General features: G+C 41.5%; 3 protein-coding genes and 2 pseudogenes across 23 annotated transcripts in view; 2 read left to right on the forward strand and 3 right to left on the reverse strand.

Annotated features, from left to right (window-relative positions):
- PAWR (pro-apoptotic WT1 regulator) overlaps nt 1-66,669 on the forward strand; it is a 120,061-nt gene extending 53,392 nt beyond the window's left edge. Inside the window, exons 3-7 of the mRNA XM_061639657.1 lie at nt 17,267-17,395; nt 33,799-33,833; nt 48,068-48,218; nt 49,803-49,907; nt 61,666-66,669. Of these exons, the coding sequence (XP_061495641.1) occupies nt 17,267-17,395; nt 33,799-33,833; nt 48,068-48,218; nt 49,803-49,907; nt 61,666-61,752 (507 nt within the window). The 3' untranslated portion in view covers nt 61,753-66,669. The remainder of the gene's footprint in view (nt 1-17,266; nt 17,396-33,798; nt 33,834-48,067; nt 48,219-49,802; nt 49,908-61,665) is intronic.
- A 45,703-nt stretch (nt 66,670-112,372) lies between these two features.
- SYT1 (synaptotagmin 1) lies at nt 112,373-645,613 on the reverse strand. 4 transcript variants are annotated; one of them, XM_061639661.1, is made up of 12 exons: nt 645,269-645,613; nt 498,607-498,701; nt 426,873-426,928; nt 291,061-291,121; nt 279,017-279,220; nt 241,181-241,365; nt 226,712-226,825; nt 214,091-214,258; nt 203,853-204,020; nt 177,986-178,103; nt 119,406-119,539; nt 112,373-115,458 (listed from the first exon to the last, which is right to left on the reverse strand). In XM_061639661.1, the coding sequence occupies exons 5-12, from the start codon at nt 279,195-279,197 to the stop codon at nt 115,252-115,254; spliced, it is 1,275 nt and encodes a 424-aa protein (XP_061495645.1). In that variant the 5' UTR covers nt 279,198-279,220; nt 291,061-291,121; nt 426,873-426,928; nt 498,607-498,701; nt 645,269-645,613; the 3' UTR covers nt 112,373-115,251. The 4 variants fall into 4 exon arrangements, with proteins under 4 accessions (XP_061495645.1, XP_061495642.1, XP_061495643.1 ...); XM_061639658.1 differs by having other exon boundaries at nt 226,712-226,834; XM_061639659.1 differs by lacking the exon at nt 291,061-291,121 and having other exon boundaries at nt 226,712-226,834.
- Nucleotides 352,734-352,852, reverse strand: LOC133363547 (5S ribosomal RNA; annotated as a pseudogene).
- Nucleotides 645,614-773,597: 127,984 nt separating the features above from the next.
- LOC133363451 (5S ribosomal RNA) lies at nt 773,598-773,716 on the forward strand (annotated as a pseudogene).
- A 264,827-nt stretch (nt 773,717-1,038,543) lies between these two features.
- Nucleotides 1,038,544-1,153,433, reverse strand: part of NAV3 (neuron navigator 3) — a 1,044,290-nt gene continuing 929,400 nt past the window's right edge. For 10 of the 18 annotated variants that reach the window (XM_061639673.1, XM_061639674.1, XM_061639676.1 and 7 more), the window contains 28 exons: nt 1,153,267-1,153,433; nt 1,151,445-1,152,153; nt 1,145,398-1,145,886; nt 1,134,383-1,134,424; nt 1,132,199-1,132,356; nt 1,129,332-1,129,520; nt 1,123,874-1,123,926; nt 1,117,007-1,117,030; nt 1,115,693-1,115,770; nt 1,082,758-1,082,841; nt 1,079,557-1,079,668; nt 1,077,271-1,077,392; nt 1,076,762-1,076,782; nt 1,075,453-1,075,625; nt 1,073,812-1,073,877; nt 1,071,941-1,072,094; nt 1,067,014-1,067,188; nt 1,064,326-1,064,423; nt 1,063,582-1,063,677; nt 1,060,923-1,061,091; nt 1,059,548-1,059,783; nt 1,056,269-1,056,423; nt 1,054,863-1,054,934; nt 1,053,213-1,053,409; nt 1,048,080-1,048,198; nt 1,044,365-1,044,562; nt 1,041,330-1,041,507; nt 1,038,544-1,041,170 (listed from right to left, as the gene is read on the reverse strand). The exon at nt 1,153,267-1,153,433 is cut by the window's right edge and continues 110 nt beyond it. In XM_061639673.1, the coding sequence (XP_061495657.1) occupies nt 1,041,388-1,041,507; nt 1,044,365-1,044,562; nt 1,048,080-1,048,198; nt 1,053,213-1,053,409; nt 1,054,863-1,054,934; nt 1,056,269-1,056,423; nt 1,059,548-1,059,783; nt 1,060,923-1,061,091; nt 1,063,582-1,063,677; nt 1,064,326-1,064,423; nt 1,067,014-1,067,188; nt 1,071,941-1,072,094; nt 1,073,812-1,073,877; nt 1,075,453-1,075,625; nt 1,076,762-1,076,782; nt 1,077,271-1,077,392; nt 1,079,557-1,079,668; nt 1,082,758-1,082,841; nt 1,115,693-1,115,770; nt 1,117,007-1,117,030; nt 1,123,874-1,123,926; nt 1,129,332-1,129,520; nt 1,132,199-1,132,356; nt 1,134,383-1,134,424; nt 1,145,398-1,145,886; nt 1,151,445-1,152,153; nt 1,153,267-1,153,433 (4,276 nt within the window). In that variant the 3' untranslated portion in view covers nt 1,038,544-1,041,170; nt 1,041,330-1,041,387. The remainder of the gene's footprint in view (nt 1,041,171-1,041,329; nt 1,041,508-1,044,364; nt 1,044,563-1,048,079; nt 1,048,199-1,053,212; nt 1,053,410-1,054,862; nt 1,054,935-1,056,268; nt 1,056,424-1,059,547; nt 1,059,784-1,060,922; nt 1,061,092-1,063,581; nt 1,063,678-1,064,325; nt 1,064,424-1,067,013; nt 1,067,189-1,071,940; nt 1,072,095-1,073,811; nt 1,073,878-1,075,452; nt 1,075,626-1,076,761; nt 1,076,783-1,077,270; nt 1,077,393-1,079,556; nt 1,079,669-1,082,757; nt 1,082,842-1,115,692; nt 1,115,771-1,117,006; nt 1,117,031-1,123,873; nt 1,123,927-1,129,331; nt 1,129,521-1,132,198; nt 1,132,357-1,134,382; nt 1,134,425-1,145,397; nt 1,145,887-1,151,444; nt 1,152,154-1,153,266) is intronic. The other 8 variants (XM_061639678.1, XM_061639666.1, XM_061639681.1 and 5 more) reach the window with 6 other exon arrangements.

The raw sequence follows: 1,153,433 nt of genomic DNA on the forward strand, positions 1-1,153,433 counted from the left end.
GTGATGGTGCTGCAATGAAATGCCCTAGTAAAGGAAACCTGCCTGGTCTCATCTCTGCTTGCCTTTTAGTGAACAGATAAGGTTTGACTCTTTCAGTTGGGTACAGTGTCTTACATGTTGACTGCTGCTGTTTTATTTCAGTTGTTTCTTGTGCTTTTGGTTTGATTTGAAAATTGTTAGTTGTGTGCATAATTTAAATTGTTAAGTGTGTGTGCGTGCACGCTTTGAAAATAAATTATGTATAAAGGGGATGCAGGACTTGAAGGAATGCTGGCTGAATTATATATAACCCATTACATTAACCTGGTTTTCAACAACTAGAAATTAAGTCATGACTGTCATATAGCTGTGGAATGCTAGATGAATGGCTCCTTTACTTTAATATTGGAGTCTAGAGCATAATTCTGTACATCTGTATTCAAAAGTAATTCCCATTGAATGTTATCCAGCATTGCATGAGCAGAAAGAAAACTTCACACAAGAAATATTTCCCTCCCCTCCCCCCTGCAGCTCCTAGTATCACCCAAAGAGGGGGGAGTTGATTGAAATTAAACAGGATAATCCTATGCAGGTAGAGCACAAGAATCCTCTAACAAATTTTGGTAGATCTACCACCACTGTTGGAGAGCCGGTGTGGTGCAGTGGTTAGAGTGCTGGACTATGACCTGGGAGACCAGGGTTTGAATCCCCACACAGCCATGAAGCTCCCTGGGTGGCCTTGGGCCAGTCACTGCCTCTCAGCCTCAGAGGAAGGCAATGGTAAACCTGCTTTGAATACCGCTTACCATGAAAACCCTATTCATAGGGTCGCCATAAGTCAGAATCGACTTGAAGGCAGTCCATTTACATTTAACACCACTGTTATAGCCTAGTACAATTCAGCCCCCAGTGACTTGAAAGCCCCCCCCCCCAGAAGCTGGGAAGGGACTTTGGGGTCTTCAGGGAAGGAAAAGCGTGAGCAGAACGAGCTTGCATTCTGCTCACACAACATTGGATATTGCCCATTGAGTTCAATGGTATTTAATCCCAGGTTAGTGGGTACAGGATTTCAGCCAGAAATTAAAACTGAGGAGTCCACTGTACTATTGCAACTTGGGTTGAAAAGTGCCTCCTATTCAATGGTAACTAGAACTGCGTCGACTTAATAGTTTTTGCTACTTGCTATAAACTGACAAAGTCTGCATACACAAATATATTTAATATTTCAAGCCATTCAAAAATGTTTTCAAAATAACTGTTTAATTGGAAAATCAGAATTAAAATGGAAAAGAAAATTTACTGTATAGGTCCATGGTTGGTGGCTTTATAGTGATTGTTTTTTTTTAAAAAAACCATTTTTTCAGTTAATATATACTTTTATAAGGTTTTGACACATTGTTCTTCATTCCTTCAAACAGTCAATGTAATTTTATTTTTCTGGAACATGTGTTTTAAAGCAATGTTAAGAATTCTTAATACAATGTGTTAAGTATTCAGACATTCTAGTTTTCAAGTGGTGAAGGTAATGATAACAAACAATGAGCATAATGATAACAAAACTGAATGCACTGTGGGTATAAGGGGGGGAGCTTATGTCACAAGCCACATGTTCCATTCCCACCCTTCCTATTCTTTTTGCCTTCGTGGTTTGTTACATGACTAGATATCTGGGTCATTGGACATTTTTGTCCTCCCTCCCAATTTTAGAAGAAGCTTCTTTGTGGAATGTTGAGAATGAAGCCATGCTTTATTTTCTTGTCATCATTAACTCTTGCTGGGAGAACATTGTCCTTGTCAACAACTGCTTTGCCACAAAGAGAAAAGGTTGGAGACAGGGCAGCAGGAGAAGAATGAATTCTCACTAGTTCCAAATTTATTGTTGTAATGATGCCTGGATTTTGGCAAGTTGAGGCCTTGTCTTCAGCATCTCTGCTCATCTAGTCTAGTAGTTAGCTGCCATGTAACACTGTGTTTTCCTTCTTAGAACTTCCAAATGAAAATATTATTATGGCATTTCAGTTTGTGCCAGGTGGGAAAAACATAGCAATGGAATGCTTTATTTCCACCATGAATTTGGTCATCACAATGCTTTGTTCATCATACCAAGATTAGTTTAATAAATGAAAATCTTATAATAGAATCAGTATACCAGATTGTGTGTCACCTTGATAGGGTATCAGTTTTACTCATAATCCTAAACCTGAAAAGAATTACTGGGAAAAATCCAGATTCAAGGAATAATACGCCAGATGTTAACTGTCCAATAGAATTAGCCTAGCCTCACTCCAGGCTCACACACTCTCCCCCATCCTTCTCCAGCATGACTTCCTGTGTTGTCCAAACATGGAAAACTGGTCATCTTAACTATGGTCAGTGAAAATGAGCCAACTTCAGACCATAGTTTATAAAGCTGGCTTGTTTTCACCAACCATAATCAAGGTTCTTCATAGTTTAGGTTTCAGATGACATGCTAAACTGTGGTTAATCTGAAATGGAAGCTTCAGATATTCTCCGCATGGCCACACTGGAAGAGAGGGGGAGAACGTGTGAACCCCTGTGTGTGTATTAGGCCTTTTCTCCTAACATTAAAGCAGAGCTTTAATTGTGTTTCCAGATGTTTTGGACTACAATACCCACCAGCCCTAACCAGCATAGCCAATGGCAATGGATGATGGAAATTCTAGTCCAAAATATCTGGAGGGCATTGTGTTGGCTATCTCTGCACTAACCCATGTTTAGCATTATATCCGAACATAGTCAAAACCATGCAAGTTTATCATATATCAATGGCCTTCATGTAATATCCTAGTAAACTGCAGTCTGCTTCTTAGATAAGCTGAAATAAAAAAGAGCAAGCAGTGTAATTGCACCATGCATCTTAAGACCATTTTCTGCATTACCAGAAAAGTATTTTTTTTATTTGCAACTTTTTCCAAACTAAAACATAAATGGATTATGGGAGAGGGAGGGGGTGGAGGGGTAGCAAAACTCTTTATATTGGCCTTTCCTTGCTTAAATTTTCACACCTCCCTGGGAAATGCCACAACACTCCTAATCCCTACAGATAAAAGCATGATCCCAATTTGGGTGAAGGTTCTTTTATCTAAAATTGTCCTTGCTTCTCAAAATGTTCGTACCTCTATAAAATCTGTTCCAGTTACATATAGCTATTTTGGTTCTTTATAAGATATATAAATATATATATATATATATAAAATTATATATATATGAAAACAGTTGTTTTCTCTGCCAAATTTATTTTTACTAGAAATCAACCTAGGAAAATGCTCAGAGACCTAAAGTATGAAAAACAATTTTAAAAGTAATAATTTCTGTTGAAGTCTTCAGCGCTTCTAGTTTAAGGTGTTGCAAAGATTAATAGCTGAGCTGTCACATCTATTGTAGCAAAAGTCTGTTTAGCTAAATCAGTGTTAGCTTCCATTTAAGGAAGAATGTCTGCTAGACCATTGGTATTTACTCACTGCGCCTGTGAAAACATTCCTTTTCACCCTCAGATCCTCATTCAGCTGTCTGTTGTCTAAGGGACATTATTACAGGCTTTACCATGCAGTTGGAAAAATTAACTACACATTTTAATACTGTGGACAGTAGCATCTGAATTCCACCTTATTCCCCTCCATGTTGAATTTAGTGACTGCAATGCTGTTGTGATTTTTAAAAGCTTTCTGCATAAACCACAAATTTTTGCAAATGTGTGCTGCAAATGCTTGAATAAACAAAATAGTCTTCATATTGAATCAGACTCCACAGTTTAATTCATCCTGACTTGTTTAGGAAAAGATTAACCCCTTAAACTTCAATCTATGTTGAAAACAATCTTAATTTTAGGATGTAGAGCAGATGGAAGCTCCATATTTGTAATAATCTTCTCTTAAAACTGTGTTATCTTGGCATTTTGCCAGAAATATGAGATGTGCAATCAAGGAAAATAGCAAGTGTGTTAATTCTGGTTACATGTGATTTTTATGGACACCACCTTGCTCTCTTCTTCTACCAAAGCAGCATCAACTTGCCTCAAGCCAAGAATATAGCATGGTAATACTTTCTATAATTTTGGCTGCACATGATCAGTAGGGTGGAAACCAAACAAAATCCCTTGCAGAGTGCAAAAGAAATAATAATTCAGGCAAGAAAACAAACTTGTGCCTGCTGGTTTACAAATAAAAAGAAGCTAGTTCATAACTAATGCTACAACTAGTTATATAGTAGCTACTTTGTAACACCTAACTTCATAATGTCCTGCCTTGAACAAAAAACTCAAGGGCAGAGTTAAACTAAGTAGGCTGCAGTCTGAGCGGGGAGGCAAAAGCCTGCCTCTTGCCACCAACCCAAGAAGTGGCTTACACTACTCTAGAAATCATAGAATCATAGAGTTGAAAGGAGCCTATAAGGCCATCAAGTCCAACTCCCTGCTCCACACAGGAATCCAAATTAAAGCATTCCCGACAGGTGCCTGTCCAGCTGCCTCTTGAATGCCTCCAGTGTTGGGGAGCCCACTACCTCCCTAGGTAATTGGTTCCATTGTTGTACCTCTCTAACTGGACGTTTTTCCTGATGTTCAGTTGAAATCTGGCTTCCTGTAACTTGAGACCATTATTCTATATCCTGCATTCTGAGATGACCGGGAAGAGATCCTGGCCCTCCTCTATGTGGCAACCTTTCCAGTACTTGAAGAGTGCTATCATATCTTCCCTCAGTCTTCTCTTCTCAAGGCTAAATATGTCCAGTTCTTTCAGTCTCTCCTCATAGGGCTTTGTTTCCAGTCCCCTCATTGCCCTTCTCTGAACCCGCTCCAGTTTGTCTGCATCCTTCTTAAAGTGTGTTGTCCAGAACTGGACGCAGTACTCAAGATGAGGCCTAACCAGTGATGAATAGAGGGGAACCAATACTTCATGCGATTTGGAAACTACTTCTGTTAGTTAATGCAACCTAAAATAGCATTTGCCTTTTTACATTACACTGTTGGCTCATGTTCAGCTTGTGATCAACAACAATCCCAAGATCCTTCTCTCATGTAGTATTGCAGAGCCAAGTATTCCCCATCTTTTAACTGTGCATTTGGTTTCTTTTTCCTAAGTGTAGAACTTTGCACTTATCCCTGTTCAATTTCATTCTGTTGTTTTCAGCCCAATGCTCCAGCCTATCAGGATCACTTTGAATTTTGTTTCTGTCTTCCAGGGTATTAGCTATCCCAATTTTGTATCATCTACAAATTTGATAAGCATTCCCAGCACCTCCAATAAAAATGTTGAAGAGCACTGGACCCAGGACTGAGCCCTGTGGTATCCTGCTCATTACTTCCCCCCAGTTTGAGAAGGAACTATTGATAAGCACTCTTTGAGTATGATTCTCTAGCCAATTGTGGATCCACCTGATAGTTGTTCCATCCAACCCACATTTAGCTAGTTTACTAATCAGAATATCATGTGGCAGTTTGTCAAAAGCTTTGCTGAAGTCAAGAAGTTATGTCCACAGCATCCTCACAGTCTACCAGGGAGATTACCTGATGAAAAAATGAGAGATTAGTCTGGCAGGATTTGTTCTTGATAAATCCATGTCAATCACTGCATTATTTTCAAGGTGCTTACAGACTGACCACTTTATAATTGCTCCAGAATTTTCCCAGGGATTGATGTCCGGCTGACTGGTCTGTAGTTCCCAAGTTACTCCTTTTTGCCCTTTTTGAAGATAGGGACAACACTGGCCGTCTTCCAATCATCCAGCACGTCACCCATCCTCCATGATTTCGCAAAGATAACAGAGAGTGATTTTGACAGTGGTTCTTCAGCCAGTTCCTTCATTACTCTAGGATGCAGTTCATCAGGCACTGAAGATTTGAACTTGTTCAAAATGATTAGGTATTCCTTGACCATTTGTCTATCAGTTTCAAGCTGCAATCCTGCCCCTTCAACTTTATGTTTCCCAAGAAGGTCGTAGACCCTCTTTGGGAGAAGACTGAGCCAAAGTAGGAACTGAACACTTCTGCCTTTGCCATTTGTTATCATTTTGCCATCCTCATTGAGTAGCTATACCACCATTTCTTTTCTCTGTCTTTTACTATGGATGTACCTGAATAAAGTTTTTTGTTGCTTTTGGCATCTCTCACTAACCTCAGCTCATTCTCAGCTTTAGCCTTCCTGACGCCATCCCTGCAATGCCATCCTTCCTGTCTATACTCTTTCTTTGTGGTCTGGCCTTCCTTCTGCCTTCTGTATGTGTCCTTTTTTGTTTTCAGGTCATCTCTAAGGTTTCTGTGAAGCCACATTGGCTTCTTCTGCTGTCTTCCTTTTTTTCTTGATGGAATTGTTTGCCATTGTGCCTTTAGACCAAACATAATTGTTCTTGCATCATCGCACCATAATATCAAGTAGGTGAAAGTTTCTTAAGTGTCCCATGTGCAAGCCGTGCTTACGATTACAAGTCCAAATAATGCAATAAATCTCTATTCCATAAAAATGTGTGCCCTGTCTGTGCAAAGTTAGAAAGACTTGGAACTGGGAACAAATAAAATGCATATTGATCTAAACACAGAAGATTCCCTATAGGCCAAGGATCTTTTAGCCTGAGATCCTTGCATTCCCTGGTCCTCCACTGAAATCGGACAGTTCCATTTCACCAAAAACGTTAAATGTATGCTCTGTGTACTACTAGAAGCATGAGTCAAAGGTTATTGTCAAACTTTCCAAGAAATCTAACATACTGGCTAATTTTAAAAATTCTATTGGTGTTGTTTTTTTTGTGGTAGCATAAAGACTAAATGTTGAGGTTGCCTTGAGTGATGGCAGATCCCCCCATTGTTATCACTTCCTGAAGTATTACACAGTCAGTTCCCCAGTGTCAATGTCCTTTTAAGCTAAGAAAGAGAATCTTGAGAGTACCATAACGCTCTTTTTTTGCCTAGGAAAAAGTGCCATGAAGGGTATCCTACTTTATTTCCTTACAGATGGCTGGTGGGTGAGAGAGAGAGGCTGCATCAACCCTTTTCAGGTGAAGAAGGAATGATATGGGGGAATGAACAGTAGAAAAGAGGTGAAGGGGGAGAGCTAAGTAAGCAAATGGGCTGTCAGCCACTGATTGCAAGGCTGTGTTGGTATGTCGGAAGTAAAGCAGCTGTTGAGGAATGTTAGTAATGTGAGGAATGCTTGCAATGGGAAAGTGGCTAATTATCACTTGAAAGGTTGCAAAGGTTTTGAACTTCTTTCTCTTCCAAGTCACATTGTGTGGCCCTTGTTTAGTTTGTTAGTTTATAGTCTTGTGGAAAGCATCTAAAAAGCTGGAATAAAAGGACCCCAAACGGCAATAATGATTAGACTGCTCAGACATGAACAACTCTGCCGAAGGAAATTCCAAGGAATAAAATTTATCTTAGATGGATTTTGTTAAGCAAAGAATCAAACAGGTCTCTGTACTGAGGGTCACATGGGTCAGGCTCAAAACTTTTCAAATTCTAATTGAAGTGTGTGGATTTTGATAAAGTGGTGATGTCCTGTCAGCTGAACGTATACAGTAATAAAAAGGATTGTATAATAGATGGTATTAAATTTTTGTTAATAAAAGGCTTTCTGCTCCTGTAGTTTTCTGAATATTTTTACCTTCAGTTTCTCCCAAGGGATAGGTGTAATCAGTTTTTAATGTCACTGATTGGGAACTGGATTCTTTGAGATATGTGTCTTTTTCACTCTGATCATTCAGCTGCTTTTTTCTTTTCTTTTTTGGTTCTAGTTTCCAGGAGGTTTAGAAGGAAGTATGATTACTGTAATCTCGAGCGTTTATTGAAATGCTAAATAATTTAATCAGTTCTCTATATTAAGCTCAGATGTATAACTATCTTTTTTAATATAGGGTTGTATCAGAGTCCACACAGTCGGAATTGTTTGTTAACATGCCATTGAATCCAGCAGTTTTTTAAAAATACAGAACCACAGGAAAGTAATTCCAGCAGTGCATGTGTGTATACTCATTTTTAGAAAAATGTTGCAAAAAACCTGAGAAAATAATGAAATTCAAGGAAAAGTTAACACTCTAAATGAATGTAATGTGTAATTTGCCCTTTAAATCCTGGATGCTCTGAAACATTCAAAGGCATTATACCCCTGAATTTCCATGAAGAAGTTCAGCCATAAAAGAAAAGTATGATTTCCCAGTATGAGAACAAGCTGCAGCCAGCCTTGTGCTTGCACATTTCACTCTTGTGCAACCTCTTTCAAGCACCACAGAAGGACATCAACATCCCTCTAGATGTTATTTATTATTTAATTAATTAATTTATATCCCGCCCTTTCTCCCAGTAGGAGCCCAGAGCAGCAAGCAAAAACACTAAAAACACTATACAACATCATAAAATATATTAAAACAAAACATCTTTAAAAATATATTAAAACATGTTCTTTAAAAAAAATCTTTTTTAAAAAAAGCTTTAGAAACATCTTAAAAAACAATTCGAAGACAGACGCAGACCAGGATAATGTCTCTGTTTAAAAGGCTTGTTGAAAGAAGAAGGTCTTCAGTAGGCATCAAAAAGATAACAGCAATGGCACCTATCTAATATTTATGGGGAGGGAATTCCACAGGGTAGGTGCCACCACACTAAAGGTCCGCTTCCTATGTTGTGCAGAATGGACCTCCTGATAAGATGGTATCTGCAGGAGGCCCTCACCTGCAGAGTGTAGTGATCGACTGGGTGTATAAGGGATAAGCCAATCTTTCAGGTAGGCTGATCCCAAGCTGTATAAGGCTTTGTACACCAAAACCAGAACCATGAACTTTGCCCGGTAGCTAATGGACAGATGTTGAACTACAGCTCCCATCATCCCTGAGCATTGGCCATGCTGGCTGGGGTTTATAGTTGTTGGAGTTCAACAATGTCTGGAGGGCACAATCAAGGGCCAGATGGGTACTAGCACCCAAGGGCTCTTCTTGAAGTTGGTTAGGTGCTTCTGGGGTTGGCCCTGAGGGCAATTCCCTGTCCCACTCTGAATGTTCAACCTCAACCCCTGGAAAAAAAGTCTGACCCGAGGGTCCTGACAGAAGCACTCCCTCATACCAGGAAACCATGGTTTCCCATTATATCTGAATCATGCCCATGTGGTTCAAAACCTCTGAAATGGAATCCAGAGTCTTTAGTTTTGTATGATAGAGTAGTGGTATTGATAATGATGAGTCATGGCTCGCCTGAACAAAGTATCTATGCTAGATGGTACTTAGGGCTGATGGATTAGTTCTTACTACTGCTTCTCCCCCCCCCCTTTCAGTAATCAACAGTACCTCTCCTGGAGGTCTTTCACCATATGCAGGTGGCTCAGAGAGTCTAACACTAATTGCACTTTCCAGTAATCTAGGATTCTCCCTCTGTGATGTTTCCCTTCAGTGTTGCTGTCTTGGGTACAAGGTTTGTGTGGTGTGATGTTTCCCATCACCCCATCTTTTTGCCACCTCTTGGTTCAAGTGATATTTGATAGCTGAAGTTACCAGTGACCACAATGCCATAAGATCTCAGAAACAGATTTAATTGTAGTTATCAGTTTTGTGACCTTGGTGTTGGTGTACAAAGAACAAAGAATTGCCCTATAGAATCCAGGGGGAAGCTCCTTAATCTTAAAACAGCTTTCCTATTGCAGGTTAGATCATACCAATGCTGGCTGATTGTTCATATAAGGCACCTGGCTGCCTGAAAGATATTGCTTTTGTTATTTGTAAACACTATCAGGAAGAACTATGTGGACAAAAGTCATTGCAAGTATTTGGGATGGAGTAGAAGCAACCACAAAGGTGTGAGCAACATATAGTCTGTCCCTGTTTACCAAGGATTGTTTTTCTTCTTAGCTTTTTTAGGATTTGTACCTCTTGGTGAAATATTTCGGGATGTCTTTTAAAAAACCTAGTTTTCATAAAACTAGTTTCCTTTTCTTATAATCGCGTTCTCCAGTAAGTAAGGCAGTTATTAGGGGTGAGTGGTAACCAGCCAGTACATATAATGTATACATGGGTTTCTTAGTTGACAACAGAGATAGTCATATGAGCACAGTTATGCATTTAGTGAATACAGGGGATGGTGGATCACATACTAGGATCAGGTCTCCAGTGTCCATGCATTCAGCATTAGTGTGAAAGCATTAGTGCATTATGGCTCTTTCATATGAGAACACTGGCTAATCAGGGTCCTATTTATAGATAATCTTTTGACTGTACATATCTGTACACATCAGCCCCATTTAACACAAAGCTGCAACACGAGGGGACTGAGGAAGACTTGCCCTGGGGGAGTTCCCAGTAGATAGAGCAGGTGACCCTGCTGAAGCCCTTGTCACGCTTTGGAACAGCAAGGAGCATCATTGCCCCCGAGTGCCCTCTCTGGCACTGTGGAGCCCGGCTTGCACCTTGGTACACCAGTGAGCTAAGGGCAATGAAACAGGCTGGACAACGGCTAGAGTGCAAGTTGTGAAAGATGTGCTGTGAGGCTGATCGGGCACGAGTAAAACATCATAACCGTGCCTACTGTGTGGCAGTGAGGGCGGCGAAGAAGGCCCACTTCTCTGCCTCCATCGCATCCTCAAGTAGCCATCCTTTGGAGCTTTTCCATACTGTCAGGGGTCTGTTAACATCAACTCCAGGAAATGGAGTCTTAGACCCTTTGGAGGCCCACTGTGAATTGTTTGCAAGGCACTTTGAGGGTAAAGTTGCTCGCCTCCATAGCAGTCTTGATGCCCCATCCACATCTACTGTAGTCCCCAATGAGGTGTCCAGTGCAATGTCTGCTGCAACTTCTTGGGAACAGTTTCAGTTGATGCGGCCTGATGACGTGGACAAGGTGCTTGCAATGATGCGGCCAGCAACATGTCCTCTCGACCCTTGCCCTTCTTGGCTTATTAAAGCTTGCTGAGGGGGTTTGACTGAGTGGATCCAGGGTGTGGTCAATACATCATTGCGAGTGGTTCCAACCACCTTGAAAGAGGCGGTGATTCAACCACTCCTGAAAAAGGCCACCCTGGACCCATTGGTTTGTGACAACTACCGACCAGTTGCAAATACCCCCTTCTTAGGGAAGGTGATTGAGAGGATTGTGGCGCAGCAACTGCAAGCACTCTTGGATGAAACAGATTATCTTGACCCATTCCAGTCTGGGTTCAGGCCTGGTTATGGGACTGAATTGGCCTTGGTCGCCCTGATGGATGACCTTTGTCGGGAGAAGGACAGGGGGAGTGCAACCCTGTTGTTCTTACTTGCTCTCTCAGTGGCTTTTGACAGCATTGACCATGATATCCTTCTGGGCCGACTTGGGTATTGGAGGCACTGTTTTACTGTGGGTCCGATCCTATCTCCAGGGTCGTTCTTAGAGAATAGCATTGGGTGACTATCTTTCGGTCCCCTGGCAGCTGTGCTGTGGGGTGCCGCAGGGTACCATCTTGTCCCCCATGCTGTTTAACATCTATATGAAGTCCTTGGGAGCAGTCATCAGGAGCTTTGGGGTGAGGTGTCAGCAGTATGCTGATGATACCCAGCCCTATTTCTCTGTAACATCTGAATCGGGAGAGGCCGTGCAAGCCCTGGACCACTTCCTGGACTCGGTGGTGGGCTGGATGAGGGCCAGTAAACTGAGTCCGAATCCTAGCAAGATGGAGGCGCTGTGGGTTGGTGGTTCCCAAGTTCAGATAATTGGTCAGTTGCCTGCTTTGGATGGGGTCATACTCCCTTTGAAAGAGCAGGTCTGTAGCCTGGGGATGCTCCTGGATCCATCTTTGTCAGTAGAGGTCCAGGTGACCTCAGTGGCTAGGAGTGCCTTTTACCAGCTTCTTCTGGTGAGACAGCTGTGGCTGTTTCTGGACCAGGATAGCCTGACCACTGTTGTCCACGCACTGGTAGCCTCTAGGCTGGATTACTGTAATGTGCTCTATGTGGGGCTGCCCTTGAGGTTGATCTGGAAGCTGCAGCTGGTGAAAAATGCGGTGGCGAGACTGCTCAGTGGAGCAGGGTATCACCAACATGTCACCCCACTGCTGAAAGAATTGTACTGGCTGCCCATTTGCTACCGGGCCAAGTTCAAGGTTCTAGTTTTGGTCTGCAAAGCCCTATACAGCTCGGGACCAGGATACCTGAAAGACTGTCGTACCCCTTATATGCCCAGTTGATCACTGCGTTCTGCAGGTGAGGGCCTCCTGCAGATATCATCTTATCAGGAGGTCTGTTCTGCATAATATAGGAAACGGACCTTTAGTGTGGTGGCACCTACCCTGTGGAATTCCCTCCCTTTGAATATTAGGCAGGCGCCATCTCATCTTGTCTGCGCCTTTTGAAGACTTTCCTCTTTCAACAAGCCTTTTAAGTTGAGACCTATTCCAGTCTGCATCTGTGTCAGAATTGTTTAGTATGTTTTTAATAATGTTTTTAACCCTTTTTAAGGTTTTTATAAAAAAATGTTTTTAATGCTGTTTTGTTTTAATGTATTTTAAGATCTGTTTTGATGATGTTTTAAAGAGTTTTAGTGCTTTGTTTGCTGCCCTGGGCTCCTGCTGGGAGGAAGGGCGGGATACAGATTAAATAAATAAATAAAATAAATAAATAACACTAATGCCAAATGTTCAGGGAGAGGCGAGTCAGTGGAAGCATTGATGCCAGGGCTAGCATGCATGTTACAACTCCTCCCTCATATATTCAGTGCATATGTCTGTCTGTGCTGGTGGGCAGGCTATCTGAGCAGCCCTGAATTCTGACATTGACTCCCCTGGTCTTAAAGTGATGCTGGACCTAAGAGAACACCTGATCTGGTAGTGTTGGATTAAAATCTTGCATCAAAAACACTCTAGCCTATACATTTTCACTTTCTTACCTTGCTTGATAATTGCAATTGCATCTAGTGATCTGCTCTATAAGTTCCTGCCTACATTCTGTAGCTGAAAGATTCCTCAAAATTCACTTGGAAATAATTAGTAGCTAACTCAGAAGCCATCTTCACCTAATTGCCTTGGCCTTATCTGCTGGTTTATACACAAAATAAAATCACAGGCATCCTCACTGCTAAATATGTTTAAAACAGTTCATGATTAATATATGCCACGTGAGATAATATCAATGATAGCAACTGTAAGACATTTGGATGCACGGGGTGGGACTGATATGATCCCACTATGCAATGAAAACATGTGGTGAGGTCATGAGGCTGCGTGGGCTAGCTCTGTTTTCCAATTCATTGGGCAGCCACGAACCCACCTTTCACACATTTGGAGCATGTGAAGAGGCTCCAGGTTTGTAGAGCTCTTTTACACAAAGGAGGACCTTGATTGGGTCAGGGTTTCTTTCTTTGGATGGGGGAACATTGGTATATGTGTGGAATCCCTTTACATGCTGGCTCCCATCCACAACCCCAAAGAAAACCACATATTTTCTTTCAATGCACACTGGAACTAACCTGGAATTTCTGCTACCTTGTTCTGACACTGTAGTCTGGGGTCCCCAACATGGTGCTCATGGACACCACAGCATCCTCAGATCCTCCCTTTGGTGTCCACCAAGGCCCCCCTACCTCTCCCAAATTTTAAAAATTTAAGTGTTATAGCTTGGGTTTGCCTTTTTTGTCTATTATTTGTTTTAGGATGTATGAGTGGGTGTTTTTCCTATTTGAGGGGAGGATTCTACTGTGTGGTGTAATTTGACCTAGCTACTGCTCTGCCTACCAATGTATGCCCTGTGTGCTTCCTTTTTTTAAAAACAGCTTGATTCCTGCAAAGGTCAAGGTTAGTTGATGTAACAAAAAATCACAGACCTCATGAATTTCAAAGACTTTTGCTCTTAGTTTTTCTGCCAAAGTAGCAACGTTTGCTCTTAGTTTTTCTGCCAAAGCTACTGCCAAAGTAGCTTTATCTTGAGACTGTTTCACAATCTGAAAACATTTTTCCTATGAAGCTTTTCAGGGTGATTATTTTAAAAACTGTGTAGAGAATCTCACTGTTTCAGGGTACATTAACATATGTTCCCTGCACAATCTTTCCTTACTTGAGAAGCCTAATGTGAAGTTAGTGTTTCTTCTTGAAGAAATCTGGCTTTCAAAGACCTGAGGACCAGGTCTAAATTCCTGATTCTGGAATGTCTCTTTGTCCATCAAGCTTCATGACAATCCAGCCAATGCCTAGAGAAAAGCATAGGTCTGCAGCAACCTGTGGATTATGTGTAACTGTGTTTCTCTTTCAAGTTACCTTGACCTAATTTTTGAAAATTTGCATATTTTGAAAACAAGCATATTTTATACTTTTCACTTTTCTTAAACTACTGAGTTTTGCAACTATGGATAATTACTTCCAACATCAGAGCTCAACAGACAGAAAGCTTTCATATTTTCATGAATGAAGTGTTAACTGAGACAAAAACAAGTACTTTTTTTTAAGCCACTGAATAAAACTTATGGTCTTTTCATAAAGATAATACATGATAAAACATAACTATATAATGACCTGTGTTTGTTTTAAAGAAGCTTATTGCAGCATATCCATTTATTTTTCTTTCTTTCTGCCCAATTTAACTAAAACCATAAAGTCTCAGAATTCAGAGTCTTACCTAAAATAAATCTTTCTTTAGAACAGCTTCTTCATCTCCCTTGAGTTTATATTGTGTAAGGTATGTTTTAACTAGCATCCAAAGGTATAACTTTTCAGGAAAGTTGAAGTCGGGTGGGGTATCACCTTTGATCCTTCAGGTTATATACAAAGTTTTCTTATCTCAAAAACACAGTACAGGGACTAAAAACAAAAGCTGCTTCTTATTTTTCATTGCTGTCCCTGCCCTTTCTCAGTAGCTGCATCAACCTGTTCATAGCAGTTGAAGATCTGTATACTCATTTTCATAATCAAAATCATCTTGCATAATCAATGGAAATAATTCCTCTGGGTGAAGACTGTTCATTCAGACCTTGCTAAGAAGTTCCAGCTTCTGAAAAATTTGTTTGCTGAAAAATACACTTGGGAAGAAAATGCCAATTTAGATGAAATTTCCCTAAATGGCCAGCAGTACGATGGTTTCACTTGGCATCAGACATGCCATGAAGGATGGACCCTGAAACGTTGACGATTTATGAGGAATCAGATCAATGGTCCATCTTATGCAGGATTTTCTATGCTGACTGGCAGCAGTTCTTCAAGGACTCCAGCATGGTGATGCTTTTCCAGCGCTGCTACTAGAAGATGCCAGGGATTGAACCTGGAATCTCTTACGCTGTCCTGCCCAGAGTCCGAGAGACGAGATGGAGACAAGACTGGTGGAATTAATTCTTGTTTTATTAGAGTAACGGTTACACTGAAAGAGTTGGGGCTCAACATATGCATGCTAAGGTATTGGTACTCTGGGAATGGAAGAAATCCAGGGATCATAGAGCAATGAAGGAGACTGACTTGCCCTGTGTGGTGGGAGAAAGGGGTATTGCTAGAAACTAGATCAATAGAATAACTGGAAAGTGACATGAAGGACCTGAGTCCAGGTTGAGTTAGGGAAGGGTGATACCTCTGATGGGTGGACACAGTTTCAGAAAGCCCCAGCAACTGTGGGCATATTCACTTTTGCTTGGAAGGATGGGAGTGAAATAATTTGCTGAATTGTGCGCAATTGGAATGACTGTGTGCGTCTGCCGTTGAAAGAGAATGAGACTATGAGAGTGAAGGAAGTTGTTGCAATTCTGTTTATTTTCCTTCAAAAGTGCCTTGGTGTAGGCATGCTTTCTCCTCCCTGCCAATCATTCTCTTCTCACCAATTATCTGGGGAGAGAACATAGTTGTTCCTTTGCCAACCCGTGCTTCCATCCAGTCATGCCTCATTCCATCTGCAGTGGGAGGAAGAGGTGCTTACAGCCAGACTGTGAGGCATGTGTTGAGGTTTCTAGAGCTCTGTCGGAATAGAAGGTGGTTCTCCCAGGGTGAGGAGCATCTCTGTTCCTACAGATGGTGGGTTGTATCCATTGAAGTCATCCAGTTGGCACAAGGACTTCCACCTGTGCAGTGGAACCTCCTCTCTCCCTGAGCCCCCCCAACTCTTCTGGAGGGATGGGGAAACCCCAGAGCAGACTGGGGGAGGGTGAGAGGAGAGGGAGAGAAAGTCCAGTTGCACAGGTGAAAGCCCTTGTGCTAACAGAATGACTTTGCTGGATACAAATACAACCCTCTCTCTCTCCCTCCCTCCCCCCTCTCTCTCTCTCTCGTGTGTGTGTGTGAGAGAGAGAGAGAGAGAGAGAGAATAATTATGAAAATAATCCTTTGAAGAAATCTTGTTCATCATAAGCATATTATATTTCCCGAGACTGGATGAAACACATGGGCAACATAGTCTGGGTATTTCCAGCAGTTACTTTCTCACTATGAGGAAGATGCTTGACTTCCCAAAAATATTTTCTCTCACGCTCCCCCGATTGTAAAATTTGCCCACTGATAATTTACTTTGCCATTCTTTGCATATTCTCTTTTTTCTCTTTTTAAAGTACCAATAGTGGTGTTCTGCTCTTGAAGCACATCATGAGGAGTTTGGTTTACTAGTTACCTGTAGGGGGAAGGTGAATGGCCAGTCATCTGCAGGCTGGATTTGGGCTACAAACCACAGATCTCCACCCCCACCCAAAGTTTCAGTATGAAAACTAAATTATCAATCTGAGCTTTCAGTTGTTCTTCTGAATTTTCCACCTGTTTTGCATCCTTTTACAGTTTCAGATTTTTTTTTAAAAAAATGCTGTTGAAAAATGTAAGAGCATTACAAAGCATTACCGTCTCCTCACTTGAACAATTGTCTTTTGTTTTTAAACTGGTATCATATGAACAATATATGAAGCTGCCTCAAGTAGAGTCTAGATCAGCCTTTCCCACCCAGTGTGCCTCTAGATGTTGTTGGACCACAATTCCCATCAGCCTCAGCCAGCATTGTCAATGGTCAGGAAGATGGGAGTTGTGGTCCAACAACATCTGGAGGTACACTGGTTGGGAAAGGCTGGTCTAGATTGTCAGCCTATCTAGACCAAATGTAATATATCCCACTATCTTCTGTTTAATTAAGGTGTGGGGAACCTATGGACCTTCAGATGTTGTTGAACTACAACTCCCATCACCTGACTGTTAGCCATGGTGGCTGTGGCTGATGGGAGTTCAACAACATCTGGAGGATCAAAAGTTCCCCATCCCTGATTTCACTAAAGAAATATTTGACTATCTTGACAACAAATGCATACCTTGTATGTATTTCTTTGAACTGTCATGCAAGCAAAATAAAATCCCAAACCATAACCATTAATGCGTTTCATTTTTAGAGCTTGGACGAATATGATGATGATGAAGCAGGACAAAAGGAACGTAAAAGGGAAGATTCAATCACACAACAGAATACAGTGCAGAATGAATCAGCCAGTGCAGACCCAAGTGTCTCATATATATTACAGGTGAGGAGTGTTAACACTGTTTTCTCTACACTTCAAGAAATTCAACATGCTACTACTTCTGCTATCTGTAAGAATTGTGTAAACATGCTTGCAAAACTTCGTATCTCAGCATAGTCAGTGCTTGACCAAATAAGTAGCTGCTAGTGCTTAACTTTATTTTAATGTTCATTTTAATACTTAACATAAATATACATGGGTTTCTGTTTAAACAATCTATAGTAGTGGTACTGTACTAATACCACTGTCACACATGCACCCCCAGAGGCCTTCCCTGGTACTCACAAGATCTCCTCTTTGGTCCTCTTGTTGCTGAAATAATAGGCTTGAAAAAAGCATTCTGTTGTCACCAATAGCATCTGTTGTGGTATGTCCTTGGTTATTAGTCTGATAGTCAAATGATGTATTATTAAGATGCCAAGCTTTAATTGACAGGTTAATCAACTAAAACTTTATTCCGTCATGCCCAATGCTAAATAGCAAGGGCAAGTTTTAAAAGGTAGGATTGAGAGTTAAGGGCATGTTGTTTCGTTTCTTGAAGCTCCAGTGTGGCCATTGTAATATTTAGTGATAAGGAAAATATTAAAGATGTCCTTTTCTTCAGATAAAAGGTGGCAATGTTTTCTTATAATGTAATTGATCTCACACTTCTTTAGTATCCCTGTTAACATTCTTCCATACTGTTGCTTGAAACCTAAGACGAATAATGGAAGGAAGTTCATGAAAGGAATTTTTTCTTCTGACTTCTGCAGCCATGTGCAACCCCATCCCCCAGTAAACAATACTGGATGTGTTGCTGGGGAGAATTGCCTGATATTGGGTGTAGGATCACCTGATTTTGATCAGTTCCCTCTCCCCTGACACTACATCCCACATTGTTTAGGAGAGCCCCTCAACTGTCTAGAGGCTTCTCAGTGGGTGCAGACCGCTGCAAGGGAGAGAAGAGGACAGGGCATTTTCTGTACAATTTTCCATTCATTTATGTGAGGATACAAGCCTATTAAATCTACACAAAATTAGATATAGGTTTTGTTTTGTTTTTAATGTAGAACAGTTCTGCAGTTTTAAGTAGCTCATTTGCTCCAGTCTTACTATAAAGCTTTTTAATTTGGATATATAAAGCATACTGTGTTTTCTCTTGCAATTTTATTCACAGTTGCTCATCCTTTTTTTTAAAAAAGGATTGGATGCCACTTATCCATGACCATTTTCCATTTGGGGCTCTCTTGGTGATATTAGCATAATGGCCTTTTAAAAACAGGCATATGGTTGTGCTAACTGCATTCCTAAATGATTTCCTGTGGGTAGCTCTGTCAGCCAATAGCATCACACTGAAACACAGAAGGGGGCAGCACTAGTAAAGTTTGTGTGCTTATTTGCAGTTTGCTCTAACAGTGCATTTCTATCTTTATCATAGTTGCTGTAGTCTGGACTTAGGCACCTCATTTATTTGAGCACTTAATCAGTTTGTGGGATGTTTGACATGAGATACACATTGAGAAGCTTATCTTGGGAGTCAACAGTTTGAAAACTGGAATGGACCTTACTAGTCATCAGCACAGACTTTCAAACAAAGTTGCAGCTTGAGTGAGAATTAGGGGGAAAAACAGGCTGTGCATTCAGGACTGAAAGAAACAACAACCCTGGTATGGTGGAATGTTAATTTCATCTCATTCACAATGAATCATTAACATAAAAGATCATGTTTTGGAGGATTATTTTCTATGTATTTGGGGTTTGTCAAAGATTCTGCACAATCTCATCTTCACGATCTGGAAAGCTATTAGAGGCCTCCTGTTTTAATTCAGGCTGGGCTGTAGAAAAATAGCTGAAGAGGTGACAGTATTATTGTGAAATGTACCCATGAAATATCTCTATTTTTTTCCTAGTTGTACTCTGCTACATGATTCCATAGGGCCCTCAGGGTGACTGACAACAAATCAAGCGCAAAAACAGTCCAGTGATGAAGCCATTAAAAACAACATTGCTAACCAATAGTAATATAAATGAAACAGCCTAAAAGCAGCACTAAAGTATACCCTTTTACATTTCCCCCCATAGTTGGCATATAATTAATAACAAACTTCAACCCAAGTTCCCACATTTCTATCAAAATATATATTTTTAACTTTTGTTTTTAACAGAGCTGGCAGACTTCTCTGGAGAGAAAGTTCCATGCCACTGGCACCATCAGGGAGAAGACCTCAACCTTCATCCATTCACCTTTATTTCATACAAAAAAGGGATATAGAACCAAGCCTTCTCTGCCAATCTTAATGTAAAGGGGGGGTCCATGCAGGAGAAGGCTCCCCTCAAAGTAGCCTCAACCCAAGCTGCTTACAGTTTCATCCAGCACTTTGAATTGTGCTGAGACAAGCTGAGAGTCACTGCATTTCTTTTAGCTTGGGGTAATGTCTTTCCTTCAGCCCACTATCTAACCTGCTAGTTAAGCATGCTGCTTACATTTTGAAGTTTCTTGCTATGCTGCTCTGCAAAGAATGTGTTGCAATAATCCAGTCTACTACCAAGGTGCATATACAGTGGCCAAACCATCCTTCTCCAGAAGACACATGAAAGGCTGATATAAGGCAATCATATCCACAAAGTATATTCACTAATAGGCAGAAAACGTTGCGGTTTAATAACGTACCTATAGCTCACAGATATTTGCTAGATAGTGCTGGAGGACATTCCTCAGTAGGGATGACTCCTCCTACTGGTCGTGACAGGCAGGGTCTCTAAGCTTCTTTGTAGCCTCTCCTGTGGGAGGAGTCGTCCCTCTCTCCAGACCGGCCCTGCCTGCGGTCAGTGAAGGTCTGGAGTTAATCTCTCTTCTCTATTTAGAGCTTCTTTCTTTTGTTTTCTGCTTCCAGCTCTTAGTATTTTTCTTATGCTAATCTTCTCCTCTCCTTACGTTTGTTCTATTTCCTGCCTGTTTCCTTCCCCTCCCCTACCTTCACTCCATGGGGGCTCGGGTTTGTGAGGCTCGACTGAACCCGGCTGGGTTCACAGGCATCGGAAAGGAGGCTGAAGAAGTACGGAGCGCGGCGGAGCGCGGCTAGCTGCAGCGTACCAGCAGAGCAGCAGCCGCACAGACGGGGGTCTCTCATCTTGCTCCGCGGAACCGCGTTTCTGCAACCCTCGCGTTCAGCGGGATCGCGGCTCCTGGCTCCCCCCCTTCGCCAAAGGCTTGCCTCGTCGCGGGAGAATGTCCCAGCAGGGGGTTGAGCGGCGCCCACTAATGAGGCTCGCCTGTAAAGTGATTCCCGCGCTTTTCTCTCAGCGTCGGAGTCAAGGCCGCCATATTATGGCCTCACCCGCCTCCTCTCCGCCTTCCCGCCAAGAGCTCCGCCACATGGGGGAGGCAAGGGACCTAGAGGACTCACAGCAATCAGTCTTCTCTCCGTCCCAGAGCGTAGACAGCGGGGGGATGAATCTCCTAGATGAAGGTATGGATGTTTCCCCCCTCCCCCACTCGCAGTTTCCCAAATTTATGACCTGGGTTAAAGAGCTCATTGCTTCTGAAGTCAGTGGCTCTATCTCACACGCACGTAAAAGTAAGAAGTGCAAACATTCCAGGAAGCGCTCCCACAGGGGAAAGCAGAGGCGCTTATCCCCCTCCACAGGTTACAGCAGGGAGGACAGGCATGGCAGCTCACCTTTAAGACACAGCCACTCCAGGTCCTCTTCCCTTTCCAATCAAGACATGAGGCGGGGGGGCTCGCCCCCACCCTCCTACATTTTACACAGTGAGCCAGCTAAGGATGCACCCAGGGGTGACAAGGAGCACCTGAGTCATAGCGCATTGGGGGGGTAGCAAGGCGTTCCTCCCCACAGACTCATGCAGGTCCCTCATCCTCAATGGTTTGGGATCAGCAGGCACAGGCACAGTCGCCCAGGCAGGCTCCTGTGCCACAGGTGGTACTATCAGATTCTGAAGAACTACTTGAGCAGGACAGGGAAGAGGGGGAGCTTTCTGGTGAGGAAATAGAAGTCACCCAGATGCAACCCAGACTCTTTGCTCCAGAGGTTTTTCAGCCGCTCCTTTCCAAGGCCCGCAGAGTGCTACAACTGCCAGAGGCTGAGGCGGGAGGCGATGCACCCACTCGGTCAGCCTCGGCAGGTGCAAAAAAGGCTTTCCCCTCCATGGACACTAAGCAGGTTTCAGTTCCCTTTCCCCAGGCGTTTGATGACATGTGGGATGCTGAATGGTCATCCCCATGCAAACCAAAGCCATCTGCCAAGCGGGCAAAGAAACATTACGTCTTTGCCGACAGGATCATGGCAAGACTGCGTTTTCCCACAGTGGACCCGCCTATTGCTACTCTTGCTAGCTCTGCAGTGATCCCTACGGAAGGGGAGGGGGGGCCTAAGGACCAATGCGACAAGCGAGTCGAAGGGGCTCTTCGCAGGAGCTTTGAGGCAGACGCAGTCGGCTTTAGAGCCGCCGCCACTTCATCAGTTTTCTCCAGAGCGGTTTTTATGTGGGCTGAAGAGTTTGGGGCACGGGATGATGTCTCAAAATTCGTAAAGGATGGGTTAAAGAAAATGGCATACGCCTCGGCCCTGTCAGCCAACGCATCCATGGATACCCTACAGTCTGCAGCGCGCTCTATGGCTGCCTCCACCGTGGCACGGCGTAACATTTGGCTCAGGCAGTGGGCTGTGGACTCAGGGTCACAGACCCGCCTCACTGCCCTACCTTTTTCAGGCTCTAAGCTATTCGGGGAGCCTCTTGAGGCCCACCTGGTGGAAACTAGGGACAAGAAGAAAGCACTCCCTATGGCCAGAAGAGAGGAACGGAAGGGCAGGCAGAACCAGTTTTTTCGTTCCTCAAAACAGCCCTCTAGATTTCGCAGTCAGCCTTCCAACAGGTTTCGCTGGGGCAGACCAGACAAAGGGGGTGGACACGCTTCCTCCACTAAACCGGGAGGCACCCTATTCTCCTCAGGGAGGAACCAGAAAGGAGTCCAAAAGGGCTCCTCTTCCTGACTGGCGGTTGCCAGAGGCCTCTCGCGGAGTGGGAGCAAGACTTCTAGAGTTCGCCCCCCACTGGAGAGGCATCACTTCAGACAAATGGGTGCTGGACACGGTGTCCATGGGATATGCCATAGAGTTTCTTCGCATTCCACACGACCGGTTTCGACCCACCCCAAGGTCTCGAAGGCTGGAGAAGCACCTGCGCTACCTAGAAGCTATTCAGCACCTGCTGAACATCCGGGCAATAGAGCCAGTAGTTCCCTCGGAGAGGAAGTCAGGGGTTTATTCAATTTTTTTCTTAGTCGACAAAAAGAATGGCGACACAAGGGCTATTTTGGATCTCAAATGCATCAACAGGTGGGTGGCCAAAAAACACTTCAAAATGGAAACCCTTCGCTCCATAACTGCAGCCCTAAGAAAAGGGGATTGGCTGACCTCTGTGGACCTCTCCGAGGCGTATCTACACATTCCAATTTGCAGACAACACAGGCGCTTTCTCCGGTTTTCATACGACAACAGACATTTCCAATACAGGGCCTTGCCGTTCGGCCTATCCTCAGCACCAAGAGTTTTTACCAAGGTACTGGTGGTTCTGGTGGCACATCTCAGAACAATGGGGATATGCCTACATCCCTATCTGGATGACATCTTGGTGAGAGCGCCATCCTGGGACCAGTCACACACAGGTACCCATCTCACTGTATCATGGCTCCAACGGCTGGGCTTTATAGTGAACTTGGAAAAGAGCATGCTGACCCCATCCCAAACTATTCCGCACTTGGGGGTGATCCTGGACATGCAACTTTTCCGCATGAGGCTCACCGACGAAAGGGCCTTGAGACTTCAGCTGCTGCTTCAGCAAGCAGTTGCTGCACCAGCATTGGACCTGATGAGGCTAGCTCAGCTTTTGGGGTCCATGGTGTCGGCATACGACCTAGTTCAGTGGGCCCAGTTTCACTCCAGAGCTCTACAACAGACCCTTCTGCCCTACCAGGAGGCAATTCTCCTACGACACAGACGCTCGGTCTCCGTGCCTCCAGCAGTACGGACAGAGCTCCAGTGGTGGCTGGCACCTCAGAGGTTGGCCCACGGAGTCAGCCTGGAAGATCCTCCGCGCATAATCATGACCTCAGATGCGAGCTTGTACGGATGGGGGGCTCACCTGGACCACAATGTAGCCCAGGGGGCATGGTCTGCAATGGAGGCAGAGCTCAATATAAATATACTGGAGTTACGGGCCATAAGACTGGGCCTACAAGCCTTCGCCCCAGAGATCAAGGGGAAGCATCTCCTCATCCGCACCGACAACTCATCGGCGAAATCTTATGTCAACCGACAAGGGGGCACGAGATCGAAGGGACTTATGCTCGAGGCGGAGCGCCTATTCAAATGGGCGGAGAGACATCTTGCCTCCCTGAAGGCCGAGCACCTGGCGGGCACAAACAACTTTGTAGCCGACTGGCTCAGCAGGTTAGCTATCAAGGAGGCAGAATGGCAACTGAACCCGGAAGTTTTCCAACAGGTGGTGCGCAGGTGGGGAGAACCAGTGGTGGATCTCTTTGCCACACCCGCAAACACACAGCTGGACAGGTTCTTCACAAAACATCTGTGTCACCAGGCTCAGGGCACAAACGCTCTAGTCACACCGTGGCCTCAAGGCCTCCTGTACGCTTTTCCTCCGTTTGGGCTGATACAACGCACGATCCAGCGGGTTCGGGCATTGAGGGCGGAAATTATTATAGTGACGCCCTATTGGCCTTGATGTCCATGGTTTCCGGACCTGCTGAACATGTCAGTCAAGACACCCTGCCAGGTACCCTCTCGAACGGATCTTCTGACTCAGGGACCAGTCTGCCATCCTCGACCAGAACTGTTCCGGCTAACAGCTTGGAGGCTGAGCGGTTGTGGTTGAGCGATAAGGGCTTTAAGGGGAAAGTGCTTGACACGCTACTGGCCTTGCATAGACAGTCCACGAACCGGGTTTATTCATCCACGTGGAAGGTTTTCCTGTCCTGGTGCTCTGCAAATACGGTGGAACCTTGGTCTCGAGACGTCAGGGGTCCCCTTGGGTTCCTCCAGTCGGGCCTAGATAAGGGTTTGAGCGCAGCCACAATCAAGAGACAAGCTGCAGCTCTTAGTAGCATTTTGTTAAGCCTGGGGGCCCCCCGCTTTCCTCCAACCCATTCCTTAAACGCTTTTTAAGAGGGGTGACGCTGGTTTCCCCACCAATAATTCACAGGTTTCCAAACTGGAACCTTACCTGGGTACTGACGGCGCTGACGGGACCGCCATTTGAACCGATGGCTCCCTGCTCCCTGAACCTCTTGATGCTTAAAACGGTTTTTCTGGTTTCCATCACATCGGCATGTAGAGTTTCCGAGTTGGGGGCATTATCCTCGGACCCTCAATTGTGCGTGTTTCACCAGGACAAGGTAGTCCTCCACCCAGACCCGGCATTTCTGCCTAAAATCAAATCCGTTTTCCATAGGTCGCAGGAAGTGGTTCTCCCTTCATTCTGCCCCCCTCCCTCCTGTACCCAGGAACGTAGGTGGCACTCACTCGATGTGAGGAGGGCCCTTCGTTTCTACTTGGATCGTACCTTAGAGTTCAGGAGGTCTGAGGCCCTTTTTGTGGCCTTCTCTGGGAAATCAAAGGGGTGTAAGGTGACAACCTACTCTATCTCACGCTGGCTCAGAGCGGCTATAGCACGTGCATATGAAGCTCTGGGTAAGGAACCTCCATTGGGTACCACGGCACACTCAATTAGGGGGGCAGCGGCTTCAGCAGCGTTTAAGGGAGTGTTCCCCATAATGGATGTCTGTAGGGCGGCTACATGGGCTTCCCCACACACTTTTATCAGACACTATAAAATAGACTCATTCTCATCAGCCAATGCTGCATTTGGCAGGAAGGTGCTCCAAAAGGTGTTGCCTTCTAGCTAGAGGAATCCCACCCACAGTCCTGGTACACTGCTCTGTCATATCCCTACTGAGAAATGTCCTCCAGCACTATCTAGCAAAAATGGAAATTTTACTCACCGTGAATTTCTATTTGTAGATAGTGCTGGAGGACATTCCACCCACCTCTTATTCCTCTGCTTCACCTTCTGGAGTGGAGGGGGGGAGTGCGGGGACTTAGGGCTTCTGCCAGCGCCTTACATTTGCACACGTTGTTTAGTATTGTGTGTTTCCCTTCATGTGTGACCTGTCTTCCAGCACATTGGTTCCGTGTTGGTCTGTCGCTTTTCTTCAGCTTCTCCTGGTACAGGCTTCCACTCTAGGGACGTCTGGGAAGATGTGGATATGGGGCCTGAGGCAGGTTCCTGGCTCTGTCAGTTCGGTCTGGAGAGAGGGACGACTCCTCCCACAGGAGAGGCTACAAAGAAGCTTAGAGACCCTGCCTGTCACGACCAGTAGGAGGAGTCATCCCTACTGAGGAATGTCCTCCAGCACTATCTACAAATAGAAATTCACGGTGAGTAAAATTTCAATTTTTCTATCAAACTTTAAAAAGCAGGGAAATTGGGCAGCTATAATAAATGCACCAGGGCAGCAGGAGACCTGACCTCCTCTCTGAGATGTTGTACTGCCCTACAAATTTGTCAAAATGCAAACACCATTTGGGTTGGTCTTTCACAGTCCAATCCACTTCCTGTGTAGCTTGGAAGAATTTGGTAACGTGCCTCTGTTATAATTGGGTTCAAGCCAACATTTCTTAAATTAATTAAAAATCAGCCAGGCATTTTTTTAACTTTTGAACTGCAGAAGATGAAGGTCAGAGTATGGGGCAAGGTCAGTAACAAGATTACAGGTATTCTGTGAACATGGCTGACTTTTAATGAATTTCAACAGATGACAAGAACTTTGACAGAAAAAAATCCAAAAGGGCTCTCAGGTTTTTCTCTCTCTTTTTAGACTTTGAACTCTCCATTCTCTCTGACTGTTTTGTGTATCACCATGAAAATTTATAGGGTTGTTAAGCAAGCGTTTCTGAGTTCAGGACTATACGTTTTGTAAGGTTTTGTTTTGAAATGAGCTTATGGGAAGCATCAGAATGGCATGGGGTAGTATTTTCAATTTAACATTGTGGAATGTGAAAAATCCACGCTGGCTATAGTATACAGTCACTCTAGTGGCTGTATTGCAAGGAGTAGAGCTAGCTACCCCCAGGTTGTACACTTGGTTCTTTAGATGTAGTATATTCCATTCCACCAGCTCCTAACTAGGCTAATCAGAGTTGGCAGAATCAGCATCTCTATCTTGTTTAGAGTGTGCTTATGTTTTTTCCCATAGCCATTCCATCACTTGCTTATGAGGATGTTGCATCTAGTTTTCTGCTGAGCTGGAAGAAAGTCATGCAATGCTTCTTCTTGGCCTTGGCTATAACATGATGAGGCTTTCAGATATGTGGCTACAATTAAACCTACTAAAAGAAAATATTGTTTGCCCAGAAAAAGCACTTACATTTTTCTTCAGCTCTGCTTGAAGTTGTTCTAGGTTTGGTCTGGTCCATGTGGGAAAACACAAATTATAATGTAGACCTGCAGATGCAATAAAAGTGATTGAAATCATTATGCTATAGTTTGTCCTTATGATGCAGTATACCCTTGTAATAGTACAGTTGGGTATGCTTACCAGACAGAATGGCTACAATTTGTACATTACACTGGTACTGTTGGTGGGGAATCATGATATGTTGATCTTGCGTTATTACTTGTCATTAAAAGATACAACATGATAGAAAGCATATCAAGTTTAGGGTTGTTTTTTTAATGCACCCCTGCTCTTTCTCACTCATCCATTCTTCCCTGAAGCCCTCTGCCTAGTCTGCTGGAACTACCCACCTCGGAACTTGGACATAGATAAGTGGTTGCACTATCTATTATTTATTGTGTTTATTAACAATAATTTATAGCCACCCACTATCGAAAGTTCTCTGGATAGTTTTCGGTAACCACAATAAAATACAATTTTATAAACCATAAGAAAAAAACTCTCATCAACATCATGAAATAAATTAAATAGATTTTAAATTTATAAACCAAGAGTTGGAAAAACCTAGGTCTTCACCTGGAGCTGAAAATACCATAAAATAGGTATTGGATAGGCCTCTTTGAGGAGAGTATTCCACAGCTGGGGTGCTACCATTGAAAAGGCCCTAAGTACCCATAAGGTTGATATCAGAGTCTGGATAGATAAATGTGGGAAGATTTTTCACATAAGCAGGTCCCAAACCAGCACTTTGAATTTGGCCTGGAAACAAACTAGAAATCGTTGTAGATGATAATCCACTGGGGTAATATGACTGAATTGCCCAGTCACAGTTAACAATCTTGCAGCCCAATTCTGAGCTAATTGAAATTTCCAGACTGTTTTGAGAGGCAAGTAGTGTGGTGTAGTGGTTAGAGTGTTGGTGTAGGACCGACCAGAGTTCATAATCCCCACTTAGCCATATAGTTGTTGTACAGACAAAATGGGGATGGTGAGATCATGTATGCCACCTTCTTGGAGGAAAGATGGGATATATATATTTAGTAATAAAAGATAAATATTTATTTTTTTATACATTACATTGTAGTAATCCAGATACCTGGGACTTTTAGCCACCACCAATGTAGCCAATTCTGTAAAGTAATCTGTTGTGCTTGAAAAAGACACTGGTTTCTTCCTTGTTTTACATCTGCCAGCATTACATTTCTATTCCCTGTTGCATTTTGGTTTGGGAGGCATTGAAGTTGCAGAACAGTGTGACTTTCTCATTTTCATGAAGCACCAGACAGTTTCTTTCTTTTGGTGTTGTCTTTATTCCAAGCTCCAGCCATTATGCTCAAAGCTTTTCACTGAGTGATTGCTCACAAAATCAACACTGGTTTCTCAGTAGACATAGCATCTTACCCTTCAACTCACATTTCACAAACCATTTCATAGCCATGAAATCTGCCCACTGTCACTGCTTTCTGGATTGTTTTGTAGTGACTCTGCATTTGTAGAAGCATGGAGAAGTTACCTAGCACAAAAGATAACAACGTTTTTGCTGGGTCACTAGGCAATTAAACAGTCAGCTATGGCCATCTCTCTCTCTCTCTCTCTCTCTCTCTCTCTCTCTGTACCAATAACAGATCAAAGCTATTGATTGTCTCCATCCCATGACAATGAATTGTTCCATATTTTAATTATTGGCTCTGCCAATTTATTCTTCTCTTCTTTCCTTTAATTCCATATTAGGTGGCATCTAGTTTTTAGTAATTCAGATTTTTTATCTTCAATATTCTTGGAAGAGTTTGAGAAGAATATTGTCCCTGAAGGGTTGAGACAATTAACTGGCATTTTTCTTTTCTTAAAGGATGACAAACAGATGTTGGACTACCTCCATCATTAGGATAAATTTTCCATTATCAGGCTAATTTTGTTGTTGCTTCCAGAAATAAACAATTTTCATTTCAAACTTGTCATGTGGATATAGATTAAAAGGCCTCCATCTTTTCTACTCTGCTGATTTTCTTTTACATTTGTTAAAGTTTGGAAAAGACTGCAAGACTAAAAGATAAACAATCTTTGATGAGCATGCAAGGGAAGACCTCTTGAGCAATTTAAATATGTTCTCCTTGTGCTATTGGGCATTGTACTGAAGACCTTTCTCTTTCAACAATCCTTTTAAGTAGAGACCTTATCCCAATCTGCATCTGTGTTAGAACTGCTTTTTAATGTGTTTTATAGCTCTTTTTAAAAATGTTTTTAAAGATGTTTTGTTTAAAGATGTTTTTAAGTATGTTATGTTTTTATATATTTTATAGTTTTGTTTTTATGATGTTTTAAAGTGTTTATAGTCCTTTTGTTTGCCGCCCTGGACTCCTACTGGGAGGAAGGGTGGGATATAAATCTCATAAATAAATAAATAGTATTCTTCTGAATACTAGTTGCTGGGAATCACAATTGGAGAAGCACTGTTGCACTTAGGTCCTGCTTGTGGGCTTCCTGTAGGCATCTGGTTGGTAACTGTGCTGGACTAGATGGACCTTTGGCCTGATCCAACGGGGATCTTCTTATGTTCTCATGTTCTTATGGTTCATCCAGCTCAGTATTGGTTACAGTGACTGGCAGTGCTTCTCCAGGATTTCAGGTAGTCCCAGCCCTACTTTTGAGATGTCAGGGATTATATCTGTGACCTTCTGCAAAGCAGATGTTTTATTTTATGGTCAGGAACATTCACAATGCTCGAAGAGGGATAGAATGCTATCCCCTTTCTTTTCAGGTGAACCTATAACTGTCACACCTATTTTCAGGTAGACATAATTCAGTGTAGGCTAACTTTGCTACTTCCTTTTTTTCTGCCACTTTACGTTTCTACATATTTTTAAAAAAAATATTTTCTCTTGTCCAAATGAGTGGAAATGCCTATCATGCAAATGTTGAGCATGTCTCCATATTACCTCATAAGTTCACAACAGGGCACTTGGAAAATATTTACTCATCAGTGATTCTCGGGGACTTTATGCTTCTCTACAGCATGGTGTCCATTCTTCAGGGGCAACAATGTTTGGCTCCTAACTAATCTCCATAACCCATATCCATTTGCTTGGCGCTCTACACTTCACATTCAATATTTTTCTTTTACCGTTATTGGCAGTCACTTGGATCAACCAAGGCACATCATGAGCAGAAGCAAGTTTCCATTCCCTCAGTGAAAGTGAATGTAGGTTTATTTGTGGAATGTGCATCTGTCCTGCAATGCTCACCTGAATCCATCACACTGGCTGGCTGTATCTTTTTGATACTGATGGAGATGCAGATCCCTATCCATGACCACTATTTATTTTTTATTACTTTTATACCGTGCCTTTTTCCTATGGGACTCAAGGTGGGATAATCAGGTTCCTTTGGCAATTTCCCATCCAGGCTGTGCTACTAGAGGTGAATAGAAATTAGGAATTCTACCCCTTCTGCCATTTTCCTTGGAATAATTTATTACTATAGATCCTTTGCAGTTGCCCTTACCTCTTTACTCTCGAGCCCCAGTCAGCCTAAACTGAACCACATAGCTGTTTGATTCTGTTTGATTATATTTCTTCCAGTGAACTGCACCTTTTGAGGATAAATGTAGTGTCCTCAGAATGTAGAGAAGAGTGATACTCAGAATGAGCCCAGGTTTAGACCATGGTGGCAGGGGTGCTCCTAATATTATCTAGACCCATTTCAGTCTGCATTCAGGCCTGGTTTTACCACCAAAACAGCCTTGGTTGCCCAGACTGATTATCTTTATCAGGAGAGGTAGGGGGAGTTGCAACCCTGTTGGCTGTCCTTGATCTCTCTGTTGCTTTTGACACCATTGACCATGGTGTCCTCCTGGAACAATTGAGAGAGATGGGAGTTGGAGGCACTATATTACAATATTTCTGCTCCTACCTTCAGGCGATTACCAGAAAGTTGTATTAGTCCTGCCTGGACTACTGTTGGTCAGAGATTTGTGGAGTCCATTCTCTCTCCTATGGTATTCAACATCTATATGAATTTGCTGAGAGCTGCCATCCAGGGATTTGGAGCATGGTGCTGATGATGCACAGCTCTGTCTCTCCATTCAATCTAAATCAGGAGAAGCTGTGCAAGAGTTGGAATGATATCTAGAAGCATTGATGGCCTGATGAGATCAGTAAACCGAGGCAGAATCTTGATAAGACAGACATGCTGTGGGTGGGCAGGAAATTGGGTGGAACCCTTAAGGAACGGGTTCATAGTCTGGGAGTACTTGTGGATTCCAGCCTGTCACTGGAGTCTCAAGTGGCTTTTGTGGCTAGGAGTGTTTATGCCAAGCTTAGGCTGGTTCACCAGCTATGGACTTCCTGGACTGGTGGCCTCCTACCTGGACTACTGTAATGTGCTGTATGTAGGACTGCCCTTGAAGACAGTCCAGAAGTGCAGCTAGTGCAGAATGTGGTTGCTTGTTTGGTAAGTGGGGCAGCCTGATGGGACCATGTCCTGAAAGTGGTGCACTGACTACCAGTGAGCTAGTAGTCCTAATTCAAGGTATTACTACTAGCATAAATAGCTCTAAATGGCTTGGGACCCAAGTACCTAGGAGACACCCCCCCTCCAGTATCAAACATCTCAGGCCCTATGATAGTCAGGGGAGGCCCTGTTAGTGGTGCTGCTGCTGGTGTTGCCCAGTTGGTAGTGACCTGTGACAGGGCCTTCTCGATGGTGGTTCCCTGTTTTTGGAATGCCCTTCCTGATGAGGTGCTTTTGCCTCCTTCATAACTGACTTTCAGGAGGAATGTGAAAACATTTCTGTTTACCCAGAGATTTGACAGCTGAAAGATGCTGTTTCTGGTAAACTTGAAATTAGCTGTGAGGGTATGTTACTGTTTTTAGATGTTTTAAATATGTTTTTATTTTGTTTTTAATTGTATTGGTTTACCATATTGTCGTCCTGGCTGGGATAAAAATAATAATAGTAGTCTTCCCCAGAAATAAAATGTTTCAGATTTTAATCACTCCTGTCCACTTAACTTTTAATTTAGTCTCTTTGTTCCACCTCTTACCTAAATCAGAATTCTGTTGAAATAAAAAAGCAAAAAAGCACAATTCAGTTTGATCAGAAACCTTCATTTAATATGTGTGTGTGTGTCTGTGTGAATGAGAGAGATATCTGTTGTATGCTGCTAGTAATAAAATTCAGTAGAAATACTATTCCAGCAATGTGAAAGGCAGTATGTAAAACTAATTTTGTGTCTAAAAGTCTCTAGTGACTATTTAATTGTGTGGGAATACTGAGATTTGATGCATTAGTATGAGCAGCTGTTAGTAAACATAGCTGAAAGCCTGCATGACACTAGTTTCCCTAGAGCTTTGTAGTTGCATGCTAATTGCCAAACGTTTTTTCCAAACAAGCAGCAGCAAATTGCATGACCTTCTACTTAATAAAAGAGGGGAAAGTTTTCCTTGCTTTTCATGTGTAGGCTTTTACAATTTAGTCTTTGGATTAATGAAAACCTTATAAACTTTGAAAGCAACAGAACTTATATTTCTTTGCACTGTGATTGAATTTCATCAATGTCTGCTTCCACTTTGACGAAAAGAATACCTATTTACTGTTGAACGTTCAGAATGATGTAAACCCAGGTTTTGCAATGTAATCTAATATGACAATGTCAATATAACAAAAATATATAGCTTTGTGGTTTAAGTCACAACTAGCAGGAAAGACTTCCTACACAAGCCCCATTGAAATTAATGGACAAGAGAGCAGTAGGATTTTGCTCTTGCTGCAAAATGTTTTAAGTGGGTCATCTTTATTGTATCTTCTTTTGTAGATAATTGTGTGTTGACAGTACTTTAGAAGCAGTTGCTACATAAAACTGCTTAACTATGCAGTGGGCTTAAGCAAGTTGATAAAGGCCCAAAGCAGATGTGGGGAACCAATCAATGGTCATCCAACTGTTATTATTTATTACATTTATTTAAATTTATATCCTGCCCTTCCTCCCAAGGGGAGCCTAGGGTGGCAAACAAGCTGTTGCTGAACTACAGTCCAATGGCCAAGGATGATTGGAGTTTTAGTTCAGCAACATCCCTGGCCTAAAGGCTAGTTGAAAAATATCATGCATGGGTACCATTATTTGTGGTGTTGGTTGATATTCAACTTTTGTCAAATGTATCATTTGTAACTGTAACTGATTGAGGCTGCTTCCAAATGGCTTCTTTATGGAGCATTCATCCTGAATTGTTTGCAGGTAGATTAGATGACGCAGGCTGTTTAATGAGCACTAGCTGATTCAGTTTTAGGGAGGTTAAATGTTGTGTCAGAGCAAATGTTATCCCACACATTCCACTGCCTTTTCCCATCCCTTTCCTTATGCAAAAATGTTATCTTTTGGGGAAGTGTGTTTGTTGTGGAAGACCTCCCCATCAACTATAACGGTGCAGCCTGAATTTGCCTCTATGTGACTAAATCACACCTGAAAATAGTGACAGTCTGGAAGGGCTCATAGAAGAATGTCTGCTGCCTAACTGAATGTGTGTCTAGATTTAGCTCCTTACATAGCTTCTTATTGAAAAATAACACTTGGGTTTGTCACATATTATTCAGCAAAGCCAATAATTCCAGTAAGCAACTCAATAAACAAACCAGGGGGAAGAGTAAGAGAATGAATTTCTGTAATATTTTGACACTTGTGTTCACGGTTAACCATTGTACTAGACTAAGTATGATTGAGGCTGCAGTTCTATATAGACTTACCCCCACTGAACTCTTCAGATGGAACACTGATCAGAGGATGGTATTTCTGGACACATGAGAGATGCTTGTGTAACTTTGAGTCTGCCATCCTGTCTTCTGATTAAATTTTCCTGTTATTCTGAACAAGCTATGCTTTAAATTAGCCATTGTGTATGTTAAATCAGACACTAACTTGTGTTTGTTTATTTTAATAGGATACCTCCAGGACAATTTCAAACAGATATAAAAGGTAAGGGCCTTTTCAGTATATCTGAACTGCATGTTTTAAAGTGAAATATATACACCCTATTTGATATATACAGAAAGCAAATATCTAAATAAGGATATTTTATCTGTGCTGTTGTTTTTTACTGCTGCTGTTCAGCTAAACAATTATCTTTATCCAGGGCCAGCATCACAGGTTGGCATGGGCAGGCATCTCCCAATGGCCCACACCCTAGCGGGGAGGGGGGAGGAAGGGCCTGACAAGAGCACCTGAACCTCCTGCTTCATCTGCCTCTCGCTGTGGCCTAGAAAACAGTGGGGGTGAGAAGTGAGAGAAGCAGATGTCACTGCCTGCTTGCTCTTTGGCTTGCAAGCAAGCAAATAGTAGCAATGATGAGGAAGAAAAAGAGGGTTGGTGATAATGGTGGTGAGAAGGTTGACTCATTGAGGGATGGGAGCACATGGAGGGAGTCTTGCCCAAGGATCCTCCAAATCCTGGAGCTACCACAGTATTTCTCAGCTCTTATTGTGGTCTATGTACCTTTTGAGGAACAGCAACCAATAAATTACTGTCTTCTATTTGGGTACATTTTTCATAGAAGTGAATGGACTGAACTAGTGTTAAGTTCTTGTTTTTCCAATAATCCCTTTAGGAATCAATCCTTGGTAGTTCTGCAATAAATAGACAATCAAGTGAGATCAGCGTGCTACTGTTAGACTGACCAGTTGTTGTTCCTGGCTCAACATTAGAATTTAGCCTGGGTGGATGAACCTGACCATACCTTTTTGATGTAAAACTCAGATTTCCTCATGTTTTATACATGAATGATACAGATAAAACAGTCCATCTATTTTAAGTCTAGAGCAGTACTTCACTGCAAGAGGAATCCTAATTTTTCACAAGCAGAATCTTCTTGCTTCTGAGTTTGCAGTGAAGAATCAGGGTATTAGCTAAGACTTAAAATATGGGGTGGGGGGAAAGCACATGGGTATGTGCTATAAACACTATCTTCTCCTAAGTCTAAAATGTGTCTCATGAAGCCTGCTAGAAGTGTCAGCTAGGCTTAAAAAGAGAATGTAACTGGCAGCATTTATTGGTATAGTTGTTCGTGATCTACATTTTAAAGAGGCTTGACAGATATCGGGCTTTTATCAGTTGCCAGAAGAGTTGGTTTTATTTTATCAGTCATGACAACAGTGTTTTACATCATGAGCATTTGCACATGTTGTAAGCTTCATTTGTTACACAAAGTTGCAGATGTTGTGACAATATAACACTTCATTTTCCCTTTCAACATCTAGAGAGTTTAAGTTGAAATTAGGACCAAGTTACAAATTATGTGGGACATCCACCTTCTGCGGATGTTATTTTCACTTAAAATGCTACAGTGGAGTGGGGAAATTGGATTGAGACTGCAGCTCTGGGGGAGAGAGCATTTTAACTCTTTCCTCCATCATCCTTTTAAAAAAAAAAATCTAAAGCCTCCCCTCCCCAACCAAAAAAGCTACCATTTATCCCTTTTGCACATTAAGGGGACAATTTAGTTTGGTTAACATGTCCAGGGTGGAAAGGGTTAAATACCTTTCCCAGTGCAGCTGCTCCAAGCCACTCTACCCACCCACAAGATGATTTTTTAAAAGAGAAAACTAGTGTAGAGAAAAGCATTGGAATACAGTGCTGCCTCTTTAAAAATTCAAATTTGTTTGTAAACCATTTGACAATCCAAAGATTCTCCCCCTTTGTACCACATTGGAGGTGGGGAGCCTTTTTGGCCCCATGGGCCAGATCTTTATCTCCCCCCACCCTGAAGGTCAGCTTTGACAGCTGAGTGGTCCTGCCCAACTGTCAAAGTTGGCGGGGGCGGGGGGAGATAGTCACCAACGGAATTGAACTTCCGCATGCACCAGCTCAATCCTCCTTTTTGCAGGGCTCTGGTGTACGTGAGAGAGGTCCCCACAGAGAACTCTTGCACACCTATACATAGGAGGATTGAATCAGCTGACATGCAGGGAGTTCAGTCCTGCTTTCTTCAGAGAAAGCAGCTGCATCTACCTGCCCCACACATGGTGTCACATATGACATCATATGTGGGGCAAGTGGCCATGGTTTGGGGAAAACAGTTTCACAGGCAAAATGAGGAAGCCTGGTGTGCCAAATTTAATCCACAGGCCAGAGGTTCCTTAATCCTGAGCTACATGCTTAGATCAATTGTTTGGGGGGGGAGAGAACAGGCTGAATATGTTTAATGATGAGTGGGAGCTAGCTGCAGTTTCACCCGGCCATTCTTGGAGTTCCTCTTGCTCATATTTAGGGTAAATTGAGAGGTGGTAGAAGACATAAGTGGGATATCATAGGCTGGCCTCAAAGCAGTTGGACAAAATGGCAGACCGTGAATCTCCTGCATAAAGTATATCATGGCTTTAAATCTTATCCCTGATCTTGACTAGTGCACAAGAAAGCAGAGTTAGAAAATGCACAATACTTTCAGGATTCTCTTGAATTAATGCCTGTCTGTGGAAAGAGGGACTGGATTAGTGCTTGGAATGGTGTGTGTGTGTGTGTGTGTGTGTGTGTGTGTGTGTGTGAGAGAGAGAGAGAGAGAGAGAGAGAGAGAGAGAGAGAGAGAGAGAGAGAACATTCAGTGGCTTGGTGTGCATGTTACATTAAGCCACAGTTAAAAAGAAACCATGGTTTAATGGTTTAAGGTGTAATGTGAACATGCAGTATGTTGGTGCATGCCACATAAAATTTCTCACTCTGTTTCATTCCCGCTTCTGCTGCACTGCTGGGAAACAAGACAGAGTCTGGCTTGTCATTGTTATGTAAATTTGTATAGATGTTAGCAGAGATTCTCAATGGTGCTGTGTGCCAGTGTGTGCATTTACCTAAGAAAGCAGGCGTTTACCCTGCATTGAGATCACTGAGACTTAAGACTTAGTAAAATAAGAAAAGCTACTTTATTTATAGAAATACATAGTAGATAGAAAGGCATACCTAGTTCTAACTAACTAACCTGGAGGCACAACACCCAGGTTTGGGAGTTGCCCTCATGGCTCAGGAGAGAGAGAACAGAGATAAAGGTGTCTCCTCTCTCTAGGACAATCGAAGAAGAGAAGAAGGGAAAGGGCAAAAGGAGGGGCAGATAAGCTTCCCTAAGCATATCAGTCTAACAATGGAAGGAAGTCAGTCAGAGCATCACAGGTAAAGGTAGTCAAGCCTAGCCATCTGGAGCTAACTCTATCTCCCTTCTGGAACATGAACAAAAGAACAAAACAGAAGTTGCTCTTGCCCCACTTCCAATAGTCATGACATCCAAACCTGGGCTCTTAGTTCGTTCCTCTCCAAAGTTTGACCAAGGTTCTTGGATTACGGCCCATGAGCCCAAATTTGGATGTCATGATAACCCAGATTCTGACTTGTTTCCCAATGGTGTGACAGCAGGTGGAGTGGGGAAGGAGTGGAGGGACAACTTCACATTATACCATGCAAACTGGGCTACTGAATAGTACCGTTTTTGGTCTCTCTTCAGATATCTATAAAAATACAATTCAGTGCAGATAGTTTTTCAGTCGTTCACCTTAATAGAACCCTGTGACGTAGATGATGTCACTGCTGTTTACTTCTGAAGTTTCAGTGTGTTACTATCATAGCCTTTATCTTTGGACAAGCCCCCCCCCCTCAACTTTTTGTTTCTAGGCATAATTCAAATTTAGTTGTATAGCAGTAGTAACTTTTCAGGTACTTTAAATAAAGAGGCTAAATAAAAAGTAAGTTCTGTACCTCAGTCAGTTAAGAACATATAGAAAATGTTCTCACTTTCTATAAGTTAGCTATTTCATTAATTCTTCCAAATATTACACTGTATTGTCCTTCCACCCATGTATATTAATATCAGTGTATATGATATAGTCTGATTTTAGCAAGTACCCTATTATCAAAGAAAACACACTAAAATAAAAATCTATTTGCTGATTTTAACTAGACATTGTTAATATTGATCAAAGTGGCTTATTGTAAAGGCATTTTCAATTCTGGAATTGTTTAGGATGTTTGAGCAGAGGTGGGAAAGGCCAAAGAATAAACTACTCCAAAAGGGGGGGGTGTCTATCAGGGTTTAAAATAACTGAAGGATTTCCCATGGATCAGACAGGATTGGCTGGCTCAATTTACAGTAAATCTGATTAGAATTTCTTGGTAGATGTGCTGCTTCTCAGCTTATTAACTGTTTTTTCCCCCAAGAAAGAAATCCAATACTTTCTGGGTTTTTTTTATTAAAAGGAACTAAATAGCCTTAAATTTTAATGATACTAGTCCTGAACAGAAAGATCTTTCTTAGATTCCACAAAATGTGCAGAAAAACTAAATCAATTTTTCCAAAGCCAAAATTCTAGCTAAATATGGTTAGGACAGCAAAGTGTCCTTTCAGGTTCCCAGTGACTAAAACTGTGAAATCTGGCTGCAAGATATCTTCCTTCCTGGGGCACTAGGACAAACTGCAGGTAACCCCCCACCCCCCCAGCTGACTTCATTTCAGCTGTGTGGTGCATCCTGCTGAGTGTACTGCAGTTTCTTGAACAGGGTGGTTCGTGACAGATGCTCTTGGAGGTCGCTGATTCATTGGGTCGCCATAGGTCACAGTCGACTTAAAGGCACATAACAACAAAAATGCTTACTTGAATCACAAGTTCCCATGACTGAAACTCATCTCACATGATGCTCCTACAAAAGCTCATACTTTCTATGTGCAGTTTTTTATGTCCAGATATCTAACCTAGCCATCTGTCCAGACAAAATCAATCTCCTGCTAATCCAAGTTTGAACTTCAGTTAGTAAATTTATAGCCAATAATTCTGATTTACCCTTGTTTCATTGTAGCCAGAAGTTGGGAAATATACATCAAATAAATAAATTTAAGTGATCTATAGATTGCTCTATTGACTCCATATTGACTCCATATTGTTATCTGCTTGTCCTACTTTGATCCTTTTAATCAATCCATTACTTCTGACAGCACTTGCTAATGGTTCTAAAGCCAAAGCAAAGAGTACAGGTGATAAGAAACAGACCTGCTTCATCCCACAAGACAATAAAATAGGGCGAGTTAGTTCTGAGTTAACACTTTTGCTATTGGGGCAGAATATGTGAAAGTTATCAAAGATTAAAATTCTTTACCTGTATCCAATACTAGCAGCATTAGCCAGCTAAGACCATTCTGCACAACTGAAGGCTTTGGCCATGTCTAAAAATAACAATACTATCTGGACTTAGTAATTCTAGTATTATTTACGATATTGACTGTCCCTCTGACATTACTAACTAAATTCCTGCCTTTAATACAACTGGTTTAGTTGGGATCAATAAAATTACTTATAACATTGTTTTATTAGTTAAAATGGCTGGGTGACCTTGGGCCAGTAACTGTCTCTCAGTCTAGCCTACTTCACAGGGGTGTTGAGAGGATAAAATGGGGAGGGGAAGAACCATCTCTGAGCTCCTTATAGAAAAAGCGAGATATAAATGAAAATAATAATAGAAGCTTCCCAGCTACAACTGAACCATGGAAGCTTGCCTGTAAAATGAGAGGTAAGCTCTTCACACACACACACACACACACACACACAAAATCAGTTCAATGGGGCAAAAGGAACAAGAGGACAGGGAGACAATAATTATTGTGTAATTAAGGCTGCAATCCAATGCATTTACCTGGGAAAAAGTCCCATTGAATCCAATGGAGCTTACTTCCAAGTAGACATTTTTGGATTGCAGAAAACCAGGAAAGCCTTATTACCTTCCTTCCAAGCTCCACATCCCACTTTTAGGCAGCAATTCTAACTACCTGAGAGGACGCCCTTCTGAATTCAGCAGGGCTTACTTCTGAGTATACATTAGAATAGACATAGTTAGGCTCTTTTTCAGCCACTTTCTCCCCTCAGCATTGCCTTGCTTCTTCTGCTACAGGCCAATAAGTTCCACCCTTCCTCCCATGCCTGAAACTCAGGACAGGACAGCTCCTTAGCAACCGGCCGGCCGCTTCTCTTCACTGACAGCAGTACAGCTGAGCAGGACAGATTCTGTTGCTGTAGAGCTGGCTAGGGCTTGCCTGCATTGCCGCCCAAGGTTGCCCTCCTCTGCTGTTGGCCTAAGTGTATCTCAAGAGGGCCCCCTGGGGCCCTGTGTGAGATCCTGGGCCCTCGGTCCAGTGCCCAACCTAGCTGTGTGCTGGCACCGGGCCTGTGTCCATGTATTCTGAATTATCTGCTACTGACCTAGCAGTAGTGGACAATACAACTGAAATGCTTCTTTAAATAATTAGATTAAGCACCAGATCGTTGCACTTTTCTCATTCTTGTTCAGATGCTGTCAGATTCTTATCTAATGTTGGAACATCTCCTGCCTTGCCAATTTTTGCGAAAGTTGAAAATGTTTTCTTTTCCTTGATCAAATAAAGAAGTTTTTTGGGAGGAGAGGGGAGGTCAATCAGAAATTCATTCTTTCCTTAAACAAACAAAAAAGGAAATATCCCTTGAAAATACTTACCCCCCTCCTTTTAATCTAGTTTCCTTACTGTGCCGTCCAAGTTTTTTGGAAGAGCATAGGCAGATACAATTGGAGCAAGCTAGGATTTTTTTTAAGCTTGTGAGGAGAAAAGGCAAAATTTACTTGCTTTGTGCTTGAATACTTCAGCTATGTGAAATTACAAACATTGTGTTTGTGTTGCAACATGCTTATCCTGTTTTTAGACAGTTTTTTTTTAAAGTCATGCTAGATCAAGCAGTGCCAAATATGGTAAAAGAATTAAACTACAAGAATTCCTTACAATTGTGTCATTATGCCTTGAAAGAATCTCTTTTATACTGTGGTACATGGATTGTTGCATCCATGAAACAAATGTATTGTGCCAAGTTAGGTATTGTCCCTAGCTTCCCTTTTACTGTAAAATAGATTTTCTATTTAATACCCACAGAAGTGTTTTCTGGTGAAAATACTAAACACCCTGCCTTCAAAAAGTTGGATGGTATTCCAATGAAAGGTCACACAAGCCCCCCTCCCCCAATGTGTGTTTGATTTGATGTGCACTCTACCAGACCTTGTTAAGAGTCCTGGGAATTCCAGCAATAATCTTTTAACAGGACATGTTGCTCAGAGGTGCAGCAACTACCTGATCTGCTTTGAAAAGGAAGTGATGGTGGGTAAAGGGAGCTTGGAATGGCCATGCTTATCCTCGCAGATATGCACCCTGAAAGTGGCTGGGAAGAACGTGCTTCCACAAATCTGATCTGTGCGGAGCTTGAGATACATATGCAACTCTAGCTTCAGTGACAAACTCACACTTCATATCTCAAGAGCTCTTTGATTCCTGATCCTTCAGTATTGCTTTTGCAGGATTTTTTTTATTTTTTGAAGAATGATCCGTGATATTCTAGCTGCTATAGAAAGAAAATATTTGTCTGTTTAGAATAATTTGGACTGTCTACCGTTTGGGAATAGGGTGTGCACTAAAGCTTGTGCAGCCTAGCCCTTATCCTACTGAGTTTTCGGAATGCAGGCAGGTAGGAAAGAGAATGGCAGAATATCACTGTAGCCTACAGCTCCCAGATAAAATCACTCCAATGATCTACTGGCCATCCTGGTCAGTGACACAAGCTTTTGGTGGTCAGCATTTCTTCATTTATAGATACCCCCATATTAATAAACACCAATAACAATCCACTTAATCAATGCATAAACTCAGGGCATTTCATCAAACCCAGATGCCAAATCTGTCCCCTTATTTACTTGGACACCACTTCTATTTATATACTGCGTTTATATTCTGTCATTCCTCAAAGCACTAAACAGGGTTCTCCACCCATTTTTCCTTACAAAATCCCTGTGATTAGTCTGAGATATAGTGATTGTTCCAAGGTTATCTAGCGAGATGTATGGCTGAGTGGGGATTTGAACCCTAAATCTCCCTAGTCCAACACTCCTAACCACAATACACTGATATATGGGACATGGGGGGCTCTGGGGGGCTTATTCTCCTTCTAATTCTCTCATTATTGCATTTGTAAACTTTACGTTTCTGCTGTCTGCACAGGACAAGGGTATGGAACTGGATCTAGCCAGTGGGCCAGATCATGATCTTCCTCTGCCTCCATGGGGCAAGGGCTGACCACCTATCAATCGCCTGATGTCACAATGGCATCAGGTGATCCATGTTGCCTGCACAGTTTGAAATCAAACTGCGAGCAAAGGCATAGCCTGAAAAGTGCTGACAATCAGCTGCTCATCAGGTCTGCCAAACCCCCATGGCATAGCTCTCTGCAAGTTGCAACAATCAGTTGATCACTGGTGCCTGTGAAGCCCTATGCATAGTGCTCCACAATGCCTGATGATCAGCTGGTTATCAGGTCTTGGAAAGCCTGTTGTGTAGTGTCCCATAAGCACTGACAATCAGCTGGTCATCAGAGCTTGCAAAACCCCATGCATTGGGCTTTGCAGTCACCTGCAAACCTCCTTTTGGATTAGTCACATATTTGCCTGCCTCACGCCTATGATATACAAAGTCAGGTATAGGGCAGCTGGGTGTAGCTTGACTGAAATGGCCTTGCCTGAAAGATCCTCTCACCCCTTATATACTCAGTTGATCACTGCACTCTGCAGGCAAGGGCCTCCTGCAGATGCCATCTCATCAGGAAATCCATTCCACACAACATAGGAAGTAGACCTTTAGTGTTGTGGCACCTACCCTTTGGAATTCCCTCCAATTAAAATTGTTAAAATATCTAACAAGTGCTGCCTCTGTTGTCTTTTTGGTGCACACTGAATACCTTCCTCTTTCACCAAGCCTTTTAAGTAAATGCCTTATCCCAGTCTGGATCTGTCCTGGATTTTTTTTAAAGATGTATTTTAAAGATGTTTTGGTTTTAAGTTGTTTTTAGTGTTTTATCATTTGTTTGCCACCCTGGGCTCCCTTTGGGAGTAAGGATGTGATATAAATTTAATAAGTAAAATAAAAATATATAAAATAATACATGATAAATAATAATATTCAATTTTAAATTTTAAGTTGTTGAACCCACCCTAGAACCTTAGGGTGACTAAATAAATAAATAGGTCTGTGGACCAGAGATTTCCCACTGCTGGCATTAGACAAACCAATTTTTATGCAAGCGGACCCAGGTCTGATATGAACAGGGCAATGATCATAAATTGGTGGGGAACCATTTTAATCTCTGCTGCTGACCTCAGAAGCAAACTAAAACAACGATTTTCACTTAAAAGCAGCTCAGCCTCTCCCCACCCACCCTGAATTGAATCATAGCAGCAGTGCGGGGGGAAGGAGACTGGTGTTGAACCCTTTCCCCATGTATGTTTTCCTGGTTCTAAATTCCCTTCTCCCACTTTCTGGCAGAAGCAGGCCTGTTTGCAGATACATCTGGCAAGGGACTTCTAGTCCACTTATGGTTTGTCTTTGAGGTGCCACGAGACTCCCTGTTGTATTTTATTTCAACAGATGAACATATTTGATACTTCAGCAAAAAAACTCTTCAAAGGAAGGCTCCATGAAATGGCTGAACTAGAATCAGCAAATTCTAGTCAGGTCAATTCAGACCTGGGACTTTCTGGCTGCATATGCTATATCAGCATAGCTTAACTAGACTGATATTATTCTCATCAGATTATGAATACATCACTCTTTTTTTATTTATTGTATTTTGAGCTCCACATTGAAATGTTACAGACCTTGTGCAAATGACCTTTTGGCTCCACAGTCACATTCTCACACGCACAGCACTCAAGTGCATATCAGACAATTGAGGTTCACATGTCACAGACCTAACAAGTGGGCTCTTGTCCACAAATGTTCATGCTCACAGTAAATCTGCTAGACTTCAAGGTGCGGCAACCCTCTTTGTTTTTGCTGCAGTCGTAACAAGCGTCTGGCAGCCAGTTAATAAACACTTCAGTCTATTTGCTTGACAAAAATGCTTTAGGGACTGAAGGCCATAACTCCCAAGATGTTTGGGGAAATGGCTATAGAGAGGAGATGGTGACCTGATTTACCAAGTCACTAAGGGCAGCTCTATCCGTCAGAGTGAGGCGGCCGGCTTAGGTCACTCATTTTGTGTGTCACAAAAGGGCAGCAAGTTGTTACTTGTTTAATTTATTGTTGCTGCCAGCCAGGGAGTGGAAATGCACTTGTGGGATTTTCTGCTTTAAGTGCCAAGACAACACGACTGGTTTGGCGTGCTATGGACCGTGACTTGGGGTGGCGATACCTTTTGCTGCTCCGTCTTAGGCAGCAAAATGTCTTAGGCTGGTCCTGAACAAATGTGTTTTTGAAGCCAGCATGTTCCACTGGATTGCATGTTGAACTTGGAAGCCACATTCATATTTCCAGCTCAGCATGGTTTTAGGGGCCAGTGCAAATACTATGGCCACCATGTGGAGGCCGTTTTGAAATCTTATGGAGTGTAGCAACTCAGCATGAAATAGGTAATTGTTCTCTTTCTTAAGGCATACATTTGGAAGATGTGACTGTCTTCTTTGGTTTGGCTACGCACTAAGAACATTTCATATGGTGACAGCTGCTACTTGCCTATCTCTAAAATGGAAATAATAAGGAATATCCTCACATGCTTTCTGTGATGAAGAAGATGGGCTTGATGTAGGGCAGACATTCCCAAACTGTGCAGTGTGACCAGAGAGAAGCTCTAGCATGCCATGCAAACTAAACACATTTAATAACAAGGGGAACCTACAACCAGAGTCATGCTCCTGTTCAGGGTTCCAGCCAGCTGCCCTGTCCTCTTTCCTTGAGCCCCGCAGTCCCAGCAGGATGTGAGCTTGAGTGGCTGTCAGATGAGGAGAGGGAGGAGGGGATGAGTGAGCCAGAGCCAGCCGGGGGGGGGGGGGTAAGGATGAGGACCCAGCCCCTGGCCTCAGGTTGTGGGAGGTGTGATGCTGGAGGTGCTGACTTTTGTTCCTGCTCCCTAGGAGCAGGACTGAGGGAGCCGCTGACTGTATGGGTGGGACAGCAAAGCAGAAGGAGGAGGTGCACTGGGGGCAGGTGTCTGTGCCCCCAAGATGCAATGCTGCCTCCATCTCGAAGCATCCACCTCCAAGCTCAGTCTTCAGGCATGGGGTGAAAGTCCTATAAGTGAGCTCCCCACACCTTGCTCTTTTAAAGGTAGGTGGGAACAATGTGGAGACTTGTCAGGACCTCCTTATTGCTACTGTCCAGGCCCTGTTCTCAGTCTTTTGTTTGTGACCCTCAGTATCCAGAAACCCTTGCTGAACGTGTACTGTGCTTTTCTAAATAAACTTTTCTCTGTTACTTGAAAGAAAAGCCCTCTTGTGGTGTTTTGGGATGGGAGCCAGGATAGATGCTCTCTTCTATGGCCTTTGAGAATTCTCACTGGGATGTTTTGGGGTCTCATCCTTAGGGGTTTTCTGTGAACCTGGGAGTTTTCACAAGTCTGCTGAAACCGCCCTCTCTTGTGTGGATGGTGCCACCTTGGCTACATAGGGATCCACATTCAGAGAATGACTTTACAAATTGCTTAAAGCAGGGGTCACTAAGTTTTTTGAGCCCATGGGCACATTTAGAATTTTGAGAGAGTGCCATGGGCACTGTACTTTCTCTCGTAGCCTCTTCCCCAGGTCACTCTTCCCTTAGAAACAGATAAAGCACATGTGCAGTCACTCACTTACTCACACCCTGAATATTTGTTTTTCTAAGAGGTATGAGTAAAAATTAAAATGGACCCTCTTGAGTTTGCACAAACATACATGGAGTCCTCCCCAACATACCACATCAAATTAAAACTTACAGTAGCAGACCATACAATAACAGATCCAGTGCTTGTCAAAACCACAAAAGCATGGACTCTCATGGATCTTCATGATTTTTACATAGGTTGAAAACAAAACCACCAATAAATTTCAGAACACATCTTTGGATATGGGTGACCTATGATTTTTATAGTGGTTTTGAAGAGATCTTTTGTAAAAAATTATGTGGATCCATAAGGATCCATGTCTTAGATCAATTTGTTGCACCATGGCAGATATGAAAAGTGACTTTTTAAAAACTGGTAGTCATTGGAGACAGATGTGAACTGCAATTTGATGGCAATTATGTGGGGTGATGGTGAACCTGTGAACAAATCATGCAGTTTCAAGAGGATCCATTCTCTCTTTCCAGTAGTCCATTATCATGGGTGCCAGGGGAAGTCCTCAAGGGTGCCATTGTACCCATGAGTGCCATGTTGGTGCCCTGGGCTTAAAGGATCCTGTGAGGCCCTGACCTTCCAGTAAGCTTCCTCTGGGCACATGTTATTTTGCTGTGTGTCTGCATCTGGAGTGAATGGTCCAATCACATCAGATGAATAATTATTAGGCGTCACCTGCTGAGTACTGTGTGCATCACTGCTTTGGGCGTGACTCCTAATCATGGTGAAGGTCAAGTTGCAAGTTTCAGTGCTTCTAGATTGACATGCCTGGAATTACTAAAAATGATGGCTTGCTACTTGTAATATAAGAATGAAGTGTTCCAGTTTTAATTCAGAAAAATAATATGCCTCAGCTGTCAGGAATGTGGGAAACATCATTTTAGGGCAGTGCTCTTGAACTTTAGGTCTCCAAATATTGTTGGACTAGAACTCCTATAATTCCCAGCCAGCTTAGCTAGTGGTCAGGGATGATGGTAGTTACAGTCCAACAACATCTGAAGAGCACTTTCTTAGAGAACGACACTTCTCATCTTTTTATGAAATATTTTGGTAGATTATGAAACCTACCAAAAAAGCCCCTATCACAATTATTGATTTGGGTTATTGCCCAAACTGATTGTACAGCAAGCTAATAAATAATATACTGTACTTGTCCTGTATTACTTAAGTTGTACTTCCGTTGTACTTCCATTCCAAATTATCAGTTTAAGAATACAACAACAAAAGCCTATCTTATAAAGAAACGTGAATGTTCAGTAGGTCAGACATTCTTTGTAAAGTGTTTTCATTTATAGCTAAAGTCAGAGAAACATTCGTTCTGTTAAGCCCAAAATACGTGAGCATGTACGTGAAAGACAGAGTTCATGCCTTCTGCATGCTGACATTAACGAGAGCTCCTAAACTGCGGGTCTGAAATGTGCATTGTGTAAATTTATACAGACTCAATTGAATGATTGGCACTGACAGAAATACAGCTTTTTCTGCTTTACCCATTCCCATTTTTGGCTAGTAAGCTAAGACTTGGCAACAGTAAAGAGGGCTGGAATAGGAACAAACTGAACACTCATGTAGTACCAACACATTTCCTCTGTAATTTGTTGCTCTTAAATCAGTTGAATGAAGTTAAAATACAATTACTTAGTGATGATAACCCATGTCATGAGCATGAATCTGCTCAGTGAGCTGTTACACATTATTCTCTTGCCATATAGTATGGCCATCATGTAGAGACACTTGCAAATATCCTGTATCTGGTGGCTGTTGTGAGAGGTGACTCTTAGTAATGCAAGTTTTGAAGAATGGTGGAAAACTTCCACCAAAGCAGAAGGATATTCCCACTCATTTCAGCAAACAGGAGAAGCCTATGATGCATGGAACTTTGTAAGATGCACCAGTGGAAGAGCCTGTGTTTTGCATGCAGAAGGTCCCAGGTTCAACTGTTGATATGTCTGGTTAAAAAGAATCCAGTGGCAGGTGATGGGAAATTGCTGGAGACCCTGAGAAGCTGCTGCCAATCAGAGCAGACAATGCTGGGCTAGATGGACAAGTAATCTGACCTAGTCTAAGTCACGTTCTATATTTCTACTTTTTGATTTGGAATCTCTTCATTATCTGTACATGTGAGTGTCTGAGAGAGGGTATTGCCATTTCCACATTAGATTGTTTGTGTGTGTCAGTTCCTTCTCTAGGGGTAGCTTCCATGTATTACTTCATTGGCAAATAAGGACAGGCTTAACAAATGAGCAGAGTAAAAATGCAGTCCTGTGTACCTGAGAATAAGCCCCATTAAATACAGTGGTGCTTCTGAATGAGCACATAAAGGATTAAGCTATAAGACATGGTTTCTAATATGTTTGCAGTTTTATATGTGGATCACAGCACAAGACAAGCTCACTATTTAAATGTTGGGTTTTTTAATAATTTTGTCATAGATATTGAACACTACTGGAGAAACAAGGGGTGTGGGGAAATCTTTTGATAGTTTAATGTCATCATGAACAAAGTATGTTTACAAGTTGTTGGCTTTTTTCCCAGCACAACAAACACACCAGATGATGATGTTTCTAGCAGATACTCGCGAGCTGCAGACAGGACAGGATATAACAGATACAGCAGGGATGCAAATTCTTCTGGGAACCTTGTACCAAATAATTCTTTGGAAAAGAAGATTGAAGATCTTGAAAAGGTATGATTAGTCAATATTAAATATATACTGCAAGGTGACCAAAGGGCAAGGGTAGTGGCAAATTCAGTCAGTCAGTCAATTTACAGCTTAAAAAGCACTGAATGCCCAGATGAACAACATTTTTATCTGGCATGTAAAATTCATCAGAATTGGTGCCAAATTAATGGGTATGGGCAGAGTTCTACAAATAAAGCACCACCACTGAGAAGGCCCTGTCTGGGTTACCACAATAGAAGCTACCCCAGAAAGTGGAGATCCCCAGATCTTGGTATCTGACAACGGTCTTAAAAACTGTGTGGGTTCATATGGAAGCAGATAATCTCCTTCAGAAACCCATGTTCCAGAGTGTTTTGGGTTCTGTAGGTCAAAAGCAGCACTTAGAATCTGGACCAGCTGAATTTTTTAAACAATCTTCTAGGCAGCCCCATGTATACATTGCCATAATTTAACCTGAATATTACCAAGACATGCATTTATAATTAAAACTGGATCAGATCACCATGATGATTAGCGCATCCAGCTTCAGCACTGTGGAGTTTTGTGAGCTGTTTATCTCAAATTTTAAACAATGTGTATCTTCTTTGCCAATAAAGTATTTTTGAAAACTAGAGTGGATAAAAATCAAATGACCGTCTCCTCCCCTCCCACAAAAAATGAAATTGGATTTTTAAAAATGTCAGCATGTTAACTAGGACTCTGTATCACATTCATTGCATATTAAAGCCTAGTTTTCTATGTAAAGCAATGAACCAGGGGAAAATGTAACTTTTTTGAGGACAAGCATTATAAATATGATGCAATATAGCATGTATTTATTATTGTGCAAATTATGAACATGTAGACTGTCAATGAAACTGCATTAGACACTTACCTGTCCTTGCCCAGAACTTCCAAAAAGCCTTTATGGTCATGTTGTACTGGGTACAGTTAAATTCTGCTGGGTTTATTTATATTTTGGCCTGCTTAAAAGGTAATAAAATGTCTGCCTTTATTTATGATTTATTGGTATACATTCCTATAAATTGCTTTAGGAAGCATTTTGTTTGAAAAGCAGTCTACACATTGTTTAAATAAATAAATAAAGCTTTAGAATAAGTGATCTTGCTTATTGGCCTCATATATGTAAAGAAAGTGTAAAAAAAAAGAAGCCCTTCATTTCACCATTTCTCCCCTAAGCAGATATAAATTTCATAATGCAAAATATATGATCAGAGGTTATGGATTATATTCCATATATATAATATAAAGGCCTTATCAGGTTGCACATATCTTCATGTTAATGCTTATAGCAACTAATTAGTATATATGCTTTTTTCAGGAAGCAATGAAATAGAAAGTTGATTTAAATTACTGATTTACATCACCTTGATTTAATCAGCTCACCCTATGGCAAACTTCCTCCGCTGGATAATAGAAAAAAGCCTGTGATATGTCTACATTGGTGCATTATTACATGCAGCCTGTTTGGGATCTAAAGCTGCAATCCTATATCCCATTAAATCCTTAACATGATTAGGATTATACTGTAAAACTGTTGTTTTTCATGATTTTTAAAATAAGTGTCATCACCTGTGTCCTTTGAAGGAGTTGGCAAAGGAGAGACAAGAAAACCTCCGCCTTGTGAGGACAGCACAAGACAAAGAGGAATTGATTGGGAAACTGAAGGAGGAAATTGATTTATTAAACAGGGTAAGTACTTGTTGACTGTGGAATACGAGGGTATGAAGTTATTCATTCTGTACTCGCTAGAATTTTAGGGCTTATTCACACATTTTCCAGTCTTGGACTCAGTCCTGTAAATAATTCCAATACCTGGATATTTATTTATTTTTACATATTTATCCTGCACTTCCTCCAAAGAGTTCAGGTTGCACCCCTCCCCATTTTATCGTCACAACAGTCTTCCAAAGTAGGTTAGATTGAGAACATGTGACTGAAACAAGGTTACCTGAGACGTTTTACGTCTGAGCAAGAATTTGAACCTGGGTTTTCATGGTGTAAGTCAAACACTAACCATAGTAAATGTGATTCTTTTTGCCACCATAAAGAAAACAAGAAGCTGCTGCTATGTGGATATAGTTATAGATGTAGAAATATACACTCAGACAGATACATACATACATGCCATTTCTAATGTTCATCCTGTAAGGAAGAGAGGATGCATCTGCTGCAGAGCAGTGTGGGGTGGAGTTGTAGGATGATGGAGAGGTGTGTGTGGAATGGTGACACAACTTTTGACAGTAGTTCATCGTTGAAAGGCCAGTCTTAATCATAGTTATGATATAAGGTACTCCTATCTTAGAACAAGAAATGAAGTTGTATGAACTGAAGTCAAACTGTCCAAATGTTTAGATAAAAGAATATGCTTTTAAAAATGGCCAGCATTCTCTGTAATAGTTAAATGTACATTATTTAAGATAAAAAATAATATGGCTAAATAATTGGGACCTGCTAATAGGTTTCTTCATCTGTTGACAATGTGCTGAGAATACTTGACCCAGAAGACCCAGCCTGTAGTGGGATTTGCAGGACTGACAGGAGAAATGCAGCATTTTTGTTTGGGGGTTGTCCTAATCCAGGGTTGGCTAACCCTCAGGTTGTTTTCAGCCTCCCCCAAAAAAGGGATTATGTGGGCCCCATAGTCGTCCCACACCAGTTTTATCAGCAACAGTGGATCTCTCTCGTGCTGTGTTAGCTTGTACTTTTCTCCCCCAAACTACTTGCTCATTCTGATAGTTCATGCTGCCACATTCAGGAGAACTTCTTCCTGATGTATTGTGAAGAGAGACAATCTGTCATGAGCATTCTCAAGGCAGCAAAAGAGCCTGCTGTCAAGGACAGTTGTAAGCGATGGCCTCTCTTCAGAAAAAATCAGTAAGAGCAATACTGAGATCTCCAATTTGAGCTATATGGAGCCAACGTTGAGCTAAGCAATACTGTGTTTTTCCTCCCCAGGGCAGCACTCAGGTTGAAAGTGACCTGGGGATCAAAAATATGAGTGAGTGTCTACTGAACCTACCTGTGTGTGTGTGCATGTGCGTGTGCAGGCTGCTTGCCTGTCCCTCCCTTTGATGTTTGTGTGCATGTGGTCCATGGGTTTGTGGGTGTAAGTGTGTGCATGTGAGGCACACATGCATGCACACTGACATGTGGTCCTCACAAGAGTGGCCAACCATCAATGCAGCGCTTGAACCAAAACAGGTTAGCTACTCCATCCTAATTAGTTGGGAACCATTGCACTAGGCGACGGACAATTTGTCATTGAACCTGGAATGTGAATGGTGCTCCTCTTCCCTTGAGCAATAAACATTTACTTTTTAAATTAGGTACTCAGTTTTGAAAAGGAATCTTAATTTAATGGGAAACAAATCCTATATGTGACTGACTGTTTCCTTTTGAACTGCTTTGAGTAGTTAAATTGCAGACAGTTGTTTTGGTTGGGTCATGTCCAAGTAGCTCATTCTTTTAGTCATTTTTGGAATGTTATTTTTGCTACATAAACGTTCCACAAAGTAAGTGTGTGCAATATATCTCCTTATGTCTTCGAATGATTTTTGTGAGCTGTGTCTGTACCACTGCCTGGATATTGTTTGTCAGTCAAGGGGTTCATTTGAATAGATGGCCTACAAGCCCCTCTCCTTATAATGGAGCGGTAACCCTTTATGTCTCACTTCCCTCTACCCCTGCCTCTTTTAAGGTAATGAAAGTTGTCTAGGTGCCCATTGTATGGATGGAAGGGAGCAATGTGCACAACTGGTGCTTTTGGGGGGTAGCAACCACTGCTACAGTTGATGGGACATGCAAGTTTTTCAAGCCTCACGGGTGCTTGTCTCATCAGCTGTGGCAGACAGAGTACTGAGCACTTCAAAGGACTCTCCAGAGGAATGCCCAGAGTTCCCTTATTTCATATGTTCCACCATTTTACAGACAGAAACAGGAACGTGCTTATAACACCTCTGTTCTCATACCAAACCCAAGCCCACCCTCCATTACCTGCTGCCGAGGGTTTTATTCTATCTTTCATATCCATTCACTCTTTCAAAAGCTTGTTGAAGGTGCTTGTTTTAATTTTTTCTCCTTAAAGACTTATTAGGAAAAACATATGTCCTGGTTGGGGGGGCATGTCTGTGCATGCTGTTACTGCCTCTGCGGCACCTACCAGCCCACCCCCATATTTTTGGGCATGTCTGCAGAGGAGAAGTCTGTTGAATGCATGTAGGCTGTCCTTGAGAGCTGGAATCTGGATCACCCAGGGTTCACGGGAACAACCTACATGCATTCAACAGGCTTCCTCTCTGCAGACATGCCCTCAATACACGTACAGTGTGAACAGGGCAGCCTTCTGCAATGGTAATTACTTGGAGAGAAGAACACATGAACAAGGCTATAATTGTGCTACAGTCTTGTTATCAGCTGTTCAGACTGAGCCCCACCAGCATGTGAAATGGCATCCTATATACACCATGGCACTTCGATATTCATGTGTGGTTACATGCATGCCCATTAGAGACAAGATTCAACCACCTCCTCAGACTCACTCATATTTAGCTTCCACATATTTATTCTACTTATTATTGTTTATTAGATTTTTATCCTGCTCTTCCTCCCAAAAGGAGCCAAGGGTGACAAATGCCAAAACAATAGAAACAATAATTTTAAAAAACTTTTTTAAAAAAAACCCCCCAAATATGCTCATAACTAATTATTTGCCAGAAACCGTATCTTTCAACCACCAAATACCTGGGTGAAATGTGTTTTTTAAATTCCATCTAAATGGTGATAACGAGAAGAACAGACACACCTCACCAGGGAGGCTAGCCCATAAATGGGACCACTACCAAGAAGGCCCCGTCACAACCTTTTCTGTTAGATCTGGTGCTCAATTTTGGTGCTTGAATGGTGCTCAAGATGGTTAACAGCAATAATAAAATACAATAAACCAGCAATAAAATACAAGGTAAAAAAAAATAGACAGGCAAAGCATCAATAAAAATAACTAATTAAAACTAATTATAGTATATTTACTTGTCGACTTATGAACTTAAAGCTCTCTGCCCAGATGGTTGATGTCCGACCTACCCTAGATGGGGTTACACTCCCCCTAAAGGAGCAGGTCCGTAGTTTGGGGGTCTTATTAGATCCGCTCCTGTCACTGGAGGCTCAGGTAGCCTCGGTGGCACGGAATGCATTCTACCAGCTTCGGCTGGTAGCCCAACTACGACCCTATCTGGACAGGGAGAACCTCGCCACAGTTATCCACGCTCTGGTAACCTCTAGATTGGACTACTGTAATGCACTCTACGTAGGGTTACCTTTGAAGACGGTTCGGAAACTTCAGCTGGTGCAGAATGCTGCGACCAGAGTTCTTACTTGGACTAAAAAATCTGACCATATAACACCTGTCCTGGCCCAACTGCACTGGCTACCAATATGTTTCCGGGCCAGATTCAAAGTGTTGGTTCTTACCTATAAAGCCCTTAATGGCATCGGACCGCAATACCTGATGGAACGCCTCTCCCGCTATGTACCTACCCATTCGCTACGCTCGACGTCGAAGGCCCTTCTCCGGGTCTCAACTCATAGGGAGGCCCGGAGAGCAATAACTAGATCTAGGGCCTTCTCAGTGGTGGCCCCCGGATTATGGAACGCCCTCCCTGACGAGATACGCCTGGCGCCTTCTTTGTTATCTTTTCGGCGCCAGGTAAAGACCTACCTCTTTGCCCAGGCATTTTAATTTTAATTGTAATTTTATTTTATCTTTGTCTTAACCTTGCTTTTAAAATGTTTTTATAGTTGTATTGTACCCACACTCATCTGTATTTAATGTGGTTTTATTCTGTTGTACACCGCCCTGAGAGCTTGTCGCTAAAGGGCAGTCTAAAAGTACAATAAATAAATAAAATTAAAATAAATAAATATAAATAAATAAGTCTTTGCTAGCTGGTAGAAGATCATCCATGACTGGTTTATCTTCCGGGAAGTGGTGCTGGCTGGTGGTTGTCTCTGAGGGAGCTCTGCCTCAGAGGAAGCTTTTTCCAGGTTAAAAGCCAGCCAAGAGGAATCTTGGACTGGCTCAAATGTTCTCCAAGGTATAGGAGAACCGATCAGATCTCCCACAAGACTTCGTTGAGCTGTCGGCGGCTGGAATTGATCAGGAAATTCCTGAGATAAGAAGGCAAGCCGATCGGCTGAAGACGGAGTCTGGACTTCCACGCAAGCTGCACTGGGATAAAGCGAAGCGTTTTTTCTTTTTAAAACGTTCTTAACCAGCGAGCCCACTTCTACCTAAATCTTATCATTCGGCTTACATTACTGCAATAAAAGGGATTTGTTTATGAATCAGCAACTGAGAAACCTGGGTGAGTCATACCTTTTCTCTTTTAAATATAATTAAGGAAGAAAGAAAATATAAACAACTTATATACTTTTTTTACGACAAAAAGCTGGCTTGAATATGGAGTTATAAAGTTTAAAAACGGATGAGAGGCAATTATTATATTTTGGACTAATTTTCTCTTTGGACTATTTCTTTTTGGATAAATCCGCTGCTCGTATATGCTAATAACTGTTTAGTCTTGGCAACAGAATTGTTTTGCATTCTTGGATGCAGATAAGAACTGCTGGCTGGATTTCAATAATAGGCCTGGAATATTAACTCTTTTTTCGGTGGAGAGAAAAAAGAAAAGAAATAGATTGCCTCTAAGTTCTGAAATAGTGATTAATATTAGAAATTAAAGGCTTCTTTTTGAAAATGGCAACTAAAAAAACAACCAAGGGGCGAAGAGGTTCTATTGATACACAGGAAGAGGATATACCCCCAGAAATGTTTAAAAAAATAATGGAAGGGATCAATGCTATGAAACAGGAAATGAATGAAATGAAAACTGAATTGACAGATATAAGAGACTATATTAAAACACAAGTGGATGAGATTAAAGGGACAATTGGGCAAATAAAGGAGGATGCAAAAAATACTAAAGAAAAGGTACAAACCTTGGAGAATAGAACAGATATACTAAATCTGGAATTAGAAAAAAAATTGGACTATTTAGCTATGACTGAAATGAGAAATAAAGAGCATTGTTTGAGATTCCGTGCAATCCCAGAGGAAACAGGTGAAGACATTAGAGACAAAATTGTTAATGCTTTAGTAAAATTTCTGGACTTGAATGAAGATAGGATGGAATTTGAAATAGACAAAGTTTATAGAATTAACTCCAGATATGCAACAATGAAAAAAATTCCAAGAGATGTGCTTGTTCACTTCGTAAAGAAAACGACCAGAGATATGGTTTTACAGCAACACTTTAAATATACCTTTAAAATTGATGGTAAGGAAATACTGGTGATGAAGGAAATTCCTATTAGACTTTTACGTAAGAGAAAAGAATATGCTTTCCTTACAGAAAAACTTAAGCAATGCAAAATTCAATTTAGGTGGGACGTTCCAGAAGGAGTGATTTTTACATTCAGACAACAGAAATATAGATTGAATACGGTTCAAAAAGCAAGGGACTTCTTGAGAAAAGCTTCAAAAGATATGGAAGAAGATAAACTCAAAGATATGGATACAGTTCCTGGGAAACAAAGTCAACAAGGATACGCAGAGGAGGGGAAGGAAGATGATGGATCAAAAGGAGCATCAGGCAAATTTTAAAATACACGCTTAACGATGGATTACAAATACCTAACTTGGAATATAAATGGAGCCAACACGGCGCAGAAGAGAAAGAAAGTGTTTCATTATTTGAAAAAATTAAAATTGGATATAATTTGTCTACAAGAAACTCATATTCAGAAGAAAGATTCTAAATATTTGATTTGTAAAAATTTGGGTGAAGAATTTATTTCAGCTGGACCAAAAAAAAAAAATGGAGTTGTTCTCTATATTAACCCACAATTGCTTCCTAAATTGGTATTATTGGACGATAGTGGTAGATTTGTGGGGGTTGAAATTACTTTACAAGGTACAAACATTTTGATAGTGGGTATTTATGCCCCCAATGAAGATAAAACAAGGTTTTATACAGGACTTATGGAAAAATTGTCAGAGTTTTCATATGAGCATTGGTGTGTCATGGGTGACTGGAATGGGGTAATCTCACCAAAAATTGATAGGCTTTCTGAAAAAAATATCAAAGAGACACAAGGTAAATTACCGAAGATTTGTTTTGAACTCATGGAACATCTAGAATTGGTTGATACCTGGAGATATATAAATGATAATGCAAAGGAATTTACTTATTTTTCAGAAAGACATAAAACATTTTCGAGGATTGATATGATTTGGATGTCAAAAATTTTAGCGAAGGATATTTTTAAAATGGATATATTACCAAAAACTTTTTCGGACCATAATCCTGTGATATTAACTTTAAAAAAAAAAAATCTTGGATTTAGATGGAGACTAAATGAATCTTTATTACAGAATGATAAAGTAGTACAAGAATGTAAGAAGAAATTAAAGGAGTTCTTTGAATATAATTTACATAAAGGAACAAGTGAAAATATTGTTTGGGATACAAGTAAGGCATTTATGAGGGGATACTTTATTAAATGTAATTCTGAATTAAAAAAAAAGAAACAACAGAAAATGCAATTAATTTTGGAAGAAATAAAACAAAAAGAGGAAGAATTGAAAAAGAATCCAGCTAAAGTTTCTATTGTAAATCAAATTAAAATGTTACAGAAGCAAGTATCAATGTTGACAGTTAGAGAAATTGAAAGGAAATTAAATTTTGCTAAACAAAGGACTTTTGAATTTGCAAATAAACCTGGGAAATGGTTAGCATATAAATTAAGAAAAGAACGTCAAAAAAATATTATTTTAAAGATACAAGAAGGAGATGAGACGCTGACAGACAATGTAAAAATCAAAAAGATTTTTCATCAATATTACTCAACATTGTATAAGTGTCAAGAAATTCCATCTGAAAAAATAGAAGAGTATTTATTTAAACAGAATTTGCCTAAAATTACAGATTTTCAGAGACAAGTTATTAATGGCCCTATTACGTCAAGAGAGATATCTGAAGCTATAAATAAAATTAAATTAGGAAAGGCACCAGGACCAGATGGGCTATCTGCAATGTATTATAAATGTTTGGAGGAAGAACTCCTGCTACCTTTACAGTCTACAATGAATTCTATTTTGCAAGAGGGAAAGATACCGGATAGTTGGAAAAATGCTAATATAACATTAATACCTAAAGAGGACCAAGATTTAACTAAAACAAAAAATTATCGGCCAATATCTCTACTGAACAATGACTATAAAATTTTTACAATGATTTTGGCTGAAAGATTGAAAATAATATTGCAACAATTTATTCAGGAAGATCAATCAGGGTTTTTACCTAAAAGACAATTACGTGACAACGTCAGGAATGTTTTGAATGTGTTGGAATATTTAGAACAACGAAATGATAAACAAGCAGCTCTGATTTTTTTAGATGCTGAAAAAGCATTTGATAATTTGAATTGGAAATTTATGTTCCAGGTTTTGGAGCAAATGGATTTTGGAGACAACTTTATAAAATGGATCAGATCGATTTATACATCACAGAAGGCCCAGATAATTGTTAATGGAGACTTAACGGATTCATGTGAAATACAAAAGGGTACAAGACAGGGATGTCCATTATCTCCCCTTTTATTTATTCTGGTTTTAGAAGTGCTGCTTAGAGATATAAGGCAAGATAAAAGGATTTCGGGATTAAAAATAAAAAAAGAAGAATATAAATTGAGAGCATTTGCTGATGATTTGATAATTGTACTAGAAAACCCTTTGGAAGGAATTCATATACTGATGGACAAATTAAAAGAATTTGGACCTTTAGCAGGATTTAAGATCAACAATCAAAAAACAAAGATGTTGGTGAAAAATTTAACTTTAAGGGAACAGAAAGAGTTAATGGATAAGACAGATTTTACAATAGAAAAAAAGTTGAAATATCTAGGCATCATCATGACAAATAAAAACTCAAAGTTGTTTCACAATAATTACGAAAAATTATGGACAGAGATTAAGAAAGATTTGCTAAGATGGGATAAACTACAACTGTCATTAATGGGTAGAATATCTGTGATAAAAATGAATGTATTACCGAGAATGATGTTTTTGTTTCAAACAATACCTGTAATATCCTCTGATTTACCTTTTAAACAATGGCAAAAAGATATTTCTAAATTTGTATGGCAAGGAAAAAAACCAAGAGTTAAATTTAAATTACTTCAAGACGCTAAAGAAAGAGGAGGACTGGGATTACCAAATTTGAGACTTTATTTTGCTGCCTGCTGTTTAGTCTGGATAAAGGAATGGATCTTATTGAGGAATAAAAGACTATTGGATTTGGAGGGCCACAATTTGAAGTGGGGATGGCATGGATATCTATGGTATGACAAAGTAAAAGTAAATGTAGACTTTAATAATCATTTTATAAGACGTCCTCTGTTGAAAATATGGAATAGATACAAACCAAGGTTTTATTCGAAAATACCATTATGTGTCTCAAGTCAAGAAGCGTTTTATAGAAGAGAAATGTCTGGAAAAGAGAAATGGTTAACTTATCAAGAACTATTAGAAAATGTACATGGAGAACACATAATGAAAGAGAGAGAACAATTGATAAAGGAAGGATATAGTTTTCATTGGTTTGCCTATTTACAATTGTTAGAAAGATATAAAATGGACAAGAAAATGTATGGGTTTGAAATAAATAAATCTGATTTTGAAATAGGTTTGTGTACAAATGATGAAAACATAATTGCAAAAATGTATAAACTTTTATTGAAAATGGATATGGAGGAAGAACAAGTAAAAGAGTGCATGGTAAAGTGGGCAAAAAATTTTGGTCATAACATACAAATGGATCAATGGGAAAATATGTGGAAAAAAGGTTTGAAATTTACATTATGTTATAATCTTAAAGAAAACTTTTATAAAATGATGTACCGTTGGTACATGACTCCAGAAAAGCTGTCAAAAATGTATAGTAATGTCTCTAATGTTTGTTGGAAATGTAAACAACAAGAAGGATCTTTTTATCATATGTGGTGGTCATGTAAAAAGGCAAAATTATTCTGGGCACAGATAGGCAGGAAGATGCAAAAAATTTTAAAAATAAATATTCAGTCAAAACCAGAATTTTTTTTATTGGGCTTTATGGATAAACAAATAGAAAAGAAATATGGAAGAATAATATTATATATGATTACGGCAGCAAGATTATTATATGCACAAAAGTGGAAAATGGATTCAATACCAACAATGGAAGAATGGCTATTGAAATTAATGGACTTAGTAGAAATGGATAAATTGACGTGTTTACTTAGAGAAAAATCGACAGATACATTCCTTAAGGATTGGAAGCCTCTCTTAGACTTTTTGTCGAAAGATCAAAATAAAATGATGATACTGGGATTTGATGATTAATTAAGACAGCTTATGGAGAAAAGGGATTTTGTATGTATATATATTAAGGGACAGGTTTGATGTATATTATATACTTATAGCTGATCTGTGACAAATCGGAAGTCAACCATTTTATTTTCATTTTTTGTTGTAATATTGTTATGTTTTTTCTTACTTTGTTTTGTTTGTTTTTGGAAAAATTTGAATAAAAATTATATAAAAAAAAAAAATAAAAGTACAATAAATAAATAAAATTAAAATAAATAAATATAAATAAATAAGTCTTTGCTAGCTGGTAGAAGATCATCCATGACTGGTTTATATCTTTGGGGAGAGAGTAGAACCTTGAACAATGACAACTGCAGAAAGGCCATAGCTCAGTGGTAGAGCATTGGCCTTGCATGCAGAAGGTCCCTGGTTCAATCCCCGGCATCGCTAGGTAGGGCTGGGGGAGAACCCTGCCTGGAACCCTGGAGAGCCACTGCCAGTCAGTGAGCTAGATAGACTAGTGGTCTATTCAGTGTAAGGCAGCTTCATATGTTCCTAATTCTAGCAAGTTCAACAAGGCATTCCTGAAATGCAAACACAGGAGCAATGATTTACGTGGGACAGGTTCCAGAAAATAAGGTATCGCCTGGAAAATACGGTGAAGCACAGGGTGGAAAATGGGGTGGAGCATATGTAAGAGTTGGAGCGCATGCAGAAATCTCCTTTGGTTGTAGGCAAAGACTACAGGCTTTTGTTGCAAAGACAGAAAAGGCTTTTCATCTCATCTCCAGTGCCTAAAAGATTCCCCACCCTTCCTGGCTTTCACAGCAATTCCCTCTTTTTTCACCCTTTTATCGGCTTTCCCATCATTTCTTATATGGCACTTGGCAAAAAACCTTGAGAAGCATTTTTATTTTCCATCCTCTGGCCCCAGCTGTTAATTTGGAAAGAATGTATGAACTACTGGTAACCATATAGTTGAAGGATAGTTATAATTATTATGGGAAAATGTTTCCATGTCTAAAAGTACACACTAGGTAACCTAATCCCATTAAATACACATTTGCTGCATATACACATTTGTCATACTCCTCCATATGCAAAGGCTTGTAAGAGAGGATATACACAATTCCACAATGCCAGTGCTGGTAATCTAGTTCTTTACCACCCACAGGATGATATCCCCAAGCAGCCCACTTGCACAACAACCACTCCACTAGAAGAAGCTTTGACAACAGGTCTTGAACTTGTAAAATATGTTGTGCTACCCCTAACACAACTGTTATTAAGCTTGTGTGCCGCTGCTTGCGCAACAACAGCAACAGTCAAACTTCTTGTGTTAATGTGATGCTGGAACTCTCCCATGGTATTTGGTCATGGGCATTTCATGGCACAGAAATTACTCCTTCGTCAAACATTCTCTGATCTGTAATAAATCTGGCCGTTAGTAAGAAAAACTATGTGTAGTAGTGGACAATGTGAGTGTAAAAATAATCGTGTAAGTGGTTCTTTTTTTAAAAAGAAATTGCAGACACAGAGGCCTCAGATTGTGCCTCTTGTGTATGTTGAATACATCAGGGGGCAGCCTGATAGTGAGCAGCAGGTGTGGAGGCCCTGATTAGGATTACAGTGGGGGGGGGCAAAAGGTTAAACACCTCTTTCCCCTGGGGTCCCAATTTGGAACTGCCCCTGCCATTGCATAACTGGGATATATATGTACACACACTTTTCAAAGTTACTAGGGATCAAATTCTGCCAATGTATAACATACAACATCTTACCAATATGGAATATATTGATATACCTCCACATATCAGATTACATTGTATACATGTTTATACCAACAAGGTATTCACATGCTATTAGAATATTTACTTTACACAATGTAAATTTAAAAGCTGCTAATTACAACACATCTTAAACCTTTTTTTCAGCTATCAGCTTTTGTTGTCTACCATTTTGCTTTTATATATTAATGTATAGGCCTTTAAGAAAATGACTGTATTAATTCATAACTGTATACCTTGCTGTGTTTTCTTCTCAAAGGACCTAGATGATATAGAAGATGAAAATGAGCAATTAAAGCAGGAAAATAAGACACTCTTAAAAGTTGTTGGACAGCTGACAAGGTAGAAGTTGGAAGCGTCAGTGAGGAATGAAATATGAAAACTACTGATTGAATGTTTGAAGATCAAGGCTAGAATATTTCCTTTGCTGCAATATGTCAAAATAACTGTCTTTATATTTATTATTCTTGATGGGAGAAGAATGAATATTTTACATAATACTCTTCCTTCCTTCAATGAAATAGATTCAAGTTTTGTGAGTATTTCTAAACTCATTCCCTTGCATTTCCCAAGATAATTAATTTGAATATAGACATCTCTCAAAAAGTCATATTCTTGATTGTTCAGTGTATCTTTGTATGTGTGTGACCCAGTTTTTAAGAATAATTGGAGCAAACTTTGTTTACACAGATTCAAATGTATATATTGGGAGATATTTGCTATTTGTTTAAACAGCTGTAAAGTGTGGGTGCCTTACTACGGTAATGTGAAACATTTTACAGTTGTGTTGCTTATTCTACAAAGAATCTTGTATTTTGTGATTTTATTTTATACTATATCTGAAATACTGACAACGGTAGATAGTATTCCTCACCCCTGTATAGCTGCTCTCTGACAGAAAAAAGTTTTTGATAAATCATCAGTGACCAATCATTATCAATACTAGCAAAGTAGTTTTTAGGAAAATGCCTATATTGCATACTATAGGTTAATCACAATGCTTGTGTGTCTACAGGGGAAAAATGATTCTTTTATACAAGGGGAAATCCAGAGCATCCTACTCTTTGCAATTAATAAAGGCTATGCCCGAGTTCAGGCACAATGATCATGGTACAATAAACCATGGTTTATTGAACTGAGAGCAAGAAGCCCATTTTAAATCCTGGTTTGGAGTCAGAGATTAAACTATAGCTTCCTAATGTGCATGCAAGGGGACAATTGTGATTTAACAAACGCTGAAAGCTTTGCATCACCATGCAAGAGAGAAGGAAGGAGAGTGAGTATAGGATGATGCTTGTTCTCAGTCCAGTGAACCATGGTTTATTGGACTGAAATTGTTATGGATGAATCACAGTTTTATGAGAGTGGTATACTGTGGTTTACACCCATGATTTATATCATGCTAGTATCAAAATATAGTAAATCAAGGATAATGGATTCATTTTGTAACATTATGAGCATATGTATAAAATGTACGCATCAGGATCGTGTGTGTTTTGTAATGGTGTTTGAAGCTGTGATAAAAATTGTTGATGAATATAGTTTACAAAAGGGAAGCTCATGATTTTTGGGACCTCTAAAAGTGTTATAGAAAAACATCTAGAATAATACTAGTATTTGTTAAAATAAAATATGTTGCATGTTCTCTTATACACTAACGTTAGTTGTCTGTATCAATATTTTGTGTTGCAAACAATGAAATATCCTTTATAAACCACTGAAATGTGAGCTTATCTGGGGAGTACATTATTCAGTTTTGGTTTAGATAAGGGTCTTGAGAATAATTCAAAGGAAAGTCTCTCCAAAACCTCAAGCTTTTTCTGATCTGAATACAGATATAAAGAAATGTATTGCAAGTACTGCTTAGCATTGTACGCTACTTATAGAACTGGTGTTCCTGCTGTTCTGCAGCATTAATAATTTCAGTTTGGCATAATATGTCAAAAGGCTTTGGGAAGAAATATCCATAACACATTAGTGCAGTGATTCCCAAATGGTGTGCCATGAGAGAGGCTGGGAGAAAATTAAGCTACCGTGTTGGATGCATTCACTACTCTATGCTCCTTACAGCAGGTAAGCCCTGTGCACATTAATCTCCCATTCTGCCTTATATATGAGTAGTAACATCATCCCAAAGAATGTACCAGGATTTCACGATCCAGTTTATGCTGATGATGATGGGTGTGGGTGGATCCCAAGAGGCAATGTCCTATCCCTCAGCCCTGACTAACTGGGCAAAAAGGGGGCATGACCCTGAGATGCAATCTCTATTAGGCTATTCTCCATTTACAAGGACAGTGCCTGCCCGTCTGGGAGCTGATGCGGAGGGTGAGTAAATATTTATCTTTGAGTGCAAGAGTGAAGTATACTTTCAGATTTAATACAGGGGAAAACCCTGAGGCTTGGCTTACAAAAGTCTGAGGAAACTGTATTGGAAAATGAGGCACATCAACTTAATTACGTGAATTTATTTAATGTAAAATAATATTTGCATGGAAGAGTAAGCTTGCAGTAAGGAGCTTCTCATCTGATCTTCTGGAGCAGTGGTTGAGGCTGCAATTGTAATCACATTTATCTGGAACCAAGTCCCACTGCTCTTAATTATGCTTACTTCTGAGCAGACACTAGCAATTGTTTATATGTTTGAGAGATAGCTTATGTTAACACAATGTTGCTCATTGCTCAAAACACAAGCCATCAAAACAAGCCATGAAAATTTGTTCCTGTGTAGATCTTCATAAAGAATTTATATATTTTCACTCTTGGTATGAAGGCAACATCATTGGAGGCTGGTGGCTCTGATGTCAGTGGGGTAGTGAATCTGCTCCGGCTTTTAGTCCAAATTTTCAAGGAGCTATCCAAGGTGCTCAAGCCACTGGGCAACATGAATCCTCTTTTCACTTTTAAAACTAGTAGGTCCTTAAGTCTTACAAGGCCTTGAGGGCAGAAGAGACACTTGCTGGTGTAAGGGAAGTAGAACATAGACCAGAGCTGAAGAAGAAAAAAGCCTAGCACTTCTCTTGTGAAGCTTCCATATACAATTAGGCTATTGGTTCATGAATATTCTGGCCAGCAATGGCTCTCCAAGGTTTCGCTCTGCCCCACTAACAGAACTGCTGACAGTTGAACCATGAACCTCATATGTACAATGTATGTGCTATGGTTGATATTGATAGTAAGTATATATTTGTGTAAGCAGGGAGTCATTAAACAGAACACAAAGCAATCTTAAGATAAGAAATTAGAGAGGCGTTAAACAAAAATAACTCTGGGTTTTTAAAAGAGTTGTCAGTTTTTATTCTGTGAAGCTGCTTATTGTGAGACTGCTTTGAATTTAGGTTAATGATGGCGAATTACAGAGTATCAGTAGCACCTACATTGGGCTAAATTTTACCTCATTTGGGACGGTTGTGTGTTTTAGAGATTAATTTTGGACTTTTGTCCTAAAGTCAATTATTCAGAAAAATGTGCGTGTTCTGCAAAAAAAAAAAAATCCCAAATGGCGGGAGCTCTAGGGTTTCCTTAGAAATTGTTAGGTAATGATTTAATAATTTCAATTAAAAATGACTGTGCAGTCTATAATTAATGACATTATTCTTTCTTTTCATACCATCTAATGTAGATCTATAACAATTGTACATATCTGAGTACAGTTGCTTAGTTAATGTGCAAATATCCTGGAGACCTAGCACCAGAAATATTTGCCATTACAAATTCAAAGTTACCTCACGAGTACTATCAAGAGCACATGTGCTATACAAAGGAGGCTCAAAATGTATAGGTTTTCCAGCCATATCCTTTAGGGAAAGTCATTTGTTTAAAAGTCATGTTTTGTTCTTGAAGTAGAATTGTTAACTCTCCACATGAGTTTTTGATTTACAATGAAAACAATATAAATGGTGTCTTCTCCCTTCCACCTTTCCTATTTTATTTGCATTGTATACCTAATTTATAGTTGGCAGTTCCAAATATTTGAGTTAAAAAAGAGAGAAATTACAGGCAAGCAGTGTTTTTATTGTAGACTACCTAGTTTGCTGTGACTCATTAACAGTTTCATTATGTGAAGAGCCTTTTGTGAAGTCTCTAGTGATTTTATTGTAATTTGCTTCAAGATACCTTTAGCGTGCTTGATATCAGAGTGAGGCAAAACCACACTGAAAAAAGAGGTAAAAAGGAAAGAGCAGGGAACGTTTGCCTTTGAATTGACAACACACACACCTCTATTTTCCTGGAGCAAAGTCAAAGTTACTCTTTCCAGTTATGGAAAAAATATAATATGGTCAAGTAACTATTTAACTTTTTTCAAAAAGACAGATGGAGCACATTTTTATAAAATGTTGGATTTTATTCTGTGACATCAGATTCTCTATTCTTGAAGAACTTCTCACTTTTACAATTTTCAGAAGTATCGGTTGGAACTTGGAAGATGGGTAAGGTTCATTCCCTTTTGGCCCCGAAGGCTACTGCACATCCTCCAGCGGATGGCAACACTTACATTCACAATCAGTATCATGACCCAGGATGGCTCCAGCAGGATAGTATTTGCACTTTCCATTACAGGCAAGGCTTTCCAGAATCCCTTCAGTGAGATCAGAATTTAATGTTTGTGAAAGAGAGTACACAAAGTGATAAGCAATGGAATACATGCCAGTTCTCGATTCCCTCCAGGACCCTTTTTGTGCCTAAGATGTTGCTAATGTATCCTTGGCTATCAGTGAGAGGGGTAAAATGTCTCCAGCAGAAACACGTTATGTATAGTAAGGCTTGCAAAAGCAAAGGGAAACTGAATAAATACATTGCTGCAATGTGCAAATGACTATTGAACTTTCCTTAAACGTTTCCACACCTGTGATTTCTAGTCATCTTTCTTGTTATATACATATAATATGCAAACCAATTGTATATGAAGTTATTGCTTACCATAATTACATGTGCAACTGATGTGCCACACCACGTATCTGTATGGCAATGTAAGGATTTCTTATCTCATTGAAACAGTTGTCCATTGGTCTGTTGCTTATATTCTGTTCTGGTTTCAGAATGTTTCTTGTTACTAGTACTTTCTGCAAAAGCTGCTAAAAATAATCTTCTGTAGATGTAACCCAGAGTCAAAACTTGCGTGAATAATTAAGGGTTGTTTTTTTAAAAAAATGAATCACTGAACCCTCACTTAGCAATAAAGGAATATATATACACACTTATTCTCTTAGTAACAGTTAATTATTGCTTTGTGTCAAGAGATTTATTGCCTACTTAGTAATGTGTGTGCTTTTTTTTAGAAACAATTGTTTTTAAAATACTGAAGTCTCTTAGGGTTCGAAGTATCCTGTTGGGTGCCTCCCTTATTGACCCAATTAAACTGGGAATCCATGACTAAACCTCCAAAGTGTATTTTCTTTGTCCCTGCCAGCCAGCACCCCCACCCTCCAAAAAAGTACTTTTGTTGTGGACCCTGGCCCAACTAATAATTCTGAGATGCAGGCATTGATGTATGCTTTCCGTTATAATAAATGTGTTTCCATGATAGCAATCCATACTTCTGAAGCTCTTTTTTCAAGCCAACTTTAGAAGGCCTGGAGTACACAACCCAAAACACTCCAAAAGGACACTTTATCACTTTCTCCTCTCTGCACCACCATTGTTTCTTCATCCTCACTTCTATTAAGTATTTCCTCCACCCACAGGTCTATTTGCACCCCTTGCTTTCTCCTTCTGCATCCCATCTCTGTCCTGTGTCAAACCTAGTTTGGCGGTGAGAGACAGAGTGCAGATAGAGAAGCAGAGGAAGGAAGAACAACGATGGTAGAGAAAGCACTATGAGACAAGATCTGACTGCACTATGACATTTAACATGAAAAAGCATTGTTGCCATGTTTATCCTTCTGTTTACCCCTTCTTTCTCTTCTTCATCTTCTGAGTTAATAAAAATGTAAAAGAGAGAGAAGGTGGTGAATGCAATTGCATGCCTAGTTGTGCAGAGGTTAGATTTCTTCAACAGTTCTTTTGACCTAAAGCAATTGCAAAAGGCTCTGAATGACCTTGTAGCCATGGTGCTGTGGGAGGGGTTTTAACTTTTTCCTATTACACCATTTCTCTGGCTTATAGCTCCCCCCACTAGATGCAATGCAATGCAAAAAAAAAGAAAGACACAGGGCTTTAACCCTTTCTCTTTAACTTTGCTGCCTCCTGTTTCTCTACACACATTAACTGAATCCCATTATTACTGATCATGGATTTCCTGTGTTGCATGATATCTGGCAAGCAATCCTCCCCTTTTGTTTCTACCTCCTCTCTCCTCCTTGTCGATGTCGAGCCCCAGCTCTCTCTGGAAGGACAGGGAGGCGGAAGGCATGAGTTGCAGATGCCTCAACTGCCAGAAGGCGCGGAAGATCCAGCTGTTGTTGTGTCTATTCCAGACATTCGGGAAAGGAGTGTGTTTGATGCTCCGCCAATTCCCATGGGTGACCCAGCCCCCCTTGGGGACAGCGCTCAGCCTTCAACCATCCCAACGGATCAGTTAGGGGAGGATTCCGAACGAGCAGTAACTCCTCCTTCACCAAGCCATGAATTAGCAGTAACCCCCCCTTCGTCCCGCAGTAACTTAGAGACGCCTGACACTTCTCAGCCCTCTACTTCCTGGACTGTTGATAAGGACCCTGTTTCGTCTGATGAGCCCATGGAGACTCGCCCCCACTCACCTCGCTCTCGGAGGCAGGAAAAGCGTACCGGGCAGAGGGCGGGTGTGTGAAGGAGTGAGAGATTGTGCTCAAATACTTTCCCTATATAAGTCTGCTGAGTATTGAGGGGGGTGTTGAGTCAACTTTCTTCTTACGTCGCAGAGCATGGCAAGAGTGTAGTTGATTCCTAGTGAGTTAATGTAGGGTTTTCTATGAAGCGCACTGCTTTTGATGTATCTATTACTCTAATAAAACGAGATTTACTTGCACCAGCGTCTCAGTCTCCTGGTATCGACTCTGGATGGGACAGTCGACCACTGTAGGTCTTTCCACCCCCATCTTTATTACCCATTTCTCTACCTTACAGTTATCTCCATACCCTTATCTCTGTTGGCCCGTATTTCTCTGCACGCTCTCATTGTTAGCCTGCTCCTTTTGTTTCTGTCCCGTCCATACATCTCTCTGTGCCCCATCTCTTTATCCCCTTTTCCTTTATTCTCTGTTTTGTTCTGGTTTTGTGTTCCCTCCCCTTTCTGTCACTCCACCTCCTAGTTTCTGCTGCTGCTTTCTAAACTTCATGGTTTCACTCTCCCAGCAATTCACATACCAAGAGAATCCTGGATGTAGGTAGGTTGTACAGCAAGTCTTGTCTTCAAAGTCTGCAAAAACGGGAAACACAACGTTCTCCCATTTCCATTGTTGAAAGGCCTATGGGAACTGCAGACAGAGCCACAATGAGATAGGAATGGGATGTGATTACTGGGTAGTTATAGTTCCCCTAGACCTACGGGCCACAAATAGAGAGAAGGCCATAGTTGGACTATAATTTGGCCACTTTCCCACATGCCCACTTTAGTTTCCGATAGCTACAAAGCATCCATGGTAAAGGTACATACTATTTTGGTTAAGGCAGAAGTGGGGAACCTTTGGTCCTGCAATCCCAATCATCCCAGACTATTAGCCACTGTGCCACAGGAAGAGTACCAGCTGGATCCCACAGACCAAGCTATTCCCAATAAGTTGCTTACCAGGCCCAATTCAAGGTGTTGGTTTTGACCTTTAAATCCCTATATGGTTTCAGTCCAGTCTATCTAAAGGAGCGCCTCCAGCATCATCAGCTATGCCGCCCAACAAGATCAGCCTCAAATGACCTCTCCATCCCATCAGTTAAAACAGCCACACTGGTGAGGACTAGAGAGAGGGCTTTTTCAATTGTGGCCCCCAACCTGTGGAACTCCCTCCCAAATGATCTATGCCATGCCCCTTCTATGATGAGCTTCCGTCGGGCCTTGAAGACCTGGCTCTTCAAGCAGGCTTTTGGGGTGGGTTAGATTTTATCTTCATTGTTTTTAGATTTTTAATGCCTACGTATTGTATGCCTATGTTGTATGTCGCCCAGAGTGGCTGGACAGCCAGACAGATGGGTGACTAATAAATTCAATAAATAAATAATAAGTTTCTACCAATTTTGGCTGAAGCCATTTGGATGCTGGGAATGGAATGCACTGAACAGTGGTCAGTCCTAATAAAAGATGGTAGTCTTCTGACTGAATTCTGTAGTAACGGGCAAAAGCAACAGCATGGTTTTGTTAGAGTAAAACATGCATTTTTATATCTAACCACTTTGCCATGGTAAACCATTACAAACTGTCAAGATACAGAGGTTAGTTTTGAAAGGTGTAAATATTTACAGAGCTAAAAGTCATTATTTTATCATTTACAATTTTATCCTTGTTTTCCCCCTTAGATTCTTTGTGGCAGATTTAAGTTGTAAATGCCAGTTCAGTCAAATGGAAGAATGTCTTGGTTTTGTTAAAATGGAGTAATATTTATGTTAAGTATTCTATTATGGATATAATCCACTCATCCTAGTTTTTGAGAGCCACGTAGTACAATCCTGTGCATGTTTTCCCTCCATTTAATGGGCTTGCTCCTAGATAAATCTGCAGGGAATTGTCAATGCAATCCTATATATTCAGAAGTAAGCCTCCTTTGGGTTTAATGTGATTTACTCCCAGGAAGATTACAGCCTATGTTCTTAGACCTGCAGGTGGTGATGATCAGATGATCCATGACACAACCTGTAGTCTAGAAGCAGGGATGCTTTTTCACCCTGAGGGTCACATTCCCTCATTTGAAATCTTCCTGGTTCCCCATTCTAGGGGTGAGTGGGTGGATCAATAGATGTCACTCTTATCTTTGTCCAGTAGGCCACAGTCCAGCCTCAGAAAAGTCATAAGTTTCTCTGTGTACATCCCTCCATCCATCCAGAGGCATTATTACAGTTCAAGGACACATTCCAGCCAGGCGAAAGAACTTGAGAGAGTGAGGAGCATGGCCTGGAGAGGAGCCGTGGCCTGGGAAAAGTCCTGAGGACCACATAGGCCTGCTGTAATCAAAATGCAATCATCCTTTGCAATGGATAAACCGACTCCTGTAGTAACCCTATGGTGGTGACAGCAGTTATGCATCAGGATGTTGCACAGAAAGTAATGGGATGAATATGGACAAAATTACAGACCACACTTTTCACCCTTGTGCAATGTTTCATTTCCTAATGGCAAATAAACCAAAATGGCAAGTAAAAACCTCCAAAAGTGTGCTGTTTTCCAATATATTCTAAATGAATTTCATGATTGCAAGCTCACTAGCATTATTGTTTGAACATTTGGGTTTATTAATGGGCAGGGTTTCCTTTTTAATTTGTTAACAGGCTCATTTTTATGGACATTTGTTATGTTTCCCAGTATTCCCAGAAAGCCTCCTGAAAACAAAATGCTATTTAAAAATAATGCTGAATTGACCATTAAAAGACACAACTGAACTGAGGTACAAGCATCGGAAATGAGGCATTCTTTGGACCAATACGTATATGAACCTTGTACAATAGCTGCAAAAATCTAATTTCTACTTTGGGCAGTGCAAACATTAGTAGGCAGGTTTATGTGCCTTTTTAAATGTTGCATGTCCTCTCACAGACCAACTTAAGCACTGGCATTTTTGATGCAATGTTTGGGGATTGTATAAATGGCATTGGAAAAGTGCAACACATTCAGGAAATGAACTCAGCAATCTGTGAATTCATGCAGATACATGCACATCATAACAGTGGGCTAATTTAACATACACATTAATCTTTTATCCTGTTACCTAGTTGCTGTTGTACATGTGGCCCCTTTGGTTGATAGATCTAAAAGAAAGGACACCACTCTCAACAGGTATTCCATTTGTTCTACATAAAATATTTCTATAACAATGTGTTTAACACACACCCTAGTGAAGTAGTGCGGAGTGCTGCTTATTAACCACTCCCATTTCCAAATTCCCTGACATTTATAGAGCAGCTCTTGATCATACTTCCCCCATGTTGGGCCTCTGTGCCAAAAGTCTATCATTTAGCCACACTGTCATAAGACAATGTTGACTCAATGCTTTCTTTAGATTCCAAGACCTTGTATACTAAACAAAATGCTTTTGTTCGGGAATAAGGGAATTTCCATCTCTTGCATAAGACTGCATTTGAAAAAAGACATTGACTATTGGCTGCTTGACATAGCCCATTATTATCTCTAATTTGGGCAGATTCTGTAGGCCAAAAATCTGTTGAATGACTATTTTTTTCTGTAGGAAGAATGTTAATCTCTGCTTTTGCCTGAAGGCTCTTGGTAACAATGATGCATTCTGAAATTCAGTTGCAGTTGCCTGTTAAGTGTCTACTGCTAGGCATATTCATAGGCTTGGAGGCTGGGCATAGACTGCTTCATTTCAGATGGAGGTGGAAAGAGCACAAGGAGGAGTTGCTAGATTCCTGTATGAAGTCATTAATAGGCTACGGCAATTAGATTTATCCATCTCTGTGTTTCTCAGTGAGGGGTGTCTTACTGTATTCTGCAGATAATGAGGAAAACAGATCTGCAAAGGACATATTGCTTCTGCTTATTGTTGATTGCTTATTGAACAATATGCTTATTGTTGATTGGATATTCAGGGAATAGAATACAAACAAATTTGAGAAATTAAATTTGCATAATATTTGCTGTTTATATTTCAATTTAAATCAAGTGGCTTACTTGATGCTAGTGTTAATGAGCAAGGGCAGCAGAGAAGGGGGGAGATATCCTTTTCACCATGGTGGCCGATGTGGTGCAGTCCAAATGTTGTTGTACTCCCAAGTCCCATCAGCCCCAACCAACATGGCTAATGGTCAGGGATCATGGAAGTTGTATTTCATCATCATCAGGAGGGGACCACAGGAACATAAGCCACCTTATACTGAGTGAGACCACTGGACCATCTAGCTCAGTATTGTCTACACTGACTGGCAGCAGCTCTGCAGTTTAAGACAGGATACATTTCAGCTTTACCTGGAGATGTTGGGGGTTGAACCTGGGGCCTTCTGCATGCAAGCAGGTCATCTGCCACTGAGCTGTCGCCTTTCCCCAACCATGTTGGCTACATTTATTCTTCACTTTGGAAAGAGTCACAGGGCAAGGAGAAGGAGGCCCAAAAGGCTTCTCCTGTCCTCAGAGGAGAAGCTGCCCCTGCCTGCTATCTTATCCTGGCTTCTCAGTTAGTGTTCTTTCTTCCACCCTTGGGGTTAGTGTGATGGCATGAATTAGGCCACTGATTGGCATTGAAAGGGCAAAAGACTAGGGTTGTAGCCAATTAAGTGCTACTCAGAGTAGGCCTATTGAAATTAATGGACCCAAGTTAGTTATGCCCATTAATTTAAATAGCTCTACTCTGAAAATAACTAGTATTGGCTACAACTAATTGCAACAGGCCCACCTCTCTGGGGAGAGAATTCCACATATAGGTGCCACTACCTAAAAGGCCGTCCTCCACCTGCCTCCTCTTGAATGGAAGAGGCACTCAAAGGAGCCTCTGGAAATGATCTCCCTACTGAGCAGGTTTGTGTAGGACCTTTAGACACAAGCTGTATAAGGCTTTAAAGACACAGCACCGTCTGAATTGTGCTCAGAAATGATTGATTGGGAGGCATTGAAAGTCATAGTCCAGCACTTTAACTGGCTCAGTGTTGCAAACTAGCAAGTACAATAACTAGAGGGTGAAGAAGACAGCCCTAGGAATCACTAATACTAACAGCGACTCAAATGCAGAGATGTTTAGGTCATGACACCAGCCTGGTCGGCGTAGTTTCTTAGCATTTCCTGTATGATGTGGCTGTGTGACAAGAACAAAGTCAGTCCAATCATTTTTGTTAGTTTAAGGAAACAACTATGCTGCTTCCATCTCCAAAAGGATTTTTTTTTTATAATAAACTTGAGAAGAATAAAATAGTTTCTGTTCGCATTAAAGGTAACATTATGAGCATGAAACCTACACACCTTGCCATCTTGCTTTGCAGACAGAGTACATTCCTCTTAATGTTAGGAGAGGCATTTGTCCTCATGCCCCTTATTAGTGTTAGATAAATGTTATATTTTTAAGTGAATCCAGGAAACCCTAATTCCTAGGTTTATCCTTAATCCACCTTTCCCAACCTAGATCCCTCCAGATACAGTATCTTGGACTACAACTCCCATAATCCCTGATCATTGGTCACACCAGCTGAGGCAGATGGGAGTTCTTACAGGCTGAGGAAGGCTCCTCTTAATCAGGGCCAGATTATCCATTAGGCTTAGTAGGCTGAAGCCTAGGGGCCCGGAGCTCTTGGGGGCCCACGATCCGCAGAAGCAGGACAGGAGCCGTGGAACATGGGCCAAGAGCTTCTGAACCGCCCGCCATCCCCCCGCTTCACTTACCTTTTTCTCCGCTGTTTTTTGTGGTTTGCCATCAATCAAGATGACGGCTGAGGTTTCTCTAAGGGGCTGAATCCTCTGCCGCCATCTTGGTTGATGGCACACATGCGTGCTACATGCGCACATTGCTGCCATCAACCAAGATGGTGGCAGAGGATTCAGTCCCTTAGGGAAACCTCGGCCACCATCTTGATTGATGGCAAACCTGCGCGTGCAGTGAGCGCAGCCGCAAAAAAAGCGGAAAGGTAGGTGAAGCGGGGGGGTGAGATGGGACGGCAGGTGGCTCAGAATCAGCCTAGGGGCACTCCTCAGCTTAATCCGGCCCTGCCCTTAATATTGCATAGAGCTATTTATGAGAAGGTACTTTATGCTTAGTCAAACCGTGACTAGTTCAGTATGTACAGCAGGGGTGGGAAACTGGATCTGGACAGTGGGCTAGATCCTTAGTTCCCCTGCCCCTCATGGGCCAAATTTGCCCCTCATGGGCCAAATCCCCGGCTCCTCATGGGCCAAATCCTTCTCTTGACATCACAATGACAACAAATATTTTTTAAATTGTGTTTTAAATTGTTTTTAAAAGATGTGTTTTAAATTTGTATATCTGTTTTTGGTGTTTTTAGTTGCTGTAAACCTCCCAGAGAGCTTCGGCTATGGGGCGGTATACAAATACAATAAATAAATAAATAAATGACATCAAGTAATGAGGTGCTTTGAAGTCCTGACAATTGCAAAGAGCCCTGCATGGTGCTTTGAAGTGCTACTGGTCAACTGATTGCTGACGCGTCAAAAGGCTCTTTGCAAACCCCTTCAAGGATCAGCATCAGGTGGGCCTGTGGATCATTTTGGATACTTACTGAAGTACTTTTCAGGCTGCATACACACCATACATTTAAAGAACATTGAAAGCCCATTATCTCTGCCCCCTCCAAAAAAATCCTGGGAACTGTGGTTTGTCAAGGGTGCTAGGGATTGCAGTTCTGTGCGGTGTAACTATAGTTCCCAGGCTTCTTTGGGGAAAATAATGAGCTTTAAATGTATGGCGTGTTCATAACAATTATTAAGATGTATAGTGTAAATTGGAGGAAGAAAATTCTAGCTAAGCCAAATTTTGTTTTAGATTTCAATCCTTGACTATATTGCGCTGTCCTATTCTTGAGGCTGTGACCAGACTTTTAAACTAACACATCACAGGAACCCTGTGGCTGTTAAGGGAAACCAAGCAGACTGAAGCAAATGTTCTAAAGGTTGGCAAAAAGCCACTTCCTTTCTCTAACACTGTTTTTGTTTTCTTGTTTTTAATTACCTTCCTTCAGATGATATCACATGTTGATGCAAAAAAATACAAAAAATAGAATACATCAAATATTCTCTCTGGTTCCTTTTTCTGTGTGCTGTGATACTCATGGTACGTTTTGCTAAACACTGGCACCAAAAAGATTTATTTCCCCATATCCACAATATGGCTCAAAGCCATACACTGCTCTCCAGTGGCTAGAACAAAACAGATTTCTAAACTTAGGGGAAAATAGCATACTAGTTTTAAAATCAAGGGAGAAAACCCTAGTAGATGTTTACCTATTCATCTTGACCGTAAATCCATTCATAAGCTGCCCTAGGTTGGAACCGTTGACAGAAAAGTTAAGTTCATTCCAGAATATTTATCCATCCTTTGGTTTCATTCCAGAATATTTATCCATCCTTTGGTTTCATTCCAGAATATTTATCCATTTTTTGGTTACAGCGTAATTCATGTCTTCTTAGAGTAAGCATGTCTTCTTAGCAGTAAGAACTGTTAAGTTCCTGGCTTACTTCCAGGAAGGTGGATATAGGATTGCAATCTTAAGCATTTTTGTTTTGTTTTGTTTTTTGCAGGCTCCATAAAGATTTCAGCATTTCTCTCTCTCTTCCACAGTTGCACACACGAGATGGTCTGAATTATTGTCTCATCTATACAAAGTCAGTTTACATACAACTAGCCTCTTTGTGTTTGAGATGTTAATACTGAAACAAACGCTATATTAATTTCTTCTTCTTCTTCTTCTTCTTCTTCTTCTTCTTCTTCTTCTTAGTTCACTGTGATTAATGGAACATAACAGAGAGCACGGATAGGGAACCTGTAGCCCTCCAGATGTCATACAGCTGCCAGCATATTGCCCACACTACTACAGTACTTAAATGCAAGGGCAGGAATCTTTGGCCCTCCAGATTTTGTTGGACTCCATCTCCCATCAGTCCTAGCCAGCATAGCCAATGGTCAGGGATGATGGGAGTTGTAGTCCAGCAACATCTAGAGGACCATGGGTTTCCCATCTGTGACTTAATAAGTCCCATGGGCAGCTGACCAGATTAGACTAGTTAGATTAAATCCCCCACAAATTGTTATCTAATGTGCAATCCTATACATGTCTACCCAGTAGTAAACCACATTGATAAAGCTTTTTTTTATTTAAAAACTTCTTTAATTCTCAAAAAATCAAAGGGAATATTTACAAGACTTAAGAGGGAGTACAGAACAGTCACAAACAACTATGAAAAGCTTAGTGGTGACAAGCAAAAACACATTTCGGAAACTTTCTAAGGATTCTTAAGGAACATGACTTTAAATCAAAGTTCTTACCCAGCTGATCTATCTTGTTGTCCCAAAGTCAAGACTGAACAGCAGTCGGTAGCTTCCTGAAATCTCTCAGCATTGACTGCCATATTTATATCATTCTTTCACATGATAATGTAGACCTTAAGAGGGTCTCTGATCTCAACAATATATAGTATATAGTTCATAGCTTTAAAATAATATTTATTAGCTTTAAAATAATATTTATTTCATTTCCAGGTCAGCTTTAAAATAATATTTATTTCATTTTCAGGCCAGCATTTTCCAAACAATAACTTTCCATAAACAAGATTTTTGAACTTAAGTCATATTTGAGTTTCCTAGAATTTTCTTCCTTTGACCGCCTGTCAGGATGCAGGATTGGGACCCTGGCACTTCAGAGGATGAGGAGGAGATCATTTTCCCAGAGTTGTGTGAAGAGGGGGAGGGAGAACTCTCAGAGATAGTGTTGCCCAGCAGCAGTGGCCTTGGAACTCCGTCAGACACAGATACAGACTCTTCTCAGGAATTTCCCATGCTAGCCCCCCTTCCCGAGTCAGAGCAGTTAGAACAAGAAGGAGGGGGGATTCAACTCCCTCAACAGCCGGAGAAAAGCCCGCCTGATGGGCATGACGTTCACCCCCCTCTCTCCCCAATACCAGAGGTGAAATCATCAGAAGAGGAGGGGGCAGAGCCTCCCCCTTCACCACGAACCCGGAGAAAACAAAAACGAGCAAAGAGGAGGGGTGGGGAAGAGAGCACTCTAAGGTGGAGTGAGAGAATTCGCGCCAGAAAGCCCCCTTTATAAGGATAAGGGGGGGCAGGAATTCCTTGTTCTGTCAACTCTCTTGCATGTCGCTGGACACATGTACTGTGTTCCTTCATGAGAAGGCGCAGCCTTTGTTTGGATATTACCCTAATAAAGACTGAACTGCTTTCACAACCTGGTCTGGTTACTGAGTCCGGTCCTGGACACGACACCGCCAGTATTTTTGGGCTACTTTCATTATTAACTCCTTAGAACTCCAAAAATATTCCAGTCATCTTCATTCATTTCACATCATAAGCAAAAAAGGAAGAAAAGATTTTCACTAGCTAACCAGTTCTTTCTTCCACTGAACACTATCCTTATCGAAGCCATTTGCCAAGTTCACATGCAATGCTAAACCATGGTTAATGTAAGCCAAGATGTATAAACCAACAACAAATCATGGTTTACAAGCATGATTTGTTTGTGGTTAATAAACCACGATTAAGCTGCTGAGTCAGATTGATCAAATCACTGCTTAATAAACCATGGCTGAGAGTTACACACAAACCAGGCCATTGTCTTAGATTCCAAGAGATAGTAAGATGCTGCAGGTGCAGACATAGGTAAGCAAAGCTCTACTTTTGTAACTAATTAGTGAACACTTTTGCCTACATGGGGGCTTAAGATAGGCATGGAGAACTTCCAAATATTGCTGAACTACAACTTCCATCATCCCAGGACACTTTCATGCTTGCTCCTACTGTCATTATTTTGTGTATTTTTATAGTTGAGCTTGATGACAAATGTATGTCAAATATTCTAAAACCAGAAAGCAAATTTTAAAAGACGTGGCCTTCATGTATATTAGATTTTTGCAAATATTCCAATTGCTAAATAAATTTTTGAATTACATTTTGAAACACAGATTGAATGTTTCTTACTGAGTACCAAGAGATAGATAATTTACAGGAAACTTAAACTGTATGCAGAAAGCATCTCAGTCAAACTTACTTGGGTTCATTCCCCCCCCCCCGGTGTTTGCATGTGTCTTCTACACTTATATCTAAACCTCCATGCTAATTGCTCCTCTCAGGCTTAACAAGAATACTTAACAAGTGTGAGCAGCCACACACTGCAAACACATTATTTGACAGTAGTTGTCAAAACACTCCCATTGTTGCTTGCTAGCTCCTGTCCAAGCTATATACATAACCAAATGTTAGAGTAGTTATTAGCAATTTTAAAATTCCTTAATTTTATTATTGTTGTTGTTGTTGTTGTTCCTGGGTTTGTTGCTTGTGCTATACTATTTCCACCAAAAGTATATAAATGAGCTCTCTAAAAGGGCCTTGCTCTTACTCAAGATCCTTTGAGCTGCTGGCCACAGAGAGTGACAAGCAGGTGTGGAGATTAAACAACCTTGCTAGATTTTCCTTAATAACAGAGATAGAATGTTTATAAGGCTTACAACTGCTAAGCTGCAAATTGCTGAGAGCCTCTGGAATCAAATTAAATGTCAGAGTGTCAGGGAAAATGGTTAGTGGATTACAGAACCTCATTTATAGTTCCTCTGTGATTGCTTTTTAAGACAGTTTACTTTGGCTCTGATCTAGACAGTCCCTTTTTGTTTTGGGGAATTCTGAGGTGTGTCTCTAGCAGGTGGCACACACTCTAATAAAGAGCAGGGTGTACAAAAGGGAGGACGGTGGTAAATGAATGGGCAGGAAGCAGGATTAATTTGGGATAAGTGGTGCCTGTCTGATGGAGCAGGGAGAGAGCTAGACACCTAGTCTGGGTGTGGCAGGCCCTGGCTTTAGAGAAAGAGATTCACTTGAAGAGTCTTCCTGGGGAAAGCTGCCTCAGGTGCATGCAAGTCATAAGGAATGGCAATTCCCTTCCTAGCTTAATGTGGTGTGGGAAAAAATTAAGATAGACTATCCCCATGGAATTTTTTTCATAATGAAAAATTATCTTCAAATTTGAGGGTAGATCCATCTGGAACCAGCATAATTTAGACTGGAATCTAGAGTGTGCAATACACTCTCAGCCCCATATATCCCAAATAAAATGTGCACAAAGGTAACAATTATAATTGTACCCCACTTTGGGAGCCAACCCTGGCTGAAAAAGCAGGGTATAAATATGATAAAATTAATAAACAATGTTAGCCCAGGACCACTGGAAATATGAGGGTGTCCAGGATTTAGCTTTCCTTAGTGGAGTGGCCATAGCTCAGCAGCAGTAGAGCACCTGCTTTGCATGCAGAAGGTCTCAGATTCAATCCCCTGCATCTCCAGGTAGGGCTGGAAAAGACCATGAAACCACAGAGAACTGCTGCCAGTCACTGCCGAGTTGGACAACAGTGAAGCAGATGGACCTGTGTTTTGGTCAGCTGCCTGCCCTGTTGCATTTCTTTAGTTGTTTGGCTAATATTCAGGGCTTATCTACATGGTGGTTTACTCTGTGTTTGCTGCTACTCACATCTCTTAATCTGCATCGTTCACATGATGTTACCGGCAAACAGAAGCTATCATGCAGTTCCCCCCCCTGTAAATACAGAGAAACCCAATCAGCTGATAATATGTCTCCACTCCTCTCCACTAGCGGTTGCAGATGCTTTGCTTCAATGTTTTTAGGTGGGTGTGTCAATCATTACTTTTTCATACACCCCTTTCCATGCCCACTGTTTCCTCCCTTTGCTCATTTTGTTTCCTGTGGATTGACAAGCAACTTCTGGCTGCTGTCCTTAGTTCTGCTGGTCTTTTTTATGTTGCTGCAAACAGCCACAGGGGGCAGACAACTGACAGTGTTCTATAGCTATTTACTGCAACAAGCAGCCCCTCTTCTTGGCAGATGAATGGTGCCTTTATTTTTTTTCTTTTTCCCTAACGTGTGCAAAGGTGTAATACTGCTCAAAAAAGGGGTTGTACTTTCAGCTGTGCTCACGTAGGTGGCCTCACCTATTTCTCCCTTATTTGCAAATATCAAAAAAGAGTGGGGAGGTGGTTCCTTTTTTTTTCTTTTCTCCCTAAATTGTGCATAAAAGTGTAATACTGTTCAAACAAAGGTTTGTACTTCCAGCTGTATCAACTCAAAATAAACTTGTCCAGCTAGTTTTTTTGTAATTGCCATGCTGGGTACCCAATTTAACATATCTATAGGCAGGTGATTATCTGGTGATGCATTAGGAGACTAGCCCTTCAACCTCAGCTTGCTGGGGCACTTAAGTAGCTTTTTTGTGTAGATGAAAGCTGAGAAAGTATCAATATATAAGAACTCAAAGCAGAAATAATAGCAGCAATACAAATAAATTTAAAAGTAATAGATTATATAGCACAGCAAATTACAATAGCTAAAACAGGAATAAAATCAATTTATTTGCCCACAAAGACCATTGGCAATTCGGATGAGGTAGAGTAGGAGACAAAGTTTCAGACCTCCTGATCTCATGGGGTGTAAACAGAATGAGGTGTGTTCTTTCTCCATCACCCCCTTTTGCCCACCATTTTTTAATTTTTTCCAGAATTTAAAAAAAGGAATCTACAGCAGCTGGTAAAATAAACTGAGCATGCTCAGTTACCTAGAAACCAGAGGGAGTGAAAATGTAAAATTAGAGGGTGTGGCCATTAGGAAACTGCATGACTGATCCATCATAGAGGAAGGACTGCTAGTGTGAATTGAAAAGACTGTTTGCAGCTAGCATTGAGCGCTCACTGCAGACAGTACAACTAGAAAACAGATGCTCCCATGTGAATAAGCCCTCAGTGGTATTTATGTTTGTACTTTTGTATACAGATTACAACAGTTAGTGCCTGATGCAAATATTTGTCCATCCATGATAGATCCATGTATCTATCTATCTTCAGTTCTTTGGCTAACAGAATAGTTCTAAAAGCAGAAAGCACCACAAGAATGAGGATTAGTTGCTCCAGCAGGGCTTGCCAGGGCAAAGACTGAACATGGCAGATTGAAATAGAACAGGATGTAGAAAGAGGTGGCTTCCCAACAGAAAAACCATGGACATAAAAGAAGAGGAATTGAATTTATCACAAAATGAAAGCCCTGACAAAGATCAGAATATACTTAAAAGGACAAATATCTACCAGCTGCTACCCTGGGAAATGGGATCAAGTAGGATAGGGAAGTACTAGATCAGGTGGTACAGAGGACAGTGAGTCATGCTTTCCCATCACAATTGATGATGTGAGAAATCACTTCTGCTACTGAATATACAACTTGAGGGCTCAATAGCGTTACATTGTTATTTGATGTGTGCAATAGCACTGAGTAGTTCACAGGTAGCTAAGCATATTAAAAATTAGGTTTTGTCAATTTTTTAAAATACACCAGGTTTTTAAAAAACGTCTGGGTTGATGTTCCACTGTGTGCCATCTGTCACCACACTGCTTTCATTTTGTGTCTGTCCACTCAAAGGGAAAAATGCAGTGTGTGCGGCAACTTTAAAAAAAAAATAAAACAGCCCCTTTTTGCAGAACTCCTGTAGTGCAAAACAACTGTATTAAAAATAAAAATAAAATTTGCTGTTGCAGTAACAAGAGGTGAGAAAGGGAAAAGGGGGAAATATTTCCTGAGGCAAAGCAGGGCCTCTCCTTTTTTCTCCCTTGACAATGGAAGCGGCAGCCTTTGGTGAGAGTGACACACTTGCTTGGCCCCCATTATTCCACTCCAAAAGCCTGTTCCTTTAGCTGAGGTGTGGGGAACGTTTGGTCCTCCAGATGGTGCTGAACTACAACTCCCATCATCCCTGATGAGATTTGTAGTTCAGCAACATCTGGAGAGCCAAAGATTTCTCTCACCTGCTTTAGCTGATGATCAGTGGCACCCGTGACCTGCTTGTTTCACCCTTCTTTGCCCTTGTGCGGTGGACTGCTGGTGTGGTCACGCACCACGAGGGATGGGGTTTGCTGCATAGCTCCAATCTGCTTGTATTCTAATAGTCTGTCGTTTCCATCCTTTTTTTGTTCCCACTTGCTCTGGCACTTACCGATTCAATCTCCTGTGTGTGTTTTTTGAGTGATTTGATCTGCGGGGGTGTTTTTCAGTGGCAATTTTTTTGGTAAATATTAACATAAATACTTACATAAATGATGACAGTATTTGACGTGGTTTTTTGGCGGTGGGAAAAATTTGCATATTTTTTTAGGTAGCTTATGTGAATGGTTACAGTGTTCCGTGTGGTTTCCCCCCCCCATGTACATATCAATGAGGCAGATAAATCGCCTCTGAGTCTATCTCTTGCCTCAGACTAACTATGTATTTTAATTGTATTTTATGTATTTTAATTTATTTTAATATTTTTGCGATTTTACTGTTTACAATTTCATTATGTACGTGTTTGATTTTATTTTTGTAAGCCGCCCTGAGTGCCCTGTTATAGGGTAGAAGGGCGGGATAGAAATATTTTAAATAAATGAAAAAATAAATAATGTGTTGCTTAATGATTCCCCTCGTTTTCACTATTCACTATTCTCGAATTAGTTTGTCAGCAGTACTGCAGCATCATTATCACCACCACTAGTAACACCTTGTATTGTTCACACAGACTCACACACACATTTAGCACAGAGAGAGAAAGAGAGACGTTGGTTAGCTCAGAGCAGCAGCAATGAAACTGGGCCGGGGCAGGTAGCGTAGGCCAGTCTCATCATCATCATGTTTCCCATGCAAGAGGATGGAGATCCAGAATGCTTTGTGATGTCTTCTTTGAAAAACATGAAATTGCAGGATGATTTGACAATTGATGACATATATAACCTAGGGCAGACCAGACAGCCAATATTTTTTACATTATATTGCAATAATGACACATTTTTTTCATAATATATAATGGACTAATGACGATCGTTATCATACCTGCAGTTACGAATGCAACAGCTTTGATTACAAGGATAATTATGTAAAATAGGGGGGAAATTCAGGGGAAATATTTTTGCCGATTGCAGCCACGGCCCTTCCTTCCTTCCAGCCAGCATAGTTAGTTCCCACCACACAAAGTTGAGCAGCACTCGAGTGAGTGCATCAAGAGAAGGGGCCAGGTAGGCTTATTTAAGCTCCAGCACCTCTCCCCCCTCTTTTGTCAGCGGCAGTGAGGGAAGATTCACTGGGGTCCTGCTGGGAGGAAGGGTGGGATATAAATCAAATAATAAATAAAATAAATAAATAAAGATTGATCGAGCTGATCAGCAACAGCCATATGAGGTAGGTTAGGCTGAGAGAGGCTGGCCCAAGGCAGTAAGTAAGCAAAAAAATGATAGGTAAAGTAAGTTTTTAAAATGTGAAATTGCACATGCTCAGTGTATTTTTGATGCTGTTCGTAAAGGCTTTGAGTGTGCTTTTATACAGTTGTATGTGTTCATTATATTTTAAAATATTTTAAAATATGTTAACTTGCCAAAATTTTGTTGTTTTTACTCTTAATGAGTTCTTTGCATGGTTTAGGATTGGCACGGGGAGAGCAGGGCTCTTGTAGCTTTAACAACTGTGTGGCAGGCAGAAATTCAAATACAATTATGCGGAAAGCAAATACAATTATGGGGAAAGCTTCACCTACTGACTTTCTGTCTTTTAGACATATTATTATTGTCATGTGGACCTTCCTGGTTGAGTGCTGAAGAGGAGGCATTGTTGTATACAGGTGGAACACTTAAAACCAGAGTCCAAATGCTCTGGCATCAACCGGGCTGTGTTCACCACTCTGGGTGATTTACTTCTATCTCCTTCCTGTCATTTCCTTCAAAATTTGTTAAAAGTTGTTTAAACTGCTGCAACGTGCCCTGGGACCTTCTAGTGAAGGGCAGGTAATAAATATCATCATCATATTTGTTTTTGTGATAAATAAAAAGTGACATTTAACTCTTCATTATGTTTTTCCCCCCAATTAACAGAGACTAAAATTACAACAATTAGCGTGTGGGTGTTGCAAAAATGTTTGAAGTTACAAAGGGGGTCCCTTACTCATAAAGGTTGGAAACCACTGCCTTAAAGCAAAACACAGCATTGTTGACGCTGAGGAGTACATAGAAGTCTGAACCATACATGTATGTTCCACAGGAAGAAAAATGTGAGCAGAAATACAAGGGCAGCGACAATTTCTGAGCAGGGAATCAAAAGGCGAATGTCTGCAGAGCCTTCTCTAGATTGGGATTTTGTGCTTGCATTCCTTCCATTTCTTACCTGAAATGCATCTGCAGATGATGGGTGTGCAGCTGAGCAGGGAGCTGTGAGGCACTCCAGAGATAGGGGGTCAGACTGGTGTGCTGGGACAGGCAGAGGCCTCTGACTCAGAGAGTACAACAAGTGAGAAGGCACAAGTTCCCAGTGTTTGTGATTTCCCTGTCTGGGATTTTATGAGCCCTGACAGGAGAAGAAAAACCCTTCAGGGAAAAGGAAAAGAGCAGTTTGCATAATCTTGCTTCACTGTGCCTTTGGCTGTGGAATTTCTCTCCCAGACACTCCTAGCAAGAGCTAATAATAATAATAAAATAATTATAATTACAATTATAATAATGGTGTACCAACAGGCTATGTCAATAGAATCATTGGCTTTTGGCGGCAATGCAGATCAAGCATATAGCTCTTGAGTGAGTACATAAGGCAGTTTAAAGTGGATTCAATGTGTCCCACGTGGGTGTGGTTTTTGTGGCATCCACATGACATCATCCTCATCCAAGTGGCAGAACGCACTTCCCCCCATTTAATTTAGATCTTCCTGATCCATTTATAATGCAATAGGTGGAAAGATCCAACATAAAACCATGTGTTACCTGAGGATGGATGCACTGAAGCACATTGTGTGGGCAGATTTATTTATTTTTACATGTGTGGTGCCATCTATTTTTACATTTTTATTGCATGCCATCTATCGCCACACCCCCTACTTCCATTGTACCCCCTACTTCCGGCACACTCCCTACTGACCATTTTGTTTCCATCAGCTCAGAGGAAAGGATGCAGCGTGTCTCGTCCCACTAGTTGTTGCTTGAAGGCATGTCTGAAGTAAATTAAAACAAAACCCAAAGCCACAGAGGTGGTTTGTGCAGAACTGTTCTTGTGAGCAACACCTATGTTAAAAATGAAAATCAAATAAAAATAAAACTGGTCCTTGCAGTTACAGGAGGTGGGAAAGGGAAAAGAAAAAACAGCACTGTCTCCAAATCCCTCCCCCCCCCCAAATCTGTCTTGACTGTGTGTACAACGTACTGTTCATGTTCACTTCACTAAGCCACACAACAGTTTTCTGCATTGGGGCAGAAGGTCTGGAGAGTGGCGCTTCTATGCCTCCACCTGCTCAACTGTTCTTTACTTTGACTGCACACAAATATATTTTTATTTTTGAAACTGTAGTTTTGCACCAGTCAAAAAACGAGTATTTCAATATATATAATGGCCTTTTTTACCAGAGTGATACATGCTTGAAACTTTGGCTTTGTTGATAGTTTGTTATTGCTCTATTCGGTGGGGATTTTAGTTTTTAAAAGTGTGTGCTCACAGGTAAACAAATACCTGTGTGCATGCCCAGAATTATAGAAATAGAACAGTAGAGTTGGAAGGGGTCTATAAGGCCATCAAGTCCAGCCCCCATCTCAATGCAGGAATGGACCTTAGGTTTCTGGAAATTCCAGAGGGCAGGAAAGTAGTCCCTGTGGGGAGGTGGTGACAACACAGAAAGTAAATTTGCCCAAATTCAAGCATTGCCCACCAATGTGGATGGGAAATATCAACATAGATTTAAAGTGGAAGTGCTCATTTGTGCACAAAAACACACATAGTAAAATTGGATCTGTGTGACCACATACACATCAATACCCTGGTGAGTATACAGCCTTTGTTAGGAGGTGTTTTAGTCTTCCACACAAATCTTTCATGCTCATTTCTTTTCTGCTTCAGATATTTTCAGATAAAATGGAAAAAGAGCCTGGATGGTTTTCCCCTATATTGACCTGCTGAGACAATAATATTATAGAGCTGGATTTGATTAGGGTGACAGGGAATGCTGGCAGCCACTTTGAGTAGAAGGTTGTGCTTCTTCCTCTCTCTCCAGTGATATTGTAAACTTAAATTTAGTAAACAAGAACAAATTTAAGGCTGAGCTAGGCATTTTTACTTCTAGTTGTTTTGCCCCTAGAGGATGGATGGGAAACACGTGACCCTCCAGATAACAGAATAGTAGAGTTGGAAGGGACCTATAAGGCCATCAAGTCCAACTCCCTGCTCAATGCAGGAATCCAACTTAAAGCATACCCGATAGGTGGCTGTCCAGCTGCCTCTTGAATGCCTGCAGTGTTGGAGAGCCCACCACTTCCCTAGGTAATTGGTTCCATTGTTGTACTGCTGTAACAGTTAGGAAGTTTTTCCTGATGTTCAGTCAAAATCTGGCTTCCTGTAACCTGAGCACATTATTCCATGTCCTGCACTCTGGGACAATCAAGAAGAGATCCCGGCCCTCCTCTGTATGACAACCTTTCTAGCACTTGAAGAGTCCCCTCAGTCTTCTCTTCTCAAGGCGAAACATGTCCAGTTCTTTCAGTCTCTCCTCATAGGGCTTTGTTTCCAATCCCCTGATCATCCTTGTTGCCCTCCTCTGAACCTGTTCCAGTTTGTATGCATCCTTCCTAAAGTGCAGTGTCCAGAACTGGACGCAGTACTCAAGATGAGGCCTAACCAGTGCCAAATAGAGGGGAACTAATACTTCACGCAATTTGGAAACTATACTACTGTTAATGCAGACTAAAATACCATTTGGCTTTTTTGCAGCCACATCACACTGTTGCCTCATATTCAGCTTGTTATCAACAACAATTCCAAGATCCTTCTCGCATATGTTTTGGACTACAACTCCCATCAGCCCTAGCCAGCATGGCTAATGGTTAGGAATGATAGCAACTGTGTTCCTGCAACATCTGGAAAGCCACAGGTTAGCCACCCCTGCTCTCTAGGAATCGGTCATCCAATGAAGAACAACTGGGATAGATACAACCAATTTCAAAGTCCACCCAGGATATCCTTTTGACCATACAGACCCAAAGCTGTGCTTGGGTAGAAATGATAGCTGTATGGAATGACTTCTACTCTGGCCTCATATTTACCTGTATTTTAAAAAGTAGCTTCTCAGGAATGCATTCTACAAGTGCAGCTGTTCAAAGGACTGGGCTCTTGGGTTCCAGTGCCAGCCCACTGTGACTATGCTAAACCCAAAGCTGTTATATTGACTAGAATACCCAGAACATGGATGACTCTTGGTGATAGTGAGATGTTTGCTCACCTGAACATGTCCCACTAACCCATTCACCCTCCCAGTTTTTAGCTTATATATAGCACGTATGGATTAAGTCTTTACTCCCCAGATTATTGTTTTTGCCATGCCCTCCCCCTCCCCCAATAGTTTTTCTGAAGTTGTCCCTGACACAGAGTTCATAAGCTGATGATTAATAAGGCTGAACAGGCTGAAGTCTTCAAATATGTTAGGCGTTTGCATTTCGTGAGCAATGTACCTGGGCCGGTCATTTGGGAACAACAGGGGTTTAAGAACTTTGCAAAGTTAAGAAGAGGTAGCCTGACATATCCAATCTTAAAAAATAGTTGAAGGAAAGATGGCTCTCTAGTTATGGGGCTGAAAGATGGGGCCAGCAAACTGGAGGTGATGCAAAACTGTTTGGGGTCAGGGAAGGCACTCCCACAAGAACCATGTTCCATTGCCACAGTGCTGTTAAGAGCTGAGACTGGAACCACTATTAACATTGAATGCAGAGAGCTCTGGTATCATATTGGCTGAAACTACAGTAAATGGGCAGTATATGATTGCCAAGAAGTGTTATCTAGACCAAATATCTAAAGGTATTAAAACCAGCTGGCCAAGAAATGAATTGTGATTATGTCAAAATATGCCCTTAATCCTGATTAACTGAAAGCTGCCCCTGCTATAGATTTGGCAAAGATAAGAATAAAAAACAGGATTAGAGAGATTAATGTACAGGTTAGCCTGGATTATTTGCATAATATGCAGTTTCCTTCATAGTATAGAGTTATAAAAACATGTTTTTGAATTGTAATTGGCCAATTTGAAATTCTGTACCTTGCGGAAAGCTTTTACCACCCTCTAATTTTAGGCAATTTGTGTACTTAGATGGGAAATACGCCAAGATTCCCATCAATGTGAAACTGTATTTATGACCTTCAGTCCACAGAAAATGTTACCCATGACATATTGTGCTGTCTGTTGTATTCAGCAACTAGTGAGAATCTTTTTAACTGACATCCTAGCTGGCTCACTGATAAAAGCATTTTATGTGTGTTTGTGTTATCAGGTAAGTACCTAATACATAAGGCTACCTTATGCATAAGGCCACAGAAGTGTATGCAACAACACACAATGCCATGCTCTAGAGATCACTTTACATAGTACAGTCCATTTTTGTTTTAAATTTTGAGTGTAAGTGACAATTCATCACTTTTACCATCTGATTTTAACATCCTGTTTACATACCAGGGATTTTTCTTCTGCTCTGTGAGATGATTTATAGTTAATACCAGTAAGTTAATGGTGGCTCCAATCCCATGCACACTTACCTGGGAGTAAGACCCATTGCAATCAATGGGACAAGTACAGGAATGCAGTTATTATTTCATTCATTAATCATATAGTGCTCTACACAGAATGGAATGTTAATCACTGCTTGCTCTCTCCTCTTTGTAGATGTACTTTAATCTGCTTCTGAACTTTCAGGGACAGCTCTGCCATTAGTGAGAGGCGGCTGTCTCACGTAGCTAATTTTGGGCAGCATGTTGTTAGTTATTTAATAAATTATTATTATATGTTTATAGCCTTGGAGATTACAGTGGGAAAGGTAGAGTGGAAGTGTCTGAAATTCCATGTGCCCTTCTTCCTTGAGGTGATCATGATTCCCCTTTGTTATTTTCATCCTAGAGCAGATTAGGCTGAGAGATGGTGAGTAGCCCATGGGCATCCAGTAAGATTTATAGCTCATTTCCATTTAAAAAAATTAATTAAAATGATTTACATGGAGGAAAAGTATATTTAGCAGACCCACACAATACATTTAAAGCATATCCAACTCACATTTAAAGTGCATGACTTCCCCTAAAGAATCCTGGGAAGTGTAGTTTTCCCCTCGTAGTTATAGTTCCCACCACCTGTAACAAACTACAGTTCTCATGATTCTGTGGTGTGATTCATGTGCTTCAAGTATGTGTTGAATATGCTTCAAATGAATGATGTGGATCTGCCTGAGCTATGATGTGCATTCATTAGTGAATTGAAATCGTGGTTGGTATGGGATAGCATTTAGGAAATCATCACTGCCTTTTGTTTTTCTTTTTCTATTTGCATTTCATGTTGTGGATCTGCCTTAGGTATGATGCACATTTATGAGTGAATTGAAAAGAACAATTTTAAAATATATATTTTTAAACAGGGGAAGGGCTATAGCTCAGTGGAAGGGCACCTGCTTTGCATGCAAAGGTCCAAATTTCAATTTCTGAAAAAGATTATTGCCTGGAAACCTCAAGAGCCAATGCTAGTCCATGTCATCAGTACTGAGCTAAATGGTACCAAATGGCCTGAGTCAGTATAAGGTAGATTCCTTTGTTCCTAAAAGTGGAAAAAGACCCAAGGGCCACAGTGACTCCAAAATGTATTTATCTATTTTATTTACAACATTTATATACTGCTTTATTGTAAAAATCCTCAAAGCGGTTTACAGAAGGAATTAAAACAATAAAATTATTGGCAAAACCAGTTAAAGACAGGTATTTAAAAACATTCAAAATAATAAAACCATGAATGAGTTAAAAACAGATAAAAAGCATAATAGCTTCTACATGCCTGGGTAGGCTTGCCTAAACAAAAATGATTTTAGCAGGTGCTGAAAAGAGCAGGTGCCAAAAAGAGGCACCTGTCTAATGTCAATAGGCAGGGAGTTCCAAAGCGTAGGTACTGCCACACAAAAGGATTATTTTTTTATAAGAGCAGAACAAGTACTATGTGGCACCCATAACATGGAAAGCACACCTTGAACTTGGCCTGGTAGCAAATCTGCAACTAGTGCATATTTCAGAGCAGACACATTATGTACCGATAGGGTCTCACCCATGTCAGCAATCATGCCACAGCATTCTGCACTAACTGCAGCCCCTATTGTGCTGCATGGGGATTTCTGTGACCTTGGCTGACTGGTGGCCAGGATGTTTTTAGTTTTGGTTTTGGTTATGACTGGTTGTGAGATGCTGAGTTTTCTGCCTTACTCATAGGAATCTTGTTGTGGTTGGTATGGTATTGCATTTAGGAAATCATCACCGTCTTTTCTTTTTCTATTTGTATTTCATTTCATAGAATCATAGACTAGTAGAGTTGGAAGGGGCCTATAAGGCCATCAAGTCCAACCCCCTGCTCAATGCAGGAATCCAAATCAAAGCATTCCCAACAGATGGCTGTCCAGCTGCCTCTTGAATGTCTCCAGTGTTGGGGAGCCCATTACCTTTCTAGGTAATTGGTTCCATTGTCATATGGCTCTAACAGTTAGGAAGTTTTTCCTGATGTCCAGTCGAAATCTGGCTTCCTGCAACTTGAGCCCATTATTCCGTGTCCTGCACTCTGGGACGATCGAGAAGAGATCCCGGCCCTCCTTTGTGTGGCAACCTTTCATGTACTTGAAGAGTGCTATCATCTCTCCCCTTAGTCTTCTCTTCTCCAGGCTAAACATGCCCAGTTCTTTCAGTCTCTCCTCATAGGGCTTTGTTTCCAGTTCCCTGATCATCCTTGTCACCCTCCTCTGAACCTGTTCCAGTTTGTATGCATCCTTCTTGAAGTGCGGAGACCAGAACTGGATGCAGTATTCAAGATGAGGCCTAACCAGTGCTGAATAGAGGGGAAGTAATACTTTACTTTTAACTTCACTCCCTTACATCCATAGAAGCAACAACATTAGTTCCATACATTCACCTCAACCCCCTTAAACCCACCGATGATGCACCATGTTGGTTGCATGATGGTTTATTTCTTGCCCAATAGCAGTAAAAGAAAATTCAGATACTGGGACGTGTGGCTGCAATTGTTTGCTGCCTGTGAAGGTACACCAAACCATGTGTGTTTTCTCTCTGTCAGTTATTACTCACTGGAATTGGGTTGGCTGTCAAAGTGAGTTTATAGCAGCCACAGGGTAGGCAGAAAAGGGTAGAGAATCTTCTTACTCTTACTCATTTCTCAGACCTCTTTCTGAAGTGAAGGGTCAAATCTATAAAGAAGTTTGGAGCAGAAGGTAGAGGCAGGGCACTGCAGGCAAGGGATTTCCAACTCTGCTTGGATATGGATATGTTTGCAGAAGATCCCTAGTCAAGCTTTACCAACAGCACAATCCAATCCATATCTATTCAGAAGTAAGTCCTTTGAGTTTATGGGGCTTAGTCCCTTAGTAAGTGTGATTAGAATTGCAGCCTCCAGAGGCATCCATCTTTACTCCTGAGTGCTCCCATCTAACATCCCCATAACACTAGTCTCCTTTCTTCCTATAATGGCCTTCTGGTGACTGGCCTGGCCTGAGGGCACTTAAACCCTTCTTGCCAGAAGCAAGTATGCTAGATTATATGCTCCTACCCAGGCTCCATCTTTTAGCGAAGATTTCTAATTTCTTCATTTCCAATCAGAGAAATGTTTTTGTTTGAATGGCATGGTCCAAGCTACTGTGGTTGATGCTTAATGTGGTTGATGCTTAATAGGGCCCGCCCCTGTGACATCACTAGGGCCCACCCCTGAAAGCTCAGGGTTTGGGATGCTTCTGACCTGGCAACCCTAATCTATGTAATTCCAAAAACTTATTTGATTTTTATAAGATTTTATCTTGGCTTGGTACTGAGTCTGTGAAATGCTAAAAACCTTCCAATGTTTAAAATTAGAGGAGCTTCTATGGATGATGGCTCTTGAGCTTTTGACATCTGCTCAGGTGTTTTTTTAAAAGCATCTAGGAGGGCTCTGCCTCCCCTTGCTCGCTTTGGTCTCCAGCCCCCACCCCCAAATACACACACATATACAGGGACTCCTCCCCTCATGCATACCCCATGGACTCCCAAACACACCCACACCCACACCCAGACTCTGAAACACATATACACAGACGTAAGCTCCTCGGCCCTTGTAAATGCCCCTCCCAGGTACCCCACTCCCTCTCTAACTCCTCCTTTCAATTCCCCCCAGTGCCACCAGCCGTTGGCACATGCCGGTCTGTCCCTGCAGTGTGTTGCTGCCCTGCCACTGCCCCTTCAACAAACACTGCTGCGCAGCTAAAGCAGAGCGCCTAGGTTGCCTCCCCACCTAGGTCATTTACCTGCATCCTGCCCAAGTGGCTTCTGCCACCATCACCACTGCTTGACTCCCTGCTGCTCACCCTTCCCCCTGGCCTCTTGCCTCCTCATTGCACACCTGCCCACTTGCCTCACTCACCCTACACCTGACTGCCCCACTCACTTGGTCGCCTGCCCCCGTCAGCCATCCTTGCTTGCCTCACATCCTTGCCTCACTGGCTGCCGTACAATGCCCCCATGTGATGCTGCATGATGGCATAACGGCTTAGAAAAATATTGTATATATATTCACCAGTAAGAAATGAACTCAGAGTCTACTTTTAACCATGAAAAAGTCACCTTTAAACTTTCATTAAAATATAATTGTCACGACAAAGTAAAACTGTGGTAAATATATTTTAACGTTAAATATGATTAAAAGAAATTTAGCGCTGACATTTAACAATGGTCTTCCCCATTCAACTCTTTCAACTACTGTGTGACTACAACCTTCGGCAAATATAATATAGGAGATACTTTTTTGTTGTAATTCGCCTTATGACCTAATGGTGAAGGGAGAGTAAATAAAAATAAATGTTAAAAAAGCACAAATCTAAATTTGCTGATATGCAATTGAATCTCTCCCCCAAAAGACAGGCATTCTGGAAGCGACCTTCTCCACAGTGAAATAACTTCGGCAAAATCATCTGGTAATTATAGACAGCATTTTCTATTGGTAGCTAATCTCACTTTGGTCATTGCTAAACGCTTTGACACAGATATTCTTTTGTCGTAAAGAGTTCCATAGTTCATCTTTCTTAAAGCTAAGTACAGATACTGGTTTTGAAGATATCGTGACGCAGACTTTCCATTTTAGACAGTATTTGATCCAGAGGTTCTAAATGGAAAAGGATTTTTATTTTATGTTTTTCTCTCACCACTTCCTACATGCATCTCAAAGTATTTTTACTCATCTCCTGTAATTTAAACTCCTCTCACACTTAACTTGCACCTTACCCTTCATAAACTGCTTCTTACTTTCATCCTTCCTCCCTGTTCCTTTCAGATTCACTTTTTCCTCCCATAATAGCTTTCCTCTTTTATCTTCTTCCTTTCTATTCCCAGTTTAATTGTGTTTGTTTGTTAAACATTATTAACCTCTTTATTTCTCTTTCTAATTTCCTTCAATACTTCATCTGGTCCTTTCCTCTCAAAGGATAGATACCTCCCTTACCTCCCCACCAAGCTTCACTGTCTCCTAGTCATCTTTACTGGGCATGTGGACAGTAACTGGTTCTGACATTGGTTCAGCTACAGTATAGCTAGGGGGTGGGGCAGGGAGGTAAGGAGGCAGTGGGGAGGCTGGGGCATGGAGGCACAACCTGAAAGTGGCCTGAGGCCCACTGGTAGTCTATGGTTCACCGTTTCAAAATGCTGCGCTAAGCTACAGCCTATTTTCTTGTGGTCAGAAGGAGATGTGGTTGGTAAACTGCCTTTCCATTGATATTTCAATGGAACAGTTTCAATGGAACAGTTAAACATATGAAACAATAGTTTGGGTAGAATAGTGTCTTTGGGCAAATCTGTTTACTGTCTTTTACTTTCAACATTTTTCCTGACTTGCAGTGTGATCATATGACCCCTTTTTATACATTCCAGGGATGCAGGTCACTAGATTGGTGGTGCTCATGGATTTAAGCCGTTCAAAGCTGATTTGGCAAAGAACAGATAGGGTGTGTGGTTTGGATTAGAATCAAATTGGGTTTAGTTAATCCTGATTTGGCTGAGGTTGATGTGAAACAAAATAGCAAGGGGGGGGGAATCCTAGTGTAATGGTAATCAGCTTCTGGGAGCCTTGGACATTAGTGCCAGAGTGTACGATGATAAGCAATGAATAGATTAATGCAGCTTGAGAATTTGAAATGCATGAGAAATGACCAGAACTTGACCTGAGAACATTTCCACTCCCCCAGAGAATCTGAATTATCCAAGTAAAGATGAAACGTAGAGACAGCAGTGGTTGAATCATAAAACATTGCTCAGTTCAACTCTGCAATAATGTTGAAAAAACTACAGCAGGCTACTTATTGTGATTGTAGCTTTCATTTAAACCTTTCTTTCCCTCTTCTCTCTTGTCTCTCTCTGCGCCCCCTCCCCAAATGGAAATTTTGGCAGCCAAAGGTTTTCTCTCTGGGGATCTGGAATAGGTCTTTTGCTCTTCAGCTGAAATTCAGAGTGTTTTGTCCCAACATTCTGTATTCCTGTGAGACCCTCAACAACAGAACTTGCCAATTTAAGTATTGTGGTGAATGCCTCTCTAGCTGACAAATCACATACTTAGAAGAGCTGTGATTTTCAACTTGCTTAAGCAGTCCTGTTTTCATGGTATCTATGGACTTGCTGGTGTTTGCTGCAGGGTGGGGAGACACATTTGCATGGAACATTCTGACATAGGCAAAAGATGGATGAGGTATGTTGTTGGGGACTAAATGCCCAGAGTCTAGTTTCTGCACCTTTATATTACAATGTCACCAGCCAAGCACTAAGGATAACTGATGGTATTTTTTTTTTTAAAAAAACCTTTTTATTTTTGATTGGAATATCCTCTGAAACCACTGAAGCATGTCAACATTAAAAGTCCAGGTTCTTATGTAATAAGAGAGCTCTTGCTAGGAGAAATGGCTGGCAAAAATTACCATTCTCACTGGAATGCAGGAAAAAGTGTTTCTGGAGAAACTGCACCAAATGCTCTAGATTTGATTCTGTCTCTTTCAATGGAATGGAATGCGCTGATTTTATATTGAACCCCACTGATTTGTATGCATTCCATCTTTCATAGCAAATTGTTCCAGAAAAATTATTTGAGTGCTGGGGCCATCATGGGAGGAGGGTGTCAGATGTGCATCTATTGCACACCTGAGCTCTGTGGTCCACGCTGGATGCATACTGAGCCGGGGATAATCTTCCACCTTGCTTGAATTAATCATGGGGCCAGCATGGGAAGTGCAGTCTTTCCCTTGAGTGAAGGAAAACTAGGTTCTTAAAACATTAGCAATTTATTTCTGTGCTTGACTTGTTAAGGAACTTAAACAAATGCATGGGAACTTCTTTTGCAGATGCTGTTCGCAATCAAAAGGTTCAACATACATGTGTGTGTTATGTGCCTTCAAGTCGATTATGACTTATGGCGACCCTATGAATCAGCAACCTCCAATAGCATCTGTCGTGAACCACCCTGTACAGATCTTGTAAGTTCAAATCTGTGGCTTCCTTTATGAAGTCAATCCATCTCTTGCTTGGTCTTCCTCTTTTTCTACACACTTCTGTTTTTCCCAGCATTATTGTCTTTTCTAGGGAATCATGTCTTCTCATTATATGTCCAAAGTATAACCGCAGCTTCATCATTTTAGCTTCTAATGATAGTTCTGCTTTAATTTGTTCTAACACCCAATTATTTGTCTTTTTCGCAGTCCATGGTATCTGCAACACTCTCCTCCAACACCACATTTCAAATGAGTTGATTCTTTTCTTATCCATTTTTTTCTCTGTCCAACTTTCACATCTGTGCACAGAGATCGGGAATACCATGGTCTGAATGATCCAGACTTTGGTGTTCAGTGATACATCTTTGCATTTGAGGATCTTTTCTAGTTCTCTCATAGCTGCTGTCCCCAGTCCTAGCCCTACCCAGTCTTACCCATTTCATTATCTGATTTTTGTCATGGGTGTAGAATATTCAATAATGTTCTGTTATTTGCCAAGGATCTTGACTGCTTGTGTTTTACACTGAAGCTTTAGTCCAAAGGCATCCTTACTTGACAGTATAAACTGTTCAGATCAATTAGACTGGAGAGGGTGTAGGAGCAAACTATTATTATTGTTGTTGTTGTTATTTGCCAAAAACATTTTTTTATAGATAGGGAATGATGTTTGAAAGATAGTTAGTTACTCAAAGCGCACAATCGTTAGAATCCAGTGCAGAATTAGGTATGCTCAATCCCATTGGTTTCAATCAGTTTATTCATGTTTCTCTCTTGCTGGATTGTATCCAATGCAGTACAATTTGAATTATGTCCAATGCAGTGTACTTGGACAACCTTTTAGCCTGAGGAATACTATGGCTCTTATGTTTTCAGCTGTTTTAAAAATTAATTTATGAATTCCTGCCTTCCTGATTCTTTAAAAAAAAAATGTTCTCTTAAGTGTACTGACCCATAACTAACTTCTGAAAAATGTGCAGTCATCTTGCCTGCGTCTGTGAGTATGATGTGGCATCTTTTCAATTTGTGTAAAATAAAAATGTTGCATTCATAGTCTTCTTCTGCCATCTTGTGACAAATATGTCCCATTGCAATGTAAAATGCAGCCCTAAAAATTCTCTTTGCAAAGCAAATCTAACTATAGAAAGCCTGCATAATTTATGCTCATATAAATTACACCAGCATAAATTAACCCTATTCCACACTCTGTTCAGGAGGAATTTGATTCACACCATCCTTTATGCCAGCCTTTTTCTGCCAGGGTGCTAGGTCACATGACCAATTTGAAAAGGGGTTTGGAATAGGTGCAGGTCTCCTTGCTCTGCCATGCCCCCACCACACCACTTTTTGGGGACTTCCACCAGCATAAGTTCTGACAACTGAGCCGGAGTAAGGGACCCATGCCGCACTGCCCCCAATCAACTGGGAAAACCAAGGATCTGCTGAATCCAAACTCTCTTATCCCAGTTTGGATTGCACTGTTAGGCAGCAATCCTCTATGCACTTGCCTGGCAGTGGTTCCACTCCTACTTGGCGGGTCGGCTCCGGAAGGTGGTGCTTGGGGAACATTGCTCGGCCCCGTGGATTCTCCAGTATGGGGTTCTGCAGGGGTCAGTTCTGTCCCACATGCTGTTCAACATCTACATGAAACCATTGGGTGCAGTCATCCGGAGTTTTGGAGTGTGTTGCCATCAGTACGCTGATGACACGCAGCTCCATTTCTCCTTCTCATCCTCTTCAGGTGAGGCTGTCGATGTGCTGAACCGGTGCCTGGCTGCGACAATGGACTGGATGAGGGCTAATAAACTGAGGCTCAGTCCAGACAAGACTGAGATGCTGCTAGTGGGTGGTTCTTCTGACTGGATGGTGGATGTCCAACTTGTCCTGGATGCAGTTGCACTCCCCCTGAAGGAGCAGGTTCATAGCTTAGGGGTTCTTCTAGAACCATCTTTGTCACTTGAGGCTTAGGTAGCCTCGGTGGCACAGAATGCCTTCTACCAACTTTAGTTGGTGGCCCAGCTACGTCCCTATCTGGACAGGGATAACCTGGCTTCAGTTGTCCATGCTCTGGTAATCTCCAAGCTAGATTACTGCAGTGCACTCCACATGGGACTGCCTTTGAAGACGGTTCGGAAACTGCAGCTTGTGCAAAATGCAGCGGCCAGATTGGTAACAGGGACCAGACAGTTTAAACACATAAAACTGATTCTGGCCCGCTTGCATTGGCTGCCTGTATGTTTCCGAGCCTGATTCAAGGTGCTGGTTTTAACCTATAAAGCCCTACATGGCTTGGGACCACAATACCTGATGGAATGCCTCTCCCAACGCAAACCTACCCGTACACTATGCTCAACATCAAAGGTCCTCCTCCGGGTGCCTACCCCGAGGGAAGTTCGTATGCTGGCAACAAGGGAGAGGGCCTTCTCAGTGGTGTCCCCCAAATTATGGAATGATTTCTCTGATGAGGTGCGCCTGGCGCCAACCCTGTTATCTTTTTGGTGCCAGGTCAAGTCTTTCCTCTTCTCCCAGGCATTTTAACAGCATTTGAATAACGTGTTTTTAACTTTCTTATCAGTTTTTATGGGTTTTAATGGTTTACATTTGTATACTTGTTTTTAATGTTTTTAATTGTTTTAAACCACCCAGAGAGCTTCAGCTATGGGGCAGTATATACATGCAATAAATAAATAAATAGGATTGCATTGTTAGTGTACATCATTATACCACACAGAGGTTGCTCCCATCAATGAAAGTGGACCATACAATCTTCTCCTCAGGAACAAGTTAAGTTTTCATGTTCACACTAAGCCATGGTTTATGAATGCAGCTATTCTCTACATCTGCTATCCAAAGTTAGAGCTCTGTGGGTATGCCTCCACTGCCCCAGTTCTTATCAGGATTCCTTTAATCACGTCACTTTTGGAAACCCCTAAACTAGGAATACTTTTTTTTTAGGTAAAGGTTAGTCAGTCTTTTGCAACATCCCTTTTGTAAAAGGTCCATTTTCATGAAATCAGAATGCAAGAAAGTTCACTTTTTATTTATTTATTTATTTATTTATTTATTTATTTATTTATTTATTTATTTTAACGTCTTAGATACTGCTTTTCATTCGTAAATATCCAAAAGTGGCTCACAAAACCATTAAAACCAAGACATAACAATGATTAAAATGTCCCTATAGTCACAACACATCTACAGCAACTACAACAGCCAGCCAGAATCAAACAAGAGCTCAATAACAGTCAGGAAATATATTTTCCCAATGAAGAGCTTAGGTGTTAGGGTTTTTCTTCTTCTTTCAAGTCATGACTTAGGGCAAAATTCTTTTTAAAAAGTGAGTTGGAAAAAATGTGCTAAATCTTCTCAGTTCTGCATAGCTTTTAAATTAGTTTGCTGGAGCTTATTTGCAGCTCCCAGGCTCTCATTGGTGACAGATAAGCTCACCGTGACACAGGCTTTAGAATCTCATAAAGTTCATTTCCTTAAGTAAAGCTTAAAGCAGTCTCCTGCTCTCTCCCAGCACCTGTTCTTATGCCTGGGCTTCGTTCATTCCTTTAACCTGAAGCAGTGGTCCATGCATAGTGGGTGGAAAGGTATGTTTTTAATTTGAAGGAGCCTCCCTGTTTTGCTTATATGAATTGCTCTTTATTTCCACATCTTCATTCCTCTCAGCATTCCAGTCATTCAGAGACTCAAACTGTTGACATGGTCTGATGCCCTGCGGTTATGCTTTACTGTAAAACGGGGGATATTTTGTTTCGGCTTAATTGATTCATCCAGGGGAATTCCCCTACCTGGATTAATGAGCTTCTGAGGACACCTGGGAAGAATTTGAAACCTTTGCTTGTTAGAACTAGGAGGGTTTGCTGAAGTCTGTGTGGAACAGACTGGTACAACAACAGTTGTGCCAGCTGGGACAACAGTATATAGCATCTCTGAGCTTCAGCACTCACTTTTGTCACCACAGCCCAAGCATTACCAATTACAGCCTTCGCTCTAACCATGGCTTGTCATTGTGTGTGAATCTCTGATTGTGGTTTATCACAAGCAGTGGTTAGTTAAACACCTTTATAAACTGTGGTTTGAAGTTAGTTTGCTGTGAAACTGACAAGAGTTTCTCATAAACCACAACCTCTGCTTTTCCCACAGTGTGTTTGATGGTCACAGTAAGCCAGGAGTTCTCAGACTTTCCATCCCCAGGGCCCACTTGAGATGAATGGAAATTAATGAGGCCTAGCAGTCACAAAATGGTGGTGCTGAGTTAGAACCAGTCACAAAATGGTGGCAGACTAAGGCAGAGTTTGGCCTAATCAGCTGGTAGTTACCAACATCATTTTCTGCTGATATGAAATCCCTCTTTGGAAAAGGCCAATTTCTTTGCCACAGGTTTTTCCTTGCGGCAATTAGTTCTATTTTCAGCTCTCCTCCAGCTAAGTACAGACAGTTGCTTTGGAGATACTGTGATTCAGCCTCCCCAGTTTAGGCAGAATTTGCCTGTAAGTGGAGAAGTCTTTAACTTTTATATTTTTCCTTTTCCAACCCCACATGACTCTCACTTTACCCATCTCCTGTAATTTCCTCTTCCATTCTTCTATCACACTCAGCTCCCAACCTGCCAGTTTCTTTCATTGCTTCTCCCTCTTCCTTTTACATTTATTTCTTCCTCCTATAAGTGCTTGCTTATTTTATCAACTTCTTTTCTACTCCCAGTTTATTTGTTTATTTTAAATAATAAATAGTAACCTTTTATCTCTTACCTTGATGCCATCTATCTTCCCCTAGAACATTCTAGCAGATTCCCTCCCCAGGAGGTTCCCGGCTTGCAGCCAGAAAGAGGAATTGAGAACCTTTGTTTTTGATGAACCACAGTGTGCCATATTATCCAGATCCATAAATGTGGTGAAATGCTTAATGTAAAAGAACCCACTTCAGAAAGCATGGTTTGAAGTTGACTTGTTTTAAGCTAACTGTAGTTAATGTTAACCACATTTTGTCACTCTGTGTGAAACAAGACATGGATAAGCAAAAGCAAAAGCTTCTGAATGTCTCCCAGATGTGCAGGAAAAGCTTCAAACAGATTTCACAACTGAATGGCAGGTCATCCTGTTGCCCCTCCAGGTGTGGCCAATGGAAATGTTTTGGTGTAGGCGACTAGTGTGCCCACAGCCTTGGCCCCTACCAGACTATAGAAAAGTAGAAGCATCATACTTCCTCTCTTTCTTTCTAGCCTCATGATCACTACTTCTTCTTTGAGACTATGTGCATTTGAACCGTGTTATCTTTGGTTTATGAGTCTTCCTGCTCATTAACAGTTCTTTATTATTATGCGCTTCAGAAGATTACCCTCAGCTGAATGAAACTCTGCATTGCTATGTATTCCCCTTGGACTGCAATGGACTCCAGTGGGCTCCAGTGCTATCCTCAAATGCATTGTAAAATATCACTCTGGGCTTCATGCTTCATTGCTATAAAGCTTTCCCTTGCCACAGAGTGCAAGCTTCAGAGCTCAGGTCTAAATGTCCGGGTCTACACCCTCGTGCTGCATTACATCATAGCCTAGTTTTTCTCTCTCTTCCCTTCCCCCTTCACTTAATCTCTTGAATGTTCATTCAAATGAAGTTGAAGAGAATATTTGTTCTGTGACTTAATTCTGTGCAGCAGAACCCCTATGGAGACTTGCTGAGACTTTAGTCCCAGTCTATGCTCAGTTGGGCTTCCACCAAGGCACAGAATTCCAGCCTTTGTCAGGCACATGACTGGTCTGTGGGAGATGAAATCGGTAAGTGCTGCTTCTCACATAAAAGTGCCATACATGTAAGTGCCATACATGGAGGGAGGGCATGTAAATACTGAAAATGGCTACATAAATGTCTTTTTCTCACCCTATTACATGCTTTTGGAAGTAGAAATGTTGTCTGGCTTTTAGGAATGTGTATTGAACCAAACTGCCCCTGAAAATAGGAGGAAGAAATATCAATAATTTAAGATATGCAGACAATACCATACTACTAGCAGAAACCAGTAATGATTTAAAACGAATGCTGTTGAAAGTTAAGGAGGAAAGCACAAAAGCAGGACTACAGCTGAACGTCAAGAAGACTAAAGTAATGACAACAGAAGATTTATGTAACGTTAAAGTTGACAATGAGAACATTGAGCTTGTCAAGGATTAATACTTGGTGTATGATTGGCACAGTCATTAACCTAAATAGAGACAATGGTCAAGAAATTAGAAGAAGGCTAGGACTGGGTAGGGTAACTGTGAGAGAACTAGAAAAGGTCCTCAAATGCAAAGATGTATCACTAAACACTAAAGTCAGGATCATTCAGACCATGGTATTCCTGATCTCTATGTATGGATGTGAAGTTGGACAGTGAAAAAAGTGGATAAGAGAAAAATCAACATTTGAAATGTGGTGTTGGAGAAGAGCTTTGCGGATACCATGGACTGCAAAAAAGACAAATAATTGGGTGTTAGAACAAATTAAACCAGAACTACCACTAGAAGCTAAAATGATGAAACTGAGGTTATCATCCTTTGGACACATTATGAGAAGACATGATTCCCTAGAAAAGACAATAATGCTTGGAAAAACAGCAGGGAGTAGAAAAAGGGGAAGGCCAAACAAGAGATGGATTGATTCCATAAAGGAAGCTACAGACCTGAACTTACAAGATCTGAACAGGGTGGTTCAGGACAGATGCTACTGGAGATTGCTGATTCATAGGGTCACATAACAACAACAGCCCCCTTGAACAGCGATTGCAGTGCTGGGCAAGTGCAGATATGGAGGATAAGGCTATCAATGGTTACTAGACATCATGATTATGTACTATATCCAGATTTTGGGGGACCAAAGTAAGAAAGGGATTTCGTGTTTGTGGGCTTGCCAAGGTATATGGTTGGCCTCTGTGAAAAACAGGATGCTAGACTAGACCGGGTCTGATCTAGTAGGGCTCCTTGTATATTTCTTATGTAGCTATGCTATGTTTACTATTCAGCAGCGGACAGGAATTGTTCTTGGGGTGCTTCTACACTAGGTGTTTAGCGTGAAATTGCCATGCTTCATCCAGTCCCTTTTTACAGGGAATCCATGCTATAATCCAGTCATTGTCATCCTGTATTTTCCTTGTTGTTTTTCTGTATTTTCCCAGACCATTGAAAGTAAACTTTTTTTCAGAAGAGTACCACAATCTTCACAGATAGGGATGTGCATAGCACCACTCTTCCATTCTTTGAAAAGGGTTGTTTTGACCTAGACTGTGACATAGCAGGCAGGCAAACATATCACAGCTCACCACACATTCACTGTAATCTTTGAAGTGGAGACCATTTTTCTACCCACCCCTTTTAGTTAGTGTTAAACTGCTTCCCTAGCTATCATTTGTTTTCAGTGAAAGAGTGCTACAGCACTATAACACCATTATGTTATATTGCTTCAATGTTAATTTAAACAAAATAATTTCTTATCATCATTAACCACATTTCAAAAATAGCACTGACTTTTAAAAAAAAATTGATCAAAGAAATTTGCATTCTTGTATATATAATGTTATAGCAGTGTGATATTAGCATGATGGTGACATTAAAACAAATATGAAACAAACTTTTGCAGTCACCACCATTCTATCTATCTATCTATCTATCTATCTATCTATCTATCTATCTATCTATCTATCTATCTATCTATCTATCTATCTATCTATCTATCTATCTATCTATCTATCTATCTATCTATCTATCTATCTATCTATCTATCTATCTATCTATCTATCTAATCTACAGTAGGGCCCCACTCATACGGCGGATTATGTTCCAGACTCCCGCCGAAAAGTGAAAATTGCCAAAAAGCGGAACTCCATCAATAAAATGGCGTCAGACGCTCAGCTGCTGAGTGTGTCATGCTGAAAAATGTGGTAAAAGTTGAACATGTGCCATATGAGTGGGGCCTTACTCTAATTGAAAACCGCCATATTAGCGGAACACCAAAAAGCAGGCTGCTGAAAAGCGGGGCCCTACACTCTCTCTCTCTCTCTCTCTCTCTCTCTCTCTCTTTATTTATTTATTTATTTATTTATTTATTTGATTTATTAGTCGCCCATCTGGCTGGAATACTCAGCCACTCTGAGCGACATACAAGGCAAAAACATATAAAACGTCAGAGCATCAAAAACAACAAGAGCATCAGAACATCAAAGCTAAACAATAAAGACTAAACAATAAGGTAGAGGCAACTAGATTTCACTAATAGGGCTTCTCGCCTGTATAGTCCGAAAGATGTAATTTCAAATGGAAGCTCCTGGTATAAGTCTTCCCACTAAAAGCCAATGTGGGTGATAGTCTGTTTGCAAGATCAAAGGCTACATCTCCTCTTGATCTTAGTGTCCGACAGCTCCCACAGTGAGAAGGGCGGGGTAAACAGACCCCTTGAAAATGAAACTAACAGGGAAGTTCTCAAAGAAGCCGAGGTGAAAGAGCCAAGATGTAAGCACAGCTGATATCAAGGCAGAGTGGATGAAAGCCAGATGGTAAGATGGCAACAACTGCAGGGGCGCTTCCCGGCTCTCAGAAGACACCGAAAGATCTTCACAACAAAAATGGCGTCTTCCAAGGACAGACCAAAGGATCAGGTCCGCCAAGAAGCCACAGTCCCTCTCTGGCTCCAGCCCGGCTTGGCGCCCTCCACTATGAGAGGCAGGGGCGGCGGCGGCCTGGTGTAGATGGAATATCAAGTCGTGTCCCTGGGTCATACCGATAGCTAGCGTCCGAGTCTAGGTCAAATAACGAGGGAGGCAGCATAGAAGGAAGGGAGGGGGGCTCCCCCGTATTTTCCGAGCATTCTCGTGCGTTGTAGCCTCCGGAATTACCTCATAAAAGCCAACAGTGGTGAGACTCCATCACACATAGCTGTTGCCTCTACCGCCATCTCTCTCTCTCTCTCTCTCTCTCTCTCTCTCTCTCTCTCTTTCATCTTCATTTTGTTTTAAATTAACATCATAGTGTTATGGTAAGTTAGCACTAGAACAGTCTTTCATTTAAAAAATTATAGCTGGATAGCTATTTTAGTGCTGTTTATTTTAGTAATGACACCTGTATGCAGCCCCATAATATAAAGTTCTCCAAGTAGCTAAATTAGCAGATCAATTAATAAATGAGGTGATAAAATGGCACCCACCACAAGAGTTAGAATGTGTAGTTACCCATAGCAGCTGTGCCATCCCCACTGTTGCAGACTGAAAGTAGTGAGATGGATGCATACAAAAAGTGTGAGATCCCTAATAGTGTGGCAAGTCAATTTCAATTCCCCTTGCAGCTTACATCAAAAGAGCAATGACTGGGTAGCTCTAGGAGTCTCCCATATGGAAACCGCACTGGTTAACTTACACACACTTTTCTTGTTTTAAAAAGGCTTTCAAGCAAATGGCTCAATTAAAAACATCTGTCTTTTGTAGGAGAAGCTTGTTAATGATACCAATATTTTGTCTACTGCACATCTTTTGCAGTGGGTGAAAATTTCATCTCCCCTTTCCCAGATGCATCTTTAGCTATAAAAATGAGAGATGTTGCCAAAAGAGGAAAATAATTTTAGTTCCTATTATGTAAATCACAAATAGAGAGGGTGTTTAAAAAGAAGATAGTGTGTTATTTGTCACTTTTATCAGATTCTGTGACACCATCTTTCCTTATTTAGAACGATAGAAAATAATATGCTGGTGCTTTCACTAAGGGAAAGAGATTTAAGCTCAAAACTGCTTGCATCAAATTCTGCCACCTGGCATGTTAAATATCAGGACTAATTCAGATATTACTTTATGCTTCCAGAGAGCTCAAAAATCAAATTAAAAAGCAGTGTGGTTTAGTAAGTACTTTGTGGTCCACATTTATACATAATGAAAACGATTCCAGGGGTGTAGTTGTCCAGGATCTGGGGGGTCTTAATCCCCTTAATTTTTTGGGAGCCAGATCCCAGCAGGGTCCCTATGTCTCCAGCAACCTATGAGCCAATCAGCATGAAAGAGAACAGGAATGTGTTGGCCACTGAGAAGAGCCTTCTAACATGGTTCCTTGTCCTTTCATGCTGTTTGGAGCCAATCAGAGTGAAGGGAGGTGAGTCAGCCACTAAGATTCTTTGCAGTAGTTAACATGCTCCTCTTTCATGCTGATTGGCTCCTAGGAATGTCTGTTAACATGGATCTCATTCTCAACTCAGCAGCAGAAAAAGGGAGTAAGGGACGAGAAAAGAAAAAATACTTTCCAGGGTGGGGTGGGGAGTGTGTGTGTGATGGTATATGTAATGGTAAGATGAAATGCCAATGAATATCTCCCTGTGTCACCCCCTCCTCCCACACATACCTAGAATTCTAGAAAAAGACAAGGGTTTTACCCCATTCAGGCAGAGGTTTTCATCGCCATCATGCTGTAAAGAACTTTGCTGAGTTTCCCTTCATCTCTGCCATACTAAAACTTAGAGTAACTACATTTTGGCAGAGCTGATGAGTTTAAGGAGGAAACTTAAACATGGAAATTCCTGATCCTAATTTCTGGATACAATACACACATTTTTAGACACAAGGAGATAGGAGAAGGGGGTGGAAAATCCCTTTCTACCTTTTAGCAGGTGGCAAAATTTAAAATGTTGCAAATTCCTATGCAAAATGAGTGCCTGGCCTGCTAAAAAGTGTGAATTTCTTCATCTAGGAAAAATAGGCTTTCTCTTAACCCAGCAGCAAAAAAATTAAGTAAATAAATAAAATGTAGAAAAAGAATGTGGGTGCTTGGGGGGACCCTGTGCACACAGTAGTTTTATTGTTTTAGGGCTTGCTGAGTTAGTTATACAGGCCCCAATGAGTGCCATTTGCAAGGGACCCTTTATTAGTTCCTGCTTCAAAAAGCCAAGACCAGTTATGGAGAGTGAGAATTCTGTAACTGCAAAAGAGACAGTGAATCCTGATAATAATGTCCCATCTGTATCATCAAGCAGTTTGGTAGCAGCAGGAGATAAATGTGGAGGCACTGAATTCAGTAATTCGAGCAATACCTATGACAGTGAGAAAGGACAGTGAAATGGTGACGGTGATAGAGAAGCAGAAAGCAATATCCAGGCCTGGCCAAATTATTCTATAATCTTAGAAGGGAGTGTACCTGTGAGGGGGCATGGCTGTGGCTTTCATGAACAACCCTGCACTTCTGTATTAGCCATTACACTACTGCAGTGCACAGATATTTTGTGTGTGGCTTTACAGGTATGCACACCTTGATCTGTTACTGAATTCTCTTCCTTTCCACTAAGAGGAGCTCCAGACAAAGATGTCCGTGTGAGCAAAAGATGAATATGGCAATATAGGACAAGATTCTGTTTCTTAGCGGAATGAGGAATATCTTATCAGTCCTGTGTTAGGATATTCTAGATATTGACACCAGATTTCTGATCTTCAGTCAGTATGAGTAAGCAAATAATTCATATAAATCCTTACTCATGAATCACATTATTAATCTAGGCTCACAAGCTTATCCCACAGCAGTCCAAACAATTTCTCTCAAGAAATTAATTGACCCCCCCAGTTCTTTAATTCAGTCTATTAACGCTGATCAAGTGGAATATTGTCTGTCACTAAAGTGTGAAAGAACAGCAGATTGTGTTGTTGTTGATGATGATGTTGCAACAATCACTGATTTTTTTTAAATCCCAACTATACTAAACATTTCCCAAGAATTTGCTCTTCATCTTGCTTACTGACTGCCTATCCTTCAATAAGAACTGAAGTGCATATACAAGAGATTGCTTGAGCTCTTCAGTGCCCTGAAAACACACACACATATACATCACCACCACCACCACCATTCTTTTAAGAAGCTTTGGCTTATAGATGCAAATTTTCACTTCCTGGCAGCTCTCAGAAGGAAGACACAAGACACAGATTAGCATTGTTATGGGGGAGAAAGAGGTTAGACATTTATCCATGCTATAAACTGAAAGTCATAAATGGATTTAATTATTATGACTTTTCCATGGAATCATGGGAACAGAAGCTTGGGAGGATGCTCAAGATTCCTAGTTGTGTCACAAAACAACAGTTTGCAGGATGCCTTGAGAAAAGTCATAGCCCTAAGATTAAACCTGATAAGCCACATCCATACGTGTTGAAAACCAAACATAACCTGTGGACTGTAGATCACTCAGTCTTGAGAGACAGAAGATAGTCTAGATAGGCCTCTGGCTCCTTCCAAAATATTTACTGAAGTTGTAATACTAAGTGCACTTGCTTGGAAGGTCCATTGCAGTGAATTGGATTAATAATATCCAGTACCTGTTCTGAGGGACTTGGATTCTCTGGCATAAACTGAAAGGTGAGCATTCTAGATGTTCCATCATCTGTCCAGATTCATTGCATCTTAATGAACCTTGAATGATTTGATTTTCAACATGGGATTGGAAAACAATGCAATAACTCTGGAATGCTTAATCTTCCAGGAAACACCATTTTATAATGCAATGGTTTTTGCAATATTGACTGATTTCTTTATGAGAACTATAGCTCATAAAGGGGTGCTTTCACACTGCAGTTTATTCCGTTATTCTGACAGTTTCTTACCTGTTAATTTCCGCATTATATTTGACCTTTCACACGACTCACAAGCTAGCTCTGGAATTCTGGTGGAGTGTAGCTGAAGTTTAGTGCTAATTTCAGTGACAAATGATACCACAAATAATCCGTTAGCAAGGCTGGGAATATGGAACATCATGGGAGTTTTCTGCTAGTTACAGCTGCTCACGTGACAGGCATCCCAGAATGCAGTGTGGAATAGAGGGGAGATATGAGCAGGAGCTGCCCCTGAGCTGCAGCCGCGAGCTGCATTAATAGCCACCAAAGGACTGGGGCCAAAGAAGGGTGAAGGGAGGCGCGTTATTAGGCGCTTCCCCACCCCACAGCCGCAACTGGGAGCTCCGGTATAGTCCAGCTAAGACGGGGGGGGAAAGGAAAAGGAGCCGCCTCTGTGAACTCCCAATGGCTGCTGAAGCTGGCACCGCCCCCTGCAGCCCCCAAAATAAAAATTAAGAACAAGGAGAGCCACCTCTGTGAACTCCCAGTGGCCTCAATAGCAGCCGCCGCTCCCCCAATCCCCAAGGCTGCCTCCACGAGCCTTGAAAACCAAGTTGCGAGGGAAAATACACCAAACCCCCTAAAACAATGTAGGGGGGGAAAGGAAAACTCTACTCTGTTCATTGTAGCTCTGTGTGTGTGTGTGAGAAAGACCATTGTGCGAAATGCCGATATAACAGGTACTGCAGTGTGAAAGTGGTTTTAGAAATCGGGACAGAAGCACTTCCTTTTTAATCCGTTAAACTAACGCAATCAGCCCCATGTGTGAAAGCAGCCAAGGTGTAAGTTAGACTAGGTATTAGTATGATAGGCATTCAACTAAATGCAGGTGCAGTAGCCAATGCTGTGTGCATGCAGCACTTTTCACAGAGTTGTCATTACACCTGTTAGATATTCAGCAGAGAGGGCAGAATAAATTCAGCATGCCTGCTCCTTCTCTAAACAGGTGATGGAAACAGTTACAACTTTTAAAAGAGGATTCCACATGCACAGCCCCACTGTGAGATTGAGGAGACAACATGAGAAGAGCCATCTTGGATCAGGTCAAGGGCCCTTCAGTCCAGCTTCCTGTTTCTCATAAGGGGCATCCAGATCCTTATGAGAAACTTAATAGCACCCTCCCACTGTTATTCCTTACTGGTGACTAGTATTCAGAGGCTTATTGCCTCTGATCCTTCACATAACCAACATGACTTGTAGCCATGGCTCACCTTTTCCTCCATGAATTTGTCTAATCCCCTTTTGAAGTCATCCATGTTGGTGGACATCACTGGATCTTGTGGTAGCGAATCCCACAGTTTAATTACGTGCTGTTGTGTGAAGAAGTTCTTAGTTTTTTCTGTTCTGAATTGCCCAACATTCAGCTTTGTTGGATGACCCCATGTTCTAAAATTACACAAGATAGAGAAAAAATGTCTATCCATTTTCTCCTTGTGCATAATTTTATATAGCTCTATCATGCCCCTCTCCACCCTCAGAGCTCACTTCTTGGCATATAGAAGACCCCAGATTCAACTCCAGTTGAATGCAGGGAGAGACTTCTGCCTGAGACCACACAAAGCCACTGCCTGTTGACGTGGATAATTCTAGGCTAGCTGGATCAATTAGCTTTAGTGCAGGTCAGCTTCATGTGTTCAACAAAACCTTTTCACACATATAGTTCTTCAACATCTGCACACAGAGGTGTTAGCACGATTATTTTCAGTTGGTAGCATCAAGCTGTTGAGTAATGCTTGCTGAACACATCGTTTCTTGTGCAGTGTACTGTACTCTCTATTGTTTCTTAATGCCACTTCACATGCTTATGTTGAGCTTGGGTTTTTTTAAAAAAACATTTCAGTTACTGATTTCATTGGAGTCTTAGGATTGTATCCAATGAAGTTGTACTCAGAGTAAACCCACTGAAATTAGTGGACCAAAGTTAGCAATGTCCAGTAATTCCAATGGGTCTACTCTGAGTATGACTAATGTTGTATACAATCCTTAGTTTCTTTTTCTGTTCTTTTAATTACATTTTAATGTAATATCATGCTACTGTCTTGGGCTGGGCTCATTTATAAAAAATAGTTAAATGTAAAATTAGAGATGTGGGGAATAGAGCCTACCCATGGCTGGCACCAGGCATGATTGGGCCCTTGGGGCCAGCCTGCCCCGTGCACACCTACCTCTCCTATCGCTTCATGTAAATGCACTGCACAGTGTGTGTGCATGGCTGCCATCAACTAAGATGGCGGTGGGGGCTTCCCTAAAGGGCTGATGCCCCCCATCTTGCTTGATAGCATACATGTGCACTATGCTACATGTGCCCATGCCTGCCATCAACCAAGATGGTAGCAGAGGCATCAGACCCTTAGGGAAGCCTCCACCACCATCTTGGTTGATGGCAGTATGCGTGCGCAGCATTCACAGCAACAGGAAATGTAGGTGGGGCATGTGGATGACTACTGTGGACCCATGTGGTCTGAATGGGGGGAGGCCTGGGAGCTCCCTCTCTGTGATCTGTGACAGGGTCAGGAGTCGACACTGCTGTGTATCGCAGGATGGGAGCACTACCCTCCCACCCTAAGGGGGGGCACTTAAGGGCCCCCTCTGGGCTGCAGGGGCCCTTGGCCAGGGCCCGACCCAGCCACCCTCTGGTGCCAGCCCTGAGCCTACCACAAAAATAAACACATTGCTGAGTCTGGAAACCTATGCTTTGGTTTGTATGAATTAATTGATCCTGATATCTAATACGGCAATTTGTTTAGTTCCAGAAATAGGAGCACAACCATAATATTTAGGATGCAGGTATATGCCAACAGTTGTTAAACATACAAAAGAGTTACCATTTCAATTACTTTTCACAGCTGAGACACTCTCCTTTTTGTTTCTGTGTGACAGCAAGGCCTTCTGTTGTTTGTGCTGCTAAATGCCATGGATTAAAATCCTTTAAAACATTTTCCTTATGTCACCCTAAAAATAAAAAATGTAGCAGCAAAATGATTTGATGATGAGACAACTACCATCAAAAGGATAGGAACCAAAACTGCTTGGGAATATTCTCTGCTAACATGACTGTCTAATGACCCAATTCCAGCTGTTTTGTGACTGGGAATTATGAATGGCTAGGGAAAAATATTTCCACAGGCCTCTCCCGCCTCTGAATCTGCATTCTCCTGCAATCTATGGTTTGACCAACTTGCATGAGACATCTAAAGCTTGTACCTGTATTCTGTACCTGTATTCTGGCATAGGCAGCAGCAGCATTTTCCCCCCACACCCCTGGGTCTATGCAACTAAAAAAACAAAAAGTCAGATGCTAAATGAAGTGGGGTTACATGGAGACAGGATGAGATTTTAGACCTCCTACACTGTGGGGAACTACAGTGTGCATGTGTATAATGAACAAGATGTTCATTGCAGCCATGTGGAAGATAGTTGCATGAAATGCTGGTATATCAGCTGAAAAAGCTACTGTTCCTTAACGCAAAAGGTACTGCAGTGTGAACGGAATTTTAGAAATTGGGACAGAAGCGCTACCATTTCAGTCCTTGAAACTAACCCAATAAGCTCTCTGAAAGCAGCCAAAGTATAAGTCAGCTTCCTGCGAGCTTGTGGCGGACTAGACTGCATCTGCTTAAGTTTGCACATGCAGTTTCTCTTCCAGCTAGGAATATATATGCCGAAATCTGCTTCCATGTGCTTAATTATGTCCCTACTTGGATCAGCATGAGAATGGGCATCCTGGCTGCACGCATTGAGTATCCCCCAACATTTATGCAGCCACTTGGAGTTGTGTGTGTGTGTGTATGTTGCAGAGCATGAACATGCAGTGGAGCCAGGTGATGACATCTGGAATTGCAGATATTTTTATTTCCATTGACAGATGGATCAGAACTGGTGGATTCCTGTGTTTGATTAGTTACCAGACTGACAAAGAAAACCTAAGATACACAAGGCATCAACAGGAAATAAAACATTTTTTATTGAATATCTGTGTAGTATGTATGTTTTATTTTAACAACACCTGGAAAAACTACCGTGGAATTCACTACACAAAAGTGAAACAAAATATAAACCACCTCATCAAAACTGAACGTAAAATACACCTAAACGTGTCAGCTCGCAGGCCACGAGCAATATGGCAGGATAGAACACCCCAAACATTTCTACAAGATACAGAGAAAAATCCACACATAGAAACACTCAAGCAGGCAGTAAATATACACAAAGGCAACTAGGATCTTTCTACAGCATCAGATTCTAATACTTGTACACAGCTTTGTCAGAAAGGTACATGTGGCTTCTTTTGAGGATGAGAATGTCATCTTTGTCAAATAGCAGGTCTGCTCTCTGCTGAGACCTATAGTACATTAGCAACCAATTCTATGGTGACATTCAGTCTGGCAGTGTTGGAAGAAAATGGATTAAGAATACCTTAACACAATGAATCAGTTCTGGCAGTTTGAGCCTGTAAATTTCAAGATGCTTTTTTTCCTTGTCCCTGCTGCAATGAACAACTAAAAGAAGTTACAGTGGAGCTGAAACTCTCTCCTTGTAGGCTGCAGGCCTGTTTAGCTCTTCTCTTTGGTGGGATTTGGTCCTTTCAAAACAGTAAGGTTATAAAAGTATTCCTGTAAGATTTTCTTATATATATCTTAGCTTATATGACTCAACTGTGCCTTTTTCTGTTTCATACAGAAAACAGAAAGACCTCCAGAGTGATAGATGTTGTCACTCTTGTCTTTTGGGAAGCCATGTAGATCATATTGCTGCAAATTCAATTTGCGACTTGTGAGTTAAAAAATTCTCCACTTCTTAAGGGTGAAGCTTAGACCCACAGCTCTGAGAAAGGGGAAATTATCATTCAAAAATGTTTTGGTGATGCCTTTGGACTTTTTTTTTAACTGGATTATCCAGTTATTTCTAGGAAAACCCCACTTTTTCTACAAAAAGATGCTCTTTCTTTTTTTTTTGGACTACCTCCCGGTGTTTTTGGTGCTGGGTGACACGAAAAATAGAACCAGTACTTCAACACATTATATTCACAGTCTCTTAAGTAAGTAAGTAAAAGATGCCTCCAAGGAAGAGACCTGAGCTAAAAAAAAGTACTGCCAACACATTACACAATGAAATGGTATCATCTGAGATGACTGACTGTCTTATCTGTAGGACAACTGTCCACCATAAAACCAGGGTGGAGGGGAGATATGGAATATTGCACAGTGTCGACAAAATGCTGTGTGGTCAATCTGCTTTGTATGATGCCCTTGTCCTATGCATAGCTCTTCAGTTCTGGATTGGTCCATAGGTAGGAGAACTGCTTGTGCTATGCACTCCTTCGGCAGTGCAGTAGAAGGGAATGGCAGTATTTTTACAATATCACAACGGAATAAATTGATTGCTATCCACTGAGAAAACTACAGTTTCTAAGCACACACGGCAGTCACAGTGATACACAGAGCAGTCTTTAAGACGCTTATGGAATGACTAATAGCTTCATAATAGTGCCATTTACTACATAGTAACATTGAAAACATTTAAAAACTCCTCCTGAAACAAGCAACTAGTGTACATAAGAGGTTGCTTCAGTTTGCTAGAACTTGTTCTTTGTTTTGTTTCACTTTTTTTAAAGGACAAATTAAAACTTATTAAGTATAAATAGTATATAAAAGGTCACTAGCTGTTATCTTTTGGCTTGCTTTGAAGTGCATTCAGAAATATGGCTAATTTTTTTTGTCATCTTTTGATGGGATTTTACAATACTGTCTCGTCACCATGAAACTACTTTTGTATAATAAACACACACGGTGGTGATTTTTGTTTGTTTGTTTTAAAAAATATTCTGCATTCCTTCTCATCTGGCTTAGTATAATAAAATATTTTGTTACAAAGTCTAATGTGCAAACTCATTAGAATTAGAGAATGTGAGAGCACAAATGGGATTCACAGTATGCAAATTTTGTATAAAGGTAATAGACGGAGAGCTACTGGGTTTCAGGTATGTGTTTGCCATGGTCAGTTGCAGAAGTTTGTTACGATTGCATCCTCACCCCTTTGATTTAACTCCCCACCTCCAATTTATATGTTGATATGTGTAAAAATTAATGGTCCCTCCCTTCCCCACCCCCCAAAGAATTGTACCTTCAATTTCTAAGTGTAAAGCCATGATTTCAGTTTATTTTTATATATATCTATATACAGGAAAAAATGATATACCGGCTTCTGGCTACGCTTCCTTGAGGTCAGCTGTGGAGCTGCTCAGATCATGCTAAGTTGCCCATGAGAAAAGATTACCAATGGGATTAACCCTTCCAAGGAGTGCCATGTGAGCATACCTCGATCTTTTAATGGTTCGGTTGAAAGCTCAGATTTAAGTTGTCCTTTAAGATGTCAGTGTAACACTACTAGTGCCTTACAAGTTGGAATTTTTGCTGGAATGCAGACGATACGATAGTTAGTTACCCTATAATATATTATCAGCTCTCCTATATCTCAGTCAATGTACATAATTTAAAATAGAACATCTTATTAAAAACATCTAGATATACACAGATTAGGAAACGCTTACAACATACAAATAAACGGACTAGAAATAATTTTTTTCTTTTAGCATACTGGTATGTACAACTGTGTGATACAATAAATAATTTCCGTCATGCTCTATCTACACATATTGCTTAAAAGAAGAGTCGATTTGAGGGCAGTGGTGAGATGGGGGGCCTGATAGGGCTTTCTACATTTAAAGTTGTGCAAATTAAAACAAGATTTGAAGTACCACTGATCTGTGTTAGGGATGCATGGCTGGAAATAAAAGGACCCATATTACTGAGGTATTTACAGATACTGGCTAAAGAGCACTATATGGGCAAATGCAGAAAGGCTTCTTTTCTCATGTCATTCTCCTTTTACTTCTTCACTGCAAGCATGGCGTCTACCTCTTCCTCTGGCTGTAAGGTGTGCCACTGTGCAATAGGTCGCCTCGGGTTGGCCAACATGTCTGACCAATGTCGCAGCTCCGCACCAGTGCTGTTGTAGCCCACAAACACTTTGCCAATGGCATCGTTCTTGCCAATCTTGTCATAGTCCAAAACTGTCACAACAACTTGCACTTTCTAAAATAGGATGAGAAAGAGCAAAGCAAGGAATGAGGAAAGCAAACCTCATTGCAAAATGTAGATCTTGTCATCGTAGCCATTGGGACTAGCAAGGTCGGTGGCAAAGGTCGGTGGCAAAAGATGGAGAGTTGTGAGCCCAATTTATGTTAAAAGAAACCTTTAAAAATCCACTTCTAATTTATGGGGCTGTTCTTGTATTCATCAAGTGCTTCAATTTTTATTTTATTTTATGTAAAAATGCATAGCATACTCAGATTGCAGAATGCCAAGGTGAACTTCCTGCTCTCTGGATCCCGAACTGATTGCAACTGCATGGTCTTTTGGTAAGAGCAAACACAGCCTTTAGTTCTATCAAATGCCATCACCACTGTTAGTTTTCACTCATGTTTCAAATGTAGTCATTATGTCAAATAGACTCATGAAATCTACCAGTTATAGCACTGTTCATGGTCCTAATTGTGTTATGGACAAGTGTGCAGAATCTAGCACTTCTGTCAGACTCTTAAGCATCCCACCTTTAATTTAAACGAGGATGGGTGGGTGGAAAGATGCATGCTTCTGGCTCTCAAAGAGTTGTAGTGAAGAGCTTACAAAGGTGAAGGCAATGTCTAGACTATGGATGGGGAACCTTTTTTAGTTAGAGGGCCACATTCCCTCATGTTAACCTTTTGGTGGCCACATGTCTCTGGTAGGTAGGGCCAGAGGCAAAAAGTGGCCAGACCAACAGAGGCAACTCTTACCTTTGTACAGTACATAACATTCCAGCCACACCAAAGCCAACCATTTGTACATGCATACCACTCCTTCCTCCATCTGGGCAAGCAAGAGGCATTATCACTGTTTAAGTACATATTACAGACAAGGAGCTCAAGGAGGGTGATGAGCAGTTCCAGTGAGGGGTGTGGCCTAGGGAAGGGGTGTGGCCTGGGGAGAGTCCTAAGGGCCAGCTAGAGAGGTCTGAAGGGCCACATTTACCTCCTGGGCCTCACTTGTCCCACCCTTGGTCTAGGCCACTGGAGAGCTGTAGGAGTCTATTGTTATATCTTTCTGTGCTTCTTTGCAGCTCCAATACAACTCCCATACAGCCCCCTCTGTGTAATACTCCATAAATCCCTCCAGGAATCATATCATTGCCAGTTCTTAGACCAATGCACAACTGAATATTTTTTTCTTTTGCTAAAACATCTTAGTAAACTGATTTTTTGGGGGGGGTTATATTGTGTCACTGTCATAATTATGTGCTGGAATGTCATGTCATTGTTCTTAAATATTTATTTACTTGGGCCCCAAATATTAGGGTTGGGCTCTTAGGCACCTATCTTTGAAATTATGAGTTGTCTTCAACTAATGTTTACTCAGAGCAGACCCACTGAAATTAATAGCCATAACTAAGATCCATTAATTTTAATCGATCTATTCTGAGTAAAGGAATAGGATCCTATGCTTAATGTTTGTGTAAGTAATTATACTAAGTATGAGCTAATGTATCTGCTTGCATTACTGCTGTGCAACTGCAAAATTTTATTGTGAAGTTGGTGGTGCACCTTAGCCCTATATTTATGGGCTCAACCTGAAAAATGCAGCTATAATCCTTGCCACACAAATCTACTGGATTATTTGCTCTCACCAGGGGCAGCTCGAGATGTTTTGCTATCTGAGACAAACAACAAGCTAGTTGGCCCCTCATCCCCACCTTATTTCATGTACAGAATCCAACTGGACTGGCCGTTGACTCATTCTTCTACATTGGTTTTGGGACAGCATCCTCCATTACACATGCGTGCACCAGGCTAGTTTAGGAGGCACGGGGCAGGCCGCTTGGGACACACAGCTCTATACCTCAGCAGAGGGGCATGGCCTGGGGTCTCAGGAAGAATGGTTGTGGGATGGTTGCTGCTGACCCCAAGCATCTGCTGCCTGAGGCAGTTGCTTCCCTATGCTTAATGGTATGGCCAGATTTATGTGCATCTTATAAGAATGGATCTGGCTATACAGTTTGACAGAGGGACTATGTAGGAACCTGGCTAATGACATCTGTTGGAAGAGAGATGGGGGAATGCAACCTGGCTTGTTTTTCTTGATCTCTCAGAGGCTTTTGAAACTGTTGACCACAGTATCCTTTGGAGCGTCTCAGGGAAGTAGGGGTTGAGGGCGCTGTGCTTCAGTGGTTCTGCGCATACCTCCAGAGACACTTCCAAAAAGTAGTTATGAGAAGCTATTGTTCAGCACCAAGGGAATTATCCTGTGGTGTTCCACAAGGTTCCATCTTGTTCCCCATGCTATCTATATGAAACCACTGGGAGCTGTCATCAGGATAATTGTAGTGAGATGCCATTAATATGCAGATAATACCCAACTCTATTCCATCTGAATCAGAAGGAGAGGCAGATGTGATGTTTAACCAGTGCTTGGTGGCAGTGATTGGCTGGATGTGGGCCAAGAAATTGAGGCTGAATCCTGAAAAGACAGAGGTGTTATGTGTCCAGAGTTCTCGTATCTGGAAGATAGGGGGATGGCCTGTTGTAGGTGGGGCTGCACTCCCCTGGAAGGAGCAGCTCTGCAGCCTGGGGATATTTCTGTATCTAATATTGTCACTGGAGGCTCAGGTGGCCTCAGTGGCTAAGAGTGCCTTTTCCCAGCTTCGGCTGGTTCATCAGCTTCTGCCACTTTTGAACAGAGATGACTTGGCCACAATACTCTATGCTCTGGTAACTTCCAGGCTGGATTACTGCAATGCAAGTGTGGCTCTAAGTGTGGCTGCCCTTGAAGATGACTGTATTTGGTTGCCACTTTGTTTCAGACCCAATTCAAGGCACTCATGTTAATGTTTAAAACCCTAAACGACTTAGGTCCCAAATATCTGAAAGACTGCCTCCTTCCCTGCAGACCCTTTCTGATGTTGAGATCAGCAGAGGGGCTATTCATTTGGTAGCTCCACCACACTCAGAAGCTCAGGTGGCGGCGGCCTGGGATAGGGCTTTCCAGTGGAAGCTGGTCCATTAGGGTAAGTAGGGCACCACCCCACCAGCTCAGTCTGCCCCCAACCTGCCTCCAACTGTCAGTCTTCTGCCTGGCCTGCCTACCTTCTTATAATCAGTCTAGGGGTGGCACTGTTTGTCACCTTCCTCCTTCTCCTTAGTTTCAGGGTTGCCTTCACAGAACTCATCAGGGAGGGTGGGGACAAAACCAGTATTACTTATCTCTACCTGTCATTAGCTCTGGCTCCACCTGCTGCTGGAACCTTGACATCTGCCCCACCAGTCCCAATGGGCACCAGCCACTACTGGGGCTTTCTCTGTGGGAGTCCCTAAGTCATGGAACTTCCTCCCCACGGAGATGCTTCTGGCAACTTCACTCTCCAGTTTTTGGTGAAAGCTGAAGACACACTTCTTTCACTTGGGCTTTGACACCTGAGATGTATATTTTTAGGACTCACCCTATTTTTTGTGATGTGATGTTAGGTTGTATAAACTATTTTTAATTATATATTTTAAAACTGTTATGTTCCACCCTGGGACCTTTGGGTGAAAGGCAGGTAATAAATTTAAATAATAATAGTATTCTGTCTTAAGTTAACCCTGATGTGATGAGACAAATTAATTCTCGAATGTGGAAAAGGGTAATATAGTATGATTGACTTCCTCTTGACTGCATAATTATGGTCAATAAATGTCTTTTCTGTTCAGAATTGAGTGCTGCTGAATATTATAAAATGTCCATTATCTAGTTTGTGCTGATGAATGGACACTTCCTAAGTACTGCATATTTTATCATTCCCTCTTGAAGCAGTCACACTCATTTCATGCCGTGCAGGATTCATGCATAGGTGCTAATGAAGGCATGCACACTTGATAATTAGCAAGGTTCCTGTTAAATATGTATGAGGGCTGAGGCCTGAGGAATGGAGTTCCAAGGCGAGGTAGGAAATTAATGTTTGATGTTACCTGGATTTGCTCAAATGGTACTTCAAAGCTGAAAGACTCATTGTAATAGGGATTCAGAGTGTTCTTCTTAATTGTTGTCTTCTTCTTCTTCAGCCGTTTTCCATTCTGCATCAGATGAATTTTCACATAGGGGTCTGAACAATGACAAGAAAAACAAGATTGTTAGGAAATGGTGGTTAATGCAGTGTGTCCTGTAAGGAGGATAATCCTTGAGACCAGAGAGGTAGGAGATTCACAAAATGTCTCTTAAGCAAATTGATCATGTGTTGTTAACAAAATTCATATTTATACAAGATAAAAATGATGCAGAGTTGTGAAGGAAGTGTTCAGGTAATGCAGCTTTGCCAAATGATGAGTATGCTATAAAACTAGTGTTGTGCATGCAACCAGAGAACCCCTCCCCTGGTGTTAATTTCTTCTTCATGGAAATGTTTGCCTGTACACAGATTGCTGCAGTGTCACTGCTTGACATCACTTCCCAGGTATTTATGATGAATACTGAGTTTTTCCCTTTTCATGATTGCTACCTCCCCTTGCAAGGCTCCAGGAAAGAGTCAGTTCAGAAGCCGTGCTGTTCCTATTGGAGATGTGGGAGACTAGGGATCCCTATGTGGGAAATTAGGGATGGGAGAGAAATGTAATTAAATTCACATTTAAAGACAAACCTACTGTATGAAATGTGCACTTTCCAAAACATTATGAGAACTGGAACACAGCTGACCTTCAAAATTCGCACTTACTATATTTTGCAATGCAGTTCTCCAAATAAAGAATTTTTACAAGAATGCATATAGCAAGGGGAAATGTGCATAAAAATAAATATGTTTGTGAAAGTAATATACAAAAATGCATTATATTATGATAAATTGCAACACTAGTCAAAACTGCATACAAAAATGTGTTTAGTAGGAGAAATTCACACGAAAATGCTGTAGACTTCATGATGGCTTTTGAAAAATCACAAATTACTGCAGAAATGTGGAGAACTGAATTTAAGATTGAGAAACTGAGAGAACCAACATTGACAGATCTTTCCATCCCTATTAGAGATGGACTCAAAGGAGTCCACTGCTAACACCAGACAACACAACTAACACAGAGAAATACATTTCTCCCATCTTTTTTCTGTACAACAGGAAGACAGTGTAGCAAAATAAAATTGCCTTGCTTGCTGCAAGAGGTGGTGATGGCTTCAAGAAAGGTAAGACAGATTCATATAGATAGCCATCAATCATGATAGCTATAATGTCTACAAATTGAACTTCCATGAAACTGGGAAGCAGGGAGGTCCTTTTTTATCAGAGTTAAGGTGCAAACCACAAGGGGCTAGCTAACTTTATCATGTAAAATTATGTCAAGCCACAGTTGGACAAAGTGGTGGACTAAAGATATATTTCATCCGATCCAGCAAGGCAATTCCACTGTTACCACATTCCAATTATATAGGGGTTCAGATGCCACCCTTCATGCATTGAAAGAACATGCAAAGGGGAGCGCACAACCAATTGCTGAAGTTCATAGTGGCCACATACTATGTGTAGTTGGTCAGCATGTGAAAATGATTCTGCACCCTGATTGGGCCAGGGTCTCTCCTTGCATGGTGGAGCTCTATGTGCGTACATCAGTATGAACATAGAGCCTCTTCACACACTAACCAAATACATGGAGGGTGGTGTGTATGGGCAGCCTGTTCTTGTTCTTTCAATGGGTGATAGTGGTGGAGGTAGCTGGTACCTTTGTTAGGGGGGCAATTGCCACAAGTCATGGACTTGGAAGTGTCCATGGAAGAGCCACACACATGGAGGGGACAACATCAATATAGTCTTTATTTGGTGTTTAGATTAGTTGACAAAACATGAAAAGAGAATCCTATGTGCAGAAGGATTGAAGGAGTACTATATATTGCAAGTGAAACCTATATAGACATAAAATGTTAACATACTGATGTCAAATCTAGATGGCTTTTGAAAGGGTTACACATATATTTAGCATCCTCCAGTGAGGATAGGAAAAGAAATTGAACCAAGGTGCAGTGACGAGGGGGGCAACTCAGATTCTTCACAGCCTTTGGATTCTAAAAAAGGCCCTGACATCTTCTGAATCTTCTTTATGTCTTATTACAGCCAATAGTCTTCTTTGGCTTTAGGCAGCTAGGCAAGCATGTGTCTATGCAGGGCTTTCTCTGGGGATGAGATCCATTAATTCAGCACAGATGATTCATGCTCTTTATAGGCCTCTGGGTCTACGGTAGGGTTGCCAGATCTCCGGTTTTCAGCCGGAGTCTTCAGCAAAAGGGGGCCATCTCCGGTCTCCAGCCATATTCTCCTTAAACACATGGATCTCCGGTTTTCCAGTGCCCCCCCAGCCATGCATGCATGATTTACACATGCATACGCCAAAGGCTCTGGCTGCCCGCCCTTTCCCAGTCAGCCATCCTCTGCTTGCTGCTCGCTGCATCCCCTCCCTCCTTCCTTCCTGCCCAGACGACGCCAAGGAGCAGCACCACAGCACATTGTCTTATCACACAATTGTCTTCTCACATCACACAATCATTTTTGGTGAACTCCTCCTGAACATCCAGTTTTGCTCTGAACTGGGACAGAGTGTGTGTGTGTTCCTGTATAGTTGTACCCTGAGATATTAAGCCACAGGGCAAATGAATGTGTATGCTTTGTTCTACCTGATGGCTACCCAACACTCTTGACTTGTGTCACATTTCCTTAAAAGACATGATCTGTATTGATTCTGAGAAGGGAAAGAACAGTGGGAAGGAAAGAGAAATCAGCTAAATGATTTCTAGTCTCCGCTCCTTATATACACAAGAATAAAAGCATTAGTCTATAATTAGGAGGTATAGTGTGAAAATGTAAAAACCTATCTAGCCTTTTCTTAACACAAAATTCTCCACCCACAGTTCAACCTGAGCACCACTGCTTTGAATCACTTGATTTAAGACTGAAGGTGTGACACATTTAAATGTGTTCAGCTTAAACCTGAGAAGCCAGAGTTTCCTTCTCTAAAGCTCCACTCTGAGCGTATCCTGACTAGTTTTAGTGTACTAAAGAGAGCTCCTGACAGTGAACAGGAAAAACAGGAGGAAGAGGAAGGAGCACAGAACAAAACACCAGTGGTGTGGTACATTTTTACAAAGGTTTCAGGGAAAATATCAAAATCAGATTAAAATATATATAAAAAGAGATTAAAAACTAAAAGTGTCAGGCTATTTAAGTACTTTTTGAGGTTGAAATCCTATTCCCACTTGCCTGATCCCAATGAGAGAACAGTGTTTGGACCAGGGGGTTGGCTGTTCATCATAGCTTGCACTATCCTTCAATAGAAAGGGCTAAGTTCCTTCTTTAGTTACGCTGATTAATATTCAGCACACGGAAACTTAAAAAAACTGAAAAATGCACAATTTGTGTTGTGCATTACTGATTTTACAAGAACATCTCAGGGGAGGCTAATAAAGAAGCTTTTAAAAGTGGCAGGGTACTTAAGCTGACATGCTTTTTTTGTCAGAGTTTAGAGGCAAAGATGCCAGCATTATTTAGAGGCAAACAAAAGACTTGTGTGTACTATGAAATGAAAGTTGAGGTAACTGTCAGTAAATACAGTGATCTTGATCTTTGGAAACACTGTTATGTGCCTATAAAGACAGCTCCAGTACCACAGCAAGAGTCTTGAGGAGAAGGAATATTTAATCTAGTAGATAATAAAGAAAAAATGTACATATGACATTCAAGAGACAAATCAGGTGTCTTCTAGACAATACTCCATGGTTAAATGAATCACATGTATCAGTGGCATCAAATAAACAGGGACAAGATGGAATCTGTGGAGTGCAACACGCAGAAAATAAAATATTCCTTCAAACAAAAGCTGGAGCTATGAAGCCCCTGATTGACAGTGCTTTTTAAGGTGAAAAGTAGTAGGTGATGAAAAAAATCCCTCCTCCTCTTCAGAAAGAGCAAAATTTCAATTTCATGAATTTTCACTCGGATAGAATGCCTGGAGAAACACAATGGAAAAAGATGACTAGGCTGGGACAGAATTACTACATCTGAGCATAAAGATAACAGCCTTTAATAAATGCCTGCAAGTCCTATGAACTGAAGCATATAGCTGAAGTATAGTACCTAAGCAATATGGATGCTTCCAGACTGTCATATTTTTGGGTGGGATTCAATCACATCCTGGCAAATTCAGGCTGCACAATTAAAGCTTATTTGGAGCTCTTGGGAAACAAACCTGCTTTCTCAAAAGATTGGGATTTTCTACAATAAAGAAACTGATGGGAAAATGCCCTGGCAATTGTCTGGAGGGGGAATGCTCTATCGCTGAACTATAGCTCTTCCCCTGGCTGGTTCATCAGGGTACTATTGTCCCTTACATGACTATGAGTTTGCAGCCAGCCAGGGCTTTGTGGATAATTCAGACAAACAGCAAGTGATCATGCCCACTGTATACCAAGGCCATTAACTGCTGTTAGGAAATTTCCACTCACTGTTTGATACCAACAGTTTTCACAGTAAGTTCTATGTCATACTTTTGCTTTCTGCAGGAAGCCAGACATTGGTAGAGATGTGGTTGTGGAATCACTGGCATCATGGCTCCCCACAGGCCAATAGAGTGAATGCAGGCCCTGAATATTTACTGCCTTCAGATCTGTCATAGTGTTTTTTTTTCTCCCATGGATCTCAAAACAGACTTACTTCAAGGCTAGCAAACCTCTCTCTCGTGAGAGGATGACTCAGCATGCTGCTTATGGCTTTCAAGCCATGGGTAATTTGCCTTAACATTTTCCCTCCTGTGTGTTTGTGTGTGGGAAGGGATAATTAAGGCCTCAGAAATAACCTCTAATGAGTTTAGAGTGTTCACATGCAAGGGTTGTCTAAATCAATATTCGTTATGCGCAAGGAAAGCCTTGGTATGAGAAGGAAAACTGGAGGTGCAAAGGGACTGAACTCTCTGGGGAAGCACTGCAGTAATGGAAGGCAACATTTCTGAGAATCTGTGCAGGAGCCAGAGTGGCTTCTAGATTGTGTTAACTGTTATGGTTTTCTTACTTAACCACAATGTTGTGCCTTTTGCTTTCTGTGACAAAACAAACAGGCTGCCGACAAAGTGTTATATCTGTAATAGCTGATGATGTCTCAAGGATAAATACTCACTAGCATTCTGGTTAGAAATACATTTCTTGGCACAACCCCCCCCCCGTATTTTGGGTGCAAAAGCTATTACAAAAGGGAGCAAAGCTATGGAAAAGAACATATTCTCCCTTCCATAAGCAGGTTGGACTGCATGCTGCCTGCAAAACTCTTATCCTCACCTCCTTTCCTTTTCAGAGAGTGGCTTCAGATTTTATGTGATGTACTAAGAGGGTGAGGGGGGAGAAAGTGCTTTGGACATTATTCATTCTCAAGTTTATTGCGGTCAAAGACCCACAGTATATACAAAGAACAGCATGTAAAAGGAGAAATAAAATGAAAAGACAATAAAACATTAAAACAGAAACAAGGTAAAATTGCATCAATACGAGAACTTACAATCAAGAGGGCAAGGATATCTGTATTTGTTGGAAGGCATGGATAAACTTGGCAACTTGCAGGGAGATTTCCCTATCAGAACCATCCAACAGGTAAGATAATATGAATTCTGGAGGCTTATATGGGTACCTTGCCAGAAGAGGGGAGAGGAATTTTTCCCTTAACGGGGAGTATAGGGGGCAGTTTAAAAACGAATGTTGAAGGGTTTCAATGGGACCCATACCACAGGGACAGAGGCGTTGTTCAACGGAAAGACCAGAGAACCTCACGCTCAGCAATGCAGAGTGTAGGGAATTGAATCTGGCCTTGGTAAAAGCTAGTCTGAATTTGGGTACTGTAAAGAAATCTAGATAGGGGGCAAAGTTTCCGGGGTCCATTTTTAGCTTCAAAAAGAGGGGAGAGCATACTTTAGAGGCTCTATCAAATGAAGATTGCAGATCAGAGTCTCTAAGCCGAGACCGAATTTGGGCTTTTGCCAGGGTGAGTGGTTGAGATGCTAGGAATTCCCCAGAGAAACCTAATAGCAAAAATTTCACAAATTTTTTTTTACTCCAGTTGGATGTGAAATCGTCGTTCCAGAGGGCAGATATGTAGCCTGGCTGCGGATTCCAGGCATGGATGGCCCAAAAATTTACAGCCATCAGCCATGCCGTGCATTCCAGAGATGCAAGACCACACTCTAACCTAAGAGCTGCAGAAGTGACACATCTCGGTACACCGAGCACCCTGCGTAGGAAGAGGGAAAGGACTGCTTCCACTGAGGAGTTAAATGAATGTATCCACATAGGGCCCCCATAAAGAATCTGAGGGATGATTTTAGCTTTAAAAACCTGGATAGCGGCTGGCACATACTGCCCCCCTTTGGTGAAAAAGAAATGTAGTACACCCTTGAATGTATTACGAGCATTCTTGATTGCCACTCTAATATGAGTAGTCCATTTCAACGTGGAGTGGAATATGATTCCTAAGTACCTGAAGTGGGAGACCTGTTCAATTTGGTGACCATTAATTGACCAGGGGGAGATTGTTTTACGGTTAGAAAATACCAGGATTTTGGTTTTAGAGTAGTTGATAGTCAATCGATTGTCACTACAATAAAGCATGAAGGCTCGCAGCATTCGCTTGAGACCCACTTTGGAAAGGGAAAGAAGAGCCGCATCATCTGCGTACAGAAGCAGAGGGCATCTTACATCTGCGATTTTGGGGGAATGAAAATCCTGAGAGAGACAAAATGATCTCAGGTCATTTAAATAAAAATTGAATAGCAGGGGAGCTAGTATGCACCCCTGTCTCACTCCCTTGTTAGAGAGGATGGGGTCGGTTAGACCTCCCTCTCGGCCGCAGCGTACACGTAGAGAGGTGCACTGATATAAGTTGTAGATCAGGATTAGTAGCCTTTTGTCGATGTTAGTGTTTGCCAGTTTGAGCCATAGATTGTTTCGTGGGATTGAATCAAAAGCAGCTTTGAGAGCCACAAAGGCCACGTATAGACCGTTGCCTCTTAACTTACTGTATTTTTCCGCCAGGTGACTCAGTACAAGGCAATGATCGAGAACCGAGCAGCCTTTCCTAAACCCGGCCTGCTCTTTGCCTAATATGTCATATTCCTCCATCCAGGCATCAAGCTTTTCTTTCAGGTATGCAGCATATAATTTGCCAATGACCGATAATAAGCTGATTGGCCTGTAATTAGAAGGGTCCTCTCTATCTCCCTTCTTAAATATAGGCACAACTATTGCTTCGCTCCAAGATTCCGGAACGTGGCCGGTATTGTTGATTTTAGTAAATAGATTGGCTAAAATTGGCACCCACCAGTCTGGAAATTTTATCAACATTTCTGATGGGATATTGTCAGGGCCGGGCGCCTTGTCCGCCTTCAGAGCAACAATCAGGGCTTTTACTTCTTCCTGTGTAACAGGAGGCCATGGCGGGAGAGGCAAGGGATCGGGGGGACAAAGGGACTTTGGTCCACGTGTCGGACTTCCGCGAACATTTCAGTGAAGTACCATTCCCAAATCTGGGGGGGGATATTACAGGGTGCTATGAATTCGGTGCGGGAAGCATTAGAGATGATGGCCCAGAAGCTTTTGGAGTCTTTAGATCTTGATACCCGAATTAAGGTCTCCCAGTCCTGCTGTACAGATAGCCTTTTCTTAGTAGTCAGCAGGGATTTGTATTTCCTTTTGATGTCATAATATTCAGAGGGAAGCTGGGTAAGATTTTGCTGATGGTAATGCTTGTATACGTTCCTCAGCTGTAATTTTAAGGCCAAACATTCCCCATCGAACTATTTCGCATTACAGCTAAAGGTTTTTTTGGGAATGAGCTGTCTAGGAAAAAGGGCGATGTTTAAATTGGAGATTAAGGATGAGTACTCATCTAGAGCTGACTGGGAATTATTGGCTTTCCTTAAATTTTCCCAAATGGCCATGGCCGGAGGGGAAAAAAGGAAATTTTCAGACCTAAGGGCCAGCTGTGTTGACCATCTGGTCCTTCTGCCCTTAAAATGCTTGCCGCTAAGAGTAGGGTTATGGTAGTTAGCTAGCCTGGAGTTCTTGGGGCAAATGCACTCAATGTTGAGCAGAAGGTGGTCACTGTTTTGTCTATTTCCTACTTTGAAAGCAGAGATCAAGTTAAATAGTTGAGGGGCGATCATTGCATAATCGATAACACTGCTTCCGCGGGAGGAATTATAGGTGTATTCCGCATTGGCGCCTAGTTGTTCGAGGCCATTTAATATGGTCAGATTATGATTACCAACCAAGCGAGCTAGGCATATTCCCCCGTAATTAATTTTGGTGTCCTTCGAGTGCCTGTTAGAATTAGGGATAAGGTGGTCACAATTTTCATCCCCCCATAACCCTGATGTAAAAAGAGCATTATTATTTGGACCAATCCTCGCGTTAAAGTCCCCCATGATGAGCAGATGTGCTTGTGATGTTCCTGTATTAATGTATATATGGTAAGTGCTGTTTGTATAGAAGATACATGGTAAGTGGAATGAAAGAGGAGGGGGGAGTAAATGAGCAGTAGAATGCTGGATGATTGGCTGAGTGTTTGGATGGCTGAGAGTATAAATGGAAGGATGACAGTTGAATCTGGGTGGACGTGAGTGGGTTGTTTTGGTGGAGTTGGGAGGTGGGTGTGAGTTGGTGTATGTCAGGAGAGTGTGGAGAAAGAGGGAGGTGGAGTTCGGATTAGTAATAAGTCAAATATCACAGTAATAGATGAAACCATAAGCTTGTAGATCATTATCAAAGTTATCTTGTTATTAATGTCATTTAATAAAAACTATATTTGGTTTACCGAAGGCCTGATCCTTGGCTGGGGTTTCACAGACCAGAAGGGAGGGTAAGGTAATGACCAAGGCTGAAGGGAAACAGTAACAAATGGTGGCAGCGGTGAAGAGGAGATTATAACATTCATAAGTATCTAGAGCAACCCTGAGTTATGAGTTATCTGCATTGATACAAGGGGGTTGGGAACAGCATAGGCACGCAGTCACAAATGTAACCAGATAGAGAGACTCAGGCAAGGTCTCTGGGAACATTGGTTGTAGAACGTGACTGGTGGTGCTGCCTAGCAGGGGGATCTATTGGGATCTGTGCTAGAGCGGAGAGAGAAACCATAAAAAAGGACAGTCCGGACTGGTGGAGTCCCTGGTGGTGTCTAGTGAAAGGCAGTAGCCACGAGCAGGTAGGAACCTGACAGGGAGAGCCAGGGAAGGGCATCACAGTGCTCTGGGGTACTTCGCCTCCAAATCTAGCAAATAATTATCAAACTCCTCCCAAATCAGGTCCGTATTGGAACGCGTATAATTGGGAGGCAGATAGACATTAATACACAGGACCGAAAGGGCATTAAATTCTAGGCACACTGCCATGGCCGTTGAATTCAAGGGTTGAAGATCTCTAACTTGGATGGCCAGTTCAGTGGAAATCAAAATTGCCAAACCCCCTGCTGGTCTACCTCTCCTGTCTGCTGCAAACATAGCTGGCAGGTGTCTGGAGGAAAAGCCATCCAGGAAGGGTTTACAGGTTGCCCAGGTCTCTTGGAGAAATATTACATCAAAGTTGTTAAGGTAAGAGATCAACTCTGGGTCATTTTGTTTACTATTCCAGCCAGCTATGTTCCAGGAGAGGTAATGCAAGACAGTGGACGGTGAATGTCAATTAGGGTCCAAGATTCTGTTTAAGGCTCCCATGTCATCCCGAAAAACTGCTCCGTTTTTACGGCGGCTGGGATTAATAGATCTAGGAACCATTGCTTCTAATGAGGTCGATCTTGGCCTGATAGGAGTTCTTGTTTCCTCCACAAATTTGGTGATGGAAAAAGCTCCTATAGCATCGTTTGAAGGAGCGGGTGAGGATATCAGTGACTCACTACAGTCTACAGCTCTGAGTCGTTGGATCAGAAGATGCAGCTTGGAGACAAGCGCCGATCTCTCAGAAGCTGGGAGCTGGACGTAGAGCTCCGTGAGTTGAAGCTCCTCTGGTTCTAGTTCCTGTAGGAGAGCAGGCATCAATAATGGCATGACTGCGTAAGGGTATTGTGGCTTCAAAGGGTCAAGGGCCTGCTGGGCGGTGTGCATGTAGTTGTTGGTCCTTGGGGGATCTTCGGAAACGGCCGTGCTGCCGAGCAAGCTTCACGGATGAGATCTGACTAACGGCATTGGAGGTGCAGAGTTAGTATAGTATCTTTGTACGAATATACCCTTTCCTTTTAGGCCGCCCCTTGCACTAAGAATTTGGTTGGCTTCCTTACTGGAGTGACAAGTAATAATCAGGCGCCAATCCCACACATTGTTGGAGATGTTGTTCATTGATCTGATGAAGTTTGTTCACCATGGAGCACGCGTCGCCTGTCGGAAACAGTTATCCAAGAACAGAATACTCGGAAAAAGGGGGCGCCGTCCCCTGGCGTTATGTTTGTAACAGATGACCAACTTGTCCGGTTGCAATGTCAGGTTCCACCTTGTTGAGTATCTTTCAACTCAGACCTTTGCTCCGAGTGGTCCCTCAGAGTAGACTCAGATTCTGCCATGTCCTTGACAGAGGTAAAGCTCTGAGAATCTGGCGGAGACTCCATCAGCGGCAGCGAAGATTTTCTCCGGATAGCCTGGCAGTGGGCATTTGATGAATCCTTCTTCATTGGAGCGTCCAATTGTTTGAACAAAGGCTTAAAATTCATCTTATTAGTGTTACTGGGCTTGCTGTTCTTAATGTTTTTTGATTTTTTTGATTGGTTGGTGTTTAAAGCAGGAGTGGATTTTTTCTTCCTCTTTCTGCCTCTGTTTTTGCCCGTGTCTGGAGCCTCGCTATAGGGCGGTTCAGATCTATTGGTAGAAATTTCTGCAGCTGTTCTTCCACCGCTCGGGGGTGCTAATACTTCCACCAACGTGGTAAGTAGATTGTTTGTTTCTGAAATATATGCCTTGACTAGCTTCATTTCCTCAAGCAGAAGGGGCTGCCAGTCTTGGGCAGAGTCTGAAGAAGGGAATCCATCCTTTTCCCTTTCACTCTCAACTGGGGTTATTTAATTTAGTTTAATTTAGCTGCTGTAATCGACTAGGCATTTATTTCGGCAGCCTTCATAAATTTTGGTCTCAAGTTTCTAAGTCCTCTGGCAGACGGCAGAGACGGCAGGCAGATCCCCATAAGATTAATGGCTGATTAATGGCGGATCCTCCTATGCTTGAGAGTCCGTGGACAAGCGTATCAGCTTGCAGCTGTCTGAAGTTAGAGAGGATGGAATGCAGAATTGTGCCAAAATACGCCCCGCAATCTCTCCCTTCCCTACTTCTTATATCTTAAGCATTATCTACTCATAACAATCCTTTACTGGTAGCTTTAAGTTTCTCGTTATAGGAGATGAAGCGAGAGCATCTTACCGGAAGCAGAGCTCCACCTGAAGTTCGCTTTGGACATTATGTAACTCACTGGAACAGTTGGGGAGAGTGAAAGGCTAATTATATCTCTTTGTATAATATCTAAGGCAGACACCAAGCGCATCTCTTCTGTGGTAAGATGTATAACCTCCCCATAAAAGGCTTGTGCATTATCTCCATGAAGGAGAGGCACCATTTCAGATGGTACACTTGAAGTACATGTACAAGTACACTTGAAGCACATGTACAAGTGCTTTCTTTCTCCCAATACTTGTGATGCATTGCTTAACATCTGCCTGCATCTGTTTAAAACTCCGTATATTCTGCACCTGAGAAGAATCTGGCTGCTTGCCTTAGCAAGTGCACATCTCTGGGAGATGGATGTGCTTTTCCTGCCCCCCACCCAACATCCTTTTGCACATGTGGGACTACATCCAGAAGGACACCTGGACTGTAAAACTAGAACAGCAGTAGGGAAAACAGTGCTATAAAATTGACAAAGAGCCAATGATCTACTCTTTGGAGAATTTCAGTAGAGGATTGTAACCACAGAATGGTTCCTAATGGCCTAAGATTTATTCTGATAGTTATATCTTCAGAATTTCACCACTTATAATTCACTTTGTAAGCAAAATGATATAAGTATGGCAAGCCAAATGCTTGAAGTCATTTAAAATGAAAGCAATAGAAAATCTCTTGTTTCTCTCCTTTCCAGCAAACACATCACAAAAATAAGGATTCCTCAGTTGTTGGACTCCTGTGAATCCTGCCAGCCTGCTGCAAACTATTCACAATTAGCAAAATAAATTTTATATAAAATAGTCTGGAATAAAGCCAGAAACAATTGAGAAATCTTCATACTTTTAATCCAGAGCCAACATTTCAAGGTACTCCTTGTGCAAAAGGAAAGCAGCCCAACTGCTATGAATATGTGGTTATAATAACATTTGATAGTGTAAAGCAATAAACCTGTCTCTACTCATCAACCAGGGAACAGACTCCTATGTTCAAAATTGGATTGGCTGCTTGTCAATCATGCCTTGAAAGTCAATCATGCCTTGAAAGAAAAGGCAGGAATGAATGAGAACCAACTCACTTTCCAAACTCCAGTATGGAGATAGAGTTAAAATGTGGATTGTTTAAAAAGCACTTTTATTATAGGATGCTAATGAGGGTAGAGTGGGCTAATAATGTTTCAAACACATATACAAAAGAATACACGTCCTAAATAAATACAATAGTTTGGATCCTAACTTTGCTTCTGTGGATGGAATAGAATTCATGTTCATGGAACATTCCTTCTACAGTCCTCCCCCCATCCCCATGGCCTAGTGAGGGATATGCTACAGGGAGCTACAGATGGAGGAGGAAGTTGCTAGAAATTGCACACTTTCTTATGTGAATGAGGGAGAAACTTAAGATCCAAGCCAATACATGCATATTGGGTTGGGGAATGCAGTGGCCAGATAGATTTATGTGTGCATGTATCTTACATATAATAAAAATGTAAGAGTGTTGTCACCCCCTCCAATTGGAGGACTTGTAGTGCTGTATCATAATTCTAGATTGACTCAAAACTGCCATTTTCTTCTCACCGTCCCTCAATCCCTGCTTTATTCAAACCTCTGGCATTGGTTAAAAGCACCATTTCCCTCTCAGTGTCCCTCAATCCCTACATTACTCAAACCTCTGCCATTGTTTAAAGCCACCACCTTTTCATCTTCAGTTTCTCTCCGCCCCCGCTTCTGCCATTGTTTAAAACAGCCATTTCCCCCTTTTAGTTCCCTTCTTTCTTGCTGTACTCAAACTTCTCCCTCTTCGATTCCTCAGCTGCCTCATGTGAGAGAGATAAAGGATGTGGATCCTTCAAATATTCTATAGTACCTTAACACAATATATTTCACTCTGGAACTATTTGTTGTATTCAACATGGAGTACCAACTTCAGTACAGTAATTTAGAACAGGTATTTTATTAACAAGCAAAATACCCATACATGTACAACATCCACCAACTGAACTTAACCTTCTCTAACTGAACAAGCTAAATGACAAGCTTGCTTTTAAGATTCTATTCATCTGAAAGGTACAGTAACATGCATCATCACAGGGCGTGTGTGCAAAGGGGACTGCAGAACAGGAGGGAGGAGAAAGCATGGAAGTGGGGGTGGTCTATGCACAAAGAGTAGTTAAGAAAAGGAGGGAAATGAGGTAGGGAAAGGGGTGAAGGTGAAAATGAGGTGGGTGTGAAAAGGGGGCTGCAAAATTGGAGAGATGAGAAGGCATCGAAATGGGGGTCATCTGTGTGCAAGGGGGAATTGAAAAAAAGAGGAAGGAAGAGGAAGGAAAAAGTGGGTTGATAATGGGTGTGTGTGCAAAGGGGGACTGCAGAATAGGAGAGAGGAGGCATGGAAATGGGGGTGGTCTGTATGCAAGCAGGATGAGAAAAGGGAGAAGGGGTAAAGGGGGTGCAAAGGGGGTTGCAAAAAAGGAGAGGAGGAGGCACGGGAATGGGAGCAAAGATGAAAATTGGGGTCTGAAAGGGGCTGCAGAATGGACATTGACGGTAGCTTCATAATTGAGCAGACGGTGAAAAGGGTGCTTAGTCGTTGCAAATGTGGAGGAGGAGGATTCATGGGAATGGTTTGTGTGCAAGGGGGAGTTGCACAAAAGGAGGGGGAAGAAGAGGCATAGACATGGGGGTAAAGGTGAAAACAGGGGTGCTAAATAGAATAGAAGAGAGAAGTAGCTTCAGAAATAGGGTTGGGAAGGTGAAAAAGAAGCTTTCTAGTTGCATGGGGTGGGAAGTGTAAACTCTAGAAGGTTAATGTGAGGAGAGTGGTGGGCATTGGTGAGTGGAGCAAGTAGGGGTGCAGCCCCTAGTGTGTACTAATATCTCAATTTAATGTATATTGAATTTTTCAAATTCATTTCAAATTAGAATTCAGCCAATGTTGAAATCAAAAGTGAACACCACTTTTGCATTTAAGTTTCAGCACTGGCAGAATATTAATTTGAACTGATTTTGAACATTTCAAGAAATATTTAATTGAAATTCTATATATTAATATTGGTGTTAGCAGTATAGTGCTGGAGGTTCATCCAACAGACCAACCTACTACTTATCGCTCGTTATACTGGCAATTGAATAACACCCATGATGACACAATCTCTTAGGGCACTGATGTCACACTAACTTGTATTCTGACATCATCACAGATGAATCTCTCTCTCTCTCTCTCTCTCTCTCTCTCTCTCTCTGTCTGTCTGTCTCTCTCTCTCTCTCTGTAGTATACTGAATCTGTGCAAGGTTGGCTATGGCTAGCAATGAGCCCAGTGATGGATGGGAGAAGAGAACAGGTGGGATTCAAATACAATTCAGATATATAGCCTTAGGACTCAGCAAGGGATCTGTGCCTCTCCCTGACTGAGGCTAATATATTGCTGCAATTCAGAGTTGTAACCCAGTTTGGCTGCTAGCACAGACTCTCTAGTGACCAAATAGCCCTGTGAACATGCTTGTGTTTTGGGCACTCCCAATGAAGGGGATGCATGTGCTGGGAATCTCTGGCTGACTGGAAATAGAAAGAGATTGTTTTTAAGGAGCAAGGGACATGATACATTACACAAGTGTTTCTATGACATGCTCCAGACATGGCACCTCATGTATTATGGCAGAAGCTTTCATGGATCTGCTATTTTCAATTGGTGGGCATGTGTGTGTATGAACACACATGGGCATTGAGCAAACAATCAATGAAGTCCAATGGAAATGAAATGCAAAACAAACAAACCGACCAACAAACAAACCCCTTTCTGTGACCATTATGTTAAAGCTAAATGTAATCCATGAAAGCGTCAGCCATAATACATATGTGACTCTTTAAGGTGCCACCAGGCTCTTTCTTGTATTTGCTGCAACAAGCTAACATGAGTTAACATTGGAAATTATTCCAAACAATAAGAGGTCAAAATTAGGGGTGATATTTTCACTTAATCATCCTCTATTGGGATAGAAGCAGTTGGGTTTTGATAATTATACACACTACAAATATTCAGAACTCAGAGGGGGAATTAAACATTCCATGCATGTAATTTCAAAACAACACAGATCCCAACGCCAAAGTAGAAGCCATCTGTAATATTATTTAAATTTACATAGCCATTCTTGTATTGACACAGTTATTGTTTTATTGACAAGGTTTTTAAGCTTCGGTAAACATGCAGCTCTTTGACATCTGACAATGTGGGAGAGGCATGTTTTGTGATTCAATTGATTAAGCCCAAAGCATCAAATCAATGACAGAGAAAGCCCAAAGCATCAAATCAAAGACACTTATCTACAGAAAGAATGTAAAACAGTCACAGCATTTCTTCCTGAAGCTTCTATCGCTGCAAGATCATGAAAAAACTCTTTCAAAGTTTCATCCAGCTTAGAGTGGGACTAATTTTTGTTGCATATTTTAAAGCAAAGAATGTCATATTTTAGGTTAAGAGCATGCCACAGATTACAAAGCCACCATCTCTGTTATCTTTTGGGTGCCTATTGAAGACCTTCCACTATCAACAAGCCTTTTAAGTACAGACCTTATCTGTCTCTCTGTTGGAATTGCTTTCTAAGATGTTTTTAAAGCTGTTTTTTTTTTTTAAAGATGTTTTCAAGGACGTTTTGTTTTATGTTTTAAAGTCTTTTGTTTTTAAGATATTTTTCAGAGTGTTGTTAGTGTTTTTGTTTGCTGCCCTGGGCTACTTCTGGGAGGAAGGGCGGGATATAAATAAATAAAATTTGTTGCATTTATACAGAAAGATGTGCATAGACTTATGTGTATAAGTATCTTTAACCAATCAAATTTCCAGTGTCCTTTTCACCTCAGAAGAGCACATATGATTTGCATGGAGTGAGGTCAGGGCTTCTGTTTCCCTGAAATGTTTGCATCTCTCTCATTCTCTCCTCTCTCCCCACTAGAGCCAATTAACTGAGTTTAGAACCAGCAATGTTGTAATCCAATACATGTCTACTCAGAAGTAAGCTCCATTGGGTTCAGTGGAACTTACTCCCAGGTAAGTCTGTACTGGATTGCAGCCAAACCGAGAAACATCATAACAGGTAATGCAACACAGTTGTCCAAAACAGCTAACTTAAATTGCTCGGACATACTGCTAATGCTCTTACAGCTTCCTAACTCTCTCTATATGAAGCAACTCATTCTGTTTGAGAAGCAGGAGCCTGTAAAAAAACTATACAACTCTGTGAAGAGGACAGGGCTTACTGATGACCTCAAAAAGATACACACAGCTCTTGACATTTGCTAGGAAGCTGGAAATGTCAGAATCCATTATGCCACAGCACTCTGGTCTGCTTAGTAATTCACAGACAAGTGCATGACAAGTTTCATGCTTCCTGCACAGAATTACTGCAGAATGAGTATCTATAGGCAAATATTCAGGGCAAGATGGAAGGAGAACAAACCAAGCCTGTAATAAGTGTTATACAAGAACTTTAGGCTGCAGTTCTAAAGACACTGCCCTGGTAGTAAGCCTTATTGAACTCCATGGGTCACATGGGCATGCATAGGATTGCACTGTCAGTGGCTTAGGCTGTAATCCTATATCACAGAGGCGGGAAGCCTGTAGCTCTCCCATTGTTGTTGGGTCCCAGTTCCCATTGCAAGCATCGGCAATGGCCAGGGATGGTGGGAGATGTGGTCCAACAACAACAGAGGGCCACATGTTCCCCGCCACTGCTATGCCAACTTACCTGGTAGTAAACCCCATGGAACTCAATGATGTTTCCTTTTGAGGCGACATGTGTAGGATAGCATTGTAAGCCATATTTCTTAAATGACACAAGAGAAGGCAAAAAGGCAGAAATGGTGCGTGATAATGTGATCAGCAGTTTATTCCTTCATGAATCTTAGGATGTCTCTCATTCTTCGAGGCATTCAGTGTTACAAATGGATACTGGATTAGCATGTAATGGTTTTGCCACTTGCTGTACATCACTTTCACTGAGGAGGCGTTGAAACGTGACATAAGTCATCAGAAACATGAGGGTACATGATAGATTTCAGCTGAGATACCTGCTACAATTTAAACAGCAGATATCCAATTCAGTGCAAAAGTGGGTGAGCAAGCACAGCTCGTGGTTCACTGACTACCTTGATTAAAGAGTTCAGCCTACTTCTGTTTGCTGCTAAGTTGATGCTAAGTTGAGCGAAACATCCTTTGAAATGTGAAAGCAAGAAAAGCTGAGCAAATTTAAGACAAACCTAATTCATAAAATATGCTGATATTTGCAAAGGGATTTGCAGCGAATCATTTGATGTATTTGAGGGATATTGCAAATGATGTCACAATACACCGGCACTTTCATCATCCCCCACCCTGAGATTCTCACCCAGACCTCTGGGTGAGAGAGACGAGATTGGAGAATGTGTCTCACCTCTTCATACCAGGAGTGTGGGTGCAGTGTCCTATAGCAGGGTCATACAACTGTAAAATGTAACCATTTCCCTTGTTTTCTGACTATGAAGAGGAAACAAACTGCAGGACAAGTTTCAGTCTATTTTGATACTAATCAAAACATCAAACCACCACACATACACATAACACTAAAAGAAAAAAAAAGCTTATCGTAGACTAAAGGGCAATATTTTGAATATGTTAAAATAACATTTGCTCTTCTAAGAAATCTTATCCATAAACTACCTTGTACCATTATACAACCAAACAAAAATTTATCTATGGTGGTGGAGCCCTCAAGTCAAAAACAGTATTACTTTAGTCACAAAGCACACAATAAACATCCCACTGCCCATTCCTTGTAGCTTTACAACTGCTACATTGTTAGAGTAAAACAACAACATTTTGCAACTCTAATACACTTTAAAAATAAGAAATACCTTATACAAGGTGGCCTCTGTAATCATGTACACAGCAGCTTGGGTGGCTCAGTGATGATGATTATGGCTGCATTCAAATGTGGGGTTCATTGCATTGTTTTTCCTGATTATAATGCTAGTGCTTCTGTCCTGATTCCTAATGTTCCTTTCACACTGCAGTACCTGTTTGGTTATGGAACTGTGGCTTTTTCAGTCAACCTGCCACCATGCACTAAATTTCATTCACATCAGTGGGCATCATTGGTCACGTCACCCTCCACCCTTTATGGGCATGTACACTTCGGTATGCCGGAATACTACCCTAAATTCCATACATGAGCAGTGGTGGTGTTATCCCAAGCAAAGAATGGGGAAAACAAAACACCAAACTCCCCTGATTTCCTGGGTTAAAAAACGTAAGTGGACTGCCTTCAAGTTGATTCCGACTTATGGGCGACCCTATGAATAGGGTTTTCATGGTAAGCAGTATTCAGAGGGGGTTTACCATTGCCTTCCTCTGAGGCTGAGAGGCAGCGATTAACAGGGTTGCAATTAAACTGGAAATGAATGCAACACTTCAGCTTGATTCCACTAGATTTCCAGAAGTGGCTTTTACGTCCTGTAAAAGTTCACATAAAACACAAACATGAGCAGGTCCAATCCCCGGCAGCTCCAGGTAGGGCTGGAAGAGACCCTAGTTTGAGAACCTGCAAAGCCGCTGTCAGTCAGTGCCAACAGGACTGAGCTAGGCGGACCACAGGTCTACGGCAGCTTCCCATGTTCCATTAATCCTGTACTCGGTCTGCTCTGCAGTTCCAGGCAGGGGGAGAGAATCAACTGGAAACCTTTTCCAGTTTATGCCTTCTGCGCTAAATTTTACCTTTGTAATTCCTTTAGTATATATGTGTGTATATATATTGTATTTTATGTATTTTAACTGCATTTTAAATTTATTTTAATGTTTTTGTGATTTTACTGTTTACAATTTTATTATGTACATGTTTGATTTTATTTTTGTAAGCTGCCCTGAGTGCCCTATTATAGGGTAGAAGGGCGGGATAGAAATATTTTAAATAAATAAAATAAATTTTTGCCTGAACTTTGAAATGAGAGAAATGAAATGTAGACTTTAAGCACAAAGCATCCTAGAACCTAGATACACACTTCTTGTTGTGTCGGTTCCAGTGCATCTTTACTTCTCTTTTCTTAAAATGGGGTCACATGATGCTAGTTAAACTCCGCCCTGTTTTACTGTTAGCTCTAGTGCTTTTTTTTTTTAATAAAAAAATTCAGCTTCAGGGAGGTATCACAATGAAGTGGTGGATCAACCTCTTTGTCTGTGTGGTCGTCTAGAGTTTTGGGGGGGTCTTAGACCCCTTACTTTTTTGGGAGCAGGATCGCAGCAGGGTCTCTATATCTCCAGCATCCTACGATCCAATCAGCATGAAAGGGGAGTGTGTTAGCCAATGAGAAGAGTCTTCAAACATGCTTCCTTGTCCTTTTCCTGCTGATTGGAGCCAATCAGAGTGACAGAAGGTCAATCAGCCACTGAGAAGACTCTTATCAGTAGCTAACTATCTCCCCTTTCCCGCTGATTGCTCCTAGGGATATCTGTTGTTATGGAAGAAGGCATTAACAAGGATCTCATTTTTGACCTAGTAGGGGGGGGAAAAAGAATCAGAGCGAGCGTAGCTGTAACTATCATGAAGGGACCCTGCACTTCTGAATTTGCCACGACACTACTGGGTGTGCCAATGGAAAACGCTTTGCTGCAGGCTCAGGCAGAGACAGTGATTGGCCCAATGCTTTGCTGTTGGCGGTCCTGAAAGGTCTGAAGTCAGCAGTGGGGAAGGGAAGTGTGGCCAACTGAGGGCAGAGTTGCTTCAAAACACAGCTATTCGTGCTGCTTTTGAAGCAAGTAGTGTGCACACAGCCTATTTTTGTACAACAATGTCATCTATTACCCTCCTTCCTTCTCTCTCTTAAGCTGCAGTCCTATGCACACTTCACTGGGATTAAGTCCCACTAAACTCAGTAGGGCTTACTTCTGAGTACATGTATATAGGATCATGCGGAATCTGCCTCTCTTACTCTCACTCCCACCAGCAGCTCTCCGGATAGGCAGCTGGGTTTTGTGTTTTGTTTCCTGAAGACCCCTTCAGAGAGGACCTCAGGACCATCAGTTTTCTGCCAGGGAAGGAGGTGCAAATTTAAACACAAGTCCTTATTTCTGTCTTCCTCCCCATACCTTCCCGATGACTGGCATGCATTCTTTTTCCTCCTCACCCTCTTGCACAAGCAGCTGCATGGCACCTAAGAGATAGCTGGGAGTCACTGGTGACTAGGCTGTCTCCCAGCACCCCCCTCTCTTTCACACACACTAGGTCTGGAGCTTGATTTGGTATGAGGCCTGCAGAGGCTCAAACAATCCAGGAAGCCCAGAGGCTCAGCAGGGGTGGAGGGTAGAGGATGATCTCTTTTGTGTCTGTCCGACCTGAGCATCCTATTTTCTCTTTGAGGTTGCTGAAGAGAGCCCGTAATTTGCCACTCTCCCTTCCTCTGGGATCTACTACATGCTCCATCTTTCCTTTCTCTTCCTCTGTACCTTTCCTTCCTGAATGGTTGCTAGCTGCTCTAATTTGCCACTGCTCCCCAGCTTCTGCCACTCACCCTATGGGGCCTTTTGGACTCTCACCTCGCCCTCAGCCTTGGACTTCTGCCCTAAAGTCTTCTGCTATTGGCTCAACTGGTTGTTCATGAAAAGAAAGCTTCTGCATACAGGTGAGGATATGTTAGTAATGTGGTGGGAAACAGCATAACAAGAGAGTGTTGGAGTGGCCCATGAGCTGCAGTAGCTGCTGGCAAACTTGACTAGTCCATGGCTAACCAGCTAAAACTAGGTCTTTCCCTTTCCCAACCTTAGATTCCCATATGTTGTTGAACTACAATCCCATCAGTCCCAGCTAGCATTGCCAACAGTCACAGATGATGAGAGTTGTAGCCCAACAACATCTGGGGATGAAGAAAGATAGCCTTCAACCTGGAAGGAAAAAAATTCATTTTCATCAAAGGCCCAGGGACGAAGGCTCTTTGATGTTCATTCAGGCTACAAGGCAGGCCTGAGTCTCTGGTTATTGTAGGAGAACCCATCTTAATAACTCCAACTTAAGAGTCAAGGTTAAGTGTCATGATGGGCTCATCAGCTCTTTATGATGGCAATGAGAACCATTTATTTCATCACTGGTTGATGTCAGGAAAGAAACTGTAGAGAGGTCCCAACACTTCCTTTGCTGTGGATGTCATGTTCACTCCTTTGTCATTTCTTGGAAACTTCTTACACATTTTCAGCCTTTTCTTCATATAGGCTAGAAACTCTGGCTGGAGGATTGTGCAACTGACACAGTCTAGGGAATCTTTGCATGTTTCTCAGGAGTCTGTTCCTTAGGTGAATACGGGTTATACCAGTTTCTGTTCTGGGTCAACCATGGGAACGGGGTGAGAACCACTCTATCCTAAAATTACTCTCAAGAACTGATGAAATTTTCAGCTTGATGAAAACTCAGTTTGGGTGTTTACTTGTTCCCTTCCATCCAGACCTGAATATCATGCGTTTAGTGAGAATGGTAAGACAAAACATGAAAAGTGAAATTGATGCACAGAAAAAGGATCACAGACAAATTGGTTCATCTTGTTCTGCAAACTGGCAGAAGATTTTAACATTTTAGAAAGGAATAAAAAAAAGATTGGGATGGGGAAGGGAATGATGTTTCTCACTTTGAATTTCTCCCTTTGTGCCACAGCAAAAAAAAGGAACTTACATTTTTAGACATGAAATGTTCCAGGGTGTTTGTTTAACACAACAACTGAAAACATTTCATGCCTTGATGGAAAGTTGAAGATGAAGCGTTGAATGTAAAAACAACAAAGGTGAACCTTCGAAGTTCATGGTATCCTTTCCCAGTACTTTATTGGTGCAAAAGTTCACATCTTTGTCACTGCTGAACTGTTTTCTTTTCTTTTTTCATGGCATTCCACAAGTTGGAAAGAGTGCTCTGGAACCGAGACAAAATCCTCTCCTGTTACCATATTAGGAATGAAAATGTGCATCAGACGCCCACAGCTGAGTGGATATAATAAAGAGGGAATGTGCTTGCCTTCCAGTCAAATGAATAACACAGTTACTGAGAGAACCAAATTTAAAAAAACAAAACAAAAACACAACAACCCTGAAGCACAAGAGTTTCAGATTCAATTTAAATCACTTTAAAGTAGGGCCACAATTCAGTGAAGAGTTACCACAGAAGAATCAATGGGCTTAATTATTCCTAGATCTGTGATGAATTGTGGCGCAGACATTTAGCCATGCATTTACGTGGGCTTTCTTTAAATGAAAAGCATCTCTGTCTCTCTTTGTTGTTGTTGCATGCCAAGTGATGAATAACAATCATTTTTGAAGGTGAGCATTTCAATAGAACAGGGGTGGGAAACCTTTTTGGCTCCATAGGCCAGATCCTCATGAGGATCAGCTTTGAGGCCCAAATCTGCTTCCACCCACCTGTCAATCATACAATGTCATTATGATATCACATGATAGACAGGTAGGTTGTCCTGCTGACCTGGCAAAATTCCTTGCAGAGGGTTCCCAAGGGCACATGGGAACCACACTGCAAAGGACATTGTCAGCCCCATGTTTGTTGCCCTGGAAAGCACTGAGCATAGGGATGACAAAGTGTGTGCTTCTCCCCTCCCTACCACTTGCCTGGCATGGGAGATAAAAGGCTTTAGTTTGCAAGCAACAGCTGAAAGTGGGATATCTCCCCTTTGCTGCTGGCCCTGCTTGCAAAAGGCAGCTTTGTTTCTCCCTTCCCGCCCACTTGACAGGGACAGAAGAAACAAGGCTGCTTTGCGCTTGGTTCAGGTGCACAAGAAAGTTTCCTGAGGGAGCTCTCTTGTGCACTTGGACCAAGCAGGATCACTCTGCCTTCATATCACCCAATGTGGAAGTGATTCTTGCTTTGTTCCTGCTTTGTGCAGGGCTTCAAAACCTCCAAACCCGCTCAACCACCAGGTGGTTGTCAGGCACTTTGGAAGCTGCACAAGTGGGCTTCGAGAAAGCCCCACCCTTTTAGCCAAGCCACACCCTTACCTGTATGAAGTCAAGTGCATGTGTTGCCAAACATGGCAATGGGACCCTTCCAAAGGGTCTAAAGCTCCTTTTCCTGGAGTTGATGTTAACAAACCCCCAACAATGTGAAAAAGCTCCACTGGACAGCTACTTGAGGATGTGATGGAGGCAGAGAAGTGGGCCTTCTTCGCCGCCCTCACTGCCACACAGTAGGCACAGTTATGATGTTTTACTCATGCCCAATCAGCCTCGCAGCACTTCTTTCACCACTTGTGCTCACTACTTCACAATGGACTAGCCATTGTCCAGCCTGTTTCAGTGCTTCAGTTCACTGGTGTACCAAGGTGCAACCTGGGCTCCACAATGCCAGAGAGGGCACACAGAGACAACTGTGTTAAGAGCCCAACACATCTCATTGTTCCACAGCATAACTTGGGTTTCAACAGAGTCACCTGCTACATCTACTGGAAACTCCCCCAGGGTGTCCAAAAATCCAGTGGATTCCATTAGTCTCCAGGGGTGGACCATCTTAATCTGTCCACTACCCCTGCAGGAAGTGGCCTGACCATGATAATGGGGTGACATCCACCCCCTCATCTCCAGACCACCCTTTCCTCCATCTGGAGCAAAAACCAAATCGAGAGTGTATCCTGCCCTATGTGCCGGACTGGTGACAACTTGAGACAGTCCCATGGTCATCATGGAGGCCATGAAGTCATGAGACAGAACACTAGAGGCTGCCTCAGCATGGACATTGAAAGCAACCAGGACTATTGTTCTGGGCTCCTCCAACACTACAGCTAAGATGGCCTCTGCCAGCTCAGTCAGAATAGCTACTGGACAGCAGGGTGGATGCTACACCAATAGCAACCCTAGTTTATTGTCTCCTTGGCTGACACCAGGTGCAGCCCCCCCCAGTCAGCTCCAAGACAGAGTGGCTTCGTGATGACAGAGATGGAAGTTCTGTAGACCACAGCAACCCCTCCCCCTGCCATCCCTGCAGCATATGCTGGTGTTGCACCAAGTATCCAGGTGGGCAAAGCTGGGTCAGGTCAACTCCTCCTAGCTCACCCACCCAGGTCTCAGTAATGCACACAAAATTGGCACCCCCATCCATGATCAAATCCTCCCCACTACCAATCTCCTCTAGATAAAATAGAAGGGTGTAGTGCCCTTACCCTCAGGACTCCCTAAGGGACTCCCCTAGGAATGATCACCTTCAGTGGTGACCCCTCTGGCAGCAGACCTGCCACTCAAGGACTGTTAGACCTTTATGCCCCCTGACCCAGCCAGGAGCTGATGCCAGAGGCTGCAAGATTGAATGTAGCCTCTCTCTGGATTCAGGGTCAGGCAGGGGGTCTGAGTCCTTACAGCACTTACCAGAGACCTCAGCTGTCTCAAGAGACAGCAATCCAGGGGAGCAAGCAAGCAAGCACCCAGTTGTTCAAGACTAACTCCCAGGGCAAGTCTTCTCCAGTTCCCCAGTGCTGCAGCTGCAGAAATGGAGGTAAGTCCAATGGAACTTAATGGGACTAAGGCCTCAATCCTAACCCCAGCTACCTGGGAGTAAACCCTATTGAATTTAAAAGGACTTACTTCCGAGTAGAAATGATTACAATTATACTATTGCTTCTGAGAAGGCATGTAAAGGATCACATTCGTAGTCAAATAACTTGGTGTATGATTGTTTTTTGGGGGGGACTGTTAAACTCTGTAGATTTTGTTTCATGGAAAGACAGTCTTACAGTTCATAAAAATATAATTTAAGAAACATATTTTGAAATGATACTTGCCTTTGGATATGAACTCTACCAGATAAAATTGAACACGTGAAAATGTGGATGCATTTTGCAGCATCTCCAATAAATGAGATGCTGCTAGCAATTTATCTCATTGTGTCATTGCTGGAAGGAAGGAAGCACAAGGGGAGGATGATTAAAATGTATAGGGGTTTTTTTTTGCTTGAAATGTAGATATTAACATTGTGCTTCCATTCCACTGGCACAGGGTTCTGTTCTCTTCACAGGGGAACTGTGCTAGCAGAGCACATTGGTGAGGAAGAGGGATAGACACTAATACGCTCATGAGTTTGGGCTGTCTTGATAACTCTGAATGGGCAATTGATGAGTGGCCTGAACTTTAACTGTAATGTTCCTGGATAGCTGAGCACCTCTTTCCAGCAACTGAAATATAATACACATGAGAGTTTGAAAAGACAACACCTTCCAGTGAGCAGGGCAGAGAAACAGTTGGATCCAGATTTGCCATTTACATTTGGAGAGTGGTAGGTGGGGGATTTTAAACTGGAGTTAGCTAGAACTGGGATGCAGCCTTGGAGTTGGCTGAAACAACAGCTCACTGGGAATCTAACAGAGGATCAGTGGTTTTGTTGCCTATTTTTAGGATTCTATTTCCTTGTACAACTATAAAAGGGTTTTTTGATTGTTGTTTAGTTTTTTACAAAGACACCATCAGTCTTCAGTTCTCTCTCATCCAAAGGAAGCTGAACGCTGTAGTATCATCCCTGGGCATTTCATTCAGGGAAATGGAAAGCAAGTAATAGTATTAAGCAATGCTAGCAGTCAATATATATTGTAGATAGATATATATTTGACAAATGATCACAGGCTAAGATAATTAAATCTTAGAGCCACAGGATGTAGAAGGAAATAAAGATTTTGTTCAATCCAAACGGAAGAAAATGGTTTATTTCTATATTAATCCTGTCTAAAGGTTTTTTCCTTAGAACTACATGTTAGATATAACACCTGCATAGGAGCTATGAGCATAAGTCTAATGTCTAAATGCCCAAACTATATGATTGTTTCCTAGAGGGTTTTTTTTGGGGGGGGGGAAGGTTGTTAATAACTGCATGGCTACCTTACATGTATTGGATCATACAGGGAGGCCATATGCAAATATTATATCCAATGTGTGGGTGCCAGACAGCTCTTGAGATTGCAAAGGGCATGCTTGACAAGTGCCTGCAATTTCCCCCACCATCTGTAGAATCTACCCATTTGCAGATGGTCAGACTTGCCCCTAGTTTTAGTAGTCCTGGGTTCAAAGGGGAAGGAAGAAACATCTTCTGTCTGCTGGTTTTGAAGCACCAGAATTGGAATTAAAAGATATTTGGGTAAATTCATCCAACTCTCATGTTACAGTGGCATTGCAGGGAGGCTCCTTCCTATGCCACTGCAGATAAAGTACCACAGGCCATGTGGGAAGAGCCCACAATGTGGTTGTGGAAGCATTGACCAAGTTTGAGGAGGACCAATACTGCTGTGAGACACTGAGTCAGCTCTGTCCTGATGCTCCAGCGCATCTCACATCCTAGCAGTGCAAGGCCGCGTCGCAGTGCAGCAGCTCCCAAGCTATCAATGCAGCCTTAAGAAGGGGGCCACTGATTTGCAGTAAGTGAGGTTCTTTGCTTTCGGGAATGCTGGTGGATACTTTCTAATAAATGTTTGTTCAAAACCAGGTAATACTGACTGTCATACCTTATAGGCTACAAATAAAGAATACTGACTGTGGCGTCAACATGTTTCTTTCTTACAGCAAAAGCACTGCTACAGTCTTTTCTCATGCACTGCAAATTCTATGTGAACACAGGTTTGGGCAGCCATAATTTTCCACAGTCCATATTAAGGGTAGATAATTCAGAGGAAGAGAAATAGCTGGAGTGATACATTGCTAAGCAACAGAAATACCTCTGCCTTCTATAGAGGAATGGTGTCTGCAATGAACAGCTTTGTCTGAGAGTTTGGAGGTGGAAAGATAGGATATTGCTAACTCTTTGGTGAAACAGATGCTTGATCTTGTGTACAATGATGTGGTGCATCTTTTCCCTACTATCATAATAAACTTGTACAACAGCATCCTAGAAAATGTTTGTGATTTAGATATGCCTTTAAGGTGCTCAAAGCACTGTCCAATACAGAACATTTTTTTCTTTTTAAAAAAGAAATAGAAAATGAATGTTGGTGAAAAGGTATTAAAATGTACTTAAGTTTGCTACAAAGTAAAATAAAAATTAAAACATGATTGATGTGGTACACCATAGTACACTTTGGGGAGCCCCTTTCCTTTCGTGGCTTGCCCTAAATCTTGTGTGTAGATCCCATGACTACTTTTAACTGGTGGTCTTTCTGAACGTTGTGTATGTTCATCCAGATATCCCACTGTTTCTACAATAGCTCCATATTGTAAGTTATTCATGCCTAGAGCTACTAAATTCCGTTGCCTCATCCCCACCACTGATTATTACTTCCGGAGCTATCAGCACCAACTATTATAATTACTTGAATTTATAGGCCACTTTTCCATACAAATATGCTCAAAGTGGCTTACAAAAATGCAAATCATGACATCAATAGCAATCAATTAAAAAACATAACAATAGTTTCAAATCATTTCAAAACATAACAATCCAACAATCCAACAATAACTCCAATTGATTACCTAAACATTATCACATTTAAAGTCATAATAAAACATCATAAAACAAGCTATCAATCAATTAAAACATATTAAATTAATAACATAACATCTCAATATTAATAACATAACATTCCAATACAAAAGCATAAGAAAACAGGGTTTTTTTTTCACTCTAGCATTGATGTTAAGGGTCTCTGCTGATGGCTGCTGTTGTTATATAAAGACTCCATGTTCAGAGGCAGACGAACCCCAGGCACTGGCAGCAGAAGAGAACCCACAGCAGGAGAAGACCACCACCCATAGGCTCCTCCCAAAAGCTGCCAGATGGACACTACAGAAAGGCAAGATGCCAGACAAGGCAGCACCCCAGCCGAACCCCTGACAAAACAGAGCACCTAGAGCTTGCACAAATGCTCCCCAGAATACACGATGTGGCGGTGGCTGCACCCCCTAGTGTCCCCACTCTGTTGCTTGGTACCCCACCTGTCTGCACTAAGTTCCATGCAGGCAGGTGGACCAGCAACCCTGCACGTGGCGCAACAGGTGGCTCCTCGCCCCAGGCATTGTGCCAGACTCCTCTGGGCGCCCCTCCTCTCCTCCGCCATGCTGGAGTGGATCTGCTCCATCACCTGGCAAGTCACGCTGCGCTCGGGGGGGCCCTGCAGTTCCATCAGCCTCTGGAGCTTGTGAAGGTGGACTTCCTTCGCCTGGTGCTGCAGCAACCTTTCCACCTGCTGCCCCTCCAGCCTAAATATCTGATAGATAGGTGTGGGTATATATGGTCATGCATTGAAGTATGCAGGTGACTTACTCAATAGTGTAGATGTGGTATGAAAAATGTGTGTATTCAGAGAAATACACGCTGAAATGCTGACAAATTTTCAAGTGGACTTTTTTTAAAAAAAGCAAATTGATGCACAAATGTGGATAACTGAACTCAAAATTACAAAAATGAGTTGCTATACTTCACATATTCACAGAAACATTTCCCCCCAATAATATAATGTTTTTTCTAATTTATATACTTAATTTAATTTTGTTTTCTTAAAACATTTTTCCATAGTCTCCTTATTCCTTGTTATCTACTGTCTTTTCAACTAATACAATATCTTTCAGTCTAGATTTCCTTTGAATATTTCAGAGGCTTTAAAAAATAATAATCATCACAGAAAGGCTTTTGCTGTATGTACTGTGGTACATGAGACTCCTAAAGTGACATTTACCACCACCTGAACTTCATCTAAATTATGTCTGATATAGGAAATTAAGTCTACAATCCTATAAGCACTAACCTGTTACTACATCTCATTTAATTCAATGGGACTTACTTATGAGTAGATATACATAGTATGGTGTTGTTAAACACCATTGTCTAAAAACATTATGACATTTTGTGGACTAGATAAGAGATATAGTCACATAATCAGTATAAATCCTAGGATGAATTTGTTCTTTAACAAGTTGTCATATGATCTTAAGTGATGCTTTAAAAAAGATCAATACTAGAGCAATAACTGTAAAGAAATTAATAATGTATAAACTCTTCTTTAGGAAAGAGGAAGACAGCCAGTATGGCGTACTGGTCAGAGTGTTGGACTACGACCTGGGAGACCAGGGTTCGAATCCACACACAGCCATGAAGCTCACTAGGTTACCTTGGATCAGTCACTGCCTGAGCCTCAGAGGAAGGCAAGGTAAATCCCCTCTGAATACCGCTTACCATGAAAACCCTATTCATAGGGTCGCTATAAGTCGGAATCGACTTGAAGGCAGTCCATTCCAGGATAGAGGAATCTCCATATGTCAAGAAACTGAAATTTATATACGATCCTTAAGAGATATTTTGGGAAATATAGAAGTATCCAAGGAAGATGTGGACAACTTTGGACAAAAAAAGCCAATTGAAATGACCACCACAAATATATTCCCCTTTTGTTACAAAGAGTTCAGTCAAAGACCAGTGTGAGTGTGTAAATGATTCTGGCCAATTTGTGGAGCACAGATACAAAGACATATATATGCTTGTCCTCAGAAAGTAGCATTTACATAGCCACCAGAATTGCCTGGGGGGCAGTGGGGTTGAACCTATCTTGCACAGTGCATATTTTTTATCATCATTACAGGAGATAATAATTCTCCCATGATTTAATTGCTCAATATACTTTTCATTCCCTTTCTTGATATAAGTTTCTTGTAGGAAATAAACATCTGCTTGCTTTTTAGTTTCACAGATTATGAATGTCGCTTTCTTTTATTCAGTAAGTTCAAACCTTTAGCATTGACAGAAAATAGTTCAAGCAAAGGTGTAATCAAACCTGGCTTGAGAACAAATTTAATCAGTATTAATTTTAATAAAAAATAAAAGCTTTGCTTATTTGGAGAATGTTGTATTTCTCCTGAAACCTTGGGTAGCTATTGTACTCCAGTACTATCTTTAAAATGACCCATTCTTTTTAAATGAAGACGTTCAGTCTGAAAGGTACACTCTAGTTGTATTGTACATTGAAAGACCTAAGTGTCTCTGTTGTTGTTGTTGTTATGTGCCTTCAAGTCGATTATGACTTATGGTGACCCTATGAATCAGCGACCTCCCTGTTCAGATCTTGTAAGTTTAGGTCTGTGGCTTCCTTTATGGAATCAATCCATCTCTTGTTTGGTCTTCCTCTTTTTCTACCCCCTTCTGTTTTTCTCAGCATTATGGTCTTTTCTAGTGAATCATGTTAAGAACTTCTTCTCTGTTAAAACTGAAAATTTCTTAATTTAGATAAATATCTGGATGAACATCATTCAAAGCTATTGGTCTGGATCCAGAAAAGTTCAGGAAAAAAGGATAGGTGAAATGTGACTTTTCCACCCCACATTCCTGCAACAGCACCTTGAACCCTCTCCAAAACTCCTCCTGATGGCCAGGGATCATTTGAATGAGGTGGGACTAAGGGGGAGGGGGCTCACCAAAAATTGTGCAGATTCATATGTTTCCCATTTTTATCACTTTCAGTCACATTTTCTTGCTATTACTCACTCTGAAGATAGTGTTGTGATTTATATCTATCTATCTATATCTATATCTATATCTCTCTCTCTCTTCAGAGTATAATTTCTTCCATATTCCACTAAATGGGTCTACATGTTTATTGAACAGGTTAAAATTGTGATTCACAGTAGATGTCAACCAGGCCACAGTTGTCTCTATTTTGAAACCCTGAATAGATAATAAAATGAATAGCAAAGAGCTTTTAAGATTTGGGGGTGGCCCTGGAGTTTTTCTAGCTAAAAAGTGTTTATTTTTCTTCTGTACATTGGCCATTAACTTTAATGAGAGCTAGGAAGCTGAAAGGCCACACGCTACTTTCAACGAATATGGGCTGGAGATTGATTTGATTAATCTACTTATTTTTAAACATATTTGTACATTGCCATGGCACTTCACATAGCTTAAAGGACACCATTAAATTAATACTGTCTGGAAAGTGCTGTCAGACCCCATTATCTTCTGAGATGCAACCATCATTTGGATCAAATGGGAAAAGCTGCCTGAGCTGCAATACAAACAACAGAGCTAAAATCAACACTCTTTGCTATAGCAGCTCAACCAGGAGGCTTTGACAAACTACTAACATGTAAGAATCCACACATACACACTAATGTGCAAGACTACAGCAAATCAGGCTGATGTCCCCAAATATTACTTCAGCAGATGCAGGTAGCTGGTCAGTATAAAATAAAAGGTCACTAGAAAGCCCTCCTGATGAAAGCTGTCATTAAGAAAAGAGCTGCAGCCTGTGCGCCATCAAGATGTTGGTGTTGTGTTCTCTTGCACATTTCAGCACAAGCTATATACCTTGATGTTGCCCATCAATAGTCAGTACATGGGCAGCAGATGGAGCAGGCACACAGGTCACCTGGTAACAGTTTCCCCCACTATGGTGGGAAGTACTCCATTTCTCTTTAAATTAGAGCCGTTATTGTAAACTTTGCATATAAACTTATATATTGAAAATGGAAATAGACTACCTTCAAGTTGATTCTGACTTATGGCGACCCTATGAATAGGGTTTTCATGGTAAGTGGTATTCAGAAGTGGTTTACCATTGCCTCTCTCTGAGACTGAGAGGCAGTGACTGGCCCAAGGTCCCCCAGTGAGCTTCATGGCTGTGTGAGGATTCGAACCCTGGTCTCCCAGGTCATAGTACAGCACCTTAACCACTACACCACACTGGCTCTCTACATATATATTAGCACATGTAAATTTTAAGCAAATCACATGTCCTCCCTTGTCCTCTGTTTTTGGCAATGTATTTCTTCTTTTTTATGTGGTGTGTAGGCAGTCAGCTATGTGCTTGGGCTTGGACCTTCCCAAGTAGACACATTTCACATACAGTGAAGAGAAGCTACCCAAACTGCAGAATGTCTGGTTGAGTTTAAGGTAGACATGTAGGGGCTTGCTAGGAGAATGTAAATATTTTGGGCAGGGGGTGGTCAGATCCTCATCAGACAGTGCCCACTTGGTCTACACAGAATCTTACTTCAACCCACAAACATCCCCTGCCTATTGGCTGTGCTTGAATAGCATGTGCCGCCAATATGCTACCTGATGACCTGTTGTCTTTTACTACATGGCAACATTCCACCTGTGGTGATATAATACTTGGTATTCCTGCTTCATAGAAAAGCAGAAGTAGAGAAGTATCTACTTGTGGAAGTGGCCTCAAACTCAGAAGTAGCAAAATAAGCCATTCTGTGGCCTTTGCTCCTTCCGTTTTAATTAGGTTGATTGTTTTTACTGCAACCCATAATATTTGCAGGTACTGCAGAATACTAAAAATGAAATGAAATAAAAATGAAGCGATTCTTCAATGCCTCTTATTTTTAAATAAATAAATATCACTAAATATTAATATAGTGACATTCTTAAATCTTCAAAGCGTCTCCTGTACATTATTCTCAGCTCATAATCAGCTTCATTCCGATATTACTTCCCTATATGTTAGGGAATTTTTTTTTTTTTATTGAATCCATACTGAAAGAAATTATAAGCAGCTGAATATATTCAGCAAAATAATGTGACTACAACTGAGAAAGTGAAGAATAAAAAGGAAATAAAATACCTTCAGAAAATATTTCCAAGCCTATTCCTTTTCGCCAACATATCCTGATTAACGGACTTTCATAGCTAAAAATCCACTGTGATTTCTACAAAGGTGCATTTTTCTAATCACTGGTGGAGATCTTGATAACCGATTGATAAAAACACTGAATGATACAGAAGCCCTATTACAAAGAAAAAAACTACATCAGAGAAGTAATTTCTATACCAGTTACAAAGCCCTTGGAGAAGAAGCTCAGAAATCATGATAAAACACTATAATTAGTTTATGATTTTATCAGCGTGTATGTCACCAGAACCAAAGAAGAAACCACTCTTCAGCAAGACAATTCTATCACAAGGCTTACAAAGATATTAATGTAAAAGCTTCTCATTGTCTGAGGCGCCTTTACCATGGCAACTTAAAAGTCAGCAGCTTCTAAGTGATTTTAAGCTTAACCATCCTTCCTAACCCTTGAGCTGCAGACTACATTTTTCAGCCAAGGGTATTAAAAAGGTGCCTGCATTATCTCCTTGAATGCCCAAATGATGAGCTGTTTTCATTTACCCTACAGGAACAAGCAATCATCTTGGGTCTCATCTGGGGCAGACATCACTATATTTGAATTCCCTATTCAAATCCTTCACAACTTTCTGCCACACAGTGCCTGGATATACCTAAGCTATACTGATGCTTCTTGCATTACAATGAAGCTGTTTTTGAATGGACCAACTTTTTGTGCTATTTTCCACAAAATGACAGACACAAACCTCTTGTCGCTAGGACTATGTGACGGGAATGATATAACTCAATAGCAACCTGAAACAATTTGAACTACAGAGATGCCAAAAAGATTATAAAAAATCAGGGACAAAATTACCTTTCTGTGTGATTACATTTTCCTGGACATTCAAATGAAAGCCTGTGTTCCACCATTCTTAAACCAGCCACTCAAGACTACTCCCCTTTACTTCAGTGGGCTTACTCTGGAGTTTATATGATTGAACGTGTAGGGATATTACTAGACAGAACATGCTAAATGTATTCATATAGTCCACTTAAGAGTACTATTCTGCCTTTAGCAATGATCTTTGACAAATGCATCAGGGAAGGACATAGAGCATACATTTAGGGAGTTAAGATGTTGGACTACGACCTGGGAGACCAGGGTTCAAATCCCCACACAGCCATGAAGCTCTTTGGGTGACCTTGGGCCAGTCACTGCCTCTCAGCCTCATGAAAACCCTGTTAATAGGGTCGCCATAAGTAGGAATTGACTTGAAAGCAGTACATTTACATTTACAAAACATATTGCAGAATGCTATACTATGAAATAGATGTTATGCCCTGAAGCTGAGAAACTAAGAGCACATGCTTTTTTTTAATCCTTAAAAATGTAAAACTAGGTGCTGTGCCTGATTCTTAGGGAAGCCATCTGTGCAACTGGCAGCAATGTAAGTAATGTTAATGACCTTGGTCTTTCTCCAGTTGTGGGATGGAAAGGATCCTTTTGCCCTTGTTACAACCAAAAGCAGTTTCTTGGCTGCACCCAGTTATTACTCAGCTTCTCTGAATCCCCAGCAAGCTGACATATACTGTAAACCCCTCTTCAGAGACGCACCTGTCACTGCCCTGTCTGTGTCTGCAGGTTAGATGTAGATCATTAAAACATCTTTAGAACATTTAGGCAGACCAGCTCAATGGGGACAAATTGTATGAATGATTTAAAACAACCTCTGAGAGTTGTATGGTTTTAAAACGGCTGTCTGTTAAGTTTTAAAATGATGTCTATGGGTTTGATCTGGTCCCACACAGAACTATACTGCGCTTTTTAATTGAAGGCTTCATATGCTAATGACTTATATTATTTAATGGAATATTAGCCCATGATGTTGTGTTGGAAAAGATCATTATAAGCTGGTCTTCTCTTTTCTTTATTAACATTCTTTCTCTTTCAAAGTAATAGCATGTCCTTATTGCCTGGTACACTATTGGTGTGGTTATAACGGAATAAAGAAAAACTAAAACCACTGATCAGACAAACAAAAACCTCCTTCAGGTTCAAACAGAAGCCTTTCTCTTGTTTACATAACAATGCTTTACAACATTCATTATCACACTTCAAGAAACACTTCATTTTATTAGCATATCTGACACAATACGTTCCTCCAATCCTAGCCAAAGATGCCACGGAAAATCATCTTTGTGATATCAACATATGCTACTGCAATCCAGTGTGTTGGCAAAAATATCTGAATACTGAGTATTTTAAATAATCCTGATGCTTATGTTTAACAGAAATGGACATTAAAAAGAGCACGCCACTACGCCATGCAAAAAGAAAGAAAGCTTGACTAAGTTGTTGTTGTTGTTGTTGTTATGTGCCTTCAAGTCGATTATGACTCATGGTGACCCTATGAATCAGCAACCTCCAAGAGCATCTGTCATGAACCACCCTGCTCAGATCTTGTAAGTTCAGGTCTGCAGCTTCCTTTAGGGAATCAATCCATCTCTTGTTTGGCCTTCCTCTTTTTCTACTCCCTGCTGTTTTTCCCAGCATTGTTGTATTTTCTAGTAAATCAGGTCTTCTCATGATGTGTCCAAAGTATGATAACCTCAGTTTTATTATTTTAGCTTCTAGTGACAGTTCTCGTTCTGCTTGACTATACACTACTTCAATTACTTCAATTTTTGGGAAGTATTATGACAGCATAACATCACTTTCAGCATCGGTGCTGGCAACATTTGGATCATCTAGGAATCCTTTGAAATGCCACTCACACTGATATTAGTATTTTTAATAGGAAAGTATCTTGTATAAAGTGCATCTTAATGCTTATTGTATTTTACTATATTTGATCTTATGTTGTATCACATGATAACTGTGTGAAAGGTGGTATACAAGTTTTTTAAAGGAATGAATGAATGAAATACTGACAGCAAATGCATCATCACATCTGGTTGCTTGGTTGCTTTATAGTAAGAAATTGTGTTTATTATGATGTATCGCTACGGGCTAACCCAATTAAGTCATCCAAGTATATATTCTATATTGTGCACTCCCCTTTCATCTTTCTTCCCTTCAATATAAGTTGATAGACAAATTCTACTCTCTTCTCTTTATGTGTGATAGCTATGAGTGATAGCTATGAGTTTTCTACATTTCTCTCAGGAAAGAAAACATGTTAGGAAATGTGAAAAAGTTACCACTTCATAAGTTTAAAGTTGATTATTTAAAAACTTCAAAAATGATTTAAGTTGGATTCCTGCATCGAGCAGGGGGTTGGACTCGATGGCCTTATAGGCTCCTTCCAACTCTACGATTCTATGATTGATTCTATGATGGACTGGCTATTTTTTAAATTGAACACTGTCTAGAGGTGAAGAGGCGCTTCTCTGTTATGGAAAAATGATACTGGTTTATTTCTCTTCTAGCCTTTTGTTCACTCACTTTTTTACAAGAACAACAGAGAATTCAGATGATGTTGAGGATGAATTTCAGTTTTTCCTGTGTTGCCCTTCCATGTTTTTTCAGACTTTTTTGGGGAGGATGATGATGTTGATTTTTGCAATAAAATGTAGTAGCAGTTTCAGTCTGTCCAGTGTGGACAGGCAAAGCAGTATAGAGATTTTTAATATCGCGCCCTTCCTCCCAGAAGGAGCCCAGGGTGGCAAACAAAACACTAAAACATTTTAAAACATCTTAAAAACAAAAGACTTTAACAAAAGACATTTAAAAAAACAATTTAAAAACATCTTAAACAGCAGTTCCAGCAAAGATGCAGGCTGGGATAAGGTCTCTATTGAAAAGGCTTGTTGAAAGAGGAATTATCAGCTTCTATGCTGATAATTAGAAGCTCCCTCCTTACAGTCTGCCGCTGTCTGCTCCTTCTTACTGGTTTAATTATGAATGGTTCCTTAATTAACTTCTGTTCCTCAGGTGATGGGCTTTAATCACTGGTTTAATGACTGGATTTTTAACTGTAAAAGTAAGAAAAGCAAAACATATAAAGGAGCCAATAATTAAGGACCACATTGCATGGGGAGCAGAAGTTGGCTAAAAAGGGGGCAATTGGTCATTAATCCCCCAGCTTTGCCAAACAGGAAGCAATGAAAGGGGCAGAAGCTGTGAGAAGGAACCTTTCCTTCAATGTTACAGAGGCCTTTATGTTGAATAAGACTTCCTTGCAGTGGTGGCTGGTGGCTCCATGTCAGTGGGGCAGTGGAATCTGCTCTGGGTTTTAGCCTGAACTTTCAAGGACCTGTCCAAGGTATACTCCTTGAAAGTTCAGACTAAAACCTGGAACCAATTTCACTGCCTCACTGACATGGAGCCACCAGCTGCAAACATCATCTTCTACATGTGGATGGACACTGGTGAATAAAATAGTGCTTATATTAAATGCAGTCTAGAAGGGCTGTTTTAACTCCAGCTGACTGCAAAAAAGCAATGCCTCAGCAGCACTAAAGGGCCCTACTGTGGAAGCAGCCACTGTAAAGTAGTTTGTTCTTAGCATTTGACTTTCCCTAGTGAGACCATCTGGCCGAAAAGCATCCTCTCTGCTTGCAATAATTACTACAATTAAAAGACACACTACTTCAAGTAATATAAAATTAGCTACCAACAAGATAATTAAAGATAAAAAGCTGACCCTGAATAGCATGTTGCATATGCTAAGATGCTATTTTATAAAAATGTGACATTCCTGACCTGAAAGGAAAATACATTGTTTTTTCATATGAAGAAAGTAAAGATGATTTCATCAACACAGAACTGAAATTTGGAGCACAACCCAGGCAATTATTTATGTGTGTGATGGAGGAACAGCCGTGTGCCCCTTCCATCAACTCTCCAATAGACTTAAATTAGCACATGAGGAGGGTGCACCATGCAGAAGTCTGTGGACATGGCAGTCCAATATGCACTAGTCGTCTATCTAGGGAGAAAAAAAAACACCAAAGGGAGGTGCTCCTGCTCTTCAGCTATGCAAATGTATTGCCCAGAACAGGGATGGGGAACCTGTGGCCCTCCAGATGCTGTTGGACTTCGACTCCCATCAGTCCCAACCAACATGACCCAATGGTGACAGATGATGGGAGCTGCGGTCCAGCAATATCTGGAGGCCTCAGGTTTCCCATTCCTGGCCTGGAGGGTAAGGTGTCTAGACGAAGCCAATATTGATACTTGATACATGAGATGGGTGCTGTTGCAACTGTAACTTATACATGTGAAAACTATTTATGTAAAGACTTTTTTATCATGATCTTTAGCAAAAGGAGAAGAAAGAAGAAGAAGGAAGAAGAAGAGACTTACATGTCCCTAAAATAAAAGGTCCCTGCTCTCAGGTTTACAAGCTAAGAATATACATTCCCCCAATTTCTGTAAGAAAAGGGATTGATTGTTAAACCACTCTGTTGGTCTTTGAGGGGAATAGGGTTCTCCTAACAACTGTCAGCACCTTTAACAAGCCACAGATGGGACCTGTGTGTATAATACCTGGAGGTGGCGGGGAGAAGTGATCAGAGGGGGTGGGGCCGACAGCACTTGCTCAAAAATCCAAATGTGCTCATGTGCCTAAAAACATTAGCAACCCCTAGTTGCTAAACTCACTCTCTCTTGTTTCAGTGGCAATGTGTTCCAAAGCCACATATTGCCTTTAGATGGCAGCACTTGACACACGTTTTTCCTAGCTAGATTGGCTCACCTTTGCCTTGTTATACAGCACTATTGGAAATAAACAACTTCAACGAGCATACAATACACACACTGACATCGTGTGTGCCACCATCCTATTTGGAATGCCTGATTGCTGCAATTTAAGAAAAAACAATTCCCTTGGGCTTTTCACATTTAGAAGCAGATTTCATGGAAATTTAACTCAATTTCAGAAGTATAATTGAACTAACAATCTGTTCTCTCAGACAGGATGTTCCTGGCCTGATATTATTCAGGGCTGGACAGATGCCAAAACAGATTTAAATTTACCTCAAAGAATGCTGAGCTTTTTCTAAAAGCTAGCTGTGTGTGTATGTGTTGGGATAGGCGGCATTTGGAATTATAACAATGTTCCTCTCAGCCTCCTATCAACGTTCAGTGTGCTAGAACTGTAAACAAGAAAATAGCAACCAGAATGTAAACAAGAAAAATCTCTCTGTGTGCATGTCTGTATGCGCCTGCGTGTGGTTGGTTTGCCTCTCTGTAAGCAAATTCTCATGCAAACAGAATCAGGAAAGGTATGCACAGGTGTCTTGTAGTCTGAAATAAAATGCAGCCTGCCACTGTTGTTACAAATCTGTTCATGGCTTAGGTCACTTAGGAAGGAACATAAGAAGAGCCAGCTGGATCAGGCCAATGGATCATCTAGTCCAGCATCCTGTTCTCACAGTGGCCAACTAGATGCCTGTGGGAAGCCCACATGCAGGACCTGAGCACAGGAGCATACTGCCTCCCAACTGTGGACAGATTAAATCTGGACAGATTCATTAAAACTAATGGACAATTTGCCCACATCATGCCCTACCAGGCTTTTTGCATTTTAGGTATGACGAGCAGAGAGATAGCAGGCTTGCCTCATCTTGTTCTTATGTGCTTAGGAGCAAATATATATGTGCATCATTAATCATCTCAAACAAGGTTAGTCCTAGACAACTGGGAGGTAGGAAACATAAGGTTGTACTTGACGAAGTCCTAGTAGACCCACTGAACTTAATGAACCTAAGTCAGTTGTGTCTATTTACTTCAATGGGTCTACTCAAAGTAGGACTAGTGGGTGCAGAAATGAATGCAGATTTTTTTCCTTTCCTAGTATGCTAGTTTTATATTATTTACAAAAATATTTGTATACTGCAATTTCATAAAAAACATCAAAGTGGTTTAAAACAACTATAGATGCATAAAAACTAAAAACACAGATCACTAGCTAAAAGATTTTTTTTCTGAATTGTCTTCATAAGCCTGGTAGCACAAAAATGTTTTCAGCAAATGTTTAAAAGTTAATATAGAAGGCCTCTGCTGAATCTGGGCCAATGACCCTGAAGGTTTGGGGTTTTGTTGACATCAACTCAGGGGACAACCAGTGGCGCTTCCACAGATGATCTCATTTCTATATAGATCCACATATCCCTCTTTATCCTCCATCCGGGCAAGCAAGAGGCATTATCAGAGTTTACGGATGCATTCCAGCCAGACTAAAATATTCAAGGAGGGTGTGAAACAGGACTGATAAGGGGCATGGCCTGTGTAGAGTCCCAAGGGCCAGATGGAGAGCCGCACTTGGTCCCTGGGCCTGAGTTTCCTTACTTCTTGTGTATAGAATAGCAGCCTGAATTTCCTGTCTAGTATTCACCTACATGCACATATCTGGGAGTAAGTCTCATTGAACTCAGTAGGGCTTACTTCTGAGTTGACATGCATAGGATGGCACTGATAATGAGAGATGAGAATGGGGGTAGGATTAGCAAATGCTATGCCAGGATAAAACTGCAAATGCTTAAAAATATAATTACTTTATATTCAGTTCTGTGCTTCTGCTTAATCTAGCAGATTCCATGAAGAGAGGTTTGACAGGAAGCTCAGGTGTTTTTAAACCTCAGGTCTCTTAAAGAATTTTGTAGATGGCTGCTGTGGAGCCTTGGTACATTGTTATGAATTATATTAGGGATTTGCCATGACAAAAATACCTGACAGATATGCACCTGAGAGATGGATGAAAGCTTCTGAACTATAAATGCAAAAGGAAAGGAATTAGTAGTATGGCGACTGGAAAGAGGGTTGGACATTGGAGACCCATCAGAAATCTATTGCATCACAGGCTGTGAACACAGTATACCTTTAAAGCACGTGCAAAACATATTTCCCCCCTTGAATCCTGGGACCTGTAGTTTGTTAAGTGTGCTGGGAATTGTAGTTCTGGGAGAAGTAAACTACAGTTCCCAGGATATTTTTTTGGCTGGGAGGGGTAAATGTGCTTTGAATGTGATTTAATGGTATAGTGTGCACATAGCCTCGGTTTTACATGTGAAAGGCTTTAAGAGTTGGTTTGTAAATTGGGAGGGACACAATTAAACAATTTGAAAAGGATAACTCCCTCCTAACAACACTGGTAATGGAAATTAAAACCCACATGAAGGCTTAGGAAGTAGTGAAATGGAAGAGTTGGCTCTTCATCCTGAACCAAATAAAGTTAATGAATACCTTAGGTTTTGGCAATTAATTTAAAATAAGAACCAGAAATTTTTGTCTGGGTGAACTTTTGTGAAATCCAAATATCAGTGATGGTCATTGTATTGTTTTGTTAAGGTTTCTAAGAAGCAAAAATATTGATTTTATGAAATCAGGAGACTCAAAGTCAATTTTGATACTGGCATGAAGGGAAGCAGACGTCTAAATTTGCTTAACCTGAATCATCTAACAAGGTCAGATAATATTGTCACTTTATGGGTCAAATAAAGGAACCAGGTTCCTCCTGGTATGTACACTGGGCAGATAGACTGTGTTTGACATGGGGCTTTGCCTAACACATGTTATATAATCTTCTAAAATAGTTTTAGAAAATCATATTAAATATAGCAGAATATCATTGGAAAACCTTGCCCATAAATATTTCGACTCGAGGAGTGTAGGAGATGCAACTCTTTGTAAATCACAAGGCTGCTTAGCAGAATGAAAGAAATACCTGCAGAGAACCTTGAGCAGCATATTCATCACAGCATAGAAGACATCATAATAAACACAAACAGAAGAAATATCTATCTCTTTTCAAAAGGCAAAATTATTAGAAAGGCAATGCATAAAAAAAGACTCTTTCTCTCCTCCCCCCCCCTCAGCACTGGCTGGAGGAAAAAAGCCCTGTTACCTTTAAAATATGATGATTTTTGTGCACTTTGCTTTTGGAGAAAAATGGAAATGGACAGCCTTCAAATCGATCCCCACTTATGGCTACCCTATGAATAGGTTTTTCATGGTAAGCAGTATTCAGAGGGGGTTTGCCATTGCCTCCCTCTGAGGCTAGTCCTCCCCAGCTGGCTAGGGCCTGCTCAGCTTGCCACAGCTGCACAAGCCAGCCCCTTCCTTGTCCGCAACTGTCAGCTGGGGGGAAACTGGGCTCCTTGGGACTATGCAGCTTGTCCACAGCTGCACAGGTGGCAGGGCATGTAACCCCTGAGCCAAGCACTGTGGGGGTGATCTTTAGCTGGCCCTTGACACCCAGGAGACACGAGCGGGGATTTGAACTCACAGACTCTGGACTCTCAGCCAGGCTTGCCTCCCCACTGTGCTATACCAGCTGTTTTTGGAGAAATGTTTGTGCAATTAGTAATGAAGAACAGTTCGGTTGTAAGGGTAAGCATAGCTGAAGCTAATGTTGCATTTGTGGAGGGAAGCATCCTCTTCCCCCTTCTAGAAAACCAACACTACCAAGTTCTTATTGAAGAGAAAGGCCCTCCCAGAGATGAAACAGCCTTCCTTTGTTTCTCAAATGACAGTATCATGGCAGCATTAGATCCCTACCCATTCTAGTACAGAACTGCCATTATGTAATATAAATGGCTGGGGAAGCAAATGATCATTATTGCAACATATTGTGGGTTTGAGTCCTAGTACTGATGCAAGAATACCAGCTGTCTCCTTAAACTCCCTTTCAGGAATGCAGAGGCTGGAATGACCACAATCATCCAGTCTTTGCTTATACATCAGAACCCTGATTGTGAAGAGTTCTGAATAAATGAATGGATGGATGGATGGATGGATGGATGGATGGATGGATGGATGGATGGGTGGATGGGTGGATGGATGGGTGGGGAAGATGGTCATGCACAGGTTCCAAATCTGAACAATTTCCCCATCTTCCCATGGCCAGCATATAGGGTGGAAGCTGCAGCTGAGAAAGGGAGTGCTGGAGCTCGTTAGGGAGCTGTTAACTCAAGAAAGATCCAAAGAAGACAGTAAGACTTATATCCTCACTAACAGCTTCCTGATCATCTGCTGGGTCACTGTATACAGATGGATCTTCTCCTGTCTCCCAAGTAGACCTGTGGAGTTAATCCTCTTGGCTGCCAAACAGGAACTGCTATGCTGATTCTGTGCTTCCCACCAAGTCCTTTGCTCTTGAGGATGGGGGTGGGGGGAGAGAATTGGGGATCAAGGCAGGGCTCGATGAAGCTATCAGAAGGCCCAGGGAAGACACTCATGAGAAGAGCACTTCAGGCTGCCTTGTAACTACAGTGGGTCCTTCCAGTTCCTCAGTTGTACTGGGGTTTTCTGTGGGATCCCCTGCCTCTTCCACAAAGGAGAGCTACCTGGGGCCTGAGTCGGGCAGAATCTTGACATCTTCCTCTGAATGTGTGGATGGTGATGGTGGCAGGGACATGATGCCAGGATGGTCCTGCTCTACATGATGTCAATTGCATGGAGCAGGAACAGCCAAACAGGGCTACCCTAGGACATTGGGTTCTAAGGCTGTGATCTGAAACTCATCTGCTTGGAAGCATCTTCCATTGCCAGAGGAGATACAGTGTTTAGAGTTGAAATGTTAGCAAGTAAAAACTACAGCTGTTCACATCCTGACATACTGTAAACTCTACTCATGTTGTGTATTCAGCTCTTTTTTTACATTATCAATTAAGCTAAGGAAATTAACTTGTTCAACTAAGACACTTGGAACTTCAGACCATGCTACAGACCATGACTAATCTATGTGCAATGCTACAGTCGCCTCTGTCTCTCAGAGCTGACTTGATTTTGCAAATGCCTAGGTAAAAAACTATGGCCACAATTTCACTGAACTTACTGGAGAATCTTAATTGTTTGTAAGCTCTCTCTACTGCCAACAGCTGACATGTGTCTGGTGGGAACTCAAGAAAGGACCTTCTTGGTGGCTGCATCCAGACTTTGGAATTCTCTATAGAGGGAGGTTGTCTATCCTCTTTGCTGATAGCCTTTCATTGATAGGCCACCCCCTCATTATTTTTTTAATCAGAGTGTCTGGCCACTGTGTAGATTTGTTTTTCTCTGTTGTTCTGTGCTTTAATCTGATTTTTTTCCTTTTTACTTGAATTAAGTTTTTAACTGGCCCACTTTTTGATTGTTTTAATCTTCTCTTATCCGATCTGTATATGGTTTTATTATGATATTGCTTTGTATTGTATCATTAGTTGCCTTGGGATTTGTTATGGAAAGGTGGAAGGTATAAATACAATGTATATATACATATATTAACAAATATTTTCTCTCTCTCTGTATGCACGTGTGTGAACTCGCACACACACACACACACACACACACACACACACACACACACACCTAAAATAAATGGCGATTTGTGGCATTGACCTTTCATTCTTACATACATAGATATATTCAGCGTAGCATAATGTAAGGCATTATGCATTTAGTAGGTCTCTGTGCACAAAATGCTACATATTTGCTACTAACCACCCTATCCAGTTCGCAAGGTAGCTCAGACAAGGGGGGGGGGAAACCACAGAGTTTCTTATCCATCCTTTTCGTTTTGTAAAAAAGTAATGCGGTTGCCCCAGAGATTCATGTGTGCAGCTGAGTTTATAAAGTATTTACAATACTGTAAGAAAAAATCTCATGCACCCTGAAAGTCTTAGACATCTATCTGTTTTGTCCTAGTTTCTGCCACAACTTAAGCTTTGACCTGACCTTTACTTTTTGTATCAGTCTTTGGTGGCGCTCTTCAGTATTTCTGTGCATATGTATTATTTTTCCCCACATAAACTCTTGTTTCCAAAATAAGAAATAAACAAACACATTTTTCAGTGGGTATCTCAAGTGCAGCAGATTTCTGCATTATTAAAAAGTAAATTAATCCTGATGATGAGCTGACGTGCTACTCTGACAGATTGCCCCAAGTGTAGCAAACACTGGCTGCTGTAATTGGGAGCCTGCAGTATTTATAAATTTGTTTAATGGCTGCTCCTGTCGTGATGGCAATTTATTATTATTTATCATCTGGTGTGAAAAGTATCTTAACCCATATTCTTGTAAGATAGCTAATTATTATTTGCATTTTGTAGATATAAGGAACCAAGGCTGAGAGATACTCCAGTGTATCACTATGATCTCAGAACTGCAGGTTCTGCTCAGTAGTGTAGTGGCAAATTCAGAAGTGCAGGGTCGCTTCATGATAGTTACAGCGAAGCCCCCTCTTTTTTTCCCCTGCTGGGTTGAGAATGAGATCCTTGTTAATGCCTTCTCCCACAACAACAGATGTCCCTAGGAGCCAATAAGCATGAATGGGGAGAGTGTTAGCTACTGAGAAGAGTCTACTCAACTCCTTTCACTCTGATTGGCTCCAATCAGCAGGAAAGGAAATGAAAGTATGTTGGAGCACTCTTCTCAGTGGCGAACATACTCCCTTTTCATGCTGATTGGCTCATAAGATGCTGGAGACATCGGGACCCTGCTGGGTCCCTGCTCCCAAACAAGTAAGGGGTCTAAGACCCCCTGAGATCCTGGATGACTACACCCCTGTTTCTGCTACAGCCGAAGGATTGACAGCTCCATCCTATAGTCTGCAACATAGAAACACCAGGGCATAATATTTGGCATAAAGCAGGGTTGATTGATTTAAACCATAACAATCTAAATCAAGATAGCATAATTTCAACTGTCGATTTTAAATCAGCTTTCCCAATTTGAAGCTCATCTTTCTTGGTCGCATGCATACTAACATCATTGTTGCTCTAACAATCCCAGTTTGCTTATACAATCTGTGGACACAATCCAAAAACTGACCATGAAGCCCTTATGACCTTTCCACTGGAGAAATACTGTATATCTGCTTTGAACTTTTTTCCTTGGACTACCCTCAAGTCGATCCTGACTTATGGCAGCCCTATGAATAGGGTTTTCATGGTAAGCAGTATTCAGAGATGGTTTACCATTGCCTTTCTCTGAGGCTGAGGCAGTGACTGGCCCAAGGTCACCCAGTGAGCTTCATGGCTGTGTGGGGATTCAAACCCTGGTCTCCCAGGTCATAGTCCAACACTCATCTGCTCAGAGTTTGCTATTAATGTATTAGATTTGTTATCTGCCTTTCACCATGAGTTGAGCTCCCAAGGCAGGTTACAACAAATTAAAAATACAATAGTAAAAGCTGTTAAATCAAGTGACAGTCAAGAGAATAAATGTGTCTAAAATATATATTTCAACTGTCAAGGGCCAGTGTAAAGAGATGTGTCTTCAGCATATGATGAAAACTACATAATGAAGGTGCCAGACACCCCTCTGTGGGGAGGAAATTTCAGAGAATGTCCTCTCCTGGGTTGTCATCACTTCTTAACACCTGAGAGGGTATGTAGAGAAGCAAGTAGTCCTTCATATATTTGGGGCCGAAATCATTTAGCCTTTTAAACACTAATGTGTGCACCTTAAATGGAATGGCAACCAGTGCAGCTGTTTTAAAACAGGAGTAATGAGAGTTCTAAATGGAAGCCCAGCCAGTAATCTGGCTTCTGCGTTTTGGACCAGATGAAGCTTCAGAGTAATCTTTAAGGGCAGCCCCATGCAGAGTATATTTCAATAATCTAATCTGGAAGTTATCAGGATAGGGAAAGGGGCTGTAGCTGGGGAGAGACAGATTTTAGTTTGGGTCTCTGTATGCATTCAAGAATGTTAGGAAAGATCATTTATTTGCACACTAAGCCCGCGTTCCTATGCACACTTATTTGAAAAACGTATTTTTACATTGCTCTTCAGGGGAAAAAAAATACCCCCAGAGTAGTTTACCACAGTCCCTAATAAGCAGTGGAGGCTGGTGGCTCAGCACCTTGGACAGCTCCCTGAAAGTTTGGACTAAAACCTTCAGCAGATTCACTGCCCCACTGACATTGGAGCCATCAGTCTCTACTGCTGCTAGATGGTCCCCACCCTCAGCATTATAATCTAAAACACACAAAGGGAAAAGTGAGTGGAAGGAGAAGGAAAAAAGCAATCCCAGGCACTAGTTCTTACTCCCAAAATTCTTATTATTCTTTCTAGCAGAAAGGGCAAAGTAAGCGCCCCGTAGCTGCTCCTTCTTTGGCTGATGGGTGGGGTCAGGTTGGTCTCATGGCCCATGTGTTGAGGCAGACCTGCAGAGGCACCCTCCTGACACTGCAGCTTATCTGGGTGGGAGCCAATCCAGCACTCCTGCCAGTGTGTCTGTGCAGCCCAGACCCGCTATCCCTGTCCAGGTAAGCTGCAGTGATGCAAATATTGGGGGGAAGGCTCTGTGCCATGACATGAACTGCTATTGCCCTGGCCGTGGTATTGTTCTCTCTAGGAAGCTAGGAGAGCAGCCTCCCAGTGGCCTTGACTGATGGTAGTTTGTACTGTCCCAGGGCAACAATGTTTAATTTCTGGGAATGCAGGACATATATTTGGGCAGCGTACAAGTCTATGACTGAGGCATGCATGTTGCCTTTCTGTGGGGCTCTTCTTAACCCTCATGCAGATCTGACCAAAAAAAATAACATTGACTGACTTTGAGGTATATTTGATCCCCATGCAATTTCCCATTGAAGGATGGAGTCACTTTGTGCCGCAGAGACTTTTTGTTTGTCACCACAAGTGTGCTTGACACTACCAAAGCACCTTGAGCCAAAACATACTTATGCAGAGGAGGTAGAATTTTTTCTGAGCAGTATATGTTGGCCCCTTCTCTATGCATATTACTGAGTAAACTGGGGTATTTTAACCCCAGTGGGCTTTTCCCCCACGAATGAAAACGGTAAATGGTAACTGGCTGAAATTTGGGGACACTGAACAGATGACAGTTTGTGACAATAACCTTGAAGGAAAACCCTGTAGGTCTACTCATGTCTAAGTTATACAATAAAAGGCAGAAATCCCCCCCCCAGGGCTTCTAGGGTATTTTTGGCCCCCAGTGTTGGGGTTTTTTGTTTTTGTTTCCAGAAGGAAAACAGTAAGTGGTAACTGGCTGAAATCTTGGGACGTTGTACAGGTGACAGTGTCCTGGAAGGACAACTATGTAGGTCTTCTCATGTGTAAATTACACAATAAAAGGCAGAATTTGCCCCCAGGCATTTTGCTGGGGTATATTTTGATCTCAGGGTGTTTTTTTTCTACAAGGAGAATGGTAAGTGGTAACTGGCTGAAGTTTGTCGACATTGTACAGATTAAAATTTGTGACAATGTCATAGAAGGACATCCCTGTAGGTCTACTTATGTGTAAATTACACAATGAAAAGTACACCCAGGGTGAAAAAGTACACCCGCCTCAGTCTGCTACATTTCAGGAAAACAACTTGAGATTGTTTGGTAACGTTACTGATACTGCATTTTCATTTTAAATTAGTGCAGTTGAATATGTAGCCAGTAGTGTGTTGCTGTTTGCTTATTACTCAATGTAATTCTTTAAAGAAACTCAAGCTTTGGTCATAACGCTTATTGGGATTTTCTTTTAGCAAAGTTGTTGGCAAGGTCAGACTACCTGTAGTATATTTCTCCTATTATATTAAATTCACAATGGCTGCCTTTTTAGGTTTTTCTGTTTTAATGAAGCTATTAAAATGGAAGACCTTGAATAATTCATGAGCATTCGACATCTCTTTAAAAATTCTGTCTCTAAACAATTTTTCCTTCTTCTATAAGCCTTTTTGAATGTGAATAGTGTGTTTAAAATAGATTTCTAATTGCAGAAAACTGTAGCTTCATTTCAAATGCAATATAATTTGATCACTTGGGAGAGCTTTTTTGCTGTGCAGATAAGAAGGAATGCAGAAATTTGATCACATTTTTTTACTTGACAAAATTAGTGATGGAAAAGAAAGAAAGATCAAGTCCAGTGTCCTCCAAGGTTCTTTAAATCAAATATTATCACTATATTACCTTATGCTGCCCAGATCATAACATGCCGGGGGAGCAAAGAGGCACACATAATGCATATACCATACCATAGTTGCCTACAGGACAAAGGATGCCTTCAGGTGTCCCCCCAAAAATTTCAGTTTTGGACACAGACACCTTGGGCAGGAAGATTGCTTTCCTTTCATGTGTCTCCTATATAAAAAATGGCAATGTGGATCAGACTCTTGGGGGCGAGGTTCTGATAAAGGCCTGGAAAGTGGAATCTCTGCAGGCCCTGGTCAACAGGCCAGGTTGGAAAATCAGCCAAAGTCCAAAGAGATGAGTTGAACCCCTTGGCCATTAGGTGTATAAATATTGTGGAAGCACTTTTTTTTTCATAGAAGAACTTGCAGTTGTACCCAGTGAAGATTTACAAAACACATTGGGCAACTCAATAAACTTTCTCATGGGACCTGTTTGAAGTTCCTGTTCTCTCTTTGTTTTGGTTCTGCCCTTCTCTTTCTTGCCTTGGATTATCTGCCTCCATTGGCAGCCATTCTGCAGTGTGCTAGAAAGGCCAAGAAGACAGAATCTCAGTCTAAAGATCAGATAGACAATCTACATAGTCAGTATTAAGGCATAGGAAAAGTATGAAATGGCTCTGAGACAAACAGGGTAAGTTCTTAAAGGATCAGGAAGGATAGCAGACAGATCTGGATTGTAATAGGGCACCTCCAACTGAAGTTGTAAGTGACAAGTTGAGGGGATCCACAGTGGCGTCACTAGCGGGAGTGCGGGGGGGTGTGGACCTCCGGTGCGCGCCCTGGGAGGGCACGTGCCGGAGGGGCACCCAGCCGGAGAAGGCCTGGGAATGCTGGCGTGCCTCCCTCGCCCCGCTGACGCTGCTCCCGGTCTCGCCCACCTGCCCGCCTCCGAGGAGGAGTTGCAGCAGCCTTGCCAGGCAACGGCGTGGGGCGGGGTGGCTCTGGGTGTCACCCCCCTCATGGTGACACCCGGGTGCGGGCCGCACCCTCCGCACCCCGGTAGTGACGCCCCTGGAGATCCACAAGTTATATAGAACACTGCCAGACTATTGGAACCTTGTAGGTCACCAGTCACCTAAATCAGAAGATGAAGTTTTCAGTTTCCACAATATAGCTTCTGACTGGATTGAAATAATGGCTGTTCCTTCCTTTGACCAGCTATCATGTAGCACAAGCAGTACATAACTGTTGCCTGTTTTCCAGAGGCCATGATTTGAGATCCCATGACATTCCTCTGAATACCAGTTGCTGGGGAACAACAGCAGGAGAGGACTATTGCACTCATATCCTGCACATGACCTTCCCACAGGCATCTGGTTGGCCATTGTAAGAAACACAATGTTAGACTAGATTGGCCTTTGGTCTGATTGAGTTCTTACATCCTTATATCAATATTTTTAAAAACTAGAGGGAATACATTGAATGTAAGCAGAGGCACAAAATCATTTTCATGTCTTTGACACTTTAACATGAACATCTAATTCTCTCATGTGCTGTTTGTATCATGTGTGAATGTTGCTACCATGAGATACACGCAGAAGGGATATCAGATATATATTCTTATAGGCAATGTAGATTTCACATGTAAACACCAACTGATTTATGTTTCATACTTAAATACTTAATGCTCTTTGATATAATTAGACTCATGAAAGAAATTATGTTTGTACTGCAGAGTGGAAAAGACAAGGAGGTTAGACAGCTCATCCCATGATGGATAGTGCATTCCCTTTGGTCCAATCCAGTCAGCAGGAATTACAGAATGACCTTCCACTGATCTCTTCTTCCATCTGTAGACTCAGTTAACAGAGGAAGAAGGGAGTTTGAAGGGCCTGATGATAGAACGGAAGACTGGTTAAAGCTGAATGAATGTTAGAGAAGTCATGAATATTGGGGAGTGGGGTGGTTGTGTTAAAATTCATCCCAAAGAACTTGCTACATTTGGTGGTTTTGTCAACCTATCTGTAACATTCAATCCAGCAGCCTATCAAACTCAGTCCTTTAATTAGGACAGACTTTTTTTAAAAAAAAAACCATCTCACCAAAAGGGAAGCAGCAAACTATGATGGCAGCAGTTGGTAAATATGCATTTCCAAGGAAACTGCGATCCAACCACCAGGTTCCAGGCAGGCATAATCATGATCACAAAGATAACCAAAAGGCCCTCTTCACAGTACAGCCAGGCTTGCTGAGGCTAATTAGCAAAGGCAACATGAGTCATAAGATCTCAAAGGAACAGAAGGATATGGAATGGTCAGGTGTTTCTAGCTTCTTCCAGCTTTTATCATTAGGAAAACATCCTCTTCCTTAAATGAGGTAGCAATTAATCATTCCAGATTCCAGAGTACTTGCTGGTGTCACTACCTGAATTCTAGGCACTGATTCTGAAATCCTGAGGGGAAACAAAGCTTGAGAAAAAACAAGTCTAAAAAAGATGTGGCCAGGGATGCAGCCAGAAAACTCCACCAGTTTCCCCATGCCCATCCTTCCCCTGTAGAGCCTATATAGTTGAGAGGAGCTTTGTGATGGGAGAAATGCCTAACCAGAGCCTACCCACCAGGTATGTGCACAAGAACAATGTCTTCCTTAGGAGACCCAATATTTCTTCCTAAGGAGCCTGCTATGTTGCATAATATTTCTATGACAGTGCTAATAGTGCATTTTGTAAACATCTACATCTAGATATACTTGCAGTTTAGGTGTTATCATTGTTTAGAAAAACTGCACCTCATTGTGTGCTTCACAAATGGTAATCATTTAATATTATGTAGCACTCACAACTTGTGTTGATAACAGACCAGTCATTTTTTTCATTATATTTCTTGCAATGAGTCCAGATTGACCCATTTTAGCAGGAAATATTCAGATCTTATATCTTACATTTAGTTATTACATGAAACAAAAACCCAAATAAACCTGTACTGAAAGATAAAACCAATCAACATTAGCTTCTTGAGTGATGAAAACAGCAATTTACTAGTACCAGTGAAATTACCTCTACAAGCAAAAGTGTCTCTTTGGAAATAAATGTTTTTAATTATTACCTGTTTTATAATTAATTAACCTAAACATCTGGACCCTGTTAGCTAACATAATCCAACAGTCAATGTGTATTATGTGTGATATGAAAGATGGAATGAATTTACTAGTGCAGGCAGCTACGGACAGAGGGTAGAAACTAGCAAACATTTGCTCTAAATGTTCATGTGTCATGTATTAAGATTTCATAGGCCCATGGCTCATGTTGTTTTATGAAATGCAGTGCCAGCCAGGTGTCATAAGAAGAACCTTGCTGGAATAGATCAAAGGCTCATCTAACCCAGCATCCTGTTCTCACAGTGGCCAACCAGATGTCTACAGTAAACCAGCAAGCAGGACCTGAGTGCAATAGTGCTCTCCCCTCTTGTGATTCCCAGCAGAAATATACTGCCTCCAACAATGGAGATATAATGTAGCCATCGCGGCTAGAAGCCACTGATATCTTCCATGAGTAATCCTCTTTTAAACCATCCAAGCTGGTGGCCATCACTACACCTTGTGGGAGTGAATTCCATAGCTGAATTATATACTGTGTAAAGAAGTCCTTTCTTTTGCCTGTCCTGAATCCTCCAACATTCAGCATTGTTAGATTGTCCCACATTCCAGAATTATGAGAGAGAGAGAAAAACTTCTCCCTAGCCAGTTTCTCCACACCATGGATAATTTTATACACTTCTATTATGTTCCTCCTTATTCACCTTATTTCTAACCTAAAAAAGCTCCAAATGTTTTAACCTTTCCTTAGCTTTTTTATCTGTTGGGTCATCACATCTGATTGGTGGTTCTGTCCTGAGGTCTCAGACAGTGGTCTTTCCCAACCCAGCTACTGAATATGTTTTTCACTGGCAATGCCAAGAATTGATCCTGACTTGTAGATGCAAAATGTGTGTTCTGAGGGATGAGTTCCTTTCCCAGTGATGCACAGAGATACAAGAGCGATAGTCTTTTTCTTTTTCTTTATTTGAGGAACTTCTAGCTCATTCTGTTCAATTCCAGGGCACAGTATAATATAATAAACCTAATGTAGAAAACACAATAAAACCACATTGCATATAAAACTAGCATAACCATAAAATAACAAGAGGAAATCAGTACATCCAGCAGGAGAGGGCTTGCATGATTTTAAACTGCCTCTTGGCCAAGTCATCAAAAATATAGGGATGAAATTATTACATATGATTGCTTAGTTGTTGTAGCAACAACGAAGATGCACAAGGAGTACACGACATAGATTATGTCGTAATGAAGCCTTTCTCAATCTGGTGCCCTCCACATGTTTTACATTACAACTCCCATCAAACCCATACATAATCAGTGGCTTGGGCTGTGGGAGATGTACTTGAAAACATCTGGAGGGCACCGGCTGGGAAAGATTGTTCTAATGTTGGTAATCTTATCTATTTTTTCAACTACAGAATGTTTGGTGGCAAACCAACCCATCATAAATGTTGATTTTGGACAATAAACAAGCCATGATCATCATACTAGCAAAATATGTAGCATCAAAATTGCTATCATATGACTGTCACCCATTGATCTTTTAAAAACAATTGTCATCAATTGTTTTAAATGTATTGATTTTGTGGATTTTTTGGTGCCTTGGGCAATCTGTGGGAAGACAGGTTATCAAAATGGACTGAACAACATCATCAACAAATGCTGGCTGTAATTTAAAGAACTCAGATGCTTTACAACTCAGCCATGAAGCTGGCTCTGTGACCTTGGACCAGTCATTCTCTCTCAGCCTAGCCTAACTGATCTCACAGGGTTGTTGTGAGGAAAAATGGGGAGGGGAAGAAGAGCCATGTTCACTGCCTTGAAATCCTTGGAGGAAAGGTGGGATATAATTGTAATAATTAACTAATAATAATATATTATCTCACTCTTCTCTAAGAAGGAATGAAAACTTGAGAATAGCTAAAGCACATGCTCAAGTCAAACTCAAAGGATGGTGAGACAGTTTATGAAGCTTGGAAGTTCCCCTCTCTCTACTCTTTCCCCATGCAAACCCACCAGCAAGTTGAGTTGCATCCTAACACTTCCAACATTTTTGTTCTGTGAGTAACTCCTTAACATTAAAGGGATTTCCTTGCAAATGTTGGGCAGTGTTCAAGAGAGAACAGCCAGAGTGGTGGCCAGGCCCCAAATGCTTTGTCCCTGTGCATTTCAAGTGAAGAATACAGTGAAGGATGCTCATCTTCCAGCAAAGTTTGCCTACCATCCAGGAATGTAGTCGTCTGGAGTCTCGGGGGAGAGTCTTAGATCCTTTACTTTTTGGGGAGCAGTGGCCCAGCTGAGTCCCTATGTCTCCAGCATCCTATGAGCCAATCAGCATGAAAGGGGAGTGTGTTAGCCACTCAGAAGAACCTTCTAACATACTTCCTTATCCTTTCCTGCTGATTGGAGCCAATCAGAGTGAAAGGAGGTGAGTCAGCTACTGAAAAGACTCTTCTCAGTAGCTAACACACTCCCCTTTCATGCTGATTGGCTCCTAGGGATGTATGTTGTTGTGGGAGAAGGCTTGTGCATGAAGGATTGAAGAGCGTGGAGATGATGATGGAGGTGAGTGAAGGGGCATGGGTGTGAGGGGGCATGGTGTGACTATCAGGAAGGAACCCTGCACTTCTCAATTTCCAATACACTACTGCTATAATCAGAGGTATTCTCATCAACACAATTTGGGAATGGAGGATAAGGCTATCAATAAAGGGGTTTGGACAGATTGCTAGTCTGAATAGGAGTTACTGTGAATGGCAAAGTAGATAATGGGAAATGGGTAATAGCCACCTGGTGATCTATTTTAATTTTTGTGTGGTTTTTATTGTATTCTAACTGTTGTAAACTGCTTTAATATTTTAATATTTAATGAAATGGTGGAATGAAATTTTTTATAAATAAATAAATAAATAAACACCTGCCTTCATTTTCAGGATGTGTTTTAGGCCCTCTCCTATTTAATATTTAGCATATACAGAGCCAACAATGAATAAAGAAATAGCTCATCACAAGCAGGAAGACTTTCCGTGGAGATGCAGCCAAAATGCTTAGGTATTGTGTGCTCACTTGCTGTGATGATATTACCCAATACTGGAAAACAGGAGTCCAATATTTCTGCTACATGAAATTGATATGAGTTGGGAAAATGGGGAGATGAGCTGTTCATATATTCAGGCATATGGGTAATAAACTTATTTGATAGGTCAGGAGAAAATGCCAAGCTGTGTTCCCAACCACACTTTCACATTACCTCCTCATATATTTTTTTGGTCATTTTTTCCTTTTGGGGAACCAGTTTTTAAAAAGAAGAGCTTGATTTTACATCCACATTCTACCTCCACCTCTTACACACACACAAACACCACCTTGCATTTTTTTTCTCCTTCTCTCAATAATGAGTTCCTCTGGTGACAGTGAGTGCTGCCAATTGTGTGGGAAACACTCAATCCACTATGACGTACAATGTTTTCTGTTGCAAAAGTTAAAAGCAATTTTGGTTTCTAGGGGGAAAGGAAAAAAATAGGTGTGAGAGAAGAATTATTGTGCTGATGACAAATTCTTCAATTTCTACTCCCAGATAGCCAGCAATACACATGAGTATTTCACAGCTTGCAGTTGCCGTCACATCTACTTACACAGACCAACTTGGACTTTTTAAGACAAAGTTGGTGTAAGATACTCAGGAGCAGCTCAGCTTTGAAACTCAAGTCAGGGATGGCTTTACTACTAGGGGATGAGGTAGGTATGAAGTGGGCCCTTTTGGTCTAATATCCAAACTGTTAACTCGCGCATCTGTCATACAGTGACACATGTTTGCTTTAAAAGCAGGGGAGATATGCAAGCACCCACTTCAGATATCACATTTGAAGCACAAAAAGGAGAGACAACTCACTCATACTCCCATATCCCTCTGATCTTATGTAACAGCTGAAATTGCCCTGAGGAACGTTTCCTGGAGATTGCACATTTAGAGACTGCTCTTCTGCTGTGGCATCAAATGGAAGGAATTTTCCCTTTCTCAGTGCTACCTTGGTCACGTTCTGCTGATGCTTTGGGATAATAGAGGTCTTGATCTTATGAGGAGGAGGCAGGAAATGGTTTAATTGGCCACCCTTCAGGCCTGTTTAATTGGAGACCACAGGCAATGAGTCCAACAGACTTGAAGCTAGTTGCATTTCCAGAATCTCACTAAAATATGCATCTGAAAATTGTTTTCTCCATATGTATATATACTCCCATGCCAATACAGGGAGAATCGGAAGCTCCTCAAGAAGCAACTAGGGATCAGAGATCCCTCACTCATCAAGCCAACCAGGACTTCATTACCATTATAGACTGTGCAACACTAGCAAGCACATTGTCCAAGATGTTCCTCTGTTCCTAAGGTAGACTTTCCTGGCAATCCATATCCACATAGCTACTATTGTACATTTCAGGGCCACAGAAAGTGGGTAGAGAAAAAAAAACAACCAAAGGCAGAATTTACTGTATATGTCAGCTCACATCATGTCCCCAAACACTCAGCTAACAGATCCCGAGTCAGTGTATACTATCTCTGTCCGTACTTATCTTTGTGCCACCTCACAAAACCCATATTATTAAATTGTCCATGCTGTAATCTACAGTGTTATTTGATAATTTATTTGAGGTAATGCCAAAAAAAAAAAAAAAGAGGGGGGAGAGGAAAGAAAAAAGTTACTCCCAGTTATGAGGATAAAGCCATGTGAAAACAGAATTACTAAAACACTTTTCTATTAAGAAAGGGGTGTGTGTTCACTTTTTGAATAGCCATCCATCGATACTGAATATACAGAGTATACCTAAGTATATGACAACAGGGAGAATAAGGCAGTGTGGTGACTTAAACCTGAGGACATAAAAATATAAGAACACTCTTGCTGGATCATATCAAAGGCCCATCTAGACCAGCATCCAGAATTCACAGAGGTCAACCAGATGTCTGTGGGAAGCCCACAAGCAGAACCTGAGTGCCACAGTGCTCTCCCCTCTTGTGATCCCCAGCCATTGGTATTCTCAGGTTTATTGCCTCTGACACTGGAAGTGGTATATAGCCATCATGCCTGTTGGCTAAAACACTCATTTGGACCTCATCTGGAAAAAGGCATCAGGGAAATGAAACTGAAGAAGAAACATCCATGAGAGGAGCTCTATTCAGGCATTCACCTGACACATGAGGGCTTAAAACATGGAGAAGGAGAGGAAGGAGTTTTTGCATGCATTCACTTGAATGCACTTGCATGTGCATGTCTGTCCTTGTCCATGTTTTAAGCCCTCATGTGTCAGGTGAATGCCTGAACAGAGCTACTCTCATGGATCCCTTTGAGGCAGCACATATGCTTACATGTTCAAGAGGAAACAGTCTCTGGAGTCCAACAAAAGAAGGAACACCGTTTCCTTGTTTCCTCCAGTCCACTGAGAACAGTTGGAATGGCTGGAAACTGTGCATAATTGGAAAGGAGTAGTTAACTTCTCTCTAGTATTGTCTGGCATTTGGCTCTATATGCAAAACAAACTCAGCAACATAAACTGGCCAGAGCAGGAATACACTGTGATGGACTTCTGGATGTTTGGTCCCTGTTTTTCACATATGTCAATCACTGTGGAAGTGGAATGCACCCAACGATTCTGCAGCACATGTTTTGGAGGGACAAATTTGAGTAAAGCTTAATTTTACCATGAAAGAATGATTAACATCCTGGAATGCTTATTTATACAGGTGATGTTATGATGTCACATTTCTTTAGATCTATTTAATAATAATATATGTCTTAAATATATATGAATGATATCCCCAGCTATAGGAAGTGCAAAAAAGTGGTGCAAAAGAAGAGATAGCGGCACTGTTTTCCATTTCTTCACCTCTGGGGTTATAATAGCAAAGGCCACACGATAATTTATTTGCATTATTTATAATTACTCATGTTTATATCCTTTCAGAAACAAAGCACTAAAGCTGTAGTGTCACCTGATTGTTGAATTCACTCTTTTCCTATGTTCTGAAGTCCCTGTAATGCAACTCATCTGAAATCTTGGGAACAAGAATTACCCCCTCAAGATTTGTACAGAAGGCACATTCTTGAGTCAGCTCTTGTATGCTAAAAGTGGAAATGCAGGGATGGAACAAAGTATCTTGTACTGTTTGTATTAGCTGGGCTAGATTGCTGTGCCTGTGTGTGATAGAGATACATGGGGGACTAGGAAAGAATGCACATGCAAGGGCTGGATGTACAACAATCCACTTTGAAAACCACTGCAAGGATGCAACCTTCAGTCGTATTGAGGCCACTTCTAGGTTGTCACCATTTTGTGAGTGGCATTCAGTGGCATACTGGCAAATTCAAGCTGAACAGTTTAAGTGTATTTGATGCTCTTGTGCAACAAACCTGCTTCAAAAATTAATTTGACTTTGTGGGGTAAGGAAAGTGATAGGGAAATGCACTGTAAAGTGTGGGATATTGATGTGAAACTGTACAACCTCCCCTCAAAGAAATCAGAATGAATGCTGAATGAACAGTGGACATTGTATACTCTCCCCATAAACTTTAAGCAAACAAACCAGGATGAATGCACAATAAACAGGTCATCTGGAAGTGACCTAAATGTAAATTTAAATTCTGCATATGAGCAGCAATGGTGAGGAACTGGTTTTGGACAGCAATGCTAGCATCGTCACTGCAATATGCTGACTGTCATCAGCTTACCTGATAAGCCTCCCACGTCCATTTTCTTCAGGTTCTTTGCTTCTAGGATGACAACAGTCAGCTTGCCAGCAGTAGGCACATAGCGGAGAGAGAAGCAGATGTCACCAAGCTTCTCTTGCTGCAAGAGAAAGCAAGGAGAGCTGTCATATGTATATCCTTTTTCAAAGAGTACATCAAGAACATTATTTGAAATTGCAGCTTTTAATATTTTATTTCAAACACTTCTTGCAAAGCAACATAACAACCAGAGAGATGAGCCCCTGAGATTTTACTTGCTAATAAATAGTCGTGGGCTAATTTACAGATTACATTTTGCCTGCGCATGAAAATATGGAATGGGTCACCCAGCCTAACAACCTCAAATCCCCCTCCCCAAATATAACATATGAATTGGCTCTGGTAACAAAGTTCTGTGCCAAAATTTGACGTTGGGCATTTCAGTTATTTTTTTAACTCCTGGACAGAGGGTGTTAGGTCCTATTAATCAATGGACTGAGGTGTTTAATATTACACTGGATCTCATAGATTGTGATGGGACATAAGCATGCCTAATTATTTGTTTGGACTATGTGCATGGTTTTTCATTTAACCCAATAATATCATACAAAAATGGTCAAAAGTACTGAAAATCATTCATTACTGCTTGACATTCCTAAGCAGTTTTTCTTCACCCACCTTTCAATCGTTTTAACCAGTTAGCCTCCTTCAGAGTTGCAAACATGTTAAGTGTACTAATTCCATTAAAAAATTGCAGAAAAATATGGTCCTTATCTTTTAAAATGACGCATTACAAATGTGTATTTTTCTGCATCCCAAAATGTGCTTGTCATTAGTTCACATCTGGCCGCTGAAAATTATTAGAAACCCCCTCAGCACAAATATTGGATTAGTTGTGGGGTGCAAGAATAATCAGCACATCATCAGTTTTGTTGTCAGAAAAACAGTGAACTATTCTCATTCTCATAACGCTTGTAATAAAACAGACCATTTGTGAGAGGCATTTTGCTTTTTCATATATTCAGCAGACAATACAAGTGTTTCGCAAAGAGACACAGTGGTATCTACCAGATGTCATTAATGGTTGGAAGTCCTTAGTTTTGTTCACAGCCCAACAATATTACCGAGAAGACCCTACAGCTACAACTGATGGTGTTGCGTTGTTAAAGGCCTTCCTATAAATAGCACAATTCCTAGCACACAGAAAACTTGAACTGCAGTTATAAGTTACAGAAGCTTTGTATTAAATGCAAAGATGAATACAGCTGAGCTTGAAGACACCAGAAGCTTGTAAGCACAAGACCTCATGCTGCTCAGTAATGATCATTAGGATTATTAGACTGTCTGTCTGCTTAGATCTATGCTCAGTGCTACCCTGGGAGAAGTCACAACATTGCGTTCAAAAACTGGAGAATCAGGTTACACTAAACACTCTAATTAGGCATTTTGGGCCTCCCTGATCTTTTTGACAGACAGCTCTCCTTATGGTATTCAATTTAATTCCACTGTCACTTTAGGGAATATGATAATCAACTTTGAAGACAGCCTTCTGTATACAGAGAAGACGATCAAAGATCATGGATAGTTAGAGCCTATGTAAACATAAGGATCCTGAATCATATTTAAGGGATCACAAGCAGGCTGCTGAAGCTTATATATATCCTCACACAGCACGTCCCATGTCCTTCCCACCTCCTGCCTGAATGATAGCTTACTTTTATTTTGGCACTAACCTTAATCAGAGTTAATAATGTTAACAAGAGTTTGCTCCAAAGCAGGATTTGAAGCCAAAGTTTGAAGCTGGTTTCAAAATCCTCAGTCCTGGTTACTATTAACCAGGTTAAGGCTAACAATTGAAATGGGCAATTATTCAGCAGTCATAATGACAATGTATATTCTTGAGTGCACAGCCAGAACCTCCTCTTTCCCATGCCAATTCTCTCTGATTTAGAGATGGTGTTCAAATATCCATCACCATCTGGGCAACCACTTTACCATCTAGCATACAGTGTCCTTTATGGGGACAATTCCAACACAGTATTTAGAGAACTCAATGTACATTTCACTCTTTTCTATTGTATTTTACAAGCTGGATTCAAAGAAGATCCAAGTTTGCACTGCCAGCCCTGCTCTACAAAGCACTAGTAAGCTATCTGTAGGTCACAGCTTGTGACACTTTTCAAATAAAAGGCTTCCTCAAAAGCAAAGCTCATGTGCTCTTTGAAAAGCCCACACATAGCGCTCTATCTATCTATCTATCTATCTATCTATCTATCTATCTATCTATCTATCTATCTATCTATCTATCTATCTATCTATCTATCTATCTATCTATCTATCTATCTATCTATCTATCTATCTATCTATCTATCTATCTATCTATCTATCTATCTATCTATCTATCTATCCAGATAGAGAGATAAGTAGAAATCTGTTTGATGTGTTCCATAGATATATCCAGAATTTCAAAGATATTCCTTTGGGATAAATTATATCTTCCAATTTTGAACCAGAGAGTATGCCATGATGTACTTTGGCAGCCAATATACAACAATAAAAAATCCTAGCTAGCGGTGTAGTTTTGTAAGATAATTGCAAATCCCTGCCAGGTTAAGAGGTACAGAGGAGTGCCTCCGCTGAGGTGATTATCTCACAGAGGTGCTTTATTGTCATTATGATTAGCTTTCAACTTTTTTTGTATAAATAATTTATTTTAGCCATTGCTCTGATCACAGGATGGAAACTTTCAGCTAGTGTTAGAACTGTCCAACTGTGAGGTTCATAGAGGTTAACCTCTTCCCTTCGAACATTCAATTGCCAATCAGAAGGCTCCTTCTGCTTAAGCAGCTTGATAATTTCTTTACACATAAAGCTGCTGCTGCTACTGAACAGAACCAAAATGAATTCAAAGCTTTAATAGATAGTATAAGCAACATTTTCTGCTTTACAATAAAGGACAATTTAAAGCACCACTGAGCTAGAAACCATCCTGTTAGCAAAAGGCTGAAGTGGCTTAATTTTTTTAAAAAAGATCCCCCCTTCCTACTCATATTCATCCTAATGACGTACTGAGAAAAGTAAACCCAATAAAAACAAAAGGAAAATATGATGGGGATGAAGTTAATACTCTTTGGTCCCTGGGAAGTGATAAGATTTTGTGGGGTGCCCTCTTGATTGGCAAAGAACAGGAGATCCACAGGCAGAACAGAAGTTCTGCCCACAGAGGCCTCCTTGTTGTAGCTGCATTGGTGCACAAACAGCAGCAGGAGAGACAGAAAGGGGCATGCCAGGGGTGGATTGGGAGAAGCTTTGGAGCCACTGGAATCAAAGCCCTCCCATTCCCCTGACAATATGCCCCTGGAGTTGGGGAAAGGGAAACATTGCCCCCCAAATAGAAGACAAACAAATGGAGAAATACCCACCCATCCACCAATCCACACACACTTTTCACTTTGCTGGCATGAACCTAGTAGCGCTTTGGGTTTGGTGATTCCTCCACCTAGGATTCTTCCTCCCCCACCTCCTTTGGATTGCTATATTATTGTTGTTGTTGTTATTATTATTACAAAAGTTACAGCTATACTGGCTGCCTGTACAATTCCAAACCCAATTCATATAGCTCAAGACCATAAAATCATCTGGAACGCTTCTCCCAATATGAACCTATCCAGACCCTCAAATCCAGGTCCCAGGCTCAGAGGGTGGTGACAAGGGAGAGGACCTTTTCAGTTGTGGCTCTGTTTGTGGAATGCTCTCTCCAATGAGGTCCACCTGGCACCTTGGTTGACATCTTTTTGGCACCAAGTAAAGACTTACCTTTCCCCCCCAGGTATTTGATAGATTGAGATGATGCTGTTTTTGGTATTAGTGTCCTGCCAAGCTTCCTATGGCTGTTACAGGAGCTGTTTGTTCAGTTTCATGGCAGAAGTGGAGGATCTCTGACCTCCAGGTCAATCATGGCCCCTCAAGAGGTCCAATTTGGCCCCCGAGGCTATGTCCCCGGGGATTTGAAGGTGCACTCCCATCGACCCTTTAGCTGATGGGCTGACCAGAGCACGCCTTCAAGTCCCTCTGTGCTTTTCCATGCAAAGGGGAAGGGATTTTGAAGATGCGCTCCCATCTTGGACAGATTGGATGTGCCTTAAGGTTTGCTTTGAGGTCCCCAAATTGGGGCTTCAAAGGGAAGCATCACCTGATGTTACTATGACATCAGGTGATTGGCAAGTGGGCAGCCCCACCCACCTGTTAACTCTGGCCCACCAGGGGTTGGGGAAATGAAGATCTGGCCCTCTGGGCAGAAAAGGATCTGAACTCCTGTTTCATGACATCATGTATTTATATTTATGTTTTTAATGTGTGGTAAGTCAATTGGAGACCTTCGGGTAAAAAGTGCCTAACAAGACTAATAAATAATAATAGAAATAATAAGAATAGTAATACAATACTTCTGTTTTGGGTGAATGAGAGTAACATTTTCTCAAATGATAACTGAATGTTCCAATGAAGAATGAACATAAACTATATTATACAGGCATGAGAGTGGCTGTATACTATAGCCAGCATGGATTTTTTACATTTTGCGATGTTAAATCGAAAATACCCCTCATGCCCTTCTACTGTTGCCCATAAGATCATTTCAAAACAAAACCTTACAAAACGTATAGTCCTGAACTCAGAAATGTTTGCTTAACAACCGTCTAAGTTTTCATGGTAATACACAAAACACTCAGAGAGAATCTAAAGTTTAATGTGTAAAAAAAGCCAGATCCCTGTTGGACTTCTTTCTGTCAGTGGACTCATAATTTGTTGAAATTAATTAAAAATCAGCCATGTTCACAGAGTAACTATAATCCTGTTACTGACCTTGCCCCATACTTTGACCTTCATCTTTTGCGGTTTAAAGGTTTTTTAAAAATGCATGGATGATTTTTAAATGATTTAAATGGATGATTTTTTAAAAGAAATTTAACATTGGAGTCAATGATAGCCAGGTATGCTCAGTAAGAACCAACTGTCAGTGTTCTACAAGCCAGACTCACAGCTGCTTGGCTTGGCTAATCAGGGGGTCACACCCATGCCAGATATTTTTCTACTTTAAACAGTCATGGCTTCTCCCCAAAGACTGCTGGGAAGTGTAGTTTGTGAAGGGTGCTGAGAGTTGTTTGGAGACTTCTATTCTTCTGACAGAGCCAGTGGCCAGAGTGGTTTAACGGTCAGCCCCTCTTGTGGTGAAAGAGCACATGGTGAGTGGCAATATCTGAAATCAGGACTGCAGCTCGAAAGATGGAGAATTACATTTTTTTTGTATGTTTGCTGTTGAACTTCTTACTTTGCTTCTTTCCTATGTTACTACTATTTCTACAGAGAATCTAACCTTGAAAATTATATTTCTCTCATTATTCATTCTAGAAATCTGTATTCATTTCAAAGCCTTTTTATTGGTCAGTGTCATATGATGGTAAAGACAACCGTTTCTGTTTCAAACTGGAGGTTCTATTTCTATTTTGGTGTAAGTTTGATGTAAAATTAGACTGATTACATTGCTACTTAAGCAATGAATCTAGCTGTTGGAAAAAACAAACTTGCCCTGCCCAAAATGCATGTGTTCAGCCTCCTGTGCTTAAACCATTCTACATAAGGAAGGACTCTGACAAGAGTGGGACCCTGGGCTCCTGCTGGGAGGAAGGGCGAGATATAAATCAAATAATAAATAAAATAAAATAATACCTCTGCTGTGAAATCTATACTGGTTGCCAATTTGCTACCAGGCCAAGTTCAAGGTGTGCTTTCCATGTTACGGGTGCCACATAGTACTTGTTCTGCTCTTGTAAGAAATCAGTCCTTTAGTGTGACAGCACCTACGCGTTGGAACTCCCTGCCTATTGACATTAGGCAGACACCTTCATTGTACTGTTTTCAACACCTGCTAAAAACATTCTTGTTTAGGCAAGCCTGTCCAGGCATGTAGAAGCTATTGTGTTTTTTATCTGTTTTTAACTCATTAATGGTTTTATTATTTTGAATGTTTTTAAATACCTGTCTTTAACTGGTTTTGCCAATCATTTTACTGTTTTAATTCCTTCTGTAAATCCCTTTGAGGTTTTTTTTTTTTACTATAAAACGGTATATAAATGTTGTAAATAAAATACATAAATAAATTTTGGAGTCACTATGGCCCTTAGGTCTCTTTCCACTTTTAGGAACAAAGGAATCTACCTTATACAGACTCAGGCCATTTGATACCATATAGCTCAGTACTGAAGACATGGACTAGCATTGGCTCTCCAGGATTCCAGGCAACAGTCTCTTCCAGAGATTGAATTTTGGACCTTTGAATGCAAAGCATATGCCCTACCAGTGAACTACAACCCTTCCCCTGTTAAAAAAAGTATCTTTTAAAAGTGTTCTTTTCCGTTCACTAATGAATGCATATCATACCTAGGGCAGATGCACACTATTCATTTAAAGCACATTCAACACACATTTGAAGCACATGAATCACACCACAGAATCATGGGAACTGTAGTTTGTTAAGGGTAGTGGGAACTATAACTGAAGGGGGAAACTACACTTCCCAGGATTCTTTAGGGGAAGTCATGTGCTTTAAATGAAGAAATATTTATATAAACATGATTGTCAAAGATACTTATTATTTACACAACCTGTAAAAATATTTGTAGTGCAATCCTATGTTTGTTTACTCAGAAGCAAGTCCCAATGTATTCAATGGGACTTACTCAAACAGGGAAGCGTGCACAGAACTGCAGCCTCAAGTGATAAGTAACACTCACCTAACCCAAAATTCAAAAGCATGCCACTTTAAGCTGTTTTGCAACTGTTTATACTTTTTATGGTTATTCAATTTTAAACGGATTTATTACTTGTTGTGAGCTGCCTTGGTTTCCAATCGCCAATCCTACCTCACAGGGTTGTTAGGAAGACTCCATATATATACACACACACACTGGAGATGTAAAAATACGTAGACCCCATATAATAGTTTATCGTCCAAATGAGTTGGTCATTGCAGAACATTTTTTAAACAAAAAAATAAAATCAGTATTAGTTATCTACATAATAAAAGCAGTGATATCTATGTAAATCCTGCCTAACTGCTTTAAAAAATAGGATTGGAGAGGGAGAGAAAGATTTACAACACAAACACAGTACTTTACTATGTTCACTCAAAAGTCCCATTAATTTACAGCACAACCCTAAGCGTGTCTACTCAAAAGTAAGTCCTATTGAATTCAGTGGGGTTTACTCCGGGTAGTGGGATTAGAATAGCAGCTTTATTCCCAGAAAAGCAAGTATTGGACTAAAGCTTCGTATTGGGAAGGTTTTCAAAACACTGCCCTCTTCAACAGCCAAGGAAAATTTGCTTGGTTGCAGCTAAATTGTATGTATGCTTACAGACCATAAAAACTAACCTAAACATTCTATTTATACCATTTTGAAAAAAAGTAATTATAAACTGATGAACAGATGAAATTTTGCTCCAATAAAGTTTTTTTTTTAAAGATGTATCATATGGGTAGACCAGAGCAGTTTTCAAGCACTGATGGTGGGAGTGTGAAGTAATGCCTAATTTCTGGAGACAACTAATTATGATAATTCTGGATACCCATTCCCTATGGACCCCATTAGTGATACATCTTGGTTATCTGGGAAGATATGTCAGAAAAATAGATGTGGAAGAGGTTGCTAATTTAATTATGGAAACAAAAATAGAATTCTGATTCTATTTAAATCAGGTATATTGCTAGCAAATTACTAAAAGGCCAAAGTTGCAAAGATCATAAGACAGAGAAAGAAGACAAGCAAATTATTCTTTCTATGACAGAATGAATACGTTTATTTACTTCTGGAATGTAACATGAGCTTAATGATGATATAGATCTATTAGTGTCTGTGGAAAAGAACTACGACTGCTTGGCTGATGAATTATGTTCCTGGTGTAAAGACTACTGGATTACTCCAGTAATTGTAGGCTAGCTAATGCATGATCAATATAACCATATGTATCATGAACATACCCATTATATAAATGGGGGGAAATCCTAAAAATAATGATATAATCCAGTGTGGTTGCTTATGCACATACCACCATACTGAATCTTAATAGCAATGTGGTCAGCGGACCATAGCCCATTCTGCAAGTGTGGTGATCATTTTTCCCCAAGAAAATCTGTTCCTTTCATGATAAACATTTGTGTCAGTATTATCAAAACAACTATTGAGCATCCAAAGTTGCTCAAACAACAGTCAGCTCGTGAGGGGGCCAGGCAACTGAACCAGCCGTCTGTATTCACATGAATTGTGCCAATTAACCTCCTACAGAGAGCAGATTGATCATTCTGACCATAATACTCTGTGTGAGTCATCATATACGAGCCTTCTCCTTCTAGTATTTATAATTATTTTTAAACATTTCTAGAAAGTGCTTCTATCAAAGATGAAAACAAAAACAATTAATGCGGAAAAAGTGGCATAAATAAATACAGTCATTACAGATTAAAAATGCCACTTCATGGTCATCGGTTTCAAAGTGATTACAATCAGTTGCCCCTTGCAGAACTTAAGCTTCCATCTCAAGTACCTTTAGCCACGTATATACACTTTTATTTCCAAACAGGAGGCTGTGATTTAGAAATTAGACTGCCTTTTCCTTAAATTGGGAGCTAAATGTCTTTATCTCCTAAGTAAGGGAAACTACTTTCAAAATAAATAAAAAATAAGAGAATAAAGAACCAATTGCACTCAAGACATCAAAAGAACGATAGGATTTTGTTTTCATCTCTACCACATCCTCCACCTCCAATCCAAACACACACATTCTTATTCTTACATCCAATTAGCTATCCTTTAATGGTTGTATCTTATTCCATTCTGCCACGTGGCTTCTCCCAAGCTCCTGTCTGATCACATTTCTAAATGTCACTCATTTTTATGCAAACCACTGTGCAAAACAAAATTAATTTAGCTCTGAATGGCACATTAATATTATTACTTTTGACAGCATGGACAACTTATTAACTATAACATGTTGCAAGGCTCCTCTCTGCGAGAACAGTTTTTTAAGTGCTACACTGAGAGGAAATGTAATACATTCACAGAATGTTCTTTTTGGATTACCAGGCATTATAAAAAGTCACACACCAAAGCCTTCCCATAATTATGGTACAATTATGTAGCTATTGTAGCTGGTCCTAAAGATAATCTTTGTACTATTGTATTAGGGCAAAGCAAGCAATAATAGGTTGCCCTTGCTTGATCTTTAAAAACCCTCCAGTAGTAGAGCTACGTGGGGATTTAAAGTTCAGTTAATGCATTTCACATTATTGAGATATTGTCTTGGAATCTAAAAGTGATTGTAACTACAGATTGGAAGCTATAGATAGATCTGATAACGCACAGGCTAAAATCACAGGAGCAAGGTAATAAATCTTTTATAGCTGAATCGGTAAAGCTAACCTTTCCTTCCAATGCTGCTACAAATCTGTATAGCACCATGTTACAGAGCAAAGTAAGCAAAGGGCTCCTTATTCTGAACTCCTTAGATACATTACATACAATCTTTTACACAGGTATTTGTCTAGAGGATTTAATTTGCCTGAGCTGGTCTACTGCAGGGGTGTGGAACTCAGGGCCAGGGGGCCGAATGCAAACCTCTAGGCTTCTCTATCCAAACCTCAGAACTCTCCCGTGACCGCACCCCCTATCCCCAGGCCACAGTCTTCAACTCTTCTGTCTTCCAATCTTGATCTGTGATAATGCCTCTGGCTTACTGTTCTGCATGGCCTTCTGATTTTTGTCTGGCTGGAATGCAGTCTGCTGTACAAAGGTAACAGTCACAGCCAAAGGACAACAAGGCAGCAGTAGTGCCATTATTCACAAATGCTAATAAGCTTTCTCGATTGTCTCTAATAGCTCAAGCTCTCATTATGCTCCTGTCACTAAGGATTAAATAATCTGTCGTGTTTAATTTCCTTTCAAAGAGATGCAATTTTTTTATGAGAATGCTCACACAGCTTAGATTAAGGTCCATATTGGACTGGCCCATACCCTTGATCATGACCTGCTTACGAGGGCATTGCTTAAGAAATGTGCTCTTCCTGCAGTTCTGCTTCACTGCCGCAACCACCATCCTCTTCCTGCCTGTCCAGCTGCCATCTTGCAATTGCTACTCCATCTCTCTCCCCATCCATTTTAATGTACATGTATGCACATTATAGCAAGAAGGAATGGCAGCAATGAAGCAATAGAATATTCCCTCCAGTCTTCCTAAATCTCAAGACGTTTGATGCTACCCAGCTATGTAATTTTATTATGTACATTTATATTTTATTTTTAAAAAAATTCATGTATATTTTATTATGTCTAAATATATTTTATTTATGTCTAAAATATATTTTATTACTATATTATTGTTTTAAAATCTGTTTTTATAGCTATTTTAAAAAACTGAATATTTTATATGTTTATGTAATCTGCTTAGAAATAACTTGTTTAAGTAGTATATAAATCCTGCTAAATAAAAACATAAAAAATCCCTTCTCTGCTTCTGCTTAGGAGGGCAGTTAAAACCATTCTGATTAATCAGACTTTTGTGCCCTCCTAGTTATTTGGGCTGCTGTGAATTTTACTGTTTTCTTATAGTTGATTCATATTTTATAGTGCTCCACTGTACACTGCTCTGGTCTCCTTAAGGAGGAAGAGAATATAAATAATTTTAAATAAATAAATAATATACCCTGCCTCTGAAATATGCCTGGACAGCAGGCTGTTTGCAATAATAGCCACAAATGCTTGAATTGACTTCATTTAGAAACCAGAATTCAGCAGCTTCGGAACAGAACCAGAACCAGTCCAAATGTGTATCCATCATTTTCTGCAATATCAGGGTAACATCTGAAGGGAGAACTTGCTTTTATCTCCCCACCGTGCACGAGGTGTACCTATGAACAGGTGGAGGCAACATGACCCCTGTGGAGGAGCTGCATAAATTCTGCCTTGAAGGCGTTTGAATGGAAGAAAGAAAAACAGACGTGCCAGTCAGTTGCACAACCAGCTGTAGTGACTTCCTGCAATATCTGAAGCTGCCTTCAGATGAGACAAACATCAGGACATAGTTGACACAATAGGAAACTGGAATACAAATTACATACAGTAGACATACACTGAAGTGACATTACTATACAATCAGCAGCTGCAATGCAGTGAGGCTGTAACCCCACTCTCTGCTCTGATCTCTCTACTTCCTTTCTCCACTCTTTCATCCTCATTCAGCTGTCTTCTACACTCTCCTCACCTTTTCCCTCCTCCCATCTCACTTAGTATTTCATTTCAATGTATTTTTTTTAAAAAACAGAGGCGGGAAACCTCTGTCCTCTGGGTCAAATTAAGCCCACGAGGCCTTCCCATTTGGCCCTCGAGGCTTTTTTGGCCAAGCCATATCAACCTGCCCTACACCTGAGTGTATGTCAGGTGTGGAGCATATAAAGAGGTGGCTGGGCTGAAAGGCAGATCGAAAGCACCACCAACCAGCTAATTAGCAGCTCCTACAAATTCCTGTGCAAAGCCCTGTGCAGCGCAATTTGCAGGCAAGACAATTCGCTGGTCATCAGGGCTTGTGAAGTGCCATGCTCCCAAAGTGATTTACATTAATAAGTCAATCACAATAAAACATACTAACAGAATTAAAATTTTCATTGCATTATAGAAGTCAGTGAAAAATTGGCATCAATGGGGGGACCACCTGGGCAAAATGTTAAGTTTTTCATAAACTTGATGAGTTGACTACCCTGTTGTCCAACATCTCATCTCTCCACATGCTCCCTTGATCCTATCCCCTGTTGACTCCAGGTTCTGTATTCTATTGCCATTATCCCTCCTCTCTCTTCGCAATCAGTTTTCCCTTTGGCAATTTCTTCAGTGCATTCAAACATGCCACCATTCCCACTATTTTTGTCAATAAATAAATACTCCATGATGTAGCTAATTACCACCTGATTTCCCTTCTATTCTTTGCTGCTAAAATCCTGATTATTCCTGTTGACTTGACTTTTTCTTCCATCTCACTTGAGTCCCTAGAATCTGGACTCAACTGTCTGCAACATGCCCATGTAACTGAGTACAAGGTACTCTGTAGGCAGGTGGGGTCTGAGGTCCAATACAAAAAGCTTCTTTGAACCCAGTTTTCTGCTGTAACACCCATTTCACGGAAGGCACACTGTCTGCCAGTCAATTCTCCCCCTCAAATCTGTCCCCCTTTCTGTCAGCCAACTCTCACCTATCTCTTTTTCTCCTTAAATGACCACCCATGCACATGCACGACACACATACATGCCTTCCATATCACTACTCACACATACATACACATCCTTTCTCTCCCCAGAACTTCACCCATACAGACATGTACACCCCCTCTCTCCAAAGTTCTGTATATATGTATGTGTGCATGTCCCCACCTGCTCTCTCTCACTCTCTCTCACACACATTTCATAATGGGATACAAAACATTTTCTTCTCATTAGCCAAGTAACAAGTGTATTCTGATGATATATATTATTTTGGGTAGTTTACAAGTGGGGGGGGATTAAAGCATTTGGCAGACTTTGGTTTACAGAAGATTTGAAAAAGATTTATAAAAGTGTGGGGAAAGCGCATAAAGGTTTCATCTGTCCTCAGAATATTAGAACTTGGGATCACCAAAACAGAGCTGACTGAAAGGTGAAATTCACGTTCTGAAGGTGTAGCAATGGCTACAAGCTAAAATGGCAAATTTGCCATGGAGGATATACCTAACAAAGGCTATTAGCCAAGAGAGTTATAAAAAACTGGGCTAATGCTTCCATGGGCAGAAAATATCGTATCAGATGAAGACATCATAGGAGAGTCCATTGATTTCATATCCTCCTTATGAGCTTCCAAAGGCATCTAGCTGTCCACCGTTAGAAACAGAACACTGACTGGAAAGACCTTGGTTTGATCTGACAAAGTCATTCTTATATTCTTATGAAGCAACATGTCTTTTTATTCATTCCTACAATAATCTTCCCAGATTTATGACTGAAAAACTGTATTTTCATTATAGAATGTACATTCTCAATTAATTCACTGAGGAGTATTCACCATCAAGTATTTCCTTTCACCACACAGCCTGTCTAAGACTATTACAGCAATTTACAATGGGAATTCAATTGCTACTCTTTTCATTATTGGGCTTTGTGCAAGACATTCATTTCTTTTTGTTTAATAAATACATTCTGTCTATCATAGCTGCAATACAAAGTGCTCTAAATGTCAATTCAGCAAGTGGTTAAACTCAAGTGAAAATTCAACAAGATCTGAAAAGAGGCTAAGTGGTTACTATGGTAATCTCTGACATGGTCTAAATTGGCATTTAAAAACTGGCAGGAGCAATGTGAAGAAAATGACTAAGCTTTCTCTTTCTCAGGCTGCTCCTCCCAACTCTTTGTCTTTAACCTTTTCAGAAATGCATTTTTTCCTTCCATTGCTTTTTTGGCATCATCCAGGGAGCAATTCTCCTACACAAGGCACAGTGAAATAAATGTCCTGCTGGATTATTCACTTTCCAGTTTGCAATAGACAGAGGGCCTGTGTCTTTTTAAAAAAAATTGTACAGCACCTAAGTGTGATAAAAAAAAATAATCAGAGGGGAAAAAATTAGAAGCAACTTCATGATGATAAAAGCCAGGGATGGGGCACATCAGGCCCAGAAGCAACCAAATGCAGCCCTCTCAGGGTCCCTGTCTGGCTCTTGGCACTCTCTCCAGGCCACACCTCTCACTGGCCCAAGTGTTTTTCCCTGGCTGTAACATGTCCTTGAACTCTGATCATGCCTCTTGCTTCTCAGGATGGAGGGGTGTTTTGGGTGCGTATAAAAACCAGCCTACTGTGCAAAGGTAACATATATATTTGTTGCTCCACTCATTTTGCCTCTTACCCACCACTAGTATGTGGCCCTCCGAAGGTTGCCCGGAAGGGAAAGTTGCCCTCTGGCTGAAAAAGGTTCCCCACTTCTGATAATAACAGTTCAGCTGTGGAACCAATTACCGAGAGAGAGGTAGCAGCCTCTCCCTTGCTGGAGGTCTTAAGGTGAAGATTGGGCAGCCATCTGCTGGGGAGACCCTAGCTAGGGATTTCCTGCAACAAGGCCATGTGTTCTATTTTACAGTCCTTTGTTTGAACAGCTGTCAGGGGATAGCCCTCTGTTTGGAGGTGTCCTGTATCTGAAGAGCTCCCCAGTCCAACTCTGGCTTAAATAGAAAGAACCATATGAAGGGGCCTTGAAATTGCCCATCGACAGGAAGCGCCTGACCAGCAGACTGAGCAGCCACCCAGAGCCCCTGGTCACAGTCTTCCCTACTATGCTGAGATGTATTGCCATTCTATTTACATTATAATAATTACTTCCAAATTTGCATATATGCCTCTAAATTAGCATATGCATATTTTATAAATTTGGGCCCTCTTGTTCTTTTTGTCAACACATTTTCTCTTTTTGGGAGCTACATAATCTGCCACCCTACAAACTGGGATTAGACTAGATGGCCTACAAAGCCCTTTCTATCTCTCTGATTCTATGGGAAAAAACTCCTATAATACACATACAATTTGCAAAGTACCACAATTGTCTGCTGAAAGAATTTATAACTGTTTTGTGCCTATTGAAATGCTTGTTCTGGTAACAAGAGACTGGCAACAAGGTGGCACATTAGGAAGACCATTATGCAAAATCAACTACAGTATGCCACAACAGACAAACAAGAGAAATCCTATCTTGTCCTATATAGCTAGACATTTTGAGGGTTCCCATCCAACAATTTGACCTGCACAGATTGCATCAATAGCACTGTATTGATCTGGCACCAGTAACTGTGATATCCTCTCTCTACATTACACTGAGGAATAGCCATGCTGCAGATAAATAGGGCTGGATGGAGAAGTACTGACTTTGCACATCAGAGAAGCACTGAGAAAGCAAAGAGATTTTTTACAAAAAGGGAGATAGTTTGTGACATGCTGCTTTGCAGAGTGTTGTTTTAAAATAGATCTGGATTAGAAAGAAAACCCCAGCAGCAGAGGGTATGCACCAGGAGCCACTCACAGAGGCTCTCCCGGGTGCCTCCCTGCTGGAATTAGGTTTGAAAAAAATATTCTGTTGTAGCTGCCAGAATAGGTTGCTGTGTGTGTTCAGTTGCGCTCTCTCTCTGTAATGCACAAACATCAAGAATTGAGGTTTTATTTACTTTTTAGTCTAGAAATAATATTAAAAAAAGAAGTTCAGAAAATCCAGCAACTGGGTATGGGATTGGGAACTGTGTTGCTTATCACTTTCCCTGTTACAGGCACTTTCTAACCAACGACTATTTATTTATTTATTTATTCCACAGTCCTATGCATGAGTAGCAACTTCCAACATGTTCAGTGGGGCTTACTCCCTTAAGTTTGTTTCAAATTGCAATTTTAATATATAACATTTGCCAGATGTCTTCTTTACCCAAAGCGAATCAAGGTAACAGATAACATTTCTTTAAGACATGATAAACCCACTGCAAAACCAAATGAAAACAATATAGAAGCAATAATACCATAAGAGAAAACAAACCCATTCCATACAACCAGCAATACCGTATTTATTGATTGATTATTTATTTAATTTGTATCCCGCCCTTCCTCCCAGCAGCAGCCCAGGGCGGCAAACAAAGCACTAAAACACTTTAAAACATCATAAAAACAGATCTTAAAATACATTTAAACAAAACAGCATTAAAAACATTTTTTTAAAAAACAACTTTAAAAAAGGGTTAAAAACATTATTAAAAAACATATTAAACAATTCTGACACAGATGCAGACTGGGATAGGTCTCAACTTAAAAGTCTTGTTGAAAGAGGAAAGTCTTCAAAAGGTGCCGACAAGATAGCAGAGATGGCACCTGTCTAATATTCAAAGGGAGGGAATTCCACAGGATAGGTGCCGCCACACTAAAGGTCTGTTTCCTATATTGTGCAGAACGAACCTCCTGATAAGATGGTATCTGCAGGAGACCCTCACCTGCAGAGTGCAGTGATCGACTGGGTATATAAGGGGTATGACGGTCTTTCAGGTATCCTGGTCCCGAGCTGTATAGGACTTTGTACGCCAAAACTAGAACCTTGAACTTGGCCCAGTAGAAAATGGGCAGCCAGTGCAATTTTTTCAGCAGTGGGGTGACATGTTGGCAATACCCTGCACCAGTGAGCAGTCTCGCCACTGCATTTTTCACCAGCTGCAGCTTTCGGACCAATCTCAACTGCAGCCCCACACAGAGCGCATTACAGTAATCCAGCCTGGAGGTTACCAGTGCATAGACAACAGTGGCCAGGCTATCCCGGTCCAGAAACAGCTGCAGCTGTCTCACCAGTTGAAGCTGGTAAAAGGCACTCCTAGCCACTGAGGTCACCTGAGCCTTTAGCGACAAAGATGGATCCAGGAGCACCCCCAGGCTACGGACTTGCTCTTTCAGAGGGAGTACAACCCCGTCCAAAGCAGGCAACTGACCAATTATCCGAATTCGGGAACCACCAACCCACAGCGCCTCAGTCTTGCTAGGATTCACTCAGTTTATTGGCCCTCATCCAGCCCACCACTGAGTCCAGGCACAGGTCCAAGGCTTAAATGGCCTCTCCCGATTCAGATGTTACGGAGAAATAGAGCTGGGTATCATCAGCATACTGCTGACACCTCACCCCAAAGCTCCTGATGACTGCTTCCAAGGGCTTCATATAGATATTAAACAGCATTGGGGACAAGATGGTACCCTGAGGCACCCCACAGCACAGCTGCCATGGGGCCGAAAGACAGTCACCCAATGCTATTCTCTGAGAACGACCCTGGAGATAGGATTGGAACCACTGTAAAGCAGTGCCTCCAATACCCATCTCACCAAGTCAGCCCAGAAGGATACCATGGTCAATGGTATCAAAAGCCACTGAGAGATCAAGTAAGAACAACCGGGTCGCACTCCGCCTGTCCTTCTCCCAATAAAGGTCATCCATCAGGGCGACCACGGCCAGTCCCATAACCAGGCCTTACCCCAGACTGGGATGGGTCAAGATAATCTGTTTCATCCAAGAGTGCTTGCAGTTGCTGTACCACAACCCTCTCAATCACCTTCCCTTCGAAGGGGGTATTTGCAACCGTTCGGTAGTTGTCACAAACCAATGGGTCCAGGGTGGGCTTTTTCAGGAGTGGTCGAATCACCGCCTCTTTCAAGGTGGCTGGAACCACTCCCTCTCGCACTGATGCATTGACCACACCCTGGATCCACTCGGTCAGACCCCCTCAGCAAGCTTTAATAAGCCAAGAAGGGCAAGGGTCAAGAGGACACACTGCTGGCCGCATCATCGCAAGCACCTTCAGGCCGCATCAACTGAAACCGTTCCCAAGAAGTTGCAGCAGACGTTGCACTGGACACCTCATTGGGGACTACAGTAGATGTGGATGGGGCATCAAGACTGCTACGGAGGCGAGCAACTTTGACCTCAAAATGCCTTGCAAACAATTCACAGTGGGCCTCCGAAGGGTCTAAGACTCCATTTCCTGGAGTTTATGTCAACAGACCCCTGACAATACGGAAAAGCTCCACCGGATGGTTACTTAAGGATGCGATGGAGGCAGAGAAGTGGGCCTTCTTCACCGCCCTTACCGCCACACAGTAGGCACAGTTATGATGTTTTACTCGTGGCTGATCAGCCTCACAGCACATCTTTTGCCACTTGTGCTCTAGCCGTCGTCCAGCCTGTTTCATTGCCCTTAGCTCACTGGTGTACCAAGGTGCAAGCCGGGCTCCACAGTGCCAGAGAGGGCAGTTGGGGGCAACCTTGTCGAGAGCCCGACACGCCTCGCTGTTCCACAGTGTTACAAGGGCTTCAACAGAGTCACCTGCTCTATCTACTGGGAACTCCCCCAGGGCATTCAGGAATCCAGTGAGTTCCATTAGGCTCCGGGGGCGGACCATCTTAATCTGTCCACCAACCCTGCAGGGAAGGATCAGAGCCATAAGTCTAAACTTCACCAGGAAGTGATCTGACCATGACAATGGGGTGACATCCACCCCAGCTATCTCCAGACCACCCCTTCCTCCATCTGCAGCAAAAACCAAGTCGAGGGTGTGCCCTGCCCTATGTGTTGGGCCAGTAACAACTTGAGACAGCCCCATGGTCGTCGTGGAGTCCATTAAGTCCCAAGCGAGAACACTAGAGGCAGCCTCAGCATGGACATTGAAATCACCCAGCACTATCGTTCTGGGCTCCTCCAACGCCACAGCTGAGATGACCTCCACTGTCAGAGAAGCTGCTGGGCAGCAGGGTGGACAGTACACCAGCAGCAACCCTAGTTTCCTGTCTCCTTGGCCCAACACCAGGTGCAGGCCCTCACAGCCAGCTCCAAAACAGAGTGGTTTCCTGGTGACAGAGATGGGAGTTCTGTAGACCACAGCAACTCCTCCCCCCCGTCCGTGCAGCCTGTGCTGGTGCTGCAGCAAGTATCCAGGTGGGCAAAGCTGGGTCAGATCAACGCCTCCAAGCTCACCCACCCAGGTCTCGGTAATACCCACAGAATTGGCAATAGCAATGGACATATGAGTTCACAATGGATATTTCCTAGTGACAAAATTTAGAGTAAGATTGGAGGGTGTTTCCAGATGAGTGTTTATTGTGGGATTGGTGCTTCTCATGCATGCACGTTTTTGCAGCATCCACACAATGTCATTGGCATCAAAATGCTAGCCTATATTTTCCCATTCCATTTAATTTGAATGCACCCTTTCTGGGGAAAATCCAGTAAGTAACCTATTGCCTTTCTGGGGGAAATCTGATGTAACCTGTTTTCAACCTGTTTGTACCCCCGATTTGAAGCACCCACACAACAAAAGCATAACAAAACTCAAGCTAATGGGCAACAGCTATGCCCTTATAGTGTCACAAGAACCAGATTCATTTTAAATGACAATAACAAAGTGTACACGTGACATCTTTCACCCCTTCCCTACCCTACTCCTGCAAAACTAGCAAGAGGTTTGCTCTAGACCGGAGGTGGGGAACCTGTGGCCCTTGCAATGTTGCTGAACAAAAATCCCTACCAGCCCTGGCAAGTATGACCAATGGCGAAGGATGATGGGAGTTATAGTTCAGCAACATCTGGAGGGCCACAGGTCCCCCACACCTACTCTAGAACATGTTGGAGAAAGTGCAAAAGACAAAAACTAATGTTTCATAATGCAGAGCATTGCTTTAGCGTGTGAGAGTGGGTCAGCCTTGCTGTTGTTTGACGCTTTATACACATAAGAAATACAGTCCTTTACTTTGCCTGAACCTCTCAGGGTGGCTTATCAGCCACTCATATATAAATAAGGGGGGGAAGGGGAAATTGGATGGCAGTGTTCTCTTCTAATTTGTTTTTCTTGGTCCCTTTCCACAGCTCCCTTATTCACATTTTTTCAGCCTGGTGCTTCAACTGCCGTCCATTAGTGAACTGTCTTTCTCCTGCTCTGTTTTCGTTAGTTCTTTGCCTAGCTTCAGGGTGTCTGACTCTTCCTGAAGCTACACGACACACACAGCAATTATGTACAACATTAACACGGCTAAATGGAGTAAGAATGGAGTTGTCATGACTTGCAGCTCACATGAGCTGACCTATTCAATATCCAGCAGCTATGCTGCAGACTAGAGCACTTCCTTAAAACTCTCACAGAGCCTAACAAATACTTACACTGCACTTCTTATCTTCTAAAGGGCTTCACCATCATTGACTTATTAATCAGCCTTTTTGTGGGGAAATGGGGAAAAAGCCATGAGCCTGGTTTTTACATTTGCTTGGGTCATGAGATACAGTCTCTCGTGTCTCATTACAACCCCATCCTTTGATTTTATCCCTGACCCTTTTAAGAAGAGAGGCCTGAGAAAGAGACTGGATTTTTAGTTAGCAATGAAGACGGCAACAGCTTGTCAGATGCTTTTTTCTCTTTCTGCAGTTGCGTCACTCTTTAACGGTATGCCGTTATTATGTACAACAACAGGATTTTGTGTAAAAGGCCATCAAGATAAGGACTTAAGAGAGAAGAGATGGGCTAAGGTCACTTTAGATGATCAAACGAGTGGTCATGACCATCATTAACAGAGGCTAAAATATTCTTCTTCCCTCAGAGGTCACAACTGAACTATGTCAAGGATTATATATTTCACATCATTAATTGCTCTTTTCTTATAATTCCCTCTTAGTGAAAAATAAAAAACCTGGAGAGAAAAAATTAAGCGAAAATTCATCGTAACAGTGTGCTTTATTATAATTGAACAGATTGTCTGTGAATTTGGCTTTCTATGACAAATGTTACATTCTGCAATTAAAATAAAGTGAAGACTGTTTTTAAAAAGTCTTAGAAGTAATTAAACATCATTATATTTATTTTACCATTTTGGATGGAATCCAGTTGCTTAGGGTTTAAGGTCTATTTTAATTATGCTTTTGCTGTCATGAGTGGGGCAGGTTGTGGTACCATACCAATGACCAATAACAAGGCAAGCCCTTGCCCATCGAGGCACATCTGGCTGAAGCAAACCCCGCTTCCATTTTTGCTGTGTTTTGTTTAGTAGCTCTATGAGAGGTAAACTTAACAAGCAAGGCTTGCCATCTACCTGTGCAATCCATGAACAAAAGACAATTTAGCATGGATTGGGACAATCTCAGCAAAACGTCTGTCCTTCAAATGCAGAAGATCTCTAAGCCATTGAATCATGGAAGGATCATCTATATTATAAGAACCTGCTCCAAGAGGATTCTACACATATCAACTCGCATTTGCCCTAACAGTTTAATCCCTATCATCGCAGTATGCCACAAAGATAGAAAAGGAGACTCAAGCAAGGAGTGCCTGCAGAATACTCGGCACTCCACCAGCACTTTCCAATGAAGCTCCATTGGCTCCTGTGTCTGCTTCTGTTTGGAGTCTGCTTTTGTGTTGGAATTGCTTTTTAATATGTTTTTTAACCTTTTTTAAAAGATGTCTTCAAAGTTTTAAAAAATGTTTTTAAAGTTGTTTTGTTTTAATGTATTTTAAAGTCTGTTTTTATGATGTTTTAAAGTGTTTTTAGTGCTTTTGTTTGCTGCCCTGGGCTCCTGCTGGGAGGAAGGGTGGGATATAAATCAAATAATAAATAAATAAATAAATGTAAGAAAGAAAGAAAAGAAAACAGTACAAAGATTAGTTTCATTTCTGAGATAATTCAAACATATAGGACAGAGAAATACTTGTCAATTTCAATCCTAAGTGAGGGGGTGGGGGGAAACAGCACTAATTATCTCTATTAGCAAATATTCTTGGTCAACTCCTCCTATCATATCACCTGTCCTACCCCAGAAGAAGGCGGGGAGGACCAAGAGATGAAGCCCTTCCTGAACCTGATGGGCTTCATTTATTTAGATGCAACAGTTCAGATGTTTCAGTTGATCCAGCCAATTAACTAATAAACAAAATTAATTGTTGACAGCTCTAATTATATTTTATCTGTTACATGTGCTCCCCTCAGCAATTGACTGAGCTGCTGTGATGTCATGGACGGAACATGACTTTCAGAAGGTTGAAGGATCACTTATAAAAGCATATTCATTGCTTGAAGACTGGGGTACTAAATTTATTTATTTATTTATTTATTTATTTGATTGATTGATTGATTGATTGATTTCCTGCCCTTCCTCCCAGCAGGAACCCAGGACGGCATATGGCAGTCTGAGATAGGTCTGCTGTGATTGCAGAGGATTAGCTCTTGGTTACCTAAAGAGATATGTGTGGTGGACAAAGGAAAAACAGTCAGGCTCTAAATTATTGGAGATGTAGTATGCAGCCTGGAATGACCTCAAAATAACATCAAGAGGTCAAATTTTATATCAGTCATGAAGATCACAAAAAACTGCATAAGATAAAAGACTGGCAAAATCACAAGACTAAATCAAAACTATTGTGCTTCACTTTTTAGGAAAGTTTCCTTTTTGAAGTTATAATAAACCTTTCTAATGCTTCCCAGAAAATAATTTCTCAGATATAAAGAAAAATAAACCTCATCTAACTTTCCACTTAAGTTCTAAACAATGGCAATTTCCCACATTTATTGGCTGCTCACTTGAATGAGTCTAGCACATAATCAGAAAGATGCACAGAACAGAAACAAAAAACCTGGATGGTTTACTTCATTATGGCAATACATTTATTGCAGGAATACAACCATCCAACAGACACTTCTTTTTCTGAAACAAGAAAGATTTTCAAACATAACAGAAGATGCTGAACTATACTTCTGCACTGACTGCAGTTTGCTTACCGCAGGATTATGAGCATTATTTGCAGTGGAAACCCTCCTCTTTTCTTATCATTGCTGGATGAACCTGCGACTCCTAAGTTTACAGTGTGTGTGACTTACACTTTAACTCACAGGTGTTTATTGATATGGCAGGCAGGTATACCACAGAACTTGAGTAGGTCCAACACAAATACAGCAAAGAGCCCTGTGCTCTTATTATGTCAAAGGAACGTGGGATTTGATAAAAAGAATATACCAAGTATATTACACATTAGCTTCCTTATAGTGCAATTCTATAGATGTCTGCTCAGAAGTAAGTCTCATTAAGTTTCATGAGAACTTAAGCCCAGGTAAGTGGGTATAGGATTTTAGCCTGAGTTCCTAATGTAGCAGAGTAGCTAACAGGCAGAGCTTTTGCACTGTGGTATAGAGAGAATAAGAAAAAACAGTACACTCTGCTGGTGTTTTTTTTTAAATCTTCCCCAAACTGCTGTAGGAATGACAAGAGTTGTCTATGTGCAGGGAGGTGGGGACAAGATGAGAACCAGCAGGAGAATGCCTGCTTTTTATTTCCTTATGGAAACAAATCTCAGTGCAAGGGTGCATCCAGACTGTCACTATTTCAGGTAGGATTCAATCACATACTTGTAAATTCAGGCTGCACAATTAAAGTTGATTTGGCTCTCTTGCTCAACAAACCGGCCCTCCATCAGACTTTTTGCAAGAAGGAAAGCAGCAGGAAAATACACTTCAAAGTGTGGGTTAGCAGTTGCTTGGTGCAAACAAATCAGAATGAATGCTCAGTAAATAACTGATGTTGTTTAACCTTGCAAATTTTGTGCAAACAAATCAGGATAAATGCTCAGTAAATACGTCCTCACTCCCAAGCTCTTTGTGGTTGCAACAGAGCCAGAGAGAGAAGCAAAAGCTCCATTAACTACAACCCCATGCCAAAGCTGGCTCTCCCCCCCAAAAAAAACCTATGCCCAAATTTGTCCTAATGTTGTGCTGCAAAACTTGGGTTTTGTGACACTGCCTACAAGTGTGTATTATTGACCCATAAAATCAGGGTTCATAGTTTGTGCCCCCCACAGTCAAAATGGTCACATTTCCTCCAAACCTGTACCAAGTTTTTGTGCTAGACAAAGACTCCTCTGATGCACAGTAAACTTTGGAGAAGTAAAGAGAAAGTGGGAGAAATGTATGCTATTTCTTTCACCAAATTGTCCTGCAACTCAGACAAGACTTTGTCTCTCTCCCATCTGCCCACCCCCAGATCTTGAGCAAGTGTGCAGAGCTAAAGGGAGATGGGAACTTGCAGGAAGCTGTGGTGAAGGGCGGGGGGAACAGTTGGCTAATTTTTCCACTGTTTCTGTCCAACCTCTTGGAAGTGAGAGAATATCCTATCTCTCCCTCTAGTAGCCATGGAGGGCTGGAGGGGAAGGCAGGCGCCTTGCCTCAGTCCCACAGAGGCTTGGATCAGGAGAGAAACAGTGGAAGAATCAGAGGATGTTTCATATCTACACTGCTGTACTAGTGTGAGCTTATCAAATGCTGCTGTGAGGCAAGGCACATTCACCCTGAGGAAGCAGGCAAGTAGCTGTGTTAACGCCTGACTGTAGGACAATCCTATGCATATATTTACTCAGAAGTAAGTCCCACTATGTTTCATGGGGCTTACTGTCAGGCATGCATGCATAGGATCGCAGCCTAAGCATACTTTCAAGCAACTATGCATCAGCATAAAAAACCTAAAAAGAACACAAAGTTCTCATCCCAAAGGCTATATTGTATAACACAGTGATGACAATCAATCAGATGTCCATATCTCCATTTATGCAATATATAATATAGGCCAGGACCCAAATAAAGGACAATGAGTGAGACAGAAAGCCAGTGGAACTTTGCACATCATTCTCTTGGTAGTCATGATTTCTACTCTGAAAGAGACAAGACACTTTTAAAACTGAACAGTGGCTTGCATGAACTGCTATGAAGAAAAGAGCAAACTGTACTTTGGTTGTATACAGAGCTGGTACAAGACAGGTCAGTGCCTGAGTTGAAGAACAAGTTGGTGCCAGTCATATAAACTATCTGAACTGGAAGTTGAATCTTAATTCAACACTGGTGAAGGGACAGCTACTGCACTTGATGACAGCAGCCAGGTTTAAGTGGCACAGAGCAAGCTGTGCAGTATTCGTAACTAAGATGGGCAAATCTTTCAGTATCAGTTTCTCTTGGTTTTTCATTTTCCAGTCTTAAGTTCAGTTCTCTACATTTCCACAACAGTTTGCATTTTTCAAAAAAGTCCTCATGAAAATTCATCAGCATTTTAGTGCAAATTAAATGTATGCACAGTTTTGTATGCAATTTTCCCTAATATACACTTTTTTGCAAGGCAATTTTCCTGGATACAATGCATTTTCTGTTATATTTTTTACTAAGTTACAAATGTTAATGCACATTTTACCCTAGCATATGCATTTTTGTCCACATTACTTGGCTGGAGAAATGTCTTGCAAAATTCAAATATGTATGACTTTCAAAGGATAGCCGTGTTTCAGTTTGCATATTGTTTCAGAAAATGTGAATTAGGTAAGTTTGCCTTTAAATATGAACTGAATCAATTTCCCCCCACATCCCTACACATAGCTGTGTCTTCTAGCATAGGTGCAGGGCCAAAGTTCACAGGAGGAAAGGCCATCAGGGCTGCAGCCATCAGTGTCTTCCACATCTACCACCTTCTTCTGCGACGCCTAATGATAGGGTTGGCTCTGGCTATGCACAAGTTTCTCTCCCCCTCACATGTGCCCTGACTTTGGATAACAGAGACTGTCTAGCAGTAGTTGGGGTGTTTCTCCTTGCATAATGAAAGATAATAATACTTTGCAGAATTAATACAATGCCCTTCTTGTCAATGGCCTGGTTCACATAATGGTAAGCCAAACTTTCACTCAGCACAAACGTGTGAACATCCTGGCTTCTGCAGAGGAGTTTGTAGCTTCTTTCCTCCTCCCCAGATGTTTTTGCTGCTGCACTGTGATAAGCCAAGGTTTGGCTTAGCAGGTCATCCAAACTCAGACTTATGGTTAAATTCTTTCCTCACCTAACCACAAACTGTACCCAAAGTTTGTTCTCTCAAGGAGCCTGAATGTTTGTGTGGTCTTGCTAAGCCAAACCAAAGTAACCTCTTCTTTCACCTACATTCTGGAATATATGTGCAAAAACCTTAACATTTGGCACAAATGCTTTCTATGATAAGAGAACGGTGCAGTTTTAATCTAACGAAGCAGAAACAAGTACAGAGGAGAGAATAAATAAAACAAGGTGACCTAACAGATCTCAAAGTTGTTGTTTTCTTTTAAAAAAACACCCTTCCAGGAGAATTATTTTCTAAATGTTTATGAGATAGCTTTTTCCTTTAGATTAACATGAGACAAAATATATCCTTGAGGCAACTCTTCAGGAGATTCATTTAAGGCTGAATGAATGTCACCATGAATGTCCTACCTCTTCTTTTTCAGCACTTTGCAAATCTCGCCACTCCTCAGTCACATGACCGAAATCCACGGTGTTCATGGCCACCTTGTACTCCCCAATGATATCATGTTTGGAGAAGCGATCAAAGTCATATACTGCCATCACTAAGGTTTTTCCTCCCAGTTCAGAATACGGCACCTGTATATATATATTTTTAAAAAAATAAAAATCAGAGAGTGAGGAAATGACAAGCTCTGTAGGTTGTATGACTGGCAGTAAATATGGGTCCACTGCAATGCAAATCCATTTCTTTGTTTTATCTGCTGCCATTCCTGTTATATTGAACTAGGGAGAGAAAAAATATGAGACACATTTTCTTGGAGAGTCATCTGATGTACTGCTTTGTAATGCCAGAATACAGCATTCTATAGAACAATGTGGTAGCTCACTCATCACTCTGCAGTTTGCCCTGAGTTCCTAAAGTTAGACTGCAGCGTGAAACTAAAGACCAATTATTTGCCCCAGAGATACATGAGTTTTCATGCAGTATGTTTCTCTCAATAAATCATGCTGTCACTTTCCAAAAAACGGCAGCCTACAGACTGATGAAAATGCACAGAAGTGGCTTTCAATGTTTGACACACAGAAATTAGAGACTAGGCAGTTTTCTTATAGCAGAATCCTATACCTGTCTACTCAAAGGTAAATGCCACTGAGTTCAGCGGAGCTTAATCCCAGGTAAGTAGGATAGCAGCCTGCAAATGGTCTTATTCTTTTACCCACACACACACACACATTCAGGATTCTACTTTTCACTGCATGGATATTGAAGCTCACCCTATGGCATATATTGCTATAAATGTAGGCAGCAGAAGGCCAGGTTGTGGCTAATTTTCCACCTGTTCTGATGTGTTATGGACAGATGTTTTAGTCTAGGAAGATGGTCATTAGTCATATTTTAATATCCAATGGAAATGATGCAGCTGATGTATTCCTTTTCTAGTTGGCTGGAAAAAATGATAAAATGACTATTTTAAATAAATCCCCTATTATTATTTTCCAGCCAAATATGCATGGTTCTGATGTCTGTTGGGAGACACATTCTGCCAAGCATGGATCAGCTATCCTTGACTTCATTCTAACCAATAGAGATGATTTAGTGAATGAAGTGGCAGTTACAGGAACTCTGGGGAAAAGTGACCATGTTATGCTTCTTACTTTTAAAGAAAGCAAAAGCTGAAAGTAGCCAAACATATACCCTGGACTTCAGGAAAGTTGATTTTAATAAACTCAGAACAATGATATATAAGGTTTCATGGCAAGCAACCCTAATGAGAAAAGAAGTCCAACATGGGTGGGAATTTCTAAAAAAGTAAATTCTGAAGGCACAATTGCAACCAATTCCAACAAGGAAAAAAGGGGGAAGACAGCAGAAGAACACAATGTGGCTTCACAAAAAGTTTAGAGATGATGGGAAAACAAAAATGACACATACAGGAAGTGGAAAGAAGGCCAAGCCACAAAGGAAGAGTACAGACAGGTAGAATGGAATTGCATGGATGGTGTCAGGAAGGCTAAAGCTGAGATCAAGCTGAGGTTAGCGAGAAATGCTAAAAGCAACAAAAAAGCTTTCTTCAAGTACATCAATAGTAAAAGACAGAGAAACGAAATGGTGGTACAGCTACTCAATGAGGATGGCAAAATGATAACAGATGACAAAGAAAAGACAAAAGTGCTCAGTTCCTACTTTGGCTCAGTCTTCTCCCAAAAGAGGGTCTATGATCCTCATGGGAAATGTGAAGTACCACTTGAAGGGGCAGTATTACAACTTCAGATTCATACACAAATGGTCAAAGAATACCTAATCACTTTGAACAAGTTCAGATCTGCAAGGCCTGTTGAACTGCATCGCAGAGTATTGAAGGATCTGGCTGAAGTACTCTAGGAACCACTGCCTATTATCTTTGCAAAATAGTGAATGATGGCTGAAGTGCCAGATAACTGGAAGAGGGCTAATGTCCCTATCTTCAAAAAGGGCAAAAAAGAGGAACCTGGGAACTACAGACCACTGAACCTTACATCAATCCCTGGGAAAATTCTGGAGCAGATTATAAAGCAGTCAGTCTGTAAGCACTTTCAAAACAATACAGTGATTACTAGAAGCCAACATGGAATTATCAAGAACAAATCCTGCTACTCTAATCTAATATCATTGTTTGATTGGGAAACCTTGCTGGTAGATTGTGGGAATGCTATGGACATAATATATCTTGATTTCAGCAAAGCTTTTGACAAAGTGCCTCATGATATTCTGATTAGTAAACTGGCTAAAAGTAGGCTGGATGGAACAATTTTCAAGTGGATTCACAGTTGGCTACAGAATTGTACTCAAAGAGTGCTTATCAATGGTTCCTTCTCAATCCAGGGAGAGGTAATGCACGGGGTACCATAGAGCATGGTGCTGGGCCCAGTGGACTTCAACATTTTTATTAATGACTTGGATGAGGAGGCGCAGGGAACGCTTATCAAATTTGCAGATGATGCAAAATTGTGAGGGATAGCTAATACCATGGAAGACAGAAACAAAATTCAAAGGGATCTTGATAGGCTGGAGTATTGGGACGAAAACAACAGAATGAAATTTAACAGGAATAACTGCAAAGTTCTACAGCTAGGAAAATAAACCAAATGCAATCATAAGATGGAGGATACTTGGCTCAGCAATATTACATGCGAGAAGGATCTTGCAATTGTTGTTGATCACAAGCAGAAACGGCAAATGATATTTTAGGCTGAATTTTCAGAAGTATAGTTTCCAAATTGTGTGAAGTACTAGTTGCCCTCTATTTGGCACTGGTTAGGCCTCATCTTGAGTACTGTGCCCAATTCTGGACACCGCACTTTAAGAAAGATGCAGACAAACTGGAAAGGGTTCAGAGAAGGGCAACGAGGATGATCATGGGACTGGAAAGAAAGTCCTATGAGGAGACATCTGAAATAACTGATCATATTTAGCCCTGGGAAGAGAAGACTGAAGGGAGATATGATGGCATTCTTCAAAGGTTATTACACAGGGCCAGGATCTCTTCTCGATCATCCTAGAGTGCAGGACATAGAATAATAGGCTCTAGTTACAGGCAGCCAGATTTAGACTGAACATCAGGAAAAAACTTCCTAACTGTTAGAATGGTACAGCAATGGAACTAATTCCCTAGGGAGGCGGTGGGCTCTCCAGTACTGGAGGCATTCAAGAGGCAGTTGGACAGCCACCTGTTGGGTATGTTTTCAGTTGGATTCCTGCATTGAACAGGGGCTGGATTGGATGGCCTTATAGGCCCCTTCCAATGCTATTATTTTATGATTCTATGTTTCTGCAAACCTCTCTCTCAACATTACTAAAATTTCTTAAGTAAGGCGAATTAAAATGTAGTGAAACAGCTGAGCGTTTCAATCTGTCTTGTTCTGGTGTTTTTGCAAACATTTTTGCTTTCATTTCTTTTTAAAAGGCTGCTGGAACGTGTGTTGCATTGGTCCTCTTCTCATCATGATAGGCATACATTCTGATTGTAGTATTCATATGGATGCATTTCAGCTGTACTGCCATCTGCCCTTATATCTAGTGACTCAGCAGGGTGCTTATGAAGCCCTTATGCGAGTTTATTTATTTATTTATTTATTTGTTTCATTTTTAAACCGCCCATAGCGAGTAGCTCTCTGGGCGGTGTACAAAAGATTAAAAATACAAAAATACAAAATATCACAATAAATAAACAGTAAACAAAGAGATTGAAAATTGTAACATTAAACGCATTAAAATGCCTGGGAGCATAGCCAGGTCTTAACCTGGCGCCGAAAAGATAGAAGCGTCGGCGCCAGGCGTACTTCTTCGGGGAGGCTATTCCACAGTTCGGGGGCCACTACAGAAAAGGCCCTAGATCGAGTAACTGTCCTCCGGGCTTCCTGATGGGTTGGTACCCGGAGGAGGGCCTTAGAGTTTGACACAAAGAGTATAATTAACATAGACACAGAAGTCTTGTGGCTGACTTTTCACTTTGATGACCTATGGCAGCAACCCAGAAATCACACAGGCTACAGGTATAAAAATCTTCAGCCTCCAGTGTCATCACAGAAGTGTTTGAAGGTTCCCTTCTGGCAGCACATTTACTCTGAAGAGCATTTACTTTCAGATGCTGATGGCTGAAAACGATTCATATTCTCATGGCATTCTAAGTCAAGTTATAAACCCAGGGTGAAATCCCTTTTAATGCTTCATCTTTTAATATGTATGATGACAAATGTATGAATTAAAAGCAGCTCTGCCATCTGAGGAGCTGGTGAACCATATTTTCTCTTTAAAGAGTTAAGAGCAAAAGGAGTTCTTATTTGTGATAAAAGTGCTCGAGAGAAATGTGTGTGTAGCTCAATGGGCCACATGGTTACTACTGTAACAATTAATACAGAAGACTAAAGAGATCTGACACTGAATGTGCACCTCCATTATGAACACAGTGGAAATTCTCATAATTGTTTGCTGGAAGAAGGGGACAGGATACATTTCATGGTGTGCTGCCCCTGAAATCGTACGCCATGACATGGAAAGTGACAAATATGACTAGATGCTTCTGGATAATAAAATATGGATGTTAAACATTGGTAAGCATGATCCAAAGCTCCACAGAACATCAGTAAGAACAGGGGTTTCTGCAATTCTATGCATGTCTACTCAGAAGTAAACCCTATTAAGTTTAGTGGGGCTTATTTCTTAGCATGTGTGTAGAGGACTGCAGCTTTAGTATATTTTATAAGTGGGAGTGGTCTGTGTGCTGAAAAAAGACACAGGTTCCTTTTTGTGTGTGTGTGTCCTTTGGATTTCCTGTATGAACACCAAAAAACTTACTGGATGCAATCCATTGAGGCCCACTTCTGCAGTGTCTCTATTCATTGCAATGGGGCTAGTGTAAAAATAATACATTGCTTTGTGGACTGTGATCATTGTGTGGCAATGAATGGGTGCCTTGATTGATTCAGCACAGCTCTTCTCTTATACAGTAATGCCTAACTCACATGTCACACTAAACCAAGCTATGGCTTAATGCAGTGGTGGCTGGTGGCTTCACACCAGTGGGCAGTGGAAATCTCTCTGAGTTTTAGTTTGAATTTTCAAGGAGCTCAAATTTCAGACTAAAACACGGAGCAGATTCCACTGCCCTACTGACATGGAACCACCAGCTGCCACTGGCTTTATGTGAATGTGCAAGCGTGCAAGCTCCTGGAAGGGAGATCATGGACACTTTGCTCCTTCCCATTCATTCTGTTGCTGCACTGTGCTAAGCCATGCTTGGCTTAGTGTGATGTGTGAACCAGGCTACTGGAGATGCTACCTCTGCCTTTTCTTTGACACCTAAATCTTAAAAGTTATTGTTCGGCTTCATGATACTCAAAGGAAAAACACAGTAAAATGAGCCTCTCCTCCCCCACCCCCTCAAAGGAAAAAATTGATTATTTTTATGAACATCTTCAAGAGAAAACGGCTTTTGTCTGCCGTAGTGGCGGAGGCCTCTAGGGATATCTTTCTTGTGGAGTGATTACATAGCCTGAATCGCTTATTGTCCCTGCTTTCAAACTGGAGCTGTCATTATAAGACTAAGTATACAGAAAGAAAGGCCTTTAGCGACTGAAGTGCAGTGAACATTTCAGATGAAAACCTTCAAAGGATGTTCAGCTGTACTGCTGTTATGTTGCTGGAAACTCAATTCTAAGTTTGGGTGACTTTAACAACTCTGTTTCTTAAATTTTCAGACACCAAAGCAGAGCACTGTAATACATGTCTTGATTTCCTCTCTTCATCTCTGCTTATCTTACTATATTTTTGGAAACGTCACAGTACCCGTGAATGCTTCTGCTTCTGCACAGGCACATGCCTGTGCTGAAGCATTCACAGATAGCATGATGCTTACAGGTGAGGAGGGCAAGGAGAGGCAAATCTTGGCTGCAATGGCACTGAGGAGGAGGAACAGGTGGCGATGATGATGAAGGGTGGCGGGGGGCCTAGCTGGCCTGAGCCCATGCCTAGGTGGGTCCTAGTGGGTGGGTGAGCCAGTGAGTGAGCAGCAGTAGCAAGGCCATAAGGTAAGTGGGGAGGGGGAGAGGTTTGGAGACCCATGGAGGGAATGGGGGAAGGTTTGGAGATCAATGGAGGGAACGGGGGAAGGTTTGGAGATCTGTGGAGGGGGAGGTTTGGAGATCCATGGAGGAGTAGGGGGAGACCAATTGAAGGGGCAGGGGGAGAGCTTCGGTGACCAGTGTGCGCATGGAGAAGCTCTGGGGACCCATGTGGGGTAGGGTTGGTGAGGTGGTGGAGGGATAGCTAGGGGCATCTGGCAGAGGGGGGGAGTGGTAGGGGTCAGCATGGCAGAGATGATGGAGAGATGGCTAGGGAGAGCCTGGCAGAGGGGTGGGGGGAGGCAGGGTTGGCGACTGAAATGAGCAGGGGTGGCAGCCCCTAGTGTATAGGTATTTGAATTAACATACCGTAATGACAAAGATTTACTTTAGGCCCATAGGTGAAAGGACCAAGGGAAAGAGAACACTAAACACAGTGGTATCCAACTAAACAAGGAGTTTTAGCTGTGCAATGGAACTTCCCCACCCTCTCCAGTCTCTGCATACTAATCCCCATGTGGCCCCGAAGTCTGTTGCAGGTTTCCCCCCACCCTCCAAAGCAGATTCAGGGAGCCCGCAGGGAAATTCCACTGCGCAGCTAAAACTCCTTGCACTAAGGGAATTGTTTACATTAGTTGGATACCACCCCGTCTCCCTACTCCACCCAAAGAAATCAGATGTGTTCCAAACTCAGTTTTTCATTCTGTTTTTCTTTTTTCCCCCATCTGTAACCTTAAACACCTTTGTTAGGGAATAAGCTCCACTGAACACAACGAGACTCATTTCAGAATAAAAATGCATACAATTGCTCTGTCAGACTACTGAAAATGTTAAGACGTATGATATTTGATGTCTTCCCCCAGTTGTGTCAGTGACTTCTCAGCTATCAGCCTCTACAGAAAATGTTCAGTTCAAAGCTGTACAGGCACAGAAGGCTGCCCATTTTCTGGAGAGAATAGTGTAGATGCTGAAGAAGACCTTGGTTCAAATCTCATCTCTGCCATGAACTTACTGGGTGGCTTTAGTCAAGCCACTCTCTTTCAAGTCTCAGTCCTTCCATCTGTTGGAATATGTGGTTCAACTCCAGCTTGTGGGTTGAGGCTGCATGGGGTTAAAAAGGGTAGCTAGAGCGGAGACCTCCTGATTGCTAGGCTAATACCTATCCTTTGATCTCCTGCTGTCTCTCCCTTCCTGCTAGACTGATATGCAGAGGATGTTGATCACATCTCCTTCCCTCCTTCCTTCTTCTTCTTTCTCTTGAGAGGGAGAGCAGACATATTCTTTGTCTCTGCCTCTCCTCCAAGCATGAGGGCAAACACTAGGCTTAGTGTTTGCATCTCCAACTTAGCTAGTTAGCTAGATGTGGAACACTTTCCCAGAGCTTGGAAAAGTTACTTTTTTGAACTACAACTTCCATCAGCCCCAGCCAGTATGGCCACTGGATTGGGCTGATAGGAGTTGTAGTTCAAAAAAGTAACTTTTCCAAGCTCTGCCTTTCCTATCAAGTATGTACTTCCAGAATAAAGCAGTTATTTCTTATTTTAAAGCTTAAAGTCTCTGTTTGACTAATTCAAGGGAAGGTGTAATCTTTAGCAAAGATTCAAACACACAAAGGCTCACTCAGACGCTCCATTCCCAATTTCGCTACTCTGCAACATCATCTGCAGTAGAGGGGATAATATTATGACTTAACTTACAGCAGCCTTCCCCAACCTGGTGCCCTCCAGGTTTTGGAGCTACAACTCCCATCAGGCCTAACTGACATGGCCAATGGCCAGGGGTGGTAGGAGCTGCAGCCCAGGAACATCTGGAGAGCACCAAATTGGGGAAGGCTGCCTTACAGGGATGTTGTAAGGATTGCAACTAGATAGTGTTAGGGTGGCCATGCCTCCTACACAGGGCAGTGCTCTATTTGAATGCCTGTCAGAGGATAGTCCTTTAGTCGAAGGAGTCCTTTATTTGAAGGACTAACCATCCGTGACCAGTTTAAAGGCTTAACCCAACAAAGAGAAATCAGGGGCCTTGAAGTTGCTCATCAACAGCTAGCACCAGGCCCACCACCAGCAGGCAACCAGGTCAGGCACTGGCTGAGGGCACCTGTTGCTGAGAGTGGCCCCTATGGCTGGGGGGTGGTGGAGCTCCCATTTAGTGATCTGTGCCAGCATAATGGATGATAGCAGTCCAGTTCATGGTGTGGGAACCACCCTCCCATGCAGCACCTCCCACATGTTGGCTTAAATGGGCCCGGCCATGTGACCTCCTGCATCAGCGTACTGAGTGCGTGGTCTAACCTGCCATCACCCAAGATAGTGGCAGGGGCATCAATTCAGCGATGAAGGAAGTCACATGGCTGGGCCTATTTAAGTCCAAGGTGGCTGCATGGGGGTGCTGAGGGCCTGCTGCAGTCTGGTGCTGGCCCTGGCTACCACCTTGACTTTGTCCTTTTCTGGGGGCAAAAGTGGCCATCCTAGATAGTGCATGTGAAGTGCTTTGAACACTGGCAAGTATTGTTATTGATATTCCTTAAGCAAAAGGTAAAAGCATGCTAAATTATGATCAAGCTCCCCTGAGAATAAAAAATAACAGGAATGCCTCCAAATCAGTGGGAGTTCCCGCTAGCTTCCTTCTATAGCTTCCTATACATCTGCTCCAGAAGACTGGCATCTGGTCCTTTCCACCAGCAGGTGTCTCTACTGGACTAGAGCCAGTGAAACATATGTGTTTTAAAAAATGAAGGAAGTTGTTGGTCCATAAGAAAAATGCCAAAATGTAAAATCTGGAATTACCATTATTAGGACCAACCAATTTTTGCTAGATCAGAGGTTCCCAGACTGAGGTATGTGGATCACCTGGGGTCCGTAGGCTTAATTCAGGTGGTCTGTGGCATATCCACATTAAATATCCACATGGATTTTCAATTGTCTTTTAATGCTTCTTTTATTTCTTATATTGTATTTTATTGTGTTGCAATATGTATTCCATGCAAATAGTAATATAATAAAATAGAATGGAAGAAATAAAAGAAGGAACAGAAATACAACTAAAACTATCCAGCACCTTACCAGTGTGGTACCAGGCAGCAAAATCATTAAGTGGTCCGCCAAGACCCACAGCAATTTTCAAGTGTTCCGTGGGGGGAAAGAAGTTTTGAAGCCACTATGCTAGATCATAGCTAGTGAAAAATAAAGAGCTCCTGGCAAGCCCGGCACCAGCAGGAGGCCAGGTTGGGCACTGGCTGAGGGCCCAGCAGTTGAGAGGGGCCCCTGCTGCTGGGGCTGGGTGGATGTAGCTTTCAGGCAACCCCCCCCTTGCCATGAGCTGGCTGCACCACTTCCCATGTTGCACTGCCACCACCTGGGGCTTAAATAGGCCTGGCCACGTCAGCATGCATACTTGCCATTACCCAATATGGCGATGCAGTCATCAACACGCCCCCGCCACAACCCTGGGTGATGGTAAGCGTGTGCGTACAGTGTGCTAACATGCTGCCATGGCTGGGCCTATTTAAGGCCCCAGCAGTGCCACCACACTGCCACTGCCTTTGAGGGCTCACTGAAGTCTGGTGCCCAAGGGCCTGCTGCAGTCTGGTGCCGGCCCTGGCTCCTGGCTGGCTTGCTAGCACCTTTTCCAAGTGGAAGAGACACACAGCTTTTCATTTTGCTCATATATGAAGGTCCACAATAGCATTCAATCCCCTCCCATTCATGGTAGATCTAAAAAATGGTCAGGAGCAGGAGTCAGTGAGACACTAGTCCCAGCCCTGGAATAGTCTGTGCCTCTTTAACAAAAACACAAAATCCAAGAGCCCATGCTACAGCACCATTCTTCATAGGAGCTTCAATCAGATTCAAGGTCCGATTCATGAAAAGGTGCAAAACAGCAGAGCTCTGAGATTACAGTTGAAGTATTCTACTGGTAATAATCCTTTGTACTTTACATTTTTCATGACAGGGCAATCTCTGAAATGGCTCCAAAAGAAAAAGCCATTGTTGCTTTGGGTCACCAATTAACCAGGACATCAGCAATTCTGTGACTGAACAAGAGATTAACCTTTAGCATACATAGCAAACAAACAAAAAGGTGCCATGTCATTATGAAAAGAATACCTTGAATGTAAATTGTTCATTGAAGACAGGATTAAGGGTCTTCCTGTGAACCTTTGTTTCATATTTCTTCTTTTTATCAGGAAGCAGGAAAACTTTCACATAAGGATCAGATGTACCACCCATATCTAAAGCAGGCAGTTCTGCAGCCTGAATAATCCCGACTAAAAGCTGAAAGAGGAAAGGGAGACAGATGGGAAAGAATAAGCAGAGCAGAATACTGAGCAGGCTATTAAGAAGAGTTTACAAATGCTATGGTTCCTGACGTCTCTCTCTATAAATACATGTACACAGAAATATGGATGCACAGAGATACATGCACACAGACACTTGCAGTTCTTCATTTAGCTTGAAGCATTCTAAGAATTGAAGATTGGGGGCGGGGAAATGTACAGCTCTTAAAAAATAAACAAACCCCAATTACAGCAGCCACAGATTTCAAGAAGCTGTTTTTAAGCAGACAAGAGGCATTTAAACTGCTGCTGATTACAGCTATATATGGATTTTTATATTTTCTTTGACAATGGTGCAATCAAATATCTTCCTAACAGATTCTTTTTAAAAAAGGTCATTGCAATTTAAAATGTATTGTTAAATAATCATAGATATATAATTATTAAAGTTATATTTATATACTTCCAGTGAGAGATTCTTTACCAATTCACTAACCAGGTATCTTGCACTGACCTGTTTTGCATGCTAATGCTAAGCCAAGCCATGATTTAGCATGAATGAGCAAACATGTGGGCTCCTGGAGAGAAGACTGTGGGCACATTGCTGCTTCCCCACTGCTGTGAACACTTGAATCCAGGTCTGTCTCTCCCCAGTGGCCTCAAGCAGTAAGCCATAGGACAAACCTTGGCTACAATTTGTGGTCTATCTGGAGAGAGCAAAACCACAAGCTCAGGTTTAGATAATACACTAAGTCAAACTATGGCTTAGCTCATAAGTGGCACAGGAGCCGCAGGACGGGAAGAGAAGCAAAGGGACTGCAATCTTTTCTCTGGGAGCCCGGACATTCGCTCATATTGGTTTAAGTTAGCATTATGTCCAGACTGGGTCAATATGCCTTCCATAATCACAATGTTCTGTCTAGACAGGCTTAGAAAAATTCTTCCCAGATTTTACTTCTACTTATATGTATATGGAAAAGGACATGCAGGAAACTCACACTGATTTCTTCGGATTACCATTTTAGACATGGTATCAGCTTTCTCCCCCCCCCCCAACTTCACTGCCACAAAAGGACAAATAGCTGCCACATATTACATAACAAGCCATTTCCACCACTTTCCCATGGAAAATTACTTCTCTGTTGATTATCTAGCCACTATTTATTTAGTTATTTATTAACTTTATATCCCACCCTTTCTCCCAGAAGGAGCCCAGTACTCAGCTGGGAACTGACAGGCTTATCCTTGGCTAAAGCTCATGGTCACTGAGGAGAAAGCTTAACCACAAGTCCTAGGCTGGATGACACGCTAAGCCAAACCTTGGCTTGGTTCAATGTAATGCAACAGTACAAAGGGCTATGGAGGAGAAAGCATTTTCAAGCTGCTCTCCAAGAGCCCACATGATTGCATGATCTTGCTAAGCCATAGCCTGGCTTACTGAGTTGTACCAACTGGCATGTGGCAAGTCAGCTATGTTCCTGTGGTTAGAAAACAGAATGGTGCTTCATACAACCAAATGAATGAATACTTCTGGTTTAAAAAAAAAATTACAAAACATTAAATAACAAATATACAGCAGAAGTAGCAACTGAAAGTAGATTTCTTAGCTTAGTCTTTATTGTCCCAATAGCCAGATAATTTTCTGTTTAGAAAACTGGAATGGAAAGTATTTTTTTAGCTGAGTGTCATCTTGGGAGCCATTTTAATTATGGGGCTTTATAAACTTAATATAAATGAATGAACATGTGGCATTTATGTTCACTAGTATTGTCAGGCTTTTGCTCAGTCATTTTCATTTTTCTTATAGTAAATCCAGGCACATAGGTTCATAATTATTTTGGTGGCCTTTGTATTTTCACCACAACTTCATGTAATATATATCCAATCCAATCCAATCTTTATTACGGTCAAAGACCAGTATACAAATATAAAACAAGCTTCATAAAACAGTTATTAAAATAAAACATATTCAAGTTAAAAATTGGGCGGAATCCAATTATCAAATCTATGAAGGTTATTCATTATTCATTCGCTATTCACAATTATTTAATACAATAATAGGCTGGATAGTAGGAATGCATTAAGATATAATATTATACAGAATGAGAATGACAAATTAATTAAGAATTTTCAATCCATATGCTGCTGGATTGAAAATTCTTAATTAATTTGTCATTCTCATTCTGTATAATATTATATCTTAATGCATTCCTACTATCCAGCCTATTATTGTATTAAATATATATATATATATATAAACAATTTCAGGGGTCATTTATCCGATTTCTCCTACAGAGAATAGCAGCTGCACAAAATTTAGCAACTTTCTCCGTAGTTAATTGTTGTTGATCTCCAAGGAGGTATTCCAAGCACTTTTCCTCACATCTGCCAGGTATAAGGTCCAGAATGGGTTTAATTATTTGATTTCTGAGATCATGATAATAAGGGCATCTTAGCAGCACGTGGGCAATAGTTTCGACCTCATCCTCACCGCAGGGACATTTCCTGTCACAATATGGGATTTTATTAAATCTACCATCTAAGAGCATTGATGGTAGGATGTTCATTCTTGCGAGGGAGAATGCCCTGCGGTGATTGGGGATAGTGAGGTTAGACAAATAGGACATTGGGGTTGAAAACCTTGGGTTATACCTATGTTTTCTGACTTGCATTAGATGATGTTGATAATCAATATCTTTAATTCTTTGTGAGATGATCATCTTAGCTTTTGGGTAACCCATTTCTTGAATCTCAGGAATAGAAAAACCCAGATTCTGAATTTTATCTGTTATCAAATTTACCCAAAGAGATTGAAAATTATCTTGAAGGATCTGGGGAGAAAGCCCAATGGGATTAAATTTCAATTTCAGCCAAGTGGAAATTCTCAAAGCCCAAATCCTGGATTCAATAGTTGGCAAACCAGCCTCAAGTCTAAGAATGAAACTGGGAATGCATTTAGGGACCGCAAAGATAGTTCGCAGAAAAGAATTTTGAATCGATTCCAAAACAGAAAAGTTCTCATAAGTAGTAACTTGTACCCCATATAGTAATTGAGCAATTACTTTGGCAACAAATACTTTAATTGCTGGAATAATAAGCTGGCCCCCTTTATTAAAAAAATATGATAAGAGGGCTTTCAGCGTTTTTTTAGCATTCCAGACCGTTGCCTTGATCTGCATTTGCCATGATCCAGTCGATTGAAATGTTAAGCCTAAGTACATAACAGTATTTATTTGTTCAATTGAGTGACCCTTAATTTGCCAGCGGTGTTTCGATCTTTTTTTTGTAAATATTAGAACCTTGACAGCAGCTCCTTTGAACAAAATGTGGCCAGAGCTGCCAGAAGTCGCCTAAGGCCAACCAAGGATCTTGCCAACAGAACTATATCGTCGGCATATAAAAGAATAGATCTAGAACTGCCGGCTAATATCGGTGCATGGGCAGAAATAGTAGCCAGGGAATCTACTATTCCATTAATATATATGTTAAATAGCAGGGGAGCTAAACACACCCCTGCTTCACCCCTTTAAATGTGGGGATTGGGTTAGATAAATGGCCCTTGTTGTTACATCTAACCCATAGGGATGTGTCCAAGTATAGTCCTCGAATCAATAGTAGGAGTCTTTTATCAATATCCATGGCACTTAGTTTCTCCCAGAGTCTTTCACGGGAGATGGAATCGAATGCTAGTCTAAGGTCAATAAAGGCTGTATACAACATAGAATCAGGCTTAGTCGAGTATTTGGATATTAGATTGTATAAAATTAAGGCCTGATCAATAGTTGAATGTCCAGGCCTAAAGCCTGCTTGTTCCTGGGCCAATAAATTCTTTTGTTCCACCCAGGTATTCAGTTTATCTAGCAAAAGGGTCGCATATAGTTTGCTAATTATATTCAGTAGGCTTATCGGTCTGTAATTGGCTGGGTCAGTATAAGAACCTTTTTTGTATATTGGAATAATTATTGCATGGCCCCACTCTTTAGGGATTTTCATTGAGTTGTTAATATAGGTAAACAAAGCAGCTAATAGAGGGGCCCACCATTCCGGGTTTAGTTTAAACACTTCAGCTGGGATGTTATCACTGCCAGGGGCTTTTCTCAGCTTGAGTTTAGCAATTAAGTCAAGTACCTCCGGTATAGTAACCGGAGCCCATTCGGGGATTTCAGCTTCTGTGTAATGTATTACCGTGCCATTATCAATATTCTTTTGATACAGTCTGGCAAAATAATTCTCCCAGGTAGTTGGAGAGATATGGCAATCTAGATTGGATAAAGGTTTTGGCCAATTATACGAGACAAGTCTCCAGAATAACGTAGGGTTTTTTAATTTGGAAGCAAATAATAAGCGTAGCCAGGTTTTATTTAGATCCATCTTCTTTTTCCTTTTACGCAAATTCTTATATTGTTTCTTTGCTGTGCAATATGTCAATAGATGTTCAGGTGATCTATTTATTTTATAGGCTTTATATATTGATGTTAACTGTTTCTTATTATCCCGACATTCTTGATTGAACCATGACTTTGATATTTTGGGGGGATTTGTCCTATTACAATTGGCCGTTGTTAAGAGGGAGTTTTGGAAAGAAACTACCAGGTGCTGAAAGTAAGGTGAAGGATCATCGGGATAGATTGTTGTAATGATAGAATCTTTTATCTTTAGGATCTCTGAAGAGTTTAGCCATGCATTTAATTCTTTCTCTACTTTGGGAATCCATCTCAGCCTGCCCAGGCGAATATCCACCTCTTTTTTGGTAAATGTCTGGGAGCCCAGCGATAAAGGTATTGCACTACAATTAAGGAGAATATTTAAAGGTCGATGGTCGCTCTCCGGGCGATCCTCCACTTTGAAGTTATCCACTAACTGAAAAAGTTCCTGCGATACAAAGACTAAATCAATTTGTGATGGTCCTCTCATTGATAAATAAGTAAGTTCCCCTTCTAAATCCCCACAAGTATGACCGTTTGAAAGTACCAAATTTAATTTAGTCAAATTTTGCATCAAATAAATGCCAGTGTGATTTAATCCACTATCTCTCGATTGTCTTGTGGGGATGTTAAAGAGGCCTTCTATTTGGGGAGGAATCATTTGGTATTTGTTGTATAAAGCAACATCAGATGAACCTAATCTGGCATTGAAATCACCAGCAACTATCATGAAGCTTCAGGATATGTAGCAATTAAATTCTCCAGATAGCCTTCCAATTTCACTGCTTTGTCAATGGCAGTTTTTTAATCTTTACTCGGTGGTAAGTATACATTGACAAGCAGTAAGGAATAGGAAGGCGGTCTTATAATTATAGCTAAAGCTAGGTTTGGCAAAGTTTCGAGCTTGACAACTTGAGCATTAATTTTGGTTGTTACAAATATACAATTACCACCTTTTGGGCGGCCACCTCTGGAACTTTGGTTAGCCTCTAATGAAAAAGGGGCATAGCCATCTAGATGGGGCTCGTCCATTATCCAGGTTTCTTGTAAGAAGATAATGTCAAATTGATCTAAGAAATCAGTGGTATATGGGTCTAGATCTTTATTCTTCCATCCAGCTATATTCCAGGAGGCGATCTTTAGCTGATGTAAGCTTGAGGGAAAACCTTGTCAAGTTTTCGGGAGCCGAGGAGCAGAAAAATCCTCAAGTAATGTTTTTCCCCAGCCTTCAATTCTAAAGGGGGCATGAAATTAGATTGTCCCAGGGAGCTAGGCATTGATGGTATATACATGCTTGATCCTTGTCTGGGGTTCTCCTCAGTTAAAATCTCACAGGAATCCTTGTTCTCTTTTCCAGTATGATGTAGAAGGGGCGAGTTTGGTATTTCTAAAAGTTCTGGGCTTGGTCGTCCGCTCTCAGATCTAATATAGGGATCATCAGTTTGCCCCTTTCTTTTCCCTTTTAAGGTGGTCACTAAGTTTTCAAGATTTATCAAAATTTCCGATTGTGCTTCTGTTGATAGTGCAGAATATGACTTGAGTAAATGTTGTTGTTCTGGGACAGAGGATAATCCTTCCTCATTTGGAGGAGTCGTAATGTCAGTTTTTTTGTGGATTTCTCGAGTCTTTGTAGCATTTATAGTTGTATCTTCCGGGGTCACCAGCTGAAAGGCCTGATCCCTTGACACCATCATCAATTCTGGAGATCGAAGTTAATGCTCTTTTAAGGTCCAAGATAATAGACTTTGTATTGGGGCAACATTTTCAAAGACCCTATGACATCTTAAATTCTGTGAAAGAAGTAGATTTCTACTTTCATATAGGAAGCTAGCTATTTTATTATCATGAAATGTGACTATAGCTCTTGCTTCCACATAATTGTAAAAGAGATAGTCTATTGAAGCAACCTCCATACACCAGTTTATTCCTGGTATGATGTATTCCATTAAAGATTGGAAGTGCTTCCTTCGTTGGAGCTGAGTTAGAGCTCCTTTGGGTTTAGGGAAATTTATTATAGCTACTTTTACCTTACTTAGGACCAACTCCCACGATTAAGTTTTATGTGTCCCAGCCACTTCGGGGATATCCAAGATCACTTTAGATTGTTGGGATTGAGGTTTAATATAATTAGGTGAGGAAAGTTGTAAAATTGGAGTATTAGACTCCAGTTTTGATAGTTCTTGGTCAGCAGAGTTATCATTTTGTTTCATTTGCACCAAAGTGGATATGTTTGTCTTCTTTTCCATCTTCGTTTTCTTGTGCTTCCTTTTTCTCCTCTTTTTGCCCTTGTTTGGTGGGCTGGAGGTATCCAGTAATTTGAAAAGTTTATCATATCTCATATGAGATTTGTATCGAGTCTTACAGGATTTAATGTTTTTACTTTTCTTAGAGTGTTTGGCTGTCTGTAAATTCCTCTTTTTGTCTGGCATAGTGGGAGATGGTTTCAGAGATAAGGTTTGAGTAGCCTGCGAATTTGTATGCAAGTTTGTAGCCACTCCTTTATGATCATATTCTTTCTTAATAATTATATCAGCTAATGTGGAGAGCAGAGAGTTCGATTCAGCCACAAAGTTTGAAATTTGGATTAAGGATTGGGCCATCACTTGAGGCCAGTCTTCATTAGCCAAGGAGCCTTGATTGTTATTCAAAACAGGATCCTTTGTCGTTTCCAGAGGCTGTCCAAAGTCTGATGAATTAAATTTAAGATCTTCGTAAATAGATGAAGATTCAAGGGGGGGCATTGAGCTACAATTACTTAAGGCTGAGATGTTAGTTGCCTTCCCTTGAACTACTGTATCAAATAAAGAGTTTCCCTCTACAGCTGTTGTTAGTTCTTGTGCCAAGTTAGGGCATGACGGCTCCTCGGTGTTTAGGAACCACGACAGGGGGTTGTCTAACGACCAATCATTATTACAGTTCTTATTAGACACTGTAGTTTCAATCTCCTTCCCTTGCCTTGCTTCCCCCGTAGACTCCCTTGGATTGTAAAAGTGTGTTATCTTGGTCTGCATTCCTCTAGTTTGGAGAAGGGCCACATCGGAGCATAGTTCTATTCCAAGTTCTTTGCATTTTTTTTCTGGTAAGAACCATCCTTTAAACTTGATATATAGACTTCAGCTACAGCTGGCCTGATAGATTAGTGCTTCTTAAAGATAACGCAGTCAGGACAGAAAATCACTTTGAAAAGTAGAAGACAACAATTTCTTTAAACTTGTATTTGCCAAGTTTAGGAGAGGGAAAACTAAGATAGTTCTCAGCACATTTTGTTGATTATTTGTCAGTTATCTAGTCATTAGAGTTGTTTATTAGTAAGGAAGTATTTACCTCCAAGGGCGTTCCAGGTCAATAAATATATCCTCTTCGTTGTGCAGAGAATTTGCTTTTAAGACATGACTTTTCTGACAATCTTTGTGTTTTGAAGTTTAAGAAGGTTTTCCAATTATCAATCCTAGATTCAGTGCATAGGAGGTTGTTATTAGTAGATTTCTTCCAAGACCGCTCCGGCTCCGACAAACACAGCTTGTTAGTCAGCAGCCATCTTTTTTCTCCCGACCATGTAATATATATATATAAATGGAAATGGACTGCCTTCAAGTCGATCCAGACTTGGAGTTTTCATGGTAAGTGCTATTCCGAGGTGGTTTACCATTGCCTTCCTCTGAGGCTGAGAGGCCCAAGGTTACTCAGTGAGCTTCATGGCTGTGTGGTTGCATGTGATTCACCACTGAGCTATGGCCCTTTGCTTATCTGGCAGAAACAATCCACATCAGTGTAAAACATCCTTATATCAAGAGTGTAGGAGAGCCTCATTGGTGTGAATGGCGAGAGGAGATAGAGCAGAGGCATGGCAGGAGAAGGGGAACTGTTTAGAATTAATCTGCATGTTCTGTTCCCCACTATATTGTTCTTCCTCAAAGAGGTTCCAGGCAGCTTCTGGTCCAGGTCCCTATGAGCTTCCTTGTCCTTGTGACCCTCAGATGCAAAAAAGCTTTCCCCTTACCCTGATAAGAGTCCTCTGTTATTGGAGTATTCCCATGAGGGTCTCTTTGGGAGACTTCTTTACTCCAGCAGTAACTGCACCTTTATCCTGTGGAACTTCTCGGTTCTCCATGTATGGCTTCTACCCACTGGCCCTGGCTGAGTGTTATAATGGAATGGCACTTCTTGCGTGGCTCCGACTGTTTGCCTAGCAAAGATTGTTCTTTAAATGTTGCATGAGTTCCTGCTCACAGGGGATGTAAATTCTCTGACACAGGAACATGGGAAGCTACTTTATATTGAGTCAGACTATTGGTCCATCCAGATCAGTGTTTTCTATACCGACTGTCATTGGCTCTCCCAGATTTCAACCAGAGAACATTCTGAGCCCTATCTGAAGATGCTGGGGATTGAACCTGGGGCCTTCTGCATGCAAAGTAGGTGCTCTGCCACTGAGGTGAGGCCCTTCCTGAAATCCTGGACTCTGCGGCTATAATAGTCGGTTGCTGCCTCTTGCCCACTGCACTATGGTGGTCTGGACAATGGAAGGCACAGTTGTCTCTTTCTGCCTGCCCAGTGGTGTGTCATGTGCAAATTAGACAGGGTGACTTTATGGGGTCACTCAGTCAGTACCATACATTGACTGAAGACTTACCTGCATAGTTTCTGTGAGTGAGATATCAGTGAGCAACTTTGCTTTTGGCTCGGACACAGATAAATATGAACCTGCTTTATACTGAGTCAGACCATTGGCCCATGTAGCTCAGTACTGTCTACATTGACTGGCAGTGGATCTCCAGGATTTCAGGCAGGGGTCTTCCCAGACCTATCTGGAGATGCTGGGGATTGAACCTGGGACTTTCTGCCTGTAAAACAGGCACTCTACCACTTAGCTATGGCCCTTACCCATATGTCTGTGACAGCAGCTGACCCCTATGGCCCTATGAGTTACCAAGGCATGCCTGTTAGTGTTGCTACATTGGAGTTTGTTTCTATGGCTATTGTTATGGCTCGACTGCTGGTTGATCCGAGGATCATGAATGCATTAGTCTGGGCACATCAGCCACCCAGGATCAGTTTGCTTATGACTTTTAACTAGCAGAATGGGATTGTAATTCAATTTCCTTTAAAAATTTTTTAATTCTCTCTAGAATAGAGTCATTATGCTCTAGGGAGTATTTTGGTCATCTTGTTTCAATTTCCCAACTCTTCAGTACAATAAGTGATAACTGGATTTCCTGGGTATGGCTCTTTGTGTTCTTGCGTTTTCTCATTCATCCCAAGAAATTGTTAAGCACTCTGCCGAGGAATATAATATCTGAACTATGGCAGCAGAAGAAATTATGAAGCCATAATCAAAGGTAGTTATCACTTTAGTTACACTTGGAACACTACCAAAGATTTAATAGCAAAAATAAACTTTTTTTATTTTAAAAAAAACAATGTCACAGAGCCAGAACAGCATTCCTTTTCAAAAACTCAACAATTTTTGTTCATCTTCTGAAGAAGGTCACATCCATTTCTCACAAAAGATTTATAGCTTTCCCTTCTCTCCCCCCTTAACATCCACTATTGTTTGAAGATTTAAAAGTTTCTCACGGATTTCAAGAGATCCTAGTGATGTAGAATGGCCAGCTAACGGCCTAAAACACAGCATACCTCCACGTATGCTCTTGGGGGAAAAGCTTTTTTATCCTTAGGCTTGTGAATTCTTTTATGCCTTCTTTGAAGCAGAATGGATGATGAGGGAGTTACTTGGAAATATTTGTAGAATATGGAGTGTAATCTTACTCTTGTTGATGAAGAACAACTGAGAACACATCTTGATATGTGGGTAGCACCTCTCAGAAAGTTCTTAAGCCAGTGTAAGAGCTGATTGGGCACCTCTCCTGGTTCAGTCAGGGATCTGTGCTGGCTTCACATTATATGTCTTACTTAGATGACAAAAGCATCAAATCGAAACTCTAATCTGAATGGACTGAGTTAGAACTCATACACTGATGTGATACCATCAGGGTGGGGCTGAACAGAGACTGTGTGTGGCTAACTCTCTACAGAAAGTAATTGTCTCTCTTACATTGCAATCACTTACTCCCATGTAAGTGAGCATGGGGCAGCATTCTTAAGGTTTTCGAGGGGGGGTTGTATACTCTTCAACTTTGTTCATCAATTCATTATCAGTTGGTATCCATTCTGACTGGATCTTTTACCCTTTGACTGGATCTTGTTTAGAATGGTGCTCTGCCTTTATGGCCTCACTTTGTAAAAATACCCCCGCCCCAGTCTTCTCCTGTCTGTATCCAAGTATGTAAATATTTTATAGATAGATGGACATGGTTCTGTTTATGGAATTAGATGCTTGTAACAGAAGAGAAATGCTGCCTGGACCCCAGAATATTTTATTTATTTTTTGTTTAACAAAATTAATATCTCACTAGATTGTAAAAAAAAAAAACACCCACGAACCTCTAGGTAATTTTCAAGAAAAAACATTAAAATTATCAAAACAATGAAAAGCAAGCAATTAAAAACATTTTTAAAACAATAAAAGCAGCAACTAACTAAAAAGATGTCTAACATTCAGCACTTTCAGCATGCACAATCATTGATAGCCATGATGATCCTCACATAAGACTTGTGACAGAAGTCAGTAGCATCACTAGGACTGAGCAACCCAGGCTCTTGCTATGTAACAGGTGACGGTAAGATGGAACTGGAATGCTATCTGATAGACCAACAGAGGCAAAATTGCTTTTGGCTTGTTGGCTCCCTCTACTCATTATGTATGCAACACATTCACAGTGCTATTTCTTGTCCCACTTCCTTCCAAAATATCCTATTCCTGAAAGATTATGAACTAAGGTTGGGATCAGGATACAATACCTACTACTTATGGCTCTGGCAGATTTTACTGATGGGGAACAGAGGCCAAGGGAGAGTGGTTTGCCCAGAGCAGCCACTGAATTGGTAACAAAGTCCCACCTAGTTTCATTTTATAGATTTGGAGTTTAGTTCTTATTAGGATAAATCAGGAATAGGAAATCTGTGACTTTCCAGATGTTGCTGGATGTCTACTCCCATCATCTCTGACTGTGGCCATACTGGCTGAAGCTGATTGGAGGTGGAGTCCAACAACATCTGGAGGGGCACAGGTTCCCTATTTGTGGGGTAAATGTTTCTGAAGAGCTTTATGGAAAACAAGTGAGAAATAAGTTAGTAGAGAAAGAGTTCCATTTGAAAAAGGACTAGGAGTGAGGAGCCCTGCATTCTACACCAGTTATTGCTCTGTGATGTAAGATGGCAATATTTTGTTATTCTGCACATTCCTGACCCCAGTATAGGCAAATATTTCAAATAATGAACCATTTCAGTGAGAATGCAGATGACCATTTACCAAGTGGTAACTTACAACAGTGTGCCACTATCAGGTAAGCAGTCCCCTGTCTTGTCCTGCCATGTGGTGAGGAAAATCTTACTCCATTTCTGCATCCAGTCAGAGATCCAGTCAATCAGAAAAGAGTCAAGATTACAATACACTATGATGCAATTGTGAACAATTGTCAACATATTTGAAGTTGCAAGGATTCCCTACACTCTGCCCTTACCCCCCACAACTATTAGATACTTCAAATCTGGAAATGTTCTTTCTTTGAAGGACAATATGCAATTTACAGAACACCATCAAATCCAGTCTTAAATTTTGCTCCCTTCTTAATTTTCTAAATTAAATTCTAAATTCTAAGTTTAAAATGCCTATGGAAATAAATGTTCTGCAACTTTTCCATGATGTCATTTAAATGATGAAATTATGAGCAAAAATGTGTTTTGTTACCCCCAGTCTCTAACTTGAATTGTTTCAGAAGTGCACGCTATATGTTTTGGTGATATCCAGTTGTGTCTGCCTTCCAATGAAACAAATTACTGTGAGTAGAATGGAGTTCAGGGAACCCTCTGGAGCAGATTTGGGGTGCATATGCAGCGACAAGGAATGGAAGGGGAAGTTCCATCACCCATTTTCTTTTCACTCCCACAACACACTCATTTCAAACCTGATTGTTCTGAAAGTCGTAATCCAAAGAATACTGGATTTTCCCTAATTTTTCCTCCTCTTTTGGCTCTTCTTTTTCTTCTCCATCAGTCAGCCCTGTTTCAGCATCATCATCCTTAAGGGCCTGCAAAGAAAAGGGGCAACAATTAAAGTAATGAATATGACTACCTTCCAAGCAAAGCTCTGAAAAGCAGGCACTTGCACCAAACCCTATAGTAAAAGCCATTAAAAGCAAGCAGGATGGCAAAAAATCATATATGTTGTTGACATATATATATATATATTTAAACTACTCTCATTGCACAAGAGAAATATCATCAGCAAGCAGCAAGGAAGCAATGAAAGAAGGGGGCGGAAAGCATCTCTTGGGGGCATTGCAAGCAACAATTGTTTCAAAGCCTGAAACATAAAGAGAAAGTCAACGTGATATTTTTTGTAAAATCTTTTATTGAATCAAATTGTCTTGTCCAGAGGCAAGTGTGGATAAACATGCTATTAAAGAGGCAAGGTTGCACAGTCATTCAATTTAAAACTGTTGTGCATGCTGTGAATTATTTGCACTAAAGCAAAGTGTTTCCACAAAATTACTCCTATTTTAAATGTTGCTGTGTGTGATGTCTTCATAAAATGAGACGCCAAACATTTTGGATGGTTCCCCCCCCATTTATGATGAATATGGAAGCAAAAGTATCACTATGCCATTAGCAAATGCACGTTTACAAAAAATAAGACCCTTTTTGTTCTCTTTTTCTTTTCAGTTATTCTCCGTTTAAAGCCAGGCTGAACCAAATTGATTTAAAGACACACTGATGTTAGTGCAATTATGGACAAATGTGACTATTAGATAAAGCAGCAGTTGTTTTTAAAAGGCATAGGCAGCATTTACCAACAGAGATTTTATACAGTAGAAAATAACAACCTGAAAGCATTAATTTGTTCACTATTAGAAAGCCCAAGTGTGTATCATATACAATTTCAGTTTTTAAACATTGGCAAAGCAATCCTATTTATGTCAGATCAGCAGTAAGCCCCATTGGGTTCACTAGGATTTATTCTGAGGTAAGTGTGTATAGGATTGCAGCCTAAGGCTCTAATCCAACTAAGGCTGCAATTGTATACGCACTTACCTAGAAGCAAACCCTATTCAACTAAATGGGCTTGTCTCTGGGTAGACATATCTAAGATTGTGATGTAACATTATTTTTTACTAAAGCAAAGAGACTTATAGCACGATCCTCTCCTTGTCTACCCAGAGGCAAACCCCATTAAGTTCAATGGGGCTTTCCCCCATGTAAGCATGTATAGGACTTCAGTCTTAGTTATGACTAACTTTAGTTATAGTGAGTGTATCAACATGTACCTTTTCATTCAGAACTGTTTAATGTTTTCTTTGGATAGTAATTGGATAATCAATTGCATGATCACATTAAATAAACCCACTTATTTCCTTTGCCAGTGTGGAAATTACTTACAGTGCATAGCAACAAAGAATTAACACTGGCCATTTACTTGTAACCAGTGTGAAAACTCAGTCCCATCACAGATTTATGCCGTTGCCTTTTTCAGACTCTGCATGTCTTTATTCTAAAACTGATCGGATCAGCTCCAGTGCTGTTTTTAAAAATTATTATTATTCAGCTTCAGATAGATTTCGCAACTGATTGGTAGATCAACCCCTTGCCTCTCCAGGTGTGACCAGTGGAAACATTTTGCTGTTCCCTCAGGCAGAGACAGTGATTGGCCCAACGTTTTGCTGTGGACAGCCCTGCCAGGCCTGCAGTCAGCAGTGGGGAAGGGAGATATGTCCAGCTGAGGGCAGAGTCGATTCAAAATACAGCCAGAAAAACCATTTGTTCTGCTTTTGAGTGACTAGTGTGCTCACAGATTAACAGTGCAATCCTATGCATGTCTCTTCAGAAGTAAGCACTATTGAGTTTAAAGGGATTTACTCCCAGGTAAATGCAAATAGGATTGTAGCCTGAAAAGCTCCTAGTATAGCCTGCACAACCTGTGAGTCACGGAGCTGAATATAATCCCCGAACTATGTAAGAGTAGCTGGCAGTGTGGTGGGACAGGGGCGCTCACCTGACCTTCAGTCGGTTGTTGCAACAGCGGTGAGATCAGCATGGTCCAAACACACTGGGCAGGAGCACCGGATTGGCTCCACCAGTGTGTTTGCACTGTTCTGATCTCACTGGCGCCTAGCCCTCCACATCTAGCTAGAAGTAAGCAGTGGGGTTGTTTTTTTACTGAACAGATAATGGGAAGTCTCCCTGAACTACCATGTAAAGTAGGTCTGGAATAGCGTTCCTGATTAGGGGCGTATTTGCTTCCACCAGATTTACAGGGAAGACTTGGGAACATTCTCGAATCAAGCGGTAGGTGCCACGTGAGACCACTCGTCCAATTGGAAGGGCGCAGAGCAGCAGATATAAGGCTGCTCCGTCTTTCCCGTGCTTGCCTTTTTCGCCTTGCGGCATGGGCTTTGCTGGTCGCCTGATATGGGGCCGAGTAGGAATTTTTTGGGGGGATCCTGATTTCAGAATCCCTTTGGTTTTGCCTACTCCATACTGCTTGGGTTTAATTGAATTGGCTTCTCGGTAGGGTTGGGATGCGTCTGCTTTGGCTGGCATAGAATTCGGGCAGGTGAGGTATATGGGGATTAAATTTAGGCGGTTAAGGCATCATGAAATAGGGGCACTCCCCAGGGAACCATCAGGGCTTGGTGTCTGGTGGCGATCTTGGTTGTGTCCTTGTGGGACCTGCTTGCGCATCATGGTGAATGCCTGTACGGCGGGGCCATGGTGTGGAGGTTGGAACCACACAGCTGGCTCCAAGAGCAAGGAGGGAGGATTTCACCCACGTCCTTGACTCTGGGGTGACGTAATGAAGAGAATGGATGCCTTTAGAAGGTGAGGGTATAATCCCTCATGGTTAGGTTGAGCCTCACCTGCCCGAAGAGTTGAATATTTGAATAATTGGCTGTATTGCATTGGGTTCAGGATGTTATATTTTAATAAATATAACATTATTCCAGTCTTGTGTCACGAGTCTTCTTTGTGTGGGAGCAAAGAGGTGCTTTTAACACTTCCATACCTATATGCAGAGATGCAGTGATTGAAAGCTTCAGCAGGTTCAGCAAGGATTAAACATGCATTGAAAGGGTAAGGGGAAACTACCTGTAATCTATTTCTCACAGCAGTTTTCTTGTGGCATCCAGCATGTAGTTTGGGAATGACTGGTGTATGCTTATATACTCATGGCGAGACATCAAAAGCAATTTTCTCAGTTACATTTCTTCAGATGTTTTGCCTCACCAGTGAATACTAGTTGCTAAGAGCAACAGCAGTATGTTTCATGCCCTGCTTGTGGGCTTCCTAGAGGCATCTGGGTAGTAGGAAAGAAGATGCTGGACTAGATGGACCTTTGGACAAATCCAACAAGGCTCTTCTTATGACTCTTCTTTTGTCCTGTGCATTTGGACCTTTCTCTTCCCTTTCTACTCCTGAACCCTTTCAAAAAGTAACCCTCAGAGATGTGATTACGAACAAAAGTGATCTCATTCCCTTGTTGATTTCCTCAGGATATCATTTTGTTTTTCACACATTCTATCAATAAAATTGGTTAAAGATGAATTAGTGCCATCTTTTTAAACAGCTACATTTGGAAATTCCCACTTCCAAATATATTTTAAAGTTTTTTGTTTTGTTTTCCACACCACAGCCCTCCAAGAGAGAAAATTAAGAAACAGATTGGTCACCCACAACCCAATTAAACCAACATATTTGGATTTAAGCCAATTTGGTGTCACTTAAATAATCTATGACATCTTCAAGGGTTCATCCAGTTGCATAATTAAGAACAGGATGTCTATAATACCATGCCACTAAAAATCAACCGTGGGCAGTGGGACCTGACTAGAAGGGATGAGGAATCAAGATGTTGTTGGCCTCCAATTCCCATCAGCCCCAGCCCCAGCTCAATGGTGAGGGATGATGGGAATTGTCATCTTATAACATTTAGAGGGCCACAGGATCCTATCCCTGGCATAGGGAAAACCATGTCCGGAAGAAGTGATAAATGAACACACAACTGTGGCTTGAATCCAAGTACTGTATCCAAGTACTGTATTGTACACCAACTGACGTCTTCTAGCCCATTTCTTTGACTCCCTGCACCAAACAGAAGGATAAGAAAGTAACTTCAGGAGCACTATGCCGGAAAACACAATATTGTGCTGGTGTTATACTAGTATCACGCTGTTGCATGCTTACAGGTTTGGACCCATATCCATGTAAATAGCTATGCAACTGTAAATAATTTCCCTCCTGGCAGGTGAAAAGAGGCAGGAATAAAACTCAGCAACAAACGATCACATTTAGTGGCATAAATGATGCCAACTCCCAATGTCCTTATCTAATCAAGAGACATATTCTCCATAAAATCAAAGTATCTAACAAGTGAGAACATTTCAGCCTGATGTAATTTTAATGGCTGAAATATTACATCTCCCTCTCTAACATTTTGTGACCTAATAAAAAAGATAGAGACCATTGCAGCAATTATTCTTCAAGAAATGGGACTAAATTTTTGATAATTTTTCAGTGCCACTGTTCATCACTGAAATGATTAAGTCTACTCCTTTCCCAAAGGCTGAGCTTCAGCAAGGAATTTGCTGTACCAATATATTAAATTCAGAGTCATTAAATCAGAACTTATTAGAGTGTCTCTAGAGTTGAATGTTCCCCCTTCTTACAATAAAAAATGGCAACAGAAAATTATAGGAGACACAAGAGGATTGCTGCAGACTGATAAACTGCAGCAGTGAAAGTTGTGATAGAAAGATGCTTCAAAAAATAATGGCCCAAATATTTTCCCAGTTAACACCAACATATTTCTTGAAGTCAGTTTAGCACAGTCCATGGTTGCAGAGCAACTGGCAGTACAATCCTACACATGTCTAATCAGAAATAAGCCACAGTGAGTTCAATGGAGCTTACTTCTATGGAAGGAGGCAAAGAATTGCAGTCTAAAAGTATAAATACAACAAAAGCAGATATGGAACACACTGTAAGTGAATAAGATTCTGATCAGAAATAAGCCAATAGGAAACCACCTTTCTTCTTCTTCTTTTGAGCTGTTTTGGCAACTTTGATATGTATGCAAAAAGGAAAAAGAGACCTGTACATTACATTCTGTGCATATCAAAACGTGAGCTTTCTAATACCTTCAGGCTTAATATATATATAGAAAATGAGGAGGGGGAGAATAATCTCACAAAAGAAAGAAATCAATTTAGTTCAGCCTCTTGATGTGTGTCAAAGCTACGTATAAATCTCAGCTGAGGAGCCACAGCTGTCAGGAGATTAAATATATCAGAGCTTGAGACTAGGTGTGTCCAAAGAGCAAAATAAACCTACCGCAAGTGACAATCCAGAACAGTCATGAGATACAACATAGATAAGGAGGACATAGAAGGAAAAAATAAAAATTAAAACATCCACACGCAAAAACATTAGTCAAACCATGGAGAAATGACCATTTACATATGCTGTACATTTTCTGTTCAACACCTTTACATAATTACAGCTGCAATCCTATGCACACTTACCTGGGAGTAAGTTCCATTGAACTCAGTAAGACTTACTTCTGAGTAGGCATGCTTAGGATTGCACTGTAAGATCCTCAGTCTTTGATCTTTACTTAAGCAGTTATTTCCCTAGATAACCTTTCCTACACGCATGAATATTTAAGCTGCAATCCTAAACACACTTGCCTGGGAGGAAACTCTACTGAGACCAGTGGGCTTACTTCCAAGCAAACATGTACAGGATTGCACCCTCATGCTACAATTCTATGCACATACATAGGAGTAAGTCCTACTGAACACAGAGGAACTTAATCCTGATAAACATGTATAGGATTGCGCTGATGAGTGACTGGGGTTGCAAGCCACAAACCACTTAAATCAGAATACTTGCAAGTACCAAAGCTTGCATTTTAATCCTAAATACATTTACTATGAAGCCTCACTGATTTTAATTAAGGCACTTGTCAAGGACCCTTGGTCTTGAACTAAGACTATGATTGCAAGAGAATTAAATTGCTACAAGGGAAGAGGACTTCTTGTCTGTGTTCATCTCATTTAAAAAAAGGCTGATCTAATACATGCATTTATTTCTTTTTTAAGCTAGCATAATTTATTTAACATTAACAGTTTGCTAGATATTCTGTAGAACATGTGAGATGATCTCTGCCAGAGAGGTAATACAGACAGGATAATGATGAACTGTCAGGGCATTGTATGATAACATAATAGGAACACAGGAAGCTGCTTTATACTGAGTCAGACCCATTGGCCCATCTAGCTCGATACTGTCGACACTGACTGGCAGTGGCTCTTCAGGGGTTTAGGCAGGGGCCTCTCCTGGCCCTACCTGGAGATGCGAGGGATTGAACCTGTGACCTTCTGCATGCAAGGCAAATGCTCTACCACTGTGCTATGGACCTTCCCTTACTCTTTCCTCAAGCGAAGGGAGGGTTTGGATTACAGGAAGGTGAACTGGCTCCATACACAGCAAAGGTGAATCTGTAGCAAGGATATCCAACGTGGTGCTCTCCAGATGCTACAACTCCACCAGCATGATCAATGGCCAGGAATGTCTAGTCCAACATCTGAAAGGCACCATGTTGGCTACCTCTGATCTATAAGAATAGAGATTATTTTCTGGGAGAATAAGTTTGGTGAAGAAGAACTTGGTTCCTGGGCAAAGAAGGAAAGGCTGAGCTAGGAAGTGGCATGAGAACAAGTGAAGACAGGAAAGGATAAAGGGAACAAAAAGTTCAATAAGGGCTGGCCCTGCCAATCAGCTGAGCAAGGCTGCCATCTTTTGAGAGTCATGACAAGGAAGGAAATTATTATTTTTACTGCCATAACAGGGGAGGCACTTGTGGGATTTTCTGCCTCAGCTGCCAAAATAAGTTGACCAACCTTGGGTACTATACACAGCATGACTGGGGGTGGGTAGCAGTCTGTGTGGGGGACATCTGCTGCTCAAAATGTCTTGGGCCAGCCCTGACCAGATCAGATAGCATGGATTAGAGAACAAAAAGGAGAATAAGGGGAGGGAAAACATTGGTTCAGAATAGTGGATGGCTGAAAACGGTAGGTGCTTGTGGTCAAGGCAGAAAGTGAGGGGGAGTTTTTAAGCAAACCCTTTTGAGTAACGGCAACATCATAGCACTTCCTGGTGTCACAGGCCAGCTGCTGCTTGTGCCCTTTGTGGTTCTGCTTTTATACTCCAAAATGCTCACATGAGACCTATAACCACACACACAGTACAGTTTGGCATTCTGCATGCTACCGTGAGCCCTGGAAAACTTACTCGTTGCAGTATACAAAAAAATTAGTCTGCACTGAGCTCTGTTCTGTGCTATCAGGTCTCACATGAACACCTCAGCATGAGGCAGCCAGGGAGGTCAATATGTAGTGATAGTTCCTCTGCTAGAGAGGATTATGAGAAAGGTTGGAGGTACATCAACAATCCAGCTGAGTGTAGCTATCTGTATCCATCTGTTTCCTCTCCTGGGCCTTGCAGCGTCTCTTGTTTTATTTTGATTATGAGCTTCCAGGCTAAATACTGCATTTTTCTCTTTTGTGCAGTGTTCTCAATGCAAATCTGAACCTTTGAATAATGAAGGTTACAGCTTTGGATAATGAAGGTTACTACTCTGAATACATACATAAAATGAAGGGCATGTAATTATATATGTTAATAAATCTGTGTGTACCATTGACTTAAACTTGTGCACATAGGACACAGCAGTGACATCACAAAACCAGACTGGGGTTGCACTCTTATATCCACTTACCTGGGAATAAGCTCCATTGAATTCAATGGGACTTACTCCTGATATAAACGTGCATAGGATTTTACTGTAATCTTATGTATATTAATGAAAGGAGGAAATAATTTGTGACAGTTAATTGTATTCCAAATGACAGATCTTTTTGCAGGAGCAATTAAGGTCATCTGGAATTTTGTTGATGGGACAAATTGTCTCTTACTCAGTAAGAGGTTCTGAACAATTGTTGACTGACATGTCCTTGAAGTTGGAAAGACTCAGCTGTTTCCCAACAGAATCAGCACAAAAATTCAGCAGGATTAAATGGTTGTTAGTCATACTGTGGCAGCATCACTGCATGCTGGAAATGTAATAGCTCCTTCAAGGTGCCTAAAAGCAGATCTCTTTTTTCATATAAACACATTTAGTCACTTTAAAATGTGTTCCTTTGATGTTCAGGAGGCATTCAAGCTTTCTATTTATAGCTAAATTTTTAGCTTTAAAATTTAAACTAATATACCCGCTATTTGAACTATCTTACATTTAGGATTCACTATGCCGCAGTTTGAACTGCTAAGGTTTCTAGCATCAATGCAAAGACACACCACTGGCTTTGCCAAAAAACAGCCCATATAGTCCATCCATTAACTGAAAGTAATGAGACCTTGGGAGACACAAGACTCCTAAAACATGGGACCATTAATTTATCTGCCTGCAGGCATAACACCATAAGGCTCAGCTCAGACAATAATTCAAATCATGGTTTAGAATCTAAAACTTTAGAAGTTTAGATGACCAAGAATTTGCTGCAGTGAGCCTTGAGGCTCGTGCACTCCACCTCCCATCTCTTTCACTTTCACATGCAAGAGGAAATGAAAACTTCTACTTGCACTTTAGAACAAGCCACAGTTCTCTGTTGCTATGAAACCAAAGTTAGTTTAAGAAAACCATGGCTTCAGGTTGTTTTATTAACTAATTTAGCCCAAGTTCATATTACACTTAATTTGATTATGTAATGCGGAACTGTGGTTTGTTCTAAGGTAAAAATGGTGTTCCCCTCTTCCTCTCACATGCAAAGGCAGGACCGGCCCCAGACATGCCGGGGCCCTTGGGCACAATCCTGCCCCGGCACTTCCACAATTTGCAGCAAGATCACTGCTGCGGATTGCACGGCGAGAGCTTCAGAGCCCCCGCCACTCCCTTGCTCAACCTACCTTTCTTGGCTGTTGTGCTGTTGTGCATGCGTCACTGCCCTTAACCAAGATGGAGGCCGAGGTTCCCCTTAAGGGGCTGAAGTCTCTGCCGCCATCTTGGCTCATGGCAGGGATGCGTGCACATAGCATGCATCTATGCCATCAGCCAAAATGGGGGCAGAGGCTTCAGCCCCTTAGGGAAACCTCAGCCACCATCTTGGTTAAGGGCAGCACTGCACCCACAACTGCACAACAGCTGAGAAAGGTAGGTTGAGCAAGGGAATGGCGGGGGCTCCAGAGCTCTTGCTGTGCAATTCATGGCAGTGATCCTGCCACAAATTGTGGAAGGGAAGCAGGGGCCCCCGGGGGCCCTTAGGGTCCCCTGTAGGGTCAGGGGCCCTTGGCTAGGGCCCCACCTGGCCGCCCTTTGGAGCTGGCCCTGTGCAAAGGAAAAGGAGAGGAGCGCATGAGCCAAAAACTCACTGCAGTCACTTTCAATCATTTAAACAATTGCTTGTATCAGGGGTGGGAAACCTGTGGTCTGTTAAACTCCATTTCCCATCTGTTACAGCCAGCATGGCTACTGTTCAGGGATGATGGAACTGTACTCCAACAACATTTGGGAGCCACAGGTTCCCCATCTCTGGTTTAGAAGTTTGTCTGAATCACCATTATTTAAGTAGAGGCGGCCCTCAGCAACTTTCACTACAATTCTTGGAAGTTATATTGGCCATTGGTGGATTGTGCCTTATCTATGGATGAAAAAATTAAGAATCAGATGTTTTTTAAGAAAGTACAACCCTGTGCATATGAATATCAGATAATTCTAAACACTGTTAAATGCTCTCCCTCACACAATGGGTGCTCTCCTCACAAGACAGTAATTGTGTGGTGGGAAGAATGCCTGAAGAGGCTAGAATTTACGTCAATTCTACATTGTTCAGCCTTTGCCATCCTGGTATCCTCCAGGACTATAACTCCCATCAGCCTTAGCCATGGGAGTTGTCCAAAACATCTGCAGGGCACCAGGTTGGTGAAGGATGCTTTCATACATCTACATGAACATTTTAACAGCTTTTATATTACTGAAGGTGTCCATTGTGTGAAATAACCTGAAAGTATTTTCCTCTTCATCCTCAAATATTTGTTTCAGACTTCTGTCTTCATTGGAAGAGGCTTCTACACAATTCTGTATGAATGTACTAACAAAAAATGGAAATGGACTGCCTTCAAGTCGATTCCGACTTATGGCGATCCTATGAATAGGGTTTTCATGGTAAGTGGTATTCAGAGGTGGTTAACACGCTCATATATCTGAAAGTTTTTACAATAGTATTATCACTTTTTGGTCATTTATCCAGGTAAGAATGAGTACAATGAAGAACACTTAATAATATATAATAGAATTACAAGGAAAATGTTACATAATAATACAGAACAAACTTCACCAAAAAATTAACAAAATACACAGAATTTGTCCTACAAAGAAGCGACAGATTATTACCATTAGTGTCAGTATCAGTGCATAAAGTGACTTTTCTACCGATCTCATAGAAGAGCAATTTCAAGTTATTCCTATCTTCAAGTTGAAAGATTTGACCACAATTGTCATAGTCAATTCAGCAATTAAGAAGCAGCAAATCACAATTAGCATGTAAATGGAAAACAAAATACTTTGCTGAAGTGGAATCGAGATATCTGCTAAATCATGTTTTTGGAATGAAACTCACTGATTAAAGTTAGCCTGGAATTTTAACTCACACAGTGCCATGCCCAAGCAGTTTTGCAGTTATCCTTTGAGATGTACACATGGTAGCAACACAATTTGGCAAGCATGGGTCAGGGAGGAACTAGATCTAGCAAGAGACATGGAACTACCACTATCCATCCAATGTATCTTTCTCCCTTTTCTAGGTAATGCCTATTATAACACATGTAAGTTTTCCCAAACTCTGCTTCATATTACTGGCTATTACTATTGGGGCTAGGAGAACAAACTGTGCAGTAACATCATTGTGTTATACTAGATCAAGGGTAGCCAAGGTGGTACCCTTCAGATATCGTTGGCTACAGCTCTCATTATGCCAGATCATTGGCCATGCTAGTTGGGGCTGATGGGAGTTGGAGACTAATAAGAACCAGAGGGTACCATGTTGGTTACTCCTGAATAGTGGAAGAGGGGAGAGAAAGACATGGAGTGGCGGCAGCTCCATATGTCTTGTAACAACTACTTTCACCCTTAATCCAGTTCAAAAATTTGCTAAACCAACACACATAAATGCTTAGAACAGGGAGTATCAACCTCACGTTTGATCCAAAGCACAATGTAATGACATAGGTGGATATCATTTCAGGCTGTGAAAATGTATAGGATCAGTGGCAGAGATATTTCTACAAGGTCATCTGAAGCATATGTCTTAGGTTTACCCTGGCACACCTGTGCCTTTGAGGAACAGTTGGTATTTTAAAAACTTAGGAATATAGGTAGGTATACTGAGCTAGATCATTGATTCAACTAGCTCAGTATTGATAACATAAGAGATGGAAAACCATGTAGCCCTCCAGATACTGTTGGACTCCCAACTCCTATCAGCCCTAGCCAGCACAGGCAATGGTCAGGGAAGGTGGGAACTGGAGAGCAAATTGTTGGCTATCCCTGCACTGAACTACCTCTGGCTGTAAACACATTAGCCAGAGCACAGCACAGTGTTTCCATTAACCACACCTGGAGGGGGAATAGGTTGATCTGCCAATCAGTGGTGAAATCTTTTTGAAGCTGATTTTTTTTTAAATGCACACATGTTGCTCCCACCAGGTTTTACAGTTAAAAGGGGCGGGGTTTGACTAGCGTTGTGTGCCCCTGTTTTCAAAAGAGAGAGGTGGAGACATACTGGAACCGGCAGAACAGTGAGTGTATTTCTAGCCTCTATTTTTTGAAACAATAAGGAACAACAATTTCCTTCTTCAGGTTTATCCTTGGATTACTCAGGCTGTTTTATTTCCCAATCCTTACTTTTACTGTAGAGTTGAGTTGTAAAATACTAAACTCCTCAGGTCTCTAATAATGTGCTATTACTCTGTTCAGACATAAAGGGACCTGCAGATCTCCAGTAACTTGGTCTGTGACTTCTGGCCACATTGGAAGAGAAAAAGAGAGGTGTAATATTTCACCTCTCCTGTAGATGGCTTCTGAATGAAAAGCTTTCAGCCCTACTAAAATACTCAGCACAACAGCATGCTGAAACTGTTGAAAGCCAACTCTTAGCTAGAACTGTATTGTCACCTTTAATCTTCCCCTTTCTCCCTCACACACTGTTCTCAATTCATCATGCTGGCCTCTTCTCCTTTCTTTAATTTTTGTTCCATTCTCTCCCGCGCTGCTCTGTTCTTTTGTTTTCCCACTGTCATAACTCTTCCTCAGAATGCCTTTTTGTCAACTTCATAGTAGCAGTTCTGTTACATAGAGAGTGATTTAGTAGACCCAAGCCACTCTTGATTGCTAATTCAAAATAAGGATTTTTATTACTTCAGTGTCCTCATTCCTACTCCAAATATAAAGGGAAGGACAACCTACAGAACCTGCTCCTCACTGAGGGGTTGAGAATAATATTTCCTCTCTAAGAAGCAGAATCATGAACCAACTACTTCAAAGCAAGACATTTTAGTGGTGTGTCTAAATGGCCACCTAGCCCTAGCTGGACACATGGCCACATGAAATTTAAGCAATGAACCAAGAACACAAATTCAGATTGGAAGCCACTGAAACACTGAGGTATGAAACTGTAGTGAAACTGAATAAACAGTAGAACATAAGAGCACATTGCACAATAATTCTTAGAGTTATTACAACTAGTCTTTCTGAAAAACTTGTTAACAAAATCTCTCTCCCTGTACACTGTGATGTCTGGTTCCCTGTATCTTTGTTTTTTTTTCTGTAAAAATTCCAGCAGGGTGTGGATCATAAGCAGCAGTTTTTAATTTGCATTTTAATTTATATGTTTACTGGTAGGTGGGCAGGCTAGTAAGAATTTTGCTAGGCCAGTAACTTGTGTAAATACATTTGTAAAGTTGTATTCACTCCCTGTTCCCCCCCCCCCACACGTTTGAAACACTTTTGCCTCAATCAAATGTCAGGAGTTGTACATGGTAGAGAGGCTTCCATTTGTAAGTCATTTGAATGAAAAAAATGAGCACCCAGTAATAATTCCTTTAAAAATGCCCTGCTTCAGAGGCTAACATCAGTAGAACTTGCCAGTGACTTGCACAGGCTTGCTTATGGGCAGGGCGCTTTGTCCATACAAAAAATTGATATGAGTCTTATTATAGACATCAATATCAAAGAAAAACTGCTGCTCATATCATCTTCCTTTTACATCAGATAACGTATGTAATCCTAATTTGACAGAGGAGTAATGTTTACCATTTGGATTGCTGTTCAGAGAGATCAGTGCATCAAAGGGAAGAGAAGAAACCAATTCCTGTGATCTGGAAGCCCCACTCTGTCATTTCATATATATGGGATAGGATGAAATTAATCTGGGGTGGGAAAGGGCAGTGCCAATAAATGCATGGCAGGAAAGATTAAAATCCCAGGACTTCAACATTGCTTCTGAAACAGATTCTGTGATTTTAGAATTGCTTCACGTTAGGATTTTTTTTTCTTCAGACCTATAATATACATCTGGTAAACCTGTAACAGTTGGGAGTATGTACAAATCCTCTTTTAAAAAAAATTGCTATGGCTGTCTACAAAAATTCCTGGGGATTGTAATTTTGTGAAGATGCCAAGAATCCCCTTGTCAAAGATTACTAGCTCATTCATCACACCAAAGTTCTTTGGTTGATAGACACAGTTGTTAAAGTGGACTCATTACTCTAGGGAGACCTTAAGAGTCATCAAAGAGTATCAGGGACTAGCAGTATATCCTAATGCATGTTTACTAGGCAATTTAATTCAATGGCTGTTGCTTCTGAGTAAACATGAACTGGATTGGGTTTTAGGAGAATAATCTTCTTTAGTTAGGAATATCAATGCACGTTCATTAATATCCCATTTCAGATGTTCTGTAGCTGTGCAGTGGCATTGGAAACAGATTCTGGGGCTGTGTCCTGGGGAGCCCAAACTCAAATTATGGTTACATAATTAGAGATGTCCCATTAAAATCAGTGGACATCCTGCAGAGAATTTCCTTGCTATGTGATTTGAGAGTTATGCTAACCCAGCCTTCACCCATCTAGTGCCCCCAGATATTCTGGACAGGGCTGGTGGGAGCTGTAGGCCCAAACATCTGGATGATACCAGGTTGGAGAGGGCTGTGCTAATCAGTTTCCAACATACAATACTGCTATCAAGCCACTGGTGGTCTTATATTCATTCTAGGTCACTCAGGTTTTAAATGAAACATCACCCAAGAGCAAGATATATACTTTACCTGGTCTTTCAAGTTCTTGCCTAAATCTTTTACATCTTTCATGTTAATCGCATTCTTTCCTCCCTTTTCCTTGCCCTTCTTCTTGTTTTTCTTTTTGAACAAGCATTTCTTACACAGACAGAAACAGCAGGTAAGGACTAATAGGATTGCAACTATGGCTATGGCTATTAAGGCCCAAGGTGGCACTGTGAAGAGAAAAAACACACACGCACAAAACACAAAACAAAGTTGCACACTGTTAGTCATAAGAGTAAAAGAACAAGCAAGCAAAGAAAGAGTCTGCCTTTTGAGAATATATCTAAAAAATCAATTACATCTCCTAAGCAAAAGAACTCATACGATTCTGTTTTCTATTTCACCTCATGCAAAGCTTATGTAATACAAATATGAATTAGCTACATTAACCAGTAGGAGACTGCAGTGGATAAACAGTTGCATTTCTATAGTAAGAATAGTTTCCTTCGTCTCCTGGGCTTCTAACTATGCTTGTTGTATTGAGGGAATTATTCATTGCTGGCTTTATAATCACCCCTTTAACCCACCTTGCATTGTGACCTGGTAAATCAAGCTAGCCTCAAGTCAGCAGGAGGTTGCTGGGGACTTGTCTCATCCAAAGCGTAGGAAAACAAGTGCATGTGATCAACATAGTAAGATATAATGAGCAACCTTTCTCTACTTGCTGCTGCCTTTTCTTGACAGTAACTCAGATGCAGGTCAAGGTCATCACTGAACTCTAGCCAAGGGCAATGATTACCCATTTCAAAGAGATCCATGTTGTTAGCATTATATCTTCCTGATGCTGTCCATGTTTTAGTAATAAACACAACATATTTGTGTGTGTGTGCACGCATGTGCATAAATCTACTTCAATAAACCAGAAAATAATAAGCATTATGTTTATCCATCCAAATTGAATATCCAGGCAGTAACTGCTATAATGCTGAACAACAATAACCATGATGAAACGTTTGTTTGATTTCAGCGAGGATCAGAATTAGAACCAATGAAGATCATATAATGAAAAAGTCAATTATATAACTAAACTTTGGTACTATCGCCATAATAACCTTTTCTATGTGAAGATTAAAAGTTCATTAAAATCTTGTAAAACAGGGTTTAAAGAAAGCAGTCATGTTTGCTCCAGCCTATCAGATATGAAATATATTCTGCCAAGCAACTTACACAGAAGTCTCTACAATTATGTTTCACAAAATGGAAGCGTGAATGGAATTTGACAGATGATTCCAGGGAATTATGAAAGGAAAATGGAATGGACAGAGAAAATGTAGGAAAAGTAATTGCTTAAATGTGCAGATGACCTAAATGCATCAGAAAGTTGTATCAAAGGAAAATTTTGGTGCAGCCACACTAATTTCTAACATAAAAGGTCCTGAGATTCAGGCCTATTCAAACATCCTGTCTATGGATTGTCAAGCCCAAAGCTATGGATTTTAGCTGTGTTTTTGCTTCAGACAACCTAAAGCTGGATCCTACAATCGAAAAGAGGTTCTGGGGTTAAACCTCGGATCAGATTAAATCTATTTCGTGACACAGTATATTTGTTAATATTCTTTTGGGTTCTTGATGAATCCATCCTCTCATCATCTAAATAAATAAATCTGATTACAGACATAGTTTATTGACATGACACAGGCATCTTCTATTTTCCTGTATTTGGGAGACTCCAGAGTACTATTTCGCCTGGCTACAATTCTCAGAGTTCTCTGGGAAGATTGTTAAACAACTCTGGCATTGTAGCTCTGTGAGGAAAATAGGGATCTCTTTACAAATCTAAGAACCCTTTACAAACTTCATTTCCCAGGATTCTTTGGGGAAAGCCATGACTGTTTAAAGTGGAATAACAGTGGAATAAATGTATTGTGTGAATGTGGCCTTGCTCTGGAACCAACCCAAAATGTTTTAAAGTATAGGGTAATCATACCTAATTTCTTTACCCTTTTCTCATCTTGTAGACTTGTCTTGTAGAACTTTAACCATCTTCTAATATTTATTGAATTATCTCTATCTTGTCTATATATTTCTTGAATAGTGATACCCAGAACTGAACATTGTTGTCCACACCCAGTGCTTTCACATACAACTTTTGCAATATGTCATAAGTTATTGCATCATGCAAATGGAAGAGGCTTGGACATAACTAGAAAATAGGTACAGCACTAGACCATAAAGTCACGCCAGGCATGCTTATTTGAAAATAAGTACTGCTAAGATCAACTGAGTTACTTATACACATATAAGCATATAGGTGTTATAGGCATTTGAAATGTCTTCCCTGGAATTGAGAAATGTATGCACAATTCTTTAAGTTTGTCTCACAGAAAGAACAGAAATTGGAACTTACTTGGTAAGAGATTAATGTTATGAAACTCATGATAGCATAAGTCTGAAAAAACTGTACCAATCGTATGGGCTTACTAACGGCAATTGCTAGTGCCTACATGATTTGTTCCACATTACATAGCAATATCATCTTTGAATTAATCAAAGATCCAAATGGCAGCAGATGACTAACTTAAGCTCAAAAGCACAGCAGCCCAGAATACATTAGGGGATTACAAACCAGAGCAGCTGACCTCATTCTTAAAAGGCAAAGCCATGTTTGCCTAAATTGGATTCTAGTAATCATATCTGACTAGCCAAATTGTTGAAGAGCTGCACTGATTTTCGTCACACCTTTTCTTTCCTGAGAGAGGAAATGTTGGTGTTGCATCACAGTCCTTAAAAGCCTGATATGCACTGGCTCATTTCCACGTGCACCATTGGTAAAATGTTCTGACACAAATGGCTTGTTTCCAGTGCTTGGAATAAATTAGTTTAGTTAAATGAAGTTCACTGAACTAATTCAAAAATCTCTGAACAACACCTAAAAGTAGTTGCCATCCTTGCTGTGTGAACTAAAGGTGAAAAGTTCACTTTGGGGTAGAATATGAATGATTCCACTCATCTGTCAACTGTCAATAGTGTGTGTGTTGGTCCAACAGAGCAAGTACAAAGTTTGCACATCCTCCTGGATGTGGTTGCTGTAGAATAAGCAGATGGCAGTAATTGCCAAGAGTGCTTTTTATCACTTACATGATCTAATATGCCAACTGTTTACCTTTGTTGAGAACCAAGATCTCACAACATTTCTCCATACCTTCAGTGGCATAGTAGTAAATTTTGAAGTGCAAAAGAGAGGCAGCTGTATAAAGAAATGTTGTGACAAAAATGAAGAATGACTAGTCTTTCAAGGAGGAGTTCTGTGGCACTGTAAAGATTAAGTATTCTTGTAGCGTGACTGAAATACTGTGCATAATAGTTAACTGGCAGTAAACTCCCTTCTGACTGCACAAGTTAAACCTGGAAAACACACTGGGTGATATACAACTAAAGGTGTATACCAGACTGTCACTGTTTGGGGGGAGGGATTCAAGCACTTACCAGAAATGCAGGCTTGCACAATTAATGCAGGTCAAAGTGCTCTGTCGCCCTGGTACAACAAATCTACTTAAAAGCAGCAAGCAGGGGGTTCAACTTGATGGCCTTATAGGCCCCTACCAACTCTACTATTCTATGATCTTTTTGTGGTTAGGAAAGTGATGGGTAAACTGAAAAGTGTGGAATGAATTAAAACTAATCAGAACAATGCTCAACATAAGAACATAAGAAGAGCCTGCTGGATCAGGCCAGTGGCCCATCTAGTCCAGCATCCTGTTCTCACAGTGGCCAACCAGGTGCCTGGGGGAAGCCCGCAAGCAGGACCCGAGTCTAAAAACGAGAACTAAAGATAGGCCATCATTTAGCCTCTGTGGAAGGTTTGTGCAAGCAAATCAGGTTAATTGCTCAATGCACAAGTCATCTGGAGGAGCTTATGGACTTAAGTTACTGAGTATGACTGAAATGTGGTCTTAAGCTTTTAATTAGAAATTCAAGCAATATTGCAACAATGAGCTACCATCAAAGAAAAGGAGATGAATGCCTTGTTAGCAATTCATCCACTTGCAAGAGCAAGGAAAATCTGTCAGTTACTCTGGTGCTCTGGCAAATAACACCATCGCTCCTGCATTGAAAAAAGTCTGCAAAGTGTGATTTTGTGCAATCCCATGCCACTGCCCCACTGCATAATAGTCAAGGACTGGCTACTGTAATAGCCAGTGTTCTGCACTGCTCTCTACCGCTTCCTACTGCTGACAGTATCTTCCTGCCCATCTGACAGAGTCCCCACCCCACCAACAGCAATCCTCTCTGCTGGCAGGTGCCAGCGGGAAGATACCTGCACACCACCTTATTTTGATATTTGTCATTTTTTAAAACAATGTATGGACCACTTAATATGCAAAAAGCTCTAGCCTGCTTACAAAGTAAAAGGCATAAAACCACAAGGCTAGAACACAAATTAAAATGAAAATACAAACTGTCAACAAAAATCCAGAATAAAAATGCTAAAACAAAATACTGAACCATGCAGTCTAAAAACTTGCAGCCAGGAAATGTCTGAACAAATATGTTTTTCATAGGTTCCAGCTGACACCTCTTGGATTGCACGGGTGCAGAGAGGAAGGTGTTGCAGAGTGCCATTGTGAAAGAGGCCCACTTCTGCATTGTCACTACATGGTAACCTGTCACCTGTGGCACGACCAGCAGGGCTCATGTGATGACCATCAAGGGTGACTGGTTTGTACAGGGGAAGGCATCCTGGTCCTCAGTTGTTCAGAACTTTATATGTTAATAACAGAACCTTGAACATGACTAGTAGGAAGCCAGTGCACTTGTTTATATAGTTAGGTGCCCTGCTCAGCAACCTAGCTATGGAATTCTGCACTAGCTGCAGCTTCCGAACCAAACCCAAGGGTAACCCCACATAAAGTGCATTACAGTAGTCTAATCATAATGTTACCAATGTATGGATAGAGTGGCAAGGCTCAGTAAAGAGTGCAGTTGTTTCACCAACCAAAGATACTAGTAGGCATTCCATGCCACAAAGGTTACTTGGGCCTCTAGTGACAATGATGGCTCTAGGAGCACCCCCAAGCTATGAATCTGTTCCTTCCTTGGAGTGCAATCCGGTCTAAAACAGGTGGACACCCCAATTCCCACATGCAGGAAGCACTCACCCACATGGTCTCTGCCTTATCAGGACTCAGTCTCAGTTTGTTGGCCCTCACCCAGCCCATCACTGCATGCAGGCATCAGTTTAGATCATGCACTGCCTCTCCTGATTCAGATGTTACAGAGAAATGACTACTCCCTATGGCTTAATACAGATATTAAATAGTACTGCAGACACCTTCTTCCAGTAAACAATAGTACCTTACTGTTGGATTAGGACTGCACACTGAGAGTCAGAATTTGGTGGAAAGGGGGGATGCAAATTTAACAAACAATTAAAAAACAACAATTCATGCATTTGCTTCTAACTAAAAATGAAAGCTATTTCCAGCATGATTCCGCTCATCCTGTAAACCTGATCATCATGAAGGATGAAAGTCACCAGGTTGACAAAGCAGAAGAATGATAAAAGACATAGATGTCTACTGTTGAACAATGCAACTTCCCCAATTGCCTTGCTATTGTTGAGTGCTTTTGTAAGCTTTACAGCAAAGAATGAGTTATAAAAATGGTTTTGATTTGAGTATGTCTCTGTACCGAAAATGGAAGCTGAGAAATACTTACGCAGCTGAGACAAGGGAGAAATTCTATTAGATGAGTCCTGGTCTGCACAAAACTCTGATGTCTGATGTAAGAAATGTGTTCTGTTATTCTTTTGAGAAATAAATTATATATCTCTAACTATCTAATCTATCTGTCCATCTATCCCTGTCCTATACACACAATAAAGCACATAAGTGTGAATTTCTTCCTTGCCTAGTGTTTTCAGCTATTTCATGCTGCAAAGATCTCTCCCCTCCTAGGCTATAACCATAATACCAGGGGTCCTCTGCGCACAAAGAAACCCATTTCCAAGATGCATTTGAAGTTAATGGCCAAGTTGCTTTCCTTTTCTTTCTAGACGCCCATTTAACAGCATTACGATGATGATGACGACTGATTGCTGGCTTCAGTTTTTCTCTACAAAAAGCATGCTTTTTGATTGGCTTGGAAGCAGCATAGCAATGGTCATTAACTTCCTTGCAGGAACCACTGCCAAGGTGATAAATAGATTTCGTTTGCATTAGCTTCTCGACACCAAAAGCATCATTTGATGTCATTAATAGAATCTAACCAAATTCGAATTCACATCACCCTTACAGCACAACAACAATTTTCATAGACTAACAACTGCTTGGTGCATTTTATTCATTTATTTTTAGAAAAATGCAAATTACATGAAGATAGCAAAAAAGTAATAAATATCAATAAGCTAGGATGTGGAACTATTCCCTCTTCCTGTGGTTCTTTGATGTTACAGAAAATTGATTTCTTTGTACAGTGTGAATTAAGCATTTTGTTTCACAAACAATTCATCAAATTTCTGTTTGTCTTACATCAGTCTGCTCAGCCAATAATGTTTTGTTTGTTTTGGCAATCATTACAAAAGCATTATAGTATGGTGATGAAAATGATATTTTTGCAGAATAGTTTCATAGAATCATAAAGCCATCAAGTCCAACCTCCTGTTCAATGCAGCAATCCAGCTTAAAGCATGCCTAACAGGTGGCTGTCCAGCCGCTTCTTGAATCCTCCAGTGTTGGAGAGTCCACCACCTTCCTAGGTAATTAGTTCTATTGTCATATTGCTCTAACAGTTATGAAGTGTTTCCTGATGTTCAGTCGAAGACTAGCTTCCTGCAACATGAGCCTATTATTCTGTGTCCTGTACTCTGGGATGATTAAGAAAAGATCCTGGCCCTCCTCTGTGTGACAACCTTTCATCTACTTGAAGAGCGCTATCATATCTCCCCACAGTCTTCTCTTCTTAAAGCTAAACATGACCAGTTCTTTCAGTGTCTCCTCATAAGGCTTTGTTTCCAGTCCCCTGATCATCCTTGTTGCTCTCCTTTGAACCTGTTTCAATTTGTCTGCATCCTTCTTAAACTATGGTGTCCAAAACTGGATACAATGCTCAAGATGAGGCCTAACCAGTGCCAAATAGAGAAGAACTAATACTTCATGCGTTTGGAAGCTAAACTTCTGTTAATGCAGCCTAAAATAGCATTTGACTTTTTTGCAGCCACATCACACTGTTGGGTCATATTCAGCTTGTGATCAACAACAATCCCAAGATCCTTCTTGCATGTAATATTGCTGAGCCTAGTATCTTATATATGTGCATTTGGTTTCTTTTTCCTAGGTGTAGAACTTTTCACTTATCCCTATTAAATTTCATTATGCTGTTTTCAGCCCAATGCTCCAGCCTATCAAGATCACTTTGAATTTTGTTTCTGTCTTCCAGGGTATTACTCTCCCTCCCAATTTTGTATCATCTGCAAATTTGATAAGCATTCTCTACACCTCCTCATCCAAGTCACTAATAAAAATGTTGAAGAGCCCTGGGGCCAGAACCAAGCCCTGTGGTAACCCGTTTGTTACCTCCCACCAGTTTGAGAATAAACCATTGATAAGCATTCTTTGAGTGTTTCTGTAGCCAACTGTCAATCCATCTGATAGTTGTTCCATCCAGCCCACATTTAGCTAGCTTACTAATCAGAATATAATAGGGCACTTTGTCAAAAGCTCTACCAGGGAGGTTACTCAGTCAAAAAAATGAGATAAGATTAATCAGGCAGGATTTGTTTTTGATACATCCATGTTGGCTTCTCATAATCACTGCATTGTTTTGAAGGCGCTTACAGACTGACAGCTTTATAATCTGCTCCAGAATTTTCCCAGGGATCGATGTCAGGCTGACTGGTCTGTAGTTCCTAGCTTCCTCCTTCTTGAAGACAGACAACATTAACGCTCCTCCAGTCATCCAGGACTTCTTCGATTCTCCACGATTTCACAAAGATAATAGACAGTGGTTCCAAGAGTTCTTCAGCCAGTTCCTGCAATACTCTAGGATGCAGTTCATCGGGCCTTGCAGATTTGCTCATTCAAACTGATTGGGTATTGCTTGATCTTTTGCCGATAAATCTCAAGCTCCAATCTTGTCCCTGGTATTTTGCCACGAGGGCCATAGACTCTCTTTTGGTAGAAGACTGAGTCAAAGTAGGAGTTGAACACTTCTGTCTTTTGTTTATCATGTTATCATTTTGCCATCCTCATTGAGTAGCTGTACCACAATTTCTTTGACTTTTACTATGCATGTACCTGAAGACAGCTTTTTTTGTTGCTTTTAGCAGGGCCAGCTCCAAAGGCGCCCCTATTCCAGGATTTGCGGCAGGCTTGGGCATGAGCCAAGATGGTGGCAGAGGCTTCAGCCCCTTAGGGAAACCTTAGCCACCATCTTGGTTAAGGGCAGCACTGCGCGCACAACTGCACAACAGCTGAGAAAGGTAGGCTGAAGCAAGGGAATGGTGAGGGCTCTGAATCTCTCCCTATGCGATCCGCGGCAGTGATCCTGCCATGAATCATTGAAGGGGAGCACCGGGGCCTGGAGCAGACCTGTGTCCAAGGGCCTTGGCATGTCTGGGGCAAGCCCTGGCTTTTAGCATTTCTTGCTACCTTCAGCTCATACTCAGCTTTAGCCTTCCTGACGCTATCCCAATTGTCCTTGTTGATATGCAGGAGAAACTATTTGTGGTGTAAACAATATTAATAATCATTTAAAAATTCTATAAAGCAAGACCACAAAATTCATACAACTGTTATTAAATTATACATATAGGCCTAATTTTTGTTTTTTAGCCCAGGGGTGGGAAACCTCATACCTGGGGTGTAGATGTGGACCTGCACACCTCTTTATTTGACCCTTGGGATTCTCCCAAGGCACACCCAAGTCCAGACTCAGTTCAAAATGCTAGTCATGCACGTTATGAGGCTCAGGAGCTCAATATGTCAAGGACCAACTCTCCTCCTATGAACTGACCAGGACACTGCATTGGTTGAGCAGTTAACATGCATAATAACCACCTATTGTGCACATGCACCAGCCATCATAGAGAATGAACAAATAGAAGGTCCATGAAGAGGATATTGTGCGGGAATGTGTGTGTGTGTGTGTGTGTATATATATATATATATATATATATATGGGCTGAATTTTATATGGACTGAATTTTGTACATTCTCTGGACTATATGCATGAACTCCAAGAGCCCTTGGGGATTGTACACATCTGAACTGCATTTTGTACTTCTCTGTATAATACGTACATTCTCCGGTCAGTATGCATAGTCCCCAAGAAACATGTCTTTTCCCCGCCCCCCATCTCCAGTTCAGGTGAGCAATCAGTCCCCCTCTCCAATAGTGCTTCTGGCTCACTGACTAATCTTACGTGTCCCACAACACACCCTCCCTCTGATTATCTCCAAGGGAATTCAGCTCTTGATGGAAAAAAAGGTTGCTCCCTCAAGGCAATCTGTCAGCAGTGGGTAGGGCTATAAATGCCAATGGGTGGGACGAGGGTACTTCACACTTTTTCTCCCTCAGCCTGCTTTACCTTGCTGGGTAACCCTCTTCTTCAACTGGTTAACTCTTCCCATACCTATGACCTCGATGAAGAATGACCCCATGCTGCTATTAAGCTTTCCCCAAGCGTAAAAGCAGCATGGGGGGATGCATCAGAACTGTGGGAGGGGGAGGAAAGGTTTTCAATTCCCCTCTCTGAGGAATCCCCTGTACTGCTCAGCTGACTGGGAACATTTGAGAGTGAAAAAAGGAAGCTGGACTGCAGAATTAGATTAAATTTAATTAAACTATATCTGGAACCACACCCATTCTTCCCACAGCTTAGCTGATCAGTAGGAAGGTATGTTGTAGGCCACTAAAGTTATGTTTTTCTAAAATATGACATAGCATGACTGTAATCCTAGTCATGATGATGCATTTCTTTTAACTTTTGTTAGTTTCTGAGATACTTGGAACTTCAGTTGAATGTTGGATGGTTGGGTATAAGAATATTAACAACACTTATTCATAAATGAAATGTTCTCAGTTTTGAGTATCATGAAAATGTATAATTTTGAGAGTTACATTTTACTTTGTTTCTCTATATGATGTATACAAACGAAGACATATTTATTAATACTAATTATGCAGTATGTGTGTCTGAGAGAGAAATTGTTCCCAGAACTTATTGACTTTTTGAAATAAGATTAAAAAGAACAAACAGTTCTGCCTACACAGTACTTCAGATATACGGGGCGACTTATCAGTCAGTGCTAAAGCACAATCCATTTCAAATAGCTCTTAAAGGCCATACCATTTAACTTCTGCCCTTAAACAGAGCTGCCTGTGCCCTTTCCGTATGCCATATCCACCATCGCATCCACATTTTGTATTACAGCAAGTGAGTTTTGCTACTGGGGTTCAAGGGATAGTTTCAGCATTTCTGACAGCTGAATCTATTACACTTTATTTATAAGAGGAAATCATTTCTTGGCCAGACCCATTTGATAGTGAAGGACAGGAACATAATGTTTGCTTCTGTACTCTGGGACAGTTCTATCATAACAACAAAACCTCACAAGGTCCATTTCCAATGTTTGTCTCCAACACCATCTGTTTCCAATTGGAGATCTCTATGTATCAGCTGCTAAGGCTACATAATTGCATTCAGAGGAATACTTTTACCCCAAACAACACTGGAACAATGCAAACTAATAAAGATATAGCTAAATGTCTGTAGTAACAAAATCAAACCAGCACCCCCTTCTTTCACTCTTGAATATAATTGCTTGCCTTTTTGTGGACAGTGTTGCTAAATTTTGCTGATTTTTATTACATTTACATGCTTACTTGGGCCTAAGAAAGGTGGAATGCAAAATAATTAACAGTCAAAATCAGATGCCCCAAATCCATAAGATTTAACAACTGTGTGACAAGATGAGATTCTGGCTACTGCTTAATATCTATTAAAAACAACAACAGAGTACGGGGAGAGAGAATGCTAGACACCATCCATTTATTGAGTCCTGTCAGATTATCATATTGTTATTTCTGCCAAGACTTTATTTTTCTAACATCATTACAAAGCAATACTGGATCCTGCTTTCAGCAAAACATATCAGAGAGCAGTTGATGCACTTTAAAAAAAAATTTGAAGAATTCATAGTGGTTTGCAAGCCTTCTTTCTTTTCTGGTGATCTCTCAGAGATGTAGGTTTGAATTTCCCTATTTTGTTAAACTTCTGCTAATTATTGGTACATATATGTATGTGTGCATGTGTTGGTAATGTTTGAGTTTTTAAAATAAACAATTATCCTACATCATCAGCACATACAATAAACAATCTTAACAAGAAGAAAATAGAAACCTAAATAGGATGCATATTACAAAAGATGAGCTAAACAGACAATGAAAGTACAAATTTCAAATTTGGGAGAAATATAAAGATAACAATTAGAAAATGTGTAAAAAATCAAGATAATCATACTTTTGTTTTGTTCACTCAGCCTACAGGAGTACGAAGTCTGTTGTTGTCAACCCAATCTTTTTGGGACCTGTTCTTGTATGGGGATACCCAGTTGTTGTTCTTATAATGTCCAAAAAAGAAGCATACTGTGTGGGCACTGAGGTCTTACTGTTTTTATTGTCACTATAAAAAAAATAAAATCATGCCAAATTGTGTAAAATGAGTTTACTTCATCCATTCTCTTCATTTCTTGTAGGTGATGTGCCAATTTTTCCATCAAGAACGTGTAACATACTTTGTCATACCATTTAGCCATTGTCAAACCATGGACATTTTATTATCCCAGTATGGATAAACTTAACTTTTTATACTTTTAATACATATCACTATTAAAGCGATACATTTAAGAAACTTTTTAAACATATACAACTCCTGTTGCACCCACCATTGTTGACTTTTATAGTGTTTTTCAATCTACTAAGAAAACAACTTATTTTCAGAGGGACAATGTAAAGCAATCTAGGCTAATTGAGAGATTTGCTCAAATTAGACCGTTGGATCACCTTCATAGCTGGGCAGGGACATGAACCAAGAGTAAAACTCATAAACAACTAGATTCAGACAGAACTCTTTGCCCACAACAGGCGCATCTGAGTCTATGAACGTTCTCATTCACTTCAGAAGAATGCATGGACAGGACTGTCTACTCCATGTTGTCTCTTTGTTGAGACATTTAGTATATATGACTGCAAGCTACTTTGGGGGTCTTTGAGTGGAAAAGCAGCCCATACATTCAAAGAAATAAAGATATATCAGATGAATTAGGGCAACTGTGTATATCACCACACTAGACCTTTCGAATTAATCTAAAGCCACTTATGACATGTTCCTATAAGAGAGACAAGCATAACCCCCCCAACATATTTGATGCCAAATACCCACTTCCAAATACCTTGTGCTTGTGCCTGGCAAAGGTGCAAGCCAAAGGGCAAGAGTAAAAGAGCTGTTGTCCTTTGGCTCTCAGCTGAGGGTGAATAGATGGAGCATGAAATGGAAGGGACACTGATTGATGGCCAGGCAATGTCAGGAGCTGCCTGAGGGAGACTATGGATGTGCAGGGCTAGTGCTTTGTATGGCTGCTTTTGGGCAGATACCTGGGAAGGGGGAAGGACAGCATTTTGAGTGGTCTTCTGGGGGATCTGGATCAGAGTCCCGAGTCCTGGAATATCTGTTCCACAGAGGATAGTGAGAAGAACAGCAGCTGCAATATATTATTGTTCTTAATATTTTATAGTGAATTTGTAATTTTAATATTTTATGTTGTATTTTGTATCTGATATTGTGCTACTAGCCATGATGGCTGTGCTGTGCCACCCTAGTCAGAGGCAGCATGCTTCTGAAAACCAGTTGCCAGAAGCCTCAGGAGGGGAGAGTGTTCTTGCACTCAGGTCCTTGCGGGCTTCCCCCAGGCACCTGGTTGGCCACTGTGAGTACAGGATGCTGGACTAGATGGGCCACTGGCCTGATCCAGCAGGCTCTTCTTATGTTCTTATGTTATTTTATGTTGTTGTATAGTGTATTTTTCTTTTGAATTGTAAAGTGCTTTGAGCATTATTTTTATAAAAGCAGGGTACCCTTACTAAATCTAAAATCTGATCTAAAATGGGTTCACTGTGCGTGTGTGAAGTAATCTGAACAGTGAAAAGCTCTATAGATATTACAGTACCCATGTGCTTGACTATAACAGACTTGAATTCAAATTACCTGTGATAAAGATCAAGCAAAAAAAATTGTTTGTACATGACACAAAGAACTTTCAAAGCTTTTAAACTGAACTTAATGAGATCATTTTTTAAAAAACATTACTTAACTATTAACTGAAAAGATAACAATAAACTCTTTAAAGATACCCACAAAATAAAGCTACCTAAGGAGCTTCAAAATCTCACTAACTGTTCTGGTTGCCCTTACATATTTTCACTCAAAAGGGATGGATCCAAAGGATGGGCAGCAGCGTTTTCACGCTCTTTAGTCCCATGCCATGGCCCAAACTGTTACTACTGAAAACTTTTTTTTTGGTAATGTAGAGTCAAACCATGCATCCAATTAACATAGTTTGGCCATCAGTAAGAATCTTTAGTGCTCCAGTACCAGGGTTCCCAAATTGTGCTCCGTGGGTTCCCTTGCAGTGGTCAGGAAGCTTCATTCAGGTGGTCCATGGCATGTCTGTAGATGTGTGGATGAAGATGGAAGACGACACATCCATCGCATTAAATATTCATATTGATTTTTAATTGTATTTTTATCGCTTCTTTTATTTCTTATATTTTAATGTTTTACAGTTGAATTTTATGTGATATAATATATAATAAATAAAAGAAGCAATAAAAATACAGTTAAAAATCATACAGCATCTAGCATTGCACATTACAATTGCTGCAACAGAAAGAAAAATCGTTAAGTGGTCTGCCAAGGCCCTGAGCTATTTTCAAGTGGTCCATTGGGGGGGGGAAGCTTTGGAAACCACTGCTCCAATATATAAAGCTTAGGAAGGTTTGTACAAATATCTGTGCCACTATAATGACAGAAATAGAAAAATAGCACTAGCATTAAGGACATTATGGTGACGTTACATATTAATATGCTATTATTGTGTGTATATTGTGTGCTCACATCTTCTAATGTCTTCTGCTCATGAACAAGTTCCAACTCAAAGAGGATCCTGGAAACTGACTTGTCAGTTATTTTTGATTGACTGTGAAAGACAAATTAATTATGACTTTACCGAAGACATTTTTTAAAAAAAGCTAAATGACAACGCATGATCATTGGCAAATGAAAATGTCACTGTTGAAAAACAAAAACATCGCAATTTTGTCCTGATGCCACATCAGCATTGTAATAGATTCCTTCCTGGATGCCATTAGATGTGTTCAAAGCTTGGATCCTGATATTGTTCATATCACAGCTGCCTTAAGAGTAGTTAAAAGTAGGAGGCAAATTGCCTTGAATGTCTCCTTTTTAAATAAATTAGCTCTTATCTACGTTTCTGGAAGGACATTTATTTTCCAAGACAGTCTTTGCTAGCCGTGGATTTTATTGATTGCTGTTTTCCCCTTCTGTTCACTTTCTCCTGAAAGTTATGTTCCCCTCCTTTTTATTTCTTCATGCTTCATAAACTCCATTTTCTACTGCTCAGTCTCTTTTTCTCCTTTAGTCAACTGGGTTCTGAAGAGATACAGAATTAATTGCTCATTACTGTTGATGCTACAGGTTTCAACGAATTGTTGATTACCTCTAACAAAGTTTCTATTAGTGTATAAGAGTGTGCAGCTGCTTTTAGTTAATGTCAGTAGGCTTGCCAGAATCACTAATGCCCTGTTTTTTTGTTGCAGGAGTAATTGTGCTTATGCCTACTAGTCTTAAAAGCTATTTAATAGTTTTTAAATTTAAATTAAATTAGTTTTTTACATCTGTTGATCAGATAGGACCACCTGTAAATCGACTTTCATTGGGTACAAAAATATCTAAAGTATGTCACTTCTTTATTCCTAAACACCCAGTTTCAAAATGAGTTGCTAGGCAGGGTTCATTGTATTGACCCTAGAGGAGTGGGAGCAGTGTGTCTTTGTGTGTTGGGGACCAAGGAACTGGACTGTGAAATCTAGAGCCAAATTAAAGAGATCTGTGATCACTCCTTCTTTTACATGCTTAGTGCCTGCTGGGTAGAAAAAAGGAGAAAAGGCTCAGATAAGGATGAATATCATAGATGGAACCTAATAAAGCTGCAAACCTTTAATATAGGATTAATGAAATTCAAGAAGGACAAATGTAAGGTATTTTAGTAAAAACAAAACCAAATGCTCAAGTGGAAGATGAAGGATAACTAGCTAAGCAATAGCTCTTCTGGGAAAAGATTAAAATGTTATACTGGATAAGAAACCTGAGTCAAAAATTTGATATGGCTGCCAAAGCTACTTTTGGGTTTTTATATCAACAAGACATCATTTGTAACTCTCAACACTTATAGCAGTGCTCTGCTCATCGGTAATAGGAGCTACGATTCAAGAATTATGTTGACAAGTTGGAAATTATTTTATGAGGGGCTACAAAGATGATGAAAGAACTTAGGAGGAAAATCCAGTGAAGACAGACTGAAGAAACTGTGCAGATTAGATTGGAGCATTTGTCGTCAGTGGGTCAAACCCACTATTCACTCATTGCAACATGTCCTAAAGTGGGTTGCAACAACAGCACTATCATCAACATTCTTAAAAAGACCTTCTGCCTAAAACTAGACATACTATTCCAGATGCAGTCTGACCAGTACAGAATAGAATGGAATGTTGTTTATTTTATTTTATTTATATCCCACTCTTCCTCCCTCCCGAAGAAGCCTGGGGCAGCAAACGCATTTACAAAAAACCCTCAAAATGTTTTAACAACAAGCAGCATTCTAAAAACAATTACCACATTATAAAAACAATTGCAAATGAAAACATTCTTCCCTCTAATGATGTCTGGTTTGCCAGGAACAGTCTCCTTTAACCAGCAAATGCCTGGGTAAACAGAAATGTTTTCAAATTGCTTCTGAAAGTCAATAGAGATGGAGATAGACATACTTCACTGGTGAGGGCATTCCACAAACAGGGAGCCACCACTGAAAAGACCCTGTCACAGCTAATCACCGACCAGGCAACCACTGGTGACATCACCAACAAGGCCTCACTTGCTCGATGATACTGGGAAAGGCGTTCCTTTAGGTACTTGGGTCCCAAGTCATTTACGGTGTTACATACTAGTACTAAAACCTTGAATTGGGCCTGTTAGCTCAGTGGCAGCCAGTGACAAGACTAGTGTCACATGGTCTCATCGGATGCTCCACTTACCAGTCTAGTAGCTGCATACTGCACTAGCTGAAGCCTCTGGACTCTCTTCAAGGGCAACCCTATGTACAGTGCATTACAGTAGTCCAGATGGAAACACCACCAGAACATGGGCAATTCAGTCCAGGCTATCCTGTCCAGGAATGCCATATCTGGTGAATCAGCCTAAGCTGAGCATAAGTACTCTGAGCCACAAAAGCCACTTGGAACTCTAGAACAGGTTGTACACTGAATTTTCGGACACGGGAACCACCCTCCCACAGCCTTATCAGGATTCATCCTCAGTTTGTTGGCCCCCATCCAGCCTATCATTGCCTCCAGTCACTTGTCCAACACCTTCACAGCCTCTCCGGATTCAGATGGAATGGAGAGATAGAGCTGTGTGTCATCAGCATATTGATGACACCATGCTCCAAATACCTGGATGACAGCTCCCAACAATTTCATATAGATTTTAAATAGTATAGGAGACAGACTTGACCCTTGTGGGACTGCACAACCCAAAAGCCATGGAGCTAAGCAGCAATCTCGTAGCACTACTTTTCTGGTAGTGCTTTCTGGTAGTGGCCTTGCAGGTAGGAGCAGAACCACTGTAATACAGTACAGTACCTCCAACTCCAACTTCCTTAAGTTGCTCCAGAAGAACACTATGGTCAGGGGTGTCAAAAAAGAGAGGCAAGCTCTGGTGCCAAGTAAAATTTATTGTAGTGCTCTACACATTTTGGAAATACTTTCCTTCCTCAGGAACTAAAAACATTCAAACAAACTCAAATTAGTGTCATGGAGACAACACCATAGTCTTAAACATAGCAGAGTACTTTTAGAGACAACATTCTGTATAAATCACTTTAAAAACATTTAAAAAAATATTTCATTATTTAAGCCATATAGTATGGTTTTATAAGATGGTAGTCTGATGTTAATGATCAGGGATATATCATAATGAAATATTTTTAAAAATGTTTTTTAAGTGATTTATACAGAATGTGGTCTCTAAAAGTACTCTGCTATGTTTAAGACCATGGTGTTCTCCACGACATTAATTTGAGTTTGTTTGAATGTTTTTAGCTCCTGAGGAAGGAAAGTATTTCTGAAATGTGTAGAGCACTACAATAAATTTTACTTGGCACCAGAGCTTGTGTCTCTTTTTTGTTTCCAGTTTGGCGCCTGTTCCCTTTTGTTCCTGCCGGTGGTGTCAAAAGCCTCTGAGATGTTAAGGAGAACCAACAGGGTCACATTTCCCCTGCCTCCTCCTGATAAAGGTCATCAGTCAGGGCCACCAGGGCTGTTTCAGTGCCAAGAAACCAGACTGGCATTCTGATTCCTCCAGGCATATCAGCAGCTGGTCAACCACCACCCCTTTGATCACCTTGCCCAGAGTTTTCTATGTAGTTTTGCTGTCATTACAAGCAGCAGTGGAACTCCTAGTTACATTTTTTAACATCTTTTAATGTTTTCAACATCTTGTGGGGTTTGAGGAAAAGAGCGTAAGTAAGCGCCTTCCTCCCCCTTCTTTTTACTCTGGCCGGTTACCTCTTTTTACCTCCTGTGACTGGTGACTGGTGAGGTGGAGAGGGAAATACTGACAAGACGAATGCTAATAACTTTACCACCTTTGCTGTCCGCCGCCGGGCCCGTTGCTGTTGGATTTGGGAGGGGACTCTGGGACGGGTGTCCCTCTCCAGCTCGGGTTTTCTTCGTTGCCGCCGCTCCCTGCTGTGGCTTGTGCCTCTTGCCGCCGTTGCCGTGGCCTACCTGTTCCATTGCGGCCCGTGTTTCCTTGCCGCTGTTGCTCTCTCCTGCTGCTCTCGCCGCAGCCTGCGCTCCCGCGTTGCCGCCGCCACCGTCGTCGCCGTTGTCACTCGTTTTCTGCCGTTGCCTGTGCCTCTCTGTTGCCGCTGCTGTGGCCTGCGCCCTCCTGTGCCTTCCTCCGCCGCCGCTGCTCATCGTGGCCTGTGCCCTCTCGCTGCAGTTGTGGCTTGTGCTCCCGTCGCTGTTGGGTTGCTGAGTGCTTTTTGGGGGGTGGCGTCCCCTTGAGCCTCGGACGTCTCTCGCTGGCGGGGGAGCGGCTGGCGGTGGGTGTGATGTGGTGGAGCCGAGTCGGGATCTGCGTGTGTCCGTGCTGCTGTATCCCCTTTGGCGCTTCCATCTGTGGCGGTGCAACGCGGTACGCCCTCTATCGGCCGCAGCGGTGACCAAGATCATGAGGGAAAATCAGGACCTGCGAGGCACCTGGCTGTTTGGTCTCGACTGGGGGACAGAGACAGAGCTACTGGTCGTGGCGGAGAGACGGTGGGGACTGGAGACAGCGGCTGTATAGACGAGGAGAGTCATCGTGGAGACCCGGGAATAACGAGAGGAGGTGTTTGGTGTGGTTGAATGTGTGAATGTGTATATATGTGTATGTTTGATAGTGAATGAGTACGCAAGTTGATATATATAGGTTTTTACTATGTGCCTGGGAAGGGGGCTTTTCCAACAAATGGGAGGACTTGAGGGGGCCCCAATTAGCGTAGTGACGGGCAGAGGGAGGTATGGCGTTGTGAGAAGGACATGCCAGGTAAGGGGAACGTGGCCCAGACAAGTAGTGGCTGTGCCTTGTTCCGGTCCTCCTCACATCCACAGGATTGTTGGTTGTCCTCTCAGCCAACTCTCGGATCTCCAGTTGCTGCTTTTAAATGCCAGATCGGTACATAATAAAATCTCCCTTGTCCATGATTTGATCGTGGATGAAGTGGCCGATCTGGCATGCATAACCGAGACCTGGGTGGGTGAGCAGGGAGGGGTTAGCCTTTCCCAGCTCTGCCCACCGGGGTACTTGGTCCAGCATCATGTTAGATCTGAGGGTCGGGGAGGGGGGGTTGCTGTGGTGTATAAGAGTTCCATCTCTCTTATCAAGCACCATGTCCATACAACAACTGGTCTGGAGTGTTTGCACCTTGTGTTTGGTCAGAGAGACAGATTGGGAATCTTGTTGGTGTACCGCCCACCCTGCTGCTCAACAGCTTCCCCAACTGAGCTGACGGAAGTGGTCTCGGAGGTATTGTTGAGATCCCCCAGACTTTTAGTACTGGGGGATGTCAACATCCATGCCGAGGCTACTTTGTCTGGGGCGGCTCAGGACTTCATGGCCTCCATGACAACCATGGGGCTGTCCCAATATGTTAATGGCCCAACACATGTGGCGGGGCATACCCTAGACCTTATTTTTGCTACTGGACATGGAGATGGTGATCTGGATGTGGGGAACTTTACATCTCTTCCTTTGTCATGGACAGATCACCACTTGTTGAAGTTTAGACTCACAACAGCTTTTCCCCTCTGCAAGGGTGGGGGACCTATTAAACTGGTCCGCCCCCGGAGACTAATGAATCCTGAGGGGTTTCAAAAGGCTCTGGGGGATTTTCCAGCTGGAAAGACTGGCGCTCCTGTCGAAGCCCTGGTTGAACTGTGGAATACGGAGATGGCTCGGGCTGTTGACACGATCGCTCCTGCGCGCCCTCTCCTGTGTAGAGCTCATACAGCTCCTTGGTATACTCCAGAGCTGAGAGTGATGAAACAAGATAGGAGGCGGCTTGAGCGGAGGTGGAGGCGAACTCCCGACGGATGCAATTATGCACTGGTAAGTGCCTCTACAAAACTATATTTAGAAGCAGTGAGGGTGGCAAAAAAACAATATTTTGCTGCCACCATTAAGTCATCTCTTTCCCACCCAGCGGAGCTTTTTAAAGTTGTCCGAGGGCTACTTCATTCTGGCCCTAAGGACACGATAGTACCATCCGTGGCCCGCTGTAATGAGTTTGCTGGGCACTTCCAGAACAAGATCTCATGCATTCGTTGGGACTTAGACTCCCAGTTTATAGCAGTTGATCCAAGTGAGGTGTCCGGAGCACAGTCTTGTCATGTTTTGTTGGATGAGTTTCAGTTGGTTCAGCTCGAGGACGTGGACAAGGTGCTTGGACAGGTACGTGCAACCACTTCTGTATTAGATCCTTTCCCCTCTTGGCTTATAAAAACCAGCAGGGATGGAACAGCCACCTGGGCCAGGGAAGTGATAAATGCCTCTTTATGAGAGGGAGTGGTCTCTGGCTGTCTGAAAGAGGCAGTAGTGAGACCACTTCTGAAAAAACCTTCCTTGGACCCAGAAAATCTTGATAGCTACAGACCAGTAGCGAATGTTCCATTCCTGGGCAAGATCTTGGAACGAGTGGTTGCTGGCCAGCTCCAGGTGCTATTGGATGAAACCGATTATCTAGATCCATTTCAATCGGGTTTTAGGCCCGGTTTCGGCACTGAGACAGCCTTGGTTGCCCTGTATGATGACCTGTGTAGGGAGAGGGACGGAGGGAGTGTAACTCTGTTGATTCTCCTTGATCTCTCCGTGGCTTTTGATACCATCGACCATGGTATCCTTCTGGAGAGACTTGTGGAGTTGGTGTTGGAGGTACTGCTTTGCAGTGTTTCCGCTCCTACTTGGCGGGTCGTCTCCAGAGGGTAGTGCTTGGGGAACATTGCTCGACACCGTAGGCTCTCCAATATGGGGTCCTGCAGGGGTCAGTTCTGTCCCCCATGCTTTTTAACATCTACATGAAGCCGCTTGGTGCGGTCATCAGGAGCTTTGGAGTGCGTTGTCATCAGTATGCTGATGACACACAGCTCTAATTCTCCTTTTCATCTTCTTCAGGTGAGGCTGTCAATGTGCTGAACCGTTGCCTGGCTGCGATAATGGACTGGATGAGAGCTAATAAACTGAGGCTCAATCCAGACAAGACTGAGATGCTGCTGGTGGGTGGTTTCTCTGATCAGACGGTGGATATTCATCCTGTTCTAGATGGGGTTACACTCCCCCTGAAAGAGCAGGTTCGTAGTCTAGGAATACTTTTAGATCCTTCTCTGTCACTTGAGGCTCAAGTAGCCTCGGTGGCACGGAATGCGTTCTACCAACTTCGGTTGGTAGCCCAGCTACATCCCTATCTGGACAGAGAGGACCTCACCTCAGTTGTTCAAGCTCTGGTAACCTCTCGATTGGACTGTTGCAATGCGTTCTATGTAGGGCTGCCTTTGAAGACGGTCCGGAAGCTACAGCTGGTGCAAAATGCAGCGGCCAGACTAATAACGAGGACCAGGCGGTCCGAACACATAATACCTGTTCTGGCCCACTTGCACTGGCTACCTATATGCTTCCGGGCCAGATTCAAAGTGCTGGTTTTAACTTATAAAGCCTTATACGGCACGGGACCACAATACCTACTGGAACGCCTCTCCCGATATGAACCTGCTCGTACACTACGCTCAACATCGAAGGCCCTCCTCCGAACTCCGACCCATAGAGAAGCTCGGAGGATGGTAACAAGAACTAGGGCCTTCTCAGTGGTGGCCCCCGAACTGTGGAATAGTCTTCCCGAAGAGATACGCATGGCGCCGACATTGCTGTCTTTTCGGCGCCAAGTTAAAACCTTCCTATTTTATCAGGCATTTTAGTTTTTCTTAAATGTTTTAATCTGGTTTTAGACTGTGGATTTCTATATATATCTGTTTTGTATTGCTTATGTGATTTTATTGTATTCATTTATATTTGTTGTACACCGCCCAGAGAGCTATGATAGTGGGGCAGTATAAAAATTCAATAAATAAAAAATAAAAAAATAAAATAATGGCCCTGTGGCTACCATTTTACCTCACAATGCTCCCCTCCAAATGACATTATGTGATGATATAGCATTGTTCCAGGGGCATGGGGAGGTAGAATGGTGCCCAGGGACCATTTTCATGACTTTAGAGGTCTTTTTTACAATCAAGTGTTACACAAGTTTTGTTAAATAAATAACTTATTTCCCCATCCACAATGCCCCTGGAATGATCCTATATCACAGACAGAAGTCTAAGTGTTGCTTGCAGTGGCAGTAAAACAATGTTTGCTTGTTTGTTTATTAAATGTATATCCTGCCCTTCCTCCCAGAAGGAGCTCAGGGCAACTTATGGGGAAAAAAGTTTTTGCCACTTTTCCCAGTAAGCCACGCCACTAGAAAATGATTATACTTCCCCCAAAAAATTTGCATTGAGGATTTGCACCCCCATTCATCCATCCCCAGCCCCTTGATTTCTGCCAACAAAGTTCAATAGAGGACTTTCAGTTCAGTGCCATTCAAGGATTGCTGAAAGCTGCACCTTAAGGCCTGACTCTCCCTTAGGGTGTTGGACTCCTCCTGGGCCTCATTAGATACTCATGCACAGGAATGCCTGTTTTTTTTTTATTAAACTATATCACATTGGAGGGGATGGGTAAACCAGAAGAACCTCAAGCAGAAAAGAACCTCAAAACAATTTGAGCACTAAATCGGAAGAGTGCCTGCATAGTGTGAAAAACAAACGATCACTTTTGTTCCATTAGACTAACAAACTGCACATTTAACGGAGCCCTGATGTGTTGCAAGGCAGGGGGTGGACAAATGTAGCAATGACCATCAGGGAATATTGTCCTCTATTTGAGACATAAAACCAATATCCTGAACACTGTGTGGTCATTAAAGAAACCACAGAGCCTTTTCACAGTCTTAGCATCAGCAACGCCCTTAACTGCCAGGCCCAAGTGCCATTAAAGTAAATGGAAAGACGGTGAATTGCTTTTGTGGGAGCCTGATTGGGCTGTTTAGGGATCTGGCCAAATTCCAGACAAAGCAATTACATCCTTCCTACCTAAATTCTTCCTGTTGTTTCAAATGGAAACTTTAAGTCACCCACAAAATAATTAAGCGAGAGTGGGAAAATATTGAATGGAACAACTTTTTCTTTGATACCAAAATGTGAAAGAAAAGATGTTGTGATAATGAGCAATGGGGCCAGTTAGGATGAAATTTGGCTGTACCACTACATAAATGGAAAGGAAGACACATGTACTGATATATTATACAGACAGGTACACAACTGTAACCTATGTTACAGTCCCTTTTGGGTCGCTGGCTATCGAGGAGAATGCTATTGTGCTCATGTCCTGGTGAGGGCTTCCCACAGGTATGTGGTTGACCACTGTGAGAAGAGAAAGCTATAGATAGGCCTTTGATCCAATATAGGATTCTTCTAATATTCTCAGTTCTTACTCTTTTTATTTCTGAAAAACATATGATAGTCAATGGCTACTAGTCATGATAGCTATATATTAGCTCCAGAATTCAGAGGGCAGTATGTCATTAAATACCAGTTGCTGGGAACATGAGTGGAAGAGTACTCTTTCCCTCATATCCTGCTTCGGGGCTTCTTATAGATATCTTGGACTAGATAGGCCTTTGGTCTGATCCACCAGGCTTCTTCTTTGGTGCTAATGGCTTTTGTTAGGCGGTGGGCACACTAGTCACTTCAAAATCAGCCAGAATGGTTTTCCTGGTTGTGTTTTGAAGCGGGGCACACCACACTCTGCTGGGCACACACCCCTTCCCCACTGCTGCCTTCAGACTTTTCAGGACCACCCACAGCAAAGTGTTGGGTCAGTCACTATCTGCACCTGAGCCTGCAGCCAAGTGTTTCCATTGGCCACACCTGGAAGACAAAGGGCTCAATCTACCAGTTGTGAAACCTCCTTGGCGCTAAATAAAAAGCAACACTGGAGCTGATACAATGAGGTTTTAAGAGTAAAAAGGGGAGGAGCTTGACTAGCATCACCTGGAGACACTGGATTTTTGGGGTCCACTCTGGGTCTCCTGGTGAGTTACCTTAATCTCTGGACTCTTAGCATTCATTTTTTTAAAAATTAAGTTTCTAGGTGGTCTGGTTCACAAGCTATAAACCAAAACATCAGCCGCCCCCCTGCCTCAACTTCTGTTAAATAAAGTGTAGCTGGCTGCTCTAACCCTGCCCTTTCACATTTGTAGCCAACAAGTGAAGTCAAGGTTGTGATTGACAAGGGATTTCTTGACCTCCAGGCAGTATCTAGACTCCATTGCAAGGCCAGAAAACTGTTGTATTTTTCCAGCTTATCTAAAAATCTCATAAACTGAGTAACTATATAGCTTTCAATCTTTTTCTCTCTTGTGTGCAGGAGTTGAATGAGTTTACATTTTTCTGGGCTGTTGAAGAGGGCAGTGTTTTGAAAACCTTCCCAATATGAAGCTTTAATCCTATACTTGCATTTCTGGGAGTAAAGCTACAATGCTAATCCCACATACCTGGAGTAAACCCCATTGAAATCAATAGGACTTACTTTTGAGTTGACATTGCTAGGATTATGCTGTAAATTAATGGGACTTTTGAGTGGACATAGCAAAGAACTCTGTGTTGTAAATCTTTCTCTCCCCTCAAATCATATTTTTAACGCAGTTAGGCAGGGTTTACTTAGGTATTACTGCTTTTATTATGTAGGAAACTAGTAGATTTTTTTTAAAAAAAGTTCTGCAATGACCAACTATTATTTGCTGTGTATGTATTTTTACATCTCCAGTGTGTGTGTGTATATGGAGTCTTTTCAACAACCCTGAGAGATGGGTTTTCATGGTGTTATTCAGAGGAGGTTTACCATTGCCTTCCTCTGAGACTGAGAGGCAGTGACTGGCCCAAGGTCACAAAGTGAGCTTCATGGCTGTGTGGTGATTCTAACCCTAGTCTCCCAGGTCATAGTCCAACACTCTAACCACTACATCACACTTGCTCTGGAAACCAAAGCAGCTCACAATAAGAAATAAACCCCTTTAAAATCTAATAACCATAAAAACAAGTATAAACAGTTGCAAAACAGCTTAAAGTGGCATGATTCTGAATTTTGGGTTGGGTGAGTGAAGTTCCTTATTGCTTGAGATTGCAGTTTTGTGCACACTTCCCTGTTTTAGTAAGCCCCATTGAATACATTGGGACTTGCTTCTGAATAAACAAACATAGGATTGCACTATAATATCTTCACAGGTTGTGCAAAGAGTCTGTTTTTAATGATGTTTTAAAGTGTTTTTAGTGCTTTTGTTTGCCACCCTGGGCTCCTACTGGGAGAAAGGGCAGGATATAAATCAAATAAATAAATAAATAAACTTTGAAAGTCATGCATATATAAATATTTCTTCATACTATGTCCTGATAAGTATCTGATTTCACACTGATTGTACATTATTATTTCTTCTATATCACTACAGCCTGCCCCTGTGACATCACTCAGGCCCACCCCTATGACATCACTAGGGGCCATCGTCATGACATCACTAGGGCCATCGCTCAGGGTTTGGGATGCTTCTGACCTGGCAACCTTAGTCATGTGTCCCCATTTTCAGAAAACAGAGGTAGAGATGCACTGGAACCAGCACAACAGTAAGTGTCTCTCTACTCTTAGTTTACCAGGGAGCAAAGAAGCCGCAGATCCTATGCTGAGTTGGAGCTGCTTTGGTAAACTTTTGGGGGTAAATTCCTCAGTCAGCCACCCAGCCCAAGGTAAGGAGAACTCCAGAGAGGGAAGAAGGCTTGGAGCTTACTGACTGGAGTTGTTCTTAATTTGACTGTAGGTATGTGTTGAGCCACAAAGGAAGATTCTCCCTTTTAGGAGCTATTATTGGTTATAATGTAAAAGAAAAAAGGTCTCCCTCTTGTCACAAAAATGAAAATGGATCACTGATTTAAGGCTTATCTATAGCCCACCTTTCAAATTAAATTAAAAGGTAGATCCAGCTTTTCAATTCAGCTATAAGTACACAGCAGGTAAGATGGTGAGGTCTATTTTATTGTTTAGGCTGCAATCCTATACACACATACATAGGGGTAAGTCCCACTGAATGCAACAGGGCTTAATTTTTGAGTAGCTGGTCACAGTGGGAACAGATATATTAAGGAGCAATCTTAAGAGGGGCCAAGGAGGGGTCAAGCAGTGAATTCACTGCCCTATCTGTAGCCTTGTGAGCTCCTGCTGTACCAGGTCTAGGATGGCATAGCAGAGGGTCCTGAATTGGGCCTTTCACCTGATTTCCAGGAAATGGACCAGCTCAGGACCCAGCAGATCAATGGTTGACCCTGCTCCACCTCCGTTAAGCACATTTCAGGGCCTTATGCTGGTTATTGCCAGCAGGAATACTGCTGGCAGTAACACATGACAGTGCATGTTGTGGTGCAGCCCCCAACCAGCAGAGTTTAGCGTATAGATTTTACTTCTGTAAGCGTCTGTTGTCATTATTACTATCATTACATACATAGATACATAATAGATACAACAACAATAAATAATAATGCTCTATCACAGGTTCAACATTATATGGTGTCCAGGGGGAAGAAGAGGATCCATATGGTGGCTAAAGGTTTGCTCCAGACTTCCTCTTTGTGGGATTTTCTGTGTGTGCAGTGTACTCTCTTTTTCCAGCGGTACTGAAGAATTTGTAAATTTTATAGATTATTGCTGCATTTATAAATGTATGGTGCACATGCAGATGATGTCATGTGCAGCTTTTCTGGATTGCAGCCTTTATATTTATAAGAATCCCAGCATTCCTGTCAAGAACAACAAGGTTGGCCCAGGTAAAATAGCCCAGCCTAAAGGGATTGTGGGGAATATTATGCACAGGTTCTTGGGATGCTCTAAGCTGAGAAAAATCAGGGCATCTCACATAGTCCATCTGCAGCTTGTTAGCTGAGAAGGGAGGCAGCTGAATCTTATCTGTAATGCCTGGTACCAAGGTCAGGAGGTCTCAGTAGCCGTAAATTAGTAGGCTTGGCCTTGCGGTGAACTTTCAGACTATTCCATCATGATTGGCTAATTGGCCCTCTTGATGTTGCTGGACAAATTCCCATAAAAGAGGGATTAGCTTTCATCAAATCGACCCATTCCATCTTGACTTACCTATGTAATGTCTAGTGGTATATGCAGCCAAGCGGGGGGGGGGGCTGTTACTTTTCCTGCTTGTGAGTGTTCTAGCTTAGGCTATGTAAGCTTTGCTATTTTGGGTTTGTGTTGAACTTTCATACTATATTAGTACATGTGCTGACTACGCCTAACTCTGTTCCAGAGTATTGGGCTTAAAGGAATTTGCATGTTGTTCTTCTATATGCACTTTTATTATATTTAATAAACTACCCATGTTACTTGGAGCCCAATAACACAGATACCATTTGATATGAAAGCATGTGCCCACCATACCCAACAGCAAAATCCGCAAATTCCATATTCAGTTGGTCCATAGATGTCCTGTTTGTGGTCGGAGTATTGTGAAAACCTGATTATCAAGCATCCATATGTGTGAGCTTTTTTTTGGGTCTAAATTACTTTAGCATTGGATACTCCCCTAAGTCCATTCCTTTTCAGTGATTGGTTCATAACAGTTGTTTGCTTTTCACACGCTTTTTTGGAACAGCACAGAAACATATATCTTTTTTTTTAATTCCCACGCATGCACAGGTATGTGGATGTGCTATTGGGAGGAAAGGAGACAAAGGGCTTGGCATATGATGGAGGAATGCCCATGGACCACCTATTGCAGGAAAGTCCACGCCATTGCTTCCAAGCACATGGACATTAATGCGATTGATTATTGGTTTAGGAAAACATTTTTGGTGGTATTTCTAATATTGATTTGTGAATGCAAAAATCCGTATTAGCTTGCAACATCATATGGATGACAGTGAATTAATGAGGACACAAAGCTATATAACACTGCAGATTATACAGTCATATGGATGGGCCTATACTGGAAACAAAGAGCAGGTTCCTGAACTAAGACCCAGAATAACTTTTTTTTTTAGTTGCAAATGTTGAAAACTTGAACATAGTTAGGAAACAGAAAAAGGAGGATAATTCTTAGTAGTCAACTAAACAAATTCCAAATGCTATAATGTCATATAACTTGTTGCATGACGTTAGCCCTCCAGATGCTGTTGGACTCCAGCTGCCTCCTGCCTCAGCCAGCATGGCCAGTGGTCAGGGAAAATGGGAGTTGTAGGTGAACAACATCTGGAGGGCACAATGTTGGCTGATAAGGTTTTGCTAAAAGTTAAAGGAACTGATAAGAAGGCAGTACTGTATCTGCAAGTAGTGACTACTGTTGCTTCCATGGTGACTACTGCTACCACCATTCATAAGCTGTGCACATGTGAAGCTTTCACTCCCCATAGGAAACTATGATGCCACACATCTTAGTATGGATAATGAGAAAGCTGAGTGAATGCAACTCTTGAAATCACAAGTAATATTTACCAAAGCTTAGGGAGCAACACTACAGATAGTAGTATTGGTTATCTATCCTTTGGCACAACCAAGAAAAGGAAAGCATTCGGTTCCCTAACGTCCCTTCTGATATTACTGTTGTTGTGTGGTTTAATCTTGCTTGTGCCACAAAGGCAATGTTGGAAGTCTAATGTTACCTAAGAGTAATCATGACTTCTCCCTCTGCCAGTATTACTCTTGTTTCTAGAGGGGTTGGCACTGGCGTTGGGAAAACCTATGAAAAGGGTACCCAGTGTTGTAGTCCTCCAAATACTGTTGGACTACAAATCCCATAATCTGTGATCATGGGTCATGGTAGCTGGGGCTGATGAAGGTTCTAGACCAACAACTTTTAGAGGAAATCATGTTGGCTAAGACTCATCTGTGATGTCCGCTTGTCTCATGTAACAAAAGGTTTTTGACCTTATTTCATGTGGCAGGGAAAAACTATGTTGCAGCAGCTTCCAGACTGCAAATCTAGAATAGCACCAAATAGCTATTCTCAATTTAAATTCATCAGGCTCCTCTGCTGGGTCTCTTTCACAAGAAACTGAATATACTTTTATTTAGATTGGCTTGCTCTCAATGTTAATGTGTCACATCTTTTACCCTCGCTGCACTTAGGTTTCTACTTTTGTGTTTAAGTGTAACAGTCCAAACCAATAGACATCTGGTTGGCCACTGTGAGAACACGATGCTGGATTAGACAGGCCTTTGGTCTGGTCCAGCAGGGCTCTTCTTATGTTCTATGCATGTCTGCCCAGAAATAAGTTTTCCTGAGTACAGTGGGGTTTACTCCTATGTCAATGGGTATAGGTGTATTTGTTATTGCTTTTAGAAATGTATTGTATTTGTATGTCTTATTGGTTACATTATATACTGTTTTATTATTATGTTGTACACTCTTCTGGATACTTTCAGTAGAAGAGTGGGATGTAGATTTATTATTATACTACATCTGTGATACTTTTGAAGACACTAAGAACAATTAAGTTATGACAAACTTTTGCTAGATTACATAACCTGGTTACAGCAATACTACTACTATTTAGCATTTATATAGTATGCTATGCATTGTACACCGGCCCCAGTACTTGCAGATGAGAGATGATAGAATCTGAAACTTGAAGACAGAACCAAAGCCTTTACAAATAACTTCCTTGTTAAATGCTAGATTAAGTTTGACTCTGCTTTCAAAGTGAATGCATCAGGCCTATTACTGGATGTCATATTGCATGTGAATAGTCTGTAAATAATTCCTAAGCTCAATTTATTGCTCATTGTAACTGTAGAACAACCATTCTATGCACTTTTTTCCTTGGAAAATACTTTAAAATGAAATGTTCCATAATGCATTATGTACACAAGGTTGTTAAAAAAAAAAGAGCTCTCCGCTGCATTCACAAAAAGAAAGAAAAAGAAGTTTCATTACATAAATTATATCTCTAACACACATTGGGGCTCCATGCCTTCAGGACAAATGTAGATAACAATGTGACTTATGCAAATCCAGCACTGGCAGGACCACAGCTTTACTGCCTGGTTCTAATACAAAATGCTAACATTTTAAAGATCAAAATCCCAACTCCAGCCTCAAAAATAAACTAATGAAGTACTGTCACAGTTTTCCAGCTGCAAATTTAATTCCTCACTCAGTTTAATAGGAACTGGCATAACTTGACATGTTCATAACACAGCAAAATACCAGCACAGTCACTTGAATAGTTTTTGAGTAATAATCACAGTGAGGTGCTAGAGAAGGTCTTGAAGGTCTCAGGAGACCCTTATTAAAATCCTGTCACAAAGGTAGGCATTCACCGCCTGTTTGCCAAGGTTGGCATTCATTTTTAATAAACATATTACTACCTTTACTATGCCTCAGAAATGCTTCAAAACAGGTGCATAATAATTACTGAAATAATGTATGTATAGCATGTTCCCAATTGAAACGTGCTATATAAATTATTACATTTTCCGGTGCATCTGCTTATTCCTCTTGTTTCAGATGTCAACTATAGTGGTGTTTAGATTTCTGGCTACCCACAGGAAGATTGTTTTGATGATAACACCAGAATTAGGTGCCATTCCTGTATGGTTTTTAGTGACAGGTAGAATGTTCCTGAATTTTTCAAAAGTGAGAAATTTGGTTACTTGTTAAAGGCTGATGATCCGCCCCCCCCCAGCCCTTGGCTGGTCCAAGACATTTTGCTGCCTGAGGCAAAGGACAAAATGGTATTCCTTCCCATTTCATGTAGAAAAGCAGGTGATACTGGCAATTTAATCTTTCTTCTGCACTGGTGATGGGACACTGTTTTGGCCCAAAATCACTTCTCTACTTCCATTAGTGAAGGTGTCTTGTGGATCAAAAGCCCTTCTGTGAGTGTAAAAGCACCAACTGGATACTACCCGCTATTTAACAAGAAACGTTAAAGGTCTCTTTGGATTTATGCTTCTCTTTAATTTTTACATCTCTTTTTCATCTGATCTCTCCTCCATATCATTCCTCATTAGTAACTCTGTTCATACTTTCCTGGCTTAAGGATGTGGTCCTACTAATATAATATAATTATATTTACCCAGAGTTAAGTTTTTTTTAAAAGAGGGCTATTTTCTGTAGTATTGGAGCTTGTTCCCTTTTTATTTAGCTAGAAAATAGAGAAATTATAGGGTTTTCCCATGAAAGAAAAGCCAAGGAAAGGCAGTTATTGATGCAAAACAGCCTGAAAATGCCCTGTATTGCAGGGGAAAGATGTATTGGAGTATAACTATTCTTGTAGTCAATCAGAGTTGAGGAAATTTACATGGTTACAGTTAGACACTAATCAGACACTCACAACCAAAGTGCAAGTGTCTGCATAACGAAAACTGTACTGTTATGCTTCAGTAGCCTTCTAGCATCCCTACACTTTAATTGTATGAGTCACTGTAAGAAAATGACTCATTTTATCCACAGTACAAAGAACAAGTGAAAAGACTGTCAGCAACAAATGCCTAAATACTCCACTCACACAACTGGAGGAAAACCAGCAATACCACTATAGTGGTATTGATAGAGCCTACATGATTAAGAATTATAGGTCTTCTGTTGTGCTAATTCCTTGAACTTTTTTAAATTACTTTTTTTGGCCAAACTAAAACCCAAGAAATCATTATCTCTAATAGCTTTATCATGCAAACATTTCCTAAGCATTAAGCCCCACCACTTTCAATTAATTCCCCAAAAGGAGCTTAAGAACTGGAGAATAAGTCAGCCATTTCTAAGTTTAAGAAGGAGTTCATGGTTTCCAACATTAAAATATATTTGTGTAATTATTTATGGCATGCAGCTCCATAACAGGTAATTCTCTAGAAGGCTTACAAGAAATAATTAGAAAACAATTTAAATACAAAATAACACATAAAACCATAAAATCTAAAGCTATATAAAAACAAAAAAGTTACGCAACACTTCCATTTGCAGATTCTGCCCGCCCCTGCATTACAATTAACTGAAAAATACATTTGTAAAATATGTTTACTTAACTAACATACAGTCCCTTCTCAGAGTGAGATATAATTTTCTCTTCAGTATTAACCATGTACTTCAGTATGAATATTGTCTAAGTTGGACCATGCTCTTATGAGAGCTAATGGAACAGAAACTTTGCACCATTTTAATACCAATGTTTCTGAAAACAGAAATCTCGATGGGCAGTCCAAAAGCTGTTGGCTATCAATTTTGCAAAAACTATACCTGCCAAATTGCCAACTTCCATTTAAAAGTCAGCAACCAGTTTTTCAAAAAATTGTTACTTGCCATTACTGTTCTCATATTATACCCATGGGATAGGGGGTTAAGAATAAAATGAAATGAAATGTGTTACTTGTCCACATTTGCCAAATCTCTTGTTTAGGAGCCTTTCCCTGAACTTCTGGAACACAAATTTTCATTTCGCTTGCTCGAGGCTTTATTGAGACTATGACTTGTGTTCTGAGCCCGTGGTTCTGAAACCCACTTTGCTAGACAGTCAACTCAATCTCTCTTTTAATCAGAACTATTTTATTAAAAGAGAAAACACAAAGGTATACAGAAACTTCCAAGAAAACATACAGTGTCTGGGGATGGTGAGCTGAGGATGGTGATGATGATGAAGGTTGATAGCAGGTAATTATATTGTAGGATTGTTGAAGAGGTAGACTTCAATGGAGGAGAGGTAACTTCTGAGAGAGACAGCTTCTGGAAGAGGCCATTCTGGCAGAGAAATACTTCTGAGAGAGAGTGATAGGTAAAAAGGGAGTGTTGTCCTCTGGGGCTACTAAGCCTGCTGCTAGCTTCAGTGATGACTGAAACAAACTGAGGCAGGTTTTGGAGGGAAAACTAACTAATCAATTAAAGAGAGGGGTGATGTCACCTGATAGGAAGTTACTATAAGGCTAAGGGAGCATAGAGACAGACCTCTAGAGTTCCATAACTCTAACCTAATACAGTAGGGCCCCGCTCATACGGCGGGTTCCATTCCAGACTGCCGCTGTAAAGCGAAATCCGCTGTAAAGCAGAATGCACTGACTAACATTGACAAAAATGGTGCCTGACGCCCGAAAAACATAAAACCGGAACAAGCGCCATAGGAGCGGGGCCTTTCTGCAGTTGACAACCGCTGTATCGGTGGAACGCTGTAAAGCGCAGCGCTGCAAAGCAGGACCCTACTGTAAATGCCTTGTTTAGCACAACAGAAGGAGTTTCCCTATATACAATTCTAAATCCTGTGGAGGCAGCACAACCTGCATATTGGGGATAAGTACGTTAAGGCTCCATCCAGGGATAATATTGTTTAAAATGCCACAACCTGGAAAATAGAGTTTAAAGTCAGTTTAAAATCCTGTCAACATGTTTGAGGAACATCTGACACTAAGAAGCATTGTGAGGAGATGCTGGCTGAGACCTGTACACGCTACATTATGTCCTCCCCTGCTGATGTGTGTGTGTGTGTGTGTGTGTGTGTGTGTGCGTGTGTGTGTATACATGCACATATATATGGAAGGTGCGGCTGCGGGAGGCAGAATGAGACTCAATACAGGACTGACATTGAAGGTGAAAGGCAGTAGGAGACTATAGCACAGGGTTGATAAAAATCAATTATTATTTTTTAAAAAATTAAAAATCAGATATTTAAAAATTTAAATCAGATTTCAAAAATTTCTTAAAACAATTAGTAAAAAAAGAGAGCCTAGGTCAAAGATATAATCACAAATACTAATTATGCAACTTCTAATTATATTCTATGAATATGTTAACAGCAGTTTATGGAGATGGGATCAATCCTATTCTGCAGGTGGCGTACATGAAGTGCACTTTCTCTCCTTTTTCAAGGCCTTGCCTCTCTCTAAGTGCAAAAGTAGAGAAGGTCAATGAACAGAGAATTTGGGGAGATGGAGTAGTTCTGAACAAGGAGGAGACCACTGAGGTGGTAATCCAGTTCTTAACAGCAGTAACCTCTTCTGCAAGTGTACAGAGAATTTCTTCTTCCTTTGACTAATTCATTCTAAATTGAGAAATAAGTTGAAAACTGAAAAAGCAGGAGAGCTTGTATTTCTTTTCCACACAATGAACAAGGAAGACAAAGGTGAAGAAGAATGTTTTAACTGTACCGCTCAATATTTTCTCATGTTGATTCAGTTGAAATTGCCTAAATATTATTCTTTAAAGAACTTAACATTTATCTAAAAACTGAAATTGTTAACCATTCAAAAAATCCATGTGCATGTTTTGTTAATGATGTTGTTTCATGAAGAAGAAAACTAACCAGAAGAATAAATTTAAAAGCCTGTTTGGTGTTGGTGATTCTGGCACATTGTGACAAAAATATTATGATAAATTGGCTGGTTCATCTCCTGAATGACTTCAGAAGTTCATTCTGCTTTAGTACTAAAATGATAAAATTATCATCCCATTTTTTGATAAAAATTAATCTGAAAACAATTTAGAACATTTGCTTAGTGTGTACCAACCTTCTCATGAAACCTACATCTCTGAATATGTGTTAAGGTTATATTAAACAATAATGTACTAAAAACGATGATTAATAGAATCTTCCTCACTAGTGATTTAAACTGTGATTTAAATCACTAAAATTGAGTCCTTCAGAGAAGCAATTTAAACCATGATTTAAATAATTTAAATCAATTCGGTTTAAATAAAATCAACCCTGCTGTAGCATAGCATATTCATGAATCAACCTTGAAAAGGGAACTGATTACAAAGTGAATATGAGATGTATTGATAAGAGGAGTGAAGTTAACTCCATGGAGGACAGAATTATGAGGGGTTCTGTAACCAAACAGGGCTTCTGTAACAAAACACTTGTAAGGGTAGGTGCTCTATGATGAGAAGAGTCCTGGACTTTCTCCATACACATGGCAGTCTAACGGTGGGCCTTGTAAAACAATAGGGTCTAAAATGACAGAGTTGTGCCACTGCCTATATGGACAGCCTACATGTGTTAGGTTGATTTAGATCTTCCCTCAACATGCTGACATTGTTTGGAAAGGGTCAGCATGGGATAGGATGGCGGGTAGGGAGAGCGTGGACAGTCCTATTCTTTCTCCCCAAGTGATTGAGGTTATGTGGCAGAGGGTGCTGGTTAGCATTAAACATAGTTAATTGTATATGCCAATGTGACCCTTAGCTATAGTCTAAGGCCAGCAAGGGTGTTTATTTCATTTCATTTATTTGCAGATTTATATACTGCCTTACAATTTAAAGTTACAGAAGAAGTGTACAATAAAATAAAACAAAATTACAAACTCAGTAAATAAAATCAATAAAACCAATAATTGTATAATTAATATTCCATAAAATGACTTCAGGGAAATCCTTCTTAAACAAAAATGTCTTCAATAGCCACTTAAACATCAAAACGTTAGGAGTGTGTCTAACTTCAGTTGGTAACTGACTCCAGAATGGTGAAGGGAATTTGGGAAAAGAGGGGCCAGGAGGAGCTAATACACAGTCCTATGGTCCAACCCTGATCATTTTATTTTGGTTAAGGGACAGGCAGTGTTACATCTGTACTACATAAATCTGGTAGCAACAAGGTACAAGCTATGGCCTTTAAAATCCCACTACCTCCATTTCCTTTCTTCATCATCTGCCAGTAGATATTCCTACATCCTTTTGAATCTGCTAGAATTAACTACAGGTATATGACTTCTGAGTTATTGGATATGATTGCAGGATAAAACCTGATATATGATGATTCATAAGAAGCTTTCGCTATTTCCTTTAGAATAATAATGCAAGAGCTGAATACTTAACATGTAGGTGACTTGAAGAACCCCTGTTCAATCCAGGATACAAAAACATATTTTGTCTGATATTTTCAGATCTCTTGAAGTTCTGAAGTCACTTACATTTTGTCTTTACATTATGAAAACTTTACTTGGCCTCAAGCAAAATAAAGAACCTTTTCTGTAGTTTAGTTCAATATTTGTATCCCACTTTTCTGTAAAAACAGGAGAGTTCAAGCGTTGTAGGAGTGGTTAAACAGTGACAGTAACAATGTGGATTTGACTCATCATAGCTTGTCCCATTCATTCATTAATAGCCTGCTCCATCCCAAAGCCCAAAAGTGAGAAACAACATATTACAAACACTAATTCCTTACATAAATTTATTTATTTTATTATTATTTGATGTATATCTCGCCCTTCCTCTCAGGAGGAGCCCAGGGCAGCAAACAAAAGCGCTAAAAACACATCAAAATATCATAAAATCAAACCTTAAAATACATTCAAACAAAGTAACTTTAAAAACATTTTTTTTAAAAAAACCTTTAAAAACATATTTTAAAAAGGGTTAAAAAACATATTGTTTAAAATAAAAAAAAATATTAAAAGCAATTCCAACACAGACGCAGACTGGGATAGGTCTCAACTTAAAAGGCTTGTTGAAAGAGGAAAGTCTTCAAAAGGCTCTGAAAAGATAACAGATGGTGCCTGCCTAATATTTAAGGGGAGGGAATTCCACAGGGTAGGTGCCGCCACACTAATGGTCCGCTTCCTGTGTTGTGCGGAACGGACCTCCTAATAAAATGGTATCTGCAGGAGGCCCTCACCTGTGCAGCGTAGTGATCGACTGGGTATATAAGGTATATAAATAAAAAGTAGGGTATATAAAAATAAATAAATAATATAATAATGTAATAAATAATAATAATGTAATAAATAATTATAATGTAATAAATAATATAATAAATAAAAAAATAAAAAGCAGACTGTCATACCACTGTTGCTGATGAACACTCACTCACTCATTGTGTTGACAACATTGTAAGCCATAGTTAATCCAGTAGTGGTCAGTGGGCCAGCGAAGGCAGGGTGGTGTTGCACACCTGGATTTTGGACATCGAGAGTCGCTGCCACTCATTAAGAGGGAGAGGGGCAGTAGCAAGGCATGGGCAACTCAGAACAATGTGGTGGCAGAAGCATCAGATTGGCTCTGTCGTTACACCTGCACCATGCCTTGCCTCACCCCCTTGTGGTAAGTTGCAGCGACGCTTGGCATCCAGAAGCTAGGTGTACAACACCATTCCTCCTTTGCTAACCCACTGACTGCTACTGGGTTAATGGCTTACAGTGAATGAGCATATCACTCCCACTTTGCTCCCTCCTGCTAGTGAGAAAGAGTAACAATAAACTATGGTTGGGTTAGGGTTACTTCCAAACTGGGGATGTAACAAGCATTGATTGTTTGATTAAACAAGCCACAATCAGGAAATCAAGAACAAACCTTGACTACAGATTGTTTGGAACAAAATAAATGTTGTTCCTGATTCAGACATAACAATAAGCCAAGGATTGTGGTTTGTTGCTCCTGCTCACTAGCGTGGAAGAACGAAGCAGGAACAACCTGCGCTTTCACAGTAAATTATTAACTTACAATAACAAGCAAGTGCATCCAGTTTACCAAAAGGTCAAGTAATCCTGAGGAGAGCTTGCTCCCAATCCTTACCCGTGCTTATGGGTTATCTCTGCACTACTTTCTGAATTTCCCCTTCTTTTCTGACAAATGGACTTTCATGGTCACTCCCAGCAAGCAGTGCACAGGATTGCAGCTTTAGTAATCAGGGCAAATATATGGACATAAGTCAAATATATATCTTTAAAGAAATCAAAGCATGCATATGCATTTCTTTAGCATTTTTTTGCTGTAGAAAAAAAATCTAATTAATAAATAGTATTTCTCAAACATCACTCTGGTTCAATGAAGGAGCATTAATAAATGCATGTCTTTTTCAAACAGTTCTCCAGTGTCAACAGCAGCAATGGAGATGGAAATTTCTACCCAAGTTTTATGTTACTTACATGGGATTTTGTTCAGCTCATTCATAAATTTCTCCTTTAACTTTGAAAAGGCATCTTCTTTTGGACCCCCCTTTCCTGCTCCTCCAGGAATTGCTGTATCTGTGACATTACTTGCTACTGCAGCCGCAACAGTGGTGCTTAGTGGCGCCGCTAGGGCCTGATGTTGACTTTCTTTTGCCATTTTCGTCCACAGGGAAACTAAGACTGAAAACAAAACAGAGGAGGAAAAAAATGTTCAAAAGGTTAAAATGCATCTTTTGCTCAACAATAAACCAGACAGCAGTAACCTCAATTGGTGCACCTGCTTACTGGATAAATATCACATCATTATCATATTGTGTACATGTTGGTTCATACAATATTTATTGGACCACAGGGAAAAAAACTTTTCCAGAAGGTAATAGCTGCTGCTTTTTCTTATGTCTCGACTCCTTTTCAACACTACTGAGCCTCAGACAGTTACTTCTGTTGGATATCACAATATGGCTAGGCATCTGTTGTTTAAACTTTGGATTCTGCCCTTTCTTTTTGAATGTATAAGAAAACTAGCAGACAGCAGTTCCATATATACAAACATTTCACTGCATTTGCATAATTATTTGTATCTGTGTCTTCGTATGGAAAGTTTCAGAGCACCACTAGTCACTAACATAGGAAGTAATTACAACAGAATAATTAAAACACCTCCAAGCTTCCCTGAACTCTGTAACCACCAGTGCACCCTACTTAAGCAGAACTGTACATTATTCAGAAAATTGGCTCCATTTTACTCTTGAGCCATATTTATTGAAAGCAATTTTCCTTGCTGACATTTGCTTCAGACAATGTTCTGTTAAATTATTTACTTTTCTTGTTTGCATACTGATGAAACCACTGCATCTGTGGGTAGTTGAGCTGCATCCAGATTGGAACACCCAGAGTGTTTAAATAAATATGTTCCTACATTAACGTACTTTTAACTTAATGCTTGTTTCATGGGCATTTTGTGACATCTTTATTTGGGCTATAGCATAAAGCAAAGCTCTTTTATGGAGCTGGCATTAGAACAATCTGAATAGTGCCTGAAGGTTGGCTCAAATGTTTGCTTTAGTTCTTTCTGAACAGACTGTTCTGATGTCATGCCTTGTCCTAAATAAGATTAATCTGAATCATAATTCTCATTTTTTAATTTAAAAAAAACAGAGAGAAAAGGGATTTGAGAGATAACAATAATTCATTATTACTCTATGTATACAGTTGTTTGCACTCTTCCAGAAAGAACTAAGCCTGTAGTTTCCCACCGGGATTTTTTAAATCCCCCTCCCCCAAAAATGAATAAAATGAAAGACTTAGCAAGCCAAGAGATTTAAGAAGCATCCAACTGTATAAATCAATCAATCACAACTTGCAGACAAATTCTACATCACTTTGGATCCCAATTGTAACTGTTCAATATGGATAACTGAATCAGATGATAACTGCTTTCTTTATTCTTCCAGCTACAATGACTATCCATATGCTTACATTTCAAAGTGATGTAAATAGTAATTCCCAAAATGGAGAAACCGGCTCAGCATTTGCAGTGTTAACTTCTAATGAGGAGAAGGGCTGAAAAGGTTGCGAAGCAAATGCACGGCAGAAAAACAAGATTCGAACCAGGGATTTCTTGTTTTCACCTCAGTATCTTACCTACAACATCATGCCACTACACTATATGTACCATCATGCTTTATTTTAACCTATTTACTCTTGGGGGTGGAGTAAGAGACAGTCAAGCAATATGGATTGGATTCAATAGTTCTGTGAGGAGAAGGCTTCTTCCCCAAGGATATTTCCCATTGCCTCATTCCAGCTGCCCTGTGCTCCATGAAAAAGCATGTCTGGTGAGTTAGTTGACCTTCCAGAATACTGTGGACTCTGAGCAAGATGCCTCCACTCAGTTTTGGGCAATTCTATTTCCACTCCTGCAGCCCCCCACGTTACAGCTGATGCTATTCAGTAGGGTATCACAATTGCCTGGATATGTTTTTGGGGGAGGGCAGGGGGCTGCAGGAGGGAAGACAGGATGGGAAAGATCCTGTCATTTGCTGCTCTCACAACCTTTGGATTCAGTCTTAAGTGTTCTTTTTAACTTAGTGAGCGTCAGTTAAACTAAATTGCAGAACCTTGGGCTGGATTAATTAAGGTCATATTCCAGCTTTTTCAAACTGTCATGAAAGATGCCTTTTTAGGTACATTTAACAATCTTAGTGACACAGTTATTTTTTTCTGAACTGCTCTGTCACTTTTCAGCCTTGGAAATCACAGATACTTCTGGCATATGCTTGTGGATTGCTGGGAATCATCTAGCTATTCTGACAGTAGCTTGGCATCAGCACAGCATGGCTGTTTATGGATCATACTGTTGTGAGATTGCTGTCTGGTTACTATGGTTGAGATTATGAATATGAGCTTTTCCTTAAAGCAATGTCTAACCACAAACTGGGATTTGACAAAAGAATGTGATTATTTCTGTTGTGTATGTTAATAGGTCAAGTTAGTGCTTTTTGGCCTAATTGCACTCTTGTCGTTCTCTTCCAGTTCTAGCTGCTGGGTGGAGCTTTTCCTTCAATCTACTTATGTATGTTGCAATTTGTGTTTAAAGGCTTGAGTATGTATTGTTTTCTCCTTGAAACCCAACACAACAATTTCTTAATTGTCCAGGACTGCCAATGTATGTCTCTCTATGGGAGCTAATTTTTCAAAGATAGTTTCTTGATATAGAGATCTCTTGGGAATGTTTGGAATTGGAAAGCCATCAGAATTTGGAAACAGTGGCACATCTGATATTTCCATGCTAAAGGGAAAGGGAAGGTATCTATGCATGAAATAACTAAAGCTGTTGGCTCCTGTGCCTCATATGCCTCTGGAAATGATGGTGTTTTTTACATAAAGATGGGTCCTTTGTTTATGACTTTAAAATACAGAGGTTGGAGATCATGCCTTAAAATGGGTTGGATGAGACTAATACAGCCCCCATAGCCCTTTTAGGGGACCACTGTCTCCTGATATCTGCATTTGCTGGACAAATCTTTAATGAAATAACACTACTTAAACAAGTAGTGTCAGGAGTTGCAGCTAGGATTTCTGTGCTATGTGCTCTGGTAGAATCTGGTATAATGACATTTGCTCTCCCAGCAATTTTTATAAGCACAGAGGAGAGCATGAGAGAGCCCACCATTACTGGAAAGTTAGTCTTGAAAATCCTTTAAAGTCTCCAGTGCAAACTGAAATTAATTTTCATCTTGCAAAAATCCCTATAGATAGGATTTTGTCACCTGTCTTGGATGTTCCAGGGGAGAGCCAAGTGAACTTTGATTTGTTAAAAAAACACCCCTAATGTGAACAGTTCTCTGGATGATAGCCTTGTCAGCCGACTAACAGAGGAGTCCACATGGACTCTGAGTGAGTATGAGACTATGTTTTTGGATGGATAGATAACCCGTAACAGTAGGGAGTTACCAATTCTGAGTAAGATAATTTGACTGTATTTCAGCCAGTTTCTACTCTTAAAAATTGTTTTGAGAATAAACTACCAGAGCCTGTAACAAAGCTTACAATTCTACCTGTCTGTAACTGAAGAACTCATGAGGTTCATTTATTGAGAAGTGAGCTCTATTGCGTGATTGATATTATCTATCAGGAGTTTTGCTGGGAGAAGTTTAGTTGCTTAATACACACTATTCAAATGGCTCAAAGGGGTGTGTGCAATTGGGAGTTAGGCATCCCAATATATGCATGGAGGTTTGGAACACACTGAAGTATTCTCAGTCCCACAATGGGGCCTATTCAGTCCAAACCCCCTCTGTCCACTACTTATCTCAGAAGGAAGCCACTAAATTTAAAGGAAACCTCCCCTATGAAATTCAGGGAGGCTACTAGAACAAAACACCAGCAAGCCCTCAGGAGGGGGAGGAGGAATTCCTCTCTGACTTTTCCTAATAACATTCAAATTCAGAACCGTCACATGGCTATTACAAGATCTATTATCCCCCTGTAGGGACAAACAAGAAAACAAAGTTCTCATGAGTCTGAAATCAAATAAGTCTTTTCAGACTTGCCCTATAAAGGAAACTAGATCCAGATTAAAAGAATAAGGAGAGTATCCATGAGAATGTCTCTTTATCTAATTATTTCTATCTACTTAGTTTATTAAATGATTGACTAGACTCGTAAGATGACTCCCAAATGTATGTTAAAATGCTGTACTGTATTTGACGTACATTATGAATACTGAGAATTATTTATTTATTGTATTGTTTTTTCTTGAGTTCTGCTTGATACAGTATTTTGATATTTTTGCATTGTGTTTGATCTTTATTTTTGAATATGTTTTTGAGATTCCTTTGTAAGTTGCTTTGAGTTTGATTCTGAAAAAAGCGGCTAATAAATATTAACATTAATTAATTAATTGATTAATAATATAATGAAGCAATTTTTGGAACAGACAGGGAGATACAGGAGCAGAATGAGCTGAAGGCACCTTGTGGTTTCAAGTCTTTTTCTTTGGAAATTTTATGTGAGGAAGCAGATCTGCTGCCTTGTAGGAGTGCACATGATGTTGGCCTCCACTTGCGTTCTATGCATGGATTGTAAATAACTCAAATATTGCAATAGCATCACAAGTTAAAATTGTTCTATCTTAAAAAGCAGGGGTGGGCCCTCCAGAAGTTGCTGGACTACAACTCCCATAGTCTCTGACCATTGCCCACGCTGGCTGGAGCTGATTGGAGTTGGAGTCCAACAACATCTGGAGAGCCAGAGGTTCCCCAACCTTGTTTGAAAGGATGCCAAGCCCAAGCAGTGCTCCACCAGAACTTCTAGCCACTCATTTAAGTGTGTAAAATGCACAACAATGCTCTGAATGTGCACAGAACTGCACCAGAGTCCAAGGAAGAATACATGCAGCTCATACAAACCAGTATTCGTCCAGTGGGTAGAAAATTAATCTTGCATTTGGAATACAGGTAAGGCTCTAATCCTGTACAAATCTTTTCAGAAGTCCCATTGAGTACTCCTAGACAATCATGTTGAGATCTATCTCATTTCTGTTATGAATACATTGTTTGACAGTAGTCAAGATGCTCTGATATCCAGTTTCCCCTATTGCAAAGTGGCAAATATCCTCCACAAATGCATTTGTTCTGTTAAGCCCTACCTTAATTTTTATGTCCATTCTCAATGTCCATTGGCAGCAAAGCCAAAGTTTGTCCTAAGGTTACAGCTTGTGGTTAAGAAAGGGAGAGGTTAATGACAATCCCAGGTTTGGATGACATCCTGAAGCAAACTTTGCCTTAGCTGCCATACTGCACTGAGCTAAAAGGAATTGGGGAGGAGCAAAGTGGCTATAAGCTTCAGCACCGTTATAAGGTCACAGTAAACCACAGCTTGACTTATCATGATGTGAAAAGCAAGCTATTGGCTATTTTAGATTTTGCTATGGGCCTTCAGCTTTAATGTTAATATTTGTGATTTTAATAGGGATTGTTATATATTTTGTTATTTTTTTTGTTTTTTGGGCTCAGTTTCTTTTAATATTGGACAAGTATAAATTTTTAAACACCCCCACCCCAATAAATTTAAAAAGGCCAGCAGCAACTTTAATAAGTACACCACAGTTCAACCAAATGCAGACTAGAATTCAAGGGGGGAAAAAAGGCTTCAGAGTTTTTAAAATGCCAGTGTGGTGAGTCCACACAGTTCACTGAGGTCCACAGAGGAAAAATCACTATAGATTCTGAACATTTTGGCTCATGCATCCTTTACTATATTCTCTTACATAAAATTGCAGTAACAACCTGACCCTATGTATGTTTATTCAGACGTACTTCAATGGGAAATGTGCATGGGTTTGCAACCTAAGCAACAAATATTTTCACTGCAAGCTGATTGTTTCTAAACAGAAAAACAGTATCTCTCTGGGTTCTAGAGACTGCCAGATAGTCAGCTTCATATTGGAGTGGTATTGGATATTATAGCATTTTCTCAATGAATGTCAACTAAATCAGAAACAGTTGTACGATATATCATAATTAAATTAAAATTACATTTCTTAATTATAATATATTGCTTAATTATTTCAGGTCTGGCAGTTGAGAATTCTGGCTTGTAATGGAAGACACAATTTGCAGTGATGACTTTCAGTTAATTAAAAATTAAATCAAATGTTGTAATTTATTTGCTTCCAATTTTGGCATCACATTTGGAAATTGTATTGGGAGTGCCAATGTAAAGTGCTACATTTCTCTTTTTCTCCCTTTTTTTAAAGAAAGGAAAAATAATGAAACAAGTAGAGTCCTCTGATCTCCAGGAACAATCCTTGGTGGACTCACAGTGCAGTTAGAGGTCACTACATTTAATGAGGCATGCACAAATGCTCTGAGATTTGCTGTAAAGCCTCTAACTGTTATATGCCAAAGACAGTTAATAGATAGCAAGCTAAAGTAAAATAAAATCCTGACTGGAAGAAAGTTCTGTGCAATAACTTAAGATTTGTGACAGTGCATAAACAAGCATCATCACAAAGATGGTGAAATGGAAATGGACTGCCTTCAAGTTGATTCCAACTTATGGTGACCCTATGAATAGGGTTTTTCATGGTAAGCGATATTCAGAGGTGGTTTATCATTGCCTTCCTCTGAGGCTGAGAGGCTATGACTGGCCCAAGGTCACCTAGTGAGCTTCATGGCTGTGTGGGGATTCGAACCCTGGTCTCCTAGGTTGTAGTCCAACACCTTAACCACTACACCACACTGGCTCTCCACAAAGATGGTACAGAACGTTTAAGCTATATAGTAGTATCCCACGGGTGGGGAACCTCACATCTGGGGGCCAAACATGACCCTCTAAGACTCCCTGCCTGGCCCTTAGGACTCTTCCCAGGGCACACACACTCCTGAGCCATACTCCTCACCAACCCTCTTTGAGTGTTTTACTCTGGCTGGAATATGCCCTTCAACTCTGATAATGCCTCCTGATTGCCTAGGCCTAGGATAAAGAGGGGTATGCAAGTGTGAAGAAACGAGTCTGCATCTATTATGCAATATATCTTTTTTTATTGTTAGATCCAACATGTCCTTTGTTCAACATTCTATAGCTGGAGCTTCCTTAGATTACAGTGATGTAAAATCACATAGACATCTCTAGAGTTTCATATGAGCTGGAAGGACTTGACCAGACCCAGCTTTGCTCACCTGGTTACTTGGTGTAACACCAGCACAGGCTGCAAGGATGACAGGGGAGGGGTTACTATGGTCTACAGAACTTCCATCTCTGTGAGGGCCTGCACCTGGTGTCAGGCCAAGGAGAGAGTAAACTAGGGTTGCTGCTGATGTACCATCCACCCTGCTGCCTGGGAGCTTCTCTGACTAAACTGGCGGAGGCTGTCTTGGCTGTGGTATTGGAGCAGCCCAGAACAATAATCCTAGGTGATTTTAATGTCCATGCTGAGGTTGCTTCTAGTGTTCCGGCTTGGAACTCATCTCCATGACAACCATGGGATTGTTTCAGGTTGTCACTGGACCAACATATAAGGCAGGGCACACACCCTCAATTTAGTTTCTGCTCCAGATGGAGGAAAGGGTGGTCTGCAGATAAGGGGGGTGGATGTCACACCACTGTTGTAGTTAGACCACTTCTTGGTGAATTTTAGACGTACAGCTCCAATCCTCTGCTGCAGGGGTGGTGGACAGCTTAAGATAGTCTGGCCCCAAAGACAAATGGAATCCACTGGATTCCTAAACACCCTGGGGGAGTTTCCAGTAGATAGAACAGGTGACCCTTGTTATGCTGTGGAAACAGTGAAATGTATCAGGCTCTTAACATGGTTGCCCCTGAGCACCTTCTTGGCATTGTGGACCCCAGTTTGCACCTTGGTACACCAGTGAATTAAGGACAATAAAATAGGTTAGATGACGGCTAGACTGCAAGTGGTGAAAGACATGCTGTGAGGCTGATTGGGCATGACTAAAACATCATTACCATGCCTACTGTGTGGCAGTGAGGGCGGCAAATAAGGCATTCTCAAGTAGTCATCCAGTGGAGCTTTTCTGTTATTGTCAGGGGTCTGTTGATATCAACTCCAGGAAATGGAGTTTTAGATGCTTCGGAAGCCCACTGTGAATTGTTTGCAAGGACCTTTGAGAGTAAAGTAGCTCAGCTCTGTAGCAATCTGATGCCCCATCTACAGTAGTCCCCAGTGAGGTGTCCAGTGCAACATCTGCCACAACATCTTGGGATCAGTTTCAGTTGATGACGTGGACAAGGTGCTTGTGACGATGCGGCCAGCAACGTGTCCTCTTGACCCTTGCCCTTCTTCTTCTTCTTCTTATTTATTATTATTTATTAAATTTCTATACCGCCCGACTAGCATAGCTCTCTGGGCAGTGAACAAGAATGCAAACAGATATATACAATAAAATCCAATAACATACAATGAAAAATACAAAAAATAAAAAATCTAAAAACAATTACAGCAGGTTTTAAACCTAAATTAAATTAAATTAAAAGCCTTGGAAAAGAGGAAGGTTTTAACTTGGCGCCGAAAGGATAACAATGTCGGCGCCAAGCGCACCTCATCGGGGAGACTGTTCCACAATTCGGGGGCCACCACTGAGAAGGCCCTAGTTCTTGTTACCACCCTCCGAGCTTCTCTATGAGTCGGAGCTCAGAGGAGGGCCTTCGATGAAGAACGCAGTGTCCGGGCAGGTTCGTATTGGGAGAGGCGTTCCAACAGGTATTGTGGTCCCGCGCTGTATAAGGCTTTATAGGTCAAAACCAGCACTTTGAGTCTGCCCCGGAAGCAAATTGGAAGCCAGTGCAGGCGAGCCTGCTTATTCTTGCTTATTAAAGCTTGCTGAGGGGGTGTGACTGAGTAGATCCATGGTGTGGTCAATGTGTCTTTGTGATATGGAGTAGTCCCAACGCCCCTGAAAGTGGCAGTGATCTGACAGGTCCTGAAAAAGCCCACCCTGGACCTATCGGTTTGTGACAACCAGTGGTATAGTTGTCCAGGGTCTCAGACCCCTTACGTTTTTGGGAGCAGGGTCTCTATGTTTCCAGCATCCTATGAATCAATCAACATGAAAGGAGAGTGTGTTAGCCACTGAGAAGAGTCTTCTAACATGCTTCCTTGTCCTTTCCTGCTGATTGGAGCCAATCAGAGTGAAAGGAGGTGAGTCAGCCACAGATAAGACATTTTAGTAGCTAACACTCTCCTTTTTCATGCTTATTGACTCCTAGAGATGGCTGTTGTTGCGGGAGAAGGCATTAACAAGGATCTCATTCTCAACCCAGCAGCAAAGAAAGAGGGAGGGGCATGGCTGTGACTATAATGAAGGGACCCTATACTTCTGAATTTGCCACTAGACTACTGGTAACAACTATCGCCTGGTTGCAAATACTCCCTTTTTAGGGAAGATGGTCGAGAGAGTTGTGCCACAGCAATTCTAAGTACTCTTGTATGAAACAGATTATCTTGACCCATTCCAGTCTGGGTCCAGGCCTGGTTATGGAAGTGAATTGGCCTTGTTGCCCTGATGGATGACCTTTATTAGCAGAGAGACAGGGGTGTGTGCCCATTATTCTTACTTGATCTCTCAGCAGTGTTTGATACCATTGACCACTGTATTCTTCTGAGCAGACTTGGTGAGATGGCCCCCTGGCAGTTGTGCTGTGGGTACCATCTAGTCTCCCCATGCTGTTTAACGTCTATATGAAGCCCTTGGGAGCAGTCATCAGGAGATTGGGGGCGAGGTGTCAGCAACACACTGATGATACCCAGCTCTATTCCTCTATAACATCTGAATCACGAGAGGCCATATAAGCCCTGGACCAGTGCCTGGACTTGGTGGTGGACTGGATGAGGGCCAATAAACTAAGTCTGAATCCTAGCAAGAAGGAGGTGCTGTGGGATGGTGGTTTCCAAGTTTGGATAATTGGTCAGTTGACTGCTTTGGATGGGGTCATATTTCCTCTAAACAAACAGGTTCATTATCTGGGGGACGTTCCTGGATCTATCTTTGTTGCCCAGGTGACCTCAGTGGCTAGAAGTGCTTTTTACTAGCTTCGGCTGGTAAGAAAGCTGCCGTTGTGTCTGGACTAAGAGAGTCTGACCACTGTTGTCCATGAACTGGTAAGCTCCAGGCTGGATTACTGTAATGTGTTCTATGTGGGGCTGCCCTTGTGGTTGGTCTGGAAGCTGCAGCTGGTGCAAAATGTGGCAGCAGGACTGCTCACTAGGGCAGGGTATCATCAACATGTCACCCCTCTGCTGAAAGAATTGCACTAGCTGCCCATAAGCTACCGGGTTAAATTCAAGGTTCTGGTTTTGGTATACAAAGTCCTATGCAACTTGGGACCAGGATACTTGAAAGGACAACTTACTCTTTATATACCCAGTTGATCACTGCACTCTGCAGGTGAGGGCCTCCTGCAGATACCATCTTATCAGGAGGTCCATTCTGCACAATATAGGGAACAGATATTTAGTGTTGTGGCACTGACACTTTGAATTCCCTACCCTTAAATATAAGGCAGGTGCCATCTCTGTTATCTTTTTGGTGCCTATTGAAGACCTTCCTCTTTCAACAAGTCTTTTAAGTAGAGACTTTGTCCCAGTCTGCGTCTCTGCTGGAATTGCTTTTTAAGATGTTTTTAAAGTTGATTTTTAAATTTGTTTTTAAAGATGTTTTGTTTTAATATGTTTTAAAGTCTTTTGTTTTTAAGATATTTTAAAGTGCTTTTAGTGTTGTTGTTTGCCGCCCTGGGTTCCGTCTGGTTGGAACTTTGGGAAATAAATAAATAAATAAATATGGAGGAAGCAAACTGCATGTATATAGCCTACAGTGAGATGTTTAAAGCAATTAGAACCTCAACAGATCCAGGACAATTTAGTTCATGCAAAAATATTGTAATCTGAAGTCAAAGCTATAATAGTTATTGTATCTCTAGCACCAATCATTGTCAGAAAGTTCAGGGATTTCCCAATGTAATCTAAAATTAAAATTGCTACTTGAGTCATAACTAAGGCTGTGCACTGTATTTGTACAAATCAGAAATAACAAACCAAATAAGACTGATTTGGACCTATTTGTATCGTGTCCAGATCAAGCTGAAGCAGCTACACATCTCTACAGAGCGGATTGGCTAGTCCCAAATCTGTTTGTTGAGATTTGTACAGATCTGTAGCTCAGAACAGTCTCTAATGAACCCAGACAGGATGCCTCTGAAATGGAGCAATTACAACACCATAAAGAAGAACACCAGGGTGGAGAGATAGGAAGGAAAGCTAGAATGCCAACCAACGCTGTGCAATCACAGTGCTTGGAAGGTGTGAAGTCATAACATGCAGAAAACTTTTATAAGTTCTGTCTCTTAGAAATGTTTGGCGAGGGCTGGGTGGCATTTGTTCAGCTTGCGTATGTTTTCTATTATTTTCCAATCAGTCCCAGTCCCATCCCTATTCACATTTTTTTTAAAAAAAAGTTTGTTATTTGTGTCTGTGTTTTTTTTTTTTAATCAATTCTCATTGCTAAGAATTATTAAACCTACTGGGCATATTTAGCCACAGCTTTCTATATTCAGTATTGTTGTGGTTGTTTTATTTTCCAGTTGCTGGCACCCGGCATATGCTGGGGGGTAAAGAAAGGCCGGAGAAGGTACTGGCAATCCCACCCCATAAATACGGTCTGCCTAGTAAACATCACAAGACATCACCCTAAGAGTCGGAAATGACTCGCACTACAAGTGCGGGGACACCTTTACCTTTTTTACCCACAAACCATAAGAAGAAGCCAGCTTGTGTGTTTATACATTACTACTACTACTACTGCTACTGCTACTACTACTATTTCCAATTGCTATCTACAATAAATATTATTAATATTAAATAGTATTTTTATTTTTCCCTTGCACAGTACTGCTGTTGGCAATCTGCCACCTGTATGATAGGGTCTTTCAAAAACAACTATATTTGAAAAAAACAAATTTTAAAAGTGGCTAGCATGAAAAACCCTAGAGCTACTCACCTGAAACTTGGCAGGTTTAATCCCCTATACAGCAGCTACCATGTCTCCAAATTTCGTGTCTCTAGGTCAAAAAACAAGAAAGTTACAGCCATTTCAATTTTGCAGTGTAGGTCAATGGGATTTCTGGAGAGTTGTAATATCTGGATTGGGATCTGAATTGGGTTTGATTGTGTCTGAATCTGTCCAGACTGGGTTGGGCCTGATCTGTGTTTAGAAATCGGAGCCACAAATTGGATTGGGGGTCCGTGCACAGCCTTGGTCATAACATACCACCTCTAACTTGCTCTCTTATGCCCCCCAAAATAAGGTATGACATTCAGGAAAAAGGCATCCAACCAATAACTTTGTGGCATTGATTACAAATGCTGAGATTATAAAAACATGCCGAAATGTATGAATGAACAAGATTTAAACTTTATATTTCAAATTTACATAAAATACTACAGTAAAATGATTTCTCATCCATCCTTCCAGTACTTAGCAGAGGAGTAGAAAGGGAAAGGGAAATACTCTGGGTGAATGATTGGCTATGAAGGTGGTGCTGACTTGAGAGATTTGGATTCTGGGACCATGGGCTATGCTTCCTGGAAGATAGACTGCTGGCAAGTGATGGATTGCACGTCACAAAGATTGGGAAGAATATGTTTGGCCACCACATGGAGAACTTCATCAGGAGAACTCAATCCTAAGGGGGAGAGATATGTAAACTTGGAGGTAACGATTGACAAAGGTACAGGAACTGAGAGAACAGCTCTAATGGGGCCTAATAATAGTCTTCATAAAAATGTATGAAGGAAGCCAAGCCATAAATCACATGGTCTTTGATGTCTATTTACTAATACCCAGAGTATGGGAAACAAACAGGACAAACTTGAACTCTTAATACAGGAGGATAAATGAGACTTGATAGGTATAACTGAAATTTAGTAGGATGATTCCCATGACTGGAATACAGCAATTGATGGATATAACTTGTTCAAAAAGAACAGGAGGAATAGAAAGGGAGGCAGAGTCACACTATATATTTAAAATATATATCCCTGCACCGAAATACAGGAGGATGAGCTTAGTAGCCCCACCGAGAGTATCTGGATTAAAATAAATGGGGCAAGGAATAAAAGGAACATGGTGATTGGAATCTACCAACCACCCAATCAAGGAGAAGACAATGATGAAACCTCTGAAAAGCAAATTGCCAATTTTTCAAGGAGGCATGGTGTTGTAGTAAAGGGAGACTTCACCGACATCTGTTGGGAAACAAATTCTGCCAAACGCTGCCCTTCCAAGAAATTCCTGACTTGTGTTGCTGATAACTTTCTCCTACAGAAGGTGGAGGAAGGAACTAGAGGATCAGTTATCCTTGACTTGATACTAACCAATAGTGACTTAGTGGATGAAGTGCTAGTTATGGGAATTCTGGGGAAAAGTGTCCATGTTATCCCTGAGTTCTTGATTTTAAAGGAAGCACAAGCTGAGAGTACCCATATGCATACCCTGTATTTCAGGAAAGCTGATTTTAATGAAGTCAGAACAATGATAAGTAAAGTTCCATGGCAAGCAACCCTAATGAGAAAAGGAGTCTAAAAAGGGTGGGAGTTTCTAACAAAGTAAATTCTAAAGGAACAATTGCAAACAATGCCAACAAGGAAAGGTGGAAGACAGCAGAAGAAGCCAATGTGGCTTCACAAAAAGCTTAGAGATGACTTGAAAACAACAAAAAAAGGTCACATATAGGAAGCTAAGCCACAGACAGGTAGCACAGAATTGCAGGGATGGTGTCAGGAAGGCTAAAGCTGAGAACGAGCGGAGGTTAGCCAGGGAAGCTAAAAGTAACCAAAAAGCTTTCTTCAGGTACATCAATAGTAAAAGACAGAGAAAAGAAATGTTGGTACAGCATTGAGGATGGCAAAATGATAACAGATGACAAAGAAAAGGCAAAAATGCTCAGTTCCTACTTTGGCTCAGTCTTCTCCCAAAAGAGGGTCTATGACCCTCCTGGGAAATGTGAAGTACCACTTGAAGGGGCAGTATTATAGCTTCAGATTGATACACAAATGGTCAAGGAATACCTAATCACTTTGAACGAGTTCAAATCTTCAGTGTCCGATGAACTGTATCCCAGAGTATTGAAGGAAGTGGCTGAAGAACTCTCAGGACCACTGTGTATGATATTTGCAAAATATTCTTGTTAAACTATTTAAAGAACACATACAACTAGTTTCATGTCTTAGTGGCTGCACGAATACTATATGGTAACTACTGGAGAATGAGTATGGTACCAACAATTACAGAACAGAGAGAGAAAGTCTGGGATTATGCAGTAATAGCTAAAGTGGCAGAACGTTTGAGGTTTCAAGAAGGAATGAGGAGGAATGATAGTGGTTTTTTGTTTGATAAATTGCAAAGGTTTCTTGAATATATCCAAAATTATGCTCCAATATCTGAGCTGTGTTCAGGATTTATGTTGTTCTTAGAAAGTTATTATATGAAGTAAGGTGAAAGCTTAGCTCCAACAATCTGTTAGTTATTGGTTGGATAAGGTGAACATATTCCTGTGTATTTTTGTTCCTTTTTATGTAAGATGGTTACTTTCCTTTGATGTATCTTTCAGGGATTTTTTGAAGTACAAAAATAAAAAAAATAGAAAGAAATCTTGTGAAATCATGGAGGACGGGTGAAGTGCCAGATGACTGGAGGAGGGCTAATGTTGTCCCTATTTTCAAAAAGGGCAAAAAGGAGGAACCTGGGAACTACAGACCAGTCAGTCTGACATCACTGGAAAGTTCTAGCTAAATGTGGGCTGGATGGAACAATTATCAGGTGGATCCACAGTTGGCTACAGAATCGTATTCAAAGAGTGCTTATTAAATGGTTCCTTCTCAAACTGGGGGGAGGTAACAGGCAGGGTACCGCAGGGCTTGGTCCTGGGCCCAGTGCTTTTCAACATTTTTATTAATGACTTGTATGAGGAGGTGCAGGGAATGTTTATCAAATCTGCAGATGATATAAAATTGGGAGGAAAAGCTAATACCTTGGAAGACAGAAATGAAATTCAAAGTGATCTTGATAGGCTGGAGCACTGAGTTAAAAACAACAGAATGAAATTTAACAGGGATATGTGTAAAGTTCTACACCTAGGAAAAAGAAACCAAATACACAATTATAAGATGGGGGATACTTGGCTCAGCAATACCACATGCGAGAAGGATCTTGGTATTGTTGTTGATCACAAGCTAAATAAGAGCCAACAGTGTGATGTGGCTGCAAAAGAGACAAATGCAATTTTATGCTGCATTAGCAGAAGCATGATTTCCAAATTGCATGAAGAATTAGTTGCCCTCTATTCGGCATTGGTTAGGCCACATCTTGAGTACTGCGTCCAGTTACGGATACCACACTTTAGGAAGGATGCAGACAAACTGGAACAGGTTCAGAGGAGGGCAACAGGGATGATTCGGGGACTGGAAACAAAGCCTTGTGAGGAGAGACTGAAAGAACTGGACAAGTTTAGCCTTGAGAAGAGAAAACTGAGGGGAGATATGATAGAACTCTTCAAGTACTTGAAAGGTTGTCACACAGAGAAGGGCCAGGATCTCTTCTCAGTTATCCCAGAGTGCAGGACACAGAATAATCTGCTCAAGTTACAGGAAGCCAGATTTCAGCTGAACATCAGGAAAAATTTCCTAAGTGTTACAGCAGTATGACAATGGAACCAATTACCTAGGGAGGCGATGAGCTCTCCAACACTGGAGGCATTCAAGAGGTGGCTGGACAGCCACTGCTGGGTATACTTTAACTTGGATTCCTGCATTGAGCAGGGGTTGGTCTCTATGGCCTTATAGGCCCCTTCCAATTCCAGTATTCTATGACTCTAAGGACCCTTCCTGTTTGCCAAGCCGATGAATAATCAAGTTCCTCCCACATGATCACTCGTCATCTTTCTTACTGACATCTTGTTTCCTGAAGATTTAATCTGCATTTGTGTTCTTCTGATATTGATTTTCAAGAAGAGATTTCTTTTATACAGTACCAAAGACAAAAAACCCCTCTCATACAAATCAACATTCAAATGCTTTTAGCCATGAAATTCTAATATCACCCAAAGAGATTTCTTGCTGTTTCAAATAATTTTAGTATAATTCTACAAATCATGAGGCCGTTTACATCAATAAAATCCTCTGTATGCTGCATAAATATCAGTTTATAGTTGTATGGCTGACTACTATCAAATCAATCCTATAAAACAGTTACCAAAAGCCACAAAGATTGATTATGCAGTAGTTAAGTTCATAAAGAGTAAGTCCAATATATTTAATGGGGAATGGGGAACATCCTTGATTTGGTACATCTGCAACACATAGCATCATAGAATAGTAGGGTTGAAAGGGGCCTATAAGGTACTGAGTCCAACCCCCAGCTCAAGGAAGGAATCCAACTTAAAGCATAATTTACACTTTCCCTTCAGAATGATTCAACTATTGATAATTCTTATTTTTCCAAAAAAATCTGCATGGGGAACCTCAGGATTAGTAAAATAAATCTGAAAAATGGAAGACAAAGAATGCATTGAAAATCCAAAATCTATTGCCGTTCACAAACAATTTTTTCTTTTTCTTGGTAAGCATTTCATACATTCCAGTTTACATCGTAGCCCCAATTCGCACTGCCTCTCATGTGATCAACAATCATCAAAGGGAAGGGGTGGTTGTGCCAGCTGCTCCTCCCACTGTATCTCCCTGTTGTTGCCAGGCCTCACTATCCATATTTTGTGGGAGCTTGGTTTGTATAGGTTCCCTATATGACTTAGACTGCATACACACCGTACATTTAAAACACACTGCTTCCTCCAAATAATCTTGGGAGATGTAGTTTACTCCCAGAGAGCTACAATTCTATGCATCCTTGACAAACTAGAGTTCCCAGGATTCTTTAGGGGTGGCTTCTAACTAATCATCAGTGGCGGCTGGTGGCTCCATGTCAGTGGGGCAGTGGCATCTGCTCTGGGTTTTAGTCCAAACTTTCAAGGAGCTGTCCAATGTGCTGAAGTGGATTCAGAGAGTATTCTACTGCCCCACTGACATGGAGCCACTAGCCACCACTGCTAGTTATATACTATGTGCATGAACCCAACTCACTGTGGATGTATCAACTACATGCAGATTTCCATACAGCTCAATAGAGGGTTGCATTTCCACCATCACCTTTCAACTCTCACACACTCAGACAATGTAGCAGGGCATTCCAGGGATTTGGAGGTCTGCATTTATGTTGCGCATCCTCATCCAGCCCAGTCACTCTGTGCAATATAAATTACTTGTGCCCTAGAGCAGGAGTGGATCAGACCCAGCCCACAAATTCACTTCTAGTGAACAGCAGCTTCTTCTTCTTCATTATTATTTATTATTACTACCCACCCTTCACCAATACACTATTAAAAACCATTTACAAAACAACTTACATTCACAGCTAGGGTGGGCCCTAAAATATCTTTCTCTCAATTGTCAAAACCCAGGGTGAAGAGGTGTGGCTTCAAGGATGTTGAATAATCAACAGGGAAACACACTGACTGACCGAGATGAAATAAAAGGAAGATGAAATAAAAGAAAGAACTCTATAAAAGAGATGAAAGGGTGACAGATTCATTTATAGAGGAAACACATGAAGAAGAACCAGAAATTTTAGAATGTCAGGTGAAAGCTGCTCTTAAAATACTTGGAAGAAACAAATCACCAGGAACAGATGGTATGCCAATAGAGTTGCTACAAGTTGAGACAGAATCTATCCAGATTTTGACAAAAAATTGTCAAGAAACATGGAAAATGAAACAATGGCCCACAGATTAGAAGCATTCAATGTACATCCCAATGCCAAAGAAAGGGGATCCCAAGGAATGCAGTAATTATCAAACTATTGCCTTAATACCTCATGCAAGTAAGGTAATGCTCAAGATTCTACATCAAAGGCTCTTACCATATATGGAGTGAGAAATGCCAGATGTCCAAGCTGGATTTAGAAAGGGAAGAGATACCAGAGATCATATTGCAAACATACGTTGGATAATGGAACAGATCAAGGAATTTCAGAAAAAAACCACCCTGTGTTTTATAGATTACAGCAAAGCCTTTGAATGTGTAGATCATGAAAAACTGTGGAATACTTTAAAATAAATGGGGGTGCCACAGCATCTGATTGTTCTGATGCACAACCTATACTCTGGACAAGAGGCTACTGTAAGGACAGAATATGGAGAAAGTGACTGGTTCCCCATCGGGAAGGGTGTGAGACAGGGGTGTATTTTATGACCCTACTTGTTTAATCATACCATACGGAAAGTGGGACTAAGATGAAGGAGTGAAAATTGGAGGGAGAAATATCAATAATTTAAAATATACAGATTATACCATACTGCTAGCAGAAACTAGTAACGATCTGAAATGAATGCTGATGAAAGTTAAAGAAGGTACAATAGCAAGACTACAGCTGAACGTCAAGAAGAATAAAGTAATGACAACAGAAGATTTACATAACTTTAAAGTTGACAATGAGGACATTGAACTTGTCAAGGATCAGTACCTTAGCACAGTCATTAACCAAAAGGGATACAACAGTCAAGAAATTAGCGGAAGGCTAGGACTGAGGAGGGCAGCTATGAGAGAGCTAGAAAAGATCCTCAAATGCAAAAATGTATCACTGAACACTAAAATCAGGATATTCAAACCATAGTATTCCCAATCTCTATTTATGGAGGTGAAAGTTGGACGGTGAAAAAAAGCGGATAAGAGGAAAATTAACTCATTCAAAATGTGGAGTTGGAGGACAGTTTTGAGGATATTATGGACCACAAAAAAGTCAAATAATTGGGTGCTAGAACAAATTAAACCAGAACTATCACTAGAAGCTAAAATGATGAAACTGAGGTTATCATACTTTGGACACATAATGAGAAGACATGATTCACTAGAAAAGACAATAATGCTGGGGAAAAACAGAAGGGAGTAGAAAAAGAGGAAGACCAAACAAGAGATGGATTGATTCCATAAAGGAAGCCACAGACCTGAACTTACAAGATCTGAACAGGGTGGTTCATCACAGATGCTGTTGGTGGTCACGGATTCATAGGGTCACCATAAGTCATAATCGACTTGAAGGCACATAACGTGCACACATGATCTTTTTGCAGTATTACTGCACTAGAGAAAGAAGAGGCACTTTTCCAAGGTAAGGGCTTTCCTCCCTGTCTTTCCACCCTGTGGTGGTGCTGGGCTGGAAGAGAGGTTTCTCTCTTCTTAGTCCAGCACTGCAATGGGAAGAAAAATACAGTTGAGGGGAACCTCCCCCCCTCTACTTATCACCTAAAGAGGGACGCTGTTTGAATGTGTGTGAGAGAGTTGAGAGTGTGTGGTCTACATGTGTGATGAGTGAGTGTTCACTGATTACCACACTGATTTTGGCTGTACCCACCACTGGCATGTTGTCATGGAGCACTGGCCATTCCACAATGTGGCCCTCAAGTTGAAAAAGGTCAGCCAACCCTGCTGTAGAGTAACCTGCATTTTGTAAGTGTAAATATAGGATAATTGCACAATTAACCTAACTTTGTATTTATTTACAGCATTTTATACCTCCAATTATCTGTAAGCTCTCTGAGCAGTGTACAAACAAGAAAATTAAAAAAATCCAAATAATATCCAAATAAGAATAATGTTAACATTATAATGATGTGCACAGTATGTATTTTTTTAAAGGAACACTTGTAACACTACCCACTTTGTTACAGGAGGGTGATGCTGTGTTATTACATGCCAAATAAAAATAAAATAAAATGTAGCATTTACTCCACAAGCACAACACAGTGGGATTTTTCACCACTTTTTCAAGTATTTACATCAATAAGAGCTAGGACTGTTAAACATCTCTTCTTCCTAAGCCAGTACTCTCGAAATGCAAAATCATAATCACAGCTGTAAAAGATATCTACTGCCAAAGTACACCAGAGAGAGAAAAAGACAGAGAGAGAGAGAGAGAGAAAGAGAGAGAATACAGTAGCAGCTGGCTGTCTCCAAAGTGGGAAAGTGTTATTTCCCTAACACTTTCCAATATGTTCAAAGGAAGGCAAATTTGCTATCATTCAGCAGGGTTTTGAACTTCCTAGAACTTTTCATTAAGTAAACAGCTACTGTGCAATCAACAGAAACACAAGTGTGTGGGGCTGGGGGGGAGAACCCCATTTCATGCCCTCCTGTAGCATTTGCCTAATGTGTTGAAACATTTAGCAAAACATTATTTGCTTTTCCCAGTGATCTTTAGTCTCAGCAAATTCAACTTCTTTCCCTCCCACACAAAGCATCTCCTGCTTTCACTTGTGGCTTGGGGACCCTGATTAAAGCCTGAAGATTGCCTGACTAATTACTTGTTTATCCTGCATGAAGGTCCCATGAGTCCATAATCAGCAGATTCTTAGGGAACAAAAAGTGAAGGGGTTGCATCCCCAAAGCACTGTCTGCCACTGACTGTAATAATGCTTGGTAGTAGAGTACAGCATTCCACCAGTTTCTTACTGCAGTGCTGGGACTACTGTAGTACTTTAGAATCATAGAATAGTAGAGTTCGAAAGGGCCTATAAGGCCATCAAGTCCAGCCCCCTGCTCAAGAAGTGAGAAGCACCAGGAACATGGAAATATATGTTACCTCCCCTTGAAACTAAACACGCAAACAAAGATTGTATTCACCAGTGTTGTTTTGCCCCCATCTCTTAGCATACACTGAGCATCAAGCCCCATAGCTTGCATATAAATCCCTTGGGGCACTATGGCATGGCAACTGATACACTGATACAATGGACAGATGGGTGAAAGTTCCATTCTTGTCCTGTCCTAATTTTTTTTTAACAAAGAAGAGCTCTTTTCCCATTGTCCATAAGAGAGAATTTGGCAGCTGCAACTATTCTCATTTTTGCTACCCTGTGACATATCAAGCTATCTGTGCACAAATGTCAGGGCCAGCCCATTAGGCAGAGTGAGACAGCTGTTTCAGATGGAAGATTCTGGGAGGTGGCAAACAGCACAGAGGAGATGAAGAATCATGATGTGTGTGCTGCACAGCATGTCACCGTACACCCCTAAACCTAGCCTGTTGACTTTTAGTGTGGTGGAAGATGCTGAAGTAAGATTCAGCTACCAGTCCAGTTGGCTCCAGTACATGGAATTAGGCAGTTACCATCTTGTCCTTCTCCTCAGGCAGCAAAACATCTCAGGCCAGCACTGAGAAATGTCCTTTTCTACACAATAATTGATTGTACAGGAATGGTTTCTGGTCATATTAAATTTAATTCAGTTAATACATTTCACTTTGTTTGCATATTACTTGTTACTACTACTTTGTTCTCAAAATCTAAGTAGTACAGTGTAAATGAAGAAAATTACTGAGCAGGATTTATAGCCACTATGACTTAGTTCACACCTTGCCATTGCAACTGGGCAACTCTCACTCAACACATGTACATGCTCAGGATTACAGGGCTTCCAGGTAAGTAAGAGGGTATTTTTCATTTTGGAAACCAATTGTTAGTAAAAACTAATGCTCTACACAAGGACTGAAGCACAGAACTGGGAGGAATGTCCCAGTTAAGTCATTCGTCTGAAAGAATGTTGCAGTGCAGATAAATGCTGAACAGCATGAGGGTTTCCCCCACTCCTTCCTTATATAAGTTCCAATCTTTGTGAAAAGACACAGACAGGATTAAAGTATTCCTTTGGAGAATTTAAATCAAGTCTGTTTTGGTGAATTACACCAAGTAAAGCTGGCATGCCAAGTATGAGTTTGCTATAAATATGGTTTGGAGGACCAGAAATCTGTTTCTGCTTTCCTCAGTAGCATTTTGGCCCTGTGTTAAAGGAAATGTCTTTGCTGAGATGCTCTTAAGAGGGAAAGGAAGGGAGGGGAGGAATGGTGATTTAGTTGATTAATTAGTTACTTCTATATTAGTGATCAGCTATTTGCTTGTGAAAATCTCCATCATAACAGGGTTTTAACACAGGCATATTATTCAGTAAATATAACAATATAACTACATGACATGAGTATCAAGCCTCAGAGAAATTATATATGTAGTAGTCTTTGTAACAGTAGTAATAATTGCAGATTACTCTACTAGCAGTAGTAACAATGCTTCAGCAAGATTATTTGGGTGAAGGTATGTTTCTTAATATAGGTCTTTGCAAGCTGTGCATGGCATATACACACCCTTTTAGAGGTGTGACTGTTTTGCACACTCAGTGAAGACATAAAGGGCAGACACAATCTCATGGCAACAAGCACCATTCCTGCCCTCTACCACATTCTGATGCTGCCTGCAATGTGTCTTCATGGATAAATTTGCTCCATAAATAGGCATCTCACCTTGTGATTGGGAGCCATGCCTTTGTAGGGCTTCCAATCACAGGAAGAGGTGTGTGTATTGACATAGGCAGACTGCAGATGTGTGTGTAAGTGTTTGTAGAATGGGGGGCCAGAGCCTGCCACTGCAACGGTGTCCTTAAATTGAATGTGTGGAGCCTCAGCTGTGTTTCTGAAAGGGGTTAAAGAGAATTTCCTGTTGTCTGTCTTGTGTAAGTGTGGAGGTTCCACTAATTATGTCTGGGAATGAGAACAGCCTTCCTTATCATTATTACTTCCCATCCTGTTTTCCCCTCTTTCACACTCAAAAAGGCCATCAAAACATAAGAGGTCACAATAGTCTCATTTGAAGGGAATCAACCAAGGAAATGTTTTCAAGCCTTCCATTATCTGAAGATGTTGGAAGAACTTACAATATAAGCAGAATGGTAGAATCATTGCACTAAAAGTTTGCTCCCTATGCACTCAGATAAGTATTGTGTAATCTTCTTCTTGTGAACATTGCATTTACTTTTTAAATTATTTGGAGACTTGCCTCTTGGACTCCTTCCCAGCTTCTTTTGTTGCTTGAGTGGTTTTGTTTTTGTATTACAAGCCAAACGGCAATGATAAGTAATTGGACCATGGGAAAATCACTATATGGGAATGAATGACTTGATAGGTGGATGGGTAAATGTGTTTTTATTCCAGTTGTTGCTGCAAGGCTTTTTCACGCTTTGAAATGCCTTTTACCTTTTACCTTTTACCAGATTTTAGATATTTTAATAATTACCTTTATTTAAAGGTACAATGGAAAAAATAAAGGTTATCGAAAGATAAGAGCTAATTAAATGTGTTTCTAGATTTTGGTGAGATAATTACTCTGTCCATAATCCTGTATTCAAAGAAGAGACTAATTTTATACGCTTCTTTTTTCTTTCTGTCTGGTAAATGACTTTAATTATTTTCAAAATTATCAACAATAAACATAACAATAAACAGTTAAGTGTTCTGGCATGGGCAGAGTATCACTTCATGCAGAATTATGGTTGCCAGGTCAGAAGCATCGCAAAACCTGAATTTTCAGGGGTGGGCCCTAGTGATATCACGGGGACCTAGTGATGTCATGGGGCAGGCCCTAGTGATTTCATTAAGCATGATACATTAAGCATTAACCACAGTGGCTTCGAGCATACAATTGAAACAAAAAACATTTCTTTGATTGGAAATTAAGATAGAAATCTTAGCTAAAAGAGAGTTTCCCAGGTCCAAGTGACAGAATCATTCCTCTTCACCTACTTAGGGAGCTTGGGTAGAGAACATTTAATTTAGCCTACTCACTTCTGGAAAGAAGTGATTAAGTGCCCTCAGGCCAGGCCAGTCCTCAGAAAGCCATTGTAGGAAGAAAGGAGCCTAGTGTTGTGGAGATTTTATATGGGATCACTCAGTTGTAAAGATGGATGCCCCTGAAGATTGCAATTCTAAACACACTTACTAAGGGACTAAACTGCATAGAACTCAATAGGACTTTTCTGAGTACATATGGTTTGGATTGTGCTGTTGGTAAAGCTTGACTAAGAATCATCTGCAAAGATATCCATACCAAAGCAGGGTTAGCAACCACCTGCCTGGAATACCCTGTCCCTGCCTATTAAAATGGCTGCTCCAAACTTCTTTACAGACTTGACCCTTCACTTCAGAAAGAGGTTTGAGAAATGAGTAAGAAGGGAACACTTAAAATGTAGAGGAAACAATAATATACAACCATAGTGTGAAATCAGACACTTATCAGGACATAGTATGAAGAAATATTTATATAAGCATGACTGTCAAAGATGTTTATTATTTACACAACCTGTAAAGATATTTATAGTACAATCCTATGCATGTTTACTCAGAAGCCATGAATATAGCCTCTCCAAAGTAGTGCCTGAGTAGATGGAGGATGGAGTTCAGGCAATTTTATGTTTTTTAATTCTTGTATTAACCTTGTGAGAATCATCTGAATGGCCAGCTAGGTAATCCATCGATCTGGCCTTATATTCTCAATAGTAAGCAGATGAACTTGCTGTATAGAATTGGGATAATGGTTTCATTATATAATGTAGAATACCTGCAGCACAATGTTCTGTTTCCCACTCCTTTTACAGTTCTCAGCACATTTCCTTGGATGAAGTCAAACTGCAGCATCAGCCACAAAAGAAAAATGAAGCCATCCTAAGGTTTACGGTGATACAGATCATATTGTAAAAACCTGATTTTCAAGCATCCATATGTGTGGACATTTTTTGGTCTAAATTGCTTTGGCATTGGCCACTCCCCTAAGTCCACCACCTTTCAGTGATTGGTCCATAACAGTTGTTTGCTTTTCACACGCTTTTTCAGAAGAGTGCATAAACATTTTTTTTTATTCCCATGCATGCGCAGGTTTGTGGATGTGCAAAAGAGCAAAGTTAATGGACCCTCCCCCCCCAAATTCAAGCAAAATAAATATATGGGCTTATATATATAAACATATTACACAGTGCATACTAAGAATGGGAGCCGCTGGTTACTCCTGATTCCATCAAAGTTGTCAAACTGGGAGGCAAATCCCTTTCCATGTTAAATTGTTTCCCACTATCTCCTGTTACCGTTTTGACAGCACTTTCCTTCTGCCCAGTGCACCCACCAAATCTCCTTTTCATGCCTCCTCCTCCCAAATTGTTTGAGATCCTCCACCGCCCACTATGGGAGAAATCACGAGATTGTCTGTCATTCATTTTCAAGTTAGCAAAGAGAGAACCCAGATTAGTAAGTTTTGGGCTTGGAGAAAAAGAACACAACTTACAGTGCATGTACTCACACTTGCAGAGAGAAAGAGAGAAAGAGAGAGATCTGGCTGTCTGGCTCTTTGGTATGTTTGGTTCCCCCTCCCATCCCTATCAGCTGTTGGGCAAGAAAAGAGAGGCTTTGCCTGCTGCTGGATCGGCTGCAAGATCAATGCCACCTTAAAGTACTAGAGCTTGATCCTCTTCCCCCTCCCTTTCCCCCTATCAGCTCAAGCTCAGTTAAAAACCTCCTCCTTTAAACTCTGTGTTTGCAATGAAGTGTTTGTGTAATATTGCAAAATAGTTTTTAAGTGGAAATATTATTCATTAAACATTTGATTTTACATTTGATTGCAAAATAGTGTGTTTTTTTTAAAGCCCAATGCAATACACTTACATAAGCCAGAAGGAGGAAATACCCCAGTTCAGTACCAGAAGCAGGAATGAACTGTATGAAAGAAGGAGGAAGCATGGACAGAGGGTGAATCCAACTTCAGTACCAGAGATGCAACTGGGGGGAAGGAGACAGGGGGCTTGGCATATTATGGAGGAATGCTCATGGATCATCTATTGCACAAAAGTCTGTGGCATATTGGTTTTTCAGTGGTATTTCTAATGCAGATTTGTATGGACAACGGTGAGTTAACATTGCAGATTATACAGTCCTATGGATGGGAGTGCATCATTCAATTCAATTAATCAGTTATTGGAATTTGAATGCATCTCACAAATTCAGCAGTCAAATTTACATCATTCAAATTTATATGACAAGAAAGGGTAGCCATCCTTATGTGTTGTCTCTAGTATGGGATAAGTTCTAGGGTTGCTCAGAAAATTCTGTAATTGAGACATTCAATTTGAAAGCAGCACAAAGAAGATTATCAATTAAACACCCTCAGTGTGTGAAGAATGTAAGAGTTCTGCTGGAACAGGCCAAAGGCCCATCTACTCCAGCATCCTATTCTCTCAGTGGCACACCAGATATGTATGGGAAGCCTGCAAGCAGGACCTGAGTGCAAAAGGTCTGTTCACTTGTGATTCCCAGCAACTGGTAACTGTTCACAAGTGCTACTTCTGTTTTTATTTTTGCCCAAAATGGGAGGTGGTTTTCAACAGCCATGAAAATGAACATGAAATGTGGTAAGTGGGGTTCCATTCAACCCTACTCTTCACACAAATGTGTCTATATGCACACTGAATTGATGTGCTCTAATTTATTCTCTTTAAAGCACACATATGACTTTGTCATGCATATGACTTGCCTTTTTCTGCTTACTTGCTCTGGTTTTCACTTTGAAGAACACAGGGACAAATGGTCCCTTGAAACATGGGTAAGAACATAGGAACTTGGCATATGGGAAAACTATTGGATGAATGTAGATGTGAAGAAAATTAGGAAAAACAGTTTCTGCAGAAGGAAGTAATAGGCCCTTCAGAATAATCTAAATATGGATTGGAATTGGATAGAAGAGAGATATAACGATACAGAGAAAATGACCAGAGAGTCAAGCAATAAGAAACAGAGAATATTTTGAATGAGAAGGCAATAGTTTACAATACCTGCATTCAGGCACTATTGCCTAAACCTGTGAAAGGCAGAGTGGGGCTGTGCATGCCCACCCTACTCCCAAAGTCCCCACACATGCTTGCTCCACCTCTGACCTTTTTGCATTAAGCAGAAAGATCAGAAGGAGGATTCATCATATGTTCAGCTGAATGCACTTAAACTCCTCTGATAAAAACTGCAGGGCTCCGGTTCTTGTGGAGGATTCTGTGTGTGTTCTGCTGAACATGTGAAGAATTCCCTTTCAGATGGGGGTGGTACCAGTGCATGGCCCCACTCCTTACATGAGTTCAAGCAATAACACCTAAATAGGGCTTATGTCTATATTACTACCATTGATAGACAATAAGAGAAAGAAAGAAGTCAAGAGGAAACATATGATGATCTGAATATAAAACATTGTCAGATAACAATGTTTTTGTAATATATCTAACCAAATGAACAGGTCCTGCTTAGCTTTTAAATCACTGGACAATAATAGATGGAACAGACCTTTAGCAATATGTAATGGCACAGTTTCTGATTGTGAACTTTATGATATTTGATGAGCCTCAGTATTTTAGACGTTCCTTCCTCTCTCCTGACTGGTTCTGAGTTTGAAAGAGCCCTTTTGCTCTTTAATTCCCATGAAGTACTCTGGGACGACAACTATTGTTCTATCTTCATTCAGCTCTAATCATTACCTGAACTGGCAAGACAGAAACTAGTTCACACTACACTGTCCATTGGTTACTTAAGTGCCAAAGTGGTCTATGAAGCGATCTACATTATCCTCATACATGTTTTATTTATGAATCAACTGCTTTAATGAAGGCTACCGGCATAATTTTCAACTTTCACAGCTAGCTGCTCTCCTGTAATATTGTACTAGCATGCCAGTTCATCTAAAGTCAGCAAGCAGAATTCCCTTGCTTTTCTTGTTCTGCATATTTTCTATCATATTTGTTTAAAAACCACTAGATGCAACCAAGGGTAGTATTAGAGAGATTTCTACATGCTGCATAAATAGCTGCCATGAAATCATCTCAATAATTACTGCTCTGTGCCTTCAGTAAACAGAAAGCTTTACTGTCAGAAGAAATAGTCTGAGTGTGGAGTCTGAAGTAGATGAACTTCCAATATATTACCTTTCTTTACTATTAAATAACAAATAGAACAGATAGGAAATGAGTATACAGATCTCACACTAACCAGAGCAGCCACCGGATGGCATTGCAGATCCATACAAATGCATCAGAAAGGCCACATGTCTGACTTCAAAAAGGTATTTTTTGTGTGCAATGATCAAAAATCAAAGCCTCAAATCTCAAGGTTTTTTTCTCTGAGCTTCTCTAACTTAATTGCAACATCAGTATATAAATGAAAAAGTCACAGAATGAGAGAGCCATCTAGACAGTTCCACACAAAGTACTTAAAATCCTCCAGAGTATCAGTATAAATTATATTCACTCTATAGGGCATTCAAATACATCTGGGCAAGTAAGTTGAAAATGTGCCTGAATGACAGCTGATTACACAAAGGCTTGAAACATTCTATCATAGTTCTATAGAAATGTGCTTCTTGAGAAACATTCCCAAGGCCTGTTCAGATCATATATCCCACCCTCTATGAAGTTTAGTGTAGTGAGTCCCAGAGTGAATTTCAGGCTTGCATGCCTCAATCCCCACCTCCCCTCACAACCTGTTCACTTTGCACAGCATGTATTTGGAGATCTGGAGTTCCCATCACAATTCAAAGTGTTCAGTTCTAAAGTCCTAAGCAGTTGGAGACCAGGATACCTATAGGACCATCTCTCCCATATTATATCACCCATCTACTGAGATCAAAATGACAGGCTCTTTTGCATATCCCAACACCATCTGAAGGATGATTGGTGGGAACAAGAGAAAGGACCTTCTTGGTTGCTGTGCTCAGATGATGGAACTCCCTACCTGAGAAATCCATCTAGCCCCCTTGACAGCAACCTTCCACCATCATAGTAAGACATTTTTATTTTGTCAGGCCTTTGTTTTTTTTCTGTACCCCTAGAATTTCATTGCTTTAGTGATATTTGAAACAGACATTTTATTTGGATTTGCTTTAATCCTAGTTTGTTAGCTGTCTTGAGTGCTTCATTTGAAGTGGACAAGTGAGGTACACATTTCAAAATATATAAAATGTAATGCCTAAACTGGGAGATACTACATTTTTGTTGAATGTGATCTCTGTTCTCTAATGATCTATATCCAGCTTGAAAGTTTTTTTGCCTTTTTGTTTTTTGGCAAACTGGAGGGGGAAAAGCTTAGTCTAATACTTTTACATGCTCTGCAGTTTAATTTGACACCTCATTTAACATTTCATTCACACCTCTGTGAGCACAGTTAAATACTCCAAACCTGGTGTCTGATTTTGTAAGCAATATAAAGGAAGTAGAACCATACACACATACACAAAGAGAGAGAGAGACAGAAAAATTTAGTCCTAATTTAGCTTTTTTGTATCCACACTTCTACCCTATCAAAATAATGTGTGTGCATACATGCATGCATGCATGAAGACTATATTCCCAACCAAATTCTGATTTGTATTTCTCTAATGATGCTAGCCAATAGAACAAAGGTGGAGAGCCTGTGGTCCTCCAGGCATTGCTGGACTCCAGCTCCCATCATTCATGGCCAATGGTCAGGAATTAAGGAGGTTAGAGTTCCCAGCTTTGCAATGGAAGACCTAATGCCAACAATAACAACAAATCAGAGGTCACATATGAAATTCACCTCTCCTTGCCTCTCCATATCTCTTCCCGCCCATTTTATACAACCCTTCCTGTTCCTACAACCTGCAAAATTCCACATCTACATTCAGAAAATGCCATTCTGGAACATCTTATGAGTTCAGACAATATTATGTGGATGTAGCGTTCAGGTGTTTTCTAAACTCTTGGTTCGCATTCCCTTCACCATTCTATTTCTTCCACCTAACCTTCCCTTGGATTCCTGAGTGCCTTTGGAAAAGGATGGTGGCTTGGTGGCAGAGCACATGCTTTGCATATCAAAGGTTCCAGATACAGTTCCTGGGAAAGGTTCTTGTCTCAAGCCTTTAGAAAGCTGCTGCCAATCAGACAATACTGAACCAGATGGTCTACTGGTGTGACTTGGTTTAATAAGAAAAAAAAGGGGGAGAACCCCAGAATGTCAAAAGAGGGAAATTCCAAATTATGTAGATTTTTTTTATTGATTTCTATAAAAGAGAATAAATTTCTTTCAAATCAAATACCCAACGCGTTTCAGCCCTACACAAGGGCTTTCATCAGGGGATTTAAGTTGTTAAAGTGCTTTATTCAATAGAGTCTTCTGTCTCACTTTTGCTATGAATGGCATCAATGTCTTCAAAGACATATTCATAGCAAAAGTGAGACAGAAGACTCTATTGAATAAAGCACTTTAACAACTTAAATCCCCTGATGAAAGCCCTTGTGTAGGGCTGAAATACGTTGGGTATTTGATTTGAAAGAAATTTATTCTCTTTTCTAGAAATCAATAAAAAAATCTGCATAATTTGGAATTTCCCTCTTTTGACATTCTGGGGTTCTCCCCCCTTTTTTTTCTTATTATCAACGAATGTCCACACCTCGTATTTTTTGGTGACTTGGTTTAAGGCAGCTTACTAAGTTCCTAAACAGTTAAAATTCTGTTCCTTTTTGTGCTCTAGGAACGTAAGTAGCAGAATTATACTGAATCGGTCCAAGACAATGTGTTCTATGGTACTGGAGTGTATTACAGATTGCTAAAAGAAAAATGAAAAAATAATGCTCATGACAAGTGTACAGTCATATTTCACAAAAGAAGAAACCACATTGTTATGATTGTTGTTGTTTATGCCACATTGTCAGTGTATATGGCTCTGGGCCCCAGTCTCTTATCCATGCCTTACATGTATTTCATACTGTTGTTGAATTTACAATGGAGGGATTGTTTATATCAAATAATTCAATAGCTTATTTTTTATTTTGGTAAGCAACAGCACAATACAATTTCCAGTCATGTCATTCATGTCATGAGTAAATGATCTATGACAGAACATGTATTATGTCTACATGAAAAAAATGCATATTTTCTCCCTTGGTTTATAACATTTATTTATTTTTTACTTATTATTTAATTTATATCCTGCCCTTCCTCCCAGCGGCAAACAGAAGTGCTAAAAACACTTTAAAACATCATAAAAACATACCTTAAAATACATTAAAACAAAACAACATTAAAAACATTTTTAAAAAGCTTTAAACATCTTTTAAAAAGGGCTTAAAACATTATTAAAAACATATTAACAAACAATTCTAACACAGATGCAGACTGGGATAGGTCTCAACTTAAAAGGCTTGTTGAAAGAGGAAAGTCTTCAAAAGGCGCGCGCGCATTGCTGCCATCAACCAAGATGGCGGCAGAGGCTTTAGTCCCTTACGGAAACCTTGGCTGCCATCTTTATTGATGGCAACCCTGCGTGAACAGCAGGGAAAGGTAGGTGAAGCGCGGGGGATGATGGGCAGCTCGGAAGCTTGTCTTGCGATCTGCAGGATCGCGGAAGGGGAGCGGAGGGGCCCTCAGGGCCCCCCCAGGGGCTCCTAGAGCTGTGGGGCCCTTGGGCCAGTGCCCAACCTGGCCTCCCTTTGGAACCGGCCCTGCACCTACAGCAAAACATTTCCATTGGCCGTATCTGGAGGGAGAATGGGTTGATCTGCTCAGTTGCAAAACCTCCTTGAAGAGAATTAAAGAGAAAAAAAATGCATTCAAGCTGATCCCACCAGGTTCTATAGTAAAAAGGGGGTTGACAAGCATTGTGTGTTCCTGTTTTCAGAAAAGAGAGGTGGTGATGCACTGGAACCAGCAGAACAGTAAGCATGTCTCTATCCTCTGTATGCATGAAGTTTACAAGGTGCACACATGTAGGCAATCTCAATAGTTTAGATTGCATATACAAAGGCTACACATACAATTTGTTCAAAGAGAGCCAACAGAGACACAGAAGTTGGGGAATGGAGCAGGCAGTGGGCATTATTCTGTGTGTTTGATTTACAGTTTCAGACTATGTGACAAGCATTTTGAAGACTATATTGAATGAAATGGGTTATAAAACCAATATGTTGTCTAAAAAATACAAAGCACAAATTATATAAGCATTAATCTGTTATTTCAGTGTCTAGCTGCTTCTGAGGAAAAAAGTTAATCAATTATGCTTAGGTTTTATTGAGGAGCAGAATAGGTAGGAGGGTACTGAGCCAAGAACATTTAGATTATGATTTTATGAACTATCATATGCAAGACTAGAGATTCACGCAGATTAATGTACCTGAATGTCACGAGGCCAGATCTTGCCCAGAAGAGGGATTTGTTTAAACCAAATAACTTATTACAAGTAGTACATATTATCGTTGCAATCCTGCATGTATGACTGGATACAGCATCAGTGATTTGGTCAGTGCTGACAGAATAAAGGCATGATATAGGCTCTGGCCAAACTGTTTACGCTTTGGATACCACATACACAAGATCTTACCATAATAACTATTTCCCGTAGTTCCATACTTGCAAATAGTAATGTAGGTCAGAGTCTTCACATTATCTGTAGGCATGTTTAGAAATAGTGGGTGATATCAAATGTTAAATCATATTCAGAGTACACCCACTGAAATCAATAAACCTAAATAACTTAAATCAATTGATTTCCATTGATCTACTTTGAATGTAATGTAGCTGGATTATTATTATTAGATCTATATCCCACCCTTCCTCCTGAAGGAGTCCAGGGCAGCAGAAATAAACAAAACAATGTAACAAGAGAAAAGAAAACATACTAAAAACAGTTAAGATTCCAAAACACCACTACCATTAAAAACATTCTAAAACACAGTTAAAAAATACTAGAGAAAACAGTTAAAAATATTCTAAAACACAGTTAAAACAATATTTCATCAGTGATCTTCAGGTTGCCAGGAACAATCCCCTTCAGCCATCAAATGCCTGGATATATAGGAAAGTTTTCAAATTCCCCTGAAACTCAGTAGTGATGGAGACAGACACAACTCACTGGCATTCAAGGGCATTCCGCAAACCTGGGAGGAGCCATGGGGGGAAGAGTTATACAAAATCCAAGTCCCCCTTGGAGCACTCTCCCTGCTACCAATTCCCATGAGAATTCCGCCAGCTAATAGGCTGGTACAGTAAAAATTATACAGACGCAAGAGTGGCTGTATACTATAGTCAGCATGGATTTTTTGCATTCTGCAATGTTACATCAAAAATACTCCCCCATGCCATTCTGATCCTTCCCATGATCTAATTTCAAAACAAAACCTTACAAAACATATAGTCCTGAACTCAGAAACACTTGCTTAACAACCCCCTCAATTTTCATGCTGACAAACAAAACAGACAGAAAGAATCAAGAGTTCAAAGTCTAAAGAGAGAGAGAGAGAAAACCAGACCCCTTTTGGACTTTCATTTAATAACTTTTGCATTGAACTGAATGATCGTGTCGGGCATGTTCAGTAAGAACCAACTGTCAGTGTTCTAAAAGAAAGACTCACAGCTGCTGGGCTTGCCTAATCAGGGGGCCACACGCACAACAGACCTTTATTTCACATGAGATAGTCATGGCTTCCCCCAAAGAATCCTGGGAAGTATGGCTTGTGAAGGGTGCTGAGAGGAGACTCCTATTCAGCTGACACAGCTCCAGCAGCCAGAGGGGTTTAACAGTTAGCTGCTCTGACTAAAGCTCTGTAAGGGGAACAGGGCGTCTCTGAGCAACTCTCAGCACCCTTCACTAACTACAATTCCCAAGGTTCTTTGAGAGAAGCCATGACTATCTAAAAGGAAATAAACATCTGGTGTGGATGTGGCGAGGGACAGCTTTGGTTTTAATTTGTGTGGGAGGCTACATGTGCCTGCTGTAGAATAAAAAGGTGGGGGAAATCCTGAAAAATAATGATTCTGTTCACAATGTTTTCCTTTTCGAAGGAAAGGGGCTTCCCCTCTGCCCAGTGCCCACCCATCCAATCTCCACCCCTCCCCTCCCCTTCCTGCCCTCCTCCTCCTCTCCCTGCCCCTTCCCCAGGTCAGTTTCACCTATTCTAAGCATGATTGCACAGGAGTAAATCCCACTGAACACAAAAAGCATGCAAATAATCAAACCTGCCCTCCCTCTTCCTCTCTCCTATCTCCTCCCTCTCGCCCCTTCCCTCCCCCTTCCTTCAGCCTTCCCTTCCCACCCCATCCTCTTCCCCTCCTCCTCCTTCCCCTCCCCTCTGCCCTCCCCTTCCTCCTCCCCCATGATCAGTTTTATCTATCCTAGGACTATGATCTGGGAGACCAGGGTTAGAATCCCAACACATTCATGAAATTCACTGGGTGACCTTGGGCCAGTCACTGCCTCTCAGACTCAGAAAAAGGCTATGGTAAACCACCTCTGAATACACTTACCATGAAACCCTATTCATAGGGTTGCCATAAGGCGGAATTGACTTCATTTTCAAGCATGATTGCACGGGAGTAAATCCCATTGAACAATAACCATGCAAATGATCAAACCTGCCCTCCCCTCCTCCTTCCTCCCATCACCTCCCTTTTGCCCCTTCCTTACCCCTTCCTTCATCCCCCCTTCCAATCCCCTCCTCCCCTCCTTCTGCTACCCTCTCCCCCCTTCCTCTTTCCCCCTCCTCTCCCCCTCTCCCATGGTCAGTTTTACCTATCCAACCATGATTGCATGGGAGTAAATCCCACTGAACTCAATAAGCATGCAAACGATCAGACCTGCCTTTCCCCTCCTTCCCCTCTCCTCTCCCTTTCTCCCCTCCCTTCTTCCTTCTTCCTCCTCCCCTGTGCACTCAAGCCTCCTTCCCTCCCTCCCTTTTCTCCTTCTCTTCCCCCCAGTCAGTTTTACATATGTTATGCATGATTGCATGGGAGTATATCCACTGAACTCAATAAGCATGCAAATGATCAGACCTGCCTTTCCCCTCCTTCCGCTCTCCTCTCCCTCCTCCCTTCTTTCTCTCCTCCCCTCTCCCTCTTTCCTTGCCCACTCCAAGCCTCCCTCTCGATGGTCAGTTTTACCTATCCTAAGCATGACTGCATGGGAGTAAATCCCACTGAACTCAATAAACATACAAATGATCAAACCTCCCCCTCACCTGCTCCCATTCCCCTCTTCCCCTCCCCATCCCCTGTGGTCAGTTTCACCTATCCTAACCATGATTGCAGAGAGTAAATCCCATTGAACTCAATACGCATGCAAATGATCAATCAAACTTGCACAGGATCCCATTTCTTACCTCCCAGATTAAAAAGCAGAGAAATTCACTAATAGGCAAAAAACCTTGTGGTTTAAGAACGTACCTATAGCCAACAGATATTTCTATCCAACTTTACAAAGCAGGGCAGCCATAGTGAATGCACCAGGGGAGCAGGAGACCTGACCTCCTCTCTGAGATATTGGACTGCCATACAAATTTGTCAAAATGCAAACACAATTCAGGTTGGTCTTTCACAGTCCAATCCACTTGCTGTGTAGCTTGGAAGAATTTGTAACATGTGCCTCTGAGCATATGGTGAGTGGTGGCAACACCTGCCATCTCCAGAGAATTATTATTTTTTACCTTTGTTGGTGTTCTTCTTACTTTGCTTCTTTTCTGTGTTACAACTGTTTCTATAGAGAATCTAACCTAGAAAATTATATTTCTCTCATTATTCACCCTAGAAATCTGTTTCAAATTTATTTTTATTAATTTCAAAGCCTTTTTATTGGTCAATGTCATATGATGGTGAAGACAGCCTTTTGTGTTTCAAAATGGAGGTTATGCTCTGTTTCTATTATGGTCGCATTAACAGTTGAATCTGAAACTGCAATTTGATGTAAAATGAGACTGATTACAATATGTTGCTACTTAAACAATGACTCTAGCTGAAAAAACAAACTTGGCCTGCCCAAGATGCATGTTTTCAGCCTGCCATGCCTAAATTACTCCTCTTAAGGAAGGGTGGCCATGGTCAATTAAAAACATAGAGCACACCTAGAATTTTGCTAGAATATATTTCACCTCCCACTGTTTCATCTTGTGCAAACTGAGATACTCCTCATGTCCATTAGAAACTATCCTGCAGAACAGTCAGTGCCATTATTCCGCAATTGTTCTTGGAGCTTTTTTTTAGTGTTGCAGTGTTGCTGTACTACACATATTCACAGAAAGAGAAGCAAAAGTAAATGATTTACTACAGAAAACTTCACTAAAATTGCAAAGTAAATCAAACATATTTAAAGTGACTATCTGAACTATATCAACTGTTTTAATATTGTTGCTTCGTCCGTGCTAAAATAAGATCAGCACAGCACACGTCTTGTTTCTGTTATTTGGGCTGACTGCAGGCACATGTTCCCCAATTCTTCCAAGATACACAGGAAGTGGATTGGACTGTGAAAGACCAACTCAAATTGTGTTTGCATTTTGACAAATTTGTAGGACAGTACAGTATCTCAGACAGGAGGTCAGGTCTCCTGCTCCCCTGGTACATTTACTATAGCTGCCCAATTTCCCTGCTTTGAAACATTTGATAGAAATATCTATTGGCTATAGGTACGTTCTTAAACTGCAAGGTTTTTTTGCCTATTAGTGAATATTCCCATGGCAGCCTACGGGGACAACTTATTCCCTGCTAGGTCTGTTTGTCGTAGCCGCCTCTTCCCTGCTGGCTCCTGTGTGTAGTTCCTGATGGAGCCAAAGTAGGTGCCATGGAGCTTTCTGCTGGCTCCTCCTCCAATGCCCCCCCCGCAGCTTCCCTTGATTTGGATTGCTCTGTTACATATCTGAAAGCATGGCCTGTTCCAAACCTTAAGAGAAGTATGAGAGAAGCCTGCAATTGCACTGAGGACACATGAGTACAGAGGATTAATTAGAAGTGCCACATAATCTTGGCACAGGACTTAAGGCAGATTATTGCCCTATACAGTCCAGTTTATAGGGTGCATCAAGCAAAGAGCAAGAGTAAGCAAGATATGTGATGCCAAAGACCATGGAATAAATTTAATGAAACTTGACCAGATGGCTCCAGTAATCAACCAGTGCCAAATGCTAAGCAGTCATAAATCCTATTAAAGTCAAGGAATGATTACGAATGCTGGTTACCTTTGGAAAAGAGCAATTAAGTTCAGTGTCACATGAAGGCGCTTCTAACAGTAGCTCTATAAAAGGTATCGTTCCCGGCTTTCTCAGCTGCTCCGCACTCCACTAAACACAGCTGTTAATTTAAAAATAGAAGCAATAAATAATAACTTCCCCTGCACCTGGCTCAATTTGTCACACTCATTTGATATTTCTTTATAACTCAAAGAGTTAATTAATGAGCAGTTCTTGGCAGGGCTGCCCCAATGGCCTCCTTCCGACATCTGTCTATCAGCTTGGCACTACTGTGACTTTAGGCAGTAGGTGGCATCCTATGTCATTGTGGATACAGAGTTTGGAGAAAACAAATGTAATGATAGTTCATCACTGGATAGGAGATTCAAGAAATCTAAAAAGCCCCTGAAAAGCTTTAAAATATTTGTTTTATATCACTGAATTCTTCTACTGTTTACATGATTTAACAATAGAAGAATATTCCAACACTAGGCACAAATCCTCATCTCCTTCACTGTATTATATCTCAACAGCATATGGCAGAGTCAGGGTACACATATGATAACATTGGTGGTAGGCAGGGATTCATGCAAGCTGGTCAGTGGCAGCTTGGGGATGGTTAGTTTCAGGGCCATTCTGAAAATCTTGTTGAGCTCAAAAAATGTGCAGCTGTTACTCATTTTTTGTGGTGGGTCTAATTGTCTGCTCTGAATACAATGCTTCTCTTCTGAGGATATCACATCTGTAGGACTTAAGTAGCAATATATAAGTCTGGTGAAATGTAGGTTTTCTCTCAGCAAACACATCCACTTTTCTCAGAATTGTCCTGTGTCATAAGGGGAGTGAAGGAGGACCGATTGGGCAGTGCTTATGAGCATGCTTCTTGATCTCCATAAGAGCACAATAAGCTACAAATCCTAGTTGATTGTGATGTGCAAACATGGACATAGTAGCATCAGGACAGCTGTGTTGTACTATATTTTCCAAGACCCATGGGAGGCTCATTTGCTTTCTACAATAATCTTTCCTACTTATTTAATTATATTTACTGATTTTATTTAGCCAATTTATATACCACTTATATCTAAATGAAACTCTAAGCAGTGTACAACATACCTTAAAATACCTTAAACATGAAAAAACACTACAATCTGCAACCTATAAAACACAACTGAAAACTGGACAGAACATCCTTTTTAGTATTAACATTTAGTATAAACATTGCAAAACAATTAAATCTGCCAGCCCCCTTTATAATAGCAAACACAATTTCATCTTACTATAGTTGGCAATAGATATTCATTAATAGGCAAAAAAACCCTTATGCTTTAAGAATGTACATATAGCCAACATATATTTCTATCAAACTTAAAAAAGCACGGAAATTGGGTAGCTATAGCGAATGTACCAGGAGAGCAGGAGACCTGACCTCCTCTCTGAGATACTGTACTGCCCTACCAATTTGTAAAAATGCACACACAATTTGAGTTGGTCTTTCATAGTTAAGTCCACTTCCTGTGTAGCTTGGAAGAATTTGGTAATATGTGTTTGATAGAAATATCTGTTGGCTATACATATGCTTTTTAAACAGCAAGGGTTTTTGCCTATTAGTGAAATTCTCTGCTTTTTAATCTAGGAGGTAAGAAATGGGACCTTTGCAAGTTTGCTGACAATGGATTGATCATTTGCAGCTTATTGAGTTCAGTGGGAGTTACTCCTCTGCAATCATGCTTAGGATAGGTGAAACTGACCACAGGGGAATGGGGAGGGGAGGGAAGTGGGAAGGCGGGGGAAAGCGGGATGGAGGGAAGGAAAGAGGGGAGGGCAGGATGAAGGGGGAGAAAAGGTAGGAGAGAGTGTAGAGAGGAGGAGGAGGAGGGGAGCAGAGGGAGAAGGGGAGTAGGGATGAGGGGAGGAGGATGGCAGGTTTGAACATTTGCATGCTAATTGAGTTCAATGGGATTTACTCCTGTGCAATCATGCTTAGGATAGGTGAAAAGAGGGTCAGGAGGGGGAAGGGGAAGGGAGGATGAGGGAAGGAAGGGGAGGGGTATGGAGAAAGGTGGAGTGAAGAGGGAGGGGATTGAGTGGGTGGGCACTGGGCAGAGGGAAAGCCCCTTTCCTTTCCCAAAGGAAAACATTGTGAACAGTATCATTATTTTTTGGAGTTTCCTCCACCTTTTTATTCTACAGGAAACACATCTAGTCTCCCACCCAAATTTAAATCAAATCTGTCCCTGGCCACATCCACACCACACATTTAGCCAACTTTAAACAGTCATCGATTCCCCCAAAGAACCCTGGGAAGTGTAGTTTGTGAAGGGTGCTGAGAGTTGTTAGCAGATGCCCTATTCCCCTCACAGAGCTACAATCCCCAGAAGAGGGGCTGACTGTAAACCATTCTGGCCACTGGAACTCTGTAAGGGGAATAGGAGTCTTCATGCGCAACCTATACTCTGGACAAGAGGCTACTGTAAGGACAGAATATGGAGAAACCGACTGGTTCCCAATAGGAAAGGTTGTGAGACAGGGGTGTGTTTTATCATCCTATTTGTTTAATCTATATGCAGAACATATCATATGGAAAGCGGGATTGGACCAAGATGAAGGAGGTGTGAAGACTGAAGAGAGAAATATCAATAATTTAAGATACGCAGATGATACCATACGACTAGCAGAAACCAGTAATGATTTGAAAGGAATGCTGATGAAAGTTAAAGAGGAAAGCACAAAAGCAGGACTACAACTGAACGTCAAGAAGACTAAAGTAATGACAACAGAAGATTTATGTAACTTTAAAGTTGACAATGAGGACATTGAAGTTGTCAAGGATTATCAGTACCTTGGCACAGTCATTACCCAAAATGGAGACAATAGTCAAGAAATCAGAAGGTGGCTAGGACTGGGGAGGGCAGCTATGAGAGAAGTAGAAAAGGTCCTCAAATGCAAAGATGTATCACTGGACACCAAAGTCAGGATTATTCAGACCATGGTATTCCCAATCTCTATGTATGGATGTGAAAGTTGGACAGTGAAAAAAGCGGATAGGAGAAAAATCAACTCCTTTGAAATGTGGTGTTGGAGGAGAGCTTTGCACATACCATGGACTGCGAAAAAGACAAATAATTGGGTGTTAGAACCAATTAAACCAGAACTGTCCCTAGAAGCTAAAATGATGAAACTGAGGTTATCATACTTTGGACACATCATGAGAAGACATGATTCACTAGAAAAGACAATATTGCTAGGAAAAACATTCTTCACAAACTACACTTCCTAGGATTCTTTGGGGAACCATGACCATTTGAAGTGGAAAATAGTCACATTATGTGTAAGACGAAATTCATGTACAGTCAAAATTACCCTTGAAAATAACTAAATCGCCTATATAGTACAAAAAATACTTAGCTTTAAACACTAGAATCACACTCAGCTCGGTGACATGCTCACATTCTGAGAGGCATGTGAGAACTAAGACAGACTGAGGGAACAGCAGATTCATGTCTCCCATCTCACATTTACTCCGGGCATACATTCATTGAGTGGAGTGGCAGGCAAATCGCCCACACTATTTAATTTTTTAAAAATTAAAAGCATGTATAGTTGAATTTGTTGATGGTGGCGGTTCTTGCGTGACACAGCATACGTTACGTTGGAGTTAAGTTGAGCAAGAAACTTCTCAGATGCATTAGATCAGGTTAAGAGTCTTTATTAAGACATTAGGGCCAACAGGCTTAAGAGTAAATACATGTAGAGTTTCTTCAGTCACCCCCCCCCTTCTGGTACATCTCTCTCCAAAGGTAAACACAGAAGACAACCTCTCAGTTCAGAGGCAAAATACAGAAGACACAACTTACAGACTCTGTTAGAACTTTCCCAGTTGCTATCTCACGTTACCATGACAACCGCTGGCCTTGGATGTCTGCTCTCTCTCAGGCCAGGAGATAACAGTTACTTCTCCAAACTTGTAGGCTTTATGGAAAACAACTAGAGACAGTAATGCCTATGGGTCAACAGTCTAACAGAATTAGCTTAAGTTAAATGCACGTATGACATGATTCCAGTGTAAATGTCTGGCGTGGGTGTCACCCCCTGATTAGCCAAGTCAAACAGCTGTTAGTCTGCCTTTTAGAACACTGACAATTGGTTCTTACTGAGCATGCCTGCGCTATCATAGACTCCAATGTTAATGTTTTAAAATTCATTAAAAATCAGCCATGCATTTTTTTGACTTTTAAACTGCAGAAGATGAAGGTCAGAGTATGGGGCAATGCCAGTAATAGGATTACAGGTACTCTGTAAACATGGTTGATTTGTATTAATTCCAACAAATTATGAGACCACTGACAGAAAAAAGTCCAACAGGGGTCTGGGTTCTTTTAATCTTGTTTCTGACTTTAAAGTTTGAATTCTCTCTGATTGTTTTGTGTATTGCCATGAAAATGTAGAGGGTTGTTAAGCAAGCATTTCTGAGTTTAGGACTATACGTTTCATAAGATTTTGTTTTGAAGTTAGCTTATGGGAAGCAGCAAAAGAGCATCATGGGGTTCCATTTAACATGGCAGAAAGTGAAAAATCTGTGCTGGTATCATTCAGTAATATTGTACACTACATTGTAAATTATATTTGTATAATATAATTATATTTATTCATTAGTATAGTATAATATAGTATAGTATAGTATATTGTAAATCTGTGCTGCGTCCAAGAGACTCAGAGCCTGTACATGGTTCTCCCTTTCCACATGTTATCCTAACAACAACACTATGAAGTAAACTAGGCTGAAATATGGTGACTGGATCAAGGCCATCTACTGAGCATCATAGGGCTGAGTGGAGATTGTAGTTCAATGGTAGAACACCTGCTTTGCATATAGAAGGTCCCTGGTTCAACCCCTGCCATCTCCACCTAAGAATTAAATTTATTAATTAATTACCTTCACCCAAAGGTCCCAGAGCAGGTTACAACAATTTTAAAATGCATAATTAAAAACAACCTAAACAACCTCACAGAAAATAGGATGGGTCCTATAAATATACATCTCAGGTGTCAAAAGCAAGGGAGATGAGATGTGTCTTCAGCATTCACTAAAATTGTACAATGAAGTTGCCAGATGCACCTCAGTGGGGACGGAGTTCCACAACCTAGAGGCTGCCACAGAGAATGCCCTCTCCCGGACCACCACTCCCTCAACTTCTGAGGGTGGTGGAACTACCAAAAGGGCCCCCTATCCTGATCTCAGCACCCAAGAGGAAGCCTATAGAAAGCTAGTTTTCAACACCACCCTAGCAGGAAAGCTTCAGGGGACACTGTAAACAAGGCTAAATTCCAGTCGGAGAGAAGGGGAAAAAGGAAACTCCACCAATACATACAGGGAGAGAGTCAGCTCAGTCTTTGCTAAAAAGGGCAGCTTTAGCCTTCCTTAAACACAACCACAAGCTCTGTTTCCCTAGGTTAAAGAAAGGCATCAAGGCGAGTTAAGCAGCAGAGCAAGTTCAGCAGCAGGGCGAGGAGGCCAGGGCCCCCCACTCTGCCCGTCTGTTCCCTGACCTCAACTAAACTGCAGTTTCCAATCCATTACATAATAAACCTTGAACAAAACTATGCAGGTAACAAGCCAGCAGGGGTGTGGGGGCTTTCCAGTGTTTTGCACTGCCTGCAGCATGTACGACTATCTGCCTGTTAGATAGAAGTCATGGGTGTGCTCTCGGTACAATGAGCTCCTGGCTCTCCGGGAACTTCATTTCCTTGAGGCCAAGGTGGCTGACCTGGAAAAGCTGAGAGAGGCAGAGAGGTGTGAGGAGGAGGCCTTCAGGGACGTTATAGCTGTGTCCCACTCCAAGGATGATAGCTCTTCTGCTATCATGGAGAACGATGGTCTCAGGTAAGGAGAGCATCCAGCTGAGGAAGAGGGAAACGATCCCTCAGAACGGACCCATTCCTTGGGGGATGAGCAGCTATCCTCTCGTGCCGAGGATATATCTCCAGGGGGTGGAGGGATCCTTGTAGTGGGTGATTCGATCATTAGCAACATAGACGGGGTGTGTGATGGGCGTGCAGATCGCAAGGTGTTTTGCCTGCTTGGTGCGAAGGTTGCGGATATCGCCCGTCGTTTAGATAGTTTGGTAGACAGTGCTGGGGGGAAGTCAGTGGTCGTGGTGCACGTTGGCACCAACGACATGGGGAAATGCAGCCATGAGGTCCTGGAAGCAAAATTTAGGTTGCTAGGTAGGATGCTGAAAGCCAGGACCTCCAAGGTGGCTTTCTCTGAAATGCTACCGGTTCCATGTGCAGGACCAGCCAGACAGGCACAGCTTTGCAGTCTCAATGCGTGGATGAGACGATGGTGTCGGGTGGAAGGGTTTGGATTTGTTAGGCACTGGGGAACATTTTGGGACAAGCCGGGCCTGTACAAAAGGGACGGGCTCCACTTGAACCAGAATGGAACCAGATTGCTGGCACTTAACATTAAAAAGGTGGCAGAGCAGCTTTTAAACTGACTGAGGGGGGAAACCCGACAGAAGCTGAGGAAGGTCCGGTTCAAAATAAACCTCCCCCCTGGGATAAAGACCAAAGAAATGATGAAATTTTAAAAGGGGTAGGCCTAGAAGTAGGCATTGTGAGAACAGGGGCACAGGATATCAATTCAGAAGAGCAAAATTACCACAGGCCAAACCAAAAATGCCAAAGAGACTTGAAGAGAGACACTGCTTATAAGTGTCTGTACGCTAATGCTAGGAGCCTCCGAACCAAGATGGGAGAACTGGAGTGCTTGGTCTTAGAGAAGAGCATTGATAGAGTGAGCATAACGGAGACCTGGTGGAATGGAGAAAACCAGTGGGATACGGTTATCCCTGGATATAAACTATATCGGAAGGACAGGGAAGGATGTATTGGTGGTGGAGTCACTCTATACGTGAAAGAAGGCATTGAATCCAGCAAGCTCGAAACCCCAAAAGAGGCGGACTCCTCCACAGAATTGTTGTGGGTGGTGATACCATGCCCCAGGAGGGATTTAATACTGGGAATGATCTATCGTCCCCCTGATCAAAATGCTCAGGGAGACCTTGAGATGAGATATGAAATTGAGGAAGCATCCAAACTAGGAAATGTGGTAGTAATGGGTGACTTCAATTACCCAGATATAGACTGGCCGCATATGTGTTCCAGTCATGACAAAGAAGCAAAATTTCTAGATATTCTAAATGACTATTCCCTAGACCAGTTGGTCATGGAACCGACCAGAGGGACGGCAACCCTGGACTTAATCCTCAGTGGGGACCGGGACCTGGTGCAAGATGTAAGTGTTGTTGAACCGATTGGGAGCAGTGACCACAGTGCTATTAAATTAAACATACATGTAAATGGCCAATTGCCAAGAAAATCCAACACGGTCACATTTGACTTCAAAAGAGGAAACTTCACAAAAATGAGGGGATTGGTAAATTGGTATATTAGAAGCTGAACTGGAGTGCATACCGCAGATCAGAAAAGGTACCAACGACATGGGGAAATGCAGCCGTGAGGTCCTGGAAGCAAAATTTAGGTTGCTAGGTAGGATGCTGAAAGCCAGGACCTCCAAGGTGGCTTTCTCTGAAATGCTACCGGTTCCACGTGCAAGACCAGCCAGACAGGCACAGCTTTGCAGTCTCAATGCGTGGATGAGACGATGGTGTCTGGTGGAAGGGTTTAGATTTGTTAGGCACTGGGGAACATTTTGGGACAAGCCGGGCCTGTACAAAAGGGATGGGCTCCACTTGAACCAGAATGGAACCAGACTGCTGGGACTTAAAATTAAAAAGGTAGCAGAGCAGCTTTTAAACTGACTGAGGGGGGAAACCCGACAGGAGCTGAAAAAGGTCCGGTTCGGAATAAACCTCCCCCCTGGGATAAAAACCAAAGAAATGATGAAATTTTAAAAGGGGTAGGCCTAGAAGTAGGCATTGTGAGAGCAGGGGCACAGGATATAAATTCAGAAGAGCAAAATTACCACAGACCAAACCACAAGTGCCAAAGACACTTGAAGAGAGACACTGCTTACAAGTGCCTGTACGCTAATGCTAGGAGCCTGCGAACCAAGATGGGAGAACTGGAGTGCTTGGTCTTAGAGGAGAGCATTGATATAGTGAGCATAACGGAGACCTGGTGGAATGGAGAAAACCAGTGGGATACAGTTATCCCTGGATATAAACTATATCGGAAGGACAGGGAAGGACGTATTGGTGGCGGAGTCGCTCTATACGTGAAAGAAGGCATTGAATCCAGCAAGCTCGAAACCCCAAAAGAGGCAGACTCCACAACAGAATCGTTGTGAGTGGTGATACCATGCCCCAGGAGGGACTTAATACTGGGAACGATCTATCGTCCCCCTGATCAAAATGCTCAGGGAGACCTTGAGATGAGATATGAAATTGAGGAAGCATCCAAACTAGGAAATGTGGTAGTAATGGGTGACTTCAACTACCCGGACATAGACTGGCCGCATATGTGTTCCAGTCATGACAAAGAAGCAAAGTTTCTAGATATTCTAAATGACTATTCCCTAGACCAGTTGGTCATGGAACCGACCAGAGGGACGGCAACCCTGGACTTAATCCTCAGTGGGGACCGGGACCTGGTGCGAGATGTAAGTGTTGTTGAACCGATTGGGAGCAGTGACCACAGTGCTATTAAATTAAACATACATGTAAATGGCCAATTGCCAAGAAAATCCAACACGGTCACATTTGACTTCAAAAGAGGAAACTTCACAAAAATGAGGGGATTGGTAAAAAGAAAGCTGAAAAACAAAGTCCAGAGGGTCACATCACTCGAAAATGCTTGGAAGTTGTTTAAAAACACTATATTAGAAGCTCAACTGGAGTGCATACCGCAGATCAGAAAAGGTACCGCCAGGGCCAAGAAGATGCCAACATGGTTAACGAGCAAAGTCAAGGAAGCTCTTAGAGGTAAAAAGTCTTCCTTCAGAAAATGGAAGTCTTGTCCGAATGAAGAAAATAAAAAAGAACACAAACTCTGGCAAAAGAAATGCAAGAAGACAATAAGGGATGCTAAAAAAGAATTTGAGGAGCACATTGCTAAGAACATAAAAACCAACAACAAAAAATTCTATAAATACATTCAAAGCAGGAGACCATCTAGGGAGGCAATTGGACCCTTGGATGATAAGGGAGTCAAAGGTGTACTAAAGAACGATAAGGAGACTGCAGAGAAGCTAAATGAATTCTTTGCCTCTGTCTTCACAGTGGAAGATATAGGGCAGATCCCTGAACCTGAACTAACAGTTGCAGGAAGGGATTCTGAGGAACTGAGACAAATAGTGGTAATGAGAGAGGAAGTTCTAGGCTTAATGGACAATATAAAAACTGACAAATCACCGGGCCCGGATGGCATCCACCCGAGAGTTCTCAAAGAACTCAAATGTGAAATTGCTGATCTGCTAACTAAAATATGTAACTTGTCCCTCGGGTCCTCCTCCGTGCCTGAGGACTGGAAAGTGGCAAATGTAACGCCAATATTCAAAAAGGGATCCAGAGGGGATCCCGGAAATTACAGGCCAGTTAGCTTAACTTCTGTCTCTGGAAAACTGGTAGAAAGTATTATTAAAGCTAGATTAACTAAGCACATAGAAGAACAAGCCTTGCTGAAGCAGAGCCAGCATGGGTTCTGCAAGGGAAAGTCCTGTCTCAGTCACCTATTAGAATTCTTTGAGAGTGTCAACAAGCATATAGATAGAGGTGATCCAGTGGACATAGTGTACTTAGACTTTCAAAAAGCATTTGACAAGGTACCTCACCAAAGACTTCTGAGGAAGCTTAGCAGTCATGGAATAAGAGGAGAGGTCCTCTTGTGGATAAGGAATTGGTTAAGAAGCAGAAAGCAGAGAGTAGGAATAAACGGACAGTTCTCCCAATGGAGGGCTGTAGAAAGTGGAGTCCCTCAAGGATCGGTATTGGGACCTGTACTTTTCAACTTGTTCATTAATGACCTAGAATTAGGAGTGAGCAGTGAAGTGGCCAAGTTTGCTGATGACACTAAATTGTTCAGGGCTGTTAAAACAAAAAGGGATTGCGAAGAGCTCCAAAAAGACGTCTCCAAACTGAGTGAATGGGCGGAAAAATGGCAAATGCAATTCCATATAAACAAGTGTAAAGTTCTGCATATTGGAGCAAAAAATCTTAATTTCACATATATGCTCATGGGGTCTGACCTGGCGGTGACTGGGGTTGTAGTGGACAGCACGATGAAAATGTCGACCCAGTGTGCGGCAGCTGTGAAAAAGGCAAATTCCATGCTAGGGATAATTAGGAAAGGTATTGAAAATAAAACAGCCAATATCATAATGCCGTTGTATAAATCTATGGTGCAGCCGCATTTGGAATACTGTGTACAGTTCTGGTTGCCTCATCTCCAAAAGGATATTATAGAGTTGGAAAAGGTTCAGAAGAGGGCAACCAGAATGATCAAGGGGATGGAGCGACTCCCTTACGAGGAAAGGTTGCAGCATTTGGGGCTTTTTAGTTTAGAGAAAGGGCGGGTCAGAGGAGACATGATAGAAGTGTATAAAATTATGCATGGCATTGAGAAAGTGGATAGAGAAAAGTTCTTCTCCCTCTCTCATAATACTAGAACTCGTGGACATTCAAAGAAGCTGAATGTTGGAAGATTCAGGACAGACAAAAGGAAGTACTTCTTTACTCAGCACATAGTTAAACTATGGAATTTGCTCCCACAAGATGCAGTAATGGCCACCAGCTTGGATGGCTTTAAAAGAAGATTAGACAAATTCATGGAGGACAGGGCTATCAATGGCTACTAGCCATGATGGCTGTGCTCTGCCACCCTAGTCAGAGCCAGCATGCTTCTGAAAACCAGTTGCCGGAAGCCTCAGGAAGGGAGAGTGTTCTTGCACTCGGTTCCTGCTTGCGGGCTTCCCCCAGGCACCTGGTTGGCCACTGTGAGAACAGGATGCTGGACTTGATGGGTCACTGGCCTGATCCAGCAGGCTCTTCTTATGTTCTTAAGAGGGTCTGTAGGGAAGGAGGTGGTCTTTCAGATATTTGGGACCTAAGTCGTTTAGGGCTTTAAACACTAATGTAAGCACCCTGAACTGGGCCCAGAAATGAACTGGCAACCAATGCAGTTGTTTTTAAACAGGGGTTATATGAGATATAAATGGAACCCCAGTCACTAATCTGGCTGCTACAGTTTGAACCAGTTGCAGTTTCCAAGTTGCCTTCAAGGGCAGCCCCACGTAGAGTGAATGGCAATAATCCAGTCTGGAAGTTACCAAAGAATGGAGCACTGTCCAAAAGGGGGCAAAGGGGGCATTCCAGTCAGAGCTTGAAAAAGGCACTCCTACTTATTTATTATTTATTTATATCCCACCCTTCCTCCCAGTAGGAGCCCAGGGCAGCAAACAAAAGCACGAAAACACTTTAAAACATAATAAAAACAGACTTTAAAATATATTAGAATACAACATTTTAAAAAACATGTTTTAAAAAAGCTTTAAAACCATATTTTTTTAAAAAAAGGTTTAAAACATATTAAAAAGCAATTCCAACACACTCAGCTTAAGTCTCAGCTTAAAAGGCTTCTTGAAAGAGGAAGGTCTTCAGTAGGCACTCCTAGACACTAAAGCCACCTGAACCTCCAGTGATAGTGCTGGATCAAGGAGTACCCCCAGGCTGTGAACCTGCTCCTTCAAGGAAAGAACAACCCCATCCAACAGGCTGTCTTCCCACCTCCTGGACATGACAACTCTGGACACATAACACCTCTGTCTTTTCAAGATTCAGCCTCAGTTTATTTGCCCACATCCAGTCCATCACTGCCTCCAAGCACCGGTTCAGCCCCTCAACTGCCTCTCATGAATCAGATGGAACAGAGAGGTAGAGCTGGATGTCATCTGCATGTTGATGGCACCTCACTCCAAATCTCCTGATGACAGCTCCCAATAGTTTCATATAGAAGTTCAATAGCATGGGGACAAGATGGAACCCTGCAGAACACTACAGGATAATTTCCATGGTGCTGAACAGTAGCATCCCATAACTACTTTTTGGAAGAGGCTCTGGAGGTATGAGCAGAATCACTGAAGCACAGTGCCCCCAACCCCCACCTCCTCAAGACGTTCCAGAAGGATACCATGGATAACAGTATCGAAAGCTGCCCAGAGATCAAGGAGAATGAGCAGAGTCTTATTCACCCTATCTCTCCCAACAAATGTCATCAGCCAGGGCAACCAAGGCAGTTTCAGTGCGATGGCCAAGCCTGAAGCCAGACTGGAACGGATCCAGGTACCATTTCCTCCAAGCATGCTTGAAGCTGGACTGCCACCACCTTCTCAAGTACCTTGTCCCAAAAGGAGATATTTGCCACTGGGTGATAGTTGTTTAACACTCCTGGGTCCAGGAAGAACAGGAAAGACTCCTGCCTGGAAACCTGGAGAGTCACAATCGGTCAGTAGAGACAAATAAGAGCTAGATGGACCAATGATCTGACTCGGTACAAGGCAGCTTCCTAACCTGATGTTTGTCCAACATTCATTCTGCAACACTATGCTAGCTGTGCAGTCTGTCCATGGGTATGAAAGCATCCTATGGTTTTAGCAACTAATGGACCCGTGGGTGCCTGGTTAAACAGAGATTCTGAGGCAAATGTTGTTCTGTTGGCAGCAGCTTTGGCTTCAATTGTCCAGATTAAAACAACAAATATTGACTTGTATCTGACATTTCAGTAATGCTCAGCTCTGTATGTATAAGCCTAGAACAATGGCTTGCTTGTGTAACCTTTAGCTGAAAATGATACAAGAGAACCGGGTTCAGTGTAGAATATCAAAACAGGACATCTTGTAAGGCTCTGTTAATATGCTATAGATTTGTTTTTTAAAAAACTCCATCTAGAAAGAACCATCTAGAACAATACTTCCCACACTTTTCCCCCATGGACCACTGGAAAATTACTGAGGGTCTTGGCGGACTACTTAATTGCCTGTTATAGCAATAGCAATGCATTGTTCTAGATGCTATATGATTTAAAATTTTATTTTATTGCTTCTTTTATTTCTTATATTGCATTTTATTATTTTTTAATTATGCATTTTTATTTAACAAAATTTATATACCACTTGAATGCAGAGACTTCTAAGTAGGTTACAAAAATATTAAATTATCAATAAAAGTTAAAAATGCATAATTAAAAACATATTTAAAACAATTAAAACAGCTACTAACTAAAAAGATTAAAACAGATCAACCTCTATGTGCCTGTATACGCTTGCCTAAACAAAAAAGTTTTAAGCAGGCCCTGAAAGGAATACAGTGAGGGTGCCTGCCTGATGTCAATAGCCAGGGAGTTCCAAAGTGTAGGTGCTGCCACACTAAAAGAACGATTTCTTACAAGTGAGGAATGAGTATTATATGGTACCTGTAACAGTGCCAATTCCACAGAGAATTACTTCTGTTTTTGCCCTCCGTGCTGAATTGTACAAGGGGCAACACTGAGATTAAGGAGCAGGAGGAAGATGGCAAACAGTGCCAGCCCCTAGACTGGTTGTAAGTAAGGATGTAGACTGGTGGGAGCTGGAGGTCAGGCTAAGCTTGGTGGGGCAGTACCCCATTTGTCCAAATGGAAAAGCATCCAATGGATACATTGGGGTTATGGGTTTTGTGGACAATTACAATAGTGGGAAGCTATCAACAATGCAGCATAGCTCACACTGCTGCGTGCAAGTGGGAACATATGGGGGAAGGCAGTCCCACAAGTAAACGGGTCCTAAGCTACTAAGGGCTTTGTATACTAGTAGTATCACCTTAAACTTGGCCTAGTAACAAATTGGCAACTAGTGCAGATCTCTGGGACATGGTCTTGTTCCCGTCAGCCATCTGGCTACAGCATTCTGCACTAACTGCTGTTTCCAGGTCAAGTGCAAGGGAAGCCCTACATAGAGTGCATTGTATTACATTTTGAATTCCACAGAATTCAGATGATAAGCGTTCTCCACAGAGATGCCATGGATCACCTGAACGAAGTTTGCAGACCACAATTTGGGAACCCCTGATCTAGATTACATTTACTAATAGGTAAAAAACCTTGCGGTTTAAGAACGTATCTATAGCAAAGAGATATTTCGATCAAACTTTAAAAAGCAGGGAAATTGGGCAGCTATAGTGAATGCACCAGGGGAGCAGGAGACCTGACCTCCCCTCTGAGATATTGGACTGCCCTACAAATTTGTACAAATGCAAACACCATTTGGGTTGGTCTTTCACAGTCCAATCCACTTCCTGTGGAGCTTGGAAGAATTTGTAAGATGTGCCTCTGAGCATATGGTGAGTGGTGGCAACACCTGCCATCTCCAAAGATGGAGAATTATATTTTTTGTATGTTTGTTGATGTTCTTCTTACTTTGCTTCTTTCCTGTGTTTCTACAGAGAATCTAAACTAGAAAAATTTATTTCCCTCATTATTCATCCTACAAACCTGTGTCAAATTTATTTTTATTAAGTTCAAAGCCTTTTTATTGGTCAATGTCATATGATGGTGAAGACAGCCTTTTGTGTTTCAAAATGGAGGTTATGTTTTATTTCTATTTTGGGTGCATTAACAGTTGAATCTGAAACTGTAGCTTGATGTAAAATCAGACTGATTACAATGTGTTGCTACTTCAGCAATGACTCTTAGCTGTTGGAAAAAAGAGGATGCATGTTTTCAGCCTGCTATGTTTAAACCATTTAAGGCAAGATGGGCATGGTCAATTAAAAACATAAAGCACACCTAGAAGTTTGCCAGAATGTAGTTCACCTCCCAGTGTTTTATCTTGTGCAAACTGAGACACTCCTGATGTCCACCGGAGACTATTTTGCAGAATAGTCAGTGCCATTATTCCACAATTATTTTTGGAGCTTTTTTAGTGTAAATTTTGCAAAGTGTTGCTGTACTTCACATATTCACAGAAATAGAAACAAAAGAAAATGATTTCCTATAGGAAACTTCACTAAAATTGCAAAGTAAATCAAACATATTTAAAGTGACCATCTGAACTATATCAACTGTCTTAGTAATGTTGCCTCCTCCCTGCTAAAACAAGATCAGCGTAGCACATGTCTTCTTTCTATTATGTGGGCTGATTGCAGGTGTTGCCACCACTCACCATATGCTCAGAGGCACATGTTCCCCAATTCTTCCAAGATACACAGGAAGTGGATTGGACTGTGAAAGACCAACCCAAATGGTGTTTGCATTTTGACAAATGTGTAGGGCAGTACAATAGCTCAGAGAGGAGGTCAGGTCTCCAGCTCCCCTGGTGCATTCACTACAGCTGCCCAATTTCCCTCCTTTTTAAAGTTTGGTAGAAATATCTCTTGGCTATAGGTACGTTCTTAAACTGCAAGGTATTTTGCCTATTAGTGAATTTCTCTGCTTTTTAATCTGGGAGGTAAGAAATGGGATCCTGTGCAAATTTGCTGAGAATGGATTGATAATTTGCATGCTTACTGAGTTCAGCGGGATTCCCCTGCAATCATGCTTAGGATAGGTGAAACTGACCACAGGGGATGGGGAGGGGAGGTGGTAGGGAAGGAAGGGCAGATGGGAGGAGGGGGAGGGGAGCAGGCAGGAGGGGGAGGGGAGGAGAAGGACAGGTTTGATCATTTGCATATTTATTGAGTTCAGTGGGATTTACTCCCGTGCAATCATGTTTAAGATAGGTAAAACTGACTAGGGGGGAGGGAGGGCTGGAGTGGGCAGGTGAGGAGGAAGAGGGGAAGGGAGGAGAAAATGAGAGGAGAGGGGAAGGAGGGGACAGGCAGTTCTGATCATTTGCATGTTTATTGAGTTCAATGGGATTTACTACTAAGCAATCATGGTTAGGATAGGTAAAACTGACCATGGGGGAGGAGGAGGCGGAAGGGGAAGGAGTGGATTTGAGGTGGGCAAAGGAAGCGGGAGGGGAGGGCAGGTTTGATCATTTGCATGCTTATAGAGTTCAATGGTATTTAATCCTGTGCAATCATGCTTAAGACCATGGAAAGGAGGAAGGGGAGTGGGAGGAGGAGATTGGAAGGGGATAGGGATAGGTAGGGAGGAGCAAAGGAAGGGGGAGGGAAGGGGCAAAAGGGAGGGGATGGGAGGGAGAAGGGAGGGTGGGTTTGATCATTTGCATAATTTTTGAGTTCAATGGGATTTATTTCTGTGTAATCATGTTTGAAAATGGAAATGGACTGCCTTCAAGTTGATCCCGACTTATGGCAACCCTATGAATAGGGTTGTTATGGTAAATGATATTCAGAGGAGGTTTTATCATTGCCTTCCTCTGAGGCTGAGAGGCAGTGACTAGCCCAAGGTCACCCAGTGAGCTTCATGGCTGTGTGGGGATTCGAACACTGGTCTCCCAGGTTGTATTCCAACACTGACCTGGGGAGGGGCAGGGAGGGTAGAAGGAGGGGGAGGGGAAGAGATTGGGTGGGTGGACACTGGACAGAGGGGAAGCCCCTTTCCTTTCCAAAAGGAAAACGTTGTGAACAGTATCATTGCGTTTCAGCGTTTCCCCCACATTTTTATTCTACAGCAGGCACATGTAGCCTCCCACCCAAATTTAAACCAAAGCTGTCTCTGGCCACATCCACACCAGGCCTTTATTTCACTTTGGACAGTCACGGCTTCTCTCAAAGAATCCTGAGAAGTGTAGTTAGTGAAGGGTGCTGAGAGTTGCTAGGAGATGCTCTGTTCCCCTCACAGAGCTTTAATCAGGGTGGCTGACTGTTAAACCAGTCTGGCTACTGGAGTTCTGTCAGTGGAATAGGAGTCTCCTGTCAGCACCCTTCAGAAACTACACTTCCCAGGATTCTTTGGGGGAAGCCCTGACTGTCTCAAGTGAAATCAAAGTCTGGTGTAGGTGTGGCCCCTAATTAGCCAAGCCCAGCAGCTGTGAGTCTGGCTTTTAGAACACTGACAGTTGCTTCTTGCTGAGCATGCCTGACACTATCATTGAGTTCAAGCCAAAATTTATTAAATTAATTAAAAATCAGCCAGGCATTTTTTAAACCTTTAAACTGCAGAATATGAAGGTCAGAGTATGGGGCAAGGTCAGTAATAGGATTACAGGTACTCTTGTGGCTGTATAATACTGAAGTAATTGATGGAATTGCACTAAAGTAATGTTCCTCTTACCCTCTTGAAGTTGAAATATTGCACCAACACTATCCTATGCCTGCCTGCATATAGTAAGTCCCACTGAGTTAAATGGGACTTATTCCCAGGTAAGTATGTATAATATTGCAGCCCAAGAGCTGGTTAGCACAATGCATGAGGATTATTTGGTTTTTCATCTTCTGTGAACTCCCAGCAGAACGTGTACACCATCTACACTGAAGAATAAATATCAAGCTATATAAAAAGGACTGTCTGTGTGTGTTTCGAATCTATATGAAAAGAAAGATGGGGTGCTGTCCCATTGGGAATGCATGACACCTGAGGAGGCACAAGTTCCAGGGAGTGATATCATGCAAGAGGCAGAGGTAGAGGCACTTTCCTTCACACAGCACAGGTTGAACATTGAGACCATCCCAACATGAGGGAAACAGTAGCAGTAAGCAGGGTAGGGCTGAGCTGTTTACCTGGCTTCCCAACTGTTGGCTGCCAATAGGAGAAGGACAGGGGTTAGGTGGTGAGGAGGTTAGTCTGGGCACAGCAGCAGAGCCAATTTAATGTTTCCTCTGTTGTGGCCATACTCACCTTCCTGCCATTTCACCACTCCTCCCTCTTTCAGTAACTAGCAGCAAGCCTGATGTTGGGAAACAGTGCAATTCCACCCTACCCTAATAACCACTACCGGTAGGAACATGTGGAATCTCCTGGCCACAGCACCTCCTATGCCTCCATCCTTGCAGGCTGGTTTTTAGGAAGGATGGACTCTGGAATGCCTTCGTTTTGTTGTTGTTATGTGCCTTCAAGTTGATTACGACTTATAGCGACCCTATGTAACATACAATTTTAATGCATGGAGCAATGGTCTTAAGCCATGAGATAGATTATTATGCTAGGTTGAAGACTTTAGAAGGTAGAGAAAATGTAGATGGCAAGGAGGCAAAATACTATTCTCAAACTGTGAGTCTGTGACAGCTTCTTCACAGGTACAATCTGTATAATCCACATTAAGAAGTGATGAATACACAAGTATGAACTGTTTGTAGCACATCCACAGGTGACGTAGTCAAAACGTCAATGCATACATTATGTTGGTTATGTCAGTGTATGGCCAGAGACAGGCCAGAGGATTTATAGGGTGGCTGGGGGGGATTACAACTAACTGAAAGAGCATATGCTCTGCATATAGAAAAAGAAGTTAGATCAACATTTTCTAGATATGATATAATCATTTCTGTTTACATGTGATGTTATATGCAATAACATTTAAAAAAACTTTTTTTTCAGCCTTAAAACATCTATGGTACTGAGATTAAATAGTTCCACTAGAAGTTCCACTTAATATACACATCTGTTTTTATTTACTGACATATAAATGATTGTTACTTTGTTAGTACATGCATGTATATGGTGAGAGATTTATTTTGCATTTTTATGTACATAAAAATTATGTGGTACATATATTTCCCCATCTGTGCATTTGACAGCTGCAATATCACTTTCTTCCATAATAGCAAGACATTTGTAAATACATAAACACCTAGTTTGAAACTCTGTAAATCTAGACCGTTCTTAATTATTAAGCGGACCTTTGCAAATAATAACTACTAAGCTTATGTTATAGATTGGCATGTATTTCCCACTGACAGCTTATCATCAGCTATCAGTGATCAGGAGGCACACACCATACTAGAAATTCCATAATTTTTACTTTGCTTAAAGCATAAACAATTGGGGAAAATGCTTACAGTTATATCACAGAATGCAAACCTTTCAGACTTAACATTATGTAGCTCTGCATGAACTCCATTTTTTTCTGGAAAGGTATAGTATAGATAGTATTTAACATTAAGTACTAGTTCTATGTAAAGTGCTATACCAAATACAGATGAGTTCCTGCCCAGGGAACCTATACATACATTATATGCTGTAATCCTTAAGCACAATGTATTGAGAATATTGTGAATTCAGTTGTGGTAAAGAAATTACTAGATATTCATAATTCCAGATGCTCAGTACTTTTGAAACGAAGTCCTATACACTGATCTATAAGCCAATTAAAGCTGAGGACGTAAAAGAAAGCCAGTGAGCTTTATCCTGAAAGAATTTGTTAGCCACAGTAGTGTGACAAAGATTTACAGTGCTTAAGCAGCATCATATACCGGGGGAGAGCCATTTCACATATTACCCTAAGGTTTGTCACGAATAAGTATACACTGCGCAGGGATCTGTATCTAATCATGGTTCCCTGATGTTTACTTGCTCCCACAGGAGGCAGTGAGGGCATCCAACTTGTATGTCTTTAAAAAAGGATGAAAAAAATTCATGGAGGATAAGGCTATCAATGGCTACTAGCCACATTGGCTATGCTCTGTGTCCACCATTGGAGGCAGTATGTTTTTGAATACCAGTTGCTGGAAACGGCAAGAGGGGAGAGTGCTCTTGTGCGCATGTCCTGCTTGCGAGTCTGACCTGGTCCCACAGACATCTGGTTGGCCACAGTGAGGACAAGATGCTGGACTATATGGGCCATTGGCCTGATCTAGCAGGTTCTTCTTATGTTCTTATGATCCTGTTTGAAATATGTGGTGCATTCACATTTTACATGTTTAGATTTTAAAAATCTACATAAGTCTTTAAACACATGAAATATATAATTGTGTGCCTAATGTATGAAGCTGATCTTAGGCAATGCAGACATTGAAAACTAGTCCTACTCGGAGTAGACCCATTGAAGTTAGGTTGACTATGTTAATTTCACTAATTACAATGGGTCTATTCTGAGTAGGATTTAGTTGAATACAACCCATAGTAACTACCTCTTATTTCTGGAACTGCATGTCCTGGCGTACTGCAGTTCATGTATTCCACAGTGAATGGTCAACTCTGAGTAGGACTACCTTTCAATACAAACCTAGGTTTTGATAAACACTTTCTGTCCTTTGGTCTGATGAAGGAAATTAGGAGGACTACAGTGCAAAGACTAGAGTACCCATATTAGTTGATGCAACGTAAGATAAGTTTTTCAAAAAATTAAAACATATCCTAAACTCTGTGACTTTTGTTTTTTTTCTCCAATCATCACCTGTGAAAAAATCTTATTGTTTCTAAGATATTGTTTTTATTATAAAAATAATGTTTAGAACATGGGAAGTTGCCTTACACTGAGTCAGACCATTGGTTCACTTAGCTTAATACTGTCTACACTGGCAGCGGCTCTCTAAGATTTCAGGCAGGATGTCAGGCAGGGACCTTCACTACATAAGGCAGATGCCATACCACTGAGCTAACGCCCTTTGGTTTTGCACAGTACTTAAGAGTGTAGAATGTAAGGGTTAACAGTTAGGTAAACGGTAGTGCATTCATGCTGGGAGCTATGGAGATGCTTTGTATCAGCAGATGCCAGCAAGTCACCTGAGTTGCAGTTAAGCTACTGCTGTTTACTTTTACTTTATTTTGAACAAGAGATGGTTATGTGAGTGAGGTTTCTCTCTTTATATGCAGGAACCAAGGCAACAGCAGCTGGTAAATTGTGATTGGTCAGTTGGTGGACATCCTGCATCGTCCCACTGATCATAGTTTTAGACAGGGGGCAGAATTCCATCCAAATTTAAATGATTGGCTGGGTTGCAGGGGGGCTGGTGGGAAAGAATAAAAGCCCAGGCTCTGGTCTGGAGTGTTGTTGTTGGTCACCTGCAGGAAGAGCTGCAAGCTGGTGTCAGGCAGCAGACACTTAGGGACTGAAGAAGTGGCATGGAGAGGCGTAGGAGCCAAGAGCTCCAACAAGCCTTTTAAGTTGAGACCTATCCCAGTCTGCGTCTGTGTTAGAATTGCTTTTAATATCTTTTAATATCTTTAACCCCTTTTTTAAAAGATGTTTTTAAAGTTTTTTTTAATGTTTTTAACATTCTGTTGTTTTAATGTATTTTAAGGTCTTTTTATGATGCTTTAAAGTGTTTTTAGTGTTTCTGTTTGCCGCCCTGGGCTCCTGCTGGAAGGGCAGGCTGGGTATGAATAAAATAATAAATAATAAAGAGCTGACATCACCAGGCTAATGCTGAGAAGGTTTGTGGGGAAGAGGCAGCCTTCAGGAGACTTCTACATCCAAGCCAAGCAGGATTGCTGGACCAGAGGGAAGGCTGCAGCAGGAGCCCTGAGAGAAGCCTGAGAGACTCTGGAGGGAAGAGGTTGTGGACATGACTGGAGATTGCAAGTACAGACCTCAGTGCCAAGTTGATTAGTGTTAACTGGGGGAGAAATGTTATAGGGAAACTGACTTAGGTTTGGATAGGAGAAAAAACTGAAGCTATCATCATCATCATCATCTATATCTGGCCCTTCCTCCCAAAGGAGCTCTCTTAAAGTTGCAAGAACCTGATATTGTGTTTGAGATACCATTTAAAGTGACAGAAATTTAAAAGTGTACACATTCTTGTTTAAAGTAACTGTAACAACATAAAGCTAACTAATTAGTTTATCAAGGAACTATATGTACATAACATTACCATCTGTTTATATTCAATAATTGTTTTTACTTTTTTGTACTATGCTTAACCATAACTACTGAAGGGAAAACTGAGGAAGAAAATAGTATTAGGATACATTGTAGCATGGTAACAAAGGGTTAAGAAAAATAAGGTCATCGCTGGGAGAATGAAAAGTGTGTGATATCCTTCAATAATAAGAAAGGGATGAGGAATCCTCCCCACTACAAAATGATAGGTGTATGTTCTACCACTATCATGTATTTTCTAGGTATTTAAAAGACATACAGAATGTCGTAAAAAGTTACTTACCTTGCTTAAATAAAAGAAATAGAAAGCTAATACATTATCTTTTCCCAAATCATGTGGTAGCTTGCCTGACCTTGTGAGTTTGCATTCTCACAATAAAGTGATATTTCAGTGCTTTGACAAAATAATGTATAAATTACGGAATTTCATTACCATTCTCATTTCCTGAGTGTGTAGCAAATTTACAGTAATGTGATACATCTTAATATAACAATCTCGTTCCAATTTTTATGTGTTGTAATTCCATCCCCCCCTACACTTAAGGTGAAGCCAAGTTATTAAACAAAAATATTTCATTTAAAAACCCTGTATATTTAAAATATATAAATGAGATTATTTAGATTTCAGGTAATAATTTATGGGTTAAATTGTTGCAGAGTTTAATAGCTTTTGTTATTCATGCAGTAAGAGATGACAAATTGTAGAATTAATATAAGATACACAATGAAATGGTACCAGCCTGTTCAATCAGATCTCATTTGAATGACAATGGACTGAGAAAATGCAGTTGCTCTTCTTTAATGTGGTCAAGAAAAAAGCTGAAGTTAAAACGTTATGGAAAAAAGTTAAAATCCCCACCACCACCGTAGCATCTCAGTAGCATCGACATGAGTGCTACCTCCTCAAACACACTGTTGCCCCCAGAGCTTTCCTCTAAAACACTATTCATGGATCCCACCTCTGAAGGTGGTGAGATTGTCATCCACATAACAGGGCCTTATCACTAGACCTTAATTCTCTGATATGTTCATAATAGAGGAGATGCCCCTGCAAATAGATATAAGTATGCAAAGTAGATATAAATGTGCAAATAAAATAAATATGCATTAGTTATTATAATAAAAATAAATAAAGCATGTTAATTAATCAATTTATTTTTTGCATAGAAGTTTATCAGACAGAACTCATGGAACCGAGTATAGATAGTGTGATAAACAGGCTTTTAGAGGAAATCTCTGGGGGGAGTGTGTTTGAGGAGTTCTCATTTGTGGAACTCCCTTCTGAGAGAAACCAGCCAGGTCCACATTCTTGGCTCCTTTACAACAGCAGTAAAAATATCTTTATTCTGCCAAGATTTTTAAGCTTGAGTGAGTTGATTTTATTTTATGCTGGCTCCCGAAGGTTTTATCAATATCACTCTGATTATTTTAGGCTGAAATCCTGTACACACTTACCTGATAGTAAATCCCATTGAACTCAGTGAAGCTTAGTTATGAGTGCACATGTATAGGATTGCACTGTTAAGAGATTTTATTATTTTTTAAAAAAATGTTTTTTGCTGTCTTGGAAAAAGGGGTCTATCGAAGCATTAAAACCATCAGTTTTATGAAGAAGAAATTGAACTCAGTCAGATTTAAAAATGTATGAACTGTATGTCAAGCTAATCATGAAGGCATCATTAGTTTATGGCAAAGGTTTGCAAATCATGATTGGATATAACAATGCATAACGGTATCAGGCCAGGATGAGCTGAGCAGTAAATTGTCACTCCCTGACTCTCTTCGCTCACTTGTCTCACCATCCATCCTGTTGCTGCCATCACTATGAAGCCTTGGAGGTTCTGCAGACTCAATCCTCCGCCCTGCCTCATTCTGAGGAAAGGTGAACAAGGGGTCCTTCTTCAGAGTGAGACACTCTGGGTGATGTTAAATGTTTAGCTTGTAGAGGGAAGGGGAGGGAGAGAGACCATGGTTGCTATGCTAATGCAACAAAACAAAAGTAAGCAAAATTGGGGAGAGAGGAAGGGTAAGGACTTCAGTAAAGTGGGAGAGGAGGAGGAGTGCACTAGCCCTATAGTGGGGGCCAAAATATCTGGAAGGCTCCCTATCCCTGCATTACATCATTTCTAATTAATCTGGAGAGGGAATCTCAGACCTTATGTCTGCTATAACAAAACCCCACTGAAGCTGTATTTCAACACCTCAAACATGAATGATGGTGATGAACTTAGGGCAGGTGTGAGGAACCTTTGGTCTTCCAGATGTTCTGAACTACAACTCCCAGCATCCTTGGCCATTGGCTATACTTGCTGGGGCTGATGGGAGCTAGTTCAGCAACATCTGGAGAGCCAAAGACACTTCATACTCAACTTAGGGCTTTTGTTTACACTGGGTTGTGGCACATCCACAGAAATATGCAACCATCCAAATAGCACCAAGCAACCAGATCAGATCTGCACATTTCATAATCCAAAAGCAAAGCAAAGCAAAGGGCAAAGGGTGGTATAGGAAGGAGTAGGGAAGTGGGGGAGGAAGATGTTCTGTATGAAATAGATGTATCTAGTCCTCAAGTTCACAATCTTATATTCAGTGTTATTTAATGAAATAAAACCAAAACCACCCAGGACTCCACAATCAATCACAGAATAGAATCCCCACTAAATCCACAAGCATGCATGTAAACTACTGATAGAGAGTATGTGGCCCTCCAGAAGTTGTTAAACTTCAGTTCCCATCATAACTGGTCATCGGCCATCCTGGCTGCGTCTAATGGGAGTTAGGCTCCAACAACATCAGGCCATACGTTCCCTATCCATGGTAAAAAGGGTGGGAGACTGTATTCCTCTTGACAGGGGTTTTGAAATGCTTTATATATTACCTTTTTATCCTGCTGTTCTTCCAGGATGTTCAGAGCAGTGTCCATCCCCCCCCATTTTTATCTATGCAACAACCCTGTGTGCTGGTTAGGCTAAGAGTGTGGCTTAGTTGGAAAGGCAGATGCACGTATTTCTATTGAATTTTCATTTGGGTTATATGCATCATTTAGAAGCATCATCTCTCTGCACTAATGGATGGGTTATGAATGGGAGACTATATGGAAACTTTAAGAGAAAAACATTTCCAGAATCCCATCATTCAAGATGAACCAATCAATTCACAAATTCATTGAAAAGTTTTTTGCAAAGCTCCGGAGCTTTGCTCTAAAGAGCAAGAAGAAAATAAAATAAAATGAGGAGCCAGATGTAATGATTCCTATTACAGTAATACAATCTAGTGTTTATTAAAAAGAATGCTGGCTCCATTATTAGTTATTTTGAGGGGCAGCGAAGGAGTGGGGCACTGCCAGCTTCTCTGCATATTGGTGGCCTTTGGGAGCACTCATTATAATGAAACACACTGTGGAAATCACTGGTTTGCTTTATGACATCTCTATTTACAAATTTCATTTATATGAAAATGACTTCCTGAGGGAGTAGTGAAAGACATTTTAAACGAGAGAAATATATCTTTATGAACTATCTTTTGAAATCCTCCCTCATTTTACTTAAGAGCTAGAATAAGAAGCTATTGGTAGCTTGCCCATGTTTGGTAGAACTAAGTTACTGAAATGGAAAGCCTTGGTTTACCCTGCAGCCATGCTGATGGGAAAGCAAAGGGGTGGGAGTACAAATACTATAGCCCCTAGCAAAAAGTTGGCAACAGGCTGCCGTTCTGCCTCCATGCCATTGTGCCATGGGAACCCTGGGTGCTTGCTTGATATTCTTCAGTGGCTCTACACTGGTTCGGTACTAACTAGATTTTACAGTCTTCTACATCAAAGGTGGGGAGTCTTTGGCCTCTGGCACAGATCTGTCCTATGTCATATTCCAGTCTGCCCCACAGCCTCTTCTTCTCAACCCCCACCTCCTCTTATCAGCCTAGTGCATTTCCTTGCCTGGTGTGTTGCCACACCTTTTCTCCCCATGCTGGACAGAAACACAGTGGATTACTGGGCCAGATTGGTTTCTTCCTCCTCCAGCAATCTGGTTGGCTTCCATGGTGGCACAGAGAAACAAGTTTCTCTTCCATCCTACCCATCATGGAAGGAAGGAAGGCTGCTTGAGAATCCGCAGAGCAATTTGTCCCTCCCACAACAGCCTGCTGCAAGGAGGGGGAAAGGCAAAAGAAGAGGGGGAACACTTAGGATTGAGTTGCAGAGAGCAAGACAGCCTGGAGAAGGAAAAGGAGTAAGTGGGAGAGGATGGTGAGCTGGACCAACAGGGAGAAAGGCATGGACAAATCATTGGTCAACAGCATCATTCCCATCCCCACCACTATGCCATGTGGGAAATGGGATGCAGTTCTTGGATGCTGAAGATGGAGTCTCAGAATCAAACCACTGGATACAGGTGCATCATCTAGATCAGGGTGATGTTCTGTATGCTATTCTTCCATTTTTGTATTTGCAATTTTCTTTTCTGTTTATTTTTCTGTTATTTAATAATGTTGACTTATTTCTATTGTTTTTCACAATGTTGTAGAGATTGTTTTTATTTTTCTGCTTTCTTGATATTATGATTATTTAAATTGTTTCCAATATGTTTTGAATTGTTATACCTATTGTCCATTTAAGAACATAAGAAGAGCCTACTGGATCAGGCCAACAGCCCATTTAATCCAGCATCATGTTGTCACCGTGACCAACCAGTTGCCCATGGGAAGCCCGCAAGCAAGACCTGAGTGCAAGAGCACCCTCCCCTCCTGCAGCTTCCAGCAACTGGTATTTGGAAGCATACCGCCTCCAGCTATGGAGGCAGAGCATTGCCACTATGACTAGTAACCCCCAGGAGCCTTCTCCTCCATGAATTTGTCTAATCCTCTTTTAAAGCCATCCAAGTTGGTGGCCATCACTATCTCTTATGGGAGCGACTTCCATAGTTTAACTATGTGCTGTGTGAAGAAGTACTTTTTTGGTATGCCATGAATCTTCCAACATTCCACTTCATTGGATGTCCACAAGTTCTAGTGTTATGACAGGAGAAAAACGTTTATCCATTCACTTTCTCCATGCCATGCATAACTGTGTACTCTTCTATCATGTCACCTCTTACTCACTTTTTCTCTAAACTAACAAGCCCCAAATGCTAACCTGACAAACCCCTCATAGGGGAGTCACTCCATCCCCTTGATCATTTTGGTTGCCCTTTTCTGAACCTTTCTGTGTCCACAATATCCTTTTTGAAGTGAGGCGAACAGAACTGTACATGGTATTCCACTTGCAACCACACTATAGATTTATATAACAGCATTGATATTGGCAGTTTTATTTTCAACACCTTTCCTAATGATCCCTAGCATGGAATTTGCCTTTTTTCATATATATGTTGTGAGCCACTTTGGCACAATTTTGTGGAAAAAAGGCATACAAATAAACAGATGATGATGATCCAGTTATCCAAGAAAAACAGTCAAAATGGGTGGGAACCTTGGAGGCATTGTTAGAACTGAGCTCCAGGCAGCTCTTATCCTGTCCTTTCCCCCTTTTCCACCCCAGATCCCTATCCCTACCTACATATATGGCATTGGACTACTCTACTTTTTAAAGCTCTGAAGGAGGATGGCATGCATCAGGTGCAATTTTCCCATCCCCACTGCTACAATACTATTCTTGCCTTCTAACCATGTTAATGTACACATGGAGGGCACAGCAGGGTCATCCCACTAGTCTCACACCTGACGTCCATGCATTCAACAGAAGGTGTGGACAGGGCTCTACACACGAACAATTCTTCAGGTTTTGTCTCTGTGCATGTGATCAGTAACCCTGGTCATGCAAGGTTTCCAGTCACATGGATTAGTCTATGCACATACAGTTGTATGCAGGAAGAACACCATTCACACTCAGCACATGTGTAAGAGACAGCCACTCAACACATGGAGTTTAAGACATGAAGGGCCCAGCTGGCAACAACCCATCCCCTCCTGCATGTGTTGGGTGAATGCAGTTTGAAGGTGAGAGAAAGGCTTATATGATGGGAAACGTTACACTTGCAGAACTTTCCCCACATCTCTTTCTTAAAAGATACAGGAGCCCTGTTTCAGATTTGGAGCTGTTTCAGTTTTGGAGCTGATCTAGTTGCCAAACAAGCAGTCAGACCTGCATGGTCATGCCAAAGTTCATTGCCCAGGCAAAGCTCCAGGCTAAACAGGAAACCTGTATATCACTTCCTATCAGCAACAGCCAATGGATGGAATGAGTATCTCCAATACCCAAGAACCTTTTACTGTTTAAGTATATGCAGCTGTATAAAAAAGCAATGGATTCCCAGTTCTAACGCCCACAGAGCCTGACAGCCAGATCAAAGATAGCAATGTTGATACATGTCACCAATGGAAAAGCAACACAATGTTTTTCACAGTTATTACAGGTATCCTTTGACCTTCAGACTTTATTCTGCAGACTTTTATCTTCAGTTTTATATGGTAGCACTCTAAGACGTGATGAAATATATTCAACATATTGAATTAGGGATGGGCAAGAATACAGCTGAATTAGGATTTAGCTCTGGATTTTTCAATGGTTCACATATTCTCCATCTTTGCAGAGCAATCCTGTTTGCTCTGAACTTCAGCAGCTTTCCCGGACTGGATTCCCCCCACAATACTCCCTTAAATATATTGTTCTTTTATTAATTTTACTCACAGTATAATACAGTATAAATAGAATACTATAACGTGGATGAGACTCTTTAGCCTTGCTTTCTAATCTCTGTAGTGTTAACCTGTTAAAATGATTAAAAGGCAAGGTTAGAGACTAGAGAGTCTTACTCATGTTAAGGACTCTAGGCTTACTGAGGAGGAGGTGGGGGATGAGGAGCGCAGTCAAAGCTGCTTTCCTCCTTTCTTTTCCAAAAGGAAATCAGCCAGTCTCTGCTTGCTAATGTGAAAACTAACGAGCCATAGTCACAGTGGAGGAGGGGGGGGGGCAAAGCCATTTTCCTTTCAAAATATTGATATTCCCTTACAAAATATCAATATTAGTATCAAAGTTTTGGGGAGAAAAAAATCAGGCCAGTAAAAGCAGTAGATAGCAGACAAAGAACGAACTTGAATCAATACTGTCTGTTAGGTCAATGGAATGCTTTCAAAGCAGCACTGGCCAGTGGATCCCATTCCTATACTGAATACAGTGGGACTCACTTCTGAGTAAACATGCAGAAGTTTGTGCACTGAGAGCTACAGCCCATAGATCATCCCACCCCTTTGCAACTGTGAAAGCATATGCTAGCCATGAAAGATAAGAAAGGATTTCAGTGATAGATCTAAAGAGCTCTAGAGTTTAACCTTTTAGATTAGATGCAGTACCGTTTGGCTTTTTAACCTACGTGCACCATAATCAGAATGATGTTGCAACAATGGTGTAATTCTTTTTTTGTTGTTTAATACAGATTTTCAGAAATGATACAATGGAGGAATGAGAGAGAACATAACATAAGAAGAGCCTGCTGGATCAGGGCAGTGGCCCATCTAGTCCAGCATCCTGTTCTCACAGTGGCCAACCAGGTGCCTGGGGGAAGCCCGCAAGCAGGACCTGAGTGCAAGAACACTCTCTCCTCCTGAGGCTTCCGACAACTGGTTTTCAGAAACATACTGCCTCTGACTAGGTAGAGAGAGAGAAGTTCTATCAAAACTACAAGCCCAAGGCTGTAAAATACATTCTGTGTACAGTACTACATTGAGTAAAAGCAGCTCACTGGCAAACCTCGTGCTATACTGATAAAGACCATTTAAGGTTCTTTACAGTTCAGTGGCTCAGTATATAAAAAAACCCCATATAATTTAAATCTTAATTCAAAGCTTTGCTTTCAGCTTTCGCTGTTGAGGACTTGGGAATTTACAATATACTTTTTGCCCACAGTTAATTTTTAACTGCTTTAGCATTTAGTTCAATCTACTTTTCCTCTCCCCTTTTTAATGTCAAATGGAAGGACGATTTTCATTCAAAACTAGAGCAGCTCCACCAGCTCAAGCCATCAGTTCTTGTTGGCCACCAGCAACACAGCCACGGCGGACACAGGAATATCTGACTCTGACATCAATAAGCAAATTTTCAGTGTGAATTTATTCTTATTTGTGGCCACCTCTGTTTGGAAATAGACTTCGATCCTTCTCTCTACAAGGAACCCAATAGACACTAAATTATGTGAGAAGACTCCCAATTATGTAAGCAGACATCATCTGTTGCACAATCTAATACATCCTGTCAGGCATCTTGGCCCTTTTTGCTTCACATTTCACTCTAGCCTCCATTGCTGCCAAAAGATCAGGACAAACACAACTCCTGGGTTCGGCAGAGGCAATTTAACTGGGTGGAATATAAATCTAATCAATCAATCAATTAATTAATAATATTTATGGAGTATTTTAAATTCAAGATCCAATGTTGGACTACCCTGTCCCACCGCCACCACTTAAGTCTCTGATGCCCTGGCCCAAATATGGCCAAAACTGGAATGTGATGGGGGAGGATTGAGAAGCATCTTTGATCAAAAGCCATCCCAGTCCTCTGACTCTCTCTCTCTCTCTCTCTCTCTCTCTCTCTGACACACACACACACACACACACACACACACACACACCTCCAAACTGGTGAAAAATTTAGACACATTCAGGACTGTGTTAAATTTTTCCATTCCCTTTCCCTCTCATTGTTTCCAATAAAAACCCACCCTGGGCTTCTTTTGGGAGGAAGGATGGGATAAAAATGTAATAAATAATATATATATTTTAAAAAAAACAACCACCAGGATATAGAAGAACACAAGAGTGTTCCTCAGCCACCACTTCTGCTGTGCTGACTAGAGCCCAACAGAGATATGGCAGTTGGACTGCCTTTGGATTTAACCCTCCACCAACCACCTTAGGATTGCTGCTTGAATACAGTAATGACAGTAAGCTCCTAATAGCATGTGGACAAGATGATACTGATTTTAGATGTGCTTGTTGGGATTCCAATGATAACAATAATAATACATTTTGGAGTAAGGTGATAAAAATTAATTATGGACCCTACAGTTATTTTTTTAGGAAGAGTAAATCAGATACTACTAAATAATTATTGGAAAATGGTAGGGAACATCTGCCAGCTGCCTGGATATTGGTAGTCAAATACTGGAAAACAGCAAACCATTTCCAAGGGAATTGGGAAAAGATATCTGGCATACAGTATTAATGCACAAAACATAATATTACAAGGAATTGTGGAAAGCTGTAGCAATAATGAAAAAAGACTGAAAAGTTGGCATAAATATATTCAGTATTGGAAGAATACAGTTTAATATAAAAGTATTGGGAATGAAGTATTGGAAGTAATTTTGCTTCCTATCATCATGTTTATGAGTGAAAATTGATGACTAGTGGTAGTATTTGTTGAAGAAATTGTAAAATTGCTTAGCTATATGTGAAATTAATTATAATTTGTTAGTATGAAATATCTGTTTAAAATTGTTTTTAATTTGCAATGATATAATGTTTCCACAAAGAGCCTTTTGATGAACTTTAATTTAATTTATAAAATAGGATATATTTAATCAAATGTGTGTGGTTGGTTTCCTTAAAATAATAATAAAAATCCATATAATTGGATGGTGAATTTCATGAGTTTAAGGCAAAACTGATACTTCTTATATAGCAACAAGTTTTGGTGGAATGTTTGTGTGTGTGTGTGTGTGTGTGTGTGTGTGTGTGTGTGAGAGAGAGAGAGAGAGAGAGAGAGAGAGAGAGAGAGAGAGAGAGAGAGAGAGAGAGAGGTTCTCTGATTCAAAAGGTCAAATAGAAAATGTTAATGAAAACAGTATCCTGTCAAGTTAAATAAAATAAGAAAATAAACAGATTTTGCTTCAGGCAGCATAAATTTGATTTCAAGAACACTCTCAGAAGATTCCAGCTGTTGTTTACTGAAATATAAAATAACATGCTTATTCATCTTTTGCAATGACTATTGTACTCCTTGAAAACAGGACATAGAATCTTTCCTTCCAATCCCAAATCTTTTTTTCGTGTACGTTAACTAATTTGAACAATTACCTGAAATGTAATTATTCTGATTTTACAAAATGGGTTAGCTGGCCCTGTGCATTTGGAATGCCTTAATCATAGACTTAATAAAGGAACACTGAATAATACATCTATACATTAATCTGTTACCACAGAATTATGGATATGTTGATACTGATTGAACAAGCTCATGATCATTATTGTTTTATAGCCTCAGAGTTTAATCTAATTTTAGTGAACACAGAACAGGACTTTTTACATGGTACAGTAATTACAGAATATAACTTAGAGTACATCTTTTGTTCAATATGTGGTTCACATTAATGCAATTATTATTTCTTCCAAAGGATGTTATAATTCATTGGACATGATAGGATGACCAAAGTTTGGAGCCATCCATGGTTTTTAAGGGTGGGGGGAGGAAATAAAATTCCTTCCTACACATAATTTTTGCTTTATATCCTTGATAAAAATAAAGCTCTGAGAATGAAAGAAGTTCTATTGCTATGGTACAGCCACTTTTTCTCGGTATGCCATTGCCATTATTATGAGGTTGCTTACCTTGATTATATCAGTGGGACATATAGGATACTATGTACAGCCTAAGCATCTTAGGATCGTCATGGTCAAAACTTACATCTTGCATTGTACTCAGATGGCTAAATAGGAAGCTGGGGCAGACACTAGAGCAATGAAATTGAATGTAGTTAGCATGTAGGCCAATGATACAATGAAAAAGATGATGGCCTACTATACCCAAACCATTCTACATTGCAGGCAAATATATACTGTTTCTAAAAGCTGGCTGTACAGACAGAGATAGGCTTCTTTAGTCTGCACTTAAAGCTTTATTTGTCTTGTGGTTTCTGTATTTGCTGCCCACTCACTGTGATGCTTCATAAAAGGTTTTCTTAAAAACACACTGAAGACAGTAATTTCCATGCCATTTTTCTGCAGTTTTCTTTTTCTCCCAATGTTTTCATTTTTAAAAAATTGCAATGATTGCAGTCCAATTTTACCCACACAGTACTGCAGGTCAAAATGAACAATTTATTGGAAAACTTTTTGTCTTCTTGATGCTTGCAGTTTTATTTGCTTGGGCAATTGTCATTTGTTTTTGCTACTTCAGCTGTGCTGCAATTACATCCAGTAATTATATCTACAAGCAGTTTGCATAAGTCTATATTTTCAATGTACCACTGGAACATGTAGTTCAAAATAAATATATTATGACCATGGCAGTTTGTTTTCATCTCATTGTACCATGGGGCATCAGGAGAGAGAACAGTTTTCATCCTTGTGCAATTCTATCTGAAGAGATCTTCATTTAGCTTGACTTTAGCATGACAGTTGCAAAAGAAAGACATTCTTAGTGTTTGTCTCATATTGCTGTCACTAGAGTATATAAACTGACATTACTTTTTTCATCCATCTATCTATAAACTCTCACACACTTTCCTGTTAGTAAAGGTGAGCAGAGTGAAACAAATACAGGTAAAGGTGGATACGCAGACTGAAATTCACTTGGCTTTTTGTCTGCTGGATGCTAGAGAGATGTGACCATTATTTTTCTGCGTTATTTTTACTGATCTGCCTACAGTCCTGGTAATGAGACCTTGCTATCTCAGTGTAGATATAGGTCCTCTCCAGATAACCTTTTCATTGCTCATTCCTGACGATTTGTGCTCACAATGCTATTGGGGCGGTCACACAGAATCCTGCAACGGTTTTCGGGCAGCCACGCTGCTTCATTTGTAATCACTGCATATTCTATAACTTCCTGCTGAAATCCTGTCACTTTTAATGCCACAAAAGTTCTGATTTATTTTTGTTTCACTTTTGTTGCTCCTCTGTAAAGCAATAATGTGGTAGCATTGGGGAAGCATTGCAGAACAAACTAAAGCAAAATAATCTACCACTAGTGCACCAGTTGCAGAATACACTCACAATAAAACACCAGTCTGGTGTTTTACCAACAAAAGGTTCATTGTTTGTTCCTGCAACAGCTGATCTTCCGTGACAAGGTAAAGTTCAGGGGCCTCAGCCTGCTAAAGTCGGTCATAACTAAAGCTGCAGTTCTATGCACATTTTCTTGTAAGCTCAATGGAACACAGTAGACCTTCTGAGTAGGTATGCATAGGATTGTTCTGCATGTCTGACTGAAAGCAATAGGATTCAGTTGTGACTAATTTGCTCCACTGGTTTCAATGGAACTTAGTCACAACAAACACCATCTGGATTGGTTTGGGGCTTGCACCAAATGTGTACAATCTAAGCATTCTGGTGTCCCATTAATTTCAATGGGAAAAAGATAAGTATGTGCTTAAATGTCTCCCAATGAAATCAGCGGTTCTGCAAAGAGTTTAACTTTGGCTGGATTGTGACCATAGCTATTTAATGCTATTTTGCCTCTCTCTTCAAACTATGTCAAAGGATTGAGAGTATGGGAAGTCCCAAGTCTATGGTATGTTGGAGACTTCATAATCCCAGGTTCACTGTGGGCTCATCCACATGGCAATTTAGTATGTGTCTGGTGCTACTTGCATTCCCTTGTAATTTGCATGGTTCTCATGACATTGGAGGCAAGGAGAAGCTATAATGCAGTTTTCCCCTTTAAATCCATATTCACACAATCCAATTATAATGCAAAAAGGAAAGGAAAAACCGTCTCAGCTGAGCAGTAGGTGCCTTGTAGGTGCCTTGTAGGTGCCTTGCTTTGATTTTTTTTTAGTGGGTGGGTTCTCTTTTAATACCCCATCACTTGCTCCCTCTCTCTCTGCCACTTGCAAAAGCTGCTGCAGCTGCTACCTACTTTGCCTTTTCACTCATCCCCCCCATTGTCTAGGCTGGGACAACAGAGAAGGGGGCTTTGTCAGTTTCATTTTTTCTTGTCAATTTCACATCAATCCACTCTCCAGGCTTGAGCCTTGAACCAGAGGGAGTAAACATGTAAAATTAGAGAGTGGGGACACTGATCCTTCAGAGAGGACTGGCTACTAGTGTGAATGGAAAATAGCGGATTTGAAGCTACCAAGTGTAGACCTTGCAAATCTATCACAATGGTAAAAGCAGCCTCTTTAGTACGAAGGTATGTTCCTACGTGTAGGTGACTGCAAACCAACCAACCAACCAAAAAAACCCCTGAAAAGTGTGGTAGAAAGAAATAGCTGCGTGTATCCATCTTTAGAGCTGCTTTATCAACTGCTGGCACATGCAGCATATGAAAAATATGAAAATTGAAACCTGCCATGTCTATTTCCCCAGTTTCTTTATTCAAAGACTCCTTATCCTGCTGGTTGATAAAAATCCCTATAGAGGGAAGGGTTAAAAGACTGTACACTTTATAGGCACAAACAGATGACAAGCAAAATGCAAAAATAAAGGTCTATTACACATTTAATATGAACTGTATGCTTAATGATCTGGATAAGACTAAAATCTTACACTACTGTGTACTACTTGAATGATAGGTAATAGCAGACTCTTCTACAGCTAGACTTAAGCATCCCCCTCCGTTATTTTACTAATGCTCCTGAGCCTTTGATTTATTGCAGTTTATGCCATTGCAAAGCCTTATGCCAAATGGAGAAACATTTTGTTCCATCCATCTCTCTGTTAGTGACACAATGTTCCTTCGCAAGTGGCATTAATATAAAGTCATGTTGTTTGTCTCTGTTGGCTTCTTGCATCAAGGCAAATTCCCCCATCTCCCCCTCCCCCAAGGAATTTAATGTTCAGTTAGGATTTTTAAATCAGGTGTCTGTTATCTGTTAAAGCTGCACTCTTACCTGGAAGTAAATCCTATTGATATAAATGGGACTTGATTCTGAGTCAATACTGGGCAGTTAGTATCATCAGGAAGAAACAGAAACATTAACGCCCCTTTTTTATTTATGCTGAGGGAGTTTTGTAATTGGTAATATCATGCTAATAGAACATTTTAGCTCTGTATTTGCACTTTTCAGTGGTATCTACAACAAAACAATCAAGTTTTTACCTGGAACCAACCATGATTCCTCTTTGGAACTCTGGTGGAAGTGCACAGATTTCTTAGGTGAGAGGAAATTCAGCATTGGCTGTTCATTAAACAAAGTATGGGTTAGATTCAGGCCCGGTGCCAGCAGGCAGCCAGGTTGAGCCCTGGCCAAGGGTCCCGGTGGCTCCAAGGGGCCCCTGACGGGGCTCTCTTTAGGGTTGGATGGTGAAGCTCCTGCTCAGCAATCCACGGCTGCAGGATCCCCCACCCCAGATACAGGCGGTGCAGGGCTTAAATAAGCCCACCCTACCTACCTGTCTCATCAGCACACATGCCCCACACACTGTGTGTGCAAGTCTGCCATCACTCAAGATGGTGGTGGGGGCATCCCTAAGGGCTTGACACCCTCCACTGCCATCTTGGGTGATGGCAGGCATGCCCACGTAGCATGCAGAGCAAACACCCTGAAGTGACAGGTAGGTGGAGTGGGCAGGCTTATTTAAACCCCACATCATCTATATCAGGGGGGAGTGTTCAGTCTTACGGCTCTGCGGGCCTGGGGCAGGCTGGTGCCCAACAGCCCAGTCATGCTTGGCACTAGCCCTGGTTAGATCCAAAGGTGCACTTCCTTTGACAGGTTCTTCTGACGAAGGTTTCCTTCATTATATGGGATTAACACAATGTAGGATAATTTCTGAGGAGCTTCCTCAAGTTACAAAAAGCAGGCACAGCCAAGCAGGTCATAGTTAGTCCAAACAGATTTGCAGTTTAACTACCATTCTTTTTGTGATGCTTGTCATGTCTCTCACAAGGCACCTATTCATGTACAGTAAAGGGCATTCCCTAAGCAACAATATGCTAATTATGGATCTCAAGCTGTTGTTACCAAAACCAGGTCTTGCTACACCTCAGAGTAAATTTAGGGGAAAATTCCAAGTTAACGAGAGGACAGTTAATTCCATTGAAGTATGCTATTACTCGTTGTTGTTATATGCCTTCAAATCGATTATGAGTTGTGGTGACCCTATGAATCTTTTTTTGTATATATTCACAGGGTTTTCATGGTAAGAAGTATTCAGAGGTGGTTTACCATTGCCTTCCTCTAAGCCTACTGCACCCGGTATTCCCAGGCGGTCTCCCATCCAAGTACTAATCAGGCCTGACTCTGCTTAGCTTCTGAGATCAAATGAGATTGGGTGTGTTCAGGATAGTATGGCAGTAGACATGCTATTACTCTATTATACCATTTTTTTCTAATATAAATGTGTGCTTCACAAATTTATCAAGCGGTATATTAAATTTGTTAAGTATAAATAAATAAATGGAAGAAAATCCCACTTGGTTTCTTTCATAGTAAATATACATAGGAATTGCATGCTTTCATAGGAACAGTGAAACATTGCTCATTTCCAGTTCTGTGATATTGATGATTTCTTAATTTGTGCTAGACAAGCAGTATGGGTGCTCACAGGATCAGGCTGAAATAACTGGTGAAGTTTCAGGTAGCTGGAAGCAGAGAAGGTGGGCCAGAATTTGGTCATGAAGCCAAAGTCAATGCTGCTACTGCTATGGTTGAAGGTTACAACAGGTGAGATGGAACCAGCCAGGAAAGTGGTCAAAGGAGTGCAATATCTATTGCAGATTCATTCCTTGATCCAGACCAGGATTCCAGAATGTTCTGGGCTAGACATAGCCTGGTTCACCCTAGGAATTACAAAGAATTATGGAAGGAAGAACACTAGCCTGTATATAACTGGGAAAGTACTCTGCAACAAACCTCTTCACTTAACAACCAACGTCTTAGTCCAGGTTTTTATTCCTAAGAGTCCCAGGCCTCTGGACACAACAAGGAGCTTCTATGAAAGGGAAGAGACAGCAGGAACACAAGCAAGTAGTGTAGTACACTTGGAATCTTCCCTCACTTACTAGTTGTCCAGTAAAACTTGGAGCTATATTGTTCCATATTTGTACCATTACCAATGTTCTGATGACTTGTTTTAGAAATGTTTTGTTATTCGTTTTTATATAATGTCAAGTATAATTTAGTTGCCCCTCTTTTTCAGGGGTCGGCAACCTTTGAGGGCCACATTTCCTTGTAGGTAATCTGTTGGGGGGCGCATGTCAATGGTGGGCAGAGCCAGAGATCAAAGTGTTCCATATTAACAAATCTAGAATAATGACCACCCTGCTTCAATTTTCACTCTGGCTACCTTAGATAAGAATTCCCAGTTTTAGAATCCACACTCTGCTTGATGTGGCTACTCTTCACTAAGAAAACAAAGGATATATGTTCCCACACACACAAAGCAAAAGCCTTACCAATTTGTTATTACACAGTTGGGGGAAAACATATTTTTCCCCAAGCTATATACACTGGGCAAAGTAAAAATACACACATTGATTTATTTTTTTCAAATAAAACAGTACCCATTCCAACTGATCTGAAACTACATGAAAGGGGTAAGGAAAAACACTTTAAAAAGCCTGCATAAAATAAGGGGAAACTGAACAGAAAAGAAGGAACTTTTATGAGATGCAAGAATGGGGCAGCTTCAGGAGGCATCAGGGTTTGCATAAAATGAAGAGGTGGCTCCGAGGCTGAAGGTTGCCCATCTGTGCTCTATATAGTTCATTCTCATTGTTACCCATGTCAACCATGAAAGTGATATACTTGAGTTTTGTTTTGTGTTTCCTTTTTTGCTTGTTATACAGCTTTACATTTTTAAAAAATATATTGTACAGAGCTCCTACAGAAATCATACGTAAAACATAAGAAGAGCCTGCTGGATCAGGCCAAAGGCCCATCTAGTCCAGCATCCTGTTCTCACAGTAGTCAACCAGATCCCTTTGGGAAGCCAACAAGAAGGCCCAGGCACAAATGCACTCTACCCACTTGCAGTTCCCAGCAACTTCCCAGGTTGCCTCCAGCTTGACCTCAATAAAACAAACCTTTGTGCAGGACATCATGCCTATCATTTCTCATTCTTTAACCCATCTTTTATTTGAATAACTGGAAGATGGTCAAACAACCCAGTGTTTGTATAAAAACACTAGCGTTAAGTTACCCTAGAGCAGTTTGCAAGATGAACACTTTTGAAGTATGTGCATCTGTCACCTGGTCTCCATTGCTGACTGCTTAATCCAAACAGAATTGCAGAATCATTGTGAAGAGAATAATAAGTATCAGCAACTGTATGACTCAGATACTGAAATGCTTCTCCCAGAGAGAGTTGCCTAGCCACCTATGTACACTGAGTAAAACCCTTATTCTATTTCCCCAAACCTTGTAATCTGCTTTAAAAAAAATCTCAGCAAAATTCATATTCTGCTATTTTAAAATTTCAAATCTTGCTGCCTTTATTCTGCATGTTTTCAAAACAACAACTGGATCTCTGATTTTATATTGCTTTGGCATTTTTTGATGGGTGGGATATAAATCCCTAAAATAAATAGATACACCCCTGCACAAGTTGGATTTCAGTTTTTCAGGTACCATTTCTTCCTACTTGCTGTTTGAAGCAACAATAACTGGGAAAAGATACTGTGTGGACACAATCTAACACAACAATCTGGATAACAGAGAATCATATAAGAAATGTGCCATTATTTATCACAACTGTATATAAAAGCTTCAAGTCTTTCCTTCCGCATCTTGTTCATACAGTCTTACTTTTTAGGTCCATAACAACCCTCTGAGTAGGTCACTCTTGTTCCAGTTTCACAGATGGAAAGATAAATCTTAGTTGCACTCATCCCCTAGGGATTAAAGGGATGAGAGGTCATAGTACACCACTTATCTGCTAAGCCAGAGATATTTTATATATTACATAGTATACAAAATATAAAATAAACAAAGTACCCTGACTGTCTTACTGATGTGTTGACTGTCTCTTCCTATTGTGAATATCACTGTATTTGTAGAAAGATATTATCCTATAATGCTCTAAGAATACTTTGCATTCACATACAACTTCTACAATATTTTTTTGCATTTCCATAATGATTCAACAGTATATGATTGAGTGTTGTATGCCAGAATACAGAGAGAACAAAACAATGATATTCCCAGTACATTGTATTAGAGAGCTTCTATAAAATTTGAGTGCTGTTGTACAATGAAATCTTTAATATTGTTACTTATGCTTTGAGTAATCAGTTTCTTAACAGCTGTCTCTTTAGCAAATTATTTGTTTTGCTGTCATATTCATTTCTGCCCTGTTTATTTCCTATCCTGGCTTTATTGCAAGGCGCAGATCAGCTGTTACCACTTACAAGGCTTTGAAGCCACGTAGAGGATGTAAACTTGAAAAAATAAATAGATCACGATCATTTAATGAAGAAGTGAGACATGAACACTCATGAACAACTCAACAGGGAAAGTAAGCATTTTTCGGTCGTCCAGTTTTCTGTGAATGTACATGACAGACAATAATCCTCTGTTGTAGTGGTCCCCAAACTTTATTTCACATGGACCACTGGAAAATTTCTGAGAACTTTGGTGGACCACAATGATTTCTCCGCCTGTTGTAGAAATTGTAATGTGCTGTGCTAAATGCTGCATGATTTTAAATTGTATTTTTATAGACACACTGTGGACAACTAGAATGAAGCCCGCAGATGACAACAATTGATGAACTCTGTTCTATTGTAATGGGTAATTGACTACAACTTTATGAATATAAGCAAACCTTGTAAGGAACAGACATAAGTTACCATCTGCTTAATAATAATAACAATAAAGAAGAAGAAGAAGAAGAAGTAGTAGTAGTAGTAGTAGTAGTAGTAGTAGTAGTAGTGCTGGAGTGTCCAGACTTAACTGAGTTGGTTCTATTCATTTCATCATATCTGAGACAGCAAAACCCATGGGCCAAACTAGATGTGATATTAAGTATGATGCAAAGGCTTTCTTAAATTAATTGCATAACCTGGGCGGGTAGGGGGGCTGAAAATTAACTGGATCAGAGCAGACCTGAGGAGAAATTCTCCCCTGCTGCAGTTCTGTAAACAAATCCCTCCTCTGACACTAACATTTGCATTGAGGGAAAATTCCCATTGGCACCAATGGGGATTTCCCACGCAAAGCTAATACCAGGTTCAGAAAAGGGATTTTCCTCAGTACTGCAGTTGGGGAGAAAAAGATATAAAACCCCACCATGCCTGCTCTGATTCTACTAAATATCAGTTCTCCCAGCTTATGCAATTTGTGTGTTGCCAAAGGCCCCTTAGTGAGTGAACCTGAGTGTTAAATGCAAAGATACATTTAAGATTTCTACTTTGGCTCCATCTTTAACAGATTTCCTTGTAGCTGAGTTATACAATAAACAGATATAGAATATAGGGTTGCCAGATCAGAAGCATCCCAAACCCTGAGATTTCAGGGGTGGCCCTAGTGATGTCATGGGGCAGGCCCTAGTGATGTCATTCAGCATGCTACATTAAGCATCACCTCAGTTGCTCGGAGCATACCATTCAAACAAACAAAAAATTCTCTGATTGAAAATTAAGACAGAAATCATAGTTAAGAGAGTGTTCCCAGGTCCAGCTGAAATGACAGGATCACTCCTTTTCGCCTACTTAGGGAGCCTGGGTAGGGAACATTTAATCTAGCCTACTTGCTGCTGACAAGAAGGGTTTAGTGCCCTCAGGCCAGGCCAGGCCAGGCCAGGCCAGTCACCAGAATCTTGGCAGCCAGTCAGCCAAAGTCACAGAAATCTCCATGTACTCCAACCTGACTCAGGGCTGCAGTTAGTGCAGAATGCTGTGGCATGATTGCTGACATGAGTGAGACCCTGTCAACACATAATAACTGCTCTGAAATTTGCACTGGTTGCCAACTTGCTACCAGGCCAAGTTTATTTATTATTTATTGAATTTCTTAGTTGCCCATCTGGCTGGCTATCCAGCCACTCTGGGTGACGTACAAAATAGGCATACAAATATAATAGACATTAAAAAACTGAAAACAATAATGATAAAATCTAGCCCACCCAAAAGCCTGCCTGAAGAGCCAGGTCTTCATGGCCCAGCGGAAACTCATTATAGAGGGGGCATGGCAGAGATCATTTGGGAGGGAGTTCCATAGGGTGGGGGCCACAATTGAAAAAGCCCTCTCTCTAGTCCTCACCAATTTGGCTGTTTTGACTGATGAGATAGAGAGAAGGTCTTTTGAGGCTGATCTTGTTGGGAGGCATAACTGATGATGCTGGAGGCGCTCCTTCAGATAGACTGGGCCGAGACCGTATAGGGATTTAAAGGTCAAAACCAACACCTTGAATTGGGCCCGGCAAGCAACTGGTAACCAGTGCAACTCTTTTAGCACTGGAGTTATGTGATCTCACTGGCGGCTGCCTTTAATCAGGCGCGCTGCCGCGTTCTGTACCAGTTGCAGCTTCCGGACTGTTTTCAAGGGTAGCCCCACATAGAGCGCATTACAGTAGTCCAGGTGAGAGGAGACCACGGCATGTACCACCGATGGGAGCAGATGAGCACCCAGAGACCACTAATCAAAAAACAGAATTTCCGGGTGAAAACCAGAGACCTGGCAACCCTACTTCACTAGTAGGTCCCAGTTTACAACAGTCTAAAATTAAATGTTAAAAACAATTAAAACAGATCACAATCACAGGAATAGTATGCAGGAATAGAAATAGACTATGTGCAGATGCACCAGTCAATAGTTTGTTAACAGTATTCTGCACTAGCTGCAATCCCTGGACTATTTTCAAGGGAAGCCTAACATAAAGTATACTACTGTTGTCTGAACACAATGTTAAAAGAATATGCCCCACTCTGGCATATGCTCCTCATACTAATAGCATTTAATACTGTTCTTGCAAATGGCAAACTAATATGGAGATATACTGGTTGTTCAGTTTGTTCGTTCCACATTTTGATGAAAAGGTGACAGGATTTTTTTAAAAATAAAGAAATCATACATTTAGCAGTGGCACACCATGAGAACCCAGTAAAAGGGTTCACTTATTGGGCTTATTGAGCTTATTTACTATGGGCCAATCGTACATTGTAGTGGTGTGGCCATGAACTATGGTTGGATGGAACAGATTTCTCCCTTAGTAATTGCTTCCCTATTCTTAATGCAGAAATACAATAAAAGTTAATAATCAAGATTGTTCACCAGTTTCTAATTAGAAAGCCTACATTGAGTTCAAAATAGTCATATACCTTTTAATTGCCTAGGCACATTAATGTGATGCTTCATGTAATTAAGAAGCACTTTCTTACTTACAATCCAGGGAGCAAAAAGAAGGTATTGGAGGCTCTCCTGACCATTTTCTCATTAGTACATTGATCTTTTGTGTTTTTAGGATTATCATGGGCATTAAAACATAAGTTCTCACCTAGGTTTGAGAAAGGCTGCGTATTTATGATAACAAAGAGAACCTACCATACAATGCAAAAATCGATGGAAAAGGAGAACCCATCTGCTTGCTCTATGCATTTTGTTGCTTTAAAATATGGAGAGGGGGATCTTAACTTTTAAAAAGGTGGTTTATTTCTCAGAATGTATTTAAGCTACAATCCTAACCACAATTACTATGGAATTGGTGGGCCCTGGCTTGGGGTGGTGGTGGAATATACTGGTGAGACTCTGAATAAAAGCCTTTGGTTAGGGGTGGGCATGTGTCTCATTCTGCAGAACACATCTGAAGGGCTGTCTAGTTCAAGAAAGGACAGTTCCAGAAAGGACAGCAGCGGCCCTGAAGTTGCCCACCAACAGTTGTTGTTGATATTATTACTATTACATTTATTTCCTGCCCATCACTAGCAGATCCTAGGGCTGGCCACAACAATTTAAAATCCAGTATTAAAAACAGTTAAAACAAATTAAAGTCACAGGAATAGGGACCATCCTAAAAACACCCATCTGAGGTGTCAAAGGCCAAGGTAAAGAGGTGTGTCTTTAGCATTTGCCAAAAACTGTAGAGTGAAGGTGCTAGACGCACCTCTGTAGGGAGGGAGTTCCACAACTTGCTGCCATAGAGAATGTCCTCTCCTGGGTCTAGGGATGGAAAGTTTGTTTGTTTGTTTTATTAAATTTATATCCCGCCTTTCCTCCCAGAAGGAGCCCAGTTCTGTCAATTTCGGTTCCCTCAGTTTTTCATTTTTCCCAATAAATTCAGTTCTCCACATTTTCTGAACCAATTTGCAATTTTTTTAAAAAAATCATCTTGGAAATTTTCCAGCATTTTAGTGCAAATATCTCCTAATAAACACATTTTTGTAGGCCGGTTTGACTAATGTACACATTTTTGCAAGACATTTCTCATCATGTAACGCATTTTTATGTTATTTTCACTTTTTTATGCACACTTTCCTATAACATATGCATTTTGTGTAAACATTGTTTGGTTGGTGAAATGCATTGCAAAATCTGAATTTGCAAATTTTGGCTACATTTTGGTTCTCATAGTGTTTTGGAAAGTGAGAATTTGATAGATTTGTCCTGAAATGTGAACTGAATCAAATTTCTCACCCATTCCTACCTGGGCCACCAACCCCTCCGTGAACCTCTGAGAGTGGTGGAACAACCAAGAGGAACACCTCTGCTGATCCTAAAAACTGAGAGGGTCTGTAGAGTCCAGTTAGCACCTTAACAACACAGTGAGCAGGCACACAGATCACATGGTTGCAGTCTTCCTCCCTTAAGTGAGATGTGTTGTATTTCTATTTAAAGTAATTATTTCTAAATTTGCATCTATACATGTATTTAACACATGCAACTGTTAGGCAAATCTGTGTCCTCTTTTGTCTCTTTTTCGGTAATGCATAAGTAGTCACCCTATTTGGAGGACCACTGTTTAGAAAGTAAAGTCTCTGAATGCCTCACAGATTTTGCTATATCGTAAAGCAATCCTATTTTTGCTGGGAGTGGAGCTGAGAGCTTCCACCAGTGAAGATGAGCTCTGTCAGTGGGACAGTACCTACATCCTGGGATGTTGGTGGTGGAAAGCTCCTGTGATGTACTGTTGGTGGTAGAAACCCAAATGGGCATTTCAGGATCCAAAAACACTTAATTCTACCAACATCCACCCCCAGAGCCAACAACTACCTCTGCCCTTGAACTGGAATAGCTTATTCTCTCCCAATGGTGTCAATAAGACAGGGAAAGGTTAAAAAAAGTTTAATAGAAGAAGGGAAAAGGGAAAAGCCACTCCTTCATTCTGACCTGGCTGCAGTGGGCTGGCAGAGCATAGGAATTGGTCTTAGCACCATTGTCATGAGCCCCGTAGAATGGGCATGGAGCGATGAGGACAACAAGGAGTCAGACTTGGACTTGGGGGAAGGCACTAGTGATGTGCCTCCAGATGCAGTTGAGCTTGAAGGCTTCTGCACACCACTGACAGTTACCGCCCCTGTAGATCCAGTTACCACTGAAGAAGTGCTTTCCTTTCATGCTCCTTCCTCACTCACTCCACCATCACTGCCACACAGCCCCCTCCTGAGGAGGATGATTTTGCTGAGGTAGTAGCTATCCATTAGCTACCAGGCCAGGTTCAAGGTTCTGGTTTTGGCGTTCAAAGCCCTATACTCCTTGGGACCACAGATAACCTGAAATATCATCTTACCCCCCTTATACACCCAGTCGATCACTACGTCCTGCATCTTATCAGGAGGTCCCTTCTGCACAACATAGGAAGCGGTTCTTTAGTGTTGTGGCACCTACCCTTTGGAATTTCCTCCCCTTAAATATTAGATAGGTACCATCTTTTCAGAGCCTATTGAAGACTTTCCTCTTTCAACAAGCCTTTTAAGTAGAGACCTTATCCTAGTCTGTGTCTCTGTTGGAGTTGCTTTTTAAGATGTTTTCAAATATGTTTTGTTTTAATATATTTTAAAGTGTGTTTTTAATATGCTTTAGAGTGTTTTTAGTGATTTGTTTGCCGCCCTAGGCTCCTTCTGGGGGGAAGGACAGGATATAAATTTAATAAATAGCAACAATAATAGTCCAACCACCCTCACTTCATACATGTAGGCTGTGGCACTGGCAGGCCCAAAGGGTTCCCACTGTTCCTTTGAGGAGAAGTGCACGCATGCGTGTGTGCTCCCTACAGCGACACTTTCTTCACACAAGCAGGGAGCCCGCCCATCCTTACTTAAGGCTGGTAAGGAGGCAGGTCTAATTGCTTTGAAAATGTCTTAGTGCATTGTAGTCATACCTAGCTATTCCTACTATTGATGTTAAATCCTGTGTAATCTGTAAGCTGATTCATGAAGCACTCTGAATGTAAACTTTCTATTAAATCTATGAAAGAAAAGCACACCCATGTGTCTGTGTCCATCTTCAACCAGTTTGGGCAGGGCAATTATAGATTCTCCCTCCCCCCTTCATAAAATTGCTCTCACAAGGACCAAATGTATATATTATTGGCTTCAGGCAAGGTCATAGTTTAGCAATAGAGCATCTGTTGGTATGAAGAAGGTCCCAGGTTCAACCCCAATTTCTCCAGAGAGGGCTGTGAAAAAAAACTTGCCTGAAACTTTGGAGAGCTGCTTTCAGTCAGCTCAGACCAGTGGTCTTCAACCTTTTCAGACCCAGGAGGACTAAAGGGTTCAGGCAAAGCTGAGCTAGATGGACTACTGGTCTGGCTTGGTATAAGACAGCTTCCTACGTAATAATAATAATAATAATAATAATAATAATAATGGTCCATCATCAAAATGTTTCACATGCATTATGTAGCTGTAACCCTTATAAGAACATTGCAAGGTAAGTCAGTATTATTATCTCCCTCAATGTAGATGGGGAGGATGACAGACACTGAAAGTGGCTTTCTTCAGGCCTCATAGAGAGTTCATGTCAGAGGAAAGATTTGAACCAGGGACTTGGTGTTTCATAGCTCCATCTTAGCCACTATCCCACATCTAGCTTTTCTGGTTGTAGAGAGCTTCTGCAAAGTTCTTGTCAGTGTGCCAAACTGGGAGCTACAGAAACTGAAATAAGGATAAGAAGATATATGCAAATCTCCCCCATTGCTCTGCTTATGGACTTTTGTGCAAGAGCTCACATTGTAAACTCTTTAAAGATGCCCAAGTATGGGTTCTGAACATGTATCTCTTCCAATGGTTTCTCCATAGAGCTGGAAAGAACTGACATTCCATTCACTAAAAATGTGTTAGAAAGGAAACCGCTGCCAAATTGCAGGCGCATTCAAAGGGACACATAATAAAAGGAAACAGGGACAGCTGGGCTGACTTTTGTTTTTTGACTCAGAGGCCTATGAAAGAAACAAAAACAAATAGCACCACAAGACACAAACACTCAGAAAAGGTAATGACTTGCCATTTCTAATTTTTTAGCTGAAATAAAACTGTATATAGCCTGCACTGTAACAGCAAAAGAGGTGCAAACTTAATTTCTTTTTATATAACACATTAGGAAAAGCAGAAGATGCATGGATTATTCATGACTCCTGCATAATCTTGAAAGGGGCTTGAATAAAAGAGATGTACTTAAAGGATGGATTATGTTCTATTTTATTGTGCTGTAAATCACTGAAAAGATACCATTCAAGGCAGGTTTAGACCTATGCAGTGCAACTGCAAACTTAGAAAGGAGAGAAAGCAGATAAAAACACAATGGGAGGCTAGCTCAAAAATAATGGCACTCTGCCATTTATTTTATGATAAGCTTGAAATCAAAGCGCTTAAGTAGAAATATGGGAGATTTAAATATATAATTTGCAGAAAGGTGCTGAGAATAATATTAATATTAACATTAACAACAACAATACAGGTGTTGGTTCAGTATGTATGAACAAGCATACTGGTAATGTTGCCATTTTTTTCTTGGTAAGACTTCTGTCCCTTTAATACAGGGATCACCAACCTTGTGCTAACGAAGGCTTTTCTTGATATTTTTATTTCATTTTATCTTGTGAACTGGAAAGTATGTCCTTTGCCCATGGAGGGGCTTTTCTGAATGTGGGGTGGTGGTTACTCAAGTATGCTCTGTGTATGTGTCATGGAGAGAGATGCACTTGGGCAGACAGAGAGAGAGAGAGAGAGAGAGAGAGAGAGAGAAAGAGATGTAGCAGGGATGGTTTTGTTCTCTGATTCCATTCTGTTTTTCCATTCATCAAATGGGCTGCCAATTCCTATACGCTATAAAAAGTATTCCTCTACTTATTGCAACCCCTTCTAGGATGCACACCTTAATGTGATGAGGGGGTTTGAGAGTGTTGAAGCTGAAAGCAATGCCATCAGGAGTCTAGACCAAGAGTCTAGACTCCTGGCAGGGGCATCCATGGCGGAATTGTCAAAGCTGAGACACCAGACTAAGATGCATCCAAACTCAGAGGAAGGCAATGGTAAACCACCTCTGAATATCTCTCACCACGAAAACCCTATGAAGAGGTGAAGCTGGTAAAAGGCACTCCTAGCCATGGAGGTCACCTGGGCCTCTAGCAACAAAGATGGATCCAGGAGCACCCCCAGATGATGGACCTGCCCGTTCAGAGGAAGTATGACCCCATCCAAAGCAGGCAAATGACCTATTATCCAAACTCGGGAACCACCAACCCATAGTGTCTCCGTCTTGCTAGGATTCAGACTCAGTTTATTGGCCCTCATCCAGCCCACCACTGAGTCCAGACAGTGATGCGTCAAGATAATCTGCTTCATCCAAGAGTACTTGCAACTGCTGCACCACAACCCTCTCAATCATGTTCCCTAAAAAGGGGATATTTGCAACTGGTCGGTAGTTGTCACAGACCCAATGGGTCCAGGGTGGGCTTTTTCAGGATTGGTCGGATCACTGCCTCTTTCAAGGTGGCTGGAACCACTCCCTCCCGCAATGTTGCATTGACTGCACCCTGGATCCACTCGGTCAAGCCCCCTTGGCAAGCTTTAATAAGCTAAGAGGAGCAAGGGTTGAAAAACATGTTGCTGGTGGCATCATCGCAAGCGCCTTGTCTACGTCATCAGGCCGCATCAACTGAAACTGTTTCCAAGAAGTTGCAGCAGACGTTGCATTGGACACCTCATTGGGGTCTACAGTAGATGTGAATGGGGCATCAAGACTGCTATGGAGGCGAGCAACTTTATCCTCAAAGTGTCTTACAAACAATTCACAGGGGCCCTCCAAAAGGTCTAAAACTCCATTTTCAGGAGCTGATGTCAACAGACCCCTGACAATACGGAAAAGCTCCACTGGATGGCTACTTGAGAATGCGATGGAGGCAGAGAAGTGGGCCTTCTTCGCTGCCCTCACTGCCACACAGTAGGCACAGTTATGATGTTTTACTTGTGCCCCATCAGCCTCACATGTCTTTCACCACTTGTACTCTAGCCGTCATCCGGCCTGTTTCATTGCCCTTAGCTCACTGGTGTACCAAGGGGCAAACCGGGCTCCACAATGCCGGAGAGGGCGCTCGGGGGCAACAGTGTCAACAGCTGATGCACCTTGCTGTTCCACAGCGTGACAAGGGCTTCAGCAGGGTTACCTGCTCTATCGACTGGGAACTCCCCCAGGGCATTCAGGAATCCTGTGGATTCCATTAGGCTCTGGGGGCAGACCATCTTAATCTGTCCATCACCCCTGCAGGGAAGGATCAGAGCCATAAGTCTAAACTTCACCAGGAAGTGATCTGACCATGACAATGGGGTGACATCCACCCCTCTTATCCCCAGACCACTCCTTCCTCCATCTGGAGCAAAAACCAAGTCGAAGGTGTGCCCTGCCCTATGTGTTGGGCCAATAACAACTTGAGAAAGCCCCATGGTCGTCATGGAGGCCATGAAGTCCCCAGCCGGAACACTAGAGGCAGCCTCCACATGGACATTGAAATCACCCAGCACTATCGTTCTGGGTCCTCCAACGCCATAGCCGAGACGGCCTCCACCAGTTAGGTCAGAGAAGCTGCCGGGCAGCAAGGTGGACGGTACACCAGCAGCAACACTAGTTTACTGTCTCTTTGGCCTGACACCAGGTGCAGGCCCTCACAGTCAGCTCCAAGACAGAGTGGTTTCCTGGTGACAGAGATGGAAGTTCTGTAGACCACAGCAACTCCTTCCCCCCAGTCCCTGCAGCCTGTGCTGGTGTTGCACTGAGTATCCAGATGGACAAAGCTGGGTCAGACCAACTCCTCCAAGCTCACCCACCCAGGTCTCAGTAATGCACACCAAATCGGCACCTTCATCCACAATCAAATTGTGGATGTGGTCTTATTGTGTACCGATCTGGCATTAAACAACAACACACACAGGCCAGTGGGCACAGCAGATGAGCAACGAGGAACCCATCCATGAGAGGAGTGGCAGCAAGGAACAAGGCGCAGATAGCCTTGCCCTCATCTTCTATGGTAATTCACCACCTCCCCATGGCTATATTTCCCTCTCCCCGTAATCACTGAAATTGGGGTGGCATCACCCATGTTCCTCCATACTAAGACTACTCCTAAAATGGACCCAACATGAGCCCACCAACAAAACCTGTTGGAGCTAATTATTCCAGTAGGCCTCTGAGAGAATTGGAAACAGTCATACCCATTTAAACTTTTTCACACAGGGCCCATCTACTCCCTCTTCTGTCTCACACCCAGGGAGGGCCAGCCTTCTGCCAGTTACAGACTCTCACTCTGAAGGCATCTGGCAATTTTTTCCTATCATTCAGTTCATTGCACAGGCTCTCACCCTGTGCAGTAACTACACATGCACCACACTCCATCCCCACCACCAAGCTCCTCTAGATTAGTTTAACAGGAAACAAATTAAAAAGAAGAAGAAAAAGGTAATAGAAGGGGGGTAGTGCCGTCACCCTCGGGACTCCCTAAGAGGGCTCCCCAAGGGCACCTGGGTTTTTATGCCTCCTGACCCAGCCAGCAGCTGATGCAAGAGGCTGCAAGATTGACTGCAGCCTCTCTAGGGTCAGGCAGCGGGTCCCAGTCCTTGCAGCACTTACCAGGGAGTTCTGCTGTCTTGAGGGACAGCAACCCAAAGGAGCGAGCAGCAAGCACCTAGATGTTCAGATACTCACTCCCAGGGCAGGTCTTCTTCAGTCCCCTAGTGCTGCAGCTGTTCCCAAGGAGCCCAAGGGCAGCTGGGTTTTTATGCCTCCTGCCCCAGCCAGCAGCAGATGCAAGAGGCTGCAAGATTGACTGCAGCCTCTCTCTGGAACCAGGGTCAGGCAGGGGGTCCCAGTCCTTGCTGCCCTTACCAGGGACTTCAGCTGTCTTGATACTTGGCGTGAGTGAATTAAAATGGATGGCAATGGGACATTTTCAACCAGGCAGCTACAAAATATTTTATGCAGGAAATGAGAAATTAAGAAGAAATGGGGTTGCTTTAATAATGAGAAATGAAGTAGCAAAAGCAATTAGGAGCTACAACGCAAGGTGTGAGTGAGTGATATCAATGAGATTAAACGGGAAACCTGTTAGCATAACTGTCATCCAAGTCTATGCTCCAACGGCAAACACAGAAAAGAGGAATTGCAGAGATTTTACGCAGAAGTACAGGAAGAAATGATCACACACCAAAACAAGATGTGTCATGGGGGCCTGGAATGCAAAAGTAGGGAACAGAGAAGAACTAGGAATTGTGGGAAAATGGGACTCAGGAGACAGAAATGACGTAGGAGAAAGACTTATTGAATTCTGTGAAGCCGATAATTTGTTTCTTGCGAACACATTTTTTGAGAAACTGAAAAGACGACTGTACATGTGGACATCACTAAATGGTCAATATAGGAATCAAATAGATTATATAATTGGTAGCAGAAGATGGAGAAATTCCATACTTTCTGTGAAAACAAGACCAGGAGCAGACTGCGGTACAGATCATGGACTGGTCGTATCGAAAATCAGAGTAAACCTAAAGAAGAAGAACAAAGCAAGCATAATGCCAAAATACAATTTAAATAACATCCCAGAAGAATATAAAGATCAAATAAGGAACAGATTTGAGGCTTTAAACTTAATTGATAGAGAACCAGAAGAACTATGGAGTGAAGTCAGAGATGTTATCAGAGAAGAATGCAAAAAGACAATACCTCTAGTTAAAAAAAGAGAAAGACCTCAATGGATGACTGACGAAACTCTTAAAATGGTTAAAGAGAGAAGGAAAGCAAAAGCAAAAGGAGACAGAAACACAGTCAGAACCCTAAAAGCAACAATACAGTGACTAGTACGTAGGGACAAAGAGAACTATTACAATAGTTACTGACTCAGAGCTTGGAAAAGTTACTTTTTTGAACTACAACTCCCATCAGCCCCAGCCAGCATGGCCACTGGATTGGGCTGATGGGAGTTGTAGTTCAAAAAAGTAACTTTTCCAAGCTCTGGTACTGTATAGAAATAGTAGAGGACAACAAAAAGGGAAGAACAAGAGCCCTATTCCAAAAGATTAGAGAAATGAAAGGAAAATTTAAACCAAGAGTAGGGATGTTGAATGATCAACACGGGAACACACTGACTGACCGAGATGAAATAAAAGGAAGATGGAAGCAATACACTGAAGAACTCTATAAAAGAGATGCCAGGATGACAGATTCATTCATGGAGGAACCGTATGAGGAAGAACAAGAAATTTTAGAATGTGAAGTGAAAGCTGCTCTTAAAATACTTGGAAGAAACAAATCACCAGGAATAGATGGCATACCAATAGAGTTGCTACAAGCTACTGAGACTGAATATGTCTAAATTCTGACAAAAAATCTTTCGAGAAATATGGAAAACTAAAGAATGGCCCACAGACTGGAAGCATTCAATATATATCCCAATGTCAAGGAAAGGGGATCCCAGAGAATGCAGTAATTATTGAACTATTGCCTTAATATCCCATGCAAGTAAAGTAATGCTCAAGATTCTACAACAAAGGCTCTTACCATATAAGGAGCGAGAAATGCCAGACGTCCAAGCTGGATTTAGAAAGGGAAGAGGCACCAGAGATCATATCGCAAACATATGTTGGATAATGGAACAGAGCAAGGAATTTCAGAAGAAAATCTCCCTGTGCTTTATAGACTACAGGAAAGCCTTTGACTGTGTAGATCATGAAAAACTATGGAATGCTTTAAAAGAAATGGGGGTGCCACAGCAATTGATTATCCTGATGCGCACCCTATATTCTGGACAAGAAGCTACTGTAAGGACAGAATATGGAGAAACCGATTGGTTCCCAATAGAAAAGAGTGTGAGACAGGGGTGTATTTCATCACTCTATTTGTTTAATCTGTACGCAGAACATATCATACGAAAAGCGGGATTGGACCAAGATGAAGGAGGTGTGAAAATTGGAGGGAGAAACATCGATAATTTAAGATATGCAGACGATACCATACTACTAGCAGAAACCAGTAATGATTTGAAACGAATGCTGATGAAAGTTAAAGAGGAAAGCACAAAAGCAGGACTACAGCTGAATGTCAAAAAGACATTCTTTGATATGTTTATTTTATGTTCAGATTTATTTTTTAAAAGCTTCTTGGTATCACTATGATTCCTTAGGTGCATCAGCAATTTCACACAGCTACCTGGGTGAACATTTAAGACTAATTACATTGATAACATGGACAATTCTTGTCCCTCAATTTGTGTGTGTTTGTGTGCGTGTGTGTGTATATATATATATATATATATATATATATATATATATATATAATAACCCCTTTATATGCCGTATAATTTCAGAAATTGTTGCATTCCTATGCAGGTGTCCATGCTGGTTACAGGCATTGTTGCATTTCCCCACCCATCACCCCCACATGGGAAAAGTAAAATGCTAAAGAAAAGCCCATAGTTCAGTGGCAAAGCTCATGGTTTGCATGCAAAAGGTCCCAGGTTCAAGCCAGGTCATGTTCAGGTAGGGCTGAGAAACAAACTGAAAGCCACTCAGTGTAGTGGCTCAGCATGGGCCTTGCTAAGCTAGATGAACCAATGGTCAGATTCAGTATATGGCAGTTTCCTATGTTGCAGTGATACACAGTTGCAGCAAAATCAAAATATGCCCTTCAGCCTTACAAATGAATCACACCTCTCAGGGCTGCTCCCTTGGGTACACACCATACATTACGTAATGGCAGGCATTTTGCTAGTTTATTATAATCACATTTTCTGCCAAAGATGTTGCTCAGAGGGGCTATAGCTCAGCAGCAGACTCCATGCTTTGCATGCAGAGGTTCCCCTTAAATGTAAATTGGATGGCAGGAGTAGGAATAGGAACCTGCCTGAAAGTTGTTGCTATTCTGAGTAGACACAATTAGTCTTAGTATAAAACAGCATAATTAACAACAACATTAATATGATTATTATTTTATATCCCACCTTTTTAACTATGTACAAGGTGTCTTCCATAAAATAAAAGCCCACCTAAATAAATAAAATCACTGTCCCTGTCTGTCTAAAAGCAGGCAGGAAGGGATCCAGGCATACATCTTTCTGGAGGCTATTCCAAATCCTGGGGACCAAAACAAAAAAGGTCCTCTCCTGAGTACTTGCCTGCCGTACCTCAGCTTGGGGGAGGGGGGCAAAGGAGGACTTAGGTAATGATACCAAGATATGTTCCAGGCAGATTCATATGGGGAGCAGGAATGCAGCTACTCCTAAGATGTTCTCATATGTCTATATTTGAACCTGTATACATAACCATAAAACAAATACAATTTTAAAAACCCAAAAAACAATAAAAAATGGAACACAATCAGGATATAGTATAGCCTCACAGACACATAACAGAGGTATTGAGTGAGAATATTTATTGATTCTTTGCTATGTATATGTGTGTACATGTGTGCATACATGCACGTGTGTGTCTATATATGTATTCACTAATAGGCAAAAAATCTTGCGGTTTAAGAATGTACCTATAGCCAACAGATATTTCTACCAAACTTTAAAAAGCAGGGAAATTGGGCAGCTATAGTGAATGCACCAGGGGAGCAGGAGACCTGACCCCTCTCTGAGATATTGTACTGCCCTACAAAGTTGTCAAAATGCAAACACAATTTGGGTTGGTCTTTCACAGTCCAATCCACTTGCTGTGTAGCTTGGAAGAATTTGGTAACATGTGCCTGTGAGTATATGGTGAGTGCTGGCAACACCTGCCATCTCCAAAGATGGAGAATTATATTTGTGTATGTTTGTTGGTGTTCTTACTTTGCTTCTTTCCTGTGTTACTAATATTTCTACAGAGAATCTAAACTAGAAAATTTTATTTCCCTCATTATTCATCCTAGAAATCTGTGTCAAATTTATTTTTATTAATTTCAAAGCCTTTTTATTGGTTAATGTCATATGATGGTGAAGATAGCCTTTTTTGTTTCAAACTGGAGGTTATGGTCTATTTCTATTTTGGGTGCATTAACAGTTGGACCTGAAACTGCAGTTTAATGTAAAATCAGACTGATTCCAATATGCTGCTACTTTAGCAATGGCTCTAGAAATGGCTCTGGAAAAAAGAGGATGCGTTTTCAGCCTGCTATGTTTAAACCACTTTATTTAAGGCAAGGTGTTCACAATCAATTAAAAACATACAGCACACCTAGAATTTTGCTAGAATATATTTCACCTCCCACTGTTTTATCCTGTGCAAATTGAGACACTTCTGAGGTCCACTGGAGATTATTTTGCAGACATCAGTGCCATTATTCCACAATTATGTTTGGAGTTTTTTTAGTATAAATTTTGCAAAGTGTTGCTGTACTTCACATATTCATAGAAACAAAAGCAAAAGAAAATGATTTCCTATAGAAAACTTCACTAAAATTGCAAAGTAAATCAGACATATTTAAAGTGACCATCTGAACTATATCGTCTTAATAATGTTGCTTCCTCCCGGCTAAAACAAGATCAGCACAGGACATATCTTCTTTCTATTATTTGGGCTGATTACAGGTGTTGCCACCACTCACCATATGCTCAGAGGCACATGTTACCAAATTCTTCCAAGCTACACAGCAAGTGGATTGGACTGTGAAAGACCAACCCAAATTGTGTTTGCATTTTGACAACTTTGTAGGGAAGTACAATATCTCAGAGAGGAGTTCAGGTCTCCTGCTGCCCTGGTGCATTCACTATAGCTGCCCAATTTCCCTGCTTTTTAAAGTTTGGTAGAAATATCTGTGGGCTATAGGTACATTCTTAAACCGCAAGGTTTTTTGCCTACTAGTGAATTTCCCTGCTTTTTAATCCGGGAGGTAAGAAATGGGATCCTGTGCAAGTTTGCTGAGAATGGATTGATCATTTGTATGTTTATTAAATTCAGTGCGATTTACTCCCGTGCAATCATGCTTAGGAGAGATAAAACTGACCGGGGGGGAGGGATGGAGGGCTGGAGTGGGTAGGGAAGGCAGAAGAAGGAAGAGGGGAGGACAAAGGGAGAGGAAAGGGGAAGGAGGGAAAAGACAGGTCTAATCATTTGTATGATTATTGGGTTGAATCGGATATACTCCTATGCAATCATGATTAGGATAGGTAAAACTGACCAGGCTGGGCCTGCCAACCGAGACGTCTTCTGTATCTTTCACAGTTGGGCAGGGGGAAGGGAGAATTCTACCTTGTAATACCTTCCTATTACAATGTTGCAAGAACACTGGCACTTGGCTGACTTTCTCTTCTCCTAAAGATACAGGATCAGTCTCAGGCCCTACCTCCCACCCAAATTTAAAACAAAGCTGTCCCTGGCCACATCCACACCAGGACTCTATTACACTTTGGACAATCATTATTTATTTATCTATTTATTTAGTGTATTTATATACCGCCCCATAGCAGAAGCTCTCTGGAGGGTTTAAAATAAATAAAAACATTAAAAACAAATATACAAATTTTAAAACACTTCTTTTAAAAACAATTTAAAACAATTTATCATGGCTTCTCTCAAAGCCATGGCTCAAAGCCAATCATGGCTTATCTCAAAGAATCCTGGGAAGTGTAGTTAGTGAAGGGTGCTGAGAGTTGCTAGGAGACGCCCTGTTTCTCTCACAGACCTTCAGTCAGAGTGGCTGACTGTTAAACCATTCTCTCGGGAATAGGAGTCTCCTCTCAGCACCCTTCACAAACTACACTTCCCAGGAGTCTTTGAGGGAAGCCATGACTGTCTCCAGTGAAATCAAGTCTGGTGTGGGTGTGGCCCTCTAGTTAGCCAAGCCCAGCAGCTGTGAGGCTTTTAGAACACTGACAGTTGGTCCTTACTGAGCATGCTCCGCGCTATGATTGGGTCCCAGCCAAAATTTATTAAATTAATTAAAAATCAGCCAGGCATTTTTTAAACTTTTAAACTGCAGCAGATGAAGGTCAGAGTATGGGGCAATGTCAGTATTAGGATTACAGGTACTCTGTGAACATGGCTGATTTTTAATGAATGACAACAGATTATAATTATCAGAGAAAAAAGTCCAAAAGGGCTCTGAGGTTTTTCTCTCTCTTTTAACACTTTGAACTGTCTATTCTCTCTGACTGTTTTGTGTATCGCCATGAAAATTGACAGGGTTGTTAAGCAAGCGTTTCTGAGTTCAGGACTATAAGTTATGTAAGGTTTTGTTTTGAACTGAGCTTATGGGAAGCATCAGAATGGCATGGGGGGTATTTTCCATTTAACATTGCGGAATGCAAAAAATCCCCGCTGACTATAGTATACAGCCACTCTTGTGGCTGTATAATATATGTACGTATGTGTATACATGTATATATCTTGCTTGGATAGCGAACAGAAAATAGAAAAAAAGGGAGGTGTTTGTTTTTCCAAGATGGAAACTACAATTTTATTTTATTTTTTGTCCAATAGATCTTCATTTGCAGTTAAAGTAGGAAATACTTTTTTTCTGAAAGGAACCATAATGGGGATCTTGCCTTATCCAAAGAGGAAAAATAATGTTTGTGGTTGGCATTACACTTGTCAAAAGGGGAGGACTGACATTAGGGTGTTAGGTGGGCATCTAGAAGGAGATCCTGTGCATCTTCTAAATAATTTCATAACTGAATCCATAATTTAAGAAACACGAAGATGAGAAGCAGAGTACAAAGTGAAAATAGGAGGAAATTAAAAGAATGTTAAAAGAAAATGAGAAGAAATAATCTCATTTGCTGAGAGACTAAGTAACTCTGGTAACTACAAAAAGAAAACAAACCCACCCTAAATCTAGCTTTTTAATTATTTCAAAACCTACAAGCCAGAATATCATGTGAACTATCCCAAGCCTGCAGAGACCTATGCCTATCGGTAACAGAAGGAAAGGGGAAACACCAGTCATGAAGCTAGACAAGAAATTTGTTGACTCTCTTCAACAGGAGCAGAATAGTAATAGATAACTCCTGACCCCACCCAAATTCAACTAAGACTAGAATAAGTCTACGGACTATGTAATGACCCTATGAAGACAAGAGCTGTCTCTGCTCACTGCTTTCCAGTAAAGAACAGAACAGATCTAGTCACAAAGAGATAAAGATACTAAAATAATTCCACCTACATCTAGCAGTGCAAGATATCCATTGCTGCAGGTCACAGAACTCAGCTATTTCAATTATCAGCCATGACGACAATGATCTGTAGTATGAAAGAGGCCAGTTACAGTAAGTCTAGATGGAGCACACCTTTTCATCCAGGAAACCCCTACATCTAATATGAGACACATGAGCTTACTCAGCTCTCACTCCTGACAGAAAGGTGTACTGAGAGGTTTCAGTGCAGGCTGAAATACCCCCCACATTTCAATTTAACATGGATTCACACATCCCCCGTTCCACGCCGGGACTTACTGGCGAAGGGACGAGTTTTGCGGCCGCAGCCGAGCCGCCATCTTTGTGAGGGAGGCGTGCGCGCAGCGCGCTCGCGTGCTGACGTAGCACGCAGCGAAGGGGCGGGGCGGCAGACGGCCATTTAAGGCCGTACCGCCAGCCGCCCACCCTCACTTCAAATTTTGGTGGCATTTTCAAACGGAGGCTCCGGAGGCTCCTGCATCGGTGGTGCGATGCGGCTCAAATCGCCTGCCGACACACGCGGCTTCTTCGGGCTCCTGCGAGCCAGGCCTTGGTGCGGTGGCGCCGACGGCCAGGAGCGGTCAGCGCGGCTCTATCGAGGCGCGGCTGGGGCAGTGGCGAGCCCTAGGCAGCTGAGGAGGTGCGGCCTGTGGGAGAGAGCCCTAGGCCATCGGCCATCCAGTGGCAGAAGTGCGGCGGCAGCGGCCATCCAGTGGCCATCCAGCGGCGGATCAGGCGAGGCGGCCTTGTGGCCGCGTTCTTTCTTTAATTACTTCCTAGGGGATCCTTGTGGGAAGGTTCTCAGCCCCTCACCCACCCCATAGCAAGGGAGTGGGTCCCAGCCCCATCTTGCACAACACCCCCATTGTGCCGCTTAGGGCCCAGGTGGCCAGGATTGTTGGGTGAGATAAAGGGGCCCATAGGCAGGGGACTGGATTGAGTGGGTCCCAGCCCCATCTTGCACACCACCACCCCATTTGTCGCTTAATGGCCCAGGTGGTCAGGATTGTTGGGGTGAGATAAAGGGGGCCATAGGCAGGGGACTGGATCAAGTAGGGGACACGGTCCACCTGGACTGTGAGGGTGCTGCCCCCCCCCTTGCTTCCGCAACGGACATAGGCCTTGGGGGGGTCATTAGTGAGGATAGACCCGGCTACACTCTAGCTCAGGATGCCACCCAAAAAAGGCCAAGGTGGGCCAAAAGGGAAGGGAAGGGCCCCCAGGGCAGAGGGTAAACGCCCACCCCCTGCTGCGGAGGATGGGGGACAAGGGGAAGGCATACCATGGACCACTATACTGGCTAGGTTAGAAGCCCTGGAGAGGGGCCCTGCCCAGCCGGCAACTAGGAGAACAAAGGAACCACCCCCCAAGCGGCCCCGGGAGAAAGTGCAACGTCCAGTTGGCGGGGCTAATGCTGCGGCTATTACTTCTATCTTAGCGCGACTGGACGCGCTGGAGGCAGGGCCTAGTGGGGCCGCAGCAAGAGCGCCCGGAGCAGAAGCAGGACATGCAGCCCCAGGACCAGAGCCCAGGCATGGGCCTTTAGCGGACAACATAGGGGGTGAGTCTCCCTGGGCAGCACAACAACAGGGGCAGCCCCAGTGGGGCTGGCCCCCGTGGGGGTTTCCATACTGGCCCTTTTCCCCACCAGCTGAAACCGAGCGGTATGGGCAAGCGGGGATCACCATGGGGGCGGGGCATGGTACACCACAACAGCTGCCTCCACTAGGGGTGGCCTGTGAGCAGGTCTGGCAGGCCACTGCCGGAACAGGGATGGGAGTGGGGGCTCAGCCCTCCTGGTCCCCAGCAGAGGACACTGACCCTCTGGCCTCAGTGAGGGAAGGGGCTATACCTTTCGGGGAGACATCAGCCCCACTGGGCTTTCACCTGCTGCCCGCTACAAAAGAAAAAATTTGGAAGGGGGAGTACGTCGACTTATTCTCACTTCTGTACAGGGAACCAGTGAGGAGGGAGAAGGATAAGGGCGAAGAGGCAGAACCTGACAAGCCCAAGAGGCGGCGCATTGAACGCACTTGGGCTAATTGGTTGCCTGCATTTCTGACATACATGGGGGTGGTGATGCAGAAACAGCCACAGAGGGGCCCTATTCTGATTAAATACCTCGATATTATATATCGGGGCTACTCCGAGTTCCAGGGGGCAGCATGGCTCGCGTACGACGAATCGTTTCGTATGAGGGCGGCCTTCGATACCTCCCTCCCCTGGGACAAGAAGGAAGCGGACCTGTGGCTACAGTTTATGTCACACTCCAAGCCCATAGCCGGGGATAGAACGGACAGCGGCTACCTCCTGGCCCGCCAGGCAGCAGCAGCTCCTTCCTGCGGGCCTGCGGGGCAGGGGGTTCAACCCCGCCTGCTCTGCTGGGAGTTCAGCTCCCGAGGCCGCTGTGGTCGTAAGCCCTGCAGGTTCTGACATGAGTGCGCAATATGCGGGGGCCCGCATTCCTGCGCTGCCTGCCCCAGGGGCCACCCCTTCAGAGGTGGGAACAGGGACTCACCTGGCGCAAGGAGACCGGGAGCTGCTAGCGCAGCTCAAGGAAAGGGGCACCAGTCCAGTTAAACTCTCCGAACTCCAGCGCTTGCTCTGCTGTTACCCCCGAGTCCAAGACGCCCAATTTTTGCTACAGGGCTTTACAGAGGGTTTCCGGATTCCCTATTTGGGTCCCAGGCACCCCTTCATGTCCCGCAACCTAAAATCAGTGGCGGGTATGGAATCGGTCGTGGGGGAAAAAGTTAGGAAGGAGGTCATGGCAGGCCGCGTGCTGGGCCCCTTTGCGGCACCACCCATCCCTTCACTCAGAGTTTCCCCGCTGGGCCTTGTTCCGAAGAAGGCACCAGGCGAATTTCGCCTTATACACCACCTGTCCTTTCCCCAGGGTGGGTCAGTAAATGACTTCATCCCATCAGACCTCTGCTCTGTCCGCTACATGTCATTCGACTGTGCGGTTCGTATGGTTAGGGACTGCGGGATGGCCGCCCTCATGGGAAAGTGTGACATCAAATCTGCCTTCCGTCTCCTCCCTGTGCACCCATGGGACTTTGAGCTGTTAGGCTTTGCCTTCATGAGCGAATACTATGTGGATAGGGCATTGCCTATGGGCTGCTCCATCTCATGCTCGGTTTTTGAGCGCTTCAGCTCTTTCTTGGAGTGGGCAGTCAGGAGACGGGCAGGCCGGCAATCAGTGGTGCACTATTTGGACGACTTCTTGTTTGCGGGCCCTGCAGACTCGGGCGCCTGTCAGGCATTTATGGAGCAGTTCGCAGGGATGGCGGGGGAACTGGGTGTTCCCCTCGCGGCTGAGAAAACTGAGGGCCCGTCCACTACCCTCACTTTCCTGGGCATAGAGATCGATACAGTGGCCCAATGCTGTAGGCTCCCGCTGGATAAGCTGGTGGCCCTTAAGGGGAAAATCTCAGGGGTGGTTGGGGCGAAGAAGGTGACATTGGCCACACTTCAACAGCTGGCAGGACATTTGAACTTTACATGCAGGGTAGTAGCACCCGGGTGCGCATTCTTGCGCCGCGTGTACGATGCCATGGCGGGCCTATCACGCCCCCACCATCACACACGTGTTACAGCCGCTCTCCGGGAGGACCTGGCAGTTTGGTCCACCTTCCTGCGGGAATTCAATGGGGTCTCCTTATGGAGAAAAGATCGCCTGTTGGAAGCGGAGCTACAGGTGAGCTCCGACGCCTCAGGTTCCTGCGGTTTTGGGGTCATTTTCCATGACTCATGGTGTCATGGCAGCTGGCCACAGAATTGGGCGCAGGCTGGCCTAACCAGAGACCTGACCCTTCTGGAGTTCTTCCCCATTGTCGTGGCCGTACACCTTTGGCCGGACAAACTGGGCAATTCCTCAGTCCATTTTTGGTGCGACAACCTCCCCACGGTACATGTCATCAACACCCTGTCCTCTAGAAATCCCAATGTTATGCGTTTGGTTCGAGTGTTTGTGCTCCAATGTCTCCGCTATAATATACAGTTCCTTGCGTGCCATGTCCCGGGTATTGATAATAGCATTGCTGATGCTCTATCACGGAACCAGATGGAGAGATTTCACCAGCTGGCGCCGTGGGCAAGGGCTCAGCCGGATGTGGTACCCCCAGCGCTATGGGAGATTGGAGGACCGAATCAGAATGGGCCATAAGCCTTTCTGTGGCACCCAGCACTTTGGCCAGCTACCAGGGGGCAGGTAGGGACCTGGCAACCTTCAGGGAGTCCAGAGGCTACACCCAGGAGTGGCCCATCCCCGTGGAGCATCTTATGGAGTTCTGCGTGGAAGGGAAGCGGAGGGGGCTTTCAGTCAGGACCATCAGAGGTAAGTTCTCAGGTCTATCCTTCCTAGGGAAAGCACGGGGCTTTCAGGACTACTCCTGTGACTTTAGGGTACGCCGGATGCTGGAAGGGTGGTCCCGTGAGCGCCCGCACACACCTGATGCGCGCGCCCCCTTTTCCCCAGAGTTACTGTTGGGTCTGCGGGGACAGTGGAGGGTGCTATGTTCTTCCCATTTTGAGGCACTGCTATACCACGCTGCGGCCCTCACCTTGTTCTTCGGGGCCTTCCGAATAGGGGAGGTGGTGGCAGGTTCTAAGACGGATAGCTCCCTCTGGGCCCTCCAGGTTTCTGATCTCAGCAGGGAGGCAGGGGGGGCACGCCTGCGACTCAGGCAGTCAAAGACGGACCAACGCCAAAAGGGTCGCCTGATTGTGTTATCCCCATGCCAACAGGAGGAGCTCTGCCCGGTCAGGGCCCTACGCATTTTTCTGGCAGCCCGCGGGCTGCAGCCAGGGTACCTGTTCAGGCACAGGGACTTCCAGCCCCTTACCAAGTACCAATTTTGGTCGGTGGCAAAGACAGCACTCCAGCGGCTAGGTGTGGATGCCCGCAAGTTCGGGACACACTCCTTCCGAATAGGTGCAGCTTCCACCGCTGCCCACCTGGGTTTTTCCAAAGGGCAGCTGCAGGCAGTGGGCAGGTGGTCCTCGGATGCATATAAGACGTATGTTAGACCACTAACGGAGATGCATGAGGCCAGCAGCTAACGGCGATGTTGTCAATTATGGCAGGCCGCTTGGAAAGATCGGAACAAGTGAGCATCCTCCTCTGCGGCCACAGCATGATCTTCTGGGCAGGCCGCAGGGCGGCGAAGTCCCGCATTGGAACGCAGCTGGGGCTCAGTCAGTGGGCCTCAGTGCGGTGGCTGGGACGACGGGGGATGCATTGGGACGGCCTCCTGCCTACCTTGTTCCGGTCGGCTGTGGACTGGGCAGTGCCCCAGGAGCTGGTCATCCACCTGGGAGGTAATGATTTGGGTCTGTTGAGGGGCAAGGCCCTAATCGAACAGGCATGTAGTGACCTCCAGGCCATTGCGCTGCGCTGGCCTGGGGTGCACTTGGTATGGTCCAACATCCTGCCGCGCAGGACGTGGAATTGGGCTGATGACCCACGGGGAATGGACAGGGCTCGGAAAAAGGTTAATAGGCAGATTCAGAGGGCCATGAAGGGCCTGGGGGGTTCTGTCATACACCACCCAGAGATCAAGCAAGATAGGCTGGAGTTGTTTAGGCCAGATGGCGTGCACTTGACTGACGAGGGCAATGACATCTTCCTAATGGACCTGCAGAGGGGTGTGCACCGGATTCTTATCGGGTGTGGGGCAAGGGGAGACTAAGCAGAGGCTTGTCCCCCTTTTGTGGCAAGGAAGCGCGGGGGAAAGGTTAAAAGGGAAAGGGCAGCTAGGTGACACCTTTAGGCACCTTTGGGGGTGATTGGCGGTCCGGGGGCCTGCAGCACTGGGCTATACGGCCCGGGGAGGCAGAACACGGGCCGCTTTTGGGGCCAACGTGTCTCATCCGCTCGGAGTTTCATGGCTCTGGGGGGCGGTGATGCGGGTTGGACCCCCTACACATCTTCAGGGTGTGGCCGGAGCTGGGGCCTGGCACAGGGCAGCCCCAGGCTCTGGCAAGGTTTGGTTGCCCTATAGCTGCAAGCAGGCTTCGCCTGGATCAGCTGAATTCCCCCGCACTGTATGGTCCCTCTGCAGGTTCATTGGTTATAATTGACTCTGTTTTTAATAAAGTGGCCCATGATTTACCCAATGAACGGTGTCTGTGTTTATTTCGGCAATAGGCCGCAACACTCAATAATTGCAAAATTAAACGGTGCCTTGTATGCACATTCTAGATTTAACACCATGGACTGAATGTATTCACATCACCTTAAATATAATAGTTTTCAGCTGAGGCAGTTCACATGTAAATCTGCAAACCATCAAGCTGGTGAAGGGAAGTATCAGTGTGGAGTGTAATAATGGAAGATGGAAAAAGCTGAATGAGGAAACTGAACGTTTTTCATTTTCATACATATTTTTTGTATGTACTGTATCTTGCCCTTAGTTCTCTCATAGGAAAGACTGTGAGCTATTCAGGGATGGGAGATAATCTCTTACACATCACTGACATTTGCCTTGAGCCCATGGGAAAGAGAGGACAGTGGCCACATTCACACCACACATTTATTCCACTATTATTCCATGTTTGTCGTGAGACATGCTAGCTGGGGGTGGATAGATGCACAGGGAGAAAGACTTGGACTGGGACATCCCGGCTGGGGAAGGACCCAGCAAGGGGAGGGACATCGAAGCAGCCCCTGCTCTGGGCCTTGACAGGCCACCTTCAGCCATCCCAGACACCCCCCAAGAGGGCCCCTGGCCTGGCCCCTCACTCCTCCTCCTCCTCTGCTGCTGCCAGACAGCTCTCTCCCCTGCGGAGGGAGAGGATGGGACTGACACAGAGACCCCGCCTTCGCCCTCATCCAGGAGGCAGGAGCTTCTACAAGCCCAGCTCAGAAAGAGTTTGTGCTTACACACCCGCCTCCAACTGTGACTCGGGGTACATGCAAGCAGGGGGCCGCCCAGCCCTACTTAAGCTGGGCAAGGGGAAAGGGTTAGTTGCTGAGTCAACGTCTTTATGCCGCCAAGTTGTGCCTAGTTAGAGAGGGATGCTGAGTTCTAAGCCAGCCATAGATAGATTTATGAAGTGCACTGAACTGAAACTTTCTTTTATTTCAATAAAAGAAAAAACTACAGCCGTGTCTGAGTCTGAGTTCCTTGAGTTCGGGCAGGACAATGTTAAACAGTCATGGCTTCCACCAAAGAATGTTGGGAAGGGTGGTTTGTGAAAGGGGCTAAGAAAGTTATTAAGAGATTCCTGTTAAACCACTCTGGCAATTGTAGCCCTGTGAATAAGGTAATAATAATCAGTACCCATAACTATTTAAAGTGGAATAATAGTGGAATAAATGTATGGTTTGAATGCGGTCAATAAATCTATACTCATAAGTCACCGAGTGATGAGACGTCAAGTTACATAACTGAAAGCATTCAGAAAACAACGGGAAAACATTTTCATCTCCCAGGAGATTCTGCTGATCATCTGAAGGTTGCCACTCTTCAACAAATGAACTTCAAAGAGAGACTCCTGGATGCAGTTGTTGAATTAGAAGTTTGTTTGGGTTTGAATTGAAACAATAGTTACCTCTTTCACGACGACACAAATTAACATAGCAAAGCTGGAATAATTATATGATCACCAATTGCTGCTGTTATGAATATTAAGCTTTACACAGAATACCACAAATATCTTGCACTTCATGCCCATGTGGCGCCACTGCCTCCTTTTTTCCTCTGTACTCATGTGCACATATTTATCTCTCTGTGTGTGCATATATAATCTGCCAACTGATGAAAACACTTCATGCATTTGATGAAGTGGGCTTGAGCCCCCAAAAGTTCTATGCCATAATAAATCTGTAGAGGTGCCACAAGACTTGTGTTGTAAATGCATGTGTGAATCAGCCCCAAGAAGATATTAGTATGATATCAATGAACTCATTTTTCAGTGTATTTCTTTATCTGAACACAACCTCATTCAGAGAAGTGATGATGAACCAGCAGAAAAACCTCATTGGTTTCTCACTGTGCAACATCTAGAACAAATTAAGTTTCTCTGTCAAAGGCAGGTACCATTCCCTGCTGAGGGGCATCGATATACTTATAGCAGAGGTAGCCAAGGTGGTACCCTATGGATGGTGTTGGACAGTTGGCTGTGCTGGCTGCTGGTGCTGGGAACTGGAGTCTGAGTACATTCAACATCTGGAGGGTGTTACTTTGGCTACCTTTGACCTAGAGCAGTGTTGCTCAACCAGTGTGCCTCCAGATGTTGTTGGACCACAACTCCCATCAGCCTCAGCCAGCATTGCCAATGGTCAGGAATGATGGGAATTGTGGTCCAACAACATCTGGAGGCACACCGGTTGAGAAACACTGACTTAGAGGATATGTGCCATGAATTTGCTACAACACATCCAGTTTAGGATGGTGGATTTGTCCCTAAATTATCAGCTTGACTGACTTTAAAAAAGCACAGAAAGCAAATGAAAATTATCTAAACAAATCTCATGTCCCATAAGCAGGGTCAAGTGAAGTCCTTTTCACATTCAGTCACACTTATATCTACTTTCAGAAATACCATAGCAACTGTTAAGCACATACTTATGATCTTTTCAACAAAACAGTCACATTAACTGGGTACAGCCAAGTGCAAATCAGCTCCCTAATCTTTCCCTTTCCCCTTCTGAAAAAGGTTAACACCTTTTAGAATGGAAATAAAAATGGCAAGCTAAAAATAATTACTTGATTCTAATCATGGTGATCTGGAAGTAAATTGCCGATGCTTAGCTGTTGTTGCTGGAGTTACACAGTAGTAGGCAGAAAAATAGACACCAAATTGCCAAACTTGATATGGTTAGTAGACTCTCTCAAAATTGGCAGACTGCTGTGCCTTGGCAAATAAATACAGGCAGCAATGAGAAATGGTTGCTGAGTGTAGTTAAGCACTCCTCTCTCCAATTCAAAATATATCAAGGGGCATCTGGAGAGCTAATGTCATGTAGCACCTAGAGTGTTGCATGCCCAGTTAGTTAAAAACTTCACTAAGTGGTTGGGACAAATCACATTTCATCTGAGCCTAACCTCACTTGTGAGTCTAAAATGCCATCATGGAGCTCCATGGAGAAATGCAATGTATGGTTCTGCAGTGTTCACACCTGTATTTTGCCTTTAACTTGACATGCCCCCTTGACATCTGTGTCCTGGCATGGACATCTGCATAGGAAAAGCCTATCCATGCTGTGGATATCCATGGGCATGGCCACTTCCATTGAGGACATCAGGGAAGGGTCAGCAGCACAATCCACTGTCCCTTTCTCCACACATAGGTTCTCCACACAGAGAATACATGAATAAGTCTCAAGGGAACTCCCAATAGCAGGCAACTCCCCTACAAGCAAGTCTAATTACCAACATCAATATGGGCATGATTCCAAGCAAAGTGAAGCACTTCAAATCCTGCTAGTTTCACTGCGAAAGAGTTAAGTGAACACTTAAGTTGCCTGTTGAAACAAACTGGACCTTCAAGTGCTTTACTTTAAAAAAAAAAAGCAAACTAGATGTTTGAAGAAAGCTGAAGTTCAATGGTGGAATTTGAGCAGCACTGCAGTGCAAGGTGGACAATGAACGGAAGTCTTCCCTCCTTGCATTCACTTCATTGCATAATGAACTAATTGCTTATATAGCATCTGCTCATGATGTGTGACACATTATGAGATAATATATGAGGGATGAAGGCAGATGAATTGATATATACAAACATTCTTTACTGATAGATGAGTTGTTTTGATTTGTTTCCACCCAGTGCAATAACTACCTCTTCATGAAAGGCCACTCACTCTATATTTAGAACTCCACTGCTATATGTTATTTCACTTCATCTACGTCCATTTTGAATGTTACGTATATTTTTGAAAATTCCTGTGTACCGCTCAAATTTTAACATGCCAGCTCTAGCCCTAGAACATAAACAATTTGAAAATGAATAGATGAAAGGGAATCTAGCTTGCAAATATGCTACAGGCATTAATTCTAATTTAGCACATTACAGAATGTTCAACATCTAAGCATATTTTCTGTGTTTCAGACCTTCAGAGAGATAAAACTCTTATAACTCAATCTTAATATAACAACATCTTGTGGTTTACAGGAATGGTAGGTTTACTCCTCTAAATGAAGAAAAACAAGGAGTGAAATTGATCCTTGGAAAATGGGCAAAAAAGTTTATACCTTATACAACAAACCTTATAGAAGCTGTACATAGCTTTTGCATGATTGGTCGATGTTATAGTTTTATAACATAGATAAGACTGGATATGGCATAACCCTTCAGTATGGCAAAGACAGATAAAGTTGAGACCTTCAGGTGATTTGGTTCACATGTAGGCATTAATTGTCTGAACCAGCATCCTGAGTTACTTTTCCACAAATGAAGGGCTTCTTCCATTCACAGAAGAGGTTGATTTTCAGCAATGTATTTTGCAATGGAGACACTGATTTATACAATATATTGTATTTATACAATATATTGTTAACTTCTTTTTAAATATTTGTTTAATATTAGGGGCTTTGCCCCTGCACACTTAGCCCCTGACAACTGTCCCACATAGTCCCACGTAGTGGGACTCCCAAACATAGACACACAGGAACTCCCACTGGATCTCCCAAACGCACACAGAGGAACTCTCTCTCTCTCTCTCTCTCTCTCTCTCTCTCACACACACACACACACACACACATACACACACACACACACACACACACACACACAGAGGCACTCATGAACCACCCCCATCCCTATCGGCACCGCCATCCCCCCAGGCACCCCCACTCCCCACCCCCACCTGCTTGCCTTGGCTGTTGTGGCTCCACTGCCACTGCTAGCCTCCTGCCCACTCACTCCAACCAAGTTGGTGCTGCCACTGCACAGCTTGCTTGCTCACTTTCTTGCACTCAGCTGGCAGTCTCCTGACAACTAGTTGAGGCTGCTGCTACCTCTGCTAGCCTCCCACTGACCATCCTAGGCTGTTGCTTCCTCCACCACCCTCCCACTGATTTTGCTGCTTCCATCACCAAGACTGCTGCTTCCATTACCACCACTGGCCTCCCACAGAAGCTGCTGAGGCCACCGCCACGTAGCTCACTCACCCGGTCAGTCATCTTTGCCGCTGTGCCATGCCCCTGACATCACACTGTGTGATGTCATGATGGTGTGACAGCTTAAGGCAGGGTAACTCACTCTGTAGGCCCAGAACAAGAGGCTGTCAGGTTAGCACACAAATGAGGCTGTCAAGTAAGCACACAACTGAAATGAAAGTAACCACATGAACAAGCTAAAGGATGGAGTATTTGTTCAAACCTATAACAACTAGAGGCAATGGGTTGTACTCAGCTAAGCCCTAATAAGAGTAGACCCACTGAAATGATAATAGTCAAGTCTATTAATTTCAGTTGATCTATTTTGAATTAATACCACCCAATGTTTAACTGTATCATTGTTACGCCAATGCTTGATTGCTTGCTTATTTATTTATTTATTTGATTTATATCAGACCCTTCCTCTCAGCAGGAGCCCAGGGCAGCAAACAAAAGCACTACTAAAATCACTTTAAAACATCATAAAAACAGACTTTAAAATATATTAAAACACAACATCTTTAAAAACATTTTTTTAAAAAGCTTTGAAGACATCTTAAAAAAAGGTTAAAAACATAGTTTTTTTTTTTAAAGGTTTAAAAACATATTAAAAAGCAATTCCAACACAGATGCAGACTGGGATAAGATCTCAACTTAAAAGGCTTGTGGAAAGAGGAAGGTCTTCAACAGGTACCGAAAAGATAACAGAGATGGGTCTGTCTAATATTTAAGGGGAGGAAATTCCACAGGGTAGGTACCGCCACACTAAAGGTCCATTTCCTATGTTGTGCGGAATGGACCTCCTGATAAGATGGTATCGGCAGGAGGCCCTCACCTGCAGAGCACAGTGATCGACTGGGTATATAAGGGCTAAGACGGTCTTTCAGGTATCCTGGTCCCAAGCTGTATAGGGCTTTGTACACCAAAGCTAGGAAACTTGAACTTGGCCCGGTAGCAAATGGGCAGTCAGTGAAATTATTTCAGCAGTGGGGTGACATGTTGGCAATACCCTGCCCCAGTTAGCAGTCTCGCTGCCACTTTTGCACCAGCTGTAGCTTCCGGATGAACCTCAAGGGCAGCCCCACATACAGCACATTACAGTAATCCAGCCTGGAGGTTACCAGTGCATGGACAACAGTGGTCAGACTATCTCAGTCCAGAAACAGCCACGCTGTTTTACCAGCTGAAGTTGGTAAAAGGCACTCCTAGCCATTGAGGTCACCTGGCCTCTAGCAACAAAGATGGATCCAGGAGCACCCCCCGACTACAGACCTGCTCTTTCAGAGCGGGTATGGCCCCATCCAAAGCAGGCAAATGACAAATTATCCGAACTCGGGAACCAGGGCTTGCATAGCCTCTCCTGATTAAGATGTTACAGAGAAATAGAGCTAGGTATTGCCAGTGCACTGCTGACACCTTGCCCTGATGACTGCTCCCAAGGGCTTCATATACATGTTAAACAGCATGGGGGACAAGATGGTATCCTGCAACACCTCACAGCACAACTGCCAGGGAGCTGAAAGACAATCACCCAATGCTATTCTCTCAAAATGACCTTGGAGATAGGATCAGACCCACTGTAAAGCAGTGCCTCTGATACCCTTCTCACCAAGTCGGCCCAGAAGGATACCATGGTCAATGGTATCAAAAGCTGCTGAGAGATCAAGTAAGAGTAACAGGGTCACTCTCCCCCTGTTCTTCTCCCGATAAAGGTCATGTTGCTCAAAACAGTGGGCAGGAACTGACTAGTGGTCCTTGGCCATTTTCAGGTGAGGTTCATTGCCCCAGCCAGTCCAGTGCCTCTTCACTGGCCTGCACCATCCCCTCACTATGCCATAGCCTTCTGGTTGGACGGGTGCCAGCAGCAGCAACTCATTGAATGCTGAGTAAAGGTGGGTGGGAGACAGGCGCATTCAAGAAGGGGGAAGGAAGGTCTCTCTGAGGTGAAGGAAATAAAAAAGTGAGATAAAAGATAAAAGTTTACTATTTATCATTATAATCCTTATAACAAACAAACAGACTGGAATAGAAAGGAAGGGGATAAGAGAAGAAAGCTGTAATAGGTGGATGAAGTGAATGTAAAGCAACGAAACAGAAGAGATGAAAAACTGGCTTTGGTGAGTGACGGGGGATGAGGGAATGGGATGAAAGGGGAGTGCAAAAGGAAAATGGGAGAATTATAGGAGATGGGTAAAAATACTTTGAAAGGCATGTAGGGGTGTGAAGGGAAAAAGAAAAGAAGAAGCAGCCCCTTTGGCACAGGCTGCAGTGGCCTTCCAATGTGGTTGCAATGTGACGGCGTTACTGCCACCAGGGGCTTAAATAATATGTGCTGCATCTGCATGCCTCCCATCACCCAAGATGATGGCATGCTCTATGACCTGATGCTAGCATGGATCATGAAGCTACACTCGCCCAGCCTGAAGGGCCCCTGTCAGTTGCAGTGCTCAACTTGGCTGCCTGCTGGTACTTGGCCTGCAAACTCTAACTGCCACCACTTTGTTACTCCGCACCATTATTTTGTGACTGCCAGGTGGGCTTCAGGAACTTTCAGCCATCTAAGGTGGGCCCTAGGGACAGAAAGTTTGAGAAGGCTTGGTCTAAAGTATGCTATATTTTTCTTTTAAAATATGCGCACTCTTCTACTTCTTTGTTTTGTTCAGCAGAAGAGAGGATGAAATAAAATTGTACTTCATAAAATATGTGTGGCAATGGTTCATTCCTGCTTTAGTCCCCTTACAGCTTTGCCATTGGACTTCACTTGTCATAATCAGTACTGTCCAAAATCTGTGTTGAAATGCTGGAAACTATTCACTGGCACTTAGATTTCAAGTACAATGCTACGGAAATTTCACTTTCTGAACGTCTTTTGAACTATTTTGAATGTCTTTAAGGATGAATATTTCAAGCAACTTTGTAGCCTTTGACAAAGGTCCATGGTACAATGAGATTTGTTTTCTTTACAAAATCTTTTGTCCTTGAAATTATAATTAATGACTCAGAATTGTAAATGTTTCCCATAATGAGAGGGCATGCTACTATGTGCAGTATTCTGAAGTAGGTCATATCAGTACAAGCTTTTCTTAAAATGTCATCCTTGTATTTTGATTCCTAGCCTTAAAAAAAAGCCACCACTACTTTTTCTTAAGTTATCTTTCCTCACTGAAATATATCCAAGAGGACGTGATGAAGTTATTCATTCAGTTCTTTCCTATCCATCTGTGCTTCTTCTGATGCTTTAGAATGAGTTTAAAGAAACTCTTTTATTTGTCTAATTTATATGCCCTTCCTGTGCCTGCACTCTGCCAACTTAGATATGTCACCTGTAATAAGTATGAAAAATTGCACTGTGGTACCTGTTCTATTCCCCCCTGTCGCCCAATCTGCCTTTGAAGCTGACTCCAACTACCAAGGGCAGTTCAGTGGTGAGTCCTAGGAAATCTAATTTAATCCCAGTGAATCAAAAAATCCCTGGCCCTAATAGTCATTTTGAACAGCTGGGGAAAACTCATCAATAAGAAGACTCTGATGTCTAGTCCATCTCTTTTTTGGGGGAGGGGCTCATGAATCTATTTCTTATGGATAACAGAAAGCCATTCTGTAACACAGTCAATAGTGCCATACAATGAGTCTCTAGAGGCCTCTTATGTTGTCCAAATGTACATTTTGTTATTCTTAAAAGAGGAATGAAAAGTAACCTTAGCTAAAATTACATGAGGAACTAGGCAGGGACACTTTAAAAAATGGAGGGAGGAAATAAATATTTCATAGAAAAGAACAGAGTAGTTATCTGAAGTACATGAGGTTATGGAAAGGCTGACCCATATTTATACATTTATACATTATTGCATGAAGACATTTCACCCACACAACGATTTAAAAAATAGCTAATAATATATATGAGTGGAAGATTTCAGCATAAGAATTTTTTTTGCGTAAGCATTTGTGGCTGAGGGGCAAAATAAGACACAGACACAGCAGTTTGGGTTGAACAAAGGGCCACTTTATTAAACTATACAAAAACACCTTTTAAAGTGACCTGCAGAGGGAAACCTAGGTGCAGAACTATCTATAAGGAAGCATCTTGCCATACAGCTCACAGGCGACTAGCCCCTGCTGGGGACAAGGGCAAGCCCCATCTGCTTACCCCTTCCGCCAGCCACACCCAGTAGGTGAGTAGGGGGGCCTTCTCAGGTCACCACCCCCCGGGGCTGCACAACCCTCGGGTGGATGAGGTAACTTGGGCCCAGAAGCAGCCCATATTCTGCCCTTGGACTGTAAAGCCCTGACAGATAGGCCTCTGGAACAGCCAATCACCCCCAGAGGTGGGTGCCACCTAGCTGTCCTTACCTACTTCCCTTCCCGCACCTTATCACACCTGTGCTTTAACAAAACTGCCCCACTCAGGGCATTAACATGTTAGACCATGCCAAATTAGCCAAATTAGCCAAAACCACCTATTAATCACAACACCCCCTAACCCGATTCCCTCTCACCCTCACAGTGTGGAGCAGGCAAAAAACTTGCCCACCAACTAGGGTGGTCAGGATGAAAATTCCTACTTCGGCCCGAAGCAACCCAGAACACACCATAAATGAGGGAGGGCGGGGTGGGCGTCGCACACCAATAGGACAGGAGGGGCGGTGCAGGCTTAAATAAGCCCCTGGAGCTCCACCCCCCATGCCGCACATCACACGCACATATTACATGCGACACGTGACGTGGCCCATCCTAAAGATGGTGGCTGCGACATCGCCCCCTGCCGCAACTATGCTCCGCCCGTCCAGGCTGCACGTGGGCGACCAGAGCAGCATTTCTGATGGAAGGATGAGATGGAAGCCACCATAAGACAAAGGATGCTTCTAGATGGCAGTTTATTGTGAAATCAGTGTTGCTTGTGCAGAGAAGCTAAATGATTTTTTTGTATCTGTCTTCACAGTGGAGGATATAGGGCAGATCCCTGAACTAACACTTGCAGGAAGGAACTGAGGCAAATAGTGGGTGGTGAGAGATTAAGTTCTAGGCTTATTAGACAAAATAAAAACTAACAAATCACTGGGTCTGGATGGCATCCACCTGAGAGTTCTCAAAGAACTCAGATGCAAAATTGCTGATATTCTAACAAAAATTTGTAGCCAGCTCTGCCTCCATACCTAAATCAAGATTAATATTTTTTAATTATGCGCTAAGTCAGGGCCAGATGAAGAGGTCCACAACAAAATGTTCCCCACTGTGAACTCTACTGACAAGAGAAATTTCCCCAGCTACTCAAGTACATTTCAGTCATAGTTAGCTATTGACACTACCTTCCTTTTAGTTCTATGTCACCATAATTCTCGGCTCTACTGTAAGAAAGAAAAAAATCCCTGAATGCGTAACAAATAGAACTCTTATGATCAAATCCTGATCCTTGAGCACAATGGAATATATTTCATGATAAATCAATAAGGTACATGCAGAACATAGTGGACCTAGTTAACTACTTCATAAAGCCATGTTGAAGCAAACTTTTATAAATACTTTTTTACAAATGTATAAATGTGAAGAACTAGAAAAAAATGCAAGAGGGCTTACTTTTCCTGAGAGTTAAAAAAAATCCAGCATAAAATTAATATTTGGGGTGAGGGGTTGGCTGGGGAGGCACATATGTGATGCGTTATTTCAGCCTTTGCCAACCTAGCACTCTCAGATGTTTTGGACTACCACTCCCATCAGCCTCATCCAGCATGGGCTGGCTTGGGCTGATGGGAGTTATAGTACAAAATATCTGGAGAGCATCAGTTGGTGAAGACTGCACCATTTTACCATTTGGAATGATTACTAAAATGCTTTGAAAAGGCATGTTTTAAAAGAAGAGTTATGGCTAATTCATGTATCTGCAAAGATCCTAGATCTAACATTAAAAGGAAGCAATCTTAATGATGATGGCATTACTACCATGTTTGTCTGGATTACTAAGCAATCAACTAGTTTTGATGTGTTTGGACTTTGTGGAACACAAGTATATAAATGCATTTGTTCCAAACGGGAAATCTGCCAAGAATATTGCTTCTGCAATATGATGCTCTGTCATTGGAATAAAAAGTCTCTTCTAGTGCTCCATTCTTCCCGTCTTCTTCATCAATCTGATGAATGTTGGAAAACACACAAACATCCCGAAGCTATAATCTCAAAAAGTTGAGAAGCTTCTTTCAGTTAATAGAAATCTTCTATTCTTGTAGACCTCAAAGTGAAAGTTAGTTCACAATCAGAAGCTAAAGAACATTTAGATACTGATTAGAAAAATATGGGTTCTGCAAAATTAATTTCCTCTGCAGTTACTATTACACTAGCATAATAGTATACTATTATACTTCTATGCCATTTGCAGCTTGCTCCTATTCATATTTACTCATAATTACTCAAGTACGTATGCATAAGACTGAAGCATTTTTGTGTTCAATGTTAATACATTTTGAAAGATCAATGTTATTTATTTGTTATTACATTTATATCTCACCTTTCTTCAAGGAGCCAAAGATGGTTCTCCCTCTCCTGATTTTATCCTCACCACAACCCTGTGAGGTAAGTTAGGCTGAGAGACAGTGACTAGCCCAAAGTCAACTAATAAACTTCATGGCCGAGCAGAGATTTGAACCCTGGTCTCCAAACGTCCCAGTTCGACACTCTAACCACTATACGACACTGGCTCTCAAATGAATATACATATTTATTGGTAATTCTAGGGCCAAACTAGATGGAATGTTTGTCGTGAGGTTTGCCATTGCATGGTTGATTTTTATTGATTTATTTAGTTTAAACAAAGAGCTGGTGCAGGAAGGTAGCACCAGATCAAGACTGTGGCAAGGGAATCTTCCCCATCTCCCAAGTGAAGGGGGGGGAGGAGGGAGGGAGGGAGGGAGAGAGAGAGAGAATTATGTGTGTGCACCTTTTTAATTTAAATTTTATTTTTGAAATACAAACTTGATCTATCAGATTTGCACAAAAGAGCAGTCAAACATAATAATTAAAATTGTGTGTGTGTGTGTCACTCCAAGCTAGGAAACCTCAGGTTTCTTGTGGGCATGCAGGTATTTGTTTACCTGTGTATGTGTACCTTAATTTTTTTTTTAAAATACAAGCTTTTTTATTTACCAGATCTGCACAAAAGAGCAGCCAATAATAATAATATGTATGTTGCTTCATACCAGGCAAGAATTTAAAGTTGTTCCCATGAAAGGTCGCTGCTTCCTTTCCTCCTCGCTTCCTTTCCCACCTCCTCTAACTGTAGGGAAAATTTTATTTTCATTTTTAATACATTTTGTGTAAGAGTACTGCTGTGCAAAAGAACTGTTTTATGTATAAAAATACCACAAACATATCTTCAGCAACAACTGGGAAAAAGGCAGGCTGCATCCTTTCTTTTGGGCTGTCGAAAACAAAACTGAAGTAGGGGGTGTGGCGATAGATAGCACCCAGAGTAATGTCACCATGGCAACAACTGCCCACACATTGTGCTTCAGTGTGTCCATAGCAGGGATGGAAACATATAATACCCCACTCGCCTGCGCAGGCTGGACGAGCGGGGCATAGTTGCAAATGGGGGCGATGCTGCTGCCGCCATCTTCAATGTGGGCAACGTCGCATGTCGCAGCTGTTACATGCGTGCGATGTGCGGTGTAGAGGGCGGAGCTCTTGGACTTATTTAAGTCCAGGCCGCCCCTCCTATCCTCCTCTTTGGCATGCAACGCCCACCCCACCCTCCCTCTTTTATGGTGTGCTTGTGATGTTCCTATATTAATGTATATATGGTAAGTGTTGGTTGTTTAGAAGATACATGGTAAGTGGAGTGAAAGAGGGGGAGTGAATGGGCAGTAGAATGCGAGATGATTGGCTGAGAGTTTAAAATGGCTGAACGTATAAAAGGAAGAGTGAGAGTGGAATCGGGGGGAGAAGAGAACTGAGTGGGTTGCTTGGTGGGGTTTAGAGAGTTGTTTACCAGGAGGGAGGTGGAGTTCGGATTAGTATTGAGTAAAACCATATGCTTATGTGCCTTAAGAAGAAATCTTGTTAATCTTGTTAGCTTTGTTATCTGTAATAAATACTTAATTTGGTTTACCAAAGGCCTGATCCTTGGCTGGGGTTTCACAGACCAGAAGGGAGGGTAAGGTAATGACCAAGGCTGAAGGGGAACTGTAACAAATGGTGGCAGCGGTGAAGAGAATAACAATACCAGTATTCAGAGTCTGGGAATACTAGTATTGGGACGTTACTGGTGGTTGCCTAGCAGGGGGATCTGTTGAGATCTGTGCTAGAGCGGGGAGAGAAACCATAAGAGAGAGCGGTCCGGACTGGTGGAGTCCCTGGTGGTGCCTAGTGACAGGCAGTAACCACGAGCAGGTAGGAACCTGACAGGGAGAGCCAGGAAAGGCTATCACAGTGCTCATGGGTCGCTTTGGGGCCAAGTAGGAATTTTTATCCTGCCCATCCTAGTTGTCGGGCAGGTTTTTTGCCTGCTCCACACTGTGAGAGGAGGAGGGAATCGGGTTAGGGGGCGTTGTGATTAATAGGTGGTTTGGGGTGATTCGGCTAATTTGACATGGTCGGAATGTTAATGCCCTAGAGAGGGCAGTGTTATTATGGCACGGGTGCAGGAAGGTGTGGGAAGGGAAGTAGGTAAGGACAGCTAGGTGGCCCCCTTAGGCACCTTTGGAGGTGATTGGCGGTTCCAAAGTCCTGTCTGTCAGGGCTTTACGGCTTGAGGGCAGGATATGGGCTGCTTCTGGGGCCAACTTACCTCATCCACCCAGAGTTGTATGGCCCCGGGGGGTGGTGATGTGAGAAGGCCCCCCAGCTCACCTACAGGGTGTGGCTGGGGTAAGGGGTAAGCAGAAGGGCTTGCCCTTGCCCCAGTAGGGGCTGGTCACCCGAGAGCTGTATGGCAAGCTGCTTGCTTATAGACAGTTCCCACACCTTGGTTTTCCCTCTGCAGGTCACGTTAAAAAGGGTTTTTTTGCTATAATTTAATAAAGTGTCCCTTGTTCAACCCAAGCTGATGTGTCTGTGTCTTACTTCGCCCCTCAGTCATAAATGTCGATTTCAGTTCTATCAATTTCTCATTTTTCCAGTCTTAAACTCAGTTCTCCATATTTCTGCAGATTGCCAATTTTTTTTTAAAAAAATCCTCATGAAAATTCTTAACCATTTTAATGTGAATATATCCTAATAAACACATTTTGTAGGCAGTTTTGACTAATATACACCTTTTTGGAAGCCATTTCTCATCATGTAATTCAGCTTTGCATGTTATTTTCACTAATATATTCATATTATTGGTATATTTTTAATATATTGGTAGGAGAACTGCATCACAAAATTCAAATAAGTGTGAAGGATGGCTGTGTTTCAGTTCTCATATTGTTTCGGAAAGTGTGGATTTGAGAAATCTGGCTGGAAATATGAACTGAATTGAAATTCTTGCCCATCCCTAGTCCACAGTTAGGCAACATTTTATTTTGGATTTTCTTCTCTTATCAGATTTCTGAAGATTGGGAAAATCCAAATTTAGTGGGGGAAAGTTCAGGCTGTCACTTGGATGAAATGGGAAGCACATCATGTGGATACCACAAAAAATAAATAGAGACACAAGCAGCTTCAAATCCACATGAAACTCCAGTGTGGATGAGCCCAAAGAGTCTTAGCTAGCTTCAAAGAAGTTAGCCCATTCATTATTTTGTTTTATTGTGGTGATTCAGGGTAGTAATCTTTCCACGTGAAACAATACTTACTCCATGATCAAAGATTGATTGGCTCTGTAAACAATTATCTGATAAGAGAATAATCATGTATTATTGGCTGACAATGTGTACAAATTATGATTGGCTAGCAGTGGTACAGAGAAGCCCAAAATGTGTTTTATATGGTTAATATGGAAAATTATGCAAGATACTTTCCTATAAAATAGTGTTAAATTTACAAGGATTTCCAAGTCTACTTTTCTTATGTCCCCACAGTTCAGTTTATTGATTCCTTACTGTGTAAGATAAAAATGGTTTTACTAACAACTGGGACTTGTTGAGCTATATGTTTGGGACAGAACTATAGAAATGGGTGACAAAGGAAGTGAATATAATGAACATCCCACTGTGGCTCTGTGTGAGAACTTAAATTTAAAAAGCCAAATATAAAATCAGTCAATGAACAAAAGTAAAAACATAACTCACTTATGGTGCAGCTCTATGGAGAGCTACGCTAGTGGGGCGGTATAAAAATTTAACAAATAAATAAATAATAAATAATGGAGATTGACTCCCAAGTAAGTATGTATAGAATTGCAGTATTACTCTTTGCAAAATTAAATATATCATGAATATTCTTACAATGCAGTTGAATGACAGTTTATTTTAGGCTCTATATTCTTTTTTTAAAACACAGTTACATCAAAACATTCCTAGCAATATTTTATTTTATTATTTTAAAAATTGCTATATGAGGAATGCCTGTTAATCATGAACTGTCATACTTGTATCCAAGTCATACTTGGAGTAGAACCACTGAAATCAAATGACTTAAATTCATCATGACCATTGCTTTCAATGGGGATACAACCCAGTGTAACTGTTTATAGCATATTACCTTGCTTTAAAAAATCTATTTTAGATAAATAAATAATCACCATAAAATAAGTTTTATTGCATTTGATTACCCTTGGTGGCAATGGTGAAAGTAGCCTGGGAGTGTTTTTTGGCTTAATAAAAAATTTAAATGGCAGCTGTAATTGTATTTGAAAGAGTACAATTTCTTTTATGGTTTAGTTGCTGCACAGTGCAATCTTAACTACAGTCACTCAGAAGTTAGATTCCCAGAGTTCAATGGGGTTTATTCCCAGGAAAGAAGATTTAGGCTTTAGGCATCTGGAAACTGTGCAAAGGATTGGGGTTTTAGTTATCCGAACCATTCACGTTGCAGACACCTGTCAGTCGAACTCCTACCTTCTAATTGTGGCATAATGAGATCAGGATTGTGAAAGCAAGGTAGCAAGGAAGATGACCGTATGAGCCTACATTTCAGCAGAGATGGATGGTATCTGTAGACTTGTTTACATATTACATCAGGAGTGGGGAACCTTTACTAGTGTACACAGGAACACAGATTGTACACTCATTGAAAGTAATGTGTGATCACTACTGGGAAAGAAAGACTAGCAAACATTTTATAATGGAAATGTGAACTACCATCTCACAGGAAGAATGGGTGTTTTTTTTTAAAAAAGATCAATATCAGCCAAAATTATTGTAATATTCAAGCAAGCCAAAACAAAGTGACAACCAAGTCATTTTTATTGGATCATCCATATACATAGCACAAGCCTCAAATTACCAAAATGCCACCAATGGATTTTTAATTTGTCTCCTTTTTTCCAAATATTTCAATGTGACTGTCCCTAACAGCGTGCTGATAAGTCACTGTTGTTCCGCTAAGCAATGAAAGTACACAAAAAGCTCTTAGTTGTGGCTTACAATGTAGATATTTGCAGTGGGTTGTGCTCCTAGCAGTTATTCCCTGATTTATACCATAACTATGGTAAAGCTCCAAAAGACAAAAATCAATACCCATGTGGTGGGCTAATTCAGGTTGCTCTTCAAGCAACCAATTTAGTGTGCTACTCACAGGTTCTGAAACAACATGCAGCGAGGAAACAACACTAGGATCATGAAAGTCATGTTCTTCTTAAATCGGATCTGTCTCAGAAGATGCCTATTAGTTCCAAAAGAAACTCAATATATCAACAGATCACAGATGGTGTGACTGCTTACAAGTAGCTATCTTGTTCAGGATCACTTCACTGATGCAGTGAAGAGAACAGAGATACCGGGTGCCTCAATTTTAAGGTAATGGCAAAAGCAACTTGCAATCATGTGGCTTTCACAAGGTGAAATCTCACTCTTTCATGCAAATGAGACCTTACGAATTTTTTTGGAGGGGTGGGGGATACCATAGATTAGTGGTAGAGTGCATGCATCATAGGATGACGGTGGCTGGTTTTGGACAGACTGGCAAGGATGCACATGGCATACTTGTGAAGCTCTGAGGGTGAGGAGATGGAAAAGAAAGGAACTCTCAGTTTGTGGGAGGCTGACAAGGACCAGGAGGGCACACTTCTGAATGCTAAAGCGTTGGAAGAAACTTCTTCAGATATGAAATCTGAAGTCATATTCATAGCACATCTTTAGTGCAAATATACAAAGGTTCGCCGTAGTTGTAGTATAAAGGAAGGAGGCCTTTAATTTAAAAACATATTATAGTCTGAAGCCTTCTCACTCAACATCATTACCACTGACAACTTAATATTTGTAGAAGTGAAAAGGCAAAAATCTAGAAATGGATTTTTCATTTTATACCATTTTGTTTCATCTGTTCATGTGATTATAACTTGCAACAGAGGTAGTCCGATAGTGTTTGCTGTGCTTGCCGGTTTACCTGAGAAAGATATAGACAAGTTAGAGCAGGTTCAGAGGGCAACGAGGATGATAGCCGGTATGGAGAACAAGTCTTGTGAGGAAAGGTTGAAGGAACTTGGCATGTTCAGTCTGGTGAAGAGAAGGCTGAGGGGTGACATGATTGCACTCTTTAAGTACCTGAAGGGCTGTCACATAGAGGAGGGTACAGATTTGTTCTCTGCTGCCCCAGAGGGTAGGACTAGGTCTAATGGTCTTAAGTTGCAGGAGCGTAGATTCAGATTGGACATTAGAAGGAACTTCTTGACAGTAAGGGCAGTTCGGCAATGGAACCGACTGCCTAGGGAGGTGGTGGGATCCCCTTCGCTGGATGTCTTCAAGCAGAGGCTGGACAGCTATCTGTGGGAGATGCTCTAGCTGTGGATTTCCTGCTGTGAGCAGGGGGTTGGACTTGATGGCCTACAAGGCCCCTTCCAACTCTATGATTCTATGATTCTATGATTGTTTCAAGCCTTTTCCCCAGAAAAAAGGACATTTAAAAAAATACTGGAAAATGCAGTCATAAATCAACATATTACTAAATGCTTAGTAGCTAGGACTCCAACTTCTCTCAGTTTCTTCAACATACAATTTCAAACCAGAAATTAATCTGTGGTCAGATATTAATACATGTTATTTGTGTGTTGGGTGGACAGTTAGATTACTAAACGGAATCTGACTTTTTTTGAGTCTGAAGCATTAAACATTCTCTTTAAGGCTGTGAAGTCATGTTAGTACATGAATACTCTCCATATTTAAAATTAGAACAACTGTTAGTTTCTATGCTTGTAGAGAAGACTTTAAGAAAGATTAATTCTGAGAGACAAGTAGGATCTGCAATTAAATGTTGCAGTGTGGAGTGCCCCCTGTTCAGGGTTTCAAACAGCCAACCATGAAACCTTCCACAATACTCTAGTCCATTTCCCCTCTCTCTCCCCTCAGTGTTCCATTCCCATAGCCACAGACCATGCTCAGTTGTCACTGGGCTAATTTTAGATCCCCCATCCTTAATTTTCTGTACTTTTGCACACTTCAGGGTTCCTTGAAGCTTGCTGATGCTCCTTCTTCTGTGTGAATGGTGTGGTTTTGGCTACATAAGAATTCACACTCAGAAAACTGAGTTTGTTATAATGATTTAATATTATACAACTCAGATTTTAAGTAACTTTTTTTTGGCCGCATGACTATTTTTTTAACAACTTGAGTTAATTCTGTTCTTCGAAGACTCAAAGATAGTTTAAATTATTATCTCCAAGCATTTTGTTTCTGCTACCTACATACCATAACAACATAATTCAACATCAACATTTTTTAAAAAATCAAAATTGATGGTGGGATGTTTAAAAAGGCAGTTTATGATTATCTGATTCCAAAATTAATGTTTTGTTTAATCAAGATAAGGCAAAATGCATGACCTTTGGTAGTACTGTGCTCACATCTTTCAAAGGATTTTAATAGGATATCTTGGAAATGATAAGGAAAGCAATATTTCTGTTCAAACAATAATATTGTGCCAAAAAATACATCTGCAGCTAGCAGCAGGCAGGAGGCACAGTGAAGTAAACTCACTGAAAAGGCAAGCCTAAAGTAAAGTCACTTCTAGGTTTTGTCCATTTTGTCCTTCACTATGGGATGTCTTCCCATATGAGACTAAACAGAGATATCATTTTCACCCCACAGTTGTTGCACAGTCATTACTGGCACAGTCCTTGCAGGCGGCAATCAATGGAACACAAATGCCAGAGTATGGACTGGAAAGTGTTTGTAATCTCAGCCTTTAATGAATTGGGGTGCAGAAAAATAAGACACCACAAGAACATCGGAAACTGCTTTATATCGAGTCAGATTATTGGTCCATCTAGCTCAGTGCTGTTTGTGCTGATTGGCAGCAGCTCTTTAGGGTTTCAGGCAGGGGACCTTCCTAGCCCAACTTGGAAATGCCAAGTAGGGACTGAATTTGGGACTTTTTGCAGTCAAAGCAGACACTCTTCCACTGAGCTACAGTCCAGAAAGGAAAAGAGAAAAGTCCACTATTATTTTTATGACCACAAACCTACACCAATAAAAAGGTATAAAACAGCCTTCATCAACTTAGTGTCCTTCGAAGTTCTGGACTATAATTCTCATCAGCCCCAGCAAGCACAACTATACTGGCTCAGCTGATGTGAGCTACAGTCCAGGACATAGAGGCACCAGACAGGTAGACCAGACGACTATTAGTATTTTCAATTGTCAGAAGCGTTGATTGGGTTATTAAAAGTTCTCACTAATAGCCAGTGTGGTGTAAGTCATGAGAGTGCTGGACTAGAATCTGAGAGATCCAGGATCAAGTTCCCACTATGAAGCTCACTGAATGACCTTGGGCCAGGCATTGTCTCTGGATCTAGCATATCTCACAGGGTTATTGTGAGGATAAAGTTGCGAGGAAAAGTATAATATATGCTGCCTTGAGCTCCTTGAAGGTAAGACTGGATATAAATATAACAACAAGAACAACAAGAACAATACACATTATGTGTATATCACAACCACCACCACATCACAAACTTTGGTTGTTGGACTACAACTTCCATCATCCCTGGCCATTGGACATACTGTCTGAAGCTGATGAGAATTGGAGTTCAACAACATCTGGAGGGCCACAGGTTAGTCACTCTGGCTTGAAAGGAATAAAAATGTCATTACATAAATATAACTAAAACTAGATTCCTTAAAACTAGATACCTCTTGATATCTATCCAGGCATTGCAAATTCTTCAGCTTGCCATCCAAACCACAGCCTTGTTTAAAAAGAGTGTGTTTTCAGCATACCTCTGACTGAGCTGCCTCACAGTAGAGCCTTTTACATAATCCACTTGATTTCTATTTACAATGACACCAGAGAGACAAAGAGGAACAGTCATGTTATCTCATAACCATAGCAAATAAACACTGATTCACATGTGTGTTTTTTAAAAAGAAAATATTTACAGATGCAAAGAGCACTGTGCTAAAGAGTAGCAGAGCTAAAAGGGGAGGAGGGACAGACAGCCCAATAGCCATCCTTAACAGCTGTTAAATCAACCCTGCTGCCTGTTTACTACTTTTCTATGAAACCTTCTTTATGACTGTTGCGTGTATTAATCCCTGCTTGGTAGCATGAATCATGATACTATTTTGGGGGACGATGTCCTGATTAAAAAATGACAGGGAAAATGAGATTAGTGGTGGTGATGGTAGACAGCATTACAAATTCATGCAAAGCAGCCTGAGGATTTATAAGCCTTCTACTTCTCTATATGCCTGATTTAAATTAAAGGCTGCTGAACACAGCAAGCTATGGCCTTGGGGGAGAAGAACCATGTCAAATGCCATTTGATGCTGCTCAGCCAGGCACGTATAAAGGCACATTGCACCAATAATATTTGACAACATTGGCTGTGCTTTCTCTGCTTCACTGACCAGCTTGTCTAAATTCCAGGCAAAGCAACACACAAATAGTTCATAAGTAGCTACGCTGTCAGGAACTTCCTCTTTATAAAGCTGCAACGGCAATGGCTTCGTAATGAACATATCTATATGACGAAATGCCTCATAAAGAGGAGAACTGAAATCCAAATGCCTGAAATTTGCCAGAACAGCAAAGCTACAGTGATCTTGGCATTCAGCTGTGATGCACAACAAAAGCAACAATGTCTTTTCTGCTTGGCTGAACCGTTATTTCTGTTCTTCCTCCAGCAGCTATTAGGGCAGTTCCCCTACTGCCTAGAACAGATTGATCAAAACTGCCTTATGATTTTGACCACCGAGCAGGTGGTTCTCTGCTAATTTCTTTTGTGATTTGAGTGTATATGTGGAGATAATGATCTTTTCCAAGGCAAGGAGGAAGAAAAAGCCTGAGAAAGACATTTTCAAAAAAGAAATTCTCTAGGAGAATTAATTGTCTTTGGTTAAAGCTGAAGGAGGTACTGTATCCACTAGCGAGGCCTGTAAAGCACCTGACTCATCATGCAGAAGATGATCTCTATTAATATTTAAGCCTTTGCACTAAGGAGGAACAGCAACAATTTGCTGTAACTATTTGGACCATCACATGTCATATGATCTTCCACTAATTTTCATGAGGAGTTGTTGCCACACACATTAAACATGCTGAGAAATGGAAAGATATCTCATTTGTGACTGTTCCTCCCAATCTATAGAGCCCCATAGAAGCTTGTTTTACTTTGATTGATATATCTGTTACCTTGGCTGTTTTTGTATTTGGTCATGGTGGCTTGGCTTTGACGTCAGTATTTGTGATTTTATTGGGCATTATATTATATATTGTACTATTGTTTTGTGTTTTGGATTGTAAGCCACCTTGAGCTTCTTTGAAAATTATCGGGGGTATACTTTTGAAAAATATATTGGGGGGAACTGTGCAAGTACAGTACAAGGTAGTGGCAAATCCAGCTCTCCACCCAATATTTAGTCTGTGTTAGACTCATATCATATTGACAAGGGGATGCTTTTCTTGCCCTTTAGAAAGGTATTTCTACATATTTGTATTGTTCACACACATGCAGAACAGGCAATCATTCTCCATTCCAGAGAGACCCCCAGTTGTTGCATGTTTAATGATGAGCACATAGCAGAAAGTAAATTTTAAACTGCAACATCAGCACTATGCCTGCACAGTGCATGGATTCCACACTTGCAGTTGGCCATGTGTTCTATTTTACAGAGGACAGTCCTACATTTGGGAGATGTCAGAGGACATTCCTTGACTTGAAGAAGTCCTCTGTTTAAATAAAGAGCTGTAAAGTGCAAGTTTGGTTTAAAGCTAAAGAACCATAAGAGAGAAGACCAAGAAGGGGCCTTGAAGTTGTCAACCAATGGTTAGCACCTGGACAGCAGACTCAGCAGGCAGACAGATGACCTGGTTACAGTCTTCACCACCATGGTGATATGTATTGTGCTATTATTTGAAAAAACTGGGTGTGTTTAGCCTTGTGAAGAGATGACTGAGGAGAGATATGATAGCACTCTTCAAGTATTTGAAAGGTTGACACACAGAGGAGGGCCAAGATCTCTTCTCAATCATCCCAGAGTGCAGGACACAGAATAATGGGCTCAAGTTACAGAAGCCAAATTTCAATGGAACATCAGGAAAAAAATCCTAACTGAGTGGTACGACAATGGAACCAATTACCTAGGGAAGTGGTGGGCTCTCCAACACTGGAGACACTCAAGAGGCAGCTGGACAATCATCTATTGGGTATACTTTAAGTTGGATTCCTGCACTGAGCAGGGGGTTGGACTTGATGGCTTATAGGCCCCTTCCAACTCTACTATTCTATGATTCTATGATTTAAATTATAGCTCTTATTTCTAAATTGACATCTCTACATATAAATTAGCATATATGAAAATGTGTGTCTTTTTTGGCCTTTTTTGTGATACATATCCTGTTTTTTTATGTGTGAGCGGGCACCCTCCACATACACCCTCCACTGATCACAGGCTGCCCACACATTTCTTTTTTTTCTCCCAATGCTCAGGGTCTACATTTTCATTCCTTTCCCTTCACCCATTTTGGGCGAGCCACCAAACACTGATGATTCTATTTCTGGCATGCCCATTAGGATGCGCTGAAATGCACTCAGGAACAGCCACTTCGACAAGTGAAATATTTGTGTTTTAACCACATATTAAATTGTATTCATCCCAAACAGTGACATCTGGGTCCATGGGAACTAGCTAAAGCATGTGTTATGTGATCACAAGATGTGCCCAGTTTTCTTCTTCTGCAATTCTTTCACCTTCAGCAACAAAAGCATCTTAATTGATCCTGGCAGCTGCCACATCTTTCTCCCTGAAGCTGTCTTCCTCGGTAATGATAGACCAACACCTTTTGAACATATCTATAGAAAGATCTTCTGCTGAAACACTCCATTATTGATCTAGCATCTAGTACTGTTAGTCTTTGTGAGGATTAGGGAAGAAATAATCTTCAAACCAAAAACTCCAGGTCCCTGCTAACTTTATAGCTCTCACTGCTATGCCTCTATTTAGCCTCTATGGTCTAATAGCTGATAATTAAAAACTATTTGTATTAAGCTGTTTAGCTATTTCCTGTCAAATTGCTCATGACAATTTAATATTAATTACTATTATTTACAGATTAACAAAAATGGCATCAGATGCCATTTATAATCGTTTATATTAAAAAACGATTAGAATGCAGCATTCAAAGACTCATATCATTTCATGCTAGTGATGTTTCTTTTTGACATGAACTGCATCGTAAACACAAAAGCAAGGTTTGTTTTTTTAAAAAAATGTTCACTTACATTTTTAAGGCCATATCCTGGCATATTGAGAAAAGTCATCGCTCTTTAGAGTGAAACATCGGGGGAATGCAAAGGAAGATTAAGTCTCCTATACTTTGAGAGCTATGTGAAAGAAAGGATGAAATTCAGCTGAGAAAGGGTACAGTTCCTGGAATTCTTCTGTGCAACTATCCAAAGTACAAAGAATAGCAGACTTGGAACAAAAGCTGGTAGTTCTCCACTTAACATAGGGATGTTCATTGTAGGCAGGTGGAAGCATCTCCAAACTTTCACTAGTGGTCCTCCAATGATGGAATGTCCTCCCTAGGAAAGCTCATCCGGTGCCCACATTACTGTCTTTTTGACATCAGATAAAGAGTTCAGGTAAAGACCTTCCATTCTCTAGGCCCTTTTAAGATCTAGTTTGAAGTCCCTGTGGCATGGTCCCTGTGGTTTTAATGTATTTGATAACTCTTTTAGTTCTCTGTGGTATATAATGATGTATTATTATTATTTTGCCGAGATTTTACACAGGTTGTCTTGCCTCATACATTTATTGTGGCTTTACTGTAGTACAGATTTTATTGTTGGGATTTTATTGTTGGGATCTCTTTTATTTGTACAAAGCTTAGAGTATTTGTTTCCTGAAACCTCTCATAAATATAATAAATAATGAATACAAACCAAAAGAGTACTATTAAAACCTTAGAGCCATGAAAGGGATGGAACCAGGGTGAAAGAGAACAGATTGATAAGCAGGATTTTAAAATTCTGATCTCAAAAACAGAATACTGACACACACACCCAAAAGCCTCCCAAATATGGAGAATGTTTAGTAAGTTACACTTGTGGGAGGGGAGAGTAGAAGGGGAAACCCTAGAAGAAGGAAAGTGATGGTGACTCTCTCCTTCTCATGCACAATATGTAATAGTAGTATTGGCCTAGGGCAATATGACTAGGGTTGCCATATTCCAGTTCCACAAATCCGGACAGGCGAATCGCCATATTATGCAAATAATTTGCAAATTATTTGCATATTATGCAAATTATTTGCATATTAATATTTGGATTGTCCAGTTGTTTTGTTTTTGTGCCTAGGAATTGCCACCAAAAAATGGGGAAAGATGTGAGAAATCTTTTTTTTAAAAGCAACATTTTCAGCCTTAAATGCCTAGACTCCAGTTTCCAACACTATGGAATATTTATTGATTGATTAAGAGGATTTATATCCTGCCCTTCTGCTGCTAAAAACAGAGCTCAGCACAGCTTACAAATATAATAAAAACAATAAAAATACACAATCAATATAAAAACATAATAAAAACACAAAATAGCAACAAACATAAAGTAAGTCAGGGCAGCAGTATGGTTAACCTTTGCTGGTCATTGACCGAAATAAACTTATTTACATTTTTTAGTATGATTAACCGTTACATATACGATATATTTCTTAGATGTGGTGGGTGGAGAAAAATAAGAAGCCAAAATGTTAGGAAAAGGAGTCTTTCACACCACATGCTCAGTTCTAAATACTGTTGCAACAAGTTTTACAAGTTCCTCCAGTATTCCACTGGTGCAGGGACTCAGACATTCAAAGTATCTGTATGTTTCTTGGGTTTTGTAAAAGCAGAGCTTTGCTTAACTCAAAATTTCTTCTCCCTTTGATCAACCACACCTACACAGGTTCCACTGGGCCTGGAAGTGTGCAACAACCCCACACATACCTTGCTAATTAGATTACCAATGCCAGGATGTCTGTCTTATCGACTACTCTCCTGTCCCCCCCCCCCGGGCATCATGAAAGACCCAGTCCTGGGCTCAGAAAGAAAATAAATATCTGGTCCTCTTCAAAGTACTCATAAGCCTCTTGTTTTAATTAAAATAATAATTATAAATTCTTGCTCTTATCACTAATGAGAGTTAATTACCTTGCATATGCTGCTGTTGCTTCTATGGCTGTAATGAAGTGAGGTTAAAGATAAGTGAAATGCAAATAGGAAAAAAAAACACAAAAGGCAGTAACACTTTCCTAAATGTAATACCATACCAACCACAACAAGATTCCTATGAGTAAGGCAGAAAACTCAGTATCCCACAACCAGTCAGGATTCATAACCAAAAACCCAAACTAAAAAAATCCTAGCAGCCAATCAGCCAAGGTCACAGAAATCCCCATGCAGCACAACCTGACCTGGGGACTGCAGTTAATGCAGAATGCTGCAACACAATTGCTGACATGAGTGAGATCCTATCAGCACATGATATCTCTGCTCTGAAATCTGCATTGGTTGCTGATTTGCTACCAGGCCAAGTTCAAGCTGTGCTTTCCATGTTATGGGTGCCACATAGTACAGTACTTGTTCTACTCTTGTAAGAAATCAGTCCTGTAAAGTGGCAGCACCTACGCTTTGGAACTCCTTGCCTATTGACATTAGGCAGACACCTCTTTTCAGCACCTGCTAAAATCGGTTTTCTTGAGGCAAGCCTCTCCAGGCATGTGGAAGCTATTGTGTTTTTAAATCTGTTTTTAACTCATTGTTGGTTTTATTATTTTGAATGTTTTAAGTATCTGTCCTTAACGCTTTTGCCAATAATTTTATTGTTTTAATTCTTTCTGTTTTCTGAGCCCAATTCAAGGTGTTGGTATTGACCTTTAAATCCCTACACGGTTCCGGCCCAGTTTATCTCACGGAGCCCCTTCAACGCCACCAATTATGCCGCCCAACAAGATCGGCCACACAGGGCCTTCTCTCAATCCCGCCAACAAAAACAGCCAGATTGGCGGGTACAAGAGAGAGGGCATTCTCAGTGGCGGCCCCCACTCTTTGGAACTCCCTCCCACAAGATCTCCGGCACGCCTCTTCTTTAAATGTATTTCGGAAAGCCTTAAAGACCTAGCTCTTTCAGCAGGCCTTCGGGGTATCCGGGGAGGGTTAATTGTTATAACTGAAATGCCTCCTGCCCAGTTTTAATATTGTTGCTGCAGATGTGTTGTTTTTATATTCTATTACTGTATTTTATCAAATGTATTTTAACAATTTTGTAAGTCGCCAGATAGGCGACGAAGAAATTAAATTTATTATTATTATTATTATTGTAAACCGCTTTGAGATTTTTTACAATAAAGCGGTATATAAATGTTGTAAATAAAAATACATAAATAAATGTTGGAGTCACTGTGGCCCTTGAGTCTCTTCCCACTTTTAGGAACCAAGGAATCTGCCTTATACTGATTCAGGCCATTTCGTACCATGATTTCTTAAATGCAACACCATACCAACTACAACAAGATTCCTATGAGTAAGGCAGAAAACTAAGCATCTCACAACCAGTCAGGATTCCTAACCAAAAACAAAAAATATGATAAATGAAGAAATATTTATATAAGCATGACTATCAAATATATTTATTATTTACACAAACTGTAAAGATATTTATAGTGCAATCCTAGGTTTATTTATTCAGAAGCAAGTGTATTCAGTGGGGCTTACTCAAACGGGGACAGAAATGCAACCTCAAGTGATAAGCAACTTCATTCACACAACCCAAAATTCCGAATCATGCCACTTTACGCTGTTTTGCAACTGTTTATACTTGTTTTTATGGTTATTGGATTTTAAATGGCTTTATTTCTTGTTGTGAGCTGCCTTGGTTTCCAACCCTACCTCACAGGGTTGTTGGAAACACTCCATACACGCGCACACACCCACACTGCAGATGTATAAATACATACAGCCCATATAATAGTTTATTGTCAAACCAGCTGGGCATTGCAGAAAAATCAGTATTAGTTTTTAAAAAATCAGTATTAGTTTCCTACAGAATAAAAACTGTAATACCTAAGTAAGCACTGCCTACTTGCTTTAAAATAGGACTGGAGGGGAAAAAGAAAGAATTAGAACACAAACACAATTATTTTTTACATTCACTCCAAAGTCCCATTGATTTTCAGCACATTCATAACTATGTCTACTCAAAAGTAAGTCCTATTGAATTCAATGGGATTTACTCTGGGCATATGGGATTAGCATTGCTTTTACAAAAGCAAGTATTGGGAAGGTTTTCAAAACACTGCCCAAGATCTGACTCCTGCACACAAGAGGAAAAAAACCTGAAATGTATATACTTACCCAATTTATGAGATTTTCAGATAAACGGGGGGGGGGGCACCATTTTCTGGCATTGCAATGCGGTTTTCTAGACACTGCCTCAGGTCAACCAAATGCAACCCTGGCTTCACTGATTGGCTGCAATCCTGAACAGGCGGGGTTAAAGCTACAAAGTGCTATACAGTACTGTTTAAAGAAAGATTTAACAGTCAGGGGGCGGCTGACGTTTTTATGTATATCTCGAGAACTGGACCACCTAGAAACTTAGTTTTTTTTTTAAATTAAAGCTGAGAATCCGGGCCACCTAACGGGCTAAATGGGTGCCAGGTGGCATGCAAAGAATCTGGGTAAAACCCAGCTAACCGGGCAATATGGCAACCCTAAATATGACATGGTGGGACAACATACTATATACGGCAGGGGTCACCTTGTATAGGTGCACATGTGTCCACAGAGGTCCCCTCCCCTGCTCATTCCCATGCCGAAATTAGACTTGAAAGGAGTATTCTGTTGTAGCCAATAGAATAGGTTGAAATGTGTGATTGGTTGTGGTGTGTGTGTGGTGCCCACATTTTCTTCAGTTCGCAAATGGTCTGAAATGGTTGGCAACCCCACTGGATATAAGGTCACTCATTACTGCTGGACTGTAAGGTACTGCAGAGGTTCCAAACCAGAATCTCCTGTAGCTAGGCTCTAGCAACTTGCCTCTTGGGCCACCATCTCTGCCAAAAGACTTGTAGAATGAGCAGTGATCTTGAAGGGTACCATCTAGGTGGCAATGCCAGCCCCCAGCCCCTGACTGAATACTCACTCTGCTGTTCCCAAGGCCTAAATTCATCTCTACCAGGCCCCAGATCACCAGAGAGGGAAATGAAATTGCGCAGAGGTACTTTTCTAATATTGTTCATTATTTTATTGATAATATATTATCTTAAAAAAAAGTCTCTCTGAGCATTCCAGGATATTCCAGGGCTCAGCCCCAATACTGAAACCAGACTCCTACGCTGAGCACTAGTGAGTACAAACACAAGTTGTCTAAAGGTCAAGACTAAGGCAGAGAGAACTTATCAGAAGAGTTTAAATTTAAAGGTTAAAATTCCCTTGCACTATCTCTCAACTTAACCAACCTCATGTTGTTGTTGTTAGGATAAAAAAGACAGGGAAGGACCTGTCAGAAACACCCCAAACCCTAATATTTTAGGGTTGGGCCCTAGTGATGTCACTGGGTGGGCCCTAGTGATAAGCATGATACATTAAGCATCAACTACAGTTGCTTGGAGCATACCATTCAAACAAAAAACGTTTCCCCAATTGAAAATTAAGATATAAATCTTAGCTAAAAGAGGGTGTTCCTAGGTCCAGCTGAACTGATGAGATCACTCCTTCTCAACTGCTTAGGGAACATTTAATCTAGCCTAAGAAGGGTTTAAGTGCCCTTAGGCCAGGCCAGTCACCAGAAAGCCATTGTTGGAAGAAGGGAGTCTAGTGTTGTGGAAATGTTAGACGGGAGTGCTCAGGAGTAAAGATAGATGCCCCTGAAGGCTGCAATTCTAAACACACTTACTAAGGGACTAAGCCCCATAGAACTCGACTTAGTTCTGAGTAGATATGGTTAGATTTATGCTGTTGGTAAGGCTTGATTATGGATCCTCTGCAAATATATCCATATCAAAGTAGGGATGGCAACCCCCTGCCTGAAATGCCCTGCTCCTGCCTTTTAACATGGCTGCTCCAAATTTCTTTACAGTCTTGACCCTTCATTGCAGAGCGAAGTTTGAGAAATGAATAAGCAGTTTCTCTACCCTTTCCTGCCTACTCTGTGGATTGCTATAAACTCATTTTGACAGCCAACCCAATTCCAGTGAATAATAATTGACAGAGAGAAAACACACATGGTTTGCTCTACCTTCACAGGCAGTGGGAACAACAGCAATTGCAGCCACACTTCCCAGTATCTGAATTCTCTTTTACCACTGTTGGGTAAGAAACAAAACATCATGCAACCAACAGGGTGAATCATCAGTGGGTTTAAGGAAGTTGAGCTGAGCGCATGGAACCACTGTTGTTGCTTCTATGGATGTAAAGGAGTGAGGCCAGAGGGAAATGAAATGCAAACAGAAAAAAAATCAAAAGACAGTGATGATTTCCTAAATGCAATACCATACCAACTACAACAAGATTCCTATGAGTAAGGCAGAAAATTCAGCATCCCACAATCAGTCAGGGTTCCTAACCAAAAACCCAAACTAAGACAATCCTGGCAAGGTCACAGAAATCCCCATGCAGCACAACCTGACTCAGGGACTGCAGTTAGTGCAGAATGCTGCAGCATGATTACTGACAGGGCTGGCTCCAGGAATGCAGGGACCCTTGGGCATTAGCCTGCCCTGGGCCCCTCTGTTTCCCTTCCGCGATCCCGCGGATCGCAAGACAAGCTTCCGAACCACCCGCCATCCCCCGCCATCCCCAGCGCTTCACCTACCTTTCTCTGCTGTTCGCGCAGGGTTGCCATCAATAAAGATGGCGGCTGAGGTTTCCGTAAGGGACTGAAGCCTTTGCCGCCATCTTGGTTGATGGCATGCAGCACGCGCATTGCTGCCATCAACCAAGATGGCGGCAGAGGCTTCAGTCCCTTACGGAAACCTCGGCCGCCAATTTTATTGATGGCAACCCTGCGCGAACAGCAGAGAAAGTTAGGTGAAGCACGGGGGATGGCGGGCGGCTCGGAAGCTCGTCTTGTGATCCACGGGATCGCAGAAGGGGAGCGGAGGGCCACTCGGGGGCCCCCAGGGGCTCCTAGAGCTGCAGGGCCCTCAGGCCAGTGCCCAACCTGGCCACCCTTTGGAACCGGCCCTGATTACTGACATCAGTGAGACCCAGTCAGCACATAATACCTCTGCTCTGAAATCTGCACTGGTTGCTGATTTTCTACCAGGCCAAGTTCAAGGTGTGCTTTCCATGTTATGGGTGCCACATAGTACTTGTTCTGCTCTTGTAAGAAATCAGTCCCTTAGTGTGGCAGCACCTACACTTTGGAACTTCCTGCCTATTGACATTAGGCAGGTGCCTTCATTGTATTCTTTTTGGCACCTGCTGCTAAAAACATTTTTGTTTAGGCAAGCCTACCTAGGCAGGTAGAAGCTATTATGCTTTCCATTTGTTTTTATCTCATTGTTGGTTTAATTATTTTGAATGTTTTTAAATACCTGTCTTTAACTGTTTTTGCCAATAATTTTATTGTTTTAATTCCGTCTTTAAATCACATTTTGACAATAAAGCAATATATAAATGTTGTAAATAAAATATATAAATAAATTTCAGAGTCACTGTGGCCCTTGGGTCTCTTTCCTCTGTTAGGAACAAAGGAATCTGCCTTTTACTGACTCAGACCATTTGATACCATCTAGTTCAGTACTGATGACATGGACTAGCATTGGCTCTCCAAGATTCCAGGCAATAGTCTTTTCCAGAGATTGGATTTGGACCTTGGCGTGTAAATCATGTGGTCTAACACTGAGCTACAGCCCTTCCCATTTAAAAATTATCTTGTAAAATTCTTCTTTTAAATTCACCAATGAATGTACAGCATAACTAGGGCACACCATGCATTTAAAGTGCATTCGACATACATGAATCCCACCACAGAATCATGGAACTGGAGTTTGTTAAGGGTGATGGTGTCCATACCGGTGAGGGGGAAACTACACTTCCCAGGGTTCTTTGGGGGAAGTCATCCAAAACCAATGAATGAATAAACTGCTCACTTACTTATGAAATGCCCTTGCTTTATCTGCAGACTGTTGGGGGACGTACAACCTGGGTCTGTTTATGCTGAGAAAATTGGGAACATCGAATAGCTTGATGGTCCAGGGATGGACAATCTTCTTACCGGTTTCTGATGCATCTATTTGCATCCTTATCAGTATGGCCTACTGTTGCTGCTGCACAACATTGGAAGATGTTTTGAATATGAAGTCATCCTCAATAATCTCACCATATTAGTGGTTTATCAAACCCAGTTATGTGTTGTAAAAGCTATTTTGACATTCTTTAAAATTACATGGCATTTTTATTTTATTTTTATTGCAATAAGGTTCCAGATTATGCTCTTGAAACACTTGAAGTTTATTACCAGAAATTCCCAGTTGAACAATAGCAAAGCATCCGTGGCACTTGAGAAACTGAGACTGTTTGCTATTATGTACTTGGTTGTACCATCTATATTGATCCTAGGGATAAATGTATAAATACATAAAGAACTTGATTGTGAATTGAGCAGGATCTGGGGATTTGTCCAAATGGTTAATTTTTTTTTAAGCTGGGAGAAATTTGTTGTTTGCAATATAGCAAAATTGGTCATAAACTGAGAATAAAGTCTGTTGAAATGCATGTAATTGAAGTAGGATTTCTTCTTTGTTGTATGGAAGGTGGTTATTTGCTAATCTGTGCCAGAGATGGGAAACGTGGTTCTCAAGATGTTTTTATTATTACACTTATATGTTACCATTCCTCCAAGGAGCTGAAAGTCATGTACAAACATGGTTCTCCCTGTCCCAATTTTATCCTCACAACAACCCTGTGAGGTAGGTTAGACTGAGAGACAGTAACTAGCCCAAAGTCACCCAGTGAGATTCATGGCTGAGCAGGGATTTGAACCCTAGTCTCCAAGGTCCCAGTCTGACACTCTACACCAGACTGGCTCTCAGACTCCCATCATTGCTGGACTCATACTCCAGTCAGCCCCAGCCAACATGGCCAATGGTCAGGGGTGATGGGAGCTGGAATCTAACAACTTCTGAAGGCCATAGGTTCCCCACCCCTGCATCTGTGCCATTTTATTTTTGTAACATTGGAACAACCTTCTGGTTGAACAATAAACTGATAGTCAACTGTTACACACTGTATTAATTGGTAAAAGTACTCTATTATTTGAATTCACACCACATTTTTGTTTAACATGCACCATGGTGGCCTAGACTTTCAATTAATATTTCATACAGAAAAAATGCAGAATTTAACCCTATTCTCTGCCCAGCAAGCTGTGCTACCACATGTGTAAATCCCTCACCTACCAAGAGAACTATATACTATATGCAAATATTTGCCCACCAGATGTACACAGTACATCTTCAGAACTTCTGAAGTTCATTATGCAAATCTTGTTTGTGAGGTTACTATATATCAGCTCTTTATGTTTAATTCACAAACTACATAACTGTGGCTGACTCAATAATGGCTCTAAAGGGATAGAGTGCTATTCAAAAGCTTACCTTACAATGTCATTACAAAACTGAAAGCATGTAGATGTGACAGGGCTAGTTTCTAGGGAAGCCCTTCCGTAAGATGAATGTTAGGAGAATTTAAACGCTTCTGAACAAGAATAGTAAGGTCCACTTATCATGGCATGGACACCATGTGGAGGCTTTTAACTGCTTTTGCATGGCACTTGTTGCATTGAGTGGAATGCAGACAAGCTTCAGTGAGTGGAGAACTCACATACACAAATGGCTGTCAAGAGTGACAAGAGCAAATGTGAGTGTGGAGCAGGTATAACAATGGAGGCAGCAGTAACACCCATAGTAGCTGTTGGGTTAGCTGTTGTTCACTCCCCAGACAGGCCATAGGAAAGCCTGTTATGTGCGGATGCTTCCTGCAGGGAGTAAGACCGATTAATTTTTAACATCTGGGCACCATAATTGCACACAGTATGTGCATGCCAGCACCATGGGCAATGGGTGCTATGTATACTGTAAAGATCTTTTAACACAAGGAGTAGCTAACCTGTGGCCCTCCAGATGTTATTAGAATGCAACTCCCATCGGCCCAAGCCAGTATGTCCAATGGTCAGGAATGATGAGAGCTGTATTTCAATGACATCTGCAGGGCCACTGATAGCCACCCATTTTACAACATTAGGCTTCATGCCGAGAGCTGTGGCACAATCAAGATCCCTCACAGCAGCATGTACAAGAGGTGAGAAATGCTGAACCAGCTCTAAATCCTGGCTTTTAGAGGCGCCAGTCTCTTGCGAAATCAAACATCTCTAACATGTTGTTTGATAGTGGGTAGAAAAGGAGGTCTTTGGAATGTTGTAAAAGTATGTTCATAGCAATTATCATGGTGTTGTCTCTATGGTATTAATTCTGTCCAATTTAATGTTTTTGTTTTTAGCTTCTGAGGAAGATGCATTCTCCGAAATGCATAGAATCCATAATAAATCATCCACACAGCACCAAAGCTTGTCTCCTTCTGTTTTGGTTCTGTCTGCTGACCACCTTTCTCAGTCAAGAGTAGAGATTCAATTATCCCACAAAAACCAAGTCATAGTGGTTGATGCCTAATGGAAAACTTCAAAGCATGTTTTGGTTGACAGCCCTTTCGATGACAGGTTGCATCCACTATAGCCCACTTCTTTGGCCTTTTCCCCCTCTAAGTACATCTGCATTAAAAGAGAAATTGTATTTCTGCAGGCTGTCTACTCTTTGTTCTTAGGAGAGCTGCCCTTGTAAGGCATTATCTAAAAAACAAAGCAAAAAAAACCCCCCTCCCTTGTGTTGGTTAATTATCAATAGCTCATTTACAAGAGTTTTTTTAAAAAAACACAATACAAGGGCAATTATAAAAAAATAATACATAACAACAGAATACAGGGAAGGTAGATTGAGTTCATTCTGTCATATACAAATCCATCCGAAAGCCTTCAGTGAGAGATAGTAGTAGAAGGAATCTTTCTACAAATGCAAAGGTTATCTTGTATTTATGGTTTCCACATGTAGGCCCTTGCTGGTCTTCAAGGGAGACTAGACACGGGAACCAGACAAGAGAGTGCAGCGTCCCTGTAAATTATTCATGAAAGCAATGTCTGTGTTCATGAGGGTTCCTAATAAATGTGAATGAACTTTACTAGGTCATCAGGATGAAGTATAATAAGCTTAAAAGGTAGGAGCAATTGCGGAGAAGTCAGTTTTCTGTATCTGCCAGTTGCAGGGCCAGGGTCAGCCCTACCATTATGCAAGATGAGGTAGCCCACCTCAGGTGGAATATTTTATAGTACTATTCATTGATTTAGCACTTTAAGGGACACCCTTTGGTTTATCTGTTATAGGCAGGCTCTGCACAGGATATTATACAGGAATGATTATGGAATGAATTTAATAAGTAAAGGTAAACGCAATATGGCAGGGAAATTTAATGAAATGAATTTAATTAGTACTAAGGGGAAGCACAGTGTGGCTGAGAAGGGGTAACACTGAAACATTTAAAGCTGGAGAAAAAAGGACAAATGAATTCTGGGTCATTTCTGTTTGAAAGCACACAAGACACTTGACAAAGTACTATAATTTCTTTGGAAAAAAGGGATAGCTGCTGAGTAAATAGTCTTGTGGGGAAAAAGTCCCAATAGACTTCTTTACTGATAAGGAACTAGAAGAGTTCTGCACATTATCAAACCACCACAACCCATTACTTAGTTTGTTACAATTGAAACAGATATGCAAAGCAAGCAGGATTGCCCTGAGGTAAAGGAGAAGATGGTGCCCGCTCTCCATTCCATGAACAAAAGCTGACTGGACTGGCTGCTGAATCTTAGTTCAACCTCCGCTACACTGGAGAGCAGGAGATTAGTTTAGGGCAGGAGTAGGGAACTAAATCCAGCCAGAGGGCCTGGATGCAGAAGTAGGCACCTCCATAGGCCACTGACAGATGAGCAAGGTCACCTCCTGTCAGTCACTTGATGTCTTAAGACATCAGGTCATAAGAGCTGGTACTGCAAAGGGAGATTCTTCAAAATAAGATTCTGCCTTTGCAATCTCAACTCTTCCTTTGCAGCTGCAGTTTGAATTTAAGTCAGGGATACAAAAGATTAATCAGCAGCACACACTCCCAATTCTCTCTTTATAGCCAAAATCTGGCAGTTTTTGAATTTGATGCCTTTTTCTGTCACTGTATAGGGTGGCACTTAGAATGTGCTCCCAACTCTCCCTCCTTTGCATCCATGGCTTGAAGTTTCAAGCCGCAACTTGAACTTTCCCATACCTGATTTCAGGCCTGACCTCAAGCCCAGGGAAGGTGGGCATGGTTTGGCCAAAATGGCCTAGAGGGCCAGGTTCTGAGGACTGGGCTGAAAAGATCCTCACCAGTTGCTTGGAGGTGCACTTGGCACACACAGCTATGTCCTCCAAAACCTTTCTCCAGCTTTTTCCCATCCCCAGTATCTGCTGCCTGACGTAAGTGCCTTACTCTGCTTAATGATGGGTCTGGCCTTGCAAGCAAACATCAAATTCAATGCATTTAACAGTTTATTTTGTTTTTAAAATATATACTAGAAAAAGAGGTGCAGGGAACACACTAGTGCAGGGATAGCTAACTGTTCTCCAGATGTTGTTGTTGGATTATAACACCCATCATCCTTGACCATTGGCCATGCTGACTGGGGCTGATGATGGGGTCCACCAATATCTAGAGGTCTACTAGTTAGTCACCCCTTTATTATTATCAGATCATTTCTTTCCTTAAATTGGTTTGATTTGCAAAAAGTACTGTTTCAGCACTGATGTCCTAGATTTCCTTGTTCCATAAAAAACATTCAAAGCAAATTGCTTAAGGTGCTTCATTAACTTTGAAAATGATCATGAGAGATCCCCCTTCTCCCCAAATGGAGTTCTATTCTTGTATACACAACTGAGGAAAAATGCAATGTGGTAAGGAGGAATCTTGCCCAGGGGCATTTCAGCAAAATTATTTCCTGATTATGGCTACTTATTGAGCTGAGTGTGGCATATATTCATGCTCATTTGAAATACTCAGGAACTATGCACCAAATAACTAATGCAAATCTGTAATTCAGACTGTCATCTCTGTAGAAGCAAAATATTAGCTCAATGTCATGATTTTCTAGGCAGAGGAAGATGATTAGTCTCACATTTATATACTACAGCATAGTCTATTACACGGGCACAGATAAGTAAGATTATGAGGAGCACTGAGGACTGGGCCCATGATTATGCAAGGCGAGCTACTTGCCTCAAGCTGCAGTTGATGGAGTGAAGCCATTCCCCAATCCCGCTTCCTCTCTGGACTATAGGAAATCACTGTCTCCTGAGGAAAAAAATTCTGTTTTTCATTTGCTTCTGTAGAGCCTGGCTAGAGAAAACGTGGAGGCTTTTGCACACCAAAAGAAATGGTCCTTTACTAAGAAGTTCAGACTCATTGGACTTGGAAGGGAAAGTGGATCTCTTTGTTCCAGCTACCAGAGTATCATCGTCTTTCAGACAGACAGACAGACAGACATTTAACTGTTTAATTGGATGGGGTTCATGGTGAAATGGTAAGGTCAACCTCCCTGAAGCTGTTAAAATGCATCTGAACTTTTCATTGTGCCTAGTACAGTATGGTCATTGAGTCAAGCAGCAAAACCACCACAAAGGCACTAGTACCTGCACTCTCTCTCTGTTTCTTTTGTTTCAGAATGCAAGCTTACATAGCTGGGTGGGAGAGTGAGAACTGCATGCAACTGCATGTTTAATTAGTAGTATACATGTATGCTGTGAAAATACATGTGCATAAAGCTCATGACAGATTAGGGGGAAGGGTATCAGCCAATGGCTGGTGAGATGTAAGTTCAGTGCCATTCCCAAAAAGCTCTTTCTTTTGTCCTCTCCTGGCCTTCTGTCAGTTCCACTGATTTCAGTGGGATTCACTCTCATGTAAGAACTGTTGAGAACTATTGCTTGGAAGATCCAAAATTATTCGGGGGGGAGGGTGGTTCTACTCAACTATCCTTGGTGAAACTGATGCCCTCCAGTTCTGGACTACAATTCCCATCATCCTAGGCTATTGGCCATGCAGGTTGGGGCTGATGGGAGTTGCAGGCTACTGATATCTTCCACAAATTTGTCTAAATCACTTTGAAAGCCATCCGAGTTGGCAGCCATCACGATATCTTGTGGGAGTGAATTCCATACTTCATGTCCACAGAGAGAAGAAGCATTTCCTTTTGACTTTCCTCAATCTTACAACATTCAGCTTCATGGGATCATCCCAGATTCTAGTATCATGAGAGCAGAAGAAAAACTCTCTATCCACTTTCTCCATACCATGCATAATTCTATACACCTCTAGCAGTCCCCCCTCACTCACTTTTTTCTGAAACTAAAAAGCCTCAAATATTGTAACCTTTCCTCATAGGGGAGGTGCCCTAGCCCCTAGATTATTTTGAAGACCCTCCCTTTTTTTAGCCTTTTCCCACAGTAGACATGTGATCTGCTGTTTCCTGAGGGAGTTTTTTGGATCCGGGGCTTTCGGTCTTAAGAAATGCACTCTCCTTCCTCTTCCAAATACTAAAACTGAGTCATCTGCTATTCCTTCTTTCAGCTGAGCATTCAAGCTTTACTTTAATAGCTGTTTGACAACTGAAGACATAATGTTCCAGAAGAAAAGAAAGAAACACAATACACAGGGCTTTATAGCACTCTCATTAGAGTGTCTAATCAGCTGCACACACAAACTCTTCAAACAGATCTGAGGTAATGTGTGTTATATCCCAGACAATTTAGACAAAAGTTCATTTCTCCAATATTTACAACTGAACCTCCAGCATTAAGGTGGAAAGACCTAAATGTGGAGTTATTGCCTTTGCAGTGTAATTTAAGTGATACTGCAGTTTGGGCAAAATAAGGCTGCTTTCTATACCAGAGCACAGGGTCAAGTAGCAGATATAAACCACCAGGTGGCAGTGGTTTTTGACAGGTGGGCAAACATGTCAGAAACACTCCTGTTTATGTTATAAAATCCATTGTTAACTAGCTGGAGAGTAACAAAGCTGCCATCTCCCATCGGCTGGCCTGCCTCCCCAGTATCCACCTGAGTAATCCCAAATGGTTGTCAGCAGGGATTTAATATGTGTGCTATAGAGGTGAATAGAGAATAGCTCATTGATGCAAAGGCTATTTCCCACTTATGTCTAAATCTTGAAAGATGTCATTAAAAAAAACCCTAAGCGCATGATGTACAGTGGCAGGAAATTTCTAGGAAAGTCTAAAGTAATAAGTCATTTGGCAAAAATCAAAACAGAAATTAGTAATAAAAGAAAATTGTGCTATCCCTCCCCCCGAATGATTTTCTGTTCTGCTGTTTTCCTTTTTCAGATATGAAGAGTATTTTGATTGAAAGATGGTGACATTTTTTAGCATTTATGCTGGTGGAGGAGAAAAATAAAGTTTAGGAAATAATTAGGAAGAAATGCTAACATTTTTTAAAAAAACTAATGAAACAAGTTTTTAAAGCAATTAATTACAGAACACAAATTAACCTAATAGACACTGCAATCACTTCTTTAGCCATTATTAAATATATTTTTAGCTGGAATTCCAATTGCTGTGACTGCAATGCTTTACACTGTTTTTAATACTGAATTTTAAATTGTTATAACTCATCCTGGGACCTTATGGTGAAGGGAAGGTAAAAAATGATGATGATGATGATGATTAATAATAATAAGATTTCAATACAGCCAACACACACAAAATTAATTTTCTTAAATAAATAAACCAATTCTTAGAATGGGATGCTTATGGCCAAGATGGCCTCACTTCTTCCCCCTGCTTTTCCCCTTTTAAAAGACATCTCCAAAGGCACCAGGCCTCATTAATGGCTGGAAGAAGTGCTTTATCTGGTCGTTTCCTCTCCCTCCTTCCTTCACCATGGCCCTGAAATAATGCTAGACAATGTTTGAGGAATTTGATCTTTGTAAATTCCAATATGAAATTACCTGAGCTGTATCTCTTGGACTAACACACGGATTAGGAGTTAATTATCTACCAGATATAGCACTTACCTGAATGTTGTAATGTAGTTCTTCTCAGCTGAAAATTTGCATTAAATGTTGTGCATCCTGAGAGAAAATGCACATTTAAATATATATTTACACACATAGGTATAACAGAGGATATTCTTTTTTAAAAGCCACAAATTTATTTGGAAACTGAACAGAAGTACTGGTAAAAACAATATGTGAATGTGAACTGGAAACAGATAGTCATCCTAAAATGACAACTTTCTATTTTTTAGTTTTCTATAAAATTAAATCTCATGAAAATTTGATACAGCTCCTTGAAAACTCTAAGTTACTTTTATTTATTTATTTATTAAATATATATCCTGCTCTTCCTCCAAGTAGGAGCCCAGGGCAGCAAACAAAAACACTAAAAACATTTTAAAAGCAGACGTTAAAATATATCAAAACATCTTTAAAAACATCTTTAAAACATATTTAAAAACATCTTTAAAACATATTTAAAAACATTTTTAAAAGACTTCAAAAACACCTTAAAAAGCAATTCCAACATAGATGCAGGCTTCAGGACATTTCCTAGAACAGGGGTGGGAACCTGTGCCCTCTGTTGTTGGATTCCATCTCCTATTAGCTCCAGCCAGCATGGCCATCAGTCAAGGATAATGGGGGTTGGAGTCTAACAACATCTTGCCCCTGGCTTAGAGATAGACTTGCAGCAGTCTAAGGAGAATGCATCCGTTTCCTCCTGGTACAGCATCCAAAGGATAAACATGCCTCATATTTGATTTTTTAAAGCCACTTTGACTACTTGATACAAGTAGGAGAACTCACATTCTACTATTTGCATGCTGATCCTTGCACTGGAAAATACTCTATATTGCTGTTGGATACAAGTTGTGTTATGCTGCTGCAATAGCCTTTTGCACGAACAGATGAGAATGAATCATTTGTAGTAATCTTATTCTGTATGCTGAACATCCATTGTTGGATCAGGGCCATAGCCTTCACACATTAAATTATTACTTGAGACAAAATATTACCAACCATTCAGCACAGGATTATCCAACTGCTGGGACACTGGAATGCACTGTGTTTGTTAACTAAGGGAAAAGCCAAGAAGAATCAGAAGACAAATTAAATAATGGTGAGTAATCAATCAAGGTGCTAAAATGATAGATGGCAACAAAAGTCCCCAGGGAAGTCTGCAGACAGAACCATTTTGCAAAATTGGGTTGAATAACTAGTACATGTCAAGGAACTACAAAATGTAAATCCATGTCTTAGGTTGTCCATCTGAAAAAAGGACTGCTACTGTGGTTGCAGAATCAAACAAATAAATGGAAAAACAAAGGTAGGACACAACAGTGCATAAGAACTGTAATCAAACACTACTTAGAAAACATCCAGTATGCATTCATGTTAATAATACTATCCTGTAGAAATTGTTTTGTAGTGAAGCTTTTAAATCCCAGCTACCTATACATTAATAACTGCCTTCAAGAATTCCATGGCAGCAAAGTGGTGGTGCATGATCTTCTGGGAAACAGCAGAATTCGAAGCGCTATCACAATATACTTTCTTCCAGGAGGATCTACCCAGTTAATTGTAATCTAAAATAATATATCCAAGGAGATTGAGTTAAATTTCTTCCTTACTTCTTTAGTAATTAACAATATACTCAGAAGATCATTTTCAAAGCTAAATTGCCCACTTGCTGTCTTCCAAATGTACAAGGCACACTAAGCCCTAGTCCCTAGGCCTCACTGATCAAAAGTCCTCAAGCAAACTTCCCCCTTCAAATGTTCAAAAGAAAGGCTTTTCCCACAAATGGTCTGATTAGATATGACGCCCCGCTCACTGCACAGCTGACGGGCGGGGCATAATTGCAGATGAGGGCAAAGCAGCCGCCTCCATCTTTGAAATGGGCAAGTTGTGCGTCGCACCCATGACACGAGCGCAACTCGGCTGGCAGGGAGGGGCGAAGCTGGTGGGCCTATTTAAGCCCAGCCGCCCCTCCCACCTTCCTATTCGGATTCATGACACCCACCCCACCCTCCCTCTTTCATGGTGTGCCTAGGGGTCGCTTTGGGGCCGAGTAGGATTTTTTCTCCTGCCCACCCTCGTTGGCAGGCAGGTTTTTTGCCTGCTCCACACTATGGGAGTGGGAGGGAATCGGGTTAGGGGGCGTTGTTATTAGTAGGTGGATTTGGCTGATTTGGCACATTTGTATATTGGAGGCTAATGCCCTACGGGCAGTTTTGTTATAGCAATGGTGCGGGAAGGTGCGGGAAGGGGAATAGTTAAGGACAGCTAGGTGGCCCCCTTAGGCACCTTTGGAGGTGATTGGCGGTTCTGGAGGCCTGTCCAGCAAGGCTTTGCGGATCGAGGACAGGATATGGGCTGCCTCTGGGGCCAACTTATCTCATCTACCCAAGGGTTATTCAACCCCGGGTGGGGATGACGTAAGAAGGCCCCTCTACTCACCTACAAGGTGTGGCCGGGGTAAGGAGTAAGCGGATGGGCTTGCCCTTGTCCCGGCAGGGGCTGGTCGCCCAAGAGCTGTATGGCAAGCTACTTGCTTAGAGATAGTCCCGTACCTAGAATTTCCCTCTGCAGGTCACTTTAAAATTGGGTTTGTCTGCTGTAATTTAATAAAGTGGCCCTTGTTCAACCCAAGCTTATGTGTCAGTGTTTTTATTTCGCCCCTCAACAGCAACTGGTTTGTGACAAATACATCCTACCCATTAAGAAAAACTTCATAATTACAGTAAATATATATAAAATGAATTTTAACTCTATTCTATATGATATTGCAAAACACACCTGAGTCTTGATAACCATTCCATGTTTTTAGCAAGCTAAGTAGTGAATTCATGTTAGTTTTAAATTTTATGTATTTTTTTCTTTTTTAATAGAGCATAACATTCAGAAGTCCCTAACATGCTTTTTCAGAGTTTTGCAACTGAATCTTAAATGGAAATGGACTCCTTAAAATCAAAATGGACTCAAAATGTGTTAGGCATTTTAGCATTTGTACACGAACCTCAAATATTAGCGTATAGCTTTCCAAAGAAAAATAAGAATAAACAACCTACTGTAATTCTAGGAATCTGTAAGGTAAAAAAAAAGAATTCAATTTCTCTGGAAGTAATGGAGTGAAACTGCTCATACTGAGATGAAGCTTATTTCAAGCTGGCTGAGATGACACTTAGTCCACAGTTCCAGCATCATCCTGTTGATCTGAACAATAATCTGATTTGTTAAATTACACAAATTTATCTTTATAATACATGAATGATGGAAAAAACTGTCATTAACTAGATAGCCATTATGAACCATCATAGCTGTCAATGGTATGATCATCCAAAATAGCTGTCATGGCAGTTGAAATTTAATAACAGTTAACTGTGTGAGGATGATGAACAGACACCTCTTCAGCAAGACATATTGTAATAGTCTTTCCTCCTCCACAGCGCCAGGATTCTGATCTTTGGAAATATCAAACCAAATCAAACCCCAAAAAACTTCTGAATTTTAAATAATGAGAATAAAACTGCATGACATTTTTCTGCTTATGATGCAGATAAAGAGCTGGATTTTCCTTAGTGGTTTTAAAATTAGTCAATATGGCGACCCCATCAATTCCAATATGCTTGCTTGCTCTTGTTATAATTGATAGACATAGCGAAAGGAGATTGTTGCCTTCCTATTCATTTATTTAGATATGTGTGTCCTGCAGTTGCGCTCTCAAGGCAGCTCACAGTATCAAACAACATATCTGAGGCTGCGTAGGAGTGTACACTGAAGTGATGACTTCAAATAAAATGAAGTCTATGCTTGCCTAAAAGCAAAGGTATGCAGGGCCGGCGCCAAGCATGACTGGGCCCTTGGGCACTAGCCTGTCCCGGGCCTGGCGCGCCATAGCCCAACACCCCCCTCATACAGGCGCTGTAGAACTAACTCGGCTACGGACTGTGGAGAGGGATCTCCCAGCCCCCCCCAATACAGACAGTGTGGGCTTCAATAAGCCCACACACACACCCCACCTACCTCTTGTGTTGTGTGAATGATGTGCACACATAGCACACCTGCCTGCCATCAACCAAGATGGTTGCAGAGACATCAGCTCCTTAGGGAAGCCCCCCCCATCTTGGGTGATGGCAGGCATGTGTGCACGGCATTCACACTGATGAGGGAAGGTAAGTCAGGTGTGCAAGCAGGCTTACTGAAGCCCACACTGTCAGTATTGGGGGGGTGCTTGAGGGATCCCTCTCTGCAATCCAGGGCAGGGTCGGGTTACAGGACCTGATGCTGCCATGGATAGTGAAACGAGAGTGCCACCCTCCCACCCTAGCTGCAGGGGCCCTGTGTCAAGGCCCATCCTGGCCACCTTCTGGTACCGACCCTGAAGGTATGGTATGTTTGCCCCTCACAATGTAATTGGCTGTTGTCATGTCCACCTTTCTAAAATCTGTCTCTTACTTATGGATAGGTGGTGGTTTTCTAGCTTGTACATTCCTAATTCGGTGAATAAAACTCAGAGACAACATACTAAGAGCTTCATCTGAAGTCAGGGAGAAATAACTCTGCCTGGTACATTGCTTTACCCTAAAACTTCCAGACATTTTCTTCCTCGATGGTTGATTTCACATTGTTGTGCTATGCCAAAAGAAGGAAGGAATACTGCACACACAGAGAGAGAGACATCAGCTACCTAGGAGGTTTTGTTCAATAGCTGCTCTTTCAATTCGAACATCAGAGCCCCGAACAATTATTCGTGTGGAAGCACCCTGTGTTTTCAACTCATACTTCAATTTAATAAATCTCTTCCAGGAAGCCAGATTTCAGCTGAACATCAAGAAAAACTCCCTGTTAGAAAAGTATGACAATGGAACCAATTACATAGGGAGATGGTGGGCTCTCCAATACTGGAGGCATTCAAGAGACAGCTGGACATCCACCTGTTGTGTATGTTTTAACTTGGATTCTTGCATTGAGTAGGGGGATGGACTTGACTGCCTTACAGGACCCATCCAACTCTACTATTCTATGATTCTATGATCCACTACTTTCCGAAGAAGACAGATAGGATCAAATTGCTAGAATTGGAGGTTGAAGATTTTTAGTATGTTTGCTATGTATCAGATAAAACTTCATGAAATAAAACAATGATTGCAAAGGATTGAATGTTCTGCAGAAACAAATAAACGAGGCAATGATGGTTCAGTCTAATCCATGTTATGCATATTAGGAAAGCACTGCTGTTTTGGGTACCTTAGTTCAAGAGGGTTCAACATTTATAATAATTGGAGAAAAGTGTTGCAATTTATGTGGAGGAGACAATAACCAAGGTTCCTGTCCTCTGAAGCAAACCGACTGCTGCTAGTTGAGTATTCCCAAACTTTGTCATACAAATTATTGTTTAAAAATGAGAAAAGAGTAATTCTGCTTCATTTCATTTCCAACAACTGAGTCCAAATGGTGTGCTAAATAAATTATGTATTACATGTGTTAAATAGCCATTGCACAGTTCCATTTTTGTAATTATATATTCATAGTTAGAACATTTGTATTCTATAATCATAACGCCATGACTGATAAATTAACTGATGTATGCCATGAAAAGGTTGCTCATCATTATATTCTGCCTGACAGAGGAAGGGTGATTGTATTCATTGGGGCACCAACAAAGTTTGATTAATTTCTTCTTCATGTACATAAATACATTCAGATTCTGTTTGAATGGTTTTGATATGAGTTCAGGGTGTTCATGCCAGCTGCTAGAAAAGGCTAAAACAGAGAGATTTTTGATGATGTGTATAGAACAGAGAGAGAAATGCAAACATAGGTATACAACCCTCTGCCCATTTTACTGATCATGAATGGGTTATTTCCACAAAGCAGAACAGTGGGAATTTGCTGATGACTATGTACACCTCTCTCTATGAACCCTTCAGCTAAAAAACATGATCCTGAGGCCATATTACAAGCCAACCATTTTCAGATGTGGACTTCGGAGAGTTTTGAGGACCAGTGAGAATGGCCCTGGGCTTGAGGCTCCCCACATCTGATCCATATTATGGCCTACACAACTCTCTTGCCTTGGAAGATGATCATATGTGACTCAGAATTTTTTCTGGGTAACATATTTATTATTATTATTTTTTAGAACTTATACAACAATAAGAAATGAACTACAGTGACAGAACAATTAAAAAAAACTATGCCATATGCATGCAGCGTTCCCCAGAGTGGTAAAACATCAGTCTAACAAGCAATCCCTTTTAGGAGTCCTTCAAGATGGAAATTAAAAACAATAAAATAAAAGAACTGCATGTAAATATTATAAATGTTGCCAAATATCCCAGACCTCAGCCAAACATCATCTAGAGAATGTATTGCTGGCTACAAAGGAAATAAAGAGATGCCAAACCATAACAACAATGTTCCGTGCATGACCCAGAATTAAGACCTGAAGAAGTCTCTGCCCTTGTTGTAGCAGACTTGCACCGCTGTAGGAAATGCAGCTCTCTCCAGCAGCATCCTATGCACCTTTCTGTTTCACAGGAGCCATGGAAACCAATGGCACATGCCAGCTAAACATCAAAGGAATGGCAGCATTGAGGGATTTCTGCTCCACATGCCAGGAACTCAATGTAACTCACTGTGTTTTAAAAAATACATACAGGCCACCCTCAACAAATGCATCAGAAATATAAAGATTTGCCATTTCTTTCATTTCGTGGCTTCCAACTTATGGTATGTACCAAAACATCCTATTCAAGAAGACACCAACAATATTTCCCTATGTGATGCAACAGAGATACCTTGCATGGATTATCTTGGTATTTTATCTAAGTGGATTACAGAATAAATCAATAAAAAGTCCACTCCAGTGAAATGAAATTGAGTTTTAAGAGAAGGTAGAAACTGCGTACCAGACTAATTTCTTATATTGGTAAAAGAGAGAACAGACTGGTCAAAGAAGTAAATGTCAAACAGTATCAGGTTTCAGAAGGCATTAAAAACCAACTTACTGTTCACAGTGTGGATTCTGCCACCTTCTCTTTTTTTCTATCAGAAGTCCACGTTTCTGTAAGGGGGTGGAAAAGAATGCAATTGATTATGTTAAAAACAAAATAAGATCAGAATATTCCAGAAGAATAACTATATTAAACCTAAATCCTTCAAGTGTTTTTGACATGGCAGAGCCATATTAGGCCCTTAAGGAGGATCAGCTTAGAATGGGGAAGGATTGTGGCTCAGCAGCAGACCATCTACTTTGCATGCAGAACATCCCAGATTAAATCACTGGCACCTCTGGGTAGGGCTGGGAATGTCTCCCATCTAAAATCCTTGAGAGCCTCTGTTAGTCAGTGTAGAAAATACAGAGACTGATGGACCAATGGACTCAGTGTAAGGCAGCTTCCTATCTTACTACCAGTGTGCAGAAGCAGGATGAACTGGAAATTGTGAGAAGAGGGAACCTGAAGGAATGCAGGTACTACACTGTTGACCATGCAAAGGCACATACCTAGGCTATTAGTGTTTATACCAGGCCTGGCCAATCCAGATGCTCCATACTGGCCGCCAATCCTGATTGCTGATGTTGTATACCTCTGTTTCCATTCAGTTCCTCAAATGGGCTCTGAGAACTGAGCACACATCATCCTCGGTAGATCCCACTCTTAGACTGTGAAGTTAACACTAGACCTGAAGCTTCTATATATTTTCATATAGGTTTTGTGCAGTACTACCCCCCATGTGTCAACATCACAAATCATCATGATATAAGAACTGCTCATTATTTTCATTATCACAGTATGTGAAAATGACAGCTAAATTTACCATGCCAATGCTGTTTATGAAACCTGGTCATAAGAAACTAGTAGGAAAGAGGCAAAAAGTGTTGTGGCATCTTGTAAACTAACAGGTTATATTATAATATTTGTGAGTTTGGATGGCAGACCAATATGCAGTGATGTCCATGTACTTCAGTACACAAGGAACATAGTCCTTGCAGAATATGAAAGTATAAATGATTCAGCAGTTTCTCACTGGAGGTTACAGTTACATTTTAAGAAACTGAGAATATAAGAAAAGGCCTGCCTGCATCATTCTAAAGGACAACCTAGGCCAGCATCCTGCTTTCGCAGTGGCCAACCGGATACCTATGGGGAGCCCTCAAGCAGGACCTATATGTAACAGCACTCTCCCCGTTTGTGATTTCTCCATTTGGTATTTAGAGGCACCCAGTGGAAACAGAACGTAGCCATAATGGCTAGTAGCCACTGATAGCCTTTTCCTCCATGAATTCCTCTAATCCTCTCTTAAAGCCATCCAAGTTGGTAGCCATTGCTGCATCTTGAGGGAGCAAATTCCATAGTGCAACAATGTGCTGTAAAAAGTGAGCTAGTTAATATTATACATGACTAAAAATGTATTATCACAACAATAATATAGACGTTTGTCAAAAAGATTAAAATTTGTTGTGCTAGATTCAGATTTTGCCTTCCACAGATAGAAAAGCTCCTTCCATTCATGAAAGGCTTTTGACCTAGCAGTGGGATACTGCTGGTGGACTGTGAATGTGTGTGTGTTGGTGGGTGATTTTTGCTAATTCCTCCTCCTTCTGTGCCTCCAGTGCTGCCTCCCACACTGTTTAAGAATAGTGTGAGAGGTGATGCTGGGAGCTGCAGGGGGAAAGAGGAGATCAGTAAAACTCTACCCAGGGGATGCAGGAGCAAAGTCTGCATCCAACCCATACAGCTGATTTTAGAAAAGGCGTATTATTGTTTATTTTATTCACATTTACCAATTTATACCCTGCCTTTCAGTTCTGTATGGCAGAAGTCACCAACCTTCTGGGGGCAATGGGGTGTCCACATAACACAAAAAGGCTGCCATATCTAAAAGATGAGAAAAAGGGACAGGACCACAAAATGGTGGGAACATGCCTCCGCGTCAGCCACTCCTCTCAATGAAAACAAGGCTCCTATATCAGTTACCAGTGTGGTCACTCACACAGAGAAACTCTCTGCACTTCTCTGTTCCAAGTGGAAGAGAAGGTGGGTGTTCAATTCTGGTATCCAGTGAAATGTACACATGCCTGAGGAGGCATGTTCAGAATAGAAGAGGCTGAGAGAATTTTTAGTAAGACCTTGGTGGCCTCGTTATGATTTTAAAGAAGTTGTACGTCCAGTCTCAATATATTGTGTTTATTTACAATTTAGGTTTTGTTTACCCCCTTTGAATTTGGGTGCCTGAAGATTGCTGAGGGCTGTACAGTCACTTTTGCTTAAGTAAAGTAATAAAATAGATGGTTTTTATTTTGTCAATTTCACAAGTGAAACATTGTTTATTAATTGACCCCTGTGTGGTGACAGTTGGCTAATAGCACAAGGCGGAAAGTATAAGTAGGGTTTCCTTATCTGAACATTTGTAAAAAAAAAAAAAAAGTGAAATAGAACAATGGTTTGAATTCTGCTAAATTCTACTCAGAATACACCCATTGAAATTAATGGGCCAAAGTTAGCCATGGTTATTAATTTCAATGGATCTGCTCTGAGGGGGACCAGCATCAGATACAACCCAATGTTTCTCACAACCATGGTGAAAAGCCATCTCCCCCCCATGCATGTATTATACAGTGTATTGTTAATTTTTCAGATTGACGTTATAATGACTACATCAGAGAGTAAGATGGAAAGAGGGAGGATAGGAAAGGAGAGAGGGTGATGTTTTCTTTGTATAAAACGGAGCCACCTTGTCAATAAAATTGTTAACAACAACAAAGTAGTGTGAGAATGCTTAAAATAAATATACATAAGTACAAGTATTGGGACATAAATCTGTCTATACTTCCCACCAGGTACTCTCAGAATTTTACGTACAGTATATAATGAAGAAATCAAACAAGGAAAAGGAGAAATACTTCAACAAAGCAAGAAAAATATTATCTTACATAAACAGTACCCATTTGCTTTGTATTTCTTATTCTTAAACAAAAATATTTTATACAATGTGCTGGAACATTTATTCAGTCAACCATGGCTATGTATCCTGTGGGTTCTAGTACAAGGGGAGCTTTTGTAATGACAGCTATATTTCCTAAGCTGCTCTTGCAGCATCTGTCAACTTGTCTTGCAAGATCTGGTTTTCATTTCAATATTGTTTCAGAGGAAACAGTTATTTTTAAAAAACAAAATCCATTAGCAATACCAATAAAATAAAATGATTTTAGCTATGCCCGATTGGATTTTGCAATATCACTTTGAAGCATATTCTGTACATTTTTACAAATGGTGTCTGGAAAAGATTCCCTTGAGACCCTGAAGCAATCATGTAAATAATCTGCATCTTCTACTTAATTTACTTGTAAGAATCTGGGGAGGGGGGAGTACATGGAGATCTGATTTTGGTGATGCCTGAAAAGTGTCCCTGACATTGACAAACACTGTTCAAACAGCCAAGCAACAGTCGAGGGAGAAACACTAGGTATTGGCTTCACATATACAATCAGATCAGATCAGATTTATTTATATAATCATAGACCCATTCTACAATACAACTGAAGTAATACACAATAACATGGAATTTTACATATAGCATGAAGCATAAAACAAGCCATAAAAAACTTTACATCCTTCCAAAACTCACTCTGAGGTCACCTAAGTTCTTATTTTGATTACCAAACTAAAAAAGGGCTACCCTTCTAATAATACAGCCATCCTCTTCCTTCGTGCAGAATTCTAACTTAACACCAGTTGATCTACCAGTTAAATCCTTTTAAAGTGGGAAGATCAAATCCTTCATAACTCTTTTAGGCAGTAGTGAGGTGTTTTTGTGTGTGCGTGCAAAAAATGAGATGCCAGTACCCATACTTTAATAAAAGTGCCATTGGTGTCAGCAGAAAATGGTTGTCATGAGCAGCAAAAAAAGTGGCAGTACTCTGTTCCGATGTGTACAGTCACAGAAATAGAACTGTCTCTAGGAGCCTCAACACCTACCATTTGTTGAAGCTGGTATGCCCCACACTACCTTTCTTTCCTACAGGAAAGAGAAGAAGGGAGAGGGAGACAGATTAAGCTGTTTCTCAGCATAAGAGCTAGACCCTTTCCCAGCATTGCTAGAAGCTCCCTGCCTGACTTTCCTGCAGGAAAGAGGGGGGCTTCCTTTGCTTTTAGGCTAGGGATGTAGGGAGTGATTTCCGTCCTGTTCGTTGCAATCAGTGCTGTTTCTGATCCACTGCAGTTCAGCTTTCATGAAAACCTAATTGTTCATCTCACAGCAAAAACAATGCAGGAATGTGCTTGCATGATTTCTGTTCCTGACCTCGATGGACATGCAAATTGTGGCAATTTCTGCTCATGTTTCCATTTCTGATGGAATTCTCCAACATTCCTATGCTGGGAGGAGGCACTTAACTCCATTAAAGCAACTGACGGGAAGAATCTGGCAATCAGAATTTTTGCCTTGGCTAGTGCATTCACACCATTTGGGCTCCACTTAGGGCAGCTTAGTCTTGGGCTGGCTCTAGGGGCCCATGGGGGACCCTAAGCCTATTCTAGTCAGGTCAGGTAAAGCCATGGTAGGTTACGTTGAGTCTAAGCATGTCAAGGCAGACCAGGTTCCTGTGCAACTCTGAGTGAGACCTGCTGACAGACATATGGAAGAGCTTATCTCAGCTTATCTGAGTGCTGCCCCGGGCTCCTACTGAGAGGAAGGGGGGATATAAATCTAATAAATAAATAAATAAGCAAACAAGCAAGCCAGCAAGGACCAGAGGCATCTAAAGGCTTAAGGCTTGCAGGGCTTTCCCTCATAGTGGCTCCACTCCCTTGGGAGAACTGTATGTAGTCTTTAAAGGGCACATAGCTGATTCTGCTGCCACATGTTCCTGTGTGGCAATGGAGCAGAAGGAGTCATTCACAGAGTCTGAAGACGATGGAAGAGTCACACGGAAAGGGTGCTGAGGGCTTCCCCTTGTGTCAACCTTTCCCAACCAGTGTGCGTCCAGATGTTGTTGGACCACAACTCCCATCAGCCTTTGCCAGCATTGCCAATGGCTGAGGCTGATGGGAGTTGTGGTCCAACAACATCTGGAGGCACACCGGTTGGGAAAGGCTGCCTTGCGTGAACAACCAGTGAGTCAATATCTGAATCCATGTCCTCTTTAGGCCAACGTTGAGTTCCTGAGGCAGGGGACATGATAGCAATGTCTGTTCAGATGTTGAGTGTGAGTGAGCAGACAGGCACCTAGACTGATGGTGCTTGCATGGGAAGCAGCTTCAGTTCCCTCAAAAAGCAAGTATCAAAATGTAGTCCTCCAAGCACCTTCTTTGTGGCAGCTGTTAAGAATTAGACCTTTCTCCCTGGCAATGATCTCATTTTGCAACTACTTGAAAATTGATTTCAGAGCTATCTTTGATGGTAAGCAGGGTCTGACTAACAGTAGCTCCAAAACATAATGGAGCATTTAAGAAACAGCTTCCAGATATTTTTCCCCACTGAGGAAACATCAACATATCATTAAGCAGTGAAGTACATAAGATGGTCACATGATAACCATTACTATCATAGTCATTAGGTGGTTAATTTTTTTCTACCCGAGGGCTGCATTCGCTATTGGCCAAGCCTCCAAGGGCTACGTGCCATTGGTAGGCATGGCCAAGTGAAAGTGGACATTGCCAAAGTGAGCCCTGACATCCCACACTCATACAGAGCACACACACACATATGTATTCACCATATAAATGCAGACAAGCTGGCAAGCAGGCACACACACCACATGTAATGCATTGAGACTGATCTCTGAAATGGAGACTTCCGGGAAGGGTGACTTCGCTTGTGCCTGCTTTTGAGACGGGCTCCCACCTCAAAAGAAGCTTATTCAGATATAAATCAGTCAGAACATTTTTGTTTTGACTGATGAAATTTCTCCCGGGCAGGGAGAAACGTAGAGATCAACCTCAAAAGCCTGTTTTTGTTGGGAGGACTGGATTTCATTAATTTATGAGAAAAGGTCCAGCCAGCAATGCCGGACGGACTTCCGAACAAGCTCTATCTGATTAATGCGATACGTTTATCTTTTCTTCAAAGAGAAAACGGACTAACAGGCAAGCACCCTTCTTTCTATTATTTTTTTTACTTGGTTTAAATTGTTGCAGCAAAAAGAGATTTGTCAAATGAATCAGCTTTAAAGAACTTCTGGGTGAGCTATAACTCTTCTCTGTTATTCACGAAATTAACAGCTTATCTCTGTTTCTATTGCAAAAAGCTGTCCTGGAAGTGCATTCTAAAGATATAAACAGAAGAGGGATTTCTATTCCGAGGAACATTATATTGTCTGGGACTATTCTCTTTTTGGTCTATTTTATTTTGACGAATCTGCTTCTTCACGACGCCACTAACTGTTTTGATGCTGGGAACTAAATTTGTTTTGTATTCTTGAACATAGAGAGATAAGGCAGGCTGCTCTGTTTATACTGTGATGTCATCAAGCCTGGAATATTAACCCAATTGTTGCTGAAATAAGAAGTGGTTCTTCTTTATTTTTGTTTTGTTTTGTTTTCGTGGTTTTAAAAATGGCAATCAAGAAAGTGGCTGAGAATCTGGAAGTAATTATGTTTCAGAAAATAATGGATGAGATTGAGATAACGAAACAAACCCTGCGACAGGGCAGTAAGGAGCTGAAAATTGAACTGAGCAAAATGACGCAGGAGCTTAAAGAAATAGGGGATCCTGTGAGAGAGGAGAATGAGATCAGAGATGAGAAAAGAAAAAATAAAGGGAAGATACAAGCCCTGGAGATCGGAACAAATGTGGAATTGGAAAAAGATCTGGAGTTTATGGATATTAGAAATAAAATCTACTGTTTGGAATTTAACGTTATCTCTGAAGAAATTAATGAAGATATTAGAGATAAAGTTATCAATGGCTTGGATAATCTTCTGGACTGGAATGACGTGATGGAGCTTGATATAGAGAAAATCTATGGAATTAACTGCAGCCATGTGACAATGGAAAAACTCTCAAGAGATGAGCCAGTGCATTTTGTAAAAAAGAAGAACAGAGATATGACTTTACAACAATATTTCAGCAACTTATTCAGAATTGATGGCAAGAAAATATTTGGGATAGAGGAAATTCCCATCAGACTCTTATTATATGACTATGGCTATGACAGCAAGATTATTATGGAATACTGATAATGGAAGATTGGACACTGAAATTACTGGACTTAACAGGACTATTGAAGATGGAAGATGGAATTAATATGGATAATGGAATAATGGCTATTGAAATTATTGGACCTAACAGATTTTGATGAGATGGATTAATCGATATGTTTATTTGGACTATGGTTATGACAATAAGATTATTATTATTATTAACGAGATGGATTAATCGACATGTTTATTTGGAGAAAAATTGATAGATATATTTCTTAAAGAATTGAAACCTCTCTTTGACTTTTTGTGGAAAGAATAAAGTAATGTTTATGAGATTTGATGATTAATTAAGATAACTAGTGGAGGAAAGTGATTTTATAATATAATTTAAGAGACAGGATTGTTATATATTGTAGACCTATAACTGATTTGATCTGCGACAAATGGGAAGTCAACATTTTATTTTTTTGTTTAATCATTTTTGTTTTGTTTTGTTTTTTGTCTTTGAATGTTTTATGATTTTGTTTTGTATGTTTTATGAAAATTTGAATAAAAATTATTGTAAAAAAAAAAAAAAGAGACTGATCTCTGAAATGCAGAGAGAGTGACTTCACGCCCATTGCCATACTGGATTGGGGAAAGAGGTTCCTCTCTTCCCAGCCCAGCCCAATGCTGCGAAGGGAGGGGGGAAGTGCTGGATGGTGGAGAAAATCACTGACTAGTGGCTACAGGAAATAGCAGTCACTCCCCAGCTGCAGTGGAGGGGAAAATCAATGCCTCTGCCCATAAGAGTTTGTCCTCTGAAGAACTGAGGCAGAACTGTGTTACTCTGGCAACAAAATTCCAAATACTAGGAATTTAAGTATCAAATATGTAAATTATTGGTGGCTTTGAGGTGGTCTTCCTTGGACATTCTTCTACTAAGAAACCAAGCCCTATGTGTACTGCAATGGGGGAGGCAAACAACTGTCTCAGCTGCACTGGGTTGGGTCGAGCAGAGAGAAACCTCTCCTCCCAGCCCAGAGCTGTGATTAGAAAGAAGATACTTTGCAAAGGTTGCTCTTCCTGACCTTGCAACTGCACCTCTTCTTCTTGTGAGCCACCCTTACTAGCAAATTGAAGGTACTCAGGAAACAAAAAGGTGCAAGAGGAACATTTGCAAGGGACTGTGGGCTACTTCAGATGTCTTGGTGGGCCTGATCCAGCCTGTTGGCTGTGGGTTCACCACCCCTGCATTACAACAAATTATAATGTGAATTGTGACCTAAGATAAATAGATGTAACACAGCTGAGTTAATGATTTTAATACAAATTTATATCTTATGTACAATCCAAAGCAGTCTGAAGCAGTAATCCTATGCATACATATCTAGGAGTAAGATCATTAAGCAAAGTAGGACTTCTCAGTAAACTTGCACAGGATTGCGAGTTCTTCAAACTTGGGTCCCCAAATGTTGTCAGACTACAACTCCCATCAACCCCAACCAACTTAGCCAATGGCCAAGGATCATGGGAACTGTAGTCCAACAACATCTGGGAACCCAAAGTTGAAGAACTGTGGCTTAAATCAAGATCACCTCTTTCAATTTTTTTCCACAGCAACAATTTTTTTAAATTCTAAATTGCATGGATTAGCAGCCTCATACAATGAACTTCTTTGGCTGCTCTGCAATTTTAATATCCTTAACCATATTCAGATATTTCACAGAGGCCTTGTAAGAGTGAGCAACAGTGTTTTTAACAGCATCTCTAATAAATTGCAGTACAGATCTGTGAATTAGTTTGGCGCACAAGATTTTAAAGCACACACTATGAATCCCTATACAACCACCACTTAAAACACTACCCTAGCCCAGATGGATTGCTATGGCAACAAAATCCCAAATACCAGGCTAGTAAGGAACAAAATGTAAATTATTGATGGACTCAGAGTTGCCTCTCTTGGACACTCTCCTACTGAGAAACCAAACCTTATGCTTACTAGTACAGAGAGAAGGTTGATAATGCAATTTCCTCGGCACAGTAAGCACTTAATTCTGAAGGATTTCATTAAATTTTACACTTTAAATTTTTATTCTTGGAGCAGCAGTCAGCAAGCAGAGATTACTGTCAAAATGCCACCATGCAGGTCATTGCTCTCCGGACTCAGGATTTTGCTGTAACATGACAGAAGCTAGAATGTAAAAGCACCCGAGAGGTCTAAATAGCCTTCATGTTTGGTTTTGATTACAACATTAACCACAATACCAGTAGTGGTCAGCAGCATACAGGACCAAAGTAAAATATCAATGCACAGTATTTTGTGGTGAGGGTGGGGGGGGGATGCATTATCAAGGTTCACCTGACTTTGTGACCCCAGGAAGCTTGAGTTGTAAACTAGTAATCTATTTGGCCAGAGGAAGTATGTTTTTTTGGCCTTGATGAGTGGTTGAATGCTAACTGCAGGAGTTACAAATGTGCATTTAGTTAGGACATCTCTGCAATGCCACAAAGGAAGCGGGGCAGAAGAAAAATGAAGCAGTGTGATATTGGATAGCCACGTATCACAGAGCACATGCTTTGCTTGCAGAAGATTCCAGGTGCAATCCCTGGCATCTACTGGTAAGGCTGGAAAGGCTGCCAGTCAGTGCAGACAAAAATGAGCTGAATGGACCAACAGTCTAACTTGTTATTTGGCAACTTCTTAATGCAAGTCGAGAGCAGGGCAACATTATTACAGCCCACTTCACATTGTGCGATGTGAGAACTGTTCTGTTTGTGAGACCCTTGCTTCTGAGACAACCAAAATGCTCCAAGAAAACAATCGTATTGAACAGAGACTGATAAAATCCCTAGAAGAACTTGGAAAAAAATAATCATTTAGAAAGGACTCCCCATGATTCCTAAATTCAATCTCAAGCTTCTGAATCTGGCCCAAATGCCCAAGGTGACAGGGCCTTTTCAGTTGTGGCTCCCCATTTGTGGAATGCCCTTGCTGGTGAGGTATGTCTGTCTCCATCATTATTAACTTTTAGGAGGAATTTGAAAACGTTCCTGTTTACCCAGGCATTTGATGGCTGAAACACACTGTTCCTGGCAACCCAGAGATCACTAGATGGAAGAATTTTTTATCTGCAACTCTTTTTAGAATGTTTTAATTGTTTTTAGAATGCTTGTTGTTGTTATTTAAGTGTTTTGTTAATGTGTTTGCTGTCCTGAGCTCCTGAAGAAGGGCAGGATATAAAAGCAATAAACAAACAAACAAACAAACAGATAAATAAATAAATAACCTGAGCAGTTTTCAAATGTTTGTTCCCATATTGCATCATTCCATTATTGCTATTGAATTTTAAATTATTTTCCTTCTTGTTGTGAGCTGCCCTTAGATGCTTTTCATAAGGCAATCTGTAAATATTGTTAATAAATAGGAAAAAAAAATCCAGTGGGGATCTTCTCTTCTCTCTGCCTACATGTACCACCTGGAGGAATGGCTGAAGCTCAGTGGTAGCGCATCTGATTTGCATGCAGAAGTTCAGTTCCTGGCATCTCCAGGTAGGGCTGGGACAGACTCCTGCCTGAAATCCTGGAGAGCTCTGCTAGTCAGTGTAGACCAGTGTTCTTCAACCTTGGTCCCCAGATGTTGATGGGACACAGCTCCCATCATCCCTGACCATGCTGTCTGGGAATGATGAGAGTTGTAGTTCAACAACATCTGGGGACCCACCGTTGAAGAACAATGGTGTAGACAACACTGAGCTAGATGGAAGAATGGTCTGACTCACTACTATAAGGCAGATTCCTGTGATTCTATGTACCTCTGCACAATTTCTGACATGTCTGAATCAAGCGCACCAATAGAAGATAAATTCCTTCTTTCTAGTTTGGCCACCGTTGCCACTGAGTCAGATGTTAACATCATTTTAGCAAAAAAAGATGATACTGTACTATTCTATTTTTTTCTGTCCTTATTTCAGAGATTCAAATTTTAGTCACCTTATTCTGCAGACAGCACACACGAAACACTGTCAAGGACAAAAATTCTGGGAGGCTTCTAGCTCCCCTTGGCTCAGGTTGATGGATTTACAGCCCTCTACAATTTCTGTTTCATTCTCAGTTTGATCCCATGTCAAAAGAGCACATCATTTGACAACGTACTACTCTGATAACTGAACCATAACAACAGTTGGCTCTGTATCATAACTCCTTGATCAATAAACAATCACAGGAATCAGTGGGCATCACAAGACTCCCTTTTCAGGAGAGAAAACTGTTAATTACTTCACCATGACACTTTTATTTACCCACAAAATCATTCTCTCTTACAGCAGTTCAGCTGAAAGCAAACTCATGGCATAGGCAACAGGTATACCACAGTGTTGCAAAAACATCCCTTGAATCAGGAATCAAGTGCGGAGTCTACATTTGCACAAAGAGCTTGTATCTTGGGTTCCTGTTTTTACCCTGCTTTTACCCTGGCATTGAAAACTATAGTTCCAAATTGATGTACTTCCAAGTATCTGAGTGTTACGGTTCTTAAAGGAGAGTCGGAGATGAGTGCAAGTGAATTATTGGTGAGGCAATCTAATCCATATTAGGTATGGAAGCTAGGTCCAGAAAGGCCTCCCATATAGCACTCTTCAGGCAACAGTAGAAACACACACACAAATAGGAGTAGGATAGCAAGTGGATATACTGAAACCATTAATCTCAACAATGATAAAAACTGGTTAAGATAGAGATGCCTAATTATTAAAAATTCAGGAAATCCATGTTTGAAAATAAAAAGTTAAGTTTTTCTGTTTCATTAGACATAATTGTGCTATTAGATGGCAACGTAAAGGGTCTGACTGAATTTGGAACATGTATTTTGTTAAGTCCTATTTGGGTATGCCCTTCCTTCATGTGACTGTAATTGCATGGAGAGGTGAATGCCTGCTGCCCTGCCTCTTGCCCCCCATGCACTGGGGAACGCACCTGAAGGGGCAAGCCTATTGTGTACATAAGCTCCCACCACATGTGGGAACCCTGATCATGGCCAAACAGCAGTCTCCCCTTTACAGACATTGCCACCCCATATTTGCCCAAATAGGGATTTAACGAATTCTTAATGAAGAAATATCTTCTCCTTCTAGATGCTAAGGATTTGGGATATGTCAACAATTAAATAAATAACTAATGATAGCTGGTAAGACAGTGATGACAGGGTAAATCAGTTTTGAGAGAAAATGGCTGAAAAGGATATTGGAATGAAAAATATAATGATATTATTAACATTTTCATCTGCGAGTGAAGGGGCGAAATAAGACAAGGACACATCAGCTTGGGTTGAACAAGGGCCACTTTATTAAACTATACAAAAACACCTTTTAAAGTGACCTGCAGAGGGAAACCTAGGTGCAGAACTATCTATAAGGAAGCATCTTGCCATACAGCTCACAGGCGACTAGCCCCTGCTGGGGACAAGGGCAAGCCCCATCTGCTTACCCCTTCCGCCAGCCACACCCAGTAGGTGAGTAGGGGGGCCTTCTCAGGTCACCACCCCCCGGGGCTGCACAACCCTCAGGTGGATGAGTTAAGTTGGTCCCAAAAGCAGCCCATATCCTGCCCTCAAGCCGCAAAGCTCTGACAGACAGGCCTCTGGAACCGCCAATCACCTCCAAAGGTGCCTAAGGGGGCCACCAAGCTGTCCTTACCTATTTCCCTTTCCGCACCTTCCCACACCAGTGCTCCAATTATAAACTGCCCTCCTAGGGCAATTAAACTTCGACCATAACAAAATAGCCAAATTCACCTATTAATCACAACGCCCCCTAACCCGATTCCATCCCACTCTCACAGTGTGGAGTAGGCAAAAAACCTTCCCGCCAAACAAGGGTGGGCAGGGTAAAAATTCCTACTCGGCCCCGAAGCGACCATTGAACACACAATAAGAGAGAGAGGGCGGGGTGGGTGTCGCTTGCCGAAAGAGGAGGTATGAGGGGCGGCCTGGCCTTAAATAGGCCCATGGCCCCTCCCCTCCCTGCCGCACGTCACACACGCATAACGTCACGTGTCGCAGCGTTGCCCTTAACGAAGATGGCCATGGCAGCATCGCTCCCTCCTCACAACTATGCCCTGCTTATCCATGCTGCGCAGGTAAGTGGGGCTTTATTAATTTCATTTATTATCTTATACATTTTAAAACACACCACTAACCTAAAATAATCTCCAAGAAGATTAAAAAGCCTGCATGAAATGTACCCAATTCAAAACCTGCTCCCTTGCAGGTTTTAGGTTATGGGAGAAGTGGTTTTTACAAGATTGTAAAAATGGCAATTCAAGGTATTCTCTTTTATAAAACCATTAATGAGCATCAGTTAACACAAGACCTCAGGTAACTTCATTTTGTCCCAGTAAAATAAATTGATGTCAACATCACTTAAATGTCACCATATATTTTATAGACAAATTAATCCAATGTTTTGCTGACTACAGGTGGCATAAACAAGCCTTTGCGGCTGTCCTTTTAATAATTTCATAGCATACAGAAACAAAATATAAAATAACTCCCCCCCTTTACTCTTCTAAAATATAATGTAGTACTAGTATATATTAAACTATCTGAGTTAAAAGGAGAACAGAAATGAAGTCTTAACTATTTAGATATTTCTCAAAGAATGCAGGTCTCTCCCTCCCCCAACTTTCTCTCTCACACACATCAGACCCCATCCAGTCACATATACAAGCATACAGACATTTTTTTCATTCAATTCTTCTATCAATTCAAATTGCTTCTCTCATGCACACCTCATTCACCCCCCCACACTCATCATCCATCTATTCTTTCTCATTTTCACCCCTTCACAATCCATTCTAAATATATAACTTTTGCACACTGTATGTGGCATATTGAATGTCTATATTCACTAATAGGCAAAAACCCTTATGGTTTAAGAATGTAACTATAGCCAACAGATATTTCTATCAAACTTCAAAAAGCAGGGAAATTGGACAGCTATAGTGAATGCACCAGGGGAGCAGGAGACCTGATCTCCTCCCTGAGATATTGTACTGCCCTACACAATTGTCAAAAAGCAAACACAATTTGGGTTGGTCTTTCACAGTCCAATCCACTTCCTGTGTAGCTTGGAAGAATTTGGTAAAATGTGCCTGGGGAGAGAGGAAGCCCCTTTCCTTTCCAAAAGGAAAACATTGTGAACAGTATCACCTTTTTTTCAGGGTTCCCCTCCCTTTTTTATTCTACAGCAGGCAAATGTAACCTCCCACCAAATGGCCACATCCACACCAGACTGCTATTTCACTTTAGGAAGTCATGGCTTCTCCCAAAGAATCGTGGAAAGAGTAGTTAGTGAAGGGTGCTGAGAGTTGCTAGGAGATGCCCTGTTCCACTCAGATAGCTTCAATCAGAGTGGTTGACTATTAAACCACTCTGGCCACTGAAGCTCTGTCAGGGGAATAGGAGTCTCCTGTCAGCACCCTTCACAAACTACACCTCCCAGGATTCTTTGGGGGAAGCCATGACTGTCTCAAGTGAAATCAAAGTCTGGTGTGGCCCTTGATTAGCCAAGCCCAGCAGCTATGAGTCTGGCTTTTAGAACACTGACAGTTGGTTCTTACTGAGTGTGCCCGACATTATCATTGAGTTCAAGCCAAAATTTATTAAATTAATTAAAGATTAGCCAGGCATTTTTTTAACTTTTAAAGATGAAGGTCAGAGTATGGGGCAAGGTCAGAAATAGGATTACAGGTACATGTCTGATTTTAATTAATCTCAGCAGATTATGAGAACTCTGACAGAAAAAAGACCCAAAGGAGTCTGTTTTTTTTCTCTCTCTCTTTTTACACTTTGAATTCTTGATTCTCTCTGATTGTTTTGTGTATCACCATGAAAATTTAGAGGGTTGTTAAGCAAGCATTTCTGTGTTCAGGACTATACATTTTGTAAGGTTTTGTTTTGAAATGAGCTTATGGAAACCATCAGAATGGCATGGGGGTATTTTCAATTTAACATTGCGGAATGCGAAAAATCCATGCTCACTATAGTAGTATAATAAGTCTGCCTTGCATTTAAACCGCCTTGAGTTCCAGTTTGGAAAAAGGGCGGGGTATAAATAAAGATGATAACAACAACAACAATAATAACCATAAACTCATATAGGCCTTCTGTAATGATTTGGCCAACATCTGGTTGCTTTTGTCACAGAAGAAGCTGCAACACATTACAATGACTTTTCAAATGCAACTAATATTTTTTGCTGACAAAAAAAAATCAAATAAAAGTCAAGTGTGTTCATAGCTTTCAACAACAAAACATTAATGTAGGACAACAATTCACCAATGAAACTCTATAATGAGTATCACCTCAGCAGATCAACCAATGTAATCCTACGGCTGAGTTGTTTTCATAGCCCTGTTACATTCCACCAAGGACAACGCTGGCTCCTATAATCTTGACTAGCCATCTAGCTGCATTGTTCAAAAGGAAGCTATTAAGAATTAAGGGAAAGAAGCTAAGCAGCTTACATCAAAACACAACCATTGAAACTAGTTCACAGGTACCAAATGTGGGGCTGTGACTAAACACCTGTAAATCAGAATACATCACTCTAAAGGTAAATTATTCCATAGCACTCAAATGGTTTCAGATTTAGGCCATGGAGCCTTGTGCAGACAGCTTTCTGTCTTGGGAATAGGGCGGCCATGGAGACATCTCTCATGGATAATGCAGTGCATGTTTATTTTTATTTTACGTTTGTGTTTTTAAAATGTTGCAAGTCAACGATGACGACAACCTGGCGCTAAATCATTACAGACAATCTGATTCTGGGACATTGCCCTTACTGCAATCTGCTAACAAAAGCTTTTATTTTAAAAAAGAAACAAACTAGTTTACAAGAACAAGTGATGGTGATCAGCCTTCTTGTACTATCAGTGTTTTTGTAATGCAAATGATAAAAATTATATTCAACTCAATATAAAACAGATTTTAAAACATCTGACTTTCCAAATGTGTCACCGCTGAACTGAAAATATGCAGCTCCAAAGTTCCTTAGTTGTATGTTACAGCTTTTAAGTATTTATATTTTTATCTTGATTATATGCTGATTTTTTTTATCTTTTGAAATTATGAGCTGCCTTGAATTGAACTGAAGGATGGGAAAAGAAACTACATATATAATACATGCTTCACTACCTCTTACACCAGGATGACCAATTTTGATTCATATCACTGGACAGTGCACTGTACATGAAGCAGATCTGCATTTGTATATACAGAGGGGTTTTGTAAAACCAACAGCACAATCCTATATGCATCTGCTCAGAAGTCCATTGAGTTTAATGGGGCTTGCTCCCATGTAAGGATGGTTATAGGACTCCAGCCTGAATTTTGGATTTCCACAAGACTTGAAAAGTAGATTAGTGCACCTAGTGATGTGATATTTATTTTCAAATATGTCTATAAAGCTGGTCTGTTTCGGAAACACTCATCAACCAGCTACATGCTGTTTCCCTGTTAGCGTGATGCTTGTCACCACTGAGCAGTAATAAAGCCTAACCACATAGACTGTCTTTTGGGCTGCAGCTATGTAGTGTTCCTACAGCTATTCCATACCTTGGGGTGAGAAATAATTAAAATATCTCCTTTGTTAAAATATCTTCTTCCCATAGAACTACCTAGAAAACACAAATTTGTTGTTTTTAAGTTGAGAATTGAAGATGAACCAAGCTGCACAAAACTGATGACATTCTGTGTCCAGTTTGACACAGAACCATTTCAGAACCCCATCCTAAAATTTATTGCATTCAAAAATAAATTATTTGAATAGCATGCTGACCGCAGCACCAATGGAACATCACAGCATTATACAGATATTGCAGGTGGCCTATTAAAGAAGAAAATGCATCACCAGCAATTCAATATTACAGAGACCAAAGAAGGTAGTAATACTATGGCATTTAGTCTGGAATGAATGTCACTTGAGTCATTCTTTGCATACGAAATTCAAAGAAAACACACACACCAGCAGCAGCAGCAACAGGAAGCATCCAAGGATGTTGGGGAGGGAAAGAGAACTGTATATCCAAGATGCCAAAACAATGGAAAGATTTATTGCAAATATGCCCAGTGTGTTCCGGTACAATTGCCTTTATCAAGGGCTTTTATCTCTTTGCAAACTTGATTAAAAAAACCCCAACTGTTTCAAAAGAACTTGCTTTTTGCTATGCAAGTTCTTTTGAAACAGAAGTTTTTGAACAAGTTTGCAAAGAAATAAATGAATAAGCCCTTGATGATGACAATCGTGCCAAAATGTGTTGGGCATATTTACAATAAAACATTTCATTGTTTGGGCATTCCTGAGATAAAATTCAATCTGAAGCTGCCTTCCCAATACAGAGAACAAGCTCAGGTTTTGACAAGTCACATTTTGGGCAATTTTCAGGGAAGAATTGAAGTGCTTCAAGGCAAATAATTACAAAATAGCACATGGCATCTTACAATGCAACTGCCTTATATTTCAGTTTTTGGTGAGCCCAAAGTCCTAAGGTAGAGATGGGTAGACCAGGATCTACAGGTAGATCTCTGGAAAATTTGCAGTAGATTGGGGAGAGTTTCTGACTCCCAATTGCCTAAACAACTAAAAAAACCCTACCCCCTCCCAAATAAGGTTGCTGATCAATGAGCTAGAAAGCAAGGATTGGATTTTTGCATGAAAGGGTTTGGTTTGGGTGCTGATCACAGATCCTGGGAATAAGAATCGCCTTCTTAAAGAGTCAGATCTAAGTTTGAGACCTAAAAGAATTAACTAATAGGCAAAAAAACGTACGGTTTAAGAAAGTACCTATAGCCCACAGATATTTCTATCAAACTTTAAAAAGCAGGGAAACTGGGCAGCTATAGAGAATGCACCAGGGGAGCAGGAGACCTGACCTCCTCTCTGAGATATTATACTGCCCTACAAATTTGGCAAAATGCGAACACAATACATGCCTGTGTGGGGATTCGAACCCTGGTCTCCCAGGTTGTAGTCCAACACAGGGAGGGGAGGAGGAGGGGAAGGGGAGGAGGTTGGGTAGGTGGGCACTAGGCAGAGGGGAAGCCCGTTACCTTTCCAAAAGGAAAACATTGTGAACAGTATCATTGCATTCCAGCATTTCCCCCACCTTTTTATGCTACAGTAGGCACATGTAGCCTCCCACCCAAATTTAAACCAAAGCTGTCCTCGGCCACATCCACACCAGGTCTTTATTTCACTTTGGACAGTCATGGCTTCTCTCAAAGAATCCTGGGAAGTGTAGTTAGTGAAGGGTGCTGAGGGTTGCTAGGAGACACCTTGTTCCCCTCACAGACCTTCAATCAGTGCTGCTGACCGTTAAACCACTCTGGCCACTGAAGCTCTGTCAGGGGAATAGGAGTCTCCTCTCAGCACCCTTCACAAACTACACTTCCCAGGATTCTTTGGGGGAAGCCATGACTGTCTCAAGTGAAATCAAAGTCTGGTGTGGGTGTGGCCCCCTGATTAACCAAGCCAAGCAGCTGGGAGTCTGGCTTTTAGAACACTGACAGTTGATTCTTACTGAGCATGCCTGACACTATAATTGGCTTCCAGCCAAAATTGCTTAAATTAATTAAAAATCAGCCAGGCATTTTTTTTAACTTTTAAACTGCAGAAGATGAAGGTCAGACTACGGGGCAAGGTCAGAAATAGGATTACAGGTACTCTGTGAATATGGCTGATTTTTAATGAATTTCAACAGATTATGAGAACTCTCAGAAAAAAGTCCAAAAGGGCTCTGGGTTTTTTTACTCTCTTTTTAGACTTTGAACTCTCTATTCTCTCTTTGACTGTTTTGTGTATCGCCATGAAAATTGACAGGGTTGTTAAGCAAGCGTTTCTGAGTTCAGGACTATAAGTTTTATAAGGTTTTGTTTTGAAATGAGGTTATGGGAGGCATCAGAATGGCATGGGGGTATTTTAAATTTAACAATTCAGAATGTGAAAAATCCACACTGGCTATAGTATACAGCCACTCTTGTGGCTGTATAATATAGCAGAAGAGCCTGTTGTGCCTCTCTTGGGAGGGCATTCTGCGCTATTGGGGGAACTACTCAAGCATGCCTGCCATGTTTCATTCAACAGTGGCATCCAAAGAGAGGCGTCAGCTGCAAAACAAAGAGTGTGGGTGGCACATAGGGCAGAACACAGTTCCCTAGGAAGAGAAGCCACCATTTTGTTTAAGATTAATCACTGCAGCTTCTGTCTCAGGCAGACCAGTCCAACAGGACTTCCCAAATTCAGCCTAACAGGGCAGTCATATAGATCTCAGCTCAGAAGTCCCACTGAGCTTAATGGGGGTTATTCCCAGGTAAGTGACTACAGAATTGCTGCCTCTGTAGCTTGATACTGGGTTTTCACTGTTTACTTTTTTTATGAATCCATTAGGCATGTTAGGCCTAGTTAGTTGTCTAATTACATAATTCTTTAATAGGAATTCTAACTCCAGGGGAAGTGGAGTTGAGACTCTTGTCATATAATAATATAGTCATGCAGAAATTTCAACACAGCTAAAAAAAAGGCCTCCTAAAATTACAAAGAGGAGACGTTTTCAAATTGTGTTTACTATAAAATCCTCATCATTAACTAGGCATTACCAGAGGGCATCTAACAGGAGTGTTTCTTTAATGCTAATTAGCAATTAGCAACTTCAGTGCCAGATTCTATACAGGCATGTCCCATATTAACACAATTCATATAAAACCCACTAGAAATATTAATATACAAATTGCAAATATTTTGATTGTAATGGTTCCACTAATGAATGAAATCTTTTCAAAAGCATTTGTGAAACATTATGGGGGTGTTTAGCTTCAACATTATTTAACCTAATCTTTCTACCCATACTTTTTTTTAAAATGTTTTACAGTATTAGGACCTTTACAGCATATTTATACCTAATTTTAGTCACTTTATAAGAACTACTGATTTGCACCCAAGTGGCACACAAAGGCAGACTGGAAACCCATTTCTTCTGTCTCCACTGATGTATGCAGTAATTTTCTTAGATGCCTTCATTGCAATTTGCAAACACATTAACCAAAGCTATAAAACAACAGCAATCTGCACTATCCATAACTGAGGAAAGCAGGAAAAAGAAACTTAGCAAGTATAACTGATTTCTGCATTATCTAGAGGCTGGAATACACTCTACCTCAGCACAGAGAAACAGTTTCTCAAACATCTGATTAATCTTTTTACTGGACCAAATAAGGTGTTACAAGACCAGCTCCATCCATTTGTCAGTTCCAGGTAATAGATTTGCAGCTGGCCTGTGACTCTTCTCTTCATCTCACAAACACACAAAATTGCTATACGCAAACACCAGCATATACACACATTCATACAAACACATGTATAATTTTCACTCCATATGCCAAAAGGCTTGCAGATCTTACAAATCCAATAAAACAGTGCGTACAATCCATCCATTTCTCCTTGTTTCTTACCCTTCAATCAAATATACACTTTCATGGAAGTAAGCCCCATTTAATTCATTAGAGCTTACTTCTGTGCAGACATGTACTCGTGATGCTTCCTTATGCAGTGTCTTCTTCACTCATCTTTGCTTCCACCATTAACAGTATCTTACCCCTTCTCTATCCCCTTGCGGCCACTATTCTGTTGAATTCAAACTTGGCATTAATGGTCCTTCACATTCAGACTCTCTGCCCTTGTAGTGATGGGACTTCCTGACTGATCGTGCATGTAGGGAGGCCAACTGAGAAAGTGTAGGTGCTTCTTTCATAGTTGTGCAGAAGATGAATTTCAGCTGAATTCAATGGGCTAGCTATTATTTATTTGTTTATTATTCCATTTCTATCCCACCTTTCTTCCAAGGAACTCATGTTGTTGGACTTGGTCTTCCCCCTCCCCATTGTATCTTCCCAACAAGTCTGTGAGGTAGATTAGATTGAGGGACTGTGACTGGCTCAAGTCATTTCATGACTGATTTGAATCCTGGTTTCCCATGTCCTCATCGAACACTCCAACCACTACACCACACTGCCTCCTGACATATAAAGCCCTATACAACTTCAGACCTAAATAGTTGAAGGAACATCTCCCATACAGAGCAATCCATGAGTTAAGTTCATCAGGACAGGCCCTTCGGGTTTTATCATAACCAGCGGAAATCTGCTCTGTGGCAACCCAGGAGATGGCTTTTGCCACCACACCCAGGAAGAAGACATGGAGACCAGTCACTGGATTGAATGTTATATTTATTAAAATATAACTATAGTCAAATTAGAATCAAAGATTTCTAATTAACTAAATTAGAACATGTGGGCAGGTAAGGAATTCTTCTGGTAGGGAAGTCTTGGGAAGTCTCCTCCCAGTCCCCTGGAGCTCATAGCTGTGACCCCCTCCCCTGCCAAGGATGTGGAATAACTTTTTCTTTTTGCTAGGTGAGCTATGGGCATGGATCCTCCATGCGCACCCTGCCTCCGCAGTACTCACATTCACCCCAATGAGCATGGTAGTCCACAAAGGGGCACCCCTCAGTTCACCCCAGACCAAAGGCCTGGCGGATCTCTAAAGGGTGTCTCTTAGCCAATAATGGCTCAGTAGACCTAACTGCAACTCCCGATTTCCTCACCTGCCCAAACTCAATGCCACAACAGGCTATCAGCCACACCTTTCCCTAAAAGCCAAACAAATTAAACCCAACAGCATGAAGTAGGCAAAACCTGGAGTGCTCCAACAAGGGGGCCCAACTAAAAAATTCCTACTTGGCCCCAAATAGATGACCGGCATAGCCCATACTGCATGTAGAAAGGGAGGGAGGGAGGGAGGGAGGGAGGGAGGGAGGGCACAAACAAAATACAAGAAGGAGGTTTGGAGGGGCAGACCAGGCTTTACAGCTCTGCCGTGTCTCTCCCCATAGGTGAGAGGTCATCATGTGTCCCCTCCATTTCACCCATCCCATCAGGAGAAACCAGCCTTTTCTTCTCGGAAAAAGGGTGAGGGCAAATCTCCCCCCACGTTACTATGGGAACATCATTCTCTAGTGATTCCCAGCCTATGGAACATCATCCCCTCAGAGATACAGCTAGGCCTGGCTCTTCTGAGCTTTTGACACCAGCTAAAGCAAGGGTCACCAGTGTGGCACTCACAGGTCCACACGCCCCTGCAGAAGCCTTCCCTGGTGTCTCTGTCTGCAGAGTCCCCTCCTCCATTCCTCCCATTGCTAAACTAAAAAGGCATTCTACTGAAGCCAACAGAATAGATTGCCATGTGAGCTTCAATGGAATGACTGAGTTTCTCCAGTTTGCAAATGTGTCCATGGACCAAAACGGCTGGCAACCACAAAGAAAGACTTTTAGTGTGTCAGACCTACACTTTGGAACTCCTTGCCTATTGATATCAGGCAGGTGCCTTCACTGTATTTTTTTTGTCATCTGCTTAAAATGTATTTGATTAGGCAAGCCTATCCAGACACATATACGTTGATGTGTTGTAATCTCTTTCGTTTATTGCTGATTTTAATTGTCTTTTAAATGTTTTTAGTTATTTGTTTTTAACTGTTTTTATTGATACTTTTAGTATTTCTTTCAACTGCTTTGAGGTTTTGTTAGGATCAAACAGTATATGTTTTGTTATGTAAAACAAATCAATAATAAAGAAAGACTTATTTCTTTATCCAGGCCTTTGTACAGTTTTGGTATTTAGTGGCTGCTTTCACACTGCACTTTATTCCATTATTCTGATGATTTCTTACCTGGTAATTTGCGCATTATATTTGATCTTTCACACGACGCACAAGCTAGCTCCAGAATTCTAGTGGAATGTAGTAGAAGTTTAGCATTAATTTCTATGATAAATGGTACTAGAAATAATCCGTTATCAAGGCTGGGAACCTGGAAGATTGCAGGAGTTTTTCACTAGCTGCAGCTGCTTACATGACAGGCATCCCAGCATGCAGTGTGTTCCCGCCCTTTAGTCACGGGGGGGGGGTTGCCTGACGAACATTGTACCCATATTCAGGCATCGGCACAGATAGCAGCAGCATTTCCCACACACACACCTGTCTTGATACAAGTAAAACAATTTAAAAAGTCAGATCCTAAAGGGAGAGGGCTTGCATGGTGACAAGTCAAGATCTTAGACCTCCTACACAGTGGAGAACAGTGTGCATGGGTGAGGGATGAAAACAAGCCATGTGAAAGACAGTTGTATGAAATGCCGGTATATCGGCTGAAAAAGCTGCTGTTCCTTAATGCAACAGGTACTGCAGTGTGAAAAGGATTTTTGAAATCAGAACAGAAGCTCTACCTTTTTAATCTGTTAAACTAACCCGATCAGCCCCATGTGTGAAAGCAGCCAGTACTGAACCTGCTTGGCCTATGCTGTATTAATGCTGTAGTAATATGCTATATATGTGTTCACAATGTATGTTTTAGCTGCCCGTTTTATGACTTTTATGGATGTGGTTTTATTTATTTTTGTGCCACACTCTGGGATTGCTTTGTGATGAAGGGAAGGTTAGAAATACTTCTGAATAAATAAATACACACAATTGTAACATCAAAAAGAGTGTGAGGGGCAAAGTCACATGCATTATGAGTATTTCTGTCTGGGAGTTCACTGAGCAGAGTTGCTAGCGCTTTTCAGATGTGAGCTGGGTAGAACGCATGTACCTCAAAATTGTAATTCAGCTTCTGGCAAGGGGAAAAACATCTGATAAGGGTGGCCTGAAGAGTGGAGGCCCTTCATTTTAATTTCTGTGAAAAGGAAATTTAAAATTGTGTGTCAATAAATCAGCAAGGGCACTTTCTGAAGCTGACAGTCATGTTTGGCATTTATATTGGTACCGTAAATATCTTCAGCCAACACAACCAACCAACCAACCATTTTAATCGATTTCTCCTATCATCTTTGGAGTATGCAGACATTTTATTTTTTAATCTCAACATCCCAGCAACATTGTATAGAGATAGGCTGCAGACTCTGACAGTGTCTCATTTGGGGGGTTTGACCCGGTGGCCAATTTAGGCTTCTCTCCTTCGAAAGAGTGCTGTGCTTCATGGTCTAGACTTGCACCATAGACTGCAATAATAAAATCTGTCCTGTCAATTTCACTTATTTATTTATAGAGTCTAAAATGGGATCTGCCAGAGAAGCTCTCAAAGAAAGAAGAAAACATTCTAAACAAAAGAGCTGGCACAGCAAAAGAAAGGGCATGTGCAGAACACACTCTCATACTTTCTCCCACAGCCATCAGGGCCACTGACTGCAGCAGTTGCTCGGTACCCCCCACAGCCCCAGTTAGGATTGCTGTGCCCATATTACAAGTGGGACCTTCAACAAAATGTTGCAGTGTGAAGTGCTCACTGTTCAAGATTCTGGACCAATTCTTGGACTCGGTGGGCTGGACAAGGGCCAACAAACTGACTGAATCCTAGCAAGACAGAGATGCTGTGGGTATGTCGTTCCTGAGTTCTGATAATTGTCTGCTTTGCATGGAGTCATACTCTCTCTGAAACATCAGGTCTGAGGGGGCTCCTGGATCCATCTTTGTTGCTAGAGGCCCAGGTGACCTCAGTAGCTAGGAGTGCCTTTCACCAGCTTTGACTGGTAAGACATTTGCGGTCATTTCTGGACTGGGATAGCCTGACCACTGTTGTTCACGCACTGGTAACCTTCAGGCTGGATTTCTGAAATGTGCTCTATGTGGGGCTGTCCTTGAGATTGGTCCAGAAGCTGCAACTGGTGCAAAATGTGGCAGCATGACTGCTCACTGGGGTAGGATATTGCCAACATGTTACCCTGCTGCTGAAAGAATTGCACTAGCTGCCCATCAGCTGCCAGATCAAGTTTAAGGTGCTGATTTTGGTGTACAAAGCCCTATGCAGCTTGCGTCCAGGATACCTGAAAGATCGTCTTACCCCTTATATACCCAGTTGATCACTGCACTCTGCAGGTAAGGGCCTTCTGCAGATACCATATTGTCAGGAGGTCTGTTCTGTACAACATAGGAAGTGGATCTTTAGTGTTGTGGCATCTACCCTTTTGAATTCCCTCCCCTTAAATATTAGCCCCGCACCATCTCTGTTATCTTTATATATATATAAACATTTATACTTGTGTTTCATCTGTAGTTCGAAATATGTTCACAGCATAGTTTGAAAACATTATATCATTAAAGCAATCAAACCAACACATGCACAAAATGCACAAACATACCCAGAATAACAAAGCAGCACTAAATTTGACAAGATTTTTAAAAATCTTATATCCATATTACTACTACTAATACTATACTAATAATCATACAGAAATCAAGAAGAATAACTACAATTAGTGCAAAAAAAAGCTTTCAACAGCAGATATTTATTTATTCATTCTCAAATTCCTTGGCAAAGCACAACAATAAAAGTAAAACGCAATAGTACAATATATACTATAAAGCAATGAAATAAAACAGCAAGCAGCAATACAGGCCACTGGAGGGATTTAAAATGTCTAAGTGAAAAAAGAATGCTTTTGCCAGATGCCTAAAGGATGATTATGTTCACACTAGGTCAATCTTCTTGGGAAGATATTGCATATCTGGGGCACCGTAACCCCCTTCCTTGTTGATGTCTGTGCCACATCTGATGGGACAGCCACATAGAGAAGAGTTTCATCCCGTGATCTTAAAGTGTGGACAGGCTAATATGGGATTGGATGTATAATCCCTTTGGATGGCACATAAATATCAGAAAGAAAAGAGGCATCTAATTATCAAATTGGCACTTGAAAACAATCAAAGTAGTATTCCATCAACTGAATACAGTGCCACAGCCAACTCTCCTGAAAAGATTCTGTCCCTGGTAGCCATCTCAGCTCTGAAATTGACCTAGGCCTCTAACACACATCTTTTCAACTATATAGACTTTTATAGAAAGCAGGCAGTTCTTCATGCCGCTAGAGCTTTTAAGTCAAAACCAGTACATTGAATTGTACCTGGGAACAAACTGGCAGTCAGTAAAGTGATTTAAGCACTGACACACTTTTTCTTGTTCCAGTTAGCAGTTCTGTAGCTGCATTTTGAACCAGCTGACATTTCTGAACAGTCTTCAATGGCATCCCCATGTCAAGTGCAGTACTATAATCTAGGGGTAGCCAATGTCACAGAAGTTGTTGGACCCCAGCTGTAAGCAGCCTCAGTCAGCCTGGCCAATGGTCAGGGATTATGAGAGTTATAGTCCAACAACATTTGGAGGTTACCACATTGGTACACCGCCCAGAGAGCCTTCGGGCTTAGGGCGGTATATAAATTAAATTAAATAAATAAATAAATAAAATAAATAAATTGGCTACTCCTGCTGTAATCAAAGCTGGATGTTCATGAATAACTGTGAATAGATTAGGCTTTTTCAGGAAGGGCTGTAGCTGGCAACTGAACTTCATTAAGGGCACTTCATGTTATCGAGTATACTTGGACGTACATCTACAGAGCTGAATTTAATAGCATTCCTAAGCTGTTGATTTGAGTTTTTGGGAGGAGTGGAACACCATCCAGAGCAGGTCAAAGACCAATTTCTTGCCCAGCTATAGCCATGTTCAGCTGTTTGCCTGAACGTGCAATGTTTAAATGTGGGAACATTTGTCTCTGTATGTATGCATCCATATGCACATTGCCCCAAACATCCCATGTTGAGCAGGAAAGGTCTGCAGGGGGCTTTTGCTCATGTTGCTTCAGCACAAGTAGAATCCTCTGCACATTAGGGGATCTTAATAAAGCAGGTTCCCCAATGGCATGAGATACTGTACTTGTGTTCATGCAAATGTGAGTAGAGCCATCTGCATAATAATGCCCCCGATTGCATGAGGTGTTGTAAAAACACAAGTAAAAAAACCCATGCAGACCTTCTCCACTCAACATGGGTAAGGTTGGGGAAGGGCCATAGGTGAATGGCAGAGCATCTGCCTTGCATGCAGAAGGTCCCAGGTTCAATCCCTGGCATCTCCAGGTAGGGCTGGGAGAGTATCTCTCTCTGAAACCTTGGGGAGCCACTGCCAGTCAGTGTAGACAATACTGAGCTAGATGGGCAAGTGAGTCTGACTCAGATAGCTTCCTATGTACTTACATTGTGTGGGGCAATGCATATAGGGACATTGGAGGTGGGACTGGCATGTGTGCCCCTGCCTCCCATCTACAGATACAGTGTCTGCATGTTCAGGCAAACGCATGAACATAATAATAATAATAATAAAATAATAAAATTTTATTTCTGAGTCGCCTATCTGGCCGGGTTAACGGCCACTCTAGGCGACGTACATAACAGGAAAAAATACAACATATAAAATACCAACAGATAACCCAAAAACCTCAGTGTCATAGCCAAAGAACCTCAGTGTTATCTAGATTTATCAGAAATAATAGAATCATAGTAAGAATTAGGAAAGGCATAAAAAAGCACCACTGGATAATGTTATGCTAGGGACATGATTAAAATGTCTCAAAGCAGACAACAGGAATTTCTTCAGAATGGGAACACACCCCATTTAAATAAGGAGTCTTTCTTATTCTGTGTTTTTATACTGGCTTCCTAGCCCCCAAACTGCGCACAGCCTGTGCACCATTAGAATACAAATAAACAATCTTAAAATAATAATGTCACTGTCTGTTGTATTTCTCTACTAGTACCACAAGAGACATCTTTCTTCTGTCAATTGCACAGCAAGGAGACAAGGTATTATCCACACAGCAGTAAATCCTTCCACGCAGGGCTATTCATACAGCCTGCCAAAGAAATCCCAACTCCATATGCCAAGGGAACCCAAGCTCTGTACCAAAAAAAGAGAGAGCAGAATTCCTGCATACCAAAGAAATTAACAAAGCCAATATAACATATGTACATATGTCTATTACACATATGCGAGTTCATTATGAATGCCTCATGGGCTATGTATTATTGGAATTTTTGCAGAATTTGGGAGATTTTTGAGTGAAGAGGAAGGCGTGGCCAAAGTAATGCCATGCATAAGCATGGGAAAAGGCAGAGTATAGGTGGGCCAGGCCAGCAGGCCATTGTTAAAGAAAAGGAGCCATGCAGGGCACAGATTCCAAAACAATGGAGGTTATTGTAGGCCACCTTTAGCAGGTCTCCAGAAGTATTTATGATCCATGAGGTCTAGGACTTGTGTTAGCAACAGTGGGAATGGGTCCCACACCTGACTGTAGTGTTCATTGTATTTTGTTCTTACACTGGTTTCCTGTCTGGTCTTGGATCCAGCATCAGTCCAGTCCTTACCATGGAGCTCTCCATGGTCTTGCCCCTCCTTATTATCACATCCACTTATATTCCTCTCCATTACCTTCCCTTCTTCCCACCAGGGAAGGGAAGTAGCTCAGTAGTACAGCATCTGTTTGCATGCAGAAAGCCCCAGGTTCAATCCTCAGCATCTCCAGGTAAGGCAGAGGATAGGATCCCTGCCTACGTTCCTGCCCTACCACCATCTGCTATCTGAAGCTAGACTGTGCTACTAATTCAAAGCAATGGTCACCTTGCTTGAATTATTGTGAGCAAAACTATTGGGGCTCAGCATGTTTTTCCCCTGGTCTTGATCCACATCCATACCTCTGACCACCTGCCATCAACCTCAACCTCCTTTTACCTCTTTCCTAAGGCAAAACTGTGGGGTAAAGGAAGGCAGAGGCAGTAGATGCTCCAGCCGATACAAAGTCCCATCTTTTCCCACCAGAACCTGGGATTTGACCTCAGGGCCACCTCCTTGGCAGCAAATGAGGTGTGTAGCATCAGTTGTTGTGGAGGAACTTGGGCCACAGTTCCAGGATCAATGGGAACACTGTGCTTGCTTCCACTTTTTTCTGTCTTGAAGGAGAAGAGGGAGGTGGGCATTCTGCAAAGCATTTTTGAGTGTTTCAAACACACACTTGAAAAGTCCCCGAGGAAAATCAGGGCAAATGTGAAGGTGATCTGAAAGTTTTTTGCTCCCTTAAACAACTCCACACTTTCTATCTTGCTATACCTTATTTATTTATTACATCTCTATCCCACCTTTCCTCTGAGGAGCTCAATCGGAGTACATGGATTTCTACCTCCCCATTTACCCCCAATAATCCTGTGAGGTAGGTTAAGCTGAGAGCCTGTGACTGGTCCAAAGTCAGTCCGTGAGCTTCATGGCTGAGCTGGTAGTTGAATCCTGGTCTCCCGGGTCTTTGTACAATGCTCTGGCCACTACACCACACTAGAACTGCCTTCACGAATCCATTTGTAGCACTGCTGATCTCTTCCTTCTCTCTTGAAAACTAGTGACGTGCCAAAACTTTCTCCAACATTTTTTTTGCCAACCCTCCATCAATTAGTAAGAAAAGAAATTGCATTTGAAAATTATAAAATGGGAGGGAACATTTCAGATAAATTTTCATGAGTATAGAGCAGGGTTTTCGTTGCTTTACTCTCAAGACGGTCAAGGGGTGTTTACGAGTGCTTGCTTTGATTCTACAAAATCAATCATCTAGTGGCCTGGACCCTACAGCCTTCTAATGCTTCCTGAAAACCATGTCAAGTGGGCTTTCCTGTAAGCACAGGAAGGTGCGCATCTGACCATTGCTCATTATGGTTTTTTTAAGTGAAGTCTTTTTCTTTTTAAAGAAATCAGTGCAGAAACCTTTTTAAAAAGGTAAAAGGAAGGACTTCCCTTAAAAACAATATCAGTACATGCACCGATCTCAGGGTGCTTGAAAAATGTTTAATGGAAAGAAACACATATGACCTATGGCCACCTCACAACAATAAAGTTCTACATTATAACTACCAAAATTCTGAAGACAATTGAAAGCTCCCTGAGAATGAAGGAGAAAAAACAGAAGCCTCTTTCACAGTGGAAGAAATATTTTGAGAGGTCAGGTTTCAGCATAGCAGTATTGAAACTAATTTTTTCCATGAAGCCTTTGGCAATATTCCTTAGTGCTCATACCCTGTCTGTCTGTCTGTCTGTCTGTCTGTCTCAGAGCTTGGAAGATTACTTTTAAAAAGTAATAAATTACAGTTACATGGCCCCCAAAAAGTAGTAATTACCATTAAAATTACAATTGCTCTGAAAGTAACTGATTACTTTACTTTTCCTCCAAAGTAATCACTACAATTACATTTCTTACTTTAAAAAAACCGCCTACAAGGTGCTGGCCTTGGCTGCTGCACATCTACGTAGCCTAAAACAACATTAAAAATAAACAAACATATATAGAGGTAGTAGAATAATTATTTTTATTCATAAGATAGCAATGGTGGTCTCGCCGCTGGTAAGGGTGGTGGGGAGGGAGGCTGAGGCCACTACTCAGATCTTTGCACGTCAAACCAAGTGCAACCCCCCCCCCCCGTCAGCCAGCCAGCATAAACTCTCTCACTTAACCACCTCCCAGACCCTGCCCTGCCACCAACTAAGGGATACTCACTCAAGCAAACATTTTCCCCTGAGATGCAAAAAAGTTAAAATACTGCAAATGCAGCACAGTAGCCAGAGAGGGTGGTGGAGGCCACTTTGTGTGCCAAGTGCAAACACAGTATACACACACACACATGCACGCACGCGCGCACACACACATGTTGTCATCTTTCACCTCCAGAGTTCTTTATCTCCATTCTGCTGCTGCCTCCTTCTCCTCCTTTATCCATGTTCTTGACCTCCGGATACTTTTTCCCTCCACTCCATTCTTCACCACCACTATCCATTTTTTAAAATAATTGTTTTCTTCACTCCACCCCGTCTCACTCTCTGCCTCCTCCCTCGTCGCCTCCTACCCACCCACAGAGCACTAGGGAAGAGCGACACCGCACAGAAGCCCAGTTTGAGGCACATTATTTTCATCCACAAATCAGAGGAGCAGAAGACTTCCCCTGCTCCCCCCCCAAGTAATGCCCAAAAGTAATTCTGGAAACGTTACAATTACTCCACAAAAGTAGTAAAATTGCTCCTAGTTCTATTACAATCAAAACGTAAAGGAATTACCCACTTGTTACTCAAAAAAGTAATGTATTAAAAGTAATAGCTAGTTACTTCCAAGCTCTGGTCTGTCTGTCTGTCTGTCTGTCTGTCTATCTATCTATCTATCTATCTATCTATCTATTTATCTATCTATCTATCTATCTATCTATCTATCTATCTATCTATCTATCTATCTATCTATCTATCTATCTATCCCGCCCTCTCTCCCAATAGGAGCCCAGGGCTGCCTATTAGAACAAAGCCTATATTCAACTGAACACATATTCTTCACATTTACTGTCCCCACTCTCACTTTTTTGTGTTGAATATTAGATGCTAAGCTTCCCAGGGCTTCTTGTTCCTTTATAAAAGGGCTATGAAACTAATACAGCAAATTAATTATTAATGACATTATTGCTAAAATTGCTTACATAGATGTGCAAAACGTTTTCTTCAGCTGTTCCCGTATATCTCTACCACCTTTCAGACCATTTTTTGTATCTGAAAAAGTAGGCACTAGCCCCTAAAATCTCATTCCACAATAAATGTTCATCTTTAAGGTGTATGTCCCAGGTCTCTGTGTGCTTTTAGAAATAACAATTAGAAAGCTGAGATGCTCAACAATCAAGAATAAAAAATCACCATATATCATGCACAGGGAATACCACATATAGTAAATAAGAGAAGACAAATAGCAAGCCTTGCTAATATGTGGCATTAAGTGGATAGAAGACAGCAAACCAAGGCAAAGGGATAAAAATACACTGAATTAAGTATCATACAAATATGCAGGCACCAGTTGCTTCCAGGCGACCAGTTTATTGAGAATTCATTTTGGATTGTTTGCACAAAGTTTGTGTGGAGGTTAGATGATCTCAGCTTTTCATTGAACATTCAGTCTGATTTGTTTGTGGGGAGCTTATATGATGTTGCATCAAGCAACTGTCATCCCAAACTTTCTAATGCATTTTCCCATCACTTTTCTTATCTTAAAAAGTCTGTCTTTTGGGGGGAGGGGGCTTGTTACACAAGAGAACCAAATTCAGTTAAACAACCTGAACTGAATTAGATCCACAAATAGTGACAATCTGGAAGCACCCATCATGTCCAGTAAATAAATTGTCAAAATCCAGTAGGAACATCAGGAAATCCACTAAATTAACACACTGTGTGTTGTGCTTACTGATTTAACCCTCAGTCAATGATTCCTCTTCTTACATCATGCTGGTAGGGTAGATGCTGCTACAACATGCCTTTCCCATGCTACCAGGACAATGTGAGGCACTCAGGAGCCCACACTTGTGGCTCCTGTCTCTGTTAGCTTCATCTCACCTTCCAGGAGACAGGATAAGTCCTACTATTAGGCAGGAAAAGGCAGCTACCTCAGGCAGTAGATGCTGGGTGGAGAGGTAGGGAGGACAAAGCTTGCCTTACACCCTCTAAGCTAGCTTTCTGCCCTCAGGTGCAGCAGAGAATGGTGTCCCATCACCAGTGTTGAACTAAGATCCTATCTGCACTATAAATTTAAAGCACTGTTCATAGAATAGTAGAATAGGAAGGGGACTATAAGGCCATCGGGTTCAACCCCATGCTCAATGCAGGAATCCAACTTAACCACTTTAAATAGCCATGGCTCTCCCCAAAACATCCTGGGAACTGTACTTTGTTAAGGGTGCTGAGAGTTGTTAGGAGACCCCTATTCTCCTTGCAGAGCTACAATCCTCCGAGCGGTTTAACAATCTATCTCTCTTCCCAGGGAACTCAGGGAACTGAAGCTCTGTGAGAGGAATAGGGGTCTCAGCACCTTTAACAAATGACATTTGCCAGGATTCTTTGGGGGAACGCTGTGACTGTTTAAAGTGGCATGATACTGTTTTAGATATATAGTGCTGATGGAGCCTAAGAGTCAATTGCCATTTCTGTTGCACTTTGGAACATGGAATTTTGGGGCAGAGGGGGAGGAAGGAGCACTATCTTTTTCTTTCTGCAGATAGCAGGTCTTTGGCTGGCCTTGTCAGGAAGGGCAATACTGATATGAAAAGAAGCCACAGTATGGGCTCCTCCCTCATTCTTGTAGCTTCTCACAATACCTAATGGTGTACAGAGCAGAAGCACAGCAGCAGTTTCCATACTGTCAGAATAATATAAGAGGAGGGTCAGTGTTTCTCATGTGAATGAGCGAGTCCTGCCTGGTTGCAGGGATGATGTACAAACATTTTTGTATATTGCTTTGCTATAAGCCATAAGAAGTCCCAGGTTCAGGGTTTCAACAACGCAGGTTATAAATCTCTCTCTCTCTCTCTCTCATTTTAATAATAATAATTCTCACATTTATATGAATGTCCAAATGTGATTTTGCAGATTTAATCATATAGGGAGATGCTCTAAATGCAAAGGAAACCCTCTTCACAATAAGGCGTTTCCAAACATTTCCCCAAAATTGGTGGTGAGTGTGTATGTGTTCATTCCTTTGAATATGAATTGTCAGGATTTATCTTTGAAAACATCTAAAGCATTAAAGCCCACTTCAAGAAGCTTACTGTTCACTTGGATATTTGTTCTTCCATCTAGCAAGCAATGATTCTACACATTAACAAGTATTTCAATAAGTTTGAAAAGGTCCTTAAATTCTTAACATGAACAAAATACTTAAATATATATTTTTTGTTGCTTCTGCAGGTTCAGTTGCCACTTCCAAATCCCTTGTAATATGGCTTATATTTCTTTAAAATCTATTTAATAAAGGGATATGTATAAAACACCTTTTCTAAAGAGAGTAATACCATTTTCTTATATTCAACTTTTTATTTCCAGATATGGATTTATTGACTTCCATCATAAAAGCTACACTGAAGTGTTGATTTAAGCATTCCATTTAGAGCAAAGATACTATAAAAATATACATGTTGACTTTTATTTTATGTAAATATATTTGACCAATCATTGCAAACACAAGTTTTCTAGTTGGATATGTTTGGAAACTGACTGTGACTCTATATTAACACAGCACAGGAACATCCAGCTTAGCTTTAGTAACTTTGCATTAATACGCCAACATATACTGCTTCTTCCTTTGCTAAATTAAAGTGTGGATGGAATGACTACAAATATATGCAAGCAAAAGAAGGATAATGAAAACATTAGGGCTGCACTCCTAAACACTTTCCTGGAAGTAGGGCTAGGATTGTGTGGCTAGTCTGAAGTATGGTTAGCTAATACCATCTGATTCCATAATTTCCCACCACGCTAGCCCTTCAAACTTCTTATCTGGCTGCTGCAGCTGCTATTGTAGCAGCAGCCCATGTCTCCCTTCTCCTCAAAGGTAACTGTAACAGAGGCATTTCCTAAGATCCCCTGGATGCTGTTATAGCAGCATTAACCACTAATCCATGCACAATGGAAGGGACGGACTTGCTTGCCGTTTCTGCTGCCACAACCATAGCCAGACAAGGAAAAATGATGGAAGAGGTAAATGAATGTGTGGAAGATGGGAGATGAGAGAAAGAGTGAGTTGGGGAGGGAGAGTTCTTCCATGTCTCAGATTATTATCTGAGCTAAGGAAGAGATGTGATGCTTTCCCTGGATTAACTACAAGTGTTCCTGGGCTTCTTATTTTGAACTGTGAATTACAAAATTCAGCAACATCACTAAGCAAAACAAAAGGCCTATGTATTTGTAACCTCAAACCTTTGATTGCTGTAATGTATGAAAATGAATGCATGAAGCATCATCCACTGCACAATATAGCCAGATTCAGATATAGGGTATGCCAGATCCAATGCTAATAGGAGGGAAGGGTCTAAGTAGAATGTACTACATCTTGCACAAATAAATAAATAAATCATAAATGTTTTAAATGTATAGTGCAGATGGGACGAAAGTAAAACAAATTATTTACTTATTACATGTATTCAAACAAAACAAGAAAATCTGCACACATAAATAATTCACTACACTCATTTCCTCAAACTTTTCTGTCAGGAAGTCTAAGAGAGAGTGACTGGCCCAAGGTCACTGAGTGAGATTCATGGCTGAGCTGGGAAATTGAGGGATGAAAAAATATGTATCCTGTTCTGGGGCTTGGCGATTGCCAGAGCTTCTTCCAGTCCAAAACCAGGCCCTGAACAGCTGCCAGTGAGACGTCTCTTGCTGGCTGAGGAAAATGTTGGGTCCACCAAGGGCAGAGACATTTGAAAGCTTCAGAAGGCTCTCAGGACCTTTCCTTTCCAGTAGGTCTGCCATCCCCCCTTGAGATAGTTGTATGATATCTCTAAAAGGTCTATAGCTGGTTCTGAAAACTGCATGCTCTGTTGGAGCTGTGGAGGAGGAGAAACTGCAGGAGAGTCATTCTCAAACTCTGACGAAAATGGGAGAACCACACTGTCAGGCCAAGTGTAAAAGGGGTGCTGAGGGCTCTTCCTCAAATTGACAACTGCTGAGTTATCTGAATCTGAGTCCTCCTCAGGCTGTCACTGAGGCAGAGGACATGACAATAGGAGGGCCTAGCCTTATTAGCCTAATGTTTAATATAGTCCTGACTATAGCAATCAGTTTGTTAACCACATTAGTAAGGACAGATTAGATCAGGACAATTCTTTGTCAACTGCACATGTTCCCTGTTAGCTCTAAAGCCATATTCAGGATGCTGGTTTTAAACTTTATTCACTAATAGGCACAAAACCATGTGGTTTAAGAATGTACCTATAGCCCACAGATATTTCTATCAAACTTTAAAAAGCAGGGAAATTGGGCAGCTATAGTGAATGCACCAGGGGAGCAGGAGACCTGACCTCCTCTCTGAGATATTGGACTGCCCTCCAAATTTGTCAAAATGCAGACACAATTTGGGTTGGTCTTTCACAATCCAATCCACTTCCTGTATAGCTTGGAAGAATTTGGTAACATGGATAGGATAGGATAGGTAAAACTGACCATGGGGGAGGAGCAGGGGGAAGGGAGAAGAGAGGGAAGAGGGGAGTGGAAGGAGGGGGAGGGGAAGGAGTGGATTGGAAGGGGAGGGCAGGTTTGATCATTTGCATGCTTATTGGGTTTAATGGTATTTACTCCCCTGCATTCATGCTTAAGATAGGTAAAACTGACCATGGGGAGGGGAAGGGGAGGGAGGGGATTGGGGGGTTGGACAGGGAGGGGGAGGATGGGAGGGGGAGGGGAGGGGCAAGAGGGAGGGGATAGGAAGGAGGATGGGTTTGATCATTCACATACTTTTTGAGTTCAATGGGATTTATTTCTGTGCAATTATGTTTGAACATGGAAATGAACTGCCTTCAAGTCAATCCTGAGTTATGGCAACCCTATGAATAGGGTTTTCATGATAAATGGTATTAAGTGGTGGCTTTACCATTGCCTTCCTCTGAGGCTAAGAGGCAGTGACTGGTCCAAGGTCACCCAGTGAGCTTCATGGCTGTGTGGGAATTCGAACCCTGGTCTACCAGGTCATAGTCCAACACTTACCTGGGTGAGGGGCAGAGAGGGTAGGAGGAAGGGGAGGGGATGAGATTGGTGGGTACTGGACAGAGGGGAAGCCCCTTTCCTTTCCCAGAGGAAAACATTGTGAACAGTATAATTGCTTTTCAGGGTTTTCCAAACATTTTTATTCTGCAGCAGGCACATGTCTCTATCTCTCATTTAAATCTGCACCGAGGTTGGCTGTAGAAACCCTGTCCAAGTGCCTGGAGTCGGTGAGTGGCTGGATGGGAAGGAATAAACTGAAGCTGAACCCTGACAAAACCGAGGTACTGTTTGTGGGAGACAAGGGAAGGCTGGGGGATGTGGACCTGGTGCTCAACGGGGTACGATTGCCCCTGAAAGACCAGGTCCGCAGCCTGGGGGTCATTCTTGACTCCCAGCTGACCATGGAAGCTCAAGTCTCGGCTGTGAGCCAGGCGGTGCTGTATCAACTCCATCTGATACGGAGGCTGCGCCCCTACCTTCCCAACCATCTGCTCCCACCGGTAGTACATGCCCTGGTCACCTCTCGCCTAGATTACTGTAATGCGCTCTACGTGGGGTTACCCTCGAAAACAGTCCGGAAGCTGCAACTGGTACAGAATGCGGCGGCTCGTCTGATTAAAGGCAGCCGGTGGCAAGATCACATCACTCCAGTGCTGAAGGAGTTGCACTGGCTACCGGTTGTTTACCGGGCCCAATTCAAGGTGTTGGTTTTGACCTTTAAAACCCTATACGGTTTTAGCCCAGTCTATCTGAAGGAGCGCCTCCAGCATCGTCAGGGATGCCGCTCAACAAGATCAGCCTCAGAAGACCTTCTCTCGATCCCACCAGTTAAAACAGCTAGACTGGTGAGGACTAGAGAGAGGGCTTTTTCAATAGTGGCCCCCACCCTGTGGAACTCTCTCCCAAATGATCTCCGCCATGCCCCTTCTATGATGAGCTTCCGCCGGGCCTTGAAGACCTGGCTCTTCAGGCAGGCTTTTGGGGTGGGTTAGGTTTTTATTGTTATGGTTTTAAATGTTAACGTTTTAATGTATTGTTTTTATCTTGTACGTCGCCCAGAGTGGCTGGACATCCAGCCAGATGGGCGACTAATAAATTTATTATTATTATTATTATTATTATTATGTAGCCTGCCACACAAATTTAAACCAAAGCTGTCCCTGGCCACATCTACACCAGACCTTTATTTCACTTTAGACAGTCATGGCTTCTCCCAAAGAATCCTGGGAAGTGTAGTTAGTGAAAGGTGCTGAGAGTTGCTAGGAGATGCCTGATTCCCCTCATAGACCTTCAATCAGAGTGGTTGACTGTTAAACCACTCTGGTCACTAGAGTTCTGTCAGAGGAATAGCAGTCTCCTCTCAGCACCCTTTGCAAACTACACTTCCCAGGATTCTCTGAGGCAAGCCATGACTGTCTCACATGAAATTTAAGTCTGGTGTAGGTGTGGCCCCTGATTAGGCAAGCCCAGCAGCTGTGAGTCTGGCTTTTAGAACACTGACAGTTGGTTCTTACTGAGCATGCCCAACATTATCATTCAGTTCAAGCCAAAATTTCTTAAATTAATTAAAAATCAGCCAGGCATTTTTTTTTAACTTTTAAACTGCAGACGATGAAGGTCAGAGTATGGGGCAAGGTCAGTAACAGGGTTACAGGTCCTCTGTGAACATGGCTAACTTTTAATGAATTTCAACAGATGAGAGAACTCTCAGAGAAAAATGTCCAAAAGGGTTCTGGGTTGTTTTTTTCTGTCTCTTTAGACTTTGAACTCTCTATTCTCTCTGACTGTTTTGTTTATTGCCATGAAAATTGAAAGGGTTGTTAAGCAAGCGTTTCTGAGTTCAGAACTATATGTTTTGTAAGTTTTTGTTTTGAAATGAGCTTATGGGAAGTATCAGAATGGCATGGGGGTATTTTCAATTTAACATTGCGGAATGCGAAAAATCCACGCTGCATATAGTATGCAGACACTCTTGTGGCTGTATAAAAACCATATTTATTGAATTAGGATGTTTTACCCACCATTTCTGCAAGGAGTTCAGGGTCATGTACATGATTCTTTCTCTTCTCTATTTTATTCTCACAGTAACATTATGAAATAGGTTTGGCTTCAAGACCTTTGTCTTCTCCCGTTTCTCTTGTTTCTCAAGGAGGCACTTAAGCTATGTTGTTTTGCCCTTGGTCAAATTAATTTAGGTAAATGGAAATTAACTGAAAATAAATTGAAGTTCAGAGATACATAAATTTATCATTTATCTTTATGGTAAAGGTACTTTTTAATGTGACTAATTTACATCTCGGTGGTAGAAATATTGTTATGTTATGTTACTTTTTTTTCTCGGCTGCCTTTCGGCCAAATATGCCCCCAAGGCGGCTTACACACAAATAAAAATGCAAATACAAAATACAAATAAAACAATACAATCTACACACAAAAAAATCAAACTAAGAAAATGTGTCCTTCCCACACCCACAAGGTCGTTGGTAGTCCTATCAGCCAACTCTCAGATCTCCAGTTGCTGTTATTAAATGCCAGATCGGTATATAATAAAACCTCCCTCGTCCACGATTTGATTGTGGATGAGGCAGCCGATCTGGCATGTATAACCGAGACCTGGGTGGGTGAGCAGGGAGGAGTTGGTCTCTCTCAGCTCTGCCCACCGGGGTACTTGGTTCAGCATCATGGTAGATCTGAGGGTCGGGGAGGTGGGGTTGCTGTCGTCTATAAGAGTTCCATCTCACTCACCAAGCACCATGTTCATTCAGTTACTGGCCTGGAGTGTTTGCACCTTGTGTTGGGCCAGAGGGACAGGCTGGGAATCCTTTTGGTGTACCGCCCACCTTGCTGCCCAATGGCTTCCCTAACTGAGCTGGCGGAAGTGGTCTCGGATATATTGTTGAGGTCCCCCAGACTAATAGTACTGGGGGATTTCAACATTCATGCCGAGACCACTTTGTCTGGACTTCATGGCTTCCATGACAGCCATGGGGCTGTCTCAATATGTTAGTGGTCCAACACATGTATCGGGGCACACTCTAGACCTTGTTTTTGCTACTGAGCATGGGGAAAGTGATCTGGATGTGGGGAGTTTTACAACACTCCCTTTGTCATGGACAGACCACTGCTTGCTGAAGTTTAGACTTTCAGTAACCTCTTCCCTCTGCAAGGGTGGGGGACCTATTAAAATGGTCCGCCCCCGGAGACTAATGGATCCTGAAGGTTTTCAAAGGGCTCTGGGGGATTTTCCGGCTGATAGGACTGGCGCTCCTGCTGAAGTCCTAGTCGCTCTGTGGAATACGGAGATGACCCAGGCTGTAAACACGATCGCTCCTGCACGCCCTCTCCTGTGTAGAGCTCATACAGCTCCATGGTATACTCCGGAGCTGAGAGCGATGAAGCAAGATAGGAGGAGGCTTGAGCGGAAATGGAGACGAACTCCCAACGGATACAATTATGCGCTGGTTAGTGCTTCGACTAAGCTCTATGTAGGAGCAGTGAAGGCAGCTAAAAAACATCATTTTGCTGCCACTATTAAATCATCTCTTTGCCGCCCAGCGGAGCTCTTTCGAGTTGTCCGGGGGCTTCTCCATTCAAACCCTCCGGACACGGTGGAATCATCGGAGGCCCGCTGTAATCAGTTTGCCGATCACTTCCAGAATAAGATCTCATGTATCCGCCAGGACCTAGACTCTCAAGTTATAGCAGTAGATCCTAGTGAGATGTCCGGAGCACAGTCTTGTCCTGTTTTGTTGGATGAGCTTCAGTTGGTTCAACTCGAGGACGTGGACAAGGTGCTTGGACAGGTACGTGCAACCACTTCGGTACTGGATCCTTGCCCCTCCTGGCTGATAAAAACTAGTAGGAATGGAACAGGTAGCTGGGCCAAGGAAGTGATAAATGCCTCTTTACGACAGGGAGTGGTCCCGGGCTGTCTGAAAGAGGCAGTGGTGAGACCACTCCTGAAAAAGCCTTCCTTGGACCCAGACAATTTTAACAGCTACAGGCCAGTGGCGAATGTTCCATTCCTGGGCAAGGTCTTGGAACGGGTGGTTGCTGGCCAGCTCCAGGCGCTATTGGATGAAACTGATTATCTAGATCCATTTCAATCGGGTTTTAGGCCCGGTTTTGGCACTGAGACAGCCTTGGTCGCCCTGTACGATGACCTATGTCGGGAAAGAGACAGAGGGAGTGTAACTCTGTTGATTCTCCTTGATCTCTCAGCGGCTTTTGATACCATCGACCATGGTATCCTTCTGGAGAGGCTCGCGGAGTTGGGAGTTGGAGGTACTGCTTGGCAGTGGTTCCGCTCCTACTTGGCGGGTCGTCTCCAGAAGGTAGTGCTTGGGGAACATTGCTCGACACAGCAGGCTCTCCAATATGGGGTCCCGCAGGGGTCAGTTTTGTCCCCCCTGCTTTTTAATATCTACATGAAGCCGTTGGGAGAGGTCATCAGGAGTTTTGGAGTGCGTTGTCATCAGTATGCTGATGACACGCAGCTCTACTTCTCCTTTTCATCTTCTTCAGGTGAGGCTGTCGATTTGCTGAACCGTTGCCTGGCCTCGACAATGGACTGGATGAGAGTTAACAAACTGAAGCTCAATCCAGACAAGACTGAGATGCTGTTGGTGGACGGGTTCTCTGATCGGATGGTGGATATATACCCTGTCCTGGACGGGGTTACACTCCCCCTAAAGGACCGGGTTCGTAGTCTGGGAGTCTTTTTAGACTCTTCCCTCTCACTTGAGGCTCAAGTAGCCTCGGTGGTTAGGAATGCGTTTTACCAACTTCGGTTGGTAGCCCAGCTACGTCCCTATTTGAGTAAAGAGGACCTTACATCAGTGGTACATGCTCTGGTAACCTCACGTTTGGATTACTGTAATGCGCTTTACGTAGGGCTACCTTTGAAGACAGTTCGGAAGCTACAACTAGTGCAAAATGCGGCGGCCAGATTGCTGACAAGGACCAAGCGGTCCGAGCATATAACACCTGTTCTGGCCAGCTTGCACTGGTTGCCAATATGTTTCCGGGCTAGATTCAAAGTGTTGGTATTAACCTATAAAGCCTTATACGGTGCGGGACCACGATACCTTGCGGAACGCCTCTTCCGATATGAACCGGCCCGTGCACTACGTTCTGCTACGAAGGCCCTCCTCCGGGTTCCAACTCACAGGGAGGCCCTGAGGGTGATGACAAGATCTAGGGCCTTCTCAGTGGTGGCCCCCGAACTATGGAACAGTCTCCCTGAGGAAGTATGCCTGGCGCCGACTCTGCTCTCCTTCCGGCGCCAGGTCAAAACCTTCCTATTCTCTGAAGCATTTTAAGTTACACTGATTTAATTTTAAAAATGTTTATTGTATTGGATTGTTGATTGTATTTTAGTATTATTTTGTTATTCATTGTATTTTTATGCTATTTTATGTTCACCGCCCAGAGAGCTATTGCTAGTCGGGCGGTATATAAATTTAATAAATAATAATAATAAATAAATAATAACATTTCTAAAAAAACAAGAACAGCAACCCAAAAGCATTCATCTACCTGGTAAAGGGCAGTCCCCAGAAAAATGTCACTAAGAGCAGGGGGGGCAAGGCAGGTGCAAAAGCTTGCCCCTTGATGGTCCCAGCACAGTCTCACCCCTGCATCAGTTGGTTTAGCTCCAGATCCTGTATGCATTCTTGCTACAGAAAGTGACACTGGACTTTGTTTCCCAAAATAAGAGTTTCCAATAGCTCACAGCTCAACTGTCACTGCATGATACAATGTACCACTCAATAGCAATTTGTAATAATGCTCATTAAAGATTCATGTTTTGTTCTTAATGTGAAAACACCTCATAGCAAAATGAAACAAACTAATATAATGTTTTATACAACCAAAATAACAGCCCCGTCTTTTTCCCAATATTAATATCACTCTGCTTAACATTTGGTCAAGATATCAGACTCTATAACAATATACTATTAGATGGTCCAATGTAAGCCTCTTTTAGATAATATGCTTTGATTTTGTATATACCCAGGTTTAGTAAGCAACAGTGGTGCAAGCGTAACACCTGCTCCTAAAGAAATTATTGGACACAGGTCAACTGCCTTCAGCAGTCCTTGTTCATAAACATCAAAGAGATAAATGTTTACTAGAACATTTCTAAGCAAAAAGTTTGAAGAATGTTCCTAAAGAACAGTGCTTAGAGAACTATTTGACAAGAGTGTTTGCAAATACGAGTGCACATAATCAATTACTTGAGAGCAAGGTGCTCACAGGACTTGCTCAGTCAGATCCTGGCCTGAAGCTGCTTAAACTGTTCCAGCTAGTCACATCAGCCTTGGTTGATATTGCCAAGCTACTGGGCCATGATGTATATACACACATATGCTTTGGGTTGGTCGGGCTCAGTTGCTTGTGCTGGAGTGTGATTTATTCCCCAGACAGGCAACTGCTGTACAGGTGGGTTATGTCAACATAGGGAGTTATGGGCTAATTAGAAACTCTATGCTTAATCACTATGCTTCACTTGGCAGCAGTGAGTGGTCCTTTTCATTTCTCACAATGCCCCTGAGATAGTATTTTGCAAGACAACAGCTTTGTGGGCAGTGTTGCCATCAGGTCAGAACTTTGGGGCAAAAGTCCAAGACCCCACTCAGCAGAATGAGGGGCCCCAATCACTGCAGGGCTGACCAGAGCTTGGAAGATTACTTTTAAAAAGTAATAAATTACAGTTACAGTTACATGGCCCAAAAAAGTAGTAATTACCATTACAATTACGATTGCTCTGAAAGTAACTGATTACTTTACATTTACTCAAAAGTAGTTGCTACAATTACATTTTAGTTACTTTAAAAAAAACGCCTACAAGGTGCTGGCCTTGGCTGCTGCACATCTAAGTAGCTTAAAACAACATTAAAAATAAACAAACACATACAGAGGTAGTAGAATAATTATTTTTATCCATAAGATAGCAATGGTGGTCTCTCCGTTGGTAAGGGTGGTGGGGAGGGGCTGAGGCCACTACTTAGATCTTTGCACGTCAAACCAAGTGCAACCCCCCCTACTCAGCCAGCCAGCATAATATCTCTCATTTAACTACCTCCCAGACCCTGCCCTGCCACCAACTAAAGGACACTCACTCAAGCAAATATTCTCCCCTGAGATGCAAAAAAGTTAAAACACTGCAAATGCAGCACAGTAGCCAGAGAGGGTGGTGGAGGCCACTTTGTGTGCCAAGTGCAAGCACAGTATTCTCTCTCTCTCTCTCACTCACTCACTCACTCACACACAAACGTTGTCATCTTTCACCTCCACAGTTCTTTATCTCCATTCTGCTGCTGCCTCCTTCTCCTCCTTTATCCAACTAAACTTTATTTAGTTTGAGGGACATGATTTTCATCCACAAATCAGAGGAGCAGAAGACTTCCCCTGCTCCCCCCAAGTAATGCCCAAAAGTAATTCTGGAAACGTTACAATTACTCCACAAAAGTAGTAAAATTACTCCTAGTTCTGTTACAATCAAAATGTAAAGGAATTACGTTACTCAAAAAAGTAATGAATTACAAGTAATTTGTTACTTGTAACTAGTTACTTCCAAGCTCTGGGGCTGACTTATTGCAAGTTTGAAGTAAGTGAAGTAATATACATTACCATCAAAAGAGGGTGTCCCCCGAAGACCATTGTCCAGAGTCTGAAATTACCTAGCTGCACCACAGATTGTGGGAAATTTAAGTGGCTGTCAGTCACAGGTCACAGTCAGAGCTGTAGCCAGAAGCTCACCAACATAGGAGGGTGATCACTAGAGGGCACTTTGCCAAAGCATTCCCCAAACCTGGAGATAGCTTTGTACCCAACTGCACTGGTTCCTGGTCTGCTTCCAGGCCAATTAAGAATGCCAGTCCTGACCTTTAAAGCCCTTGGAGACAGGGAACCCAATGAATTGCCTATCTCCATGTGCATCTGTCTCTATTTAGAAGCTATTCTCCAGATTCCCTTACCATCTGAGGGCTATTGGGAGAGGACCTTTTCAGTGGTGGTGCTCTGGCATTTGGATGTTCCCACCACAAAGAATCTGGCACCAATTCTCATATCTTTCTGGTGGCAGGCAAAAACTTTGATTGATGTGTTTTATTTTGGTTTGTATATTATTTCTGATGCTGCTTTTCCTGTTTTTAGCTTGTTTTCATGTGTTTGTTATTTTATTATTATTTTTAAAGCATATATTATGATCAGCTGCTCTGATCATCTGAATGAAGGGCGGGATAAAAAAAATATCTTCATAACAAGAAATACAAATCTCAAGTAAATAAATCTCACTAGTTTTCATGAGAGTTGCTTCTAATGAGTGGTCACAGGATTTCAACCTTAGAGGAAGCACAGGTACTAGGGGAAAAGTCCCACTAAACTTAGAAAGAATGACATCTGAGTAAATATGATTTAATTAAGATTTAATTTGATATATTTATATAAAATAAACTGAATGTACAGATTTCTTTTAAGAAAATGAAATATAAAATGACTGATTCTGCCACAGGCCCTGGTTGCTGACATTGCTGCTGTTAGTTAAGATTTGAATTGATTTTTCCAGCTTTGCAAACTGGATTTCTGTTTACTTTCAAAGTTCACCTCCTTTGTCAAGCTTTACACTCAAAACAGAATAGCTGCTCTAAACACCACAGCAATTATACCCAGGACAAAAGGAACACAGGTGAAAATACAGCAGGTGTTTCAACAGGGACAATTCTACAAAAGGCCAAAATTGTGTTTAAGGAAACATTTTAAACATTACTGCTATTATTATGCACTTTTACTGTGCCAGTAGTGTGCTTGGTGATCTTAAATAGCTGACACAAGGAGGAAAGGATCCTGATAGTTCATGGATCTAAGTTTCCATTTTGGAAATATCCTAGAAATTGAACACAATATTGCACTTTGATTTACGTAAGTCCACTTAAAATATTTTTCTACGTAGCTGAAGACTGTCATACAGAGAACCAACTTCAAATTATTAGACTGTCTATAGTCCCAAATCATTTACAGTATTTGATGGAGTAACCAAGTTACCAGAGAGAAGAAGAGCAGATGACTTAATTTATCTCAATTTTCAGCGGAGTGTTTGATGAAGTGTCTCACCCAAAGCAAGTGACAAAAGGTAAAAAATGCTGTTGTTCATATGAGACTAAAGAAATTGAGCTACAACTGGTTTATTTTGCCTGACCCATACTAGTAATGGCTGCCTGACACTGCAGGCACAGGTGGATTGGAGCTGGTAACACAGAGTTCAGTGTATCTGGTTTTTTAAAAAAAAATTATAGTCAGTGAATTTAATAGCATAACTTATAGATGCCTCACTATTATAGCAAGATAATATGTTTGTTGGGTGGTAGGCAGGTAATTTGCTGAATCCATTGTCTATTAATCAATCCTTATTTGAATTTTTTTTCTTTGTGATTTCCCCCATCTGTGGGTTGCATCCATCTGTTGGCTCATATCCTTTGGGTCAAGGAACAAGATACTTTGTTGCAGTTGCTGTAATATAATGACCATTATATGAAATTAAAGAGCAGTTTATTGTTTGGGTGCAATAGACAATAAAAGTCAAAGTGACAGATAAATTCTGATGCACGTGCTATCAGTAACACAAGCAACACATGCACTTAAATATTAGACAAGCACCATCTGTGTTATCTTTTTGGCATCTACTGAAGACCTTCCTTTTTCAACAAGCCTTTTAAGTAGAGACCTTATCCCAATGTGCGTTTGTGCTCGAACTGATTTTTAAGATGTTTTAAAAGCTTTTTTTTAAAGGTTCACTTTTAAGATGTTTTAGAGTGTTTTTAGTGTTTTTGTTTGCCACCCTGGGCTCCTACTTGGAGGAACGGCAGGATATAAATTTAATTAATTATATTATTATTATTAAATAATAATAAGAAACAGAATTAATAATAGAAGAAGGAGAAGGAGAAGGAGAAGGAGAAGGAGAAGGAGAAGGAGAAGGAGAAGGAGAAGGAGAAGGAGAAGGAGAAGGAGAAGGAGAAGGAGAAGAAGAAGAAGAAGAGTGCATATCTGTCACATTACTGATTCACAAGCAATGGTTCTCTGGTCCACAGTACAATCTACTAACTGCAGGACAACCTCAAATATGATGACATCTTGGAAGCCAATGAAAAACGATGGTCCACACCGATTGTTAAACAATTGTCATTAGCTTCTGAAACATCCTCATACATTTCATAATGTAAATTAAAAACCTGTTATCATATGTAAATATAGTGAAATCCAGTGCTGAGTTATGGTAGCAATGTAGCCACAACAGGGCTACTGAGAAATAAGAGGGGGGTATTAGAATGCTTGGAGAAGCCTGGCTGACTGCAACAGGAGAAAAATATTTAGGGGGAAAACAAAGGGGCAACATATCCACACCCACACCCAAGTACTGTATTTATCAGGATGTCATGTAGAAGACTTATGGAACTTGACTTGCTAACCAAGCTTATCTAGAAACATGCTTTGTACTAAAAGCAGATGGGTAAAAAGACAAGAAGGTTAAATGTGTCAGAATTCAAGTTCCATTGTAGTTTAATGTTTGTTCTGATTCTTTGGCCTGTTGAATAATCTGTATGGAGTTCATGAGCTTGCAAGTTCTATTTTAAACTACAATTGATCTAACAAAAGATACTCTCTTTGCCTATTTTGTGTCTTTTACTTTCACTACTGTTACTAAAAATGTATCTACTATCTAAGGCCATATTGTAATGCAGTAACGCTTCTGTTTTAAGGAATCTTTTACGAATATCTGGACTGCAGAATGCTGGTATAGTAACCATGACAGTGAAGCTTTAACGAATGTGTAACTGTCTTGGCTACGTTGCATTGTAGGAATCAGCCCCTTTGTGATCTCTACCTTGCTTGTGACTTGAACTATAAGAACAAATTTTCTGACTCTAAAAGAATTACAGAGGTGGTATCTATGCAACAATAAGAAACTCCAAATTTAATATTAAACAATCCCTTTAGGATAATCCTCTCTCCAAATGGACAATAGGACTGGTCCAAACTCAGTTATAATCCCTTTAGAATCTGTTAGGGTTTGTTTTCTTAACTATAGGAATTTGCACTTTACATTTCACCAAAGCTAGAAGTATAATATTTAACATTACTAATCTGAACAGGTCCCAAAACTTACAGTTCAGACAAACTTTTTCATGTCCGCTTGATTATGTCCACATTCAGTTTATGTGCAAGTCTATGAGACCCAAAATCACATATAAGGTTGGGGTGTTGCCTACTTTCTGCCTTCTCTGCACCATTCAACTTTCTTATCATGAAATAAGGGTTTATTTTGCTGGTGCTGCCTTTTAGCCAATTCTAAAGGAATTTCCGCTCTCACTTTGGTTTTGCAGAATATCAGTTAGAGTTTGGGGGGGGAAGTAAAAAAGGGGTATTTTCCCTAAGCTGCTATGTTTTATAAGTGGAGCAGGTGTAGCTAGAAAGTTAGAAGTGGATTGACATGTACTTAGCATTCAGCAATAATATTATTGGGCTTGCTGATAAGCAGGATGTTATGTTTAAAGTAGCAGCTAGATAGGCTAGGTGAAACAGTGCTTATCTTCATCATAAATGTGTGATGTGCAACGTTAATGAGAGTCAAGAGGTCTATTCATTCAAGCATGTTCATTACAAACTCAGGCATACACAGAAAGGAACCCAGTCTGTGTTGAATTTCAACACTGTCAGACTCTGTATTGGCAAACATTTGAAAAGAAGCCTGCTGCTCAAGAATTGATGGCTTAGAAATATTTCTTCTCTTGCATTTGCCTATACTCAGAATGATGGCTGCCAATTTATCTGCAGGTAGTAATGACAGCATGCTGCAGACCAATAGTCTATGTCTCACCAGGTTCAGGAAACCAATTTCAGATTGGTTTGCCTTCTCAACATTTGCTGGAATTTCCATTCCTTTTTATCCCGTGGTTCATTTTCTCCTGTCTTTGCAAAGTCTCATGTGTACCCTTGTAATGTTTGTCTTCCATTTTCCATTCTCACCTCAAATCCTCCTCACACCCTAGCCATTTTTCAGAGGAATACAGATTTTTGTAAGGAAAGTAACTATCAATATTTAGTGTAAATATTTCTAGCTTTTCTTCCTCCCAGTTATTGAGTATATGTACTGTTCACTTTACCAGCTTCTTCCAGCTGTTCATATATTACTGTTGGCTACCTCATGCTACACCTTTTGCTCACATCAACATCTGACTTCTTATCTCATTACAATACTGCCTAATATGCCAATTGTAAGCAGTGTAACTTGGAAATGCATTCCACTAAAATCAATGTTATCTACATCAATTCAAATCTGTTCAGCTCCAGGCTGATAAAATAGCCAACTCTTTCTAAAAGGGAGTCAAAGGTCTCTACCCTTCATGCATAAACTCCTTAATGAAGTTCCTTATCTATCTTTTCTCTGGCTGTGAACAGTTTTTCATTCAGCTGATTTCCAGTCCACACCATGGAAACAGTAGTGGTTTCAGTAATGGCCTCTCTCTACTTCTATAAAAACTACACAAGAAAGGACTACACTGGGACAGGCACAGGCATAGCTCCACCTCATTCCTAAGGGACTGGATTCATGTCATGATGTGGCAACACATGCTGTTGTTGCACTGCCATGAAGACATGCCATCATATCCAAAGATTAATGCCAAAGAATGATGAATGGCATATCAGATCCACAGTTAATGCCATACTGCCCTCTTTGGGGCCTTCCCCAAAAGCAACACTCTAGAGAAGCAATCAATAGGCTTAAGTGTGGTAGCATGTATGCTTGAAATATGCTGCTGAAAAACAATGTAATAAGTTCTAAATCCAATGTTATGGGCTCCTCCCATTTCTTATATTTTGTTTACCCCCAAGAGTCTTCATTACAAGATAAATACTAGTGTGATGTATCAACGTATCAGTGCTATTATGTATTCTGAACAGTCTTTAAGAACAGTGATAAAACACTGTCTGAGAGGAACTATTTGGAAGGAACAGCCTTATATGGAGTCTCAGGAACTGCCTTATATGGAGACATAGGAAAAGTAGCTAGTATTCCAGGCAATCTGCCAAGTTGGAAGCAAACACAAGATGAGGATATGGGAATAGACTGAGTTGTGGCATAGGGTATAGCCTTGAACACTTCTATAAAAGGAGGGCTGATTAAACCATAAGTTACCAGTGCTCTTGTAGCACTATTTGAAGCAAGATGTCAAACGTGGGGGTTCACAGAGGCATGCAGCTACTTAACATATAAGGCCAGAACATAAATCTGCCAGGCAGGAGGAACCAGGGGGCCAGCCAGCGTGTTTACCATTTCGGAAGCACTGAAGGAGGAGGCAGAGAAGTCCTTAAGGGAGTCCAAAAGTCCAGAAACCAAGAGATCTGATCAGGCAGCACAGGGTTCAAGGCATGGGTTTAACAGGAGATCTGGAGTAATGTCTGCAGCAAGGTTGACGATGACTCTAGCAAGGATTCTCCCTTTCCTTCCAGCCTATTGTACTCTGCATGCTGGCCCAGGTGCTTCCAATCAGCCTGTGTTCTTGCAAGCTCTCCTGCTCCTTAATCGTGCTGATTGCCTTCATTGCTGCAACATCTGTAAGTGTCTTCTCTTTGCTGGGGAAGTGGCAGCCTCCTGGTCACTTCCTGATTCTGGCAGGCAGGCTTCCTCAGGGGCTTGTCTCTGGGCTGGTGAAGGGTCCTGGGCTGTCTCTCTCCTGGGTCTGCGGTCTCCCATTCCTCTTCCTCCTCAGATGAGTCCTCTGAGGGGGGCATGACACAAGAAGACTGTATCCCATCCATTCATTCCACCTGATGGTGAGAAGTATTACTGTATGTTTCTGTATTTCCAACTACTTTGTAACTCTGTCTGAGTAAGACTTTGAGCTTGGACTCAGTCTTTTGCAACAATGTAACCTAACAGATTCTGTAACTTGAAGATTTTATATTTTATGTATTGATTATTCAGACCATGGTATTCCCAATCTCTATGTATGGATGTGAAAGTTGGACAGTGAAAAAAGTGGATAAGAGAAAAATCAACCCATTTGAAATGTGGTGTTGGAGGACAGCTTTGTGCATACCATGGACTGCGAAAAAGACAAATAATTGGGTGTTAGAACAAATTAAACCAAAACTATCACTAGAAGCTAAAATGATGAAACTCAGGTTATCATACTTTGGACACATAATGAAAAGATGTGATTCACTAGAAAATACAGTAATGCTGGGAAAAACAGAAGGGAGTAAGAAAAAGAGGAAGGAGAGATGGATTGATTCCATAAAGAAAGCCAGAGACCTGAACTTACAAGATCTGAACAGGTTTATAACAGATGCTATTGGAGGTCGCTGATTCATAGGGTTGCCATAAGTCATAATAGACTTGAAGGCATAAAACAACAAGAACAAATCACCTCAGAAGGGGTGACCATGCTATCTGGATCACATCCTGGCAGAAACAATAAAAAACACTTAGACTTTTTCTTTTTAAAAATAATAATAATTTAAAGATTTCCTGCATGAAACCTCCTGGATGGTTTCTTTGCCTGCAAATTTCATCCACTTATGTGAAAAGGAAAAAAGGTTACAGCCATTATAGTTAATGGGAGTGAAACAGAGCTTCATATTTAACAGATTAGCTTCATACTCATATAGCAAATTGAAATGATACAGAGTGGATGTGAAACAGATCTAGCTACTTCCAAACACTACTGATACAATGTGAATCTTGTGGTTACTGCACACCCCTAGTATACAGTAGGGCCCCACCCATATGGCAGGTTACGTTCCAGGCCCCTGCCAAAAAGCAAAACCATCAGAAAGTGGGGCCCTACTGTATTCCAGCCGCCGGGCTCCAGCTGACAGTGATCAGCTGGAGTGCATGAGCTCCCCGTGCTACAGCTGATCAGTTGGAGCATGGGGAGCTCGTGCACTCCAGCTGGTCGCTGTCAGCTGGAGCCCGGAGGCTGGAATACAGTAGGGCTACGCATGATCAGCTGGAGCGCAGGGAACTCATACGCTATAGCTGATCACTGTCAGCTGGAGCATGGTGGCTGGAGCTCCCAACGCTACAGCTGATCGCCTCACTGGCGCCACCGTATTAGCGGAACGCTGAGAAGTGGGGCACCAAAAAGCAGAGCCCTACTGTATAGTGATACTATAAATGATTTTAAAGAAGCATATTTTGTAACATAATATAGAACAAATGTGCCATGTTTCCAAGATGAGTAAGAAACTCTTCCATGTGCCCTGTGGTCCTTGATCTTCTACATTTGAATTCTGTCAACTTGCATATCTTTAACACAGAAGCGGCACTTGAAGAAGAATGCTAAAACCCAGAAACTACCTAAAGCAAACCTTTCCATTAACCATTAATCCAATCACTCACATTTAATCTATGCAAATCAATCATTAAACAAGCGGTACATATTTCAGGGAGGGGGGTAAAGATAAAAGAAATATTCACATGATAAACTTCACATTATAACACTGAACTGAAATTTGTCCAATGTATTAAATGAAAAAAAGGACCAATGTATCAATATCATCCTACTGGGAGGAAGGGTGGGATATAAATCAAATAAATAAATAAATAAATCATCACCTGTAGCACCTTGACATGGGATAAGGAAGAGTTTACAGCATGATAAATATGTGCTACATTATGCTATGCAATGAACCACTCCAAGGCACACACATGCTTCTCCAGTAACTTGCCATGCTATCTTAAGACAATTCACACCTTGGCTATAACAGCAACTATAGCTGTCACACATTCATTAGCACAGGGGCCGAGCATCTAAAAATGTCATATGATGATAACAAAACAATAAAATGGCCAGGCCAATTTAAAGCTAGCCTGGAAGCAATAATCATTATGTAATTACAAGCAGACACAATTTTGTTTTGATATAAGTCTGATAACTTGCCCCAGCATACAAAGTAACTCACTAGTTATAAATCTAGCATAACAAATTGTGTATCTGACTATTAGGGTGGGTGGGAGAGAAAACATATCTTATTTCCCACCAGAAAATTACCTGTTGACTAATGGAAACACATAGATCTCTGCCCACCACCTGCTTAGTGTGATTGCTTATTTAACACATTGGAAGAGAGTAACACTTTCCCTCAAAATCACCTCTTGCTGAAGTTAATGAACACTTTGCGTTGCAATGTTAATGAGACTTAGATTTATTTTCCCCATTGAGTTTATTAAGTACTGGCAAGAATTGGTTTTTTATATATATGGACCTTCCTTCCTAATACTGCGTGGCATATATGTGTAGCCCTACTTAAATAAGTGGCTTACTTCCAGAGCATTACTTGATACAGTATTGTACAGTACGCCTTTGGGAAAGTGAAATTCAGGGTCATGTTTTCCAATCATTTAGCTTTTGCCTTAGTCATTAATCTATCTTTTTTACTTCTACTTAAAATCACAATAAGTGCCTTGCTGGATCAGATCCAAACTAGCATTTTTTTCCCCATCAGTGACCAGCCAGATGTCTCTGGGAAGCGCACAAAAATGGCACAGTCATTTATAGCCATTCCATGTTGTTTGTGTCCAGCATATAGAGATTCTCTGTCTGTGGACATTGAGGATGTATTCAAACCATGATGATTAAATTATTGATAGGTCTATCCTCCATAGCTCTATTCAGGGTAAGTAGAATACGTGAGTGATGTGTATCTGCTAGGGGCGTGCATCAACCAAATTACAAAGCAAACCAGGGTGATTCAGGGAAGGTTCTTACATTTCTGAGTAGGATTGCTCCATTAACAAGGTGTCTGCAACCTGATCAAGAAAACACCCAGAACCCAAGAGGGAAATGGAAGAGAGGTGGAAGGATTTTCATTTTGATGGACAGGTCTGGCGGTTAATCACAGTGAATTGTTTTCCCCAGGGGCTCCAATCACAATGATTTGGGCAACAGATTAAGAACTGTGTTTTTCATACGGATTGATGCCTTCCCCAGTGTAAGTCAATGGAAAGATTCCCATTATATTCCCATTGCATCAGTGAAGAGGCAGAGGCCCATTTCCCACCAATGACCCTTGGGGAAACATGGTCCTTGCTGTGGGTGATATTTCCTCCACCCCAGTCTTTCCCGGGGATTTTCCCACTATCTGAATTGCTTTGAATTCTGGCAGAAAATCAAAATGTTTTAGTCAAAAACCCCAGAAACTGACTGGAATTTTTTTTAAAAATGCAGAGATGCAGATGTCAATTGACTCTTGTGGCTTGCAGAAGTAAAAAAAAAATCTTCAAGGGGAAAAAACCTCAAGGCCAATGAGAACTGAGCATGCTCACTCTGGCAAAGCGCAGGGTGGGAGAGGGAATGGAATGGAGCATCCAGGGAGAGGGCATGGCTGGCTGACCGAAACAGTGAACATGACCACTCCACCATCCAACATTTACTGGAAGTTCAATTTGTCCCCTTTAAAAACCATCCAAATGAATGGCCACTGGCATGTCCTATGCCAACTAATCCATACATTTTTTCATTGTTCTGAATGTACTGCCAAACGGACAACCCCATGTTTTGAGAGAGATTAATTTCTGTCTGTTTTCCCTCAGTGCTGTTCATAGTTTTATAAACCTTGTTTTGTTTTAATGTATTTTAAGGACTTTTTATGATGTTTTAAAGTGTTTTTAGTGTTTCTGCTTGCCGCCCTGGGCTCCTGCTGGGAGGAACGGTGGGATATAAAATAAATAAATAAAGTTCCTCTTCAGAGCCATAAAAATCCCTGAGTAAGTTTCCTGACTGTTGAGATTGCACCATTTGAAAGCACAGTAGGTACAGATACCCCTCTGAATAAACACCTTCTTGCATTTAGAAAGCCAGAACACCAGGGAAACAGATTTTGCTCCTCTTTCCTTGATGAGCTAGTTTTCTTGCAGCGAAAAACTACCAGCATTACCTGAAATGGTGCAAACTGCAGGAATATGCATTAGAGTATCCTTTCTCTCTGCAGTGCACCCCATGAAACAAAACCATGCACCCAGAAGATATCTTCTTTCTTACGACCTGTCTAGTCACTGAGATCATCAAAAGAAGCCCTCCAGGTGGTGCCACATGCTCCTGAAATCTGTCTGCCCACTACCTAGAGTAGGGCCTTTTGTGTGGTGGCACCTGCCCTGTGAAACACTCTCCCCTTAGAAATAGGGCATGCACAAACAATTTTATGTTTTCAGTGTATGCTAAAGACTTTTTGTTTATGTTTTGTTCATGTAATATTGACCACTGGGCAGTGTGGAATTGAATTTTATGCTACTTGTATATTGTCTTATTATGCATGATAAGTTTTTAAAACTTCTTTGGTACACCACTTTGGGATTTTAAAAAATATGCTAAAGTGGCTTATAAATAACTAAAAAAAATTAAAATGAGGATAAAACATCTTGCTCTGCTCTTTAGGGAGGATTACTACTCCTTCTCCAGCTCTACAATATACAATCAAGTTTGGAGACTGCCTGAGTAACGATGTTGCATCTGTAAGCTTGGCTATCCCGTATTTCATTTGTTAGCTTCCAACGCCATGAATCAGGGATGGGGAACCTGTGACCCTCCATCATTGCTCATGGTTCCTGCGGCTGATGGGAGTTGATGTCCAGGGATTTCTGAAGGGCTAAAGGTTTTCCCCTCCCTGTCAAAAATGGAAAAAGAAACAAGATAATAAATAAAACCATTAATTTAGGACTGAGCGCAAAGATGTCAAATCTAAATCAAGGAAAAAAGTTAGTTTACCCTATGTAGAGAGCCTATTAGGAATCGGATGTGATGGCATCTGTGGGAATGTAAACAATGTTGAAAAGTGCTATTTGGCCATTCCCCTCCACACAATTGAACTTTTGTGGAAGGGAGAGTGGGGCTGGGCCTGTTGGGCATGCCCCCACTGTCACATTCCTGTCATCCTTGTCATCCTACCATTGATACATTTGGGAGAACATATGGGAAGGGCAGCCTGCTCTGTGCCTATTAGTCAGAGGAGTTGCAGTCCACATTAGCTGCTCCTGATGTAACCTCTCTCCATGATCAGGGTTCTAAATAAAGGGAAGAACCTGTGCATGTACAACAGGCTTCCCCTTACATGTATCCCCCCAAAGACATGGATGGTGGAGCAGGAAGGTCTGGTGGGGCTGTGACAATGGAGTGCCAACAGACACAGCCCCACTCTTCACTACCAAATGTGTAGAGAGAAATGCCCAAATAGTCTTAAAGTTGAGAAAATAGGTTCTTCTTTAATTGGTCTGGAATATCACCCATTTATAATGGCAACAATAGTGCACATATAACACACTAAAGGGGAGTGGGTGGATGAGGGGTTGGGCTTATTATTTCACATCATCCCCAAAATAATCAAATGATTCTAGAAGCCAACCTACAATCTCTTATCACTCTCAAAAGGCCCCACTCTAATGACATTAATGCAGCAATGCCAGCAATGCCAGCAGAAAAATAATATTGCTAATGATAAATCTGTGTCTGGTCCTCAAAGCTGACAGTGTTGTTATGCAACATAATATCAGGTCTTCTAAAGAAGAGCTTGTTAAATCTAGCAGTCACTACTTAATTGCCATTGAGGGGCTGCTGGTCATAGCCATATAACTGATTAACACCTTCATTGTCCTGCTTGACTGGACACTTGTTAAAATGAATATAAAGGGAAACACAGCTAGTATCTAGATGCAGGTAAACCCAATGGAGTAGAACCAAAGAAACTGTGGTTATTAAAGAAACGGAAAGGATAAAATGTCAGCTGTAGGGATGGCAAAAGATGAAAAGCAGCATTATACTCTCATGCCTTTTCGACTCCTGACACCATCCTTTTAAGGATTATTCTGTCGACTGAGCAGCAATTGGTCAGATGAACATACAAATGATAAGTGACATAAGGGGGGGAAAGCCCTAATCAAACTGTCAATCACCATTAATAAGTTGCATTATCTTTTGTGAGAATTAACCATTTAAAGGTGACACCACCAGAGTATGAATGATTTAGGCCTGCCATTCTGCTTAAAAATGCTAACAGCAACTGAAGATTGTGAGCCCTGGGCATTTTTGAGCTGGGAATTCCTTTTCCTTTCCTTATAATTTGTACACTATAGGGGGGAAAACACCACCTCACCAGCTGCATACAATTTGGCTTTGTTAATAATGACAACAAGGCAACGAGGGGGGGAAATAAGATTGAAAGCAGACAAAGCCAACTTAAGATGTTCCCCTTCCTCAACTAGTTTTGCAGTACTCCCACTTAAGGGCAAGCTTGCCTTGATTTATGCACTTGGGAGATCGTTCCAGCCTTCTCTGCTTAACCTATCATCATCACCATCATCATCCACCTCTAGGATGCACACCTTAAAGTGGTGAGGGGGTTTGAGGGTGTCGAAGAAGCTGAGAGCAAGAGGCTAGACTCCTAGCAGGGGCACCCACGGTGGAATGGTCAAAGCTGAGACACCAGACTAAGATGCATCCAGATTCAGAGGCATTGGTAAACCACCTCTGAATACCTCCTACCACGAAAACCCTATGAACAGAGTATCCAAAATGCAACACGAGATAGAACTGGAAGATGAGACCCCCAGGTCAGAAGGCACTCAGCGACCTACTGGGGAAGAACAAAGGACAAGTATGAATAGCGCTGTAACTAATGATGCCACTGGGTCAAAGCTGAATGGAAGCCCAGAGGCTGATGCGCACAGATGCAAAGGGAGAGTCCAGAGGTGTATGATGTACACAATAGGAACATGGAATGTGAGAAGCATGAACCAGGGAAAGTTAGAAACTGTCAAGCAAGAAATGGAACATATCAACATTATATTATTTGGCATGAGTGAATTAAGATGGACGGGAATGGGACATTTTCAATCAGGCAACTACAAAATATTTTATGCAGGAAATGAGAAATTAAGAAGAAACAGGGTTGCTTTAATAGTGAGAAGTGATGTAGCAAAAGCAATTAAGAGCTATAATGTAAGGTCTGAGCGAGTGATATCAATGAGATTAAATGGGAAACCTATTAACATAACCATCATACACATCTATGCTCCAATGGCAAACACAGAAGAAGAGGAATTGGAGAGATTTTACGCAGACGTACACGAAGAAATTGATCACACACCAAAACAAGATGTTCTGATAATCATGGGGGACTGGAATGCAAAAGCAGGGGAGAACTAGAAATTGTGGGGAAATGGGGCTTAGGAGATAAAAATAAAGCAGGAGAAAGGCTTATTGAGTTCTGTGAAGCCAACAATTTATTTCTTGCAAACGTATTTTTGAGCAACCAAAAAGACAACTGTACACGTGGACATCACCAAATGATCAATATAGGAAGCAGAAGATGGAAAAATTCCATACTTTCTACGAAAACAAGACCAGGAGCAGACTGTGGTACAGATCATGAACTGGTAATATCGAAAATCAGAGTAAAGAAGAACAAAGCAATCATAATGCCAAAATACAATTTAAATAACATCCCAAAAGAATATAAAGAGCAAATAAAGAACAGATTTGAGGCTTTAAACTTAGTTGACAGAGAACCAGAAGAACTATGAAGTGAAGTCAGAGACATTATCAAGGAAGAATGCAAAAAGACAATACCTCTAAGTAAAAAGAGAGAAAGACCTCAATGGATGACAGAAGAAACTCTTAAAATGATTAACAAAAGAAGGAAAGCAAAAGCAAAAGGAGATAGAAACACGGTCAGAACCCTAAATGCAACAATACAGGGACTAGTACATAGACACAAAGAGAACTATTACAATAGTTACTGTATAGAAATAGAAGAGGACAACAAAAAGGTAGAACAAGAGCCCTATTCCAAAAGATTAGAGAAATTAAAGGGAAATTTAAACCAAGAGTAGGGATGTTGAATAATCAACAGGGGAACACATTGAGTGACCAAGATGAAATAAAAGGAAGATGGAAGCAATACACTGAAGAATTATTTAAAGTGATACAAGGATGACAGATTGATTCACAGAGGAACCATATGAAGAAGAACCAGAAATTTTAGAACGTGAGGTGAAAGCTGCACTTAAAATACTTGGAAAAAACAAATCACCAGGAACAGATGGCATACCAATAGAGTTGCTACAAATTAATGAGATGAAATCTATCCAAATTTTGACAAAAATTTGTCAAGAAATATGGAAAATAAAACAATGGCCCACCGACTGGAAGCGTTCCATATACTTCCCCATTCCAAAGAAAGGGGATCCCAGGGAATGCAGTAATTATCAAACTATTGCCTTAATATCCCATGCAAGTAAAGTAATGCTCAAGATTCTCCAACAAAGGCTCTTACCATAGATGGAGCAAGACATACCAGATGTCCAAGCTGGATTTAGAAAAGGAAGAGATACCAGAGATCATATCGCAAACATACGTTGGATAATGGAACGGACCAAGGAATTTCAGAAGAAAATCTCCCTGTGTTTTATAGCCTTTGATTGTGTAGATCATGAAAAACTATGGAATGCTTGAAAAGACATGGGGGTGCCACACCATCTGATTGTCCTGAGGCGCAACCTACACTCTGGACAAGAGGCTATTGTAAGGACAGAATATGGAGAAACTGACTGGTTCCCCATCGGAAAGGGTGTGAAACAGGCGTGTATTTTATCATCCTATTTGTTTAATCTATATGCAGAACATATCATACAGAAAGTGGGATTGGACCAAGATGAAGAAGGTGTGAAATTTGAGTGAGAATTATCAATAATTTAAGATAGGCAGATGATACCATACTACTAGCAGAAACCAGTAATAATTTAAATGAATGCTGATGAAAGTTAAACAGGAAAGCACAAAAGCAGGACTAGAGTTGAACATCAAGAAGACTAAAGTAATGACAACAGAAGATTTATGTAACTTTAAAGTTGACAATGAGGACATTGAACTTGTCAAGGATTACCAATACCTTGCCACAGTCATTAACCAAAATGGAGACAATAGTGAAGAAATTAGAAGAAGGCTAGGACGGAGGATGGCAGCCATGAGAGAACTAGAAAAGGTCCTCAAATACAAAGATGTATCACTGAACACTAAAGTCAGGATCATTCAGACCATGTTATTCCCGATCTCTGTGTATGGATGTGAAAGTTGGACAGTGAAAAAAGCTGTTAAGAGAAAAATCAACTCATTTGAAATGTGGTGTTGGAGGAGAGCTTTGTGGATACCATGGACCATGAGAAATAGAACTATCACTAGAAGCTAAAATGATGAAACTGAGGTTATCATACGTTGGACACATAATGAGAAGACATCATTCACTAGAAAAGACAATAATGCTGGGAAAACAGTAGAAAAAAGAGGAAGGCCAAGCAAGAGATGGATTGATTCCATAAAGGAAGCCACAGACCTGAACTTACAAGATCTGAACAGGGTGGTTTATAACAGATTCCATTGGAGGTTGCTGATTTATAGGGTCGCCATAAGTCGTAATCGACTTGAAGACACATAACAACAACAACATTATCATCATCATCCCACCCTTCCTTCCAAAGGAGCCCAGGGCAGCAAACATAAGCAAAACAATTTAACAAGAAAAAGAATAACATACCAAAACCAGTTAAAATGTTCTAAATCATAGTTACATATATGCAAAAATGTCTCCAAATGATAAGCTGATTCACAGGGTCAATGGGAAAGATAAAATCTCATTGTTTAGAAATGAAAAGTAGACCGCAGCCAGATGAGTTAAGCTCAGGATGAAATTTTCTGAAAATCTCAGCGTCAAGTTTATTTGCAGATTTTTTTCTAATTTCTATTTCACTCCTTAATCTTGATGAGGAGTGCCCCTTCCCTGTTTTGCTAAAAATACGAACTATTATCACAATTTTCACATATTATATGCATTATTATATGCCTGTTCACTCCAGGTTTCCTAAGAGCCAGTGTAGTATAGCAGTTAGAGTGTTGGATTGGGACCTAGAAGACCACCTCATAGGGTTGTAGTGAGGATAAAATTAGGAGAGGGAGAATTATGTATGCACACCACCTTGAAATCCTTGGAGGACAGGTGGGATATACTGTAAATGCAATAATAAATTAACCAGCACTTAAACTGAAACATACAATACATATAACTGATGTATGTATTAATATACTTATAAATTTATACTGCAGAAATATAGTACAGAATGGGGTGTTACTCTTTTATGCATATTATATTAAAATATACATACATTTCTGGTATATAATTTTGCATATAATTAATTGGGCTTTAAAAATAACACCTGACAATGCACAACTGGCTCAAACATTTTAAAAGATAGTTAACTCCAGAGTCTTCTGTGCACACATTAGCAAACTCTTGTCCATAAAGCAGAATGAAAAGGGTCATGAAAGTGACAATAAGTGACAACAGACATACCCTGATTGGTTATCTACTGACCTCTCATATTCAAAGTGAAAAGTAGTACCTTATAAGTATGAAAGATGAACTTACTACAGTAAAATGTCAAAATAATATTTAATGGGAAATATGCACCTGATTGCTCATTTCGATCAGAACGCATTGTAAAAACTTAGCTTCATCTGTGAATATGCATGCATGTGTGTACATAAAATATTATACACCCCTTTCTCCCAGAGTTATATGTTTGCTGTTCAGAAATTTACATTACATCTAGACTACTTTCAGAGAGATGGAAATGATCTTTTTGGGACCTAGGGCCAAAGTTATATCTTACCAGAAGACCCAAGGAAAACAATAATCCCATTTCTTATACAGCATACTTCATACATAGCAAAGTTGCTTAATTTGTCCATTCTATTAAGCTGTCTGTTATATCCTGGAGTGTACACGAAACTTAAATGGTGTGAATATGAAGTATGGTGTGAAATAAAAAGTACATAGTAAGATGTCTTCCATTTATTTTACTAGGAACACATATTCAAAGGGTGTCAACATGTTTCTTTAATCTGTCCCTCTGTTTTTGAAATGTAGGTCTCATACTGTGAGCTAGTTAACAAAGTACACTAAGCCAAACCTTGACTTTGCTTAGTGCTATGAGGCAGCAAAAAAGACCAGGGAGAAGAAAAGCAAGAGAAGCTGCAAGTGCTTCTCTAGGAGCCCACACATTCATACAGTCTTACTAAGTCTACATTTGGCTTAGCATGATGTGGGAACTAGATCTGTATGTTATGACTTGCAACTTTGTACCAGAGTGTGGTGATGCAACGTCCAGTCTGTTTAAACAAGGAAAGCAATCCCTTTCATTACAGCCTTCCTTCTGATTCTTAGTTGAAATGGCTCAAATTATAATAAGGTAAAGAAACGTTCCATCCTGTCTGCACCTGCTCATCTTTTTATTTGCAGAGAGGTAACAGTATATTCTAAAAAGTCACTTACAAAGCCAACAGACCAGACGTGCTTGATTACCCCAGCTGCTGACCAGGCATAGACCAAAGTAATAAACAAAGCCTTTTTCATGGTCCAAACATAACAGAATGCAAAAGATGACAAATCAAAGCCCCTGCAGAGAAGGGACACTGTTTCTCTCTTCTTCCTTGCAACTGCTTTGCACAACAACATTTGCCTAACTTGTGGCCAAACTGAAAATTCATCTGAAGAGGAGGCCCCAAGGGTGAAATACATATGTTTGATATGATAGTCGGCTGCCTTTGCTCATATCTTTACTGCTTCCATTTTTAAAAATACAAACATAAAATCAAATTCACACCTGCTGAAAGAGGTCCAAGCATCAACCTGCCACCTGTGCATAATTTTATTATGGAACAATTGCAAACCTTCATCCCTTCCCACGCCCAATAATTTCAGTGTGACTGAGCAACCGTGCTGATTAGCCCCACTGAATTGAATGATTAACAATGTTTTTTTTCTTGAGGCAATGAATCCAAACATAAATGTGCATGGAAGAAGCACAGTGTAGATAAATGTGATAATTAACAATATATTCCAAAAACTCGCTCAGAAATGTAACAAGGAATCCCATGGGAACCATTTTCATTTCCTTCTTGTTTGGATGATGATTTGTTTTGTTGGCATGCTGAAACAGTGCCTTGTGATGTGCATTGCCTTGAGATATCAGAGTAAGAAAATAATAAAAGAAAAACTTAAGCTACTATATTCCCCCTCCCCCAGTATATTAACTTGATTTTGATGCAAGGCTTTGAAGTCTGTCTGCCTGACCATGGCATGCATCTGCTACTTGTATTTTCTTTCTTTATTACATTTTCAGAATTAAAAAGGAGATAAGCACCAACACAAGCAACTGTTATCAATATCAAGGAGACACACGAGAAAGATATTGGAACAAAATGAAATTTCCCATGTCAATAGCAGACAGACTGCATCTGGAAAGTGCTAGATAATTAAATTGAGAAAAGTACAACTTTTGGACCTCTTGTAGGGATGCGATACGTCTCACACAGATAAGAATTTGCACTTTAAAAAATACACCAAGATGTAATGTCACATTATTTAAGGATACAACATGAGATACAATTCTTTACAATTTTGACATTTTGTAACAAGTCATGAATGATCGCTGTGGTCATTGTCTTTATTACAGCGTTTGAAGATATTGTATTCTTCATTATCAGCCACTGCATATTGCTGCATGTTTATCCAAAGAAGAAAAGGGTTTTGTAGACTGCTGAGAGTGCAACTCGAGACATGTCTATTCAGAAGTTAGTTTCATTGAACTCAAGGGGAATTACAGCCAGGTAAGAGTGTATAGGATTGCGACGTGGCAGAGCGCTCTCTCTCTCTCTCTTTCTCTCTCTCTCTCTCTCTCTCTCTCTCTCTCTCTCGTGTGTGTGTGTGTGTGTGTGTGTGTGTGTGTGTGTGTGTGTGTGTGTGTGTGTGTGTGTGTGTGTGTGAGAGAGAGAGAGAGAGAGAGAGAGAGAGAGAGAGAGAGAGAGAGAGAATCCATGGCAGAGCAATCACCAGAACCCAAACCCTGCTGGCTTCATGTAGCAAGGGCAAGTGGGTGGAGGAGGGATAGAGCTACTCTCTCTCTCTCTTTTCCCTTCTGTTTCTTCTTCCCTGAAATCAAGAATAGGTATGGTTGGGAGCAGCTTGGCAGGTTTGGTGGAACCTGAATACTCTAAAGTTTTGGAGGTACCACATTCACCCCAATTTTGGGGTATCACAGAATCATAGAATAGTAGAGTTGGAAGTGGCCTATAAGGCCATCGAGTGCAACCCCCTGCTCAATGCAGGAATCCAACTTTAAAGCATACAAGTGACTATCTGAACTGGTCATCCGGTTCTGAAAATGGCCATAAGAGAACCAAGAACAAGTTATAACTCTGACAACTCATTATGATGGAATAAAATGAATGATGGCTGAAAGCATATCATCCTGAGTATTTTGCAATATTGTTTAATGTCCAGTTTTTGGACATGACTTTTAATGTCTATTGTTACATTATTTTCTTCATTATGCAAGCAGATGCACTGTGTGGTGTGGTCTCTATACTCATCAGCTTATGTAGACATGGAGTCGACTTTGCAAATAGATTCTTCAACAGTTCTGAATCTTCTGCTAATTTAGACCATTTTCTTGGCTGAGAGTTCATCATGCAAATCTTCGTAAATATCACAGTTGAGAAAAACAGTTTTTAGGCTGCTATCTTATAGAACAGGTGTGGCTTACCCCCCCCCCCCACAAAAAAGGTCAGGGCCCTGATTTAAACCCCCAAGCAATTTTTTTCAGGGCTATCAAGACCTCACTGATTTTCCTGGTGATGAGGAGAAAAAATGAAAGTAGTCACAGCACCAGGGTGAGAGGAGCCCAGCACCCTTATAGGAATGCAAAATGCCTCTTCCCTGGTTGGTTGGTTGGTTAATTAATTAATTAATTTGTATCCCGCCCTTCCTCCCAGCAGGAGCCCAGGGCGGCAAACAAAGCACTAAAAACACTTTAAAACATCATAAAAACAGATCTTAAAATACATAAAAACAAAACAGGGTTAAAAACATCTTTAAAAAACAACTTTAAAAAAGGGTCAAAAACATTATTAAAAAACATATTAAGCAATTCTAACACAGACGCAGACTGGGATAGGTCTCAACCTAAAAGGCTTGTTGAAAGAGGAAAGTCTTCAAAAGGTGCTGAAAAGATAGCAGAGATGGCACCTACCTAATAATCAGATAGACCATTTGATGAGTGGAGAGGGAGTGATAATGCTCCTTCCTGAGATGATCTATATGGATCATCTATGGGGGGGGCTGTGTGCCTGTATGTATGGATGCAAGAGTGTAGGGTGCCCACACTGTATTTTGCCCACACCAGCTGCTGCCATGCAGCCCCTGGAGCATTGGCCAAGGCTGAATATGGCCCTTAGGCAGAAAAGGGTCCCCCTCCCCCCTACAGCTGTACACACTTATTTGAGAGAAAGTCCTACTGGCTGAATGCTTTTGAGTAGACATGCATAGGATTCTACTCTAAACAGAGAAACAAAGTAGAAAGAAAAATGGAAACCTAATTCTCATTAGTAATTTATAAAAATGCCAGACAGAAGAACAGTTTGAGACCACATTTTAATGAGCTGCAGTGTTTGTCATCATAGACTGCATGCACCCCAAATGATATCATTAAACTCAGAAAAAGCAGCTGAACTGTTGCAGTGGCTCTTCATCACTCTAGTCAGATCAAGATGCTACCCTTTGCAGAAAGGGAATATTTTACAGAATTACCTAGGTGGTTGTACCTTATCTGTTGGATATCTGGAATGAGGCGAAGTGGGCTGAGGAAAGGCAATAGAGTTGATTTTATCACAAATGTTAAGGCAGTTCATGCAAGAGGTCTCCTTTAAGAATCTCACTGAAATCAAATGCATTCTGTATCAGTACGATTATTATTATTATTATTATTAAATTTATATCCCACCCTTCTTCCCAGTAGGAGCCCAGGGTGGCAAACAAAAACACTATAAAACATCACAAAAACAGACATTAAAATATATTAAAACAAAATATCTGTAAAAAAATCTTTTAAAATATCTTAAAAAGCAATTCCAACTCATGTAAAGAGTTGGTCAAGTACAGGTCTGTTACCATAGAAACAACTAGCAGGGGCAGGCCTCCCCACTCTCACCTGACTGGAGGCCGCATCATCGTCATTCATTCATTGACAATCACTCGTGGCTGAGTAAGATTGTCTTCCAAGATAAGGTCTTTAACAGTGGGTCTGTAAGTGACTGTGGAGGCCAATTCTGGATCCACACAGCCTCTCACAGGGTTAGGAGAACAACAGGCCAGGGGCTAGTCTGGGCTAGTCTTGCCCAGAGCTTGGAAAATGTTTGACTTGCTGTCTGTTATGAGTCCAAAGCTGTGACTTTGGAGGCTTCCTTAGAAACCCAAGAGGGGAGCAAGATTTGTTGGAGTGTTAATGCTGTGAGGTCTTCCATCATAAACTCAGCCTGTTAGTATGTATACATCAAACCATGTAACAAAGACACCAAAGTCTCCAGTGACCTTCATTCCAAGGAAACTGAACCCAAGGCATGGGCTGACACCCTTGAAGTCTCTCACTGCTCAGAGATTGGGGTGCATATAACAATAAATGTTCAAAACTAGGCATTAACACCTCGAATTCAGCAAGTCTTTCTGTACATCCATCTGCCTCTTTACCATCATTCTGAAACACTTGCATCCTTATGTTTTTGCTTTCCACTCCATCTTCTTATAGCTTAAGGGTATATGCAAAAAATCTGCTTAGTAGCACTTTGCCAGAGGATTTGAAACACAATTAGGTATGCATGCAGTACTTCACAAAGGGGACCTCATGTATGGATCCCAAAACATTTGCCAGTGTGTATATAAATGAGGAAGACTTATCAGCAAGACCAGACTGAAACACTGGTGACTTATTTAACTCCCTGTCACGTTCATAAAATATGTCCCAGAAGAAGCTAAAGGGAACACAGATGAGTGCAAAAGACGAATGCAAATTAATGCTCATTATCTCCATGATCACACACCTTCTGCAATCAACATTTGTTTTCAGTGGGTGGTGATGTTGAGTAAGTGATAAAAGAAAATAACCATCTTTTCTCAAACACTCAGAAAAGGTGTACTGAATTTTGTACTGAGAACTAAACAAAATGAGAATATATCAAGGTCTGACTTGGGAGTGTACAAATTATTTCCCAGTTAAATATTTTACTAAGTGTTCTCTTAGTGTTTGTTGTCTCTTTAATAACAATGGCAGAGTTGGACTATGTCCTTAAGGATATGATTTATTCACAAATATAACTGGTACTCAGTTTATAGCTATGGGTATGTACATCCCAATACTAAAATGCATTTACTTGTAAATAATCTTATAAATCCAAGGGAGGGCATTGGCATCTATAAGCTGAACTCTAGCTCCATGCATGGGGCTCCCACTGTCGCTCCAGCCAATAAGGAAGGCCGATCTAGATGTGATGTTAATATGTGCCTTTGCATTTAAACTGCACTTTAAAAAAGAAGCAAATAGCCACTGTTGGAGATGGGTGTGTGTGTTTCCTCATAATTACTGGGATTGCAACAGACACAGAGGGGGCATTTGGTCCTTTCCTCCCCTGCTCTGATCCTGATGAAAATGGATCCTCTAAAGGAGCTACTTGCATGGGGAGGAAATCACATGTTGCACCATGTCATATCTACTTTGGACTGGAGAGACTTCCACTAATGCAAATAGGATTGCATTAATGAGTTATAGCCGACAGCTACAAACCCGCATAAGTTAATTATGATGGATATGTCCAATTAAAATCAATGGGACTTGTTAGTTGCAACCAAGTTCCACTTCTTTGCTTTCAATGGGATTTAGTCACAAGTATCTTTTTCTGGATTGGCTCCATGTGTTAAGTACTGAAACTGAGTGTTGCTTAAAGAGCAAATAAGGTAATGATAATAGGAACTGCTGAGTTATATGTTTACATTTTTGATGTCTTATTTTTAGGAGCTGTTCTAAATATTTTCAGTTACCTTATATTTACCCTGTGACTAATTCAGCTAACTAGAAGATGCACATAGGAGTTTAGGAAGATGCCTTATACCAGGGATGGGGAATCCCAGGCCTAGGGGCTCAATGTAGTCTTCCAGGCTTCCCTCTCTGGCCCTCAGGATATCCCCCATCCACACCCTCACTGGCCCAACTGGAATGTGTCATCTCCAGAGCTCAGCACTTTTGCAATGGGGAATCAAAGAGGAGGAGGAGATGGAAAATGAAAACAGCACACCTCTGAATTGTAGACTCCATAAAAATCCTTTAACTGTCCTCAATCAGCATAATTTATTCTTAAGGACATCCAGGATCACTCATGCTAAGATAATATAGTTTGGATACGGTGATATCCAACATTAGTTATACTCAAAGTAAGCCCTTTAAAATCACATAAGCTCATTAATTTCAGTTGGTTTACACTGAGCATAACTAATGTTGGATATAGAGCTGGGCTGAAATGCTATTTGATGTGCTTCTACAGAGCACATGCACAACAATGTTGTCCCATTCATGCAAGGATTTCTGCTCGGGCAGAAATCTCCCCCTCCTATGCTCTCAAACACGGGTGTGCTCCCCAAATCTGCTCTGGAGGATTGGAAAAAAAAGAAAAGATCTGGGGAGTCCACTGGTAGAGGAGACGTAGTGGAAGTTCTACTGTGCAAGTGGAAGTTCTTACACAAACAGAACTTTATTGGATACAACCCACAGGCTCCAGTTTTTCTCAGTTCTTTATGCCTAATGAAACTGTCATTTCTGCACTCTGGAAAAGTGGGAGGGAGTGCCCTTTAAAGCAGAACGCATGGACACTAAAAAAAGAAGTGAAGATAAATGACAATAAATTTAGGAAGAACTGATGGGGAAAAATGATGTTTTGGTAGAATACCAATCATAAGTTTTATTAACCAGTTCCTATATAGTTTTTTAAAAGTACTTTCACTTTGATAATGAGTATCAGAAAATATTGATCTTCTAAAATAATCTTCTTTCAATAATGATCTCCCTGTGTATTTGTTTGCAGGCCTGATTCGCTTGTTCACCTTTATCACACCAAGTCCACAGGGTTTATTTATCATGTCTATTTCATGAGGAGGAACAATATGTCATATGGAGGAAAAATATTTCTTATGAATGTTGTACCTTGTGATGATGACTGGTATTTACCCTGTGAGAGAACATTTTAGTTCTTGAATGCCAGCTCTTACATAGGAAGTAAGGGGAAATTGGCAATAAGAAATATTCCTCTGAGGTAAAGTTACATCATAGGGTACTCCTCTTTCAATATGACTAATACTACACTTTGAAAAGTCCAAGAACAGAGCAACACAAACTCAACAGACCACTAGACCAATTCTACATTTTAGTCAGATTTGTATGTGACTGACCTGAATATGTATTGCTTCACAAAATTACTTTTTACTGTTAAATATTACTTTAAATGTTCATCAGTACAGCCAACATGAAGTAATGAAGCAAGCATGAAGGTTAAAAATAATCTGACAGAAATGTTGCTTGCTGAAAAAAACAATTCAAATAGACAGAATTATGATCCCAGATTAAAATGCTTACTACATGTGGGGATCAAAGAGACAATCTTAACATACAATCCAGAAATAAGTAATCACTAGTGCAAATTCACTTGAACATTAAGTATATGGATCTTAGGGTTGTAGTATGGAAATCTGTATACTGGTGTTGCCATTACCTACCCTAATACACTGCAACTTCTAATTTTTTGAAAATCTAATCACTGGTTGTCTGTAACCACTTGAATCACTCTAGGGAAAATAAGATTCAATTAGTTATACATGATTCTGAGTGTCTGGACATAATTAACTTGCATTAATATTATCATTATTAATATTATAAAATGTCAGCATTGTGGAATTCATTTACTGTTTCTGAATATTTAAAGATGTGAGAATCTGAATTAAAAGGCACAGTTTGTAATTCTATTATAACTAACTTGAGCACACTGTAGCCATAGTTTCCCGAATCCACAGTATTCCCACTGACAGCAGTTGAACAATTCTGGAAGAGATGCATTAGCCAACAATGTAAAAGTTCTTTAAGGACATTTCAGACATTCAGCATTCTGGCTCCCACACAGAGCAAAGAGAGAGTAGAACCCTGCTGCATCGGCTCTTATGTTGCATGCACTAAGAAACCCTTTCCCTGGCATACAAATTTACAGCTAGTTCCAGGTCATGCAAAAGCCTTTGTGCATACAACTGTACACACAAAGGCCTCCCTCCCTGCATCTGGTCTGTAAGCGTGGATGTCAGTGGAAGGGGCTTCTGGGTACATAGCCCCACTCCCATATTGCTCTATATGGGATCTAGAGTGCTTGAAGATGACTAAAACTTCCTTCATGAGATGTGCCCTGACTGTTCCCATGAACTTGTTGAAATGGCAAATTCAGCCTGTCACTCAAGGGCATCCACAGATGCCGCTTCAGCATCACAGAAAGTGACTACCGCAAAAGTGAAAAATGTGCTGCTGTCATCTCAAAAAATGCCATCAGGAAGTTGCAACTATATCTATTGATGCCCTAGACTGCACATCTCATCCAAATGTCACATTAAACCATAGTTAAAAATAAACTAGTTTAACTATAGTTATGCTGTTGAAAGGTTCTTGCTGTGCTCCTCCCCTACTCCTGCTGCTGTCATACAACCGGACGAACAAGCATAGTCTGGCTTGTCATAACATCCAAACTCAAGATTGTTGAGCAGTAAACCAAGAACAAACATTTGTTATCCCCTGTGGTCCCTGGCTTGTTTCTTAGTAGTAGGGCAGCAGCAGGGGGGGAGGGAGAAGGAAGTGGAGCAAGAACTTTTTACCAGTGTGTACTAGCACTCATGCACTGCTTGGATAAAGGAATTTGATTCGCCAGTACAAATTTTGAGTATGTGGATATGAAATTATATCTCATCATATTGTATAATTTGATTCCAGTAATGTTACATTGTATGCTGTATGGACATTGGCTATTGCAAAGCAGGTTAAAAAAATAAACCTTTCACTAAAAGATTAACAGAAACACTTAATTGTGAGCCAAAACAACAAGCAATAATGCATGGTTCCTGAATGCTGAGATTCACTGTGCAACCACAGTGATGTCTATTTTATGTACAGTATACTACCATATATTATATATAGTAAGGGTCACCAAGTTTTCTGGGCCCAGGAGCACATGCAGAAACTGTTGTGGCCACCACAAAATATCTATTTTATAGAAGCAAGACTGGCAATAATCAGAAATTCTCCTGCAAAGCAGACAAGACACCCTCAACCCCACCAAACAAAACACAGACAAGAAGCACCCCCCACCCAAACAGGCAACCCCTCCAACCAAAGAAAAAGCCAAAATCCCTCAGTTTTTAAAATCAACAATTGGAGGGGCAGGGAGCCTTGGTGGGTGCCAAGGGGCGATTCTGAGAGAGTCACAATGCCATGGGCACCATATTAAGGACCCCAGATATATAGCAATATTCTTTGCTACTTCAGGGATAGCCCTTCTGGTTTGGGTGGGTTGTTGTTCATTTTCACTCCTGCGTATAAACATGATATATAGAATGCAAATGAAAAGAGCCAGTGTGGCGTAATGCTTAAGGGGTTGGACTAGGACCTAGATGACTAGGGTTCAAATCCTCACTCAGCCTTGAAACTTTGTTGCGTGACTTTGGGCTTGTCACAGACTCTCAGCCTAACCTATCTCACTGGGCTGTGAGGATAAAACGGAGAGGGAGGAGAGCCACCTTGAGCTCCTTGGAGGAAAGGTGAGGATATAAATGAAATAAATATATAAAACTAAAAATGTCAGCCTTGCTTTCAAGTAATATCTGTCCTACCATATTAAAACACAAGAGCAGATGCCACAATACTTTTTGTTATGATGCAATACTACTGAAAACTATCTATGGAAAAATGAACCTTAAAACATTGACATTTATAAGTGCAAGCTGATAATGAAAGAAGGTGGTGGTGAGGGCGAGGAAGCAGTGATGTCCAAACAGCCTTTAATTCCTTGTAGAGCAACATCAACAATAAGTGTCTCCATTGATTCAAAAATTTTAAAACCAGGTACTTCTATAAAGAAGCACAGTGAACATTTCACATGCAAGAATGATACAAGCATGACTTCAGATACCTTATGTGAATGGAATCAATACTGTTTTCTAACCAGAAGGAAAGTTCAAGTGATGGCGGAATCAGTCGAGATCTTTGATGCTCAGGCTCTTTCTCCTATGTAAAAGGGGAAAAAAGAACTACTTAATTCTTCTTGTTTGCAAATATTAATTCACTTGGAACCAAACCTCTAGTGTTTTGGAGATGAGTGTAAATCAGATAGTAATGTTTCAGTTTTAAGAGGCTCAGCACAAGGATCTTGCACTTTACAGAGTAACACTGACAGGAGTGGGGTGGGAGTGGGGGAAGAACAAAGCAGGTGTATTAATAGTGCTATAAATAATTATCATAATAATATATTACAAAAATAAAGCATGCATCAAGTGGGAGCAGTGGTGCTGGCAGGTTTGAGGGGGCCCTGGACAAGATAAGGTCTGGGCTCCCCCCCAACTTTCTCTCTGCCCCTCCCTTACCAAGCTGTTAGGGGAGGGATGACAGCCTCTTTTTTCACTTATCAGAAGGAAAAGCAAACTGGTTCTCTCTCTCTCCCCCCCCCCATTATCAGTGGTGGGAAGGGACCTTTCCCTTTCTTCAAAACTTCTTATAGAAGTCATCAGGTGCTGCCTCAAGCTCACCTGACAATTTTGACAAGGCATTTTGAAGAAAAAGGAAGGGTCCCATCCCAGCCGCCTGCCTGGTCAGTCATTCCCTCCTCTTCTCCCCAGGCAGTAGTGATCCCTACTAAACCATCTTTTTTTAAAAAAAAACTTTTTAACAGAGGATATGCTGCTGTTGTAGCAAAGACCTGCCCACTCTCTTTAGTTCTCAGAGCACCTCTGGACCCACATACCAAAGTGCTGCTTTGCTCCAAATGCAGCAGCACAACTGTACTCTAAAAAGGATTTTAAATAAAAAACAAGAAAATGAATTATGGCAGCGGTGGCAAATCTCTGGCCAGGAAGTAATTGGCCATTTCCCTCAAACCATGCCCACCATCCCACAGCAGACATGGTATATGACATGAGGTGTGGGTCAGGTAAGGACATGACTCCAGAGGAACAATCAGTTATTTTAAGCGAGCTCCTGATTGTTTCTTTGCAAGTGGGGTTCACTGACAGTGCTCCTCAGCTGCACTAGGGAGTTCCCCATCGGGTAAGTGTTATGGGGACTGCTGGCCATTGTGGCATTGCTGTTGGGAGGGGAGATCTAGGCCAGTGGTCTGGCCCTAGAGATGATCCTGACAAGGGTCACTGTAGCTCAGTGGTACAACACATGCTTTGCATGCAGACAGTTTAATATTCAATCTTGGGCATTTCTAGCTATGGGATCTCTAGTGCCAGAGCTGGGGACAGATCTCTGCCTGAGACCCTGGAAAGGCACTGCCAGTCAAAGTGGCCATTACTGGACTAGCTATACAAATGGTCTGCCTCAAAAGCCCAATGTGGACATATATTCCCAGCTTGCTAAACCTGTTTTTACAGTGACAAAGATGCATTCCTTAAAAGTGATCCATAAATGTTGTTCATTTTGTTAGTATGCCTTTATGGCTGAACCAAGTATTTAGTGTACTATCCAGCTTCCTTAATACAAAAGAGAAATCTAATCTGCCAACTGATAAGGACATTCTAGTTAATAGATTAAACACATGTAACTACTCAATTGTTTGTTCATCATTTTTCTCACAGGAGAAAATCGATATAGCACGTACACCAAAATCATATGAAGTTGTAATTTTACTACCATGCTTTGATTGATATGAGCTTTTGGAACCTTCACTGATTCTTAACCACAGGGATCCAAGAACCCCACAGGTGCTTATGATAAAGTCTCTCTGAAGGAATGAAACATCAGTAGTGTCAAAAAATAGAATCATTATTGTCATGCTAATTCACTGAGCAAACATTTACTTTGGTCCACATCTTAGTCCACTAATACAGTCACTGTAAACAGTTAACTTGAATGGCTATTCTCTATTGATGTTGCATTGCAAGCAACCTTTCATTCATGCCAGTTAAAGCTAAAGAGCCCTTTAACGCAGTAGCTGTTCATGTGGTAGGGCAGAGCCACAGAGCCAGCCTCCCAACACTGGAGTCATTGCTACTTACTTGGATGGGGATGGGGCAGGATGGCAGTGAGGTTGGGGCTGCACAGATGACCAGCTAGAGTGGTGGATTAGTGGCGGTGGCCCTACCAGTACAACTGGGCAACTTTAACATCACCGCTGCCCTGTTCACATAAGCACCAGTGATGGCAGTGTCAGGATGCCATCTGCATGGTGCCACCTCACTGCATATGTCACTACTGCTTTAGCGGTAAACATATATCTGCATGAGACTTTCCCATTTTATTGAGACTAGCTCTTTACACTGTACTGGACCACCTCTTCTAATGGGGCCCAGATTTCCAGTGACATCGCTGGAACTGTGGTTGGAAGGAAATATCAGAAATGCCTTTGGTATGAGGGAGCTGATCTGTTCCTTCCTTCTTTCCTTTCTCTCTCTCTCACACCCACCCACACCATACTATATACCCAAACAGAAAGCACACCAGGTAGAATACAAAGTAAACACTGGTTGGTCCTGTGAGTGTACCTGCCAGTGTCTGTTGGATGATGCTCTGGCACCCACTCTCAGAGGGCCAACATTCGAATCTGCCAGACAGAGCAAGACGAAGCAGAAACTTTGCAGTGCTAGTGGCAGTACACCGATTTCAGTGGCAGTGAAAGGCTGCTCCAGGGAAGATCACAGTCAGTTCAAAGGCAGCATGACATTCGGGGGTCTGCAAGGGAGATAGCCCAAGGGCCACATGTGACCTGTGGGCTGCAGGTTACCTAAATGTGTATTAGTTACTAGCTTGTTTGAAAACTGATTGCTGAGCAAAAGAATATCTATGCTGATGTGCACTAATCGGATGGCCCACACAAACAGCTCAGGCAGCACCAATCATCTACTGGTAGGCAGAAAGAGGAAGGAACCAACAATACGTTCCTCACACAGGTAATTAGTGTAGTCACAAAGACAGGTGTCAAAAACTGCAAGTGACAGAAACATTCCACATGAACATTCTCTCTTGCAGTTTTGCTGTTCCATGACTGCGAAGTTCTTAATGCCTGATAAAAAGGAAAAGGTGTCCCCGCACTTATAGTGCGAGTCGTTTCTGACACTTAGGGTGACATCTTGCAACGTTAACTAGGCAGACCGTATATATGGGGTGGGATTGCCAGTTCCTTCCCCGGCCTTTCTTTACCCCCCAGCATATGCCGGGTACTCATTTTACCGACCACGGATGGATGGGAGGCTGAGTGGACCTCGACCCCTTTTACTGGAGATTTGACTTCCTCCTTCCGTTGGAATCGAACTCTGGCCATGAGCAGAGCTTCAGCTGCGTTACCGCCGGTTACCACTCTGCCTGATAGGCCAACTATATTAGAGAAATAGCCACTTGTGAGGGGATCATTTTATGTGGCAAAACACACTCCTGGCACCGCCCAGAGAGCAAGGCGGCCCCTAAAAATACATATGTGGACCATTCCTTGTTACCAGCATTTATACACAATCCAGTAAAAGAATACCACACAGATTTGGATGCTGGAATTTTTACCCCACCACCTTTGATCGAAATGAGAGAGTTCATACGGGGAACCCTCCTCCAATGTCTGGTTCTCCCTGGTTGGACAAGAGGAAATAAATCTTACTGCCAGTAAGATCAATTGTACAAAACTGATACATGTTACTGTGAAATGTGATCTGTTTCAACAAGCTTTTCCAGGTGTTCCTGCAGATCCGAAACATGCATACACAAGCCCCTTGGGCTATATAGAATGAATGTATCTAATTTATTGGATGAACAATGCATAATTCCAGATAATGAAATAAAAGATTGAAATCTGTGCAAAATGTGGCTAATGAGACCAAATACAGCCGACAAACCAGCCAGATGTTCTGAGTTACCCTATAAAAAAGTCAGTATCTTGAGAAAATCAGAATGATTTATTTTATACATTTTTGGGCACGAAGTGCTTTACTACTCATTTATTTGTTTTTAAAAAGAATGCTGTATAAAATAACAAAGTCACTCTCAGGCTCAAACTACACATTACATGGAATTACATATTATTTTTCTCCATTAAAATAAATAAATATAGAAATAAAACCAACTTTGTTTTTTTTTTCAATTAATTTTTATTCAAATTTTCAAAACCAACACAATACAAAAAGAAAAAACACAAATCAATAACAAACACAATAAAAAAAGAAAAGAAATATAAAAAATATTGACTTCTGATTTGTCATAGTTCAGCTATAAATCTATAATATATAGCAAGCCTGTCTCTTAATAGATTATAAAAACACCTTCCTCCAGCGGCTATCTTAATTGGTTTTAAATCTCATCAACATCATATCATTTTATTCTTCTACAAAAAGTCAAAGAGAAGTTTCCAATCCTTGAGATATATGTCCATCAATTTTTTTTTCTAGGTAAACATGTCAATTAATCCAACTCATCAAGACTACTAAATCCTGTAATTACAGATCACTCTTCTTCCTTTATCCGTATTGGTTCCATCTTCCATCTTCCATCTTTACGCATTCAATAATCTTGCTGTCATAGTCATATAATAAGAGTCTGATAGGAATTTCCTTTATCACAGATATTTTCTTGCCATCAATTCCAAACGTATCACTGAAGTATTGTTGCAAAGCCACATCTCTGTTCCTCTTTTTTACATGATACCCTAGCACATCTCTTGAAGATTTTTCCATTGACACAAAACAGGGATTAATTCTGTTAACTTTCTCCATTTCAAGTTCCATCAAGTCCTTCCAGTCCAGGAATTTTTTTGAACCGATAATATCTTTATCTCCAGTCTCTTCAATTCCTTCAGGGACAGTGCTGAGTTCCAAAGCGTAATATTTATCTCCAGGATCCATCAGAGCCAGGAAATCCAAATCTTTTTCCAGGTCCATATTTAATCCAATCTCCATAGTTTGAACCTTGCCTTTAATTTCTCTTTCATCCTTTTTTGGTTTTCCAGATCTATCTTTAATCTCCTTTCTCATAGAATCCTGAATTTCTTTCAGCTCCTGTCTCATTTCGTCGAATTCAATTCTCAACGCTTGACTATTATTTCTTAGTTCTTGTTTTATTGACTTAATCCCATTCATTATTTTCTGAAACATGTCTAAAGATAAAGTCCCTTCTTGTACATCCATGATCTTCTTAATTGTCATTCTTAAAGCCAAAGGAACAAAACTCTTTCAATTTTCAATGTCCCAAGCAAAGAGCAGTTTATTTCTTTACCCAGTTACAAAGGAGTTAATCTTTCAAACCAACTGACGTCACACTCTAGACAGCCCTTATCTCTTGTATGCCCAGAAGTGCAAAAACAGCTTTAGTTCACAGCGTCCAAATGACTAGTAACAGAAAAAATGTGCAGATTCGTCAAAAAAAAAAAAAGAAGTAGAACAGGAAAAATAGTCCCAGACTTTTATTACCCAAAAGTCTTATAAATCAAAAAGATTTTTCTTTTCTCTTCCAATCAGAAACCCCTCATCCGTTGTAATCTTTAAAATTCTATTTTCCATTTCAGCTTTTTGCAATAAGAAAAAAGATAGACTATTTTTATTTTCTTCCCCCTTAATTCTGTAAGTAAAAAAAGGAAACTTTTGGCTCACCCAGGTTTTCTTAATTGCTGATCCTCTGACAAATCTCTTTAGCTGTATAGATAAGAAAATAATGAGCGTAGACAGGAGGATGTTTGCCTGTTAGTCTGTTTTCTTAAAAAAAAACAACGGGTCACTTATTCAGCTGAGCTAAGCTATAAATCCTCGCTCCGTCTGTGCAGCTGGAAGACCTTCTTTCACAGACAATTCTGACGAATTCCAGTCTCCAACAATCACAACAAAGCTGTGTGGAAAAGCTCACGTTTCTTCCTTATCCGGAAGAAATTATCCCCAGTCAAAAAAGACCCTTCTGACTGGTTAAAGCTGAAAAAGTGTCATCCAAGACAGGAGCCCATCTCGGAGGCTGCACAGGCGGAGGGATCCTCCTGGGAAGTCAGAAATAAAACCAACTTTGGAAGGTTATGAAAGATGGGTAGTAGAGAGTAGCTACTTTCCCCTTTCTCTTCCACTCATTTTTCTAGTGCAAATCCTCCTCCTCAACCTGCTTTTTCACCCATGGGGTGCGGAGTGGGTGGGATGGGGAAGTTTCAAAGTCTGGTTATCGTTCCTCTATCTTTCTCGTGGTAGGTGAACAGGTAGCTTGGAGACGGCAACCTTGAGCTGCAAAACTAAACAGCTAAAGGTAAAAGGGTTAAGCAGTCTCTCTCTTCCCACCTTTTCTCTACTCAGGCTTGCAGACTGATTTGGCTTTTTTTTTTTTAAAAAAAGTGCATTTTAAAATAAAATGGAACTTCAGGTACTGTGTAGATTGAGCCTCACTATGTTCTTCTCTCTACTCACTTCTTTGCATACACAAAACACACTTATGGCTGCATACATACCATACCTTTACAGCACATTCAAATCACACATCCCACCTGAGAATCTTGGGAAGTGTAGTTTGTTACGGATACTGGGAGTTGTAGCTCTGTGAGGGGTAAATTACAGTTCCTAGGAATCCTTGGGTTGGGGGTAGAATGTTGTTATGCAGTCAAAGACTCTAAAATGCCCACATAATCCCACATCTGTCAAGTCACTGATTGTTTCTGTATCACAAGTAGCATGTGTTCCAATAAACCTAGAACATGGGTTCCAAAATGAAGCACTTTTCTGTCTGTAGTTCTCCTGCTCACCCTAGTAGAAATTAATCAGATTTGAGATTTTTCTCTTCCAACACTTAATGCTCCAATACTGTACACATTTACTTGAGAGTAAGACTGCCTTAGGAGAAAGCCACAGTAAGACTTACTTCAGGATATAGCTGCAAAGGATTCTAATCTTAGTGTGATTTTTCTAAATGAGTGGACATTCCATACTACTGAATAGTTAATATTTTTGCATGATACATTTTAAGCTGAACAATGAAAAGCCTTTTTCCTGCAAGGGAAAATATAATTTCTATCCTTTTAACACTTCACCTGTTCCATAGTATACAGATATTCAATCAACAACAAAAACCTTTCAGTTTCACATGTTGTATTTTTCAATGTTTACTTAAGCTCCAAAATCCTGAAGAATTGCAGCTGTTATGGGCCACATGTTATTTAGGCAATATGAATATGGTATGGTATCCTATCCTGTGGTTAGTTCCTTGGACCTGGATGGCTGTCAGTGGTGGAGTGGTGGACCTAAATCTCATTTTTGCCTGTTCAATGGAATAGACACAAAGAGTCTAGGCAACTGATGCCATCATACAATTGAAGCTACTATTTCAAATTACAAATACCCAACTGGCAACTAATACCATCTACACAGGATGACAGAGTTGGAAGGGACCGTGAAGGTGTCATGAGCTATGGTTGGAGTTCTGATGTTTCTGAGAATGAACTAGGAGAGGGGGGCAGCTGGGCTGAGGTGTCTGGAGGGGAGGGAGAAGCTTCCCAGATAGAGGGGGAAAATCTTGAACAGACAACAGACTCGGTTCTCATGCACTCCCCCCCTAGGAATGTGCTGCCGTTACGGACAGAGAGGGAGGAGGAGGACCAAGGTCGTTCGGCTGCAGAGAAGGGTAGAGAGAAATCGCCTGATGCGTTGGGCCAACCCCCCCCACTTCCTACCATCCTTTCCGAATCAGAAGGGGAGGAGGCAGCCGCCCCCCCATCGCCCCACACCCGAAGACAGTTAAAATGGCACCAAAGAAAAGAGGAGGGAAGGGGCGTAGATGTGGGCAGTTTGAGGCGGAGTGAGAGGATCAGGGCCTGAAAGCCCCCTTGATAAGGGACGGGGAATGCTGGAAGCTCTGTTCTACCAACTCTCTTCCATGCCGCGGGTTTTGGTTCGTGTTAAGAGTTCATGAGGCGGAGAAGCCTATGTCTGGAAATTACTCTAATAAAAACTGATTTGCTTTCATCAAGTGATTCTGTTCTTTATTCCTAACCCAGGCACGACAGTTTGATAGAACCAACTACTCAACCCTCCTACTCCTGCCACTTGAACGTGACAAGATGGAAAAGGGAGCTGCTGGGGGGGTAAAGCCCACTTCTGATACGGAAGAAGTGAAGCTACTGAGGTCGAGCGTGGCAGACCTACAGTCGGATGTTCAAAGCCTGTTAGCAACTGTGAGAACCTTGAAATTGGACAACCAGAGCCTGAAATCCACAATAGATAGAATGCGGGCAGCCCCTGCAGCCGCCGTGGCCAAGATCCCAATTAGATTACCACCCAAATATGCGGGCCAGAGCGACCAGATCTCCACTATAGTGGCCCAATGTGAGATGTACCTGGACATTAAGGATGCAGAATTCCCCAATGATGCTGCCAAAGTGGCATTTGTGATCAGTCTATTGGATGGGGAAGCTGCCAAGTGGATCACCCCCTATCTGATCAGAAAGGATGCCATCCTGGGCAGGTATGGAGCATTTATACAAGCCCTGACCGAAATGTTTCAGGATCCCCAAAGAGCCGAGACAGTGGCTAGGCAATTGAGTGCCCTGTAGCAGGGAAAAGGGACTGTGCTGGAATACACCAATGCCTTTAAGATCTTATCTCAAGAGACTGGATACAATGACTCAGCACTGATGTTTATGTACCGAAGTGGACTGACTGCTGAGATATTGGATGAGCTGGCCAGAGTCGCACCTCCAACTGACTTGTCTGGACTAATCCAGCTGTGCCTACAAATTGATCACAGACTGGAAGGAAGACGGTTAGAAAGAAAACAAGAGGTGCAAAAATATTCAGCCTCAGTATCCCGCAGTAAAATCCCTTCGACCCCCGGGACATAAGGCAACGCGGGGGACGGCTCGGGAGGGGCGCGGACGAAGCTGTCGGAGGAGGAAAGAGACAGACGTCGCAGAGAACGCCTCTGCTTTATTTGTTCCTGTTGGATGTTGTATCTGGCGCAAGCAGGTGCCCAGGATGCAGAACAGAATAGTGACAGGCTAGATTCCAGTTGACGCAATGAGCCAGACAAGTAATAAGTTTTAAGAGTCACTTTACTGACAATAGAATATATCACAAGCTCTCTCTCTGTACAAACTCCTCGACCCCCACTCCGACTGGCCAGATCTGCCAAGTCTTATAGATAAGGCCAGCTGGTTGCCTTGGATACTTGTCCTTGAGATCTGCACGGACTCTGGGCTTCTTGGCCTTGTTGCTCTCTTATGGAAATTTAACTCTTACTTAGTTCTTTAACTGCCAACAGTTCCAGCCAGGCCATCTAGCCAGGGACTGTGAACTGAAAGGAGACCGAACAGGGCCGTCGGGAAACGGAAGCACCCAGTCCTAGTGCAGGCTGGAGGACTGGGGGCAGCGCTGTGTAAAGGGCCTCTGTTAACCCATCCCCCCCTAAAAGGAGTTCTGGTATTACCCATTAGGATTACAACTTCCACAGGAGTGCAGTTCAACTCAACAGCGTTGATCGACAGTGGAGCCTCTACAAACTTCATCGATACCGCCCTAGTCAAACGCCATCATATCCCGTATCGGAAACTAGAAGCCCCCTTATCAGTGGAGACGATAGATGGCAGACCATTAAAGTCTGGGGGGGTCACTAGAGCCACTGAGGATTTGAAGCTAGAAATCTCGGGGCACGAAGAGTTCATTTCCTTGTGTGTGTCAGACCTGTCTAACTTTGAGGTGATTCTGGGAATGCCATGGTTGATAAAGCATGACCCAAAAATAGCCTGGAGAGAAGCAGTCGTGTGGTTTACGTCCCAGTATTGCCACGAAAATTGTCAGCCAGAGAAAGCAATAAAAGCCCTAGCAGGAGCTGTGCAGGAGGTCAAGGAGGTGACCCTCCCCTCGAAATACCTGGACTTTGAGGATGTGTTTAGTGAAACTGAAGCTGAGACTTTACCCCCCCATCGGCCGTATGGCTGCGCTATCGATTTGGTGCCAGGAGCGAGCATTCCTGCAGGCAAAATCTACTCCCTCACAGAACAAGAGAGAGTAGCTCTGAAAGAATTTTTGGAAAAGAACTTGAAGCGGGGATTTATTCGTCCCTCGCAGTCGCCTGCAGGAGCCCCCCTACTCTTCGTGAAAAAGAAGGGGGTGAATTACGACCTTGTAATGATTATCACACCCTCAACCAAATTACCATCCCAAACAGCTACCCCCTGCCCCTGATTCCAGAGTTATTAGATCGATTGCGTTCTGCCACAATTTTCACAAAGTTGGATCTGAGGGGGGCATACAATTTGGTCCAAATGAAGGAGGGACATGAATGGAAGACGAGTTTCAACACCTCTTATGGTCAATTTGAGTACCTGGTCATGCCGTTCGGGTTAAGTAACAGTCCAGGAGTGTTCCAGAAGTTCATGAACAAAGTATTTAGAGACCTCTTGGACCAGTACGTGGTTTGTTATCTGGATGACATCCTGATATTTTCAAGGAGCCAGTCAGAGCATGACCAACACGTGAGAACCGTGCTGGGAAGGCTGAGAGAGAATCACCTATATGCCAAGCTGGAAAAGTGTGGCTTTGACCTGTCTTCCCTGGACTTCCTTGGATACCGAATTTCAGCAGGGGGAGTGTAGATGGATCCCGGAAAGGTGAGCTGTGTGTTGGATTGGGGACAACCAACCACCAAGAAAGACGTGCAACGTTTCTTGGGCTTCGCCAACTTCTACAGAAATTCATCCCGGGCTTCTCCACACTAACCGCCCCCCTCACCAACTGTTTAAGGGGAAAAGGGAAGTTTCAATGGACAGATCAGGCAGCAAGAGCGTTTGAAGAGCTGAAAGAGAAATTTGCCTCCGAACCTATCCTACGCTTTGCTGACCCGACCCGGCCTTTCGTCGTGGAAGCTGACGCCTCGGACCGGGCGATCGGGGGGGTTCTCTTGCAGCCTGACAGGGGTGGGAAGGAACTGCACCCGTGTGCATACTACTCTCGAAAGCTCAAGGATGCTGAGAAAAACTACACTGTGTGGGAAAAGGAACTTTTAGCTATCAAAGACGCATTCGAAAACTGGAGGCAATACTTAGAGGGGGCTCAACATCAGATAGAAGTACGATCTGATCACAAGAACCTTGAGAGTCTACAGACAGCTCAGAAATTGAACCAGAGACAAATACGCTGGTCGCAGTTTTTCGCCAGGTTTAACTTCAAAATAAAATACCACTCCCATACAAAAAATCAGAGGGCGGATGCCCTATCCAGACAACCCCAATACAAAGACGAAAAAGCTGACACCCCCCCCAACACATCATCCCACTGGAAAAACTCACGTTAGGAGCCTGCCAGCCGTCCTGGGAAGAAGAGCTCAAGAGGGCCCAGCAGGGGGATCCAGACATACAACATTACATCCAGGAAATGGAGCAGAGCACGGACTCAGAAGTAAGTTTCCACTGGAGGGATGGGTTGTTGTGGTTTAAAACTGCCAGATATGTGCCAACAGGGGACTTCAGACTCAGAGTATTGCATCAGTGCCATGACAATGTCACAGCTGGGCACTTTGGCATTTTTAAAACCATTCAAAATGTAGCTAAGGATTTTTGGTGGCCCCAAATGCGCAGAGATGTTGAGAACTATGTAAAATCCTGCGCCGTGTGTCTGAGGGCGAAGACAAGCACGGGAAGGCCTGCAGGGCTGTTGGAACCTTTAGCCACTCCAAAGGGGCCCTGGCAGGACCTCTCCATGGATTTTATAACCGATCTACCAAGGTCACAAGGAATGACTGCTATTTTGGTGATCGTGGATTCATTGACTAAAATGGCCCACTTCCTCCCTTGCTCTGGGGCCTTGGACGCTAGGGAGACGGCAAAGGTGTTCATAAAAGAGATTTACAGATTGCATGGGTTACCAGACAGCCTCGTCTCGTATCGAGGCACCCAGTTCACAGCTAAATTTTGGAAGGCTGTCTGGAAGCAGTTGAAAACGGAGCTAAGGCTCTCCTCCTCTCACCACCCCTAGACTGATGGACAAACTGAGAAACTTAATGCAGTTTTGGAGAGATACCTGCATTGTTACGTATCTTACCAGCAAACTGACTGGATTTCCTATTTACATGTTGCAGAATTCGCCTACAATAATTCCGTGCACACCAGCACAGGGCAAACACCCTTCTTTGCTAATTATGGATTTCATCCCAAGGCTTTTCCCAGCCACTCAGGCAGTGGGCCGGTACCCGCGGCCGAGGAGTTTCTCCAGGAATTACAGGCAGCCCAGCAAGTGTTGAAACAACAATTAGACGAAGCCAAAAGGGAATACAAAAGAGTTGCTGATCAACGTCGGTGTGAGGGCCCCCCCTCAAGGTGGGCGATCAAGTATGGCTGTCGACCCGCTTCCTTAACATGCCGGGTAAGTGCAGAAAGTTGCAGGATAGGAGAGTGGGACCCTTCGAAATCCAGGCTCAAATAAACCCAGTGGCTTTTCGTTTAAAGTTGCCAGAGACTTTTAAAATGCACCCAGTATTCCATCGTTCCTTGCTAACGAAGGCTGCCCCCCCCCAGTGAGCTGAGGCCGATAGAATCTCCAGGGGCACCGATGCTGGTGGGGGGACAAACAGAGTTTGAAGTGGAGCAGATCCTGGACTCCAGGAGAAGGAGAAACCAGCTGCAGTATCTAATCCATTGGAAGAATTATGGGCCAGCTGACAGATCCTGGGAAAAAGCAGAAGACGTTCACGCCCCCATTTTAGTGAGACACTTTCATGAGAAATTCCCTCATCGCCCCAAACCAACAGGGTGGGAGGGAGTACAGCATGGAGAAGAGGATGATGTCATGAGCTATGGTTGGAGTTCTGATGTTTCTGAGAATGAACTAGGAGAGGGGGGCAGCTGGGCTGAGGCGTCTGGAGGGGAGGGAGAAGCTTCCCAGATAGAGGGGGAAAATCTTGAACAGACAACAGACTCGGTTCTCACACACTCCCCCCCTAGGAATGTGCTGCCGTTACGGACAGAGAGGGAGGAGGAGGACCAAGGTCGTTCGGCTGCAGAGAAGGGTAGAGAGAAATCGCCTGACGCGTTGGGCCAACTCCCCCCACTTCCTACCATCCTTTCCGAATCAGAAGGGGAGGAGGCAGCCGCCCCCCCATCGCCCCGCACCCGAAGACAGTTAAAACGGCGCCAAAGAAAAGGGGAGGGAAGGGGCGTAGATGTGGGCAGTTTGAGGCGGAGTGAGAGGATCAGGGCCCGAAAGCCCCCTTGATAAGGGACGGGGAATGCTGGAAACTCTGTTCTATCAACTGTCTTCCATGCTGCGGGTTTTGGTTCGTGTTAAGAGTTCATGAGGCGGAGAAGCCTATGTCTGGAAATTACTCTAATAAAAACTGATTTGCTTTCATCAAGTGATTCTGTTCTTGACTCCCAACCCGGGCACGACAGAAGGCCATCTACTGCACACCCCTACTTAGAATAGGATAGGCAAATTGCTAAATTATTTGGCACACTGTTTTCCTTGTGGCAAGGAGTTCCACAGTTCAGCTTTCCTCAAGTTAAATACAGACATTAATATCTCCAGATATTTTGACTCAGTTCCCCATTTTAGAAAACATATGCTGATCCAGAGACTCCAAGCAGATCAGCTTATTTTATATTTTACTCCTCCTCCCAATGCCTCTAAAACTGTTTTACTCTATTCCTGTAATTTCTTCTCCCCTTCTCCATTCTCGCTTAACGTGTATCTTACCCCCTTCAAACTCCGACTTTCTCTCCTCTCTCCTATTATATCCACTTCAGATAATAATGATGAGGACGAGGAGGATCCTTTCCCCCCCCCCAATTTCCTTCAACATCTCTTTTACCCTTCAGAGAAGGGAAACAGCCCTTTTCTGCACCCCTTGGCAACTAAAAGACTATATAGCAGAATGAGGGCCAGCATTTCATCTCAAGTTGTTGCTAGGCAACACTGGTCCATACTAAGAAGGTGTATGAATTTCCTTATTGCCTCTATAGGCTAGGTTAACACTGGCCAGAAATATGCCTTTTAAATGAAAACTCCAAACCTGTTAACACTGCTACTAGGTAATGGCACATACAAAACATTCTCCTTGACCTAACTAAACAAGCCATTTCCCAAAAGACTCAGTACAAAGGGAGAAATCTCCTAAAATCCAGTCGAGGAAGGTCTATAGGGGAAAATACACAATATCTGTCAAAATGCCAGAATCGCTCATCAAACATTTGATTAATTCAAAATAAGCAATCTCTTATCCTTTCCACCAGAATTTGTCATGGGCCATCCTCAAGTCTTCCCACCTACACTAAGTTTCAGATAAATCTGTTAAACCATTTTCTAACTATAAGCTATAGAACTACTACCCCCCAGACCCCAATTTCTCATTATAATGGCAGGCTGCAATTCAGCTGATTTACCCTTAATATAGGGCCATGACTGTAACCCTATAATCCTATGAAGGACCTGTGATTGTTATTAACATTTTCTCATTGATGGTGAATTAATGCAACTTTTTTTTTGCTAAAGTCCAAGATGGTTGATTATAAATTGCTGGGGGGGGATTAGCATAAATGGCAACTAAACTGGAATGCAGTAAAAAGTACTGGAATAGGAAGTATGCTTGCAAAGAGGATTATTTCCTTTCTTTTTTTTTTTTTTTCAATAATTTTTATTCAGATTTTCATAAAACATACAAGACAAAATCATAAAACATTCAAAGACAAAAAACAAAATCAAAAATAGTTAAACAAAAAGAAAAAAAGAAAAGAAGAAAAAAAAAAAACAAAAATAAAAAATAAAGAGTAAAATATTGACTTCCCATTTGTCAAAGATCAAATCAGTTATAAGTCTATAATATATAGCAATCCTGTCTCTTAAGTCATATTATAAAATCACTTTCCTCCAGTAGTTATCTTACTTAATCATCAAATCTCATAAACATTACTTTATTCTTTCCACAAAAAGTCAAAGAGAGGTTTCAATTCTTTAAGAAATATATCTATCAATTTTTTTTTCCAGATAAGCATATCGATTAATCCATCTCATTACTAATTATGATAATCTTATTGTCATAACCATAGTCAAAATAAACATTTCAATTAATCCATCACATCAGAATCTGTTAGGTTCAGTAATTTCAGTAGCCATTGTTCTATTATCTCTATTAGTTCCATTTTCCATCTTCCATCTTCAGTAGTCTTGTTAAGTCCAGTAATTTCAATATCCAATCTTCCATTATCAGTATTCCATAATAATCTTGCTGTCAAAGCCATAGTCATATAATAAGAGTCTGATGGGAATTACCTCTATCCCAAATATTTTCTTGCCATCCATTCTGAATAAGTTGCTGAAATACTGCTGTAAAATCATATCTCTGTTCTTTTTTTCAAAATACACTGGGTCATCTCTTAAAAGTTTTTCCATTGTCACATGGCTGCAGTTAATTCCATAGATTTTCTCTATATTGGGCTCCATCACATCATTCCAGTCCAGAAGATAATCCATGCCATTGATAACTTTATCTCTAGAATCTTCATTAATTTCTTCAGAGATAACATTAAGTTCCAAACAATAGATTTTATTTCTAAAGTCCATAGACTCCAAATCTTGTTCCTGTTCCACGTTTGTTCCAATCTCCGGGATCTCCTCTCTCACAGGGACCCCTATTCCAGTCTCCTGGGTCTCCTCTCTCACAGGGACCCCTATTCCAATCTCCGGGGTCTCCTCTCTCACAGGGACCCCTTCCAGGGTCACCTCTCTCACAGGGACCCTTATATCTTTAATCTCCTGCTTCATTTTACTCAAATCAATTTTCGTTATCTCAATCTCATTCATTATTCTCTGAAACATAGTTATTTCCAGATTCTCAGCCACTTTCTTAATTGCCATTTTAAAAGAAAAATATAGGAAAACCACTTCTTATTTCAGCAACAATTGGGTTAATACTCCAAACTTGGTGACATCACAGTATAAACAGAGCAGACAGCCTTATCTCTCCAATAGTTAAGTAAACAAAATGCAGTTCCCAGGATCGAAGCAATTAATGGCAATCGTCAAGAAACAGATTCGTCAAAATAAAATAGACCAAAAAGAGAGTAGTCTCAAAACAGTATAATATTTCTCAAAATAAAAATCTGGAATAGAAATCCCTCTTCTGTGTGTATCTTTAGAATGCAAATCCAGGACAGCTTTTTGCAACAAAAACAGAGATAAGCTATTAATTAGTGCGTAGCAGAGAGAAGTTACGGCTCCCCAGTGAGATGTCAAAAACCGATCAATCTGGCAAATCTCTTTTAAACAGCAACAATTTAAGTCAAGTAAAAGAAAAATATAGAAAGAAGGGTGCTTGCCTGTTAGTGCGTTCTCTCTTAGAAGATAAGATGAACTTTCGCTTTAACAGATAGAGCTTGCTGTTAAAAATCCGTCCCACCTTCGTCGGCTGGACCTCGTCCCATAAATTAATGAGATCTGGTCGTCCCAACAAAAATAGGCTTTGAGGTTAATCTCTTCGTTTCTCCCTACCCGGGAGAAGTTTAATCAGTCAAAAAAAAAAGAAAAAACTGACTGATATATCTGAATAAGCTTCTTTTGAGGCAGGAGCCCGTCTCAAAAGCAGGCACAGGCTAAGTCACCCTTCCCGGAAGTCCAGGATTATTTCCTTTCTCATCAGTATATACTAAATAATATAGTCCATGAGAGATATTGAGTAGCACTTTATTTTTTATAGAAATCTAAAATATATTATTATATATTGATTAACAGATGTTTTATTTAGATGTCACAGTCCATGCACGGATAATACTTAGGTTGCTCAGTAGTAGAAAACAGAATAACAGAAACAGAATACGAAATACTCATAATATTGCTGAACAATGTAGAGGTGCATGCAAATTTGCTACAATTTCAGTCCATCATTTATCAGTTTTACTGTAAATTTAAATTATGTAGGCATCTGCTTGTAAAACATAATTCAGTTCAGAGCTAGGCAGACTTCAGACGTGTAGAATCTATCTTGTTTTGTACAAGAAAATCTCAAGTTTTTTATCAGAGCAGAGTATAAAATAGTGGCTCATTGGCTACTTCTGAGTACACGATATCCAGCCCAGTACCAGAACTGAACACACAGTCCTTTCAAATAGAAATCCTCTCCTGGCTTTCATCCCAAGCCTTTTTCTTTTTCAGTTCAGCTGTCTCTCTGTGTGTGTATGTGTGTGTGTGTGTGTGAGTGTGTGTGCGTGTGCACATGTGTGCATGCACGTAGGAATTGTGTTGCTATTTTTAAACAACTGAGTGTCAAAACCCCTTGCCAATCTACTGCAAGCTGTCCAGAGATCTACCTGCTCCACCCACAACTTTCTGAGGAGACTGATGCTGTCTCTTTTTCTACCATGAGATGCCAAAGTGCTCCCTGAAATTGTCAAAGGAGAGGCGCACAGCAATAGATGTATTTCCATTTCAGAAAACATTTCTTCTTCACAGAACAAGTCTTCCATTTCAAGGCCCTTCAGGGGTAAAGAGCACCATATTGCTCCTTTAAGTAGGCATGTGGCAGATGCAATTTGAAGTATACTTGGGCATAATGCCGCCCTGGGCTCCTACTGGGAGAAAGGGCAGGATATAAATTAAATAACAAACAAACAAACAAATAATCCAGTTATTAAGCATTTAAACAATGCTTGTCTACTCACAAGTAAGTCCTATTAAGGTCAATGGGACTTATTCCTAGGTAAGGCAAGCGTGCATAACATTAGATTGTAGCCTAAGTCACATAGATTCGAGTAAAACATTCAATACTGTGCAGTGTTTTTTTCCAACAGCTTTGGCTTACGTTCCCAGGTGAGAACATATCCAGATTATCACACTACCTTGGGTGATCAGTGTAAAGGTGGTGGCTGCCTTTCCAAATGAAGACCACAGAATGCATATTGCAGCCTACATTTCGATGGCTACTAACATCCATGCAAAATCTGTTTCATTTCACTCTTGTGCTTCCATTTTTGCTTCCCTGGATTTCTGATGTAGCATTTAAATACAATTGCAGCTCAAACAGACCAGGTGTTCAGAACATAAATGTTTTGTTATATCAAGTCCGTGATGTGCTGTAGAGCACATTTTCTGGGGCTGTACTTTTGCAAATGATCTTGTAGAATGTTAATGGAGACAACACTTGATGCTTTAATAAACAGGTGAACAAAAGCTTTTACTTTTTTCAGCAGCTAGATAGTTTTACATTTAGAAATGATGATCATTTTCTCAGTATGATGCAGAGATCAAATTTTTATTTATTTATTATTTGATTTATATCCTGCCCTTCCTCCCAGCAGGAGCCCATAGCAGAGCTCTGATCTAAGGATTGCTAAGTAATTATTGCTAGGGTTTTACACCGGCATTTCTTAACATTTTCACTTTCCTAAGTTTATTTATATGGAAAAAGTAGGCACTCAAAGATATGCTTATAAAATATTTGATAGAAGCTAGAAATGAAAACTCATCTTCCTCTACTTGCACAGGGTTATTTGTACAGTTCTGGGTCTCTCCACAATTTTACTCCTTTTGCAATGATAATTACTGACAATGACTAATGCACACCATTTTTAAAAAGTTGCACTATAGCACTTTGTGCTTATTTTGGGAGTGCATCCTTTGTCCAACTAGACGATATAACAACTAGCAAATTTGTTACAGTGCTTGCCAACAACCTGTAAGTCATTCTGGAATTTTCTTTCCAAGGTCCACGTTATGAAGGGAGTGGGAGCTGGCAAGCCAAGGACTTCTACTTGTCAATCCAGGAAGGGAAGAGAGGTGGAGGTGTAGGGTTAAACAATGGAATTTGCTACCATAACATGTAGTTATAGCCACCAACTTGGTTGGCTTTAAAAAGGGATTAGACACATTAATGGGGGATAAGGCTATCAGTGGCTGGTTACATATCATTATGGCTATGTACTATCTCCAGTATCAGATGTAATGTGTCTCTGAATGCCAGTTGCTGGAGATCACGAGTGCTGCTGCATTTGGGTCCTGCTTGCAGGCTTCCCATAGGCATCTAGTTGACCACTGTGAGCACAGGATGTTGAACGAGATGGCACTTTGGGCTGATCCAACAGACCTCTGATGTTCTTATGTAACTACCAATATCAAAGCTGCCATTCCTTCCACATTCAGTCTACAGAAATCCAAATGGGTGGCAAGCACAACTTTTCAGGGTACAGGAAGAAAGAAGAAAAGGGTTCAGTGCTCAAACCACTGATTTGCTGGATTAAAAGGATCCATTTGATTGAGTTAACATTTTGAAAAGATCTATTTCACCTTGTTTTTATGCAAAAATAACTGAAAACATGCCCCCAAGGTGAGTCCAAAAATGCTGGCAGCTATTGATTCATTCTTACAGATATATACTCACACACGAACACACCTCAAAAAGTAGTAATAGACAGCATAGTAGATTTTCATTCTTTCTTTTTAAGGATTAGCATAACTGCAATACTATGCATATGCATAAGCTCCATTGAACTCAGTGGTCCTTAAAATCTTGCACAGAAGTGTTACTATTTTAACTACTAGTGTGAAGAATCCCATCAAAGATAGGAAAAGTATCCAGCCTCTACATGATGACTTTCATCATTCACTGATTAATTTGGCATAAGCAACAGTAAAACTTGGAAGCCTCCTTATCATCTCATTCATTCTTTTCTCTGCATCCACACTGCATCACTCTCTTTTTGGTAAGCACTATTGTGCAGCCTAAAGTTAAGATGAACATCTACTTTGCTCTTGCTGAGAAGATAGAACATATAAAGGAACCTACATACTTTAACTCCTGCAGCACATGTTCAACCAAATGTTACCAGAAGAGAGTCTGCTCCAGCTATTACACAAGTGACTTTGTGTACCACAGGCAGAAAAACTATTTTTTGTTAACTTTCTCCAAAGGGGTAGTCTATGTTAGCCTGCTGCAACAAAAACAAGAAATACTGTGCTACCTTAAAGACTAACAAATCTATTATGGCAGAAGCTCTCATAGTCCACTTCATAAGATACATGAAATATTACCCTGAGTTGCATGTATATATACACACACATATAGTTACTATATAACTTGAGTATATACACACGCATATAGTTACTAGAGTATCTATAAATAGTGAGTTAAAAGGAACTTCGCATTTTCCTCTTACATTAATGTTTACATTAAGCAGCTAATACATCCTGGGGAAATAATAATATTAACAACCAACTTCTATAAAACAGGACTATAAAAGTATACCCAGGAGTAAGTAAGCCTTATGTTCTTGTTGAGTTCAACATTTTATTAGCCTTATTGTAAAGGAATGCACAATGTGGCAAAATAATAATAATCCTACTTTCACACATACACCAATTAGGTCTCGCCCAAGAAGAAAAACTGCCCTTGATTGCCAGGCTACTACAGACCTTCTTGCTTAGGTGTTCCATAGACTTTATCTCAATGCACACATGCTGGAGTACATAAAAATAAATCCACAGGTCAATATACAGTGAGCTATCTATTTCATGCTATTTCTGATATCCTAGGAAATCCTATCACTGATACACATGTGCCCTGCCCTTTTGCAGCAACAGTTTCCACCCAGGTCAACTCATTTACTGGTTGCTAAAATACAAATTTGAAGTTTAATCAGCAACGGTGACCTTCAGCTTCTGCAAAACATTTTAAAAACCTGATAAATCTGTTGGTATGAGTCCAGTTAGAAACAAAACTTTGCACTCTTATTAGAAGGGATCAAAACACAGACAAGCTGACAAGCTGCCATTTTAAAGGGCAAGTTTTCATGCTTCCTGCCTTCCCATTGGTAGGGAACTCAATTAGAAAATATGGAAGTCAACAGATGTGCCAGCTGACAAACTATAATACCAGAATAACAGCTAATGCCTTGTGCAGATGCCCTACTGATGGAGGAGATGCACCACAAAATAGCACAAATGTGGAGCCTTTTTTTCAGCAAACAAAATAGCTTCCCCCCACCCCAAAGCTCTTATTGATCCTGTAAGTTATGGAGATCCTACACTAAGCATAACAGTGTCCTATGCCAGGAAGAATTTAAACCCACAACTAATTAGCTAGGAGCTGGAGGAAACTTTTCTCCCAATTATCATCTAGACCTGTACTGAGCACACACACATACACACACACACACACAGAGTGAGTTTTATTTTAGTACCTTTTGACAGTCTATTGCAAGAAGCTGATCCTTCTGACAAGTATTTATACAATAATTTAAAAATCCTCCAGTAATAGAAACCTTCAAATCGCACAAAGAAAAGAAAAATCACATCAACTACAGTAAGAATTTATCATGTGCATCCAAGCAAAGATTTCTCACAGCTCAGGATCAGATTAAGAATTTAATTAGCTCCTCTGCAAAATATTCACACTAAGAAAGGGAGGTGGGAAGAGAAAGGAAGTTAAACCACTAGTATTTATGATTTGCTAGACAAAGTCAAATTTCTCAACACACACATGATGTATAGCTGTAACATGATGTATGGCTATGAGAATACCTCGTTTATTACAATACTGTAATACAATTCTGTTGCAGGTATGTTGCTTTCCAGCACTTTACAGCAGAGGTGGGGAACGTGTGACCCTCCTTATGTTGATGGGCTACAACTCCCATCATCCCTGACCAGTGGCCATGCTGTCTAGTCCAGTGATATCTGGAGGGACACACAGGTTCTCCACCCCCTGCGTTACAGGGTCTTCTGATGCAAAATGTATGAGAAAGAAATGACCTTCACCAAACACATTGAATTAAATTCAAAGGCCACCCTCTGGAGGTGTTGTTGTCTTCTGTGAAGTTCCTTCTCAAGCTGCATTCCGTGCACCACATCCCAAACCTTTCCCTAAAAGGTTGCCAGGTTCATTGCCTGAGACTGATCCTGTATCTTTAGGAGAAGAGAAAGTCAGCCAAGTGCAGGTGTTCTTGCAACAATGTAATGAGAAAAACCACAAGGTGAAATTCTCCCTTCCCCCTACAGAACTTTTAAAGATACAGAAGACCTCTTGGTTGCCAGGCCCGGCCTCCAAGAGGTCTTCTGTATCTTTAAAAGTTGTACAGGGGGAAGGGAGAATTCCACCTTGTGGTTTTTCCCATTACAGGGTTGCAAGAACACCTGCACTTGGCTGACTTTCTCTTCTCCTAAAGATACAGGATCAGTCTCAGGCAATGAACCTGGCAACCCTATTTCCCTAGGGTCTCTAAGACTCAGGAGTGACCTCTGGTAAACACAGGACAGGTGCAGGAAACCAGAAAGCTTCATTCTGCAAGCAGACTGCTGCATGTGATTGTTAGGTTCCAAATGAATCTCTCATTGGGTATAGTATTCTTTTGTCACTTTCATCTAGCCTTCAGCCTGTTTACTTACTTCCCTTGTTGCTGGGGCACCCTGGAGGATTTCCCCTGGAGCCCACAAAACCTCCGAGTCACACTCCCACTGCCCTCTTCAGCAACAGATCTTTGTGGATCATCTTAATTTTTACAAGGAATCCACTTGAAACCACCATCAAATCATAGATCACCCGTGTCCAAAGATATGTTTAGTGATGTGTTGGTGGTTTTGTTGTCATCTCGCATAAAAACCATGAAGTTCCATGAAGATCTATGCCTTGGATCTATATTTTTAGGGTGCTGAGAAGCATCAGCTCTGTGATTTTTACTTTGTAGTCTACCATTGTAAGCTTTAATTTAATGGTGTTTTTTGGGGGAGGGGGACCCCATGTAGAATCATGCAAATGGATCCATTTTAATTTTACTGGATTCAACTTTTGTTCAGACCCCTTGGAAAAGTGAAGAATGTGTATGCGAGTGCACATGCTTTCTATGTTTCTATCTGCGGGTGGGGGTGGAGAAAAGCATGTAATGGATGTGGTGCCCACGGCACTCTCAAAATTCCAAATGTACCCATGACAACCGAAAAAGGTTGGCAACCCCTGCCCTATTGCATATTTCAGGCACAAAATAATTTACTGGATATTGACTTGACTTGGAAATCACTAGAAGTCTTGTGTCCAACATTCCCAGCAGACTGCCTCCTATCCAAAATATCTACTGTGACAATGACCACAACAATCAATGCACTAAGTTAGGAGAGCAGAAACATGTAGAGAGATCCCTTGGTTAAGCAATTCCCTTTCCCTTAACATTCAGTTGACTAAAGAAAAGACCCTTGGAATCAGAGTTCAGGTAGTAGATGTTTGGCAGATGTTTCCAGAACCTGTTGAGCTCTAGCTACCTGTAACTACTATAACCAACAATGAGTTTTTACAATGGGGAGGGTCAGAAAAGTAAATATTGAGAATTGAAGGCATAAAAGGATTCAGTAATGATCATGAAATCAATGTGCTAGCAATTATGGGCATATCTGATGGACTCTAGTCCATGAACGTTTATGCTACAGTCCTATGGACACTTACCTGGACTTATTGTAACTGAATACTAGTGAGAATTTGCTACTTAGTAACGGAGTAACTAAATCTTTATAGTCCTAACAACTGATTGATCTTTTTGCTATGACTGACTAACAAGGCTACCCTTCTGGCATGCTACATTAGTTTGGAGGTACAAATAAAGTGATGCAGTATAATGTGATGTATCAAATGGAATATCAAGAAAAGGCATGAAGGAAGACTAACTGTATACATGTCTACTCAGAATTAAGTCCCATTCTGTTCAATGATACTTATCTCAGGTAAGTGGCATAGGACTGTGGCCTTGGAGAAGCAACCAAAACATACACTATAAAGAAAATGAATGGGTGAGACCCAACTCAGAGTAATCCCATTAATTTCATTTAGTCTACACTGGTGCCCCCCTGTATGTAGAAGGCGGACTTCACATTTTCTTAAAATTATGAAGTACTGTTATACAGTATAAGCATGGGGACATGATGGCGGAAGAAAAAGTTTTAGAGCTACCAGTGATGTCAAGGGCAATTGTGTGTATGTGACTGAAAGAGAGGGAATATTTTATAGAACATAAATAAAGGCATCGTTAGTAGTTAGAAAATCCATCACATCTATATTGTTTTCATTGTTTTTTTCTGGTTGGGGTGCTGGTGGTGGCTGATCTAGGTAATAGAATCTCCAGCTTTCCTTATCATTTGAAATCAAGGACTTACCTTTGCTGCCCATAACAGACTGCTAAGATTCTATTTACTCATTTCCAAAACTTTCCATGTAGAGACCCTGACAAAATAGACACTAATCTGCAATTAGACTGTGCCATCTTTCAAAGTGTCTAGTTAAGCTGAAGTGTATAATTAGCCATCTAAAAGTGCATCTCACCTCCACCCACGCAGAGGGTGGTATGAGCAGCACTGAATGGGAAATAGAAAATACACAAGAACCTTCACAAATGGAAACTTTCCAGCAGATACAGAAATGATGTTGATTATATCTATAGCACCAGTAAGTGTTTCAAAGGCCAAATCTGGATCAATCACAGCTATTCCAATTAATTTCACAAATGGTCAATTGAGGCTGGTATTGTGATTCTAAGTCCCAGTCAATCTGTGGCAGAACAGAGATTGGAACCCAGGTCTCCCAACTCCACATCTAGAACAGTTTGCAGATGCCGGCATTTGAACTGGCTTTTATATAATTGGTTTGAAGCAATGACTCCCCCTTGAACTCTTAATCTCTAATTGTTCCTAATCTCTGACCTCTCCTTGATGTATCACACAGCCCTCAAACTTTTCAATTATTGCAACTAATTTCAATCACCATCACTGCTTGCCGGAAATCTGGGGTTCGAATCATGTGGGACTGTTGCTGGGATCCACAAGCACAGGGAACAATTTCTGCCACAGCATCCCAGATACCACCCAGTCTCAAGGCAGGCAGTAGTGGGGCACCAAAACTTCATACTGCCTTCCTAGAACCCAGAAGCTTCTGCATCTGTAGTACACAAGAACTGAAGCTGCTTTGGCTGGAGAGGAAACATAATGTGCATGCCTTACTTCATGGTCCCATCTGCCTTCACAATAGAAATCAGAAGTTTTCCTATCACCTAGTACTTAGTACTTTTGCAATGACCTGTTATCAATGGCAGCTGGTCACAATCTCTATACTACCTCCAGGATCTAACACAGCATGCCTCTGAATACCCGTTGCTGGGAAATAACAGTGCAAGAGTCCTACTGCCCTCATGCCCTTCTTGGGGGCTTCTCAAAGGCATCTGGTTGGCCACTGTGGGAGACAGGATGCTGGACTAGATAGGCCTTTTGTCTGTTACAGCAGGGCTTTTCTTGACTTCCAAGTTAATTCTCCACAATTTCTCCTTTACCAGTACCATTGGCAATGCACTCTTTCCCTAAACCTACAGATTCCATTTTATGACCTTCCCCCTCTCATTTTTGTTGACACCTTTTCCATCTACCCTCCTCAGTCAACCTGGTGAACCTTGGGCAAACCCAATTCCTAGCCAGGAGTGGCTTACTTGAAGTTTAGAAAACCATTCTGGGGGAAAAATGGGAACATCCAATGCACTGGGTGTCAAGGGTCTGAAGCTGAAATACATTGCTAAGTCATGAATCATACAAAATTAATCTGAGCAATAGGTTATATTTACAGAGACATAATTTGCAAACAATTTGGCATGCCACTTTTTTGTTGAGAGGAAAATAAAGAATGGGTGGAGGGAGGAATAAAGAAAATTATTCTTAAATTGCCTATCTATATATATGTGTGTGTGTGTGTTTTTATCCCCAAGCAGTAAGTAGTCTATACTTATTCCAATAATACTAAAGACATTAACTGGTGACAAAATGTGACTTTTAGTACAGCCACTAAACAGCATCAGTCAAAATAGAAGGATGAGTCACTGCAAGCTATACTGAATCAGAAACGAATAGGAAATAGTAATTTACAGTACAATAACATTCACAGCAGCAGCTCATGGAGTCCAGGCTCGTTAAATATTCTATAAATAATAGCTCAGAAAGGCACAACTGACATGGAGAAAGGACTCGATGATGAATCATCAGGTAGTTTAAGTAAAATTTTGCCTGATTAAATGCTTTGTTTTTAAGCCACCTGCACATCACGTCTGATGTACCAGGACAGATCGAATTGTTCACAGCCTTTTTCTAAAAACCAGACAAGCTTCTAAAATGATAAGTTTTATTATATTATGAAACTGATGCCAAAATGAAGTACTGTGTATTGTGAGATTCTAATTCTCTCATGTTATTGCTGAGCCTTTAATCCCAGCTTCTGTTAGAGATGCATCTAATTCAGATACATCAAGTTTTAAAATGGCTTCACCTCTCACATATGCAATGTTCATCTTTGTCTTCCTGTCTCAGGGAAATGTGTTCCCCCTCCATCTCTACTAAAAAGTATTTTCTGGTTTCCATGCTATCTGACAACCAGATGTGCTACACCCCATTCTGGGCCTGTACTGTTTACAAAATTGCGTGCTTAGATTTCACGTTTTCAAGAAACATGTGGAAGTGTTGAGAAAGGGCTCAACACTCAAGAGAAAGGGCCTCTTTGCTCCAGCAGTGAGACCCAGGGCTCGTTCACACGGCAACATACTGTGAGATTGGTGTTACTTGCATCCCCGTTTAGTTTGCATAGTTCACATGATGTTGCAGGCAATCAACAGCTATCACACAGTTTTCCTGTATCAACCCAATCCAATTCTAATGCAATAAGGAAAGGAAAAACTGTCTCAGCTTCGCTGCGCTCCTCCTTGTAGGTGCTTCAATGTTTTTTTAGTGGGTGGGCTCTCTTATGCCCCATCGCCAGCTCCCCCTCTCTCTGTTTCCTGCAAAAGCTGCAGCAGTTGCTGCCTACATTGCCTTTCACTCACTCCCCCCTCTATTCAGTTTCATACAGTTTTGTGTCAATTGCACCCCCACTCTTTCCTTGCTGAAGCCAGGAGAGACGTGCAATTGACAAGACACAATAAAACCAACAAAAAACCCCTCCCCTTCTCCATTATCAGTATCAATACTCTGGAGGGAATAAACATGCAAAATTAGGGGCGAGGCCACAAGGAAACAGTGACAGCAAACCTTTCCAGAGGAATGCTTACTTGTGTGAAAGGAAAACAGCAGATTTGAAGGTAGGAAGTATGAACCTTGCAAATCTATTGCAATGGCAAAAGCTGTATCTTTACTGCAAAGATCAGCTCCCATGTGAATGAGTCCCCAGTCTCAACTTTCCTCTAACTGAACAAAGCTGTCACATTCCTTTGTTCTCCTTTGTTCTTGAATTTCTTTTGTTTTACCTGAAAAGAAAGGAGAAATGCCCCAGTTTATTTTTTTGGATGTCACCTTGCAACATCTCCATCCATTCCAAAACTGATCACAGTAACAATGCTTCTGAGGGATCCATCTTGTCTCTATACTGTTTTGTAGTCTTGAAATGGGGTGGGAAATAATATATTATATATAAAATACAAATATCCAAACAAAACCATCCAGTTGAGACAAAAGGTAGAGTGAATCATGGCTCAGCTTTTCACATATGAGATAAAGATCAATCGTATTATTGCTATTCTCCATTTTATTGCTATTTCTGTTTGTATTACCTCACTCTGATTAGACACAAAGTTCCTCTTGTGGTTTGGCCTTTGGTGGTTGATTTTTAAGAAAAACAAAAGGCCAGTGCAGGTGGAGGGAGACAGACTGGAACCGTGGCATGGTGGGATGGAGGGTTCACCTTAGCCATGATCCTTATAGGAATCCCCCCCCTTCACTCACACACAACCTGCTATTTGCAATGAGCTTCCCTTCTATTGTGAATTATCAGGTTTGGGAGGGAATTTGAACTGCAACCACAGTGGAGACAAAATCTCCCTCTCATCATGTACTGAATGCAGCTGATGGGAGCTGCAGTACCCAAAACATCCAGAGGCCGCTAGGTTGTGGAAGACTGTTCTAAAGTCACTGCTAAAATGGGGATTCTATTCAATTGCATATCTTTTTACTACAAAGACTTGGAATAGATTTCTTCAAGCCAGGATAGGGGCTCTTCCCTTGCCAAGCTATTCAGAGGATGGGTCAGTTCAAGTCTTCTGAATGTTATGAATGAATTTAAATATGGAGGGAGAAGGTTGACCTGAGAACTGAGTTATATGTTCCTGTAGTTCCATGATTGCCCACCCCAAGGCATTCATTGATAGTACAAAGCAACTGTGGATGGCTTCATGATACAAATGAAATCTGCAACAAAATATTGCGATATATCCCCAGGCTAGCTCCTGTGCTATGTTTCAGACAGCCATGCATTCCTCCAGGATATTATAAGCTGCTATACACATTCTGTTTGGCTTTTGTCAATAACAAAACAGTAGCCTTCTTCCTACATTCTATATAAATACACAGACTGTACATGAGAGGGTGCGGGGGGAGGACAGCAGGATCACCTTATCTCTAATCTGCACATATTCAACTGAACATTGGAACTGAAGGCTTATGACTCCATAGAAGATGAGTGAGCTATAAGAGGTTACTTCCTAGCACAGGGGTGAGGGTCCTCAGGCCCTCCAGATGTTGCTGGACTACAAGTCCCATCACTTCTAATCACTGGCTATGATGGCTGGGGCTGATTGGAGTTGGAGTCCAATAATATTTGGCCACAGGTTCCCTAAGCCTGGTCTAGCAATGACATTTGTACACACAGTGCCAGAAGATCAATGCTTGCATGCAATTGAACACATGCTGGTGTGATGAGACAGATATATCTTAACTATTGATGACATAAGCAAGGATTGCCAGATATAAATATGAAGAGAGGCCCTGTAGAACATAGACTAGAAGGAAGTGGAATGAGACCTTACCAAAGAAGCAGAAGTGGCTTAAACTGCAGTTTAACATCAAAATATAATTGTAGTCACAGGACACATTGCTTAACTTTTATAAACTCATGAATTAGGATTCATATAGTAAATTCTAGTTTCCTGACTATACTGGATTGGTTTGCAGACCCCAATCAGCACAACACTTGTAAAAAAAATGACATATTTTATGCAAAAATGTAACTGGTAATACTAATAGTAAAAGAACAACAACAAAAACGCTAAATGGGCAGAGCAATCCTAACCCTGAAATTCACTGGGGGAATAGAAAGGGGTGGAAGGGCCTCTCTACTGGCGGAGAACAGATTCTCTGGTGGAGGGGCAAGTCCACTGGGTGATGTTCTCATTGGCAGCAGTCAGTATTAGAAATGGGGTGTACCAGGGTAGGGCACCGGATCCAAGGCTCCTTCATTATTTGGGGCGGCCGCAGGATTGCCATCCCTCTATGCCTGGATTTAGAAAGAACTGCAGGACAAGAAAAAAAAAGGGGTAATCTACATCTCCTGCCCTGGCCAGCACAAGCCAACAGGGCTTTGGAAGTAGTGGTCCATCCATCACTTTGTATGCTACCTAGGATGGACTGTACAACATTTTAGATATATATACTTCATGTGTGGAAGGAAATATCTCCTGATTAAATTGTGAACAATATATTATAGTGGCTGAACAGATAAAGATTCCCTGAAGTGCATTTTCAGTTTGTACTGTATTTTGTACATCTGTAAGTGTACATTTATTAATGCAATAGTAAACTCTCATTTCTTTGCCCAGTTCAGTTGCCCTTCCTTCCATGCACTTTGCAAGAGTCTGCTTTAAACAAGGCTATAAACAGAGATGGAGAACCAGTGTCCCTTCAGCTGTTGTTGGACTCCAACACCCATCAGTACTAGCCACCAGGACCAATTGTCAGAGATTATGGGAGTGGTGGTCCAAGGATATCTGGAATGCTACAAATTAGCAATGTTTGCTTTAAAGGTAACAGATTTGCATCATACCTACTCAGGAATATATTTCATTCACATCCATTGGACTAACTCCTATTTAAAAACTGGGGGAACTGTAATCCAAATTAAAGAGTTTTCTCACAATATCTACATATATTTAGAATTCCATACTCTTTTATTCCCAAAGATTATTCCATGATTTTACACTAGTTTCTTCTTACCTCAAATTTAATTTTAGTATTTTGTTCTTGTGCAAACTTTAGTCTTTTGTATGCATATTTATCACTTTCAAGATATTAAGATGCATAAAACAATATATTATTCTCTTCTTATTTTGGCCATTTAATTTGGTCGAGTGGGAGAAGACTAGAAACAATACATAATCCAAAGAAAGTCTTTATTAAAATGGCTTCTGCATGAAGACACTGTGAAAGGATTAACCATCTATTGTTTTGTACTACTACAACATTTAATTCCTAGCTACAGTTGTTTTGGTCTCTTCTCTTCTAATCAATATGCAGACAGCAGCAACAATATTATTTCATCTAGAAATTAACAGTCATCTTCCAAGAAATAATTAAGTCATTTTTAATTACTCTCCATTATTTTGTTTAATTCTGAGTTGTCACTGTCAGTCACCGAAAGTGAACACTTACGGCAGCTTCTAATCATGTCTGCATAATGAGAGGATGCATACGGATATAATAGCGGTTCCTTGTGTAGCTCTGCATTGTTATACCTTCTGAAAAGGAGAGCTTAGTAGCCATGTGGGGAGATGATTCTAGCAAAATCAGATCCAAGTTTAATTCTTATTTCAGTTCAAGCACATCTACAAACTTTCTTTGGCAAGCTTCAGAGGTTCAGTCCCACCTTTTGATTCTTAGTGTATGGAAAGCTGCGATCTCATATTACTGTACTCTCTGTCCTCTCCCAGACAGGATCAGATCTGGAGCATAGGAAGCTGCGTTATACTACATCAGAAATGAATATAGGTTCATTGAACTCAGTGATGTCTACACTGGCAGATGAGTGTCTTTCCCAGCCCTACCAGGGATTGAATGTGGGACCTTCTGCATGCCAGGCATGCTGTAGTGGATCGTGTGGTGGAGCAGTGGCACTTACCTGAGCTCCCAGCAGCTAGGTTGCTACTGCTTACCTAAAAGAAGGAGGGATGGGGCAGGAAGGCTGGTGTAGTACATTTGCACTGCACCAACATCCCCACTACCCTGCCCCATTCCCTCTCCTTCCCAGTAAGCATCAATGATCAGCTGCTGGGAGGCCAGATGAGCACTGCCCCTACCACTACCACACCACCTGCTACTGCACATATGTACCACTGAGCTTCGTACTTTTCCTAAGCTGCAGCCTTTCCCTTTACAAGACTTCTACAATATAATTGTATTTAACAGAGAATGTAACTGATGGGACAGATAACTACTTGATTCTCACACAGAACAGGACATTAGACATTGAAGCGCTACTCATGGATAAAATGAGGATTTGTTTTTATCTCCACAGAACAGGGCAGGAATAACCAACTTATTTGGCTCTCTCTGAACAGTCTCAGTTGTGTTGTGATGCAGGAGGACTGGCTGTAGTTTCCTTGCAGTAAGAGGCATCCCTTACACCCATGATCCACACTGGGCATTCCTTTGCCCCATAGGCAGCCATGTGCCCTACTTCTTAAAAAGGTAAACAGTGGTAGCATTTCTTCTCTCTCTCTTTCTATGAACAAGCATATCCTTCTCAATTGAGGATTTCTCTAGAGTAACTTTATACAGATTACATATCTAGAAAAAAACGGTATGTACCAACAACAAATTTATTCAGCCACAAAAGTAGTCAGTGGATGTAGTCAGTCAGTTCCCACTAGACAGCAAGCATTGCATCCAACCTGTCTGGACCAATGCCCAGGTTTAGCATATGTCACTCTTGTCAGTTTAATCTGTTTTGGACAGTTTAATCTGTTTGAGAGCCACTTCCTGGGCTTGGGGAGCATTACTCGAGTCCCTGGATACTCCAATATGGGGTCCCACAGGGTTCAGTTCTGTCCCCCATGCTCTTTAATATCTATATGAAGCCGCTGGGCGAGGTCATTAGGAGATTTGGAGTGCGTTTCCAGCAATATGCTGATGATACGCAGCTCTACTTCTCCTTTTCATCTTCTTCAGGTGAGGCTGTTAATGTACTAAACCACTGCCTGGCCGCGATAATGGGCTGGATGAGAGCTAATAAACTGAGACTCAATCCTGACAAGACTGAGATGCTGTTGGTGGGGGGGCTCTCTGCCCAGATGGTTGATGTCCGACCTGCCCTAGATGGGGTTATACTCCCCCTAAAGGAGCAGGTCTGTAGTTTGGGGGTCTTATTAGATCCGCTCCTGTCACTGGAGGCTCAAGTAGCCTTGGTGGCACGGAATGCGTTCTACCAGCTTCGGCTGGTAGCCCAACTACGACCCTATCTGGATAGGGAGAACCTTGCCACAGTTATCCATGCTCTGGTAACCTCTAGATTGGACTACTGTAATGCACTCTACGTAGGGTTACCTCTGAAGACGGTTCGGAAACTTCAGCTGGTGCAGAATGCTGCGGCCAGAGTTCTTACTGGGACAAAAAAAATTGATCATATAACACCTGTCCTGGCCCAGCTGCACTGGCTACCAATATGTTTCCGGGCCAGATTCAAAGTGTTGGTTCTTACCTATAAAGCCCTTAACGGCATCGGACCACAATACCTGGCGGAACGCCTCTCCCGCTATGTACCTACCCGGTTGCTGCGCTCGACGTCGAAGGCCCTTCTCCGTGTCCCAACGCATAGGGAGGCACGGAGAACGATAACTAGAGCTAGGGCCTTCTCAGTGGTGGCCCCCGAACTATGGAACGCCCTCCCTGATGAGATACGCCTGGCGCCTTCTTTGTTATCTTTTCGGCGCCAGGTAAAGACCTACCTCTTTGCCCAGGCATTTTAAAAATTTTAAAATTTGAATTTAAAATTGAAAATTTTTAATTATGTTTTATTGTGTATTGTATTTACATCCACTTGTATTTTAACCTGTTTTATTATGCTGTACACCGCCCTGGGAGCTTATTGCTATAGGGCGGTCTAAAAATGTAATAAAATAAATAAATAATTCATATGTTACATTATTTTTCCCAACTGGAGATAAGTTTTCAGATAGGAAAATGCATCTGCACTATAAGTGTTCTTTTTTTTCTGCTGCAAGCACATGGACACGGTAACCCATATGTGCATTGACTGCCCAACTGTACTCATGGCCAAACTAAAATTATTTGCTTTTTACTGAAAAATCTTATATTTCCTTAAGTCCTCAGGCTGTTTGCTAATTAATTCTCATAGACTGAGCAGCTCTAGGACATGTCAGTACTATGAAGGCACAATTTCTAATAGAAAACTGAATTTTGACTCTGGTATACTAACATTCTGCTCCGGGCTTGGTTTCTTTTCTTCGCATTTCTGTTCAATCTTTGGCAGTTGACTGTTCCACTCTAGTTCAGCTTTTTGGGATGTTTCCTGGATGCTGATCCATATCTCTCTGCTCCAAGGCCCTTTGCCCTTACTGCAGACCATGACAGCTGGTTTCTTGCTTTCCTCCACTATGCTTGCAAAAAGTTGGTCTCCATCCTCCTCTGTTGCCTTGTCTCTATGTGAGATTTGCTGCTTTATTTTTTTAGGACTGGTAATGATTCTCTTTGGAAAGGCACCAACCAGTGCTTTTATTTTCCTTTCCTTTTGGATTTAACAGTTTATTTGAATATAAACAGCATAACAACAGTATCAGAAAAATAAGAGTCCATTAAGTAAATGAATGAAACACCACCAGCAAATATTGACTTCAGCAAATATTTCACACAGCTCCTAACATGGGCTATGAATATAGTCAGTGTCTTTCTAAAGGAGAAGATTTTTCTGCATTTGAATTGCATTAAAAAGGTTCAGGAGAACCCCATACAAAAGGAAACTACAGGGAATGTTATTCTGACCTCACCAAAGTACTGGCAGGTACATTGGGTCCTTGGGCATAGGAGAAAGCACACAGGTGTTTGTAATGGTGCCAGGTTCTGTTGCTGATCCATAGGTAGTCACAGGTAAGCTGGCCATGATGCTGTGACCTCAGCATACATGACTTCCTCCTAAGCCACAGCAAAAATCCTCTTGGTTTCCTCCTACTGCAAGACAGGTAACTAACAGCATCCCTTATCTCACATTTCTTTCTATTGTCTTCATTTTTCTCATCTTGCTCCTTTCTATCTTTCTTTAAGTTTTTTGCAGGACCACCAGGAGTTTGCTCATAATCTTCACCCTTTCTGATACTCTCCCCTTCTCCACAGACTAAAGTCTTCTCCTTATAATTCCATATTGGGAGACTTTGCACCCCTTGGTCATGCTCTCTATCTCTACAACAGTAACCAGCGTATGGTCCAGACACCACAGGGGCATGATAGTCCATGTAAAGCATTTTATTTATGTATTATATTTATTTGGATAATTTAATACCAATTATATGTACATAAAACTCCAAGCAGTTTACAACATTATTTAAAATATCTTAGATAAACAGCAAATACAAAAAAATACCAGATAATTTCCAAATTTATTTTTTGCAACAACCACCTGCCACCTCTGCCCCCAAAATAATAATCCTCATATTCAAATGGAGTGCTCTGTGTTAGTATGGCACTTATGGCTTGATTTCATGTAAGCTACTATCATGCTAGTGGGAATTTCATGTAAAAGAAGAAATCTAAATTCTATAGCAAAATTAACCCCAGTGTGTATACATGTATGTATTATGCAGGGCTTAATTTAAGCTAGTGTTTGCCAGTTCCTCGATAACAAGACTCAACAAGAATGACAGTATGCCTTTAAAAATGTGCAGAGTGATTCTGATATCTCTAACCACAACTAGCACTCACATATAAGAGACTAGGGGCAAAGTTCAATTAAACCCAGTGGGACTTACTCCTGAGTAAAATGCATAGCATTGTATTGAATCAGTGTCCCCCATCTGCAATATGCATGGTAATAATACTGATTTACTTTACAAGGTTGTTGTAAGGATTACATCTAGACATGTGAAAGCCTTCAAAATCATATAAATGTTTATTATTTATTGTTGTAATCTGAGCAGGCTCTTAATTGTGTAGGATGACACCTTTTTCTGCAGAAAAGCAATAAAAAACCTTATGGACTTTATCCATGTGCCAGTTTCACAAGTATTATGTGAATTGCCATTACCTCTCCATTCGTCACAGATGTTGGCCTCTCATAGCAGTTTTCAACATGTTTCCACCACCCCATTCCATAAGTGCAGAAGTGGATAAACTTATTTGAACATCTGACTGGAAGCCTCCTGAACCCTTTTGGAAAAAAATGCTCTATAATAAACTATTATTGGTAAGTTTTTATATTAGATTTGCTGTGAAAACACTGAAGAAAATGCTTACGTAATTCAGATCACTAATCATCTTGAATATTTGGTTTGCAAGTGTGATACATGGCTTTGATCCTGAAAATATTGAACTATATCTGCTTTGAAAACTCAACACCAAATTAACATTTAGATGAGATCCTCTTTGAAAAATTCCCATCTTATGCTACTCTAAAAGTATTACAGTGTTCAGATTTGGAGCTCACCTTGCTTTGTTTACCCTTTGAATGTTAGCTCTGATCAATGTTCTGTTTTTCCATTTAAAAAAATGTATTTTAAAAGAAGTCTTGAGATACTGATTGTTGAAATGTTACTGTTGGGCAATTATAGACTTAACATAATTAATGTTAAGGTGCTGTTGAGCAATTTCCCCTGGAAATCTTTGCATCAACACTTTTTTAGTACATTGGCTGCAGAAATGTAGATTTTTCAGTGTGACTTGTATGTTCTCTCTTATTTCTAATCAGCTAATTGGTTTTACTCTCGTTAGAATCTGCAACAACAACCTATCAAGTGAGACACACAAAGAGAGCAGCTGTTTCACTAATGTGATTGTACATGGTTGCACTTCCTGGAGAGACAAGATTTATGCCTCTGGAGCAATCTGTCCTCTTGGTCTAAAGGTCTGTTTACTCAGGAAACATGTAAATCACACCAAGGAGAATACTCTCTAGTGGATAAAATAAGAATGTTACAAGTTCTCCACACATTCCTTTTATTCAATAATTTGGATTGATTCAGTTTAAGTGGGGAAGGGCAGAGTAGAGGAAGACGAAGGGGGGGAGTGTTCATTTATGTCCTTCACCAGCTGAAATTGGAGGATGCTCTGCTGAAGTTAAATCATGACAGTCTCAAAAATACAATGAAACACTTTTGCTGGGGGGAATCTAGTACCCTGCCACTAAATCTAACTTCATGGTTGATTTTCTTATCAGAAAAGCCACATTTCCCAATTTTTCTTTTCAACACTTCTTCATCCATATTAAGCCCAGAGGAACAAGCAGTCTTTCAGACATGGTTTACTGAAAGTAAACCATGGTTTAGTACTGAGTTCCTGATGTTCATGCGAAGTGAATGCTTCCACTAGTGTAGAACAGTCACATAGAAATCTAGTTTCCCACACAGAAGGAAGTGAATAATTGCGAAAAGGAACTTTTAGATTCTAATTTCTGGATTCACAGTATGGACACTATACTTAGAGGATAAAAAACCCCTCATATGTCCTATTTTCATAACTTCAGTGGAAGCCTCAGATTCTCCTTCCTCTACTACACACTCAAATCAAATCAACAGTGCAATCCTATCATCCCCAGCTTTCTCCTAGGAAATTAGGTATTACCAAGGTTCAAGGAGGAAAAGTTAGAACAAAGTTGCAAAACATAATAAGAAATTTCTGCAAAAAGAGATTACTTGATGTTTTGCAGTAGGTGAAGGCAATGGGCCTCCTAATAAAATATAATATTTGAAAAAATTCCAGCTACACATAGAGATCCAATATAAATTATCTGGAAGTTCCTATAGACATAATAATGCTTGATCTTAACACAGCACAAAATTTATACAGACAGAATTTGAGGATAATTTTATACACATAAGGCCAATGAAATATTTTGGAACTATTAAACTTTACACTGACATTTATGCAATTCCAGTAACGCCGAGGATTTGATTCTGAATGCTTATCCCATCTCAAGGCTTATTCATGTAGGAAAGTCTCCTGCTTCAGAATACATTTCATGAAAGAAAAATGTAATGACAAAAGACTCTTCCTGCCCTGGTCCACTACAATATCTACATAAATGCTCAGTCAATTCAAAGACTGACACATTTTTGAAAGAGAAATAGTCTGTCAGCACTTGTAATAGCTAAGCACCTTTGAGGGAACCTGAAAGCATTCACATTTTGTGGCCCAGAGATAAAATGAAATATTATGTTTTTTCTAATGTGTCTTTGGTGCCATTCAGTCCCAAGGATGCTCCAATCCTACACTGATTTGAATAAGGTTGCATTCTTAGGGATCAATGCCAAAATATATTCTGTCTTCATGAAAAATGATGCCACCTCTCTGTTTTATGTTTATCAGGATATTTGTCTGAGTTTCAAATCTGTCAATTGTTATACCATGTTATGAAAGCACACAAAGAGAGCAGCTGTTCTCTTGATGCTCCAGAAATATATAAAGCCTTTTTCCCCAAATTCTATTCCAAGAATCAACAAAGGGTGGCTAGTAAATCAGAGTTGAGCCAGTTTTCCTAATATTGCTACACTCACAGATTTAAATTATTTATCTCTCTGATCATCTTAATCTAACATGTTGGGTGATAAAAATTTTAATATAATTTTTACATCTACTCAAGTCACAGTGTTTTTTCAAAAAATAAATCTCTGCAGATTGCTTGGTGGATATTATCCCTATGCAGAGTATGAATACAATTATTCTTCAATATTTTGAGGAATGGCAGATCATTATTGTTTCTCTATCTTTGAATCAGAGCCTGCAGGATCCAGATTCAGTATACTGATCAAAGTGAGTGAGAAAAGGGCTAGGGAAAAGGGTCGTGTCCTTACAGAGCCATCACTGAGGAAGTGAATGGAGTTCCTGCTTTGAGGGGGCGTGTTTGCCGCCACCCATATTGAGAAGAAGGTTTGGGAAGAAAAAAGGGGGTCAGGTGTTGTTGTTCGGGCCAATTGGGAGACAGGGATCAGTGGGTATATAAGCCCGCTCCTCCCTGGAGGACCTGCCTTTTTGCCTTGCGGCACCTGCCCTCCCTCCCTCATCAGTATGGGCTTTGCCAGTCACCAACACGGCTGAGTAGGAATTTTTTTGGGGGGGATCCTGCTTTCAGAATCCCTTTGGTTTCGCCTACTCCATACTGCTTGGGTCGATTTGATTGGCTTTCCGGGAATGGTTCGGGTTGTTCTGCTTTGGCTGGAGTGGAATTCGGGCAGGTGAGGTATTTGGGGAAAAAGGAAGGAGGCTGAGGCATTTTGGAAAGGGCACTCCCTAGGGAACAGTGGCGTCACTAGGGTTGGTGTCACCCAGTGCAGTAACTCATGGTGTCACCCCCATGGACCTCCTCCTGTACCAGACCATACAGAATCCTTAGTAATGTTTTTTGTACTAATGTTACTTGTAAATCGTAATTCCCGTATATCACTGAATGTAATGGCAATAGTAGTGACATAAACAACTAGCAAAATTAAAATTACACCTTTAAATTACAATATCATACGCACAGCCCAAATGCTTGCTCTTATCACTAATGGGAGTTAATTATCTTGCATATGCCCACAGTACATTTTCAGATACTTTCAGACCCTCAGCAATTTTCAAGTGGTCTATGTAGAAGAAATGTTTGGGAACCCCTGGTATAAGACATCTGCTTATGTCCCTATGCTGCTCTCTCCCCTCATTCAGGTGCCTGGGATGCATGCATGTGGACATACGTCCTTACAGTTATGGAAAGTGATTCTTAATAAGTCTCCAGACACAAAGTTACATAGGTATTTATCAGTTGTTTAGTAGAAAATTCAGAAGTGCAGAGTCCCTTCATGATAGTTGCAGCCACATACACCCTTTTTTACTCCTGGATTAAGAATGAGATCTTTGTTAATGCATTCTCTCACAACAACAACCATCTCTAGGAGCCAATCAGCATGTAAGTGGAGAGTGTTAGCAATTGAGAAAAGTCTTCTCAGTGGCTGACTCACCTCCTTTCACTCTGATTGGCTCCAATCAGCAGGAAAGGCAAGGAAGCATATTAGAAGACTCTTCTCAGTGACTAACACACTCCCTTTTCATGCTGACTGTAGGATGCTTGGAGACATAGGGACCCTGCTCCCCAAACAGCAGAGGGACTAAGATTTCCTGGGAGACTACCCTCCTGGTGCTTATGGACATGACCGTAATAAATTTTGTGACGTGCAAGTTCGACATTATTTATTAAGTGTGTTTAGGATTACACTGATGGCATTCCCAAATATGTACTTTCACACAGACTTTGGTTTTCCATAACACAATGTTTGTCCAAGCCTCCGCACTTGGGGGGGCACTACTTGCACACCCCTTCCATAAGCACATCAAAGTTGGATACACACCTGAACCAAGACCCAGACAAAAGGGCACTCAAAACAAAAAGGTAATTACAGTGGCTGAGTAGATCTTGTACAGTGGTTATACTGACTGGGCAGCCACTGTCCTTCACATTTTACAAAATACTTTTTCCTATACAAAGATTAAATTTCTGTGTATGAAAAAGTAATATATGAAGTGGTCTCAATAGTGAGAAAAGTAAACAAATGAATGGTGATCCAAATGTTTTTCATTCTCATGTTATGAAGCTAGCTGCCAGATGATGTATCACCTTCCCTACGCATGCAGCATAGACTGAAAAAACAGCACCCAAGCCACCCGTCAATACGTGCATGTGTTCTTTCCAACATGAATCTACAGGTCTCAAAAAGTAATGTGTGACAAAGTCCTCAAACACCTTATAACATGCCTCAAACATGGTCTCTTGTTCTACCAGCATGCCTTCACACCATCACTTTGCCAAAACGTAAGGATAGGTAAATTGCTTTTAGGGAGGTTCACAATTATGATTTCCTATTTATTTAATCTAAAAATATTTAAAATACATAAAAACAGCCAGGGGGAGATATTGGAGAAATATAAATTAAATACAAATTAAAAAGTAGGGGAGGTGAAGAGACCTTAAATGTGCTACTCACCATCTCTCAGCCTATCCTCCCCTCAGGATGAAAACAATGGAGAACCATGACCACCCCCAGGAAGAAGGGCACACTTAAAATGTAGAGGAAAAAATAATCTACAACCATAGTGTGAAATCAAATACTTATTGGGACACAGTATGAAGAAATATTTATATAAACATGACTCTCAAATATGTTTATGAATTACACAATCTTTAAATATATTTATAGTGCAATCCGATGTTTGTTTACTCAGAAGCAAGTCCCAATGTATTCAATGGGGCTTACTCAAACTGGGAAGTGTGCAGAGAACTACAGCCTCAAGTGATAAGGAACTTGTTCTTTTAACTTGTTCTTTTAAGTTGAGACCTTATCCCAGTCTGAGTCTGTGTTGGAATTGCTTTTTAATATGTTTTTAAGCCTTTTCTTCTTCTTTTTAAAAAAAATGTTTTTTTAAAGCTTGTTTTTTTTAAAGCTTGTTTTAAAGATGTTTTAATATATTTTAAAGTCTGTTTTTATGACGTTTTAAAGTGCTTTTAGTGCTTCTGTTTGCCGCCCTGGGCTCCTACTGGGAGGAAGGGCGGGATATAAATCAAATAATAAATAAATAAACTTCATTCACCCAACCCAAAATTCAGAATCATGCCTCTTTAGGCTGTTTTCCAACTGTTTATTCTTGCTTTATGGTTATTGGATTTTAAATGGCTTTATTTCTTGTTGTGAGCTGGCTTGGTTTCCAACCCTACCTCACAGGGTTGTTGGAAAGACTACACACACACACACGCACACACACACACACTGCAGATGGATAAATACATACAGCCCATATAATAGTTTATTGTCAAACCAATTGGTCATTGCAGAAAAATCAGTATTAGTTTTAAAAAAATCAGTATTAGTTTCCTACAGAATAAAAACTGTAATACCTAAGTAAGCCCTGCCTACTTGCTTTAAAATAGGACTGGGGGGGGGGGACAGAAAGAGAACACAAACACAATTCTTTTTTACATTCACTCCAAAGTCCCATTGATTTTCAGCACATTCATAATCATGTCTACTCAAAAGTAAATCCTATTGAATTCAATGGGATTTACTCTGGAGATATGGGATTAGCAATGCTTTTACCCCCACAAAAGCAAGTATTGGGAAGGTTTTCAAAACACTGCCCAGGATCTGACTCCTACACACAAGAGGGGAAAAAACTGAAATGTATATATTTACCCAATTTATGAGATGTTCAGATAAACAGGGGGGGAAACCACCATTTTCTGGCCTTGCAATGAGTTTTACTAGACACTGCCACAGGTCAAACAAACACTTCACTGATTGGCTGCAATCCCGAACAGGCGGAGTTAAAGCTACGAAGTGCTATACAGTAGTTTAAAAAAAGATTTAATGGGGCGGCTGACGTTTTTATGTATATCTCGAGAACCGGACCACCTAGAAACTTATTTTTTAAAAAAATTAAAGCTGAGAATCACCCCCCTCTGATGGTGTCACCTGGTGCGGTCCGCACCCCCCGCGGGACGCCACTGCTAGGGAACCATCAGTGCTTAATGTCTGGTGCGGATCTGGGGAGTGTCCCAGTGGGAAAGGCTTGCACATCATGGTGAACGCCTGTACGGTGGGGCCAGGATGCGGAAGTTGGAACCACATACCTGACTCCAATAGCAAGGAGGGATGACTTTTCCAACATACTTGGTGGGGAGTTACAGTCCAAGGTGACTGACCTGATTTAAGATTGAGGGAGAATTCCCTACTAGTTAATCTGCACCTCACCTGCCCGAAGGAGTTAAAAATTGGATTAATTTGACTACATTTGTTTATGGCTTAATATTTGTTATATTTTAATAAATATAACATTATACCATAACTGTGTCATGACTCTTTGGTGTGATGGCAATCAAACTCACCTATGAGTAGATAAATTCCCCTGCATGTGAGCAGCACAATTGTGGGGGAAACCAAGAAGTATACAGGCACCTGACTTTTGTATTTTCCCAGCCTGCACAGTCACAGGCTGTACCTCAATGCAGTTTTTAGTTCACATTGACATTTCCCAATATTCTCACAGACAATTGTAGGACTGCTTATACTAAGGGTTAGATTAACATTTTATTCTAGAGAGGGGTGAGGGGCTCACTTTGCTTTCTTTTAACCAATGCAGTGCTGGAAATGTGAACATACTTACAGGAAGTTTAATTAAATTCATTAATGGGCAAAAAACCTTGTCGTTTAAGAATGTACCTATAGCCCACAGATATTTCTATCAAACTTTAAAAAGCAGGGAAACTGGGCAGCTGTAGTGAATGCACCAGGGGAGCAGGACACCTGACCTCCTCTCTGAGATATTGGACTGCCCTACAAATTTGTCAAAATGCAAACACCATTTGGGTTGGTCTTTCACAGTCCAAACCATTTCCTGTGTAGCTTGGAAGAATTTGGTAACATGTGCCTCTGAGCATATGGTGAGTGGTGGCAATACCTGCCATCTCCAAAGATGGAGAATTACATTTTTGTATGTTTGTTGGTGTTCTTACTTTGCTTCTTTCCTGTGTTACTAATGTTTCTACAGATAATCTAAACTAGAAAAATTTATTTCCCTCATTATTCATCCTAGAAAGCTGTGTCAAATTTATTTTTATTAATTTCAAAGCCTTTTTATTGGTCAATGTCATATGATTATCACCTTGGTAAGTGCCACCAATAAGTTGTATACAAAAGCGGTAAGGACAGCAAAGAAGCTCTATTTTGCTGCCTCTATTAGATCATCTTTAAGCCGCCCAGCGGAGCTTTTTAAAGTCGTGCGAGGGCTCTTACACTCTGGCCCCCACGATACTATGGAAACATCTGAGACCCGCTGTAATGAAATTGCTGGACACTTTCAAGATAAGATTGCATGTATCCGCAGGGACCTTGACTCTGATGTTGTGACAGATGAATCCATTGAAGTGTCCGGAGCACGGCCTTGTCTTTCTTTATTGGATGAGTTTCAGTTGGTGCAGCTCGAGGAAGTGGACAAGGTGCTTGGAATGGTTCGGGCGACCACGTCTGTTCTGGATCCTTGCCCATCTTGGCTAGTGAAAGCTGGCAGGGCTGGAACCACCGGTTGGGCCAAGGAGGTGGTTAATGCCTCCTTGAGGGAGGGAGTGGTCCCTGGTAGCCTCAAGGAGGCAGTAGTGAGACCTCTTTTAAAGAAACCCTCCTTGGACCCAGATAATTTAAACAACTATAAACCGGTGGCGAATGTCCCTTTTTTGGGCAAGGTTTTGGAGCGGGTGGTTGCCAGCCAACTCCAGGCGCTCTTGGATGAAACCAATTATCTAGATCCGTTTCAATCCGGTTTCAGGCCCGGTTTTGGCACCGAAACAGCCTTGGTCGCCCTGTATGATGACCTGTGTCGGGAGAGGGACAGGGGGAGTGTGACTCTGTTGATTCTCCTTGATCTCTCAGCGGCGTTTGATACCATCGACCATGGTATCCTTCTGAGGAGACTCGCGGAGTTGGGTGTCGGGGGCACTGCTTGGCAGTGGTTCCGCTCCTACTTCGCGGATCGTCACCAGAAGGTAGTGCTTGGGGAACATCACTCGACACCATGGACTCTCCATTGCGGAGTCCCTCAGGGGTCAGTTTTGTCCCCCATGCTTTTCAACATCTACATGCAGCCGCTGGGTGCAGTCATCAGGAGTTTTGGAGTGCGTTGCCATCAGTATGCTGATGACACGCAGCTCTATTTCTCCTTTTCATCTTCTTCAGGTGAGTCTGTTGATGTGCTGAACCGTTGCCTGACCACGATAATGGACTGGATGAGAGCTAATAAACTGAGACTCAATCCAGACAAGACCGAGACATTGTTGGTGAATGCCTTCCCTGCTCAGATGGTGGATGTTGACCCTGTTCTGGATGGGGTTACACTCCCCCTGAAGGAACAGGTACGTAGTTTGGGGGTTCTTCTCGACTCTTCCCTGTCTCTCGAGGCCCAAGTGGCCTCGGTGGCACAGAATGCGTTTTACCATCTTTGTCTGGTAGCCCAACTACGCCCCTATCTGGACAGGGACGACCTCGCCTCCGTTGTTCACGCTCTTGTAACTTCAAGATTGGATTACTGTAATGCGCTCTACGTAGGGCTGCCCTTGAAGACAATTCGGAAGCTTCAGCTGGTGGAGAACACAGCTGCCAGACTACTGACGAGGACCAGTCGGTCTTCGCATATAACACCTGTCTTGGCGTGTCTGCACTGGCTTCCTATTTGCTTCCGGGCGAGATTCAAGGTGCTGGTTCTTACCTATAAAGCCTTACACGGCGTGGGACCTCAATACCTTGTGGAACGCCTCTCTCGATACAAACCTACCCGTTCACTTCGTTCAGAATCTAAGGCCCTCCTCCGGGTACCAACCCATCGGGAAGCCCGGAGGGTGGTTACTAGATCTAGGGCCTTTTCTGTGGTGGCCCCTGAGTTGTGGAACAGCCTCCCCGAAGAGGTACACCTGGCGCCTACACTTCTATCTTTTCGGCGCCAGGTAAAGACCTTTTTATGCTCCCAGGCATTTTAATTTTCTTAACCATTTTAATCTTTTAATCCGTATTTTTAAATTTTTGTCGTATTGTGTTTTTGTAGTGTTTTTGTTGTTTGTTTGTATATGTTTTTATGATTTTTATTATGATATATTGTATTTTATCTTGTTTGTTCACCGCCCTGAGAGCTATTCTGCTAAGGGCGGTATATAAATTGAAATAAATAAATAAATAAATAAATAAATGATGGTGAAGACCGCCTTTTGTATTTTAAATTGTTGGTTATGTTCTGTTTCTATTTTGAGTGCATTAACAGTTGAATCTGAAACTGCAGTTTAATGTAAAATCAGACTGATTCCAATATGTTGCTACTTCAGCAATGACTCTAGCTGTTGGAAAAAAGAGGATACATGTTTTCAGCCTGCTATGTTTAAACCATTTCATTTAAGGCAAGGTGGGCATGGTCAATTAAAGACATAGAGCACACCTAGAATTTTGCTAGAATATATTTCACCTCCCACTGTTTTATCTTGTGCAAATTGAGACACTCCTGAGGTCTACTGGAGACTATTCTGCAGAAGTCAGTGCCATTATTTCACAATTATGTTTGGAGTTTTTTAGTGTAAATTTTGCAAAGAGTTGCTGTACTTCCAATATTCACATAAATAAAAACAAAAGAAAATGATTTCCCATAGGAAACTTCACTAAAATTGCAAAGGAAATCAGACATATTTAAAGTGACCATCTGAATGTTGTTTCCTCCCTGCTGAAACAAGATCAGGACAGCACATGCCTTCTTTCTATTATTTGGGCTGACTGCAGGTGTTGCCACCACTCACCATATGCTCAGAGGCACATGTTACCAAATTGTTCCAAGCTACACAGGAAGTGGATTGGACTGTGAAAGACCAACCCAAATGGTGTTTGCATTTTGACAAATTTGTAGGGCAGTCCAATATCTCAGAGAGGAGGTCAGGTCTCCTGCTCCCCTGGTGCATTCACTATAGCTGCCCAATCTCCCTGCTTTTTAAAGTTTGATAGAAATATCTGTGGGCTATAGGTACATTCTTAAACCGCAAGGTTTTTTTGCCTATGAGTGAATTATTATTTCCTCTACATTTTAAGTGTGCTGTTCTTCCTTGGGGTAATGGTCCCCCTCTATTGTTTTCATCCTGAGGGGTAGATTAGGCTGAGAGATGGTGAGTAGCCCGTGATCACCAAGTAAACTTTGTAGCTTATTTCCATTTTAAACAACAATTAAAATGATTTATATGCAGGCAAAGTTTATGATGTAATGCAGATCCACATAATACATTTAAAGCACATCCAACTTGCATTTAAAGTGCATAATTTCCCCCAAAGAAACCCTCACAGTTACAGTTACTACCACCCTTCACGAACTACTGTTCCCATGATTCAGTGGTGGGATTCATGCTCTTCAAATGTATGTTAAATGTACTTTAAATGTATGGTGTGGATCTGCCCTAGGTATGTTGTGCACTTATTAGTGAATTGAAAACAGCAATTTTAAAAGATAATTTTTAAACAGGGGAAGGACTGTAGCTCAGTGGTAGGGCACATGCTTTGCATGCAAAGGTCCAAAATCCAATATCTGGAAAGGACTATTGCCTAGAAGCCTGGACAGCTAATGCTAATCCATGTCATCTGCACTGAGCTAGAGAGTACAAAATGGTCTGTCTCGGTATAAGGCAGATTCTTTTGTTCCTAAAGAGGAAAGAGACCCAAGGGCCACACTGACTCTGAAATTTATTTATGTATTTTACTTATAACATTTATTTTAAATAAGAGAGCCAGCATGGTATAGTGGTTTGAGTGTTGGACTACAACCTGGGAGACCAGGGTTCGAATCCTCACACAGCCATGAAGCTCACTGGGTGACCTTGGGCCAGTCACTGCCTCTCAGCCCCAGAGGAAGGCAATGGTAAATCACCTCTGAATACCGCTTACCATGAACACCCTATTCATAGGGTCGCCATAAGTCGGGATTGACTTGAAAGCAGTCCATTTTTTTTATTTTTGTAAAAAATCTCAAAGCGGTTTACAGAAGGAATTAAAACAGTAACATTACTGGAAAAAACAATTAAAAACAGGTATTCAAAAACATTCAAAATAATAAAACCAACAATGAGTTAAAAACAGATAAAAAGCATAATAGCTTCTACATACCTAGCTCCGCTTGCCTAAAACAAAAATGTTTTTAGCACGTGTCAAAAAGAGAACAATGAAGGCGCTTGCCTAATGTCAATAGGCAGGGAGTTACAAAGCTTAGGTGCTGCCACACTACAGGATCGATTTTTATAAGAGCAGAACAAGTACTATGTGGCACCCATAACACGGAAAGCACACCTTGAACTTGGCCTGGTAGCAAATCAGCAACCAGTGCAAATTTCAGAGCAGACTTTATGTGCTGGTAAGGTCTCATTCATGTCAGCAATCACACCACAGCATTTTGCACTAACTGCAGTGCCCGGGTCAGATTGTGCTGCATGGGGGTTTCTAGTTTTGGTTAGGAATCATGACTGGTTGTGGGATGCTGAGTTTTCTGCCTTACTTACAGGAATCTTGATGTGGTTGGTACGTTATTGCATTTAGAAAATCAACACTGTATTTTTCTTTTTCTATTTGCATTTCATTTACCTCTGACCTCACTCCCTTACATCCATAAAAGCAACAACAGTGGTTCCATGCACTCAGCTCAACCCCCTTAAACCCACTGATGATGCACCTTGTTGATTGCATGATGGTTTGTTTGTTGCCCAAAAGTGATAATAGAGCATTCTGGACAGTGTGGCTGCAATTGTTGTTGTTCCCAAGCTACTGCCTGTAAAAGTAGACCAAACCATGTGCATTTTGTCTCTGTCAATCATTAATCACTGGAATTGTGTTGGCTGTCAAAGTGAGTTTATAGCAGCCCACATGTTATGCAGGAAAGGGTAGCAAATCTTAACTCTTATTAATTTCTCAAATCTCTCTCTAAAGTGAAGGGTCAAATCTGTAAAGAGGTTTGGAGTAGCCACTTTAAAAGGCAGGCAGAGCATTTCAGGCAGGGGGTTGCCAACCCTTCTTGGATATGGATATCTTTGCAGAGGATCCCTAGTCAAGCCTTAACAACAGCAGAATCCCAAACATATCTACTCAGAAGTAAGTCCTTTTGAGTTCTGTGGGGCTTAGTCCCTTAGTAAGCTTGTTCAGAATTGCAGCCTTCAGGGACATCTAACTTTACTCCTGAGCGCTCCCATCAAATATCTCCATAACACTAGGCTTCCTTCTTCCAACAATGGCTTTCTGGTGACTTGCCTGGCCTGAGGGCACTTAAACCCTTCTTGCCAGAAGCAAGGAGGCTACTAAATTAAATGTTCCCTACCCAGAGTCTCTAAACAGATGAGAAGGAATCATCCCATCACTTCAGCTGGACCTGGGGACACACTCATTTAGCTAATATTTGTATCTTAATTTCCAATCAGAGATTTTTTGTTGTTGTTTGAGTGGTGTGCTCCCAGCAACTGTGGTTGATGCTTAACATATCATGCTTAATGACATCAGTAGGGCCCCACTCTGTGACATCACTAGGGCCCCGCCCCTGAAATCTCAGGGTTTAGGAGACTCCTGACCTGGCAACCCTACTCACAATGCAATAACAAAACAAATGACTGCTGTAAAACAGGAATGATTTAAACACAGCAGTCAATTTTAAAATGTACTAAAGAGCCAGAAATAAATTTTAAAATCCCCAGTGAAATCAAATTGTTTTCAAAGTTTGCTTAAAAACAAAATTAACGAGTCTGGTATACCTCTCTCTCAAGGTCATTCTACAATCTAAACACTACCAACAAAATTTCCATGCCCTTCATACCCACCCAATAGTGGCTGGTAACATTTTTACTGGCTGCTTTCTGTCAGCTTCAACGGGGTTTACAGCTAGCTGGGCTGTAAATCTGCCAAGGCCAGGAAAATAACGGGGAAGAGACAAGGGAAGATCAGAGGAGTCTTTCCGAGCACACGTACCAAGGCAGTGGCCAAGAAGCGAAGCCTCCTGTTCACTCTTTGAATCCGACTGAGGGGCTTCAACTGTGTCCTGAACCCTCTCCAGCTGAGGGAGAGCTGGAGCTGCATTCTCGGAGATTCTGCTTGTTCCTTCTCCTGGGTCTGCTGCTGCTGCCCTCCAGTCTTCCTCCTCTTCCTCCTCTGAGGACTCATCCAAAGGGGGCACGACACTTTCATCACGATAGGATTTGTACAGCACTTATTTAGGAAAGTGTGCCATTACACATGTGAACACTTCTGTTAATTCACAAAGCCCTAAACAGCTTGGGCCCAAAGTACCTTAAGGACCACCTGACTCCTTATGTTCCTTCTTAATCAATGAGATCTTCTGATGGGGCACTCTTAATGGTTTCTCACATCCCTGAGGTTCAGTTGGCCTCTACCAGGGACCGAGACTTTAGTGTGGCAGGCCCTGCCCTGTGGAACTCTCTACCAATAGAGGTTTGGCAGGAACCATCTCTTCTTTTTTTCAGGAATCTCCTGCAAACTGAACTTTTTAAACAGCCTTTTAATATGAATTTTCTTTTCCAACCAATCCAGTACTTATGGATGCCTTTTATTACTGCTTTCAACAGTGTTTTTGTTGGTTTTTAATTCTAACATGTTTTTGTATTTTGTAATGCCACCTTGATATACTTTTATGAAAAGTGAGGCTTATAAATATTTAAATAAATAAATAAATACATCTAAAATAGTCTAAAACTATCAGATGGGGCTGTTCTTGAAGCAGGCCTGACCTATCTCGGACTCCACCTTACTCTGCTATACTGGCTATGAAGGACAAGTCTCATAACAACAGATGGAGTAGGAGTCTTCCTAGTAGGGCTGATAAACTGGCAATGCAGAGAGGCACCTCTTTGCCATAGCTATACTTTTGGATTAGGACCGGCTGAGCCGTGCAGAGAGCTTGTTGTCCGGAGCATAGGAAGCTGATTGACAGAAATGCCCTCACAAGCCTCTGAAACGTAAAGAAAAGATTAAATTTTGTGTGGAACAGGAAAGAATGTGCAGTTCTGAGGGGGGGGGTTGAGAGGGAAATGTTTTTAAAAATTGCTTGACATTCTCATTGGGAGGTCTGTGCCCCAGCAGCCCTAGTGGACTAGCCTCCAGTATGCCCACCCACTACACAGCTGCTAGGGAAGACAAGTGAAAAACTGCAGAGAAAAGTTCTTGGGCAGGTTCTCCAGGGGATAGGTCTTAATAGGGATGTGCATCATATTCAGATGAATCCTAAGTGGGATACCTTGGCAGTATTTTGGGTTTGTCAGAGGCAAATCAAGATCTTTGGAGTCAGAAAAGGTTCAGAAAAGGGTAGTCAAAACGATCAAGTGGTTGGAGCAACTCCCCTACAAGGAACAGTTACAACATTTTAGGGGGGTTCAATTTAGAGAAAAGGCAAACAAGAGGAGACATAATAGGGATGTATAAAATTATGCATGGTGTGGAGGAAGTCTCGATCATAACCCTAGAACATAGGAACATCCAATGAAGCTGAAAGTTGGAAGATTTAAGACAGACAAAAGGAAGTACTTCTTCACACAGCACATAGTTAAACTATAGAGTTCACTCCCACAAGAAGTGGTGATGGCCATCAACTTTGATGGCTTTAAAAAAGGACTAGACAAATTTATGGAGGTTAAGGCAATCAATGGCTACGAGCCACGTTCTACCTCAATTGTAAGAGGCAATATGCCAATTGCTGGAAGCACAAGTGGGTAGAGCACTGTTGCTTTCAGGTCCTGCTTGTGGACTTCACATAGGCATCTGGATGGGCAGTGTGAAAAAAGGATGCTAGACTGGATGGGCACTGTTAGAGCAGGGACTCCTGAAGCACTTAGTGGCACCCTGGTGATCCAGATATCAAAATAATGCTGCAGACAAGTGTCCCCTGAAAGAGAAAGTACTGTCTCTAAGCTAAAACTGGGATGGGGGATGGGAAAAGAAAGAGCAAACTCCAGAATGAGTACAAGGTATGTAGGAAGAGCTCCATTCTGATGGATAGGTCTAGCTTGTAATGAGAGGAAATTATTTTACCAGTGCTCTCCACTCCCAGTCCTTTCGAGGAGGAAGCAGCTTTGCAAAACAAAACTTGTATCCCTAAGCTTAAGGAACATGCCAGAATGAGGAGTGGGAAGGGAAAACTCAGTTGCGACTCACATGTCTAACTTCAATCAAAGGGAGTGATTTTTGCCCAGAAAATGAATCTTTTTTAGTTCTGTCCACACCAATATAAACATTAACATGTGGCTAGCACAAAGACACTGGACCAATCTGACAAGCTTCTTACCCAGGGACACCTTTCTCATGTCTGTAATTTTCAGACCAATTGCTCACAAAACACTAGTTAGAGTTAGTTATTCCTTTTTCACCCACCCCCAAACTGTAATGGCAACCACTGCAGCTATTCTTCTGAAAGGCAATATTCATGCCCTCTGAAGGGACAAACTTCCCTACATATTCTGGACAAAACAAAAGTTAAGGATGGTTCCTTTTTGGAAAAAAATATATTCACATTTTAAAGGTGCCCAACACAAAAAAAACCCTGGACTGTTTGCCTGTAATTTGGCAGACATTATCCACTGTGGAGGGGTTACTATGCCTGCAAATTTCATATATTTATGTCAAAAAGACAGAATGAATCCCAAAATTGAGGTCTGAAATCAATCTTGTGGTCATTTCTTGCCACTAGTTCCTACAATATGCCAGGGACAGACCCAGTACTTGAAAGCTCAAAACCAGCACCTGGAAGCAAACTGGCTATACTTAATAATAATAAAACAGAACATGGGAGAAAGAGCAAACACTGTGCTACCCCATAAATCCCTTAACACCTCCTTCTCCTAAATTTAAGGATTGGAATTGCCATATAATGGTGCTTCCAGATCCCATTCAGGCAAGATGGCTCAGAAGCTTAGCACAGTGGCATAGTTAGTGGTATCAAAAGCTGATGAGAAGTCCAGAAGTATTGTCACAGATGCCCTGCCAATCCAGCTTTAATATATATGAGAGAAATTTTAACTGTTCGATAATTTTATGCTAACTTGCAAAGAAAGCACAATATATTGAATACTGATGCTTTGTATAATAAAGGAAAGCGCAGTATCTCCTGCCACACTAGAATACTAAACAAACTGGAAGCTAAATTGTGCATAGTGATTATTTTTATGCAAACCAACAGTTGAAAGTGTATTCAGGATGATTCTAAAGGAATGTTCAACTTAGTACAATATCAGTTGTTATGGCGCTGTCCTATACATGTCTGCTCAGAAGTAAGCCCTACTGAATTCAGTGGATCTTACTCCCAGGTAAATGTGTATAGGATTGCAGGCAGTCCTATGCACAGTGCAGGATTATCAGCATAAATTCAAATAGGTGTTTTACAAAAACACATTGACCACAACTTAGAAAAGCATACCCGAAGTTTAGCAAAAGCCCCTTATAAGAAATGAAGCCAGGTGTATTTTCTTTTCTTTTTGAAAGAAATGTACTGTACCTGATAACGGCATTTAATTTATGTTCAGCGAACTCATTATACTAGAGGTACTTACAGTTATCACCTTTTGTTATGTTGTTTTATTTATTTTATTTTGGAAGAGATTTACCAGGTACATAACTGTTCCAAGATATGTTTTATATGTTAACCAATTAAGAAAATTGTGAGTATCCTGTATGGTTAGTTGCATGTAACAAAACTGTATTTCAGTATCTATTCATAGAGTAATTATTTGGATGGAACAGTGTAATTGAAAGTACTTAATATGAAGCGGTCAGATGCCACTAATGTTAAACTCTTCCTGCATTTGTCTTTTATAATCACAGTCATCATACAACTGAGCAATGCCAATCAAGCCTTCAGGGCATATTCACCACCTCATTCTGTGGAGATATAACTGGGTGATGCAACAGTGATAATTATTACCATAGCTTATACATAAAAATGTATCACTTGTGAAGGGTTGTTGATTTCATACTGCCTTCAAAATACAAAAAGAAATCTGGAACTATATTGCTTCTTGGAGTATTGGTTTCACATTACAAACCTTAATTGTCATGAACAGATCTAGCCTTCTTCAGGCATTATTCAAATATGTAAAGGGACTCGTAGAGTTAGCTCTTCCCTCTTGATGACACCTTGTGAGCCAGCAATAATCACAAGCTGGCACACAATCAGTTGAGCCTTCAGCACTTTCAGGGCTTTTAATATCGTGATTTGACTACAGGGTTCCTGTTCCTGTGTTGGAAACTCTAAGTATGGCGAAGGTGGCCCCTTGCAGACTCTGCCAATCACACTTTGGGTCAGTACTGTTGCCAGCACACATGGAGTCATCAAGTGGGCAGAACAAACCATGCACATTCCCCAGTATGTGGCACAAGTATCCCAGCTGAGTTGTAGTCGCTGTTGTGTTTGAAATGTATTTTGTCATGAGTCCTTGTGTTATGTTCTTATCATTCTTTACATTTCACAACTTTCTTTGCTTTAATTGACTAAAGCTTGACTTTTTAAATTCAGAATTGCATCAGTAATTCTCCATGGCAGGTTTAGTAGCATATTTGTCTAGTTTTACAAAGATCCCTACTCAGCTAGGAAGCAGGAGTTGGCAATGAAGCCTGTTTGCCCTTATCCTGTTTTTTTTAATTTAGGTATCTAAATTATTATTTTTAAATATACATCCCTCCCTGGGATGTCTGCTTTTATATGTACCACTTTCAGAATGTCCTTAGGTTAGGGGTGGGATCTGTTGGCTGCTACCAGTTTGAAACCATTCCATTGACCTAGCAGGCTGGTATTGATTCAAGTTTGTTCTTTGTCTGCATACTGCTGCTTTTACCTATCCATTTTTCCCCTTGGAAAAAAAATATTGATATTAATATCAATATTTTGAAAGGAAATATCACTATTTTGAAAGGCAATGCTGAGAAAGGAAATACTGACAAAATGAAGGAAATATCAATAAAAATATCAATATTAATACCAATATTTTAGACACAGAATTTTTTAAAAAAACCATTTCCCAAAAATATCTGTGGAAAATCACTACATAAAAATCTGATCTGCAACAATAGCAAATAAACAGAAAATTTGGCACCAAATCTGAATTGGGTAGAATTCTAGCACATCACTACCTTAGGTCCATATCCAGAGATCTCACAACCAGAAAATCCATATGCTATGGATTCCTTGATATTTTTCCTCCTCTTAATCCTATTCTTGTTCCACTAATTCTCTTTTCTTGTGAAAGTTCTATATTCTGGACCTTTGCTCTTTAAGGCTAAGGGCAAATAACTTGCTCCCCAGGTAAAGATTAGGAATGTAGTACGGCATTATTTTCCATTCCACCCTGAATTTGTCACATCCAGCACTGCTTCTGTTCTGTGCAATTCATCTTCAGCCAAAAACTACATTATTCATCTCGCTGTTCACTGTGACAAAATTATGTAACTTCAATTACATAAATTATGTAATTTACATTGTTATTCCTTTATTCAACCTCATTCATTTCAATGCAAAGGAAACACAATGTAATCAATTAGGTACCATTGACAGACTGAAAGCAACAACAATGAATAGCATTAGTATTTGCTGGACTGATTTCCATTATGGACATGGAACAAATCAATGAACATCAGCAGATTCCACTCCTGTTTCCATTGGAATTCTCCAACATCCCTAGTAAAGATCCCCAATGAGGAGATTTCCCACTTTCAGAATGTTACTCTGCCCTCCTCATCTCCATTACTCTCTGTACAGTGATCAGATGCAAAGCAGAACAAAGCATCTGTATCTTCCCTTGTGTGCAACTATTGATTTTAGCTGGTGCAGCTTCCATTCAGGGATAAGAAAAGCTGCATCTGCTGAAATTAGTCTCCCACATAATTCTAAAAGACAAAGGAATTCTGAAGTTGTCTTTTTTCTTTTCCCCCTCCTCCTCTCTCCCTTGATTTCTTTCTTCCTTCTTCTCACATAAATCACCAGCACCAGCAACATGAAAAGAAAATGGTGGTGGTGTCACCATCGGTGGTGATCTGATTGTGTGTAATCTGCTTCCCCACGTTTTTGGAAGAGGCTGAGGTGTATGGGCTATTTGATTTTTTTTTCTGCCACTGCTGCAATTGGATATGTACATTTGGTTTTATGTGTTTTAATTTTATTGTTTAATTTTTGGCTTTAAGTGTATGGGGTAAGAGGAAGGACATCATATAAATATGTTTAATAAATACATTCCAATCAATCAGTTCAAAATCAATAGTTTCCAGACCATAAGCCACAATTTAAAAAACTATTATTAGATTTATTAGTCACTGCAAGCTGACAATAGACAATATATGATAAGGCTAGTTAAAAACACCAAATACAATCACTACAACTATTAATAAATGAAAATTCAACAGCAAGCAGATCAAACAAATTAACAAGAAGACTTCACTAAAAAACCCATCCCTGCAAGCAGAAAAAAACCAACCAAAATCGGATGAGCAGAGAACAAAAGCAAAGAGCATTAAAAGCTAGATGTTTAAAATGATTAAAAGGTTTGGAACAAAAGAAAGGGTTTCACTCCTCTTTGAGGAGAACATTCCATAAATAGGGGAGGAGGGCACCATTAAAACAGTCACCTCTCTTGTTGCTGGCCTCTAAGCCTCAGGAGGAGGGGGGAAACTACATATGTACATACAATTGTAAACCTATAAAATCACCTGAAGAGAAGTAGTACTGGCTCATTGAAAACCATGATTATTTCATGATTATTTATGCCATCCACTCCTTTGGGAACTCATGTGCTCAGTTGGTAATAGGGCTTTTACTGTGCTCTTCAGTGTGGAACACTATCCAAATCTGATTTTACTTCAACCCAAACACAATGCCCCGTCCCCAAAAAAGGTTTGGTGGGATTTTAAAACTATGCTCAAGTAATAACCTATAATTCCTTCAGTATAACCCTCTCTTCCCTCCTATATTTAGGAACAAAACCTGATGAACTCTCCAGAAGCTTATAAGCCTTCCATAAGTAGGATCAAGGCTGGGTGCAACAGGCGATCACTCTCAACCTCTTATACTACTAAGCCAAAGCAATAATCCTTGCATGGTCAAAGAAACATGTTTACGTTAGTATGTCTCAAGAGCAGTAGAGTGAAATAAAAGTTGTATTAAATATTTTAAAAGTTTTCAACATTTAAGGAACGTTCATGATTATTTAACTCGAGTAAAGCCTAATTTTGGAATCTTATTTTTGTATCTCCTTGAGAAAATCACCCACAATTATGTTGAGAACACATATGTTTATCACTGCATAATTTCAAGTAATTTTTTCAAAAGACTACTTAGAAATAAACACAATGCATAGTTTTAAACAAGCTGGGAACCAGATTCCTTTGTGTCTCATGCATCTGCTACATTATGATTATTTGTGAAGATGTTACAAGATTAGGACCCAGACAACCCTTCTGGGTGGTTCAGACACGCATGAGGGCTACATATCTCACTGCATGATAGCTTCATCCATAGGTGAAACCAGTCACCTACAGTAGCAAGCCAGGCCAAATCAAGTGGACTTGGGGCTGTTTCTATGGAACAAACTTGCAATATAATCAGTTTCACCACTTGGCTGATCATAACAGCCATCTAGTTCCTCATGTGGGTGCTGAAAGCTTCTTCTATTAAATGGATAAAAACATTGTGTACCTTTGTGTCCGGACAGTCTAATAAGAACAACAAACCAGTGACAAATGATGGATTTACACAGAAGAATGGACAGCTCTGTTCTTAAGATGTTTGAATGCCAAAACGTATAAAAATTTGAATCCCCTTTCTCTGTACCATTCATCAATCTGGTGTCTCTCTTTTGGCAAGATCTCCTAACAGTTGTGACTGACAGCCAGAGTGTAGTAGTGGTAACGTTTTGGGCTTTGATGTGGGGTAATCCGAGCCCTAGTCCCCCAGTGAAGCCTAGTGAGTGCCCTCTGCTAAGTCAATCATTCTCAGCATCACCAGCCACTCTGGGTTGATGTGCACATGTTGCTCTGGGCTCCTTAGAAAGACATGGAACACAAATGTAAGCACATAAACAGAGCAAATGTTTATTTGTAAGTGCTATTTACTGAACATGGAGAAAAACCATAGGAATCAGCCTCAAATTCTGGAACCTGATGAGACTTTTTTGTACTCACTAGGACTGTGATAATAGGTAGCTAATGTCTCAGGCTTTTGCCATCTAACAAAACTGCAGGGCTTTTGTATTGCTGCTGTTGTTGTTTCTAGCAGTGATGTTGAGGACAACAGTGTTTATTAGCAAGTCTTTGGCTTCTAAAGCAGACGGAAGATTGCTCCATAGAGGAGTTTTCTCTGGAGAAAAGTGAAAGGAAAACACAAGACAGAGGGAGTTGGAAGCAGAACATGTTGAAATATGCAGTGTTCATGGGGAGTTATTATGAAAAATCAAGCAGCAGCTTGGCAAACTGGCTCCTTTTCGCATATAATTTTATAGGCATCATCATAATACAGAGACTATCCAAGGAAAGTGACAATAGGGATATGAAAGAGTACAGATGATAATGTCTTGATATGTCAGATGTAGACTTATAACCTAAGAAAGTTCAGATCAAAACCAATGTTAAATGTTTTTATGGTGCAGCTTTTAAGAAATCTGCTCATTTGTTCTTGGCCAATTGCAGGGAGCTGGCAACAGAGGTCATCTGGTAAGAGTAGAATTGCAGAGGAAACTATCATGCTAATATGTTATTTCTGATAAAGAATGGCCAGATAAACTGCTTGTGTAAATCCTGGGATCAGGGATCTTCTAAATCTCCATTTTAGGGCATAAAACATTTTAAACAGTTGCCACCACCACACAAAGTCATGTATTTATTTACAGCTCCATGAGTATAATTCTTCTGCCAGAAAAAAAAGGGAAATTGTAGAAAATACTGGTCCTTCAATGTCCCACAAGACACTGTGTAAGATCTGCTTTACCTTTTGAAGAAACAGTCACATCATGACTGGAAGTCATAAAAGGTCAAATTCTGCACTTAGACGTGACACTGAAAACACAGAATGACATTACCATTTAACTACATCCAATGTGATCTATACTGAGAATAGACTTTTATTGTGCTGAGCCATTGGGGCATGATAATTTATAGCTCTGAAATTTTATTTTAATTCTAGACATCCCCTGAAGTTAGACAGGCACTTGGGGATACTAGGCATTCATCTTTTTAATGATATTGTACCTTCACATGTACTTCTAGCATTCTATATAAAACAGGTAGGGTTAGATAAATTAAATGTATGAGATGTATTGAGCCAACATGAATGCGAAGCAGGGTGTCGTAGAGCAGGGGTGAGATTTGAACAGCAACACTGCTGGGATTTGACCGGCTGAGGTTTCCAATTTGTAAAGGGATTATTATGTGTGATCATATATGCTATTACTTGTGCTGTGACTAATGACGCAGCTGGGTAAAAGCCAAAAGGAAACCCAGAGGCCAATGTGCACAGATGCGAAAGGAGAGTCCGGAGTTGTACGACGCACACAATAGGAACATGGAATGTGAGAAGCATGAACCAGGGAAAGTTAGAAATTGTCAAGCAAGAAATGAAACACATCAATATTACAATACTTGGTGTGAGCGAACTAAAATGGACGGGAATGGGACATTTTCAATCAGGCAACTACAAAATATTTTATGCAGGAAATAAGAAATTACGAAGAAATGGGGTTGCTTTGATAGTGAGAAGTGATGTAGCAAGAGCAATTAGGAGCTGCAATGCAAGGTCAGAGCGAGTGATATCAATGAGATTAAATGGGAAACCTATTAACATAACCATCATCCAAGTCTACGCTCCAACGGCAAACTCAGGAGAGGAATTGGAGAGATTTTACGCAGAAGTACAGGAAGAAATTGATCACACACCAAAACAAGATGTGCTGATAATCATGGGGGACTGGAATGCAAAAGTAGGGAACAGAGAAGAACTAGGAATTGTGGGGAAATGGGGCTTAGGAGACAGAAATGAAGCAGGAGAAAGACTTATTGAATTCTGTGAAGCCAATAATTTGTTTCTTGCAAACACATTTTTTGAGCAACCAAAAAGACGACTGTACACGTGGACATCACCAAATAGTCAATATAGGAATCAAATTGATTATATAATTGGTAACAGAAGATGGAGAAGTTCCATACTTTCTGCAAAAACAAGACCAGGAGCAGACTGCGGTACATATCATCACCTGGTCGTATCGAAAATCAGAGTAAAGCTAAAGAAGGCCAACAAACCAATCATAACGCCAAAATACAATTTAAATAACATCCCAGAAGCATATAAAGATCAAATAAGGAACAAATTTGAGGCTTTAAACTTAGTTGACAGAGAACCAGAAGAACTATGGACTGAAGTCAGAGACATTATCAGGGAAGAATGCAAAAAGACAATACCTCTAGTTAAAAAGACAAAGACCTCAATGGATGACTGAAGAAACTCTTCAAATGGTTAAAGAGAGAAGGAAAGCAAAAGCAAAAGGAGATAGAAACATGGTCAGAACCCTAAATGCAACAATACCGCAACTAGTACGTAGGCACAAAGAGAACTATTACAATAGTTACTGTATAGAAATAGGACAACAAAAAGGGTAGAACAAGAGCCCTGTTCCAAAAGATTAGAGAAATTAAAGGGAAATTAAACCAAGAGTAGGGATGTTGAATAATCAACGGGGGAACACACTGACTGACCGAGATGAAATAAAAGGAAGATGGAAGCAATACACTGAAGAACTCTATAAAAGAGATGCCAGGATGACAGATTCATTCACAGAGGAACTGTATGATGAAGAACCAGAAATTTTAGAATGCGAGGTGAAAGCTGCTCTTACAATACTTGGAAGAAACAAATCACCGGGAATAGATGGCATACCAATAGAGTTGCTATAAGCTACTGAGACTGAATCTGTCCAAATTTTGACATAATCTGTCAAGAAATATGGAAAATAAAACAATGGCCCACAGACTGGAAGCGTTCCATATACATCCCAATTCCAAAGAAAGGGGATCCCAGGGAATGCAGTAATTATCGAACTATTGCCTTAATATCCCATCCAAGTAAAGTAATGCTCAAGATTCTACAACAAAGGCTCTTACCATAGATGGAGCGAGAAATGCCAGATGTCCAAGCTGGATTTAGAAAGGGAAGAGGCACCAGAGATCATATCGCAAACATAAGTTGGATATGGAACGGACCAAGGAATTTCAGAAGAAAATCATCCGGTGCTTTATAGATTACAGCAATGCCTTTGACTATGTAGATCATGAAAAACTATGGAATGCTTTAAAAGAAATGGGGGTGCCACAGCATCTGATTGTCCTGAGGCACAACCTATACTCTGCACAAGAGGCTACTGTAAGGACAGAATATGGAGCAACCGATTGGTTCCCCATCAGAAAGGGTGTAAGACAGGGTTGTATTTTATCACCCTATTTGTTTAATCTGTATGCAGAACATATCATACGGAAAGCAGGATTGGACCAAGATGAAGGAGGTGTGAAAATTGGAGGGAGAAACATCAGTAATTTAAGATATGCAGACGATACCATACTACTAGCAGAAACCAGTAATGATTTGAAACTAATGCTGATGAAAGTTAAAGAGGAAAGCACAAAAGCAGGACTACAGCTGAACATCAAAAAGACTAAAGTAATGACAACAGAAGATTTATGTAACTTTAAAGTTGACAATGAGGATATTGAACTTGTCAAGGATTATCAATACCTCGGCACAGTCATTAACCAAAATGGGGACAATAGTCAAGAAATCAGAAGAAGGCTAGGACTGGAGAGGGCCGCTATGAGAGAACTAGAAAAGGTCCCCAAATGCAAAGATGTATCACTGAACACCAAAGTCAGGATCATTGAGACCATGGTACTACCAATCTTTATGTATGGATGTGAAAGTTGGACAGTGAAAAAAGCGGATAGGAGAAAAATCAACTCATTTGAAATGTGGTGTTGGAGGAGAGCTTTGCGCATACCATGGACTGCAAAAAAGACAAATAATTGGGTGTTAGAACAAATTAAACCAGAACTGTCACTAGAAGTGAAAATGATGAAACTGAGGTTATCATACTTTGGACACATAATGAGAAGACATGATTCACTAGAAAAGACCATAATGGTGGGAAAAACAGAAGGGAGCAGAAAAAGAGGAAGGCCAAACAAGAGATGGATTGATTCCATAAAGGAAGCCACAGACCTGAACTTACAAGGTCTGAACAGGGTGGTTCATGTCAGATGCTTTTGGAGGTCACTGATTCATAGGGTCGCCATAAGTCGTAATCAACTTGAAGGCACATAACAACAAAAAATCTGTAACATGCTCTCCAGAGGTGGGTTATGTTCATTTGGGGATTATCATGGACAATACATTATTTTAATGTTAGTAATAAAAACATATATTATATAACTTAATCCTAACATCTAAAACTGTACAATATGTTAGTAATATAAAATAAGTTGCATCTAAAATAACTCTTAAGGTCTTCATAAAAGGCTTTTCATAGAGGAATGGTGTTGCAGTTTTACTTAGGTTATTAATATTTCAATGCTAAATTGTGCATAGCTATTTTTTAAAAAACTTCAAGGTCTAAGTTTGGGCTTCTCCTGTTTACTAGACTCAGCTGCCTCCTACATGATGTATCTATCCTAGAATAAACCAAGGACTTTTCCTCATTCAAACATGAAATGCAGAAATGATAGAAGCAGGCAACATATCTCTGGTGTAGCATTTTGCTTCTATTAGTCAAAGTGTTGAATTCCTTAAGTGTACATCAGAGGACAGAAGTGCACATAAAATACCATATGTCAGTATTCCAGCTATAATTTGCAAAGTTATTTAAACGTGACGCAAATCAAAGTATTAAAGCTGAGGCTCAGAGCTTCTCCTTCATCCTTAGTTCTCCACAGGTGACTAGGTAGCTAAACATATGGTATGCAAGCTCTCCCACTGCTCGTGGAGCTCATGGTACCTAAATATATTCTGGACTTAATAGCCTTATGTTAATTGCTTTGTTTCTACTCATAAAATAAAGCAGTTCCCATTCCTCAAATGGCTTGAGCTCAAGATACTTAGAAGACCATCTCCTTGTCAATATCTATGGTACTTTCAGACATCCAGTAAGAGTACCTTTGTATCTAGTTGATGCAGAAGTAACATGGATCAGCATACAAAAAGTCAATACAGTGGCCCATTTCAAATGCAGCATGGTTACAGTGCAATTCTGATGTTGTCTGCTGAAGCAAGTCTCACTGAGTTCAATGGGGCTTACTTCCAGGTAGGTATGGGGAAGAAATATGATTCCATTCACATTTAAAGGTGAACCTAATGAATTCACACTTTCAGAAACAATACGCAAACCAAGACACAGCCATCCTTCAAAATTCACACTTCTCCAAATTTTGTAGTAAAACATAGGAACATTGACGTCTGCCATATCTTGCTCATTATTGCCAACAATCATTGGAAACAGCTCCCCAGGACTCAGACAAGGGTATCTCTCTCAGCCCTCTCTCAGCCAGGAATTGAACCTGGAACCTTCTGCCTGTAAAGCAGATATATTACCACTGAGCTATGACTCTTCCCCATGCAGTTCTCTAATGTGTACAAGAATGCACATATTATAGAAAACAAATGTGCATATTAAGTAAATTGCATACAGAAATGAGTACAGTAGGAGAAATTTGCACTAAAATGTTAATGCATTTTCATGATGCATTTTAAAAAAAATAAAAATTGCAAACTAATGTGGAAATGTGGAGGACTGAACTTAAGACTGGAAAAAATGAAATGGATAATTTGCCCACCTTTACACACAGATAAGTAGGGTTAGGATTGCAGTTTAAATCAAGGTTTATTGGGCTGGAAACTGGTTGTGTGCCCATATGGTCTCTCTTCCCCCTTGTCCTTTCCTCCTTCCCTCGTGTGCCCAGCTTTGGTAAAGATATCCCTGTTTCTTTCTTTAGTAAAGCTATCCTGATTTCTTTTTTAAAATAGGGCAACAAGGATGATCAGGGAACTGGAAACAAAACCCTATGAGGAGAGACTGAAATAATTGGTATGTTTAGCTTTGAGAAGAGGAGAGAAGACTGAAGGGAGATATGATAGCACTCTTCAAGTAACTGAAAGGTTGCCACACAGAGGAGGGCCAGGATCTCTTCTTGATCATTCCAGAGTACAGGACATGGAATAATGGGCTCAAGCTTCAGGAAGTCAGATTTCAACTGAATATCAGGAAAAAATTCCTGTTAGAGTGGTATGACAATGGAACCAATTACCTAGGAAAGTGATGGGCTCTCCAACACTGGAGGCATTCAAGAGGCAGCTGGACAGGCACCTGTCGGTTATGCTTTAATTTGGATTTCTGCATTGAGCAGGGGGTCGGACTCGATGGCCCTATAGGCCCTTTCTAACTCTATGATTCTATGATTCTTTCTTTAGAACATCAATTTCAACAAAACAAGGTCAGTCCTTTATTGCAATTCACATATTATTGGTTAGCAATCCACATTGACATATGCTTCTGTTCTTATATGCAGGTGACATTTTTGAAACAAGTGCCACATTTCTATTTCACACTTGTAAGGAATCAATCCTTCAGTGCGGCAGCTCCTGCTCTTTGGAATTTCCTGACCATTAATATTAGGCAGATAGCTTTGTTGTATTGCTTTCTGCAACCGCTAAAAACTTTTTTGTTTAGGCATGACATGTAATTGTAACAGGTAATTTAATGTTATTATATATATTTGTTTTAAAACCACTGATTTTATTTTGATAAATTCTAAGTCAATTTGTTTTTAATATTTGATTTTATTGGTATTTTATAATGAATATTTCCTATTATTTTATGCAAACTACTTAAAGGTTTTTGGTGAATAAGTAATAATAATAATAATAATAAATTTAATTTTTGTGTCGCCTATCTGGCCGAAGCCACTCTAGGCGACGTACAAACTAAAATTCAGTAAATTACAATACAATATAGATAAAATACAATAAAATCAGAACGATCATTAATCACAGCAGCATGAAATCAGTTAGGGCGATCAATAGATAATAAAATATCCCAAAAAAGTTAGCCCTCCCCGGAATTCCTGAAGGCCTGTCCAAAAAGCCAAGTTTTTAATGCCCGGCGAAATATATCCAGGGAAGGGGCATGGCGAAGATCGAATGGGAGGGAGTTCCAGAGAATGGGGGCCGCCACTGAAAATGCCCTCTCTCTAGTTCCTACCAACCTAGCTGTTTTCGTTGGTGGGACTGAGAGAAGGCCCTGTGTGGCTGATCTGGTTGGGCGGCTTAATTTGTGGTACTGGAGGCGCTCCTTCAGATAAACTGGGCCGAGACTGTATAGGGATTTAAAGGTTAATACCAACACCTTGAATTGGGCCCGGAAAACAACTGGCAGCCAATGTAGGTGAAATAATACTGGCGTGATGTGATCACGGCGGCGGCTGTTTGTAAGCAACCGAGCCGCCGCATTCTGCACCAGTTGTAGTTTCCGGACCGTTTTCAAGGGTAACCCCACGTAGAGCGCATTGCAGTAGTCTAATCGAGAGGTGACCAGGGCGTGTACCACCAGTGGGAGCTGATGAATAGGGAGGTAGGGTTGCAGCCTCCGTATGAGATGTAATTGGTACCAAGCTGCCCGGCTCACTGCCGAAATCTGAGCCTCCATGGACAGCTTGGAATCAAGAACCACCCCGAGGCTGCGGACCTGATCTTTCAGGGGTAAACTCACCCCATTAAACTGTAGGTCAACAGCACCCAACCTCCCCCTGTCACCCACAAGTAGCACCTCGGTCTTATCAGGATTGAGCTTCAGTCTGTTCCTTCCCATCCATCCACTCACGGATTCCAGGCACTTGGACAAGGTCTCCACAGCCATCTCTGGTGAAGATTTAAAGGAGAGATAGAGCTGCGTGTCATCTGCATATTGATGACATCGCAGCCCAAAACTCCTGATGATAGCTCCCAGCGGCTTTACATAGATGTTAAATAGCATGGGAGAGAGGATAGAACCCTGTGGCACTCCGCATGTGAGGGGCCAAGTGGTATACAAATCCCATTAAATAAATAAATTCCTAACCAGACATCCCAAAGACTGTAAATTTCCCTTGCATGTACAGTTTTAGTCTTATTTCCAAACATGTATGAATGTTGCAGACATAGCTGTCACATCCTGATGTTGGGTAACATATGAAGAAAATATATTCCATAAAAACATAAAAATCAAGGGCAACCCTTAATCACTTTACCAGTTGGAGTTGATGAGTCAGCTTCTCTGACATGGCTATATGGTACAGCCTAGGATACTATATTTCAATATTCAGCTGCTCTGTTTTCTAGGGTTTTTTGTAAGATCCATCCTCACATATAGCACATAGCCAACCAGTTCCCTATCATTAATGGTCAAATGAGATAAATGCATTTCCTGTTTAATAATCTTTTTGATGAATTCCCATTCACTTCAGAATATAGTTGTAGGAGACTTGGAGATTACTGATATTGTTTTCGCTGCTGAAATAATGGCTGGCAGCTTATTTAGATGAGGAACAACCCTAGAGAAAATACAGAAAACTGTGGCACAGTCCTGCTAAAATATGTAACAGTCAGTCATTTCACAGTCTCTTGCCACGATGTCAAGGAAGCTGCACTAGTTAACATTCACCACCGTCAATAATGATTATTGGTGTCCTAATAACTTAGCCACGAGCACACAGGACACATATGTGAACATTTAGACAAAACTTGGTTCACTCTAGAGACCAAATATTCCTCCATTAAGGTTCTGCAATATTATTTTTTAAGTGGCTGCTATTTTTTAAAATAGTCTAATAAGTCAATTAAGAGCCTACAGGCAAGCTGCAGATTTATTATTACTATTATTATTATTATATTACATATCCCATTGGATATCCAAATTTTATTTATTTATTTATTGAATTTGTATAACGCCCCATAGCCAAAGCTCTCTGAGCGGTTTACAACAATTAAAAACATTAAAAACAAATATACAAATTTAAAAACACATTTTTAAAAAGCAATTTAAAAACACATGCTAAAATGCCTGGGAGAAGAGGAAAGTCTTGACCTGGCACAGAAAAGTTAATGGTGTTGGCGCCAGGTGCACCTCGTCATAAAAATAATTCCATTATTTATTTATTTTGTTTTAAACATTTAGCAGAATTGTGATTGGACCTTGCAAAGAGTCAGTGAATTTATTATGCTCCTTCATTAACAGCGATTTTGACATTTCTGAGAAAATTTCACAGATAACTTAAAAGCACACTGTTATTTTGTTTTTGTATTACTCCAGAGGATTCTTCTGCCAGGATTGTAACAAAAGCTGCTCTAGAAATAGCCAAGTTTCAACTGTCATAACATAGAATTGACACAGGTTAATTTTATGCACTCAGGCGTTTTTACATGATTGCACTGAAGACAGGTTCCAGACACCAAAGTAAGCCACTACTCCAGTAGAAATAATGGCCTACAGATGCAGTAACTCATAGTAATGTACAATATATCTGCTACTAGATCTTGTGAAAGGAATAAAATGGACTTATTTCACCAGAATGCCTTGTTTCAGAGCTTGTACAGGCTCCACACTGTGACTATATATAGGATATTGATATTTTATGTTGGCCTGAAATGTCACACTTAATAATTGGAGGTTATTCCAATGTCATAGTGCATGGCAATCAGAAAATGTTTTTGAAAAACATATATCATGCCTACACTGTAAATCACAAGAGACTGTATTCAGCAGGAAATAAATGTTCTTGTCAGTATTTTAGTCTATTTAAAGATTTTGCAATAAATGCTTTAAGCTGTGTTCAAGAATTACATTATTTTAACTGGGAAAAATCAAAGTAACATACATTCTTTTAAAGAGGTGCTGACACTCATTTTAATAATTATGATGTTTAAAATAGGTTAATCATCTCCTCTCCTTGGTAACAGGTGGAAATAGGTGGCAACCAAAATAATGCCATATCATATACATGGCACATCTCATCTCAACAATAATCAAAACCAAGAGAAGGTCTTACAGAGGAGGATAATTTAGTAGGAAGATCTGGATGAAATGGGAACTGTGTTGGGAAAACAGAATACTCTAAATGTGATTGGGTATTAAGGTGGCCACTTATGCACTGCCAAAAATGAGGAAATGCATCATCCTAGAAAAAGGACAAAAGAGGGCACCAATTTCCATAGCATTTGTATATGCTAATTTTGACATATAAATTAAAATGTAGAAATAATTACTATAATTTACACATTATAGAAATATAATACATCTCACCAGGACAAGGTGAACTGTGTGCCTGCCCAGCCTGCTGTCCAGGTGCTAACTGCTGATGGGCAATTTCAAAGCTTCCCCTTCTAATGGTTCTTTATCTTTAAACTGGGCTTGAACCAGACAGCCCCTCATATACAGGATTCTCCTCTGTAAAGTAGGTCACCCTACTGGGTATTAAGCAATAAACTGATCATAATCAGCTCTCTCTTTTCTTCACACATCAACAGGTGCTGAAAGTAGCAGTGTGTAGCCTTAAATAGCACAAACTATTGCAGTCGAGGGGCGAAATAAGACACAGAGACATCAGCTTGGGTTGAACAAGGGCCACTTTATTAAATTACAGCAAACAAATCTGAATTTAAAGTGACCTGCAGAGGGAAACCTAGGTGCGGGAACTGTCTATAAGCAAGTAGCTTGCCACACAGCCTTTGACAGGCCAGGCCAAACAGGAGCTACCAGAAGAGATGGCACACACCTAATGGTGAACCTCCATAGTAAGCTGACATAGTTACCCCCCCAAAAAAGCCAAGGCCCCTGTCTCCCCAACACCAGGCACAGATCCATTCCCAAAAGTGGGTCTTTTGCTTCTACATCAAGTCTGCAAAATCTGTTACTGACCTATATGGCAGCCCACCAGATGCTTAATAAACCATTAGTGCAGTCATTGCCAATGTGGAGTCTTCTAGATATTTTGGGCTATAATTCCCATTAGCCCCAGCTAGCATGAACATACTGGGTGGGGCTGATGAAAGCTGTATCCAGAACTGTTGGAGGGCATGAGATTGCCAAAGGTTACTTTCATTGTTGCTGGCTATCTGGGACTGGAAAAACAGGGAAATCATGAAGCACATTGCAATTTACAGTACTTGGCCAGTGGTCTGTATTCAGCCTAGTGGGTCACACTGTGAAAAGTGATATAAAAGGTGAAGGAGGTATACATTCGGTTTCAGGAGTAGCTCCTATGTTTTGGTTAACCGTCTCTGCAATAGTGTTAGGTACTACCTATTGGTTTCTACAATTTTAATGCAGAAGAGGTTGTTGGAGAGATCTTCTCACTTCTCAGGTACTTTTAATACTGAGAAGTATGTGACCCAATTCTGAGCAAATTTACTCATAAGTGAGGTCCTATTCATGCATTACTTGCATGTAAGGCACATCTGTCTTGACAGCAGAGTTGGGTTCAGATTTTAGCTCTGGTCCCAACATCGAGTCTTCTTCTGCAACAACTGTGTTTTGCACACAGCTGTCTGCAGAAAAATTCAAATGTGCAACCCCATCACATCGAGGGGCTCTGCACAATTGGGACCCCTAGTGTTCTGACTGCACCAAGTCTCTACACATGCATGGGTGTTTGTGTTTTTTAAATTCTCTGCAGACAATGGGTGCAACATGATTGTTCAGTGGGGTGAAAAGTGTGATCCTGCTCCACCTTCGACATGCATATGCCCTACACACCAGTAACGCATGAGGAGCACTTAAGTCCCACTGAGATCAATATAGGACTTCATTCCTTCCTAGAGGTATGCATAGGACTGCAGCCAAAATAGATTGTATCCTAAGATAAATTAACTTAAGGAGGTTCATGGAGATAATGCTTCCCATCCTCTCCTCCTCCCTGCAACTAGGGATGGAGGAGAAATTCGATCTGGTTCACATTCAAAGCCAAATTTATCAAATCCATACTTTCTGAATCAATATGAGAACCAAAGCATAGCCATCTTTTCCAGTTTGTGCTTATTCAAATTTTGCAATGCAGTTCTCCAACCACTGTTCACAAAAATGTATACATTAAGGGAAAATGGGCAAAAAAGGGAATATTAGTGAAAATAACTTGAAAAATGTATTATATTAGGAGAAACTGCTTGAAGAAATATGTACATTTGTCAAAACTACATACAAAAATGAGCTTAGTAAGAGAAATTCATACTAAAAAGCTGAAGAATTTTCATGATTTTTTTAAAAAGAAAAAAATTGCAAATTGCTGCAAATATGTGAGATGTATTTAAGATTGGAAAAATGAGAAACTGAGAGAACTGAAATTGACAAATATTAACATCCCTAGCTGTAATCCCTACCCCTAATCTCTGAAAAGTTGTAGGCCCACCTGAACAATGTGGAATGGTGCATACAGGGCTGCTGGGGGAGGCCATGACAAGAACCTTTACTGTGATGGACTACCTTAGGATACAAACCTGATTTAGGGCAATTCACTCCTCCCTAAGCAGCAGATCATTCAGAACCACTCCCTGATCATCCAGAGAGTTTTTTGGGGAGTTCAGGAGGCTGCAGGTTGGGGAGAGGAGGGGGAAAAGTTAACATCCTTAAGTTAACGTATCTTAGGATATGAGCAATGTATTTAAGTGCACACAACACAGGCAGAGCAATCTAACTCATGGGAAGCAAGTGGAAGGGGGGCGGGTGGAGGAGGAGCCTGCAGGAAGGAGCCTGCAGGAAGGTCTGCAGCATCCATTTTGCATTTGGGAGCCACAGGCTGGCTGAACGTGGGTTCAGCCAGGAGCTGTGTGCAGGAACCAGAAAGTAAAAGCCAGCTCTCACTAATACCTCTACTAGGGAGAAAACACTCTCCATAGACTTCCATTGTAATTATTTTCTTAGACTGACCTTTTTCCTGGCATAACTTTGGCCCAGATTGGGACCCGCAGGAGTGCTCCAAATACAAATTGGATGTTGTGTAAGTCCCACCCCCGGCCCCTCATCTGACATGCCCCCAGAACACCTCTTTTACTCTAGCTTCCATCAGCATCCCTTCTGCCAGGCTGGACTTACCCAGCAGACCCCCAGCTGAGCCAGCAACATCTCAGCTCTACCATGGCTGAGCTGGGGTGAGGAGCTTCTGCTGGCAGAGCCCAGCAGAGCCCGGCTGAGTCAGGAATCCGCCATATCCAACTCCCCTTAGCCCATCGGAAATACAAGTTGGATTGTGCCCTTAGTATTGCAGATGAAATTTTAGTCTTTAGTCTATATGAAATTAAGGAAAGATTTCTTTGATCAGGTTGAAATTAATAGTGCACAGATTCTAAACTAAATATTATTTCTATGACTTTCCTTCACTTAGTTCAAGTCTGAAGTTAGGCACAGCAAGATAAAAGGCACAAGCAGGAAACAGTTCTGCAGCGCAAGTTTCTATAGCAGTTGATGGAATGGGGAAAAGGACAATTTGATGCTATCAATTTAATCACAGCTATAAAACTCACCACCACCACCACCACCAGCCCATAAGAGTAGTAAAGTAACAAAGTCTTCATGATTTTATTTTCTCTCCTTGGTTGTTATAGAGATGAGTCTGGCCTCCTTCAAATAATTTAGATGCACAACAACAATGGGACTGGAATAAACTAACCTCACCCAAAGGCTTGGAATCTCAGGAGACCAGTTAGCTTGCTCAGGGTATTATTCATGCTTCACCTTCCAAGAAAGTGTTGCATGTAAGGAATGGATTCATTTAGTTAGATGAAGATACCTAGACAATAAAAACTAATTACAAGTTTACTTAGATGTGCTCACAAATGGCTCAATTTTGAAGGTGCATTTCCCCACTCCCATCATTCCAGCAGGAGAACTCAGAAGAATCTCTTTGCCACACCAACGGCTTTTGAGCAGGAATGAGTAAGATGTGTTAAGCCTTCACCTGATAAGAAATTTCACAGCAAAGAACAAAACAAATCAAAGAGAACACAGTACATTTAAAGAGCAGGAAGCAAATCTGGTTGGAAGACATCACAGAGTTTTTCAACACAGAGCAGTTTAGCTATCAGTTGTGCTGCTTTGGTCTTTTTGTTATTATCATGGCTGTACGACATTTAAATAGCTCTGCAGAAGAAACTGTATTGGGAGTGTGAGCTTGTTCAGAACTTAGTACACAATGTGTGACAATATATCAGGGCCAGGCTAGACATTACAGACCCAGGTAAAAGTCACCCAATGGCCTCATTTTTGCTGAATGAAAAGCAGCTGCAGAAGGCTGAATGTTTGGGCTGAAGAATGGTAGATGAAGAGGATAGAAGGTGCTTAACCCCTTTCACTTGGATTTGTGCTGGTTTGGGTTTATTTTTTCCTCAAAAACCCCTCTCCCTAAAAGCTTTTCCACTCACAGAAGAAAAGACAAGGAATAACAGCTTGAGAAAGTAATTCTGAGCTGAAAAATGTCAAAAGAGGAAATAGTTAAGCTATATTTCATGGCTGTCACTCTCGCCCACCCCAGCTCCATTCCACAGTGTAAATGTGCAGGCTGCTTGCAAAGTTTGACTCTCATTGCAACTTCCTTTAGATCTTCTGTGTAGCAATAATTTTCTCTGACAATTGGGAAGATTCCCTAAATCACGCAACTGGAATCTTCGCCACTAATGAATTTATATTCAACTGAATTATTTACAGTGACAATTAGCATAAGAAAAGTACATGTGAACGTGTCAGCACCTAGAATATTATGGCAAGACAAGTTTTCCTTTATTTCTATTTCTTTCTTTTTACAGTTGAGGGTTGCCGGCACTTTAATACATTTGAAGTCGGTCAATTCAAAGTTATGTTCAATTTTCTGATCTTAATCTCTTTGCCTTGTCTGTGGTCATTTTATTTCTAAATTATGTATGTATGTATTCTGGCAGTGCTTACACAGACACTCTCCAAAAGCAGGTCTTCCCCCCACCCCTTTGAACTGTTTTTAACTTGTCTGAAAAAAATATCTGGAGAAAAAAAAGAGTTTGAAAAAAAGGATTCAGTGAGTTTTGTGACCAGGAAGGGTGTATAAATGCAGAAAAATAAAGAACATGATAGCTAACAGCAAAATCCTATGCTGTTCAATGGGTCTCATTCTCACTCTAAGCGTGAACAAGCATGCAGCTCTGGAGTCTAATCCTATGTCTGTTTTGTTATGAGTAATCCCCACTGAGTTCAATTAGAATGACTTCCAAGTATGTGTGTATAACACTGCAGGATTAGGTTCCGTTTACAAATTACTTGGAATGGTAGAAGTTTGATTAATTATGTTCATGTCTTACATTTACAGGCATACCCCGCTTTAATATACACAATGGAACCGGAGCGTGTATATAAAGTGAAAATGTACTTAAAGTGAAGCAATTATCTACTGCACTGAAATCGCCACTAGATGGCAGCGGCATTATGCCATTGAGTGTCTGTAATTGCACGCGTACGTTAAGCAGGGTATGGTGGCGTATGGAGCATGTACGTTACAGCGAGGCGACGTTAAGTGAAGCGACGTTAAGCGGGGTATGCCTGCATGTCCAACCTTTCCTCCAAGGAGCTCAACATGGTGTACATGGTTCTTCCTCCCACATTTTATCCTCACAACAATCCTGTGAGGTGGGTTAGGCTGAGAGACAGTGACTGGCTGAAGGTCACCCAGTGAGTAAGATTCATGGCTGAGCGGGGATTTGAATCCTGGCCTCTCAAGACAACCTCTGTGCTTGCACCATACTATTCAAGGCGACATGTACCTCTTTGACCCACACTGCTGAGCTGATCGCTGTGTTAACAGCTCCTGATGAGCAGGCTGTTACTTGCATAGTACACTTCTGTTTTCTTTAGTCCTGATCCTTCTCCACAATTCCTCTTCTCTTATGTCTCTTCCTTTCAACCCACTTCATACTCTGTCTCCTTTCCTACAGCCATGATTCTGCCATCGGTCACAGCATTTGTAGGGTAGCCATGTCTTCTGCTTTACAGCATACAGCTGAAGGACTGTCAAAGAGCAGACCTCTACTGAAAGAGTCCTCTCTTTGATGGGCCAACCAAGTCCAATTTTCAGATAAACAGCCATAAGAAGGAGAGCAGCAGCCATGAAGTTGTCCATCAACAGTGAGTACCTGCACACAGGTCACCTGGTCTGAATCTTCCCTACTATGGTGAGATGTACTGTATTTCCATTTAAATTATAGTGATTATTTCCTAAATTTCCTTCTATACATATTAGCATATGCCAGTTTGAGGGAAATCTGTCCTTTTAGCCACTTTAAGGTACTGCTACTTAGGCCCTCTGCGTACTCACCTTCCTACTATTGTATCTATTTTCTAACATGCCATCAGCACACAACTCCACCTGTCTCTGGGCTTTGAATCAAGTTTTCCTCCAACCCAAACTGACTTATTTTCCTGATAATGGGAACTGACCTTTCATTTGATCGTTAAGGACACATTCATCTTAAAAGAACAAAAACAAAAAACCCACCACAAATTTTAAGAGTTATCTTTGAGCATTTCACATCATCAAAAGAGTTCAGCCAACCATCCACAGACTGAAAGAGAGGCATTGACTCTAAAAAGGGATCCAGAGGGGATCCCGGAAATTACAGGCCAGTTAGCTTAACTTCTGTCCCTGGAAAACTGGTAGAAAGTATTATTAAAGCTAGATTAACTAAGCACATAGAAGAACAAGCCTTGCTGAAGCAGAGCCAGCATGGCTTCTGCAAGGGAAAGTCCTGTCTCAGTCACCTATTAGAATTCTTTGAGAGTGTCAACAAGCATATAGATAGAGGTGATCCAGTGGACATAGTGTACTTAGACTTTCAAAAAGCGTTTGACAAGGTACCTCACCAAAGACTTCTGAGGAAGCTTAGCAGTCATGGAATAAGAGGAGAGGTCCTCTTGTGGATAAGGAATTGGTTAAGAAGCAGAAAGCAGAGAGTAGGAATCAACGGACAGTTCTCCCAATGGAGGGCTGTAGAAAGTGGAGTCCCTCAAGGATCGGTATTGGGACCTGTACTTTTCAACTTGTTCATTAATGACCTAGAATTAGGACTGAGCAGTGAAGTGGCCAAGTTTGCTGATGACACTAAATTGTTCAGGGTTGTTAAAACAAAAAGGGATTGTGAAGAGCTCCAAAAAGATCTCTCCAAACTGAGTGAATGGGCGGAAAAATGGCAAATGCAATTCAATATAAACAAGTGTAAAATTATGCATATTGGAGCAAAAAATCTTAATTTCACATATACGCTCATGGGGTCTGAACTGGCGGTGACCAACCAGGAGAGAGACCTCGGGGTTGTAGTGGACAGCACGATGAAAATGTCAGCCCAGTGTGCGGCAGCTGTGAAAAAGGCAAATTCCATGCTAGCGATAATTAGGAAAGGTATTGAAAATAAAACAGCCGATATCATAATGCCATTGTATAAATCTATGGTGCGGCCGCATTTGGAATACTGTGTACAGTTCTGGTTGCCTCATCTCAAAAAGGATATTATAGAGTTGGAAAAAGTTCAGAAGAGGACAACCAGAATGATCAAGGGGATGGAGCGACTCCCTTACGAGGAAAGGTTGCAGCATTTGGGGCTTTTTAGTTTAGAGAAAAGGCGGGTCAGAGGAGACATGATAGAAGTGTATAAAATTATGCATGGCATTGAGAAAGTGGATAGAGAAAAGTTCTTCTCCCTCTCTCATAATACTAGAACTCGTGGACATTCAAAGAAGCTGAATGTTGGAAGATTCAGGACAGACAAAAGGAAATACTTCTTTACTCAGCACATAGTTAAACTATGGAATTTGCTCCCACAAGATGCAGTAATGGCCACCAGCTTGGATGGCTTTAAAAGAAGATAAGACAAATTCATGGAGGACAGGGCTATCAATGGCTACTAGCCGTGATGGCTGTGCTGTGCCACCCTAGTCAGAGGCAGCATGCTTCTGAAAACCAGTTGCTGGAAGCCTCAGGAGGGGAGAGTGTTCTTGCACTCGGGTCCTGCTTGCGGGCTTCCCCCAGGCACCTGGTTGGCCACTGTGAGAACAGGATGCTGGACTAGATGGGTCACTGGCCTGATCCAGCAGGCTCTTCTTATGTTCTTATGGTCTTAAATTGCACATATGGATTGGATATCAAGATGAAAATATTATCATCAGTGCCTCCTAATTTCCCTTCAAGATCTGGCTCCATCTGTAATTTAAGAAATCTCAAAGTTCTGTTCTTTACCTACTTTTACCCCTCCTTTAAAATGCATTATTTATCCATTTTCTCAGCTCCTAAATGTTTCATATTGTTTGTAAATTGCTTCCTAAAATCTTGACAAATGACAACATTTATTTCTTATGGTCAAGTCTCTAAATGCTTTCCTGCTTGAGGGACTCAACACTTAGCACAGAGGTATCTTTGTGGAAATTTTGTGGAAACAATAAAATAAGCATCCTATTCTCAAACCAGAAGAAAAGTAAATCTATAAAGTATACCTCCAGCTTGAACAGATCTGCCTCCCCATCTCCCTCCTCCCAGTCCACATTTCCTTTCATAAGGATGGAAAGATTTCATCTTCCTAAGTAGAGGATACAGTATATATAATAAGAGCACAGCAGAAGGTATAGATAATATTTGCCAATGGGTGACATTCAGTGAAGGGGGAAAACATTCAGATTCACTCATTCATTACCCTAATATGGTAACATTAGTTAGCAGTGTTACCTAAATCAATATGTTGGAATTAAATGTAAATTAGATGGCGTAAATAAATCCAGTCAGCTTCCATATGGTTGCTGTTATTTTATTGCTTTATTAATAAATAGGTGGTTGGTGGCAGTACAAGATGTTATGAAGCAGTGATATAAAAATATTTTTTCATGCTTTATCTAATTAAGGGCAGACAAGGGCACTAACATAATGCTCCTTGTGGAGGGGAATTTATTTTCTCATTCTATTCGTAGCAAAGAATACACTTTCAATAGCTAAACTGTTTTTTGAGCCAAACTTAACTGAATAAAGGTCAGGCAGCTTAAAGAAGAGTTCGTAAGGAACCAATGTTTGGGTACTCTCCTAAATGAGAAAGGGACTGGAGGGGGAAAAAGAAAATGGGACACAGGGTTGGCTGCCCTATTACCGTTACTACTACACATGCTACATCAGCAAGTAACTGGGTAAGATCAGCTATGAGGGCTTTTGCACAAGCACAATGTCACAACTATCAATGTGTGAAATTGCATCAGTGGCACAAGCTGGTCCCAAATGCTAAAGTGTGGGCAACTATCCCCGGTTACAGATTGGTGGTAGTACACAAAACATAATGTGCCATTCCAAAGGCTACTCAGTTATCTTTGAGTGAGCTATACCACTGTAGTATTATAGCTATGAAGGAATTATAATTTACTGGAGCATAGCTTGAGATGCTAATCCCACATGCTGGTGCAACTATGTCTGCAAAGACCAATCTGTGATGGCACTCCTATGCACGCCTATATAACAGAGTGAAATTAGTACAGAAACTGGCTTTACATATATATATAAAATATGTAAGCATCTGACCATTACTATCATTACTTCAATATTTTTCTGCCAGTTTGACAAGCACTATTCCAGTCATTAAGATTTGTTGGTTAGATCAAGGGTTCCCAAACTGTGGCCCGCAGACCACCAGTGATCTGGGAGATTCGTTCAGGTGGTCCATGAGGTGTCTGTAAGAATACAACTAAAATCATGCAATATCTAGCATAGCACATTACAATTACAACCCCAATAAACTAGGGTTGCTGCTAGCGTACCGTTCACCATGCTACCCGGCAGCTTCTCTGACTGAGATGGCAGAGGCCATCTCGGCTGTGGTATTGGAGGAGCCAAGAACATCCATGTCCATGCTGAGGCTGCCTCTAGTGCTCTTGCTCAGGACTTCATGGCTTCCATGACGACCATGGAGTTGTCTCAAGTTGTCACTGGCCTGACGCATAGCGCAGGGCACAACCTCAACTTGGTTTTTGTTCCAGATGGAGGAAGGAGTGGTCTGGAGAAAAGAGGGTGGATGTTACCCCATTGTCATGGTCAGACCACTTCCTGGTGCCGTTTAGACTTTACAGCTCAGATCCTCCCCTGCAGGGATGGTGGATAGATTAAGATGGTCCACCCCTGGAGACTAATGACATCCACAGGATTCCTGAATGCCCTGGGGATTTCCCAGTTGTCGAGCCCCAGCTCTCTCAGGAGGATCAAGAAGGGGGGCTGGATGAGCGTCAGTGCCGGCTGCTAGAGCAAGGGGAAGGATCAGAGGGTGTGTTTGACACTGTGCCAGTTGAGACTTTCGAGGAAGAGGCAGGAGGGGGGTGTTTGACAGTGTGCCAGTTCCCACAGACAGTTCTCCCGCTGAAGAAGACCGCGCTCAGCTTCCAGACGCCCCCATAGAGCCGTTGAGGGATGTCTTGGTGCGCATGCCAACTCCACCCCCCTTGAGCTCCCCCCTTTGCACGTCAAGCGCTTCCCAACCTCCTGAAGCAGAGTCAGCACCTATTGAGGCTGTGTTGTCGGATGAGCCAGCGGAGACATGCCCCCTTTCGCTCCGCACCAGACGCCGGGAGAAGCACTTCGGTTAGAGGGAGGTTCTTCGGAGGAGTCAGAGATTACGGGCAAAGACCTTTCCTACTTAAGCCTGCTCCCCCCCCCGACAGGGGTGCTGACTCAACTTCCTTCACACGCTGCAGAGTTTACTTAGGTAGCCTAGTTATGGATTGCAGTGAGCTAGCATAGTGTGCCTATGAAACGTATTGCCTTTGATGTTACTTTAATAAAACAGGAATTGATTCCATCCTCGTCCCCGTCCCGTGAGTCTCGCTCTGGGCAGGACACCAGTAGACAAAGCAGGTGAGCTTGCTGACGCCCTTGTCATGCTGTGGAACGACGAGGCACGTCAGGCTCTTGACGGTTGGCCCTGAGCACCCTCTCCGGCAATGTGGAGCCCGGTTTGCACCTTGCTATACCAGTGAGCTAAGGGCAATGAAACAGGCTGGATGATGGCTAGAGTGCTGTGAGGCTGATCGGGCACAAGTAAAACATTACAAGTGTGCCTACTGTGTGGCGGTGAGGGCAGCAAAGAAGGCCCACTTCTCTGCCATGATTGCTTCCTCAAGTAGCTGTCCAATGGAGCTTCTACATATTGTCTGTTGACATCAACTCCAGAAAATGGAGTTGTAGACCATTCGGAGACCCACTGTGAATTGTTTGCAAGGCACTTTGAGGGCAAACTGGGCGCCTCTGTAGGAATCTTGATGCCTCATCCACATCTACTGCATGTATGTATGTATGTATGTATGTATGTATTTATTTATTTATTTATATCCTGCGCTTCCTTCCAGCAGAAACCCAGGGTGGCATCATTAGTAGTCCAGTGCAATGTTTGCTGCAATGTCTTGGAAACTGTTTCAGTTGATGCGGCCTGATGACGTAGACAAGGTGCTTATGTTGATGTGGCCAGCAATGTGTCCTCTCGACCCTTGCCCTTCTTGGCTTATTAAAGCTTGCCGAGGGGGGTTGACCGAGTGGATCCACGGTGTGGTCAACACATCATTGAGGGAGGAAGTGGTTCCAGCCACTTTGAAAGAGGCGGTGATCCAACCTCTCCTGAAAAAGCCCACCCTGGACCCATTTGTCTGTGACAATTTACTGACTGGTCGCAAATACCCCTTTCTTAGGGAAGGTGATTGAGAGGGTTGTGGCACAGCAATTCTAAGTACTCTTGGATGAAACAGATTATCTTGACCCATCCCAGTCTGGGTTCAGGCCTGGTTATGGGACTGAATCGGACTTGGTCGCCCTGATGGATGACCTGTATCGGGAGAAGGACGGGGGAGTGTGACCCTGTTATTCTTACTTGATCCCTCAGCAGCTTTTGATACCATTGACCATGGGATCTTTCTGGGCCGACTTGGTGAGCTGGGTATTGGAGGCAGTTTTACAGTGGTTCCGATCCTATCTCCAGCGTCACTCTCAGAGAATAGCATAGGGTGACTGTCTTTTGGCCCCCTGGCAGTTGTGCTGTGGGGTGCCGCAGGGTACCATCTTGTCCCCCATGCTGTTTAACATCTATATGAAGCCCTTGGGAGCGGTCATTAGGAGATTTGGGGTGAGGTGTCAGCAGAATGCTGACAATACCTTGCTCTATTTCTCTGTAACATCTGAATCGGGAGAGGCCGTGCAAGCCCTGGACCAGTGCCTGAACTCAGTGGTGGGCTGGGTGAGGGCCAATAAACTGAGTCTGAATCCTAGCAATATGGAGGTGCTGTGGGTTAGTGGTTCCCGAGTTCGGATAATTGGTCAGTTGCCTGCTTTGGATGGGGTCATACTTCCTCTAAAATAGCAGGTCCATATTCTGGGGGTGCTCCTGGATCCATCCTTGTTGCTAGAGGTCCAGGTGACCTCAGTGGCTAGGGGTACCTTTTACCAACTTTGACGTAAGACAGCTGTGGCCGTTTCTGGACCTGGATAGCCTGACCACTGTTGTCCATGCACTGATAACCTCCAGGTTGGAGTACTATAATGCCCCCTATGTGGGGCTGCCTTTGAGGTTGGTCCAGAAGCGGCAGCTGGTGCAAAATGCGGTGGCAAGACTGCTCGCTGGAGCATATGCCAACATGTCACCCTGCTGCTGAAAGAATTGCACTGGCTGCTCATTAGCTACCAGGCTAAATTCAAGGTTCTGGTTTTGGTGTACAAAGCCCTATACAGCTTGGGACCAGCATACCTGAAGGATCGTCTTACCCCTTATATACCCAGTCGATCACTATGCTCTGCAGTTGAGGGCCTCCTGCAGGTACCATCTTATCAGGAGGTCCATTCCACACAATATAGGAAGTGGACCTTTAATGTAGTAATTCCCTCCCCTTAAATATTAGACAGATGCCGTCTCTGTTATCTTTTCGGTGCCTACTGAAGACCTTCCTCTTTCAACAAACCTTTTAAGAACAGACCTTATCGCAGTCTGTGTCTGTTTTGGAATTGCTTTTTAAGAGATTTTTAAAGTTTTTTTAAAATATGTTTTTAAAGATGTTTTGTTTTAATACATTTTAACGTCTGTTTTTATGATGTTTTATAGTGTTTTTAGTGTTATTGTTTGCCGCTCTCAGCTTCTACTAGGAGGAAGGGTGGGATGAAAATAACAACAACAAATAAATAAATAAATAAAAACAGCTACAACAGGCAGTAAAATAACTAAAAAGTCAATCAAGACCACCAACAATTTTCAAGTGGACTATGGGGGGGGGAAGTTTGGGAATCACTGGGTTAGATTAGTGCTCGTTAATGAGAAATTGATATCTTGCAATCCTCTACTCAGAAGAATGTCCTTATTGAGCTCAATGGGGAATAGTCCCAAGGAACTGAGTACTGAATTGCACCATGAATGGTTTGGAAGGAGGGAAGAGGCATTTAATTAAAGGCATTTCTAATGTGCTGCCCTACCGATGTTAAAAGATGCTGAGGAAAAGAAGTGTGACTAAGAATACTCTTCAGCTTCACCATAGTTGTCCTCATGCCCTCATGTAAACTTCAACATTAGCATTCTGATCCACAGAGCAAGTACAGCAACCAGAATTATCTCTGGTTTAATGTTTTCTCTGGTTGAATAATTCTGTTATGATTTTCAGAGGGTATATTTCATCTTTATAACAGTTAGATATTACTTGGGGCTATTGATGTTGAAATTGGAACAAGTGGAACTAATCTAGAATCCTGTGTTGCTTAATCTTTTGTACTGTAGATTTTAATTATTCTGGCATTTTATTACACTTTCAGAGAAAAAATCAGTCTTTGGCAGGAAGATTAGAAAAGATGCTTATATCTCATAATACATTTTGGGTTTCACAGTAGGGAGTGGGTGTCAAAAGTGTTATTTCTTCTGAATTAGCTTTGGGTTGCCTTCATTACTTCACCAACTTGAAATATAATAATCCAAAAATATTAATGTCATGCTGGTTTTTGCAAATTTGAGGGTTTACATTGTTTTTCCAGTTACAGCTCCTATTGATAACCACCTTTCAAGAAGTGATTTATCTTTTACTTGAATTAAAAGATATCCCAAACTTTCCTGATTTACTTATTTATTTATAGTTTTTGTGAGCATGGAACTGTTAATGTCAAATGTTATTGTTAGAATTTAAAGGAGTCAAAATGTATGTGCACCTAGAAGAGAAATGAAAAACAAAAATGCATACAGAATGAATTCAGAATATATATTTAGAATGCATTAACTAAATTAAGGGTGTAGCTCTGTGCCCAGATGAGACAATCCATGTTCTGCTGAGATTAATATGACAGTAAAAAACTCGCACCATTACCTTTTGTTCCGTTATGCATTTATACCACAGTAGAACATACTCCAATTAAATTCATGTGAGGTTTTCTGATGCTAGAATAAGATGCTGAAAGCCATTCCCATAGGCAAATTTGTGTGAAAACATGTGGTGCAAATTGCTTATACACATGATTTTTGCTGCGAAAGTCTCATCAGCTGTTTCTAGTAAATTCTGAATCTTTTGATCAGATTTATGAGATGCCTGCAGTGCAATCCTATGCACGTTTACTCAGAAACAACTTCCACTTTGTTTAATAGAGCTTACTGCCATGCAATTGTGCATAGGATTGTCTTAACACAGGATGGTTGTTTCATTTGAATTTCTGTAGGTTGAGAAATATACATCAGTAACCAAGCAGAATTTGACTGACTACAAGTATATTTTTCAAATTTAATTTACCACATCTCCATACCATCTTTGGACAAAACTGTTCCCAAGGTAGCTTTCATACAATAAAATTCTGCACAGAATTATAAAACATTTTCATAATACAGTTTAAAATAAGGCAAAGACTATGCTTAAAGGAATGTATTCTGAATTCTGAATTCTGGAGCCACAAACAAAAAATGGTCCTGGAGAAAGCAAATTTCAGTTCCTAGAAAGACTCCGAGCCGAGAAGGCTCCTTTTGATTGATCTCCTATTGATTGATCTTTATACTTGGAGGGGGAACTCATATGAGAAAACACATTTACTGATATGGGGCATAGGCCATGTAGAGTTTAACGGTCAAACCAAACACTTTGAATCAGGCTCAGAAACAAAATGGTAACCAATGCTGATGCCTCAGAAACTGCACTAATGCAACTAATGTAGAGATGTTTTTATATTAAGTGGTACAAATATTTTATAACAAATAAATGACATATTCACACCTACAAAGAAGTTGAAGGCAATACACCCACTGAAATTTCTGGTCTATTTCCCTATAATTCTAGATGATTTCATTAAAGGTCATAACAAGTTCATTCTGTATATTGCAAAAGACAACAAAGTGTTTTAAATGGTACAAATGCACCTGTAGCAGAAATCTCTCTATACTGCACAACTCATTTTAAACCTGATTCTTCAACCCAGTAGTTTGTTGTGTTGGGTAGGCAACAGATTTATGTGGCAGCTCCTTGTTTCATTCAGGGTTCACAAACAAGGTAGTATCACAACATATTGCAGGCCTTCATTAAACTGTGTTGTACCCTTTCTGTCTTAATTTAAGACTAAAATATAAAACCGCACTTTTTCATGTTTTGTCACATAGTCTAATTCAAGCCAGTTGTTATTTACTTACAGTAGTGTATGGGGGAGGGAATCTTCCTGTGGACTCACAATGTTTTAAAGTCCAGTAAAAATTATGAAAGAACTGAAAAGTATCCATTGGTTGTCCAGTCAGGTCTGAAGTTGGTTTTCTTTCCTATAGATTGGGAATCAACCAGCTTTCTTGATACTTGGTGGGTGAATTTCGCAAGGCAGTTAATGCTCTTCTGATTGTGCTCAGTGAATTTTTCATGCAAACTCATGTACCTTACTTACTGAGCTAGCCATAAATTGCTGCTCTTTTTCAACATTGGAAGCCAGTATGCACAAACATCTACCATCCATTAATCATACTTAGCCAAGCAGTACATACTGAAGTTCTAATCCTCCTTTACGGCTTAGCTGCCCACAGCCATTCAAAGCCTTCTTAACCTCAAGATTCATCTTGCAAAAGAAAAAGTCAGATAGCCACTTTGTATACCATCTACTTTAGCTCCACTTCCACACACAGGTTTAAGGAGGGTGGTCAGATTATCACTGCATGTCAATGTTTCCAAGCCGCCAAAGCAAGCCTTGAGGCTAAAGGAAGCAAGGTATCGATACAAGGATGTAAATAAGCATCCTTAGATGTACCAAGCAACAGGATAGCTCCAAGATCAAAGTTACAAATATTTCTGTACAGAAATCCCAGCTGTTTAACCAGGCATCAGCTTTAAAAACTATTTCTTAATCCCTTCTAATTCTTTGCTATCCCTTCTAGAGTTCAAGATTTAAAGATTTTTTGCTACAACAAGAAGCACACAGAAATTTGGAAGTAGGAAAAATTATTATGAACAAGCATTATAAACACAGCAGTTACTATATTTGAATGTTTTCATAATTAGACTCTGTTTAAAATAAAAGATTTATCCCAGGTTAATTGAACCAATGAATAAGGGAAAGGGGGAAAATATATCCCATGTGTATCTGCCTTCACCCCCATCATTGACAAGATTAGGTCATGAGTCACCAACATTCTGGGGCCAGTCGGCACATTTGTGATTTTGAAAATGTGTCATGGGTGCCAGTCACAAAATGGCTGCTGTGGGGTGTGTGGCATAACACAAAATGGTTGCAGGAGAGGCTAAGCCAGTGCAAACATGAACTGAGCAGAAATAACAGTCTGTCATGCATCATGGATAATTTACTTTTTGCAGGTGTCATAGGAGGTGCTGATGGGCACATTGGCACCCTTGGATGCTGTGTTGGCAATCCCTGAGTTAGATAAATGTATGTTTTCAGGACCCACCCTATTCTTGTGCATGTAATTTGTTTTAATTGTTTTTATACTAAATTTTAGACTGTAATAATCCACCCTGGAACATGCTGGTGAAGGGCAGGCAATAAATATCATCATCATCAACAACAACAAACTAGGAAATCCACTGAAGGAAAATGCAAATTTGCTTTTTGTTTAATCTTTCAGTTTTTGTTTAGGTCTCTGTTGGATTTATACCATCTAATAGTTACTGGCCTGCCGAATACTTTCTAAATATAATTCCAGGTGGGAAAGCAAAAGGTACAGGCATGACTGTAAGTTTGATTGTTTAAAAATAGTATTTTACCTTTCAAGAAAGGACTGACTGTCAGTCAAAGTGGCACCTTTTCCCTATAGCATATACCATCACATGCTAAAAATTAACTCATTCACTATGTGTGGATGTAGGCAAAATGGACAGTTTTCACCTACAAGAGGGAAGTATCAGCAGGGACCCCCAAGGCTTGCAGAAGTTACAAGCAAAAAACATATGGAAATGAAACCTAAGGGGTGCTGCAGGGGTGGGACAGAAACAGCTCAAAGAGGACTGAGCAAGCATGAGAACTCAGTGGGAACACAATGCTGACTGACTGTTAGAGAGGGGAAGTGGAGAACTGGGGAGGGGAGTGGAATGGAATATGCTGGAAGAGGGCATGGCTGGCTGGCTGGCTGGCATTGTGAACAGGAATACCCCCCCCTTTATTTTCTCTTGTAGCAGAGGGGATGACACTGTGATGACAGCAAAACACATTCACTCACATATCAGGATCCCCCTCCCCCTTCCAAAGCAGAGACAGAAATAAATAGGAAGATTTCACATTTGTACTTATCACATGCTACAAAAGAAGGATGGCAGAATGCAAGTGGAAGCCCTCAGTGGCTGTTAGGCTGAAATAATGTGCTCTGACCTGCTTAAGGTAACTTGGAAATGATAGAAACGAGAAGTAAAAGCACTTCCTCCATTATAAATTAACACACACACCCCAAAAGTAGCATCTATACATTATATGGGAAGGACACTGTTCTTGAAGGGGGTTCCAGGGAGCTGCCTGGAAACTTCAGTTGGTTGAAAACCTCATGGCAAGGCTGATAACTAGAACGGGAATGGTGAACACATAATGCTACTACTTAAAGAGCACTATTGGCTACCAGTTAGTTTCTAGGCTCAGTTTAAGAAGCTGGATGCTAAATCCTGATAGCTTGGGTATCAGAAGGATGACCTTTTGCCACATGAGCCTGCCTATCTAATAAGCTCTTCATCATAGACCCATTTTCCTGGTACCTTCTGAGGTTAGCCAAAGGGTTACCTGAAAGAGGATCTTCTCAGTGATGGAAACCAAACTGTAAAACTCCTTTCCCAGGCATGTTCACTCGGCATCATCATAGGGTGGTCATGCGTCCTACTTTACAGAGGACAGTCCTCTATTCGAAGAAGTGCTCTCTTTATCTGAAGGACTTCCGACTTCCAAGTTCAAGCCTGGTTTAAAGTCTTGGGAAGGACTGTAGCTCAGTAGAGCATCTGCTTTGCTGGCTCAATACCTGGCTCCTCCAGGTAAGGCTGCAAGAGACTCTTGCCTGAAGCCTAGAAGGGCCACTCTCTCATATATCTAGACAATATAAACTAAATGGACCAATGGTGTCTCAGTATAAGGCAGCTTCCTATGTTCCTAAAGATAAAGAACTTTAAGATGGAAGACCAAAAAGACCTGAAGTTGCTCATCAACAGTTAGCACCTGGACAGCAGATTAAGCAGGTACACAGGTCATCTGGTCACAGTCTTCAAATAGGTGAATCCTATTTGATTAAATGTAGTGGGACATCTGAGGAAACATGCATAGCAACATGCACATGTTTGAAATGAATCAACAAAGCTTAGGTGAAGTTTAGGTGAAGATCTATAAAAATATTACTTTCCTTCTTCCCAGCTGGTGTCTGCTTGGACAACTCCAACCTTTGAAATGCGCATCATGGAAAAATGAGGACACCTGCCACTTGCAAAATCGTTTAGATCTCAAGTGACCTTTTCTTAATGTGATGCGTTTTAAATTCTTCTCAGAACTCAAAATGAGTATCATATACATTGCTGCAGGTAGTGCAAATAATTCCCCCCCCCGAAGATGTAACCCATGCTTCTGGCCTCAAAACATCCAGGATAGTTCATTAAGGAAGAACTATGGTATGGGCAGACACATTCTTATTGTCCTAGCTGATAAAGTGCAGTGGCACTGACCACCACCATCATTACTACAGAGCGGATGGGGAAACAAATATTCTCAAGGTCCTTGGGTCTTTTTAATTGTCAGACGAAGTAGACTGCCATCAAGCTAGTTGTTTGAGGAATGATCTGCGTGGCAGGAGCACTCAGTTCTGCTGGCCTGGTCACTGTTACCAGCTCTGCTTTCCATATCTGATCTGGAAGAAGGCACTTGCAGTGACAGGCTGCTTGCCAAGGCCAAGACAGACAGAACTGGCAAGGGAAGAGGGCAACTCCATTAAGCCTCCTTCTGGGAGGATTCCAGCTGTCTGAGAAAAGAACTGTTTGGCAGGAACAGCCCTGTCATCCTGGCATGGTCATGATCTGATCTGTTTTCAAATTTGGTCTTGAGTGGAGGGGAAGAGGTGCTTTTAAGGAGGGGTGCTCTCCAAGACAGCCAGAACCTGTGTGTCAGGTATAAGGTGAGGGAGTCTGTTTTTCTGTTTGAGGGTGGAAGAGCAAAATGTGAAAGCCCACCCTTGCTGAGAGTGTAAATAGCTTCATTGAAACATGTGGGTGAGCTGCCTTTTATAAACGGTTAGAACTTTTTGTTGAAAAGTGCCATGGGTTGTACCCATCTAAATCATGCTTTGTGTAGAAACACTGAAATCAAAGGAACATGACTAACTTATGTCCATTGATTTCAGTGGGTCTACTCTGACGTAGTCAGATACCACCATGTATAAATATTTTAAATAAATATTTTTACATTTTTATATTTCAATCCCATGTGTTGATGCTGCTGACCACATTCCCAGGAACAGTAATGACAATTACCTCCATAGTACTTTCCTAACTAAATACAGTCCTTCACATATAGAAGTTATAATTTAATAAAGTGGCCCTTTGTTCAACCCAAACTGCTATGTCTGTGTCTGATTTCGCCTCTCAGCTGAAAATATTGGGCCATCAGTGATATATTTTCCATCCATTTAAAGTTGCAAAACTGTGTCATACAATAATAGCTATGTGAATCTACAGCAGGTGGATTTCCTTCTGGTATTGTCTTATATCCTATTTTACATTCTGCCCCCTAAACACTACAGAATTTGCTGTAAACTTTCCCCAATAAAATCTACACTATATTGCTCTTATGATAGTGAAGCCTCCTAACCAGTTGGCTAATATGTTGTAATAGCACAGTATGTTCATAAACATTTCAAGCGCTTGGGGAACAAAGCTGTTGGAAGTTTTGCACTGTATGGGAATAAAAAAAAAGTCAAACTGATTGGGCTTAAACTATGGACAGGAGTAGCTTTGTAGGACAAGCTCAGGACTGAAAAGAGATCCTAGGAGATAGAGAAGCTTTAGGGCAGGGAACCAACTGGTAAAGTGACAGAAAGAATGGTGTGGAATACATAACAGATTGAGAAAAGGAAACTCAGGGGTAGGATAGGTGAAAGAGAAGGGAGACTCAAGAAGAAAGAAAGAGGAGCCATGGAACATATGAAAGAGGGTACTAAGAAAAGAGTGGGATGTAACAGCTGAATTTTACATATTCATTAGAAAGAACCTCCTAATTCTTTATTTTCAGGCTTCTAGTTAGCAAAACATAAGAATCCTGTTGGATCAGTACTATAGAAGAATTCTGAATAGTTTATAAGACAGGATTTGCTTTGCTTGTTGATCTCCCCTTCAGCAATGCAATTCTTCCATATGATTAATAATGCCAGTTATTGCACATCTACCAAAAACAGTGCAATGTTTGTGCAATGGGACTTACTACCATGTAAGCGTGCATGGGGTTTCAATGTTAATGATGTTTTCCAACAGTTTATGTGGACTGAAGTTACACTGTAATCTTCTGGCTTTCCCCTGCATTAACATTTAAAACCTGGTATTATCTTGGTGTGTAGGCGACTCTGGCAAGCAGAGTACAGTGAGATGGCCTGGTTTGGCTTCTTGGAATCAGGATCTCATCTGCACTATACTAGTGAAGTCACCTCCTCTACTGGCCTGGCAGCAACTAGGACTATTCTGTTAATATTCAGAATTGCACATTTCCCCTATAAAAGTAGCACATACCAATTGTCATCAATAATCACTATTACTGAACTACTTAAACTTGAAAAAAGATGCCATTTTTATTTGCTAAAAATTCAGTTTATTTTCTCAGTCCTTTGCTGGTCATTAGTATTAATTGGTTGCATTATTACTATCATTAATAATAATACAAAAATAATACAAAAGAGTTTGTATCTTTAAAAGTTGTGGAGGGGGAAGGGAGAATTCCACCTTGTGGTTTTTCCCATTACAGGGTTGCAAGAACATCTGCACTTGGCTGACTTTCTCTTCTCCTAAAGATACAGGATCAGTCTCAGGCCCTGAACCTGGCAACCCTAGTGCACATGTGAGTAAAACATTATCTAAAGCAGCACTTCCTCAGACATTTTTTCTCTCTTAGTAGTCTATTTTTGATATAGCTCAACAAAAGAAAACAATTAGTGTTGGGGTCTTAGGAAACAGACTCTAATGAAGATAATGCTCTCCCTTTTTAATTTGGGATAGATGTAGGGTTGCTTCTTCCCCCTTTATCCATCAAGGTGGCTAGATATTTAAAGGCTACTTCAATACTACTCACTAGGAATGTTTTTTTTCCTGCACAGGTGTCTGATGAAACCAGCCAGTAGGATGGGTTCCAGGAGAAAGGGACTTCAGAGCCTGCTCCAGTAGAATTCTCTCCTCCCCACGATTGGGCCATTCTACCACCAAATGTGTAGTGGGAAGGATTCTAATGACTTTTTAAATACGCTCATATTGTTTATTGTGGTTTTAAAAATGCACTTTATTTTTTCTTCTATGCCACCTTGGAAGGATTTGAATCCCAAATGGCAGGATATAAATAACTGTAATAAACAAACAGTAACTTAAAAGGCCTATCCTATACATGTCTAATCAGCAGTAAGTCCCACTGAGTTCAATGGGGGTTTCTTTCAGTTATGTGGGTGCAGGAGTACAGTCATAAGGTGAAATCCAAAACTGCCATTCCACGAGGTGTCTCCTACTGTAAGAGATGGAGAGGTGATTTTCACTATTTCTCCATGCAGCACCCCATCTTCAGTGTCACCTTCCATGCTGTTCTGGAGGTCCCACAGATCTGAAGTAAACTTTCTGGGGTTGCAGAGGCTGCAAAGGGGGAACCTGTGGAAATCACTTCCCCTTTTCTTTCATTAGTGGATGCCTCAGCTGGATCAAAGCTGCTCTGAGAGCAAAATGACAGCAACAGATTTCACTCTTGGTGTATATTAAATGAAAGGATATCCCATCCTAAATATTTAGACAGTTTAAGAAAGGATGCCACAAAAGAAGGTACTAGATAATTAAATAGCAAGTTATTATCTCGCTCCAAATGCACTGATATGGCTTGAGTTTATTACAAAAAGCTGTTTATAGCAGACAAAGGCTGCTATCCAGTTATGTTAAGATCAAAGGGAATTCTGCCACCAAACTAAACAAGGAGAATAGTCTACCATAAGGCCTACTATGCCTTTGGCCCCTTTAGGCTAGAGTGGTCACTTAGGTATTTCCAAAGGGAGGAAATGCATCACCGAAAACAGAGCAGGAAAGATAAGACAGATTTGCATAAAATTTACACATTGGTTATATATAGAAACAATCTGCTATCCAGATTTAACATTGAACCTCCTGCTCTCTCTTCTTTTGGTTCTTTATCTTTAGACTGGACTTGGACTTGGCAGCCTTTCAAACAGAAGACTCCTTCAGTCTTCCAACAGCCCTTCAGAGAGGGGATTTCAGAAAGCTAGGGCAGAGCAGTTCATCAGGCAGACAGCTTTTGCATGGGTGGATGGAGCTGGGTTTACAGAAGCAGCTCATTCTTTAAAATTAAATCTAGTTTTTGGGGTACACTAGCTGCCATCTTATGACAGGGGTGGGGAACCTTTTTCAGATCACATTCCCTTCTGAAAAAAAATCTGGAGGGGGCATATGCCAGTAGTGGGTGTGGCCAGAGGCACAAGTGGGCAGAACAAAAATATGTAATATTTACCTTTCTACAGTAGGCTAGATTTGCAGACACACAGAGATCTTTCTCTGTCCTCCATCCAGGCAAGCAAGAGGCATTATCAGAGACCAAGCTTGTGCAAAAGGTTAAAGGAGATTGACTTCAACCAGTGCTTGACTCAGTGGGTGGGATTTGTGTTGCATGTGTGCTTCATCCATCTACCAGTTCAGTTCTGTGCACACTGGCCTCAGAGTTGGTTCTGTTTATCACCTATTCAATAAAGCAACTGTTCTGCTGTTCTACTGCAATCTGCTGTAGTGCACGGTCACAGGAAGGTGTGCAACTGTGTGAAGAGATGCACGAGGAGCAGAATATTACACTGCGAACCAAAAACACTCAAGGAGGCTGTAAAGTAGGGTTGGTGGTGTGTGCAGCCTGAGAAGAGGAAGAGGCTGAGGAGGAAGAGGGTCTAATCTGGAAAGAGTCCTGAGGGCTAATTACACAGGCCTGGAGGGCCACATTTGGGGCCCAGGCTTGAGAATTCCTCACCTGTCTCATGGCATACTCCTGTGCTCTGGCACATAGTTTGAGGATTAACTGCCATGCAGCACAATCCTATGCATTTTTATTCAGAAGAATATCCCACTGTGTTCACTGGTTTTTATTGAAAGTCTGTGAGTTTAAGATTGCAGCCTTTGACAGACATGCTCCTCCCACTTTTGATTCAAATCCATTTGCAAATGTATTCTGTAATATTTCCTTTCCACTGAAGTTGTGGCACTCTCTACTGTACTTCCTATTACTCCTGCTTATTATACTTCCATTAGATTAGCAAGGTTGAATTAACAAGATAGCACATCAGACTAATGGAAGCCTAGAGAGCCCAAGAGCAAAGCGGCATTGTAACTTTGTTTTACCCACTGTGAGACGCTCACAAATTTGCCCACTAAGTCAAAATCAAGCTGTGAAATAAATCCCAGTCATGACCAGGAGTTCCAATGTTAAAATTACTCTCCTAACAATACTATTTCACTTGTAGTAATTACTTCAATGCTTTATTAATTGGACAGCTAGAAATCGAAATTTAATATGCAAAAGTAGCCCTATGAAAGACAATGGGGGAAAACTCGTTGGCTTCAATAAAGTAAGGAGTAAGGCCAATAATTTAGAGGTTGCAAGAAGAATCAGGTTTTTTTAAGTGCTTCTAAAGTAAAAACAAAACAAAACTGTATTCTAATGTAAATCATGGTTAATATTTAAACCCGTTTCAGTTTTTGTGCCAAGTATTCTATATTCAACTGGGCTAGTTTTACAAGATTGGCACACAAAAGTTCATCCCTCTACACTGTCCTTTGCATTGCTCGATGATTTTCCTTGATGAAAATGTTAACCCCACAAGCTATAATTGTGTGCTTTTCTTTAGCTTTGCAAAGATGAAGCAGGATTTAGAGACTATGTTTTCAACTAACCTTCTAATATTGTAAAAGGTCACTTGATTGTTCTGCTAATAGTAACTTTAAAGTGATTGGCTTATTATAAAGGCTATCTTCTTGAATCTTGATTTTTTTTAATGAATAAGTAACTATACTGATTTTTTAATAAATCCCAGGAAAAGGCCTGAAAATGTTCAAACCGATATCCATTTTAAGTTTACTGACAACTATCTAGCAGCATGATTGTAACTATAGCTTAGATCTAAATCCAGTCCTGTCATTAGGCAGAGTGAAGCAATCACCTCAGGCAGCAAATGCTAGAGGGCAACAACAACAACAGCTCTGTTTTTTCTTCTGACCCTCCCAGCCATAACCTTCTGTAGCCATATGGCCAGACCTGGGTCTGTAATCTGGCCTGCTCCCCCAGGTTGTGGGTGTGGTGGAGTCCTTCATCAGTAGTGAAGTAAGATTGACCCACCAGCCCAGTTAGCTTCTAAACATGGAATGGAGTGTGGCGTCCTGCTTGGACCTTGTGTTTCCATATGTGGCTCCATTCATGGGATACTTCTACTGGAAGCGCAGCCTTCTGTGGCCCATAAAAATCTGGTCAAGAATGTTGAGGGACCCACCAGTATAGTGTGGGGTATGGTTCAGGGGGTTTAGCAAAGGTTTCCTCCCCCACACTCACCAGTGGGTGTCTCCACTAAAGGGTCCTTCTGCAAATGTAAGTAGCCCTACCATTTGTGGAGTGACAACCCTGAAATCACAGGCTGAGAGAATGTGTTTTTAAACTTTTTTAGAATGTGCTTAAACTGTTGTTAGAATGTTTTTAATTATATTGTTATTAATGTATGTGCCACCCTGGGCTCCTTTGGGGGGGGAGTTAAGGACGGTATATAAATTAAATAAACATCATCACTTAGGACCTTTTTTGAGTATGAAAAACAGTTGTTCCACATACAAACATCCAGTTTGTTCACCAACTCAGGATGACAATGAATTGGGTAAAATATATATTGTTATAGGAATGGGGGGTTGGTTTTGATTATGCCTGTTAGTATCTTTCATGTCTGTAAATCTGTTTCTGGAAGGAACCTGCTGAACTGGTCAAGTCAATTTCTTTGTTAAGATCCAGCCAAGTCTATCAAGTGCCTTCATTAATATTTCTCAAGACTTGGTCAAGAGCAGATGTGTTGCCATAGGAACAAATGGCCAGGGAGCCCTCCCCACTCAGGTGGCTAGGGCCAGGAGGTAACCTGTGTGGAGCGGAGAGCTGGGAAGAGACAGAGAAGTCTGATTGCTCTCTCTGACTGAATCCAAAGCCATGGCTTTGGGGCACCTCTCGGGGTAATGCTGTGAGCCTCTTCCATCTTGTGCTCAGGTTGTATATAAGTCTAAATACAACAATATAACCAAAGATACCACAGTCTCAGTTGACCTTCATTCCAATGAAACCAAACTGGGTAAGCGCTGGAACCCCTGAAAGTCTCTCACTGCTTGGAGATAGGGGTGTGTGCAATGATATATTGGGTGTGTATGAACTGGGTAACCTTTGGCCAGTCACTGCCTATCAGCCTCAGAGGAAGGCAATGGTAAACCACCCCTGAAAACTGTTTACCATGAAAACCCTATTCATAGGGTCACCATAAGCCAGAATTGACTTGAAGGCAGTCCATTTTCCATGAACTGGGTAATCTATCTATCTGTTTTATATATATATATATATATATATATATATATATATATATATATATATATATATATGTTAGATCCTCCATGGCGCAGAGTGGTAAGCGGCGGTAACGCAGACAAAGCTCTGCTCACGGCCGGAGTTCGATTCCAACAGAAGGAGGAAGCCTTCCATCCATCCATGGTCAGTAAAAAGAGTGCCCGGCATACGCTGGGGGGTAAAGAAAGGCCGGGGAAGGAACTGGCAATCCCACCCCATATATACGGTCCGCCTAGTAAACGTCGCAAGATGTCACCCTAAGAGTCGGAAACGACTCGCACTATAAGTGCGGGGACACCTTTACCTTTTTATTATATACTAGCATAGACAGGGAACATGAATCTTTCTTCTCCTCTGCTGCAAATGGCAATATGATCCTTGATCTGACTTCAAATTACCACAGTGTGACTGTGACACACCCTTTCATGCACAGTCAATTCTAGACTTGGCTCAATTATGTTGACAATTTCTATTTCTATGTATTATTTGTTAAAACTACAGTCGTTATTCTTTATCAAAAGGAGTGATTAACATTTAAAAAACAATATTTTAGTATTCTTTTTCTTTTCTTTTGAAAATGCTGTAGTTCTAGAAAGTGGTTACCTGTTTTTATAACCTAAATCATGTAAACAGGAACCATCAAGGGCAGTAGCTTGTTTCAAGAGAATTCTCTGAAGGGTGAGTAAGAGCCCTATTGCTCCATTAATTAGCTTCAGTCCTCTTGCCTCTCTCTTGCTGTGGAGTTTAAGATAAGCAAGCACATGTTATTAATTTTTATCAATTACTTAATGGAATATTTGGCTATTAATTTTTTTTTGTATCAGGTCAAAAGAGAGCAAAAACATAAAGTGTCATAATAAAACCAAATGATATACATCTGAAGTAATAATTCTGGGCTCCAAGAAAATTTAATTAAATTATATATCAAGAAACCACAAAAACAGCAGTCTTCAAGAGACCATTTCTTAAGAGAATCCAAATGTTGTCTTCATCAATGTACCATGTTTCAACAGCCAGGCCCATAAGAGGCTGTTTCACAACTATGGAACATTACTTGAACAACTGGTTTATATCTCAGTGTTTTCTGGTAGCAGTATATTAATCCTGTTTGGGCTGGCATTTTATAGCATGAGTTTAATTACATCTGATTTTAATTTTAATTTTTAAAATGAACATTTAGTTATTTAATGTTTTCTGTCAGATTGAATCTTTAGCCTAGCATCTAAAGCAAATACCAATTAAACTGTTTGCACAGGATTCAGGATATGAGAACACATAACATATTTCTAAACATGTATACTTTTATATTAGCTTTTATAATTAAGATTACAGCAGTGGTTCCCAAACTGTGGTCCACGGAAGACCAGTGATCCATGAGCTTCATGCAGGTGGTCCGTGGCATATCTGTATTTGTGGTTGAAGATGGAAGACTGCATATCTATCTCATTAAACATTCATAGTGATTTTAATTGTATTTTTATTGTTTCTCATATTGTTTTTATTGTATTACAATTTGAATTATATTAATTCTATCCTAAATAAAAATTAAAGTAAATTAAAAATCATACAGCATCTAACACTGTGCATTACTACAGGCAGAATAATCATTAAGTGGTCTGCCAAGACCCTCAGCAATATTCAAGTGGTCCATTTGGGAACCACTGGACTACAGCAATTAGTAGAGTAAAATATGCATGAAGTATTCTATGGATTACATTTTAGAATACTATTCAAAATGTTGCTGTGGATCATAAATGACAGACTTCCCTCACCATTATATTTTTATTCGTTTATTTTATTAGTTGTGGATAGATTCTGCTAATCCTAGGCCCTGACATTTTTTTTAAAAAAAGGGCACATAGAGAATCTTTGCATCACGTTCACTGACAGATACAATATCTGGGAACACTGAAGATGGGGGCAGAAAGGATTCCAGAGTGGCACATTTCCTCTACACATGCCTGTTAGTAACACTGTGTGGGTTTTTTTTTTTTTTTAATTGCAAGCAAAGCACTGGATGTCAAAATATTCTGGAAGAAATGACCGACCCATTCTTTATGATTAATATTTGTAATCTACCTATTAAATAGTGCATAAACCAAAGCTTGCTGTCAGTGTTTCAGATAGGTCAGCATAACTAGAGGCAACAGCTGTTTAGTCAACCCTAATACATGCATTGCAAATGTGTGCCAGGGAGCTCTGCTGTTGCTTTTACTGTACAACAAATGATTGTACCGTCACTATGATTGTTGTTCTGTGACCACCAAGGACCTGTTCTTTCATGTGTAAGAAAACAGACTTGCCACATTTTCTGTTGATCAAGCTGTTTGTTTGAAAACACTATAGTCCTCAGCTAAACTACATATTTGCCAGAGATTTATTTTCTAATCAACATCCTATGTAGAAGTGTTTCTGGCTGTAACATTTAGACATTGAAGAAATGGCTAAGTGACTGCCCTCAAAGCAATGCTCAGCTCACTCTCGCTGAACGAGGTGATAAAATTGATTTCCTGTCCAGTCAGTAACTTCTTTTGTTACATTGTAAGAACCTAGGGTGATATCCAACACTAGCCATACTCAGAGTAGACTACATTGAAGTCAATGGACTTGGGCCTACTGTGAGTATGACTCAGTTGGATATCACCCACTAATTTCAAGCTTACAGTAACTCTTCTAACAAGATGAGTGTTTTGTAGTTTAATAAAACTACAAAGAATAAATGGGAGCTTAAAACTGATTTGTATTTCCCCCATGGTTCTGTTAGAGCTCACCTCTAATCTTTAAGATCATCAGCTGAGGCCTTTCTTAGCAGAGGGGTATTTTGTAGGCACTAAGGACAGGACCTTTTCTGCAGTGGCTCCCTGACTATGGAATGCTATCCCCAAAAAGGTATGAGTAGCACCAACACTACAATCTTTTCAGTCCCACATTAAGACATTTGCATTTGCCCTGGCATTTTAAAAGGATATTTTGTCAGGCAGAACAACCCAACTCCCAGGAAGCCGGCGAAGGGGGGCCAGCGAAAAGCTCCATGGGATCCTCCTCCCACTCGGAAGCCACCACCCCTCTGAAAATAGGCTCCGTTGGGAGCCGTGCACTTGAACTGGCTGGGAAGCACCAGCTCTGGCAAACAGGCCTCCCAGGCAGTAAGTGCTCCCCATAGACCGCAGTGGGCATATTTAAAATTATTTAAAATTATTTTACTCCTCTGGCCTTTTGGCTGGCGGTGTTTGAGATGTCTTGATCTCTGCTGTGGTGGACCTTGGAGGTCTGAACACGAGGATCTCTGCCACACCTCCGTAGTGCCCCATTTCTGGAGCTTTCGCCAGCCCTCCATCCACCATCCTGACTGTCCCCAGCAGACCCCTGGAATGCGGGCAGTTCCTGGTGGATCCACATCTCCATTAGAGGACTGCTGCCAGTGGAACCCGGCACAGCCAGTGTTCTGCAGTATCCAACTCACCCTAGCTCAGTGGAAAGATGAGTTGGATTGCGCCCTCGGTCTGGTTCTAGCTTCTATATTTTTTGTGCCTCTGTCTGTAAATTACTATAAAGGATGTCAGTGTATTTATACAAATTATGTATTTTGAATAATGTTTATGTCTGTTGTACATTGCCTGAGATTTGCTGGATGAAGGATGGTTTAGAAATATTTTACATAATCAAACAAATAAAATTAAGGCTGATTGTCATTTCACTGTAATTGGCTACACATGCCTACCACATTCCTACCTGGCAAAGAATTAAAGTCTGAAACAGATATTCTAGCCATTTCCCCTTTAAAATACACTTAAGCCCTATCCCAAGGGGTCAAAAGACTCAAAGGGTCAAAAAGTAAAACAGAATCAGCACCTAGATGTATGGTTCTCTTCAGATTAAACCATTGTGAAAAAAGAAAGTGCATTCAAAGAGTACATTCAGATGTCACATGTAGAACCCTCAAGCTGAATGCATGAGGTCAAATGCTTTACATTTCTGCTTTTTAATTTTTTTATTTGTTTGTTTGTCTATTTATTTATAAAAATATTTGTATACTGCTATTTTGTTAAAAACATCAAAGTGGTTTACAACATGTTAAAACAACAACAACCATAGAATAAAACCATTATAATAAAAACAAAAGTCAACTGTTGCGAAAAGAGCATCTTCTTAATTGCCTGCATAAGCCTGGAGGAACAGAAAGGTTTTCAGCAGGTGTTTAAAGGTTAAAACAGAAGGCATCTGCTGAATCTTCGCTGGCAGAGCATTCCAGAGAACTGGACCGATGATGCTGAAAAATCGATTTCGTGTTGATGTTAAATGAGCCTCACCAACTTGGGGGATGACCAGAGACGTTCCTGCAGATGATCTCAGTGATCAAACTGGGATATAAGGATTCAGGTGATCCCTAAGATACCCTGGACCTAAGTTGTTCAGGGCTTTGGAAATTAATAAAAGAACATTGAACCTGGCTCGGTGGCAGATGGGCAGCCACTGCAGATGTTTTTAAAGTGGTGTCACATGTCTGCCATGTGTTACTATCAGCTATCTGGCCGCATTTTGCACCAGCTGGAGCTTCTGAACCAGGGCCAAAGACAGCCCCACAGAGAGTGCATTGTATTAATCCAGCCTCGAGGTTACTAACACATGGACTACAGAAGTCAGGCTATCCCTGCCCAGGAACAGCCGTAGCTGACAAATCATACAAAGCTGGTAAAAGGCCCTCCTAGCCACAAATAATACTTGGGCTTCTAGTGACAAAGATGATTTCAGGAGTAACCCTAGCCTATGGACCTGGTTCTTCAGAGGAAGCACGACCCCATCCAGAATCTGCCTATCTCCCGGACATGGAAACCACCTGTCCAAAGAGCCTCCATCTTTCCAGGATTCAAGCACAGTTTATTGGCCCTCATGTAGTCCATTACAGCTTTCAGACACTGATCCAGAGCATTCACAGCCTCTCCTAATTCAGATGTTATGGAGAAATAGAGCTGCATCTCATCAGCATTGTTGTGAGTCCAGCCGGGAGGGGGTGGACAGACGAGAGCAAGGCAGAGGAGGAGGCAGAGGAGGAGGAAGAGGACTGGGAAGAACAGCCTGAGGAGGGGCCAAATGAAAAGCAGACTTAGAAGGTGCCCCGGCTCCAGTCCTTGACAGCTCCACTCCAGACACTCCTGTGGGAGAACAACCTGGCCCAGATGCTTCCCAGCCAGGCACCCCCCCACTCCCCACACCCAGGCTGACAGTTAGCAGCCCCCCTCAGTCAGAGGGGGAAGACGAGAAGTTGGCCGAGGCTCTGCCTTCACCTCGTGCCAGGAGATGAATGAGGTGGGAAATTCAATAGACCCAGTTAAGGCGGAGGCTTTACTTATGCACACTTTCTTAGCATTGACAGTTGGCACACACAGGTGGAAAGCCCGCCCAGTCTTACTTAAGCTGACTCAAGGGGAGGGAGCGGTTGCTGAGTCAACACCTTAAGAGTTGCGAAGTCATGTTTAGCTAGCTCTAGTGAGATGCCAAGTTTTGAGTAAGCATAGATAGATTCATGAAGTGTACTGAATTGAAGCTGTCTCTTACTACAATAAAAGAAAAAACCTCAGCTGTGTCTGAGTTCTTCAACTTCGAGCAGAACAAGCATATTGCTGACATCTTGCTCCAAAACTTCTAATGACTGCTCCCAACGGCTTCATACAAATGATGAATAGCACAAGGGAGAGAATAGTACCCTGCGGAACCCCAGACTGTAATTTCCAAATAAAAACTAGTAGCAGGAATGGGGGGGGGAGGGGAGTACAATCTGTGACTGGGTATAAAGCTAAAGATACTGAAGTCCTATCAATACTTATTAGCATACAGGATATCCATGCTGATAGAAGAGCAGGGATGTGCTCCCCCCGCCCATGGCTTGGATCCAAAGTCCCTGATGTGCAAGATGAAGGCACCTCCTCTCAGCTGTGTGTGTTGTGGTGGAGGAGGATTCAGAGAGCCCCATCTGTGCCTCTCATTCCCCCATTTTTCTGGTGGGGGCAGCAGATGAAAGAAAGTTTCCCTATGTGAATGGAACAGCCTTACACGTGTAAGATTATTTGGACCCAAGTCACTGAAAATTTAAGAATTGCACTGGGCTTGATTAAATCATTGTGAATTCCAGTAAAGCTGAAATATTTAGAGTCTTTTTGTGTTCATTGGAAGCTGTATATGGCCCCTATATTTGGCTATTTCCAGATTTCAGTGTTAGCCCTAACAGAATATACATCCAAAGCAGATATATAGAAAACAGGGCGAAGTACATAATCTAATGCAGTGCAGGATCCCAACACATAGGGTAGGGCACACCCTCGACTTGGTTTTTGCTCCAGATGGAGGAAGGGGTGGTCTGGGGATGGGTGGTGGTGGATGTCACCCGATTGTCATGGTCAGATCACTTCTTAGTGAAGTTTAGACTTATGGCTCTGATCCTTCCCTGCAGGGGTGATGGACAGATTAAGATGGTCCGCCCCCGGAGCCGAATGCCCTCGGGGAGTTCCCAGTAGATAGATCAGGTGACACTGTTGAAGACCTTGTCACACTGTGCAACAGCAAGGTGTGTCAGGCTCTTGACACGGTTGCCCCCGAGCGCCCCCTCCGGCATTGTGGAGCCCAGTTTGCACCAGTGAGCTAAGGGCAATGAAACAGGCTGGACGATGGCTAGAGCGCAAGTGGTGAAAGACATGCTGTGAGGCTGATCGGCCACGAGTAAAACATCATAACTGTGCCTACTGTGTGGCGGTGAGTAAGGCGAAGAAGGCCCACTTCTCTGCCTCCATCGCACCCTCAAGTAGCTGTCCAGTGGAGCTTTTCTATTTTGTCAGGAGTTTTAGACTCTTCAGAGGCCCACTGTGAATTGTTTGCAAGGCACTTTGAGGGTAAAGTTGCTTGCCTCCGTAGCAGTCTTGATGCCCCATCCACATCTACTGTAGTCTCCAATGAGGTGTCCAGTGCAACGTCTGTTGCAACTTCTTGGGAACAGTTTCAGTTGATGCGGCCTGATGATGTAGACAAGGTGCTTGCAATGATGTGGCAAGCAACATGCCCTCTTGACCCTTGCTCTTCTTGGCTTATTAAAGTTTGCCAAGGGGGGTTGACCGAGTGGATCCAGGGTGTGGTCAATGCATCATTATGGCAGGGAGTGGTTCCAGCCGCCTTGAAAGAGGCAGTGATCCGACCACTCCTGAAAAAGCCCACCCTGGACCCATTGGTTTGTGACAACTACCGACCGGTTGCAAATATCCCTTTTTAGGGAAGGTGATTGAGAGGGTTGTGGAGCAGCAATTCTAAGTACTCTTGGATGAAACAGATTATCTTGACCCATCCCAGTCTGCACTGGTTATGGGACTGAATTGGCCTTGGTCGCCCTGATGGATGACCTGTATCGAGAGGACAGGGGGAGTGCGACCTTGTTATTCTTACTTGATCTCTCAGCGGCTTTTGATACCATTGATACCTTCTGGTATCCTTCTGGGCCGACTTGGTGAGCTGGGTATTGGAGGCACTGTTTTACAGTAGTTCCGATCCTATCTCCAGGGTCACTCTCAGAGAATAGCATAGGGTGACCGTCTTTCGGCCCCTTGGCAGTTGTGCTATGGGATGCCGCAGGGTACCATCTTGTCCCCCATGCTGTTTAACATCTATATGAAGCCCTTGGGAGCAGTCATCAGGAGATTTGGGGTGAGGTGTCAGCAGTATGCTGACGATACCAAGCTCTATTTCTCTGTAACATCTGAATCAGGAGAGGCCGTGCAAGCCCTTGACAGCTGCCTGGATTCAGTGGTGGGCTGGATGAGGGCCAATAAACTGAGTCTGAATCCTAGCCAGATGGAGGTGCTGTGGGTTGGTGGTTCCCAAGTTCGGATAATTGGTCAGTTGAATGCTTTGGATGGGGTCGTACTCCCTCCGAAAGAGCAGGTCCGTAGACTAAGGGTGCTCCTGGATCCATCTTTGTCATTAGAGGCCCAGGTGACTTCAGTGGCTAGGAGTGCCTTTTACCAGCTTCAGCTGGTAAGACAGCTGTGGCCGTTTCTGGACCAGGATAGCCTGACCACTGTCGTCCATGCACTGGTAACTTCCAGGCTGGATTACTGTAATGCGCTCTATGTGGGGCTGCCCTTGAGGTTGGTCCGGAAGCTGCAGCTGGTGCAAAATGCGGTGGCAAGTCTGCTCACTGGGGCAGGGTATTGCCAGCATGTCACCCCGCTACTGAAAGAATTGCATTGGCTGTCCATTTGTTACTGGACCAAGTTCAAGGTTCTAGTTTTGGTGTACAAAGCCCTATACAGCTTGGAACCAGGATACCTGAAAGACCGTCTTACCCCTTATATACCCAGTTGATCACTGCGCTGTGCAGGTGAGGGCCTCCTGCAGACACCATCTTATCAGGAGGTCTGTTCCACACAACATAGGAAAGGGACCTTTAGTGTGGCGGCACCTACCCTGTGGAATTCCCTCCCCTTAAATATTAGGCAGGCATCATTTCTGTTATCTTTTCAGCGCCTTTTCAAGACTTTCCTCTTTCAACAAGCCTATCCCAGTCTGCGTCTGTGTTGGAATTGCTTTTTAATGTTGTTTTTTAAACAATATGGTTTTTTAATCCTTTTTTAAAAGATGTTTTAAAAGCTTTTTTAAAAAAATGTTTTTAACGTTGTTTTGTTTTGGTGTATTTTAGGGTATGTTTTTATGATATTTTGATGTGTTTTTAGCGCTTCTGTTTGCCGCTCTGGGCTCCTGCTGGGAGGAAGGGCGGGATATAAATCAAATAAATAAATAAATAAATAATATGAAATCTGAGCATATTTACCATAATCTTGGGAATAGTTGACTGAGACTAGAATAACAAGCTAATCCCAAATTCTTATTTCAAATTAAAAAATGACAACTGACTCAGAAAGTACCATTGCTGAGAGTTAAAGGCATCAACCTTGCAATCTTATGCACACTTACGTGGAAGTAAGTCCCACTGTACACAGTAAGACCTAATTCAGAGTATACATGTAAAGGATTGGTATGTTAATAAATGTTTTGCCATTGTTCTTAGTGGCAAGAATGGGCCATGTGTAGTTTTTATTTGCATATTTATTAAAAACAAATTCATCTGAATTTGATTGCACCAAGACATTCAGTGAAGAAGTCTTTGCACTTACCCAAGTATAACTAGATAATTTAATACTCATTACTAAAATAATTGTTAACTATACATTTATGCCTACATTTTGTTTTTCCTGCTGTCATACTGATGTAGCCTTACTGCTGTCACCATAGGTAGTTCTTTAAGGTACTTGAAATCATCACAAAATGTTCATTTTAAGTAGCAATCTTACTAATCAAGTGATGTTTCAGAAAACAGCATTACTTACATGTCATTTTTATGGAATCTTACACTACTATTCTGCATCTCAAATGTTGTTAAAGTTCACTTTTAATTTACTCTGATGAATGTAAGGCTACAGTATCAAATGTACATTCATCACTGCACAATTAGAAATGCCAATACTTCATTGTAATTTTTAAAAGAATGAAATATAGGCCAAAATGAGTGTTTCCATGTAATGGAAGATGTAGGAATGTGGAACAGGATGTGAACTGAATGGAGATGTAGGCACCCATCAGTTAGGGCCATTGCTCAGGGCCAGAGTATGTGCCTTGCATGCAGAAGGTCTCAGGTTCAATCCACAGTATTTCCAGGTACGGCTGGGAGAGATTCCCTGTCTGAGGCCCTGGAGAGCTGCTGCCAGTCAGTGTAGACAATACTGAGCTAGCAGGATGAGTGGTCTGACTCAGTATAAGTCAACTTCCTATGTTTTTATGGCCATAGTCTCTACACAGTATTCTTCCCATTAGAACAGGAATACATAGCGCAGTCCAATATATTATTTAATCTGCAAGTAAACAAGGAATTTAAAGAACATCAAATTTCTAGTAAAGAATTGGAACATCTTGCTCAACAGCCTTTAAACGTCTTTCAATAATATGCAAAGTCAAATTCTCTCTTGTAATAAATACCAGTTGCCAGAACTGTAGTGTAATAGTAAAAAAGGAGTGGTCCTAAACCCAGGAGATAGCTCTGCTCTAGGAGATGTAGGAGACATGAATTGGAATGTCAGAATGAAAACAGCCTCTGAAGTGGGGACCAGGGGAGGGAGACAGCAGAAAAAATATTTAAAATTAGAGGGCTGTTAAAAATGGCATTGGTTGGCTGGGATGAGAATTGTGATGTGACTGTCAGTGATACCATGATTGTCAATTGGTCTTCTACCATGGTTGCAACATTAGCAAACACAGAAAGGCAGGCAATGACATTTTCTGGACAGATTAGTTATGGTTATGCACAGGGCCAGCCTTAGGATAAATAGTACTCTGTGTGAGTAGTGTTCAGCTTTTCAGGGCCACCCTGTGGGTTTATGGGGCCTGGTTCAGGTGTGATGTTGAGGGCCCTGCTGCTGCCTCCTACAAGGACCCATGCATGTGTGTACAAAGCTGGTGGCCACGTGTGAAAAGTACTATATGCACGGACTACATGTGAGAATTCTCGCCTGCAGCTGCTCCATGCCCTAGGCTCAAGTAGAATGATAGAAGTGCTGGATTTTTTTTCTTACATGGGGATAAGGAAATATGGATTGGGTTATGCTTCTCCTGAGTGCCTCCTCCAAACTCCATACCCCAATCTGTCAGAGCTTCTTTTGCTTCCTCAGTCTCAGTCGCACAGGTCTTCTGAATGTGGTCTGTTGCTGGCCTTCACTATGCACTCAGGAAGGATGTCTTCCTAGCCTCACACCACTCCTACACCTTTCCTTGTGATAACTGGCACAGAAAATTACTCTCCAATGGCACCTTTCTGGAAACCTTAGGTAGTGTTTGTTCACTCACTCCTTGACCTCTTTCCCCAGCAGACCTGGAGTTCTTTCTGTGACAAGAACAGGCCGCTACTCTGCAACAGAACCCCTCTGCAAATCCTTCCCTGTTCCTTCTCTCCTTACAACAAACTCTGTAAGCTGGGCTACTTGGCCTGGGTCAATCATTAGCCTGCCTGACCAATTCTTATCTAACAGCTCCAACATTTTCAACTCAGCTACAAGAAGTAGGCCCTCTGTTGGAGTGGTATAACTAGTTTTAAAGGGACACTATCACCATATACTACAGTCTCCCTGGCTGTGGCTTTTTCTTTAGTCTTCTTCCCTTGCTGCTTTTTTTTTAACTTTGAAAATTAGCATTGCCCCAAAATATAGAGTTGTAGTAACCACGTGACCAAATCTAGCAACTGCCTTATATGGCTGTCAGTTTTGTGACACATGCCTCTGAACTCAGCTTGGTGTCCCCCTCAGCTCAGCATTCTGGGCAACCGGCTATCTTGGCCACTCCTAAGGTGAGCTCTGGTAATGCACCAAGCTGAGGAAAGAGTATTTGGAAGATATGGATTGAGCTATATTGTAACCCATTACTGTCTGTAAAATCCCCTCTTCCCCTTTTAGTGTTTTCATTTCTCAATACTTAATTGCCCCTCTAGTTTATAATCTAAAGAATGACTATTTTATTTTCTATTTTCCCCCAGGTTTTTCCATTAGTCCCAAATGTGGATTCTTAATCCTTTTCTTCCTAGGTAGCTAAATGGAATACTCCCTCACAGTTGCAAGAACAGTAATAGTATAATGTTAATTAGGAAGCTGTTGGTAATGATTTGACACTTGCTACTGTCAAAGGGAATCATTGTAAATTACATATTAGTCCTACCTATCTTTCTTAATCCTGAAATGGCTAGACACCTATTTGATTGCTGGGTCCTTTTATGATTAAGTTCTAAATAAAAGCACCCAATGCATTTATTAATGCAATGGAACATTTTTTAGCACAACAGAATGATCCATTTTAATATTTATAGAAGAAGCTACTCCCTCTACAATGCACACCGTAACGTGGTGAGGGGATTTGGGAGTATTGAAGAAGCTGAGAGTGGTATTATCAGGAGTCAAGACCAAGAGACTACCAGGGGCACCCAAGGCGGAATGGTCAAAGCTGAGACACCAGACTAAGATGCATCCAAACTCAGAGGAAGGAAAGGTAAACCACCTCTGAATATTTCTTACCATGAAAACCCCATGAACAGAGTATCCAAAATACAACACGAGATAGTGCTGGAAGATGAGACCCCCAGGTCAGAAGGCACTCACCGAGCTACTGGGGAAGAACAAAGGACAAGTACGAGTAATGCTGTGACTAATGACACAGCTGGGTCAAAGCCGAAAGAAAGCCCAGAGGCTGATGCGTACAGATGCAAAGGGAGAGTCCAGAGTTGTACGATGTACACAGTAGGAACATGGAATGTGAGAAGCATGAACCAGGGAAAGTTAGAAACTGTCAAGCAAGAAATGGAACGTATCAACATTACAATACTTGGCATGAGTGAATTAAAATGGACAGGAATGGGACATTTTCAATCAGGCAACTACAAAATATTTTATGCAGGAAATGAGAAATTAAGAAGAAATTGGGTTGCTTTAATAGTGAGAAGTGATGCAGCAAAAGCAATTAGGAGCTACAACGCAAGGTCTGAGCGAGTGATATCAAATAGATTTAATGGGAAACCTATTAACATAACCATCATCCAAGTCTATGTTCCAACGGCAAATGCAGAAGAGGAATTGGAAAGATTTTACACAGACGTACAGGAAGAAATTGATCATACACCAAAACAAGATGTTCTGATAATCATGGGGGACTGGAATGCAAAAGTAGGGAACAGAGAAGAATCAGGAATTGTGGGGAAATGGGGCTTAGGAGACAGAAATGAAACAGGAGAAAGACTTATTGAATTCTGTGAAGCCAATTATTTGCTTCCTGCAAACACATATTTTGAGCAACCAAAAAGATGACTGTACACGTGGACATCACTAAATGGTCAATGTAGGAATCAAATTGATTATATAATTGGTAGCAGAAGATGGAAAACTTCCATACTCTCTTCCGGTTAAGCTGTCAATGTGCTGAACCGGTGCCTGGCTGTGAAAATGAACTGGATGAGGGCTAATAAAATGAGGGTCAATCCAAACAAGACTGAGTTGCTGCTAGTGGGTGGTTCTTCTGACCAGATGGTGGATGTCCAACCTGTCCTGGATGGGGTTGCACTCCCCCGGAAGGAGCAGGTTCATAGCTTGGGGGTTCTCCTAGAACCATCTCTGTCACTTGAGGCTCAGGTAGCCTCGGTGGCACAGAGTGCTTTCTACCAACTTCGGTTGGTGGCACAGCTACGCCCCTATCTGGACAGGGATAACTTGGCTTCAGTTGTCCATGCTCTGGTAACCTCCAAGCTAGATTACTGCAATGCACTCTACGTGGGGCTGCCTTTGAGGGTGGTTCGGAAACTGCAGCTTGTGCAAAATGCAGCTGCCAGATTGGTAACAGGGACCAGATGGTCTGAACATACAAAACTGATTCTGTCCCGCTTGCATTGGCTGCCTGTTTGTTTCCGAGCCTGATTCAAGGTGCTGGTATTAACCTATAAAGCCTTACATGGCTTGGGACTACAATACCTGATGGAACACCTCTCCCTACACAAACCCATCTGTACACTACGCTCATCATCGAAGTTCCTCCTCCTGGTGCCTACTCCGAGGAAAGCTGGGAGTCTGGCAACAAGGGAGAGGGCCTTCTCAGTGGTGGCCCACAAATTATGGAATGATTGATCTGACGAGGTGCACCTGGTGCCCACTCTGTTATCTTTTCGGCACCAGGCCAAGACTTTCCTCTTCTCCCAGGTATTTTAGCATGTGTTTTAAATTGTGTTTTAAATTGTTTTTAAAAGATGTGTTTTAAATTTGTATATTTGTTTTTAATGTTTTTAGTTATTGTAAACCACCCAGGGAGCTTTGGCTACGGGGCGGTATATAAATACAATAAGTAAATAAATAAAACAAGACCAGGAGCAGACTGGGATACAGATAATGAACTAGTAATATTAAAAATCAGAGTAAAGCAAAAGAAGAAGAACGAAGCAATCATAACGCCAAAATACAATTTAAATAACATCCCACAAGAATATAAAGATCAAATAAGCAACAGATTTGAAGCTTTAAACTTAGTTGCCAGAGAACAAGAAGAACAATGGAGTGAAGTCAGAGACATTATCAGGGAAGAATGCAAAAAGACAATACCTCTAGTTAAAAAGAGAGAAAGACCTCAATGGATGACTGATGAAACTCTTAAAATGGTTAAAGAGAGAAGGAAAGCAAAAGCAAAAGGAGATAGAAACATGGTTCGAACCCTAAATGCAACTATACAGCGACAAGTATGTAGGGGCAAAGAAAACTATTACAATAGTTATTGTATAGAAATAGAAGAGGACAACAGAAAGAGTAGAACAAGAGCAGACCTTGGAAAAGTTACTTATTTGAACTACAACTCCCATTAACCCCAGCCAGCATGGCCACTGGACTGGGCTGATGGGAGATATAGATCAAAAAAGTAACTTTTCCAAGCTCTGAACATGAGCCCTATTCTAAAATATTAGAGAAATTAAAGGGAAATTTAAACCACGAGTAGGGATGTTGAATAATCAACAGGGGAGCACACTGACTGACCAAGATAAAATAAAAGGAAGATGGAAGCAGTACACTGATGAACTCTATAAAAGAGATGCAAGGATGACAGTTTCACTCATGGAGGAACCGTATGATGAAGAACCAGAAATTTTAGAATGAGAGGTGAAAGCTGCTCTTAAAATACTTGGAAGAAACAAATCATCAGGAACAAATGGCATACCAATAGAGCTGCTACAAGTTAATGAGATGGAATCTGTCCAAACTGTGACAAAAATTTGTCAACAAATATGGAAAAGAAAACAATGGCCCACAGATTGGAAAGGTTCAATATATATCCCAATTCCAAAGAAAGGGGATCCCAGGAAATGCAGTAATTACCGAACTATTGCCTTAATATCCCATGCAAGTATACTAAGCAGTTCTACAACAAAGGCTCTTACCATAGATGGAGCAAGAAGCGCCAGATGTCCAAGCTGGATTTAGAAAGGGAAGAGGTACCAGAGATCATATCGCAAACATAGGCTGGATAATGGAAGGGACCAAGGAACTTCAGAAGGAAATCACCCTGTGCTTTATAGATTACAGCAAAGCCTTTGACTGTGTAGAACATGAAAAACTATGGAATGCTTAAAAAGGGGGGGGCACAGCATCTGACTGTCCTGAGGCACAACCTATACTTTGGACAAGAGACTACTGTAAGGACAGAATATGTTGAAACCAATTGGTTCCCAATAGGAAAAGGAGTGAGACAGGGGTGTATTTTATCATCCTATTTGTTTAATCTATACACAGAACATATCATACAGAAAGCGGGATTGGACCAAGATGAAGAGTGTGTGAAAATTGGAGGGAGAAATATCAATAATTTGAGATATGCAGTTGTTGTTGTTATGTGCCTTCAAGTTGATTACGACTTATGGCGACCCTATGAGCTGATGAAAGTTAAAGAGGAAAGCACAAAAGCAGGACTACAGCTGGATGTCAAGAAGACTAAAGTAATGACAACAAAAGATTTATGTAACTTTAAAGTTGACGAGGACATTGAACTTGTCAAGGATTATCAATACCTTGGCACAGTCATAACCAAATTGGAGATAATAGTGAAGAAATCAGAAGGCTAAGACTGGAGAGGGCAGCTATAAGAGAACTAGAAAAGGTCCCCAAATGCAAAGATGTATCACTGAACACTAAAGTCAGGATCATTCAGACCACAGTATTCCTGATCTCTATGTATGGATGTGAAAGTTGGACAGTGAAAAAAGCCGCTAAGAAAAAAATCAACTCATTTGAAATGTGGTGTTGCAGGAGAGCTTTGCACATACCATGGACTGCAAAAAAGACAAATAATTGGGTGTTAGAACAAATTAAACCAAAACTATCACTAGAAGCTAAACTGATGAAACTGAGGTTATCATCCTTTGGACACATGGTGAGAAGACATGATTCACTAGAAAAGACAATAATGATGGGAAAAACAGAAGGGAGTAGAAAAAGAGGAAGGCCAAGCAAGAGATGGATTGATTCCATAAAGGAAGCCACAGACCTGTACAAGATTTGAACAGTGTGGTTTACAACAGATGCTGCTGGAGGTTGCTGATTCATAGGGTTGCCATAAGTCATAATCGACTTGAAGGCATATAACAACAAAGAGGAAGCTAAAGAACTTAGTTCTATGCAAGGCTTTTAAGCTTCTATGCATGTTATTAGCTCTTATGCTTACATAACCCCAGGCACAGTGCTTTGCAAGCCATTAACACCAGCTGATTAGCAGGGTTTGCAAAGCGCTGTGCACAGGGCTTTGCAGGTGCTCCCAATCAGCTGACTGGTGGCACCTACAGACCTCCTTTCAGCCCAGCTATATCTTTGCATGCCCCATGACAGGTGTAGAGCAGATGAGTGTGACTCGTCCAAAATGGCACCGCTGATCAAACGAGGAGGCCTGGAGAGTTCCCAATCCTTGATTTAGGGCTATGGTTTTCCAAATATGAGATTGGTCCACCTCCCACCCCCAAGAATGTTTTATGCATATCTTGACAAAGCAGGAGGCACCAGTGTATAGGCTTCTTGTCTCCCCCTCTCCAAATCTAGTTACTGCTAATTAACTAATGGTTCTGGTAGCCAATGAAATTACTACTAACCACTTCTGAATCTCATATACATCTTTCATATTGCTTTAATCCAGATATCAGCCTGACTTTTGCTCGAGACTAGAAGCAAACAAACCTAATTTGCTTGCCTTTCATTTCTAAATCAATTATCATGTAGAGTTTTGGATTAGTATTGAAACACACTCTATTAATGAGTTTTTTGTACTGTATGGACTTTGGATTTTATTTGTTGCTTTAGGAGAGTCGGAAATCCAATATACACAGACAGATATGGTCATAAATAGAATTAAATCTCTGAAGCACCAATCAAATACAACTAAGAACAAGGAAAAACTTGGTTAGACCTCCATTGTTGGATAAAAGTATTAGATTTTAAAGTGTAAGTACATTATTAATATTATCACACATACTGGTAAAAGCAGTACAGGGTCAAATCCTTCTGATCTGAAGCAGATGTACCAGAATAATCAGTCCACTGCTTTTTGAAGGCCAAGTATATACTTAAAAAGCTGATAGAGCAGACAAATTCTGCTGACCTTCTCTCTTTAATATGAAATGGTTGTTTAGTGCCATCTTAGTTTAGCAAACACACACACAAACAGGAGGGCAACATGACCACAGCTTGTAAAATTATGAATGGCAAAGAGAGTGTGCATGAAGTTCTCTTTGTTTTTTAAAAATCCGAACCTTAAAAGATACTGTAATTCCCTCTCTGAAAAACAAATAGTCCCTGCAACACATAGCAGACACCTTGACTTAGGGGAAATGATTTAAGACTTATCCACTTCAATACCCAGTGAACAGAATTATACCCTGCTTTTTCTTCTGCTGGAGTGGAATCAGAAATACAAATATTCGTTTTGGCCAAAGTCAGAGGAAAATTTGGATCTGACAGCTAGTTCCTTTTGTTTCCTTCTACTACAGTTGCTTTAATCCTCTCTAGTTTCTTAAAAACACATGCCATTAAGGGGAACAGGCAATGCAATTGTGAAAGGTTGAATTCTCCAGGCCTTTTATGCCAAACATTAGGAACATGACCAGCATCACTCTTTGAAGTGCCAAGATTACATGAGTAATGGCAATATTTTCCACATGGGACCTCTAGTTTCTGCTGCAGCTATCTGATGCGATAACCATCTGATCCAATACATTTGCAGCTATTATTTTTACTACTCCTGCAATATGGCAGGGATACTAAATCCTTGATTCAAACAATGAAGTCAAGTTGTAGAAAAATTATATAGAGTATAAGAAACAGATCACTCCCAGATACCGATGTTTTAAAGTAGTCTTGTCTAGATAAAAATCTTTAGTTTTGTTTTCACTCTGAAGGAATTTATTTAAATAGAGCCAGGGTCCCAAATATCTGTTAGAGCGGTAAAGAGATTTATGAGCCATTTCACAGTAAAACATGGCCTGACCTGGTTCAGATGTAATGGCTAAGCTATAGTTTGGCTATCATGAATGGGTGTTGGGTTCCCCCCTTGTGTTTTCCCTCCCTTGTACTCCCTCCTTTCTCCTATCATGTGCTCCCACTTCCCACTCTCACTTCCTGCTTTGAGCAAACACCACAGTTTGCAGAATTTGAATGTCAGAGCAATCCAATGGGCAGGAAGAATTGGAGTGTATAAATGGAGGAAGGAAGGCACAGCCCCAAAGATTGTTCACAATAGGGTTGCCAGGTTCTTGGCCTGAGACTGATCCTGTATCTTTAGGAGAAAAGAAAGTCAGCCACATGCAGGTGTTCTTGCAACGCTGTAATGAGAAAAACCACAAGGTGGAATTCTGCCTTCCCTCTGCACAACTTTTAAAGATACAGAAGACCTCTGGGAGGCTGGGCCTGGCAACCAAGAAGTCTTCTGTATCTTTAAAAGTTGTGCAGGGGGAAGGGAGAATTCCACCCTGTGGTTTTTCTCATTACAGTGTTGCAAGAACACCTGCACTTGGCTGACTTTCTCTTCTCCTAAAGATACAGGATCAGTCTCAGGCCAAGAACCTGGCAACCCTAGTTCACAAATATTATGAACCAGGATAATATTTCCTATTATCACACTAGAAAGAAATATTTTTTATTTTAATTAATTTATTAAACCATTTATATTCCTCCCGTCTAGTGCAAAAAGCACTATTCTGAGCAGTTTACAACATTTAAAAAGTACAGAATTATTTTAAAAATCATCCAAATGAGGCCATCAGTTATTGACCATATACAACAACAAGCCTGTTGGAATAAAAAGAATTTCAACAACTAGCAAAAGATAGCAAGAAAGGGAGCCAACCCATGTTATGGGTGCAACCACTGAGAAGGTCCTCTATGTCATCTCATTCATATATGCATGCAGTTTAGATGAAACACACAGAAGTGCCTGTACTTCTGATCTTAGGAAATGGGTGAGATGATGAAAGGAGGTGCCCCCTAAGTCATTTAGGGCTTTAAAGGTAATCACCAAAACTCTGAATTGTGCCTAGAAGCAAATTACTAACAACATAACAAAGTATATGAGTACTACCCTTGGACAGCAGTTTTTGTCTTGTGGCAAAAATAACACAGTGAATGGAGGGTTTTGAGCTTCAATACTGTCTAGCAGAGGAGCATTTTAAAAGATAAAAAAATAGTCTACACGAGGTGTATACTCTGTTTGTTGTTTCCAAAATTAAGTCTTGAAGCTATTGGCTTAAGTAGGGAATCTGTTTCTCATCCCCCCTGCCCAATTACTATAGCATAGTGTAGAGGATATATAGGATTATATAGGATAGAGACACTCAAATAATAGAGAATACGAAAGCCCTTTCATTTTGTGACTGTATCTTCCATCGTGGGAATTTAGTATTAACACTGGAAAGAAAAAAAAGAAAATCCACATTCTTTAACAGGTAAGTAGCTACCTGAGTAACGCACTGAATCACCTGAATGAACATGTAGGGTCAGCAGTGTCATATATAATAATCTTGCCTATTGTATTGATGGTAGCTATCTTCTGATTATGAAACATGACATATTTTAATCTTTCAGAATGTTGAGAGTGACACATCTGTTTATAGGCAATCACATCTTATTATTGGATTCATACTTGGTTCCCCACCCCCACTCCCCATCAAAACCAACAAAAACCAATTAAGCTGGCCAGGTACCACAAACCCAGGAAAGAATAAAGCAGAAATGAACAGATATTCTGCCTCATATTCTTTCATTTTTTAGACCTTAAGAGAGAAGAAGAGGACGACAGAGAATAGGAGAGACTGATGGGCCATTTCAAGGAAATTAGAGTTCTCCAATTGGTGGGAGATACAGGTGAGAACATCTCAAAGGGTAGGGAGATCTGATCTTTAGGGAGTTTGTCAATGGAGCATGGCAGCTAGGTAGCATGGGATGGCAACTTTCATAATTTTATCCATTGTTGTTATGTGCCTTCAAGTCGATTACGACTTATGGCAACCCTGTAAATCAGTGACCTCCAAGATCATCTGTAATGAACCACCCTGTTCAGATCTTGTAAGTTCAGGTCTGTGGCTTCCTTTATGGAATCAATCCATCTCTTGCTTGGCCTTCCTCTTTTTCTACTCCCTTCTGTTTTTCCCAGCATTATTGTCTTTCCTAGTGAATCATGTCTTCTCATTATGTGTCCAAAGTATGATAATCTCAGTTTCATCATTTTAGCTTCTAGTGAAAGTTCTGGTTTAATTTGTTGTAACACCCAATCGTGTCCATATATCTGGAGTTCTGCCCAAAAGGTTAACTGAAACAAAGACCTGTATTTTGTTTCCAGCCAGAGATTAGGATCTTTGTGACAGTGTATGTTTAATCGTTTTTATTTTTTAGAGTACATGTCCAAACACTCTTTGGACACACCAAAAGAATGTTATTTAAAACCAATACTGTTTCGAAACGTGGATCTCTTAAGATAGCCAGCTAGAAGAAGAAAAGAACTTTTGAGTATGAAGGTCAGATAAACAATGCATTCTTAGCAAAGCTTAAGACAATGGCAATAATGAGATAGCCACTTATTTTATATTTGATCAGGGAGCCCACATTTCTAATTTTCCCTTTTCATCCTTTGCTCTTTCAAGAGCAAGATGTTTCTTTCCAGATGGCTCCTGTGTATGCAAGGACGGAGATGCAAGCTCAATCTGTTCAGCTGCAGACTCCCTTCTGAAAGACATCATTAGGTGTTGGTGATGCTAGCTTTTTCATTGTGGTTCAACAGCCCATCCCTTAGCAAAAGTCCACACACCAAAAGTCAATGTCATTTAAAATGTTTAAAACTAGGCTGCAACATTTATGGAAATGTAAAAGGCTTTGCAGCCGCAACACGATATCAAAAAATTGGCCACAATTTCAAGTAAGGCTTGGAGTCACAATCATGTGCTGGCATGAGCATGTTTGCAAATGGTAATGAAGTCATTCTCTATAGGAACGTGCCAAGCTTTTCTGCATTTGTGCACTCTTTATTGGCTGACCCTTGGAACAGTATTATCCCTGACTTTGAACAGAAGCCACTCCTAAGCCTTTCTAGCTGGAAATAAAGAGCACCGTAATGAACAGATTTGCTAAGGGATGGGCTATTGAACCACAGTGAAAAGGCTAGCATCACCAGCACCTAAAGATGCCTTTCAGGAGGGAGCCTGCAACTGAACAGATTGAGCTGTGCATCCCTGTCCTTGCATACATAGCAGCCATCTGGAAAGAAACATCTTGTTCTTGAAAGAGCAAAGGATTAAAAGGGAAAATTAGAAATGTGGGCTCCCTGATCAAATATAAAATGATAGGTGGTTATCTCATTATTGCCATTGTCTTAAGCTTTGCTAAGAATGCACTGTTTATCTCACCTTCACACTCAAAAGTTCCTTTCTTCTTCTGGCTGGCTCCCTTAAGAAATCCATGCCTCATGCCAACACTAATTCTACACAGCTTGAGCCACTGCAGGAACAAATAACAGAACATATAGTGTTTCCAGAACTAAGGAAGACTTAATTTTTCAGAGGTTGATAATCTCACAAAATGATCCCATACATTTATAGGGGGAAAGGGAGAACCTTGGGCTGAAAGTAATCTGAAGATCACCTATTATTTCCACCACTGGAAGATTCCATCACATCTCAAACCTCACATTGATAAATATATATCATCCAGGCAGTGGAGGGAAAGGTCACAGAGAGGAGGGTTACGTCCTATGGGAGATGTTTCTAACAAAAATAGTGAATTTTAAGCATGTACATTTTGTTATGCACCTGAGGAAGGGGAAAACCTCTGGGGTCATGAGAAAATCTGGGAGAAAAATGCAGAAATCCCACTTGACTACAAAAATAATGATCAGGACCAGCAAAGAAATCACCAGGGACAGTTTCAACCAGGTCAGTTTCTAGAATTTCAGGAAAAACTACTTAGACACAACAAACTGCATTTAATACTGTCTATATCCAAAAACGTTTAAGAGATGTATAGTAGCTTTCAGTGGATTGCATAGAGTTAAAGCTTTTCAGTTCATTATTCAAGTGGTGTTTACATGAAGTGTAGTCCTATAGACACTTACGTGGGAATAAGCCTAATTGAACCAGTCCAACTGAATGCAATCAGGCTTCTGCATAGATTCACATTTGATCACACTGTCAGATAAGTATTTATTTAAATAAATGATCATAAAATACAAATGGTGCCCCCTTCCTGAAAGCTCCATATATAGTGGGAGAAGCAGAGTTTAATCCCTTGACCTAACTCCCACCCCCAAAACACTAGAAGCTTGAGCAGATGTATTCCCATTCCCCCTTCATTAATTCTTTTCATCTGATGCATTCTATGGCTCATCTGCCCTCAACATTTGATAGGTCATGGAAGTCACTGAGAATAGCTCCTTGTCAAGCTGTTTTTTTTTTACCTCCCCCCTTTAATCTATATGCTAATATTCACACCTGAAGTGTCTCAAGTACGTAGAAACCACTACCTTATTTTGATGTTATCCAATTTTGCTTTGAAACTGTTAAGTGTAGGATAAGCTGCTCGGCACTGGAGGAAAATTACAATGATAATTTAACACTTAACTACTGGTTATTCATGAAATAGCTTGATCTTTCCTCATTTTCTTTAGGAAACTACGTAGTTATAAGATAGACCACAACTACTATATTTATATAGCACTTGCAAACATACAAAGCAGTTCACATACATCATCTTGGAATTCTTACAACAAACCTGTAAGCTAAACCAGTATCATTATCCCCATATTGAAAATGCAGGGCTGAGGCTCAGAGAGAGGTAGCTTGCCTAAGGCTGCCTAGTGAGTTTATGGCAGAGGTGAGATTCAAACTGGCAAACTTTGGGATTCATATCTCAGTTTCGAAGCCACTATACTACTCCATCTCTCATAAAAACAAAACAAAAAAACCCTGCATCAATTATTTCCAAAAAATAAAAATCTTGACAAGAAAAACTGTAGAGTTCCTTGGAAGCTCATCATGGGTATCTCAGTGATAAAGATCTCTAAAGGGGGGGTATGTTTCCTGGAGGAGGAGGAGGAGGAGGAGGAATACTTGCTCTCTTGCTATCAATCTTCCTTTGCAAAGCACAACCCAGGAGAGATATTCCAGGGTACATTTTAAGTTCACATGAGACAATAACAATCTCACTGAGCCAGCACACAACCTAAACTGAACACATGTCCTGGAACAGGGATGTGGAATCTTGGTCCTCCAGATGTTTTTGTATCACTACTTCCATCATTCCAGACCACTGGCTATGCTGTCTAGAGGTTTCCCACTAGAGAAAGTTAACATAAGAACTAAGAAGAGCCGTCTTATACTGAGTCAGACAATTGGTCCATCTGCTCACCTGTGAGCCAAGATACTTTGCAACACACAGGAATCACCCAGCAGACAAATCAATGTGTTAAGAGTTCTCCCAAGGCATCATCAAAGGCACATGAAGTAGCTACCTTGCTGAAAACTAAGTAGGTCTAGGTCTGAACAGTCTGGATAAGTGACTACTCAGGAATCCCATTTATGCTTGCATTAGTTCGATGAGGGAGGAAAGGTGAGGTATACATGTAATAAATAAAATATAATGCATGAATGCAACTGTACATATAAATCAAGCTGAAATATTATGCTCTTAAAAAATTCCCAACCATCAAGATAACAAGCAGAATGCTAAATGTCAAGCAGGCAGTGCTGTTGACTAGGCTGCAATCCAGTTAGATGCTTTTTTTTTCTTGAGCAGGTTACACACACACATACCAACGAACCAACAGCTTTAAGCAGTCAGTCCTGACAATCTTTATCACTGTCGGGGTACCTCCATTATAACAATTCAGACAACAGTTGGTGCAGAACACAGCTTTGTTTCATGCAACAAGAAGGTTTTTCTGGGGACACATTTCACCAAAAGTTCCAGTTAGTTTTGATCTATAAAGCCCATGCCTCATTCAGCTTTGTTGGATGATCCCTGGTTCTAATATTATAAGAGAGGGAGAAAACCTTCTATGAATTTTCTCCACACCATGCATGAAGCCCCTGTGTCCTTGAACTTACTTTCAGAAGATGCCTAGGCATTGGTGAATCTCTATGGGAAGTATTGGGAAAGGCACCATTTTTTTAGGCCAGAGATAAGATGAGATTTGACTACTTTTACAGCCTTTCCAATTTTAATAATGTTGGGGAAAAGAGAACCAAGGGGAATGGGGAAAAATCTTGCTCAGGAATGAAACAGAGCAGTCTTTGCCATTGTAACTATGGAAATAATCAGGCATGTGAACTTTGGGAGCTGGAGCACAGTTGAATATAGGAGTGATGTGGAGTAGGTAGAGAAACAGTGGGATTGAGGGAGATTTCCCCCTACATATTGATTTGAATTAACCACTCGTTCCTCTAGCCTCACCACTCAGAAGATGACAGGAGTACATTTATACTCACTTAGGCCCCCTTCAAAATGACACAAGTCATCCGCTGGACAAAGGCATGGCCAGAGTACACATTAGCACCCAGGATTATCATGTGTGTTCATAGAAACATAGGAAGCTGTGTTATACTGAGTCAGCCCATTGCGCCATCTAGCTCTGTACTGTCTACACTGTCTTCAGGGTTTTAGACAGGGGACATTCCTATTGCTACCTGGAGGTTCCAAGGATTGAATCTGGGACCTTTTGCATGCAAATCAGATGCTCTACTACTGAGCTACTACAGGCTGCTTGTGTCAGGATTCTGCTAAGTAAATTAATGATTTTGAAAGCATCTTCGGTACTTTCTGTCCATTATCAAAGCCCAACAGATCTCCGTCAAATACATCTGAAAACACATAGCAAAGATGAGGGATTGATACAGTGAAAAACACTGGAATAACGAGAATTGCTATGACAGCCTAACAGATTTTAAGGCTCCCTAGGTTTTATTTATATGCGGCTTAACTATTTTTTAGATGCTTAACTACCAAGACATCACATTAGTCTGAAGGAGGCTGGAAATAAGTGAGAAATTTTAGAAGCAGATGCTATCAACAAGGACGACCATTTTTATATGATGTTTTCTCACAAGCTGTATTGAAATTTTCTTCCCAGACTGTTCTAATTTAACACTTTGTTTGGGCCTGATGTGAAACAATGCTATGAAACAACTATCAAGTATGAAGTTTAAGAAGATAAATATTATAAGCCTGTAATACACTTTGCGCCTTATTCTCCATGTAACCAGCTCTCCTGCTTTTTATTTATAGTCAAGCTCTTTCTGCTTTGCATTCCCCCACCCCATACCAGTGCTACATTTAAATGTACTTTCACACCCTCTGGCTTTAGCATCACAGTCTGTTGCCATTTAAAGAAGTATGGTGCCATGAGTTTGGCTCCCCTGGATCACCTCTGAGGAACTGTGTCTTTTTTTATGGTTTGAAATGCCTACAGATCTTGATAGCACAAAGAGGAGAGCTGTGACCTACAGGGGCTCTGACTTGAGGTCTATGGTACCTAGGGTTGCCAGGTCAGAAGCATCCCAAAACCTGAGATTTTAGGGGCAGGCCCGAGTGATGTCACGGGGGCGGGCCCAAGTGATGCTATTAAGCATGATACATTAAGCATCAATCATAGTTGCTTGGAGCATACAATTAAAAAAAATCTGATTGGAAATTAAAATAGAAATCTTAGCTAAAAGATGGAGCCTGGCTAGGAAACATTTAATCTAGCCTACTTGCTTTCAGCAAGAAGGGTTTAAGTGCCTTCAGGCCAGTCCAGTCACCAGAAGGAAGAAAGGAGCCTAGTGTTATGGAGATGATAGATGGGAGCATTTGGGAGTAAAGATGGATGCCCCTGAAGGCTGCAATTCTAAACACACTTACTAAGGGACTAAGCCCCATAGAACTCAACAGGACTTACTTCTGAGTAGATATAGTTTGGATTGTGCTCTTGGTAAAGCTTGACTAGGGATCCTCTGCAAAGACATCCATACCTAAGCAGGGTTGGCAACCCCCTGCCTGGAATGCCCTGTCCTTATCTTTTAATGTGGCTGCTCCAAACTTCTTTACAGATTTGACCCTTCACTTCAGAAAGAGATCTGAGAAATGAGTCAGAGTAAGAAGATTCTCTACCCTTTCTGACTATCCTGTGGGCTGCTATAAACTCACTTTGACAGCCAACCCAATTCCAGTGAGTAAAAATTGACAGAGAGAAAACACACATGGTTTGCTCTACCTTCACAGGAAGCAGCCTGGGAACAACAACTGCAGCCGCACTTTCAAATATATGAATTCTCTTTTACCACTATTGGGCAAGAAACAACTGCCATGCAACCAACAAGGTGCATCATCAATGGATTTTAGGGGGTTGAGGTGAGCACATGCAACCACTGCCGTTGCTTCTATGGATGTAAGGGAGTGAGGTTAAAGGTAAATGAAATGCAAACAAAATGAAAAACAAAATTTTGGGGCGAGGTGTCAGCTTTGGGGCGAGGTGTCAGCAGTATGCTGATGATACCCAGCTCTATTTCTCTGTAACATCTGAATCGGGAGAGGCCATGCAAGCCCTGGACCGCTGCCTGGACTTGGTAGTGAGCTGAATGAGGGCCAATAAACTGAGTCTGAATCCTAGCAAGACGGAGGCGCTGTGGGTTGGTGGTTCCCGAGTTCAGATAATTGGACAGATGCCTGCTTTGGACAGGGTCGTACTCCCTCTGAAAGAGCAGGTCTGTAGTCTGGGGGTGCTCCTGGATCCATCTTTGTCGCTAGAGGCTCAGATGACCTCAGTGGCTAGGAGTGCCTTTTACTAGCTTCAACTGGTGAGACAGCTATGACCGTTTCTGGACCGGGATAGCCTGGCCACTGTTGTCCATGCACTGGTAACCTCCAAGCTGGATTACTGTAATATGCTGTATGTGGAGCTACGCTTGAGATTGGTCCGGAAGCTGCAGCTGGTGCAAAATGTGGCGGCAAGTGTGCTCAGTGGGGCAGGGTGAAAGAATTGCACTGGCTGTCCATTAGCTACCGGACCAAGTTCAAGGTTCTAGTTTTGGTGTACAAAGCCCTATACAGCTCGGGACCAGGATACCTGGTCTTACCCCTTATATACCCAGTCAACATGGCTGGTTCTAAAGGGTGGCCACGTTGGGCACTGGCCCGAGGGCCCCAGACCTACAGGAGCCCCTGAGGGGCCTGAGGGGCCTGAGGGGCCCTCCACTCCCCTTCCGCAATCCGTGCCCCCCACGCCCCCCACTTACCTGCCAGCCGTTTTTTTTAGCATTGCCCTTAATGAAGATGGCGGCTGCAGCTTCCCTAAGGTACTGAAGCTGCTGCCGCCATCTTAGTTGATGGCAGAGATGTGTGCATGTAGTACGCACGTGCCATCAACAAAGATGGCGGTAGAGGCTTCATTCCCCTTAGGGAAACCGCGGCCACCATCTTCATTAAGGGCAATGGTAAAGACTAGACAGGTAGGGGGGCCGTGGGGGGGCACACAGGGAGGCCACGCACACATGCACATATGCACCCACCCACCAACCAGGGGGCCAGGGCAAGCTGATGCCCAAGGGCCCCCGCATGCCTGGAGCCGGCCCTGCCAGTCAATCACTGCGCTCTGCAGGTGAGGGCCTCCTGCAGATAACATCTTATCAGGAGGTTTGTTCTGCACAATATAAGAAATGGACCTTTAGTGTGGCAGCACCTACCCTGTCAAATTCCCTCCCTTTGAATATTAGGCAGGCGCCATCTCTGCTATCTTTTCGGCGCGTTTTGAAGATTTCCCTCTTTCAACAAGCCTTTTAGGTTGAGACCTATCCCAGTCTGTGTCTGTGTTAGAATTGCTTAATATGCTTTTAATAATGTTTTTAACCCTTTTTAAATGTTTTTTTAACGCTGTTTTGTTTTAATGTATTTTAAGATCTGTTTTTATGATGTTTTAAAGTATGTTTAGTGCTTTGTTTGCCACCCTGGGCTCCTGCTGGGAGGAAGGGCGGGATAGAAATTAAATATTAAATAAAATACAGTGATGCTTTCCTAAATGCAATACCATACAAAACACAACAAGATTCCTATGAGTAAGGCAGACAACTTAGCATCCCACAACCAGTCAGGATTCATAACCGAAAACCAAAACTAAAAAAATCCTTGCAGCCAGTCAGTTAATGCAGAATGCTGCGGCCTGATTGCTGACACGAGTGAGATCCTATCAGCACATAATACCTCTGCTCTGAAATCTGCATTGGTTGCTGATTTGCAAGTTCAAGCTATGTTTTCCATGTTATGGGTGCCACATAGTACTTGTTCTGCTCTTGTAAGAAATCAGTCCTGTAAAGTGGCAGCATTTTGGATACTCTGTTCATAGGGTTTTCGTGTTAAGAGGTATTCAGAGGTGGTTTACCATTGCCTTCCTCTGACTTTGGACACATATCATACTTTGGACACATAATGAGAAGACATGATTCACTAGAAAAGGCAATAGAGAAAAAAAGAAGGGAGTAGAAAAAGAGGAAGACCAAACAAGAGATGGATTGATTGCATAAAGGAAGCCACAGACCTGAGCAGGGTGGTTCATGACAGATGCTATTGGAGGTCACTGATTCATAGGGTTGTCATAAGTCAAAATTGACTTGAAGGCACATAACAACAATGAAGTGGCAGCACCTACGCTTTGGAACTCCTTGCCTATTGACATTAGGCAGACGCCTCTTTTCAGCACCTGCTAAAATCATTTTTGTTTAGGCAAGCCCATCCAGGCATGTAGAAGCTATTGTGTTTTTAAATCTGTTTTTAACTCATTGTTGGTTTTATTAATTTGAATGTTTTTCAATATCTGTCTTTAACTGTTTTTGCCAATAATTTTATTGTTTTAATTCTTTCTGTAAACTGCTTTGAGATTTTTTTTTTACAATAAAGCAGTATATAACTGTTGTAAATAAAATACATAAATAAATTTTGGAGTCACAGCTTTTAAAAATGTTTTTATACATGTTTTGTTTTAATATATTTTAAAGTCTGTTTTATTATTTTTAAAGTGTTTTTAGTGCTTTTGTTTGCTGCCCTGGGCTCCTACTGAGAGGAAGGGTGGGATACAAATCAAATAATAAATAAAAATAAATAAATAAACTTCATTCACCCAAGCCAAAATTCAGAATCATGCCACTTTAAGCTGTTTTGCAACTGTTTATACTTGTTTTATGGTTATTGGTTTTTAAAGGGATTTATTTCTTATTGTGAGCTGCCTTGGTTTCCAATCACCACCCCCTACCTCACAGCGTTGTTGGAAAGACTCCATACACATACACACTTGTAAAAATACACCCCATATAATAGTTTATTGTCAAACCAGTTGGTCATTGCAGAATATTTTTTTAAAAATCAGTATTAGTTTCCTGCATAATAAAAAATGTGATACCTAGGTAAACCCTGCCTAATTGCTTTAAAATAGGATTGGAGAGAGAGGGAAATATTTACAACACAAACACAATTCTTTGTTATGTTTACTCAAAAGTCCCATTAATTTACAACACAATCCTAACCATGCCTACTCAAAAGTAAGTCCTAATGAATTCAATGGAGTTTACTCCAGGTACATGGGATGAGCATTGCTTTACTCCCAGAAAAGCAAATATTGGATTAAATACTTTCATATTGCCAAGGTTTTCAAAGCACTGCCCTCTCCAACAACCCAGGGTCTGACTCTTGCACACGAGAGAAAAAAAACTCTAAGCCATATTATTACTTACTCAAACTGAAGATTTCAAAGCCACCATTTCCTGACATTGCAATTAAGTGCAGGCACTGCCTGGGTCAACAAATCACAACCCTGGCTTCACTTATTGGCTACAAACCTGAAAGAGCAGGGGTAGAGCTAGGAGCTGCTATACAGATCTATTAAACAGATTTAACAGTCGCGGGGCGGCAGCTGACATTTTGGTGTATATCTCAGGAACCATACCACCTAGAAACTTTTTTTTTAATTGAAGCTGAGAGCCCGGAGATTAAGGTGAGTTACCCGGATACCCGGAGGGAACCTCCAAAAACCAGAAACTCTGGCTGAAAAACCAGACACCTGGTAACCTTAATGGTACCCAACAACATTGAACCTGCAAGAAAATGGTTATCCAATTAAGGCGGAAACCCTATTCCTACTTACCTGGGAGTAATCTCAATTGAATTCAGTGGGGCTCACTTCTGAGTCATCATGCATAGAATTGCACCATAAGTTAAAATTCCCATTTTTCCCCACAGGTATCTCTGGACCAGTTTAAATGAAGGTAACTAGTTGCCCCACATTTGTCAAGGAGCAACTGATTTCATACAAGACCAAAGCAGCTTAGAGAGGTATTATACCAGGCCCATTTAGAGCAGATTAGTGATAATTTCTGCTTATAACGATTTTCTGGATATTTGGAAGGATATTTTATATTTCTTAAAGGGGCCTATATTTTAATTTGCATAAACTCCAACTTTCTGACTTTCTAATTATCTTATAGTAAAAGTTTTAGTTGCTATTAAAAACCTAATTCAAGGATCTAGTTTGCTCGTTTTTGACAGCTCTGCAGGGATTTTTTTGAACAGACATCACTACACATAGCATGGATTTTTCGCATTCCACAACGTTAAATTGAAAATATCCCCATGCCATTATGATCCTTCCCATAAGCTCATTTCAAAACAAAACATTACAAAACTTATAGTCCTGAACTCAGAAACGCTTGCTTAACAACCCTCTACATTTTCATGGTGATACACAAAACAGTCAGAGAGAATAGAGAGCTCAAAGTGTAAAAAGAGAGAAAGAGAAATAGACCCCTTTTGGACTTCTCTCTGTCAGAGTTCTCATAATCTGTTGAAATTAATTCAAAATCAGCCATGTTCACAGAGTACCTGTAATCCTATTACTGACCTTGCCCCATACTCTGACCTTCATCTTATGCAGTTTAAAAGTTAAAAAAATGCCTGGCTGATTTTTAATTAATTTAATAAATTTTGCATTGAACATCCCCCTTCCAATCCCCTCCTTGCCCTCCTCCTCCCCCATGGTCAGTTTTACCTATCCTAGAACTACGACCTGGGAGAGCAGGGTTCAAATCCCCACTCAGCCATGAAGCTCACTGCGTAACCTTGAGCCAGTCACTGCCAGCCTCAGAGGAAGGCAATGGTAAACCACCTCTGAATATCGCTTACCATGAAAACCCTATTCATAGGGTCGCCATAAGTCAGAGTTGACTTGAAGGCAGTCCATTTCATTTGCAAGGGAGTAAATCCCATTGAACTCAGTAAGTATGGAAATGATCAAACCTGCGCTCCCCTCCTCCTCCCTCCCATCATCTCCCTTTTGCCCCTTCCCTCCCCCTTCCTTCACACCTCCTCCTCCCCTTCCAATCCTTCTCCCTCCCACACCTTCTGCTCCCCTCTCCCCCTTCTTCCTTCCCTTTACTCTCCCCTCCCCCTCCTCCTCCCCCATGGTCAGTTTTACCTATCCTAGCCATGATTGCACAGGAGTAAATCCCATTGAACTCACTAAGCATGCAAATGGTCAGACCTGCCTTTCTCCTCCTTCCTCTCTCCTCCCCCTTCCTCCTCCCTTCTTCTGCTCCTCCCCTCTTTCTTCTTCCCCTTCCCCTGCCTACTCCAGGCTTCCCTCCCCATGGTCAGTTTTACCTATCCTAAGCATGATTGCACAGGAGTAAATCCCACTGAACTCAATAAACACGCAAATGATCAAACCTCCCCTCCTCCTCCCCTCCTGTCTGCTCCAATTCCCCTCCTCCCCTCCCTATCCCATGTAGTCAGTTTCACCTATCATAAACATGATTGCAGGGGAGTTAATCCCACTGAACTCAATAAGCATGCAAATGATCAATCCATTCTCAGCAAATTTGCACAGGATCCCATTTCTTACCTCCTGGACTAAAAAGCAGGGAAATTCACTAATAGGCAAAAAAAACCCTTGCGGTTTAAGAATGTAACTATAGCCAACAGATATTTCTATCAAACTTTAAAAAGCAGGGAAATTGGGCAGCTATAGTGAATGCACCAGGGGAGCAGGAGACCTGACCTCCTCTCTGAGATATTGTAATGCCCTACAAATATGTCAAAATGCAAACACAATTTGGGTTGGTCTTTCACAGTCCAATCCACTTCCTGTGTAGCTTGGAAGAATTTGGTAACATGTGCCTCTGAGCATATGGTGAGTGGTGGCAACACCTGCCATCTCCAAAGATGGAGAATTACATTTTTGTATGTTTGTTGGTGTTCTTCTTACCTTGCTTCATTTCTGTGTTACTAGTTTCTACAGAGAATCTAACCTAGAAAATTATACTTCTCTCATTATTCATTGTAGAAATCTGTGTCAAATTTATTTTTACTAATTTCAAAGCCTTTTCATTGGTCAATGTCATATGATGGTGAAGACAGCCTTTTGTGTTTCAAACTGGAGGTTATGTTCTATTTCTATTTTGGGTGCTTAACAGTTGAATCTGAAACTGCACTTTGATGTAAAATCAGACTGATCACAATATGTTGCTACTTAAGCAATGACTCTAGCTGTTGGAAAAAACAAACTTGGCCTGCCCAAGATGCATGTTTTCATCTATCACATGTGACCCATATCAGTGTGACTGATAATGCTGGAACTCTGGTGGATAAAACAATTGAAAACTGGTTTATGAAGCTGAATTGTTCTGGCTTATAAAACTGATAATAGAGGCACTTTTACTGGGAAACAGATATAATGGGTCTTCCACATAATTACATTTCAATGATAATCCAGATGATAGTAAACTTATTTCATTTATAAAAGGGTAAATCTTTCTCATTATGTATTACATCCATGCCAGCATGGATGTTTAATGAATATGTCATGACAAACTATTTATAAAGTTCTATGTAGAATCAAAGAGTTACAGCCTTGACTGGAACACTGCTATTGAGCTGGTTCCACAGACTGAGAAATAGTTGGGTAAGGGATGCCCACATGTTCAGAAAGTATGGGAAACTGATAATTTCCTCTGTTTGAAGAAAACCAAAAGAAGGGTTCTTAGGATATAGTACGCCTATATCACAGAAGTTCCTTCATTAATTTGGCCTCAGACTCCAGGTGGCTTCCAAAAACAGACAACAGATCTAGTTTTTTGCCCTAGCACATTCTCCAAGTTCAAGGCATTATCTGAGTTCAAGGCCACATTCCACTCCAGCAAAAGCACCCAGGTTGCGAACCTGGGCCAGTGAGGAGTGTAGCCTGTGGAGAAGGGGGTGGCCTGGGAAGAGTTATGAAGGCAAAATTGAGAGGCGTGGATCGCTGCATTTGTCCCCCAGGCCTCAGGTTCTCCATGCCTGCCCTACAGAGTTGTGGTCATGTGCTTCCTTCACTCATCCACACGATAGCCACTGATTTTGAAAGAGAGAGAAAGAGAGAGAGTTTTATGGCATCCCCAGAAAAAGAGTCCCACCCCTCACCCCAGTCTTTAGCTTCCTTCTTGCTTCACCTCAGCTTTTGTGTCTTCCCTTCTCCTCTTGCCAATGCTGTCACCACATGTCAGCTTTCACAGTCTCAGCAGGGACTGCACAGCATAGATCGTGTGCCGGTTGGACAAAAAGAAGGAGGAGCACAGAGACAAGAAGAGCAGCACAAAAGGCAGGCATTTGTTTTCCCTTGCCTATGGAGTGCCCTTTGCAAGCTTGTGGGCCACAGATATTTGTTCATGCTGATCACCCCAGTCACGTATTTAGTACTAATGCACTAAAGCTACCAGTAGCAAATTCTAAGTCAAGAAAGGCTAATGATAATTGTAAACTGTCTAATTTACCAGCCTCCAGATAATACCAAATTCTTGAATGGATTGACCATTTTAATGGGAACCTATGGGACTATCACAGCACCACATTTTTATCCCTAGAGTGTTTTTGGTGCTGAAATTGGGCCTCTTGTGAATATTATAAAATATGCCAACTTGAAATATGTTTTTCAGGCTAACCTTCTCAACACTTGCCAAGTCCTTAAAGCCACACAAGAGAAGGAACATGAATACCTGGTCAAAGCACTGACTGACAGTGTAAAACCTGATTTGTGAACCTTTCTTCAGTAATGTAATTCAGTTAAAGGTATGCTGAGATTTAGAGCAATCTTTACAGGTCAAATGTATTTAAATGCATCCACTGCAGGGCTCACTTTCAGAGCTATATCTTTAAAAAACAAAGAGAATGTGTTAGGTGGACCTGGAAAACTTTTGACCATCCAGATGTTGTTGAAGTCCATCTCATATCAGCCCCAGCCAGCATGGCCAGTGGTCAGGGATAATGGGAGCTGTAGTCCAACAACATTTGGAAGGCCACAGGTACCCAGCCTTGGTGTTAGCCTTTGATATCTAACACCACATCCAATTGTGCATGATACACAAGGAGACACTTCATCCTAAACCAGGAGATAGGTGCAAATGTCTGCTTACGCACAAGTGGTCTAATATGGAAGCAGTATTTGTTTGTTTGTTTATTTATTTATTATTGTAATTTTAGACTACACAGGATATATCCATAGATCAAAGAGGTTACCTCCATGATAGGTGCCCTGGAAACTGATATAATCTTCTGTGCATACCTCAATGAGTTACACAAGTAGACCACTCACTTCAGACATTGTTTATGCATGTAAATCAATGCAGTTACCACATTAATCAGGATACCAGGGTCACCAACCTTCTCAGGTCCATGGACACATTTGCAAACCAAAGAAGCTGTCATGGGTACCATGAACACACTGTAACTACACACACACATCATAGCTGGTTTCTATTGTAGCCAGCCAAAGGCTTTTTGAAGCTTTATTGAGAAGTGGGGGTGTTTTTTATTGGGTGGGCACTGCTAGAATGGGAAGAGATAACTCTCTACAATCACGTCTCTGTACCACAATTAGGCTTGAAAAAGGCCTTCTATTGGCTACAATAGAAAACTTCCTTTGATGGAATCTGCAGGTGCTAGGGAAGGCCTTGGTAGGCACACGTGTACCCATGGGTTCCACAATGGTGCCCCATGCTGCATACCACTGCCGCCCTGGGCTCCTACTGGGAGAAAAGGCGAGATATAAATATAATAAATAAATAAATAAATAATAAAATAAATACCAACAAAGGACCAGAATGTGAGAGACATCAGTCTGGGTCAGGAACATGGGCAAAATAGGAGGTTGCCTTATACCACATCAAACTGTTCATTCATCTAACCCAGCCCTCTCTGCTGCCTAAGAACATGTGTGTGGTGCAGCCAACACCAGAAATTAGGATTAGGTTATATCATCTTAGAAGGGGGCATGGCTATGGGGGACATCTATCATGAAGGCACCCCACACTTCTGAATTTGCCACTACATTACTGCTCCCCCTCCTCTCCTGGTAAGCGGCAGCAACCCTGCTGCCAGGAAGCTGGTGTTGCAGCTCCACCCCCACCCCCCAGGCAATCTGCTTTTGAATATCCCAACTGTCCATTTTGTTGAATTTGAAGTATACTGTAATGCGGCTAGATAACGTTGGTTAATAGGCTGGGTATAAATATTTGAAACAAATCTCAAATATTAAATATAGATAATACAGCCAAACTATCCTTAGTGCACTAGGCACATCCCTGTCATTGCATATGTGCCTATCAGATGGCAAGAAACTTGAATTCCTTTCCTCCCCGCTCTTGATGACTCTTGAAATTTCATGTGACAGCATCCTTCTGTCAGGAGCCATGTGAGAATGAGCAAATTCTCACGCTTTTGTTCTCTTAAACAAGCATGTCTCGGAAGCATTTAAATAGCTGTTATTATCCCCCTAACGTCAAACCTAAGGCATTAAAAACACTATTTATGCATCAAATCATCAAAAAAGGGAAACTGTCACTTTAGCACCCTTAACAGGAACATTTTTAAAAAACAAACCACAAGCCCAACCTGAACCAAATATTTTATACATCAGCCTTCATCAAACTACTGTCTTCCAGACATTTTGGCTTACAAGCCCCATCAACCCCAACCTTCGGCCCCAAAATGTCTGGAGGACATCAGGTTGGTTAAAGTTGTTATACATGTAGGTGCCATAGAGCAAATACCCTAATTTCATGTTCCTCTGCACCCTTGAAATTGTGTAATATTAATGAATTCCCTATATTTATATTGGAATGCTTTTAACTGGACTGGTTCAAGTGGAGAGAATGACATGTATGACATATCCAGAGCAGCAAGTACAACAGTGTTGAGGGAGACACACCCTAGGGAAAAGGAAAGGATGAGCTATGGAGATTTATCAATGCACATCTGTCCATTAGTCAGTAAAAATTAAAAATTTATTATTTAAACCCTCCTAAAACTACAAGGCTTGTTTTGTTAACCAAAATGCCCTCAGAACCTGTTCTGCCCCTATTGGGCATTATATAATATACTGCCTCTAGGCTTGTAGGTAGAATTCTGTTTAGTGTGTCTGTTAGCAACTGGTTAGGTCTGATTGTCTGTTATCATGCCTCAATTGGGTGCTTCTGAAAGTCCTTAGTTCTGTGTTAGGGGTTGTTCTTTCCAGAAGGCAGACATTCTTCCTCAGGTTTGGTTCTCCACAACTTGGAGGGCTTAGCTGTGCATTATCTTTTCACCTCGCATCCATTCAATTTCCTTTGTTTGGCTGAATCCTCTATTCATCATCTTTGTGCAGTTAAGTGTTTTCTTGCTGAATTTATTAGTTGCTGTTCAATATGAATAAAATAGAGGTTTTGAGCTATATAAAGTGTGGATTAGATGTGAATTTATCTGCCTGGATAGCCACACAGCTCAACATGTGTTGAGGTCAAAACAGAGAAAATAGCAGGCCCAACACCTCTGGCCTGCGCCCTGTGCTACGTCCTTATGGCTAGGCCTCAGACATACCACCAGGGTCAGAACCAGAGTGCAGATTCCATGTTTTCTTCTCCTTCATTATCATGGCAGAACCCAAGCCTACACACTCAGCTACTGAGACCACAGCTCAAACCCATCAAATGTTTGAAAGCCAAAGACCCACAAGAGTATGTCAATCAATCAGATTTAAAAGCTAAAACAAAACTATGTGAGCTTCATCAGATGTTCCTAAGAACGGTGTCTAATGTTCCTAAGATCCCAGGTCTAATGAATACTTGGTCCTCAGCTTTTGAGCCGCAAGGGCAAAGTGTGCCACCTAATAGGTGACCCAATAATCGGTGTCAGCTAGAAGGAAGGGAACAATTTGGTCCACCCGTCCAGAGCCATGGCGATTAATTAGAGTATCAAGAAACTTGGTTCTTGGGTGGGCGTAAAGAGGACAATCCAATAAATATTGAGGGAGATCTTCCACCTTTCCCACTCCTCCAATTTAAGCAGGAGAAATTTACTATATAGTTTAGCTCCAACATCCAGGAGACTGATGGGCCGATAGTTGTTTGGATCTTGTCTCTCTCCTTTTTTAAAAATAGGGATGACAATGCTCTGTTTCCAACCCACCAGCATATTGCCCGTGGCGTTAATCTGGGTGAACAGATTAGCCAGGATCGGGGCCCACCAATCTGGAAAGTTAATAAGGAGTTCGGGTGGAATCATATCTTCCCCTGGCGCCTTACCCCTTTTTAATAAGGAGATAAGAATCCTGATTTGAGTTGTTGTAACCGGGGGCCAGTTAGGAAGATTAACCTCTTTAAAGAGCGGAGGAGAGACAATGAGTGCCGCCGGTGCTACATAGAGCTTAGTGAAATGGTCATGCCAACCAGAGGCAGATATTTGTCCAGATATGAACTGTCTAAAAGCACCGGATCCGCCAGCTACCACACAAGAGTATGTGTATTGACCCCAAAGGCCCAGAAAGCATATGAAGCAGAGAAAGCTCACTACCTGGAAAGGGCAGAAAGGGCCTGGGATAAAGTGGAACAAGCCACATATGAAGTCACAAGTGCTACAGAAAAAGTTGAGATTCAACAGACTATGGCCCAGTTAAAGTGCAAATACACATCCCAATGCACTATTAACTATAGTCTGGAAAATATCTCTTCAAACAATATGCAATTCAGATTCAAGTTTGGAGGAGCAAGCTATTAAGGAGACCATCTATCAAGATTGTGACAACATTTTAACGGGGGCTATCTTAGAGGCAGAGAGCAAGATCAACAACCTGCAAGAAGCAGGTTCACAACACTTCCGCTTTTCTGAGATCTATCTTCGTTCAGATGTGCGTTCAGATGTGCGTTCAGATGTGCGTTCAGTTAGCTGAGCGGTTGCTAAGGCACTGGCTGAAGCAGAAACTAAAAGGGTACATGTCCATTATGGCAAAAAAGAAGCAACCTTGAAAGCTGAGCTGGAAGCCCTACATCTCAAAAAAGAAGCAGCAGCAACCAAGGTTCAAACTAGGGTTCCTGAAGCAGCCATAGGAAAGGAAGGCGGGGAGAGCCAGCTCAATGAAATTGAGGCAGACCTCTGCTCATAATGTACTGCAGACTATGTACTGAACCACAGTACCAGGTATGCAATTAATGAGAACAAACTTAACACATTTTATTTATTTATTTATTTGATTTATATCCTGCCTTTTCTCCCATTAGGCGCCCACATGCTTCACTACAAATACAAATTATTTCTACAGTGATCCAGATGCAGATACGCATATGGAGGCACCACAACTGGTTTGTAATTCACTCATGCACATTAGGGATGGGTGAGAATTTTGATTCAGTTCTCATTTCAAGCAGAATTTATCAAATTCACAATTTCTGAAACAATATGAGAACCAAAATACAGCAATTCTTCGAAATTCACATTTATTAGAATTTTGGGATGCAGTTCACCAACTAAACAACACTTACAAAAATGCATATATTAGGGGAAAGTGTGCATAAAAATAAATACATGAGTGAAAATAACATGCAAAAAGGCATGAAATGATGAGAAATGGCTTGCAAAAATGTGTACCTTTGTAACAACTGCCTACAAAGATTTGCTTATTTGGAGAAATTCACATTAAAATGGTAGAGAATTTGCAGATCACTAAAAATGTAGAGAACTGAATTTAACATTAGAAAAATGAGAAAATGAGAGAACAGAAATAAAAAGCTTTTTCCATCTCTAATGTGCACAAAGGAAGATGCTCTGTCTTGGGCTCAAGCTCAAACTGTCCCGGAGAACTGGGTTCAACGCACAGCTACCAAAATACCTTTATTAGAAGCATCAGGCATGCACACCTTGCGCCATCCCTGTATGTCTGATCGGCTGAACTCTGCTCCTTTGTGTAATTCCCAAACTGTCATGCCATACCATAGTCGGCAAACATCCCTTGGTAACTAGACGGAAACCTCCAATGTGACAAATCTCACCAAATACCAGATTCACTGTGAGCTTGTCAATACAGGGCTTACCAAGTTTGATGTCCGTCCTGAAAACTATAGAGCCTGGAGATCTACATTCCAGAATGCTACCAGGGACCTAAATATCACTGCAGGTGAGGAGCTCGACCTGCTAGCAAAATGGTTAGGTAATGAATCCTCAGTATATGCAAAGAGGCTCGTGTCAGCAGATGCAAGCAACCCTGCAGCCACTCTGAAAGCAGTGTGGAACAGGCTGGAGGAGCACTATGGCAGACCCGAGATGATTGACAATGCACTACTAAAAAAAGGTGGAGAACTTCCCAAGGATCTCAAACAAAGATAGCCTCAAATTATGATAACTGGAAGACCTATTGCTAGAACTTGAGGCAGATGACCCATAGCCAAGTCTATTTCGACATAGTCGTGGAGTGAACTCCACTGGGGATAAAATGCCACATAGCATGCAAGAGACATGGATCTCACTAGGCTCAAAATATGAAGAAAATCGATGTGCCTTTCCTCCTTTTTCAGTTTTCTCAAAGTTCGTCCACAATTTGGCTATGGTCAGGAATGAACCAAGTTTCACCTTTGGGATTACTAGTGTGGTTAATACAACTCACCTCAGCAATGAGAAGCCAATCACAAAAGATGGCAACTATAGAACACCCATCTCAGTTCACAAAACAGATGCACATCCAAGCCTAAGAAGACAGAGAACTCTGACAAACAGTGCCCTCTACACAAGAAGCCTCATCCACTAAAAAAATGTTGTGGCTTTAGAGACAAGCCTCTAGAAGTACGCAAAAATATGCTTAAGGTCTTTGGGATCTGTTTCAGATGCTGCTCATCCACGGATCACCCTTCTAGAGACTGTAAGGCAACCAATGAGTGTGAGGAGTGCAGCAGTGACAAACACACCACTGTTTTCCATCCAGATTCTGCTAAACCCAAGACTCCCACTCCTGCCATAAAGCATGGTGAAGAAAGAGCATTGCAGCTAGAGATCACATCCCAATGCACTCAGGATTGTGGGAAAGACCAAGGAGGAAGATCCCGTTCAAAACTATGCCTAGTTAAAGTGTTCCCCCAAAGGACAGCCTGCAAGAGCAGTGGAAATGTATGCCATTATAGATTATCAAAGCAACAGGTCACTAGCTAAATCAGAATTCTTTGACTTGTTTGGCTTGCACGGGAACAATTCTTCATACACACTCAAAACATGTGCAGGAGTATTAGTCAACAGGAAGAAGAGCAAATGGTAGAGGCTGTGGATATCAGTATCAAGCTACCCCTTTCTACACTGATAGAATGCTACCAGCTAGCAAACTACAAGTGAAATTCCTACAGCAGACACTGCACTCCACCACCCTCACTTGAGACCTATAGCCAGCCACATCCCACCATTGGCCCAAGATGCCCAAATCCTACTCCTGCTTGGCAGAGACATGTTGAGAATGCACAAGATTCGACAACAGTACAATGGTCTGCACAATGTTCCTTATGCACAGAGACTTGACCTTGGATGGGTCATCGTGGGCCAGGTCTGTACAGACTGCATGTGTGAACCAGACACTGTGAGTACCTTCAAAACAGATGTGTTGGAGAATGGATGAGCCTCATATTTCAAACCATGCCCTGAACACTTCTTAATCAAAGAAAATCTCTGCTCAAGGGAGTACCTAATCAGAACTACTCAAGTGCACAGGGATATCCCTAAACAGGAGAAGCAAAGAGATACTCTTGGAAACACAGTGTTTCAGGTAAGAAAAAATTATAACAAATCAGCACCTTCAATGGAAGACAATGCATTCCTGAAAATGATGGACAAGGAGTTTTCCAAAGATGAATCTAAGAGCTGGGTGGCTCCATTTCCATTCCATTCACCAGGGTGCTGGCTTCTTAACAACAAAAAACTAGCCCTCCCCCGACTTGCTTCTCTATGCCAGACCTTAGAGAGAGCCAAAGGTGAAAACCAACTTTGTGGCTTTCATGGAAAACATGTTTACAAATGGCCATGCAGAACCAGCTCCCCTCAGAGAGGGTGAAGAATGTTGGTACCTTCCAATTTTTGGCATGTATAATCCACAGAAACCTGGACAAATTAGAGTGGTCATTGACTGAAGTGCTAAATTACAAGGAGTTTCTCTAAACAATGTTCTTCTCCCTGGACCAGACTTAACTAACAACCTTCTAGGAGTGCTTTTTCATTTCAGAAAAGAACCCATTGCTGTTCTATTGCTCTGTTGTCCGCAAAGACCATTACAATTATTTGAGATTCTTGTGGTACAGTGATGATGACCACAACGCAGAAGTAGCTGAATATCAGATGCATGGGTTCATGTCTTTGGGAAGAAGCCTGTTGCCACCTACGGTCTGTGTGGAACAGCACAACAAGGGGAGAAGGAGTATGGTCAGGATGCCAGAGAGTTTGTAGATGCCAGGGATTTTTATGTAGATGATGGTCTAAAATCCACACCTACAGCAGAAGAAGCTATTGGCTTACTCAAAAGAACACAAAGGATGCTAGCCATAGCTAATTTGAGGCTTCACAAAATAGCATCCAACGGCCCTATAGTAATGAAGGTCTTTGCGCTAGAGGATTGCGCAAAAGCCTTAGACTTAGGGAATGATATACCATCTATCCAACATAGTCTTGGACTAAGTTGGGACATCAAAGACACATTCATCTTTCAAATACCAATGCATGAAAAAATGTTCACATTTTGTCAACAGTAAACAGCTTATTTGATCCAATAGGGTTTACAGCTCCTGTTACCATACACGGAAAATTCCTACTGAGAATGCTTTCTTCAGAGATGCAAGACTGAGACACTCCACTGTCCACCGATAAATGGTGAGAATGGCAGATGTTGAAGAATTCCTTGCAAGCTCTCTAGGAAGTCCAAATTCCATGTCATTATGTCCCAATCTCACTTACAGCTGCCCTACATAAAGAAATTTGCATCTTGTCCGACACCTCAACAAAAGCAATAGCAGCTGTGTCCTACCTGAAGGTCACAGATGCAGAAGGCAGTCATCATATTGGATTCCACCTTGGTAAGTCCAAACTAGCACCACAACCTGAGCACATTATTCCAGGACTTGAACTATGTGGTGCAGTACTAATGCTGGAAACAGCTGAGCTAACACAAGGTGAGATAGACATCCAACCTGATGCTGTAAGTTTCTACACTGATAGTAAAGTAGTGTTGGGCTATATATACAACCAGATCAGGTGGTTTTATGTCTACATAAGCAACATAATAGAGATTATTACGAGATCAACGCAACCGGAACAGTGGCACTACGTTCCCACAGACCAGAATCCTGCAGACCACACTACAAGATCCATTCCAGCAGCTCACCTGATGCCATCCACATGGTTAAAGGAACCAGAGTTCCTCTTGAACCAAGTCAACATCACCCCAACAATGGAAGACCAGTTTGAACTTGTAAACCCAGATGCAGATGCAGAAATTCATCCACAGGTAAACACCCTCAAGACCAGTGTTATACACAGAAGTTATCTGAGCTGAATGGTTCAAACACTTCTTGAGATGGAGAATTCTTCTGCAAGCTATAGCGAATCTCATCCACATTGCACACTCATTTCATCACTCACCAGAAGACCCACCAAGTGACTGTCACCTCTGGCATCTGTATGTTAAGCCACGCACAGTGGATGAATTGACTCAAGCAGAGGAAACCATCTCCCAAAGTGTTCAATGCGAGTCATAGACAGATGAGGTCAGGCATGTAGAGAGGAAGGAAAACACCCCTAAGGATAGTCCTCTACTTAAGTTGAGCCCCTTCATGGATAAAATGGTCTACTCAGAGTCGGTGGCCGTTTAAAGAATGCTAATCTGGGGCAATGTGAATACAATCCTATTATGATCCCTGGGTGAAATCATGTTGCCTCTCTGTTCATATGGCACTATCATGAAAAGGTTGAACACCAAGGCAGACACTTTACTGAAGGAGCCATTAGAGCCACAGGAGTATGGATTGCAAATGCCAAACAATGCATCACCTCAGTGATTCATATATGTGTGAAATCCCATAGACATCGAGACAGGTATCAAGAGCAGAAAATGGCAGACTTGCCTATGGATCAGCTCAGCACAGAGCTCCCCTTCACCTATATGGGCCTAGACACTTTTGGATCTTGGATGGTAGTGACACACCGGACAAGAGGAGGACAAGCTAATAGCAAACAATGGGCTGTGCTGTTCACATGTATGAGTGTCTGTGCTGTGTACATTGAAGTAATTGAGTTAACGGATACTTGCAGCTTCATAAACATGCTTTGCAGATTCTTTGCCATCTGAAGACCAGCCAAACAATTACGTTCTAGCTGTGGATCCAACTTTGTTGGAACCTTTGTTGGAGAGCTGAATATCAACCCCAACATCTTTGATGCAAAATTTGAGAGACACTTGACTACCCAAGGCTGTACATGGAAATTCAGTTCTCTCCACTCTTCTCATATGGGTGGCGCTTGGGAACGCATGATTGGGGTTGCCCACTGGATCTTAGACTCTATACTGTTGGGAGCCAAACCCATTCATCTCACTCATGAAGTTTTAATTACACTCTTGGCTGAAGTAACGGCTATCATCAATGCAAAGCCACTGGTTCCTGTATCCTCTGACCCAGAGAATCCAACAGTCCTAACTCCTGCCATGCTGCTAACACAAGAGGTAGGAGTAAGTTCAGCGCCGCTTGGGCACTTCAACACCAGAGATCTACATAAATATCAATGGAGACAGGTACAGAGCCTTTTGGGTGTGCTGGAAACACGAGTACCTTGCAACTTTGCAGAGCCAAAACAAATGGCAAGTCAACACTCCCAATATGAAGTGGGTGATGTTGTTTTGTTAAATGGCTGTGTGGGGATTTGAACCCTGGTCTCCCAGGTCATAGCCCAACACCTTAACCACTACACCACACTGGCACTCAAAAAGACAAACAAACCCATTGTAATGGGTGGCCTATGGGATTCATTACCAAGACCATCCCAAGAAAGAAAGGGAAGATCTGCAAGACTGAAGTCAAGACAACAAAGCTAGGGACAACAAAGACATTCATTAGACCTATTGTGGAGGTGGTGCAGCTCATATCTTATGAAGACATACACCCATTGACAACTTGATCTCATTAGTTAATAGTCAATAATGTAGTTCTGTTGCATAGTTAATAATTTATAGGAAGTTGAATCTATAGATTCCAGGCAGGAAATGTTCTGCCGCAACTGGGCATTATGTTATTTAATATACTGCCTGTAGGCTTGCAGGTAGAATTCTCTTTAGTAAATCTGTTAGCAACTGATTAAGTCTGATTGTCTGTTATCATGCCTCGACTGGCTGCTCCTGGAAAGCGTCCTTCGTTCTGCGTTTTGGGTGGTTCTTTCTAGAAGGCAGACATTCTCCCTCAGGCCTGATTCTCCACCGCTTGGAGGGCTTGGCTGTGCATTATCTTTCCACCTCGCATCCATTCTATCTCCTAAGTTCAAGTGAATCTTCTATTTATCATCTTTGTGCAGTTAAGTGTTTTCCTGCTGAATTTATTAGTTGCTGTTCAAGATTACTTATGAATAAAATAGACAATTTGCATTATATACAGTGTGGATTGGACATGAGTTTATCTGCCTGTCTAGACACACAGTTCAACATGTGTTGAGGGCAGAACAGAAATATTCAGCCTAACACAAACTAGATTTGCTTTCAATCCATCAAAAATGAGAATTACAGTAGATCCTTAAGAACATAGGAACAGCCTGATGGATCAAGCCAATGGCCCACCTAGTCCAACATTCTGTTCTCACAGATCCCTATGGGAAGCCTGCAAGTAGGACCTAAGCACAAAAATTCTCTCTACTCCTGTGGTTTCCAGTGACTGGTACTCAGAAGCATACTTCCTCCAACCATGAATGCAGAGCATAGCTATCATGGCTAGCAGTCATTGATAGCCTCATCCTCCATGAATTTGTCTAATCTATCCAAGTTGGTGGCCATCGCTATTTCTGATAGGAGCCAGTCCCATAGTTTAAGTATGCACTGTGTGAAGTGACTTTCTTTTGTCTGTCCGGAATTCTTCAATATTTAGCTTTATTAGATGTCCACGGGTTCTAGGATTATGAGAGAGAGAGAGAGAAAGAAAAAAACTTTTCTCTATCCACTTTCTCCATGTCATGCATAATTTTATACACTTCTATCATGTCACCACTAAACTAAACCAAACCTCGAAACTAAAAAGCAACAAATCCTTGACTGCAGAGTAACATTATGCCAGGGATTACTGTTCACCTTTGCATAGTGTTATATATATGCTCTTAAGAAATCTCACAGGAGAAAGACAAAACCTGGACACAAAAGCAAAAATATCCTTTGGCCATAATGATGTTTTTGAACCCTTCCAAAAGCCTCAGTCATGCCTTCAGTAATTTGACAAATCCCTCTTACTGAAGCCTTGGTTGTTTGTTCCTCTGGAACCCAGCTGGTGTAATCTAGGTGAAAAACATCCTGTTTTAAGGTTACAGCCTGCATTAAGCTAACACATTTGGCACTTAACTTGGAGAGTCACTACATATTTTTACAAAGAAGCTAATGCCTTTTCTTCCAATCTGAAGAATATGTTTGTCAATATAAGCAATGATTAATATATATGCAATGCATACAGTACACATTTATGATTGCAGCTAGTTTAAACCTGCAAGACCAACTTGGGAGTCTCATTTTCAGTAATTCTACATTTAGTAAAAAACAGAAGTCTGGAAAATAACAAGCCAGATGGATTAGGTTCCTTAAAGCTTTTTGCCTCATCTATGTGGCTTTCATGGAGCACTTTTCTTTTAGCACTTAATCAGGAAACTATCAAAAAAGCCTTTTTATATACACATTAGTATAGAAAATAACATTCCAATTTCACTTTGTAAACCATTTTAAAATTGAACCAAGACATAATACAAGAATGCTGAAAGCCTGAAGCTGTTTACAAAATACCATGAAGATTTATCTGACTTCTATTGAGGTCTTTGACCATTTCCCCCTCTTGGTGCTTTTGTTCTTTCTAGTAGATACTTTACAAATTCAAACGAGATTATGGTATTTTCAGATTGCTACTATTATTCACAAAGCAGGCATACCAAGCTTGCAAATAAAAGAGTGGATGATCACCCATTCCCAGCTCTACACCACCTGACCCCCTCTCCTAAACATACCAAAGCACACATTCCCCTTCTACTTAAACAGGACTACCTGCTGGAGCACTTAAACCATTAAAGCTTAACATCAGTCAACAATTTCAGAAATTTCAACATACATAGTGAGTGTGGCCCAAGTTAATGGACTGTATACACAGATGGTTTTGCACTAACAAAAAAGTCCACTTGCTGATTTTTGCCAATCCCCCCTACCCACTGCAGACCTCCATATCCTCTAAAAAGATGTTCCTGAGGATTGGGGGACCCTCTGGACAAGTATGGGTTAGGCTGCAGAAGACTGCAGTAAGCAAAGGGGAATCAGCAAAAACTGGACGCCATTCATCATATTAGTGTAAGCACTTCCTGCTGATACAAAGCTACAATTGGATTCAACTCCCTAAGTCTAAGAGATACATCTCAAAATATGAAATCTGCATATAAGCAAGCATGAAACCCTCACTGCTATAGTGCATTCTGTCTTTGTTCTGGTCTACCAGCATTTCAGGAGACTGGGACAGCAGCTTAATTGACCCAGAGAATCATAAAACAGTTTCTGCTAGATTTGTGAGTCTGTTACAGTTACAATGCAGCAGGGGTGAGGAATTACAAACATATTGATGCAAAGAGCAAAGCTAATAGATATTACAGCTACATGACTATTCCATGCACCTTGCTCATATGTATCAGCACACAGAAATACAGATTTAGGTATAGAATGAAATACAGAGCTTCCGGGATCTTATAACTCCATGACAGATTGGGGGATGTTAATATTTCAAGAGGTCCTTGTGATGTTCCTATATATTAGTGTATATATGGTAAGTGCTGGTTGTTTAGAGTATACATGTTAAGTAGTGAAAGAGGAGGGGGAGTGAATGGGCAATAGAATGCTTGATGATTGGCTGAATGTTTAAAATGGCTGACAGTATAAATGAAAGGATGACAGGTAAATCTGGGTGAATGTGAGGTGGTGAATTGTGGAATCTGGGGGGAGAAGAGAAAGAGTGGATTGCTTGGTGGGGTTTAGAGAGTTGTTTACCAGGAGGGAGGTGGAGTTCGGATTAGTATTGAGTAAAACCATATGCTTATGTGCCTTAAGAAGAAATCTTGTTAATCTTGTTAGCTTTGTTATCTGTAATAAATACTTAATTTGGTTTACCAAAGGCCTGATCCTTGGCTGGGGTTTCACAGACCAGAAGGGAGGGTAAGGTAATGACCAAGGCTGAAGGGGAACTGTAACAAATGGTGGCAGCGGTGAAGAGAATAACAATACCAGTATTCAGAGTCTCTGGGAATACTAGTATTGGGACGTTACTGGTGTTTGCCTAGCAGGGGGATCTGTTGAGATCTGTGCTAGAGCGGGGAGAGAAACCATAAGAGAGAGCGGTCCGGACTGGTGGAGTCCCTGGTGGTGCCTAGTGACAGGCAGTAACCACGCGCAGGTAGGAACCTGACAGGGAGAGCCAGGGAAGGACGCATCACAGTCCTCCATAACAACAACTAGTCCACTATTTTGGAAATGTTCACCAACTTGCCATCACAGAAATAAATTAAAACTAATCCTTGTATAAAGAGCACATATGATTGCAGTCAATCTAGATGCAAATTGTCTGTCATCTATAAGAAAAAGACATGGAACAAAAGAAGTATCAAACCTAGTTAAAAGAAAAAGGATTTATTCCACTGAAAGCAGGTGAGAAGATTCTTCTACTGAGAGTTAATTTCAACCCCACTGAAATTACATTCTGTCTGCCTCCATTTTGAGATTTCCAGACTGCAATTTGTTCTCACTACATAATAAAATAGTTGGATAGACATAGTCAGTGCTGCACCAAAGTTATCCAACCACATTTGTGTGAATCACTCAATCACAAAAGTCAGTCACGTATCCCAATTTGGCTATATTTCTCCCTGTGTAATCTATGTACCCTCTACTACTGCTTGAACAAATGTACTGCCTCATGACATAGGGCAGTTTTACTTATCTTACTTATCCTTATCTTACACACACACAATGTATACATCTTGCTCCATTCCATGTTCCACTGAATTCTTTATGACCAGCTGAGAATACCCCCTTAACAATATGCTCTGTGTGCCAAGTGAGGAGATTTGAAACATGCAAACAGATGTTCTTGGTACTGTCCCCACAATCCTTTGGACACTTGCCAGATCCTGAGTGCAGAACTGGAAGCACTGTAAAATCTTTCTCCGGCTTCAGTCCTATACTCACCTGGCAGCACATCCTGTTGAACTCAATGGGGCTTACTTCAGTGTGTATATAGATAGGATTGCATTGCAATGTTAGCTGGGTTGGCATCTAACAGAAATGTTTAAAGACTGGGTTTTGTTATGTTTTTCATCAATTCCGTTGTTGGCTGTTTGATGTATGTCTACCTACTGTAGTCTCTGTAAATGAATAGGGAAAACATAAAATTGAAAAAAATAAAATACAAAAAATAAAATAAAGACTTCAAGGTGTTTCCAAAAGGCATATGGTCCATGTATCTTTACAAATAACACTTTATATACTCTCATTCTGTACGACAGATATGCAAAACCTGTTAATTGAAGCTTAGCTTTTGTAATAGCAGTCATAATACTACAATTGCCTTGCTGTATGTTAAATATTTTCTTCAATTTGACATTGCCTAAAATAACATTACTCCAGGTGTGTATGCATAGCATGGGGAATTCCACAGGACCAGACAGTGTGAGCTATTCAATAATTAGCCAATTAAATAATTATATATTGTGTTGCTTTATTATTTAGGTATTTTCCTCGCACTATTGATAGCAGCTGAAAGAGAAATGGACTACAAGATTCTCAAGTATCTGCAAATTCAAGAATTGAGAGGTACAGCTCCCTGTAGAAGAGAAAAGAAATTCCCAATGGATGTAGCTTAAAGGAACTGATGAAAACAAAACAAAAAAATGACAGATAAGAAAATACTGAAATCCCATAGCAGTTTTAAACCAAACAGAAACTACATAAAAATGGTATTGTCTTAGGGGCTCAGACTGCAATCTTCAAACTGCTTTTTCTAGAGTAACCTCACCAAGGACAATGGGACCATTTCCAAGGAAAAATACTTGGGATGGAAAGATGAAATATCTTTTTTAAAGCCCTAGCACATACATAGCCATTTCAAACTGTGAAAATGGAATAAAATATCAGAAGGAACATTCTATCCCAGATAATTTAATGTATGCCCATAAAACTTTGCATTAGTAAATCTCTTGCTTCCATTAGGAACTCTGTAAGAGATTTCATTATGTTTGAGTGGGCAACTTTTCACATGATTGATTATACCAATGACCTCTCTTCATATCCACCTAAACCCCAGGCAAAGGTAAGATTTAGGATCTAAATTTTAGATGAACAGCATATTCATACTGCCTCTATCTATCCGGTAGCTTTGCATGCAAAGAATCATTAAAAGTGCTAGACTGATGCTGCCTTTTTTCTTTTAATTCATCCAGACTCCATATTTTTGCAAGTGTTACGTTTTTGTACAAGAGACAATATTATTTGATGCTTTCTTAAAATCCACTCCAATTGAGCGACGCAGCACATGAAAATAAGACTTATCTATAGTTGTTCAGATTATTTTTGTATATAAAAATCCCCAAAATATTTGCTTACATAATACTGTATTCATTCACTTAAACATTTTAAGGTGAAGTGTTCTTTATAAATACGATAGGAATATAAGTCCAAGTGTTATTTCAAAAGCCTTCCTGTATTTCTAATTAAGCCTTTCTGGATACAGAATAATACTCAAACAAATATTTTAGAGGACCAACAAAACCCACATTACTTTCACTCCTACATGTGTCTACTCAGAAGTAAGTCCCTTTAAGTTTGATGGGGCTTACATCTAGGTAATTGGCTATAGGACTGCAGCTTTGTTATTTTTCTTCTTCTAGAATTCTATATTAAGGTCACTGAATCTACAGTTCTGAGAAATGTATACAGTACTATCCTAGGTCCGGGGGGTGATGTCACCATTAGAACACTAGACATTGTGTCTTGATCTAAAAAAAACCCTTTTGTTAAATATCAAACACCAACACATGAAACTCAACTTTTATAGGGACTGTTTAGAGTAATATTTTGATTGTGTACACCTGTTTGTCAAGTCCATTAAATTACTATTACCATTTATTTGATACTTATGGTCTTGTTATGATAGCTGGATAAATAGCATAATCCTCCCTCAGGTCTCCAACAAGGAGTCCCATTCTCTCTGTCTCTCTCTCCACCAACCTCTGCTACAAACTCCATGCAAGACTCTTGTATTTGGAATTTCATTAGTTGTACAATCAACACACAATATTACTCTACCCCAGTGTTCTTATATATTCATATATATTCATTATGAAAAACTGTCAGATGAGTTAAGTTTGACATATTTTGTATTTGTTTAGTGGAAGGGGGGAAGAGTCAGGCTTTGATCTGTGGGATCAAACCCCCAATTCCAATATAATCCCTTAAAACAGAGCTAGCATGTTGGCATCAATCATTCATAAGGCAAACTTAAGCATCCCTTTAATGTGTAGGAAAATTAGGTTGGAATGAAATGGCTACAGAGAAGCATGTCATGCTTCTGCAAGTGCAGTAGAGTCAAAATTTCCAACATCATGCCATTATCCTACATTTTGGAGCTCTTTTTCCAAATTTGCTCTGTTCACAAGATCTGCCTACTGTTACAATATTTACTAGAACCAAATTAGGTTCAGAGACCACTTATAATGGCACAGAGTAGTTGATAATTCAGTGGAAATATGCCAGTGCGGATGAGTACTGTGAGAAACTCCCACTTCACATGTCGATTTTCAAGTCATATAAGTTTCCTACATTCCAACATACCAGAACAAAGTAATATACTACCTTCATCTGTACTCTGCTCTACGCATATACTTCTGCCCACTAGAACAGCAACAACTCCTAAATGTCTCTTAGACATAAAAATAGGTCAGGTTTAAATAACAGAGTCTTGTAGCATCTTAAATATCCTAGTCTTCAAGGTGCAACAAAACTCTTCATTGTTTTTGCTTCTATAGATGAACATGGCTATCCCTCTGGAATAGATCAGGTGTACTGATTCATTTGAGACAACATATTTCTTAGCAATCTGGTGTCCTGAAGGTTTTGCTTTCTGTCTGTTTCAGCGTAATGAATGCATGTAAAACACACAGATATTTGGGAGAAAATATTCATTACCAACACAGCTAGATGATATCTCTTTAAAACATCAAGTTTCAGCTGCTGTGGCTTTAAATGTAGGATTTAAGATTAACCCTGTGAGGCTTTCTTTTGACTCAACCAAATGTCTGTCCTTATAATCTGCTTGTTATAGCCGATTAAGAATTAAAAATAACTCTCACCATTAACAATACTGAAGAAGACACAGAGAATGTGGACAAAACTAGGACAGCTGTTCACGGCTTGAAATGCAGTTGCACAAAAAAGGGTCATATTATGAGTTACAATACCTAAGTACCTAAAATGACTGTGCTGACTGACCTCTGAAGGGAACCCAAAGTATCTGAAAAACGTGGAAGCGGTGGCTGAAATATGCCATTTTCTGCTAAATTACAAGGTCAGAAGCACAGAGGTCCCCTTCTCCAGTCACAAATCAACACTAAGAGAACAAAACTTAACATCTCTCATGACAATTGGAAGAAAAGATTTATTAGAATGCTCCTATCCATCTACAGATTGTGACTGAGTATTTTTTCTCTCCTCATGTAGAAGTCCAGTAGGAAAGCTTTCCAGTTACATTTGAGACTTGTTCCTACCACTTCCCATCTGACAGAAATCATGCAGCTGGGTCTGATAATGGTAAAAGACAGCTTATATCAGCAATGATTGAATTACAGATTCTTGAAACTGTAAAGACTCATTACAATGAATTTGCTTAATTTACATACTGTACTTAAGTAAGTGCCTTGATATCTTTATAAGAAAACAACAAGAGACATGATATTATGCAGGGTGGTGGTGGAAATGACAGCCATTTTCACAACTTTTTTTTTTACTCTCTAACTTTGTGCTAACAAGGCAGGTAAACCTACATGAATTTCATTTTCAACCACACTACTAACATCATAATACCATATGACATGCATACATTATCAATAGACGATTATAAATTACCCAAAGACAAAGCAGCAATACCAACAGAGCTATGAAGAAGAAATAAAGGAGGCGTTCTTAATGAAGATACAATTTTTTTCAAAAACCCTTCCAGTTCTTACAAGGAAGGGGAGCTATAAGATCCATGATAATAATTATTTTTAAATCTGGAAAGCATCACTATAGTCATGTACCATCACTATCACCACGTCTGTCGCAGCCAAAACCCTGCATGTCCGTTAGGGAATACTGCTGAAGGAAAGAACATCTGTATCTGACCTTACAGTGCTATGCATCTTGATATGATACAAGTGAATCTTAAGCTGCCAATCTAGTCAAACAAATATTATATATATGGGGGTATCTAACATTTGAAATTGTTGATACAGAAACTCTCTCTTTATCAAATAATCTCTGTTAGGAGAAGAAATGTAAACTCAGAGGGGCTGTCACTTTAAAAATGGACTACAAATAACTTTTGTTGTTGTTGTTCTCTTGGGGAAAATAACAAAAAATAAGTAGCAGACAGATCCTTTTGGAAGCTGACTCTCCTTCAGTCCCTCAGCAGGGGCTTAAAGATTTGCTTACTGCCTTATAAGCAGTTTCATTGCTTTGGACACTGCTTTGAGCCTGTTTCCGTCACTGGATCACAAGCAGGATTCATCCTCCCCCGCCCCTTCTCTCTCTACCCTCCCTTTCCATTTCACCCCAAGTCACCACCAGCTGACTTTTCCTCCAGTAGAGAAACAGTAGGTGGGTGGAGGGCTTTTCGGAGCGGAGTGGGTGGAGATTGTCAGACATCAACCCAACCCAGCTTTTTCCAAGTCAGCAGGCACTGGACAAACTGCTTTGCCAGTGTCCGTAGAAGAAACATGTGCTCCCATCATTGCCCTTTCAAGGGGCCACCCGGGTCCCCCTCCTCCTCCCTGGCTCCACGCTCAGTTTCCCAATTCGCATCCCTCCACACTCAGACATCCTACACACACAGATCGCAGCCAAGCAAGCCACCGCCACAAGACGAAGAAATTGCCACCATGAAGCCAAGCAAGCAGCAGTTGCCACTACGTTGCCTTACCTGTCAAGCAGGGAAGCGGGAGGAGTCTGTCCTTCCGTGCTCTCGCCTCGGCGACTAGTAGAGTCTCGCGCGCGCTCTGCCTCTCCTGGGATGGGAGACTTCAAGAACAACCCAGCCCAGATAATAACGATAATCAAAAGTGTGTGGCTGGGAGTCACCTCCCACGCCCCGCACGCACGCACGCACGCAGCAGCAGCAGGAGGAGCAGGAGCAGCAGGTCTGTGTAGTGTCCCCCCCTCCCTCAGCCGGGCTTTGTGTTGGGGGTGAAGTTTCAGCCGCGGGCGGGCTGGCTGGCTAAGAGGAGGGGGAGGAGAAACGTCGGGTGGGGAGGGGGGCCGAGCCGAGTCCAGAGCATCGCCGCTCTGCAGCTTCTCCAGGAGTCCCTCCACAGATAGGCAGCGCATCACCGCCCGGCTCGGGGCGTCCCGATTGGCCGGGAGGCGGGGGATTGCTTCTCCAGCAGCCAATCCGCCCTCAGGAATCCGAGGCGGGGCTTGCTTGGGCTCGAGCTCTTCTCTTTCCTCCCCTTGTCCCCGCCGCCCAGCGATCTCCTCTAGCGGAGAACGGGGGCTAGCGAGGGACTTCCCCACGAATGACAATCAAGGACATCAAATCACTCTTGGGCATTGTCAAGGGGGAGGGGGTGCGCGCGCGCGCGCGCGCGTCCCCACCCCACTTCTTTTCCTCCACCCTCAGCTGTGGAATGGAAAGGCGGTCGCCCGAGTGACCTGGTTCTCTTCGTGTCCCCCTCCACCCTCTTCTCTCCTCCCCCCCCCCTCGCCACCGAAATCTCAGGCAATTTACAGTATGGCATTTTCAGACCAGCAAAAGGGAGAAAGGGATGCAGGAGCTGGGGAGGGGAGGCGAGAGTCAGCAACTCGCACGACAGGCAGTCCTCGGAATGAAAGCAAAACCTTTTGCCCAAACAGGCAACGTGCTGACTTCCTCCCAAGGCACTGAGGATTCTGACGCCCCTCGAGCTCTCTGAGTCCTTTGTCTTTTTTTTAAAAAAAGAAATCTCATTTTCTTTGCAGGGATTTGCAAAGTACAGGGATTTGCTTGAAGTAAAGGGGGAGGGGGAGCACCCTCATCTCTCTCTCTCTCTCTCTCTCTCTCTCTCTCCTCATTCTGGACATGTTTTATGCTCCACTCCCGCGTGCTTTCTGTAGCAGGACGTAAAATTAATTTCAGTATGAATTCTGTGGATTTTAGGGCATTCAGTGCTTTAGAAAAATAGAAACAACAGTTTTCAGAGGTTCTTGACAGCTTGAGTTCCTTATGAATTGATCTCATGATTGCTCTGTAAAACGGAATTCACATAACACATTCAGTTAAGCACATTTCTTCACCTGCGGATTAGGATTGCCCCATTAAACTATGAACCAGGGCTACCCAAAAGCTCTTGGGAGATAGGCAAATATAACTAGTAAAACAGACGATTTGCACAAGAGGACCACATAAATGAAAACACTTAATATTTTATACTGTTCTTTTGCCATGGGGTGTCATGATTTATGGAAGACTCAAACTCTTTCCAAGCCTCATGTCCATCTATGCAGAGCCCTCATCCGGGCAGCTATTCCTGTCTATCAGTACCAGGAGTGGTAAATATTTGTGGCTGTCAGTTTGTGGGCTCTCCTGTTTAAGATCTGCCACAAAGTTCTAATCTCAGAATTGTGACTAATCAAATGTTTGATATTCTTAATGTAAAACCTTCCACCCATAAACAGTGACAAGGCATTTCCTATTAATCAAACAAATGGTCATCTAGCCCACTACTATCATCTCTGATTGACAGCAACCACCAGTAACTTTCTAGAAGAAACTTTGCCAAGCATTGCTAGCTGCAAATGTTGAGGCTTGAACTTAAGTCCCAGAGGCTGAGTTGTGCATGACAGGAGCAGAGGATTTACTTTCAGTCTTTAAGGAACAATGGCACCCCATGGTTGACAATCCTCATGGGAGCATTTCCAGGGCAAAGGGGGAGTAATCAGCAAGAAAGCATGAGCAGAACATTGCATGCAGGGGTGGTAGGGAAGCTTAGTGTAGCCTTACAAACCGAAGCACAGAGTTCAAATTGAATAATATTAAATATAACCCTCCATAGAACTAATCTTAAGTCCTGCCTATCATCTTAGCATTGGTGTCACAGAGACAAGCCCAAACTCCTCTTCTTGTCCATAACCTGCAAAGTGAGGCAACACATAGGCAATGAACTGGGTTTTGTTGCTGCTACCTGAATATACAAATATGTTTTCCTCCTGTCTGACAAAGAGGATGGGAGAAACCTTCAAAAGTTTACACCTTTTCCTGATATTTACTTAGTCTAACCACGTCCTGCTAAGTAGTGCTGTTTCCTGTCTTTGAGCTGGATGTAGTGGACCTCCAAGGTCATCTGACTGGATACTGACCCCTTTGCCCATCCAACCCCCCCTTCTAGGGGACAACATAAAAATGCCTAGTTTTAAACATGTTTAATCTCTGTCTGCCTAAAGATTTTTGCCAGTCGCACCATAGTGGTCCATGCATCCTACTCCGTGTAAAAATGATGCTGTCCGCTGTCCGCTGAGTAAGTGCTGAAATCCTACTTTAGGATCAGCTAGAAAAAGCAATGCTATCTTTTGTTTTCAGTGCAGCCTACTATTTTCTCTATTTCCTTATTTGAGTCCCATATTGATGATGATGATGATACTGCCTTCATGCATAGCTCAAGACTTGTCCAACCTGCTTAGACCTGTGTTATAGATTATTAAGGAGAGTTGTGTTGGGATCACAGGGTTAAGTTCAGCTTGTGATGGCCACTGGGACTGGGGAGTGTTACTTCATTACTCATGAGGAATTGCCACCAGCTTTAAAACTAGTGAGATTTTAAATAGATCCCTATAAAGGGGGGGATACAAATAGCACGCACCCCCATTTATCACAGATGGCCAAAGAGAAAGCTGATGAAGATAGGTAATGGAAACGCAGATGAGCTGTCTCATTAAGAGCCAGCTGTTTCTTGAAAAATTATTAGTTATAAATGCCTTAGGTTTTTATCAGTTTCATTTTCCGAAAATGGAGTTTGCTACCAAGAAGAAGCATTCCAAAGCTGATTTCAAATATTAGCAGAAGGATTATAAGTTGTCCAGAACACCAGAATCCATAGGAACAAAGCAAGATAGGTAGATCAATACAGTTGCATCACACAAAGAGAAATCTAAATCAGTCTGAAGACAATGTATATTAGAGCATATCCTTTAATTTTGGAAAAATTAAACTGGATCTATTGCTACATTCTGGTTCTACACACAGGACCTGTTTGTTCATGACAGCAGCAGTATAGTTGCTGCCAAAACTGTTTCCATATCAGTGGGACTTCAAACAGCTCTCATCACATTTGTAAATGGCTTCCCATGTGGCATTACCAAGTGGAAGGAACATGTCCACATGAATTGCACCAACCCCAGGAGGCTGTGCTGCTGGAGTGGACAGGTTGCACACTACAGTGCTGCCAACCCATGCAGAGAACTATTTTCATATCTGAGGGCAGCTGCATGTGACTTGTCTATCTTCAATGTGATGAGATGCATGAGCTCCCCAACATGCAAAATTTGCATACATCATCATGATGGAGATGCAAAAATTACGAGTAGTGTAGTGGCAAATTCAGAAGTCCCTTCATGTTAGTCACAGCCACAAACACCCTTTTTGCTGCTGTGTTAAGAATGAGATCCTTGTTAATGCCTTCTCCCACAACAACAGACATCTTTAGGAGCCAATCAGCATGAAAGGAGAGAGTGTTAAGTTACTGAAAAGAGTCTTCTCAGTGGCTGGCTCATTTCCTTTCACTCTGATTGGCTCCAATGGACAAAAAAGGAAAAGGGAGAATGTTAGAAGACTCTTCTCCATGGCTAACTCACTCCCTTTTCATGCTGTTTGGCTCATAGGATGCTGGAGACATAGGCACCCTGCTGGGACCCTAATCTCCAAATAATAAGGGGTCTAAGACCCCCCTAAACCCTGACGACTACACCCTGCAAATTACTGCTTCACACATTACCCTAGAAACAAAAGAAGAAGAAGGAAGAAGAAGAAAGAAGAAGAAGAAGAAGGCATGTCACATTGTCAACTGGTGTTTTCTTGCAACATGCAAAGAAACTGCATTATTATTGAGCATATTTTTTCTCTGTATTATCACCCCCTTGAGAATATTGTGCTGTTACATTCATCCAAATGATTCCTTTCTTTCGAGAGTATATATGCTGGAGTATATGCTGTAACATACTGTATTTAAATATTCACAGGGTGATATTTCCAGTGCAGTCAAGGTAAAATCATTTCAAAATGTCTGCTGTTAGCCTTTCACACCCTCACATGTATTACAAAATGAAGTATTAAGTCAAAGACAACCGTGGTTGCAACCTTAAAAAAACACATCTGAGTATATCTGTGTGAATATATGGGACTTCTGAGTAGACATGCATAGAATTGCATGGTATGTTGACAGATTTCTTGTTTTGAAAGAAAGCACTACTGTAATCATGATTCTTTTCCCCCTGTGCTACTAATTTCTGATACCAGCTGCACTGTTGATAGTAACTACAAATATTTAATATTTATTAATGATAGCTCCCACATTTCATTGACATGGGATCCCATACAGAAGAAAATGAACAGGAAAAAGAAGATGAATGACAGAATCTAAAAAGTAGGAATCATAAATTAATTATATATGCATACATACTTTCAGAAAATAATACATGAAGACAAATAGATGGTGGTGCCTACCGCTGTGTTTTTACTCTGCCTTGAGTGATATCGTAATAATGATCAAGATCCTTGGTGCTAATTCCTAAGATGACTTTCAGATATCTGGTGTACCATCTAGAAGACCTGTGGTATAGTTTTCAGGAGTACTTATCAATCATGTATCAAGGTCAGTGGGTGGATGCTTCAGGTATTCAGTATTTCAGCCTAGCTTCAGAAGTGAAAAATGTATTACTTTAATTTCTCAGAGAAAAGCATTCCAAGTGAATCTTTCACAATGAATGCATCTTGATTATTGTAAAGGTTCAAAGTGCTTGTACATTGATTTCCATGAAGCTTCTCTTGATAACTGCCAGCAGTTTTGTAGCTAGGTTGAAACTCTTTATGCTCATTTGCTTGCTTCCTCCTTTTTGAATCTACTATGTCCATTCATTGTTGCACCTTGATGTTTTACAGATCATTCCTATGATTTTGCTACACGGGCTCTTGCTAATGCCAGAATTACACTGAAAAAATGTATTTGGAATCCTATGCACTCCCAGCAGCACAATAGAAAACAAGGCATTTATCAGCAACACCAGCAACCGGTCTTACAGTATTCAGTAGCCCAAGACTTCCAGACATTGTGGTCCTTGAGCCAGATTCCAACACAGGTATCACTGTCCCCAGAAAATGAATAGACCATTGAGCCTGGTAGCCACTGCAGTGCCAGGCTCCCCCTTTAGAAGGGCTTCCAATAATCCCTGATGATCAGTCATGTTGGCTGGGGTTGATGGGAGTTTGAGTCCAACAACATCTGGAGGGCCACAGGATAACCAACCCTGGAGTAGAGCTTGAGAAGGATAGTGAGGCCCAGGAAGTATACAAACAGCTGAGTTCAGAGTAAACCTTTGGGTAAAGACACTTACTATTGTGCCAGTTCCTGTGAGTCTCCACCTCTGTTTTCTGAAATAACGCTAATCATTCCTTTTTACTCTAAACCTGATAGGATCTGCTCGAGTGCATTTTTTAAAAAAATCAGCTTCAGACAGATTTCACAGCTGATTGGTAGATCAACCCATTACCCCTCCTGATGTGTTCAATGGAAAAGTCTTCTTGTAGGCTCATGCAGAGACAGTGATTGGCCCAGTGCTTTGCTATGGTGGTCCTGAAAGGCTTGAAGTCAGCAGAGGGGAAGGGATGTGTGTCCAGCCAAGAGCACAGTTGCTTTAAAACGCAGCCAGAAAAAACTATACCCACAACCCTAGTTAGAACAAGTTTCCTGGTTCTGTCCAAGGTGCTGAAAGTCCTACCTCTGAGTGCCTTTATTCATTAGCTTTGATTGACTTGTTAGTTGGCCAGCCCTGTAAAAATGTGAAATGGTCACAGTTATCCATGCCCTGATAACATCTTGTTGTTGTTGTTGTTATGTGCCTTCAAGTCAACTATGACATATGGCGATCCTATGAATCAGTGACCTCCAACAGCATCTGTCGTGGCTTCCTTTATGGAATCAATCCATCTCTTGTTTGGTCTTCCTCTTTTTCTACTCCCTGCTGTTTTTCCCACCATTATGGTCTTTTCTAGTGAATCATGTCTTCTCACTATGTATCCAAAGCATGATAACCTCAGTTTCATCATTTTAGCTTCTAGTGATAGTTCTGGTTTAATTTGTTCTAACACCCAATTATTTGTCTTTTTCGCAGTCCATGATATCCGCAAAGCTCTCCTTCAACACCACATTTCAAATGAGTTGATTTTTCTCTCATCCACTTTTTTCACTGTCCAACTTTCACATCCATACATAGAGATTGGTAATACCATGGTCTGAATGATCCTGACTTTAGTGTTCAGTGATACATCTTTGCATTTGAGGATCTTTTCTAGTTCTGTCATAGCTGACTTCCCCAGTCCTAGCCTTCTTCTGATTTCTTGACTATTGTCTCCATTTGGGTTAATGACTGTGCCAAGTTCAATGTCCTCATTGTCAACTGTAAAGTTACATAAATCTTCTGTTGTCATTACTTTAGTCTTTCTGACGTTCAGCTATAGTCCTGCTTTTGTGCTTTCCTCTTTAACTTTCATCAGCATTCATTTTAAATCATTACTGGTTTCTGCTAGTAGTATGGTATCATCTGCATATCTTAAATTATTGATATTTCTCCCTCCAATTTTCACACCTCCTTCATCTTGGTCCAATCCCACTTTCCGTATGATTTGTTCTGCATATAGATTAAATAAATAGGGTGATAAAATACACCCGTCTCACACTCTTTCCGATGGGGAACCAATTGGTTTCTCCATATTCTGTCCTTACAGTAGCCTCTTCTCTAACATCTAGAGTACTGCAAAATTTTGTATGTAGGTCTGACTTTGAAGACTATGCAACCACAACTACAGTTGTAGCTAGGCTGCAAATTGGCTCAAGCATTAGGGAGCATATATTTTTAGTTCTTAAAAGAACTGCACTGGCTACCAGTTTTATTCTGTACAATTCAAAGTGGTAATTTTAATGTATAACACCCAAATGGCTTGGGACTAGAGTACCTCAAGAACTGCCTTCTTCACACAAACTTGCTCATATACTCAGATCATCCCAGGGATGATCTTGGATCCCCTGCTATCAGAAGTGAGGCTTGTGGTGATCAGAGCACATATATAACATTTGTGGGGGCCCAGCTATGGGATTCTATCTCTAAGGGAGGCTGGCCTGGGGCTAGGGTTAATATCTTTTTGGTGCCAGGTGAAGACCCTTTTGTTTTCTCAGGTCTCATATATTTGCTTCTTCTTTTTGTCTGTCTTATGTTGGTATTTTTTTTCTTCTGTTGTATTGCCAGACTGTATTGCTTTTGTACTTTTATTGGGTTTATTGATTTTTAATTTATCTCTCCCAGCTGCTCTGTGAATCCTGGTTGGGTGGAAGAGTGGGACACTAAACGTTCAAATAAATAAATACAATCCAGTTCTGTATGCCTTGAGAAGTGTGTTCTGCAGCTGGCATTTATATACTACTGTTCATGTGCTGCCATTGGCTGCAAAGATAACTGCAAGGTTATCCACATGCAATTGATGATGATGTAAGCAGACAACAGACTGATATAGGTGATATGTTCAATGTATGGATGCATGGATTATGTCTATTTTTGTTTTTTTAAACAGCAGCCACAGGAAAAGTCTGGTTAGGATCAGGACAGCAATGTGTGGGGGAGGGGTTTAACCCTTTCACTACATGTTGGACTTTAGTTAAAATCACCTCCCCTCACTCAGAAGCTGCTGCTATTCACTTCAGGAGAAAATATGTCATTGGCACCAACACATTCTGCTGTTTTGCTTTCTACCCCAATTCCAGGCCTCTTTCTCATTTCTGTGTTTAGCTTTATTTCAAGGCTTGTGTGTTTGAAAGCTTATCGCATAACAGCAGTGCAATGAGCTTTCAGCTTAGGAAGAAAAATTGCAGTAGAGATAGTGTTTTTCCCCCTGGAGTTTAGACAAACTGATATTTACTCATGGAATTAAAATGCAGCATCACTCCCACCTCTACCCCGCATTAATGAAAACTTACAAGCCATTTTGCTTTCCTCAAGACTATCTTCAAAGAGATATTTTTGCCAAATAAGTCTGCAATAAAACTGGGGGGGGTTGAATACCAAAAACAATTAACATGTTAAAGTGATAACCTCAGGAAGGATGCTACTTGTTTACATACAAGCACTGATATGATCTGTGCTCCTTCCAGTGCATGTTTAACATTACTTTAGGCTCCAATGTTGCCATTCTCAGCTTAACAAACTGGGCTCTAATTTTTCTGAGGACATAGGACAAAGTTTAAAAGGTATCAAGCTGGAGTGCAAAAAGACCAGATGGCTTAGCTCTTTTTATTTTAAAAGCCACAGGAGAAAGTTGATAGGTAATAAGCCTCCCCAAAAATTTAATCGTACAAGTATAAAGAACAGGAAATGAAATATACGGCTTTTATTCAAGCCTTATATGAAAATTAAGGTTTGCAATATATCAGGTACAGAACCTCTGAGGATGTTATCTTGTGATTTCTGTGAATGTGTCCAGATACCTTCAGACTACATTAGCATGACACACTTATATTGCATTCTACCATCACCTGGGATTCATTCTGACTGATAGTGAAGTTACCATTACTATTAATTACTTCTGAAATGGAACAGATATAAACCCACCATGCATTACACCCATGTAGGGGCTTCATGTTATAAACAAGGTAGGGGTATGTCTCTGGCACCTCCTCTGATGTTCTGCATCTCAACAGCTCTGCCATTAAACATGAGGCATCCATACTCAATCTGCAGATATCTAGAAGTACCATTCTGCTTCCTATTAATTGCATGGAGCCCCTGCACACAGATAACACAAGAAAGGGCGCCGGCTTACAAGATCGTCCTTGAATGGTTCGCTTCTTATTCCCCCAACAAAATCAGCGAGATTGGGGAGGACACGGTCCAGAGTTTTTTCAGTAGTGGCTCCCTCACTTTGGAATTCTTTGCCAACTGACCTCCGTCAGGCCCCTTCCTTGTTATGCTTTCGTTGGGCCTTGAAAACCTGGCTCTTTAACCAGGCTTGGGAAGGGGGTTAGGGTGGCAGAGGGTAGTTCCATGGGGGTTTATTCAGTTTTTAAATTTTATACTGTTTGCTTTTTGAATTGTTTTTACATGGATTGTATTGTATTTTGTTGTACGTCATCCAGAGTGGCAGATTAACCTCTACCAGATGGGCATCTAACAAATCTAATAAATAAATAAATAAATAAAAAATCTGTTGTCCAGTTTCTAGAAAAATATGTGAATACTGATAATAAAGGTGAAGTTATGAGCTAGTGGTTATTGTGCATGTTTGCCCAGTTACAGAAAAAAATAGCCTGTGTTTACCTGGGCATGAAATACTGGTCCAGCAATTGATATTTACTTGAGTCCCAAGAGTATACTTTCTTCATTTGGATCTGAGTGCCCATATAATGACAGAAGCATAAACTTCTGATTTAAATCCATCAAGCAATGAGATAATTTTTTAAAAAATCTTCTTGTCAGGTAGCTAATCTGATATCCTATTTCAGTAAGTGTGTTTGGGATCAAGAACAGATAAAGACAATTCATAATAAAGAATGGACTACAGTCACAAATCTATATTTGTGTAGGATAAACAAGTGGTAACTTCTACTTGTCTCTTAGAATTTCCACATTGGTATTCAGAGTCTGTTTTAAAAGGCAAATTAATAAAATCCTGCATAAATATTAATACATAAATGTCAGCTATAGTTATAATTACCAGAAAACCTTCATTTTGAGAGGCAGTCAGTAGCGCAATTACAGGCACAATACTCCATGTTTGCCTGACCATAAAGTAGTACAATAAGAACGGTAATGTCTGCACAAGGTATTAGCGTCTCTAGATCCAAAGTAACTGGGCATCATTTAGGACAGGTTTTCAAATTTAGCTGAACATGCAGTCTGGTCTCAGGAACATGGCCAGTAAGCTAAGGGGGGGGAAGAGAACACGTTATCTTACATGATGGAATATGCTGGTCTGGCCAATTGATAAACCCTGAGTAAGTAAAAAAGATCTAGAAAAAAATTTGAATTTCCAGATTGAATGCCAGCCCCATCGATCATAACATGGAAAACATATGACAGGAGCTGCAGTTTACATTCTGGTGAGCCATATATAAGCTTTCCACAATGGACCACTCACTGAATATGCTTATAGATCATCCCATGGATCACAGTTAACAGAACCATTTACAAGTTGTGAGACTGACACATTCAAATGTTTTAATGTATCTGTTGTCAATAAAAGAATTCTAAGAATCATCTTGTAGTTATTAAACAGTTGGGGAGCCCTTTTCAGTCAGAGGACCGCATTCCCTCATGGACAAGTTCTGGGGGCTACAGACCAGTGGTGAGCAGGGCCAGAGGCAAAAAAACTGTCAGAGCAGTGGGTGTGATTCTTACTTCTGTATAATAGATGACATTCCAACCATGCAAAAGCCAGAGGTTTCCTTCATGCACACATTTCTTCACTCTTCATCCAGGGAAACAAGAGGTATGATCACATTCCAGCCAGGCAAAAGTACTCAAGAAGATTGCAGAGCAGGGGCAGTGAAAGGAATGGTTTGAGAGAGTCCCAAGGACCAGATAGAGAGGTCTGGAGGGCTACATTTCGATCACAGGCCTGAGGTTCCTATTCCTGCTGTAAAAGGTTGTGGGAGAACTAACCCTACTTCAAAGAAACTGTCATTAATTTTTCTCCCATTTATTGCAAGATGATCTTTCAATGCTGGGACCTTTTCTCTATGGAATTTTTCACTGTACAGCTCTGGGCTCCTTCAGAAGACAGGGCGGGATATAAATTTAACAGATAAATCTCTGAACAAAGTGTGTCTTTTTGTGCCATTTAACTTCTTCAGTCCTGATGTTTATTTGCTGTTGCATGTCAGACAATGCTGGCAAGATAGCTTTCAATTTGGCCCTGAGAGATGGACACAAGGTAAGCTTTATGATTGAGCATGACTCTGAACCAGTATCTCCAACTCCTAAAGTCTAGCCAGGGCACCCACACTGACCTAATTTGAGCCTACCCAGTTGACCTAGCAACTCATAGATCTGCTTTAAAGATAAGGGTTTTTTTTCTTAATATGGCAAATGATCTACTAAGAAATATGTAACATAACTGAATCTACTTCACACAACAGGCATTCACCTCATCATTGTGTAATACAAAGTTTGCTTTCATGTTTATCTGAATCCTGTTGCATTCTGGGAACTCTTTGGATCTAGGATTACTTTAAAAGCATTTCCTCTTCTTGGAAAAAGACCCTCCAGGCACGTTATTTTTACAAAAAAGTTTCTACACAACATTGCAGAGCTGGCACAGGAGACTCTCCATTACAAAGAGTGGGGGAAATGTGCTTTACATTTAAAATGGATCATTCCAGCTGCATTTTTTTTCTTTATGTTTAGATGGCAATATTTTATTTCTTTTACACATGATAATATTTTGACAGCACAAAACATTCCACAAAAGGGCATAATTACCTGTATTGTCTTTCTCATATTCAGTGTCTCCAGCATATATTTTGTACTACAAAGAGCTACAAGCCATCTCACTACAAATATATAGCACAACACCAAGCCTCTTATGGATAAATTTGTTCTCAGAATTCAAGATTGACATAACTTAGGTGCATAGACATCTTTGTGTGTGTGTGCGCTATAAAATACACTGTGTTGATTGGTGCAAAGAATATAAATGAAAGCAGGTTTAGAGATTGAAACTGTCTTGGGGAACAGTTTGGCTAAAAGGCGACCTGGGGATTTAAAATTGCACATATAGATCCCTATGTACTAAATTAGGAAGCTGCCTTATACCAAGGCAAAGTAATAGACCTTCTAACTCAGTATTGTCTATGGACTAGCATCGGTTCTCCAGGGTTTTACCCAGGCCTCTTTCCCAGCCCTATTGGATGATGCAGAAGATTAAACATAGGATCTTCTGCATGTAAGAGAAATGCTGTACCACTGAGCTATAGCCTTTTCACAGCATGGAGGTTTTACAGTTTAGAACCATTGCTGAATAGCTATTTATTTATTGTATTTATTGCACTTGAATCTCACATTTCTTCTGTCATTGAACATAAGATCATATACATGGTTCCCAAGCAGCCCCCACTCCAATCCAGGCACATGTTTCTTAATGACCAGTAGGCCACATTGCAAGGTACATCATTTATTAGTAAACTATGGGTTATTAGGGAAATGTTGGATATTAACTTAGGACCATTAATTTTAATGGATCTACTCTATGTAGAATTTAGTTGGATACAACCCATAAGGTAGAAGGCTAGGTGATGGTCCAAGGAGATGATGACACACCCTTATTCCTCCCCTCTAATCAGAGGAAGGAAACAGGTTAGCTGTGAGTGAAGAGCAACAGAATTACAGATTTGGATCAGAGACTGAGATAGTGTCAGGGACCCAGACTAACAAAGAGAAAACACCATAATTTGCAGTGCTGTCTTTCTCTTCCTGATGTAGGAGCAGGGAACTGTAGCTTTCTGCTGGAATGTTTAAGCTCTGCCTCCACCTATGCTCAATCTGTATATTTGTAAATAAATTACAAAACACCAGCATCCTCCAATGACCTTCTAAATGAAAGCAAACCTGGGTAAATGCTGCACCCCTGAACTTTCTCACTACTTCAAGGTGAGTGTAACACAATACTTCTTGCCTTCAGTCTGGAACCTCAATGCTGCCTCTTGATGCTATGAAGGATCCTGCAAAGGATTAAAGATCTATGAAGGGGCACACTCCCCAGAATCCCAACAATCCTCACAATGTTTTAGGAATTCGTAAGTTCATAAAACAGTAGCCCTCTTCACATACGCATATGCAGCAGATGAAGTCTCCTCATACAACTACTGAACACTTGATTATTTACCACATTTGTGAACTGCCATGTGTGTGTTTTAAGTGATATTTGGCATTTGTTCTTTGAGGCCCTTTTCATACTTGCAAGTAATCACAGAGCGATATGAACCATAAAGTCTATCATCCATCCACTTACCACTCAGCTTGGAAGTTCAACCCCTGTAATTCAGATCACAATATGTCAGAAACAGAGCTGAAAAGAGTTTATGCAGCAATAGCCCCGATGACTCTTGCAAGCAAACTAAGCCCCAAGATGTAAGAGAAGAGTAAGCTAGAGTTATCAGTTATTGGACATGGGGAAAGTTCATTCTGACTTCAAAGGTCTGACAAATCAGTCTAGTCCTGCTCTCGTAAACACATGTATCTGCATAAATGGGTTATAAAAACACACTTACAAAATGCTTTGTTTTTCAGTGACAGACATTATATTGTCTTTGCACCTTGTTAGAAGCAGATCATATACAGGTGTGTAAATGTCATACCATAAAATTCATTTTTACATGTTTGGGAGAATTATATAAGATTTCGCAAAAGGGGTGGAATTATTACAGTCTTAAATTAAAATTGCAAAGTTATTGAGCCTTTCAATGGAAGAGGGATAATATATAAAATGTGATGATGTGTATGATTTTTTTATTCTTTCTCAAAGTGACTCATTGCCAAGACAGAAAATAAGTTTTGCTTTTCATATCTGCATTTAAGAATAACTTGGACAGCTACTCTGAAATGATAATCTGCCTGCTCTGAGCTTCCCATGAAGTTGAATATTGTTCATTGCATTGAGTTATGCTGGGGTTGCATTTCAAGAATTCCCTCTATATGATTATTGCCTTTATTGGTGCCTATGGCACAATGTGATTATGTCTGTTTAGTAATGTTTTGACCATCTTTATTGAAAAAATATCTGCATTAGTGTCAGCAAACAGTTGCTGCTAAAGAATGCAAACTAGCTCTCCAACTGACACACAAAAAAGTGTGGAGGAAATTTCACCTGCTTTTGCTAGCAGACCACCTTAAAGACTGTGTGAAATGTAGTGATGTTGGCTTTCACCTGTGAGTGTTGACTTTTTTGTGTGAAGCATCCATTGGGGTATATTATTATTATTATTATTATTTAGATCCCACCCTTTTTCCCAGTATGAGCCTGTCTATCAGTCATACATTAATGAGTGCTAATACTGGTGATCTCATTTTGGAGGCAATCAATGTACAATGGTGTCTCTCTGATAAATTCACAAAATTTCTCTGGGATTGTTAACATTCACATGCGAATATCAACATTCACCAAAAGATATGGTGCACCAAATGTAAAAAATATAGTGAAAGTTGACATTCTTATGAGAAAGCCAATAATCCCAGATGAATTTTGTGCATGTCCAACAATATATGCCCATTTGCCCATTTTTAGTGAATACTGATAATCACAAATAGGTGATTGTCACAATGTGTTGGTATGTCTTTGAGCATTCAGGTAATCACAATTGCTTTCTGGGATTGTCAACATTCATAATATCACGCCAATACCATAATGCCATTATACAAATCATGGTCCAACCACATTTGGAATACTGTGTACAGTTCTGGTCACCTCATCTCAAAAAGGATATTGTAGAGCTGGAAAAGGTTCAAAAAACGCTGCCAACGCTGCCTCCAGAAAATTCTGAAAATTACTTGGGAAGACAGACAGACTAATATTAGTGTTTTGGAAGAAGCAAAGACTACCAGTGTTGAAACAATGATCCTTCAACATCAACTTTGCTGGATCGGCCATGTTGTTCGAATGCCTAATCACCATCTTCCAAAGCAGCTACTTTACTCCCAAATTAAGGATGGAAAACGGAACATCGGTGGACAGCAAAAGAGGTTTAAAGATGTTCTTAAAGCGAATCTAAAAAAATGTAACATGAACATCGACAACTAGGAAGTCTTGGCCCATGACCGTCCCAAATAAAGGTTGGCTATTATCAAAGGTGCTGTGGACTTTGAAGAAGCATGAATACAGGGCAAATGGGACAAACAAGCTAAGCAGAAGGCACGTCAAACAAATCCTCATCACGACCATCTTCCATCTGGAAACCTATGTCCTCACTGTGGGAGGCTGTGTAGATCCAGAATTGGCCTCCACAGTCACTTACTTACCCACTGTTAAAGACCTTATCTTGGAAGACAATCTTACTTGGCCACGAGTGATCGCCAATGAAATGAAACCTCACAACTGGACAACTGTAAAGTGCTGTATGTGGCAGTTTCCCTGGATGTGGATCTGGAAGAATGCTACAGCCAGGTAGTTGTGTGGAAGGCCAGAATATATATCTATCACAACTGTGCTGAGGGGCTGAGGGAACTGCTCTGGCTCTGATCAGCTACCAGGCCATATTCATTGCCTTGTTACTAACATATAAAATCCTTAACAACTTGGGACCAGTTTCCCTGTCCCTGTATAGCCCAGCAAAATTACTTAGATCATTTGGGGAAATATTACTTGTGACATTGCACCCTACCAAATATCACAGATAAGTGATCTGAAAACTGGTATTTTCTGCCATTGCCCCTGCCCTGTGAAGGTCCTTCCCTCTGCCATATGTGAAGTATCATCCATCAGTTGCTTCAGATGTCATGTAAAAAAATGTGTATCATGTTGCTCAGGCTTTCCCTGACCCATTGGATTAGACCCTGTTATTTCTGAATTCCTGTTTTTATCTGTTTTATTGATTTTTATGTTGCCTTTTTATGACACTGCTTTATCATTTTTGTGCTGTGTTTTTGTAAAGCACTTGGAGATTTTTAAATATTAAGCATTTTGGAAATGTTCTTAAATAAATAAATAAATAAATGTGAGTGCAGAATTACTGTCCTTACATTTATTGTAACAGGAACAGGAATTAACTGGAGGCAACATTCACCATATACATTACAGTGAATGTCCAAATGTTGATGTATACTTCAAGCACAAATAGGAGGTCAAAGACCAGAATGCTGGTCTTTGACCTCCTATTTGTGCTTCCAGTGAATGCTTCACACTTTTATCTTGTTACTCGATGTATACTGCAACACACATGTGAATGGTGACAATCAGAGAAAAAAATTGTGAATATCTGAAAACGCAGAGATACACGAGGTATGCTGACAATTGCCTGTGATTATTAGCATTCATGTATATATGTTTAATATGGGAAAACAGATATCTGTTGTTGCACATTCACAAAATGTTGCAAATCCAGAATATTCTTAACCTGAATGCATGCAATACTTAAAATCTCATTCTCCAAAGAATTCCTGGATAATATTTCATATTATCTCCAGTTTAGGAACCTTCTCAGAGTCTAATTCCTATTTCACAATTGTAGGCTATGTGTGGAGTCAGGGAGCATCCATCCCAAAGGAACACCAGTATTTCTTTCAGATAAACTCCTTCAAGGCTGACTTTAGTAAGTAATCCAAGTTATCAAATACATCAGCTGTGGAAAATCTCTGTACTAGTCAGTGTGAGCAGGTATATCTGGTTATTACTGAGAAATAATCAAAAGTATATATATGTATATAATTTTTATCATTGCTATTTCAATGGGTGCTGGTAGTATTACCTTTTTTAAAACCATTGGAGACCAGGGTTCGAATCCCCACACAGGCATGAGGCTCACTGGGTGACCTTGGGCCAGTCACTGCCTCTCAGCGTCAGAGGAAGGCAATGGTAAACCACCTGTGAATACCGCTTACCATGAAAACCCTATTCATAGGGTCGCCATAGGTCGAAATCGACTTGAAGGCAGTCCATTTCATTTTTCAAACAGTTTAAATACATACCATTTGTAAAACTGTTTTTTCTTCGAACATAATACAAATTTAATTATTTTTGCTTGCTTGGTTTCACTGAATTGTGTGTATCTAGTTAATTCTTGGAGGGCAAAACTCAGTGGCTTTGTATAACATTGCAACAGCCAGTCAAGAAACTCATTGAATCAGATCTTAATTTTACAATATTCTCATTAATAACATCTATTACAACATCCATTAAAAGTCCATCATGCTAATTTAATTGGGAAAATCTAATAGAATGCCAATGGAATGCCTCTATTAAATTAATGTTAGGGACTGATCTCTTAAATAGATGTTGTTATTAGGAAAAGTAATGTAGTTTTAATTAAAAGAGGGCAAGGGTTTCATTGATGAGCAAAGGCATTCTTATATAAAACACTGTGAAAAATTTAATGACAGCACTCACTACAAGACTTTCCTTGGTCATTGTAGTCTCGGCATCTTTTGAAAATGTATTTCTGTTAGAAAAGGTGAATTGTACCATGTCATTATATGAACATTTCATACCACGTACAAGTTATACAATAGTGATCTGTTTTTAGTGATTTTCACTTGGAGGGAGAGTTAACTAAGCAGACAGAACTATGTGCACCATGTCAGCTGCCCTCTGGCCCCTAAGTTAGACTGTTGTATTCAGGTATGCTGTCCCATGACCAAGGTGTGCTGTCCCATTACCAGCCACAAGTCCAGTTAGCTTCTGAATGTGCAAGGGAGGGACCATCTTGTCATTTAACTGAGGCAGCAAAATGTCTTGGGCCCTGCTAGGAATGCTCAAGAATAATATGTGTCTTTGTGTCTAGGATCCGTGCAGTATACAAGTTCTCCTTCCTCATATATCCTATCCATCATCATGACAGACATGCAACATTACAAGTTTGGTATCGGGTACACTGTGGAGCTGATGGCAGTTTGACAAATTCCATCCCCGCTACTAAAGGGGTACGAAGGGATGTATTTTGGCCCCCACTCTATTTAATTTGTTTCTAAATGATCTGATTAAGCACTGTCTCGCCGATAATTTTCATTCTCCAAAGCTGGCTGGTATTAAGTGTCCGCTACTGCTATATGCAGATGATGCTGTGTTAATGTCCTTTTCGAAGGTTGGCCTTAAACGGCTGCTACGGGCCTTTATGACTTATTGTGATAAAAATTCGCTTACTATCAACTTCAATAAGACTAAAATTATGGTTTTCTCTCATCGGTCTTCATTACATCCATGGTTAATAAACGGCCAAAAGATAGATCAGGTCAGACAGTACAGATACTTACGGATCTTGTTCTGTGCTTCACTCTCCTGGTCTACACATATTCGGGCTACTATTCAATCTGTAAATAATAATCTAAAGCCCATCCTTCATTTTTTTCTCGTAAAGGGCGGTCAGTATATTCCGGCTGCTCTTCAAATTTTTAAAACTAAAATACTTCCGCAACTTTTATATGGAATTCCAATTTGGGTACCGTGTTTTAATGCCAAGATGGAATCGGTACTTTCGGGCTTCCTGAGATCAATATTTAGAATGCCACGCTGTGTTTCTGCGGCTGGTTTGCGTCTTGAAGCAGGATTTACCTCAACTGAGTGTTCTGCCTGGCTCCAGGCTTTTAGATTTTGGACCAAAATAACCTATGCAAACCCTCCTTCAGAACTCCCAAACTTAATCTGGAGTGACTCATATACCAGCTCCTGGCCTAAAAGCTTCAATGAGAAAATAAAGATTCTTGGCCTGTCAATGGATCTTCTATCCACTATGGATATTGGCACAGCTAACCATATTATTGGCCAGCGTATTAAGGACATTGACCTTCAATATTCTATGGCCAATGCTCGTAAAACCTGCTGTCTATCCTATTTTGGCTTAAATTTCCTTTTTCCCAACCATGCGACCTATTTGGATGATTTGTTCATTCCTCGCTATCGGAACTTATATGCCAAGGCGAGATTTAATTGCCTTCCGTCGGCGATGTTAGAAGGCCGCTTTAATGGTGTCCCATATGAAAGCCGTTTTTGTATTTGTACATTGAGAGAGATTGAAACAATTGCACATATTCTTTTCGCCTGTGATATGTATAAGGATGCCCGAACTAGACTTATTTTACCAATTATTAAAACTTTTCCTGGTAGATCTACCGATTGGCTTTTAAAGCATTTTCTATCTGATACAGATAAAGCCGCTACTAAATCTGTTGCAAAATTTTTATATGTAGCTCAGTCCATACGTAAAAGGATATCTGATATTAGTTTGCCTGTTTTAGAAGGACTGACAAATTGCTAATACTGTATCGGATTGTTTTCAGTTGTTTCTGTTTTCAAATCTGACTGTCTAACCAACTGTATATTGGGTCTATGACTGTAAATAAACATTACTTACTTACTACAAGTTTGGTACATTACACCACTTCATAGACCGTACTCTGAAATATTGTGTATCCTTCTATATGTAGTGTACACCACTTATGTTGGTGACTCACATAGTATAAATTCATTCTTTTTTTCCATTTTGAAAGATGGATGACTTAAAAAACAGCATGAATTGTCATCTATAACAAGGCTTTGCCAGCATTCCTCCATTATAAGCAGCTGTCTATAATAAGAGATGCCAAGCTCTTTCATGCACACATGAAACAGCTTATTTGGAAACTTTCTTCAATGTCGGAAAAAAATATCTGCAAGAACATTCTTTTGGGATAAGTCTACCTCACACAAATATATATGTGGACATCTGAGCCCATATGGGTGTATTGAAACCTCTAGATCAGCTAGGCAACATCTTTCCTATTAAAATAATTGGGATCCAAATATTCATATCTTTGCTTGGATCACGCCTTTTCTAAAAGTAAACAGACAAATATGTAGCTTGCTAATTCGGGGGAGGGGAATCATGCTTACATCAGGTTTGGAAAAGAAAAGGTCTCAATACCTAGTCACATATATTCAAGACAATATTCTGTGGTTCATTTTTAATAGACTTCTCATCCATAGCAGCAGAGCACAATATGAAAAAAAAATGAAGCCAATTCCAGTGATTTATTAAAATGTTTTCCTCTACAATGAATTGTAAGGCAGAAAAGTGTTTCCAAATGCTGAATTGGTAAGTGGAAATCTCACTCTTAATTTAAAAATTGCCATTCACTGTCACTGCGAAACTGGAATAAATAGTAGGTGGAAACATGAGGATGAAATGAATGTTCATAGTTGCTTCTTTAGCAAAGAACAAGTCTTATATCACTTTATAGGGTCATATTTCCTGATACTTGTCCTATTGTGTTATGATCAAATAGCTGCAATAGTGTTTGGGAAAATACTACAGAAAAAATTGGCTTTGAAGATTATGTAAACTTCCCAGGAGAGACAACTTCCATTATGCATCCTGGCTTAGAGGTTGCATATTTCTAAATATAACAGGTTCTCATCTGGCAATTCCCTGGAGCTTTTAGCATGTTCCAGTCAGTGCACAGCAGTGTCTGCAGTGGCAAACTCCTGAGAAGGAACCAACTGCTAACTAACAACATCCCCATATAATGCATCCTCTAATGCCAGCCAGCCCTTTCCTCACACTGGCAAGCTAGGGAAGCCTCACATGCACATGTAGCACTGAACAGTGACATGCTACACAACTCTTGAAAATGGCAGCATTGTTTATGTAACCTAGAACATGCCACACTCCAGCTATTGCTGTGGGATTACTGCTGTCAAAACTGTTCACAGTGAAACAAGCATTTAGAATGTAAGAGCTGCTGTTGCAGTCTACCAATGGATATGAAGGCAATGGAAAGTCAAAGACTGGCTAGCTCTTAAAACAGGCTTCAGAATTGGATGGCAATGTACCTTAGCAACACAATCCTGGTCTCATCACTTGAATTCAGGAAGAAATTGCTGCACTTACAGGGTTGCCAGTGAAATTATGACAGACAGCGAGGAACTTGCATTTCAAAGAATGTCAAAATTTAACAATCCATAATTTATCTAAATATGATGGGTCCTAAATTCATGCTCTAAAAAGAATTTGTCTGAATAAATAGATTAATGTAAAATTTAAGCAGAAAAAGGAAAAGATCTCATCCAAGAAGTCTTGATGCAAATGAAACTGAAGATGACAGTCAGAGGAAAGTTACTAAGAAGAAACACCCAGAAATGGGAAAAAAAGTTTCTTTTCTTAGAAGCAGGTTTGCAGTGTGAGGGGGGGGGGGGAATTGGAAAATTTTATCCAGAGTCACAGGTGCCACTTTCATTTAAGAATTAAATTGAAATGATACTTCAAAAATCACTCCTCTGCCGAGAAGGTTATGTAACTCAAATGCTGTGAGACATTTAGCAAGACAGAGGTCAGTTCTAAAACAGAGAATTAAAATATGCCCTTATGTCTGGCTGGAGGGCTTCCTATAGGCATCTGGTTGGCCATTGTGGGAAACAGGACGCTGGGCTAGATAGGCTCTTCCATTATGTTTGTATGTCTCAGTCACCCTATCTAAAGGGCTTTGTGCTTTCTTCACATACTTTAGATCAGGTATGGGGATCCTGTGGTGCTCCAGACCACAGTTGTAGTTGGACTACAACTCCCATGATCCCTGATCATTAGCCATACTGGCTGAGGCTGATGGAAGATGGAGTCTAATAACATCAGGAGGACCACAGGTTCCCCTTCACTGCTTTAGATGAAAGGTATAAGGCTCACTTGGATTGGGCTTTAGATTGGAATAGGCTTAATTAGCCTTAATTAACTCCAGTTAGCAAAGAACAGACTACAAAACTTATTTCCTTATCATTTATTCAAATAATATTTTATTTATTTATAATTTTATTTATGCCCCGCCCTTCCTTCCAGCAGGATTATGTAGCAATATGAATATTAAGGAAATAAATGCAAAACAAATTGCAACAGTTTCATCCATCAGTACCATCAATATTGCACAAACCACATAGAATGAGGGAAACAATGTACATTTATTCAGTGACTTGGCCTAGGTTGCTAGCAATCTTAACAGCAATTGTTATAGCGAGATCCAGGCAACTGTAGCTTACATTGAGGCTGTTGTTTTCAGCCTTTTGTTTTGATTAAAGGGAATGTACTGTTGGGTATGTAAAGACAGCCTAAGTACTCTAGAGGTGGCACCAGCTCTCTTATCTTACTTGAAAAATATCTTTACTTCACCAAGCAGGTTAAGAGCATTTCTTAGTCTTCAGAAATACTCAGGCAAAACTGCCTCACATGCAGTACAAGCCTCCAAGAAGAAAAACTACAATTCAATTGTCGCCTCAAGTTGAAAATTCTATCATTTTAGTCCACTTCTTAGACAGTATTTTATTGAAATTACTTTGCTGGCTGTCTTAACAGTTACATTCTAAGATCAAAAAGATTAGGTGGGTGGGCACTGGGCAGAGGGAACGCCCCTTTCCTTTCCAAAAGGAAACACTGTTAACAATATCATTATTTTTCAGGGGTTCACCCACCTTTTTATTCTACAGCAGACACATGTAGTCTACCACCCAGTTTAAACCAAAGCAGTCCCTGGCCATATCCACTCCAGACATTTATCCCACTTTAAACAGTCATAGCTTCCCCCAAAGAATCCTGGGAAGTGTAGTTAGTGAAGGGAGATAAGAGTTGTTAGGGGACTCCCTATTCCCCTCACAGAGCTATAGTCACCAGAATTCTTTGGGAAGAGGGGCTGACTGCCACTGGAGCTCTGCCAGGGGAAGAGTGAGTGTGGCCCCCTGATTAGCCAAGGCAAACATCTGTTAGTGTGGTTTTTAGAACACTGACAGTTGGTTCTTACTGCCCTATCATAGAGTCAAAAGTTATAAATTAATTAAAAATCAAACATGTATTTTTTAAACTTTTCAACTGCAGAAGATGAAGATCAGTAATAATATTACATGTAAACTGTGAACATGGGTGATTTTTAATTGATTTCAGTAAATTAGGAACTGACAGAAAAAAGTCCAACCAGGACCTGGATTATTTTGCTCTTGTTTTAGACGTTGAACTCTGAGTGTTTTGTGTATCACCATGAAAACTGAAAGGGCTGTTAAGCAAGTGTTTCTGAGTCCAGGATTATGAATTTTGTTTTGAAATGAGCTTATGGGAAGTAGCAGAATGGCATGGGGATATTTTCAATTTAACATGGGGAATGTGAAAAATCCATGCTGGCTGTATAACTATGGGCAATTTCCTTGCAATGGAATTAGATACTAATGCATAAACCTAGGAGCGTCTGTGTGAGCACAGCACTGAATCATGTCATAATTTCAAACATCATCTAAACATGACAGCAACCCACCATTAACCTTCCATTTTAGTTTCCATTTCCCGACCAATGAATTGATATTGAATTTCATAACCAATAATATGATTTCCAACTTGGACGAGGCAAGCAGTCTGCATATTCACTTCATTTTGCAGATGCTCTGAAATCTGAGAGACACTTGCATTGCAATCCTGTGCATGTTTCCATTGTGTCCTACTCCCTATGATGTATGCTGAGGTAATAGCCACATTCTGAAATGGCCAAGCACCAACAGTGAGATTTGAGGACCATTTATATAGGTTTCAAGACTGAAATGCTGGATGCTGAGGCAGTACAGATTTGTCATGCCTGAATATTAGCTTCCCCAATTATATACTATTCACAGAAACTTCCATAGGCCTGCCTTCCTTTGACTCAGGAAAAGAGTGAAAAGAACAGGCAGGCAGAAACAGCGCCTGGAGTAAAGATTAGGGGAGGCTTTGGGTAAGACCACAGATCCATGTCTGAAGGTATGAAGTCACCAGCAGCTGCTGACTTTGACCCAGCTACATTCCTCTGGACTTCCCCTGTGATGACTTGCCTTGCTATTAACATTTTCGAAAGATCAGAATCTCCTGATGCCACTCATGATGAGATGCAATGCCCCCAATTTCTGAATCTGGCAACCTGAGAAATATATGGAAGACCATCTTTCGTGGTCTTTCGTGAAGTTTTAGTTTGCTTTCGTGAAGTTTTAGTTTGCAGGACAGTTAAAAACAGCCTGTGAAACTTTTCCTGGCATGGGAATGAAGTGATGAGGAAATCATTACCCCTGCATTTGAACATAGAAATAAAATCTACCTTTTGCTAAGTCAGACCCAGGGCTGTCCTACCATTAGGCAAAGTGGGGTGCTGAAGGCAGCAGGGAGCCTCCCCACCACTCACCTCCAGTCCTGTAAGCTAGACCGCTAGGACCACCTAAGCTAGAATGCTGCCCTAAGGAGTAGAAGACACTGTCCTTTTACCAGTGATGAAGTAAGATTAGGTTGAAGTAAGATTCAGCTACCAGTGTAGTGGGATTTGGTAAGTGTGGAATGGGGGAGCACCATCTTGTCCTTTGCTTCAGATGGCAAAATGTGTTGGGCTAGCCCTCTTCAGACCATTGCTCCCTGACTCAGCATGGTCAGCAGCTCCCTAGAATTTCAGATTCAGTCTTTTGAATCCCTAGCTAGAGATGCTAAGGATTTGAAACTGGGGCCTTTTGCATGAAAAGCATGTGCTCAACCACTGTACTGGAGTCTTTCATTTCTCAAAGTGTTGAAGGCACAGAAGCCCTGTGAGAAAAAAGGCATTTATTTCCAGCACATTTAGTATAATTGCCACATGTTTTATTTCTCTCTGTCACACACACACACACTAGGGGGTTCTGTCCCAGCTTGTTTTGCTCACCAACCCTCCACCGCCAAGCACACACACTCAGGCACCTCCAAACACACACATGCCAGCCACCTCCAAACACACACATGAGCATGCGCATGCACACAGAGGGACTACACACACACAGGAACACACATACACAGGACTCCAAAACACACACATTCAAAAATGTGCCCCCATCAGGCACTCTCAAAAGCCCCCAGACGTCTCCCCAAGGCACCTTACTCCCCACACCAACCCTCTTGAAATCCTTCCCAGTGCCTCCAGGCATTGGTGTGCGCCAGCCACCATGGACCGGCCAATGCTCCTCACCTATTCCTGCTCTGTGTTGCTGCCACTGGCACTGCCCAACACTGCTGCTTCCCCATTGACAAAGAGTGCTGCTGTGCAGCTCCATACAGCACACCTAGGCCGCTTCCCCACCTAGGGCATTTACCTGCAATGTGATACTGTGAAGGCTTAGGAAAATACTATATAGTTAGGTTAGATAGATATATTCCCACCCTTCACCAAATGGTCCCAAGGTGGGTTACAAGGAGGGCACAATTAAAAGACGTACAATTTACATTAATATCATAAAATGAAACCACAAATCAATGAATGACAAGGTAACAACACAGCAGCACAGAAGAGCAATGCACAGCAATGTAACACCCCCCCTCTGCTTACATTGCTGTTCGAGATTATGCATGCATACTGTATATAAAATAAAGAGTGCAATCCTATACATGTCTACTCAGAAGAAAGTCTCATTGAGTCCAGTGGGGCTTACTTCCAGGAAGGGATGGACAAATCTGTCAATTTTGGTTTTTCTAGTTTCTCATTTTTCCAGTCTTGTTCAGTTCTCTATATTACACTGTGATTTTTTGTTAAAGTCCTCACCAAAGATTTATCAGCAGTTTAGTGCACATTGCTTGTAATATAATGCATTTATGTAATTTTCACTAATATATGCATTTTCATAAACATTTTATTCTAATATATGCATTCTTGTACATATTATATGGGTGGAGAACAGCACGGCAAAATTTGAAGACATGGATTTCAAAGGATAGCTATGTTTCAGTTCACATACTGTTTTGGGAAGTGTGAATTAGGTAGATTCACATTACAGTGTGAACAAAACAGAATTTAAGAACATAAGAAGAGCCTGCTGGATCAGACCTGTGGCCCATCTGGTCTAGCATCCTGTTCTCACAGTGGCCAACCAGGTTCCTGGGGGAAGCCCGCAAGCAGGACCCAAGTGCAAGAACACTCTCCCCTCCTGCAGCTTCCAGCAACTGGTTTTCAGAAGCATGCTGCCTCTGACTAGGGTGACAGAGCACAGCAATCATGGCTAGTAGCTATTGATAGCGTTATCATCCATATATTTGTCCAATCTTTTAAAGCCATCCAAGTTGGCAGCCATCTCTGCCTTTTGTGGGAGTAAATTCCATAGTTTAATCATGTGCGACATGAAGAAGTAGTTTCGTTTGTCTGTCCTGAATCTACCAATATTCAGCTTTATCGAATGTCCATGAGTTCTAGTGTTATGAGAGAGGGAGAAAAACTTTTCTCTATCTGCTTTTTCCAATTTTCCCTCCATCCTTACTTCCAGGTGAGTGTAGGATTGCAGCCTTACAGTATAATCATATACATGCCTAGTAGTAATCCCCGCTGAATTCAATGGAACTTACTCCCAAATAAGGGAGTACAGAACTGCAGCCTAAGGCAGCAATCCAAACCCCACTTACTTGTGACTAAACCCTATTGGATTCAATAGGACTTACTTCTGAGTTGGGACTGGGCAGTTAGTGTGGATACAGACCTAATGTGGTCTTCTAAAGTTTAATTTGTTCAATGCATGTTACATTCATTCAACAAGTACCAAAGAGGGCACTGCGTGAACAATAATCTGTGTTTGAGTTGCAAATGAGAGTTGCCATTCTGTGGAGCCTTTCAGCAGCATACCCTGGGAATAATATGTTTACAGCAAGTTACGGCAAGACAGCAGATTTGGGGCAGGTGGCCTCAAGTCATGAGAACAGCCTAGAGGGTTTTAAGCAACTCCTGACATTTATTGAGTAGGGCAGCATTTCTAGAACACAGCTGAAATTTTGAAGATTTAATTTAAAAATGTTTCTTTTTCTTGTCTGTTCTTCGGAACCTGACATGTAAATATAGTAGCCTACTGTATATTCTCTTTCATTTCTGGCAAAGCTTTTCTTCTCTCTCACAAGGTTCCAAATGCATTACCACTCCAACTTACATCTTGCCTCTCTTATGCTTTTTCTGTGTTCATAATGTTCAGCCAAATCTTCCCACTTCTTTAATCCCTGTGTCTCTCATCTCCCACTCAAAACTATCCTGTTTTGTTGTTCATATGGATTTTGATAACTTTTCCCTAGCTCTGTAATAAATCCCCATTTGGCTTTACACACACACACACACATATATAAAGATGAGAGATATTTTAAAAAAAAAAACAGAAGCCAAAACACACAACAAAACATGCTAAACCTTTCAATATGCCAGTCACATTGGTTCAATAGTACTTTCCTTCTTTTCATCTATTTTACTGATGGACTGATTGTCTCTGAAAGCCAGTTCAATTCTCTTCAGATGTAAAGGTTCCTGCAAATATGATTGTAGCCAATAATACTAGCTGCCATTCTCAAGGCCAGAGCAGATTTGCAGCAACTAACCCTGCAGAGCCTGTGAAGAACTGGGTTGAAAGAAGATCTCAACAGAACTGATGCATTAGGCATTGAGAAAGCACTGAGATCACAGTGTTGAGATCAACCCAAATAACAGCAATTGCTCAGGAGAGGGAGCTAATAGTGAAAGCATCTACCACAGCAATGAAACCGCAAGAGCGAGAAACCGCAAGAGGGAGAAGAAACAGGGTTTAAAGAGTGCATCTATAAGGAGGCATTAGTGGGTGTGGCGTTTGCAGGAGACCACTGTTTAATGATGGAACAGGAGACCATAGTTCTGAGATTCAGCCAATGTCAGATGATTTACCACAATCTACTTCCTGCTTCTTTTAGGGGTGAATTCACACATGCAATTTTCATCAATGACTAATTACATATCAAAGGATGATGCAGATATGACCTAGCAAGCATAGATAGGGTTACAATGTTACATCACGGGATTTACATGCATCTTTGAGTCATCCATTAGTAAGTGCTAGGTGACTGGAGCTAACTCAAGAAGGACACAACTGGGAGTAATTCAGGTGAATAAAGACAATTCCACCAACTTCACATTAAGGAATAAACTCTGACAGATTTAACAGCCCAGTTGAAATATTAGATCTGGAAAACAGTTTTGCTTCTCTTATACCAATGAATTGCATTCCAGTGCCAACATAATCCCCAGTGTTTACAGTCATATTTGAGATTATCATTCTTACATGATAATGTCTTCTGGTGATATGGTAAGATCACATTGTAAAATCACAAGTTTTGTTATTTTCAAGTTATAGTAATCTGCTTTTCTCTTCTATATAGCGGTGCTATCACAAGAATGCTGTACAACCATAGAAATTATAAGCAAAGATAATCTAAGGGTTAAAATTGTGCATAAATAGTGGACCCACAATTTTATGCAATCATTTTATCTACAGGGAAGTTGAATTCAGAGAGTGAGTTTTCATCCTTGTATTACCAGAAAAAGTCATAGGAAGATTTCTTTAAAAGTAGGTCACTCTCTAGCTCTCTATTAAAGAATGAAGCATCTATTGTCTTTCTGCACACAATAAATGGTTTCAAGATAGAAGCAGAATTTGATAAGAAAAATTGGCTAGCTTGTGTTAAAATGGGAGGAGGGGAAAAGCAAGAGCTGCAAAACATTCAACAGAGTATTTCTTTCTTAAAATATCTATCCTGAATCTTCTAAAACAGCCCCCTCCCCCCTCCCCCCTCCCACAATCCTTTTGCTAGTCTAGTTATTGTTATGCAAAATATCTTGTCAAAACATTTCTATAGGAAGGGGAATAACTTCAATACAGTTTCATCTCATAACAAAACTCTGGGAGGAGAGGAAGAGAGTTCACCAGAAAACCAAGGTATTACTTAAGAGGTGAAAATAGGCATGGAGGGGGGAGTAACAGATGGCTGGAAGTACAAATCTGCCTTACTAATAAGCTAGGGAATGTCAACCAGATGGATGAAAAGCCAGTTGTCATCTTCTTTCCTATCAACTCTTTTATGAAGCCATAGAACCCTAAAGGGACCCTTCCCCCAAAGAAACAGCAATACAACATTTTGATAGAAAGTATTTTCCACTTTCAGATGTGGCCACATAAAACCACAACAGCTATCACCTGGGTTAGGTAGTTTTGATGTGGACCATAGCTCAGTGGCAGAGCATAAGCATGGCCTGCAGAAAGTCCTGGATTCAATCCCCAGTGAAAAAAGGGAGCAGGGAGCAGGAAATGGGAAGGGCCTCTACCTGAGACCCTGGAGAGCCACTATCACCCAAAGTAGACAATATTGGCCTAAATGGACAAAGCATATGATTAGATATTAAGCAGCTTCCTAGTTGTTATGCCTGTGGAGAGTCCACATAATGTCTAGATGAGCTGAAGTATTCACTGTGGAATGGGCAGACCTTAGATTTCTGTTTGTCTCAGCCTCTTACCGGTGCAGCAAAAGGAGAGTTCTCAGCCATTAGTAACGTCTGCTAATGGTAACAGTCTATAGTCCTTGATCATGCTGGAACTATGCAGGCAAGGCCTTGTGAAATCTGTGCTAGGAAATAGATTGACCTTTATTAGAGCATATTAAATTTTAAAGTATTCGCAATGGAACAAGAACTGTAAGGGGAACTCTGAGAACATGGCAACACATGTGAAACAATTATGGTTACAGAGCAACTTTGCATATACAAATATTTATCCTGTATCTGGAATATAGTTTGCATTTCTTCATTTACAATGCTGTTTTAAAATTGCTCAGACCGTTCTTGGTAGAGTCTTTTTGCTTTCTTTTTCTCACCTCTTTTCTTTCTCTTAATGGCATGCTCTCAAATGGGAGGAGAGCACATTCCTTGCAAAATATTCCCCCTCCACATTTGGCAATTTCACAAAGCACCTTTGTGAAATGGTGCAAAACTGTTTGGAAGGAGGTAGGTGTTGGTGAGGAGAGGAAAAACATGTCATCCATCTGTACTGCACTACTTTCATTGGGATGTACATCCTTATCCACTGTATGTCTCATCTAGTTGAGCATATGTGATCAGTGCATGAACATATGGATTGCAGCAAAAGTCTGCAGTGCTATGCTGCTGAGCACTGAAACTGCCAATGCGGCAAGTCAGCAAGTGTTGCCCATTTGCCTGGAAAATGGAGACACATCCCATCTCCCCCTGCTCAGTCTAATAGAAACAAGACTCTGTGAGCTGCCCAATTCTTGTTGGCTGACAATGGTCTCTGAATCTGAGAGTTTGGTAGTTGATTACAGATCCTATCACAAGGGCTACACTGCAGAATAAAGACCGATGCAAACACCTCAAGACTATTAGTGTTTTGCAGGTGGATTCAAATACATCCTGGGAAATTTAGGTTTGCACAATTAAAGAAGATTAAAGTGCTCTGTTGCTCTATCACAACAAATCCACTTTACAAAAAACCAAAAACAGATTTTGTGATTAGAAAACTGATGGGGAAGTGCATCGAAAAATGTGAGATGAACAAATGAGTAACAGGAATACATTTCCCACAAGTGAATTGGGATGAATGTTGTATAACCTCCCTACAAACAAATCAGAATTAATGCTCAGTAAAGATCAGATATTATCTAAACTCTGTGTTAGCATTATGCAAGCAAATCACAATGAATGCTCAATAAATAGGTTATCTGGAGGAGCCCTGATTTGTTTTGTCCCCAGTTCAGTGCTGTACTACTATAAGCACAAGAGTGCCCATCGAAAGGTACGTATTTTTGTAATCCCCTATTACTCCAACATAGTAAATTACTCCAACATAGTAAGTATGAGAAACAAGCTGGATGGATTTTCCTTAACCTGTGCTGGTCCCCTAAACCTCTTCTACCAGGTGATCATTGTTGTAGGTTTTTATCTCACACCTCGGAAGACAGACAGCTATAAAGTTAAACACAATCATTTTACGCAACAACATCAGTCATTATTGTTTCAGCAGAAAGCAAGAGGAAAAGAGAAAACACAGAACTCAGGATGGCCACTTAACTTCCTGGGCCTAGATACATTAACCCTTTAGTGGCTTTTCCCTCTTAGTTCAGTGGGTATTAATTAAGAACTGTAGCTTATTCCAACAATCATCAGTTGTCAGGACTGATGGAGAAATGCCAATTGCTAATGATCCCCAAATATGGAGCGATTAAACCAGCCTTTTCATAAAGCACAGGTGACTGGTAGAGCCAGTCATTGTAAACTGAAGTTTTTCTTACAGCTGTGCAATTCGCTTAACATTTCTGTACCTTTACCTTTCTTGCAGGAGGAGGCAAAATAATCAACTTTCTCCTGGGTCTTGCTGAGATTAATTCATTACTTTCTGCAAAATGAGCAATACAGAAATGTAAATGATATATATATGTATTACAGTATATACACACAGAGAGAGGGCACACTTGAGTGGGCTATAAATAAATATTAGCAGAATGATTCAATGCTCAGGGATCAGAAGAACACAGTGGGGGGAATTTGTTGAAAAGCAGCAAATCTATATGCATACAGCTATACCAACTTGATATAAGGAGAACCTTGTAAGCACTTGTAAGATTTCTCCCTGGAAAAACAGGTTGCTTTTGTAAATGTATTTGTGCCATGGTGTAACAACACTAGGATGCTCGGATTCCTTTTGTTTCTATTAGAGCAATTAAACTGTATACACTTTTGGAATTGAAGTAGCAATTGAAAGGCAGACAAAAATAGATGCAACCAAAGAATGAAACATGTTTCTTTGATAAAGGATACAGAGTGCCTGTTAAAAATCATCCACTGTGAATGCCTTTGGTGTTCTTCCCCTTTTCTTTGCTTTGCCTGGAAAAGCAATGATGGCTTAGGACAGTCGCCACCAATATGTTGGCCCCTAGATGTTTTGGCCCCCTTTAGGATGCACACCTTAACATGGTGAGGGGGTTTGAGAGTGTTGAAGAAGCTGAGAGCAATGCCGTCCGGAGTCTAGACCAAGAGGCTAGACTCCTAGCAGGGGCACCCAAGGTGGAATGGTCAAAGCTGAGACACCAGACTAAGATGTATCCAAACTCAGAGGAAGGTAATGGTAAACCACCTCTGAATACCTCTGACAACGAAAACCCTATCAACAGAGTATCCAAAATGCAACACGAGATAGTGCTGGAAGATGAGACCCCCAGGTCAGAAGGCACTCACCAAGCTACTGGGGAAGAACAAAGGACAAGTACAAGTAGCGCTGTGACTAATGACGCAGCTGGGTCAAAGATGAAAGGAAGCCCAGAGGCTGATGTGCACAGATGCGAAAGGAGAGTCCGGAGTTGTACGAAGGCACACAATAGGAACATGGAATGTGAGAAGCATGAAGCAGGGAAAGTTAGAAATTGTCAAGAAAGAAATGGAGCATATCAACATTACAATACTTGGTGTGAGTGAATTAAAATGGACTGGAATGGGACATTTTCAATCAGGCAAGTACAAAATATTTTATGCAGGAAATGAGAAATCAAGAAGAAACAGGGTTGCTTTAATAGTGAGAAGTGATGTAGCAAAAGCAATTAGGAGCTACAAAGCAAGGTCTGAGCGAGTGATATCAATGAGATTAAATGGGAAACCTATTAACATAACCATCATCCAAGTCTATGCTCTAACATCAAATGCAGAAGAAGAAGAATTGGAGAGATTTTACACAGAAGTACAGGAGGAAATTGATCACACACCAAAACAAGATATGATGATAATCATGGGGGACTGGAATGCAAAAGTAGGGAACAGAGAAGAATTAGGAATTGTGGGGAAATGGGGCTTAGGAGACAGAAATGAAGCAGGAGAAAGACTTATTGAATTCTGTGAAGCCAATGATTTGTTTCTTGCCAAAATATTTTTTGAGCAACCAAAAAGACGACTGTACACGTGGACATCACCAGATGGTCAATATAGGAATCAAATTGATTATATAACTGGAAACAGAAGATGGAGAAGTTCCATACTTTCTGCAAAAACAAGACCAGGAGCAGACTGCGGTACAGATCATGTACTGATCGTATCGAAAATCAGAGTAAAGCTAAAGAAGAACAACAAAGCACTCATAATGCCAAAATACAACTTAAATAACATCCCAGTAGCATATAAAGATCAAATAAGGAACAGGTTTGAGGCTTTAAACCTAGTTGACAGTGAACCAGAAGAACTATGGACTGAAGTCAGGGACATTATCAGGGAAGAATGCAAAAAGACAATACCTCTAGTTAAAAAGAGAGAAATACCTCAATGGATGACTGAAGAAACTCTTAAAATGGTTAAAGAGAGAAGGAAAGCAAAAGCAAAAGAAGATAGAAACACAGTCAGAACCCTAAATGCAACTATACAATGACTAGTACGTAGGGACAAAGAAAGCTATTACAGTAGCTATTGTATAGAAATAGAAAAGGACAACAAAATGGGAAGGGCCCTATTCCAAAAGATTAAAGAAATGAAAGGGAAATTTAAACCATGAGTAGGGATGTTGAATAATCAACAGGAGAACACACTGACTGACTGAGATGAAATAAAAGGAAGATGGAAGCAATACGCTGAAGAACTCTATAAAAGAGATGACAGGATGACAGATTCATCCATGGAGGAACTGTATGATGAAGAACCAGAAATTTTAGAATGTGAGATGAAAGCTGCTCTTAAAATTCTTGGAAGTAACAAATGACCAGGAATAGACAGTTTACCAATAGAGTTGCTACAAGCTACTGAGACTGAATCTGTCCAAATTTTGACAATTTTTTTTCGAGAAATATGGAAAACTAAACAATGGCCCACAGACTGGAAGCGTTCAATATATATCCCACTTTCAAAGAAAGGGATCCCAGAGAATGCAATAATTACCGAACTATCGCCTTAATATCCCATGCAAGTAAAGTAATGCTCAAGATTCTACAACAAAGGCTCTTGCCATATATGGAGCGAGAAATGCCAGACGTCCAAGATGGATTTAGAAAAGGAAGAAGTACCAGAGATCATATCGCAAACATACGTTGGATAATGGAATGGACTAAGGAATTTCAGAAGAAAATCACCCTGTGCTTTATAGACTACAGCAAAGCCTTTGACTGTGTAGATCATGAAAAACTATGGAATGTTTTAAAAGAAATGGGGGTGCCATAGCATCTGATTGTCCTGATGCGCAACCTATACTCTGGACAAGAGGCTACTGTAAGGACAGAATATGGAGAAACCAATTGGTTCCCCATCGGAAAGGGTGTGAGACAGGGTTGTATTTTATCATTCTATTTGTTTAATCTGCACACAGAACATATCATACAGAAAGCGGGATTGGACCAAGATGAAGGAGGTGTGAAAATTGGAGGGAGAACCATCAATAATTTAAGATATGCAGATGATACCATACTCTTAGCAGAAACCAGTAATGATTTGAAACGAATGCTGATGAAAGCTAAAGAGGAAAGCACAAAAGCAGGACTACAGCTGAACGTCAAGAAGACTAAAGTAATGACAACAGAAGATAAGATTTATGTAACTTTACAGTTGACAATGAGGACATTGAACTTGTCAAGGATTATCAATACCTCAGCACAGTCATTAACCAAAATGGAGACCATAGTCAAGAAATCAGAAGAAGGCTAGGACTGGGTAGGGCAGCTGTGAGAGAACTAGAAAAGGTCCTCAAATGCAAAGATGTATCACTGAACACCAAAGTCAGGATCAATCAGACCATGGTATTCCCGATCTCTATGTATGGTTGTGAAAGCTGGACAGTGAAAAAGGTGGATAAGAGAAAAATCAACTCATTTGAAATGTGGTGCTGAAGGAGAGCTTTGCGCATACCATGGACTGCGAAAAAGACAAATAATTGGGTGTTAGAACAAATTAAACCAGAACTGTCACTAGAAGCTAAAATGATATAACTGAGGTTATACTTTGGACACATCGTGAGAAGACATGATTCACTAGAAAAGCCAATAATGCTGGGAAAAACAGAAGGGAGTAGAAAAAGAGGAAGGCAAACAAGAGATGGATTGATTCCATAAAGGAAGCCACAGACTTGCAAGATCTGAGCAGGGTGGTTCATGACAGATGCTCTTGGAGGTCGCTGATTCATATGGTCGCCATAAGTTGTAATCGACTTGAAGGCACATAACAACAACAACACATGTTTTGGACTACAACTCCCAGAATCCCTGACCATTAGGCATGCTGGCTGGGGTTGATGGGAGCTGCAGTTCAAAACCACTGGAAGATACCAGGTTGGCAAAGGCTGGCTTAGAAGAAAGGGAGGAAAGTGTATGGATAGTTCCAGCTCCCAGGGAGAGAGTTCTGCTCTTCTGGAAATCAGTAGGCTGTGATTGCGTGCTTTATCCTTCAAAGAACAATGTGCATACAGTGCAAATTATGAGTTGTATTCAACTAAGTCCTATTCAGAGTAGACCCATTGAAATGAATGAACCTAAGTTTGCCATATCAATTAACTTCAGTGGGTCTACTCTGAGTAGGACTAGCATTGAAATCCACCCTCTATCCATTATGGACGGATCTATCAATTTCCATTCTCTCCGTTTCTCTCTTGTTCCAGTCTTAAATTAAATTCCCCACATTTCTGCAGCAATTTGTGCTTAAAAAAACTCACAACCTCATCAAAATTCTTCAGCATTTTAATGCAAATTTCTCCTAACACACATTTTGTATGCGGTTTTGATTAATGAATGTATTTTGTGAGCAATTTATCATAATATAATGCATTTTTATGTTATTTTCACTAATATATTCATTTTATGCACACTTTCCCCTGATATATACATTTTTGTAAACATTCTTTGGTTGGAGAACTGCATCAAAAAATCAGATACATGTGAATTTCAAAGGATGTTGCTGTGTTTCAATTCTCATGTTGTTCTGGAAAGTGCAGATTTGATAGATTCGGCTTTAAATGCAACCTGAAGCAAATTTCTCCCCCAGTCCTGCTATCCACATATAAAATAGGCAAAAAACCCTTACGGTTTAAGAACATATCTATAGCCAACAGATATTTCTATCAAACTTTAATCAGGGAAATTGGGCAGCTATAGTGAATGTACCAGGGAAGCAGGAGTCCTGACCTCCTCTCTGAGATATTGTACTGCCCTACAAATTTGTCAAAATGCAAACACAAATTGAGTTGGTCTTTCACAGTCCAATCCTGTGTAGCTTGGAATAATTTGGTAACATGTGCCTCTGAATATATGGTGAGCGGTGGCAACACCTACACCTGTCGTGTCCCAGACTGGACTCAGAAACCAGACCAGGTTGTGAAAGCAATTCAGTCTTTATTAGAGTAATATCCAAACAGAGGCTGCGCCTTCTCATGAAGAAACACAATAACACGTGTCCAGTGACATGCAAGAGAGTTGACAGAACAAGGAATCCCAGCCCCCCCTTTCCTTATAAAGGGGGACTTCTGGCGCGAATTCTCTCACTCCGCCTTAGGGTGCTCTCTTCCCCGCCCCTTCTCTCTCTCCCCTTTGCTCGTTTTTGTTTTCTCCGGGTTCGTGGTGAAGGGGGAAGTTCTGCCCCCTCCCCTTCTGAAGATTCTACCTCTGGTATTGGGGAAAGAGGGGGGTGAACGTCATGCCCATCAGGCGGGCTTTTCTCTGGCTGATGAGGGAGTTGAAGTCCCCCTCCTTCTTGTTCTAACTGCTCTGGCTCGGGAAGGGGGGTGAGCGTGGGAAATTCCTGAGCAGAGTCTGTATCTGTGTCTGCTGGAGTTTCAAGGCCTCCCTCCCCCTCTTCACACAACTCTGGGAAAATGATCTCCTCCTCATCGTCTGAAGTGCCAGGGTCCCAATCCTGCATCCTGACAACACCTTGCCCAAATAACAGAAACAATACATGTGCTTGTTTTAGCAGGGAGGAAGCAACAATATTATTACAGTTGATGTAGTTCTGATAGTCACTTTAAATAAGTTTGATTTACTTTGCAATTTTAGTGAAGTTTTCTTTGGTAAATCATTTTCTTTTGCTTCTGGTTCTATGAATACATAAAGTACACCAACACTTTGCATAATTTACACTAAAAAAACTCTAAAAAACAATTGACGAATAATGACACTGACTATTCAGCAGAATAGTTTTTAATGGACACGAGGAGTGTCTCAGTTTGCACAAGATGAAACAGTGGAAGGTGAAATATATTCTAGCAAATTTCTAGATATGCCCTATATTTTTAATTCAACATGCCCGCCCTTCCTTAAGTGGAGTGGTTTAAGCATAGCATGCTGAAAACATGTATCTTGGGCAGGCCAAGTTTGTTTTTCCAACAGTTAGATTCATTGCTTGAGTAGCAACATATTGTAATCAGTGTCAGGTTCAACTGTTAATGCACCCGAAATAGACATATAATATAGCCACCAGTTTGAAACACAAAAGGCTGTGTTCACCATCATATGGCATTAACCAATAAAAAGGCTTTGAAATTAATAAAAATAAATTTGACACATTTCTAGGATGAAAAATGAGTGAAACAGTAGTAACAGGAAAGAGGCAAAGTAAGAAGAACACCAACAAAGGGAAGGGAAGGGGAGAAGGAGAAGAGGAAGTGTAGGGGTAGGGAGGAAGGTGGAGGAGGTAGGGTAAGGGTAGGGTTAGGGTTAAGGGAGATTGGGTGAGTGGGAGGGCACTGGGCAGAGGGAAAGCCCCTTTCCTTTCCAAAAGGAAAACATTCCTGAGAAGTGTAGTTTGTGAAGGGTGCTGAGAGTTGCTAGGAAGCGCCCTATTCCCCTCACAGAGCTACAATCACTGGAATTCTCTGGGAAGAGGGGCTGACTGTTAAACCACTCTGGCCACTGGAGGAATAGGAGTCTCAGAACAATTCTCAGCACCCTTTCCAAACTGTACTTTCAAGGATTCTTTGGGGGAAGCCATGACTAAAGTAGAATAAATGTCTGGCGTGGATGTTGCCCCCTGATTAACCAAGACAACAGCTGTTACTCTGGCTTTTAGAACACTGACAGTTGGTTCTTACTGAGCATGCCTGCACTATCAGAGACTCCAATGTTAAATTTCTTAAATTAATTAAAAATCATCCATGCATTTTTTTTATTTTTTAACTACTTAAGATGAAGGTCAGAGTATGGGGCAAGGTCAGTCATAGGATTACAGGTACTCTGCGGACAGCAGTGTAGTAGCCAATTCAGAAGTGCAGGGTCCCTTCATGATAGTAATGCCATGCTCCTTCACAGCCATGCCTCCTCACTCATTTGCTTTCTGTAGTCATCTCCACACTCCTCAGTCCTTCCTGTGCATGCCTTCTCCCACAACAACAGACGTCCCTAGGAGCCAATCAGCATGAAAGGGGAGTGTGTTAGCTACTGAGAAGTGCCTTCTCAGTGGCTGACTCACCTCCTTTCACTCTGGGTGGCTCCAATCAGCAAGAAAGGCCAAGGAAGCATGTTAGAAGACTATTTTCAGTAGCTAACACACTCCCCTTTCATGCTGATTGGCTTGTAGGATGCTGGAGACCTAGGGACTCAACTGGGACCCTGTTCCCCAAAAAATAAGGGGTCTAAGACCCCCTGAGACTTTGGATGATTACATTTCTGTCTGTGAACATGACTAATTTTTAATTAATTTCAACAAATGATGAGACCACTGACAGAAAAAAAGTCCAACAGGGATCCCGATTTATTTAGTCTTGTTTTAGACTTTGGATTGTATCGCCATGAAGCATTTCTGAGTTAAGACTATCAGTTTTGTAAGATTTGTTTTGAAATGAGCTTATGGGAAGCAGCAGAATAGCATGGGAGGTATTTTCAACTTAACATGGCAGAATGTGAAAAATCCATAGTATACAGTCACTCTTGTGGCTGTATAATAAAAGCTTTAGGTAAATGCAAATGTTTAATAAGCTATTAAAATCACCCTTTAGAGACAATAGTGATATTCTCCTTCTTTGAAGTGTGTTGAAAAAGCCTTGTTGGAAGACTGGTATCGGTTATGAAGTGTTTTCACCCATATGAACACTACTATAAAGATAGGAAACAATTTCACCTTTCGGACTATACTGGCAAGAAGCCCTGTTATTGAAACTGAATTGCCTCTACCTTATTGTTTAGTTTTTACTGTTTAGCCCTTTGATGTTTATTTATTTATTTATAGAATTTATTAGTCGCCCATCTGGCTGGCTGTCCAGCCTCTCTGGGAGACGTACAACATAGGCATATAATACCTAGACACTGAAAATCTAAAAACAATGAAGATAAAATCTAGCCCACCCCAAAAGCCTGCCTGAAGAGCATGTTCTGATGTTTTATATGTTTTTGCTTTGTAGGTCGCTCAGAGTGGCTGGGTAACCAGCCAGATGGGTGACTAATAAATCGAATAAATAAATAAATTCAGACAAACCACAGATAGTAATAGCTTGCTGCACATTGAATTCAACTGGGCTTACCGCTAAGCAGTCATACATAGGATTGTGCTGTTAATTCTTTGTTTACAGAGCAATCCAAAATCCCAAGCCATCCTGCTGAGCAGGGTTAGGATTTGACAGAGGTTTCTCTCAGCTGTGCTCTGCCGCTGGTGGGCTCTGCTAGTGCAAAGACTGTGGCTGTGTCTACCAAAAGCATGGTGGAACTTAAGTTACCTTTGGTGATGTTCCTGCCAGTGACTGTAAGGTCCTGAAAAAGGGTGGTGTTGAACTGAGCCAGCACTGGATCTATTGCAACCAAAGCTGGCCCATTTTTCAGAGAGGACCCCAACTGGGACCCTGGGCTGCACCTGCCTGCAGCTGATGACGCGAAATAAGTGGAATACCTCCCCAACAGCTTCTGCCCTTGCTGGCAGGAGCTGACAGGGCTGCCCCAGTTAGGATTGCTTTCTTTCCCTACCAGAAAACAAACACCTGAGAACTTCCACCTCAAGTTTCATTCCCCAGGCTATCAAAGCTGGCCATTTATAAGTGTATTCTCAAATTCCATACATCACTGCACTTGTTAGCATCTAGTGTCCCCTAGGCCAAACTGACTTATGAGCATGTACAGATTTATGCACATTAGGCACCATCTAGCCCAGGTTAAGAATATGCTTAACACTCCCCTATTTAAATAAATAGGACTTCAATTTGTTTGCATTTGTGCTCACAGTTCTTGCTATGTGAACTGTGTAAACTCACAGAACGTACATGAAGGCTACAACAACTTCGGACAACTTGTTTGTGGCCAGGTCTACTGATGATTATAACAGCACTTGTAGGTAAGTGGCCCCCATATTATGTGACCTCGCTGAAAGGTTTATACCTGCTTTGAAGTAAATGATCTAGTATTCATCGACACAAATAATTTACCACTTCTTGGTGGCTTGTTGGAGTCTCCCTTCCCCCCTCTCCTTCAGACTTCCTCAGAAATTTGTGGACTGGTTGAATTTCAACAAGAAGTTCATGTATCACTTAGATGCAGGACTGATTAAATAATAAGTCTATTTCCATAGAAATTGGCTCATTATTAAGGTGGTTGTGTATGTGTGGGGGGGGGCAGGGAAGCCACTTTTAGGGGGAGAAAGACTCTTTGTAGGATAACCCTCCAGCAATTTTAAACAAAGCCATTTCGGAAAGGGGCACCTGTTTAAAGGCTGCCATACCCTATATGGGCTCAGTCTGGGAGGAGAGGTGAAAAACACACAACAGACCTTTTATGTCCAGCAATGAATTCTTCTTGTGTCATTTTTTTAAAAAGCCACAGACAAGAGGTCACTAACCATTTTGGGCCATGGGACACATTTGGAATTTTGAGAAAGTGCCATGGATGCCTGTCACAAAATGGCTGTTGTGTGTGTGAGTGTGTGTGTTGAATAATGGCTGCCATATTTAAAAGGGCAGAAAAAGATGGACAGGACCACATGCTCCACCCATCAGCTGGCCCATCAATAAAGGTACCTGGATCGGCTACTGTTATGCTCAGTCACAAAGAGAAACTCTTTTGTACCTCTCCTCTATTCAGAACAGATGAGAGGGTGGGCATACAATGAAACATGTGCATGTTTAATGGGGGGAGGTGTTCTGTATAGGAGAGGCTTATCCAGTGCAAACAGGAACTGAACAGGAAGAGCAAACAGTCTCTTGTGTATTGTTGATTTTTGAGGATATTTACTGAGTCCATAGGAGTTACTGGCAGGCATACTAGTGCTTGAGGGTGCCATGTTGGTGACTCCTGATGTAGAAAATGAATGCCATTTACACTTTCACAGTCAACAGGCAGTTTGTTTATGTGCTTGAGGGCCTAATTGTTTCACACAGTATGGTCTGAGGCTAAGAGATGTGGCTCAGCTTAAAGCTTTCTTGGGAATGTGAGTTCATGGCAGAAAAAAACTAGCATTTTGGACTACCTGATAGATAGCACAAACTTTTACAGTGCAATCTCAGTTCTACTTTATTCAATGGGGGTTATGCCCAGGGAATGCTGTAAAGGCACACGAGACTGCCATCTTGCTGAACCTCAGCAAGTCTGGGTATGGTCAATGTCTGGATGTCTGGATGGATGTCTGGATGGATGGATGGATGGATGGATGGATGGATGGATGACATCTTGGTTACCACATCCACACCAGCTTGGGTTTCATAAATGGAATAAATATAAGTGTAAGAAATAAATACAGAAATAAAATATAGATAATGATAGCACCACAAATGTAGCATGTTACCATCACAATATAGCATCATGACCAGTGCTGTGTGTTGAACAGCTCTTGGGATCTCTGATCCTCAAAGCCATTTTCAGTCTACTCTTTATGAACACATTAATTGTCATCTGTCAGAAGGACAGAGCTCATTAGACCTATGCATGGAAGGTATGTATGATCAGGTACTGGCTTTAGTGTTGTGGTCCATGCATGTTCAGCCAAAGCTCACAGACAGAGGCATGAGAAACAAAATATAGACTGAGGATGGATGATGTGCAAGAGGATGATTTGTTGCATCAGATTTTAAGATGGTTAGCATTTCCCACCTGAAAATGTGTCAGTTGTTATTGGCCTGTTGTCTAATTATCATGTTAGCAAACCATAAATTTGAAGTCCCAGCATGGAAGGACAAAAAAAAATTCATTCTTTCTTCACTGTATCATTATCTTTTGCTATCCGCTGTCTTTGTATTTAACAATACCTAGGCTAATTTTGGTTTCTTTTCAGTATTCTCATTTAAACAATGGTATCCTTTGCATACAGCCAATTTTCAGGCTTATCAGTTTGAAAGAAACATTTCTGACCCACTGTGCATCATTGTTTAAAATGTGCCACTGCACTTTGGATAGGTACTGATTTTTCAGAAATGAACTTTTGCCATGGGTACATAAAAACGAATACTGCCAGTAGAGTGATAGTGAAAATTTATCCTGTTGGAGGTATAACACAGGGTGACTAACTTCTTTTGGCCTGAGGGCCACATTTGCCATTAACCCCCAGGAGTGGCATGCTGTTGGTAGGTGTCTTTTTATTGTTAAATTACTTTGAGATGTTTCATAGGAAGCAATTCATAAATATATAGGTAGACACAAACACATGTGCAGAAGCCAGGTCTCCTCAGCACACCTCCATGCAGATCAGCAGAGAAGGGACTATTTACCCATCTCTGCTCATTAAATGATCACTGAGATTATCATGGAGATCACAGATTGCACCCCCTTCAAACCACTTGGCTCAGCACTATATTAAGTTGGTTTTCAGTAGCGGATGGCATGGTGGGGCCCTGCTGCTTCCCTGGCTTCCCTCCAGATGATTTGCTGGTGCATTCCAGGACAGAGGGGGGAAGGGTGTGGTGGCATTGAGGGCAGCATAGTGCAAACATTCTGGCTGAGCCAGTCTGGTGTTCCTGCCAATACATCTGGCCTGTGCCAACCCCCTTGTCACAGCCTCACCCCTTCTGCTCCCAGCATGCAGCAGTAACTCATGCAGTGGTTACACCAGAGGGAGGTTAGGTGAGTGGCACATCCTTCCCATACTGTCCACTTCTGTCTGGTTCACAACAACCAATCAGTCTTTATTATGGTCAATGACCAAACCATAATGAGAATTACATAAAACATATTAGATTCACAACAATACAATGACAGGGTCAAAAATCATGTGATGAACTCATGGAACATAAAAGGCAGGCAAATGAAATAATTAAAAAGCGTTAATTTTGACAATCACAGTAACCATATGACAGAGAAGTGTTTACTGTTACAAATTTACTCTGTCAGCCTATAACTGACATTGTGTATAACTTGCCTATAATGAATGGAATTAATAATAATACCCATGACACCACTTTTCAGCACTTAAATGTACGGAGATGTCAGGTGGGAGCCAGGAGCCCAGAGTTGTGCCAACAGTCAAGCTGGGATATCAGGCTGGGAGACAGAGCTGAGGGTCAAGCCAGGAGCCAGAGGCCAGAGACCAGGAGCCAGAGGCCAGAGGCCAAAGGCCAGGAGGAAGACAATTATTGGATAGTCTCAGGTTAAACAGATTGCCTTTTATAGCCCTTTTGTGTTATCAAGAGCAAATGGCAAATGTAGGTGTATGGAATCAATCCCATACCTGGAAATAGGGTTGCCAGGTTCAGGGCCTGAGACTGATCCTGTATCTTTAGGAGAAGAGAAAGTCAGCCAAGTGCAGGTGTTCTTGAAACACTGTAATGGGAAAAACCACAAGGTGGAATTCTCCCTTCCCCCTGCACAACTTTTAAAGATACAGAAGACCTCTTGGAGGCCGGGCCTGGCAACCAAGATGTCTTCTGTATCTTTAAAAGTTGTGCAGGGGGGAGGAAGAATTCCACCTTGTGGTTTTCCCATTACAGAGTTGCACGAAAACCTGCACTTGGCTGACTTTCTCTTCTCCTAAAGATACAGGATCAGTCTCGGGCCCTGAACCTGGCAACCCTACCTGGAAATGGTTTGCTGAGATGCTCCAAACTGCAGTAAGTTTCCATTTCTAGCCCTGTGACACTATGAAAGAATCACCAGATACAGCCAGAGTGGGTTATGCTTTTGGGACGAACCAGGAAGAAGTTAAGGGCAAGGCCCACTGCTTCTTCCGGCCTGAGAAGAGAGAGGCCACAGACTGAGAGAGCTCTGTAAAATCTTATTCATTTAAAGCTTAAAGTTTGTTTAGAAAGCAGAGTTTGTTTGAGTCTTTAAGGGACAATACAGCTACAATGAAACATGATGACAGCAATAACTGAATCCTAGATAGCAAAAGAACAACAGACTCTCAGTTGGCAAAAAAGAAAGAGGAAAAAAGCCAAATAGAGGGCTTAAAGCCACCAAGCACATTAAATCTGTAAGGTCAACCAAGGCACGGAAAACCTGGGAAGAGGAGTTTAATCTCTATGTGGACTTTTTAAATGGCAGACAAAGGGGAGTATGTGAAAACAAATCTATTTTTATACTTCCTTGGAGAGAGGGGAGAGAAATAAGTGACACATTGTGTGCAAACATTCCCCAAGCACAGTGTATTTTGACAATACAAAGACTCATTGACAAGGGATAGGATAGTGTGCAGAATCCATGATATCCGAGTACAAGAGAGACTGCTGAGGGAAACTGACCTGACTTTAGAGAACAGCTTGGAGATATACAGGATGGTGTCCTGCCCAGAGCCCAAGACACGATACAGAGGCAAGGCTTGGTTCAATTCATGTTTTATTAGGTTGATGGTTACATCCCAAGCAGTGCGCTTCATAAACCTGCCTACTCTAGCTCACTACTTTCCCTAGCTAAGCTATCTAAACAGTCTCTGCAGCGTGTGGGGAGAGTTGCATCAGCACTAGAGCCTGGGCGGGAACCTGCTTAAGCAGGGAAGTTCTTCACCCATAAATGACAGCTCCTCCAAAGTTCCACCCTCTCAAGGTCCCTTTTCTTGTGCTGTCTCACACGGGGTGAAGGGGGATGAGCCTCCGACGGCCCATCTGACAGTGGGGCTTCATTAGGTGACAGCTCGGCTTCAGGGAGCGGGAAGCTGGTTGGCGGGGAAGCGCTTGAAGTGCCAGGAGGGGATTCTTGCAGGGGTGTGGTTGGCGCACGTGAGGGGTTGCTTCCCAATGGCTCAGGCAGGGGGCTTGCAGGCAGAGCAGGAACTGCCTCGATGGGGGGGGCTGGCAGATGAAGTCTGCGGGCTGACTGCGCTTCCCCTTCCTTCAACACTCCCAGGGACCTCATCCTCATCTGACTCCTCTCCCTGAGCTAACTCCTCTTGCGCCTGGGGTGCAACAGGTGGCCAAGTTGTCCAAAGACAGGATTACATCCCTGGAAGGACAGACAGCAGAGGCCATCCATGTAGTACAGAAGAAAGAGAAGGGCAAACCAGACATAACCATACTATGGAAGAAAACATGCACAACAAAAAGAGAGGTGCCCAGCTTATGGGAAGAAATGCCACAACTGTGTCAAATTTAACCACTCTGCATTCATGTGTCTATCAAAACAGAAACAGCCCAAACCTAGAGTGTACACTATAAATATTGAGAGTGAATGTGAAGACATTCTATGGGTAACAGATGAACACACTACAGGAAAAGTAAACCGGGCACAATAAATAATCGTATGCAACCATGCACCTGGGGAATAATTCATTACCATTCCAATCAGACTGTGATGCCAGCTGCAACATTATCTCCATCTACTTAGTGAACCCCAATATTCCATTGGAAGAGACTAATCAGTTTTTAAGAATGTATAATCACTCTACTTCTAAACCAGTGGGAAAATGCAAATTCAAAATTTCTAACCCAAAGATAGACAAGAAATACAGGCAGGAGTTTATAGCTGTAAATGACAAGAGAACAATACCATTGTTAGGCCTTAAAGCAGTCCAGGTTATGAAGTTGATAAAGATACAGTTCCAGAACATATTAAAAGTAGAGAGTGGAATAACTGAAAATTCAGATGAAGATGGAAGATGGAATCAAGAAAGGATTCAGAGAGAGTTCAGGGATGTATTTGGGGGAGATGGACAGCTAGATGGAGTTTATAAAATAGAGATTGACACAAGTGTGAAGCCAGTTAAATTATCTAAGAGGAAAGTACCAGTCGCTTTATTACAGCTTCTGAAAGAAGAGCTGCATAGTTTACAAACTCAGGGAATTATATAGCCAGTAGAGAAAAACACAGACTGGATAAGCAGCCTGGTGGTGATCACAGAAAACCATCAGGGAAACTTAGGATATGCATAGATCCAAAGCCTTTAAATAAAGCACTGAGAAGAAGCCACTTTCCATTACCTACGATGGAAAATATATTGCCAGATCTGTCAAAAGCAAAGCTATTCTCAGTTTGTGATGTCAAAAATGGATTCTAGCATATTGAGCTGCAAGAAGAATCCAGTTATTTGACAATATTCACCACACCCTTTGGATGATATCGCTGGCTAAGAATGACAATGAGCATTAATCCTGCTCCTGGGGTATTTCAAAACTTGCAGACACAAGCCTTGGAGGGGCTGACAGGTATCCGGTCAATAGCTGATGATGTGTTGTTAGTGGGAGAGGATGATGACTTAAAGCAGGCACAGTATTCCTGGAAAGATGCAGAGAAAAGAAAATCAAACTAAATAGATACATACTCAGACTGAGGGTTACCAAGAACCATATACTGGCCATTTACTGACCTCAAAGGGTATGAAGATAGATCTGGAAAACGTAAGAGCTATTTGAGACATGCCAAGCCTCCAAGATGTCCAGGGAGTCCAGAGATTTCTGGGAATGATCAACTGCTTAGCTAATTTTTTTAAACACCTCTCAGAGAACTGTGAGGTCCTGAGACAGTTAACACATCAAGAGATACTGTGGGAGTGAACAGAGCAGTGTGAAGAAGCTTTCCTAAAGGTGAAGGAGATGATTGCAACAGTCCCCATCTTGAAATACTACAATCCAGTAAAATGCCAGTAATGTTTCAATGTAATGTATCAGAAACAGGTCTAGGGTCCTCCATACTGCAAAGAGGACCCGCCTGTTGCATTTGGCAGCAGAGCCTTATCAGAAACAGAAAAAGGCTTTTGGAATGGAGCAATTTTACCAGTACACATATAGGCGCAAAGTAGATTACCAGACTGATAAAACCCTGGAAAATATATGGGGAAAAACTCTTGCTCAGTGCACCAAAGTTTCTACAACAAATGATGATGTGTCTGCAGAAGTATGATATACAGATCATTATTGCCCTAGCACAGACCTAGTGCGAGCAGATACCTTGAGACTTGAGTAGAGCAGTTGAAAGGATGGCATATGAAGGATGTCATCACTGAACCCACACACACTCAGAGTGGATGAGTTGTTGAAAGACCTGCACAACTTAAAGACTATGTGTAATGTTCAGTTCCATTCCTTTAAAAGAAAAGGAATGTAACAATGTGAAGGAACTACTAGATACAGCCTGAGTGGGTTGTGCTTCCTGGGATGAACCAGGAACTAGTTAATGGCAAGGACCACTGCTTCTTCTGGTCTGAGCAGAGAGAGACTACATTCACACCATACATTTATTCCACTATTATTCCACTTTAAACAGTCATAGCTTCCCCCAAAGGATCCTGGGAAGTGTAGTTTGTGAAGGGTGCTGAGAGTTAGAAAACCCCTATTCCCCTCACAGAGCTGAAGCTTCCAGAGTTCTCTGGGAAGAGGGACTGACTGTTATGCCACTCTGGAAACCGTAGCTTTATGAGGAGAATAGGAATCTCCTAACAACTCTCAGCATCTTTCATAAACTTCCCAGGATGCTTTGGGAAGTCATGACTGTTCAAAGTAGAATAATGGTAGAATGAATGTATGACGTGAATGTGGTCTGAGAGAGCTCAGTAAAACCTTATTCGATTAAAGCTCAATGTCTGTTTAGAAAGCAGAGTTTGTTTGAGTCTGTAACGGGCAACACAAGTACCATGAAACACTCCAGACACTGATGTTCCATAGTAACAGCAATTTCCATTTCTGTTTCACTGAAGATGTTAACTTCAGAAAGAGTAAATACTTCATTTCAGCTGGAATGCAGGTTAGAGAGGGCCTTAATGAGGTTAATGCAGACTCTTTGTGGGTAGTTCCTTTTATTTTGACCAAGCTTTCCCAGTTTAGCAAGCAACCTGACCCCAAGGCTTCTTGTGCCAATGCCAAAATGCCAACCAGCATCACATCATACAACATGCTTTTAAACTGACATTGCAGTGAAATGTGAAAGCAACTAGACACAGATAAAAACCAGAGAATGAGAAGAGTCCCAGATGCCAGGATTAATTTTGAGCTTCAGCATGCCTGACATCTAGAAACCACACCAGGACTCTGTTGGTACCCACGCTAGTCCAAAGGAATTAACAGAACCAGCAAAACTGGCACAGCCCAAATCAAAATGTCTTACACTATTGCCTGTTAATCTGACTTTTCCCATTGTTGTCATCCATTTTATCCCATCATTGTGGCTCTGGCATTTGATTAATCCACTGGTTTCTAGTTAGTATTTCTTCATCGATGTACTTCCTGCTTTCAGCTTATGCTAAATTTACTAAGAGAAATGTTGTCAGACAGGCACAACTTCAGCAGCAATATGTTACTCCCACCAAGGCTGAATCTGCAAGGCTTAAATTTTTCATTTTCTCAGGGGAGCTACCCAGCCAGTTAGCTAGAGCCCTTTGTGTAGACACAAGGAGTGGCTCGAGATACATACAGAGAACAGAAGGTTTTGCAAATGCACTCGCTATCCCCCCCCTTCCTAGAATGTCAGCATGGCCTGATCCAGATGATACTTGGGTTCATGATTCCTCTTCCTGGGCAGGGCTCAGAGATGGAAGGCCTCATACAGTCACGTGTACCTTCTAAACTGGGTGTCAGTTTGGATTTAATGGATGACTCTAAATACTTGGATGACTGTAGAGAGTCTGGACTACTTGGATGACTGCAAATAGTCTGGAGCTGGTGTCTTAGACCAGTCACAGTGTATTGGCTTGCCTGGTTCTGAAAGCACCTTGGATCTCCTAGAGCCAATAGTCAAAGTCATCCACCAGAAAGTGTCAATCTCCTGACCCCCACAGGTTCTGGAGCCTTCAGTTGGGACCTCCTCTATAATACTGGAAAGTCCATGCTGGGGTTCAAGGCTTCTGGTGACATCCTCTTTGAAGGATGTCCCTTCTGGCCCAAATTACTGTTGATGAGGCATAACAAATCTCCACATTCATCCCATGGAACACAGACCAAGGAAGAGGATATTTTTTAGTGGATCAGTCTCAGAAATACTAAAACCATGCATTTGAATTACACATAATTAGGGCTTAACTTAAGAGCTGAGAGTGATGAAACAATATAGGAGACGGCTTGAGTGCAGATGGAGACAAACGCCTGGTGGATGCAATTACACACTGGTGCCTATGGTAAGCTGTATTTAGGCGCAGTGAGGGCAGCAAAAATACAATAGCACTATCAAATCAGCACTATCAAATCAGCAATCTGCCGCCCAGTGGAGCTCTTCAGAATTGTCTGTGGCCTACTACATGCTGGCCCCAAGGACATGGTAGAACCATCTGAGGCCCACTGTAATGAATTTGGTAGGCACTTCCAGGATAAATTCTTTAGCATTCACCAGGACTTAGACTCCAGTGTTATAGCAGGTGAATCAAGCAGGGTATCCAGAGCACAGCCTTGTCCCGATTTCTTGGATGAGTTTCAGTTGGTACAGCTTGAGGATGTTGACAAGGTGCTTGGACAGGTTCATGCAACCACTTCTGTGCCGGATTCTTGCCCTTCTTGGCTAATAAAAGCTAGCAGGGATGGAACAGCCGACTGGGCCAGGGAAGTGATTAATGCTTCTCTGCGAGAGGGGGTGGTCCCTGGCTGCCTGAAAGAGGCAGTAGTGAGACCACTCCTGAAAAGACCCTCCCTGGACCCAGAAAATCTTAATAACTATAGGCCGGTAGCAAATGTTCCATTCCTGGGCAAGGTCCTTGAATGAGTGGTGGCAGGCCAGCTCCAGACACTCTTGGATGAGACTGATTATCTGGATCCATTTCAGTCGGGTTTCAGGCCTGGTTTTGGCACGGAAACAGCCTTGGTCGCCCTGTATGATGACCTCTGTCGGGAGAGAGACAGGGGGAGTGTGACTCTGTTGATTCTCCTTGATCTCTCAGCGGCATTCGATACCATCGACCATGGTATCCTTCTGGGGAAACTGGCTGAGTTGGGAGTGGGAGGGACTGCATGGCGGTGGTTCCACTCCTACTTGGCGGGTCGGCTCCATAAGCTTGGGGAACATTGCTCGGCACCCTGGACTCTCCAGTATGGGGTTCCGCAGGGGTCAGTTCTGTCCCCCATGCTGTTCAACATCTACATGAAACCATTGGGTGCAGTCATCTGGAGTTTTGGAGTGCATTGCCATCAGTATGCTGATGACACGCAGCTCTATTTCTCCTTTTCATCTTCTTCAGGTGAGGCTGTCAATGTGCTGAACCGGTGCCTGGCTGCGACAATGGACTGGATGAGGGCTAATAAACTGAGGCTCAATCCAGACAAGACTAAGATGCTGTTAGTGGGTGGTTCTTCTGACCAGATGGTGGATGTCCAACCTGTCCTGGATGGGGTTGCACTCCCCCTGAAGGAGCAGGTTCGTAGCTTGGGGGTTCTTCTAGAACCATCTCTGTCACTTGAGGCTCAGGTAGACTTGGTGGCACAGAGTGCCTTCTACCTACTTTGGTTGGTGGTCCAGCTACGCCCCTATCTGGACAGGGATAATCTGGCTTCAGTTGTCCATGCTCTGGTAACCTCCAAGTTAGATTACTGCAATGCGCTCTACGTGGGGCTGCCTTTGAAGATGGTCTGGAAGCTGCAGCTTGTGCAAAATGCAGTGGCCAGATTGGTAGCAGGGACCAGATGGTTTGAACATATAAAACCGATTCTGGCCCACTTGCATTGGCTGCCTGTATGTTTCCGAGCTCAATTCAAAATGCTGGTTTTGACCTATAAAGCTTTACATGGACCGCAATACCTGATGGAACACCTCTCCTGACACAAACCCACCCGTACACTACGTTCAAGATCAAAGGCCCTCCTCTGGGTGCCTACTCAGAGGGAAGCTCGTAGGATGGCGATAAGGGAGAGGGCCGTCTCAGTGGTGGCCCCCAAATTATGGAATGATCACACTGATGAGGTGCGCCTGACACCAACACTGTTATCTTTTCAGCGCCGGGTCAAGACTTTCCTCTTCTCCCAGACATTTTAGCATGTGTTTTTAAATTGCTTTTTAAAAATGTGTTTTTAAATTTGTATATTTGTTTTTAATGTTTTTAATTGTTGTAAACTGCTTCGGCTATGGGGCGGTATACTAATGCAATAAATAAATAAATAACTGAATGTTCTATAGTGAACATTATTTATGTAAAATGAGGCTATTGGGGAATATCAGTGTTCTCTGAAACTCCCCAAATGCTTACCAGGCTTTTGCATCTGTTCACTGGTGTTTGTAAACTCAGTTGGATGCTGCTTTAGTGCCATTATTTTCAAAATAGTATTCTCTTCTTGAAATTTGGCTGTGTGATGTCATCACTGAGGGCTAATTCAGAGTAAAGAAATTGCCCTCATACTTAATTGGCTTTCTTTACCCTTAGTGAAAAGGTAAACATGCCTTTTTTATAACATACCCAAATCTTATTGTATACCTGATGACATCACTGTTATTAGAAAGGACATGCTAATAGGGCTGCAGCTATTAGGGCTGCATATGAACTATTTCTGAGAGCACCACCAACTGAGAAGATGGGATTGCTGCCCAAATGATACAAGGGAAGGTGCCACTATCTTAGTGCATGTCAAGGGAAGTGCAGCTGCCTGAATGAGTTGAGAGAGTATGAAAATGTTTGCCCTCCTTTAAGACTCTTCAAATGATTGATGGAAATGAGACATTTACTTTGCAGGGGTTAAAGATGTTCATGAAATGCACCCTCTTGGTTCATCTCAGTCATTTGGACAATTGTTTTCTTCATGCTTAGAAGTGCAGAACAACAAAAGAAGTGATGTTGCATTGCCAGGCTGTTTACCCTGGGTTTGCACACTTTCTTTTACAGGGTAGAGATACACTTACTGCTATGCCAGTTCCAGTGCGTCTCCACCGATGTATTCTGAAAACAGAGGCACATGATGCTAGTCAAACTCCTCCCTCTTTTATTCTAAAACCTGGTTGAATCAACTCCAATGCTGTTTTTTTTAAAATTCATTTTTAGACAGATTTTGCAACTGATTAGTAGATCAACCCATTGCCCCTTCAGGTGTGGCCAATGAAAACACTTTACTGTAGGCTCAGGCAGAGACAGTGATTGGCTCAAAACTTTGCTGTGGGTGGTCCTGAAAGATCTGAAGTCAGCAGTGGGGAAGGGAGGTGTGTCCAGCTGAGGGCAGTGTTGGTTCAAAATGAACCAGAAAAACCATTCTGGTACTGTGTCCACAGCTACAGTCAGCAGAACTTAAATTCAGCAGAACTGTCCAACAGAAAGCTTCCTACAGGAGGAGAAGAGGAAGAAGAAAGTGATCATGTAATATTTAAATAAGAAACACACAAAGATGCACACAAAGAAACACACAAATACACAGTGTATAAAGGATGTGAATACTTATTTTTAGCAGGCCCATTTTATTTACAGTATGAATATATTATAACATTTTCTAAAGATGCTCAGGATCTAAATTCAACCTTCTTTTTCCTGGAACTTCATACTGTAAGTGAACCATCTGGGCAATGTGCCTAGTGTTCACATTTATCATCCCAGTTTACATACAACAGACTTCTAGTGGTCCACCCTCAGCTGTTACCTGACAGTTCTTACAGTGCCTAGCAAACTACAATTACAGCAACTGAGCGACTATAGTGTATGTGTGTGTGTATTTCTTGCAATGTGATTTTATAAAGCAAATGGAGTATTTCCCATTTTTATCTGCGTACACAAACATGTAAATAAAGCAGATTCATATCAGATAAAACAGAATTTAACATTGTTAAAATTAAAATTAAAATAATTTCTTTCATTTTTTAAAGAAAAGGCAAGTCAATAAATACATACAGATAAAAATGGACAAGATGGGAACTATACCATTGGCTTTATAATACTACATTGCAAGAAACAATTTAACAACAAAAACAGCATCATTACCACCTGATTTAACTGACTGGATGGTTTCTTCTTGATCTGACTTATTTATGGAAAATGCATGAGCCATGAGTTGAGATGCACCATAAAAATAAGCCTTGTTCAAAACTCTTGGCAATATGCAGACTTTTAATAATCCCTGCCTATCTAATAACAGTAATGGTTCGTCACTCAACAGTAATGAACAAGTGACAAGGGAGATGGAAAAATTAGTCAAGAAGGTTTGATTAAAATTAATTCTCTTGCACCTAAATTGGTGACAACACATAATTTTCTTCCTTGTAACCCTTGTTATAATTTCCTTCATTTATGCTGCAGAAAAGAGGCAAGCTGTATTTTTCCAGGCTCTTTGCAGCAGGTGCTGTTCACCAGGTATTAAAGTCTGAAAGGTTGAATAATTAAATGATCATCAGAATCTTTTTTTGTGAGTTGCTGAGCAAAAGTGTACCAGTCATCCAAAGTAGGAGAAAACACCATCCTATGCTTATCTAATGTCTTTGTCAGTAGATGACTGGTTAGGAAATATTATGGAATGATCTGCTTGATGAGGTATGCCTGGCGCCAACACTTATCTTTTTGGCGCCAGGTCAAGACTTTCCTCTTCTCCCAGGCATTTTAGCATGTTTTTTTTTAATTTAAAAAAATGTAAACTGTGTTTTTAAATTGTTTTTTGCATTTTAAAATGTGCATATTTGTTTTTATTGTTTTTAATTGCCGTAAACCGCCCAGAGAGCTTTGGCTGTGGGGTGGTATATAAATGTAATAAATAAATAAAATACAATAAATAAATAAATATTCATGACAAGGCAGAACATTATATATATTTAGCAGCACAAAATAGCCACCATACCCGGATGAATTTTGTATAAAGTTTTACAAATGTCATTACTGTTGGAATGGGAGACAACACTTGTAGTTAGTTACCTGAGCCAATGGGGGATGCTAGACAGATAGAGTAATGCTTGCATTCCTCTCACTATCTTGTAACTTTTTTTAAGCCTTCCCAGATCACGACTTTTTGAGCTCCTGCTCAAAGAGATGGCTAGTATGCTAACAGTAAATAAACCCAACTTTTCTATCTCACTTTTACCAGTAGTCTTAACAGACTGGTATGTTGCAACTGCTGTGTAGCTCTGCTGACTAATAATTACAGCAGCAACATGAGATATATTTATTTAAATTTGTATTTAATTAGCCTGCACGATTATAAATTGCCAGGGTAGGCAACAACAGTGGAAAACAAACATGCATAAAATAGGTTAAACACAGCACAATTATATGCATGTATATCAGACGTATGCCCCACATACATCCAACAGGAACATAGGAAACTACTTTATATGACCAGGTAAGACTATACCCCACCCTGAGTAACAGCATGTCTCCAAGTTTTCAGGAAGTTCTCAGAAATGGATGCTCTGATTTAACAACAATAACAAAAGCAAGATCTCTTCAGTGCTCTGCAGGTAGCATTCTGGACACCTTCACTTATTGCAAAGCCCATGGACCTAGAGGAACATAGAGATATGGAGTTATATCCAACTAAGTCTTATTCAGAGTGTACCCACAGTAATTTAATGAACCTAAGTTAGTCATGTCTATTAACTTCAATGGATCTACTGCTTTAGGACTAGCACTGAATATCACCTCTAGCATATATTACAGAAAAAGAAAGATCACAGAAAAACAGGGCAACACAAAGCTTTGCAAGGGCCCTGATCAACTTAGGGCACTTTGATGGCATTGCAGTTCAATTTTGGGAGGGGTAGAATTCCCCAAGTCACCCTGATTCACCCCATTATTCAGTCCCAGCACAGAGCTGCTGCAAAACAGTACCAGGTGCTGCTATCTCATTGCAGCCAGCCTGTGGCTTTGAGCAGCTATAAATGCTTATAAAGCAAAGCTCTTAGAAGAAAAGAAATCGATTTGCAGTGGTAGCCACTGCAGTGCCCTCCAGATGTTGTTGGACTCCTGTCATCCCTTAGTATTGTTTATGCTTGCTGGGGCTGATTAGAGCTGTACTCCAAACATCTGGAGGGCACCACATTGGCTACCCCTGGGTTAGAGTCATGATTTCTCCTGCTATCTTCTAAGCTGTAGACTTAAACCATTTCTGCCTCCTGTGGATGTTTGTCATAATCCTTCCTCTCTGTTGTTTGTGTTTGATGAGGATGGGGTTATGGGGACTACAGCCCTGCCAGATGCATTGCAACTCAAAGTTCATTGTGCTATGACTTGCTTCTCCTTTTGACCTACTTGTGCACTCCTTCTCCCCTGAAGAAAGAGAGCCCCAGAAACTGTTCCTTGTAGTTCCAAACTTGCTTCTCCTTTTGACCTACTTGTGCACTCCTTCTCCCCTGAAGAAAGAGAGCCCCAGAAACTGTTCCTTGTAGTTCCAAACTGCAGTTAAGTCATTTTCAACTCAGGGTATTTTTAATATATATAGCAAACATCATGACTAATATGGCTGTTAGGGAGATATGAGCCTGTTGCAGAATTTGCTCATGAGACAATCAAGGATTATAGGCAAACGCAATTATGTTACAATCTAGTACAATCTTGCTTTAATACCATGGGGTGGGTTTTATACTGTGCTTCCATTATGTCTGTGCTTGAGACACTGTTTTAAGTCATTTGCTTTCATGGGAAAGAAGTCTGCTCACAATTGGTTAAATTCCCTTTCCCTATTTAAATGCATTCTGAAGCGAGACAGCTCAGAACTGCATGAAATTGATATCCACCCAAAAGCGGCAAGATGCCTTAGCAGGAATTAGCTCATTTGGAATTATTTAAGAAAAAAACCTAAAAAGATTTAGAAATGTTGCTGGGGGGAGGAAAGAGACCACAGCTGGGATTAACCAGGCCACAACTTTATTAAAGGAACATGGCCAAGTACACTGTAGATCAGATCAGGGAGAGTCCTTAAGATCCTTCCATTACTACACCCACAGGGATCTAGTCGAGGTGTGCTCTTGGCACAGTCAGCTCTCCCAGCAACTGCACCTGATCATTTACCTGTTCATCTTGTGATGAGAGCCAGGTATGACATGAGGTCCTTAATGGAGCTGCCTGCAACCCTTACAGATGTACCATACCTTCACCGTCATAAGCAACCATCTCACATGGACCACTTAAGTCTTGTTGGTATCCTGCCATATGCAAACTCAGCTAAGGTGGCCCTTCTGGACACTTTCTCATACCACCCCCACCCCCACCCCCACTCACTGCTGGCATTGTTCTACATCCACACTAGTTAAGTGTGACCAGGTGAAAAAAGAGGGTGGGGTGCCTGTACCTTTAACAGCTGTGCAGAAGAGGGGATTTCAGCAGGTGTCGCTTGCCATAGCTGTGAGTGTGGTGGGATAGAGCCATGGAGCCAGTTTCCCCAACACCAGCATTGCTGCAGCTTAGGTGGATGGAAGCTAGGGTGGGCAACAGAGGTCAGGGCTGCATGGTTGCTCCCCTCTCCCCTCTGCCCATCCAGGTAAGCAGCAGCAATGCCAGTGTCAGGAGGACAGCTCCATGGCACTGCCCCACTGCATGTGCTGTTACTGGTAGCTTGTCATGCCAACTGTATGGCAGAAGCATTGCCCTCTTTTTATCTTGGCTGTGCTAACAATGCTCTAGGAAGGGGTCAGCCCAAGATGCTCCTCTGCCTTCCTGCAAAAAGTCTTTTTCACAAGTTCTGAGATCCTAGATCTCCTGAAACAAGTATTATACCCTTTCTCAGAGAGATGAAGATCATCACCACCCCTAAACAGACCACTTCAAAGCTATCCTGAAGCTGGCCTGATACTGCCACATAGGTGACCAGGACTATGCATTCTATGAAACAGTACTTCCCCTCACTTTTTATGAACCTAGTGCCTGGCCATGTCATCAGGTGACCTCAAATTGTAGTATCGTGAGAAGCAGAGAAGGCACAACAAAGAAAACATTCTCTTCCCTCCCCCATTAAAGAAAGTATTGATAAATGTCTATGCTGTGTTATCTTAGTTGTATTTAGTTTAATCTTAACAAGCAAATCAGAATGAATGCTCAATAAACAGGTTGCATGGAGGAGCCCCTAAACATCAAGCATGCTCCCAATTTTCTAATTATTTTGGTCCTGCCATATTCTGCTGTTATGCTCTTGGAGGTTGCTGATTCATAGGGTTGCCATAAGTCTTAATCGACTTGAAGGCACATAACAACAACAACAACAGACAAAATTATTTTGAGGTCAAGGGTTTTTATGCTGAGGCAGTCAATATCTGAAATGCCTCTTAATAGGCATGCCCTTTTGATGCTTTTGTGTTAGCAACCAACTCGTCAGGACTCAAAAACCACAACATAGGTTCTTCTCATGCTCTTTTTTGCATGTATTATTTAAAGAAATTAATTATGATTCTTGAAACATATGAGGGATCTTTTACTCTCAAATGTCTAACTTTGTGATAGAAAACAAGGATATTTGCAAATTCTACTCTAAAATGTGCAATTGATAAGGGCAAAAAAGAAGCTCTAAATGAATTAAGACTAGAATTCTTAAAATGATTTGCAACAGTATTGATTAGGAAGCCAACATTGTATTGTCAGAAAAGAAGAGATACACAGCTAATGAGAGCAAATTTTATCTCTTACATCTGTTAAATATATAAAAAACGAGCAATGATTCACAATAGTGCAAATGTGCAGTTCTCAAATTGTATTATTTCCTGTCATGTCACTCTCTGAAAATAAATAGCTTTGCAGAATACCGAGTAAAGAAAAAAAATCTATTTTTCTGAAAGGAAGCCTCTCAAGCACCACATAATTAAACTGGGCAGATGATTTTGGATCCACCAATTGACCAAAAAAATGAGCTTGTTAGAAATGGAGCAATGGGTAAAACTCATAGATGTTCCTGCATCATTCAGATGACCAGATTTTTGGCCACCTTGTCCTCCTCCAAAGGAAGTTAGTTGTTCTGCCAAAACAGTGAGTAGGTCATATGCTTAGAACAGCCTTCCCCAACCTGGTGCCATCTAGATGTTTTGAACTACATCTTTCATCAGCTTCAGCCAGCACCAGTGGGAGATGGCTGGGGCTGATGGGAGATGTAGCCCAAAACATCTGGCTGGCATCAGGTTGGGGAAGGCTGGCATAGAACAAATGTACCAGCACTGCTATGGTGCTTATCCACTTACACCAGTTCAAAGAATAATTCCAGAATATCTTCTAATACATCAGCAATTTTTATGCTGCTGCAGCAGAGCTGGTTGGCCTTTGAGAGGCAGCTGTGTCATACGAAGTGTCTAGGATGGGAGCATGGTATGGTAATTGATTTTCCTCCCCTATCTAAGCAACCTATTTCTTGGTCAAGAAACAAAACACAGTGGCACAACAATTCATAACTATTTTCTCGAAACAAAATGACATTATATAGCGTGTGGCAGGGCAGAACATTTAGGAACACAGGAAGTTGCCTCATACCAAGTCAGACCAGTGGTCCATTTAGCTCAATATTGTCTATACTGACTGCCAGTCGCTCTGCAGGGTTTCAGGCAGGAGTCTTTCCTAGTTCTACCTAGAGATACCAGAGTTGAACCTGGAACCTTCTGCATAGAATGCATGTGCTCTTACAGTTCGTACTTACTTTTATATGCAATGTTTATATTATGTTGATACTAAAGAGGATGTTTTGTTCAGTTAATTGTATTTTATTGATTGTTTTTTGTAGCTGCTATTTTAAGATGTTTTGATTTGTGGTGCACCGCTTAGAGGTTTATTTAAATATAAGTGGTATATAAATGGTCTAAATAAATAAATACCACTGAGTTACATTTCTTTAGAACAAAGTACTGGAAGTCACAATAGCCACTATGTTTTTGTCTTTCTTTCCAATTAAAACCTAATTAGCCAACTTTGTTTTAGCTGTGTTTGTTTGGAGGTAACAGGAACTATTAGAGAAATACAGGAATTTGCCTTCTACTTACTGAGACCATTGGATCATCCAACTCTCCAGTGTTTCAGAAAAGGCATCTACCTGGAAATGCCAGGAATTGAAGCTAGGACTATTTGCATCTGAAGTGTGAGCTCTTCTACTGAACTCTAGCCCTTCCCTAACTGTGTCAAGTGAAATTGTTACATTTGGATAGGTACACATGAGCAAGATACAGTGTGGTGATGCTTTAAAAATGTCTTCTTCATGGACACTGCTCCATGTAGCAAGCTCTGTTTATGTACAACAATTCATTGTATGGATGTAGTGATTTTCTCCACACTGCTGCAAATTGCCCCCCCCTGGTTTCTCAGTAACACCTTGAGGGTATTTGACTAATTGGTTTCCACCAAATATTTCTGTATTTCAATGCTAGTTGTACTCAAAGTAGACCCATTAAAATTAATAGACATGACTAACTTAAGTTCATTAATTCCAAAGGGTGCACTTTGAGTTGGACCTAAAAACAACACTTTGTCTTAAATGACACTTGTGAATCTGATGATATGTTGTAAAGGCAATGGAAGTCACTTGCAAAGACTCATTACATAACATGCAGTGGAATCCAGTGCATGGTTATTTAGAAATAAGCTATGTCGTGTTAATTTGCATTATATGTTCACATTCCCTTATTATGAAATGCTATGGCAAATATCAGAAACTAGTGAATATTGACTTTTACCAGAAATATTTAAGGTTTTTGAAAATTGAGACTGAGTTTTAGATTTCAGGAAATTCTGACATTTACCAGTAAATCTGAAGTCCAATTAGTGTTATCAGTAAGTGACTAAATTTCATCCTTGTTTCCATAATTTACCATAAAATGTCAGCATTCAGCTGTTGCTTCATGTAACAGACGCATAAACAGTTTGATTTGACCATATCCCTATAGCAGAAAACTTCCTTCCACCCCTTGGGAAAAATATTGCTCAGACACAAAAAATGGTACCTTGGTTCAATTTCAGTTTGCACAGCACAACAAGCTCTTTAATTTCTGGGAAATGATCCATTACAATTCATTCTGAGAAAGCAGTAAGATTTAAATAGGAGGATTTCTCAGGGGGTGGGATTAAAAGTACACATTATTTGGCTTTAATAGCTTAACTTGCCCTTAACAGGTGTGGCTGAGCCTTTGTAGGTTGGAGCATAATCCTTCAAATGCGAAAAGGCAGGACAAAGACTCAGGATAACAATAATGTTCTGCATCTTTGTCATACATGTGATGATGTAGGCATCATCCCATAATATCTTATGCAACATTAACATGTCTCAGTCTTTAAGGTCTTGTCTCAACTATTAAGCATAATAACTAAATGGAACATCCTGAAAAGCGGCATAAATGGCATTTCTAGCCCCAGCTAAATGCCAAAGTATTTTGAAGTAGTAAAATATCCTAAAACAAAGTGTGTTGAGCCAGATGTGTGCTACACTAAATAAGGTTTTGTTTTTTTTAAAAAGGGACACTTTTAAAAATTCCAATATGTTAACATTGGCTGGGACAAAAAAACAAAACACCCCAGCATCAAAAATCAATAAATTTCTTGGAGTATTTTGTTGTACCAGGCTCTTTTGAGTTTTCCAAAAGAAAACGATCTGGGCACTTAAAGCTGGATCAGTTTCTGTTGAAAGAACATCACCCCACCACATTACAGGGGCTGAGCAAAAAGGCACCTCATAGGCAAAATTCAACTGGTTTTATTGCCGCGTTTGTGTACTTTTTGTGCACTGTAAATGGAAAACGTCCAAAGAACAGTACCATCAAAAAACTACATTGTAGGTCTACTTCTGTGTAAATTAACATTGCGAGGTCAGAAGCATCCCAAACCCTGAGATTTCAGGGGTGGGCCCTAGAGATGTCATTAAGCATGATACATTAAACTTCAACCATAGTTGCTTGGAGCATACCATTCAAACAAAACAAAAATCTCTAACTGGAAATTAAGATAGAAATTTTAAGCTGAAAGAGGATGTTCCCAGGTCCACCTGAAGTGATGGGATCATTCCTTCTCAACTGCTTAGGGAGCCTGGATAGGGATTATTTAATCTAGCCTACTTGCTTCTGGCAAGAAGGGTTTATGTGCTTTCAGGCCAGGCCAGTCATCAGAAGACAATTGTAGGAAGAAGGAAGCCTAGTGTTGTGGAGAAGTTAGATGAGAGTATTCAGGAGTAAAGATTACTTACTAAGGGACTAAGCCCCATAGAACTCAATAGGATTTACTTCTGAGTAGATATGGTTAGGATTGTGCTGTTAGTAAAGCTTGACTAAGGATCCTCTACAAAGATATCCATGTCAAGACAGTTTGCCTGGAATACCCTGCCTGCCTTGTAATGTGGCTGCTCCAAACTTCTTTACAGACTTGACCCTTCATTGCAGAGAGTGGTTTGAGAAATGGGTAAGAATATTCTCTGCACTTTCATGCCTACCCTTTTGGCTTCTATAATCTCGCTTAGACAGCCAAACCAATTCTAGTGAGTAATAATAATTGACAGAAAGAAAACAGACATGGTTTGTTCTACCTTCACAGGCAGGTTAAGAAACCTACTAAACTGCAAATAGGTCTAGAGGCTTTGTGGCAAGCACCTTTAGTTGATTTTGGGGTAGGAAAAATGAAAGGTATTTGCTTTCCAAGTAAAATCATTCCTTCTTACTGCAAACTTGACCTTTCAGCACATCCACCCACTCCCCATTGTGGTGTTTGCTCTCCTTCTCCCCATCACACCACCCTGGCTTTATTTTATACTGGCATTACTTTTGCTTTTAGCAACCATAGTTGCTTGGAGCATACCATTCAAACAAAACAAAAATCTCTAACTGGAAATTAAGATAGAAATTTTAAGCTGAAAGAGGATGTTCCCAGGTCCACCTGAAGTGATGGGATCATTCCTTCTCAACTGCTTAGGGAGCCTGGATAGGGATTATTTAATCTAGCCTACTTGCTTCTGGCAAGAAGGGTTTATGTGCTTTCAGGCCAGGCCAGTCATCAGAAGACAATTGTAGGAAGAAGCTGTAGCTTTTTTTAAATTGTCGTGTTCATTGAAGAACTTCATAGTATTTTAAGGGGCCTAAGTTCTATTTGTCCCACCTCATACAGATCCTGCTTCACCTTTAACAAGCCAAAAATCCTTCTGAGTCACTTTGATTTGGCCCACAATTTGTCCAAATTTGATGCATACATCTAGCTTTCTGGAAGCCTCTGGTCAATTTTTGAACCAGGATACTGGACAAGATGAACCTTTCCAGCAGAACTATTTTTCTGTACCAGATTTATATTTTATACATCTTCTCTTCTGATAATTTTTGTTGTTATTTATGCTTCCAAATCAAAATATAGTATATGTTCTGCGCCCTCCCATGATAACTACAATGAAACACAACAACAAAAGGTCCACAGCGAGATGATTTTTCAGATGACATTTACAAAAGATTTCATCCATTTCAAAGGTCAAATATGAACGAGTAAGGTAGCTTTAGGATGACTTTTGCCATTCAAACATTAGGACTTTGCATCTCTAGCTAGACTACAGGATGGAGATCTCAACGTGCTTGTTAACAGAAATTAACATAATGCTACACATAGGGTTGTCAAGCTGATATACTGTGACGTTCATTTTGTGCATAAGGATATCAGGAGAAATATTCTAGCATTTCAGGCTTTTACTTTGAAAGTAGCTAGCTACTAACTCGTAAGTGCATTAGTAGAAAAAGAAAAGTGGAGGTGAGGTGGGGAAAAGAAGAGGGAATTGAGCTGCTCAAGCTCTAACAGCTATTGTAAGTACAGTGGTGTCATTAAGCTTGGATTACAGGGTTGAGGTTCTGTATGCATGTGTATGGGGGGTATTCTAGAAGGGTGGCAGAGTGCACTAAGGCATTGTCCTAGTCTAAATTCCTTGGCAGATACAGCAGTGTGATGGGATCCCAACTGTACTCAGGTTTGCAGAGATGACTTGATGATATTCAGAATCCTTTGTTAGAGGAGGTCTGAGTCTCTGCTCATCATGCAGGTGCCTCTAAAGCTTCATGGTACACTTTTAATTACTATACAAAGTTTTATATACATCTTTCCCTCCACCGAGAGAGCCAGTGTGGTGTAGTGGATAAAGGTGTTGGACTACGACCTGGGAGACCAGGGTTCGAATCCCCACATAGCCATGAAGCTCACTGGGTGACCTTGGGCCAGTCACTTCTCAGCCTCATGAAAACCTTATTCATAGGGTTGCCATAAATCGGAATCGACTTGAAGGCAGTACATTTACATTTTTTCCCCTCCACCCAGGATCTCTCCAGTGTCCAGGACTCTGCAAGTGCTTCACTCACAGCCTGCTTTTTTAGCAGCCAAAGCTACTTTTTCTTGGTTTTCTTTGCTACCTCCAGGGTCAGCACCAGACTGCAGCAGGCCCTCAAAGGTGGTGGCAGTGGTATAGCGGCACTATCGCCGCTGGCAGGGGCTTAAATAGGCTGCCATCTTGGGTGAAGTGGGAAGTGTGTGCACGCTACACGCTGACAAAGCCAGGTCTATTTAAGCCCGCAGCAGCTGTATGACGCAGGAAGTGGCAGTGGCCCATGCCAGGGGTGAAAGTGGCAAAAGAGAGGGTGGCCCCTGCTCCACAATGTGCACCAGCATCAGATTGCAGGGCACACACTGCATGATCCAATGCTAGCAGAACAAGAGCTGCACCTGCCCAACCCCAGCAGCAGGGCCCCCTCTTAGTCACAGGGGCCCTTGGCCAGTTCCTAACCTGGCTGCCCACTGGCCCTGGCCACCTCTGAGGTAGTGGTGGTGTTATTCCCAAAGCTCCTCTCTTTATTGTTGTTAGTAGTGCAATTACTGCTATATTTTCTGGCTTCTCCTCTCCTGTCTCACCCATCACCTTATATGCAATTGGGGGAATGAGTTGGCATCTTAAGGCTACTCTGGCAGCCAAGTTTCACTCTCTCTGGCACACCCGCGTTTACACACAGCTGTGTCAGATATAGAGCCATGTGGGAGTCAGAGCTGCTCCCAGCTACCTCTCCACAGAAGCAAAGTACTATCCCAGTAGCTGAGGCTTGCAGCAATTTAATTAATTTCCCTAAACTGAGAGTGGCGGTAAGGTCAGCCAATCAGATGCCTCAGTCCACCTCCTTGCCACAAAGGCCCCCTCACTGGCCCCTCATTCCATTGTGGTGCCTACCCTGTGGAATGCTTTCCCCACTGAGATCAGGTGAACACCAACTGTGGAGTATTTTTACTGTCAGTTGAAGACACATCTGCTCAGCCAGGCTTTCTCTGACTCTTAATAGTCACTATGATATTTTTACTGATGCTTATTTGTACTGGATCTGTTATGTTTCATTTTTGTGTGAACTGCTTTGGTATTTCTGTAAATGAAACATGGTATAGAAAACGTTTAATTAACTAAAAAATCTCAAAGGTGGCAATTATTTAAATTAAAGCAGAAATAGGGGTGGCAGGCAGGATAGCACCCCCTCAGACACGACCAGCACCATGACTGGGCCCTTGGGCACCAGACTACCACAGGCCCATGTCATCATGCTCCCCGATACCTCTTTTGATGCAGGTGGTGCGGGCTTAAATAGGCCCACCCACCCCACCTACCTGCTGTGATTTGTTTTATTATTATGCGGTCAATGTGCACACAACTGCCATCACCCCTTGGGATGCTCCCACCACCATCTTAGGTGATAGCAGAGGTTACAAAAAACAAATTACTTGTAATTCATTACTTTTTTTAGGAACGAGCAGATAATTCCTTTACATTTTGATTGCAATAGAATGAGGAGCAATGTTATTACTTTTGAGGAGTAATTGTAATGTTTCTAGCATTACCTTTGGGCATTACTTGCGGGGGAGCAAGGGAAGTCTTCCGCTCCTCTGATTTGTGGATGGAAACCATGTGCCTCAAACTGGGCTTCTGTGCAGCATCGCTCTTCTCTCGTGCCCTGTGGGTGGGTAGGAGGCGACGAGGGAGGAGGTGGAGAGTGAGACAGGGTGGAGTGGAGAAAACAATTGTTTAAAAAAATGGATGGTGGTGGAGAAGAATGGAGTGGAGGGAGAAAGGAGCTGGAGGGCAAGAATATGGATAAAGGAGAAGGAGGCAGCAGCAGAATGGAGATGAAGAACTATGGAGGTGAAAGATGACATCTGTGTGTGTGAATACTACATTTGCACTTGGCACACAAAGCAGCCTCCACTGCCCTCCCTGGCTACTTTGCTGCAATTGCAGTGTTTTAACTTTTTTGCATCTGAGGGGAAAATGTTTGCTTGGGTGAGTGTCCCTTAGTTGGTGGCAGGGCAGGGTCCGTGAGGTGAAGTGAGAAAGATTATGCTTGCTGGCTGAGTGTGTGTGTGTGTGGGGGGGATTGCACTTGGATTGACATGCAAAGATCTGAGTAGTGGCCTCTGCCTTCCTTCCCGCCTCCCTTACCAGCAGAGAAATCACCACTTCTATCTTATGGATAAAAACAGAGCTTGGAAAAGTTACTTTTTTGAACGACAACTCCCATCAGCCCTAGCCAGCATGGCCACTGGATTGGGCTGATGGGAGTTGTCGTTCAAAAAAGTAACTTTGCCAAGCTCTGGATAAAAAGAATTATTATACCACCTCTCTCTGTGTGTGTTTATTTTTAATGTTGTTTTAGGTGCCTTAGATGTGCAGCAGACAAGGCCAGCACCTTGTAGGCACTCTAGGTTTTTTAAAGTAACTTAAGTGTAGTTGTAGTGATTACTTTTGAGTAATGGTAAAGTAATCAATTCCTTTCAGAACAATTGTAATTGTAATGGTAATTTATTCCTTTTTGGGGCCATATAACAGTAATTGTAATTTATTCCTTTTTAAAAGTAATCTTCCAAGCTCTGGATGATAGGCATGTGCACACAGTATGCTAATAGGCTCATGTGGCAGGAGGTAGGTGGGATGGGCAGGCCAGTTTAAGGCCGTACCTCCTGCATGGTGTTTCTGGGAGGGTGGAGGTCCTACTCCATGATCTGTGGCAGCTGGGCCCTGTGACCTGATGCTGGCATGAATTGTGGAATGGGAGCTCCATCCTCCCAGCCTAAGGAGGAGACCCTCAGGAGCCCTTACGGGCTGCCGGGGCCCTTGGCCAGTGCCCAATCTGGTCACTCACTAGCACCAGGCCTGCTCCCAGAAGGCTCCTCACTTGATGGTGAGTAATTATCCAGGCAATATTAAAACTGGCTGGAACCCTGGAGAACTCATCTTACAAGCTCGGGTTACACTACAATATTTGTTATCACTCTAACTTGTACATGTTAATGCTAGTGTACATTCAGATCTATTTTTTGGGGGGGAAACTCCTATTGTTGTATCCAGAGGTTGGGCTCTGTAGGGCTAAAACAATTGTTTTCAGCCTAACAGTACATGCAGTTGTTTTTTGCTTTCTTCAGTGGAATGATCATTTTCTGGTAAGAATAAATATCAAATTTTAAATTGTGATGCTTTGCCTTTCTTTCTCTCCTTACAGCTTACTGCAACCATTGCAGCAGGATACCACAATGCCAACTTTGCCAGCTAGGTTCACTCAGTCAGTTATAGGGGGCATCTATGGTAAAAGAACAGAACCTACTTCAGACAGACAACCTCCAGTTTGGTTTGTCTGTAGCAATCCTGCCTAGAACTGGCTTTTCTTTGGGTTGATGAGTTAAACATTCCCCTGAGTGTTGTTGTTTATGGTTCTTGGGGTGAAGATAGATGTGACATTTATAGAATGGCAGTACTAGTTGGGAAATGCTTTCCCTATGTTTAGTTCAGACATAACTTGTACTCTCCACTGTGGAGTTTGCTGTAGACAGCATTGATTGACTGGACAAAGCCACAAACCTAGAACAATTTTGCACAAGGGATCAGAAACAGTATATGGATGTGCTTGTGGTTCCCAAGTGAAAGTGTCGTGTGAGACAGGAACTTAATGAGGAATAAGGGCTGCCTGACCTTTTGCTGGCATGTGTGCCTATTACGTACATTTCAAAGCTGGGCTCATGCATGTAAACGTCCAGCTATGATCCTGCTTTGATTTTACCTCCAGATTTCCTGTGCCTTTTTCTTCTAGTATTTAGACCATTTTCTAAGGTTCTGTCTTGTTTTGTTTCCTGACATCTCATTGCTTTCCTGTTTCCAGTGTGCTGCCCTCCTGAAAGCACCTGACCTTACATAATTCTGCCTTGAGGAATATAAGAAACTGCCTTATACGGGTTAGACTGCATGTCCATCTAGCCCAATATTGTCTGCTCTGACTAGCAACAGCTCTCCAGGGAATCGGGCAAAGTATCTTGCCCATTGCTTCCTATCTTGCTAGCTGCAGCTGTTAGGGATTGGCCTGGGACCTTAGAAATTAACTCAGATCCAAACATTTCAATGGATATACTCTGAGCAGGATTTCATTGGATACAGCCCATCAGATAGATGGCCCAAGAAAGCTACATGATGGTCCAAAGAGATGACACACCTTTAGTTCTCCCCTCTAGCCATAGGAAGGAGCCAAGTTAGTGAGTGGAGAGCAACAGACGCTCTACCACCAAGCTATGGCTGTTCTCATCTTGCTTGACCATTAGCTGGGCTGGCTAGGACTGATAAGAGTTGGAGTCCAACAACAACTGGAAGGTCACAGGTAGCCCTTCCCAGCAGTAGTGGATTCTCCAGTTGACCATGGTGTATTCATAACCTGCTTTTGACTTCTGATTTGGCAATGGTCAGGGAAAGTGATCTGGCTGAGGCCGCATTCAGACATGGGACTTATTGCATTAGTTTAACAGATTAAAATGGTAGTGCTTCTTGTCCCAATTTCTAAAATTCCTTTCACATTGCAGTACCTGTTGTGCTAAGGAACTGTGATTTTTTTCGGCCGACATACCGGCATTTCACACTGTCTTTCACACTGCTACAACAAACAGCACTTTGTTTTTGTCCCTCACCCATTGTACACATGTGCACTGTAGTTTCCCCATGATTCACTGCTTGAGTTAGTGTTTGGACACAGGGTGGGTGGGGGAAAAGGAGAAAGGCAATGCTGCTACCTGTGCCTGCACTGGAAGACCAGTACAATTTTTGTCAGGCAAAAAAGACAGGAACACATTGCATGCCAGGATGCCTGTCATGTGAGCAGCTACAACTAGTGCAAAGCACCCACAATCCTCCAGGTTCCCAGGCTTGCAAATGGATTATTTCTGGTATTATTTATCATGAAAACCAGCACTAAACTTCCACTAGATTTCACTAGATTTCTGGATCTAGCTTTTACGTCAAGTGAAAGGTCAAATATAATGCACAAATTACCAGGTAAGAAATAGTCAGAATACTGGAATAAAGGGCAATGTGAAAACAGCCTGAGCCATTTCTTCCCAAACTTCACTCAGGAAACATTTCATGCATTTTTGTCATCATGACTTCCCCCACCCCCTTTTAAAACCCTGCTTGGACATTACGTGAGATGATTGCAGAAAAGGTTTTAGTGCTATTAGTAATTATCAACCAGCACTACAGCAAACTCCTTCAATTCCATTTCACCACAATGTGCTTTAAAAAGACAAAGAGTCATTTTTGCAGAAGTCAATAGCAGAGGTATTATTGAATGCAGTGACTTCATGAATAGGGTTCTAATTTAGAAAAGTGGAATATAAAAGAAAACAATTTAGATAAAAGATTACTGTTAATCCTAGAGACCATTTCTATTCTATATGCATATCTGTTTGCCTGACAGATTTCTAGAAACGTTATCAAACTTAGACTATGGTCAATTTTCCCCTGGAGGGGCCCCTGTTAGGGTGGGGGATTAGCTCTCCTCTTCCACAATCCACGGCAGGCTCCCTGCTGTGGATTGCAGGGAGGGAGCTTTCAGGCCACCTGTTCGCTCACTCCATCTACCTCCTGTCTTCTGAGGCTGTGCGCGCTGCACGCGCAGGGTTGCCATCAACCAAGATGGCAGTGGAGGCTTTTTTAAGGGGCTGATGACAAGATGGGTTGCCATCTTGGTTGATGGCAGGCATGTGCACTCACGTCTGCGTAGCATACCGCATATGCATGTCATCAACCAAGATGGTGGTGGGGACATCAGCCCATTAGAGAAGCCTCTGCTGCCATCTTGGCTGATGATAGCCCTGTGCGTGCAGCACACGCAGCAACAGGAGACAAAAGAGAGGTAGGTGAAACAGGCAGGAGCCACGTGCCTGGGGCAAGCTGGTGTCCAAGGGCCCAGTCATGCCTGGCATCAGACCTGACTACAGCTTCCAACATCCATGCTGGATGGGCCTGATGGGAGTTGTAGTTGTACTGCAAAAACTTCTGGAGGGCCACAAGTCCCCTATCCTTGGTGTAAACCTACCATGCAATTCTAACCATATCTGCTCAGAAGTAAGTCCATTGAATTCAGTGGAGCTTACTTCCAGGAATGTGGGGGTTGAATTGTAGCCTTAAAAACACAGTTTTAGAATTCCTTGTGTTATTCTCAAGTAACGAGGTAAACCTAGACTTATGGAGCTTTTTGTTTTTCTAAAATAATTTAATGTGCTTGGTTTCATAATATAGAAAAGTAAGTTTTGCCTTTGTTTTCCAGGTCCTGGATCCACAGTACTCCTGAAACTATATGAGAAAAACAGCCCTACCATTAGGCAGAGTGAAGCTGGTACTACAAGTAGCTGATTTTGAATCTCATGAAAGAGCAGCAAATCATCAGTGTCGTCGTCGTCATCATCATATTTTTACTGGCTGGGTGGTCAGGGAGATCCTGGTGGGATTTTCTGTTTCAAATGCCAAAACAGGGGTGGGGAAAGCAGCTGTACCTTTGTATATCGGAATGATGGGGAACAATTTAATTGCCATTTTGATGCAGCTTCCTTTATGTTCCAATGATTTTTTGTTCCATCAGGCTACTGCTAAGGAGAATAAGTCCTTTCCATGTGCCACTGCCTGAGTGTTGCAAGAGGATGGAAGTATCAGGAGATTTGGTAAGGAGGCCTGGTCCAGCAGGTTAAAAGGAGCAGGGTTGCAAATCTGAGCATTGGAGTCTCCCTGCTAGGGATGTTGGAGAATTCTGAGAAAAATGGCAACAGGAGCAAAAACTGGCCAGTGTGTGATTATTTGTCTCATGTCTAGAATGAAAATCAATCCAGTATGCAAACAATATATATCCCCCCCAATTTTTATTCTTCTTTGCCATACAAATATCAGAACAGTATAAAACAATACATAACATAAAACAAAAGAAAAAAGCATTAATCACATTGTTGCATATAAAGAAGTCATTTGTGTTGATTGTCCTTTTGCCCCCACACAAAGAAGACTCGTGACACCAAACTGGTATAATGTTATATTTATTAAAATATAAGATCCTAAATCCAATGCAATACAGCCAATTATTCAAATCTATATATTTTTGGGCAGGTGAGGCTAAACCTAACAACGAGGGATTACACCCTCACCTTTTTAAGGCATCACTTCTCATCATCACGTGACTCCATAGTCAAGGACGTGGGTGAATTCCTCCCTCCTTGCTCTTGGAGCCAGCTGTGTGGTTCCAACCCCCACACCATGGCCCCGCCGTACAGGCGTTCACCATGATGCGCAAGCAGGTCCCACAAGGACACAACACAGATCCCCACCGGACACAAAGCCCTGATGGTTCCCTAGGAAGTGCCCCTTTTTCATGATGCCTTAACCACCTAATTTTAACCCCCATATACCTCACCTGCCCGAATTCTATGCCACAAGAGGGGATCAGCTTAAGCTTGGTCCCCTCCACCCAATGAGGATAACAATCCCCTTAATCCCCCCATAAGATCCTCCAAAAACAGGTCACACCCATGCTCAGAAAGATGAACACCATCATCTCGAAATAGATGTGGGGCATGGAACCTAATCCTATCATGAGGAATAACTGCCCCACCAAGAGACAAAACTAAATCCCTAACCTTCCTATTGACCCATTTCCTAGCTCTATCTATCTTATTGGGGTGAACAGCACCCCTCCAAACCCTTCTAACAAACATTTCAGACCATACAAGCAGAAGATGGGGATATGATCTAATAAGCCACGTGAGATCACGCGTAACTTTTAGCAGCAAATCCAACCCAGGACGCTGCACCAAATCATTTTCACCCAAATGAATTAACAATATGTGCGGCCTGTCTGCCAATGACATGATCCGGCACACAGCAGGCAGCAATGTATCCCATAACATGCCCCTCCGGGCTTCCCACTGAATCGTAGCTGTGGCAGAAAACTGCAGCTGTGTTCCATAAACAGACGAGGATGCCCTCTGGTGAGCCCAAAACACAATTGAGTGGCTACACAAGACGATCCTGACAGGAATTGGGATGTTTGTCAAACCTACAGGAAACAAAAACAAAGTCATCTGTTAAAACCTGACGTAAGACTTAAATGCATCGGAACGCCACCTTCCGATCGCCTGTATCTCGCTGATACTCATGCCCACAAGGGCCGCAGCTGTAGCTGCACCAATCCGGAAAGAATGCAGCCCATAGACTCCAGCATCGCGACCACTGGCCAACAAGGCCCGCCGAACAACGGCCCAAAATTGAAATTGAGTCAGGGCAGTACCATCCATATGTATGAACAAATAACGCTGGCCCGCTGGCCGAATGTATAAGAATTGTCGCATTGCAGACACAGGGCACAATACCTGGACCTGGCGACTTTGTAAAAGCACGATACTGCCATGGCCCTTTTGATCGGTCTTAGAGACCCGCAGTGAAAACCTCACTATATCTGCACCTAATGTGCAATCGCCAAAGCATAAGGCTCGATAAGTCACATCGCACTTAAAAGGGGGCAATACTTCGCTAGGGTGAAAAGCACCATAAAACATCGTCAGAGTTACTGCGGCGAACAGGTGCGACTCATACTGAGATGAGCATAAAGACTTAAATAGTGCCAGGATCTGGAGGAGGACATCGGGCGTGATTGGCCTCCTCCGGCCAGCGGACCTGGGAGCAGAACGCGACCAACCCACAAGGACCTTTCTGACCCTAAAATCTACAGAATGATCCGGCAGCCCCCTTTGCCTTGGAAATAAAGGCTAGTGCCGAGAGGTGACCAGCGATAGTAGAAACAGAATTATTGTGCCCTTTTAAATGTGTCATAAACTGCAATAAATGCTCCACAGGAATAGGCCAAAGACAGCTCCGTGCCTATACGGAAAGTCTGGAACTTAGCAAATGAACGCTCATACGCATTTTGAGTACTGGGAGCCAGAGCGGCAGCAATCGCACCCCCAACTTCTAGTTGCCAAGGTTCCACAGGAAAGTTGGGATTGGTACAGGATCCAGAGCCGCTCCAGGTGCAAGCTCGCGAAAGCGCGCCATCTGCAAGCGTGAAAGTGCATCAGCTACCGTATTCTGCAAACCTGGAACATGTCTGGCCAGGAATAAAATATTAAAGCGCAAGCATTGCAACACAAAAGCATGCACCAAGCGCATGACCCGAGGAGACTTAGAAGTTTGGGCATTAATCACGCTAACTGTGGAAATATTATCGCACCAGAAGCGCACTGTGGGGTTTGTAAATGCCTTTGGCCAGATATGAACAGCGACCACAATTGGAAAAAATTCCAAAAATGTCAAGTCGGAAGTAATTCCGATATCTCGCCAACTGTCAGGCCATCGCTCAGCACACCACTGGGCTCTAAAGATGACCCGAAAGCCAATGCCTCCGGCAGCGTCAGAATGCACCTGTAATTCCGCTTCTAAGAGTAATTCCTCCCTCCAAAAGGAAAGGCCATTGAAATCCTTCAGGAATGCAAGCCACATGTACAAATCCTCTCTCATCCCTGATGTGATCCTTATGAAATGGAAGCGAGAGTGAACTCCCTTCATGGCGTCACATAAACACCTGAGGAACGCACGACCGGGGGAAATAACTTTGGAAGCAAAAACTAAGTGGCCGACAAGTTCTTGTAACTGGGCCAATGTGATCTTTTTCAACCCTATTACTAAACAGAGCAGTTGACGCAGTACTACCAACTTCTCAAGCGGCAAACGTGAGGACTGAGTCACAGTATCTAACTGAATCCCTAAGAAAATAAGGGAAGTAGTAGGGCCCTCTGACTTTTCGGGAGCTAACGGAACTCCCCATTCGTCAGTTAAAGTGTCAAAAGATTGCCTCAAATGAAGGCAATGAGAAGACCCGGTCGGCCCCACAAATAAAAAATCATAAAGATAATGAGCAGAAAAGGAGGACGATGCTTTCCTCCTCAATGCCCATTCTAGAAATGTGCTAAATGCTTCAAAAGCAGCACACGACACAGAACAGCCCATTGGCATAGCTCTGTTGACGTAGAACTGATCTTGAAATTTAAAAACCAAGCAAATCCACATCCTCAGGGTGTACTGGCAAAAGGCGAAAAGCAGATTTTATATCACACTTTGCCATTAAAGCACCCCTTCCAGCTTTTCTAACTACTCTAACCGCCTCGTCAAAAGAAGTATATCTAACTGATGCAAATAATGGGGAAATGCCATCATTGACAGAGGCCCCTTTTGGGAATGACAAATTATGAATCAGGCGATATTCTCCAGCCTGCTTCTTAGGGATAATACCTAAAGGGGAAATCCTCACATTTTCCAAAGGAGGGAAACGGAAGGGGCCTGATATCCGATCAGCAAGTATCTCCTATGAAGCTTGGCCAAAACTACGGGCGCTAAATTACTATAAGAGGGCTGATTGACTAGCGATGTAGCAATCCTAGGACCCTCATAAGGGATACGGAAACCATCCGTAAAACCCTGGAGTATAAAACTAGCAGCCTGCCGATTGGGATAATGCTCTAACAGCTTCGCCAAAGGAGCCAGCTTGATCGGACTACTGGCCTTGCGACATACAGCCGCTATTGCCAGACTCGCGTTTTGGCTGTGGGTGCTCCCCTGTACCCTGTGGAGGTGTACGTGCCCTCTGGCAAGAGGAACTAGAGTGGTTGCCTCCGCACAGTGCACAAACATGTCGGAACCTACAGGGACGTCTTGAGCATCGGCCATTGCTATTAAATGTCCAGCAGACTTGTTGGGATTGAACCCACTGCCCGCCTTGGCTGTAGCCAGAGGCAGAAGTCTGCGCATGTGCCAATAAATGCCCACTATCGGTCCTATCTCCAAGAGAGGGCCTGGCGGATGTCATAGAACGTAGCCACAGTCCAGTATGTACAATGTCCCAACGAAGGGTGGGATCTAATGCTGCTCTTTGTCTAAAATTCTGATCATACCTAAGCCAAGCTGTTCCAGAGAATTCTCGGAAGGCCCGATGCACTATATCCTGATATTTTATCATGGATAAAGCCCTAGACGGATAAGCCTGTGTCATAACACCCATATAAATCGTATAGGCGTTCAACCAGTTAGGCCACACACGATCGACCCTCCGTTTAATAGCAGCCTCACGCTCTTTAACATCTTGCCCGTCCTTAGGCTTTGTTTCATTTTCACAAAACAGAAGAGAGAACAAATCAATGTACTCTCCACACCAATTTTTTTCCTTTGTTCCTAATGTTAAATGGTCACCCAAAGGGAGCAATGTATCGCCCTGAGGGTAAACTCCCTGAGGAAGAGGTAAATAGGTGGGCAACTGAGAAGGGGAGGCCGAAAACTGCTGCCAAGGGGACACTGCAGAAGCAGGCCAAGGGAGCTGTGGGTGCAGAGGCACCAACCCCCCCATGAATACCGCTGGGTGTGATGAGTCTACCTGCAAAGGAGAACCTGTGGTTGAGGAATCCCGATAAAGGACACTGGAAGCCTGTACATGTGTAGCGTGAGGTTGTAAATGTTGCTCACCTGTATAAGCAGCAGGAGAAGCAACCACAGACGATGTGGGAAACCCTGAAGCCCCAGGGATGAGTGTGGCAGGGGATTGAGTCTGCTGAGATGGGGGGCGCTTCGTGGCCTGCTTCACCACCCACACTCCTTTCTTTTGTTGCACCTTCTTGGGCGGCATGCTCAGAACAGCAAAATAACAATTACACAATTAACAAAATTATAAAACTCCAACAACGTTTGAATACACAAACTTATCACAGAATACCAGCACTCCTAAAGTGCCAAGTACAAAACATTAACAAAATTTTATAATTATGATTTATATTATTATTTAAAATTTATTATTATTATTTATTATTATTATTATTATTTTATAATAATCCAGTTAATAAATTGTTACTATTATTAAGAGATGAGGGAGGGGTAAAGGGGATTCTTTAAAAGGGGAATGAATTTTACGCAATGAATATAATTAATAAATTAACAAATATAAAAATCCAACAACTACTGCAACACCTGAACAATTGATCTTAATAAACAACAACTATCAATATAAGAACTACGCAAATAATGAATTGAAAAACCAGCAAACAGAATAAACAACCTAAATATGAAGGAAAACGAAAGGGAAGGGGAGGGGGAGGGGGGGCGGATAGCAAAAACAAAACCTAAAGCCCAAAGCACCAAATAAAATTCAAACACAAGGAAACAAATAATACACCAACTACAATTCCTAAGCAAACAGTACTGGTAAATTAGGGAACTTAATGCTATAAATACAACAGGAACACAAGCGAGATTAAAGGGAGGACGAGCCGGCTAGAAGCCGTCGGGCAGGTGGGCGGACGCCCGCTGCCCAGCTGATCGGCGGGAACGAGGAAAGGAGTTAAAGGGACTTCAAGGAACGGCAGAATAAAAGCAAACAAGCAACGAGGGAAATAAGCAGAATGATCACGTCTGAGCACCAACGACGCCACGGAGCGAGGACAAACCGCACAAGCCGCGAGGCGAAAAAGGCAAGAGCGGGAAGAACGGAGCAGCCTTATATCTGCTGCCCAGCGCCTTCCCTGATAGGATGATTGATCTCACGTGGCTCCTAGCACTTGATTTGAGAATGTTCCCAAGTCTTCCCTGTAATTATGGTGGAGGCAAATACGCCCCTAATTAGGAACGACATTTTAGTAATTGTTCCCTTTTCCATTTGAGTTTTCCTATACAGTCTTTTTAGAGTGGCTCATGTGCCACTCAGTTTTAGAGTGGTACATGTACACACACACACATTTATTTCCATAAACACACACACCTCTATATATACACACACGCATACATGTACATATACATACACACACTCACATAACCCCATATGCAATAAAACTTAACCACGGTGCTCAAAATTTCTCCACTGTGTTTCTTGAATTCTTTCTTTCTTTCTTTTCTTTTAAATCAACTTCTTAAGTGTACAAATCAAAATCTTCATAGCAATTTAAATGCCTGTTACAATGTACAGACATATAGCTTATACAATCAAAACATGTATACATAGATAAATTTAAAAAGGAAGAAAAAATGTTTCAAAATTATAACAAAAACAAGAATAAACAAAAATAAGAAATAAAAAAGAGGTTCAGAAGAGAGTTACTGAGATTTATGAAAGCTTTAAAAACCATACCATTTAATACATGGGATGCCCTAGAGATCTAGAAATACACTGTTGGTAGACGGATTTAGCTGCTATAAACTCCATAGACTACCCAAAGACGTCCCTCCTTAATGAGGCATGAGTTGATGGCTGATAGAAATTAGCTCACCCACTGCTACATAGCTTATAAACATAAACCATTTTATATGAAAGTTGTCTTTTTTATTTGGATCCTGCCTCGCCAATCTTTGTTGTGTTAATTTTTCCATTAAAGCTATGTTCCATACCTGAGAGTACCATAACTCTATTAAATTGTAGTCAATCTTTTTCCAATGATGAGCAATTACAATTCTTGCTGCCACTAGTAAGGTTACTATTAGATCCTTAGAGTGCAATGATAAATAATCTCCTTGGAAAATTGACAAGAGAGCCATAACAGGATCAGACTTGATGTTCTGCCCTGTAATCATCCCAATTTCATGAAACACTTTTTTCCAAAATGCCTGAACAGCAGCACATGTCCATCACATATGAAAATAATTTCCAAGCTCTCCACACCCCCTCCAATACATCTGTGTAGCAGTATTATTGATTCTATGCAAAACTAATGGAGTTAAATACAACCTGTGAATAATCTTATATGAGTTTTCTCACAGTTTTGCTGATACTGAATGAAATGGGAATTTATCCCATAAATGTTCCTGTTTTACAGAATCAATCTCCATACCAACATCTTCCTCCCATTGTTGTCGTAGACTATCTAAAGACCCAGTAGTTAGATCTAGTAATATTTTATATAAAGATGATAGAGAACATTTATCAGTAAATGATCCCACCAAATACTTCTCAAACGAAGTCAATGGTTTCTGTCCCTGCTCCTCCACAGAAGGTATTGTTATGAAGTGCTGAACCTGAAGCAATTGATACCAAATACATTGATGTGGGTATAGTTTTTCCTGCATTTGTTTTATAGTAAGTGGAACTCCATTCATGAATAAATCATGTAATGTGTAAAACCCCTTCTCCTCCCAACAAGCAAAGTCTGAGAACTTATTTTGATAATAACATAGTGGATGATAAAGAAATAGAATAATAGGAGTTAGCTGAGATATCAAATGCTTCCTCCATAACCTCCAGACAGATAAGTCTGCTAATAAGAAGGGGTTATCTAGGAAGTGAAGGTTTTTCCCCCTGTATGCCATAAAAGGTAAAGTTCTAATTTTTGATTCCCAGCAGGCTGGATATTCCATAAACAACCATGAATGATTCATATCCTTCTGAATTACCAGCAGCAAATTTTTCAAGTGAGCAGCATCATGATACAGTTTCAAATTTGGTATTCCTACACACACACACATACACCCTTGCTGCCCTTTTATATAAAATAGATAAAACGAAGTCTAGGCCATTTCCCTTGATGAATGAACCTCAGCAACAAATTTTGACAAATTCTTAACTTCTGAGTGGTGATGGCAATTGGGATTGTCCTAAAGAGAAACAATAATTTTGGAAGAACCATCATTTTCACTGCTGCAACTTGGCCCATCCATGAAAGAGGCAAGTGTTTCCAGTCAAGCAACAATTTTCTTATCTTCTTTATCAAAGGAGTATAATTAAGCAATTCTGTTTTGCTTATTTTTTTAGGAATGAAAACCCCAAGACATTTGACTAGAAATGCAAAGTTTTAATTAAGTTTCCCATTGTACAATTGCTTGTAATTTTGGAGCCACATTAAAACATAACATTTCTGATTTATCAAAATTAATTTGTAAGCCAACCAGAAATCTATATTCCTTTATCATTTCAATTAGCCTAGGAATAGCCTGCACAGGTTTGTTACCACAACAGCAACATCATCTGCAAAAAGATTTAACAGATGCGATCTACCCTTTAAGCATAATCCCTTAATAACATTATTAGCCCTCAGAATTTGGGCTAATGGCTCCATTGCCAAAGCAAAGAGAAAGTGTGATAGTGGGCAGCCCAGCTTTGTATGTCTCCCGATTTCAAACTTTTGAGAATCTGTTCCATTTACCCGAACACACCCTCTTGAACCCTCATACAGATGCTATATTGTGCTTATAAAATTCTCACCAAGGTTCATTTTAAACAAGACTTGGAAAAGGAACTTCCAGACAACCTTATCAAAAGCCTTGGTTGCATCAAGCGAAATGATTGCCAATGACCTCTTTGTATAGTTACTATAGTGTACTGCATTAAACAACCTGTGTATCAGGTCCACTATAATCCTACCCCTTACAAAACCTACTTGATCTTGGTGCAGGTAAGCTGGGATCACATTTGTCAACATGTCAGCTAATACTGAAGTGAATATTTTTGCATCAATATTAATTAAAGATATTGGGTGATATGACTCTACTACTTCGCCATTTTTGTCTGGCTTAAATATAACCGTGATACCTGACTGTTTCCAAGTTTCTGGGATTGTTCCTCCCCTCAAAATGTCATTAAAAAGCAATTTCAGAAATGGCATTTATTCAGTGCCAAAAACTTTGCAAAAAAGTCCAATGTACCCATCAGTTCCAGGTGACTTTCCCAACCTTAATTTCTTAATTGCCCAGTCTATTTCCTCGGTCATGATAAAACCATTAAGCCTCTCTTTATGTTCCGTGGAAATAGTTTTCAATCCTGCTCTCTGTAAATACTCATTTACTTTATCAACATTTATCAACATTTATCAACTGATGAATATAATGATTCACAATATTCCTGAAAGCGCTGTGTAATTTTATCTCTTGCAAAAGTTCTACTTTCCCCTTCTAGTAGAATGGAGGAGACAACATTCCATTGCTTCCTTTTTAAAGCATATTTGCCAGGAATCTTGAATTTTTCTTATCAAATTCATAGAAAGTCTGATTAACATATTGCAGAGAGGTTAGTACTGTACTTGTACTTAAGGCATAATATTCTGCGCTTTTCCTTGTCAAAATGTGATAAACCCTCATACTGTTGTTCCTCTTATACATATTTTCTAGGGAAGTTATTTCATTGAGAAGTAATTTCCTTGTGTGTTCCCTCGCTTTCCTGAGTCTACTATTTTCTGAAATGAATTTTCCTGTGAGAACTGCCTTTAAGGTATTCCAAAGTAGAGCAGGTGGCGACTGAGTAGAATAATCTATCTCAACGAACATTTTGATTGCTTCCAGTGTTCCATCTCTAACTTCCTTATTTTCTAAGAGTAATGGATTTAAACACCAAGTGTATGAACAAGGTTTTGATGATGCCAGTTCCAAAGTCATATGTACAGGTGCATGATCTGATACTAGTATGTGACCAATATTGGTGGACTTCAAATAAGAGGAAAGTGAGGAGGAAATTAGAATGTAATCAATTCTAGTAAAAACCCTATTTTTACATGTGAAACATGTGTAGTGTTTACTAACTGGGTGATCTAGAAGCCAAACATCCAGAAAATCATACTTAAGGAAGAGATCTTTTAGCTTCTCACCTGAGGTAAAGGATAGCCTGATATTTTCCGCTGTTTTGTCCATATTTGGATTAGCAACTAAATTCAAATCCCTCCAAGTATTACTGAGTCTTTCTTAAAGCCATCAAATGTCTCGAGAACTTGTGACAAAAAATCAATTTGATTAGTCTGGAATGTAAGTTGTTCCCAAGGTTAGAGCAAAGCCCCGCTGTCCTAGGGTGCCTTTAAGGAAAAGGCACCTATCTTGGTCATCTATTTGTGTATCTTGCAAAATAAAGCCCAAATCATTACTAACCCACACAGCCACTCCTCTTGATTTAGAGAATCCAGGAGCCTCATACCATTGGCCATTCGCTGATGGTAGTATGGAGTAGTGTCCTATTCTGTTCTGGTGTGTCTCCTGCAGAAAGATGACTTCGCTATTAGCATGTTTTAAAGTGTTCCATACTTTCTTCTTTTTATCACTATTCCTAACCCCCTTACATTCCATGTTGTAACTGTCAATTCAGAACATGCCATTGGTTGTAGTTTAGAAAATCCAAGCTATCAGAAATATTTTGTAGAAGTAGTAAGTTCTAACCATATCTGCAATGTTTAGCAATTATAATCTCAGTAACTCTCTCCAGAAAGGGTTCACAAATAAAATTCAGTGGAATTAAATAAAAAAATGAAAAGTAAAATAAGAAAAAATAATAAGCATTTACTCTAATTAACACTAAATAACAAATGAATGACCCATCCCTGAGACATCTTACCAGAAAGAAGTCTCAAATGGAGATGGACCACCATCTCCATTATGTAGGATGTCCACTCAGGTAGGTATATCCCTAGCCCCCCCACCAAATCTCAAAGCTTAAATATTTCAAAGTATCCATCTAACCCTCTTAACTGTCATCTACTCTTTCCCTCCATTTTCCCTAACAGTTTGATAATATTGTTAAATCATTGTAATGCTAGTGGACAGAATAATAACTATAACCAAGGTACTTATCATTCATAAATGTCCAACTGCAGAACTCTTCTCTCACTGGCAAAGTCCAAAGCCTGTTATGAATTCTTTCAGTTTCCAATAAATTCACATATTTAAAGACTGTAAGTCGTATTTAGCTAGTTTCTGTGAAAGTAATTTTTAATATTCAAATCCCACTTTTATCACACCCAGTCTAGTGAAGCCTTTAGATTGTGGCAAGCCCACACACAGCCATGTAGTTAGTCTGTTTGTTTCAATTTGTGAATTAATTGGTTGCTTCAAATACTTATGTTTGAGCAGTGGATTAATTATATAGATCAGTTTAACAGTTTATTTCATTATGCAGAAGACAACATGAAATCTTTAAACTGATGGGTATCAAATTATATTACTTTGCCTCATGAAGTTATGATGGTGGAATTTATCCATAAGTATATTTATTATCAGACTTTGTACAATTAATTCTGGTCATTTTTCCTCTCAAATATTTTAGTTTTTATCCATATCATTAAAATAATTCATTGAGGTAAATCATTAATGCTATTTAGTCAATTAAAACAATTCCCTCTGTTCCCTTCTATTCTCCCCCCCTTCACTTTTAAAAACTAAATCAATAAAATATTTATACAAGGTAGCATTAAAAAGATTTATACATTGTGTTTTTTGTTGTAAATTCATTTGGGTAATTTATTAACTCAAGTTTAGTCAATCAAGAAGTAATAATAATAATAATAAATTCCCCTTCTTTTCCTCTTCGTCCTCTCCTCTTTCACTGAATCAAAAGGATATTTACACAAAATAAATTAAAATATTTGCTCATTGTATTTGTTATTGTAAAGATACTTCCCTTTGATTGCTAGCGATCTTTACCACTTGAGCCCTTACAGCGTTTACTACGGCATTTATTCATTTTCCCTCCAGTAAACCATTCCCTCCCTTCCCCTCTCTCACTCTCTTCACCACCCTCAATTTCTGAGTCTGATTATTGGCTTTCCTCTGGTTCCAGTTTTAGATATCTCGTTAGATCCTGTATCTCTTTGTGTGTTGAAACTGAATACTGCATGTTTTCATGCCATATTATTAAACAAAAAGGAAAACCCCATTTGAAATTAATTTTTTCAATCACAGTTCTGTGCAATTTTTGAAATGCCTCCCCTATTCCAGAGTTCCTTTGCTTAGGTCCTAGAATATTTCAATTTTTTGACCCTCAAATTCAATCTCTCCCAGGTCTCTAAGTCTTTTAGTTAGCATTTCTTTAACTTTTGTTTGTTGAAACCTTGCTGTTATGTCTCTTGGTCTTCCTCCTTCTTTTGGTTTTCTGTATGAAGCGCTATGCGCTCTCTCAAAGTCCTCTGACTTTATGTTGATATTTAGGAGCAAGGAATTAAGCCACGTGGCAAGAAAGGTTTTTAGATCTGAGGTACCTAGATTCTCTGGAAAATTATGAAAATGAAGGTTTCCTTGTGCAATCTTCTAAATCCACCAGTTTAAGTTTCCTTTGAACTGTTTTTAGTTCACTTAGACTATGTATTTTTTCTCCCCATGGCCAATGCTTCTTCAGAAGAGTTTGTTAGTGCTGTAGCTGATGCTGCCATTGTTTTGATTTCTTCTTTTAAGGATTAATTGCCTCTCTCCACTCCTCTTTCATCTCTCTCCATTCCTCCTTTATTTCTTATTTAAATTGTTTGTTGTTGTGTACTTTAAATTGGGTCTGTGTCTTCCTTATTGTGTTCAGGGTTTTTTGGCACCATCTGATCTTGCAAGGTTAAAATGTAAATGTTCTGCCTTCAAGTCGATTCCGACATATGGCGACCCTATGAATAGGGTTTTCATGAGGCTAAGAGGCAGTGACTGGCCCAAGGTCACCCAGAGAGCTTCATGGCTATGTGGGGATTCGAACCGTGGTCAATTTTTGCTGTTGGCCTCCAATGGATGAGTGAGTGCTTTCCTTGTGGTTTTTGGAGAAATAGCAGCGTTGGCTCATACCCTTCCTGACCTTTCAAAACTCCTTCACAAGAAGATGCTGTTTTGGGGTCGCTAAGGTTAGATAATTAGGGTTTATTCCTGAATTTGGTGAGGGGTTTGCAGGAGCATTAGGCTAGCATGCCATTTTGGGTTGATGATGTCACCACCGCCTGCAAACAATATGTACTTGATTACATTTGTCCCCTTAAAATTTGCATTGCATTTGCGTTGCATTGAAATGAATTGGAATAATGTAATGACAGCATAATTTATGTACTTAATGACATAAATTACATAAGTCCACAATGGACAACGAGACAAATAATTTAGTTTTTGGCAGAAGATGACCTGCAGCAGAACAGAAACAGTGCCACAGCATTATTTCATGAATACAGGGTGGAATGGAAAATAATGCCTTCTTACATCCCTACCCCCCCACAGATCTGTTTCACCAGGTTGCTGCAAAAAAGGTTTTATAATGGAGGGGGTTGCTTCACCTCTTCCTTGATATCAGCAGAGCCCTGAGGCTTGTCTCCTTGGGCCAAGCCTTTGGCCTTGGGTAGTGTCCTCTTTCCACCCACAAAACTTGGACCTTGCAGTTGAGTCACATGTTACCTTGTGTGCATGGAGGGGGGAGTGCTCAGCCCTGATTTATTTATTATCTTTACCTGGCAAACTAGTCCAGTCTTCAATAAGGGGAAGTCAGCTGGTAATATTTTGGCTACTTCATCCATAGCACTGATGATGAAAAAGCTAAAGGCAGCCACTGTAAACTCTCCAAAATTCAATGATGCAGAATGCAATAAAGCAAAGTTAATGTAAATAGGCAGATCACAATGGATGCTACAAAACCAAATTTCCCTCTACTGTTGACAATAACTTTATAGACTGTCCCTAGGCATAGGTGCTGTTAGTGATTTTCAGCATATGTCAAAAGCACATCTAGTTCCAACAACATGGACAAAAAGAGTGCAAGCACAATGAATTCAAAATAAGAACAAAACCTGTGGTTACTTTAACGTACACCCTTCAGTTACATCAGCCTTTCCAGTACTCCCTGCTAAGTAAATGCAATGTACATTTTTGCTAACCAGGCTGCTTTGAGTGATTACTACTCATGGCTCATAGAATGGCCAGATTAAGTACAATTATACCTTCTATGCACAAGTTGAACACCCACTCTATACAGGTGCAGCCGCTAGCGTGTGAAGCATTTTAAAAAGAGCACTGAGGTTATCAGATACAGAAGACACTCTCTGAATGTGAGGCTCTCCCATGTACTGAACTTGTGTTCACACAAACAAAACTAAATTGTATGCTGTTCCTGACATGGGCAGATCACTGTTGCCCAATGTAGGAACATGCATTCACAACAAAGGACCAACCTGCACCCTGATTTACCTCCACTTGTGTGAACAGAAGTGGACATATTAAGATCTTTGGCCTATATAGGAACAATTCACAAGAGCACAGCCAGAATCCTGGGAAAAAACCCCTTTTTTAAGAGTTGGCATATTTGGCCTCAACACTGGAATAAAATTCCAGGGGAGAGAAGAGGAACGGCACATCATTTAGATCATAGGGTGGGGTGGAGGTGGGGAACCTCAGGTCTAGGGGCCAAATAAATTCCTACAGGTGTTTCTATCTAGCCCTTGAAACTGTTCTCAGATTACACTTCCTCTTCCCAGGCCATACCAGCCCACTAGCCCAGCTGCAAACTCTGAATGGTTTTACCGCATTGGAATGCGTCCTTCAGTTCTGACAATGCCTCTTGCTGGTCTGAATGGAGGATAGAGAGGGGTCTGAGAACTGTGCAGGAACTAGCCAACTGTACAAAGATAAAATGTATATTTGTTGTCCTACACATTTTTGCCTCTGGCCCCAACTGCCACTGGCATTTGGCCCTTGGAAAATTGCTCAGAAGGGAATGTGGCCCTACTGTGGCTGAAAAAAGATTCCCCACCCATGTCCTAGGGGCTAGTTCACACATGCACTCTCAGACATAGCCGCCTAAATGTATATGTTCATTGTGAACTGAGGCATGCTTGTGTATATCTGTCAGTACTGGCTGCAGGGTTTGGGAGGCCTTTTGGCAAGATCCTTAAGGAGATCCATTTCCTCTTTGGTGGTATTCCCATTTATTTGCCCGCTTTCCTTGGATCCCGTCTACACAGCAGCCCAGATGAAAGGGGCATGGTGATTGGGGGCAGCTGCTCCTTCTCCTTCCTCTTATCACAGCTCAGAGGAGACAGATGAACAGGAGACAGATGCAAGGAGATGGAACAGCAGGGGCAGGGGGCTCTGACACCTCTGTTGGGATGTGAGTCTTGGCAGGTACCTAACAATGCTGACTTATGGCACCAGCCCTATCTGTTCATAAGCACTCTTGTTCATAAGTTTCCCTTCACTCATTTATACATGGAGGAGAAAGAGGGCTATACCTTCTGGCCCTATCCTGACATTGCCTGTCATACTAGCCAACCTCCCTCACCAACAGTAGTGCAATGTCTGGAAAGGGGTGTGTGGGGGTGGAGGCTCGTAGGTCCTCATGCAGTCCCAAACCCTGCACAACCTTTGGTAGTGTGAAATTCAGGCATAACAACTGAAGCATGTGCTAAGCCCTGAAATCCAATCCAGTCTCCAGGTTCTCTCCCTCTCTCTTATTTGGTCTCGCTGCAGCCCCCAATAAGAGCCCTCTCCTGAGGGTGTAGAGAACCTTGTTAGAGGAACTGATTGGTTACCAACACCCATGTGGGGCTTGATAGCAGTTGTCAAACTGTGACAGACAATATAGACAGATTGTGTGAGCACGACCATCTAATTTACAAATGCAAATGTGTAAAGTTCTTTTGTAACTTGCTCCTGAGGACACATTTAAGCTGGACTAGAGCACAGCCCTGTAGCCAACCTTCCTTGTTAGGTGGAGCAGCCACATTTCTAAGTGGGGCATTTTGGGGAAATTAATAGAGAGGATGTGAGGGCCACAACAGGTGAAGGGAAAGGCACCGACCTTCTCTGTCAGTCCTCCATCCAGAGAGTGTATTAACTTGCATGAAAGAAGTTTAATCTGTTGACTTGTCTCACCCCTTTTTGAGAGATTCACCCAGGAATACCAGAGTCAAAAGCTTGACTTTGCCTATAGCTACAGTCCCATTTCACCTGTGGTCAGTTCTGATTCTTCATGAATTCAACTACTTTGGTAAAGACAGTGAGCTCCTGAGCTTCACTTTGATGCTGCATTGGGTATCTCAGTTTTAGATTCTATCTGAAAAACAAACTCACTCATACTACACGTTTAGGGAAGGGAGGAGAGATTTAAAAAACTATAGGGTGTGTTTAACTCCTCCTTGACAGTACCCCTTCTAGTTGTGTTCCTGGCCTTTAGATTTTCCTTCCTATTGGACAATCAAGGGACAACTTTTTAACTTGCTGCTATATAAAGGATGAACTAAGCAATTGGAAACTAATTGTGAAAAGCAATTGGATCTTTTTATAGGTTGCTGGGTTGATTTTTCTGTCCAGAAACCTTGAAAAGGTCTCATGCTGAGCTGCACATATTGGGAAAATCAGAAATTATGCCTGAGTTACAGCCTAGGTGTCCAGTCAGCCAGCTAGCTAACTGTAGTGTACACTGCAATATTTCTATTCCTGTAGGGCTTTTTCATCCTTTGCCATCAACTAATCAAGAAAAAGAAAAAATAGCCACTATGATTGTATGTATAGTGAGTGCATTAAAAGAGTAAAATGTAGCCATTTTTTCAGATCACTTTCTTTCCTTCTTTCACCCTTTAGCAATAAGCACCCAATCCTGCTGTACTCATTATAATAACTGCAGAATAAACAAACATATTTCTTACTGTAGGCAAACAAACATGGTTCTTTATTGCTGGCAGGGTAGACAGCACAACTGAAATTGAAAAACAGAGCTAAGGAAGGTCCATGGGGTGGAGTCTAACTCTAGCCTATAATACAAAGTTCTAATATTTAACTCTTCAAAGATCATGTTACTATAAAGCAGGCTGTTTTTTTCAGGATCACTTAAGTTCTTATAGGGTGACTGTGATCATGAAAAATCCACCCTTAGTCAGGGAAAATCTTGAGTGAGCAGACTTTTAGGGGTGCTTCCAGTTGAGGCTATTGTGCACTTGCCCTGCTTTATTCACTTAATTTTTCAGACGGTCCTATTCTTAAACTGCTCCTGTTCTTAAAACAAGCTATCACTCTTTAAACAGAGGTTGTCATTGTTTGTCATGTCACACATTAAAAGACAATTTTCCAAAAAAATCCTAGGGGGGTGAAGCACAGCTCTAGAGAGGGCAGTGACCCCATTTGCCTCCCCTTGGCTACAGGCCTATTGGAACACCTTCTCCCCCCCAAAAATGATGCCTTGGTTTAGTCCCCTCCCTGTACACATTTTGGGAAGTCAAGTCCTCCAGAAATTCAAAAGGGACAAACTTCTAGATGCAAAGAGAGGAATGAACCACAGCTTGAGAATGCAACACCCCAGTTCCTTGAAACATCTTATATTCAAGGCTAACTTCCTCACCCTGCCAGGCGTAGGCCATATACAATGGGACCATGAATGAACTGGCCCTGAGATAGCCCAGCAACTGACAATGCCCAGGCTGTCATAAGCATTTATCTTTTCTCTGAGACAGGACATTTTAACTTAAAAGACTGTTTTTATTGGATTTAACAATTCATTCTGCATATGACAACTGACATGATGCAGTCCTGCAAAAGAGTAGTATCACCTTAGACTAAACACTGGTTCTTAGGATCTGTGCCATACAAGAACTAAAAGCTATCCACTAAGGTTGCAAACCTGTCAGTGCCTTTTCTTTCCATATCCAGTTTGTATTCACTTTGCTTTCATTTAGCTGTAGAAATGAATTGCCTGCCTGATACAGATATGGATATGTAAATGCGTTAAGCTTCCAGGCATACAGCAAAATCCATCTCTTCCCCACATAGATAAATGTATGTAGGATATTTTATTATTAGTTTTAATCTATTGCATCAGTAGTAGCCGAGTAAGATATTTCCTCCCCTTCCGACCAGAATTTTCGCCTTTCATTGGATATAGCCATCACTTTTGCAAAAAGTTGGCTTCTAATTTTTAAGAATTTTTAAGGGAAGAATGCAAAAAGACAATACCTCTAGTTAAAAAGAGAGAAAGACCTCAATGGATGACTGAAGAAACTCTTAAAATGGTTAAAGAAAGAAGGAAAGTAAAAGGAGATAGAAAAATGGTTAGAACCCTAAACGCAACAATACAGCGACTAGTACGTAGGGACAAAGAGAACTATTACAATAGTTATTGTATAGAAATAGAAGAGGACAACAAAAAGGGTAGAACCAGAGCCCTATTCCAAAAGATTAGAGAAATGAAAGGGAAATTTAAACCAAGGGTAAGGATGTTGAATAATCAACAGGGGAACACACTGACTGACCAACATGAAATAAAAGGAAGATGGAAACAATACACTGAAGAACTCTATAAAACAGATGCAAAGATGACAGATTCATCCACGGGGGAACTGTATGATGAAAAACCAGAAATTTTAGAATGTGAGGGGAAAGCTGCTCTTAAAATACTTGGAAAAAGCAAATTACCAGGAACAGATGGCATACCAATAGAGTTGCTATAAGCTATTGAGACTGAATCTGTCCAAATTCTGACAAAAATTTGGCAACAAATATGGAAAACTAAACAATGGCCCACAGACTGGAAGTGTTCAATATACATCGCAATTCCAAAGAAAGGGGATCCCAGGGAATGCAGTAATTATTGAACTATTGCCTTAATATCCTGTGCAGTTAAAGTAATGCTCAAGATTCTACAACAAAGGCTCTTACCATATATGGAGCAAGAAATGCCAGATGGGCAAGCTGGATTTAGAAAGGGAAGAGGCACCAGAGATCATATCGCAAACATACGTTGGATAATGGAACGGACCAAGGAATTTCAGAAGAAAATCACCCTGTGCTTTATAGATTACAGCAAAGCCTTTGATTGTGTAGATCATGAAAAACTATGGAATGCTTTAAAAGAAATGGAGGTGCCACAGCATCTGATTGTCCTATACACAGCCTATACTCTGCACAACCTATATTCTGGACAAGAGGCTACTGTAAGGACAGAATATGGAGAAACCAATTGGTTCCCTATTGGAAAGGGTGTGAGATGGGGTGTATTTTAGCACCCTATTTGTTTAATCTATACGCAGAACATATCATACGAAAAGTGGGATTGGACCAAGATGAAGGAGGTGTGAAAATTGGAGAAAAAGAGATCAATAATTTAAGATATACAGACAATACCATACTCTTAGCAGAAACCAGTAATGATTTGAAACGGATGCTGATGAAAGTTAAAGAGGAAAGCACAAAAGCAGGACTGCAGCTAAACATCAAGAAGACAAAAGTAATGACAACAGAAGATTTATGTAACTTTAAAGTTGACAAGGATGACACTGAACTTGGCAAATTCATTAACCAAATGGAGACCATAGTCAAGAAATCAGAAGAAGGCTAGGACTGGGAGGGCAGCTATGAGAGAACTAGAAAAGGTCCTCAAATGCAAAGATGTATCATTGAACACTAAAGTCAGGATCATTCAGACCATGGTATTCCCAATCTCTATGTATGGAGGTGAAAGTTGGACAGTGAAAAAAGCGGATCAGCGAAAAATCAACTCATTTGAAATGTGGAATTGAAGGAGAGCTTTGTGGATATCATGGACTGCGAAAAAGACCAATAATTGGGTGTTAGAACAAATTAAACCAGAACTATCACTAGAAGCTAAAATGATGAAACAGAGGTTATCATACTTTGGACACATAAGAAGAAAACATGATTCACTAGAAAAGACCATAACGCTGAGAAAAACAGAAGGGAGTAGAAAAAGAGGAAGCCCAAACAAGAGATGGATTGATTCCATAATGGAAGCCACAGACCTGAATTTACAAGATCTGAACAGGGTGGTTCATGACAGATGCTATTGGAGGTCGCTGATTCATAGGGTGAACATAAGTCATAAGTGACTTGAAGGCACATAACAACATCATTTTTAAAAAACGTAGGAAGGAACATTGGTGAATGTTTGAGTTCAGGCTCTGCAGACCATAACTAATACCTGTGCTTGGAATCATGCACGATTTCTCTCCCCCCCCCAAATATATGACAGCTAGTATCAATGTAGGGATGTGCTGGGGGTGGGGGTTGTGTTGCTTAAGCCACTTGGATTATCTTTTAGTTTACACATTAAAGTGCTCATAGACTACATGTATTTCCTTCCTTCCTATGACACAAAATAAACTGGTATATACAAACTAATTATTGGGGTATAGAAGAATGGGTAACCTTAGGAGGAATTCTGGTGGCAACCATTACTTTAGTTATTTGAAGGACTGCTTGCATCCATATGAATTTGTCCAGGGCTTAAGATCAACCTGCTACTCATCAGATTGCCATCAAGAAATATTAGATTGTACACAGAAAAGACAGGACCTTTTCAGTGATGGCGCCCATGGTTATGGAATTCCCTTCCAAGGCATGTGCATATGGCCTCTAGGCTGGTGATGTACAATGGGCGCTGAAATCCTTGTGTTGTGTTGTAAGGTGTGTTTTCATAATGGGATGCTTCAGGACACAGTCTGATTACTTTTTTCCAGGTGGCCCCCTCCTAGAGTCCCTCTGTTTCTACAGCCAATCAAGTTGTGCAATTCCAATCTTGCTTCCTTCAACCAAAATGATGTATTTTTATAAAGGAAGGGACATGTTTTTTCTCACTACCTCTACTCCCCTTAGTACACCTCCAGGCTTCAACCAATCTGGCATGATTATTGTATGTTTAGATGCATGCATAAGTCCCAATTGTATTCAAGTGTGCTTACTCCCAGGTTTGTGTGTACAAGGAGCCCTTTTACCATGAAATCTCCTCTGCCTGTCAAGAAATCCTAGGCTCCCTTAGCTGGGAGTAAGACCCATTAAACACAAAGAAACTTGCTTCTCTGTGTAAATATGTATACCATTGGTATTTTTTAACATCCACCCACACTTACTTGTAGTAGAAAGTGCACAAAATAACTCATAAGGTGTACCTGATCTCAAGTGGAGATTACAAGGAGACACAAGCCATTAGCTAAGTGCAGGGGAGGGTGAAACAGCGGCTCTTTAGGACCATAGGGATTCCTGCTGTCCAAACAATTCACTTATCAATCGCAGAGGCTGAAAGCTTATTTTTATTGAATAAAATACATTTTTAATGTATTGGCCACCCTTGGCTTATTCAGGAGGAAGGGCAGGATATAAATTCAATAAATAAGATAATCTTAGAAGGTGCATAATCTTAGAAGGGGACATGGCTGTGAGGGGTGTGAGTGGGCGTGGTGTGACTATTATGAAGGGACCCTGCCCTTCTAAATTTCCCACCACACTACCGGTGGTTGTTACCAACTGCTTTTAACTGAAATTTTAGTGCTGCTCTTTAAATTCTCTATGCTTTCCTGTGTTTGTATTTGTATTTATATTGCTATCTTCTGCAGATATTGTTTAACTGCTGTCATTCTTATCTTTTTAGATGTTCTCATGTCGGAATGGGGAACCTGTAGGCCTCCAGGTGTTGCTGGGCTCCAGTTCCCATCAGCCTTTATAAGCATGGCCAATGGTCAGGGAGGATGGGAGTTGGAGTTCAGCAATACCTGGATGGCCACATGTACCCCATTGCTGTTTTAGTGTTTTATTTATTATTTATTTATTTATTTATTAGATTTTTATACCACCCCATAGCTGAAGCTCTCTGGGCGGTTCACAACATGTAAACATCCAATACAATTAAAACGTTATTAAACAACTAAAAATGAAGAAAAATTATACCAAAAACCAAAACATAATTAAACACATAGATGAGTACAAAACTCAATACTAAAATATTAACTGTTAAAAAAGTATTAAACTGGTTAAAATATTAAGATGTTAAGATGTTAAATATTAAAATAATTATATATTAAATGTTAAAATGTTAAAATATTAAAATGCCTGGGAGAAGAGGAAGGTTTTTACCTGACGCCAAAAAGATAGTAACGTTGGCGCCAGGCGTACCTCATCAGGGAGAGAATTCCATAGTTCGGGGGCCACCACTGAAAAGGCCCTTTTTCTCATTGTCACCTTCCGGGCTTCTCTCTGGGTCAGCACCCGGAGGAGGCCCTTTGAGGTTGATCGCAGCGTATGGGTAGGTTCATATCGGGAGAGGCGTTCCAACAGGTAGTGTGGTCCCAGGCCGTGTAAGGCTTTATAGGTTAAAACCAGCACCTTGAATAGAGCCCGGAAGCATATAGGCAGCCAGTGCAAGCGGGCCAGAATTGGTGTTATATGATTGGACCTCCAGGTCCCTGTTAACATTCTGGCCGCTGCATTTTGCACGAGCTGTAGCTTCCGAACCGTCTTCAAAGGCAGCCCCACGTAGAGTGCATTGCAGTAGTCTAGTCTAGACGTTACCAGTGCGTGGACAACTGAAGCAAGGTTGTCCCTGTCCAGATAGGGGCGTAGTTGGGCCACCAACCGAAGTTGATAGAAAACACTCCGTGCCACCGAGGCTACCTGTGCCTCTAATGACAGGGATGGTTCTAGAAGAACTCCCAAACTACAAACCTGCTCCTTCAGAGGGAGTGCAACCCCATCCAGGACAGGTTGAACATCCACCATCTGGTCAGGAGAACCACCTACTAACAGCATCTCAGTCTTGTCTGGATTAAGCCTCAATTTGTTCGCTCTCATCCAGTCCATTATCGCAGCCAGGCATCGGTTCAGCACCTTGACGGCCTCACCTGAAAAAGTTGAGCAGGAGAAGTAGAGCTGCGTGTCATCAGCATACTGGTGGCAACGCACTCCAAATCTCCTGATGACGGCACCCAGTGGCTTCATGTAGATGTTAAAAAGCATGGGGGATAGTACTGACCCTTGTGGAACTCCATATTGGAGGGCCCAGGGTGCCGAGCAAAACTCCCCAAGCACTACCTTCTGGAGACGACCCACCATGTAGGAGCAGAACCACTGCCAAGCAGTACCTCCAACACCCAGATCAGCGAGTCTCCCCAGAAGGATACCTTGGTCGATGGTATCAAAAGCTGCTGAGAGATCGAGGAAAATCAACAGAGTTACACTCCCCCTGTCTTTCTCCCGACAAAGGTCATCATACAGGGCGACCAAGGCCGTCTCCATGCAAAAACCAGGCCTGAAACCCGATTGAAATGGATCTAGATAATCGGTCTCAACCAAGAGCGTCTGGAGCTGGTCTGCAACCACTCTTTCTGGGACCTTGCCCAAGAATGGAACATTTGCTACCGGCCTGTAGTTATTAAGATTTTCTGGATCCAGGGAAGATTTTTTCAAAAGTGGTCTCACCATCACCGCTTTCAGGCAGCCAGGGCCCACTCCCTCGCGCAATGAGGCATTAATCAATTCCCTAGCCCAGCTGGCAGTTCCAGCTCTGCTGGCTTTTATCAGCCAAGAGGGGCAAGGATCCAATGTAGAAGTGGTAGCATGCACCTGTCCAAGCACCTTGTCAACGTCCTCAATCTGCACCAATTGAAACTCATCCAACAAATCATGACCAGACTGTGCTCCGGATACCTCACTTAATTCCACTGCTATAACATTGGAGTCCAAGTCCTGACGGATGCATGCAATTTTTTCCTGGAAGTGCCTAGTGAAGTCATTACAACAGGCTTCGGATGGATCTATCATGTCCATAGGGCCAGAATGTAACAGCCCTCGGACAATTTTAAAAAGCTCAGCCGGTCGGCAGATAGAAGATTGTATGGTGGCAACAAAATATTGTTTTTTTGCTGCCCGCACCGCCCCTAAGTATAACTTGGTATAGGCACTTACCAGTGCAAAAGTGCATTCATCAGGAGTTCGTCTCCATCTGCACTCAAGCCATCTCCTGTACTGTTTCATCGCTCTCAGCTCTGGAGTATACCATGCAGCTGTAGGAGCTCTACCCAGAAGGCGCTTTATCAATTATGATTTTTATGATTTGTAATATATTCTGATGAATATACCCTAGACCAGTTGGTCATGGAACCGACCAGAGGGACGGCAACCCTGGACTTAATCCTCAGTGGGGACCGGGACCTGGTGCGAGATGTAAGTGTTATTGAACCGATTGGGAGCAGTGACCATAGTGCTATTAAATTAAACATACATGTAAATGGCCAGTTGCCAAGAAAATCCAACATGGTCACATTTGACTTCAAAAGAGGAAACTTCACAAAAATGAGGGGATTGGTAAAAAAAAAGCTGAAAAACAAAGTCCAGAGGGTCACATCACTCGAAAATGCTTGGAAGTTGTTTAAAAACACTATATTAGAAGCTCAACTAGAGTGCATACTGCAGATCAGAAAAGGTACCGCCAGGGCCAAGAAGATGCCAGCATGGTTAACGAACAAAGCCAAGGAAGCTCTTAGAGGCAAAAAGTCTTCCTTCAGAAAATGGAAGTCTTGTCCGAATGAAGAAAATAAAAAAGAACACAAACGCTGGCAAAAGAAATGCAAGAAGACAATAAGGGATGCTAAAAAAGAATTTGAGGAGCACATTGCTAAGAACATAAAAACCAACAACAAAAAATTCTATAAATACATTCAAAGCAGGAGACCATCTAGGGAGGCGATTGGACCCTTGGATGATAAGGGAGTCAAAGGTGTACTAAAGAACGATAAGGTGATTGCAGAGAAGCTAAATGAATTCTTTGCATCTGTCTTCACAGTGGAAGATATAGGGCAGATCCCTGAACCTGAACTAACATTTGCAGGAAGGGATTCTGAGGAACTGAGACAAATAGTGGTAACGAGAGAGGAAGTTCTAGGCTTAATGGACAATATAAAAACTGACAAATCACCGGGCCCGGATGGCATCCACCCAAGAATTCTCAAAGAACTCAAATGTGAAATTGCTGATCTGCTAACTAAAATATGTAACTTGTCCCTCGGGTCCTCCTCCATGCCTGAGGACTGGAAAGTGGCAAATGTAACGCCAATTTTCAAAAAGGGATCCAGGGGGGATCCCGGAAATTACAGGCCAGTTAGCTTAACTTCTGTCCCTGGAAAACTGGTAGAAAGTATTATTAAAGCTAGATTAACTAAGCACATAGAAGAACAAGCCTTGCTGAAGCAGAGCCAGCATGGCTTCTGCAAGGGAAAGTCCTGTCTCAGTAACCTACTAGAATTCTTTGAGAGTGTCAACAAGCATATAGATAGAGGTGATCCAGTGGACATAGTGTACTTAGACTTTGAAAAAGCGTTTGACAAGGTACCTCACCAAAGACTTCTGAGGAAGCTTAGCAGTCATGGAATAAGAGGAGAGGTCCTCTTGTGGATAAGGAATTGGTTAAGAAGCAGAAAGCAGAGAGTAGGAATCAACGGACAGTTCTCCCAATGGAGGGCTGTAGAAAGTGGAGTCCCTCAAGGATCGGTATTGGGACCTGTACTTTTCAACTTGTTCATTAATGACCTAGAATTAGGAGTGAGCAGTGAAGTGGCCAAGTTTGCTGATGACACTAAATTGTTCAGGGTTGTTAAAACAAAAAGGGATTGCGAAGAGCTCCAAAAAGACCTCTCCAAACTGAGTGAATGGGCGGAAAAATGGCAAATGCAATTCAATATAAACAAGTGTAAAATTATGCATATTGGAGCAAAAAAAATCTTAATTTCACATATACGCTCATGGGGTCTGAACTGGCGGTGACCGACCAGGAGAGAGACCTCGGGGTTGTAGTGGACAGCACGATGAAAATGTTGACCCAGTGTGCGGCAGCTGTGAAAAAGGCAAATTCCATGCTAGGGATAATTAGGAAAGGTATTGAAAATAAAACAGCCGATATCATCATGCCGTTGTATAAATCTATGGTGCGGCCACATTTGGAATACTGTGTACAGTTCTGGTCGCCTCATCTCAAAAAGGATATTATAGAGTTGGAAAAGGTTCAGAAGAGGGCAACCAGAATGATCAAGGTGATGGAGCGACTCCCTTACGAGGAAAGGTTGCAGCATTTGGGGCTTTTTAGTTTAGAGAAAAGGCGGGTCAGAGGAGACATGATAATACTAGAACTCATGGACATTCAAAGAAGCTGAATGTTGGAAGATTCAGGACAGACAAAAGGAAGTACTTCTTTACTCAGCGCATAGTTAAACTATGGAATTTGCTCCCACAAGATGAAGTAATGGCCACCAGCTTGGATGGCTTTAAAAGAAGATTAGACAAATTCATGGAGGACGGGGCTATCAGTGGCTACTAGCCATGATGGCAGTGCTCTGCCACCCTAGTCAGAGGCAGCATGCTTCTGAAAACCAGTTGTCGGAAGCCTCAGGACGGGAGAGTGTTCTTGCACTCGGGTCCTGCTTGTGGGCTTCCCCCAGGCACCTGGTTGGCCACTGTGAGAACAGGATGCTGGACTAGATGGGCCACTGGCCTGATCCAGCAGGCTCTTCTTATGTTCTTATGTTCTTAATTGTATGTCTTTAAAATTTTGTAAGCCACCTGTAGAAGGTTAACTCTGAAAGGTGAGCTATAAATATTGATAGATAGATAGATAGATAGATAGATAGATAGATAGATAGATAGATAGATAGATAGATAGATAGATAGATAGATAGATAGATAGATAGATAGATAGATAGATAGATAGATAGATAGATAGATCCTCTTCCCGGAAGGTTTGGCTGACTTCATGATAAATGAAACCCTTTTGTTAGTTCATATGGTAGATGAAAGAGAGGACGGGAAGGAACATTTTTGTTTTTTTAAAAGATATTTATATACTGCTTTCTCTAAGTGGTGTACATAAAAATAAACCATACAGAAAACAAAACAATAAAAGAATAAAAAATTAACATATAAAACCAAACAGGAGTAAAGGCCCACTGTTTCCTTTACAATATGAAGGTGATATTACAGACAATATTGAAAATTGATTTATAGTTCTCCCCAAAATTCATGAGAAACAAAATTGGGGAGGCCATTTCAGAGCAGGACTGACATTTTCCAACACTTCAGAAGGAGTCTGAAAAATATGTTTTTTAAAAAATCATCTCAAACCTAATTGACACCAATTTTGAATCAAATTATATACACAATAGCCACATTAAAATTGGCAGAATACTGTAACATGTAAGCTGGTATAGGGTTGGCACTTTTGTATTTTTCTAAAGTAATAGGATGAAAGTAAAGAGATTATGAAAACTTGCATTTTTCTAATATATTTTATAAATTAATAATACATTGGATTTTTATTTACACAGTATTTTAAAACTGTATAGTAATTCATAACATGTTAGCTAAATAGTCCTAGTATTAGCCCAAATCAAACCAAAGAGGATATACTTAAAAGGCATTCTTTGAACCTTTGTGATTAGAAATAAATTGCAATTGATTTTCAAATCAGGTTCATTCTCTAGTACTTCTTTGGCTAAAAAATGTGGCCTGGATATCACCAATCCGGAAAAATGACATTTATATGTAATCTCAGACAACATAATTGTAAAAATAATTTTAAAAAGTATGTGGGGAAATCTGATTATCAAGCAAGTATTGCATACCACTACATGTAATTCTTGTACTGCATCTGAGCTATTGCTAGGCAACAGAGAATGGATTAATCATGCAATCTAAATGTATAGCCAGGCTCTTATGCTAGCATTTTATTCAGAGGGGCATGAAAATTTCCCCGGTATTTACTGATCAGCATTCCATGCATTTTCAGAATTCAGTGCAAGACATCTATTCAATTGTTTCCATAATTCACAACTAAAATGACAAATACCACATTTGATCATGAATATGAAAAATGCAGTGTCCTTCCCTGCAGACCTTTTCTGTTTAAGCTACAGAGCAATTTGCTCATACAACTCCTTGTGCTCGGGGGGCAATTTCTGTTATAGATTATGTAATAGTACCACACAAGCTGTGCATCCTTTAGGCAAAGGAATAATCACCAGCACGTAATTAGCATTTTTAGTCAGGTCTGGTTTTGCTCTGTCAAGTTTACTGCTGTGAGAGTTTTAGGTAGCAGTACAAGATGGATGTTCTGTTTTGAGATCTGGGGGCCCACGGTCCTTAAGTCCTATTGTTTCAATTGAAGAGTTAAGTACACACTTAATCTTCTCCCACTGAAAGAAGTGGATTTAATAGTAATGAACTCTGGCTGGACTATAGGCCAGGTTAATATTATTTTAATTTCTTATTCACCCTTCACCGCAAGGTCTCAGGGCAGGTTACATCAATTTAAAATACAATATTAAATCAGTTTAAAACATATCAGGCTGACTTTCCCATTCTTACAAATTTACACAATTCTGAGGACCCATCAGTTTGGTTATCTATGCCCTGCTCAACTAAAAACTAGTGAATTTTAAAACATACAACACATAACATCATCTCCCCTGAAATTTGTTATTTACTCCAACGTTATGGACTGGACAAATGAGAGTATTTAAAAAAGGACAAGATTGCAGAGGTAACCCAATAGTACAACTAAGAGCCAAACTGCACAAAACTGCAAAGTTTGTCCTTCTATGTCTGTCCATTTTAAATTAGTAGGTACAGATATGTGTCTCTGTGTGTGCATGTGCACCAATCCTGACCACACACAAACCTACCTGTGGCTGCAATTCTGAAACATGAACAGATCAGTATCTGTAATGCAATGTTTAGTTTTGTTTTAAGGCTTCAATCCAATCCCACGCACACTTACTCAAGGAAAGGACCTATGCACTTTAGTAGGACCAACTTCTGAGTAAACATGCATATGATTCTGCTGCCCTGCCCTGCACATTCATGATTTCTGGGTTGCCAAGCATCTTCTGCTACTTCACTTATGCTTCCCGTATTCCCCATTTTTAGCAAACATTTCAGTTCAGCAGTGTAACTATATTGTAGCTGTAGGTCAAGCAGGCCTTTGCTGTGAGAGCATCAGAAGTGATTGATAATTCACACTTTTCTATAGCCTGCTGCTTCAAAAAAAAAATAAAATCTAGTCCCTTGATAATTAGCTCCTTTTGTCAAAGCTTCAGTTACAGTTTGAGTGAAAAAATATTCCTAAATGTCAAGAACCATGCAGTCTGATAAATATGGATGACATTTAAAAGCAGGGTAGGTATTTTCTACAAAATCACAAGAGACAAGAGAGAACAGAATGTGGTTTTAATTTTTATTTTTTTAAAAGACTGCAGCCCAAGTTTTGGAGTTCTTATGTATCCAGAGAATCGGGGGCTCCCCCCTCCTATTATTGAAGGTTTATGCGGGACCAACAGTGACTCCTGCATTGCAGGCAGAGATTCAATAGGGACAGTGTTTCCTAGCATGGGCATGAAGACTGCAAAAACTGCATCAGTTTAATGTTTGCCTGAAAGCAAAAGTAGTTAATCATAACATTAGAAATATGCTAATTATTCTCATAATTTTCAATCAAAACTAGTGATTTTAATGGTGCAGAAATTTCTCCTCAAAACCAGGGCTGTGGAGTCGGAGTCAGAGTCATGGAGTTGGAGTTGGAAGCAATTTTGGGCGGAGTCGGTAGAAATGTACCGACTATGACTCCGGCTTCAAAATAAATTTTGATTGACAATTTTTTAAAAATATAAATTCAAAATGTCAAAGAAGCTTCCCATGAAGTCAGCTGTAGTTGAGCATTTTACCATAACTCAAGATGGAAAACATGTTGTGTGTCAGTGTATGACACAGGACCCAGATGAAGACAAATGCTGTGATGCCAAGATCAGCGCATATTCAGGCAGCGATAAAAATGCTCCTATGAGAACTTCCAATTTAAAAAGACATTTACAGCCCTTTCCAGGGCTGTGGAGTTGGAAGCAATTTTGGGTGGAGCCGGATTCGGAGTCGGACAGTAGAAAAATAGAGGAGGAGGAGGAAGAGGAGTCGGTTTGGCGTACCAACTGCACAGCCCTGCTCAAAACACATTAGGCAAATATTTACTTTTTCTGATAAGTACCATTGGTTCTCTTGGCTATTATGGCTTTGGAGCAATTTCCCCCCATGGGTGATGCTTCTTCCTCATTCCTAAATTAGTCACATTAGTAATCCCATCCAGTCACAGTTCTTTAAGTGATGTCATGATGTTATGTAGTCAAATTCAGCTGCATGATGAAGGGCAAGTGAGAGTAAAATCAATTTGAATGAATAAGGAAACAGTTTCAGAAGGAGTGCTGAAAAATAATTGAAACGAGTTGAAAATGTTTGATGCAAAAAGCAACTAGTTGGGGGGGGGGTTCAGGCATAAAAATATCGAAATTTTACATATTCGTTCATTGTATTATTATATGATTCATATCTGTCATTGCTCTCCCTGTCTCTCCAAAATAGGCTCAAATGGGTTCTTAACATTTTCTGTAACAATCAGCAGCAGGTTTACACAGACCAGGCTTTTAAAATCCAGCTTTTCCATCATTATGAAGAGAAATCATGAAACAGTAACTGATAGTGCTGTCTTGGACTACTGTGTCTGATGGAACATCCAGATGGAGACACACTTGCTCAACACCACCAATTAAGAATGCAGTGGGAAGATTAAATCATAAATTATAACCTTTTCCTTTATGCATGGTTAAGCACAGTCTAATACTTAAGAAAAATATCTTTATGTGAAAAGCATAGCACAACCATGGCTTCCTTTGAAGTGCTTCCTGATAAGACTGTAGCCTTATTCTCATGGATGGGCAGGCGGGGCCATGCATGCTGGCACTGCACTCCACCTTGACCCTGCATAATCAGGGTCACAATAGCAGAGAGAATTGTGAGCACATTCACCTGAATGCATGTACAGTTTCTCTTCAGAACTTTCCACTCAGTTTGAGGGGGTGGAAGGGGGAGCACTGTATGTAGGCTCAAGAACCCTTCACAGATACAATTTAAGAATTCCTAAATTTGGAAAAATTTAAAATGTTAAAATGTTCCATGTTGCCATCAGGGTTTAATTTCTGCTGTTTTTGTGAAACATCTTGTTTATTTGTTACTTTCAATTGATATACTCCTTAATCCCAAAATTACACAGCCACAAGAGTGGCTGTATACTATAGCCAGCATGGATTTTTCACATTCCGCAATGTTAAATTGAAAATACCCCCCATGGAATGGAAATGGACTGCTTTCAAGTCAATTCCAACTTATGGCAACCCTATGAATGGGGTTTTTCATAGTAAGCGGTATTCAGAGGGGGTTTACCATTGCCTTCCTCTGAGGCTGAGACGCAGTGACTGGCCCAAGGTCACCCAGTGAGCTTCATGGCTGTGTGAGGATTCGAACCCTGGTCTCCCAGATCGGAGTCCAACACCTTAACCACTACACCACACTGGCTTCCCATAAGCTCATATAAAAATAAAACTTTATACAACTTATAGTCCTGAACTCAGAAAGGCTTGCTTAACAACCCTCTCAATTTTCATGGTGATACACAAACATCCAGAGAGAATTGAGAGTTCAAAATGTAAAAAGAGAGAGAGAAAAACAGACCCTTTTTGGACTTTTTTCTGTCAGAGTTCTCATAATTTGTTGAAATTAATTAAATATCAGTCATGTTCACAGAGCACCTGTAATCCTATTACTGACCTTGCCCCATACTCTGACCTTTATCTTCTGCAGTTTACAAGTTTAAAAAATGCCTGGCTGATTTTTAATTAATTTAATAAATTTAGCATTGAACTCAATAAGGCCAGGCATTCTAAGCGAGAACCAGCTGTTAGTGTTCTAAAAGCCAGACTCACAGCTGCTCGACTTGCCTAATCAGGGGGGCCACACCCACACCAGACTTTGATTTCACTTGAGACAGTCATGGTATCCCCCAAAGAATCCTTGGAAGTGTAGTTTGTGAAGGGGGTTGAGAGGAGACTCCGATTCTACTGACAGAGCTCCAGTGGCCAGAGGGGTTTAACAGTCAGCCATTCTGACCGAAGATCTGTGAGGGGAACAGGGCATCTCCTACCAACTCTCAGCACCCTTCACTAAACTTTCCAGGATACTTTGGGAGAAGCCATGACTGTCTAGAGTGAAAGAAAGGTCTGGTGTGGATGTAGCCTGGGACAGCTTTGGTTTAAATTTGTGTGGAAGACTACATGTGCCTGCTGTGAAATAAAAAAAGGTGGCGGAAACCCTGAAAAAGAATGATACTGTTCGCAATGTTTTCCTTTTGGAAAGGAAAGGGGCTTCCCCTCTGCCCAGTGCCCACCCATCCAATCTCCTGCCCTCCCCTTCCTGCCCTCCTCCTCCTCTCCCTGCCCCTCCCCCAGGTCAGTTTCACCTATCCTAAGCATGATTGCACAGGAGTAAATCCCACTGAACTCAAATAGCATGCAAATGATCAAACCTGCCCTCCCCTCCTCCTTCCTCCCATCATCTCCCTTTTGCTGGTCCAATTTAAGACAGTGTTCAGGAAAATGAGATATGATCAGGAGTGTAGTGGCAAATTCAGAAATGCAGGGTCCCTTCATGATAGTCATAGCCATGGCCCCTCCCCTGTTTTGTTTTTTGTTTTTTTCTGCTGGGTTGAGAATGATATCCTTGTTAATGCCTTCTCCCACAACAACAGAAGTCCCTAGGAGCCAATCAGCATGCTGCGAAGAGTGGCTGACTCACCTTCTTTCACTCTGATTGGCTCCAATCAGCAGGAAAGGACAAGGAAGCAAGTTAGAACACTCTTTTCCATGGCTAACACACTCCCCTTTCATGCTAATTGGCTTACAGGAATTCTGGAGACATAGGGATCCTGCTCCCATAAAAGTAAAGGGTCTAAGACCCCCTGAGATCCCCAGATAAGATGGTAGAAGGAGAATTTTGGGGTCGGAGAAACAAGTTAAGGCTTTGTCCTCAACTGGACTTTCTTCCAGCTCAAGAGACATAGACATCTCTCAATTGCTGTTTTAACTTTGATGTTTCAGATCAGCGAAGACCAACATATCTCTCCTCCATGATTTAATAGTGGAGGAACAAACCAACCTGGACATCATGATTGGATGGGGGGAGTAATATTGGCCCATTTCAAGCTATGAGGTTCACAGTCTAGCATCAGTCTTGAGATGGAGGTCAGGTAGGTATTTTATTTATTTATAAGTTTTCTTACATGCCCTTCACTATAAGGTCTCACTGTAGATTAAAAACCCCTATGTAAGTTATAAATGTTTACCTCTAGGTGTGGAGATGGAAGCAACAAATGTATCTTCCTTCAGTTACTATCAAGACAACGTTGGGCAATAAAGAGTAAGATAAGGAGCTCCAGACTACTGTACAATAGTGCAGTTGTGACAGTGGCAGACATGGGGTAGTGATGCTGAAATAAGAATTCGGAACAGTACTTTAATCTATTTTTTTCTGTTCCTCTTCTAACCCATTAAGCATCAGGGTCTTTGAAACTTAATCCTGCCTGACTTACTGTTTAGAGCAGCCTTTCCCAACCAGTGTGCCTCCAGATGTTGTTGGACCATAATTCCCATTTTTCCTTACAATTGGCAATGCTGGCTGAGGCTGATGGGAGTTGTGGTCCAACAACATCTGGAGGCACACTGGTTGGGAAATGCTGGTTTAGAGCAAGGATTCATCCTCCATCAGTGATACCTGAAGAAAAGGCAGTCTATTGTGACCTGCATCTCCCTGCCTAGATCTAGATTATTTCTCCAGCCTACTACAGGATGGAAAGTGAGAGCAAGAATTCTTCCTTCATACAGGGGCACATGTGAGAGTAATCTTGATAGTTCAGATACTGGGTGAATCACAAGTTCAAACATTTCTTGGCTTCCACATGATTGTCTACAGGAGCATGCAAGGTTTCCAGCAGGCTTGTGAGTCAATTGAGATTTCATGAAGTTGCCAGATAGGTGGCATCTGCATTAGCATGGTGGCCCCCCTTTTTAATGCCATGATCACAGCAGAGAGGTTGCAAGTATGATAAATAATTGCAGCTTTTCTAGGGCACATCTTGAAGCATCACAAAAATGGCAAAACCTATTTGACTGAAGAGACCATGGGAAGATGTAAAAGATAAACATATGTAAGTGGACAATAAGATGTTGACGTGTGTGCGTTGTTGCGTGAAACAGCATACATTACGTTGGAGTTAAGTTGAGCAAGAAACTTCTTCAGAGCATTAGAGCATGTTAAGAGTCTTTATTAAGACATTATGGCCAAAGGCTTAAGAGTAAATACATGTAGAGTTTCTTCAGTCACCCCCCTTCTGGTACCTCTCTCTCCAAAGGTAAACACAGAAGACAACCTCTCAGTTCAGAGGCAATACACAGAAGACACAGCTTAACACAGATAGCTGCTAGAACTTTTCCCAGTTTATCGCGATGGCTACCATAGCAACGGCCTTGGCAGTCCGTTCCCAGACTGGGCAAAGACATAACTCCCCCTAGTTACAGTTTTTTCAGACTTGATGGAAAACAAACTCAGTGACAGTGCAGTTCAATGGTCAACATAAGAGTCCCCCAAGTCTTTGAAAAGCTATTTCAACCTATGAAAACAAACTGAAAACAGAAACTGATATGACACTTGGAAACTAGAAAACAGGACCAGTGGGGGGACTATCTCTGTGATGGTAAATTCAGAGTTGAATTGTAAGTACAGGACAAAGACACAATACAATAAGGAAAAGAGTAACTTGCACTCTAATCTAAACTGTGATTCTTTTAAAAATAATTTACTTTTATGGCACTGAAACATATCAGATATATACAGGATGCAAAGGAATCAGATGCTGTATCAGAGCTAGCAAGAGTCAAAAATTCTGTGATGTTACATGGAGTTGAGGTTCATGTAGTATGAAGGAAATCATAATATAGCAGTTCCTTCATCATGTTATTTGCTTTATTTCCATTTGTCAGTGGCTAAGGTCTAGTTCATATGTGCCAACAGTGATGACTGTTTTAATGGTGATGTCACAACCACCTCTCCAAAAGAGCTGAAATAGCCAGAACTGCATGGAAGCCACTGCACTTTGTGAGTTGCATGGATTTAATACCTGGAGGTTCAGAGAAAGTAGCTCTTCCAGCCTATGTATTATGACATGGAACTTGATTAGGAAATGACACAAGCTCTCTTCAGGTGTTCTCTAACTGTGTAAACACTTGAGGGGGGCAGTAGGGATGACAGTGCTAACTCTGCACAGAATTCTTGCTTAATAGAGCGGGAACAGGAATGGCCTCTTTATGATGCATAAACAGTATATGTTACTTCAAAAAATCAATGAAACTTTGTATGGAATTTCTGCATTGGCATTTTCTAGAGTGCAGATGCATTCTTTCCTGGTTCTGCGGAACTCTCATAGTCGCTATATCTACTCATTAGAATTGTTGTTTGGAATCATAAGAAGATGCCTTATACCAAGCCAGATCATTGGTCCATCTTGCTCAGTATTGTCTACCCTGACTGGCAGTGTTTTTCAGGATTTCAGGCAGGGGTCTTTCCCAGCACCTTATACCAAGCCAGATCATTAGTCCATCTTGCTCAGTATTGTCTACCCTGACTGGCAGTGTTCTCCAGGATTTCAGGCAGGGGTCTTTCCCAGCACCTTATACCAAGCCAGATCATTAGTCCATCTTGCTCAGTATTGTCTACCCTGACTGGCAGTGTTCTCCAGGATTTCAGGCAGGGGTCTTTCCCAGCACCTTATACCAAGCCAGATCATTGGTCCATCTTGCTCAGTATTATGTACCCTGACTGGCAGTGTTCTCCAGGATTTCAGGCAGGGGTCTTTCCCAGCACTACCTGAAGATGCAGAGGATTGAACCTGGGACCTCCTGCAAGCAAAGCAGATGCTCTACCACACAGTTACAGCCATTCTCCATTCTGGCACCTGGTTTACAGCACATTTTATTTTACCATGCAGGACATTTGACTTCAGTTGGTTCTTGGGAAAGCCACTACTTTGGGTGACTCCTGCTTTGGTGCTGATTTCTCAAGTGGGTTAGGCTTCTCTGCTTAGACTGTTTACCATTTTCCCTAGGGTGGCAACTTTCAAAGCAGAAATCTCTACTTTTCTCTTATGTCTGGGGGCAAAATGAAAACAAACCAAAAACACTCGATAAGGGAACTCCCCAAATCCTCTTGGTATCTTACTTCAAACAGCAGAACAAGTCATCTGCAGATAAGATTTAAAATTCATAGTAATGTACTGTATTTTTATTTTTTTTAAAAAATAAGGTACAATGCTGAATTCTTTTATTAGACAAATAACCAAATTGGGCAATATTCCTTGCTGCATAGCCCTTCATGATGGAAAAGCATCTGCAACTGGATTATTTTAAAGTGAAACAAGTTAATTTTTAGAAATACTACCACATTCTTACATTAAATATTTCTTTCAGTTGGAAAATACCATTTCTGTGTAAATCATGATTGAATCCCAAACCTCAGGCTTCAGCTTCTTTCTAGATTAGTCAAGTGCATTGCGTCTATTTAACCATTAGCTTTTATTGAAAGATAGATGAATATCTGTCCCCCAAGAATAGTGCATTAGCTATTTTCTTGTACCAAAGTATTCTCCCTTTTTACTCTACAATGGAAATACTACAAGCCCATCTTTTACATTACAGCTGCAAAGTTTATTTGATATAATCTTAAGAAACAGATGGAAACGTAATGTAAAAACGAAAATCTGAGGTTACTTCTTGTTTTCATGTATGGAATACCAAAAGGGGCACTGTGGAATATTAGGTGGTGGCAGTGGGTGCTCCTTACAGAATTAATAAATGATGAGAATCCTATGTTGAAAAAATAGAAAAAGGAAAGTGTACCAAATAGTTAATGATAATTTCAGGGTGGTGTGAGTGTGGAGAAACTTTTAAAAATAATAAATATATTTCAATGGTAGATTGCAAAGTCAACCTTTTTAAAATGGTCCTATACAGACAATAATGCTGGGAAAAACAGAAGGGAGTAGAATAAGAGGAAGACCAAACAAGAGATGGGTTGATCCCATAAAGGAAGCCGCCGCAGACCTGAACTTAAAAGATCTGAACAGGGAGGTTTATAAAATATGCTATTGGAGCTTGCTGATTCATAGGGTCACCATAAGTCGTAATCGACTTGAAGGCACATAACAACAAATACATTGAAGCACAGCTAAAACCTATAGACCCCAAACAAGGTGAAGTTAGCTGTGCTGGGCTGCAGTCCTATCTGGGAGTAATGTAGTAATCCTAATGCCTCCCAGAAGTTGATGGCAGGGTGGGGCTGAGGTTGTAAGATGGCACAGAAGGAAAAGGTTTGCTAGTGGGGGAAAAATGGGAATATCTGAAAGTTGCTTAAATTAGCAATTCTTTTATCTATGATCAGTGTGAACATTATTGTTCTCTATAGTGACTTGATATTGCCTGTTGCTAAGGTAAGTTCCATGAACTTATCATGTCATCACAAGCAGAGATTGTTTATGTGGTACCACATCTGATTTTTAATAGAGTTGGTGGTAGACCTTAAATACTTTGATCTGTTTTCTTGGCTGGTTGTTTTTTTTGCTATAGGCAACGTTTGTCGTATACTCACTTTAACAAGATTAAGAATAAGCGTCTTTAAATCTTTACTCCTTATGATGGGAGTTTGTCCCCCCTCCCCACCCTTGATGGTGTTAAAGCCAGAGCTACCTGCTGCTACACTCTTAGACTTAGATTGTCTGACTATATCATTGTACATCGCTCTGGAACAAGAGTGGGTTAGCATCTTTAGAAGGTTCTATCATGGTGTGGATATTGCCTTTCATAAGCTCATTTCAAAACAAAATCTTACAAAACTTATAGTCCTTAACTCAGAAATACTTGCTTAACAACCCTCTATGTTTTCATGGCAGTACACAAAACATTCAGAGGGAATCCAGAGTTCAAGGTGTAAAACAAGGGGACATAAGCCATATCACAGTTGGACTTTTTTCTGTCAGTGATTTGTTTGTTCATAATTTGTTGAAATTAATTAAAAATCAGCCATGTTCACAGAGTGATGTAATCCCATTATTGAACTTGCCCCATACCCTGATCTTCATCTTCCGGAGTTTAAAAGTTAAAAGAAAATGCATGTCTGTTTTTTAAATTAATTTAAGAAAGTTAACATTGGAGTTTATGATAGCACAGGCATGCTCAGTAAGAACCAACTATCAGTGTTCTAAAAGCCAGACTAACAACAGTTTGGCTTGGCTAATCAGGAGGCCACACCCACACCATACATTTATTCCACTTTAAAAAATAATGACTTCCCCCCCAAGAATCTTGCGAAGTGTAGTTTGTGAAGGGTGATGAAAGGAGACTCCTATTCTCTTGACAGAGTTCCAGTGTCTAGAGTGGTTCAGCAGTCAGCCCCTCTTCCCAGAGATTTCTGAAGATTGTAGCTCTGTATCATAGACTCCAATGTTAAATTTGGATGTGGCCAGGGACAGCTCTGGTTTCAATTTGGGTGGGATACTACATGTGTATGCTGTAAAATAAAATGTAGGGGAACCCCCCCCAATAATGATACTTTTAACAATGGTTTCCTTTTGGAAAGGAAAGGAAAGGGGCATTTCCTCTGCCCAGTTCCTGCCCACCCACCCACTCCTCCCCTCCTCCTCCCCCCACCTTCCTCCCTACTCTTACCCTTCCTCTCCCATCCTCATTTGCCCTTCTCCCTGCCTCTTCCCCAGGTCAGTTTCACCTGTCCTAAGCATGATTGCACTGGAGTAAATCCCACTGAACTCAATAAGCATGCAAATGACCAGATCTCCCCTCCCCTTCCTTCTTCCTCTCCTCCTGCTCTTCCTTCTTCCTTCTCCCCCCCCCCGACTGCAGCCCTCCCTCCCCCTCCCTCCGTGGTCATTTTTACCTATCCTAAGCATGATTGCATGGGTGTAAATCCCACTGAACTAAAAAACCATGCAAATGACCATTCATCATAAATTCAGAGGCACATGTTACCAAATTCTTCCAAGCTACACAGGAAGTGGATTAGACTGTGAAGACCAACCCAAATTGTGTTTGCATTTTGACAACATTGTAGAGCAGTACAACATTTTGGAGAGGTCAGGTTTCCTGCTCCCCTGGTGCATTCACTATAGCTACCCAAATTACCCTGCTTTTTAAAGTTTGATAGAAATATCTGTTGGCTATAGGTATGTTCTTAAACTGCAAGGGGTTTTTTCCCCTATTACTGCATATTATATATATAATAAAATCTTGAAAGACACAAAAGTGTATATTTTTTTAAAAAAACCTTGCAAGACATCACAGCTGGACTGGTTTTAGAAATGGTCATACTGATAGCACTTTATTAGAAAGGCAGAAAAAAAGAACAAAGTGAACAGTTTAAAAGGGGTATCAATAGTAAATAAGAAGCAGTTCTGAATTACCTTTCTTGTAGCTTAAAAAGCAGCAGAGCAATAGAGGAAATCACAATGCATTGCTTCAAAAGCTGATAGCCAGAGCACTACCAGAGATAGGGAACAAGCCAGTTCAGTGACAATAGGCAACTTTTGGCTCTCTTTTACATTTCACTAAATGCCGAGACCTGTGAACTTGAATCCTGTCTTTGCTAATCACAAGGAATCAGCAAAGATATCCAGCTGTTAACATGATAAAAGTAACTATCTGAGCTCAGGTGTATTTATACAGCCATGAGAGTGGCTGTATACTATAGCCAGCGTGGATTTTTCATATTCCGCAATGTTAAATTGAAAATACCCCCATGCCATTCTGATGCTTCCCATAAGCTCATTTCACAATAAAACCTTACAAAACTTAGTCCTAAACTCAGAAACACTTGCTTAACAATCCTCTCAATTTTCATGGCGATACACAAAACAGTCAGAGAGAATAGAGAGTTCAAAGTCTAAAAAGAGAGGGGGGAAAACCCAGATCCCTTTTGGACTTTTCTCTGTCAGAGTTCTCATAATTTGTTGAAATTCATTAAAAATCAGCCATGTTCACAGAGTAGCTGTAATCCTAATACTGACCTTGCCCCATACTCTGACCTTCATCTTCTGCAGTTTAAAAATGAAAAGAATGCCTGGCTGATTTTTAATTAATTTAATAAATTTTGGCTTCAAGCCAATGATAGTGTCAGGCATGCTCAGTAAGAATCAGCTATCAGTGTTCTAAAAGCCTAACTCACACCAGGCCTTTGTTTCACTTTGGACAGTCATGGCTTCCCTCAAAGAATCCTGGGAAGTGTAGTTTGTGAAGGGTGCTTAGAGGAGACTCCTATTCCCCTGAGAGAATGGTTTAACAGTCAGCCACTCTGATTGAAGGCCTGTGAGGGGAACAGGGCGTCTCCTAGCAACTCTCAGCACCCTTCACTAACCAGACTTCTCAGGATTCTTTGAGAGAAACCATAACTGTCCAAAGTGAAATAAAGGTCTGGAGTGGATGTGGCCAGGAACAGGAATTTGGTTTAAATTTGGGTGGGAGGCTACATGTGCCTGCTGTAGAACATAAAGGTGTGGGGAAATGCTGAAAAGCAACGATAATGTTCACAGTGTTTTCCTTTCGGAAATGAAAGGGGCTTCCCCTCTGCCCAGTGCCCACCCACCCAATCTGCTCCCCTCCCTGCCCCTCCCCCAGGTCAGTGTTGGACTATGACCTGGGAGACCAGGGTTCGAACCCCCACACAGCCATGAAGCTCACTGGGTGACCATGGGCCAGTCACTGCTTCTCAGCCTCAGAGGAAGGCAATGGTAAAACCACCTCTGAATACAGTTTACCATGAAAATCCTATTCATAGGGTTGCCATAAGTCGGGATTGACTTGAGGGCAGTCCATTTCCATTTTCAAACATGATTGTACAGAAATAAATGACACCAAACTCAAAAAGTATGCAACTGATCAAACCCACCCTCCCTCCCTTCTCATCCCTCTTATCCCCTCCCTCTTGCTCCTTCCTTCCCCCTTCCTTTGCCCCTCCCTCCCCATCTCCATCACCTTCGAATCCCCTCCTTCTCCTTGCCCCTCCTTCCCCTCCCCTTCCTCCTCCCCATGGTCAGTTTTACCTATCTTAAGCATGATTGCATGGAAGTAAATACCATTGAACTCTATAAGCATGTGAATGATCAAACCTGCCCTCCCATCCCCCTTCCTTTGCCCCCCTCCAATATGCTCCTTCCCCTTCCCCCTCCTCCCCAATGGTCAGTTTTACCTATCCTAACCATGATTGCATAGGAGTAAATCACATTGAACTCAATAAGCATGCAAATGATCAGACCTGCCTTTCCACTCCTTCCCCTTTCCTCTCTCTCCCTCCTCCCCTCCCCTCTTCCTTCTTCTTCCTCCCCTGCCCATTTCAGCCCTCCTTCCCTCCCTCCCAGTCAGTCTTAACTATCCTAAGCATGATTGCACGGGAGTAAATCGCACTGAACTCAATAAACATGCAAATGATCAAATCTGTACTTCTTCCCCCTCCCCCTCCTGCCTGCTCACATTCCACTCATCCCCTCTGCCTTTCCTCCCCTCCCTCCTCCTCCTCCTCTCTTCCCCATCTCCTGTGGTCAGTTTCACCTATCCTAAGCATGATTGCAGGGGAGTAAATCCCACTGAACTCAATAAGCATACAAGTGATCAATCCATTCTCAGCAAACTTGCACAGGATCCCATTTTTTACCCTCTCGGATTAAAAAGCAGGGAAATTCACTATATGAATGATACTGTTCACAATGTTTTCCTTTTGGAAAGGAAGGGGCTTCCCCTCTGCCCAGTGCCCACCCATACAATCTCCTCCCCTCCCCTTCCTGCCCTCCTCTCCCACCCCCCCAGGTCAGTTTCACCTATCCTAAGCATGATTGCACAGGAGTAAATCCCACTGAACTCAAAAAGTATGCAAATGATCAAACCTGACTTCCCCTCCTTCTCCCTCCTATCCCTCCCTCTTGTCCCTTCCCTGCCAAGCCCTCCACTTCCTTCACCTCTCCCTTCTCCTCCCCATCCCCTTCCAATCCCCTCCTTCCCCTCCCCTCAAACCTCCTCCTTCCCAATGGTCAGTTTCACCTATCCTAAGCATGATTGCACAGGAGTAAATCCCACTGAACTCAATAAGCATGCAAATGATCAAACCTGCCCTCCCCTTCTCCTTCCTCCCATCACCTCCCTTTTGCCTCTTTCCTTCCCCTTGTCAGGCCCAGGATGAGACTCAGGAACCAGACCAGAGGTTGTAAGTAATTCGTGTTTTATTAGGGTAATGTCCAAACAAAGACTGCGTCTTCTCATGAAGCAATACAGTGATACAGGTCCTGCAGCATTGGGAGAAAGTTGACAGAGCAAGGGACTGCTTCCCGCCTGTTCTTTAGGAAGGGGCCAAACGGGCGCGCAACCTTTCGCTCCTCCTTAACTGCCCCTCAGGTACTGCCCACCTTCCCCCCCTTCTCTCCTGTCTTTTCAGCTGTCTACGTGTGCGCGGTGAGGGGGGAAGCATCGCCCCCTCCTCTTCTGAAGTTTCCGATTCCAGTATGGGGGATAGGGGAGGAGCTGATGGTAAACTGCCTGGCCGCTTTTCTGCTGTGGGCAGCCCTCCCTCTTCTCCTTCTTGCTCGGAGCTTCGAAGAGGGGGAGGCGTGAGAATGTCCAGGGAGGATTCTGAAACTCCAAAGCTCTCAGGCTCCCCGTTGCTAGGCGACCCTATCACTGGCATTTCCTCTGTTTCGTCTTCACTCCAAAGGGGGGAAGTTCCTCCCCCTCCCCTCTGCCATCCATCTGAATCCTCTTCTCCCAACTCCCCGGGACCCCAGCTCTGCCTCCCGACACCATCCCCCCTCCCAAGCTGTGCCCCCCTCCCCCTGTCTGGCTTGGGGCAGTGGGGAAAACGTTGATGGAAAAGTTTTACCAAATCTGGAGCATGCACATCAGCTGCATCTTCCCATGATCTGTCAGCCACTCCATAGCCTTTCCAGTGAATCAAGTACTGCAGCTTGCGACGTCTGATCCTGGAATCTAGGATTTCCCCAACTTCAAACTCAAGCTGTTCATTTACCAGGAGCGGAGCTCGGGGAGGCTCCTCCGGCCGCAACTCACTGGGAGGGGCGGCTTTCGTTAAGAGGGATCGATGAAACACAGGATGTATTTTAAACGTATAAGGTAGCTTCAGCCGGTATGCCACGGGATTAATTTGAGTTTCTATTTCGAAAGGACCCACTCTCTTGTCTTGTAATTTTCTACATTTGCCCGGCATCTGGAGGAAGCGGGTGGACAGCCATACCTGGTCTCCCGGTTGAAGGGGGGGGGCCTCCTTCCTGTGCAGGTCAGTAACTCGCTTGTACTCCGTTTTGGCTTTGTTTAACTGCTGTTTCAGTGTCTGTTGCGCCGCTTGCAATTCTTTAAGGAAGTTCTCAGCTGCCGGTACCAGCATTCCTTCTGAGCTGCTTGGAAAGACTTTAGGATGGAATCCATAATTAGCGAAGAACGGGGTTTGTTGAGTACTGGAGTGCAGAGAATTGTTGTAGGCAAACTCTGCAAAATGCAAATATGATACCCAGTCAGTCTGTTGATAGGACACATAACTTCGTAAATATCTTTCCAAAACGGCGTTCAAGCGTTCCGTCTGTCCATCTGTCTGGGGGTGATGGGCGGAGGAGAGTTTTAATTCCATCTGCAACTGTTTCCACATTGCTCTCCAAAATTTGGCTGTGAACTGAGTTCCTCGGTCTGAGACTACGCTGTTTGGCAATCCATGCAGCCGGTAGACTTCTTTGATGAATAACTTGGCCGTTTCTTTAGCCTCTAAGGCCCCTGCACAAGGAAGAAAATGCGCCATTTTGGTAAGTAGATCTACCACTACTAAGATGGCTGTCATTCCTTGGGACTTGGGTAGATCAGTTATAAAATCCATGGGAAGGTCCTTCCAGGGTTCGTGTGGGACAGGTAATGGTTGTAACAGTCCTGCTGGTTTTCCTGTTTGTGTTTTTGCCCGCAGACAGACAGAGCAGGACTTTACATAACTCTCAATATCCCGATGCATTTTAGGCCACCAGAAGTCCTTGGCCACGTTCTGAATGGTCTTGTAAATCCCAAAGTGTCCCACTGTGATGGAATCATGGCACTGGCGTAGGATTCTGAGCCTTAATTCCCCTTCTGGCACATATCTGGCTGTTTTGAACCATAACAGTCCATTTCTCCAGTGAAAGGTTACTTCTGAGTCTTGACCTTGTCCCGTCTCCTGCCGATATTTTAGCATGTCTGCATCTTCTTGTTGTGCCTTTTTGAGTTCCTCTTCGCATGAAGGCTGGCATGATCCCAACATTAATTTCTCTGGCGGGATCACGTACTGAGGCTGGTCCTCAGATTCACTTTCTTTGTATTGTGGCTGTCTGGATAAGGCATCCACTCTCTGGTTTTTGGCTTGGGCATGGTAAGTAATCTTGAAGTTAAACCGAGTGAAGAACTGGGACCATCTTATCTGTCTCTGGTTCAGCTTTCTGGCTGTTTGGAGGCTTTCAAGATTCTTGTGGTTGGAGCGCACTTCAATTCGATGAGAGGCCCCCTCTAGGTATTGTCTCCACTTTTCAAAAGAATCCTTAATGGCCAGCAGTTCCTTCTCCCATACCGTGTAGTTCTTCTCTGCAGGCTTTAACTTCCAAGAGAAGTACGCACAGGGGTGCATCTCCTTCCCTTCTTGGTCTAATTGCAGAAGGACCCCCCCCTGATGGCAAAATCCAAAGCATCTGCTTCCACGACGAAAGGGCGGTTCGGATCAGCAAAGCGCAGAATGGGCTCGGTAGCAAACCTTCTCTTCAGCTCCTCAAAGGCCTCAGTGGCGTTTTCTGTCCATTGGAACTTCTTCTTTCCCCTTAAACAGTCAGTCAGAGGTGCTGTTAATTTGGAAAACCCTGGAATGAACTTTCTATAATAATTGGCAAACCCTAAAAACCGTTGTACATCCTTTTTGGTGACAGGTTGGCCCCAGTCCAATATACAGCTTACTTTCCCTGGGTCCATCTCCACGCCTTCCGCTGAGATTCGATACCCAAGGAAGTCCAGAGACTTGAGGTCAAATCCACATTTCTCTAACTTAGCATACAGGTGATTTTCTCTCAGTCTCTTCAACACCGTTTTCACATGCTGGTCGTGGTCTTCCTGGTTCTTTGAGAACACCAGGATATCATCTAAGTAACAGATTACATACGTGTCCAACAAGTCTCTAAACACATCGTTCATGAACTTTTGAAACACGCCTGGACTCCCACAAAGCCCGAACGGCATGACCAGGTACTCAAACTGTCCATAAGCGGTCAAGAATCCTGTTTTCCATTCATCTCCCTCCTTCATTCTGATCAGATTGTACGCTCCTCTCAAATCCAGCTTCGTGAAGATTTTTGCGGAGAGATCGAGAGATCTGACACGTATAGCGAAATGAACTCTTCATGCCCGGGGATTTGGAGTTTCACTTCCTCCGTGGCTTGTGTCACCACTCCTGACTTCAGGTGTCTCCCACTGATAGTCTCCACAGCTAGGGGAGCATCCAGATTCCACCGGGAAATCCCATGATGCTTGGCTAGCTTTGCATCAATAAAACTTGTGGAGGCTCCACTGTCAATTAAGGCAGTGGAATTAAACACCACTCCTCTGGAAGTTGTAATCCGAATAGGCAAGACCAACACCCCTTTTGAGGGAGGTTGGATCGTTGGGGGGCCTTTATACAACGCTGCCCCCAGTCCACCGGCCTGCACGTGGACTGGGTGTTCTAGTTTCCCGATGGCTCGGCTTTCCCCCCTTTCAGTCCACAGTCTCTGGCCACATGGCCCAGCTTTGAACAAGCATAAACGTTCCCGGCGTCGTCTTTCCTTTTCTTCTTCCGACAGTCTTGGCCTAGCCCCTCCCTGTCCCTCAGTTGCATTACCTGTCACCCCTGCAGTGGGAAGGGTCTTGCTGCGGGATGCCGAGGCTGAGTATCTCGGGACCTCCTGCTTCTTTTCCAGGCGCCTTCCTTCCATCCGGTGATCTATCTGTAGGCATAGCCAGATGAGCCCTGGTAGGTCAGTGGGGGGGGAGGTCCTGGCCAACTCATCCAGGATTTCAGCATTTAATCCACTCTGGTACATAAACATCAGGGTGGCGTCATTATAACCCGTTTCCTGGGACAGAATTTTAAAAGCGTTAGTGTACTCGGAAACAGTCCCTTTAGCTTGCTTCAGAGGGCCTAGCTGTCACGCTACTGTTTCAGCTCTTTGCGGGTCTTGGAACATCTCGGTCATCTCCTGTATAAATCCTCTGTACCTTCTTAAGACAGTATCCTTTCTCACAAGATACGGAGTCACCCATTTTGCAGCTTCTCCCTCCAGGAGGCTAATCACGAAGGTTACTTTAGCCCCATTGTCTGGAAATTCCGTGTGCCTGACATCCAGATATAACTCACATTGAGCCATGAAAGTTGCCAACTGATCACTTTGTCCCGCGTATTTTGGGGGCAGTCCAATGGGAACCTTTACTGCGGCAGCTGGAGGGGCTGTTCGCATCTGGTCTATCGTGGCCTTCAAGGTTTGATTATCCGTCTTCAGCGCCTTGACTGCTGCTAGCAGGGCTTGAACATCCGTCTGCAAATCAGCTACCTTAGTCCTCAAGAGTTTCACTTCTTCCGTCTCAGAAGTGGGGTTCGTCCCCCCCGCTGCTCCCTTTGACATCTTGTCCCAGTCAAGTGAAGAGAGCGTTGAGGGTGATTTAGGTGGCTCTGTCAAGCTGTCAGGCCCAGGATGAGACTCAGGAACCAGACCAGAGGTTGTAAGTAATTCGTGTTTTATTAGGGTAATGTCCAAACAAAGACTGCGTCTTCTCATGAAGCAATACAGTGATACAGGTCCTGCAGCATTGGGAGAAAGTTGACAGAGCAAGGGACTGCTTCCGGCCTGTTCTTTAAGAAGGGGCCAAACGGGCGCGCAACCTTTCGCTCCTCCTTAACTGCCCCTCAGGTACTGCCCACCTTCCCCCCCTTCTCTCCTGTCTTTTCAGCTGTCTACGTGTGCGCGGTGAGGGGGGAAGCATCGCCCCCTCCTCTTCTGAAGTTTCCGATTCCAGTATGGGGGATAGGGGAGGAGCTGATGGTAAACTGCCTGGCCGCTTTTCTGCTGTGGGCAGCCCTTCCTCTTCTCCTTCTTGCTCGGAGCTTCGAAGAGGGGGAGGCATGAGAATGTCCAGGGAGGATTCTGAAACTCCAAAGCTCTCAGGCTCCCCGTTGCTAGGCGACCCTATAACTGGCATTTCCTCTGTTTTGTCTTCACTCCAAAGGGGGGAAGTTCCTCCCCCTCCCCTCTGCCATCCATCTGAATCCTCTTCTCCCAACTCCCCGGGACCCCAGCTCTGCCTCCCGACACCCCTTCCTTCACCCTTTTCCCTCCCCTTCCAATCCCCCCTTCCCCCTCCCCCTCCTTCTGCTCCCCTGTCTTGGCTTCCTCCTTCCCTCCTCCTCCCCTCCCTGCTCCTCCCTCATGGTCAGTTTTACCTGTCCTGGCCATGATTGCATTGGCAGTAAATCCCGCTGAACTCAATAAGCATGCAAATGACCAGACCTGCCTTTCCCCTCCTTCCTCTCTCCTCTCCCTTCCTCCTCCCTTCTTCCCCTCCCTTCATCCTCTTTCCTCCTTCCCTGCCCATTCCAGGCCTCCCTCCCCATGGTCAGTTTTACCTATCCTAAGCATGATTGCAGGGGAGTAAATCCCACTGAACTCAATAAACATGCAAATGATCAATCCATTCTCAGCAAACTTGCACAGGATCCCATTTATTATCTCCCAGATTAAAAAGCAGAGAAATTTACTAACAGGCAAAAAACCTTGCAGTTTAAGAACGTACCTATAGCCCACAGATCTTTCTATCAAACTTTAAAAAGCAGGGAGATTGGGCAGCTATAGTGAATGCACCAGGGGAGCAGGAGACCTGACCTTCTCTCTGAGATATTGGACTGCCCTACAAATTTGGCAAAATGCAAAAACAATTTGGGTTGGTCTTTCACAGTCCAATCCACTTGCTGTGTAGCTTGGATGAATTTGGTAATGTGCCTCTGAGCATATGGTGAGTGGTAGCAACACCTGCCATCTCCAAAGATGGATAATTATATTTTTGTATGTTTTGGGTGTTCTTACTTTGCGTCTTTCCTGGGTTACTATTGTTTCTACAGAGAATCTAAACTAGAAAATTTTATTTCCCTCATTCATCCTAGAAAGCTGTGTCAAATTTATTTTTATTGGTCAATGTCATATAATGGTGAAGACAGCCTTTTGTGTTTCAAATTGGAGGTTATGTTCTATTTCTATTTTGGGTGCATTAACAGTTGAATCTGAAACTGCAGTTTGATGTAAAATCAGACTGATTACAACATGTTGCTACTTCAGCAATGACTCTTAGCTGTGGGAAAAAAGAGGATACATGTTTTCAGTCTGCTATGTTTAAACCATTTTATTTAAGGCAAGATGGGCATGGTCAATTAAAAACACAGAGCACACCTAGAATTTTGCTAGAATATATTTCACCTCCCACTGTTTTATATTGTGCAAATTGACACACTCCTGAGGTCCACTGGACACTATTCTGCAGAATAGTCATTGCCATTATTCCACAATTATGTTTGGAGTTTTTTTTAGTGTAAATTTTGCAAACTGTTGCAGTACTTCACATATTAATACAAATAAAAGCAAAAGAAAATGTTTTTCTATAGGAAACTTCACTAAAATTGCAAAGTAAATCAGACATATTTAAAGTGACCATCTGAATTATATCAAATGTCTTCATAATGTTGCTTCCTCCTGGCTAAAACAAGATCAGCACAGCACATGTCTTCTTTCTATTATTTGGGCTGATTGCAGGTGTTGCTACCACTCACCATATACTCAGAGGCACGTTACCAAATTCATCCAAGCTACACAGGAAGTGTATTGGACTGTGAAAGACCAACCCAAATTGTTTTTACATTTTGCCAAATTTGTAGGGCAGTCCAATATCTCAGAGAGGAGGTCAGGTCTCCTGCTCCCCTGGTGCATTCACTATAGCTGCCCAATCTCCCTGCTTTTTAAAGTTTGATAGAAATATCTATGGGCTATATGTACGTTCTTAAACCGCAAGGTTTTTTGCCAATTAGTGAATCTAATTGTTAAGATACTCCAGATGTTTATTATTGGCAGATTTCTCTTAAGAGAATGAGCAGCCAGAAAAGGCTGCAATATCTTTGGTTCCCACTTCACTACAGAAATACATGTGTGATGAAAGTACATATAATTCCTACTATACTCACTCTGTTGATAAACCACTTTTTTACAATCAGAGATGGGGAACCTGTCACCCCTCAGCTTAAACATCAGCTCCAGCCAGCCTGACCAATGATGAGAGATGGAGTCCAACAGCACGAAGAGGACCATAGGTTCCCCATTCCTGTTGAAGATGGGGCATGTTGTATGTGTCTGTATCTGCCAGTAGCCAAATGGCATATGACAATCACTATAGCATAAATAGCTTCTATCATTTTTGTTAAGGTATCACTTGCTATTTTTTGGAATACTATTAATAAACCATTTTTGTATAAGTTAAATCCTTGGAACTAACAAAAGCCTGAAAGCATCAAAGCATATTAGCGTATAGGGTTATGTCTTTGAAGACTGTTACTAATAGCAAGAAGAGTTTTGGCTTGTACAAACAAAGAGACAGGATCTAAAATTATTTTGATAAAACCATTTATTAGCCTACACTGGCATACTAAAGCCTTTAGATACCAAGACAGTAGTCCCCACTCATTCAGTATAGTGGAAGCAGGAAAAGTTGTCTTCTAAACCAGTACTGCCCTTAGGCCCTAGGAAGCAGGGCAGTTGCCCCAGGCCCCGTGCTTTGGGGGGGCGTGCTTGGCAATCTGCTCCACTGCAGGAACCATCCCCCGGCACAAGTGCGAGCCGCTGGGAGTGTTCTGTCGCCACTCCGTCCTCCGCCCGCCTCAGGGACAACAGCTGCTCCCACCACCACACCCGCTTTGTGCAGGAGCAGCCAAAGTGCCCAAGGCTGAGTGGCTGTTTTCACCGGGGAAGGGATCTCCAGCCTCCCTCCACGCTCTCCTTCGGGATGCCCCTTCGCAAAGGCTGCTGAGGCTGCTCGTATGGACCGTCGGGCCCGCAGCCTTGCCCTCCAGGCACGCCACCCTGGCCTGCCCTCACAGGCATATCTGAAGCCACCCGTGTATTTAGTTCCTCAGCAAAACGAGCCGAGCAACTTCAAATTGTGGAACAGTCTCCCCGAAGAGGTTCGTATGGTGCCGACATTGTTGTCCTTTCGGCGCCAGGTTAAGACCTTCCTCTTTGCTATGGCGTTTTAATATGTAACTTGTTTTAGTTTTAAATTTTGTTGTAATTGTTTTCTGATTCCTTGTTTTTATATATGTTTATGCTGTATTTATTATGAGATTTTGAGATGTTTTGTATTTTTATATTTTGTTGTACACCGCCCAGAGAGCTAATGCTAGTCGGGCGGTATAAAAATCTAATAAAATAAAATAAAAAAAATAAAAAAAGGCAACGGGGCTTTCCCCCATCAAGACAGCAGGAACTTCTCGCCATGTGCACCTGGGGTATGTCATGAAATAATCTCTCTCTCTCGCTCTGGCCCGTTTGCAACTGCTTATGCGGACACACACCAGTTCTCATGTCCCTTGGGAATGCCGCCCTCCCCAGGCAGTGGCCACGGTCCATATCCTCCCCATGCACTTCGACCCTTGGACTCAGGTGTCCAGAGTCTTAGTTTCATTGTTTGCAACATTCTTCGCCTCCAGGAGATGCCAATAATTGACCACCAAACATTCTCTCCATACCGTGAACTACCCGCTTGTCCACCCAATGGCTTTTCTGACTCAGGGGTGTGTGGGGGGGAGACGGCTGGTTAAAACTCATTTTCCCAGCTTCAAATAGTGGGTGGGGGTGAGGTGAATGAAGGGTTTTTACTATCAGCTCAGACATACTGCTTAGAGCTGGGCGGAGGCAACAGAGCAGGAACCCCTCCCTGTCCCACTGCCATGGGGAATAAAAAGCACATCCAATTACTCCTCAGCGGCATCAATATCTCAGGGCAGTTCTCTGAGAAAAAAAACCCCAAACCTCTACAGTACTGTGAATAGTTTTATAACAGCCATGAAATATGCAATGTGTGTGTGAGAGAGAGATGTAATGACATCCCCTCCTCAAATCTGGAATGGAACCCTACTTGTGATTGGGAATGTTGTTTGGACTGAAGCTGCACAAGTGTCACAAAGGCCCTTCTCTCTCTCTCTCTCTCTTACACACACACACACACACACACACACACACACACACACACACAGAGAGAGGTTTAAAACATGTTTTCAAAAATTTCTTGTTTGTTGTTATGTGCCTTCAAGTCGATTATGACTTATGGCGACCCTATGAAACAGTGACCTCAAAGAGCATCTGTTGTGAACCACCCTGTTCAGATCTTGTAAGTTCAGGTCCGTGGCTTCCTTTATGGAATCAATCCATGTCTTGTTTGGCCTTCCTCTTTTTCTACTCCCTGCTGTTTTTCTCTATTGTCTTTTCTAATGAATCATGTCTTCTCATTATGTGTCCAAAGTATGATAACCTCAGTTTCATCATTTTAGCTTCTAGTGATAGTTCTGATTTAGTTTGATCTAACACACAATTATTTGTCTTTTTCATGGTCCATGGTATCCACAAAGCTCTCCTCCAATACCACATTTCAAATGCGTTGATTTTTCTCTTATCTGCTTTTAAAACTGACCCAATATTCCAAAAAGTAAAATAAAGCATCGGCAGTTATGCAGATCCTCAAACTAATTAAATATTATAATTACATATATTCATAAATAAAATCTCTCTCTCTCTCTCTCTCTCTCTCTCTCTCTCTCTATAATATAGAGAGAAAGAATGTGGGGGCCCCCCAACTACGCTTTTGCCCTGGGCCCTGCACATCCTAAGGGCGGCCCTGTTCTAAACCACTTTGGGTTACGTGTGGCTGTTTTTCGTGCAATGTTATACTAGTCTTCTCAGAGAACCTGAATCCCATTGAGTTCACTGTGACTTATTTCAGGGTAACTGTGTATAGGATTGTAGCTGTGTAGCACAATATTATGCATGTTTACTTGAAGTAAATCCCACTGTGTTCATTGGGGTTTACTCTCAAGTAACTCTGTTATGACTGGAGCCTTAGGCTGCAATCCTATATACACTTGCTGAATGCTAGCATATAAAATAAATCTTTCAAATAAATAACAAACAAGCAGTTCTGTCTGGAGTCACTGCTCTGGGATGACTGTTTCACCCATGTCCATTCATCATGATGCTGTCGCTGAGTGATTATCATATGTGTGAATCAGCCTCGATCACCTGTCTTAGGCTTCTCCTAAGGACTGTAGGTCAGCCGTGGAGCACCTGCTTTGCATTCAGAGGGCTCTACGTTCAATCCCCAGAATCTCCAAGTAGGGCTGGGAAAGAACCCTGTGTGAGATCCTGAAGAGTTGCTGCACTCAGTGTACGAAATACTGAGGTAGATGGACCAATGGTCTGACTCAGTAGAAGGCAGCTTCCTATATTCCTAAGGAAGATGGTTGCCAGTTTTCTGTGGAATTTTACTTTGCTAGTAATAGATATAAAGTAGATAAAACTAAAATAAAAGAAGCCAGAGTGTAATAGATAGCAATGAAAGCAAAGTATGTTGTCAAGTAATCTCTTTCTTAAAAAAAAAAAAGTTAAAGGACTAAAAAATGAAGCAAGAACATAAATATTCCGATTGACATCTGGCTATTTGGCAAACTCCCTTGGCAGACAGGTTGCCAGTTATGAAATTATCTCTCTGTCTGTCAGCATGATTAGCTTGTGGAAAGGCTGTCAGATACTCCAGGTTACCTTGTAAAAAGTGTCAAACTGGAATTTGTGGTATCATGTCGTTCCTTTGCCTGCTGTTAGCCATAATTCAGTATAGTGAATATTAGGGATGTGAATGGCATGTCCAAAAACTAGGAGAATTCTGTTTTCTTTGCCTTTTTGTGCTTTTAAATGTGGCTCAAATAAATCTTGAGCTAGACTGTTAAGGTGACAGATAGTTACCATGGTAACAGTAGAGTTGCAAAGACCTAAACCTTCATGTAGATTCCAAATGATGACATAAAGCCATTTCCTCAAAAAGATTTGTCTATAGAGTTCCTTAAATAAGCAAATCCATAGATTTAACTCCAGATACAAACTCCAAAGTCTGAAATAGTTTGAAAGGTGGTTGATGATGATATATGAATTTTGAGTGATGATATATGAATTTTGGGTGAAAGCTCCTATCACAGGGGAGAAATTGTTTTTTATAAACATTGTAAAAAAATTGAAAGAAATCATTATGGTACTACTGAAGAACCTCTGATTTCATACAAAAAGCTATACATAGCTATACACAAAAAGCTATACACAGCAGGTATGACACCTGTCAGCATATTGTCTTGTTCTTCTTTGATGAGCTTCTGCCGGACCTTGAAAACCTGGTTCTTCAGGCAGGCTTTTGGGGCAGGTTAGGTTTTAGTGTTATTGTTGGGATTTTAAGGTTTTAATGTGAATTATATGTTTTTATGTTGTACGTAGCCCAGAGTTGCTGGTAAACCAGCCAGATGGGCGACTCATAAATTTAATAAATAAATAAATAAATAAATAAAATATGTGCTTGCAAGCCCATTTCATTTGGTTTTTGATTTTCTGAATGGGTCCACAAGGGTCCACTTCCTGTGTCTCAGGTGAGGGGAACCTTTGGTATTCTAGATGCTGAATTACAACTCCCATCATCCCTGGGGCCTGTAGTTCAGCAACATCTGGTGGGCCAAATGTTCCCTACACCTGCGCTATCTGAACTAGTATGCACAAACCTGTGTGAAATATTTTTCACTCTTTCCAAACATAAAATAAGAATACAAATGGTTCCTTTTGTCTTATATTATTCTCTAGATTTTTAAACACATTTTACACCTAAATGTCAGCACTGCAAAGAGATGTGTGCTTTGAGACTTTAATATTTAAAGATTTATCTGTAAATAAGTTTAATTTTATTTACTTAGCCCACTACATATGTGGTAAATTGCTTTTCCTTAACTGTAAATTTGTTTTTATTTTGCAGTTTTGCCTGTACACTGAGTATAGGGATAGATGGGTCGGTCCATTTCTGAGCAATGTCAGTTTCACTTATGTTCATGCCTCAGTCTGTTTTGCCTCATTTTTGCATGAAAATCTGCATCATTTTTTTAACCAATTGTTTATTGTAAAGTTTCTCACATACATGAAGTAAGGGGACATGATGTCCAACATTCAAAAAAGGCAATTTCAACAAATTATTCAACAATTTCAACAGAATTGTCCGGGTGCTATTACACTCTGGCCCCAGGGACATGGTAGAACCATCTGAGGCCCGCTGTAATGAATTTGCTAGGCACTTCCAGGATAAAATCTTTAGCATCCGCCAGGACTTAGACTCCAGTGTTATAGCAGGTAAATCAAGCGAGGTATCCAGAGCACAGCCTTGTCCCGACTTCTTGGATGAGTTTCAGTTGGTACAGTTTGAGGACGTTGGCAAGGTGCTTGGACAGGTTCATGCAACCACTTCTGTGCTGGATCTTTGCCCTTCTTGGCTAATAAAAGCTAGGAGGGATGGAACAGCTGGCTGGGCCAGGGAAGTGATTAATGCCTCTCTGCGAGAGGGAGTGGTCCCTGGCTGCCTGAAAGAGGCAGTAGTGAGACCACTCCTGAAGAGCCCTCCCTGGACCCAGAAAATCTTAATAACTATAGGCCGGTAGCAAATGTTCCATTCCTGTGCAACGTCCTGGAACGAATGGTTGCAGGTCAGCTCCAGACACTCTTGGATGAGACTGATTATCTGGATCCATTTCAGTCGGGTTTCAGGCCTGGTTTTGGCATGGAAACAGCCTTGGTCGCCCTGTATGATGACCTCTGTTGGGAGAGAGACAGGGGGAGTGTGACTCTGTTGATTCTCCTTGATCTCTCAGTGGCTTTCGATACCATTGACCATGGTATCCTTCTGGGGAGACTAGCTGAGTAGGGAGTGGGAGGGACTGCATTGCGGTGGTTCCACTCCTACTTGGCAGGTTGCCTCCAGAAGGTGGTGCTTGGGGAACATTGCTCGGCACCCTGGACTCTCCAGTATGGGGTTCCGCAGGGGTCAGTTCTGTCCCCCATGCTGTTCAACATCTACATGAAACCATTGGGTGCAGTCATCCGGAGCTTTGGAGTGCGTTGCCATCAGTATGCTGATGACACGCAGCTCTATTTCTCCTTTTCATCTTCTTCAGGTGAGGCTGTCAATGTGCTGAACCGGTGCCTGGCTGCGACAACGGACTGGATGAGGGCTAATAAACTGAGGCTCAATCCAGACAAGACTGAGATGTTGTTAGTGGGTGGTTCTTCTGACCAGATGGTGGATGTCCAACCTGTTCTGGATGGGGTTGCACTCCCCCTGAAGGAATAGGTTCGTAGCTTGGGGGTTTTCCTAGAACCATCTCTGTCACTTGAGGCTCAGGTACCTTCTACCAACTTCGGTTGGTGGCCCAACTACGTCCCTATCTGGACAGGGATAACCTGGCTTCAGCTGTCCATGCTGTGGTAACCTCCAAATTAGATTACTTCAATGCATTCTACATGGGGCTGCCTTTGAAGATGGTTCGGAAACTGCAGCTTGTGCAAAATGCAGCTGCCAGATTGGTAACAGGGACCAGATGGTCCAAACATATAAAACCGATTCTGGCTCGCTTGCATTGGCTGCCTGTATGTTTCCGAGCTCGATTCAAGGTGCTGGTTTTGATCTACAAAGCCTTACATGGCTTGGGACCACAATACCTGATGGAACACCTCTCCTGATACGAACCCACCCATATACTACGTTCAAGATCAAAGGCCCTCCTCCGGGTGCCTACTCCAAGGGAAGCTCGTAGGCTGGCAACAAGGGAGAGGGCCTTCTCAGTGGTGGCCCCCAAATTATGGAATGATCATTTTGACAAGGTGCGCCTGGCACCAACACTGTTGTCTTTTCGGCACCAGGTCAAGACTTTCCTCTTCTCCCAGGCATTTTAGCATGTGTTTTTAAATTGTTTTTATATTGTTTTGAATTTTAAAATTGTGTTTTAAATTGTTTTTAAAATATGTTTTTAAATTGTGTATTTGTTTTAATGTTTTTGATTGCTGTAAACCGCCCAGAGAGCTTCAGCTATGGGGCGGTATACAAGTGCAATCAATCAATCAATCAATCAATAAGTATAATAGCAGTAATGAATGGAGGGGATGGGAGGGAAAGAGGAAAGGAAGGTAAAGAGGAGGGAGGATAGGAAGAAGGGGAAGAGAAAAGAGCGGAGAAAAAGGAGGAGAAAGAAAAGAGAAGAAAGAAAAGGCGAGAGAGGGGGACAGAAGAGAGATTTGGAGAGTGAGGTCAGAGTAAGGCATTGCTAAGGAAGAGGAGGGGTGTGTGAACAACATTCATATTTCAATATATCGCTATTTGATATATATACACATACATATACACACACAGAGAGAGAGAGAACATTTAAATGACAATAAGAAGAGGTGTTAGGAATGTTATCTTGCATGCTTTTTAGCTTAATATATGCATTTTTGTATGCCTTCTTACCCCCCAAATGTGAAGTTTTATATACATTTTGATATATTTTTAAAGCCAAGAACAGTTATTGCAAAATCCATTTGGGGCGGGGGTGGTGGCTGCAGCACTTCTAGCTTAGGTTGTGCTGCTCTTTAAACAGCATCATTTTACCACCGGGGTACAATTTATCTGCTGCTTCTTTCACCTCTTTTCAGGGAACAAAGGGGTTGAGCTGGTGACATTTCACATTTATGCTGATGTAATCATCACAATTTCCAGCTTAGCTGCTTTCACTTTCAGTGGGGCTGGTTGTGAGCGAGTAGCACAAGTCAGTCCCCTGATACACAGCTCCCAACAATACACACTTAATACATGTTCTCAAATAACTGGAGTCATTAGGAGATCTTTCACCAACAGATATACTTTTCCTATTTTCTCTGTGGAACACTAGGCTCCGGATTTAGACTGATATCTCAGTAAGTAGAGTGATCCTCAGAGGCAATGCTTGTTTCTTGAAGAGCCAGGCGAACGGCAAAAGTTTTATGGTGCAAATTTTTTTTCTCTGTGTTGCAGAGGCAGAAAAAAAATTACCATTTTAATATTGTCCTATTTCTGAGACCTTCTTTGTTATCTTATCAGGTGGTAGTGGGATATATAACTCAGCACTGTGGCAAGGGGTTGGACCAAATGGCCCTTTAGTCCTTTCTCAGTGTATGAATCCATAAATAATTTCAACACAATTTTCATCAACGGGATTAAGTTGCCTAAAGTAGTTTGTGGGTGGTGATGTAAGATTTTTGAAGTGGAAGACTCAGGAACGTTTGCAATCATGATCTCATTATCATCTTCTGCTTAGTCTATTTCTTTCTTGATTACCTTCTCATTGATTCATGTTTTTCTGTTGGAATGACCAAGATAATCAAAGCAAGGAACCTTGATAAAGGTCAGATTTGGTTTAGTTCACTGTAATAATTCCCCAGACCTTCAGCTGCTCATGCACAGTTTGCTAAAAACAGATTAACAGGAAATGAAATGTGCATGTTGGGCCTCCACTTTCCTGATTAGGGCTGTAATAGCTTGGCAAACAGTAATAATAAAAAGCCAACAATATAAAAATCCCATATACTAGAACATTATCTTTGTAAAGTTAAGGAGTCAAAATTCAAGGTAAAGTTATTATCTCCCTTCAACAAATGGTCAGGGATGAGGGGGTGTAAACCAGAAACATCTGGAGAATCGTAAATTACCCCACCCTGGATTAAGGCAATGCATTGCAGACAGGACTGCCTTTGAAGATCTGAAAACTTCAATCAGTTCCAAACAGAGCCACAAGATTGCTAACTGGGTCTTGGCAGTTTGAGTATATAATGTAGATGTTTTCCAACTTCACTGACTCCCAAGCCATTACTGACCCCGCTTCAAAGTCCTGGTTTTGACCTTTAAATTGGTTCATAGTTTGGAACTAGAGTCCCAGAAAGAGTGCCTGTCTCCATAAGCACCCAGATTAATTTTCATATCTTTTATGGGTGTCCTTGCCTGGTGGCTCCTAGCATTTTTAGCAGTGACACTCTGGCTGTGTCCTTCCCAGAGAGGCTTACTTGGCACCTGGCTTGATGTCATTTTGATGGCAGTCAAAGACCATTTAATTTTTCTCAGGCCTTGTAATCTGATTCCTGCTTTACATTTGTTTTATCTGGGCATATGCTTTTATATCTGTATAAAATTCTGTAGATATTTTAATTTGTTTTTAGTTTGTTGTAAGCTGCTCTGAGAACATGGTTGTAGGATGGCATATACATATATTAAATAAATACGGTGTAAAATGCCTTTATATTTCTTTACAATTGATTTTTCAGGACTGCTTTTATTCTTTATACAGCAATCATGTTGACTGCTGCAGTTGTGTTTACACCAGAATAAACACATTTATTCAAGATTGCATTTCTGTGCCTTTAGTAGTTTTCCCCTGAGGGTTTTTTCCCCTTCCCCACTTTATTTTTATTTTATTTTCCAGTATCTTTTATTCTAAGCCTGTGGGTGACCTTTTGTCTTTTTAATGTATGCTATACAACACTTACTATAGTCATACTATGCTGAACACGCCCGATCTCATCTGATCTCAGAAGCTAAGCTGGGTCAGGCCTGGTTAGTACTTGGATGGGAGACTGCCTGGGAATACCAGGCACCATAGGCTTAGAGGAAGGCAATGGTAAACCACCTCTGAATACCTCTTACCATGAAAACCCTATGAATATATCCAAAAAAAGATTCATAGGGTCACCATAAGTCGGCATATAACAACAACAATATAACACCTAGAGATTTTTGGAATAACAACTATTATTTCAAACACTCTGATCCATGCCACGGTCATATCTCAGTTAGACTACTGAAAATTACTCATCTCTGGTCATCCATTGTCTCATCTTAGTCCTGACACATCTATCCAGCATTCTGCTGCCAGAATCAGTCACCCCTTTCATTGCCCTGAGCCTGTGATTCCCCAGCTTAAATCCCTGCATTGGCTCCCTACAAGAGGTAACACTAAGATGGAGCAGGAGGAAGCTGACAACCTCTCTGGACTGGTTCTATGTAAGAAGGCAGGCAGATGGTGGCTGACTGAAGGTAGGCTGAAGTTGGTGAGGCAGTGCCCCATTTGCCCTAATGGACCAGCTTCCACTGTCATAGACTTGCTCTCCATCTCTCTGCTCTTGTACCCCAATACATTCCTGCCCATTATCTTCATTCCTTGAGCACCACCACCTTCTGCTGTCTGAAGATCTCCTGCCCCACAAATCCCCTTCCTTCAAATCCCCTTTTCTGTAAAGTGTTTGACTTCCTAGTTCCCATTCTTTACTGCAACTAAGCCTAGTTCCAACTGTCTCCTCCCTTTACTCTGTTGTTTGCCAATAAATTTTATAGAGTAAGCTCCTTGGGGCAGGGACCTGTTCTTCTGTACACAGTAAAGAACCATACACACTGATAGTGCTATAACATGAAATAATAGGGGAATGTCAGATGGGCATTTGCTCCATTGTGGAGGGAGTGGAATAGATGAGCAATAACCATGGTGGTTTCTTGATACATGTTGCGACCAATCTATTGCTGGTTCCAATAACCCAGCAATTGCCAACCTTTTTGGGCTCATGGGTACATTTGGAATCTTGAAAAAGTACCAATAGCATGACATAAAATGGCTGACATGTGCTGGGGGGAGGGGAGGGGATACCTAAAGCCAAATGTCTCAAATTCACACTTCCAAAACAATATGAGAACCAAAATACAGCCAACCTTTGAAATTCACAATTATCCAAAATTTGCTGTGCAATTCTCCAAACAATGTTTACAAAATGCATATATTGGGGAAAAGTGTGCATAAAAATGAATATATTAATAAAAAAACATACAAAAATGCATTTTATTACAAAACATTTGCAAGCAAAAGTGTGGACATTAGCCAAAACTGCATACAAAAATGTGTTTAGTAGGAGAAATTTGCATTACAATGCTGAAGAATTTTCATGAGGATTTTAAAAAAGAAAATTGGCAACTTGCTATAGACATGTGAAGAACTGAATTTAAGTTTGGAAGAATGAGACTCTGAGAGACCCTTCTATTCCTGACAACAAGATGACAAATCTTCCCAATCTATCAAATACTCTTTATCAAGTTAAAAGCATTTGGTTGGTGGATTTTGACTTTATGATACTACAGCTGGGAGAAAAGAGAGATGTGAACCTTGTGAAATATTGTCTGTAAGGGGAAGGTTTTGTGCAAATGCCACAGATTGTGTCATAACAGGGGCTTTATTTTCAGAAATGAAACTGTTACCCAATCTATTATGGTTTTAAGTGCAGATGGAAAAGAGTCAAAAATGGAATTCCCCCAGCAATGCTATACCACACTTATAGTATTTTCTTTGCTTGTAATGATATATCAGATTCCAGGTTCCTCTTCACCTTATCTTCCAGGTTGAACAAATGCCTGTGGAAAATTGATACACATAAAGAGACGTAAGCTTCCACTCAATTTTTAAAGAAGGTATTTGACACCTGGATATGTGATCCAGAAGCATGAACACTCATTATAAAGCCAGTTCAGATGCTTTAAAAGGCAAGAATAAAATCACTGTAATGCACTGAACATTATAAACTATGTGTAGTAAATATTTCCTGTCTGAGGTGACATGTGCACTATACACTTAAAGCAGAATCATACCACTTTTAAAACAGTCATGGCTTTCCCCAGACCATCCTAGGATCTGTAGTTTCTTATGGGTGCTGAGGAGTTGTTAGCAGACCCATTCCCCTCACAAAGTTAGTTCACAGAGTTCTCTGGAAAGAGGAATTGTTAAACCACTCTGAGAATGTAACTCTGTGAGGGGAAAGGGGTCTTCTAGCAGCTCTCAGCACCCTTAACAAACTACAGTTGCCAGGATTATGTGAGGAAAAGCCATGACTGTTTATAGAGGTATAATACTATTTGAAATGTATAGCACAGATGTGGCCATGCATTTTCAATAGTGACAGCCAACACTTAGCAATTAAAATATTGGGCTACAAGGGTAAACCATCACATACTGTGAAACTGGATGAAACAACAACCAACTCGCAATTGCTTTTAGCAGTGGAATCTTCACTTCAAAATCTTAAATGAAAAAGGCTCGCTTGGCACTACCTTTGTAATCTTTTTGGCATCAGATGAAGATCAGGCATCTGTCCATCAAGGATTGTTAAATAATGTAGTCTGGGCCCCTTAATGTTTAAATCTGCAATGAGTTTTGTTTTTGTTTTATGTATAGCGCTTTTGATTTTATGGTTTAACATCTTATTTTGTATTTTACTTATTTATTGTAAGCCACACAGAGAACTTTGTTATGGGGTGGTATATAAATGCTGTAAATAAATATATAAATGTTCCTCCTAAGACATATGGCTGTATCCCATGCAGGGCTTAAGTGGAGCTCAAGTCTTCTAGAATCTCCCCTTCACTGATCTGAACACCATTTCTCCTAATTCCTAATATATTGGGGGTCCTTTGTAGGCATTGGCAACATACAGCACTTGCCTCAGGGGCACCGTTATGTCTTATTACTTGGTTTGTTCCAAGACTGAACTTGGCTCCAAGAAAAAAATGTTGGAACTGAAACCTGATAAGCACTGGCAGAGATTAATCCCTGATCTAATGAGTAATGGTTTCTGCATTTACTTCAGTTCTCATGACAGCTCCAAAAATGCATTGAGAACACAGATGTGTCCCCGCTACAGAAGTTAATGGAGATGGCCTCTTTTTTATCTTTTTACAATAAGTGCAAAACAGAGCTCTCACGTAACCAAGAAGCCATTGGATACTAACCACTGCATGAATTTAAAACTTTTCCAGTTTTCTTCACCATGAATTTCTCAGGACCACTTGATAACTACTGTAACAGTTATCTTGGCCATTGCTACCACCAGAGTTACTTCAGTGTTCACTGTGATAAGCACATAAATGCATTTATTCAGGATTACGTTCTCTGGCCAACTTTCATGTCCCTTTAGTAGTTCTCTCTTACATTTATTACTTTCCCCATCGTCACCTCATTCTTTTCATGTTTTTCTCCCTTTCTTTAATTTGTAAGCCTATGTCTAACCCACAAATATCCCTACATTAAATAGGAGAAGTGGGTGGATTAACTCTTGTCTGATGGTGTGATTCCCATTATTAGTTGCAGGGACAAGGAAAAACAACAAGGATCAAACTTAAATGTATATTGACGTAAAAATAGTTCTCGTATATGAACAGAACAGGTAAGTAATAATAATAATACTGTTAACAGTCTGGTTGCTATTGCTTCATAGCAAGAAAGAAGTTACAATTTCTCTCCCCCCCCCCAGCAATTAACAGGATGCACAGAAAAAAAATGAGCTCACAGTTCTTTTATGTTTGCAGCTACTTTCTGGTTCAGGAACTAAAATCTTCTTTCTTTTTTGCTTGGATCTTAAAAACAATCAAAGCAGGCCTGTGAATATGTTGCAGAGTTTGCTGCCTTCCCATCCCCTCGGGAACAGCTTCCTCTTCTTGAGTTGGGATGGACTGCTGGAATCTTCTGTTTGTATACATAATTCAAGTATGTACTTTACTATGTCTTTACTACTCAACTATATCTTTATGTATAGACAGATACATATTTTGTTGTTGTTATGTGCCTCCAAGTTGACTACGACTTATGGCGACCCTATGAATCAGTGACCTCCAAGACCATCTGTCATGAACCACCCTGTTCAGATCTTGTAAGTTCAGGTCTGTGGCTTCCTTTATGGAATCTATCCATCTCTTGTTTGGCCTTCCTCTTTTTCTACTTCCTTCTGTTTTTCCCAGCATTACTATCTTTTCTAATGAATCATGTCTTCTCATTATGTGTCCAAAGTATGATAACCTCAGTTTCATCATTTTAGCTTCTAGTGACAGTTCTGGTTTGATTTGTTCTAACACCCAATTATTTGTCTTTTTTGCAGTCCATGGTATCCGCAAAGCTCTTCTCCAACACCACATTTCAAATTCGTTGATTTTTCTCTTATCAGCTTTTTTCACTGTCCAACTTTCACCTCCATACATAGAGATCGGAAATACCATGGTCTGAATGATCCTGACTTTAGTGTTCAGTGATACATCTTTGCATTTGAGGACCTTTTCTAGTTCTCTCACAGCTGCCCTCCCCAGTCCTAGTCTTCTTCTGATTTCTTGACTATTGTCTCCATTTTGGTTAATGATTGTGCCAAGATATTGATAATCCTTGACAAGTTCAGTGTCCTCATTGTCAACTGTAAAGTTACATAAATCTTCTGTTGTCATTAGTCTTTTTGACGTTCAGCTGTAGTTCTGCTTTTGTGCTTTCCTCTTTAACTTTCATCAGCATTCGTTTCAAATCATTACTGGTTTCTGCTAGTAGCATGGTATCGTCTGCATATCTTAAATTATTGATATTTCTCCCTCCAATTTTCACACCTTCATCTTGGTCCAATCCTGCTTTCCGTATGATATGTTCTGCATATAGATTAAATAAATAGGGTGATAAAATACACCCTTGTCTCACACCCTTTCCAATGGGGAACCAATCGGTTTCTCCATATTCTGTCCTTACAGTAGCCTCTTGTCCAGAGTATAGTATGTATGAGGGCTGACAAGATGAAGTCTTCATGTGGGAATTCAGCTTAAGATGGCGACCTAGTAAGACGTAGCCCCAGGAGCTCCTTCTGTTTGTTTGCTAAAGGGCCAATTTACTATTCTATTACTTATTACTTACTGCTCTGCTGTCGTACGCTAACCTCTTTCTTCAGCTGCTGCATGCCAGCCTTATTTTTACCTGGACTCTTGACTCTAGAGAGTGGCTTTGCGAAGATAATACTCTCCCCTCTCACACTGGTCTGGCTTGGCCGACGTCCAACTCATGCTGAGTAAGTAATCATTGTTATTCACGGTCAAGTAGTAACCTTCTTATCGTCTGGCAACTGTAACATCAAAGGACTCCTAGGACTGTTTGTCTCATCCCTCAGTTTTTCCTCTTGGTCTGCTGTTTACAAGCTTCAACTTATGGCGTATTCTCCCCCCCCTTTTTTAACTGTTCTATATGGCTGCTGACTTGGCTGTGTGGCTTTTACAGCGGCAGTGCTGAGGTATTCCTAACAGCATTTGTGCTAACTAAGTGGTGGGCCTAAACAACAGCAGATTATGCATTGTAGGCAGTATTGGACAAGTGTGCAAGACCATTAATAAGTACAGTGAAGGACCAAGCTAAGGGTGGAGGTGGACCTCCCTGGATCGCAGGGATGGATAACACAAGGCGTACCAGAGGCATCGATCACTAAGAGCATGGTCCAAGACTACTGTTGTCTGGATTATAACTTTTTATTTACTTGCTGTTGCCTTCCTTAGCAACCTATTTTATCTGAGGTGCGATGGTTCTCACCACAGCGGGCTACAAATAGGCTAGCTCCTGTGACGGAAGATGTTATGTCTTTTGTCAAAACTTGTAACCAGCTAAAAATTACAGATTTTTATGAACCTAGCCCAAAGGAAAGAACCCAGGCAAAGACACCAGATGAACCCCTAGCTGCAGAAATCTTAGACTGGTCTTTGGGCCCCCAGTGTATAATGAGAACTATGGACTGGGAAATACAAGGGGCAGGCGAGTGCAGTTTGGCCGTGGAGCTAGACCATGCGGTCTCCTCCTTAACAGTCTTTCAGCAGGTCAGCAGAACTGAGCAGATACAAGAGAGCTCTGAGAACGATAACCCGACTTGTCCTGTCAGAAGCCAGTTGAGGGAGAATTGTGACTCTTCATCTCTACAATCTAGACCTCCTTCTTCTCCCCCTTTGTATTCTGGCCTTAAAGAAACTGACCCCCACACGGTAACTAACCTTTTCAATGTCCAACTTGAGCTGACTAGGAGCCTGTTCACAAGTTGGACAGAGGATCTATCCCAGATTAAGATCCTTCTTGCGGAGCGTATGGAGCAGCTCTCAACACTAATGAACTTAAGTCTGGAGAATTTAAGGGGGAAAGATCAGCCAACTCCTATTCCTGTAGAAGGTTCAGATTTGGGACTCAAGGTCTGGGCTGATTGGGACTCTAGTACTATAAGTGAATCTTCCACCTCAGGAAATCATCACAGAACAGAAAATCAACTCAGAAAGATCAGCAAAAACCTTAATAACAGGAAGAGTGGTAAAAACACCTCGGGACTGATCAAAAAGAAAATCAAATACAAACACTCAAAAGCCTTAAAAAAGGTAAAGGTGTCCCTGTACTTGTAGTGTGAGTTGTTTCCGACTCTTAGGGTGACGTCTTGCGACGTTTACTAGGCAGACCATATATATGGGGTGGGATTGCCAGTTCCTTCCCTGGCCTTTCTTTACTCCCCAGCATATGCCGGGTACACATTTTACCAACCACGGATGGATGGAAGGCTGAGTGGACCTCGACCCCTTTTACTGGAGATTCGACTTTCTCCTTCCATTGGAATCGAACTCCGGCCGTGAGCAGAGCTTCAGCTGCGTTACCGCCACTTACCTTAGTGAGCCCCAAAAGGAAAACGAAAAATTTGAAAACTGCAGCAAACAGTAAAAAAGGCTCCAAAATGAACTTCAACAAACTATTTAAGTTACTAGACTCTGAGGAGAAAGGACCGAAAGTACCTGACCCTGTGAGGCAGGTCAATAAAAAAACTAATAAGACTGATACTCAGTGGACACGCCCGACACACTGGCCGGAAGTTTCTGAAGTTTCTTCCCTGCATGCTTCTGAGAATGGATTATCAGACCTCCAGTCCACTTCTCAATATCTAAATAATGAAGAAGCCCCTTCAAATGGTACTGCAGACCGAGAGCACCCCCGAAACCATCTCTGATAAATAAAAAATGGCGCCTCCAGTTAATGGACAAGGATCTGGCTTTTCTTAATTATCCTAAACCATATAGATGGCAGTCGCAACGCGACTGCAAACTAAATCTGCTGAAGCTTTTGCCGGTATCACTTACGTCTGTGCTAGAACTAGATTCCATCTGGAAGATTGAATATCTTCATTATAATTATAAATCGGCCCGAGCATTGGTAACCTTTGCTTCAGCTACTATAGCTGCAACAGTCTATTCAGCCAAAGAGGCGCTTCTAAGATCAGGCATTGAGGTAAGAAGACATTTTAAGGATAATTCCCCTGCCATGTACTTGGGAACCAGAGAGAGGAAGAGTCTCACTTCCCCAACCTGGAGGCAAATGGAGCCTTTGACTGAGGAATTGCTAAACTGACCAGTGCCCCCTCACCCTTATTGACTCACAACCCTGGGTCAGGAACTGTAGGTCTGATGAGCCTCAAGGGTTTACATGGTGTGGGGGGGCTCCTTGAGAGAAAGGATGACCCTGTGCTTGGGAACCTTGTCCTGGAAGAACGCCTGCTCATTGAAAGTTTCGGTGCATTACCTAAACTGGATCAGCACAAGATCTTGCTGCGACTTTCTTTCTTGAAAGATACCCTCCTAAACATGACTGATTGTGACATCGAGCTGAAACTGAACAATTTCTGTTCACCCGTTTCTGACGTTAAGAAAGGAATAAGTACCAATGTCACTGAAAACTGCTCACTACAGGTACTTCAGAGCCATGTCAAGGATCTCAATCAGTTAACACAATAACATATCTCGGGAAATTCCCTCAATATACAAGTTACATCACTCTAATTCGTCAGGACATCCAGTTTTAAACCCGGAAATAGTTGTATTGCAATCCTCTAAACTGACTCAAAATAACATCTCTTTGGGATCTGATGGTTTGGAGTCTTCCCCAAAGTCTTCGGTATTTAATAACTACATAAGAACATAAGAACATAAGAAGAGCCTGCTGGATCAGGCCAGTGGTCCATCTACTCCAGCATCCTGTTCTCACAGTGGCCAACCAGGTGCCTGGGGGAAGCCCACAAGCAGGACCCGAGTGCAAGAACACTCTCCCGTCCTGAGGCTTCCGACAACTGGTTTTCAGAAGCATGCTGCCTCTGACTAGGGTGGCAGAGCACTGCCATCATGGCTAGTAGCCATTGATAGCCCCGTCCTCCATGAATTTGTCTAATCTTCTTTTAAAGCCATCCAAGCTGGTGGCCATTACTTCATCTTGTGGGAGCAAATTCCATAGTTTAACTATGCGCTGAGTAAAGAAGTACTTCCTTTTGTCTGTCCTGAATCTTCCAACATTCAGCTTCTTTGAATGTCCATGAGTTCTAGTATTATCATGTCTCCTCTGACCCGCCTTTTCTCTAAACTAAAAAGCCCCAAATGCTGCAACCTTTCCTCGTAAGGGAGTCGCTCCATCACCTTGATCATTCTGGTTGCCCTCTTCTGAACCTTTTCCAACTCTATAATATCCTTTTGGAGATGAGGCAACCAGAACTGTACACAGTATTCCAAATGCGGCCGCACCATAGATTTATACAACGCCATTATGATATCGGCTGTTTTATTTTCAATACCTTTCCTAATTATCGCTAGCATGGAATTTGCCTTTTTCACAGCTGCCGCACACTGGGTCGACATTTTCATCGTGCTGTCCACTACAACCCCGAGGTCTCTCTCCTGGTCGGTCACCGCCAGTTCAGACCCCATGAGCGTATATGTGAAATGCAGATTTTTTGCTCCAATATGCATAATTTTACACTTGTTTATATTGAATTGCATTTGCCATTTTTCCACCCATTCACTCAGTTTGGAGAGATCTTTTTGGAGCTCTTCACAATCCCTTTTTGTTTTAACAACCCTGAACAATTTAGTGTCGTCAGCAAACTTGGCCACTTCACTGCTCACTCCTAATTCTAGGTCATTAATGAACAAGTTGAAAAGTACAGGTCCCAATACCGATCCTTGAGGGACTCCACTTTCTACAGCCCTCCATTGAGAGAACTGTCCATTTATTCCTACTCTCTGCTTTCTGCTTCTTAACCAATTCCTTATCCACAAGAGGACCTCTCCTCTTATTCCATGACTGCTAAGCTTCCTCAGAAGCCTTTGGTGAGGTACCTTGTCAAACGCTTTTTGAAAGTCTAAGTACACTATGTCCACTGGATCACCTCTATCTATATGCTTGTTGACACTCTCAAAGAATTCTAATAGGTGACTGAGACAGGACTTTCCCTTGCAGAAGCCATGCTGGCTCTGCTTCAGCAAGGCTTGTTCTTCTATGTGCTTAGTTAATCTAGCTTTAATAATACTTTCTACCAGTTTTCCAGGGACAGAAGTTAAGCTAACTGGCCTGTAATTTCCGGGATCCCCTCTGGATCCCTTTTTGAATATTGGCGTTACATTTGCCACTTTCCAGTCCTCAGGCACGGAGGAGGACCTGAGGGACAAGTTACATATTTTAGTTAGCAGATCAGCAATTTCACCTTTGAGTTCTTTGAGAACTCTCGGGTGGATGCCATCCGGGCCCGGTGATTTGTCAGTTTTTATATTGTCCATTAAGCCTAGAACTTCCTCTCTCGTTACCACTATTTGTCTCAGTTCCTCAGAATCCCTTCCTGCAAATGTCAGTTCAGGTTCAGGGATCTGCCCTATATCTTCCACTGTGAAGACAGATGCAAAGAATTCATTTAGCTTCTCTGCAATCTTCTGATCGTTCTTTAGTACACCTTTGACTCCCTTATCATCCAAGGGTCCAATCGCCTCCCTAGATGGTCTCCTGCTTTGAATGTATTTATAGAATTTTTTGTTGTTGGTTTTTATGTTCTTAGCAATGTGCTCCTCAAATTCTTGTTTAGCATCCCTTATTGTCTTCTTGCATTTCTTTTGCCAGAGTTTGTGTTCTTTTTTATTTTCTTCATTCGGACAAGACTTCCATTTTCTGAAGGAAGACTTTTTGCCTCTAAGAGCTTCCTTGACTTTGCTCGTTAACCATGCTGGCATTTTCTTGGCCCTGGCGGTACCTTTTCTGATCTGCGGTATGCACTCCAGTTGAGCTTCTAATATAGTGTTTTTAAACAACTTCCAAGCATTTTCGAGTGATGTGACCCTCTGGACTTTGTTTTTCAGCTTTCTTTTTACCAATCCCCTCATTTTTGTGAAGTTTCCTCTTTTGAAGTCAAATGTGACCGTGTTGGATTTTCTTGGCAATTGGCCATTTACATGTATGTTTAATTTAATAGCACTATGGTCACTGCTCCCAATCGGTTCAATAACACTTACATCTCGCACCAGGTCCCGGTCCCCACTGAGGATTAAGTCCAGGGTTGCCGTCCCTCTGGTTGGTTCCATGACCAACTGGTCTAGGGAATAGTCATTTAGAATATCTAGAAACTTTGCTTCTTTGTCATGACTGGAACACATATGCAGCCAATCTATGTCCGGGTAGTTGAAGTCACCCATTACTACCACATTTCCTAGTTTGGATGCTTCCTCAATTTCATATCTCATCTCAAGGTCTCCCTGAGCATTTTGATCTGGGGGACGATAGATCGTTCCCAGTATTAAGTCCCTCCTGGGGCATGGTATCACCACCCACAACGATTCTGTGGAGGAGCCTGCCTCTTTTGGGGTTTTGAGCTTGCTGGATTCAATGCCTTCTTTCACGTATAGAGCGACTCCGCCACCAATACGTCCTTCCCTGTCCTTCTGATATAGTTTATATCCAGGGATAACCGTATCCCACTGCGAGGGATACGAGGGTCCACAAAAAAAATCAGCCCTTGCAGAACATATAAAATCAAATGTAAAACCCTCTGACTGGTTGACCTTACAATTTCTGGAACCACATGAGTGTGGTTTACCAGACTGTAACAATAGCTCACTTATATCTACTGCTCAAATCTCTCCCCCCCCGAGTACTGCACACCAATTGCTGTGTTCTGGAGGATACACATGGCAATATGGACATAATCAAAGAGACAGACTGACTACAACTGGCGAACGGTCCCATGTCCTTAAAATTCCTCTCTTGGAACATCGCTGAGTGGAAATCTAAAAGCAGTGATCGCAACTTCTTGGCCTACTTAAATAAGTTTGACATCATTTTGTTTCAAGAGATATGGTGCAAAGACCATATCTTTGTCAATGGTTTCATGTCCTACTGTATCCCTGTACTTCCAAATAAGAGTAAGGGTAGAGCCAGACAGGGTCTGTGCATCCTGGTTTCTTCATCCCTAGATGCTAAGATAACTGAGATCCCAGACAGTGACTCTACTCTGATGGCCCTGACTTTAGAATTAAGATCTATACACCTAACCCTACTCTTAATTAATGTTTCCTCCAACAACTAACAGAGAGGATACCATGTCTAACTGGCTCAAAATAGAATGTGTTTTTGCCCACTGGACATCTAAATTTCCCTTTGCACTCCCTATAATAGCAGGAGATTTCAACGCAAGGACAGGATCCTACCTGGCGGATGTCCCTATTACTGGCACCCCTCTCCATGTTGACAGGAGCCACTAAAGGCGCTACTCACATCACTCTAAAGACACTCGTCTGAATCCTGCAGGAGTTAGCCTGCTCCAGTTTGTCTCCAAATTTGACCTGTGTATCCTAAATGGCTCTAGTGCAGACAATGACTGGGGGGAGTTCACTTATGTCTCCTCCAGGGGCTTGAGTGTGATCGATTATATTATTTACCCACAAGGTGGTGAAAACCATGGGTTATGTTTTTAGAGTAGCAGTGCACTCTGATAGTGACCACCTCCTGCTGGAACTTTCTCTATTCCTGGTGTGTCACAGCTGAATAAACCATTCTATGCACTTTCCAGCCTACCTATAGTGGCTAGTACTAATAAGATAAAGTGGTCTATTAAAACAAGCCAAGCTTTTAATAATTTTATTCATCTCCCCCATATAATTAGAACTGTAGGACTAATAACAACAAGGCATGACAATCTATGAGGGACTGATACAGGACATGAACTCCACACTTCAAACAACTTCAAAGAAAATCTTTAAACACCCGAACGAAAGAACCAGTATGTGGTTTGACAGAGAATGTGTTGATTTAAGGAGAGAATTTGTACCGCCTATCGTCGCTACCGTAGAAATAACAAGCGCCAACTCCCGCACTCATATTATGTGTTAAGGAAAGAGTACAAGAAACTCATTTCCAGGAAGAAAAACGAGGCCACCAGGGACTTATGGCAAATGCTGATAGCAGCATCTGTCACCCATAGCACCAAGTCATTCTGAAAGCTAGTTTCCGGAGCTTTGGCTAATCATAATGGCAGACCTGACTGTCACATTCCAGCTAACATCTGGGAGGATCATATTCGGGCTGTGTTTAATGATCTAAAATAATCTAAACTAAGTCCTCCCCCCCATTTATCTCCTGTTACCCCTGAATGGCCCTCCGCTGATATCAAAACCACTGAGGAATTACTATCCCAACTAAAGGTGGGCAAAGCCCCCGGACCAGATGGCATTCCTTCGGAGCTGATGAAATGCAATATGAGCTGGTGGGCTCCTCTGGTGGCCTCTCTTTTCACCTTAATAAACAAATCAGGTATAATCCCAGTAACCTGGCTGAATGTTTATATCATCCCTATTTATAAGAATGGCCCTAAGAGTGACCCGAGCAATTATCGCCCAATCAGTCTGTTGTCTATTGTGGGGAAGATGTATGCCAGTTTCTTAAGCTCAAAGCTGAAACAATGGATAAGCGCTAATAACATCTTGGGAGAAGAGCAGATTGTAAATCAGGATGCTCCACTCTTGATCACTGCTTGGTCTTGGCTCATTTAGTGCATAAACATTCCATACCAAGAGGTGGCAAACTCTTTACTGCCTTCGTAGACCTGAAGTCTGCTTTTGACTCCATTCCTCGTGATCGATTATGGAGCAAACTAGAATCCTTGTTCATAGACAAAAGGCTATTGTTTCTGGTATCCACTCTATATTACAATACTGCTAGTCAAGTTCGTTGCAGTAATGGTGGTCACCCCTCAAGAGAGATCCACTCTTCACTAGGCGTTAGACAGGGGTGTGTTCTTGCCCCCACCCTATTCAATCTATATTTGGCTGACCTTCCCGCTGCTCTAAAATGGATACAATCCCATCCACCCAAACTTGGGCTTGCAAAAGTACTCATTCTGCTTTATGCAGATGACGCGGTCCTAATTTCTCAAACTCAGCTGGGCCTAAAAAGATTACTTATGGGTTTTGCAGATTATTGTAAAGGTAATCACCTAACAATTAACCATGCCAAATCCAACGTAATTGTGTTCTCCAGGAGAAAAGTCAGGTTCCCCTGGTCCATGGGATCCATTAGAATTGAACAGGTCAACTCTTACAAGTACCTGGGGATCTGGTTTCGTGAAACAGCTGGAGAGCCCAAGCCAATTATGTTAAAGCCAAAGCCAAGAAAAATCTGGGTGCAATAACCCACTTCTTTTTCTCTAAGGGTGGGAAATTTGTCCCAGCAGCAGTCTGTGTTGCAAGAACCAAAATAGCTCCGATGATGCTATATGGGCCCCCAATTTTGGATCCCTATTTCAAGGACTCACTTGAAGGAACTTTCCACCTCTTTCTTAGATCCATCTTTGGTGTCCCAAGATGTGCCTCCGGAGCTACTCTCAAATTGGAGGCTGGCCTTAATTCTATAAACTGCTTAGCCTGGACTTACACTTTTCAATATTGGCTACGCTGTTGTTCCATGCTCCCTCAAGATTCATTTACAAGAGCTTTTGAGTGATCCCATTAAGTCATCCTGGTCCAAACTGGTGCTGGACAAAATTGCCTCGGTAGGTCTCTCCTTTGTTGAACTGCTCTCTATGGAACTCAGTAGGGCCAAGGTGATGGTTAAACAGTAGTTAGTCGATATTGACAATCAAGAGCTTCTCGCAGCTGCCTCGGGACCCTGCTCCCCCTGTTCACTGGGTTGAATAGGTCTCCCTAGTAAAGAAGGGATGTGCTACTTAAGTTGGCTATCTGTTCCTAAGTACAGAAGGGCCTTTTCCTTGGCCCGTTTTGACACCCTACCATCTAAACTGTTGGAGGGCAGATTTGATAAAATCCCGAGGAACAGTAGATATTGTCCTTGTGACAAATCTGAAGTGGAGACGGTATCGCATGTCCTGTTTAAGTGTACATTTTATGATGAGGCTAGGAAAGGTCTTTTATACCCCATTCTGCAAGCTTTCCCTGGCCGCTCCTTGGATGTTCTTTTATCAGCCCTCCTTGAGGGTACTGACAAATTAATTACCGTCCAAGTGGCCAAATTTTTGAACTTGGCCATGGAAATCAGACCTCGCAGAACTGTGCATTGTTCTTAAACCATTGTACTGTTTGATACTGCCTTCCTGTACAGTCTATTTTAAGCATATGTTGTATGTTTTAATTGCTTTGTTCTTAGTTGGTTGTTTTAATGTTTTGCAATGGTCGGTTGACTAAGCAATAAAGATTGTTGTTGTTGTCCAGGGTATAGGTTGTGCATCAGGACAATCAGATGCTGTGGCACCCCATTTCTTTTAAAGCATTCCATAGTTTTTCATGATCTACACAGTCAAAGGCTTTGCTGTAATCTATAAAGCACAGGGTGATTTTCTTCTGAAATTCCTTGGTCCGTTCCATTATCCAACATATGTTTGCGATATGATCTCTGGTACATCTTCCTTTTCTAAATCCAGCTTGGACGTCTGGCATTTCTTGCTCCGTATATGGCAAGAGCCTTTGTTGTAGAATCTTGAGCATTACTTTACTTGCATGGGATATTAAGGCAATAGTTCGATAATACTGCATTCTCTGGGATCCCCTTTCTTTGGAATTGGGATGTATATGGAATGCTTCCAGTCTGTGGGCCATTGTTTAGTTTTCCATATTTCTTGACAGATTTTAGTTAAAATTTGGACTGATTCAGTCTCAGTAGCTTGTAGCAACTCTATTGGTATGCCGTCTATTCCTGGTGATTTGTTTCTTCCAAGTATTTTAAGAGCAGCTTTCACCTCACATTCTAAAATTTCTGGTTCTTCATCATATAGTTCCTCCATGAATGAGTCTGTCATCCTTGCATCTCTTTTATAGAGTTCTTCAGTGTATTGCTTCCATCTTCCTTTTATTTCATCTCGGTCAGTCAGTGTATTCCCCTGTTGATTATTCAACATCCCTACTCTTGGTTTAAATTTCCCTTTCATTTCTTTCATCTTTTGGAATAGGGCTCTTGTTCTACCCTTTTTGTTGTCCTCTTCTATTTCTATACAGTAACTATTATAATAGTTCCCTTTGTCGCTACATACTAGTCGCTGTATTGTTGCATTTAGGGTTCTGACTGTGTTTCTATCTCCTTTTGCTTTTGCTTTCCTTCTCTCTTTAACCATTTGAAGAGTTTCTTCAGTCATCCATTGGGGTCTTTCTCTCTTTTTAACTAGAGGTATTGTCTTTTTGCATTCTTCTCTGATAACGTCTCTGACTTCATTCCATAGTTCTTCTCGTTCTATGTCATCTAAGTTTAAAGCCTCAAACCTGTTCCTTATTTGATCTTTATATGCTTCTGGGATGTTATTTAAATTGTATTTTGGCGTTATGATTGCTTTGTTGGTCTTCTTTAGCTTTACTCTGATTTTCGATACGACCAGTTCATGATCTGTACCATAGTCTGCTCTTGGTCTTGTTTTTGCAGAAAGTATGGAACTTCTCCACCTTCTGCTACCAATTATATAATCAATTTGATTCCCATATTGACCATTTGGTGATGTCCACGTGTATAGTCATCTTTTCGGTTATTTTACAATATCACAAAATTATGACTTTAATATTAAAGTCTATAGTAATCCCACTAAAACATAGCTATATTAATCCCACAAATAATCTTTGACCCCTAATTAATAATTTGGTCCCAACACATACCTAAGAGTGTACATGCAGAGGGGGTTTAATTACTTGCAAAAATAGCATATTATACATTTTATATTTCAAATAATTTTTGAACAGAAGTTTTAAAAAGTATACATGCTGCAGTCATACTTTTCTAATTAGGGACAAATTTAAATTTTACTGGAAGAGGGCAGTTTATTTGTCTTATTCATAACCTGTTTTGACAACCTTCCCAATATGAAGCTTTTCTGGGAGTAAAGCTGCAGTGCTAATTTCACATACCTGGGAGCTAACCCCATTGAATTCAGTAGGACTGACTTTTGAGTAGACATGGTTAGGATTGTGTTGAAAATCAATGGGATTTTTGAATGAACATAGAAAAGGATTGTATTGTAAATCTTTCTCTTCCCCTCCAGTCCTTTTTTAAAAGCACTTAGGCAGGGCTTACTTAGGTGTCACTGCTTTTATTTGGCAGGAAACTAATACTTAAAAAAAAAGTTCTGCAGTGGCCACTGGTTTTGACAATAAACTATTATATGGAGTGTATGTATTTTTACATCTCCAGTGTGTGTGTATAGGGAGTCTTTCCAACAATCCTGTGAGGTATGGTTGGAAACCAAGGCAGCTCACAACAAGAAATAAAGCCATTTAAAATCCAATAACCATAAAACAACTATAAAATGGTTGCAAAACAGCTTAACTTGTCATGATTCTGAATTTTGGATTGGGTGAGTGAAGTTCCTTATCACTGAATTGAAGTCCTGTGCATGCTTCCCTGTCTGAGTAAGCCCCATTGAATACATTGGGACTTGCTTCTAAATAAATATTCATAGGATTGCACTGTGGGGTGGTCATGGTTCCCCCCAGTTGTTTTCACCCTGGGGGGTAGATTAGGCTGAGAGATGGTGCATAGCCCATGGCCACCCAAAAAACTTTGTATCATTTCCATTTTAAAATTTAATTAAAATGATCTATATGCAGGCAAAGTTTATGAAGTAGTGCAGATCCATATAATATATTTAAAGGACATCCAACCCACATATAAAGCGCACGACTTTCCCCAAAGAATCCTGGGAAGTGTAGTTTCCCCCTTACAATTATAGTTCCCACCACCCATAACAAACTACAATTCCCAGTATTCTGTGGTGGGATTCATGTGCTTTAAATGTATTATGTGGATCTGCCCTAGTATGCTGTGCATTCATTAGTAAAATGAAAAGAACAATTTTAAAAGATACTTTTTTAAGCAGAGCTGTAGCTCAGTGCTTTGCATGCAAGGGTCCAAAATTCAATCTCTGGAAGACACTATTGCCTGGAATCCTGGAAAGCCAATGCTATCCCATGCTAGCAATACTGAGCTAGATGGTACCAAATGGCAATATAAAAGAGGAAAGAAACCCAAAGACCACAGTGACTCAGAAATTTATCTATATATTTAATTACATTTATATACTGCTTTATTGTAAAAAAAACCTCAAAGTGGTTTATAGAAACAATAAAATTATTGGCAAAAACAGTTAAAACAGATTTAAAAATATTCAAAATAATAAAACCAACGAGTTAAAAACAGAAAAAAATAATAGCATCTACATGCCTGGGTAGGCGTGGCTAAACAAATTTTTTTTTAGCAGGTACCAAAAAGAGTACAATGAAGGCGCCTGCCTAATGTAAATAAGCAGGGAGATCCAAAGCATAGCAGAACAAGTACTATATGGCACCCATAACATGGAAAGCACACCTTGAACTTGGCCTGGTGGCAAATCAGCAACCAATGCAGATTTCAGAACAAAGATATTATGTGCTGATAAGGTCTCATTCATGTCAGCAATCGTGCCGCAGCATTCTGTACTAACTGCAGACCCAGGATCAGGTTGTGCTGCATGGGGATTTCTGTGAACTTGGCTGACTGGCTGCCAGGATTTTTTCAGTTTTGGTTAGGAACACTGACTGGTTGTGTGATGCTGAGTTTTCTGTCTTACTCACAGGAATCTTGTAGTGGTTTGTATGGTATTGCATTTAGGAAATCGTCACTATCTTTTGTTTTTCTTTTTCTATTTGCATTTCATTTACCTCTGACCTTACTCCCTTACATCCATAGAAGGAACAAAAGTGGTTCCATGCATTCTGCTCAACCCCTTTAAACCCACTGATGATGCACCTTTTTATTTGCATGATGGTTTGTTTCTTACTCAATAGTGGTAAAAGAGAATTCGCTTACTGGGAAATGTGGCTTCAATTGCTGTTGTTCCCAATCTACTGCCTGTGAAGGCAGACCAAACCATGTGTGTTTTCTCTGTGTCAATTATTACTCACTGGAATTTGATTGGCTGTCAAAGTGAGTTATAGCAGCCCACAGAGTTGGCAGGAGAGAATAGAGAATCTTCTTAACTCTTACTCATTTCCCAAACCTCTCTCTCTGCAGTGAAGGGTCAAGTCAGACAGGGCATTCCAGGCAGGGGGTTGCTAACCCTGTTTGGATATGGATTTTGTTGCAGAGGATCCCTAGTCAAGCCTTAGCAACAGCACAATCCTGACAATATCTACACAGGAGTAAGTCCTGTTGAGTTCTATGGGGTTTAGTCCCTTAGTAAGTGTGTTTAGAATTGCAACCTTCAGGGGCATCCATCTTTACTCCTGAGTGCTCTGATCTAACATCTCCACAATATTAGGCTTTCTTCCTACAATGGCCTTCTGGTGACTGGGCTGGCCTGAGGATACTTAAACCCTTCTTGCCAGAAGCAAGTAGGGTAGATTAAATGTTCCTTCCCAGGCTCTTTAAGCAGGTAAGAAGGAATGATCCCATCACTTCAGCTGGGCCTGGAAACACCCTCATTTAGCTAAGATTTCTATCATAATTTCCACTCAGGGAAATATTTTTTGTTGGAGTGGTATGCTCCAAGCAAGTGTGGTTGACGCTTAATGAATCTTGCTTAATGATATCACTAGGGCCTGGCCCTATGACATCACTAGGACACACCCCCTGACATCACCAGGGTGCACCCCCTATGACATCACTAGGATCCACCTCTGTAATCTCAGGGTTTGGGATGCTTTTGACCTGGTAACCCTAACCCTAAAGGATACTTACTCAGCATGCTCAAACGGCTGGTTCTAGAAAGAGAGGTGAAAGGTAATAGCCCCACCCAGTGCCAACAAACACAGGCATGCTGGATCCACCATTCTCTTCAACAATGCTGGTAGCAACAACTGAAACATAGGTTACATATGGACATATTTTTATTTTATTTTTAGTTGTTTGCTGCTGGTATCTTCTTAAAAATTATGTATGATGTCATGGTGTTGTAAGAGAAAAATACCTCTTATCCTATTTGGGATTCTTTACTAGCCACTGCAATGATCCATTCGACAAAGAGTAAAGTAACAGCCGTTTATTTGCTCAGAGCAAAGACACCAGTCCACAAAAAAGGAACTGGAGCCTTGAACAAAGAATAAAGGCAGCATTTATAGTTTTCTGATAACAGGAAACTTTGCATAGCCTACACAATCCATGTTGTACTTTGCGTATGTTCTTTGCACCTCTGCTAACCACACAGACACGCTAGGTAGAATAAAGCAGGCTAACACAGGCTGGAACAAACTTTGTGGTTACTTGAATAACAGGATGCAGTATAGAATGAACAGAAAGAACAGGATGTGGTGTTCTGCTACTCCTGAAGTCTCTGGGCAGATTTCACTGTGTATGTGTCTTGCTCGCCTTGAGCCTATGTCTATCAATCACATGGTCTCGGAGATATGGGGTAACTTTGGCTCTTCTCACAATGGTTTTAAGCATTTAATAAATAATGCAGTAATTTCAGACATACATCACTAAACATGCAGTGCACATATACCAGGGATCTGGACAATCAGGGTTTCCTAGTTCATGGCCCTTAGTGTTGAGGAACATGCTCCTGTGATTCACACTTCAGGTGTTTATTGCACTATTAAACTAGGGTCACACTGGTATTTACTGCAGTGAATATGATAGTTGCATAAAGTGTGAAGTGTCCTAGGCTCTAAACTATACAATATTTTAATTTTAAATGAAAAATATTCTCCAGTGACATCACAAGATCTTACTGCTGCTGCTAGAAATCCTAGACCTCCAGTTTCTCTTTCTTTTCCTTTAAAAAAAAGTCTAGTCAGTTGCCCTTTGAAATATTAATCTAAATAACACTCTAGACAAAAAATAATCATTTCAGATTGTAATATCTGAGAATTCTAAATGGTCAGGTCCAATTGCTCTAATGCAAAATAATGTAAGATACTTCTCCTTCAGTCTCTTCCACTTTCCACTTTGTTGTAACATCCTCATTATTTGGAGTCAGTCCCTTCTTTCATTAATGCCTTTGTTACTTTGGAATCAGTATGCTCTTCCTGTTTATTACACTCACTTGAGGGAGTTGTGATAGCAAAGGGGAAAAAAACCAAACCTATCAGTAACTAAGTCCTTCTCAGCTGCCAAAACCATGAAAAGTGATTTAGGTGAGCAAACCTCAGCTTCATTCTGTATTCACAGCACAGATGCAGTCTTAATGTAACCTGTTTCAGTGTCTGGCACTATAAAAGTGCAAAAGGTAAAAGGTACAAATGCATTACATTTATAATCCAAACTGGTCCCTGTAAGTATTCCACATGAACCATAATTCAGTTCACTGCCTGCTATTATGTTTTCATGTCAGAAGTTTTCCCATTGTCTTTCATTTATTTATCATATGGAATATTTTCAAAACACTAAGAGGAAAATCCACCTGAGCTACATACTTCAAAAACAATGGGAGGGAAGGAGGGACAGAATGTTAAATACATGCTTATCATGCTTTGGTAGATTATGCCCTCCATGTCTGAATATATGCACCACTCTCCTGATAACAGCAGTGGCTGGGAAGGTACTTAGTACAATGGACTCCAGGGCCTTTCACTCTGGAGTCATCATTCTGAATACAGTCATCTAAACTTAAATCAAAGTTGTTATAGTCTAGCAACTACATAGTTGCTTGACTCCCAATGGAAATCTATGTCTACTAACAACATAAAACTTCATTTGTGGCTGGAATTTGTTGACATTTTTGTTGACATTCACACAGTGGCAACACAGCTGAATGCCTATAAAAACAGAACTGCCACACATCTTGAACTGAGGAACATTAATCAGCCGCAATAACACATGGTTGTACATGTTCTTTCAATAAAGACAAGTACATATTCAACTCTGATGTCCAGATTTAAGCTTTTTTCTTGAAGATGGGAGTTCTTTCAAATTCTAAAGCCTTAAAAAAATAATTGAATTATAGTTTGTAGAGTGTGCCAAACACAACTAAAAATATGTAACATATGAATTGTTATGCACATTGGCCTGGTACATTAACTTATTGTTTAAATATTTAAATTTTGTTTGTAACTACTACTACTACTACATACTATTATTATTATTATTATTATTATTTCAATTTATATACCGCTCTTCATCAAGAGATCCTAGAGTGGTTTACAACACAGACCGTAAAAAACAATATACATCAATAGTTAACATAATATCTCTACAATACAAAAAATTAAAGCAATTATAATAAGAAATACATAATAAAACATAAAGTCTCAGGTATACCTTTATCTCAGGTATAACTGTAAAATGTAATACATACGTAACAGTGATGACCAAAGAAATAAGGAAAGGGGAAATCAGGAGCAAGGTATATAAAAAACAGAAACAATGTACAAGTACACAATCTTCTCTCTGCACACAAGTATTCCCCCTCCCATCTCTCATCTGGGAGCTTTCCTCTCCTCTCCCAGTCTCTTACCCTGAGAGATCTCCACTTCCCTGCCTCTCGGTCCTCCCGCCCCACCTTCATGCGGGTGAAGTCCTTGCCCTCCAATGGTGTACCAGAAGGGAAGATACTGCAGGGTTGATCCCCTGTAGGGTCTCCCCTTGCTGTGACTCCCCTTTTGTTGGCACATCACTGGGCAGCCCATTGCATGGCAGCACAACCAGCTTCTTTCTCTCCTTCTTGAAACACAGCCTTAAGGTGGATAGGATCCACTTTGACTACCTCTGTGCAGCAGCAACTGCTAAACAACACTGTCCCATTCACCAAATCAATAGCAAATTAATGTTAAATTTAAAAAAAGTTAACAGTCTTAGAGGGTAGATTCAGCCACAAAGAGCAGCGAGTAAGATGACTGAAGTTCGCCTCCCTTTTTTCTTTCCTTTGTAACATGTACTGGTTTATCAGACTGAGAACTAATGTTATATCTGTATACTCCCTTTCTCTCCTCCCTTTTCTTGTGTGCCCCCTTAACTGAGTACTTCTGGGGTTTCTTAAATCATAGTTTCTTAAATTACTGAACCAGAAGACTGTGGCTTAAGCTTGCAGGCTAGAATCAAGTTGGGTTGCAGCCTTGACTTGTAGTTAGAGATTAAACCACAGTTTCCTAGTTCAGACATAATGGGAAATTCATTTTAAAACACCTTAGAAAGATTAAATAAAGTTCATTTAATGTGTTTTTATTGTATTTATTTTATTCAGCATGAGTGAAAGGGAGTGTGTGGGCACAACCCTCATTCTCAAGTCAGACCAACTTCATTACATTTGAAAGAGGTCAATGCAGAGACAATCCTTGCTTGTCCTTGTGGAGAAATGCTGTATATCTGTCTGTGTTTGTGTTTGAAAGGGGGAAAAAAAACAATATTCTGTGACTGTCATGATGCCTGGTGTTGTTACTTTGTTATAATCTTGCTTAGTAGTGGCTGCTAGGTGACAGGTTCTCAGAGGAGAGAGACACGATTGCTTTGAGAATGTGTTAAGAGACGTTGTTGAACAACACCCATTGTCCCTGACCATTGGCCATGCTGGCTGGGGATAATGGGAGTTAGAGTTCAATGAAATAGATGTATATTCAAAAATTTAGGAAGTGACTATGGGTAATTAAATTTTCTGAATAATGCATTCCCTTCATTTAAGGAATGGTCACTTGGAAAGAAGCAGAATAAAATGCCATTGAACTTTTTATTCATGGTATTACTCAGTAACTCCTTTATGCTTTAATATGCTTATTTAAATCAGCCAACTGCCAACTCTGGGTGTTTGCAAGTCTTCTGGTTTTCCCAAAAGAAGAGCCACCAGAGCCAGTGCTGGCAGTAATCAGAGCCACCTCATAGTTATCAAACAGCAGCAAGCCAGCAAGCTAGCAACAGACAGCTGGTGCAGCCTAATATAAGCTATCTGTACTCTTGACTATCAACACACAAAGTACCAGCTGCAAGGAAACATCAATTCTACAACTGATTTGGTTTTGCATACCAAATATGTGCCTCATATTACCCCAAATCTTGTTAATTAATCCTGATGAAATTGTAATGAAAAGTACATTGACAGTAATGGAAGTGGATGAGATGAAATTCAATCCCCCCCCCCGACATTTCTGACATAGCTGCACATGCTAGATTTCAGATCTAGCTATCCTAGAAGCGAATGATAAGTGTGAGATCTCAGTGGTTTATGACAGAAGGGAACTTCAGGCCCAAGGCTTGAATATGGCTCTCCAGGCCTCTCTATCCAGCCCTGAGGACTTTTCCTACTCAATACCCCCTCTCCCCAGGACACACCTCTCACTGGCCCTCCTCTGTGCCTTCCACAAGTGGTTTTGCCTGTCTACAATGTGTCCTTTGACTGTAATAATGCCTCTTGCTTGCCTGGATGGTAGATGGAAAGTTATCTGTGTGGTTTATCCACAGAAACCTCTGACTTCTCCTAGCTGTAATGTAGTCTACTGTACAAAGGTAAAATGGAAATGGACTGCCTTCAAGTCGATCCCGACTTATGGCTACCCTATGAATAGGGATTTCATGGTAAGCGGTATTCAGAGGGGGTTTACCATTGCCTCCCTCTGAGGCTAGTCCTCCCCAGCTGGCTAGGGCCTGCTCAGCTTGCCACAGCTGCACAAGCCAGCCCCTTCCTTGTCTGCAACTGCCAGCTGGGGGGCAACTGGGCTCCTTGGGACTGTGCACCTTGCCCACTGCTGCACAGGTGGCAGGGCATGTAACCCCTGAGCCACTCACTGTGGGGGTGATCATTAGCTGTCCCTTGACACGCAGGAGACACGAGCGGGGATTTGAACTCACAGACTCTGGACTCCCAGCCAGGATCTTGCATTAATTGTCCCTCCCATGCCTCTGGCCCACCCACCATGGAATGCAGGTCATGAGGGAATGCAGCACTGCGGCTGATAAAAGTACCCCACTCCTGGTTTATGTTGTGTGTTGTACCACACTATCAGAAACTTGCAGACCTGTTTTCTAAGAATTCCCTATACTTGAAGTTGTCTTTGACTAAGAAGCACCTCCACAGTTGCTAGCATCATATTTTTAATGTTAGAAGGTGCTTTAATGTCTTTCCCAGAAGGAATACAGACAAATTAAAACTAGCCTTGACAGGAACTTGCCAAGTAGTACTGCATCCATCTCTGTTTCCCCATAAATTCCACTCCAGGCTCTATACTCTTTTCTTCTTTCAGTTCCCACATAATCTCTTCTACATTGGGAGGAGACTAGCTAAGTGGGAGAGAACATGCCTCACATAGCAGGTCTGGAAGGGAAAAAAACAACTACCTTTGGCTCAGACCTGGAAAACTACTGCCAGTCAATAGGGATGGGTCAGTGGTCTAACCCAGATATATCTACTGGACCCAACTGTATAATCTCTGCTGCATTTCTCCCATCATATATGCTACAGCTTTCACAATCTGAATGCTAAGCATATTTCTGAGTACTGGATCCTGGGACAAAATTATTCATCCAGTGGGTGCAGTGGTAATGGCATCCAGTGGGTGCAGTGGTAAAGGTAACACATGCCTTAGTTACATCCCGGTTAGACTATTGCAACGTGCTCTATGTGGAGCTGCCTTTGAAAACAGCTCGGAAGCTTAAATTGGTTCAGAAAGCGGCAGCTAGAATGTTAACAGGAGCTGGCCTACGAGCCCATACAACTCCTCTTCTACAACAACTACACTGGCTGCCGATCTGCTTCCCAACCCAATTCAAAGTGCTGGTCTTAACCTTTAAAGCCTTACACGGCTTGGGCCCTCTCTATTTGTCTGGTCGTATGTCTTTTTATGAACCTGTGATGTTCCTGTATTAATGTAAATATGGTAAGTGCTGTTTATATAGAAGACATATGGTAAGTGGAGTGAAAGAGGAGGGGGGAGTACATGAGCAGTAGAATGCTGGATGATTGGCTGAGCGTTTGAATGGCTGGGAGTATAAATGGAAGAATGACAGTTGAATCGAGGTGGGTGTTAGTTGGTGGATGTGAGAGGAAGAAGGTGTTTGGTAGTGGATGTTAGGAGAGTATAGAGAAAGAGGGAATTGGAGTTCTAGTTAATAATAAGACAAGTATCACAGGAATAGATGAAACCATATGCTTATGTACCATTATAAAAGTAATCTTGTTATTTCTGATATTTAATAAATACTACTTTGGTTTACCGAAGGCCTGATCCTTGGCTGGGGTTTTCACAGACCAGAAGGGAGGGCAAGGTAATTACCAAGGCTGAAGGGAAACAGTAACGAATAGTGGCAGCGGTGAAGAGAAGAATAATAACATTTCAAGTATCCAGAGCAACCCAGAGTTATATGTGTAATCTATATAGATACCAAGGGGTTGGGAACAGCATACGCACGCAGTCACAAAAGTAACCAGATAGAGAGAGACTCAGGCAAAGTCTCTGGGAATATTGGTTACAGGACGTGACTGGTGGTGCTGCCTAGCAGAGGGATCTAGTGAGATCTGTGCTAGAGCGGAGAGAGAAACCATAAAAAAGGACAGTCCGGACTGGTGGAGTCCCTGGTGGTGCCTAGTGAAAGGTAGTAGCCACAAGCAGGTGGGGACCTGACAGGGAAAGCCAGGGAAGGACGTCACAAGTGGTGGCTGTAGCGGTGGGATACGAAAAAAAGACAGTCCCTAAAAGTGGTGTGGCAAAAAGAAATAACAAATAAAGATTACTTGTGAGAGTGACTGGCAAAGAGTGTGTGGCAAAGAGTGAGTGAACTCCAACAACATGGCTTAATATATAAAAATGAAAAGAGAGGAGCTGGTGGAGAAGTGCATAACATTCAATTTACCTTACGAGGGTAAAGGGGTAGATGAATTGCGAGTAGCACTGATAACATTCGCATCATAAGAACATAAGAACATAAGAAGAGCCTGCTGGATCAGGCCAGTGGCCCATCTACTCCAGCATCCTGTTCTCACAGTGGCCAACCAGGTGCCTGGGGGAAGCCCGCAAGCAGGACCCGAGTGCAAGAACACTCTCCCGTCCTGAGGCTTCCGGCAACTGGTTTTCAGAAGCATGCTGCCTCTGACTAGGGTGGCAGAGCACAGCCATCACGGCTAGTAGCCATTGATAGCCCTGTCCTCCATGAATTGGTCTAATCTTCTTTTAAAGCCATCCAAGCTGGTGGCCATTACTGCATCTTGTGGGAGCAAATTCCATAGTTTAACTATGCGCTGAGTAAAGAAGTACTTCCTTTTGTCTGTCCTGAATCTTCCAACATTCAGCTTCTTTGAATGTCCACGAGTTCTAGTATTATGAGAGAGGGAGAAGAACTTTTCTCTATCCACTTTCTCAATGCCATGCATAATTTTATACACTTCTATCATGTCTCCTCTGACCCGCCTTTTCTCTAAACTAAAAAGCCCCAAATGCTGCAACCTTTCCTCGTAAGGGAGTCACTCCATCCCCTTGATCATTCTGGTTGCCCTCTTCTGAACCTTTTCCAACTCTATAATATCCTTTTTGAGATGAGGCGACCAGAACTGTACACAGTATTCCAAATGCGGCCGCACCATAGATTTATACAACGCCATTATGATATCGGCTGTTTTATTTTCAATACCTTTCCTAATTATCGCTAGCATGGAATTTGCCTTTTTCACAGCTGCCGCACACTGGGTCGACATTTTCATCGTGCTGTCCACTACAACCCCGAGGTCTCTCTCCTGGTCGGTCACCGCCAGTTCAGACCCCATGAGCGTATATGTGAAATGCAGATTTTTTGCTCCAATATGCATAATTTTACACTTGTTTATATTGAATTGCATTTGCCATTTTTCCACCCATTCACTCAGTTTGGAGAGATCTTTTTGGAGCTCTTCACAATCCCTTTTTGTTTTAACAACCCTGAACAATTTAGTGTCGTCAGCAAACTTGGCCACTTCACTGCTCACTCCTAATTCTAGGTCATTAATGAACAAGTTGAAAAGTACAGGTCCCAATACCGATCCATCTGTTCAGCAAAAACAACCTGTTAGGGAAGAGACCCCAGAAGGATACTCAAGCAATCCCGCTTATATAGAGTATTTGAGAGAGAAGTTAGAATGGGAGGCTGAGGAGAAAGACAAGCAGCGGGAGTTGGAATTTGAGAGAATGAGAGTGGATGCTGAAATACAGGTGGAAAAGTTAAAGTTCGAAAGAGAGAAGTTTCATTCTGATGAAACAAGAAAGGACAGAAATGAAACAAAGATAAAGGTTACACCAAAATATTTTGCAGTGTTTGAGCCGGGACAAGATCCACAAATTTACCTCAGCACCTTTGAAAAGGCAGCTCAAATGTGGGGGCTACCGGAGGATAAATATATGCAATATTTATCAAACCCGATCAAAGGGAAATTGGCAGAAGTATACCAATATTTCCCCTCAGACAGGCCCGTCACATATGCCGAGTTTAAAGAGGCAGTATACAAAAGATTCAGACTGGGACCTGACTATTTTAGAAAGTTATTCCGAAACTGTCAGATCCAAGCAGGGAGGTCTTTTGTTGAACTGGGAGCAAAGTTGATGGATATATTTGGAAAGTGGATGAGTAGTGCCAAAGCTCAGTCAGTGGAAGAGGTGAAAAGCCTCATGATACTGGATCAATTATTCCATCAGTTACCACCAGAAATAAGGCTCCTTGTCAAAGACCGTTCCCCTACATCGGTGCAGGAGGCCACAGAGATGGCAGATCACTTTGCCTCCAATAGAACTGGCTGGGTGGGGAAAACATCAAGAGAGTTTAAACCCAGACCATATAATGGCAACAAAAAGGATGTGATACCACAGCGAAAAAGTCCTCCAATAAAATCTGAAGGGCACAGGACACCCCAGAGTGGATCGGTGTACCCTAAAATGGAGGAGAAATTATGCTATAAATGTGGTAGACCGGGGCACCTATGTTTTCAATGTGAGGTTGCCAACCCCATTGGTAATCCTGCTCAGGGAAGGGCAGTGAAAACAGAACCAAAAGAGCTGGAAACAAAAAAGGTTCAGTTCTGCCAGATAAACTGGACAGAAGTAAAAGACTTGGATTTGAGTCTAAGAGAAGAAGTGAGTGTGCAAGGGGCAAATTATTGGGCATTGCTTGATACTGGTGCCGCTCAGACGTTACTGAGGCCAGATTTAATAAAATCTGAGGAAATATTACCTCAGGAAACGGTGACTATCCAAGGAGTGAGGGGTGAACCAGAAAGCATACCCATGGCCCTAATAAGAATAAAGTGGAGAGGTAGGGAGGAAAAATATAAAGTAGGTATTAATGCCCAACAACAAGAACCAGTGGTACTGGGAAGAGATGTAATGGGGGCACAAGGAAAAATATATGTGGTGACCAGACGACAACTTGGCAAAGAAACAGAAGCCATGTTAAAAGAGGCTGAGGAAAACAGGGTAGAACCTGTTATCGAGCCTAAGGTCGCCATAGCAACCCCTGGAAGGCCTGCTGAAAGAGACAACTTGTATCAAATGGTCTCTAGTGCAGAGGCAGAGCAGTTCAGGGAAGAGCTGAATAGGGATACAAGTCTGAAGCAGAAGAAGGACCAAGCCCTTACACAAAAGATTCCCTTTACGGACAAACTGAGGAATCAAATTGTGTGTGAGAATGGGATTTTATATAGACTGTGGATGCCTGCTGAGAGAGAGAATGAATGCGAACCAGCGAAGCAATTGATAGTACCTAGCAAATACAGAACCAGATTGCTAGAGGTAGCCCACGATGTCCCATGTGCAGGGCATCTTGGAATAAAGAAGACCAAGAAGAGATTGGCTGCACACTATTATTGTCCAAATATCTCTAAAGATGTAAAACAATATTGTTTACCTTGTAACATATGCCAAAAGGTGGGGAAAAGTGGAGTAAAGACTAAGGCACCCTTAAAGCCCCTTCCTATAATAGGACAACCCTTTTATAGAGTGGGAATAGATTTGGTGGGGCCTTTTTCCAAACCCACAAGGCATGGCAAGAAATATCTATTGGTGGTGGTGGATTTTGCCACCAGGTACCCAGACGCGGAAGCATTAAGATCCGTAGAAGCCCCTGTAGTGGCAGAGGCTTTGTTAAAAATCTTTATGAGACTGGGTTTCCCTCATGAAGTGCTGATGGATCAAGGCAGTGTATTCATGGGAGAAGTGATGCAATGTATGTGGAAGTGTTGTGGTCTAAAACATTTAAAGACAACCACTTACCATCCCGCCACTAATGGATTGACTGAGAGATTCAATGGGGTTCTGAAGGGCATGATACGAAGTTATGTTCAAGACCACCCACAAGACTGGGATGAACGTTTGGGGTGCTTCTTATTTGCGTACAGAGAAGTCCCTCAGGAGACAACAGGCTTCTCACCCTTTGAACTGATGTTTACTAGAAAAGTGAGGAGACCTTTGGAACTGTTAAAAAATTCATGGGAAGGAACCCTGGGAGAGTACAAAACATCTGTAGTTGATTTTGTATTAGACTTCCGCAACAAATTAACAGCAATGATGGAAGTTGTGCAAAAGAATTTGAGTCAAGCTCAGGAGAAGCAAAGTTACTGGTATGACAGAACAGCCAGGGAACGTGTGTATGATGTGGGAGATATGGTTATGGCATTCATACCCAGGAAACACGATAAATTACAGGTCAACTGGGAGGGACCATATACCATAAGGGAAAAGCTTGACACAGTGACATATGTGATAACCACAGACCAATTAAAAAAGCATAAAGTGGTTCATGTAAATATGCTGAAACCTTATCATACCAGGGATGCAAAGGTGTTGCAAGTTACCTTATTCCCTGAGGGAAGTGGGCCTGAACTTCCAGATTTGGTACAGGAAAGCAAAGCAAAAGGAGGGGTGGATCAATTGGAATGGTCGGAGGAGGTGAAGGAAGAAGTAAAGGAAGAGATTCTGAGAGTTTTGAAAAATTATGGAGATCTCTTTAGCAATAAACCTGGCCGAACCAGTATAGCCAGACATTCCATTGATACTGGAAATCATGCCCCAATCAGATCTGTCCCGTACTGTGTGAATGGGAAAGTTTTGAGTGAAATTAAAAAGGAGGTTGAAGACATACTGGAACTAGGAGTGATCAGGGAATCCATCAGTCCCTGGGCCTCAAGTATTGTACTTGTTCCGAAAAAAGATGGAACCACAAGATTTTGTATTGATTATCATTTAATCAATAAAATTACTGTCCCAGATGTGTATCCTATGCCTAGGGTGGACGCAATGTTAGAGTTATTGGGGGCAGCAACCATTATCTCTACGATAGATCTCTGTAAAGGATTTTGGCAGATGGAACTAGACGAGCAATCCAGAGCCAAAACTGCCTTCAGTACACCAGATGGGTTATATGAGTTTGTGACTTTACCCATGGGGCTAAGGAACTCACCAAGTTCTTTCCAGAGGCTAATTAATACTGTGTTACGAGGCATGTCAGATTTTGTAGTGGCCTATATAGATGGTGTGGCCATTTTTAGCAAGTCGGTGCCTGAGCATGTCCAACACCTGACGGCAGTATTAGAGGCATTAAAGAAAGCAGGGCTAACAATAAAAGCTAAGAAGTGTCAATTTGGGTTGAATGAAGTAATCTATTTAGGACATAAGGTGGGGAGTGGGAAAATAACCCCCTTATGGAACAAAGTTGAGGCAATACAATCGTGCCCTATCCCCTTAACTAAGAAACAAGTTAGGGCATTTTTAGGTGTGGCTGGTTTTTACCGAAAGTTTGTGAAAGATTTTGGGGAAATCGCAACCCCCTTGCATGAGCTGACAAGGAAAAAGTGTGCTGAGCGTGTGGTATGGACGGATGAATGTCAAAAGGCTTTTGATCTTCTGAAGCAAGCCTTGTGCCAAGGACCTATATTAATAGCACCAGATTATGAGCAACCATTCATCGTGGCTACGGATGCATCGGACCTCGCGCTGGGAGTCGTCTTGCTGCAGGAGAGAGGAGGCACCAGACATCCAGTGGCGTATCTTAGTCGCAAGCTGACATCGAGGGAGAAGAATTATTCGTCGGTCCAAAAGGAGTGCCTAGCGGTCGTGTGGGGGCTGAGCAAGTTGCGCCCATATGTGTGGGGACGAAGATTTACGGTGACGACGGATCATCGGGCCTTGTTATGGTTGCAGACTATGAAGAATCATAACACTATGCTGCAGAGGTGGTCCTGGGCTCTACAAGACTATCAAGTGGACTTCAAGTTCATAAAAGGCAAGGAGAATGTATTGGCAGATGGACTTTCATTTTCCCCATAAAGACTTGGTTTTATTGTTAATGTGACGTATGAATCCTAGAGCAGGAATAATACTTTGCCGTTATTTTTAAGGGGGGGGGAAATGTGATGTTCCTGTATTGATGTAAATATGGTAAGTGCTGTTTATATAGAAGAGATATGGTAAGTGGAGTGAAAGAGGAGGGGGGAGTACATGAGCAGTAGAATGCTGGATGATTGGCTGAGTGTTTGAATGGCTGGGAGTATAAATGGAAGAATGACAGTTGAATCGAGGTGGGTGTTAGTTGGTGGATGTGAGAGGAAGAAGGTGTTTGGTAGTGGATGTTAGGAGAGTGTGGAGAAAGAGGGAATTGGAGTTCTAGTTAATAATAAGACAAGTATCACAGGAATAGATGAAACCATATGCTTATGTACCATTATAAAAGTAATCTTGTTATTTCTGATATTTAATAAATATTATTTTGGTTTACCGAAGGCCTGATCCTTGGCTGGGGTTTTTACAGACCAGAAGGGAGGGCAAGGTAATTACCAAGGCTGAAGGGAAACAGTAACGAATGGTGGCAGCGGTGAAGAGAAAAATAATAACATTTCAAGTATCCAGAGCAACCCAGAGTTATATGTGTAATCTATATAGATACCAAGGGGTTGGGAACAGCATACGCACGCAGTCACAAAAGTAACCAGATAGAGAGAGACTCAGGCAAAGTCTCTGGGAATATTGGTTACAGGACGTGACTGGTGGTGCTGCCTAGCAGAGGGATCTAGTGAGATCTGTGCTAGAGCGGAGAAACCATAAAAAAGGACAGTCCGGACTGGTGGAGTCCCTGGTGGTGCCTAGTGAAAGGTAGTAGCCACAAGCAGGTGGGAACCTGACAGGGAGAGCCAGGGAAGGACGTCACAGAACACTCCCGACCCTTGAGGTCCTCTGTTGATCCTCCTCTTATGATCCCCCCAACTTCCCAAGCTCATCTGATGGGAACTAGATCTAGGGCCTTTTCTGTTATTGCCCCCAGGCTGTGGAATTCCTTACCGTTAGAAGTGCGGTTATCTCCTTCTCTTGTTGTATTCCATCACCAGGTCAAGACGTTCCTATTTCGTCAAGCATTTAATTTAAATGATGTTTAGGATGTCTTTTAATTATTGACAGGTCCTGCTGTGATTATGTTTATTTTAAAATTGTTTTTATTGCTCATTTTAACCTTTGTGTATGATTGTTCTTTGTTCGCCGCTCTGAGTCTTCGGAAATAGAGCGGGTTATAAATGTTTTAAATAAATAAATAAATAACCCTGTTCATGTCTACTCAGAAATACAGTAGGGGCCCGCTTTACAGCGCTTCACTTTACAACAATTCGCTAATACAGCGGTCTCAATTAGACGCAATTAGACTAAAGCCCCACTCATATGGAGCTTGTTCCGCTTTTACGGTTTTCAGGCATTGCGTGCCATTCTATTCAATGGGTTCCGCTTTACAGTGTGGGTCCAGAATATAACCTGCCGTATGAGTGGGGCCCTACTATAAGCCCCACTGAGTTCAATTGGGCTTACTCCCATGTAAAATTATCATTAAGCAAACACCCTCACTATTCTCTGTATTTCAGAAAGCCGATTCAGACACATAATTTAATTATGTATACAAATGGAGTCTGGTCCATTAAGGCAAATGAGGCACTGTTCCACCAATCTTAGTCTGCTCTCAGCCACCCCCCATTCGCCTGTTTCCTTACTAACAATTAGCCCAGGGTGACACTGCTTGTAATCTTCTGCCTCCTTAATCTCAGTGTTGCTGTTGCAGAACTCCGCAGAGAGGAGGTTATGGACAAAAGTAGAATCAGTTGGCTCTGCCTGCCATTGGCTCTGGCTCCACCTACTGTTGGGTTCCCTGCCTTCTGCTGCACCAGTCCCAGTAGATACCAACCACTATGGATATCTACTTGTTTTTTTATATATTTGCTGGTTTTTATCTATGTATTATTGATAACTGTTTTATATTATTTTATGTACACTGCTTAGACATGGTTTTTTTAAAGTGATTTTTAAATATTTCTGAATAAATAAAATAAATAATAATAATAATAATTTAATTTTTGTGTCGCCTATCTGGCCAAGGCCACTCTAGGCGACGTACACAATTAAATTCCAGTAAAATACAATTTAAAATACGATTTAAAATACATAGCAATACAATACAGTCGACAATAAAGGATTAAATTACAGCATAAAACAGTATGTAAACAACGGGCGTTCAGTAATAGTGATAAAAGCTTAGCCCACCCCGGAGGTCCCGAAGGCCTGTCCAAAGAGCCAGGTTTTTAATGCTCGGCGGAATGCATCCAGGGAAGGGGCATGTCGAAGATCGAACGGGAGGGAGTTCCAGAGAGTGGGGGCCGCCACTGAAAGTGCCCTCTCCCTAGTTCCCATCAACCTAGCTGTTTTCGTTGGTGGTACTGAGAGAAGGCCCTGCGTGGCTGATCTAGTCAGGCGGCTAAGTTGGTGGTACTGGAGGTGCTCCTTCAGGTAAACTGGGCCGAGACCGTATAGAGCTTTAAAGGTTAATACCAACACCTTGAATTGGGCCCGGAAAGCAACTGGAAGCCAGTGTAGATGAACTAACACCGGCGTAATGTGATCACGGCGGCGGTTATTTGTAAGTAAACGGTCTAAGAGTGCAAGCTTAATGTGTATTAACATAGACTGGCCTTCCTGCGTCCATCAAACTGCCTTTCTTGGGCAGAGTCAATATGAATTGTAAAGGATGAGGGAGAAATTTGCTTGCATTTTAATGAGAAACTGCCTAATTTGCAAACTGTAACATACTTATTCTTTGAAATTCACATTTCTCAGAATTTTGCAAAATAGTTCTTCAGCCAAAAATGTATACCAAATGCATATATCTGGGGAAAGTGTGCATAAAAATGCATACATCAATAACCCATGCCACCCTGGGCTCCTGCCGGGAGGAAGGGTGGGATATAAATCAAATAAATAAATAAATAAATAACACCCCCCCCCACACACAAAATGTGTACATAAGTCAAAACTTCATACAAAATTTGCACTAACAAATTTTCATGAGGATTTTTTAAAAAAAATTTGGCAAATTGCTGCAGGAATTCGGAGAACTAAATTTATGAATGAACAATGAAAAACTGAGAGAAACTGAAATTGATTCATTTATCACTTGTACCTCAACAAGAAATCCCCAATGTATGGGCTACTCAGGCCACATTCACACTGTATATTTATTCCATTATTATTCCATTTTAAACAGTCATGGGTTACCCCCAAGAATCCTAGGAAGTGTAGTTTGTGAAGGGTGGTAAGAGTTGCTAGGAGATCCCTATTCTCCCCACACAGCTACAATTCCCGGAGTGGTTTAATAGTCAAGTCCTTCTTCCCAGAGAACTCTGGGAAATGCAGATCTGTAAGGGGAGGATTTTTTGGGTCCTCTCTGTGGCTCTGGGTGAGTCAGCTTAATCTCTGGACTCTCAACTTTCATTAAAAAAGAAAATTAAGTTTCTAGGCAGTCTGGTTCACGAGATATACACCAAAATATCAGCCCCCCCCGCAACTTCAGTGAAACCCCACCCTTTCAGGTTTGTACCCAATAAGTGAAGTCAGGGTTGTGATTGACAAGGGATTTCCGGGCCTGCAGGCAGTACCTAGACTACTACTGCAAATGTAGAAAACTGTTGTTTTTCCTGTTTATCTGAAAATCTTATAAACTGAGTAAGTACATACCTTTCAGCAATACCAAAAAAAAATTTTTTTTTTCTGTTGGGTGTAGAAGTCAAACAAGTTTAAATTTTCCTGGGCTGTTGAAGATGGCACTGTTTTGAAAACCTTCCCAATATGAAGCTTTAATCCAATACTTACTTTTCTGGGAGTAAAGCTACAATGCTAATCCCACATACCCGCAGTAAACTCCACAGAATTCAATAGGACTTACTTTTGAGTAGACATGGTTAGGACTGTGCTGTAAATTAATGGGACTTTTGAGTGAACATAGCAAAGGATTGTGCTTGTGTTGTAAATTTTCTCTCTCCCTCCAATCCTGTTTCTTTTTAAAGCAACTAGGCAGGGCTTACATAGGTATCACTGCTTTTCTTATGCAGAAAACTAATACTGATGTTATTTTTTTTTAAAAAAAAGTTCTGCAATGACCAACTGGTTTTGACAATAAACTATTATATGGAGTCTATGTATTTTTTACATCTCTCTCTGTGTGTGGGCCTTCCCAACAACCCTGTGAGGTAGGATTGCCAATTGGAAATTAAGGCAGCTCACAACAAGAAATAAATCTCTTTAAAATCCAATAACCATAAAAAATATAAACAGTTGCAAAACAGCTTAAAGTAGCATGATTCTGAATTTTGGGTTGAGTGAGTGTTCCTTATCACTTGAGGCTGCAGTTCTGTGCACACTTCCCTATTTGAGTAAGTCCCATTGAATACATTGGGACTTGCGTCTAAGTAAATAATCATAGGCTTGCACTACAAATATCTTTACAGGTTGTGTAAATAATAAATATCTTTGACAGTCATGCTTATATCAATATTTCTTCATACTATTTACCAATAAGTATTTGATGTCACACTATGGTTGTAAATTATTACTTCCTCTACATTTTAAATGTGCCCTTCTTCCTTGGGGTGTTCATGGTTGCTCTCTGCTGTTTCAATCCTGAGGGGCAGATTAGGCTGAGAGATGGTGAGTAGCCCGTGGTCACCCAGTAAACTTTATAGCTCATTTCCATTTTTAAAAATTAATTAAACAATGTACATGCAGCCAAAGTTTACTAAGTAGATCCACACAATATGTCTAAAGCACATCCAACTTGCATTTAAAGTGCATGACTTCCCCTAAAAAATCCTGGGAAGTATAGCATTTTATTTACAAGATTTATTGTAAAAGATCTCTAAGCAGTTTACAGAAGGAATTAAAACAATGAAATTATTGGCAACAACAGTTAAAGACAGGTATTTAAAATCATTCAAAATAATAATAAAAAAGGAAATGGACTGCCTTCAAGTCGATCCCAACTTATGGTGACCCTATGAATAGGGTTTGCACGGTAAGCATTATTCACAGGTGGTTTTACTATTGCCGTCCTCTGAGGCTGAGAGACAGTGACTGGCCCAAGGACCAACAATGAGTTAAAAGCAGATAAAAAAACACAATAGCTTCTGCCTGCCTTGGTAGGCTTGCCTAAACGAACATGTTTTTAGCAGGTGACAAAAAGAATACAATGAAGGTGTCTGCTTAATGTCAATAGGCAGGGAGTTCCAAAGTATAGTTGGTACACTAAAAGACTGATTTCTTACAAGAGCAGAACAAATACGAGGTAGCACCCGTAACATGGAAAGCACACCTTGAACTTGACCTGGTAACAAATCGGCAACCAGTGCAGAGTTATTATGTGCTGATAGGGTATCACTCTTGTCAGCAATCATGCCACAGCATTCTGCACTAACTGCCACGCCTGGGTCAGGTTGTGCTGCATGGGGATTTCTTTGATCTCGGTTGACTGGCTGCCAGAATTTTTTTTAGTTTTGGCTTTTGGTTAGAATCCTGACTGGTTGGGGAATGCTGAGTTTTCTGCCTTACTCATAGGAATTTTCTTGTAGTTAGTATGGTATTGCATTTAGGAAATCAACACTCTTTTGTTTTTGTTTTTCTGTTTGCATTTCCATTTAACTTGAACCTCACTCCCTCACATCCATAGAAGCAACAACAGTGATTCCATGTTCTCAGCTGAACCCCCTTAAGCCCACTGATGATGCACCTTGCTGGTTGCATGACGGTTTGTTTCTTGCCCAATAGTGGTAAAAGAGAATTCACGTACTGGGAAGTGTGGCTGCAATTGTTGCTCCCAAGCTGCTGTCTGTGAATGTATATCAAACCCTGTGTGTTTTCTCTGTGTCAATTATTACTCACTGGAATTGTGTTGGCTGTCAAAGTGAATTTATAGCAGCCCACAGGGTAGACAGAGAAGGGTAGATAATTTTCTTACTCTTTCTCAGACCTCTTTCTGAAGTGAAGGGTCAAATCTGTAAAGAAGTTTGGAGCAGCCATGTAAAAAGGTAAGGGCAGGGTATTCCAGCCAGGGGGTTGCCACCCTGCTTGGATATGGAGATCTCTATAGAGGATCCCTAGTCAAGCTTTACAAACAGCACAATCGAAACCATATCTACTCAGAAGTCCTATTGAGTTCTATGGGGCTTGGTAAGTGTGTTTAGAATTGCAGCCTTCAGGGGCATCCATCTTTACTCCTGAGTACTCCTATCTAACATCTCCACAACACTAGGCTCCTTTCTTCCTACAGTAGCATTCTGGTGACTAGGCTGGCCTGAGGGCACTTAAACCCTTCTTGCCAGAAGCAAGTAGGCTAGATTAAATGTTCCCTACCCAGGCTTTATCTTTTAGCTAAGATTTCTGTCTTAATATCCAATCAGAGAAATGTTTTTGTTTGAATTGTATGCTCCAAACAACTGTGGTTGATGCTTAAGGTATCATGCTTACTGACACCCCATGCCATCAGTAGGGCCCGTCTCTGAAACCTCTAGGTTTGGGATGCTTCTGACCTGGCAACTCTAATCTCAAGAATTCTGCTGTTGAGAACAGAATGCCTCATAAAAGTCAAATTTAAAAATAAAAATAAAAAGAGGCTGTTCTGTGGTAGTAGTATTGCTTTTGGTATCACTTGGCAGCACCCTAAATTGTGTCTTCCTCCCAAAAAGCACTCTTCACCTTCCTTGTTGTATTGTTGTGGCTATCTTGTTTTTCTCTTTCAAAACAGCAACATCAACCATCATAGCAAGTTAAGAGTTTGGACATTCTTTCTTGGCTCACATTACTGAGTTAGCTAAGGTTTGTCATCCCTCTATACCATTTCTAAAATCTATCCTTTTTTATCTACTATCTCTATCTAAAACCCCTCCATCTACAAACCTCATTCTATCTTCTTGTGATAATTGTCATTTATTTTACACATTTGCTTGTTAAGATTTTTGTTTTAAATCTCATTCTTCAGGTTGAAACTATTCAGTGTTTAACCATTTTAAAATAAAAAATCCTACAATAAATACAAGATGATAAAACAGCAGTAAAACAACATAACATAGTAGATCCATTCCACACAAAATCAAAATACCAGACTGAAAACATGATAAAGCTCAGCATATGAAAAGCCTGGTTAAATGTAAAAAGGTCATCACCAGACATCATGTTTTACCCATCATTCTTCCTCAACCTATTAAAGCTATTATTTCTGATCTCAGCTACTCTGTTCATTTAATTTTCTTTTCATCACACCTACATATTGTGTGTTACATCTTTATTAGTTTTCCTTCACTGGCACCATCTAGTGTTTTATATTAATTGTTTATATAATCCACATTAGAGCAATACCATCTTTGGCCAAACAAAACAGTGTGAAATCTTGCACATGATTTTGTGACATTTTGTCTTGCCAAATAAAGGTATTGCCCTAATCTGATTTTTTTCTTGTGTGCTATCATAGCTGTCTTTCCTTTTACATTAATTAATTAAACTTTTTTAAAAAAAACAAAACAAAGTACAATCCCGTGCTTGCCTGCTCAGAAGTAAATCCCACTTGTTCAATAGGGCTTAACATTTAATATAAAAGTGCTTAGGACTGCAGCCTTAACCTTAAATCTCTTCATGGTCTCGACGCTTCTTATTTATAGGCATTGCTTTCTCCCTGATCTCCTTGTTGGTCCTTCCATTCATCACACACTAATTCTCTTACTAAACCATCATTCATTCACTCCCTTGTGCTTTTCTCTCCTGTCTTTTTGCCTTGTCTTTTGTGGCCCATATACAGGGAAGAACTCTCTCCCTATAAACATTTGGCTGCCCTCCTCTTTGTCTGACTTTAAGACAGGATTTAAAAAATCATATTTGATCTCCGTCCTACTACTAGGTTCTTATTGTACCATTTCTTTTTTCTTTTTTATTTGAAGCCCTTTTATTTGAATCCCTCTTTCCTTAAATCTTATGTCTTTTTTTTAAGATTGCAGTACTGTGGCATTGTACAGCACCTAGTGCAAGTGTTTTTAATGATAATAACAGAAACAATGATTATAATAATATTGGATCCAAGTCATAGCACACTGATGTAAGGGGCTCATTGCTGTGTGCTACATCTTCATTCATGACAATGCATAGTGTCCCTTTAAAATGAAATAATTATAAAATGAATCTCTTGGGTGGTATCCTTAGCATACCATAATTAGTTTTTCTGAGCCTTTTCCTAGAGGACTGCATCATCTTTCAAAAATAATTCTTTCATCTTTGGTCATTTCCACATGAATAAATATTTCCATTTAAAAGGTAACTGTGAAGTGAATCCTGATCTTTTCTTATCTGCCAGCCTGATATTAGAAATAGCTCTGGGCGGATGGGTAAACTGACTTGATCACCAGAACAAATCCATAGCAAGAACCGTAAAGGATGCCAGATTCACTTTAAGCATTTAAAAGCATTGCATTTCATATTCTAGACAGGCCTGCAGTTTGATAGTGAGTGGGAAAAATGTGGCAATGAATACAAAATTGAGGGAAACAAAACTGCCTGTGACTGGGCTGCAAGCTGATCCCTTGTGATCATCTTATAGAAGCTACAGAAAGGTCTCTAGGATGTACTTGGTTGAAGTTGACATAGACAACGAACTTGTCTCACAATTTATCTTTCATTTTTTGTATATTTTTCCTTATGAAAGCTCTGAAATGACTGTTTACGGTGCTTATAGTCACTGTTTATATCCATCTGTCACAGGCATTAAGGGCAGCTGCATTTTAAATTACTTCATCATACTGCTGCTTTGACAATGACTCACACCATACATGCACATCTACCCTAGAGGTGAGAGAATGATTCCAGATTCAGGCAAATGCCCTTCAGAACATCTTGCCAGGAGGAATATGGTCAATCATGTACACTACTACCTGGGGCAGCTACTAGTAGGAACCATCTGCTGGGGTTGACTACAAGCAGAAGAATAGCTTTCAAAAAAACGACTAGATTTGTGTTTGAAGGGAAATGTATTGTAGAAAATCTTTACTGTGAACAGGGAAGCTTTAGCTCTTTATTGCTTTATTTTAAGATAAATTACACCTAGTTTCACTTATTTGTTCAGTGCTGACAGGCTGAATACTAGTCATTTGCTATGCTCCAAAGCTTCATGTTCAGTCCAATTTGGTAGCACATGACTAAGCAGCTTCCAGGCCTCCTGAAACAAAGGTTAGGTTTTTATATTCACTGAACACTGCACTCCAACTGTACTCTTCCCTCCTATCTAAGTCAAGATAGCTTTTTTTCCTTCCAAAGTAACATAATAACTTTATGTTGTTATAGGGAATGCAGCCAAACATTTTGCACCCTAACACTCTAGTTGTAAACAACAAGGAGAAATGGATGCAGGAAGGCTGCGGCGAGGAAAGGCCTCCGGTGGCTTCTCGCTCTTCCTCCCTGCCTCCCCCCATTGGACTCCACCTTTGGGACCCTAGCAAGGTGAACCGGTGGCTCCAGGGCCAGAACCGCCATCCCGCCGCCATCGTAAGCTGGAGCCCCGGCTTCCACAGGCTGAGAGGGCCATGCCACTCCCAGAACTATGGGGATAGGACTATGATTGAGAGTGTGGCTAGCCTTGCAAAGTAGCCCAATGCCTATAATACCTATTTAGCCAAAGTGAGGGGGGGAGGTAGTTTATGTTAACTTTGAAATGTATTACCAATTGTATTGTTTTTATTGTTTATTGTTTTATTTATGTATTATCGATATTTTATTGATATATTATTGTTTTATTGGAGTATTTTTATATGGGTGCTCTTTTGTAAGCCGCCTTGAGGGCCTTTTGGCCGGAAGGAGAGGTAGAAATATTAAAATCAAATCAAAAATCAAAATCAAAACACTGATGGACAACAATGCCATTCTTTCCATTTCCTGTGTTCAGGATCTGAGTGCCATTATTTAAGTAGTCACAATGATAGCACCCATCCATAAAATCAGCAGGTGTGGGGAAACCCTAAGGTATGCAGAAATATCAAAACAAAAAATCCTCAGTGTCAGAGAATTTTATTTTGTATTATTTTACCCGCTCTTGTCTTCTAGGACTGTTGTTGCTGTTTAAAATAATAATGTATCCCACCCTGGAATCACTGGATGATGGATGGTTAAAAATGCTTTTAAAAATAAATAAATAATGGAGTAAGAAGAAAGTTAGTGAGCTCTGTGTAGGAATGGCACTCAGCTGGAAAGCGGGTAAAAAGCAGACAACTCTAAGGTGCTCCAGTTCATTGGTAGAGAAGTCCATGAATCTGCCTCTTTACTTCTGCCTTCTCACACTCTGGTATCACATGGACACTTATCCAAAACTGGATGTGCCATTTTTGCATTGCATATCTGAATCATTGTTACACAATGCATGCACAATCTTCAAACCAAATGACCTAATTCCCAGTGAGATGGGGAAAAAACATTTGGCCTGCATCACTTCAGACTGCAGGTACAACAGGTTTTAGGGGTCCTTTGGCAAAGTGCCCTCTGTTGGCCCAGGTGGTGCCCTCCCTGCCACAAGCTTACTCAGCAGTGCCATGGAGCTATCAGCTATCATTTAAAGTTTCCACCAACAAGCCCTGGAGTGATGTTACATCAGGTGCTCTGCAGCACTGTGGGAAATGTAAAACAATGGGTCACAGCCATCCACTGCCCAGTATGGGAGGGCCAGAGCAGTCATGAGCACCTGTGGTCTTGCTAGGATACTGGCAATTGCCCAAGAGTGCTAAATATTATGGGTCTGGGGGAAGCTCTTGTGGCTTAGGCTGAAATCCTAACCATGTCTACTCAGAAGTAAATCCCACTTACTGCTAGGTAAGTAGGGTTAGAATTGCAGCCTTAATTCCCTTCAATACCTCCCCAAATCTCTGCAGAAAAATCCCTAGATTTCAAAGGGACCCATCATAGCCCTCTCCATTACATGCTAGTTCTCTATGTGGAAGGACTTTTCCTGTTTGACAGACAAAATTGTGTCAGCTCTCAGGATCCCAGGCACAGGTTGACAACCTCCATGAAAACTCAGTGACAATTAGCCTTAATCTTTGTGTTGTGCTATTGTACTTAGAGTAATGATTTCATAATTTGGATTGTTACAACTTGAGTCAAAACCACAAGCAAATCTTTCCATAACACTACAGAAAGGGGGGACGCATTCCAAGGGGACTTTTTAAGCTACAATAAATACACATTTTTATATGCTGCTGGAGGCAACCTTTGAAATACACCATCATCCTGTTTAATGAGTCATTTCCACCAGCACTACACCAATTTGGATGGAACTTTTGAGTTCTGCCTGTGAGCCACTCTGAAGCCATTGCCCAGTTGAGCCATGTAGGACTCAGGAAGCAGAAAGAGGACATTATTACCATCATTTTAACAGGTGTCACATGCAATTGCCACAATGCAATACTCCTTTGAGTATTGAGAGGGTAAATATGCCAAAGATATACCTGGCACATTTTGCTAGCCTGGATGAAGATGATATATTCTACTAATGAGCACTTGGTGAAATCAGTTTTTCTGCACTGAATCTTGTGACAGTATTGCATGACAATCTCTTAAACATGGCTCGAATCCTCATGAAACTTGTCAAGCAAATCTTACCCATAAGGTAACCCTGTAAATACCACCTGAAGTCCTTGAAAGAAAGGTAGAACCCAGATGTGACAAATAGTAATAATTGTATAGATCCGTAAAAAGTGCTGCAGGACATCATCACTGGAAATGTGAGGTCTGCCAGTAAGGACCAGCTCAGGAAACTATAGAGGCTATCTTATGTTCCACAGTAAGTTGGAATGTCATTGTATTTAAAGACTGAAAGAAGTAACAGAGCTGAGTATCGATACTGAAAGCATTTTTCTTATGAGCTTCTTGCTCGCAACAGTTTTGTATTAACTGTCACATTAAAAGTTGACAAAATAATATCAATTGCTACAGCAGCTGTACAATCTAGCATTGTGTGCTGCTGTGTGATGATATAAATGCATTTGTTCTAGGCATCTCAATTTGCAAGGGAAATAATTGAGACAATAATTGAAGAAGATTGAATATATAATTGTATGTTTGGATAATGAATCCCAGTTTGGGTTGCACTATGTACTTTGATTTGCCATGGTAACCATTGGATTTGTGACAGTTGCGGTTTGCTTTAAGTGGAACTGATCAAGTCAACAATTCCAAATTTTGAGTTTGATTTGATGGCTTCCAGTTGACAGTTTATTACATCATATCTTTGCAGAAATTGCTGCACATCTTTGCCCAGTAAGAATAATAGTAAATAGCATGGGCTATAAGAAAAATATAGGGTTTGGCCTGAAAATATTTTATAATCTGGACTTTTAAATAATATTAATTATTATTAATTAATTCATAATTTGTTTGTGGAGCTTCTAGCTACTGTAGTCCCTCTTAATACATATTTTGTACAAACATAATGGAGTCCATTTCTTATGAAGAAAGGCCTAAAAATTGAGGGAAGTAGCTTTGAAAAGGATGAATAGGAATTTAAATAAATACAGTATAAACAGAATATACAGCAACAAAGTAATATCAGCAACAGTAGTACATTCTTAGAAACAGTACAGAATACTGAAGCCAGCAAAAAGCAACCATTAATAGATAAAAACAATGAATAACCAGCATAAATTCCAATCATCATTGTCTCGCTGTACAACTGTTCACAAACATAATATTGTTAGTGAATTTAACATAATTCGTACTATAGTGCTAAGATGCTTGACTGATAAAAAGGTCTTAACTGTTCACCTGAAACTCAGCCATGTAAGTAATAGGAGGATCTCTCTATGAGGAGAATTCCACAGATCAGGGTTTCACATGGCTATCATCATGTTTATAAAAAGCAATCCATGTGGCTTGGTGCTATTGTGTAGAATGGCCCACAGTCTAGTGCAATTAGGGTTGCCAGGTCAGAAGCATCCCAAACCCTTAGATTACAGGGGCAGGCCTTAGTGATGTCATAGTGGGTGGGCCATAGTGATGTCATAGGAGTGAGCCCTAGTGATGCCATTGAGCATGATACATTAAGCATCAACCACACTTGCTTGGAGCATATCACTCAAACAAAACAAATTATGATCGGAAATTAAGATAGAAATCTTAGCTAAATGAGAGTGTTTCCAGGTCCACCTGAAGTGATAGAATCATTCCTTCTCACCTGCTTAGACAGCCTGGGTAAGGAACATTTAATCTACCCTACTTGCTTCTGACAAGAAGGATTTAAATTCCCTTAGGCCAGGCCGGTCACCAGAAGGCCATTGCAAGAAGAAAGCCTAGTGTTTTGGAAATGTTACATGGGAGCACTCAGGAATAAAGATGGATGTTCCTGAAAGATGTGATTCTAAACGCACTAACTAAGGGACTAAACCTCATAGAACTCAACAGGACTTTCTTCTGATTAGATATTGTTAGGATTCTGCTGTTAGTAAGGCTTGACTAGGAATCCTCCACAGCGATATCCATATCAAAGCAGGCTTGGCAACCTCCTGCCTGGAATGCCCTGCCTACCTTTTAACATGGCTGCTCCAAACCTCTTTACAGACTTGACCCTTCACTTCAGAGAGAGGTTTGAGAAATGAGTAAGAGTAAAGAAGATTCTCTACTCTATCCTACCTACTCTGTGGGCTGCTGCCAGTTCAAACCAGGACTCAGTTCCCAAACCCAGGGCAATTGATCGTGGCCAGTCACAACCAATGCCTGCCTAACCAGGGCTGAGTAAGCCAACAACAACCCTGCAAAGTAGGTAGACTGCCACCACCCCTTAAACCTGGTCACCCACTCTGGGCCAAGGGGAAATCCAAAGTGCCAGAAATAGACCTGCCAAGGATTCCAGAAGGCAAGAGCCAAAGATACACTCCTTGAGCCTTCAGGCAAAATACCCAAATGTATGGTAGTCTGTGGCTAATTAGTCAAGGTGCTGGATTCAGAGCTGAGTTCCGCCTGAAATGAACACACACTGGTAAATAAAAGGTAGTTTTATTAGAATAAAACATAAGTGCAAAAAGTATAGCAGCAAAATAGTTCCTTAAACCAAACACCCCCAAGGGCTAGGTAAAATACAAAGAGAGTTCAAATCACAAATAAAAATAACAAAGCTGTCTAGCTTAATCTATACTCACAATAGAGATAAAACAAGCAGTGTAACATCATGGTTCCACATCTCCTCAGAGATGTATAGCCTGGATAGCAGATGGAACCTCAATATCAGGTAGCACCAAAGAACATTGAGGAACAAAGACCCAGAGTCTGGGCCCTATTCTTATGAGAAAATGCCCAGCAACAGCCAGGAATTAATTAGCCAATCAGGGGGCTTTCTGATGATGAAATCTTCTGGAGCTTTCACGCTTAATGTCACACAGTCACCAACCTTCCCAGGCCGGTTGGCCTTGAAGTACCAGTCTTGGGCTGATAATCAGATGTTCTTGCTTACTGCTTAATTAACTGAGTTCAGCTGTGAGAACTGTTATCTCATGGCCTCTCAGAGGTCCCATTTCAGGCAAGATGTTTCCCCCCACAATTCCTTGCCACAGAACCATTTTAGAAACCAGGCATTCTTGACAGCTATAAACTCACTTTGACAGCCAACCCAATTCCAGTGAGTAATAATTGACAAAGAGAAAACACACACAGTTTGGTCTACCTTCACAGGCAGTAGCTTGGGAAAAGCAGCAACTGAAGCCACACTTCCCAGTATGTGAATTCTCTTTTACCACTATTGGGCAAGAAACAAACTGTCATGCAATGAACAAGGTGCATCATCAGTGGGTTTAAGGGGGCTGAGCTGAACACATGGAACAAATGTTGTTGCTTCTATGAATGTAAGGGAGTGAGGTTAAATGTAAATGAAATTCAAATAGAAAAAGAAAAACAAAAGACAGTGATGATTTCCTAAATGCAATACCATACCAACCACAACAAGATACCTATAAGTAAGACAGAAAACTCAGCATCCCACAACCAGTCAAAGTTTCTAACCAAAACTAAAAAAATCCTGGCAGCCAGTCAACCAAGGTCATAGAAATCCCCATGCAGCACAACCTGACCAGGGGCTGCAGTTAGTGCAAAATGCTGCGGCACAATTGCTGACATGAGTCATGATATGACATGAGCCATATCAGCACATAATACCTCTGCTCTGAAATCTGCACTGGTTGCCAATTTGCTACCACACCAAGTTCAAGGTGTGCCTTCCATGTTAAGGGTTCCATATAGTACTTGCTCTGCTCTTGTAAGAAATCAATCCTTTAGTGTGGCAATACCTACACTTTGGACCTCCCAGCCTATTTACATTAGGCAGGCACTTCATTGTACTCATTTTGGCATCTGCTAAAAACATTTTTGTTTAGGAAAGCCTAACTAGGCAGATGGAAGCTATTATCTATTTTAATCGGTTTTTAACTCATTGTTGGTTTTATTATTTTGAATGTTTTTAAATACCTGTCTTTTAACTGTTTTTGGCGATAATTTTATTGTTTTAATTCCTTCTGTAAATGGGTTTGAGGTTTCTTTATAATAAAGTGGTACATAAATGTTGTAATTAAAATACATAAATAAAATTCAGCATCACTGTCCCAATCCTGTACAGAGAATGTACTCTTTTATGCTGCTAAAAGCTATATATTTACTGAATTCCTGATGCGAGACAAGCAGGAAAAGAAAACTGTTATCAGAACTTGAAATGGGGTTTAGGTATTGCCTGGGGGTCAACAAATCTTGTCAATCACAACCCTAACTTCACTTACTGGCTAAAAACCTGAAAGGGCAGGGATTAGAGCAGTTTGTACTAACAGAAGTTGCAGGGAGGGCTCACATTGGTTTATATCTTTTGAACCAGAGCACGAAGAAATTTATTCATTTTTTAAAAAATGAAAGCTAAGAGTCTGGAGATTAAGGTGATTTACCCAGAGACCCGGAGAGGACCCTCAAAAACCAGAGTCTCCAGGCAAAAAACAGAAACCTGAAAACCCTACTTGCAATACCCTTCCAGGGTCTGCTATCACCAGCATAGGGGCATTTTACAAAATTACATTGTCTGGCAAAAATAATGTCAAGGACAGAATAGGACAGAGTGATTGGGTGTTCACACTTCATACTGGAACTATACTCAGAGTGGACGATTGATTAACCCTTATTTAGACTGTGCTGGGGTTATGATTATTCAGTCTTGAAGATTTTTAAAAAGCACTTTCTCAAAGGCACTTTCTTCCTTTATAACAGGTGGCCTATAGGGCAGAGCCATCCCATAGAGCAGCCTTTCCCAACCAGTGTGCCTCCAGATGTTGTTGGACCACAATTCCCATATTTCCTGACCATTGGCAATGCTGGCTGAGGCTGATGGGAGTTGTGGTCCAACAACACCTGGAGGCACACTGGTTGGGAAAGGCTGCCATAGAGCCTTTCCAGGTGGCTAGTCCTTTCCTATTCCCTCAGTCTCTCTTTACTCCTTTTTTCTCCCCCATTCTCCTTGCTATGGTCCAGCCCCTGCTGCATGAAAGAGAGAGATGCAGAGAGAAAAGAAAGAGCTGTTGAGAGTTGCCAGGAGATGCCCTATTACCTTCACAGAGCTACAATCCCCAGAAGAGAGGGTGAACTGTTAAATCACTCTGTCCACTGGAGCTCTGTCAAGGGAATAAAAGTCTATCAACTCTCAGCACCCTTCACAAACTACACTTCCCAGGATTCTTTGGGGAAAACCATAATAATAATAATAATAAATTTTATTTCTAGGCTGCCTATCTGGCCGCACAAGCGGCCACTCTAGGCGGCGTACAAGATCAAGTAAAATACAACATACAAACTACATAAAAACCCAAGAACTACAATATAAAACGAAACCGAACCCACCCATAGCTAAAACCAATAAAATTAGGCTACCCCAGGGATCTTGTAGGCCTGCCTGAATAGCCAAGTTTTCAAGGCTTGGCGAAAACTTGGCAGGGAGGGGGCATGGCGAAGATCATAAAGGAGAGAGTTCCAGAGGGTGGGGACCACGATTGAAAATGCCCTCTCTCTGTTCTGCACCAGTCTAACTGTTTTGACTGGTGGGACCGAGAGAAGGTCTTGAGTGGCTGATCTAGTCAGGCGGCATATTTGTTGATGCTGGAGGCGTTCCTTCAGATAAGTTGGGCCGAGACCGTATAGGGCTTTAAAGGTTAGTACCAACACCTTGAATTGGGCCTGGTAAACAACTGGTAACCAGTGTAGATCTTGTAACACCGGAGTGATGTGATCGCGGCGACGGCTGTTCGTAATCAAACGTGCCGCCGCATTCTGTACCAGCTGCAGTTTCCGGACCATTTTCAAGGGTAACCCAACGTAGAGCGCATTACAGTAGTCTAAGCGAGAGGAGACCAGGGCATGTACTACCCGTGGGAGAAGATGGACAGGCAGATAGGGTCACAGCCTCTGTATTAGATGTAATTGAAACCAAGCTGCCCGTCTCACTGCCAAAACCTGAGCCTCCATGGACAGCTGGGAATCAAGGATGACCCCGAGGCTGCGGACCTGGTCCTTCAGGGGCAGTTTTACCCCATTGAGCACCAGGTCTAAAGCTCCTAATCTTTTCCTGTCTCCCACAAGCAGTACCTCGGTCTTGTCAGGGTTTAGCTTCAGCCTATTTCCTCCCATCCATTCACTTACTGACTCCAGGCACTTGGAAATGGTCTCCACAGCCAACTCTGGTGAGCACTTAAATGAGAGATAGAGCTGGGTGTCATCCGCATATTGGTGGCACCGCAGCCCAAATCTCCTGATGATGGCTCCCAGCGGCTTTACATAGATGTTGAATAGCATGGGGGCAAGGATAGAACCCTGTGGCATAAACTCTTTAAAGTGGCATAAATGTCTGGTGTGGATGTGGTCCCCTGATTAGCTAAGCCAAACAGCTGTGAGTCTGGCTTTTAGAACACTGACAATTGGTTCTTACTGAACATGCCCACGCTTATCATTGATTCCAATGTGAGATTTCTTAGATTAATTAAAAATCAGCCAGGCATTTTTTTAACTTTTAAACTGCAGAAGATGAAGGTCAGAGTATGGGGCAAGGTCAGTATTAGGAGTACAGGTACTCTGTGAACATGGCTGATTTTTAAGTAATTTCAACAAATTATGAGACCACTGACAGAAAAAAAGCCCAACGGGTCTGGATTTTTTTCTCTTGTTTTAGACTTTAAACTCTCAATTCTCTCTTGAGTGTTTTGTGTATCGCCATGACAACATAGAGGGTTGTTATGCAAGCATTTTTGAGTTCAGGACTATAAGTTTAATAAGGTTTGAGTTTGAAATGACTTTATGGGAAGCAGCAGAATGGCATGGGGGTATTTTTAATTTAACATTGCGGAATGCAAAAAATCCATGCTGGCTATACTTGTTAGTAGTTTTTTCCTCTCAGTACAGTGGGTATTCATTAAAGGCCATTGCTTATTTCTACACGTTCATTGCCTAGGTTGCTGCAGAAATTTTATACTGTATTTGTTTTGTACTATTCGGTGTTACATTATTATTTTGTTTTAAAACTAATTGTTGTATGCCACCTAGATCGCTTGTGTTATAAGAAGAACAAATGCAAATAATAAATAAATACCAACTTAAGTATTAGATCTTGGCTTAAACTAAACCTTAAAACATTGATTCCTAACCTAGGGACCATGGCCTCTAGGGGGATCAGGAAGTAATCCAGAGGGGGTTATGAAAAGCAAATACATGAATTTTTTTTTTTAAGTGTTCACTCTGTGGACACTCTCTGCTCCGCACTACTGCTGAGGAGAACCCCACTGCCTCGGAAGTAGAGGGGACAACTTTGAAGCACCAGAGTGTCTTTCAGGCACACTGAGGACAGACATCTGTCTTTAAAACATGTGGCAGATGCCAAAGGAGGCTGAAGGTAGGGCTACTAGGAAGAAGATGGGGTCACTACCATCTCCTACCCGCTGCTGCTGCTAACACCCCCACTTACTCAGAAGAAGAGGGGAGGACTTTTGCGGACGCAAGAAAAAGCAAGGCTGTGAGGAAAGACTGCTTCCCTGCTTTCTTTCTCCCTGGCAACCAGCCTGCCTGCCTTTCTTGGCTGTTACTTCACTGCAGCCTCCTTTTAAAAATTATTCTTATTTGCATGGCCACCCTGATCTTGTTTCAGGCCAGCTTGACAATGCTCACAACTCACTCATCCCCATCTCCAAGGTTAAGTGTATGTGCCAACGTCCCCCCTTCCTGCTACACTCTGCCCCCGCATCTTTCTCTCCAAGAAGCTGTGGCAGTTGAGGGTGCCTCCCCATGTGCTCAAATGCATGCACTCCTGCAGATGCTTGCAAGAGAGGCAGGTGTGTTTGTACACACACACTGGTCAGTCTCCTGCTCCTTTCTCATTCCCCGAGGGCACCTAAGCCAAGTCATCAGTTCTGATTATCATCCCAAGGCCTAAAAGCACTAGCCCCCCCCCTCAATATATCCACCCTATTGTCTTCACAATGTAGCATCCCCACCCACCACTCTGCTTCTTCATCTTCATCATCATTATTAAAAAGCTCAGCAGGTTGGCTGAAGCTAGGGTCCACATTCTGCAGCTGAATTTTTTTATAATTATTATTGCATTTCTATCCCACTCTTCCTCCAAGGACTAACCCCCCTCCTCAGTCTGTCCACCCTGTTGTCTTCACAATGTAGTATCCCCAGCACCACCACATTGCTGCTTTTTGATTATTTTTTAATTTTTTTTAAAAAAAGCGTAGCAGTTGGCTGAGGCTGGGATCCAGGCATTACAACTGAAATTTATTTATTTATTAACCCACCTTATCTCCAAGGAGCTCAAGATGGTGCACATGGCTCTCCCTCTTTCCATTTTATCCTCACACAAACTCTGTGAGGCAGGTCATGCTGGTCCATGGTCACCCAGTGAGCTTCATGGCTGATTTGGGAATTTGAACGTGGGTCCTAGTCCAACACTGTAACCTACTGGCGTTGGGAGACAGGACTGTACATCTTCAGACTATGTGTGTTGGGGGGATAGCAATTTAATTGGACCCTTGCATTAAGAAAACAAAGCAACACCCCACTCCAATAGAAGATTAGCACACCAGGGAATTTCTAATGCAGCTCATGATCCTCTGTATGTGTGTATGTGTTCTTGGTAGTTCCAGGGGCTGGGTTGGGAGTCCCTGGGGGGAGGTTGATGTGCGAAACTCCTAGTCCTTCAAAATGTATTAAAAGTTGTTTATATTGGTGAATGTAACCTGCCCTGGGACCTTCTGGCAAAGGGCAGATAATAAATATCATATTTGTTGTTGCGATGAATAAAAAGTGACATTATTTAGTGCCTAGTTATGTATTTTTTCAATTAACAGAGACTAAAATTACAACAACAAAAGCATGTTAGGGTAATTAATATTTTTGAGCTTACAAAGGGGGTCCCGTACTCATTAAGGTTGGGAACCACTGTCTTAAAGAACATCTTCTAGTCTGCTGCAATTACTATTGAAGGACATATTCATTACCACTCTAATTTTTGGAAACCTGAGCCAACTAGAGACATTGGCTTTTCATTTTATACCACTGTATGCAAAAAAAAAATGAATTTAATTTGGTAAGCAGAAGATTTCTTAGTTCAAATAATTGGATTAAATTGTTGATTTTTATATATCATTTTAAAATAATATTTTTCATTGTTGATAGGAGGAACTTGTATATAAAGAATGCTGTAAAGCAAAATAGGCCACTGAAGAAGGCACATCAGCCAAAACACGTTTGGCATTTGTAGTCATTCAGAGAGTTGTATTACAGCAAGAACATCGTATATGACGTTTTAGCTTTTAAAACAAACAACGTATTGAGGTATTATAAGAACATGCCATGTGGTACACAAACATTTCTTTTCTGTTTAGATTTTTATTAAGTTTTTCATATATTGTGGTTATATTTATGTAATATATGTTTAGTTTTTGAATTTATTTATCTTAGTTGTATTACAGAGTTGGTTTGATCATTATAGTTACCTTTCTGGATTTGTGTCAACCTGTTCTTTCTTTTTATGTTTCTAGATAGAACTCCATTTTTATGTAATAACCTTTTGTAACGCATTTAATGGTATTCTGGATATTTTATGTTATGTATATATAGATTGATTACATTTATCCAAGTTTGTTACCTTTGACTTTTTTGTTTTGCATTGTTGGCTTTTCAGTCAGAGATTATTTTTTTCTTTGTTGCTTGCTGCAATTATAACACTTATTAAGTATATTCCAGTGGTGTCTGTTCATAAGGGCTATTTTGGTAATGGACTAAATGTACACTCTGTATTGTATTATGTGCACACTTCTGTAAGTCTTAATTGGCTTCTGCATCTTATTAAATTAGTGATCTTATTCATACCACAGTTTCCAAGGGAATGTTTGAAGCTCACGAGCAAGTAATTTAAAAGCAAAACTTTCATAAGCATTTCATTATTCCTTGCAATCTCTCTCTCCATCTCATTTTAGGCGTTTCAGCACACATGTCAATTTTCTGTTTAATCCCAATCATTAAACGATAGTCATTTCATGGCATGATTAATTTTTTTCTACTGGCACATTTCAAGGCCTTTATAAAGCAATTTTGTCTTTCATTGTAATTATGATGCACACTTCTCCATCCTGCTTCCTTTGTAAGGCAAGGGAAAATCTGATAGGTGGAGACAGGTGTAGCTTTAGAAAATGTATTGGGGGGGGAATGACAAGATGAACAAACACTGCTATTGTTTGTTTGGTCCTGAGAACTAATAATAATAATAAATAATAAATTTAATTTGTTAGACGCCTATCTGTCTGACTATACAGACACTCTAGGCGACTTACAACACAATTAAAATACAACAAACAATATATCCAATTATAAATTACAATATATAACGTCTCTGATAACACCACATCTCATATATACAACAGAAAGCTAATCCACCCCAAGATTATAGGCCTGCCTGAAGAGCCAGGTCTTTAAAGCTGTACGGACACCTGTCAGAGGAGGCATGCCGGAGATCATATGGGAGAGAGTTCCAGAGGGTGGGGGCCACCACTGAGAACGCCCTCTCCCTGGTCCGCACCAGCCTAGCTGTTTTGGCTGGAGGGACCGAGAGAAGGTCCTGTAAGGCTGATCTTGTGAGGCGGCCTGATTGATGATACTGGAGGCGGTCCTTCAGATAAACTGGGCCGAAACCGTTTAGGGTTTTAAAGGTCAACACCAACACCTTGAATTGAGCCCGGTAAACCACTGGTAACCAGTGTAGATCTACTAACACTGGGGTGATATGATCCCGACGACGGGTATGCTTAATTAAGCGTGCCGCCGCGTTTTGTACCAGCTGCAGTTTCCGGACTGTTTTCAAGGGTAACCCCACGTAGAGCGCATTACAGTAATACAAGTGAGAGGAGACCAGAGCATGTACCACCTGTGGGAGCAGATGTACAGTAAGGTAGGGTCGTAGCCTCTGTATCAGATGTAATTGATACCAAGCTGCCCGGCTCACTGCTGAAACCTGAGCCTCCATGGACAGCTGGGAGTCAAGAATGACTCCTAGGCTATGGACCTGGTCCTTCAGGGGCAATCTTACCCCATTCAGGACCAAGTCGATGTTTCCCAACCTTCTCCTGTCTCCCATAAGTAGCACCTCGGTCTTATCAGGATTCAGCCTCAGCCTGTTCTCGCCCATCCATCCACTTACGGACTCCAGGCACTTGGACATGGTCTCCACAGCCAATTCTGGTGAGGACTTAAAGGAGAGGTAGAGCTGAGTGTCATTGGCATATTGATGACACTGCAGCCCAAAACTCCTGATGATCGCTCCCAGCGGCATCACATAGATGTTAAATAGCATGGGGGAGAGGATAGAACCCTGTGGCACTCCACAATTAAGAGGCCAAGGGTCTGAAACCTCATCCCCCAATGCCACCCGCTGGTGTCTGCCTGAGAGATAGGAACGGAACAACTGTAAAACAGTGCCCCCGATTCCCAATCCCTCTAGGCGATTTAACAGGATACCGTGGTCAACAGTATCAAAAGCCGCTGAGACATCTAGGAGGACAAGGAAGGTATATTCTCCCCTATCCAACGCCCTCCTCATATCATCCACCAGAGCGACCAAGGCTGTTTCAGTTCCATGACCAGTCCTGAAGCCCAATTGGAATGGCTCCAAATAATCCGCTTCATCCAAGCATGTCTGTAACTGTTTGGCCACCACTCGCTCTATCACCTTGCCCAAGAATGGTAGATTCGAAACTGGACGAAAGTTGTTCAACTCTTGGGGATCCAAGGAGGGCTTTTTTAAGATGGGCTTTATCACTGCCTCTTTGAGGGCTAATGGCATTGCACCCTCTTTCAAGGATGCATTTACCACCGCCTTGATCCCTTCATCCAGTTTCTCTTTGCAGCTCATAATTAGCTGTGAAGGGCAAGGATCAAGCAGACAGGTGGTTATGTTATTGTTTCAGGGCTTATAAGGCTTCATGGAGGGGAATTTTGTGGTGAAATGGCAATGAAGACAGACAGTTGTGACTTTTTCTCAATAATTGTCTAATACAGCCTTTCCCAACTAGTGGGCCACCAGATGTTGTTAGACCACAATTCCCATATTTCCTGACCGTTGGCAATGCTGGCTGAGGCTGATGTGAGTTGTGGTCCAACAACATCTGGTGGCCCACTAGTTGGGAAAGGCTGGGCTAATACCTTAGCTAGCCTGATGCCAAAGAGAAGGCACCTTAGATGTTCTCACAAGATGCGAAAAATATCTACAGTTAGAATTCTCCAAAGGGGCTGCCAATAGACTTGAAGGAGGTGACAATCAACCATTAGTGTCATGGAGGCCTGATGAAATTCAGAAAACAACCCAGGAATGCATTCTCTTAAGATGGCAGAAAGGCAATGCAGTTTTCTACAGTAGGGTGTTACAATGCTAACTAAAATCCAGGCGCTATTGGATGAAACCGATTATCTAGATCCATTTCAGTCGGGTTTCAGACCTGGTTTTGGCACTGAGACGGCCTTGGTCACCCTGTGTGATGACCTATATCGGGAGACAGACAGAGGGAGTGTAACTCTGTTGATTCTCCTTGATCTCTCAGCGGCTTTTGATACCATCGACCATGGTATCCTTCTGGAGAGACTTGCGGAGTTGGGTGTTGGAGGCACTGCTTGGCAGTGGTTCCGCTCCTACTTGGCGGGCCGTCTCCAGAAGATAATACTTGGGGAACATTGCTCAACCCTGTGGGTTCTCCAATATGGGGTCCCGCAGGGTTCGGTCTTGTCTCCCATGCTCTTTAATATCTATATGAAGCCGTTGGGTGCAGTCATCCGGAGTTTTGGAGTGCGTTGTCATCAGTACGCTGATGACACGCAGCTCTACTTCTCCTTTTCATCTTCTTCAGGTGAGGCGGTCGATGTGCTGAACCGTTGTCTGGACGCGACAATGGACTGGATGAGAACTAACAAACTGAGACTCAATCCGGATAAGACTGAGATGCTGCTGGTGGATGGTTTCTCTGGTCAGATGGTGGATACGTACCCTGTCCTGGACGGGGTTACACTCCCCCTAAAGGATCAGGTTCGTAGTTTGGGAGTCGTTTTAGACTCTTCCCTATCACTCGAGGCCCATGTAGCCTCGGTGGCACGGAATGCGTTTTACCAACTTCGGTTGGTAGCCCAGCTACGTCCCTATCTGAGTAAGGAGGACCTTACATCAGTGATTCATGCTCTGGTAACCTCACGTTTGGACTACTGCAACGCGCTCTACGTAGGGCTACTTCTGAAGACGGTTCGGAAGCTACAGCTAGTGCAAAATACGGCGGCCAGACTGCTAACAAGAACTAAGCGGTCTGAGCATATAACACCTGTTCTGGCTCGCCTGCACTGGCTTCCAATATGCTACCGGGCCAGATTCAAAGTGTTGGTATTAACCTATAAAGCCTTATACGGCGCGGGACCACGATACCTGCAGGAATGCCTCTCCCGTTATGAACCGGCTCGTACACTACGGTCTACTACGAAGGCCCTCCTCCGGGTCCCGACCCATAGGGAGGCCCGGAGGGTAGTAACAAGATCTAGGGCCTTCTCAGTGGTGGCCCCCGAATTGTGGAATAGTCTCCCCGAGGAGGTACGCCTGGCACCGACACTATTATCTTTTCGGCGCCAGGTTAAAACCTTTCTCTTCTCTGAGGCATTTTAATCTAAGTTATTTATGTAAATGTTGTAATTGGTATTTTATATGATGTACTTTTATATTTGTTATATTGATCTTGTAATTTTATTATTGCATATGTTTCTATGTTTGCCGCCCAGAGAGCTGTTTGCTAGTCGGGCGGGATATAAGCTGAATAAAATAAAATAAATAATAATAAATAAAATTTACTTTTGTAAAAGCCAAGATGGTGTAAGCCTACTTGTGAGAATTCAGTGACAAGAAATATAGACGGTATCAGGACTGACAAAATGGCAAGAGGCCATGCAACTCAGAAGGCATATTTTAATGGTGTATGTGATGTGCTGTTCTAGCACCTAGCCCAGGCACCCTCAGGCAGCTCCTGGAACCCTGGGACTGGCACTGTTGCTTTAAGCTGGGTATGCAAGCTGCCACTTTAATTTCCCACAACACTGTGAAATGATACTACATCTGAGGCATTTGGGAAATTTAAATGGCTCCCACAACCACCAGGTAGGATAATGGCTAAAGAACTATCAACACAGGAGAGGGTTTACCAGAAGGCATTCTGCTGAGCACTCTCTGCAGGACTTTTTGTGAGTTGTTCTATAATATGTCCTGTGGAGAAAATGGACTGTTTGGTATTATACAGTAATATAGTTTTTGCATGTAAACTTGTTTGGGGATTATGGGGTTAACTTAGTAAACCTGCCCTGCCCAAGGATCAAATTAGAAGGTAGTTCAAGTTTCTAGTTTTGGTGTACAAAGCCCTATACAACTTGGGACCAGGATACCTGAAATACCGTCTTACCCCTTATATACCCAGTCGATCACTGTGCTCTGCAGGTAAGGGCCTTCTGCAGATACCATTTTATCAGGAGGTCCATTCTGCACAACATAGGAAACGGACTTTTAGTGTGGGAGCACCAACCCTGTGGAATTCGTTCCCCTTAAATATTAGACAGATGTCATCTCTGTTATCTTTTCGGCGTCTATTGAAGATCTTCCTCTTTCAACAAGCCTTTTAAGTTGAGACCTTATCCCAGTCTCCTTCTATGTTGGAATTGATTTCAAAAAGGGCTTTTAAACCCTTTTTTAAAAAAACTATGTTTTTTAACCTTTTAAAAAAAATATCTTCAAAGCTTTTTTTAAAAAAATGTTTTTAAAGTTGTTTGGTTTTAATGTATTTTAAAGTCTGTTTTTATGATGTTTTAAAGTATATTTAGTGATTTTGCTTGCTGCCCTGGGCTCCTGCTGGGATGAAGGGCGGGATATAAATCAAATAATAAATAAATAGTAGAGTTCATTGATGATGGGACAGATTACACATAAGCTATGTCTGGAGATGGGAGTTAAGCTCCAGAAGCTTCCTCGGACTTGCGTATTTCGGGGCATGTGAGTCACATAGCCCCAGGCTATATCTGTCAGTGTCTCGTTTTGGTATTCAGATCAAAGAGGGTCTCACATAAAGGATATGTGCCAAGGAGAAGGGCCATTGAGAAGTGCCATACTGACATCCCTATGAACAACTGCAATCATTAGTAAATCTGTAACCTTAGGGAATGCGGCTAGGGAGGAAAAGCTGAATTTGTGTTTAACCTTTTGTTTATTTTGTTCTTTTGCTCCATTGGTGGGATATGCTGGTTTTCTGTACCTCTTCCTATGTAAAAGCCTTTCCCTAACAACTACTTTATTTTATCTTTTTTGTAAACGTTTAACTTTGTTTCATTATAACCCTCTAGTATCCGTTTATACACCCCCACATCTAAAGCCAAGTTCCATGCTACTTTGAGCAGTTTCTTGGGGAGACACAAGTTTTCAGGGTGTTTGGTAAAAGGCAGCCACGGTAAAATAACTCTTTCACCTAGTGGCAGGAGAAAGGGCCAAAGGCAAGGGTGAGCAAACAAAGGGGGACACTCTGTTGAGCCGAATCTCTCTTCCCCAGATGTCACAGGACCTAGGATGCAGCTTTCACACCCAACACTCTTCCACAAGGATTCTACTACCCTGTTTAAACATGTATATCTGCATCCATCGGAACCTTCCCACCATCTAAAAAAGCAGGGGCAGATAAAACAAGTTCAAAATTATTGTACAGTTCTATTAAGGTACAGCTTCAACACACACACACACAAAGGAAAAGGGAACACATACAAAGCTATTGGTTCTTACACATAACAGTCACTTAGCTTGCAACCCAGAGTGGCTCCTGATTGCCTCAAGTACAGATCTCCTGCTTCTCTACATAAGAACATAAGAACATAAAAAGAGCCTGCTGGATCAGGCCAGTGGCCCATCTAGTCCAGCATCCTGTTCTCACAGTGGCCAACCAGGTTCTCTCCTGTGCCTGCTTGGTTATTCTTTAGCCTGTTCCTCCATCTGAAGTCTTTCCCTGCTCTTTCCTGTACTTCTTCCTCTACCTTTTCTTTCTTCCCTGTATCTATCCAACCATAGCCTGTTAATCCCCTTTTTCTATCTCCATCCAACTTGGGGTGTCTCTTTCTCATTGGCTCCCTAGATCTTTATCTTCTCTGTGATAACCCCTTGTGCGATTCCTTGGCTTGATGTTCCCCTAATGTTGTCATTGTTATGTTCCTTCAAGTCGATTACGACTTATGGTGACCATATGAATCAGTGATCTCCAATAGCATCTGTTATAAACCGCCCTGTTCAGATCTTGTAAGTTCAGGTATGTGGCTTCCTGTTTGTCCTTCCTCTTTTTCTACTCCCTTCTGTTTTCCCCAGCATTATTGTCTTTTCTAGTGCATCATGTCTTCTCATGATGTGTCCAAAGTATGATAACCTCAGTTTTGTTTTAGCTTCTAGTGATAGTTTTGGTTTAATTTGTTCTAACACCCAATTATTTGTTTTTTTCGTAGTCCATTGTATGCGCAAAGCTCTCCTCCAACCAGGGCTGTGGAGTTGGAGTCATGGAGTCGGAGTCGGAAGCAGTTTTGGGTGGAGTTGGAGTCGGAGTCTGTAGAAATGTACTGACTCCAACTTCAAAATAAAATTAATATTTTAATATTAATATCAATATTAATGTATTAATATTAATACATTAATATACATTTGCCATTTATGAAGGAGTCAGAGTCAGACAGTAGAAAAATTAATATACATTTGCCATTTATGAAGGAGTCGGAGTCGGAGTTGGACTGTAGAAAAATAGAGGAGTCGGAGTCGGACAGTAGAAAAATAGAGGAGTTGGAGTCGAAGGTTTGACATACCAACTCCACAGCCCTGCCTCCAACACCACATTTCAAATGAGTCGGTTTTTCTCTTATCCGCTTTTCTTACTGTCCAACTTTCACATCCATACATAGAGATCGGTAATACCATGGTCTGAATGATCCTGACTTTGGTGTTCAGTGATACATCTTTGCATTTGAGGAACTTTTCTAGTTTTCTCATAGCTGACCTCCCCAGTCCTAGCCTTCCTCTGATTTCTTGACTATTGTCTCCATTTTGGTTAATGACTGTGCCGAGGTATTGATAATTCTTGACAAGTTCAATGTCCTCACTGTCAACTTTGAAAATGGAAATGGACTGCCTTAAAGTCGATCCTGACTTATGGTGACTCTATGAATAGGGTTTTCATGGTAAGCAGTATTCAGAGGGGTTTTTCCATTGCCTCCCTCTGAGGCTGAGATGCAGTGACTGGCCCAAGGTCACCCAGTGAGTTTCATGGCTGTGTGGGGATTTGAACCCTGGTCTCCCAGGTCGTAGTACACCACCTTAACCACTACACCACACTAGCTCTCACTGTCAACTTTAATGTTACATAAATCTTCTGTTGTCATTACTTTAGTTTTCTTGACATTCAGCTGTAGTCCTGCTTTTGTGCTTTCCTCTTTAACTTTCATGAGCATTCACCTCAAATCATTACTGGTTTCTGCCAGTAATATGGTATCATCTGCATATCTTAAATTATTGATATTTCTCCCTCCAATTTTCACACCTCCTTCATCTTGGTTCAATCCTGCTTTCCGTATGATATGTTCTGTGTATAGATTAAACAAATAGAATGATAAAATACACCCCTGTCTCATACCCTTTCCAATTGGGAACCAATTGGTTTCAACATATTCTGTCCTTTCAGTAGCCTCTTGTCCATAGTATAGGTTGTGCATCAGGACAATCAGATGCTGTGGCACCCCCATTTCTTTTAAAGCATTCCATAGTTTTTCATGATCTACACAGTCAAAGGCTTTGCTGTAATCTATAAAGCACAGGGTGATTTCCTTCTGAAATCCCTTGGTCCGTTCCATTTTCCAGCCTACGTTTGTGATATGATCTCTGGTGCCTCTTCCTTTTCTAAATCCAGCTTGGACATGTGGCACTTCTCACTCCATATATGGTAAGAGCCTTCATTGTAGAATCTTGAGCATTAGTTTACTTGTATGGGATATTAAGGCAATAGTTCAATAATTACAGCGTTCCCTGGGATCCCCTTTCTTTGGAACTGGGATGTATATTGAACGCCTCCAGTCTGTGGGCCATTGTTTTCTTTTCCATATTTGTTGACAAATGTTTGTCAAAATTTGGACAGATTTAGTCTCAGTAGCTTGCAGCAACTCTATTGGTATGCCATCTGTTCCTGGTGATGTGTTTCTTCCAAGTATTTTAAGAGCAGCTTTCACCTCACATTCTAAAATTTCTGGTTTATCATCATAATGGTTCCTCAGTGAATGAATCTGCCATCCCTGCATCTCTTTTACAGAGTTCTTCAGTGTATTGCTTCCATCTTCCTTTTATCTTGGTCAGTCAGTGTGCTCCCCTGTTGATTATTCAGCATCCCCACTCTTGGTTTAAATTTCCCTTTCATTTCTCTAATCTTTTGGAATAGGGCTCTTGTTCTACCCTTTTTGTTGTCCTCTTCTATTTCTATACAATAGCTACTGTAATAGCTTTCTTTGTCCCTATGTACTAGTCACTGTATTGTCGCATTTAGGGTTTTGACCGTGTTTCTATCTTCTTTTGCTTTTGCTTTCCTTCTCTCTTTAACCATTTTAAGAGTTTCTTCAGTCACCCATTGAGTTTTTTCTCTCTTTTTAACTAGAGGTATTGTCTTTTTGCATTCTTCCCTGATAATGTCTCTGACTTCAATCCATAGTTCTTCTGGTTCTCTATCAACTATGTTTAAAGCTTCAAACCTGTTCCTTATTTGATCTTTATATTCTTCTGGGATGTTATTTAAATTATATTTGGGCATTGTGATTGCTTTGTTGTTCTTCTTTAGCTTTACTCTGATTTTCGATATTACCAGTTTATGATCTGTACCACAGTCTGCTCCTGGTCTCGTTTTTGCAGGAATTATGGAACTTTTCCATCTTCTGCGAGCAATTATATAATCAGTTTGATTCCTATATTGATCATTTGGTGATGTCCACATGTACAGTCATCTTTTCAGTTGCTTAAAAAATGTGCTCACAAGAAACAAATTATTGGCTTCACAGAATTCAATAAGTCTTTCTTCTGCTTCATTTTTATCTCCTAAGCGCCATTTCCCCACAATTCTTAGCTCTTCTCTGTTCCCTACTTTTGCATTTCAGTCCCCCATGATTATCAGAACATCTTGTTTTGGGGTGTGATCAGTTTCTTCCTGTATGTCTGTGTAATATCTTTCCAATTCCTCTTCTGTGTTTGCTGTTGGAGCATAGACTTGGATGATGGTTAAGTTAATAGGTTTCCCGTTTAATCTCATTGATATCACTCACTCAGACCTTGCATTATAGCTCCTAATGGCTTTTGCTACATCACTTCTCACTATTAAAGCAACCCAATTTCTTCTTAATTTCTTATTTCCTGCATAAAATATTTTGTAGTTGCCTGATTGAAAGTGCCCCATTCCCATCCATTTTAATTCACCCACACCAAGTATTGTAGTGTTGATACTTTCCATTTCTTGCTTGACAATTTCTAACTTTCCCTGGTTCATGCTTCTCACATTCCATGTTCCTATTGTGTATGTCGTACAACTCCGGACTCTCCTTTCACATCTGTGCGCATTAGCCTCTGGGTTTCCTTTTGGCTTTGACCCAGCTGCGTCTTTAGTCACAGCGCTATTTTCAGGTGGGATTCAATCACATACCGGCAAATTCAGGTGGCACAATTATAATTGATTGGGGAGTGTTGCACAACAAACATGCTTTCCCCATGATTCTGACCTTTTGCTATAATGGCAATGATGACCAAATTTACTAGAAAGTGTGGGAAAACACTTGCTTTGATGTAACATCGTCTAACCTCCCTGACTAATCAAATCTGACTGAATGTTCATTAAACAGCCAACATAATCTAATCTGCAAAAAAACCAGGATAAATGCTCATTAAACAGGTCATCTGGAAGCACCCTAATACTCCATGATTTTATGTCCCCATGAGTTGAGTCCCCTTGATTTTACATGTAATTAATCAGAAAAATAATTTATTAGTTATATAAATATATGTGTGTGGATATGCACATGACATTGTATCCCTACAGCCCTGAAACCTGGCACCAGGCTGAGAGGAGTTACTTAGAGGAGGGTAAGAGAAGCTAACGGCTTGGGAAAGCCCTAAGTACAAGGGCTCTTTTGCCAGTAGCAGCATACCCAAGCCAATTTTGGCTTCCAGCCTGTAAGCACAGCAGCAGACTCTGCCGTGCTGATCTGACTGCCAGGTTGATGATGGGATTGTCATGTTGATGCATATTATTTCTATTTCTAAAGCCAGGTTAGCTAATAGTTTAATTGTGCTCAACAGAAAATAAAGTAGATCGAGAGCCAGCTGTGTCCAGAATTGTGCACCTGTCTTTAAAAATAATAGCCAGATAACAAATGGGCCAATTAGTGACTGAGCATTTTTTTCCTGGTAAATAGCTAGGTGGGTTGGCAAGGTTTTTATTTTCAATAGCAAGGGTTTTTTTCTGAGAGGCAGGAGACAGCTGTGCTCAATACCGTGCATCTCTCAAATTTAAAAAGAAACCTAACAAGAGGGTGAAAGATTGTTTTTCTTCCGCCAAATTTTTGTTGGAAAGTGTTTTAATTTCTGAAATGAGTATTAAAAAACATAAAAACCTGCTGAGCAGTGTCTCAGAGCTTATTAAATAGAGTTATCAACCCTGTAAGCAAATTGGCTATTGCACTTTAAGAATTCTTTCAAGCATGATAAATAGAAAGCACTGATCCAGGTTCAGAGATGTGCATTGCGTACGCCGGAGTTCCATGGCCCCTGGGAGGGCATTCCAGGGAACACAGGATGCATTAGATCTCCCTCTGCAAGAGTGGAGAGAGAGAGATCCATCCTGGGAAAAGGAGATCCAATATCAGATTCTTCCTCCCCACCACTGTGGCAACTTTTGGAGCCTTTGCCCTACCAATGTCACAGCTCCAATGTCCCTAGGGCCAAAAGGGGGGCATGCTGTAGGAAGTCTGGGGGAGTACCAGGGTCAGGAGCTGGGGAAGTCTTAGATTTGAAGGATCCCTGACATCTCAAACTGGGGAGAAAATTGTGCCAGCCCAAGAGCTGGCATAATTCAAACCTGTTTATTTCCCTCTCAATAGGAGGGATTTTTTAAAAAAGGACAAGTATAAAAATGCTCCTCTGTCTCAGTGCCAGTGAGAATGCAGCAGGCCATTGGATGACGCAGATGAACTATCTTCAGTTCCACACACCAGCACTTCCCCCAAGCCTTAGGATTGCAACCACAATTATTTTTACACATGTTGCAAGAGTCTTCTTGAGCATGTTTTCACATGTTACAAGATACATGTTTGGTTCCAACCTCCCCAAGCCTTAGGAATGTTGCAAGTCTTTTGAAGCTCTCAGTTTTAAAACACAAGTTGTGATCTGCTAGGAGACTGGATAGGGATGGTGTGGCTCCAGGATTCTGGGCAAGGCACCCTCTGTGAAAGTGATGACGCTCCAGGGATGGTGTGCCAGTCTAAGGAATTGACATGCCATATGCTGGCTCACCACCCTCTGACTTTGAGGGAGTTCCGAGTTAGGAAAATGAGGGAAAACACCATTGGTTAGGATGCAAAGAAAATCACACAAGTACTTCTGTGTACCTCAAGGGACTTTGGATGTCTATTTCTCAGAGTTTTGTGTGCACACATACATTTTTTTAATCTTTGTGATTGTGGTGCACAAGGCGTGTGCATTTGAATATTAACAAGGCTCTTTGATGGAAGCCATCATGCCTAGGCCTTTCCACACAATTCATTTTTGTAGAATTTCTAGGTCCAGAATAGTTGCCTTATGCTACAGGTAGCCAATCATTATCTGTGGTAGATTTTCTACTACATCTGTTGAATTACCACTTAACATTGTTTTGAGGTAGCCAGCCAGCTTTCCTAAAATGTTCACATTAACTGCACCAAATCAGTAGCATTAAATAGCAAAGTGTCTGTTACAGCACAACATCCAAAGCCATATGATGTTTTGAATTCAAACATTTCAAAACACTATGTGAGGATGTTGCTTAAATGAACAAGCTTATGTTGTCTTAGTGCCATTTTAAGTTCTTTTAATACCATTTGAAATATATGGGGTGGTTACTGTCCTGCCTAGAGCCGAAGGATTCAGACTGAGGCGAGGTGATGTCTTTTTCTCTTTTTATTAAAGTTATGGTTACATCCAAAGCGGTGCGCTTCATATACCTGTCTACTCTGACTCACTACTTTCCCTAACTATCCTAACCAAGCAGTCTCTGCAGCATTTGGGAAGAGCTGACTCAGCACTTGTGCCTTGGCAGACACCAGCTTAAGTAGGGAAGGGGCTCCGCCTGAGTTCCACCCTTTGAAAGTCTCTCTTCTTGTGCCTCCTTGTATGGGGCAAGGGGGGGGCGAGTCTCAGATGGCACATCTGACAGTGGGGCTTCGCTAGGTGATAGCGTGGCTTCTGGAAGCTGGATGATGATTGGCTGGGAAGTGTTTGAAGTGTCTGGCAGAGATTCCTGCACGGGTGTGGATGGCGTGACTGGAGAGTCCCTTCCCAACTGCCCTGGCGTTGGACTCGCAGGAGGGACAGGAACTGCCTCCATGGAAGTGCTGGGCATGAGAGTTTGAGGTCTGTCAGAACCCTTCCCACTCATCTCCAGCTCCCCAAGGAACCTCGTCCTCATCTGACTCCTCTCCCTGATCTAGCTTTCCCTCTGACTGGGTCACAACAGTTACTTATTTATCTTTCTAAGTTTTTCCATGTTGAAGGCAGCTTATTTGCAACACTTGCAATCAGCCCAAATAACAGAAACAAAGACATGTGCTGCTGATCTTGTTTTAGCAGGGAGGAAGCAACAGTATTAAGACAGTTGGTGTAGTTCAGATATTTAATTTGATTTACTTTGCAATTTTAGTGAAATTTCCTATGAGAAATTATTTCTTTTGCTTCTGTTTCTGTGAATATGTGAAGTACAACAACACTTTGCATAATTTACACTAAAAAAAACCTCAAAAAATAATTGTGGAATAATGACACTAACTATTCTGCAGAATAGTCTTCAGTGGACATGAGGAGAGTCTCAGTTTGCATAAGATAAAACAGTGGGAGGTGAAATATATTCTAGCAAAATTCTAGGTGTGCTCTATGTTTTTAATTGACCATGCCCATCCTTCCTTAAGTGGAGTGGTTTAAACATAGCAGGCTGAACATATACATCTTTGGCAGGCAGGTTTGTTTTTTTCCAACAGCTGCAGTTTCAGATTCAACTGTTAATGCACCCAGAATGGAAATAGAATATAACCTCCAGTTTGAAACACAAAAGGCTGTCTTCACCATCATATGGCATTGATTAATAAAAACGCTTTGGCATTAATAAAAATAAATTTGAGATAGATTTCTGGGATGAAAAATGAGGGAAATATAATTTTCTATGTTAGATTCTCTGTAGAAAGAGTAGTAACTCAGGAAAGAATCAAACTGAGAAGAATACCAGAGAAGAAAACATACAAGAGATGCAGTCCTGATTGCAGGTGTTGCCACCACTCACCATATGCTCAGTGGCACATGTTACCAAATTCTTCCAAGCTACACAGGAAGTGGATAGGACTGTGAAAGACCAACCCAAATTGTGTTTGCAAGTTGACAAATTTGTAGGGCAGTACAATATCTCAAAGAGGAGGTCAGGTCTCCCGTTCCCCTGATGCATTCACTATAGCTGCCCAATATCTCTGCTTTTTAAAGTTTGATAGAAATATCTGTTGGCTGTAGGTACGTTCTTAACCTGCAAGGTTTTTTGCCTATTAGTAAATTTCTCTGCCTTTTAATCCAGGATGTACAACATGGAATCCTGTGCAAGTCTGCTAAGAATGGATTGCTCATGTGCATGTTTATTGAATTCAATGGGATTTACTCCTCTGCAATCATGCTTAGAATATGTGAAACTGACCATGGGGGAGGAGGGGGAAGGGGGAGGAAGAGTAGAGGGGAGGGAAGCAGGTGGGAGGGGGAGGGAAGAAGGAAGGCAGGTTTGATCATTTGCATACTTATTGAGTTGAATGAGATTTACTCCCATTCAATTATGCTTAGAATAGGTGAAACTGACCATGGGGCAGGAGAAGAAGAGGAAGGAGGGCTAGAGTGGGGTGGGGAAGAGGGAGAGGGAGAGGGAAAGGAGGGAAGAGAGAGAGAGGAGGGGAAGGAAGGAAGGGGAGAGGAGGGGCAGGAGGGAGGAGGAGGGGAGGGCAGGTTTGATCATTTCCATGCTTATTGAGTTTAGTGGGATTTACTCCTCTGCAATCATGCTTAGGATAGGTGAAACTGACCTGGCCAGGAGCAGGGAGGGGGAGGGGAGGAGATTGGATAGGTGGGCACTGGGCAGAGGGAAAACCCCTTTTCTTCCCAAAAGGAAAACATCATGAACAGTGTCATTTTTTGAGCATGCCTGCTCTATCATAGACTCCAGTGTTAATGTTCTTAAATTAATTAAAAATCAGCCATGCATTTTTTTTTAACTTTTAAACTGCAAAATATAAAGGTCAGAGTATGGGGCAAGGTCAGAATAACATGTACTCTGTGAACATGTCTGATTTTTAATTAAATTCAACAAATTATGAGGCCACTGACAGAAAAAAGTCCAACAGGGGTCTGGATTGTTTTACTCTTGTTTTAGACTTTGAACTCTCGATCCTCCCTGTTTTGTGTATTGCCATGAAAATCTAGAGTGCTATTAAGCACACATTTCTGAGTTCAGGACTATAAGTTTTGTAAGATTTTGTTTTGAAATTAGGTTGTGGGAAGTAGCAGAATGACATGGGGGTATTTTCAATTTAACATGACGGAATGTGAAAAATCCATGGCTGTATAATCTGATATCTGAATAGAGAGAGGGGGGCACAAACCATTTCCTGGAAGCTTAAACTTCCTTTATAGATGTTGTCCTGGACTGCATCATTAGAAAAAATGGAACTACATGTCTACAACTTACTTTTTCCTATGTCTTCTGCATTACTGAACACCATCTGTCATGAAGGCAGCACAGTGGTAAGTCCGAAAAGCATTCCAGAATCATTTCTGAAATATTGGCAATGACTTCACACAGCAGAGCAAATGTAGACTTCACCAGGGAGGCAAGAACATCCCTTTAGTAATAACCTGAAAGAAAGAAAAACTGTTTCCATAATTTTCAGGGATCATAGCACTGACACTGTCTGAAAAAGGAAAGTTTTTGAGTATGAACTTAACAACTATACTCTTTGGCATCACATGCTATTTGTTCAGTGCACTGTTCTTACCTCATAGCCAGGTAATATATTAAATTAACCTTGTGTGTGGAGACCCATGAAGTTTCATAGAAATAAAAGGCAAGAAACATGTTCCCAACCTTTAGAAAATGCAGGGAGGAGGGGATATTTATTTATTTATTTAACAAAATGTATATACCTCTTGAATGTAAAGACCTCTAAGCAATTTACAAAAAAAGTTAAAATTATCAATAAAACAGTTAAAAGTAATTAAGAACAATTAAAACAACTATTAACTAAAAAAATTAAAACAGATCAATATGTCTGGATAAGCTTGCTTAAACAAAAAATGTCAATAGGCAGGGAGTTTCAAAGGGTAGGTGCTGCCATGCTAAAAAAATGATCTCTTACAAGTGTGGAATGAGTATTAAGTGGCACCTGTAACAGTGCCTGTTCCACAGATTGAAGTGCTTGAGAGGGCACATATGGGGTAAACTGCAAGTAAACTGCTCCCATGCTGTTAAAGGCTTTATATACCAGTAGCAACACCTTTGGCCCGGTAATAAATTGTCAACCAGTGCAGATCTCTGAGTAGTGGTGTTACATGCTGACAGGTCTCACTCCTGTCAGCAATTTGACTGCAGCATCCTGGCAATAATTGCAGTTTCTGGTTCAAGTGCAAGGGAAGCTCCACATAGAGTGCATTGTAGTAATCCAGTCTTGAAGTCACTAATACCTGAATTACTGTGGCCAAGCTGTCCCAATCCAGGAATGGTTGTAGCTGCCTCATTAGGTGGAGCTGATGAAAGGCACTTTCTAGCCACTGAGACCACCAGGTGCTCCAGTGACAGAGCCGGATCCAGAAGCACCTCTAGACTGTGTACTTGCTCCTTCAGGGGAGTGCAACCCTGTCCAGGGTAGGCAATTGACCAATTTCTTGGACACAGGAACCACTCACCGGAGCTTGGAAAAGTTACTTTTTTAAACTACAACTCCCATCAGCCCCAGCCAACATGGCCACTGGATTGGGCTGATGGGAGTTGTAGTTCAAAAAAGTAACTTTTCCAAGCTCTGCCACTCACCCACAGCGCCTTCATCTTGCCAGGATTCAAACTCAGCTTTTTCCCCCTTGATCCATCCCACCACTGCATCCAGGCACTGGTCATGGGCCCGTACAGCCTTTCCTGATTCAGATGTTATGGAGAAGTAGAGTTGAATGTCATCATCATACTGATGTCAGCTTGCCTCAAAACTTATAGTGACCTATAGATATTAAATAGCATTGGGGATAAGATGGTACCTTGTGGCATTCCATAGAAAAACTGCCAGGGAGCCAAAAAACAATAATTCAATTATACCAGGGGCGTCACTACTGGGGTGCGGAGGGTGCGGCCCACACCCGGGTGTCACCATGAGGGGGGTGACACCCAGAGCCACCCCGCCTCACGCCGTTGCCCGGCAAGGCTGCTCCAACTCCTCCTCTTTGGAGGTGGGCGGGCATGCGTGCGGGTGAAACTAGGAGCAGCGGCGCGCTGGCATTCCCAGGCCTTTGCTGGCTGGGTGCCCCTCTGGCGTGCGCCCTCCCAGGGACATGGACGGGGTGGCTGGCCTCAAGTGTTTACGCGCTCGCGCGCACACACACACACAGATCCAGCCACCTCGTCCATGCCCCTGGGAGGGCATGCACCGGAGGTCCGCACCCCCCCGCACTCCCACTAGTGACGCTGCTGAATTATACTCTCTATATTCGGTCCTATATGTAAGACTGGAACCACTGTAACACAGTCCCCCCAATTCCCATGCCATGTAGCTGTTCCAGGAGGATACCATGGTCAATGGTATTGAAAGACTCCAAGAGATCGTGAAGCAGGAGCAAGCTTGCACTCCCCCTGTCCAACTCTCTATAGAGGTCATCCATCAGGGCAACCAAAGCTGACTGAGTCCCATGATCAGGCCTGAACCCAGATTAGAATGCATCTAGATAATCCATGTTATCCAAAAATGCCTGCAGCTCCCCACTACTACTCTCTCCACTACCTTCCCCAAGAAGAGCGTATTTGTGAGTGGTCAATAGTTATTCCAATCCAAGGGATCCAGGGCCAGTTTCTTTAGCAATGGCTTCACCACTGCCTCTTTCAAGGCCACGGGGACCAGCTCCTCACACAACGAAGTGTTAACCACACTTTGGACCCAACCAGTCAAACCCACGCTGCTACAGTTAATAAGCCAGGTGGGATATTAGTCAATAGTACATGTGGTCAGACATATAGCTGTCAGTACTTTGTCCACACCAGTTGATTTCATAAGCTGAAACATATCCCAATTCAGCACTGAATTCTTCATCTGAAACTGCAACAACAGCAGAGTCAAAGTCATTCTGAAGTCAAGTAACTTTATCCTCAAAGTGTGTGGCCACTTGGTCACAGCAGGTCCTCAAATGCTCTAGAGGCTCCTCTCCCACAGTGGGAATCAGTAACCTCTGAACCATTTAAAATTCACTAACAGGAAGAATGTACCTATAGCCAACAAATATTTCTATCAAACATAAAAGCAGGGCAATTGGGCAGCTATGGTGAATGCACCAGGGGAGCAGGAGACCTGGCCTCCTCTCTGAGATATTGTACTGCCCTGCAAATTTGTCAAAATGCAAACAATTTGGGTTGGTCTTTCACAGTCCAATCCACTTCATGTGTAGCTTGGAAGAATTTGGTAACATGTGCCTCTGAGCATATGGTGAGTGGTGGCAACAACTGCAATCAGCCCAAATAACAGAAACGAGACATGTGCTGTGCTATCTTGTTTTAGCAGGGAGGAAGCAACAATATTAAAACAGTTGATATAGTTCAGATAGTCACTTTAAATATGTTTGATTTACTTTGCAATTTTAAACTGCAGGTAAAATTGCAGAAGATGAAGGTCAGAGTATGAGGCAAGATCAGTAATAGGATTCCAGGTACTCTGTGAACATGGCTGATTTTTAATTAATTTCAACAGATTATGAGAACTCTGACAGAAAAAAGTCCAAAAGGGGTCTGGTTTTTTTTACACTTTGAACTTTTGATTCTCTCTGACTGTTTTATGTATCGCCATGAAAATTTAGAGAGTTTTTAAAAAGCAAGCATTTCTGAGTTCGGGACTGTATGGTTTTGTTTTGAAATGAGGTTATGGGAAGCATCAGAATGTCTTGGGGGATATTTTCAATTTAACATTGCGGAATGCAAAAAATCCATGCTGACTATAGTATACAGCCACTCTTGTGGCTGTATAACAACTCCACTGGCTAGCTACCAGACGATGCAATGTAAGCTGCAAGTGAGCCTTCTTTGCAGCCCACACTACCACATGGTAGGCAGGATTATGTGCCCTATCCAGTGTTTGGTCATCTTTGGAGCAAGACTTGTGCCATGGTGCTCTAGTCTGGCTTGCTTCATAGCTCTAAGCTCCCCAGAATACCAAGGAACCACTCGGGCTCTACAACTGAGAGGACACTCGAGAATGATCATGTCAACCACCCATTTCATCTCACCATTTCATAGCAAGACCAGCGCTTTGACAGGATCACCATCTTTCTCCATTGGAAACCCCCCCAGAGCATTCAGGAACACATCAGGTTCCATCAGTCTCCAAGGGTGGGCCAAACAAACAAGCCCATCACTCTTATGCGGGGGGTGGGATTGCTGCTACCAGTCCAAACTTCACTAGGTAATGGTCTTACTATGACAAGGGAGTACACGGCACACTCCCTACCTTTGGTCCATCCCACATATCACTTGGAATAAAGACTACATCAAGGGCATGTCCTGCTCAATGTGTTGGATTGATGTCTATTTGAGATGCCTTCGAAGTATTGCTTTTACTAAAAAGAGTGTTTGTATTAAACTTTCCTTTGTGCCACAATCCCCACCCCAATTTTCACTGGAATTATTGTAATTTTGTTACTTTGACACCAATTATGATGTCAATTATGATGTACACATACTAATTCTAAAGGCTTGATTTATTAAAGAGGAGGCCCGCAAACCTGCTTACAAATGCCATGGAAAGTTAAGGTTGCAAGAAAGTAAAGGAGCTGGGATCCTTTTTCAGCCCAAGAGTTGCATTCCCTTCTAGACCACCTTCTGGGAGCACATACCAGTGGAATGCAGCGTCAGAAAACAAAGTGAGTGGACCAATGGATTTTAATTGTACCTTTGTACAGTAGGCTTCTTTCTACACATAATCACACATCTCCCTTTACTGTCCATCCAGGCAAGCAAGAAGAATGATCAAAGTTCAAGGACACATTCTAGCCAAGCAAAAACACTCAAGGGTGAAAGCAGGGCTAGTGAAGGATGTGGCTGGGGAGGGGGTGTGGCCTGAGTGGAGTCCTGAGGGTCATATATAGAGACCTCAAGGCTCAGATTCAGCCCCTGAGCTGAGGTATCTCATCTCTAACTTAGAGGTACTACTGAGTAAGTAGTAAACACATTTAAGAATACCCTACATGTTGCAAGAGAGAACTGTTTACTATAAGGCATATTGAAACATTGTTAATGTTTTTAATGAAATGCAATGTAAGTTTTTAATTGTGCATGAAGTTGAATTCATCAAGAAAGACATCTGAATGTGGAAGCAGCCTTCCATTAATATTGCTGATGCACACTTCTATATCCATCGCAATACTCAGGGGCTTGCCCTAGTAAACTGGCAGAATACAGCTTTTAATGTGAATAGGGATCTCCAATCTGTATCCAGCCACCACCGCCACCCCATTTATTATGTGTGGCTAGTTGTAATTAACTGTGGTCAGATCAGGGCCAACACGTTATGAACTGATAGGGTTTTGATTTGATATATATATGGTGATGCCACCCACAATATATTTGTAATTGGTACTTAACTTAGCCTAGGACACACAAGGCCTGGCCTCCCAATCCTGCTTTCAAGGAAGGTTTCTTCCCCAGGAGCTGTAAAGGAATAATGCCTTTGTGATTGTGCAGAACATTCTTTTGCATTGAGTGGTCCCAACTATACCTTACATGCCAATAGGAAAATTACATGGTACGGCAGCTGACCTGTGTCTTAAATGTGAGTCCACTCAGCAAGGTGTAAAATGTGGGGTAAACAGGACTGCCATTGGTATGCAGCATGGTGGGGAAAATGCTGGGGTTCATGGGCAATGTCAGAGCCCAGGGCATTCTGGAAAAAATATATGTTGGGTGGCTGCAGCCTTGGCCAGCGGTTCACTTCACAGCGTGCCTCCCACCACAGTAAAAATGCAAAAAAGAAAGAAGAATGGATTCCTGTCCCCACTGCATGGTAAGCTTACTGGGAGCCACTGTGGTGGTCAGAAGGCATCTTGCCCAGGGTCCTCCCCCACCAACCTGTTTATTTATTTATTATTTATTATTTATTAATTAAACTTATATACCGCCCGACTAGCAATAGCTCTCTGGGCGGTGAACATCAAAAAATACAATAAAATTACACAATCTCATAAAACAAAGTATATAAAAACTGTACAAACTGAAATCAGATTACAACAATTTAAAATTAAATTAACTTAAATTAAAATGCCTCAGAGAAGAGGAAGGTTTTAACTCGGCGCCGAAAAGATGATAGTGTCGGCGCCAAGCACACCTCCTTGGGGAGACTATTCCATAGTTCGGGGACCACCACTGAGAAGGCCCTAGTTCTTGTCACCACCCTCCGGGCCTCCCTATGGGTTGGGACCCGGAGGAGGACCTTTGTAGTAGACCGTAGTGAACGGGCGGGTTCATATCGGGAGAGGCGTTCCGACAGATATCATGGTCCTGCGCCGTATAAGGCTTTATAGGTTAGTACCAACACTTTGAATCTTGCCCGGAAGCATATGGGAAGCCAGTGCAGACGAGCCAGAACAGGTGTTATATGCTCAGACCGCTTGGTTCTTGTTAGCAGTCTGGCCGCCGCATTTTGCACTAGCTGTAGCTTCCGAACCGTCTTCAAAGGTAGCCCTACGTAAAGCGCGTTGCAGTAGTCCAGACGCGAGGTTACCAGAGCATGTACCACTGATGTGAGGTCTTCTTCAACCTGTTGTTGACCCTGGATGTGAGGGTGTGCCTTAAAGCCCAATAAGGGAACATTGCACCTTCTCTCCAGTCTGTCCTCATATCCCTCCTAGCCGGGCACAGAGTCTTGAACCTTTCATGGATTTTCCCTTGTTTACAAGCAATTGGGAAAAGACTTCATGGAATGTCCCAGATTTGTCATCCTGTCCTATAGTTTGTCCTTTTGGCTTAGGAAAGGGAGACTTCCTTCACAACTGATAGGTCTAGCTTGTAATCAGAGGGAACTATTTTACTAGTGTTTTCCAATCCCAGGGAGATGGCCAAAAGATGGAAAATTTAGAGGTGTTTTAAGATTCCTCATTATAGTGAATGGGGATCACAAAGATTTGTTTTATACAGTCTCAGAATCTGAAATACAGACCAAAGCAGAGAGAGCAGAACAATTCAGAAACAGATTTAAAAACACACACAACACATTACAGATACTAGGTGAAACTTGGGCCCTGTACTATCTATCTATCTATCTATCTATCTATCTATCTATCTATCTATCTATCTATCTATCTATCTATCTATCTATCTATCTATCTATCTATCTATCTATCTATCTATCTATCTATCTATCTATCTATCTATCTATCTATCTATCTATCTGTCTGTCTGTCTGTCTGTCTGTCTGTCTGTCTGTCTGTCTATCCACACACAAAAGCAAACACATATACTTTCTTTACATTAATACAATATTTGGGCATGATACAGCTAAAGCTAAGGACATTAAAGTCCTGGAGTTCAGCATATAAGCATGTGCTAAACTCCCTTTGAAATCAGCTGGATTCATACATGTTTATCATTCTCTCTTGAATTGAATTGTTGGATTTTGGCCTCTGATATTACTTTAAATGCGGTGCACAAGTATAACTGATGGATATTTTTGCAGCCTCTGCATTTATAGTAACATCTGACTCACTGTTGGGAGCTTTTTAAATTTAGATTAGCATTTTACAGTATGCTTTACGAATTATATTGACAGCTCTGACTAGGCACATTTATTGTGCACATTTCAATGGGGCTTCCTCCATGAAAGTTCACATAGAGCATTAAAAAAAAAGATCTAGAGAGAATTCCATGCTGCACCACAGAGTATACAATCATATATACTATAAAAGAACTGTTCAAAATTTTTGTGCGCCACTTTGCTGTGCAAACATGAGTATTTCCCAACCATGCATGTCATGTATTATTTTGTTGTAGATGACAATTTGCATAAGCAGGGGATGCTAATGTAAGAATGTACATGCATTGGCATTGATTGACTCCAAATGTTTTAAACAGTGTCGGAAGGAGCATGTATTACTACTACTACTACTACTACTACTACTACTACTACTACTACTAGTAGTAGTAGTAGTAGTAGTAGTAGTAGTATATCCCACCCTTTCTCCCAAAGGGAGGCCGGAGTGGCAAACAAATGATAAAATATTAAAAACATTTTTTAAAAAAAAATCTTTAAAAAACCTTAAGGACAAAACAAAAACAAAAAATCTTTAAAAAATCTTAAAAACAAAAAATCTTTAAAAAATCTTAAAAACAATTACAATATAGATGCAGACTGGGATAAGGTATCCACTTAAAAGGCTTGTTGAAGGTCTTCAGTAGGCACCGAAAAGACAAGAGAGAGAGTGCCTGTCAGATTTTTATGTGGAGAGAATTCCAAACGGTAGGCGCCTCAGCACTAAAGGTCTGCTTATTATGTTGTGCTGAATGGATCTCCTGATAAAATGGTATCTGCAGGGGGCCCTCACCTTCAGAGCACAGTGATCAACTGGGTATATAAGGGGTGAGATGATCTTTCAAGTATTCTGGTCCCAAGTTGTATAGGGCTTTGTACACCAAAACTGGCACCTTGAACTTATCCTGGGCAGCCAGTTCAATTCCTTCAGCAGTAGGTTAACATATTGGTGATATTGTGCCCCAGGGTGCAGTTGTGCCCTGCAGTTTGCACCAGCTTCAACTTCTGGACCAACCTCAAGGGCAGCCCCACATAGAGTGCATTAGAGTAATCCAGCCTGGAGGTTACCAGTGCATGGATAGCAGTGGTCAGGCTATCCTAGTCCACAAACAGCTGCAGCTGTTTTACCGGCTGATGTTGGTAAAAGGCACTCCTAGCCTTGTACAATTTGAATAAATTACTCATATGAGCACTCCTTGCTCATTAGAGTGAGCCCAAAACTTAGCCCTGCTCCCACCATAGAACTTTCATCTTAGGGCCATTAACTTGACAAGCAAACTTTTTTGGCTTCCATGTTTATTTTGCAAAACAAAATCTGGTGTATATGTCCTGCTGGGATTAAAATAATCCAGCAATATGCTTTTTCCAGCTCTGAAACTAACTTTTCATTAATTTTCAGAGACAGATGAGAATCTGTTGAAAGCTAACTTTATGCAAGGAATGGCATTTTCCACTTTTCATTAATGATGGTTTTAGAGACATGTTTCTTTGCTCTAGCAGAGCATATAATTTCACAAGAGACTGCAGAACTAAAGCATTTTTAATTATGAAGCATTATGTTTCTATTCATATCTCATGATCTTCTCTCTTGCCCTAAAGTATAAACACTTCTTCTTTTTAAAAAACCGCTTTTAGAGAAATAAATTTGGGAGACATGGTTATAACGCAAGCATCTCTGTCAAAGTACAGTTGTATATCTTCCTATATTATATTTTTCTACGCATTCATGGGTAGTGTGATGCTTAGAGGTGAGGTGGCACCGTGGTGGTGCCAGTGGCAGCAAGAGGGGCACTGGTGGCAGTGAGAGCAGCCGCGGGGTGGTGAGAGGGGCTGTAGCAGAGGCTGCACAGAGGAAGGCAGAATCTGTGCTGGCTGAGAGGGCTGGGTCCTGGGCCTGGGTGGGAGACCCATGGGGGGAAGGGGGAGTGCTGGTGACCCATGGGGGGGAAGGAGGAGCACTGGTGACTAATGTGGGGGGACGGGGAGCACTGGTGAGAGTGGTTAGGGTTGGCGAGCGAAGCAAGCAGGGTGGAGCTCTTAGTATAAGAGAATTTTGAAATAGCCAGCAGAATCTGTGGACCTCAGCAGTGAACTCTCTGAGAGGACCTTTGCAGAAGCATAATTACCTCTATAAAAAGAGGGTCCTTGGTGCAGGACCTCTACAGAAGATCTTAAGACACAGACAGGCTGGTATGATATACATGCAAATAGCAAGCGGGGCATTTTCTGGTTTGGAGATGTGTCAACTCCCATTTTGCATGATATCACAAAATATCCTACATAGGATATGAGTGATATTCAACAGTAGGCATGCACAAGACCCATTGAAACCAATGGACTTAAGCTACCTGAACTCTCAGTTTTTGTGTCCATGTGATGAGCCATCACAACTACGCTTTACAGCCTCTTCCTAATGGTAAAATGTTCTGGCATCAGGGTGGTCAATGGGCCCTCCTAGGTACAAAGAGCTTTCAAAAGGGTTTCCTTTTGAGCTGGGTCTTTTCCTGGGCAGTAATCATATTTCTGACTCTTACATGCCTTTTTTCAAAAATTGCTCTTTGGATCTTACTCCTGACACAGGGTGGTATTCAATGTTAGTCCTCTTCAGAGTAATTACAATGAAGTTAATGGACATGACTAATTTAGGTTCATTAATGTCAATGGGTCTACTCTAAATAAGATTTGAATATCACCCCAGTTCCCTTGCTCTGGCTCCTAACTTGACTGTCCTCTCTTCTGACTCCCTGCCACCTTATGGCTGCCTACAGCTTAGCCCAGGCACCTGGAAACATGCACATAAGTTCTAGCACACTCACACCCACAGGTTTAACCATAGATATTAGAGAATTACCACCTTGATTGTTTCACTGACGTTTCTTAGTACACTCTACTAATGTTAAGAAGACTTGCAGATAGAGGATTTTGCAGGGAATAGATGGATTGATCCAGCAGTTTGGCACAAAATCAATAAACAAACCATACTGAACTGAAGCAGCTGCATAATCAGTAGCCAGTGGCACTGTCTATAACAACAGCTCTTTCACACACAGTAAGAAGGTGTTCCAGTTATTGGATACTTTCTGTGTATGCCTCTTTCACACAGATCCCCTCCCTGAAACTTTTGTATTTTCAATACGTGAGCTCTGGAGTGTTACTTTCTATACTACTGGTTTAGTGTTTCAGCATGAAATAATCCATGGCTCTGAATTGCCTTCTGGACCAGCCCAAAACTAAATCTGTTCATCCTTCATTATGAATATAAAACTCCCCACTGCCTTTTAAACTTGCATTTTTTTAAGGAGTCACCATTCTTTTTAGCTTTTTAATGAAGAGCAACAGCTCATTCCTGTCCAACATAATACTTTTCATTTAATGCCATGCATCACCTGTAAGTATTTAACTGTAGTGTGTACTTGTATAATTAGTCCAGGATTAAAAAAAAAAGTTCTATTAAGTGCAAACGTTATAACAATTTAAATACCACAAAGCAAGGTACCATACTGAGTAATTCCTGCCCTTGGTGATCACTACAGTAGCCTTAACTCTGTGTTGTAACTTGAAAAAGCGTTTTGACAGAGATTTCAAATGAATTAAATCAATATATTCTACCCAAGAGTATATGAGAGAATTTTGCATTTTTCTGTATTTAGCTTACTCATCCAAAGCTTATTTCTGTAACACATCACAACTGGAAGACAGTTAATTACATCTTGAATTAGAAATCCATTGACTTTGTAATTAGAAGTTTGCTGCAAATGAAAAGACATTTTATATGTCTACCTGGGGATTCCTTAAAAAAAGAAGAAGCAAATATCAAAATCACAGGACTGCTGTAGATCACCCTGAGCTTTCAGAACAGTGAATGCTAAAAATAACTGATTAACTAAATATCATTGAAATAAATATAATTTTGGTTGATGTGCAGAAAACCCAAAACCCCAGAAGGGATGTAAACATGGTTGCTAGTTAATGATTCCCATTTAGAATGTCCACCTGCACATTGCAACCAGGCTCACTTCTAGACAGAGGAATAAGCAGTTGGGCGATTTCATGTAGAAGGAAATAGGTTTTCAAAGAAACTGGGCCAAAGCTAGCTCTTGGGATTGAGGCCAAAAGGAGTCTAGAAACCAGTGAAGCTGAAGCAACAGTGGAGTCCCATGCTTTAAAAGTCAGGTCCCCAAACTGTGGTCCGCAAACATTATTTTATACTGATTTTTAATTTCTTCTTTTAGTTCTTATATTGTATTTTATTGTATTATCCTCTGAGTTCTATGGAATGGAAATTGTAATACAATAAAGTACAACATAAGAAATAAAAGAAGCAATCAAATGGAAAACCATACAGCATCTAGCACAGCACCTTGCAATTGCTACAACAGGCAGAAAAATCATTCAGTGGTCCACCAAGACCATCAGCAATTTTCAAGTGGTCTGTGGGGGGAAAAAGATTGGGAACCACTGCTCTAAAAATCGGTTTGGTCACAACCAAGGCTGCAGTTGCTGTTTCTGAATGCTTCTCAAAAGCATCTCCAAGTAGAGCATGTAGCATTTACCTAACCTAGATATAACTAAGGGGTGGCTGTGGTCAGGTTTTCCTTGCATAGGAAACTGTAGCTGCTGGTACACTGGCTTAAGCTGTGCAAGAGCAATTCTAGCCACACCTGCTACCTGAATATTCAGGAACAAAGAAAAGTCTGAGAGCTCACCAAAATTGCACACCTGATCCTTCAAGGAGGTTGCAGTTCCATTTACAATGGATTGTATCCTTATTTCCAAATCAGCCACTCAACTGACCAGGAGCTCTTTTGTCTTGTCTGAATTAAGCCTCTAGTCTTTTACCCACATCCAGTCCATAACTAGCTTCAATCATTTACTATATTTATAACCTCCAAAGTCTTTCCAAGACATGGTGAAAAGGAGAAAAGGAGTTGGGTATCATCAGCATATTGATGGCACCAAAATCCAGATCTCTGGATGACCATCCCAGTGGTTTCATGTAGCTTTCAAATAAGGGATAAGGACCAGAAGGAAGGACCAGAACCAGGGCTGGCACCAGAGGGTGGCCATGTCAGGCCCTGGCCAAGGGCCCCTGAAGCCCAGAGGGGCCCGTTCTGCAATCTGCAACAGGGTTGGCTCCCGATCCTGCCAATTTATTGCAGAGAGGGAGCTCCCAGGCACCCCCCAATACAGACAGCGTGGGCTTCAATAAGCCTGCACACATGGCACACCTACCTCTCTTGTCCCTGTGAATGCCATCAACCAAGATGCCCCCGCTGTCATCTTGGTTGATGGCAGGCATGCGAGCTACAAGCACACATCATTCATATGAGACAACATGAGAGGCAGGTGGGACACGCAGGCAGACACCATGGGCCCAGGGCAGGCTGGTGCCCAAAGGCCCGGTCATGCCTGGCTTTGGCCCTGACCAGAACCACTGCAAAATGGTGTCCTCATATCTGTCAGAGAATCCAGAAGAATGCCAAGTTTGATTGTATCAAAAGCTACTGAAGATTCCAGCAGAATCATCAGAGGTGCACTCCACCTGCATAGCTTCCAGGGAAAGACCTTCAGCCAGTGCAGTCAAGACCATTTCAGCCTCTAAAGTGTGTTAACAAACAACATTAATAAGAGATCTAGTCTTTTGCATTAAAAAATCCCAAAATCTTAGAAATGATTATGTGATGACAACCAGAAAAATCTTTCCAATAAAAGATTTGAACCAAATGAATAATTAGTTCAGTATTAGTATTATTTTAAATATTTTTCTGTTAGAAACTGACAAAAACTGACAGGTCCTAAATCAGTGTCTGGCATCAGTGATGGACTGGATGAGGGCAAACAAGTTGAGATTAAATCCTGATAAAACAGAGGTACTCCTGGTCAGTCGGAGGGCAGATCAGGGAATAGGGATTCAACCGGTGGTGGATGGAGTTGCACTCCCCCTGAAGTCTCAGGTTCACAGTTTGGGTGTACTCTTGGACTCAGCTTTGAATTTGGAGGCCCAGATTACTGCTGTATCCAGGAGCGCCTTTGCCCAATTAAAACTGGTGCGCCAGCTGCGCCCGTTCCTGGAGCTGCCTGATCTGACTAGGGTGATGCATGCCTTGGTTACATCCCACTTAGACTACTGTAACATGCTCTACGTGGGGCTGCCTTTGAAGACTGTTCGGAAACTTAAATTGGTACAAAGAGCTGCAGCCAGAGTGCTAACCGGGGCTGGTTACAGGGACCATACAACTCCCCTGTTACAACAGCTCCACTGGCTGCCAATTTGTTTCCGGTCACAATTCAAAGTGCTGGTTTTGACCTACAAAGCCCTATACGGCTCAGGTCCAGGCTATTTGACAGATCGTATCTCCCTACATGAACCTGTCTGGGATTTGAGATCTTCAGGTGAGGCCCTTCTTGTGCTCCCCACACCTTCGCAAGTACATATGACACGGACACGAGATAGGGCCTTTTTGGTGGCCGCCCCTAGGCTATGGAACTCCCTTCCGAGTGAGGTGCGATTAGCTCCCTCCTTGCTGTCTTACTGGCGACAAGTAAAGACTGTTTTATTTCAATGGGCATTTGGGATAGAGAACGACCAAGATTAAATGTCATAGAATTGGTGTCTACAGTGTATGATTTTATTATTTTAAATTGTCCGCTGTTTTTAACGTATGTGTTATGGTTTTTAATTTTTCTCATAGTTTAATTCTATTTTAATTGTATATTTCTGTATGTTTTAATGGTGTTGTTTTTAGTTGTAAGCCGCTCTGAGTCCTATTGGAAAAAGGGCGGAGTAGAAATAAAGTTTATTATTATTATTATTATAAATCTCTGTTAAAATAATTAGATTTAAATAAGACACATAGTAAATGAAGATACTTCTCTATGCACCCTGGGGGATGCCCATATTTTCCTATTGAGCTGTAAACTTTCCAAACTTTCCATTAGCAGGATCAAAACAATATTGTGTGGATATGTCACATTACAAATCAGGATTAGTTGCTCCCAAGCAGTGTGTGAATGATTAAAATTGGCTGAATTACTTTTGTAATTATTTTAAGCAATTTCTAATCAGGATTTAAGAACCATATCCATACTCTTGTTTTTAATTACAAGCTGATGCTTGAAGGGCTTTTGCTTGGCACAAGGGTTGCAGACAAATTCTCCTCACAAAATAATATATGCTGAATGGTCCACCCATGATAACAAGGTGTCATAGTAATCAGTGTTTCTGGTTCCAGAGGAAGCACTTTCTACTTTGTCATGTTGTTATGCTGAATCGGTTGCCAAATAGCTGGTCTGAACAATGGACATAGCCCTTCATTTAAAAACAGGACATAAGCTGGTCTCAGGAAAATGAAAGAAAACACATTTATTCAAATCCTAAAGAAACACATCAGGAGAGGCTGCTGAACCACAAAGGACTGCACGCTTTTCAGGTTGCAAAAATGTTCTCTATGTCATCATTTAATACAAAAAAGACCTGTGAAAATATTATAGGTGAAGAGAGAAGGGACCTGGTATCAGGGGACAAGTGTCATCCAAGATCAATTCTGCCTCACTCTGTGAGTCATTAAATGACAATGGAGCAATCATCCTCACAGCTTTAAGTAAGGTGGGAACCTGTGGCCCTCCAGATGTTGGTGGACTCCCATCAGCCCTAGCCAGCATGGCCAATGGTCAGGGATGACGGGAGTTATAGCCCAACAAAATCTGGAGGGCTACATATTCCCTGTCCCTGCCTTAAATGATCCTTGGGAAGGAAATTGGAATCAAGCATATGCATTACAGGGCAAGCATTCTCTGAGTCCAGTCTGTCTAGGGTCCTTTTGGTGGCAAGGATGTCCCCCTAGCCTCTGAAGGGATCCTTTGGTTTAGAGAACCTGATGCATAGAGTACATGTCTTGCAAGCCAAATTTTCTGCATTTAGACTGCAGACTGAAGTGAAGAAGCAGCTGGCAGTCCCCTTCAGCTGATAGCTCTGATGCTACCTCAAAGCTTGTGCCTGCACTGTTGCATGCCAAGCCCTTGGCTGAGTTTGTGGTTTCTGTGTAAGTTGAAAGTTAATCTGATCCCTTTCCAGTGTTCTACTACTACTACTAGCCTGAAGGAGCCCAGGGTGGAAAACATATCAACAAAAACAAGTGAACAAGAAAATGAAAGTCATTCTCAAAACAACTAAAAACATTTTAAAACTCAGTCACAGTTAAAAACATTCTTCCATCAGTACTCCTCAGGTTGCCAGGAATCCCTTCAGCCATCAAATGCCTAGGTTAACAGGAATGTTTGCAAATTCCTCCTGAAACTCAATAGTGATGGAGACAGATGCACCTCATTGGGGAGGGCACTCCACAAACAGGGATTCTTTCACTTTCTCAAGCTAGAAACTTTCTTACCTTGCTTTTCCATATGTTAGCTGCAAGCACATCCATACTAATATAGTGATTGATAGGATGACCTTTGCTGAGGATATGCCATGCCTTCTGGGAAGTAATAGTCACAGAAACTTGAAAAATGTTCGGTGGCATCTCAGACATCTTTCATTCACAGCTGCAGACTTTGACTGCTACAGCCTTAATTTTAACTGGACCTTTAGCCATCAGAATACCCCTTTTCATCTTGGCACAGCTGATCTTGCAGCAAGAGCCACAATAGCATCTGCAGTGTACTAGCAATCATAAATGTTGTACCTTATTTTATCCACAATCACCAGCAGACAGAACCATCCTCTTAATCTTTTTGTGCAAAGTTTGTATGCAGTTGCTGTTAGCCCCCCCCCCATGGAGATCTCTGCTCCAATAGTTTAGCTCCCTTTCTTTACCTAATGTAGGAAAGATACTGGCACTCCTTCTTGTTCCTGTGAAGTCTTTGACTGTCTTGTGTGACCTTCTGAACTATACGAGAAATATCTCTGGGTTGCTAATTAGCTTTCATCAAGACAGGTCCTCCACCAAGAGAAAATGTCCCTGAAGAGAGGGAGGGGCTGTGGTTTCCAAGGCTTTTCCCCCCTGTTTCCTATGACAGTAGATGTATCGCTGCTTCTTACATGACATTTTTTTAACAGAGCAAATTAGACAACAGGAGATTGTTGCTCAAATCAGTGAATATGGATGTGCACTGGATTTTTTTTCCTGCACAGGAGGCTATCCCCATTTTGCTTTTAGGTTCAAGCAACTTGATATTGTGTTTTTTCCATCACATAAAGCTGTTTCAATGAGGCAAATTTAGAACTGAAATGCCATAGATTATATGCCATTGTTTTAGTTATTAAAAATGTGTTATTGATTACAAAAAACTCGCTCTGGAGTCTGAACTCTAAAATGGGTCAGACAGGAGAAATCATGTTTTTCAATGGAAGCTTTCAGCGAAATGCATTTAATAGATTTTTACTGCTCCTCTTTGATTATCAAAGTGCAGGGAATTGGAGGGAAAAGGTAGAAAATGGACCCCTTTCGTAATGATAGCCTCACCCTCTGCAGCAACACAGGGAAACGTCAGTCTCTGTTGGGTACATTAAGGCATTATGCATTTTTAGCTCACAGATGTGTGCAGTCAGTAGGCGGGCAGCAAAAGAACATAGCCATGCCTGAGGAGAAGTGGCACTGCTTCAGTGCTTTCACTCCCCTCATGCAACACCCTGCAGCTCAGTCATCTTTCTGCTCAGAAGATATTGTTTCCCCCAGTAGTTGGCTATGGTTGGTGCCTCAGCAGATGGGGACACCCAGAATACTAAGCAAAGTCATCTATTTGGGGGGAATGAGTCCCTTATGCAGAGGCCATGTTCATTTTCCATTAGAAACCCAAGACTGAACTCTAGATAGTAAAATCTCTGTCTTCTGTGCTGTGGTACAGTAAAAGCAGCATCAATCCCTTTTTAACGTAGGTGATCTTTCATTGCTAAAATGGCTGGGTTTACATCAGGGTCAGGTTTACATCACTGTCCTGCAGGGCGTGTGTCCAGCCCACTCACCATGGAAAAGTGGACCCAATACTAAAGTTACTATACCATCAGAATGCAAACTCATCATCATCCCATTTCACCAAAACAGCAGGGGCACCTCCTCCTGTTCCTCCTCCTCAGCATCTCAGTAGTTCCTCAATACCTACTCTTTTCTTGTGATACGTCTATCAGGCATGGTGGCTGAGAAGCAAGCAGCTGCTCTGAGGGTGGGTTGAGCAGACTGATAAGCAGAGACAGATAATTGGGTTGTCTAGCAGTTTTTCTGTGTCTGAATAACGAGGAGCTAGGAAAAGACAGCAATTTTATATGGCCAGATTAGGACCCTGCTGCCTCAGAGTGCTGGGTTAGAACCGATAATTCCTAGCTAACTGCAGTGATGTCAGTTCAGCAAAACTGAGATCAGGCCACCAATTTCTTTTGTTTGCAAGTTCCCATTGAAGCAGAGGGAATTATGTGCCTGAACACCCGTTAAGACCCCTGATGCCTTAAAACTAGAGACATTGCTGAATTTTGTAACTCCTTGGTTTGGAACACAAACCTTAGCAGCTCCCTAATATTCACCTTAAGAATGAGAAGAACATTATGCTGCACTCTGAGTTCTTATCCAAACTGGATTTAAAATCTGTGTGCTCCTCTGGTGGTGAGTGCTCCTGCTCTGACAGGGAAGAATGGGCTTTTATTCTCTTTTACCTCCCCCTACCATGGAATGCTGTTATGGCAGCAATCTAGGCACTGGGAGCCTTGGGAAATTCAACAGCGTTCCAGATGACAGGGAGAGGAAATGAGGAAGAGAGACCCATGCTTCTCCCACTGGATCAGTAACATACACTGCCTGGCAAGGGAATTTGCAGAGGCTCACACAAGGGATAGGGAAGGGATCAAAGCCCATTATAACACCATTGGGGATGTGAGTTTATTTTGGTTTATAATTGGGCTCTGAAATAATCAAGCTGTTTTCCACTCTTTTTTGAGAAAAGACCTTGATTAGCCAAGCCCAATTGTGAAATGAGCATGGGAGGGGGATCACCTATCACAATTTAAAATCTTCCTATTTAAAAACCTTAAACAGGTGTACATCTTTCAAGTCAGACACATCTCAAGTATTTTCAAGGATTCAATGTGGCTTTCACAGTGTTGCCTCTGAGATGGTAGGAGTGCCATATACTTGCTGGACTTGTCCTTTGGATGTGCTGCCCACAAATTTAATACATATTCAGGAATGGAGGAGGAGGAATGATCAAGATAATCCATGTTCTTGTTTGCAGCATTTATAACCAGATGGCTGGAGGAAGTATAGGATACCATCCTACTGAAATAAAGATATGTGGCCAAATTGTCCAACATTCAAATTATTCATAGTACATCCACAAGGCATTATCCAAATTATCCAAATAAATAAAAGCAATAAAATGCAATCTCCCCCACAACAGGTATTTTCAAAAGTTGCAACTGATCTATATTTAACAAACCAGAGGGATTTGACTATAGATCTGAAGGCCTTTAACCATTTCTTTTCAGTTTCAAGGACTCAAAAGAGTCAAAACCTTATTTCTGTTTCTCAGCTTTCTGCATCCCTTATACTACAATGAAGAACATTAATTGTACTTTTTCTGTGCCTATTAATGCCTAATAATTTATAAGGCAGGAAGAATTTTAATAATGAATTTAGGGTCTAACCACCATTAATCAGTTTAATTGATTCAGTTTATTATGAAAATCATAACAACTTTTTTTCAATTAGCAGAACAAATAGAACTAAAAACAAGCTGTTTTCAAACTTCTCTGAGAAGTTATTGTCTGAACAACAGTGTGCAGAATACTCATTTTTCTAAAGCAAGGGTTCCCAAACTGGTCCACAGCCCACCAGTGGTCCACAAGCTTTATTCAGGTGGTCCATGACATGCCTATCATAAATACAGTTAAAATCGAGACTTCCGGGAAGTGGTGCTGGCTGGTGGTTGTCTCTGAGGGAGCTCTGCCTCAGAGGAAGCTTTTTTCAGGTTAAAAGCCAGCCAAGAGGAATCTTGGACTGGCTTAAATGTTCTCCAAGGTATAGGAGAACCGATCAGATCTTCCACAAGACTTCGTTGAGCTGTCGGCGGCTGGAATTGATCAGGAAATTCCTGAGATAAGAAGGCAAGCCGATCGGCTGAAGACGGAGTCAGGAATTCCACGCAAGCTGAACTGGAATAAAGCGAAGCGTTTTTTCTTCTCTCAAAAAAAACGTTCTTAACCAGCGAGCCCACTTCTGCCTAAACCTTATCATTCGGCTTAAATTACTGCAATAAAAGGGATTTGTTTATGAATCAGCAATTGAGAAACCTGGGTGAGTCATACTTTTTCTCTTTTAAATATAATTAAGGAAGAAAGAAAATATAAACAACTTATATACTTTTTTTACGACAAAAAGCTGGCTTGAATTTGGACTTTTAAAGTTTAAAAACGGATGAGAGGTAATTATTATATTTTGGACTATTTTTCTCTTTGGACTATTTCTTGCTGGATGAATCCGCTGCTCGTATATGCTACTAATTGTTTAGTCTTGGCAACCAGAATTGTTTTGCATTCTTGGAAGCAGATAAGGACTGTGTTGTGCTGGCTGGATTTCAATAATAGGCCTGGAATATTAACTCTTCTTTTTGGTGGAGGGAAAAAAAGAAAAGAAATAGACTGCCCTTAGGTTCTGAAACAGTGATTAATATTAGAAATTAAAGGCCTCTTTTTGAAAATGACAACTAAAAAAACAACCAAGGCCCAGGGGCGAAGAGGTTCTATTGATACACAGGAAGAGGATATACCCCCAGAAATGTTTCAAAAAATAATGGAAGGGATTAATGCTATCAAACAGGAAATGAAACAGGAAATGAAAACTGAATTGACAGATATAAAAGACTATATTAAAACACAAGTGGATGAGATTAAAGGGACAATTGGGCAAATAAAGGAAGATGCAAAAAATACTAAAGAAAAGGTACAAACCTTGGAGAATAGAACAGATATACTAAATCTGGAACTAGAAAAAAATTTGGACTATTTAGCTGTGACTGAAATGAGAAATAAAGAGCATTGTTTGAGATTCCGTGCAATCCCTGAGGAAACAGGTGAAGACATTAGAGATAAAATTGTTAATGCTTTAGTAAAATTTCTGGACTTGAATGAAGATAGGATGGAATTTGAAATAGACAAAGTTTATAGAATTAACTCCAGATATGCAACAATGAAAAAAATTCCAAGAGATGTGCTTGTTCATTTCGTAAAGAAGACGACCAGAGATATGGTTTTACAGCAACACTTTAAATATACCTTTAAAATTGATGGTAAGGAAATACTGGTGATGAAGGAAATTCCTATTAGACTTTTACGTAAGAGAAAAGAATATGCTTTCCTTACAGAAAAACTTAAGCAATGCAAAATTCAATTTAGGTGGGACGTTCCAGAAGGAGTGATTTTTACATTCAGACAACAGAAATACAGACTGAATACTGTTCAAAAAGCAAGGGACTTCTTGAGAAAAGCTTCAAAAGATATGGAAGAAGATAAACTCAAAGATATGGATATAGTTCCTGGGAAACAAAGTCAACAAGGATATGCAGAGGAGGGGAAGGAAGATGATGGATCAAAAGGAGCATCAGGCAAATTTTAAAATACACGCTTAATGATGGATTACAAATACCTAACTTGGAATATAAATGGAGCCAACACGGCGCAGAAGAGAAAGAAAGTGTTTCATTATTTGAAAAAATTAAAATTGGATATAATTTGTCTACAAGAAACTCATATTCAGAAGAAAGATTCCAAATATTTGATTTGTAAAAATTTGGGTGAAGAATTTATTTCAGCTGGACCAAAAAAAAAAAAATGGAGTTGTTCTCTATATTAACCCACAATTGCTTCCTAAATTGGTATTATTGGACGATAGTGGTAGATTTGTGGGGGTTGAAATTACTTTACAAGGTACAAACATTTTGATAGTGGGTATTTATGCCCCCAATGAAGATAAAACAAGGTTTTATACAGGACTTATGGAAAAATTGTCAGAGTTTTCATATGAGCATTGGTGTGTCATGGGTGACTGGAATGGGGTAATCTCACCAAAAATTGATAGGCTTTCTGAAAAAAATATCAAAGAGACACAAGGTAAATTACCGAAGATTTGTTTTGAACTCATGGAACATTTAGAATTGGTGGATACCTGGAGATATATAAATGATAATGCAAAGGAATTTACTTATTTTTCAGAAAGACATAAAACATTTTCGAGGATTGATATGATTTGGATGTCAAAAATTTTAGCGAAGGATATTTTTAAAATGGATATATTACCAAAAACTTTTTCGGACCACAATCCTGTGATATTAACTTTAAAAAAAAAAAATCTTGGATTTAGATGGAGACTAAATGAATCTTTATTACAGAATGATAAAGTAGTACAAGAATGTAAGAAGAAATTAAAGGAGTTCTTTGAATATAATTTATATAAAGGAACAAGTGAAAATATTGTTTGGGATACTAGTAAGGCATTTATGAGGGGATACTTTATTAAATGTAATTCTGAATTAAAAAAAAAGAAACAACAGAAAATGCAATTAATTTTGGAAGAAATAAAACAAAAAGAGGAAGAATTGAAAAAGAATCCAGCTAAAGTTTCTATTGTAAATCAAATTAAAATGTTACAGAAGCAAGTATCAATGTTGACAGTTAGAGAAATTGAAAGGAAATTAAATTTTGCTAAACAAAGGACTTTTGAATTTGCAAATAAACCTGGGAAATGGTTAGCATATAAATTAAGAAAAGAACGTCAAAAAAATATTATTTTAAAGATACAAGAAGGAGATGAGACGCTGACAGATAATGTAAAAATCAAAAAGATTTTTCATCAATATTACTCAACATTGTATAAGTGTCAAGAAATTCCATCTGAAAAAATAGAAGAGTATTTATCTAAACAGAATTTGCCGAAAATTACAGATTTTCAGAGACAAGTTATTAATGGCCCTATTACGTCAAGAGAGATATCTGAAGCTATAAATAAAATTAAATTAGGAAAGGCGCCAGGACCAGATGGGCTATCTGCAATGTATTATAAATGTTTGGAGGAAGAACTCTTGCTACCCTTACAGTCTACAATGAATTCTATTTTGCAAGAGGGAAAGATACCGGATAGTTGGAAAAATGCTAATATAACATTAATACCTAAAGAGGACCAAGATTTAACTAAAACAAAAAATTATCGGCCAATATCTCTACTGAATAATGACTATAAAATTTTTACAATGATTTTGGCTGAAAGATTGAAAATAATATTGCAACAATTTATCCAGGAAGATCAATCAGGGTTTTTACCTAAAAGACAATTACGTGACAACGTCAGGAATGTTTTGAATGTGTTGGAATATTTAGAACAACGAAATGATAAACAAGCAGCTTTGATTTTTTTAGATGCTGAAAAAGCATTTGATAATTTGAATTGGAAATTTATGTTCCAGGTTTTGGAGCAAATGGATTTTGGAGACAACTTTATAAAATGGATCAGATCGATTTATACATCACAGAAGGCCCAGATAATTGTTAATGGAGACTTAACGGATTCATGTGAAATACAAAAGGGTACAAGACAGGGATGTCCATTATCTCCCCTTTTATTTATTCTGGTTTTAGAAGTGCTGCTTAGAGATATAAGGCAAGATAAAAGGATTTCGGGATTAAAAATAAAAAAAGAAGAATATAAATTGAGAGCATTTGCTGATGATTTGATAATTGTACTAGAAAACCCTTTGGAAGGAATTCATATATTGATGGACAAATTAAAAGAATTTGGACCGTTAGCAGGATTTAAGATCAACAATCAAAAAACAAAGATGTTGGTGAAAAATTTAACTTTAAGGGAACAGAAAGAGTTAATGGACAAGACAGATTTTACAATAGAAAAAAAGTTGAAATATCTAGGCATCATCATGACAAATAAAAACTCAAAGCTGTTTCATAATAATTACGAAAAATTATGGACAGAGATTAAGAAAGACTTGCTAAGATGGGATAAACTACAACTGTCATTAATGGGTAGAATATCTGTGATAAAAATGAATGTATTACCGAGAATGATGTTTTTGTTTCAAACAATACCTGTAATATCCTCTGATTTACCTTTTAAACAATGGCAAAAAGATATTTCTAAATTTGTATGGCAAGGAAAAAAACCAAGAGTTAAATTTAAATTACTTCAAGACGCTAAAGAAAGAGGAGGACTGGGATTACCAAATTTGAGACTTTATTTTGCTGCCTGCTGTTTAGTCTGGATAAAGGAATGGATCTCATTGAGGAATAAAAGACTATTGGATTTGGAGGGCCACAATCTGAAGTGGGGATGGCATGGATATCTATGGTATGACAAAGTAAAAGTAAACGTAGACTTTAACAATCATTTTATAAGACGTTCTCTGTTGAAAATATGGAATAGATACAAACCAAGGTTTTATTCGAAAATACCATTATATGTCTCAAGTCAAGAAGCGTTTTATAGAAGAGAAATGTCTGGAAAAGAGAAATGGTTAACTTATCAAGAACTATTAGAAAATGTACATGGAGAATACACAATGAAAGAGAGAGAACAATTGATAAAGGAAGGATATAGTTTTCATTGGTTTGCCTATTTACAATTGTTAGAAAGATATAAAATGGACAAGAAAATGTATGGGTTTGAAATAAGTAAATCTGATTTTGAAATAGGATTGTGTACAAATGATGAAAATATAATTGCGAAAATGTATAAACTCTTATTGAAAATGGATATGGAGGAAGAACAAGTAAAAGAGTGTATGGTAAAGTGGGCAAAAAATTTTGGTCATAACATACAAATGGATCAATGGGAAAATATGTGGAAAAAAGGCTTGAAATTTACATTATGTTATAATCTTAAAGAAAATTTTTATAAAATGATGTACCGTTGGTACATGACTCCAGAAAAGCTGTCAAAAATGTATAGTAATGTCTCTAATGTTTGTTGGAAATGTAAACAACAAGAAGGATCTTTTTATCATATGTGGTGGTCATGTAAAAAGGCGAAATTATTCTGGGCACAGATAGGTAGGAAGATGCAAAAAATTTTAAAGATAAATATTCAGTCAAAACCAGAATCTTTTTTACTGGGTTTTATGGATAAACAAATAGAAAAGAAATATGGAAGAATATTATTATATATGATTACGGCAGCAAGATTATTATATGCACAAAAGTGGAAAATGGAATCAATACCAACAATGGAAGAATGGCTACTGAAATTAATGGACTTAGTAGAAATGGATAAATTGACGTGTTTACTTAGAGAAAAATCGACAGATACATTCCTTAAGGATTGGAAGCCTCTCTTAGACTTTTTGTCGAAAGATCAAAATAAAATGATGATACTGGGATTTGATGATTAATTAAGACAGCTTATGGAGAAAAGGGATTCTGTATGTACATATTAAGGGACAGGTTTGATGTATATTATATACTTATAGCTGATCTGTGACAAATCGGAAGTCAACCATTTTATTTTTATTTTTTGTTGTAGTATTGTTATGTTTTTCTTTACTTTGTTTTGTTTGTTTTTTGGAAAAATTTGAATAAAAACTATATAAAAAAAATAAATAAATACAGTTAAAATCATACAGCATCTAGCACAGCACATTACAATTGCTGAAACAGTAAGAAAAATAATTGGTCCACCAAAACCCTCAGCAATTTCAAGTGGTCTGGGGGTGGAGGAGTTTGGGAACCACTGGTCTAAAGGAAGAACTGATATGCACATACTTAGACCTCATTCCTTGGAACCTGGAAGCCTATGATGCATAAACCTGCACTTTGTGTGTGTGTGTCTGCCTGTTTTATTCTTTCTGTTTTACACAGAGTGTATAGAGCAAGCATCCCAACTGAGTTTCATACAAATGATGAATCACTGCTTAATCCATCTTTGCAAATACTTATTTAGGGGCTAGACACCAATCAGCTGCTCTTTCCTCATTTTATTTGTATTTAAAATAATGTAGAAACCATTTAATCATCAAAACCTCTAAGCAGTGTAAATAAAATATACACTCAAATTACTGATAAAAGCAGATATTAAAAACAAGTTCACCTATTTTTTTCCAAAATGTAAAAAAAAGCCAACTGCTTAAAAAGATACATTATAAAATCCTATTACATATTGAGATGTATGTGAGATATACATGTCTGGGTAGGCTAGCTTGAACAAAAACGTTTTTAGCAGGGGCAGAAACAGTATGGCAAAGGTGCTTGTCTAATATCAATGGACATGATTCCTTTCCTATTCCCACCACTAGTGCCATGATAATGAACATGGCTCTGCTTTTCTTCTGACAATTCAGACTAAAAGAGAGAGCAAGGAAATATTGCATGTGGGCGTAGATGATGTTGTTTGACACTTGGCTTTTCTGTGGAAATTGCTATGCACTCCCAAGTAAACAGCGAATTACAAGGTTGATCACAATTCTTTGAGTGGTTTTTTTAAGGGCCAAGAAAGCACTTAGCTTGGAGTAGTTTAGGCATAGGTAGGGATGGATGGACCCATGGAAGTCTAGTCTGTCTCAGCTCTGTATAGGGATGGAAATATGTCTGTCCCCATCCCATTTCTGGGCAGAGTTTTAAAGAGAAATCCTTAAAAATCTGCACAGAAACACAGTTTTTAAAAATACTTGCAAGGTGGTCAATTCCTGCTGCTTCCATTCATGTGAAATATTTTTATGTCTTTTAAACTTTTAAAAATTGGAATTCCAGTCATCCAAAGCCTGGACTGCCTAACCTGTGGGGCTCCTCGCTACTGTGTGCTTTGAATGCAAAGACAGCAAGTCCGTCAAGTAGTGATGGGACTTGATGACATTCTGTCAGTCTCAGGGGAACTGTACAGAAAACAAACGTTTCCTCCAGTGTTTATCTCCCTGTGAGAGGAATTAGAAATGAAGGATTTCATCCCAATGTAAATAGCTGTTTCATAGGAAATATTTTCCCTAGGACCACAGCAGGAAAAGAAAGGGTTATATTCTCCATCCCCACCAGTGAAATCTCTATAATCATCACCCCTATTTCCCAGCGGACACTAGTTGTATTTTTTTTATGTCTAAGTAGCCCAAACCAGGTTTCACAATTGGTGCTGTCCTATGTCCTGAAAGCCACACAAAAAGAGCCAAGTCACACAACCCTGTTAAACAACTCTCTGGACAACCTCTTGGTCCATTACTTGCCCAACTTTCAATTTGATTATTATATATCTAGATAATTAAACCTACAAAGGTTCATGATACCCCTTAAGGATTTTTTTACAATCAAGTGGTGCATAAATTGTTAAATAAAGAAAATAACTTTTGTTACATTAAAAAAAAAACTTTGTCCCCAAAGTTACCATTCCTGTTAAGCCACTGAAAACTTGGAAAAGGTGCAATCACTTATACATTATTTTAATTTGCTCAGATAAATATGTATTTGTATTTCACCTAAGCTTTTTCCGGTCCTAGGCTGCAATACCATACTCATTTACTTGGGAGCAGCGGTGGCTGGGGCCCATTGGGATTGGTAGGGTGGAAGGCAAGAATACCAACGCTAGGTGGAGCCATAGCCAATGACAGGCAGAGCCGCGCTTTGACTGGTTGTAAGTAAAAAGACAGGAAGGTAAGAGCTGGCTGAGGGCAGACTGAGGCTGGTGGGGCAGTGTCACAATCACCTTAATGAACCAGCCTCCAGAGCCTCAGAGTAAGCCTCATTGAACTCAGTGGATTGTACTTATGATCAGACACGCATAGGATTGCACTGCTAATTAATAATTAAAATATAAATCCTTTGTACTTGGTTTTGTGGCATATTGCATCTGTGCTATCAGACATTTGTTATTAGCCTGCTTACCTGCATTTATACATTTATCTTGCATAGATATCACTGGAGAATTCATTTCTCAGAAATAAAAATAAAAAAATCCAAAGACTACGTAGCAAAAAAAATTAAATCTAACGTGCAGCAGAAGAATATAAAGTGAAAAATAGTGAGTCATTCCAGTCAAAGCAGCTCATATTCCCTGTGTAGTGTCAGGAGAACAAAGTATTTGAGACGTTTTCCCCTCCCCAAGAAGCCTTCCTTGTGGAGTTTACTCCAAAATCTCAAAGATAAAACCTCAAGAGTTGTTGATTCCTTTGACATTTTAAAAACAACCAAAAAACCCCACCCCTATTCAGCTTTATTTTTATTTCTTCTAAAGCCTCTCATAATTCTGCATGAAGTTAAAAGGATGGTGAGGGACACAGGTGTTAGAACAAAGAATGGTCAGGATATCATTATACTCTATATAATTATTACTGGTTATAATGATTGATGTCTAAAAGTTGGTACATTTTTTCCTATCTATGAGTGCCAGAAACTGTGGGGGAGCGGGGAAAGAAGAGGAAATAGACTTGGTTGCATGTCCATGTTTTGCCATGCATACTTTGGAACATGCCAGTCCATAATATCTTGGAGAACCAATATTTCATGAACCAATCAAAATATATAATTTGAATGAATGAGAAAAATGATTTCAGGCACATATTGCAAATCTCCTGTCAGCAATCACCACCATACAATTTCATGCCTGATACACTTATTTACACCAGCCTACATGATAATGTTCTGCCCTCTGGCCATGTTCTGGTGCAATATGTACCTCTTGTCATGCACCTCTTCCATAGAATGTGGAAAGTTTTCCAACAGTTTCATGCAGTAGTAGTGGACAGCCAGGAGCCATACACTAGTGTGTGCGTGCATACATACATCATTGTGTTCTTGTTTGGGAAGCACATGTACAAGAGTCTGCCTCTGTGTGCATGTTCCTTTCTGAAGTGGGGGAGATAGAAAGGCACTCTGCATACACCCTACAACCCCCCCTCTAGGTATTGCCCATTGCAATTTCTGAGCCTGTATCTTTTTCGCCTCCTCTCTCCTTCTCTGCCCTTTCAGAGTCTTACACAGTCCTCATTCCCGCCCCCTTGCAGCATGTCACAAATGGCAGGGATGCAGGGAAGTTGTTGCCACACAATGGCCCAGAAGCCAAACTTAATCATTGGGCTGAGTGTCTGTGTGTCTCCTGGCAGAACAATTTCACTTACTGGTAATTGAATCACTGAGTCAAAAAAAAAGTGGGGAGTTGGGCAGAAATCACTTGCGTTCCTCTCCTCTCACTGACGTCTTCCCAAAGATGGTCCACCCTAGGAGACTAATGGAATCCACAGGATTCCTGAATGCCCTTGGGGAGTTCCCAGTAGATAGAGCAGGTGACCCTGCTGAAGCCCTTGTCACGCTGTGGAACAGTGAGGCACGTTGTGCTCTTGACATGGTTGCCCCTGAGCACCCTCTCTGGCATGGTGGAGCTTGGTTCGCACCTTGGTACACCAGTGAGCTAAGGGGAATGAAACAGGCTGGACGACAGCTAGAGCACAAGTGGCAAAAGACATGCTGTAAGGCATGAGTAAAACATCATAACCATGCCTACTGTGCAGCAGTGAGAGCGGCGAAGAAGGCCCACTTCTTTGCCCCATTGCGTTCTCAAGTAGCCATCCAGTGGAGCTTTTCCGTACTGTCAGGGGTCTGTTGACATCAACTCCAGGAAATTGAGTTTTAGACCCTTCGGAGGGCCACTGTGAATTGTTTGCAAGGCAGTTTGAGGGTAAACTTGCTCACCACCGTAGCAATCTTGATGCCCCATCCACATCTATTATAGTTCCCAGTGAGGTGTCCAGTGCAATGTCTGCTGCAACTTCTTGGGAATGGTTTCAGTTCATGTGGCCTGATGATGTGGACAAGGTGCTTGCAATGATGCAGCCAGCAACATCTCCTCTCAACCCTTGCCCTTCTTGGCTTATTACAGCTTGTTGAGAGGGTTTGACCAAGTGGATTCAGGGTGCGGTCAACACATTGTTGCAGGAGGGAGTAGCTCCAGCTGCCCTGAAAGAGGCAGTGATCCGACCACTCCTGAAAAAGCCCACCCTGGACCCATTTGTCTGTGACAATTACTGACTGGTCTCAAATACCCCCTTCTTAGGGAAGGTGATTGAAAGGGTTGTGGCACGGCAATTGCAAGTACTCTTGGATGAAACAGATTATCTTAACCCATTCCAGTCTGGGTTCCATCCTGGTTATGGGACGGAATCAGCCTTGGTCGCCCTGATGGATGACCTTTATTGGGAGAAGGACAGGGGGAGTGCGATCTTGTTACTCTTACTTGATCTCTCAGCGGCTTTTGATACCATTGACCATGGTATCCTTCTGTGCCAACTTGGTGAGATGGCTATTGGAGGCACTGTGTTACATTGGTTCCGATCCTATCTCCAAGGTTGTTCTCAGAGAATAGCATTGAGTGATTGTCTTTTGTCCTCCTGGCAGTTGTGCTGTGGGATGCCGCAGGGTACCATCTTGTCCCCCATGCTGTTTAACATCTATATGAAGCCCCTGGGAGTGATCATTAGGAGATTTAGGGTGAGGTGTCAGCAGTACGCTGATGATACCCAGCTCTATTTCTCTGTAACATCTGAATCAGGAGAGGCCGTGCAAGCCCTGGACAGCTTCGGCTGGTAAGACAGCTGCAGCCATATCTGGACTGGGATAGCCTGACTACTGTTGTCCATGCATTGTTAACATCCAGGTTGGATTACTGTAATGCACTCTATGTGGGGCTACCCTTGAAGTTGGTCTGGAAGCTGCAGCTGGTTCAAAATTCAGCTGCAAGACTGCTCAGCGGGCCAGGGTATCACCAACATGTCACCCCACTGCTGAAAGAATTGCACTGGCTGCCCATTAGCTACCGGGCTAAGTTCGTTCTAATTTTGGTGTACAAAGTCCTATACAGCTTGGGACCAGGATACATGAAAGACAGTCATTCTGCCTTATATACCCAGTCAATCATTGCATTCTGCTGGTGAGGGCCTCCTGCAGATACCATCTTATCAGGATGTCCATTTTGCACAAGATAGGAAACAGACCTTTAGTGTAGTGGCACCTACCCTTTGGAATTCCCTCCGCTTAACTATTAGACAGGCTCCATCTCTGTTATCTTTTTGGCACCTAATGAAGACCTTCCTCTTTCAACAAACCTTTTAAGTCGAGACCTTATCCCAGTCTGCATCTGTGTTGGAATTGCTTTTAATAAGTTTTTAAGCCTTCTTTTAAAAAAAATAATGTTAAACTTTTTTTAAAAAATGTTTTTAAAGCTTTTTAAAAAATGTTTTTAAAGATGTTTTGTTTTAATATAAAGTCTGTTTTTGTGATGTTTTAAAGTGTTTTTAGTGCTCTTGTTTGCCGCCCTGGGCTCCTACTGGGAGGAAAGGTGGAATATAAATCAAATAATAATAAATAAAGTGGTACGGCAACTATCTGCATTTGCTTGTACAGTCCAGAGTGACTAGCAGAACTGGCAGAGAGCCACTCCAGCAGCAAGCAGCAGCAGCATACCAAGATGTGTCATTTCCTTTCCTGCTATTTGCTGTGGCTGGGATGACCCAGGAAGTGGCATGAAACAGCCTGCCTTTATTTCCTGCAGTAGCATCCAGATTAGCACAGAGCTCAGTGCTGCCTCAATGAGTGTTGGCTCATTTCTGGGTGGTGGGAGTTTGCTCGGGAGAGCCCTGCATCAGCCATGTACTGAAATGAGCTGTTTCCTGTTCTTTCCTTCTCAACGGAGATGACCATAGAGTGTGCCTGGGAGATGCTCTACCTGTTGTACTCTAGGGCCAGCTGCCAAGAAGCAGGAGACCATCTTGGGCTGAGATCAGTACTGCCTCCATGAGTACTGGCTCACCATTTGGCCACAGCCAGGACAGCAAAACATTTGGTAGCACTGTCAGCAGAAGGTAACAACCGGAAGCCCCACAGCAGACCAACAAAAGGTGTGTGCAGCACATTGTCTGTGTGTGGTGTATAGGATTGCTGCTTGAAGCAAGGGGTATAGTCATCGGGAGTTGCAGGAGGGTCATAGTCCTCTTTTTTAAGAGCAGGGTTCCAGCTAGGTCTCTATGTATGAGCCAGTCAGTATGAAAAGGGAATTTATTAGCCACTGTGAAGATTCCTTGTCTGTTTGTGCTGATTGGAACCAATCATAGTGAAAAGAGGTGAATCAGCCACTGAGAAGACTCATAGCCTCCTCTTTCATGCTGATTGGCTCCTAGGGATGTCTGTTGTAGCAGAGTGTGGACTCTTGAGGCAACAGGGAGAGCAAAGGAGATGAAGGGAAGTGGGAAAGGGGGCATGGCTGTGAGGATGTGTGGCATGACTATTATGAAGGGACTCTGCATTTATGAACATACAGTACTTTTTTTATTAAACTAGTCTAAATTATCTGTGTGAGAACACCTTTTATGTACTTGCCTCCTCCTTTATCTCAGCCTCCGTTTAACATTTAAAATGCAGTAGGTGGCCCAGAATGATTACTATAATATTGCCATGTTAATTATATATCAAATATGGCATAACTGAAAAAGGGCTGACACTGCAGAAGCATTACATTCAGCAAACTAGCCTCAATGCATGAGTCAGCAAACAGTAGCTGTCAGAAAAACTGCTCTAAGTGTCTGGGTTTCAGCAATGAGAATTTCGATCACTGAGTCATAATAAACATGCACAAACCTCAGATGTTTGTGAGTTACATGCTGGCAGGGAAGTCCTCTGTAACACACACACACACAAAACTAGTAGGAGAAGGTACAATTACCGGAGCAGAAAGATACACATATGAGACAGATGCTTTGCTGTGTTGTAGAGAGCCATGGCTATAGAATGCAAATGCTGTCTTCCAGGTATGATCAGTTTGGAACTGAAATTTGTACCCTCTTTTAGAGTCTTTGAACTTTCTTATAAATTATCTGGTTCTTAAGGACAATACTGCTCCCCTGGATTTATGTGGGGTGACTTTGCTTCATCCCTCCTAGGTGCAGAATGAGACACCAAGGGAAGCTACAGCCAATCAGAGACTAGGAGAGTCACCTTTATAAGATGATGATGATGATTAAATGTATTTACCTGCCGTTCACCAGCAGGTCCCAGTACAGGTTACAACAGTTTAAAATTCAGTATTAAAAACAATTAAAACAAATTACAGTCACAAATATTGGGTGGCTACTGATGGATCCACTCTCAAATCCAGCCTCTTTATCTGGCACCCCCAATCCCATTAGTCAGTGTGCTGGTCACTTTTTCATGGGTGAGTAGAATTTGTTTGTTTGGTTTCACAATTGGGCTTCTGAGATAATCTTTTTTTCATCTATTCCACACTGTTAGATTTGACCAGGATGTGATGTTGTAACTTTATTTGACAGTTTCATCACACATAGGTAGGCAGTGAAACCAAGGAAGGAGAGCAGCCAGATGCATCCCCTGGGTGAAGTGACACCTTCTTAACCCACCTCTTCTTGCGAGCCAGCTTTACAGGGAAAGGGAGGAGAGCTTCACCTAGGCCTTGGAGGCTGCTTCCCCCTCACTCCCTATTAAAGTGGGCCAGCAATTAAAGGCATACTTCAGTCATTCATACTGATGCAGGACCTGGAGTTGGGATTGTGTCATCCAAGGGAGGAAACATGTCTTCCTTCTCTTTTGCCTAAAGGAAAAGACTTAGATTTTGGGTCAGCCCACTGCAGATCCTTAATAAAATATTAATAAACATGACCCTTTAATGTTGCCTGGTGTTTTTATTCCGGGGTATGGGGGTAATGCAACCATGGGGCAGGTTCCTTGTTTCTGCTTGTGTATATCTTTGAAGGTCTGTTTCTAGGAAACTTGGACAACAAAGAATCATAGGTTTGGTGTCTCTACAGGAAGGAAGCCCAGCCACAAATACCAAAATATATTCCCTTACAAATTTCTGAAATGTAGTCCTAACCATGTGCTGGGTGTTCTATAGAAGCAGCTTAAGTCAAAATTCACTAAGAAGTTTTCCTGTGCCATATATGATAGCTGTGCAAGGCAACAGTAATGCTCTTGTGTAGCACCCAATGTACTCCATAAAGTCTGCTCAGGAGAAAGTCTCTACCCCAAGGTTTCAATCACAAGGTGGAAAGAGATGTCAAAGACTGACAATAACAAATGAGGATGTTGTTCCAGAAAGTTAGGGAGCTGTGGAGTAGCTGTTAGAATAAGCAAACTTGCATGTTCCCTTTAAGGAATATTTGGGAAATATCCCATGTACCTGTTTACCAGTGATACAACTTCCTAAAGGGTGGGATTACCTGGCTTTCTCCTCCTTTGTCTGGTAGTTTTTGCATATTCTCCGTTAAGCCTGAGGAAAGTGAAGCATGCACATGCTCCTCTCTAAGATGACCATTATCATGAACTGAGATTTCTACTTTTTCTATCTAAGCTAGAGCCTATGTTTCCTGAACATATGAAAGGTCATGAGTAAACATTCTTTATCTCTTACTTAAGAAGATTGTGTCTGTAATTATTTGTGTCTGAGGGAAAGGGTGGACTGGTTGATTCTCATCCCGCTGCTTGCATTTATATCTCTGCTAAGAAATAGGACCACGAAACTATTCCTATTTCACACATATTTTTGAAATACCAAACAGTAGCAGGGAAATTGATGTTAACATAAACACTTGCCCTATTGTATTTTTTAAAGCATAAATCATATCAGTACAAATGCTGAGCTCAGAGACCATGCTGTTCTTTCTCCTGTGTCCTTTGCTGTGGGCACATGTGCATATAAATACTGTTCCACCAACTACTCCCTTTTGCGGCATAATCAAACTTCACAGAGATCATGTCGCCCTCTAACCTGGAAACTGAGATAGGGAATGATGAATTTAAGCTACACAGTGTTACTCTATTCTGTTTTCCCCCCATCTTTCATGCCAGATCCCAGCTTAGGTTTGATTCCATATAATGTTCCTTATACATTCTCTCCTCTAAGCAATGGCTAAAGGAAAAATGTGTATTTAAGATATCCTCATTCCTTCAGGATGCACTTAAGAGATTGTTGGGGGGTGTCTTCCAAAACTCTGGCTAGAAGGTTTAGGTATTAAGATATACCAGAAACCTCATGTCTTTGAACATGAGTTACCCATTCCAGCTTGGCTCAGATTCACCCATCTATTATGCCTCATTCTGCCAGTCTCTCCCTTGGGTGTGTTTTATTTCAAAATGTCATTCCCTTCACTTGCTACATTTTTGACATTATTTAGTTAATGTGCTTTGTGGCAAGCACAGCTTGATTTATATGCTGTCACCAAAATGACCCCTAAAATGTCACTGTTGCTGAAGTACTGTATCAGTCCTTGTGGAAAGTGGTACAAATTTAAATATTGTTGCGTGCCTCCCCAATCTCCGAGCGGTGAGATTTCCGGGGTCCCTGCACTCATCCACGGTTTGGTTCCCTTTGGGAAGAAGGTCAGCAGGAACTGTGGTGTACTTATGAAATATGGTTTATTTTCACACATTCCAACCTGAGCTTAGGAGGGATTCAAGGCATCAGCAGTCCAATATCCAGTTTTCCCATCAGTGTTACAGGAGGCACCCCAAATACCATGGTGCAGAGAGACAGCCTGTCTGCCTGCCGCCAGTCCCCAGCAATTCTTCCTCATGACTCAAAAACACAAGCCTCTCCTAACAGCCAGGAGGGTGGAGGGAAGGCTCTCCTGAAGAGTTTCAATGACAAAGGGGTCTTCCTGGCCCATTCACCAGTTGCTGGGCAACTGATAGACCCATTATCCTACCTAACAGCAAACTCAGAAGAAGAGGATTTGGAGAGAGTTTACACAGACATACAGGAAGAATTGATCACACACCAAAACAAGATGTGCTGATAATCATGGGGAACTGGAATGAAAAAATAGGAACAGAGAAGAACTAAGAATTGTGGGGAAATGGGGCCTAGGAGACAGAAATGAAGCAGGAGAAAGACTTATTGAATTCTGTGAAGCCAATTATTTGTTTCTTGCAAACACATCTTTTGAGCAACCAAAAAGACAACTGTACATGTGGACATCACCAAATGGTCAATATAGGAATCAAATTGATTATATAATTGGTAGCAGAAGATGGAGAAGTTCCATACTTTCTACAAAAACACGACCAGGAGCAGACTGCGGTACAGATCATGAACTGGTCGTATCGAAAATTGGAGTAAAGGTAAAGAACAACAACAAAGCAATCATAATGCCAAAGCACAATTTAAATAACATCCCAGTAGAATATAAAGATCAAATAAGGAACAGTTTTGTGGCTTTAAACTTAGTTGACAGAGAACCAGAAGAACTATGGAGTGAAGTCAGAGACATGATCAGGAAAGAATGCAAAAAGGCAATACCTCTAGGTAAAAAGAGAATGACCTCAATGGATGACTGAAGAAACTCTTAAAATGGTTAAAGAGAGAAGGAAAGCAAAAGGAGATAAAAAGACGGTCAGAACCCTAAATGCAACAATACAGAGACTAGTACATAGGGACAAAGAAAACTATTACAATAGTTATTGTACAGATATAGAAGAGGATAACAAAAAGGGAAGAACAAGAGCCCTATTCCAAAATATTAGATAAATTAAAGGGAAATTTTAAACCAAGAGTAGGGATGTTGAATAATCAACAGGGGAACACACTGACTGACCAACATGAAATAAAAGGAAGATGGAAGCAATACACTGAAGAACTCTATAAAAGAGATGCAAGGATGACAGATTCACTCATGGAGGAACCATATGATGAAGAACCAGAAGTTTTAGAATGTGAGGTGAAAGCTGCTCTTAAAATACTTGGAAGAAACAAATCACCAGAAACAGTTGGCATACCAATAGAGTTGCTACAAGCTACTGAGACTGAATCTGTCCAAATTTTGACAAAAATCTATCAAGAAATATTATTATTATAAATAATAATAATAAATATTATTATTGAACTATTGCCTTAACATCCCATGCAAGTAAAGTAATGCTCAAGATTCTACAACAAAGGCTCTTACCATATATGGAGCGAGAAATGCCAGATGTCCAAGCTGGATTTAGCAAGGGAAGAGGCACCAAAGATCATATCGCAAACATATGTTGGATAATGGAACGGACCAAGGAATTTCAGAAGAAAATCACCCTGTGCTTTATAGATTACAGCAAAGCCTTTGACTGTGTAGATCATGAAAAACTATGGAATGCTTTAAAAGAAATGGGGGTGCCACAGCATCTGGTTTATAACAGATGCTGTTGGAGGTCGCTGATTCTTATGGTCACCATAAGTCGTAATTGACTTGAGGCTTATAACAACAACAAATGTGCACAGGAGAAAATGCCTATAGATCAGGATAGCCAATGTTGTGCCTTCCAAGTGTTATGGTACTACAACTCCCATAATCCCTGACCACTAGCCACACTGTCTGGGGTTGATAGGAACTGTAGTCCAACAACATCTGGGGGGGCACAGACTCCTCATCCTTGCTTAACGTTCAAAGGCAGTGTACTTCTAAATTTCTGATGCTGGAGACAAGCAAGAAGCAAGATCTTCCTTTTATTCTTTGCTTGGAAATTTCCCCAAAATAACCTGCAGGATAATCTATGGGAAACAGGACTAAGTGGACCTTTTATAAGTTTCAGCAGGCCTCTTCATATCTTTTTGCATGATGTGGGCAGTGGCTATGACACCTATAACCAGATGCAAAACCACACTGAAGAAAATCCATCTAGCTACCCTTAGTAACACAGGAAAGTACACATCCTGTAATTCCATACAAGTTATTCTATCACTGTCTGCATCTAGATGACCTAGAAAGGAATACAGAACTAAACTCACTAAATTCGTTGTTAAATGTTGTTAAATCCATAGAGAACTGTAAGTTACAAACATATTGTTTTGTTTCTTTTTAAAAAAAGATCTGTTTCAGTTAGCCCTGTCTTCTACCCCCAGATCTTACAATCAACATCAGTATTCATCCTTATTTATTGATACAGACTCGGTTAAGTGTTTCTATTTAATCAATTGCTTTGGTTAGTTTTGACACTGATTGACTCAAGTTTAGGCTACCATTAATCTTTTCTGCCTACCATGATAAAGCTCTCTTAAATCCATCGTGCTCACACTACTGACAGATCATTTTTCAACTTCATCCAGCCCTGCTCACTGTGAAGAAGTCTCACTTACTCGGCCAAGGGCACAGAACAAGTGCACAGCATTTAAAACCTAAGCAAAAGCTTCTTGGCTTCTTTTTCTTCTTCTTTTTTAAACACACCAAATGTCTAACAAAACAGAGGATCAGCTCACATGTAATGCTATATCATAGTTTAGTGGGGAATAGATGGATAAGCCTCCACAAGCCCAAGCAAAGCTGCACAAGGAGGACTTCCACTGAGTTTGGTATCGTCTTTCTCAATGTCCAGCACAGAAATGCAGGGAGCTGCTGCAGAGGAAGAGAGTGATCTCCTCCTATATAGGCAACTTGGCAGTGGGAGTCAGCCACCGCTAAAGTATAAGCTCTGATTAGCACAGCAGTGTATGTGTTGAGATTCCAGGACTTCCATTTTCTATGATTTCCCTGCAACCTGGCCCTACCCACTGAGGGGATTACAGCTCAGCAGTGGGAAAAGGGGGACTGAAAAGAGTGCATGGCCTGGGGAGAGGCCAGCATCTCTCCATTCCTGATTTACAGCTTTGTCCTTCTTTGACACTTTTGTGTCACTTTAGATCTTACCAGCACAGCCTCTTTTCCAAGAAGTATTTATTCCAAGATGCGAGTAAAAATTCTGTTGCTACTATAGTGTCCGGTATTAGTACTAGTGTACAAAGCCCTGAACAACTTGGGACCTAATTACCTAATCAAATCCACCCCCCAATATCAACCATCTTGGGCCTTATGATCAGCAGTGGAAGAAGGCCTGTTGGCAGTGCCATTGCTAGGTGTTATCTGGCTAGCACTGACCACTGCACCAGGGCCTTCTTGGTAGTGGCTCCCCATTTATGGAATGCCATCTCTGATGAGGTGCATTTGTCTCCCTCATTATTATAAACATTCAGAAGGAACTTTAAAACATTCCTATTCACCCAGGCATTTGATGGCTGAAATATATGTTATTGGCAACCGTGAAATTATTAGCTATGGGGATATTTGATTGTTTTGATTTTATATTGTCTTTAATTGTTTTTCTTTTAATTTGTATTGTTTCGCTGTTCTTGTTTGCCAATGTGGGCTCATCTGAGAGGAAGAGTGGAAGAAAAATCTAATAAAAAATAAGAAAGAAAACTCAGGAATTTCTTTCCCATAGTACTGTTCTTTTCCTGTTATGTTTCCTGAGCATCTTCCCTGACAGAGCATCCAATATTTTTAACAACAGGAGATGGATCTTAGGTTAATAACAGAGCACGTGCTTTGCATGCACAAAGTCCCAAGTTCAGTCCCTGACAACTCCCAGTAGGAAAAGCAAGTAGCAGGTGATGTGACAGACCTTTGCCTAAGAACCCAGAGAACCACTGCCAATCAGTAGACAATAAAAGGCTAGATAGACAAAGGGCTCATCCAGACGACTGTATAATGTGTGACATGATCACTTTGTGTACTCATTATTTTTCAGTCGTCTAGATGATGTTGCACGCTTTTGCGCATTTTCGTGCAGTTAAATCCGCTTTGGCATCACTGCGAAAAATGCGATTTGCTTTTGTAAATCGGGAATCATCCGCTGTGCCTTCAACCGCTCGGATGCAATACCGCGGACTTTACAGCTGTGGGCGTTTGATGGGTGGCTCTTGGGCATTTCCCCATACCCCTTCCTTCATTCCCAGCCAATCACATATTTCCACTTTTGCGCATGTGTGCGAATGTCCGGGGAAAGCCCGGGAAAAGGGAACCAGAGCAATGGTCCAGTGTTGGGGGGGGCTCTGCAACTTCTACTGCACAGATACAGGAAATATTGGCACATAAGTGGTTTGCTAGAGCATCGCGCTGCGTTTCTGGAGAAATAAGTGGAATTGCCAGCCATGTGTATCTCCAGAAACGTTAATATGCGTAAAGGTGGAAATGCATACAGTCGATTTTGAGAAATATCGCAAATACAAACTAACAGAAATACAGGAATTATTGGCATGTAAGTGGTTTGCATGTTTCTTTTATCAGTGGGAACACCGCAAAGCCTGTGCTGGCCGCTTCAGCGCAGCTTTGCACGGCAGCGCGCAGGGCTCTTTTCTGCAATTTTAATATGGATTTATGGGTGGGGGGAGCGAGTTGTGTAACTAGGGCGCCCTCATCATCTGCAGGGATGCTTTGAGCTGCCCTCGAGTGTAACTGACTAGCCTGTTCCCTGCTCTCTTGTCAATTTCAGAGGGAAGATTGTTTTGTTTAAAAAAAATCCCTTTTAAAAATCAGCAGGTTAACCCCATGCAAAGTCGACGTGACGATGGCTTGCCCCATTCTCTCTCTAACCCCCCCCCGAATACCTCACAGAATTGCCTGGATCTCTCAGGCTTTCCACAGCAGCGCGCGGGGCTCTTTGCCTGCATTCCCTGCCTGAGCCAAGAGCGGCCACCAGTGGCGGGGGGTGCTGCTTGCTTCCTTCGGGGGCAGCATTCCTGGAGAGGAGCTGGGAGCCGCAGCCGAGCGCTGCACTGTAGAAAAGCTCAGCAAAAACACATACATTCATTTTTGCGTAATATCAAAAATACAAGAGTGGCGAGCGGCAAGGAACTCCATTACTGACACAGGAAATTCAAACTTTCACGCTCTTACATTCAAGCGCATGCACGTTGCTGATCATGGGTGAAAGGGGGGAGCAGCATACGTCAGATTTTGTGCACCAATTGGCTGGTAGTGGGTTGTGTCGGAGGCGGAGCTGGGAAAAAGTGAAAAGAATGTTCTCCCACTACGTGTGCGGGTGCAAAAAAGCGTTTTTTTTACATTGGAAACAGTGAGCAAACAGGTGAGTGGGGACTGTCAGATGACAAAGTGGATATGGAAAACGTGGATTATCCCCCTCTGTTTGGATGAGCCCAAACAGTCTGACCTGGCATAAAAGAGCCTCCTGTGTGGTTGCCTCGAAAGCTATCACATTGCTTGTTCCGTTTCCTCTATGAACACAACTACTAAGATTTTGACCATGTCAAAGCTGAGCAATCTTGGTTCTGTCAACCAAAGCCGCATGGCAAGACTCCATCACATGACTCACAATCACAGAACAAACCTAGGTGAGGAATTCCTGATCCCTCAGATTTGGAACAATTTATCTGAATAACACCTGCCAAAAGAAAATGAGAATGAGTCATAAGCAATTCTGTTTACTTAGCATTTTCAGCCTTGTGCTTTCGCTCTCTCTTCAATCAACTTTCGGGAAGTCACCAGTTAGTGAGATTGGCAGCCTTTTGTTCTCACTTCAGCTCCAGTTGCTCAGTGAAAGCTCTATTTCCATCTTTGCAGCTTTATAAAGAAAGGAAAAACAGCTGCTGGTGAAAGATTATAAATTAATAGCAGTTTCAGAGGAGGAGGAGGAGGAAGAAAAAAGAACAAAGAACAAAATAAAGAGCAATACAGTCAGATCAGGTAGATTCTGCTATTTTCTTCTTGCCAGTGAAGGAGGTAGAGCTTAGCATTACTAGTTCAACTGTACTATATCTCCCTGTTTGCAGAAATTGGCCCACATGTTGGGAAAATGAACAAATATAAATGCAAAAAAAAGGAAAGAAGAAATGAATTTGGGTTCTGATTGATGCATACATTTGTATCCCTTTGAAAGAATTGATAAACCTTCCATGTAACAGCTGAACAATTTGGTTCTACCCATTTCAGTGTCAGCTAGAAGTTATTCCTCAAGGTTTCATCTAAAAGCTTACTACCAGTGTTTCCACTAATGGCTGTCCAACAATGTGTCAAAGGCTGTGTGCAAGTACCAATACTATATTCATAATCCTATATGTTATCATTCTTATAAAGATCCTTCTTGATAACAGCAAGGCTGATCATCTGCACACTTCAAATTGCATTTCCCCATAAAGCTACACATATTAATGTCACTTCTTATTTGCCTTTTCTCTAAAGTAAAAAGCCCCAAATGCTGCAGCCTTTCTTCATAGGGAAGTTGCTCCATCTCCTTGATCATTTGGTTGCCCTTTTCTGAACCTTTTCCAAGTCTACAATATCCTTTTTGAGGTGAGGCGACCAGAACTGTACACAGTATCCCAAATGCGGCCACACCATAGATTTGTATAATAGCATTATGATATTGGCAGTTTTATTTTCAGTTCATTTCCTAAGTATCCTTAGGATGGAATTTGCCTTTCCTTTTTCACAACTGCCACACACTGGGTCAACATCTTCATTGATCTATCCACTGTGATCCCCAGGTCTTGTTTCCAGACAGTCATCACCAGTTCAGAGCAGGAATGTGTATGTGAAATTAAGACTTTTTGTCCAACATGCATCACTTTATATTTGTTTATATTGAATTGCATGTGCCATTTTACCATCCATTCACTCAGTTTGGAGAAGTCCTTTTGGAGCTCATCACAATCCCTTTTTGTTTCCATGATCCTGAGCAATTTAGTATCATCAGCAAACTTGGCCACCTCACTGATCACCTCTAACTCTAGGTATTTATGAACAAGTTTAAAAGCAGAGGTCCCAATATCAATCTTTGAGGGACTCCACTTTCTGCATCGCTCCACTGGGGATGTGGTTTGCAGTTTGACCCAGTTTCAGAGTTCTTAAGCAAGATGTAAAGACACTGATTTCAGAGTTTATTCCCACCCTCTGCTTCCTCTTTCCTAGCCAGCTCCTGATCCACAAAAGGACCTCTCCTCTTATTCCATGGCTGCTAACCTTACTCAGGAGTCTTTGGTGAGGCACCTTGTTGAAAGCTTTTTGAAAATCCAAGTATGCTAGGTCAACTGGATCACCATCGTCTATATGATCTAAACCTAATAAAAATTAATTCATATCAAGAACAAAAACACAAGTAAGCACAATATATTAGCAGGGGTGTAGTCATCCAGGGTCTTCCGATGGGTCTTAGTCCCCCTACTTTTTTGGGAGCAAGGTCCCTATGTCTCCAGCATCCTACAAACCAATCAGCATGAAAAGGGAGTGTGTTAGTCACTGAGAAGAGTCTTCTTACATGCTTCCTTGTCCTTTCCTGCTGATTGGAGCCAATCAGAGTGAAAGGAGGTGAGTCAGCCACTGAGAATACTTTTTTCAGTAGCTAACACTCACCCCTTTCATGCTGATTGGCTCCTAGAGATGTCTGTTGTTGTGGGAGAAGGCATTAGCAAGGATCTCATTCTCAATTCAGGAGCAAATAAGGGTGTATGTGGCTGTGACTACCATGAAGGGACCCTGCACTTCTGAATTTACTACTACACTACAGTATATTAGCACAATATACCCCTGAAGATCTAAACAAAATTTAAAAAACATGTTTAAAGCATCCATACCAAGAACGAAAATAATACAGGCAAGTTATTTAGCACAATGTGTTTTCCCCACATTGGGACCAGCTGGTTTTTACAGCAATTAACTCAACTTCATTTATGCAATAGCACAGAATGGTGAACAAAATGTACGTCAGGTATCATATGCCATTGGTATCCAGGTAAGTGTTTGCACAACAGGAAAGCAGTCCAGTATTCAAATAATGAGACTTGAAGGGATGAGTGGAGAGTGGAGATCTGCCTCCCTGAGGTGTTTTCTCTCTGTACTGCTAATTAATACATTGTTGATTAGGGCCATGTGTTTGAGACAGCTACACTTCAGGTTGTGACAGTTTTTCCATTATGAATCCCTATTTATAAATCAAAGAATATAGCAACATTATTTCTCAAGCTACCTGTTAATGATGTCAAGAGAGAAAGATTAACAACACACAATCAAGCGGAAGCCATTATTTTTCTCATAATGGACATATATTTTCTTTCTAATCAATTAAAAAAAATAACTGGCTTTCACTGTATTATTTCCACATTTACCAGTGAGAAAGCTCCTTAGCACACTGCAGAATTTACTCCTAAGTAAGCATTGATGTTTTAAAATGTAAAGGAATATTGACCTCAGAATGAAGAGTGGCCAGCTTCTGCAATTGCAATCAGCACACTGATGCGTTCTCCCGTCATCCATTCAACTCATGCTGTATGTGAAAGTAACTTTCAATGTTACATGTTATCAGGAAGCCACTCTCACACACTTACACTTTTTCAGATAACATTTCTTTGTTTTGGATGTACAGAGCCATTTTCAAACCTGACTGCCTTAGTCAACAAAACCAGAGATTAATTATTGCTTAGCCAATTACTTGAGGAAAAAACTGTGCACTGAGCTGTTATATGTCTTTTGTTTCATGTTCAAGAGAGAAACCAGCCACTCTGTTAGAAACCCTTTTAATCCATCAGATACTGACAGATGAGGAATTATTTTGGGAGATGTAGGCGTAACAATGCCTCAATCTTTCCAGCACATTTTATCTCAGATGAATACATACCCATTAGCTTTGTCCTCTTAGGAGCACATCTGACTTTAGACAGAACGTCAACAAATTGAAAGTTAGTCTTTGTGAACCTGATTAGGTGCCCTTCTTTTCCAGAAAAAAATATCCTTCTACAAACTGCCCTAAAACAGAGTAGCATTGCACTAGCTGTTGTACAAATAATGAATTGTTTATCATCCTATTGAGGCATTGGCAGGAATACATGGGAGGGGTGGGGAACATACATAGTCCCTGCCCCTAATGTCCTCATGTATGCCAGCTGCACTTTGGAGCTTCCCATGTTGAGATGGAAGGCCTGAAAGGAGATTCAGGCTCATTAAGCTAAATGTGCTTAGAATCCTCCCCATGATCTCAGACTCTGCTTTATCAAAGTTCAGGATCAAGAGGAACATTCAAATTGCCTTGGGCCTTTCCTCTTAACAAAGGAAAAATCTGAAGTGGATCCAGCCCATGCAGGGCTGCCTCCCCCCATTTTTAACCCCCTTGCATTCACCCAGAATGTCTGAAGAAGGCTTATGAAGTACATAACAGTGATTCAGTCTGCATTATACTGCTTAGGTTTGAGCTTTTGAATTGGGGAATGCGCATAAAGGTGCATAACAATACTTTGTAAATAAACAATGCAGATAGATCAACAATTTAAAATGTGGATATTTCCAAAAACGGCAAATCTAGTTTTGAAGAAAAGTGCCCCAGGTATGTGATCTGAGAAAAAAGAAATACCCACACATGCCATATTTTTCACAATTTCTATTATTAGAATTCACTGTCCCACATAATTACATAGTCCTTTGAACAGTCTTCTTCCTGTCTAAGCATGACATTGAGCTTCAAATACAAGAACACAGAGAAAGACTGACCCCTCCTTCTCCACTCTGCTCTATAGTACATTCATTCTATAATACTATTCACTAATAGGCAAAAAACCTTGTGGTTTAAGAAAGTACCAATAGCCCACAGATATTCCTATCAAACTTTTAAAAGAGGCACATGTTACCAAATTCTTCCAAGCTACACAAGTGAAAGACCAACCCAAATTGTGTTTGCATTTTGACAACTTTGTAGGGCAGTATAATATCTCAGAGAGGAGGTCAGGTCTCTTGCTCCCCTGGTGCATTCACTATAGCTGCCCAATTTCCCTGCTTTTTAAAGTTTGATAGAAATATCTGTGGGCTATAGGTACATTCTTAAACTGCAAGGGTTTTTTGTCTATTAGTGAATTTCCTTGCTTTTTAATCCGGGAGGTAAGAAATGAGATCCTGTGCAAGTTTGCTGAGAATGGATCAATCATTTGCATGCTTATTGAGTTCAGTGGGATTAACTCCCCTGCAATCATGCTTAGGATAGGTGAAACCGAGCACAGGGGATGGGGAGTGGAAGAGGAGGAGTAGAGAAGGAGGAGAGAAGGGAGGAAGGGCAGAGGGGAGGAGGGGGAAGGGAGGACAGGTTTGATCATTTGCATGACTGGGGGGTGAGGGCTGGAGTGGGCAGAGGAGGAGGAAGGGAGAGGAGAGGAGAGGAGAAGAGAAGGAGGGGAAAGGCAGGTATGATCATTTGCATGCTTATTGAGTTCAATGGGATTTACTCCTATGCAATCATGGTTAGGATAGGTAAAACTGACCATGGGGGAGGAGGGGGAGGGGAAAGGGGAAGGAGAGCATTGGAGGGGGGCAAAGGAAGGGGGAGGGCATGTTTGATCATTTGCATGCTTATAAAGTTCAATAGTATTTACTCTCGTGCAATCATGCTTAAGATACGTAAAACTAACTATGGGGAGGGGGCAGGGGCAGGTAGGGATTGGAAGGGGATGGGGTTGGGGATGGGGATGGAGGGAGAAGAAGGGAAGGTCAGTTTGATCATTTGCATACTTTTTTGAGTTCAATGGGATTTATTTCAATGCAATCATGTTTGAAAATGGAAATGGACTGCCTTCAAATTGATCCCGACTTATGGCGACCCTATGAATAGGGTTTTCATGGTATATGGTATTCAGAGGTGGTTTTACCAATGCCTTCCTCTGCGGCTGAGAGGAAGTGACTGACTCAAAGTCACCCAGTGAGCTCCATGGCTGTGTGGGAATTCGAACCCTGGTCTCCCAGGTCATAGTCCAACAATGACCTGGGGAGGGGCAGGGAGGGGAGGAGGAGGGTGAGGGTAGGAGATTGGGTGGGCGGGCACTAGGCAGAGGGGAAGCCCCTTTACTTTCCAAAAGGAAAACACTGTGAACTGTATCATTGCTTTTCAGCAATTCCCCCACCTTTTTATTCTGCAGCAGGCACATGTAGCCTCCCACCCAAATTTAAACCAAAGGTGTCCCAGGCCACATCCACACCAGGCCTTTATTACACTTTGGACAGTCATGGCTTCTCTCAAAGAATCCTGGGAAGTTAGTGAAGGATGCTGAGAGTTGCTAGGAGACGCCTTGATCCCCTCACAGACCTTCAATCAGAGTGGCTGACTGTTAAACCAGTCTGGCCACTGGAGCTCTGTCAGTGGAATACAAGTCTCCTCTCAGCACCCTTCACAAACTACACTTCCCAGGATTCTTTGGGGGAAGCCATGACTATCTCAAGTAAATTAAAGTCTGGTGTGGGTGTGGCCCCCTGATTAGCCAAGCGCAGCAGCAGTGAGTCTGGCTTTTAGAACACTGACAGTTGGTTCTTACTGAGCATGCCCAACACTATCATTCAGTTCAATGCAAACATTCTTAAATTAATTAAAAATCAGCCAGATTTTTTTTTAACTTTTAAACTGCAGAAGATGAAGGTCAGAGGTTGGGGAAGGTCAGCAGTAGGATTCCAGGTAGTCTGTGAACGTCTGGCTGATTTTTAATGAATTTCAACTGATTATGACAGAAAACTCAACTCTGACAGAAAAAAGTCCAAAAGGGCTCTGTGGTTTTTCTCTCTCTTTTTAGACATTGAACTCTCTATTCTCTCTGACTGTTTTGTGTATTGCCATGAAAATTTAGAGGGTTGTTAAGCAAGCGTTTCTGAGTTCAGGACTATATGTTTTGTAAGGTTTTGTTCTGAAATGAGCTTATGGGAAGCATCAGAATGGCATGGGGGTATTTTCAATTTAACATTGCGGAATGTGAAAAATCCACGCTAACTATACAGAGGAGCAAACATCATTTATCGAGGAGAAGGAGAACCTATTCAGTGCCCCGTTGGCTAACATTGTGACCTCAGCTAACCGAGAAGCTACAATGAACATTCCTGAGAGGGTAGAGGCACAAACACCGTTCATTGAAGAGGAGGAGAAACTGTTCAGTGCTTTTAGTACCCTGCCCAGCCAAGCTCAATTGGAGATTATTAGGAGACTTCAGAGACTAACTACACATCTCCAAGACCGGATGATTACATCTGAACCCTGTGGTTCCTATAAGTTAAACAAACACTACGACCTCAAAGAGGCTGAGGACCTGCAAGCGGATAAGAGGGTACAGACACTGCATTCTCCTGTGAACAAAGATCCATCCCCCTCACACTTTCTCGCTGAAATCAATTCATCAACTTGCATACCTTTTCAGGAATTCCATCGGAAGAAGCCACCAAATATATGTCATACTCCCTCCTGGACCGACATGAGGTATCTGGACAGAGAAGAATTGGGATCCCCTGGTAAAGGGTGTGCTTTGCCGGGGCTTCCTCCTCCCAAGGTGATAAGATCAAATGTCAGCCGATTGGATAATTCTTTTGAAGCGATAATCCATCTTCCGGCTATTCACAGTCCCCTACCTAGCCCTGCCATTGCTACTGAGAAGCTTTCCCTCAAGCCATCTGCTATGACGCATCCACTTTTATCTTGACAAACTAAGAATTCCTCTAAACCCAGATTTACAATTTTATCCTGGAATATAGCCGGGTGGAGGAATAAGGCCATGGATTATCCACTTTTGGACTTTATGAACAAACATGACATCATTCTTCTGCAGGTGACTTGGGCCAGTGAACAAGTGGAATTAAATGGTTTCTCTGCATACTCGCTTGAGGCAACGCCAAGCGACAAAGGGGGCAGACCCAAAGGCGGTCTTACTGTGCTGATTTCAACAAATTTACGCGTTTCAACGAAAAGACTTCCTTACCTGGGCTTGCTATGTCGATGCTCCTTGAATTCAACCGAGTGCATTTCGTCCTTATTAATGTCTACTTGCCACCTCTTCGTCAAAAAAGTGAGATAAAAGCCAACAGCCAGAAATTAGAACAATTTATTACTAACTTGACAGCACTATTCCCAGAAGCGGTGTTACTGATAGCTGGCGATTTTAACACCAGAATTGGCATGACTGATAGAGCGTTATACACTCATTTTCACGAAATTCCTCCGTCTATAGATGACGCACTTAATTTACCGCAAAGACAGTCTAAAGACTTAGGATGCAATTATGCAGGCTACTGTCTTCTCCAGATGCTTCATAACCTGAACTTGACCTTGTTGAATGGCTTTGGGGATGGTGATAAGAGCGGGGAGTATACCTTCGTTTCAGGATCAGGTGCCTCTGTAATTGATTTTTTTATAATATCATCTGACTTTTTAAGTTCAGTGGCCAGATGTACGGTTGGGAATCGTATGGAGAGTGATCATTTCCCATTAGTTGCACACTTCTATCACAACAATATATCCCCCCAGGCTGAATGGCTTCCGGTTGTGGGTATAGATCTCCCAACAAAAATTACCCGCACCAAATAGTCAGCCAAAATAGAGCTAGAAATAAAGGGAATTCTAAATTCAGATAGTAATATCAATTTATGCAATAATATTATGGCTGCGACTCCTGAGACAGATATATTAGCATTGTATCAAGAATTGTCTATGGAGCTTCAAAAATGTTTAATCTCAAACTACGCGGCAAGTCCTCGTGCTCCCTCGCTCAATTCCAAATCTTGGTTTGACCAAGAGTGTCTAGACCTGAAGAAGCTTTTAGCTGCAAACTACAGAACATACAGAGCCCTCGACCTTTCAGCATTGCCTATGGAATATCATGTGCTGAAGAAGAAATACAAATTACTGATTAAAACCAAAAAAAGGCTGGCACAGATACAACAATGGAAGACCTTAATCCAGGCCTCAAAGAACAAAGACGCGGCTGTGATGTTCCTATATTAATGTATATATGGTAAGTGTTGTTGTTTTAGAAGATACATGGTAAGTGGAGTGAAAGAGGGGGAGTGACTGGGCAGTAGAATGCGAGATGATTGGCTGAGTGTTTAAAATGGCTGAATGTATAAAAGGAAGAGTGAGAGTGGAATCTGGGGGGGAGAAGAGAAAGAGTGGATTGCTTGGTGGGGTTTGAGAGAGTTGTTTGCCAGGAGAGCGTGAAGAAGGAGGGAGGTGGAGTTCGGATTAGTATTGAGTAAAACCATATGCTTATGTGCCTTAAGAAGAAATCTTGTTAATCTTGTTAGCTTTGTTATCTGTAATAAATACTTAATTTGGTTTACCAAAGGCCTGATCCTTGGCTGGGGTTTCACAGACCAGAAGGGAGGGTAAGGTAATGACCAAGGCTGAAGGGGAACTGTAACAAATGGTGGCAGCGGTGAAGAGAATAACAATACCAGTATTCAGAGTCTCTGGGAATACTAGTATTGGGACGTTACTGGTGGTTGCCTAGCAGGGGGATCTGTTGAGATCTGTGCTAGAGCGGATAGGTAAACCATAAGAGAGTGCGGTCCGGACTGGTGGAGTCCCTGGTGGTGCCTAGAGACAGGCAGTAACCACGAGCAGGTAGGAACCTGACAGGGAGAGCCAGGGAAGGACGCATCACAGTGGCCACTTTCTGGCGACTTGTAGCCAGGGGTTGGCCTAACCCCCCCCCCTAGTCCTGAATATCACATTTCTGTGGAATCATGGGAATTGTACTTTTATAACATCCACTCTAGAGGGCAGGACCGATCCCAATATACTGTGAACATTCCTGAAGATCTCCCTGACTGGCCCGTGGTATCTCCAAATGAAATATCTTCCCTCATTACAAGGCTGAAAATGGGCAAGGCACCAGGACCCGAGAATATCCTTCCTGAAATATTCAAGTGCAATCTAGAGTGGTGGGCTCCAGTCCTAGCAGCACTCTTTACAACCATCAACCGCACAGCCTGAGTTCCGGAAGACTGGGGTCTAGCCACTATTGTCCCAATCTATAAAAGAGGCCCCCATTCTGACCCTGCCAATTATAGGCCAATTAGCCTCCTAAACATAGTCAGCAAACTATATGCCACTCATTTGCTCGATAAGCTACAAAATTGGCTGGCCCAGGAGAATATCCTGGCTGAGGAGCAAGCAGGGTTCAGAGCGGAACGTTCTACCGTGGACCATATATTAGTACTCCAGCATCTAGTAGAAAAATATTCAACTAAAAAGGGGGGATCTCTCTACACGGCTTTTATAGATTTTAAAACCGCATTTGATCTCATACCCAGAGACAAGCTCTGGGAAAAGCTTGAGTCAACTGACATCGACAGACGCCTCTTAGTTTTCATACGCTGTCTCTATGAGAACACCAGACTGCGTATTAGGTGCAACAATGCAGGCCATCTAACTAAGCCAATTTCTACCTATGAGGGTGTCAAACAAGGCTGCTTCTTAGCCCCAACCCTATTCAATTTTTATGTAAATTCTTTGGTTGGCTCCTTGGCACAGATTGCATCTCCCCCTCCTATACTCGCCAACAAACCCCTAGTAATACTACTGTATGCTGACGATGCAGTCCTGCTATCACGGACAAGGATTGGTCTACGTCGACTACTACGGGCCTTAGCAGATTATTGCTCCAAAGAACTGTTAGTCGTTAACCATGAGAAGACGAAAGTACTCGTGTTCACCAAGAAAAAGGTGAGGCACAACTGGCAACTTAATGGACTTCAAATAGAACAGGTTTCTTCATACCGATATTTGGGGGTGACTTTCCACTACTCAGGAGCATGGCATCTTCATGCAAAGAATACCATCACTAATGCCCGGAGGACCTCGAAGGCTCTATTGTCATTCTTTCATACTAAGGGAGGTCAATATGTTCCCTCCGCTTTACAAGTCTTCATGGCGAAGATCATCTCCCAAATGCTCTACGGCTCCCAGGCATTGATATACTCCAAATCTGTGTCCTTTGAACCCGTCCAAACCCAATTTTTAAGATCCATTTTTGGGACACCGACGTGTGTCTCAAATAATATTCTAAGACTGGAAGCTGGTCTCCCTACAATTGAGGCCCGCATTTGGAAATTAAGAATAAGATTATGGTTGAAACTGCGGTTCTGCCCCGTGGGCTTGGCCCCGCTGGTATTTTCTGACTCTTATCGATCTAAATGGCATAAGTCTTTGATTGAGAAACTTGCAAACCTTGGCTTTTCTCCTCCCGCGATTTCCATGCTGGGCTACTCTAAAGCATGGCTGGCTATATCACAACGAATCATGGATGTAGAATTACAAAGTCAACAATTGTCAATGACATTCAAGGATGATTCCCTTTCCCACACCAGGGGCTTTGCGCTCCCGCATTACTTCAGCTCGCTCCCTAATGTGAGATACAAAAAAGCATTTACATTGGCGAAGTTCGACGTGCTCCCATCTGATCTTTTAGAGGGCAGATATCGGGGAGTTCCCCGTACGAAGCGATTATGCCCCTGTGGGATGGGACAAATTGAAACAGTAACCCATGTACTCTTAATCTGCCCTTTTTATCATGATCTCCGTCTCCTGCATATAACTCCAATAATCAACTTGATTCCTGGCCGGGACCTTTCCTTTGACACCACCAATCTTCTATCGGATCAATATACTGAAATCATGTGTAGTGTTGCAAGATTCTGTGCTATGGCAATCATCCATCGCAGAACATTGTTAGCCCAACTGCCTATACAGCCATGATTATAGTTAGCAAATGTACGATTTTTAACCAGTTTTATATGATGTTTAATATTGTGTACTGGTCTATGACTGCAAGAATAAATTCATTCATTCATTCATTCCCGCTGACTATAGCATACAGCCACTCTCATGGCTGTATAATAATAAAAAATGATGGTAACAAAGAGTTTAGTGGTAAGGCATGTGAATTATGAAATGGGAAATAACTGAGCTAAGACCTGAACCAGATATGTATGAAGTCACTGCACTGCCTATGATCTCTGCAGCTTAAGAACATAAGAACATAAGAAGAGCCTGCTGGATCAGGCCAGTGGCCCATCTAGTCCAGCATCCTGTTCTCACAGTGGCCAACCAGGTGCCTGGGGAAAGCCCGCAAGCAGGACCCGAGTGCAAGAACACTCTCCCCTCCTGAGGCTTCCGGCAACTGGTTTTCAGAAGCATGCTGCCTCTGACTAGGCTGGCACAGCACAGCCATCATGGCTAGTAGCCATTGATAGCCCTGTCCTCCATGAATTTGTCTAATCTTCTTTTAAAGCCATCCAAGCTGGTGGCCATTACTGCATCTTGTGGGAGCAAATTCCATAGTTTAACTATGCGCTGAGTAAAGAAGTACTTCCTTTTGTCTGTCCTGAATCTTCCAACATTCAGCTTCTTTGAATGTCCACGAGTTCTAGTATTATGAGAGAGGGAGAAGAACTTTTCTCTATCCACTTTCTCAATGCCATGCATAATTTTATACACTTCTATCATGTCTCCTCTGACCCGCCTTTTCTCTAAACTAAAAAGCCCCAAATGCTGCAACCTTTCCTCGTAAGGGAGTCGCTCCATCCCCTTGATCATTCTGGTTGCCCTCTACTGAACCTTTTCCAACTCTAGAATATCCTTTTTGAGATGAGGCGACCAGAACTGTACACAGTATTCCAAATGCAGCCGCACCATAGATTTATACAACGGCATGATGATATCGGCTGTTTTATTTTCAATACCTTTCCTAATTATTGCTAGCATGGAATTTGCCTTTTTCACAGCTGCCGCACACTGGGTCGACATTTTCATCGTGCTGTCCACTACAACCCCGAGGTCTCTCTCCTGGTCGGTCACCGCCAGTTCGGACCCCATGAGCGTATATGTGAAATTAAGATTTTTTGCTCCAATATGCATAATTTTACACTTGTTTATATTGAATTGCATTTGCCATTTTTCCACCCATTCACTCAGTTTGGCGAGGTCTTTTTGGAGCTCTTCGCAATCCCTTTTTGTTTTAACAACCCTGAACAATTTAGTGTCGTCAGCAAACTTGGCCACTTCACTGCTCACTCCTAATTCTAGGTCATTAATGAACAAGTTGAAAAGTACAGGTCCCAATACCGATCCTTGAGGGACTCCACTTTCTACAGCCCTCCATTGGGAGAACTGTCCGTTGATTCCTACTCTCTGCTTTCTGCTTCTTAACCAATTCCTTATCCACAAGAGGACCTCTCCTCTTATTCCATGACTGCTAAGCTTCCTCAGAAGCCTTTGGTGAGGTACCTTGTCAAACGCTTTTTGAAAGTCTAAGTACACTATGTCCACTGGATCACCTCTATCTATATGCTGGTTGACACGCTCAAAGAATTCTAATAGGTTACTGAGACAGGACTTTCCCTTGCAGAAGCCATGCTGGCTCTGCTTCAGCAAGGCTTGTTCTTCTATGTGCTTAGTTAATCTAGCTTTAATAATACTTTCTACCAGTTTTCCAGGGACAGAAGTTAAGCTAACTGGCCTGTAATTTCCGGGATCCCCTCTGGATCCCTTTTTGAATATTGGCGTTACATTTGCCACTTTCCAGTCCTCAGGCATGGAGGAGGACCCGAGGGACAAGTTACATATTTTAGTTAGCAGATCAGCAATTTCACCTTTGAGTTCTTTGAGAACTCTCGGGTGCATGCCATCCGGGCCCGGTGATTTGTCAGTTTTTATATTGTCCATTAAGCTTAGAACTTCCTCTTTCGTTACCACTATTTGTCTTAGTTCCTCAGAATCCCTTCCTGCAAATGTTAGTTCAGGTTCAGGGATCTGCCCTATATCTTCCACTGTGAAGACAGATGCAAAGAATTCATTTAGCTTCTCTGCAATCTCCTGATCGTTCTTTAGTACACCTTTGACTCCCTTATCACCCAAGGGTCCAATTGTCTCCCTAGATGGTCTCCTGCTTTGAATGTATTTATAGAATTTTTTGTTGTTGGTTTTTATGTTCTTAGCAATGTGCTCCTCAAATTCTTGTTTAGCATCCCTTATTGTCTTCTTGCATTTCTTTTGCCAGAGTTTGTGTTCTTTTTTATTTTCTTCATTCGGACAAGACTTCCATTTTCTGAAGGAAGACTTTTTGCCTCTAAGAGCTTCCTTGACTTTGCTCGTTAACCATGCTGGCATCTTCTTGGCCCTGGCGGTACCTTTTCTGATCTGCGGTATGCACTCCAGTTGAGCTTCTAATATAGTGTTTTTAAACAACTTCCAAGCATTTTCGAGTGATGTGACCCTCTGGACTTTGTTTTTCAGCTTTCTTTTTACCAATCCCCTCATTTTTGTGAAGTTTCCTCTTTTGAAGTCAAATGTGACCGTGTTGGATTTTCTTGGCAATTGGCCAGTTACATGTATGTTTAATTTAATAGCACTGTGGTCACTGCTCCCAATCGGTTCAATAACACTTACATCTCGCACCAGGTCCCGGTCCCCACTGAGGATTAAGTCCAGGGTTGCCGTCCCTCTGGTCGGTTCCATGACCAACTGGTCTAGGGAATAGTCATTTAGAATATCTAGAAACTTTGCTTCTTTGTTATGACTGGAACACATATGCAGCCAGTCTAAGCCAGGCTTAGTTGCCCCCCCATCTGCAATTTAAAGAACTGCTTTAAGAATTGGGTCTTGTAAGGATTTTGTTGTTGTTGTTATGTGCCTTCAAGTCAATTACAACTTATGGCGACCCTATGAATCAGTGGCCTCCAAGAGCATCTGTCATTAACCGCCCCGTTCAGATCTTGTAAGTTCAGGTCTGTGGCTTCCTTTATGGAATCAATCCATGTCTTGTTTGGGCTTCCTCTTTTTCTACTCCCTTCTGTTCTGTTCATAGAGTTTTCAGTGTAAGAGGTATTCATAGGTGGTTTACCATTGCCTTCCTCTGAGTTTGGATGCATCTTAGTCTGGTGTCTCAGCTTTGACCATTCCACCTTGGGTGCCCCTGCTAGGAGTCTAGCCTCTTGGTCTAGACTCCTGATGGCTTTGCTCTCAGCTTCTTCAACACTCTCAAACCCCCTCACCACGTTAAGGTGTGCATCCTAAAGGGGGTTGTCAGGATTACTCAGATATTATATGTGAAGCCTTTTGTAGCACGTAGGGGAAGTGCTATATTTTATAAGTATTTTAAAATATTAACCACATTTTTGACAAACCAGCCTACTACCCAGAAGCAAAAATATGTGGTTATACGCTGGTTTAGGACTGCCTGATCCTAAGATTTACTGTATAATTTCTTTGAAAGTACCAATTCACAGCTCTGCTATTTGTTTATCGTACAAGGATATCACACCAGCATTGCAATGATGTCATGCAGAGATGCCAGTGGATTGAAGACTTTGACAGAATGCCCAAGTATTACACATATGTGAAATATTTTTCAAGAATTACATAAAAGTTTTGTCAGTATTCCATTGCTGAAGATTTCTGTTTTACTGTCACTATATAGAAAGGTGTTAATTGCACTCCATCAATGTGCTCATGAACAGGCAAAATGGAGAACATAATTTATAGTGTCCTCTGTATGAAAATACTAGATGAAGATTCTAGGTCAGGGGTGGGAAACCTGTGGCCCTCCAGATGTTGCTGGATTACAACTTCTGTCCATCCTGACCATTGGTTGATGACAGCTGGAGTCAATAAAATCTGGAGGGCCACACATTCACCACACAGGTCTAGGGCTTTCTCCTGCATATAAAAAATGTAAATGTACTGCCTTCAAGTCGTTTCCGACTTATGGTGACCCTATGAATAGGGTTTTAATGAGGCTGAGAGGCAATGACTGGCCCAAGGTCACCCAGTGAGCTTCATGGCTATATGGGGATTCGAACCCTGGTCTCCCAGGTCTTGTCCAACACATTAACCACTACACCACACTGGCTCTCCTTCATATAAGAGATGGCTTATTGTCATCTTTGTTATACAAAGCACCATAGCAATACACTGGTACAAATGTGTACAATCTGGTTGCCCAGTTAAAGTTGATGAACCAAAATTGCCTTCAATAAACGTTTGTTAAAAACAAAGTTGGTACATAAGAAAAACTCCAGAATGCACTATTTAGCAACACTTTATCAACACCAAACAAAATGGTTGTCATAAACCAGTGTGAAACCTTGTTAATTATCCAGAACTCTTCAGCAGGCTGGATACTATGCAGAAAGGGAGCAGGGGAGGGGGAGAGAGAACAACAGTTGGCTAGCCACAAACCCTTCATTTAGTGTCAGGATAGAGACTGAAAACTGAGTGAATTAGTCTCTACTAGGTGCTGCAGGTATCAGGTTATACAAAAAATTCTGGGACAAAGAATCACCATCTGACCTCCAATTTTTTAAAACATGAAGTCCAACATTTATCCAGCTCTGTCCCCAAACTTAAGCAATGCACACAGATTTCCTGGTTATACAGAACAGAAGAGAAGCAAAACAGTCTTTATGTTAGGACCAAATATTACTATCTTTCAATCCTATATTTAACAGGAGTTCTGATTTGCATAGCCAAAGTAAGGAACATGTACACACCACCATAAGGAATGGCACTGGCAAACAATTTCCATTGGAGAAGTAGTACCTACCACAGCAGTAATACAGTGCTACACATTTTCATGAATTGTTATATGACAGAAAAATCCTCTAGCAAAGCTTACCAAGCAGATTGGTAACTTCTTAATATTTCCAAACAGGATTCAAACTGCAACATCTCACACATTTTGAGCCTCTTAATAAAAACAACTTGACTTGCCATTTCTGTCAAAGAATGAACACCATAGTAGCAACTGAAAAGTGGATGTGTGCCACATGGAACAAACAATCTAACACTTTCCCCTTCAGTATTGTTACCAATGGAGGGAGGGGAGATGCACCACAATATAATTGCTGAATAACCTTTGATTATTCAAAGGACCTGTGTCAATTTTGCAAAACCTCCTTATATTGTGAAAAAGGAAATGAACCAGAAAATCAATACAATTGATTGTAAAATATGCAGCAGGGCATTCTTTAAAACACTTAGAAAAAGAGAACTGCCCATGATTTAAAAAAATTGATATTCATGTCAGGAGTTTGGGGGGATCAGGTGATGATCACACACACCTATTCCTCACAATTTCCTTTGCATTCCTGCTCAGCCCTGATCCACATTCTGAGATATTAAACCAGAGCCACAGTACAACAGTGTAGTCAGCCTCTTCCTCAGCCCAGCTATGATAGGTTTCTCTTATCCTGTTTAGATCCCTCTTCTTTGTCCACTGGTACAGCTTCCCTAAATAAGCTGCCCTGATGAATTTGGGTCCCCGCCCCTCAGACCAGGTCCTAATATGAGATTTCACACCCCAGTTTAACCATTAGATTTGTATAATCTTCACACACACAATTTACAAAGTTTTAAATGTCTTGTTTTCTCAGTACCAACCAATATAATGTTTTTAAACCAAATGGAGATGGAAAAGGAACTCACTAGCTAATCTACTAATGCACACAATAGCTTTAGTTCTCAATTTAAATTCTAGATGAAGCAGGACCAACCTCTGCATTGGATGGATCGTGCTCACAGTGGGAATAGTGTAAGCATATTACGTCTAAGGAGAGAGGGAGGAGAAGAAAATAGCATGAGTAGAAGGGAAGGAATTCAATAAAGTTGGTCAGGATCCCAGATTAAAAAGAATGTGGTGGCATTGGAGGCCTACTGCAAAAGAAAACAATATTCCCTATTTTAGGGGATCCAGATGTCTATTACGTGTATTACAATGAAATCACTGTGATTGGTAAAAGGATTTTGGTGTGGAGCTGTCCATCTGAATGGCCAAACAGGCAACTAATCTGAACATTCTGTTTTTATTTATAGTTGTGGGGCACACACACATGCTTAATCACTCAGTGTTTATTACAGGGGCAATGAATGAATGAAGCAATCTATTCTTTTGGAACCACAAAATCATTATATTGTTTATTTCAGATTTGTAGGCTAAGTTACTAAAGGTGAAGCCCAACTTGCTTGGAAATCCTCCTATTTGGAAAGTGCCTTTAAAATTACAATAAGCTTCAGAGTATATAACGAAACCTAATTCTCAGCTCAGCAGAAGAAAGGTCAAAGTTAGACATCATTCATTCTGCTTCAATCACTTCACATTATTTAAAGAGCTGTTACAGGAACAGTGAAATTGACAAGCTTTTTAAAATGGGGACCTTTTTTATTATTTAGCTAATTTGTCTTGGCTTCTAAGAAACTCCATGCAGTTTTGTGAAATCACATGATAGAGTACCTAATTCACAATTTAGACAGCATGCATTAGTCCAGTGGAATATTAATCTGGAAATAAAGTCAATTTCTTTTCTGTACCTGAAAACAAAAAAGCAATGAAACATACTTGTTCACTTGGCTTACTAATATACTCAAGGCAGCAAGTTGCAGTTTAATTTAGCTGATAATAAATTTTAGCAAGGACACAGTATGTAATACTCAAAAAGGAAATTAGCATGCCACTTATTATACTAGATGCTCCCCACTAGATGCTCAGGAATCTTCTGTATTCTTCTCATAGCCTGGCTTCTTCACCTCCATTCCCATCCTTTGAACAACAGAGAGAACTATGAATACTTATCCATAAAACACATATTCCCATTTCTCATTTAGCAAGTGAACCAACAGCTTGAAACAGGTGACATAGTCAGGAATGTATTATTATTATTATTACAATTTAAGTGCCCCAATTAACATCTTCCTGGCAACATCATTGCTAAAATGGATATTCTTTTGTGTCTTTGGTGGTTGCAAAGCATGAATTGAGGCATGGAAGCAGCTGCCCACTTTTCAACTTATTTCACTTGGCCTTTAGTGGCATGACCAGAAATTATTACTATTTAGATAATTTATCCTATGACCAACAGTATAAAGGAGAGAAAGACTCATGAATTCCTTAGGTTACTGTAGTGAAATGTGTCTTTAGGTTAGATGCACAGCAAAGAAAGAGTTAACTTTATAGGGTATTACACACCTTAGGGGGAGCTAGACTGATTTAGTTACTGGAGTTAGTGTTGTGTGTGCTGGGTAAGGCCTAGCATAGAACAAGTTCAGATGTTGTCCTGTTTAAGAATTATTAAATAAAGAAAATCTGTTTTAACCTCGTCCTCGTCCTGATCAATAAAACAGTTACTACCAAGGAATAATTAGGTCAACAACCATCTCAGAAAATTGCCTTGTGATTATTAAGAAGCTCTTTCTTTCCCACACAAGTGTTGATCATTAGGTGGGCCTTTGGAGATTTCACACACGTTTGGTCAAGTCAAGGGATCAAGGACAGGAAATACTTTAATGTTTGTGTTACATCAACCCTCTAGTGGTTTGCTAGATTTTTTACAATGTTGTATCTGCGGACTATGCTACTAAGACTCTGTCAAGTTGAGCCAGCTTGAGAAAAAATGAAAAATCCTTAAATCCCCTTATGAAAGTCCTTCTAAAAGGTTTCATGTGGCTTCATAAGCTTACAGTACTCTGTGATTATCATTGACTCTGATAGTTATAGACTCTGGCTCACATGCCAGGCTAAACTATGCACAACCAATGAGACAGTTATCATGTGACCATAGGTAGAATACACTGAAGAGAGAGTTCTCTCAACTCCACTCACATTTTCCCATGTGCCCAAATAAATTGTAATCCCGTAATTCCATGAAATATAGTTAAGTAAACACAGAAATGACCTTAAACTCCAAATATAAATGCCCCCACTTCATTGAATAAGTATAATTGCATAATAAAGGGTTCAAGAAGAATAAAGAAGAATACTTCTTTACTCAGCGCATAGTTAAACTATGGAATTTGCTCCCACAAGATGCAGTAATGGCCACCAGCTTGGATGGCTTTAAAAGAAGATTAGACAAATTCATGGAGGACAGGGCTATCAATGGCTACTAGCTGTAGAGGCAGCATGCTTCTGAAAACCAGTTGCCGGAAGCCTCAGGAGGGGAGAGTGTTCTTGCACTCGGGTCCTGCTTGTGGGCTTCCCCCAGGCACCTGGTTGGCCACTGTGAGAACAGGATGCTGGACTAGATGGGCCACTGGCCTGATCCAGCAGGCTCTTCTTATGTTCTTATAATGCCAGATATTCCACAAAGACAGCCCAGGACAGGAGACAGTGCTGAGTGAAACCTGAATGACTGAGGCTACAATCCTAAACACTTACTAGGGAGTCATTCCTTTTGAACACAGTGCTTACTTTTGAGCAATGCTGTTCTTGGTCTTAGATGGTGATGGTGATTTGCATCATTCCCCACCACCCTTTTCAGGAAAAAAGAAAAAGAAAAGCCTTGGGGAATTTACTCCCTAAGAGAGGGGCAGAGTGGGAAACCACAGGGGCTGATTAGGCCAATGGGGAGGGGCTGGTAGCTAGCTATTTATGCCAGCTCTTGCCCCAACTCAACTTTCTGTCACCACCATCGTTACTGATGCTACACCCATCAGCAGTGTGAGCTGTGCAAGTTACCTTTGTAAGGGGCTGAGTAGGATTCTTTAAAAAAAAAAATCCTTGATTCTTGCCAGTCTACAGCAGTTCACCCTCATTAAAAGCTGATAGAATTAATAGGATAGTTGTGAAGGGGAGAGTTGCTTTATTCAAAGGCATGCTGGGAAATGTATTTTTTTTTGCCTGTACTGTGAGCCTGGCAACTTGTCATATAGGTGCATCATGGGAATAGTAATTTAAAGCTAAAGTTCTGAAACATGAATACCATATAAAGGGCGGGTTCTTACAGCTTGGTTTGACCTGGGATTTTTCGTTTTGTAAGTGTACTGAGCGCTGTTGCCAGTTTTAATGTGGTGAGACTGAGTGCAGAACAATACTGTGTGGTGATTACACAAAGGATGCCCATTTTCTTTAGAGCAAACTGGAATACACATAAGGCAGAAGAAAAGCCTACCAGAAATCTGTTCCAGCTGTCTCAGGGCCTAGGTTCCTGTGGTGGTTATTTTAAAAAACTAGACTGGAACTGCTTTAGACTTGAAACTTATAAAACACCAACTGGATTTCCTTCATGTTACAGTGATTAGAGCCATGTGCTTCTCTCTTCTTTTCTTGGCATTTTAGTAAAAGAATTACAGTTATTGCATTTAGCATGTGGCTAATTGGCAATGAAGGGTTTATATTTCAGGCTGTTGTGGAATCATTAACTAGAAACAGGTTCCTCATTGGCGAGGCAGATGTACGCTATGCATGCTCATGCCACTAATTTCTGAGGCTCATAAATCTAAAATCATGTCTCCTCTACTCCTTAGGCTGTGTCACGTTTTCATTGGGTGCCTGCCCCACCAGAAGATGTGGACGCCTATTTTAAAATGCGTCTTCTCTACCACAAGCTTGTTGTATGGTATTGGGTGCATTACCCTGGTACACAATCAAAGGGGTAGCCAAGAAGCCACAGCTAGCAAATGCATTATTGAATAAGCTTTCATGGTTTGCCAAGAATGATGCATCTGGTGAAGCAGACTGTACCCCACAACAACATATGCAATAATAAGTTTGTTAGTGTTGAATGTTGTTTTGCTGAATGATTGCCATTACAGGGTTGTTATCAGGATAAAAAAAAAACTATAAGCAAGCAGAGTCTCATAGTCTGGTAGCTGTGTCCAAAGTAATGCATGGGTGGGTGAGAAAAGGATAAATAAAAAAGAACTGTAAGATTTTGTACAGTTGCAAATATACTACAGAATATACCTCCCGTTCCTTCATTCCCACAAATGTGGGTGATAAGTATGGGCAGCTGTAGGTTAGCTGTTATTAGGATGGGGTGGGTACTGAACTGAACTGAAGACAGGGCCTACAGAGTTATGGAACAGAAGAACTCTTTGGTTTGAACTGTGGCTGCTTTGAACTGATCTGTTGGAATTAGGGTTGCCAGATCTCCGGTTTTCAGCCGGAGACTTCGGCAAAAGGGGCCGTCTCCGGTCTCCAGCCATATTCTCCTTAAACATGTGGATCTCCAGTTTTCCAGTGCCCCCCCAGCCACCCATGCGTGATTCACGCACGCATACTCCAAGGGCTTTGGCCGCCCACCCTTTCCCAGTCAGCCATCCTCTGCTTGCTGCTTGCTGCCTCCCCTCCCTCCTTCCTTCCTGCCCAGGTGATGCCAAGGAGTAGCACCACCACTCAGTGGCATCCCAAGGGGGGCATGGGGGGCGGCCCACCCTGGGTGTAGTCAATAAGGGGGTGCAATAAGGGGGTGCAAGATGGAGTAGGGTTACCAAGTGTCCAATTTTCAGCAGGAGTTTCTGCTTTTGGGGGGGTCCCCTCTGGGTCTCCGGCTAACGTATCTTAATCTCCGGACTTTCTGCTTCAATTTTTTAAAAAAATTAAGTTTCTAGGTGGCCTGGTTCCCGAGATATACACCAAAACATCAGCCGCCCCCCGCAAATGTTTAATCTGTTTATTAACGGATCTGTATAGCCGCTCATAGCAGAGCTTGGAAAATTTACTTTTTTAAACTACAACTCCCATCAGCCCCAGCCAGCATGACCACTGGATTGGGCTGATGGAAGTTGTAGTTCAAAAAAATAACTTTCCCAAGCTGGGGCTCTAACCCCACCCTTTCAGGATTGTAGCCAATAAGGGAAGCCAGGGTTGTGATTTGTTGACCCAGGCAGTGTTTGGGCTTCATTGCAACGTCAGAAAATGGTGGTTTTCAAATCTTCAGTTTCAGTAATAAGTAAGAATATGGCTTAAAGTTTTTTTTCTCTTGTGTGCCCCAGGCTGACCCTGGGCTGTTGGAGAGGGCAGTGCTTTGAAAACCTTGGCAATATGAAAGTATTTAATCCAATACTTTCATGCTAATCCCATGTACCTGGAGTAAACCCCATTGAATTCATTAGGACTTACTTTTGAGTAGACATGGTTAGGATTGTGCTGTAAATTAATGGGACTTCTGAGTAAACATAACAAAGAATTGTGTTTGTGTTGTTAATCTTTCCCTCTCTCTCAAATCTAATTTTTAAAGCAATTAGGCAGGGTTTATCTAGGTATCACATTTTTTATTATGTAGGAAACTAATACTGATCTTTTAAAAAAATGTTCTGCAATGACCAACTGGTTTGACAATAAACTATTATATGGGATGTATTTTTACAAGTGTGTGTGTGTATGGACTCTTTCCAACAATCCTGTGAGGTAGGGTTGGTGATTGGAAACCTAGGCAGCTCACAATAAGAAATAAATCGCTTTAAAAACCAATAACCATAAAACAAGTATAAGCAGTTGCAAAACAGCTTAAAGTGGCATGATTCTGAATTTTGGGTTGGGTGAATGAAGTTTAATTATTTATTTTGCCAGGGTGGCAAACAAAAGCACTAAAACACTTTAAAAATCATAAAAACAGACTTTAAAATATATTAAAACAAAACTTATTTAAAACATTTTTAAAAGCTGTAACTCCAAAAATTATTTATGTATTTTATTTACAACAGTTATATACTGCTTTATTGTAAAAAATCTCAAAGCGGTTTACAGAAAGAATTAAAACAATAAAATTATTGGCAAAAACAAAGACGTATTGAAAAACATTCAAATTAATAAAACCAACAATGAGTTAAAAACAGATTTAAAAACACAATAGCTTTTACATACGTGGATAGGCTTGCCTAAAGAAAAATGATTTTAGCAGGTGCTGAAAAGGAGCATTTGCCTAATGTCAATAGGCAAGGAGTTCCAAAGCTTAGGTGTTGCCACTTCGTTGTTGTTGTTATGCGCCTTCAAGTCAATTTTGACTTATGGCGACCCTATGAATCAGTGACCTCCAATAGCATCTGTCATGAACCACCCTGTTCAGATCTTGTAAGTTCAGGTCTGTGGCTTCCTTTATGGAATCAATCCATCTCTTTTTTTGGTCTTCCTCTTTTTCTACTGTCTTCTGTTTTTCTGTATTGTCTTTTCTAATGAATCATGTCTTCTTATTATGTGTCCAAAGTATGATATGTGTCCCAAAGTCAGAGGAAGGCAATGGTAAACCACCTCTGAATACCTCTTAACACGAAAACCCTATGGACAGAGTATCCAAAATGCTGCCACTTTACAGGACTGATTTCTTACAAGAGCAGAACAAGTACTATGTGGCACCCATAACATGGAAAGCACAGCTTGAATTTGGCCTGGTAGCAAATCAGCAACCAATGCAGATTTCAGAGCAGAGGTATTATGTGCTGATAGGATCTCACTCATGTTAGCAATCGTGCCCCAGCATTCTGCATTAACTGAGTGGCTGCCACGCCAGGATTTTTTTAGTTTTGGTTTTTGGTTAGGAATCCTGACTGGTTGTGGGATGCTAAGTTGTCTTCCTTACTCATAGGAATCTTGTTGTGGTTGGTATGGTATTGCATTTAGGAAAGCATCACTGTCTTTTGTTTTTCATTTTCTGTTTGCATTTCATTTACCTTTAACCTCACTCCCTTACATCCATAGAAGCAACAGCAGTAGTTGAATGTGCTCAGCTCAACCCCCTAAAACCCACTGATGATGCACCTTCTCGGTTGCATGGCAGTTTGTTTCTTGCCCAATAGTGGTAAAAGAGAATTCACATATTTGAAAGTGTGACTGCAGTTGTTGTTCCCAAGCTGCTGCCTCTTTTCTCTCTGTCAATTATTACTCACTGGAATTGGGTTGGCTGTCAAAGTGAGTTTATAGCAGCCCACAGGGTAGACAGAAAGGGTAAGAATCTTCTTACTCTCACTCATTTCTCAGACCTCTTTCTGAAGTGAAGGGTCAAATCTATAAAGAAGTTTGGAGCAGCCACATTAAAAGATAAGGGCAGGGCATTCCAGGCAGGGGGTTGCCAACCCTGCTTGGATATGGATCTCTTTGCAAAGGATCCCTAGTCAAGCTTTACTTGGATGAGTTTCAGTTGGTTCAGTTCGAGGACGTGGACAAGGTGCTTGGACAGGTTCGTGCGACCACTTCGGTACTGGATCCTTGCCCCTCTTGGCTAATTAAAACTAGCAAGGAAGGAACAGTTGGCTGGGCCAAGGAAGTGATTAATGCCTCTTTACGAGAGGGAGTGGTCCCTGGCTGTCTGAAAGAGGCGGCAGTGAGACCACTCCTGAAAAAACCTTCCTTGGACCCAGAGGATGTCAGCAGCTACAGACCAGTAGCCAATGTTCCGTTCCTGGGCAAGATCCTGGAACGTGTGGTTGCTGACCAGCTCCAGGCGCTATTGGATGAAACCGATTATCTAGATCCATTTCAATCGGGGTTCAGGCCTGGTTTTGGCACTGAGACTGCCTTGGTCACCCTGTTTGATGACCTATGTCGGGAGAGAGACAGAGGGAGTGTAACTCTGTTGATTCTCCTTGACCTCTCAGCGGCTTTTGATACCATCGACCATGGTATCTTTCTGGAGAGGCTTGCGGAATTGGGAGTTGGAGGCACTGCTTGGCAGTGGTTCCGCTCCTACTTAGCGGGTCGTCTCCAGAAGATAGTGCTTGGGGAACATTGCTCGACACTGTGGGTTCTCCAATGTGGGGTCCCGCAGGGTTCGGTTCTGTCTCCCATGCTTTTTAACATTTATATGAAGCCGCTGGGGGCGGTCATCAGGAGTTTTGGAGTGCGTTGTCATCAGTATGCTGATGACACGCAGCTCTACTTCTCCTTTACATCTTCTTCAGGTGAGGCAGTCGACGTGCTGAACCATTGCCTGGCTGCGACAATGGACTGGATGAGAACTAACAAACTGAGACTCAATCCTGACAAGACCGAGATGCTGTTGGTGGATGGTTTCTCTGATCGGATGGTGGATATATACCCTGTCCTGGATGGGGTTACACTCCCCCTAAAGGAACAGGTGCGTAGTCTGGGAGTCATCTTAGACTCTTCCCTCACACTTGAGGCTCATGTAGCCTCGGTGGCACGGAATGCGTTCTACCAACTTCGGTTGGTAGCCCAGCTACGTCCCTATCTGAGTAAGGAGGACCTCTCATCAGTGGTACATGCTATGGTAACCTTGCGTCTGGACTACTGCAATGCGCTTTACATAGGGCTACCTTTGAAGACAATTCGGAAGCTACAGCTAGTGCAAAATGCGGCGGCCAGACTGCTAACAAGAACTAAGCGGTCTGAGCATATAACACCTGTGCTAGCCCGTTTGCACTGGCTTCCAATATGCTTCCGGGCCAGATTCAAAGTGTTGGTACTTACCTATAAAGCCTTATACGGCGCGGGACCACGATATCTGTCAGAACGCCTCTCCCGATATGAACCGGCCCGTACACTACGGTCTACTACGAAGGCCCTCCTCCGGGTTCCGACTCATAGGGAAGCCTGGAGAGTGGTGACAAGATCTAGGGCCTTCTCAGTGGTGGCCCCCGAACTATGGAATGGTCTCCTTGAGGAGGTGCGCCTGGCACCGACACTATCATCTTTTCGGTGCCAGGTTAAAACCTTTCTCTTCTCTGAGGCATTTTAATTCCTGTTAATTCTAAATTATTATCTTTTGATTTTAGACTGTACAGTTTTGTGTACAGTTTTGTGTTATTTTTATTGTATTTTTAATGTTCACTGCCCAGAGAGCTGTTGCTAGTCGGGCGGTATATAAGCTTAATTAAATAAATAAAATAAATAAATAAATTACCAATAGCACAATCCAAACTGCTCAGAAGTAAGTCCTGTTGAGTTGTATGGGGCTTAGTCCCCTAGTGCGTGAGTTTAGAATTGCAGCCTTCAGGGGCATCCATCTTTATTCCCGAATGCTCCCATCTAACATCTCCAAAGCACTAGGTTCCTTTCTTCCTACAGTGGCCTTCCGGTGACTGGACTGGCCTGAAGGCACTTAAACCCTTCTTGCCAAAAGCAAGTAAGCTAGATTAAATGTCCCCTAAAGGCGTTGAACTGTGACCTGGCAGACCAGGGTTCGAATCCTCACACAGCCATGAAGCTCACTGGGTGACCTTGGGCCAGTCACTGCCTCTCAGACTCAGAGGAAGGCAATAGTAAACCACCTCTGAATACCACTTACCATGAACACCCTATTTGGGATCAACTTCAAGGCAGTCCATTTCCATTTTGCATCCATGCTCCCTAGCTTGTGAGAAGGAATGACCTTGTCACTTCAGATGGACCAGGGAACACCCTATTTTAGGTAAGATTTCTATTTTAATTTCCAATCAGAGAATTTTTGTTTGAATGGTATGCTCCAAGCAACTGTGGTTGATACTTAATGTATCGTGCTTAATGACATAATTAGGGCCCGCCCCATGATGTCACTAAGGCCCGCCCCCATTTTCTCCAGTTTTTGAATGGTTCCAACCTGGCAACCCTAGTTGGAATGGAGGGGGCAGAGATTTTTTCACTGTACAGTAGACATCTGGATTCAGATAAGTGGTTGCTATGGTGCCTAGGCCTTGGCCTAGCTGTCCCACAATGGACCACAGTGTAAAGAAATATAAGGTTGGTTACTTTTATTAGTTCTGGCCCCAGAATATATCCTGATAAGACCCTAGAAGTACTTCAGTTGCAAATTTAGTTGGGCCACTGTAGGGTTCAGTAATGGTGGGCAGAGCAATCCAACTTGCTGGAGGCTGCTGGAAGCAAAGCCAGCAGAGGCAGAGCTGGCAGAAGTGGCTGCCACGTCCAACTGCCACTTAGACATCCTGTGCTAGCAGGGCATGGTGAAAGAAAACAAAATAGATGTTTCCTTCAGCCACCCCTTTTTCCAGCGTACCGGCTGCCAGGACAGAGGGCTGTGGGAGGGAGTTGAATGGGAATGGATATTGTGTAAGCCCTCCCCCTTGGTCCCTCCTCCAACATGCCCCTGGAATGCCCCTTTTGTAGGCCTTCTGCCGGCTTCCACTGGCTCCCCATACACTGGGCTGGGCTTCCCCGGTGGACCTCTGACTGAGCTGGGATGAGGGCCTTATGCCAGCATAGCCTGGCTTAGCCTGGACCCAGCCAGTTTAGCTAGAGGTCTGTCATTTGCGAGTGAAGGGGCAAAATAAGACAAGGACACATCAGCTTGGGTTGAACAAGGGCCACTTTATTAAACTGTACAAAAACACCTTTTAAAGTGACCTGCAGAGGGAAACCTGGGTGCGGAACTATCTATAAGCAAGCATCTTGCCATACAGCTCGCAGGCGACCAGCCCCTGCTGGGGACAAGGGCAAGCCCCATCTGCTTACCCCTTCCGCCAGCCACACCCAGTAGGTGAGTAGGGGGGTCTTCTCAAGTCACCACCCCCCGGGGCTGCACAACCCTCGGGTGGATGAGTTAAGTTGCCCCCAAAAGCAGCCCATATCCTGCCCTCAAGCCGCAAAGCTCTGACAGACAGGCCTCTGGAACCGCCAATCACCTCCAAAGGTGCCTAAGGGGGCCACCGAGCTGTCCTTACCTATTTCCCTTTCCACACCTTCCCACACCAGTGCCCCAATTATAAACTGCCCTCCTAGGGCAATTAAACTTCGACCATAACAAAATAGCCAAATTAGCCAAATTCACCTATTAATCACAATGCCCCCTAACCCGATTCCATCCCACTCTCACAGTGTGGAGTAGGCAAAAAACCTGCCCGCCAAACAAGGGTGGGCAGCGTAAAAATTCCTACTTGGTCCCGAAGCGACCATTAAACACACTATAAGAGAGGGAGGGCGGGGTGGGTGTCGCTCTCTGAAAGAGAAGGTAGGAGCAGCGGCCTGGCCTTAAATAGGCCCATGGCCCCTCCCCTCCCTGCCGCACGTCACACACACATAACGCTGCGACACGTGACGTTGCCCTTAACGAAGATGGCCGCAGCAGCATCGCTCCCTCCTTGCAACTATGCCCTGCTTATCCATGCTGCGCAGGTAAGCAGGGCTTCATATCCAGCTCGCCTCAGCCTGGTGCAAATAGCAGTTGGATTGTGCCCTTAATTATAGTTAATTTTAATGCTATACATTGTGATCCTTGCATGTAATAGCTACTTTATGCAATGTTTTAATACAGTTTATTTTACACTTGATTGCCCTATGTAACTTTTACTCTTGCCTGTATATCTTGTTCCTTATGTTTTTCTTTCCCCATAATTCATCTATGTGTGATGTGATTTTTTATTTTCCTTTGATATTCTTTGTGGAGGACCATGATGTATTTAAAATAAATTTTCCAAACTGATTTCAGCATCTGGTCAAATCTGGCCACAGCCTTCCCATCCACTGGGGTCAGTCAGGGATATCAGTTTCAGCAGCTGACTGGTCCTTTTGTGTTTTTCTCCTCAGTAACACACATTAAGACATTTGGCACTTCCATACATGAAAATTAATACACATATTGTGAGAAACACTGTTTTTTTCTCTACTTTGGAAAAGGTGGCAAGAATGAACTTGTAGCACCAGGAAATTTTTACCATCAATATTCTTCACATTTAAAACCTATATTCATGCTTTTTCCAAAAATGTGTATCTAACATCAAGCCTCCGTGTCTAAGAGCTTTTGTCTCCCACTTTTCCTCTTAAACAAATCTGTTGCTATATTTATAGCATAACATGAGGTACTGAAATAGAACAATAACTGGGATGGATTCAGTATGTCATGTGATGCTAGGAGCTTTGTGTGAGATAAAATTTCAGTGACTTGATATTAATTAGTGCTTAGAAGTTATAGAGCTAATCTTCTAATCCAGTGCTTAACCTAAATGTCAAATTCAGGGCCCAAGTGCTCCTGCAACTTGTCATATCCCTAGTATCACCTTTGCATGGTAATACTGCTTACGTGGTTGAAGTGTAGTTTTTGGAATTTTCTGTTAAGAACATACTGAATGATGGGTGGACAATTCTATGATTCCAGCAAGCCAGCATCCAGTTTACCTCAGCACAATGTCAGTACAATGTAATTGGCACTCCTGACACAAATGGTGAAGAAAGTGCCAGTATTATTTCCCAACCCCCACAAGAAAACACAGAAATTGACCCTGCCAGTCACATCCCTAGCGTCTAAACCATCACAGCTGATTCCTACCATGTCAGCAGTGTGAATGGAGCCAAACCATGCACGAAAACAGCAAAATGCCTCCGTCAGCCCACCACATCCACACCACAGATTTTAAGTGCATCCAACACACATTTAAAGCACCTAGCATCCCCTCAAGCATCATGGGAACTGTGGTTTTCTCCTCACAGAGCTACAAATTCCGAGCACCTTTAACAAGCTACAGTTTCCATGATTTTTCAGGGGGGGGGAGTCATGTGCTTTAAATGTGCATCAGATGTGCTTAAATGTATGGTGTGGGCCTAAAGAAAGCCACCACATTTCCTTCTACTGTGTGAACTACTGTTATCACAGGTGGCAAGGATCCAGCAGCTGTGAGCCTCTGTGAACACAGGGGGTTGTTTGTACTTCAGAACACAGGGTTGTGTAGGTAAGGGAAGCTGAGACATCCAGTCTTACATCTTTAGACTATCACTTCAGGCATTTGTCTCCCAGTCTGACTCATTTCTGCTCTCAGCCTCATGCTGGAGTGGAGGGAGGAAGTACATGGGATGATGGAGTCAGGCAGGGCAGGAGGAAATGGCCAGACACCCCTTTATCTACACATCTCTTTTGATGTAAAAAGTATACTCTCGCTTTATACATGAGCAGGGAAGAGAAACATGGCTGCCCATATAATGTTAGTACTATTATTCATTCCATTTAAGTATTGTTTCCCATGAGACACCCCTAAGTGAGTAACATATATAAAGACCCTCCGTGGCGCAGAGTGGTAAGCAGCAGTAACGGAGCCGAAGCTCTGCTCATGGCCGGAGTTCGATTCCAACAGAAGGAGGAAGTCGAATCTCCAGTAAAAGGGGTCGAGGTCCACTCAGCCTTCCATCCATCCGTGGTCGGTAAAATGAGTACCCGGCATATGCTGGGGGGTAAAGAAAGGCCAGGGAAGGAACTGGCAATCCCACCCCTTGGATACGGTCTGCCTAGTAAATGTCGCAAGACGTCACCCTAAGAGTTGGAAACGACTCACACTATAAGTGCGGGGACACCTTTAACATACATAAAAACATTTAAAACAATTGCACATGTAGGTTGGTCCTTAGCTATCCTGGCTGCTGAAGGAGGAGCTGCTCCAGTGCTTGATTTTGTCTTCCTACCCCCTTCTTTTTTCCCTTTTGTATCTATTAGGGTCAGACTACGTGTTATGTTAATTGTGTTATTTGCCCTTAAGTGCATTGTCATTCTTTCATAGAGAGGCAGTCGGGGACATGGGGGAGGCTGATCCTGATCAGAATGCTAGCATGGCAGTTATTGGGTTTATCCCTTTGCCCACTGCTGTGGTCCCAATCCAGATTGCCCCCCCCGGCTCCAATGTCTGCTACTTACATGGGGGAAGGAGCAAATGGGCTGCATTGAAGGGGAAAGCATGTGATTAATGACTCTCAGATTATGAGCCTTTTATCTCTTAATATCTGTACAGCACTTAGAAAATTGGAAGTGCTTTGTAAGTTTTTAATCATCATTTTTAGCAAAGCTAGAATATTACTCTGGCAGTTCGAAATCCTTCTTTAAACTTTGTGGCTGTTGTAGTGAAACCTGCCATGTTTTTGTTGAACATTTGCATCCTGAAGTGTTCATTGATATGCTTACAAAATAAAAAACCCACAATATATTCTTACAATATCTACTAGAGATGGGAGATATCTCCCATGCTTGCCTCTGAGTGACTTGGAAATTATCTGAGTTATTCCCCCTCCCCCCAAATAAATAAATAAAATTCAGATGATTTTCTGAGCCATTCTGACATTCTTAAATCACCCACCCACTCATCCATACCATTCCCACCCAACCTGTCCTGATCTCCCTAGCCTGCTTAGGTCTTTTCCATTTGCAGCAGTGCTCAAGACACTGTAAGAGAAAGATCTGCTGTCCTATCCCCCTTCTTTCATTTTCAGTGTGTACATTATACACATGTGTGTAGGAGGAAAAGCTCTGGAGGGCCTTGAGAAATGTCTCCTCCCCTCCCCAAAGGCTGCTGCTATTGCATGTGTGTAGGCTCCAAGATGGAAGAGGGGAGAGGAAATAGAAACATCAGACAAAGTGGATTTTACTCCAAGAAAGCCTATGCCTTAATAACATTTGTTAGGCTTTAAGGTGCCACAAAATTACCTCTACTGTCAGAAGATACATGTCTCTGAATTCCAGTTGCTGAGAATCACAAGTGGAAAGAGTGCTATATAACTCACGTCTTGCTTGCAGGCTTCCCGTAAGCATCTGATTGGCCACTGTGAACACAGAATATTCGACTAGATGGGCCCTTCGCCTGTTCCAGCAGGGCTCTTCTTGTATTTTTATGACTCTCTTGATTTTGCTGCAAAAGACTAACACAGCTACTCCTCAGGATACTGTCTTATACCAAGTCAGTGGTCCATGTATCTCAGCATTGTCTACTAATGTACTAATGCATATTAGAACTTTTCTTGTTGAGCTTTCTCTGCCTATTATTGCTTAGGAAGGTGAGATGAGACATATCTGGGGGCAAGCAGACTTGAATGTGTTTAATTTATACTCTCTTCCAAATGTGTGAATACTAATTAGGCCTTTTCTTACCAAATTATTTCTGTAAGAGGATAATACACATGGAAAAATGCATAACACAAAAAATCATTAGGAGCCTGAGAGGAATTTGGAAATTCTCTGGAGATAAAAAATATATAATTGGTGATGTGATTTGCACAGCACCCTCTTCTCTTCAAACCCACATGCATCTACAAGCAATGTTAGTAATTATACATTTTGATAATGGAAAACTACATCAGTCAGAGCTTAAATAATGGACATAATGACTGTGCTAAAGAATTGAATAACATCTCCAATGATTCACTGCAATTTCCATAATTTAACTTTTGATCTAAATTATGTCACTCTTCAATAGCAGATAAAAAGATACCTTTCCCCAACAACCTACAAATGATATTCAGGTGTCAAAACTTTTCCAAATGCATGCTGTAGGCATTTTTGTAAATTTATCAAATGTTTTTAAAGCCTTGAATCTAGAAAAAAGAAAAATAATTTGAATCATAAGAAGAGTATTGCTAGATAAGAACAAAAGTCAAACAAGATCACTGTCCTGCTTCCACCAGTGGCTAGCCAGATGCTTCTGAGAAGCCCACAGGAAACTCAGGAAGACAACAGCTTAAACACTCCATTGTTCAGATCAAGGATGGGGAAACTGTAGCTCTCCAGACATTGCTGGACTGCAGTTGGCCATGCTGACTGGGGTTAATGAGTTGGGATCCAACAACATTTGGAGAGCCACAGATTCTCCATCCCTGGTTTAGATAGAGTTATCCCCAATTAATATGTCTAATTCAATTTTAAGGGCACCTGATCTAGTGACAATACTGTAGTATAAGTAGTGTACCCTCTCAAATCACTTAAGCCCCACCCCCTCAGAATGATTTATGGTCCTGACATCACCAGAAATCTCGCCTTAGATGTCCCTTCCTGAAGTCCCACTCCAAAATTAAGGTACCGGAAATGGAAGTCATGTGACCCCCCCCCCAAGGACCAGTGATCCCACAGTGGACCAATAAGGAGAGGTTTTAGATCACTAAGATGTTTCCAGTCTCTCTCTGGATTGGCTCAATAGGGACATGTGACTCCCCCAACGGATATGTCACACCTGAGCGGACCAATTTTAGTCTCCTAAGTCATCATGGTGAGTGGAAATGTATCCTGATCACTGCACTGCTAACCAATAGGAAGATGTTTTGAAGCCCAGATACATTCTGAGGACTGAACATGCCTTTGAGTCCTGTGGAGGTTTCTGCTCCCCTACTATCCAGAAGGGTAGAGAGAAGGCAGATAATGCCTAGGAGTTTATAATTCTCCCAAACAGGCATGAAAATTAGCTCAAGAATGGGACAACCTGTGAATTTGGGAGCGGGGAAGGGTCTGCTGTAAGCAAAAGCTTCCCTATAGCAAATGGATATGCAGTCCTAGCTTTTGGATACCCAGTGTGCACAAATGGACTAGGGGTGTCTATTTTGGCTCTCTCAGTTTCTCGTTTTTCCAATCTTACATTCAGTTCTTCATATTTCTGCAGCAATTTGAGAATTTTTTATTTAAAAAATCCTCATGAAAATTCTCCAGCATTTTAGTGCAAATTTTCCCTAATAAACACATTTTGTATGCAGTTTTGACTAATATACACATTTTTGAAAGAAATGTCTTATCATGCCATGCATTTTTGTAAGTTATTTTCACTCATATATCCATTTCTATGCCCACTTCCCCTAACCTATGCATTTCATAATCATTGTTTGGTTGGTGAAGTGCACATTTCAATGGATGCCCCTGTTTCTGTTCTTATATTGTTTTGCAAAGTTGAAGTTTGATAAATTTGGCTTGAAATGCAAACTGAGTTGAATTCCTCACCCATCCCTAAAATGGACACATTAAATTTAATCAATGAACCAAGAACACAAATTCACTCTGGAAGTCACCGGAACACTAACTAGAGGTATGAAATTTTAGTGAAATTGATTAGACACACTAGAACATAGGGGCACATTACACAATCGTTCTTAGGTTTCTTACAAACCACCAGTCTTCCTGAAAAAATGTCTGCATAGAATCTCTCTTCCCTGTATACTGCAATGTCTGGTTCTCTGTTCATTCTTTTTCTTTTCTTTTTGGTAAGAGTTCTGCAACACTAGGGTGTGGATCATAAGGAGCAGTTCCTATGACATTCAGTGAAACAAAGTCTTGCATTCAAAAATATTTACTGGTAGGTGGGCAAGCTAGTAAGAATTTTGCTAGGCTAGTAACTTATATAAATGCATTTGGAAGGCTGTATTAACTCCCTGGGTTTTTTTTTTTTGAACCACTTGTTCAAAATGTCCAAATGTCAGGGCTTGTACATAGTAGAGAGACTTCCATGTGCAAGCCATCTGAATGAAAAAAGGACACCCAGTAACATTTCCTTGAAAATTCCCTGCTGAACGGACTTCCCAGGATCCCTCCGCCTGTGCAGCCTCTGAGACGGGCTCCCGTCTTGGATGAAACTTTTTCAGTCTTAAATCCAGTCAGAAGGGTTTTTTTTGACTGGGGATAATTTCTTCCAGATAAGGAAGAAACGTGAGATTTCCCACACAGCTTTGTTGTGTTTGTTGGAGACTGGAATTCGTCAGAATTGTCTGTGAAACAAGGTCTTCCAGCAGCTCGGATGGAGCTAGGATTTCTAGCTAGCTCAGCTGAATAAGTGAGCCTTTTTTTTTCTTCAAAGAAAAACGGTCTAACAGGCAATCATTCTCCTGTCTATGCTTATTATTTTGTTATCTATACAGCTAAAGAGATTTGTCAAAGAACCAGCAATTAAGAAAACCTGGGTGAGTCAAAACTTTCTCTTTTACTCATGGAACTAAGGGGGAAGAAAATAAAAATAGCCTATCTTTCTTTTATTGCAAAAAGCTGACATGGAAATTAGCATTATAAAGATTACAACGGATGAGGGGTTTCTGATTGGAAGAGAAAAGAAAAATCTTTTTGATTTATAAGACTTTTGTGTAATATATGTCTGGGACTATTTTTTCTGGTCTACTTTTTTTTTTGATGAATCTGCTCATACTTTCTGCTACTAGTTATTTGGATGCTGTGAACTAAAGCTGTTTTTGCACTTCTGGGCATATAAGAGATAAGGGCTGTCTAGAGTGTGACATCAGTTGGTTTGAAAGATTAACTCCTTTATAACTGGATAAAAAAATAAATTGCTCTTTGCTTGGGACATTGAAAATTGAAGGAGTTTTGTTCCTTTGGTTTTAAGAATGACATTTAAGAAGATCATGGATGTACAAGAAGGGACTTTATCTTTAGATATGTTTCAGAAAATAATGAATGGGATTAAGTCAATAAAACAAGAACTGAGAAATAATAGTCAAGCATTGAGAATTGAATTTGACGAAATGAGACAGGAGCTGAAAGAAATTCAGGATTCTATGAGAAAGGAGAATAAAGATAGATCTGGAAAACCAAAAAAGGATGAAAGAAAAATTAAAGGCAAGGTTCAAACTATGGAGATAGGATTAAATATGGACCTGGAAAAAGATTTGGATTTCCTGGCTGTGATGGATCCTGGAGACAAATATTATGGTTTGGAACTCAGCGCTGTCCCTGAAGGAATTGATGAAGAGATTGGAGATAAAGATATTATCGGTTTGAAAAAATTCCTGGACTGGAAGGATTTGATGGAACTTGAAATGGAGAAAGTTAACAGAATTAATCCTTGTTTTGTGTCAATGGAAAAATCTGCAAGAGATGTGCTAGTGTATTCTGTAAAAAAGAGGAACAGAGATGCGGCTTTGCAACAATACTTCAGTGATACGTTCGGAATTGATGGCAAGGAAATATCTGTGATAAAGGAAATTCCTATCAGACTCTTATTATATGACTATGACAGCAAGATTATTGGGTGCGTAAAGATGGAAGATGGAACCAACAAGGATAATGGAAGAAGAGCGATTTGAAATTACTGGACTTAGTAGACTTGATGAGTTGGATTAATTGACATGTTTATCTAGAAAAAAAATGGATGGACATATATCTCAAGGATTGGAAACTTCTCTTTGACTTTTTGTGGAAGAATAAAATGATATGATGTTAATGAGATTTGATACCAATTAAGATAACCACTGGAGGAAGGTGATTTTATAATCTATTAAGAGTCAGGCTTGTTATATATTATAGACTTATAGCTGAACTACGACAAATCAGAAGTCAATATTTTAATATTTTTTTTCTTTTTTTATTGTATTAGTTATTAATTTGTGTTTTTTCTTTTTGTATTGTTTTGGTTTTGAAAATTTGAATAAAAATTAATTGGAAAAAAAATTCCCTGCTGAACAACAAAATGAGGTGTTCTAAAAGCAAAGGAATACTTTGCAAGCACTGTCAGCCCCTTGTGGGTTGAAAAGGGGCTTTATGGGTCCATGCCTACCAACACCCATGCTAGTTTTTTTTCTCTTCTCCTTCAAGCATCAGTTTTATTTCTTTTTTAAAAGCTCTGGACATTTAATTGTGACTCCACGATGAAGAGCCTAAGTGGTTAAATTAACACAGACCTTATAAAAGGTAGGCTAAACTGAGTCATCCTAGCAAGACTGGCTTTGTATGCACTGCACTTTCTCAGCTATAAAATGTATATCATTTAATATTTCTTCATGCATTGCCATGTTAGAAGTTGGCACCATGTCAAAACAAAACAAAACAATTGATACAAAACCTTCAGCTCTTAGGATGCAAACCTCTACTGTTATTAGAGCCAACCCTAACATTAAGAGCATTCCTCTTGTATATAAACAAATATGGGCAATCATCATGCCACTCTGGGCTTCTACTGGGAGGAAGGGCAGGCCACAAATCAAATAAATAAATAAAGTCACTGATATTCACTGTTCTATGAGGTTCCTGATATTTGATATGACTAACGCATCCATCTTCCTTTACACTAAGCACTCGAATTCCCATGTTTTGGAATCAGAGGTTTCCCTTTTCAGCATAAAAACACCTAGACATGTCCTTTGCCAAATGTCCTTTTCATGTCCAATATCTCTTATGGCCTCTTGGGCTCTTTTTAAGGCTGTCATTTCTTTTATCTGCTGATTGCCAAGTTTCTTCTATACCCACTTCAAGGATATGGCTGTAACACCATCCGCTTTAAGGAATAAGTCATGCTGAACAAGACACTCCCCAGCTCCTGTCACCTTCCACATACTATAAATCAGACAGTGCATTCCTATGCATGCAAAAGTCCACCTCAGGCATGGCAAATAGCTAGCAAAATTATAGACACACCATTATCAGTTCTACACCACAATAAGCACACTGCTCTGATTTTTAAAAAGATCTTTTCACATTTAACAATGAAGCCACAAATATGCTTTCTTAAGCAATCATGAGTATATTCACTGAAAAATGTCTGTTAAGTGGCTTGACTTGACTGCAGCTTATTCCATAAGCTGTTTTAGATGCCATGTAGTTTGTCTCCTACAAGTTCCCAGGACAATCCAGAACACAAGTTCATGGTTTGAAATAAAACTTGGTGTTTCACTGACCACAAGTTATTAAAAACAAAAAGAGCAAAGTTGCATACATTTGAAATTGTCATTTGACCAACGTCTGTAGTCACACTTTGCTCAAGGTCTGGAGAACAAAGTGAACTCCAAGCCCACAAAAGTTCCCTACCGAAGTTACTGGTTGGATGCCACCTGTAAACTGAATCATCAGCATAAAGCAGCCTTAAACAAGAAGTTATTGTTAGATCATAGTACACCATGTGCTCCAAAGACATGGAGTGTGCCCTGCTAGAACCTTCCAAACATTACTGGATAGGTGCATTGAAAAGGGTTTTTTTAAGTTACTCTCATCAATCATCCTTATCATCCTCATCAACCATATAAAGTTTTACAAATTATATGCCATATTTTTAAAATGCTCAATGTGTTACTCTCATCCCTGTAATCAAACAGCCTCCTTTGTGTTGGATGTAGTAATCTTTTACTTTCTGTAGAAGACATGACCAAGTAAGGGTTAACCAAAGAAAGAACTGAGTCACTGGACAGTAGCTACAGCTGCAAGCAATTAACCCGCAGATAAGCGGCTGTGAAGCTATAAAGCCTAGATCAAGTTTTGAAGGCCATGGGATTTGAACAATGTATAGCTGACTCTTGTGTATATGTGAAACAGAATGGGGTTATAAGCACATATTGTTTGGTATATGTAGATGATATTCTGTATATACACAATAATGAAGGGGAGGAGATCTTATTTCACAATAACTTACAAAGGAATGTAGATACAAAATGTTTAGGACCTGTGCAACATTATCTTGGCATAGATGTCATACGTAATGACGATGGCAGCTTCCTATTGCATCAGAAAGGAAAAATAATGCATTTGTTAGAGAACAGTGGAATGAATGACTGTAAGCCAGTGAAGACACCCATGACAGTCTCATTCCAACAAACCACGGAGGAAATGTCATGTGGTAACCCAGAAATGTATAGACAAATGTTAGGCAAGCTGCAATATTTAGTGAAAACGACACGTCCTGACATATCAAACGCTGTCAGCATATTAAGCAGAAAAGTAGAAAAACCCACAGAACATGACTGGCAGGGTGTTAAAAGGGTGCTTCAATATCTCAAAGGCACGGCTAACAAGGGGTTAGCGCTATCTGTGAAACAGGAGGGAAACATAGAATGTTTTGTTGATGCAGACCATGCTGGTGACCCAAATAGCCGTCGGTCAACATCTGGCATTCTCATATTCCTGAACGGGTCTGTTATTGACTGGAGCAGCAGAAAACAAAGTCGTGGCCGTATCTAGCTCAGAGGCAGAATATATCAGTCTATCTATGGCGTGCAACGAGCTGCGATGGTTTGAACAGTTAATGAAGGAAGTGCATGTGGAGGTCAATAAACCCATAAGAGAATATGAAGACAATCCAACATGCATTCAGTTAGCGGTGTCAGAAGCAAATCACAAACGTACCAAACACATAAGTGTTAAGTATCATCACATCAGGGAATGCATCCAGCAAGGCTTCATAACACTAATATATATGAACACTAAGAACATGACGGCAGACGTGTTGACGAAGCCACTATGTGAGGAATCATATAACAAACACGTTAACAGGTTAGGTATGTGCAACGTATAAAATAACGAATGCCATAAACAATGTATGACTATGTACATGTATAAATAATGGTGCGTAATGTCTTCAAAGAAAGTGTGGGGGTTGTTGGATGTAGTAATCTTTTACTTTCTGTAGAAGACATGACCAAGTAAGGGTTAACCAAAGAAAGAACTGAGTCACTGGACAGTAGCTACAGCTGCAAGCAATTAACCCACAGATAAGCGGCTGTGAAGCTATAAAGCCTTTAGCGAAAGAATGCTAAAGTGTGTGTGGGGGGAGAGTAAACGTAGCTTATAGTGGAGAAGTACTGTCTTAATGTATGTAAACTTGTTAGTAAAAAGGACTCAACAGAAAGTGTCTTGTTTTCCTTCGTTCGCAATGCAACACGAACTCGGTCTCACTCGTACCAAAGGGCATAGCACAATAGGCAATGCTGCCAACACTTTGGAGGCTGACCACAGTTCTGTATTTCAAGTGCAAGTGCAATACATTGATGATTTGAAATGGCAATCAGACATTGCTCCTGCAAATGAAGAAGAGGTGGAGTTTAGCAGGTAAGATGTAGGGTCTCCTTTGCATGGTATCCTCTGGTCCAATTAGCATTACAGAGACTGGTGAAACCTGTAGAATGAAATAAGAGTCATAAAGGGCATTTTGTGTGGCAGAGCAATGGGATAGGTCTGCCTCTTCTACAAGTTTTAGGAGGCAAAGGACTAGTCTGTATTAGAATTAAACATTATTGGGACCCAGTTGAAGCTTGTCTTTGTCTCTACAATGATAAGCCACAATGTGAGACTGAATCTTTTTCAAACAGCAGAGCAAGCGCTGGAGTTCGGAGAGTTTAACTGGACTGGGGCCCCTTTCCTTGAGCTGCGCTAGCAGCTCCCGGTCTCCTTGCGCCAGGTGAGTCCCTGTTCCCACCTCTGAAGGGGCGGCCCCTGGGGCAGGCAGCTCAGGAATGCGGGCCCCCGCATATTGCACACTCGTGTCGGAACCTGCAGGGGTTACGACCACAGTGGCCTCGGGAGCTGAACTCCCAGCAGAGCAGGCGGGGTTGAACCCCCTGCCCCGCAGGCCCGCGGGAAGGAGCTGCTGCTGCCTGGCAGACCAGGAGGTGGCCGCTGTCTGTTCTATACCCGGCTATGGGCTTGGAGTGTGACATAAACTGTAGCCACAGGTCCACTTCCTTTTTGTCCCAGGGAAGGGAGGTATCAAAGGCCGCCCTCATACGAAACGCTTCATCATAGGCGAGCCATGCTGCCCCCTGGAACTCGGAGTAGCCCCGATATACGATATCGAGGTATTTAATCAGAATAGGGCCCCTCTGTGGCTGTTTCTGCATCACCACCCCCATGTATGTCAGAAATGCAGGCAACCAATTAGCCCAAGTGCGTTCAATGTGCCGCCTCTTGGGCTTGTCAGGTTCTGCCTCTTCACCCTTATCCTTCTCCCTCCTCACTGGTTCCCTGTACAGAAGTGAGAATAAGTCGATGTACTCCCCTTTCCAAATTTTTTCTTTTGTAGCGGGCAGCAGGTGAAAGCCCAGTGGGGCTGATGTCTCCCCGAAAGGTATAGCCCCTTCCCTCGCTGAGCCCAGAGGGTCAATGTCCTCTGCTGGGGGGGGTACCGACCAGGAGGGCTGAGGCCCCACTCCCATCCCTGTTCCGGCAGTGGCCTGCCAGACCTGCTCACAGGCCACCCCTAGGGGAGGCAGCTGTTGTGGTGTGCCATGCCCCGCCCCCATGGTGATCCCCGCTTGCCCATACCGCTCGGTTTCAGCTGGTGGGGAAAAGGGCCAGTATGGAAACCCCCACGGCGGCCAGCCCCACTGGGGCTGCCCCTGTTGTTGTGCTGCCCAGGGAGACTCACCCCCTATGTTGTCTGCTGAAGGCCCATGCATGGGCTGTGGTCCTGGGGCTGCATGTGAAGACAACGCTGTTCCTGCTTCTGCTCCGGGCACTCTTGCTGTGGCCCCACTAGGCCCTGCCTCCAGCGCGTCCAGTCACGCTAAGATAGAAGTAATAGCCGCAGCGTTAGCCCCGCCAACTGGATGCTGCACTTTCTCCCGGGGCCGCTTGGGGGGTGGTTCCCTTGTTCTCCCCATTGCCGGCTGGGCAGGGCCCCTCTCCAGGGCTTCTAACCTAGCCAGTATAGTGGTCCATGGTATGTCTGCCACCTGTCCCCCATCCTCCGCAGCAGGGGGTGGGCGTCTACCCTCTGCCCTGGGGGCCCTTCCCTTCCTTTTTGGCCCACCTTGACCTTTTTTGGGTGGCATCCTGAGCTAGCGTGTAGGGGGACGATGCCTTCTGCAGTAATGAGAGGTGGTCAGCCTGGGGATACCTAAGGGGGGACCCCGCACCCTCACCGTCCAGCTGGACCATGTCCCCTACTCAAACCAGTCCCCTGCCCCTGGGCCCCTTTATCTCCCCCCCACAATCCTGGCCCCTGGGCTGCTAAGCGACCAATGGGGTGGTGTGCAAGATGGGTCTGGGAACCACTCCCTTGCTATGGGCTGAGAACCTTCCCACAGGGGTCCCCTGGATAGTAATTTAAAGAGTAATTTAAAGAGTAATTTAAAGAGTAATTTAAAGAGTAATTTAAAGAGTAATTTAAAGAGAAAAGAACGCGGCCACAAGGCCGCCTCGCCTGAATTTCGCCGCTGCCGCTAGGCCGTGCTGCCGTCGCCGTGCAGCTTCGCTGCGCTGGAGGGCCTCCCGAGGCCTAGGGCTCTCTCCACCATTGGATGGCCACTGCCGCCACACCTCTGCCGCTGGATGGCCTAGGGCTCCCTCCGCTGCCCCACTGGGCCTGCCGATGTCTCCTGCAGGCCGCGCCTCCACAGCTGGAGGGCCGCTGGAGGGCCGCTGCCGCCGCACCTCAGCCACTGGGTGGCCTAGAGCTGTCCCCACTGCCCCACCGGGTCTGCTCCTGCAGGCCGCTCCTCTGTAGCTGGAGGGCCTCCGGAGGCCTAGGCTCACCACTGCCCCAGCTCGGAGCCAGGGGCTCTTCGCCACGCCCCAGCCGTGCCGCTCCACGATCGAGCTGCGCCAACCGCTCCTCGCTGCCGGCCCCGCAACAAGGCCTGGCCTATAGGCCTGGAGAAGACGCGTGCGTCGGCGGGCGATCTGAGCCGTGTCGCGCCGCCGATGCAGGAGGGCCTCCCAACTGTTTAAAATTGCCGCCAAAAATTTGCAGTGAGGGTGGGCGGCTGGCGGTATGGCCTTAAATGGCCGTCTGCCGCCCCGCCCCCTAGCTGCGTGCTACGTCAGCATGCCAGCGCGCTGCGTGCACGCCCCCTCACCAAGATGGCAGCTCGGCTGCAGCCGCAAAACACGTCCCTTCTCCCGGTAAGTCCCGGGCGCGGAACGGGGGTTGTGTGGCAGAGCAATGGGATAGGTCTGCCTCTTCTACAAGTTTTAGGAGGCAAAGGACTAGTCTGTATTAGAATTAAACATTATTGGGACCCAGTTGAAGCTTGTCTTTGTCTCTACAATGATAAGCCACAATGTGAGACTGAATCTTTTTCAAGTGTTGCAATGCAATAGGTAAAGATTAAATCCAGTTGATCTCTTGGCTTGTTCATAACCAGCATTTCAGCCACCATCTCAGTAATGACCTTCACAAACAGCATAAACATGCTCAGTGTGTTGTATTACTATATATAGTTAATGAGCTGTCACCTTCAGGTCACGATACATAATTCTCCTTGGAGTAGAAATTGCAGCAACAGGAAACGTAACAGTGCCAAGATCCAGTTAACAGTGAACTGCAGAATTGTTTTTCCAAAGACAATGAAAACAGAACTGTTAAAACATTTTTATTATGAATTAGGTATGCAAATTCATAATAATTTGACTGCTAGAACATCATACTAAAAACAAATTGATGCATTTTCCCTGTTGTGTGTAATATACATAGCTTTCTGAAAATGGAGCTATAAAATAGCTAGTTTTTAACAAGACCTGCCAGGATATTTAAAGGAAATGGGTCTTTTAGAAAAGGAATGAGTCATCCATAATTACACACTATATTTTGTAAAGCTGTTCTTTGTCAGGTGCACATGTTTAATTTGCTGCAAGGATTTTTAATTTTGTCAGATGGACGGGGGTGAGGCAGCGGGGGATGCTTCAGTAATATTTTTAAATTGTTTGTATGAAAATCACAACGTTTGAACAATACAAATGAAATCTAATAGGCCAAAAAGTAAATTAATATGTACGATTCCTTCCTGTAAATTCATTTTTTCTAGTGGAACCACATAATCCACTCCCCACCCCCACCTTTTCATGAATGTCAAAAGCAAAACAGCTTCAAATCAATGTTATTCCTTTTGTTTCATGCTCTCTGCTTTTCTTTAACAAGAGGAAGTTCTAGGACAACTTCATACCTTTCCTCTGTGAGGAGAAAGTATAGGAACCTTTTAATGATCTGTAGTATTTATCATATTTATAAGTGTAAAGGCAGAGTAGTCAGGAAGTGTGTGGGCAGTCTTAAAAGCTAGTTCTGCTTGCCAAATCTTTTACCAGCTTTTTTTCTTATTAGTCCTGCTCAAAACATCCACTTGTCCAGGCCTCTTGGCCCACATATTATACTCATTCACAAACCACTTTCAGTTCCCTCTGTCCCACACACAGCTGTGAGCCAATTATTCCTACAGCTGAGGTGGTGGGCTTCTGTCACATTAAATGTGGCATGGGGCTGCTGCTGCTAAAAAAGGCATCTCTGTATTTGAATTTTTGTCCTCTCCTCCATAACAGGTAGAATAACTATTTTGGTACGTGTTGTAATGTTTAGATTTGAACCTAAAGGTTTCATAAGATCTTGGACAAGAGGTACAAAATGAGACTATATAATGCCTGTTCCCTTGGGCTGTCATCATTTGAGAGTACATAAGAAGAGCCTTGCTAGATCTAGTCCAGTATTCTGTTTTTCCCAGTGGCCAACTAGGTGCCTGTGGCTATCAGTGGCCACCAGTCATGATGGTAATGTTCTGCCTTTAGTACTGGAGGCAATATGTTTCTGAATACCAGTTGTTAGAAATCACAAGTGGAGAGTGTGCTCTTATCCTGCTTGCAGCTTTCCATAGTCTTCTAATTGGGAACTGTGTGAACAGGATGCTGTATGAGGAACAGAGGGCACTGCCTTATACTGAGTCAGACCCCTGGTCCGTCTAACTCAGCATTATCTACACAGGCTGTCAGGCAGGAAGTCTCTCCCAGTTGTATCTGGAGATTCTGGGGATTGAACTTTAGACCTTCTGCATACAAAACAGATGCTCTATCACTGAGCTATGACCCCTCAGATAGATTTTTGGTCTGATCCAGCAGGGGTCATCTTATGTTATGTCAGGACATGAGGGTAATAGTCTCTCCCACTGTTGTTCTCCAGTGACTGGTATTCATAGGCATGCTGCTTCTGATCCTGAAGGTAGTACCTAGCCATCATGACTGGTACCGATTGATAGCTTTATCCACCATAAATTTGTCAAAGGCTCTTCCAAAGTCATCTAAGTTGACAGGCAGTCAGTGAAACCAAGCTACTTACCATACATAAAATAACGCCTTGGATTGTGTCTGGTCTCTGTTTATGGGAGCTAGGAGGGAACGACTGTGGCGGTTGTGGGCTGAAATAGTTATACATATTGGATTTGCATTTTCAATCCATTATCTCAGCACAGTTATGACTACTCTCAATCCCTGTGTTTGCCAAAGTAGTAAAAGAAACTGTGCAAAGAAAAACTCCTGAATACTGATCCAGTAGCAACAAAAAAAATTAGTATTTGCCATCGCCTAATTCTTCTGCCCTAAACATGTTTGTTTAGACTAGGGGCTCCACCCCTTCTCGCTTCACGCGCCAACCACACCTACCATTGCCAAAGCCCCCCTTCCTCCCAGGTCACCAAAGCTCCCATCCTCTCATGGTTTTCTATAGCTCACCCCCTTTCCCCCCAGGGGTCACCAGAGCTCCCCTCCCCTTTCCCTCCCACCACCACCCCCCAAGAGGATACCAGAACCCCCATTCCCTTCCCCCCCACCACCCCAGGGATTGCCAGAACTCTGCTCCCTTGGCCAGCCTCCCACCCACCTGGTGAGACGGGTCCAGGCACTGTTGCGTTGGCCCACCGAGGTTCAGACCCCCTGCTGCCATGCTCCGGGCCTTCTCACATGGCCCTGCCACTGTCACACTCTGGGCCTCCTTCTCTTCCTGCTGCCACCACCGCCAACTCCAGACCTGCTGCTGCCACACTCTAGGCCTAATCTTTTTATTTTTTGTAAGACACTTTGCCACTGCACCTACACATAAGAGCATAAGATGAGCCTGCAGGATCAGACCAAAGACCTACATAGGCCAGCATCCTGTACTCACTGTGGCCAACCAGATGCCCATGGGAAGCCTGCAAACAGGACCTGAGTGCAAAAGCACTCTCCCCTCCTGCGGCTTCTGGCAACTGTTTTTCAGAAGCATACTGCCTCTGACTATGATGGCGGAGCACAGCCATCATAGCTAGTAGCCACTGATATCTGTGTGATGTCATGACAGCTTGATAGCATAATATCTTACAAAAATATAGTATAGGAAGAAATATGTTCCATAAATACATTTTCATTTGAAATTATTTCTTGAAAATATACTTGGGATTGCAACCATAGTCTGTTTTAATTTGAATGCAGAATGTTTGGTATTAGAGAAGTATTTATCAATTTGGCACATAGAACAGAAAGTATTCTAAGATCACTGTGTTTGATCCTAGTGACTTATTTAAATCCTATCTTTACAATAGATTTTCTGTGTAGCTTTGTTTTGGTGCAGAACATTGTCTTAGACTTAGTCCCCTATCAGCAAAACACAACTAACATAGGGGTGGGATATAGATTGTAAGGACATTTACGAACTAAAAAATGCAATATAAAAAAATCACCAGTAGTACTGCTGGAAGCATTACTACCTTGTAAGTACTGTACTGCCTTCAAGTCGATTCCGACTTATGGCGACCCTATGAATAGGGTTTTGATGAGGCTGTGAGGCAGTGATTGGTCCAAGGTCACCCGTGAGCTTCAGGGCTGTGTGGGGATTCGAACCCTGGTCTCCCAGGTCGTAGTTCAACACCTTAACCACTACACCACACTGGACTTGTAAGTACTTTGCTCAAAACTCTGGCTACAAAAAAGGGTGTCATTCCCCCCAGACATGTTGGTTCAATGGATGAAATGGAGACTCCATTTGGAGTGTCAATGAAAGCATATAGTGGGAATAGAAAAAAATCAATAGTAACCCCTTTGACAGATGAAAGTAGCTGTTTTATAATGTTTTGGCAGTCTGAGAGCATTATGTGCTTTTATGCCTTTGTATTTCTCAGTGTCCTCTGCTGCCCCTTTGCCTCACTTTTATATTCTGTGTGCCCTTCCCAAATTTATTAATAATAAATGGCCCGAACCATAGAAAGACGAGTACAGATACATTCATTTCAATTAGTAAGCACAGGATATTTGGGGGTGTAGGGATTCATCAATACATTTTATCAAATCTTCCCTTATCTGTCCTGTCTGTCGACAAATCTAGCTAGTATGGTTAGTAAGAGCAAAGCATTTCCCTTCAGAACTGTTTGAATGATCCTCTCAAAACAGGAAGAAAGTAGCCAAGCACATTCTGAAGCCACACTCTCATTTTGAGATGCAGGCCTTGGAATGCTATGCACCAGATATGTTTAAAAAATTGCACCAGAGTGAGCCAGATTATTCAGTCATATTCTGAAAAAGTGCACATATTTGATTTGCATAATTTCTTCCAATTGCAATATTTGGGTTTGTTGTATCCAATGTTAGTCATACTCAGAGAAGATCCATTGAAGTTAATGTTCCTAAGTTAGTTGTGCCTATTAATTTCAATGGATCTCATCTGAGTATGATTAACATTCGATATAACTCTTGGTTGGGGTGTTCATAGAGGTACCAGAATGTGCTTGATGATGCTGAAGAGTGCCCCAGGGGTCAAAAATATGTCTCACAAACTCAGCTTATGTATAGGGAACATGTTATGCTGAGCAAGCTATACTCAAATCAGGGTCCTGATGCAGTGTAACTTTCTTGAAGTTACAGACTGTGTCTCTCAGCTGTCAAGGATCTTCATAATTCTCCACAAGCAGCGCTGGCTGGGACTGTTAAGAGTTGCAGTCCAAAACATCTTGAGGGTGTCAGGTTGGCAAAGGCTGCTCCATAATTCCTGTGGGTGACATCATCCCCAAATCTGCTCAGAACGGTTAGGGGAAACCCCAGAACAGATTTGGTGGGTGAGGTTAGGGGGAGGAGGGAGAGAACATTTCTGAAATGCTCCGATTGAGCACTTACAAGAGTACACACATGGTTCTTGGGACTTCTGGCAACATTTCACATTTGTCCTTGTTTCATGTACAAGTTCAGTGCTAGGAGCAAAATGTCTCGGTGAATACATGGCATAGAATGAGGAGGATTATGGGGGAGGATCAGTAGCTTACTGCAATAGCATCTGCTTTGTATGCAGAAGGTCCCAGGTTCAGCCCCCAACATCTCCTGATAGGGATCAGAGAATATCCTGTCTGAAATCTTGGAGAGCTGCTGCCTGTCAGTGTAGACAATACTGAGCTAGATGGACCAGTGGTCTGACTCTACAAGGCAGCTTCGTATGTTTCTATAAGTTTAGGATGCACTCATCTTACACACATGCAGTTTATGAGGCTTTTTGTCATGCCCCCTTTGGATGAGTCCTCAGAGGAGGAAGACTGGAGGGCAGCAGCGGCAGACCCAGGAGAAGAAACAAGCCCCTCAGTCAGTTTCAGAGAGTGAACAGGAGGCTCCCCTCCTCCCTGCGGAGCGAAGACACCAGCGAGTAATGCAACGACACCGCTGGTCTGGCTGTTTAAGACAGCAAGCTCTTGGGAGCCGGAGGGCTGATTACCTGCACCTTTCTTAGGGAGTGGGATTTAAAAAGCAGCAGTGGGCTGCTGATTACAACATCGGTTGTGACCTCCACGCTAAACCCATATTCCAGAACCCAGACCCTTGGCTAACTGGATCCGGAATTCCTCAGTGATTTCGCCTCTTGGACACTGACTTGGTACGTGCACTCAGAAAGACTCCTCTGATCTTCCCTCATCTCTGCCCCATTATTTTGCTGGCCTTGGCAGATTTACAACCCAGCCAGCTGCTGGCTAATGAGTTTATGGCCCAGCTTTCACCCCATTGAAGCTGACACTTCTTTGCATCCATGTGAGGCCTAGCAGCCATTTTAATATATGTTTCAGAGCCTGGAAAGGCAATTCTGGGACCAAAAATAGATTTGCAAATCTGAGTTTGAAGTTTTTGGAATCAAGTAATGCCAATATAGGTAAGACAACATAATTTTTTTTCTCCTTAATTCATGCCTTGAGTTGTTACCCAGCATCTCCCTCTGCTTTTGATAATCACAGAGACAAGTGTCCAGTTTTTGCAAACATGAGCTTCTTGCAAGGACAAAGATTGTTTTGATATGTGAACAGTAGAAGTAGCATGGAATTTGCTCCAGATAGCATTGTCTAATTTATTACATACCCTTAGGGTGCAGACTTTCCAGCCATTGAACAATTAAAAAAATTATTATTTGTTCTAGAAGCCTTATCAAAACAAAAGAGAGCAAAACATCCTTGACTAACTTGTCACATACTTCTAATAGTGTCCTTCGCTGCATATTCCTGCTGCAAAATTTCATCACATGGACACTTCAGTGCCACTTATTGCATGCCTTGCCTTTGGCTCTGAATAAATATGACCCTTGCTGCAATCCATCATCTGACTAGTGAAGCTTGAAGCTCTCTCAAGTAATAAATTAATGAGGCTAATTAATATATTAGGGTGGAGAGTTTATTATTTATAGTTCAGTTAACTTTGCAGCACAAGTATAATCCAAGTTTAGCAGTCATTGTTTGATCAATAAAGTGAATTGACAACATAACGTGGGCAGTGGAATGAATGGGCAATTGTTGGTTTACCACCCACCCACCATATTGCAGAGGGGGGAAATAGTATAAATCTGAGAAATTCCATTTAGATTAGATACAATTACATAATAACCATTTGTGACACAATGCCCTTTTTAAATGTAAGGTGTAATGAGGGTATTATAGATGTTTAAAACAACAACAACAAATCTTTATTTGCTTATGGCCATAGGCCGTTGCAACATAAAACAGTATAACGATACAGTAAAACATTTGTTCTAAAAGTACATTTAAGAAGGATATATAGAGCAACAATTTATTTACACTGCGAAATAACATATCTTTCTCTAATCTTTCTGGCGGCAAAAGCAAAGTTTGCCACTGCAATAGTGATTTGGTTATTACTATCCGATAAAAGAGCGATTATCAATTCATTTGAGGAAAGACCACTGGCGTAACAAGGGAGGGGAAACAAAAACTTTTCTCTAGGATGGGAATAAAGAGGGCACAGTAACATATAATGGACTAGGTCCTCAGGGACCTTACATCCAAAGATACAAAAGCTATTTGGAAATGGAACTCCCTTGTATCGTCCTTCCAAGACAGCAGAAGGCATGGCTTGGAACCTCAGCTCCGTAAAAGCTTTACGTAAAGGTGCACAGGTCAAGGTAGTGAAGTAATGTGGAGAAACATGACTGTGTTTTATTTGGGGGAACCACCGAGAATAAGTGGCTGACACGATTGAGGCTCTATCCTGATATGCATCTTGGTCAAAGATCCAGTTTTGAAGATCGGAGGATATAAAGCTTGAAAATTTAGCTAAGGTGAGATCATAAAGTGCTAATAACTCCATATTTTTTCTCTCCCATTCATGCGTTCCCTGGGGATCATTCCAGCAAAGTTTTATAAGGGAGGAATCATCCAAAGATCTGAATCTTTTCCAAAATCTTAGGAGAGCCAGATCAGTCCTGGCAGCCATGTACGGAAGGCCCAATTCTGCCCTTAAATGGGCTGAGGGGGTATTCCTGGGAAGACCCAAGATTTGCTTCATGAGTTGGTTTTGAAGGGCTTCAAGCCGATTTTTCATTTACTGTCCCCAAAGCTCTATGCCATATAAGATTTTTGGGAGGAGTTTAGCTGTATAGATTTTTAACATTGGACCTAAAAGTTGACCGCCACGAGAATAAAAAAATTTCTTCAATTGGCCATTTGATCTTAATGTTGTCAGCTTAGTCATTTCAAATTGCGGGGTCCAGGAAAGATTATTGTTAATACAAATACCTAGATATTTAAAGGTATTAACTTGTTCTAATTGATGGCCATTCAGGGACCAGATGGATTTCGTCCTACTATACCTCCCGCAGACCATTGTTTTAGTTTTAGCATAATTTACTTGTAGATGGCAGGCCTCACAATATTGTTCCAACCGGAAGAGCATTCTCTTCAATCCGACTTTATTTAGAGACAGCAATACCAAATCATCCACGTAAAGCAGAGATGCTATCTTTCTATTACCCACTGAAGGGGGAAAAAAATTGGGAGCGGCCATTTTGGGGACTAGGTCGTTGATAAAAAAAGTTAAACAGGAATGGGGGCAAAATGCATCCCTGTTTAACGCCCCGGCCGACTGGAATTTCATGAGAGAGTGCACCATTGTTACCAAGGCGGACCCTCAACTTATTTCCTTGGTGAAGAGATTGAATCTGATGCAATAACCTCGTATCTATATTTGCGAGAGATAGTTTCTGCCACAGGAGGTCTCTGTCAATTAAGTCAAAGGCCGATGAAAAATCTATAAAAGCCAAGTAAAGGGATTTATAAGCCCTGGTTTTAACTTTGTTTATAAGATGCAGTAAAACAAAGGCATGGTCAAGGGTATTTCTGCCTTTCCTAAAACCAGCTTGTTCGGCGTGGATTAGGGAGTGATTTGTATCCCAATCTGTTAATTTATTCAACAGAAAACGGCCGTATAATTTGGATGTTACATCTAACAAACTGATTGGTCTATAGTTTGATAGATTAGCAGGGTCACCTTTCTTATGAATAGGCACCACAATACTGGTGCCCCACCCTGAAGGGGTAATGCCTGTGGTATTTATTTTGGAAAATAATGCAGCCAGGATTGGACTCCACCAATCGGGATCAGCCAAAAATAATTCTGGGGGTAACAAGTCCTCTCCAGAGACTTTGCTTGGGCGGAGCGTGGATATTAGTTCTTTAACTTCCACGCAGCTAACAGGTGGCCAAACTGGAAGGGGAGAATGATCAGTGGGTAAATTGAGACTATCTTGTTTTTCAAAAATTTTATGGAAGTGAGCAACCCAAGAAGCCGAGGGGATTGGGAAACCTAAGGCAATAGGGTTGCGAGTCATGCCACTTTGTACCAGTCTCCAGAACTCTGGGTCATTTTTTTGAAGAACAGCCAATCCCAGTTCACGCCAGCTGTTTGCAAAGAAAGAGTTCTTTTTCTCCTTAAGTAAATTTTTATGGGATTTTTTTTGGAGAGGCAAACGGGACAGAGCAGTTTCAGAGTGATCACACTTTAAAGCCCTAATCTGAACAGAAAGGGCCCTTTTGCTAAGCTCACAGTCCTTATCATACCAAAGATTGTGGCCCTTACGAGCTCTATTTCCAACTGAAGTGGTCATTATTGGTTTGAGAGCAACGACAATGTCCTCATATATATTATATATATTCTCTGGGGAAGTGAGAGCCAGTTGACGAAGCTCAGACATCTCGGGAGAATTTAGTAGGCAGCTAACTTTGAATGCCATTTTTTCTGACCATCTAAGCCGTTTGAGCCCAGGGAAATTTTTTATCGGAGACACGTGCGGGCACGCATTAGTGGTGTAAAAAAGCCCCTGAAGAGAGAGTTTTAAAGGGAGATGATCACTGTCTGTCCTATCCTCCACTGTGAGCTCCTTTACAAGGGAGGATAGGTAGGGCGAACCCAAAATGTAGTCTACCACACTGGCTCCTTTGTCTGAGAGAAAAGTAAAATAGCCCTGGGAGGAATCTAAGTAGATGCCATTAAAGCAGAACAATTGGAACTTAATTATAAATTGAAAAAGGGGTTGGCCGTTTTTATTAATGACTTTGTCTCTCGAAGACTGGGGAGGTAAAATTATATCGCTCGAAGTAAAAGAGAGATTATTATAAATTTTGGGGTAGTTTGTTCCCATTCTTGCGTTAAAATCGCCACTAAAAAGGAAAAGACTCAAGGGATAGTTGCTCATTAAATTGTCAATAAAATCATTAAAATCTAACCAAATTTGGGTGGCTGGGTTAGAGTGGAGAAGGGGAAAATATACATTAATACAAATAAAAGACGGATTACCTGGGGTTGTTAACTTAAGGGCCAGACAAGTATCCAGCTCAGTGTCTAATAATTCAATCCTTTGATTGAATTATCTAAAGAAGTCGCAATCAAAGTGGCTATACCCCCACTACCTCGACCTTTATTAGACGTTCTCTTTGCCGGCTTAGCCCAGATCGTAAAGCCCTCAAGAAAAAGTAGTTCATCACTAAGGAGCCAAGTCTCTTGAAGGCAGATGATATCAAAAGTTTTAAGATAATTAATAAACTCTGGGTCGCTCAATTTATTCTTCCATCCTGCTATATTCCAAGATATTAAATTTGTTAGGTGAAGAATCTCTGGAACCGGTGGGTTTGGCATTATATGAGGGGTTGGAGAGGCAGGCAAGGCTGGTGGCACTATCGCAATTACAGTAGAGCCTATAGAATTTGTAAGTGGTCAGGTTGAGGGTTTATCCAAGTAGGTAATTCGGTCTAAATTGGAATGCTGAATACAGCCATTTTTAATTATTTGACTGGGGATATATGATAAATTCTCAGATGGGCATCCCTGCTTTGATGGAGAGCCCAATTCATCCGGGTCGAGGTATCGGGAGGCTGTCCACGTTGTGCCATTTAAAGGTGAAGGTATATTGTTTGGATGGTTATCAATAATCATAGGTCCACATGTAGGGGTTTGATTTGATGGAAGGGGGCTAGATGTTTCAGCTGTAACTTGTCGGGTGAGACATCGCTGGAGGTGAGCGTTTAAAGAAGGAAGTGGGATGGATACACTTGGAACCTTGTCAATATGTCTAGGCGATTGGATCATCACACCATTTTCAGCTTGTTTATTATTTTCAGGTAGGAGGTGGAATAGGCTCGCTTTCAGACAATCCAATCTCCTAATAATTGCAGATTGTTCAGACTTAGGGAGATCGCAAAAGGATTCCAGGAGTTGGATGTCTTCTGACTCCAAGGACTCCTCCAAAGAGGTTAGAGAGGGGCCACGTTGGTGAGGTTGGATTTCCTCACGTGTTGCCAAATTGGTAGAGGGGAAAGGTATTACTGGCTCAATATGTAGTTCGACTATGTCTGCAACAGGTTTTTGGACATGGGCAGGGCGAAATGAACGAAAGTTAAACAAAGGTTGAGGGGGGCACATGTTTGTAAAATACCTTGTGATATGAATTCCAGAGCTAGCTAGTAAGTTTCTATGGTGATACAGCTTATTTACATACTGTGGCTTTGTAAAGGAAATAATAGCACGCGAGGACCTGGAGCCATATGGTAGGTAGGCAATGTGGAGAATGTCGGCAGGGTGATAATAACCAGGAAATAAAGAGTCTAGGAGTTTCAAAAGAAACTGCCTGCGTTGGTATTGCTGTAAGTATTGTGGCGGCTTGGGAAGGGGGAACAGAACCAGTTTATTTTGGATCAAAGTCAAGTTCCAAGGCACCTTTGGCAAGGGAGGCCGCAATTCTGTTTTCCTCGTATCTGAGAGGGAAGAAGAACAGGGGGATCTTGTATCACAAGCGTGTTGCGTCGTCGGTAGAGGAGATATATCCTTCGTTTGACGGGGCTGAGTTAAAGGGCCAGACTCAGGAGAGGGTTTTTCCTTTGTTTTTTTTTGATGATTTTGTCTCCACAGTCGACTTGGAAGATGTATTTGGGCAGGCATCAAGTAAATCAAAAAGTGGTTTAAAATTTAGCTTATTATTTTTTGAATGTTTGGAGTTTTTTTTTATTATTAATTTTTATTCAAATTTTCAAAAACAAAAAACAACACAAAACAAAAACAATTATACAAAAAAAATAAAATGTTGACTTCCGATTTGTCGCAGATCAACCATAGGTCTACAATATATAACAATCCTGTCTCTAAAATTATATTACAAAATCACTTTCCTCCAGTAGTTATCTTAATTAATCATCAAATCTCATAAACATTACTTTATTCTTTCCACAAAAAGTCCAAAAGAGATTTCAATTCCTTGAGAAATATGTCTTTCAATTTTTCTCCAAATAAACATGTCGCTTAATCCATCTGATTCAAATCTGTTAGGTCCAATAATTTCAATAGCCATTCCTCCATTATCTATATTAATTCCATCTTCCATCTTCAATAATCCTGTTAAGTCCAGTAATTTCAGTAGCCATTCTTCCATTATCAGTATCCCATAATAATCTTGTTGCCGTAGCCATAATCCAAATAAACATATCGATTAATCCATCTCGTCAAATCTATTAGGTCCAATAATTTCCATAACCATTCTTCCATTATCAATATTAATTCTATCTTCCATCTTCAATAGTCCTGTTAAATCCAGTGGTTTCAGTATCCATTCATCCATTATCAGTATCTCATGATGATCTTGCTGTCATAGCCATAGTCATATAACAAGAGTCTGATGGGAATTTCCCCCTTCACAAATATGTCCTTGCCATCAATTCTGAATATGTTGCTGAAATATTGTTGTAAAGTCACTTCTCTGCTCTTCTTTTTTACAAAATGCACTGGCTCATCTCTTAAGAGTTTTTCCATTGTCACATATTTGTAATTAATTCCATAGATTTTTTCTATGTCAAGCTCCATCACATCATTCCAGTCAAGAAAATTATCCAAGACGTTGATAACTTTATCACTAATATCTTCATTAGTTTCTTCAGAGACAACGTTGAATTCCAAACAGTAAACTTTATTTCTAACATCCATAAACTCCAGATCTTTTTCCAATTCCTCATTTGTTCCAGTCTCCATGGCTTGTATCTTCCCTTTAATTTTTCTTTTCTCATCTCTAATCCCATCAAAATCCTCTTTCACAGAATCCCCTATTTTTTTAAACTCCTGCATCATTTTGCTAAGTTCAATTTTCATCTCCTGTCTGCCCTGTCTCAGGGTTTGTTTCATTATCTCAATCTCACTCATTATTTTCTGAAACATAATTTCTTCCATGGTCTCAGTCACTTTCCTGGTTGTCATTCTTAAAACCACAAAAACAAAAAATTATTTCAGCCACAATTGGGTTAATGTTTCAGGCTTGCAGACATCAATACAGCCTGCCTTATCTCTTATATATTCAGGAAAACAAAACAAGTTTAGTTCCCAGCTTCAAACAGTTAGTGGCGTCGTGAGTAAGCAGATTCGTCAAAATGAAATAGACCAAAAAAAAAAAATAGTTCCAGACATAATACTCCAAAGTTCATAAATCAAATTTATTTATTTTTTTTCCCTCCTCGAAATAAAAATCCCTCTTCCGTTAATATCTTTAGAATGCACTTCCAGGCCCGCTTTTTGCAATAAAAACAAAGATAAGCTTTTTTCGATTTCTTTCCTCCTTAGTTTCGTGAGTGAAAGAGAAAATTTTTAACTCACCCAGCAGTTCTTTATAGCTGATTCATTGACAAATCTCTTTTTGGTGCAACAATTTAAACCAAGTAAAAAAAAATGGAAAGAAGGATGCTTGCCTGTTAGTTCATTTTTCTTTGAATAAAAGATAAACGTGTCGCTTAATCAGCAAGAGCTTTGATGGAAGTCCGTCCGGCATTCGCTGGCTGAACTTGCTCTCATAAATTAATGAAATCCAGTCCTCCCAACAAAAACAGGCTTTGTGGTTAATCTCACGTTTCTCCCTGAGCGGGAGAAAATCTTAACCAGTCAAAAAAAAAACATTCTGACTGATTAAAGCTGAAAAAGCTTCTTCTGAGACAAGAGCTTGTCTCAGAGGCAGCACAGGCGAAATCACCCTTCCCGGAAGTCGAATGTTTGGAGTTTTTAATGTTCTTAGACTTCTTTGGGGTATGTGTAGTTTTCCCTATTCGGCCAACGTTACGTTTTCGCTTATATGTTCGTTTCCGAGACCGATAAGGTTGATTTGATATCCTGTTCAGTGAAGAAGAAGTTCTCTTTAAATCCGTATAAGTAGAATTAGTCTCTACAGTGTCTTTTCCTTGCTGTACGTCCTTAACAGCTCCAACCAGAGTATTTAGTAACTCATTACATTCAGAGATAAAGTTCTTAATAAGACCAAGTTCTTCTAAAATTAGAAGAAACCAAGCTATCTCGTAGTTAATGTTTCCTTTCGTTGTATCGCAGGATTTATTTAGAACCAAAGGGGAATTTTGTGGCTGCTTTGGAGGTCTGATGGGCTCTGAATCAGACTCAGATAAAAAGGCTTGAGTAGGATCAAGGGTTAAATTGGATGGGATTGGCTCAAGTATATGATGCGTATCAGCCTCTTCAAATTCTTTGGCTAAATTTGGTAAAGAAGGATTCCCATCATTCAACTTGTAGATAGAATTTGTATGATCCAAGGACCAATCCAATAAAGTGGAAGGGTTCAAAGGCGGAAAATGGGAATAAACATCTTCGTTCAGATCAACAGTCTCAGGCGAGAAAAAGTGGGTGATCTTGAGTTGTTGCTCTGATGCAGGGACTTCAGACGCTTCAGACGCTTGAAGGTCTTTAAGTCTTTTCATAAGAACATAAGAAGAGCCTGCTGGATCAGGCCAGTGGCCCATCTAGTCCAGCATCCTGTTCTCACAGTGGCCAACCAGGTGCCTGGGGGAAGCCCGCAAGCAGGACCCGAGTGCAAGAACACTCTCCCCTCCTGAGGCTTCCGGCAACTGGTTTTCAGAAGCATGCTGCCTCTGACTAGGGTGGCAGAGCACAGCCATCATGGCTAGTAGCCATTTTCCTTGTTAGTACCATGTTTATTATGGCAATTAAGGCTCGTAACAGGGGAGGATTATGCAAGGAGTGAAGCAAGAAACAACAGGAGCTAATCTGTGCTTGTTACCAAGTTAAGGAGTTGCAGGGTTAAAGGGGCCGTGTGGGAGACCTTAAAAACCCTGGTTTTCTTCCTTTCATTTCCTTGCTTCCTTATCTTGTCTTATCTTGTGACCTTGGCAGGCTTAGCCCTGGAATCATCCCTTGACTGTCGCCACCCACGGTAGGTTCAGCTGTGTCAGTAATAACATGGGAAAAAGAGAGAAGGCAGGATTTCCTAGCAGTGCTGTAAGTCCGCTTTCTCAAGGTTGAGAAGTACTTTGTTTAGGAGAGAGAGTAAAACGATTAAAAAGGAAGAAATTCCTTTGAAATGAGATAGGTGCTATTACTACTCTCCAGTGCAGAAAAGATTCTTCGACTGCATGAGTTAAAAAAAGATAACCCAAGGAAAAATACTTATCAGAGAGGGAGCTTGGTCGATATGCGTCTGATGCCGTCGGCCATCTTCCGAGTTTAAAACAAAAAAATGCAAATCTGAAACAAGTCATTCTTATTTAAGAATAGATGCCCACATTAATCAGAGAAGCTAACCCTATACCATAAGTCTTTTATCAAGAAGCTACTTCATTTACTGAGGGTAGTAAAAGAATTAGAAATAGGATTGCCAGGTGAAACACCTGTGATGAATATGTTCCTAAAAATATTTTGCCCACAACTAGGACATGAATTACTTTTTTTTAAAAGCAAAGCTATAGTTTATCAGAATTCTGATCATTTCTCCACCCTACCCCACTCGTCAGCAGGCATTGTTGAAATGCTGAGAAATGCTGAAATTCTTATAACACTAATGCAACAATCTAACATCTTGCTGATTGTTCTGTTTCTGGCAGTTTATTGCACAGTGAGATGTGAAATGTTTGATGAATAGATTAGTACAATAAATGAAAAGCAGCATGTCAGAGTAGAGAGAATTTCTAGAATCTCTTCTCTTTTTTATTAACAAGTGTAAACTTTATAAGGTCTTCCTTTGCTATATAACAGGGATGGAAATCCTGTGGAATCCAACTTCCATCAGCTCAGACCAGCAGGGGCAGTGGTCAAGGATGATGGAAGCTGTAGTCCAGTAACATCTGGAGGGCCAAAAATTCCCTATCAGTGTTCTGTAAAGTAAAGATTAGAACAATGGAAGAATAAAGCCATAAATAACCCGAGGACAAAAAACATGAAGCATAACCACGTGTGAGCCTAAACTTCCAACAGGTCATTTTTTTCTTCATCACTCAAGCCCCAAGAAATGGTTGTTAGCTATAACGTATTTAATTGAAACCATGTAGGACAGGGAAATCATACAGGAAAATGGAGTCCAAATGCCTTTATGAGACCCTGTGCAGATGCATTTCCTACAAGATATTTATTGCAAAATATTCTGTTCTCAAATTGTAAAACAAATGTAATCTTCTGTGATATTCACCATCTTACCCCTGAGACCCTGACAATGCAATTTATGTCTGCTTAGTCCCAGGTAAGTGGGTATAGGATTGCAGCCTGTCTCCTGAGTGTATACAGAAAAGGAGTGCCCAGTATCTGTGGGCCCAAGTGCACATCTGGAAATCTGATGAGCGCTTGTGCACACCACCACAAAATGCCTGCTATGAGAAGCCTTCCTAGTCACAAATGGGCAATGCACACAAACAGGCATTCTAGGAAAATGATTGGGATGCCAGCAATTATTTTCTAGGTAGCCCACGCATCACCCAAGCAAACAAACAAAACAAAAACCCCATGACCCCAGCTGTTAAAAACAATTAGAAGGGACTGGAGCTTCTGCAGGCACTAACATGGGTACCACATTTAAGTCTCTAAACATAGAATCTTATGGACAATAAGGGAAAACACTGTAGCTAATCTATAGCTACATATATTTCACTATACAGTAGGGCCCCACTCATACGGCAGGTTACTTTCCAGACTCCCGCTGTAAAGCGAAAACCGCTGTAAAGTGGAACTCATTGAATAGAATGGTGCACGATGCCCGAAAACCTCCGTAAAAGCGGAACAAGCACAGTATGATTGGGGCTTTAGTCTAATTGCATCTTAACTGAAACCGCTGTATTAGCGAATTGCTGTAAGGCGAAGCGCCGTAAAGTGGAGCCCTACTGTACGATATTTATTCCTAGCACATTAGTGAAACTAGAGAATAAGTCTGAGTACCCACCAAACATTTAAAGTGCATGACTTGCCCCCGAAGAATCCTGGGAACTATAGTTTATCCTCATAGAGCTACAATTCCCAGCATCCTTAACAAATCACAGTTTCCATGATTATTTGGGGGAAGTCATGGGCTTTAACTGTATGGTGTATGCACACCCAAATTTGTTTAAGCATCTAGACAATCTTGTAACGTTTCTGCAGCTCACTTTATTCTTACTTTTGCTAGTTTACCTGTCTTATATATATTTAATACATTCAAATGGTCCATTCATTTTAATTTTATTTCCTCTTTTTACCTCCTGAGAAATGAACACAGCAATAAAGCAGTTGAATAATGAAGTACGTACTCTAAAATTCATGAAGTCTAGAAACAGAGTTCACTGCAATGTTTGTGCCTTTTTATCACTCTTGATGAAACCTATTTTTAATTAGCAAAGGTGAGAATCTGAAACTCCTTAGACCAGTTCAGCTCTAAGTAGTGCAATGATAACTTTCTTCAAGGTGGAAGCTATATTTGGAATTTTACTGAAAAGTACACTTATAATTAACCCTACAGGAACAAATCACAAGGTTCACTCTAGGGAGGACTCTTGTTTTAAACATCTACCTTTTTTTACTTACTTTGAATTTGTATGGCACTGGGACAGAAAAATTGACAGCCTTCCTCAACCTGGTGCCTTCCAGATGCCATGGACTGCAATTCCTATTATCCCTGACCATTGGCCACGCTGGCTGAAGCTGATGGCAGTTGTAGTACAATAACTGGAAGGTGCTAGGTTTAGGAAGGGTCAGTCACCGCACAGTGAAAAATATAGCATGTTTGGGATGGATATTAGGAATACCCCCCTTTAAATTAAGGATAAGTTAACCAGGGGAGATTCACATGACAAGAACAACAGCTAGTAAATAACAACTACAGTTTATATAATACTCTTTCTGAGTACTCAAATCACTTCATGTGCATTATCTCTGGGTAGTGAGAATGGTGCCCTCCGGATGTTGTTGGACAAGAATTCCTATCAACCCTAGCCAGCATCAGGGATAATGGAAGTGCTGGTATCCAGCATCATCTGGGTGACTATTATTATTATTATTATTATTATTAGACATGTTAGTCACTTGTTACCTGAAGGTCTCCAAGTAACTTGTAACACATTAAAAACACACATAAAAAACAAAAACATAACTATATCTCAACGTTCTCTCAACAAAGAATCTTGTAGCACTTTAAAGCATTCCCTTTTTGTGATATTTGCAACTATGGGCCATGTTTTATACTTCAGAAACTGAATTTACAAAAATTATATATTGTTCTTAACAAACAGAACAGAGTGGGTAGCATTAAATACCAAAGCAGTTTCTTTTTCCTCCTGGTGTATTCTGTAGGCAAAGAAGATTAGACATTCATGTTATAATCGCCAGATATGGAAAGCTGGAGTTGATAAGCTTGGCTTCCTATATAATCATTTCAGGTAAGCTGGTGACAGCTGAAATCAGATACTGGGAATGGGCAGCTGTGTCTTGTAGCTGGTTTAGTTCCTCCTCCTTTTTCTTTACAATTACAGGTAAAAAACCCCACCTTTTAAAACAAATGAGGTAATTTAAAGATTCAATTAAGTTCTGCTCTTGAATATTATTTACATCCAAGGGTTCCTTTTTTCATCTTTACTACTATGCCTAGAATGACTAAGAGTATTCAGCTAAGGCGGCAATTTTTTGTGCCGAAAAACTATTAAAGGAGGACAGATCCCCTTCTCACCAGATTCTGAAATGCAGTCCCTATTTTGCTTTTTATTAAAAATATATTTATTATTCTTGCTTCTTCTGAATTGGAAGGAATGAATAGCATTGGAGAAATGGGAGCAGGTCATGGACTTGGGGATTAGCTGAAGTACTGAATAGTTCTGATCACTGAGGGGAGAAGACTATTGCCTGTGATGATTTGTATGCCTTTCCATAGGTGAGAGAGGATAGAAACAGCATGCAGTGGCAGAACTAAGACTGTGTACTTTGCTTACGAATAGCCATTCATTTTAGGGATGTGCAGCTGTGGCACATATTAAGAAGCATTATATGAGGAAACTGTCTTGGGGATTGTGGATCATGACCTGTTGGAATTATTGAGATCTTGGCAGCAGGGGGAGGGAGAAAATTTGATTCAGTTTGCATTTAAAGATGAACCTACCTAAGTCACAATTTCCAAAACAATACTTGAACCAGAACACAACCATCCTTCGAAATTCGCACTTCTCCTAATTTTGCAATGCATTTCTCCCGCCAAGAAATATACAAACATGCATATACTAGGGTAAAGTGTCATAGAGATGCATTATGTATTAATGAAAATAGCATAGAAAAATACATCATATTAGAGAAATCTGCTTTGCAAAAAATGACTACATTAGGCAAAATTGCATTTAAAATGTGTATATAAGGAGAAATTTGCACTAAAATGATGAGTTTTCATGAGGGACTTTTATTATTGTTGTTGTTGTTGTTGTTATTATTGCAAACTGATGTGGAAATGGGGAGTCCTGAACTTAAGAATGGAAAAATGAGAAACTGTGAGAAACTGAAACCAAGATTTGCCCATCCCTACCTTGGGCAAAGAAAGAATGCTTTCCTATTATAGGAGGGATTTCCCAGATGGGACTGAAGGAAGTGTTGACTGGTGGGAGAAAGTGCTGGAAGGCAGTGTAGTCCAATGCAATACAAATGCACAAGCCAGAATCCTGACATACTCTGGCTAGTGGCAGAGGCTAGAGTCTACTTCTCCCATCCTCCTGCAATCATCATCCTCCCATCCCTGGGCAATTGGCAGTTGGACTGTTATTTCTGGATGGGAGGGGGGAAGCAAGCTTCCTGCAGCTGATTCTCTGGCTGGTGGATGGGACCAGGCTGGTCTTCCATTTTCTGAGATTCCATTCCTGAAGAGGCAAAGGGGTACAACCTCCCCTTGACCTGCAGAACAATAGTAGAGGCCAGAGGATCCTTCCCTTCTGCTCCTCAATCAAAAAAATCCTCAAGGTGGCTTTCAGCAGTTTGGAAGAACACCAAGCAAAACAAACAACCCCACATCCCTTAGCGCTGTGACTGATGGATGCTGTCAGAGAGGGCTATCCCTCACTTCTGCAATTCCAGAGCAACTGGCAGTTGGGACCAAATGTTATTTCAGGGTGGGGTGGGGGTGGAGGAGAAAATTAGCTGCAGATGCTCCTTCTCTAGCAGCTGAATAGGACCAGGCTGGTCTTCCCCTTCTTGTGATGTTTCTCCTGGGAAGCAGGGCTGTGGAGCCTCTGAGTGTTCCTTAGCACCCTGGCCAAAGCATGGGGCCAGAGTATGCTTCCCACTAAAATGATGTCCTACCTTAAAGCATTTTTATGAGAATGTACAATGCAAGGCTTGTAAAAACACTTTTGCAGATTTACAGTGTTATATAGGAACAGGAATGGAAGAGCCACTAACACAGAATCAGGAAAGGTAGAAGCCACATTCAGGCATTCTACTTGTATGTAAAACCAACCCATGAGCAAGGTATGGGGTTGGGCTGACCTGGCATGCAGTGTGAACAATTGCAGGAGGGGAGGGGATTTTGGCAGGTACAACTGTACCATAAGAAGCCTTCAGCGCAATCTGGAATTATTGTTATTAAATATATCAGAAAAACAGCTAAAATAGCTTTAAAAACCAATACAAAAAGCAGCTAGAGACAATGCAAAATAAACACCTAAGAAAGAGACCATTACATCCAGCTGGAAAAGCTTATTGAAACAAAAATGTATTCAGTTGTTTCCAGAAAGCACAGGTAGTGGGGTGCCAGTCACATTTCAATAGGAATGCTGTTCCACAAAACAGTGGCAGAGGAATGCCAATCACCAAGGGTTACAGGTGACACAAAAGTCTTTGTATTGATAGCTGTACACTCAAAGGCTCCCACCCTGCAAACATAGGAAGCTGCCTTATAACCACTGGTCTATCTAGCTCGGCATTGTCCACACTGACTGACAGTGGCTCTGCAAGGTTTCAGATAGAAGACATTCCCAGCCCTACCTGGAGCTGCCAGGAAATGAACACAACCTTCTGCATGCAAAGCAGATGCTCTGTCACTGAACGACAGCCCATCCCCTTCACACTTTATAAATGGCAGCTGGAGCAGAGTCACCATGTCAGGGACAGCGAGTGGGAGGCTGAAACAGTCAAACAGAGGCAATCAAACCATGCCCTATAACAAGAAAAAGAAGGAGGAGGAGTGGGAGACTCCCTACTGGGTGGGATTGAAACCCAAGTATGTTGGGAAGACCCATGGACTCACCAGATCTACTATCTCCTTGGACGATAGATTACAAATGTGAGTGAAGGGTTGCCAACACTCATAAAGCCCACAGACATGTATTCCTTTCTTATCCATGTGGGAACAAATGATACTGCCAAGCAGAGCTACAAAGAAATCATGTCAGACTTTGAAGCCCTGGGAATGAATGACTTTGGGATCTAGATAGTTTTCTCATTCATCCTTCCAGCACTTTGAAAAGGAGCAGGATCGGAAATAAAAACACTCCAGGTGGATGATTGGCTATAAAGGTGGTGCCGACATGAGAGATTTGGACCCTTCCTGGAAGATGGATTGCTGGCAAGTGATGGATTTTGCCTCACAAGTAACCAAAGCATGGAGAACTTCATCTGGAGGGTTTTAAACTGAATCCTAAGGGAGAGGAAGACCTAAACTTGGAGGTAACGATTGATGAAGGCTTATACACAGTAACAGGAATGGAGAGACAACTCTAATGGGGCCCAATAATAGTCTTCATAAAAATATAGGAAGGAAGCCAGACCATAAATCTCATGGTCTTTGATGTCTATATACTAATGCCCAGAGCTCAGAATATGGTAAACAAACTTGAACTGTTAATACAGGAGGCTAAATATGATTTGAAATTTGGTGGGGTGACTCATGACTGGAATACAGCAACTGAAGGATATAATAGAAGGAATAGAAAGGGAGGCAGAGTCACAATGTATGTTAATAATATATATCCCTGTGCAGAAATACAGGAGGATGAGCTTGGTAGCCCTACTGAGAGTATCTGGATTAAAATAAATGGAGCAAGGAATAAAAGAAACATGGTGGTTGAAATCTGCTACTGACCACCCAATCAAGGAGAAGATGAAAATGAAACTTTTGAAAAGCAAATTGCCAATGTTTCAAGGAGACATGATGTAGTAGTAATGGGGGACTTCAGTTAGCCTGATATCTGTTGGGAAACAAATTTTAACAAACACAATCCCTCCAAGAAATTCCTGACTTGTGTCGCTGATAACTTTCTCCTACAGAAAGTGGAACTAGAGGATCGGCTATCCTTGACTTGATTCTAAACAATAGAAATGACTTAGTGGATGAAGTGGCAGTTACGGGAACTCTGGTAGAAAGTGACCATTGTTATACTGGAGATTTTAAAGTAAGCAAAAGCTAAGTTAGCCATATGGGTACCCTGCACTTCAGGAAAGCAGATTTTAATAAACTTAGGACAATGATAAGTAAGGTCTCATGGCAAGCACTTGTAATGAGAAAAAGAGCCCAAGATGAGTAGGAGTTTCTAAAAAAGGAAATTCTTATGGCAAATAGCAAACAATTCCAACAACGAAAAAAGGTGGAAGACAGCAGATGGAGCCAATGTGGCATCACAAAAAGCTTAAAGATGACCTGAAAACAAAAAAGGACATATATAGGAAGGAGAAGGAAGGCCAGGCCACAAAGGAAGAATACAGACAGGTAGCACAAAACTGCAGGGGTGGCATCAGGAAGGCTAAAGTTGGAAATGAGCTGAGATTAGCAAGGGATGCTAAAACCAACAAAAAGGCTTTCTTCAGGCATGGTAAAAGAAAGACAGAGAAAAGAAATAGTTGTTCAGCTATTCGATAAGGATGGCAAAATGATAACAGAAGAAGGAAACAAAATGCAGAGTAATCTTGTTAGGCTGCAGCACTGGGCTGAAAACAACAGAATGAAATTTAACAGGGATAAGTGCAAAGTTCTACACCTAGAAAAAAGAAACCAAATGCACAGTTATAAGATGGAGGATACTTGGCTCAGCAATACTGTATGTGAAAAGAATCTTGGAATTGCTGTTGATCACAAGCTGAATATGAGCCAACAGTGTAATGTGGCTGCAAAAAAGGCAAATGCTGTTTTAGGCTGCATTAAGAGAAGTATAGTTTCCAAATTACCTGAAGTACTTGTTCCACTCTGTTCAGCACTGGTTAGGCCTCATCTTGAATACTGCTTCCAGTTCTGGACACCGCACTTTAAGAAGGATGCAGACAAACTAGAACAGGTTCAGAGGAGAGCAACGATCAGGGGACTGGAAACAAAGCCCTATGAGGAGAGACTAAATGAACTGAGCATGTTTAGCCTTGAGAAGAGAAGACTGAGGGGAGATATGATAGCACTCTTCAAGTACTTGAAAGGTTGCCACATAGAGGTGGGCCAGGATCTCTTCTCGATCATCCCAAAATGCAGGACATGGAATAATGGTCTCAAGTTACAGGAAGCCAGATTTCAGCTGAACGTCAGGAAAAACGTCCTAACTCTTAGATCGGTACAACAATGGAACCAATTACCTAGGAAGATGGTGGGGTCACCAACACTGGAGTCATTCAAGAGGCAGCTGAGCAGCCACCTTTCGAGTATGCTTTGATTCCTCAATTGAGCAGGGGGTTGGTTTTGATGGCCATATAGGCCCCTTACAACTGTGCAATTTTATGATTCTATGACTACTCAGCATGGTCCTGCTCGGGTGTTGGTTGTATACACAAGTATAATGCCTGAACAGGGCTTGATACAAAATTGAAACCTTCATGCATAGACTGTAATATCAATATAACAAGAGTTCTGGGCAGTCTTTTTCAGGAGTTAGACCAGGATGTGGGAGTGTTTTACACATTTCTCTGCACTGCTGCCACAACCACTGAGAGCTGGTAGTTATACAGCCACGAGAGTGGCTGTATACTATAGACAGAGTGGATTTTTTGCCTTCCACAATGTTAAACTGAAAATACCCCCATGCCATTCTGATCCTTCCCATAAGCTCATTTCAAAACAAAACCTTACAAAACTTATAGTCCTGAACTCAAAAACACTTGCTTAACAACCTTCTAAATTTTCATGGCGATACACAAAACAGTCAGAGAGAATAGAGAGTTCAAAGTCTAAAAAGAGGGGGGGGGACCCAGAGCCCTTTTGGACTTTTTTCTGAGAGTTCTCATAATCTGTTGAAATTCATTAAAAATCAGCCATGTTCACAGAGTACCTGTAATCCTATTACAGACCATGCTCCATACTCTGACATTCATCTTCTGCAGCTGAAAGTTTAAAAAATGCCTGGCTGATTTTTAATTAATTTAATAAATTTTGCATTGAACTGAATGATAATGTCGGGCTTGCTCAATAAGAACCAACTGTCAGTGTTCTAAAAGCCAGACTCACCGCTGTTTGGCTTGGCTAATCAGGGGACTATACCCACACCAAAGAATCCTAGGAAGTGTAGTTTGTGAAGGGTGCTGAGAGGAGACTCCTATTCCACTGACAGAGCTCCAGTGGCCAGACAGGTTTAATAGTCAGCCACTCTGATTGAAGGTCTGTGAGGGGAACAGGATGTCTCAGCACCCTTCACTAACTACATTCTGCAGGATACTTTGAGAGAAGCCATGACTGTCCAAAGTGAAATGAAGGCCTGGTGTGGATGTGGCCAGGGACAGCTTTGGTTTAAATTTGGGTTGGAGGCTACATGTGCCTGCTGTAGAACATAAAGGTGGGGGAAATGATGAAAAGCAATGGTAGTGTTCACAATGTTTTCCTTTTGGAAAGGAAAGGGGCTTCCCCTCTGCCCAGTGCCCTCCCACCCAACCAATCTCCTCCCCTCACTGCCCCTCCCCCAGGTCAGTGTTGGACTACGACCTGGGAGACCAGGGTTCAAATCCCCACACAGCCATGAAGCTCACTGGGTGACCTTGGGCCAGTCACTGCCTCTCAGCCTCAGAGGAAGGTAATGGTAAAACCACCTCTGAATACCATTTACCATGAAAACCCTATTCATAGGGTCACCATAAGTCAGGATCGACTTGAAGGCAGCTGTGATGTTCCTATATTAATGTATATATGGTAAGTGTTGTTGTTTTAGAAGATACATGGTAAGTGGAGTGAAAGAGGAGGGGGAGTGAATGGGCAGTAGAATGCGAGATGATTGGCTGAGTGTTTAAAATGGCTGAATGTATAAAAGGAAGAGTGAGAGTGGAATCGGGGGGGAGAAGAGAACTGAGTGGGTTGCTTGGTGGGGTTTAGAGAGTTGTTTGCCAGGAGGGAGGTGGAGTTCGGATTAGTATTGAGTAAAACCATATGCTTATGTGCCTTAAGAAGAAATCTTGTTAATCTTGTTAGCTTTGTTATCTGTAATAAATACTTAATTTGGTTTACCAAAGGCCTGATCCTTGGCTGGGGTTTCACAGACCAGAAGGGAGGGTAAGGTAATGACCAAGGTTGAAGGGGAACTGTAACAAATGGTGGCAGCGGTGAAGAGAATAACAATACCAGTATTCAGAGTCTCTGGGAATACTAGTATTGGGATGTTACTGGTGGTTGCCTAGCAGGGGGATCTGTTGAGATCTGTGCTAGAGCGGATAGGTAAACCATAAGAGAGTGCGGTCCAGACTGGTGGAGTCCCTGGTGGTGCCTAGAGACAGGCAGTAACCACGAGCAGGTAGGAACCTGACAGGGAGAGCCAGGGAAGGACGCCTCACACGTGGTGGTAGGAGTGGGATACGAACAACAGAGAATCCAGATACGAACCAAAGAGAGTCCCTGGTGGTGCCTAGAGACAGGCAGTAACCACAAGCAGGTAGGAACCTGACAGGGAGAGCCAGGGAAGGACACGCCACAGCAGCCCATCTCCATTTTCAAATATGATTGCACAGAAATAAATCCCATTGAACTCAAAAAGTATGCAACTGATCAAACCCACCCTCCCTTCTCGTCCCTCCTATCCCCTCCCTCTTGCTCTTTCCCTCCCCCTTCCTTTGCCCCTCCCTCCCCATCTCCCTCCCCTTTGAATCCCCTCCTTCCCCTTGCCCCTCCTCCCCCTCTCCTTCCTCCTCCCCATGGTCAGTTTTGCCTAATGTAAGCATGATTGCACAGGAGTAAATACCATTGAACTCTATAAGCATGTAAATGATCAAACCTGCCCTCCCCCTTCCTTTGTCCCCCTCCAATATGCTCCTTCCCCTTCCCCTTCCCCCTCCCCTCCTCCTCCCCCATGGTCAGTTTTACCTATCCTAACCATGATTGCATAGGAGTAAATCCCACTGAACTCAGTAAGCATGCAAATGATCAAACCTGTCCTCCTCCCTTCCCCCTCCTGCCTGCTCCCATCCCCCTTCTCCCCTCTGCTCTTCCTTCCCTACCTCCCTGTCCCTTCCCCATCCCCCATGGTCAGTTTCACCTATCCTAAGCATGATTGCAGGGGAGTAAATCCCACTGAACTCAATAAGCATGCAAATAATCGACCCATTCTCAGCAAACTTGCACAGGATCTCATTTCTTACCTCCTGGATTAAAAAGCAGAGAAATTTACTAATAGACAAAAAATCTCACTGTTTAAGAACGAACCTATAGCCCACAGATAGTTCAATCAAACTTTAAAAAGCAGATATATTGGGCAGGTATACTGAATGCACCAGGGGAGCAGGAGACCTGACCTCCTCTCTGAGATATTGTACTGCCTTACAAATTTGTCAAAATGCAAACACAATTTGGGTTGGTCTTTCACAGTCCAATCCACTCCTGTGTAGCTTGGAAGAATTTGGTAACATGTGCCTCTGAGCATATGGTGAGTGGTGGCAACACCTGCAATCAGCCCAAATAATAGAAAGAAATGTCCTGTGCTGACCTTGTTTTAGCAGGGAGGAAGCAACATTATTAAGTCAGTTGATATAGTTCAGATGGTCACTTTAAATATGTTTGATTTACTTCGCAATTTTAGTGAAGTTTCCTATAGGAAATCATTTTATTTTACTTCTATTTCTGTGAATATGTGAAGTACGGCAACACTTTGCAAAATTTACACTAAAAAACTCCAAAAATAACTGTGGAATAAAGACACTGACTATTCTGCAGAATAGTCTCCGGTGGACATCAGGAGTGTCTCAGTTTGCATAAGATAAAACAGTGGGAGGTGAAATATGTTCTAGCAAAATTCTAGGTGTAAAATTCTTACATCATGAATATTATTATAATACATACTATAATTCTCTAAGACATATTATGTATAATAACCATAACAGTATCTAAACCATGAATATTCTCGAAAGAATTATGAATGTATGTAATAAGACATAACACTTCACTTTCACTAAAACGCTTCACCACATGCCTAATGAACAGTACTATAAACACTTATTTTACTTAAGATCAAATACAATATATTGTACATTTACTGATTACCAACAGGAATATTCTCAAATATTAAACAGTTCTTAGTTAACATTTCGCTGGACATCACCATAACACCCATAGCCAGGACCCCATCCCGCCTCTAGTCTAGGCCCATAAAGTCGAAGCGTCTCTAATCTCGAACGTCTGAATACCTATGAAAGATAGCGTATTGTGTCATAATCTAGCACACCCAGAGAAATAACCAATCCTTGAATGTTACGCATACCACCCCCAGTGTCACGTCCATAAACATACGTTGCAACCCATATCACTTTTTAAGAGGCCTCTGGTTGTTAGGTCAGGGACATAAATACCCTCAATCACCCCTCCTCACCTTTTAAGAGGCCTCTGGTTACCGGATTCATTACCCGTCTCCTCATACTCATAGCTACCCCGCGCGTCCTGGCGGCTGGTTCTCTTTTTTTTTCCTCTGAGATCTCAGGTCCCCCCGCACGCAGGCGTGTTCAATGTCAAATATCTACTAGACTGAGCCTGGTGGAGATGTCTTCCCATATCGTTTACTACCGGTATCCATCATGCGGCTCACGGCGCGTCCCTGGAGAATAGGTATTCTATGTTTTTAATTGACCATGCCCACTTTGCCTTAAATGAAGTGGTTTAAACATAGCAGGCTGAAAACATGCATCCTCTTTTCTCCAACAGCTAGAGTCATTGCTGAAGTAGCAACATATTGTAATGTCTGATTTTACATTAAACTGCAGTTGCAGATTCAACTGTTAATGCACCCAAAATAGAAATAGAACATAACCTCCAATTTGAAACACAAAAGGCTGTCTTCACCATCATATGACATTGACCAATAAGAAGGCTTTGAAATTAATAAAAATAAATTTGACACAGATGAATAAGGAGGGAAATAAAATTTTCTAGATTAGGTTCTCTGTAGAAACAGTAGTAACACAGGAACGAAGCAAAGTAAGAAGAACACCAACAAACATGCAAAAATGTCATTCTCCATTAATGGAGATGGCAGTTGTTGCCACCACTCACCATATCCTTATATGCTGTGAAAGACCAACCCAAATTGTGTTTGCATTTTGACAAATTTGTAGGGCAGTACAGTATCTCAGAGAGGAGGTCAGGTCTCCTGCTCCCCTGGTACATTCACTATAGCTGCCCAATTTCCCTGCTTTTTAAAGTTTGATAGAAATATCTGTTGGCTATAGGTATGTTCTTAAACTGCAAGTTTTTTTGCCTATTAGTGAATTTATACCTACATGCGACCAGCTCTGAATGTTCACAAAGCCATGTGAAGAAATACAGTGTGATCCAGCAACACAGATATAAGTTGGCAGCAATATCTGTAATTCTGGCATCATTTTTTTCTTTTTCCCATGATTTGCTGTGTGTTAAGAGTGTATGTATACTTTTAGTCAACAAAATTTATATATTGATAGTAAATTTAAAATTTCCTAATCTCCATGGCAACCTACCATATAAAATATATTAGGGAATGTGTTTATTAGTTATGAGGTTGAGTCAGAAGCCCCATTTTTTCATCTCATTTAAAGCAAAGTTGGGACCATTTGCATTAAAGACTCAAATTATTTTATAGTTAGGAGATATGAGGAGGGCTTGATCCCTACTGTGTAGCTTTTCACTTCCTCTGAGGGATTTAGGCTCTGCTGCCTTCTTGAGCCTATAGCCCTTTTTTTAGTTACTCCAGATAGCTGAAGTTAAGGAATATTGAGACTATCCATTCCAACACAGAGCAGTCTCGAGGGTACAACAGTGTCCATTGTCGGCATCCTGTATCTAGCACACTAACAGCAACAGTAGCTTTGCTCCAGGCTAAATCAATTAAAGGCTTGTTAACAGAGTGTGAGACACCTCCTTGCTTCTGTTCCTCAGCGTTGGGGTGAAGGGGGGTGAGAGGAAGATAATTTGGCTTATTTCAAATAGGGAACATTACTTTTCTAAGCCAAATAAAACTTTGGAAATAGAAAAAAAATCCTAGCATCTGATCTATTTATTATTGATGTATATGATATTGTACATATCCGCATAGGGAGATAACTGTTGTGTTAGCCTTGGAATGAGCTCCTTGTTCCTGATTACACAAGTCTTGTTACATGCAAATTGTACCATATTTCCTCTGAAACGAAGAAACATGGACCATAAGCCTGCCAGAGCCTCGCAGCTTTCCTCACTGAGAGCCACCGAAAATTACGATCTTGGAATGCAGCACTGCCATCTGGGGGATGAAAAGCCAACAGCTAAGCTTCAGGCTGACAAGCCAACATTCACAACACAAATACCCACACAAACACATACACAGAGCCTGCTTTTATATGCTCCTTCTAAACTATATTCCATTTAGACAGAGGAGGATTCCTCTCCACCCCTGCTTCCAAAGGCATAAGTCTTGCCTTTTTCATGTTTCTGACATTTAGTAGCAAGCTAAGCCCCCTATAGTGAATTTCATCTCATCTCTTGAAAATACGGTATTATTTCCTCTTTGCACAGGGAATATAACAGTAAACAAGAGCAGAGGTGATTTGCTGAACCCAGCTAAAAATGCCTCTGGCTCCTCCAGCCCTGCAGTCTTTTGAAACTCATAACAAATAATAATGCAGAAATTACCATACCCTTATCTCTTGATATCCTACTGAGCTCATTGTTGCATTCGTTATAGACTGCATTTATTTTGCTGGATATAAAAGTCCTGTAAACAAGAGTTCTCTTCCTCCCCCTAGCAGAGGGCTGACAAACTCCCATTTGGCTCACTGATCAAGAAGTCATGAGCTCTCTCTTCCAAAGCAAACAGTTTTGCTTAGTTCCCCTGTACTAGTCTCAAGCTGACTGTTCAGGGGTCCCTTTGCAAAATGGGATGTAGCTGTTAAACAGCTTTTAGATATCAGAAGAAACTGCTCCACACTTTGCTGTAGGAGTAAAAAAAGGTACTTATTTCCAGCACTTCAAAACAACAGGATCCTTGCCCTCCTTCTCTCTGAAGGTAACATTTTTTGGTTGATCTGATTTCTTGGAGAAAAGTTCTGACAATGAGCAATGAATTCTGACAATGAGCCATGACTGGCTCTGAAGGATTCCATACTGCCCAAGCCTGCTAAAAGATTTTAGCAATATGGGACAAATACATCATCATCAATAAATAATAATAGTTTGCCATCAATATTCAGTGTGTCTTTCAGAATTACACAGGCAATACTAGCTCTCATCAGACATTACACTTAAAGGTAAAGTAGATGCTGTTCATGAGATGGACGGGTAATCTTCTGAAGTGGGAAGCATCCTCTACTTGTAAAGCATCCCTGCATATTTTAGAAACCTGGAAAAGAACTAGTGTGAAAAAATTATTCCCTTTGCCTAGCATGAGTTGGAAGGTAACAGGAACAGCAACTGGGGTGGGGTGATGACAGATCTAGTATACCTGTCCATAATGATCCCTCATATGTTCATTCTTAAGTACAGTAATACCTCAGTTAACAAAGTACATGTGTTCCTGGACATTATTTCTTTAGCAGAAACTTTGGTACCAGAGGTAGGAATATAACATGGAAAGAATAGGGATAAGTTCCTACACCACAAAAAGGAGCAGTTCAATATATTTCAGATAATGTTTTATTCAAAACTAATAATAGACATGTCTGAAATGAAACAACCAGGTTACATAAGCTTTGCACACAGACCACTTGAAGGATTCTTCCAAAATGCATCCAGGGATGCCTGCATTGCCTTTTTTCGTTTATCATGTAGTGTCTTGCTATAGCAATCTCAAGCTTTGAGCACAGTTCTCTCAGTACACTTGAGCAGGCAGGCAAGGGGCAGCCACCACCACTGCCCCGTGCTTGGTATCTCTCTCTGCGTGCCATCCTCCCTTACACTCGAGCAGAGGTGTCTGCAGTAAACAATGCTTCCAGGGCACCTGAAGCACTGTTTACTGTGGAGGTTCCTGTGCCACTTGACAAGGAGTACCATTCCAGCCACACATGAGAATGCTGCCTGCAGCAGCTGCAATCTAGTAGACAAGGAGCCACATTCTGAGTGCCCCCTGCCCCCCACACCCAAAAAAGACTTTGTTAAAAGGAGTTTCTTTCCTGGAGGATTTCCTGGAGGTATTACTGTATAAATATCTGAAGAGGGCTAGAGTTGCCTACATAATTCTGTACAGCTCAGTATGGTGAACAACTCTAGCTCAGTAGCAGAACACCTGCTTTGCATGCAGAAGGTCTCAGGTTCTATCCTCAGCATCTCCAGGTATCTGCTCCCCTGGGCTCCTACGGGGAGGAAGGGTGGGATATAAATCTAATTGATTGATTGAATAAATAAATAAATAAATAAATAAAATAGATCTGGGAGTAATCCCTGCCTGAAATTCTGGACAGCTGCTGCCAGTCAGTGTAAACAATATTGAGCTAGATGGATCAGTGATCATCTGGTTTGGTATAAGGCAGCTTCTTACGCTGCTACATTCACTGATAGCACAGTAGACATCATGTGCCTGAAGGGAGCTATAGACAAGTTTCTAATCCCACCAAAAGAGCCTGCAGTGTAAAATAAACAGTAGGGAAACAACAGTAGGGTAGGGAGTGAAGAATGTGGGCAACTGCTACAATATGTGTTTGATTACAGTGGGGAGTGTGGACCATAAGGAAAAAGTGGGTTCTCAGCATGTGGCACAACATGCATATTCAGGAGGGCAACGGAGGCTGATGGCTCTGATGTCAGTGGGGCAGTGAATCCACTCCAGGTTTTAGTCCAAACTTTCAGCACATTGGACAGCTCCTTGAAATTTGGACTAAAACTCAGAGCAGATTCACCGCCACACTGACATCAGAGTCACCAGCCTCCAGTGCAGGGGGAAACTTCCATGTTAGTCTGCAGGGAGAAATGGATGGAGTAGTTTCCTGGAGCAGGCATCCTTAAGTCAGCTGAGGGGAGGAGTTAGCTAGAGAAGTGGAAGTAACAAGCAGTGATATACTGAGAAACGGCCTGAAAAATAGGGTAGGACAAAACCCATATCTGGCTTATTATCAATAGACATATCCCTGCCTTGTTTATCTACTTGATTCTTTGAAGCCTCACAGTGCCACTAAGGGATTAATATTCCTTTCCTTGCAGGCAAAGGTGGGTTTGGGAGGCTTATAGCTTCTTGACATGAACCACACCTGTGCTTCCTCCTGGTGCTTTTCATACCAGGGGCACCATAGATTCTAGTATAGTTTTTCTTCATCCAGAGAGGGAAGATCACCCTGGTGGCATCTTTCAGAATATTTTTGCAACAGATTTGGAAACTCAAACCTCAGCTGAATTATGCCTAATAAAGGTCCATTTATTTTATTCTTTCCTATAAAGGAACAAAAGGTGTTGAATTGTGCAATACGATTCAAAGTTGAGCTGGAATCCTTTTTGCGAGCATTCTGTAATTCATATCATTAAGCTGGGTTGTTTGACTTTTTTTATCTCTTTATACTGATGCCATTGATATCAATTATGTAGGTGGTTTTGAGTTTTGAGTTTTAACACTGTGTAACTTTAAAATATCAAATTGCAAAGTGTAACTGGTTGCCCTTTTCCATTATTTTAATTCATTATGAAAGCAAACATTTTTCCGTTTTATTGCCATGTTTCATATAAATAACTTGTAATATTGCTTTCTGTTTTATATGTTGTATAGTTCCCCTGCAGAAATATCTATATTTGAAAGGGATTGGGCTCAACAAACATACTTCTGGGTACTTGGAGGCTTCCTGCACTGGTTCCTTCCTGTTCTTTCTTTTCAGGAATACCTTATTTAGCTATGAATCAGTCTGTGGCTTTGTTCAATTTGCAGTCCTCCAAGCCTTAGTTTTCCCTTTGTAATATAAACTAACTGCTATTTGAATTTTTCCCATTTACCCCTTAGACTTATTCAGATTATTTTTTTCCTGCTGAATATTAGAAAGCAAGTGAAAATAGAACAACATAATTATGTTTTTCAAATCTTAAAACATCAAGCAACACTTTAGTATTTTATCATGCTTGAGAGAGATAATGTCAGTGTGTGATTCTTGTGGGGAAAGCCCAACATTAAGTTTTCAAGCAGGTATGACTCAGATTAGCATTTTGATAAAATGATGCAAATAGCATTATCGCAAAAACATGTAGATGCAATATGACAATCCAGCTTGTTATATTTCTGAGTACTTTCTTTCATGAAGAAATGTTTTCCTAGCCCTGGTTGTAGCCATGACTGTACCTCACAGTTGCTTGAAAACACTCTGGAGCAGGTGAGGACAAAATGTTCAAGAGCAAGCAGAGTCTGAGTTGAGTTTACATTAGTTGGGCTTCTGAGTGCCCTGAGGTTGGCTGCTTGTTGTTCTGGTTGACAAGCAAATATTCACAGGTGGTTTTAATGCTGCATTTTGATGCTGCTATTTCATTTCAGCGTGTTCTTAATTTAACATAAGATTTCCCTTGCTGAATCAGACCAAAGATCAATCTAGGTTTGCTGATCATCTGTGCATTAAGCATTTGTCCTGAGTTTTTGCACAGTTTACAAGGAGTTTATACAATATCCACTCTTAATTGAGGAGTGTGGCCTGTTTGTGGGAAGTTATACACTGTTGTGTCAAGCAACTGTTATTTCATACTTTCCAGTGCAGTTTTCTGTTACTTTCCTTACTGCAAGAAGTCTATTTCAAAAGGTGGCTTTGATGTGCAATAGCTCAAATCCCCTTTAATTGCACAATTTGAGTTTGCCAGTATGCAACTAAATCTCACCTGGAAAACAGCAAAATCCTGGAAGTGGACTAGGTCCAATATCTTGTTTTCAGCAGCAGACAGCTCAGAAGGTCCTGGTAAATGCCTGGAACTGTGAGTCTAGGCAACAGCTTAGTAATCAGTGAGAAAGATTTGGTAATATGTGTGTCGAAACAATGAAGATAGTCCTTTATTTTCACTCAAAAAGTGGCCCGTGTTCTGAACAGATCAAACCTATCTCACATAAGCTACTGGCATTCAAGAAGAGGTCTGTACCACAACCAGGACAAATGATATCTATCTCTCTAGAATGTCTGCTTTGGGGTTTGGAACTAACTCCAATTGGCAGGCAAGGCAGTTGCCTAGAGAAACAATGTCCAGTAAGGTAGCTTGAGATTGGTGAAGGTATCTAGTTGCCAGATCGCCTCAAGCATAACTAACTATAACAGGTACTCTTCTGGTATAAACACATTTATTCCAGTAGGAAAGCTAAGGTTTGGAATATACACAATGTTAAGAGACCAGGTTTTGTTAGCAATGACAACTTCTGATCTGGAGTCTGGTCTTCAGATTGTGTTTTGAAGGGATACCATTGATGGACATAACACACTGGGGAAAACTCTTATGGAGTTTCTTCTTGCACACAGCTGTTAAAGGCTCAAGCAGCTATAGATGTTATGACCTACTAGAGTTTATTAAACATTCAGTTTCAAGTCCAGATGCAAATTTGGAAGCCACCATGATTTCTGATGCTGTCTATCCTCTTACACAGAGCGATGCCACTTCAAACGCCAGTAAGGTTTCAAAGACCACATTCTAAGTATATTAAAGATTAAAGCCCATTTTGGGTGTAGTGTTTTTTTCACACAGTGAAAATCACATGAGGGAAAATTGGAGACACGCTGGTGAGTCCTGCCCCCTCTGGCATGTCACCTTCACCCTCTTATGAACCCTATAAAAGTTGGAGGACAAACTTCTGAAGTGGGAGGCTTCATGAATGCTGCAGATCCCTGCATAATCAGAGTTCAACACTGGGAGAAGCCTCCATATGTACAGGGGGCTCCCTGCTTCAGAGGTTTGTTCCCTAATTATGGAGAGTTGAATAAAAGTGAAAGATGACATGCAAGATGGGTAAGAGCTTGTCAGCAGATCTCTTATTTTCATCCTGCAGTTTTCATCAAGTGAAGAAAGAGGACACCATCACTACTTACCACTTTGTGGTCACTTTGTTTTATCTCATAACAACTGTAGGAATGTTATCAAAACAGGTCAAAATGGTTACAATTTAAGCAAATGGACTGACTGGTGCCTTTGGAATCCCTATTGAGCATGTAGGTGATACTGGCAAGGGCAGTCCCCTTCTAGTGAATGGACAGGGTCAAGCGTTCTTGCTTTTCCCCTTCCTCTGTGTCTACTTAGAGTCCTTTTATGTCAAACATTAGTTCACCTAAGTTCACATGTTATCTGTAGCAGTCATCTTGAGCCTTGGGAGTTACCAGAAACTTTCTATTTGGGAGTCAGACTTCAGACAGCAGAATAATCTTTATAATATATGTTGTTTATTCATATCTTGCACACTACAACTAATATAACGCATTCTCGGTGGCCTTAGCCAACACTGCAGAAACAGAAAAATAGAGATATCAGCAAGAAAAGAGTTGCTGAATATCCATTTAACATCAAAGTATAAGACTTTGAAAGCACATCTTAGTGAAAACAAGTTATAATAGAAGGACTGAGTTAAAGTCTATGTCACGCTAAAGTGCCAAAGTTACAAAGTACATGGAAATACATGTCATAAAACATCACTCATCAGATGATATGGATGGAATAGATGGATGGTTCTCCTGCTTTCTGTTTGACCCTCACTCCAATCAGAGTGGAGGGTAATGAGTGCTACAAAACCTGACCTTTTATACACTTTTGTATCCAAGAGGGGGCATGTTCCCATGGCCTTATCAGTTGCTGCCTTTTCTGTTATGCCTCTCCTGTGTTGCCTCTCTATGCCTTCTCCTGTTAAATAGTATCAACAACTAGGCAACTTAACTATCTGCTGGTGTCATCCATGCCACATAAGGAGCTTCCTCTTACTTTATGTTGACATTTGCCAGAACACATTGACCGTCTGCTCAGATGTCTTATTTTATATTGTGTGTCAACAGTCTCATGCAAAATGCTACTTTGTTCAGAAGGGAGGGCTTAGAAACCCATTTTGTAAAATGAACTTTTTTTTACTCTTTGGCTATTTTGCAAATTATGCATCAATAAGCTATAGGGGTCCTACTGGGAGGAAGGGTGGGATATAAATCAAATAATAAATAAGCAATCATAAGCAAATGGAAGCTATTTCAGCAATAATCTATGCACATTTTAAGCCAATATTTGGGCTGGCCCATTATGTAGGTTTGGTTGTTTTGCCCTGGTCAGGGCCGACTCCAGGCATGCCAGGGCCCTTGGGTATCAGCTTGCCCTAAGTCCCAGCATGTGTGCGCATTCGCGTTCGTGTGCAGGAGCGCCCCCCCACCTACTTGTCTCCTGTCTTTTACTATTGCCATTAACCAAGATGGCCACTGCGGTTTCCCTAAGGGGATGAAGCCTCCACCGCCATCTTTGTTGATGGCATGCATGCGTACTACGCGTGCGCATCTCTGCCATCAACTAAGATGGCAGCAGGGGCTTCAGTACTTTAGGGAAACTGTGGCCGCCATCTTTGTTAAGGGCAATACTAAAAGGCAGGAGACAGGTAAGTAGGGGCGTGGGGGGGGCGTAGATTGCTGCAGATCACGGAAGGGGAGCGGAGGGGCCGCTGGGGGCCCCCCTGTTACCCTGTAGCTCCAGGGGCCCTTGGGCCAGTGCCCCACCTGGCTGCCCTTTAGAACCGGCCCTGGCCCTGGTAGTCATTTGTTATGTAAACAAGTGAATGAGTTGGCCAGAAATATAGATGTTCCTGCGAAATAACTGGCATTCAGCCTGATAACCTAGAAACTGCTTCCAGCACCGAGCAAGATAGGTGAGGATGCCATCATGGGATGAACAGACAAGCTAGAAGATTGTTGCCAGTAACAGGGAGCCCTATAGAGGGGAAAGCAATTTATCTAAACCTCAATGGTTCCTAATCTATTGGATTAACAGTACCATTGAAGGACACAATGAAATGTGAGGGGGCCCTTCCCTCCAGTTTCCCAGTTCAGCCAGTCAAATTGAAATACAATCAATTTTCTTAAAGAGAGTTAAGAGAGGCCTTCCTGAACAACGGGTCATTGGGAAGGGAGGAAGAAGAAAGTTTTATTGTTACTTCACCTTGGAAAGAGGATGAGTAAACAGCAGCTCTTAGCTTTACTAGAAGCTGATTTTTCTAGTCCTTTCATTGAAGAAGGGGGTCTCAAAGAAGGACATTTGCAATACCAGTTGCTGGGAACTGCAAGTGGGGAGAATGCTGTTTCACTGAGACTCTGCTTCTGGACTTCCCATAGACATCTGGCCACTGTGACAACAGGATGCTGGTCTAGGTGGGCCTTTGGCTTGATCCAGCAGGGCTCTTTTAATGTTCTTGTCAATCAATCAAATATGTCTTGTGGTCAACCAACCATTAAAGAAAGTACAAGTAAAAAAATATGAATCACAGTCTCAGATGAACAAAGGCGACAAGTTAGTAACTAACAATCATAGCAGTCTAAGAGATATTATACCATTCAGATCTATTGCCTGCTGTTCAATATTAGACCTCTCAAGGAAGATAAAAGTATCTCTAGGGATCAACCAGGAAACTGCCTCATAAGCTGATAAAGTATGCATTTTCTAACCTTGTGATAAAATCTACTGTAAACACATGAGACATTATTTCATGCTCTACATTGTTACAAGGAAAGCACCTATTCTTGAAGAGAACTTTAGCAGATCTGTTGTATAGGATCTTGGAGGGTAAAATGTTAAAATGTACCAACAAACTGATCTTCTGTACATGGATATTTTTTAGAAAATACAGATATAGCATACATTTGCTAGAGGCAGATGAAGTCAGGCCTAGAAACTGTTATGTACATGGCCCAGACAGCTGATGCATGTAACCCTTGTACATCCTAATTTTTATTTTGTGTTTACTCATAGTTTCTTAAGTGATCAGATGTCAGAAGCTGCCCTTTTTGAATGCATATCATTTTTTATGGGATTGCAAAGGAGGAATTTTAATTGATGGGAAAATATGTTTGGTTGACAAAGAATAAGGGTCAATTTGCCTGCAGGCAGGGATCAGTCCACTTTTATTAAGATGGCATTTTCTGGGAGCTGCATGAATTTTCTCTGTAGAATCCCACGTTGCTCAAAGCCAGATCTCTCTTTCACTAAACCAGTTCAAATATAAATCTGAGCCATCTGAAATAAATCCAAAAAGCAGGAAGCCTTTCTTTACTCTTTCTTTGGGGCAGGGCAAGGGGAAAGGCAGGACACACACTCTAAATGAAGGAGGAATCCTCTGTAGGTCTATGTGGTCAGTTCACTTCCTGCCATCCACGCTGAACAGAAAAGAGGCCAAAGATCCCCTAAGCACTTACAATGAATAAAGCCATTTTAGCTTATGGTGTCCCAGATATTTTTAGTCACATTATGGCATTTTCCCAAAGAAATAAAGCAATAAAGTCCAACATGTAGAAGAAGCTGAAAAATTATAGGCTGCAGTTTAAGCTTCTCAAAGCCAAGGGGACATAAATGTACAGTCTTGCGTAATCAGCATTTGTGTGGATTAGAATAATGATGATGCAGACACTGGATCGTTTCCCCATTCCTAGGTGAAGCATTCAGTTTCCCTGTTTGCATTTCATCTCCTGCTGGTCTATTTTCTTCCTGATATATTTTTTTTTTTTGCTGATCCCATAAACCTTTATTGTTCACACAGATTTTTTTTAAAAAAATCCTTTATCCCCATCACACAAGGACATTTATCTTTTATCCCCCAGCTCAGCCAACTTCTCTCTCCCCCCCCCAAAAAAAGAGAAAAGTGGGTAGCTGGATTTCTATTTACTTAGCACACAATAATTAGATTTAAGGGTGTGTGTTGGGGGCAGAGGAAGCTGCAAACTTTTGGAAAGCTTTTTAAAAAATTTACGTTTTTTGACTGTCCATTGAAAGTAGCAATAGGATTAGTGACACCTCATTTCTCCCATCCGCTACAATCATGTTAGTCCTTGGAAGGACAGTAGTGTAAGTTGATGTGGGGTAAATTGATTCTTTTACCCTAAACCTCTTGCCAGCAGTGGAAGCTGAACAGATTTTCTCCAGTTCCCTTGGAGTTTCATAACATGTTGTTCATTGTTCCAGTATGCTGCTCCTGTCAGCTCACACTGACTGGAGACAGCCCCATTTACCTTTTCTCTGACAGAAAATCCACCATGAATGCAAGAGAAGTATGACAGTCACACTTTCTTTTGAAGCCACAAGAAGGGGAAGGCATAAAAAAAAGGTATCCTAAAGGAATGCATTGTTCTTCTGGCACAGAAATCACAAGGGACTCATCTTCGGTAAAATTGCTTTCCTGAAAACAGTATGGGTACTATCCAGTGTTGGTTATACTTAGAGTAGATCAATTAAAAACACACCCATTTCAGTGGGCCTGTTCCTGATTTCTTTGCTGCTGCTTTAACTGTTTACTATCCATAACTTGTATTTTACTGTTTTATTATACTGTTTTATAACAAAAATAAATAAAATACTCTGAGTCTGACTAATATTGTATATTACCTGCTATTTTAAAAAAGGGATTTCCATGGGGAATAGGACAAGCGTGGGGAACCTGTAATCCTCCAGATGTTGTTAGACTCCCATAATCCCTGACCATTAGCTATGCTGGCTGGGGCCAATTTGAATCAGAGTCCAACATGTTATATGTGAATGTCTGAACCCCACTATACATGTACACCCCTCATAAGACTCAAACATACACCAAGAACACAGTAGAACCTTTTGAAGGATTCTAAAAACCCTCGCATATTGCTCTAAATGTATATACCTTATACTTAATACCGCCAATATGAACACACAGAAAGATATGAACAAAAGATTGATTTATTGTAAGGAAAAGGAAAAAAATAACACCAAAATTATAATTATGTCTACAGGCAGTGGTCTACCTAATACACGTCACACTAGATCTACAAGAGTATAGAGATGTCTTACAAACACTCAAACCCAAGATAGTGAGCACACAGACTCACTTCAGAGACAAAGAAAGGAAAAAGGATGGTTGAAGAATATACCTTTCCTGAAGAAAGTCAGGATAAAGTGTTGTGTGCCTGGTTAGAGTAAACTCTCCCCTTCTAGATATTGCCATGCATACAATTCTCACCCTTTCCTTGTTTCTGTGTCATAAGAACATAAGAAGAGCCTGCTGGATCAGGCCAGTGGCCCATCTAGTCCAGCATCCTGTTCTCACAGTGGCCAACCAGGTGCCTGGGGGAAGCCCGCAAGCAGGACCCGAGTGCAAGAACACTCTCCCCTCCTGAGGCTTCCGGCAACTGGTTTTCAGAAGCATGATGCCTCTGACTAGAGTGGCACAGCACAGCCATCACGGCTAGTAGCCATTGATAGCCCTGTCCTCCATGAATTGGTCTAATCTTCTTTTAAAGCTGTCCAAGCTGGTGGCCATTACTGCATCTTGTGGGAGCAAATTCCATAGTTTAACTATGCGCTGAGTAAAGAAGTACTTCCTTTTGTCTGTCCTGAATCTTCCAACATTCAGCTTCTTTGAATGTCCACGAGTTCTAGTATTATGAGAGAGGGAGAAGAACTTTTCTCTATCCACTTTCTCAATGCCATGCATAATTTTATACCCTTCTATCATGTCTCCTCTGACCTGCCTTTTCTCTAAACTAAAAAGCCCCAAATGCTGCAACCTTTCCTCGTAAGGGAGTCGCTCCATCCCCTTGATCATTCTGGTTGCCCTCTTCTGAACCTTTTCCAACTCTATAATATCCTTTTTGAGATGAGGCGACCAGAACTGTACACAGTATTCCAAATGCGGCCGCACCATAGATTTATACAACGGCATTATGATATCGGCTGTTTTATTTTCAATACCTTTCCTAATTATCGCTAGCATGGAATTTGCCTTTTTCACAGCTGCCGCACACTGGGTCGACATTTTCATTGTGCTGTCCACTACAACCCCAAGGTCTCTCTCCTGGTCGGTCACCGCCAGTTCGGACCCCATGAGCGTATATGTGAAATTAAGATTTTTTGCTCCAATATGCATAATTTTACACTTGTTTATATTGAATTGCATTTGCCATTTTTCCGCCCATTCACTCAGTTTGGAGATATCTTTTTGGAGCTCTTTACAATCCCTTTTTGTTTTAACAACCCTGAACAATTTAGTGTCGTCAGCAAACTTGGCCACTTCACTGCTCACTCCTAATTCTAGGTCATTAATGAACAAGTTGAAAAGTACAGGTCCCAATACCGATCCTTGAGGGACTCCACTTTCTACAGCCCTCCATTGGGAGAACTGTCCGTTGATTCCTACTCTCTGCTTTCTGCTTCTTAACCAATTCCTTATCCACAAGAGGACCTCTCCTCTTATTCCATGACTGCTAAGCTTCCTCAGAAGCCTTTGGTGAGGTATCTTGTCAAACGCTTTTTCAAAGTCTAAGTACATTATGTCCACTGGATCACCTCTATCTATATGCTTGTTGACACTCTCAAAGAATTCTAATAGGTTACTGAGACAGGACTTTCCCTTGCAGAAGCCATGCTGGCTCTGCTTCAGCAAGGCTTGTTCTTCTATGTGCTTAGTTAATCTAGCTTTAAGAATACTTTCTACCAGTTTTCCAGGGACAGAAGTTAAGCTAACTGGCCTGTAATTTCCGGGATCCCCTCTGGATCCCTTTTTGAAGATTGGCATTACATTTGCCACTTTCCAGTCCTCAGGCACGGAGGAGGACCCGAGGGACAAGTTACATATTTTAGTTAGCAGATCAGCAATTTCACATTTGAGTTCTTTGAGAACTCTCGGGTGGATGCCATCCGGGCCCGGTGATTTGTCAGTTTTTATATTGTCCATTAAGCTTAGAACTTCCTCTCTCATTACCACTATTTGTCTCAGTTCCTCAGAATCCCTTCCTGCAAATGTTAGTTCAGGTTCAGGGATTTGCCCTATATCTTCCACTGTGAAGACAGATGCAAAGAATTCATTTAGCTTCTCTGCAATCTCCTTATCGTTCTTTAGTACACCTTTGACTCCCTTATCATCCAAGGGTCCAATCGCCTCCCTAGATGGTCTCCTGCTTTGAATGTATTTATAGAATTTTTTGTTGTTGGTTTTTATGTTCTTAGCAATGTGCTCCTCAAATTCTTTTTTAGCATCCCTTGTTGTCTTCTTGCATTTCTTTTGCCAGAGTTTGTGTTCTTTTTTATTTTCTTCATTCGGACAAGACTTCCATTTTCTGAAGGAAGACTTTTTGCCTCTAAGAGCTTCCTTGACTTTGCTCGTTAACCATGCTGGCATCTTCTTGGCCCTGGCGGTACCTTTTCTGATCTGCGGTATGCACTCCAGTTGAGCTTCTAATATAGTGTTTTTAAACAACTTCCAAGCATGTCCCATGATTAGGGATGGGATTCACCCCCTGCTGATTTACTCTGCCCCACTTACACAAAGTAGGAGGAGGCAGGAAAGAAAGGGCTGTCCATGAGTGGAAGGACAGAGTGGCTGTCATGACAAAAGCCTCACAGAGCAGGGACAGACCACAAAGGAGGAACAGAAAGAATGTGCCACACTGTGGGGCAAGCAACAAGCTGCAGGCTAGGGTGGGTGAAAAATCCACTTAATTCCAAGGGGGGGGGATATAATCCTGGCAAAACCTTCCTTTTAAATGTGTTTTGGGTCTCATTGAGTTATATGGAATTGTGGAGGAGAGTGCATACATGAAAGGAAGGAACACCAAAGGGATCAGTTTCTACCATATGAATCCAGAGATAAGCTTACTGTCACTAATGTGGTACCTTCAAAAAAGAAGAACCTGGGAATTACAGACCAGTCAGTCAGACATCAATCCCTGGAAGCGTTCTGGAATAGATTAAAAAGAAGTTGAGCTTTAAGCACCTTGAAAACAATGTGGTGATTACTAGACGCCAACATGGATTTGTCAAGAACAAATTCTGTCAGACTAATCTTATCTCATTTTGTGATTGAGGGCTGTGAACACAGGAATCTGTCATTGGTCCATCTAGATCAAGTATTGTCTATGCTTACTGGTGGTGTCCGTCCAGGTTTTGGAGAAGGGTCATTCGCAGCCCTACCTGGGGGTGCTGAGGATTGAAACTGAGACCTGCTGCATGTAAAACAGATGTTCTACCACTGAGCTATAGTCCTTCCAACTGGTTTCTGTTCAGGATGGAGCAATAGCATGAGCATATAACATCACAATTGTAGCCGGCATAGAAAGTAATTGGCCAGTTTTATTAATAAAATGTGTATGAATTGGATAGGAATAATTCAAACTTCATCCAAAGTTTGTCTTGGGGAAGGAGCCAATGGCATCATAAGGTGCCACTGGAAAAGCTGATATCCTGCTGATGGTACAGTGTGGCTGTGCATGAGGCTGCTATTTTCCACCCTCCTGGTTTAGAATTGCAGATCTGCAAGAAGCTTGTAGTTTTGTCAGATTTATTTATTTATTAATTTGTATACTGCTTCATACTTGAAAAGAAGCCTCTAAACAGTTTACAGTGTTGAAAAAGTCAAACCAAATTACACATTTAAAACAATACAAAACGTTTAAAAGAAACCATCTTAAACATTAGCAATAATCATAAGAACCAAATTACACATTTAAAACAATACAAAACTTTTTAAAAAATCTTAAAACATTAATATAACCTAAAATAACTAACATAATAAATCATTGTCAAGAACTGCTGCTATTTAATAATAATAATAAATAATAAATTTTATTTCTAGGCCGCCTATCTGGCCGCACAAGCGGCCACTCTAGGCGGCGTACAAGATCAAGTAAAATACAACATACAAACTACATAAAAACCCAAGAACTACAATATAAAATGAAACCGAACCCACCCATAGCTAAAACCAATAAAATTAGGCTACCCCAGGGATCTTGTAGGCCTGTCTGAATAGCCAGGTTTTCAAGGCTTGGCGAAAACTTGGCAGGGAGGGGGCGAAGATCATAAGGGAGAGAGTTCCAGAGGGTGGGGGCCACGATTGAAAATGCCCTCTCTCTGGTCCGCACCAGTCTAGCTGTTTTGACTGGTGGGACCGAGAGAAGGTCTTGAGTGGCTGATCTAGTCAGGCGGCATATTTGTTGATGCTGGAGGCATTCCTTCAGATAAGCTGGGCCAAGACCGTATAGGGCTTTAAAGGTTAGTACCTACAGCTTGAATTGGGCCCGGTAGACAACTGGTAACCAGTGGAGATCTTGTAACACCGGAGTGATGTGATCGCGGCGACGGCTGTTCGTAATCAAACGTGCCGCCGCATTCTGTACCAGCTGCAGTTTCCGGACCGTTTTCAAGGGTAACCCAATGTAGAGCGCATTACAGTAGTCTAAGCGAGAGGAGACCAGGGCATGTACTACCCGTGGAAGAAGATGGACAGGCAGATAGGGTCGCAGCCTCTGTATTAGATGTAATTGAAACCAAGCTGCCCATCTCACTGCCAAAACCTGAGCCTCCATGGACAGCTGGGAATCAAAGATGACCCCGAGGCTGCGGACCTGGTCCTTCAGGGGCAGTTTTACCCCACTGAGCACCAGGTCTAAAGCTCCTAATCTTTTCCTGTCTCCCACGAGCAGTACCTCGGTCTTGTCAGGGTTTAGCTTCAGCCTATTTCCTCCCATCCATTCACTTACTGACTCCAGGCACTTGGAAATGGTCTCCACAGCCAATTCTGGTGAGGACTTAAATGAGAGATAGAGCTGGGTGTCATCCGCATATTGGTGGCACCGCAGCCCAAATCTCCTGATGATGGCTCCCAGCGGCTTTACATAGATGTTGAATAGCATGGGGGCAAGGATAGAACCCTGTGGCACACCACAATTGAGAGGCCAAGGGTCCGAGACCTTATCCCCCAATGTCACCCGTTGATGTCTGTCTGAGAGATAGGAACGGAACCACCATAGAACAGTGCCCCCTATTCCCATTCTCTCCAGACGATCTAAAAGGATACCGTGGTCGACAGTATCGAAAGCCATTGAGAGATCCAGGAGGATGAGGAATGCATGTTCTCCTTTATCCAACGCCCTCTTAAATCATCCACCATAGCGACCAAAGCTGTTTCAGTTCCATGACCAGTCCTGAAGCCAGACTGGAATGGATCCAGATAATCTGCTTCATCCAAGTGTGTCTTTAGCTGTTCGGCCACCACTCGCTCGATGACCTTGCCCAAGAATGGAAGATTAGAAACTGGGTGAAAGTTGTTTAAATCTTGGGGATAGAAGGAGGACTTTTTCAGAATGGGCTTTATTACCGCTTCCTTGAGGGCTAATGGCACCACACCTTCTTCTAAAGAAGCATTCACCACTGCCTTGATCCCTTCGCTCAGTTTCTCTTTACAGCCCACAATGAGCCATGTAGGGCAAGGATCAAACAAGCAAGTGGTTGGCTTCACAGTAGAGAGCACCTTGTCCACTTCCTCAGAGAGAAGAGGCTGAAACCGATCCCACCAGACAGGAATGCAACTGGCCAACTCTGGCACACTTCCTGTATCCACAGCATACGGAATCGCACTCTTTAGGCGCTCAATTTTATCAGCAAAGTGTTTAGCAAATATGTCACAGGAGGCTTTAGAAAGTTCCATGGGTTCCTGCACAAGTGGACCGACCAGGCTTCGGACCACTTGGAACAACCTCCTGGGACAACACTCTGCGGATGCAATAGAGGCAGCAAAGAATTCCCTCTTTGCTGCCTTCGTTGCCACTTGGTAGGCTGCAATTGCTGCTCTAACCAGTGTCCGATCATCTTCAGAGTGCGATTTCCGCCACCGGCGCTCTAGTCGTCTCACCTCCTGTCTCAGACCCCGCAACCGTGGAGTATACCAGGGCGCAGTCTGAGTTCTATTCAGGGGGAGAGGACGTTTCGGAGCCACTCGGTCAATTGCCCTGGTGATCTCCCTATTCCACTCCATCACCAGGGTTTCGACCGGGCGACCTTCAGACAACTCCAAATTCCCCAGTGCCTTCAGGAATCCCTTAGGCTTCATCAGGCGCCTGGGACAGACCATTCTAATAGGTCCCTGTCCCCTGCGGAGGGTGTGCGGCAATGAGAGATCTATATTTACCAGATAGTGATCTGACCGTGACACCAGGACTCAATTCCCAAACCCAGGGCAATTGATCCCAGCCAGGTACAACCCGTGCCTTCCTTACCAGGGCTGAGTAAACCAACAACAACCCCGTAAGGTAGTTAGATTGCTACCACCCCTTAAAACTGGTTACCCACTCTGGGCCAAGGGGAAACCCAAAATGCCATAAGTAGACACTAGATCTACAACAGTATAGAGACAAGAGCCAAAGATACACTCCTTGTCTTGGAGCCTTAAGGCAAAATATCCAAATTCACAGTAGTCTGTGGCTAATTGGCCAAGGTGCAGGATTCAGAGCCAAGTTCCCCTAGAAATGAACATTTTAAATTATAATAATAATAAAAATAAGAAATCAATAAATAAAAAAGAGATGGAGAAGAGAGTTACTGAGATTAATGTAAACTTTAAAAAGCATAACATTTTATACACGGAACACCATAAAGATCTAGGAATTTCCTTTTTGTAGGTGGATTTAGTGCAATAAACTACATAGACTACCCGAAGACATCCCTCCATAATGAGGCATGAGTTGATGGCTTATAGAAATCGCACTCTCCCACTGCTACATAGCCTATAAACATAAACCATTTTATATGAAAGTTGTTATATGAAAGTTGTCTTTTTTATTTGGATCCTGCCTCGCCAATCTTTGTTGTGTTAATTTTTCCATTAAAGCTATGTTCCATACCTGAGAGTACCATAAATCTATTAAATTGTAATCAATCTTTTTCCAATGGCGAGCAATTACAATTCTTGCTGCCACTAGTAAGGTTACTATTAGATCCTTATAGTGCAGTGGTAGATTATTTCCTTGGAAAATCGACAAGAGAGACATTACAGGATCAGACTTGATCTTACGTTACAAATAAGATGGTAATTGCAACATCCAAATGACACAATTTCTATGCATATAGATTGCTTTGAAAAACAGTTTCTTCACCAGACTGCAAATACCACATGAATATTAATTGTTTTAATCATGTTAAAATGATGCAAGCAATATAAAATATAAATGGTAATAGGCAAGATATTTGTTAGGATGACTTGGATACAGTGCCCCCTGTTGTTGTCAGAAACAATGCTATTGTTTTTATGTATTTTCAGTGAGGCTTCATTTGACCAGCAGACAGGGTTTTATCTTGCAACAACCAAGGGGTTTACTTGCTGAGTGCATAGTGTGGCTTTTGGTTTAATTACCGAACATTTCAGATTTGTTGAAAGTGTCTTTGTAAACATAATGTTCAATGGAATTATAAAGATAACAGAAATAAATAAATGTGGTACCTAAGTTGAGGGTACTATCCTATGTTTCAGATTCAAATACTAGTTCAGCCCATTATCAAAGAATGGGGGGAAGATGTAAAATCTTCTTTGAATTGAAAATTAGAATGAATGTAGGTGTGCAGTTCAGGGCATAATTCTATACTTCAGTTACAAACTCCCAGCTCATTTCCTATACTCATTTTCAAAAGGGACCAGGAAAGTCATACAACATAATGTGATATCTATCTTGAAGACTGAGGTCCCATTGAAAGTTTGTTTGCATATACCCAGCAGAGTTGTGTATTGCAAGTCAAGGACGATTCCCACACCTGTTTTCAAGGGGCCCAGGAAATACATACAGCGTCTTGCAAAAGTAATCAGACCCCTGATCAATGTGCTCATATTACTAAATGGTACATTGTAATTTTGTTCTGTATGATACTTTATTCTGAAACACTGAAACTCAAAATCAATTATTGTAAGGTGACATTGGTTTTATGTTGGAAAATGTTTGTAAGAAACATAAAAAACTGAAACATGTTGTTTGCATAAGTATTCAACCCCTGTGCTGTGGAAGTTCCCAGGTTACACAGATGAAAGAAATTGCCCTGTTGAGGACACAGTTACCTTACCATTGGCCTCCACCTGTGAACCATTAAAGTTGCTGTCACATTGTCAAGCTAAAACCCCACTGTTGAAGGATCATTGGTCAGGCTGTGGATCTGAAGGAAAATGAAGACCAAAGAGCATTGCGGTCGACGGGTGAAATAATACGCAGACAACAGCAGCTATGGTTGAATAAAGGGCCACTTTATTAAATAACAAACAAGAACGTTTAAAGCGACCTGCAGAGGTGAAACCTAAGTGCGGGAACTAACTATAGGCAAGCAGCTTGCCCTACAGCTCTCGGGCGACCAGCCCCTGCTGGGGCAAAGGGCAAGCCCCTTTTGCTTACCCCTTGGCCCGGCCACACCTTATAGGTGAGTAGGGAGGCCTTCCCACGTCACCACCCCCCGGGGCCGTAGAACCCTCGGGTGGATGAGGTAAGTTGGCCCCAAAAGCAGCCCATATCCTGCCCTCGGGCCATAAAACCCTGAGAGACAGGCCTCCGGAACCACCAATCACCTTGAAAGGTGCCTAAGGGGGCCACCTAGCTGTCGTTACCTAGTTCCCCTCCCGCACTTTACCGAATCCGTGTCTCAAATGTCCACATTAAGATTTTGATTTGAAACAAATTAGCCAAAATACAACCTATTAATCACAACAACCCCTAACCCAGCTCCCTCCATCTCCCAAAGTCTGGAGCAGGCAAAAAACCTGCCTGCCAACAAGGGTGGGCAGGATAAAAAGTCGATAAAAATGCGACCGTGGGCACACCGTAAAAGAGGGAGGGCGGGGTGGGTGTCGCGAGCCAAGAGGAAGTCAGAGGCGGCGGCATGGGCTTAAATAGCACTTTAGCTCCGCCTCCTCCATGCAGAACGTCGCGCTTTATCTCAAAGCGACGCGCAACGTTCCCTTCCTTAAAATGGCTTCTGCGGCTTCACCCTCGGCCGCAACTATGCTCCGCTCCCCAGAGTTTCGCGCAGGTAAGCGAAGCTGCACTTCTATAGAAGTGAGAGATAATGTAATACAAATGCATAGATTAGGAAAAGGATACAAAAGAATATCCAAGTGTTTGGATATCCCAGTGTCTTCCCCTTGGAAACGTGCTTGGCAACACCATTTGTGTCATTTCAGCATCAAATAAAGACGTCTGTTTTTGAAAGTATTTGTAGGGTATTGTGAGAGTGAGTAGTCCACTCTGCATTTAATTAGTCAGCTGTACTTTTATAACTGCTCTTCTTGTTTATGTCGGTTTATAATTTTATTAGTGTTTTTAGTACATTTTTGTAATTTGTGTCTTGTATCATGCCTTCTGATCTATTAAGATAAAAGGTGGGTGTTTAATAAAATAAACACAACACATTCTCAGTGACCACATTATGTTGATTACTGAAATAGCAAAGCTAAGAGGCAACTCCTTAACAGGGATCACAGGCAGAAATTCAAACAATTTCTGGAGGCCTAGGAGACAGAGCACATGTTCTTGACTGTGGTTCACAGCCTGTTTTGGAAGGAACTGAAAAAAAGATTGGGGGGGAGAGAATCATGACCATTGTTCAATGCATGTAAGATCTCTTTTTCTCTCTCCTTTTTTGTGTGTATACTCTGGCATCTCGCTCCCCCATCTCCCATCTGTGTTTGATGAACTATCAGTTTAATATCTTCATAAAATAACTTTTTATGGAACTTAGCAAATAGGGGGTTTAGAGACTATTTTAAAGCTGTTGCAACAATTGGTCTTTGAAGATTAAATATTTCATGTGGGACAAGTACACAGTTCTCAGCAAGACTCAAAAATCCTAGTGAGCCGTATTTATCAGGCTGGCATTTTAAGAAGACAAGTTACCCCATATTTTCTTTTTAGTATTGATTAATTAAAACTGTGCAGTTGTCTTATTATATTGTTGCACGCCTCCCCAATCTCCGAGCGGTGAGATTTCAGGGGTCCCTGTGCTCCTCCAGGGTTTGGTTTCCTTTGGGAAGAAGGTCAGCGGAGACTGCAGTGTCTTTAAGAAATATGGTTTATTTATTTACACACATTCCAACCTGAGCTTAAGATGGAGGGGGTTCAAGGCATCAGCAGACCAATATCCAGCTTTTCCATCTGGGTTGCAGGAGGCATCCTAAAGCCATGGTGCAGAGGGATCGCCTGCCTGCCTGCCTGCAGCCCCAGCCATTTTTTAGAACACAACTCAAAAACTACAAGCCTCTCCTGGGCTCCAGGAAGTGGGGGGGATGCTCTCTTGAAGAGTTTCAATGACAAAAGGGTCTTCCTGGCCCATTCACCGTTGCTGGGCAACTGATAGGCCCATTATCTTACCTGGCCACTCTATTTGTTTAACAAAGGAGAGACTCATCTGACCAGCAGAGTGAGTTCCTCATTCCAAGGCATAGGTTTCCAAATCAGGGGCTGGAAAGGGGACTCATAGGGATCATCCATTCCAACCCCCATGCTCATAACAATATTCATGTCAAAACAGAACTGAACAGAACCACAGCTGAAGGATTTAGAGAAGGGAGGAAATGACAGGAGGTCAAGAAGTGAATTTACGTAGTGTAAAACATGTTACAAAAGTAACAGAATTTGAACTGGAAAAGGAAAGCTGGCACCCATATTTTACAGAGTAAGTGTGTGTGTGTGTGGAGAGAGAGAGAGAGAGAGAGAGATTTTAGGGTAGGTTGTTAGGATTTATCCATAAATTGTGTATTGATATTGAGATCAAATGTAATGTTAGTGCAAGAAGTGGGAGAGTTAGTGGTATTGTGCAAGCTATTTTCATTGCACAAGTTGAAGTAGTGTAATGGTATAAAACAGTATATGATAGTATTGAAAAGTGTTAACGTATGTTGAGGCTCTATTGGGCTCCACAAAGTTTTTACAGGAAGGCACTGTCTAATATAGATAGATTATGGAGATGTAATGCTGAAAATGCCTCATTAAAGCAGATGATGTGGGCGTGCCCTGTGATACATTCTTTTTGGTCTGAAGCTGGTGTCAATTTTGTACTGGCAAAATCTTTGATATTTGCAGATGTTCATGTAGTTTTAAATTATATTCCTGTAGTATTGGGATTAATGACAGGACAGCAAAAGTTGTTTTTGTAAGCCCTTATGGCCACCAAGAGACTTATACTTCAAACCTGGAAGGATTAACCCACCATCTATTACACAAGGGTATGAGGACCTTGCCATCCTTGCTACATTTGAACACATTTTCTATAAACACCAAAGTTGTGCTGATACCTAGATGGAAGTAGTGACAGTCATTGTATTCTTAATGTGAGCTGACAGTGTGTGTGTTTTGGTCATTTTCCCCCCTTTCTCTCTTTTTAATCTATCTTTGTTTTTCTTCTTTGTTACATGTGATATTTTAAAAATTACTAATTAAAACAAAACATTTTGCTATTGCATTAGCAAGCTGCCACAACCAATGTTAATTAGAAATTTATCAGATTTTTGTAAATTCATTAATACAATGAAAAAGGATTAAAATTATTTAACTGACATTCATTTCTGTTCAGTCAAACAGGTTAAGATCTCTAGGAAACTCATACATGAGAGGTCAAAAAAAGTGCATAAAAGTGCATTACATGGCAAGTAAGGTTGCTTTTTACTTAGCTAATTCTTGCCTTAGTGTAACCTGTTCATAACTATTCCCAGGGGAAACTTTCTCTCTCATATTGTATGATACCATACCGCTAGACTGGAAAGAATTTAGAGATCTATAAGTAGTGCAGAATACTTTTGAAGGAATTTTTTTTTAATTCCATCCTTTGCTTAGAGCAGTAAGAGAGCTTTGCTTCACAGCTGTTTTGAAGAGCAAGTTCTGGATGATATCTGCTAGAAAGCTCCACATATAAATATCAGAGCCATGCTTCCCAAATCAAAAACTTTATATATGTGTGTGTTTGTATTCTACTTCTTCTGAATCTATCCAGTTTATTAAAAGAAAAAAATACATCTGACAGTGCAACACTTCACTGGAGTCTGGATGCCAAGAAGGTTTGTCTCAAAAACCATGATGATTAAGTAGCGTTTCTTCAATTGTTTACAAGGATATTTTCTGTAAGTGAAAGGGCTGTTGAAACACTCAGATGAAATTGATATTCTGTACATTTGGTTGCTTTGAATATAACTCATTTGCCACTTGTCTGTGGCAACAAGATGAATCCATAAACCATAGAACAAGCAGTCAGAGGAGAGAAAGAATGCCAGAACAATAGAGTAGTAGGTCAATATTGCTGATCTGGCAACAGCTATAACTCCTGGATTTGATAAATGTGTGTCTTAGAATTTGTCCATTTTGGTGTTAGAAAAGACAAAGAGGTGACTTAGCACAGAAGGCAAGTGGGAGAAGCTGCTTACACCGTTAGTTGGATTCAAACCATTAGTTGCGCTTAATTTCCATTGAAATCATTGGGACAACATAGCTACAACTTCAGTCCCATTGAAATGGTTGGAACTTAAGTGCAATTAGCTTGTCACAATGGCACATGGCAGGATGTCCCAGGGGCCTTATGATAGAGAAAATCTCTCTCTCTCCGCCTGTGAACAGAGAGGTCTGCAGGCAGAGATGGAGGTCTGCTGTCGCAAGCCTTCCTGCTACACAAGTAGAAACTTCTGCTGCCCTTGCTGCTCTGCCTTTGGTGCTCTGACAGCAGTAACAGCCTGCTCCCAGAACACTACCTCAGCCCTGAAGTTCACATATTTTCCACAGGTAGCCTGCCATCACTTTGGGCTTTACTGCCATCTAGCGTCCGAAGGCAAGAATGCACTCGAGTTAAAACCTGGGCCCCCGGCCCCTCCCACTCCAGTTCCATTCTTGCCTCCGTCCGAAGCAATTTTTCCTGGCAGTGTATTGTAGCGGTCTCGCACCTTCCCCATTGTGTAAGTGTATTTAGCTTGTGGCCAATATTGCAGCTTGACTTACTTTTCTTGGCTCCCTGACTGTTCAGGGCAATATTAGTACCTCTCCTGTGGAAGGGTTCCCACCCCCCACCCATTTTTTCAGTGCCATAGTGAACCAGTCAATTTTTCTCTTGGCACCTGGCACTCTATTGCACAGCATACTTCTCATCACCTCACAGCATACGAGTGTTACCGCACCTTCCCCATTGTGTGCATGTATCTAGACTCCACCATGGCAGATCAGCAGCCGCAGGGGGCACAATCTGCAGGGCCAAGTCATCGCCTTACCTCAACACAAACCTTCTAAGCATAAACACTCTAAGGCCTTAGCCAAGACAAAACATTTATCTGACCACGGCACTCCCAAGAGGGCCTGTTATGTTTCAGCTCCGACTTTAGAGAAGTCTGCACAAGAAACAGTATCCACTCTTTTTCAATCCCCTTCTGGGTCGTCAGAGGACAAATTTGAAGGCTTCCCCAGTCAAACTCCACGCTCCGATGTTCATCTGATTCCTTCTCCAGTGCAGCCTCTTTTGCCTACACAAGACCATTCTGTGCCCTCTGCTCCCTCTTCAGGGCTACAGTTGACTCCGAAATTTCTTTTACAGCTGCGTGAGGTACTCGGGTGTCTCTCACAAGCTCAACCTCAGCCTCAAGCACAGCTGTCACCTCAGCCCGGAGTTTCACAGCAGTCCAGCTCTGCACGGCAACCGGGTTGCTATGATGATGTCCCTCCCTCCTCGCCTAATCCATTCGATGTTTCTAGGGGCAGACTTGGCGGTGAGCCCCCAGAGATGCAGGGCTACTTACCTTTCCTGCAGGCTGATCCTGATGAGTGGAGTGGAGAATCTGATCTAGACAAGGACTTCTCCTATCGCCTCTTCGACTCGGCTGATTATCCCCCGCTTTCACACAGAGTAATGGACACCCTGGGCATTCAACCTGCTCAGACGCAACCTACCGCCCCCCCAGTCAAGGGCGCTAGAGTTCTAAGTCCCCCAGATCAGTGGAGCATTTTATCCCTGTGCCAGATCCCATTAACAATCTAGCCAGGGAAGAATGGGCCCGTCCCTTGCGCCCATGTCGCTTCTCACAATTGGCCAACAGACTGTACCCATTGGCCCCGGAATTTATGTCTTTCCTGAATGTCCCTGGGGTGGACCAACTAATCTCCAATTTAGTTTCTCGATCTCTCCTTCCTAAAGAGGGAGACTCACAGCTCAGAGACCCCTCTGAGAGGCAGCTTGACTTCGTACTACGGAAAAACCACGAGGCATCCGCTCATTCCATCTGGGCCTCCGCTGCCGCCTCCATCTTCTCACGTCCCTCCATGATGTGGCTCGATGACCTGTTGGACGATCCCAATCCTGACCCAGCCAAGTTGCGTGAAAGCCTACTCAAATTGCACAAAGCTGCTGCCTTTGTGGCTGATGCCACTTTGGACGTGACCCACCAAGGAGCACGGGCCCTTGCTGCTGAAATAGTCGCTCGACGAACCCTATGGCTCCGACATTGGGATGCCGACACTACCACCAGAACTAACCTGTCCATGGCCCCATACTCGGGCTCTATGCTTTTTGGTGACGATGCCCTTAAAGTGGTCTTGGTTGACCCCAAGGACAATCAAAAACCTACCTTAGCCACAGTCAAAAGAGATGACCACAGACCCTTTCTGCGATTTACCCCTTACCGGTCCTTCCAGCCCTTTTGGGGGGCGCAGCCTGGTGGGCGGGGATGAGATGCCAGGTCCACAGATTTTCACTCCTCCAGGGCACTCTGGCCCAGACAGCACTTCCAGGTCAGACCCCAATACCAAAGCAGGCAAGCTTCCTCCTCTTCTTATGGTAGAGGAGCCCGTCAGCATAGGCAGTTCTGACGCCATCCCCATAGGAGGCAGACTGTCTCTTTACGCAAGTTCCTGGCTGGCCCTGACTCACATCTCCTGGGTCAGGATCATCTTCACACAGGGTTACAATATAGAATTTTGGCGGAACCCCCCGGACAGATTCTGCCCCTCCCCCATTTCCAACTCACGCAGGATAGTTATGCAGGATGCTCTACGTCATCTACTCAGCATAGCCGCTGTAGAGCCAGTACCACCATCCGAAAAGTTGCAAGGCGTCTACTCTGTTCTCTTCGCTGTTCCCAAGCGAGACTCGTCATGGAGGGCGGTCTTAGACCTCAAGTTTGTCAACCGCTTCATGAAGTACCGCCGCTTCAAGATGGAGTCGCTGGCCTCAATTGTGGAAGCTGTGCAACAGGGGGACTTCCTAGCATCCATCGACCTGAAGGACGCCTACTTACACATTCCAATCTGCCCGGCTCACAGACATTTCCTGAGATTTTCTCTCGGCCAACACCACTTCCAGTACCGCGCCATGCCGTTCGGCCTTACATCGGCTCCCCGAGTCTTTACCAAAGTGATGGCCACCATGGTAGCCTTTCTCCGCCTACAGGGGGTGCATATTTACCCCTACTTGGACGACCTTCTCCTCCGAGCTTGCTCCCGGGACCTAGCCGACAGACAGCTCCAGTTCACTCTAGATGCCCTAACTTCTCACGGCTGGCTGGTCAACATCAAAAAGAGTCATCTTCAGCCAACCCAGCGCCTCCTGAACCTGGGAGCCATACTGGACACGTCTCTAGCCATGATCTTCCTGTCGCCAGACCGTATTGCCTCCATCACAGCCATGGCAACTTTCCTCACTCATCGCTCAAGGGCAGATCTCATGTTTCTGGCACAGATGCTGGGGACGCTGGTCTCCACCATTCATATTGTTCCGTGGGTCCGACATCACACGAGACCTTTACAATGGGCCCTCCTACCCTTTCAGGCAGACATTGCCAAGTCCAACCACCACGTGATTCCGCTGGAACCCTCGCTGAGGGCTTCATTCTGCTGGTGGGCAGTGACGGCACACCTCAGCAAGGGTACGCCCTTCCGGGAGCCTGTCAGGGTCATCATCACTACAGATGCCAGCCTATCAGGCTGGAGAGCCCACTGCAACGCCAGCTTTGTCCAGGGAGTGTGGTCCCCAGCAGAACTAACTCACAACATAAACTGGTTGGAGCTTAGGGCGGTTCATCTGGCCCTTCAACATTTCCAGCCACTGTTCTCCCTGCAGCACGTGCTGATCTGAACGGACAACGTTTGCATGAAATCTCATCTCAACAGGCAGGGGGGGACCAGGTCCAGAGCTCTTCAGGCAGAGGCGGCCCAAATCTTCCACTGGGCCGAAAAACATCTACTATCTATACGGGTGGAACATCTCAGTGGGCTGCTGAATGTCACCGCCGATTGGCTCAGCAGACAGCATGTATGCCCGGGAGAGTGGAAGCTTCATCCGGCAGTGTTCGATCTTCTCCAGTTCCGGTTCAGCGCCCTGTTGGTGGACCTCTTTGCATCGAGACACAACTGCCAGCTGCCTCGCTACTTCTCGAGGTACCTAGAGCCGACAGCGGAAGCAGTGGATGCGTTGATGGCACCTTAGCCAGGTGCCTTCTGTATGCCTTCCCCCCAATCTCCCTACTGGGCAGGACACTGATGAAACTCCGTCATAAGGGGGCTCAGATTCTTCTGATAGCCCCGTACTGGCCTCACCGACCTTGGTTCTTGGATCTTCTAGAACTGTCAGACGCGGATCCCTGGACCCTCCCTGTCAGGCCAGATCTTCTCGCTCAGGGACCAATTTGGCATCTGGACCCAGCCTGGCTGAATCTGACGGCCTGGCTTTTGAACGGCGGCAGCTGACTGCTGCGGGACTTTCCCAGGGGGTAGTGGATACTGTCCTAGCAACAAGACGACCGTTGACAAATCGCATTTATCGGAGTACGTGGTGCGCATTTTCCAAATGGTGCACCTCTAAGGGCTTCCCAGCTTCTCAAGCCAATGTACAGCATGTTCTCCAGTTCTCATACAGAGGACTGACTAGGGGACTGCGGCCGAACACCCTGCGTCACCATGCCTCCACCATCTCTTTAATACTGTCCATCTCCTCATCGACCCCCCCCGTGGGCGCTCATCCACTCATCAAATGTTTTTTAAGAGGAGGCGCCCGCCTTTCACCAGTTGTGCACCACTACTTTCCTTCCTGGAGCCTCTCGAAGGTCCTGCACGCCTTACAGCACCCTCCGTTTGAACCCCTTGCCTCAGTGCCTCTCAGACTGTTATCTTTCAAGGTCCTGTTCCTCGTTGCCATTACCTCCGTGAGACGGATATCAGAACTACACACCTTGTCTTCAGCCCGTCATCTCTGCATTTTTCATAAGGATTCTGTGGTCTTGAGACCAGACCCACCCTTCTGCCCCAAGGTCAACTCCCTATTCCACTGTAGCCAGGACATTGTGCTTCCGTCATTCTGCCCAAAGCCAGTACATCCCATGGAAAAGGCCTGGCATTCGCTGGATGTTCGGAGAGCCCTCAAACTTTATCTCTCTAGCACCCAAGACATTAGGCAGACAGAATCCTTATTCGTATCCTTTCACCCTAGGACCTTGGGGGAAAAGGTCTCCAAATCCACATTGTCCTGCTGGTTAAGGGCCTGCATTGCCTTGGCTTATCAGTCCCTTAACCTTCCAGTGCCGGCTAACATCACGGCCCATTTCACCAGATCAGCGGCCACTTCGGCTGCATTTGTATCTAATGCACCCCTTGCAGACATATGTAGAGCTGCGGTTTGGTCTACCCTTAACTCATTTGTGAAGCATTATAAAATCGACCGATATGCTTCTGCTGACGCCTCCTTCGGGAGACGTGTCCTCCAACATGTCCTCTCTGAATAGTAAACTGTTTGTAGTCCCTCCCTATTAAAGGGGCTGCTTTGGTACATCCCAAAATGATGGCAGGCTACCTGTGGAAAATGGTCCATTGGACTAACCTGAAGGGTGATTTTCACAGGTACGCCTGCCATCACGTCCCTCCCTTGTGGGGGTCTCTGGTGGACTGGTTCCACCTTTATAGTATATTTGCTGTAAGTTGTTGTGCCTTGCTCTGTTTCCCTCGGTTAAAACCTCTACTCTTAGGTTGCAAGTTCTGTGTTCTCCATGTTTCCATACTTCTTCCTCTGTTTTCCTTGCTGTTTGGGCCTGCAGCCCTCTGTTCCTTTCAGATTTGCCACTTCGGACTCGTCGCGAATGAAACTGGAGTGGGAGGGGCCGGGGGCCCAGGTTTTAACTCGAGTGCATTCTTGCCTTCGGACGCTAGATGGCAGTAAAGCCCAAAGTGATGGCAGGCGTACCTGTGAAAATCACCCTTCAGGTGAGTCCAGTTGACCATTTTCTTTCCAGTCGCCCAGCGAGACTTTGGATTTGGTGATTCCTTTGCCATAAGAAAAGCCCTGCTGAATCAGACCAAAGGCCCATGTAGCTCAGCAGCCTGTTCTCACATGGCCAGCCAGATGCCCATGAGTAGCCTGCAAGGAAGATCTGAATGCAACAGCACTCTCCTTACCTGTGATTCCCAGCAGCTGGCATTCAGCGGCATGCTGCCTCCAACAGTGGAGGTAGAATGCAGTCACTGCGGCTAGTGCTATTGATAGCCATATACTCTAAGAATTTGTCAAATCCTCTTTTAAGGCTGTCCAAGTTGGTGGCCATCACTACATCTTGTGAGAGCAAATACAACTGTGAGCTACATGAAAAAGTATTTTCTTTTGTCCATTCTGAATCTTCTAATCACTCTTCCTTGGATGGCCCAGAGTACTGGTATTGTTAGAGAGGGAGGGTTCTTCCTCTCCCGCCCCCCTAGGATTGCTCTGTCCAGCTGGATCCAGGTTATTTTCTGAAAGACACAATGGAGCCATCTGTGTGATAAAATATGAAATAAAGGCGCACCCTCCTTCTGTATACATTTCAGGAGGGGGATGAAAAGAGCACACACGTATTTCAGGGATGTCCCACTACCAAGAAATACGGACTTTCTCTCCTGTTTTTCCACACCATTGTGTCTTCTTCCCTTTGAAAGCACTTTCCTTTGCCCCCCTCCCAAACATTGGCAGGTGAATATTGAGTACACCTAGCCTTGCCACCTTGGCCCTGATCCTCATGATCAATTCTTGTGTTCAATGGCTTTTCCATTGTCTTCTCTGAATCTTAAAAAAAAATAATCAACAAGTGATAAAGAATCCCTATATGTACACAAAGTATTTTCTTTTATGGAAGAAACTGGAGAATCCCTGAGCATGAAAGTGTTTTCAACACTTTAGTTGCCAACTACAGTGTAACTGCATCTAATGGGCAATATATAGTAAAGAACCACCATATCCTACGTGGACATTTTTGACAAGTGAGAACATAATCAAATGTCCTCTATGCCTCATAGGTACCTACTGGAGGAATGGCCTTTCTTGTGGTGACACCCAAATCATGGACTTCTTTACCAGATGCCTTCCTTGTTATCTTTCAGGTACATGTTAAGTCCCTCCTGTTTACTCAGGCTTTAAATGGGATCCCTTTATTTTATTTTCTTAGTTTTCGGTACTGTTTTATTGATTCATTGTGGTCTGCTGCTTTTTAGATTTTATTGACCTTCACCTTGGTTCATATGCTGCTGAAACTATATCAGTGTAACATGTACATTAAAACACATGCATGTGCTCACACCCCCACATTGCTGAGTGCAAACTTAAAATTAAGTCCTGCTTAAGGATACTATTACAATGGAAAACTAAATTATTCATTTTTAAATGGACATATTTAAAATATGAAGAAATATTTCAAAGGAAGTACAAGACCTTTATATTTCTAGACGTCATTTTTTCAAAAGTCCTCTATTTACTCACTTTTCATTAGTTGCACCCTGTGCAATTCATGATCTTTTGCAATCAGCACTCATATTTGTTCATGTCACAAATCACTCAGATGTTTTGAATCTTTACCAGGCTATATGAATAAAACTGTTTTATCTTGTATGAACACATATGTAAATAATATAGACAGAAATTGGGCATTGCATTTAGATGCTATAGTATCATTGTTCCCATGCTGTGGATAATGTTACAAATTATAGATACTGAACCCCATTTTTTTATTTAAGTGTTTCCATTTCCATGACACCAAACCAGTGCAGCATTTTATACATCATTGAAGTTAGTTAGTTATATTCAGGGGAAAGAGTGTTAAATGTCAGACAAATAGAAAAATAAATGCTACCCCATTCTAACAAGACAGACAAATGTGATGTTTGCTTTTTCCTCTCTTGTGTTGCTGCCTATGCAATAAGGCATCAGAATATTTTACATCATGCAACTGAACATTTGGATAATTTTACTGTGAAATGTAATGAGGAATGCTTTCAAAAAGAAGGTCTGTTAATGACATTTTTGGTCTTTTTCATTTTCAGTAACATACACAATTTTTTCCTCTCTTGTGCGTCAGGAGTTCATGAGTTAAACTACCAATTACATAAACAGCAGGGAAGATGATGTACTCTGAATAGCTGCATGATATGAAAGCTCTCTAGGCACTTGCTTGTTTAAGTAAAAAACAAAACAAAAGAAGGGTGCAATGGAAGGATTTGTCATTGTAATGTGCTATCCAACGGTGTCTAAAGATCTATCAATTTCTAACTATTTAAAATTAACATGCAACATCTAATGACAAGGAATTAGTATAAGAACAGAGTTGTTCAAGCCAGCCTATCTAGAGTTTTCAGTATGCAGTTATATCTCACTCCACCAATAAAGATTTACTTTTCCCATCTCTGTGTACATCTTAATACTTGGAAACTGGGAAGGTCATTTCTAACTGCAAAAGGACACCTCTCTTTACATGGGATCAGTGATGTGTCTTAAAAATTTAAAGAAATGATCCTGTTAGGAGAGATACAGAAGAAGAAGGGAGTTCAAGATTGGTGGGGGTTTCTTAAAAGTGAGGTTATGAAGGCATATACGGACATTGGAAGCTACTGATGACTAGGCACCAGCAAGTTTTCTTATGAATAAGTCATGCTAGTCTAACCTTGTCTAACCTTTTTGACAGAGTTACTAGCCAGGCTGATCAAGAGAATTCTGTGGACATAGCATGTCTTCACTTAAACAAGGTTTTCAGTAAAGTCCCTCATATTCTTAACACGGTGGTAAAATGTGAACTAGATGATTCTACTAATAGGTGGATTTTTGGTTTGGTTGATGGCCCAAAGAGTGCTAATCAATGACTCCTCATCAACCTAGAGTTGAAATGGCATATGGGGTGCTGAAGAATGTAGCATTATAAATAGCATGGAATGGCAGAGATTTTTATCAAATTTGCAGGTGACACAAACTGGGTGGCACAGCTAATACACTAGAAAACAGATGCAGGATCCAAGACTATCTTGACAGAATGGAGAACTGAGCAAAAATTTCTAGTATATATAAATGTGAAGTTCTGCATTTAATACAATTCTAGGTTGCATCAACATAATTGTTAGTGTCCAGATCGCAAGATCTCCTTTGGTCAGTACTCTGTCTAGTTTTAGATGGATATCAACAAACTGGAGCATGTCCACAGGACGGTGACAAAGATGGTGTTTGGGCTTAGAGATCAAACCATATGATGAAGGTTCGAAGGACCTGGATATGTTCAGCCTGGGGAAAGCTTATTAAAGGGTTACCTTCAAATATTTATTAGTCATCTTCAAATATTTGACAGGTTGAATTAATTTTTCTTGCTCTAGAGAGTAGAACTCAAACCAATAAAAAGAAAAAGGATTTAGACTAAACATTAGGAAGGACTTCCTGATGGTGCAAGCTGTTCAGCAGTGGAACAAATTATGCTGGAAGGTGGTGTACTTTCCTTCTTTAGATGTTTCAAACAAAGGCTGGATGATCATCTGTTGGGGATGGTGTAGGAGTGGGTTTCCTGCATTGGCAAAGGATTGGACTAGATGACCTTTGAGGTTTCTTCCAAGTCTTATGTTTCTGTGGAATGCTGCTGCATATAAATAGAAACTCTATATCACTGCACAGTTATGTGAAATGATGCTTCGCATCAGAAGAGCACACCACGCACAATTGCACAGAGTGATTGGCCCCGGGTGTTCTTTGTTTTTCCAATATGTTGATGTGAACAACGGACAACAGGAAATAACTTTTTATTCTCAGTGGGAGAGTCACACACAGATAGTTAGCTTTTTAATACCTGAAAGCATTTTTCAGATTAAATCAGTAATGGACAGTTCGCCCATTCCACTCAAAATGGAAATTCCGTTCATATTGAACAAGAGTACTGGAGAGGGACGTATTTATTATCATTCAGATTTTAATTTTCTCTCCTGTGCAATATAGTACAGTTCTGAAAAGGCTATAAATATTAAATTGAGTTAGGCATTATTATTATTTTACAATCGCTGTGTACTTACCATGTTCCCAGACAGATTTGCTGAGTGTAACTTTGAACAAGGGCATGTTTTACTCCTATTTTATATAGTATTGCATGTTGTTTTAAAAATAATAATGGAAGAATGTACTGCATTAAAATCCCATGTGGAGATTACATGGCAACAAAAGGCATCTTAAAAGAAGCTTGAATAACAAGAAAAAATACTAAAAAAAGTAATGAGATACACTAGTATCTGGTCTTAGGAGAAGCAGCACCTGGCAACATTAGAATTGGTTGAATCAGCAAGTGTATTCCCCTAGACTCAATCGGAAGCTTTAAAATCTTGTTACGTTTATTGCCCTATTCATTCCAAGACCTGCATTCTAATTTATACTGCATGGATAAATCTGTTGCTCACTTATATATGAGAATACACAATGATGCAGTAATGATCCATCCATATGATAGGCAGCAAAATTGCAACCCTCTCATAATGTTGAGTAAGATTCAGATACTTTCTTGTCTTTTTATATGCTAGCAATTTAATTTTTAACAGAAGACTTGTATCTCCTCTTTTCTATCCACCTTCACCAGAAACACTTAAGCACGTGTGCAGTGTCGTTGTTGTGTCCCAGGTGCATCCATGCAGGGGCAAAGATATGAGATCAATAATGAGCCATAGACCAGTCTGTATTAAACATGACCCTAACTTCATCCTTGGGTTGACACAGCCTAGGCAAGGATCCATCCCACAGACTCCCCACCTGCTGACCGATGTCACTGTCCACCCGCCTGCTGGGATAACTGGAGGAATTGCTAAGCAAGTCTAACCATGGCACTGGCTGGTCAAGTGGGTCCCACTAACAACCTAGGATCATGGATGTTGCCTTACCCCTCCCAACTGGGGCAGAAGCTTATGGGATCCACCCAAGACCCTTTATGTGGATCCTCTCATAAGCAATAGATCCTGTCCAGTGCCCTCACTAGCAGCTACTTTTTGGTGCACCAATCTGGCAGGAGTAAGCCCTTATACTTGCCCATCATAGGTCTGCAAGGCAGTAATGGAACACCCCTGCAATCTGGTGTCTCATGAAGAGGAAGCCATTCTGGACAGGGCAGACTGGCCAATGTCCATGTGGGCCTGAAGGTCTTTCTCTAGGCACGGAGCCTCTACGGGGAGTGCCTACAGCTAGAGTAATTTATCCTTCCCTTTCAGATGGGTCTTGGAATGACAGTGCACAATACCCCCTTGCAAAGCCTCCTCACTTTTGGCAAGGGCCTTGGTCAACCTGTTGACCTGAGATCCGCTGTAAATGCACAGGGAACCAGCAGGAATGGTGCTGTGTAATGTTGCCTCAAGTCAGGCTGACGCACACATTCGACTCTGCAGTGTGTTCTTGCCAGCAGCTCAAATGCCTTCCCCTGCTCAGTGTGCCTATTACATTAGGCGGCAAATCATTTGGTTTTCTAGTACTGGCTACAGTACTGAAGACAAACCCCTATTCCTTTTAGGGATGCCAGGCACTGCTGGCCTCTGTTAATGGACCAAAGTTCCAGAGTCCCCATGGGTCAATGGGGAATTGAAACAGACTCTCCGCTGAGATGGGATATGAGTGAAAGGGAGATCGGCCAGTACTCCTTGCAGCGCAACCAGGGATGGTTGCAGGATGCCCTTGAAGAAGATGTGTGGAGTTGTCTCCTAACCAGTGTTGTTAAGATTATTAATACTTGGGATGAGACAAGCTGGAAGATCATTCGCTACCAACCATCCGACTGGCCATTACTAATCCAGTAATCACTGCCTTGTCATCACACCAGAAGTGGATCCACTTCTGGAGTTCTACAAGTAAATGCCCTGAGGTACTTTTTCACTTGTCCAAAGTATACAGTCCCAGGGTCCTCCTTCACTGCCTTCACAGACCCTGAAGTCCTCCTTCCACTTCATTAGGTATAAGTGGTAGTGTAGTGATGCTAGGCCAGCTGTGGACCACACCACACAGGTGCAGAAAGCTTAGCTTTGGAGCCACCACCCTGCATGAGAATTGAGCCAGCAATACCAGCATTTACATGAGGGTGCACTTCTTCCTGCCTAACACACTGATGATCAGCCATTTCAAGGCCCCCAGTCTGACCCCTGCAGGCAAGCCACTGGTTCCCACTGAATGCCTAGGTAAATAATCTGAGCAGATGGCCCCTGGGTTTTTTCTGTTATAAAGAGGCACCTAGCTCTGCAACAAGGAACTGGACTGCCTCTAATAATTATCTATGGTGAAGAATTCACCCTAGGGCTGTGCCCTGGATTTGGCTGAATCCAAAACCAAACTGGGGCAATTTGTGGGGATTCGGACATTGTTCAAATCAGGGTGAGGCAGCCCTGGATCACTGTAGAGTGGCCCAGAGCAATCTGGGGCTGTCAAGGCAGCCTGTATCAGGCAGGAAGCAGAGGCTGGTGTCAAGCCAGAAAAAGAAGAAACTGCAAAAATGGACTAGGAGGACCTATCTGACTAGCTGTGTCTTCCCAGGACAAGGTAGTAGATACCTCTGGATGTGGTATGTCTTTGGGTATGGGCTTTTCCACCCAGTCTCTCCTTCTTCCTGTCCCAGTGTCCCTCCTCTTGAAGTAGTACCACTCAGGATGGAATCCTCCACTTACCATGGCTGAGTGGAGATTTGAACCCTGGTCTTCCAAATCCTAGTCCAACACTCTAACCACTATACTGCGCTTGCTCTCATGATGACAGACACTCTGCTGGGCACTTTTTATCTTTTGGGGGGCATCTAGTGCTAGTTGTAACATTAGATCAACTAGGGCTAAGGATGGAAGGATCTGCCAGTTTTGGTTTTCCCAGTTTCTTATATTTCTAGTCTTAAATTCTGTTCTCCACATTTCTTCAACAGTATGCTATTTTTTTAAAAAAAATCCTCATGAAAATTGTTCAGCATTTTAGTGTGAATTTCTCTTAATAAATAATTTTTTGAATTCAGTTTTCACTAATATAAATATTTTACAAGCATTTTATCCTAATATAATGCATTTTTGTATGTTTGCATACTTTACCCCAGTATATGCATGTCTATACACATTACTTGGCTAGAGAATTGTTTTGCAAAATTTGGAGAAATTTGAATTTCAAAGGGTGGCTGTATTTCAGTTCATGTAGCATTTCAGAAAGTGTAAACTGGGTAGCTTCACCTTTAAATGTGAATTGAATTTCCCCCTCATCCTTAGCCACTCACTAATAGTGTTGACTACTCTAGTAAATTGGCTGCTATTGGCCACAAGCACAAGTTCCATTATTGAAGATTTGTTACTCAAAAAAGCAAGGCAACTATATACTACAACAGGGATAGCCAATATGGTGCCTTCTGCATGTTGCTGGATTTCAATTCCCATCATACCTGATCATTGGCCATGTTGGCAGTGGCTGATGGGAGCAGCTCAGGAACACTTGGAGAGCATCACATTGGCTACCGTGTAGTATTATGGCACAAGCCATCTTGAATTTATTTCTGACCCAAATATGGTGACTGGTGGGGAAATCCACTAATTTTCAGAACGAAACTTCCCTGGGGAGGCCCACCTCCCCCAACATTCTCTCTCTAATGTGTAAGTCAAAAGGCAGCTCTTAGGCTTCGATCCTATTCAAACCAGCCTGGGAATAAGCCCCATTGAATACAGAGGATTTGGGTGCAAACATGGGGTTACTTCAGTCTGACTATGGTTGATCTTATTTTGTGGCTTGTGAACCTTGTCCACCTCTTCACTCTTTTTTCCTTGATCATTGCTACTATTTTGGATGCAATCCACATGCACATCTAACCAACCAGATCAGCACATACCTGTCTAACATTCATCAGCAATACAGGAAATATGTTCCATGACCAGATGTTTCATAAGCTAGGGTTGCCAGGTTCATGGCCTGAGACTGATCCTGTATCTTTAGGAGAAGAGAAAGTCGGCTAAGTGCAGGTGTTCTTGCAACACTGTAATGGGAAAAAGCACAAGGTGGAATTCTCCCTTACCCCTGCATACCTTTTAAAGATACAGAAGACCTCTTGGTTGCCAGGCCTGACCTCCAGGAGGACTTCTGTATCTTTAAAAGTTGTGCAGGGGGAAGGGAGAATTCCACCTTGTGGTTTTTCCCATTACAGAGTTGCAAGAACACCTGCACTTGGCTGACTTTCTCTTCTCCTAAAGATACTGGATCAGTCTCAGGCCATGGACCTGGGAACCCTATTCATGACCAGATTCTCTATCAGGATCCAAAGTATTCACCATTTCATTGTTTCTTTTTAAAGAGGGATCATTTGTACTATTTATTCTTTCTGCTGACAGAGTACAAATAGCTGCAATGCAGGCATCCCCTTATTTTGCACAATGCATTTTTGAAGCACAGCAGGAGTGATGCCCTATTTTACAGTTGTGCAGTTGAATTGCTAAGTAATTAAGGCTGCAATCATACACATATTTATCCAAGAGTAAATCCCATTTAACTCAAGAAGGCATGAATAGGATTGCATTGTAAGTAGTCTGTGCTGCAGGGATATCATGAGAGAAGCACTATGTATTTAAATGTCCATTCTGTGTATATGTTTTGACAGTTGTGGTTCTGAGCATTCATAGACTATAGCTTATGATTTGAACATCTGTAGTTGCACCTGGTCCCTTTTTCTTATTGCCTCAGTGTGAAGAGTTAATTAAGGGTTTTAATTTATTATAATGTGGTTGTGTATCAATATCCAGAGTTGGCTGATATCGTCCAGGAATTTCTACTGGGAAGGAGATCTGGCTGTAAGGGTCTTTGCTTTGGCTTCATCCTGTTGCCTTGGACAAGTCACCTGACCTTGCCCCGTGTGTGTTTCTTTGGAAGAAAGTTCATGGAGTTCAATCAGCTTTGCTTCCAAGTAATTATGGATAGAGTTGCAATCTTAGCTTTCCTTTTCTTTCAGAAAACAGAAATGGTAGTGACCTATTTTTACTGGGTAAGTCACTTAGAGGCGCTTGGGTGCAAAAATGTGACTAATAAACGTAATAAATAAAAGCAATGAGTGCATATTTTTGGTAAAAAATGAGGTGCCAGAATTCATGTCTTGAGAAAAGTGTAATGGATGCTGGCACAAAACAGTTGCCATGGCAGCAAAAAAAGAGGTGCTGGTACCATCACAAATCGGTATGGTGATTGTTAAGCTGGACTGCACCAAGACTGTAAGTCACTTTGCTGAGCCAAAATGCATTGATACAATAGGTCCTGGTAATCAAGTACAAGAATTTTCTCCTTCTACTAAGTCATTTTTCTTCCTCACCTTTCTTGTTGCCATCCATCGATAAATCATATGACCACATCCATTGTTTATTTATTTATTATATTATATTAATCACCCCACAACAGAAAGTTTGCCCCATTACAGAAAATGTGCTTTTGAATGCCAAGGCTCAGCCCAAAGTTGCTGTTTTATAAACAGATGTTCTGTGCTTTAAAAGCAGTGAGACAGGCAGAAATCTACCAGGTGCAGCTTTCCCTATCACCATTTTCATAGAAAGAGAGCTTTGCACATCATGTTGTGGTGAAAAGCATATTTTATATATATAAAGATTACATAACAGCCAAGATCTTAATAGCCAAGTGTTAGAAATGATTTGCTAAAACTAGTGTCTGAGTTCTGCTCTAAGCAAGCACATTTCTTGGATTTCCCAGAATTCTGTAATAGTGTTTCTTCCAAACAAGCCTGGACATGTTGACAAAGAGAAAAAATGTACATGCTGCCCCTATGAAGAGTGTTGTATACAGCACAGAATCCAATACTTCAGAATGCCCTTCCATTGGTGATGGTGCTAAACTTATGTATTCGTTCAGGGCAATGCCAGTATTTCCTTTCTGGTAATCTACCTTTATACAAATGTGAGTACTGCTTAGATCATTGTACAAGACAGACATTGTACAAAAAACTTAATGAAGCATTTTGACAGCTGTTATATACTGTCGTGTAGGGCAAAATGAGGTAGCTGCACATCGAGTGCTCCTGTGGTGGAATAAGGATGTTTTGACATGTTATATTTACAGCTACCTGCATTACAAGAAAGGACTTGTGAGTAGGAAAAGCTTTTACAGTCTCTCATTTCCAAGACATCCTCCTGCTGAATAGTGGGGTGGAGTGGGTAATGTCGTTGGAAGCAAGCAAAGCAGGCAAGTCCAAGTTTAATACTTATCCACACTTAATTACAATAAAGGTTCTTTGTGTACACCCCAGCCACAATGCAACACAGTTATATCAATATATTTAAGCAGACTTAATATGGCCATGGCTTCTGTACTGTGCAAAATAGCCTATTTGATATAGTGGACAGAAACTTGGGGAGATGTGGGTTTAAATCTAAAGAGCCATTAGCAGAGACACCATGTGAGCCTCCCTTGGTGGAGAATTCCACAAGTGGGATGCAACAACCACAGAGGTCCTCTCCTTGCCAGACTCATCTCGGATGGCAATGGCATTCAAAGGAGGGCCTCTGAAGAATATCTTGGCATATGGGCAGGCTGATGAGTGAGATGATATTCCCTCAAGTATCCAGGTCCCAGGCCATATAGCACTTAAAATTGTGCTTGAAAACATACTAGAAACTCTTCAGCTTTGGCAATACGTGTACCTAATGACAGTCCTAGTTAGCGTCCTACTGGGTGTCTTTTGAGCTAACCCCAGTTGGTCTTCAAGGGCAGCCCTACATACAATGCATTGCAGGAGTCTTATGTAAAGGTTACCAGAGTATGACATGGGTCGCAGTTTGCGCAAAAGCCTTAGCTGGTGACAGGTGCTCTGTGCCACCAAGACCACTTGGGGTTGAACAATACCCCTCTGGACAGATGAACCACATACCAACAGTGCCTCCATCTTGTCAGGGCTGAGTTTTTATATTTGTCTCCCTGAGGAGCTACTTGGGAACTTCTGTGTACCTTTTTTTGCAAGCAAGTCCTCCCATTCTAAGACTTTGGACAGTTTTCTAAACATCAGGCTTACTTACTACGATGCTCATATTTGGGGGAATTTTTTTTTATTGAAAAAGCCTTGAACCTCTAACCCAAGGACTTCTGTGAACATTGTAAGTTTTCATATGGAACGCTTCTTGATCCTAATGAAAGGTGTAATGTCACTGATTCTGTGACATCAGTTTCAATGCATGTCTCTGGGCTGCTGTCTTCATTTATTCCCTGTTAGGAGAAGTACCAGCAGGGAAATTTTCATTGACAAGCAGTCACCTGGTCACTGTGCAAGCAGTATGTCCCTTGACAATCTTCTGTGCAAGTGGGAAAAATATTTTAACAGCTGTAAGCTAAGCTAAGTAAGCTTATGTTTGTTGTTTGGGTCTTGGGTATGCCAATTCTGGATGCATAAGGCTGATGCAGATGAAATCAACAGTATACACACCTGCTATTGGCATACATGCAGAACCTGGTATTTATCAAGCAGTCTCTCTTTCAGGATGTTTTTAACAGCCTTGGTCGCCCTGTATGATGACCTATGTCGGGAGAGGGACGGGGGGAGTGTAACCCTGTCGATTCTGCTTGACCTCTCAGCTGCTTTTGATACCATCGACCATGGTATCCTTCTGGAGAGACTCACGGAATTGGGAGTTGGAGGTACCGCTTGGCGGTGGTTCCGCTCCTACTTGGTGGATCGTCTTCAGAAGGTAGGGCTTGGGGAACATAACTCGATGCCCTGGACTCTCCATTGTGGAGTCCCGCAGGGATCGGTCCTGTCCCCTATGCTCTTTAACATCTATATGAAGCTGCTGGGAGTGGTCATCAGGAGCTTTGGAGTGCGTTGTCACCAGTATGCTGATGACACGCAACTCTATTTCTCCTTTTCATCTTCTTCAGGTGAGGCTGTCAATGTGCTGAACCATTGCCTAGCCGCGATAATGGACTGGATGAGAGCTAACAAACTGAAGCTCAATCCTGACAAGACTGAGACGCTGTTGGTGGGCGCCTTCTCGACCCAGGTGGTGGATGTTCAACCTGTTCTGGATGGGGTTACACTCCCCCTGAAGGAACAGGTTCATAGCTTGGGGGTCTTTTTCGATCCATTCCTGTCGCTTGAGGCTCAGGTGGCCTCGGTGGCACGGAATGCGTTCTACCATCTTCGGCTGGTAGCCCAGCTACGCCCCTATCTGGATAGTGATGACCTCACCTCAGTCATCCATGCTCTGGTAACCTCGAGATTGGACTACTGCAATGCACTGTACGTGGGGCCGCCTTTGAAGACAATTCGGAAACTACAGCTAGTGCAAAACGCAGTGGCCAGACTGCTGACGAGGACCAGACGGTCCGCACATATAACACCTGTTCTGGCGCGTTTGCACTGGCTACCTATTTGTTTCTGGGCTAGATTCAAAGTGCTAGTTTTGACTTATAAAGCCTTACACGGTGCGGGACCACAATACCTTGCGGAACGCCTCTCCCGCTATGAACCTACCAGCTCACTACGTTCAACATCTAAGGCCCTCCTCCGAGTCCCGTCCCACAGGGAAGCTCGGAGGGCTGTTACTAGATCCAGGGCCTTTTCAGTGGTGGCCCCCGAATTATGGAACAGTCTCCCTGATGAGGTACGCCTGGTGCCTACTCTTCTATCTTTTCGGCACCAGGTTAAAACCTTTTTATTCTCCCAGGCATTTTAATCTTTAATCTTTAATGTTTATTGTTAAGTTAATTTTATACCAAGTGGTTAAATGCTCAAGTTGTATGTTTTTACTGATTTTACCTGAGTTTTATGTCACTGTTTTGTATTTTATTCTTTGCTGTGAACCGCCCAGAGAGCCACTGGCTAAGGGCGGTATAGAAATGGAAATAAATAAATAAATAAATTTAAGGATTGCCTTTTAATCCCAGCACTAGTACTGCTGCCAGTCCTGCACTTAGAGAAACAGGTCAGTAAAATCTGTATTGCCTGGGGGGTTCCTGTTATCTTTGAACAGCTTTGAAAAGGGAGCAGTCTTGAAAGAAAGAAAAATGCAGCAAAGTCTACACCAATAGGATCCTTAATAGGTTGGTCACTGGAAAGCTGATTCCCTAGGTCTGGAAAGATTCGGAAACAGAAGTGTTGTTTCTTCTTGAATACTTCAGTTGCTGTATGTAGAATAGTAGCACAGACATCCAGTTAAGCATTCACACACAATGGTAAGCCATATTTAATGCTTTACCATGAACATGCAGATTGCTCCTGCTTTACTCCACACGACTAGCAAGTGGAAGAAACAACCATGATCCTTCAGAACATAAGAAGAGCCTGCTGGATCAGGCCAATGCCCATCTAGTCCAGCATACTGTTCTCACAGTGGCCAACCAAGACTGGGAAGCCTGCAAGCAGGACTTCAGCACAAGAACCCTCTGCCCTTGGCTTAGCATTCTGTCTGAACTTGATATTGTGGTTTGCCCTGCTCCAAACAAATCAGTATCGGAAGCCAAGGCTTGCTCTTGGCTTCCCAGCTGTGGTTTGTTTGAGCAAAACAAAATATGACCTCTGTGGCCACAATCAGAAGTGTCACTAAGCCAAAGTTCTTGGCTTGTTGCTCCCATTTGCTAGTGGGGAGGAATGACTGAAGCAGGAGTGATCTGTACATTCATGGTAAGCCATTAAGCTAACCATGATCTGTCGGAAGGCAGAGCTGGGGTCACAATCCCGGGGAGCTGGATCCCGGAGAGTTGGGAGAAGAGTATTCGGATGGATGGCAGAGGGAAGGGGGAGGAACTTCCCCCCGTTGGAGCGAAGACGAAACAGAGGAACTGCCAGTGATAAGGTCGCTTAGCAACGGGGAGCCTGAGCCCTTCCTGGACATTCTCACGCCTCCCCCTCTTTCAGGCTCAGAGCAAGAGGGGGAAAAGGGAGGGCTGCTCACAGCCGAAAAGCGGGGAGGCAGTTTACCATCAGCTCCTCCCCTATCCCCCATCCTGGAATCGGAAACTTCAGAAGAGGAGGGGGTGATGCTTCCCCCCTCACCGCGCACACGCAGACAGCTGAAAAGACAGGAGAGAAGGGGGGGAAGGCGGGCAGTACCTGAGGGGCAGTTAAGGAGGAGCGAAAGATTGCGCGCCCGTTTGGCCCCTTCTTAAAGAACAGGCGGGAAGAAGTCCCTTGCTCTGTCAACTTTCTCCCAATGCCGCAGGTCCTGTATCCCTGTATTGATTCATGAGAAAACGCAGTCTTTGTTTGGACATTACCCTAATAAAACACGAATTAACTACAAACGTTGGTCTGGTTCCTGAGTCACATCCTGGGCCTGACAGCTTGACAGAGCCACCTAAATCACCCTCAACACTCTCTTCACTTGACTGGGACAAGATGTCAAAGGGAGCAGCGGGGGGGACGAACCCCACTTCTGAGACAGAAGAAGTGGAACTCCTGAGGACTAAGGTAGCTGATTTGCAGATGGATGTTCAAGCCCTGCTAGCAGCAGTCAAGGCGCTGAAGACGGATAATCAAACCTTGAAGGCCACGATAGACCAGATGCGAACAGCCCCTCCAGCTGCCATAGTAAAGGTTCCCATTGGATTGCCCCCAAAATACGCGGGACAAAGTGATCAGTTGGCAACCTTCGTGGCTCAATGTGAGTTATATCTGGATGTCAGGCACACGGAATTTCCAGACGATGGGGCTAAAGTAGCTTTCGTGGTTAGGCTCCTGGAGGGAGAAGCTGCAAAATGAGTGACTCCGTATCTCGTGAGAAAGGATACTGTCTTAGGAAGGTACAGAGGATTTATACAGGAGATGACCGAGATGTTTCAAGACCCGCAAAGGGCTGAAACAGTAGCGCGGCAACTAGGCGCTCTGAAGCAAGCTAAAGGGACTGTTTCCGAGTACAATAACGCTTTTAAAATTCTGTCCCAGGAAACTGGTTACAATGACGCCGCCCTGATGTTTATGTACCGGAGTGGATTAAATGCTGAAATCCTGGATGAGTTGGCCAGGACCTCCCCCCCCCCGCTGACCTACCAGGGCTCATCCGGCTATGCCTACAGATAGATCACCGGATGGAAGGAAGGCGCCTGGAAAGGAAGCAGGAGGTCCCGAGATACTCAGCCTCGGCATCCTGCAACAAGACCCTTCCCACTACAGGGATGGCAGGTAATGCAACTGAGGGACAGGGAGGGGCTAGGCCAAGACTGTCGGAAGAAGAAAAGGAAAGACGACGCCGGGAACGTTTATGCTTTTATTGTTCAAAGCCTGGCCATGTGGCCAGAGACTGTGGACTGAAAGGGGGGAAAGCCGAGCCGTTGGGAAACTAGAACACCCAGTCCACGTGCAGGCCAGTGGACTGGGGGCAGCGTTGTATAAAGGCCCCCCAACGATCCAACCTCCCTCAAAAGGGGTGTTGGTCTTGCCTATTCGGATTACAACTTCCAGAGGAGTGGTGTTTAATTCCACTGCCTTAATTGACAGTGGAGCCTCCACAAATTTTATTGATGCAAAGTTAGTCAAGCATCATGGAATTTCCCGGTGGAAACTGGACGCTCCCCTAGCTGTGGAGACTATCGATGGGAGACCCCTGAAGTCAGGAGGGGTGACACAAGCCACGGAGGAAGTGAAACTTCAAATCCCTGGGCACGAAGAGTTCATTTCGCTATACGTGTCAGATCTCTCGAACTTTGAGGTGATTCTGGGAATGCCCTGGCTAGCAAAGCATGAACCCAAAATAAGTTGGAAGGAGGCGGTGGTGTGGTTCACCTCACAGTATTGCCAGGAGAACTGTCAACCTGAAGGAATCAAGAACACCTTAGCGGGGGCAGTGCAAGAGATCGAGCAAGTGACCCTGCCGCCAAAGTATGAAGAATTCAAAGATGTGTTTGATGAAAAAGAGGCAGAAACTTTACCCCCCCACCGCCCTTACGACTGTGCGATTGATCTAATGCCAGGAGCCAGCATCCCATCAGGTAGAATCTACTCTCTCACAGAGAATGAGAGGGAGGCCCTGAAGGAATTCCTGGATAAAAACCTGAGGTGAGGATTCATACGCCCCTCACAATCCCCTGCTGGAGCGCCACTATTGTTTGTGAAAAAGAAGGGGGGGAACTCAGACCCTGTAACGACTATCGCGCATTGAACCAGATCACCATCCCCAACAGCTACCCGCTGCCCCTGATCTCAGAGTTGCTGGACCGACTGCGCTCTGCAAAAATCTTCACGAAGTTGGATTTGAGAGGAGCGTACAATCTGATCAGAATGAAGGAGGGAGATGAATGGAAAACAGGATTCTTGACCGCTTACAGACAGTATGAATACCTGGTCATGCCGTTCGGGCTTTGTGGAAGTTCAGGAATTTTTCAAAAATTCATGAACGACATGTTTAGAGACTTGTTGGCACGTATGTAATCTGTTACTTAGATGATATCCTGGTGTTCTCAAAGAACCAGGAAGACCACGACCAGCATGTGAAGACGGTGTTGAAGAGACTGAGAGAAAATCACCTGTATGCTAAATTAGAGAAATGTGGATTTGACCTCAAGTCTCTAGACTTCCTTGGATATCGAATCTCAGCGGAAGGTGTGGAGATGGACCCAGGGCAAGTAAGCTGCATATTGGACTGGGGCCAACCTGTCACCAAAAAGGATGTACAACGGTTTTTGGGGTTTGCCAATTATTACAGAAAGTTCATTCCAGGGTTTTCCAAATTAACAGCTCCTCTGATTGACTGCTTAAGGGGGAAGAAGAAGTTTCAATGGACAGAGAACGTCACCGAGGCCTTTGAGGAGCTGAAGAGAAGGTTTGCTACTGAGCCCATTCTGCGCTTTGCTGATCCGAACCGCCCTTTCGTAGTGGAAGCAGATGCTTCAGATTTTGCCATCGGGGGGGTCCTGCTACAATTAGACCAAGAAGGGAAGGAGCTGCACCCCTGTGCGTACTTCTCTCGGAAGTTAAAGCCTGCAGAGAAGAACTACACAGTCTGGGAGAAGGAGCTGCTGGCCATCAAGGACTCTTTTGAAAACTGGAGACAATACCTAGAGGGGACCTCTCATCGAATTGAAGTGCGCTCCGACCACAAGAATCTTGAAAGCCTCCAAACAGCCAGAAAGCTGAACCAGAGACAGATAAGATGGTCCCAGTTCTTCACTAGGTTTAACTTCCAGATTACTTACCATGCCCAAGCCAAAAACCAGAGAGCGGATGCCTTATCCAGACAGCCACAATACAAAGAAAGTGAATCCGAGGACCAGCCTCAGTACGTAATCCTGCCAGAGAAATTAACATTGGGAGTATGCCAGCCTTCATGGGAAGAGGAACTCAAAAAGGCACAACAAGAAGATGCAGACATGCTAAAATATCAGCAGGAGACGGGACAAGGTCAAGACTCAGAAGTAACCTTTCACTGGAGAAATGGACTGTTATGGTTCAAAACTGCCAGATATGTGCCAGAAGGGGAATTAAGGCTCAGAATCCTACGCCAGTGTCATGATTCCATCACAGCGGGACACTTTGGGATTTACAAGACCATTCAGAACGTGGCCAAGGACTTCTGGTGGCCTAAAATGCATCGGGATATTGAGAGTTATGTAAAGTCCTGCTCTGTCTGCGGACAAAAACACAAACAGGGACACCAGCAGGACTGTTACAACCGTTGCCTGTCCCACACGAACCCTGGAAGGACTTCTCCATGGATTTTATAACTGATCTACCCAAGTGCCAAGGAATGACAGCCATCTTAGTAGTGGTGGATCTACTTACCAAAATGGCACACTTTCTTCCTTGTGCAGGGGCCTTAGAGGCTAAAGAAACGGCCAAGTTATTCATCAAAGAAGTCTACCGGCTGCATGGATTGCCAAACAGCGTAGTCTCAGACCGAGGAACTCAGTTCACAGCCAAATTTTGGAGAGCAATGTGGAAACAGTTGCAGACGGAATTAAAACTCTCCTCCGTCCATCACCCCCAGACAGATGGGCAGACGGAACGCTTGAACGCCGTTTTGGAAAGATATTTACGAAGTTATGTGTCCTATCAACAGACTGACTGGGTATCATATTTGCATTTTGCAGAGTTCGCCTACAACAATTCTCTGCACTCCAGCACTCAACAAACCCCGTTCTTCGCTAATTATGGATTCCATCCTAAAGTCTTTCCAAGCAGCTCAGAAGGAATGCTGGTACCGGCAGCTGAGAACTTCCTTAAGGAATTGCAAGCGGTGCAACAGATACTGAAACAGCAGTTAAACGAAGCCAAAATGGAGTACAAGCGAGTTGCTGACCTGCACAGGAAGGAGGGCCCCCCCCTTCAACCGGGAGACCAGGTATGGCTGTCCACCCGCTTCCTCCAGATGCCAGGCAAATGTAGAAAATTACGAGACAAGAGGGTGGGTCCTTTCGAAATAGAAACTCAAATCAATCCCGTGGCGTACCGACTGAAGCTGCCTGACACGTTTAAAATACATCCTGTGTTCCATCGATCCCTCTTAACGAAAGCCGCCCCTCCCAGTGAGTTACGGCCGGAGGAACCTCCCGGAGCTCCACTCCTGGTAAATGAGCAGCTTGAGTTTGAAGTTGAGGAGATCTTAGATTCCAGGATCAGACGCCACAAGCTGCAGTACTTGATTCACTGGAAAGGCTATGGGGTGGCTGAAAGATCATGGGAAGATGCAGCTGATGTGCATGCTCCAGAATTGGTAAAACTTTTCCATCAACGTTTTCCCCACCGTCCCAAGCCAGACAAGGGGAGGGGGGCACAGCCTGGGAGGGGGGATGGTGTTGGAAGGCAGAGCTGGGGTCCCAATCCTGGGGAGCTGGATCCCGGAGAGTTGGGAGAAGAGTATTCGGATGGATGGCAGAGGGAAGGGGGAGGAACTTCCCCCCTTTGGAGCGAAGACAAAACAGAGGAACTGCCAGTGATAAGGTCGCTTAGCAACGGGGAGCCTGAGCCCTTCCTGGACATTGTCACGCCTCCCCCTCTTTCAGGCTCAGAGCAAGAGGGGGAAAAGGGAGGGCTGCTCACAGCCGAAAAGCGGGGAGGCAGTTTACCATCAGCCCCTCCCCTATCCCCCATCCTGGAATCGGAAACTTCAGAAGAGGAAGGGGTGATGCTTCCCCCCTCACCGCGCACACGCAGACAGCTGAAAAGACAGGAGAGAAGGGGGGACGGCGGGCAGTACCTGAGGGGCAGTTAAGGAGGAGCGAAAGATTGCGCGCCCGTTTGGCCCCTTCTTAAAGAACAGGCGGGAAGAAGTCCCTTGCTCTGTCAACTTTCTCCCAATGCCGCAGGACCTGTATCCCTGTATTGCTTCATGAGAAAACGCAGTCTTTGTTTGGACATTACCCTAATAAAACACGAATTAACTACAATCGTTGGTCTGGTTCCTGAGTCACATCCTGGGCCTGACATGCTCGACCAGAGGGTAGCCAACATGGTGCCCTCCAGACAAGGCCAATTTAAGGTAGTTTGGGGCCCTTGTGCAATTCCCCAAGAGGGTCCCCCCTCCCCAGATAAAGAATGCATAATTTTTTTAAAAAAGAATTATTTTTTAAATTTATTTTATTAGCTGTATTTGTATATTGCAACACATGCATGCTCATATCTGAATGGTGTAGAATTCTGAAAAACCACTAATAAAACAGAAATAATAAAACAATGGCAGCTGATACACTAGAAAAGGTCAAATAAAAATAAATGTTTTAAGTGCCTACAAATTAAAACTGGGTATGTGTCTAATTTCAGCTGAATGACAATGAGTTCTACAAAGCAAGAGCCTTTCCTTACAACTGACCTTTTCTTGCCTTTGCTGCTGCAAAGTCATTGATTATGTCCTCAAAATCTACACTGGGCAGGAGAGTTGTTTCTGCACTCACCAGCACCAAAGCTTTTCAATCTTGCATTCAGCATGCTTGCCCTCAGTTCATTTTTTATATGTGCCATTTTTGAAAATGATCTCTCAGCACTGCACTAGGTGATGTTTGTTTAGGATAAACAAGGCTGTACAATATCGATTACAAATGTAGGTAGTGTTCTCTGACCTGAGTGATGGCTGTTGCTGAGCCTGGGCAAACTACAAAGATAAGACTAGGAAACAGAAACTAATGGGAAGGAGGAAATAACTGCTCTTTAGGACCCAGGGATTTCTGTATCCTCATGTTGAAACAATTGACTTGTCAATCACAGCTCTGACTTCACTCACTGACTAAAACACTGAAAAGGTAGGGAAAGTAAGACTGGCTCATATGTCTGCACATTTTGCTTCCTAACTTCCTTAATACAAGGCCATCTTACTCACCTTTTAAAATGAAAGCTCAGAGCCTGGACCTTCTTGCAGGTAACTCTTGCCACAATTCTACCTCATTGTTCCTTGTACCCAATATATTGTGATCATCTACTTAGACATCTTTGTCTATGATCCACCATAGTCACAATCAATGGAGCAGAAACCCCCCCTCTCTCTTTGTATATTTCTAATTCATAGGTGTCTTCATAGCTCTTGTTTCAAAGGGGAAAGTGTACAGCTTCTGCCACTGTAGAAAGTAAGTGGAATCTTTTCACCCTTACGAATGAAAGGCCTTCCAAATTAAATGTGGGGATGAAGAGCCATGCTTACAAACACAATGCAAATTTCTAGAAAATATCACTAAGTTGTGATCCTGTTGACGATACAGAATTAACTTGTGATACCACCAGGATGCCCAATCATCCTGACTGTGTAGATGCCTGACTGTGGAGTTGACTGCACAGTCTGTTACCCACAAGTGATTGGTGGAGTATTGGATGCATGCTCACCAGTGTGGCCAGAGTGGGTCACTGCCTTTTCCAGCTGTACTGCTTTATGGCAGGCTGAGTGGCAGAAATGTATTATGCAGGTTTTGCCGCTCTTATAATTCATTCTGTTTTCAGGATTGCTTGCTACATCTTTATCTTATCAATTGTCTCAAGTAACTTTTATAGCTAGAATGGTTCAGCAAGGGATTTGCAAAATAAACTATTTTTTTCCAAGCAACACGGTAGAAGTTCAAAGTGGAGGGTCTCCAAAACTGTTATGTCAACAACAGCTGGGAAACACAGTGTATGTGCTGAAGTTGCTTTATTCAGGTTACATGCCCAGTATCCAGTACTACCTCCTGCTAGAGTTGTCCTTAGTGCCATGCACAGGGTTTTTCAGCCATGACCTGGCCTATTGGTGACAATAGCCAGCCTTCACTTTGGGCTCAAATATTGTCATAGTGATTTCTTGGAAAGATGGCATTTGTGTCTCTGATATCTGTCACACTTAGCAGAACAATGCTTCCTATTGATTTGCAGAAGCGAAAGCGCTTGCTTTGTCTAGACATGACATTTTACTATTATCTCTTTGCAAAACATGGTGATCTAAAGACCGTGGAAAGGAGACTCCAGTATTGATTAAAACAAACTGGATTCATTAAAAATGCCTCTGACATTTCCAGTGCTCCATGGCATTCCTTTCTTTAGCTTTAAACAGCAGAGTCATTTAAGTTGTGTAGATTGTGCTGTATAAGCTCTCTGTGACTGAGGAACATGGCTTAGTTTTCCCAATTTCGTTAGGATCTGTATGGATAGCAGGCACAATCATTTGGATCCTATGCCTCTCTGGCAGATTAGGAGAACAAGCGCTGGACAAACAGAATCCAATGAGTTAAAATTAGGGCTGGCATTAGTATGTGTTTACAGTTCTACCAGCGCTACTGGCAGATGAGGTATGGGAGTGGATTGGGAGTGGACTGGTAAAGTGGACTTGGTCCCAGGCTATGGTCTGAAGGCACATAAAGCCAGCTCCCTACTGAAGCTAAGCAGGGTCAGGTGTGGTCAGTGCCTGGATGGGAGACCACCTGGGAACCATATGTAAACCGCCTTGGGTTTCAATCATGAAAAGAAAGGAGGGGTATAAATGTAATAAATAAATACATAAAGACACTCTGGCAGACTGGTACTACCCCAAAACCAGTCATGTCAGCATAATTCTATGCCCCTAGAGCACAGAGGGCTGGAAATCAATGGTAGAGCATCTGCTTTGCATGGAGAAGATTCCAGTTTCAATCCCTGTCATCTCCAGGTAGGACTGAGGATGTTCTGTGTCTGAAATGCCGGAGAAGTGCCACCAGTCAGTGTGGCCAATACTGAGCTAGATGGACCAGTGGCCTGACTCGGTATAGGGCACCTACCTGTGTTCCTGTTTGTAGCAACATTTTGGAAATGGTTTGCCTGGTGGTTATGTTCCCCATTGTCTTCACCAGTGCACAGTGGGAGCTTACCTGCTTTTGGTCAGTACTTGTCCCTGGTGGGAGATGCTACCACAACCTGTAGAGTATGTAAGGGCTGTTTGGTTTAAGCACATTTCCCTATATTGAATGTGGAGCAGCAGTGTGGTGGCAAATTCATAAGCGCTTGGACCAGTGAAGTTCTATTTAGTCCCTTCATGTTAGTCACAGCTATGTCCCTCCTTTTTTTTTGCTGCTGGGTTTAGAATGAGATCATTGTTAGTGCCTTCTAAGAGCCAACAAGCATGAAAGGGGAAAGTGTTAGCTATTGAGAAGAGTCTTCTCAGTACGTGACTCATCTTCTTTCACTCTGATTGGCTCCAATCACCAGGACAGGATAAGGAAGCATGCTAGAAGACTCTTCTCAGAAGCTAACACTCACTTTCATGTTGATTGGCTTGCAAGATCCTGGAGACTGGACCCTGCTTCCAAAAAAGTAAGGGGTCTTAGACTCCCTGAGGCACTGGACGACTACACCCCTGATGTGGAGGAGGAAGCATTCTCTGGCCATAGACATTTACATACACTCCACAGCTCAAGGTGCTCGAGGCAAGTGATTTGTGTATTTGGGAGTTCCATTTTTATGTATAGGGTCTCCCTCCCTGGCTTACTTGCATGGAGTGCCATACCTCTCCACATCATCTTTGTCATTGTTGCTGTCGTCATCGTCGTTGTCATCAATTTGTTTATTATATTGCAACTTGGAGTTCAAAAGCAGCTCACAATCAAAAGGTTATCAAAAAAAAATACAACAGAACACAGGTCATATCACCTCCGATACATTTAAAGCACTCTCAGGCCACTTTAAGAGTCATGGCTCACCCCAAAGAAACCTGGGAAGGGTAGTTTGTGAAGGGTTCTGAGAGCTGTTAGGAGACCCTTAATTACCATCCCCAGGATTCTTTGGGGGAAGCCATGACTCTTAAAGTGGTATGAGAGTGCTTTGAATGTATGGTGTCGATGTGACCACAATCATCAAAATCCCACCAAAGTCACACAGAGATTTTAAAAATCAGAGCAGCTTTGAAACAAAAAAGAAAAAAATGGGAAGAGTCAGCATATCATCAAATCCAAATAGTAGCCCCATCCCCCCCCGAGCTCCAGTAAATAAGTCACCCCAACACATACCAATCACACAGATATCCAAGAGTCAAGGATCACAGTAATTTCACCAATGTACTCATAATAAAAGTCCCACTTAGGTTCTCTGTGTATGAATATGGTATCGACCTACAGCTTCAAGCTGCTGCATCTAAGAGAACTCAGTTCCTGGAGGGAGTTATATACCCTAGACAGAACAGCCTTTGCCAACCTGTGTTGATTGGGGCTGATGGGAGTTGTAGTCTAAAACATTTGGAGGGCACCAGGTTGATGAAGTCTGCCTTAGAGTGTGTCATGAGATGGTTGGAATCCTATCCTCCACATCAGCTATAGGTTTGGTGATGAGTGACAGTTGTCTGGTGCTCTTCTTTGGTGTTAATGGAAATGCTTTAACTTAACTTTTGCAAGCATAACATTATACCATCCTAGGAAGTGGGAATGAGCACCTAGGTGCATTTCCTCACGGGCAGCTTGCCAGGGGCTGCATGCCAGTTGGTGGGTGGGCATCAGATGTGACTCCAATAGGCTATAAAGCTGCACAGAAGTCTGAGGTTTCTGCACTGAAATCTCTCCATCCAAGCAAGCAAGATGTGTTATTACAGTTCGAAGAGACATTCCATCTAGGAAAAGAACCAGAGGAGAGTGTGGAGCAGTTACAGCGAGGGATGTGGCCTGGGAAGGATATGTGGCCTCGTGAGAGTTCCAAGGGCCAGACAGACAGGCCTGGAGGGCCACATTTGTCTCCCAGCCCTGACATTCCCCTCTCCTGGACTAGGCTATTAAATGTACTACTAATGCTTTCCAGGGCATTATTTTATAGCGAAATATTTTGAAGATGACGGTAAGAAACTAATATTTTCCATAGGAATATAGTATGGGATCTTGCTATGGTAGAAACACTTGGATTTCATTTTCTGGATGGTGACAATCCACCAAATAATTCCATACAGTAAAAACAGTATTGCCCTTTATACTTTTCTATATAGAAATCGTATATATTCTTCTGATGTCGTTAAAAATTCTCTGTTTTTCAGAGTACTTTGACCCAACTGACTCAGTTAAGAACAGCCTGCGTTCAGAAATTTTCTAATGTAGCCTTAGTGTGATTATTTTTTTCTGCCAAAGCACAAGGTTTCAGTTGCTTAACTTTGATTTGTAAGCTGAGCAATACTATATAAAAGGAAAAGCTGTTCAGTTTTGCTCAATAAGAATAAAGTGATTTGTATATAATGATACATTCCTAGGAGACGGGATTATAAGAAAAATAAAGTAAGGAAGTGAAAGGAAATAATTTTATAATTTAGATGGTACAAAGAATAGAGATCTGAATTTTGGTACCCTCAAAAAGCCTCTGTTCTGAAGCAGTCTCTGATCCATTCTATGGCCTCATATGCTTTAAGGACTTTAGGTAGCCAACTGACTGAATGCCAAAAGTTTATCATCCCACCTAAGCTTATTCTTCCTATTTGCTTGTTCCATGCTTAATAATCTAGTTGCTTGCTTTCCTCCTCTTTCCAAAGAACTGTCCGTGTCCTACTCCTTCATCCTCCAATAACCCTTTCAACTCTTGTCCTACTTTTTCTAAAAAATCTTTTGCTATGTCCCAATAGATATTCATGTAACTCTAGTATGCTGACAAAGTAATAATGACTGTGTACTTTACTCTGATAAAATTGTCTTGATACATATTGGAATTATGTTGCTTTACAACTTTTCTCAGGCATTCTAAATTTGCATTAAAGAGGGAGATCCCATCTCAGATTTCCCTTATCTGATAAAAGATTTACTGGAAATGCATGAAAAACATCACAAGTTATATGGACATAATTAATTCAAAACTTTATTGTTTTAATACATTTAATGTAATACATAATACATTCAGTTTTTTTGGAACTTATCCTGTTTCTGTCTCATAGCCTTAGGTTAGGAGGAAACTTCATCGTCCCAGGAAATTCTATGTGAAATAGGGTTGCCGGGCCTCCAGTTTTCACCCAGAGACTCTGGATTTTTGGGGCCCTCTCCAGGTCTCTGGGTGAGTCATCTTAATCTCTGGACTCTCAGCTTTTGTTTTTTAAAAAATTAAGTTTCTAGGTGGTCTGGTTCAAGAGATATACATCAAAACATCAGCCGCCACCCCCCACAGCTTCTGTTTAATGAGCTCGTAGCTGGTTGCTCTAACCCTGCCTTTTCAGGTTTGTAGCCAATAAGTGAAGTCAGGATTGTGATTTGTTGATCTCCAGGCTGTAGTTAGACCTCATTGCAAGGTCAGAAAACTGTTGTTTTTTCCAGTTTATCCGAAAATCTCATAAATTGAGTTAGTATATAGCTTCCCATCTTTTTCTCTTTGTCAAACAAGTTTAAATTTTCCTGGGCTGTTGAAGAGGGCAGTGTTTTGAAAACCTTCCCAATATGAAGATTTAATCTAATACTCGCTTTTCTGGGAATAAAGCTACAATGCTAATCCCACATACCCAGAGTAAACCCTGTTGAATTCAGTAGGACTTAGTTTTGAATAAGCATGGTTAGGATTGTGCTGTCAATTAATGGGACTTTTGAATGAACATAGCAAAGAATTGTGTTTGTGTAAACATCTTTGACAGTCATGCTTATATAAATATTTCTTCATACTATGCCCCGATAATCATCTGATTTCACACTATGATTGTACATGATTATTTCCTCTACATCTTAAGTATGCCCTTCTTCCTTGGGATGGTCATGGTTACCCTCTGTTGTTTTCATCCTGAGGGGCAGATTAGGCTGAGACATGGTGAATAGCCCATGGTCACCCAGTAAACGTTATAGCTCATTTCCATTAAAAATAATAATTAAAATGATTTACATACAGGCAAAGTTTATTAAGTAGATCCATACAATACATTTAAAACACATCCAACTCGCATTTAAAGCACATGGCTTTCCCTAAAGAATCCTGGGAAATGTAGTTCCCCCTCACAGTTATAGTTCCCATCACCCTTAACAAACTATAGTTCCCATGATTCTGTGGTGGGATTCACGTGCTTCAAATGTGTGTTGAATGTGCTTTAAATGAATGGTGTGGATCTGCCCTAGGTATGATGTGCATTCATTAGTGAATTGAAAAGAACAATTTTAAATGGGAAGGACTATAGCTCAGTGGTAGGGCGCATGCTTTGTATGCAAAGGTCCAAAATCCAATCTCTAGAAAAGACTATTGCTTGGAATCTTGGAGACCCAACACTAGTTCATGTTATCAGTACTAGCTGATGTATATCAGTACATTTATATATTGTAAAGAACCTCAAAGCAGTTTACAGCAGGAATTAAAACAATAAAATTATTGCCAAAAACAGTTAAAAACATTCAAAATAATAAAACCAACAATGAGTTAAAAACAGATAAAAAAACATAATAGCTTCTACATGCCTGGGTAGGCTTGCCTGAACAAAAATGTTTTTAGCAGGTAATGAAAAGAGCACAATGAAGGCATCTGCCTAATGTCAATAGGCAGAGAGTTCCAAAGTGCAGGTGCTGCCACACTAAAGGACTGATTTCTCACATTAGCAGAACAAGTACTATATGGCACCCATAACATGGAAAGCACACCTTGAACTTGGCCTTGTACCAAATCAACAACCAGTGCAGATTTCAGAGCAGAGGTATTATGTGCTGATAGGGTCCCACTGATGTCAGCAATTGTGTCACAGCATTCTGCACTAACTGCAGCCCCCACATCAGATTGTGCTGCATGGGGATTTCTGTTACTTGGCTGACTGGCTGCCAGGATTTTTTTTAGTTTTGGTTTTTGGTTAGGAATCCTGACTGGTTGTGGGATGCTGAGTTTTCTGCCTTACTCATAGGAATCTTGTTGTGATTGGTATGGTATTGCATTTAGGAAATCATTACTATCTTTTGTTTTTCTTTCTCTATTTGCATTTCATTTACCTTTAACCTCACTCCCTTACATCCATAGAAGCAACAACAGTAGTTCCATGCGTTCCATGGTTGCATGAAGGTTTGTTTCTTGTCCAATAGTGGTAAAAGAGAATTCACACACTGGGAAGTGTGACTGCAATTGTTGTTGTTCCCAAGCTGCTTCCTGTGAAGGTAGACCAAACCAAGTGTGTTTTTTCTCTGTCAATTATTACTCACTGGAATTGTGTTGGCTGTCAAAGTGAGTTTATAGCAGCCCACAGGGGAGACAGAAAATGGTAGAGAATCTTCTTTTACTCATTTCTCAGACTTCTTTCTGAAGTGAAGGGTCAAATCTGTAAAAATGTTTGGAGCAGCCATGTCAAAAGGTAGGGCAGGGCATTCCAGCCAGGGGGTTGCTAACCCTACTTGGATATGGATATTTTTGAAGAGGATCCCTAGTCAAGCTTTACCAACAGCACAGTCCTAACTTTATCTAAGAAGTAAGTCCCGTTAAGTTCTATGGGGCTTAGTCCCTTAGTAAGTGTGTTTAGAATTGCAGCCTTCAGGGGCATCCATCTTTACTCCTGAGTGCTCCCATATAATCCTCTCCACAACACTAGGCTTTCTTACTACTTCTGGTGATTGGTGTAGCCTGAGGGCACTTAAACCCTGGTTGATGATTAATGTATCATGCTTAATAACATCACTTGGGCCCACCCCTGTGACATCACTCAGGCCTAGGGATGCCAGATCTCCGGCAAACGGATGGAGTCTCCGGCCCCGCCCTTGCTTTTCTCACCTCCGGCCACAATTGCCTCCATGTTGTCTAATCTCCGGTTTTCGGCTGGAGTCTCCGGTTTTGGGGGGGGTCCTCCAGCTCTCCAGCTAGCACCTCTTAATCTCCGGACTCTAGCTTCAATTTTTTAAAAAAATTAAGTTTCTAGGTGGTCTAGTTCCCGAGATATACACCAAAACGTCAACTGCCCCCCCCGCACGACTGTTTTTTACAGATCCTTGCTCTAGCTACAACTCCCATCAGCCCAATCCAGTGGCCATGCTGGCTGGGGCTGATGGGAGTTGTAGTTTTAAAAAGTAACTTTTCAAAGCTCTGGCTGTAACCCCGCCATTTCAGGATTGTAGCCAATGAAGCCAGGGTTGTGACTTGTTGATCCAGGCATGCCTAGGTTCAACGTCAGAAAATTGTGGCTTTAAGATTTTTGCAGTTTGCGTAAGTAATATGGCCTAATGTTTTTTTCCCTCTTCTGTCCAAGAGTCAGACCCTGGGCTATGAAATATGAAAGTATTTAATCCAATATCTGCTTTTCTGGGAGTAAAGCAATTTCTGGGAGTAAAGCATGTACCTGGAGTAAACCCCATGAAACTGCATTAGGACTTACTTTTGAGTAGACATGGTTAGGATTGTGCTGTAAATTAATGGGACTTTTGAGTAAACATAGTGCAGACTTGTGTTTGTGTTGTAAATCTTTCTCCCTCCAACCCTATTTTTAAAGAAATTAGGCAGGGTTTATCACAGTATTATTATGTATTATTATGTAGGAAACTAATACTGATTTTTTAAAAAAATGAATGAAGTTTATTTATTTGTTTTTACTTTTTTATTATTTGATTTATATCCCGCCCTTCCTCCCAGTAGGAGCCCAGGGCGGCAAACAAAAGCACTAAAAACACTTTAAAAATCATAAAAACAGACTTTAAAATATATTAAAACAAAACATCTTTAAAAACATTTTAAAAAGCTTTAAAAACATTTTTTTTAAGAAAAGGTTTAAAAACATATTAAAAAGCAATTCCAACACAGACGTAGACTGGGGTAAGGTCTCAACTTAAAAGACTTGTTAAAAGAACAAGTTCCTTATCACTTCAGGGTACAGTTTTCCCTGGTTGAGTAAGCCCCATTGAATACATTGGGACTTGCTTCTGAGTAAACAAACATAGGATTGCACTATAAATATCTTTGCAGGTTGTATAAATAATAAACATATTTGATAGTCATGCTTATATAAATATTTTCATAGAATAGTAGAGTTGGAAGGGGCCTATAAGGCCATCAAGTCCAACCCCCTGCTCAATGCAGGAATCCAAATCAAAGCATTCCCAACAGATGCCTGTCCAGCTGCCTCTTGAATGCCTCCAGTGTTGGAGAGCCCACTACCTCTCTAGTAATTGGTTCCATTGTCGTATGGCTCTAACAGTTAGGAAGCTTTTCCTGATGTCCAGTCGAAATCTGGCTTCTTGTAACTTGAGCCCATTATTCTGTGTCCTGCACTCTGGGACGATCAAGAAGAGATCTCGGCCCTCCTCTGTGTGGCAACCTTTCAAGTACTTGAACAGTGCTATCATATCTCCCCTCAGTCTTTTCTCCAGGCTAAACATGCCCAGTTCTTTCAGTCTCTCCTCATACGGCTTTGTTTCCAGTCCCCTGATCATCCTTGTTGCCCTCCTCTGAACCTGTTCCAGTTTGTCTGCATCCTTCTTAAAGTGCAGAGACCAGAACTGGATGCAGTTTTCAAGATGAGGCCTAATCAGTGCTGAATAGAGGGGAAGTAATACTTCACATGATTTGGAAACTATACTTCTGTTAATGCAGCCTAATATAGCATTTGCCTTTTTTGCAGCCACATCACACTGTTGGCTCATATTCAGCTTGTGATCAACGACAATTCCAAGATCCTTCTCACATGTCGTACTGCTGAGCCAAGTATCCCCCATCTTATAACTGTGCATTTGGTTTCTTTTTCCTAAGTGTAGAACTTTGCATTTATCCCTGTTGAATTTCATTCTGTTATTTTAAGCCCAATGCTCCAGCCTATCAAGGTCCCTTTGAATTTTCTTTCTGTCTTCCACGGTATTAGCTGTGCCCCCCAGTTTTGTTTTATCTGCAGATTTGATAAGCATGCTCTGTACCTCCTCATCCAAGTCGTTAATAAAAATATTGAAGAGCATTGGGCCCAGGACTGAGCCCTGTGATACCCCACTCGTTACTTCCACCCAGTTTTGTCATGCTGTGTCCCTATAAGTATCCGATTTCATACTATGGTTGTACAATACTTCCTTTACATTTTAAGTATGCCTTGGGGGTAGTCATGGTTCTCCATTGTTTTCATCCTGAGGGGTAGATAGGCTGAGAGATGGTGAGTAGCCCATGGTCACCCACTACAGTTTATAGCTCATTTCCATTTTGAAAAATTAATTAAAACAATTTACATGCAGGCAAAATTTATTAAGTGGATTCACACAATACGTGTAAAGCACATCCAACTTGCATTTAAAGCGCATGACTTCCCCTAAAGAATTCTGGGAAGTGTCATTTCCCCCTCACAGTTATAGTTCTCACCACTCTTAACAAACTGCAGTTCCCATGATTCTGTGGTGGGATTCATGTGCTTCAAATAGGTGTTGAATGTGCTTTAAAGTAATGGTGTGGATCTGCCCTAGGTATGATGTTCATTCAAGAGTGAATTGAAAAGAACAATTTTAAAAGATACTTCTTACTCTTACTCATTTCTCAGACCTCTTTCTGAAGTAAAGGGTCAAATCTGTAAAAAAGTTTGGAGAAGCCATGTTAAAAGGGCAGGGTATTTCAGGCAGGGGGTTGCCAACCCTGCTTGGATATGGATGTCTTTGCAGAAGAACCCTAGTCAAGGTTTACCAACAGCACAGTCCAAACTATATCTACTTAGAAGTCAGTCCTGTTGAGTTGTATGGGGCTTAATCCCTTAGTAAGTGTGTTTAGAATTGCAGCCTTCAGGAGCCTCCATCTTTACTCCCCAAAGCTCCCATCTAACATCTCTACAACACTAGGCTCCTTTGTCTCTGCTGTGGCCTTCTGGTGACTGCCCTGGCCTGAAGGCACTTAACCCTTCTTGCTGAAAGCAAGTAGGCTAGATTTAGGGTTGCCATATTCCAGTCCCACAAATCTGGGTGTGCTAATTTGCATATTATGCAAATTATGCAAATATTTGCATATTAATATTTGGATTGGCCAGTTGTTTTGTTTTTGTGCCTAGGAATTACCACCAAAAACTGGAGAAAGATGTGTGAAATCTTTTTTTTTAAAAGCAACATTTTCAGCCTTAAATGCCTAGACTCTAATTTCCAACACTATGGAGTATTTATTGATTGATTAAGAGGATTTATATCCTGCCCTTCTGCTGTTAAAAACAGAGCTCAGCACAGCTTACAAATATAATAAAAACAATAAAAATACACAATCAATATAAAAACATAATAAAAACACAAAATAGCAACAAACATTAAGTCAGGGCAGCAGTACAGTTAACTATATACGATATATTTCAAAGATGTGGTGGGTGGAGAAAAACAAGAAGCCAAAATGTTAGAAAAAGGAGTCTTTCACACCACATGCTCAGTTCTAAATACTGTTGCATCAAGTTTTACAAGTTCCTCCAGTATTCCACTGGTGCAGGCACTCAGACATTCAAAGTATCTGTATGTTTCTTAGGTTTTATAAAAGCAGAGCTTTGCTTAACTCAAAATTTCTTCTCCCTTTGATCAACCATATCTACACAGGTTTCATCTCCATACTCAAAATGAAACTGGGCCTGGAAGTGTTCAACAACCCCACACATACCTTGCTAATTAGATTACAAATGCCAGGATGTCTGTCTTATCAACTACTCTCCTGCTCCCCCCCCCGGGCATCATGAAAGACCCAGTCCTGGGCTCAGAAAGAAAATAAATATCTGGTCCTCTTCAAAGTATTGATAAGCCTCCTGTTTTAATTGAAATAATAATTATAAATTCTTGCTCTTATCACTAATGGGAGTTAATTATCTTGCATATGCTGCTGTTGCTTCTATGGCTTTAACGGAGTGAGGTTAAAGATAAGTGAAATGCAAATAGGAAAACAACAACACAAAAGGCAGTATCACTTTCCTAAATGTAATACCATACCAACCACAACAAGATTCCTATGAGTAAGGCAGAAAACTCAGCATCCCACAACCAGTCAGGATTCATAACCAAAAACCCAAACTAAAAAAATCCTAGCAGTCAGCCAAGGTCACAGAAATCCCCATGCAGCACAACCTGACCTGGGGACTGCAGTTAATGCAGAATGTTGCAGCACAATTGCTGACATGAGTGAGATCCTATCAGCACATAATACCTCTGCTCTGAAATCTGCATTGGTTGCTGATTTGCTACCAGGCCAAGTTCAAGCTGTGCTTTCCATGTTATGGGTGCCACATAGTACTTGTTCTGCTCTTGTAAGAAATCAGTCCTGTTAAGTGGCAGCACCTACGCTTTGGAACTCCTTGCCTATTGGCATTAGGCAGACGCCTCTTTTCAGCACCTGCTAAAATCATTTTTCTTGAGGCAAGCCTCTCCAGGCATGTGGAAGCTATTGTTTTTTAAAATCTGTTTTTAACTCATTGTTTGTTTTATTATTTTGAATGTTTTTAAGTATCTGTCCTTAACGCTTTTGCCAATAATTTTATTGTTTTAATTCTTTCTGTAAACCGCTTTGAGATTTTTTACAATAAAGCGGTATATAAATGTTGTAAATAAAAATAAATAAATGTTGGAGTCACTGTGGCCCTTGAGTCTCTTCCCACTTTTAGGAACCAAGGAATCTGCCTTGTACTGATTCAGGCCATTTCGTACCATGATTTCTTAAATGCAATACCCTACCAACCACAGCAAGATTCCTATGAGTAAGGCAGAAAACTAAGCATCTCACAACCAGTCAGGATTCCTAACCAAAAATGAAAAATATGATAAATGAAGAAATATTTATATAAGCATGACTATCAAATATATTTATTATTTACACAAACTGTAAAGATATTTATAGTGCAATCCTAGGTTTATTTATTCAGAAGCAAGTCCCAGTGGGGCTTACTCAAACAGGGGCAGAACTGCAACCTCAAGTGATAAGCAAGTTCATTCACACAACCCAAAATTCCGAATCATGCCACTTTACGCTGTTTTGCAATTGTTTATACTTGTTTTTATGGTTATTGGATTTTAAATGGCTTTATTTCTTGTTGTGAGCTGCCTTGGTTTCCAACCCTACCTCACAGGGTTGTTGGAAAGACTCCATACACGCACACACTGCAGATGTATAAATACATATAGCCCATATAAAAGTTTATTGTCAAACCAGTTGGTCATTGCAGAAAAATCAGTATTAGTTTTAAAAAATCAGTATTAGTTTCCTACAGAATAAAAACTGTAATACCTAAGTAAGCCCTGCCTACTTGCTTTCAAATAGGACTGGAGGGGGCAGAGAAAGAGTTAGAACACAAACACAATTATTTTTTACATTCACTCCAAAGTCCCATTGATTTTCAGCACATTCATAACCATGTCTACTCAAAAGTAAGTCCTATTGAATTCAATGGGATTTACTCTGGGCATATGGGATTAGCATTGCTTTTACAAAAGCAAGTATTGGGAAGGTTTTCAAAACACTGCCCAGGATCTGACTCCTGCACACAAGAGGGAAAAAAACCTGAAATGTATATACTTACCCAATTTATGAGATTTTCAGATAAATGGGGGGGAAACCACCATTTTGTTTTCTAGACACTGCCTTAGGTCAATGAAACTGAAACAATCCTGGCTTCACTGATTGGCTGCAATCCTGAACGGGCGGGGTTAAGCTACGAAGTGCTATAGTACTGTATACAGTACTGTTTAAAGAAAGATTTAACAGTGGGGGCGGCTGATGTTTTTATGTATATCTTGAGAACTGGACCACCTAGAAACTTATTTTTTAAAAAAAATTAAAGCTGAGAATCTGGGCCACCTAAGGGGCTAGCCGGGCGCTGGGTGGCATGCAAAGAATCCAGGTAAAACCCGACTAACTGGGCAATATGGCAACCCTAGCTAGATTAAATGTTCCCTACCCAGGCTCCATCTTTTAGCTAAGATTTCTATCTTAATTTCCAATCAGATATTTTTTTTAATTGTATGCTCCAAGTAACTGTGATTGATGCTTAATGTATCACTCTTAATGACATCACTGGGGCCCACCCCGTGACATCACTGGGGCCCGCCCCATGACATCACTCAGGCCCGCCCCATGACATCAGTAGGGCCCGCCCCATGATATCACTAGAGCCCGCCCCTCAAATCTCAGGTTTTGGGATGCTTCTGACCTGGCAACCCTACTCAGGCCTGCCCCGTCACATCACTAGGGTCCACCCCCTGACATCACAGGGGCCTGCCCCTGAAATCTCAGGGTTTGGGATACTTCTGACCTGGCAACCCTAGTGTGAAATAATGCAAGTGAAATACAAGATCCTAAAGCCCTTTTCAGATATTTAATCTAGGGCAAAAAGAATATGCTTTGGAGGCAGAGGGAAGCAGGATTTTCCCTTCCTCTATGTGCATTTACTAGAAAATATGTAGAATCCAGCACATACAGCTGGATGCATGGAGAACTCTCTATATGTGAGTTTGCACATATTCTAATGACTGTCTGTGAGTTGGGGAAGGATTCCGCTGCCGAGATACTGCACACCCTTTCCTGGTATTTTTGTTTTCCTATAAATTAACATGTGAAAATGACTTAAATGAAGTGGCAAAGTCAATTCAGATGAGAAGAGACCGGATCAGTGACCATACTAGTGAAGCCACTTCATAACGATATCTCTGTTCTTACTTCCTGTTGAGCACTACAAATAGTTGGTAGTTATCATTTGAGCTCAGATTCATAAGCCCCTAAAACTCTTGAGCTATACTCTGAAAGGCATGTTCCAAATTGGATTTAAAAAGAATCTCTAAGAGAATTATTACATTTCTGCTTCTGCAGTAGGCCTAGCACCTCAAGTAGGTCAACATCTTAGAGAAAGTACGAATACCAGAATATTGACAGGGAAGTTCTCAAGTATTTCTTTTCACAAAAGAACAGGAAGCTGAAGCAGAAGCTTGTACCTTTAACTTAAAAGATATTGTCCTTGAAATGTTCTTAGCTACCAAACCACCAACAACAAAAAATCAATGATCACAGACTTGGTTTTCTCCATAAATTGTGGAGTCCAATAGATACATTTCTCATAAACTCTGCCATGGGCTTTTGTTGTAATGACTTGGAATGTTTCTCTGGCTTGAACCAATATCAGTGATCATTTGAAAGTTTATAATGTATTTGTTGCTGAGATGGGGGAGAAAGTTCTCTGAACTACTATCGTAGCAGCCTTGCTAATAAGAATGAATTAAATAGCAATAAATGGAAAACAACGATATTAATTGAACAGTAATAGCTTTTTTGTTTTGTTTTCCTGATTTTTAATATGGGTTCTTTCCTTCCCTGTTCTTGTACTAGAAAGCTACTTTATATTATAATTATTATTTATTCAGTTTTATACTGCCAATTCGTAGAAAATATATCTATGCAGTATGCAAGATCTCTATTCAAACCGAAACAACAACTAGAAACGACACACAGTACATTAAAGAAACAGAGTTGTGGTCACCTGACAGAAGGTTATATAAATGGGAAATCGCTTTCATACAAAGAGTTTGTGAAATAACCAGGTCTTAAACTAATGCCTAAAACTCACTACAGACGATGCCAGTTTGATTCTACTGGGCAAGCAAGTAGGGATGGGGACAAAATTTGATTCACTTCACATTTAAAATTGAATCTGTTTGCGTTGCACTTCCTGCAACAATATGAGAACCACAACGCAGCCATTCTTCAAAACTCGCACTTCTCTGAATGTTGCAGTGCAGTTCTCCAGTGAAGTAATGCCTACAGAAATGCATATGCTTGGGTAAAGTGCACATAAAATGCATATATTAGTGAAAACAGCATACTAAAATACAGTATATAAGGAGAAATTGCTTTGCAAATGTGTTTATTGGGCAAAATTTCATGCAAAATGTGTATGTTAGAATAAATTTGCACAAAAATGCTTATGAATTTTGATGAGGACTTTTTTTAAAAAATGCAAACATGCGGAAATGTAGAGAACCGAACTTGAGACTGGAAAAATGAGAAACTGAGTGAAACTGAAATTGACAGATTTGCTCATCCTTACCATCCTGATAGTCTCATGAGGCAGAGTAAGGTGCCACCTCAGGTAGATGTTCATTGTTGGAAGCGGGGCAAGAGCAACTCCTGTTTGAGTTCTTTTGTTTGTATTCCAGAAGAAAGATAGTTAGAGTCCTCCAGCTGGTTAGGCTTGCCTACCTTTACCTGTACTTTTCTCTACCTAACTTCCTTCCATTGTAGACTTATATGCTCAGGGAAGCTTATTTCCCCTCCTTCCTTTGTCATCTTCTTCAATTGTTCAAGGAGAGAGGAGACTGTGACGCCCTTCCGTGGCTCTCCCTGTCAGGTTCCTACCTGCGCGTGGCTACTGCCTGTCACTAGGCACCACCAGGGACTCCACCAGTCCGGACTGTCCTTTTTTATTGTTTCTCTCCCCGCTCTAGCACAGATCTCAACAGATCCCCCTGCTAGGCAACCACCAGTCACGTCCTAATACTAGTATTCCTAGAGACTCTGAATACTGGTATTGTTATTCTCTTCACCGCTGCCACCATTTGTTACAGTTTCCCTTCAGCCTTGGTATTTACCTCACCCTCCCTTCTGGTCTGTGAAACCCCAGCTAAGGAACAGGCCTTTGGTAAACCAAATTAAGTATTTATTAAAGATAACAAAGCTAACAAGATTAACAAGATTTCTTCTTAAGGCACATAAGCATATGGTTTTACTCAATACTAATCCGAACTCCACCCCCCTCCTTCTCCACTCTCTCCTGGCAAACCACTCTCTCAAACCCACCAAACAACCCACTCTTTCTCTTCTCCCCCCAGATTCCACTCTCACTCTTCCTTTTATACGTTCAGCCATTTTAAACACTCAGCCAATCATCTAGCATTCTACTGCCCATTCACTCCCCCTCCTCTTTCACTCCACTTACCATGTATCTTCTAAACAACCAACACTTACCATATATACATTAATATAGGAACATCACAGAGACATCTCTGTCTCTGTTCTCTCTCGTGAGCCATGAGGGCAATACAGGCATACCCCGCTTGAACGTGGGACCGGAGAGTATACTTTAAGCGAAAATAAACTTTAAGTGAAGCAATTGTCTTCACTTGTACTGCACGCAATCACCACTAGATGGCAGCAGCGTCATGCCAATAAAATGTACATTATTGCGAAGCGCGCGAACATTAAGCTGGGTATGGGGACGTATGGAGCATGTGCGTTATAGCAAGGCGACATTAAGTGAAGCGACGTTAAGCGGGGTATGCCTGTACGCAAGTCTGTGCATTGCGCCACCAACTTAGTTAGTTAGAACTAGGTATGCCTTTCCTATTTGCTATGTATTTCTATAAATAAAGTAGCTTTTTCTTATTTTACTAAGTCTTGTCTCAGTGATCTAAATGCAGGGCAAAAACCTGCTACTTAGGTAAATACACATATTGGCACACTGCAAACCCAGACTGCTGAGTTATTCTGTGTATATATACATATTTCCACAACAATCATGAAAGGGCTTTGTTGTTGTCTTCTTACTGTTGGGGAAAGGTGCCTTGGGCTCTATATACCAGTGGATTTTTGGGGGGGGGGTTTGCTGTTCTGTCTGAAGCAGCAAAACATCTTGGGTCAGCGCTGCTTGTCCTTCATAGGAAGCACCTTACAAACAAACACAATGAATCAGGTTATGCTTCCTAGCATCCTGCTTTATCAGAGTAAATTTAGCAGCAGTGCAAGGCATAGAACAATAGCCCCTTTGAATGGAGCAATTGGGTTTTGAAATCCAATCGTAAGTGCACACTGAAAACAGAACTATAAAAGTTTCCCAAAATTTGTCTCCTTTAAAAATGAAATGTACAGCAACAACAACAACAAAAAAACCACTGGTTGCACTCTTTACCCAAATAACAGCCAGTCATTTCTAAAAGCGATTTCCCCCTAATACCACTCTACTACCAAAACACAGCAATTACCTCCAAATGCAACTGTCACTCAGGTGAGGAAGAAGGAGAGCAGCTCTTGAAAACCCTATTATTTCCTGTGGAACATCAAAATACCTATTATTTCCTAATTTCTTCCTTTAACCTTTTCTTCCTAGTTTCCCCCCCCCTTGTGTCTTATATGACTTTATCAAGACCTCTAACGCTAGGCATATGCCCTTATATCAGACTTCCCCAACCTGGTGCCTATTGGGTGGTATTGGACAACATCACAACAACAAAAAAACCCACTGGACTACAACTCCTATCAGCTCCAGCCAGGATGCCCAATGGTCAGGGTTAATGGGAGCTGTATGTAACCAGGGGGTATCCAGCATGATGTTATCCAGATGGTGTTAGGCTACAATTCCTACGATATGACTGGGGCTGGTAGTTGGTGGGAGTTGCAGTCTTACAACATCTAGAGGGCACCACATTGGCTATCCTCGTTTCCAACATGGAATCACATTGTTTCCAGCCATGACTCCAACATGGTGTTTCAAGGAAACCCCCAGGTAGGACATGACACTGACAGCCATCTTGTGATGTGTGCCACCAGATGCTGGGTATGTTGCCTCGGTATGTGGAAGCTTGATTTGTTATGAACTTGCTGAATCTTTTTTTGATTCACATCTTGTAGCAGTGAACCTATTCTTGCAGATAACTCAAGAAAAAAACTACTGCCATACTTTAGAGGTGTGTTAGAAAATTAAACCTCAGACAGGTATGTTCAAAGAGTAGATTTTTCAGACTCTCCTTCTGAAACTAGCCATTTCTCCCTCTTGCAAGATAAATGACTGAAAAAAATGCTTTCAGGTGCTGCTGTGATATTTATGTCAATGGCAATCAATGCCCTTCTTTGTAATGTCCCATAAAATGTAAATTATACTGAACATTGGTTTCCAAAATAGTAGAAAAGTCAGAAGCGGAGGGAACTGTGGATGGTCCAGGGAAGTTTCTAAATAAATCACAAGGGTACATTCAGTGGGCTCTGTGGAGAACAGACTAATTTGGTTTCATTTTCTGGTCTAGTTTTAGACTGAATAGGTAGGTTGCAGTTTTGTATTGACTATACCTTCTCTTTTATTAGAAGTGCAAGCATGAGTGGCATAGAAATCATACAAATGTTAGATCCAAGCCAGGAAGTCTTGATGAAGAGTCTCAGAATATGCACATAGGGCATATTACAAGAGCTCTTGCAGTCACAGCAACGATGTGATTGGAAATAACATATTGACAATCCAATTTCCACAAAACTCAGGGAATGTAAGATGGCTATATATGTAATTCCATAATTTAAACTAGCACTGTGCCACTTGACTATGATCTTGACATTTTACACACTTTTGGAATATTCTGATCAGTTAAAAAGTAGGGATGAATTCAGATTTGTTAATGTGGTCTGAGCAGATGGGCAGGCAGACGGTGTATAAAAGCATGTGGCAGAGGAGAGCAAGAGAAGCAGTTTGCATGCATGCACTGTTGCTTGTAGGCAATGGGAAAAGTTTGTTTTTTAATGAGATGATTGACCTGGATCAAATAGTAAAAACTCCCACACTGCTGACAATGAATTCTGCTGAGATCCCATAGATTTCAGAAGGCACATTACCAATTTCAAGCCAAGAGCAGACCTTAATCTTAATATTGTTATGGGTTTGGGGTTGAGATGGATGATTTCTGTGAGTGCCCTTCCAGCCTCTGATTTGGAACCCTGCACCTGGAGGTGAGAAATCTGCTCTGCTGGCCAGATCTCCCTTTGTTAGTCTAATAGTGTGGCCAGGTGAGTTAATGGGCCTATCAAGTGCCCATTAACTGGCAAATGAGCCAGGGAGATCCTATTGTTATTGAAAACTCTGCAGGAGAGTCCCCCCATTCCAGAGGCCAAGGAGAGGCTTGTGTTTTTAGTAGAGTCAGAGGAAAGGTTGAGGACTAGAGTAAGGCAGAGAGGCTGGCTCTCTGCGCCATGGCTTAAGGGTACCTCCTGTAAGTCTGATGGAAAATGCATGATCGATTGGACTGCTGGTGCCTTGAACCCCTTCATCTTAAGCTCAGGTTGGAACGTATGTAATAAATAAACCGTATTTCATAAAGACACCACAGTCTCTGCTGACCTTCTTTCCAAGGAAACCAAACCCTGGGTAAGTGCAGGGACCCCAGAGAGGTGCCAGTGGCATCACTAGTGGGAGTGCGGGGGGGTGCGGACCTCCGGTGCGGACCTCTGGTGCATACCCTCCCAGGGGCATGGATGAGGTGGCTGGGGTTGTGTGTGTGCACGTGCGCATGCGCACTCGAGGCCAACCACCCCGTCCATGCCCCTGGGAGGGCACGCAGTGGAGGGGCACCCAGCCAGAGAAGGCCTGGGAACGCCGGCGTGCCTCCCTCGCCCCACCGACGCTGCTCCCGGTCTCGCCCGCCCGGCCACCCGCCTCCGAGGAGGAGTTGGAGCAGCCTTGCTGGGCAATGGCGTTGGGCAGGGTGGCTCTGGGTGTTACCCCCTCATGGTGACACCCGGATGCGGGCTGCACCCTCTGCACCCCGGTAGTGACGCCCCTCTGGGGCGCCACAATATAGATTGGGTTTAGATGTTCTTTGGTTCCTCCTTCATATACTATTGTTCTTTAAAACAGACGCTGGCTGCTGAAGAATCTCATGCCTAGATCAAGGAAATGTAGGGCTCAGAGAGAAGAGACAGGACGGACAGAAAAGTGTCAGGTTGGCATAGCAAACTGGACTGAATAGCAGAGGCTTCATGAAACAGAGGGCAGTGGAGAGGGCAAGTTAATGACAAGGAAAGGGTTAAATAAGAAAATTATGTTGGGAAATCCCTCATGCCTATTTCAAGAACTGCAGAGAAGGGAAAAACCCCTAGGCACACCTGTGATTCATTGGCACCAGCTTTGGGTTTTCCATTTCCATTTTCTTCCATCACCTTTTGCCTTTGGGGAAGCACAACTGCCACCACTTCTGAGAGAGTCAGGTGGCATCTTGCCTTCCTCTTATAGGCCCGTAGTCTACAAATGAGCTACAGTAGCAACCTTAGACCTCTGTTTGACAGGCTTTTATGTGAAAAACCCAACCCTACAACAAAGGGTCCATTCTAAGCAAGAACCAATCTTAGAGGATTTTTTGGAAAGGGGGGTGGACAATGAAAACATGGGAAGATTTGTCAGAGAATATTGTCTCCTTTCACCTTTGCATCTGCCTCTGACATTGTAATCCTATACACACTTACTCCCAGGTAACTGTGTGTCTAGGTTTGCAGTCTGAATAGCTTAAGAGGGCAGAAAACCCCAGATGTGAATCCGAGGCTAGCAATTATTGATAGAGGCATTTCTAGGAATGAACACCTATGTAGGTGAATAGACTAAAGTCATCTTAATTTATATTTAAGGGGGGAAATGATGTAGGGGAAGCATTTGATGGCAAATGTTAAAAATCTACCCCTCTGGCATTAAAATATTACACATCCGTAACTCTGCCAATTCTTCTTCTCTCTGTGTTTTTTTAAAGCTGCACAGCCAGATGTTCCTAAGGGCCCTAAGACTGTCAAGCATACAGGATGAAGGAATGGGGGGCAAAAAGTTAATGCCTACCTTTTCACTCATTTAGCATTCTCTGTTTTCTCGTATTGCAGAACTATTTCAGTTTTTCTATTGATTCTGAATATTTAATCATGACATCTGTTATGCTATGTGCTGAATAGTATTTTTAATATGTTTAACTCCCCACCTGAGAGATCTTTCCTCTCGTACCTAAAATATATTTGGCATCAAATCCTTTCTGTTCTGTCTGATTCGGTTAACAAATTCACAGTAACTGAACATCATTAAGGAGTGAGGGCTGTTCAGTGACCTATGTAAAATGAGCTGGTGATCCCCATCCAGCTGTTTATATCACCTCTTCTAGCTGACACTAATTAGTACCAGAGTAAGCAATGAACACAATCCACTGGGAAGTTCTGTTATACAAACCCTTTTGAAATGTGTTGGGGATGTGGAAAAGCATGTGAACTCTTGTGCAAGTTCCATTAACTTCAAATTGGTACATGCTGAAGAACTTCCCAGAAGAAAGTCCCAAGGATTAGGCCATGTGACATCTTAAAAATCTGAGGGTCAGTCATACGCACTCTATTTAGTTATTTTAAACAGTGGAGGCTGGTGGCTCTGATGTTGGTGGGGCAGTGAATCCACTCTGGCTTTTAGTCCAAATTTTGGAGGAAAGCACCTTGGATCATTTCTTGAAAGTTTAGACTAAAACCTAGAGTGGATTAATTGCCCCACAGACATTGGAGCCATCACCCTCCACTGCTTTAATATCACCAGAGGAAAGTGGGTATCCACTGCATAAGTACATAAAACAGCTTTAATCCAGGTTTGGGTTGGGAGTAAGGTTCATATTCACAAGCAGAGTTGCTGATTCTGGAAATATCAGTAAAAAATTACGCGAAAAGAATCATGATTCAAGAAGGTGAAGGTGAATCCTGTCAAGTTTATGCTGGTTTATCAATGCACTGGAGTGTGTGTAGGCATCAAGACAGCAAAGAAAAAGTATCTAGATGCAATAAAGAATACAATCACATCAAGATTGCTTTTATTGATGTATCTATTTACTTAGCAGTTTATCAATGCACATACTGGGATTTACTCCTTCATAAGTATGCATAGATTACAGTCTACACGGATGTACTATTCAGTCTGTATTGAGCGCTGCTTGCCTGCTTGCAGAGGCATATGGCAATGGCATCTAAATGGAGATTATCTCAGGGTACGCCTACTTTGCTTCATGCTGCAGGATCTAGTGCAGATATTGACATGCAGAGCAATGATCCAAGCAAAAGCTTATGATAATAATTTTAGCAGGATCACTATTCATGTCTTCATAATAACTAGAAAGTCACCAAAGGCTCTCTAAATCCTGCCAATCCTCTTTTGCCATCTCCAGAGGAGAGCAGTAGGTTGCTTGTTTCCTTGGTAGTCCTGTGGCCTCTATTTTCTCATAAAAATGGAGCTTGCTAATTACAAAGTTGGCTGCTAAGACTGTTTCTCAGAGCTGGATGTTGTTGCCCAAAACAGGGCTAGGCGTGTCCTTTTTGTAAAAATTTCCTCACATGCCTCTTAACAGCAGCAGACATGGGTGATTAGCCTTCCATGACTCCTACAGGCAAGGAGGAAATGTCTTATCCAGTTATTTCAAAGCATATTGCCTCCAAAGCAAACTAAAGTTAGAGGCATGCTTTAACAGTGTGCCAGAATGATCCAAGCTCAGGGCCTGCTATTTTGTTAGCTGTCTTTCTCCTGATGAAACATTAGGGGGAAAGTGACTAACATTTACCTGAAGTTACAACTAGTATGAAAATATTGAATGCTGTCATATATTGTTCCAATCTGAATCCAAACAAGATGCAGATCTGGAACAGAGCTTGGAAAAGTTACTTTTTTGAACTACAACTCCCATCAGTCCAATCCAGTGGCCATGCTGGCTGGGGCTGATGGGAGTTGTAGTTTTAAAAAGTAACTTTTCCAAGCTCTGATCTGGAATGTATCTGGAATATGTTTAGAACCTGTAAATGGCTTTCAGTTGATCCCTCAACCACTGCTATTATTTCATTCAAAGGTAGGAAGGAGCACTTTCCCTAAGAATGGCTGGTATAACAGGTGTATCCTTCCTTGGGAACAATTACCTTGACACAAAAATACATGCCACACAGTAACTTCCTGTTCCAGTTCGGGCTACGTTTGAAGAGCAGGCCAATATGCATGGAATGGAACGACTGTAAAACAGTGCCACCAAATCAGTCCACAAACCTTTCAGGGGGCAGGGAAGGATGCAATGGGCAATAGCACTGAATGTTTACAGAGAGAGTTGAGAAAATCAAGAGGATGCATTCCCCACATGTTTCCTGACAGGAATGTCAGAAATAACCTGAACAAGGATTAGAATTCCCTGCATCAGAAGGAATGGAAAATTCCAATATTTTTAGTACTGTTTTAATGCCCACCCCTCTATTTAGGGGTGGGAGAGTGCTAAGAAGTAGCTGGACTCTTATTCAGTAGTTAACTGTTTGATTCACAAATGTACCAAAACAGTAATTGGAACTGACAGCTCTTCTATGTATGTAGCAATTATATTCAGTGATTTGAGACCTTTCCCTCTGCATCTCTGAAATTTTCTCCTTACAATTATCCCTATGATTTTAACTTCTGATGCACCAATTTACTGAAACAAACCTCAGGTGTTGCAACATCTGTGTGCATCCCAAATCAAGGGTCATATTATTACACAGGTGCACTAAAAGTGCCTCTGTGGAAAACCTTGCCACCACACAACTGTGCATAGATAGAGACTTGTGCTACTGTTATATATATTTCATTGCCTATTGAGAAGTTGTGGTCAAGCATGGCTTTCCAGCCCATGTGCACAGAGCATAGATAAAGAGGTGTGTAATAGTCATGTGCTTTAATATTAAGTTCCCCTGTCTCCAGTAGTTCAGTTGAGGGAAGAAGGAGAGCACCATGGGTGACATAGTCATCATGGGAAAAAGAACTATCACTCCCCAAACATTTTGGGTAGGGTATAGGGGAAGAAGGAGGGAAGGGATTAATTTTGCACCTGTTTTGTTTTACAGCTGAGTGGGGGACCTGTAGCCCTACAAATGTTCTACTCCAACTTGCATAAGCCCCACCTAGCATGACCAATAGTCAGGAGGGATTGAAATTGTATTCCAGCAACATCTGGAGGGCCACAGGTTCCCCACTCCTGTGCTAAAAGGTCTAACCAGGGTTATGAGAACAGCTGCAGCACTGGGAGAGTGGAGAAGACCTGCCCTGGGAGTGAGTACCTGAGCATCTGGGTGCTTGCCTGCTCACTCCTCTGGGTTGCTGTCTCTTGAGATAGCTGAAGTCCCTGGTAAGTGCTGCAAGGACTGGGACCCCCTGTCTGACTCCTGACTCCAGAAAGAGGCTGTAGTCAATCTTGCAGCCTCTTGCATCAGCTTTTGGTTGAGTCAAGGGGCATAAAAGCCCAGCTGCCCTTGGGCAGTGGGTCTGCCGCTGGCACGGTCACCACCGAAAGGGTGACACCAAAGGATGGAGTCCCTTGGCGATTCCTGAGGGCAAGGGCACTACCCCCTTCTATTTTTTTAAACCAATGTAGAGGGGATTGGTAGTGGGGAGGGCGTATGGCACATATGTAATTCCTGTGCAGGGTGAAAGCCTGTGCAGTGAACTGAATGATAGGAGAAAGTTGACAGATGCCTTCAGAGTGAGAGTCTGCAGCTGGCAGAAGGTTGGCCCTCCCTGGGTGTGATACAGTGAGGAGTAGTTGTGTGCTGTGTGAAAGATATTGAGTGGATTTGACTGTTCCCAATTCTCTCAGAGGCCTACTGGGAAAACTGGTTCAGGTCAGTTTTGTTGGTGGGCTCTTGTTGAGTCCATATCAGGTGTTCAGGAGGAGTCTTAGTAAGGAGGAACATGGGTGATGCCACCCCAGTTTCAGTGATCATGGGTAGAAGGAGGTATAGCCATGAGGAGATGGTGAACTACCATAGAAGATGAGGGCAAGGCTATCTACGCCTTGTTCCTCACTCCTCTCATGGATGGGTTCTTTGTTGCTCATCTGCTTTGCCCACTGGCCACCCTGCTGCCCGGCAGCTTCTCTGACCAAGCTGGCAGAGGCCTTATGAGCTGTGGTATTGGAAGAGCCCAGAACTATAGTCCTCGGTGATGTCAATGTCCATGCCGAGGCTGCTTCTAGTGTTCTGGCTCGGGACTTCATGGCACTCCATGACAACCATAGGGCTGTCTCAAGTTGTCACCGGCCCGACACATAGGGCAGGGCACACCCTTGACTTGGATTTTGCTCCACATGGAGGAAAGGGTGATCTGGAGATAGGGGGTGGATGTCACCCCATTGTCATGGTCAGACCTCTTCCTTGTGAAGTTTAGACTTATGGCTCCTATCCTCCCCTGCAATGGTGGTGGACAGATTAAGAGGGTTCGTCCTCAGAGACTAATGGAATCCACAGGATCCCTGAATGCCCTGGGGGAGTTCCCAGTAGATAGAGCAGGTGACCCTGCTGAAGCCCTTCTCACACTGTGGAACAGTGAGGCACGTCGTGCTCTTGACATGGTTGCTCCTGAGCACCCTCTCTTGCATTGTGGAGCTTGGTTTGTACCTTGGTACACCAGTGAATTAAGGGCAACGAAACAGGCGGGATGATGGCTAGAGCACAAATGGTGAAAGATGTGCTGTGAGGCTGATTGGGCATGAGTAAAACATCATAACCATGCCTACTGTGCGGCAGTAAAGAAGGTCCACTTCTCTGCCGCTATCACATCCTGAAGTAGCCATCCAGTGGAGCTTTGCTGTATTGCCCTCTTTGGAGGCCCACTGTGAATTGTTTGCAAGGCACTGTGAGGGTAAAGTTGCTTTGTAATATGTTTTTAAAGCTTTTTTAAAAAAAGATTTTTTAAAGTTTAAAAATGTTTTTAAAAATGTTTTGTTTCAATATATTTTAAAGTCTGCTTTTATGATGCTTTGAAGTGTTTTTATTTATTTTATTATTGTATTTATATCCCACTTTTCCTCCAAGGAGCTCAAAGTGGCGAACATGGTTCTCGCCCTCCTAATTTAACCCCCACAACAACCCTGAGAGGTAAGTTAGGCTGAGAGGCAGTGACTGGCCCAAGATCACCCAGTGTGCTTCATGGCTGAGTGGGGATTTGAACCCTGGTCTCCCAGGTCCTAGTCTAACACTCTAACTGCTACACCACACTGTGGTGCTTTTATTTAGTGCTTATTTTATTTAGTGCTTTTGTTTGCCGCCCTGGGCTCCTACTGGGAGGAAGGGCGGAATATAAATCTAATAACTAACTAAATAAATGAGAACTTCATGTTGGGACAAGAAGTTTGATTTCAGTAACGTCTGAATAATCAGGCTTCTTATGGGCCTCTGTTTGGCCACTGTGAGAACAGGATGCTAGACTAGATGGGTATTTGACCTGATCCAGCATGGCTCTTCTTATGTTCCTTAATATGTGGTTCAGACATCCTTCACTTTTCACACTTCTCTGAATTTTGTGGTGCACTTCTTGGCTCCAAAATGCATTATGTGAATTTTAGAGTAAAATACCTAATAGGGTAAAATATGTACAAAAATGTGTATTGTGTGCAAAAGTATGTTCAAAAATAATGCACATTCTCATGCACCTTAAAAAAACGCACAGACTGATGTGGAAACAGGATGGAATGAACATGCAAAAACGACATGGACTGGAAATAGGCTGATCCATCCCTATGTGGATGCAGAGACTTAAAAATATGGATTAGCTTCTACAACTTTAATTCTTGGCCTTTTCTTCTGCAAAGAATGCAGTTGTTTTCCTAAACAACAATTAAAGCTAATAAATACTTTGAATGCAAATTTTATTGGTGTACATAACAGAATCAATTAACATTATAAAAACTTTGGCTACAAAAGCATATTGAAGATATGCAAAACATGACAAATAGCAGCTTGAACGGAATAAACAATTAGTCTTGCAGCAGTCATCTTGAATAGTACTTTCAAGAGCTAGCTTATTCTGATGGATTCTTTCTTACAAGAAATGTTTAATCTGCTCACTGCACCCCAGGATAATGCCTCTTTAGGAACTCAGCTGGGCTTCAGGGAGAGGATTACTTTTTGTAGACTCCAGGGCTCCGTATCTGCTCCTTGGAACTCTTCCCAAGCCACAGCCCTCACTAGTCTGCCTCCACGCTTTTATGCCTGGCTGGAATGTGTCTTTTGAACTCTGACGACAACTCTTGCTTGCCTGGAGGGAGGCTAGAGAGGGGTGTGTGAGTGTGTGTAGAAACTAGCCTAGTGTACAAAGGTAAAATTCACATTCCTTGCTCCATCCGCTTTTGCCTCTGACCTCACCCACCACTCTTACGTGGCCCTTGGAAGATTGCTTAGAAGCGCCTGTGTCCCTTGGGCTGGAAAAGATTCTCCACTCCTGATCTATCATCTCAAGTGGCAAGACAAGCTTCCCAAAGGGCCAGAGGATGCCCACGTGGCCATATTTCTTTTTCTTCTATAGTGTTTACAGTTCCTTCTTTATTTTTAGGTTTTTCATTAAATTATACTGGTATATTTCCCTTTCATAAATCAGATCTAACTGAAGCAAGCGTTAAAGGTGAAGGAAACACACAGCCATAAGGCAGTCTAAATATTATGTTGCTTAATAAACCAGAGTGCTGGTAAAAGGTTGCTCTTGGTAACAATTTGATCACTCAATACTATTTATCAATGTTTATTTAAGAATGTACTTGAATGAAGAACAAACAAAAAGCAATTTAATGCACTAAACATCCCACATGGACCAGTCCTTGCATAATTTATCTTTTATGACAGATTCCATTTTCTGCTGGTGGTATTATTATATAGAAACCCATTTGTATGGTAAAAGTGCATTCATAGCTGCAGCACAAGCTAACTTCATGGTAGCAACATTTAATTTGAATGATATTATTCAGTTATCAAGGAAAATAAGCCACCCTCTAAGGATCTATGTTTATTTAATTATGGCATAAGAAGCAGTTTTGAGAACCAGAAACAATGGCAAACCTGTTTTCGGGGAAATATACTGTCATTATCCAGAGCCTCCAACGACCAATATGTGTCACTGCAGACCTGGGAGTCATCAGTCACACATCCAGACAAAGGCAAATAACTGACAGTGTTGACACAGTCACACAAAGGCAATTTGGCAATTAAATCGTGTACTGTAATGCCTGTGAGAAAGCATGAGGACTAATAAGTAAGATATATTTTCATTCATGATAGCTGCTATAGCTCATGCATGCAAAACTGGATGCATTTGTTGGCTGTGAGGTGATCTAAACAGTGGCTTTTGGTATAATTGGCAGAAGGCAACTACAGAAGGCAAATAACTCTTTGTAATCCCACAGCTAGCAAGGGGAGGCCTCTGGCTGAACTCATATTCATATATTGGCTCCAACTTGTGCTTGAGAGTAAATCAAACTAAGAGGAATGGTCCACATGTTTGGAAAAAGTGCCATCAAACAATCACCACATTTTAACCACACTAGAGCAGTAGTTGTGCTCAATAAAATATTTGTAAAACAACTCCTCTTCCTTACACAAAGTCCTGATGGCCACAGGAACATCTTGACCAATGTCACTTCCCCAGTCTTAGGAGAGGGAAGAAAGAAAGCCATGGTGAGGCTGCTTGGTCAGAGTGACTGAACCAGACTCAGTTCAGCCTTACTGCATTTAGTAGGAAGTGACCACAATGCACACTTGCAAAGAAAGCGTACAAAGCAATGCAAAGGCATTCTGGATCAGCATCTGAGGAGCACTTGCCCTGGTATGACCAGAAAGGCAATTGATCAGGTGGGGATGAGTATGTAGTGAAGCTTGGCAAGCAGACACCCAGCAAGAACTCTGGGGATTAGGGTTTGTCACAGAAAACGCCATGCTAGTCATAGTATACCCCATGCAAGTTTTGCACCATATCAACAATATCCTGTACGAATCCATGCCACACCGACAGTGGTGCGGGAGCAGCTGGTGGCTTCCTTTGTGCACGCACACTATGACATGGGGAAAGGCCAATGTAAAAGTAGAAACATTTCTGGCAATTCTTCTATGTGGCAATCAGCACCAACAGACTACTTCCCAGGAAAATAGAACAATAAACCAGAGATGTAAGCTCAAGACTGAATCATGTCTCTCTGAATTAATAAGAAATATGTGAAGTAAACATTACAGAAGCTTGATGTCATTCTGAAAATAATGAAGGGTCAGCTTTATCCTTTGCTATTAAATAAGAGGCTTATATATATGGGATGGATCATAGCATATACTTCTTATAAGAAGTATCTTAGGGTTCTGCAAGAGGAGAATTTAAGTCTTTATGGGCAGAGCAGTCCAACTCAGGGGTAGCCAGAAGCAGGGGGGCTGGAGGAGGAGGAGACGGTGGCTCTGGGGCAGCCACTTGTTGCTTGGAAGCTGCCAGCCTGACTGAATGCAGGCCCCGTCAGGAGCTGTGTGTGGGAGCCGGAAGGGAAGACCTGGCTCCTATGAATAGCCTTACTGGGGAGTAAGCGGTCCCTATAGAGCACCAATGGAATTGTTTTCCTCCACCAACCTTTCTGCTGGTGGAATTCTCCTGTGGATTGGGACCCAAGGGAACACTCGGAAGGGGACTAGGATGCTGTTTAAGGCCCCCCTGCAGTTCCTCCCCCACCATGCCCCATTTTCAAGGCTACCACAGGCTTCTGCCAGTTCTCCGTCTGTTGGGCTTGCCATGTGGATTGCTCTCTAAATCAATATGCAGCATGTCCTTCACTAGATCTTTGTCAAAATTTGCAATGTGCTAAATATTATTGAATAATCTTCTTTCTGCTAAAGCTGAATTTACACTGACATGTTTTTAACAGAGATATTGGGAGAGCAGAGAGGATGGGTAAGATTTTTGCATTTCATTTAAAAATATAAAAAAGCTTGAATTATATCTGATTAAGCTAGAATGCAAAAAGTACTATTTTAAGCACCAGAATCTCCAGCCACACATCAAACAAAGAGTGATTTTGAAAACAGTCAGAACAGCCAAACTCATATGGAAGCTCACTCTTGAAAATAATGTCCTTATTAAATTAATAATTAATTAGCTGCCTAAATAGTAGCATGCAGCTATGCCTCCTCCTCATTTTGCCCAGCAAAATATAAATGGGTGAAGAGATTCAATCAAGCACATTATTTATAAGCATGCTGAATAATTTTACCGTTTAAACATGATTTGAGGAAGTACGTCCTTACTGTAGTAACCACTTTTTCAAATAGAATGAGTTTCACAGCAATGGAAAAAAGCTTGTATAAATAGGTTTTACTCCACTTACGGCATTTTCAATTGCTTAAATTTTGACTTGCTTCACACACACCCAATGTTTGTCTTAACTATTTTTCAGCAAACAACCCCTTCACCCATGTAGGTTAATACAACTTAACACATCAGTTCTTCCCTCTCTCCCCTGCCTTTGTATTTTAATTCACCCAAATGCCAAAAGCAGTCTACAATTTGGTGGAGATGAAGTAATGAACACATTAGGAGCTTTCTGGATCCGCACAGTTAGGCACAGTACAACATGTAGGGCCCATGTGATGACAGAGTTTGAGGATTCAATATGTGCAAATGAATCACAGGGGTAGGGATGGGGAATTTGGTTCAGTTCAGAAGGAGTCTTGGAAAGGAGGGACATGGGTGATGCCACCCCAATTTCAGTGATCATGGGTAGCGGGAGCTATAGTTATGGGTGAGATGATGGGCTACCATAGAAGACAAGAGCAAGGCTTGTTTCTTGCTCCCATTCTTCCCATGGACAGGTTCCTGGTTGCTCATCTGCTGTGCCCACTGGCCTGTGTGTGCTGTTGTTTAATGGCAGATCGGTAGATCATAGATGAGGGTGCGATTTGGCGTGCATTGCTGAGACCTGGGTGGGCAAGTTGGGAGGAGTTGATCTGACCCAGCTCTGCCCACCTGGATACTCGGTAAAGCGCAAGCACAGGCTGCATGGACAGCGGGGGAAGGGGTTGCTGTAGTCCATAGAACATTCACATACGTTTTTGTAATATTTTCTGTTGTACACCGCCCAGAGAGCTATTGCTAGTCGGGCGGTATAAAAATCTAATAAATAAATAAATAAATCTCTGTCCCCAGGAAACCACTCTGTTTTGGAGCTAGCTGTGAGGGTCTGGCCAAAGAGGCAGTAACCTAGGGTTGCTGCTGGTGTACTGTCCACCCTGCTCCCCAGCAGCTTCTCTGACCAAGCTGGCAGAGGGCATCTCGGTTGTGGTATTGGAGGAGCCCTGAACAATAGTGCAAGCTGATTTCAGTGTCCATGCTGAGGCTGCCACTAGTGTTCTGGCCCAGGACTTCATGGCCTCCATGATGACCATGAGGCTGTCGCAAGTTGTCACCAGTCTGGCGCATAGGGCAGGGCACACCCTCTACATGGTCTGGAGATAAGGGGGTGGATGTCATCTCATTGTCATGGTCAGACCACTTCCTGGTGAAATTTAGAGTTATGGTTCTAATTCTCCCCTGCAGGGGTGGTGGCCAGATTAAGATGGTCTACTCCCAAAGACTAATCAAATCCACTGGATTCCTGAATGCCAAGGGGGAATTCCCAGTAGATAAAGCAGGTGACTCTGTTGAAGCCCTTGTCACACTGTGGAACAATGAGACACGTTGGGCTGTTAACATGGTTGCCCCTGAGTGCTTTCTCTGACATTGTAGAGCCCAGTTTGCACCTTGGTACACCAGTAAATTAAGGGCAATGAAAAGGCTGGATGACGGCTAGAGCGCAAGTGGCAAAAGACGTGCTGTGAGGCTGATTGGACACAAGTAAACCTTCATAACTGCACCTACTATGTGGAGATGAGGGCAGTGAAGAAGACTCACTTCTCTGCCTCCATCACATCTGCAAGTAGCCGTCCAGTGGAGCTTTTTCTTATTGTCAGGGGTCTATTGACATTAACTCCAGGAAATGGAATTTTAGACCCTTCAGAGGCCCACTATGAATTGTTTGCAAGGTATTTTGAGGATAAAGTTGCTTGTCTCTGTAGCAATCTTGATGCCCCAACCACATCTACTGATGTCCCCAGTGCAATGTGTGCTGCAATTGCTTGGGATCAGTTTCAGTTGATGCAGCCTGATGATGTGGACAAGGTGCTTGCGACAATGCAACCAGCAACGTGTCCTCTCGACCCTTGTCCTTCTTGGCTTATTAAAGCTTGTCGAGGGGGTATGACTGCGCTGAGTATGTTCCTGTTCTGCAAGCCTCCTGTAACAGGCCTCCTGATAAGATGGTATTTTAGGAGTGCTTTCCGCCCTGCCGGGAATACCACCAGCAGTTTGGGCACCGGCCCTGCCTGGACTACCCACTCTGCTACCACCCGCTACACTATTACAACTGCGATGGCAAGAGCAAGCCGCCCCAGCAGGCACGCCTGCGCACCATCTTAGCCCCATTTATACCATCATCCGTGCCGTGGCCTGTGGCTTCTTTGATCCCATGGCTGCCCGCCGATGACAACGAGCCGATGACAACTGGCCAACCAAGGTCTACATCTACCCGGTCTATTCGCTCCATCCGCAGACGCCGCCGGGGAGTCGTTCGGCCAGCCCAAGAGGAATTTATGGTGGCACCCACCGCCCCGGAAGAGCTGCAAGACTACAAGGCCTGGGAGCTACCGCTGTAGTGTTGGAAGGCCCGCAGGCCAGACCAGTTGGTTGGCCTGCAAGGTGTCCTGGGCCAGGGCATGCAGACGGAGACCCCCAGCTGCACTACTCCTGGCCTGAGCCACAGGCCGTCGCTGTTTCGGACTGGTGTACCGCCCTTTGAAATAGTTGTAAGTTCAGACGAGATGGAATGCCTTTCCTGGATATTTTTTCTTAATTAATGTTATTTGGTATTCTATTTAATTTTTTGTACAATGTATTGCTTTATTGCCTTGTTGATGTATTTTTATATTTGTGTTAACTTTTTCTGTAAGCCGCCTTGAGGGCCGTTTGGCCAAAAGGCGGGGTATAAATAAACATTAACATAACATAACATAACATGACCAAGTGAATTCAGGGTGTGGTCAACTCTTCTTTGCAAGAGGGAGTGGTCCCAGCCACCCTGAAAGAGGCGGTGATCTGATCAGTTTTGACCCCATTGGATTGTGACAACTACTGCTGGGTCGCAAATACCCGCTTCTTAGGGAAGGTGATTGAGAGGGTTGTGGTGCAGCAATTGCAAGTACTCTTGGATGAAACAGATTATCTTGACCCATTCCAGTCTGGGTTCAGGCCTGGTTATGGGACTGAATTAGCCTTGGTTGCCCTGATGGATGATCTTTATCAGGAGAAGGCCAGGGGAGAGCAACGTTGTTATTCTTACTTGATCTCTCAGCAGCTTTTGATATCATTGACCATGGTATCTTTCTGAGCCAACTTAGCAAGATGGATATTGGAGGTGGTGTTTTGCAGTGGTTCTGATCCTACCTCCAGGGTCATTTTCAGGGAATAGCATTGGGTGATTGTCTTTCGGACCCCTGGCAGTTGTGCTGTAGGGTGCCGCAGGGTATCATCTTGTCCCTGATGCTGTTTAACTATATGAAGTCCTTGGCAGCGGTGATCAGGAGATTTGGGGCAAGGTGTCAGCAGTATGCTGATGATACCCAGCTCTATTTCTCTGTAACATCTGAATCAGGAGAGGCCATGCAAGCCCTGGACTGCTTCCTGGACTCAGTGGTGGGCTGGATGAGGGCCAATAAACTGAGTCTGAATCCTAGCAAGACGGAGTCACTGTGGGTTGGTGGTTCCCAAGTTTGGGTAATTGGTCAGTTACCTGTTTTGGATGGGTTCGTACTCCCTCTGAAAAAGCAGGTCCATAGTCTGGGGGATGCTCCTGGATCCATCCTTGTTGCTAGAGGCCCAGGTGACCTCTGTGGCTAGGAGTGCCTTTTACCAGCTTTGGTGTAAAACAGCTACAGCTGTTTCTGGACCCAAATAGCCTAACCACTGTTGTCCATGCACTGGTAACCTCCAGGGTGAGTTACTGTACTGCACTCTATGTGGGGCTACCCTTGAGGTTGATCCGGAAGCTGCAGCAGGTACAAAATGCAGTGGCGCAACTGCTGACTGGGGCAGAGAATCACCAACATTTCACCCCCCCTGCTGAAAGAATTGCACTGGCTGCCCATTAGCTACTGGGCCAAGTTCAAGGTGCTGGTTTTGATGTACGAAGCTCTATACAGCTTGGGACCAGGATACCTGAAATATATACAATATGTATATTGTTTTGCTCCCAAAAGAGTTTTTAATTTAGTATTATTACACAAGAAAAGGGGTTTTGTCATGGAAACAGTTTTTGAAGAAGGATAACATTTGTTTGTCCTTATAATCAGTATTGGGCTTCGCTGTTTCTAAAGCCACAATAAGACACACATTCTATCTACTCACACTATTATCTTGAGTGCAAAGACAAGAGACTCAGTTGTCAATAAATAATTCCACTTTAATGGCAAAGTAATAATTTAGACAGATACAGTGTGCACACTTGCAAAAAATATGTGCAAGCTGGTTTACAAGCTAGAAGAACAATAAATCAATAGAAAATACATCATCCAGTTAAGTCTGATGACACCAAATACTTATTATTAGGGCTTTACAAAGACTACAAAACTTTTCAGATGATTTATCTCACTGTTTCTGTCTATTTACATGATATGTTACATCAAAAATGTACAAAATATAAAATGTATACAGACAAATGTTTCACAAACATTTTAAAGTTGTAAACTAGGTGGACTCACTGAGATGTATTGCAGGGAAATTCAGATTATGTGGTACATACATACAGGTATTGTATGTGTGTGTGTTGAAAATGGCAGGAATTCATGGGTTTGCTTATATGTTTCAGACCACTTATATCATAAAAAACAGCTGTTGTTTTTAGTCATTTGCCAGAGAGCAGCATGTCATTTAACAATATGAGAAAGTAATCTAGGGTTTGGTGCTTGACATCAGACTACATTCTTTGTGCATAAGACCAGAGTGTCATTTATTAGGGCAACAGCACCATGCGGGGGACCTGTAGCTTCAGCGATGCAGAAAACTGCACTGATTTCCTTGTCTTTGTTTTATAAAGTAGATGGTCCACAGGAGTTTGTAGCACCAGTTACATGTCCTGAATATATCCATTGGCTACCTGGATCCTGAAAGCCCTCCACTGGCACATACCCTATTGCCGTGAACTGGACATGCTGAGTTTCAGGACTGTGGCTTCATGTGTGCAAGTGCACATCTGCACAATGTCACAAACCTTGGATTATTTTTATTTATTTGAATCGGCATATCTAATTACTCTGATAATTTTTCAGTCAAATTGGTGCAGTCTGCCAGGATAGACACATAATTTTTGTTTTCTCCCAAGATGTATTGGCTTTATAATATAATTTGAAACATGCTCACTCTAGCATGGATAGCTCCTGCATAGTCATAACAATTCTAAATACAGGACAAACACACCAAGTTTTTTTAATTAAAAAAACCCAGATGGTACAGTTTGCGCTCTGGATTTTTTTTTTTTTTTTTGCAACATACAGGTAATCTCAGTAAATGAAACATCTCTTAACACCAACAAGATAAAATACGGTTTTTTATTTTTGTCATTGTTGTCGCTGTTTGTTTGCTTTCATTTGTGCAAGGCTTTTAAAAAAATATTTACAAGACCCTCCCAGCAGACTGTGCAAAACCAACCCCCTCCCCCTTTACAGTATAAACGTTTCTCTTATCCACAGTGGACATCACTGTGTCAGTATTCTTTAATGCTGAATTTCTTCATGTACAACAATTGCAATCAAAACAGCATGCTTCAAACTAGAAAGGAAGCAAAAAAAAAAGAGGAAGAGAAAAATAAAGAAATATTTGTGCTCATGCTGCATCAAGTGTACCCAGCTCTGCTGGATAAGATTTTTCCAAACATCTCTCTTTTAATAAGCTCTTTTCCACAGGACCAAATAGATTTGAGCCAACTGTCTCAGGTTTGTTTTTAATCATAGTTAATTGGGATTGGCTTCTGGGTCACTTGAATATTTTAGATGGTAGGTAATCTTATTCACACAAGATAAAAATACTATCTATCTATCTATCTATCTATCTATCTATCTATCTATCTATCTATCTATCTATCTATCTATCTATCTATCTATCTATCTATCTATCTATCTATATATCTATGTCAATAGTTCGTTCTTCTAGCCACTTCATTAAAAAATCAGGATATACAGAGATGAGGCTACTGTGTTCACTGATGCTCTCTCGTTAGTAAATGAAGAAAGAAAACAGTGTAAATAATCAATGGTTTAACAAATTAAACCAACTGTAAAACTGTTCTAGAAATCGGTTTTAAGGCAGTGAGACAGCACCATAAGAAATGTTCTGTTTTTTCTCCCCACTGAAAAGGCTCGAAACAAATGAAGCCCTAAGAAAGCCTTTATTCAGTGTCAGATAGGAATTGGTAAAAAAAAAAAAACCTTGTTAAGAGGTGGGCAGGTGTTTAAAAAATACCCTTGAGGTTAAAAACAAGTTTTATATAAAACAGATGATTTGTACAGAAAAAAACCCAGAAACCTTGGTGGACCACATCACTGCAAACTTGGCAGTTAGTATCAAATTGGCACTTATCCAGCATATCACAGTAGTGTTTTCCTGGCAATTGCACAAAACTGTTTGTGCTTATTGAGTTTGCTTTTATTTTATTTTTCTCCAACTCATTTTGGAATGGGCAGCAGTGTACAATTCAAACACTACTGGAGCCTTGTAATGAGTGCCATGGGGCACAACAGAGGTTAGAGGAGGAGGATCAAGAAGACCACTAATGCAGCACCTCATAGTAAATTGAAGTGTAAAATAAAAGGCTTGCATTGTAAACTTTTGAGACAGGAAGAAAACAACAACAACAAACCCAAAGAGATTCCAGTATGGCTAAGACATGTGCAATCTGCTTAGTTGCCCCAACCCCACCCTGTTAAAGGCCCTTTTCAGTTGATTTATGGAGTCCCACTCAGCTCCATTGATACTGAAATCTCTTGAAATTAAACTAATTCAAGCTTTCCACTTTGCTTTGCTTTCCTGACTTTCTAGAATTAAGTCGACTGCCCATATATGACACAGCACTCACACTCTTTCTTTTGGGCCACCCCGAACATGCTGCTTCAACACTGCAGCAGTTACTGCAGGAATAGGTTTCCCAGGATCCATATAGATTAAAATAAGAGATATAATAGTAATAAAAAGAAAATCAGGTGCTGTGTCTTTCTGGACTAAGAAAATATCAATAAATAGAAAATAAAATTAAAAAAAAAAAAAAAAAAAAACACCTGCAGCAGTTACTGCAGGAATAGGTTTCCCAGGATCCTATAACCAGGCCCGACCCCTCTAGAGAGTCGAGTCAAGTGAGGGGTCCAGAATTTCATCATGGTGACTAGCAGTATCACTGTCGCAGCTCTGTGTGCTTGAGTAACTGGCTGCTTCTTTGAGCCTCATGAGCATATTCATCTGAGAAAGACAGAAGGAAATGCGGGTGTCATTGCTGTACAAATTAATGCAACATTGGCTCTTTTTTAAAGCAATGGAATAGGCAACAGAGATGTGATGGCCATAGCACTTTACAATGGTGCAGCACTTTGAAAAATCAGAGCTGACTGAGATGGCTTCTCCAGGGCAAACCTTTGAAGTCCTCCTTTTTAAAAATTATTTAGTCTCAAAAGCAGGGAACAACTGAACCTTTGGAAAGAATCAAAGGATACAGTAATTCAAATGTGTGTAAAGGACAGGGAGCTCTTGAGCTGAGCCAGGAGCCCAGATCCATTTTCCCAATGCCAAGGCTTATCTAAGGTAAAAATAGACTGGGCTTTTGGTATAAGAATACATTTGGACAGTTGGAGGGTGGGGGGAGAGAGGGAAAAAAAGATATGTGACCACTTTTGCCACACTGTCTTAGAAAAGGGAGGGGGATTGAAGAGGGACTGAAACCAGCTGCTGAATACAAGAGCACCATCTGCTGTCCAGGGCCTGACCTTGGCGAGAGAAAATAGCATACCACAGCTGCAAAGCTAGTTTCCAGAGGAGCCTTTAAGCACATCTGACTTAACATCAAGAGCCCCAGGGAGTTCTAAGATGCTCAGTGCCTAAAATTACCGTAATTATAGTTGGTATTTATAAAGCATCCCTCTTGCCATAGTGTTCAGGGAACTGATTTACACTGATAGCATTTTAAAATGGTGCATTTATAAAATGAACTGCTACAGTTCGCTGACCAAAAAAATGTGTTAAAGGAGAAGGTAGATTCTGTGATTTTTCTTGTCCTGGTACCTTCTCAGATTTATTCAAGCCTCATTAAATCAAGGTAGCTTTCAAGTAGCCACATCCATACAGTACTCTGCAGGGTACAGACTGCCAGTCACACATCTTTTGAGTTGAATAATGTTGTGAACCTTGTTTATATGTTACTATTGTGATTGTGTATGGGGGGTGTTAATTTGGCTGTTGATTTATTTTATATTATATTTGCTATTGATTGATTAGCTGCCTTCAGTTTCTTTGGAAACTTAGGTGGGATAGAAGTAGTTAAACATAAATAAAATAATACAAGTAAAAGGCCTGTGAAATTGGAAGCTGTGATGGAAGGGAGGGCTCCAGCCTGTGAACCTCTTATTCAATCCAGCTCCTTTTCCCTGGTTCTCAGGATCTCTCTTCACTGCACCTCTAATATTTCTCTGGATTTCTGATGCTTCGTTCCCTCTCCCTCAACAACGCCTCTATGGTGCTCTTTCTGCCCAACCTCTGGCTCTCTCTGCCATCTCTGATGTTCTCCCAGACTTTCCAACCACTTTTTGTAATATTCCTCAAGCTCTCCCTTCTCCCCTCACAAACTAGAGTAATTTCCCCCATCGAAATAAATGGCAGCCATTCACTTATGTCAGTGAAAGTACGGAGATGTATTCAGGTTCACCATTAGGAGGACTCTCAGCCACTGATGACTCCGGGACATTACGGACCAGTTCTGCTCCTCTCTGCACCGCCCTATCCTTTGTTCTGTTTCTTTTTCACTCTAAATTGTGATGGAATTTTAGGAGAATGGGTCAGAATGCTTGCAGTTAGCATAGAGACAGATGGACTAATATCCTGAGATGGTAACTCCTTCGCATGATTTATTTACACATTCATGGAGTTAATGCAAAGCTAACATGGAGGGTTACATTAAGGAGAAAGTCCTGATTAAATCCTTTTTATCTCAGTATACGGGAACATGTGAATAAGCATCAGTATTATATCTTGGGTACACTATGTGGATGGATTTGGTAATTTAATGAAGCCATACGATAACTGAAGACTTTTTGAGTAAAGACACATACACTAGGATTTCCTCTCATGTGAACAAAATTGAATAACATATCTTGGATAAATAGTTTTTCAAACTTTAGCCATGTAAAGATAGATACTCATAATGATTCTGGGCAAGTTACTTGGGGTAATTTTAAAACTTGCACCTCAGTTTTAAAGGTGCTAGAGAAAAGTAATTATATTGAAATAAATGGGCAGAAATCTGGACATGGACTGCCTTCAAGTCGATTCCGACTTATGGCGACCCTATGAATAGGGTTTTCATGGTAAGCGGAATTCAGAGGGGGTTACTATTGCTTTCCTCTGAGGCTGAGAGGCAGTGACTAGCCCAAGGTCACCCAGTGAGCTTCATGGCTCTGTGGGGATTCGAACCCTGGTCTCCCAGGTCGTAGTCCAACACCTTAACCACTACACCACACTGGCTCTCTAGGGAAGAAATCTAGGCCACCACAAAAACAAGTGAGCTAAGTAAAGAGGGCAGAGTAAGCAGTGAACTGAGAATAAGGGACCCAAGAGAATGATGGGGATGTTGGAAAGAGGTGGAGAAGACAGGGTGTTGAATGAAGAGAGTCAAAAAGGGATTTAGCAGAAAACCATACCTCATACAATCTAGGAATAGGAAGAGTAGTGTGGTATTTGAGTGGAGAGCTAAGAGGCATATGAGACTAATGGACTAAATGTCATATATTGATTAAAACAGGCAACCACATATGTGAATTGTACATATTAATTGACAAAGAAGAAAGACATAGGGTGACACCCAACAATGCCTACCCAATAGGGCAAAGCAAATCTGCTTGCACAATGGGATTTCCACTTTTCTTCCCCTCTTCAGTTACAAAATATGCTACGGAGGGTCCCTTAACCCTCTGGAGCAGATATTGGTGGTGTGCAGGGGGCTGGAAGGGAAAGGACACGAAGGATAAGCCCTGTTGTCAGCAGATGCCCTCTTACATGTTGGATGTCACCCATATAATAATAATAATAATAATAATAATAATAATAATACCAAAGGATCCCCCTCTGAATCTGTCTGTGGAATGTGTTTTGAGGTGGTTCCTTCTTTGGCAGATGCATAACTTTCATAACCAACATCTTCAGGTCTCAACTGAAGTAATGATGACCAATCATGCTGCAATGAACTCCATGGACAAGTATCTGCGATCCACTTTGAAGGATCTTCCCAAGGTGCTCGTTTACCATACATCTAAATGTCCACCCCAAAATAAAAGAACAAATGGCTTGTTTCATTTCAGCTGAAGAAATGTTCATCATGGTAGTGCTGGACCATTTAGCTCAAATTAGGAGAGGATAGTCAACAACAAAACAGCTCATCAACTCCCCTTTTTGCATTTTCAGGGAACAGAATCTTAGCAGCTTTCCTTCTGACTCCTCACTGGAGCAGGCTGTCATTTTTCTCTTCCCTGAATGGCCCAGAATGATGCCATATCACGACACAGCATCATTTGAAGGGTCATTCAGGGGAGTGGGGGAATGGCAGCTGCCAGTTGAAACTGTCATCCCCCCCCCAAGAATGCGCCTCCAAATGACATTATGCCATGACATAGTACTGTTCTGGACTTTTCTGTGGAAGAAAAATAGCACTGGCCACAGTGGGGAGCTGGGAGGAATGCCACTGAGTTTCATGCCTCCAGAGCCACAAAATCCCTCCTGCAAAAACCCAACATGCCTCCCCATTTTTATTTTTATTGTCCCATTAATGGTGTACAAAAATGCCACCCTGGGCTCCTTCTGGGAGGAAGGGTGGGGTAGAAATTTAATATATAAATCATCATCATCATTACCCTCCTTCCAAGAAGCAATCCTACCAATGCAAATAGCAGCTTCAGTCAGGATGGAGCAGGATTGGGGTTGCAGGAGGGAGTCTTAGGCTTAAACTCCCCCACCCCACAGTCCCTATTCCAATCAGCTCTATTTTGGTTTAAAGATATAGTCATGTTAAATACAACAACACATTTAGCATAATGCATAATTTGGCCATATATTGGATTTTAAAAGTTTGAAAATCTGAGCACTTCGAAGAAGGCATTTTACTGTCTTTAGATTATTGTAGATGCCATTCCTGTTTTCTACAGGAATCTTTCTTGAGAAAACTTTTTTTAAAAAAAATCTAGTATAATATTAAACAATTCAAGATGCTCTAATTGTGAATTATTTATAGGCCAATATTCTTACAATTAACATTTTATGCTAAAAAATAGTAATAGTTAATCTTCTGCATGTGTACTAATGGCTAGTAACTACATAGCATTCAGTGCTTATGGTGCATGGACTGCCATAAGCCAGGATCCCATAAACCTGAAGTTCAGCCTGAGAATGAAAGATTTGAATGCTTCACAACTGCAGATTGCTAGATAGCTTAATAGTGAGACCGGCCTTCTTTCTTTCATACAAAAACCATTCGTACAATAAACAAGTAGCTTTTTCTCTCGTCCTCTTCTTTCTTAATTAAGCATAAAGAATTGTTACAGTGTATTATACAGCCACAAGAGTGGCTGTATGCTATAACCAGCATGCATTTTTCGCATTCTGCCATGTTAAATTGAAAATACCCCCCTATGCCATTCTGCTGCTTCCCATAAGTTCATTTCAAAACAAAACCTTACAAAAGTCCTGAACTCAGAAACACTTGCTTCACAACCCTCTGAGTTTTCATGATGATACGCAAAACACTTGAGAGATCAAACTGTAAAACAAGAGGGGGGAAAATCCAGACCCCTGTTGGACTTTTTTTCTGCCAGTGGTCTCATAATTAGTTGAAATTAATTAAATATCAGCCATGTTCACAGAGTATGTGTAATCCTATTACTGACCTTGCCCCATACTCTGACCTTCATCTTCTGCAGTTTAAAAGTTAAAAAAAATGCCTGGCCAATTTTTAATTAATTTAAGAAATTTAACAGTGAAGTCAATAATAAGCATGGGCATGCTCAGTAAGAACCAACTGTCAGTGTTCTAAAAGCCAGACTCGCAGCTGTTTGGCTTGGTTAATCAGGGGGCCACACCCATGCCAGACCTTTATCTCACTTTAGACAGGCATGGCTTCCCCCAAAGAATCCTGGGAAGTGTAGTTTGTGAAGGGTGCTGAGAGTTGTTAGGAGACTCCTATTTCCCTGACAGAGCGCCAGTGGCCAGAGTGGTTTAACAATAAGCCTCTCTTCTGGGGATTGTAGCTCTGTTTGGGGAATAGGGCCTCTCCTAGCAACTCTCAGCACCCTTCACAAACTATACTTCCCAGGATTCTTTGGGTGAAGCCATGACTAAAGTGAAATAAAGTCTATCCCTTGGACTGGATGGCCATGAGCATGGTGCAGAACAGCAGTCAACTTATCAGCACATACAAGAAATAATGGTCCAGTTGCTGAGCACCATTAACAGGACCGTCATTAGAATGGGAAGAGATGACACTTTAATTAGTCATTTTGTGGCCTGCCTGACAGCAATCTTGAAGCAAATGAATGACCATCATTATGCTTCATACATTGCAACTTTTCAAACAAACCCAGAGCTAGTGGACTTTTTGATGGAGACCTTCATAATGTTTAAAGATCTTATTGGAAAAAATGTCTATCCCTTGGACTGGATGGCCATGAGCATGGTGCAGAACAGCAGTCAACTTATCAGCACATACAATAAAGTGAAATAAAGGCCTGGTGTGGATGTGGCCAGGGACAGCTTTGGTTTAAATTTGGGTGGGAGACTACATGTGCCTGCTATGTGCCTGCTGAAGAATAAAAAGGTGGGGGAAACCCTGAAAAACAATGATACTGTTCACAATGTTTTCCTTTTTGAAAGGAAAGGGACTTTCCCTCTGCCCAGAGTCCACCCACCGAATCTCTTCCCCTCCTCCTCCCTCTCTCCTCCACCTTCCTTCCTTCTCTTTTCTCCCCCTTCCCCCTCCTCCCCCAGATCAGTTTCATCTATCCTAAGCATGACTGCATGGGAGTAAATCCCACTGAACTCAAAAAGCATGTAAATGATCAAACCTGCCCTCCTCTCCTCCCCCTGCCACTCCCCTTCTCCTTCCTTCCTCCTCCCCCTCCTCTTCCAAACCCCTTCCCCATCCCCTGTAGTCGTTTCACCTATCCTGAGCATGATTGCATGGGAGTAAATCCCATTGAACTCAATAAGCATGCAAATGATTAGACCTAATTTCCCCCTCCTCCACTTCCCCTCCTTCCTTTCTCCCCTCCTCCTCTCCCCTCCCCTCTTCCTTCTTCCTCCTCCCCTGCCCACTCCAGCCCACGTTACCAAATTCTTCCAAGCTACACAGGAAGTGGACTGGACCGTGAAAGACCAACCCAAATGATGTTTGCATTTTGACAAATTTGTAGGGCGGTCCAGTGTCTCAAAGAGGAGGTCAGGTCTCCTGCTCCCCTGATGCATTCACTATAGCTGCTCAATTTCCCTGCTTTTTAAAGGTTGATAGAAATATCTGTTGGCTATAGGTACATTCTTAAACCGCAAGCGGTTTTTTGCCTCTTAGTGAATAGCCTTACATTTAGAAGCAACTAATTTTCCTCCAAACCTGGAATTCACTAAAAGGATAAAAATGGGCACAAATAACGGAAGTACATATCTTTCAGTATCCCTCTGTCACAGACTAGCCAGTAGTGTCTTTAAACAAGGTATAAAATTATCACCTGGAAAGTGCTGAAAGTAAACCTATCCTTTTTCAAAAGTTGGCATCTTTTTAGTCCTACCTGAAGTCCTTCTCTCACAGCTTCCATAATATATGGCACCAAAGAATAATTCCAGAGGTCTGTGAACCATACTCTAGAACCATCAACATCTATAGGGCAGGGCAGAAAAAGGCGAGGACCTGAGATAGAAATATGTTTTGTTAAAAACATAAACCCAATAAGCTGTTTAAAGCAGGGATCAGAAAACTATGACCCTCCTTATGTTGTTGAAAAACAGTTCCCATTATTCCTGACCATTAGCCATGCTGGCTGGGGGCTGATGGGAGTCCAACAACATCTGGAGGACCACAGGTTTCCCATCCCCTGTAACGTACATATCACTTCATGATATAACATTTTCAAACATTTAAAAATATATACAGACATTTTTCTGCATTTAGCTCACTACTTGTACATTAAATATGAAAATACATTTTGTTAAAATTGCGTTTGTAATATCTGGTACTATCTTGAATGTTTGCAGCATAGCAAATATGAGTTCTGCTTTTATAAAAATCAAATTTCTTCATAGGTTCTATTTTATCTTTGTGTTGGGAGGAATAACACAATATATGTTTCTTCTGAGAGCAAGGCATGCTGTTTCTTAAACATACTGAACTTTTCTCGCTTGTATATTGCAGCAGCTGCCAGCTGCTATAAGGCAAATGTCAAAGTAGATTGTGAACATTTGGGAAAGTTTATAAGAGAAAAGCTCAGGTTTAAAAATCTCTCTTTTTAAAATGTAAAATTGTGTCATCTATCTTAGTCTATGACCTCTCTGTCCTTGCTGTGTCTCTGAATGCCACAGACCCTCTGAATGCCATTGGTTTGTTTTATTTGACATCACAGAGGAAGAAGAAAGCCTAGGATTAGGCATAGCTTAGTGCCAAGGCAGGCTTGAGAGTTCTTGGAATTTCAGTTATGGGAGTAATGACAAATATTTTTTCAATTAAACTGTTTTGTTATTTAATGTAGGCCATGGTCTTCTGAGATAACTTATTGGCAAATATCACCTGAGTGGATGTGAAGGCTTCAGTTGCTATATGCAGCTACATCCCAAAGCAATTAAAGCAAGGCCTACGTTTCAGCCCTGCTGAATTTTATAGGGTCCAAGGTTGGAGGAAGGGCAAGACCCCCTTCCCTAAATAATACATTAATCTTCAGGACAGTGAATTTATTAAAATGATCCATCCTACTTTAGGCTTAAATATGAGGTGGCTTTCTTTCCTTTTTTTAATTAACAAAAAAGCTTAATCACTGCTTCAAGTGGTAGCTCAGCTGGTTCTGCCACATTTCTTGACAGAATATCCCTCGGAGAGACACTATGTGGACATGTGCTGATCCCAGGAATATTCTGGAAGGAAAAAAATTGCCCACAATGGGAAGAACTGTCTCCCCCAGATTGCCCCTGAGAATGACACTACCTCCTGATTCCCCAGGGGCATTCTGATCAGGAATTCGGCTGGAGCAGCTAAGCAGTCACGAAGCAGTGTCGAGAGGTTTTTGTTGTTGTTGTTGCCTAAATAAAAAGGGGAGGAATCTCAAGCACCTCATATTTATGGCTAAGGGAAGGGAAACTTTTTTTAGAAATTCAGCCATCTTCAACAGTCACTAAATATCCATCCATCCACCACACTTTCACAGGGGATGAAGGACCCTGCAAAAATGGGGATGGGAATATTCAGCCCAGTTCTAAAAGCAGTCACAGGTCACTCAGATCTCCAGTTGCTGCTTTTAAATGCCAGATCGGTACATAATAAAATCTCCCTTGTCCATGATTTGATTGTGGATGAAGCGGCCGATCTGGCATGCATAACCGAGACCTGGGTGGGTGAGCAGGGAGGGGCTAGCCTTTCCCAGCTCTGCCCACCGGGGTACTCGGTTCAGCGTCATGGTAGATCTGAGGGTCGGGGAGGGGGGTTTGTTGTGGTCTATAAGAGTTCCATCTCTCTCATCAAGCACCATGTCCATGTAACAACTGGTCTGGAATGTTTACACCTTGTGTTGGGTCAGAGGGACAGACTGGGAATTCTGTTGGTGTACTGCCCACCCTGCTGCCCAACAGCTTCCCTAACTGAGCTGACGGAAGTGGTCTCGGAGGTATTGCTGAGATCCCCCAGACTCTTAGTACTGGGGGATGTCAACATCCATGCCGAGACTACTTTGTCTAGGGCGGCTCAGGACTTCATGGCCTCCATGACAACCATGGGGCTGTCCCAATATGTTAATGGCCCAACGCATGTGTCGGGGCATACCCTAGACCTTATTTTTGCTACGGGACATGGAGATGATGATCTGGATGTGGGGAATTTTACATCTCTTCCTTTGTCATGGACAGATCACCGCTTGTTGAAGTTCAGACTCACAGTGGCTTTTCCCCTCTGCAAGGGTGGGGGACCTATTAAATTGGTCCGCCCCCAGAGACTAATGAATCCTGAGGGTTTTCAAAGGGCTCTGGGGGATTTTCCGGCTGAAAAGACTGGCGCTCCTGTTGAAGCCCTGGTTGAACTGTGGAATACGGAGATGGCTCGGGCTGTTGACACGATTGCTCCTGCGCGCCCTCTCCTGTGTAGAGCTCATACAGCTCCTTGGTATACTGCAGAGCTGAGAGCGATGAAACAAGATAGGAGGCGGCTTGAGCGGCGGTGGAGGCGAACTCCCGATGGATGCAACTATGCACTGGTAAGTGCCTCTACAAAACTGTACTTAGAAGCGGTGAGGGTGGCGAAAAGAATATATTTTGCTGCCACCATTAAGTCTTCTCTTTCCCATCCAGCGGAGCTTTTTAGAGTTGTCCGAGGGCTACTTCACTCTGGCCCGAAGGACACGATAGTACCATCGGTAGCCCGCTGTAATGAGTTTGCTGGGCACTTCCAGAACAAGATCTTATGCATTCGCCGGGACTTAGACTCCCAGTTTACAGCAGTTGATCCTAAGGAGGTGTCCAGAGCACAGTCTTGTCATGTTTTGTTGGATGAATTTCAGTTGGTTCAGCTCGAGGACGTGGACAAGGTGCTTGGACAGGTACGTGCAACCACTTCTGCACTAGATCCTTGCCCCTCTTGGCTTATAAAAACTAGCAGGGATGGAACAGCTACCTGGGCTAGGGAAGTAATAAATGCCTCTTTACGAGAGGGAGTGGTCTCTGGCTGTCTGAAAGAGGCAGTAGTGAGACCACTTCTGAAAAAACCTTCCTTGGACCCAGAAAATCTTGATAGTTACAGACCAGTAGCGAATGTTCCATTCCTGGGCAAGATCTTGGAACGAGTGGTTGCTAGCCAGCTCCAGGCGCTATTGGATGAAACCGATTATCTAGATCCATTTCAATTGGGTTTTAGGCCCGGTTTCGGCACTGAGACAGCCTTGGTCGCCCTGTATGATGACCTATGTCGGGAGAGAGACAGAGGGAGTGTAACTCTGTTGATTCTCCTTGATCTCTCCGCGGCTTTTGATACCATCGACCATGGTATCCTTCTGGAGAGGCTTGTGGAGTTGGGTGTTGGAGGTACTGCTTTGCAGTGGTTCTGCTCCTACTTGACGGGTCCTCTCCAGAAGGTAGTGCTTGGGGAACATTGCTCGATGCCGTGGGTCCTCCAATATGGAGTCCCACAGGGGTCAGTTCTGTCCCCCATGCTTTTTAACATCTACATGAAGCCACTTGGTACAGTCATCAGGAGTTTTGGAGTGCGTTGTCACCAGTATGCTGATGACACGCAGCTCTACTTCTCCTTTTCATCTTCTTCAGGTGAGGCTGTCAATGTGCTGAACCGTTGCCTGGCTGCGATAATGGACTGGATGAGAGCTAATAAACTGAGACTCAATCCAGACAAGACTGAGATGCTGATGGTGGGTGGTCTCTCTGATCAGATGGTGGATACTCATCCTGTTCTCGATGGGGTTACACTCCCCCTGAAAGAGCAGGTTCGTAGTCTGGGAATACTCTTAGATCCTTCTCTGTCACTCGAGGCTCAAGTAGCCTCGGTGGCACGGAATGCGTTCTACCAACTTCGGTTGGTGGCCCAGCTACGTCCCTATCTGGACAGAGAAGATCTCACCTCAGTTGTTCATGCTCTGGTAACCTCTCGATTGGACTACTGCAATGTGCTCTACGTAGGGCTGCCTTTGAAGACGGTTCGGAAGCTACAGCTGGTGCAAAATGCGGCGGCCAGACTAATAACGAGGACCAGGCGGTCTGAACGTATAACACCTGTTCTGGCCTGCTTGCACTGGCTACCTATATGCTTCCGGGCCAGATTCAAAGTGTTAGTTTTAACCTATAAAGCCTTATACGGCGTGGGACCACAATACCTTTTGGAACGCCTCTCCCGATATGAACCTGCCTGTACACTACACTCAACATCGAAGGCCCTCCTCCGAGTTCCGACTCATAGAGAGGCTCGGAGGATGGTAACAAGAACTAGGCCTTCTCAGTGGTGGCCCCCGAACTGTGGAATAGTCTTCCCGAAGAAGTGCGCTTGGCGCCGACATTGTTATCCTTTCAGCGCCAAGTCAAAACCTTCCTATTTTATCAGGCATTTTAGCTTTTCTTAAACATGTTTTAATTGGTTTTAGATTGTGGATTTGCATTTATATTTTTTGTATTGTTCTGTGTGATTCTATTGTATTTATTGTAATGGTTGTACACCGCCCAGAGAGCTATGCTAGTGGGGCGGTATAAAAATTCAACAAATAAATAAATGTTGAAATATAGGTGGTCCTGTGAATTTGTCAGTGTTGTTCTCTTGCTCTCCTCTGTTGGTGGATATCCCTGGGAGAAAGTTATTGGGAAAATTATACTAAAGAAAAAGAAGAAAGTACGAAAGAATCCTAGAAACCTTTTGGCAAATAGGAAAAGGACAAAGGAAGAAAGAAAAACTCAACCAACATACTGTAATTGTGCAGGATGAGTGAATAATTCTGTGTCCTTTTCATTTTAATAGCATTTCTTTTACTATAACAGCACAGCAGCATCAAGTTCCCAAACACAAGTTTCAGTTCAATCAACTCCCAGAAGTTTTGTTTGAGCGCAAAAGGTCAGCTGCCAATTAATTTGACATCAGTGAAGCAGATTCACAGTAATGCTCTAAGTTTAGATAAGCCTCAAGGTTCAATTTTGTCCCTTAATTTGTATTATTAATTGAAGAAAGGCCTCACCAATGGTTACATCAGAAGAACTGTGCATTTCTAAGAAGCTGTTGAGATGATGCCACGTCTTAGGAATCCAGTCAATTATTTTGATGAGGTCTTTATTGCGTGTATTCCTTTCTATTTCTGTCTCAATCAGTTTCCTTCTCAAATACCTGGACAAGAACCCTTTAACAGGTTCTGTGTGATTAGCACACAGCACCCACCTACACAGACAAAGAGTCAATTAAAAACGGATTCAGAATACTAAAACTCTGGGTCATCCACTAAAGTTGATACATAGCAGATTTAAGACAAATAAAAACAAGTGGTTCTTTACATACCACTTATTTAACCTATAACAATCATTACTATAGGCTGATGTGATAGGCACTAGCTTAAATGGCTAAAAAGAAAGTATTAGATAATTATATAGAAGCTATGGTTTGCAGTCTAGAAGACCTAATAGCATCTTGTGTGTTCAGAGATAATATATCTCTGCCTACCAGATGCTGTGCTGTGTTGTGGGCTCTTGCTGTGTCCATATCAGGTGTTTAGGAGGAGTCTTAGTAAGGAGGGACATGGGTGATGCCACCCCAATCTCAGTTATCATGGGTAGAGGGAGGTATAGCCACAGCTTCTATGAGCTACTATAAAAGATGAAGAGAAGGCTATTTACCCCTTATTCCTCTCTCTCACTCCTCCCATGGATGGATTCCTTGTTGCTCATCTGCTGTGCCCACTGGCCTGTATGAGCTGTTGATTAATGCCAGATTAGTACACAATAAGACCATGATAATCCATGATTTGATCATGGATGAGGGTGCTGATCTGGTGTGCATTACCGAGACCTGGGTGGGTGAGCTGGGAGGAGGTGATCTGACCCAGCTTTGCCCACCTGGATACTAGATGCAATACCAGCACAGGCTGCAGGGGTGGGGGTGGGGAATAGTTACTGTGGTCTACAGAACTTCCATCTCTGTCTCCAGGAAACCACTCTGTCTTGGAGCTGGCTGTAAGGGCCTGCACCTGGTGTCAGGCCAAGGAGACAAGAAACTGGGGTTGCTGCTGGCCACCCTGCTGCCCAGCAACTTCTCTGACTGACCAGGCAGAGGCCGTCTTGGCTGTGGTATTGGAGGAGCCCAGAACAATAGTGCTGGGTAATTTCAGTGTCCATGCTGAGGCTGCCTCTAGTGTTTAGGCTTGGGACTTCACGGCCTCCATGATGACCATGGGGTTGTCTCAAGTTGTCACTGGCCTGACGCATAGGGCAGGGCACGCCCACGACTTGGTATTTGCTCCAGATGGAGGAAGGGGTGGTCTGGAGATGGGGGGGTGGATATCACCCCATTGGCATTATCAGACCACTTCCTGGTAACGTTTAGACTGATGGCTCTGATCCTCCCCTGAAGGGGTGGTGGACAGATTAAGATAGTCTGCCTCCAGAGACTAACGGAATCTACTGGATTCCTGAATGCCCTAGGGTTCCCAGTAGATAGAGCAGGTGACTCTGTTGAAGCCCTTGTCATGCTGTGGAACAACAAGGCACATGGGGCTTTTAACATGATTGCCCCTGAGGGCCCTCCCTGGCATTGTGGAGGTTATTATAGTTCTTTTTAGAAATGGCCTCTTAAACCTAGACCAAAAGGAGTGTTTTAAAACACAAAGGGGAATATTTACCTGAAGTTTTGATGCAGTTCAAGTTTAGGTGAAGATGATACTCCCTGGTTCATAGTTCCAATTATATAGGGGCTAAAAAAAGGACATAGGTGCCAATTAATTTAATATGTATATCCTGTCATTTTTTTTAAGGCGGGTTTGAAAAACAACATAAAATCATCCTTAAAATATATAAAATGACAAACTCAGTAAAACCAGGAAAACTATTGCGACGTAGCATAAAAATAAGAACATAAAAAGCTACACTAAAATCAGCCTTATTGTTCATTTAACACAATTATTTTTTCCTGATTTTATATGGTTTTATTGTGATATTTATTGCAGGCTTGCTTATTGTTATGCTTAGTAACCCACAACTGGGGCACCACTACCGAAAAAGATTTTTCTTTCTAGCTGCCTCTCTCTAACTTTCAAAGCCAGGGAAAGATCTCTAGAGATCTTAAATTACCAGGCAGGCTCATTTTAAAGGCATCATCTTTATATTCATGTTATTTTATGTTTATTTGTATTGCATAAAGGCCTTATTTTGTGTGCTAGAGCTCAAAAATGCCTGCCCAGGCTTACTTCTAACATCATAATGCAGCTTTGTTTTTCTCACTGCTGCCAGTTTATTTTCTCCAACTCCATCTTTGCCGCTCCTTTATCAGGCTTTACCTTCAGTTTTCTCATCTATCTAAAATGGATGTGAAATAGCCCTGGGGCACACCTGCAGACAGATCAGTTTTATTTTAGTCCAGACTAGCGTATGTAATGTAGAAGAACATACTAACTGAATTGATATAAACAAACGTGGCTTGTCACTCTTGCCAAGATCTAGTTAGTATGATTGGCAGCAGTTACTCATATGAGATTGTATGCAGTGCTTGTCTAAACTGAAAGCAATTTTTTACAGCCATATCTATTATAAAAGAACAATAGTAGCTTACACTAATATTGAAAATACAGGTTCTTATTTAATCATGGTGCTAGAACACACACAAGTTTTAAAGCAATATAGCAAAATGTTCACTTCGATTGCACTCTTTGAGGTTAGAACTTCTTTTTTCAAAATAAATATTTGACAATTTCACCCTTAACTTCATGTTTAAATGTAATCCCATTCTTCAGTTTCATTAAAGCTTATGTGGAACTCAGAACAAAACACACTATGTGAGTATTATATATATTTTTTAAAAGCATGGGATTAAAAAGTGGTATTGGACCAAACTGATTATACATAAAACTTCATCTCACCTCCTCTCATCAATTACAGCAGCCTTCGCCAACCTGGTGCCCTCCAGATTTTTTTTGACCAGAAGTCCCATCAGCCCCAGCCAGGAAGCTGAAGGGCTTCAGACAGGTGAAGACTGTACTACTCCAATGACTTATACTCAGTGTATTCAAAACAAGGTAAAGAGCAAACCTACCATTTGTTATATTTACAATTAAGGAAACCATTGAAGATGTCACTCAAAGAACCAACATGATGGAGGTTGTCAAGAATTATTACCACAGGAAGGTCAGCACTACTGTTGTCAGCACTGCACTGTTCAGCCAAATTAGAAAGGTATTGTTGCACATCCTTAAAGAAAAAAAGAAAAAATGCAGCAAAACAGGTATTTGTGAAGCTTCTGTAAATTGTTGCTTAAACCATTTTAATTGTTGCTTAAACCATTTTTGGCAATCTCAGCCTAAAGGGTTTTCTCTAGGTACCTTCTTTGATTTTAGATAACAGGATTATAGGGATGGAGTGAAGTCTAACTATCGGAACCACAAAGGAAAGTCTTATGACTTACACATAAGTGGGTAGGTATTCATTTGTTTGCTCCACCCCAACCTGTGTTCATTCAGCAGAAGGTGTGGAAGGAGTTTCTATAAAGGAACAGTTGTATGCAATAGGCTCTTTCACACAACAAATAACTCTGATCACGCACAGTTTCTCACTGAGTGGAAGCGACCATGCACGTACAGCTGTATGTGTGCAGAAGCCCTTTTCACATCTTTTGCTGGACATGCAGAGTTTGGAAATGGCTCAAGCAGGTGCATTCCAGTTTCCCCTTCCATGACACAACTGAAGGTGCCAAAGGAGCTATGATCATAACAGGAATTGGAAAAGTGGGTCCTATAGCAGGGTGGAGAACTCCAGGCCTATGGGCCGAATGAAACCCTGCAGAGTTCTCTTTCCAGCCCTTGGTACTCTTCCTAGGTCACATCTCTCATTAGCCCTGCACCAAACATTTTCCAAACAACTTTGCTTGGCTGGATTGCATTCTTAAACTGTGATAATGGCTCTTGCTTTCCTGGATGGAAAATGGATCTCTCTCTCTCTCTCTCTCTCTCTCTCTCTCTCTCTGTATGTTTGTAGAAACTTTGGGCTTTTGCCTGACTGGAATATAACCAGAAGGTAAGAATGTACAGAAGGTAAGAATCACATCCATTATGTCTCCCACTTGTTGCCACTGGCATGCAGCCCCTGGAAGGTTGCCCAGAAGGGAAATGTGGACTTTGGATTGAAAAAAGTGCCTTGCCCCTGGCCCACAGACTATATATGACCCACCAAGGCTTCAGTCTCACTATTGCTACATAGGAACTTGCTTATAAGCAAGCTGCTCCAGGAGACAAGTAGGAAAGCATTAGCAGAACAGAGAGGTTTGCTGGCTTTTTTATATATACTGTTTCTCAGCTATTCAGTACCCAATGTGTCTTTGAATCAGTAACCCTCCGCCTGAAAATCCAGGATTACTGCTAGGTCCTGGTGCTGTCCCAAGTGGTGATCCTTTCTGAGACAGGCAAATCCATAACTTCTAGGGTTGTTCAGCCTCCCATCTTAAGTAATTCTGTTTTAACTGGGTTGAATTTTGTTTTTTCATTCTCATCGTATTCATTACAAACTTCAAAAAGAAGCTGAGGGAGCTAACTGTTTCACCTGAATCTGATATGAAGGACACAACCAAATGTTGTCAGCATATCTATAAATAACACTTTATTCCAAATCCCTGGACAATTTTTCCCAGCAGTTTTATGTAGAAGCTGAATGTTGGAAGATTCAGGACAGATAAAAGAAAGTACTTCTTCACACAGGGTACAGCTGAACTATGGAATTCGCTCCCACAGGAGGCAGTGATGGCCACCAACTTGGACGGCTTTAAAAGAGGATTAAACAAAAACATGGAGGATAAGGCTACCTGTGGCTACTAGTCATGATGGCTATGCCTCCACAATCGGAGGCAGCATAAATACCTGTTGCTAGAAATTACACGAGGGGAGAGTGCTCTACCACTCAGTTCTTGCTTGTGAGCTTTCCATAGGCATCTGGTTGGCCACTGTGAGAACAGGATGCTGGACTAGATGGGCCATTGTAGCCTGATCTAGTAGGCTCTTCTCATCATGCAGAGCTTGGAAAAGTTACTTTTTTGAACTATAACTCCCATCAGCCCAATCCAGTAGCCATGCTGGCTGGGGCTGATGGGAGCTGTAGTTCAAAAAAGTAACTTTTCCAAGCTTATGTTCTTATATTAAATAGCACAGGAATAGGAACAAACTAGGATTTCATGCAATTCCACAACAGAATTGTCAAGCAGTCAAATCTGATTCCCAGTCATCGCCATCTAAAATAATAGGTAAGATAGAAGTGAAGCCACTGCAAAGCAGTGTATTCCACTCCCTCTGGCCATCCAGGGAGATGCTATGGGCAATGGTATCAAAAGCTGGTGAGAAATCTAGTAGAATCAACAAGGCCATGCCCAAATGAGCTTGAACAAAGTCTAAGTATTCAAGAAAACATCAGGAGCAGAAAAGATGTACCACATTTCTGCAGAGGGACAGCTGACATAAGCAAGTGTGGCAAGACACATGCCAAAGATGAAGACAAAAGGCAACCTCCCTGCCTCCACCCTAGAACTTCCTAACCAATCTGATCTTGGGGGGAAATTCCACCCTCAAAGCTTGTGATACTAAATGTAATCAGTTATTTTTGGTCTCTTGTTACAGTTACTGGCTAGGTAATAGAATTGTTCATTGGCTTTTTAGGCAAGATGGAAAAATTCCTACAAACACAGCCATTCTTTTTTCTTTAAAATTTGCATCTAGTGTATATGGTGTGTGTGGTATTCAATACACAATCAATTACTGTGTTGCCTGACTTTTTGAAGGTAAGGATTTTTCTTTACAAATATCAACCCTAGCACAATCCCCGTGACACAGCAACAACAAAAAGCATGAAAATAGAGGGATAAATGAGAAGATTGCTATGGCAAATTGTTAACTGTGTAAAAGACAACAGAAGGCAGGACAATGTCATTTATGATCAAGTGAAAATACTGAAAAAATCTGTATTAATTTTAACTGTTTTGGAAAAGCAATTTTTGTGATTTAACTCTGAATATGTAAACTATATTGATACTGATAAAAACATATTTATTTACTTGTAAGTATTCGTAATTAAAAATGGCTAAATTATATTTTGACAGTGCTAGAAAATCTTAAGAAAAAATGATATATCAGCAATTATATAACTCTGCCTCTCAGCCTCAGAGGAAGGAAATGGTAAACCACCTCTGAATACCGCTTACCATGAAAACCCTATACGTAGGGTCGCCATAAGTCAGGATCGACTTGAAAGCAGTCCATGAGTGATATGGAATAAAACATCTGCAGTTTCTTAAAATTTGTAAGGTTGATGGCTGTTAGTTCTTTTTATGTCTTACCTTGCTTGATTTGTGATCTACATTAAAAGTAGCAATGGCATCTTCTGTTTTTTTCCTGCCAGACTTAGTTATCACATATTCAGCAAGTTTGTTGGCTAAATAGGTCTTCCCAGTGCCACTAGGTCCTGACAGGATAATTCTGTGATGCTCCATCAGTAAGTTAAAGTACCGTTGGCTAATTGGTTTAGGAATTAATGTATCAAACACAAAGCTGTCCAAACTATTTTCTTCTACTCCTGAAAATAAGAAGGGTGGGGGGAGAGAAGAAATCTATTTTTCTTTGCCCTATTGTTGTTTTTGGTAAAATATGGAATAATTTAGAGAAGAAAAGTTGGGATTTTATTTCCTTCTGGTTTTTGTTAAGTTGAGAGCAGGTAAATACCCCTAATACAAACCTTTCTTCCAGGTTCTGAGAAGCACTGGAAGTTCACAGACCTTTCCTTGGGGCCAAAAGAAGATTCAGCAGTGCCTCAGCCACATGACTCAATAAGTGGGAGCAATGTAATCAAAGCAAATGTGAAGCAAAAACTCAGTGAGCCAATGATGTATATCTGAACTGTTTGAAGCATTTAAAAGAACAAGGTCAAACTGACAGCAGCAAGGAGTAGCAGGGGCGAGAGATCACACCCAATGACACAAAGTCTTTTTGAAGACCCTCAGAATAGAATGTCCCCATGGCTATATGAAATATTTTAAGTCCCCATTTGAACTGGTTAATTCAGAATCCTAACCCTTCATTGTTATATTAAAAATCCTATTGTGTACTAATTTTAGATGTGGAAAGAAAGCCATCATCAAAATAGGTAGCTGGAGGGGTGAAGTGCTATGGATGTAAAAACCATTCTTGAAGTGCTGAATCTAACCCATCTCAAAACTACACGACTGTTTCCTCTCCATCCATCGCTAAATTATTCTCTGTATACTTCCCTGAAGTCATCATATTCATGTGGTGATTGGCTGGAAGCATACAAAGGGGAGAAATGAGCATCTGGATTATACCTTCAAAGCCAAGATGGTTACAGCCATACCACTCCTTTTTACAACAAGGAGCATGACATATGCATCTTAACTATAACACAGCAGATGACTTGATGCAGATTTTGAATCTGATTAATATTTGTGGGCTGCTACCAAAAAGAGGTCCCACTTGCTTTGGGGGGATGGAATTCCCATAATTTTAGAGGCTCATTTTGCATAATTAACTTTACTCCTAGCTGTATATTTATTAAAAATAATTGGGATGCTACCCAACAACTCAACTAAGCATGATGTGTTGTAAGATTAAGGCTCTGCTGAAATGAAATTGTGGGGTGGGGAAAATATATTCAGGGTATACAGAAAAGAGGAAAGGAGTAAAAGAAAAGTGTAATGTTACCTTTAAGGTTCACAGTGATTATATTATTATCGCCAATCAAATACCCACAAGGTAGCAATTCAGGCACTTCTTGGCTATGAGATCTAATGATATCACCTATACAGTAACTGGCAATACAGTCTGAGCCTAAACCAAGGCTACCAGCTGGATCCACTCGGAAAACATATTCCTGAAATAAAAAAGACAAAACTACATAAGCAGTGATCATTACATATGACACAAGGATAGAACAATTAAGTGCACCCACTTGTTTAAATGTCACTCTCATTTCCATCATGTACAGATAAAGAACATTCACTATGCTTTAGGTGTAAATGTCAAAAAGCATTTTTTTTAATTTCCCACAGGCTCATACAATCCTCAGACATTCTGACATTTACCATAGTATAAAATATATGAAATATAGAGCAGCTCATGTCACATGAATAAAAGGGAACCAGATTAAGGAAGGAGCTTAACAATACTTTAAACTAGAGCTGAATTGAACTGGGGTATTTGGATGCACATTAATAATACAAGTGCACATATTTATTTGCACTATAATGCTCCCAACAGAATGTGTGCTTGACAGCTTATGCCCATCCAGACATACATTCCAACTTGGCAACAGTGGTTTTGCAAGAGGCTGAGAATTTTTTATAAAAGGTCATTAGCCTTGTTATGAACAATACTATTTTATGTGTAGATGAATCTTTGAATATGAAAACTGTTTGGCTTTATAGTGCAGACATACCCCAACAAATCTTTTATAATAATTGAAAGAACATCATGAATGAATCCAAATTCAGTTTTTACCCTGTAGTTTCTCCCTCACTAATGGGTAGATGTTCCTATTGAAAAATAAACATTTATTTCTATGTATATTGATCTCAGTATGTAGCATATCACAATTTTGACAGGGTTCAAAGTATGGTGGGAATAGCTTATCCAAATGAGAAATACCACACTGAAGTCCTCCATCTGTAAAATGACCCTTACAAACTTGGATGCTGAAAACTAATCAATATTTCTGGACTAAGGAGTGACAAATCCAAATGTCACACTGGGTACATCATAGGACTATTAATTCTGCAGCAGATCTCTCCACACTGCCAGTGACTCTGAAGAGCCATTGGATCTGGATCTTCCTGGCCAAGGACTGGAGGACCCCACACCAGCTATTTTGGCTTGTGGTTGGTACTCAGACACCCCCACCCGCCACCTCCATTTGGACTATACAAACAATGGAAATGGTGAACCAGACAGGAACGTTGAGGATGCACCATAAGGCACGGCTAGCTGCACATAAAGCTACTTGGGAGGAGGGGGAAGAGCATGGAAACACCTGCTCAGACCAGAGCTTGACACAGGAACATAGGAGGCTGCCTTACACTGAGTTAAACCCACTGGTCCATCTAGGTCAGTACTGTTTAGCAACGGATCTCCAGGGTTTCAGGCAGGAGTCTCTCCCAGTCCTACCTGGAGATGTCAGGGATTGAATTTGGGACCTTCTGTAGGCAAGGCAGATGCTCTACCACTGAGCTACAGCCCTTCTCCTTGACCTGAGAGCCAGGAAGGGGTGGCTCTTATATAAGCTCTTATATAAGCTTCCAGTCTGAGTTGCTTCATTGCTGAAGCAGCTGCTCTCATCCAAGCTCTAGCTTTTTTGGCCTAGGGATACCGAAAGCTAGGCTAAAACTCTTCTCGATGATATGCTACTTATATACTGACATTTGTCTTGTATGAAGGAGCAATCAAACATTTGAGCTCCTGGCTGAAGTATGAAATAAAACAACCCTGTGAGAACCAGGCCATATTAATTAATTAACTTAATTAAGCCCAACAACTATTGGATGACCAGCTCCCTTCCTAGTCCTGACTGCTTTCAGTGCTCAGCCATTCTTCTTATTCCAGAAATAAACTGATGAAGCAAAAAGGAAAGTGCAGGATGACAAGCTCATAGCATGCTTTAAGGTATCGGAGCAAAAGATTTTAGGAAAACCTGATGGAACACCTCTCCCAACATGAACCCACCCATACACTATGCTCAACATCAAAGGCCCTCCTCCGGGTGCCTACTCCGAGGGAAGCTCGGAGGCTGGCAACAAGGGAGAGGGCCTTCTCAGTGGTGACCCCCAAATTATGGAATCATCTCCCTGATGAGGTATGCCTGACGCCAACCCTGTTATCTTTTCGGCACCAGGTCAAGACTTTCCCCTTCTCCCAGGCATTTTAGCATGTGTTTTTAAATTGCTTTTTAAAATGTGTTTTTAAATTTGTATATTTGTTTTTAATTGTTGTAAACTGCCCAGAGAGCTTTGGCTATGGGGCGGTATACAAATGCAATGAATGAATGAATGAATGAATAAAGGCTTACAAAAAACAGTCAGTTGGCTGACCCTAAGCACCACAAAATGTAAGGGTCCAGAGCCTCCTGTATTGTACTAATTGGAGTGGAATTGTCTTAGGGTTCTGCCTCCTGTTCTTCACACTGGGAAAAGCCGAAACAAGTTTCTACCTTCCCATAAGAACTGCTCCATTGCTCCTTAGGAAAGCCCTCCTTTATCTGCCCTTGACCTATTTGCTTAGGCAAACTGTGAGCAATAAGATAATTAAACAGCAGGAAATTACAAAAGCTAGCCTATGCTCATGCTTCTGAATTGACTCAAAAAAGCCTTACCTTAAAGAGTCGTCTTATTACACCATCTAATACATCCCATTTTGTTTTACCACTGACTCCAATGGATCCTATCAAATATGTCTGTATTTTTTGCTCCTGTAAAGAGAGGGGAGAGTTGTGGAAGAACCTTCATAGTTCAAAGTTTGCAAAGTATCATTTTGTCAGACTTAGGGAATATTTTTTCTATAGACAAAGAAATTTTACTACCTGGAGACATGCTACAATTAGTTATCACAACAAAATTGAGCAATATATTAATTAAGACATGCAGCTGTGCATGCAGATATTTCTGGAAGTTACAGTTCAGTTCAGTTATATGTCAACCTTTTCTTTAATCAAATGCAAGACCTTTTCCTGTGACAAATCTGTGGAAACCGAAAACATATAACCTACAATGGGTACCTTCATTCAGAAATAGCTTAAAGAATAGGTAGAGAACTAAGTTTCCTATCTAACAAAAGCAGGCTATGCTATATTGACATATCCTTAGATATGATCCTTAGATATGAACTTCTATGAGAGGGTAGCAGAGCAATTTGCTGGTTATCATCAATTAGAGGCACTGCCATGATAGCACAAATATAGGTGCAAGTTGAGAGGATGAGGGGAAAGGCTGTAGTCAATGGTTCCTGTTGAACTCTTAATTGAATATACTGCTGGGTAGTACAGTACAGCCTTTGTAGCAATAGTAACATAGGATAATTCGGATGAATGCCAATGAATAAAACCTGGAAGTCATAGTACCTTGGATTGACCATAGCCCTTGTTTATCGTGACTATAATTTTAACATTCTGGCCTTCTTTATGGAGAGTTCCATCTGTAACATCTTCAAGTAAAATATCTAACAAGCAAGAAACAAATAAAAATGCCCATTAAAAATATACTTAGCTTGGCAAAAGGTACCCCACTGATTTTATTTGTATTTCTAAAGTGTCCTTTTCTGAGCATAACGGCCCACAATATATTGAAACTGCCACTTCTCTTTTATTCTGTTGGCAGAAGCAATGCATGATGAGTCAGTCAATCATATATTTGAAACACTTGAATTGTGGGTGTCTGCAGGAATTTTTTTCCACGGGAGGCTAAAGAAAATACTCTTAAGTAAACAAATAAATAGCATCAGAGCACCATTTCTACTAGGTCTGGCAAATGAGTAGTGATGAGGCCTGTTCTCTGAGAAACTTAAATTCCAAGTCTACACCTCCATTCTTTGTCAGTTGGTAGAACTGCTGTCCATCTGTGGGGGACCTAGCATCCACATTATGTCTTTTCACCCACTGCTAAAATCCGTAATTCTTTTCCTGGCTCCCTTCACCCTCTCTAGCCTTTAATTAATTGCACTGCTGCTACAAGCTGCTATTGTTAACTTTACCACCTCCCCTTCACTTAAATTCCATTTTTAAAAACCTCAAAATGACAAGACAACAACAATAAACTATGCTTCAGAAGTGTCTCATGCTACTTTTACTTCCCATCCTCCCTAGCAAAATGAATATTACACTGGTTACTTTGCAGGGTAGATGTACCCATACTCTCTCGAGCCACAGTCTCGTCCCCTGCAAAACAACTATAATAGTAATAGAGTTGCAGTGGCATTGGCAAGGCAATTTTGTAAGGATTACAAACTCTGTGGGGGCGAGGCGGGGGAGAGAAAAACATTTGGGGAGTATATAAAATAAGCCACAAATTGGAAAGTTGCTAGCTTCTGTTTTGGGATTGACACACTACTGCCAGTCAGAGTTACTCTAAAATCCTAGATATTGGAATTGTTTTCTGTGTGATGGGAATCATTTCTCCAAGAGGAAAGACCAAAATAAAAGGCTTAAAAATAAACCAGGAAGTTCCTTTTCTAGACAATGGGTATGATACTTTAGACTTCTCTCTGTCTAACTGGGTAGATGTGCTTCCTTCAATGACAGCCATTGTTATGCCTTCATTTGTTGGCTAAAAACACAGATAGGTGAGAGCAGGCTAGCTTCTCACAAAATGAATGCCTTGCATCTTGGGTCCTACAAGGGCTATAGACTTGTTTTTTATATTTCAGAACATCCATTTTTTATGCATGTTCCATTCCATTCTCTAAATCAAGAGTTTGCTTGCAAGTATGGGAGCTCTAATGTATCATGTGTGGCTTCAACTATGATACCACTCAAGATTCTGAAGCCTTGGAACCACCACATGCTGCTGTGGCTTTAAAATCCCAAATGTGGCAGAAAACATTTTTTAAAAAGCTAGTGGTAGGAACTAGTGAATGGTGGCAAGCCTTTATTTTAACAATTGTAGATCTAAACAATGAAACACCAGAACACAATTACAAATATTGGCAAACGTAAATGCACATACTAAGTGCAATACACAACCCTATACTTTCGCTACTTACCATTTACTTACTGCATTTATATATCGCCTTTCTGCCAAAGCACCCAGAACAGTTTACAAACAAATGGTGGGAAATATTATCAGATTGACTTCAGGAACAGATGTCACTACCTCCCTGGACTGGACTTTTACTCTTCTGCCTTCTCTCAGGAAGGCAATGTATTTATGTGTTATATACAGACGGGTTTGGATCCATCCAAAGGTTCTCTTCCTGTAACAGAAGGATCAACTTCCATCAGATAATGTATTTCATTGAAGGAAACCTTCTGCTGCAGGAAGGGAACCTGTGAGATGCAACCCATAATTAGTGAATTTTCCAAAAATGTCATATTTTAGACAATGGGTTCTATTCAGTTTAATGTTCTCTCCCTCCTCCCTGACCCCACCCACCAAATCTGTTCTGGGGTTTCTCCTAACCTTTCTGAGCAGATTTGGGGATGATGGGGGCAAGAGAGGGGGAATACCCTTGAGCTAGCCCATTGAATGTCACCCGCAGGAATTACAGAGCAGCCTTTGCCAACCTGGCACCCTCCAGATGTTTTGGACTAAAACTCCCATCATTCCCAGTCTGCACTGACACAGTACTAGATACTAGTATTAATAGAGAGCATTAGTATCAAAACACTCAGAATGAAGGTAGCACATTCTGGTGTTTTTGTTTGATTTTACCTGTTTGGTGGTGAGATAAGACAAATAGCATTCTTTGATTTTTTTACTGATTTTCAAACTTGTAGACCTCATTTATTTAATGAACTTGGAGCAGCCAGCCTGGTGGCCCAGTGCTAAACTGCCACCCTCCCAAGACCAGCACCATGCAAGGTTGGGGCTATGCTGGTGCACCTGAACAGCCTCACTTTCCATACACATTATCCCAGTAAGTGGCAGCAATGCCACTGCCAGGGGAGTGGTGGTGTAGCACCAACCCACCACACTCACCACTCCTGTAGTGAACAGCTTTCACTAGTTAAGATTTAACTGGTTTTCTCTACATGTAAAATATATAAGCAAAATGTTCTGGTAGGACAACAAAATCTAAAAGAAAATGTATTTACCTGATGTCACTGAATCAGTGATGTTCAAGTTATTTAAAGAGAGGCCCAAAGATTGCCGTGAAGAGGAGGAAGATGTGCTGCTTGAAGACTCTGAACATGGCCGGGCTGGCTTTCCAGTGTTTCCAGTCTCTGCCTTCAAGCGATCATTTTCAGCTTTCAATATCTCAATTTCATTCTATCATTTTAAATATAAATACAAGAATCAATATTTAAAAGTGAGGGGAGAGGCATTTAATACCATCAGGTACAGTGTGGATTTTCATAGTTTGTCAGCTAGAGCCAAGCAGTTTTCATAGCTGGAGTAAGAAAAAAATGCTGAATTGCCTATACTACATTCACTGGAACTTTAGTTTACCATCATCTTTGGAACATGTCAATTCTCTGATTCCATGGCAAATTGCCTAGATAAAAATAGATCCTGAAAACCCGAGTTAAGTTTTACCATCAGGCTGCATCCAAGTGGCAGTATAGAAGGAGACATAGGTGCATGTACTTCACATTTGTCCTTTGCCTACATTCCACAGAGGTCTCTCCTCTGTCACAGTCTAGTAATACTGTGGTAAACATAAGACCAGCATCAGCAATACAGCATGGCTGGCCAGAGTAGTGCCATAATGGCACAAAAACAAGTTCTGCATTTTGCAGACGTGCTTTACCGGCTTTCTACATGTTAGCAGACAGGTGTTGAACCATAGATGCTCACTGAAAGTCATGAAACATCTTTTTGCCATTACATATACATCATACATAATGGAACTTTGAAATTAGCCATTTCTCAATATATTTAATATATGATGCAGAAATCTATTACACTGCTAGAAGAGTTGCCAACAAGGTGCCTTCCAGAAGTTTTTGGACTACCGCTCTCATGAGCCTGAGCCAACATGGCCAATGGTCAGGGATGATGGGAGTTGTAGTCCATCAACATCCAGAGTACTAAATTGGCTACCCCTGCACTACTACATAGGTAATTTCACACTAATGAACAAATATCTCTAGATTAAAATAAAAACAAGCCTTTTTCAAGCACTCAAACCTGTGGCTATGAGTGGAGAAGAGTAGGGCCATGTCCATTTTCCATTCACTGGGGAAAACATCATTAAAGGGGAGAACTGCTGTAGACTTATTTATTTATTTATTTATTAAATTTATATCCCACCCTTCCTTCCCAAAGGAGCCCAAGGCTTCAAACAACAAATGATAAGACACTAAAAACAACATCTTAAAAACAACTCCAGTACAGATGCAGACTTAAAATGTTTGTTGGAGAGGAAGGTCTTCAGTAGGCACCAAAAAGACAACAGAGATGGCACCTATCTAATATTTAAGGGGAGGGAATTCTAAACACCAGGTGCCACAACACTATAGGCCTGATTTCTATGTTGTGCAGAAGAGATCACCAGCAGAGCACAGTGATCAGCTGGGTGTATAAGGGTATACAGGCTCATTCTGTGATTGGGAATTCTTTACAGTTTAATAAAAGAACCAAGACACCTAGTAATGTCACATTCCTAGTTAAATCCTACACAGTGCTGAGGGGTTGCCAAATTTACAACAATAGCATGAAAACACAGGTAGTGATATGCTGTGAATTCTCAGCCCAAATTAAAAACAATTAAGTCCAAATTCCCAGTTAAGCTGTACCCTGATGTTCTAGTCTTTTATAAAGATTTTGTATTTGCATTTTCAAAGTGAAGAGGAAGAAAGAATAGGGTGTTAAGGACTGAAAATGACAGCTAACCAAGATTAAAAGGTCAATGAAGCAAGGAACAAATCAAGCAGTTGGGAAGTGCAGCACTGGCAAGCAGTGGATCACCATGGTGTGTGTTAAAGTTGCTAAAAATTGCACAACTCCTTGCCATAGCTTTTGGGAAATTGAAGGAATCCATAAAGAAGGGGTGGCTAACCTTCAGCTTAGTGGCCTGAGGGTGCAAGCAGCAAAAAGAAAGAAAAAAGTAAGTAGAGACAGCTCTGGGTAAACTCTCCCTCCCCCCCGCTAATCTGCATGAATCACCTGGGGGATGGGCTGTGTGCTTGTATGTAGGTGAGGGGCAGTCAAACCCACCAGTGGAATACAGCCCCTGGAGGGTTAGTCAAGGGTGAATGCAGCCTTAAGTCATAAAGCAAACACAGTACGAGGCAACTTCCTAGATTCCTAAGGGATCTCTCTTCTCCCAAGTTATTCAAGGGTGCTTTGTTTTTTAACTGTTCTATGGTGACATTGCAATATCCTTTTTTTATGTTACTCAGTGGCTTTAAGAAATCCTATCATGAGTCTCTTGGCAGCACTTCAAAAGAAGTTGCTGAAACTGTTTCTGAAGTTTTGCTTTACCTAGGAGGAGAGCCTGGCTGGGAGTCCAGAGTCTGTGAGTTCAAAGGGCCAGCTAAAGATCACTCCCACGGTGAGTGGCTCAGGGGTAATGTGCGCTGCCACCTCTGCACCCATGGGCAAGCTGCATAGTCCCAAGGAGCCCAGTTGCCCCCCCAGCTAGCAGTTGCGGACAAAGAAGGGGCTGGCTTGTGCAGCTGTGGCAAGCTGAGCAGGCCCTAGCCAGCTGGGGAGGACTAGCCTCAGAGGGAAGCAATGGTAAACCCCCTCTGAATACCACGTACCATGAAATCCCTATTCATAGGGTCACCATAAGTCGGGATCGACTTGAAGGCAGTCCATTTTCAGTATTAGCACCTCTGTTGTCATATGTGAAGGTCTACAATTGGTCTATTTCTAGTTTGTCATAACCTAGTCTCTATGGTTTATATGGCATCCCTTATTATGTGACCCACAGTTTGCTGTCTTTGTATTTTGAACTGCACTTTTGTGTTTCCATGCAAAATACTAAATTCATCCATACACAATGGTGTGTGTTTTGACAGTACTTTAAGACAAAGAATCAGGCAACGTCAAACAATTAAAAATATCCCAATTTAAGTACTTGTGCATTTTCAATCCACAGCCCTTTCAAGGTGGCTCACAGAATTGAAAAACAACAGCAGCATAACAGAATTAAAAATAACATAAACCATTGATGATAATGGGGAATTTCCTTTCAGTGCAATCCATCTTTAGTGGATGGATTTTCTCAGCACTGGTTAAATCCTCCCTCCATGTCTGCTGCAGTCCAGCTAATTACAGTAGGGCCCCACTCATATGGCAGGTTAGGTTTCAGACCCCCGCCGGAAAGCGAAAACTGCCGAAAAGCGGATCAGCTGTAGCGTGGGGGGTCTGGAACCTAACCCGCTGGTCGCGCCAGAGGAGAAGATCAGATCTTCCCCTCCTCGGGCGCGATCAACTGGAGTGTGGGAGTCTGACCGCCCCTGATGAGGATAAGATCAGCTGTAGCACGCTACAGCTGATCTTCTCCTCCTCCAGCACGATCAGCTGGAGGGCGGGGAGCTCCAGTCCCCCCTCCAGCTGATCGCCCCGCTGGCGCCGTATTAGCAGAATGCCGAAAAGCGGGGCCCTACTGTATCAGCACACACCTTGAGATGATGCTATTTGCATTTTTAAAAACCTGCACATTAAATGTAAAGATACATTTAATGTCATATCTAGCTTGGCCCCCAGTCACTCATGACATTTTGGCTCCTGCACTTTCTTGGGTGGACAAATGACACCTATCAAAGCATACCAAATGTTATGGGGAACATTTACCACCTCAAATAATCAAAAAATCAAGAGGAAGTTTCATGAAAGTGGAAAATCCCACATGCCAACCACATCTTATCTTACCTCTATCAGGGCCTTCCTATCAACTGTGCTGTAAATTGCTAATGAATCAGTTTGAGCCTCCTCTCAAATAAGCATTTTAATCTCCATCTTGTCCTTTCCTCCCATTGGAGCTCCTAATGTGTTTCCTGTGAGCACAACAGACAGAAGCCTACAGTTCTATAATAGCTTAGCTAATGGCTAAGAAAGGGCTCACAACTGTTTTCTTTACTTTTTGTCCTTTCATCAAGACAAAGTCCTTGACATTTCATTGAGAATTCACTAAACAGGGGTGGCTAACCCTGTGGCCCTTCAGATGTTTGCCTATGCTGGCTAGGACTGATCAGAATTGTAGTTCAGCAACATCTGGAGGGCCACAGGTTAGCCACCCTGTGTTAAATTAGTATTTTTCAACAAATCTTTGTACTCTCTGCTTTGACACCTTAATCATATTTCTGCAACCATACTAAGTGCTCTAAAATGCATGATAGGTGAAACAATAAAAAGATGGATTCAAAGTAACTTTTCCAACCGTATAACATTAATAGGGACCCACATCTTCAAGTGAAACAAAGCAGCCTATTTAATTGTAATACTTGTGGACAGGATGCCTAAATATAATTATTTACAAGTGCTACTGACTTCAAAGGAATCAATATCTGGTGTTAGGACTAGGTCTTCATTACCTTGCATGACTCAACAAGGGAAAATGTTGCAAAGATAGTACAGCAGCTGATTCATTTTAGCAGTCCCGAATAGAGAATGGCCACTTACATCTATAGACTTTATAACAGGGTTTATGAGCTTGGAAGCTTGACTACTGGAAAGAATGTGACAAAGTGAAAGAGAAGATGGGAAATGGTAGAAGCAAAGAATTAAGGAGTCATTGAAGACCTTCGGGTGCCCTGAAAATTTGATATAATTCTTACTGAAGCAGCCAGAGCTCTTCTAAAGCCTCAGAAGCCTCTCAGATTCTGAGTTGGTTATCTCTTACTAGCATTTTTCAGCGGAAAGGACAATTATAGGGGATCACTGCAAATACCTGAGACAGCAAAAGAGAGAGCCATACATTTAAGTGTCTTATTCTGTTACTTATATTATTTTTCAATCCCACTAAAATCTCAGCTAAATTATTTCCATTGATCCCATTCCATGCCTCTGTTCAGCCCAGGATGATTGCAGTTGGGGTTTAAAGAAATGGCTTTTGTGAGTAATGCTGACCTGCATCCGGTTCATGGCTTCTCGAATCTGGTCAAGATGGTGTGCTGAGCTGAGGGCCTCAAGACGAATGTCTGTTAACTTGAGCTCTTTCTCCCTGAGCTCATTTTTCAGCTGCAGAATTATTTCAGCCTCTGCCTCTGTGCATTCACAGATCCTAAAAAAAAAATTGGAAAGGAGGCAGAAGATTAAAGGAATGTTCCCTTCTAAAGGCAGTGTGCTATTATTCTGCATCAAAGAATAGAAAAGGGTTGGTGCTGGTGACTCCTAGGAGCAGGACAGAGAGTTTCATCAAAGCTACATGAATGGGTTCAATTTAAAAACATGAAAAGGTAAAAATATCCAGATAAAATTATAAGCTTGCCTTTGGAGCTTTCCTATTTAGTTCTACATTTTCTATTTATAAGAAACATAATTATTATGCATCGTTATTTTCCTCCAAAGTAGAAAAGGTCTGTTTTTTTATTTGCCAAAACAGTCACAGCTTTATTTAACTTTTAATGAAAGCAATGTAACTGTTAACTATTTTCCAAAATAGCTGTGTTTAAAACTAAAGTATTGGGGTTGAAATGAAGTTAGTTTAGCATTGCAATGTTCTCTGTAAAGTGTACAAAAATATAGGACTGCTTTACCCATACATTATTATTTCTTGATTATTCCACATTTAGCATCTGTTACTTGATTACTCAATAGACCTCACTAAATATACCAACTGTTTCTATGGATATATTATGACATAGCCAATGTGGCATTTTCCAGATGTTGTTGCATTACAGCACCCATTAACCCCAGACAGCAGCCAATGGTCAGGAAGGAGTTGATTATGGGAATTGTAGTCCAACATTTGGAGGGCACCACATTGGCTACCCCTGTATTGATATTTAAGGTGATGACTGGTGTAACAAATGCTATGACTATGGAATTTGATCTATTATTATTTCAAACATGCAAATAGTCACTTCCCCATAAGGAAGTATTCCTCAGTGGTCTTCACTATAACAATATGAAACAGCCTTGTGAAGACCACTGAGGAATGCTTCTGTTTGCCTTTGATTCCACATAGTGAACACTTAACAGAAAGATGGATCTCACCACATGGAACAGTCCTATAATGTGGGCTCTCCATCAGCATAAGGAGATAACAAGAACATTCATTGCTTTTGTGGAGATTCTCCACACAATATATCCAGATACTATACAGTGAGTGGCAGGAGCAGTGGCTTGCATGGGACTGCATACTCAACTGCAGTGTCACATTCTCTTACAATGTCCACATTTGGGAAAAAATGTGCAGTAAATTTTAGAACAGAGGATGTCTTCAATATAATGGCTTCTTTTTTGCAACTAAATGAAAATGTAAAACAACTTATTTGTGGAGATAGTTTGATCCAGTTTTTACTGCATGATTCTCTGCTTTACTCTGCCTTGCTCTACTTTCTTTTGCTATGAGCTCCAGAGTGTTCCACATGCAAACTGGGGAATATCTCTGCATGTTATTGAAGATAACATGTAGAATCTTATCCTGTTGGTCACTACTGTGCTAATGTAGACCTGCATTCATCCACATTACTCAAATTATTCTACTCTACAGATTACATATCGGGGATGGGGAACCTATGACCCTCCAGATGTTACTATACTACAACTCCAGTCATCCCTGAACTCTGGCCATGCTGGACCTGATGAGGGCAACAGGTCCCGCACCACTTTATTACATGTTACTGTGCTTCAGTATTTCAGTGTAAACCTGAAACTGCTATAATGTTTTAATTTTTTCATGGAATTACTACAAATGTCTTGCAGGGCGGGGTGGGAATGGACCACTTCATTCTAGTTCTTGGGCATGTAATTCCAAGCCCCAGTTGCCAGTTTACCGGGATCTATGCTTGTAGATCACGTGGCCGTTTTGCCTTTTCTTTGGAGCCCAGATTTGGGATGACCTGCATATACACGCAATAGACAGACAGATGCAAGTGACAGAAAGTAAAGGAAATGGTTTAGAAAATGAGATCAGGCTTGAGGAAGAAACAAACCAAAAACACTATGCAATAGAAAATACAAGGTTTTCTGGGGAAGGTGTGAATGGAATGATAAATTATAGAAGTAAAATATGCCAAAGCCTACATAGATTTCATTCATGCCAAGCACTGTCAAGTCAAATTTATGGACAAATATCAGACTGAGGATAAAAGACTAACAGTGCAATCCACTTACTCAGAAGTAAGTCTCACCAAGTTGAATGGAACTTTCTCCCAGGTCAGTGTGCAGAGGATTGCAGCCTCAATGCCTGAAATACTTTCCTATGGCCAAAAAATGTCCTGTACATTCAGATCAAGCACATGAAGGCAGCACGCTTAGACAGACTACTATTTCTGAATGTGCAGGAAGCTTTTTGATATGACAGATTACTCAAATATTTGATCCCTTCCTCCATCTACAATCTGAAGCAATATAATTCAGCAACAGATATATCACAAAGGTCTTGATTGCTAATTTTAGAATGCTTAACTTGAGGACTAGGACACAAAAATAGACACATCACTACATTCTCTATCAAGTTTCATTGTTATCACCAGAGAATGTATATGCTCATTCTTGTTAGATGCCTGCAATTCCAATTAGCTGAGGTTTGGATAATCAAAGTATATCCTAAAGACACAGCCAGTAGTGATTGCCACTTGCAGAGTATTCTGTGGTTCGGCTGGTCAACAGATAATATCCTCAAAATGTTCTTGTATCTAAGCATCTGCTTTCCTACGAAGTAGGTGGCTCACTACAGGAAGTGCTTGTCCCCCGTCTTAAGGTTTTTTTTTTTTATCAGAACTCATATTGGGTTACCTATTCATTAATAATCTGGACTGAACATATATTATCTGATTGCATCTCCTACCCTGTTGACAGCAGCTTGGTTCCATGTGCATTTGTAAAGTAATGGGGCAAGTCTTCTCTTCAATTGTTGTTCCTTTGGCCTTGTCAAATTCTTTGTTTGTACTTGTGTGTGTGTGCAGGTATGCATATATATTTATGTATAGCCACCAAGGACAACACTTTATACATAGATGAAATTAGCTTTGTCGTGAAAGCTTATGACACAATACATCCAACTGTCTTTAAGATGACATTGTTTTTGATAGAGGTGGTGGATTTGGGATAGAAAAAGAGAATGATGGTGAATAATCATAAGCAAGATAAGTGCCTTGCCCGAAAGCAAAAAATGCTGGATGATTTTTTCCCCAAGGAAAAGTGGAGATACAGCAAATGTAAGAAGCAAGAGTTCCTCCTGTGCAGTCAGAATACTGTTGGACAAAGAATGTTAGACACTAGCGACATTTCCATGGGACAAATCTCTAAATAGCAAATTAAGACATCTTAATTTAGAGGAGTGATTGAGAGACAATAATTACCAGAAGCGCAGGAGCAAAAGTTTAGAGGTTGTGACAGTATTTTTGAAATACTACATCTAAGAGTGTTTCTTTAACAAAGTTGTTATTTTTTAAAGAAAGAGAAAAACATACGCAGATGTTGATTGGGATGGCTTTATTGATGTAGACCCACAATCTCCAGAGCTGTGGGGTAACTTGGGTGAAGATGGAAGAGATGAATCTGTGACTTCTTCTATATCAGAATGCGAGGAAGGAGGCTTTGTGGACTTCTTCTTCCCAAAGGCCTGTTTGAATGAACTTCTTAGCTAGGAGAAAAGAAGGAGAATGAATTTATATGGATTATCTTTGATTATTTGGTTCAGTGTATGTTTTGCTGAAAAGTTAGTTTGCAGATGCCAATCTAGCCACTGCCTGAGGTAGGTGTATAGATAAAGCAGGGTATTAACATGTGCAACACAGTATCTTTAAGAATATAATAGAGTGCTTTTTTAAATCAACTGAGCACAGCACAAACACTGAACGCTATGGAAAAGTTACAGGATCAAGTGGTACAGCTAAACAGATGCTCATTTAAAACCCTATACCCCCTGTGAAAATCTCATTCCTCTGGCATTCCCCTTAAGGTGAGCGGTCTTAAATAGTCACATTGTTTAAAAATTATTAGTTTTCAAAATACATTCCAATCAATATAATTTTGTGCATTACTTATGTACAATTGTTTGGTTTTTCTTCTTTCCTTGCAAAGTTTAACCCTATTATTGCTACAATAGCATGGATCAGAAATAAGCATATTTTAAGCTGTGATATGATGCTTGCCTTTTTGCTGACAAGAAGCTGAAAGGGTTGGGAAAGAGGAGGCATTTGCTGAAGTTCTGTTTTAAAGAAGCAAGTTCATATGCATAAGCACTGCTTTTTTGCTCTAGAAGCTCTTATCCATTATTGAAAGGGACAGAATAGCCAAAGAGCCATTTATTTCAAGAATTGAGATGGCAAAAGTTATGGTTGCAATGAGCACTATGCAGTTATTTTTGAGCTGTCAAAAGCTTCTTATGAACACACAATACAAAGGAAAAAGTGTGTTCCCCCCTCCCCCAAATAGCTGCTTTGATTACCCAAATGTTTCTTCTACTAAACACTTGAGCACTTAAACACTTCTATGAATATCAGTTCAACAGCTGGGAGTGTAAGTACTAATTGGATTACCATAATTTATATTCATTCTATTTTATGATTTCTAATAAGAAAGAAATGGATTTTGGCGACACTCCCCCTTTCTAGATTTCAAAGTTGGAAGTAAAATGAATAGAGGGAAAAATTAATGAGACATAAAGAATAATTTATTTTAGAAGGGTACAAAAGCCTACTGCCAAAATGAATAGCAATCATGCCAAGATAGAGTTCTTTGAGATGCATGCCAAATTTTCCAGGGATTTATATTCACCTCACTTCCTCTAGAGTTCACCTTGCAGAAACATGAAAGAGTGTGCAATTACAAATTAAGGGAATGAAGTTGGAATCAGTATTTTTTAAAAAAAATATTACCTGTGTAATAAACATATTTTAAACAACAAAAGTAAATTCTTCCATTATTTCATGAAAATCTGAAGCCCTTGAGACAGTTGTATGCTTTTCTAAATTCGAAGACTTTGTATTTATCTATCTTTAAAAAAATTCCATCAGTTTTCTTTCATGGTCTAACTAAAGTATTCCAGACAGTTAGCCTATTTTACAGAATGAACTAGAATATGTTCACATGCTTTTGCAGTTATCTGACTATAGTGGGTTTGCCAATATTACTCTAGATGCAAACAGATTCATATCAATCTAGCCACAGCAGTACCAACAGTTCAATATACAGAAAGGCACTATAAGACTTATTTATATGGACCATTGTGTTGTTTTTGAAGCAGGAAACCATAGAAAAAGCTAGTCAATCAGCAGAACACTTACCCAATTTTTCTTTTTCTTTTTCTTGGAGTCAGCATCATTACCACTGCCCATGCTTGAATGGCTGGTGCCACTGTTGATGCTGGAAACACTTTCTGAAGAATGTTGCCGCCTTATTCGCAAATCTACAATACAAGAAGAAGAAAAACTGGAACTACCTTTCTTTCCAAGGAACCCCTTTTCTAGAGTTTCAGAGTTTTGTACAATTCCAAATTCCACTAAAATGGGGTCCATGTCTCTGGTGGAAGCTGGATGGGATCCCAAGAGAAAGCTGAAGAAACTGTTTCTTGTGGAAGTGACTGCTGAAAATCTATTTTGTGTGGGACACTCATACTTAGTGTGGAAAGCCATCTAGGTGGTCTCTGCCACCTCCCTAATCAGTGTCTGTCACATGGAGTGGAAGATATCAGAATGGAAAGAAGCAAGCCCCCTGGACATCTGGACAGTGGAAATCACTATCCGAACAACACAGGGGATTGCCAAAATCAGAAAAAGTCCTAAGAAATATTGATGTGAAAACACTCTTATACTTATTGTTCAATTTGTAGTTGTGAATGTTTATGGAAAAGATACCGCAGTGTAGCCACAGTAGGCATAACAATGGTATATTATGTCTCTCGACTATTCTTAGATGCAATAGCTTAGATCCTAACTTTCTTCATATTCATGAAATAGAGTTTCCAACCTCCAACTTCTCTCTGCAGTCCCCTATGCCCTCAAAAATGTGCTTATGCGGGACCCTGAGGAATGGTGTGTGATACAATATGGTAGGCTGCAGATGAAGGGGGCAGAAACTATCCTGTACCTTACTAAACTGGAGGAGCAAGTCAATCCAAGCCAGTATGCATGATCCAACCTATCACTGATTGCAAGTTAAGTGTGTTATGTGCATGCTTTACTGTCTTCCTGAAACCAATGTGATTAAGAACTGATTTATTTTGGCTGGAACATTTTTCCATTGCTATGAACAAGGTACACATGGAGAAGGGCACTAACTATGGAATATTCTTCCTGATGAGGTACGCCTGGCGCCAACATTACTATCTTTTCGGCGCCAGGTAAAAACCTTCCTCTTCTCCCAGGCATTTTAGTTTTAGTTTTTTAGCTTTTTAGCATTTTAGTATTTTAGCATTTCAGCTTTTAATATTTAATATGCATTTGTATGTGTATACATATGCTTTAACTTTTGATATCATTAATGTATGTTTAAATTGCTTGATATGTGGTTCTAATTGTATATCAGATGTTTTACTTGTTGTGAACCACCCAGGGAACTTCGGCTATGGGGCGGTATATAAATTGAATTAATAAATTGAATTAATAAATATAAATAAAAGAGTTATCAAGCTTTAGCCAGTGGCTAATTTCTCAAGAGAAGTCAGATAATACTGTGGCATGTAAGTGACACATGGAAATTTTCCAACTGTAGAAACTAGTGCTGTGCTGAAAAATTCTGCATTTTCCCAACCATTTCCCATCAATAAATAAGAGAAATCTCATAAGAAAATTACCAAAGGGGTGAGAACATTTCAGTGAAATTTTCAGCAGTAAGGTATAGGAATTTTTAGCTTACCTTAGTTTCAAGGTGGCCAAGGGGCTGCTCTGAGTGTCCTTTATTTCATTATACAAATAGTCTCTCCAGTGGTCCACACTCTGCAGCCTTCCTGGGTGCCTGGGTTTCCTGAAAAGCCCTTGACATCCTCAGTTGGGCTTTCCTGTAAGTATTGGAAGGTGGGGAGGCTGCCGACTATGCAAATGATAGCTGTTCATTTTTTTTAAAGTGCAGTATTTTAACTTTAAAGAAATTCGTGCACCAGTCTCAAGTGCTTGGTAGCCAGCCTCCCAGGCTACCATGCTTCAGTTACAGCTTAGTGGGAGACATTACTGCCCTGTCCCCTGAGGTCTTTTCAGATTAGGTACAAGCAACCAGAAAGACTTCAGAGTGCTGGATAAATATTTAAGAAAAAAAACCCACACACCATCCATGGCCATCTCACAGCAATGAAGTAAACTTAACCTTGCACCTACCAAAGCTGAAAATCTAAAGTGCCCTGGGAATGAGGCAGAAAGCTTGTTTTGCAGGGGAAGAAAGTTTTTGAGAAAATGGAGGACAGGTTTTGGCACAGCACTAGTGGGAGCACCACAAATACAACTAACATTCAATTGAGAGTTCATCCAAACTTGGGACAGAGGCTATTCTTCCAAACAACAGAGAGCCAGTAGGTTAGCAGTCCTCTGGAAAACAAATTAGTTCCCACTGCAACAGTGAAAAACAACAACAACCCATACCTTTATGAGTGTGGTCAGGGCCATTCAAAGCTCCTTGAATAGCAGCCTGTGCTGCTGAGTTCTGGGCTTTCAGCATTTCAATGGTTTCCCGTAGTTCTATGAGCTCCGATTCCTTTGGGAACAGTAGGAAAAGTCTCAAAATGTATCAGAGTAACTCTGTTTTTCCCACAGGGGTAAAAATGTATGTTGTGTTGTAATGTGGTTAAAAATGAAGTAAAAATTAGGTTTCATATACTCTTCTCATCTCAGCTAATCCAGTATGTCAAACTCTTCAGGTTAGAAGCTATTAATTTCTACAGAGTACTGCATAATAAGAATGTTAAAGAAAAAATACAAACATTTATTGAAATGTATTCTATTTCATGTAAAGTAAAACAAAGAAACCCATCTTTTCACTTGATGAGGGATTGTTTTAATAATTATAATGCACATCTTTAATTTAAACTGCATTTACTGTGGCTGCTTTGAGTTCTCATTTTATATAATGAGGATTAAAGTTGCTGAAGGAATGTAACCTTAGCAGCAATAAGCAACAAACAGGAGAAAACCTTGTGCTCAAATGTCTGGGAAAGCTTATTGAGGTCGGTGCCACTATTATAATCTCTTTGAGAAAGGAAGCCTGAAGCTTTATAAAAGATGAAAATATCAAACTGGAAGAAATTCCTTTTCAGACAATTTTTATTCAAAGAGAAACCTAAAGGAAACCATTGGATTTTTTAAATAGTGGGTCACTTGTGTATCCCTTAACTGGGAACAGGCAGAAGGTAGGGTGAGATTAGATCCCTGATCTGTAGTAACTCAGATATAGATCTGTACTTGTATTTGTGGGTTATCCCAGTGTATGACTCATAGGAAATAATTGTTGTTGACCCCTTGAGCCACTGTTTTGCATCTGGCTCCTCTGCCAGCCATTTTTTTTCCAGCTGAGTCCAGTTGATGAACCTCAAGGATCTACTTAAAAAAAAAAGATCCTACCAACCTGAAATCTGCCAGAGTCTATCCCTACAGGCTTAGTGAAAATGAGCAGTCACAAAAGAACAGAAGATAATGAACTCAATTCTCACATATTTATTATTTACAAGTGTAATTGAAAATAAGGGTGTGAAAGGAAAAATGGTTTTCTCTTTGCATTTGTTTTCATTTTTAAAGTTTTATTTATTTTATTTTCAATTTATTTATTCACAGTTTTTATAACCTGCCCTTCACCAAATGGTTACAGGACAAAATACACACATTGTTAAAACAAAAAACTACGAACAATTCTAAAATATCATACATATAAAAATTCTACTAATCATGAAACCATCAATTCGAACTGCATTCATTCATTCATTTTTCCATGATTTTCAATGGAAAATCCTACTAATTTTTTTCCAGCAGCCTACAGCTTTGATGTTTTCTGTCCAAATATCATGAACTTTGCAGGTGTTCTACTACCCTTCCCACCATGCATCAGATCTGTCACATTTCAGACTCAAAGGACAATGGGTCCAATTTCATATACAACTGAAAAAGGTGTACATCCTATCATGTTCCCATTACCTTCAATGGGAGAATCTAAGCATCAGACTTGCCAAAATTCAGATAAAGGCTCCCCATTTTATAGGGAATTTTAAAGGTACAGACACAAGCTCCTTGCATGCATTGTTCATGTGAAGGCAACATCACATGAGTACTGAGTAGTGGAGTTGTACTTCTGGCCCAGCCTCCAGCACTGGATGTGCTAATTGGCTGTACTGCTGGATGACAACACATTAGTGTGGTCATCTTCAGAGAAAAAGTCTGCATACTTGAGCATAGGCTTCCATGCAATCAGGATACTCAACTGCACAGGTGTCTTAGTCACATGGAAGCCTACATGGAAGCAACTGCTCACACATAGGTGTTTTGTTTGCAGATGACCATGCTAACATGCAGACTTCTAGAAGCAGAGCCAGTTGGTGTCCCAATCACTTGGAAACCTGCAGATGAACAGCTGCTCATGCATAAGGTGTGTGTTTTAACAGACAGCTACTGGATTAGAAACACATAGATTTCTAAAGTCAGGGCCAGCCAGCCAGCGTGGCCCATCTCCCTAGTAGTTCTTCATGAAAGCAATGTGAGATGCTATCTAAAGTAAAAAAAAAGCTTCCTTTTGCAAATTTCAGTGTTCTCACTCTTCTCCTTTACCTATGACTTCTTGGGAAACAGTACATACAGTACATCAGTTATTTCATTTTGGCATGCATCTTCAATACAAAACAATGCCTGAAAAAAGCAGTTAAAAATAACAAACTAAAGGATGTTTTCATTTGTTCAAACTCACATTCAGATTTACTATAAAAACTAATGAACAAATATTTTCATTTTTTCACTCATTTTTAAAATAAATATACGCTTTTTGAAAATTCACAAAAAAGGTACCCCCCCCTGATAATGACAAAAGTTAAAGCAAATTAAAAAGGCTGTGGCAACATTACAAGCCAGGAAACAACTTTTGGAAGACTGGTTTTCCCAGTGTCAAAAATCAGCTGATTGTCCGTATTAGGAAAGCTGTTTGCACTTTTTTGCCTGTGCAGTTTGATTTCAAACAATGTGGGCAAAAACAGGGCCTTAAGACATCATTGTGATGCCAGCCGACTGACAAATGGAAAGGCCTCGTGTGTGTGTGTGTGTGTGTGTGTGTGTGTGTGCATGTGCGTGGAGATAAGGATCTCCTCCATTAGCCAGATCTAGTTTCCAACCCAACTTAAAGCATTCCAAACAGCAAAGTCAAGACCAAATTGCCTCGGCTCGCCCCAAATAACATTTGCTAAAAGGCTGAATGATGGGTTGTTGTCCTTGAAATATTTCTTCTGCCCCATATTTAGCATTCTGATAATGCTGTCCAACTGGAACAAGCACTCCACTTGGTTTATGACCACCTTTTGTTGCTGAATCATTCAATACAGATTAAATTCAGAGTCACAAATGTTTTAATTAAAACCTGGAAATGAAAGATTTTATCATCACACTGCCTTCTGATATAGCTAAACTAAATCTGATGGTGCGCAATGGTATTCTTATTGAGCTTCTATGAAGCATTGATAGTAAGGGTCATGAAAGAAAGATGCACCTGTCTGTTTATTCTTACAGCTGTCCTTTCATTCAGCCTTCAATACAAACTTTAATATAAACCAAGGACTGTTTTCCACATTAAAGCACCTGCTGTTTCTAACATACCTTTTGTTCAGCTGTCATTGTTAGGCTTTGCAACCGGCCCGTCATATTTCCCAAGCTCTTTTCAAAAGCTGCTACAAGATGGGCCTGTGAAAATGATGGGGGAGAGGGGGAGACAGAGACAGTCAAATGTCAATAGGATTCAAATCCACTGCACATAATCTATGAAATATGCTTGAATGTACTTTTGCTAAGAAACTACATGACAATGTTAATCTCCACCAAAAAATTACTTCTACTGAAATCTCTCATCTTTCTCCAACTGCTTTGCACCTTCTTGTATGCATGAAGCAGACAGCAGACACTACTCCCAGCTGTGTGTACACTAAAGCTGAACTAGTACACAGTGTCCACTCCAGTTTCTTTGTGTAATTCTATAACTTGTTTTGGGCAACACAGATCTGTCGTACAGTTGGTTTGAAGATATGTGCCAATATAGATTTGGTCTTATCTGAAAACATGCATGATGCTGTGCCCAGGATAAAGATTTGGGCATCCTTTAACATGAGGACACTTTACCTGGACTTCCAATATTGGAATAACAACCATTAAATAGGATAACACTGTACTTAGAATCAGAGAATTGTAGAGTTGGAAGGGGCCTGTAAGGCCATCAAGGCCAACCTCCTGCTCAATGCAGGAATCCAAATTAAAGTATACCTGACAGGTGACTGTCCAGCTGCCTCTTGAAGTATACCCAACAGGTGACTAGCTGCCTCCAGCATTGGTGAGCCCACTACTTCCTAGGTAATTGATTGCATTATTGTACTGCTCTAACAGTTAGGAAGTTTTTCCTGATGTTCAGTCAAGTTCTTGTAACTTGAGCCCATTATTCCTTGTTCTGCACTCTGGGATGATTAAGAAGGGATCCTGGCCCTCCTCTGTATGATAGCCTTTCATGTACTTGAAGAGTGCTATCATATCTCCCCTCAGTCTTCTCTTCTCAAGGCTAAACATGCCCACTTCATTTAGTCTCTCCTCACAGAGCTTTGCTTCCAGTCCCCTGATCATCCTCATGGCCCTCCTCTGAACTTGTTCCAGTTTGTCTGCATCCTTAAAGTGCAGTATCCAGAATTGGACACAGTACTCAAGTTGAGGTCTAACCAGTGCCAAATAGAGGGGAACTAGTACTTCACATGATTTAGAAACTATACTTCTGTTAATGCAGCCTAAAATAGCATTTGCCTTTATGCAGCCACATTACACTGTTGGTCCCTATTCAGCTTGTAATCAACAATTCCAAGATCCCTCTTGCATGTAGTATTGCTGAGACAAGTATTCCCCATCTTATAATTCTGCATTGGGTTTCTTTTTCCTAGGTATAGGCTCATATTCAGCTTGTGATCAACAAGAGGCATGCCAAAAGTTGAAGATTTCTAGTTACTGCTAGAATGTTTTGGGAGGAGTGCCTAAAGGGGCAACCAAAGCTGCTGGAAAGATTTGTTGAGTGAACTTTTTGGGAAGTGTTTCAGGAAAGCATACTGACTGTTGAGAGCAGGGCAGCATACAAGTGTTCTTTTTTCCTAATTTTTTTTAACCACTTGCCAGCCATTCTGATGTTTATGAGCCTTCATTTTCCTCCAAGAACCCTCCTCAGAATATTAATATATCTTGATTTAGCACTAACCCAGGGGTTTTCTGGGGAAGAATATTGGCAGTCAGCAGCTGGGTACCACAACTACAATGAGAAACTCACCCTTTGACACTGCAAGCATAGCAAAACAAGAGGGGGCAAGCCAGGAAAAAAATTAAATACCAAGGGTGCACAGCTGCCAACAGTAAACACTTACTGTTTAAAAAATTATCCCCTGAAACATACAAAATCGCCTTATTGCATTTTTACCATCCACAAGGCCCAGTGAATCTGGGGGGAAGGGAATTTCACAGTTCTACCTAAAATGTGTATTTAATAATTACAGTCACAGTACCCTCATCACTAGATAACACTAATCCAATTCAAAATGTATCCCCTGCAGTTGCTTTCCCATTTCCCCTTCTTCTAAAATTTATATTAAGGACATTTTTCATTCCCTGTGTTTTACACAGAGAGCCAGTATGGGAAACCAGGGTTCAAATTCCCACATAGCCATGAAGCTCACTAGGTGACCTTGGGCCAGTCACTGCCTCTCAGCCTCAGAGGAAGGCAATGGTAAAACCACCTCTGAATACTGCTTACCATGAAAACCCTGTTCATAGGGTCACCATGAGTCGGAATCAGAATCAGTCAATGTTTCATGTTTTACACAATAAGCAGTTTCAAAGAACCAATAATGGACCAATAATTGCGTGCAGAATTTATATATGTGACTATCTTTATGTTAGGTTATTGGATAAATATATTTTGTATGCATTTTTTAAATTAATAAAGCATTTAAAAGGGGTGTGGGGAAGAAATAAAGGATTTGATAGCACAGCAAGTCTAGAAAGCATTTCACATGTATATAAACCCTCTGATATAGAAAGCAATCATACTGTGAAGGATTAATATAGTCCCACAGCAGGATGAAGATGACTAGCTATGTTTCTGTTTGCTCTTTTTAAATATGTGAGGGTCTGGTTGTGAAAGTCCACTCAGAGGAATATAATATCACGTGAGAATTTTATTTTCACAGACAACTACAACCCTTATGAGGCATGGGCAAAAGGTCCTCTCAAGGCAAGTGAATATGTGAATAGCTGGGTTACCATATGGCAACTGCAATCATGTTAACTTGAGTGGCTTTAAAAGAGGAAATATAAATTCATGGAAGATAAAGCTATCAATGGCTACTAGGTACATTGGCTATGGTCTATGTCCACTGTCAGAAGCAATATGTCTCTGAATCACAAGTGGGGAGAGTGCCCTTGCACTTAGGTCCTCCTTATGGGCTTCCCATAGGCACAAATGGATCACTGGCCTGATCCAGCAGGCCATTCTGGTGTTCTTAATATGTACTATGGCCATCTGAATTCAGTTGCTGTGTTGCTCTCATTAAAATAGAATGCTTTTCAATGAATAAGGTATAAATGGGGCTTATTCTGTGAAAAGAGAAATATGCCTGGTCCCACAATACCTTTGTGGGGAGAAAAACCATCAGATAATGTGAGCCACGTAGATAATGTAAGCCAGACACTCCATGCATATTCCCAGGGGCATGAAGGCCATATTTGTGTGATCTCTCCCTGTTGTTAGATAGGAAAGTGTGTTTGGAAACCACAGTTGCTTCAAAATACAGTGGCTAGATTCAAGCCCAGCACCAGTGGGTGGCCAGGTCAGGTACTAGATGAGGGCTCTGTGGCTGGCTCAGGGTCCCTGTTGCTAGCCAAGGGCTCCTGTGGCTGGGAGGGTGAAGCTCCCATCCACAATCCCTGCCAGCATTGGGTTGCGGGCTGCGACTGGATGGTGATGCCAATTGCAGAACAAGCGCTCTGCTCTCTCAGCTAATATTACCTCTACACATGTGTGCAGCCAGTGGGCGCTTAAATACACCTGGTCACTTCACCTTGCACATCAGCACACATGCCTGCCATCACCAATTATGGTGGCAGGGGCGTCAACATGCCCCACCACCATCTTGGGTGATAGCAGGCATGTGCACTGATGCTTGAGGTGGTCCAACCAGGTGTATTCAAGTGTGTGTGTGTACACACAGACATGAGCACACACATACAGAGAGGAGGCTGGTGCCTGTGGCAGGCTGGTGGATGTTAGCAGGAGAAACTGGATCAGAATGTAGAAAGGGCATTACTACAAGCAAACTTTTATCAATAAATGATTTTTCTCATCCTACAGTTCCCCAACACATTTTCAGGTCTGGGTGGGTGGGGGGGAGGGTTTAGAATTTTTTTAGAAAATGTCCAGATAAATCTGAAAGCTGGGGAAATAATTTCAGAAGTTGGCTTTGTCCAACAGCAACAGAACTGTATGCCATTCTACCTCCCATCCTCAAATTAAGCTTCCTGTAAAGCACTATAAAGGTGATGGGCTTGCTATTGCGCCAAAATCTACACAGAATGATAACTATATCAAAATGATTGATTTTTAGAAGTCTGTGATAAAACGCATGTTCCCTGTGCTCTGACATACTATAACTTTAAAGTACAAACATAACTGCATCCAAATGATGATAGATCTTGCTTAGTTTCAGCTCCATATTTCTGATAACACCTTCACTGAAGATAATCAAATGTTGCCAGGATAAATATGTTAAAAGTAACTAACTTGTGGCATTAACTTGTGGTATGGATGCATGCCAGAAAAAAAAACTTTGGGAGGAAGTGGCATACAAGAACTCTGTGGTGGGTCTTTATAGCACTACTGAGACTCTTATCTATAGGGCCATGAAGGATGGAAGAGACAGTCATGACAAGAATAGCTATGGTTGGGCTAGGTTTGGTCAAGCTAAAATGGCTCAACCAAAGGGAATTCTGGGGGATTTGTTGAAAGACCTCTGGGATACTCTGTGTGGGGGAAATCCAAGAGTTTTAGTGCCAGACAGCTGCAAATTGCTAATGTCAAGAAGATGCAGCTGAGCCTTACCTGTTATCTGCTTCCTGAGATCAAAGTCAGGAGTTTGGGTACTGCAGGTCAGGGACTGCTTGGTGTGAACTGTCTACCCCTCCTTATCTTCACAGAATGTGATCACGGAAGGGGCACCTAGGATGGCTAATTGGCCCCCTCCCTGTTGCCAGCTAAACCCATAAAATGAAGGGTGATCCTTCAGTTACTTGTTCCCCCATTTCATCTATCTCGATTTGTCTACGGATTTCAGTAAAGGCCTTTGGGAACCAGTCTATCAGACTACCAAGTGAGTATTAGCTAGGATAGGTAAGCTTTGCTATTTTCTTGTCTGTTTCAATCTCTCACAGTGTTATGTAAATGTATCTCTTAGCCCAGTTGTGGGTAATTGGCTTTAAAGGAAAGTAATGCTGCTTTCTTTTCTACATATATCTTTCTTTTCTTTTAAAATAAACTACCTTCTCTATTTGGTGTGTATTACCTGGAGTTAATGACTCTAAATCTAATTCTTTACCATGAAGCTACTGACTACCGATGGTTAATTTAGGTTAGTACTCCAGAGCAAAGAGTTGAACAATAGGTCTGCTCTAGGATTTAAAGTAATGCTCTGAGTTCCCCTTACTCAGAGTGGAAAGCTAGTTAAAAAGGGTGGTGGCAGTCTACCTCCTCCCAGGGTTGGCGTTGGGTGTAACTTGGCCCTGGGAAGGTGAGAGTTAGCAGGGGAAGCAGGGGCCCAGGAAGTTGGGACTGTTCTCGAAAGCAAAGGCCCCTCTTTGGCTTTCTGAGGTCAAGGGACCCTAAGGGGCAATCTTTGACAAGTCAGACTAGCGCATTCTAACCACTCTGATCTCAGTGACAGCAAGACCCAGGGAGACTAATCAGCCTGCTCTTACCACCTCCTTCCCAGACCCTGCATTTAACAGAAGATGACCTCAGGTCTGTTCGAATATACAGAGAATTCTACACTATGCCCGCAACAGGTGCAAATACCCATTACTGTCACCACATCATACTGGGTTGTATCTGGACTTTCCATGAGTGCAGTTCCGCTCATAGGATGCTCATACTGGCAGAAGGGGGGGAAGCAATTGTTGCCAATTACTCCTTCCCCTTGCAGCCCCCTGTAAAGTTGCTTTGGAGGATTGGGGCACCCTCTGGAACATTTCTGATTCTAACCTATTCTGGTGGAGTTTTTTCTTGCTGTTCTAGAAAAACAGGATTGAGTTTTGCCCTACCATCTATGGAGTTTTAAATTCAGAGATCTTAAACCATCTGAACAAGCACATATTTAACAGAGAAGTCAGCATGTGTACTAGTAAGAGTACGTATTCTTAAAAATAACTATGTCTTGCATGATCCAGAACATAAGTTGGTGCACTAATTGCACACAGCAGAAAAGCATTGTGAATTAACCTGAAAAGCAGTTTTTTTTTAAAAAAAACACCCTCAAATAATGTTCAGCATTAAAGTCGACAATTACATTCCAACAGCGAAAGCACATCTGCTGCATTATGCATATCATGACTGAAATGCTTATTGCTAGGCAACTGTCATTTCTACAGAAAAAAATAGACTTCAAACATTTAAATTGGGTTCTTGTCTTGCACTATTGAATTTTAAATTTGAAAAATGGAACAATGGACCACTTCCCCCTCAGTAACAGTGTATGTGGGAGAGGTCTTAAGATTACTTATATTATAAATGGGGGAAGGAAAGTTTCAAGCCTTCTTGCCTAAGAAATACTTTTACTTAAACTAACAGCAATTCCCTCCTATCCATGTGTGAGGCATGCTGGGCAAGGATAGGGAGTGCTAAAGCCCCTATACCAGTCGTGATTTCTGCTGGCGGAACCCAGGACACAACCACCAGTGGGGTCCTTATGCTAGCAGCGCACCACCTCGGCAAGGGACAAAAATGGGTCAGAACAGGTAAGCCTAGATGGAACCTTGTGTTGGCTCACAGATTAGTCTTATTATTGGTGTAGCATAGCACTGGCCTGCAGAAGAGGCAGCATAAGTCACTGAAAATGAAGTTAATGAACATGGATGACCTCAGATGATTGTCAGCCATCTTCTCCATCTCCACCCATAAAGCCATAGCAGAAGAAAGGTTTCTGAACATCACCAGAAGTACATGAGGCCCAGTCAAGGGACACACATCTTGGACATAAAGGTATAAAACACTGAGCTCAGTCATGTCCATAGACCTTAGGATGTATGAGTGGGAACTTGGTGATGGGTACAACAGTGAAAGGGCACTTTGCACGGTCAAGACCCACAATAAAGTAGGGAAGGCATATTGCTAACACTGTTCTTCTTATAGGCCTGAGGAAGCCAGATACAAACACTCATCTGGCACGCCCAACTCCACTGCTGCATCTGCGGCTGCAAAGGCAAGGCAGACTACACAGGTATGTGAGGGAAGAAGACCTAGACCTCATGATGGTGGTCACAAGCACCCTCTATTTCTCACCTTGGCCATTGCAAGATGTGCAGAGCCATCAAACACAGACTATCTTCTTCCTGTGGCTTTCCAATATATGGAAACCATATACTGGCTTAAAAACCCTTACTTACTCCTCTGTCTCCCACAATATGGAGATTACAAAAAACACCCTAGTAAAAAACAACCTTCTTAAATACAGACAAGCTCTTGTCATCCACAGGTCACGGCAATGGGCAGCCCATTCCATTTAGTAATTCCACTGGCCACACACTCATGACCCATTATTCCATGCAAAATTAAAACGAAAGTAGTACCTGGAGTATAATTAACTGCACTGGAAACAAAAGTTCCACTGCAATCCCTTATATGGGATAGGTGAGTATTCCATTGTTAATGGTAGCCCTTGAACTGTGCTATGAACAATGTCCTTGAAAAATGCTATGCTGAAAGTATCCTGGGGAAAATGGCAGTTGCCAACCAGCAGCCACCAACAGGAGCTGCATTGTGCACTGAGGCAAGGCCTAAAATATGCCAAAATATATATCTACAAGGATTACTGCCATTGCCACCACAATTGTAAGCCCTCCTGAACCTTTTGAATAATTCTCCCCTACATGTTCTCTCTCTCTCTCACACACACACCATCCATTCTCTTGATCCAACCTTTCCCAACCTCATACCTTCTGGATGTTATTGGGCTCCAGCTCCCATTAGCCCCAGGTACCAAGGCCAATGGTCAGGGATGATGGGAGATGGAGTCCAACAACAGGGCACAAAGTTTGGGAAGGCTGCCTTAATTGTTTAGCCAAGGGGGCCCCATTCTGTGGGAAATCCTACTATGTCCAACATTTCTTGCAATTGGCAAAGTGTATGCAGCTCAATGTGCAGAGGGAAGTATCCAGTGTGGTATAGTGATGGGTGTAGACTGGGGAGGCTCTGATTCAAACCTACATTCAGCCATAATGCTCACTGGATGAACTTGGCCCAATCATTTAATAACTCAGCCTATGTGGGTTGCTTTGAGGATAAAATGGGGAAAGGCAAGCTAAGGTGGGACAGAAATGACCTAGAGGAAGAGTTGGTAGTAAGGATATAATCTTACCTGTCTCCTTTGTATCCTTGCTAGGTTAGCAGCTCCCTAACTGAGCTGCTTATAGAATCATAGAATAGCAGAGCTAGAAAGGGCTTGTAAGGCCATTGAGTCCAATCCCCTGCTCCAGCACTCCCTTGATCAGGTTCTACTTGAGCCCCCACATTAACTGATTGTCATGGACACATTCCAGAGTATCTATTCAATTTTTGTGAGATGTGGGTTAACCCTGTGGGATCTCACAGTTGCACCTTATGAAGTGACCCTGCAACACTCTCCTGTTGGGTCACACAATGGAAGAGATGGTCAATAATGGAAGATAACCTGCTTTTCAGAGAAGCCTATCTACGATTACTATCTACTTTTACAAGGCCTGTTATGATAGCAGGGATGGAATACGTCAGAATACTAGATTCTGTTAGAAAAGCGTATGAGTTCTTATTTCCTTCTCTGGCAAAACCCAACAGGATGGTGCTTTTCCTTTTCCAGCTGCTGCTTTCTCCTGTGGAAAGACTGGTGTTGGAAAGAGACTAAACTGTTTATATTGTGGTTTGCTTCAAAATCTTCTGCATCTACTGACTATATAATTGTACATTCTGGTGTACATAGTATTTCCTGTTTTTAACATATTCACCCTTAAGTAGTCAATTCCTAGACTCACAGCTCTGGTTCTGTACAAATCAGAATCCAGATTCAGGGCTCTGGTTCTGTACGAATCAAAACTTTAGCTAAAGAACTTTACTATATAGTACAGGAGAGGCTAACCTGTGCACCTCTAGATGTTGCTGGAATACAATTCTCATCACCCTTGGCCACTGGCTATTCTAACTGAGGCTGATGGGAGTTGCAATTCAACATCTAGAGGGCCATAGGTTAGATCTAGGATATGTGTTGTCTAAATAAAACAGTGCTGCTATGTGCATTCATCATAATGGCAAGCCACATTGATCAAAAAGAAACTCTGAATATGTTAGGTAGACCTGAAGCTAAGTAATATGAAAGAGATTTCGGTCTGGTAGTCTGCTGAATGTAAAAAAATCCCTTGAAAAATTAGCTCAGGGATTTTCCCTTCAGCAGCACAGCAACAAACAACAAAGGGAAAACTCAATCATCAAGTCAAAGCAACTGGAAATCAAGACAGCAGCAGCAGCTGGAGATTGAGTAGATTACACTGTAAAAAAATAATAAAAGGAAAATGCCTTGGGCTTTATCAGCTGAGATGAATAACTAGATACTGAAGAGAGCACAGGAGTCTCTGATAAGATAATCTTGCCTAATAAACAAGAGATTAAAAACATGCATGTAAAATTATGGCTTCTAATATATATTACTGTCAGAAAACAGGAAAATATAAAAAAGATGTGTAAGAAAACAGTTTTATTTTATTCTGACAAAGTTTGCAGACACAAATCTAAGTAATGAGTTGATTGAGACTCTAGTGCAACTAATCAATGGAGCAAGTTAGTAGCAACTACAGTTCTATTGACTTTAGTGGGACTAAAGTAAGAAAGAGGAACCTCTGGCCCACAGTCCTAATCTGGTCCACCAGGCCTCTTTTTCCAGCCCTAGCCTTTTCCCTAAGCCACACTCTAAGCAACGCCTCCTTTCCTTCACCTCTCATCACATTCCACAGTAAGCTGGCCATGCACGATGAGCTCTTTCCATGCTGTGCTGAGAAAGGGATCCCCTTTCTCACTGCACAGTCATGAAACACAGCAAACCTTCTGGCATGGCCATATCACTTGCTGTTCAACTCTGTGCACTGAGAAAGGGCTCCCTGTACAATGTGCCTGGGAGGCATGGGACATCATCATATCCTAAAACTCCCAGGATATTTGTAGCCTATGTTCCTAGCCACTTCAGTAGTACCTAGGTGTAGCTAGTACCTGCATTAAAGGAAGGAAGGAAGGAAGATTTGGGGTGGGGCAATCTACACAGTAATAGTGATAACAGGAAGAGACATTGAAATGGACGTGAACTAGACATAACATGATCCAAGCATCTCTAATTCTAATTTAGGAATTATTCTACCCTAACTGACCTAAGTATAACATAGCTACCAAATGAATCATTGTGATCTAACTCAGTATGTCAGCTTTATATGACGGGAGAGAATTGTTCTTCTTGTATTGATCAGAAATTGATAACACTATATAAATATATTGTGCAATTACAGATTATCAAGGAACCATTCTCACTAAATAAAGTATGCAATATAATTCCTTCACAAATCACCAAGCTAGCTTACATTTAAGTTGGTAACTGTTTTCCTTAATTTAACTCTGTTCAAAACTATGGTTTCCACTCCTGACTATATTTTGTATTCATTAATAGGCAAAAAACCTTGCGGGTTAAGAACGTACCTATAGCCCATAGATATTTCTACCAAACTTTAAAAAGCAGGGAAATTGGGCAGCTATAGTGAATGCACCAGGGGAGCAGGAGACCTGACCTCCTCTCTGAGATATTGGACTGCCCTACAAATCTGGCAAAATGCAAACACAATTTGGGTTGGTCTTTCATAGTCCAATCCACTTCCTGTGTAGCTTGGAAGAATTTGGTAACATGTGCCTCTGAGCATATGGTGAGTGGTGGCAATACCTGCCATCTCCAAAGGACAATTACATTTTTGTATGTTTGTTGGTGTTCTTACTTTGCTTCTTTCCTGTGTTACTAAAGTTTCTACAGTGAATCTAATATAGACAATTTTATTTCTGTCATTACTCATCCTAGAAATCTGTGTCAAATTTATTTTCATTAATTTCAAAGTTTTTTGATTGGTCAGTGTCATATGATGGTGAAGATAGCCTTTTGTGTTTCAAACTGGAGGTTATGCTCTATTTCTATTTTGGGTGCATTAACAGTTGAATCTGAAACTGTAGTTTGATGTAAAATCAGACTGATTACAATATGTTGCTACTTAAGCAATGACTCTAGCTGTTGGAAAAAAGAGAATGCATGTTTTCAGGCTGCTATGTTTCAACCACTTCATTTAAGGCAAGGTGGGCATGGTCAATCAAAAACATACAGCACACCTAGAATTTTGCTAGAATATATTTCACCTCCCACTGTTTTATCTTGCGCAAATTGAGACACTCCTGAGGTCCACTGGAGACTATTCTGCAGAATAGTTAGTGCCATTATTCCACAATTATGTTTGGAGTTTTTTTAGTGTAAATTTTGCAAAGTGTTGCTGTACTTCACATATTCACAGAAAAAGAAACAAAAGAAAATGATTTCCTATAGGAAACTTCACTAAAATTGCAAAGTAAATCAGACATATTTAAAGTGGCCATCTGAACTATATCAACTATCTTAATAATGTTGCTTCCTCCCTGCTAAAACAAGATCAGCACAGCACATGTCTTCTATTATTTGGGCTGATTGCAGGTGTTGCCACCACTCACCAAACGCTCAGAGGCACATGTTACCACATTCTTCCAAGCTACACAGGAAGTGGTTTGGACTGTGAAAGACCAACCCAAATTGTGTTTGAACTTTTGACAAATTTGTAGGGCAGTACAATATCTCAGAGAGGAGGTTAGGTCTCGTGCTCCCCTGGTGCATTCACTACAGCTGCCCAATTTCCCTGCTTTTTAAAGTTTGGTAGAAATATCTATGGGCTATAGGTACGTTCTTAAACCACAAAGTTTCTTGCTATTAGTGAATTTCTCTGCTTTTTAATCCGGCAGGTAAGAAATGGGATCCTGTGCAAGTTTGCTGAGAATGGATTGATCATTTGCATGCTTATTGAGTTCAGCAGGATTTAGTCCCCTGCAATCATGCTTAGGATAGGTGAAACTGACGACAGGGAATGGAGAGGGGAGGAGGAGAAAGAGGATGAGGGAGGGAAGGAAAGGCAGAGGGGGAAGACTGGGATGGGAGCAGGCAGGAGGGGGAGGGGAGGACAGGTTTGATCATTTGCATGTTTATTGAGTTCAGTGGGATTTACTCCCATGCAATCATGCTTATGATAAGTAAAACTGACCAGGGGAGGGAGGGCTGGAGTGGGCAGGGGAGGAGGAAGAAGGAAGAGTGGAGGGGGAAGGGAGAGGAGAGGGGAAGGAGGGGAAAGGCAGGTCTGATCATTTTCATGATTATTGATTTCACTGGTATTTACTCCTATGCAATCATGGTTAGGATAGGTAAAGCTGACCATGGGGGGGGAGGGGAGAGGAGCAGATTGGAGGAGGCAAAGGAAGTGGGAGGGCAGTTCAATGGTATTTACTCCCATGCTTAAGATAGGTAAAACTGATAAGGAGAGGGAGAGGAGGGATAAGGTTAAGGAGGGGATTGGAAGGGGATGAGTAGAGAGGGGCAAAGGAAGGGGGAGGGAAGGGGCAAGGGGGAGGGAAGGGGCAAGGGGGAGGGAAGGGGCAAGAGGGAGGGGATAGGAGGGAGAAGGGAGGGTGGGTTTGATCAGTTGCAACAATTGAAAATTGTTTATTGTTCATAGCCATTGGCCGCCACAATACATAAAAATAAGTACCAGAAATAAACATATAACAACAAAGAACATGATATGTATAGATAACATGAATTTAAAAACTTAAAAACAATTAATATTAATTAAGCTTAAAAAAATTCAAACCTTCAGCCTAAAATCATTTACAAAATTTGCAATATCAAGATTAGGATAATTGTTTTTGTGTTCTCGCTCTAATTTTGCCCGCTGCTAGGGCAAATTTAGCTACTCGGAGGGTAATGTACAGGTCCAAGCCAGCTAAAAGTGTGCAAATTTGCTCCATGATAGATCTATCTGCAAGAATTAAAAGAATTGGGCAAAGAAATTTGAGCCTTGGGGCGGTATACAGCGAACAGTTTAATAAATAATGGGCAATGTCCTCAGTTTCCCCTGACTTACAAATACATAATCTTTGATGAATTGGAGTGTTTACGTATCTTCCTTCCAAAAGGGCCGAGGGCATTGTTTGAAAACGGAGAGCGGTAAACAATTTTCTTAAAATTCTAGAAGTTAAATAAACAAAATAATGTTCCATGCCAAAGCCTGTTTTAAACAAAGGGTACCAAAGGGAAAAGGCCGAATGAGTGACAGCATACAGATCCCATCTTTTGGAGTAGAGATGTATTCTTTCTCTAAGAAGGGACTTCGCTCGTTGAGATGGGTTAGATGGCAACATATCTATACTTATCCCATAGAATGCGAGTATTGACTTGGTCCATTTGAACCAAGAAGATGAGGATGGATTTTGTAATTGCTCAAGTAGACATTTCTTGGAGAGTCGCAATTCACTCATACCGGCCAACTTAAGCCAGTACAGTGCCAGAGCAGAGTGCACCATTGATTGTAATGAGTGCAGTCCAGTTTCCATCCTCATTAGGACTATTGGAGTGCCTCGGGGAACAGCCAAGATAGATCTTAAAAAGGAATTTTGAAGGCACTCTAAGGAGGGGGAGTACACGTATCCCCAAATCTTGGCTCCATAGAGAAGCTGGGGGATTATTTTTCTCTTGAATACTTCAAGAGTAGGAGCAACCAGGCTCCTGCCTTTGATGTTATAAAAACGAAGCAACGAGTGAGTAGAAAGAGAGGCCTTCAATTTGGTTGCTGCAAAATGGGGTTTCCATGTGAGATTAGCACTAAATCTCATACCCAAATATCTGATACTGTGTTGTTGTTCATCGGTTTAGCATTTAAATTCCAAATGTGAGTTTTCCTCTTCCTACCAAAGACCATCACCTTCGTTTTGTCATAATTAATCAGTAAGTGTTCCTTGACACAGAACTTATCTAAACTTCTAAGTAACCTTCTCATCCCAATTTGTGTGATTGAGATTAAAACTAAATCATCTGCATATAAAAGTACTGAAAGGTTGGTATCTAAAATTGCGGGAGGAAAGTAGTTTGGGCCACTCAGGTATTGAACAATATTATTTATATAAAAGTTAAAAAGAAAAGGAGCTAGAAGACATCCCTGGCAAACCCCTCTGAGAGTAGGAATAAGTTCAGATAGTAGACCATTTGCTCCAAGTCTGACCCTGAGCGAAGTATTAGAGTATAACATTTGAATTAAATAGAGTAATCTCCTATCAATATTAGTTACTAAAAGCTTTTGCCACAGTCGCTCACGGTCAATAGTATCAAAGGCAGAGGAGAAATCCACAAAGGTGGCAAATAGCTCTTTCCTGTTACTGAAAGCATATTTCTGAATTAAATGCAGAAGGATAAAGCATTGATCTATCGTAGATTTTCCTTTGCAGAACCCCGCTTGTTCTTCAGCAAGGACCGCGTTTTCTGCAGCCCATTGTTCCAATTTACCCAGCAGATATTTAGCATATAGTTTAGCAGCCACATCCATAAGACTAATAGGTCTAAAAATTTTCAGGTTTGCTTTAGATCCCTTCTTATGGATGGGCACAATTATACTGACATCCCAACCCGATGGGATTTTTCCATGGTGGTTAATAAATGTAAAGATTTTAGCTAAAACTGGCGACCACCAATTTGGGTTGGATTTAAACAATTCTGCCGGTAACATATCTTCGCCAGGAGCCTTTTTTGTCGGAAGAGAATTAATCAATATTGCTACTTCATCCAAGGTGACAGGGTCCCACTTCTGACAACAATCGAGAGGAGTCAGTTTTAAAAGCGGGGAGGTATCTATTAAAGAGGCAGTATTAATCACTGAGAAAAGATCTGCAAAATGTGTGCGCCATTGTTCTGAGGTCATTTGATTATCCAAAGGGGTATAACCCTCCCTTAACCCCCTTGCAATCAGCTCCCAGAACCTTGCCGAATTCTTTTCCAGAGAGGCAAGGCCAAGCTCTCTCCATTGATGATGAATAAAGTTTTTTTGAACGCAGGAGTTTTTTATATCCTCTATGTAAAAGAATATAAGTTTCAAAAGTTTCTGAGGAGTCAGCCTGCCTTAAATTACTTAAATTACTTATCAGCCAGGCATTTTTTTTTAACTTTTAAAGTGCAGAAGATGAAGGTCAGAGTATGGGGCAAGGTCAGTAATAGGATTAAAGGTACTCTGTGAACATGGCTGATCTTTAATGAATTTCAACAGATTATGGTAACTCTGTCAGAAAAAAGTCCAAAAGGGCTCTGGGTTTTTTCTCTCTCTCTTTTTAGACTTTGAACTCTCTATTCTCTCTGTTTTGTGTATCGCAACGAAAATTTACAGGATTGTTAAGCAAGCGTTTCTTAGTTCAAGACTATAGATTTTGTTTTGAAATGAGCTTATAGGAAGCATCAGAATGGCATGGGGGTATTTTCAATTTAACAACGTGGAATGTGAAAAATCCACCCTGGCTATAGTATACAGCCATTCTTGTGGCTGTATAATTACCTTTATTTAAACATATTGGATTTCTTATCATAGAATCATAGAGTTGGAAGGGGCCTTGTAGGCCATCAAGTCCAACCCCCTGCTCACAGCAGGAAATCCACAGCTAGAGCATCTCCTGCAGATAGCTGTCCAGCCTCTGCTTGAAGACATCCAGCGAAGGGGATCCCACCACCTCCCTAGGCAGTCGGTTCCATTGCCGAACTGCCCTTACTGTCAAGAAGTTCCTTCTAATGTCCAATCTGAATCTACGCTCCTGCAACTTAAAACCATTAGACCTAGTCCTACCCTCTGGGGCAGCAGTGAACAAATCTGTACCCTCCTCTATGTGACAGCCCTTCAGGTACTTAAAGAGTGTAATCATGTCACCCCTCAGCCTTCTCTTCACCAGACTGAACATGCCAAGTTCCTTCAACCTTTCCTCATAAGACTTGTTCTCCATACCAGCTATCATCCTTGTCACCCTCTTCTGAACCCGCTCTAACTTGTCTATATCTTTCTTAAAATGAGGCGCCCAGAACTGAACGCAGTATTCCAGATGAGGCCTGACTAATGCAGAATACAGTGGGACTATTACTTCCCTCAACCTGGAAACTATAGCTCTGTTTATGCAGCCCAAAACCGCGTTTGCCTTTTTTGTCGCAGCATCACACTGCTGGGTCATGTTCAACTTGCGATCCACTACAATTCCAAGGTCCTTCTCACACGCACTACTGCTAAGCCGGGTATTTCCCATCCTGTACCCATGCATTTTGTTTTTGTGGCCTAAATGCAGAATCCTGCATTTGTCTTTATTGAATGTCATTTTATTAATTTCAGCCCAATTTTCTAGTCTATCCAGGTCCCTTTGGATTTTATTCCTGTCTTCCATTGTGTTAGCTATCCCTCCCAGTTTCGTATCATCCGCAAACTTCATAAGGCTTCCCTCCACCCCATCATCTAAGTCATTGATAAAAATGTTGAAGAGTATCGGCCCCAGGACAGAACCCTGTGGCACTCCACTCGAAACCTCCTTCCAGTCCGAAGCAGAGCTACCGACGACCACTCTTTGAGTACAGTTTTTCAACCAGTTGTGAATCCACCTGACAGTATTTCCATGTAGTCCGCATTTGACGAGTTTGCTAATCAAAAGGTCGTGGGGGACTTTGTCAAACGCTTTGCTGAAATCTAGATAGATGACATCTACAGCATTTCCACCATCTACTAGGCTAGTGACCCGATCAAAAAAAGAGATGAGATTAGTTTGACAGGATTTTTTCTTGACAAACCCATGCTGGCTCCTACTAATCACAGCACTGTCATCTAGATAGTTGCCAATGGACTCTTTTATTATCCGTTCTAATATCTTTCCCGGTATTGAAGTCAGACTGACCGGCCTGTAATTCCCCGGATCTTCTTTTTTACCCTTTTTAAAGAGCGGGACGACGTTTGCCCGTCTCCAATCCTCTGGCACCTCTCCCGTTCTCCAGGATTTCTCAAAGATGATGGCAAGAGGTTCCGAGAGTACATCCGCAAGTTCCTTCAATACTCTGGGATGCAGTTCATCAGGCCCTGGAGATTTGAACTCATTTAGGTTAACTAGGTATTTCCTGACTATCTCCTTATCAATCTCGAACAGCAATCCCGACCCCTTACTGAGATTGCTACCGATGCAAGGTTGCACACTGTTCCCTTTTTGGGAGAAAACGGAGGCAAAATAGGTGTTGAGCAGTTCTGCCTTTTCCTTGTTATCTGTCAACATTTTGTCATCCTCACTGAGCAGCAGTCCCACCGTTTGCTTGGTCTTTCTCTTGCTTTGAACATATCTGAAAACCCCCTTTTTGTTGTTCCTCGCTTCCCTTGCCAGCCTCAGCTCATTCTGGGTTTTAGCTTTCCTTACGTTATTCCTGCAAGCCCGAGCTGCTCGTCGGTACTCTTCCTTGGTGATGCGTCCTTCCTTCCATTCTTTATACATGCTCTTTTTTACTTTTACCTCCTCCACCAGTCTTCCGTGTAGCCACATTGGCTTTTTCCGATGTCTTCCATTTTTCTTTCTCTTTGGAATTGTTTGCGATTGCGCTTTTTGTAATACGTTCTTCATGAACTCCCACACTTCTTGGGCTCCTTTTTTCTTTAGTCTATCTAGCCACGGGATCCTACCCATCATTTCCCTGAGCTTGCTAAAATCGGCTTTCCTGAAATCCAAGGTCCATGTTTGACTATATTCTTCTTTGGCTTTCCCCAGAATTACAAATTCCAGCATTACGTGGTCACTTTTCCCCAAGGTACCGACTGCTTTAATTCCCGTGACCAATTCGTCCCTGTTAGTTAAGATCAGGTCCAGGATTGCCGATCCCCTTGTTCCTTCTACTTTTTGAAAGAGGAAATTATCAGCAAGGCCCATCAGGAATTTGTTGGAGGCTTTGTGCTTCGCAGAGTTTGTCTCCCAGCAGATATCCGGGTAGTTGAAGTCCCCCATCACTACTACTTCTTGCCTCCTTGAGATTTCAGAGATTTGTTTGAGAAAGGCCTCGTCTACCACCTCTTCTTGGCCAGGGGGTCTGTAGTAGACACCTACTACCATGTCGGTTTTATTTGTTTCTCCATTTATTTTTACCCAAATGGTCTCTACTGGACCCCTTTGTTCGCTCTCTTGGATTTCCATAGAGGTGTATTTGTCTTTGACGTATAACGCTACTCCCCCTCCTTTTCTGTTGCTTCTACTCTTTCTGTAGAGTTTATATCCTTGAATGGCTATATTCCAATCATGGAAGTCATCCCACCAAGTCTCTGTTATCCCTATGAAGTCATATTTGCCTTGATGCACTAAGACTTCAAGCTCCCCTTGCTTGTTTCCCAAGCTCCGCGCGTTGGTATAGAGACACCAGAAGTCTCTTTTGTCCTGATTGGATTCCTCCATTAATATATCGTGAGCTTTGCCATGCATCCCTTTCTCTCTCCCAGTGTCTCCTGTACCCTTCAAATTGTTGCGTTTACAACCCGCTGTCTTTGGATCGGTATTTAAGCTATCATCTCCATCCCCCAGAGGCTTTAGTTTAAAGCCCTCTTGATGAGTTTTGCCATACTTCTGCCAAAGAGATTCTTCCCAGTCCTCGTGAGGTGCAGCCCTTCTGTTGCCAACAGTCCCCCCTCCAAGAAGCTTAGACCATGGTCCCAGAATCCAAACCTCTCCCGTCGACACCATCTGCGTAACCAGTTGTTGACCTGCAGTATCTTCCTTTCCCTTTGTAGTCCTCTATCCTTCATGGGAAGAATTGACGAGAAGACCACCTGCGCCCCCAAATCCTTGACCTTCCTACCCAGAGCCTCATAGTCTGAGGTGATCTGTTCCAAGGTGTTTCTGGCCGTGTCGTTCGTGCCCACATGGATGAGGAGAAAGGGGTACCTATCTTGTTTCCCAATGAGCCTCGGCAGGTTGTCAGCGATGTCCCGGATGCGTGCCCTTTGTTTGTCTTTTTAACTCTAGAATGTCCAGATATGAATCCCATTTGACACATATCTAAATTAACATTTGCATTTTATTCTTTAATAAGTATACACATTATTTTCCTTCTATAAGTAGTTGTAATAAAGTTGTATGATACATTACCTTCACATACATAATTAATTAATAGCTTTTCTTAGTGATAAGAGTGTGTGGCAGCTTGTTTTGCCATATTTGCATTATTTTCATATATTGCCTCTATCGGACAACTTCTTTGGAAGACAACTGTGGCATTTAATGTTTTTATTATCACACAGTAGGAAAGGAGGTTGTAAGCAAGCAAGCAAACTGTAGAGCAGGAGTGGGGAACCTCTGGCCCATCAAATCTTCCCTTTTAGCCCACCAAATTGTTTTCCCCAAGCAACTTCCACCCACCCCACACCTTATATCATATGTGTGACAGGTAGAGACATGACTACAGAAAGCAGGATTGAACTCTTTGCACATCAGCTGCATTTGTTCCTGTGGGGAATCACCTGGCATGCCCTAATCTTGCAAAAGTAGGATTGAACCCACCATGCATTAGTTCAATCCTGCTTGGGCAATATCTCTCCCCACCCTCATGGGCCAATTTTGATAAGTGGATAGGACAACCCATTTATCATAGAATCATAGAATAGTAGAGTTGGAAGGGGCCTATAAGGCCATTGAGTCCAACCTGCTGCTCAATGCAGGAATCCAAATCAAAGCATTCCCGACAAATGGCTATCCAGCTGCCTCTTGAATGCCTCCAGTGTCGGAGAGCCCACTACCTCTCTAGGTAATTGGTTCCATTGTCGTATGGCTCTAACAGTTAGGAAGTTTTTCCTGATGTTTTATTTATTTATTTATTTATTTATTTATTTGTTTCATTTTTAAACCGCCCATAGCAAGTGGCTCTCTGGGCAGTGTACAAAAGATTAAAATACAGAATATCACAATAAAATCAACCTACCAACAGTAAACATAAACAGCAAACAAAAAAAGATTTAAAATTATAACATTAAACGCTTAAAATGCCTGGGAGCATAGCCAGGTCTTAACCTGGCGCCGAAAAGATAGAAGCGTCGGCGCCAGGCGTACTTCTTCGGGGAGGCTGTTCCACAGTTCAGGGGCCACTACAGAAAAGGCCCTAGATCGAGTAACTGTCCTCCAGGCTTCCTGATGGGTTGGTACCCGGAGGAGGGCCTTAGATGCTGAGCGAAGTGACCGGGTCGGTTCATAGCGGGAGAGGCGTTCCACAAGATACTGCGGTCTTGTTCAGTCCAAATCTGGCTCCCTGCAACTTGAGCCCATTATTCCGTGTTCTACACTCTGGGATGATTGAGAAGAGATCCCGGCGTTCCTCTATGTGACAACCTTTCATGTACTTGAAGAGTGCTATCGTATCTCCCCTCAGTCTTCTCTTCTCAAGGCTAAACATGCCCAGTTCTTTCAGTCTCTCCTCATAGGGCTTTGTTTCCAGTCCCCTGATCATCTTTATTGCCTTCCTCTGAACCCGTTCCAGTTTGTCTGCATCCTTCTTGAAGTGCGAAGACCAGAACTTGATGTAGTATTCAAGATGAGGCCTAACCAGTGCTGCATAGAGGGGAACTAGTACTTCACGCAATTTGGAAACTATACTTCTGTTAATGCAGCCTAATATAGCATTTGCCTTTTTTGCAGCCACATCACACTGTTGGCTCATATTCAGCTTGTGATCAACAACAATTCCAAGATCCTTCTCACATGTCATATAACTGTGCATTTGATTTCTTATTCCTAAATGTAGAACTTTGCATTTATCCCTGTTGAATTTCATTCTGTTGTTTTCAGCCCAATGCTCCAGCCTGTCAAGGTCCCTTTGAATTTTGTTTCTGTCTTCCACGGCATTAGCTATGCCCCCCAATTCTGTATCATCTGCAAATTTGATAAGCATGCTTTGTACCTCCTCATCCAAGTCGTTAATAAAAATGTTAAAGAGCACTGGGCCCTGGACCAAGCCCTGTGGTACCCCACTCGTTACTTCCACCCAGTTTGAGAAGGAACCATTGATAAGCATTCTTTGAGTATGATTCTGGAGCCAACTGTGGATCCATCTGATAGTGGTTTCATCCAGCCCATTTAGCTAGTTTGCTAATCAGAATATCATGGGTCACTTTGTCAAAAGCTTTGCTGAAATCGAGATATATTATGTCCACGGCATTCCCACAGTCTACAAGGGAGGTTACCCGATCAAAAAATGAGATGAGATTAGTTTGGCAGGATTTGTTCTTCATCAATCCATGTTGGCTCCTAGTAATCACTGCATTGCTTTCAAGGTGCTTACAGATTGACTGCTTTATAATCTGCTCCAGAATTTTTCCAGGGATTGCTGTTAGGCTGACTGGTCTGTAGTTCCCCGGTTCCTCCTTCTTGCCCTTTTTGAAGATAGGGACAACATTAGCTCTCCTCCAGTCATCTGGCACTTCACCAGTCCTCCAAGATTTCGCAAAGATAATAGAGAGCGGTTCTGAGAGTTCTTCAGCCACTTCCTTCAACACTCTAGGATGCAGTTTATCGGGCCCTGAAGATTTGAACTCGTTCAAAGTGATTAGGTATTCCTTGACCATTTGTCTATCAATCTCAAGCTCCAATCCTGCCCCTTCTACTTCATGTTTCCCGGGAGGGTCATAGACACTTTTTTGGGAGAAGACTGAGCCAAAGTAGGAATTGAGCACTTCTGCCTTTTCTTTGTCATCTGTTATCATTTTGCCATCTTCACTGAGTAGCTGTGCCACCATTTATTTTCTCTGTCTTTTACTATGGACATATATGAAGAAAGCTTTTTTGTTCCTTTTAGCATCCCTCGCTAACCTCAGCTCGTTCTCAGCTTTATCCTTCCTGACACCATCCCTGCAATTCCGTGATACCTGCCTGTACTCTTCCTTTGTGGCCTGGCCTTCTTTCCACTTCCTGTATGTGTCCTTTTGTGTTTTCAGGTCATCTCTAAGTTTTTTGTGAAGCCACATTGGGTTCTTCTGTTGTTTCCCCCCTTTTTTCCTTGTTGGAATTGCTTGCCATTGCGCTTTTAGAATTTCCTTTTTTAGAAACTCCCACCCATCTTGGACTCCTTTTCTCATTAGGGTGGCTTGCCATGGAACTGTACTTACAATTGTTCTGAGTTTATTAAAATCAGCTTTCCTGAAGTCCAGGGTGCGCGTATGGCTACTCTCAGCTTTCGCTTCTGTTAAAATCAAGAATTCAAGTATGGTGTGGTTACTTTCCTCCAGAGTTCCCGTAACTGCCACTTCATCCACCAAATCATCTGTATTGGTTAGAATCAAGTCCAGGATAGGTGTTCCTCTGGTTGCTTCCTCCACTTTCTGTAGGAGGAAGTTATCTGCAACACAAGTCAGAAATTTCTTGGAGGGGCCGTGTTTGGCAGAATTTGTCTCCCAACCGATATTGGGATAATTGAAATCCCCACTACATCATGCCTCCTCGAAACATTGGCAATTTGCTTTTCAAAAGTTACATTCTCATCTTCTCCTTGATTGGGTGGTTGGTAGTAGACTCCAAGCACCACATTCCTTTTATTACTTGCCCCATTAATTTTAATCCAGATACTCTCGGTGGAGCTACCAAGCTCATCTTCCTGTATTTCTGTGCAGGGATATATATTTTTAACGTATAGTGCAACTCCACCTCCCTTTTTATTCCTTCTTCTTGAACAAGTTGTATCCTTCAATTGCTGTATTCCAGTCATGGGAGTCATCCCACCAAGTTTCAGTTATACCTATAAAGTCGTAATTGCCATCCTGTATTAAGAGTTCAAGTTCGTCCTGCTCGTTCCCCATGCTCTGCACATTAGTATACAGACATCGAAGACCGTGTGATTTATGGCTTGGCTTCCTTACTACATTTTTCTGAGGGCTGTTACTGGGCCCTATTGGAGCCGATCTCTCTGGTCCCGCTACTGTGCATAAGCCTTCATCAGTCATTACCACCAAGTTTACGCCTCCCTCCCCTTTAGGATTCAGTTTAAAGCCCTCCTGATGAACTTCTCCATGCTGTGGCCAAACGCATTCTTCCCAGTCCTTGTGAGATGCAACCCATCACTTGCCAGCAGTCCATCTTCCGGAAACCATAGCCCATGGTCCCAGAATCCAAATCTCTCATGTCTGCACCACCTTCGTAGCCATTCATTCACACGGAGTATTTTTCTTTCCCTTTCTACTCCTCTTCTAAGTACTGGAAGGATGGATGTAAAAACTATCTGGGCCCAAGTCCTTGAGTTTCCTTCCCAGAGCTTCAAAGTCTGATGTGATTTCTTCATAGCTCCGTTTGGCAGTATCATTTGTTCCGACATGGATGAGGAGAAAGGGATACCTGTCAGTGGGCTTGATGAGTGATGGCAACCTTTCCATTACATCTCTAATCCATCCTCCTGGTAGACAGCGAATCCATGGATCTTCTCGGCATACTTGGGTTTTGATCCCACGCAGTAGGGAGTCTCCCACTACTAGTACTCTTCTCATCTTGTTGTGGGGTGGGTTTCATTGTCCCTGCTTGATTGAGCTTCAGCCTCTTGCTCATTGTCGCATGGGGTCACCTGTAATTCTTCCACCACAAGCTGTCCTCCAGTCTCCTCCTTGAGTGGTTGAAAGCGGTTCCATAGCTCCACTGGTGAAAGGTGTCTTCTAGCTCTTCTGCTCCTAACTGTCACCCTTTCCCACAGAGTTTCCTCCATTTCATTATTCCTCTCCAAAGCAGTCTCCTCTTCTGCTACCACATGCTGTTGCTCCTCCACTTCCACGTCTCTTTGCTGGTGTTGTTCCAGCGTTCTGTCTAAGAACTCTTCATCTTCTCTTATAGTCCTCACTGTGGCCACCCGCCGTTCCAGGCCTCTTACCTTTTCTGCCAACAGTGCCATGAGCTTGCACTTGTTGCACGTGTATGCCATGTTGTTCTCAGACAAGAAAACAAACATGGCACACACTTTGCAGGTCACCACCACTGGAGAATCCTTCCCATTCATACTCTCTTCTACTTTTTGTTTCTTTCTAACTACTTGTTTTGGAGTGGCCTGTGCTTTGTCCTGTCCTACTTCAGGGTAAACTTGAGAGTCCCACTGGTATGCAGTGCGCTGCACAAGGAGAATTAGTATTGTTTGTTTTTTTGTTGTTGTTTTTAAGGACCTCCCCTGTCAAACTCCTTTGTCAAACTCCTGTTTGCCCTCCCTGTTCGCTCACTCTCTGAAAGCTGGCTTGCTTATATGTCCTCACCTGTAGATCAACGGAGACAGCTCCCTCTGCTCTGCTCTGCTCTGCTCTGTTAGGAGTCAGGAAGCAGACTCAATCACCTGACATCATTATGACACTGTAGAGGTAGATGAGTCTGTGGATGTGCTGAATCACTGCCTGACCACGATAATGGACTGGATGAGAGCTAATAAACTGAGACTCAATCCAGACAAGACTGAGACACTGTTGGTGAATGCCTTCCCTGCCCAGATGGTGGATGTTTACCCTGTTTTAGATGGGGTTACACTCCCCTTGAAGGAACAGGTTCATAGTCTTGGGGTTCTTTTCGATCCTTCCTTGTCTCTTGAGGCGCAAGTGGCCTCGGTGGCAAGGAATGCATTCTACCACCTTCGGTTGGTAGCCCAGCTACACCCCTATCTGGACAGGGATGACCTCGCCTCAGTTGTTCATGCTCTGGTAACTTCTAGGTTGGATTACTGTAATGCGCTCTACGTAGGGCTGCCCTTGAAGACAGTTCGGAAGCTTCAGCTAGTGCAAAACGCAGCAGCCAGACTGCTGACGAGGACCAGCCGGTCAGCGCATATAACACCTGTTCTGGCCCGTTTGCACTGGCTACCCATTTGTTTCCAAGCCAGATTCAAGGTGCTGGTTTTGACCTATAAAGCCTTACATGGCGTGGGACCGCAGTATCTTGTGGAACGCCTCTCCCGCTATGAACCGACCCGGTCACTTCGCTCAGCATCTAAGGCCCTCCTCCGGGTACCAACCCATCAGGAAGCCTGGAGGACAGTTACTCGATCTAGGGCCTTTTCTGTAGTGGCCCCCGAACTGTGGAACAGCCTCCCCGAAGAAGTACGCCTGGCGCCAATGCTTCTATCTTTTCGGCGCCAGGTTAAGACCTGGCTATGCTCCCAGGCATTTTAAGCATTTAATGTTATAATTTTAAATCTTTTTTGTTTGCTGTTTATGTTTACTGTTGGTAGGTTGATTTTATTGTGATATTCTGTATTTTAATCTTTTGTACACCGCCCAGAGAGCCACTCGCTATGGGCGGTTTAAAAATGAAACAAATAAATAAATAAAATAATAAATAAATAAAAAGTAGACTTCGAAATCATAGGGAGGCAATGAAGTGAGGACCTTCACTGGAAACCAAATGATAGAACTTTCTAAAACTGTTTTAACGTTTTCAAGTTACCTCTACATTTGCACTTCTGTGGTCCCTACTCATCTGGGATGCATAATTCTTGCCAACCATAAATGGAAGCTTATGTTCCAACACTACTTGACTCTAGCAAGTTGATTGAAAATTGCTTCTCACGATACAAGGGAATACGTATTTTGGGTTCATATTAGTTTGGAGGTGACGAACTTCAACAGGCTTAGTAATTTTAATGTTTATGGTGGATACCAGCTACACAGAAGCAACTGTATACACCCAGAATAACGCCATCTTCCATCTTACAAAGAGATTCCCTTTAGGAAAGAGAAATTTAAAAATATAAGCTAATCAGATACTACACAAAAGTTGAAAAACATACTGAATGTGTAAAGTCCCCTGCTCCTAGCTAGTCACATTGCAGAATGCATACTGAATAAAAATAGTGCATTACTCAAAAGCACCCACCAATGTCACTAGGTGACACCTGACATTGTTATTTCTAACAAAAGCTAAATTCATTTTGTAAAAGTTCAAAATTCCAACAGTTACCTCTTTTCAGTTTTCTTATGATATTTCATACAATTCTTTATAGACTGGATATGTAATAGAATCAAATATGAGTAGTTATTGTCTTATTGACAGTAGAAATTGCTATAGCTGTAACCCTACACATGTGCTCCATTCATTTAAGTGCAGTCTTCATGTGAGTATCTGAGTGTGGGATGGTAGTATTTTGTTTATAAATAGCAAAAAAATATAGTGCACTTTCCTTTTTTATTTTATGATGAAGAGTTTAATAAGTCTAATTCAAATGGAAAGAATAGAAATATTTCATGAAAAAGCAGTAAGACTTTTTGTTACAAGTTAGAATTTGAAATCTCACCATCCTGATTTTTTCTAGATTCCCAAAAGAAGTCTCTCTTCCACTTAACTTTTAGTGTAGTGTTAGAAACTCCAGACAAAATGTCTGCCAAGCACTTTGAGAGCCACCATGCCAGCACTATATTAGAAATAGTGGGATGAAATTGTTTTGATTCCTTCCCATAGGCATCTGTTTGGACACTGTGAGGAGAGGATGCTGCACTATATGGGCCACTGGCCTGATCCAGTAGGCTTTTATTATGTTCCTGTTCAGTATACATAATGGAATTACGTACGGTGGTGATATTGCAAAGAATTTCAGCTGAGCAAACAATATTGCTTGGTTTTTAAGAGCAGAAATCAAAGGTAAAAAAAATAGCATTATTCTCTAGAACAGCTGTGGAGAACTAGATGTTGCTTTCCAAATGGCTAGGAAATGCCTGAAAGGTCCTAAAAGGGAGCATGCCTTTCTCCCCTTGCCCCAGCTAAGTACAGTCTGGGAGAAGGAGAGAGGAGTTTGGAGCTCTGCAAGCTAATAGCCCATTGGGGTATTGGAGTCCCTCTCTCTCGAGATAAGACCATTTGGTTCTACCTGTGAGTGGGTCTTCTTTGTTCATGTATCAATGACATCAGGTTAGAGTTAAGCTCTCCCTAGTGGTCGAAAGCAAAATAACTGTTCAAGTTTGAAAGGCACTTCTGGATTTCCATAGCTGGTTCAGTCCAGTTCTATGATGACAAGCCAGACCAGAAAAAAATAACAGGTAGGAACAGTGATAGCAAAACAAATGGAAAGAATGGACTGAGACTATCTGCAGATAGACTAAACTAGGAAATTGCAATCCTTTTAAAAAACAAACAAACAGTTTCACGGAAAGGCAGCTCCCAAATGAAAAAAAGGAAACAAAAAACTGGGGAGTGGCTGTAATATTGCTACATGCACAAAGAAGACCCATTCATGGGGGGGTCAGTCTCGTCTCTCTTGCATATAGGTGATATCAGGTGGGGCATACCTAAACTGGCCCATGTAGGGTGGGAAAATTGAAGTCAGCAATGTAAGAGAGCTGCCTACAGGCCTGGAAGGATGTACTGTAAGACACGCCTGCCAAAGGCCACCTCAGTTGAGGCATAAATGTCAACTTTGTAGTAATTATTAAACGAGTTGGGGCTAGCCTACATGGCTGCCTGACAGATCTCCTGCAAAGGGGCATTCAGGGAGAAGGCCACTGAGGTTGCAACCTCCCTCACAGAATGGGCCAAAATATTAGTTAGTGGTGACAGACAAAGACAAGTGTAGGGCAACATGATACACACCTTGATCCACTGGGCCAACATGGAGGAGGAAACCTTCCTTCCCAGGGAAGCAGGATGGAAGTATGCAAAAATTCTGATTGACGGAAGGGCTTAGTGCGAGAAATATAAACCTTCAGCACCCTTCGAATGTCTAGAGAATGCCAAGCCTTCTCAGTGGGGTCAACCAGAGAGAGTCAGAATGTAGGAAGAATAAGCTCTCGTTTCCAGTGAAATGGTGACAGAACTTTAGAAGGGAGTAAAAAGAATCACCCTATCCTTATGAAAAACACAGATGTTTGGCAACAGAAAGAGCATTAAGTTCAGAGGTGCATCTAGTAGACATGATATCACTAAAAACAAAACTTTAAAGGACAGTAAATGCAAGGAAACAGATTTTAAAGTTTCAAAAGGAGGCTTCTGCAGGGCGATTACTATTATTGTGTACGTTCCATGTGGGAAGTGGTGTTGAACTGGAGGCAAAGATGTAGGAAATGTTTTAGGAATGGATGAGATCCCAAGGATCTGCTTGGATCCTTCAATAAGAGACAGGCTAAAGAAGTGGCTTGACACTTGAGGGTCTTTGGCCTAAGACCCAGCAAGAGACTGCCCTGAAGGAAAGACAAAAGTTCCATGATGCCGGGCTTCCTAGGGTGAAGAGTTTTCTCTTTGCACCAGCGAGAAAACATTCTCCATGTGGCCTGGTACATATGAAGAGTTGAGGGATGCCTGGATCACCAATGGAGGAAGGCCAGCCTTGATGAATCATAAACTCTCAATTTCTAGACAGGCTGGATCTGGATGGAGGAACTGGCCCTGGGAGAGCAGATATGTGCGTAGCGGAAGAGGCCAGGGTGGAGTTACTGCCAGCCTGACCAGCTCAGAGAACCAGGGCCTGTGAGGCCATAGCGGAGCTACCAGCAGGATGGACGCCCATTCTTCTCTCATCTTCTGCAGGACTTGGGGCTGGAAATGGAGGAAGGGCAAAGAGGAGCCCTGGAGGCTATGTGGAGACCAGTGTGTACATACCAGGAAAAGAACCTGGGAACTTGTCGATTGTCCAGGGATACAAAAAAGGTCCATGTGAACCATTCAGAAGCAATCCACTAACAGCTGAAAGTCCTGCGGATGAAGCTTCCACTTGCCATTGAGAAGCTGTTTCCTGTTCAGCCAATCCGCTTAAGCATTGTTGTTTCCTTGAAGGTGCTCTGCTTACAGCAAGTCCAGGTGCTAGGCTTTCTGTTGGAGTGGCCAAGAACTCAACCCCCGCAACAACTGATGTGGACTTTGGCAGTCATGTTGTTGGTGTGGAGAAGCACCAGCCCCAAGAACCTCTGGAAGGCAAAGTGCTGAACTGCCAGGCAGGCAGCCCACAACTCCAAGAGGTTGGTGGGGAGTAAAGAATCCTCTAGTGACCACCTCCTAGACCATGCATCTGTAGCACAGGGCCCCTCAGACTATCATACTGGCGTCCAAGGTGATGACTCTACAAGGGGAACTCCCCTCCGGAGGTGTGGTTCCTGAAGCTACCATAACAGGGGCAGGTGGATTGACCTGGGAATGTGAAGCTGATGGTGCCACTTGGCAGCAATCTCGCTCTGAAAAGGGAGAAGCAACCACTGAAGAGGGTGCAAGTAATGTTTTGCCCAGGGGGTGACTTTAATTGCTGAGATCCATAGATCCGAGATCCATGCTGGCAACATCAGATCCACTGATGACTTATGAAGAATGGAACTCACTACAGACTGTATTTTGAAACCCTCTCCAGAGAAAGAGCCAAGAAGCCTAGGTGTGTGTCTATGAGGGCTCCCAGCTGAATAATACACTGTTCTGGATATAAATGACTTTTCTGCACATTGACCAGGAAGCCAGCCAAGGTGATCTGGAGGACTCACCTGAGTCTGAGACGGTGAGTGGATCAGAAGGTTGTCCAAGTAGGGGTAAAGGTATATGCCCTGAAGACAGAGGTGTGCCACCAGGGTAATCATGATTTTTGTGAATACCCTGAGGATAGATGCCAGGCTGAAGGGCATGGCCTTGTATTGGAAGCGCTGGCCATTGAAGAACCTCAGATAGGGTGGATAGGGACATGGAAGTAAGTTTCTGTTAGGTCGATGGATGACAGGAAATCCCTGAGACAAAGGGATTTGATGGAACTCAGTATAGCACAGTGGGGAGGACAGCCTGGCTAGGAGGCCAGAGTCCGTGAGTTCAAATCCCCACTCATGTCTCCTGGGTGTCAAGATCACTCCCACAGTGAGTGGCTCAGGGGTTACGTGCACTGCAACCTGTGCAGCTGTGGGCAAGCTGCATAGTCCCAAGGAGCCCAGTTGTCCCCCAGCTGGCAGATGCAGACAAAGAAGAGGCTGGCTTGTGCAGCTGTGGCAAGCTGAGCAGCCTAGCCAGCTGGGGAGGACTAGCCTCAGAGGGTGACAATGGTAAACCTCCTCTGAATTCCGCTTACCATAAAAACCCTGTTGGCTTGTGTGCGTTGTTGTGTGAAACAGCATACATTACGTTGGAGTTAAGTTGAGCAAGAAGACTTCTTCAGAGCATTTAAATCATGTAAGAGTCTTTATTGAAAGACATTAAGGCCAGAGGCTTAAGAGTAAATACATGTAGAGATTCTTCAGTCACCCCCCTTCTGGTACATCTCTCTCCATAGATCAACACAAAAGACAGCCTCTCAGCTCAGAGGCATAATTCAGAAGAACAACAACTCACATAGACTCTGTTACAACTTTCCCAGCTGTTATCTCCCATTGCCATGACAACCTGTCTGACCTTCAAGTCTGCTCTCTCAGGCCAGACATGGCAGATAAGACTGCTCCTCAAAACACATCCTTGTAACTTTCCAGACCTGATGAAAATATCCTTAGGCAGTACGGCCTAATGCCAACAGCCATAAGTCAGGATCAACTTGAAGGCAGTCCATTTCCATTTTCAGGGTCTTCATCCTCAGGGCTTATTTGATGGAACTCATGGTCTTCATCCTCAGGGTCTTCATCCTGAACCTGCGATAGATGACAAACTGATTGAGCAATTGCAGATTAAAGACCACCTGGACCGAGCCATCGTGCATGGGCACTGTAAAGAACAAGGAATAGATGCCACAGAAGTGTTCTCCTGGAGGAACAGATTTCACTGCAGATTCCAGCAGGTGCAGCATGGCTTGCTGGACCTTGCCCTTCCTGGGATTGGAAGAAATGGGAAGGAACAACTGAGTGAGGAGGTAGAGCTGAAAATTCCAGATGCAGACCTAGCCTGAGGGTCTCCAACACCCAATTATCCAGATGGAAGGCTTGCTATTTTTGGATGAAATAGCAAAGGTGGTCCCCCACTGGTGGAGAAATGGCATCAGAATTGATGTTTGGAAGCTCTGGAATAACAGCCAAAGAATAACTTGTCTGCACATTGGTGTTGTTGTTGTCCTCTACTGCCAAGGCAGGACCTGTTCCAGAAGGGGCTGGAGGTCCAAACAACCCTGCCCTGACCCAAGGACTTAAAGGATCGAAAGGACTGAGTGGGCTGGTAGGAATGGAAGGAACTTCGAAAGGAGGTTTGTTTCTGCTTCTGACTAAAAGGCACAGCCTTCTTCTTGTCCTTGACTTCACCAGCAACTCTTGCAGTGCCAAGTCCCCAAAAAGCTTGCCCATGGAATAAGGTTATTTGGCTAAGTTAGATCAGGCCTCTGTGACAGCGTCCCAATGGCAAAGAGTCCTCCTGGAAAAGCCACCTGCTACCAAAGCCTGAGCTGAAAACTGTGCTGCGTCCATAGAGGCATCAGCAATGAAGGCCACCACTTGAGATACCTCCAGAATGGTCTTGCAAGCCTGGTGGGGGCCTGCTGAGAAGCATCAAGAAAATCCTCCAGCCAGAGCAGAGAAGAATGAGCTGAAAAAATGTGATCCAAGGCCCTCCTGCCGTCCACATGCTCTTCATCAGATAGACCTTCTTGCACTCTCAAACTCTTGCATACCAAGCACTGGTGGACCTCCCCAGCCAGATCCCTGCCTGGACCACAGTCCCCCCTCCTCCTGAGATGGCACTGGAGGATGAAGGCAGAGAGAAAAGAATGCTGCTAGTACCAGACATGTTAAATGGAGCCAAAGAGGAGTGCCAACAGTGTGTGATTGAACTTGAGCCCCAGAGAATGCACTGTAGCCTGACACAGGTATCATGTGGAGGGAATTGGTTCTTCAGACATGAGGTGGCAGCACAGACACAAAGGCAATAGCTATGGCTTGTGTCTTGGGGGATGGGTCAGAAGACTGGCAGTAGAAGTACTGTGTCCCCCAGACTTCTGCTTGCTTTTGCCCATCCTGCATAGCTAATGGCTAGACGCGACTAGAGTGCTGTTGGGCAGAAGAAGGAAGCAGGCTCTCAGAAATGGCAGATGCAATAGCATCCAAAATGGCAGGTGTGACTAAAGTGCTAATGAGGGCTGAGGAGAAGGTGGCAGGGAGAGAAGGAACAAGGCAGTAGAGGTCGAGGGACTAAAGAGACCAACAACTAGAGAAGCAGGAACTTGAATGACTTCACAGAAACAGAGAGACAAATTAGTTGTTTTTAAACAGAAATGACGGGGGTGAAGAGAACACACAGCACCAGAAAAAAACACTGGAGAACAAAATAACAGTTTTAAATATGCCTGAGCCAAGGGTGAAGCAGAGAGCTCGCCATCTACAACTGCTGAGGGCAAAGGTAGAATCGATCTGGATTGAACCAGCTACAGAAAGCCAGAAGTGTCTTTCAAATTTGTATAGTGATTCTGCCTTTGACTGCTAGCGGGAGCTGAACTCCCACCTGATGTCAGAAGAGGAGTGATGTGGTGCATTGAAATCAGCAGTTGGAGTGTTTGCTTCCACTTTCACTTAACCTGCACAAACCCTCAACATTACAAACATGTGAGAAGTTGTCACATGCCTTCTTCCAAATGAACCAAAACATGCTGAACGTTAACATGATTTTGAGCAGTTCCTCCCTCATGCTGCAGGCCTGTACAGCACAGCCTCCCCTGTTCAGCCCCCACCCTAACTTGCTAGAGAGGTCTGGAGGGTTGCAGAGTGGCAGAAAAGAGAAAGATTGGCTGCACAAGTTGTCTACCGCTCACACAGTCACTGGATACAAACCATAACAAATATTCTTCTGTTCATTTGAAAGCAGTTCTCTCCACAGAGTGGAAAAGACAAACTGTTATTCTAAAGTAGAAATGAAGGAAATAGTTTACACACACTGGTTGCATTCCAAGGCATTTGAGCAGAATGTACATCTACTTTTGTGCAAAGTCAGATAAGATTCCTCCCCCTTTTCTATTTTTCTGGCATGAACAGTACAAGAAACTCAAACATTTACTATTTTCTCACGCAGAATTATGTCCAGGGTCTGCAAGTAAATTCATGTTAGAAGAACTTACTTAAAATGCTCATCCTGCACTGGTTTGATATATAGTCATATACAGTTCCTTTAAAATCATTTTAAATTTAAAATCCATTTAGAAAGGGATAATCTTCCTCACAGGATTATTGTGGTTGTAAGTGCATATATAAATCAAAATCATACAGAAATTATTAATGACAGCAATAAATGACTTACATTTGCTGACAGCTGTGATGTAAGGGTGGCCACTTTTTCCTGTGATGCAACCAGTTCCCTTCGCAGTTTATGAATTTGCTGAGTATGAGAGCAAACACAAACTCCTCTAAAAATATGTCAGAATTCTCTTAATGCTTTGACAAAAGGCTATTCAATGTGATAACTTATAGCAGAAGAATAACTGGTGTTATTTTTCCCGGAATTTGCATATATGCTAAACACGGTATATTAAAGGCTTCATACATGGTTCAAAAAAATTCTAATACCACATATACACATCACATTAATATAATTTTAAAGCCTCAGGAATATTACTTTAAAATTTATGAAGGATGAAATTAACTCTAACGCATAAGCTTAGCATTAAGCACATGAAGTAAAGGTTAACTTCTATCTGATGTAGGGCTGTGCCATGTTGAAAATTTAACACACTTTTTTGACCATTTCCCATCAACTATTGAGGAAAAATGTATTAAAAATGGGGTATGCGTTTTACCTTACTTTTGAGGTCGCTGAGGGGTATATGTGAGTGTCCTTTCTTGCATTCTACAAATCATCTTACCAGCGGTCTGCACTCTGCATCCTCCACGAGTGCCTGCACTTCAATCTAGGCCCAGGGGATGAGGTGACTCCACCCATGTGGCCTTTTCAGAGCATGAAGAACAGGCAGCCTGGGAGGCTGCAGAAAGTTGGACAAATGTTTAGCAGGGGAAAAGGAGATGTATGTTTACTAGGGGAAAAGGAGATGCCCTGCCCCTCAGTAGCTTACAATGATAACGTAAGCTAAAAAAAACCACCCCACCAAAATTCTAAAGAAATGCAAAAGTGCTAGAAGAATGAGGTAGAAAAATGGAAGTCTGTATCATGGGGCAAGAAAACTTTTGAGAAAACTGGAGGACAGATTTTGGCACAGCACTAATTTGATGATGGAATAACAGCTCAAATGCCCTGTTGAATTGGCAACAAAACGCTAACCTCGATATAGTACTTTACTAATTTGATACCCTATACCAGCCTTTCCCAACCAGTGTGCCTCCAGATGTTGTTGGACCACAACTCCCATCAGCCTCAGCCAGCATTGCCAATGGTCAGGAAAGATGGGAGTTGTGGTCCAACAACATCTGGAGGCACGCTGGTTGGGAAAGGCTGCCCTATACCATAAAATGATAGTTACTTAATTAAATATAAATATGCTGGCATAAATGAAACCATGCAAGTTCATGACTGGTGATGACATCACTAGTCAGACATTTGAGACTACTGAAAAGCACTTTGTACAGCAAAATAAAAACTTAATAAAAATGCCATTTTTACCTCTGAATGTGCCTTTTCTTCAGCCTAGAGGAAGAGACAAAAGCTGTTATTTATGTAAAAATTCAAGTGAATTTCATTTGATTAAGAAAATCAAAATAATAGCTTCTGACTTAGATAAAAATGAGTTCTCAAATATAATTGTAAACAATAATTCAGATGGGAATGAAGATAATAAATAATCTCAAACTGATTTTTGAATGCAAATTTGTCTGCAGATTAGGGTTGCCAGGTCTCTGATATTTGCCCAGAGACTCCAGTTTCTGGGGGTCCTTTCCAGGTCTCCAGGTGAGTCACCCTAATCTCTGGATTTGTAGCTTTCATTTTCTTAAAAAAACAAGGTTCTAGGTGGTCTGATTCCAGAGATATACACCAAAATGTCAGCCGCCCTCCCCACAACTTCTGTTAGTACTGGCTGCTAATCCCTGCTCTTTCAGGTTTGTAGCCAGTAAGTGAAGTCAGGGTTATGGTTGACAATGGGTTTGTTGACCTCCAGGCAATAACTAAAACTCACTGCAAGATCTCAAAACAGTTTTCTTTTTCTGCTTCTCTGCACATTAGGAATTCAGTAAATTTATAGCTTTTAGCAGCATCAAGACTACTTTGTCTGTGCAGCTCTAGAACAGAAGATCACAGCAGGATCTTGGTAGGTGTGCACACTAAACAATTTCAGGATTTTTTTAATTACTTGCAAAAGAATAGCATATTATACATTTTATCTTTCAAATAATTTTTGAACATAAATTTTAAAAAGTGTGCATGCTGCAACTTATGATGCCATTACAATGTGTTATATTTTCTAATTATAAGGAGTCAAACAAGTTTAAAATTTTCTGTGCTGTTGAGGAGGGCAGTTTATTTGTCTAATTCACAGCCTGTTTGAAAATTTTCCCAATATGAAGCTTTAATCCTATATTCACTTTTCTGGGAGTAAAGCTGCAATGCTAATTCCACATTCCTGAGAGTAAATCCCATTGACTTCAGTAGGACTTCCATTCAAGTAGACATTGTTAGGCTTGTTCTGTAAATTTATGGGACTTTTGAGTGAACATAGCAAAGGATTGTGTCGTAAATCTTTCTCTCCCCCTCCAATCCTTTTTGTCTTTTAAGCAATTAGGCAGGGCTTACTTAGGTGTCACTGCTTTTATTTGGTAGGAAACTAATACTGATTTTTTTAAAAAAAAATGTTCTGCAATGACCAACTGGTTTTCACAATAATCTATTATATGAGGTGTATCTATTTTTACATCTCCAGGGTGTGTGTATATGGAAACTTTCCAACAATCCTGTGAGATAGGATTGGAAACCAAGGCAGCTAACAACAAGAAATAAAGCCATTTAAAATCCAATAAACACAGAACAAGTATAAAACTGTTGCAAAACGTCTGAAAGTGGCATGATTCTGATTTTGGATTGGATGAGTGAACTTCCTTTTCACTTGAGATTGCAATCCTGTGCACGCTTCCTTGTTTCAGTAAGACCCACTGAATACATTAGGACTTGCTTCTGAGTAAACAAGCACAGGATTGCACTATAAATGTCTTTACAGGTTGTGTAAATAATAAATATATTTGACATTCATCCTTACATAAATATTTCTTCATACTATGTCTCAATATCTATCTGATTTCACACTATGGTTGTACATTATTATTTCCTCTACATTTTAAGTGTGCTGTTCTTCTTTGGGGTGTGGTCATGGTCCCCCTCTGTTGTTTTCACCCTGAGGGGTAGATCAGGCTGAGAGATGGTGAGTAGACCACGGTCACCAAGTAAACTTTGCAGCTAACTGCCATTTTAAAAAATAATTAAAATGATTTTTATGCAGGCAAAGTTTATGACATAATGCAGATCCACACAATACATTTAAAGCACATCCAACTCACATTTAAAGTGCATGACTTCCCCCAAAGAATTCTGGGAAGTGTAGTTTCCCCCTCACAGTTATAGTTTATTTATTTATTAATTAATTAAATGTATACCCTGCCTTATGGCCAAAAGGCCCTTAAGGTGGCTTACAAAAGAAAATGAACATAACGCATCAATAAAATAATACAATTCTCAAAATTAAATAACAATTCTCAAAATTAGATAACATTATTAAAAGCAAATTATTGAGCAAGTGTTACTTTAAATACTTGTATATACATGTCCACAAGCCAAGAACAAGAATAACGCTGGCAACTGTTTTCTTTGTTATCAATCAAATTACTCGTCATTTCCACAGTCAGCTGGGTTCTTCCTTTTCAGACATTCAAATTCTTCGGTCTCCCAGGAATGAACAAGATAGGTTATGATGAATCTTACCCTCATGTTGGATGGCATCTGCCTATGATATAGTGCGACCATATGGGGAAGGGGAGATGCTGTCAGTTGGGCTCCTGCTCTATCGGGGTGGGGGCGATGAAAGGAGATTTGACTTTGCGCGTTTAGGGATCACATGCTGTCCTAGCTGACTGGACCCCTGCCCCACCACTCTTAACAAACTACAGTTTCCATGATTCTGTGGTGTAATTCATGTGCTTCATATGTATGTTGAATGTGCTTTAAATGCATGGTGTGGATCTGCTCTAGGTATGCTGTGCATTCATTAGTGAATTGAAAACAACAATTTTAAAAGATACTTTTTTAAACAGGGTAGGGGCTGTAGCTCAGTGGTAGGACATATGCTTTGCATGCAAAAAATCCAATCTCTGGAAAAGGCTATTGCCTGGAATCCTGGAGAGCCAGTGCTAGTCCATATCATCACTACTGAGCTAGATAATGCCAAATGGTGTAATGCAGATTCCTTTGTTCCTAAAACAGGAAAAAGACCCAAAGGCCACAGTGACTCTGAAATTTATTTATGTATTTTAATTACAACATTTATATACAAATTTATTGTAAAAACCCTCAAAGTGGTTTACAGAAAGGAAATTATTGGCAAAATCAGTTAAAAACAGGTATTTAAAAACATTAGAATCAATAAAACCAATAATGAGTTAAAAATAGATAAAAAACATAAAAGCTTCTACATGCCTGGGTAAGCTTGCCTAAACAAAAAATGTTTTTAGCAGGTGCCAAAAAGAGTACAATGCAGGTGCATGCATAATGTCAATAGGCAGAGAGTTCCCAAGCGTAGATGCTTCCACACTAAACGACTGATTTCTTATAAGAGCAGAACAAGTACTATATGGCATACATAACATGGAAAGCACACCTTGAACTTGGCATGGTAGCAAACAGACAACTATTGCAGATTTCAGAGCAGAGGTATTATGTGCTGATATGGTCTCACTCATGTCAGCAATTGTGCTAAAGCATTCTGCACTAACTGCAGTACCCAGATCAGGTCATGCTGCATGGGGATTTATGTGACCTTCGCTGACTGGCTGCCAGATGTTTTTTTAGTTTTGGTTTTTGGTCAGGAACCCTTACTGGTTGTAGGATGCTTTCTGCCTTACTCAAGGGAATCTTCTTATTGGTATGATACTGCATTTAAGAAATCATCACTGTCTTTTGTTTTTCTATTTCTATTTGCATTTCATTTACCTTTGACCTCACTCCCTTACATCCATAGAAGCAACAACAGTGGTTTCATGTGGTCAGCTCAATCCCCCTAAACCCACTGATGATGCACCTTGTTGGTTGCATGACAGTTTGTTTATTGCTCAATAGTGGTAAAAGAAAATTCACATACTGGGAAGTGTGGCTTCAATTGCTGTTGTTTCCAAGCTACTGCCTGTGAAGGTAGACCAAATCATGTATGTTATATCTCTGCCAGTGATTACTTACTGGAACTGGGTTGACTGTCAAAGTTAGTTTAAGGCAGCCCATAGGATAGGCAGGAAAGTGTAAAGAATCTTCTTAATTCTTACTAATTTCTCAAACTTCTCTCCGCAGTGAAGGATCAAGTCTGTAAAGAGGTTTGGAGCAGCCATGTTAAAAGGGTGGGACAGGGCATTCCAGACAGGGAGTTGCCAACCCTGGTTTGATATGGATATCTCTGCAGAGGATCCCTAATCAAGCCTTACCAACAGCACAATTCTAACCATATCTACTCAGAAGTAAGTCCTGTTGAGTTCTAAGAGGCTTTGTCCCTTAGTAAATGTGCTTAGAATTGCAGCCTTCAGGGGCATCCATCTTTACTCCTGAGTGCTCCCACCTAACATCACCACATCTGTAGGCTCCCCTTCTTCCTACAATGGCCTTTTGGTGATTGGCCTGGCCTGAGGGCATTTAAACCCTTCTTGCCAGAAGTAAGTAGGCTAGATTAAATGTTCCCTACCGAGACTCCCTAAGCAGGTGAGAAGGAATGATTCCATCACTTCAGCTGGACCTGGAAACACCCTCATTTAGCTAAGATTTCTATCTTTATTTCCAATCAGAATGGGTTTTTTTGTATGTCATGCTCCAAGCAACTGTGGTTGATGCTTATTTATTTATTTATTATTTGATTTATATCCCGCCCTTCCTCCCAGCAGGAGCCCAGGGCAGCAATTAACATATAATGATTAATGACATCACTAGAACCCACCCCATGACATCACTAGGCCTGGCCCCATGACATCACTAGGGCTTGCCCTTGAAATCTCAGGGTTTTGGATGCTTCTGACGTGACATCCTACTGCAGATGCAGTAACTACCAGTGTTTTAGGTTCCTATGGCTACAGTCCCATAAACCTTTACCTGGAAGCAAGTCCTATTGAACCTATTGGGACTTACTACTGACTATATGTTTTAAGACCTGCTGATTTATTTATTTATTATTTGATTTATATCCCACCCTTTCTCCCAGCAGGAGCCCAGGGCAGCATTCTGTCATATAATTGAAAGACTTCCAATTGTTTTGTGTATTTTCCTTTTATGTAAATCGCTATAGGAATCAGACTTAATGGGCTATTGAAGGACTTCATGGAAATCTCTATTACAAATAATTATAGCAATACTAAACAAATAAATGTTATTTTTAGAAGCACCACCAAGCAAAGGCAACATTAAAAGTGTAGCACAGAAACATGGATAGTTCCCTGACACAATTTATAGACGTGCTATTTCCTTTCAAATATGCTTGAAAAAAATGACTAAAATCAGAGGGGAAATATAAAAGGAGAGAAGTAAAACAAAGAGTTTTACGGAAATCTGCATAATTCAGACACAGTTGTGATATAAAGAGTGGGGACAGTGAGAGACTATCCATTGTGCCCTTGCAGCAAAAGTAAACAGTCTCCTGTATCTCTCATCCTGGTAGCATGATGCACAGAAAATCATCTGAAAACTTATTTGTGGGCATCATGCCACAGTAGTGTGGAGATTACGGCTATAAAAAAGTAATAATAGAGACGCTCAACATAATAAACTCAACATGCAGATATGAAAAAAAGAGTGGAGCACGGTATTATCATAGAAGAATTAAATTTTGTTCTTTATGATCATCTTGTCTATCACTAAAATCAAATTCTTTGTCTCATGTTTCCGCTAGAATACCATTTCTTGATTAGGAACTGCACAATTGCATGAGTTTTACCCCTCTGTGCCTATGAGAACCAGCAGGGGAAATTCTGAACAAGGATTATGTCCTTTAAGTAGAATTCACACTACTGATTTTATAATACAAAGCCTTCTTTGCCCTTAACAAAAGGGTTCTTCAGCTTCCATTATCACAGCTAGATACTCAAACGCTGAACAAGAAGTGTTGTCAAGTAGCTAGAAAGGGAGACAGGATGGGGTCAAGCAACAGAAATCACAAAAAGACTCATCTGCTGATATGGTATACGATGGTGTTTAATTCATGGACACTTAGCCTACTTGCCCAAAACGTTATTGTTACCTGATTGTGCAATTCAGCCAGTGTTTGTAAGATCATGAGATCTTGAATGGTGAAGGTTAGAACAGAATAAAATTGTAGTGCAAATATATTTGCAGATATGAGAATATTTCAACAACACTGACCAACACATACATGACCATTTCTGCTTGTCCATCTACCAGTTTAGTGGAGTTTGCATGTGGTAATAGGGCACACCCAACTCCAGGTAGCAAGAGCATTATTCTGTGTGCAAAAATATCTGAATTCTCATGCATCGAAACTCAAAATGCTATGCCAAATACGCTATATACATTGTGCAAATTAATTAAGACCACAATATATTTTTTTCTCCAGTCCATATTTTGAACATTGCTTAGTTTTTCAAAAATTGCTGCAGTTAAGGTAAATTAAGATAACATGCAAATTAAAAGGATTAGGCACTAAAATTAAATGTGCAATATGCAAATGTACATCATGTGCATATTTGCCTTTCATTTGTATGTTTCATTATGATTTTTTAAAATAGAAGTTAATGGAGGAAGGAAGCTGCTTGAAAAGAGCAGTTTGGTGGTCTGGGAACACAGATGGGCAAAGGATGATAAAAAGAACCTCGGCTTAGAGAAAGTAATTCATTCCATAAGTCATCATGAATTTCATGAACAATCTTTCACTCATTGGCAATCACCTATCAACAGCTCAAAAGCAATCTACCAAGTGGGCAATTACTGCTACTGGCTCTGAAAGTGCACAAACATGGAAGATGATGGAACAAACTAGAATGGCAAAGCACAATGGCTCTGAGCTGTGCACAAAACAATTGGCCCCTGGCAGATTTTGTACAATTCAGCTTTCAAAGGGAAAACACAAAAGATTTACAGATGACTAAATTCAAATCAAGGAGGCAGTTGTGTATTGTATTTTGAAAAGTATAAGAAAAATGTTAAAGTCAACAGCAGTAACATATTTTCATTGTCCCACCTATGTCAATTTTTCATCTGTTTCCTAGACTACTTAACAAGCCACCTAGCTTTGCATGGGATGTATGATATCATGAGATACACTTTTATATACTGTCAACTTACTGTGGAGTACAGAGAAGAGGTACTGGAAACTAGTGATAATGAAGATCCATGTACTAGACAGAGAGAGAGATCAAAAGCATTATTATCAAAATATTGATTAAACAACAACAGTTATTCCCTGTTAAGCACAATAACAGGACATCTCTTTTCAACTGAGAACAATTGAAAAGAAAGAAATGAAAGCTATTACTGAGATTATCAATTTAGAAACACACACACACAGTTGTTCCTGTAACACCAATAATGATTTTTTTCTGCTGAAAAACACTTGCATATAGAGATTTTAATAGTGCACTGTAATTTTGCTGGTAAGCAACAATCACGTACATTTCTTTGATTGTCACTTTTCTATAAAACCCCTTTTAACCCGTGTAACAGGGTTAGGTACAAAGTATATGAGACAGCATTCACACAATTAGCAATTGATTAGATGTTTTTTAAAAAGGAAATAGCAGATGTAGAGAGCCCAGTCCAGATTAGGACCCTGGGAGGGGTAGGAGGATTTAGTCCTTCGCTTTCCATTGAGGGCCCAGTGCACATCAGGGGCCCTGCACCTGTTATTTGCATTGGAAGACAAGCTTCCATTGGCACAAACGGTTAAAGACCCCTTACCTATATCAGGATCCTGATCTGGATTAGCCCCCACAAACACACCTCCTGTTTATTTATTATTTATGCTTTCTGAGCTTTTGTTTTGTTTTAAATAACACAAACATAAGGGTAGGGAGCAAAGGTTCAAGGGATAAAAGGGTCAAGGATTACAGCTCACAAGAAAAAAAGAGATTGATATGAGGAGAAGAACATTAGTACAGTCAAGTTGACCTGTGTTTTAAGTGTGGCAGCTCGATATATACATCAGTGTATGCATTCCAGATATCCAAACGTGTGCTGATAGTAAGCTGTGTGTTCTAATGTGGAAACAAAAGTAAGATCGTCTGCCCATTGAAGGATACTGTAGGCATTTGTTATTCAAGTGTTGGAGTATGAATCTTTTCACAGTCAAGATCCATTTTCCTTGGCTGCCTTACAATTACAAAAGCACAGGAATATAGTTCAGGTGTATGCGTACATCTGTAAACTTCAGTGAAGTCCCTAAAACACCTTCTACCAAAAGGGACCTCTACTCAACAGGGGCATGCCCAGATTGTATGTAACAGTGATGAAAAATCAGTACCATAGTGCCAATGGTGTCTAACAGAAGCAGGGTTTTTTTTAAAAAAAAAGAGATTATAAGAGTCCAGTGTGTTCAAAATAATATTTTTTTTGCTGAATTAACCTTAACTTTTGGTCATGTAAAACAAAATATATAAAGGCAGAAACAATATTCTGGCCTACTATTTACTTTTTAAAAGCCATTCACGCAATTATTAATTGTGTTAATCATATCTGCAAGATTAAAAAGAGTTGCCTTCTAACTTAAAACTCTCTACATACTTATTTGTGAAAAGCATTTTTACTCTGCTCTTCAGGGTGGCATGTAGTGCAATCCTATACAAATCTACTCAGAAGTGGGGCTTATGCCCAGGAAAATGTACATAGGATTGCAGCCTGAAAGGCATGACACACAAGGGAAAAGGGATAAGAAGGAAAGAGTTAAAACAGCATAGAATGTGAACATTTCACACAGGGGCCAAGCCCCTGGCTGGCAGTGGCAGGGCTTAATGGAATTGCACATCCACCACTGCTTCCACAGTCCTGTTGCTCGCACCAGGCAGACCAGAAGGTTAGGGCAGGGAACAAAACCCTGTTACTGTTCCAGCTCTCAAGATTGGACCCACTGCTGTCACGTGATGGCAGTAGGATCATCCAGAGGATCGTGTGCCTCCCCTGACCCCAGAACACTCCATTTGGTGGGTCTCTCCTAGCTACTAGTACTACTGCTGCTACTGCCAATAGCCTCTACACACCTGCCATTTGGGCAAGCACAATAGGTTGTTCCTCACCAGTGGGGCTCCCCCACCCAGTGGGGGACAGTGGAACTGGAGAGAGCAGGATAGAAAACATCTCTGCCACATCCAAACTTCCTTGAGCACAGCAGATCAGGGGGTTGGATTTCTCTGTTAATCTTTCAAAAGCTAAATAGCTTTACAGAATAGACAAATTATTTGAAGACAGTCTCTGCCTATATTTCATGGCATAGCATAACAATTACAAGTAAAAGTTGGAAAGAATAAAATACAAATTAAAAAAAAACTTTGCCAGAACTATGAAGGCATAATTCACTCTAGGCCATATGGATTTTAAAATGTAAAAGATGGATATTATTCCTATTCAGCATTCTAAATCCCTCATACAATGAGACAGAGTGAAAATAAGCATACCATAGCTCTCCATGAATTGGAGAGAGAATGTTTGAAACAGGGAGCCTACTTGAGAAAAATCCCTAGAAAATTAGGATCCTAAAATGTGTGGATGCCTACATGAGCTAAAAAAGACTCCTTGCTGGAGAAATTATATCTCCAGCTCATGGAAGATGGTGGGACAGTGGCAAGTTTTTTTGTGTGTAGAGCTAGTCTGCTCATTCTTGCTCTTCCTCATAGTGGGAGGGATTTTGAATGTCTGAACAGAGGGTTGTTTTTTCACTATTACAAATTGGTTACTAAAAATATCTTGGTGCCCTGGAATTATTACTCTTATTATGATTTAATCCTTCTGAACTTTTAATAGCTATTCATATCTATCCTAGCTATATGTCCTAAAGTCAACCAGTAAGCCTAATGCAATAGCAGAGATATGAATTTGACATCCACACCAAAATCTTCTACCCACTACACGACTCCAGCAGAATTATAGTAGAATATTGCTTGGCACTTCTTTAGCAAAGCTGTGATGAAAATGCTTGTCCTTTTGGGTCAGTACTAGTATTGCCTTATTTCTTCTTCAAGAAAAGAGTATTTTCCTCTGAGACAGGACTTCCATAAAAATGCAAAGTATCCCTTATTTCAGATCAGTATAGATCCATTCATCCCCACAGCTCAGTCATACCCATTCCACAAGATCCCTTACTTTTTCAATTTTGATATCCCTAGCTAAGGATGGATAGCCAAGGCCAGCTTAGCTTGTTGGAACATTACATGGTGTAAAATCAGCTGGAGTGGCTATAAATGCTAGAAAAGCTTGGGCTGCTGCCAGACCTAGGCAGAAAAATAGCTAGAGAGAGAGAGAATGAACTGGAGATGGGGGGAAAACTGACTTTATGTAGTTAGGCAGTGTGGGAGAACTTAGCCAGGCAAGTAGCCAGCAAGTTTCTCAGAAGTCGGAGAAGAGAAAATCAGATTGATGAAACCCAAAAGCCTGGGAGAGCTACATTGCTTAGCAGCCAGGGTGACATGGACCATCATCACTGGCAAAAATATAAACAGCTGTGAATTATTGTTCCAACACAAATCTGAATAGGTAAAGCATATGTGCAGCTGTTAGAGCTTGAGACAAAAGGATGTCATATGAATACTCATTTAAGTATAGATGAGCCCAGTACGTATAAGAATGCTATATTATAGAGCCATGAGAGTGGCTGTATACTATAGCCAGCATGGATTTTGCACATTCTTCAATGTTAACTTGAAAATACCCCCCACATGCCGAATTCTTCCAACTACACAGGAAGTGAATTGGACTGTGAAAGACTAACTCAAATTGTGTTTGCATTTTTACAAATTTGTAGGGCAGTATCTCAGAGAAGATATCTCAGAGAAGAGGTTGGGTCTCCTGCTCCCCTGGTGCATTCACTATAGCTGCCCAATTTCCCTGCTTTTTAAAGTTTGATATAAACATCTGTTGTCTATAGGCACATTCTTAAACTGCAAGGTTTTTTGCCTATTAGTGAATTAATTATATTATATGGTGCTGGCCTTTATTTTTAACAAAGTTCTGCTTGTGGAAGAACAAGCAGAGGATATTGTGAATATCTAAATATAAAAAAGGAGTGGTTGGTGCATTTGCCTCACCCATGACCAGGCTCTGGGTGTCTGCATGCTGTGGTGGTACCACAGGGCTATGTGGCAGAGTCTAAAACACAAGTTGCATCTAAATGTCTACATGTTTGTTCAAACAAAATTCCCCTTTATCACATATTCACTCTACCCTTATCTTATTTTATCCCTTGACCTACCCTATAACATTGTTAAGCTGAGGAAGTATGACTGGCCATGTGAGCTGATCAGGAATCTGAATGTAGATCTTTCCAGTGAAACAATTTCCCGAGGTTTACATGTAATGCCCCCAAATGGGTTGTTCTGAAAGCGAGCTACCTCATAGTCTGTGGTTTCGGCCAGCAAACAAGTATCTGAAACCATAGCTAAAAGCTTGTCTGCAAATCATAGTTTATCCTTACTGTGGTTTGCTGTTATGCCTGTGTAAAGAACAAGACTTTCGGCCATTTTTGTTGGGTTTCTGGTTGTTAACCTGGGTTATAAAATGTTTGGTTTTTGCTTTAAAAGTTTTCCATACATAGGAGGGTCAAACATTCACAGGAAGGTTAAAAGTACAAGAGAATACTTGTTCAGGAAGTTGTTCACAGGAGGGTTAAAGGTTGATTCTAGGAACCTGTCAATTACAGTAGGGCCCCACTTGTCGGCACCCCACTTGTTGGCATTCTGCTAATACGGCAGTGCCAGCAGGGCAATCAGCTGTAGCGCGGGGAGCTCCAGCCGCTCCGCTCCAGCTGACAGAAATCAGCTGGAGCACAGGGAGCTTGCGCGCTCCAGCTGATCGCTGTCAGCTGGAGCAGGGCGGTTGGAGCTCCTCGCGCTACAGCTGATGCCTGTCAGCTGCAGCATGGTACAGCTGATCAGCTGTAGCACATAATCAGCTATAGCACAGGGCGCTCGCGTGCTACAGCTGATCACTGTCAGCTGGAGCACAGCAACTGGAGCTCCCTGCCCTACAGCTGAGTAGGGCCCCACTTTCTGGCAGTTTTTGCTTTTCGGTGGGGGCCTGGAACAGAACCTGCCATATGAGTGGGGCCCTACTCTACTTGGAAGTGAAAACTTAACTATGACTATCTCCTCCTCCTGATTGGCTAACAGGTTGGGAAGGAGAGTGAAAGTATTGTATACAAATCAAGCTATAAAACAGGGTACTTAGTTGTGGATTAAAATTGTGGAGTGACAAACATGAAGAACTGGAATTAAAGAGTTGCAAAAGAGGCAAAAGACTGAAACACTTTAAGAGAGCTGGAACGCTGGAAAATGCTGGATAGCTCAGTTGGGTGCTGCATGTGGAAGTAACCAGGACAGGACCATGAGGAGATCCAAGAATGCAAATGATAAGCATTGGCTTGATTAAGGAAATGCAATAGAAACAGTTGGAGGCATTTATCCCTGTTTATTTTTTATTTCCTCAAACTGCAAAATACACTTGAAGCTCAAACTATGGTGTGGCTTCTTAACTATGGTGAGCACAAGCCATGATTTCATAATATACCCAAATACAGCCTCTGTCAAATATACACTTTTACCTTCTTCCATGCTGTCTCTGAACGACCCAGAATGACTGATTGCACGTGGTCTATCTTCCAAGGATGTGGCACTACCACACAGCTGGGAATCATCATAGAGATCAAAAGAAGAATCTTGTGCAGGGATGCTATTTGACCGCATCATACTGGGCCCAGGAAGTTTGAATTGGGATAAGTTTGTTGGACTCACTGAAATATAAAGCATAAGCTTTGATAACAGATCACTGCAGGAAAAAATACATAGTGCCAAATGACAAACAGACTTTTACAGGTGTGGGCTTTATCAGAAAGAGAAGTAACACATCCCCTTTTGGTTCCAATGCTATTTTCATGGTTTGGAAAGTTGTTTTTCAAAAAACTAAAAGGGATTTTTTTTACTCTTCTAGTTGGAGTAGAATGAGGGCCAAGGAAAATGGGATATATCTGCCCCCTTCTCAGACTATTGGGTCAAATATTTTGAACTGATGTGGTAGGCCAAGATGTTTCCAGCAATTCTAACTGCGTCTAAAATAAAAATGTCTGGAACAGTATTTTTCTGAGTTTCATTTAACATTATAGGAAAATGGCCCACAGAGAAAAGAAATATTAAAGGGAGGGGAGAAAGTTTTTGAAATAAGCCATTGTACTGGTCACCCACTGGAGGAAGATTAATCCAAGGACACACATGAATTCATTTCTACCAAAGGAAAAATTGGTATTAAGAGAGAAACTTAAAATGAGCAAAATTTATTATGTCTGCCTTAAATTAACTTTATATTATTTGTGCCAACACTTTTAGTCTAAGCACAAGCTCAAAATTATTTATTTCTAATTAAATGAGATTCGGGACTTAAAAATCTGACAAAATACAGGAAAACAATTTACGTTTAATGATTTGCTAATATGAAATTCCACATAACACCCACCTTAAGCGCACACACACACACACACACACACACACACACACACACACACACACACCCCTTTATCCTTCAAGGATTTTTGTTTTTAAAGTTAAAAATGCTACATTTAAGTGCTCCTATCAGACTACTCTCTGATAGCTGAAGAGTGTCCCTAGATTGTTGTTAGGAGGCCCCATACAGGTCTATTAAATGTCAGAAATGGAATCCGATTAAGATGGAAGTTCTGTGAGTGGGTGGTTCCCAAATCCAACTGGAAAATGTGCCTGTTGTAGGTAGGACTGCATTCCCCTCAAGGCCTCTGATGATCATTAATAATAGTTGGTTTGGTTGTTTTCATTAATTTTATGTCTTCCATAGCCTATTTGCTGCTTTTTAAATTTGTACTGTTATGTATATTGGCTGCTGTTTTATTTTGTATTAATACACACACACACTGAGTCTATACTGCCTTGTGATTTCAAATGAAAGGCAGAATTTAAACAAACAAATAAACAAATAAAGCAAGCCAAGAGTTAGGTAGTGACAAGAAAGCTTAACTATGAGTCCTGGTTCAGGTGATACATTAGGCCAAACCTTGGCTTAGTTCAGAACAGTATAGCAGCAAAAACGACTGGGGAAGAGCAAAGCAGCTGTAAGCTCCTCTCCAAAGCTCACGTTTGCACAGTCTCGCAAAGTCAAGGTTTATCTTAGTGTGTCATGTGAACTAGGCCATTACTAGTCATAATCATGTAACTAATCTCAGAGGGCAAAAACCAGCATGATTTTAAATGTAAACAATCATATCACACTGGAAGTTTCTTTAAAAATATATTAAATTATGTTAAGAATACTGGGAGATGTTAAAAAGAATGGGGGGGGGAAGGTCTTGCTGATGCCAAAAAGACATTAATGTAGGCAGGATGCCAACCAAGTCTCTCTGGGAATAGGGATTACAGATTGAGGGGACACTCTGAAAAAGGTTTCTAAAATAATCTTATGGCTTAGGTATTTACATATGGAAAGGGGCATCGTTTAGACCAGGGGTGGGGAAACTCTAGCCCACAGGCCAAATTTGGCCTGGCACAGAATCCAATATGGCCCATTTGGCCATTCCTCCAAACCACACTCACCTGCCGTCGTATCTGACAGTAGGTGTGGAGCAGGGGGAGATATGACTTGTTTGGTTGTGTAACCAAACTCCTTGTGGGGAACTTGATTGCGCAGCCAATCCCTGCTGAAGCAGGATGATGTTGATGATCATCATCATGATGATTTGCCTTCCACATGTGTCCCAAGGGGTTGTACAAAATAATAAAAACAAGTAAAAGCCGCTACAAAAGAGTTAAAAAGTAACAGATGAGTTTTAAAACAACACAAAATTGACACCTATTGCAGAGATCTATTCATCCAGCTGGAAAAGCTTGACAAAACAAAAATGTCTTCAGTCGTTCCTGGAAAGCTGATGGGCTGCGAGTTCAAGCCTGCTAGATCAGCTGTGTGACCAGTTTCCTCGTGGGAAATTTGATGCACAAGGCTGGCAAAGCCCCTTGTGCTGCAATTTCCAAACACCAGAAAGCTGGCTGGCAGTTGGATGCTTGGGAAATACTGCAAAGGACTTTGATAGGTGGGTGGGACAACCCACCTACCAATCATCTGATAGGTAATAGGTGGGATGTCCTACTCACCTGTTAAAGTTGGCCTGCATGGGTCGGTACAGATAAGGATCTGGCCTGCCAGGCCAAAAAGGATTCCCACCCCTGCTTTAGATGCTGAAGTTCCAAGCTATGCAGGGCTTTATCAGCCAAAACAGTACTTTGAATTGATCCCAGAAATGGACTGGGAGCCAGTGAATATGTCTAGATACTATATGAATAGAAAACATACACATTTGATTTATTTTATGCTTCTAAAACTATGCACTCTTTAAAGAGAGCTTAATTTGTATAAAATAAGCTCAGTAATGGAACACTGTGATTTTATTTTTACCTAAATTGGAAAAATATTTTCCAGTTGCAGATGAAGACATAGCAGTAGGTGATACCAAGGGAGACTGACTTCCAGTGTCTTGCAGCCCTCCAGTAGAATGGGAACGCAGCCACTCTTTCCCTTCCTCCTGACTGGCTTGCCGAGAGGATGGGGTATACCTGAAAAACATCACCACTGATACACTTAAAACTTCCATGGGCACAATACAAGAAATGAAAAACACTTAGAAGATTAGTGGTTTGGAATTGAAAGTAATCATACCGTTGTTTCAGGTGATTTTGAATAGGATACCTTGGTTCATGTCACCCAAGAAACAAACAATCAATCAACAACAATATATTTGCATATGATGGGAAGACATACAAGGAAACTACTAAGCTGTTTGTAAAAGCTTTAAATACTCTAGCACATGAAAAAAATAGAGCAAAACTTGAATTTCAAGCATATCAAATGGGCTGAAGTATGAGAGCTTGATAGTAAGAAAAGATGAATGACCGACAGTACACAGGTGAGGCGGAAAGCAGAAGAAAACAGAACAGCAGCTGTGAAAGAAATGCATTGTATTTGTTAGTGACATCTGATGGGACAAAATGCAATATTTGTCTCTCAGAATGGTCCTTGGTGCTATGTCCTAACCCCAAACTGATAGGATTTAAGGGATGGGGAAAAAATACTCACTTTTACAGAAATGTGTTTGCAGAAACAAAAGCTTTGGAAACCAAATCTTTGCAGCCAAATACAAGAATATAACTGCACCAGCAGCATACTCCAGCCCACTGGCCAGACTTGTGGCAGGGACAGAGAAAAGCAAATTCTTGAATGGATTAAGATGGTAAGTTAGCATGTGCAGGCATTTCATATTTCAGTTCAGATTTCAACTCAGAGCATGCATTTTCTTTGTCAGTATACAATTAGGCTTCATTCAGCCAAATTTCTTGCAAACCTAAAAACATGCTTAGCTTTAGCCCGATTTTAAACAACTGGGGGCAGGAGATCAAAAATTTAATACACATACACACAAGTCAACCATTGTTGGCTATTGCAGCTGCTTCTCCTTGAGTGCACAGGGAGCTTTTGCTTGTTGCAATAATGAGAGCCCTACATCTGCACATACAGGACTAGATTGTGGTGCAGCACAAGTCTGGTAAAACTCTTTAATCAACACATGGAACTGGGGGTGAGGCTGGAATATTAACTTCAAGATTGCATCCCACCATATTTCAGACCTCCATTAAGCCTCCATATGGGAGTCAATAGTTCAGATTTATTTTCTGTCAGTGGCTCTTATAGTAATGTCTCAAATTCAGCGGGATAGAGGGAAAGGAAAATAATTGCTGACTGCAAAAACACCATCTACAGCTTCTGATTCCAGGAGACACATTAAAATGCTCTGCCAACTGCAGTGTAGTCAAGATTACTACCCAGTGTATTCTTTTTTATAAACAAACAGGTGGGGGAAGCAGGGCCAGGTTCTTCAGGCTTTTCTTTTTCAATGCCCCTGGCAGACAAAACTGATGCCTGGCACCCCAATGTGCTACAACTCAAGTGCAACAGAAACATCCTCTCCTTCCTGCCTGAAAATATCAGTGATGAAAGAATCAGGCATATAGCCAACAGTCGTAACCCTCTGGGTGTGTGATTAAAGCTGGAAGCCAAACAAGCTTGATGGGGTTCATTGATTAACATGATTTTTTGGGAAAAGATGATTACTCTGATCTGAATAAGCAGGGAAGTTTTAGAGGAATTAATTCCTAACAGTAAGAGGGCAAGAGATAAGGAAGGGAAACAAAGGAGGCATCAATAGAGTTCCTAAAGTAATATTTGAAGCCAATTTGGGAGTTCCAAATTTGAAGGTTCCACTGAACCTTCTGATTAATTTTGAAGGAATAATATCTCAATAATGTAAACTTTCTAATGTAAATAGAGATAATAAAAGTTAGGGTTAAAAACGTTATTTCAGAATAACTGAAGGCACAACTTGCACACTATTTCAACTGTTCACATTGCCGGAGTAAAAGTCACAGTTCCATTTTTTTTAAAAAATGGATTTCTTAATATAAACAGATCTTCTGTTAGTTGTTCAATAAAAAGGATACACAGCAAAAAGAAAAGGATGAAATATTATAGAAAAAAGTTACAGAACAACAGAGAAACAGCAGTCATGCTGAATAAAACATCATATACCTTAATCCCTTTTTGGGTAGTGTATTTCTGTCAAGTTGCATGCTGTTAAAACAAAGAAAACCCCTAAGGACATACAGTAAACAGAACACTTCAAAAATATAAATTCTAAAGTGTTTATATCACAAAAGGTCATTTGGAGTTATTTCAATGTATCCTTGTAAAAGTACCTGTCATAGAAACACTCAGATTAATTAGTGCAAGGATTACCTTGCATTTTTTTCAGGCGGGGTGGGGGGAACTCCCATACATTCATAAAGAAAATATTTAGTCAATAATTTACTTAAACTTATTCTCATTCATAGCCCTATTTATTATTGAATTTGGACTTCAGAGTCTTTGAAAGGATCATGTGGACCACAAGGCTAGGAGACTTATCAGATTTTGTTTCCTATGATAGACTGATTGTCTTCCATAAGTATTATTTTCCTACTAAAGTGTAACTTTTCAAAGGTTAAGTGGTAAAGAGACATTTGGTCTTACAGTGAAATGGTCTTCTCTGTGTGTGTCAAAGGATTATATCAGGTGGGTAGCTAGCTCCACCTAGCGATTGAAGGCAGAAGAGCACTGTTGAATTTTGCAGGCACCTCCCACTCTGCGCTGATCCTTCCTTCAGTTTTCAGTGACAAACCAATAAAGGAGGAAGGAACAATAGAAATTACACCAATAAGATGAAAGAACAATAAGGAGATTGCAGAGAAGCTAAATGAATTCTTTGCATCTGTCTTCACAGTGGAAGATATAGGGCAGATCCCTGAACCTGAACTAACATTTGCAGGAAGGGATTCTGAGGAACTGAGACAAATAGTGGTAACGAGAGAGGAAGTTCTAAGCTTAATGGACAATATAAAAACTGACAAATCACCGGGCCCGGATGGCATCCACCCAAGAGTTCTCAAAGAACTCAAAGGTGAAATTGCTGATCTGCTAACTAAAATATGTAACTTGTCCCTTGGCTCCTCCTCCGTGCCTGAGGACTGGAAAGTGGCAAATGTAACGCCAATCTTCAAAAAGGGATCCAGAGGGGATCCCGGAAATTACAGGCCAGTTAGCTTAACTTCTGTCCCTGGAAAACTGGTAGAAAGTATTCTTAAAGCTAGATTAACTAAGCACATAGAAGAACAAGCCTTGCTGAAGCAGAGCCAGCATGGCTTCTGCAAGGGAAAGTCCTGTCTCAGTAACCTATTAGAATTCTTTGAGAGTGTCAACAAGCATATAGATAGAGGTGATCCAGTGGACATAGTGTACTTAGACTTTCAAAAAGCGTTTGACAAGGTACCTCACCAAAGGCTTCTGAGGAAGCTTAGCAGTCATGGAATAAGAGGAGAGGTCCTCTTGTGGATAAGGAATTGGTTAACAAGCAGAAAGCAGAGAGTAGGAATAAACGGACAGTTCTCCCAATGGAGGGCTGCAGAAAGTGGAGTCCCTCAAGGATCGGTATTGGGACCTGTACTTTTCAACTTGTTCATTAATGACCTAGAATTAGGAGTGAGCAGTGAAGTGGCCAAGTTTGCTGACGACACTAAATTGTTCAGGGTTGTTAAAACAAAAAGGGATTGCGAAGAGCTCCAAAAAGACCTCTCCAAACTGAGTGAATGGGCGGAAAAATGGCAAATGCAATTCAATATAAACAAGTGTAAAATTATGCATATTGGAGCAAAAAATCTTAATTTCACATATACGCTCATGGGGTCTGAACTGGCAGTGACCGACCAGGAGAGAGACCTCAGGGTTGTAGTGGACAGCATGATGAAAATGTCAGCCCAGTGTGCGGCAGCTGTGAAAAAGGCAAATTCCATGCTAGCGATAATTAGGAAAGGTATTGAAAATAAAACAGCCGATATCATAATGGCGTTGTATAAATCTATGGTGCGGCCGCATTTGGAATACTGTGTACAGTTCTGGTCGCCTCATCTCAAAAAGGATATTATAGAGTTGGAAAAGGTTCAGAAGAGGGCAACCAGAATGATCAAGGGGATGGAGCGACTCCCTTACGAGGAAAGGTTGCAGCATTTGGGGCTTTTTAGTTTAGAGAAAAGGCGGGTCAGAGGAGACATGACAGAAGTGTATAAAATTATGCATGGCATTGAGAAAGTGGATAGAGAAAAGTTCTTCTCCCTCTCTCATAATACTAGAACTCATGGACATTCAAAGAAGCTGAATGTTGGAAGATTCAGGACAGACAAAAGGAAGTACTTCTTTACTCAGCACATAGTTAAACTATGGAATTTGCTCCCACAAGATGCAGTAATGGCCACCAGCTTGGATGGCTTTAAAAGAAGATTAGACAAATTCATGGAGGACAGGGCTATCAATGGCTACTAGCCATGATGGCTGTGTTCTGCCACCCTAGTCAGAGGCAGTATGCTTCTGAAAACCAGTTGCCAGAAGCCTCAGGAGGGGAGAGTGTTCTTGCACTCGGGTCCTGCTTGCGGGCTTCCCCCAGGCACCTGGTTGGCCACTGTGAGAACAGGATGCTGGACTAGACGGGCCACTGGCCTGATCCAGCAGGCTGTTCTTATGTTCTTACGTTCTTAGTGCTCATACACTCTCTGCTAGAGGCCTATTTTGCGATAAGAATGGCAGTACACCCCTCTTAGGGAGTGACCCTGATACCATCCTTTGACATGCACAGAGAAGACCATTTCAGGATAAGACCAAATATCTCTTCTCCTGTGCATGTCAAAGGATGATATCAGGTGGGACATACCAAAGCTGACCCATGTCGGGTGGGAACCTCACTGGGCTGAAAATATTAGTGGTCTGAGAGAACATGCTGTAGCACTCTCCTCCCAAAGGCCACCTCAGCGAATGCGTAGGTGTCTATCTTGTAATGCTTAATAAATGTATTAGGAGTGGCCATGTAGCAGCTCTACAAATCTCTACCAGAGAGGCACTGCGGGAGAATGCTGCTGACGTGGCTGCCACTCTTGTGGAGTGAGCTACTATCCTAGCTGGGCAGGCCAGGCTCAGAGAGACATAAGCCAAGATAACACAGGCTTTGATCCACCTAGCTAACATAGAAGTGGAAACCTTATTCCCTAGTGATGTTGGGTGAAAGGATACAAACAAACTATCTGTTTTGCATATTAATTTTATCTTAGAGATATACACTTTAAGGGCTCTCCTCTCATCAAGTGAGTGCCATGCTTTCTTTGTGGGGTGAACCGGATTAGGACAGAAGGAGGGAAGCACCAGCTCTTGTTGACAGTGGAAGGTAGCGAGAACTTTGGGATGAAAGGAAGGGACAGTGCGAAGAACTACTCTATCCTTATGGAACACACAGAAATGTCTATCCACAGAGAGGGTATTAAACTGAGACAGTATACGGGCTGAAGTAATGGCCACTAGAAACAAGACCTTAAAGAGATATTTGACTTAAAGGTTCAAATGGGGGCTTTTGTAGGGCCGTTAACACTTTGTGCAGGTTCCAAGTTGGGTAGCGATGAACCGTAGGTGGCACTGATAATGTTGCCCCCCTTAGAAAGAGCTTGGGAAAAGGGTGAGAACCCAGTGGGTTGTCTGGAGACCTGGAGAGGATTGCCGATAATGCTGAGGCCTGGTGCCTTAGAGTGTTAGGCCTGAGACTCAATGATAAGCCGTGTTGCAGGAAGGAAAGTATCTCATTGATACCTGCTTTCCTTGGAAGTATCCCTTTTTTCTGCGACCAGGTTGAGAAGGCCTTCCATGTACCCTCATATATTCTAACGGTGGAAGGACATCTAGAGGTCGTCATTGTTTCCAGCACCTGGGGTGGAATGCCTTTATTTAAGAGCCATCACCTCTCAAACTCCAGACATGAAGCACCAACCACCCTGGGTTTGGGTGGAGAAGCTGTCCCTGAGAGAGCAGGTCTTTCCTTAGGGGTATCTTCTATGGGGGGTCGACCGATAGGTTGAGGAGTTCCAGAAACCAAGGTCTCCTTGGCCACCAGGATGCTACTAGTAGAACTGTCGCCCTTTTGACTCAGATCTTTTGGATTACTCTGGGAATGATCAGAAGTGGTGGGAAGGTGTACAATCAGCCTGGAGGCCATTTGGATGTCAGGGCATCTATCCCTTCTGCCTCTGGTGTTGCATACCTGGAGAAGAATCTCTTCACCTGGCGGTTGTGATGGGTGGCAAAAAGGTCCACTTTGACTCTGCTGAAGTGCTTCACTATCTCCTGAAACACGCTTGGGTGAAGCTTCCATTCTCCCTGGTTCAGTTTCTGGCCAGCTTGATCGTTGTCCTCCCCCCTGAAATATTCTGCCAGGATAGAGTCCACATTGTTCTCCGCCCCCTGGAAAAGAAGAGAAGCTTCCTTCTGGAGGTGGGGAGAGCATGTGCCTCCCTGACGGTTCAAATAAGATTTGGCTGATACATTGTCTGTTCTGACCAGAACCCCCCCCAAACTGTCTGCACTCTGCAAAGTGCATCAGGGCAAGACGAATTGCCCAAAGTTCCAGGAGATTGATAGGTAGTGTGGATTCCTGTGATGTCCATGTTCCTTGAACAATTTGGCCATTGCAGATGGCTCCCCAGCCTGTCAGGCTGGCATCTGATGTGATCAGGGTTCGAGAAGGATCCTGGAACGGCACTCCTTTCAGCAGATTGGGTTCGTGAGTCCACCACAGCAGTGACTGACGGACCAGTGGTGACAGTGCCACACTGCGATGATGCCTGGCTGCTATGTCACTTTGGAAGGGCAGTAGCACCCACTAGAGGGTGCAGGAGTGATGAGTGTCATGGCCCCGTCAGAGGACTCATCAGACGAGGATGACTCGGGAGTAACAGCAGCAGACCCAGAAGGAGAAATGGAGGAAACTCTTGAGAACCCAGCTCCTTCTCCCCCTCAGCTGCAGAGCACCCCAGACACAGCTGAAGCCCTTCAGCCAGATGCAGCCAGTGAACAGGATACTCCCCCCTCACCTGCAGAACATAGACAACAGAAGGTCAGGCAGAAGAGGGGCAGGCCTGTCCACTTAAGGCCAAAACGCTGATGGCTCACACCTGCTGACAAACCTGCTCCTTAAAAGTCAAACCTTGGCTTCAGCTTGTTGCTGACTACATCGTCAGGCGTGACCACTGTGTGTCTTCCTATCCCCTGAACCTTGACTTGGACTGATCTCTCGGCAAACTAGACCCGGACCTTCACTGATGTCTCTTCTGGATTTCTGGCTTGGCACGTAAGCTTTGAACGGCCTCTGCCCTTATCTTGCTTCCTCCTTGCGAGCCTGGCAGATTTATAAACAAGCTGCCGGCTGAGGACTTACGGCCTGGCAATTACCAAGGAATCTCCAGCCCTGCCTGCACCCCCACCGACACTGCTGTCTCAGTGAAGAGCTGACAATGATGTGCCCACAGAGTAGTTTGGAAGGTAGAAACCATCAACCCCAGAACCGCTGCCATTTGCATTAGGTCTACTGAAGTGGAAGACAGAAGACTTGACATTGCATTGTGTATCTTGTTTATTCTTTCTTGTGCTAACCTCAGGATTCCCTGCTGCGAGTTTATTGTGGCTCCCAGATGTGTAATGCAGCGGGATGGAAATAATTGGCTCTTGGCTTGGTGGATTAGAAAGCCATGGTCCTTCTGGCAGACCAAGGTGATGTGTAGATCTTCCCAGCCATTGTGTAACGATGGGGAGCGAATTAGGAAGTTGTCCAATTAAGGGAAGACATGGACTCCCTGCATCTTGAGGTGTGCCACCAGGGCAACCACGATCTTCATGAATACTCTGGGGGCAGATGACAGGCCAAAGGGCATAGCCCTGAACTGGAAGCGGTCGTCCCCTACCGCGAACCTGAGGTAGTGCCTGTGGGGCAGAAAGATAGGCATGTGGAGGTAGGCCTCCTTCAGGTCGATTGAAGTGAGGCATTCTCCCCTTCTCAAGGCTTCCTTGATTGAAAGTAAGGTGTCCATATGAAACTTGCGGTATCTGACATATTAGTTCAGGTTTTTTAGGTCAAGTACTGCCCTGTATGAGCAGTCTTTTTTCGTGACAGTGAAGAAGAGTGAGTAATTTCCCAAAAATTTCTCCCGTCGGGATGGGTTCTATAGCCACAATTTGAAGTAGATGGGAAATTGCTTGCAAGACTCTTTCCCTTTTGATTGGGAATGGTGATAGGGGAGATGGGATGAATCTCACAGGAGGGGGGAAAGTGAATTCCAACCTTAGACCATACTGGAGGGTGTGTAGTATCCATTGGTCTGATGATGAAGGATCAAGTCTGTAAAGAAGCTTGGAGCAGCCACGCTAAAAGGGCAGGACAGGGCATTCCAGGCAGGGAGTTGCCAACCCTGGTTTGATATGGATATCTTTGCAGAAGATCCCTAATCAAGCCTTACCAACAGCACAATTCTAACCATATCTACTCAGAAGTAAGTCCTATTGAGTTCTATGGGGATTAGGCCCTTAGCAAACATGCTTAGAATTGCAGCCTTCAGGGGCATCCATCTTTACTCCTGAGTGTTCCCATCTAACATCTCCACAACATTAGGCTCCCTTCTTCCTACAATGGCCTTTTGGTGATTGGCTTGGCCTGAGAGCACTTAAACCCTTCTTGCCAGAAGCAAGTAGGCTAGATTAAATGTTCCCTACCCAGGCTCCCTAAGCAGGTGAGAAGGAATGATTCCATCATTTCAGGTGGACCTGGGAACCTTCTCATTTAGCTAAGATTTCTATCTTAATTTCCAATCAAATTTTTGTTTGTTTGAGTGGTATGCTTCAAGCAACCATGATTGATGCTTACTGTATCATACTTAATGACATCACCAGGGCCTGCCCTATGACATCACTAGGGTCCACCCCTGTGACATTACTAGGGCACACCCCCTTGACATCACTAAAACCCACCCCTGAAATCTTAGGGTTTGGGATTCTTCTGCCCTGGCAATCCTAACCCATATTAGTCTGGTGGATAAAGTATGGATTTTGATCCAAGGCATCTAGGTGTCTTGGATAGACTCACCTAGAGATTTGCAAACCCTGTCAGTTTATTGCTGTGACATTTTCTTTTCATCTACTCTGATATCAAATACCCATAGAAACTTTGTGTATTGTCTTGAATATATTTTGCTTTTAGTGTCAATCAGATTTACATTAGAATGTGCATTCAATTACAGAAGCTTTCCATTTCTTTCAATGGAATACACAATTAAATGCAAACAGTGCCCTGGCTAGCATGCAAAAGAGTTTGCATTTGAAGCACATCCATTACTCTTGCCCCCTAACTGAATGCCAATCAGAGAGAAGATGGGTTTGGGTAACTATCCACACAAGTGGGACTACAACCTCATTGTCAGAAATTAAGTCTACCTGATTATAATATTTATGTTTGCAGGTACAATGAAATATCTCTCTCTCTCTCTCTCTCTCTCTCTCTCTCTCTCTCTCACACTCACACTCACACTCACACTCACACTCACACTCACACTCACACTCACACTCACACTCACACTCACACTCACACTCACACTCACACTCACACTCACACTCACACTCACACTCACACTCACACACACACACACACACACACCTGACAGATATAGTGACAACTGAATGACATATGTAAGTAATAATAAAATAAACTATGTTGGTTTCTAATTTGAATAGGAAGGGATAGAATTAAATCACCTACTCAAAATACTACTTAATAGCATCAAATACTAGTTATTTTTTTCCATTATAAAGGTATGTGTTTTGGAGTATTATGTTATTTTGTAGTTTGGGCTTTTTAATTATTTAGGTGGATTTGAAGTTTGGTGGGAGTTTTGAGGAGGAAGTTATTTCGTACGTACATATTTTATTTCATGTGCTTTGAGAGTGGTGTGGTTTTATGGAATTATAAATTAGTATTAGTACAGTTTAACCTGTTTTGCTATATCTCATGCCACCAGTGATGCAAACTCTGTTTATACTTTCCCCTCCATGCGTACGTCCAATGTGTGGAGGGGAGAACAGGACCATGCCCTCTGGCCCTGCTCCTCATTATCTGTGCACATATAGCTACGTTTACACATAGAGGGAAAGGTTTAAAGAGAACTTAAGTAACAGTGAAACTTTGACTATTACATTGGAGTGTGATAGCATGGCTAGGACATAGATTTGTCTACTGATATCAGTAACAATGCTGATATCAACTAAATGGTCACTGGCAGGGACAAAGTTATCCTATTTATGTAGTTATCAAAACTTTTATACAGCTTACTCCAACTATAGACCAGTTTAGGATTTTAATTTGCTTATGTGGTACAACTTGAATTTAATTTCATTTTTTAAAAGTAATTTGGTTCCTCCTAAAGCCAACTTCATGTGATTGCAGATTGTACATTCATGATCCAATGTAGCTGTTCCCATAATTCAGGTCCATCCTACTCATGAGAACAAAACTCCCTGGAAAAAAAGGGCAGATTTGGTAGTAGCATTACATTCAGCACAAATCAGATTGGATCTGCTTAAAACAAATGGCTTCCTCTCGGAAATGTCATCCATGCAGAAACATTTGTATTCTCTATGGCCAGTATACTGTCAGGGTAACATTGTTGTTTTTTGTTTTGGTTTGTTATAATGCAGGCCTGCACGCCTTGTGACCCACCAAGTAAACACAGCCCACAAATATGCTAAGTGCTTGACAATCTCACTCTTTTTATCATTCCAGGCAGGCTTGGGTCACAAATCATGCAGACCTGTTTTAATGTATTCCTTTAAAATCATATGGCCAAAAATTATTTTACCCACCCAGTCTGTTTTGATGGTTTGGAAGGAAATGATTTTTTTCTGAATTCATCCAAGTTTAACTAGAAGAAAAGGCACTTGGTAAAATATTTTCTAAAATATGTTTGCAGTTAAATTTTTCATGGAAGTGTATCATCAGTCTTATGGAACTGCTGCTGCAGAAAAATTTGCAGGATTGTAAAATCTGATCATCTATCCACTGAGGAAAAAGAAGCCTTAGAGAAAGAGTCCTGCTATATCTTTGATTTACACAAAAGATGTTCTTATGTGGGCTACCTGCTTCATGGTACCAAACTTCACTGTATTGATCAGAGTGAACTTCAATGTATCAATTACAGCGAACAGTAAATGCTTAAAAAGCCTGACTGGCAGGTCAGAACAGTTAAATGGGTAAATTTCTATAAGTAGGAGCCCTTCAGCCACTTGTAATGGTCAACCATCTGCTGAACCTGGAATGGACACCCAATGCAGCAGTAAGGGACTGAGTGGCTTTTGTCTGGTGTGACTTGGAAAATGCTATGAAAGGACTATTTTAAAGAATTGGTCTGTGTTTAGAGAGGAAAACTGTATTTTCTAAGGACTTGTGTTGCTATGGAACCAGTTGGTTTATGCTGACCTCTCTAATTGTTTAACATTGGTAAATACATATGTAACAGAAATCTATAAACACTGATCTGGTCATTTCATCATTTAGGGAAAGAGAATCAAACACTCATCGTCTTTCAGTATTTTCCAAAAGAATATTTAGGAAAAAAAGCAAAGCTGGGACTAAAATATTATTGTACCTAAATAATTTCAAGACTAAAATAAACTTGATAGCTATTTTTTAAAAATCATATTGTCTATATATTTATTTTATTTATTATTATTTGATTTATATCCCGCCCTTCCTCCCAGCAGGAGCCCAGGTATAGAGAGAGTTACAGTTGCTAAAAAACAAATATGTAGAATCCTTGAGATTTAACAGGGTGAGCAAATCTGTAATAGTGCTCATACAGTGTGATGGTACAGGGAAGACCCTGGTTTGAATCACACTTTTGCCATGTACTCATTGGCTATGTCCAGACGTAATGTTAAACCATGGTTTAATATTATGAGAAATAGTTAAAATTAAGGTTAAGATTAATCAGTTTAGGGTTTGGATAATATGCTAATCTGCTATAAATCTAAAATGGTAGTGGAAGCTTCCAATCTCCTCTTTGGAGTCAAGCTGTAGGAGGAGAGCTGAATGGAGATCCCAAGGCTTACTGGGGTCATTCTTGTAACATTAAACCATAGTTTAGCATTCTGTCTAAACACAGTCATTAGATGGCATTAGATAAGCCACTCTCTCTTAGCCTCACACCTTCATCTAGAACATGTGGATAAAAACACATGAACTTGACTATCTTCTAAAAAGTATAATAAGATAATATATGTGAGGTGTTAAAACTACTAAGTATTTTTATAGTACATTGCAAGGTTTTCTGCCTAAAAATTAGTACCTTAAATGTGATAGTATGTACTCAATGCACAGCTACATAGGCTGCATTATAACCAGAGTCATTCAAAATCATTTTATTAGTTTTGAGAAGTAATAATATAAGCTACTGAATGACTACTTAGTAGCCAGTTTAGTTTTGATGCCATGAAAAATATTAAACTTTTTAATGCATTATCACATTATTTTCTAAATGTTTCATACCCTATTTTGCAATTTCAGATTTTTTTAATTATAAATTTAATATATTTTAACTAAACTGTGTCAATACTAAATTATAAATTTTTGGTTTAATTTTCAAGTCACTCTTCCTAGATAATACCCCCTCTATTAGCTTAATCTTGATTAAACTGTGTATAGACACTGGTTTTTCAGCGCTGAAGGAAATATGCTGTTTTTGGCTCTGTTATAATGTATGTAAGCAAAATGCACATTAATTTTCTTGGTCAAGTAAATACTACAATTTTTGAACGTGCAACTAATTGTAACCTAACATACCCATAGGAACTCATTGTAAATTCCCAGGTATAAACTAAGTTACTCCAAAATAAATATGGCAAAAAAAAAAAAATCCTAAGTGTGAAAGCCCTCAGTTTTATTGAGCACAACAGAAATACAGTAGAGCTTTCTAACAGGGGCACCATCAAAAAGCATCTTCAGTTATTTTACTTTTTCTGTCCTCCCTTCTCTCTTACATAGTTGATTTTGCTTCAGATCTGATTTGCCTTTAAAATATATCCAGTCATGCTTCTGGATGCTTCCATTTCTCTTGCCTCAGTTAGGACCATTGTTGAGATACCTCTCTCCATGGTAAACTCACCTTTCTGAAAGAGTAGATCTCACACTTCCAGTTCTCATGAGCAGGCTCTGAACCTCCTGAGTGCTTGTAGTCAATCCAGATAGGGAGCCATGATGGCTAAGAGGGAGGTCAATAGATTCAGAGCTCGTATGGAGGCTAGTCATTGACTGGTAACTTGGTGTGTCCTTACTGCCCGCAGAAGAACTACTCAGGTTTGCAGCCCACACAAGACCTCCTGATGTGAAAGAATGGGCTGATGCTGGACTAGAAGCCAAGGAGTGGCTTAAACTTACAACATCTGTATTTAAGTCCGAGGGTTTGCTGAAGAGGGGGCTACTGCTGCCACTCTGCCCACCTGCACTGCCCATGCTACCTGTACCTGAAGATGGAGATTCCAGGCTGCCTTGCCGAGCTAATGTGGTACTAGGACTGGGCATTGTGGATGTGGATTTCACACCTTCTGTATTTGGTGCAGTGGCAGATTTGCTGCTTGCTTTGGCACCAAACAACCTACAAGAAAACAACCAAAATAAACTTGTGTCATTTGAAATTCCAAAGTTTCATGTAATAAAGTATTGAAAGCCAAGGCATAAACATAATTAAAAGAGTTAATATAAGGCCCTTTTCCAAATTAACTGCTTCTTACAATCAAATCTACTTAAACTTTTTATTACTTGGATGTACTTTATTGGACAGTTTCAAAATCATTCATTCAAGATTTGGTTTAGATGTACAGAACTTTCCATGAAAATGAAAAGAACAATAGCCCTATGTTATATGACTACATAAAAAGGTTAAACTTTCATCTATATCCAGTACAGTAGGGCCCTGCTTTACAGCGCTTTGCTTTACAGCGATTCACTAATACAGCGGTCTCAATTAGACGCAATTAGACTAAAGCCCCACTCATACGGTGCTTGTTCCACTTTTACGTCGGTTTTCAGGCATCGCACGCCATTCTATTCAATGGGTTCCACTTTACAGCGGTTTTTGCTTTACAGCGGGGGTCCGGAATGTAACCCACCGTATGAGTGGGGCCCTACTGTAATAAGTACAAATCTTCAATAGTTAAATAATTTATTAAATTATCATAGTGTGGTTGCAGCCATCCTTGTAAACTGTTGTTTTTTAATTCAACAAACTGATTTTTAAAAAAGTAATTAAACTTATACAAAATGCTAACTTGGGGTCCTTTCCGTATGTACATATATTTTTAACTAGGGTGGGGGAGAGACCGTTCTGATATTTGGATATACACACTTTTTGTAAGAATACAGTTTCTGTTTCTACAGAAATTGAAATGCTCTACATCACTATAATCATATGAGGAAAAGAACTTCCACATTTACAGTGCAATGCACTAAAAGGAAACAAAAAGCAATCAGCATTATGTTTATAATAAATACCAGAACAGCTAAAAGAGAACATTTGCGAACTCTTACGCAAAAACATTGTTTGGCAATTAGCCACGAGATGGCAGCATTGACTTTGTTTCAGCAAAGCACTGGGCTTGTGTTCCTACGAAACTATAAGAATATATGACTTGATGTAATGTATATTGCAATGTTGCTAAGATCAGTAAATGTTGATATTCGGATGCTACCAAAAATGTAAAATAAAATGCTAAATTTTATTTCCTCCTTTGGGGAGTCCATTTGATTGCTGAAAATTTATATCCCACCCTGGGCTCCTGCTGGGAGGAAGGGTGGGATATAAATCTATTATTATTATTATTATTATTATTATTATTATTATTATTATTATTATTATTATTATTATTATTATTATTATTGTTGTTGTTGTTGTTATTATTTAATAATAATAATAATAATAATAATAATAATAATAATAATAATAATAATAAAATGCTGTTACAACATTAGCACCTCAAACCCCAATATATTTTCATTATTTTAAAAAGATTCTCAGAGTATTTGGGTAATGAAATTCAATTTCCTTTTTTAAGGCATTTGCTATTAAGGGAAAAATTGCAATAAGAAAATATATATATTTATTCCTTAATAGTTCCTCATCAATAATTGCTCGCTATAAATTCTCTCTCTTTCTATCTCTCTCTCTCACACACATATATATGATTGGTCTGTATAATTCCTCAAGCCCAGAGAAAGCCATCACTTTCCACAGTAATACAGAATAGAATAAATAGCAGACATGTTAAAGACCCACTGTCAAGATTAATATCTGTTATTTTTAACTCGTTCATCTCATACTTATAGATCAATCAAGGGATCTCTTCTGATTGCAAGAGGTGGAACTAAGGAGTGATGGGAACAAATTCAAAATGGAGAACATAGGTAGGTGCCAGACCATTGGGTCCATTTAGCCCAGCATTGCCTATACTGACTGGTAGTGCTCTCCACGATTTCAGGTAGGGTTCTCTCCCAGCTCTACCTGTAGATATTACGATTGAACCTAGGACCTTGTGCATGCAAAATAGATACTCTATCACTGAGCAATGGCCTTTCCCCTCACATAAAAGAAGAAGAGTCCAGACTCCTATTCTCAGCCCGGCATTGCCAGTCTTCACTAAAACCAGATGGCCAGCCCTCTCTCCTTATTTTCTCGCCATCTCAGCAATTAGAACAACGCATCAAAAGAGGAGAAGGTCCCCAACATATAGAATAGGATTGATTCCTTCTAGATTCAGAAGGTCTCTGATGACATTCTAGAAAATGCATGGCTAATGGATTTCTAGTACGAATCTTGGAATTATGAGGACTAGTGGTGGTCTGACCAACAAAATTTTGAATATGGATACATAATGACATAGGTTGAGTTGCAATCATTGAAAAAGTTCAAAACTTTTTTTTTGTTATCAGCAGGATGAAAAAGAGTATTTCAAAAGAATTTATCCCATTTCATACAAAAGATTATCCTTGGACTTGTGACGTTCCCAATTAGAAGTATTTTGGATACACATCTTAAATACCATGTCCCCCACTGGGTTAAGTGACATACAAGACCTCATACATTTTGTAAACAGCAGCAGCAGCATTTTGGGAGCAGTGATACAGTCATCTTTTTCATATTTTGAAAAGTTACCTTTGGACTGTAGATTTGAATTTTTGCATTATGGAAACTTTCTATGCTTAGACGTTTCTCTCCAGCACTGGAGGCATTCAAGTGCATGCTTTAACTTGGATTCCTGCATTAAGCAGAAGGTTGGATTCGATGGCTTTATACTGTAGACCTCATCCAACTCTACTATTCTATGATTCTATGAGTCATGATAACTAAATAATCCTTTTATTAAATATTTTATTTACAATCTTTAAGAGCCCTTGTGGTATAGCTCCAGTGATTAAGCTCTTGTGGAATATTCACTTTTAATTGTATTTTATGCTTTTTGATCCCATTCAAATGGGTGACTTTTTATTGTATTATAATTTTTAAGATGAACAGAAATTTGTAATGACAAAGATTGACACAGTTTGAAAGGTCAAACAAGAGGCTATAAGGGAGCCTACACCTGCCATCTGTGAGAAATTCTCCTTTTGTCTCTGATGAAGCATGAAACGAGATTCAATCCAGGAGATCTCGTCATAACAATTTGAACCATCTGGAGAAACACAATGATGACCTCTTATGTCTACATATATGGTTATATCACATTTAGTTTTGTCTTGCTATTTCATAAATTATTTTTATACATTATTTTCATTGTTTTGAGGGTTCCTGTGATTTTGTTCATTGCTTTTCCACATTGAACACTGAAGCATGAGAGCTTCAGGTGCAATGAATCTTGGAAAGTGTAGCTCTCTGAGGCTTCCGACTCCATGCTATGAATTCTGATGTTCTGAAGAACTATTACTAGCAACAGAAGGCTAAAGCTGAGAATGAGCTGAGGTTGGTGAGGGATGTTAAAAGCAAAAAAAAAAGCTTTCTTCAGGTACATCCATACTAAAAGACAGAAAAAATAAATGGTGTACAGCTATTTAATGAGGATGGCAAAATGATACCAGATGACAAAGAAAAGGCAGAAGTGCCCAATTCCTACTTTGGCTCAGTTTTCTCCCAAAAGAGGGTCTATGACCCTCCAGGCAAACACGAAGTTGAAGGGACACGATTGCAGCTTGAGGTTGATAGACAAATAGTCAAGGAATCCATAATCACATTGAATGAGTTCAAATCTGCAGGGCCTGATGTACTGCATCCTAGAGTATTGAAGGAACTGGCTGAAGATCTCTCAGAACCACTGTCTATTATCTTTGCGGACTCGTGGAGGATAGATGAAGTGCCAGATGACTGGAGGGCAGCTAATATTGTCCCTATCTTCAGAAAGGAGGAACCTGGGAACTACAGACCAGTCAGCCTGGCATCAATCCCTGGAAAAATTCTGGAGCAGATTATAAAGCAGTCAATCTGTAAGCACCTTGAAAACAATGCAGTGATTTACCAGAAGCCAACATGAATTTATCAACAACAAATCCTGCCAGACTAATCTCATTTTTTGATTGGGTAACCTCTCTGGTAGACTGTGGGAATGCTGTGCACATGATATAACTCAACTTCAGGACAGCTTTTGATAAAATGCCTCATGATATTCTGATTAGCAAGGTAGCTAAATGCAGGCTGGATGGAACAACTATTAGGTGGGTTCACAGTTGGCTACAGAATCATATCAATGGCTTATCAATGGTTCCTTCTCAAACTGGGCGGAAGTAACGCACACGTATCCCAGGGCTCGGTCCTGGGCCCAGTGCTCTTCAACATTTTTATTAGTGACTTGGATGAGGAGGTGCAGGGAACTCTTATCAAATCTGCAGATGATACAAAATTAGGAGGGATAGCTAATACCCTGGAGGACAGAAACAAAATTCAAAGGGATCTTGATAGGCTGGAGCATTGGGCTAAAAACAACAGAATGAAATTTAACAGGGATAAGTGCAAAGTTCTACAACTAGGAAAAAGAAACCAAATGCACAGTAATAAGATGGGGGACACTGGAGGCATTCAAGCGGCAGCTGGACAGCCACCTGTTGGGTATACTCCAAACTGGATTCCTTCCCTGAGCAGGGGGTTGGACTCAATGGCCTTATAGCCCCTTCCCATTCTACTATTCTGTGATTCCTTGTGCCTGGGATGCTGTTGTTGCCATGTTTTAGCCTCCCTGACAGAAGGAGGGACAGAAAAGGAAAAGAGAAGAAGAGAGATTACTGTTTCTGCAGCTCTGGTCTGCTGCCAGGTAGGTTTGGGAGAAGGGAAAGTAGAGGTCAGAAGACATTATGCTGGAGGCTTCCAAATTGGTTTTGGAGAGGGACAAGCTATTCTTCTGGGGTGTTTTTTTTAAATAGCTTGGTTTGTTGTACCCAATTCCAAATTAAGCCCAGGGAAGTTTGCCACATTTAGCACAGGGCATGGGTCCTATGAATGTGGTTTGGTAGATTATGGGGATAAGAGATCAGGCCAGAACTCTCACGCAATTCTGTATACATCGTTAACAGTGATCTGAATCTCCATTTTGCAATGACAGTGAACACAACAAAGGACTTGCTTAGAATCTGCATGAAGTGATACTCAGTACGTGTCCTATATTTTAGTAGCCATGGAAAGGGTTTTGACTAGCACTTTAAAGGAATGGATTTTTTCAAATCAAAGATTGGGAGGTTTGGACAGTTAATGGATCTAAAAGGACAGCTGAAACCTCTTTAATTGTTGGCGGCAAAGTTTCCAGGCACATCTTTTGTTAGGGAGATCGCTGACTAAATGGCCAATAGATTCTCTCTGAATGACCAGGAAATACCTGGAATGTCCTGGAAGGGGACATGCTTCCTCCTTGCCCCTGTCAGATAAGAATGGTGCAATCTAAGTCTCTGTGTGTCTGTCAAAGGGGACAAAGGGAACAGATTTCAGGTTTGGAGAGATTCAGAGCATGACCTCCACCTATCCTCAGCCTGTATATTTGTAAATAAACAAAAGTATTACAAGTTCCCCAAGTTTCCAGTGGCCTCATTCCAGAGGAAATCAATCCAATGTGCATGCAGTTGCTCTGGAACATCACAGTGCTGTGGCTAACATAGCAATACATTTCACAGAAAACGCCTTACCTTCTAAATGTGGGTGAGGCAATGTCTGGGTATTTTGAACCCGGCTGCCTGAGGCCTGGTGTTCCACAGGCACTGGCTGAGGTTGGGCTTGATTTTGGAGAGCTGGACAATGACACACTCTCAGAATCAGAAACGACCACTTTTTCCTTCTCTTTATCTGTCTGATTGATGGTAACAGGACTGGAGCGCCCTGAGCCAATCTTTGTAGGTTCCCTCAGTTTGTTGGTGGCAGCAGCCCCTGCAGACTTACTGCTTACGTTGGAGTCAATGCTGCTGGTGCTTGACCTGTGCCCCCCTCTGCCAGGAATCCCACTGGTGCTTGATTTTGAAGGACGTGGCAAACTTCGGTACTGCAGGGTGCTCTTTGAGTTTACATGCAATATACCATCATCTTGATTCTGTGAACCATCTAGGCTGGTTTTCCTCCCTGCATTTGATTTTCCACCAATAGCTGCAGACTTGGGCATCTTCCCCAAGGTTGCTGAACCACTTGTTATAGTTGCACCACTTGCAGTGATTATTGTTGAAGAGCCAACCCCAGCTTTCTTGAAGCCAAAGGAACTTGCAGCTGTTGATCTGCCAATGCCTGAGGGTGGTTTTTTCCCTTCATCTCCACTGCTTTTCCCTGCATCTGAAGGTGAGCGCTGGATAGAAGCTCCTTTGAGGGGAGTTTTTCCTTTTTCTGAAGCCTTTGCATCATCAGTTTTTCCTAACAAAAAGCACAGTTTTTGAAGTAATTCTCATTTGCAGCAATAGATTTTCAGTAACGTATGTATACGTTAAGGAGAAAGTAAGCTGAGCAGTTAATATGCATAACAACCAGTCTTTGTGCATATTCACCAGGCATCATGGAGAATGTGCACTTAATCCATCCCTGAAGACTATGCTATATTTCTCTTGATGCAACCTAGAATTGCTTCTTTAGCTGCAGCTGACTCAAGTTTAGCATGCTGTCTACTACTTGATTCTTTCACATGTACTGCTGTCAAGTCAGGTGTCACCCATTCTGTATTTCTACATCTACATTTTTTTTCTTATTGAATCTAGAACTTTACATTTAGCACCACTGAAATTCATTTGGTTAGTTTTGGCCCAGAAAATATGCTGTGATGGACAATCTGCTTTCTCTAATTGTACTTCATTGCTTATTTCATGTTCCACATATTGCTTTAATACAATAGAATCTTTTATTAGCTTCCTATGAATTGTAAAAAAAACCTGTAAACTTATAATCTCAAGATTGTTATTTTTTGAAATGAGCATACTAAATTATTCCACCACATGCAACCATTATTAGATATTTGCAGCAAACAAAGGGTCTCTTAATAATACATAACATTTTATAGCTAAATTTGGTTTGCTCCAGCTTATAGCTTCTACTTAAAGCTGTTGATGACTTCTCAGGACTATTACTTAGTAATAATTGAAGGTTTCAAATGTGGCATTCAAAGAGCTACAATGAATCTATTGATTTTAAATTGGTTCATCTATCAATTTTTAATCACTTATTACAAAACACACACAGTGCTATTTTAAAATAGAGGTTTTTTGTGTGTGAAGGTCTTATTATATACTGAATGCTAAGCGTTTCTGAAAGACCATCCCAACTCATACACCTCAAGAATAGCAAATTACCTGAATAGCAACTCTAATTCTCTCTTGACTCTATGGCTGAGGTTTTTTTAGTAGAACTACTCAAAAACAAAAGATACTATATGAAGTTTCCTTAACCCACTGTCAGGTTCATATTTATGAGGATAATAGCTTGGAACTATTATTGGAGCAATCAACTGTATGTTCAATTTTGGATCCTTTTTCCTACCAGGTGTCTTGAGAGTACTCGTTCCTGCTTTGTGCCTAGATGGTGCTGTTGCTACTTGTGCGGTCATCCCTCTTCTCCAAGAGCCAGTTTGAGAGACAGAGAGAGAAGTTTTCTGTCCTCCCTTCTCAGCATCTTCAAGCACTCCAGAGGGGTGGCCTTTCCATTTC

This window comes from Rhineura floridana, chromosome 8, assembly GCF_030035675.1.
Source record: "Rhineura floridana isolate rRhiFlo1 chromosome 8, rRhiFlo1.hap2, whole genome shotgun sequence".
Taxonomy (NCBI): Eukaryota; Metazoa; Chordata; class Lepidosauria; order Squamata; family Rhineuridae; genus Rhineura; species Rhineura floridana.

Excerpts from the sequence above, each read along its gene's own strand:
- SYT1 (XM_061639659.1), bottom strand. The coding sequence starts at position 279,197 with ATGGCAAAAGAAAGTCAACATCAGGCCCTAGCGGCGCCACTAAGCACC. Across the intron at positions 241,366-279,016 it reads TGAGCTGAACAAAATCCCAT|TGCCACCTTGGGCCTTAATA; the intron begins GTAAGTAACATA and ends TTCTCTTCACAG. Across the intron at positions 115,459-119,405 it reads TACCATTTGAGCAAATCCAG|AAAGTGCAAGTTGTTGTGAC; the intron begins GTAACATCAAAC and ends ATCCTATTTTAG.